Genomic DNA, 1153433 nt, shown 5'->3' with positions numbered 1-1153433 from the left:
TCTCTAGACTAAGCAATATCTGGCACCTGGAAAAAGTCTGCGAGGTACCGTGCACGTTGCGTCTCTTAATGTGCAAACTATAGCAAACATGGTGATAAAACTGAACAAACATCGATGTTTACACGGAGAGCGTTCTAGGGCTATATTTTTTTCCGCTATCTCCGATTAATTGCTAAGAACAGGGTGAAGGATTCCTGATTGTAAATGAAGGAAAAAAATTCCTGATTGTAAATGAAGGAAAAAAAATTCCTGACTGTAAATGAAGGGTAATAGTCGTATGAACACGTGTCCGGAAATGCATCGTTGCCACGGTAGATGGCGCTGGTGAATGACAGTTCCGCTGACCACGAGCCGTGTGTTCCTTGTGCTTCAGGCTATGTGATTGGCAGCGTATTGTAAGCAACAGAATGGTCCGCTATTTATGTCGGGAACAAGCCGAAATGGTGTTTTATGTATGGCCAAGCAGATGGAAACGGTCGAGAGGCAATAAAATAAGTGCCCTCACAGACACCAACCACACCACACCACACTGCATTTATCCCTTTTTGGACGTGTGTGTATTCGTGGGCTCTTTCAGACAGACTAACCTGGATAGGCGGCGGAATATACGTACACCAGATTCCAAGCTCGTACTAGGCTTCGTCTCAATGTCCTACAGAAACTGGTCCGGTCCAAATAAGGCTTGAGTCTGAGTTTACTGGTTTTGGTATAGCCACGTTGCCTCTCGTCCGTTTTCATCTGCTTGGCCTCTCACAAACACCATCTCAGCTTGTTCCCCATTTGAATACCGGACCATTCTGCTGCTTAGAGTACGCTGCTAGTATCCGTGGTTAGCTGCGCCAATCACACAGCCTGCAAATCACAAGAAACACACGGCACGTGCTCAGTGGAATTGACATTCGTCAGCGCCATCTACCGTGGCAATTATGCATTTCCGGACACGTGTTCATAGAGTCTGTTAACCTGCAGTTCCAGTCGTGAATCTGTCCCTGCAGCTTGTCGGTTCTGTTAATGTTGACCCTGTAGAAACTACAGTGAAACTCAAAAAAAGTTTTCTTTGCAACATTTAGCTGTAGCTTTCAGCCACTTCTATGGTAGCTGCCGTTCCGAATTGGACATTTGCCGTAGCGTGGTACCAAATTTCAAATAACCTATGCTGGTCTGCAGCTCGTTCTCTGCGCCAAACGTCTGTCCTTATTGCCAGTGGCTCATGTGAGTGAAGAGATGAGCTAAGTCAGAGCTGTATGGTGGGTGATTAAACACTTTCCATCGAAAACACTACAGGAGCGTCTTCGTTGTTCCTGAATTGTGCGACCGAGAATTGTCATGAAGAGATGAATGTTTGGCAGTTACGTTATGTGGGTTGTAAGAAATCAGGCGAAAGCTCTCACCTATAACTTGACTTCAATGAATTCTGCTTTGATTGTGTCTCCTCTTACACTCACTTTGGTCAGCGCAAAACAAAAAAAAGAAAAAAAAAACAGTGCGGCATGTGGAAAATATTCAGTGCCAAGACGGCAAAATTACATCACGTCATGAATACTGAAACGTTCAATGTTTTAAATTATACCATTGCTCGTATAGCGCATAGCGGAAAATGTGTTACAGTGAGACAAGGAAAATACCCGGATAAATTATAAACAAGCTATACGCTGATCAGCCTCCTCGCTCATTGATAAAAGAAAGGCGCTTTTCGTTGCGACGGAATCTTCTCACGAAATTCCAATCACAAACTTTCTCCTCTGAATGCGAAAATATTTTGTTGACACCGACCTACATAGAGCGGAAGGATCACCACGATAAAATAAGGGAAATCAGAGCTCGTACGGAAAGATATAGGTGTTCATTCTTTCCGCGCGCTATATGAGATTGGAATAATAAAGAATTGTGAAGGTGGTTCGATGAAGCCTATGCCAGGCACTTAAATGTAATTTGCAAAGTATCCATGTAGATGTAGATGTCGATGTAGATGTCCTCTAACGTACGGCTAATTCAGCACATGCTCAACAAGAAACTCACTTTTAGTTTTGATTCGAATTTTATTGTGGAGAAATAACTAGTCGAACTTTACATGGTTACACTGTTACGCAACAACTGCACATCGTATATCAAAACTAGCACAGGAAACTGAAATAATTTTATGTTCCTAATGCAAACGTGAAATTCACGCAAATGAATATTTGGCCTGTCACATTATTTAACTCCTTATCTAGAAATCGTTTGCGAATAACTCGCTGATATTTCAGTACAGATCTGCATTACGTCTACATGACTGCTCTCCATTTCACATTTGAGTGGCTGACAATAATCTAACCGCTTTCATACTATTTCTGTACTGTTCCACGATCTAACAGCGTAAGGAAAATAAGAACATTTTAGTTTTCCCGTGCAAGCCCTGATGTCTCTTATTTTATTATGATGATCATTTCTCCCTGCCAGGTGAGCGTTAACGAAATGTTATCTCATTCGGAGGAGAAATTTAGTTTTTGAAATTTCATGGAAAGATGTCGCCGTAACTAAAAACGCCTTTGTTTTAATGATTGCCACTCTAACACGCATAGCATTTTTGTCGCACTCACTTCAAGATAATAAAAAATGAGCTGTCCTTCTTTGAACTTTTTCGATATCCTACGTCAAATCTATCTGTTAAGGATCCCATACGGCAGAGCAATAGTTTAGCACAGGGAGGAAAAGTGTAGTATAAGCAGCTCTAACGCAGTAGCAGCAGCCTCTAAGTATTCCACCAATACGACGCAGTGTTTGGTTTGCCTTCCCCGACATTGTCCATCTGGTAGTTCCAGTTGAAGTTGGTCGTAATTCTAATTGCTAGATATTTAGTTGAACTGACAGCCTTTAGATTTTGATTATTTACCGTGTAACCGAAATTTAACTGATTTATTTTAATATTCCTGTGGACAATCCAATAACTTCCCTATTTAGGACCAATGACTACTTTTCTCACCATACAGATACCTTATTTAAATAATTTTATAATTGGATTTGATCTTCTGATGACTATACTAGGCGGTAAATGACAGCATAACCAATACTGCCTGACTGATGACCTCAGAAGTTAAGTTTCATAGTGCTCAGAGCCATTTGATTTTTGACAGCATAACCTGTAAACAACTGCGTGGTCTAAGGGTGGCTTGCCACAGTTCGCGCGGCTCCCCCCGTCGGAGGTTCGAATCCTCCCTCGGGCATGGGTGTGTGTGTGTGTGTGTGTGTGTGTGTGTGTGTGTGTGTGTGTGTGTGTGTGTGTGTGTGTGTGTGTGTGTGTGTTTTGTCCTTAGCGAAGTTAAGTTAGATTATGTAATGTGTAAGCCTAGGTACTGATGACCTCAGCTTTGTTCCCATAGGAACTTACTAACACAAAAAATTTACCACCTGTAAACAGCCTAAGACGGGAGCTCAAATTGTATCCTAAATCACTCGTACAGATTCGGAACAGCGGACGACCTACAATATTTCCTTGGGCGACGTCAGATATCACTCTGTTTTACTCGATGACTTTCCGTCAAATATTACGAATTGTAACCTTTCTAACAGAAATCACGAATCCAGCCGCACAACTGAAACGATACTCCATAGGCCCCCAATTTGATTGGATGTCACTTGCCAGAAACTATATCAAAAGCCTTCTGAAAATATAGGAAAATGGAATCGATCTGATTCACAAGAATGATATTTTCTGAATATTTGCTATGTATCCATAGCTCGTTTTCTACGAGGTAATTCACAATACAATTTTATTTATTCTGTAAAACATATTTAATGACTTATGTTAGCGACTTTCCGATCCACTCTAGAGCGAGAGAAAAATATCTGCATACCTCTGCACGCGTCCTAATGCGTCTTATTTCATTAGCATGACTCCTATGTGAGATACGACTCAATACAATCGTTAAGCAGTGTTTTTCGAATATTGGTTCGCAAAATTCGCCTAATAGATTTCACGATACCAGCGTACTTCCTCTTCCAAAGACCCTATTTAGTTCCCAGGGCAAATCTGTTGCGTTTTATTTTGGGCTGGACTGACGTCATGCGGCTCTAGCACTACGTTTTCCCATGTCTGCTGCCACCCGCACTTGATAAGGACTTGGGACACAGGGACAGTATTCCAGCAATGGTGGTTGCACCAACCTTTTTGTATGTGGCTTCACGTAAATATGCAATGCTTCTCCCAAATTCCTACCAATAAACCTAGATCCTCCAGTCGCCTTTCGTACCACTGATTTCCCATGTTCGTGGTACTACAAGGTACTTAGACTGTGTGGCAGGCCCAAAAGATCAAGAACAATCATGTGACCGGATACTACTCGATCCTTTCAGTATGTTACGAAGTGTGCATTTTAGGACAATGAAATACCTATGTATGCGGTGCACGAACAGCAATAAACAAAGCCGTTACCCATTCCCTTACGACAATCCAGTGATAACAAGTTTTTGTATGAATACACCGCTGTCAGCAAACAATCTGAGAGTGCTTTGGATACTATCCGACGAATCGTTTTTGTATATTAAGAACGTCAGCGGTTCTGTGAAGGTTCATAATAGATACCTCCTCGATGCCACTTCCATTTGTTCAAAAAATGTTCAAATGTGTGTGAAATCTTATGGGACTTAATGCTAAGGTCATCAGTCCCTAAGCTTACATCCTACTTAACCTAAATTATCCTAAGGACAAACACACACACACACACCCATGTCTGAGGGAGGACTCGGAACATCCGCCGGGACCAGCCGTACAGTCCATGACTGCAGCGCCGTAGACAGCTCGACTAATCCCGCGCGGCACTTCCATTTGTGAGTTCACAAGAAGTACATGAAATTATTACATTTACAGATCAATACCACAAGCGGTTCTGAGCACGTGGTGTAGCTCCCACAGGCGACAATGCAGGTGCTCACTCTGACACCCAGTCGCTCGTAGATTTGGCGAATACTGTCTTGGGATATGATATGCTATCCCTGCTCGACCTGTTCTTTGTAACAGCTGTCGCTTGACGAGTCGCAAGAGTCACTTCTCGTCACATCGTACCCCACACGTGCTCGACTGGAGACAAGTGCGGAGATCCTGGTGCCCAAGGAAGTTCCTGCACGTCTTGAGTTTCACAGGCAGTATGTGGGCGAGCATTATTCTGTTGGAACAACACATCATCTACCTGTTGCACGAATGGCTAAAGAAAGGGTATAACAACATTCTGCATGGACCAAACGCTGGTTAGCGTCCCCTCCAGAAACACTAAAGGTGAACGAGAGTTGTAGCTTATCGCACCCAACGCCGTAAGGTCTGGGATGGGGCCAATGCGCTGTACTGCTCGCTGTCAGTGAAAAAGACCAATAAAAAGGTGTTAGCATGTGGACGTAATGTGCTGTTCCAGTCTCTTCTGTACCAAAGGTCCATCACCGTTCCCTTTGGATCCCTACGTAAGTCGGTGCTCTCCGATACACACGATCGAATAGTGGAGGAGTGGTACTCAAGCGTCAACTTTAGGTTACAATATCTCCGGATGTAATCAACATTTTATAATGCAACAAACGGCACTGATTACGTATTTGGTTATATGTTCAGATGTGCTAACAAAACTAACGGGGTTCCATTTAAAAAAACGTAGGTTTGTGTTAAAAAACATACTTCCGTGCATTTTTTATGGTTTGTATTAGCCAATTACACTAGCCCCTATCCTCACGTTCGGTCAGTGGAATCGATTCGTCAGTATTTGATGTGGCTTACGAAATATATCCAGCGGTAATGTTAGGTGACTCACCCTGGACACAGAAAAAGAAACGACGCAAGGTAAAGTGAATGAACAATAGCACAATTTTGTACACGCAGAACATTTCATAATAATGCAATTGGACTGATATTCTCTCTTCATTGCAAGCAAAAGGACAATTACCAATCAATTTCTTTCATTTGTTTCCTTTATTTTTTAAAATTATTTTTTTTATTGTATTACACCGTGCACGTTGATGTTGTGGCGTGAGTGAAGACGGGTTACTTGTGTGTGTTTCTGTAATCTCACTGGTAATAAGCGGTTCGCAACAATTCGTGTTGAAATGTCTGAGCTTACATGCTCTCTTATCTGCGCTGTGCTAGCACTAAGATCTGGCACTGCTGCCCTTACAGTGCAACCATTATAGCGGGCGTCTCTGCTGCATGGACGTCCAGAACCTCTTCTACGAGTGTGAGAATGTTCACTGACCACTGATACCTGTATCATGCTCAACTGACATAGTAGTCCAGTTTGTATGCCAATTCTTCGAAAGACTCGTCCCGCCACTCGGAAGGCCGCAATTTGACCCGCCAAACTCGTTCAGTTGGCTATAGGATGCATTCGTGCGTCTCTGTAGAATGATTGCGTGTTTGCTTTATACGCTTGCACCACACTGAGCTTTCTGCCTGTGAGCATTCTCTATTAAAGGGTAGATGGCGCTCTGGTAGCTGTTCCGTTGCGCTATCTGTTGGCAGACGTCGTTGAAACCATTATCAGTACTTCTACTATCATCCAGGTGACATATGCCCTGATCGGATCAAAATCGACGTCGTCTTTCCAGGTGTTCAAATGGCTCTGAGCACTATGAAACTTAACATCTGAGGTCATCAGTCCCCTAGACCTTAGAACTACTTGAACCTAACTAAGCTAAGTACATCGCACACATCAATGCCCGAGGCAGGATTCATACCTGCGACCGTAGCAGTCGCGCGGTTCCGGATTGAAGTGCCTAGAACGGCTCGGCCACCGCGGCCGGTTTTCCAGGTGTACTAACTTTTTCTCGGTCAGTGTATCTTTTGATCCAATTACACATTCGAGAGTGAACGTGCAACGTGCTTACCTGCCTGAAAATTGATTACATACAATGGATAATGTAAATGACTGACATACTTGTCAGTGGATTTTGACTGACCGGTTATAGTATGAATGCAGAAAACTATGTCAATATGACTCACACCTTCGTCAATGGATCACAATTCGCAAGTGATTTTGGAGGTTGAATCCCTGATATAATCGACACTATAAAAATACATGGAAGTCACAGCTTGTGTGGTGACTACTTTCTTTAATGATACGTTTCAGTTTATACATCATCAGATTAACCAGAGTTCGCATTGTCTTACTGATAAGACTTTTGACGCCTTACCTGTTGGAAGGTAACTGTCGCATTTCCAATGACGATTTTCAAGGTATTTTGACCATAAATGTAAAAGGAAGATGTGAATTTCATAAATGTACTCAATCTCCTTAGTATTGATATAACTATATTCTTTGTAAGTCGGTTCCTGAGACCACAGATCTCGGTCAGAGAGTCAGACTAGCAGTTAGTGTGTGTTCGACAGTCTGGCTATGTACTTGCTTTGAGAAGGATGGAAGCTGGCCTGCCGTGTAGTGAATGCAGCATTATTTCAAGAGCACTAATTTATTCTGAGGAAATATTTTGTGGAACTGAGATGATATACGTGCAAGAATGTCTGAAGGAAGTTTTCTAAGGTAACCTAGTTTTTTTACATATTCAAGACTGTGTAGTTTCTTATTGTTAGAACATTGTGAATTTTACTGCAAGAAGTTTTATAGTGAAGCACGTGGATTTGTCTTATGACTGAAGTAAGTGTCAAGGAACGTAACTGTACAAAGGAAAGTTATTGAGAAAGATTTTTGCTATCTTGTCTAGTTCTGAGAAATTTATGAAAGGGTGTATTGTATCTGATCAGCCATAGTTATACTTGGAGTCTTCGTTCTCATTTATCAGTCGTTTCATGCCTCATTTTCCATTCTTTACCTTATGAAGGTGTTTGTATACCCGCATTGCACAGCGTGAGTTGTGTACCGCAAAACATTTTCGTGAAAAATTATAAGATACCGTCTTAACGTTGCACATCGTAAGTACGGTAAATGAAATTTTATTCTTGACAGTTTCATCATTATCTTGATAGTCACAGGTTGCAGGACAGACGTGCGTTCCGTGAGCACAGGTAGGCAATTGAATTTAATTGTCATCAAGATTCATGTACATTGCAGGGCACACTGACAATCAGAGAGCTTTTGCTTAAATATCAGTATCGGTTCTGAAGCTTAATTCCAGCAAAATATTTCAGAAAAGTGCTATTTTGTGAATTTTCAAGCATTATTATGAAGTCAGGTGCGTTAATTTATACGTACATTTTCTGTGTGATTACAATAACAATTCTGATATAGTGATTGTTTGCAAAACTAAAGATAAAAATTCGCAATACTTAGGACCAAAATTTTAAGCTGAGTCATTTGTTTTAAAATCAGACAGCACATGTAAATTTTTTTGAAAGATTTCTTGAAGCCCTCAGCTACCATTCTCTTTATTTCAAGTACGATTTAGGCCATTTTCAAGTATTTAATGGGTGACTTTTTAGTAGTAGAATAAGTCATGTACGTCGTTGTTCCTATGACATCATGTTATGCTCATAAAATAAATCCGAGATGTTCACGCTATTTTAGGAGCACGCTGCTTTTGAGCAGTTGTTGCAAAGCTTTAAAAAAAATCATTGGAGCTGCGGTCCCTATCGCATTGAAAATTACATGAAAATTTCTTTGAAAACGTATTTCTCTCTCGCAGGCGAAATGTTTTATGTACCGTCTAGCCAGTATTTCACATCGTGTAGCGTGTGCTTCACATACTTTCGTTCAGAATTTAACACAGTTATGTTGCCCTGAATGTCATTTACGCATTTCAGTACCAAAAATGAGTATCACACTATTTCTCAAATACCGACCAGACACACACAAACACGAGTTTAGAAGTTTTTACATTGTACTTTCACAGTATATGACGTGGTCTACTTTATCTTAATCTGTCGAAGTATAAATCGAAACGCGTCATTAAAGAAAGTAGTCACCACACAACCTGTGACTTCCATGTACTTCTATTGCGTCCATTATAGCGCTGACACAACCTTCGAATAAAGTAGAAGTGGGCACATACCTTTTAAGTGACTTCACGTCAAACCTGTTTTCAATTATGGGATATTCTGGCCGTTGCCAAATTAAACTAGCGATGCAGTGTACTGGTTGAGGCACTGGAATTGCATTCGCGAGGACGGCGGTTCAGATCTTCTTCTCGTTATGAAGATTTTTTTCCCATGTTTCCCCTACATAGTTCCATAAATACTGGGCTGTTTCCTTTCAGAAGCACATGGCTGATTTCTTTCTTCAAACCGAGATTATTCTCTGTAATGACCTCATCGTCTGCGAAATGTTCAAACCTACTCTTTCTTCCTTTTCCCTCACTGCCAATAACATACTCTGTAATTTTCTTCAAGGTGGTTTCCCGTTAATCTGAGTAAGTGTGGCTTCCACTAACAGGAGGAAGCCAGCCTGCCTAACTGTGAAGCACTCTGCATGCTGCCTGTGTATCATACAAGGTGGCCACAATAGAACGTCTGGAAAATACACTCCTGGAAATTGAAATAAGAACACCGTGAATTCATTGTCCCAGGAAGGGGAAACTTTATTGACACATTCCTGGGGTCAGATACATCACATGATCACACTGACAGAACCACAGGCACATAGACACAGGCAACAGAGCATGCACAATGTCGGCACTAGTACAGTGTATATCCACCTCTCGCAGCAATGCAGGCTGCTATTCTCCCATGGAGACGATCGTAGAGATGCTGGATGTAGTCCTGTGGAACGGCTTGCCATGCCATTTCCACCTGGCGCCTCAGTTGGACCAGCGTTCGTGCTGGACGTGCAGACCGCGTGAGACGACGCTTCATCCAGTCCCAAACATGCTCAATGGGGGACAGATCCGGAGATCTTGCTGGCCAGGGTAGTTGACTTACACCTTCTAGAGCACGTTGGGTGGCACGGGATACATGCGGACGTGCATTGTCCTGTTGGAACAGCAAGTTCCCTTGCCGGTCTAGGAATGGTAGAACGATGGGTTCGATGACGGTTTGGATGTACCGTGCACTATTCAGTGTCCCCTCGACGATCACCAGTGGTGTACGGCCAGTGTAGGAGATCGCTCCCCACACCATGATGCCGGATGTTGGCCTTGTGTGCCTCGGTCGTATGCAGTCCTGATTGTAGCGCTCACCTGCACGGCGCCAAACACGCATACGACCATCATTGGCACCAAGGCAGAAGCGACTCTCAACGCTGAAGACGACACGTCTCCATTCGTCCCTCCATTCACGCCTGTCGCGACACCACTGGAGGCGGGCTGCACGATGTTGGGGCGTGAGCGGAAGACGGCCTAACGGTGTGCGGGACCGTAGCCCAACTTCATGGAGACGGTTGCGAATGGTCCTCGCCGATACCCCAGGAGCAACAGTGTCCCTAATTTGCTGGGAAGTGGCGGTGCGGTCCCCTACGGCACTGCGTAGGATCCTACGGTCTTGGCGTGCATCCGTGCGTCGCTGCGCTCCGGTCCCAGGTCGACGGGCACGTGCACCTTCCGCCGACCACTGGCGACAACATCGATGTACTGTGGAGACCTCACGCCCCACGTGTTGAGCAATTCGGCGGTACGTCCACCCGGCCTCCCGCATGCCCACTATACGCCCTCGCTCAAAGTCTGTCAACTGCACATACGGTTCACGTCCACGCTGTCGCGGCATGCTACCAGTGTTAAAGACTGCGATGGAGCTCCGTATGCCACGGCAAACTGGCTGACACTGACGGCGGCGGTGCACAAATGCTGCGCAGCTAGCGCCATTCGACGGCCAACACCGCGGTTCCTGGTGTGTCCGCTGTGCCGTGCGTGTGATCATTGCTTGTACAGCCCTCTCGCAGTGTCCGGAGCAAGTATGGTGGGTCTGACACACCGGTGTCAATGTGTTCTTTTTTCCATTTCCAGGAGTGTATGTCATGCCCCTTAAGGTAGGCTACCCAACTTGTATCATATGCACAGGGAAAGGTGATGTAAATTGGTTGGCCTAACATAAGAAGCATGAAATATTTCCAGGGCCAGTTTTATTCTGCCCAATTTATGTCTCACGATAAGATGGTCAACACGAACCATTTGGTTACACTTTCTGATCATGGTTTTTCCTGATGAAGTACCTTTAACTACTCTTGTCTTCAGAGCACCACACTATGACATCGTTAGCTCAGTGGAGAAATTATTTGTCGCCGTCTTAAAACAGCACAGTGGTCGTTATGGAGCGCTCCGTGAATGACGTTGCTCAATTTGTTGGGGTGCGAACGTCGAAGGTCCAACCTGTCTAGGAACTGGTGTACCACTCGCCACCATATAACTCGACGTAAGAACAATGGTAGCAGAGAGATCCTGACAGTCAAGGTATTGAAACGAGTTTCTCGCCATGTCACTGACAAACAGATCCTATTGTGACAGAACTTCCCGCTGCAACACTATGACCTAACAAAACAAATAGTCCTGTCACCGGAAAAGCCGTGTAACACTACCGTAATGGGGATTGTGCATGTGGTATACACTTCAAAAAGTGCCTACTTTCCACAACTGTCGTATAATGTTACCTCTTTTACAGGATTCGACTGCGCTGTATGACTAATGGATACTGAAATTAGACTATTAGTTCTTTTGCTAAGAGTTAACTATCTGTAACAAGTTCGTGAAGTGGTTTTTCTAATGTATTTAGGGTCACCAGCTTGTCTAGGCAAAGAAATGGTTAAGTTTCAGAAAAAAACAGAAGTAAATTTGGCCTACTTTTCCGCTTTCCCTGACATAAGTTCACAGGAAATATAACTTTTGAGAATAAGTTTCTGGGAAAGACACAGGAATCTTTTAGATACTATACACACATACTGTACATATATAGTTTTGATCTACAAACATCATGAATTTTTAATCTTCAGTAAGTGCCAAAAAAACTAGCCAGTGAGGACTTTTATGTCTGCATTTTGTATAACCAAGAAATTAAATAATTAAATACTCTAATAGCGTAATAAACACATTTAAATTTATTAAGACACTTTGTTTATACCTTTCTCTTAACAAATGATCTGTCAAAAGCCAGAGGTAGGGTGTGGTCACTCTAAATTGTTATTCAGTGTTACTGAGCCACATAAGCGATTTTCCTTTCCTTTCCTCTACTTTACCGACTTTCATTTACAACTATACTCAAGACTTAAACTTGTAAAACCTCAGTATTCATGCATGACAAGTTCATATTTTTAATAAATCTTATTTACTCATATTCACTTTATTTATTGCCGCAAAGAGAGTAAGAATATTAAAATCGATAAATTTGTCTGAAAATATTTACTTCAGTACTTAAGCAAAGTTTCACGTCAGCATTCCTACTACGTACTTTGATCTACACTTTAAAAGTTTGTCAACAACAACTATTTTCTGACATTTATTCAAAGGGGAAAATAGGTGCTTTCAGAGTCTGGATGTTTTTATAGCAGTTTTAGTCGGACTACTCAAACACTAGGAAAGTACCCTAGATAACAATGGCGGCTACACTATCCACGGTACGGCCTACAAGTTCCTTGAAGTATGGACTCATTAATCCTTCTCGGAATCGTTTTAACGTTTATAACATATCCCAACAACTTGTACCACAGCCGCAATAATTCCGCAGTGATCATCCGAGGTTATTGCGCAATAATTACCAGGAAAGGTGTCGTCTGCTCCGTCTGAATGTTGCCTCTTTCATTATTGCCTACAAAATATGTTCTCGCGTTCCCCCTCGCTCTACAAATAGAGCGCCAAAAACCCAAACCACCTCTTGCGCTTCCCACATTAACTTCCGTCCAGTACAAAAGCACTCCATCTTTTACATAACACATATTCTGCACATTGTCCCTAAGCTTGCACCATTTTATAGAAATGACAACTTGCACAAATATAGAAATTCCATAGAAGAACATTTTTATTTCATTGATCCATGACAAAATATTATTTAGTAAATTGTACGTTTCACATATTGTTTTACATCAGTTGCAAATACACATTAGCAAAACACTCTAACAGCACATATATTTTACAAACAGTCTTTGCGTATCACAGGTATACTATGGCAAATTTTAAATGCAAAATTTTTTATGAATTAGATGATTGATTGGTAACAGTGTTATACATCTGAATCAGTTTCCGTGTGAACATTACGAAGGGAACTGCAGACATTGGACAATTCGAGTCCGGTATCTCAATACGTTTCAGATGTGCTGTTAAAAAGAAAGTTGAAACCTAGGTTGACTGATAAGATAAGGAAAGAGGAGATTCTCCTCAGAATCAGCGAAGAAATGCACGCATGAAGGAAGTAATATTTTCTCGTACTTCTGAACAACACAGACACTGCAATACCTTATTAATTCGCCGACATCAGGCAAGCGACAACACACGCATGAGGGCTGTAGATAACATGGTTCGCGACATGTGGAAGTTTGGGTCTCTCTGCGAAGCAAAAAATGGTTCAAATGGCTCTGAGCACTATGGGACTTAACATCTTAGGTCATCAGTCCCCTAGAACTTAGAACTACTTAAACCTAAGGACATCACACACATCCATGCCCGAGGCAGGATTCGAACCTGCGACCGTAGCAGTGCCACGGTTCCGGACTGAAGCGCCTAGAACCGCACGGCCACAGCGGCCGGCAGGTCTCTGCGAAGCACGCTTAGATAGCCTAATGGTGAGGCGACCGCTCGTTATAGGCGGGAAATCCGTGTTCGAGTCCCGGTCGGGCACAAATTTTCACTATTGTCATTCCGTTATGCAGCTGATGGTTGTCCAGGTTCTATAGCTTCGGCTTCACGTTTAAAATGAGTGGTTTTAGAATTGCAGTTCGCCCTGAAATTCCCTGCTTATGGAGTTCCCTTTGTGTTGTTTTGGTGCTGACATGCAGTGATTTTTGCACCTGTCGTTCTCTTATTTTTGTCACAGTTGTCTTCAACGGCCGGCCCTTCCGATGACACATACTTTCGTCGGCGTTGCAACTTTGCGGATGACGTTTCTCCGCTTTTCCGTTATGCAGCATTAAATGCCTCTTGAAACGCCACACATTTCATCTAACTTGGTTAAGGAGGCATCCTTCATAGGTTCAATTGGCTCTGAGCACTATGGGAACTTAACATCTGAGATTATCAGTTCCCTATAACTTAGAACTACTTAAACCTAACTAACCTCAGGACGACACACACATCCAAGCCCGAGGCAGGATTGGAACCTGCGACCGTAGCGGTCGCGTGATTCCAGACTGAAGCGCCTAGAACGGCTCGGCCACTCCGACCGGCATCCATCATAGGAGCACCAACAATTTTTCCTCGTTGAAATTCACTTAGCTGCGACATAGCGTACGCACGACTACACAGAACACTCTTCTAACCACGACTGACACTTTCAACGTACTGAGTACACTGCACAGGTGCCGTTCGTGGCCAAGTACAACAGCGCAACCTGCAGACTTGGCTAGCATCTGCCTTTATGTTCAAGCATTTATTTCTCGCGGTTTTTCCATATTTTTCTCCAACTGCTGTATTTGTACATGTATTTTGTCCACATCAGTACCGAGTTTTACCCTGCAGTTTCATGTGATTCCTGGGCAAACTTGCAATTCTCCCTGCGTAAGCAGTATTCAAAAATCGTGGACGTTGGTTCACATTTTTGGTTGTGAAAACAGAACAAACACCTTTTGTGTTTGTAATTTTCTCTTTTTCAAATTTTATTTATCGCAAGAGTCTGGCTTAAATGAAAAGTCTAGGAGTTCTGAAACCAATAACTATTTCAACTCCTTACACCCACTACAGCGTAACATACTCTTTATTAAAATGTAATCACTTGATAGTCGACAGTTGCCCCCATGGATTACCCTAAATTGTAAAATACAGCAAGAGTCCAGATGGTTCAGTATGCAGCAAATCCGTCAGTAGTCCACAGAACATCAATACAAACGTAGTCGAGTTTCCGGCATATTGCCAGGTCACGAAAGTGTGGTGTAGACTCTGTGGAGACTTTACCACAGCACGATTCAAAGCGTCTTGCAGCGACCGTGTTTCATTTGCGGCTTGACGTCAGTGGTAAAGCTCATGGGCCCATGCGCACAGACCATTGTCACCTCTTGTTGGTTGCTGTAGTAGTCGTCTACAGTGGAAATTGCAAAATATCGACATTGCTTACATGTTCCAATCCCATTAATGTGACTATAGCCTATGTCCGGCATCGACTTGTAATAACCACTCACCGACGACAGGTGCCAGCATCAGCACTGGATGGCATATAAAGCGTGTCAGTGGAACGCGGAATACTCCGATAGACAGGCCACACAAAACAACCTGTAGCAATCTGGAATACAGAAATACCTAGAGCTGCGTGAGATCTGTACATATCTTTACGCAATGTCCTATTCAACAGTGGATTCGTGTGAGACAGAGTGTTCAGCACCTGCAAAAGCTTTAATGGGACCTCATTTGGTCGGCTGATCGAAGTATGCAATATTCAGATCTATGAAACACTCGATTATGGCAGTCACCAAGTGTTTTTATAAATGGTGAAAACCCTCCACGACCACAACAGGGTGATAGCCAACATAGAAGTTCTACTGCAACCTCTGCATACTGGTTAGTTTTCATTAAGTGAGGTCTCGCAGCATGTGGGTGCTGCGAGGTTGGCGTACGTCTGGTTATCATTAACCATTAATACGCGCTCATCCAGAGATAGATTGGATCGAGAGTTAAAGTAAGGGTAGCTGTTTGAAACGTAGAAAGGGGGCGGGGGGGGGGGGGGAGGGGGGCGTCAAGGCAAGAGCCAAGGGAAAAAAATCTCTTCGATAGTCGAGTCCGGTTGTAAGAGCAGCAGCGGATTGCTATCTGCGACAGATCATGCAAGGGTTAGGTAAGTTAGAGGTGGGTATCATCTGACGTTGTGAGGCGTTGTTACTTTGTGGCTGCAGTTAGGAATCGGTGTTGACTTCTGGACCAGCATCAGCATACCTGTAACAGTCGGATTCATCATCGGTTAGGTTCACAGTATGGGGTAAGGTCAAAGTGAACCTATGTTTTGTTTCAGTAGATAGACGAATCCCGTAACTCTCTTTATTAATGTCGATTCTTGCAAGGGCCACATTTTCGATTCATTTGTACGGCCATTCATTCCCAGACCGTTTCTATTGGTCACAGTCTTTCACTTTACGTCTGAGTCGGTGGGAGCGGGGCGGGGGGGGGGGGCGATCGGCATGTTGATGCCATGTTTATAATTAGCCATTGACTGGTGGCCTCTTGCATTGTGTTCAGCGATGAATCGTTTAATATTTCGGAGAGGCACAGCAGTGTTACTCCTTACGTCATGGTGTTGGGAGCCATCGGGTATGATGGATGGTAGCGAGTCAATCCTCAGATATTTACCTCTCCTATGAAACTATCAGAACAGAACAGCACTCGTCCACACATGGTACGTGTCTCTATGAACTGCTGTGCGATGTTGACGCACTCCTGGGCCGACGAGATCCCCAGATCTGCCCCGATAGAACATGTGTGGGACCAGCTCGCACGTGAACTTCATCCCAGTACCATTATCCAGGATATCAAGGACTATAGTCCTTGGCATATAACGGTGGCAGTTCGCTTGTATCAAGGCACGGAGGGGAATTGCATGCTGCAGATTCCAAGCAAAAGTTGACGTATGCGCACATTCGTTTGGCGCCTGAAGACAGCGCATATCCAGCAAATTATGTCTGTCGCAGAATTTGTCACTTACTACCACTGTCAGCAGTGACAACTCGCAACAAGTGGAATAGAAATTCACTAAATAACTCGCTGCGATCACATTTAACGCTCGCATTAGCTGCAGCATTCGCAGTAGAGCGCTCAGAACACTACTGAGCTCTGACTGGCTGTCGGAGAATGCGAGACTTAGGTGCGCAGTACAAGCCTGAATTCGACCGCCAATCGTTTGTGACTCCAGCTATAGTAAGAACAGTCGTAGGCTGCTCGCTTAGGAGAGAATGCAACATATTTAGGACCCTTTTCTGAACCGAATCAGTGCACGTATCCATGCAAGAGGGGGTGCAACGTCATATTGGTAAGTTGGTTCATATTGTCAACTTCTTCCTAAATTTGGCTCGATTTTGCTGTCGCTGTAATCACATCAACCCTTGAAGTTCCTAGTTCTTTTCTCCTGCCCTCTGCATGTTTCGCTACTTCTGTGCTGATGGACGCTGACGCCAGGACACCATGCAGCATAGAAGTTACGAGAGTATCGATAGAGGCCAACGACAAGACTCGCTGGAAACACTCCGCCAACGCCCTCTCAGCCTCCAGTTGGGTTGGGTTGGGTTGTTTATGGGGGGGGGGGGCGACCAGACAGCGAGGTCATCGGTCTTATCGGATTAGGGAAGGACGTGAAAGGAAGTCCGCCGTGCCCTTTGAAAGGAACCATCCCGGCATTTGCTTAGAGCGATTTAGGGAAGTCACGGAAAACCTAAATCAGGATGGCCGGACGCGGGTCTGAACCGTCGTCTTCCCGAATGCGAGTCCAGTGTGCTTGCCACTGCTCCACCTCGCTCGGTCTCAGCCTCCAGTATTTAGGATCGCCGCCGCAGACCGGAGGGCCAGTTTTAGCCAGTTAGTTCGAGCCTATTACGCCAGTTAGTTCGAGTCTGTAAGCTCTGGAGTTCCAGTGTGACACCAAGATGGAGCCGCAGGCTTAGCCTCTAACACAGAAACAGGCAGCACTTAGCAACCTTACAGTGAACGTAGCGGACTTCTATTTCAACAGCATTGAGGCTACGTGGACCGCGCAAAAGAGAGCTTGTACCATAGCATATGAAAACTTAAGTTAAGTAGCTCTTTATTTATGAATAAAGAAGCCAGTTATTAATTGCGTGCAATTTGTGTTATACAACGAGGACAACGGCCACAAACCAACGTCCTCTTCTTGCTTCCCGTGGTACTTCTGTATAAAGACAACGAGACGACAAAAAAGCGGCTAAAGAGAATACAACAACTTCTGTCAACCAGAGTGTAACTCTAGAGCAGTGTTTCTCATCGCCGGCCTGAGTGGCCGAGCGGTTCTAGGTGCTACAGTCTGGAACCGCGCGACTTCTACGGTCGCAGGTTCGAATCGTGCCTAGGGCATGGATGTGTACGATGTCCTTAGGTTAGTTAGGTTTAAGTAGTTCCAAGTTCTACGGCACTGATGACCTCAGAAGTTAAGTCCCATAGTGCTCAGAGCCATTTGAACCATTTGATTTGTTTCTCATCAACAAACACACAAAGTTTGAACTATCCACATCCCACCAGCATTAGCTCTATCCATCTTCTCTATGGTCAAATTAGACTTACAGAACTCCACACTATGCTTTGTTTGGAAGTTTTCTTTTGCTGTATTGAATGTTTTTGTCCCACCTTGTGCTCTTCCTTAGCAAGCAAGATCGGTTTTAAAGGTGAGTTTATTAAATACGCTTGCATTTTGTGCACTGTGATTTTTACATTTTTTCACACTCATCCTTTCTTTAGGCAATAGTTTGAAATCAAAAATATTTCGGCGACGTCTTAGCTTGTATTGTATGGAACTGGGAACCTAGAAACGACGGAGAGGCTTCGTCCCCGCCGTAGCCCTCAGTGGTTCATAATGCCACAACAGGTTACAGCAGTCCACTCACCCCACCGCCGCCCCACACCGAACCCAGGGTTATTGTGTGGTTCGGCCCCAGCGTTAGACCGCACGGCTAACCGGGCTGGTAACGTTTTAGCTTAATAGGAGCAGCATTTGTTAAGTTATGGTTCTTTATTTTGCTCTGCCTGATGATCACCAGAAGATTAATTAGAATTTTTTGTTGGTTGGCCCTTAGATGTTGCAGTCTCAGCAGCAGTCTTTTCAGTTTCAGATTTCGTGACAGCAAAATAATGCACATTAAACACAAGGGGATCATATGGTTCGATCTCACGTACTTTGAACCCATTAACTGCCTTACCGTCTATAGCTGCCTTGCAATAAGCAGAGCTCAGTGGATGACGATATCATCAACTTGCGTCAGTCAACTTGCCCCAGTCCGCTATATCAAAAGCTTTGGTTTTTGGAGTGGGATTAACAAGAATAAGACATTAGTAAATAGTCACTGTGAAATGCATATTTTCTGTTTAGTTATCTACACGAATAAGCAAATATTTTACCAGTTATTCCACAAGTGCCTGATTGAAAGTCTTCAAAATTACTACGTGCCAGGCACTATACTCCACAGTTACACTCACTGAAAAGGAGGCAGAGATTTCTCTGTGTGAGTCTTTCGTGTCTCATCATGTGAAGAGTTAGCAGTTACTTAAAAGTATTTATTAGCAATAAGTTTTAGTCATCTTACCGTTCTTCTCAACTTGTCCCGGTCTCCTCAACCTCAAAGGCACATTTTTGTAAACAAAACAAAGTCGTTAGGGTATATATAAATCAGCCGAATCAGGACTATGAGCCATTAATGCGGTGGTCCTTTCCGTCAAAAAACAACATTTTACGTACTGTTTGACCACTGGTATTTTCATGATGTGACGATTTCTGTTATTTTTCACAAGTTCAATGACTTGCAGCAAACAAATTGTTGTTTGCCATTCACCATTAAATATAATCTTAATTTGTCTCGATTGCGAGTTTATAAAATGATGTAACTGGTTTCAATCATGCTAACAACCATCTCCAGATATGAGCAATAAGATTCTGTCATAGAGAGTAACACGTCACATGTTGTACAATCAAGATACGTATCTGTATCAAAATTCTCCGTCTTTTTCAAATCAATAAACGAACTTCTTGTTTCGAATCAGAATACGTATCTTATTGTTCATTATCTTCACATAAACTGATCAAGCCTGTAAATAGGCTGTTTAGGTTTTTTTATTGGTAACGCCACGTAGCGCTCTGTATGAAAATACTGGCTGTGCTGTGTGCAGTCTGTGGCTGGTTTGCATTGTTGTTTGCTATTGTAGTGTTGGGCAGCTGGATGTGAACAGCGCGTAGCGTTGCGCCGTTTGAGGTGAGCCGCCAGCAGTGGTGGATGTGGGGAGAGAGATGCGGAGTTATGTGAGCGGATGATCTGGACGTGTGTCCATCAGAAACAGTAAATTTGTAAGACTGGATGTCATGAACTGATATACAGGGCGAGTCACCTAACGTTACCGCTGGATATATTTCGTAAACCACATCAAATACTGACGAATCGATTCCACAGACCGAACATGAGGAGAGGGGCTAGTGTAATTGGTTAACACAAACCATAAAAAAATGCACGGAAGTATGATTTTAACACAAACCTACGTTTTTTTAAATGGAACCCCGTTAGTTTTGTTAGTACATCTGAACATATAAACAAATACGTAATCAGTGTCGTTTGTTTCATTGTAAAATGTTAATTACATCCGGAGATATTGTAACCTAAAGTTGACGCTTGAGTACCACTCCTCCGCTGTTCGATCGTGTGTATCGGAGAGCACCGAATTACGTAGGGATCCAAAGAGAACGGTGATGGACCCTAGGTACAGAAGAGACTGGAACAGCACATTACGTCCACATGCTAACACCTTTTTATTGGTCTTTTTCATTGACGCACATGTACATTACCATGAGGGGTGAGGTACACGTACACATGTGGTTTCCGTTTGCAATTACGGAGTGGAATACAGTGTGTCCCGACATGTCAGGCCAATAGATGTTCAATGTGGTGGCCATCATGTACCGTGTGTACCGTGATGTGCCTACAACCCCAGAGGATATGAAACAACGTATTGTGGCAGCCTGCGGCGACATTACACCAGATGTACTGCGGCGTCTACGACATTCATTACGCCAGAGATTGCAATTGTGTGCAGCAAACGATGGCCACCACATTGAACATCTATTGGCCTGACATGTCGGGACACACTGTATTCCACTCCGTAATTGAAAACGGAAACCACGTGTGTACGTGTACCTCACCCCTCATGGTAACGTACATGTGCGTCAGTGAAAAAGACCAATAAAAAGGTGTTAGCATGTGGACGTAATGTGCTGTTCCAGTCTCTTCTGTACCTAAGGTCCATCACCGTTCCCTTTGGATCCCTACGTAATTCGGTGCACTCCGATACACACGATCGAACAGCGGAGGAGTGGTACTCAAGCATCAACTTTAGGTTACAATATCTCCGGATGTAATTAACATTTTACAATGCAACAAACGGCACTGATTACGTATTTGTTTATATGTTCAGATGTGCTAACAAAACTAACGGGGTTCCATTTAAAAAAAACGAAGGTTTGTGTTAAAAAACACACTTCCGTGCATTTTTTTATGGTTTGTGTTAACCAATTACAGTAGCCCCTCTCCTCACGTTCGGTCTGTGGAATCGATTCGTCAGTATTTGATGTGGTTTACAAAATATATCCAGCGGTAATGTTTGGTGACTCACCCTGTATATATTATATATATTATGAATTTTGAACGCTATTAAGGTAAATACATTGTTTGTTCTCTATCAAAATCTTTCATTTGCCAACTATGCTCATCAGTAGTTAGTGCCTTCAGTAGTTAGAATCTTTTATTTAGCTGGCAGTAGGGGCGCTCACTGTATTGCAGTAGTTCGAGTAACGAAGATTTTTGTGAGGTAAGTGATTTGTGAAAGGTATAGGTTAATGTTAGTCAGGGCCATTCTTTTGTAGGGATTATTGAAAGTCAGATTGCGTTGCGCCAAATATATTGTGTGTCAGTTTAGTGTTTATCAGAATAGGAAAGAGCGAAATGTCTGAGTACGTTTAGTTCTGCTCAGCTGTTTGAAAATCAAATAATGTAAGAGGTTTATCAGCACAGTAATTCATTAATTTTTTCTAAGGGGACGTTTTAAGCCTCTCTGTGATTCAGATTCACATAACTGGAAATGAAATCGTGTCTTATAGCTTGGCCTTTTGCTCCAGTAGAATCTGCTTTCTTCTATTAATGTTTGATTCTTTTTCCATCTTTGTATGTTCTTTGATTTTCTGTTTCTGTTCTTTAAATTTTCAACACGTTTTTGTGCATCGAAGCTGTCGTAATTGTGAACTGTACTTTTCTCTATTTTTGTATCTACGTCTGTTACTATATTTGTAGCTGCACAGTTTCCAATTAAAGATAAACGTATAATACTGTGTTGCTATATGACAGACGCAGCCATTTTACACCAAACTACATTATGCATTGGTTAAATAAATACTGAGCCGTGCTTGTGGTCATATAGATTCTGACTGCTCACTGAACTTCACTCGTCTTCGTTTCTCGCGGACGGCTTCCCAGGCGTCTCGCAATGGGCTAACGTTGCGGCACTTTGAATGGATTTGATCGCACGTGCGGCTTTCTGTGGTTGTCTTGTCTTGCTAGCTGTTCCGAACGCTAACAGGGGTCCGCCGCCGAGGACGGAGCACTGGTCACCATGTTGTGGTTGGCGGTCGTTTAACGTGAAGAGCGTCCCGAGGTCATTTGAACACTCACTGCTTCCCTCTATCTTCGTGGCCTCCGGTTGCCGTCTTCTCTGTCGGCCGATTTCTTCTATCTTGACTTCATTTCTCATTCAACAATCTCCGGAATCGATATAAATGGTGAGCAACCTGCCTCCAGTGTAATTAAATGTCGGATGCTGTTCGATGTGATAATCTTGTTATTTTACCGATGCCTTGTCACTGTTGTTTGTTATGTGATCTTTCCCTACAGCTCTGTGTAGCTTGGGCTAGTGGTCGTCATTTTGGCATCTGTTCTTAGCGATGATCAGCATCCCTGGTAATCGGAACACACCTGGGCTATTCCTAAGACAGTTGTGTAATAGCTCACATTTTGAAAAGTTCTAATTCCATTATTACCTCATGAAGCGTACAGATTGATTCTTTAAAATGGTATGTTTGTCTTATTTCTAATGCCTAGGTGTCTAAACTGGCCGGCCGGAGTGGCCGAGCGGTTCTAGGCGCTTCAGTCTGGAACCGCACGACCGCTACGGTCGCAGGTTCGAATCCTGCCTCGGGCATGGATGTGTGTGATGTCCTTAGGTTAGTTAGGTTTAAGTAGTTCTAAGTTCTAGGGGACTGACGACCTCAGATGTTAAGTCCCATAGTGCTCAGAGCCATTTGAAACTTTTATTTTATTTGTCTAAACTGTTGTGAAAACATTTCCGTTTGTTTATTTACTTTAAAGCAAATGTAGACTAAACATGCACAGTGCTTCTGGCTTTCAGTTTATTATCCGAAGGCTGAAGGCCTGTGTGTGATCTGTAATTAACTTCTGTATGTATCGTAATCTGGGGTTACTTTCACTCTTTGCGGGTAATTTTGGCTCACTAGTCGGAAAAGGGTTTAAATCTATTTCTCACTAAAATACCAGCACTAGCATTGAGTGAACAAGGCAGCATGCATTTACAATGTATGAAGACGATCTACACGGTTGTCACAGCCCTGGACTCAATGTTGTTCACAAATGCTTTTAAAGCTGTTACACTCCAATAACTTCACGTAGGTTGACCTGTACACACAGTGAGTGTAATTTATCATACTGTGGTTGTTACGGAATAAGGCGAGGAACCATCATTTCAGTGGAATTCAATTTAGATATCATACACCGAAGCGCCAAAGAAACTGGTATAGGCATGCGTATTCAAATACAGACTGTAAACTGGCAGAATACGGCGCCTATATAAGAAAACAAGTGTCTGGCACACTTGTTAGATCGATTACTCGTGTTACAATGGCAGGTTATCAAGATTTAAGTCAGTTTGAACGTGATGTTATAGCCGGCGCGCTAGGAATGGGTCGCAGAAACTCCGGGGTAACGGTGAAGTGGAGATTTTCCCGTACGACCATTTCACGAGTGTACCGTGAATATCAGGAATCCGGTAAAACATCAAATCATCGATATCGATGCGGCCAGAAAAAGATCCTCCAAGAACGGGACCAACGATGACTCAAGAGAATCATTCAACGTGACAGAAGTGCAACCCTCTGCAAATTGCTACAGATTTCAATGCTGAGCCATCAGCAAGTCAGCGTGCGAGCCATGCAGCTAAACGTCGGCGATGTGGGATTTCGGAGCCGAAGGCCCACTCTTGTACCCTTGAAGACTGCACGACACAAAACTTTACGTCGCACCTGGCCCCGTCAACGCCAACATTGCACTGTTGAAGATTGGGAACATGCTGCGTGGTCGGAGAATCTCTTTTCAAATTGTATCGAGTGGATGAACGTGTATGGTTACGGAGACAGCCTCATGAATCCGTGGATCCTGCAAGTCAGCAGGAGACTGTTGAAGCTGGTGGAAGCTCTGTATGGTGTGGGGTATGTGCAGTTGGAGTGATATGGGATCCCTGATACGTCAAGATACGACTCTGACAAGTCACACGTACGTAATCATCCTGTCTGATCACCTGCATCCATTCATGTGCATTGCGCATTCCGACGGACTTGGGAAATTCCAGCATGAGAATGCGACACCCCACACGTCCAGAATTACTATAGAGTGGCTCGAGGAACACTCTTCTGAGTTTAAACACTTCCGCTGGACACCAAACTCCCCAGACATGAACATTATTGAGCATATCTGGGATGCCTTGCAGCGCGCTGCTGAGAAGAGATCTCCACCCTTTCTAACTCTTACGGATTTATGGACAGCCCTACAGGAATCATGGTGTCAGTTTCCTCCAGCACTACTTCTGTCGAGTCCATGCCACACTGTGTTGCGGCATTTTTGCGTGTTCGCGGGGCCCCTACACGATATTAGGCAGGTGTACCAGTTGAAACATCCCCTTCGAACGCTATGTAACGTTGCCAATAAGAAAACCTAAACAGCCTACTTACACAGTTTCTTTGGATCTTGAGTGTATTTACATTTCTGTAAAATGGAGCACGTTTTTGCAAAATATGATGTTACTTTAGCCCTGGCCAATGTAACCCCAAAATGAAGATGGAGTGGTGCTAGAATCTAATCATGATTCTGAAAGTTTATTTGATGGGCAGGATGACGCCCAGCGTCACGAAAATCAGGAAGACAAATTAGTTGTTGGGCGTTTTATACGACAAAGACAAATATTCCGTAATTGAGACTGAGGTGAATGGTGAGGGCGCTAAAAAGAACTTTATGAGAAAGTCATGGCGAGAACAAAAAGATAAACTGCGTCATGCGAAGGGGGATTTGGTAATAATCATCAGTCCAACACAACTTACAAGAGTGGCTGTTTTGAAGTACCAGAACTTCGGTAATCTATATAATACGGCTCATATCCATACTGTATAGTCTTCTTAACATACTGGATATTCTTATTGAATGTAAGTTACCAAAGTATAACACGTAACTTGAAATTAATAAATCAGTTGCGGAATATACTACACTTACGCATTTACTGTATCACTATCTGAATGAATTTAGTGTTTTACTTGTTCCTCATGCTCCTTAACGTCTACTGTAGAGATACTTCGTCCACGTTTCATGAAGAAATGATTGAGTTGTTCAAAGTAGCCCCAAATTTTTAAGGCATCACAGTAACGGATGTGAAGTATTTTGTTTTATACCTTCTTCACCTTATGTTAGCTAACGCACTGACTTACAGCTCCATTTTAGTTTTTATTTAAGTTAGTTCTTTTTGCGGTCTATGATGGTTATTTTAGTCCTGTTTTTTAAATATTTTTGAGATTTTAAAATTCACGCTTCCAAAAATAAACTAAAGGTGTGAAATGTTTTCTGAAATATTTAAGAGCAACATATGAAAGATATTTCTAAGTGAATTCTTCTCTGTTGATTCAATTACTGTAAACATTCTTGACTTAATTGTTTCAGATTCTTTACCTTATTTAGTGCCGCTGAGGCAAATGAAGGAGGTAAAATGTTCGTATTTCGCAGGCCCAGCACCTTACGACTCCCATATACAAGCTCCCTACCGCATCAAATACGTTACTAAAAATAACAATGAAATGCAGTCTATTAAACTGATTTAGAAATGTTTGAAGATTATTGCTGTTAAATACGCATTAATTAATTAATTAATTACACAGTTGCTCTTACCTCTTAAAATTCACTCTACGAAAATTACAACCAATAATGACGGAATGTGCATCACTTCGCTGCACTGTCTCAGCGACAACGATGGTACCATCCTGTCGAGTAAACCGTATCAACCATCACTAGCATGCAGCACTCTTGAGGACCTTACTGATTTAGAAAATTACTAGGTTTGTACACTGAAGAGCCAAAAAGCTGGTAAGCCTACCTAGTATCATGTAGCGCACTAGCGAGCACGCAGAAGTGCCGCAACACGACTTGGCAGGGACTCCACTAATGTCTGCAGTAGTGGTGATGATGATGTTTGGTTTGTGGGGCGCTCAACTGCGTGGTTATCAGCGCCCGTACAATTATCCAATCTTTGCTCAGTCCAATTTCGCCACTTTCCTGGATGATGATGAAATGATGAGGACAAACCAAACACCCAGTCATCTCGAGGCAGGTGAAAATCCCTGACCCCGCCGGGAATCGAACCCGGGACCCCCTGCTCGGGAAGCGAGAACGCTACCGCGAGACCACGAGCGGCGGACGTCTGTCTGCAGTAGTGCTGGAGGGAACTGACACCATTAATCCTGCAGGATTGTCCATAAATATGTAACAGTATGAAGGGGTGGAGAACTATTCTGAACAGCACGTTGCAAGGCATTCGGATATGGTCAATAGTGTTTATGTCTGGGGAGTTCTGTGTCCAGAAGAGTTTCTGGAGCCACTCTGTAGCAATTACGGACGTGTTGGGCGTCGCATTGTCCTGTTGGAATTCTCCACGTCCCTCAGAATGCAAAATGAACATGAATGAATGCAGGTGATCAGACAGGATGCACACGTACAGGTCACTTGCCAGAGCTTGAACAGTCTCCTGCTGACATTCACGGTCCATGGATTCATGAGGCTGTCTTGGCTGTTTCCATACCTGTACACGTCCATCCACGCAATAAAATTAGAAACGAGACTCATCCGATCACCAACATGTGTCCAGTCATTAACAGTCCAATGTCTGTGTTGACGGGCCCAGGCGAGGCGTAAAGTTTTGTGTCTTGCAGTCGTCAAGGGTACACGAATGGGCCCTCGGCTCAGAAGGCCCATATCGGTGATGTTTCGTTGAATATTGCTGGCCAAACATTTAAATCTGCAGCAATTTGCGGAGGGTTGCACTTCTGTCACGCTGAACGATTCTCTTCTCTCGACGTTGGTCCCGTTCTTGCAGCATCTTTTTCCGGCCGCACCGATGTTCAAGATTTTATGTTTTACCGGATTCCTGATATTCACGGTACACTCGTGAAATGGTCGTACGAGAAAATCCCCACTTCATCGCTACCTCGGGGATGTTGTGTCCCGTCGCTCGTGCGCCGACTATAACACCACGTTCAAACTCACTTAAATCTTGATAACCTGCCATTATAACAGCAGTAACCGATCTAACAACTGTGCCAGATTCTTATACAGGCGTTGCCGACCATAGCGCCTTATTCTGCCTGTTTACATATCTCTATATTTGACTACGCGTGCCTATACCAGTTTCTTTGGCGCTTCAGAGTACATGTGTCGTATTCACCGTTGTGTTAAATCCTGCCTCCCTCCGCTACTGACGACGTGTTAGCAACTAGCCGAAAATCTACATCGACACATATACTCCGCAAACCACGCATGGTGCGTGGTGGAGGGTACCCTGTACACCTACTAGTTATTTCCTTTCCTATTCCACGAGCAAACAGAGCAAGGGGAAAACGACAGTCTACATGCCGCCATATAGCCCTTAATTTCTCGTATGTTATCCTGTTGATGGCGAAATTTATGTTGGCGGCAGTAGAATCGCTCTGCAATCAGCTTCAGACGCTGGCTCCATGGATTTTCTCAATGTTCCTCGAAATGAATGTCGCCTTCCCTCTAGGGATTCCCATTTGAATTCCTTAAGCATCTCCGTAATACTTGCGTGTTGTTCGAAAATATCGGTAACAAATTTAGCAGCCAGACTCTGAGCTGTTTCTATGTCCTTCTTTAATCCGTCCTGAGGCGGTTCCCCAAACACTAGCAGATCACCACTAGGGTCCTATATGCGGTCTGCTTTACAGATGAACCACACTCTCCCAAAATTCTTGTCTTCCCTACCACAATCGTCACATTCTCGTTCCGTTTATACTGCTTTGTAACTTTACGGCCGGCCGCTGTGGACGAGCGGTTCTAGGCGCTACAGTCCGGAACCGCGCTGCTGCTACGGTCGCAGGTTCGAATCCTGCCCCGGGCATGGATGTGTGTGATGTCCTTAGGTTAGTTAGGTTTACGTAGTTCTAAGTCTAGGGGAGTGATGACCTCAGGAGGAGGAGGAGATTAGTGTTTAACGTCCCGTCGACAACGAGGTCATTAGAGACGGAGCGCAAGCTCGGGTGAGGGAAGGATGGGGACGGAAATCGGCCGTGCCCTTTCAAAGGAACCAACCCGGCATTTGCCTGAAGCGATTTAGGGAAATCACGGAAAACCTAAATCAGGATGGCCGGAGACGGGATTGAACCGTCGTCCTCCCGAATGCGAGTCCAGTGTGCTAACCACTGCGCCACCTCGCTCGGTTGATGACCTCAGATGTTAAGTCCCATAGTGCTCAGAGCCATTTGAACCATTTTTGTGACTTTACGCTTAGATATTTAATTGACGTGACTTTGTACAACAGCACACTACTAATGCTGTATACGAACACTGGGGGTTTGTTTCTTATACTTATCCTCATTAACTAAGATTTTTCTACATTTAATGCTAGTTGCCATTCATCACACCAATTAGAAACTTTGCCTAAGTTACCTTGTATCCTCCTACAGTCATTCAACGACAACACCTTTCCGTACACCACAGCATCATCAGCGAACACCCGCATATAGCTGCCCACCCTGTCCGCCAGATCATTTACGTGTATAGAAAATAATAGTGGTCCTATCACACTTTCGCGGGACACTCCCGATTATACCCTCCGCATATTTGGGAACCTATTCCATGTGCTCTTACCTGTGTTAACATTCTGCAGTAGGTATTGCGGAAATCTAGAACCATAATCTGCCTGTTGCCCTTCACCCATAACTCTGAGTATATAACGTAAGAAGAGGGGACGCTGAGTTTCGGACGAACGACGCTTTCTAAAACAATGCTGAGTGGTGGACGTAAGCTTTTCTGTCTCTAGACCCGCTGCGACAAGAGCACATAATGCCGTAGAGAGAGAGAGCTGTTTACACCATACTTCAGCATTAGCACGTCATAGCGTGCACATGCTGGCCTACTCGTAAAGCCAGCTCACGCAGCAGACAAGCCGGCTATGCGTGGCAGGTGATCCTGCCACGACATGGATACCGCGTCCATTAGGGGCGCTAACTGCCGAGGCAGCGGCGCCGTGTTAATGGGACCCTAATTAGCTGGAGGGTAGTCTGCCGACGCTACCTTACACCTGACCCGGCGGGAACCTCCTCACCACACTGCGCCGTGTTTCGCAGTAAGGAAAATCTTAAGGGTGGTGTCATTAATACTCGCTAACACGCCGTGAGCAGATTTCTTGCGGCTGATAAATAGAGGAAAATATATACGCTACGTGACACCACAACCCAAGCCTTCCTTAGCAGATGCCGAGACGCGCACATGACTGCTCTAGCGAGATTGAATAACACAGAGGGCCCACTTAACTAAAGTAACATTTATATTACCACAGAATATTGATACTCGCGTTACAAATAACAGTCTAGTACATTTCATTTCTTAATGTTAAATTCTTCCCTATCTGTATAGCTTTTCAGGCCGGATTTTCTCCTCAGAGGGCAGTCGAAGAGCAGAATTAAAGCAGAGCCACATTAGCTACACGCTACAAAACGGTCTCCAGGAATCTGATCTAAAGAATCAAACTCTCATGTGTAAAACACCTTCAAAAGTCTGGCTACTTTAGAGACGAGATTGTTGTAAGTGCTGAGTTTTGAGAAAAGCAAGTTTTTCACGTACCTCAATGTTTATGTCACATCTCCTGAACAATGTGTCGTACGGTGATATAATTTTGCAAGCGCATTCAGTGGTACTTGTAGATACCGTCTGGTAAATGAATAGAGTTAGTAGTAAAGGAGTAACAAGTTAAAACGTCTTGCCTGGTGCTGAAGTTTCACTGCATGAGCATCGAAAATGTAGTAAGCGATGAAATTTCTACCTTTCATTATTTTTCGGTCGATGTCAACGAAACTAATTTTCGAACGAGTTTGAAATTACGTCTACAGTTTGTTGGAAGTCGCTAAATGCTCTCGTTCTCAAACATCGAACAAGCATATTTTGATTAATCTGGGAGCCGTGAGTTATGCTGCCCGAAGATACACTGATGAGTCAAAACATTACGACCACATGCTTAATAACTCGTTTGTCCGTATTTGGAACGAAATACATCACTTATTCTGCGTATCAGAGTTCCAACAATTTGATGCTAGGTTTGTGGAGGTAAGTGGCATTAGATGTCTATGCACAGGTCATGCAATTCGCGTAAATAACAGACCGCTGATTTGCGTATGCGGTGATGTTGTCCGACAGCCACGCAGAGGGGTTCCATAGGATTTACTTCAGGCGAATTTGGTCACCGAGACATCAACGTGAGTTCACTATAATGCTCCTCAAACCACTGTAGCGCAGTTCTGGCTCCCAGACACTGACAGTTACACTGCTGAAAGATGACATCGCCGTCGGGAAACCCGCAACTGGGTTTGGGTCACTGTTTCAGTCCATTAGTAATACATTTGGTGACAGTCGTTAGAATACGATGAAAAATTGATCAGCTTCTTCTTCAACAAGCCGTCTCGTACAGAAAAAGTGCTCCATTGCGTAGGTTTGCAAACTCAAACTGCATTCCCCATCAGTATTTAGTGCACTGATTACGAACTGCACCACTCTGAAACATCTCAGGCAGTATAGCCTCGAATAATTAGTCGCTCGATTGAAAGGACAGAAGGAGTACGTCAGAAACAAGACGACTGAAATGCCAATGGAGGTCCCAGGATAAGGAAACAACTTAATGGGTTGGTTCAAATGGCTCTGAGCACTATGGGACTCAACTGCTGAGGTCATTAGTCCCCTAGAACTTAGAACTAGTTAAACCTAACTAACCTAAGGACATCACAAACATCCATGCCCAAGGCAGGATTCGAACCTGCGACCGTAGCGGTCTTGCGGTTCCAGACTGCAGTGCCTTTAACCGCACGGCCACTTCGGCCGGCCAACTTAATGGGCATGGGAAAGTTGCAGGACATTTATCACAAGTCATTTATTACTTCACAAAAGTCCAACAATCTTTTATTTCACAGATACCGAAAGCACTAATAAAATACAAATTATTCAGCCTACTCCAAAATTTCTTCAGACTGATTATTAATTAGTTGATTTAATCAAATAAAATGCACCCATTTAAGAATGACTAACATTCAAGTAATACAATCAAATACAGCTCAAACACGCGCTTAGCGCTGGGCAAACAATGTTAGAAATGATGCTTAAGATTACAGTTCCTGTATTTGGCTGGCCAAAGGGGGTGCTTGGCATTAATCAATATAACTTACAAGAAGTTAACTAACATAAAATTACTCAAGTCTGATATTAACACAAATATCCAATATTTGGTGAATCAGAGAAGTCCCTTGGGCATAATCTAGGTACTGACGTGGAAAAATAATAAAATACCATTTAAAAATTGAGCATTACACCAATATTAAAACTATTACGGTAAAACTAAACTTCAAACAGGGAAAAATGGAAAGGGTAGGTGGGAATAAGATGGTATAGAATAAGGGGCACTACTGGTTAAATTAACGCTCGAGTGCTACGAGATAGAAACTCAACTTATGAAGGATGCCGTGCCAATCCAGGAGGCCACAACGTCTCAGAGGCTACGGTGAGACGGGAAGCGGCGCGCCGCCCGCGCGCCACGTACACAGCCGACGCAGACAGGTTAAGCCCGATGAACCGGCGGGTAACAGATAACATCCAGGGGCAGCGCCTCCAAACGCTACGAACAGCTCGTAAAGCCGAGAGAAAACAAGCAGACATATAATTCTTGCATAATAATCATAGAACATATGAACCAAGAAAAGAAACTCAATGTGAGCGTGGTCCCAAGCCCCAACCAAATCTTTCCTATTACAACAAGAATGTCCGCCCCCGGTAGCTGAGTGGGCAGCGCGACAGACTATCAATCCTAAGGGCCCGGGTTCAAAAAAAATGGTTCAAATGGCTCTGAGCACTATGGGACTTAACATCTATGGTCATCAATCCCCTAGAACTTAGAACTACTTAAACCTAACTAACCTAAGGACAGCACACAACACCCAGTCATCACGAGGCAGAGAAAATCCCTGACCCCGGGCCCAGGTTCGATTCCCGGCTGGGTCGAAGATTTTCTCCGCTCAGGGACTGGGCGTTGCGTTGTTCTAATCATCATCATTTCATCCCCATCGACGCGCAAGTCGCCGAAGTGGCGTCAAATCGAAAGACTTGCACCCGGCAAACGGTCTATCTGACGGAAGGCCGTAGTCACACGACAACAAGAATATTACAAAAAGAATTACTAAAAGGATTAACCGGTTAATCTTACAATAAAATATAACAACGAGTTAATCTAATAACCAAGAAATCACAGACTAATCGAAGAAATGAACTTAAGTAACTTAAAAGGTAACAGGTGAATGTTGAGGACTAACAGTCAAACAAATACAATAGTAATTTCATTTCTTCTTCTTGGAATTACCATGTGAAATTTTGTTTTTCGGGCCTCTCAGTACTAGAAACTGAAAGCTTGTTTTTATGTTGTTATAAAGCGAAACGTGTATGGCACGAAAATTCTGTTTCATTCAGTCTAATCAGATGGTCCGAAAGTAAAACTTATCGACTTAAACTTTAACTTCGAGCTATTGTTATCCTGTAAGGTATTTCTGAGGAAAACCTTACTGCACCAGGAACTGGTTTTGCATGCCTGTATTCGTTATATCAATGATATTCGACTGTGATGATATTTCACCATCAAATAAACAGTTATCATGGCTGAGCACAGACAAGCGGAGAGATATCCATACTCTCTGTTTCCTCTACTGTCTTATCAACGAACGCTATAATTCATAATTATCCCTCACAGAAACACCCATTCCCGTCAGAGCAAAATTCTTTGTGTCCCATTCCATAGTTCAGCCATTCTCTCGAAGTCCTTCTCAGTAGCAGGAACAAGACTCTGAATTAATCTCCCGCATTTATATTAGAGAACTGAACAATATCTCAAGTTCAGAAGACAGTTAATGACATGCCTACCAAAGCAACACTAACGATGACCATTGCCCCACACGCACTCGTCACCTTTGTATATCCTTCTTTCCAACCAGATCTTCATCATTTCCCAGTATTCTTAGCTATAACAGAAAACATTTGTTTTGAACACCTGTGAATTCTTTTTATAAGTGTCAATGTCATCATCATCATTGTCATCATCGTCATATCATTATTGTTATATTAATACTATTATCACTATTAGTGACAGTAGCAGTAGTAATACAACTGCTTCCAGTATTAACTTTATTTTAACACTGTCTGTCACATTAAAACAGTTAGTTATTACGTAACTATGGTGTAAAGAAGGTCTGTATGTCTGAAACCCTGGTCTGAAGTAAGATATAGCCTGATGGGCCTAATCAGATCAGATTAAATAAATAAATAAATAAATAAATAAAAAGACGCTGTATCACTAAGGCTCTATGCACTCTGATTACTTTCGTGTACAGTGGTAAAAAGATAAACCTAAAGACATAATTTCCATGCACGAAAATTCCCGGACCCTGCACGGTAGCCACTGATTACGATTGACAAGACTGGGAGGCATGGGTCCACGTGTGACAAGGCTGAGACGACGGAAAATTCAGTTCCCCAGGGGAGAGAGTGAGATGATGATCAAAACTGCCAAGCAAGAGCAGTGAAGCGATTATTGTAGGATATTCACAGGGTTCCAATCAGTGAGACGGTGAGAGAGAATCAATCAATCGTGCCGTTAGCAATGTGAAGTCGGAGGAATTAGAATAGACTGTGAGTTTGCCTTCAAGAGCAAGAGACCCTATGCGACTCAGTCTTCAGAGTTTTGGTCAGATCTCTACTTCCATTCCAGTGTTTAGCATAACTTTGTGCCATTTTCGTTTTCGCTTCATGCTGTGTCGACGACTCCTTGCAGTCTGGTGCATGGCTCTTCAAGCATCTGCATTCTGCTTGTCTGACCCCAGTCTCTAAACATTAGGCTAATAAAGTTTCTGGAAGACAATTACCACAGATAACAGCCTCTGAGGGGCACAGATACAAGTACGCGCCTCAACCGCCGTTCGCTGTCTGCAACATTAAGGCTGGCGAAAGACAACGTGGAAGACAGAACGAGTTGTTAAGCCACCCAGGACTTCGCCCAAAGCTGTAGAACACGGAAGACGAAAGCTACCAGCTGACAACTCATCGCCAAACAATGACCAGATATTCGATGCGTCGGAACAACCTTGGATTTGTCTTACCCGCCTTCATGCAAGACTGACTCCATCGAGTGATGAGATAGCCCATCTCCTCTCCCACCTGCACAATTATTGAGTCATATCTTCATCTTTTGCTGCTGCCTTGTCTCACGGTTCTGCAGAGTCGGCATGGTTAAGATCAGATTTGGCAAGGTTAGTTTTAAGGGGTAGCTGGATGCCCTTCCTGCCGCCACCCTGTACCACTGGGTATGGAAGTAGTGTATACCAGCTGTCTGAGTCCAGTGTAATCCATGGAATAGCGCGGAAGTGTTCAGATATCTGCGAGTCGTGTAACTGAAGCAGAACGTGGGGACCAGCCCAATATACACCTATCGGGATGTGGAAAACCGCCTAAAAACCACATCCAGGCTGGCCGGCATACCAGCCGACGTCGGTAATGCGCCGGGTGGAATCGATCTGGGGCCGGCGCGTACCCGAGTCCAGGAAGCAGCGCAATGCGCTCTTGGCTAACCTGGCGGGTTTACTGAGTCATATCTATGCCCAGTCAAATCCACATTGTTTTCTACATGTACGAGGGTTGTCCAGAAAGTAAGTTCCGATCGGTCGCGAGATGGAAACCACTGTGAACACCAGAACCGTTTCATTTGCAACAATTAGGTACACCTTCCACCTACTTCTCTACATAGTCGCCGCTCCAACTTCGAGTTTTGTTGTAGTGTTGTATCAACTTACCAAAATCCTCATCATAGAAAGCAATTGCCAGTGCTTTCGGCCAGTTATCTGCACTGATCTGCAGCTCGTTGTCTGTGGAAAAATTTTGTCTTCATAGCCAGCGGTTCTTGTGAGCATAGATGAGACTCAGGAGGAGCCAATTACGGACTATATTGTGACTGATCAAACACTTCTCATCGGATACTGCTGTGTGCGGCAGAGAATGGGCATGAAGAAGGAACTGCTCGAAATTTGTGTTATGTGGGCTGCATGACACAGGCGAAATCTCTAACCACGCCCTCATACTTGGCAGGAGGCGCTATCCCCTAAGCGTCTTTACGTGCTCACTGTTCACTCAAGACTGAAAAGAGCGACGCGACACATTCGACAGGCATACTAGAGACACTGCCCAACACATCTGTGCAAAGCTTTACCGGATTTTCCCAGTGGTTTCCATTTCGCGACCGATTCGAACTTACTTTCTGGAAAACCCTCATATATCGGCTTAGCGCCTAGGCTTACCGGCCATCAGCACAACAGATGCGTCAGGCGGGTCCCGGACCGACTAGGGGCCAGCCAAGCAGGTTTTTTTGTGTGTGTGTGTGTGTGTGTGTGTGTGTGTGTGTGTAGTGTGGACTGAAGAGATCATCCTTGATGACTTATTGTTCTAGGATGGGATGTAAGGATAAAAGGAAAACACTTTATTAATTACGCATTCAGTTAGGCTTGGGCACGCAATGGGTCCTTTAGCCTGCTGTTTTTGGTGATGTCTATCTCCTGTGGAGGGTGAAATGTGTCAAGGCTGTTATGTGGGACTGCTTCCTCGTGTTATGACAGATTGCCTATGGGGGGTGAAACGTTATTGACTTCGGAACGCGATACTTGTGCCATCTTGCAGGGTTTACCGTTCCTACCGATTGTAACTGTCGAACTTCGTCCCTAAGGGCATCGATCTTGTCAAAAACTCGTAGAGCCTTGTCATGGACCTTCTCTTGTATAGTGGTCTCGTGGAGTGCGGTGCGGATGTCGACGTTTCTTGTCCACCATGGAGCTCCTGTGATCCACCGATAGCAAATGTTTTGCAGCGCTTGGAGTTTGTTGTAGTTGGAGACGCACGTAGTTCCCCACGAGGTGGAGCCATACAACATTGTGGGTTCCACCGTTGCCTTATACAATTGGAGTTTAGTCTTAGGTTTGAGATCCTTACTCTTCAGGAACGGAATCAACGACCTGGCCATCTTCTGGGCTGCCGTCTTCTTGTCGTCAATATGCTGCGTAAAGAGTAATTTTCTGTCAAGGTAGACACCGAGATACTTCACTCCCGGTGACCATGGGATAAATTGGTCAGCTATTTGGAGTCTGTCGTTCAGAACTGGTTTCCTCCGTGTGAACAGAACTGCTGCCGTCTTCGTCGGGTTGATCGTTATCTTATTTTGCAGCGCCCAGCGTTCCATTACAGCAAGTTGCCGTTGCATCCTAGCGATTAGCTGGTCCAAGTGTCGTCCAGTTGTCAGAAAAGCCGTATCGTCCGCATAAAAACTCGCCGTAACAAGGGGGACTGTTGGGATGTCATTTATATATAAGTTGAAAAGTAGAGGCGAAATGACAGAGCCCTGCGGAATTCCTGCGGAGATCAGTTTCATTTCGGAGTTTTTATCGTCGACTCGCACATACAGTTTTCTGTCCTGCAGAAAGCTGTCTATGAGTCTAATGTAACAATCCGCAATAGGGGTAGTGCGATGCAGTTTGACGATAAGGTTGGGCCGCCACACCTTATCGTAAGCTTTTTCGATGTCAAGGAAGACACCAATCGTGAAGTGCTGCTTGTTGTATCCTTCTTGTATCCGTTCGGTGATCCGTAGAAGTTGAAGTTCGGCAGATAACTTGTTCTTGAAACCGAATTGTTCGGGTCGTATAACATGATGCGCTGTAAGCGTGTCATGGAGCCTCTGCAACAGCACTCTCTCGAGCACCTTGCCAAGGGTCGGCAAGAGGCTAATGGGCCGGTAACTCTTGGGTTCTGCTGGGTCTTTACCTGGCTTGGGTATTGGAACTATTCGAGCCGTCTTCCACGCCGTAGGAAAATATCCTTGCAGAAGGCAGCTGTTGAGAATTCGGGTAAGGAGCACAGTTGGCTTCCTGGGCAACTGTTTCAAATCGGTGTTGCTTATGGAGTCGTTGCCCGGCGCATTATTCCGAGTCTTCCGGATAATTTTACGGATCTCTGCTGGTGTGGTGAGTTGTGGGCGGCTCTGCACAGGCGCGGCACGAAGAGCAGTCCATGCTGCTGTAACGACGGCTTCCTGTTCTTGCAGGCGGACGTCGTTCACGGGGGTCGCTGGTGTAGAAATCTGTTCTTGGTAAGTCGTAGCATACAGCTCTGCCTGGGCGAGTTCGTCATAGAGGAGGCCATCTGGTCCTCTGATGGCTCGTTTAGGTGGCCGCTGGTGTCGTATGTTCTTGACTACCTGCCATTCGTTCTTGGTTCGAAGTAAGAATTCATCCATCTTATCTTCCCAGACCTGCTGTCGCCACTCGGCCACTCTCCTGTGCAAATCTCGTGTTAAGACGTGTGTTTCCCGTCGATCGATCGGGTTTCTATAGCGGAGCCAACGTCGCCTGCTCCTGTTTCTCTGTGTCTTCAGTTCTTGGAGTAGAGGCGGGAACTCGTCGAAAGCTACTACAGGGTAGACCGTGTGAGTAGTTGCCCTCCGTTTGGCTACCTTTATCTTCTGCGTCAAAGTTTGTACCGCGATGTCGATGGCTTCCGGTGTTGAAACGTCCTGCGTCGGGCAGATATTGTTGTCAAGATACGTCCGAAATTGACCCCAGTTCAGAGTTTGTGAGGTTGGGGATGGAAGGTTGGCCGTTGCGTTTTCCACTATACTGATAACAGGTCGGTGGTCAGACGAAAGATCGTCGACGGTGCGGAGCTGGAGGTTCGTCTCAATATTTTTGATGACAGCAATATCTAGGACGTCTGCTTCTTGCCGATCGACGTAAGGAATCCGTGTGGGCTCTCGTGGGCCATGGACTGTGATGCCCAGTTCTTCTTCCATCGCAATCAAAGTTCGTCCACGAGGGTTCGTACGCCGGGAATTCCACGCGACGTGCTTGCTATTAAGGTCACCTCCTAGGAAGATTTTGTCAAAATTGGTGAAGATACTCCGTAGGTCGTCTGGCTCCAGGTTTTTTCCGGGGCTGTTGTACGCCGCAATGAAAGTGATGTTGCCTGCCGCCGATCCAACCGTTACTGCTGTTGCCTCCAGATGTTGGAGGTGTGGTAGTGTTTCATGATGGTGCCGCAGTTCCCTTTTAAGCAGAACTGCGGTCCCTCCACCTCGTTGGCCTTGTCTGTCCGTTCTATAGACGTACATGTTACGAAATCTGAGCTCAGTTGTTGGACGAAGATGCGTCTCCGATACAAGTGCGATGTCGATTTTGTGACGTTGTAAAAATTCAGTGAATTCTGTTTTCTTGTGTTTCATTCCGTTGGCGTTCCATATACAGATTTTCAGGTTTCTCGTGGTCCCAGGGCGATCCATCTTAAGGTGTTCCAAAGGCCTTCAATACACTTTCGATTAAAGAAAGTATCCCCACTAGTTGTTGCTGCATGGCGGTGAGAAGTTTCGCGACATCAGAGAGCGCTGGAGCTAGAGATTGCATCAAATGAGCTGGTGAGACGTAGGTTTCCGGTTCCGGTCGGCGTGGGGATGCTGCGTGGGCGTATGAATAATGCTGGCGGTGCTGTCGAGGTGGAAGTGCTTCAGGAGGAGGCTGTGTTACTGGCTGCCGTGTCGCCGCCGGCTGTTCTTGTGGCGTTGGCTGACGGTGGGGCGGAGGGTGTGGCGTCAGGTTGGAGTTCCGTATTACACGAGTCCTCCGTTGAGAGGGCTGCGGGGAAGACCGCTGTGTGTATTTCCTGAGAAGTTCCTGGTACTTCTGGCAGCCACGCCACGTGGCAGGATGGTCCTTTTCACAGTTAGCACATTTCGGCGGAGCCCCTCGGGGATGAGTACATGCTGAAGATCGGTGTTGCCCTCCACATCGAACGCAGCGAGCAGGCAAGCTGCAATAATTAGCTGTATGTTCGAATCGCTGGCAGTGGCGACATTGAACAGGTCCTTCTTGTCTGTTGTAGGTTTCAATAACAACTTTAGTATATAGAAGGTATTTGATGTCGTAAATCTTGTAGTTTTCCTTTTGGGCTGGCAACGTAACACAGTAAGCATCTTGAGGTCGTAATTGCTTCGTCTTGTCGTCTCGATTTTTAAACTGGTGGACGTTGATGACAGGGAAACCTTTCTCTATCAGTGCGTCTTTCAGTTCTTCTTCCGTAACTTCGGCAGGTAGACGTTTGACAACCACTTTGAGGTCCTTGTCCTCCGCGGCCTGATGTGTAAAAAAGTGGATGTCATTCGACACAAAGAAATTGATAGCCCGCCGTTGATCTTCATAGGAGTCAAAGTGATATTTGATCCTGTCTCGTTGGTAGATGTCCTTAAGACTGCCGTCAATATTCGCTTTCAGCGCCTTGTTGAGTTCCATGTAGTTCTTGGTATGGTAAATAGTAACGGGCGGGACTTTGCGTAGTAAGTTCCGGCCAGAGCCATCTGTCCCCTCTTTATCTGCTTCGGGATTGACATCACTCGTCTGGTCCATACGTTCTGGAGCATCTGTAGTATCTTCCGCCGCAATAGCCGCATAACGGTTGGAAGTTTTCAGTTCTTCTGGACGTTGTCGCTTCCGGGAGTTGTTCTGCTTAGGAGAAGCGTTGAGTCGTTTTCTTTGGCGAACTAGTGTAAAATCGCCCTCTCCGTCGGTGGGCTGCATGGTCCAAACTTCTTCAGAGGAGACTCCCTCCATTTCGTCGTCGTCGTCGTCGTCTGGTGGAGAAAATTGTTCCACGTCGTCTACTTGGTCTTCATGCTGTGAAGGAGGAACTGTACTAGTGCGGTTGTCGTATATTTGCTGACTTTGCAGAATCATGTGTTGTATTTCACGTCTGAGTTCCCGTTGTTGCCGATCGTTCTGTGTTAGCTGAAGTCTCTCGTCAGAGGGGTTTGACGTATGTTGTCCTCCGCTCTGCATTCGCGTATCGCTCGTCGTGATCCCGTCCTCATTATGTTGCCTGTCAGAATCCGTTGTCGTTGCAGGGGTCGTCGTCGTTGTATCCGTCCTGTTGGGAGCGGCCGCCGGGACGGCCGGCGGGGCAGGCCCCACCGACCGGCCAGCGGCCGGCCCCGGCGCGACCGAGCCGGCTGGCTCGGACGCGCGCTTTCCGTTGTCCGCACTCATCGGCATCGCGCGCTCAACTGCCAAGCAGGTCACACTGGCAGCCTTCAGGGAGCATCAGATAAGCCGCTAGACGTCGCTACGTACACGGACTAGTTTACTGCGCACAGACAGTGAATCAGAATACTGTGCAGAGTATTCTGCCGCGGGCAGCCAATTACAGGCAGCGCACAGACCACAGAAAGGAGTTTTCGCCGAGTAAGCCGCTGGGACAGGTGACGAGAGAAACTGCTCTTTCACAATAAGGGGCTTACTTTCGTGCATCCAGGAGGACGCATCGCAGTCCACCACCGCTACGCCGCCGAGCATCCCTCCCGGGGCCACCTCTACGCTCCGGGCCATTGCCAGTCGACGTATGGCTTACGACACAATAACGACAGTCTGGGTCTGTAAATTATAGTTGTTCACTTTGGTTAACAGTCGGAGAAAATTAGTAACTGTTCCTTTTACCGACCTCCTGACTCAGATAATACAGTTTCTGAACGGTTTAAAGAAAAGTTGAGTGTCATTTCCTCGATATGTTGGGCGAAAATACACGTTTAAAGTCGGCGGCAGGCAGGGAACATGATGAATGCCTTCCCAGAAAATTATTTTCAACAAACAGTTCAGGAGCCCACTCTAAGTGTAAATGGTATCGAAAACATACTTGACCTCTTAGTAATACATAATCCTGACGAAATAAGGAGCATCATGACAGATACAGAGATTTATGACAGCAAGGTTGTTGTACCTAGACTGAATAACGTAACATCTAAACCCATCAAACATAAAAAAGTTAAACTTGTCGTTTAAGGTAGTTCTTGTATTCAGCAGCCAGCAGGATACACCAGGATGTAAAAGTGTTCGAGGAGCTCCTTTCTGAGGCGACCGGATCCATTATTCTGATGAAGAGGAGAAAGAGAAGATCCCTGATGCACACACATGCACACACACACACACACACACACACACACACACACAGGAAAGTCATCGTCATCTGTTACACCAGCAGCAGTACTCGACTTTTAGGATTGTGGTATAGCAGACCTATTCGAATTGTTCTTCATTTGCTTCAAGGTCTCGAAAGGCACACCATAGCCACGCGGTATTAGCCGATTGGTCTGAGGCGCTGCAGTCATGGACTGTGCGGCTGATCCCGGCGGAGGTTCGAGTCCTCCCTCGGGCATGGGTGTGTGTATTTGTCCTTAGGATAATTTAGGTTAAGTAGTGTGTAAGCTTAGGGACCGATGACCTTAACAGTTAAGCCCCATAAGATTTGAAACGTCCCCTTAGAACAAATTATACAAGACTGTGCTTAAACTGACATACAATATTTTTAGCGCAACGCAATCTGACTTTCAAAAATCCCTACAAAAGAATGGCCCTGACTAACATTAACCTATACCTTTCACAAATCACTTACCTCACAAAAATCTTCGTTACTCAAGCTACAGCAATACAGCGAGCGCCACTACTGCCAGCTAAATAACAAATTCAAACTACGGAAGGCACTAACTACTAGTAGGCATAGTTAGCAAATGAAAGATTTTAATAGAGAACAAACAATGTATTTACCTTAATATTCATCAAAAGTCATAATATATACGGCAGTTCATGACATCCTTTTTTACAAATTTCAAAACTCCGACATTTCTCTCCCCACATCCACCACTGCTGGCGGCTCACCTCCAACTGCGCAACGCTACGCGCTGTTCACATCCAGCTGCCGCTGCCCAACACTACAATGGCAGACAACAATGCAAACTAGCCACAGACTGCACACAGCACAGCCAGTGATTTTCATACAAGAGCGCTACGTAACGTTGCCAATAAGAAAACATAAACAGCCTACTTACAGATTTCACACATATTTGAACATTTTTTTGGCACACCGTATGATGTCAAGTGCTATTCGTTCAAAAGACTTTTCCAGGTTCTCAAAAGCTATGTGAACGTGCTTAGACTTCTCACAGTGTTTCTCAATAATCAGATCCAGTTGCATAAATAACATTGGTGATTCCACAGCCTATCAAAACAAAACCGCACTCATTGATGATAATATTGACAGCATTGACAACCTCGCGTCTGTGATGCGCTCAAAGATCTTCACTATATGTACAGGGTGGTGTGATATCATTCGCCTTAACGCATTTAGAGAAACAGCGGAAACTACAATCTGAGATGCCTGACATACAATTTGAACACCACTCCCCACGACTGTGAGTGCATGACCTTAAACACAGTGCAACATCATTCGGTACATACATTGAACGAGTGTGCCCTTACGGCCTACCTATAGCGAATATATCGAGTAGATTAACGTTCACCATTGTCCTCTACGCTTCCAGCTTGCAGCATGTGGGACGAAATTTTTTTCTGATTGTAACTCTCCAATAATACGGAACCGTGGAAACTCAAACGTCTAAAGAACAAAAGATATTGTATAGTCGCGACAGTAATACGTGCTAGATGTATGTGCAATAAGGGATGCAAAAAGCACAATAACCATTCGTTTCTCTTTTTCTTCATGCTGTATCGCATACAGTGAAGCAGAGACACGGATATAAATCGGAGGACGATAGCCACTATTGCAACGTAAGCGAGACAAACAGCTGCAAACCCTGAGCACTAGCAGGTGGTCGACACGCGGCGGGCGTTTTACGGCGCAAACAGGACGGCGTTTTCAGCGATAATCGCGTCGCCGCAGGACCGGTCGAGAGCGAGCGCCCGCTCCGCGAATGTGCGTTGAAATATTAAAACCCGTCCGTTTCGCCCGCCGAACCCATTTCAATTAACAGAACAATGTCCCCCGCCGCACTCGCCCGAACGACACGGAGTATTATCCCGTGCACGATTTCCCGGTGCACCGTTATTAATTTTCGGTCCCGCGTGAAATATTCACGGCGTAATTAGGCGTGTCAGGTGCCGCCTAGTAGTTCTGCGCTGATTCGACGATGAACGTTTTCCCAGGACGCCACCAACTGTTCACCAAAGACTGCGTATATTTTTACTCTGTGTTTGGTAGTAACGTAAACATCTCACAATGTAATTTTAACTGGTGTATACCCACTGTATTAAGAATATAACTTTTGCAGGCAACTAACGACATTCTACAGCCATCTACTATGAGGTACATAGGATGTCATAGTTTAACAGCACATTCCACATACTAAGCACATGAGCGAAACGTTTCTACAGGTGGCATTCAGTACGGTATTTTATCTGTCTGATATGATGCGGTCGGCCACGAATTCCTCTCTTATGCCAACCTCTTCCTCCCACAGCAGCACTTCTACCCAACGTCCTCAGTTATTTCTTGGATATATTCCAGCCTCTGTCTTCCCCCACATTTTCTATCCTCTTCAGTTTACTCGGGTACTATTGGAGTTATTCTTTGATATCTTAACGTATGCCTCTTCATTTTTTCACATCGTCTCCTTTTCGATTCCGTAGAAGACCACCTCATTTCTTACTATACAATAATCAGATCCAGATTACTATTAAAGACTGGCGCAGCACCTTTCCATTTTTGATTTCCAGAGGTCACGGGTGCTAATGGGATTTTTTCGGTATCTCCATTTAATCCTAAAGGGTTATTAGACCCTATTTCATAAATAAAGAATAAATGGATTGCTGCCTGTTCACTTAACTTTCAAAATCCTCTTTAGCACCACATGTCAAACGCTTCAATTCTTTTCCTGTTTTCCCATATTCATAATTTATTTCCATAAAATAATGTGCTCAAATCTTTAATTATGAGAAATTTCTTCATTTTCCTAATTTCCCACATTCCATGATTAATTTCCATACAGTAATGTGCTCGAACCTTCAACTATCAGAAATTTGTTCATTAAAAATCAAGAATAATTTTACATACTAGCACATTTCATTTGGACGGAAATGTCCTCTTCGTTTCTGCTATTCTGTTTTTACGTTGTATGTCATTTCAGGCAGGGGCGAAGTGGACACTGAGGTAGTACCAAATGGCATCAGTCACATGAGGGACAGAGGTCTACTGAGTAAACAGCGGATGTCTGGAATTTCTAAAGATAAACCACGCCCCGTTGCCTCACGTGGAACGTAATTTGGTTCAGTCACTAACATCCTTTGACGTTAAGGCAGAACTCATATCCTTAAGGGGGCTAGAACATCAAACGGGCCGACTTGGAGACGGAGAGGCACCACAGGACATTTTAATTTCCACTGTCTATACTTTTACTAATAAATTCATAAAACATTGTTAGCATGACCAGGAATAATTCAGGATTCACGCTCATAGCAGTGGAAGTTCAAAAACATAACCAAATAATTTTTTTTACTTGTGAAATTTCATCATTTTTTTCATTTGTTGCTATAGATACACTTTTCTTCATAAGTAAGACAGACTCTTCGAGTAATTTTGCGCAGCATACAAACCATACTTATTGGTGAAACTTCCTGGCAGATTAAAACTGTGTGCCGGGCCGAGACTCGAACTCGGGACCTTTGCCTTTCGCGGGGGAGTGCTCTACCAACTGAGCTACTCAAGCACGACTAACGCCTCGTCCTCACAGCTTTACTTCTGCCAGTACCTCGCCTTCCGTTCTTATTGGTGTACGAAATTCTAAAATTTATTTAATTTATGAAAGTATGAATGAGCTGTAACATTTCAGGGTTCATGTTTAGAAAAAAAGTCAAATTTTATAGTTAACTATCTCAACTTTCCCCACAGTTTTTAATAGATTTGGAAAATACTGTATTTTCATACAGCTGTAAGTATGGTTCCTATGCTGTGCAAAATTCGTCGAAGAATCTCTTTGAAGAAAAGCGTACATATAGCAACAAATGCAGCCAATAGTAAGTGAAAAAATGGAGAAATTTCGTACGTAAAAAAATTATTGTGCTATGTTTTTGAACTTCCACTGCTATGAGTATGAATCATGAATGCTTCCTGGTTGTGCTTTTTTATGAATTTATTTATAAAAGTATAGAAAGTGGAAATCAAAATGTATAGCGGTTCCGGCGCTCCGGCTTCAAGTCGGCCCGTTTGGCTGCCCACCCTCCACGCAAATGGAACGTGACAACGTAATCACCTTGGAGCTAGGCAGCCCACACTACTGCCACGCTTGTCATGTGAACAGATGTTCTGGCGGTCTCAATTACTTGTTCTCTATATTCTGAGGAGATAATAACTTCGGTTGTTTTGAACCTAACGCAGTTGACTACTCTCGCCTTAAATGATGGTAGTGCGGGCTGTGTAAACAAACTGGTCAGGTTTTCAATATTTGCGGAAAGCATACGAAATAAAATGATATGCTGTTTTGTTTTAAATTTTATTCTTGCTACCATTGTGAGATGTATCCGATAACGTAAAATAAAAATTCTGTCAGTACCTCTCAACGAGGTGAGGATTGCCTGGAACGTCACGTGGTTCGATTTCTACGTTAAACTCTAGACCCCTGTTTCTCCGGCTGGATAATAGGGATGGGTTAGGGACACTAAGTCGCCGAAGTGGCTTCCAATAGGAAGACTTGCACCAGACCAATCAGCCACACGAAATTATTATTATTATTATTACGTAAAAGCAAACATAATTTGTATTTTTGATCAGTTTTGTTTTGATAACAGTATTGATGTCCAAAGAGACGCTACCATAAGTTGTTAAATGAAAGAGTAGAGATTTGCGACCGAACCGCTGAATCTTTCCATCAGTAAATGGGGTATGTTCTCCACTGACTCGGTTGTTTTAACCCCCTCCACTGACGGAATGACCCACTTCCCAATTCCGTATGTATAAAACCAATACGGACTTGTAGCTGTCACGCCTTTGCGCTTACTGCTACGTATTTTAACTGTAAATAGCTCAGTCCCAATGGTAAGAGGCAGTAGTGAATTCACGTAGTTAATATTTGAATCCAGCACAGCTGCCACAAGCTCAGCTCACTTTTACTCCACTCCTACCCTCGCCATTGCACCACATTAACTAGGTGCTACGTGGACCTTGCTAAATTCACTTGCGTATACATTTTTGACCGTTACTCGCCAGTATTTACCTAATGATTAGTACACTCCTAACCGGACTATTTCCCTAAGAGCTGTGATGATTGAACGGGTTCGATCCACGGCCTACAGTGCCCTACAGTTCACACGGTAACACTGCCTACCTGACCCACTTAACTTGGTAGTGAGCTTATGTATCCAATCACCACTGCTAGCAGCAGTGGATAATCCTATCAGCACGACGAGAGCAGCAGACTTACCGTCGAATCCTCCTGAAAATACTTATAACTACGGTCGCCAGCTCTGAAGGAGCAAAAGAATAAATCAATTTTTGGGCTCGTTTCAAAGGGAAATGGCTTGAGTTGAATTTAAACTTAATTCTGAATATTACTATTTCTGATCATTCTAGATGATTCTACAAAGCAAATACTCTCTCAGTTTCTGTGAGTTGGCTTGGTAATTACTACCAAGACAGGTTATGCAACTTCGGTTAACAAAATTCTATCCTTCAACTTATTTAATGATTTTGGATATTACTCTTTGGACCATTGATACAGAATTAGTTAAGTGACTTTACTTGAAAGGTTGCTCAGAAAAATTTAAGTAACTATAAATAGGCGACTCATTCTGGTGTGACCATTGCTCTTTTCAACATTCTTATACGCTAAAGTATTCTACAACCAAAAGAATTGTAAATGAAAGAGGCGATGGTGGCCTCAGTCTGATTTCACTATACTATGTTTGAGGTTACTACACTTTACAATGAACAACATGCGTCGTAATTTTACTCATTACTATATTCTGTCCTCTGCACTTGCATAAAAGAAAACTGGTATTCTCCTTTTACATGTATACAAAGTTCGCCTTAACAATTGCAAGCAGTCTTGCCTTGGGTAGACGTGTCGGTGCTGGTGGTGAGATGCATTTGGCTAACGCAGCTCTTCACGCCTCATGCCCTTAATGGCGGCTGGAACTATGAACTGTAGCACTCGTATAAGCTACTGCACGTCCACCATAAAATCTGGGCACAGGAACTCTTACAATCAGCCCCAGTGGCATAAAGGCGCTTCAACAACCATTCGTCGCGTTTTATTCCAAAAACGGCGACGATATTCGCCTCTTCGCTGTTGCACAATCACTTTTGCGTGAGCACAGTTACGCACGTCCGATCACATCAACACTCCCCAGGCCATTCCATTGTTCAGTCCCTGTGTCTCCAGCTACCCCTAGCTACGCTCGTATCACCAAGAGTGGGGGCGTTCCCCTACCACCTTTTTACCGAAATCATTTAGTATTTAAGAATATTTATATTTACTACCCTGGAGTTCATACCAGTCATAATAATTTACTACTAGCGCTTTACAACATTAAATTATACAGTAATAACTTATAATTACCAAGAAAAAGAATACATTTGACTCCAATAGCTTAGTGCATTGTCTGACAGGCAGCGCTAATTCCCAGCTTCGCCAATAGATGGCATCAGGGTGCACTCCCTGGCAGTCTCACACAAGCGCGACCGTTTCCGACGCGCGGGCTCCAAATTACTGTCAGCCCACCATCATTTCAGTTCCGTTACAGATTGTTTAGAGAAGAGGCTCCTTCCCGTTTAACTTTAATTTGTTTCGCTCCTTCAGGTGGCATAGATGATGGCAGATGTGCCAATTTTGAAATTTGATTTATTCTGAATACCTAACCAATTATCTGAAAGGAGTCTACTATCAATACAGTCTTCTATAGATTTCTCACATATGTTTTACTATAAGTTGTAAATTTTCTGTTCTAGAAAAGATGATTCAAGAGAGGTAACGTACATTCTTCGAAAGCCACCAGACCCACTTCGTATCGCGTTTTGCTGTTTAAGCATTTCATTTATAATAGAACCTGCATCTTTTTAATACGAAGTCCAAGTTAATGTTGCTACCACTACTTAAGGTGGAAACTGAACTGGCATTTTTTTTCACAGTCAAATTGCTTATCGAATAATCGTACGTGCAGCAACACCCACTGACTGATAAACTCATCAATCAATACGCAGTACTTATTTTATTACGCTGAAAATCAGCAACTTACAGAGTAACTAATATTTCGTGTACGGATTTAAATTCAATACGTCATGTAGTTGCTTTTGCGATGTGCCGTTTAGACGGCATACTTTTACTTATGCGCTGAATACCGTTGGGCATATTCAACTATCTTTTTCATTCCATTTTCTCTTCACTGCCGGACAAAGGAAAGGTTACAAGCATTTTATTTATTTATTTATTTATTTATTTATTGTTCCGTGGGACCAAATTAAGGAGAAGTCTCCATGGTCATGGAACGAGTCAATACATGAAATTATAACACAATATTAGGAACAGATAAAATGAAATATAAAAAAACATATTCAGGTGACAAGTCGTAAGTTTAAATGAAGACAATCAACAATGTAACACTGGAATTTGCTTAATTTTTTAGCTCTTCCAGGAGCTCCTCGACAGAATAGAAGGAGTGAGCCATGAGGGAACTCTTCAGTTTAGACTTAAAAGAGTTTGGACTACTGCTAAGATTTTTGAGTCCTTGTGGTAGCTTATTGAAAATGGATGCAGCAGAATACTGCACTCCTTTCTGCAGAAGAGTCAAGGAAGTGTATTCTACATGCAGATTTGATTTCTGCCTAGTATTAACTGAGTTAAAGCTGCTAACTCTTGGGAATAGGCTAATATTGCTAACAACAAACGACATTAAAGAAAATATATACTGTGAGGGCAATGTCAGAATTCCCAGATTTTTGAATAGGGGTCGACACGAGGTTCTCGAACTTACACCACATATAGCTCGAACAGCCCGTTTTTGAGCCAAAAATACCCTTTTTGAATCAGAAGAATTACCCCAAAAAATAATACCATACGACATAAGCGTATGAAAATATGCGAAGTAGACTACTTTTCGTGTTGAAGTATCACTTATTTCAGATACTGTTCTAATGGTAAATAAAGCAGCATTTAGCTTCTGAACAAGATCCTGGACATGGGCTTTCCACAACAGCTTACTATCTATCCAAACGCCTAGGAATTTGAACTGTTCCGTCTCGCTTATAATATGCCCATTCTGTCTGATCAAAATATCGGTTCTTGTTGAATTGTGAGTTAGAAACTGTAAAAACTGGGTCTTACTGTGATTTAGCATCAAATTATTTTCCACAAGCCACGAACTTATTTCATGAACTACATTATTTGATACTGTTTCAATATTACACACAAGATCCTTCACTATCAAGCTGGGGTCATCAGCAAACAGAAATATTTTTGAATCACCTGTAATACTAGAAGGCATATCATTTATATAAATAAGAAACAGCAGTGGCCCCAGCACCGACCCTTGGGGAACGCCCCACTTAACAGTGCCCCATTGGGACTGAACATCACTACCACTCTCAATATTGCGGAGAATTACCCTCTGCTTTCTGTTCTTAAAGTAAGAGGCGAACCAATTGTAAGCTACTCCCCTTACTCCATAATGGTCCAACTTCTGCAGTAATACTTCGTGGTCAACACAGTCAAAAGACTTCGTTAAATCAAAGAAAACATCTAGCGTTCGCAACCTTTTATTTAATCCCTCCAAAACCTCAGAGAGAAAAGAGAATATAGCATTTTCAGTTGTTAAACCATTTCTAAAACCAAACTGAATATTTGACAGCAAATTATGTGAATTTAAATGATCCAGTAACCTTGTATATACAACCTTCTCGATAACTTTAGCAAACACCGATGGCATAGAAATAGGTCTAAAATTGTCAACATTATCAATGTCTCCCTTTTTATAAAGTGGCTTCACTACCGAGTACTTTAATCGGTCAGGAAACCGACCACTCCTAAAGGAAAAGTTGCAGATATGGCTGAGAATTGGGCTAACATACATAGAACAATACTTCAGTATTCTGCCAGATACCCCGTCATATCCATGAGAGTTCTTGGTCTTTAGTGATTTAATTATTAACTCAATCTCCCTCTTGTCAGTATCATGGAGGAGCATTTCAGGTAACAGTCTCGGAACACTTTTTTCTACGAGAGCTACATGATTCCCTGTTGGGACTAGGTTTCTATTTAGTTCACCTGCTATATTCAGAAAGTGATTATTAAATACTGTACATATATGTGACTTATGAGTAACACGGACATTCCCACTACGCACTGATTCTATATCCTCGACCTGTCTCTGCAGACCAGCCACTTCCTTTCCGACTGACCATATGGTTTTAATTTTATCCTGAGACTTAGCTATTCTATCTGCATACCACATACTTTTTGCCTTCCTAATAACATTTTTAAGCACCTTACAATACTGTTTGTAATGGGCTGCTGCATTCAGATTTTGACTGTTTCTAAAATTTTGATATAATTGCCACTTTGTTCTACAAGATATTCGTATCCCTCTAGTCAGCCACCCAGGCTGCCCGTTTGTGCTAGTACCCTGTTTTAAACGTTCTAACGGAAAGCAACTTTCAAAGAGCATGGGAAAAGTCTTGAGAAAAGCATTATATTTATCGTCTACTGTATCAGCGCTATAAACATCTTGCCACTCTTGTTCCTTTATAAGGTTTACAAAGGTCTCTACAGCAACTGGATCAGCTTTCCTGAACAGCTGATGACTATATTTAACACGTGTTGCAGCATAAAAATCTTTTAAAGTTAAAATTTGCGCATCATGATCTGAAAGGCCATTCACCTTTTTGCTAACAGAATGCCCTTCCAGTAATGAGGAATGAACAAAAATGTTGTCTATGGTTGTTCTACTGTTCCCTTGCACTCTCGTTGGAAAGAATACGATTTGCATAAGATTATATGAATTAAAGAGGTCTACCAGCATCCTCTTCCTTGCACAATCACTTATACAATTAATATTGAAGTCACCACATATAACTAACTTTTTGTATTTCCTATACAGTGAACCAAGAACCTCTTCTAGCTTTAGCAAAAATGTTGTGAAATCGGAGTCTGGGGATCTATAAATAACAACAGTTACAAGTTTAGCTCCGTTAAATTTAACCACACCTGCACAACATTCAAACAGCTTTTCAGTGCAGTACTTTGAAACATCAATTGACTCAAATGCGATGCCGTTTTTCACATACATGGCCACTCCCCCACACCGCAAAGAGCTCCTCGAAAAGCAGCCAGCCAACCTGTATCCTGGTAAAGGAAGCCTCTGAATTATCTCCTTATTTAAGAAGTGTTCAGATATACCAATAATTTCAGAGTCAACATCTATAAGCAGTTCACTAACTTTATCTCTAATACCTTGTATATTTTGATGAAATATACTAATTCCCTCATTACTCGGATACCTAAGCTTTTGAAAAAGTGATTCCCTTGTTAGAGAGACTTCCCTTAAGCAGGAATACCTATCAGCTGACTTCAGTCTAAAAAAGGTGCAGCTCTAACACCCACTACTGCAGGAATTTTCCCATGAGTGATCCCACCAACCCCACCTATGCACCTATGCTGTCACCTATAAGCTTTGCCAACCTCCCCTTCCCATACCTGTTGAGGTGCAGGCCGTGTCTAGTGAAACCCGTCCTGCATTTCAAGTCTGAAACGGAGCCACCCAAGGACGACACCCATTTGATGCGTTATTGCTTTGCTACTACACTCATGGTCATAAATTAAGGATAATTGAAGAATGTGGTGCCGCACAGCTTCGCACTACACATAGGGAACACGACACAGATCTGTAAGTCCACGGTATTGGTGATAAGTTGAGAAAACCGTCCAGACATACATGTGCTACAAAACGCCACTGTTTTCTGCGCATGTACCCCGACATCAATATGGGATACACAGGCCGCACAACGGGTTGGCATACTCTGGATCAGATGGTCGAGCAGCTGCTGAGGTACAGCCTCCCATACTTGCACCAGTGCCTGTCGGAGCTACTGAAGTGTCCTAGGGGTTTGAAGAAGTGCAGCGATATGTCGACCGAGATCATCGCAGACGTGCTCGATTTGGTTTAGTTCTGGAGAACAGGCAGACCACTCCATTCGCCTGATACCTTCTGTTTCAAGGTACTCCTCCAAGATGGCAGCTCGGTGGGGCCGTGAGTTATCATCCATCAGGAGGAAGGTGGGGCCCAATGCACCCCTGAAAAGGTGGACATACTGGTGCAAAATGACGTCCCGATACACCTGACCTGTTACAGTTCGTCTGTCAAAGACATGCATGGGTGTACACGCACCAATCATAATCCCACCCCACACCATCAAACGATGACCTCCATACAGGTCCCTTTCAAGAACATTAAGGGGTTGGTATCTGGTTCTTGGTTCACGCCAGATGAAAACCGGGCGTGAATCATCGTTCAGACTATACCTGGACTGTTCCGTGAACGTAACTTGGGGCCACTGTTCCAATGACCATGAATTGTGTGCTTGACACCAGGCCTTACGGGCTCTCCTGTGACCAGGACTCAGTGGAATGCACCTTTCAGGTCTCCAGGCGAATAAACCTACATCTACATCTACATCCATACTTCGCAAGCCACATGACGGTGTGTGGCGGAAGGTACCTTCAGTACCTCTATCGGTTCTCCCTTCTATTCCAGTCTCGTATTGTTCGTGGAAAGAAGGATTGTCGGTATGCCTCTGTGTGGGCTCTAATCTCTCTGATTTTATCCTCATGGTCTCTTCGCGAGATATACGTAGGAGGGAGCAATATACTGCTTGACTCTTCGGTGAAAGTATATTCTCGAAACTCTGACAAAAGCCCGTACCAAGCTACTGAGCGTCTCTCCTGCAGAGTCTTCCACTGGAGTTTATCTATCATCTCCGTAACGCTTTCGCGATTACTAAATGATCCTGTAACGAAGCGCGCTGCTCTCCGTTGGATCTTCTCTATATCTTCTATCAACACTATCTGGTACGGATCCCACACTGCTGAGCAGTATTCAAGCAGTGGGCGAACAAGCGTACTGTAACCTACTTCCTTTGTTTTCGGATTGCATTTCCTTAGGATTCTTCCAATGAATCTCAGTCTGGCATCTGCCTTACCGACGATCAACATTATATGATAATTCCATTTTAAATCACTCCTAATGCGTACTCCCAGATAATTTATGGTATTAACTGCTTCCAGTTGCTGACCTGCTATTTTGTAGCTAAATGATAAAGGATCTATCTTTCTGTGTACTCGCAGCACATTACACTTGTCTACATTGAGATTCAGTTGCCATTCCCTGCACCATGCGTCAATTCGCTGCAAAAAACCATGTCTGTTCAGTCGTCTGTAGACTGTGTGTCTGGAGACAACTGTTCCAGTGGCTGCGGTAAGGTCCCGAGCAAAGCTACCTGCAGTACTCCGTGGCCGTCTGCGGGCACTGATGGAGAGATATCGGTCTTCTTGTGGTGTTGTACACTGTGGACGTCCCGTACTGTAGCGCCTGGACACGTTTCCTGTCTGCTGGAATCGTTGCCATACTCTTGAGATCACACTTTGTGACACACGGAGGGCCCGTGCTACGACCTGCTGTGTTTGATCAGCCTCCAGTCTCCCTAGTATTCTACCCCTCATAACGTCGTCAATAAGTGTTCTTTGAGCCATTTTCAACACACAGTCACCATTAGCACGTCTGAAAATGTCTGCACACATACTCGCTGCACCGTACTCTGCGTATGTGGACTGCTGCCAGCGCCACCGTGCGACGACCGCAGGTCAAATGCAACACATGGTCATTCCCTGAGGTGATTTAAAACCACAAACCGTCGACCAAGCGTTGTTTCACCATGTATCAGCATTATCCTTAATTTATGTGCATAATGTAGTTTCGCATATCCTAATCATGTGTCAGACTTTACTAATCAAAGTGCAATAAACCACATGTCCATGACTACAAAGTATCTCAGATATTATTTGAAGAGGAACATCAAATATCATAGGAGATGCTGGTATAGACTAATTCTAAGAAAATATTCCGTATAGCCTATGTTCAACGTTTTTTCATTACAATATAACCCAAATAAATGTTCACAGATTGTGTTAAGCTACGGTAAATCGTTACGAGTATGTTCTATCATCTAGTCCCTTCTACTTGTCAGTGTTTCCTATACACTCCTTTCCTCGGCGATTCTGCGCAGAACCTCCTCATTTCTTACCTTATCAGTCCACCTGCTTTTCAACATTCTATGTAGCACCACATTTCAAATGCTTCGATTCTCCTCTTTTTCCGATTTTCACTACCGTACGATGATGTGGCCCAAACGTACATTCTCAGAAATTTCTTCCTCAAATTAAGGGCAATGTTTGATACTAAGAGACTGCTCTTGGCCAAGAATACCCTTTCTGACAGTGCTAGCCTGCTTTTTATGTCCTCCTTGCTCCGTCCGTCATGGGTTACTTTGCTACCTAGGTAGCAGAATTCTTCAATTTCATCTACTTCGTGATCATCAATCCTGATGTTAAGTTTCTCGCTGTTCTCATTTCTTTTAATTAGCATTACTTTCGTCTTTCTTCGATTTATTCTCAGTCCATATTCTGTACTCATTAGTCTGTTCATTCCACTTAGAAGGTCTTGTAATCCTTCAATGTCACTGCAATGTCATCATTGAATCTTACCTTTGGTATGCTTTCTCCTTAAATTTTAATTCCACTCCTGAATCTTTCTGTTATTTCAGTCATTGCTTCTTCAGTGTATAGATTGAACAGCAACGGCGAAAGACCACATCCCTGTCTTACACTCTTTTTAATCCGAGCATTTCGTTCTTGGTCTTCCACTCTTATTGTTCCCTCTTGGTTCTTGTACATATTGCATACTGCCTGTCTTTTCCTATAGCTTACCCGTATTAGAATATCGAACAAGTTGTATCATTTGACATTGCGGAATGGTTTTTCCAGGTCAACAAGTCCTATGAACATGAAGGGTATTAATGGCATTATGCGGCGATTTGCAGTCAACTAACGACAAAATTCCAATCGTCTGCCTTCATCTCCTTCTCGAAGTTTTTAAATCCACTCTGAATGATAAGGATAGAAGCCATGCAAACATAATGTCTGCCACATTCGTGTAAATTAGATACTGGTACATGTGGAGACTTTATGCGTGCGTGTTGAAGGACTACGTTCTCGGAATTGAATAATGTATTCTACTTTATCCACAGACTGTTTATTTGCTCCTTCAGATGACGTATGAATGGTGGGCGCTGCACCAGTCTCATGCAGTTTGGTGAAAACACGAGTAAACATTCTTGAATCTGTACTGTGAGATTAGGAAATCGTCTTGCTTCTTCTCAACAAGAAGCAGCAGCGGTTCCATTAGAAAACCCGTAAACTAACACTACATCGTCATACTTAACAATTGTAAATTCGTGAGGCCTGCTTAAACAATCCAGTGGAATCGTGTAGCAAATCATAATCACAGTCAGAGTTGAAAAATTCTTTGATGTTAACGCAAGCACAGCTTCACATCTGGAACGCCGAAACAAAAACGATAATTGATAAATTAACCCATTGGAACTGGAGTTCCAACACGGGGAATGGACACATATGAGTAACCAGTCTGACATATATTGGCAACGAGGAGCTGGAAGTGGTAACGTACCAGGCCACAAAAACATATCACATCATCCAAAAAAAACATTGATTTTGTTTAATAACTTGAACAAACTGTTATTACTTTTTACACGCGAAATTTGACAAACTCAATGGAAAGCATTCACAAACACTTAGTTGAAATATGAGTATTTTTAGTCTGAGATTTCATATCCTGACCCTGCGTAGAGCTTCACCTCACTCGGGTGATTCTGCCCGAAAATAAATTCAACAAAGCACACTATTAGTTCCTGTACTACTGGACCAAACACTTCAGTCAAGAAATATTTAAAAAATACATCAAGGATCAATAAACAATTAATTAACACACCACTTAACTCCTGTGAACACGTCAAATCACCACAGGAAATGAGCAACTGTAAAACAATGTGAAATATGTTATATAAATCAAGTGAATGTGAAACGTCCCCTTAGAACAATTTTAGAATTACTGTGCTGATAAACCTCTTACATTATTTGCTTTTCAAACAGCTGAGCAAAACTGAACGTACTCAAACATTCACTAAAGTGACACACGATATTTTTAGCGCAACGCAATCTGACTTTCAAAAATCCCTACAAAAGAATGGCCCTGACTAACATTAACCTATACCTTTCACAAATCACTTACCTCACAAAAATCTTCGTTACTCAAGCTACAGCAATACAGCGAGCGCCACTACTGCCAGCTAAATAACAGATTCAAACTGCGGAAGGCACTAACTACTAGTAGGCATAGTTAGCAAATGAAAGATTTTAATAGAGAACAAACAATGTATTTACCTTAATAGTCATCAAAAGTCATAATATATACAGCAGTTCATGGTATCCATTTTTACAAATTTCAAAACTCCGCCATTTCTCTCCCCACATCCACCACTGCTGGCGGCTCACCTCCAACTGCGCAACGCTACGCGCTGTTCACATCCAGCTGCCGCTGCCCAACACTACATTGGCAGACAACAATGCAAACTAGCCACAGACTGCACACAGCACAGCCAGTGATTTTCATACAGAGAGCTACGTAACGTTGCCAATAAGAAAACATAAACATCCTACTTACAAATGTTATTTGATCTCTCATAAGTAGGAGCGTTTGTCTCAGAGACCGAGATCAGGAACAAATAGGCAAACATGAAATTACACAAAATGCAGATCGCAGCCAAGAGAGAATGAAACAGTGTACGTAGCTTCGTTTCAAAATGTGAAATCGAAAAGAGTGTACAAATAAAATTTTACCAACAAGGCCCACATGCCTTAAACTAAAAAAACCAGGTACTAAAACTGAGGTTACATTAATCCTGAGTACAAAATAAATTACACAACATTCATCGATTACCAACAGGACTCATGCCTAATATACCGGAATTAGACAACCTGCCCCAAACAACTGCTTCGTAACAACTTTATTAATGTAAGTAAGCCAAGTTGGATGCAGGAAACTTGTTAAATAAAATCGTGATTAAATCAGACCTAAAACAAACACGTGTGGTGTAAAGAACCATATAGCACAGCGAATACCTGGCAATAACTGTTTGTACCGTCAAACACACTAAAGTGCTCACCAAATAGGTCGAACAAATGTCGATGACTAATCACAATTTGCCATTCTATTCCGTAGATACAATTACCGGACAAATTTACAACGCCAAATTCCATGAAATTCGAGCGACGTGTTAGTCAGACATGTAAGTTGCCAGAATAGACAGTCACACAGCCGCTCGAAGTCACATTCGTCTCCGCCAAATGCTCATAACATCCGCTTGCCACGTGACTGACGGCGCTTGTCCTTGTTCGCCACCCTACTGTTCAAGTGGCTCTGAGCACTATGGGACTTAACATCTGAGGTCATCAGTCCCCTAGACCTAGAACTACTTAAACCTAACCAACCTAAGGACATCACACACATACATACCCGAGGCATGATTCGAAACTGCAACCGTAGCAGCAGCGCGGTTCCGGACTGAAGCGCCAAGAACCGCTCGGCCACAACGGCCGGCCCACCCTACTGTTGACGGTGGTCAAAAACTGAGCTGGAGCTCATTGGCAACGAGGTTAAGTCGGCAGGGTGGGGAGCCATGACACATGGCCGGTCACGAAGGAAGCGGTTGCTTAGATACACAGACAAAGATTTATACCATGCTTTCGATTCCTTATCGGAGCACCGCCTGGGTCACAGGTCTATCTCTGCTACACGGAACTTTTTGCTGGAATTAGTCCATACTATCACCTCTTAAAGTATACTCCTGGAAATGGAAAAAAGAACACATTGACACCGGTGTGTCAGACCCACCATACTTGCTCCGGACACTGCGAGAGGGCTGTACAAGCAATGATCACACGCACGGCACAGCGGACACACCAGGAACCGCGGTGTTGGCCGTCGAATGGCGCTAGCTGCGCAGCATTTGTGCACCGCCGCCGTCAGTGTCAGCCAGTTTGCCGTGGCATACGGAGCTCCATCGGAGTCTTTAACACTGGTAGCATGCCGCGACAGCGTGGACGTGAACCGTATGTGCAGTTGACGGACTTTGAGCGAGGGCGTATAGTGGGCATGCGGGAGGCCGGGTGGACGTACCGCCGAATTGCTCAACACGTGGGGCGTGAGGTCTCCACAGTACATCGATGTTGTCGCCAGTGGTCGGCGGAAGGTGCACGTGCCCGTCGACCTGGGACCGGACCGCAGCGACGCACGGATGCACGCCAATACCGTAGGATCCTACGCAGTGCCGTAGGGGACCGCACCGCCACTTCCCAGCAAATTAGGGACACTGTTGCTCCTGGGGTATCGGCGAGGACCATTCGCAACCGTCTCCATGAAGCTGGGCTACGGTCCCGCACACCGTTAGGCCGTCTTCCACTCACGCCCCAACATCGTGCAGCCCGCTTCCAGTGGTGTCGCGACAGGCGTGAATGGAGGGACGAATGGAGACGTGTCGTCTTCAGCGATGAGAGTCGCTTCTGCCGTGGTGCCAATGATGGTCGTATGCGTGTTTGGCGCCGTGCAGGTGAGCGCCACAATCAGGACTGCATACGACCGAGGCACACAGGGCCAACACCCGGCATCATGGTGTGGGGAGCGATCTCCTACACTGGCCGTACACCACTGGTGATCGTCGAGGGGACACTGAATAGTGCACGGTACATCCAAACCGTCATCGAACCCATCGTTCTACCATTCCTAGACCGGCAAGGGAACTTGCTGTTCCAACAGGACAATGCACGTCCGCATGTATCCCGTGCCACCCAACGTGCTCTAGAAGGTGTAAGTCAACTACCCTGGCCAGCAAGATCTCCGGATCTGTCCCCCATTGAGCATGTTTGGGACTGGATGAAGCGTCGTCTCACGCGGTCTGCACGTCCAGCACGAACGCTGGTCCAACTGAGGCGCCAGGTGGAAATGGCATGGCAAGCCGTTCCACAGGACTACATCCAGCATCTCTACGATCGTCTCCATGGGAGAATAGCAGCCTGCATTGCTGCGAAAGGTGGATATACACTGTAGTAGTGCCGACATTGTGCATGCTCTGTTGCCTGTGTCTATGTGCCTGTGGTTCTGTCAATGTGATCATGTGATGTATCTGACCCCAGGAATGCATCAATAAAGTTTCCCCTTCCTGGGACAATGAATTCACGGTGTTCTTATTTCAATTTCCAGGAGTGTATTTACTTTTTCTCCTGAAACATCCAGTATCTTAGGGAAGCAAGTGGACCTGAGATGAGACACGACGTTGGAACGATGATGTGCTGTACTTGAGCCCCCCTGGTTTCTTCAGTGTTTATTACTCTGAGCTAGACAATCATCGTGGACACGTATTTTATACGAGGGTGGGTCAATAAATACGTCGCAAACGCCAAAATACCGCATACCGTTTTAAATAAGGCGCCTATACGCATCTAGATCCAACGACATTGCCGCAGTGGTAAACCGGTTCCTGTCAGATCACCGAAGTTAAGCGCTGTCGGGCTGGACTAGCACTTGGATGGATGACTATCCGGTCTGCCAAGCGCTGTCGGCAACCGGGGTGAACTGTGTCCTTACGAGGCAAGCTGAGGAGCTACTTGATTGAGAAGTAGCGGCTCCGGTCTAGTAAACTGACAAAACGGCCGGGATAGCGTTGTGCTGACCACATGACTCTCCATATCCGCATGGTCTGAGGGTTAGACGGCGGCCGGTCGGTACCGTTGGGCCTTCATTGACTGTTCGGGCGTAGTTTAGTTTTTTTATACGCATCTAGAAGGTGGTAGCAAATGTCGCGTGGAAGGTACCTGATACACAGTATTCTGCGGCCAATTGTTAATGGTCTGCAGTAGAGACCTAGATGGTAAGTGTACTACGAGTGTGACTCATCTAGAACAACGCGATTTTTGTAAGGCGAGAGACTGTCCACAGAACATGCCCATAGCGATATTCGTCCCGTATATGATTAGAACTGTAAACTCGGTTGTTCTTTTTATCACAAAAGCTTTTTCATCCAGTTCGCATAAAAACCCACAATGACCACTAGTTTCAGTGAAATGATGTCGCCATGTTCAGATTATTTACATAAAAAAATTACCGACAGTCTGTTTGTTGACTGTTTCTACTCATATTATCGGAAGAGAGCGATTTAATTTCTCTGAAACTAGTAACAACTGCGTATTTTTATCCGATCCGGCAGAAAAACTTCTCTAAGAAGAAGATCAACCGTGTTTAGATTCCGAGATCGCCCCCAACACAATTGACAACGTCAATCATCATAATTAGAATTGCATTTCACAAAAATTTGTGTTCAGTTGGACACAGGCTTTCAGCAAAGCACCAAAGAAACAATGAGTCTACTGGCCACGCTGGCTATCCAGTGATGAGACATTCTGTCCCAATCTACGGATATTTCGCTACCATCACGCAGAACACATCGGACTTGCGGGTTGCAGCAATTTAAGTCACCACATAAACTTGTTAAGTTATACGCAAACGCTGCCACAAGAATTCTATGCTAAAGGCTTTTAATGACTTGTCGAACGACGGGATACGTCCTTAAGTTTACAGAGGGAGTATGCTGAAAAGGAAAATAAATACCAGGCTGGTATACGGGGCTCTGATGTCTCCATACCGGTTTGTGGTTTATTTATTGACTCACCCTCCTGCCACTTTGATGGGTAAAATGTGACAGGTGATGACTTCAAGTCAAAACTAGTCTCAGATGGATATTGTTTGACCAAATCCTATGGTCTAACAAAAATGTCTTTCATACAATACATCGAAACTGTAGAGCATATTTCAACGCAGACTGTGTCTTTTAGTTTCTCGGCCCTTAACCCCATAATACGTTGTAACCTCCCCACAAGATTCTTTCTCATTTAACCTCCCCACAAAATTCGTTCCCATTTTAGTGTAACCTCAAAACAGAAAAAATTCCTAACCCTCTCAACAGTAAAAATTATAATTATGTCGTTCACATTCAGTGTAACGTCCCAACAAAAAATATTCAGTAGCCTGGTAATAATACAATGTAACTAACCTCTCAATCAAATTGTCGCTCACTTATAATTTTTCAATAATTGACTGTGAATTTAACCTGGTAAATTTTGGACGTCAGCAGTGCTGCGTCATGGCCCTGAAAGATCATTCTTAATAAAAAGAGAAAAATTCTTACCTCAATGAAGTCGCCGGATAACGCATATATATCTGCTCTTACAATAAATTTTTCTGGCACAGCCCTGTGCAATGCTGGCCGATAGATTTGTCATTTATGAAAGGAAGCAACTGATTTTTCTTTTGCAACAATCGGGATGATCATGGATTGGAGAAATTAGTAAATTCTTTAAATTGAAATGAATGGTTGTTAAAAATTACTTTATATGAGGAAGATTATTATTAGGACATTTTTAAAACATTTACATGGGACTTGAGATAACATTACTACATATGCGCGAGGCTGCTTTTTACCTTATACAATAATACTCAGGCTCCGGCATCGCTGCACCGCGACGGGCCCAGCCAACACGATACACTATACCAGACCAGAGCAGACTGCAGACTAGCCACAACTTACTGCTACAGCTACACAGTTCCTACTGCAGTCAACACTGCTCTCTGGTCAGAGATTCTCTTATACCTTGCATATCGCAGGCAGCGCATGAGCAATACATCGAAATTACATCTGCTCGGACCTCTTACAACGTTTACCGAAGAGCTGCACCTGTCTGCTGTGTAAACTAACTGAGCCGTGGCGACTTGCTGGCGCGCCAGCGTATTTGCAGGTGCTTCGCCTTCACGATCTTATCTTTGCTTGTGACGCGTACTGAGTCTTGGCTGCCTTATCTTTGCTGGAGGAGTTAACTGGAGGCTGTCCCGAAGAACGTGGACAGTTGCTGTTCGATGTTACCTGAGGCCGGAGTGCGCTTGTGGTGGAGCGGGAACCGACCACGTGCATTGGGCAGCTTGGTAGAGAGCCTTTCCTGTCGCCTGTGAGGAGGCTTGTTGCTGCCTTGGGTTGCGTGCTGCTGGTTCCGGACACGGCTGTCTACGCTCGTCCGCTGCCTTATTGCCGCCTGCTGTACCCGACGCAAGCCATGTCGGACGTGCAACGAAAAGTTAAGTGAATTTGCCCGTGATATGTGACTGCAGATTTGTCGGCATTGCTGTAGTGCTTTAAAATACACTCCTGGAAATGGAAAAAAGAACACATTGACACCGGTGTGTCAGACCCACCATACTTGCTCCGGACACTGCGAGAGGGCTGTACAAGCAATGATCACACGCACGGCACAGCGGACACACCAGGAACCGCGGTGTTGGCCGTCGAATGGCGCTAGCTAAGCAGCATTTGTGCACCGCCGCCGTCAGTGTCAGCCAGTTTGCCGTGGCATACGGAGCTCCATCGCAGTCTTTAACACTGGTAGCATGCCGCGACAGCGTGGACGTGAACCGTATGTGCAGTAGACGGACTTTGAGCGAGGGCGTATAGTGGGCATGCGGGAGGCCGGGTGGACGTACCGCCGAATTGCTCAACACGTGGGGCGTAAGGTCTCCACAGTACGTCGATGTTGTCGCCAGTGGTCGGCGGAAGGTGCACGTGCCCGTCGACCTGGGACCGGACCGCAGCGACGCACGGATGCACGCCAAGAAAATGGTTCAAATGGCTCTGAGCACTATGGGACTCAACTGCTGTGGTCATAAGTCCCCTAGAACTTAGAACTACTTAAACCTAACTAACCTAAGGACAGCACACAACACCCAGCCATCACGAGGCAGAGAAAATCCCTGACCCCGCCGGGAATCGAACCCGGGAACCCGGGCGTGGGAAGCGAGAACGCTACCGCACGATCACGAGATGCGGGCTGCACGCCAAGGCCGTAGGATCCTACGCAGTGCCGTAGGGGACCGCACCGCCACTTCCCAGCAAATTAGGGACACTGTTGCTCCTGGGGTATCGGCGAGGACCATTCGCAACCGTCTCCATGAAGCTGGGCTACGGTCCCGCACACCGTTAGGCCGTCTTCCGCTCACGCCCCAACATCGTGCAGCCCGCCTCCAGTGGTGTCGCGACAGGCGTGAATGGAGGGACGAATGGAGACGTGTGTCTTCAGCGATGAGAGTCGCTTCTGCCTTGGTGCCAATGATGGTCGTATGCGTGTTTGGCGCCGTGCAGGTGAGCGCCACAATCAGGACTGCATACGACCGAGGCACACAGGGCCAACACCCGGCATCATGGTGTGGGGAGCGATCTCCTACACTGGCCGTACACCACTGGTGATCGTCGAGGGGACACTGAATAGTGCACGGTACATCCAAACCGTCATCGAACCCATCGTTCTACCATTCCTAGACTGGCAAGGGAACTTGCTGTTCCAACAGGACAATGCACGTCCGCATGTATCCCGTGCCACCCAACGTGCTCTAGAAGGTGTAAGTCAACTACCCTGGCCAGCAAGATCTCCGGATCTGTCCCCCATTGAGCATGTTTGGGACTGGATGAAGCGTCGTCTCACGCGGTCTGCACGTCCAGCACGAACGCTGGTCCAACTGAGGCGCCAGGTGGAAATGGCATGGCAAGCCGTTCCACAGGACTACATCCAGCATCTCTACGATCGTCTCCATGGGAGAATAGCAGCCTGCATTGCTGCGAAAGGTGGATATACACTGTATTAGTGCCGACATTGTGCATGTTCTGTTGCCTGTGTCTATGTGCCTGTGGTTCTGTCAGTGTGATCATGTGATGTATCTGACCCCAGGAATGTGTCAATAAAGTTTCCTCTTCCTGGGACAATGAATTCACGGTGTTCTTATTTCAATTTCCAGGAGTGTATATCGAACATTTTTATTTAGCTTATGCCATAATAAACTTGCTGTGGCGTGAATTCATTCTGTGGATCCACTATTGGGTGTATTGCTGAAACCTTGGGTGCATAAGTTCTGAAGATGTTCAGAGTGATAGCTATGTAATAATCCTTGTGTGTAGGAATAATTTATTTAGTGAGGTGTGTAATTCTTCTATTACCATTAAATGTCTATGCTTCATTTTATTGCCACAATTAATCGAAGATTCAGTATTCTTCATTGAAAATAGATGCACATATTTGTTAAAACTGATTTTGTGCCTTCATCTGTCAGATAAGTGATAAGACCTGTTGTACAGTATACTTATATTTGGAAGTTGATTAGCTGTGTCTGCATGGTCCTCATTCCGGAGGAGTAATGTTTATAAACGTTAATCGAAACATAAAGTACTTGATCTTAAAGAAGGCAGTGTGCCGTTTTATTAGTGAATAATTTAACCTGTTATTTAATATCTTTTGGTGGTTGTTTACATTGAACCCGCGGGCCTGTTCTGTGCCCTTGTTAAATGTTACAGCTGGCTGGCTGGTGTTTTAGAGTAAGCGCTACCTTTCCACCTACGGGTACCGGGGCTGTGAAATCCTGGGCAGCGGGAGCTGGCTCCGGATCGAAGCTCGAGAAGTAGGTCTTCTACGAACTGCCGGCTTCCGCCTTCCGCCTTTGTTTCTCCAACTTAAGTTTTCGTTCCGCCTTCGAGGGACCTGGCGTCACTCCTCGCTAATTAATTCTGGTTCTAATTATGTTTACTCGCGTATTTATTATATTTGTTAAACTTTGTCTGAAGAGCAAAATACAATTGTGAATTAATTTTAAGCCGTAAGGCGCATAATTGTTAGTGGTTAAAATTTTTTTTTAAATTTTGACCATAAATTCACCATAAAAGTGTCAGACCTTTTATCTTTATATATGTCGTTTTAATAATTTTATATGGGTAATTGAATTCGTCTTTTACTGTATCACAATTGGTTTCTATAACAGTTATCAATATTTAAAAGTCAGCTACATGTATTTTACCTAATGTGTTTTATCACATTACGTTTCTTACGTAAATGATGACTCCATCTAAGCCCACAGTAGCGAAATCTATACAGTATGTAGGCAAACATATTTCTGGTAGCTACTGTACTTCAGTAGCAAGTCGAAAAAATTACTGTGTGAACGATGTGGCCTATTCTACACCTTATTTTAGATGTGACCTTATTTTAGATGTGACGATGTTGTGCTGAATACTTATATGTTTTGACGGTGCCATTACAGCCTCATCACTTTCGGATGTGGTGTAGAAAAAGGTACATTTTATCATATTTTATCTGTACTTTTCCCTGGTTGTATAGTAGTATATTGTGATACGTAATGCTGTATCGTGTTGAAAGACACACTGCTCACTAGGTGTACATATTTTTATATTGTAGCTCTGAGGATGATAATTACTGACTGAAACGGGTCATCGTCAAAAGAATTGATATTGTGAGCAAAGACTGGAATAAAAAAACATTTGAAAGTACAAGATTATGCGTCGCAGTTACGGGGTTTCGAAAAAGTGATCCTTTAATGGGCAGTGTCTTTACCGAGGAATCGAACGTATGTCGAAAAGACAGATTAACACCAGAGGAAGGGAGTGTTCATTGCAGTCGACAAAAAGTTGTGTCTGTCAAGGTTGAAACTGAGTCTAACTGTGAACCTATCGCATATAACAGGCCCGGGAGAAATTCAAGTTTGCCACAACATTTTACTGGCCTTCTGATTCCGTCGTGTTACTTCATTCAAAGAATATCTATGCACAGCAGCGCTTAAATACCCATATCTTGCAGTGATAATTAGAAATGACCTTAACCCACGTTGTATAGACTCGGTGGTATGGACAGACAGTCTTAGGAAGTACTTTTCAACACATTTTCTGAAAACTACCTTGAACAGCTAGTTCAACGGTGTAGATGGTGTCAGTATAGAGACAGAGATCAGTGCTCATGATGTCATCAAGCGGCGACGGATACTAAAATGATGAATAATGTTGGGAGAATATTTTTGCGGGAAAGAGCAGAGAAGCTGTTGTTAGCATCCCACTTACACTACGAATAAATAACAACAGTGTGCTCCCTGCCGCCGTTGGATAAGCAGCTGCCAGCAGCAAGTCGTATACTCCTAGCTCATTTATTTGTTATATAGTTTAATTCTTAATTTCTTTGCGTGTTTTTGGTACTTGCATTGTTTAATTCATCAATTTCGGGCGTATTATAGTATTTGAGAGTTGTCCGCGTTTTTAGTACCTGAAAAGTGTAAAATCGCGTAGTCGTCTGTCTTCTGTTTTTGTTTTGACCGGCCAGTGTCGGTTGGTCACAGCCAGTGTGCTCCCTGCCCCCGTTGGATAAGCAACTTCCAGCAGCAAGTCGTATACTCTTAGCTCACTTATTTGTTACATAGTTTAATTCTTAATTTCTTTGCGTGTTTTTGGTACTTGCATTGTTTAATTCATAAATTTCGGGCGTATTATAGTATTTGAGAGTTGTAGCATCGCGTTTTTAGTACCTGAATAGTGTAAAATCTCGTAGTCGTCTGTCTTCTGTTTTTGTTTTGACCTGCCAGTGTCGGTTGGTCACAGCCAGTGTGCTCCCTGCCGCCGTTGGATAAGCAGCTGCCAGCAGCAAGTCGTATACTCTTAACTCACTTATTTGTTACATAGTTTAATTCTTAATTTCTTTGCGTGTTTTTGGTACTTGCATTGTTTAATTCATAAATTTCTGGCGTATTATACTATTTGAGAGCTGTAGCATCGCGTTTTAGTACATGAATAGTGTAAAATCGCGTAGTCTCCTTCCGCCGCCGAGCAGTGTGTCAGCAGTGCGCAAGTAGCAGCATTACTGCATTTACTAGGCAATCTTGTATTTTAATAACCGTTTAAATTTTGTGTCGAATTGTTTGTCTCGCTAGCGGGATGAAAGCAGAGCTCAGCAGCTGCAGCATCGTCGACAGGACTGACTGCGGACCTTTGGTGCAGAGCCCAGTGGAGGGTCTGAATCAAAGGCTGAGACGGTTCTGCGACCGTGTGGCCTGCAGATTCCCCGACTTGCGCCATAGGGTGGTGGGGTTTCGGGTTCCGCTGGATAGGTCAGGAGTCCACTATACGCAGCAAGCGGCTACACGGGTAGCAGGGGTTGTGTGGCATGGACTGGGCGGTTTTTTAGGTTAGATGGCCTCGGACAAGTACAGAAAGGGCAACAGCCTCAAAGAGTGCGGGGAAAAGTCAGGACATGCGGGGATCAAGCAGCAATCGGTATTATAATGGTAAACTGTCGAAGCTGCATTGGTAAAGTACCGGAACTTCAAGCGCTAATAGAAAGCACCGAAGCTGAAATCGTTGTAGGTACAGAAAAATGGCTGAAGCCAGAGATAAATTCTGCCGAAATTTTTGCAAAGGCACAGATGGTGTTTAGAAAGGATAGATTGCATGCAACCGGTGGTGGCGTGTTTGTCGCTGTTAGTAGTAGTATATCCTGTAGTGAAGTAGAAGTAGATAGTTCTTGAGAATTATTATGGGTGGAGGTTACACTCAACAATCGAGCTAGATTAATAATTGGCTCCTTTTACCGACCTCCCGACTCAGCAGCATTAGTGGCAGAACAACTGAGAGAAAATTTCACATAAATTTTCTCAGCATGTTATAGTCTTAGGTGGAGATTTCAATTTACCAGATATAGCTGGGACACTCAGATGTTTAGGGCGGGTCGTAGGGACAGAGCATCGAGTGACATTATACTGAGTGCACTATCCGAAAATTACCTCGCGCAATTAAACAGAGAACCGACTCGTGGAGATAACATCTTGGACCTACTGATAACAAACAGACCCGAACTTTTCGACTCTGTAAGTGCAGAACAGGGAATCAGTGATCATAAGGCCGTTGCAGCATCCCTGAATATAGAAGTTAATAGGAATATAAAAAAGGGAGGAAGGTTTATCTGTTTAGCAAGAGTAATAGAAGGCAGATTTCAGACTACCTAACAGAGCAAAACGAAAATTTCTCTTCCGACACTGACAATGTTCAGTGTTTATGGAAAAAGTTCAAGGCAATCGTATAATGCGTTTTAGAGAGGTACGTGCCGAGTAAAACTGTGAGGGACGGGAAAAACCCACCGTGGTTCAACAACAAAGTTAGTAAACTATTGCGAAAGCAAAGAGAACTTCACTCCAAGTTTAAACGCAGCCAAAACCTCTCAGACAAATAGAAGCTAAACGATGTCAAAGTTAGCGTAAGGAGGGCTATGCGCGAAGCGTTCAGTGAATTCGAAAGTAAAATTCTATGTACCGACTTGACAGAAAATCCTAGGAAGTTCTGGTCTTACGTTAAATCAGTAAGTGGCTCGAAACAGCATATCCAGACACTCCGGGATGATGATGGCATTGAAACAGAGGATGACAAGCGTAAAGCTGAAATACTAAACATATTTTTCCAAAGCTGTTTCACAGAGGAAGACCGCACTGCAGTTCCTTCTCTAAATCCTCGCACAAACGAAAAAATAGCTGACATCGAAATAAGTGTCCAAGGAATAGAAAAGCAACTGGAATCACTCAACAGAGGAAAGTCCACTGGACCTGACGGGATACCAATTCGATTCTACACAGAGTACACGAAAGAACTTGCCCCCCTTCTAACAGCCGTGTACCGCAAGTCTCTAGAGGAACGGAAGGTTCCAAATGATTGGAAAAGGGCACAGGTAGTCCCAGTCTTCAAGAAGGTTCGTCGAGCAGATGCGCAAAACTATAGACCTATCTGACGTTTATCTGTTGTAGAATTTTAGAATATGTTTCTTGCTCTAGTATCATGTCGTTTTTGGAAACCCAGAATCTACTCTGTAGGAATCAACATGGATTCCAGAAACAGCGATCGTGTGAGACCCAACAAGCTTTATTTGTTCATGAGACCCAGAAAATATTAGATACAGGCTCCCAGGTAGATGATATTTTCCTTGACTTCCGGAAGGCGTTCGATACAGTTCCACACTGTCGCCTGATAAACAAAGTAAGAGCCTACGGAATATCAGACCAGCTGTGTGGCTGGATTGAAGAATTATTACCAAACAGAACACAGCATGTTGTTATCAATGGAGAGACGTCTACAGACGTTAAAGTAACCTCTGGCGTGCCACAGGGGAGTGTTATGGGACCATTGCTTTTCACAATACATATAAATGACCTAGTAGGTAGTGTCGGAAGTTCCATGCGGCTTTTCGCGGATGATGCTGTAGTATACAGAGAAGTTGCAGCATTAAAAAATTGTAGCGAAATGCAGGAAGATCTGCAGCGGATAGGCACTTGGTGCAGGGAGTGGCAACTTATCCTTAACATAGACAAATGTAATGTATTGCGAATACATAGAAAGAAGGATCCTTTATTGTATGATGATATGATAGCGGAACAAACACTGGTAGCAGTTACTTCTGTTAAATATTTGGGAGTATGCATGCGGAACGATTTGAAGTGGAATCATCATATAAAACTAATTGTTGGTAAGGCGGGTACCAGATTGAGATTCATTGGGAGAGTCCTTAGAAAATGTAGTCCATCAACAAAGGAGGTGGCTTACAAGACACTCATTCGACCTATATTTGAGTATTGCTGATCAGTGTGGAATCCGTACCAGATCGGGTTGAAGGATGAGATAGAGAAGATCCAAAGAAGAGCGGCGCGTTTCGTCACAGGGTTATTTGGTAACCGTGATAGCGTTACGGAGATGTTTAGCAAACTCAAGTGGCAGACTCTGCAAGAGAGGCGCTCTGCATCGCGGTGTAGCTTGCTCGCCAGGTTCCGAGAGAGTGCGTTTCTGGATGAGGTATCGAATATATTGCTTCCCCTACTTATACCTCACGAGGAGATCACCAATCGCACGCTGGAGGAGTATGTGACCATTACGTGGTTTATGACGGAAAAGTTCAACCGCGCTTTAATAATAAAACCTATAATAAATACCTAGGATAGTGGATTACATACAGTACAAAAGAAAAGATAGCTATAGAAACTAGAGTGCACAAAATGGAAAGAGTGTTTATAACAAAAGATCCTTGTCCTGTAACACAAATTAAGACACTACCAAACAGTGGCCATACCTGAAGCTCTGTATGCGGCAGAAACACTTAATCTAACAAGAAATGGAGATCTTGAGAAACTAGAGAAGGTCGAAAGAAGAATTTTAAGGAAAATACTGAGAGCTAAAAGAAACGATAATGCTGAATACAGGTTAAGACCAAACAGAGAGCTATACTTGAAAACTGGAAAACTATATAATGTAATAAAGACGGAAAGACTACAGTTTTTTGGGCATATATTCAGAATGGATATTCACATTACTCAATAGCTACAATCCAAGCCCGCATGGTTCATAGAGACTGAAAAGGACATGGGAGCCCTGGAATTACAATAGACACAACAGAAAGGCAGTTCAAAAGGCAGAATTTCAGGAAAGAAAGAAAACAGATAGACGAAAGTGGACTCAAGAAGAAGGGGAACAATACTCTAAAAGAATGAAGGAAATTTGGAAACTAAGGAAATCTAATACAATGAAGAGTAGCCAAAGTTGATTCATCGTACCCTCCAAATGGCTTATTCGAAAGAAGAAGAAAACTCGAAAATTGCCGAAGAAGCAGAGACTGTTGCACGCTCGGTTCAGAAAAGAACGAGCAAATGACGACAGGCTAAAGTTAGCAGAAATTCGTACGTGTGTAAAATGATTGATGTCTGAAACATCTACCACAGTTATACCTTAGCAAAAGATCTTGCCGAAAACCCGAGAAAATTCTGGTCCCATATAAAACGCTAATCGGATAGGAGGCTTCTATTCAGTAACCCGTTGAGAAGTCTGATGTGGTAACAGAAGACAGCAAAAAGAAAATTTAAGAAATCATTCACACAGGTAGAGCGTACAAACGTAGTCGTTTGATCGTCGTACAGACTCCCGTACGGAGGACATGATAAGAGCCATCCCTGTCGTGGAGTATCAACTAAAGAAGTTAATAACAAATGGTCTACATCTACATCTACATCCATACTCCGCAAGCCACCTGTCGGTGTGTGGCGGAGGGTACCTTCAGTACCTCTATCGGTTCTCCCTTCTATTCCAGTCTCGTATTGTTCGTGGAAAGAAGGATTGTCGGTATGCCTCTGTGTGGGCTCCAATCTCTCTGATTTTATCCTCATGGTCTCTTCGCGAGATATTCGTAGGAGGGAGCAATATACTCCTTGACTCTTCGGTGAAGGTATGTTCTCGAAACTTTGACAAAAGCCCGTACCGAGCTACTGAGCGTCTCTCCTGCAGAGTCTTCCACTGGAGTTTATCTATCAACTCCGTAACGCTTTCGCGATTACTAAATGATCCTGTAACGAAGCGCGCTGCTCTCCGTTGGATCTTCTCTATGTCTTGTATCAACCCTATCTGGTACGGATCCCACACTGCTGAGCAGTATTCAAGCAGTGGGCGAACAAGCGTACTGTAACCTACTTCCTTTGTTTTCGGATTGCATTTCCTTAGGATTCTTCCAATGAATCTCAGTCTGGCATCTGCTTTACCGACGATCAACATTATATGATCATTCCCTTTTAAATCACTCCTAATGCGTACTCCCAGATAATTTATGGTATTAACTGCTTCCAGTTGCTGACCTGCTATTTTGTAGCTAAATGATAAAGGATCTATCTTTCTGTGTATTCGCAGCACATTACACTTGTCTACATTGAGATTCAATTGCCATTCCCTGCACCATGCGTCAATTCGCTGCAGATCCTCCTGCATTTCAGTACAATTTTCCATTGTTACAACCTCTCGATACACCACAGCATCATCTGCAAAAAGCCTCAGTGAACTTCCGATGTCATCCACCAGGTCATTTATGTATATTGTGAATAGCAACGGTCCTATGACACTCCCCTGCGGCACACCTGAAATTACTCTTACTTCGGAAGACTTCTCTCCATTGAGAATAACATGCTGCGTCCTGTTATCTAGGAACTCCTCAATCCAATCACACAATTGGTTTGATAGTCCATATGCTCTTACTTTGTTCATTAAACGACTGTGGGGAACTGTATCGAACGCCTTGCGGAAATCAAGAAACACGGCATCTACCTGTGAACCCGTGTCTATGGCCCTCTGAGTCTCGTGGACGAATAGCGCGAGCTGGGTTTCACACGACCGTCTTTTTCGAAACCCATGCTGATTCCTACAGAGTAGATTTCTAGTCTCCAGAAAAGTCATTATATTCGAACATAATACGTGTTCCAAAATTCTACAACTGATCGACGTTAGAGATATAGGTCTATAGTTCTGCACATCTGTTCGACGTGCCTTCTTGAAAACGGGGATGACCTGTGTCCTTTTCCAATCCTTTGGAACGCTACGCTCTTCTAGAGACCTACGGTACACCGCTGCAAGAAGGGGGGCAAGTTCCTTCGCGTACTCTGTGTAAAATTGAACTGGTATCCCATCAGGTCCAGAGGCCTTTCCTCTTTTGAGCGATTTTAATTGTTTCTCTATCCCTCTGTCGTCTATTTCGATATCTACCATTTTGTCATCTGTGCGACAATCTAGAGAAGGAACTACAGTGCAATCTTCCTCCGTGAAACAACTTTGGAAAAAGACATTTAGTATTTCAATGGAACCCCGGTTAGATTTTACAGAGAGTTCTCTACGGCATTGACCCTTTTCTGAGCTTGCATTTATGGCGAACCTCTTAGACGGCGCGAAGTCCCAAGCGATTGAAAAAAAAAGCGCAGGTGACTCCAATATATAAGGGTAAAGAAACGAACCTGCAAAATTACAGACGAATATTCGTAATACCGGTTTACTGCAGGATTGTTGACCACATTCTCTGTTCGGAAATAATAAATTTTCTTGAGACAGAAGAGCTTCTTTCCACATACGAGTATCAGAAGGATTTAGAAAGGATCGCTCCTGCGAAATTCAACTTGCCCTTCTCTCACATGACATCCCGCGAACCATTCATAATGAGCAACAGACATATTCCATATTCCTAGATTTCCGGAAAGCATTTGACACTGTACCGCACTACAGACCGTTAACGAATGTACGAGTTTACAGAATAGGTTCCCAGATAAGTGAGTACTTCTTAAGTAATAGGACCCAGTACGTTGTCTTCGACCGTGAGTGTTCATCAGAGATAAGGATACCGTCAAAGGTGCTCCAGGAAAGTGTGATACGACCGCACCAATCTGCGGCTCTGTGCTGATGATGCTGTAGCGCACGGAGGATACGAGTTAGACAAAATTTCTAGTTGGTGTGATAAATGGCCGCTTGCTCTAAATGGTGGAAAATGTACGTTAATGCAGATGAACAGGAAGAACAATCCCGTTGTGTTCGAATACTGCTTTAGTAGTGTACAGCTTGACACAGTCACGTCGATTAAATATCTAGGCGTAACATTGCAAAGTCATGTGAAATGGTACGATCAGGTATGGAAGGTAGTAGGGAAGGCGAATGATCAATTTCGGTTTACTGGGAGAATTTTAGGAAAGCGTTGTTCATTCGAGCTCTACTAGACTCATTCTTGGGTACTGCTCGTGTATTCGGGATCTCAAACAGGTCGCATTAAAGAAGACGTCAATTCAGGCTTTTTACCGGTAGATATTATGGAGATTTTTATTGAACTCAAGTATGAATCTCTGGGACACTACGAAAAAATTTATAGAACCAGTATTTGAAGCTCATTGCGGGACGATTCTACTACCGCCAACGTCCACTTCGCTTAAGGAACACGAAGAGAAGCTACGAGAAATTAAATCTTGTACCGAGGAATATATAGTGTCGTTTTCCCCTCCCTCAATTTGCGAGTGGAACACTAAATGAAAGAACTAGTGGTGGTACAGGATGCCCTCCGACACGCACCGTATAGTGTATGTAGATGTAAATGCATAGTTTATTTAAAGATATTATAAACAGAAAACTACCGTTACTTTAACGGTGTAATAATGAGACCGTTTATGATTTAATTCTTAATCTCTACAGAGTTATTTATTCTTTCGCTAGGTGGCAGCTTAATTTACACCGTAGCACTATATAAGCGCTCTGTATCCCAAGTTCAGCTCTTAAACGTACGGATACCAAAGCTAAAATCTCTGATAACGGCTAACTCGGCTAACTTGGAGTTCAATACTATGTGACATGGGTTGCGCCAAATTGGGCTCTCCCTCGGCAGACGCAACCTTCCATTACGAAATTAAAGCACACAGCATTTCAAATGGCTTAGTGCTAAATGTGAAATGACACATGTGGGACACAACGCAGAAACTCAGCCTAGCGTCCTGGCTAATGTAGCGGTTACTGTAAATCAGCTAAAGCGCATTCCCGTGTAATCCTTCGCAATCCGTGCTGGGCTGAAATCTGACTACTGTGACACACCTCGCTCCACTCCAGTAAAACAATTACAAATACATTCGGATTCCCGACTGCACTGTTTATATAAACTGTTCGAATGTAATTCGGGCTTGTTAAAAGTATGAACGCTCTGGGGTATTTCTAGTAAATAAACTCAACTCCGTTATTACTTGTGACGTTAAACTGGCGAGCACTGTACCACCCACGTCTGCCAGTCTTGATAGTCGCCTGGCAAACTTCACTGTTCATAAAGACCATACTGAAACAAAAGCAAACTTCTCCGTAGCAGCGATATGATTTACAGCGATCACGAGAAACCCAATCCGCGCTCTTCGCGCAGGATATCCTGAAGGCAGTGAACAGAAGGTGTGTCTGGATTTTTCAGAAGCTTTTGGTTAAAAACGTCATTTATGATTTCTATAGGGTGGGACAAATAAAAGTGGTCCGGAGAACAGAGTTCCAAGGTACAAAGGAACACAGCAGAGAAAAGGAAATACAGCACTAACCTGACTATACCAGGTGTTGAAAGTGATCACCGTTCATCTCTTGGCACTTTTGGGTCCTGGTCAGCAAGTTGCTGAAGGCGGATAGAAACTGGACGGCTGGAATTGCTGCAGTCTCGTCTGAAATGTTCTGCCGCAGTTCTTGAAGACTATGAGGGTGATTGCGATACACCATAGACTTCAGGGCTCCCCACACAAAGTAATCGCACACTGACGGATCCGGTGACCTGGGTGGCCAACTATGGCCGCGACTAGACTGACCTCTGCTAACAACTCAGTCAGGCGTGAAGGTTGCATAAATGTGCTCCAAGGTTCGGCCGGCTGTATGGGCAGTTGCTCCATCCTGTTGGAAGTAAGTGTCGATCTTTTCCTCCCCCGTGAATGCTGCTACAAATGGTACCCACATTTCCGGACCACTTTTATTTCCCCCACCCAGCAGCTGACATTTCCGACTTCGACGATTTCATGGTAGACTGAGCTTCTTGAACGAGTGCCATTAGCGATACTTATTTTTGCAGTTCGGTTACTATTTCTCAGTCTATTTATCACAATTACACATATGGTTAGTTTACGTAAGGAAACAAGATGGCGGCTCGCCAATGTGGCACTTCCAATACACTGAAGACAGTGATATGTACGAGCCGAACATCTTCGCTCAGCTGACTAGCGCAGTTCCCTTTCCTGAAGCCGTCCATCAGATTGGCTAAGCTTATTCTACATTACTTTACATTTTAACATATTTAAATAATCAAAGCTTGCCACCTTCACGTTCCAAATAAAGTAAAGTAATATCCATTACATAATAAACGTTAAATTCTTTTATATAAAACCAATACAATTTCCTTCTTAACTTTGAATGTCTCGGCCAGTAGCCTTGCCTCAATGTGCCCTCTGGTAAATAAATAAAGAACAAAATTAACTATTATGCACTGAACTTTACAACAAATATTCTATTACCTAATGATTCAATAAGGTATCATGCTGTCATCATTCAATGTGTTTTTTGTGGACAAAATTATGATCTATTGCTTAACTGAAAATACAGATAATTTAAATTTACTGTTTCTTTTAAACAAATAAAGTTACAGAGTTGATATTTACAGCATTTGTCATTTTAATGATGCGCTTCTATATGCAATGTTGATCGTTAACATCGACCAAAGCGTTCAGAATTTAGCATCCAGGTCTTTGTCACAAAACTTGTGAATTTCAGTTTAACAGTAATTCCTAAACTACTGTAGATATGGTCAATATTCAAGTTTTATTGGGATCACCATGAAAATTTATGACGGATGGTAGATTAAAATTACTCTGGCTTAATTCCCTGAATTGATACAGAATTAAATGGTTTTCATAAATGTTCCCCATCACGGCCAACCTAAGGTCCATATTTAACACTGCTGTGCTTCCCTGGGTTTCCCTACGATGTAGGTTCTCTTCTGTCTTACTCGCACACTACAGCGCTTAGGCCTTATTCAGCACAATAGACGTCTGTGAATCTCCCCATCTCGTGGTGAATCTGCGCCTTTTGTGGCACGCGGTCATGGACGACACGGTTCGTTTCACAATTCCTGTAGGCTGACTGTTTCGGCCATATATTTAAATGAGAGCGCAATGCTCGCTAACTCACATATGGTTCTCAGTAAAACGAAATCGCGAGAAGTTATTTTAACAATCAGTACATTATATGAATGAATGGTGTCTGTTCTTTCAGCCACGCGGAATCCGCAACTGTGATACATGTAACGTAAATTGAAGTTGAAGGGCGTGAAAGGAAAGACTGATGTCAACTGCACCGGGAAGCATGTGTTGCAAGTGGAAACGGGAGCCGGACCAGGATTCGAACCCAGGATCTTCTGTTTACTGGGCAATCGCGTTAAGCACTGCCTCAGCCAGACACAGCATGTGTCGCAATTGCGTGTACTACTACGCCGGCACGCCTCCCAGCCGACCCACACTCCCACAGGTTGCCACCCATCCGCTGTCCCTGCCCTTGTCCTCAATGCTAGCTACTTCGAGATTCCCGCAGCAGGTCGGACATAACTGTGCATCTGCACTGAAGGTGGCGGATTCATTGCCCATCGAGGCGAATCAATTAAGGGCTCCGGAACGCCCTATACTTGCAATGTTAAAATAACGCTTATAAATTACATCTTTCCTCACAAAGTATTTGAGGTAGGAAGTTCAACTTTTTACAGATTATTTATTGGAATATGGGCTACAATTTAACACAGGGATTTTACAAAATTTCAGTTCATCTATTAAAGATGATTTTTTTTCAATTGTAATGAAAATTCACAACATTTTTTTGCAATTTTTTATTTATATATTCAAAAATATACAGTTTTTTGGAAAAAGGCTGTGTTAAATTATGCAGAAGGTACTGTGTAACATTTACTGAAAGTTTGAAACAAATATGTTTGGAAGATCCTTAGAAAACATGTAATTAGTATGAGAAAATAAAAGTTTTGTGAATCGAGCGACAAAGATTGGATTAACTTTTTAGTGCATTCCAGGTCCATAGGATGGATTATCTTCATCCTCTGCAAACTCCTCCTCCAGCTTCCTCTTGTTCCTCCTCCTGTTTACTCTTGCTTGTATTTCTAGACTCTTTACAGCCCTGTCTGCAGCCCGAAGGCGTTCCTTGTCTAAAGCAAGCATCGCTCGTACCATGTTAGAACCTATCTTCATTCCCATATTTCTAAATACCTTGCACCTTACAATGTTGCCATCATTGAAAGTCGCAACAGCATCATACACACCAAAGTGAAGTGTTTCTATTCCAACAAATACAGTCTTGGGGATTCTCAACCATATAACACTATTTAAACTTTCATTGAGGTTTTGAGTTTTTCCATGAATACACTTTTTCAACAGTTCAGGTGCTGCTAAGTCTCTGAAAATAGGTTTTATCACCTCCATCATTGCATGAGGCAGACTATGCTTATGAGTGCACACTTCACCAGTTAGCAATCCTTTGTTATATTTACACCAACTGTCTTCTTCTTTGGGACACAAGCTATGTTGGGGATTTTCATCGGTTGAAGAAGTATGAAAAAAAAGAGCCCAAACAGCCTTCTTCATTTCGTCGACACTTTGTGTATTTTGCCTAATAGCCATTCCATAATAGTTCTGTATTTTGTCAATTACACTGTCAGTTAACCTTCCCTTCCCATCCAACCCTTTACTATCACTAAGTTTTTGTTTTTTGTACGAAGCTTTCACTCGCCGAAGTCTTGTTCCCATTCGCACCAGCGATATATATTGAACCATCACAGGTTAGCCACAACACATACTTTATCTCACATCACTAAAATGTACCTGATGAACACGGACGTTAATAATAACACCATTTGACAGTAGTTTAACAGCGCCACAGTGGGTCACGCCCATGTAGAACACATTTCAAAAAGTCTTTGGAATTGAATAAATTATATATCTATTAAAAGGTAATAGTCTGCAGAATCAGAAAACGCAAAAAAGTAAAAATTGAACTTTTCATGATTTTGAGCCTTTCCGGAGCCCCTTAAATCAATTATTGGTGTCTGTTCTTTCGGACATGTCCGCGCAATTGCGATAAACACTAGTCCTGGTGGCACAGTGGTTAACGCAACTGCCTCGTAAGCAGGAGATCCCGGGTTCGAATCCCAGTCCGGCACACGTTTTCACTCGTCGCCGCTGATTCCGCATAAAGTCCTGACGCAGCTGACATCAACAGTGCATTTCCTTTCCCTTCCTCCCTCCAGCTTCAATTTACATGTCATTTACATTATCAATGAACACAGAAAGGAAACTTCACAAAACAAAGTAACATCGTCTCAAATATGTGATTCTGATTCGTTGAAAAAATAATCTTTACACTTCAGGAGGGGTTAACATCTTTGAACTTAAAAACATCTTTGAACTTAAAAACCAAAATAAAGCAATATGCCATGCATTACCCAGCTTTCAACTAGTTTATAATAGCAACCTATGAACGCCTATTACACTGCGGAAGCAAACGATCTCATACTTACTCGCAGAGTAATACAAGTGAACATCCTAAACTAGCCTCGCCACGCAAAATTAACAGCTACCACAGTAGATAAATCGCGATGGTCTCATCCGATTCCTTACCTATTGCACTGCCTGCTCAACAGCGTGGGTTTCGGCCAGATAAATGCATCTTCTTTCTCAACATCTGAATACATCACGTAATATCTCTTCGAATTTACCACACCAAGTCCTAATAGCAAGTGACCGAGAATAATAGCGCGCTACTTTCAGTCGAGAAGTACCACATGTCCAAACACCTGCGAACGAATACTGTTCGTCGAGAGCAGACTGAAATGCCAAAGACTTTAGTTTTTCGACGTGATCTAGCACAGAGGTCGCTAAAGAGCTTCTATCGACAAATCGAAACTCGTTACGGCAAGTACTCATAGAGCAAATATAAGCATCGCGCTTCACAAAATTGCATGTCTGTCTATTATTTTTCTGCTTCCTGTGTATTTTATTAGCTTCATCGACCCTGTGTTTTATGTTTTACGCTCCAGAATTTTCTGCCATTTTTACCTTTAAGTCACCGATTTTATCGCCAACTGTTATTATTTTTTATTATCTTCATCTTTTTAAAATAAATTCTGTAGGCTGAAGAGCGGCGTAATAAGCTGCTGCCTGCCCAATCCCTTTAGGTGGAATCGAAACTCAATAAAGGAAAAAAAAAAAAAACAAAAAAACAAAAACAAAAACAAATTTGCAAAATATACTACAAAGGAATGAAGGTACTGAGTAAATAGGCGCCTTTCTACAAATAAGGAATTCTAGTCATCTCTGCATTGATAGCTGGGGTCTCTGATGACATGGTCACGTTACAGCTGCTCTTGCAGGAATAAAAAGTTTTCTCCGAATTTTCCACACCACTGAGTTCTGTTAAAGGCCAAATTAATTCCTGCTGGAGGTTGTAACAAACCGCTCTTGGATAAGCTACGAATCTTTGAAATACGCACTTCTAGTGATTATCACTATATTGCATTTACAGTTTAATGTTCCAAGAGAATATGTATACTGAAGCGCCAAAGAAACTGGTATAGCCATGCTTATTCAAATACAGAGATACGTAAACAGGCAGAATACGGCGCTGCGTTCGGCAACGCCTATCCAAGACAACAAGAGTCTGACGCAATTGTTAGATCGGTTACTGCTGCTACAGTGGTAGATTATCAAAATTTAAGTGAGTTTGAACATGGTGTTATAATCGGCGCACGAGTGATGGCACACAGCATCTCTGAGGTAGCGATGAAGTGGGGATTTTCCCGTACGACCATTTTAAAGTGTGCCGTGAATATCAGGAATCCGGTAAAACATCAAATCTTGGACATCGTTGCGGCCGAAAAAAGACCCTGCAAGAACGGGACCAACGACGACTGAAGAGAACCGTTCAAGGTGACAGAAGTGCAATCCTTCCGCAAATTGCTGCAGATTTCAGTGCTGGGCCATCAACAAGTGTCACCGTGCGAAACATTCAGCGGAACATCAGCGATATGGGCTTTCGGAGCCGAAGGCCCACTCGCGTACCCTTGATGGCTACACGACACAAAGCTGTACGCCTCGCCTGGGCCCGTCAACACAGACGTTGGACTGGAAAAATATTTCCCGGTCGGACGAGCCTCGTTACAAATTTTATCAAGCGAATGGACGTGTACGGGTATGGAGACAACCACTTGAATACGTGGGCCCTGCATGACAGCAGGGGACTGTTCAAGCTGATGTAGGCCTGTAATGGTGTGGGGCGTGTGCAGCTGGAGTGATATGGGACCCCTGATACGTCTAGATAGGACACTGACAGGTGACACGTACGTAAGCGTTCTGTCTGATCACGTGCTTGCATTCTGTCCGTCATGCGTTCCGACGGACTTCAGCAATTCCCACCACATGCTTTGGTTGCAAGAAGCTTAATTCATAAAAACATAATATACATTTTTAAAACCAAATAAAAACTTTTCGCCCCACTTTTCAGTAGAGAAGTCATACTATGTACGGAATACAAGTGGTCACAGAAATAGATACAAATCGCAAACTGTCTCATTGCAGAGTGATTGATTTGGCGACCATTCAATTCTATATATCGTGACATCGTTCTCCAGAATATTCTAGAACCGATACTGCCAAAACGATATTTTATAATAGCGTCGTGGTTTTCTGTTATACACAATTTTAAGCAAACTTATATAATTTTGTGCTTACACAAATCCAAGCATCACTCTAGTATTACAATACATTTTACATGGTTTTGAAAATAAAATCAACACTTTAAAAATATCTTTGTACATACCTAGCTTTTGTAGTATAATAGAGTGTTTTTGAAGTAATATAATAATTGTTCTTGATAGGTGAAGACCAAAGTTTCATTTAGCATCACTTAAATTAAATCTATAGAATAATCAAGTCCCCATGGCATTAGTATAAACGGTATGAAAAGAAATATAAAAATACGTTTCTCATAGACACAGAATCATTTGTCTATATTAGGTTAACTGGATGATCATCTTTCGTAATGTAACACTTTCACATAAAAGTTCGCAAAAATGTCTTACTATATAACAAACAAATTTAGAAAGAGAATAGTTTCATAAATACTTCAGCGTATAGCGAACCTATGCAAAAACCATTACAACAAAACTCAGAATCAAAATTGCCGGAAAAAGGAGATGGAATCGCAAATTTCGTAAACTTATAATGTTACCGTAAACTTCGGTTGATCTAGAAACCCCTAAATGTTGGTGGGCTATTAGGGTCTCTCGTCGCTTAGCTAATAGCTGGACGAATCACGAATCTCTTCGTTTTTCATACTGCTCGGTGGAACTGACTATCTGCCCCAAACACTCATTTTCTGAGCATTGCACTTCCGGCATAAGCCCCATCTCCCGGACTCCTTTCTGCATGGTACTACCGACTCCTAAAGCCTGCGCGGTCTAACGCGCTGCTTCCCGAGTGAGAAGGTGTGCCGGTCCCCGACACGAATCCTCCCGGCGGATTAGTGTCGAGGTCCGGTGTGCCGGCCAGCCTATGGGTGGTTTTTAAGGCAGTTTTCCATCTGCCTCGGCGAATGCGGGCTGGTTGGTTGCCCTTATTCCGCTTCAGTTTCACTATGTCGGCGATTGCTGCGCAAACACTGTCTCCACGTACGCGTATTTACGTCACTCTGCCGCGCAGACATTTGGGATTACACTCGCCTGGCACAATACACACACACACACCTAAAACGTGTGACTACTATGTGACACCAGCAGGTAAATCTAACTGGCGCTCTCCACTTTGCGCTGTACTGTGTAAACCCGACATACGGTAGAGCAGCGCCTCGCATCTAGCGGCCACTGGTGAATGCGGTGCGGCAGGTTGTGGCTCCGTGGCTCCCTTGGCACTCAAGTCAGCTGGTGGCGACACTAACTGTGTGGGCGGGCTCTCCCCTCTCCCGCTCCTCCCCCACCCATCCACAGCTCTTCCTAGCTCTCCTCGGTTCTCCCGCCCCTCCGCCTTCGGCACTTACAGGCAGCGGACGCGACTTCTCGAGGGCTCTCGGGTTGGAGAGAGCCCGCCTGTCCTTAATTGCTGCCGCATTTGTCAAAAACCCTCCCGCGATCAGCGCCAGGAATGCTTTTTAAGATCCATCCAGACGGTAATGACCTTTGAATTAATTACTTTTCAGCTCTAATTACGATATTTCCGCAGAGTTCACGAAGCGTCCGTAATTAAATTCCAGAATCGCGTTCTTCGCGTGGAAAAATGCAGGTAGCACGACAGGAATAAGGACGTGAATAGGATTTCCGTAATATTTTCATAAAAAATCAAGACACTTTCAAAATGTTTCATCAAAAAATCGAAATAAAGAGTAAAGAAATCAGGGCATGATTGAATTCTCAGCTATATGGACACACCAATTATTGCCTTGGACAAAATAGATTAGTAACATTTTCGGACACTCAACTTAGATATCAAGACTATAACTGAAAGTTATGGAGTGCTGTAAACCATCCGCAGTTAAAGCAACGATCTTCTTTTCTGCACATTGACCTTTAACTACGTTTTTCCTTGAGAATGGAGACATGGGTGAGAGTTATTCATTTATTTATTTCTCCTGTTAACATTGATGCCTTCAGGCCCTCTCCTGTCTCTAACAAGGGTTTCTTAGTAAGTTCAGTTTGTATGGTAGATGAGGAATATATATGATAATGATAATACTTGTAGTAGTAATAATAATATAATGGCAATAATCGAATTTATGAATATGTAGGATTTAAGAAATGTCAGCCTATTAAAATTAAGCAAATTAGAATCTTAGGAATGTAGACTGGCAATGGCAAGGAAAGCGTTTCTGAAGAAGAAATACTTGTTTACATCGAGTATAGATTTAAGTGTCAGGAAGTCGTTTCTGAAAGTATTTGTATGGAGTGTAGCCATGTATGGAACTGAAATGTGGACGATAAATAGTTTAGAAAAGAATAGAATAGAAGCTTTCGAAATGTGGTGCTACAGAAGAATGCTGAAGATTAGATGGGTAGATCACATAACTAATGAGGATGTATTGAATAGAATTGGGGAGAAGAGGAGTTTGTGGCACAACTTGACTAGAAGAAGGGTAGGACATTTTCTGAGCCATCAATGGATCACCAATTTGGTATTGGAGGGCAGCGCAGATGGTAACAATCGTAGAGGGAGACCAAGAGATGAATACACTAAACAGATTCAGAAGGATGTTGGTTGCAGTAGGTACTGGGAGATGCAGAAGCTTGCACAGGATAGAGTAGCATGGAGAGCTGCATCAAACCAGTCTCTGGACTGAAGACTACAACAACAACAGAATTTTGAGATCTGTTCCCATGCTTGCAGAAGAAAAATGCATTAAAGAGGGCCAGTCTTTTTTCAAGTAGACAGTTATAGAATCCTCAGAGGGCTTTTATCCTTTTCATTTATCTGAAAGTCATACATACACATTTAATTTAAGTCAGGAAATAGATTACATGGAATTCTGGTGCTGTTTAAACTAAATATTTACTTTACCTTTCGTATACGTTGTGTGTATACTGCCAAAAATGTTCTGAAGTGGAATGTGTGTCCAAGCCACAGCAACAAAACAAGACCCAGAATTCACCAATGAGCTGGAGAAAACGTGAGCGAACGCTGTTGAAATGCGAAACATAATCTATAAATAAGAAACCACAGCAAATAGTTACTCCATACCGAAACCTCACGAAGTTTTACCGTCGTCCACGGGTTGTTCTGAACGCAAGAACACCAACAAAAACACGTTTTGGTAGAAATATAAAAACCGGCCTTAGCTCAGAAAAAGCCAAACACAGCAATGGCAAGAATAAAAAAGGAGCATATTTCACGAATCTACAGCAACATACATTTTCCAAGGTTGTATTCGGAACAAAAATGTAATTCAGGCGAGGCCCTAACATTCCTTTGTTTGCAGACGAGATGGTGTATTAACTTGGACCTTTCGTTGATTTTGGTTGGCAGCCATAGGACATACAAAATACACCGACGAAAAAAAAATATTAATGTAGAATAATGTGGTTTCGGTAACACATTTGTCTACGTAACATACTTCAGTGATTAACGTTACAAGATTACAGGTTAATGCACTACTGGCCATTAAAATTGCTACACCAAGAAGAAATGCAGATGATAAATGGGTAGTCATTGAACAAATATATTATACTAGAACCGACATGTGATTACATTTTCACGTAATTTGGATGCATAGATCCTGAGAAATCAGTACCCAGAACAACCACCTCTGGCTGTAATAACGGCCTTAATACGCCTGGGCATTGAGTCAAACAGAGCTTGGATAGAGTGTACAGGAACAGCTGCGCATGCAGCTTCAACACGATACCACAGTTCATCAAGAGTAGTGACTGGCGTATTGTGACGAGCCATTTGCTCGGCCACTATTGACCAGACGTTTTCTGTTGGTGAGAGATCTGGAGAATGAGCTGGCCAGGGCATTGAGTCAAACAGAGCTTGGATGGAGTGTACAGGAACAGCTGCGCATGCAGCTTCAACACGATACCACAGTTCATCAAGAGTAGTGACTGGCGTATTGTGACGAGCCATTTGCTCGGCCACTATTGACCAGACGTTTTCTGTTGGTGAGAGCTCTGGAGAATGAGCTGGCCAGGGCAGCGTCGAACATTTTCTGTATCCGGAAAGGCCCGTACAAGACCTGAAACATGCGGTCGTGCATTATCCTGCTGAATTGTAGGGTTTCACAGGGGTCGAATGTAGAGCCACGGGTCGAAACACATCTGAAATGTGACGTCCATTTTTTAAACTGCCGTCAATGAATGAAGGGTAGAGCCATGAGTCGTAACACATCTGAAATGAAACGTGAACTTTTCAAAGTGCCGTCAATGCGAACAAGAGGTGACCGAGATGTGTAACCAATAGCACCCCATACCATCACGCCGGGTGATACGCCAATATGGCGACGACGAATGCACGCTTCCAATGTGCGTTCACCGCGATGTCGCCAAACACGGATGCGACCATCACGATGCTGTAAACAGAACCTGGATTCATCTGAAAAAATGACGTTTTGCCATTGGTGCACCCAGGTTCGTCGTTGAGCAGGCTACACCATCGCAGGCGCTCCTGTCTGTGACGCAGCGTCAAGGGTAACCGCAGCCATGGTTACCGAGCTGATAACCCATGCTGCTGCAAACGTCGTCGAACTATTCGTGTAGATGGTTGTTGTCTTGCAAACGTTCCCATCTGATGACTCAGGGATCGAGACGTGGCTGCACGATCCGTTACAGCCATGCGGATAGGATGCCTGTCATCTCGACTGCTAGTGATACGAGGCCGTTGGGATCCAGCACGGCGTTCCGTATTACCCTTCTGAACCCACCGATTCCATATTCTGCTAACAGTCATTGGATCTCGACCAACGCGAGCAGTAGTGTCGCGATACGATAAACCACAATCGCGATAGGCTACAGTCCGACCTTTATCAAAGTCGGAAGCATGATGGCACGCATCTCTCCTCCTTACACGAGGCATCACAACGACGTTTCACCGGGCAACGCCGGTCAACTGCTGTTTGTGTAAGAGATATCGGTTGGAAACGTTCCTATTGTCAGCACGTTGTAGGTGTCGCCACCGGCGCCAACCTTGTGTGAATGCTCTGAAAAGCTAATTATTTGCATATCACAGCATCTTCTTCCTGTCGGTTAAATTTCGCGTCTGTAGCATGACCTTCGTGGTGTAGCAATTTTAATGGGCAGTAGTGTATAAGCGCAAAGCAAGTCATTCCAAATATGAAATGCTGGTACGTTAATAACAGATGTACTCGGCGGAATGTTCAATGCAAACATGAAAACATGCATGCATTCTATTGTACAGGTGCCGGATGCCAGTTTGCTGGATGGATGATGTATTTGGTCTGTCAATGCAGGGACGGTTAATGCTCCTTGTGGATGACGCTGGAGTTATCGGCCGATGACGTCCCACATGTGCTCGATTGGAGACAGATATGATGATCGAGCAGGGTAAGCCAACAAGTCGAGTAAAGCACGTTGGTTCACAACAGCGGAATGTGGGCGAGCGTTGTCCTAATGGAAAACACCCCCTGGGATGCTGTTCATGAGTGGCAGCACAACAGGTCTAATCGTTGTTGTATTAGACCACGAACGATGATGATGATGATGAAGATGATGATGATGATGATGATGATGATGATAATGATGATTGGTTTGTGGGACGCTCAACTGGGCGGTTATCAGCGCACAGGTGTAATCAACAGATCTGTTCGTCTACCGCACACACAACGCAATGTTGTAAAAAGTGTTCATACGAGGGTCGTCCACAAAGTAAGTTCCGTTTCTATTCCTATCCGCGGCAGCGCAACGATCGCAGTTCCGATTATGCACGGCAGTTACTCTGGCTCAAGGAGAAGACAAGTACGCCATTTTCAGATTGCTGATGCCGACGTGTGCTTTGTAGTGCTCCTTTATAATGTCAGCCCTAATTGGAAATGCCTCCACGTGTGATATCAGATCTGTGATTCGTATTCTAAATGCAAAGAAAGTTAAACCAAAGGAAATTCATCTCCAAATCTGCGAGGTTTACGGACAAAATGCTGAGTGATTCAATGGTTAGAAGATGGGTCAGACTGTTCAATGAAGGACGTGATCAAGTGCACGGTGAAAAACGAAGTGGACGCTCGTCTGTGGTTACTGATGAACTGCCGGCCGTGTGGCCGTGCGGTTCTAGGCGCTACAGTTTGAAACCGAGCGACCGCTATGGTCGCAGGTTCGAATCCTGCCTCGGGCATGGATGTGTGTGAGGTCCTTAGGTAAGTTAGGTTTAATTAGTTCTAAGTTCTAGGTGACTGATGACCTCAGAAGATAAGTCGCTTAGTGCTCAGAGCCATTTGAACCATTTTTTTACTGATGAACTGGTTCACGCAATTGTAGAGGAGATTAAGCACAACCGTAAGTTTACACTTAGTGTCCTTGATAAGGAAGCTCAGCAAATCTCATGATCACTAATTCATGAAATTGTTACTGAAAAACTGAAATTTCGAAAACTTTGCTCACGTTCGGTACCCAAAATTCTGACTGAACAACACAAAAAACAACGAATGGGCAGAGCACTTCTGTTTCGACACGTTACAATGAAGAAGGCGATGGTTTTCTTCCTCGGATAGTCACGGGGGATTAAACTTGGGTATCGTACGACACCCCTGAAACAAAACGGTAATTAATGGTGTGGTGTCACCGCCAGACACCACACTTGCTTGGTGGTAGCTTTTAAATCGGCCGCGGTCCGCTAGTATACGACGGACCCGCGTGTCGCCACTGTCAGTGATGGCAGACCGAGCGCCGCCACACGGCAGGTCTAGTGAGACGTACTAGCACTCGCCCAGTTGTACAGCCGACGTTGATAGCCATGGTTCACTGACAACTACGCTCTCATTTGCCGAGACGATAGTTAGCATAGCCTTCAGCTACTTTTGCTACGACCTAGCAAGGCGCCGTATTCAATTGATATTGAGATTCTATTAATGTATCATCTAGAGCGATGTTCTACAAATGTGGATTAAAGTTAAGTATTCCAGAAGCTACGTACTTTTCTTTATAGCATTCATTACGTATCCTGTTTCAGACCTCACGCCAGCCTGCGTGAGTTTAAGCGCGTGCCTTTCGGCTTCCTCTCATTGTGTCTAGGCTGTCTTGCCTAGACACAACAAATGGAATGGAGGAGCACTTCATTCCCAATGAAGGTTCGGCCTAAGCACATCTTGACACCTCGAAAAGTCATGTGCACTGGTTTTTTGGGACAGAGAAAGCATTTTGCTGGTTGATTTCTTACCACGAGGCCAAACAATCAATGCACATGGTTACTGCGAGACCATTAAGAAATTGCGCCGCGCAATACAGAACAAGCGCCGAGGATTACTGTAAAAAGGAGTTGTTTTTTTTCCACGATAATCCCCAACCTCACACGGCGAATGTCACCAAACAACTCGTACATGAATTTCACTGGGACGCGTTTGATCATCCTCCGCACAGCCCAGACCTCGCTCCTAGCGCCTTTCATCTCTTCTAAAATCTGTCGTTGTTGGTCAACACTTCAATGATGATGAGCTGAAAGAACATGTTACCACATGGCTGAATACACAGGCGGCAACCTTCTACGAAGTAGGCATACAAAAACTTGTGCCACGCTATGACAAGTGACTACAAAATTTCGGAAGCTATGTAGAAAATCAGTTTAACAGTTGTAGATTTTTGTACAATAAATATTTTTTCTGTATCTGTACACATTTCTTTTATATAACCAAACAGAACTTACTGTTTGGTCATACCTCGTATATAGCGTTTCCTTAAGCGCAATAAGGGAGCCACACTCTAATCACGACAAACATCCCCCATTCCGTGACACCACCTCCTCCATACTTCACTATTGGCACTGCACGCAAAGACAAGTAATGCTCTCTAGGCATTCTCCAAACCCAAACACTGCCACAGGCTACAGCGTGATTCATCTCTCCAAATCACAAGTCATCCACTTGCGGCGTGGTGGGGTTTGTCTGTGCAGGCTGCAAATTAAAATTCACCTACCTCAGAACGGCGTCTGCTCAATGTCCCTTCACTCGGCAACGTAGATACTTACTACACTCCTGGAAATTGAAATAAGAACACCGTGAATTCATTGTCCCAGGAAGGGAAAACTTTATTGACACATTCCTGGGGTCAGATACATCACATGATCACACTGACAGAACCACAGGCACATAGACACAGGCAACAGAGCAAGTACAATGTCGGCACTAGTACAGTGTATATCCACCTTTCGCAGCAATGCAGGCTGCTATTCTCCCATGGAGACGATCGTAGAGATGCTGGATGTAGTCCTGTGGAACGGCTTGCCATGCCATTTCCACCTGGCGCCTCAGTTGGACCAACGTTCGTGCTGGACGTGCAGACCGCGTGAGACGACGCTTCATCCAGTCCCAAACATGCTCAATGGGGGACAGATCCGGAGATCTTGCTGGCCAGGGTAGTTGACTTACACCTTCTAGAGCACGTTGGGTGGCACGGAATACATGCGGATGTGCATTGTCCTGTTGGAACAGCAAGTTCCCTTGCCGGTCTAGGAATGGTAGAACGATGGGTTCGATGACGGTTTGGATGTACCGTGCACTATTCAGTGTCCCCTCGACGATCAACAATGGTGTACGGCCAGTGTAGGAGATCGCTCCCCACACCATGATGCCGGGTGTTGGCCCTGTGTGCCTCGGTCGTATGCAGTCCTGATTGTGGCCCTCACCTGCACGGCGCCAAACACGCATACGACCATCATTGGCACCAAGGCAGAAGCGACTCTCATCGCTGAAGACGACACGTCTCCATTCGTCCCTCCTTTCACGCCTGTCGCGACACCACTGGAGCAGGGCTGCACGATGTTGGGGCGTGAGCGGAAGACGGCCTAACGGTGTGCGGGACCGTAGCCCAGCTTCATGGAGACGGTTGCGAATGGTCCTCGCCGATACCCCAGGAGCAACAGTGTCCCTAATTTGCTGGGAAGTGGCGGTGCGGTCCCCTACGGCACTGCGTAGGATCCTACGGTCTTGGCGTGCATCCGTGCGTCGCTGCGGTCCGGTCCCAGGTCGACGGGCACGTGCACCTTCCGCCGACCACTGACGACAACATCGATGTACTGTGGAGACCTCACGCCCCACGTGTTGAGCAATTCGGCGGTACGTCCACCCGGCCTCCCGCATGCCCACTCTACGCCCTCGCTCAAAGTCCGTCAACTGCACATACGGTTCACGTCCACGCTGTCGCGGCATGCTACCAGTGTTAAAGACTGCGATGGAGCTCCGTATGCCACGGCAAACTGGCTGACACTGACGGCGGCGGTGCACAAATGCTGCGCAGCTAGCGCCATTCGACGGCCAACACCGCGGTTCCTGGTGTGTCCGCTGTGCCGTGCGTGTGATAATTGCTTGTACAGCCCTCTCGCAGTGTCCGGAGCGTGTATGGTGGGTCTGACACACCGGTGTCAATGTGTTCTTTTTTCCATTTCCAGGAGTGTAGATGACGTAAAAACAGCGTTGATGAAAAATACCACCTAATGTCTACAATTACTGAGGCCGCACAACTCTAGTTATGAAAGAAATTTCTGTAGAAATACAATATTAAAAAATTTATCGGGCGGTAAGAAAATGTATTGACTTCTGGAAAATAATGTTCGAAATTTCCACATAAAAATGTTTATTTTGTCCTTGATAGACAAAATAGGTACTATTCAGTCCACATTTAAACTATTGGCTATTTTCTTCCAGTTTACAACTCATACACACATTTCATACACATAGCAGCCAGAAATCTGTCCAAACCCGACCCGAATCAAACAACATTTTCACAGTCATTAATTTCACAACTAATTTGAGTTATTACATTCGGTCCTTCTTGTGGATTTCTAAAAAGGAAACTGCTCGCCAGAAAATGCTCAGTGGCCGAACGCTGAAAAATGCCATGCGGATACTATGAAGGCCAGTATTTCACATGTGAGAATCTGCCTAACAAAAACAATTCTAAAACTTCCAAACTTCACAAATCTGTCCGTAAATGCAACTGCTATTACGGCCACATAATTTGGACATGTTGTTGTTGTTATGGTCTTCAGTCCTGAGAATGGTTTGATGCAGCTCTCCATGCTACTCTATCCTGTGCAAGCTTCTTCATCTCCCAGTACCTACTGCAACCTACATCCTTCTGAATCTGCTTAGTGTATTCATCTCTTGGTCTCCCCCTACGATTTTTACCCTCCACGCTGCCCTCCAATACTAAATTGGTGATCCCTTCATGCCTCAGAACATGTCCTACCAACCGATCCCTTCTTCTGGTCAAGTTGTGCCACAAACTTCTCTTCTCCCCAATCCTATTCAATACTTCCTCATTAGTTATGTGATCTACCCATCTAATCTTCAGCATTCTTCTGTAGCACCACATTTCGAAAGCTTCTATTCTCTTCTTGTCCAAACTAATTATCGTCCATGTTTCACTTCCGTACATGGCTACACTCCATACAAATACTTTCAGAAATGACTTCCTGACACTTAAATGTATACTCGATGTTAACAAATTTCTCTTCTTCAAAAACGCTTTCCTTGCCATTGCCAGTCTACATTTTATATACTCTCTACTTCGACCATCATCAGTTATTTTGCTCCCCAAATAGCAAAACTCCTTTACTACTTTAAGTGTCTCATTTCCTAATCTAATACCCTCAACATCACCCGACTTAATTCGACTACATTCCATTATCCTCGTTTTGCTTTTGTTGATGTTCATCTTATATCCTCCCTTCAAGACACCATCCATTCCGTTCATTTGGACATGAGAAGACAGTTATTCCTTCATTTTACACATTGTTTTGACTGGCACTAGTAACATGACCGTCTGCGTTCAAAGCTAGTGAGCTACTCCCTTCTTCCAGCCTCACTCCCAGTATAACTATCAGCTAACGAGCGGGAACCGTCTCAATTCTGATTGGCTGATCATACTCGCTGCCAATCATAATGTTCGCTCATGATCATACTCGCGCCGAAACTGGCCTTCACCAATCCTTACACACAGATGCATTTGCGTCAATCTGACATATAAATATTGACGTTAAATAAACGAAAACGAAAAGACAATAAATCTGGAAATATTCTTTAGATACAGATTTCACTCCAGCTGTCTTTCTGGCTGCTCTGTTACAATAGCAATCACACCTAGACATACATCATCAGCAAAGTGGGTAAATCCCCTAGGATCATTTTCCCACGACAGGCTTGCGTAACTCTTGCAGGTTACTTAAGACAGTATATAATGCAACATTTAAATCTGACAAATGTCCCACGTACACAGTCTCATTTACTCAGATTTATTCTTACAACAATATTAGACACAAATAATAATTTTTCTGATTTTTTATATTACGAGAACAAAAATAACTAAAGTTTTAATATGAAAATCTCAGTTAATTAATTCTGCGCACTGAGAGTTCTGTTTACATTTTCCAATTATACCAAAAGATAAAATATCATATTTCCTAACTGAATTTAGTTCCCTAAGTGTCAGTTTTTGACTTTTTAGTAACTTTTTTATCTCCGAAACTATGATAGTTGAAACGATGAAATTTTTATACAATCTTCGCCTGACTAACAAAAGGTAGTGAACCGATTTCGAAACTGTTTGAGTAACATTTAATATAGTTTATTTAGGTTCATAGGTGGCATGAATATAGAGTTGCTCGAAATGACACAGGAGCCGTTGTCATGCTGCAGTAGCAGCAGGTGCACATGACTCTTTGGTAGGACACAAGTTTGCAGCTTCCTAAGCTCCAATACAGCGGGCTATATAGCAACGAATGTTATCGCGCATTAACTCGCGACGTTACACATTATCCAGTGGCTTCGCTCCTTGCATCGCTTCAAGTGTCAGCACTGAGCTCATACCTCATGAGATACTGCTTGAGCATTGTATCCCATTATTTTTAACTCCCTCGCGCAGTCATTGCGCTAGCTGGACTTGTGGTAGCACTTTGGATCTCACGAAAGATTCCTTCCGCTGATTTCGTGCGATCTCCTTAGAGCTACCCTCCACAATGCTCGACGGTCTCTGTCCGTTAGTACAGGGTGTTTCAAAAATGACCGGTATATTTGAAACGGCAATACAAACTAAACGAGCAGCGATAGAAATACACCGTTTGTTGCAATATGCTTGGGACAACAGTACATTTTCAGGCAGACAAACTTTCGAAATTACAGTAGTTACAATTGTCAACAACAGATGGCGCTGCGGTCTGGGAAACTCTATAGTACGATATTTTCCATATATCCACTATGCGTAGCAATAATATGGCGTAGTGTCTGAATGAAATTACCCGAAACCTTTGACAACGTGTCTGGCGGAATGGCTTCACATGCAGATGAGATGTACTGCTTCAGCTGTTCAATTGTTTCTGGATTCTGGCGGTACACCTGGTCTTTCACGTGTCCCCACAGAAAGAAGTCACAGGGGTTCATGTCTGGCGAATAGGGAGGCCAATCCACGCCGCCTCCTGTATGGTTCGGATAGCCCAAAGCAATCACACGATCATCGAAATATTCATTCAGGAAATTAAAGACGTCGGCCGTGCGATGTGGCCGGGCACCATCTTGCATAAACCACGAGGTGTTCGCAGTGTCGTCTAAGGCAGTTTGTACCGCCACAAATTCACGTAGAATGTCCAGATAGCGAGATGCAGTAATCGTTTCGGATCTGAAAAATGGGCCAATGATTCCTTTGGAAGAAATGGCGGCCCAGACCAGTACTTTTTGAGGATTCAGGGACGATCGGACTGTAACATGGGGCTTTTCGGTTCCCCATATGCGCCAGTTCTGTTTATTGACGAAGCCGTCCAGGTAAAAATAAGCTTCGTCAGTAAACCAAATGCTGCGCACATGCATATCGCCGTCATCAATCCTGTGCACTATATCGTTAGCGAATGTCTCTCGTGCAGCAATGGTAGCGGCGCTGAGGGGTTGCCGCGTTTGAATTTTGTATGGATAGAGGTGTAAACTCTGGCGCATGAGACGATACGTGGACGTTGGCGTCATTTGGACCGCAGCTGCAACACGGCGAACGGAAACCCGAGGCCGCTGTTGTATCACCTGCTGCACTAGCTGCGTGTTGCCCTCTGTGGTTGCCATACGCGGTCGCCCTACCTTTCCAGCACGTTCATCCGTCACGTTCCCAGTCCGTTGAAATTTTTCAAACAGATCCTTTATTGTATCGCTTTTCGGTCCTTTGGTTACATTAAATCTCCGTTGAAAACTTCGTCTTGTTGCAACAACACTGTGATCTAGGCGGTAGAATTCCAACACCAGAAAAATCCTCTGTTCTAAGGAATAAACCATGTTGTCCACAGCACACTTGCATGTTGTGAACAGCACACGCTTACAGCAGAAAGACGACGTACAGAATGGCGCACCCAAAGACTGCGTTGTCTTCTATATCTTTCACATCACTTGCAGCGCCATCTGTTGTTGAAAATTGTAACTACTGTAATTTCGAAAGTTTGTCCGCCTTAAAATGTACTGTTGTCCCAAGCATATTGCAAGAAACGGTGTATTTCTATCGCTGCTCGTTTAGTTTTTATTGCCGTTTCAAATATACCGGTCATTTTTGAAACACCCTGTACATGCCAGCCAGCTTGGTGGTTTTGCCATCGCGTCGGCGGGCAATCGACGTGAGTAGCTTCAACAGGAGTGAAATGTGCCTGATGGACTTGTTGCTCCGGTTACATCCATTAACTAGACGAAATTCGAAGTCACTGAGCTCTCCTGATAAACATATTCTGCTGTTACGTTTCTCTGGTGGAAAAACTATACTCCCATACTCTTTTTGTAATGGCGGGTCCGCCTTTCGTTACCGTTATACACAGGGTTCTTCAAAAACAAGGGACCGGTTTCAAACATTTATTGCTTCCAAACTACAAAACATAGAAACGCAATTCCAACATTCCTGGAAAGAGGAAAGTTCAAATTTTTATGCATTCAATGTGAGCGCCGATGTGTTACACGACAAATATCAAATCGGTGGCTTATTTTCTGCCACATACGAAGCAGCTGGTCTCTCATTATCGAATTCACAGCATCAACAATGTGATGTCGCGGTCTTTTACGGACACCACAGATAAAAGTCACAAGGCGTGGGCTCTGGAGGCCTGGGAGGCCACCGGCGATGAAGTTCATCTTCTGCTCCTCCTCTTCCAATCCAGCGTCCTGGAATGGTGTCGTTCAAGTAACGTCGGTCGTGCTTAGAGAATGCTTGCAAGCAATAAGTGCTTGAAAACTGTTCCTTCTTCTTGAATAGCCCTGTAAGGCCGCGCGGTTATTTTGATCAGACTGTGTATTTGTGAAACATCTGGTTGCTTGATCACATCAGTCGTTTCTATAAACTGTTTGGATACGGTCGCATAGGCGGCGTGATTTTTCACACGTTCAGTTTACTTCGTCGGATTGTCAGCCACTGCTGCATCTATTAACTCGTCACATGTCAAACAGCCAAACACCAATCGTCATTCCGTAACTGCATATTTCTATAACACTAATTCTTCCTCCATCTACATCTTCATTTCAGCCACACGTCTGTCGAAGAAATTATCCTGTACCTTGTGTCTTATCCAAGCCACTATGCGTTCAAGAGGAGTTAGAACTTTGTCTATGGCTCAAATGGCTCTGAGCACTATGGGATTCAACTGCTGAGGTCATTAGTCCCCTAGAACTTAGAACTAGTTAAACCTAACTAACCTAAGGACATCACACACATCCATGCCCGAGGCAGGATTCGAACCTGCGACCTTAGCGGTCTCGCGGTTCCAGACTGCAGCGCCAGAACCGCGCGGCCACTTCGGCCGGCGAACTTTGTCTATCATCGGAGTAGCTTCCCTCTTGGGGTATTCCAGCAGTTTTGCTTTTGTCCAACAGAGAGACATTATCTCTCTCACATTGTAAACTAAGCACGGATTTGAAGTAAGTTACATGTAATCTTGATCATGCTCAGCAACACGGCTGGCACTAATGTTAATGTTCGGTGAAAATCACCTCAACATTATTATTATACATACGAGGGTCAACCGAGCGAGGTGGCGCAGTGGTTAGACACTGGACTCGCATTCGGGAGGACGACGGTTCAATCCCGCGTCCGGCCATCCTCATTTGGATTTTCCGTGATTTCCCTAAATCACTCCAGGCAAATGCCGGGATGGTTCCTCTGAAAGGGCACGGCCGACTTCCTTCCCCATCCTTCCCTAATCCGATGAGACCGATGACCACGCTGTCTGGTCTCCTTCCCCAAACAACCAACCAACCATACGAGGGTCACTCCAAAAGAAATGCACACTATTTTTCTTTTTAAATCCATCTTTTATTCTACATGTTTGAAAGTTTTACAGTGTGTAGATACATCCTTTAGGAACAATATTTTCATTTCTCCACATAATTTCCATCCCTCTCAACTGCATTACGCCATCTTGGAACCAGTGCCTGTATACCCGCACGGTAAAATTCTGGACCAACCTGCCGGAGCCACTGTTTGACAGCGTGCACAAGGGAGTCATCGTCTTCAAACCTTGTTCCACGAAGAGAGTCTTTCAGTTTCCCAAAGAGATGACAGTCACATGGAGCCATGTCAGGACTGTAAGGCGGGTGTTTCAGTGTTGTCCATCAGAGTTTTGTGATGGGTTCCATGGTTTTTTGACTGGCATGTGGCCGTGCATTGTCGTCCAACAGCAAAACATCCTGCTTTTGTCGATGTGGTCGAACACGACTCAGTCGAGCTTGAAGTTTCTGCAGTGTCGTCACATATGCATCAGAATTTATGGTGGTTCCACTTGGCATGATGTCCACAAGCAAGAGTCCTTCGGAATCGAAAACCACCGTAGCCACAACTTTTCCAGCAGAAGGTGTGGTTTTGAATATTTTTTTTCGGTGAATTTGTATGATGCCACTCCATTGATTGCCTCTTCATCTCTTGTGAAAAATGATGGAGCCATGTTTCGCCACCTGTCACAGTTCTTCCAAGAAATTGCTCTCCACCATTCTCGTACCGTTCCAAAAGTTCGCTGCATACCGTTTTTCTTGTTTCTTTGTGAGCGACTGTCAACATCCTGGGAACCCACCTGGCACAAACCTTTTTTAACTCCAACACTTTCAGTATTCTGCAAACACTTCCTTTCCCTATCCCAACGTAGCGTGACAATTCGTTCACTGTGATGCGTCTGTCAGCAGTCACCAATTCGTTAACTCTCTGTACATTGCCTGGAGTGTGTGCAGTACGAGGCCTGCCGCTGCGAGGACAGTCCTCAATATTGCCGTGCCCGCTTTCATTACGTAACCTGCTTGCCCACCGACTAACTGGACTGCGATCGACAGCAGCATCTCCATACACCTTTTTCAACCTCTTGTGGATGTTTCCCACTGTCTCGTTTTCACAGCACAGGAATTCTATGACAGCACGTTGCTTCTGACGAACGTCGAGTGTAGCAGCCATTTTGGAGACATGCTGTGACGGCGCCACTCACGGGAACAGGTTGAACTAAGTTTGAAAACAAGCAGGAAGGATGTATCTACACACTGTAACACTTTCACACGTGCAGAATGAAAACTGTATTTTTACAAAAATAGTGTGCATTTCTTTGGAGTGACCCTCGTGTATTGTGTTGCGATCGCTTTCGCTCGTAGAACATCTTTAGGTTGCTGAGCCGTGCTGGAGTCATGAAAGAAACAAACGGTTTGGTTGTCGTATGTAATCCGACGACCAGACTATTTGTGCCACGACTTCAGCACAGCTCGGCAACCTGAAGATGTTCTATGAGCTAAACAGGTCGTAACAAAATAAATGTCTAATAATACAGCTAAGGTGTTTTTTATCCATCGTTAACGTAAGTTACATATGTCGCTCCACGCTAAGACCGTTTTACAAAAGGAATGTCACATAGTCAGAAAAGAGTGTATGCACTGAGATGCCTGTAGACACATTCCAGCTATGGTATGCGTAACAGGTGCATCACAGTGCGTCAGCGAAATGACGCGGCATTTGGAAACGTACACCAAAAGTGAAGTACATGATTCTTGTGGGCAAAACGTCTAAAGTACACACAGATTCACCGTGAAATCTGGCGGCGTATCAATCGAAATTCAATGTGGCATCCAGCCGTAGTATAATCGTGACAACAATTTGACTACAGCTCACAGACATGGTGTTGTTTATCGGGAAGGAAGACCACCGGCATCGACCATAGAGGACAACTTCCAGTCAAAAGAGGAAGAACATCGGAAGGACAGGAGGTTTTCTAACATAGCGTTCACACAGCGGTTCTCGAATTGTTCCGTCACCAAGGAGCGGATTTCTGACGTCGAGGAACTGAACGATTGGTATCATGTTCCAGCCGTTGTTCACAGAAACTTACTAAATATGTTGAAAAGTAGTGTCAGGTATCAGTGTTACTTTGAAACGTTATGCAGTTTTCAATTACAATTATTTGGCCTGCCATTACGTTGCATAAGTCAGTTTTTGGAGTCCCTTCATATCTATGCTTCTGTCATCCCTTCCTATTTCCGTTTTCTTTCATATCATCTGCTAATCTTACCCAATTATTCATCGCTCTTCCTTTGACCGTTCAGCTTCTTCTCCACATTCATTCATTTATTACAGTTGCCACCGCGCGACCGCTACGGTCGCAGGTTCGAATCCTGCCTCGGGCATGGATGTGTGTGATGTCCTTAGGTTACTTAGGTTTAATTAGTTCTAAGTCTAGGGGACTGATGACCACAGCAGCTCAGACCCATAGTGCTGAGAGCCATTTGAACCATTTTACAGTTGCCACACGTTTCTATCACATGTCGACATCCGACAGGAATATAAGGAGCAAATTGCTTCGTAATACTGAATTACAGAGTCTGCCTTTTTGCAAGTATGCATTAATTATTTTGCTTAAACACCCAGACACGTTTCACCACATTTGCAGCATTCTCAGCGGTTTTTCTCCTCTTATTTGGTTAGCACGTATGTTAAACGGATTTTGTTGTTGTTTTAATTACGTATGTACTTCATCTTTTACCTTTACCTTTACACACTGACGGAAAAAATCACTAAAAAGGAGCTGTTCGGCAGAAAGGAAAGTTGGTAGGCGTATTTTTACATCAGAAAGATGCTGTCTGTTCGAATTTCGCACCAGTCACATGAAAGTAGCGCTAGTAATGCCACGCGAGGGTGCAAATTGGGTTTGCTTTAGATACGCGCTGTAACGGATGTGACCGCTAGTTACCTTTGAGATTAGATGTGGTGAGCCCATGTTAGTCAAGAGTGCCTTTAAGGCAACAAAGGCTCCATTGCCAGCACTTCGCTGAGTTTGATCTAGGTCGTGTAATGGGGCTACGAGAAGTTGAATATTCCTCCTGCGATACTGCAGAAAGGCTCGACAGGAATGCAGCCATTGTACATGACTGCTGGACAGCCGTGGTCACGAGAATGTACGGTCACAAGAACACGGTCACGTGGCACTACAGAGAGGGAAGGCAATCGTGTTCAGCGTACTGCATACACAACAGCAATTTGAGTAGCAGCTGGCACCACAATGATTCAGCGAACTGTCACAAAACGGTTGCTGTGAGTACAGCTCCGAGTAAGACGCCCTGTAGCTGCATCCGCTCACCCCACACGACCACCATCTGCAACTTCAGTGGTGTCAAGAGAGAGCTTGTTAGAGGTCAGGGTGGAGGCCTGTTGTGTTTTCTGATGAAAACTGATTCTGCTTATAACTGTGTGTTGGTCAGAAACAGGCCGCTTGAGTGCTTGCAACCAACCCCTCTGCGTGCTCAACCTACACCTGGAGTTATGGTCTGGGGTGTGATTTTGTGTGACAGTAGGAGCGCTCTCGTTGTTGTGGTGTCACCGCCAGACACCACACTTGCTAGGTGGTAGCTTTAAATCGGCCGCGGTCCATTAGTACATGTCGGACCCCCGTGTCGCCACTGTCAGTAATTACAGACCGAGCGCCACCACACGGGAGGTCTAGAGAGACGCCACTAGCACTCGCCCCAGTTGTACGACGACTTTGCTAGCAACTACACTGACGAAGCCTTTCTCTCATTTGCCGAGAGATAGTTAGAATAGCCTTCACCTAAGTCCATGGCTACGACCTAGCAAGGCGCCATTAACCATTACTAGAGAGAGTCTCACTTGTATCATCAAGAATGCTGTATACAAATGATGGATTAAAGTTAAGTATTCCAGCAGCTACGTACTTTTCTTTATAGCATTCATTACGTATCCTGTTTCAGACCTAAGCAAGCCTGCGTGAATTAAGCGCGTGCCCTTTCGGCTTCCTCGCGTTGTGTCTAGACTGTCTTGTCTTGACACAACAGTTGTTATCCAACGCACGCTATATACACTCCAGGAAATTGAAATAAGAACACCGTGAATTCATTGTCCCAGGAAGGGGAAACTTTATTGACACATTCCTGGGGTCAGATACATCACATGATCACACTGACAGAACCACAGGCACATGACACAGGCAACAGAGCATGCACAATGTCGGCACTAGTACAGTGTATATCCACCTTTCGCAGCAATGCAGGCTGCTATTCTCCCATGGAGACGATCGTAGAGATGCTGGATGTAGTCCTGTGGAACGGCTTGCCATGCCATTTCCACCTGGCGCCTCAGTTGGACCAGCGTTCGTGCTGGACGTGCAGACCGCGTGAGACGACGCTTCATCCAGTCCCAAACATGCTCAATGGGGGACAGATCCGGAGATCTTGCTGGCCAGGGTAGTTGACTTACACCTTCTAGAGCACGTTGGGTGGCACGGGATACATGCGGACGTGCATTGTCCTGTTGGAACGGCAAGTTCCCTTGCCGGTCTAGGAATGGTAGAACGATGGGTTCGATGACGGTTTGGATGTACCGTGCACTATTCAGTGTCCCCTCGACGATCACCAGTGGTGTACGGCCAGTGTAGGAGATCGCTCCCCACACCATGATGCCGGGTGTTGGCCCTGTGTGCCTCGGTCGTATGCAGTCCTGATTGTGGCGCTCACCTGCACGGCGCCAAACACGCATACGACCATCATTGGCACCAAGGCAGAAGCGACTCTCATCGCTGAAGACGACACGTCTCCATTCGTCCCTCCATTCACGCCTGTCGTGACACCACTGGAGCAGGGCTGCACGATGTTGGGGCGTGAGCGGAAGACGGCCTAACGGTGTGCGGGACCGTAGCCCAGCTTCATGGAGACGGTTGCGAATGGTCCTCGCCGATACCCCAGGAGCAACAGTGTCCCTAATTTGCTGGGAAGTGGCGGTGCGGTCCCCTACGGCACTGTGTAGGATCCTACGGTCTTGGCGTGCATCCGTGCGTCGCTGCGGTCCGGTCCCAGGTCGACGGGCACGTGCACCTTCCGCCGACCACTGGCGACAACATCGATGTACTGTGGAGACCTCACGCCCCACGTGTTGAGCAATTCGGCGGTACGTCCACCCGGCCTCCCGCATGCCCACTATACGCCCTCGCTCAAAGTCCGTCAACTGCACATACGGTTCACGTCCACGCTGTCGCGGCATGCTACCAGTGTTAAAGACTGCGATGGAGCTCCGTATGCCACGGCAAACTGGCTGACACTGACGGCGGCGGTGCACAAATGCTGCGCAGCTAGCGCCATTCGACGGCCAACACCGCGGTTCCTGGTGTGTCCGCTGTGCCGTGCGTGTGATAATTGCTTGTACAGCCCTCTCGCAGTGTCCGGAGCAAGTATGGTGGGTCTGACACACCGGTGTCAATGTGTTCTTTTTTCCATTTCCAGGAGTGTATGAACACATTTTACAACTCTTCGTAGTGTGTACAGTAGACGAACAGATCGGAGACAATCATTGCTTGTATTAGCACGAAAATTGCTCGTGTCAGAAGACAGAAATTGTGAGACAATGGTCTGTGGGCAATAACATTCTTTGAAGTAGATTGACCTGCTAAGAGTACTCACTTGAAGAAAACGCCATTTGAAGCAAATGGAACACCTCTGATACGTTAGAACGTTGACTTCTCTTCAGACCCCAGCGGCCAACATAACTACCTTGTATGGTTTCAGATCCTGAGGAAGAATGAGCTGCCATTCATCCACAGACGTTCAGACACCTGACTGAAAGTGTCTCCAGCAGAGTTCAAGCCGTCGTAAAGGTGAAGCGTGGACACGAGTCAAGTTAATGACTCTTAATTAGTGTAAGTTACGAATCATTCATAGCTAGCTTACGTAGACTCTAGACAATTCTTCATGTTGAACTACTCTGAAGAGCCAAAGAAACTGGTACACCTGCCTAATATCGTGTAGGGCCCCCGCGAGAACGCAGAAGTGCCGCAACATGAAATGGCATGGACTCAACTAATGTCTGAAGTAGTACTGAAGGGAACTGACGCAATGAATCCTGCAGGGCTGTCCACAAATCCATAACACTACGGTCGGCTGGAGTGGCCGAGCGGTTCTAGGCGCTTCAGTCTGGAACTGCGCTACCGCTACGGTCGCAGGTTCGAATCATGCCTCGGGCATGGATGTGCGTGATGTCCTTAGGTTAGTTAAGTTTCAGTAGTTCTACGTTCTCGGGGACTGATGACCTCAGAATTTAAGTCCCATAGTGCTCAGAGCCATTTGAACCATTTTTTTCAAGTCCCATAGTTATAACACTCCTGTCTGCTACTGCTATACCATAACCTCAAAACTGGAGGCAATTTGCAAAACAGAATTATTTTGTTGGAGTAATAATGGTATAAAGCAACAGAGCAGTGTTACCCCCAGAGAGGAATTTGGTTATGTTGACCGTGTTGTACCTAACGGAGGTGGCTTATCGGAAGTGAAAGTGAAAATTACGTAAATATTTGAACAGTAGCAAACAAAATTTTGCCTATCTGCACTGATTATAGAATAAGGAAAACGGTCGCCAGCCTAATTAGGCAAGAGAAAGATTAACGTTGTCGTTTAAGAAAGTAGGTATAAGTAACTATAATGGACAAACACAACCTAGACTTAGCCACACGCGAGTTCAATGAACTCTGACATACACATATGTTTTAAGATTGAAGCTAACAGTTAGAGCAGCACAAACTTTTTGCAAAATTATAACATGTACCGAAACACACTATTACTTTCAGGGCTTACACAAAGTGAATGGTCTTTATAACATTACTATTAATATGCACTTCTAATACACAAGAGAGACCAACACTTAGCAATCATGAACATACAGTTTTCTACTATTGCAGTTTCCCACTTTTACTACAGCAAAACACAATGTTGACAAAATTGCAAGAAACTGACTCACCTTTTTGAATTTACTACAGACAACCATGTGATCATTTACTTTATAAGCCTCAGTCTTGAGAACTTTTAATTTTGAAGTTAGCAACAGCACTTTAAATAGCAGTTTTAATAGGAAAATTATTTTGAGCAAATAACATTTACTTTAACTCACTCTATTGCCACATTAGCTTTAACTTTCTTTTTACTAAGTTCAAGAGGCATTAATTAGCAAAACTCTAGGCTTTAATTTCTTTTAGTAAGGACACTCGGATATCACTTTAGCTCAAACGGAGAGGAACCTGAGAGGTGTTATCATGAGGAGAAAAATCAAGGTAGGTACATAAATTCACATACAAATTACCTTATATTTCAGCACATTAGCACGTCCATTAAGCTGATCCTTCACTGTACGTCATTATAGTATTACCTAGCAATGATTGCGCAATGTGGTGGCAACTGCATGTTGTTAGGTGGAATTGTAGGCAGAATTGCTGGACTCTGTCATTTCTTGGTGGCGATGATAGATACAAGCTCCAGAATAGTTCCAGCTATTTATCCATCCATCCGAGGCCTTGGAAAGAAGCATGAAAAGCCTCTCTCGGAATCAGCACCATATGCATCTTTTACATGGCAGTGCAAGGACTCGTAGCTCGTCTCCGACTCGTAGCTTGTCCCCGACTGACTATCAGTTCCACCTTTCCTACCTAGGCCAACCACAATTTGCGCGCGCTACACAGTTCTGTTCCAGAGGGGAACCACTACACCATTTACATACAAACTAACTAAGAACCCTAAGTGAGGATCAGCAATTTACATAACAGCAACCAAATGCATTAAATAAAACAAAACATTTACACATATTGACATCTCTACAAAAAATTATTCACACAAAATTACAATCATATACAGTAAGCTTTGTTCCCTCCAAATGGGACAAAGCATTTACAGTACAGATACACTACTTTACATTGAACCAAACCATGACATCAAAGTTTGTACAAAGAAAAGAGTATACAATTTTGTGTTATCTATTCAATCAAAGACATTTACAGGAGCTTACCGATGTAATATTAAATAAAATAAAAGCAAAATAAATGAGTAGAGCATTAGAGCTATGGTGTTACACATGCCCCATGTTTCGTTGAAGTTTCCTGTAAGGGATACTTCAAGGAATCATCTATAACACCTAAGTGCTGCTGGCTGTGAAAAAAATAATTATTCCATCCAACTTTAGTTGGGAGAAAAAAAAACATATTACAAACATACAGTATAAACACTAAGAAATTTCATACATTTCTTTCAAAAAATTTACATTTACAGCAATTTTCATTTTCACACTGCTTTAAGGAAACTTATTTTGATCATTACACAAGATATCTTTAAGCATGTTCTTTTCATACACATACAGTTCAAATAACTGACAAACAGTACACAAACTCATCTACATATAAGTAGAATAGGTAAAGCCTTTAAATAATATGAAAAAAATTTAAACACATATACAATGGCACAGAACATTTTAACTTAACAAAACAGAAGTTTGGTTGTCAATAATTTTAAAGGAATGTAAATTTTCACAGACACACAAGCATGTTAATGATCATAGTACATTTCACAAGGTTCAGCAATTAATGGAATGTTAAAAAATTCATTTTGCATCCAGATATGCACGAATATTTAAACAAACAGCTATGGAAACCTTTTCCAACTGACTCTTTAAATACCAAAGTAACTTTGCAAGGTTTTTTCAAAATAATTAACTTTAAAGCTGCTCTTCATTAATAGCAGTCCAAAATATTTGTTGCACATAAACACACTAACATATTCAGAGCCTATCTTTAATCATCACTGCTGTGTTTTAAAACAAGGCAGTCCAAAACTTTAAGCTATTTCAAAAAACCTAGTATCAAAAACATCTACATCCATTTAAATAAGAATGCACATATATTTTATAATAACTTTTCACTGACTTCAATAAGAATAGTCAGTTCAAAACATATTGCTCAAAATACCTAACTTAGTTCACTGCTTGCCTCAGCACTAGCAGTCCATGTTATTCATTCTGCCCATTATTGGTTTGGCAGTCTTTGTATGTAAACATTTAGGCATAAATACACAATTTAGATTAAGAACACTAAAAGACACATTTTTAAATTAATACACTGCCCCATCCCCTAGGTTTGGCAGTTCATGACCACTTATCTACTTCTTGCCCCACAATGGCAAGTCCTTTGGCTACTGCTCACACAGCATATTTGGTAGCTCCCAACTTCAGGAACAGAGCATTTTTATTCTTTTGTCTTGTTTTCCTGCCCAACAACATATTTTTTAGCAGTTTTTGTCATCATCTTTAAGTTTTTCATCATTATGTCACATCTTTGTTACCAATTGCATTAGTGGTATAAAAACATGAAACCTGTAACTTTGAAACAGTAATTAGACACTGGTAACAAAATCATTTCTTTTCAAATGATAACATCAGGTAACACACACATTAATCAAGAAAAAATTTTAATGTGATACTTGGGATCAGGTCAGAATTAAGAATTTCTTACTACTCCTTTACCATTGCTTTTTCACACACAGTTAGGTCATTACACACATCAAGACCAGGACAATAATTTCATATCTGAATGCAAGTGCTTTCTGCCAACCGTTTGTGGTACTAGACACATACATCTCACATCTACTTTACACATGCATTAGTCAGGTTCATTTCCCCAGTTTTAAACACATATACAATTCTTCAACACCATATTTGCCCCTTTTTTTTCAAAAACATTTACATTTAATCATATTATGATATTCATTTACCTTTTCTTTTCAGTAAGCTATTCTTTTCTCATCTATACTTTTCCCTTTACTTTTCCATTACATTTTTCCTTTACAATACCCACTATACTTTCATTATTCTTGGTCATTTTCTAGTGTACCCAATTTAACTATTCATTTATTTGTTCACAAACAATACACAGTATCTTACCTTATTTCCACACTTTTCAGTCTATTCTGATAGAGAAGAAGGAAAGAAGATAGTAAAAGTTCTGAATGATGAAGAGGAAGGTTGGCAGCACGAAAAGAAATGGAAGTAGTGCTGACAACGACTCGGGTTCCTGGTGCTCATCAGGCACCTGACAATGCAAAGAGTGCATTGTCCCCTGAGGGTTGTATATTTCATTTATCATTGGTTTCTGTGGACATACATTTTCAGGTCAACTATATTTCTAACTCCTAAAGGCTTCCTTGACCTAGGGTACACAAGAAAATAAGCATTTGCATGTGGAGTTCCTTGCACTTCAAAAGGCCCATTGTAAATATATTTGAATTTGAATGGTTCGAATGGCTCTGAGCACTATGGGACTTAGCTGCTACGCTCATCAGTCCCCTAGAACTTAGAACTACTTAAACCTAACTAACCTAAGGACAGCACACAACACCCAGCCATCACGAGACAGAGAAAATCCCTGACCCCGCCGGGAATCGAACCCGGGAACCCGGGCGTGGGAAGCGAGAACGCTACCGCACGACCACGAGATGCGGGCTATTTGAATTTAGAAATTTTATTATTAATTTCGCTAGATTTTTCATGGGTCTTCACTAAAACATAATCTCCAAGCTTAAATTTAGTTGTTTTGAGGTTATTATCATGCCTTTTAGATCTAGCGGCCGCTTTCTCTTTCATTCTTTTCTTAACTAACTCTTTTTTCTCATGCAGGTTAATTCCTACAATAGGTGGGAATTGCAAGATTTCTTCAATAATACTTTTACTTTTACGGTCCAACAGAATTTCTTCAGTGGTAAAACCGGTGGTTTCATGGTATAAGGTGTTCATGGGTCTTTTCAAAGTCACTTACAAATCTGCCCCAAGCCTTATGGTTATGGTGACAGTAGGTTCTACCTAACCTTCCTAATTCACGCATATATCTTTCGACAGGGTTACTAGCTGGGTGGTAAGCTGAAATATATTTAACTTGAACATCATGTTGCTTCATGCCTTCCTTCCAGATTCTTGAGATGAACTGTGGTCCATTATCAGACAAAACTGCTTTAGGTTTACCAATGGTGTTAAAATACTCAGTCATCTTGCTAAAGACTGCTTTAGCAGTGGCTTTCCTGATTGGATATAATTTAATAAATTTGGAGAACACTTCCAATACTACAACAATGTAAGACCAATTACCTGAGGTTTTAGGTAAAGGACCATACAAATCCACTGACAGTAATTCTAATGCGCCCTCTGGTACTGTATTCTGCATAAAACCTTGATTTACTCTATTTGTTACTTTTGCCCTCTGACATACATCACAAGATCTTATTCTCTCAGTAATTTTCTTAGTAGCACCTACATTAATCGCAACGACATCAGTTGACTTTTCAATACACTTCTTGGGACCACAATGCCCTAAGGCAAGATGAAAATAATCAATCACTTCAGTCTCAAATTGCCTAGGCCAACACACCTTCCATTCTTCAGTGCTGGTATTCTTTCTCCTATATAAAATTCCATTAAATATCTTGTAAAATCTGCAGATTTGTGGGTAATTAGGGTTACTAAAATTAACCTTCACTGACTTCCATATTTCATCCTCATTCTGGTGGAACTCATGCTTTTACAAATTTGCTCTATTCTTTTCCTACCTGGAACCTCCTTAATATATCTTATATGAAATTTGCCTTCTTCATTACATTCCCTTGGTAAGTTGTTCATACCCTCAGGCAATCGTGATAAAGCATCAGCTACATAATTGTCACTACCTTTAATATATAATATCTCATAATCAAACTGTTGTAAGTACAGGGCCCATCGACTCAATCTGCCAGTAAACAGTCGACAGTTTTTTAAAAAGGTTAATGCCTTGTGGTCTGTATGAATTATAGTTTTATGTCCCCATAAATAATTCCTAAATTTCTTTAATCCCCAAATGATTGCTAAGGCCTCTTTCTCTGAAATAGTATAGTTTTTCTCATATTTATTTAAAGTTCTACTAGCAAAAGCAATGGTCTTATGTGCTGTTTCCCCAGATTCTGTGTTTTCCTGAAATATTTCAACACCAATACCATAAGCACTACTGTCTGTAATCATGTGGAATGGCTCACTTAAAACTGGATGATGTAAAATGTTTTCCCTTACTAACTCAGTTTTTAAATTTTCAAAATCTTTCTGACATTCAGATGACCAAACATATACACTATTTTTCTTCAACAAGCTATTCAAATGTGGGCTGTTGAAAGCTTGCCTCTTCGCAAATTTGCGGTAAAACCCACAAAGACCTAAAAACGCTTTCAACTGTTTCCTGTTCTTTGGAGGAGGGCACTTTTCGATAGCATTAAGCTTTTCTGGGTCTTTGCCAATCCCAGATGTAGTTATTATGTGACCTAAAAATTTAATTTCTTGTCTCACAAATTCACACTTTTTTAACTTTAAAGTCATGCCCCCTGCTTGAAGAGCAATAAGGGTTTTGTTTAACAGGTCACAATATTCTTCCCAGTTACCAGTAGCAATCAATAGGTCATCCACATATACAGTCAATCTGGCACAAAGTTCTTTTCCCAACACAGAATCCAAAGCCCTAATGAAAACAGAAACAGAGGTATTTAAACCAAATGGTACAACGTTGTATTGGTAACACTTTCCTGCAAACAAAAAAGCTGTATATCTCCTAGAATCTTTGTGTAATGTGATTTGCCAATATCCAGCAGTGAGGTCTAAACTAGTTAAATATTTTACATTATGGAACTTTTGTAATAAATCGTCTAAATTTTCAGGTCTGTCTACTTCTCTCCTGACAATTTTATTCAGTGTCCATGCATCAATGACTACTCTTATGCCTCCATCCTTCTTATTGGCTATAACAAGTGGACTGTTGTATTCACTATTGCTCCTCTCTATTACCCCCCATTCCAACATTTTATCAATTTCAGCTTGTACTGCTTCTTTCTTAGCTATAGGTATTGGATATGGCCTGACAAAGAATGGTTCATGTTCTATGACATCCATACGGTATTCAAAGTTGTTTACAACACCTGGTTTATCAGAGAACACTTCCTTGTTATTATTCAATGTTGTTGTTGTTGTGGTCTTCAGTCCTGAGACTGGTTTGATGCAGCTCTCCATGCTACTCTATCCTGTGCAAGCTTCTTCATCTCCCAGTATCTACTGCAACCTACATCCTTCTGAATCTGCTTAGTGTATTCATCTCTTGGTCTCCCTCTACGATTTTTACCCTCCACACTGCCCTCCAATGCTAAATTTGTGATCCCTTGATGCCTCAAAACATGTCCTGCCAACCGATCCCTTCTTCTAGTCAAGTTGTGCCACAAACTTCTCTTCTCCCCAATCCTATTCAATACCTCCTCATTAGTTACGTGATCTACCCACCTTATCTTCAGCATTCTTCTGTAGCACCACATTTCGAAAGCTTCTATTCTCTTCTTGTCCAAACTAGTTATCGTCCATGTTTCACTTCCATACATGGCTACACTCCATACAAATACTTTCAGAAACGACTTGCTGACACTTAAATCTATACTCGATGTTAGCAAATTCCTCTTCTTGAGAAACGCTTTCCTTGCCATTGCCAGTCTACATTTTATATCCTCTCTACTTCGACCATCATCGGTTATTTTACTCCCGAAATAGCAAAACTCCTTTACTACTTTAAGTGTCTCATTTCCTAATCTAATTCCCTCAGCATCACCCGACTTAATTTGACTACATTCCATTATCCTCGTTTTGCTTTTGTTGATGTTCATCTTATATCCTCCTTTCAAGACACTGTCCATTCCGTTCAACTGCTCTTCCAAGTCCTTTGCTGTCTCTGATAGAATTACAATGTCATCGGCGAACCTCAAAGTTTTTACTTCTTCTCCATGAATTTTAATACCTACTCCGAATTTTTCCTTTGTTTCCTTTACTGCTTGCTCAATATACAGATTGAATAACATCGGGGAGAGGCTACAACCCTGTGTTACTCCTTTCCCAACCACTGCTTCCCTTTCATGCCCCTCGACTCTTATAACTGCCATCTGGTTTCTGTACAAACTGTAAATAGCCTTCGCTCCCTGTATTTTACCCCTGCCACCTTCAGAATTTGAAAGAGAGTATTCCAGTTAACATTGTCAAAAGCTTTCTCTAAGTCTACAAATGTTAGAAACGTAGGTTTGCTTTTCTTAATCTTTCTTCTAAGATAAGTCGTAAGGTCAGTATTGCCTCACGTGTTCCAACATTTCTACGGAATCCAAACTGATCCTCCCCGAGGTCGGCTTCTACCAGTTTTTCCATTCGTCTGTAAAGAATTCGCGTTAGTATTTTGCAGCTGTGACTTATTAAACTGATAGTTCGGTAATTTTCACATCTGTCAACACTTGCTTTCTTTGGGATTGGAATTATTATATTCTTCTTGAAGTCTGAGGGTATTTCGCCTGTCTCATACATCGTGCTCACCAGATGGTAGAGTTTTGTCATGACTGGCTCTCCCGAGGCCATCAGTAGTTCCAATGGAATGTTGTCTACTCCGGGGGCCTTGTTTCGACTCAGGTCTTTCAGTGCTCTGTCAAACTCTTCACGCAGTAACTTATCTCCCATTTCGTCTTCATCTACATCCTCTTCCATTTCCATAATATTGTCCTCAAGTACATCGCCCTTGTATAAACCCTCTATATACCCCTTCCACCTTTCTGCCTTCCCTTCTTTGCTTAGAACTGGGTTGCCATCTGAGCTCTTGATATTCATACAAGTGGTTCTCTTCTCTCCAAAGGTCTCTTTAATTTTCCTGTAGGCAGTATCTATCTTACCCCTAGTGAGACAAGCCTCTACATCCTTACATTTGTCCTCTAGCCATCCCTGCTTAGCCATTTTGCACTTCCTGTCGATCTCATTTTTTAGACGTTTGTATTCCTTTTTGCCTGCTTCATTTACTGCATTTTTATATTTTCTCCTTTCATCAATTAAATTCAATATTTCTTCTGTTACCCAAGGATTTCTATTAGCCCTCGTCTTTTTACCTACTTGATCCTCTGCTGCCTTCACTACTTCATCCCTCAGAGCTACCCATTCTTCTTCTACTGTATTTCTTTCCCCCATTCCTGTCAATTTTTCCCTTATGCTCTCCCTGAAACTCTCTAAAACCTCTGGTTCTTTCAGTTCATCCAGGTCCCATCTCCTTAAATTCCCACCTTTTTGCAGTTTCTTCAGTTTCAATCTGCAGTTCATAACCAATAGATTGTGGTCAGAATCCCCATCTGCCCCAGGAAATGTCTTACAATTTAAAACCTGGTTCCTAAATCTCTGTCTTACCATTATATAATCTATCTGATACCTTTTAGTATCTCCAGGATTCTTCCAGGTATACAACCTTCTTTTATGATTCTTGAACCAAGTGTTGGCTAAGATTAAGTTATGCTCTGTGCAAAATTCTACAAGGCGGCTTCCTCTTTCATTCCCTCCCCCCAATCCATATTCACCTACTATGTTTCCTTCTCTCCCTTTTCCTACTGACGAATTCCAGTCACCCATGACTATTAAATTTTCGTCTCCCTTCACTACCTGAATAATTTCTTTTATCTCGTCATACATTTCATCTATTTCTTCATCATCTGCAGAGGTAGTTGGCATATAAACTTGTACTACTGTAGTAGGCATGGGCTTTGTGTCTATCTTGGCCACAATAATGCGTTCACTATGCTGTTTGTAGTAGCTAACCCGCACTCCTATTTTTTTATTCATTATTAAACCTACTCCTGCATTACCCCTATTTGATTTTGTATTTATAACCCTGTAATCACCTGACCAAAAGTATTATTCAATATATTAAATAAATCCTCTTTCTGATAATATGAGATTTGTTGGATAACATCAACAATTTCCCTAAAGCTGTCACTTTTTTGATCATACTGCAATAAATCTTTTACATGGTATATTTCATATAGTTGAGATAAACTATCATTTTCAGAATCAATTTTTAACAATATAGGTTCTACATTAACATCTTGGCCCTGGTTGTCACCTTCAAATTTAATTTCTATTGTTTTGGTTTCTCTATTAATCTTAACAGTTCCACAACCACAATCTAAAATTACTTTTTCCTTGTCTAGCCAATCAATACCTAGAATCATTTCCGTACTTAGTTCAGGGATCACTAAAAAATCATGTTCAAATTTTTGACTTCCTATTTCAAAATCCATCAATACTTGTTTTTGAATGGGCTTGCTGGACCTACCAGTAGCTCCTATAATTTTTACCCCACTCACAGACATTATTACTAGTCCTGGTTTACATGAAATATGACCTAAGAAAGATTCTGATATGGCACTGATTTGGGATCCTGTGTCTAAAAGCACTTGCAGTTCAGTGTTATAGACATTTACAGGTATTGTAGTTTGTTTAATAATTCTGTGTTCCGTTTCCTCCTGTTCTTCCCATAACAGATCCTGCTCAACCATAATGTCTTTCCAGGAAATATTACCTACTGACTTCTGTTGTATATCAGGTGGCTTTTTGGGTTTGTTGACGTCTACATCTTTACAGATTTGCAACAATTCACGTTCTACTATATTTATATCTGGAGGTTCTTTAGGTTTCTGTGAATCTATTTTATTCATTACATCAAGCAAAGCTTGCCCTAATATAGTGTCATCTGGCGGCTCTTTCGGTTTTGTTTCGGTTACGCATTCCGGATTTTGTTTCGAAAAGATGTCATTAAATTTTTCGTAACCTCTTTCTGTAAAGGTATAATTGTGTTTGTCGACCTCCGAAAACTCATATGTATCTGAATCTGAACTATCTCCTTCATCTGAGCTATCACTAGGTTCTATCTCGTGATCAGATTCGAGCAGGAAAGCAACTTTTAAACAGTGAGGCAAATTATCACTAGATATTTCAGCCACTTCGTTTTCGACTCATTTTCTACCCACTGCACATCGTTTGAAGACTCGGGCACTTCTGTTGTGTCACTTCGAACGATTTCAGCCTTAACTTCATACTTAGTATAATCGTCATATACTTTGATAACCTTCATTTCATTTTCTTCCTTACTATCAGTTTTAGACAATCGTGCGAAATTCCTACTAGACTCTTCCGCATTATAATCACAGAACACCTTTCCATCAACAACAATTTCGTCTGCACTGCTTATAATGCAATGTTTACTAACGTCCTCCTCTACTTCATTTTCACCTAATAATAATTGTGCACACGTCTTTTGCGTGGCGTATTCTACCTTCCTTTCCTCTTTATTCATCATAACCTCCCCCACATCTACGTCTTTTAATTCATACACATCATTAACAGTACAATTATTCCCCTTTTCACTCGCCTTTTATGTCTCCCTTTCATTATTTAATAAAGTCTTTTCGCACGATTCTGATACTGAGTTATCCTTATCATATGACATATTAACTTTATTTCCATTTTTACGTTCGTCTACTACTGAAACCGGCCAACGGAAGTGTCCGATCCCGCCTCTTCTGTTTCTCTCTACGGCAGCCATCTTGTTCTGACGTCTGCCATTTGTATGTGCTGCCAAGTGCAATGTACGGTGCTCCCGCAAGCGCTGCCCCGAGCACAAACTGTCACGTGACTTCGCACTGGGAACGCCACTATGTATCACTCCGCGCCCGTCTTTCATAGGCGCGTCTTTAACCTTCTGCCCTGGGCTTTATATCTTTCCTTCTCAAATTTATTATTTGACATCTTTTCTTTGGGCCCAAAATCGGTCTCCGCGTGAATCCGGCCCGTAACACACGCGGTTTTCAGTTTTCCATTTCGTCTCTAGTTTGGGAATTCCGTGCCATGCCGTGCCGTGCCGCGCGTCGTATAATTTCCTCTACCTCTCGCACGACCTCTTTGAATCGTGTTTTCACGAAATCTATCGTTTTCATGTCGTTCAGCTTGGTCATTACTTTCTCGCGAATAATTGTTGTTATTATGGGGACGGGACTCGCGATTTCTTCGCCAGTGATCTTCATCCTCTACCCTTTCCAAGAACGCAGAAAAACTTCTGTGGGTACTTCCAACATATCGTTTCGAATCCTCAGGCAGTTTCTGCCAAAGAACCCAGACGATCTCGGCTTCAGTTCTCCTAGCCTTCAGATGTATCAGTTTTCTATACCACGATTCGCAAAACTCTTTCATGGTTTGTCTACCCCTGGTGTCATACAACCTGGCCATTAAAAACTCACGCCACAACTGGTCTTGTTTTTGTTCTGACCAGTATTCGTCAATAAATTTTTGCTTAAAATTTTCAAAAGACATCTGCTCAGTATCCAGATTCAGTCCCCACCTGTTTGCTTCTCCCGTTAATGCACTGATTACAACATTAATTTTTTCCTGGTCAGTCAAATATTCAGGAAAATTTCTTTCGCAATCCTTTACAAAATCAAGGGGGTGCCAGCCGTTATGTCTCTTTGCTGGGTCGAATTTTTCCTCGCCCTCTAATATTTTACTGAAAGGCATTTTTTCAGTAAAATGTGTAGGTCCTGATTGTATTTTTCTTTCCAAGTCATACATTTTGCCTTGGATTTGTGAAGTATTATGTTCACATTTCTTTTCGCAAGTAACAATCTGTTTGGTTAATTCTCTACTTGTTTCTGTTACAGATTGTTTAATCTGTGCAAATTCCACGTTACATCCTGTTTGTATTTCGGATTTAATACCGAATACCTTTTCATACACTTTAGTACAGACTAAGGGTTCTATTTGATCTTGAATTTTAATAACTTCAGTGTCAAATCTTTCGTTAATGTCATCAATCTGTCCTTGTATGTTGGCAATATTGCCATTGATGACAGTAATTTCGCTTTTAAGGTTATTAATTTCATTACTCACTATTCCTACCCTTGAGGTGACTTCTTCAATTTGTTTACTAAGTCTGATGCCCTGCATTTCGATTTGTTTACTTTGTGCACTAATCTGTTGGTTTTGCTCAACAAGTTGATTATTAATGTTTCGCCCCTGTGCTGCTATTTGTGCATTAATATTGTCACTGTGTGCTGTAATTTGTGCCTTAATATTGTCATTGATATTGTCATTTTGCGCTGCAATTTGTGCAGACAACATTTTTAACAATTCTATAATATCTGGATTCTTTTTACTTTTAGGTTCTACTGCATTTTTGTGTTCGAGTCCTACTTCCCTTTCAGGTTTTGGTGACTCAAACATATCCCGCGATTCATTGACATAGCCACTGTCTTCGACAACATCGCCCATATTGTCTTGCTTAGAACGCGCGACACACATAGCTTCGATCTGTTTATTGACGTCTGCATGATAATGTACGTAATTTAACTCGCGCGTCATGCCATCTGTTGGTGTGCTGCTTGAACTGCTCTCGGTTGCATTCTGCTCTCGCGTGTCTAGATTTATTTCTAGTTTCCTGTCCATTTCAGCTATTATTAACTACTGATACCTTTTATTTTCAATTTAAGCTGAACTTTCACTATCCGTTCTGTCAACTAATGTACAGGTTCGTGCCGCTGGACGTTTTATGTTCACTCTTTGTTTGTAAAATGCTAACTACTTACAATTTTTTCCATCTGTAGGTGCAAACTGAACAACGTCCTGTCACACGGCACCACTTATAACACTCCTGTCTGCTACTGCTATACCATAACCTCAAAACTGGAGGCAATTTGCAAAACAGAATTATTTTGTTGGAGTAATAATGGTGTAAAGCAACAAAGCAGTGTTACCACCAGAGAGGAATTTTGTTATGTTGACCGTGTTGTACCTAACGGAGGTGGCTTATCGGAAGTGAAAGTGAAAATTACGTAAATATTTGAACAGTAGCAAACAAAATTTTGCCTATCTGCACTGATTATAGAATAAGGAAAACGGTCGCCAGCCTAATTAGGCAAGAGAAAGATTAACGTTCTCGTATAAGAAAGTAGGTATAAGTAACTATAATGGACAAACACAACCTAGACTTAGCCACACACGAGTGCAATGAACTCTGACATACACATATGTTTTAAGATTGAAGCTAACAGTTAGAGCAGCACAAACTTTTTGCAAAATTATAACATGTACCGAAACACACTATTACTTTCAGGGCTTACACAAAGTGAATGGTCTTTATAACATTACTATTAATATGCACTTCTAATACACAAGAGAGACCAACACTTAGCAATCATGAACATACAGTTTTCTACTATTGCAGTTTCCCACTTTTACTACAGCAAAACACAATGTTGACAAAATTGCAAGAAACTGACTCACCTTTTTGAATTTACTACAGACAACCATGTGATCATTTACTTTATAAGCCTCAGTCTTGAGAACTTTTAATTTTGAAGTTAGCAACAGCACTTTAAATAGCAGTTTTAATAGGAAAATTATTTTGAGCAAATAACATTTACTTTAACTCACTCTATTGCCACATTAGCTTTAACTTTCTTTTTACTAAGTTCAAGAGGCATTAATTAGCAAAACTCTAGGCTTTAATTTCTTTTAATAAGGACACTCGGATATCACTTTAGCTCAAACGGAGAGGAACCTGAGAGGTGTTATGATGAGGAGAAAAATCAAGGTAGGTACATAAATTCACATACAAATTACCTTATATTTCAGCACATTAGCATGTCCATTAAGCTGATCCTTCACTGTACGTCATTATAGTATTACATAGCAATGATTGCGCAATGTGGTGGCAACTGCATGTTGTTAGGTGGAATTGTAGGCAGAATTGCTGGACTCTGTCATTTCTTGGTGGCGATGATAGATACAAGCTCCAGAATAGTTCCAGCTATTTATCCATCCATCCGAGGCCTTGGAAAGAAGCAGGAAAAGCCTCTCTCGGAATCAGCACAATATGCATCTTTTACATGGCAGTGCACGGACTCGTAGCTCGTCTCCGACTCGTAGCTTGTCCCCGACTGACTATCAGTTCCACCTTTTCTACCTAGGCCAACCACAATTTGCGCGCGATACACAGTTCCGTTCCAGAGGGGAACCACTACACCATTTACATACAAACTAACTAAGAACCCTAAGTGAGGATCAGCAATTTACATAACAGCAACCAAATGCATTAAATAAAACAAAACATTTACACATATTGACATCTCTACAAAAAATTATTCACACAAAATTACAATCATATACAGTAAGTTTGGTTCCCTCCAAATGGGACAAAGCATTTACAGTACAGATACACTACTTTGCATTGAACCAAACCATGACATCAAAGTTTGTACAAAGAAAAGAGTATACAATTTTGTGTTATCTATTCAATCAAAGACATTTACAGGAGCTTACCGATGTAATATTAAATTTAAAAAAAAGCAAAATAAATGAGTAGAGCATTAGAGCTATGGTGTTACATAGTCCTCAGAGCCATTTGAACCATTTTTTTTTAAATCCCATAGTGCTCAGAGCCATTTGAACCATTTGAACCATTTGAACCACAACAGTACGAGGAGTGGAGATCAGGTCTGAAAAGCATACTCCAAGGCATTCCTGATATGCTCTGTTATTTTCACATCTGGGGAGTCTGGTGGCCAGCAAAAGTATTTAAGGGGACATGCTCATGAAAATCACCAAAAATTTGAAAAAAAAATTCTTGCTCTATAGAAAAGAGCATTTCATGCTGATTTAAAAAATGTTTAGTTTATGGGCGCTATCTTTTCCGTTCGTTCTAAAATTGAGGTTGAACGTGGTGTTGCACAGGGGCCACGCCCATTTGTCAGTTTGAAGTGCGTAGAATACATGATGCGTTATTTTGTTCTTCCGTTTTTTCCGTCGTTAGTTACGAAGCGTTAAGACAGGTTTACTGTAGAAGGCACTGACTCCGGGGACCATAGTACTGGCATGTCTAGAAGGCTATGGTTCGAATGTAAACAAAGATCTGAGAGTATATGACTTCGGAATTTCATAAGCGTGTGGTGTTGTAGTTATTGTGTGTTGTTTTGTTTCTGTGTGTGTATTTCCTCTGCTACAAATACCGAGAGTAAAGAAATTTAGCCCCAAACGAAAGTTTCGCAGCAACCAGTTCTTAATACACCCGAATAATACACATCAGTTGCTTCAAAAGTCGCCTGCGGAAACTGTGTCTACAGGAAGTGCTTCTAGACGTAAACTTACACTTTCTGAATGTAATAGGAACAAGCCTAGTAGTATTGTCAGCAGAAATAAGAACAAAAATGTTATTGTGAACCTAAATATGCTGTCAAGACTATTGAAGAGTGCTGTGAAAGTACTGCAATTGTGAAGATAGGATTGACGTTTCTGAGAATATTTCAGCAGTGAAGGGTCTTTCAAGTCGTTTAGTGATTTCCTGTAACTCCTGTAAGATGCACTGTGATACTATGACATCGCCATTAACTGATAGTCGACATTACACTGCAAATATTCAGCTTGCTTATGCAATGCGATGTATTGGAAGGGGAAGGAGAGCTGCCCAGACTTTTTGTGCAGTGATGGATTTGCCTCCAACTCCACTGAGGTTTGACAGATACAATAAATTAATACATAATGCTTTATGTGGTGTAAGTGAAAATTCAATGAGAAGATCAGCAAAAGAAGCAGCAGCCTTGTTTGAGAATACAGACATTGTAGCAGCACATGATGGATCTTGGCAGAAGAGAGGTCATACTTGTCTGAATGGGGTTGTAACTGCCACACTTAATGAAACTGGTAAGATACTAGATTATGAATGTCTAACAAAGCACTGCCGGGATTGTTCAAGTAATTTTATTGGCACCCTTATTTGTGTAAAGAATATTGATGGCCCAAGTAGAAATATGGGAACGAAAGGAGTTCTAAACATTTTTAGAAGATGAGAGGTCAGTCGTTGTGTGAGGTAAGTAGGCTACCTTGGGGATGGAGACTGTAAAGGACACACTACTGTTGTTAATGACAGACCATATGGGGACACTATGATAGAAAAGCTTAAATGTGATGGGCATATACAAAAAAGAATGGGAGCTCGGTTGAGAAAATTATGTAAAGACTTCAGTGGAAAAAACCTGTCAGACGGAAAACATGTAGGTGGTCCAGGTCGTCTTACAAAAAGTGAAATTGATTCTTTGACTCAATATTATGGATTAGCACTAAGGAGAATGTAGGAGATTTGGAGAACAAGAGACGAGCTGTTTCGGCAACATGGTTTCACAGAGTGTCAACAGATCAAACCCCACCCCATGTTTTGTGTCCAAAAGGGGAAAATTCGTGGTGCAAGTACTAGTTGAGCAATGCTACAGGCATACAATATTCCCACAAGCATTCCTTACCACTTGTTGTAATGGAGGCAATTAGGGCTATACATAGGGATCCGGCAAATAAAAATCTACGTAGGAAATGTATGCATGGTCTCTTTCAGAATGCAAATGAAAGCTTCAACAGCTGTATATGGGAGAGAATACCCAAAACTGTATTTGTTGGGCTGACAGTGCTGAAGATTGGTGTAATGGATGCAATAATAACATTCAATGATGGTGCAATTTCAAGGATCAATGTTATGAAGAAATTGAACACCCAGAGGAAAAGAATATGGCTTCAGCTCTAACTGCTATTGATAAGCGGCGGGTAACCGAAGCAGAGACAGCTGCAGAAGCTGTTACCAAGGAGTCAAGGATAAAGAAAAGAATGAAGAGAGAGAGTACAGTGGATAAGGAAACAGGACGACAGCTGGAGTATGCAGCTGGAATGTTCTAAACGAGCATAGTGGAAAGTTAATAAATCTGTAAATCTTCTTTTGCGATTTACCGAAAACTTAAATTTTCATCACTTAGGTACACTTTTCTCCTAAATGACTGAAGTTAAACTCACAAAAATTGGTTCAAATATTTAAAATATTTAGAATGACCACTTCTACCCCCCTTGCCTGCTATTTCCTGAAAATTAATAACATGATGACGATGTCGGTGATATTTGAGCAACATTTTTAAATATTTTTGTTGTAGTAAAATAAATTACTTGTCTTTTTCACAGATCAGCATCAGGGAAGGAAATTGGAGGCATAAAACACTTAAGTTAATGTTGTCTGTACTATGACGCTTTTTCCAAGCTGTGCAGTCAGTGGTTCCAAAGAAAATGATACCACAGTGAAATAGCGTTCCGGTTTTTATACTATTATAGATAGTGTTGTCAGTACCAAAATATAATAAATATCTCAATGACTTTTTTTGGGAAATGCTTTGAATAATAACTCTAATTGTGCGTAAGAATTTTGAACTATCTCTCTTTTATAGATCAGTTGCACTTTGAGGGTGAAGACAATGCTAAAAATGCAGCCCATTCAGGGGCGTGTCCCCTTAAACTCAGAACAGTGTTCCTGGAGCCACTCTGTAGCAATTCTGGTCGTGTGGGGTGTCGCATTGTCCTGCTGGAATGCACAATGGACACGAATGGATGCAGGTGATCAGACTGGATGCTTACGTGCATGCCACTTGTCAAAGTCGTATGTAGACGTATCAGGGTTTCCATATCACTCCAACTGCACACGCCCCACACCATTACAGAACCTCCACCAGCTTGAACAGTCCTCTGCTGACATGCACGAGTCGGCCTTCGGCTCCGAAAGCCCATACCGATGATGATTCGTTGAACGGTTCGCATGCTGTCACTTGATGGACCAGCACTGAAGTGTTCAGCAGTTTGTGCAAGGGTTGCACTTCCGTGACGTTGAACGATCCTCTTCAGTCTTCGTTGGTTCCGTTCTTGCAAGATCGTTTTCCGACCGCAGCAGTGTCGGAGATTTGATGTTTTACCGGTTACCTGATATTCACAGAACACTTGTGAAATGGTCGTACGGGAAAATCCCAACTTTATCACTATCTCGGAGATGCTGTGTCCCATCCCTCGTGCACCGAATACACCACCACGCTCAAACTCACTTAAATTTTGATACCCGCCATTGTAACAGCAGTAACCGATCTAACAACTGCGCCAGGCACTTGTCTTATATTGGAATTGCCGACCGCAGGGCCGTATTCTGCCTGTTTAGATATCTCTGTATTTGAATACGCATGCCTGTAACAGTCTCTTTAGCGCTTCAGTGTATATGAACACGGCTTATAATGACTATGCGATTATTTGAAATTCGACAAATTTATCTCTATTTATGTTGAGATCAATATCATGATAAAGTATAGAAGGCCGCAGTTTTCTTGCAGTTCCATGTGGCAGTAAAATATCTTAACTCTTATTATATGAATCCTATTTCCCCAGCTCAGTTTGTTCTAATTTAAGTAAAGTTAATGCGAATCCTGCAGAGATCATACGTGCACTTTGCAGAACCCGCCAGAATGCAAGGTATTCTTCTCGTGGGCCAGTTAGGAAGGCAACATTTAATATATTCTGTCAGTGTGTGGATCCTCTATAGCAATTCATAGATCTGCGAAATGCTGAAACGCTTCGACATATAAAATACGCATTAGCACAACAATAACTGTATACAAAATTGTTAACGCTTCTGTGGCCACTTGTTGACAAACTGCCTATTGGCTTCTGTCTCGGGTTCTTCGGCCGACGTTCATCTAATGATTTTTCTGACGTTTCGCCAGCACGAGTGGCTGGCATTGTCAAAGCTTCACCCTCCATTGCCGGTGGTGAACCGGAGCCGAGCTCGCGGCCGCAGACTATATGTACCTGGCACGCCAACGTCCGAGGGCTTCTCCACGATCATTTCCGCTGCGGTTCTCCTCTTGCTACCTGCGACGGTCGTTCGCTGCAGTACGGGAAGCCAGGATCCGTTTACCTTAAGGCTTTCCTCTTTCTTGTTGAAACTGTTCGCGTGTTTTTGTATTTCTACAGCTTCTCTGAACAAGCGTGTGTGATAGTGCTTCTCTACAGCCAGAACTTCCGTGTCGGCGAATTTTATTACGTGGTCGGTCTCACTTAGTGCGTCCTCTGCCACGGCCGATTAATCCACCTGCCCCAACCTGCAATGTCGCTTACGCTCCTTGATCCTGTTTTTAATGGATCGTCCAGTCATTCCGACATAAACTTTTCCGCATGTGCGTGGTATACGATATATTCCCGACATTGCAAGTGGGTCTCTTTTCTCCTTCGCCGATCTAAGACACTCTTTGATCTTCCTTGTCGGTTTTAAAATCGTCTTTACGCCATGTTTGCGCAATATACGGTCGATTCTGTCCGTCACTCTGGGAATGTATGGCAGAAAGGCCGTACCCGACATTTCTTTTTCTGGTTCCTTATTTCGCCGAGTATTTTGCTCTGTTACACTTCTAATATAATTTGTGGAGTACCCATTGAACCTCAGGACAGTTTCCAGGTGTTGAATTTCTCGTTTGAGGTGTTGCGGCTCACATATTCTTCCTGCTCTCGTTACGAGCGTACTAATCATGCCTCTTTTCTGGCTTGGGTGGTGGTTTGACAGTTTGTGCAGGTATCGTCGGTGTGTGTCGGTTTTCGATACACGCTGTGTCCCAGGTTTTCGCTGTCCCTTGTGACCAGCACATCTAGAAATGGCAGTTTCTTGTCCTTTTCTACGTCCATGGTAAATGTTATGTTGGCATGGGGGCTGTTCAAGTGTCTTAGGAAGTCACTGAGCTGTTTTTCACCATGGCTCCGCACCACGAAAGTATAATCGACGTACCTGTACGACACCTTAGGTTTGCAAGTCGCCGAGTCCAGTGCCTGTGCTTCGAATTGTTCGATGAAGAAGTTGGCCACCACTGGACTGAGAGGACTACCCATGGCGACGCCTTCCAGCTGTTCGTAGAAATCGCCATTCCACGTGAAATAGCTCGTGGTGAGACATGCATGGAAGAGCTTTCTGATGTCTTGCGGGAAAATGGAACCGATGTGCTCCAGAGCGTCACTGAGTGGCACTTTCGTAAATAACGAAACAACATCAAAGCTGACCAGGATGTAGTTTGGTACAAGTTTCAGTTTCTTCAGCTTCTCAATGACATGTCCTGAGTCCTTAATGTATGTGTCGGTCTCCCCACGTGTGGCTGGAGCAGAGAGGCCAAGTGTTTTGCCAGTTTATATGTCGGTGATCCAGGAGAGCTAACGTCAGAAAAATCATTAGTTGAACGTCGGCCGAAGAACCCGAGACAGAAGCCAATAGGCAGTTTGTGAACAAGTGGCCACGAAAGCATTAACAATTTTGTATTACGCCTCTACGGGGAGGAGATTTGCAGATCGTACCGACGCCTTGACCAACGACGGAAGAAGAAAGCGCGACTGATGTCCTCTCTTGCCTTTCTGTCACGGTGCCGAGATGAATGTGCTACACCGAAGTTCTTAAGATGTAAGCGCCTATTCACCACCCCCCAAGCACATCGTCTCTACGACAGAATGGAACGAGCTTTTCAGAGAGAGACTTGGCAAGAACGGATCAGGAACTTCTGGACATTTTCTATCGACTAAGTAGCAGAATGCATCGAGACGACTGGGACAATATCGACAGCATCACTCACAGGAGCATGCAGAACGAACTCGAGCGCTGTACCGAGCGACAGAAGAAAAAGTTTGAAAGATGCCGGAAGCAGACCGACAAGGCGATTCCCGACATGTCACACACAGTGGTCAACCTCACTGTACGACAATTGACCGAAGAGGAAGGGTCTGTTCTTCAAGAAGGAGGGAATTTCGCTATCATCCCGAGAACTAAACCTATGGAGGACATCATTGCCAACACCGAAGCAGCCATTCGGACCCTTCCTTGTGAAAGGGCAGAGGAAATAGGCACTGAAACAGCCAGGATACTGCGCCAAGCAAAACCACCAGTTTGCAACCTGAAGAAAGAAGAGGTACAAGGCATTAAGAATCTCAACGCCGACAAGAGTATATTGGTACTGCCTGCCGATAAGGGGAATGCGACCGTCGTAATGAAGACCGAAGATTACAAGAGAAGGATCGGAGACCTATTAGATCCGACGACGTATCGAAAACTAAGCGCAGATCCGACGCAGCGTATCACACGGAATACGAATCGATTAATCAAGGTGTCTTCTCTGCCGGCGGACATACTGAGAAACCTGCGCAACACAGAAGCCCTACCACCTCGGCTTTATGGATTACCCAAGATCCATAAGAACAACGTTCCACTGAGACCGATCGTTAGCGCTCCTGGATCACCGACATATAAACTGGCAAAACACTTGGCCTCTCTGCTCCAGCCACACGTGGGGAAGACCGACACATACATTAAGGACTCAGAACATTTCATTGAGAAGCTGAAGAAACTGAAACTAGCACCTAACGACATCCTGGACAGCTTTGATGTTGTTTCGTTATTTACGAAAGTGCCACTCAGTGACGCTCTGGAGCACATCGGTTCCATTTTCCCGCAAGACATCAGAAAGCTCTTCCATGCATGTCTCACCACGAGCTATTTCACGTGGAATGGCGATTTCTACGAACAGCTTGTAACCTCCCCACAGAAATTTTTTTTTTAAATTAGAAACCATGAACCAAGTGTAACCTCAGCACAAAAATAATAATTAAATGAATTTTATATATTGTAGCCTCTGAACAAAATTGGCTCCCATTTATAATCTCTGTGCAGAAATGCATTCACATTTAATGTAACCACAAAATTCAATTCCTAAACCCGGAAATAATAAAAAAAATTCAGTAACCTGGTAAATTTTATGACGACAGCAGCGCTGCGCCTCGGCCCTGTACTCTGAATAAAAAAGGAAAAATTCTTACCTCAATAAAAACTGCGAATATATCTGCTCTTACGTAAAAACTTTTCGGCACAGCTTCGTGCAATGCTGCGGTATATATATATATATTTTAAGGAACGATCATGCATTGGAAACATTCTTTAAATTGAAATGAATGCTTTTCTTAAAAAAATTACTTTATATTATAAAAACTATTATTGGGGCATTTTTTAAACAAATTGATGACAGTTAATATACATAACAAGATATGCGCAAGGCTGCTTCTTTACCTTCTACAATAATACTCATCCTCCAGAGTCCCGACCAGAGCAGTCTGCCAACACGCACAGGCACGCGCTGACTCCTGTCGACTACTGCAGACTACTGAAGGCTACTGCATACTACAGTCGACTACAGAAGACTAATGCCGACTAGCGACAAGCAACAACTAACTACATACTACTCTCTGGTCAGAGACTCTGCCATGGCTCGCCCATCGCCGGCAACGCATACGTCTTACAAGCTGGAAGGCGTCGCCATGGGTAGTCCTCTCAGTCCAGTGGTGGCCAACTTCTTCATCGAACAATTCGAAGCACAGGCACTGGACTCGGCGACTTGCAAACCTAAGGTGTCGTACAGGTACGTCGATGATACTTTCGTGGTGCGGAGCCATGGTGAAAAACAGCTCGGTGACTTCCTAAGACACTTGAACAGCCTCCATGCCAACATAACATTTACCATGGACGTAGAAAAGGACAAGAAACTGCCATTTCTAGATGTGCTGGTCACAAGGGACAGCGAAAACCTGGGACACAGCGTGTATCGAAAACCGACACACACCGACGATACCTGCACAAACTGTCAAACCACCACCCGAGCCAGAAAAGAGGCATGATTAGTACGCTCGTAACGAGAGCAGGACGAATATGTGAGCCGCAACACCTCAAACGAGAAATTCAACACCTGGAACTGTCCTGAGGTTCAATGGGTACTCCACAAATTATATTAGAAGTGTAACAGAGCAAAACACTCGGCGAAATAAGGAACCAGAAAAAGAAATGTCGGGTACGGCCTTTCTGCCACATATTCCCAGAGCGACGGACAGAATCGGCCGTATATTGCGCAAACATGGCGTAAAGACGATTTTAAAACCGACAAGGAAGATGAAAGAGTGTCTTAGATCGGCGAAGGAGAAAAGAGAACCACCTGCAATGTCGGGAATATACCGTATACCACGCAAATGCGGAAAGTTTATGTCGGAATGACTGGACGATCCATTAACACCAGGATCAAAGAGCATAAGCTACATTGCAGGTTGGGGCAGGTGGAGAAATCGACCGTGGCAGAGCCCGCACTGAATGAGACCGACCACGTAATAAAATTCGCCGACACGGTAGTTCTGGCTGTAGAGCAGCACTATCACACGCACTTGTTCAGAGAAGCAGTAGAAATACAAAAACACGCGAACAGTTTCAACAAGAAAGAGGAAAGCCTTAAGGTAAACGGATCCTGGCTTCCCGTACTGCAGCGAACGACCGTCGCAGGTAGCAAGAGGAGAACCGCACCGGAAATGATCGTGGAGAAGCCCTCGGACGTTGTCGCGCCAGGTACATATAGTCTGCGGCCGCGAGCTCGGCTCCGGTTCACCACCGGCAATGGAGGGTGAAGCTTTGACAATGCCAGCCACTCGTGCTGGCGAAACGTCAGAAAAATCATTAGATGAACGTCGGCCGAAGAACCCGAGACAGAAGCCAATAGGCAGTTTGTCAATAACTATATACACTAAAGGGACATCAACAACTGCTTGTATTGTTATTATTATTACATACAAAAGCAACTCGGGAGTATACCACACTCGCACAGCTCAGGATAAAAACTCTGATGCCTTCATCTTTCTATCAGAATGCAAATAGAATGGCTTCAAATGGAAATGACCGAAAGAATCTACAAGTACTTAACTAAAGGCCATTAGTTAGCTATCCGATGGCACGTAGTGCAACTGCTTACTTGAGAACTCATTCCATTTCAGTCTGACAACATGAAATCTTGTTGTTGACTTTCTCTTGTATGCCGGCCGGTGTGGCCGTGCGGTCTAGGCGCTTCAGTCTGGAAACGCGTGACCGCTCCGGTCGCAGGTTCGAATCCTGCCTCGGGCATGGATGTGTGTGATGTCCTTAGGTTAGTTAGGTTTAAGTAGTTCTCAGTTCTAGGGGACTAATGACTACAGATGTTAAGTCCCATAGTGCTCAGAGCCATTTGAACCATTTTTTGATTTTTCTCTTGCATTAAACAAAAACAGTGCGACCATTAGAAATTTGATTCTGAAAGTCTCTCATGGGCAACACCGAGTGGCAGTATGATATTTCGACAACACGCCGGAGTGCTAACATCAGTTGACTTTTATGCACTCATCCTCGGTATTTTTTCTACATGGCAGCACTGGATTTTCGCCATGTGGCTTGCGGCGAGGTAAAGCCGCATCGTGTGAATGCTTCTCATTGTTTGTTAAGTACGGCCGTTCAGTTAACGGGATCCACAAATGACCGCATACACTGTCACTCGTGCATGACAAGCCCCAACGCGAAATTTCGGCGTGTCAGTGTTGAAAGGCGCTGACCCGGTTAATTAAATTGTCCGCAACACTTATTTCAGCGATTCACGCATTACAGCTGCAGAAAGTGGTTGTAAAGTTAGTATTTTCATCCTGCTCCTGTAGGAATAAAATGTTCGACTGTAGGGGTGAGACAGAGGACACTTCATCATCTTCCCCCGTTGAAATATTTTGATACCACTTCTTCTTTTTAAAATTTTTAATTTATTTGACTTTTTTGTATAAGTCATACAGGCAACCTGATTAGACAATTGCAATGTTATATACCGTTTTAATGTTGGTAGGCAATCACTTTTTCCTGTTAGTATTCCTTGTGATGTCACAATGCTTCTTTTAAACTCATATAGTGACTGATTTGATGCTGTCCATTTTTCTCTGTTGTTGTCGTTGTCTTGAACTTGAAAACTGATGTGATGCAGCTTTCCATGTTACTCTATCCGGTGCAGTCCTCTTCAAGTGTACAACCAGTATCTATTTGGATCTGCTTGCTGTCGCCAAGTCTTGATCTCGGTATTCAATTCACCACCCCCACCCTCCAAACTTCCTCAAAAAGTGTCTTATCAGTAAATGTCTTCTTTTAGTCCAGTTGTGCAACAAATTTCTCTTTTGTGCCAGAGATTCCTTTCCACCTCGTTCCTAAGCTGTATCACCTCATTAGTTATCCGATCCACCCATATAATCCTCGGCATCCTCCTGAAGCACTAAATTTCAAAAATTTATATTCTCTGGCCTGAAATGTCTATCGTACACGTTTCACTTCCATACACTCCAGACAAATGCCTCCAGAAAAGACTCTCTAACACTTAAATTTTTATTCTGCATCACACTAAGGTGACTAAAGTCGTGGGACAGCGATATGCACAGGTACAGATGGTGTAATATCGCGCACACAAGGTAGAATAGGGCAGACCATTGGCGGAGCTGTCATTTGTAGTCAGCTGATTCACATGAAAAGGTTTCCAAGCTGATTATGACCACACGACGGAAATTAACAGACTTTATTCGCGGAATGGTAGCTGGAGCTAGACGCATGGGACATCCCCTTACGTTAGGGAATTCAATATTCCGAGATCCACAGTGTCAAGAATGTGCCGAGAATACCAAATTTCAGGCTTTGCGTCTCACGACGGATAACGCATTGGTCGACGGCCTGCATTCAACGATCAAGACCAGCGGCGTTGACGTAGAGTTGTCAGTTCTAACAGACAAGCAACACTGCGTGAAATAACCGCAGAAATCAATGTGTGGCGTATGACGTACGTATCCGTTAGGACAGTGATGATGATGATGTTTGGTTTGTGGGGTGCTCAACTGCGTGGTTATCAGCGCCCGTACAATTACCCAATCTTTGCTCAGTCCAATTTCGCTACTTTCCTGGATGATGATGAAATGATGAGGACAACACAAACACCCAGTCATCTCGAGGCAGGTGAAAATCCCTGACCCCACCGGGAATCGAACCCGGGACCCCGCCATTTCGTAATAGGACAGTCAGCTAGAAACGAAGCTTTATTTTCGGATATCTTAACCTTCATTCTATTGCTTGTCAAACAGATTTCGACACTCTTGAAAGTGTTCCATGAAGTGTTGTGTTTCAGTATCTGTGCCGAGCCCGAATCTCGTACGACACAGAGCGGAATGAAACATCACTGTTTCGATACAACTAGTCCGTTCCAAGCGCAGGTGGACTGAAACAGCCTTATTTTGAAACAACGATACTGTTTCTGTGTCTGGCTCGAGATCGAATCTGGTGCGGTTATCCGAGACAGGGGCGGAATGAAACACCACTGTTTCGAAACAGTGGACCACAGCCGTTCCGAAACACTGAAACAGTTCCACGTATCGATACACTGTATCGAAAGATAGAAACAGTGGCCAAGTCTAATCAATTATTATCAGAATACTTTCACACATGTAACGTAGCAAGTCATAACAGTCAAGAAGTTATATTATTATCAGAATCCTTACACAAAGTATCGACTGGAGCCGCAACGCTTTTGAATTACCGTTGATGCATGCCTTTGCCATTTACGTTATGATTGGTTAAATTCCGCCAAAAAGTATCAATTATTATCAGAATACTTTCACACACAAAATATTAACTGCAGACGCAACAGTTTTGATTTTTGTTCATGCATGCTTTTGCTGCTTAAGATACAATTAAATTCCGCAGTAAGACTACGCAACGTTGTTCTGGTTTGTGTGGATGAGTACAGTCTGCACACTACAAAGAGAGAATCCTGAATCTATAGTATTCAAGCGTAACATTGTTCTTGACAGAAGCAGCAGTGGTGTTGGCGAAAGAGAACAAGTTGATTAGCAAAGAGGAAAAATTTATTAGCAGTAAAGGATACAGCATGAAGTGAATCCATTCAGCAAAGGCTTGGTGCAGTGTTGTAGCACAAGACATTTCTTAGTCTACGTACGCTTTATCTGAACATTTACCTTTCTATGAGCTCTTCCATCATCATCATCATCATCATCATTTAAGACTGATTATGCCTTTCAGCGTTCAGTCTGGAGCATAGCCCCCCTTATACAGTTCCTCCATGATCCCCTATTCAGTGCTAACATTCGTGCCTCTTCTGATGTTAAACCTATTACTTCAAAATCATTCTTAACCGAATCCAGGTACCTTCTCCTCGGTCTTCCCCGACTCCTCCTACCCTCTACTGATGAATCCATGAGTCTCTTGGGTAACCTGGCTTCTCCCATGCGTGTAACATGACCCCACCATCTAAGCCTATTCGCCCTGACTGCTACATATATAGAGTTCATTCCCAGTTTTTCTTTGATTTCCTCATTGTGGACACCCTCCTGCCATTGTTCCCATCTACTAGTACCTGCAATCATCCTAGATACTTTCATATCCGTAACCTCAATCTTGTTGATAAGGTAACCAGAATCCACCCAGCTTTCGCTCCTATACAACAAAGTTGGTCGAAAGATTGAACGGTGCACAGATAACTTAGTCTTGGTACTGACTTCCTTCTTACAGACGAGAGTAGATCGTAGCTGAGCGCTCACTGGATTAGCTTTGCTACACCTCGCTTCCAGTTCTTTCACTATGTTGCCATCCTGTGAGAATATGCATCCTAAGTACTTGAAACCGTCCACCTGTTCTAACTTTGTTCCTCCTATTTGGCACTCAATCCGTTTATATTTCTTTCCCACTGACATTACTTTCGTTTTGGAGATGCTAATCTTCATACCATAGTCCTTACATTTCTGATCTAGCTCTGAAATATTGCTTTGCAAACTTTCAATCGAATCTGCCATCACAACTAAGTCATCCGCATATGCAAGACTGCTTATTTTGTGTTCACATATCTTAATCTCACCCAGCCAGTCTATTGTTTTCAACATATGATCCATAAATAATATGAACAACAGTGGAGACAGGTTGCAGCCTTGTCTTACCCCTGAAACTACTCTGAACCATGAACTCAATTTACCGTCAACTCTAACTGCTGCCTGACTATCCATGTAAAGACCTTTAATTGCTTGCAAAAGTTTGCCTCCTATTCCATAATCTTGTAGAACAGACAATAACTTCCTCCTAGGAACCCGGTCATATGCCTTTTCTAGATCTATAAAGCTTAGATACAATTCCCTGTTCCACTCATAACACTTCTCCATTATTTGCCGTAAGCTAAAGATCTGGTCCTGACAACCTCTAAGAGGCCTAAACCCAGACTGATTTTCATCCAATTGGTCCTCAACTAATACTCGCACTTTCCTTTCAACAATACCTGCGAAGATTTTACCCACAACGCTGATTAAAGAGATACCTCTGTAGTTGTTACAATCTCTTCCATCTTTACACTAAAATCGGAATTGCGAGCATACTGTAAAATATCATTTGCGTCCTTTTTCTTGATTGTTTTTTTTTTTGCAGTTTCTTCTCCTACTTTGTGCAATGTACTAATTTGTTCTTTATTATGGCTAAATCATTTGGGATATCTAAAAAAATGTATGTCTGCAATATCCTTCTTAGTGCCTATACTTCAAGGTCCACGCAAGTTCCGAAACTTAATTTCACTGCGCCAGCCAACATCGTGCTATGTGCGTTACCATATTTGAAATTTCCAAACGTTGTCACGTTCTCCTACAAAAATTTGTATGGCCAGCTACGCTATTCTTAATGCATTTTCTCAGAGTCAGAACGAAAGAGGTATTGCGATGTCCTCAGTACCTAAACTGTCACGGGGCGGGTATTTTTGAAGGCTCCTCCAGGGACTGGAGGCGGGATCCACTGTGGTTGTCCACCACATACCTTAACGTAGATATCGAGGTAGATGCAGGTTCAGTAGTTAGTTGCTTACCTGTCCGTTGTTCAGTTATAACACGATTTGAGATATTATCTTTATTGGCAGGAAACGCGCGCACACACATGTACGTTCAGCTCACTTTAGGATCTTGACGATATTTCCACCAGTCAAACGAATTCTTCACGTTGTGCCCTTGCCCCAGCTAATCATAAAAGGTGAACTAATGGGAAGAGGTTAGAGTTACCCACTTCCCCAAAACTGGAAAAAAAATTGCCACAAAACTGTAACAAATTACCATAAAACTGTAACAAATTACCTCAAAAATGTAACAAAGAACTGTAACAAATAACCCTTGTTACAGTAAAACTGTAATATCTGCAGTTGTGACAAACTGCCCCAAAGCTGCAACAAACAATTGTAATAATTAACCCTTGTTACAGCAAAACTGTAATTTGTATCATCACTAATTGGTAATTCTCGGTACAACTTAGATCCTCAAGAAACCCAGACGTTAAACAAAGCACCAGGCCCTATTGAGGTTCTTTGTAGGTTTAACATCAGTGACCTCCATACCTTAATTGAGACTATAATGTGCCACAAATGATTCTTCATAGGATCACATATCATCTGTGGAGTTAAAGCATGTATGCTCCCCAATATTAGTGAGCTGCATCGGCTGTAGAATCCTAGAGCATATAATATTTCCAAAATTATGGAGTAACCACTACAGATCGCATTTTTCCGGCACGATATCTTGGAGATACACAGATTTCAACCTCCTAGATTCCCGAAAGTTCTACTAATTTCTTTAAAAGATTTATCAGACTGTATCTGCAAATGGTTCGCTATTGTAGACTACGTAGGATGGTCACAAAAGGACTTGGGCTTGATGTAAACATTCAAGCAGTGCAATATTATGCCCGGTATTGTCACCATATAATGTTACTAGTAAGCAGTATAAAACATACTAAATAAATATCGGGAAAAGCAAATAGAAGACTGATTTGTTTGGGACAGTGCTGTAAAGAAAACTGCCTGTCAGATAACAGTGCGATCAGTTTTGCTTTGGTGCTCAAAGATCGTGCCAAGTTCGCGTGAGCAAATTCAGATACACGAAGGTAGGATCCTGAAAGCCGATGGAAAGTGTAACTGAGATTATGAAAGAAGGTTGAGCCTGTTTCTTTGAAACTCTGGTACACATATTTAGAAACACAATAATCATTCTAGTGACTCTTGTTATGACACCACAAAGAGAAAGATGGTAGCGATACTGACGCATATAGGCAGTCAGACAGGAATTCGTTAATACTAATATGAAACACCCCCCACCGCCTGCTGTACACGCTACATCGTCAGCAGAGGATTGCACAGCAGTCACTGGTCTTGCAGGAACTGAATGTGTATAATACAACAAAAGTCACAAACCATGGAGGGTGGTGGGTTTTATATCAAGAATGTTTATGTTAGGCAGTAACTTCGGCACTGGATTACACGGAAACAATTGGAAGAACATTTTAACAAAGAATATACTTATATCCAGATATACAAGGTGATTTGGGCTATTTTTTTCCGATTTTTATGCAACCTTTTGTGTTCAAAGTTGTTATTAAGGTTAAAAGATGCTGTGAGAGTATGTATCTAGAAGGTATACTATAGTGTAATAAGATTTATCACATCCTATAGTTTTGTTGTTTGGGATGTTTGATATAGGTATCTCATGAGATAAAGGAGTAGACTATTAGTGCCAAAACCACCTTGGATTCAACTAATAGTGAAAAAGAAGAGGATGGTCTAATTTCAATGTAATCTGGTGAAAAAATAATTCCCTGAAGTCAAGTAGTTTATAAGATATATAGAAGCTTCATCCTTGTAGTGTATCATCTGCTTGCATCACTTTGGCACAATTAATCATCGACCAGCAGAGCATACATATACAAAAAATAGGACAGAGAGACCTATGTAACGTATGTTATGTTTGTATTAGTTCTGGATACGGTACTCGTATTCACTTCCCTAGTAGAATTGAAAATATCGGCCAAATAATAGAGACAGTGTTCGGTCACTGGCCACTGTGCAGCGAGCAAGTGAAGCACACTCAGGTGAGATGTATCTTATCACTAGAGGCTACAGGCAGTTGCTGAGCACTCTTACTGTCGTGCAAACGTGTTCAATTATTATGCATGCCATAAACAGCTTTTTAACAGAAAACTACAGACTAGAGATTCTAAGTCCACTTATCTGTTTCCCATGATGCAAGAAATTCAACAACCTCATCTGCGAGATTTAGTTTCCTGAGAACTCACGCGGGTTTGGAGAGCATATTTCTTAGAAGCGTGGAAAACAATAAGATAGAAGACCTTTTGACTAATGATTACTAAACGCATTTTTGCTTAGTAAGCACAGTTTTGTCTGCTGACTACAATACTCGCTGCAGTAGCGTAGTCGTTAATGCCGCACCATCGTAGGTGTCACTATCGTCAACATCGTCCCTGTCGCAATCACATTAGCTCCTGTATAACCAAATTATGTAACTCTGATAAATGTGTATTTTATTACTAGCGATATGCTAACACATTTAATTCTATAGTATTTTTGTCTATTTAACACACATTTTATTGTTAATAGTCCGCCCCTCGTGGTCTCGCGGTAGCGTTTTCGCATCCCGAGCACGGGGCCCCTGGTTCGATTCCCGGCAGGGTCAGGAATTTTCACCTGCCTCGAGATGACCGGGTGTTGTTGTGTCGTCTTCATCATGTTCATTGATCTCCATTGCGTTCGGAGGAAGGCAACGGCAAACCACCTCCATTAGGACCTTGCCTAGTAAAGCAGTGCGGGTCTCCCTCATCGTTCCCCTACGCTCTGTCGCGGAGTATTGGACTTCATGTCCATCACTGTTAAAAATCTTCCATATTACTGATTACTCATCCACATTTTCTTTTTCATTGTAACAGAGTGTGTGGAGAATCTGCAGACTGTACCCTTCTTCTGACTGAACAGCTGAAAAATCTGCAAGGAGCAGCAGCACCAGCGGCGGAGAAACTGTAGAAGAAAAACATAACGGTAGGTGAAACTTTGTTGACACCATCATCGTCACGTCTTTGTTGTAGTTATAGTTGATGTTATCATTTTTGTTACTGTCGTCATAATCGTAAACTTGAGACTGCTTACAGTAGTACTTTACATAATTATAAATTATGGGAGAGTCATCTACAAAGCGTGTTAAAATCATTGATTACAGTCTAGAATGGATTCAGCATTTTAAGAATGCAATATATTGGCACAACAAATAGTCAATCGTAATGAGTTCAAATGTCTCAATTTCTTGCCGCTTGTCTCCCAGTTTTCACCAACAGAGTGCGCAAGCTGGATCTGCCGATTAAGATAAATGTATCAGTTTTTTCGTACATCCATCCTCAACGTCAGATGGATAAGGGAACGACAGCAGATGAATATGTGAGAAGTGGCAAGAACACCATCAGCTGCGTGTCTACCTATTTATTTAAAGGCGACCGGTTTCGGTAGTCCTTTCCACCTTCATCGGGTCTCTCTATTGGCAAACAGTGGTCTTATAACCAACTGTACACAATGCCATAAAAGGGAATAAAAATCGGCGCCCACAGATCTCTTCATGTGCTTGACACGTTACACATCACAACGGCTACCGTACCGAGGGATTGATCATTGGAATATGCAACCAACTAACTAACTAACTAACTAACTGTGACTCGTAACCCATCAACCAACTACTACTGGGTTTTCTTTGTAGATGTGGACAACTTCCACTGTTCAAAACACCTGTTCCTCTTGCGCACTAACAAGCATTTGCTTGTTTTGCAACATGTAATTTTTTATCTGAGGAAGGAGGCTTCATGCAAACAGATGTGAAACATGAAGGTCATTGTCATTTTACAGGCAAATTTCATTGTGCCGTACGCAATAACTGTAATTTAAATTATAAACCTCATTTCACAGTGCCGATTATGCTTCAGAGTCTAACGAATTACGCTGCACATTTCATAATCACGAAGGCCTGTGGCCAAATGGAAGATACAAATAAAATAAATCCAGATCATATTTCTGTTATTTCGGCAAACATGGGAAGATACAAAACATTCGGTAAATCTACTGTAGTGGGCATCTGCTGCGAAATAAAATTTCGTTTTATAGGTTGCTTCTATTTTATAACATGCTCTCTTAAAAATTTGTCTCTTATTTACACCCCAAAGAGTTGAATATTACAAGCCCGTTTTTCCACAGCAGTGAGCAGTTTAATTTGATCAATAAGAAACGTGTCTTTCCTTAAGAGCAAGTAACTTAAAAATCTATTTTGTTTGAGGAACAGTTACCACCGACGTAGGCGTTCAAAAGCTCCCAGAGTGGTGAAGCAACAATCTAACAAGTATATTATCCAAGACCATGCGAAGTCTGGAGCTTATTTGAAGCAAGACGTTAGGAGCTTATTCCGTTCTATATTTGAAAACCGATGTCTTGTTTTGGCCAATGAGTCACTCTGACGTAAAACATAGCAAACTGGATTCATCCACATTATGTGACCTCACCTGGCTTGGAATGGACCGCAATGCTGAAAACCACCAAAGTAAATTTGCAACTTATTAGTTAAAGTTTGTTGAACATGGCCTCAGAGGTATTTTTCACTCCTCACATATACATGCCATATGAAACGATCAGTTTATAACACTCCCTTACTGCTACTACTATACCATAACCTCGAAACTGGAGGCAGTTTGCAAAACAGAATTATTATGTTAGATTAATAATGGTATAAAGTAACAGAACGGTGTTACCCTCTGAGAGGAATTTTGCCAGGTTAACCGTGTTGTACCTAACGGGAATGGCTTATCGGAATGAAAGTCAGAATTACGTAAATGTTTGAACAGTAACAAACAAAATTTTGCCTACCTGTACTGTTCAATTGATAAAGGAAACGGTCGCCAGCCTAATTAGGCAAGAGAAAGATTAACGTTCTCGTTTAAAAAAGTAGGTATAAGTAACTATAATGGACAAACACAACCTAGACTTAGCCACACGCGAGTGCAATGAACTCTGACACACATATGTTTTAAGACTGAAGCTAACAACTGGAGCAGCACAAACTATTTGCAAAATTATAAGAGATACCGAAACACCCTATTACTTTCAGGCTTACTTAAGGTGAATGGCCTTTATAACATTACTATTAACATGCACTTTTAATACACAAGATACACAAACACTTAGCAAACATGAATATATATTGTTTCACAACTGCAGCTTCCTCTCTTTTTCTACAGCGAAACACAATACTGACCAAATTGCAAGAAACTGACTCACCTTTTAGAATTTACTACAGACAATAATGTGACCATTTACTTTATAAGCCTCAGCCTTAAGAACTTTTAATTTTGAAGTTGGCAACAGCACTTTAATAAGCAGTTTTAATAGGAATATTTTCAGCAAACAACATTTACTTTAACTCACTCTATTGCCACATTAACTTTAACTTTCTTTTTACTAAGTTCAAGAGGCATTAATTAGCAAAACTCTAGGCTTTAATTTCTTTTAGTAAGGACACTCGGATATCACTTTAGCTCAAACGGAGAGGAACCTGAGAGGTGTTATGATGAGGAGAAAAATCTAGGTAGGTACATAAATTCAGATACAAATTACCTTATATTTCAGCACATTAGCACGTCCATTAAGCTGATCCTTCACTTTACATCATTATAGTATAACGTTGCAATGATTGCGCAATGTGGTGGCAACTGCATGTTGGTAGGTGGAATTGTAGGCAGAATTGCTGGACTCTGTCATTTCTTGGTAGCGATGATATATACAAACTCCAGAATAGTTCCAGCTATTTATCCATCCATCCGAGGCATTGGAAAGTAGCAGGAAAAGCCTCTCTCTGAATCAGCACAATATGCACCTTTATAATGGCAGTGCACGGACTCGTAGTTCGTCTCCGACTCGTAGCTCGTCTCCGACTGCTGGCTCGTCCCCGACTGACTATCAGTTCCACCTTTTCCACCTAGGCCAACCACAATTTGCGCGCGCTACGCAGTTCCGTTCCCGAGGGGAACCACTACACCATTTACATACAAACTAACTAAGAACCCTAAGTGAGGATCAGCAATTTACATAACAGCAACCAAATGCATTAAATAAAACAAAACATTTACACATATTGACATCTCTACAAAAAAATTATTCACACAAAATTACAATTATATACAGTAAGTTTTGTTCCCTCCAAATGGGACAAAGAATTTAAATTACAGATACACTACTTTGCATAGAATCAGACCATGACTCAAAGGTTTGACAAAGAAAAGAGTACACAATTTTATGTTATCGATTCAAACACATTTACAGACGAACAACAATGTAACATTAAATAAAGCAAAAAAATAAATAAATAAATAAATTCATACAGCATAAGAGCTGTGGTGTTACAAGTTCATGGTAAACTATTATGAAAATAATGATGTATTGTGTCATATATCTAGATGTTAACAGTTTGTACAGCTGGGCCACGGTGCAAAGCCTACCACTCTCTCATTTTGCTTGGAATGCCTGTGGAAGGTTTTGATGTAATGAACGTATCTCGTGATTCAGACATAGGGTATATTATAGAAGTAAATCTTGAGTACCCGAAAAGTTTACATGTCCTTAACTCTGACCTATCACTATGTCCAGAGAACATTGTACCAACAGCTCAGTTCCACATTATACGATAAGAAAAATTTTGTGATTCACCACAGAAATTTGAAGCAGTATCTGAGAAGTAATCTTATTCTTCGCAAATTCACTGGATATTGTCCTTTCATCAACCAGCCTGAATGAAAAGGTTGTAAGACGTATGCTTTGCCGGCGATGGGCGAGGCATGACAGAATCTCTGACCAGAGAGTAGTTTGTCGTTCGTTGTTGCTTGAGTAGTCTGGTTTAGTCTGCGTGAGTCGGCGGGAGTCGGCATGTGTCTGCTGTGTGCTCTGCTCGCGACTCTGGTCAGGACTCTGGAGGATGAGTATTGTTGTAGAAGGTAAAGAAGCAGCCTTGCGCATATTTAATAATGTATGTAATAGTGATTTAATTTGTTCCAAAAAAATGCCCCAATAATAATTTTATAATATAAAATAACTCTTTTAAAGAAAAGCATCCATTTCACTTTAAAGAATACTTCCAATGCATGATCATTCCTTCCAAGAATGAAACAAAAAAAATATATGACAGCATTGCACGAAGCTGTGTCGAAAAATATCTAATTAAGAGCAGACATATTTGCAGGTTTTATTGAGGTAAGAATTTTTGCTTTTTTTAATTCAGAATACGGGGCCGAAGTGCAGCGCTGCTGTCCTCAAAAAATTTGTCAGGTTTCTAAACTTTTTTATTATTTTGGTGTTTAGGAATTTTTCTGTTTCGAACTTGACATTAAATGAGAAAAGAATTTTGTGGGAACATTAAATGTGAATGCATTTCTGCACACAGATTATAAAATGGGAGCCAATTTTGTTCAGAGGTTATAATATAACAAATTCATTTAATTATTATTCTGTGGGGAGGTTACAAGGTATATCGGTATTAATACAAAAATGGATTTCGAAACAAATTTCTGTAAACTCGTAAATAGTAGTGTTTTCGGATAAACTGTGCAAAATGTGCAACAAATTAGTGATGTGAAGCTAATAACGAGTTGAAACGATAGATATGGAGCTGCTGCTCTGATTGAAAGAGTGTATTTCAGGTACAGTTTTGTACTTAATGAAAATCTGGCAGCAGTTGAACTGAACAGACTTAATACGAGTATTGTTTTCGACAAACCTAACGTTGCAGGAACGGCTATTTCAGATACTTCCAAGGCGCTGCTTGTAGGTTTTCATTTTGCCTGTGTGCTGAAACTCTCCAAGCCAAAGAATGTCAAAATGTCTTACACAGACACTGGCAGACTATCAACGCAAATATTTATGATGAAATTAAAAACGGTGTGCAAAGGTGGTTGACACTTTGCTTTACCTTGATAACTACATTTATAAAATATATGCATCAATAAAAAAAAGATAAGTGTCCAGAGGCGTTATTACTGACTTCGTAGGTATAAGAGCAAAAGTGTATGCACTCGAAACTGAGTCGCAATGTGGAATGCATTGAGTGAAAGGCGTGATACGGTCACCTTCAAAAGAACGAAGTACTGATAACTATTGGGAATGTATGTTAAATGATTCTGCAAAATCAACAGTGCAGTATATAATTCGACGGAAGCTGCACATAGCTTTGACCACAAAGTACTGCAAATTAGCTCTTTCAACTAAAGCCGATAAGAATTTCGTACTTGATGATTCAGCGATCACATTTGCATGGTGCCACTAATACCTGCTGCATGATGATTGGTCTTATTGTGAATACCAGCAACTAGTGTACATACCTACAAATAACGCAAAGATCTGAAAAAATATAAATTGTAGATAGCAACTGGAGGTGAGTAGCACCTTTCTGATGTTTACTTTTTGTTGGAAATATAGTTATCTTTTCTAACTGCTCAGACAGTGAAAAACAGTGTCTCTAAAAAATTAAATGGAAATACATTGTATGAATTTTTGATAGTAAATTTTCTGTCTAAGTATTTGTGACTGAGTTTTTCCCCTTCCAACTGATTCTGTAGTTTGTACTTGATGCAACATAACTTTAGCGAATCTCTCTCTCTCTCTCTCTCTCTCTCTCTCTGTTTCAGTCTGGAACCACGCGACCCCTACGGTCGCAGGTTCGAATCCTGCCTCGGGCATGGACCTGTGTGATGTCCTTAGGTTAGTTAGGTTTAAGTAGCTCTAAGTTCTAGGGGACTGATGACCACAGATGTTAAGTCCCATGGTGCTCAGAGACATTTGAAACATTTCTCTCTCTCTCTCTCCTATCAGGACAGCTGAGACATGTGGAGATACCTCCCCACGTTGGGTTATTTCTCTCTCTCTCTCTGTCTCTTTCTCTTTCTCTCTCTTTCTCTCTCTCTGTCTTGCAGAAGTGGGCCTGCACTGACGTCCGTATCATGTGTATGCATGTGTGAGTGCGTTGGTGATGAAAAAGCTTGAGAGTTCAATATTTACATTTCTTCTGACAATGATTCACAAGTTGAGGTACGATACTTTTTACATGTTGTGAGATGACATTTAATGATTAGGCAGAGTTAGGAACATATGAAATGTACTATACAAATATTTTGTGCACACACACATATCTACATGAGCTAAAATTTATTATGAAGCAGAGAGATAGTATCAAGGCAATCTGTTGCAGATTAGAGCGAAATAATCATTTATCTAGAATGAGATTTTCACTCTGCAGCGGAGTGTGCGCTAATATGAAACTTCCTGGCAGATTAAAACTGTGTGCCCGACCGAGACTCGAACTCGGGACCTTTGCCTTTCTCGGGCAAGGTTCGCAGGAGAGCTTCTGTAAGGTTTGGAAGGTAGGAGACGAGGTACTGGCAGAAGTAAAGCTGTGAGTACCGGGCGTGAGTCGTGCTTCGGTTGCTCAGATGGTAGAGCACTTGCCCGCGAAAGGCAAAGATCCCGAGTTCGAGTCTCGGTCGGGCACACAGTTTTAATCTGCCAGGAAGTTTCATATCAGCGCACACTCCGCTGCAGAGTGAAAATCTCATTCTGGAAACATCCCCCAGGCTATGGCTAAGCCATGTCTCCGCAATATCCTTTCTTTCAGGAGTGCTAGTTCTGCAAGGTTCGCAGGAGAGCTTCTGTAAGGTTTGGAAGGTAGGAGACGAGGTACTGGCAGAAGTGAAGCTGTGAGTACCGACCGTGAGTCGTGCTTCGGTAGCTCAGATGGTAGAGCACCTGCCCGCGAAAGGCAAAGGTCCCGAGTTCGAGTCTCGGTCGGGCATACAGTTTTAATCTTCCAGGAAGTTTCAAATCATTTATCTATTTAACTATTTGCCGTTTAGTGTTTACCTTTTGCCATTTACCAGTTTCCGTTTGCCACCCACTGACCGTTCACGGTTTGCCGTTTACTATTCACCGTTTATAGATTACCGTATACCGTTCTTCATTTATCATTCACCGTTTCCCATTTACCATCTTGATGCCATCTTTACACTTCATTGTAATATTATCCACGAATGTGTAAACGTCTTTCACTTTCACAGAAATAACGTAACTTGACAAAATTTTTACATAGCATTTAAATATTACACAAGACGTAAGTAAATGTATGCGACTGTCTTCAGCTTTCCGGGAAATAATGTAACTTGACACCATTTTTACACGTTATTTTAATATAGCACTGATTAAATACAGAGGTATTCATATGTGTGCAATGATTTTTTCCCAGTCCCTCATTACCTTATCGAGGACCAGGCTGAACATAGAGAGGGTAACCCGTCACCTTGGAGTCTTCTATATTTGATCATGAAGGCATCGGAAATTTCAGCCACGAATTTAATTTTCTGTGTTTTGTTAGGTTAGTCATAGTGTTTTGGGTCGTGTCCCGGTTCTTACAGCAAGTTGAACAAGGATTGTCGGTAAGCTAAACAGAATGGCTTCTTGAAAGTTGTGAAGGTGCAAATGTTTGTACCATTGCTGATGGCCTTGTGTTGTAGAACTGTTTCCAGATTTAAGATTTAGTCTGTACATACACGACCAGTCCTGGAGCCTGCTTGGTATTCGCCAATTTTGTATTCTAACTGTTTTTGTGCTCTCTAGAATCAGCATGTCGAGACAATTTTGTAAATTACATGTAGCAGGGAGAGTGCTCTGTAGTTGTTCACATTCGTCCTATCTCCCACACTATCCAACGATTGAATAAGTGCTCCTCTCCAGCTGTCAGGAAGTATTTTTGTTTGCCAGGCGGTTCTAATTATTTGTGTAATTTGCTCTAGAAACTTTGGTCCGAGAGTCTTTAGTAGTTTTTCAGTGATGCCGTCTTCACCAAATGCCTTATTGTTTTTTTTAGTTTAAGTGTATGTATCTCCTCATAAGTTGGTGATAGTGACTTTGGGTGAATGGAGGTTCAAATATCACACATGTGCTGAGAACACTAATTTGTATCCAAGTGCAGGTCCAACAAACCTGTGTAGAGCCATCCACCTTGTAATATTCGCTTTACTATCCGTATGACTGTGGGGTACAGATCGTAGGTTTGAAACTTCACACATCTAAAACGCGAGCAACCTTAGTCACTCAGAAAGTACTTATTACCCCTCAGTTCAGAGAATGTCATCCACCATTAATTCTAAACGGTGCAAAAGTAACCTTTTTACTTCTGCGAAGAATTAGGGTATAAATCTAGACCATCATTTACATTGGACGGAACACACACCTGCAGTCTTTAAGAAGGTGTCAGCGTCGTCTCACTCATTACAGAAATACAAAATAGTATTTCTTTCAGAGTTTAAAAAGAAACTTTTAGGGATACTAATACTCTCCATAATTGGCTATGGCGATGCCATTCTCCAAGGATTTTCGTAAGGCTAGAATTGGCGATGAATGCTTGTGTACGACACATATGGGCTGTTCAAATTTTAGATTATGTCATAACAGCCTACGGAGAATTATCAAGGCTACGCGCCGTTAAGCGTGGAAACTATCGCACTGTATGTTTGCTTCATCGCATTCTCAGTCATTGGACTCCTTCTTATTTATCTTCAACTGAACAACACAGCAGAAACACTCGTTTTCCAGGAAGTAAAATTCTCTCTGTACCATCAGTCCCATTGCATCATTTTCTGGATGAGGAACCTGATTTTGGAACAATCCTTCTCAAAATATCAGAAAAGTTAAATTCCTTCCAAACTTCAAAAAAACACAAAATTGTTAAGGCTTTCGTGGCCACTTGTTGACAAACTGCCTATTGGATTCTGTCTCGGGTTCTTCGGCCGACGTTCATCTAATAATTTTTCTGACGTTTCGCCAGCACGAGTGGCTGGCATTGTCAAAGCTTCACCCTCCATTAGTTCACCACCGGCAATGGAGGGTGAAGCTTTGACAATGCCAGCCACTCGTGCTGGCGAAACGTCAGAAAAATTATTAGATGAACGTCGGCCGAAGAACCCGAGACAGAAGCCAATAGGCAGTTTCAAAAAAACAGCTAGTGGTCATCCTTCTCACACAGTAGCCATCTCTCCTATATTCCGTGCTGCTCATTGTCGTCAGATCCCTCCATCAGGACTTGTCCTTGCCTCTTGTCTGCAGAGTTATATTCCTGACAGCCGTGTCACTAACTTTTCATTCGTATAGTTGCTAATGAATCTTCCCGACTGTATCGCCTTGGTCGAAAAAACTTTTCAAGAGCATCTCTGAAGACGCCCATCGCAGCTCTGGACGAAACGTCAGGAATGGAAAAGTTTCTTCGACCACGGCCATATAGCCCGAAAGACTCATCAGCAACTACGACGTCTGATCGTGAAAGCCTTCATCGTATGATTTCAATTTTCTTCTTTTCATTTATCCATTCCGCTTCTGATAATAGCAAACACGGCTTCAAATGTACTAAGGTAATCTGTAGAATTCTAAATCTCTTTGCTACCACTACCGCCACTGTTAGTATTATTATCATTATAAGTGTTAGTTATTACTGTTATTATTATTGGGAAACTGAACTCCGCCAGGACAGTCCTTGAAGGCCCAAAGGTACTGACCAGCTGTCGTGTCATCCTCAGCCCACAGGCGTCAGTGGATACGGATACGGGGGTCATGTGGTCAGACACCGCTCTCCCGGCCGTTTCTCAGTTTACGAGACCGGAACCGCTACTTCTCAATCAAGTAGCTCCCCAGTTTGCCCGCAGGCCACTGTGGCCGAGCGGTTCTAGGCGCTTCAGTCTGGAACCGCGCAACTGCTACGGTCGCAGGTTCGAATCCTGCCTCGGGCATGGATGTGTGTGATGTCCTTAGGTTAGTTAGGTTTAAGTAGTTCTAAGTTCTAGGGGACTCATGACCTCAGATGTTAAGTCTCATAGTGCTCAGAGCCATTTGAACCATTTTGAACCCAGTTTGCCTCACAAGGGCTGAGTGCAACCCCCGCTTGCCGACATCGATCGGCAGACTGGATAGTCACAAATCCAAGTGCTAGCCCAGCCCGACAGTGCTTAAGGGGCTCCGGAAAGGCTCAAAATCATGAAAAGTTCAATTTTTACTTTTTTGCGTTTTCTGAATCTGCAGACTATTACCTTTTAATAGATATATAATTTGTTCAATTCCGAAGACTACAACTATTTTTAAATTTTTTTTGAAATGTGTTCATGGGCGTGACCCACTGTGGCGCTGTTAAACTGCTGTCAAATGGTGTTATTATTAACGTCCGTGTTCATCAGGTACATTTTAGTGATGTGAGATAAAGTATGTGTTGTGGCTAACCTGTGATGGTTCAATATATATCGCTGGTGTGATTGTCAATTGTTTCATGTTTATTTACTCTGTCGTTATCTCGAAAATATTCGTAATTAATTCTGTTTCTTGAGTCTCTGTTTTGTTGAAGTATAATAATGAGTAAAAGTAAAGTTATTAGAAATCCTCTGAAGGCTTTTAAGAAAAGGAGAAATGTTCGAAAGCCAAAGGTATGTGTTATTACTGTAAATAATAACATTCTAACATGGTACGAGCGATGCTTGCTTTAGACAAGGAACGCCTTCGGGATGCAGACAGGGCTGTAAAGAGTCTAGAAATACAAGCAAGAGTAAACAGGAGGAGGAACAAGAGGAAGCTGGAGGAGGAGTTTGCAGAGGATGAAGATAATCCATCCTACGGACCTGGAATGCACTAAAATGTTAATCCAATCTTTGTCGCTCGATTCCCAAAACTTTTATTTTCTCATACTAATTACATGTTTTCTAAGGATCTTCCAAACATATTTGTTTCAAACTTTCAGTAAATGTTACACAGTACCTTCTGCATAATTTAACACAGCCTTTTTCCAAAAAACTGTATATTTTTGAATATATAAATAAAAAATTGCAAAAAAATGTTGTGAATTTTCATTACAATTGAAAAAAAATCATCTTTAATAACTGAACTAAAATTTTGTAAAATCCCTGTGTTAAGTTGTAGCCCATATTCCAATAAATAATCTGTAAAAAGTTCAACTTCCTACCTCAAATACTTTGTGAGGAAAGATGTAATTTATAAGCGTTATTTTAACATTGCAAGTATAGGGCGTTCCGGAGCCCCTTAACTTCGTATCTGACGGGAACCGGTGTTACCATTGTGGCAAGGCCGTTGGCATATTATAGGGAAAACTTTGTTATATCTTGGATATGCGTTGCTCCCGTTCAGGGGTAAGAGAGGTCCTTAAGGCCGTAATCTGGTCAAGCTAAATAAGCAATAAATAAATAAATAATGAGCGCGTCCCTGATAATTCTCTCGACTAGTCAGTACAATATATACAGTAGTAGCATACAGGTCGTATAGGTGCATATAGTAATCTAGCTGATGGACCATGAACAAAGACGAATAAACGAATAACATATGCAGGGAATTTGCATGAATACTTTACATCTACATCTACATCTATACTCCGCGAGCCACCTTACGGTGTGTGGCGGAGGGTACTTATTGTACCACTATCTGATCCCCCCTTCCATGTTCCATTCACGAATTGTGCGTGGGAAGAACGACTGCTTGTAAGTCTCCGTATTTGCTCTAATTTCTCGGATCTTTTCGTTGTGATCATTACGCGAGATATATGTGGGCGGTAGTAATATGTTGCCCATCTCTTCCCGGAATGTGCTCTCTCGTAATTTCGATAATAAACCTCTCCGTATTGCGTAACGCCTTTCTTGAAGTGTCCGCCACTGGAGCTTGTTCAGCATCTCCGTAACGCTCTCGCGCTGACTAAATGTCCCCATGACGAATCGCGCTGCTTTTCGCTGGATCATGTCTATCTCTTCTATTAATCCAACCTGGTAAGGGTCCCATACTGATGAGCAATACTCAAGAATCGGACGAACAAGCGTTTTGTAAGCTACTTCTTTCGTCGATGAGTCACATTTTCTTAGAATTCTTCCTATGAATCTCAACCTGGCGCCTGCTTTTCCCACTATTTGTTTTATGTTATCATTCCACTTCAGATCGCTCCGGATAGTAACTACTAAGTATTTTACGGTCGTTACCGCTTCCAATGATTTACCACCTATGGCATAATCGTACTGGAATGGATTTCTGCCCCTATGTATGCGCATTATATTACATTTATCTACGTTTAGGGAAAGCTGCCAGCTGTCGCACCATGCATTAATCCTCTGCAGGTCTTCCTGGAGTACGTACGAGTCTGCTGATGTTGCTACTTTCTTGTAGACAACCGTGTCATCTGCAAATAGCCTCACGGAGCTACCGATGTTGTCAACTAAGTCATTTATGTATATTGTAAACAATAAAGGTCCTATCACGCTTCCTTGCGGTACTCCCGAAATTACCTCTACATCTGCAGATTTTGAACCGTTAAGAATGACATGTTGAGTTCTTTCTTCTAGGAAATCCTGAAGAAGACGTGGAGGAAGGTAGTACAGTCCAGTAGCTCCGCTACATTAACGATACAAGTTTCGTTTTTCATTGCACAAATGATACCGAACACTACATCCATAATGTAGCACTACAGTCTCGAGTGATGAAAAGCGAACATGTTGCGCCTCCGGTGAAGGCTACAGGTTGAAGGAGGCAGCGCTACCAGGCGCCTTTGTCCCGGGAACATGATTTTTCATAATTAACGGCGGCCAAATTAGTTGTTAAGCACCTTGACGGCCGCTGGAAGCGACTCCGCGCGACAGCGCTGGCGGGATAAGCCCTTATCGCCAGGATTAACGGCTCCGCGGCAGCAGCCGAGGGCTGGCGGCTGGGCTGCGCACGTGTCTGCCTACCGAGGCCGAAGCGCCAAACGTTTACTGGCTCGGCCGACAACGTATCAAACTAAAAGGCACTCGGCTTGGCAGGAAGAGCGCAGTGTCAAGAAAATGAAAGCTACCTGTTTACGTAAACATATCACATGGCGTCCTCAAACTCTCTCTCTCTACATCCACACACACTCTCCACAGGTAAAGTAGTGGAGGAGGGTTCGATGTGCCAATGTTAATGGTTTTTCAGACTAATTCACGTACTGAGCGTGGAAAAAATGGCTATCCATATGGCTCTTTACACTTCTTATCTGTCATAGTTTATTATCATAGCTCCCTGTACTATATCATATTTCCGTTTCTAATATTACTCGTGGTTAGACTGGCGGAAGAAATCTTGCGGCTCCTTTTCGTCAGCATTATCTTAGAAAAGCTGCTGGCCTATAAGGCATTAATGCTGAATTAATCAAATATGGAGAATCCATTTTAAAATTTTGCTTCCTCCATTTTTTAAAAATTTGTGTTGGAAGAACTGTTCTGTACCTGAAGAATGGAACACAGCTTAAGTATCTTCTATAGTTAAAAAAGGCAATAGGAAAGACATAGGAAATTATAGAGGATTAAGCTTACTAAATGAAAGATATAAAATTTATGGGAAAACTTAATCAAAGGCTACAAACTACCGGCGTCGCAATAATCTCAGAAGACCAGTCTTGAGAGAGGGACGTTCATGTAATTATAATATGTTTATAATAGGACAAATTATTGAAAAACATCGAGAACTTGGTTTACAAATACATTTGTTGATATTGAGAGACCCTTTGATAAGGTAAGAAAAGCCTTTTTTCAGGAAAATTTTGGAAATAGTAGGTTTTCCTACATATTTTATTAATACCTTAAAGAGTCTGTATGTATTTCCAAAAATAGTTATAAGTTCCGGTTCTCAAATGTCAGATGAAATTTTAATCAATGAAGATGATCGAGAAGGGTGCAGCCTGTCACCCACATCATTTACATGACATCTTGACTATCTGGTTATGAAGTGGAAAGGTGAAATACATTTAGGAATTAAAATGGGATCGAATGTACTATTAAATAACCTGTTGTATGTTGATGACCATATAATTATACAGGAAACAGAAGATAATTTACAAAAAACAGTATACAGATTGAGCCAAAATGCAATATGTTACAACTTAACTATATCTGCAAACATGACACAGATAATGGCTTTCAAAGGAAATAATCCGGCCAGACAGAAAATAGTAATGCGTGAGAGAATTTTAGAACAAGTAGCCAACTTCAGTTACGTAAAATGTGATACCAGCTGTAAACATCACAAGAACTGCGGGGAAAAAATGACTGAAATTCTATAAATTTATGGCTCTACTTACTGTTGTATATGGTTTCGAATCACTGACAGCAACAAAAACTAAAAACTTCACGTGTACAATCAACTGAAAACTTCACGTGTACAATCAGTAGAGATGAAGTTCATGAGATATGTAAGAAACTGCAATAAAATGGATAAAATAAGGAACGAAACAATAAGATCAAATTTAAAAATCTTTTCAGTTACTGACAAGACAGAAGAGAACAGAATAAAATGGAAGGATCATGTTGATAGAATGACAAAAAAAAAATTCCAAAAAAAGATAAAAAGTTATCGGCCGACTGAGAAGAAAGAACTAGGCAGATGTAAGGGTTGGATGGATGGAGGGATGATAAGACCTAGTCCTTGGAAGGAGATGATGATGACCCTTTCATCTCGTTGGTAAAGTATAAAATTGGTTTTATGAAGTAGTGTAGTCCACACAATGATATTTTAAAACTCACTAATTTATTCGCAATTATGGTACAAAGCCGCGAGCGTTCCTTTCTTTGCGTCCTCTCCATACCATGGCTACTAGGAGAAGTACAGTCCGGTTTGTTCATTTATATTGAGACACGTCAAAATGCGACAGCGGCAGAAATGGTTCAGATGGCTCTGAGCACTATGGGACTCAACATCCGAGGTCCCCTAGAACTTAGAACTACTTAAACCTAACTAACCTAAGGACATCACACACATCCATGCCCGAGGCAGGATTCGAACCTGCGACCGTAGCAGTCCCGCGGTTCCGGACTGCAGCGCCAGAACCGCACGGCCACCACGGCCGGCACAGCGGCAGAGATGAAATTGCTAAAGTGAGCACCTAAAGATAAGACACGACGAACACGTTATCTAACACACAGAGCTAAACAAAAGGAGTTATGCCGTAGCCAGGAGAGGTGTGATATATTATAACGAGGTATACGGTAGTGACAATTGAACTAATGTACAGTCTTCCCCGAAAAATGCTTCCCTGTGTTTACCGAACAACGTGTTCAATAAGTAATCGTTACAAAATACTGACACGAATCCTCTACAGAAAAACAGAGCAACTAGCAGAGGCCACCATCAGAGAGTATCAGTTTGGGTTCCCCAGAACTGTACCAACAGATGAGCCAATACTGGCTCTACGCTTTATTTTAGAAGACAGGTAAACGCTACAGAGAACCCGAATGACGTAGCATTGTTTTAAACAGACTGACTTATTGTTCGGGAGACGGGAGGTTGCAGTCTGCATCCGTCCAGTCTAACATCAGGTTTTCCGTGGTTTCCCTAAATTCATTCAGGGAAATGCCAGGATCGTTCCTACTATAAGGCCGTAGCCGATTACCTAGCCCATCCTAAAACTGGAACAGCAAATGTATTAATACCTGTATATATGATTTATGTTTTTTTAATGATAATACATCTCCAAAATCCTTGTAAAAGTGAAACACTGTAAGTATGATTAAAACTCTATACGAGCACTACTACTTCTATTGGGATGAAGTGAGGCAAACCTAGGTTTATAGCATATCTAGATTCAGACTGGGCATTTGACAATTGTCACTGTACTGTATGATATTCTGCAGACAGCCAGGATTAGCTACAGGGAACGGAAAGTTATCTACAATTTGTACAGGAACCAGGCTGCAGTCATAAGAGCAAGAAGACATGAAAGGGCAGCACAAATTGAAATTGGGGTGAAACAGGACTATAGCCAATCACGATGTTTTCCAGTCTGTACGTTGAGCGTGCTGTAAAGAAACCAATGAGAAACTTCGAAAGGAAATTTAAGTTCAGGGAGAAGAAATAAGAACTTGAAGATTTGTCACTGACATTTTAACTCAGTGCGAGACCGCAAAGAAGTTGGAGAGCAGCTGAACTGGATGGATAATGTCTTGAAAACAAGATATAAGATGAATATCAACAGAAATAAAATAAAGGTAATGGAATGCAGTGAAAGAAATGATACATTGAAAGCAGTAGATGCTTCTTAGTGATTGAGCTGCAGAATTATCGATGACGGCAAAATTACGCAACTGGAAAAGAGAAACATGCTAACGCTTACTGTCAGAAAGTCATGATTGATGGAAGTAGTCTGGAATGTAGATGTGTACGGAAGTGAAACATGGGCGATGAACAGCTTAGACAAGAAGAAAATAGAAGCTTTTGAAATGTGGTGCTACAAAAGAATGCTGAAGATTAGATGGGAGGATAGAATTACAAATGAAAAGGCAGTGAATAGAAAAATGATTCAAATGGCTCTAAGCGCTATGGGACTTAACATCTGAAGTCATCAGTCCCCTAGAATCAGAACTACTTGAACCTAACTAACCTAAGGACATCACACACATCCATGCCCGAGGCAGGATTCGAACCTGCGACCGTAGCAGTCCCGCCGTTCTGGACTGAAGCGCCTAGACCGTTCGGTCACAAGGGACGGCTAGTGAATCGAAAATAGGAGATAAAATATGGCGCAACATAACCATAAGAAAGGATCTGTTGATACGACACAGCCTAAGTATCAAGGAATTGCCAGTTTGGTAATGGAAAGACGTTTGAAATGGGGGGGGGGGCTGGGTTGGGGGGGGGGGGATAAATTAATAGAGGGAGCCAATGGGTCAAATACAGTAAGCGGGTTGTAATGAATGTAGTTTATAATAAGATGAGAAGACCGGCGCAGAATTTTGACTAGCATGTAGAGATGCATCAGATCAGTTTTCGAACTGAAGAATACAGCAACAACAACAACTACACGTTTACCAACAGAGTTTCGCTAGAAAAACCTGCCCTTCTCCCAAAGACTCCAATTTAAGTTCCTCGAGACACTTATTATGGGCTATACCAACATTCCACGATCCTAGAAGCGTGTCCCTCAGTTCGTTTGATACTAATGCCAAGACTACTCCATAAGTACTTCAAACGCTGGAGCAGTACCCCACATTTCGTGAACACAATACTCTGCCGCGCTTGATGTCGTTAAGGGGAACGTATTTTACTTTTAAAATGCTTACTTAACAACTAGTGGTCGATTATTATTGGCTTTTCTCGCTGAAGCCCCAACAAAAAACCTTTCGGTATGCATGCGACAGCATAAAAACAGGATTTCCCAGTGCTCTTACCTCCGATTCTAGTGATAAAGTGGTGGTGTCAAATGTTTTGGATAGCCCTTGGGATAGTGAACATTTGCTTACCCAACAGAAGGATCGTCTCAGTGTTACTATCCTGCTTCAAAACATGAGTATAACACACTTTCTCTTACTTCGGCACATGGAGGAAATCGGTTCTTTTTACATTTAATGTCGTCTATGGTGGGCTTGATGGAACTCATGGAGGCACCGTTATTTCATGGGCGGTTGCTCGGAAACCCCCAAAAAAGGGTTTCGTTACTATATTTTTGTCGTCTTCAGAGGTCGGAACACAACCGAGGATTCCATGACTGCTATGGACAGCACGTGGCATTTTTGGATATATTCCTAGGATCCCGATCCGTAAGAGCCTTGAAAGCTTTCTTGATGTCTTTAACCGTTTCCAACACACAGAGGTTCAAATTTACCCTACGTGAACACGTAAAATACGCACGTAAATCCGGTGTGAGGCGGAAACGTAGTTTATAATGTGACATAGCAACGACAGATATGCTGTAAAGCGCCTCCGTTATCACTTGGAAAACCCTTGTTGTAGTACTGAAGCACATGCATATTTTGCGTTATTTCAGTTTCATATAAGTAAACGATCTAAATTTTACTGAGCAATATATTTCTTTTCATATGAGTACATGCCTTGCTGCAGCAGGAAAAACAAGGGAACAGCGGAAAAATGATCCTATCGGAGCACAAATAGTGAAAGGTCTCTGTTGGATTCCTTTCAGTTAATTTCTTAACTCTGTTGTCATTTACGGCATAAATTCCTCTTCTAAATTTACTGTGACGTTTCTGACTATCTGGGAGGAGACTGAGTAGTGGAACGTGTTACTTTTACACATAAACAAGAACGATCTGTCTCACTACTACACTTTAAAACACAGTTTATATGTAATTCATGTCACACAGTCTCATACGGAACCTACATCCGCTTTCTTTTATATACTGTATATGATAAGATGCTGTCATCCCCCTTCCCTTCTGTGTGAGAGGATGAATGAGCAAATGTATTTCTAGTTGCATGCTTGAGGGTAGCAGACAAGCCTGTCTGCTAGAGAACAGTAGGACCAACGTCGGAACAGGTAGCTACGCTTTCTAAAAGCAAAGAGGTTTCTATCCTTAGTATGGTCCTGTCCGTCCCTTGTCATGTTTGTATAGGAAGCTGCCCCTCTGGCCACTTCCGTTTGTATTTGTGAGCCACCCTCAGGAAGGGACCACATCAGTCTGTCCGTGGCGAGCGTCTGAAGTGGTAAGATCTCCGGCTAAGCGCGTCTCTGCTAAGTCCGTAGGACAATGTATTTCTTAAGTTCAGCCTAACTGAAAATTTAATCACCTTTATTTCAGGTTTAGCTCTAAAATATCTAATGTTATCTTAAATTGCAACGCAGTGTATTTCGAGTGTGAAGTTCAGAATATCTTCCAGTAGTTACTTTGTCACTACTTTGTGAGTAAAGCGGAACCACGTGTTGATCAGTAACTCTAATTAAGCTCATCAATCTTAAATGCGAATGTGCGTGAGATTATAACGTCTCGTCTTGACAATATTTTTCAATATAGCAACTTTTCTTTATGTTCAACCCATGTGGGGTGTACTTTGTGAGACCAGTACCACGTGCTTATACAATTGTTTGACCCATCAGGTTAATAATAAGACGTTAGTAACCAGTTTGAGGTTTTTCTTTTGTAAATTGCTTTTCGATCTAATTTATTTTAATTATCAAAATTATTGTGGAGTTACACTCTTTGTGTAAACCAAGTTGACCACGTAAAGCATGTGGTATAATCGTCAAAGTAGCCCTCAGCTATTCTTTTCGGGAAGATTTCACAGAGAGTTAGTATGTATTTAGTATACCAGTGTGTGGTAATTACATGACGGACAGGATTGCGCTACGAACGTAACTTCTTTGGGTGAAAATTGAATCGGTTGGTTGTGGTTAATTTCCTCTTGCATATGTTTCAAAGTTCTTCGTGTGTTATTTTATGAATGCAGTGTTGTATGCAGTCTCCCAATCTTGGCTCCGTATTTGATGTGTTCCGTAAGATTACAAACTCACATTTTCACAATCCTAAATAAGGCACCAGCTTAGTTATGACTCACGTTTAATATGCTGAAATTTCAATGATCAATGTTAAAATAAATTTCCAAATATAAACTGATTTATTTCTTTTTATTTAAATTATCTTTATATATATATATATATATATATATATATATATCACCGGTTGTCGTATCACTATTAAAAGATTATAATTAATGTTAGTCTGGTTGGGAATTTGGTAAGCTAGACTGGAACCTGGTGAAACAGTTGCGCAGTATTGCAAGGTTAACTTCCCCAGACAGCTCACAGCTTTTAAACCGCTTTTATTGTCTATCAGCACCGCTTTCATAGCAAAATAAAGCAACAACGTTACAATAGCTTCCTGTTTATTTAAAGGATTCCGAACGAAAAGTGGGATGTCAGCTGCCTCAATTTACCATCCTCAGCACCTTTCCCCAAAAATTTTGGCACGCTAACATATTAGGGCATTTTTGTCCTCTAATAGGAGCATTTTCTCTGGTTAACTAACGTTGGCTCAGTGCTTGCCTTTTAATGATACAACGGAAAATAAAGTCATGAGAAATTTCATTTTTATTCTGTCAACCCAACAACAGATGTTTGTGCTGTGTCCTCAAGAAGATACTACTGAGTGAGGTGGAGCATTTGGGAGGACAACGGTTCAAATACGAGTCCGGCCATCCAGATTTAGGTTTTCCGTGATTTCCCAAAACCCCTCCAGCCAAATGCCGAGATACGTCCTTTGAAAGAGCACGTCAGATTTCTTTTCCGGCCCTTGAAATACACCGAGCATGTGCTCCGTCTCTAATAACCTCCATATCGACGGGATGTTAAACCCTCATCTATCTCCCTTACTTATTCAAGAAGAGAGAGAGCACAGTCACACATAGAAGAGTACCAAGATGCCTAATATTCAGGTGCAACTCTATTAAGGCCAATCTACGGAGAGGCGCAAAGAGGCAAGCCCCATTTTATTCTTCCACCACACATCATTCAAATAGTTTCCATCCGCCAGTCGCGAATATAAGCGGACACACGGCTCCTCTCAAGTCATTATCAGCGACAGTATCCGCACAGTATAAACAGCACCCCAAGACAGCCTCTGGACCGCTTCTATAGTCGTCGCTAAGAAGAAAAAAATTGTTGAAATGGCTCTGAGTACTATGGGACTTAACATCTGTGGTCATCAGTCCCCTACAACTTAGAACTACTTAAACCTAAATAACCTAAGGACATCACACACATCCATGCCCGAGGCAGGAGTCGAACCTGCGACCGTTCCAGACTGAAGCGCCTAGAGCCGCTCGGTCACATAGGCCGCCCGCTAAGAAGAAGAACTATGGGACTTAACATCTGAGGTCATCAGTCCCCTAGAACTTACTTAGAACTACTTAAACCTATACCTTAGGACATCACACACCTCCATGCCCGAGGCAGGATTCGAACCTGCGACCGTAGCAGCAGCGTCGTTCCGGACTGAAGCGCCTAGAACCGCTCGGCCACTTCGGCCGGCCGCTAAGAAGAGCTCAACTGTATATTCAACAAGCTATTGTAGGTATCGTTCACTGGAGTCAGTACTACTTGAGAGCTAAAGACAGGTCAAACCACGTAAACAATGATCCGTTGCCACGTACAATCGCCACACTACAGTTAAATACTGCGAAATTTCTATCAATAAATTATACCAAATTGTAGCTGACGGTGTTACAATCATTTATACAGTAGCCTAACCCTATCTGGTCACGGGACGGTATTCTTTAGTTGGTGCGTGCAAGCAAGCCACCCCACGAAAGTAACTACTTTTGTCGCTAAGGGGGTCTCTTCTTGCCGCGGTGTTACGTTAGGCGCCAAGTGTGTTTCGTGAATGCAATAGAAGGTTTCATATTACTTTTTGACGCTGTTATATCTTGCGTAGGAGAGGGTCATCCAGAAGTTTCTTTTTTTTACTTTACTGTGTAACTAACGTTTTTAATTGGAATAATAAAATACTATTCCCTTACCTCAAGACATGTTCTACGAATAACACAGTGTAATGATTTTTATTTCTTGTTTTTAGCTCTTCATTACATCAAAAGTAAAATAGCTGCCGGCCGGAGTGGCCGAGAAGTTCTAGGCGCTACATTCTGGAACCGTGCGGCCGCAACGGTCGCAGGTTCGAATCCTGCCTCGGGCATAGATGTGTCTGATGTCCTTAGGTTGGTTACGTTTAAGTAGTTCTAAGTTCTAGGGGACTGATGAGCTCAGATGTTAAGTCCCATAGTGCTGAGAGCCATTTGAATCATTTTTTAAAATAGCTATAATTGCAAGGCACGTAGAAAGAGCTTGTAGTGTCGACCTTTGCATTTTTGTGGTAATACCGGTTGTTAATGATACGCTGCACTGATACTCTTGAATAAACGTATTTTTCATATTTCAGCTCAGCTCGTCAACGTACAGCTCACTGTTTTATAAAGACGCAAGATAGTGTGTGTGCGGTAGTTCTCACACTCAACTGCCCTCGTAGTCTTCAGGATTGTGTGAATGATTTTTTGTTCCATAAAATCGGCTGGTATGTCTCCAGATTCGTAGATTCTACAAAGAAATTTGAATAGTCCTTTGACTAGCAGTTCCTCAGAATGATTTTAGAAATTATGAAGGAATACTGTTTATGCATTCCGCCTTACTTGATCTCCAGTCTTCCAAAGCTCTGTTACCACTCCTATGAAGTTCAATGTACTCTTTCCACCTATCTACTCTCTCCTCTGTGTTTAACAGTGGAATTCCTCTTGTTCTCTTTATGGGAAGCCGTTAATTTTACTTTCTGCGGACGTTCTTTTGGCTTATCTGTTTGCTGAATCAGTCCTTCCGACGACCATTTCTCTTTCGATTTCATCACATTTTTCCTGAAGCCTTTTCGTCTTGGTTCTATACACTGCTAAATCTGCCGTCAACGCTCTCTTGGAATCCTGTGTACAAGACGCTGCTGCACCCAGTTCTGGAGCACACATCTGACGTTTGGTAACCGATTGCACTCCCTTCTTTTTTTTCTTTTCGAGTCGTCAGTTTTCTGACTGGTTTGATGCGGCCCGCCTCGAATTCCTCTCCTGTCCCAATCTTTTCATCTCAGAGGAGCACTTGCAACCTACGTTGTCAATTATTTGCTGCATATATTCAAATCCCTGTTTTCTTCTACAGTTTTTACCCTCTACAGCTCCCTCTAGCACCATGGAAGTTATTTCCCAGCATCTTATCTTGTCCCTTCTTCTTGTCAGTGTTTTCAATATATTCCTGCTGTGTCGTCCGAACAAGACACAGCTAGGGCAAAAGCACCAATGGGACAAAGATGTGAGCTGATGCCATTGCCATAGAAACTCGCCATCTGCGCGAGTTCCACTACCGCCATGGGCGGTGCTGAAGATTAAGGTATCTACTTCATCTCGGCCAATTGCGATCCGAGTACAATCCGGCAATGACCGGACCACAACGGACAGAAGCCTACTCGGAAGATAGAAGAGCAACTCTCGCCCACTTGGTTACAGATCATCTTCCAGGGCTGACTTAGACAGGGAACGTCGTATAGTGAACTTCTAGAAGTGAACAGACAGTTGTTGTAAACTGCATTTGCTATGTACTGTGAAGTTTACGTACGAGTATTTGCACATAGCCATTGAGGGCCTTTTTTGAGTTATATTACATGCAGTGTTACAGACTTCGTTATTCGACAAGTGACAAACAAATAAACCTTTAGAACTCATTTGTGTTCATTTATTAGTAATTTGGTGAAGTATTGTAGAATCTTCGTTCTCCTATTCCGTTACCTGACCCAAGGGCGAAGCTGCGTAATATGGCAGGGAGAAATTGTCTTACCGAAGTACTGCGCCAGAAGCCGTTTCACGAACTCACAAACTCGACTTACCGTAGCAACAATGGCAACTCGGCCTCCACAACAATAGCGACGAGGTCGTTACAAAGCTGGCGACGAGGGTTTACACAAATTCCTTTCCTCATCGATACTACGGAGAACTCGTCATTCTTTACGTTTTCTGTCCAAATAATTTTCAACATTCTTCTGTAGCGTCACATATCAATTGCTTCGATTCTCTTCTGTTTCGATTTTTACTACCCTCCATGTTTCACTACCATACAATGCTGTGCTCCAAACGTACATTCGCAGAAATTTCTTTCTCAAATTAACGCCTGTATTTGATACTGTTAGACTTCTCTTGGCCAGGAATGCCCTTTCTGCCAGTGCTAATCTCTTTTTTAAGTCTTCCTTACTCCGTGCCGCGCGGTGTAGTCGCTCAGTCTATGGCGCCTTGTCACGGTTCACGAGGCTGCCTCCCTCAGAGATTCGAGTCGTTCGGGCATGAGTGTGTGTGTTGTCCCTAGCGTAAGTTAGTTTAAGTTAGATTAAGTAGTTTATAAGCCTAGGGACCGATGATCTCAGCAGTTTGGTCCCATAGGAACTTACCAAAAATATCCAAATTTCCTTGTTCCGTGCACCTAGTTAGCATAATCACTTAACTTCATCTACTTCGTAATCACCAATCCTTATGTTAAGTTTCTCACTGTTTTCTTTTTTACTACTTCTCATTACTTTCGTCTTTCTTCGATTTACTATTGCAGTTAATATGGACTGCTCATTCCATTCAGCAGATCCTGTAATTCTTCTTTACTTTCACTGAGGATAGCAATGTCACTAGCGAATATTATCATTCATATTCCTTCACCTTGAATTTTAATTCCACTCTTGAATCTTTCTTTTATTTCCGTCATGGCTTCTTCGATGTGTAGGTTGAACAGTAGGGGCGAAAGACTACATCCCTGTCTTACACCCCTTTAAATCCGAGACTTCATTCTTGGTGTCCCACTCTAATCATTGCCTCCTGTTTCTTGTATATGTTGTATATTACCCATCTTCTCCTATAGCTACCGCAGTTTTGATCAGCATTTCGAACATCATGCACACACTGTCGAACGCTTTTTCAATGTCGACAAATCATATGGACCTGTCTTGATTTTTCTTTAACCTTGCTTCAACTATCGACCGCGATGTCAGAACTGCCTCTGTGGTGTCATTACCTTTCCCAAAGCCAGACTGATCGTTATCTAACAGAGCTTCAGTTTTCTTTTCCATTCTTCTGTATATTACTCTTGTGAGCAAATTCGATGCATGAGCTTTCAAGCTGATTGTGAGATAATTCTCGCGTTTCTCCCTTCTTGCAGTCTTCGGAATTGAGTGGATGATGTTTTTCCGAAAGTCATGCGGTGTATCTCCAGACTAATATATTCTACATGCCAACGTGAACAGCCGTTTTGTTACCACTTCCCCAATGATTTTAGAAATTCTGGTGGAATGTTATCTATCCCTTCTGTCTTATTTGATCGTAAGTCTTCCAAAGCTTTTTAAATCCTGATTCTAATACTGAATCCCATATCTCATCTATACCAACTCCTGTTTCTGCTTCTATCACGTCATCAGACAAGTCTCCCCCTCACAGAGGCTACCAGTATGCTCTTTTCACCTATCCGCTTGTAAGTAAGCTGTTTAGGTTCTTATTGGCAACGTTACGTAGCGCTCTGTATGAAAATCACTGGCTGTGCTGTGTGCAGTCTGTGGCTAGTTTGCATTGTTGTCTGCCATTGTAGTGTTGAGCAGCGGCAGCTGGATGTGAACAGCGCGTAGCGTTGCGCAGTTGGAGGTGAGCCGCCAGCAGTGGTGGATGTGGGGAAATGAGATGGCGGATTTTTGAGTACAGAATGGATGTCATGAACTGCTATATATATTATGACTATTAAGGTAAATACATTGTTTGTTCTCTATTAAAATCTTTCATTTGCTACTAGTAGTTAGTGCTTTCCGTAGTTTGAATCTTTTATTTAGCTGGCAGTAGTGGCGCTCGCTGTATTGCAGTAGTTCGAGTAACGAAGATTTTTGTGAGGTAAGTGATTTGTGAAAGGTATAGGTTAATGTTAGTCAGGGCCATTCTTTTGTATGGATTTTTGAAAGTCAGATTGCGTTGCGCTAAAAATATTGTGTGTCAGTCTTGTATAAGTGTTCTAAGGGGACGTTTCATATGGCGACCCTGCCAGGATACCTCACTGGAATCTTCTGATTTTTTTCTTGTAGTTTGTGTAATTAGGGTAGATTTTGTTTATTGCTAGCGCGTAATTGTAGAGAGAATCTCCTTTGTAGTTGCAGCCTTTCATTGTTGTACAGTAAAACAGTTGTGGCATGCATGTAGATTTGCACCAAGTATTTCGCAGCTGCGCTTGCAATTAACTACATATTATTTTCAGTGCTATGTTAATGTGTTCTCTTATTTTTGCTCTTCAAATTGTGCTTTTCTGTGTTATCGTGTGAAATATTGTAACAATAATGGCGTGTGCAAAACGTAATACTAGGCACTAAAGTAAACTGAGAAATGACAGTGAAGACGAAAGCAGTGTGTTAGCGCCACCGAGTAATGAATTAACTAATGTTCAAAGTAGTAATTTGGTATTTGTACATAGGGAAATGGAGTGGGCTGCAAATAATGGTGTAGGCAGTGAAACAGTTTTTGAACAGGGAAGCATTATCGATCGATCGGTCGGCAACAGCTCGCCTCAGGAATCGGGAATGACAGAACACAATATTGCAAATACTGTAGACTCAGGTTTTGGGTTCTCACCGTTTTCTCAAATGAGTCAAGACACATTTTCTGCTTGTCAAAATGTGAATGTTGCCAGTGCAAATTCACTGCCAAAAAGCACTGAGGAACATGTTTCAGACACCAGTGCATTGTTATTACAATTAATGCAACAAATGGGACAAAAGCTTCAAAAGTTAGACACAATGGAACAAAATCTTCAAAAGTTAGACACTAATAATATGTTATTTACCTTGTAAAGATGTTTAGACATTATGATTCTGTTTTGTTTTAATGCTCATGTGTGAAGTTGATGTTTCAATAATTATTCTGATCTTTTATATATTTACTTATGTCAAAATTCCTGTAACACTGATGTATATGTTATTTCTATTCTTTTGTAAAGCCTGTATTACTACAAATGTTATCTGTATTGTTATGTTTTTAATGGTGTATTTTGTACCTTTGTAATTGTATTCTCATGTTATAATATTGTAATTGACACCAATTCATCAAATTAAGTAACTTGTAAGTTACGTTTCACTGCACACGTTTCTGTTGGTCATAGTATATGGACAATATGTGAGAAGTAGGGACTGATAGTGTTTGCACATGTGTTACTAATTCAGCAAGGGACTGGATAACAGCATTACTGGTTCTAAGGACAATTCCAAAAACTTCGTGAGTGTACAAGTGGTGGTTTATGGACTTGCTATATTCTCTGCAAGACTCTTCGATGGTGATTGTGCACCTGCACAGTCGCAGGAGATGGCTGCTGGCCATCTCTACAAGGACTACAGTGGGTCTACACCTTTGCTGACCCACCAGTACCATTATTTCTACAAGGACTGCGGGGGTCTGCACCTCTGGTGGCCCTCCAATACCGTAATCTCTACCAGGACTACAGTGGGTCTGATCTGTGATGACCTACCTACCAATATTCTTCAAAACGTCGAATGACTCTGCTGTGGGTTTGCTCTGTTGTGGCCCATTACCTGTCAGCATGTCAAGAGTCAGCACTGTCTTTCCGTTGGAAGGACAACACTACTTCTACAAGACTGCACGGAAATCCACTACTTCCGTGTGCATTGTCTTTTACTGCTCAGACTTTGAGAAAAGAAACGGCAGTTTTACTGTGATAAACGGGAGGTGAGCCGCCAGCAGTGGTGGATGTGGGGAAATGAGATGGCGGATTTTTGAGTACAGAATGGATGTCATGAACTGCTATATATATTATGACTATTAAGGTAAATACATTGTTTGTTCTCTATTAAAATCTTTCATTTGCTACTAGTAGTTAGTGCCTTCCGTAGTTTGAATATTTTATTTAGCTGGCAGTAGTGGCGCTCGCTGTATTGCAGTAGTTCGAGTAACGAAGATTTTTGTGAGGTAAGTGATTTGTTCAGCCTAATCTTCATCACCACTACATTGTGATCTGAGTTTATATGTGCGCCTGGGTGCGCATTAAAATCCGGTATCTGATTTTGGAATCTGTGTCTGACCATGATGTAATTTAACTGACATCTTCCGGTATCTCCTGGCGTTTCCCAAGTATAGCTCCTCCTCTTGTGATTCTTGAACAGAGTATTGGCTGTTACTAGCTGAAATTTACTGCATAACTCAATTAGTCTTTCTCCTCTCTCATTCCTTGTCCCAAGCCCATATTCTCCCGTAACCTTTCCTTCTACTCCTTCCGCTACAGCTGTATTCCAGTCACCCGTGACTGTTAGATTTTTGTCTCCCTTTTATGTTCTAGATTACCCGTTCAATGTCCTCATCTACTTTTTCTAGCTCTTCATCTTCAGCTTGCGACGTCGGCGTGTATATCTGAATTATAGTTGTCGGTGTCAGTTTGCTGTCGATTCTGATGAGAACAACCCTTCCACTGAACTGCCCACAGTAACTAATTCTCTGCCCTACCTGCTTTCATAACGAATCCTACTCCCGTTACACCGTTTTATGCTGCTATTGACATTATCGTATAGTTATCTATCCAGAAATCCTTGTCATCCTTCCACTTCACTTCACTTACCCCCATTATATCTAGACTGAACCTCAGCATTTGCCTTTTCAGATTTACAAGCTTCCCTACCACATTGAGACGTCTGGCATTCTACGCCCCAGCCCGTTTGACGCTATCCTTTCGTTGGTTATACAGTTTTTTTTTCTCGTGGCACCTCCGCCTTGGCAGTCCCCTCATGGAGATCCCAGTGGGTGTATATTTCGGAATCTTTTGCCAGTGCAGAGATCATCATGACACTTTTTTCAGTTATAGGCCATATGTCCTGTGGATACACATTATGTCTTCAGTGTACTGGTTTCCACTACCTTCTGCATGCTCATGCTGTGGTGACCCTTCTGCCTTCAGGTGCAGTTTCCCAACCGCTGAACCTCTGTCTCCCCCTCCACCTGTACAGATTGAAAAATCGTGCACTCAAACTCGCTTTGCACATACGTCGGGATTTCGTGATAGTGGAACTCGATCAAGTAATACCTCACCTCCAGGTGAGTGGCCAGTGAGTACCATCTCAAGTTACAGGGAGCAGCGCCAGAGCGCAAACATTTGGCCACAGGGCCAGACGTGACAGCCGACAAATAAATAATTTAGCAATAGACCTACGAACGTCTGAAGGAACAGGGTAAGGCGTAATCAAACATCGGAAGGACAAATTTACCGTTCGAAACCATGAGCAAGTGCTTCAGGATTGGTGCAGACCTCGTTGCTGAAAATTTGTGCAGAACCAAATATTCTACGCCGCAGGAGATCTTAGAGGAATATACACTACTGGCCATTAAAATTGCTGCACCACGAAGATGACGTGCCACAGACGCGAAATTCAACAGACGGAAGAAGATGCTCTGATATGCAAATGATTAGCTTTTCAGAGCATTCACACAAGGTTGGCGCCGGTGGCGACACCTACAACGTGCTGATATGAGGAAAGTTTCCAACTAATTTCTCATACACGAACAGCAGCTGACCGGCGTTGCCTGGTGAAATGTTGTCGTGATGCCTCGTGTAAGGAGGAGAAATGCGTACCATCACGTTTCCTACTTTGATAAAGGTCGGATTGTAGCCTACCGCGATTGCGGTTTATCGTATCGCGACATTGCTGCTCGCGTTGGTCGAGATCCAATGACTGTTAGCAGAATATGGAATCGGTGGGTTCAGGAGGATAATACGGACCGCCATGCTGGATCCCAATGGCCTCGTATCACTAGCAGTCGAGACGACAGGCATCTTATCCGCATGGCTCTAACGGATCGCGCAGCCACGTCTAGATCCCTGAGTCACCAGATGGGGACGGTTGCAAGACAACAACCATCTGCACGAACAGTTCGACGACGTTTGCAGCAGCATGGACTATCAGTTCGGAGACCATGACTGCGGTTACCCTTCACGCTGCATCACAGACAGGAGCGCCTGTGATGGTGTACTCAACGACGAACCTGGGTGCACGAATGGCAAAACGTCATTTTTTCGCATGAATCCAGGTTCTGTTTTTCAGCATCATGACGGTCGCATCCGTGTTTGGCGACATCGTGGTGAAAGCACATTGGAAGCGTGTATTCGTCATCGTCATACTGGCGTATCACCCGGCGTGATGGTATGGGGTGCCATTGGTTACAGGTCTCGGTCACCTCTTGTTTGCATTGACGGCACTTTGAACATTGGACCTTACATTTCAGATGTGTTACGACCCGTGGCTCTGCCGTTCATTCGATCTCTGCGAAACTCTAGATTTGAGCAGGATAATGTACGACCGCATGTTGCAGGTCCTGTACGGACCTTTCTGGGTACAGAATATGTTCGCCTGTTACCCTGGCCAGCACATTCTCCAGATCACTCACCAATTGAAAACGTCTGGTCAACGGTGGCCGAGCAACTGGCTCGTCACAATATGCCAGTCACTACTCTTGATGAACTGTGGTATCGTGTTGAAGCTGCATGGGCAGCTGTACCTGTACACGCCATCCAAGCTCTGTTTGACTCAATACCCAGGCGAATCAAGGCCGTTATTACGGCCCGAGGTGGTTGTTCTGGGTACTGATTTCTCAGGATCTATGCTCCCAAATTGCTTGAAAATGTAATCACATGTCGGTTCTAGTATAATATATTTGTCCAATGAATACTCGTTTATCATCTGCTTTTCTTCTTGGCGTAGCAATTTTAATGGCCAATAGTGTAAATTAAATACTAACTGCGAAAATTTCCGTTCGGTTACCCTGTCAGTAGCGACTTATGTGAAGCTTTTTCAGGCATCATATGACCGTTTATTGGATAATTATTATTATATTTCTATTTCATTTCCTCACACATTATATATCGATTTCTATGGGTTAAATTGCCGCCAGTGTAGATCTCAGAGAAGATTTTCTTACGAGGCAGCCACTAAACATAATGGAGTTCGCATCAGACGCACCGGGCGTGAACAGGGGGTAGCGGAGGTTGTAGTAGCTAGCCACCGCGGCGGGTGAAAGGGTTGTCGCAACAAAGGGTCGCGCGGGGTGAGTACAGCGAGCGGCCCTCAAAGTAGATTGGTCCAACTGCGCGTCGGGTGGCTCACGCCGAGTATCGATCGCCACGAGAGTATCGATAGCGCACCGGGGCGCTCTCAAAGCGATCGGCTGGAGAGGCCGCTTTCTCCAGCGTAATGGCGCGTATTATGAGCGGAACACGTCATCGTTTCAGCTCGTGCGACGACCGCCTTTGAAACGTGTGTTGGTCGCTGAACGCTTTGGGCATGTGACGAATCAGAAGAGCTGAGAGGAATTTCTACAAGTGGGGCAGACTACGCCAAAACGAATGCTGATAGCTCAAGCTCTTTATTTCCTCGTTACTGCCTAAAGCGAAACTGTCGTTTTCTTTTCACTCTCTGGCATTATACAGTATCTAGTTACGAGCTATAAATGAAAAGTACAAAACTGATGATTTTCTACAGCATTTATTTATTTCGTTAAATTGTTTTCGGCAAGTCCAAACACAGAGTGAAATTCGTCTCTGACAGTGCAATAGTAAAATGATGCAAATTGTAAAAAGGCAAGTAAATGTGAAGCAAATAAACAAGAAAGTCATTAATACTAAACATTAGAAAAAAAAAACAGAAGAGGAGCGCATGCCGCAAAACAACAACCTAATAGCCAGTACAATATTTTGAATTAAATTAACGATCACAATAAAATCAAATTAATACAAGACGAGAGGTTTGAAGGAAAGATTTAAGAGGTGTCACATGAGTAAAGAGGGTCATGGCCGGGTAACATAGGAAACATTCATGCAAACACTTTCGCTGAGTAACAGACACGGCTCGATCTGTCCCGCTGTTCGACAGATATGGTTTCTGCACAGCTGGTAAACAGTATTAAAACCGAAATCGGCCTATAATTACTTCATGAGTTTCAAACTATCATTTACTTGCACCCAAACTCAATCCTGGGTCGTCCAAGAATGTCGGTATGGCTCTCTGTTCCAGAGATGGTTCCAAATGCCTTTCCAGAACACTAATCACGAGAGTAGTTATTTTCATTGACACTGGAATTTCCATTCTTCAGTATATTACACAGAAAGTTCGAATAAAAATGCCTTCAGCCACAATTTTTCCGTGTTTTAGTAAATTACACGATGCAATTCTGACCCTGTGAGGTCCATCTTCAGGTGCAAATAGTGTAATACATATTTTACATTTACTCTTCGGTATATTATCCCGGATGGATGAGTTGTTAAGTTGACTGTGCGATAACTCTTTCCTAAAGATAGGCTGATTGTCATCTAACAGATCCTCAACTTCAGCAGGATAATGACACAATACTACACGTATTGTTTGAATATACGGTGCTCGCGCAGAACTACTAGCACCCTAAGCGTCGTTATTTGTAATGATCGAGAACTCATACCAGGAGTTCGTTTCATTTCTAAATAAAATGGACTGCGAACAATCGAATGCATTGCTGATGTAGGCATGTATCACCATTAGCTAGCAGCTGGGACGCCTCATCCAGTACGCTTACGGTACATTTACTTCTGCGAAGATCGTAGTTTAGTGGATACTCGCTCGTGATATTTTGAACGATCTTAGGCTCTGGAGTTCTTCCTGGTGACTGGACCCGCCAGCAGTAACTCGCAGGAGTTTAGTTGAAGATGGAAAGTTGTTTCATACAAAAAGTGTGGCATGAAACAGAGCTAGTGTCTCTCAGAAAATAACCATATGACGCTACCTGCACGGCTAGCGATTTGAGGTAGAACAAGCCCAACGGTATACCACTAGCACCTGTTTGAAGGTAGCAGAATAATCGAAGTATCCCGCCCCAGTTGGTAGTATGAAAGAACCAAAGCAACGGCAGGTTTTGGGGAGAGGAAATTTACAGTAAAAGAATTAACAGAGCATATTATTCGCGAAACAGGCTGCCTGGTTCCTCTCAAAAGCCGAAGCGATCCCTCACTCAGGGAATGAGCGCATGAGACTAGATACAGAATGGTACATCGCTGCTCTTGGCAATATCATAGTGCATGTGGTTTGCCGTAACCTTCCTCCGACCACTGAGGAAGTGTCAAGCTTGTATCTGTGTCCTGTGGACGACAGCGATGAGTGCTTGGACAGTGTAATTTGGGTTTGTGTTGTTAGGGATAACGAGAATGGAGAGGGTGAAATATGGTGCATACTCCTCTCCTCTCGAATAGCATCAAGGAAGCCACAGAGCTTAACTTCACCATCCGACGAGCGGATCACCACCATCGGTGTCAGTTGCCCACACTTTATGAGACGCTGCTGAGAGTTTCGAATATAATCGAGGGCACTGACGCAGAGACTGATGCTCAGGGACAGCACCTCTTGCTATCCAAAAACTATCAGAGAAAATTTTCTACCAGCAGGATTCGAACTACCTTACATCACAGACGTGTGTTAGCAACCTCGCCTGCGGAGGCGGTGGCTAATACCTTTAATGATATAGAAAACCAAAACCAAGGAGTCTACGTAGGCAAACTTGATAAAAGTAACCTGTGGACGTGCTACATCGGTTTTGGTGTACTCTCATTAGCATTAAATTAAAATTAGCATAGTAGATTAAAACTGAAGAAACTGCAAAAAGGTGGGAATTTAAGGAGATGGGACCTGGATAAACTGAAAGAACCAGAGGTTGTACAGAGTTTCAGGGAGAGCATAAGGGAACAATTGACAGGAATGGGGGAAAGAAATACACTAGAAGAAGAATGGGTAGCTTTGAGGGATGAAGTAGTGAAGGCAGCAGAGGATCAAGTAGGTAAAAAGAAGAGGGCTAGTAGAAATCCTTGGGTAACAGAAGAAATATTTAATTTAATTGATGAAAGGAGAAAATATAAAAATTCAGTAAATGAAGCAGGCAAAAAGGAATACAAACGTCTCAAAAATGAGATCGACAGGAAGTGCAAAATGGCTAAGTAGGCATGGCTAGAGGACAAATGTAAGGATGTGGAGGCTTATCTCACTAGGGGTAAGATAGATACTGCCTACAGGAAAATTAAAGAGACCTTTGGAGATAAGAGAACCACTTGTATGAACATCAAGAGCTCAGATGGAAACCCAGTTCTAAGCAAAGAAGGGAAAGCCGAAAGGTGGAAGGAGTATATAGAGGGTCTATACAAGGGCGATGCACTTGAGGACAATATTATGGAAATGGAAGAGGATGTAGATGAAGATGAAATGGGAGATACGATACTGCGTGAAGAGTTTGACAGAGCACTGAAAGACCTGAGTCGAAACAAGGCCCCCGGAGTAGACAACATTCCATTGGAACTACTGACGGCCTTGAGAGAGCCAGTCCTGACAAAACTCTACCATCTGGTGAGCAAGATGTATGAAACAGGCCAAATACCCTCAGACTTCAAGAAGAATATAATAATTCCAATCCCAAAGAAAGCAGGTGTGGACAGATGTGAAAATTACCGAACTATCAGTTTAATAACCCACAGCTGCAAAATACTAACACGAATTCTTTGCAGACGAATGGAAAAACTAGTAGAAGCCGACCTCGGGGAAGATGAGTTTGGATTCCGTAGAAATACTGGAACACGTGAGGCAATACTGACCTTACGACTTATCTTAGAAGAAAGATTAAGGAAAGGCAAACCTACGTTCCTAGCATTTGTAGACTTAGAGAAAGCTTTTGACAATGTTGACTGGAATACTCTCTTTCAAATTCTAAAGGTGGCAGGAGTAAAATACAGGGAGCGAAAGGCTATTTACAATCTGTATAGAAACCAGATGGCAGTTATAAGAGTCGAGGGGCATGAAAGAGAAGCAGTGGTTGGGAAGGGAGTAAGACAGGGTTGTAGCCTCTCCCCGATGCTATTCAATCTGTATATTGAGCAAGCAGTAAAGGAAACAAAAGAAAAATTCGGAGTAGGTATTAAAATCCATGGAGAAGAAATAAAAACGTTGAGGTTCGCCGATGACATTGTAATTCTGTCAGAGACAGCAAAGGACTTGGAAGAGCAGTTGAACGGAATGGATAGTGTCTTGAAGGGTGGATATAAGATGAACATCAACAAAAGCAAATCGAGGATAATGGAATGTAGTCGAATTAAGTCGGGTGATGTTGAGGGTATTAGATTAGGAAATGAGACACTTAAAGTAGTAAAGGAGTTTTGCTATTTGGGGAGCAAAATAACTGATGATGGTCGAAGTAGAGAGGATATAAAATGTAGACTGGCAATGGCAAGGAAAGCGTTTCTGAAGAAGAGAAATTTGTTAACATCGAGTATAGAATTAAGTGTCAGGAAGTCATTTCTGAAAGTATTTGTATGGAGTGTAGCCCTGTATGGAAGTGAAACATGGACGGTAAATAGGTTGGACAAGAAGAGAATAGAAGCTTTCGAAATGTGGTGCTACAGAAGAATGCTGAAGATTAGATGGGTAGATCACATAACTAATGAGGAAGTATTGAATAGTATTGGGGAGAAGAGAAGTTTGTGGCACAACTTGACCAGAAAAAGGGATCGGTTGGTAGGACATGTTCTGAGGCCTCAAGGGATCACCAATTTAGTATTGGAGGGCAGCGTGGAGGGTAAAAATCGTAGGGGGAGACCAAGAGATGAATACACTAAGCAGATTCAGAAAGATGTAGGTTGCAGTAGGTACTGGGAGATGAATAAGCTTGCACAGGATAGAGTAGCATGGAGAGCTGCATCAAACCAGTCTCAGGACTGAAGACTACAACAACAACAACAACTCATTAGCAAAATCAAAAGTCTTAATGGTCGCATTATTCACATATTTGCTATCACTTGTTCCACTTCATATTGCTCTGATCACTTCATTGAAACTCCACATTTACAATTCGATGACGAATAAGGGAAAAACATATGACTACACAGCATCTTTTATTTCGGGAAATATGAATTAAGTGCTGCACCCGTTAACATAACGTTTCAAACAGATTTCAGGTATTTGATAAGTAATACTTCACTAATTCCCCTTATGGACCTGCTGGTCGTAATTGTGTGTAACAGGACAATGTTTCTTCAGCGACTTCTGTAGGCTCTAGAGTCTTTATTCTTCAAACATCGATTGTACACAAACGCAGAATATAACATGTGAATGCCGTTTACGGGTGATAGAACAGAAACATCTCAATATTTTAAACACTTCCCTCGTAAGAAGCAATTTGAAACTAGGTGAATAATAGTTGGGAAAGCGAATGAAAAGCAGAGTTGTTGGAAGAATTCTGGGAAAGTGAGATGTAGAATGATTTTCTTTTATTTACGCCAACGATCACAAAACTTTTGGTCCTTATAAAACAGGTCTGAAGATGGTCATTGCTGACTGTAAGCGTTAATCTAACAACCAAAACTTTTGTGATCATTGGCAGAAATAAAAGAAATTCATTATGCACTTCCTGGATCATTCCTTTTATCCGCGACCATATCGCAACTTGTGAAAATGAGGTGTATCTCTAAAGGAAATAGCATAAGAGACGCTAGGGCAGCCAATTACATATATATATTTTTAGTTGCAGCGCGGCCCACGGCCAAAATAAATACGCTGAGTGACAAAAATCTGTATCACTGGCTATTACTTGAGTTAGAATAACCCTTATTTTGAATCTTCGCTACTACAAATGGTTCAAATGGCTCTGAGCACTATGGGACTCAACATCTTAGGTCATAAGTCCCCTAGAACTTAGAACTACTTAAACCTAACTAATCTAAAGACATCACACACACCCATGCCCGAGGCAGGATTCGAACCTGCGACCGTAGCAGTCCCGCGGTTCCGGACTGCAGCGCCAGAACCGCACGGCCACCGCGGCCGGCTCGCTACTACACCTGATGGCCCTAGAACCATTTTCTAGTGTATGAAAATAGAGGAGAATCGTACATTATAGGCCGGCTTACTGTACTGGCCACTACTGTCATTTCCCTCTCCACCTCCAGCCATAAAAAGTGTACAGTATGCAGAAGCATGCTTGTGTATCCATGTACACAGGAGTTGGATATCTTCTTCCTCTGTTCAGTACTTTCTCTGCTCTGAGTTCCTGATGGTGGTCGCTATAGCTCTTAGCGCACGGAGGATTTGCGTTGCTACATACTTAAAACTAAATATACAAAATTTCGTTACCTTATAAATTTGTCCCAGTTGCCTTACCTTTGAGTTACAGTACAATTCATCACTTCAGTTTATAAAAACTGCATTATGCTACGTCCATAGACCAGCAACAAAATTCTCCCAGCTAGCCACTAGCTTTAAGTCTTGTAAGTAGGCTGTTTAGGTTTTTTTTATTGGTAACGCCACGTAGCGCTCTGTATGAAAATCACTGGCTGTGCTGTGTGCAGTCTGTGGCTGGTTTGCATTGTTGGAAGTCACTATTGTAGCGTTGGGCAGTTGGCTGTTAACAGCGCGTAGCGTTGCGCAGTTGGAGGTGAGCCGCCAGCAGTGGTGGATGTGGGGAGAGAAATGGAGGAATTTTGAGAGCGGATGATCTGGACGTGTGTCCATCAGAAACAGTACATTTGTGAGAATGTATGTCATGAACTGCTATATATATTACGACATTTGAACACTATTAAGGTAAATACATTGTTTGTTCTCTATCAAAATCTTTCTTTTGCTAACTATGCCTATCAGTAGTTAGTGCCTTCAGTAGTCAGAATCTTTTATTTAGCTGGCAGTAGTGGGGCTCGCTGTATTGCAGTAGTTCGAGTAATGAAGATTTTTGTGAGGTTAGTGATTCATGAAAGGTATAGGTTAATGTTAGTCAGAGTCATTCTTTTGTAGGGATTACTGAAAGTCAGACTGCATTGCGCTAAAAAAAATATTGTGTGTCAGTTTAAGCACAGTCATGTATAATTTTTCCAAGGGGACGTTTCATATGTCGACCCTTAGCCGAGGATACCTCACTGGAATCTTCTGATTTTTTCTTGTAGTTTGTGTAATTAGTGTAGCTATTGTTTATTGCTAGCGCGTAATTATAGAGAGAACTTCCTTTGTAGTTGTAGTTTTTCATTGTCGTACAGTAAAACAGTTGTGGCATTCATGTAGATTTGCACCAAGTATTGCGCAGCTGCACTAGCAATTGACGACATTTTATTTTCAGTGCTATGTTAATGTGTTTTCTTATTTTGCTCTTCAAATTGTGCTTTTCTGTGTTGTCGTGTGAAATAATGTGACAATAATGGCGTGTGAAAAACGTAATACTAGGCTCCAAAGTAAACTGAGAAATGACAGTGAAGACGAAAGCAGTGTGTTAGCGCCACAATGTAATGAATTAACTAATGTTCAAACTAGTAATTTGATAATTGTGCATAGGGAAATGAAGCGGGCTGCAAATAACGGTGTAGACAGTGAAACAATTAGTGAACAGGGAAGCATTATCGATCTGTCGGTCGGCAACAATTCGCCTCAGGAATCCGAAATGACAGGACACAATCTTGCAAATACTGTAGATTGAGGTTTTGCGTCTTCACCGTTTTCTCAAATAAGTCAAGACACATTTTCTGCTCGTCAAAATGTGAATGTTGCCGGTGCAAATGCACTGCCGAAAAGCATAAAGGAACAGATTCCAGACACTAATGCATTATTATTGCAATTAATGCAACAAATGAAACGAAATCAGAGACAAACACAGCAACAGTTAGACACAATGGAACAAAATCTTAAAAAGTTAGACACAATGGAACAACACCAGAGACAAACACAGCAACAGTTAGACGCAATGGAACAAAATCTTCAAAAGTTAGACACCACGCTTGAACAAAAACGTGAAGATTTAACTACTGAGTTACATAAAATCGAATCGAAATGTCAAAAACTCTGTAATGAAGTAAAAACACAAATTTGTGACCATTTCCAACTTATTCTTTCGCGTCATGAAAATGCATTAGAGAATCACGAAGCAGAAATAAAGGAACTGCAAACTATTGTTCATGAAAATCACGACACCTTGCAAGCTAAAATCGACTCAGTTGCATCTACCGATTCGGTTACGCAACTTGCAAAAACTCAGGAAAAATTAAATGACACAGTATATACGATTTCAACACAAATGGACACTCTGAAACTAGGTTCAGAAAAACACACTGAGGAAATAAGTTCACTATCGGAGAAAGTAGCCGAATTTTCGGATCAGTTCACTAACTTAACTAGAAAGGTGGATGATGATCTGAGTGACACAAGACCTGTAGCCTTCACTGACACAGAAGAGTATGAACAAATTAAGAAATTCAAACAAAATCAGAATCAAATTAATACGCAACACAAAAGAGAAATCCGGGAAGTACAAGATCAGTTGGCACAAGTAATACAAGAATTACATATTTCAGAGGCCATTCGCGCTCCAACACGGGAAGAGGGACTTAGAAATACGGAAAAGCTACAAAATAATGACACAGGGCATTTCGGAAATTATGAAAGAAATTGGCAAGGTGCACCGAATTTTGAGATGGAACCGCCGACACTACATAACAATGACCGACATGCGACTCGCCGACACGATGATTTTGACTATAAGCTGTTCATTACTACACGTAAATTCAAAACATTTAAGAATTCTGGCAACGACATTCATCCACAAACGCGGCTTCATCAATTCTCTCATTGTTTTCCTCACAACTGGTCATTAGAGCACAGATTAGAATTTATGTGTGGCTATTTAGAGAATGAACCAGCTGTAAGAATGCGATCGGTCATTCACGATTGCCACAGTGAAGGAGAATTTTATCATGCCTTCCTCTCAGCATATTGGTCTCAAGCTACATGAGACCGAGTAAAACATAGCATCATAATGATGAAACATTTCGAACAATCTGAATTTTCCAGTCTTGTGAAATATTTTGAAGACATGTTGCACAAGAATCAGTACCTGTCAAACCCATACAGCCCCTCAGAACTCATCCGCATTTGCTTAATCAAATTACCTGAACATATACGACACATTATTTTGGCAGGACGTTGCAAAGACGACATTGAAGCTTTTCAGGGACTGTTACAAGAATTGGAAATTGACACTGACAATCGCGGAACGCGAAAACAGGAGCACAGCAATTACAGGTCACATCCGTCACAATTCCGCGATGACATAAATAATAAATGGACATGACAAGGCTATTCTTACAAAGTAAATCGTGACCAAAACAGACACCACCCATATGACAACCATTGGCAGAGTAGTAATAATTACAAGGAAAGATCACCTCTCTGCGGTAATGACTATCACAGAAACAATCAGAGAAACAGACAATATGGGAACCAAAATAATTATTACCAAGGGAGACAGAATAACTTCAGACGCAACGGTCCAGCGCACAGTTACGATTCAGGGAGAAATTCTCCACCACGTGACCGACAAGAAAGAAACTATGGAATCTACCGACATGACGACAGGCGATATGATCGTAACGACAGACCAGAATGGCATCAGAACTGGCGGGATTCATACAGGCTCTGAGCACTATGGGACTTAACATCTATGGTCATCAGTCCCCTAGAACTTAGAACTACTTAAACCTAACTAACCTAAGGACAGCACACAACACCCAGCCATCACGAGGCAGAGAAAATCCCTGACCCCGCCGGGAATCGAACCCGGGAACCCGGGCGTGGGAAGCGAGAACGCTACCGCACGACCACGAGATGCGGGCGGATTCATACAGGGCAGGTCCCTCTCGACAAGGTGAATTTGTAGAAGTTATGTCTCCAAATCCCAATAACGACACACGCCAACAAAGAGAAAACAGGCAATGACTCATACCGCTGGCAGCCACAAAACGTACTTATGAAACTGACGACACAGCTGCCGTAGCTAGTAATTACGTAAAAATGGAAGACATTAGGGACATCTTACTCCAGGAACACGACGTAAAACATAACAATATTGCATATCCTCTGGTTCACATTACAGTAAATGACGTAAAATTTACGGCATTACTTGACTCTGGCAGTCCCATTTCAGTAATTAGTGAAACAGCCTTTAGCAAATGCAACAAATCGGACGATTGCCCCACACTTCCGTTACGTAAGATTAAATTACAAGGTGCAATCGTTGGAAAAAGTGTAGATGTACGCTAACAAACCAACTTAGAATTCTTTTGTCAAAGCCACAGCTTCTCTATGAACTTTCTTATTGTTCCATTATTGTCGACGGAAATTATTTTGGGAGTAGACTTTTTGAATGAATACAAAGCAATCTTAAACTTTCACGATGCTGAAATAAGTTTAGAGAAAGAAGGTAAGTCAATAGCTTGGAAATTTGAAGATTGGCTCTCAAGCCATGATGAGGAAATTAATCGGCTTTACCTTCTGTTAGACAACAGTTCGGAATTTTCTGTGGAACTAGACACTAACAATCACTCTGCAAGTACTGACAGGGATGATATCGATGGCATGTTTGAAACTAATGAGTTAATTCAGAATAAAATTCCAACAATTGAGAATTGTAATGACACTGATAGGCAGGACCTTTTTGATATTTTACAAGCACATTCCACAGTTTTTACTCACAAAACAGGAACTATCAAGGGATTTGAATACCAATTTCGTGTTCGTGAGCATACTAAAATTTGTGTTAGACCATACGTAATTCCAGCACATTATAGGGACCGTGTTAGAACAGAAATACAATCTATGCTTGATGAGGGCATTATTGAGCCTGCAGTAAGCTCATACAACAATCCATTACATGTTGTTGGATCGATCACACTTGTCTTAGATTCGAGACAAATCAATACTATCATTATTCCTGAAACAGACAGGTAGCAAACGATGGAAGGACTTCTTCAAAATTTTAATGGTGTAAAAGTGTTGTCTTCTATTGATCTCAGATCCAGCTTTTATCACATCGAACTTCATCCAGAATGTAGAAAATACACAGCTTTTCTTTGTTTCGGCGTTTGTTATCAATTTCGGAAACTTCCTTTTGGTTTGAACATTTCTTCGGCAGCGTTCATTCGCGGGCTAAATTCCATATTACCTGAGTTCTTAAAACGTCACATCACCTTATATGAGGATGATATTCTAATAGCAGAAGCCTCATGGAAACAACATAATCGCATCCTCAACAGTGTGTTACGTATTTTTGCAGAATCTGGAATTACAGTTAACTTGGAAAAGTCCGAATTCGGTACGTCAAAGGTGAGGTTTTTGGGACATATTATTTCTTCTGAATGCATTCAGCGGATCCTGAAAAGTTAGAAGCAATCAGAGCCATTCCAGTTCCATGCACAAAAAAAACAAGTCTGCAGTTTTCTAGGTCTCGTAAATTTTTACCATCGTTTTCTGAATATGAAAATTCTAGTTACACCAAAACTTTGTTCTCTCACTGGAAAAAATACTATTTGGAACTGGGACGAACAAGCACAGTTGGAATTCAGTTCTTTGAAAGAATCGCTACTTAACGCGCCAATACTAGCTCATCCAGATCTGTCACAAGATTTCTGCCTTAGCACGGATTCTTCTAAAGTCGGTCTTGGTGCCCATTTATTTCAAGAAGCCATAGAAAATGACACTACTGTTCAGAAAACCATTGCTTTTGCTAGCCGAGTGCTAACAAAATCTGAAAAAAATTATTCCGTTACTGAATTAGAAGCTTTAGCTATCGTTTAGGCATTTAACAAATTCCGTTTATTTCTTTCTGGCAAGCACGTAAAAGTATACAGTGATCATCGTGCATTACAATATCTTCTGTCTTCAAAATTAAATCATGACAGGTTACAACGTTGGGCATTGTTTCTGCAAGAATTCCACTTCACAATAGTCTACATTCCCGGCAAGGAGAACATCGTTGCGGACGCACTGTCACGCGCACTGTCTGGGCTTGAGAAAAGTAACACAGAAGGCAACCTCGAGAAAAATTTCAGTATTCTTTACATTCAGAAAGTCGCCTTTGAAAACTTCATCACCACATCTTTAAAGGACATTGCTCATGAACAAGATAAAGATCCGATTTGGAAAGACATCAAACGTAAATGGCATGAAAAGACGCACACTCAGATTCGGCATTATTATCTGGTTAGAAACAACATACTCTTCAAACGCTGCACTGTTGATGACAAGCTATGGGTACTTTGAATTCCAGACGATTTTGTTAATAAGCTCATTTGGTACATTCATTTCAGCTACGCACATTTTGGTCCATATTCTTCGAGCGACTTGTTATTTTAACAATATGGAAAAGAGAATTCGAAGAGTCTTGTCTATTTGTAAACTTTGTCAAAAGGCAAAACCATCTACTATCTCACATCGTGCTCTGATGTTTCCTATCATTTCTTCTAAATTAAAAGAATTTGCTGCTGTTGATCTCTTGGGACCCCTTTTCAGAACATCGAATGGATTTTCGAACGTTCTAGTCGCTGTAGAACTTATTTTCAAAATTACTGGACGGTCTCTGTCCAACGCCTTTGTTAAAAATTTCTTATTTGAAGTTGGACACGTTAGTAAAGTCATTTCAGATAACGGACCGCAATTCAGATCTGCTGTTTGGTCACGCATGCTTCGGAACCATAAAATCAAACCTGTTTTTATTTCATTGTACTCACCACATTGACATTGTAACCCGTCTGAATGGATTATGAAAGAAATCAATAAGCTTTGCAGACTTTGTTGTCACAGACAGCATCAGCATTGGGACAGATATTTACACTTATTTCAAAACGTGCTGAATGAAATGCCTCATGACTCCACTGCTTTATCACCTATTCTTGTACTGAAGAATGAAGAACCACCGAACAGAATCAGAGAGCTTGTACCTTTTCCGAATACACATAAACTTTGACACAGACATAATTGATTTGGCTATTAAAAATATAAAATCTGCAGCAGGCAAAAGGAGAAAACTACACGGTAAAGCAAATGCAAAGAAATTATATATTGGTTGGAAAGTTCTCATTAAAGCTCATTTAGTGTCACATAAGAAGAAACACTTGAGTCACAAATTCTTTCTAGTTTACAACGGATCTTACAGAATCCGACGTATACCACACGATAATTGCGTTGAAGTTGAAACTCTGCGTACTAGGAAGACTAAAGGTTTACACCACATTTCACATGTAAAACCGTTTATTGTAAGATAATCTGCTTTTTAACTTTGTCTTTGCCATAAAACTTTTCACTTCAGATTTCTAGTATGCTTTGTCAGACTTAGAAACTGTTAACATGTAACAATGTTTGAAGTTAAATATTCAGTCAGAACCAAGAGAACTTATTTAAACAGAAATTACGAATGCATTGTTATAGTGAACAGATGACACAGTGTTGTTATTTGTATATTCTTGCTTGTTAGTTGCACCATTACGTAACGACTATAAGGCTTACATACTTAGAACATATAGAGGTACTTCTAATGAGATTTTAATGTAACATTTTGGTTTACTTGAAAATACATTCTGGATTTAAAGTACTTTCTGAGAGATACCAGATGACACAGTGGTTAGTTTATGTGACAGCTACACGATTATATCACGACGCTACTAATGAGTGACAATTTACATTGTTGCTTTTGCAGTGTACCTGTTTTATATCTGCACAGATTTTCTGAATTCTTCTGGAAAAGAAAACATGTTTTAGTAGTAACTTTTGTGGTATAGCTACAATGAGACAGCCTTTTCTGTAGCACAACAGTACGTTACAGTACAGTACTTACTTTATCATGGCAATAAGCGTAGCAACTGCGATATCTATATGCATAGCAATTCACTTCATTTATTACGAGGTAAGTACATTGACTTCTACAGAACTTTGCTTACGGACGACGATAATTACGACACTTGGCACATTTTTTACCCTCAAGTAATGACAGGGGTTATGTTACAACAAGACTCACAATTTAGCGCCGCAGTACACGTATTCGAGTGATTAATTTTGTACTTAAAACATTTATTTTTAAAGATTTTTGAATTACAAAGAAAATTTTCTGTGATACATTTCATTCCATTTCTGTAATCTGTAACACCTGAGGGTATAATTACATTAATCAGAAGGCAGTACACGCTTACTTTGTGCGCAATGTGTTTGGCAAGCACAAGGAGCCCTAGCTAATATGGTATTTGCTTATACAACTTTACACAACGATACCATATTCGTCTAACACAGAATTTCACAGCTATCTGATTATTTAACAGAGAAACTAACATTTTTTTTACTACGTCAGTGACAGATATTTACGCAATTACACAGTTGGATAACTTCACACTTATGAAATTGTATTTCGTCTGTACTTTGTGAACTGTTCATATTTTTTGGAACCATTGTCTTACTATAAGAGCTCTGAATGATGTACTTGGTATGGGACCATGATTTTAAAGTACGTTTGAGGTAGATGACACTATTGAAATCAGCAGAGAATTTTTTTTTAGGTTTTGAAATTATTGGAGGAAGCTATGACGATTTTGAGAACTGACTGAGATGTTATGATATTATTACGAAGACGATCTGTATTATGCTGTTGAGGTATGTTTATGATCAATAAGATAATGCCACCGCATATGAGGAATTTTATTATGCTACGTATTTCTTATGATGAAATATTGAAGAAGCGTCAATGAATATGTATATGTATAATAAAGTAAGGAATAATGAGTAGTGGTTAGGCACTCTGATTTGTGGAAAATGATGTTGGAAACCAAGAATCGTACTTTAAGAATTATGAAATGTGTGTACATGCGTGAATGTATTACAATGCTGTCGAAAATTTTGTGGACTCTGTGAAACGTCCCCTTAGAACAACTTGACATATGAAACGTCCACTTAGAACAAATTATACAAGCCTGTGCTTAACCTGACACCCAATATTATTTAGCGCAACGCAATCTGACTTTCAATAACCCCTACAAAACAATGGCCCTGACTAACTTTAACCTATACCTTTTACAAATCACTTACCTCACAAAAATCTTCGCTACTCAAGCTACTGCAAAACAGCGAGCGCCACTACTGCCAGCTAAATAAAAGATTCAAACTACAGAAGGCACTAACTACTGATAGGGATAGTTAGCAAATGAAAGATATTAATAGAGAACAAACACTGTATTTACCTTAATATTCATAATTAACATCCTGTATTACAAAACTCCGCCATCTCTCTCCCCACATCCACCACTGCTGGCGGCTCACCTCCAACTGCGCAACGCTACGCGCTGTTAACATCCAGCTATAGCAGTTCATGACAACAATGGCAGACAACAATGCAAACTAGCCACATACTGCACACAGCACAGCCAGTGATTTTCATATAGAGTGCTATGTAACGTTGCCAATAAAAAACATAAACAGCAAACTTACATAAAGAAAACATAAACAGCCTACTTACATAGCCCCCATGCTCCCCACAAAAAATTTTACAAATGTTTTTGGCCAGTGGCCAATAATGATTTGATAAAATTTTTCATAATTACACTAACAAAGATATCAAATGCACACACTTATTAATACAATGTTGGTCAAAAGCTAAAATTTTCTCACAGTCAATAAAGACAGTCCTGATCATTCACCACAGTAAAACTGCCGTTTCTTTTATCAAAGTCTGAGCAATAAAGACAATGCACATGGAAGTAGTGGATGTCCATGCAGTCTTGAAGAAGTAGTGTTGTCCTTCCAACAGAAAGACAGTGCTGACTCTTGAAATGCTGACAGGTAATGGGCCACAACGGAGCAAACCCACAGCAGAGTCAGTCGACGTGTTGAAGAATATTGGTAGGTAGGTCATCACAGAGCAGACCCACTGCAGTCCTGGTAGAGAGTATTGGTATTGGTGGGCCACCAGAGGTGCAGACCCACTGTAGTCCTTGTAGAAATTGTGGACAGGCCCACTGTAGTCCTTGTAGAGATTGTGGTATTGGTGGGCCACCAGAGATGCAGACCCACTGTAGTCCTTGTAGAGATGGCCAGCAGCCATCTGTTGCGACTGTGCAGGTGCACAATCACCATCGAAGAGTCTTGCAGAGAAGATAGCAAGTCCATAAACCACCACTTGTGCACTCACAAAGTTTTAGGAATTGTCCTTAGAACCAGCAATGCTGTTATCCAGTCCCTTGCTGAATTATTAACACACATGCAAATACTATCAGTCCCTACTTCTCACATATTGTCCATATACTATGACCAACAGAAAAGTGTGCAGTGAAATGAATGCGTACAAGTTAATAATATGATGAACTGGTGTCAATTACAATTTTATAACATAAGAATACAATGACAAAGGTACAAAATACATAATTAAAAAACATAACAATACAGATAACATTTGTAGTACAGGCTTTACAAAAGATTATAAATAAACATATACATCAGTGTTACTGAAATTATGACATGAGTACAAAAATAAAAGATCAGAATCACTTTTAAAAATTCAACTTCACACATGAGCATTAAAACAGAATAAATAATGTCTAAACATCTTTACAAGGTAAATAACAGAGTATTAGAAAAATTCTACAACATAGCTGTCATCAGCTAAACACATAAGGACAGGAAAAACACAAATACACAAGGGTACACAAACATATAGCGGAGTAACACAAAAGGAAAGGACAGGGTTTGTTTTCAGTGTAACATTTGGTACTGCAGTCCACCCCAAAACTTCATTCCCTATATCTTTCCTCGTATTTCATCCTTTGTTTCCACCAAAAAATTCTATCTAAGCATGCTTTCTGTATTTATATGTTCACACATTGCTTACCTCATCATTTATTTCCAAGAAAATCCTACCTATACCTCGTTCCTGTATTCTATTCATATTTCTTTCAAAATAATTATTTCTGATTGTACAATACTCATTGGGGCCCAAATCTTTCTTCGCAATGCATTCTTTACCTATTCTCCATAGTCAGTTTCTTATATAGTCTACCCCTCTTAAGCTAACTTAAATCTACTGAGCTCAGATATATATACCAAGGGACGAGGCAATGCAGCATCACAACAAATCAACACAAACAGAAATGACAAAAAATGCAAATTGGCAAAGCTAGCAGCATAAATTAGCAAAGCAAGTGCAATATTACAACTAATATAAGGCACTGTGCAGGAAACAAGAAAAACTAGCTTAGAAGAGTAACACAAAGTCCAATTCAGTAACACTATGCCTGGCAAACAGCAGCAACTTATACCTAAACATGACATAGCTCAAGCAGAAAAAATATTACAGTAAAAACAACAATGCAGACAAGGGAAATGCATATTCACATCTTAATGTCTATGTAATTAAAGTGGTGCACCACAACAACTGATTGTAAAAAAAATATTACCATGTACTTGAAAAGAAAATTATGTTTTACTGTTACGAGTTCCTTCGTATTGTTCTTTCCTTTCCAAGTGCTCCTTTTTAAAGAATGTGGATCATAAAATAATTATTTAATAGATCTGTTGACAGAAAGCGTTCACATTAGCAAATGCATTTTATTTTATAAAAGCAATGCTGCAACACAGCTGGAAACCAGACATCAAATGAAATAAGCAATTACGCAAACCAAAGCATAAAAATATCATTCAGTAGTCATATGACATTTCATTTCATAAGTTAATGGCTCTCAACTCTCGTAGAAAGACACTTGCCATAATCAGGTGAGCAGATGTACGAATATTTCCCATCAATTCATAAGCATTTCAATAATTAGCACAAAGTGCGAGTAATCATATGTTTTTAAGTAACGAGGGTGTCGCATTAGCGATGAAAGGCACACCCTAATGGCTTGTTCTCCAGGTGTCTGACACAGCTGTGTGCCGACGACGCACGTGCAGGTGGTCACTTAACTTTCTTATGGAAATATTTACGACATTTTTCCGCTACAGAGACAGTCTCATATAAAAACATTTCATAGGTCAAGAATTTTATTGACATAAACATACCTCAACAGCATAATACACATCGTCGTCGTAAAAATAACATCATAACACCTCAGTCAAATGTCAAAAACGTCGTAGCTTCCTCCAATGATTTCAAAACCTAAAGAAAATTCTCTGCTCATTTCAGTAGTGTCATCTACCTCAAACGTACTTTAAAAATTATGATCTCATACCAAAATACATCATTCAAAGCTCTCATAGTATCACAATGGTACCAAAAAAATATAAACAGTGCAAAAGGTACAGACAAAGTACAATTTCTTAAGTGTGAAGTAATCCAACTCTGTAATTGCGTAAACATGTGTCACTGACGTAGTAAAAAGGTTTGTCTCTCTCAGTTAAATGATCAGATAGGTGTGTAATTTATGTGTTAGAGAAATATGGTAACGATGTGTTAAATTGTATAAGCAAATACCATATTAGCTAGGGCTCCTTGTGCTTGCCAGACACATGGTACACAAAGTAGGCGTGTACCCCCCTGAGGTTTATTGTAATTATACCCTCAGGTGTTACAGATTACAGCAATGGAATGAAATGTATTGCGAAAAACTTTCTTTGTAATTCAAAAATCTTTAAAAATAAATGTTTTAAGTACAAAATTAATCACTCAAATACGTGTCCTGTAGCGCTAAATGTGCGTCTTGCTGTAAGATAATCTCTGGGAAGTGTCGTAGTTATTGTCCTCCGAAAGCTAAGTTCTGCAGAAGTCAATGTACTTACCTCATGATAAACAAAGTGAAATGCTTTGCGTATAGATAACTTAGTTATTACGCTTATTGCCGTGATGAGGAAAGTACTGTGCTGTAACGTATTGTTGTCCTACGGAAAAGGCTGTCTCCTTGTAGCAATAGCACAAAAGCCACCACTAAAACATGTCTCACTTTATAGAAGAATTCAGAAAAAACTGTGCAGATATAAAACAGATACACCGCAAAAGCACATTGTAAATTGTCACTCATTAGTAACATCGTGATATAATCGTGTAGCTGTCAAAGAAACCAAATACTAAGTCATCTTGAATCTCACAGAAAGTACTTCAAATCCTGAATCCACTCTCAAGCAAACCAAAATGTTGCATGAAAATTTCATTAGCAGTGCTGGTAAATGTTCTAATCGTGCAACTAACAAGCAAGAATGTACACACACAATTACACTGTGTCGTCTGTTCACAATAACAGTGCATTCGTAATTTCTGTTTAAATAATTTCTCTTGGTTCTTGACTGGATGGTTAGTTAGCTTTAAAACATAGTTGCATGTTAACAGTTTCTTAAGTCTGACAAATTGTACAAGTAGCGTGAAGTGAAAATTGCAAAGACTAAGTTAAAAGCAGATTATCTGTCAATAAATGGTTTTACATGAGAAATGTGGTGCAATCTTTTACCCTTTGCTCTTCTCAGTACGCAGAGTTTCAACTTGAATGCAAGTATCATGCGGTATTCGTCCGTAAAGAATACGGGAATTTTGCTCAAGGTTAGCGTCAATGTTATTTTTCTCGGAGCCAGCCGGCGCACGCAGCTGCCTGCGGTGCGAGTCATTGTCTGTTTCTTTGTTGGCGCGCGCCGTTATTGGGATTAGGAGGCCTAACTTCTACAAATTCATCGTGACGAGAGTGCTCTGCTCTGTTTAAATCTCGCCAGTTCTGATGCAATTCAGGTCTGTCGTTACGATCATATCGTCTGTCGTCATGTCGGTAGTTTCCATAGTTTCTTTCTTGTCGGTCACATGGTGGAGAATTTCTCCTTGAATCGTAACTACGCGCTGGACCGTTGCGTCTAAAGTTATTCTGTCTCCCTTGATAATAGTTATTTTGGGTCCCATATTGTCTGTTTCTCTGATTGTCTCTGTGATAGTCATTACCGCGGAAAGGTGATCTTTCCCTGTAACTATTACTCTGCCAGTGGTTATCATATGGGTGGTGTCTGTTTTGGTCACGATTTACGTTGTAAGAATAGGTTTGTCGTGGCCATTTATTGTTTCTGTCGTCACGGAATTGTGACGGATGTGACCTGTAATGATTGTTTTCCTGTTTTCGCATCCCGCGACTGTCTGTGTCAATTTCCAGTTCTTGTAACAGTCCCTGAAAAGCTTCAATGTCGTCTTTGCAACGTCCTGCTAAAATAATATGTCTCAAATGTTCAGGCAGTTTGATTAAGCAAATGCGGATGAGTTCTGAGGGGCTGTATGGGTTTGACAGGTATTGATTCTTGTGCAACATGTCTTCAAAATATTTCACAAGACTGGAAAATTCAGATTGTTCGAAGTGTTTCATCATCATGATGCTATGTTTCACGCGATCTTGTGTAGCTTGTGACCAATATGCTGAGAGGAACGCATGGTAAAATTCTCCTTCACTGTGGCAATCGTGAATGACCGATCGCATTCTTACAGCTGGTTCATTCTCCAAATAGCCACACATAAATTCTAATCTGTGTTCTAATGACCAGTTGGGAGGAAAACAATGAGAGAATTGATGGAGCCACGCTTGTGGATGAATGTCGTTGGCAGAATTCTTGAATGTTTTGAATTTACGTGTAGTAATGAACAGCTTATAGTCAAAGTCATCATGTCGGCGAGTCACATATCGCTCATTGTTACGTCGTGTCGGCGGTTCCATCTCAAAATTCGGTGCACCTTGCCAATTCCTTTCATAATTACCGAAATGCCCTGTGTTATTATTTTGTGGCTTTTCCGTATTTATATGTCCCTCTTCCCTTATTGGGGCGCGAGTGTCCTCTGAAATACGTAATTCTTGTATTACCTGTGTCAGCTGATCTTGTACTTCCCGCATTTCTCTTTTGTATTGCGTATTAATTTGATTCTGATTTTGTTTGAATTTTCTTATTTGTTCATACTCTTCTGTGTCAGTGAAGGCTACGGGTCTTGTGTCATTCAGATCATCATCTACCTTTGTAGATAAGTTAGTGACCTGATCCGAAAGTTCAGCTACTTTCTCCGATAGTGAACACATTTCCTCAGTGTGTTTTTCTGAACCAAGTTTCAGAGTGTCCATTTGTGTTGAAATCGAATCTACTGTGTTCTTTAAGTTTTCCTGAGTTTTTGCCAGTTGCGTAACCGAATCGGTAGATGCAACTGAGTCAATTTTAGCCCACAAGGTCTCATGATTTTCATGAACAATGGTTTGCAGCTCTTTTATGGCTGCTTCGTGATTCTGTAATGCATTTTCATGCCGCGAAAAAATAGGCTGAAAATGCTCACAAATTTGTGTTTTTACGTCATTACAGACTTTTTGACATTTCGATTCAATGTTATGTAATTCAGTAGTTAAATCTTCACGTGTTTGTTCAAGTGTGGTGTCTAACTTCCGAAGATTTTGTTCCATTGTGTCTAACTTTTGCTGTGTTTGTCTCTGGTGTTGTTCCATTGTGTCTAACTTTTGAAGATTTTGTTCCACTGTGTCTAACTTTTTAAGATTTTGTTCCATTGTGTCTAACTTTTTAAGATTTTGTTCCATTGTGTCTAACTTTTGAAGATTTTGTCCCATCTGTCTCTGATTTTGTTCCATTTGTTGCATTAATTGCAATAATAATGTATTAGTGTCTGGAATCTGTTTCTCTATGCTTTTTGACAGTGCGTTTTCACCGGCCGCATTCACATTTTGACAAGCAGAAAATGTGTCTTGACTCATTTGAGAAAACGGTGAGGACGCAAAACCTGAATCTACAGTATTTGCAAAATTGTGTCCTATCATTTCGGATTCCTGAGGCGAGCTGTTGCCGACCGATCGATCGATAATGCTTCCCTGTTCACTACCTGTTTGACTGTCTACGCCATTGTTTGACGCCCGCTCCATTTCCCTATGCACAGTTACCAAATTACTACTTTGAACATTAGTTAACTCATTACACAGTGGCGCTACCACATTGCTTCCGTCTTCACTGTCGTTTCTCAGTTTACTTTGGAGCCGAGTGTTACGTTTTTCCCACGCCATTATTGTGACAATATTTCACACGATAACACAGAAAAGCACAATTTGAATAGCAAAAATAAAAGAACACATTAACATAGCACTGAAAATAATATGTAGTTAATTACAAGCGCAGCTGCGAAATACTTGTTGCAAATCTACATGCATGCCACAACTGTTTTACATTACAACAATGAAAGACTGCAACTACAAAGGAGATTCTCTCTACAATTACGCGCTAGCAATAAACAAAAGCTACACTAAATACACAAACTACAAGAAAAAATCAGAAGATTCTAGTGAGGTATCCTGGCAGGGTCGCCATATGAAACGTCCCCTTAGAACAACTTGACATATGAAACGTCCACTTAGAACAAATTATACAAGCCTGTGCTTAACCTGACACCCAATATTATTTAGCGCAACGCAATCTGACTTTCAATAACCCCTACAAAACAATGGCCCTGACTAACTTTAACCTATACCTTTTACAAATCACTTACCTCACAAAAATCTTCGCTACTCAAGCTACTGCAAAACAGCGAGCGCCACTACTGCCAGCTAAATAAAAGATTCAAACTACAGAAGGCACTAACTACTGATAGGGATAGTTAGCAAATGAAAGATATTAATAGAGAACAAACACTGTATTTACCTTAATATTCATAATTAACATCCTGTATTACAAAACTCCGCCATCTCTCTCCCCACATCCACCACTGCTGGCGGCTCACCTCCAACTGCGCAACGCTACGCGCTGTTAACATCCAGCTATAGCAGTTCATGACAACAATGGCAGACAACAATGCAAACTAGCCACATACTGCACACAGCACAGCCAGTGATTTTCATATAGAGTGCTATGTAACGTTGCCAATAAAAAACATAAACAGCAAACTTACATAAAGAAAACATAAACAGCCTACTTACATCTGTTATATTAATAGGATTTTGTTTCTACACATTTGTAACGCAAATTCTCGACCTGTGAAATTTTTTATATGAGACTGTCACTGTAGCGCAAACTGCTGTCGTAAATATTTCGGTAAGAAAGCCAAGTGACCTTGACGTAATGCGTCGTAAGCACCCAGCTGCATGACAGTCGCCTGGAAAAAAATCACTAGTATGTGCCTTTCAGAGGCACAGGTGGACAAAAAAAAAGAGGCCATTATCCTCGCTATTGACATTCCTTTGTAGAACGTATCGCAAATACGACACGCTCATTACTTCAAAACATATGATTACTTGTACTTTGTGCTACTTACTGAAATGCTTATGAATTGATGGGAAATAATCGTACATGTGCGCACCTGATTATGACAAGTGTCTTTCTATGAGAATTGAGAGAATTTCTACTAACTTATCAAATGCTTCGTGACTACTGAATGATATTTTTATGCTTTACTTTGTACATAGTTGCTTATTTTATTTGATATCTGTTTTCCAGGTGTGTTGCATCATTAGTTTTATAAAATAAAATTAAATGCATTTGCTAATGTGAACACTTTCTGTCAACAGATCCGTTAGATAATAATTTTATGATCCACATTCTTCAAAAAAAAGGAGCACTTGGAAAGGAAAGAACAATAAGAAGGGACTAGTAACAGTAACTGCATACATTATTTTCTTTTCAAGTGCTTGGTAATTTTTATGGTAGAATAAGTTGTGATGCACCACTTTAATGACACAGACATTAAAATGTGAATAGACATTTTCCTTATCTACATTGTTGTCTTTAGTGTACTATTTTTTCTGCTTGAGCTTTGTCATGTTTAGGGTAGTTATTTCATTTGCTGCTGCTGTTTTCCAGGCATACTGCTACTAAATTTCACTTTGTATTACTCTATTAAGCCAGTTTTACTACGGATTTATTTTTCTTGTTTGCTGCACATTGCCTTACATTAGTTGTAATATTGCAATTGCTTTGCTAATTTATATATACTGCTGCCAATTTCCATTTTTTGTCATTGCTGTTTGTGTTAATTTGTTATGTGCTGCTGCATTGCCTCGTCCCTTGGTATATATATCTGAGCTCAGTAGATTTAAGTTAGCTTAAGAGGGGGTACACTATATAAGAAACTAACTATGATGAATTGGAAGAAATGCATTGAGAAGCTATAAGAAAATGGTTTGGCCAATAAGGTAGTGTACAGTGGAGAAAAACTATTTTTGAAAGAGGATGTGAACAGAATACAGAAAGCATGCTTGGATAGGATTTTTTTGGTGGAAACTAGTGTGGAAATAAGAGGAAAGATCTACAGAATGAAGTTTTGGGTTGGACTGTAGTACCTAATGTCACACTGAAAACAAACCCTGTCCTGTATTTTTGTGTTATTACACTATGTGAATTCGTGTTTTTCCTGTCTTTATGTGTTTAGCTAATATGATTTACATTGTAGAATTTTTCTGATAATATGTTATTTACTTTGTAAAGATGCTTAGACATTATTTATTCTGTTTTGTTTTAATGCTCATGTGTGAAGTTGATGTTTCAAAAGTTATTCTGATCTTTTATGTGTGTACTTATGTCACAATTCTTGTAACACTGATGTACATGTTTATTTCAATTCTTTTGTAAAGCCTGTTTTACTACAAATGTTATCTGCATTGTTATATTCTTTAATGATGTATTTTGTACCTTTGTTATTGTATTCTTATGTTATAAAATTGTAATTGACACCAGTTCATCAAATTAAGTAACTTGTAAGTTACATTTCACTGCACACATTTCTGTTGGTCATGGTATATGGACAATATGTGAGAAGTAGGGACTGATAGTGTTTGCATGTGTGTTTATAATTCAGCAAGGGACTGGTTAACAGCATTGCTGGTTCAAAGGGCAATTAGAAAAAACTTTGTGAGTGCAAAAGTGGTGGTTTATGGACTTGCAATATTCTCCGCAAGACTCTTCGATGGTGATTGTGCACCTGCACAGTCGCAACGGATGGCTGCTAGCCATCTCTACAAGGACTACAGTGGGTCTGCATCTTTGATGGCCCACCAATACCATTATTTCTACAAGGACTGCAGTGGGTCTGCACCTCTGGTGGCCCAGCAATACCGTAATCTCTACCAGGACTACAGTGGGTTTGCTCTGTGATGACTTACCTACCAATATTCCTCAGAACTTCGACTGACTCTGCTGTGGGTTTGCTCTGTTGTGGCCCATTACCTGTCTGCATGTCAAGAGTCAGCACTGTGTTTCCGTTGGAAGGACAACACTACTTGTTCAAGACTGCATGGAAATCCACTTCTTCCGTGGGCATTCTCTTTTACTGCTCAGACTTTGAGGGGAAAAAAACACTGCAATTTTACTATGATGAATGATCAGGACTGTCATTATGGACTGTGAGAAAATTTTAGCTTTTGACCAACATTGTGTCAGTAAGTGTGTGCCTTTGATATCTTTGTTGTTGTAATTATGAAAAATTTTATCAAATCATTATTGGCCACTGCCCAAAACAATTTGTAAAATGTTTTGTGGGGAGCATGGGGGCTATGTAAGTAGGCTGTTTAGGTTTTTTTATTGGTAACGCCACGTAGCGCTCTGTATGAAAATCACTGGCTGTGCTGTGTGCAGTCTGTGGCTGGTTTGCATTGTTGGAAGTCACTATTGTAGCATTTGGCAGTTGGCTGTTAACAGCCCATAGCGTTGCGCAGTTGGAGGTGAGCCGCCAGCAGTGGTGGATGTGGGGAAGTGAGATGGCGGATTTTTGAGAGTGGATAATCTGGAGGTGTGTCCATCAGAAACAGTACATTTGTAAGAATGGATGTCATGAACTGCTATATATATTATGACTTTTGAACACTATTAAGGTAAATACATTGTTTGTTCTCTATCAAAATCTTTCATTTGCTAACTATGCCTATCAGTCGTTAGTGCCTTCAGTAGTTAGAATCTTTTATTTAGCTGGCAGTAGTGGCGCTCGCTGTATTGCAGTAGTTCGAGTAATGAAGATTTTTGTGGGGTAAGTGATTCATGAAAGGTATAGGTTAATGTTAGTCAGGGCCATTCTTTTGTAGGGATTACCGAAAGTCAGATTGCGTTTCGCTAAAAAAAAATAATGTGTGTCAGTTTAAGCACAGTCATGTATAATTGTTCTAAGGGGACGTTTCAGTCTTATATCCTACCTATAACAGAGGGCAACGGCAACTGCTACTGCGCTCCGCGTGCCCGTACTTACAATCGATTCTGCTACTCAGGCAACATCTTTGGTTCAGTGGTGTCAAAAATATAATTTCTTCTACATATGACAATCGTTTCAGTTCATTTTTCTTGAATAATATTACAAAATCGAGCTCCACGTACAAGTGGACCCCTAACATAGACTGTTATGAGGCAACGCCCAGTATTCAACACGCTTAACGCACATGCAACGCGGGTACGACTTTAGCTGACTAACTTCCAGAAAAATGGCGTGAAATGTCGATTTTTAAGGTTTTCATTTGACTCCCGCTCGAACAACAGCATAACATGCAGGCTTGGCGAGCATCTGAATTTATGTTCAACTACAGGGTGTGGTAGATAAGTAATGAGACTAGCCGCCGCGCGGCGCCCCAGTCGCTCGCAGGGCGGTCTCCACCTGTACATCACGTGGTGGGGGATCTGAGCTAACAATAGAACCGGTTCGCAGTCGCGTCGGAGCTCTGGTGCAGTGAGAGTCGAGCTTCGCGTATTACGTTGTTTGTGTGCCCGTGACACTTGTGAAAACGCTGAAGATGGATCGTTCGATAGAACAGCGGTATGCAATCAAATTTTGCTTTCGCTTGGGCAAAACCGCTTCGGAAACTTTTGCTATGATTGCGGAGGCCTACAAAGAAGAGTCCCTATCAAGAGCTCAAGTGTTCCGGTGGTTTAATGAATTTAAAAACGGGAGGGAATCCGTTGAAGACATGGAACGATCTGGACGCCCTTCAACGAGTCGTGTGGATGAAACGGTGGCCAAAGTGAAAGAACTCCTGGACTCCGACCGTCGTTTAAGTCTCAAAATGATCGCCGATGAGGTCTCCGTGAATAAATTTACGGTTCACCAAATTGTTACGCAAGATTTGATGATGAGGAAAGTTTGCGCAAAATTGGTTCCCCGAGTGCTCACCGCCGAACAAAAGCAACAACGAGTGGACGTTTGCAGTGAGATGTTGAATGATTTGGAAAATAATCCACACTTTTTAGACAACGTAGTAACAGGCGACGAATCGTGGACATTCCAGTACGACCCGGAGACGAAAGCCCAGAGCTCGGAGTGGTACACACCGGCATCCCCGCAGCCGAAGAAAGCAAGAATGTTAAAGTCCCGCATCAAGACAATGCTGATTGTGTTTTTCGACAAGCGGGGGTTAATTCACAAAGAGTTTGTCCCTCAGGGGAAGACTGTCAATGCCGAATTCTACAAAGAAGTCCTTCAGCAATTGCACAGAGCCGTCAAACGGAAGCGACAGGACCTTGCTCAACGCTGGCGTCTCCACCACGGCAACGCTCCGGCGCACACAGCGTTCCTCGTGACCTCCTACTTGACCCGAATTGGAGTTGAAGTTTTGCCACAGCCACCATACAGCCCTGACTTGAGTCCTCCTGATCTCTTCCTATTTCCGAAGGTCAAAAGATGCCTGAAGGGTCATCGTTTCGACGATATTCCGAACATCCAACGTGCTGTCACGAAGGCACTAACTGGGATAACTCAAACGGACTACAGTGGGGCCTATGAAGCTTGGAAAACGCGCTGGCAACGTTGTGTCGACGCCCAAGGCGAGTACTTTGAAGAATATTAACGTTTTGTACAAATTGGATCAATAAATTTGTTTTTCTAGACTGAGTCTCATTACTTATCTACCACACCCTGTATGTGCTTATCACTGTGTTTCCAAATTTTTGCAGACGCCCTGTACATGCTGCTTCTATAGTTCCTCATATCTCGCCCCACCCACGTTTCCTCCTAATGTGGTATCCAGTGGTTACTTCCTCAGACGAAGAAATCGTGATTTGGCAGACACTTCGAAAATGACAACGAGGTGATTTTCGAGGTAAAACACTTTAGTAAAAATGAAGATTTCTGCAATCACACTGTCAGTCAAGCCATCCACCTTTGGTAAAAACGTGTCGCACTGAATGACAGGCCACTACCAATTTCCCTGTCCGAGGCTTGATTTTTGTCACGGTGGGACTAAAAACTTTACGACTACCCACTTATAGTGCTTTTTTATGGTTCCGTGCATCTATATGCACAAGCAGAACCATTATAAGATCGGTTTGTTGTCCGTCTGCCTATCTGTACGACTTGCAAGAACACTTTTTCTCAGGGGGTTAGACGTATCAAGTTGAAATTTATGTAACATATTAAGGTCTATGGTCCGTTGGAGATGTAAAAATTTTAAGCTTCTAAGTCAATTCAGTCAAAAGGTACATCATTTACGTAACTTATTTTGATACTCGAAAGCTCATTCTTCAAAACCTATGGAGCAGAGTGGGGTAAGATTGAGCACTTAAGGTTTAATTAGCAAGATACTGAAAGAAAATTCACACATTACAATTTTATTTTAACTGGCATTTCATCTGACTTTTGCCTATTATATAACAGAGTCCGAAAGTCGTATGCACAATTTCACTGTAATTCGCACTTAGTAAAGAAAGTAATGCAAATGCGCAATCTAACCAGACGGTGTGGTTAGAGTGCGTTCCTAGTGGGGTAAATTTTCGCATTATTACTAAATGAGAAAAACGTATGTGCCATTCAGTTCTTAGTCTTTATTTAATTCATAGCGTACGTAATCATAATACACATTGTACATGTATTACTGTTGATACAAGATTTGATTTATTGGATAATTCTGGGGGCTGTGAACTAAACTCTGCAAAAATATTCCAATCCGAGAAAAACTGTTGAACAGAAATCACAAATGAAGTGTCCAGAACCTTCATAACAAGAGCATGTTTCATGATACTACTCCTGGCACTTTAGACATTGAATCCAGTTTTCTTTTGATAGATTATCGTTCTTTTCAGTACAGCGTGGGCAGAGGGAAGTTTGTGGATTTTCCGTCGACGTATTTAACTTCTGCTTTGCTTTCTTTATATTTGCTTGATCTGAATCAAACAGTTTCCTCCTTGATCCTTGTTCAGTTGACTGGAATATCAGTTGCTTCTTGAACTGTGTCCCAGACACTATTTCTGACTTAGTCCTTTCCTTTTGTCTTTTTTGGCAATCTTTTCTTCTTGGCAAAGGAATTATTTCTTCTGGGGAAACGTAGGTACTTGGTCCTAGATGTCGTTCATCTGTAGAACTTTGGCTCTGGAGAGATACAGCGTCAACTGTGGAAGCATCATTAAACTTGTTACTTTGATCAGTACGGCAGAACGGAGGAAATCTTCCTCGGTGAATATACGACGACCGATTGGATAAATTCCGCACATCTTGAACGCCTTTGTGGCCTTCGTTATTGCCATTCTGGCCATCGCTTGCTAAGCATTTCCGAACAATTCAGCAATAAATTATTGTGTAATTACATATCCAAGGAGGTTAATGAGCCACTGGTCGCAATCTTTTGAATAAAAGTCCTTCAGCCGCCTGAAAAAGCAGTGATCCAGTGGCTGCAGTTTGTGAATGCTGTGTGGAGGAATTGTAAGCACATGAATGTTACGGTCCCTGCAATAAAGGACGGCATTCAGACTCAAATGTGAAAGTGATTGTCCAAAATTAACTAGACTGCATTTTCATCTATTGGCTGTGTATGTTTCTCAAAATGTTGTAGCCATGTGAGATACAGACCTGAGTTGAAGCACCCATTGTACGAATACATCATTAGTGACGTAGGAGGGGCAACATTCTGCAAAGTCTCCTTCTTCCTATACAGAGAAAATATTATTCTTGGAGGGAAGTAATTCCTCCCAACTCCCATACAACATACAATCGCTATCAATTAACACAATTTTGCCTAGATGCTTCTTGCCTCATGTTGGAATCACTTTCGGAGCTTTGTTAGGAACAATTATAACCCCCGGCACATCCATGTGGTGACGCTCAGATTTATAGATCTCCATTAGCGTCGAAAGATTGTCAAAGGAAATGTTCGTCTGCTGTTATTTGAACCCCATCACACCTCCGAGACTAGGTTTCTGTGGGATCCGAAGGCTAATATTCCGTCCCTGCATGAAATCATAAGGCCAATCCTTTCTGGCCACCTTAGTATTTTTGTCAAGTTTTGTTTTTATATTATTCCTGTGAGAGTGGTCATGAAGTAATTTTCTTTAATCTTTCAGTGTTACATCATAATAACATCTGTTAAAAGATCTGTTGTGTTTGGCGAGTTCCAGTTCCTGCTCATCATAAAAGTTCTTACTAATAGTCCCAGTTTGTTTACCCTAAAACCCTGAAAAAAAGTAAGGATAAGAATATTAATCTTAATATTTTTATTTACGTAGGAAACAGTTCCCAAAATAAAAAATATAGAGACAAATGTACTCTTGAAATGGCCTCGAACATCTTTAAGGCGAATTCAGATGGCAGCTTCACTTATTCCAAGCTCCATAACTAATTGTAGTTTAGACTGACCACTTTTCAAGCGCTTTCTTTGCAGCTTCCAGCATTTCTGGAGTGCATGGCTTCCGTTCGGTTTTTCTTTTGCGGAGGCTAAAATAGAAAAAACTGACTCTTTGAAAACTACTGTCGGTTTCATAAACATTTCTAGCTTCATATCAACGAAAAAGCTGATAATTATGACGGATAGGGTAAGATCACGCGCTGCGCCGTTCTACCACACCTGCGTCGAGTAAGCTTGCTCCATACTATGAGACTGCAGCTTTCGTAGGAATGTCGATGTGTTAATACATCACAAGGCTGAGAATACATTATAGTACACAACGGAATAAAGTTAAGACTCGTAAGCCCGTTGCTACCTGAGTTATAGCATATTTCCGGAACATAAAATTTTATAGGAAAATGACGTAAAACAGTTCTTACCGCAATGCGCGGCCGTTAACACCAGGACAACGAACTATGAAAACAAATGGTCAGCCACAGATGCTGTTTCGTGCCCTGAAGAGTAGCCACTGCCGGATTGTTAAAATTGAGACATAAGCGTTGCGCAGTCTTATCCCACTCTATTCCAGGGTACTTCCCCTTGAACTAGAATCACAAAATGTCGCAAGAAAAAAGATTTTACAGCAGAAGTATAAGAAAAAATCCATAGCACGAAAAAATATTTTTTATCGTTTTTTTATCTGTCTGCGTGTTTCTCTGTTCGTCTGTTAAGAACCACATTTAAGAGCTATAGACCCTTGATGGTGCAAATATTAGGTTTCTAAGGCAATGCAACCAAAAGATACGGTCATTTATGTCATATATTTTGATACTCGAATACTCACTCATCAAAATCTAAAGGGTTGACCTAGAACTACGAAATTTGGCAAGATGCAAAGTTTCCTAACGCAAGTAAAGGAAAAATCCAAAAAAACTCTTGATTTGTTATTGTATAATAAGAAAAAATACTTTTTGTCATTTTTTTATCTGTCTGCCTGTTTGTCTGTCCGTTTGTTAAGAATCTCTTTCTCTGGAACATGCAGGGGTACCAAGTTCCAATTTATGTCACATAATAAGGTCTATGGTTCATTGGCGGTGTAAAGATGTTAAGCTTGTAAGTCATTTCAATTGAAAAATACGACAGTTTATGTCATATATTTTTTTTACTCTAAAACTCGCTCATGAAAACCTGTAGGGTACTTCCCATTGACGTAGAATCATGAAATTTGGCGAGAAGCAAGGAAGTAAAGTAAAAAAAAAAAATTCGAAAATTCTTAATTTGTTATTATACAGCACGAAATAATATTTTTTATCATTTTTTATCTGTCTGCCTGTTTGTCTGTTACGACCATTTTCCTCTGGAACAGTTTCGCATATGACGTTCACATATGACGTTTCACATACTAAGGTCTATGATCTCTTAGCGGTGTAAAAATTTTAAGTCTGCAAGTCAATTCAGTCACAAAATGACTGCCATTTACGTCACATATATTGACACTCGAAAACTCGCTCGTTGAAATCTGTGGGGTACTATATCGAAAACTCAGCAAACAGTTGCATAAAAGAAATTGAATGTCTTAAGGAGCTCCGGAAAGGATCAAAATCATGAAAAGTTTAATTTTTACTTTTTTGCGTTTTCTGAATCTGCAGACTATTACCTTTTAATAGATATATAATTTATTCAATTCCGAAGACTACAACTATTTTTAAATTTTTTTTGAAATGTGTTCTACATGGGCGTGACCCACTGTGGCGCTGTTAAACTGCTGTCAAATGGTGTTATTATTAACGTCCGTGTTCATCAGGTACATTTTAGTGATGTGAGATAAAGTATGTGTTGTGGCTAAACCTATTTTCAGAGACTTAGCAGCACCTGAACTGTTGAAAAAGTGTATTCACGGAAAAACTCAAAACCCCAATGAAAGTGTAAATAGTGTTATATGGTCGAGAATCCCCAAGACTGTATTTGTTGGAATAGAAACTCTTCACTTTGGTGTGTATGATGCTGTTGCGACTTTCAATGATGGCAACATTGTAAGGTGCAAGGTATTTAGAAATATGGGAATGAAGATAGGTTCTAACATGGTACGAGCGATGCTTGCTTTAGACAAGGAACGCCTTCGGGCTTAAGACAGGGCTGTAAAGAGTCTAGAAATACAAGCAAGAGTAAACAGGAGGAGGAACAAGAGGAAGCTGGAGGAGGAGTTTGCAGAGGATGAAGATAATCCATCCTATGGACCTGGAATGCACTAAAAAGTTAATCCAATCTTTGTCGCTCGATTCACAAAACTTTTATTTTCTCATACTAATTACATGTTTTCTAAGGATCTTCCAAACATATTTGTTTCAAACTTTCAGTAAATGTTACACAGTACCTTCTGCATAATTTAACACAGCCTTTTCCCAAAAAACTGTATATTTTTGAATATATAAATAAAAAATTGCAAAAAAATGTTGTGAATTTTCATTACAATTGAAAAACTGAACCAAAATTTTGTAAAATCCCTGTGTTAAGTTGTAGCCCATATTCCAATAAATAATCTGTAAAATGTTCAACTTCCTACCTCAAATACTTTGTGAGGAAAGATGTAATTTATAAGCGTTATTTTAACATTGCAAGTATAGGACGTTCCGGAGCCCCTTAAGCGGTTTCGGGCACTAAGTGCCCTTTTTGATAAGATTGTACAGAAAAGTATACCAGAAGTAAGTAGAAGCTAGATAAGAATATTAAAATTAAGGACGCAAATTTAAAAAAAAATTAAAGGTAAAAATCTGCTGTGGTCCTAAAAAAGTACAAGAGCAACAAGTAATACAATAATGAATCCATTAACACAATAAAAGCTCGTAAATGCTTATGTGGTTCATAGGATCGGTACCAGAGGAAGCCAAACGACCAGTGTAGACATCATTCCTGAACTGGAGCTAATCAGGTAATGGCATTCACATCTTGAGGATGGTCTCAGGGTGTGGCTAAAAGTACGAAAAAATAATAAAACAAACCGTACACAACTATAATTGTCATAAGGGAAAAACAAAAATATAAGCACACTTAAGCAGCGTAATAGATAACAAATAGATGTAAAAACCTAATAACAAATAAAATAAGTTAATATCAACAACAAGTGGCGCTATGGACGGAAAATTTGGAAACTAATCTCCAAACAGCTGTAGTGAGGTCAGTAGCATGCTGGCGGGAAATCTGTCTGCGAAAACAAAGTGCAAAGGTATCGCGAGGTTGGAGCCTGTGACTGGAGTAAGCCGAGAGACAATTCTGAATAATTAACTAATATTAAGTATAGGGAAGTGACTACAGACGAAGAGAAGCGTGGGCACAGCTATATTCAAGTGAGAGAACTAGTACTGGAGTAAATGCAGGCCGCAGGTGCGTTTCGTGAAAGACATGTAACTTGCGGCATTTATACCAGTTGTATGGTATTGTAAGTTTTGGAAGACATCACTGAACTGGTGCAGAGACGTCAGTAGCGTGGTAGCAGAAAATACGGCAGCGCAAACAGTGAGCGAGATGCACCAAGAGGCGAGAAGCAATAACCGGAGTAAGTGGAGACACAATTCCTAGTCAGTAGCTAAAACGAAAAAAATTCGAAAGGAAATGCGAGAATCGTTGCCTACCTTTGATACAGTCGAATAACTAGTTCAGAAACGTATACAAATTCCTGGATATGTTTCGTAAAGTAAATATAACTAGCGACATTCAAATAAATTGTATGAAATAAGTACAATAGGTGTGACTACTGACCGTAAATGACCAAAAGTGCTTATTAACGGTAAACACTGCTTGTAACTGTAGAGTAGAGCATTTGTAACTTTAAGAACAGAGTGTTTATATGTCATTGTTTACACAGAGCTAACCATCTGTAACTAACCCTGGTTAACTACCTGGCAATGTAAGTGGCTAACCACTTAGAACTGAAAATACTTCACTACATAGAACTGTAGATGCCTAACAGTCTGTAACTACAGATGATCACTTTCACTAAAGGTCTGTGTAAGTCTAACTCCGTCCGAACAGGCCCTGAAGGCCCAACGGTACAAAAAAGTTAACCAAATATCTACATCTAACTAATGTACCAACAGTAAAAGGTGGATTAGTTGTAGGTGTGAGCAACTGTTTAAATATGCCTGTATATGGCTAACTAACAGTAACTAAAAGCAACAGTGTATGGCCAAGCTATAGTGTGTAAAATACTATTAAAAATTTACTGCTTATGAGCAGCAAGTAAGTGACCATCTGAGTACAGCCACCTACTGCTAATTATAGAAAGTAGCGTACTAATTGCAACCTATTTACTGACACTTATTGAATGTAAGTACAAACAAGTAGTTGTAGTAGCGAATGTAACTTACCAAATAACAATATCCTACCTACGAAAATTAATGGGTTCATATAATTAACTATCTACCCCTACGGAATCCTGTTATACACTAGAGGCTGATTGTACGGCACTGCAATCGTAATATACCAAAAACAAGACAAATGTAAGGAGAGGAAGAGGGAAATTGGGGGGGGGGGGGGTGCGAATAGGTGGAAGAGGGGAAATTAGTTCTAAATACACAGAAGCAGGGAAGAAACAGAGAAGGTAAATCGTACACGTAAAACAGAATTTGGGGTTGTGTGGGGGGGATTAGGGTGTTTGGGGAAGGTAGAGGTGTGATAATGTGTTAAACCGGGTGGAAGCGGTTGGTGGAGTGGGAGTGGGATGGTGGGGGTGGGAAGGAGAGATGGAGGAAATGTGATCAACAGGGACAAAATTTTCTTACAACAGCTAAATTCTTACAACTGATAAGGTGTAAGAATCGTGATACTTAGTTGCTGCATGGCAATACAGCCATTGTGCAAACTGTTGAAAATAATATATTAATCGTAAACTATGAAGTGTAAGCTACAGATTACAACAGTAACGGAGTGGTTGTGGCACTAATTGTGGCTTACTAAGTAATTACATTGCACGTATGATGGTTGACATGTTCCTATAACTAATTACATGTAAGAGAGGAATGGACTGTACATCAGGAACTGATACTAAAGAACTGTACTTCCCGTTGACGTAGAGTCGTGAAATATGGCCAGAATCAAGGTTTCACAGAACAAGTAAAGGGAAATATCCGACACTGTTAATTCGTAATTATGTCACACGACAAAAATTTTCTCGTGTCATGTGTTGTCCGACTTCAAATTTGAAATTAAAACACCCTCCAAAGTCTTGGAATCCCTGGTAACGATATCTTGCCAGTATCAGTGTCGATTAAAGGCAAAAATCACAAAAATCCTCGATTCCCGGAATGGATAAACTGTCTACGTAAAAAATACTGACATTGTGGGTCGATACTTCGGGCCGTACATGTGCCAAATTTACTATTAATTGGTAACCTGTATAAGTTAGTACGCTTTGAGATCCCAACAGACTAGCTGGAATAAGGGTGCCAGTACAGTCAACACCATTCGGAACAATTTGTGTCGACTGTTCTCCGTTTCAGGTTATTGACACCCTCAGTGATCCCAGAGATGTGACACTGCAATGTTGTCTGACAAATGTTATTGTGTTGTCTGTGTTAGCGGATGATTAATTGATTAATAACAGTAACTGTTTCCTTCTTCTTTTTTCTTTTCATTGCGTTTCATCCCTGTGTGTTTCTTAGCCTACATCTACATACATAGTCCGCAAGCCACTGTACGGTGCGTGGCGGAGGATATCCTTTACCACACAACTAGTCGTTTCCTTCCCTGTTCCACTCGCAGACAGAGCGAGAGAAAAACGACTGTCTATATGCCTCCGTATGAGCCCTAATTTCTCGTATCTTATCTTCTTGGTCCATAATGAGATGTATGTTGGCAGTAATAGGGTCGTTCTGCACTCAGCTTCAAACGCCGGTACTGTAAACTTTCTCAGTAGTATTCTTTGAAATGAATGTCTTCTTCCCTCGAAGGATTCCCACTTGAGCTCCCGAAGCATATCCGTAATACTTGCATTGTGATCGAACCTACCGGTAACAAATCTAGCAGCTCGTCTCTGAATTGCTTCTATGTCTTCTTTCAGTTCGATCTGTTGAGGATCCCAAACACTCGAGCAGTACTCAAGAATAGGTCGCACTAACGTCCTATATGCATCCTTTACAGATGAACCACACTTTCCTAAAATTCTCCCAAGAAATCGAAGTCGACCATTAGCGTTCCCTACCGCAATCCTCATATGCTCGTTCCATTTCTTACCGCTGCGTTACGTTAGATCCAGATATTTAAACGACGTGACTGTGTCAAGGAGGATAGTAGTAATACTCTGTCCGAACATTACGGGTTTATTTTTCCTACTCACCCGCATTCATTTACATTTTTCTGCAAACAATCCTGTCGGAGGAACATCTGCGTCTGAGCTTTATAACAGAGGTTGAAAACACCGCTACAGTGTAAGGTTCTTTTAAGTAGAATACGACCGGTTTCCGGCTCTTATACGCCCATCAACAGCTGTTATACCGAAAATACTGAGAAACGGGACGTAATAATAGTTTTTGAACGTAGCAGTACACGTAAAAACCAAAAAAAGTTCCATGTAACATTTTAGAGACCACCGGTCGGTCTAGGTACTGTAAAACTAAGTCAACGATAAAGTGACACAAGACAGTACCACGGACGACTGCCTGGGTAAAGAAATATGCAATGAATACCATGACACACACTTCGTGCTGTGACCCCCAGCGCCGCGATCGACGAGTACAGGACGCGTTATGTTACCAGCGAGCGCAGAGCAGGGAGTAGCGTACGTGAAGGGGGAAGCAAACTGGCAAACCAGAGTGACAAAAGTACAGCCATCTGTTGACGGGAAGAAGAAGGCGGGGCCCGGCATCGTGTTCTAAATAAAAGAACCTTACAACAGTAGCGGTATTTTCAACCTCTGTTACGTTTTTCTACATTAAGAGCCAGCTGCCATTCATGACACCAACTAGAAATTTTGTATTAGTCATCTTGTATCTTCGACACCTTCCTGTACACCATAGCACCATCAGCGATCAACCGCAGATTGCTGACCATCCTGTCTGCCAGATCATTTATGTATATACACTCCTGGAAATTGAAATAAGAACACCGTGAATTCATTGTCCCAGGAAGGGGAAACTTTATTGACACATTCCTGGGGTCAGATACATCACATGATCACACTGACAGAACCACAGGCACATAGACACAGGCAACAGAGCATGCACAATGTCGGCACTAGTACAGTGTATATCCACCTTTCACAGCAATGCAGGCTGCTATTCTCCCGTGGAGACGATTGTAGAGATGCTGTAATCCTGTGGAACGGCTTGCCATGCCATTTCCACCTGGCGCCTCAGTTGGACCAGCGTTCGTGCTGGACGTGCAGACCGCGTGAGACGACGCTTCATCCAGTCCCAAACATGCTCAATGGGGGACAGATCCGGAGATCTTGCTGGCCAGGCTAGTTGACTTACACCTTCTAGAGCACGTTGGGTGGCACGGGATACATGCGGACGTGCATTGTCCTGCTGGAACAGCAAGTTCCCTTGCCGGTCTAGAAATGGTAGAACGATGGGTTCGATGACGGTTTGGATGTACCGTGCACTATTCAGTGTCCCCTCGACGATCACCAGTGGTGTACGGCCAGTGTAGGAGATCGCTCTCCACACCATGATGCCGGGTGTTGGCCCTGTGTGCCTCGGTCGTATGCAGTCCTGATTGTGGCGCTCACCTGCACGGCGCCAAACACGCATACGACCATCATTGGCACCAAGGCAGAAGCGACTCTCATCGCTGACGACGACACGTCTCCATTCGTCCCTCCATTCACGCATGTCGCGACACCACTGGAGGCGGGCTGCACGATGTTGGGGCGTGAGCGGAAGACGGCCTAACGGTGTGCGGGACCGTAGCCCAGCTTCATGGAGACGGTTGCGAATGGTCCTCGCCGATACCCCAGGAGCAACAGTGTCCCTAATTTGCTGGGAAGTGGCGGTGCGGTCCCCTACGGCACTGCGTAGGATCCTACGGTCTTGGCGTGCATCCGTGCGTCGCTGCGGTCCGGTCCCAGGTCGACGGGCACGTGCACCTTCCGCCGACCACTGGCGACAACATCGATGTACTGTGGAGACCTCACGCTCCACGTGTTGAGCAATTCGGCGGTACGTCCACCCGGCCTCCCGCATGCCCACTATACGCCCTCGCTCAAAGTCCGTCAACTGCACATACGGTTCACGTCCACGCTGTCGCGGCATGCTACCAGTGTTAAAGACTGCGATGGAGCTCCGTATGCCACGGCAAACTGGCTGACACTGACGGCGGCGCAGCTAGCTGCGCAGCTAGCGCCATTCGACGGCCAACACCGCGGTTCCTGGTGTGTCCGCTGTGCCGTGCGTGTGATCATTGCTTGTACAGCCCTCTCGCAGTGTCCGGAGCAAGTATGGTGGGTCTGACACACCGGTGTCAATGTGTTCTTTTTTCCATTTCCAGGAGTGTAGAAAACAGCGACGATCCTATCACACTTCCCTGGGGCACTCCTCGTGTTACCCCTGTCTCCGATGAAAACTCGTCGTCGAAGACAACGTACTGGGTTCTATTATTTCAGATGTCTTGAAGCCAGTCGCATATCTTGGAGGCTATTCCGTATGCACGTACTTTCGTTAACAGTCTTCAGTGGGGCACGGTGTCGAATGCTTATCGGAAATCTAGAAATACGGAGTCTGCCTGTTGCCCTTCATCCACATATCACGCGAGAAAAAATCAAGCTGGGTTTCGCACGACCGATGCTTCCTAAGGCCGTGCTCATTCGGGGAGATGAGCTTTTCGGTCTGTAGGGAATTTATTACTGTAGCGCAGCTTTACGCTAGCACAGGAAAGGTTCAGTTAATGAAAGGACTACGCCACAATTCTCAAACATGTTTGGCTTTATTACAATATAACTCTCTGAGCAAGTTTCATTCCTTGGTACTTATTGAAATTATATATATACATACAGAATCATTGTGCTTCCAGACTTGATCTTAAGCGAGGGTAGGCAAACATGAGCTCATTTAGCATTAAACTTTTAGGCAAGCTATTAAAATAATAAAAGACTAAAACATATTTTACCAAAGCAATCAGAACCCATAAAATTTTTAGACAAAGTTCCTCATAAAAACATTACTCTAATTAAATGTAGAAATCTCTAAAACAAATTCAAGCTGACAATAAATGACTTTAGAGTTAACTTCTGCAATAGTTCAACACAGGCGCATTAAACAACATTAAACAAACTCGTGGTTTTAAAATTAAGCCACCACTCACGCAACTACAAATGGTTCAAATGGCTCTGAGCACTATGGGACGTAACATCTTAGGTCATCAGTCCCCTAGAACTTAGAACTACTTAAACCTAACTAACCTAAGGACATCACACACATCCATGCCCGAGGCAGGATTCGAACCTGCGACCGTAGCAGACCCGCGGTTCCGGACTGCAGCGCCTAGAACCGCATGACCACCGCGGCCGGCACGCAACTACAAATGCATCAAGAGCTAATGGTTATAATTGGAGGTGTATACTTAAAGCAGGATTACACACCTTTCCTTTCATTACACATGAACTGCCGCTCTTGCCGGCCGCTGTGGCCGAGCGGTTCTAGGCGCTACAGTCTTGAACCGCGCGACCTAAACTGCCTCATTGATCTTGGGCAGTGCCCTGCATTCAAACATATTGAGCTGCTGCTCATGAGTACTTGTTACCGTTCATGTTTATATCCACATGTTACTACAATAACCACAACTGGTCTTGTCATTAAATGCATTAAGTAATATGAGACGCGATCACAGATGCTTATTACATGTTCTGAATGTGATTTTTCTTCCGCCCACTGTTACGAGGCGCTTTCAAGTTCTAAGGCCTCCGATTTTTTTTCTAATTAACTACTCACCCGAAATCGATGAAACTGGCGTTACTTCTCGACGTAATCGCCCTGCAGACGTACACATTTTTAACAACGCTGACGCCATGATTCCATGGCAGCGGCGAAGGCTTCTTTAGGAGTCTGTTTTGACCACTGGAAAATCGCTGAGACAATAGCAGCACAGCTGGTGAATGTGCGGCCACGGAGAGTGTCTTTCATTGCTGGAAAAAGCCAAAAGTCACTAGGAGCCAGGTCACGTGAGTAGGGAGCATGAGGAATCACTTCAAAGTTGTTAGCACGAAGAAACTGTTGCGTAACGTTAGCTCGATGTGCGGGTGCGTTGTCTTGGTGAAACAGCACACGCGCAGCCCTTCCCGGACGTTTTTGTTGCAGTGCAGGAAGGAATTTGTTCTTCAAAATATTTTCGTAGGATGCACCTGTTACCGTAGTGCCCTTTGGAACCCAATGGGTAAGGATTACGCCCTCGCTGTCCCAGAACATGGACACCATCATTTTTTCAGCACTGGCGGTTACCCGAAATTTTTTTGGTGGCGGTGAATCTGTGTGCTTCCATTGAGCTGACTGGCGCTTTGTTTCTGGATTGAAAAATGGCATCCACGTCTCATCCATTGTCACAACCGACGAAAAGAAAGTCACATTCATGCTGTCGTTGCGCGTCAACATTGCTTGCCAACATGCCACACGGGCAGCCATGTGGTCGTCTGTCAGGATTCGTGGCACCCACCTGGATGACACTTTTCGCATTTTCAGGTCGTCATGCAGGATTGTGTGCACAGAACCCACAGAAATGCCAACTCTGGAGGCGATCTGTTCAACAGTCATTCGGCGATCCCCCAAAACCATTCTCTCCACTTTCTCGATCATGTCGTCAGACCGGCTTGTGAGAGCCTGAGGTTGTTCCAGTTTGTTGTCACACGATTTTCTGCCTTCATTAAACTGTCGCACCCACGAACGCACTTTCGACACATCCATAACTCCATCACCACGTCTCCTTTAACTGTCGATGAATTTCAACTGGTTTCACACCATGCCAATTCAGAAAACGAATGATTGCACGCTGTTCAGGTAAGGAAAACGTCGCCATTTTAATTATTTAAAACAGTTCTCATTCTCATCGCTGCCGGTAAAATTCCATCCGCCGTACGGTGCTGCCATCTCTGGGACGTATTGACAATGAATGCGGCCTCATTTTAAAACAATGCGCATGTTTCTATCTCTTTCCAGTCCGGAGAAAAAAAATCAGAGGCCTTAGAACTTGAATGCACCTCGTACAAGTAAGTATCACATTTGAAATTGACTGTCACTGAAATCTTTATTCACGAATCCACGTTAGTTCTTTGTCAAAATTTGTACCATAACAGCTGATCGGTACGGGACACGCACAACCGCGAGTTGTGCGCACTGGAGGACAAACAGTAAAACATTCCCGCTCTCACATACTTTAAACCCGCAGTGGCCAAGGTACTTACCCATCTGTCGTGGTAAGCGGACAGTTTTACTTAGCTCACGCCGAATTCAGTAACGTTACTTAAAATTAAGGAAATCTTGAAATATTAGTGTCTCTTTAAGTATTTTTTTTCTTTGTTTCTGAGAAGGAAAACTGTCGTTTTACTAAGATCTTCACGTTAGCTGACATTTTTGGACTAGGCTGTTAATTGCTAGATGCATACCAAGTGTACATGTATGAAATACGGGTTTCAGACAATAGATATCGCACCAATGCAGTTTGTGCTATAAAGACTTGACACTGACATTTTGTTGTGCCATCAACAAGTGTCAGACGGGCATGAGTGGTAAACTGTAAAAGTGTGTGCATAGTGTTGTGTTGTGTTGTTGTGATCAATATGTCGAAATTTATACCAAACAAAGAGCATTCGCACATAGCATTAATTTTTTCTTTTCATTTGAAGAAAACTGCTGCTGAATTATACCGATTACTTCGAGAAGCTTCTGGTGAATATACTCCACCGCAAGATACGTGTAAACGACGGTGTCGGCGTTCCAAAAATGGTGACTTCGACGTTGCAGACAAGGAACGTGGAAAACCGCCAAATAAATACAAAGATGTGGAACTGCAATCACAATTGAACGAAGATGATTCGCAAACACAAAAACAAGTCGCCGAGTATTTTCGCATTAGTCAAGAAGCAGCTTCTAATCGACTTTGAGAGATAGGTAAGATTCAGAAGACCGGTAGATGGGTACCACATGAGTTGAACGACAGGCAAATGGAAAAGCGCAAAAGCACATGCTTGCTCGATACAGCAGGAAGTCATTTTTGCATCCTGTAGTTGCAGGGGATGAAAATTTGATTTATTTTGAGAATTCCAAGAGCAAAAAATCATGGGTAGACCAAAGAACACCATCCACATCGACCGCAAGACCGAGTCACATTGGCAGAAAGACGATGCTCTGTGTTTGGTGGGGCCAGAGGAGCGTGGTCGATTACGAGCTGTTAAAACCTGGGGAAATGGTTAATACTAAACATTACCAGCAACAGGTGACCGATTGGAAGCGTTGGCCACTATACTGAAAGAGGCAACACACAATCATATTTCTCTGTGACAATGCTCCTGCGCATACGGCAAAACCGGTGCGCGACACGCTGGAAGCACTCGGCAGAGAAGTTGTACCCCATGCAGCTTACTCACCAGTTGGTTCCTTCCGATTAGCACTTGTTTACCTCCATGGGTCACACACTTGCTGAGCAGCGCTTTGGTTCGTACGAAGTTGAGAAAAAGTGGCTTGATGGGTGGTCTTCAGCAAAAGGGGATAATTTTTACTGGCGTGGTATTCACAAATTGCCTGAAAGATGTGCAAAATGTGTGACAAATGATGGACTATTTTTTGAATAAAGGACTATTTATCATTCTTCTGAATTTAAAACATTTTCAGACAACAAATGTTTGCATTTCATACTTGTAAACCTCTTTTATTATACAAACATCAAAAAAAGTTTTGCATCACTCCGATTCCCAGAAGACCTGAAGATAGACGTCGACTGTGGATATTCACAGACACAGTCCCTTTGACTGTTCAGAGATGCCACTAAACCCGGCCAGAGATGTAAACAACCATGCATCAGCAGCGCCTATTAGACGGAGGGGGTCCGACAGCCGATCAGTTCCAGTCATTCCACCAGGACGCAGGAACACGGCTCATGTTGTCTGTAGTTCAACCATGCCTAGACGGTCAATAGCGCGGTTCGATCGCGTCCACATTGTTACTTTGTGCCAGGAAGGGCTCTCAACATGGGAAGTCTCCAGGAGTCTCGGAGTGAACCAAAGCGATGTTGTTCGGACATGGAGGAGATACAGAGAGACAGCAACTGTCGATGACATGCCTCGCTCAGGCCGCCCAAGGGCTACTACTGCAGTGGATGACCGCTACCTACGGATTATGGCTCGCAGGAACCCTGATAGCAACGCCACCATGTTGAACAATGCTTTTCGTGCAGCCACAGGACGTCGTGTTACGACTCAAACTATGCGCAATAGGCTGCGTGATACGCAAATTCTCTCCCGACGTCCATGACGAGGTCCACCTTTCCAAACACGACACCATGCAACGCGGTACAGATGGACCCAAAAACATGCGCAACGGACTGCCATCACTTTTTCACCGATGAGTATAACATATGCCCTCAACGAGACAATCGTGGGAGACGTGTTTGGAGACAAGCCGGTCAGGCTGAACTCCATAGATACACTGCCCAGAAAGTGCAGCAAGGTGGAGGTTCCCTGCTGTTTTGGGGTGGCATTATGTGGGGCCGACGTCGCCGTTGGTGGTCATGGAAGGCTCCGTAACGGCTGCACGATACGTGAATGCCATCCTCCAACCGATACAGCAACCACATCGGCAGCATATTGGCGAGGCATACGTCTTCATGGAAGACAATTCGCACCCTCACGTGCTACTGGGTATTAGAGGTAACGGTGTGTACAGCAAACTGGACCACCACCTCTGATGGTCTCGCTGTATGGTGGTACAACATGCAATGTGTGGTTTTCACGAGCAATAAAAAGGTCGGATATGATGTTTATGTTGATCTCTACACCAATTTCCTGTACAGGTTCCGAGAATCTCGGAACCGAGGTGATGCAAAAAAAATGGTTCAAATGGCTCTGAGCACTATGGGACTTCATCTGAGGTCATCAGTCCCATAGAACTTAGAACTACTTAAACCTAACTAACCCAAGGACATCACACACATCCATGCCCGAGGCAGGATTCGAACCTGCGATCGTAGCGGTCGCGCGGTTCCGGACTGAAGCGCCTAGAACCGCTCGGCCACGTCGACCGGCTGATGCAAAAAGTTTTTTGATGTGTGTGTTATTATACAGGGTGTTACAAAAAGGTACGGCCAAACTTTCAGGAAACATTCCTCACACACAAAGAAAGAAAATATGTTATGTGGACATGTGTCCGGAAACGCTTACTTTCCATGTTAGAGCTCATTTTATAACTTCTCTTCAAATCACATTAATCATGGAATGGAAACACAGCAACAGAACGTACCAGCGTGACTTCAAACACGTTGTTACAGGAAATGTTCAAAATGTCCTCCATTAGCGAGGATACATGCATCCACCCTCCGTCGCATGGAATCCCCGATGCGCTGATGCAGCCTGGAGAATGGCGTATTCTATCACAGCCGTCCACAATACGACCACGAATAGTCTCTACATTTGGTATCGGGGATGCGTAGACAACAGCTTTCAAATGCCCCCATAAATGAAAGTCAAGAGGGTTGAGGTCAGGAGAGTGTGGAGGACGTGGAATTGCTCCGCCTCTACCAATCCATCGGTCACCGAATCTGTTATTGAGAGGCGTACGAACACTTCGACTGAAATGTGCAGGAGCTCCATCGCGCATGAACCACATGTTGTGTCGTACTTGTAAAGGCACATGTTCTAGCAGCACAGGTAGAGTATGCCGTATGAAATCATGATAACGTGCTCCATTGAGCGTAGGAGGACGAAACTAAAATGAGATCTAACATGGAAATTAAGCGTTTCCGGACACATGTCCACAAAACATCTTTTCTTTATTTGTGTGTGAGGAAGGTTTCCTGAAAGTTTGGCCTTACCTTTTTGTAACACCCTGTATAATACAGCTGTGAACCGAGGGCCGCGCGAATACCCTATTCTGGCCGCAGTTTGAGACCTGTGGTCCACATACATAATTATAATACGCAACATCTGAGCGGTCCGTCCTCATTCCAGAGTGGGTGGCAGACTGCTGAGTTCGCCAGTCAGTAGGTGGAAGGGGAAACAGGGAGCAGACCGTGAGACAGACTCCCTTCGTCATAGCATCAGGTACTTGTTGCTTCCCAATGTTGATGATAACTCTGAGCCAACACGGGATGCCTCTCATGTTGGGACAGCGGTCGATTTTCTTGCCCAGTCCGGACAAGTACAGAGGGTGGGTATGCTAGTCATTGGGAGCTCCAATGTTAGGCGGGTGATGAGGCCCCCCCCAGTGAGATAGCAGGCAAGGCGAGAAAGAATTCCAGTGTGATTCTATAAGATTCTATAAAGATTATGCGGAAGAACTTGCTCCCTTTCTGGCAGTAATTTATCGTAGATCGCTCGAGCAACGAAAGGTACCTAACGACTGCAAAAAAGCGCAGGTCATTCCCGTTTTTAAGAAAGGCCGTAAGACAGATCCACAGAATTATAGACCTATATGGTTGACGTCAATGTGTTGCAGAATTATGGAATATGTTTTATGCTCAAGAATTGTGACGTTTTGGAACATGAACAGCTCCTCTACAAAAATCAACATGGGTTCCGGAAACAGAGATCCTGCGAAACTCAGCTCGCGCTGTCCCTCAATGAGATCCACAGCGCAGTGGACAGCCGCGCTCAGGCTGATGCCGTGTTCCTTGTCTTCAGTAGGGCATTTGACACAGTCCCGCATTGCCGTTTAATGAAACAAATACGAGCGTACGGAGTATCGGAGCAGACCTGCGATTAGATTCAAGACTTACTTGCAGATAGAACTCAACACATCGCTCTTAATGGAACTAACTCGACAGAGGTAAAGGTAATATCCGGAGTACGACAGGGAAGTGTGATAGGGCCGTTGCTGTTCACAATATATATAAATGTTTAGTAGAAAGCTCCGGATGCTCTTTAAGGCTATTCGCAGATGATGCAGTTGTTTATACCAAAATAGCAACGCCAGAACATACACTCCTGGAAATGGAAAAAAGAACACATTGACACCGGTGTGTCAGACCCACCATACTTGCTCCGGACACTGCGAGAGGGCTGTACAAGCAATGATCACACGCACGGCACAGCGGACACACCAGGAACCGCGGTGTTGGCCGTCGAATGGCGCTAGCTGCGCAGCATTTGTGTACCGCCGCCGTCAGTGTCAGCCAGTTTGCCGTGGCATACGGAGCTCCATCGCAGTCTTTAACACTGGTAGCTTGCCGCGACAGCGTGGACGTGAACCGTATGTGCAGTTGACGGACTTTGAGCGAGGGCGTATAGTGGGCATGCGGGAGGCTGGGTGGACGTACCGCCGAATTGCTCAACACGTGGGGCGTGAGGTCTCCGCAGTACATCGATGTTGTCGCCAGTGGTCGGCGGAAGGTGCACGTGCCCGTCGACCTGGGACCGGACCGCAGCGACGCACGGATGCACGCCAAGACCGTAGGATCCTACGCAGTGCCGTAGGGGACCGCACCGCCACTTCCCAACAAATTAGAGACACTGTTGCTCCTAGGGTATCGGCGAGGACCATTCGCAACCGTCTCCATGAAGCTGGGCTACGGTCCCGCACACCGTTAGGCCGTCTTCCGCTCACGCCCCAACATCGTGCAGCCCGCCTCCAGTGGTGTCGCGACAGGCGTGAATGGAGGGACGAATGGAGACGTGTCGTCTTCAGCGATGAGAGTCGCTTCTGCCTTGGTGCCAATGATGGTCGTATGCGTGTTTGGCGCCGTGCAGGTGAGCGCCACAATCAGGACTGCATACGACCGAGGCACACAGGGCCAACACCCGGCATCATGGTGTGGGGAGCGATCTCCTACACTGGCCGTACACCACTGGTGATCGTCGAGGGGACACTGAATAGTGCACGGTACATCCAAACCGTCATCGAACCCATCGTTCTACCTTTCCTAGACCGGCAAGGGAACTTGCTGTTCCAACAGGACAATGCACGTCCGCATGTATCCCGTGCCACCCAACGTGCTCTAGAAGGTGTAAGTCAACTACCCTGGCCAGCAAGATCTCCGGATCTGTCCCCCATTGAGCATGTTTGGGACTGAATGAAGCGTCGTCTCACGCGGTCTGCACGTCCAGCACGAACGCTGCTCCAACTGAGGCGCCAGGTGGAAATGGCATGGCAAGCCGTTCCACAGGACTACATCCAGCATCTCTACGATCGTCTCCATGGGAGAATAGCAGCCTGCATTGCTGCGAAAGGTGGATGTACACTGTACTAGTGCCGACATTGTGCATGCTCTGTTGCCTGTGTCTATGTGCCTGTGGTTCTGTCAGTGTGATCATGTGATGTATCTGACCCCAGGAATGTGTCAATAAAGTTTCCTCTTCCTGGGACAATGAATTCACGATGTTCTTATTTCAATTTCCAGGAGTGTAGTAAGAATTTGCAGAACGACCTGCAGCGAATTGATGAATGGTGCAGACTCTGGCAGCTGACCCTGACCGTAAATAAATGTAACATATTGCGCATACATAGGAAAAGAAATCCACTACTGTACAGCTGCGTTACTGATGGCAAACAGCTGGAGACAGCGTCTGCCGTAAAATATCCAGAGTGACCTTAAGTGGAATGATCATATAAAACAGATAGTGTTAAAAGCAGACACAAGACTCAGATTCATCGGAAGAATCTTAAGGAAATGTAACTCATCCGTGAAAGAAGTGGCTTATAAGGCGCTTGTTCTCCCGATTCTTGAGTTTTGTTCATCTAACTGGGATCCCTGTCAGGTGGGACTGATAGAGGAGATAGAGAAGATCCAACGAAGAGCGGCGCGTTTCGACACGGGATCGTTTAGCTGGCGAGAGAGCGTTACGGAGATGCTAAACAAACACCACTGGCAGATGTTACAAGAGAGACGTTGTGCATCACGGAGAGATTTACTATTGAAATTTTGGGACAGCACTTTTCAGGAGGAGTCAGACAACATATTACTCCCCCGCACATACTTCTCGCGTGTTGCGCACGAGGAGAAAATTCGAGAAATCAGAGCCAATACAGAGGCTTCCCAAGCACTATTCGCGAATGGAACAGGGTTGGAGGGATCAGATAGTGGTTCCGAAAGTACCCTCCGCCACACACAATTTGGTGGCATGCGGAGTATGATGTCATTCTCAAATGGAGAGCAGTCTTCCGAAGTAAGAGTGATTTCATGTGTGCCGCAGGGGAGTGTCGTAGGACCGCTGCTATTCACAATATATATAAATGACCTTGTGGATAAGATCGGAAGTTCACTGAGGCTTTTTGCGGATGATGCTGTTGTACATCGTGAGGTTGTAGCAATGGAAAATTGTACTCAAATACAGGAGGATATGCAACGAATTGATGCATGGTGCAGGGAATGGCAATTGAATCTCAATGTAGACAAGTGTAATGTGCTGCGAATACATAGAAAGAAAGATCCCTTATCATTTAGCTACAATATAGCAGGACAGCAACTGGAAGCAGTTAATTCCATAAATTATCTGGGAGTAGGCATTAGGAGTGATTAAATAAACTCCAGTGGAAGACTGCAAGAAAGACGCTCAGTAGCTCGGTACGGGCTTTCGTTGAAGTTTCGAGAACATACCTTCGCCGAGGAGTTAAGCAATATTGTTGTGTACATAGTTCCGCGTAGTCAGCGCGTACACAACTTTCCCACTAGAGCGCGCCCCGCTAAGCTCAACAGCGCAGGCGCAGCGCTCGTCCGTCTCCGCACTACGAGATGGCGCTGCCTTTGAGACGGACCAAATTCTGCTTCCGCCGATCCGCGTATTAATATGTAACGCAGCCAATGAGATTGCTGCTAACGGAGAACCTTTCCTCCTCGCGGATCACATTCGCGCAGCGATACATGAACACGCGAGGTATTATAACGAGTGTACAGACCTCCGATTAGTCAGTCTGCATTAGTCTGCATTTATCTGCACCTGTCTGTACCAGTCTACATTAGTCTGTACCAGTCTATAGTCAAGTTTCAGTCTGCGCCTAATGAGATTATCATATTCCTGTACATGGCCATGAAGATAAATGTATAGGCACTTTGTCAAGTATCAGAGATATGTGAGAATAAGATTAACGTACTAAGACCAAATGAATTTCAAATTGTCAATTGTAAATAGCATCCAGAATCAAGTTAACTAAGGTTTATAATTGTTATCAATTTAATAAATGTTTGTGAAAATTAATCAAGTTCTGTTTAAAGTTGGTCACCGTCAATCTGCTACTCTAAGCGTGCAAGTTGCATTTCTATCGTCTGACCTAACGGCAGAAGATAAACACGCCACGATAAGACCACGAGACATATTGCTGACACTCGCCTACTTCGCTAGAGCGACAAGCAAATAATCTGATGGTGTATGTACCAAAGGACTTACAGTACGCACACCACAAGTATATTGCTCCCTCATATATATATCTCGCGACGAGACCATGAGGATAAAATCAGAGTGATTAGAGCCCACACAGAGGTATACCGACAATCTTTCTTTCCACGAACAGTACGAGACTGGAATTGAAGGGAGAACCGATAGAGGAACTCATACAGGGTGTTTCAAAAATGACCGGTATATTTGAAACGGCAATACAAACTAAACGAGCAGCGATAGAAATACACCGTTTGTTGCAATATGCTTGGGACAACAGTACATTTTCAGGCAGACAAACTTTCGAAATTACAGTAGTTACAATTTTCAACAACAGATGGCGCTGCGGTCTGGGAAACTCTATAGTACGATATTTTCCAGATATCCACCATGCGTAGCAATAATATGGCGTAGTCTCTGAATGAAATTACCCGAAACCTTTGACAAAATGTGTCTGGCGGAATGGCTTCACATGAAGATGAGATGTACTGCTTCAGCTGTTCAATTGTTTCTGGATTCTGGTGGTACACCTGGTCTTTCAAGTGTCCCCACAGAAAGAAGTCACAGGGGTTCATGTCTGGCGAATAGGGAGGCCAATCCACGCCGCCTCCTGTATGTTTCGGATAGCCCAAAGCAATCACACGATCATCGAAATATTCATTCAGGAAATTAAAGACGTCGGCCGTGCGATGTGGCCGGGCACCATCTTGCATAAACCACGAGGTGTTCGCAGTGTCGTCTAAGGCAGTTTGTACCGCCACAAATTCACGAAGAATGTCCAGATAGCGTGATGCAGTAATCGTTTCGGATCTGAAAAATGGGCCAATGATTCCTTTGGAAGAAATGGCGGCCCAGACCAGTACTTTTTGAGGATGCAGGGACGATGGGACTGCAACATGGGGCTTTTCGGTTCCCCATATGCGCCAGTTCTGTTTATTGACGAAGCCGTCCAGGTAAAAATAAGCTTCGTCAGTAAACCAAATGCTGCCCACATGCATATCGCCGTCATCAATCCTGTGCACTCTATCGTTAGCGAATGTCTCTCGTGCAGCAATGGTAGCGGCGCTGAGGGGTTGCCGCGTTTGAATTTTGTATGGATAGAGGTGTAAACTCTGGCGCATGAGACGATACGTGGACGTTGGCGTCATTTGGACCGCTGCTGCAACACGGCGAACGGAAACCCGAGGCCGCTGTTGGATCACCTGCTGCACTAGCTGCGCGTTGCCCCCTGTGGTTGCCGTACGCGGTCGCCCTACCTTTCCAGCACGTTCATCCGTCACGTTCCCAGTCCGTTGAAATTTTTCAAACAGATCCTTTATTGTATCGCTTTTCGGTCCTTTGGTTACATTAAACCTCCGCTGAAAACTTCGTCTTGTTGCAACAACACTGTGTTCTAGGCGGTGGAATTCCAACACCAGAAAAATCCTCTGTTCTAAGGAATAAACCATGTTGTCTACAGCACACTTGCACGTTGTGAACAGCACACGCTTACAGCAGAAAGACGACGTACAGAATGGCGCACCCACAGACTGCGTTGTCTTCTATATCGTCCACATCACTTGCAGCGCCATCTGTTGTTGAAAATTGTAACCACTGTAATTTCGAAAGTTTGTCCGCCTGAAAATGTACTGTTGTCCCAAGCATATTGCAACAAACGGTGTATTTCTATCGCTGCTCGTTTAGCTTTTATTGCCGTTTCAAATATACCGGTCATTTTTGAAACACCCTGTAAGTACCCTCCACCACACACCGTCAAGTGGTTTGCGGAGCATGGATGTAGATGCACCCTCAGTGCGCGAGTTCTACTCGCACCTATCCAGTTTCCTCCTCCGTCAGTAGGTATCGATGCGGCTGAACACGCTGGCAAACGCCCCCGCGGTTAACACACGGCGCTACGCGCTGGAATTCGCGTGGCGCCCCTTGCCGGCCGCCCCTACACTGGAAGCCAATACCGTGCATCCGGCAGGTGGCGCGGCGCGCGCTCAAAGGCAGCAGCCGAGATTGCCCCCCGAGGCGCCGCCCGCTATGCCAACAGCCGCCTCCCGCCCCCGGGGCGCCGCTGCCGGACATGCAAATCCCCGCGCCGTTCCCCGGCGCTGCTGGCTCCCGAGGGAACCCCGGGACTGCCGCAGGTTCATTTTTATTCCGACGCCGGCCTCTAGGGATCGGTTTCGAATCCAGGAAGCAGAGGCCGTAACGGGGAGTTCTTCTTCCGGGCCAGATATGCCGAGATCCACTTGCATCGACTTCAAGGAGTGATTCTCAACGCCGTAGCAGTTTCCTCAGGCCCAGACAACACTTCAGCCTGGTAACGTTTTATCGTCAATCTTGTATGATCACGCAATAATGACGACAACACTCATACAATTCGCGACAGTTACGCTATTAAAATTTTCGCTCAATCTTTTGCTCAGTCGTTTAGAAGTAGTCACGGAGGAAGAACGATGTGACGGCGGTCGAGATATGTGCTCTTACAGTGAAGAAGAAAGTAAATAAGTTATACAAAACTGCAACCAGTAACTTTTTTGAATAATTATGTTTTATTCCATGAACCGGTTTTCGAACCTTTTCAGGTTCATATTCAAATGGTTTCAGGAAGTTACATAATTATTGCTAGCATATTTGCCGCTATATCGACTTTAATACATGCGAAGAAGAACAAACTACATCTCTGTGCAAATTAGGCCTATGCCATATCTTTCTATCAAGATATTTGTTACAAGCAACAGATGTAAAGCGTGATGCTGGAAAAGTCTCGCTGTCAGAGTGTAAATTAATATAGTTTGTGTGGAAGTGTGTGTAGTGATATAACCACTGGACATCAAAATGGAGGCTGACAGATGGACACTAACCGAAATGACAAAAAGATGGAACACACTTTAATGTATCGCCATGACTATAGCTTATCTGTCGATATGGATGTAAATTTAGTATTTTACTTACCGCGACAGTGTAGGCGGCTTTTTTCGGTTAGTGTCCATCAGACTGCCTCCATTTTCATGTCCAGTTGTTATATCACTACACAGATCTTCAAAGATCTACTACATTTATAAATATAGTACAGGTTTCATTCTGTGGTAGGACATTACATTGGCACCGGTGTAGTTAGGATGTTAGGAGAGGGAGGGGGGGTTCGTTGGGGGGGGGGGGGCATGGGGAGGTGGTGTAGAGTTCGTTGAGTGGTTATTTGTTTTGAACAAAAGCCTAACGAAAGCCTTAACAATTTTGTAATAATGATGTAACTTCCTGAAACCATCTGAAGATGAACCTGAAAAGGTTCGAAAACCGGTTCATGGAATAAAACATAATTATTAAAAAAAGTGACTGGTTGCACTTATGTATAACTTATTTACATTCAATATACAGTCATGGTTCTAAAATATCCGTAATGGATAAGCATAATCTGAAGAAGAAAGTCTTCACGTCATTATTGAAGTGAGGGACATTTTTCCATCCGAATTGTCTCCGTGTACTACTTCACTAATTAGAAGTTTGGCGCAATTATTTACGTACGGACTCAGAAGCGTACTGTAAACTGTTAACACTTGTAACCCCAGAAATTGAAAAAGAAGCCAATGTCATAGTGCGGCTGTCACGCTCCACGAGAGACTCACCGTAATTAAGGATTTTAGCGACTGACAGCAGTTACAATGACCCAGAATTTCCTAATTTTGTATGAGGGACACAGTAAATAACGGTTGGTGACTACCAAAATTAAAACTGATTTTTGCTACTTAAGGGGGCTAACCACATTAGGAGGCTGTTTGACACTGTTTTTTGCGATTTTTTTGGCTGGGAAGTATTAATTAGCATTTAATCAAATTTTGACATCATTTCATTCATATTTCGAAAAGTTTTTATGAATCTTTTTGAATAATTACAGGCAAAAATAAAGAATTTACGTTGTGTTGTCCGCTGAAGGTTGTAAGTATAGTTCTCCAATTGCGTGCAGTGTAGCCATTCCCATTTTCATCTGAACTCAAAAAGGTTTTGATTTTACATTAACAACTTATTTTCTAAGAATATGAACCTCATTGAAGGTGAAAATAATGAAAATTAAAGGTTTTGCTAGCGCTGGAAGAATTTACTTCGATCTTCACGATTTTTCCTCTAATTATGCGAAGAAAAATACCCTTAAATTCACGATGTCATCTCACAAGTTGGTTCATATAATTCGTAATTTTATAAAGAATCATACTATCAATTTTCATAGTTATCGGTTCTATAGTTTTTGAGTTAGACAGCACGCAGATGTTAAAAAAGTCATTTCGAGATAAACGCGTTTGAAAATTAAATTCTCGGAAATTAGAAATTCAAGGAAGTTAACAATAATGTAAAATTCTTACAGATCAATCTATGATTCCAGCACCATATAGAAGTCTTTTTTCTTTCTCTTAGGCTTCATTTTGCATTTGCAGAAGTTCTTTTCGAGCTTTCTGACCTTCCTTCGATTCCAATGAACTGCGTCGATTCTGCCGATTCACGCGCTGATTATCCATTTGCTCGGCATAACGGAAATTTTGCATGCTTACTACTATTCCTGCCTCGTTCATGACCATCAGAAGGAGTGAATTTCCTTCATTGAGTAAGCCCACTGCTAAATACGATCCCAGTTCAACGGCTTTTAGTCTCGAGTGTAAGTGTTTAGGAGCTAATCGCCAAACAGTAGAATTAAAACTTCCATTCGCATTTTGTGTGTGGTCACCTAAACATCTCTCCAGTAATTCATCCCTTTATAAATCTTCATATATTGGAAGAATTTCCTTCTGTGCGTCGGGGATTAGGGGCAATACTCGTGTCGAGGATTTTCATCCGTGGAAATCATATGATAGTATGACGCCATATTTGCTGTACCCCATATGCACTCGGTGCTACGCTCATAAAATCTAAAGGAATGTGAATTTCGCTTTGAAATTTTGACGGCTAAAGATTTATGCAGTAAAAATCGGATTTTTTAACCTCTAAATGTGGTTTTCCCTTTTAACTCCTTTTCGGAATCTTCTAATTCCGTCCGTGATCTTCGACATTCAAGAAGGTGAGTATATCAAAGCACCTCAAAGAACGTTTATAAGTTGATTCATTACATCTTCAGGTCTCATGGACGCTTTTATTTTCGCAATCTCTTTGCCGCAAATATTCGAATCTTTTTTGTGACCAACTGATTTGTTGCTTCACGATCGACCTCTCTGTACTCATTAACCAAACTTATCCATAGTTTTCCTTGTCTCGGTTGGTGTAATCCTTAGAGTATACTTGCCAGAGGCAACCAAAACTTTGGTACACCTCTATGAACTCCGTGAAAAAGTCGTGAGTCCAGTGTAGCAAATACATTATTTTCTTTCATCACTACACACACTAAAATGAGAGTTGGAACGTCTAGTATCACCGAGAGCAGGTTGGCAGCAGAACTAAGTTTGGGCGTTAAGAGTGACGAGCGTCTACAAGAACAGACTTGTCGGCAGTTTTGCATGTACATAAACCTTGAGCCCATCAGTCTTTAGCGACTTTCTCAAACTTCATTAAATTCCTGCAAGACTGACAAACTTTCATCCATATGTAATGTGTAATGTTGTTGCTTTAATTTCTTCTGAAAGCGGTGCTGATAGACAAGAAAACCGTGTTAAAAGCTGTGAGTTGTCTGGGGAAGTTAACCTTGCATTACTGCGCAACTGTTTCACCAGGTATCCAGTCTAGCTTACCAAATTCCCAACCAGACGAACATTAATTATAATCTTTTTATAGTCATACGTCAACCGGTGATATATATATATATATATATATATATATATATAAAAGAGAATTTAAATAAAAAGAAATAAATGAGTTTGAAATTTCAGCATATTAAACTTGATTCATAACTAAACTGGTGCCTTATTTAGGATTGTGAAAATGTGAGTTTGTAATCTTACAGAACACATCAAATAAGGAGCCAAGATTGGGAGACTGCATACAACACTGCATTCATAGAACAACACACAAAGAACGTTGAAACATATGCAAGAGGAAATTAACCACAACCAACCGATTCAATTTTCACCCAAAGAAGTTACGTTCGTGGCACAATGCTGTCCATCATGTAATTACCACACACTGGTATACTAAATACATATTAACTCTTTGTGAAATCTTCCCGAAAAGAATAGCTGAGGGCTACTTTGATGATTACACCACATTCTTCACGTGATCAACTTGGTTTACACAAAGAGTGTAACTCCACAATAATTTTGATAATTAAAATAAATTAGATCGAAAAGCAATTTACAAAAGAAAAACCTTGAACTGGTTACTATCGTCTTACTATTAACCTGATGGGTCGAACAATTGTATAATCACGTGGTACTGGTTTCACAAAGTACATCCCACGTGGGTTGAACATAAAGAAAAGTTGCTATATTGAAAAATATTGTCAAGACGAGACGTTATAATGTCACGCACATTCGCATTTAAGATTGATGAACTTAATTAGAGTTACTGATCAACACGTGGTTCCTCTTTACTCACAAAGTAGTGACAAAGTAACTACTGGAAGATATTCTGAACTGTACACACGAATCACACTGTGTTGCAATTTAAGATAACATTAGATATTTTAGAGCTAAACCTGAAATAAAGGTGACTAAATTTTCAGTTAGGCTGATCTTAAGAAATCATTTGTCCTACGGACTTAGCAGACATGTGCTTAGTTGGAGATCTTACCACTTCAGACGCTCGCCGCAGACAGACTCACCTGGTCCCTTCCTGAGGGTGGCTCACAAATACAGACGGAAGTGGCCAGAGGGGCAGCTTCCTATGCCAACATGACAAGGGACGGACAGGACCATACTAAGGATAGAAACCTCTTTGCTTTTAGAAAGCGTAGCTACCTGTTCCGACGTTGGTCCTACTGTTCTCTAGCAGACAGGCTTGTCTGCTACCATCCAGCATGCAACTAGAAATACATTTGCTCATTCATCCTCTCACACAGAAGGGAAGGGGGATGACAGTATCTTATCATATACAGTATATAAAAGAAAGCGGATGTAGGTTCCGTATGAGACTGTGTGACATGAATTACATATAAACTGTGTTTTAAAGTGTAGTAGTGTGACAGATCGTTCTTGTTTATGTGTAAAAGTAACACGTTTCACTGCTCAGTCTCCTGCCAGATAGTCAGAAACACCACAGTAAATTTAGAAGAGGAATTTATGCCGTAAATGACAATAGATTTCAGAAATTAACATGAAAGGAATCCAACAGAGACCTTTCAAATGTTTCATGTGTCAAATCTGGTATGGTCAAGCAAGACTGACGTGAAAATGTAGACCAGGCTTTAGACGTACAGCAGTGGTTTTCATTCTTTTTGGCCTACTATTCCACTGACTTGAACATAAATGCTCATGGCGCCTTTCGCGCGTGACATCCAACTCCACGTCAGAGGTAAATAAACATAAGTTTTGAAAAGATTGATGGTAGCAGCTATTATTTATGGTTCCGTCCCTCAGTCGGTAAAAACGGAACCCTTTCAGGATTACTTTGTTGTCCGTCTGTCTGTTTCGTTAACACCCCTTTTTCTCAGTAACGGACAGAGATATGAAATAAAAAAACTTACGTCAAATATCGATGGTCCCTTAGGAGAGTAAAAATATTAAGCTTCTAAATCAGTGCAATCAAAAGATACAATCACTACGTCACATATCACATAGTTTGATACTCGAAAACTCAATCATAAAAACCTACAGATGAATCATCTGTATACATAGGGTAAATGTACCAAAGAGTGTGCAATCCCAAAGACACTGCAGCTTGTATTCCTGACCGTTGACTAAACGGATCAGCGCGTCACTGACGCCGTTGTGTTCAGAGTCGTGAAGAAATCCTGTGTTTCCGAGGTGAAACAGGTAAGAATATCCTTTCAGCTTTCTTGATGTAGTTCTTGTGGAATCCTTCCCACTACTGTAATACAGGGTGAATAGGAGGCTGTTTCCTCGGAGAGTTAGACAACATACAAGCAAATCATATTAATGGAGTTTATTACAGTAATTGAATTGACAATACTTAACTTTGCGTCTTTCACAATGAAGTGTCGCAAGTATTTGGCGACATGCAAATAGTCAATGTCCTTCGATATATACAATTTCCATGCAAGTAAATAATATAAGACACAACTCTCAGCTAAACAGTTAGGATGACGGCTCGTATTCTAGTGCGGCTCTTCTAGTGCGCGTCTTCTACCGTGCAGCCGAGGCTGGCTGGAGCAGCGCCCATATTCTCTTCGTATAAGTGCCGCTCCTGTCGTTGTGTCTTCCTAGTCAGCATTCTAATGGCTGACGTTTCCTCACAGCCTTCTCTGCTGTTACGTTTCGGACCGACGTGCCGGCGCTTGGTGTTACGCCGGAAGAGTTCAGGTACTCTGTTACATAAGTTATTCACAAAATACACGAGCAATAGCCTTTAATTACTGATTGCATATTGAAAGGCTGGCTTGGAATCTACTACACTGCATCCATACGTTTTCCATGCGTGACGTGCGCTGCCATCTGTCGACTTCGCTTGCAATCGTTGTTTCTGTACGAAAGAGCGGCCATATAACGCCCTCAAAGAGTATGTGCGTTGTCCTTAGTGTTGATTGGTTGGCTGGTTGATTTGGGGGAGGGGACCAAACAGCGAGGTCATCGGTCCCATCGGATTAGGGAAGGATGGGGAAGGAAGGAGGCCGTGTCTTTCCAAAGGATCCATCGCGGTATTTGCCTGAAGCGATTTAGGGAAATCGCGGAAAACCTGAATCAGGATGGCCGGACGCAGGTTTGAACGGTCGTCCCCCCGAATGCGAGTCCAGTGTGCTAACGATCACTCCACCTCGCTCGTCTCTGTTCAGGGCATAACTCTTCATTTGTAGCTCTTGAGTGTGTTGTGGAGTCCGAAGAATAGGTTTTGTTTCTGAATGATTTCAAATTACGTACGAAAATTGGACAGGAAGCTTATATGAACTGAAGAGCTGATTAGTAAGGGCAGACGACGAATTGAAAATTGAGAAAGCAAACGAAGGTTGCCGCTGACCCTGGTACGAAGGAGTCTGCTTTAAGGAAAAGAGTGAAAGCTGTGAGTAGAAAATATAGCTTTTGAAATTTCCTGGAAGATAAAAACTGTGTGCCGGACCGAAACTATAACTCGGGACCTTTGCCTTTCACCTTTGCCTGAGCTACCCAAGCACGAATCAGGACTCCTCCTCACAGCTTTACTTCCGCCAGTACCTCCTCTCCTACCTTTCGAACTTCAGAGAAGCTCTTCTGCACAACTAGCACTCCTGGGAGAAAGGATATTGCAGAGACATGGCTTTGCCACAGCCTTGGGGATGTTTCCGGAGTGAAAATTTCACTCTTCAGAGGATTGTGCGCTGATATGAAACTCCCTGGAAGATTAAAACTGTGTGCCGGACCGAAACTCGAATGCGCGAACTTTGTATTTCACAGGCAAGTGCTCTACCAGGTGATCTACCCAAGAACGACTCACGACCTCTCCTCACAGCTGTACTTCCGCCAGTACCTCGTCTCCTACCTTCCGAACTTCACAGAACTAGCTAGACTTTGGCGTTTCCATAGGATTGGATCCAGTGCATTAAGTGTGGGAGATGGTGGTACGAACAGTGATCTTCATTCCAGAGTGATACAGCGTTCATTTCTGACATTTGCTAAATGCGTGCTCTTTGAGCATGTTTTGCGTACTCTTAAGCGCAGGTGAGCGACAGAGTAACCATTTCCTGTTCTTTCTATTTTTGAAAAGTTCGAAAAAAATACTACCTGTCTGCTGCTGTAGTTTTCTGAGCACGTAGATTTTGTGTACAAACTTAAAATGGTTTTGTTTTTCTGTTGATAATAACTCAAATATTTACGGTTATTCCTTAACAGCGCACTCTTAGGTGTGGTTTCCCTAATTAGTTTCGTAACCTCCATTGCGCGATACTTACTCGCACTTCTCCGATTTTTTTATTGATTGATCACATAATATATTTTAATCAACTTTTAATGTTATAGGCGGCCGGTGTGGCCGTGCGGTTCTAGGCGCTTCAGTCTGGAACCGCGTGACCGCTAAGGTCGCAGGTTCGAATCCTGCCTCGGGCATGGATGTGTGTGATGTCCTTAGGTTAGTTAGGTTTAAGCAGTTCTAAGTTCTAGGGGACTGATGACCACAGATGTTAAGTCCCATAGTGCTCAGAACCATTTGAACCATTTTTTTAATGTTATTAGATCTTATTCTTGCAATGAAGTCAGTGGGAAGGCTGAGATTGCTTCTTCAGGCGTATCTCGACACAAGACCTACATTTTGGTCTCTCATCTCTTTCTCCACATTCATTCGTGTTGATGACCTCCAGTGCTGAGAAACCAGCCTCACATACACTCCTGGAAATTGAAATAAGAACACCGTGACTTCATTGTCCCAGGAAGGGGAAACTTTATTGACATATTCCTGGGGTCAGATACATCACATGATCACATTGACAGAACCACAGGCACATAGACACAGGCAACAGAGCATGCACAATGTCGGCACTAGTACAGTGTATATCCACCTTTCGCAGCAATGCAGGCTGCTATTCTCCCATGGAGACGATCGTAGAGATGCTGGATGTAGTCCTGTGGAACGGCTTGCCATGCCATTTCCACCTGGCGCCTCAGTTGGACCAGCGTTCGTGCTGGACGTGCAGACCGCGTGAGACGACGCTTCATCCAGTCCCAAACATGCTCAATGGGGGACAGATCCGGAGATCTTGCTGGCCAGGGTAGTTGACTTACACCTTCTAGAGCACGTTGGGTGGCACGGGATACATGCGGACGTGCATTGTCCTGTTGGAACAGCAAGTTCCCTTGCCGGTCTAGGAGTGGTAGAACGAAGGGTGCGGTGACGGTTTGGATGTACCGTGCACTATTCAGTGTCCCCTCGACGATCACCAGTGGTGTACGGCCAGTGTAGGAGATCGCTCCCCACACCATGATGCCGGGTGTTGGCCCTGTGTGCCTCGGTCGTATGCAGTCCTGATTGTGGCGCTCACCTGCACGGCGCCAAACACGCATACGACCATCATTGGCACCAAGGCAGAAGCGACTCTCATCGCTGAAGACGACACGTCTCCATTCGTCCCTCCATTCACGCCTGTCGCGACACCACTGGAGGCGGGCTGCACGATGTTGAGGCGTCAGCGGAAGAAGGCCTAACGGTGTGCGGGACCGTAACCCAGCTTCATGGAGACGGTTGCGAATGGTCCTCGCCGATACCCCAGGAGCAACAGTGTCCCTAATTTGCTGGGAAGTGGCGGTGCGGTCCCCTACGGCACTGCGTAGGATCCTACGGTCTTGGCGTGCATCCGTGCGTCGCCGCGGTTCGGTCCCAGGTCGACGGGCACGTGCACCTTCCGCCGACCACTGGCGACAACATCGATGTACTGTGGAGACCTCACGCCCCACGTGTTGAGCAATTCGGCGGTACGTCCACCCGGCCTCCCGCATGCCCACTATACGCCCTCGCTCAAAGTCCGTCAACTGCACATACGGTTCACGTCCACGCTGTCGCGGCATGCTACCAGTGTTAAAGACTGCGATGGAGCTCCGTATGCCACGGCAAACTGGCTAACACTGGCGGCGGCAGTGCACAAATGCTGCGCAGCTAGCGCCATTCGACGGCCAACACCGCGGTTCCTGGTGTGTCCGCTTTGCCATGCGTGTGATCATTGCTTGTACAGCCCTCTCGCAGTGTCCGGAGCAAGTATGGTGGGTCTGACACACCGGTGTCAATGTGTTCTTTTTTCCATTTCCAGGAGTGTAACAGGAAAATTGCAAATGTGTCAAAACTCAAAGGGTCGTTTTACCAACTTGTGGATACTCCTGCTTCACCAAGCACCAATACTCCAAATAGTGATAAGAAAACGAACTTCATTTTGACTGTGGAATCAAAAGAAATGTCAAGAAATTACTCTTGCTCTTTTGTGGTAAGTTCTAATGGAAGTCCTGTATTGAAAGAACCTGTTATCTAGTTACGTTGATCAACCTGCTCTGGAAAATACTTCAGAAAGTACTCACTGAATTCGATTAAATAATTCGTAAATATAGCTCAGCTGAAAATCATTGTCTTCTAAAACAGTGTTGAGAGAAAGATGAAACACAAAAAAAGTTCCATGTAAATAAGAACCAACAAAAACGAAGACCGCTCTCTACACACCAAGAGAAACTTGCGAGATGGCATACCGTATTTGTCGTCTTTAGTTGGTGGGCTATCACAGTCTATAAACATATGCTTCTCTAAGCACCACCACACTGAATCTCTCGAGAACCTTTTCGTTATTGGTACAGCTTGTTGTAATAACGTGATGAGAAACGTAATATACACACATCGAAAAAAGGTTTGCATCACCCCGGTTCCCAGAACTCCTGAAGGTAGACGTTGACTGTGGATATTGTATCACAGACACAGTCCCTTTGACTGTTCAGAGACGTCACTGAACCCACCCAAAGATGTAAACAACTATGCATGAGCAGTGCCTATTAGACAGAGGGGGTCCGACAGCCGATCAGTTCCAGTCATTCTGCCAGGAAGGAGGTACATACTTCGTCCTGTCTGTAGTTCAACCATGCCTAGACGGTTGACCACGGTTCGATCGCGTCCGCATTGTTACTTTGTGCCAGGAAGGACTCTCAACAAGAAAAGTGTCCAGGGGTCTGGGAGTGTACCAAAACTATGTAGTTCGGATACGAAGGAGATACAGAGAGACAGGAACTGTCAATGATGTACCTCGCTCAGACCGCCCAAGGGCTACTACTGCAGTGGATGACCGCTACCTACGGAATATGGCTCGGAGGAACCCTGACAGCAACGTCACCATGTTGAATAATGCTTTTCGTGCAGCCACAGGACGTCGTGTTACGACTCATACTGTGCGCACTATGCGCAATTTCTATTCCGACGTCCATGGCGAGGTCAATCTGTGCAACCACGACACCATGCAGCGCGGTGCAGATGGACCCAAAAACATGCGGAACGGACCGCTCAGGATTGGCATCACTTTCTCTTCACTGATGAGTGACGCATATGCCTTCAACGAGACAATCGACATACATGTTTGGAGGCAACCCGGTCAGGCTGAACTCCTTACTGTCCAGCGAGCGCAGTAAGGTGGAGGTTCCCTGCTGTTTTGGGGTGGCATTTGTGAGGCCGACGTACGCCGCTGGTGGTCATGGAAGGCGCCGTAACGGCTGTACGATACGTGAATGCCATCCTCCGGCCGACAGTGCAACCATATCGGAAACACATTGGCGAGGCATTCGTCTTCATGGAAGTCAATTCGCGCCTCCACGTGCCCCTGGGCATTAGAGGTAGCGGTGTGTACAGCAATCTGGACCACCACCTCTGAAGACCTCTCTGTATGGTGGTGCAACATGCAATGTGTGGTTTTCATGGGCAATAAAAAGGTCGGAAATGATGTTGATTTCTGTTCCAATTTTCTGTGCAGGTTCCGGAACACTTGGAACCGAAGTGATGTAAAACTTTTTTTGATGTGTGGATGTGTGTAGGTGGTTAAAGAATTGTAGTAGTTAATTATTTTTGTGTTATAGCTCGCGTTTTACGAAAATACACTGCTGCAAAGCAAGGACACAGTGAGGATTCATCAAAAATTAATCATTCTTTTTTAGCTATTATATCGGTGATTAATACCTTCAGAAGACCGTAACATAAAATAAAAGTGCGTTTATATCTACATCTACATCTACATCCATACTCCGCAAGCCACCTGACGGTGTGTGGCGGAGGGTACCTTCAGTACCTCTATCGGTTCTCCCTTCTATTCCAGTCTCGTATTATTCGTGGAAAGAAGGATTGTCGGTATGCCTCTGTGTGGGCTCTAATCTCTCTGATTTTATCCTCATGGTCTCTTCGCGAGATATACGTAGGAGGGAGCAATATACTGCTTGACTCTTCGGTGAAGGTATGTTCTCGAAACTTTGACAAAAGCCCGTACCGAGCTACTGAGCGTCTCTCCTGCAGAGTCTTCCACTGGAGTTTATCTATCATCTCCGTAACGCTTTCGCGATTACTAAATGATCCTGTAACGAAGCGCGCTGCTCTCCGTTGGATCTTCTCTATGTCTTGTATCAACCCTATCTGGTACGGATCCCACACTGCTGAGCAGTATTCAAGCAGTGGGCGAACAAGCGTACTGTACCCTACTTCCTTTGTTTTCGGATTGCATTTCCTTAGGATTCTTCCAATGAATCTCAGTCTGGCATCTGCTTTACCGACAATCACCATTATATGATCATTCCATTTTAAATCACTCCTAATGCGTACTCCCAGATAATTTATGGTATTAACTGCTTCCAGTTGCTGACCTGCTATTTTGTAGCTAAATGATAAAGGATCTATCTTTCTGTGTATTCGCAGCACATTACACTTGTCTACATTGAGATTCAGTTGCCATTCCCTGCACCATGCGTCAATTCGCTGCAGATCCTCCTGCATTTCAGTACAATTTTCCATTGTTACAACCTCTCGATACACCACAGCATCATCTGCAAAAAGCCTCAGTGAACTTCCGATGTCATCCACCAGGTCATTTATGTATATTGTGAATAGCAACGGTCCTATGACACTCCCCTGCGGCACACCTGAAATTACTCTTACTTCGGAAGACTTCTCTCCATTGAGAATAACATGCTGCGTCCTGTTATCTAGGAACTCCTCAATCCAATCACACAATTGGTCTGATAGTCCATATGCTCTTACTTTGTTCAATAAACGACTGTGGGGAACTGTATCGAACGCCTTGCGGAAGTCAAGAAACACGGCATCTACCTGTGAACCCGTGTCTATGGCCCTCTGAGTCTCGTGGACGAATAGCGCGAGCTGGGTTTCACATGACCGTCTTTTTCGAAACCCATGCTGATTCCTACAGAGTAGATTTCTAGTCTCCAGAAAAGTCATTATACTCGAACACAATACGTGTTCCAAAATTCTACAACTGATCGACGTTAGAGATATAGGTCTATAGTTCTGCACATCTGTTCGACGTCCCTTCTTGAAAACGGGGATGACCTGTGCCCTTTTCCAATCCTTTGGAACGCTACGCTCTTCTAGAGACCTACGGTACACCGCTGCAAGAAGGGGGGCAAGTTCCTTCGCGTACTCCGTGTAAAATTGAACTGGTATCCCATCAGGTCCAAAGGCCTTTCCTCTTTTGAGCGATTTTAATTGTTTCTCTATCCCTCTGTCGTCTATTTCGATATCTACCATTTTGTCATCTGTGCGACAATCTAGAGAAGGAACTACAGTGCAATCTTCCTCTGTGAAACAACTTTGGAAAAAGACATTTAGTATTTCGGCCTTTAGTCTGTCATCCTCTGTTTCAGTACCATTTTGGTCACAGAGTGTCTGGACATTTTGTTTTGATCCACCAACCGCTTTGACATAAGACCAAAATTTCTTAGGATTTTCTGCCAAGTCAGTACATAGAACTTTACTTTCGAATTCATTGAACGCCTCTCGCATAGCTCTCTTCACACTACATTTCGCTTCGCGTAATTTTTGTTTGTCTGCAAGGCTTTGGCTATGTTTATGTTTGCTGTGAAGTTCCCTTTGCTTCCGCAGCAGTTTTCTAACTTGGTTGTTGAACCACGGTGGCTCTTTTCCATCTCTTACGATCTTGCTTGGCACATACTCATCTAACGCATATTGTACGATGGTTTTGAACTTTGTCCACTGATCCTCAACACTATCAGTACTTGAGACAAAACTTTTGTGTTGAGCCAACAGGTACTCTGAAATCTGCTTTTTGTCACTTTTTCTAAACAGAAAAATCTTCCTACCCTTTTTAATATTCCTATTTACGGCTGAAATCATCGATGCCGTAACCGCTTTATGATCACTGATTCCCTGTTCTGCTTAACGTTTTCAAATAGTTCGGGTCTGTTTGTCACCAGAAGGTCTAATATGTTATCGCCACGAGTCGGTTCTCTGTTTAGCTGCTCAAGGTAGTTTTCAGATAAAGCACTTAAAAAAATTTCACTGGATTCTTTGTCCCTGCCACCCGTTATGAACGTCTGAGTCTCCCAGTCTATATCCGGCAAATTAAAATCTCCACCCAGAACTATAACATGGTGGGGAAATCTACTCGAAATATTTTCCAAATTATCCTTCAGGTGCTCAGCCACAACAGCTGCTGAGCCAGGGGGCCTATAGAGACATCCAATTACCATGTCTGAGCCTGCTTTAACCGCGACCTTCACCCAAATCATTTCACATTTCGGTTTCAGTGTAGCATAGCTGGTAGGGGCGTCACATTACGAAACGGTGGGTAGTGGGTTCGCTTGCCACTTAATACATTTTTAATTGACATTTTCTGAAAGATTGTGGAACTTCGTAATCAAATTAATAGAAATAATTTCTGTAATGTTGGTGTTATATAAATATAATAACGTAAATAACATAAATCGGTCAAGGATGACTTTGATGGGTATTATGAACTTTTGTAATCTGATGTCCTCACTGACTAGACACATACCTTTCTTTTTTGTCTTTTTTACACGTTCGTGGATATTGAAGTTTTTATTTATGTATCCTACAGATAGAACAATATGACTAGCGTATGAACAAGGGAGGAAAGATAGTGCAAGAATTTTACGCCAGTCCACGTTTGTACACAAACTGTGTGGTTTGAGAGCCAAATGAAGCCAACAACCGTCCCTGGAGAGCTCTGAGAGCGCAAAATGACGTTAATCATCTCGTCTCTTGTGTCGACGGCGCTCTCTCTCGTGACGTTGGATTTCCCGTCCGCGTCAACGTTAGCTGGCTCGTCCCGTGTGACGACAGCTTAAGGCTGTTTTACACTATACACCTAAGGTGTACACCTCTGCAGCAGCGCCCCAAGTGTGTGCTTATGGAATTGCAGACTGGTTTACGTCGCCCACTATTTGCAAAATACTACTCAAATAGATACAGTAAAGTCGTTGTTCACTCATACCAAAAATTTCTGAGAGGTCCATTCACGCATATATTAACCTTATTTATTAACTCTAAACGCTAAAGGAAGAAAGTGTTACATTGCTGCAAAACCGTCGCAAATTTTACTACTTCTTATTTTATTCAAATTAAGTCGCCGGCCGCGGTGGCCGTGCGGTTCTGGCGCTGCAGTTCGGACCCGCGAGGCTGCTACGGTCGCAGGTTCGAATCCTGCCTCGGGCATGGGTGTGTGTGATGTCCTTAGGTTAGTTCGGTTTAAGTAGTTCTACGTTCTAGCGGACTTATGACCTAAGATGTTGAGTCCCATAGTGCTCAGAGCCAAATTAAGTCCATAATTTATAGTTTAAACAGTGGTTAATCACAATTATAGAGTAAATATCCTTTACTTTACTAATATGGTCACAAAGATTTTTTCAACAGATTGCCGGTTTCGGTCTATAATCACCATCTTCAGATCTGTTTTATAAAAACAATGTCCTAATGTACAGCAGCCGTAGTGGCATTCGCGACAATGCCGCAGCTTGTGAGACAGTGATAGAGTCTCCAGTGGTATGTCGCATACAAAATAAGCACAAAATGTCCCGTTTTACATCCTGTACTGACAATATCAGATTGGCAGGAACATTTAACTGGTACCAACTTGTTCTCTTACGTAGCTATCATGGAATTATCATCGTAGAGGACAGAGTTGTATCTGTGGTACGCTTCTCAGACTTTCACCTCTAGCCAGCACTGTGATAGACGTTTCACATATTTTCTAATTCCATTTTTAAATGATGGCCTTGACCTTTTACGTGCTGCATTTCTTTTCTGATATTGCAAAAATTAATTCAGAAAATTCAAGTTTTTCCAAATAAGAAAACATGTTCCAAAGTACTACAGGATATTCGTTTTACTAAGGTTTGAAGCTCCTCTTTTCGTTCTTCCACGTTTGCGATTTAAAAACTGGGTTGTTTTGGAAATCAGCCTTATGCAAACACAATTAGTTTATTTTTATATTTGCCCAGACATGTTTCGACACCAATGTGTCATCTTCTGTGCGTTAAGTTATTATTTCTGTAAAGTACAACACCACATTTGTAATAATTTAACTACTGTAGGTGTAAGAAATACAATATTTGCAATTTGCTTCGTTTTGTTTGGACACTCACCTTAAAATTACATCGCTAATTGAACTGTATTGTTGTACATCGATTTTAGTGTTCATTTTCGTCGTTTTTTGGCAGCATGTCATCTGCAAACTAGCCATGAAGAATATTATTGCATATTTGTGGAGAGCTGTTTCGAGGGTCGAGGTTATGTACGTTTCTGTACTAACATTTTCCGTCCTGTTTCGTGTCTCTGTTTGGTGTCTCAATCAGATACTATTTAGTGCATTGCTTTCACTCAGTTCTTCATAAATTTCCGATCACTACTCCACTTCACATACACGTTCACAAAATGTGGCGAAATGAGATCTGAGCAGACCCTTCTGACAACACACTCAGTGAGAGGTGTCATATTATTGTCATTGCTCACTTGTTCATCGTTGGTCTTGTGTTTGTTATGGCGCTGATTTTGAATGTGTGTGTGTGTGTGTGTGTGTGTGTGTGTGTGTGTGTGTGTGTGTGTGTGTGTGTGTGAGCGAGAGAGCGAGAGAGAGAGAGAGAGAGAGAGAGAGAGAGAGAGAGAGAGAGATGGAAAGATGGGTGGGGAGAGAACCAAGAAAACGGAAGGTTGTTTTTTTTTTCAAGTATGTTTTTTTTTATTTGGTTAGAAGAAGAAATTCCTTTCCTACATGCGAAAAAAAGCAGCAGCTTAATCTTCAGCTGTACAAAACACACCTTGAATTAGCCAATCTTTTTGAAACACCAACCCATTTCGATGACATAACTCAAGAAATCAGGTCTTACACGGAAACACTAATGAACAAAAAAAAAAAAAAAAAGAAACACAAAATAAAAAACTGAATCACCTCACGATATCTGCCACAACAATAGATAAAGAAGACAGAGTTGGGACCCAACATCAGTTCCATGACAGACTGTCAATTTAACTGACATAGAATTAACAAAACAAGAAAGATAATTACTTGGAAAGGGGCCGAAACAGAACATAAAAACAAACCTGCACACAAAATCATAGAAAACCTGATCACAGAAACAGAATACATAATAAAGCAAGAAGAAAAGTTTAGAATCCAAATTTCAATATCAACTTGACACGGGAACCGGTAGCAGAAGAGATAAAACACATAATAAAGGAAAACAAGACCCACATCATCTCAAAACCAACAGAGCAAAATATATCTATAAAATTGAACAAAAAAACTCCAAAAACACATTGTAATCATCACCAGAGCATACAAAGGGAATACACTCGTACCGATGAATGAGGCAGAGCACATGAACAAAACAGAATAATTTATAGAACAGAGCATCATCAAGTTAATCAAAGACCCCACCATGATGTACCAAAGAAACATTCTCTGTGAATGAGAAGCATATCGACTTGTTCTTCGAAGGAATACATCATTCATATTCGCTTTCTTCGACGATACTAGTCTTACCGTTCCTATTAGTGCTGTATTGCGAAACAGTCGAATGGTGTTTACATGTCAATGGCCCGTTAGATGGATACACCGTATTCGGCGAATATTTACTATTTGCACGATATACAAGAGAGAATTGTCAGAGCATGTGCTTCGATAAGTGCCGATGTGATAAGGAATACCACTCAATCATTGATAAGAAGATTGCAGCACTGCATTGATGCCAATGGTCATCACTTCGAACACCTTCTGTAAATGGATGTTCATGCCACCTTTGTGACCTTCGTTAACCTCCGAAGACCCCTCATTGGATTCGTCTCGATGGCCGCTATCAGAAAATAAGTACCGAACTATAGCATCCCATTTAAAAAACAAAGTTGACTTTCATATCTCTGAAGTGATCCCAACTAGCAACAAAAAAACCAACGTCATACACTCCTGGAAATGGAAAAAAGAACACATTGACACCGGTGTGTCAGACCCACCATACTTGCTCCGGACACTGCGAGAGGGCTGTACAAGCAATGATCACACGCATGGCAAAGCGGACACACCAGGAACCGCGGTGTTGGCCGTCGAATGGCGCTAGCTGCGCAGCATTTGTGCACTGCCGCCGCCAGTGTTAGCCAGTTTGCCGTGGCATACGGAGCTCCATCGCAGTCTTTAACACTGGTAGCATGCCGCGACAGCGTGGACGTGAACCGTATGTGCAGTTGACGGACTTTGAGCGAGGGCGTATAGTGGGCATGCGGGAGGCCGGGTGGACGTACCGCCGAATTGCTCAACACGTGGGGCGTGAGGTCTCCACAGTACATCGATGTTGTCGCCAGTGGTCGGCGGAAGGTGCACGTGCCCGTCGACCTGGGACCGAACCGCGGCGACGCACGGATGCACGCCAAGACCGTAGGATCCTACGCAGTGCCGTAGGGGACCGCACCGCCACTTCCCAGCAAATTAGGGACACTGTTGCTCCTGGGGTATCGGCGAGGACCATTCGCAACCGTCTCCATGAAGCTGGGTTACGGTCCCGCACACCGTTAGGCCTTCTTCCGCTGACGCCTCAACATCGTGCAGCCCGCCTCCAGTGGTGTCGCGACAGGCGTGAATGGAGGGACGAATGGAGACGTGTCGTCTTCAGCGATGAGAGTCGCTTCTGCCTTGGTGCCAATGATGGTCGTATGCGTGTTTGGCGCCGTGCAGGTGAGCGCCACAATCAGGACTGCATACGACCGAGGCACACAGGGCCAACACCCGGCATCATGGTGTGGGGAGCGATCTCCTACACTGGCCGTACACCACTGGTGATCGTCGAGGGGACACTGAATAGTGCACGGTACATCCAAACCGTCACCGCACCCTTCGTTCTACCACTCCTAGACCGGCAAGGGAACTTGCTGTTCCAACAGGACAATGCACGTCCGCATGTATCCCGTGCCACCCAACGTGCTCTAGAAGGTGTAAGTCAACTACCCTGGCCAGCAAGATCTCCGGATCTGTCCCCCATTGAGCATGTTTGGGACTGGATGAAGCGTCGTCTCACGCGGTCTGCACGTCCAGCACGAACGCTGGTCCAACTGAGGCGCCAGGTGGAAATGGCATGGCAAGCCGTTCCACAGGACTACATCCAGCATCTCTACGATCGTCTCCATGGGAGAATAGCAGCCTGCATTGCTGCGAAAGGTGGATATACACTGTACTAGTGCCGACATTGTGCATGCTCTGTTGCCTGTGTCTATGTGCCTGTGGTTCTGTCAATGTGATCATGTGATGTATCTGACCCCAGGAATATGTCAATAAAGTTTCCCCTTCCTGGGACAATGAAGTCACGGTGTTCTTATTTCAATTTCCAGGAGTGTATTATGCCCGCGATTGTCCAATGCAGCTTTTGTCCCAGAAACTTTTCAGTTCCTATCATACTTTCGGAGTTTTTCTTGGTGGCAATAGTTAGTGACCCAGCCTATAGATTGACGACATGTTCCTTGGCCTGCTCGATCACCAGATCTGTCTCCAATCGAGTACATACGGCACATGCATGAAAAATGTGAAGAAATCGAAAAAGAAATGATTGTCAAAAGTACCGACTCAGCATACAGAAAAATCAGATCAATCTTAGATGAAATTAAAAGTAAGGGTGGCAACATGAAGAGTGCAATGGGCATTCCACTGTTAAATGCAGAGAAGATATGGCTGACGACGTGATGAAAGAAGAAACAGGAGTCGATACAGAAGAGATAAGGGGACCAATATTATAACAGAATTTAATAGCTTTGGACGACTTAAGATCAAAGAGGGCAGAAGGGATCTATAACATTCGATCAGAATTTCTAAAATCATTAGGGGAACTGGCAACAAAACGGCCATTCACGTTGGTGTGTAGAATATATGAGTTTGGCGATATACCATCTGACTTTCGGAAAAATATCAACCACACTGTTCCTACGACTGCAAGAGCTCACAAATGTGAGAATTATCACACAATCAGCTTAACAGTCATGCATCCAAGTTGCTAATAAGAATAATATACAGAAGTATGGAAAAGAAAATTGAGGATGCGCTAGATGACGATCAGTTTGGCTATAGGAAAGGTAAAGGCACCAGAGAGGCAATTCTGACGTTGTCGTTGATAATGGAAGCAAGACTAAAGAAAAATCAAGACACGTTCATAGGATTTGTTAACCTGGAGAAGGTATTCGACAGTGACAAATGATACAAGCAGTTCGAAATTCTGAGAAAAATAGGGTTAAGCTATAGGGAGAGACGGGTAACATACAACATTTACAAGAGCAAAGAGGGAACTGTAAGAGTGGAAGACAAAGAACAAAATTCGTGGATTAGAAAGGGTGTAAGACAGCGATATATCTCTCGTGACGGAAGTAAAAGAAAGGTTAAAGAGTATAATTAAAATTCAATATCACTGGCAATATCAATGAAAAGATTCGCTGATGACATTACTGTCCTCAGTAAAAGTGAAGAAGACTTATAGGATATACTGAATGGAATGAATAGTCTAATGAGTACAGAATATGTGTTGAGAGTGAATGGAAGAAAGACGGAAGTAATGAGAAGTAGCAGAAATGAGAACAGCGAGGGACTTAACATAAGAACTGATGGTCACGAAGCATATGAAGTTAAGGAATTTTGCTATTTAGGGAGAAAAATGACTAAATTATGGCAGGCCGGTGTGACCGAGCGGTTCTAGGCGCTTCAGTCTAGAACCGCGCGACCGAAATGGTCGCAGGTTCGAATCCTGCCTCGGGCATGGATGTGTGTGATGTCCTTAGGTTAGTTAGGTTTAAGTAGTTGTCAGTTCAAGGGGACTAATGACCTCAGATGTTAAGTCCCATAGTGCTCAGAGCCATTTGAACCATTTTTGACTAATGATCGACGGAGCAAGGCGAAGTAAAAACGGACTAATACTGGAAAAAATGGCATTCCTGGTCAAGCTGGTCAAGAGAAGTCTCTTAGAATCAAACATAAGCCTTAACTTGAGGAATAAATTTCTGACAATGTGCATCTGGAGCACAGCATTGTATGGCAGTGAAACATGGAATGTCGGAATATCGGAAGAAGAGAGGATCGAAGCTTTTGAGATGTCGTGCTCCAGGATAATGTTGAAAGTTAGGTGGGCTTATAAGTAAGGAATGAGGAGTTCCTCTAGAGAATCGCTGAGGAATGGAATATATTGTAAACACTGAAAATAAGCAGAGACAGGATGGTAGGGCGTCTCTTAAAACATCACGCAATGATCTACATGGCACTGGAAGGAACTGTAGAGGGCAAAATACACTACTGGCCATTAAAATTGCTACGCCAAGAAGAAATGCAGATGATAAACGGGTATTCATTGGACAAATATATTATACTAAAAGTGACATATGATTACATTTTCACGCAATCTGGGTGCATAGATACTGAGAAATCAGTACCCAGGAAAACCACCTCTGGCCTTAATAACGGCCTTGATACGCCTGGGCATTAAGTCAAACAGAGCTTGGATGGCGTGTACAGGTACAGCTGCCCATGCAGCTTCAACACGATACCACAGTTCATCAAGAGAAGTGACTAGCGTATTGTGACGAGCCAGTTGCTCGGCCACCATTGACCACACGTTTTCAGTTGGTGAGAGATCTGGAGAATGTGCTGTCCAGGGCAGCAGTCGAACATTTTCTGTATCCAGAAAGGCCCGTACAGAACCTTCAACATGCGGTCGTGCATTATCCTGCTGAAATGTAGGGTATCGCAGGGATCGAATGAAGGGTAGAGCCACGAGTCGTAACACATCTGAAATGAAACGTGAACTGTTCGACGTGCCGTCAATGCGAACACGAGGTGAACGAGACGTGTGACCAATGACACACCATACCATCGGGTGATACGCCACTCGCTTCCAATGTACGTTCATAGCGATGTCGCCAAACACGGATGTGACCATCATGATGCTGTAAACAGAACCTGGAGTCATTTGAAAAAATGACGTTTTGCCATTCGTGCACCCTGGTTCGTCGTTGAGCAGGCTACACCATCGCAGGCGCTCCTGTCTGTGATGCAGCGTCAAGGGTAACCGCATCCATGTTCTCCGACCTGATAGTCCATGGTGCTGCAAACGTCGTCGAACTGTTCGTGCAGATGGTTGTTGTCTGCAAACGTCCCCATGTGTTGACTCAGGGATCGAGACGTGGCTGCACGAACCGTTTTAGCCGTGCGGATAAGATGCCTGTCATCTCGACTGCTAGTTATACGAGGCCGTTGGCATCCAGTACGGCGTTCCGTATTACCCTCCTGAACCCACCGATTCCATATTCTGCTAACAGTCATTGGATCTCGACCAACGCGAGCAGCAATGTCGCGATACGATAAACCGCAGTCGCGATAAGCTACAATCCGACCTTCATCAAAGTCGGAAACGTGATGGTACGCATTTCTCCTCCTTACACGAGGCATCACAACAACGTTTCACCAGGCAACGCCGGTCAGCTGCTGTTCGTGTATGAGAAATCGGTTGGAAACTTTCCTCATATCAGCACGTTGTAGGTGTCGCCACCGGCGCCAACCTTGTGTGAATGCTCTGAAAAGCTAATCATTTGCATATCACAGCATCTTCTTCCTGTCGGTTAAATTTCGCGTCAGTAGCACGTCATCTTCGTGGTGTAGCAATTTTAACGGCCAGTAGTGTATGTAGAGGGAGACAGAGATTGAAATACACTCAGCAAATAATTGAGGACTTTCGTTGTAAGAGCTACTCTGAGATGAAGAAGTTGGCACTTGAGAGGAATTCGTGTAGGGCCGCATCAAACGATTCAGAAGACTGAGGATTTAAAAAGAAAATGGGGGGAGGCGTTATCAGACATGGCTGTAACCCAAGATGCTCCCGAGTGTCGACATGTTGCTTTGGCCTGCTCGATCCCCAGATCTGTCTCCAGTCGAGTACATAGGGGACATCACTGGCGACAAGTCAAGCGTCATCCACAAATAGCATTTAAGTCTCTGTATTGACCGACCAAGTGCAACAGGCATGGAACTCTATCGCACTAGCTGACATCCGGCTCCTGTACAACACAATACATGGCAAGTTTGCATTCAAGATTCTGGCGATTACACCGGTTATTAATGTACCAGAATTTTACATTCGCAGTGGATTATCTTGCTCTTACATTAACCTGTGATCCTGCAGCGTTAATCCTTTAAATATGTTACCTAGACAAATTTATTCCCAAAGTTTCAGTACTCTACATTAATTATTTTTTCGTGTACCAATTTGTTACCGTCAGTCTATCTAGTAATTTACTCACTATAAAATTGTGTACCTGAAATTTACAGTGTTGTGGCGTATCAAGACAGCCACGCCACTCGGAAGTAGTCGAAATGCACGCGTTACGCTCACGCAGATGGGCGTGAGATCTGAAACAGGATACGTAATGAATGCTATAAAGAAAAGTACGTAGCTTCTTTAATACTTAACTTTAATCCATCATTTGTATACAGCATTCTTCATGATACAAGTGAGACTCTCTATGGAATTGGTTAATGGCTCCTTGCTAGGTCGTAGCCATGGACTTAGCTGAAGGCTATTCTAACTGTCTCTCGGCAAATGAGAGAAAGGCTTCGTCAGTGTAGTCGCTAGCAAAGTCGTCGTACAACTGGGGCGAGTGCTAGTAAGTCTCTCAAGACCTGCCGTGTGGTGGCGCTCGGTCTGCGATCACTGACAGTGGCGACACGCGGGTCCGACATGTACTAATGGACCGCGGCCGATTTAAAGCTACCACCTAGCAAGTGTGGTGTCTGGCGGTGACACCACATACAGTATGTTCCAAATAGCTTTAATGGGTTATACGACACATAAAAGAGTAGAATGCAACATACTTATAAATGCTGTGCAGAACACAACCTCATGTCTTTCAACAACAAAAACTGTACGAACTGCCGGAAACTACTTATGGCGTTTTCTAGTGGGCGTTCCTTCATTTGATTCTAAAGTCAGTTACTGAGACTAAAGTACAGACCACAAACCATCGTTTGTTGCTATTTACACTACCCTCCAGGTGAAGCGCTCTGCCCTACTGAGTTATGGGCTCCACTATTTGTCTTACATCACAGTACGAGTTTTGTCCGTAAAATACGTATAAAAGTTGAATAATGTCTTTATGTTACAAGTTGCAGTCACTGCCAGGTGGGACTACTGCTGTAATCAATCCCATCAACGCTCAGTTAGAGTCAGAGCACTCTGCGTGAAGGTGGGAGTGTGCGGCAGCTTGTTGACAGTTACCCTTTTTCACCTGCCGTCGGCATGGAGCTCTCTCTGATTGAGGAACAGAGCGTCAACAGCAAGTTTCTTGCAAAGCTAGGAAAGAATGGCAGTGAGATTTTTGAGTGTTTGAAATAGGTTTACGGAGACAATTCTCTGAAGGAACCAACCGTGAACAAGTGGTTAAAAAGATTCCGGGATGGCCGAGAAGAATTGAACGATGACCCTCACCCAGGACGCCCGTCGACATCGAGTTCCGATGCAAATGTTGAACGAATTCGGGCTTGTGTTCTAAAAGGCCGTAGATTGACAGTCAGAATGATTGCTGACGACCTGTCAATCCCCAAAACAATCGTTCACGAAATCCTGGCACAAAAACTTGAAATGAAGAAATTGTGTGCGAAAATCGTACCGAAGCTCTTGACGCCAGAACGGAAAGCAAAGAGGATTGGTTGGAAGCAGAGGAACGAGGGGACTTTCTCAACAGAGTCATCACTGGAGACGAGTCCTGGTTTTACGAATTCGATGTGGAGCTCAAATCTCAAAGCAAGGAATGGAAACTAGCAGGACAACCGAGAACAACAAAGTCGCGAAAATCAAGGTCCAATGTGAAGACAATGTTGATTGTTTTCTTTGATTCTAGGGACATTGTTCACAAGGAATTTGTCCCTCCCGGCCAGAGAGTGAACTGAAATTTTTACGTTGAAGTTCTGACACGTCTCAGAGCTCGTGTGGCCCGACCGGAGTTGGCAAAAGGGGGCAGGTGGATCCTTCATCACGACAATGCGCCCGCTCACACGTCGCTCGTTGTGCGCGAGTTTTTGGCCCGAAGCTCAATCACTGTGACAGATCACCCGCCTTATTCACCCGATTTAACCCCGTGTGACTTCCCGAAATGCAAAATGGTGCTTCGGGGGTGGCACTTGGGAGATGTGGAAGCCATCAAGGTGGAAACGACACGTCAACTGAACAACATCGCAACTGAAGACTTTCAGCAATGTTATCAACAGTGGAAACGGCGTTGGCAGAAGTGTGTCGCGTCTCAGGGCGAGTACTTTGAAGGAGACCATATTGTAATACCTGAATAATTGTAAAATAAAGTTATTATTCAACTTTTATACGTATTTTCCGGACAAACCTGGTACTTGATTGCACAACTGTGGTTTAATTTAAATTTACGTTCATACAGAATTTTTGACTGGGAGGATGCTGTTACTATTGCAGCTGTTGCCTTTAGAACCGCTAGCACAAGGCCAGGACGACAACGACGAAGAAAAGCCATATGTAGTTGGGTTTGAATCTGGCTAGGAACGAGAGACGAACGCACGGGCATATATACGCTTTTAATGAAGGAACTGGATCCGAAGACCCGCAGTAATATCGGCACTTCCTGAGAATGGATGTGGTTTGTTTTGATAAACTGCTGTCGATGACAAAGAAAGAAATTTGCTCCAGGCACTCAGTAATGAGAATAACATTTCACATAGTACGACTAGAGGAGCAGCGTATTTTCTTGTCCAAGAGCTGCTGAAGTCAACATCAGCATTCTTGGAATTGATGATATCAGCATCAGCTTTCCCAGTATAGTTGGCCGGCCGGAGTGGCCGAGCAGTTCTAGGCGCTACAGTTTGGAACCGCGAGACCGCTACGGTCGCAGGTTCGAATCCTGCCTCGGGCATGATGTGCGTGATGTCCTTAGGTTAGTTAGGTTTAAGTAGTTCTAAGTTCTAGGGGACTGATGACCACAGCAGTTAAGTCCCATAGTGCTCAGAGCCATTTGAACCATTTTGAACCCAGTATCGTTGACGTCATCATCCAGTACTCAATCAATGACATCATCTCTGCCCCTCTTCCCGTCGCCAATGGCGTTACGCCGATGGGCCTCTGGGGCACCAATGGCGTCCAAACTAATCTCCCACCCCCCCCCCCTTTCGATCAACTACAATCTTTATAGTCAAGTATATAGCGCCTCCAGCAGCGTCAACAATCAGCCACAGAGTTGGTGAGGTTAGAACGTTTCCGTGGCTCAAATACTATATCTCGACTTCTGTGATAGATCTCAAGGAGAAAGCTTTTGACGACGCAGCTTTATCCATGATAGGGAAAGGTTTAAATTTTGCGCCGACTCCCAAGCATTTGCCAGTGGTTGATTTTATTGGCTCTAATGAACAAGCTCTTTTTAAACTACTTCCTGATGGCACAGAGGAGGCTACGAGGGACGCATCTGTGTGTTGATTGGGTCACGTCGACTCAAGGGTGATATCACAGCTGCTTTACGCTCACTCGCAGTTGATCTGGATATCGTTATTTTACCTGCGGACAATGGTAATGCTACCGTGTTTTGGACAAGCAGGATTACGTTCAAAAAAGCAGTGTTTACAGGTACTTATCCCACAAAAATTGTTGAGAAAAAGACTAACAGCCTCCCGAGGAAAAGTTCCTTATCGCTGGAGACTAGCAAGAGTCTCAATTCTTATGGTGCTGTTCTCCCTGGATTACACGGCTTCCCTAAGGTCACCAAGGCAGGGCTTCCTCTTCGTCCGATTGTGAGTAACATTGGTGCTCCGACATATCGTGGAGCAAAGCACCTTGCTACACTGTTGAACCCAGTAGTTGGTCGGAGTGAGCACCGCATTAAGAATTCGGCGGATTTCTTGCCATGCTTTGTCCAATGGCATCATCCCCAAACACGGCATAAATGTTTCTGGCTGTCGCCGCTGTTGTCGTCCATCTATTGACCTCAAACAAAAGAATATATCGGGAATGTTCCGATTTCTCCATTTGGCACTCCGTTTTCTAGCTTCCACAGGTCCACTCACCATCTGCAGTTGACAAAAATCACGATATGAAACTCAAATAGCAAAAGTGAACGACAAATAAAAAAAATGATTATAACAGTGGTGGAAACAACCAGTTTTGTAACTGACTCAGTTATAGGAATATAGCTGCATTTCACACAGTAAGGCAAAACAGTAAAAATTATGCTTCCAGAAGCGGTAGAAAACACATTTACATCACTTGCGTGTGGTGTATCTTTTCTTTCCGTTTTAACAGGTTTACAGCCGCAATGAGGAAGATACGTTTTTGTACGGAAAATATTTTGAACAGCAAAAAACTACACGTCTCTTTCTTGTGGAAACGATGCCTTAAGGCTTACTATTTTACTGTTACTTTCTGCTTGAAATGCGTTCCTCCATTGACAACTAGTTGATTGATTGAGTGATTGATTCGAGGCGTTATGGGACTAATCGACGAGGTTGACACCTTGTGCCGTCGCTAAAAGGCATCTCACTCTTGTTTGATCGTTCCCAAGTTAACTACTTGCGCACAGTGTAAATTATCTATGTCCATCCACGTTCAACAATTTTACTAGGAAGGACGAAGGGCGGTTCGTTGCTTTCGTTTGTAGCCACCGCCTACGAAACATTTTCTAGCAAGCCATAAATCCGCTTGAAGCGACACCGTAATTACGTAGCGTATCTACTAAGGATCTAAGGTTCGCAAACTGTGGACCACAAACGGCTTCTCTCGAGTTTTTGTCATTTTCTTGAAAACGAGAAAAAAGAAGCGGCTGTGGAGGATTCACCGCAGAGAATTAAAACTTTGTTACCCTCTGCAAAGTATATGCCCAATATGCGTCTGTATCCCCTGTCTGCAAGCCACAAAAAATTACATCTGCTTTGCATTTAATGCAAAGGTTCCTATAACCATCCTGGACAGAAAAATTTGTCATCACAGAATGCATAACGCCCATATCGCTTAACACACACTCTACGACGCCTTCAGTCTGGCGATGGACGTTCCTCTGGCACCAGTAGCGATTCCATATGGAACTGGCGTGCTCAGCGATTGTGTTTATTTAAGGTTGAGAAAATGCGCAGCAGTCATTCGCTAATAACCTGTTTATTGCAGATCTACATTTCATTCACCGTGTGGCTGTCAATCATCACTATCGATTGCCGATGCAAACAATCCTTCCAAGACTATCCGTGTATTTCGGTGAACTGAAATAATCGAACTAGGTTCATCGACAAGCGCTGCTTAACCACCATGGTGCTTCACAGTGCTTTTATTTAAGTCAAATGAATTTCTTTACAGACTGCAGAACAATTAGATTATGACAGTAGCACCACGTGTGTTTTATGCTCGAAATTTTTACGTATTTGACAAATAAATTGAGAAATTTTGCAGCGAAGGCAGTATTTCTCTGAACGTTTTATGTTGTTTTCATCTCATGCTTCCTGTGTTACGAAGTTATCCTTGCTTGTTACGAAAATAATTTCAGTAGTGTAAGTTGTATAAAGCATTAAAGTTCTTGCCAGACACACCGTTGTGCTGAAGTTTTGGAAAAGGTGACGCCAGTGTATAAACATCAATGGGACATAATCGCAGGTCCAAGATCAAAAAGCAATTAAAAAGTCGATATTAGTCTAACAGTAAAGTCAATCATACGTTAATAGCGTAGAACATGATGCACAATCCTATTTCCCTTAAACTGATTCTTGATGAGACGAAGCATTACTGAAAAACTTCTAAAACAGTAATTGATGATAGCTTGATCCTTGTACCACCAGTAAAAAGTCTCAACGAGTCCTAAGATCAAAATGCAAATATCTTTACGTATTTTGATAAACATTACAGACAATTTAGACATGGAAAGAACATTGTGCCAAATAATTTGCAAGTTCACAATCACGTTTTAGGCATCAGTTGGGATGCCTTAATGACAATGTGACACTTGGTGTAAACATTGTGTGCGTGAGGAATGGAATGAAAATAGCAGACAGCTGGCTTATGAAGAGAGAAAGTCACGTTATCACCAGGTACGGTTGGGATGGAAGAACCAAGAGTGTAATCGATTATATTCTAGTAGATAGGGAATGGGGAGAGAAAGTAACAAATTTGAAGGTAATTCCAAGTGTGAGTGTAGATGGAGACTATAGATTACTGGTGGGACAATGGAAAATCAATCAGTGTGTGAAACATAGCATACAGAAGAAAGTGACAAGGATACAGGATTGGAAACTGAAGGAGAGTGAATGTGTGCGTGCGTGTGTGTGTGTGTGTGTGTGTGTGTGTGTGTGTGTGTGTGTGTGTTTCGCTGACGTATTTTTTGACATACATTTTAGACGTGGAGTAAGAATTAAAATGCATGGAGAAGAAATAATAACTTTGAGGTTCGCCGATGACAGCAAAGGACCTGGAAGAGCAGTTGAACGGAATGGACAGTGTCTTGAAAGGAGGATATATGATGAACATCAACAAAAGCAAAATGAGGATAATGGAATTTGGTCGAATTAAGTCGGGTGATGCTGAGGGAATTAGATTAGGGAATCAGACACTTAAAGTAGTAGATGAGTTTTGCTATTTGGCAAGGCAACACTAATGGCGTGCGGAGGCTACCATCCCCGTGCAAGCATGTTGGAGTCTTTACCTGCATCACCTGGATGCTGTTTGTCCTCCACCTCTGACAGGGGGCACTACTGCTGTTCAACCAGTTCCCGTGGGAGACGTCGATGCTGATGGCTGCTGTTTCCTAAAGAGGCCCTGCGTGCCAGCGAGTACTTCATGTGGACCTGGGGGCAAGACTGTTAAGTGCAAATCTTCGACGTACACAGGAGCACTTTGGAGATCGAGACACAGACCCGGAGGCCGCCGGATTTCGCGGTCTACAGCCGCCTGTGATGTAGCAGCTGCCACCCGACACTTTGCTGAGCTGGTAATTCTGCGAAACGGGTGCAAATCGACCTTGTGCCACTGACGAGGCGTTACCCTGCTGGCCTGACCATGGCATAACGCTTTGGAAGATAACCCTGTATTACAACCTAACAAATGAATTACTGTCAATGATGTTTTCCTGGCGCTCTCGAGCATAACTAGGACCTCACGATCGCAGCCCGCCTGGCCATCTCTTGATAACTATAAGAGTGTCGGACCAGTCACCTATAACACAAATGACATGAAATTTACTGATGGGGGCACAGTCCTTTGCTGATAAGATAAAATTTTCGTTGATAACATTGCATATCATGACATTAGTGATACAAATGCTCACTTCTGCATCTAGGCAACCCACATTACTGATGTCTTGAGTTTGCCCCTTCTGCAGTGTAGCCTTCAGCTGACAGTTTATGCTCAGAGTGCACTGGGTACTACAATGCTATACTACAAAAGCTCAACTACTGTGCCGATCAGCACTTTTGGATTCTGGAAGGTTAGTGTTCCGACTGCAGAGCACACTACCTGCAGATTATATCCACTGAAGAAAACTTTCAGCTCTCACCAAAAAGTTAAAAAATTTAGAAGACATCATCCGTGAAGGATCATAAACTTTTGGCAATAAATCGAATTCTCAAGAGAACCACTACAGCTCAGTTTGAATGGAAAGACATCACACTCTGTGCTACATGATCTCTCATCACATGAGTTGACAATGGACTGGACTCTCCACGGTTCACATGTGACACTTGTCTCCCAGTACCCAGAGTAAAAATGATCATTTCTCTGATTAGCGGAATAATACAGTAGCCAATCGGCTTCATACTTCAATTCACATAGCTCCGTTCTGTCCCTCTTTGGTTTATTCTCTATTCTGAAGTGAGTTTACGTGAGGTTAGAAAATAAACCACTGCCAGAAAGGAAATAAAAACAAATTAACCCCATCTTAATCAGATGAGAGACTAAAGTTTTCTTTTGCTTTACAATTTCATTTATTTATACTTCACATGCATGCCACATACGATCCCACATTCACTCAGATAACAAAATAAATTAAAATAATAGCATCTAGTAAGTAAGTCTCTCTATCAAAATGTTAATTACTGCATTATTTAAGAATCTCGTGTTTAGTTAATGTTCTTCACTGATTTTTACGCATAACGTTTTATAACAAGTTATTAATTCAATGTTTACGGGCAAGTTTTGTATACCAAACGCTATTTAATAGAAAAACTAAGATTCGTATTGTTGCTGCCTATCACCTACACAAAAGATTATACAAAGTTTCACAAAATTGTCTTATTAGAGCTGTCTGTAATAATTCATAACGATTATGTAATATTTTATCACTGGTAAGTGCATGTGCCCCCCCCCCCCCATGAACCATGGACCTTGCCGTTGGTGGGGAGGCTTGCGTGCCTCAGCGATACAGATAGCCGTACCGTAGGTACAACCACAACGGAGGGGTATCTGTTGAGAGGCCAGACAAACGTGTGGTTCCTGAAGAGGGGCAGCAGCCTTTTCAGTAGTTGCAAGGGCAACAGTCTGGATGATTGACTGATCTGGCCTTGTAACAATAACCAAAACGGCCTTGCTGTGCTGGTACTGCGAACGGCTGAAAGCAAGGGGAAACTACGGCCGTAATTTTTCCCGAGGGCATGCAGCTTTACTGTATGATTAAATGATGATGGCGCCCTCTTGGGTAAAATATTCCGGAGGTAAAATAGTCCCCCATTCGGATCTCCGGGCGGGGACTACTCAAGAGGATGTCGTTATCAGGAGAAAGAAAACTGGCGTTCTACGGATCGGAGCGTGGAATGTCAGAACCCTTAATCGGGCAGGTAGGTTAGGAAATTTAAAAAGGGAAATGGATAGGTTAAAGTTAGATATAGTGGGAATTAGTGAAGTTCGGTGGCAGGAGGAACAAGACTTTTGGTCAGGCGAATACAGGGTTATAAATACAAAGTCAAATAGGGGTAATGCAGGAGTAGGTTTAATAATGAATAGGAAAATAGGAATGCGGGTAAGCTACTACAAACAGCATAGTGAACGCATTATTGTGGCCAAGATAGATACGAAGCCCACACCTACTACGGTAGTACAAGTTTATATGCCAACTAGCTCTGCAGATGACGAAGAAATTGAAGAAATGTATGATGAAATAAAAGAAATTATTCAGATAGTGAAGGGAGATGAAAATTTAATAGTCATGGGTGACTGGAATTCGAGTGTAGGAAAAGGGAGAGAAGGAAACGTAGTAGGTGAATATGGATTGGGGCTAAGAAATGAAAGAGGAAGCCGCCTGGTAGAATTTTGCACAGAGCACAACTTAATCATAGCTAACACTTGGTTTAAGAATCACGATAGAAGGTTGTATACATGGAAGAACCCTGGAGATACTAAAAGGTATCAGATAGATTATATAATGGTAAGACAGAGATTTAGGAACCAGGTTTTAAATTGTAAGACATTTCCAGGGGCAGATGTGGACTCTGACCACAATCTATTGGTTATGAGCTGTAGATTAAAACTGAAGAAACTGCAAAAAGGTGGGAATTTAAGGAGATGGGACCTGGATAAACTGAAAGAACCAGAAGTTGTACAGAGTTTCAGGGAAAGCATAAGGGAACAATTGACACGAATGGGGGAAAGAAATACAGTAGAAGAAGAATGGGTAGCTTTGAGGGATGAAGTAGTGAAGGCAGCAGAGGATCAAGTAGGTAAAAAGACGAGGGCTAGTAGAAATCCTTTAAATTTAATTGATCAAAGGAGAAAATATAAAAATGCAGTAAATGAAGCAGGCAAAAAGGAATACAAACGCCTCAAAAATGAGATCGACAAGAAGTGCAAAATGGCTAAGCAGGGATGGCTAGAGGACAAATGTAAAGATGTAGAGGCTTATCTCACTAGGGGTAAGATAGATACTGCCTACAGGAAAATTAAAGAGACCTTTGGAGATAAGAGAACCACTTGTATGAACATCAAGAGCTCAGATGGAAACCCAGTTCTAAGCAAAGAAGGGAAAGCAGAAAGGTGGAAGGAGTATATAGACGGTCTATACAAGGGCGATGTACTTGAGGACAATATTATGGAAATGGAAGAGGATGTAGATGAAGATGAAATGGGAGATACGATACTGCGTGAAGAGTTTGACAGAGCACTGAAAGACCTGAGTCGAAACAAGGCCCCCGGAGTAGACAACATTCCATTGGAACTACTGACGGCCTTGGGAGAGCCAGTCCTGACAAAACTCTACCATCTGGTGAGCAAGATGTATGAAACAGGCGAAATACCCTCAGACTTCAAGAAGAATATAATCATTCCAATCCCAAAGAAAGCAGGTGTTGACAGATGTGAAAATTACCGAACAATCAGTTTAATAAGCCACAGCTGCAAAGTACTGACACGAATTCTTTACAGGCGAATGGAAAAACTAGTAGAAGCCGACCTCGGGGAAGATCAGTTTGGATTCCGTAGAAATACTGGAACACGTGAGGCAATACTGACCTTACGACTTATCTTAGAAGAAAGATTAAGGAAAGGCAAACCTACGTTTCTAGCATTTGTAGACTTAGAGAAAGCTTTTGACAATGTTGACTGGAAAACTCTGTTTCAAATTCTAAAGGTGGCAGGGGTAAAATACAGGGAGCGAAAGGCTATTTACAATTTGTACAGAAACCAGATGGCAGTTATAAGAGTCGAGGGGCATGAAAAGGAAGCAGTGGTTGGGAAGGGAGTGAGACAGGGTTGTAGCCTATCCCCGATGTTATTCAATCTGTATATTGAGCAAGCAGTGAAGGAAACAAAAGAAAAATTTGGAGTAGGAATTAAAATCCATGGAGAAGAAATAAAAACTTTGAGGTTCGCCGATGACATTGTAATTCTGTCAGAGACAGCAAAGGACTTGGAAGAGCAGTTGAACGGAATGGATGGTGTCTTGAAGGGAGGATATAAGATGAACATCAACAGAAGCAAAACGAGGATAATGGAATGTAGTCGAATTAAGTCGGGTGATGTTGAGGGTATTAGATTAGGAAATGAGACACTTAAAGTAGTAAAGGAGTTTTGCTATTTGGGGAGCAAAATAACTGATGATGGTCGAAGTAGAGAGGATATAAAATGTCGACTGGCAATGGGAAGGAAAGCGTTTCTGAGGAAGAGAAATTTCTTAACATCGAGTATAGATTTAAGTGTCAGGAAGTCATTTCTGAAAGTATTTGTATGGAGTTTAGCCATGTATGGAAGTGAAACATGGACGGTAAATAGTTTGGAAAAGAAGAGAATAGAAGCTTTTGAAATGTGGTGCTACAGAAGAATGCTGAAGATTAGATGGGTAGATCACGTAACTAATGAGGAAGTATTGAATAGGATTGGGGAGAAGAGAAGTTTGTGGCACAACTTGACCAGAAGAAGGGATCGGTTGGTAGGACATGTTCTGAGGCATCAAGGGATCACCAATTTAGTATTGGAGGGCAGCGTGGAGGGTAAAAATCGTAGGGGGAGATCAAGAGATGAATACACTAAGCAGATTCAGAAGGATGTAGGTTGCAGTAGGTACTGGGAGATGAAGAATCTTGCACAGGATAGAGTAGCATGGAGAGCTGCATCAGACCAGTCTCTGGACTGAAGACCACAACAACAAACAAGTGCATGTGCACTGCCTGAATAGCGGCTGATTCATATGGAAATATATGTTACTCTTAGCATGCAGAAGATCACAACTCACTGCATGTGGCAAGAAAGCTTCTGTCAGATCCCTGCAGGTGACGAATTAGGCTTGTACAAAGTTCGTAGAGTTTTTTGTTTTTCATGTTGGTATCCCAGTTGCTATGAATTTATGTATCGATTGTCATTTTTTGTTTGTAGTTCACTATTGTTATTTGAGTTTACATACTGACATTTTGTCGTTTACAGACACTAAGTGGAGCTATGGACGCTAGAAAACGGAGGGCCAAGTGGAAAAATCGGAACATTTCCGACATATTTGTTATGTTTGAGTTCGATAGAGAGAGAAAATTGTTTTTTCGTTTTATGGAGGTTGTGACGTTAGTGACTCTCCACGTTCAAGAAGACCTTTGGGTTTTGATGAATATCGTTTAAATACGTTAACCAACAATTATCCACGTCAGTATTCTCGAGAACTGGCACATGTGATGAACTGTGATCCTTACAGCATTGTGCGATATTTGCATGCGATGAGGACGGTTAAGAGAGTGGGTGTATGGCTACCGCATGCTCTAAGCCATAATCACAAAAATTTGCGGATGGCCATATGTGTATCTCTGTTTGCTCGCCATCGATTGGCTCTTGAACGACGCCGACTATTCCTACCCTGTATCGTTACTGGTGACGAGAAATGGTGCCTTTATACTAATATAAGGTAAAGAAAGGAATGGTTGAACCCAGAAAAAGGAGCAACTGCCTGTAAAAAGACCTGCGCACATCTACACTCCTGTAAATGGAAAAAAGAACACATTGACACCGGTGTGTCAGACCCACCATACTTGCTCCGGACACTGCGAGAAGGCTGTACAAGCAATGATCACACGCACGGCACAGCGGACACACCAGGAACCGCGGTGTTGGCCGACGAATGGCGCTAGCTGCGCAGCATTTGTGCACCGCCGCCGTCAGTGTCAGCCAGTTTGCCGTGGCATACGGAGCTCCATCGCAGTCTTTAACACTGGTAGCATGCCGCGAAAGCGTGGACGTGAACCGTATGTGCAGTTGACGGACTTTGAGCGAGGGCGTATAGTGGGCATGCGGGAGGCCGGGTGGACGTGCCGCCGAATTGCTCAACACGTGGGGCGTGAGGTCTCCACAGTACATCGATGTTGTCGCCAGTGGTCGGCGGAAGGTGCACGTGCCCGTCGACCTGGGACCGGACCGCAGCGACGCACGGATGCACGCCAAGACCGTAGGATCCTACGCAGTGCCGTAGGGGACCGCACCGCCACTTCCCAGCAAATTAGGGACACTGTTGCTCCTGGGGTGTCGGCGAGGACCATTCGCAACCGTCTCCATGAAGCTGGGCTACGGTCCCGCACACCGTTACGCCGTCTTCCGCTCACGCCCCAACATCGTGCAGCCCGCCTCCAGTGGTGTCGCGACAGGCGTGAATGGAGGGACGAATGGAGACGTGTCGTCTTCAGCGATGAGAGTCGCTTCTGCCTTGGTGCCAATGATGGTCGTATGCGTGTTTGGCGCCGTGCAGGTGAGCGCCACAATCAGGACTGCATACGACCGAGGCACACAGGGCCAACACCCGGCATCATGATGTGGGGAGCGATCTCCTACACTGGCCGTACACCACTGGTGATCGTCGAGGGGACACTGAATAGTGCACGGTACATCCAAACCGTCATCGAACCCATCGTTCTACCATTCCTAGACCGGCAAGGGAACTTGCTGTTCCAACAGGACAATGCACGTCCGCATGTATCCCGTGCCACCCAACGTGCTCTAGAAGGTGTAAGTCAACTACCCTGGCCAGCAAGATCTCCGGATCTGTCCCCCATTGAGCATGTTTGGGACTGGATGAAGCGTCGTCTCACGCGGTCTGCACGTCCAGCACGAACGCTGGTCCAACTGAGGCGCCAGGTGGAAATGGCATGGCAAGCCGTTCCACAGGACTACATCCAGCATCTCTACGATCGTCTCCATGGGAGAATAGCAGCCTACATTCCTGCGAAAGGTGGATATACACTGTACTAGTGCCGACATTGTGCATGCTCTGTTTCCTGTGTCTATGTGCCTGTGGTTCTGTCAATGTGATCATGTGATGTATCTGACCCCAGGAATGTGTCAATAAAGTTTCCCCTTCCTGGGACAATGAATTCACGGTGTTCTTATTTCAATTTCCAGGAGTGTATATGTGGTGGAACAGCGACAGTGTGGAGTACTACAAACTTCTTCCTCAAGGTGCTACCATCACTGTTAACATTTAATGTCAACAACTCAGGCATCTTTCAGGTGCACTCAGAGAACAACGACTAGGAAGACTGCGTGGAGTGAAATCTCTGTAATGTGCACGAGTTGAGCGTATTAAACTTCTGGAAAACGCTACGAACTTATGCACCAACCCAATATATTGCCACACCTCGAGGTGACGTGATATGGGTCGGTAAATACTTGATCAACTATTCGAAATATTGCTTGGTAACTATTGGAGACAGAAAACAATTATCCACGCATATACAAATCTAGTTGTTACTTTGCCTGAAAGTGGTGAAACAGTGTACTGAGGTAAAAAGTGAAGCACCCAAAAAGGAAGGGGGAAACAAAGTGAAACTTCACGGACTGAGAGGGTAAGTAGCGTTATTACTGTGATTACTATGTCGCGTCAAATTCACAAAGAACTTGGCAATATGAGTCCATTTGTCAGAATGACGATGCATACCCCCTGGTCTCGAAGCATCCACTGATTCAGTTGACAAGGATGTCATAAAGAAATTGTATCCTTTCCTGAGACAGGCTCACACGAAACTGTTGTAATTTCTTTTGCTTTTCGTACATCGGTCCTCAACTTCGGATGGGAAGTGGGACTACAGCTAGGCAGTATACGAAAATGTAAAAGTTATCTTTTTCGGCGTGTTTTAGTGAGTGAAAGTGAATCTGAATCTGTAGGTTGCTTAATGCTAACTGCAAGAATGCATCGATAAATCTGTGAGAATCTTAAGAAAATCATGTCTTGTCTGAAACTTCTTCTAATAATAAAATCTGGCTATGAACATTGATAAAAGAAATCAGATTACTTTGCAAATAAAGTTAGTCACTGCGAAGTTTAATTACAGAAATAATTTGTTCTCCACACAGTTTGCCTTGTCTGGGTGCAAACTACTCTCACAGCTACAGCACGTCTCGATAGGAGAGCAGCGAAATCTGACTATAAAAGTTTACAGAGGTGCAACATATACTCTAAAGACGTTACTGTCATTCTTGGTTCATAATTTTTTGATAACTGTTTTTAAATAATTGAAAATTACAATGACTGGCTTAATAGACTCAATTCCAATTTAAGTTTCTTAAACTTAATTACATTTAATGAAACTTCAAAAATACTTATTATTTTTCTGAAATCATGCAACAATAATCCAAGAATTACAAAAATTGAAGTTACAAAAATTGAATTTCACATTTATAATCTCTGCTTAAACAAAATTCCACTATCTAATTCTTAAATCCAGTTCTCTCTCAGTGAGCGATAAATCTTAACACAAAAGAAAAAATGAAAAGCAAAAAGATTCCTAATCTGGATGTCTGACGAACCAAGAATGTTGCCTTATCACACCGCTGCCGTAAAAGAAACTTATCATTATCTGTAATTCATTCTTCATAAATACTATCATATCAATGTAAAAATCTGTTGTGTTGGCTACTGTGAGAGTCAGCACCGACACAAACAAGGAAGGAGATCAGTTGCGATGACCAATGGCAGGAATATAAAATGATCTGTGTATAACATCTGCACTTCAAAAGAACACTTCAATTCTAAAAATAAAAGAAACATAGCTCCTTGCTATGAAGTGGGTTTATGTGCTTCCAGCGCCTCCTACATGCAATTACTCTTACACATTATTACTATTCACAGAGTGCATGTTAAGTATTGTCTTCCTATTACTCAGTACTGATAGAATGAAATTTTCACTCTGCAGCGGAGTGTGCGCTGATATGAAACTTCCTGGCAGATTAAAACTGTGTGCCCGACCGAGACTCGAACTCGGGACCTTTGCCTTTCGCGGGCAAGTGCTCTACCATCTGAGCTGCCGAAGCACGACTCACGCCCGGTACTCACAGATTTACTTCTGCCAGTATCTCGTCTCCTACCTTCCAAACTTTACAGAAGCTCTCCTGCGAACCTTGCAGAACTAGCACTCCTGAAAGAAAGGATATAGCGGAGACATGGCTTAGCCACAGCCTGGGGGATGTTTCCAGAATGAGATTTTCACTCTGCAGCGGAGTGTGTGCTGATATGAAACTTCCTGGCAGATTAAAGCTGTGTGCCCGACCGAGACTCGAACTCGGGACCTTTGCCTTTCGCGGGCAAGTGCTCTACCATCTGAGCTACCGAAGCACGACTCACGCCCGGTACTCACAGCTTTACTTCTGCCAGTATCTCGTCTCCTACCTTCCAAACTTTACAGAAGCTCTCCTGCGAACCTTGCAGAACTAGCACTCCTGAAAGAAAGGATATAGCGGAGACATGGCTTGGAAGGTAGGAGACGAGATACTGGCAGAAGTAAAGCTGTGAGTACCGGGCGTGAGTCGTGCTTCGCTAGCTCAGATGGTAGAGCACTTGCCCGCGAAAGGCAAAGATCCCGAGTTCGAGTCTCGGTCGGGCACACAGTTTTAATCTGCCAGGAAGTTTCATATCAGCGCACACTCCGCTGCAGAGTGAAAATCTCACTCAGGAAACATCCCCCAGGCTGTGGCTAAGCCATGTCTCCGCTATATCCTTTCTTCCAGGAGTGCTAGTTCTGCAAGGTTCGCAGGAGAGCTTCTGTAAAGTTTGGAAGGTAGGAGACGAGATACTGGCAGAAGTAAAGCTGTGAGTACCGGGCGTGAGTCGTGCTTCGGTAGCTCAGATGGTAGAGCACTTGCCCGCGAAAGGCAAAGGTCCCGAGTTCGAGTCTCGGTCGGGCACACAGTTTTAATCTGCCAGGAAGTTTCACTCAGTACTGATGTTCTCGAAGCCTGCGACCGAACTGGACTGACCAGCGTTGACAGGGGCCCTGAACTCTGTCTTCCTGGAGGTGTGACGCTGCACATCCTTTCCATAGGCGTAAGGGTCAGCGCCTTCTTGATGCTGTTTCGAGGCGCTGCGCTGGTCGGTGTGCAGTCGATGCTTTAGGACTGCACAAAATCCACTCTTTTACTCTCTGGGATAAATCTTCTGCTGATTCAAGCTATAATTCCATTAATCTCCATTGTTTGTACCTTGCTGCTACTAAACTAAAACCCAGTTGTTTACATCTAACACCAACGCTCAACCGATTGTCTCCTCTCTTCTTCAAGCAAGCGATAGATAAATCTAGCACGCATCTTTGCAGAGCAAAGATCATCTCTGACTCGCCTCTGTTGTGGGACAGCATCTCTATCGAGGCTACGCGCGCATGCCTAGGCAATTCAAACTGTACAAGCGCAATTTCAGATATCTAAAGAAAGAAAAATTTTGTTCCATTAAGTTTCGGGTGTGCAGCCGCAAGAAATCTCCTTCTTCTTCTAATGTTTCGGCTGTATACCGTCCAGCCATCTTCAGAGTGCGTCGCAAGACTCAGTCTTTGCGCCGCAAAAACCCGAAGACTCACACAAAGAAAACGTCCTACAAAAATTAACACACACACCATTCACTATCCCTCGGCCTCTCCGGTCATAACTTTGCAGGATGAGATTTGTTGTTAACTAAGATTGTAAACTTCGTACAAAATACTGTCCATGTTTAAGAAAACTGAATATATTGATTTCAAAAACTTTCCTTCAGGTAACTTGTACTTTAAGTACTGTATTCAGTTGCTGAGCTGGTTGGCTCTGTATTGCGCAAGTGTTGAGAATTTCACGAATTTACAAAATTTGAAATAAATTAAATGAATCTAATTTAGTGCCAAGAGAAACTAATTGTGTGCTCAATGAAAACTATAGAACTAAAACTCAATACCAAAGTGCATTATTACCGTTGTGTGATATGAAGTGCAGTGTTTCACTTGGAATATCCACAAAAATAAATTACAACTCTGCTTGGGAGAAAGTAACTGTTTGAAATTATCCATACGGTTTGCTGAAAATTAATCTGCTTACTAGCACGACACCTAAAAATTCCAACTACACGCTGTTTGTTCAAGAATGCGTGGTGAGATCTGCCCTGAAATAAAAGTGTCATCTCTTGCTCAGCGCGCTGTTTTTTGTTTCTGAAGTACTGACGTTCTCGAAAGCAAATACAAATCACCAGATACAGCAGTGAAGATAAATAATCTACTCTAAATTTTTTTGTTTCTCAGAACCACTTTGTGACTTCGTGTGGCGTAAGGTGTAATCCACACATGACAACATCTTCACAACTTTACTTTGAATTATGCAGAAGGGTTTCTCTCTAAAGAGTGGACAACGTAAAAACAGACTAACAATTACAAAATACTCTCATTACAAAGAAACTACAAACATACCTTTAGAATTGCTTCAAAATCTTCTCCATCAACATAAAGAACAAGAAAGTATTATAAATGAGTTTCATCTCAATACTAAAGTATTCCAGATAGCTTTTACCAGATTCAGAAATAACACATTTCTTTCTCTGAAAAACTCAACTGTTCGCTACTACGCCTCAAATAAGAATGGCCCAGTGCTGCACAACAAACTGACTAGCAAATCAACTGCGGATGCGCTCATCCCTCTTTGTCCTAGAACAGTACAGTTACGAGATTAGACTGCAAAATTCGGTGACGAAGTGAAAACACAAAGTGCATAAGTAGAAATAAAAAAAATGATAACCGTAAATTGAATAAAAAGATAACAGGATGCATAATTTACAAATTGTTTTCAGCTGTCGTCCACAGGGTGCTAATAGCCTTGACAAATTGTTTTGAATCATTGTGCACAGGCGTGTAAACAGAACATGACGAACTGGTATAAATCATCATGTACCGGCGCACCAACAGTCTATAAACATCAGCGTCCTCAAAGAATCAGTACGAAAATAAATGTGTAAGGTCACAGTTTTTTACACCATTGCAAAACCTATGTTGCCATCGTTGAATTACATGTTTCAGTGAAAATTGTCGTTAACTTGAGTATACCCAGTACACCACTAAATAAAACTCATCGAAGTGTGTTTTGAAGTAAATATGTTTTGTCGAAGACACAGTGCAAAAATATTTACATCATTGTACTTGTTCATTTGGCCAACGGCCTCGCCGCAGTGGTAACACCGGTTCCCGTCAGATCACCGAAGTTGAGAGCTGTCGGGCTGGGCTAGCAGGTGGATGGGTGACCATCCGGTCTGCCGAGCGCTGTTGGCACACGGGGTGCACTCAGCCCTTGTGAGGCAAACTGGGGAGCTACTTGATTGAGAAGTAACGGCTCCGGTCTCGGAAACTGACATACGGCCGGGAGAGCAGTGTGCTGACAACGTGCCCCTGCATATCCGCATCCAGTGACGCCTGTGGGCTGACGATGACACGGCGGCTGGTCGGTACCGCTGGGCCCGCCAGGGCCTTGTAACCTCCCCCTCACTTATCGACCTTAATGACAGTGAAAAATGAAACCGCGTGTACCTAATGGGAATTTTGGAAAAGCAATCGTCACCGAAGTTAATCTGTCGGTAAAGAGGGAGGAAAGGGTTACATCTAATGAAAGTGGTGGAAATTAATTTTGAAATAGGGGTAAAGTTAATAAAGATAGTAAATGTGCGGCCGTTACGTTAACAATCAACTAGCGTTAATTAGATATCTGAGATTTGGGGGAAATTACGGTCGCCAGTCCTAAGGACAATTACTATAGTAACTGAAAAAGAAAGGTTATTACACATATAATTAGCACTAGAAGTGTGGCAACTGAAGGTTGACACGTGTAGTGTGAAAACTGAAAGTTTATCAGAAGTAATAAATTTCGCTACACTCTGACTTAATTTAGCAAAAGAATTAATAAAACAGGAAAATCGAAAGTTAATTTAGTGACTGAAGTTAATAGTGAGCTTTCTTTCTGAAGCACATCGAAATTCAGTAAAACACGGTTAGTCTTGGACTACCTCAACAATCATTTCAAAAGCTACTTGAATCTACGCAATTTAGAAACAAGAGATTTAACTTTGAACTTGAATTAAATGATTCTGAACAATTAACAATAGTAAAATTTAGTACGTACCAAGCTGAGCTGCAGTCACAGGTAAGCTAAAATACGGTAACAAAACTCGCACTCTTAATTCGTGCTTGTGTAATCTAAATATTGTAGCCAGCTATGAATGCCTTAACTGAATTTTGAAATTAAAGCAGTGAAAACGAATTAGCTATATTACTTTAATGCTGGCGTTTGAATTTCAACGACACTCGGGTTCATTTCGGAAAAGGAAGGGACTCTGCTTGGTAATGCAATTGGGACAATGAGCAACAAACGTTCATGCTAAGTTGCTGTAATTATAGTGACGAAAATGGTACAGTTTGAAAAGCTGAGGTCTGCCATACAGTTCTAAAACTTTACGTGCTTCCAGTCTTCCTTGTTGGTTGATTGAAGGTTTGAAGCCATCGATCGAGGAGGTGGCGACAGTCACTCATTGTCGGCCGTCGCTGTTGCAGAAGCTGGATGTTGGCGCGTCTTCTTCTCGACACGGTCACCAGGCGAAACGGGCTCTTGATGTGCGCCAGCTAATGCGTCCCGTCCGCGACACCATGTCAGAAACTATCATCGGAAGTCGAGCGCAATTACATGCTGCCAAACCCCGAAAGCGCGGCAACTCGCGGGAGCTTCACACAACACACCTGCTCCACTCGCTACTCCAGCCAGACTCTCTATGCTCTGCCCGCGCTCCACGCGGCAGAATTAACACTACCAAAGATCCTACACACTTTTGATTCTTCACACGACCCATCGATGTAATCGTTCGATAGCAGTTTTCCCTACGCAAGACCCAGCGTAAAAATACAAATAATATTTACGAAACAAACCAATTATACATCGACATTAATCATATATATATATATATATATATATATATATATATATATATATACACAAATAGTAAAACAATTACAATATGTAAAGACACAGAAATGTAATATATTCAGGTAACAAAAATATGAAAAAATTATAGTACAATAGATGGAAATAGGAGGATATGCATTTCCGGCGTTACAGCTGTGGACGTAGTTTACTAGTTTACTGGTTCATTTGCGATGAGGCCAGGAGCAGACTCCGAGGATGCAGTATCGGTCCAAAAAATATTCCGCTGACAATTCAAGGAGTCTCTCACAACAGTACTGTCAAGTGCATAGTAATGCGAAAACGTAGCATTTTTTTCTACAAATGTCTGTGAAGTAACTGCATAAATCCATTTGAAAAGAACTAACATATTGCTGTTGTAAAAATACATCCATACATTGCGTAATTGTCTCATAGTGCGGAAGGATGTGCCTAAATAGGCCTATGAATGTTTTGATTCAGCATAAGACATAATATGCAACCACTGTTACAAATGAGTAAAAACATAAGCTAGAATAAAAATTGAAGTGTGTGTGTGTCATCATATGATAATACAAACAAATATCTAAAGGAAGTTTCCATAGGCGAAAGAATTTATTGGTGCCATTCAAGACCAGTCCACGATATACAGCTTAAGTTGAAAAATCACCATAAAAGTTGCATATTAACATATAAGTGAATTCCTTAAATAACTGCTACACAGTAGTCTAAGTACGAAAGTATGAGAAAAACGCTGTATGTGTAAAAGACATGAATTGAGAATAGAAATAAGAGCGTTTTCATAGAAATGTATGCCAGAAAATAGTTACAAAAGTAAAAGCTTCCTTAAGGTTGTCTAACATATTCTGTACAGTAATCACAAAACATAATACTATCGCCTATAAAAATTTCTGTCTTGAGCAACTATTCAGAAGGAAAGGGGACGAACGAAGGGAATAAAGATTTACGCACAAAACATAATGAAAGCTAAAATGTGGAGGCAGATGCTTATCCTATGCACTTGCCAACTAGTCACCACCACCTAAAAAAATGCTTAGCCTACCCCAAATGCAAGAAAGGCAAAGTGCCTTACAGCTATACACAAACAAGATAAAGAATAGGTGTGTTAAATGGTTAGTAAGCGTACATATATCTATTAAGCTGATCTGAAAAGTAAAAAAGTCATTAACCTTTTAAACGAGAAAGAAGAATTGTTAGTACAAGCAAATCCAAACAGTTGTCAAATCAAGTGCACGAACAGAAGTGTCATCTCTCATAAAAATATCACTGCCCATACAGAAAAATGCTTACAGGCGAAAAATTTTCGTCACAATGTGTCAAATGAAGTAGCAAATTTCACAACATATCTCGTCATAAGATATCTCCTGCTCTAGACAGAAAATCACTAAACAACAACAACTCATATATTTATTCCTTAATGAAATTTGTCATTAAAAATATATCACTTTTTCAAACCAACAGCTCAATTCATGGAATCAATACTAGAAATAAGAATAATCTTCACAAGGATTTAAAGTCACTTAGTCTTGTACAAAAAGGTGTGCATTATTCAGGAACACACATTTTCAATAACTTGCCAGCAACCATAAAAAGCTTAACAACCAATGAAATTCAGTTTAAGAGAAGCCTAAAGGATTTATTGGTGGCCAACTCCTTCTACTCCATTGATGAATTTCTTAGTAAAACCAACTGATTTGTATATAAGTACAACATAACTTCTGCACAATTTCAGTGCAGTAATGTGTTCACTGAAAATGTGTGTGTGTGTGTGTGTGTGTGTGTGTGTGTGTGTGTGTGTGTGTGCTTGTGTGTGTGTAAGTATAATCTAACTTCTGCACCATTTCAGTGCAGTAATGTGTTCATTGTAAATAAGTATTACAGTAGTTGTATTACATGTTTCTTACCTTATAAATAAATAAAAAACTTTTTTATTTTAAATTCAGTGCAATAGTATTTGTAAAATGACTCTTAGTGTTCATTAAAAAATGACGATCATTCCACTTGGGACCTGTGGAATGGTACATTAGCTTATTTGTTTTAGTTGTAAATATTTGTCATGTATTGTTGTTTTTCTGACATGTTCCACATCCTGGAGGACCTCCTCACTACGGATCAATTGGAATGAAAGTAAATCCAATCTAATCTAATCACAGTGTGCACTACAAGCAAATCACCACACAATCCCTAAATCCCAAACAGTCCCAAACCTCATTGCTTATCTTCTGATATCTTAAAACATATCACTTCAAATACATACTCCATAAGGCCACAAAATCATCAGCTTCATCATCATCAAGTCATAATTACTTCCAACACGTACTATATACTACTCAAAAGAAGCTCATATGACATTGTACTTATAGTTTTTACTCCGTGTTATTACGTTCAGTGCTCTTAAATACAAATAGCAATTCTCTACCTGTTCCACGATTGGGTACTGAGCATTTGCCAAATACTATCCAATTGTTGCATTATTCGTGAGCCAGCCTGTAACAAAAATTCCATTACCCTACCCAGTACCCGATGTTACCATCCAACACTCCTGGTTTTGTGCCATTACTCGTTTCTACTCGGCTAAAGAATGCTGCCTCTTTTTTTGGAATGCAGATTTTATCTGAATCTTCGTGAGACATACACCACTAAAAAGTTTCATTCTTAGTGACATCGTAATTCATAACAGTAAAGTACATTGTATTAGCAGAAACACATAAACTGAAAGAAATGCAAAGAAGTTTTCAATCTCTTCTACCTTACATATACATAGAATGAACTGCTTTATGACTGAACTTTACATATTTACAACAATCCATTCATCAATGAGAAAATCACATGTCTAACAACATGACTATGCAAAGAAGTGTGCACTAACCAGCAAACAGGAAAAATAATGCCCAAAGAATTACTCTACGAAATGTTTTAGATTGGAAAATTGATGTAGGCCAAGCAATTTTTTGTGCACAATGTTTCGACTTCACTCACATTTGGGTGATCTGTCTGGCGGATGAAGAACGGTCCACTGTAGATTAAGGAGAATTTTTGAAACTTGTGCTTTGATTTGTGTGATAACTGGTGCAAACTAACTAACACATTTCGATCCACCATGAAGTCTTTGTTGTTGCATCTCCCTTTTCGTAACTGTTTTCTCTTCTCCGGTGCCTACATTATGTTTTAAGGGTGATTTAATTGACTTCATGATGTATTAAGCACTGTGACCTTGGAAAATATACAGCTTCCCAGACAGTTTCAGACAGTAGTTTATTTTCCAGGACCAAAATTGGAGACAGAAAAGCTGAATCATCAGATAATGAATTTGTGGTGTCCTGAAAGATTTCAATATACCTATCCCAATCTGTGTGCTGTTCATGGCAATATAGTCTGCATAATTTTCTTGTTCCTTTCATGTTTCTATCAGGGAGTTAGAAGAAGCATGGTGCCAGGAAATGAAACTTTGTGTAATTTTTCTATTTTTAATGTATGTATCCAAAGAGCTGAAAGAAACCGAAGTCCATTGTCAGAAACAACTCTGTCTATATGTTCAACCTCTCTTAAAAAATCCTTGGTAAATGCTGCAGAAACAGTTCTCGCTGTCGCTTTACAAAGTGGTGTGAGAGAGACAAATTTTGATATGGGTTCCACTGCAACCAAAATTACGAAAAACCCTGTCTGCGCATTGGAAGCGGTCTACACAGCTCCGTGGCTGCTAAGTGACGTAATTTAACTGGAATGCTGAGAAACACCTGAGCAAAATGTGAAGTGGTGGATGTTTTAGCTTTTCGACAGAGTTAACATTTGGTCAGAACACATTCGAGGCGTTTCTCCACGCTGAGAAAGTAAGAGGTCTGACGAACTATGTAAAAACATTTTTCTGGTCCATAGTGTTCATAAATAAGTTGAATGTACCAAATTAACTTGTTGACCAAATCATGTGGAATGCAAACAAGCCACGTATCGCTGTCAGGTTTCAAACGTTTATTTCCAAACATATAATAATGTCTGTCTGTCGAGTCATTTGTGTCTCGCCAGGGCTGTCTCGCCACAGCTGCTTGATATTCTTCCATATGGTATCTTTATACTGTTCTTTCGCAATGTCCTTTAAAGCAGAAGAAACACAACTTTCTAAAGCAAGCAGTTGTTTATATAGAACACTAAAATTATACTGACAGAATTTTGTGGATGAACCAAATCGTGAGCCATCAGTAGATCGTAGAAAGGCGTCAGCAGCAATATTCTGTTTTCCAGGAGTATGTATAACAGTGTAATTAAATTCCTGTAACTATAATTCCCACCTCCCCAAGCGCTCATGAAAAAGTTTGGTGACCATAAAAAATTGTAACGTACAGTGGTCTGTGTATATTTTTGTATGTTTTCCAAATAAAAAGCTGAACTGTGTAAAGGCCCGAACGATAGCTAATGCCTCAAGTTCTGTGATTGGATAATTTCGTTCAGAAGCAGAAAGAACGTTGTTGGTAAAAGCTATACTCTTAGTAACAATAACACCATTTTTCTCTGTCCCTTGAAACACGTGCACGCCAAGTGCTGTGCTGGAGCTGCCAGTCACGACGCAAAAATCACGTGAAAGATTCGGGAAGAAAGTAAAGGTGCATTTAGTAAACCTTGTTTCATTTCAGATTTCTTTCGTGCTTGTTCGTCCCAAAACCAATTTGAATTTTTACCACTTAACCGACATAATCTTGCAATGTCCAGAGCTTTGCAGCGAATGAAACGGCGAAAAGAACTGTTGAGGCCTAGTAAACTTCTGACTTGGCGTTTGGTAGAGGGTCGTTCCGGAAGCAATGTCTCCTACTTTTCTGTGGTGACTGGATATCCGCGCCATGTGTCAGTGTAGTACTAACGCTGAAACATTCCTCTTTCATTTGAGGTGGTTCCGTTGTTCTGCGGTAGATGGCGCCAGCAGAGGAGTGTTCCAAAATGGTGTCCGATACGGACGAGCGTGTAAAACAGCGATGTGTGATTGAATTCCTCACTCCTGAAGAAATTGTGCCGATTGAAATACATCGACGCTTGCTAAAGGCGTGAGCAATGTCAGGCGATAGGTACGGCATGTTCAAGGTAGTGATCAACTCAGCCTCGCTGATCGGCGGATAACGACCAGAGAATTATGCACAAAGCTGAATTTCGGCTGTAATGTCTTCGAAACAATGTTGGAACATTTTGGTTATCGAAAGGTCTGTGCGAGATGAGTCTCGTGGTTGCTTGACGAAGAACAAAAAATTCACCGAATGGAAATTTGTCGAGACCTGCTGGACCAATACGAAGCTGAAGGTGACAATTTTTTGTATAGCATCGTCACCGGAGATGACATGTGGTGTCACCACTACGAGCCGGAATCCAAAAGACGGCCTACGGAATGGCGACATGCGAATTCTCCGTCAACGAAGAATTTCAAGACAGTGTCTGCAGGCAAAATGATGTGCGCAGTCTTATGGGACAGCGAGGGTGTGGTTCTTCTGTATGTCCTGGAGCCTGGAGAACGAGTAGGGTTTCTGTACATAATTTATAAATATTTCATAAAAATTGGCTGAACTGTGATATATTTGTGATTCTTGAGTTTCTCCCAGCGTATTTGATAATCAAAATATCCACGGGTGTGCTGCCGGTCTATATTGTCCAAAGGGCACAATATTTCGGCGATCATACATGTCGCCATCATCAGGTGAACTGACGGACTGAGCTCCTGTGAACGTGCCGGCACGGAGATCCGTACGCTATGGCTGCTCAGAGGGAACTGGGTTCGGTCGCGGCGACGGCCGATTTAAATACCCTCCGCTCGCGGCGCGCTCCTTCCGCCGTCCGCGCCCCGCGCCACGGTCGCGCGGTGGAACAGATTGCGACGGCGTCTGAGATGACGTCGGTGTGATGGCTCTGTCCGCAGTGGTCGTCACAACTATGCGTTTGCTCGATTTACTCTTGATTAACCCAATCGCTGGTTCCCAAGCCTTGCTAAGATTATAGCCACAGTCACGGCTTATGAGGTCGTCATTGGTGCGAATTTCGATGGCCTCTCTAACAACGCTGTCCCAGTATCTCGACGTCTGTACCGGAATCCTCGTGCGGTCATACTCCATGGCGTGATTTTCCCACAAACAATGTTCAGCGACTGCCGACTTGCTCGGATACATCACTCGAGTGTGCCTCTGGTGTTCACGGCATCGATTCTCGACGGTACGCATCGTCTGACCGATATACGACTTGCCACATTGACACGGAATCTGGTACACGCCGGCCTTCCTCAAACCGAGGTCATCTTTGGCGCTCCCCACCAGTGCACGAGTTTTATTTGGAGGACAGAACATAGTTCCGACCTGGTGTTTCTTCAGAATGCGGGCGATTTTCCCCGAGAGTGCGCCTGTGTATGGAATAAATGCAGCGCCTACCTCCTCCCTCGTGACTTCATCCATCTCAACAGGTTGTGCTGCAGTGGTTGGGCGGAGAGCACGTTGAATCTGCCACTCTGAGTACCCATTTTTTCGAAATACAGTTCTCAGGTGTTCCAATTCCTGGGGTAGACTCTCTGCGTCAGAGATAGTGCGCGCCCTATGTACTAGAGTTTTAAGTACCCCGTTCCTCTGTGAAGGGTGGTGGCAGCTGTCTGCGTGCAAATACAGATCAGTGTGCGTTGTCTTCCGATACACCCCATGACCTAGGGTGCCGTCAGCCCTTCTCTTGACCAAGACGTCAAGGAAAGGTAATTTACCCTCCGTTTCAGTCTCCATAGTGAATTTGATGTTGGGGTGTATGGAGTTTAGATGTGTAAGGAAGTCAAGGAGTTTATCCATACCATGTCGCTAGATGACGAACGTGTCGTCCACGTAACGGAAAAAGAAAGTAGGTTTCCATGCGGATGACGACAGGGCTTCCTCCTCGAAGTTCTCCATGTACAAATTCGCTACCACTGGTGAGAGTGGGCTGCTCATGGCGACTCCCTCCGTTTGTTCGTAGTATTGTCCAATAAAAAGAAAATACGTGGAAGTCAAGACATTCCTAAAAAGTTCAGTGGTCTTCTCGTCAAACTTCTGACTAATCAATTCTAGTGACTCTCGAAGGGGTACCCTCGTAAACAAGGAAACGACGTCAAAACTCACCATGATATCTGACTCATCCAACCTGAAGCTATCAAGGCGTTTAACAAAATCCACGGAATTATGGATGTGATGAGGACATTTATCCACGTAAGGACTTAATATTCCCGTCAGGTATTTGGCCAACAAATATGTAGGTGCCCTGATGTTGCTGACAATGGGGCGTAATGGTACCCCCTCTTTGTGAACCTTCGGGAGTCCATATAGTCTAGGCGGTACCGGACCTTGGGGTAACAATTTCTTAGCGTCACCCTCCGGTAAATCTGCGTCCTTGAGAAGCGCCCTCGTCTTGTTCTCCACCTTCTTTGTAGGGTCAACGCTGATCTTCCGGTAGGAATCGTCATTTAGCAGGCTCTGCATCTTATCAGTGTAGTCCTTATGGGAGACAACAACTGTAGCATTGCCTTTGGCAGCCGGTAAGACAACAATTTCAGAGCGCTCCCTCAGATCACGAATGGCCGCCCTCTCTTTACTGCTGATATTTGCCCACTCTCGCCAGTGGTAGCGAATTTGTACATGGAGAACTTCGAGGAGGAAGCCCTGTCGTCATCCGTATGGAAACCTACTTGCTTTTTCCGTTACGTGGACGACACGTCCGTCATCTGGCCACATGGTATGGATAAACTCCTTGACTTCCTTACACATCTAAACTCCATACACCCCAACATCAAATTCACTATGGAGACTGAAACGGAGGGTAAATTACCTTTCCTTGACGTCTTGGTCAAGAGAAGGGCTGACGGCACCCTAGGTCATGGGGTGTATCGGAAGACAACGCACACTGATCTGTATTTGCACGCAGACAGCTGCCACCACCCTTCACAGAGGAACGGGGTACTTAAAACTCTAGTACATAGGGCGCGCACTATCTCTGACGCAGAGAGTCTACCCCAGGAATTGGAACTCCTGAGACCCGTATTTCGAAAAAATGGGTACTCAGAGTGGCAGATTCAACGTGCTCTCCGCCCAACCACTGCAGCACAACCTGTTGAGATGGATGAAGTCACGAGGGAGGAGGTAGGCACAGCATTTATTCCATACACAGGCGCACTCTCGGGGAAAATCGCCCGCATTCTGAAGAAACACCAGGTCGGAACTATGTTCTGTCCTCCAAATAAAACTCGTGCACTGGTGGGGAGCGCCAAAGATGACCTCGGTTTGAGGAAGGCCGGCGTGTACCAGATTCCGTGTCAATGTGGCAAGTCGTATATCGGTCAGACGATGCGTACCGTCGAGAATCGATGCCGTGAACACCAGAGGCACACTCAACTGATGTATCCGAGCAAGTCGGCGGTCGCTGAACATTGTTTGTCGGAAATCACGCCATGGAATATGACCGCACGAGGATTCTGGTACAGACGTCGAGATACTGGGACAGCGTTGTTAGAGAGGCCATCGAAATTTGCACCAATGACGACCTCATAAACCGTGACTATGGCTATAATCTTAGCAAGGCTTGGGAACCAGCGATTGGGTTAATCAAGCGTAAATCGAGCAAACGTATAGTTGTGACGACCACTGCGGACAGAGCTATCACACCGACGTCATCTCAGACGCCGTCGCAATCTGTTCCACCGCGCGACCGTGGCGCGGGGCGCAGACGGCGGAGGGAGCGCGCCGCGGGCGGAGGGTATTTAAATCGGCCGCCGCCGCGACCGAACCCAGTTCCCTCTGAGCAGCCATACCGTACGGATCTCCGTGCCGGCACGTTCACAGGAGCTCAGTCCGTCAGTTCACCTGATGATGGCGACATGTATGATCGCCGAAATATTGTGCCCGTTGGACACTGTATACCGGCAGCACACCCGTGGATATTTTGATTGTGATATATTTGTTTCCTGCCACGTTCTACTGTCTGTATGTGAAGGGTAATCTCAGAAACTAGTGCAGCGATTTTGATACGGTTTCAGATAGTAGATAGATTGATTCTCGAGGAAAGATGTTTGTGTAAAAGTTATTACCGCTACAACGGCCGTAGATACAACTACCAGTACGAAGCTGGAGCTGGTCGCTAATAATACTTAGGAACTTCAGAAAGTAAGTTACACATGTCGTCCCCCGCTAAGACCACTAGGCTACAAGAGTGTTGCACAGTCACAAGAGAGTATTTGTCTTGGATTTCCTGCAGACACATTTCTGCTGCGCTGCGGACAACGGGTGCATCACAGAGTGCAACTGAAGTGGCACGGAAACTGGAAACGTACTACAAAGCTGAAGTACGCGGAACAGCGTGATTCTTGTCGGTGAAACGTCTAACGTGCCCACATATTCATCGTAACGTTTTGGGGGTATATGGACCAAATGCAACGTCGCTTCCTGTCTCAGTGAAATGGTGCCAACGGTATGGCCAAGGCAGTGCAGACGTTGATGGTGAAACGTCCCCTTTTGAACATTTATACAAGACTGTGCTTAAACTGACACACAATATTTTTAGCGCAACGCAATCTGACTTTCAAAAATCCCTACAAAAGAATGGCCCTGACTAACGTTAACCTATACCTTTCACAAATGACTTACCTCACAAAAATCTTCATTACTCGAACTACTGCAATACAGCGAGCGCCACTACTGCCAGCTAAATAAAAGATTCAAACTACAGAAGGCACTAACTACTAATAGGGATAGTTAGCAAATGAAAGATTTTAATAGAGAACAGACAATGTATTTACCTTAATAGTCATAATATATATAGCAGTTCATAATACCCAGTATAACAAATTTCAAAACTCCGCCAACTCTCTCCCCACATCCACCACTGCTGGCGGCTCACCTCCAACTGCGCAACGCTACGCGCTGTTCACATCCAGCTGCCGCTGCCCAACACTACAATGGCAGACAACAATGCAAACTAGCCACAGAAAAAAATGGCTCTGAGCACTATGGGACTCAACATCTTAGGTCATCAGTCCCCGAGAACTTAGAACTACTTAAACCTAACTAACCTAAGGACATCACACACACCCATGCCCGAGGCAGGATTCGAACCTGCGACCGTAGCAGTCCCGCGGTTCCGGACTGCAGCGCCAGAACCGCTAGACCACCGCGGCCGGCCTAGCCACAGACTGCACACAGCACAGCCAGTGATTTTCATGTAGAGCGCTACGTAACGTTGCCAATAAGAAAACATAAACAGCCTACTTACATAAAGAAAACATAAACAGCCTACTTACAATGGTGCTGATCGGGACGTCTACACCTTGCACCTAGGGTATTTCATATTTTCGGCAAGCTAAGGGAACAACTGGAGAGAAAGATCTTTTCCTTGGGTGGGGATGTTCACACAGTGTTTATCGAATAGCTCCGTCACCAAGTGGCGCATTTCTACCATCGAGGAATTGAAAGATTGGTGGCACGTTCCTACCATTGTTTACAGCGGTTTCGTGACTATTGAAAAATAGTTTCATGCGGGCGTGCGTGCGTGTGTGCGTGTGTGTGTGTGTGTGTGTGTGTGTGTGTGAAGTCCCCTCGTAAATTAAAATCCCCCGCCACGTTTTTCTGTGTGTGAAAGCAAATTTCAGGAACTGCTTCAGAGATTTTGAAATGGTGCTCACCAACAGAAAGACTGATTCACGAGTAAGGTTTAGGTATACAATTTCTTGCCGCTACACGTCATCCCGTATCAAATACTTAATGTTACCTGAGCAAAACGGGGGCAGCTTACTAATTTCATGAAACGACCAAGACGTTAGTAAAAACATCTGGGCTCAAACGGAAAGGTACCAACAGTGATTCTTCTACATACCATCCGTTAACGATGAAGAAGAAGAAGAAGAAGAAGAAGCAGAAGTAGAAGATAGAGGGAAAGACGATATGGAACACTGCATATCTTCTAACAGCATACGACGTGCAGTGACAAGCTCAGTACAGACTGCAGTGGTTCGTTCGTCCTCTTTCACCCATACGGAATGTGCTACCTGTCAGTTACGAGATGCTGCCCCCGTAATGCATAACTCGTACCACTGATAAAATTTAATCAGTCTGCAAGTTCTGTCTTGATGATCAACCGTCATGGGCTTAAATACTTTTTATTATTAATAGCAGTTGTAATATTTCAGACGTGAATATCAGCTTGTTAAGATCTTGTTTATTTCGTTGTTATAGTAGCTCGCAGACATTAACTTCATTCGAAACTGGTGCCGTAAATTATCTCTGGTCCGTCAATACTCAGTTTTGAAATAGTATGTAATTTATTCACGAAGCGTAAACTCAATCAATCTGCACTATCAGTCTGAATGAATGCTTTGGGTTTAAGCCATCAGAGCTCTTTCCTGACCTTCCAGATTAATATTTCATTTAGCGAAATTTATAACATCCAGCGATACTAGTACGGCTGCTGGTATAAGTTTGTTTCTCTTCCATCTCTATAAAGATCTCTGTCTGGCTATTATAAACCGTCATTTGAAAAACTATTTAACCGTTAACTTTATATTAAACCAGGAGATATATAATGTTCGTTTAGCCTTGAAAATATCTCCAAAAAATCACTCTCGTGAAATAAAGGCAACCAAATCTCACTACCGTAATTGCATAACTTCGGTAATCCAGAGATCTCATTATCTCATATCCCCTCTTGCAGTAAGAGGTAAACAGAACTTTCGTTCAGATCACTCATTCACAAAATTCATCTCCAACTTAACTTCCAAAAATCTTCAAAATTGTTTACCTATACTTTTTAGCACCTTAATTACAGCAATTACTATCGTTCGGTAATAGAGGCACGTCTCAAAAATTTATGACCTATATGAAAAGATTTCAACTTATCTGAGCTAGAACTGAATACATATTTTAAATCATTTCATTTCAAAATTATACATTTGATTTTTTATTATTAACATCGGCTCAGGCGAGTGGCTTCGGGAGTCCTGCTATGGAAGCCGGTCATCGCTTTTACGCCAGTGTAGACCAACAATAATGACTGCGTAATGACAGGTGGTCCTACTGCGACTGCCACGCCCCTCGCTCTTACCATGGCACAGAACACAGAACAAACATTAAATTGTTGATGTTATACAGCAGCCAGCCACAAACTAATTTTAGGTTACTTTATTGAAGAAATACCGTTACCGCTTTCAAATTTAAACAGTTCATCAAAGATGGGTTTCACGCTTTCGTCAAAACAAATGATACATTGGTTTACTGGTGAGCTACCCTAGGATAAACAATAATTCATAGTTACAAACGTATAATAAAGATATACATGTGGTGTCTCTTCTTTCAGACATTTCGGAAAGAACAGACAGCATTTTGATTCAGCAGCCAATATTAATAAAGGAACTAAGGAATTAATGACATTAGCTGTCAGTGGGCATTGATTTAAATGAACAGGGATAGTTGAAAATTTGTGCCAGACCGGGATTGGAAAGCGGGTGTCTTACTTACTAGACAGATGTCAGAAAGAACAGACACCACACATATACAGTACGTAATTCAGGCGAGGACGACCATTGATCACTTCACTACGGATGCTCGGCACCCTCGAAGTCTTACGAGAATCGCCGAAATGCCTCGAGTAATGATGACTATGTTAGTAGTGTATGGGTAAGTTGAGAATTTGCGTCTGACAATAGTCGTCCTAGGGTAGCACGTGCAGTTGTGAAAACCACTCTGTCTGGAAAGCGCAGCGGGCAGTGCATCTGCCTAGTAAGAACGAGATCTGGGTTTCACTTCCGGTCTGGCACAAATTTTCAGCTTTCCGCATTGATTTAAATCAGTGTCCGCCATGGAGGCATAGAAAGGAGAGAGGTATCATACATCACACACTTGAACCCGATGTCGAACGTCTTTACTAGCCCAAAACATTAGATTCACCACATTCATACCTCCACAGTTCACCGCGGTGAACTCTACTCTGGATGGAGGTATACCTCACTTTGTTAAAATGCACGAGATAAATAGCAACTCTTGCTTCTTTCCTAATTACACAAGTTTATGGCTAAGCAAAGAACACATAGGTAAGTTTTTTGCAAACGTCAACACTAAAAATGTTTTGCATATGAGTTGAAAGCTAAAAAGTAACGAGCAAAATACCTTTGTTTCTACAACAGATATGGTTGTGCTATTGACCAGTGTTAAAATGCAACTGACCTAAAATATCTATCTGAAGCATTTGCTTTTGTAGTTTTCTTTCAAAGAAATATATTCGCAAAGATGTTCGTATTTTCACCATTAAATATGTCGGTTTATATTATAAAACACTTTCGTTTCGTCATAAAACGAATTTCCAAAGTGTACCAAATGTTTTGATCCACAACATATGAAAACAATAAACAAAAACACAATTTGACATTCATGTACTTCGTAAACTCTATATTTGTTTTCATATGTTCGGATGTGGGGTCTGAGTGGGGTACTGTGAAGTGCGGGATGCCCCAGGGATCAGTGTTGGGGCCACTCCTGTTCCTTATTTATATAAACGATATGCCCTCTAATATTAGGGTAACTCTAAAATATTTCTGTTTGGTGATGACAGTATCTTGGTAGTAAAGGATGTCGTGTGTAACATTGGCTCGGTTTGAAATAGTGCAGTACATTACCTCAGTTCATGGCTTGTAGAAAATAAACTAACGTTAAATCACAGTAAGACTCAGTTTTTACAGTTTCTAACACACAATTCTACAAAACCTGACGTTTTAATTTCACAGAACGGGCATATAATTAGTGAAACTGAACAGTTCAAATTTCTAGTGTTCAGATAGACAGGGAGCTGTTGTGGAAAGCCCACGTTCATGATCTCGTTCAAAGACTTAATACTGCCATTTTTACTATTCGAACGGTATCAGAAGTGAGTAATCGTTCGAAATGAAAATTAGTCTACTTTGTTTATTTTCACTCGCTTATGTGCAGTTATATTTTGGGGTAACTCTTCCCATTCTAAAAGGATAGTTTTGGCTCAGAAACGGGAGGTTCTAAGTGGTGTGAGTTCACGAACCTCTTGTCGACCTCTGTTCACCAGCCTGGGTATTTTGACATTGGCCTCTCAATATGTATATTCCTTATTGTCGTTTCTTGTTACCAAAATTAGTTTATTTCCAAGAATAAGCAGCCTTCATTCGGTTAATACTCGGCAGAAATCAAACCTACATTTGGATAGGACTTCCTTAACGCTTGTATAAGAAGGTGTGCAGTATACTGATGCATCCATTTTCAATAAGTTGCCACTCGAATTCAAAAATCTTAGCAGTAATCCACGCGCTTTCAAATCGAAACTGAAGAGTTTCCTCGTGGGTCACTCTTTCTCCTCTGTCGAGGAGTTCCTTGAAAAATTAAGCTGATTCTTATTGTACTGCTGATAGCGTTTACTTAAACTTATGGACTGACTTTTTTCAGGTTCATGAACATTTATTTTTATCTGTTATTACTTTTATGTTGTAATTTCATGTAGCGACACGTTCCATATCCTTGGAGATTTGCTCCTCAATGTGGTCCTACGGAACTTGACGTGTAAATAAATAAATCAATCAATCAAAATGTGCGTTGCAAATTGGAATGCTTTTTATGACCAAATGAAAATCCGTTATAAGGCAAACCCATGCATGATGGTGAAAAGTCGAATATCTTTGCGAAAATCTGTCGGTGGAAGAAAATTACAAAAACAGACACACCAGATTGACATTTCACGTAAACTGCTTTCTTTCACAGATCTGTTGAAGATTCGCCTGTGTTACACGTTTGTAACTGTGACTTATTGTTTATTCTTGGGCAACTCACCAGTACACCAATGATTCATAATTTTTTTTTAACGACAGCATGTAGCCGTCTGATGATGAATTGTGTAAATTCGAAAGCAGTAACACTACTTTGTCAATGAAGTAACGCTAACCAATTTGTGGCTAGTTCCAGTATACCATTAACAACTCATACCGTACAAGAGCCATGGTCTCCAATCACCTCTTTATTACGGTATAATATTACAACACAGGATACACATTGTTTTCGTTTTTTAATGAAGTTATAAAACTTACAACTATCGAGGGCTATAATTAAAGTGCAACTACTCACGGAGGCCCAGTGTGGACTGCAACAATGGTAGTGAAACGAATGCATGAATTCAGAACCGATTGACGCTGGGAAAATATCAGATCCAATTTTAGTCACCAGGAGCAAATCTGGCTCTCTACAGCATTTGTTGATGTACCCGATGCTTATATTGCACAAACTGTGTATCTGGTGGTTAAAAATAAAATCAATATTATGCCTTTCGCATTTGCTTGAGCTTTTCTCCCCACGTCCCGTTCCTAATCCATTACATATGGAAACATGTCTGTGTGACCTTCTTGCATTCACGGCGCCATATTTGCACCTGGTGACCAAAACTGGAGCTAATTTTTTTTCCAGCGATAATGGTTCCGCATTAACTCGTGAGAACATCTACCGAGTACGATCATTACAGCCCGCACTGGACCTCTGTTATTTATAGCACTTTAACTGTAACAACCTGGTACTCACGATCCATGTGTCGAGTGGCGGAGAATGATCGACGGTACAGTCTATGAATCATTGCATCATCACAAAATGTTAGAAAATGTTGTCGGAATGTATGAACAATTGCACGGAAGTTTCATCAAAGGATGATATGTGAGTTTTACACACTACAGTTTGCCGGTGATCCGTATCGCAATTCGATCAGTAGATGCTGCTGGATACTATCCAACAAAGGTGGTAATCCCACGCCCCTTCTCTTACTTTCGAGACACAAACCGTTGTCCGCCGTCAGAACCTGCAGTTATGTGCTGTGCGCACAGAGCGAACCCGAACTCAGCTGACGAAACTTCGGTGACTCTTCAGGTATATTTTCTGAGCACTGTCGCGTATGATGGACCCGTGATCTCTGGTGCCTCGTTACACAGTAATTGCATTTCGTTTGTTTTATTACCTCACTGATTTTTGTATCTCCATTGCACTGAAAATTTCTGCACAGTAGTCGTATATCAACGGGTTCCACAGTTTGTATTGTCTAGAAACAAATTAATTCTAGTCACCCGTGGTACTTGCTGTTCACCCTTAAAACTGCGTATCTTGGACTTGTGTATAAGTTCGTAGCGTTTTTCTTTAAGTTTCATGTACACATAACAGAGACTTCAGTCATCAATAACAAATTTTCAAACGGTTCAAATGGCTCTAAGCACTATGGGACTGAGTATCTGAAGTCGTCAGTCCCCTAGACTTAGAACTACTTAAACCTAACTAACCTAAGGACAACACACACATCCATGCCCTAGGCAGGATTCGAACCTGCGACCGTAACAGCAGCGCAGTTCCGGACTGAAGCGCCTAGAACCGCTCGGCCACAGCGGCCGGCAACAAATTTTTCTTCACTATTTGAAACAGTTTGTCAGCGCTAGGGTAACTTTTCGATTCCGCGACTATAGAAATCTCGTGGTTTTGAAGTAAAGGACTTGTCATGTTGGCAGCGCATTTTCATCCTGAAGGGAGTTTTCTTGAAGGTTGTTCGATGCAGAGCGGAAAAGGTGAAAATGTGAGGGCGCTAGATCAGGTGAATAAGTTGGGTGCGACACGACTTCCCAGCCCAGCTCCTGTACAGTGCTTTTTGTCAGTCTAGCGGAATGCCAGCAGGCGTTATCGTGGAGTAGTATCACTTCACGCAGTCTTCCTGGGCGGTGTTCTTGGATTGCGTCTGCAATACGTCTCACTTGTTGATAGTAAATGTCAGCAGTCCAGAATGAGATTTTCACTCTGCAGCGGAGTGTGCGCTGATATGAAACTTCCTGGCAGATTAAAACTGTGTGCCCGACCGAGACTCGAACTCGGGACCTTTGCCTTTCGCGGGCAAGTGCTGTACCAACTAAGCTACCGAAGCACGACTCACGCCCGGTACCCACAGCTTTACTTCTGTCAGTACCTCGTCTCCTACCTTCCAAACTTTTACAGAAGCTCTCCTGCGAACCTTACCGAGGTACTGGCAGAAGTACAGCTGTGGGTACCGGGCGTCAGTCGTGCTTCGGTAGCTCAGTTGGTAGAGCACTTGCCCGCGAAAGGCAAAGGTCCCGAGTTCGAGTCTCGGTCGGGCACACAGTTTTAATCTGCCTGGAAGTTTCATATCAGCGCACACTCCGCTGCAGAGTGAAAATCTCATTCTGGAAACATCCCCCAGGCTGTGGCTAAGCCATGTCTCCGCAATATCCTTTCTTTCAGGAGTGCTAGTTCTGAAGGTTCGCAGGAGAGCTTCTGTAAAAGTTTGGAAGATAGGAGACGAGGTACTGGCAGAAGTAAAGCTGTGGGTACCGGGCGTGAGTCGTGCTTCGGTAGCTCAGTTGGTAGAGCACTTGCCCGCGAAAGGCAAAGGTCCCGAGTTCGAGTCTCGGTCGGGCACACAGTTTTAATCTGCCAGGAAGTTTCATATCAGCGCACACTCCGCTGCAGAGTGAAAATCTCATTCTGGAAACATCCCCCAGGCTGTGGCTAAGCCATGTCTCCGCAATATCCTTTCTTTCAGGAGTGCTAGTTCTGCAAGATTCGCAGGAGAGCTTCTGTAAAAGTTTGGAAGGTAGGAGACGAGGTACTGGCAGAAGTAAAGCTGTGGGTACCGGGCGTGAGTCGTGCTTTCGGTAGCTCAGTTGGTAGAGCACTTGCCCGCGAAAGGCAAAGGTCCCGAGTTCGAGTCTCGGTCGGGCACACAGTTTTAATCTGCCAGGAAGTTTCAAATGTCAGCAGTGATGGTTACGCCTCGGGGAAGCAATTCATGGAACACCACACCATCGATATGAGGATGGCATCTGTTCTTTCGGACATGCCCTCTTCATATCGTTTAAGGCTAACCGGCTGATGACCTTCTTCAGTGCGGATGCACACGATTTGCCTGAACTCTTACGGGACTCGGTGGATTGTCTGCAGCGAGTAATGGGTGTAACGGCAGGGGCACTACGAATGAAGTGTGTGGACTGTAAGTTGAGAATGTGGGTCTCGCGGGGAGCCTACCGGCGATAAATCCCTGTAGTCGCACTATTCTCTGTGCCCTCGGTGGCTCAGAAGGATTGTGCTTAGGTAGCTCAGTTGGTAGAGCGCCTGCTCGCGGTAGGTGAAGGTCCCGAGTTCGAGTCTCGGTCCGGCATAAAATTTTAATCTGCCAGGAAGTTTCACATTCCAAATATTTCACATCATTTTCAAAGCCGGCACGTAGCTCAACGTGTTCGGCCAGAGAGCTGGTTGGCCTACGTAATAAAAAACGGAGTGGAAGGATCAACAAACGAATTTAAACGGATGCGACATCCGCAACGACCAAACCCAACGATCAACTACGAAAAAAATTTTAAAAAATGGATAGAAATCTGCCATGTAAGCAGGAGATCTCGGGTTCGAGTCCCGGTCGGGGCACACATTTTCAACTGTCCCTGTTTTTGTACATCAACGCCTGTCAGCAGCTAATGGTACTAATTTAATTGTAATTTCACACCATCAATGTTCCACCAGATGCACAACGATGTCATTTGTGATGCGCGCAGGCCTTTGTACGGGGAATTGCTGCTTTTTTTGGGCTCAACCATTCCTTTCTTTTCCTTGTGTTAGCATAAATACACCATTTGTCGTCACCAGTAACGAAACAGAATAGGAATGGTCGATGCTGTTCACATGCCAATTAATGACGAGCAAACAGAGATGCACATATGGCCACCTGCTGATTTTTGGGATTTGGGCTTAGAGCATGAGGACACCGTACAACCGGTTTTTATACCTTCCCCATTACATGCAAACGTCGCACGATGGTGAAATGATCACAGTTCATAGCATTCTCCAGTTCTCGAGTTCACTGTCGTGGATCATTGCGGATTAATGCGTTTAAACGATCTTCATCAAATGCCAAAAGTCTTCCTGAACATGGAGAGTCACTAATGTCAAAATGATACTCTTTAAAACGAGAAAAACATTTTCTGACGGCCGGCCCTAGCGGATCTAGGCGCTTCAGTCTGGAATCGCGCGACCGCTGCAGTCGCAGGTTCGAATCCTGCCTCGGGCATGGGTGTGTGTGTGATGTCCTTAGGTTAGTTAGGTTTAAGTAGTTCTAAGTTCTAGGGGACTGATGACCTCAGCTGTTAAGTCCCATAGTGGTCAGAGCCATTTGAACCATTTTGAACAAACTTCTCCAATGTTGTGGTAGAAAGCCGAATGAATTATATAATTGCGCAATAAAGAGCAACCGCAGACCACAAGTCCCTATACAAGAAGTATCTCTGCACTAGCTCCGAAATTTTATTGATTGAGTTTGGTTTCATCCTGTTTTTGATGCAAGAGTATTGCAGCGTCTGTGGTTCTTCTGCACAATGTTAATGTAATAATAACTTAGTACACTTTTTCAACAATTACTTTATCCAGGTATGTCCCCTAATTATTACTGCGTCGTGATTTACCTTACGTTGGGCAGTCGTGAATTCAGACAGCTTTGAAGTATTTTAAAAATTCTGAAATGCAAACTGCTGAGCGCAATACTGCAAAATTGTGGCGGCCCACTAATTAATTTCTGCGCTGACGCCTTCAAAAATAATTACAAAAAAGAAAGAACGAAGAACTGAAAGAAAATCAGAGGGAGCACTGCGTCGTGGCCCGTGAAGAAAGAGAAGCACAGGCGAGAAAAAAAGATAACTTTTTTCCTCCAGCGCGCCCTTTAAAAAGCGGGATATGAATGGAACGTGAAAGGCTTTCATTGTCTGGTTTTACCGCTTCATACAGTTAGCTGACACTTGGAGTATTTCTCGCGCCTCATCTCTGCCGGCAGCGGCAGGAGAAAGCTTGCACGCAGTAGACATCTGGTGGCATGGCGGGTAAACCTCTAGCTGCCCAACCTGCCGCTAGAGCGGACCACTATAGCAGTGGCGGCCATTTGATTTCGTTTCTATTACTCTTTGCTCTCAAAGATAATTCCCACTCCTGAAATCTCCTAAACTGAAGAAATAAGTCTTACAGTGTTATTTAGTGCAAGTCATTGCTACAGTCTCGTGTTACACCGGTAGCAACTAAATCAAGTTCAATAAACTATATAGAGTGGTAGTAGCGTTACATCACAAGGATTAACTAGCAAGATTTAGTTCTGAACTGTAGCATGCAAAGGAACTGTATTGTTGAGTAGGCATAGGATACATATACCTAAGAAAATAGTTTCTGATGGGAGGGACATGGTATATAGTGTAGGCTGAAACTGAACAAGAAACCATGGTCCGATGGAATCTACATGACATACTATACACAGTTTCTGGTTGAGATAGCCCATCTTTTAATAGCAACGTACCATAGATCCGTCAGACAAAAATTTCCCCAGTGGTCAAAAGAAATCACGGGTAAAGCCTGTCTATGAGAAGAAAGGCACAAGAGATCGGCAACATTATTATCCAATATTATTGACGTCCATTTATTGTCGAATCTTAGATCGTATTCTGACCTCAAACTTAATGAGAGATCTTTAAGAGAATGACCTCCACCATGCCAACAAACATGGATTCCGAAACAACTGGTCATGTGAAACCCAGTTCACGTTTCGTCACGTGACATCCCTAGCGCCGTTGATTAAGGCAGTAATACGGCTGAAGAATCTGTTAACTTACGAAAATCATTTGACGCAGTGCCACCCGAAACCAGTTTTTTTTCTTAAGTAGCCTCAAGTGTATCCAAGGGAAATGCATATGAAGCACTAGGCAGATAATATTGATAGTAAACACAGACTTTCTGGAGGTGATTGTGTTATCTACGCTGAAACGACAGAAGTCATGAGATAGCGACGTGCAGCAGATACAGATGACGGTAGTGTCGCCTACACAAGGTATAAAAGGGCATTGCATTGGCGTACCTGTCATTTGTACTCGTATGACTGATGTGGGGAGTTTCAGAAGTGATTATCACCGCATGACGGGAATTAAGGAACTTTGAGCCCGGAATGGTGGTCGGAGCTAGACGTATGGGACAATTCACTTCGGAAATTGTTAGGGAATTCAGTATTCCGAGATCTACAGTATCAAGAATGTGCCGATAATACCAAAGTTCAACCATTACCTCTCGCTACATACAACGCAGTGACCGGTGGCCACTTAACGACTGAGAGCAGCGGTGTTTGCATAGAGTTGTCAGTGCTAACAGACAAGCAACACTGTGCGAAACAACTACAGAGATCAGTGTGGGACGTACGATGAACATATCCGTTAGGACAGTGCGGCGAAATATGACGTTAACAGGCTCCGGCAGCAGTACTATTGACAAGGGATTTCAGATTGATTCCATATTTCTGCATTTCCGGAAGGCTTTTGACATTTTGCCACATAAGCGGCTTGTAGTGAAATTGCATACTTATGGAATATCGTTTCAGTCATGTGACTAGATTCGTGGTTTCCTGTCAGAAGGTCCACAGTTCGTCGTAATTGACGGAAAGTCATCGCGTAAAACAGAAGTGATTTCTGGCGTTCTCAAAGGTAGTGTTATAGGCCCTTTGCTATTCCTTATGCATATCAATGATTTGGGAGACAATCTGAGCAGCCCTCTCACGTTGTTTGCAGATGACGCTGTCGTTTATGGACTAACAAAGTCATCAGAAGACCAAAACAAATTGCAAAACGGTTTAAAAAATATCTGTATGGTCTGAAAACTGACAATTGATCCCAAATAACGAAAAGTATGAGGTCATCCACATGTGTGCTAAAAGGAATGTGTTAAACTTCGCCGGCCGGAGTGGCCGTGCGGTTCTAGGCGCTACAGTCTGGAACCGCGTGACCGCTATGGTCGCAGGTTCGAATCCTGCCTCGGGCATGGATGTGTGTGATGTCCTTAGGTTAGTTAGGTTTAAGTAGTTCTAAGTTCTAGGGGACTAATGACCACAGTAGTTAAGTCCCATAGTGCTCAGAGCCATTTGAACCATTTTGTTAAACTTCAGTTACACGATAAATCAGTCAAATCTAAAGGGCGTAAATGCAACTAAATTCCAAGAATTACGATCACGAACAACTTAAATTTGAAGGAGCACATAGAAAATGTTGTGGGGAAGGCTATCCAAAGACTGCGTTTTATTGGCAGGACACTTAGGAGAGGAGGCTGCCTACACTACGCTTGTCCGTCCTCTTTTAGAATACTGGTGTGCGGTGTGAGATCCTTATCAGTTAGGATTGACGGAGTACATCGAAAAAGTTCAAAGAAGGACAGCACGCTTTGTATTATCGGGAAATAGGGGAGAGAGCGTCACTGAAAACATACAGGATTTGAGGAAAACATCATTAAAACAAATGCGCTTTTCGTTGTGGCGGAATCTTCTCACGAAATTCCAATCACCAACATCCTCCCCCGAAGGCGAAAAAATTTTGTTGACGCCTACCTACATAGGGAGAAACGATCACCAGGTTAAATTGGAAAATCAGAGTTCGTACGGAAAGATATGTGTTTGTTCTTTCCGCGCGCTATATGGGATTGCAATAATAGAGAATTGTGAAGGTGGTTCGATGAACCCTCTGCCGAGTACTTAAATGTGATTTGCAGAGCATCCGTGTAGATTTAGATGTAGATGTCTGGTTCGTATTTTGGGGGAGGATGTTATCGTGCAACAGGATGATTCCGCCCGACAGCATTCCGACAGCTCGAGAGCAAACGGCAACGCCAACAATAGAAACATCTCCCCCGCAAAAGAAATGCAAGGTAAGGTCATGATGATCTTCTTCTTTGACTGTAGGGGCTCTCTACTCGTCAGTTTCCTCGGTCTTGGAACCACAATCATGCGTCCGTCAATCCCCTGCGCCACAATTAATGCACAGCGGTACATGGACACTTTGCAAAAATTGAATGGCGCCATCACGTCCTAACGTCCAGGAATGTTCACAGACGGCATCATTCTGTTGCAGGATAATGCCTGCCCACACGCTGACAAAGTTGTTTCGACAACGCTGCAGATGTTTCGCTAGGAAGCCATTACACATGCTCTGTACAGTTGAGTTCTCTGCCCATGAGGTTTCACACTTTTGCAGGCCTGGAGAAAGACATTTGTGGCCGTGGATTTGCTTCGCTCTTGGATATAATCTTGGTTCCGTAGGCAACCGCAAACGGCTGTTTTTCCGTAAAGGCTAATGACTGTTTTGTCATATAGTCGGGTAATTATATTAACAGTTATAGCGATCACTTTTCAAATAATAAACAGTTTACCTACTTCCTTCCATCGGTCTCGTTTCCGTTTCACTGTCACTTATACCTTACAATGCTGACGAAATATTTTCCAATTAACAATATATATAAAGTGTAAACAGAAGTTATTTCAACAAAAATGGCTTCGGTATCTACAATGACATTTTAAACAGTCCATCTCCGCACTGAATTTGGTGTCTGCTCCCATAGACTACGTGGACTGGAGCCATCGAAATTAGGAGTTAAGTATTCACTTTTTCTGAGTTTGTGTTGTTGCGGACTGAAGTCCGAGGACTGGTTTGAATCAGCTCTCCACGCTGGTCTTTACTGTGCACTCCTCTTCATCTCAGTAAACTACTGCAATCTATGAGGGCGTGATGAAAGTTATGCCTCCGAATTTTTTTATGTGAAATTCTTAAACGTTTTACAAAAACAAACATTAATAACATTCTGCATCTATATTCTACATGTCTACATATCTGCAGCATTCGGCCGCTAAAGGGCTCAAAACTGTAGCTTGTAACAAAATGATTCAAATGGCTCTGAGCACTATGGGACTTAACAGCATAGGTCATCAGTCCCCTAGAACTTAGAACCACTTAAACCTAACTAACCGAAGGACAACACACACATCCATGCCCGAGGCAGGATTCGAACCTGCGACAGTAGCAATCGCGCGGTTCCCGACTGAAGCGTCTAGAACCGCTCGGCCACTCCGGCCGGCAGCGTGTAACATGGCTATGTCTAACGTAACTGTGTTGGTGCGTGAGAAATAGTGTGCTGAAATCGAGATTCGAATTCGAAAAGTTCGATCACACTTGGAGCATCGCGTCTATCAGTAGGACAGTGTCAGACCGCACACGAGCGCTACGACATCTGCAGCAAACCGACAACCCGTTGATCATCCTCCGACTTCACCCCATTCGATTTCATCTGTTTCCAAAACTTAAAGAACACCTTCGACGACTTCAGTTTGATAGTGATGAAGAGGTGCAAGGAGAAGTGAAGTTGTGGCTTCGTCAACAAAGTCGAACACTCTACAGTGACGGTATGAACAAACTGGTCTCTCGTTGGGAGAAATGTGTTCGTTGCCAGGGCATGTGTGTTGAGAAATAAATAGGTAGACACGAAGAATAATGATGTAGAATGTTAATAACGCTTGTTTTATTTAATAAGCTTCAAGAATTTCACATAAAATTTACGGAGACATTACTTTTCTGCTCAGTCTCGTACATCAGTTTGGGCCTCTGCTTACTGTGGTCAAACTGGCCTCCCTCTTGAATTCCTTCCCACCTCCACCTCCTCATCCTCCCCTCCCCTCCACGCCTCCACACACATTCTTCCATTCCATGATTGACGGTTCCTTGATTCATCACGATGCGTCCTGTCAGACGTTCCCTACTTTAATTAAATTGCGCCACAAATTTATTTTTTCAACAGCTCGATTCTATAACACTTCATTAGTTATTCGATCTAGCCATCTAATCTACAGCACTCTTTTACACCGTCACATTTCAGAAGTTTATATTCTCTTCTTGTCTGAACGGTGTGTCGTCAAATTTTCACTTCTACAGAACGCCACGTACCACACACATATCTTCAGTAACGCATTCCTAACATTTTAATTTATATTCGATGTTAACAAATTTCTCTTTTCCGGTAAAGTTTCTCTCGTCGTTGTGAGCCTCAATTTTCTTATCCATTCTACGTCTGCCATTAGCAGTTATTTTGCTGCTCAAATAGCAATACTCGACTATTTATAGTGTCTCATTTAATAACCTAATTCTATCAGCACTACCTGATTTACATCGACTAAGTTCATTGCTACTCTTGACTTTTGTTCGTATTCATTTCATAACTTGTTTCCCAGGCATTAACTGTTCCCAAGATTTTTGCTGACAAAATTACATTGTCAGTGGCAAACCTCATGAAGTTAATCCTTCTCCATGAACTTTAATTACCTTTCCAAATGTCTGGCCGGCCGGTGTGGCCGTGCGGTTCTAGGCGCTTCAGTCGGGAACCGCGTGACCGTTACGGTCGCAGGTTCGAATCCTGCCTCGGGCATGGATGTGTGCGATGTCCTTAGGTTAGTTAGGTTTAAGTAGTTCTAAGTTCTAGGGGACTGATCACCACAGATGTTAAGTCCCATAGTGCTCAGGGCCATTTCAACCATTTCTGAACCAAATGTCCGGTTTCCTTTAGCGCTTGCTCAATGTACAGACTGAATAACATGAGGATAGGCTACAACACTCGTTCCTTTCTCAGCTACTGCTAGCCTTTCATGCTCTTAGAATTTTATAACTGCAATCTCCTTTCTGTACATGTTGTAGATTAATTTACGTTCCCCGTATTTAACCTCTAATACCTTCAGAATTTCAAGGAGTGTATGCGTCAGCACTGACACAAGCTTTCTCCAAATCCACAAACGCTGTAGGTTTTCCTTTCTTCGATGTTCTTCTAGGGTGAGTCACACGCTGAGTACTGCCTCGCTTATTCTGACATTGCTGCCGTACCCAAACTGATCTTTCTCGAGGTCGGCTTCTACCAACCCCTGTAAATAAATCATATCCTGGATGCATTACATTTTTGTAGATCTCGCCATATGAAGATACGCCCAACACTGTCGGACTTGATCGTTTAGTGGTCACGGTGTTACGGTGTGGAGAGACATTATGTTGAATGGCCGTGCTGACCTCCAAATCTTTGATCACGGTACAATCACCTGTTCAATGTTATTTTGACAGTGTCCTGCTACCCCTGTTTCCGATATGCGTTTTTTTCAGCAGCGCATTCGGCACTGATTTCATTTCTATGGATGACAGTGTGCGACCTTATCGAATGCTACAGGTGGAGAAGTTCTCGAGATGAGAGGATATTCAGTGAATGAACTGACCTGCCTATTCCCTCTTAAATCCCATCGAGCACATGGAGAAAGGATTGGGGTTACGTATTGCAGCGGGTCCGCATTCACCAGCGATCAGCCAGCAGTTGTCAACCGCCCTGGTCGAGGAATGAAATGTCCTACCACGACAACTCCTTATTACCAGCATGTGAGCACGTTGCAGGGCATGCAGTGGCGACCGATGTGATCTCTCTCCCTATTAAGAACCATGTCCCGTCTTTTGTAACATCCAGGGGACTACCGTGAATCGCGGTGACGTCAATGTAATAATTGTCTATAAATAAAAGTGATAATTTTTTCATAATGTTGGACCACAGTCATATTTCTTTAAAGTCTGTGCCACCATTAGACTGTTTTTTTTTTATTTGCAGAGTTACACTTACCCGATCATGAATTCGGCTCTAAGTTGCCATTATCAAGTGTTTTATTGTTATACAGTGCCTAAGATGGCAAATAAAAGTGACATTTATGTTCGTCTCATTGCGCATTTCTTTCAGTTACCTTGTGTGCTGGATGGTTATAATTAAAGAGTAGCCACTCACGGAAGTTCAGCGTGAGCAGTAATTGCCGTCTATGCGACGAAACTTGATAGATATGCTAATGCGTTAATAAATAACCGATTTACGCCGAAAAAAAATAGTTCCAATTGTGGCCAACAGGTGCAAATCGGCCGCTGTACAGTGTCTGCGCGACGGTACGACACCCACGTTGGAAAGCCATAACGTGAGTGAACAGTATGGCTATCGAAAAGAGAGACAGTGGGCTGAAAGTGAAGCTGTTTTTTGCGAACGACACCAATTACTGTGTTGCATTGAGAGAGTGTCGCCGACTGTTAGGTCTGAGGGCAGGCCCGATCTCATTTAATGGTTTAAAGAAGATAATAATGAAATTCGAAAATACGAGTGAGCTTGGTGCTGCGATGGTACCTAGTGGTTAAAAAGAAAATGGTTCAAATGGCTCTGAGCACTATGGGACTTAACATCTGAGGTCATCAGTCCCCTAGAACTTAGAACTACTTAAACCTAACTAACCTAAGGACATCACACACATCCATGCCCGAGGCAGGATTCGAATCTGCGACCATAGCGGTCGCGCGGTTCCAGACTGTAGCGCCTTTAACCGCATGGCCACCCCGGCCGGCCCTAGTGGTTACTAAATGTGTAGTTACTCTTCCTAAACAGCATCCCACACGAGCAATCAGTTGCGTCTTTACCTGTGGTTCCTCATACTTCAGGTAATTGGGCTATGCACGGCTCTGTTTAAAAAGATTAGCTGGATGTAGTCATATGTCGAGCCGCTCAGGTCTCTTTTCATGCCCCGCAGCTAATTCACTGCAGATAATACGCTGTAGCTTTGATCCTGTAGTCAGACAGTCTATGCATTGGCTAGAATTGCGAGTTAATAAAATATACAGAAATATAAAATAGAAGTTAAATGAATAATTTATTAACAAGGCTCTATTCAGAAAGAATATAATTGATGAAGACGACAGAGAATTATGTTGAATAACGTTTATTCAAGAAAGGTCATCTCAAATAAACGGGAAATGGCCCTTCGATATTCATTTCAAATACAGACAAAGTATACCATTATCAAATGCAGTAAAGTTACATTGAGTGCTTTACGAGAATGGTAGTAAGATGCCCAAACTAAATACACATAAAAGATACGCGAAAACTACACTCATGCTCATAAATTAAGGATAATGCTGATACATGGTGAAACAACGCTCTGGTGGGCGGTTTGCGGCTTTAAATCACCTCGGGGTATGACCATACGGTGCATTTGAGCTGCGGTCGTCGCACGGTGGCGCTGGTAGCAGTCCACATACGCAGAGGCGTGTTGGTGCATGTCAGAGTACGGTGCAGCGAGTAAGTGTGCAGATGTTTCCAGACGTGCTAATGGTGACTGTGTGTTGAAAATGGCTCGAAGAACACATATTGATGACGTTATGAGGGGTAGAATACTAGGGAGACTGGAGGCTGGTCAAACACAGCAGCTCGTAGCACGGGCCCTCTGTGTACCACAAAGTGTGATGTCAAGATTATGGCAACGATTCCAGCAGACAGGAAACGTGCCCAGGCGCTACAGTACGGGACGTCCACAGTGTACAACACCACAAGAAGACCGATATCAGGCCTTCAGTGCCCGCAGACGGCAACGGAGTACTGCAGATAGCCTTGCTCGGGACCTTACCGCAGCCACTGGAACAGTTGTCTCCAGACACACAGTCTACAGACGACTGAACAGACATGGTTTATTCGCCCGGAGACCTGCAAGGTGCATTCCACTGACTTCTGGCCACAGGAGAGGCCGTAAAGCCTGGTGTCAAGAACACAGTACATGCTCACTGGAACGGTGGTCCCAGGTTATGTTCACGGACGAGTCCAGGTATAGTCTGAACAGTGATTCTCGCCGGGTTTTAATCTGGCGTGAACCAGGAAACATGTACCAACCCCTTAACGTCCTTGAAAGGGACCTGTATGGAGGTCGTGGTTTGCTGGTGTGAAGTGGGATTACGATTGGTGCAGGTACACCCCTGCATGTCTCTGTCAGAGGGACTGTAACAGGACAGGTGTATCGGGACGTCATTTTGCACCAGTATGTCCGCCTTTTTGGGGATGCAGTGGGTGCCACCTTCCTCCTGATGGATGGTAACGCACGGCACCACCGAGCTGCCTTCGTCGAGGAGTACCTTGAAACAGAAGATATCAGGCGAATGGAGTGGCCTGCCTGTTCTCCAGACCTAAACCCCACAGAGCACGTCTGGAATGCGCTCGGTCGACGTATCGCTGCACGTCTTCAAACCCCTAGGACACTTCAGGAGCTCCGACAGACACTGGTGCAAGAGTGGGAGGCTATACCTCAGCAGTTGCTCGACCACCTCATCCAGTGGCGTTTTGTAGGACATGTGTTTCGGGACGGTTTTCTCAACTTCTCACCAATACCGTGGACTTACAGATCTGTGTCGTGTGTGTTCCCTATGTGCCTATACTATTAGCGCCAGTTTTGTGTAGTGCCACGTTGTGTGGTACTACATTCTGCAATTATCCTTAATTTATGAGCATGAGTGTATGTCCGTTTCGTGATCACAATACACGAAATATTCACCACCTCGAAACAGTCACAGTTCCACGTGATGACTCACTCGCGATACAAAGAACAGTAACTCGTACTCTGTCTATGGTCAGTTCCACAACACAAGAGGAAATAGTTAGTCCTAAACCGGAGCACGTTCAGACCTCTCGAAATATGAAGCCCTTGAGAAATTAAGCTACGGTAGCGGCCTTTCACTGCCTAGAGTCTATCACCCACTCCATCAAAAACAACACGATACCACAGGCAGGTCTGCCTTCTTCCAGAACGAACATCCAAGTGAACCCTTCAGGTTCTCACCGAAAAGTGTCATCAAAAGCTAAAGTCTCATAGTAGCTGTTCACCGCCCAAAATCTAGTACCTGTACGTACGAATCACCCACGTTACCACAGGCAAATCTATCTTCTTCCAGCACGAACGCAAAAGTCTCGAACTGTTCGTCTGAGCTCTTCACTCGAAGAAGTGTCCCTCTCTACATGATTGAATCCAGTAGCATTCCAACACTGTCCAACTCTCGTTGGCTAAAGGACAACCTCACCAAAAATACAGCGTTCTCAAGCTCTACTGACTTGATCTGCTTCAACCTGACAACTTCCCCATACTAAACTCATATATTACAACAACATTTAAATAAAATAAATGTTATAAACCTTTAGTACACTCAGACCATGCACAATAATTACAAATAAAGCGTTGCTCATAAATAAATAAGCTAATATTCTTGCGCCAGTGCGCTCACGATAAATAACAAGCAGCCGTCGTTAAATTTAGTTTAAACAATTGTTTATGCCATCTTCACAAAAGAGTCTTTTGGTTCTCTTTTCAACAGTGGTGTCCGCTAATACATGCGATTCACCAATTTTAAATTACCACAGCTTTTTTAATACCGCTTACAATCAACGTCTGAATGATGTTACTGGCTAAATAGTAAACTGTTCATTAAGTAAGCACACGAGTACGACAAAATAAGAGGTATTCATGCTGTATTCATTTGATGTGTAGTTGTAGTGGATGCGATGTTCTGGCAAACATTTCGTTAACAAAGAAATTATAAAAGACGTTAGAAATCGATATATAAAATACAGACAGGTCAGTGGTTTTAGGGACGATAGCTATCATGCAATTCTGTCATACGAGCTATCGCAAGTTGAAATCACACGAAACGTTTAAATTCAGAGGGGGTTCACAGTGAGAATGTTTATTCACTGCGATATACACTACTGGCCATTAAAATTGCTACACCACGAAGATGACGTGCTACTGATGCGAAATTTAACAGACAGGGAGAAGATGTTGTGATATGCAGATGATTAGCTTTTCAGAGCATTCACACAAGGTTGGCGCCGGTGGCGACACCTACAACGTGCTGACATGAGGAAAGTTTCCAACCGATTTCTCATACACAAACAGCAGTTGACCGGCGTTGCCTGGTGAAACGTTGTTGTGATGGCTCGTATAAGGAGGAGAAATGCGTACCATCACGTTTCCGACTTTGATCAAGGTCGGATTGTAGCCTACCGCGATTGCGGTTTTTCGTATCGCGACATTGCTGCTCGCGTTGGTCGAGATCCAATGACTGTTAGCATCATATGAAATCGGTGAGTTCAGGAGGGTAATACGGAACGGCGTGCTGGATCCCAACGGCCTCGTATCACTCGCAGTCGAGATGACAGGCATCTTATCTGCATGGCTGTAACGGATCGTGCAGCCTCGTCTCGATCCCTGAGTCAACAGATCGGGACGTTTGCAAGACAACAACCATCTGCATGAACAGTTCGACGACGTTTGCAGCAGCATGGACTATCAGCTCGGAGATCACGGCTGCGGTTACCCTTGACGCTGCATCACACACAGGAGCGCCTGCGATGGTGTACTCAATGACGAACCTAGGTGCACGGATGGCAAAACGTCATTTTTTCGGATGAATCCAGTTTCTGTTTACAGAATCATGAGGGTCGCATCCGTGTTTGGTAACATCGCTGTGAACGCACATTGGAAGCGTGTACTCGTCATCGCCATACTGGCGTATGACCCGGCGTGATGGTATGGGGTGTCATTGGTTACGCGTCTCGGTCACCTCTTGTTCGCACTGGCGGCATTTTGAACAGTGGACGTTACATTTAATATGTGTTACGACCCGTGGCTCTACCCTTAATTCGATCTCTGCGAAACCCTACATTTCAGCAGAATAATGCACGATCGCATGTTGCAGGTCCTGTACGGGCCTTCCTGGATACAGAAAATGTTCGACTGCTGCCCTGGCCAGCACTTTCTCCAGATCTCTCACCAATTGAAAACGTCTGGTCAAAGGTGGCCGAGCGACTGGCTCGTAACAATACGCCAGTCACTACTCTTGATGAACTGTGGTATCGTGTTGAAGCTGCATGGGCAGCTGTACCTGTACACGCCATCCAAGCTCTGTTTGACTCAATGCCCGGGCGTATCAAGGCCATTATAACTGCCAGAGGTGGTTGTTCTGAGTACTGATTTCTCAGGATCTACGCACCCAAACTGCGTGAAAATGTAATCACATGTCTGTTCTAGTATAATATATTTGTCCAATGAATACCCGTTTATCATCTGCATTTCTTCTTGGTGTAGCAATTTTAATGGCCAGTAGTGTATTTACTTCTGTAGTTTCAAAAATATTGAAATATATTGTTGGGTCACTGGATGTGCCTAATTTTCATGAGATCACAAATATATTCAGATTTTCTGATTGTGAAGAGCTGTAAGAAGACATTTTTCAACTTCAAATCAAATGGCTCTCAGCACTATAGGGCTTAACTTCTGAGGTCATCAGTCCCCTAGAACTTAGAACTAGTTAAACCTAACTAACCTAAGGACATCACACACATCCACGCCCGAGGCAGGATTCGAACCTGCGACCATAGCAGTCGCGCGGTTCCGGACTGAAGCACCTGTAACTGCTCGGCCACCGCGGCCGATCATTTTTCAGCTTCTCTGACACTCCGCCATTTCTAGGAGCATTGTCTCCTGCACAAGGGTCATGCGAGCATGAGCCGTCCAATATTCCAGCTTTGGGATTTACCCATTTCCGGTAACGCAGCTCGTCACTGCACCTGGCTCGCTTGGAGTGGCTGTGGCGGACCGCTCGGTAGCGACGCGCTCTCGGCCCTGGTGCTGCCCAGCTTCGCAAACGAATTCACCTTACCCTGGATCAATTCTAGGCGGCCGATTAAAAAAAAAATGGCTCTGAGCAATATGGGACTCAACTGCTGAGGTCATTAGTCCCCTAGAACTTAGAACTAGTTAAACCTAACTAACCTAAGGACATCACAAACTTCCATGCCCGAGGCAGGATTCGAACCTGCGACCAGACTGCAGCGCCTTTATCCGCACGGCCACTTCGGCCTGCCGGCAGCCGATTAGTTCGCCTACAAACGCGTAACGTTACAGTGTGGCACGAGGAGGAGGAAGGCGTCCTATCCCGGTGGAAGTTAGTGACGAGGTCGCTTTTGCTGTAACTGACCATGCAACACATGCCCCGGATAGCGCCAGTGCCCGTGCAGTCCCACGAGAATTGTACATACCCTGGTCAACATAACGTAAAGCTTTACGGTCCGTTTTACACTGACACCCGTACAGTATCTAGACGGTGCTGCATCTGAAGCTTCATGGTCCGCAGCAACGTTCGGAATTTGCTCTTCGGTTTCTGGAACGGGTATAAGTTGATGACATATGGCAGGGCAATGTTCTATGGAGTGAGGAGGCACATTTTACACTACAATGTGCTATTAATACACAGAACTGCCGAAGTTGGGGTACCGTTAAACCAAGAGAATACGCTCACAGGGCCAGTCAGGTGTACCGTGATGTTGCACGTTATTGAGAACTCCTTGTTCAGCATGTGATTCCTGCTTCGGAAGAGCGCAGCTGTGTGGAAACCACTGTTTTCATGCAAGATGGGGCCCTCTCAGTGAAAGATCTGCATAATGCAGTCTTCCACGAACAGGTTATTACCAGAGATTTTCCAGTTGCGTGGCCTGTAAGACCAGCTGATCTGAATCCTTGTGACCTTTGGCTCTGAGAATATCTAAAAGAACGCGTTTACCAGCAACATGTTCGGTCTCTGCCTGATCTGAAGACCAGATTAGAGGAACACGTGGCTCAGATTCCACCGGAACTATTGCGAGCAACTGTTGGCTCAAATGGCTCTGAGCACTACGGGACTTAACATCTGAGGTCATCAGTCCCCTATAACTTAGAACTACTTAAAACCTAACTAACCTAAGGACATCACACACATCCATGCCCGAGGCAGGATTCGAAGCTGCGACCGTAGCAGTCGGGCGGTTCCGGACTGAAGCGCCTAGAACCGCTCGGCCACCGCGGCCGGCGAGCAACTGTTGATCACGTCGTTATCTGATGCATCACATCGTCAGCTTCTCCGGAGTTGACGTTAAACAAATTGTGTGAAATGGCGCTTAATAATAAAATCAACATTATGCCTTTCCCACTTGTTCCACTTTTCCTGCCCACTTTCCAGTCCTAATCCATTACATACGGAAACATTTCTATACGTCTTTCGTGCAGTGACAACGCCAGATTTGCACTGCATGCTGTAGCAGTACTTTCTGTGAATGGACCAAGTTTCATTCAGCTGCGCTATTCATTAAGGACACATCACGCTAAAGCTACTGTCGTTTCGCACACCAGCGTTTTCTTTTTTTTTTTTTTTTTCGTCAACTAATTCAGCATTTCGTGTATTATACAACGATTTCATCTGGGTTTGTCTTTTCAACCGCTGATCTTCACTGCGTTCATTATTTCCTCTCTCAGAGCTACATATCTCTCCGTTTTCCCCTGGTTTCAGCCGATCGTTGCCACGGCTTCCTTTGAAACCCTCAAGAACCTTCGTTCCTTTCAAGTTATCCAAGTGTCGCCTCTCTTATTTGCCAAGGTCCTCGAAGTCGTCGCTTCAATCTGCAGTTCATATTCATATCCTATAAATTGTGATGAGAGTCCTCATGTGTCCCGGGAATCGTTTTACCGCCTAAAATCTGGTATCGAAATTTCTGTCTTTCCAGTACGCAATTTATCTGAACCTTTCCTGTATCTCCATCCACGTACACATCTTCTTTCATTATTCAGAATACATTTATCAGCAATGATTAAAATATATTGTCTACGAAATTCCGCCAGTCGGTTTCCCCTTTCATTCTTCTCTCCTTCTCTCGCTATTTTCTCTTCTCGTCCTTTTCCTACTTTCGCATCCTAGTCGCCCATCACAATTAATTTACGAGTAAATGAGACTTAAATAAAATTTCACCATCCCAAGTACTGGAGACCTTTAGTATTTTTTAATACGAAGAAACGAGGGAAATATCCTTTTCGTTTTATATCTGACTTGGTGATTGTTCAGAATGTCTCGTAATCATAGTGTCTTCACGCATACGTTTCACTGCCACTCAGAACAAAAAATATTTTCATTCCTTCCCAAAATAATCCTCGTAATCTGGTTCTTCATCAGGTACCGATGAACTTGTGTAAACTGAATGCAGACATGTAAACTAAATCATAGATTTAAGAATAAAGCATTGTTTGCTGTTTAGAATGGTTTCATACACTACGGTCCATGGATGCATGTTCACCAGAGTAAATACCAGAATTATGATGAAAATTCTTCCGGGAATTGTACCGCGTCTTAGTATAAAATAATTTGATTATAAACCTAAAACCAACGTTTCGACCGTATTACAATGGCCTTTCTCAGGGCAAGAATTATTTTGGTGAAGTAAAAAGTGGCTCTATTTATTATAGACGATCGGAGTTAGCATACCCTGTTTCTTGACACTTTATTGGCCCTAGAATATAATAGGCTAGTCATGACGGAAGGTAGAGGGTAGGAAAGAAGCAACTGGTGGGCTAGCCAGCGTGCCAGTGATCGGCGACAGTCTGCAGATCAGCGCACCACTCCTGATGGGCACGTTTTCTTCCTGGTGTGCGCGGAAGTACACTGACAGTTCCCCTACAGCTGTTTGTTTAACCTGTCGTGGCCGAGCCCGGTGAAGCTTCTGCACCGCGACCATTTGCGGCCCGTTAAACTGTAATAGCCGGCAGGCAGGGTGCAGGAAGTTCGTAGCCGTCATCTCTATTGGTGTTTTCAGGCTCCTCAATAATTTCAGTCGCCTCTGAAATTTTCTGCTGGTGCGTCCACGACTCTGTCGCCAGCACACGGACTTCCTGGGACAAGATAGGCTGTCAATAGTCACGGTGGTGTTCCGCAATGGTCGATTTATTATGCTGTGCTAATAGCATATAGCGTTCATGTTCTGCTATTCTTGAGCTAACTGGTCTCCCTGTCTCCCCAATGTAGACAGCTCCGCGCCTATAACGTAAATCATATGTTCCTGCAGTATTTAGTTCGTTGACTGCATCCTTGGTGGAACCTATCATATGGATCCTGTGGCTCCTGCGGGAAGCCGGCCGTGGTGGCCGTGCGGTTCTAGGCGCTGCAGTCCGGAACCGCGGGACTGCTACGGTCGCAGGTTCGAATCCTGCCTCGTGCATGGATGTGTGTGATGTCCTTAGGTTAGTTAGGTTTAAGTCGTTCTAAGTTCTAGGGGACTGATGACCTAAGATGTTAAGCCCCATAGTGCTCAGAGCCATTTGAACCATTTTTTTGCTGCGGGAAATCGATCTGAAAACTCGGCCGTGGAGTATACTATCTGGCTATTCACTGACGCTCTTCACATATAAGTGCACTAGCGGAAGCTTCTCTTCCTTGCCCTGTTGTTCTATTTCGGTTGACCTTGGTCGTCTTATAATGTGACGTATTCACACCGATTCTTTCTTTCTTTCTTTCTTTCTTTCTTTCACTGGTGCCACGTCCCGCGCTGACGCACGGTCGGCATTGTTAGGAACGGATTTGGCGAGGTTAGTGGACAGGGGTGGCCAGATGCCCTTCCTGCCGCCACCCCGTACCCCCTGGGACAGAATTAGTGTACCCCTGCTGTCTGCGACTAGTGTAGTTCATGGAATAGTGCGAACGTGTTCAGATGTCTGCGAGTCGTGTAACAGGCGGAACGTGGGGACCAGTCCGGTATTCACCTAGTGGGATGTAGAAAACCGCCTAAAAACCACATCCACGCTGGCCGGCACACCGGCCCTCGTCGTTAATCCACTGGGCGGATTCGATCCGGGGCCGGCGCGCCTATCCGAGTCAGGAAGCAGCGCGTTAGCACGCTCATCTACCCAGGCGGGTCGACGTATTCACACCGATAAATAGAACCGCCCTTCCTCCAGCAAACAAACCTTGCCCTGAGGAAAGCCGTTGTAATATTGTCTAAACGTTGATTTTAAGTTTATAATCAAAGTGTTTTATACCATGCTGCGATACAACGCCCAGAAGAATTTTAACCATCATGACACCAGCCGCATATTCATATGTAGTCATGTAAATATCATAACGTAGCTTTGCAGATAATATACACTCCTGGAAATTGAAATAAGAACACCATGAATTCATTGTCCCAGGAAGGGGAAACTTTATTGACACATTCCTGGGGGCAGATACATCACATGATCACACTGACAGAACCACAGGCACATAGACACAGGCAACAGAGCATGCACAATGTCGGCACTAGTACAGTGTATATCCACCTTTCGCAGCAATGCAGGCTGCTATTCTCCCATGGAGACGATCGTAGAGATGCTGGATGTAGTCCTGTGGTACGGCTTGCCATGCCATTTCCACCTGGCGCCTCAGTTGGACCAGCGTTCGTGCTGGACGTGTAGACCGCGTGAGACGACGCTTCATCCAGTCCCAAACATGCTCAATGGGGGACAGATCCGGAGATCTTGCTGGCCAGGGTAGTTGACTTACACCTTCTAGAGCACGTTGGGTGGCACGAGATACATGCGGACGTGCATTGTCCTGTTGGAACAGCAAGTTCCCTTGCCGGTCTAGGAATGGTAGAACGATGGGTTCGATGACGGTTTGGATGTACCGTGCACTATTCAGTGTCCCCTCGAGAATCACCAGTGGTGTACGGCCAGTGTAGGAGATCGCTCCCCACACCATGATGCCGGGTGTTGGCCCTGTGTGCCTCGGTCGTATGCAGTCCTGATTGTGGCGCTCACCTGCACGGCGCCAAACACGCATACGACCATCATTGGCACCAAGGCAGAAGCGACTCTCATTGCTGAAGACGACACGTCTCCATTCGTCCCTCCATTCACGCCTGTCGCGACACCACTGGAGGCGGGCTGCACGATGTTGGGGCGTGAGCGGAAGACGGCCTAACGGTGTGCGGGACCGTAGCCCAGCTTCATGGAGACGGTTGCGAATGGTCCTCGCCGATACCCCAGGAGCAACAGTGTCCCTAATTTGCTGGGAAGTGGCGGTGCGGTCCCCTACGGCACTGCGTAGGATCCTACGGTCTTGGCGTGCATCCGTGCGTCGCTGCGGTCCGGTCCCAGGTCGACGGGCACGTGCACCTTCCGCCGACCACTGGCGACAACATCGATGTACTGTGGAGACCTCACGCCCCACGTGTTGAGCAATTCGGCGGCACGTCCACCCGGCCTCCCGCATGCCCACTATACGCCCTCGCTCAAAGTCCGTCAACTGCACATACGGTTCACGTCCACGCTGTCGCGGCATGCTACCAGTGTTAAAGACTGCGATGGAGCTCCGTATGCCACGGCAAACTGGCTGACACTGACGGCGGCGGTGCACAAATGCTGCGCAGCTAGCGCCATTCGACGGCCAACACCGCGGTTCCTGGTGTGTCCGCTGTGCCGTGCGTGTGATCATTGCTTGTACAGCCCTCTCGCAGTGTCCGGAGCACGTATTGTGGGCCTGACACACCGGTGTCAATGTGTTCTTTTTTCCATTTCCAGGAGTGTAGTAAGTACTGTAACGGAACGAAAGTCCGCCACAGCTCAAGGCCATAACCAGGACTCAGTCACCGCCATCAGCCGCGGGTGAAGACGACCTGTCGAGGCAGCAGCCCTTCACTCCTGCGCAAATTTCGAGTTGGCCTCCTTCCAGGTGACAATACCCACACGCAGAATACCGGCCTCTTTCGGAGAGGTGTCAACACGACCCAGAAACACAACTTCTTCGGCAATGATCACCACTGGACAGCAGTATTTAAAGCTCCCAGGAACAGTCCATCAGCCGGCCGATGTGGCCGAGCGATTCTAGGCGCTTCAGTCTGGAACCGCGCGACCGCTACGGTCGCAGGTTCGAATCCTGCCTCGGGCATGGGTATGTGTGATGTCCTTAGGTTAGTTAGGTTTAAGTAGTTCTAAGTTCTATGGGACTGATGACCTCAGCTGTTAAGTCCCATAGTGCTCAGAGCCATTTGAACCAATTAGTCCGTCAACAGCTGGGCTGCAGTATGACATCCATTTCGTGCTGACCAGCTCCATCCCTATGACGCAGCCACCTCCACCACTGTCTGTAGCTGTGGTAGTCAAACTGGTCCCTATCGAATACTAGCAGATGTTCCAGTGTTCATGGTGGGCGGCCGGATTAGGAATTTTAAAGATGTCTTCACTAGGTTTGCATAAAATTTTGACACAAAGTGTTTGCTAAGTAATTAGTATTATATGCTTTAACTTGCTGTAGCTATGCTTTAAAAATTTTATACAGCTACTTCCCAACTTCATACATCACCTTTACTGTGAAAATGGTAGACGTTTAGAAAATTTTGCTACTAATACAAATACGAAAGGGGGCGGTAAGTAAAAAAGTATGACTGCCCCTGGCCTACAGGATACGAACCGCTGACCGCTGACCAACTGCCTCGGCTTCTGGTAGACAACCGTTGCCACCGCCACGTGGTCCAAGACCCGCAGCGAAGTCCAGTCAGCTCCCAAGCCTGCGAGGTCTGTGTTCAGCATTCAGTATTAGTCCTGCTGGCAGGCGCCTATCCCTGGGCACTGGATGTTGCTTCGCTGCCTGCTGTCCTCAAATAGTGAGCGACACGTGTTGCAGTGCAGAGGTTGCAGAAGCTGCCTGCCGCTGTACTTGAAGAATGCCTGCATTGGTGCACCCATGTCAACGTGCCCGGGTGTGAAGGTTACCACCCATCGCCTATTCTCCAGCTACTGCAGAAACACAGCTGTACTTGTACACTCCTGGAAATTGAAATAAGAACACCGTGAATTCATTGTCCCAGGAAGGGGAAACTTTATTGACACATTCCTGGGGTCAGATACATCACATGATCACACTGACAGAACCACAGGCACATAGACACAGGCAACAGACCATGCACAATGTCGGCACTAGTACAGTGTATATCCACCTTTCGCAGCAATGCAGGCTGCTATTCTCCCATGGAGACGATCGTAGAGATGCTGGATGTAGTCCTGTGGAACGGCTTGCCATGCCATTTCCACCTGGCGCCTCAGTTGGACCAGCGTTCGTGCTGGACGTGCAGACCGCGTGAGACGACGCTTCATCCAGTCCCAAACATGCTCAATGGGGGACAGATCCGGAGATCTTGCTGGCTAGGGTAGTTGACTTACACCTTCTAGAGCACGTTGGGTGGCACGGGATACATGCGGACGTGCATTGTCCTGTTGGAACAGCAAGTTCCCTTGCCGGTCTATGAATGGTAGAACGATGGGTTCCATGACGGTTTGGATGTACCGTGCACTATTCAGTGTCCCGTCGACGATCACCAGTGGCGTACGGCCAGTGTAGGAGCAACAGTGTCCCTAATTTGCTGGGAAGTGGCGGTGCGGTCCCCTACGGCACTGCGTAGGATCCTACGGTCTTGGCGTGCATCCGTGCGTCGCTGCGGTCCGGTCCCAGGTCGACGGGCACGTGCGCCTTCCGCCGACCACTGCGACAACATCGATGTACTGTGGAGACCTCACGCCCCATGTGTTGAGCAATTCGGCGGTACGTCCACCCGGCCTCCCGCATGCCCACTATACGCCCTCGCTCAAAGTCCGTCAACTGCACATACGGTTCACGTCCACGCTGTCGCGGCATGCTACCAGTGTTAAAGACTGCGATGGAGCTCCGTATGCCACGGCAAACTGGCCGAAACTGACGGCGGCGGTGCACAAATGCTGCGCAGCTAGCGCCATTCGACGGCCAACACCGCGGTTCCTGGTGTGTCCGCTGTGCCGTGCGTGTGATCATTGCTTGTACAGCCCTCTCGCAGTGTCCGGAGCAAGTATGGTGGGTCTGACACACCGGTGTCAATGTGTTCTTTTTTCCATTTCCAGGAGTGTATTTATGACTGTTAATAAATTGTTTCAACTAAAAGTTGGCTGTCTGCACCGTCTGCACCTCTAGCCACCTCCGGCAGGGAGCTACTCACCCACACCTTCCTATCAATACCTATTCAACTGGTGTCAGAAGAACTGTTGGAGGCGGAAGTGGTGCACCAGTGGAGGGCGGAAATGAACAGGATGTAGTACCAATGGCAGTCAGCGCTTAAAATTCTCTCAGCCTGTCTGGCTGTGTTTCTTCGCTTAATTTTTTCCGTTTGCTTGTACTGTACGTTTGTGGAGATATTGATAAGCAAAATGTCTGTTCATATAAGGGCGACAACCCGAGAGACTATTCAGCAATTGCTTCATGAAGAAAGCGCAGTTCAGTCTGATTATAAAGCTTTGCATACGGAAATACTTTGTTAAAAGGGTGAAAGAAGGCAACCGTCAACTTCTAGCGTGTCTCTGCCCATCCTTGATGCTAGTACTGCCTCGCTTGTAGCCCCATGTTTTGATACGTCTGAGCAGATGTTTGTACTTTTTTTGACAGTTAGCGTACAGCCGCGAAGTTAGAAAGCTGGAATTGTGAGCAGTTATTAAGTGTGTCTCGATTGAAGTTAGTCAGGGATGCCAGAGCAGAAATCATGAGCAATAAAAAGGTGCAGTCTGCTCAACTTTCGTAGACTTTCAGGAAGAGTTAGTTGATTGTTACGGAAGAAAGAATACTTCTAGCTATTATCAGGTTCAAATGGCTCTGAGCACTATGGGACTCAACTGCTGTGGTCATAAGTCCCCTAGAACTTAGAACTACTTAAACCTAACTAACCCAAGGACAGCACACAACACCCAGCCATCACGAGGCAGAGAAAATCCCTGACCCCGCCGGGAATCGAACCCGGGAACCCGGGCGTGGGAAGCGAGAACGCTACCGCACGACCACGAGATGCGGGCTAGCTATTATCAGGAACAGCTTATTGGTACAGTTCAAAAACAAAGGTAATTGGTAGTCAGTTTAGACTGTATCAGGAAAATCATATTGATCTGTGTGAGCTGACCGATGATGATCATTCCAACAAGACACCTGCAGGAAGCAGAGCAAAGGGGGCTTGACGTGTTTTTGTGGGCTCTAACGGCTGCAATGCTGCGAAAAGTGAGAATGGAGTTCCCGAAAACCTTCGGCGAAGTAGTAGTAACTGCGGCTTCTTGTAACATCCATGAGATAAATTTTAGCTACAGTGCGACGAGAGGAAATTATGCCTCTAACAGTTACAAACATTATCTATCTGACATATGAAAAAACAGTGAAATAAATATTAATTATTTATATAATATTTTATGATGTGATTGGACATATCGATGTGTATCATACAAAGACAATGATAATTGTAAATTCCTTTTATGATCTGCATTTGTCTTCCTTTGTTTTTACCTTTTGTTGGTTGGCTTTTGTAGGTTGCGGACGCAAGACGCATATCAAACTGAGGTCTGTTAAGAAATTGTAATTATTTGTTAATTATTACTTGAGAATAGAGTTCATTATTATTACAAATATGAGTGAATAATTATTTTTAACTTTAATTCCTCTCTCAGTAAACATTATCTGTGTTAATTATTTCTTTCCGCTACAAGGAGCGCAGCCATTGATGATAGCGATTTGTATCGCGTTTTTATCTGTGTTTCACAGATTTGCTTGATAAAAAAAAGTCTAAATAGTGCACAATATGAAAGCAAAGTTTAATAAGCATTTCAAATACTTATCCTATTTGCTCTAACAATAGAAAGTCTCTATCAATTGTCTGCCGTCATCTTAACAATTATCTCAGCGGCAAATTCAGATTACGCAACTCTGCAGACATAATTGCCGGAGGTAATACAAATGTGTAAAAATAAATGTAAACCGGTGGTCCCGAACTCATTTTAATGAAAATAATTCGAATCAGATTGGTTCTTTAAAAACAGTGGTCATAGCACGATCCTTATAACAAACGTTTCTAGCTGATGTATGGAGCCGAAATTAATTACGCACGAGTTGCGAAGAATACTGTTTCAGATAACATACGTCAGTGTTGTGCGCGGCCGATATTCGGTGGTTTTAATGATTATTTTGCTGAAGATAACTGTTTCCATCATAATCAGTAGTTTTATAGAATCTGTTGTATGAACTGTGATTTAGTGACACTTACACAGCTTACAGACAACACTTTAACATAACGTTAACTTGGATTTCTTTAGCAACTTGACCAAATCTTTAGCCGGGAAAAAAAAGAAAAATTATTTAGTAATTGTTCAATGTAATGAAATAAGGTTATCATTTTCATTTACAAATTAGTTAAATACCAAACCACTGAATAACACAGCGAACGCCACATGTTTTGGCTAAAATTGTCTCAGAAATTAGGCCAAGAGAGAAGCGTGTAGTTTTTAATGCTGAGTTCATATGTTATACATGTGTCTCTCCAGGCCACATTCAGCTGTTTTTTAGGAAGCCACAGAGTCAAATGTGCAAACAGATTGGGCACACCGTTCGAAAATGTCCACAGGCGCGTGGAAGGCGGAATCATGGTAGCACTCGCACCCCTATATAAAATAAGACAGGAACAGCGGGAGCACAGCGCAATGCTCCCCGTTAATTGTGAGCATGGGAAACCCCTATGCAAAACCAATGGCAGACATTTATCTCACCAGCTATGTAAAGGAAGATTGTATATAACAGCACAGGTATCTACGGCGAGCCAAAGTATATATGGTCCCACAGATTTGAACCAGTCACGTTATAGAATAAGTGATGAGTGTGGTATTAGTGGTCACTCGCTCGTTTCGGTATTGTTGAATTTCTGCGTGGGGAAAGACTACGCATGAAACCTCACTCTAGTGTGAGCATAAGCTACGATGACATTCTTTGCCTAGACTTGCTGATTAAACATCACGCCAAAGTCGATCTACAACAGTGCCTAGTGGAGCTGGGTGGGACACCGTTCAGCATCAGTTTTACTAAAAGAATCGAACTATCACAAGGAAAACTCGAGACATTGAGTAAGCCACTTCTGAACTTTGGACACGGTCTCTTAGACTTGACTTAGGACATAGAAAAAGGTACAGGACAGCTGTTCTGTATGAACGTAGGAACTGTTCTGCTTTATGTATAGTAGAGCCCTTCGCAGTAAACGAGGAACTGGATTATGCACAATGTTCCATGGGCAGGAAATTAACACAAGCTGAGTGGTGCCTGTCAGTGTAGACAATTTTGGTTCAGAAGAGGTGGGGCTGTCAGAAGGTGAACTGACAGATAACTTAGAAGTGTGTTAAGGGAAGATGAGTTGAACAGGGATTTCAATGTAACATACTCGAAGCCAGTGCACTATATTGATTTAATCAAACTAACAGGAAATGTGTTGTATCTGAAAAGACATGACAGAGTGGACATGGAGAGATTATTGGAGGAATACTCGGAATTATTCATCACAGCTATGCCACTAGTGCAGCACATAATTACCGCTGGAAATCAACCACATGTATACAGAAAACCATAATATCAAGTCCCGAACCAAGTACAGGCAGTGATGGAGAAGTTTACTGATCAACAGCTCCGTGATGGAATTATTGAGCGAAGCACCAGTTCGTAGGCAACTAAAGAAATCCTCAGATAATTAAAATGCTTGTAGATTCTACTGTGACTAAGATTTTTAAACCAACAAACAGTCACGGCCCATTATACAGTGCCGCCATTACATTACAGAGACCTTCGATAATCTGAGGCAATGTTGTTACTTTACCCATTTAGAGACACCATTGGAGGGTCGACGTCAAATGGTATTTTAGGTTCAATTCGGTCTCTACCAGCATCGTCAAATGACATTCAACGTGAAAAATACACTGAAGACTTTCCAGTACTTGTCAGCTGGAAATAATGTATGGTCTACCTAGACAATGTCACTGAATTCTCCAAGGACATCCAGGAGCATGTGGTGATTGGTTATTTTTGTGATACGACTGACCCTATATAAAGGCAATATTATTGTCCAGGACGGTGCATGAACCAATCCATGACTGTTGCAAGCCATAAAGAATGTCCCAACGCCTAGCAAAGTACAGGAATTAGTGATACTTCAGCGTCATCAGTTTTTATAGCAACTGTCCCAAAATTTGCGGATGTAGCAAGATTCCTTACACATTTATTGAAGAAGGGAGCAACTTCTCAATTGACTCCAGACTGCGAAGCAGCATTTGAAAAGATAAAAATTTGTTGGCCACCGGTCCCATCCCCATTTTTCCTATCAAAAACGTTTATAATGTCGTGTGACGAGTAACCACGCTCTAAGCTGTGCTTTCAGCAGAGACAGATGGGAAAGATCACCAATAGCCGGTATTTTAGATAGTTCAGTAAGATGGAATTTCATGTTAGGATGTAGATCATTCATATGGCTAATGAACTACTGCAGAGCCACACTACCACGCAGTCAAGTTAAAAAATATAATCAGCATACCTGAAGCAGCATTACAGAGAGGGGGGAGTTCGCTGTTCAACTCTCGTTCTTCAACATCCTCCATGAAAAAATTGGCTACATCTGGTGCCAGTGGCGAACCGATCGCTCTTTCATCAGTCATTTCACAATTATTTCCACCATACAGTTAATATGTGATCGTCCAGATGTGTGACATTAATTTCAAATTTCAGAAGGCAAATAAGTGGCTAGTAGCTTTATTGTATCTTACAGTGGTACCTTCATAAAAGAATTCACAAATTTTTTTGATTTCATAAAGTAGATGAGGACAGTCCCAAGTCAACTAACGGTCAGCCATGATGTGACGATTGGTAGGAGTCGTGATTCCGAGTTGAGACGCATATGTAAGAACATTCCAAAATAAGTTTTTACTATCAGCACAGAAACAGCACCCAGTCAAGCGAGGGACCCCAGTTAGCCTTACAATTTTCTTACTACAATGTTTAATGACCACGATGCGCAATCCTTAAAAAAAAATAAAGGTAGCACCACTTACCAGTATAAGAGGGGTTAAAGAATTTACAAAGATCTAAACTCTCACAATAGTAAATTGGCAAGACTAGAATTAAAAGAATTAGACTCTAGATCGTAGGTTTATAACATAATCAAAATTCCTTTGAAAACATCAGCAATTAAAAGTCACCTATGGTTTCAGTTCAGGCGCCAGTTACCTAAAATCAACTTCAGATCGTAAGCGCTAAACGTCTGAAGGAACGCTATTGTTTGGATACATTAGTCAAGAGAAGGGCCACGAAAGCAACAACCTACACTTACAATCGTTCTTGAAAGAACTCACAGCAACTGCCATTCAGTAGACTACGCAGCTTAACAAAGAATCTCTCACTAACCAACACTTAGAGCGTCAGTGTACTGTATAGCCGAGTACGGCTTGAAACAATTACGTTCAGAACTATTTTTAATATTTAACTGTTACATCGTTTTATATGAGAACAGCTACTACTGACAGTTAGTTTGGATTATGTTTCAGAAGTCCCTGAGCGTCAGGGAGGCAACGATACGGAGGCAGAGTATGAGTCACAGGCATTTTGCAGCACCTTTGTGGGTCACAGTGGACGCACGACCAGAATGTCTCCAACTGTGGATACTATGCTCACAGAATACAATTTAATACCTATATAGTCCAAGTAACTTCCTAGTGAAGAATAATCGATGATACTTGGGTTATGTAGGTGACCATTCTGAAGTAACATTTTGCCGGATCCAGGTTTTAGTTAACAAACTTCATTTATATGAGAGCTTATATGAGAGCTCGGAGTAAACAGAAAGCCTTGGAGATCTAATTGACTTTCGTTGCTGTACAGCAAAGCCAATTACGAGAGTTACGGCCAACAACGTATTATTGAAACTTAGAAGATCCCTGGCTTTAGCCAGGAAACGTCACAGTTACTCAGAGGGCGTTTTGTTTAAACATTACACCATACACTGATATTGTTACATCAACGCCCGGTCGTTCCCTCGTAAACTGTGCCAGAAAATTATTCCGTATGACATTGGAGAATGGAATTATGCGAAGTAAATTAATTTTTTGATGCTTTCGTCATCAAAACTAGCTTCTGTAGCCTTTAAACTTCAAACATTTATCTGTAAAACACTAGATTTCTGTACAGTAAATGACCTTCTTGGGTGGTAGTACAGACACATCTACGTTTTTTAAAATCATTTTTGTTTGATTTCTGCTGTTTGAGTTGTGGCTTTCCCTTGAAATATGTGTGTTTTTCCGTTGAATAACGCCTGTTTATTCAGCACTTTCATCTTCCTAATGTTATAACTTGTTTTCTGTGGGTCGCGATACTTTTATTTCCTATACTCTAAGCTAATATGATTTAACCAGTTTCGATTTATCTATACAAGCTCTGCAGCTCTTCAGTTGTACCTGTGACAATTTTGGAGTCAATCTGTTTTCAGCCAATGGGAATCGTCAGCTGATATTGGACCATGTGGTTCCATTCGTTTGAGCGAGAGACACCATTACGTTATATTATTTGTTGTGACTCTGGGTGGAGAAATCGAAGAGGCTTTGTGCTGTGTCCTAATGTTGAGAGAAATGCTGCCTTTGTCTTCCGGTGGCCAATGCCGTTATAAAGATGTTACTTTGCATGGAAAATTGGGTGAGGTCGTTACAATTTATTTGCTACAGAGAAGGTTATTTTTCGATAAGACCACTCCGAGTGTATGGATATGGGCATGTCCTTGCGCACAGTGGAATAGGTGCTCACAAGTTGCCAGATAACGCATAGCTAGTTGAGAGGTGGTTATTGTATCTCGTGTCCGCCCCTGGTAGCTGAGTGGATGCCGGCACGGTAGGTCAGCGAGTTCAGTCAGAGAGCTGGTTGGCCTCTGTAATAAAAAACTGAGTGAAAGGATCAACAACGAACTTGAACGGATGTCATGTGACGTCCGCAACGACCAAACACAACGATAAAAAAATGTCATACCTAACGGCCCGGGTTCGATCCTCGGCTGGGTCGCAAATTTTCTCTGCTTAGGGAATGGATGTTGTGTTGTCCTTACCATCATCGTTTTATCCCCATCGACACCCAAGTCACCGAAGTGGCGTCAACTCGGAAGACTTGCACCAGGCGAACGGTCTTCCCGACGGGAAGCCCTAGCCACACGGCATTTCCATATTGCATCTCATGTGCACTATTTTGGTTCATGATACAGTAAATGTCGAGCCATTTCGCTCTCCTAACGTATAGGGGCATTCAAAAAAAAAAATGGTTCAAATGGCTCTGAGCACTATGGGACTCAACTGCTGTGGTCATAAGTCCCCTAGAACTTAGAACTACTTAAACCTAACTAACCTAAGGACAGCACACAACACCCAGCTATCACGAGGCAGAGAAAATCCCTAACCCCGCCGGGAATCGAACCCGGGAACCCGGGCGTGGGAAGCGAGAACGCTACCGCACGACCACGAGATGCGGGCTAGGGGCATTCAATAAGTAAACCAACACAGTTTTTTCCTCGGCCAGTTTCAGTTGAAAAAGGCACAATTTGTTGTGCGACATAGTGGAGTATTCCCGCTGCTGTCCCTATAGCTTCTTGAAGTTCCGATAGGTGGTGGCGCTATACCTGGCCTTCAAAATGACATCTGTAACGGAGGTGCGTTTCAAGCAGAGAGCTTGTTTTTGGCGGAAAATCAGAGCATCGCAGATATTCATAGGTGCTTGCAGAATGTCTACAGAGACATAGCAGTGAACAAAAACACGATGAGTCGTTGGGCGAGACGTCTGCCATCATCGCAATAAGGTCGTGCAAACCTGCCCGAGGTCTCACGTGCCGTCCAGCCACACGCAGCTGTGACTCCTGCAATGTTAGTATTGCGGACACTCTCATTCGAGGTCATCAACGGATCACAATCAAACACATCGCTTCTCGACTGGACTTCTTTGTAGATAGCGCTGACATACTCGCCCACTAGTTGGGGTACTAATAGGTATGTGCTTGCTAGGTTCCTCGCCTCCTAACAGAAGACCATAAAGAGCAACGGAGGACCATCTGTGCGGAACTGTTTGCGTGTTACGAGACTGATCGCGACAATTTTATGTTGAACGTCGTCACAGGCGATGAAACATGGGTTCATCACTTCGAACCAGACACAAAACGGCATTTCTGGAGTGACGCCAAACCACCACTCCTCCGAAGAAAAATTTCAAAACTGCACCCTCAGCCGGTAAAGTCATACCGACGGTCTTCTAAGACTCTCAAGGGATAATTCTGTTTGATTTCCTTCCTAATGGTACAACGATCAACTCTGAAGTGTATTGTGCTACCATCAGGAGACTGAAGAAACGACTTCAGCGTTTCGTCAACCACAAAAATGCAAATGAACGTCTCCATTACAACGCACCGCCTCACAAGCCCGATAGGAGCTCAAAAAAATTCATTGAACTGTTCTCCCTCATCCACGCTACAGCCCGGATCTCACACCTTCTGACTCCCATTGTTTGGCCCCGTGAAGGATGCAGTACGCGGGAAGCAGTATGCGGATGATGAGAAGTGGGTTACTGATGCAGTAAGACGTTGGCTACGACTTTCACCAATAGACTGGTATCATGCGGGCATACAGGCCTTCCCAGTAAGGTGGCGTAAGGCCGTCGTATTGAACGGAGGATGTTTTTAAAAATAGTGTTATGCAGCCAAAGGAGTGTGAAATAATTGAAAGCCTGAATTAAACCAACCAGCTTTCAGAAAAAAATGTGTTTCATTACTTATTGAACGCCCATTGTATTCATATTAGTTTCGCAGTCAATTAGAATTATATAATGCGAACTTACGCTTTCACAAATGGCGATACAGTCTCATTGCATAGCTGGATGCTTTACGAAGAAAGTTAACACATGTTCACTGCAATCTATAGCCTTTGAAAACTAATACAGGGTGTTCGAAAATTTCCGTTACAGACGTCTAGGATTTGCAGATGGGAGTGAGTACAAAATATTTTGAATAGAAACCCATGCCGTACCGTTTCTTTTCTTCGACGGTTTCATTTCAGATGTTTAATTCATCCACTTCTGTTTGAGGAATTTTATTAGGCGTAACGCAGTACAGTTATTAAGTCACAATTCGAAAGGAAACACAGCGAAACATCCATTTACCACTTAAGTTCATTTATTTGTATTAACACTTAAACATGACGAGTTCACATTATTCCAAAACAAAAAAGAGCCCAGCATACTGGACGTATAGAACAATACTGACGCATTACAATATGTAACACTATTGTTTAATATTGTAAGTAATTTGTACAGATTTATCCTGAATAATGGAAAGTGTATTTTCTTTCACATGTAATATCTTTTGTCTACTGTGGAGAAACGATAAGATTTGTAATATGGTTGCTCTTTGTGTGTTAAGTTCTTTGTATGATTCGGAGGAGATAGTCTTTCAATGAGATAAATACTGCACAGATTTCTTAATATGTTTAAATGACAAAGTTTTTTAAATGTATGTCTAATGGTAATTATGTTGAAACTGGTTCATACATAGGGACTTTGCATTGTGTAAACTGAAAAGTAAATGTACTCCCCCTCTACAACGGATGTGAGTTAGCGCGAGCCAAAACGTGGTTAGCGCGAACGAAAAGGTGGATGTGGCGTCCGTCTGGGTTCCAAACGAGAGAGCACGGTAGTCAGTCGGCAGTGAGACACTGACGAGTAAACAGCGCAGGTGCCGAGTGAGGCCTATTGTTTACCAGCGGAATGGAACAGCCTCGGATGTAATATGTGGGTCTAAAATAGTACTCTCGTTTTGGAAAAAGCTCTGAAATTATTATTAATAACGCCAAGAAGAAATATATAGAGCTTATTTGTGCAAATGGAAAGACCACCTAACTGCCACATACTTGCCACCTCGATTGCGAAACCACTTCCTCACACTCACAAAAGGTCAGTTATGTAGGCATGTGTGAACCAGTTATGTTGTATTTGGTTCAGTGGAAATATAATCTTCAAGCTAAAAGAATTGTGTTCCACCCATGTGTGTATTCTATGCATTTATCCAAGTAGGATCCTCACCATTGATTAATGAATTCCGAGAGTGATTCATGCACAAAAGTACTGACAAAAATACTGTGCAAATCTTATGATGTATCGTAAAGTTTTCTGTCAGTACACTTAATGTGCTGGTCAAGAATTGTTCATTTCTCATTCTTAAAACAGTGACTATCTTGGTTTGAAAGTTTTAAAACTTAGCTAGAAAATGAACTAAAAATCAGTTTAGGAAAAGAGAATACTAAAGTTTACTGAGTCAAAATTGCTTTCAAAACTTACTTACTTCACAAGTGATACTATGAACCTTTTGTCTTGTTGCATTAAAATTATATTATAAAAGGTTACTGAAATAAACTGTTTTAAAATTCATGTAAGGTGAGTAAAATTAGTGCACAGTTTTTCCCAGAAAAGAGTGTTAAGTTAGCTTAATGGTAATGGACATTTTAAGAGTTCACACTTTTGCGCTGTTTAAAATGAGAAAACATTCTTTGATAATGAATTTATTAATTTGCATTCTAAAGAAACACTAAAGTTTTGTGTACTTTGTGTAGTAGAAATTAGAAAATCAGTTTGAGGTACTCACTTAAGCCTTTGTTTATAAAAAGTCACTATAATTGCTTTGATTCAAAAAACCAAAACAATTTGGCTTTATAGAGAGTGTAAAAATCCAACTGCATGTGACTTTTGATTATACCTGTACTACTTGAGAGGCAACTATTGAAATAGGGCTAAGCCCATGTCCGGTTCTAGTTTAGTAGTATATTTCACAACAATTGATAATGAAATAATTTATACACTACAAAAATATTTACTGTTGAGAAGAAACAAAGTTTGGTTGCTACTACAAAGAAAGATATAGTTTGTGGGACCACATTTCTATTCCAACATAATAAAAAAAGATAAATCTGATTAGTAGGTTTCTAGCTAATGGATCTTGAAGTAATCAATGAGTGACAGAGATAGAAGGTTTGTATACTGTGTGTTCTTTATTGCTTTGTATAGTGAATGTGTGTGATTATTGTACCTGACTATTATTATGTGCAGTCTCTCCTTGTGTAGTTACTGAAGGGCAGGTTTGAGCCATATTAATTATAGACTAAAGTAATGATTGAGGAAAACAAGAGAAACGGCTTATTAGCAAGTCTAGTGTCTGCTTAAATGTTAAGGTGACAACTGCTGCTTCCCCTTGTGTAATTTGTCCATTCGTGCGTGGTTATTGCACTTCATAGAACAGTGTTTAATGAAAGTTCAGTTCTTGTAATAGTAAAAATAGATTCTTTAAGAATAATGCTTTTGCATTATTATGCCTAACTAGGCTGGCGACCGTATAACTACTCCAGTTAACAGTAATCATTTACTATTACCATTGCAAAATTAATTCTTTCGGTTATTTACCTACACCTATGCTTACGGAATTAAGGTTCGATTCCAAATTATCCGTTCGGTAATCTTGGTCAAATTACTAAAAATCCTTTCAGAGGGTAACATATACTGTGCATAATAAACCAGATTTGGTAATTATCTGTAAACACTCAGACGCCAGTAGAGTGTTATAAATAGCGGCTCAAAGTGGCGGCCACGAATGTTGTTACATACATTGTTGGGTTGGGTTGTTTGGGGAAGGCGACCAGACAGCGAGGTCATCGGTCTCATCGGATTAGGGAAGGATGGGGAAGGAAGTCGGCCGTGCCCTTTCAAAGGAACCATCCCGGCATTTGCTTGAAGCGATTTAGGGAAATCACGGAAAACCTAAATCAGGATGGCCGGACGCGGGATTGAACCGTCGTCCTCCCGAATGCGAGTCCAGTGTCTAACCACTACGCCACCTCGCTCGGTTAACATACATTGCACCTATGAAGCATGTTATGGTATACACTCTCCATCTCACCTGGTGTCTTCTCGTTTTCTAGTGCAACGGCTGTAACCCATGCCAACAGATCTTCCTCTGTCTCTACAATAGTCTCGTAAATTATCCTTTGCATACAACCCCACAACAGGTAGCCCATGTCAATTAAATCCGGCGACTGCGGCGGTCACGCTGTTGGTCGACCTCGGCCAATGCATCTTATAGCATATTACCTGTTGAGAAGTCTTCGAATCGCATGTGAGAAGTAAGATGGTGCATCATCATGCTGGAATCACATTTCCTGACGGACATTCAGTGGCACACAGTTTACAAGAAAGAGTCCAATATGTTTTGTGGGAAGATCAAATATGCAGGACCAGTTAGCTTGAGTGGAAGTAGATATGATCCATGTGGTGTCACCGCCAGACACCACACTTGCTAGGTGGTAGCCTTTAAATCGGCCGCGGTCCACTAGTATACGCGTGTCGCCACTGTCAGTGATTGCAGACCGAGCGCCGCCACACGGCAGGTCAAGAGACACTTCCTAGCACTCGCCCCAGTTGTACAGCCGACTTTGCTAGAGATGGTTCACTGACAAATTACGCTCTCATTTGCCGAGACGATAGTTAGCATAGCCTTCAGCTACGTCATTTACTACAACCTAGCAAGGCGCCATTATTATTTGCTATTCATCTTGTGATGCATGTACCGTCAAGAGCTATGTTCACCAATTATGGATTAAAGTTAAGTATTCCAGAAGCTACGTGCTTTTCTTCCTGATATAAACTCCTATAACTGTTCCAGACCTCACGCCAGCCTGCGCGAGCTTAGACGCGTGCCTTTCGGCTACCAATCATAGTGGCTTGGCTGTCTTGCCAAGTCACAACAACCCAATCACTTGACCGTCCAGAATACCTTCCCTCACATTACTCCCAAATCGGTGCTGAAATCCTTCAATATGGGTGGCTCGGGGATTTGTGTCTGCCCAGACAACGCTGTTTCGCGTATTCAGAACACAGTCCCTAGTGAACTTACATTCATCTGTGAACAGAACTAGACGTGGAAATAGGGGTGTGTCGACGAATCGGTGCGAGAACCACGTGCAGTAGGCATCGCGTTGTGTAAAATCGGTTGGACCCAAAGTGTTTATCCTTTGTAGCTGGTACGGTTTTAAATGTTGCTCACGCAGAACCTTCCAGACGATACTGTGACGTAACACCCACTGCACGTGCAACTACTCGAGTACTCGTTGACGGGATCTCTTCAACACGATGCAACACACCTTCTTCAAACACGGACGTGCAGCGTTGCTGTGGAGCACCACAGTCCTGCCCTCTCACGATCTAGATACCTTTCTCTCGGAGTCGCTGCTAACATGGGCAAAAAGTTTGTGCGATTGCGTGTTACGTTGCGGGAAACGATCGTGATACAGTCGGCTACTAGCTCCTCCATCACCTCGAGCTTCACCATACACGAGGAGTGTGCCTGTGTATTCCAAAAACGTATACCGCATGATGTTTGCTGCAGCGGAGACTTAACACCTATTGATTAGTCTCGCAGCAGAACAGACGTTAAGTGACATCAGGTGACCGTCTGACGTAATACACGTCATCCTGTCTACCCCATTGCATACCAGAACAAGCTCTGTGACTTTCTCTTTCGCACAGCAGTCGTAGACGCGTTACACACCTGAACTTAAACCATCGTAGAACGGAAACGGTACCTTTGCGGGCTTGGGCTCCTATTCAGAATATTATATACTCACTCCTCTCTACGAGTCCTAGAAGTCTGTAACACGAATTTTCGAACACTGTGTGTATTCGACGTGCAATAAGCAAGTATTAGATATGCACGTCCATTTCTTTTCGTTGATCAAAATTTAAGTGTGTGTGGTTCTATTCAATTCACGGTCCAGATCGTATTTCCAAGCTATTTCTGGGCCACGAAGATTATACATTCTGCATATCTTGAAGGCGTGAGGGCTAAATATCACTATTTTGGGTGTAGTTTATTCTTTTATAAAAACACATACACACGCATACACTATTTGATCAAAAGTATCCGAACACCTGGATGAAAATGACTTACAAGTTAGTGGCGCCGGCCATCGGTAATGCTGGAATTCAGTATGGTGTTAGCCTTGATGATAGCTTCCACTTTCGCAGGCATACGTTCAGTCAGGTGCTGGAAGTTTTCTTGGGGAATGGCAGCCCGTTCTTCACGGAATGTTGCACTGAGGAGAGGTATCGATGTCGGTCGGTGAGACCTGGCACGAAGTCGGCGTTCCAAAACATCCCAAAGGTGTTATATAGGATTCAGGTCAGGACTCTGCGCAGGCCTGTCCATTAGATGGATGTTATTGTCGTGTAACCACTCCGCCATAGGCCGTGAATTATTAACTGGTGCTCGATCGTGTTGAAAGATGCAATCGCCATCTCTTCAACAGCGGGAAGCTAGAAGGTGCTTAAAACATCAGTTTAGGGCTGTGCTGTGATAGTGCCATGCAAAACCGCAAGGTGTTCAAGCCCCCTCCATGAAAAAATGGGTCACGCCATAACAATACCGCCTCCGAATTTTACTGTTGGCGCTACACACGCTGGCAGATGACGTTCACTGGGCATTCATCATACCCACATCTTGTCATCGGATCGTCACTTTATGTACCGTAATTCGTCACTCCACACAACGTTTTTCCACTGTTCAATCATCCAGTCTTTAAGCTCCTTACACCACGAGAGGCGTCGTTTGGCATTTACCAGCGAGATGTGTGGCTTATGAGCAGCTGCTCGACCATTAAATCCAAGTTTTCTCACCTCCCGCCTAACTGTCATAGTACTTGCAGTGGATCCTGATGCATTTTGGAATTCCTGTGTGATGGTCTGGATAGATATGAGAACGAAGTTTTTCGCGGCGGCACTTATGTATAAAATATTCTCGGTATTCTTGCCGCGTCAGTTCTAGATAAAATCTCGAGCTTTCGACGATTACCTCCATCGTCATCGTCAGGAGCTGACTGTCTCCACTGCTGCTATGGTAGCCTCTATATAGCCCGAAGACGGTTTCTGATTGGTCGGCTTCTGATTGGTCGGCGATTACGTGCTGCTGTCTCAGACGGTGTCACTGTGTGCGCCGGTGGCGCCACCGCTTCCGTTTAAACGTAAACCTTGGAAGGAACGTCTCTGCTGCTTCTCTGCATCAAGCGCTCGTTTCCACGCACAGCTCAGATGGTATCCGCTATCGCGGTTAAAGTTCTTTTGGCTCATTCTGATTTCAACAGCCTCCTTAATAATAGAATCCCAGTACGTGGAGGCATGGGACAGAATTTTAGTTTCATCGAACAATATTTTGTGTTTGTTCGTGAGGCTGTGCTCCGCAATTGCCGATTTCTCAAGCTCTCTATTTTTAATGTGGCGTTGGTGTTCTGCACAGCGGTCGGAAACGGTACGAATAGTCTGACCTATATAATTGCTTCCACACTCACACGGTATATTATAAACACCGGGGACCCTGAGGTCGAGATTGGAGACAGTCAGCTCCTGACGATGACGATGGAGGTAATCGTCGAAAGCTCGAGATTTTATCTAGAACTGACGCGGCAAGAATACCGAGAATATTTTATACACGGTCTGGATAGATGTTGCCTATTACACATTACAACCCTCTGCAACTGTCGGCGATCTCTGTCAGTCAACAGAACGAGGTCGGCCTGTTCGCTTTTGTGCTGTACGTATCCCTTCACGTTTCCACTTCACTATCGGAACCTATGGTTTCGGAGTGTGGAAATCTCGCGTACAGACGTATGACACAAGTGACAACCAAACACCTGATCACGTTCGAAGTCCGTGTGTTCCGCGGAGCGCCCCATTCTGCTCTCTCGTGATGTCTAATGACTACTGAGGTCGCTGATATGGAGGACGTGGCAGTACAATGCATCTAATACGAAAAACGTATGTTTGTTGGGGAAGTCCGGATACTTTTGATCACATAGTTTAGCTTCCATAGTCTTTGGTGCGAAACAAAACGACCACATCCAACAGCGACTGGCGGTCACTAACAGGCCATTCAGCGAGGTATAGAAAAAAGGGTAGGTTTATTTCCATATCGCTCGTATAAATATTTGCGAACCCCTTCAACCTCTGCCACGAACGCTTAGCAAAGAGAGGGTCTGGCGCTATGCTGGCAGAGTACTGAGGGCAGGAGGGGCGCTGCGCCGGGCAGCGGTCGTGAAGTGGCCAGCGGGGGTGGGGGCCCGGTCACTCCTCCCTGGAGTCGCTGTCGTCTTCCTCCTCCTCGGGCGTCGGCGTGATGTGGATGCGCGGCGGGTCGAAGCCGCCGAAGGACTGCCTCCGGGGAATCCCCGGCTGGCGGTGGTCCGACGCGGACGAGGGCCCCGGCTGCGGCTGTGCCTTTGCGGAGGCGGGCAGCACCGGCAGCGACGACGACGCGCGCTGCTCCCGCTGCTCGGCCGGCGGGGGCGTCGGCTGGCGGTTGCGTCGCATGCGCTTCCACACCGCCTCCAGGCAGAAGCAGCGCAGCCTCAGGCGGCCCAGCTTTCCCTCCGGCGGTTCCCTGCACCGACAGGGCAGCCACTCAGACTGGCAACACGAATGTGCATTTCGTGGAGCTGTTTCAGCGTCACGATCGGCCTCATCTTAATACAGCTGTCAGGCGTAATAACATGAGACTTGGGGGTGCGCTGATGACAGAAAGCATGAGTCACATTTCAGTGGTGTCTGTGGAGTCTATCAGCAGGATGGGTTTCACTAGACATGGCCTGCACCTCAACGGGTATGGGAAGGAGAGGTTGGCAAAGCTTATACACTCCTGGAAATGGAAAAAAGAACACATTGACACCGGTGTGTCAGACCCACCATACTTGCTCCGGACACTGCGAGAGGGCTGTACAAGCAATGATCACACGCACGGCACAGCGGACACACCAGGAACCGCGGTGTTGGCCGTCGAATGGCGCTAGCTGCGCAGCATTTGTGCACCGCCGCCGTCAGTGTCAGCCAGTTTGCCGTGGCATACGGAGCTCCATCGCAGTCTTTAACACTGGTAGCATGCCGCGACAGCGTGGACGTGAACCGTATGTGCAGTTGACGGACTTTGAGCGAGGGCGTATAGTGGGCATGCGGGAGGCCGGGTGGACGTACCGCCGAATTGCGCAACACGTGGGGCGTGAGGTCTCCACAGTACATCGATGTTGTCGCCAGTGGTCGGCGGAAGGTGCACGTGCCCGTCGACCTGGGACCGGACCGCAGCGACGCACGGATGCACGCCAAGACCGTAGGATCCTACGCAGTGCCGTAGGGGACCGCACCGCCACTTCCCAGCAAATTAGGGACACTGTTGCTCCTGGGGTATCGCCGAGGACCATTCGCAACCGTCTCCATGAAGCTGGGCTACGGTCCCGCACACCGTTAGGCCGTCTTCCGCTCACGCCCCAACATCGTGCAGCCCGCCTCCAGTGGTGTCGCGACAGGCGTGAATGGAGGGACGAATGGAGACGTGTCGTCTTCAGCGATGAGAGTCGCTTCTGCCTTGGTGCCAGTGATGGTCGTATGCGTGTTTGGCGCCTTGCAGGTGTGCGCCACAATCAGGACTGCATACGACCGAGGCACACAGGGCCAACACCCGGCATCATGGTGTGGGGAGCCGTACACCACTGGTGATCGTCGAGGGGACACTGAATAGTGCACGGTACATCCAAACCGTCATCGAACCCATCGTTCTACCATTCCTAGACCGGCAAGGGAACTTGCTGTTCCAACAGGACAATGCACGTCCGCATGTATCCCGTGCCACCCAACGTGCTCTAGAAGGTGTAAGTCAACTACCCTGGCCTGCAAGATCTCCGGATCTGTCCCCCATTGAGCATGTTTGGGACTGGATGAAGCGTCGTCTCACGCGGTCTGCACGTCCAGCACGAACGCTGGTCCAACTGAGGCGCCAGGTGGAAATGGCATGGCAAGCCGTTCCACAGGATTACATCCAGCATCTCTACGATCGTCTCCATGGGAGAATAGCAGCCTGCATTGCTGCGAAAGGTGGATATACACTGTACTAGTGCCGACATTGTGCATGCTCTGTTGGCTGTGTCTATGTGCCTGTGGTTCTGTCAGTGTGATCATGTGATGTATCTGACCCCAGGAATGTGTCAATAAAGTTTCCCCTTCCTGGGACAATGAATTCACGGTGTTCTTATTTCAATTTCCAGGAGTGTAGGTGACAGCATAGGTGGTTGTGGTGGGACCACTCATGGGAAAATTGCTGCATTAGTGGGTGTTAGAGCTGCACATTTTTTAGATTGAAGTCAGCTGATAGGTATTCCTGCTTAAGGGAAGTCTCTCTAACAAAGGAACCACTTTTGACAAAGCTTAGGTATCCGAGTAATGAGGGAATTAGTATATTTCATCAAAATATACAAGGTATTAGAGATAAAGTTACTGAACTGCTTATAGATGTTGACTCTGAAATTATTGGTATATCTGAACACTTCCTAAATAAGGAGATAATTCAAAGGCTTCCTTTACCAGAATACAGGTTGGCTGGCAGCTTTTCTAGGAGCTCTTTGCGGTGTGGGGGAGTAGCCATGTATGTGAAAAACGGCATCCCATTTGAGTCAATTGATGTTTCAAAGTACTGCACTGAAAAGGTGTTTGAATGTTGTGCAGGTGTGGTTAAATTTAATGGAGCTAAACTTCTAACTGTTGTTATTTATAGATCCCCAGACTACGACTTCACAACATTTTTGCTAAAGCTAGAGGAGGTTCTTGGTTCACTTTATAGGAAAAACAAAAAGTTAGTTATATGTGGTGACTTCAACATTAATTGTATAAGTGATTGTGCAAGGAAAAGGATGCTGGTAGACCTCCTTCATTTATATAATCTTATGCAAATCGTATTCTTTCCAACGAGAGTGCAAGGGAACAGTAGAACAACCATAGACAACATTTTTGTTCATTCCTCATTACTGGAAGGGCATTCTGTTAGCAAAAAGATGAATGGCCTTTCAGATCATGATGCACAAATTTTAACTCTAAAAGATTTTTGTGCTGCAACATATGTTAAATATAGTTATCAACTGTTTAGGAATGCTGATCCAGTTGCTGTAGAGACCTTTGCAAACCTTATCAAGGAACAAGAGTGTCAAGATGTTTATAGCGCTGATACAGTAGATGATAAATATAATGCTTTTCTCAAGACTTTTCTCGAGCTCTTTGAAAGTTGCTTTCCGTTAGAACGTTCAAAACAGGGTACTAGCACAAACAGGCAGCCTGGGTGGCTGACTAGAGGGATAAGAATATCTTGTAGAGCAAAGTGGCAATCATATCAAAACGTTAGAAACAGTCAAAACCTAAGTGCAGCAGCCCATTACAAACAGTATTGTAAGGTGCTTAAAATGTTATTAGGAAGGCAAAAAGTATGTGGTATGCAGATAGAATAGCTAAGTCTCAGGACAAAATTAAAACCATATAGTCAGTCGTAAAGGAAGTGGCTGGTCTGCAGAGACAGGTCGAGGATATAGAATCAGTGCGTAGTGGGAATGTCCGTGTTACTGATACGTCGCGTGTATGTACAATATTTAATAATCATTTTCTGAATATAGCAGGTGAACTAAATAGAAAACTAGTCCCAACAGGGAATCACATAGCGCTCTAAGAAAAAAGTGTTCCGAGACTGTTACCTGAAATTCTCCTCCATGATACTGACAAGAGGGAGATTGAGTTAATAATTAAATCACTAAAGACCAAGAACTCCCATGGATATGACGGGGTGTCTAGCAGAATACTGAAGTATTGTTCTATGTATGTTAGCCCAGTACTTAGCCATATCTGTAACTTTTCCTTTAGGAGTGGTCGGTTTCCTGACCGATTATAGTACTCGTTAGTGAAGCCACGTTATAAAAAGGGAGACAGGGGTAATGTTGACAATTTTAGACCCATTTCAATGCCATCGGTGTTTGCTAAAGTTGTATATACAAGGTTACTGGAGCATTTAAATTCACATAATTTGCTGTCAAATGTACAGTTTGGTTTTAGAAACGGTTTAACAACTGAAAATGCTATATTCTCTTTTCTCTGTGAGGGTTTGGACCCATTAAATAAAAGGTTGCGAACGTTAGGTGTTTTCTTTGGTTTAACGAAGGCTTTTGACTCTGTTGACCACAAAATATTACTGCAGAAGTTGGACCATTATGGAGTAAGGGGAGTAGCTTACAATTGGTTCGCCTCTTACTTTAAAGAACAGAAAGCAGAAGGTAATTCTCCGCAATATTGAAAGTGGTAGTGATATTCAGTCCCAATGGGGCACCGTTAAGTGGGGCATTCCCCAAGGGTCGGTGCTGGGGCCACTGCTGTTTCTTATTTATATAAATGATATGTCTTCTATATTACAGATGATTCAAAAATATTTCTGTTTGCTGATGACACCAGCTTGGTAGTGAACGATCTTGTGTGTAATATTGAAACAGTATCAAATAATGTAGTTCATGAAATAAGTTCGTGGCTTGTGGAAAATAATTTGATGCTAAATCACAGTAAGACTCAGTTTTTACAGCTTCTAACTCACAATTCAAAAAGAACCGATATTTTGATCAGACAGAATGGACATATTATAAGCGAGACGGAACAGTTCTAAGCTCCTAGGCGTTCGGATAGATAGTAAGCTGTTGTGGAAAGCCCACGTCCAGGATCTTGTTCAGATACTAAATGCTGCTTTATTTACCATTAGAACAGTATCTGAAATAAGTGACAGTTCAACACGAAAAGTAGTCTACTTCGCATATTTTCATACACTTATGTCGTATGGTATTATTTTTTGGGGTAATTCTTCTGATTCAAAAAGGGTATTTTTGGCTCAAAAACGGGCTGTTCGAGCTATGTGTGGTGTAAGTTCGAGAACCTCTTGTCGACCCCTATTCATAGTCTGGGAATTCTGACATTGCCCTCACAGTATATATTTTCTTTACTGTCGTTTGTTGTTAGCAATATTAGCCTATTCCCAAGAGTTAGCAGCTTTCACTCAGTTAATACTAGGCAGAAATCAAATCTGCATGTGGAATTCACTTCCTTCACTCTTGTGCAGAAAAGAGTGCAGTATTCTGCTGCCTCCATTTTCAATAAGCCACCACAAGAACTCAAAAATCTTAGCAGTAGCCGAGACTGTTTTAAGTCCAAACTGAAGAGTTTCCTCATAGCTCACTCCTTCTATTCTGTCGAGGAGCTCCTTGAAAAGCTAAAAAATTAAGCGAATTCCAGTGTTACATTGTTGATTTTCTATATTTAAACTTAAGACTTATCGCCTGAATGTGTTTTTTATATTTCATTTTATCTGTTTCTACTATCGTGTTATAATTCCATGTATTGACTCGTTCCATGACCATGCAGACTTCTCCTTAATTTGGTCCCACGGAACAATAAATAAATAAATAAATAAACATAGCACCGAGCCACTCCTCAGGACCGTGCCTTTGGCAAGAAATACTCACCGAGACTAACTTTCCAAATCACAACACTAATAGCAGAGAAACATCACTTAAGGTACCAAACAGGTACAATGTTTTAACTACACTAAGGTGACAAAGGTCATGGGATACCTCCTATACCGTCTCGACACGGCATGGACTCACAAGTCGTTTCAAGTCCGCTCCAAAAATATGGAGCCGTGCTGCCCATATAGGGTGGTCCATTGACAGTGACCGGGCCAAATGTCTCACGAAATAAGCATCAAACGAAAAAACTACAAAGAACTAAACTCGACTGGCTTGAAGGGGGAAACCAGATGGCGCTATGGTTGGCCCGCTAGATGGCGCTGCCATAGGTCAAACGGATGTCAACTCCGTTTTTCTTAAATAGGAACCCTCATTGCTTATTATATATTGTTGTATTACGTACAGAAATAAGAATGTTTTAGTTGGATCACACTTTTCGCTTTGTGATAGATGACGCTGTAATAGTCATAAAACGTATAAGTACGTGGTATCACGTAACTCGTGTTGATGTATGGCTATTGTGATAAAAATGCCCAACGAACGTGTGCTATGTATGCTGTTCGGTATCCTGGACGACAACATCCAAGTGCCCGGACCGTTCGCCGGATAGTTACGTTATTTAAGGTAACAGGAAGTGTTCAGCCTCATGTGAAATGTCAACCACGACCTGCAACAAATGATGATGCCAATGTAGGTGTTTTAGCTGCTGTCGCGGCTAATCCGCACATCAGTAGCAGACAAATTGCGCGAGAATCGGGAATCTCAAAAACGTCAGCGTTGAGAATGCTACATCAACATCGATTGCACCCGTACCATATTTCTATGCACAAGGAATTGTACGTTGAATGGCGACGACTTTGAACTTCGTGTACAATTCTGCCACTGGGCACAAGTGAAATTACGGGACGATGACAGATTTCTTGCACGCGTTCTATTTAGCGACGAAGCGTCATTCACCAACAGCGGTAACGTAAACCGGCATAATGTGCACTATTGGGCAACGGAAAATCCACGATGGCTGCGACAGGTGGAACATCAGCGACCTTGGCGGGTTAATGTGTGGTGCGACGTTATGGGAGAAAAGATAATTGGCCCCCATTTTATCGATGGCAATCTAAATGGTGCAATATATGCTGATTTACTACGTAATGTTCTACCAATGTTACTACAAGATGTTTCACTGCATGACAGAATGGCGCTGTACTTCCAACATGATGGATGTCCGGCACTTAGCTCGAGTGCAGTTGAAGCGGTGTTAAATAGCATATTTCATGCGTTGTCAATGCATGTGCGAACATTACGGAAGGCGAACTACTCGCTGTTGAGAGGAATGTCGTTACACGTATTGCCAAATGCATTGAGGTTGACGGACATCATTTTGAGCATTTATTGCATTAATGTGGTATTTACAGGTAATCACGCTGTAACAGCATGCGTCCTCAGAAATGGTAAGTTCACAAGGTACATATACACATTGAACAACCGAAATAAAATGTTCAGCGTACCTACGTTCTGTATTTTAATTTAAAAAACCTACCCGTTACCAACTGTTCGCCTAAAATTGTGAGCCATATGTTTGTGACTATTACAGCACCATTTACCACAAAGCGAAAAAAGTGGTCCAACTAAACATCCATATTTCTTTACGTTCTACACGAATATGTAATAAAAAATAGGGGTTCCTATTTAAAAACACGCAGTTGATATTCGTTTGACCTATGGCAGTGCCATCTAGCGGGCCAACCATAGCGCTATCTGGTTTCCCCCTTCAAGCTAGACAAGTTTCGTTCTTTGTAGTTTTTTCGTTTGACGCTTATTTCGTGAGATATTTGGCCTGGTCACGATCAATGGACCACCCTGTATAGCCGTCCACGACTGCGAAAGTGTTGCTGGTGCAAGATTTTGTGCACCAACTGACCTCTCGATTATGTCCTATAAATATCCGATGGGGTCCATGTCGGGCGATCTGGGCTGCCAAATTATTCGCTCGAACTGTCCAGAATGTTCTTCAAATCAATCGCTGCACACTGTGGCCCGGTGAAATGGTACACTGTCAGCCATAAAAATTCCATCGGTGTTTGGGGATATGAAGTCCACGAATGGCTGCAAATCGTCTCCAAGTAGCCGAACATAACCATTTCCAATCAGTGATAGCTTCAGATGGATCACACGACCCAGTCCATTCCATGTAAACGCAATCACACCCCTATGGAGTAGTGCCTTGTTGACAGTTTGGGGCCATGATTTTGTAGGGTCTGGGCCACACTCGAAACCTACTATCAGCTCTTACCAACTGAAACCGGGATTCGTCTGACCAACCCACAGTTTTCCAGACGTCTAGGGTGCAACCGATTCGGTCACTAGTTCCAGGCGATGTCGTGCTGCTAGAAAGGCACTCGCATCTGTAGTCTGCTGTCGTAGCCGGTTAACGTCAAATTTCGCCGCACTGTTCTAACGAATACGTTCTTCTTCCGTCCCACATTGATTTCTGCTGTTATTTCATGCAGTGTTGCTTGTCTATTAGCACTGACACCTTAGCGCAAACGACTCTGCACTCGGCCGTTAAGTGAAGGTCGTCGGGCACTGCGTTCTCCGTCGTGAGAGGTAATGCCTGAGCATTGATATTCTCAGCACACTCTTGAGACTGTGCATCTCGGAATGCTGAATTTCCTTACGATTTCCGTAATGGAATGTCCTTCTTCAACTACCGTTCTGCGTTCAAAGTCTGTTAATGCGGCCAGAATCACGTCGGAGAAATTTTTACACGAATCACCTGAGTGCAAATGAAAGCTTCCCAATACACTGCTCTTTTAAACTTCGTGTACGCGATGTTACCGCCAGCTGTATATGTGCGTATTTCTATTCCATGACTTTTTGGCACCTCAGTGTATACTCTGTCGTAATCCCTTGACAGAACTGACCCACAAAACTCCATTTGTTGTTGAATCTCACACGAAGAGGTCCCCAGGAATGCGGCAGAGTTCTTGAAACCATCTATACGGTGATGTAGGTTAGGGTGCCAGGCATCATATCATGCAGCCATTCACCTGGCGGCCATTCATTTCCGAGTAATCGACGAAAAAATTTCATAATTCGCGCCATGTTCTAGAGCTTTAAAAATACAAGTACTACACGGATTGGTGGTGTAGTGTTATGGTTGAGATACTTTCTGTTATCAGAAGACTCTGGGTTCGAGTTTCATAAGGTACAGTGAAATCTTTCATTTTTACGTCTTTGTCAGACTAACTTTCATCATTTTTATCCAGTTAATTGCTTTAAATGTATTTCTTTATTTATAATCCTTTGTCGTGCCATGATTAACATCGTTTTAACTTCTTTACTTGTACTCATTTTTCTTCCTTTCATTCTTTTTCCATTCTGAGAAGCATCGTTTCATATTGTATGATGCCCAAAAAGAAAACAAATTTTAAAGGAGAACAAAAACTGATTACTATTAACCTAGAAAATTTTCACAGATTTTAAAATAATAAATAGTTGTGGTGTTTGAAAAGTACCTCAAAAAACATCAAAAACTGAAATCAATTTGTAATTGTGTTCCTCAAATTTAAAGACAGTGTGTTGGACTTAATATGCTTTGATCCAATACTTCGTAAAATATAAAAATAAATGGTAAATACAAAACTAAACATTTATTTTTGTTATTATTGTAGAATAACATTACCTGTTAATACAAAATTAATTTTGACAAAAAATTCTGATTCATAGCGTGTTGATAACGTCCTTTTTGCTGCCAATTGACTTTGAAAACCATTTTATTACACAATAAATATATTTACGTTCATCATTTTATGTTGAATTCACAGTGTGTTTCCGGTAAAAATTTCTATTTAAAGAATCTCCACACTGGTCATCCTATTGGCTTCTCTTCTTATTTGGTACACTCCTCCCCCTTCCAAGTACCCACAAGCTGAGACACAAACTTCTTCCCAGTTACAGTATGAACTGCATCGATTACGTTTTTCCCTTACAATCATCCCAAAACCTTTACGTAGTAAGTTATTCATATCAATCTCCTTGCCTTGCTCACTCTACCGCATAGTGAAATTACTGATCGTTCAGGAACAAGGCACATTGTTTTCCCTTTTTTAGAAGGGGCTGAACATCTTGGAAAGATCAGTTGGCTCCATTTTTATTTTGATCGTTGCTTTTCCATCTTTAATTGACTTCTGAGAATGTAATTCGTTTCTTGTCACTGATACCGTCCATCTTTTTAAAATATTCGCTGGGTGCAGTTCGCATAAAGAATGTGGACTGAAGCTATAGATTTATATACACTATAATAATCTTTGTGTGTCAGTGTCCCAGATTTCTTTCGAAAATGTTTTTCCAGAACTCCAAAGACTCCGTCAACAGGAGGAAAAGAGTGGCCTCTTAGTAGATAAAACAGTGTTATGTTCTTAAGCTGCTGAGGAGTTTCTTTAAGTAGAAAGATCGTCAAAGCATGTATCACATGGGCAATTTTCTTTTGTCCTCCACAGCCACCTTAAAAAGCCTCAACCTACTATCCTCCAACAGGAAACTCAAACCTTCCCAGATGGTCACAGCGATCTGCGGCAATCTCAGCAGAACGTCTGCAAGCTTGATTTTCCGTCCAAACAAAGAGGTGTGGATTCTTATTATCCGTTTCTGTTACACAGAGAGTGTAATAGTTTATTTGACGTGAATAATATGCTTCCTTGATCGATAGATTTGGAAGGACCTGTATCCACTGTATAACATGGCGTAGGGTTGTTGAATTACAGAGCTTCTCCGTCATAGCAGATTGAAGTTTTTGGGATTAATCTATTTCTGATTTTTCGTTTTGGGCAGCTGTAGCCAATTATAAGAGATTTTAAGGAGTAGCTACAACTATCTGCGGCAGGTGTTCCGAAACCAAAATTAAATTTTGAGTTGAATATTTTCCGAAACAACCATTTTCTTCTACTTGTAATTCACTTGATACACTTGTATTATACATTTTGATCAACTTACTGATGGTCTGTTCTGAAGGAAGGTACAATCTTTGGCTCTTCTTCCTAGAATAATGTTCTTCTACCTGCGCTTTAGGCTCGAGATGAAACTAATAACCTTCTCTCTCTTTGCTGCAATCTTCTCTTTCTTTTGATCACCTCATCTGCTTTCTTTATAGCCATCAACACCCATAACTGATTTAATAATAGTATTTAGATGACTCTCCCCGAAGCCAAACGGTTTTGCAAAAAATTTTGCAAACGCTGGTTCCAAATCACTATTTACTGGAATGTGATACATGACGTTCATTGCTGTAGCTTTCCTGGTATCAGCTCTTGAGTGGCGTCTCTTTGGCGAAGAAAAATGAATCATCAGTGAAAGAAGCTGATCCTATTCCTTTTTGTTCAGAACTCCGAATACTTCATTTTTTACGTTTAGTAGTGTTCTGCCGTAACACCAAGCGCCGACACGTCGGCTGAACGATACAGCAGAGAAGGCTATGAGACGACGTCAGCCAATAGAACGCTGGCTAGGACGACACCGCGACAGAAGGGGCACCTTTACGAAGAGAATATAAGCGCCGCTCCAGCCAGCCTCGGCCGTACTAGGAGACCGCATTAGAAGACGAGCTGTGATATAAGCTCTTTAGCCGTGACTTGTGAAGTATATTAATTGCTTGCAAGGAAATTTTATAAATCGAAGGACGTTGATTATTTGCATGTCCCCAATTGCTTGCGACACCTCTTTGTAAAAAGGCAAAGTTAAGTATTGTCATTTCAGTTTCTGTAATTAACTCTATCAATAATATGTGCTTGAATGTTGTCTAGCTATCCGAGAAAACAGCTCCCTAGGCACCCTATATTAGACGAGTGGGCAGGATGCCATAGGTAGGAAATGTGCTACAAAAATGGTGAAAGGGTACAGTACTACCCGACATACAAAAGATTTGCCTCATTGGCTACAATAATACCCATTGTATAACAACATACTTCGTTGTTCTTGTCAGAACAGCGGTTTTATGGTAACACAATTTTATTCAGTACACTGAAACCGGATACTGATGTACAAAAGAAGGACAATTTGTATATTTGATTATTCATATGTGCACTTCCCTCAAAAACAGATTCCTATTTCTAGTTTTGTGATGTTTGAGAAATGAGTAAATGGTTTGTTGTCTGCTGACCACAGATGATGGATATAGAATCTGTAATTATCTTTGAGGAAGTCCTCTGGTCGCCTTTGGCAGAACCAAAAGATGGTTCAAATGGCTCTGAGCACTAAGGGACTTAACATCTGAGGTCGTCAGTCCCCTAGAACTTAGAACTACTTAAACCTAACTAACATAAGGACATCACACCTAGAACAGCTTGGCCACACCGGCCGGCTCGGCAGAACCAAAGAAAGTAGAGCACTAGAGGGCATGTAGTGTGGCTGATCAATACGGTAACAGGATCCTCCCCGACTTCTGAGGAAACGTGGGATGGCCTGGTGAACGGCCGTGTTCCGACACTCTGTCACTGGTTCCTGAAGTTCAAATACCTATTTTCAGTGTGCTCCGTAAAACTAAAGAATATGGGAATGGTATGCACGTGGAATATTTAAGACTAGCTAGAAATAATGGTTTCCCTTTTCAGGATATTGACGAGAACAAAGCTTTTTGGTGGAAGATTCGTGTAACGGTAGGCACGTAAAACTCATGGGGAACTTAGGATTCTTTGATTGTGACCAACAGTCACAATGAAACCACGAGTGGTAATTTTAAGCTATTTGCGTGTGGCAATTTTAAGCTAAGATACTTGCATGTGTAAATTTTAGCTGAGAATATTTAAGAACTGCGTGCACAGAATTTGAATTATGAACAACCACTTCCACATGGCGAGTACTGACTTTGTTTCAATCTGACCAAGAGACAATGGTAAACACCGGTGCTTGTGTAAATTTTCAGTTGAGGATTCGTGTGTGAGATAATTAAGTAATCATGGTACCAAAATTACAGTTATTAATTATATTCCTGTGAAGAAAGTAAGAAATTTTGATACTCTCAGAGAGAAAAAGATGAGTTAGCCATCTGCCCAGCAACACAATGAGGGTTACATTGCAGTGGGAGATGAGCGTAAATCCTCCAGAGTACGTGGTAGGTCTGTACGAAAGGTTACGTGTGAAATTTAATCCCAAGGTCTGTGACTTGATAATCTGGGTTGAAATTTTGTTGTGGGGAAGATTTTATACATACTGGCTAAAGTCGGTTGTTCTGTTTTATTTTTCACGTTTAATCTGTGTAATTATAATTCGGCGACTTAGCTGCAAGTACTGTATCAAAAAGCAAGAATTTTCTTTGAATAGACTGACCGCTAGTAAATTCTCCAGGTTATTAATGAATGAGCTTATGAGAGTGAGTGAGAGAGAGAGAGAGAGAGAGAGAGAGAGAGAGAGAGAGAGAGAGAGAACTAGTGGCTGTCCGTACCAATCCAGAAAGTACAATAGAGTAATAAGAAAGACCCTTAAGAGACCATAGGATATTGAAATGCGTACGTAATATCATGCCCACTGGGCAGAGAATTCCTTGTTTTATTTTATGTTTCAATGTATTGGTTGAAATTATGCGTCATTTCGGTGGTAGAATGTGAGAAAATAAAAGAGAAAATATGAAACAAAATGGTGGTCATGATCATTCAGTAGAGGGTAGCCATTTTGCTCAAGCTATTTGCCATAAGATCCCTACTACTAGAATAGCCAAGCCCTGATTAAAATGAATGAAATGGAATGGGATGTGGTCTTCCCAAGGCGGAGTTAATCCATCGGAAATACTTACAGACAGTGCCACATTTAAAATTTATTAGTCAGATGCGTTTAATTCCGTTGCGTTGAGATAATTAAAAAGACAAAATTATAGCAAAACAGTTGCGTGATAGGGCTTTGCTATCAATGTACAGTAGCAGTAGCAAGGGTAAATGGTTCAAATGGCTCTGAGCACTATGGGACTCAACATCTTAGGTCATAAGTCCCCTAGAACTTAGAACTACTTAAACCTAACTAACCTAAGGACATCACACACATCCATGCCCGAGGCAGGTTTCGAACCTGCGACCGTAGCAGTCCCGCGGTTCCGGACTGCAGCGCCAGAACCGTTAGACCACCGCGGCCGGCAGCAAGGGTAAGTCATATCAACATTTCCGATGCACAACTATTAAAAGCATTCGCTTGGCAGGCCGCACATCTAATACGCCTGACTGCTAGATGCATTAAGTGGGAGAGCTGCGACCAGAAAGGATGACGGGAGTAATCTCCCAATGGAAACGACCTTCTCTGTGCTGGCATGATGGTGTGAACACGGTCATATCAGGATCTTTATCTGAGTTCCTATAAACAAAATGGGAGAGAGAAAAACCTGAATTTTTAATAGTACTGTATAAATCATAGAATTTCAACGTTCATTAAAATTTTGTCATGGTCAGATTAACGTTTGTATCGAGATTTAAAATCCAGTATTCTGTTCTAAACTTTATTTTTACGAACCTTGGCTCAGATTGAAGCTGATGGGCATGTGTGGTTTTCTTTTTCCCCTTCCGGCTTCCTCTTAAATCATCATCAACTGCAGTTTCTTTCTGGATAACCGGAAAAGCTGCTCCCATACAAACTATTCACAAGATAATTTTCATTACTGAACACGTAGTGTTGTCCAGAAAAGCACGCTAGTTGTCAGTATAGCCAACTGAGCAACGTGACAAAACTGCTTCAAGACGAATTAATGTTGGATACATTATGATTTGAAACGCGCACTACAGAGGAATAATACTATTTGAAACAACTGCTTTCTTTCAGACGTTATTTGCACTGTTAGTGAATCCGATTTGTTACATTCTGACTTCGCAGAATGAAAGCTCGCTATGGAAACTATACGGAAATCTAACTCAATTCTCTCCATTGATGGACATATTACGATTTGAAACGATCTATGGAATCTATGTGCATATGAATTTAATTATTTTTATTTATCTATATTAATACTTCAACATTTGAAAACGCCAATCTATTGGTTAAGAAAAAAAAACATGAAATAATCTATTTATATTGATTGGGCAATGATGTCAAAAATTATTTTTTGTTACAAGATGTACCGGTAGATGATATCTGTCTTACAAGCATTTGAAACATAAATTTTTGTTGTACTAGGACAAAATATCGCAAATGAAGACTTAAGCGAAAGAAGGGTTCACAACTAAAACTAAATTCAAGCAACATGAAAAACAGAAATAGTGAATATGATAACTTCGAACGAAAATATAAGATTATAAAACGGTACAAATTAAATGGAAGTTAAAACATAATGATCACTAAAATCACATGAACAAAGATTCCAAATGAAAAAAAATGAAATGAAGAATAAATGAGCGCAAACCAAAAAGGTAATATGACGACTAAAGTGAACGAATAACAATTAAAAATAGAAACTACATTTAAACTAAAAAGTACATGAGGAGATCTGAACCCACAACCTTTTGCATATGGGCAATGCACCCTGATCATTACATTACACTGAGAGTCCCTGTGTTTAAACAATTTTTCTGTCTCTAGATGATCACAAGAATTTCCAAAAATTTTTTCGTTGATTCCTCGCAACTCACAACCGTGTAAAAGGGGTTCCAAAAGTCTGTCCCATCCTAGGGGACCTCTCCTTGGTAGAACATATTCTGAAGTATCTTGAACAGAACGATCTCCTCCATCCGCACCAGCATGTATTTTGGGAACATAGATCATATGGAAGCCAACTCACACTTTTCTCGCATGACATGCTGAAAGCCATGGATCACGGCAGTCTGGCAGATGCATTATTTCCCGTTTGACTCTGTACAACATCTACGTTTATTAGCAAACGTACTACCGAACGGGGTATATAGCCAAATTTGTAACTGGATTGAGGATTTTTGTGGAGAGAATGCACCATGTTATCTTGGCTGCAGAGTCGTGGTCAGATGTAGACATAAGTGCAGACTGATGTGCTCCAGGGAGGTCTGTTGGGACACTTCCTATTCGTGTTTTATTTTAATGACCTTGTGGAAAATATTAACAGCAATCTCAGACTTTCTCATATGATACAGTGATCTATAAAGTAGTACCGTCTTAAACAAGCTGCATAAAGTTTCAGTCAAATTCCGATAAGATTTCAAACTGGGGCGAACACTGGCAGCTTGATTTAAGTGTTCAGAAAGGTAAAAGTGTGCATTTCACAAAACGAAATATCTTATGAATGTAGTATCAGTAGTCACAGTTGGAATCGGTAAACTCAAACAAATACCTGGGTACTCTGTACTACGGTTTATTGGTAGAATACTGCGGAAATACCGTCAGTCTACAAGTAAGATTGCTTACAAATCGTTCCTGCGACTCATCACTCAAGTGTGTGGGACACGTACCAAGCAGACTATCAGGGGATAGGAAAGGTGTACAGAGGAGGCAGCTCGAATGTTCACAGGTTTTTTAACCTACGATAGAGTTTCAAAGAGATACTGAAGAAAGTGAACTGACAGACTCTTGAAGGTACATGTAAATTATCCTGAGAAAGCTTACTTACAAAGTTTCAAGAACCAGCTTTAAACGATGACTCCAGGAATACACTACAACCAACTACGTATCGCTCGCGCAGGGATCGTGTGGAAAAAATAGATTAATTACAGCACCCACGTTCGCATATGAATGGAACGGGAAGAAACCCTAATAATAACTGGTCCAATGGAAAGTACCATTTAGCATACACTTCAAAGTTGTGTGCTGGACACAGATGTAGATGTAGTTGTAGATGCAACTGGACATGAAGCCACACATAGAAAATGATATAGGGCAGTCGAACCAAAGAGTCCGTTTTATTGGCAGAGCACTTACACTGTTAGAAATAGCAACAGATCTCTGCTCACACTATGCTTGTCCGTCCTTTCTATAGTAATGCTGCATGGCATGAGAGCCTTACCGGAAGTAGGGGAGACAATGTCTCGCATTTTATACATGAGTTGAGTTGGCGGTCAATAAAACAAAGGCGTTTTTCGTTGCGGTGAGGTCTTTCCATGAAACATCAATCAGCAACATCCTCCAACGTAAGCGAAAGTAGTTTGCTGACTCTCATCTGTAGGCGAGCACAATTTGTACTTCTGAAAGTTCGTATACACGAAACGGTGCAACTTACTCGCTACAAAACTTAACTAGCTAACAGATTCCCTCTGGTAATTTTTCATTTATTTATTTTCTTATTTTACGTATGCGCAGGGTGCAGGGTGCCTCCGCCAGAGAGTGCAAGTGCAGAAAACGGCTGGTGCGTCCTTCATTTAGCAAAAGAGAGCCGCTAACTGCTGTTCAACGAGAATTTCGCACACACCTTCACCAGGAGCCAACCACAACAGACTGAATTTATACTTTATAAAAAAAAAAAATTGAAGGGAAGGGCTGTATTTGCAAAGACAAAAGTCCTTGCCGGCCTTCTGTGTCAGAGGAAAATGTTGATCGATTTCCTGCTGCGGTCCAACGAAGCCTACAGAAATCAATCCCTCGAGCAATTCGAAGCTTCATATCCCACACAAAATCGTTTCCGAAATGCCACGCAAACGCTTCCGCATGAAACTATACAGCCTGCACTTGGTCGACGCACTCACTTCAGGAGAGAATGCTGAACAATCTGTCTTCTGTTCGAGATGGTGGCAGGAATGGACAATGACAACGACCCGTCAAAGAGGTTAATTTTTAATGATGAAGCAACAGAAAATTCCAGGGACGCCCGGTGAGCGGCACAGCCGGCTGTCCCCATTCTGTTGCTTACCAGCATGATTCCCTCATGCGACAGGCCCCACCTTCAGACATACCGAGTGGCTACATCAACAACTTTCACTTCTGCGGGAAATGATGTGGGCTTCCGACATTGACGTCGCGCTGCTTCAGGAGGTACACTTGGTCGCCATGCCGGATGTGGCCAGTTACTCCTCTCTTAGTGACGACCTTGGACGTGGAGTAGCTGCGTTTGTTCCAGAGGGCATGTCAGCTGAAGACGTCATGTATCTGCCATCCGCTAGGAGTATGCCTCTTGCCATGATGGGTACCCGCATTGTAATGTGTATGCCCCATCTGGTTCTGGGCATAGAAGAGACAGAGCTGAGAAGATCATTCCCCTCTTTCTTGGCCTCTATGAACATCGTCTGCTTGGTGGCGGAGTTGTGTTTTACTTCTGAAGGACCCTCAACCACACTTCAGGAACTGTCCTTTGCTTTCAGCGACCTTGTCCTCAGTGACATATGGCCAGGATTTATGTCTCCCAGGGGTCTCGCCGGTGCTGTCCAATAGCAGAGCGCTGATCCTTGACGTTCTCAGACCATTGTGTAAAAGTCAGCACCATCCTCCTCCCACGGCAGGTTGTGTGGCTCAGTCGTGTGTCGTGGAAATTAAACATCACACACATTACCAGTCCTGACTGTCGGCGGCGTGTAGCGGAGGTTTGGGCAACGTGCGAAAGCCAGCGTCCGACATATACGACAACGATGGGCTGGTGGCTGGAATGTGCCAAGCCTGCGATACTGCGAGTCTTGAGGCAGTTTGGTAGGGAGGCGTCTGCATGGAACCGCCACACAACAGACTTCAGCTTCACTGTGCTTCGTGACCTTGGCACGCAACCACCCTCTCCTGCCATTCAGATGGATCGCAACAGGATCAAGGCTCACTTAGTTGATCTGACCTATCGCAGATTGCAGAGAGTGGGTAGGGCAGGAAGACCCCTCAATCTATCACATCGTGATTGAAGCACCAACGGCAACAACTGGTATCGGAGATCGTCACTCATGGGGGGGTATCGGACCACCAACCAGGCAGACATCGTGACTGGCTTTGTGGAAGACTTTCACCACATCTACCAATACTAGTAACATGAAGTTCATGATGTGGAGATGGTTTACTTACTTATACAATTTTGGGCATAAAAGCAGAAACCCTGATGGAGGATATCAACGCTGATGACTCCAGGGACGCGATAGCGAAGGGCACTCCAAATAAGTTGCCTGGCATGTATGTTCTCCCTGTGGAATTTTTAGGGCCTTTCCAAGATCTGGAGGCGCCAAGGCTGACCACAATGTTCCTCAGTTTTTGACGACAGCCACCACGGTTCCGCAGCCATTTTTCCAAAGCATTATCATCCAAATTCAAAAGCCGTTGCAGGGGAATAAGTCGCCCATTACCACTCCATAACCTTATTCAGTGCGAGCTAGAAGACATTTGCATGTATTTTGGTGACACAACACCATCGGGTCCTTCCCATCAGTGGCCAGACAGCCACTGGTGAATGCCGAGATGTTACTGCTGTAGTAGTTATGTTTAATCTCTGCGCAGCATTGGTGGCCGTCGACTTTGTCAGCACTTTTGATCAGGTGAAACATGGTTGCCTCTTTGTTGTCATGGAGTGGATGGGCTTCCCAGTCTCCTTCACCAGTGCCTTAGGAGATCTGTACACCAGCGTCCACTCCCTTGTCCAGGCTAATGGCCTTATCGCCAGACCAGTACTGACCTGTCGTTTCTTACACCAGGGATGCTCAGTATCGCTGATCGTCTATGCTCTCGCCCTGGAGCCACTTACTGGGAGTCTCATGACCCAGTTGTCAAGATTCATCCTGTAGCAATACACTTTCCACCCCCGTGCCTATGCAGATGACCTATTGCTGGTGGTATGGTCACAGAAAGAGAGCAGTTGTGTACTTGATCTGATATCTACATAGGAGTACATGATAGGCAGTGCTTTGAGTGTTGTCAGATCTATAGCGTTGCCAATCGGCTCCGGACTCACAAGAGACAAATTTGCACCTCTATCTTATGTACAGGGCTTTCGATACCTTGGCATTATCCTTACATCACTATCTGTCACACCACAGCGGTCAACTTCCGTTGCTCCTTCCAAATCAATCACACAACTGTTCGACAACACTGTCTCTGTCGCTTTGATGCTCTGCAACGTGTGGAATATCTGAGCGTGCATGCAGTTTCCAAGCTAGTACTCATACCACAGGTCGTTCCGATTTCACCAGTGATTGGTCACAGCCTGCAGGCTGTGTTGGGCTACTTCCTGACGTCTGGTAACATTTTAAGGCCGATTATCACACAATCCCCCTCCCCCAGAAAACCAGGGGACTTGGACCCACCAACATCCAGTGCCATGCAGCAGCCTTATATTTTAATATCATCAACAAACAGTGGTCGGGCACAGGGAACTCACTCACATGACATCTCTTGGACATTTACACGCAAGCCTCCATTTTCTCGTAGGTGTTGAAAGGACACTTGCACCTCTATTCACACATGTGTCTGTCTTTTTTGTTGATCTTAGATATACATGCACTTGCCTCTCATGTACGCCCCCACCCCGTTGTCTAAATGATTTTTACATTCAGTTGCTGAGTGACATACCTTGCAACAACATTGAGATCAAGTATCCTTTAACGAGGTCGATGACAGTGTGGCGCTAACTTTATCAGCCGTAACTCTCAGCATCAGTCCAAGCGAGATGGTAACACGCCAGCTGGGAAAATTCACCAGTAACCACCGTTTACATATGGTTGATTTAATGGACAATCCTTTTGCTCCAGCTGCCACTCGGATGGACTATGATGGATATGACCTGACCTGCGCCGGTGCTCGTAAAATGTGGACATTGGGGTGACAAAAGGTCGTCTGTTTCCTCTGTGCTCCTCCAGCTGTGGTCGAACTGTACGCTTTCATTCGTCTGGAGTGCATGTGTTTCCCTGCAACCAAGACTCATGCAACAGTCTGGGTCAAGGGATGGACAGTCGCCTACCTTTATGGAGATGGGGACAAATTGCGGCTCGGTCTTTGGACCCTGCTACAGAATGACCGTGCGGTGATTGAATGAAGTCCATGCTACCGCACCTATTTCGCCAATTACCTCTGTGGGGTTTTGCACGATCCCCAGCTCAACTGGAATGTGCCTGGAGGAGTGGGAAGCATGGCTCAAACACTTTGTCTTTCACATATCCCCACTAAAGAATCGTAAAGAGTTAAATTTGGTCATTGTGGTGGCCATCTATGCGTCATCATACCACCTGCACAGTAGAGCTATCTTACAGCCAGATGTGTCTATACGTGGTCCCAGACAGCCAAGTGGAGGTGAGGAGAGGCACTGCCTTGTTGCAAGACATAATTGTTGAAGTCTCCTTGCAATTGAGAAGAATCTACAAACAAAGAATTTCAAGGTGGCATATGAGTGTGACCGTTTCTTTCATGCAAAAGAAAAGGCATAAAATTTTATCCCTCGATACTGGAAATAATCTTAGAAGCTAGATTAACGAAAGACAAACCTATGTTTCTAGCATTTGTAGACTTAGAGAAAGCTTTTGACAATGTTGACTGGAATCCTCTGTTTCAAATTCTGAAGGTGGCAGGGGTAAAATACAGGCAGCGAAAGGCTATTTACAATTTGTACAGAAACCAGATGGCAGTTATAAGAGTCAAGGGCCACGAAAGGGAAGCAGTGGTTGGGAAGGGAGTGAGACAGGGTTGTAGCCTCTCCCCGATGTTGTTCAATCTGTATATTGAGCAAGCAGTGAAGGAAACAAAAGAAAAATTCGGAGTAGGTGTTAAAATACATGGAGAAGAAATAAAAACTTTGAGGTTTGCCGATGACATTGTAATTCTGTCAGAGAAAGCAAAGGACTCGGAGGAGCAGTTGAACGGAATGGATAGTGTTTTGAAAGGAGGATATAAGATGAACATCAACAAAAGCAAAACAAGGATAATGGAATGTAGTCGAATTAAATCGGGTGATGCTGAGGGAATTAGATTAGGAAATGAGACACTTAAAGTAGTAAAGGAGTTTTGCTATTTGGAGAGCAAAATAACTGATGATGGTCGAAGTAGAGAGGATATAAAATGTAGACTGGCAATGGCAAGGAAAGCGTTTCTGAAGAAGAGAGATTGGTTAACATCGAGTATAGATTTAAGTGTCAGGAAGTCGTTTCTGAAAGTATTTGTATAGAGTGTAGCCATGTATGGAAGTGAAACATTGACTATAAATAGTGTGGACAAGAAGAGAATAGAAGCTTTCGAAATGTGGTGCTACAGAAGAATGCTGAAGATTAGATGGGTAGATCACATAACTAATGAGGAGGTATTGAACAGAATTGGGGAGAAGAGGAGTTTGTTGCACAACTTGACAAGAAGAAGGGACCGGTTGGTAGGACATGTTCTGAGGCATCAAGGGATCACAAATTTAGCATTGGGAGGGCAGCGTAGAGGGTAAAAATCGTAGAGGGAGACCAAGAGATGAATACACTAAGCAGATTCAGAAGGACGTAGGCTGCAGTAGTTACTGGGAGATGAAGAAGCTTGCACAGGATAGAGTAGCATGGAGAGCTGCATCAAACCAGTCTCAGGATTGAAGACCACAACAACAACAACTGTAAATAAAACATTGACCTTTACATATTGACAACTGGCGTAATGTGCCGAACTGGAACTGTACTCTGGATTTCCCACTTATCGCGAGCGGTCGCCTAACCGTATTTTATAAATCTTCTTTGTGGAACATGAGAGGGAAATATAACTTTATTTCCAAACAAACAATACACCAGATCAGCAGATAACGTCAAAAAATGCAAATGTGGAAAATTGACCGCTCCTGGCAAGCAGACGGAAGGCAGAGGTGATGGGAAATGAATACAGGCAGGTCGCCTCGGTCTCAATGGCGGGGTGGAGGGCGGAGCGGACAGTGGTCCCCAACACTACCAACCAACCGGAAATCGACAAGAAAGGACTGTCTGGGAAGGAGATATTTACACTACTGGCCATTAAAATTGCTACACCAAGAAGAAATGCTGATGATAAACGGGTATTCATTGGACAAATACACTCCTGGAAATGGAAAAAAGAACACATTGACACCGGTGTGTCAGACCCACCATACTTGCTCCGGACACTGCGAGAGGGCTGTACAAGCAATGATCACACGCACGGCACAGCGGACACACCAGGAACAGCGGTGTTGGCCGTCGAATGGCGCTAGCTGTGCAGCATTTGTGCACCGCCGCCGTCAGTGTCAGCCAGTTTGCCGTGGCATACGGAGCTCCATCGCAGTCTTTAACACTGGTAGCATGCCGCGACAGCGTGGACGTGAACCATATGTGCAGTTGACGGACTTTGAGCGAGGGCGTATAATGGGCATGCGGGAGGCCGGGTGGACGTACCGCCGAATTGCTCAACACGTGGGGCGTGAGGTCTCCACAGTACATCGATGTTGTGGCCAGTGGTCGGCAGAAGGTGCACGTGCCCGTCGACCTGGGACCGGACCGCAGCGACGCACGGATGCACGCCAAGACCGTAGAATCCTACGCAGTGCCGTAGGGGACCGCACCGCCACTTCCCAGCAAATTAGGGACACTGTTGCTCCTGGGGTATCGGCGAGGACCATTCGCAACCGTCTCCATGAAGCTGGGCTACGGTCCCGCACACCGTTAGGCCGTCTTCCGCTCACGCCCCAACATCGTGCAGCCCGCCTCCAGTGGTGTCGCGACAGGCGTGAATGGAGGGACGAATGGAGACGTGTCGTCTTCAGCGATGAGAGTCGCTTCTGCCTTGGTGCCAATGATGGTCGTATGCGTGTTTGGCGCCGTGCAGGTGAGCGCCACAATCAGGACTGCATACGACCGAGGCACACAGGGCCAACACCCGGCATCATGGTGTGGGGAGCGATCTCCTACACTGGCCGTACACCACTGGTGATCGTCGAGGGGACACTGAACAGTGCACGGTACATCCAAACCGTCATCGAACCCATCGTTCTACCATTCCTAGACCGGCAAGGGAACTTGCTGTTTCAACAGGACAATGCACGGCCGCATGTATCCCGTGCCACCCAACGTGCTCTAGAAGGTGTAAGTCAACTACCCTGGCCAGCAAGATCTCCGGGTCTGTCCCCCATTGAGCATGTTTGGGACTGGATGAAGCGTCGTCTCACGCGGTCTGCACGTGCATGCTCTGTTGACTGTGTCTATGTGCCTGTGGTTCTGTCAGTGTGATCATGTGATGTATCTGACCCCAGGAATGTGTCAATAAAGTTTCCCCTTCCTGGGACAATGAATTCACGGTGTTCTTATTTCAATTTCCAGGAGTGTATATTATACTAGAACTGACATGTGATTACATTTTCAGGCAATTAGGGTGCATAGATCCTGAGAAAACAGTACCCAGAACCACCACCCCTGGCCGTAATAACGGCCTTGATATGTCTGGGCATTGAGTCAAACAGAGCTTGCATCGCGTGTACAGGTACACCTGCCCATGGAGCTTCAACACGATATCACAGTGGAGTATTGTGACGAACCTGTTGCTCGGCCATCACTGACCAGACGTTTTCAATTGGTGAGGGATCTGGAGAATGTGCTGGCCAGCGCAGCAGTCGAACATTTTCTGTATCCAGAAAGGCCCGTACAGGACCTTCAACATGCGGTCGTGCACTATCCTACTGAAATGTAGGATTTCGCAGGGATCGAATGAAGGGTAGAGCCACGGGTCGTAACACATCTCAAATGTAACGTCCACTGTTCAAAGTGCCTTCAGTGCGAACAAGAGGTGACCGAGACATGTAACCAATAGCACCCCATACCATCACGTCGGGTGATACGCCAATGTGCGTTCACCGCGATTTCGTCAAACACGGATCCGACCATCATGATGCTGTAAACAGAACCTGGATTCATCCGAAAAAATGACGTTTTGCCATTCGTGCACCCAGGTTCGTCGTTGAGTACACCATCGCAGGCGCTCCTGTCTGTGATGCAGCTTCAAGGGTAACCGCAGCCATGGTCTCAGAGCTAATAGTCCATGCTGCTGCAAACATCGTCGAACTGTTCGTGCAGGTGGTTGTTGTCTTGCAAACGTCCCGATCTGTTGACTCAGGGATCGAGACGTGGCTGCACGATTCGTTACAGCCATGCGGATAAGATGCCTGTCATCTCGACTGCTAGTGATACGAGGCCGTTGGGATCCAGCACGGTGTTCCGTATTAACCTCCTGAACCCACCGATTCCATATTCTGCTAACAGTCATTGGATCTCGACCAACGCGAGGAGCAATGACGCGATACGATAAACAGCAATCGCGATAGGCTACAATCCGACCTTTATCAAAGTCTGTAACGCGATGGTACGCATTTCTCCTCCTTACACGAGGCATCACAACAACGTTTCACCAGGCAACTCCGGTCAACTGCTGTTTGTGTATGAGAAATCGGTTGGAAACTTTCGTCATGTCAGCACGTTGTAGGTGTCGCCACCGGCGCCAACCTTGAGTGACTACTCTGAAAAGCTAATCATTTGCATATCACAGCATCTTCTTACTGTTGGTTAAATTTCGCGTCTGTAGCAAGTCATCATTGTGGTGTAGCAATTTTAATGGCCAGTTGTGTATAAAGGAGATATTTACTTGTAACCACGAAATTTCATCATGTGACACTGCCGTAGCAGGTAGGAGAGATGAGAGTAGAAAACATGGACAGGGAGGTATCAGGCGCTGCTACGCCCGACAGGGGTTTGAAATAACGTGAGGGGGTGTCAGTATTGTACCTCGACAGCCGCGTGACTCGACGAGCACGTATGGAATTTCCTGTAAGTTCAAAAAGAACTTCCAGACATACTCTATTAACAGCACAAGATATGAAGCGAATTGGTTGTACTGTTCCGTTCATATGATTTTTTTATATCACGAGGGTCGATCGATAAGCAATGCAACACACTTTTTTTCTCGACCAGTTTCGATGGAAAAAATTCTTTGTATGTTGTGGGACACCGTGGAATATTCCCACTTGAGCCCCTGTAGTTTCATGAAGTTCCGATGGTTCTGTAACGGATGTGCGTTCGAAATAAAGAGCTGTAATTTACTTTATTTTGTCGGTAAACCAGAGCGTAGAAGATATTCACAGGGTCCTGCAGAATGTCTGTGGAGACCTGGCAGATAACAAGAGCACGTTGAGTCGTTGGGTGAAGCGTCTGTCATCATCTAAACAGGATCGCACAAACCTGTCTCAACTCCGGTATGCCGGCCGGCCGCATGCAACTGTGACTCCTGCAATGTTGGAACGTGCGGACACTCTCATTCGAAGTGATCGACGGAACACAATCAAACAACTCGCTGCTCAACTGGACGTGTCTGTTGGTGGCGTTGACACATTCGTCCACCAGTTGGGGTACTCAAAGGTGTGTGCCAGCTGGTATCCTCACCGCCTACCACAAGACCATAAAGAGCAACTAAAGACCATCTCTGTGGAACTGCTTGAGCGTTGCGAGGCTGATCGTACCAATTTTTGTCGTACATCATCACAGGCGATGAAACATGGGTCCTTCTCTTCGAACCGGAAACAAAATGCCAATCCATGGAGTGGCGCCTCATCACCTCTCCACCGCAAAAAAGGTCAAAGCTGCACTCTCAGCCATTAAAGTCATGGCGACTGTCTTCTGGGCCTCCGAAGAGGTTACTCTGTTTGACGTCCTCCCACACGGTGCAACTATCAACTTTTAAGTGTACTTTGCTACCCAGAGGAAATTGAAGAAACGATTTCAGCGTGTTCGTCGCCACAAAAATGTAAACGGACACTTCTCCTTCTCCATGACAACGCAGGGCCTCACACAAGTCTGCATAACCTAAAGGAGCTCACAAAATTTCAATGGCCTGGTCTTCCTCATCCACGCTAGAGCCCGTACGTTCCACTTTCTGACATCCATCTGTTCGGACTAATGAAGAATGCACTCCTCGGAAAGCGGTACGTGCATGATGGGGAGCTCATTTATGCAGCAAGACGTTGGCTCTGACTTAGATCAATAGACTGATACCATACGGCCAACAGGCCCTCCGAGTAAGGTGGCGTAACGCCGTCACATTGAACGAAGATGATATTGAAATATAGGGTTTTATAGCCAGAAGAGTGGGGAATAAACTAACCAGCATATATATATATGTATATATATATATATATATATATGGAGAAAAGAACAACGTAACATAGTAACAGGCATATATATATATGGAGAAAAGAGAACAACGTAACATAGTAACAGGCTCGCCCGGAAAGGTTTAGGTACTCAATTGTCCCATATGCTATTCGACAGTGAATGGTAGAGAAAGTGGTTCGGTGAACCCTCCGACGAACTCTTAAGTGTTATTCACAGAATAATTATGTAGATTTATCTCACAATAATCACACTTATCGCCTCGTCTACTGTATTCTGCTGACCCTGAAGTTTTGGGGTACCATGTGTATAGTGATATTTGTAATGTGGTAATCGTTCTGTGATTCTGAAGGCAAGGTGCGTCAAAACCCTCGATTTCTACTGTCCTGGTCATCTGCAGACTTACTCGCCGACGTCGTGGCCCTCCCCTTCCTCCTGCTCTCCGTCCTCCTCCGGCGAGGTGGGCGGGAGAGAGCGTTTCCGCTCCCTCAGAATCTCCTCCGTCAGCTTCTCCACGTCTTGGGTTTCCTGCTTTTGGCGCCGTAATTCGTAATACCAGATGTCGTACAGCACGCACGCCTCGTAAATGTAGAGGAGCGCGTTTGCGAAGCACGCCAGCGCGATGTTGGAACACAGTATGAAGAACGGATACTTGGCCTTCTCCTCTGGGGGCAGCAGCATCACCTTCTCGTCGATCGTTGGGTAATGCATGGACAGTGTGCCGCACACGAAAAAGCACACTCCTCCCATGAATCCGAAAAACAGGTCCTGCAACAGTCGAAAGAGGGCAGAGGCTGACGGGTGTGAGTACTAGCGAAACACCAGCTCCATAAGTCATTGTTGCCAATTAGTAATGCGAAATAACTAAATAATAAATAAACTACTAGTAGTAGCAGATCTGGAGGAATGTCAGTTTGGGATCCGGCCGAATGGCGGAACAAACCGAGCAAGACTCATTCTACGACGCAGCTTCGAAAACAGGTTGAAGAATAAGAAACTCCACATTTACAGCGTTAGAGTAATTTTGAACAAGCATTGCCAGTATTAAAGTTTAGACATTCTGAAGCCATAGACATTAAATTGTAATAATGGAAAGCTTTTCTACAACTTTTAAAGAAAACAGAGAGCAGTTATAAGAGTCGATGAATTTTTACTTACAAGGGTATGCCGGAAATTAATGCCTCCGAATTTTTTGTGTGAAAACTGTTCAAGCTTTTTTAAAGAAAACTAACTTTATTAACGTTCTGCATCTCTACTCTTCATGTCTACATGTTTACACTGAAGAGCCAAAGAAACTGGTATGGGCATGTGTATTCAAATACAGAGATATGTAAACAGGCAGAACACCGCACTGCGGTCGGCAACGCCTATATAAGACAACAAGTGTCTGGCGCAGTTGTTAGACCGGTTACTGCTGCTAGAATGGCAGGTTATCAAGATTTAAGTGAGTTTGAATATGGTGTTACAGTCGGCGCACGAGCGATGGGACACAGCATCTCCAGAGTAGCGATGAAATGAGTGTACCGTGAATATCAGGAATACGGTAAAACATCAAATCTCCGACACCGCTGGGGCCGGAAAAAGATCCTGCAAGAACGGGATCAACGACGACTGAAGAGAATTATTCAACGTGACAGAAGTGGAACTTTTCCCCAAATCGCTGCAGAGTTCAGTACTGAGCCATCAACAAGTGTCAGCGTGCGACCATTTAACGAAACATTATCAATGTTGGCTTTCGGAGTAGAAGGCCCACTCGTGTACCCTTTATGACTGCACGATACGAAGCTTTACGCTTCGCCTGGACTGCTGATGACGGAAACATGTTGCCTGGTCGTCTCGTTTCAAATTATATCGATCGGATGGACGTGTACCAATATGGAGAGGCAACCTCGTGAATCCATGGACCCTGCACGTCATCAGGGGACTGTTCAAGGTGGTGGAGGCTCTATAAATGGTGTAGGACGTGTGCAGTTGTAGTGATATGGGACCCCTGATAGTCTAATAACGTCTCTGACAGGTGACACGTACGTAAACTTTCTATCTGATCATCTGCGTCCATTCACGTCCACTGTGCATTCCGACGAACTTGGGTAATTCCAGCATGACACCCCACACGTCCTGAATTGCTACACAGTGGCTCCAGGATCACTCTTCTGAATTTAATCACTTCCGCACTTCCGCTGGCCACCAAACTCTCCAGATATGAACATTATTCAGCATATCTGGGATGCCTGGCAACCTGGTGTTACTATGTATCTAGACTCCCTCGTACCCTTACGGATTTATGGACAGCCCTGCAGGATTCACGGTGTCAGTTCCCTCCAGCACTACTTCAGACATTAGTCGAGTCCATACCACGTCGGTTGCGGCACTTCTGCGTACTCGCGGGGACCCTACATATTAGGCAGGTGTGCCAGTTTCTTTGGCTCCTCAGTGTCTTTTTTAACATAGTCACCCTGGCGACGAACACATTTCTCCCAATGAGAGACTAGTTTGTTGATACCGCCACTGTAACAGGTTTGACTTTGTTGACGGAGTCGCGACCTCACCTCGCTTGCACTGCTTCATTCCTATCAAAACTAGTCCCCGAAGGTGTTCTTTAAGTTTTCGAATCAGATGATAAACGGGTGGAGTCAAGTTGTGTCTGTATCCAGGACGGTCGGTGAGAGGGATCTAAGGTGTCGGACTGGTGCAGACGTCGCAGCGCTCTTGAGTAGTCTGGCATTGACACATTGAGTGAGATGGTTCTCATGTGTGAACGAAATTTCCTAGATTACAGAATACTGATTCTCACATAGCGACAAATACGTTACACATGACCATGTTACACCCAATAATTCGGAACCCTCTAGCGGTACAGGATTGCAAGTCGCGTTAGCGAAAGGGGAAGACGATCGAGTAATACCTCAACCGATATTGATAACGAAATAAAAAATTCGGACTTATTACTGTTCAGCACCCTCTCGTATAATAAAGGAGTAATAATCCGTCTTTCCCTTCCTGTCATTCCTGCGGACACTATGCCACATTCGCAGGTGAACAAGATTGCTGTTCTTTTGTTTGCACGACAAACTGGGTATATCCACTAACTTAAGTTCATCTCTGACCATCTAGAAGAGCGCCGTCGCTGCACATAATCGAAAAAGCTCTTACACTTCTCAATGGTGTACCTCGCCGTACCTACCAAGCAAGGTGGCACAGTGATTAGCACAATGGGCTCGATTTCGTGAGGACGATGGTCCAAATCTCCGTCTCCCCATCAGGATTTAAGTTTTTCGTAATTTCCCTAAGTCGCTCCTGGCAAAAACCGCGATGCTTCATTTGATAAAGGTCACGGCCAATTGCATTCCTATACTTTCACAATCTGAGCCTGTGCTCCGTTTTTAATGACTACACTGTTGACAGGACGTTAAATTCTAACCTTCCTTCCTTCGTCACTGCTGTTCAAGAAACATTTGTTTCGTGTAGTTAATTTAGATGTCCACTAACATGGTAAAATTTTTTGCTTTGTGGTGTTCTCCCATATTATTTGTCGACCAGCTATTAATTTCAAGTGTGTTTGATATTACCGGGTACTATGTCTGCTTGATACATTTTAACAATCTATTACTATTCGTAGGTGTTGACTGTAACCAAAATATGTCTGTGTGCTCCTTTTATTTTTATTATTCTTTCCATTACACAAACAATGGCTGTTTTATATTTGTATTTTAACTCTGTTACTCCTGTATGTATTTCCGACTTACTTGAAAATTACTGCACAGCCGAAACTGTGCTCTAGCACCGCAGCCGAAAATAAAAGGATGTTGTAATACAACTTCGTTTGGTGCTCAGTGACAAACACATCAATAAAACAATGGCTGTGACATTGAATTTTAGTATTCTTATATTAGAAGCTTCACTGTCCTAGTCATTACAGAACAAACGTCCATTCGACGGGGATCAGTAGGAGGAGGAATATTAAGCACCTAAAGGGACATTCAATACATTTAAGGAAAGATGCAGCAATTTGGAGTGTTTTAAGCTTACAGTGAGGTAAGCATGAATTCTTCGGTTTGAATATTAAATAAATGTGTTTTGTGTTATTTTAATATTACAAGAATAGACTGTATTGAAAGGAGAAAAACTCATGAGTAATACAGGTATAGTGACGTCACATGACCTATGTCATTGAGCAGTCATCCTCCTTATCACTGACGTCATCAGTTATGAGCCCAATGGGAAGCCATGCCACCTCCCATACCCCTCCCCTCTCTTTATCTCCAGCGAATCATAGCGTAGTACTAAAAACCCAAGAAATAAAAAAAAATCCAACTGTGTCCGAGGAAAAAATTAAAAATTCCCTCCCTGCCTGCTGTCTCCAATCAGTGACCTGTGCAGTATCCGTTGTCTCCAGACAATTAGAGTGCATAAATATCCAAGATCACGGAAATAGCCCAATTTTGTAAATGGAAAATGAAAAGTTGATTCCCCCATATCTCCAGCCAACCGTAATGCAATATTAAAACTCCAAGTTGATGGAAATAGACCAACTGTATGAGTTATACCCCAAAACCTTTCCTCTTTCCAACCAACCATAACATAGTATCCAAGTTACGTTGGAAAACGGTCTCAAATTACATTATTTCGGGGTGTACACTTCCCAATTTCCAACCAGTCAAATTGTAGTATTTAAGACAGTGCCGATACGTAGAAAAAAGTACATGACCATTAGATTATAAGGTCAAAGATAGTCGTTATTTTTGAAAGACATTTACCTTTGGCGTAAAAATAGTATCAAATTACATTAAATATACATACACACAAATATATCGGACATAATATTAAAATGACTGCAAGGGCAAAGATGTTTTGCTTTCATAAAATGGCGCTCACACATTACATAGTGTTCCACCTCTCTCTCTCCTCTCCTGCAATCAGAGCCTAGTATTAAAATAAGAAGGCCGATTATATTGTAGCCCCATCTGGGCTGTGCGCTCAAAAGTATCTGAACGACTTGAATTATTTATGAAAATATAAGTAACACACATCTTCCTCCCCCAATCAATGTAGCTCCTTCTGAGTTGCCTTTAAAAACTACCTTAAATATTTATTAAGAAATATATTACGTTATCGGAATTGCCTAAAATAACGAAAATAACGAATATATTTGCTTTACTGACTTTCAAGAAATCATTTTTGGACTGGCTCACCAGCCACATCGTTAAATTTCATTTAAAGCTATATAACTATCATTCGATACCAATGTTCGAACGAGTATATAACATATCGTCTATAAATAATTAAAAACCCATATTTAGTTATAAAATATAAATAACAAATTAAGAATATGTAGTTCTCGAAGACAAGTTTTACATTAAATACCAGTCCGTGAACACTGAAAACTCTTATTTTACATCCCAATTGCTTAATGTCATCAACAGCATCATAAGTTGTTTTCACTATCACCAACAGGCTCTGCCCAGGTGAAAACGTTCTACTTCGATCTACGGACCATACTTGATTTAAGACACAAAACTACCGGAAATTAATTATTTTCCACATCTACAATGCAACAATATCTAAACCACCTCAAAAACACATAAGAAATGCATAAAGTGTGATACTTACATCGATGATCACAGTGTTTCTTCTTCATACAGTTGTTTTCCACACATATCCATCATGATTGTGACCTCTAAAGTACTTTTTAGGAGAGGTAAGGGTGATAGGGAAAATAATGTACCACTAGAAAACTATAATCATTAAAGATTATTACAAATTACTAAGACTTATCTGAGGCTAGGTAAGAGAAAAATATTGTAATATGTAAATTAATTACTCTGCATGATGCTAGTCAAATAGTCACAATATTCTGAAATGGGTCAGAAAGTATAGTGTTTATGTTGCAAAGGATCTAAATATCTGAAGTGTATTCAAATTGCACAAAAAGTGTGATGCTTAAATGGTTTATCACACCGTGGTTAGATCACATTATCTTCCACACACATCCATCATTATGGTGAACTCTAAGTATTTGTCATGGGAGAGGAGAGTAAAGATAATGCAGCACTAGAAAAATATAATCAATAACACTTGCTGCAACTGATCAAAACATAGTTGAGGTTAAGTAGAAGACAAATGTTGTGAGCCTCAAATTAATTATTTTACCTCAGTTATGATACTTGTAAAAATTATCACACTCTTCTAAAATACTTAATGAAATGTAACGTTCACAACGCAAAAGTATTCAGTCTGATAATGTGTGTACTGTTAGCGCTAATTTTTTAAAATCAGTTTTAGGAGGGGGTGAAGTTAATATTACAAGAGAAAATACAATCAGTGCTAAGTATTACAAAGAAACGGTCGTTGCCTTCAGAACTAAGACCAGCCGAAATAAAACAAAAAACTGTGATCAACTAGACCAACATCTAATAAAAGTACCGCACGACAATAATTTTTTTAGTGAAGAAATAAGACTTTCCGTTCGATGAAGGAATAAGCTATTTTATTACGATATATGACCGCCACTCGTGGTCTAGCGGTAGCGTTCTCGCTTCCCAAAGACGGGGTTCCGGGTTCGATTTCGGATGGGTCACAGATTTTCACCTACCCCGAGATGGTTGGGTGTTGTTGTGTCGTCTTCATCATCATCATTCATTCCCATTACGGTTGGAGGAAGGCAACGGCAAACCACCTCCATTAGGACCTTGTCTAGTACGGCGACCATTCCGCTACACTCTGTCAAGAAGCATGGGACTTCATTTCCATTACGATATATCATTTAAATTGAAGAACGACATGGATTGTTTATACACACAGCGATGAGAGACAACCAAAGACAGCAACAGTGAGAGGTAGCATCTCCAAAGACAATGTCAGTGTCGATATCACGAAAAAAAAATATTTATCAGTTATGGTATTATATGTGAGATTTCTCACACTTTGCAAGAACAGTGAAGCTTCAAATTAAATATTTCAGAACCTAAAGTGTCATTATTAATTACTAAACTGTGTCGTACTATATGTAAGATCTGTATGAAAATTCGAGCAAAATAAAATTGCATTATATTTCGTAAGACTTATCAAACTTTGCAAGCACAATGAAATTTCAATTTTTTTACATGCTAATAAGAACTTTAGCTCAAGCAGCACTCCAGCACCCTTCGGAGTCAAGCAAGTGATTTGTAACTAAGTCTGCGACTATAAAATTAATGAATTACATTATTTTAATAAAAGTGATCTATTTTTCAGAGTTAACGAAGTATAATAACGTATATTAACAATGCATTTCATAAGGTGTTGATGGCGAATTTATTATGACAAATAAGTTCTTTGCGTTGATAAAACAGAATTGTGACATACAATACACGAGGAAAGGGAAGTGCACATTTGAAGGAGATGATGCGGTATCTGCAAGGAAAGAACAGCACTCCCTTTCTTTTATTGGAAGCGAAGTTCACACGGCCAACCATTGTCAAAGGTATCAACATTTTATGGTTAAAGTTACATGTTTCCGTCATTCTAGTTAGCACCGCTGCCTTTAGTGCTGAAGAACACAGACTTCATCCCCTGTACATCATCCGAGTTTTCTGATGCAGAGAGGTGTGCAACCTCTTTACACAAGGTAGGGAGATCTGGAACTTAGTTGCATAGGACTTCACGATATTTACAGCTGTCAACAAAAATTTTGAGGCAATTTTATACTGTTTGACAGGCCATTATGAAACAGTTTTGGGCAAGTTGATGGCATTTGAGGGATAATTCCATACAATTTTGGGGGAGGTTGATACCGTTTCAGGGGTAATCTGATACATTTTAGAGTAATTCAATACACGTTTGAAGCAAGTTGATAGACTTTTAGAGTAAACTGCTGATACAATGGCATGTAATCAAGATTTGAGTGAGTTTGAAAGTGGTATTACAGTCGGCGACGAACGTTGGGACATAACATTTCCGAGGTAGCGATGAAGTAGGAATTTTCCCGTACGGCCATTTCACAACTCTACCGTAAATATCAGGTATCCGGTAAAACATCAAATCTCCGACATCAGGAAAAGATCCTGCAAGAACAGGACCAACGACGATTGAAGAGAGTCGTTCAATGTAACAGAACTGCAACCCTTCCGCAAATTGCTGTAGATTTCAATGCTGAGCCGTCAACAAGTGTCAGTGTACAAATCATTTAACGAAACATTATCGATATGGGCTTCTAGAGCCGAAGGCCCACTCGTGTATCCTTCGTGACTGCACGTCACAAAGCTGAAAGCCTCGCCTGGGCCCATCAACACCGACATTGGACTGTTGATGACTGTAAACACGTTTCCTGGTCGGACGAGTCTCGTGTCAAATTGTGTAGAGCGGATGGACGTGTATGGATATGGACCCTGCATGTCAGCAGGAGACTGTTCAAGCTGATGGATGCTCTGTAATGGTGCGGGGCGTGTGCAGTTAGAATGATACGGGACCCCTGAAACGCCTAGATACGTCTCTGACAGGTGACAAGTACGTAAGCATCCACTCTCATCACCTGCATCCATTCTTGTTCGTTGTGCATTCCGACGGACTTGTGCAATTCCAGCAGGACAATGCGACACCCCTCACGTCCAGAATTGCTACACAGTGGCTCCAGGAACACTCTTCTGAGTTTAAGTACTTCCGCTGGCCATCAAAGTCCCCAGACATGAACATTATTGAGCATATCTGGGATGCCTTGCAACGCGCTGTTCAGAAGAGATCTCCACCCCGTCGTACTGCTACGGATTTATGGACAGCCCTGCAGGATCCATGGTGCCAATTCCCTCGAGCACTGCTTCAGACATTAGTCGAGTCCATGCCATGTCGTGTTGTGGCACTTCTGTGTGCTTGCAGAATCCCTACACGATTTTAGGCAAGTGTACCAGTTTCTTTGGCTCTTCAGTGTAGATAGGGTAATCTGATATACTCCTGTGGCAGTTTGACATAGTATGAGCGGTAATTTGATACAATTTTTGGGGCTAGTTGATACACCTCTGGAGCAACTTGGCACAGTTTGAAGGGTAATTTTTACCACTTTTGGGGCTAGTTGAAACACTTCTGGAGAAACGTGATACAGCTTGAAAGGTAATTTGGTAAAGTTTTTGTCTTGTTGGTACACTTTGGGGGGCAAGCTGATAAAGTTTAAGGGGTAATCTGATACAGTTTAGGATAACTGATACACTGTTGGGCAAACTGTTCCAGTTCGGCGGGTAATTTGTTACAGTGTGGTTTAATTTGCTACACTTCTGAGGCTAGTTGATCTCTTCTGCGTCAAGCTGTTCCACGTTGAAGGTAATCTGAAAAGATTTGGGGTAATTTGGTAGACTTTTTGGGCAGGTAGATACAGTTTGAGGCAGGCTGATACACTTTGAGTCTAACTGGATACTGTTGGGGGTAATCTGATATATTTTTGAGGCCAAACTCCGAGAGTAAAAACGTAAAATAACTACGTTTATATAGACTCTTACCAGTAACTAAAAAAGATATTAATGAGAATTTATTCTCCAATTCAGATCATAATCCATCTGTGCAAAAATAATCTTGTCAGGCCTTCGCAGAGGAGAAGAAGATGCGGTTCAAGAAGCGTGCACTTCAACTCCCAATCACCCAGCTCCTCCAAGATTAGTATAATTATTCTGAAAGAAGACAGACGAAGACATTAGAAACATTGTATTTATGAAATGAGAAGAAGAAGATGATGAATGTGATGGTGACGGAGGTAAAGAATGGGAGGGTCAACTGGTAGAATATTTTTTTGTGGGACCAACAGACGAAAAGCGTGAGACTGTACGAGCATTAGATTTCAACTAACAGCAACAGTGTGGATGATTGGTGGTTTTCCAGTAAATGTCCAAGGAGATGATTTAATAATACACTCTGTCAGATACCTGGAAATGATAGTATTATATTAATTGTTGGTTAAAATTAAACTCCTGAAAAGAGTTACACAACACAAGATCTCCAAAATTATGGAAAAATCCTCAAAACTATCAACGCTCATAAGCAAAGCTATCTCGCCTATGGATGAATAAAATCCAACAGAGGTTATAAATGTATGCATACTGTTAAGCATACTGACTCGTGTATTACCAGACTTTATTCATCCTGTACTTGAGAATTAGAGTACTTAGTGACTTCCAACAAACATTACACATGAAACTTCCTGGCAGATTAAAACTGTGTGCCCGACCGAGACTCGAACTCGGGACCTTTGCCATTCGCGGGCAAGTGCTCTACCAACTGAGCTACCGAAGCACGACTCACGACCGGTACTCACAACTTTACTTCTGCCAGTAACTCGTCTCCTACCTTCCAAACTTTACAGAAGCTCTCCTGCGAACCTTGCAGAACTAGCACTCCTGAAAGAAATCTGCCAGGAAGTTTCATATCAGCGCACACTCCGCTGCAGAGTGAAAATCTCATTCTGGAAACATCCCCCAGGCTGTGGCTAAGCCATGTCTCCGCAATATCCTTTCTTTCAGGAGTGCTAGTTCTGCAAGGGTCGCAGGAGAGCTTCTGTAAAGTTTGGAAGGTAGGAGACGAGGTACTGGCAGAAGTAAAGTTGTGAGTACCGGTCGTGCTTCGGTAGCTCAGTTGGTAGCCGGCACGGTAGCTCAGCAGATTCAACGAACAAAAGCGAACAAAATGAGATTACAAAAAAAAAAAAAAAGTTGGTAGAGCACTTCCCCGCGAAAGGCAAAGGTCCCGAGTTCGAGTCTCGGTCGGGCACACAGTTTTAATCTGCCAGGAAGTTTCATATCAGCGCACACTCCGCTGCAGAGTGAAAATCTCATTCTGGAAACATTACACATTATTTCAAACCTTTATGAAACTTTTTCTCGCTGACGAGCACCACAAAATAATGAAAGAAAAAAATTTAGCGCCTACTACGTTTTCGCTGTTCAGACGTTAAAACTGTCGCGTCAGGCTGATTTAACGACACATTTCGCAGACAGTATTAATATATGCCACTGGATATAGCTGCAAAATATCATCATACGATACATTATTCAGAAAATATGACGTCATAGAGATTGGGATATGTGAAATCGAAACTGCAGAACGAAATTCTCTATAGATACAGGTGAAATGTGTGAAAAATATTAAATAAATAATGAAATATGACACTTGCGTACTCTAGTAAACTGTGGTTAAAATGCTCCTAGTTTTCAACCAAATGTGCTACAGATACTACTGTCTGGAAAGAAATACTGTGGCAGTTAGAACCTGCAACCCCCTACTGTAGTGGGGGGTGAGAAAGTGGAGAGCGAAGGGTCGAAGAGGAGGTAGACGAATAAAGAGGGGGTGGGGCGGTAAGAGGAAATGGGCGCAGATATGACGGAGGAGGAAATGAACAATGTGAAGGGAGTGGAAATGGACAGTGAAAGGGAAAAGGTGGAGATGGAGAGTGGACAGAGGAGGAGATCGACAGAGGAAGGAATGAGGAGAAGATGTACAGAGAGGGGGGGGGGAGGACTAAATGCATTATATATAGTGGAGTTGGAGATGCAAAGAGAGAAGAAGAAGAGCAAATAAGTTGAGAAAGAGAAGGAGGTCGACTGAGAAAGAGGGAAAGAGGAGATGGAAAGAGAGAGGGGAGATGAGATGGACAAAAAGAGAGGAAGGATGAGATGGACAGAGATAAGTGGGGAGAAGTGATAAAAGGGAGTGTGGAGGAGATATAGAAGAGGAGGAGATGGACTCAGATGCGTGGGTGAAGGAGTGGACAGAAGGGCAAGAACAGATGAACAGGGAGGGGGAGTAGCAGAGGGACAGAAAGGGGGACAGGAGAAGATAGACAGTCGGGGGATGGAGGTGCTAGACAGAGAAAGGGAGGAGAAGAAGATGGACAGAGAGGAGGAAGGAGGAGATGGATAAAAAGAAGGGGAAGGAGGAGATGGGTTAATACAGTCGCAATAAATGCATACGCAGGCAACGCCGGGTGCTCGGCTAGTCTTACAAATAATGCTGTTTTATTTTCCTCGAATTTTCGTAAAGATCTTGCAGATATTACGATAAGCTTTCAAACTATGTGCATTTTCATATGTAACGCACTTAGATGCTGAAACATTTAATTTCAAGCTTCAATTTGCTTGCAAAGTGTGAGAAACCTTGCATATAATCCCATAAACGTTAGCAAATATTTTTTTTTTATTTTCGAGATATCGACTCTGACATTGTCTTTTGAGATGCCACATCAGTGTTACCGACTTAGTTTGTCTCTCGTGAGGCCACGTATAAACATTCCATGCCGTTGTGCAGTTTAACCGGTACATCGTAATAACACAGCTTATTCTTTCCTAAAATCAAACACCTTACTCCTTTTCTAACAAAAATTGTGTTTTGTGTGTGATGGTTCTTTCATTAGATGGTGATGTGGTTGATTATTAGTTTCGCAAGCAACAGCAGTTTCTAGAACGAAATTTTCGCTCCGCTGGAGAGTGTGTACTGATATTAAACTTCCCGGCAAATTAAAACTGTGGACTTGAGCGAGACTTGAACTCGAGACCTTTGGCTCTCGTAGACAAGTGCTTTACCGACTGAGCTCTCCATGCAAAACGCTCCAGCAGGAGAGCTTCTGTGATGTTTGCGAGGAAGGAGGTGAGGTACTGGAGGATGTAAAGCTATGATGAGGGTTTGTCAGTCGTGCTTAGGTAGCTCAGCAGAACGTTTGCCCACGAATGGCAAAGATCCCGAGTTCGAGTCTCCGCCCACCACGCGATTTCAATCTGCTCAGAATTTTCATAGCAGCAGTTTGTAATACTTGTCGTCGATTGTACTGGGTGGCTATAATAAAACTGACAGTGTTCTGAGTACTGCAGTGTGGGCTGTACACATCGCACGATGCTGGAACATTGTAAGTATGTTCATTAATCGGTGCAACTCACGGAGTATGCTGAAAGAATATTTCCTGTGGTGGCATCCGAAGAGCGAGGAGCCAAAGCAAGGTTAGTGCATCACATCGCAACCACAAGAATCTTTCGTCGCTGCAAGCCGCATCAATCAACGAGTGGCACCGGTGTCGCAACGCCTACAAACGTTTCATTATGGCACTCCATTCGCTCGTCTACTTACAGCGGAGCACAGAACCGATCTGCTCCAATTCGTGATAATCGACTAAGAGAACAGCATCGTCTTCTAATAGGTCAGCTGTGTGCTCACCGTATCAGACAGAACTATGGGGAAAGTTACTGTCAAATGTACTCAGTGTGGCAGACTTATAATTTGTCTGTAGTAAATGATGCGTCAATGTTCAGAGATAATTGTAAATACTCATGACATTCCTGTGGAAATGGACTGTAAAAAATTGTGAGCTACGCTGTAATAAAGTGAACTAGTATACTAGTATTTTATATACTGAAGAGCTAAAGAAACTTGTACACCTGTCTAATATCGTGTAGGGCCAACGCGAGCACCCAGAAGTGCGACAACACGACATGCCATGGACTCGCCTAATGTCTGAAGTAGTGCTGGAGGGAATTGACAACAGGAATCCTGCAGCCCTGTCCATAATTCTGTAAGAGTACGAGGGAGTGCAGATCCCTTCCGAACAGCACGTTGCAAGGCATCAAAGTTATGTTCAAACTCAGAAGAGTGTTCCTGGAGTCACTCTGTAGCAATTCTGGACATGTGGATTGTCGCAATGTACTGCTGGAATTGCTCAAGTCCGCCGGAATGCACAATGGACATGAACGGTTGCAGGTGATCGGACAGGATGCTTACGTACGTGTCACGCGTCAGAGACATATCTAGACGTATCAGGGGTCCCGCATCACTCCAACTGCACACGCCCCACACCATTACAGAGCCTCCACCAGCTTGAACAGTACACCGCTGACATCCAGCGTCCATAGATTCATGAGGCTGCCTCCATACCCGTACAAGTCCATCTGCTCGATACAATTTGCAACGAGACTCGTCCAAGCAGGCAACATGTTTCCCGTCATCAACGGTCCAATGTCGGTTTTGACGGGCCCAGACGAGGCGTAAAGCCTTGTGTCATGTAGTCATGAAGGGTATACGAGTGGGCGTTCGGCTCCTAAGGCCCGTATCGATGATGTTACGTTGAATAGTTCGCACGCTGACACTTGTTGACGGCTCAGCATTGAAATCTGCAGCAATTTGCGGCAGGGTTGTAGTTCTGTCACGTTGAACGATTCGCTTCAGTCACCATTGGTACTGTTCTTGGAGGATCTTTTCCCGGCTACAGCGATGTCTGACATTTGATGTTTTACCGGATTCCTGATATTCACGGTACACTCGTGAAATGGAGGAGCGGGAAAATCCTCACTTCACCGCTACCTCTGATATGCAGAGTCCCATCGCTCATGCGCCGACTACAGCACCACGTTCAAACTCGCTTAAATCTTGATAACCTGCTATTATATCAGCAGTAACCGATCTAACAACTGTTCCAGACACTTGTTGTCTTATATAGGCATTGCCGACCGCAGCGCCGTATTCTGCCTGTTTACATATTTCTGTGCTTGAAAACGCATGCCTATACAGTTTCTTTGGGGCAACAGTGTATGTTATACTATCCACTCAGTTTCCTCCAGAAGCAAACCAAAGAACCCGCCGTTGTCCCGGTACAACAGGTCCACTTTCTGCCACCAGGTGAAATATGCCACTATAAGCAGTTACGATGCGGCATGGGTGCAGGAAAAGGGGATGAACAAACACACACTTGATAATGGTGGTTCTGGTACTTTTATTAGGATATGGACACAAGTTACAATATGCATTCAGTATGGTCTCCCATCTCAGCAACATACCGCATCCATAACACAGCATGGTCCACAGTTGCTTGCAGCATATCCGGTGTAGTCAGAGCAATGTGTCATTGTATACTTTCCTTCAGATCAGGAAGAGTCCGGGTACATCCCTAATAGACGCGATCTTTCAAATACCCCCCACAACCAGAAGTCACGCGGATTTAGGTAGGGGGATCTGGAAGCCACACATTTTGAAATTGCCTACAGATGAAGTGGTCGTTAATGTAGGTTTCTCGAAGCAACCCTTTCACCTGGCAAGGGGCACGCGCTGTCGCCCGTCTTCCGTGAAAATACTAGTTTGGACACAGTTACGCTCTTGCAAAACTGGAATTACATGTTGCACAAAAAGGACGTTGCAGACGTCACTGTACACCTAACAGGTCGGTCAGGTGCTATCTCATCGGAGAAAAGCGAAGTGAGAATGAAGGAGCTTATGAAACCAAACCTCACAGTCACATCAGCTGAATGCAGTAGACGTTTGTGCACTGCATTTCTCAGAATAGAGCCCCATAATCGACCGTTCTGTGCATTCATAGCACTTTTTAGAGTAATTGTGCTTCGTCCATCAAAGGCCAGATGTCGCCCATTTCCATGCATAACCAAAAAACGAAGAGCAAAAGCGTTGTAGCCTCACTTGAAGCTTCATTTAGTGCACATTCTGAATTTTTCTTTAAAAAAAATACCAGTTTAAGATGCGCCTCAAAATCTTTTGAAATGTTGAGCAGGAGAGAGAGAGACGGTTCCCGAGACTCAGATCGAGCACTGCCTGCAGAATTTGACGGCTGTGCTACACGGGCGACTACAGCTATATCATCTGCATTAACAATTCACATGGGAATGGGGGAGCTCCCTCTCCCTGCTGAACCACCAAATTCACCTGTTTCCTCAAATTTCTTGATCTTATTCTTCAGCCCATCGACGTGGGGCCTCTTCGCAGCTCTTTTTTGTCAGTGATGTTACCACAGTGCAGCGCTGCTACTGCTACCGTTCTGAAAAAAAAAACAACTTTAACACAGGCGCGCGGTCTTTCTTCTCAACAGCCACTGCGTTCCGTAAGGAAAACTTCAACCTTCTTAACCCTATGTACAACGAGCCACTTCAGGAAAGAAACCAACACGTATTGTCAAACAACAAACAACAAACTGACGTCAAAACAGGAAACATTTCAAATTCTGATTGCTTACGGAGCTATATTTCACCTGGTAGCAGAAAGTGGAACTACTGTTGTTTTCAGAACTCTCCACGAGCGTATAGATTGATGAACATACCAACAGTGTTTCAGCGTCCTGAGATGTACAAAGCAATAAGTGCGGCACTCGAAACACTATCAGTTTAATTGTAACCACCTGGTACTTCTTCTTGTGAAGTGTTCACAGTACCCCTCTTAAAATAGTGTTAAAAAAAAAGAAAAGGTTTGGTGGTGACAAGTGCACACATTATCAGACTGAATACAGTTTACATATTTAGATGCTGTTGCGATGTAAACATTAGCTTTTATTAAGTATTTTAGAAACTTGTGACATTTTTGACAAGCATCATAGATCAGGTACAATAATGAATTTGAGTCTTATAACATTTGCCTTCTGCTTAAACTCTGTTAGGTGCCAGTCACTTGGAATAATTGTTATCGATTATATTTTTCTAGAGATACACTATCTTCACTCTCCTGTCGCCCCCCTCCCCCCCCACGACACATTCTTCAGAGCACACAGCCACGGCGTTGCCCATATATTTGGTGGACAGTTTAGAATACTGTGACATTATTAATTTAATAGTTAATTTAAGGCTCTGTTTTGTCTTAAACGAAGTACGGTCCAGAGATCGAACTTTGTACATATTTACCAGTGCAGAGATCTGTTGGTCACACGACAGCCCTTGGTACAGCCATTGAACAAGTGACACTTTTTAACAATGAAGCCAGCTGTTGGTGACGTTAAGCAAATGAGATATAAAATAAGAGTTAATTTTATTTCGTGTTTTCAAAGTTTACCGAGCAGCATTTTAGGTGCAATTGAATTTCAGCAACTACATGTTCCTAATTCGTTATTTATCTCTTACAACGTCGCTAAAAACGGTGTAGGACAGTGAAGTCTTTCGCCCCTAATGGTCAATATACACATCGAAGAAGTAATGACGGAGGTAAAAGAAAGGTTCAAGTATGCAAATAAAATTCAAGGTTAAGGCATATCAATGGTAGGATTCATTGACGACATTGCTATCCTCAGTGAAAGTGAAGAACATTTAAAGGATATGCTGAATGGAATGAAAACTCTACAGTGAGTACCGAATATGGACTGAGAGTAAATAGAAAGTAATGAGAACTAACAGAAATGAGAACAGCGAGAAACTTAACATCAGGATTGATGTTCACGAAATAGATGAAGTTAACTAATTCTGTTACCTGGGCAGCAAAATAACCGACGACGAACTGAGCAAGGAGGACATCAAAAGCAGACTAGCACTGGCAAAAAAGGCTTTCCTGGTCAAGAGAAGTCTACTAGTACCAAACGTAAGCCTTGAGGAAGAAATTTCTGAGAACGGACGTTTAGAGCACAGCATTGTATTACAGTGAAACAGGGACTGTGGAAGTAACGGAAAAGAAGAGGACGGAAGCATTAGATATGTGATGCAATAGATGAACGTTGAAAATTAGGTGGAGTGATAAGGTAAAGAATGAGGAGGTCCTGCCCAGAATGGAAAAGGAAATTAATATATGAAGAAGAATGCACAGGATGGCAGGACATTTGTTAAGACATCAGGAAATAACTTCCATGGTACTAGAGGGAGCTGTAAAGGGTAAAAACTGTGGAGGAAGATAGATATCGGATTATATCCAGCAAATAACTGAGGGTGTAGGTTGCAATTAATGCTCTGAGAGCCGGCCGGAGTGGCCGAGCGGTTTTATGTGCTACAGTCTGGAACCGCGCGACCGCTACGGTCGCAGGTTCGAATCCTGCCTCGGGCATGGATGTTTGTGATGACCTTAGGTGAGTTAGGTTTAAGTAGTTCTAAGTTCTAGGGGACTGATAACCTCAGAAGTTAAGTCCCATAGTGCTCAGAGCCATTTGAACCATTTGAATGCTCTGAGAGGAAATGGTTGGCACAAAAGAGGAATTTGTGGTGGGCCACTTCATAAACGATTTTTTAGAAGTCAGTAGTAGAAATATAGTTCGTCCTTTTCGGTATTTGAGGCAATACAGATACTTTGACATACTTTTTGATAAATATTTCGGGTGCTTTTTGAGAACAGACTAGATTGAGCTACTTTCTAAAATTAATATTGGGCTCAGAGGAGAGGAGAGGTGAGGAGAGGAGGGAGAGGGAGAGAGAGGGGGGGGGAAGGGAAGAGAGGGGTATGTTAAGTATGTTTTGATAAATAATTGGCCACACAGCTCAGATAGCACAACAATGTGACTGGCTCTTGCGTTTCATTACAACCTCCTGAGTATGTAGGGCTTCACTGTAATTGTATTTTACATTTTAAAACTAGGCTCTGACTGGAGGAGAAGAGAGGAGAGGAGAGGTGGGGAGGGAGAGAGAGAGAGAGAGAGAGAGAGAGAGATGTAACGTGTGAGCGCCATTTTAGGGAACAGTTCATATCTTTGACCTTGCAATGATTTGAATATCACGTCAGGGATATGTTTGTGTACGTAAAGGTAAATGTCTTTCGGAAATTATGAATAACTTCGACTTTAACATGGCTTCTACTGAATGTTTAGCGGTATTTTTAATGCTAAATTTGACTGGTTGAACCCGGCTCCAGGGAGGTAGGGTGCCCTTCCCTATTCCTCCACTGGGGTAATTCCTGTCTGGCGCGTCCACGTCGCGGGGGTGGGCATTCTACACTTCAGTGGGCCGGAGTGCTAGGATGGCTGAGTTCAGACAGGGACCCAATCCTGTGGGGTATAACACGGAACCCATGCCTAGGGTTACGGGTGAAGACCTTAATGGCAGCGACGGCGGAGAAGGAAGACTTCGGAACGGCGTAGCTGGCAGGTGAGGCAACCCTCCTTTCTGGGGATTAAATGAGAAGGGAACCGCTGCCTTGTGGTGGAGGAGAAACTCCAAAGGATAAGGGAGACAACCCCAACAGAAAATCCTTTCTTGCGTTAGGCCTAACAAGCCAGTAGGAAACTCTTCATACATTGCTTTCAAAACACAGACGAGCCTCGGAACGAACCACTCAGGGTTTGACCCCACTGCTTCTTCAAGTACTGGTGCAAATAATGGGAGACCTGATTATATTCATCAGTGCAAGAAGATGAAACCAACTGGACTAAAAAATAACCTAAATATTGGCACCATTAATATATTAACCCTCAATGGAAAAAATGAAGAAATGACAGATGTACTAACAGAGAGGAAGTTAGATATATTGAGATTAAGCGAAACAAAGTGGAAGGGAAAAGGTGAGAACAATTTGAGAGGAGGAGGAAAACTGTACTGGAGTGGGAATAACAGGTCTGGAAGAAATGGTGTGGCAGTGATGGCGAATAAGAATGTACAAAGCTGCATTGAAAATGTGAGATATATATCAGACAGGATCTTAATCTTAAACCTGAGATTCCAAAAAGAAACACTAAAAGTAATCCAGATTTATGCACCTCAAGTGGGATGTAGCGAAGAGAGAAGATGGATTTTGAAAATGCATTAGAAAACCATGTACAGAGTGCTAATATAGTGATGGGAGGTTTTAATGCACAGGTAGGCAAAGACAGAAGGGATTTGAGCAAGTATTGGGATGTTTTGGATATGGAGGCAGAAATGAAGAAGGGGAAAGACTTCTGGATTTGTGCCAGAGGAATGGAATGAAAGTAGCAAACAGCTGGTTTATGAAGAGAGAAAGTCATGTTATCACCAGATACAGTTGGGATGGAAGAACCAAGAGTGTAATTGATTATATTCTAGTAGATAGGGATTGGGGAGAGAAAGTAACAAATGTGAAGGTAATTCCAAGTGTGAGCGCAGATGGAGACCATAGATTACTGGTGGGACAATGGAAAATGAATCAGTGTGTGAAAAACAGAAAACAGAAGTAAGTGATGAAGATACAGGATTGGAAACTGGAGGAGAGTGAATGTGCTGAGAAGTGCAGAGAATTAATCAAACAAAAATTTCCTAAAGAATTTTTTTGCGATGTAGAAAAAGAATGCAGTTTATTCAAAGACACTTTAGTCGAAGCAGCACAAAAGGTATGTGGCAGAACATCTGGAAAGGAAAAAATAAGAAAGACAAGTTGGTGGGATGATACCACAATCCAAGCAGTTAGAAGAAAAAATGGAGCATGGATAAAGTGGTGGAAAACTAAAAATGACGAAGACCATAAAAGATATATACAGCAAAAGAAGAAGTGCAAAGAAATAGTGGAAACAGCAAAGAAAAAGGCATGGGAAGAGTTTACAAAAAAACTTGAAGAAGATGTGAAGAGCAATAAGAAAATGTTCTATAAAATGATGAAAAATAAACGGAAGGCTTCTGAAGTACCAGTAAAGATGGAAACACAGGACGTTACCATTATTGAAGACCCAGGGAATATAATAGATCTCTGGAAAGAACATTTTAAGAAGCTGTTAAACGCTGAGGAGCAGGTACATGAGGAAACAACAAATAATGGAGAAATTGAGAGCAGTTGGGAAGCAAAATTAGGACAAATTACACGGGAAGAAATGGAAAAAGCTGTAAAGAAGATGAATGTGGGGAAAGTCACAGGACCTGATGAAGTATCAGTGGACATGATAAGAGCAGCAGGTCCAGTGGGAATGCAGTGGCTGTATAGAGTACTATCAAGCGTGTGGAGAAATAGTACAATACCTGACGACTGGAGAACAGGAGACATTGTTCCCATCTTCAAGAAAGGCAATAAAAGACTTTGTAAAAACTACAGAGGAATAACCCTTATGAGTCATACAGCCAAGATTTTTGAAAGAATTTTACTAAATCGAATAAGTGAAAAGATAGAAAGGAGCTGAGTGAAGAACAGCATGGGTTTAAGAAAGGAAGAAGCACTCTCGACCTGATATTTTCTATCCGTCAGCTGATGAAAAAAAGTTGGGAGTATAACAAAAGGGTGATACTGGTTTTTATAGACATGGAAAAGGCATATGACTCAGTTGACAGGGAAAGACTCTGGGAAGAAATGAAGAAGATAGATATAGAAGATGGATACATTAATGTTATAAAGACAATGTACAGTGGACACAATTGTAGAATTAGAACACCATTGGGGAACTCTGAATACTTCGAAATAAGACAAGGACTTAAGCAAAGAAGTATTCTATCTCCTGCACTTTTTAATGTTGTGATGGAGGGAATGAATAGGGCAGTTAAAGATATAGTAAAAGAAAAAGACAAAAAGATGGTTTTTGCAGATGATATGGTAATATGGGGTGATAAAGAGGTAGATGTACAGCTACAGCTTGATGCGTGGAAGGAAATAATGAAAAGGTATGGATTAAAAATAAATAAAGATAAGAGTGAAGTAATGGTATTTGGAGGAGAGAAAGGGATCAACGGAAATATTACCTTGAATGGAGAACCCCTCAAAGTGGTAGAAAGTTTCACTTATTTAGGGAGTGAAGTATCTAGGGTTGGAAGAATAACTAACGAAATTAATAGGAGGTTACAGAACGGAGGCAATTTCTACCAAACAATAAAACACCTGATTTGGAATAATTAAGTTTCAGAAAGAGCAAAACTCCTTATGTATATGAATTATTACATCCATATTGTCACCTATGGTGGAGAAACATGGACAGTGACAGAAAGGGACTGGAGCAGACTGCAAGCAGGGGAAATGAAATTTTTCGGAGCAGTTAAGGGAAAAACAAGAATGGACAGAGTAAGGAATGTAGGGATTTTAAACAAGAAAGTATGAGAGAAGAAATTGAAAGAAGGAGATTAAGATGGTATGGGCATGTTAAGAGGATGCATGGGCAGAGACTCCCCATAATTATGGAAGAACTAAAGATGGATGGGAAAAGGCCTAGAGGGCGCCCAAGAACACGGTGGAAAATCGGAGTGAGAATATCTGTGGAAAGGAGAGGTGTGACCTGGCAGCAAGTGGAGGAAGAGAAGTGGTGGGAGGACCGAGCCAAATGGAGAGGGCTCATCAGCACCCAGACCCGGCAGTAGCTGGAGCGGGATTCGGATATAGATAGAAGATTGGGGAGAGTACGTCGGAAATAATGTAATTCCATTCATTTCAATGGTATGCTCTGATTCGTTGGAAAAATGGCGCGGGATATAAATCTCGCAATCGGTCTGTTTCCATCAACTTGAAGTTTTAAAACTGCGCGATGATTGGCTGGTGTTCCACATTAATACTTTGGGCTATTTCCACCATCTTAGATACTTCCGCACTATGAATGGTTGAAGGTAAGGATCACTAAGCCGTTTAATTGGTTGGAGATAGCGAAAGGGGAGTGGCTTTTTAATGTTTTCGCTAACGCAACTGGACTATTTCAGCCATCTTGGATTTTTAATACTATGCTATGGTTGGCTGGAGATAAGGAGAGGGGAAAGAACTGGGCAGACGGTGTGACTTCTCACTGATAAGGGTGATGGCATTACTGATAATAGCGGTGACGTCATTAGTGATGTCACTAATAAGGGTGATGGGGTCCCTAATCAATGACATAGGTCACATGCTGTCACAAATGCGAACAAAATGGTTCATACCACCATGTCCAAAAATTGAGTTACCTGTCCTGAAAAATGATTTGAATACCACAAAGCTTTCCTAGGAACTGGGCAGACGGTGTGACTTCTCACTGATAAGGGTGATGGCATTACTGATAATAGCGGTGACGTCATTAGTGATGTCACTAATAAGGGTGATGGGGTCCCTAATCAATGACATAGGTCACATGCTGTCACAAATGCGAACAAAATGGTTCATACCATCATGTCCAAAAATTGAGTTACCTGTCCTGAAAAATGATTTGAATACCACAAAGCTTTCCTAGGAACTGGGCAGACGGTGTGACTTCTCACTGATAAGGGTGATGGCATTACTGATAATAGCGGTGACGTCATTAGTGATGTCACTAATAAGGGTGATGGAGTCCCTAATCAATGACATAGGTCACATGCTGTCACAAATGCGAACAAAATGGTTCATACCATCATGTCCAAAAATTGAGTTACCTGTCCTGAAAAATGATTTGAATACCACAAAGCTTTCCTAGGAGTGGCCCTAATGGACTGGTACTCGGGGAGACGGTGCGTGCGTTAGCACATTAGACCCACGTTTTGTAGGATGACAGGATCAAATCCGCGTCCGGCCACCCAGTGTTAGGTTTCCCACGATTTCCCTTAATCGATTCAGGCAAATTCCAGAATGTTCCCTTTGAAAGCGCACGACCGATTTCCTTCCTCATTGTTGATACAATCCGAGCTTGTGCTATTGGAGTGGTATGACCTACACTTCCTTGATGACTGTTAGAGGGGTCCTGCAGTTTAATGAGGCCTCTGAACTACGGAGCAATTCATTACCTTTAATGGAAATAATTTGGAGATGTAAAAGACGTGACATATGACAGAAAATATCCTGTAACTGACTAGAGAGTGAATCTTATACGATTGATTTATAAAAATAAATATAAACTGTGGCATGTGGCAGCCACTAATAATTTTAAGCGATACTTCTACTGCTTGGGAACGACAGTGCCGGCACTGAATAAAGTCCAGAATGAGATTTTCACTCTGCAGCGGAGTGTGCGCTGATATGAAACTTCCTGGCAGATTAAAACTGTGTGCCCGACCGAGACTCGAACTCGGGACCTTTGCCTTTCGCGGGCAAGCGCTCTACCATCTGAGCTACCGAAGCACGACTCACGCCCGGTCCTCACAGCTTTACTTCTGCCAGTATCTCGTCTCCTACCTTCCAAACTTTACAGAAGCTCTCCTGCGAACCTTGCAGAACTAGCACTCCTGAAAGAAAGGATACTGCGGAGACATGGCTTAGCCACAGCCTAGGGGATGTTTCCAGAATGAGATTTTCACTCTGCAGCGGAGTGTGCGCTGATATGAAACTTCCTGGCAGATTAAAACTGTGTGCCCGACCGAGACTCGAACTCGGGACCTTTGCCTTTCGCGGGCAAGCGCTCTACCATCTGAGCTACCGAAGCACGACTCACGCCCGGTCCTCACAGCTTTACTTCTGCCAGTATCTCGTCTCCTACCTTCCAAACTTTACAGAAGCTCTCCTGCGAACCTTGCAGAACTAGCACTCCTGAAAGAAAGGATATTGCGGAGACATGGCTTAGCCACAGCCTGGGGGATGTTTCCAGAATGAGATTTTCACTCTGCAGCGGAGTGTGCGCTGATATGAAACTTCCTGGCAGATTAAAACTGTGTGCCCGACCGAGACTCGAACTCGGGACCTTTGCCTTTCGCGGGCAAGCGCTCTACCATCTGAGCTCCATCGCAGGAGAGCTTCTGTAAAGTTTGGAAGGTAGGAGACGAGATACTGGCAGAAGTAAAACTGTGAGGACCGGGCGTGAGTCGTGCTTCGGTAGCTCAGATGGTAGAGCGCTTGCCCGCGAAAGGCAAAGGTCCCGAGTTCGAGTCTCGGTCGGGCACACAGTTTTAATCTGCCAGGAAGTTTCTGAATAAAGTCTTTGGATTGTGTGTGTCACAGGGTCGTCGTGACATTTGTCCCTCTTTGTCACCTTCAATAAAAATTAAATTAAATCGTACTGATATATATAATCAGAAAAATGACTTTGTTACGATATTTGGCATGTAAATCACCAGACAATGTGATTAATAATTACAACTTTCCACTATTTATTAAACAATTTCAAATAGACGAGTGCAGACTGGTGAAAAGTGACCTAACTGGTACCTTCTGACCTAAATATGACTCGAGCCCCCAAATAGAGTTTCAAAATAAATTTAAATAAATACTGTTTCAATCAACTCATAAATTTCAGAGTTCCGCTGACGCCCACGTAAGTTCACAGAATTGAAAGCCTGATAAATGTAAGTTCGATCCAGTCAAGATCACAGCGCAAAGTGCGAAAATGATGTTAGCTGAGGCAGAATCCCAGTAGCAAGGCTTACAAAAAAAATTTCAAAGTGTAGATCGGCTCTACACACGAAAAAACACAAGTCTAACTGACTGACTGGTATGCACCGTCCAGCCAGGGTTAACGGCCCAACTCCCAACGTTCCCAAAAAACGCAAGTGCCGACATAAGCGAAGAAATCAGAAACGCCCACACTGAAATTTCACGCGAAATTAACCTAGGCCTGAAACCTATACCTTGCCTCCTTGAATGTTTCCAGCGCTCTGCCAAGAGGCCAATATGGTTCCCCTACATGCAGCCGTCACTGGGTTTCCCTTTGTTGCGGCAAACAACTCGTACTGTCATTCAGCATTCCAGATTACAACTTTTTACGCTTATGCACTATTTTAAAACTAAAGACACCAAAAATGCAAGCTGAGAGGCTGTTTTTTAACGATACATCATAATAAATTTTTGGATGAATAATTCGCCCTGGGACGGTACATCTAAAAAATGGCTACGAAAAGCTTTAACAGACGCGACATTGCTCGCGCGTTTTGTTGTATCGCTAGCAGACCTTTCTGCGAGTATTGTTACGGTCAAGACAGCCCGCTTTGACATCTACAAGGGCATGCTGTCCCAGATGATCTTTGTGGGGCATCAGAAGGAGGTGGCACCTTCAAGGCACAATGATTGGTACAGTACGAGAAATCTTGAGTGCGGGTCAGTTAGTTTGTCAGTTAGACAGGCCAGGCGGTGGCCAAAACCCGACCATCTGAGTTAGCCGCCATGAGTGAATTGAGTGAATAGATAAAACATAAGATACGGGGAAATCTAGAAAAAAAATTACACCCCACCAGTGACAGAGACGCCAGTCAGATGGTTTTAAAGACAAAATTCAGACGAGTGCACTAGTAAAGAGGCGCCCTTGCTTCAAGACTTAGTCTTTACGTGATTTAATCTTAAATGTTTTGGATGCAAAAATTAATAACTTAAGCGATTGATACAAACGTTGTGTCTGTGGGCAGTAGTGAGTACTGTCGAACTGTTATGGTAGAATTTTTGAGAATTTTATGTATTTTAAATTACAGACGACAGTATTCTGGGCTTGAAAAATTGATTGTTTTTTCATAAATAAAATGTGAACTGAAGTAAAAGTAGCGGCAGCATTCGTAAAGAGATGTGATTATGGATGTACAACCGTAATTCATTTAATTGTTTTATATTTATTGATGACATAATGGCACAAAATAGCGTCCATATGGGCAAATACACCATTTGTGACCAAACTATTAAAGCTACAGGAAAACTATGAGCATTATTGGGAACCTGATGAAATTTGCGTCCCAATTCTTGTGTAACGTGTTTGTAGAACATTAAATTTATAGTTTACGTATGCTTTCAGAACTCGGAATGTGAGATTTTTGACTCATGTCAGTGTGAGCCTATAAGTAATGTTGGCCATTTTCGCATGGGATGATTCGGCATTTGTCCCGCAGTCTGAGTGGAGATCGGGAACAGACGGGACTTATCTGTGGCTATACATTGCCTCGTGTGTACATTGGAGACAATTCTAAGTATTTTGTTGTGGACTTCTAAAATTTTCTGTGTGTCGAATGCGAGGACTCTGAAACATTTTAACTTGTGTGGACTTAGAAAAATTCGCCTCGAGCGAAATACTTGCGTTGGGAACTTATGACATATCGCATGTGTTGATAGCGAATACTCTGGAACGTTTTCAACTTGAGGGCTGGTTCAAATGGCTCTGAGCACTATGCGAATTAACTTCTGAGGTCATCAGTCGCCTATAACTTAGAACTACTTAAACCTAAATAACACACATCCATCAACTTGAGGGCTCTGGATACTCCGGATTAGGTGATTTAATATAAACTCTTAAAAGTTGTTCTGCAGTTAGTTTTGATCGTAATTGTTAGTCCGTTATCAAGTAATTTCGACTTTAGAATTGTGCAGAAAAAGCTCTGACTATTTTTCGTGGATTTTCAGAAGTTTAAGCAACGTTTCATTCTGATCAGCCTACTTAAATACTTGCACAGACAGGTAATATTCCAATTACAAACGATTGTTAATTGTGAGAAATGATACTTTGTCTTCTGCAAATAAACTCACCTTTTTGAAAATAATAACGCTGTGAGAAGTGACATTATTTCATCACGTTCTCCTGCCTGCATATATTAAACTTGTGATTGCTTTTATTTATGGTTAATGCAACTGATGCGTTGGGAGGCCCCTGGACACAAACATAGTCAACATTCTGAAATACAACCACGCATTACGCAGGCCCTACAAACAGTGGTTTCGTTGCTTTTCAATTGTTAATTCGTGCTGATGCACGTAAGGGCTCACAAGTTCTTATCTGATGGAAGCAACACTGTTAAATAAAATGTCGTGTGGCTAGAGCCTCCCGTCGGGTAGACCGGTCGCCGGGTGCAGGTCTTTCGTGTTGACGCCACTTCGGCGACCTGCTTGTCGTTGGGAATGAAATGATGATGATGACAGGACAACACAACACCCAGTACCTGAGCAGAGAAAACCTCCGTCCTAGCCGGGAATCGAACCCGGGCCCTTAGGATTGACATTCTGTCGCGCTGACCACTGACCTTCCGGGGGCGGACAGCAACACTGTTTAATGTTACCAATACACAATTACCTATCCATCAGAGTTAGCAATAAGAACACACCGGCATTTACTTTAATCTCATATTACAATCTGATATGTCGCAGCCGTAATTAAATTAATCGTAATTAAAGTGAAACCAATTTTCACATAATTACGACTGCATTTAGTTTAAGTGAACTACGCCATCAGTATTTACTGCTTACGTATAAATGGCATATCACTTTTATAGGAAATGAGCTGCTCTTTTTGCTGGTGTGATCCAAATTTATATAGCTATGATATAATTTAAATTATGAGTAAACCGAAATTAAGCAAAAACTGCATTTAAATACTGAAAACTTACATTGCAAATGTGTGTGTGTGTGTGTGTGTGTGAATTCATAAGGGACCATACTGCTGACGTTAACAGTCCCTAGACTTACACAATACTCAAACTAAGTTATGCTAAGAACAACACACACACTCATGCCCGAGGGAGGACTCGAACGTCCGGCGGGAGGGGTACCCCAACCCGTGACATGGTGCCTCCAACCATGCGGTCGCTCCGCGTGGCACATTTCAAATGTTGTTCACAATGTATAGTTCATTTTCCTCGGCACAGTCCAAAGCTATTTGTCTATCTGTTCCGTATGACTATTTATGCAGACTTTAATTACTTATTTCAGATGCTTCACATTGACTAATTAAGTACATGAATAAGCATGTGAGTAGCTCATTCGATATACCTCAATGAGCGCTTTCATTTGCTCAGTCGATCTTCTTTCTGGCTTAATTACTATAAGTCTTATTATAGTTATTGCAAAAAGTCGTTACAGACTCATTTTCCGCTTATTACCTAATAAAATACTTCCTTTTCATGGTCAGTCTAATCGTCTTGTTGAGGTCTTTAATAAGGCGTATCGCACTCCGCAGTATGTTTAGTGGTTCACACCCCACTTGCATAAACGTGTATAAACTTGACAATTTGCGCGGACTGCTAAAGACTTTGTTGTCGAAGTTGTCGAGTGCAAAGGCGCCCATTCACAACACGACCAGTGTGCCGACTCGCTTGCTAACTGGATCACGGGGTCCCGGGTTCGATTCCCGACCGGACTGGGGACTTTCTCTGCCCAGGGACTGGGTGTTTGTGTTGTCCTCAACATTCTATCATCATTCGTAAACGTGGCTGGATTGGACTGTGTACAGATTGGGAATTTGTATGGGCGCTGATGACCGCGCAGTTGAGAGCCCCACAAACCGATCATCATCATCATCATCATCATCGCTTGCTAACCCACTCAGTGAGTCGTCTGCATGTGTGCGGGCAGTGGCGACTATTTGGTGGACCCTACCTGGTATGGGCTGGAATGTAGCGTTTGGGGCTATCAGTTGGCAGTTCACTGTAAAACATGCAACCGCGCCACGGATCTGACCAATATAAAATCGCCCACACAGGGCAGACCTGCTTGGCAGGGGAGTGGGTAGGGGGGAATTCACCTGAGTGGTCTGCCTGTGTATGGGGGCCTTAACAGAAGCACGTCGGTCTTGCTGCTACGTCATCGCAGTCACACACAGACAGCAAGCCATGTGCTCTCAAACCAAAACAAGCCACCTTGCCACCTCTTTGTATGTCGTGTCACAAGCTGGACAACGTGGAAACATAGAGATACATGGCACCGGATATGACGCCAAAAACTGAGAAAATATACTTGAACAATCACCGAATTTTTTTCGATGGTGCTCTAGTACATGCACTATAGTACAGGGAAAAATCAGTGAGCATACCATGCCGGGTAATCAGATAACACAACACTAGGGGTAGGTAATGGATAAAAGCTGCCTCAAAGAATAGTGCAGTGCTCACCACTTCCTTTGGGGCCGGCTTCCTGATGAAGTAGCCCAGCAAGAGTGCCACGGCGATAATGGTGAAGCCCATGAAGGTTCCGCAGAAGAGCGTGTTGTGCACCTCCGGTAGGTCAGGGTTCATGTGAGCGCTCTCACGCAGCGTCAGGCAGCCGATACCCATACCCTGCACACAGTGGTACTCCTCCATCACGACAATTTTCTGCCAGACTGCTTACTAACACCCTGTAGCGACAACAGCGACTACATTTATTCTACTTGTTTAGCAGACATATAATGCTGGCCATTAAAAATGCAACATCAGGAAGGACAGCACAGAATGAAATTTTACTTACTGGGTGTGTGTACAATGTAGTGGGACGAATAAGTGGTTTTCTTGGTGATTTGACGTATTTAGGTGTCACTTCTGGCATATTACTAAGGATCTGCACAGCTAGGAATTGTGCCGAACTGAAACTGGATGACATATACAGGTACACGATTCTTTGCTGCTTCAGCTCTACACCAAGGTTCTCCAGTCGTAGTGGCTGCTGAGTGGTGCCATTCCAATCTCTCAGCAACACATGATTAGATGTTTTCAATGGCTGAACGATCTGGAGAACGAGCTGGTCAATATAACAGTTGAACAACCTCTGTACCAACGTGGGTCAAGACAGTACAGGTAGTTACTGAAATATGTCACAGAGGCTTCCAAAATAGGCCACAGGCTGTATAAAGTGCCAGTTATATGAACTAGAGGAGATCATATTGTGCACCTAATGGCGCTCCATACTCCAAAATTAGGTGCTAGGCCCATACCACTGTTGGTGCGCCTCTCTCTGCTACGGCGTGAAGAGAAGCTGCAACAGTGCACGGGAACACTGACAGTTCGTGCTGCTTCAGATGTTATCACACTGTCCGTAAGATACTTGTCTTGCTGCAGATAATTTCCCTATTCGAGGCACAATACGTACGTGTACGGTCGACAGTCTTCTCTGGGGCCAGTCCTGTGAGGGCATTGAGATCCTGCATGGTCGTTGAGTACGGCGCTCTTGAACCCGTCGCTTTCATACACACAATGCTATGATACAAGATCATTCGGCATGAGCAGCAATAACGTGGAAGGAAAAACCACTGGACCGATAGGCCAGGATTCTATCACTGTCGAATTCTGAGACGCTTTGATGGATGTTTCACATTATTACGTGAGGCATAACACGATCTTCTCACGAACAACATTCAGATGCGGCTCCTGAATGAGAAACCCGCTGCATAATCATTCTGATACAGAGAATGTAGAGGGCATCACTCCTACGAATTATGTGTGGTCGCGCTAAAATGTTAATCATTTGTATAGCCGAGAATGTTTTACAGTTTACACCAGTTTAACGTGCGTTGCACGCCGCTTTCATGATGACGTAATTTTAATGGCCAACAGTGTAAATTATTTATATTCCAAGTGCTGCAGTATCTCATTCATATATAAAGCATGCCGACTGGATCCTAAAAAATAAACTTAAATAACACATGCCAACACGTGAACTGTTTGTATGACAATCGTGTACTTACAATGAAATCATCTTTCAGTTAACTAAAACAAACTCTCACATTAAACACATACACGAACCAGTCACAGTAACGTGAACACCACCTACGTTAGACGACAAAGAGCAACAACAACTCACAGATGGCATGTGGTAGCACAAGTAGTGGAGGGCATATGAAGCGTGTCGGGAGGACGCGGAAAACAATGCAGTCGGGGGCGTAATGCAAAAACCGAGCGATTTATCTGACGTCCAAAAGTGCATGATCACTGGCATTTGTGCCAATGGTGGAAGTATTTCGGAATCGCTTTTTTAAACTGTACACAAGTCGCTATGGTTAAATTATTCTGTGGTTGGCTACACGGCGCTATACAAAGCCGACTGCAGAGATGTGTATGTGCGAACAGAAGTGCAACTGTTGACCAACAGACCGCCCAAATGAACCGAGGGGCTACCAACAGTGTCTCCTCGACGACCTATCAGCAAACATTGCTGTGTATGGGCAGCCGCAGCAGGCAACTCGTTCATGCACCAAGGCTGACTGCTGTTGTACGGCGTATAACGTCTGAAAGCAAACACCCTGAAACAGTCGTCTGAAGGGTCAAGGCGGAGGGCATTCCCTGTGTGATCTCTTCATTCTGGAATCTGGATCAACACAAATGTGCGTATATCCTTCAGGACCATGTTTGCTTTTCCTCAGCAAGATGGCACAACCAGCTAGCAGTGTGCATGTGTGGCTCGAAGAGCACCAGGATGACTTTACCATACTGCTGTGGCCTCCAGATTTAAATCCAATCAAGTATCTGTGCCCCCTCCCTCTTCGAACTGGCTGTTCGGGCCATGGATCCTCAACCGAGAAACCTGGCATAGCTGGCCATGGCGCTATGGTCAGCATGGCTCCAAATTCCTGTCGGTACCTCCCACAACATCACTGGCTCTCTTCCTACACATCTCGCAGCAGTCCATAGTGCAGAAAGTGTTTATTCAGGCTTATGATAGGTGGTCACATTAATGTGACTGGACAGTGTATTTCATGCAACAGTAGTGTGAAGTTCCCGACGACGTACAACTCAATGCGATACTTCTTAACCTTCTTCGCTTTTCATCTCCTTTTCTCTTTTCAAGGAATTCAGGCCCTAAGGCTGGTTCTGGTTTCCATCATATCCATCTCTTTCCAGTTGCCAAAGCTCCTTCGACCTAGTGAGACGTAGCTGCAAACTACAAGGGTCGTTCAGTAAGTAATGCCCCACATTTTTTTTCTCAGACATATTTATTGTTAAGAGTCAGTTAAGTGACAATATACATCAACATATCTTGCTCATTTCCTGTTTTTCTACGTAGTCTCCATCACGTTCTGTGGCCGTACGCCAACGTTGTGGAAGAGTATGTATTCTCTACAGGTAAAAGCCACTCCATGGACTGCCTTTTTGTTTCCGGCGCAAAGTGATGCACCCCGCTTTCGTCCCCCATAACGATCCGTGACAGAAGGGCCTCTCCGTCGTTCTCAAAACGCTCCGCTCCATTCAGACGAAATTGCCTTTCTTTGATTCTTGTGGTCTGCTGTGAGCATTCGTGGAACCCATCGTGAGCACCTCTTTGAATATCCGAGAGTCCCGATCATTTCAGACGCACTTCAACTGCTGACCGATTCAGCATGTGTGGAGCAGTGGCTGTGACAGGACGTCCCGAACGTGACTGATCATGTAGCTCTGTTGCTGCATTTCCTGAGGCTGTAACTTGCTTTACCCATCACCCAATTGTATTCCTATCAACTGCAGCAACACAAACGTTTATGGATGTTCACCATGGATTCTTTTTCTGTACGCAAGAATTAAATAAGAGCACCCCGCTTGTACCGTGCGTCGTATGTAGACGCCCTTTTGACGCTGTACTACGACTCTGCCACCTGGCAGAACGGCTCGAAGCTTCACCGGCGCACAGAACAAACATCAAATGTGAAGCACCAATAAGGACGTTTGTCTATGTGTATTAATGGCTTTTTCAAAAAATGTGGAGCATTACTTACTGAACGACCCTCGTAGCTGTGATATTCTGCTATATCGCATCCCATTTAAATGGACCTCCTACCACTTCCCATTGTTTTATATTTTATTTTATGAATTGTACTAGATATTTTAAGCCCTTCCTTAGCTGCGCTGTTTCTTATGCAGTAGTTTATATTCTTTGAACTGAGGAATTTCGTCCCTGCTGCCTCTATATCGTTTTCGTGCTTTAAGGTCATTACCCATCTTTCGCTTCCATAAAGAAGCTCTAGTATAGCTGTAAATTTATAATATTTAAGTTTTGTTCCTCCTCTTGAATTCTCTTACTTATTGCATGTCACTGTTCCGGAATCTATTTAGTTGCACTTGTTTTATCACTATCACTGTCATTATCAGAGTTTTAGCTGTCGTCGCAGCCCAAATGGCAAAAGTGAGATACTTTACGGACTGACTTATTGTCAAAATTTATTTATTATCTACGTGGCTATTGACCTATGAATTTTGTTGCTTTAATTTTTCTAGCAGGATCAATAAATTGTAATCAGAGGAGATCCGATTCAGTTTACGAATAGCGAACTGTAGTCTGTCTTCTGTGTCGTCTACACGTCTACATCTAACAATTAATCAGCAAAATAAGCATCTGTAATTTCCTGCGGCATTCAGTGGGTGCTTTCCGGAAGTACTATATCAGTATTTTACAAGTGACTCTTACAAAAGGCAAAAGTAAACGTCCAGATAAAGATGTTTGACATTCTCCAGGGAAAAGAACAAGCTGCCTTTACAGGCTTCCAAGAAATAAGCAGTGATCATCAGTTACCACTTTGCACGATACTTATAGGCAATGAAAAGGTTTTTGAATCTGTGAACACAGTTCACACTTCACAGAGTTCCAGGAGCTTGGTCCCTTTGTTTGCCTGTGCTAAGGGCGCTGCTACCCAGTTATCCAGTAAAAAGTCAAAACATTTATTCAAGTTACGTAATTTATTAGTAAAAAAGTCCGTAGAGAGCACAGTTTACAATAAAAACCACCATCTGCAAGGTTTTCCGCTGTTGGCAACTTAATTTTGTGAGATCTCCACAAAATTAATGGAGGTCTTAACGACCTACTTCAACATCGACTCAGTTAGAAGTGCTTGTGACACCCATTAAAAATCTGTATCTAGACATACCTCTCCCCACCAGTTTAGGGACTGTGAGAACACATAAACGAAGTATAAATGAAAACTAGCAAACACTATTTTAACATATGCTACTTTCACGATAAAAGAGATTTCCTTTGTTTATCATATCCATCGGAATGTACACAAATGTCATAGCAACAATATTTTAATCTCTCATTCCTTCCACGACTCGTTCTGCCATTTTAACTGTGTAAAGTAATTTTTACGAACTTCAGGATCACTATGAAATTATGTGTAAAATGGCTCGTCTTAAACAAATTATTATGCTAATTCTCAAAGTGGTCTTAGATTTTGTGAGTCTGTAATATTTTCCAAGTTATGCAGCATTTAAAATTATGATTAATATTCCATAAAGAGCTATTAACTAGATGTATTTGGGATCCAGATGGTTGTAAAATACTACATTTGTCCTCCAAAATTAGTTGAACGATGAAAACATCAGCAATTGAATTTCGAGATGGCATTACATATTCCGTTGCCAATAAGTGATGCAATTTTTCACTTAACTAAAATAATAGGTCCCCATGAAACCTGTTCCCTTTTACGATCTCTAGTTGTTTAGACCCTCTCAATTCACGGTAGCCAAATATGAGACTAATGAATTTATATGATTTCATCATTCAAAATATTGATTTCTTACAGGGTTCCCCATTCGACCACATCATGGCATTGAAAACCTCAGAACTGAGAAAAGTTTTAAGCAAGTGACCACCTTACACCGAATTTTATCTTATTTTTTTTATTTTTATTTTTTTGGAAACGGTGATCTATGTATTAAACTTGGATGAAGAAGGAATGTGCTTGAGTTGATCGTACCTGAACCACTTCTGAATATAGCAGCCAGTTTCCGGAATTAACTTTAAGCCGTTTTAACGTTCTGTGTATTTCTTTACGTGTGTGCCATCTTATTGTTTTCAGTGGATCCAACAACACAGCTTCATCTATTGCTTCCATAATTTCATCATTAATATTTACTACTTTCTTATCAGTGTCATCTGCACTGGTCGAAATTAAGCAGAGAAAATATGACACTAGGCCAGAAGATTAATTACAGCAAGAACTAAATAATGTACAGTCAGTAGGCTGATAAGAAAGTAGTAAATATTAATGATGAAATTATGGAAGCAATAGATGAAGCTGTGTTGTTGGATCCAGTGAAAACAACAAGATGACGCACACGTAAAGAAATACACAGAACTTTAAAACGGCTTAAAGTTAATTCCGGAAACCGGATGCTATATTCAGAAGTAAATTCCATCTCTGCCTTAAACGGAAATTCTGTAATTACTGTACAGTGGCAGTACTAACATACTGAAGCGAAAAACAGGTGTTAAATGCACGTACTTATATAACACTGAGATTACCGAAGGAGCACTGGAAAGATGCAAATGGATAAGACAAAAGACAGTGCCTGTTAAGAAAGTGATTGTTAAGAAACTGAAATGGAGATGTGTTGGGCGTAAAACGAGGCGAAATGACAGGAGAAAGAATAAGCAGATTCTGTAAATTAATACTGTACTTATAGCTGATCAGCCAAGCTGTTGGCTCCCTTTTTATGTTTTGTTTTCAAAATCTGACGGTAACAATTTTTTTGAAACTGAGTGAAAAGCTTCCTCAAGATATGTTAATCCCAACCAGAATGTTTATTGATAATATTCTTCTCGGGTATGCAGCCGGATCATAACGTCTTCATGACACAATAATTCCGCGGTCCAACTGGCCGCCATCTTCAGGTGAGAGTGCTTGTGCACGATCTCGCCGGAACTGACTTTCTAGCGCAAGCTGCGGCCCTATATAGGCCGCAGAAGACCCACAACGCGTGCGCGAGAAGGTGCCGTAACTGCCCTCTAGCGCAGTAAACATACCGCGCCGCCAGTGGTGGAAATAGGCGAAATCGAGATATCGCTGTCAAAAATTAAAAACATTTTTATTCCGACGATCGAAACACAGACCGTTGTTTTTTGATGTCAGATAACACCGGGTCCCAAGTCTTACTTAAAAGATAGCCCTTGTCTCTATTAATAAGATTGTAAGATAAACGAATCTCTATGGATTCTTTTAAAACACAGTCCCAATAGCGAGATGCAGGGGCAACCATTTGTGTCTTGTCATAGAGAATTCTGTGTCCCTCGGTGAGACAGTGCTCCGCCACTGCAGATTTCTCAGGTTGAAGCAGCCGTGTGTGCCGCTGTTGCTCAACACATCGGTCCTGAATGGTCCGGATTGTCTGCCCGATATAAGCCTTCCCACAGTGGCAATGGATCTTGTACACACCGGGCTTCCTCAAACCCAAGTCATCCTTTACAGAGCCAAGGAGCGCTCTAATCTTGGCTGGCGGACGAAAAATACTTTTGATATGGTATCTTTTCAGAATTCTTCCTATCTTCGAGGAAATGCTCCCAGCAAAAGGCAGAAAAGCCATCGATTTGCAGGTATCTTCTGGTGGTTCAGGCGAAGGTCCAAACTGGAAAGCACGACGGATTTGTTTATCTGTATAGCCATTCTGCTTGAACACAACCTTAAGATGGTCCAATTCTTGTGTCAAGCTTTCTCCATCTGAAATGGCATAAGCTCTTCTCGCCAACGTCCGCAGGACCCCCGTACGCTGGAACGATGGATGACAGCTAGAAGCATGCAGGTAACGGTCCGTGTGCGTAGGCTTTCGTTAAACACTGTGTCCCAGTGTCCCCTCATCCTTTCTGTACACCAGGACATCCAGAAACGGAAGCTTTCCATCACTTTCCACCTCCATGGTAAACTTGATGCTCGGATGCAGGGAATTAAAATGATCTAGGAGGCGGTCAAGAGCTTCTCTCCCATGAGGCCACACCATAAACGTATCGTCAACGTACCTCCAGAAACAAGTTGGTTTTAAGGACGCCGTCTTCAGCGCCATGTCCTCAAAATCTTCCATAAAAAGATTGGCGACTATTGGGGACAATGGGCTCCCCATAGCCACTCCGTCAGTCTGTTCAAAATATTTGTCATTAAACAAAAAGTACGTCAACGTCAGCACATGGCGACAAAACCTGGTTGTTTCCTCATCCGGTTTCTCACCAATTAATTGCAAGGATTCTTCCAGAGGAACCTGGGTAAAAAGCGACACGACATCAAAGCTCACAAGTAAATCCGAGGGACTAAGAGACAAGGACTTCAATCTCTGAATAAACACCATAGAATTGGAAACGTGATATTCGCATTTACCGACGTGAGGGCCAAGAACAGATGCTAAATACTTGGCTAGATTGTAGGTAGGAGCACCCAAATTACTCACGATCGGACGAAGTGGGACCCCTTCGTCCTGGTTCTGCCGTGCCTACCTTTTACAAATCCCTCCAAATCCTTGAAAGCCATGCTCTCCGCCTCACCTATCGCATCCGTCTCCCCTCCCCCATGCGGATCCTGTACGATCTCATCCCCTTCCCCCACCTTCTCCTTTTCCTTGAAAGGATACGGATCCTGTACACCTCCCGTAAACTCGATCCTCCTCACCCGCTAGTCTCCCCGATCCTCTCCCACCCCCGCCCGCTGCCGCGCCTGTACTCCCACGTCCCACCCGGTCTCCATCTCTCAACCCTCCTTACCCTCTCCCAAGGTGGCTTCCACCAGCTCACCCTCCCTGATGATGTCCTCCTCCCCTCCATCTACCCCTCCTATCAACTTTGACGCTGCCCCACCCCCCACTTCTGGTGTCCTTTCCTTTACGCACCCTCCCTCCCTTCTCTTCTCTTCTCTTTCCTTTTCCCCCGTCCCCTCCCTCCACCCCTCTTCCCCCGGGCTTCCCCTCCCCCCTTCCTCCCGCCCCCTATCTCTCCTGCCCGTGGCAACTCTGCTCTCCCCTCTCGCTCTCTCCCACTCCCCTTCCTCCTCCTCCTCTCTTGGCAGGTCCCCGGACACGCACACGCACATTGAACATTCGCGCGCCGGAGGTCATCGCCCTCAGTGTCTCGTGTGTGTGCCTTCGTTTGTGTTTAGTGTTTGTTCGCCGTCACGCCGCCACTGTCCACGTGTACCGTCGCCATCATCCATGTTTTGTGCGCCGTGTCAACGAGTGTCAGTGATGTTTTCTCGTCCAGCGTGAACGGCTCCGTGTTTTTTTTTGTTTTGTTTAGTGTCTACATTGTTTTGCCCGTCGTTTTGATTGTATTCACTGTGCCCCCTCTATGTATTACTTATTGTAAACCTCAAGGATGAAGAGCGGCGTACTCAGCTGCTGACAGCCCGCCTTGTGTAAGGTGATCAAAATCACAATAAAGAAAAAAAAAATCGCTAGGAAGTCAGTTCCGGCGAGATCGTGCACCAGCACTCTCACCTGAAGATGGCGGCCAGTTGGACCGCGGAAATATTGTGTCATGAAGACGTTATGATCCGGTTGCATACCCGAGAAGAATATTATCAATTATTACGCCGGGAAAGCCAGACTGCACCATAACAGCGTCGCAGGCAGCACGAATACGTTGCTCCAGTGTCTCCACATCAGAATGTTAATTATTAGACATTACACTTTTATATAACTTCATAGACGAATGGCAATGGTCCATGACTGATGTCCGAAACTGCTTAGTTTCCATGCTAGAGACCTTTTATTCAGTCATACGTTGTTACAGAGACTGCGGTATAATACGCGCTGTACCGTGCAACTACAGTAACAGTATGTGTTGAAAATAGTTTCCATGTGCCTCAAAGCTTGAGTATAAGCGTCGTAGCATGTCCTGTCTCACACGTTCACATCAGCCAGACTGCACCATAACAGCGTCGCAGGCAGCACGAATACGTTGCTCCAGTGTCTCCACATCAGGAATGGGCTCGGCATACAGGATACTTTTGAGATGGCCCCATAGCCGGAAATCGCACGAGTTGAGATCCGGTGATCGAATATAGAAGCATTGTGTACAACGCTGTATTACATCAACTACAAGGTGAGTAAGCAAGAGAACTGAATCGGACATAACATTAGCAATTATTATGGCAGAAGAGGGCGCTAGGGCACGATGTATGAGGAGTACCACCTTCTAGGGGGAAACCATGCATTCAGTAACTGTAGCTGCATGGTACATCGCGTATTAGACCGCGGTCTCTGTAACAATGTATGACACAATAAATGGTGTCTCCCATGGAAACCATGCACTTCCGTACATAATTTCATTAGACCTTTTTTATTCCGTATCCTCTCATCAATCAATCCATAGAGTTTGTATACGATGGAAAAAATAAGTGCCGCAGGGAAGGTGGAACTCAGTTCTCATCGGGCAGCCATCTCAAGTAGATTATCGACAGCCATACCAAGCTACCATCTCCTCGCCACCACTGCCACTGGACTCTTGTGTGTTCACTCCGTTCTATTCGTTGTCTCTCATCCTGCTGCACTACCGTAGGACTTCCCTGTTCCTCCTACATCGTTTACTTTCTTGTAAACTTTAATTCTTTTGTGAGACAAGTATCTGGTGATTTAACATATGTCAGTGTATGGCGGTCATACTGTGACCGTGCAAGGGTATTTATTGATGTAGGTGGCAGTAACATGTATCCGCTATCCCGCCTTTTACTCAGAGACCATCTGCTCAGTCACGTCCACCACCGTTTATCTGAAGGAAGTTTATCAGTCCCAAAGCGTTTCGGTGTTACCTGAGGATGCTTTTTTTAGCTGTGTGAACTGGTACAACGTACCAATTTTGTTGTTTAGTGAATGGTGTTCTTTCACCAATTTCCACTTTTTCGGGGAATTGAAATTACACTGTATTAAGGGTTGTGAAATGAGGTTTCACTATTCAATAAACAGAGAAACTATTTTCGTATCAGTGACAATTTAGTTAGCTTAAAACGTAGTTAAGATGTTCAAATGATAACTGTAGTGCAAGATTCACTAACTGTAATTCCTTACCAACTGAATTATCTTGATAGTGGCTAAGACGCATCGGGTATTGTCCATGAGAGTCTCGGGCTGCTTTCAGGACTCTGAAATAAACAACACCGTTGCAAATATATTCATGATCAAGATGTCCCATAACTAAGTAATAAAGCGTGTGGAAGCACAATGGTTAATACATAATATTCGTTCTCACTATAACGGACATGAACGTCTTGGGAGATTCAGCGACTGTTCTGATATTTGCGACAATTCTCACATATTTTTCCGTCTCAGTTGCACATTTTTAATTAGATTACATGTTTGGATCACTCTGGATCATCTTCATTTCTAAAGGATGGTGGTTCTCAGTAGACAAGGTGACTTTCTAAAGCAACATTTTCAATTAGATTACAAGTTTGGATCACTCTAGATCATCTTCAGATCTACGAAATTGCGTCAGAAAGCTGTCTTGTCTACTGAAAACCACAGATCATAATGGTGATTCTGAGTAAACAAGACAGCTTGCTGACGCAACTATTTAGATCTGAAGATGATACAGAGTGATCGAAACAAGTAATCTAATTAAAAACGTGCAACTGAGGAGGAAAAATAAATGAGAATTATCGTAAATATTCACTGTGTTGGATATGAGAATGGAACTTTTATTTTTGTTTGAAATATCATTGGGAGACGTTCTGGGATTGCAACCGATGGTCATTCACTGTTGTGGTCTTCAATCCAAAGACCGATCCATATCCTGTGCAAGCCTTTCATCTCTATGTAACTGCCGCAACAAACATCCCTTCGAACTTACTTTCTGTAGCCAAGCCTTGGTCTCCTTCTACAATTTTAATCCCCCCCCCCCCTCCACCACACTTCCCTCCATTACCAAATCGACGATTCCTCGTTACCTCGAGAACTGTCCTCTCAACCTAAACCTTCTTTTAATCAGATTGTGCCATAAATTTCTTCTCTTATCAGTGTTATTCACTGACTGTCATTATATTTGTCTATTTACTATTTACAATTTTTTTATAGCATTACATTTCAAAATCCCTAATTCTTTTGTTTTCTTGTTTTATATTTACCCATATAAGGCTATATATGAGACAAATACCTTAAATTTGAATTTTGTGTTAATAGAGTTATCCTTTCAAGAAGGGCCTTTCTCACTATCGACAGTCTGCATTTTCTATGCTCTGTACTTTATTAATCGTCGGTCATTTTGCTGCCCAGCTATTAAAACTCATCTACTTCTTTTAATGCCTAAACTAGTGTACTCAGCATAGAATGATTTTATTCGCCTAATTCCATTACCCTCTTTTCTTACAACATAATTTCAAGAAACTATTCCGTTCAGAATCCTTTGACGTATCTGAGATTTGTCAATGACGTTGTTATTCTATCGAAGTTTTTATTTCTTCTCCCTGAACTTCAACTCCCTTCCCAAATTCCATCTTTGTTTCCCTCACAGCTTGCTCAACGCACAGATTGAGTAATATTGCAGATAGACTACAGTCCTGTCTAACTCCCTTCTGAATTACTACTTCCTTTCTCTTTATAATTGCAGTATACTGTCTGCGAAAGTTGTAGACAACATTTATTTCATCTCTTTTACTTTCAAATTTCTAACCATGTGAGCTTACATATAGACCTTGCATGTTAATGTTCCGTCATCAGTTTCCTAAAATAGTGCGAAGCACTTCTCAAAACAAAATTGTCTTTGAAGATTAGAAGATTTCCGAGAGCTGTTAGATACAAAACAACTGCAGCTAGTTAACATGTTCACAAATAGGTGGATGTGTAGCATAAGTAATGATCGACTCCGAAACGTCGATGTTTCTAAAATCGCCTGTTCGTGTTCTAGTTTGAAGATTACTCTCTTATGGTGCTGTTTTATAATTTTCACTCCATAAATCAATTATGGCAATTATGGTTCCTCTGTTTTACTGTAATGTAGTAGAGTGTTGCCCAGTCTGACAGTCGTCTCAAAAGCTGCTAGCAAATAGTAGATAGCTCTGGTCGTTTTCAATCTTGCTAACGCATCTTGTGAGAGGCATCAGCCTTATCTGGGTCTCATCCTATTATTTTAATTTAATATTTCACCAAATTAAAATCTAATTTGTTCTTATTTGATAGAAGCTTAATTTACAAATAGATAATGAGCGACTATTAGTTCCATATGTAGTCACTTCTTCACTCCATTTAACCTCCTTACTTTCATCTTGTGTTTAGTATAATGTCAGTGCATGTGGTAGAGTAGGCAATAGGCTACCTATCGCCAAAGGTTCTGTTGCCCCGCACTGGTGGAATCACGATGGGCTTCCTGTTTGGGAACCTACCAGACTATTCTATTCTAGCGTGAATTAATGCATTTGTCTATGTAACGAATGTATTAAGTGTGTTCGAATGTATTAAGTGTGTTCCAAGTCATTGGTTTTAAGAAAATAAATACGTGTCATTAATGAAAGGAAAACCCATTGGTTATGTGAAAGACTTTCCATTACCCAAGCCATGTCCATTTACCCTAGATTCTCTTATCCCAAGAGATCAACACGCCTGCAATGCCGAGACTGACAATGAGTGGAAAGGGAAATGTATAATATGACCAAGACTTAAGAGTGGCTTACGGGACATTTCTTTCCCCGACTTCCTTGTGTAAAAACGCGTTATCCGTGTGCTAAGTACCAACGTAAATCAACTATTCGGTCTCATTTAACCTAAACCGAGACGAACGAATATTACATGTTCGGGAACTCAGTTCCAGCCTCTACAAAATCATTAGTACTCCTGGTTTACAATCGCTGCTCAGGCACTTTTTTTTAACCTGTGAATCAGGTGATCAGTCAAAAATAATACAAATAACGTTTTCTAAGCCCCCGACCGTTATATATTATGAAAGTTATTGAAAATAGTAACTTCAGTACCAAAACAGAAATATCGACGCTAAAGCTCATAATTTATTTATTTAATAAAATTGCAGCCAAATAGCCATATACAGTTACTTTGCTTAACATTTTACAAATTTCATTTTACATTTTTGCATATTCATTTATCGATTTCACTCTTTTACTGCAGAGTTCTATGTGATATCGTTCACAGGCTTCGTTACAGTGCTCTTTTTAGATAGGTCGATTTTACCTTTTCTAGTGTTTCTAGATTTTTTTCTGTCAGGTGGTCCCATATAACCTCCATCCCATAGGCCAGGATTGGCAAGATTTTTGCGTTGAATAATTTCATGGCCGTTTCTAGACTGAGTAGGCGGATGTTTTTGATGTCCTGTATTGCTATTATTGCTTGGGCTGCACGTTCTGTTGTATGTTTTGTGAAGCATTTGGCTGTTGGTTGCAATGTCACTCCTAGGTATTTAAAGTCTGATGAGATTTTTATTTTTTGTCCTCTGATACTGATTTCCGCATTCTTGGGTGTTTTGCCTCCTTTTCTGAAAATTACCATTTCTGTCTTTGCTATGTTTATGTGTAGTTTGTGTTCACTGCACCATCTGTCTATTTTCTCAATGATTCTCTGCAGCTTCTGTATATCTGTTGAACCTACGGCTATGTCGTCAGCGTATGCATATACATACACATCTTCTTCATTTTCTCCAATTCGGAGTACTTCTTCAGTGGCAAGAATGTATAGCAAAGGGCTCATTGGGTCACCCTGTAAGACTCCGTTCGATTGCAGAATGGGGTTCGAAAAAGAGAGGTTGTCCAATATTGTAATTAAATTGTATTCGAGGATTGATTTGATTATTCTTGCCCATACGCTATCTTATCCCATTGTGTTTTCCAGTTTTCGGACTATGAGCTCTCTTTCCAATAGGTCAAAGGCTTTGGTAAAGTCTATGAACACTGTGTAGAACATTTGTTTCTTTTGTAGCGCATCATAATTTCGATATGTTGTAAGTATCGCTGATATCGCACACCCCTACTTGTAATCGTGAAGTCGCTTGTTCAAATCTCCTACTAACAACATTTTTAGTTTTATTTAAATTCCATATTTAGCACGTTTTTCACGTTACCCCACACATGCCTAAAGGCGAATATGTTAAAAAGGTATACATGTTCTGTACTTAACAGTGTGGAAATCAAGAAGATTTTTTCGAGTTGTCTTTCTTTTTTGATTTGAGAATTTCATCGTATTATTTGAGGGAACTGATTTCCGGGCACTGACATTCAAATCCTACAGATACGAAAAAAATCAGAGGGGATAGAGCAGTGCGTGAGGTCCCTTTGTAACAACATTTTCCTGCAAACATTATCAAGAGCTTTCTCTAAGGTTAATGCTACAAATATTGATTTGCCTTAAGCAATCTACTTCTACGAGAAATCATAAGGCCAGTACCACCTCGCATGGTGTTACATTTCTCTTGAACCTAAAATGCAGTTTCCCGAGGTCGGCTTCTACCAGCTCTTTTTTTATTCTGTAAGTAATTCGTGTCGGCATTTGGCAAGAGTGACTTATTAAACTGATGGTTTGGTAATATTCACACCTATCAGCACTTGTTTTCCTTACAATTGTAAGTATTGTACTCTTCTTGACATTTAAGGATGTTTCACTTTGCTCATATATCCTGCATAGCAGGTGAAAAGTTTTCTTACCGCCAGCTCTCCCAATGATCGCAGTAGCTCTGAGGAAATGTCTAACACTGGGGCTTTGTTACGAAGGTCTTTCAGTGCCCTGTCAGGTCGTTCTTGCAGTATCATAATTCCCATCTCTTCTTCATCTCCTTTGTCTTCACATTCTGAATTATTGCCTTCAGTTCTATTCCATTGTGTAGTGCAGTGTATCTATGATTATTCTAGCGGATCTACTCAGAAATTATTGATTTGTTTACATTTGCGATGTCAGAAGCCTTGCCATCTGTAAGGAGTACGATTCGGATGATATAATGGTTCAAATGGCTCTGAGCACGATGGGACTTAATTTCTGAGGTCATCAGTCCCCTAGAACTTAGAACTTCTTAAACTTAACTAACCTAAGGACATCACACACAGCCATGCCCGAGGCAGGATTCGAACCTGCGACCGTAGCGGTCACGCGATTCCAGACTGTAGCGCCTGGAACCCCTCGGCCAATCTGGCCGGCGATGACATAATGCATCGATATTGTAACATTTGCTTATGTCTGGCTTCTGGAACATTCAAAGCCGAGCACGCCTTTCCTCTGACGGAGCTTCGTCTCGCTGTTCTATGGCAACAATGGCTCAGCGGTATTCGTCACGCGCCGTCTTGGCGTGGGCAGTTCTCACAGGGAGCAGTCGCGTGGAGAGGTACGTCGCGGATAAATAATATGAAGAAATTGGCAGAAATATAATTAAGAGCAGAAACTGTTATTACGGTTCAGAGGAGAAAGATACTCGAGTGATTCAGCTATTTTGCAGAAAGGCATGAGGGATAATTAATGCGATTTATATAGTCATATTGTGGTGTTGCAGTTCTTCCTATTTCTGTGCTTGCTAAGAAATTTGGATGAGAAATTTAGCCTTACGTAAGATACCTTTCGAGTTTTGTTTCCCCCAGACATGTTTTAGCACTTTCTGTGCTATCTTCTGTGGGCTACTTTATTTCCTTTCTGTAAAATTGTTTTTACATATTAACGTTCACAGAAAACATTAGGTACAAGATATTAACATTTGTGAGTGAGGTGCTTGTTGTCAAATAGTATACATGGTTTGTTTACAGTTCGCTGCTGAGATGTGTGTTACTGGGCTGATGCATTGTATGTTGTTTATTACAATACGTCTAAAGTTCTGTATTTATAGCTTATTTGGAAAAACGTTGGATGTATGCATTAGTTTACATACGTTACGTGACGCTATTGAATCGTATGTTGGTAGCTGTAAGCCTGATACACAGTCTACAACTTTTCGTCTGCAAACGGCGAAACTTAATTTTTATCTGTTTAGTATGCATTTTCGAACGATAATTTGTGTGTATTGCATTATTTTACATGTTACTTACGGATTTAATATTGTGGTGTTTGTCTCCTTCCGTTTGCGGCGTGGTAACACGCTCATTTCTACTATTTTTATCGTTTCACAGGCATTTTCAACAAATTTTAGAACTTGCACTTGTTTTCGCCGCTATTATATGATGTCGTGACTGCGTAGTATTCATTTGTTTTGTGGCTTGTTCGTCTTTGTGAGCCACGTAGATCTGAAGTTCTGTTGGCGTTTATGGTGTCTGGTTTTTGCGCGCGCGCGGGCGTGTGTCTGTGTGTGTGTGTGTGTGTGTGTGTGTGTGTGTGTGTGTGTTCACGTGTTCACAGCTGGGAGGGAGGGGGGGGAAGAGGGGGAGAGAGAGAGAGATTTTTGTGAAGATTGGCAGCAGTCGCAAGTTAATTGCTATGTACCGGACTGGCCGTATGTGTCACTGTTGGTGGTATTTGTTCCAAGTCTGTGTTGTATTGCGTTGTTGATTCTGTATTCTTTGTTGAGTCCTTGTTCCTTTAGTATATTTCTCAGCCTGTGTGAGTCTTTCTTGTTGTAAGTCATTATGTGCCATTTGTTGCTGACAGTCAGCTGATTTCTTTTATGTTGTACCGAATTTGTTCGTGTGTATCTTTCATGATTATGTGTTACCTGTTTTTGTACTTTGTGGTTTACTTTATCTACTCTCTTTGCATCATATCCAATCTCCTGTACAATTTGCTTTAATGTATTCAGTTTACGTGTATAATCATGTTTTCTGATAGGTGTTTTGTTCAGTCTGTGTGATAAATATAAAACCACAAAATACAAAATCAGATAACACATAATCGTGAAATATACACACAAACAAACTCAACACAACATAAAGCAAACCAGCAGAGCATCAGCAACAAATGGCACACAATGACTTACAACAACAAAGACTCACACAGGCTGAGCAATGTACTAAAGAAACAAGGACTCAACATAGCATACAGAACCAACAACACAATACAAAACAGCCTTGGAACAAATACCACCAACACTGACAAATACAGGCAGTCTGGTATATAGCAACTAACTCGCAACTGCTTCCAATCTGTGTATGTGGGTCAAAGATACAGGTATTTCAGAACCCATAACCATGTATGCAGAACATCTCAAAGTACCGTACTGAAAAGCAATAGCTCAAACTCAACGTTCACAGATCACATGATAGAACAGAATCACCACCCAACAAATGTTGAAACTGACTTAAAGATTCTAGAAACTAGTAACAGCCTACACCAAAATTTTGGAATAGAAGAAAACTATCACATTCAAAATCAATAGACCAAGGAAAGATGGAACTAAACGAATTCAAATCGCTATGCAATAAATCCCCTTTGCCACATCTGAAGAACTATATAAAATAACACCCACAGCTAAACTTCACATGATCACCTCCCCCCCCCCACCCAGAACAAAATTTCCCTCTCTCCCCTACTGCACACCATTCACTCTAGATGCCTTTCCACAACAACCACTCTCTCTCTCTCTCTCTCTCTCTTTCTCTCTCTCTGTCTCTCTCTCTCTCTCTCTCTCTACCTCTCTCTTTGTCTCTCTCTTTCCCTCCCACCCAGCTCTAAACACACGCACACACACACACACACACACACACACACACACACACACACACACACAAACACACACACACACATACACACAGAAAACCAAATGAGCGTGTTGTCACACCACAAACAAAGAAGACAAAGACCACAAGATCAAAACTGTAAGTAACACGTAAAATAACGCGATACATACTCATTATTGCTCAGAAATACATAATAAACAAAAATAAAAATGAAGTTTCGCTGTTTACAGACGAAAAGTTGTAGACTGTGTAGCAGACTTACAGCTTCCAACATAGGATTCAATAGCTTCGTGTAAGGCATGTAAACTAACGCATACAACCACTGTTTTTCCAAATAAACTACCAAACCAGAACTTTAGACATATTGTAATAACCAACATACAGTGCATCAGCCCAGTAACTCATATCTCAGCTGTGAACTGTAAACAAACTGTGTATAATGTTTGACAACAATCACTCCACTCATAAATGTAAATATTTTGCGCAAAACTTTTTCATGATTGACTGATTTGGTGGAGGAGACCAAACAGTGAGGTCATTGGTCCTCTCGGATAAGGGATTGATTGATTTGGGGGAGGAGACCAAACAGTGAGGTCATCAGTCCCCTCGGATAAGGGAAGGATGGGGAAGGAAGTCAGCCATACCCTTTCAAAGGAACCAGCCTGGCATTTGTCTGGAGAGATTTAGGGAAATCACAGAAACCTAAATCAGGATGGTTAGGTGCAGGTTTGAACCATCGGCCTCCTGAATGTGAGTCCAGTGTGCTAACCACAGCGCCACCTCACTCGGTCCCAAATGTTTTCTTTGAATGTTAATATGTAATAACAATTTAGCAGAAATGAAATAAAAGTAATCCACTGAAGATAGCACAAAAAGTGCTGAAACATGTCTGGGAAAAACAAAAGTCTGCAGGTGTCTTGCCTAAGGCAGAATTCCTCATTCAAATTTCTTAGCAAGCATAGAAATAAGAAGAACTCCAACACTACAAGATAACTATTTCTATGTCAAGACAAATATTTTCTTCGTGGCTCTTCAACAAATTCCAAAACACAACCATCAAACTTCAAGAAACTGTACTCAACATAAAGTTCAAGAAACTACCTATAAAATAGTCCCCAGCTACGTAATCATAACTGTAAACAACATGTCATCTTTATGACAACAGATAAAACGTAAAGCTGAAAACATATGAATAATGCAAGAAATCCGGTCTTTGTATTCCAAAAATCAGGCATTGAACACTGAACTATACAGATTGCATATAGAACTATCAAATGACATAAAGTATCCACCATTTTATAATGAACTAATCTACAGGGTTAGAACATACACAGATATCATAATTGAAAGAAAACATGCGATACAACAAAAGAAACTCACCAGAATGACAAATCATAGAGACACCTATTAATAACATCACCAATACAACAAACACAGCTTTCAAAAAAGAGTGATTAATCTAAGAGACATAAAATTGTCTGAACAAGAGTGCAGCCTGCTTGAAAAAGATCCCAAACATAATATAATGTTATATGCGATTGCAGTCTTTCTCAGCGTATTCCACTGATGAATTCTTCTCTTAGCCTGAAGATGATGGGTACGAAACTCATTGAAACGTTGCGACAAGACGAAGCCACCACTCGGCTGATGACCGGGGAAGAATTCATCACCATAGCATAATTGTGTCACACAAGACAATAGAGAATATCATAACAGAAACTGAACATGTCATAAAGCAACAAGAAAAACTAAACACCACTGAGTTCAATGCAAATCTAACAAGAGAACTACTTGTTGAGGAAATAAGAAACATAATCAAAGAAAACAAAACAACTATAAAAGAAAACACAATGACAACCAAAGGAAATACATATAGAAAATTACACAAACAATGATGCAATAAAATGCCATCATCAAAAAATATGAGAAGGGTAACATGGCTGAAGTAATGAAAGAGCAGGAATACATTGACAAAACATTAGAATTCATCCAAAGCAACAACATTACATAATTAACAAGTGATCCAAAAAACTGATACCAAACACACTTACGGAAAACTCTGAAAAACATAGAAACAGTTTTTACAGATGCACAGATTAAAATAATGATACAGAAAAATCCTAAGGCACCCATTTTAAAATCACTGTTTTAAGTTCACAAAGCTGGAATTTCCATACATCCATTGATAAACTTTGCCAAAGTATCAACATACTACTTTGCCAAACAAACATACTGTCTGCTACAGTCAACATACAAATAAACGGAAAATAAACTCAATCGACTTAACACAAAAAATAAGATACGAAAACATACCAATCGCAGCAACATTAATTCAATTTGACGTAATTTCTATGTTCACACATATTCCAACAGAAGGAACCATGAACTTCATAGAAAGAAACCTCCAACTACAAGGAAATATTCCATTGTAAACTTAAAAAAAAATTCAGCCATACTCAGGCTCATTACAGAGCAAAACTACTTCACATTCACCAACAAATTTTACTTTCTACAAGATGGACTACCTATGGGATCCCCAACCAGTGGCCTCCTAGCTGATGTTGTCCTCAGTCAGATAAAAAAGCAACTCTTTGACGAAATAGTGATACCAAAACAGTACAATATAATATTTTGGTACAGATATGTAGATGATATAATTTAGCGCAAGACTGGAAGAGTTTAGGTATTGTTGGGGAAGTGTGTTAAGTGCTTAAGGGATAATAAATCGAAGTAATTCGAATTGTACTGTTATTATTTCAAAGTAACATTTTCCCATTTTCAACTGAATAACTTGAATATTTGAAAAGTTTAATAGACACATATTCATAACAGGGGCATGGCGAGGTTTATTTCGTGTTCTCTTATGTAATGCTCTCAGTCTCGTGTTCGATAGTACAATGGCCACAAAAGTTAATACAAAATAAACTGGAAAGACGTTTTCGGACCTTTACACATCTATGACATGATCACCATGTTGGTAAAAGCCACATACCCTTAGTTATGACATCCTCATTATCACATGACCAACAACACCCTAATTATCTATGACATCATTCACATTCCAGGGAAACACAATTCATAGTTGGGCACAGTAGTGAATGTTACAACAAAACAACCAGTCACAGTGTAATATTTTAGCAAATTTTAAACTGAAACAGCCAGGCACAATGTAGCCCCAGAGCAGCCATCTTGGCTTTGCTGAGAAGTATGTGCCACTTTAAAAAGACTTTCCAAAAAATTATATAAACTGTTTAAGTTGCAGTATCTCCACGTGTAAAGTACATTAGCAAAACACACACACACACACACACACACACACACACACACACACACACACACACACACACACACATATATACACACAAGGTTGCTCATCGTAATATGGAATTGTAGTTACTGGTCTCTGATTGTGAACGAAAATTTCAATATTGAGCCAAAATAAAATTGTTTCTCAAAATAAGATTTCAAGTACAAAACACATGTGGTACTACTCTTGCAACTTCCATCTTCTGTAAAAATTTTAAAAAATATACATGACTTGCATGTTGACACCACTGATAAAACTTACAGGCTTAAAGCACTTTTGAAGACCAAATTAAATATTTTGTTGACTACCAAATTAAATAGTTCCCAATCTAAATTGGTTTACTTATCAAAAAACATGCAGCCTGCTTACTGGCAACACTGAGAATCATGTGATAGTTGATGAGATTGTTCTGTCTTCGTACAAGAGATTACATTCATCAAAACACATAAAAACTGGTTCTATAACATTTCAAAACACACACAAGCACTACTGACTATCTAACTAACAATTTAAAGCCCACTTGTATACGAAAATTATGGAAGTAAACAGCATTATTACCACAGGGTTGACACTGACAACTTGTTACACTCGCAAAAAACGAGATTTAGTTACTACACTTTTCATTTGTACATCATCTTATATTTGGAATGCATTTAGCAGAGCAATATGATCAGAATGCCGACCACTAGTAAATGTTTTTTGTTTATAGATCACATGGTGGTGGTCTACATTAGTAAGAATAGCCTCCAGGAACATGCAGCTGTTGAAACATGTTTGCCAAATAGCATGCTGAAAAGTAGTAATACACATTGTTAAAGGTAAGAAATTATGTTGGTTATGCTTTCCTTCAACATAACCTCAAATGGGCCGAAATAATTTATAATACTTGCCAATCAGTATCATCGATTATATTTTTTTACTATACAACATCATGCATATTTTTCTCCCCCACCCTTCAAATTTGTGCATGGTCAGGTGATGTACTACTGAACAAACTGTACAAACATCAGGTGATATCATTTCGTTTTCGGAACCATCAATAAGATACATACTGATGGAAATTCCAGCAGCCTTTAAGTGTTTTAGACACAGAGATAACACTGTAACACGTGACTTAAAAGTTTTGTGTATGTGTGTGTGTGTGTGTGTGTGTGTGTGTGTGTGTGTGTGTGTCTGTGTGTGTGTGTTTGGAGGGGTGTTTATGTGTGTGTGGGCGGGGAGTTGCTGACATATTTTCTTTTTACAAGATATGGAAATTACACTGACATAAACACTGTGTTGCTGACGTATTTTAACAGACATTTTAGACACTGATTTAACATTGTGACATTTGACTAACATTACAGAGCAATTTAAACATAGAAATATTTAATTTGAGGATTCACTGTGCTGTACATCAAGTACAATATAATGATTTAACTATGGACTTTCACAGGTGTTGCTTAACCTGTAAGTTCATTGTTGCATAATCATTGCGTGTGTGTGTGTGTGTGTGTGTGTATGTGTGAGTGTGTGATTGGACAAATACTTTCGAATATGGTGCACAAAACTGACATTGTTCAGATGTTTTGAGTACAGGTGCACTGGGGCTACACTGTAATTGGCCTTTTCACTTCAATGGTCGCTAAAAGACTGTGCTGTGGTCGGTTGCTTTGTTTTAGTGGCCAGCACCGTTTCAAGAAATGAGGTTGGCTTCTTGGAATTTGCATGACATCATAGATATGGAGAATGTGGATTGTCACGTGATGATGATAATAGCACTGATAAAGGTTTGTGACCTCATGGTCACTGCATCATGAATAAGATGGCATGGCTTGTGATGTCACAGATGTGAACGAATTAAAACTTTTTGACTAGATGCACTAGAATGTCTATAGGTATACTACTACAAAGCCCTTCTATACATCTTTTCACCTTGCCATAAGAGCTCTTAATACTCGTACCGATCCCATAGGAGATATGCACCGTTCCTGTAATCACTATGTTTCTACTGCGTCCATTATTGCTTTGCAACTTTGCACTTTCTGTCATTCTCATTCGTAGACGTCTGCATTCCCTTTCTCCTCATACATTTTCTGTATAGTTATATCCCCTCTTTTAGTCAGTTAAATTCGATATGTCGTTTGTTATCCAAGGATTTTTACTAGGCCTCGTTCTTTTTTCTGTTAGATCCCATGCTGAATACATTGTTTTCATCTCTCACAGGTACCCATTCGTCTTCTTCTGTATTCCTTCCCCCGTTTAGGTCAATCAATACCGAATGTCCTCTTCGAAAATCAACATTCTCTGGATTCTTCAATGTATTCTAGTACCATCTTCTTTACTTCCCAACTTTTTGCAGTTGCGTAAGTTTTAATCTGCAATTGAACATCAATAAATTATGATGAGAGTTCACTTATTCAACTAGTGGTGGTCAGTGTTTAACGTCCCGTCGACAACGAGGTCATTAGAGACGGAGCGCCAGCTCGGGTTAGGGAAGGATTGGGAAGGAAATCGGCCGTGCCCTTTCAAAGGAACCATCCCAGCATTTGCCTGAAACGATTTAGGGAAATCACGGAAAACCTAAATGAGGATGGCTGGAGACGGGACTGAACCGTCGTCCTCCCGAATGCGAGTCCAACTTATTCAACTAGAAATGTTTTGTAGTTTTGCAGGTTTCCTGGTTTCTAAATCTCTGCCTTATCATTACGTGACCTATCTGAAACCTTCCAGTGTCTACCTTCCAGTGTTTCCAGATCTCTTCCATTCTTCCATGTACACAACCTTCTTTCATGATTCTTAAATCATGTTTTAGCAATGATTAAAATATGCTGCTTGCAAAATTCTACCAGGTGACTTCTTCTTTGACTCCTTTTCTCCAGTCCGTACTTCCTATTTTTCCTTCCATAATTCCAGTCCCCCACCATAGTTAAATTTTCGTCTCTTTTAACTATGTGAATATTAACGACTTTATAGTGGAAAATGCGTACACAATCGCACAAATTAATGTAACATCAGTAAATCATAAAACTTCCTGGCAGATATAAAGTGTGTACCAGAGCGAGATTGGTACCTGAGACCTCTGATTTTCAGGGGCAGCCTCGAACATGGATGTGTGTGATGCCCTTATGTTAGTTAGGTTTAAGTAGTTCTAAGTTCTAGGGGACTGATGACCAAACTGTTAAGTCCCATAGTGCTCAGAGCCATTTTTTTTCAGGGGCAAGTGGTCTAGCGAATCAGCCACCAAAGTATGACTCACGACCCACCCTACGGCTTTACTTCCATCAGCATCCTCATAATCTTGGATAGCTGAGTTTGGTAGAGCATTTGCCCACGAAAGGCAAAGGTCCAAGGTTCGTACGCCGGCCTGGCACACAGTGACAATTCGACAGGAAGTTTTCAATCAGTGCACACTCCGCTGCAGAGTGAAAATTCGTTCTGAAAATAATCCCCCAGGCTGCTGCTAAGGCATGTCTCCACAATGCCCTCTATTCCAGTAACGCCAGCCCCGCAAGAGTCCCGCAGGATTTGCAGTAGAACTTCTGTAAAGTAAGAAAGGTAGGAGACGAGGTCCTGATGGAAGTCAGGCTTGAGGGCGGGTCGTAAGTCGTACTTGGATAGTTCAGTCGTTGAAAATGGAAATCCCTAAAAAGTGTATCTGGAAATCAAAGGAAATTGAATAACTAATGGAATGCAAGAACAGAAATATCACTGAACACAATTATAGGAATAAGGACTGGAAAGCCACATAGAAAAGAATCCATAACAAAACTCTGACGTCGCTGGTCAAAGCAAAGTGGTACAAACCTGTGTAAGATACCAACAGATGCTAACTTCACGCTTCTCAATACACGGACGCACTCATGTTCACACTAAGTATGTTCCTGACTGACAAACACAGATTTGTATTTGAAAACGTGAAAGAAATTTAGGATTTACTCCGAGAGAAGATGGCAATCATCAACAGGACATCTTTCAACGTCTTCACATCCACAGATTTTCTGGCTTCAGGCGCAGTTTCGTAACCAACGGCGAAACGGAAAGCTGTCAGCTGCATCAAAGGGCACACAGTGTATTACGTCTTCACAGAGGGATCGAGGGCAAAGAAAATTACCGGGAATACATTACAACACAACTCCGCAGCCTCACATGATGCAAAATAAACAAAAAAGTATGCAAATCTCCTCAATAGAGTCAAAAAACTCGTTAGAGCATTTTGTCGTGAAATGCAAAGGTCCCAGGTTCGTGTCCCCATCCGACACGCAGTTTTAATATGCCAAATCAGCGCACACTCCACTTCTGAGTAAAAATTCTTTCTGGATATATCATCACAGGGAAACTCTTAAACCAGGTCGTTATAAATAAGCTGCATATTCATACAGATCAACTGTGGATAAATCAGTTGTTACATTCATTAAAAAAATTCAAAAACAAGTAAATAAGTTCTGTATAGATAAGGATCTACAAGCACGTGAATGGACAATAAAATACTTGACATTGTTGCCGTATACTGGTCTCAATTCGATAATTGGTAAACGGTTATCAAAAGGTTCGTTGCGTTACTATACAGTCTGTAAGACAGAAAGAAAGGAGCATTGACTTGTGGTGACTTCAATGCAAATATCTTAAGATTCAAATGGCTCCACTATGGTACTTAACATCTGAGGTCATAAGTCCCGTAGAACTTAGAATTTCAGTGGATGACTGTGCAAGAGAGACGCTCAGTAGCTCGGTACGGGCTTTTGTTGAAGTTTCGAGAACATACCTTCACAGAGGAGTCAAGCAGTATATTGCTCCCTCCTACGTATATCTCACGAAGAGACCATGAGGATAAAATCAGAGAGATTAGAGCCCACACAGAGGCACACCGACAATCTTTCTTTCCACGAACAGTACGAGACTGGAATAGAAGGGAGAACCGATAGAGGTACTCAAGGTACCCTCCGCTTGCGGAGTATGGATGTAGGTATAGCTGTAGATGTAGATCCAAGCCGGAGGCAGAATTCCAACCTGCGACCATAGCGGTCGCATGGTTTCAGACTGAAGAGCCTAGAACCGCTCGACCAAAATATCTTAGGGGAATCTGGCTGGAAAAATGCTATTAACCTTTTATAATTTAGTTGTTGTTGTTGAGGTCTTCAGTCCTGAGACTGGTTTGATGCAGCTCTCCATGCTACTCTATCCTGTGCAAGCTTCTTCATCTCCCAGTACCTACTGCAGCCTACATCCTTCTGAATCTGCTTAGTGTACTCATCTCTTGGACTTCCTCTACGATTGTTACCCTCCACGCTGCCCTGCAGTACTGAATTGGTGATCCCTTCATGCCACCGAACATGTCCTACCAACCGATCCCTTCTTCTAGTCAAGTTGTGCCACAAGCTCCTCTTCTCCCCAATTCTATTCAATACCTCCTCATTAGTTATGTGATCTATCCACCTAATCTTCAGCATTCTTCTGTAACACCACATTTCGAAAGCTTCTATTCTCTTCTTGTCTAAACTATTTATCGTCCACGTTTACTTCCATACAAGGCTACACTCCATACAAATACTTTCAGAAACGACTTCCTAACACTTAAATCAATACTCGATGTTAACAAATTTCCCTTCTTCAGAAACGCTTTCCTTGCCATTGCCAGTCTACATTTTATATCCTCTCTACTTCGACCATCATCAGTTATTTTGCTCCCCAAATAGCAAAACTCCTTTACTACTTTAAGTGTCTCATTTCCTAATCTAATTCCCTCAGCATCAGCTGACTTAATTCGACTACATTCCATTCTCCTTGTTTTGCTTTTGTTGATGTTCATCTTATACCCTCCTTTCAAGACACTGTCCATTCCGTTCAACTGCTTTTCCAAGTCCTTTGCTGTTTCTGACAGAATTACAATGTCATCGGCGAAGGTTTTATTTATTCTCCATGGATTTTAATACCTACTCCGCACTTTTCTTTTGTTTCCTTTACTGCTTGCTCAATATACAGATTGAATAGCATCGGGGATAGGTTACAACCCTGTCTCACTCCCTTCCCAACCACTGCTTCCCTTTCATGTCCCTCGACTCTTATAACTGCCATCAAATTGTAAATAACTCTGTACAACCTCTGGTTCTTTCAGTTTATCCAGGTCCCATCTCCTTAAATTCCCACCTTTTTGCAGTTTCTTCAGTTTTAATCTACAGGTCATAACCAATAGATTGTGGTCAGAGTCCACATCTGCCCCTGGAAATGTCTTTCAATTTAAAACCTGGTTCCTAAATCTCTGTCTTACCATTATATAATCTATCTGAAACCTTTTAGTATCTCCAATGTTCTTCCATGTATACAACCTTCTTTCATGATTCTTGAACCAAGTGTTAGCTATGATTAAGTTATACTCTGTGCAAAATTCTACCAGGCGGCTTTCTCTTTCATTTCTTAGCCCCAATCCATATTCACCTACTACGTTTCCTTCCCTTCCTTTTCCTAATGTCGAATTCCAGTCACCCATGACTATTAAATTTTCGCCTCCCTTCACTACCTGAATAACTTCTTTTATCTCATCATACATTTCATCAATTTCTTCATCATCTGCAGAACTAGTTGGCATATAAACTTGTACTACTGCAGTAGGCGTGGGCTTCGTATCTATCTTGGCCACAATAATGCGTTCACTATGCTGTTTGTAGTAGCTTACCCAAACTCCTATTTTTTTATTCATTATCAAACCTACTCCTGCATTACCCCTATTTGATTTTGTATTTATAACCCTGTATTCACCTGACCAAAAGTCTTGTTCCTCCTGCCACCGAACTTCACTAATTCCCACTATATCTAACTTTAACCTATCCATTTCCCTTTTTAAATTTTCTAACCTACCTGCCCGATTAAGGGATCTGACATTCCACGCTCCAATCCGTAGAATGCCAGTTTTCTTTCTCCTGATAACGATGTCCTCTTGAGTAGTCCCCGCCCGGAGATCCGAATGGGGTACTATTTTACCTCCGGAATATTTTACCCAAGAGGACGCCATCATCATTTAATCATACAGTAAAGCTGCATGCCCTCGGGAAAAATTACGACTGTAGTTTCCCCTTGCTTTCAGCCGTTCGCAGTACCAGCAGAGCAAGGCCGTTTTGGTTAGTGTTACAAGGCCAGATCAGTCAATCATCCAGACTGTTGTCCCTGCAACTACTGAAAAGGCTGCTGCCCCTCTTCAGGAACCACACGTTTGTCTGGCCTCTCAACAGATACCCCTCCGTTGTGGTTGCACCTACGGTTCGGAAGGCACGCAAATCTCCCCACCAACGGCAAGGTCCATGGTTCATGGGGGGGTATAATTTAGTGTAAGTCATATTTACGTGCTCATTTAGCTCAAGATAGCAGTATGCTTACAGATAATGTATTTATGCTACAGGCATAAGTTAAACAATCAGGTTTCTATCCCGTGATAAGTAGATATCGAAACATGATCAATGAATTAGTCTATTACGAAACTTAGCAACAGGTACATCCCAGAAACACACAAGGAAAATAGTGAGTAATGACAAAACAATGGAAGATTTTAGAGAAACATTAAACACGTACTATAGTGAAGTTTAAATACGCCTAATGTCAATTATATATTCAACATAATTGCTGAAAACTTCCTAACCTTTTCTGAAAACAGTTTGGACAACGACAGAAATAATTCAAGGCTGTAGGAAGTCTTCAAAGAAACTTTGGGTCAGACAGGTATCACAGAATCTTCAGAAGGAGCAAGAGAACTCTAAAATTGCCAGAAATGACGCATTGTGCACTGCTGTCCTTAGCACCAGACCAACCAATCGAAGACCTTCCCCTCTTCCTCACAACTGTAACAACGGCGCCTACAGGGGTGGTGGGGATGGGATGTTTCATTTTATGATGCTTCCTTTCCTGTCATTACATCTGCCCATTTATACACAAACACGAAATCTGATTGATGATGAGGTAGCGAAAAAAGTGGCAGTGCCAGCGAAGAAAGGCGACTTAAAATGCTTGCAAAATATTAAAGTTTAATAAGTAGATAGAGCGCAAATCACGGAAAGAGGGATACAACGCTAAAGGAAGTTTTATTAAGTAACCCAAGGATGAAGAAGGAAAGCAATCAAAATAAATGTAATTAAGGATTTGGTGTGAAAACATATAAAAGTTAGTGATCTTGCGTAAATCACTAAAAGGACATGCTACGTTTGTAGAAAGAGCACAATTTTCTCTCTCATGTCAGTCAACCGAGAGAGGCGGCCCAGTGGTTACCACACTGGACTCGCAGTGGGGAGGACGGCGGTTCCAACACGCATCCCGCCACCCCGATCTGGCTTTTCCGTGAGTTCCCTAAACCGCTCAAGGCAAATGCAAGGATGGTTCCTTTGCACGAGCACGACCGCTTTCGTACCCAGTCCTTAAACAACCTGAGTTTGTGCTTCGTGTCTAATAACATCGATGTCGAAAAGATGTTAAACCCTAGTCTTCCTTCCTTCCTTCAGTAGCTGCTACGTACGACGTCTTCAATTATTTATTGTACATATTCCTATCTATGTCTTCCGCCACGTTTATTGCTCTTTAGGGTACTCTCTAGTATCTCGAGGGATATTTCTGATTTCTTAATAAATGTCCTATTAGCCTTCCACGCCCTCTAGTTAATGTTTACCTTATTACTCTTTTTCCTCTGATAGTGCGGAGAATCTCCTCATTAGGTATTCTGTCGTTCCATTTCATTTTCGACAACGTTCTGTAACATCACATCTCAAATTCTTCGATTTTTCATACACTACTACGTTCCACAAGTACACTTTCAGAAATTGCTCTCTCAACATAAGACCTAAATTTGATAGTGCTCTCTATGCCTGTGCTAGTCTGCTTGTATAATTTATTTTGAGTCCATGGAATCAGAATTCCTTCTCCTCGTGTACTACGTGGTACCCAGTTATGACGTTAAGTTTATCGTTGCTGCTGCTTAATACTGTAGTCTTTCTTTGATTTTTACTCTCAGTCCATATTCTGTGCTAGACAGCTTGTCCATCCCATTCAACATATCCTGTAATCCATCGTCATAGCAATGTCATCAGCGAATCCAGGGTGAAAGAGTGTAAGTGATAAGTTACTGATACCTTGCCACCCTGAATTTCAGTCCCACTTTAATTTCTACTTTGCATCTTCGGTATACAAGTTGAACAAAGCAGAAAAAATTTGCGTCCCTTACTTAACACATTTTCTAGACCGAAAAATGCTATTAAAGATTCTCGATTCTTCTGAAGTAAGTTTGGACAGCAGCAGTAAGCTGAACCTGCTGGAAAAACTGCATACTTGATTAGCTCACAGAAGATCCGTTGAATGATCTGGTTTTCTTACCACTTTACGTCAGCTCTTGTTCATAACATCCTAATGAGGTTAATTTCTGTGTAACACTGTATAATTATCACTATTCCAATGTCACTAACTTACAGCCAGCCATTAACGATAAACAAATTAGACAATAAGACAACAGAAGCTTTTGAAATGTGGTGTTACAGAAGAATGCTCACGTAACAAATGAGGTGGTACTGAAGAGAATTGTGGAGAAAAGAAATTTGTGGCACAACACGACTGGAAGAAGGGGTCGGTTGATAGCACGCATTCTGAGACGTCAAGTGAACCCCCACTTACTATTTGAGGGAAATGTGTGAGTGGGGGGGGGGGTGTAAAAATCGTAAAGGGAGACCAAGAGATGAATACAGTAAGCAGATTCAGAAGGATGTAAATTGCATTAGCTATTTGAGATGAAGAGGCTTGCACACGATAGAATAACAAAGAGAGCTACATCAAGCCAGTCTTGGATCTGAAGACCACAAAAACAACAGGAACTTCAATAAGCATGAACATCGATTTTTAAGTCAAATGCCTGTTACTTTTATTCACTGAGGCACTGAAGACTTGATGAAAACTTGTTAATGTGAAAATTCAGGAATGATAGTTTCAAACTGTTACGTGAACATAACAGCAATAGCTCCTCTATACAATTTCCCTAGCACATGTGAATAATATGACTGGACAAAGAAAATTAATGAAGTACAACAACAAGTTTTACTATTGTATTGCTACATTAGCTTACTACCAAGAAATGGTATCTCATAGTTTCAGCGACCAGTAATTCGTTTATACGAAACACTGATTCATACTACATTACGAGTACTGACTGCTCCACTGAAATTGTGTGAAAATTATTGTCGAACTAAAGTGCCAGTCAACATAATGTCAACAATTCTGATTGAAATTTACGTCCGAACACCGCAATTATTACTAACTACATGCTATCCATCAGAACGTTTCAATGCACGATGACGTTTAATTGTTGTTTACTACCCGCTTGCAAATGAAGAACAGGAAGATTATGTGTATTCTGCTTAAGATGACGGATGAGTCTTCTTACACGAAGTACCAGTCTAGCGCTATCTGTAACGATTGGAAACTTTATCCCGTACATTATTTAATCTTCATTTAGTAACACCGGCCTTCAAATTAGATAAAGTACGGTCTGAAGAATATTATCTCATGATCTTATTCGGTGAAAAACATTGTCAGGTATCACTGATTAGCACCTGCACATTGTAACTGATTTTGGCTTTATAATTTTTACGTAAAAATTTGAAATACACATTTGGGATGCAAGTAACACTACAACGACCTTTAATAATGAAGCGAATAACAGAGAACACGTTTCATTTCAGTTGTTTTGACCGTATATCTCTTACACCTACACAGAAACAAGGCTTGTAAATTTCAATCATTTGCTATACATAAAAGACCATAACGCTGTTTTATGTTTCGCATGGATCTCGCTATCTCACTAAAACATGTAACTTTATTCCGTTAATAGTGTGCTTTCGGGTGTTCTGCCGAGTTTTGTTTGCACTTTAAGCACAGTAGTTTACATTTATGCATTGTACATAGAATAAAAATAATAAATCGGCATAACACCTGGAAGCACATTACTAATCAATTAAGCCGAGGAAACCCGAGATACCACAACTTTATTCGGTTTGGAAAGAATTATTATATATTTCAACGGACTTGCAACAACGCGAAATTTGTGCATAGAAATTTTATTCCACGCTCACCTGGTCGCAGTGACATTACCTTTCCTTCCGAGGGTCCATATATACACATTTTTTGTGACAGCAAGCAAAGAATCCGCCACTGTGCCACTAAATTTCTTCCTTTTACTTTCAGTGTAAACGGCAAAGATGGGCTCCTAAAACCTACTCGGAACAAGCTATTTCGAGAGATAAAATATAGCTCTCAACACATACAGCAAAGTCTTTCTTAAAAACTAATTCTATCGTGAAGTGCTAGAGGAAGCTGTTTTCTGTTGTTTCCATCTGAGAGGATCCAAAGAAAAACAAACGCTCGTACCAGAGATATTTGATGCATTTGGTGGCGTACCAAAGATACACTTCACGGGATTTATGCATTACAGTTTCCCCTTTAGCGTATCCTAAAACAACATGCTGAACCCTTTGAATACACAGAAAACAATCGCAAATGTTTGTGTAATAGCTTAAAGCCAAGTTCACGATGCAATACCTCGGCTGTGACCAACACTGCAATCAACCTGACTATTGTGACATTCCGTTCGTCAGAGTATGGAAATAAGGGAACGATCAATGCCAGTGTTGCCGTTCTAGCTCCAAAATCGCTAGAACTAGCGGATTTTATGAACTTTTAGCGGGCAAAATTGTGGCTAGCGGATTTTATGAACTTTTAGCGGTCAAAATTGTGGCTTTAGCGGAAGAAAAATTTTTGCGACTTCTAGTGACTTTTTAGGCAGTCAAGACTAAGTTACCTTTTAAATCTTTCGCATATGAGTCGGTCTTAAAACTCATTCACTTTCGGCTATGGACCACCGCTACATCCTCAGTGTTGTGCTAATTGTCTCTTCCTAATAAATATTAACATTCCTTTACTTCCCTAATTCCCTTAGTGGGGAGGGAAAATAAAAGATTGCTCTATGGAGAAAAACTCAACGTACCGCAAAATACTTTTACACCACCAGTATCCGCTAGAGACTTTAATTAACTCTTCGTCTATACTCGAGTAATGTGGTCAATTGCGATTCAAAACGCTTTCTTGCTATCATGAACTTTCTTACGACCTGAGAATTTTAACAATTTTCTTGGAAACATTTACACGGCTATCTTAATTACAAAAAGATCCACATATTTCCTTAATCTAGTACAAAAATGCACAGCTGTGTTTACTTTTCTTTTTTAATGAAACTGAAGTATGAAACCAAATACTAGTATATTAATAGGTACAGATTGGAAAAGTTGTCAACTGACAAGCTTATTTGTATCCCAGAGCGGTCAGCCATATACACAGTAGTAACATCATGAAAAGATGATAAAGAAATTTATGCCAGTCTCGTTAAGTGTCAAAGTTCTGATGCCAAACGAGTGAATAGAAAACGTAAATATTTTCTCGCAAGCCTAAAAGTGTAAGTACGTTAAAATGGGCATTCTTTAAATTCCTACAATAATTATTCACATTCCTCACAGCATTCTTTGGAAATCGAAAAAGTGACAGTTTTAAAAGCTGCTTCAATTTATAGTGCCATAATAAGTCAGAAATACGACCGCATTTTTCTTTTGAATGTGCTTTAGCACTTCATTTACAAAACCCATAATCGTTTCGTAGCGTTTATACAGAACAGCCGCTTGGCGGCACTGCAGTAGCCAGTAGTGCACCTGCAGAAAAACTGTAGGAGCTTCGTGACTCAACAATGAGTTTGAACAAGGATACTGTAGTGGATCTGGACTGTTTGGAATGTCATATTCATTTTAGTTGTATCGATGTGTTGCGGTGTCGTTAGTTCTTACCAGAGATGGGTCGAACTCGTTCATTCCCGTGAACTACTTCATTCATTTCACTCTTTGACGTGAAGCGTTCAAATGAAGTAGTTCATTCATGAAGTCCGGAAGCTTGGCGAAGTTGTCCAGTTCGCCGCTCAGCCGCGGCTACGCTCGCTTCGCCTCGCTCGTATAACAAAGCTTCGTAATACTCTATAATTTTACCAACAGATGGCCGAACTATGGAGTAACGTTCACGCAACGTTTTACGCTCTTACAGCGTCTGATTTAAATAGAGCATGGTCGAAGGGGACAAAGGAAAGATAAACAGAGAAGCCTGTCACATATAAAGAAGGTATTACATTAAACTTGCTCGACATTTTCTCATTAAGCGCCCAAAAAAGTCTTTATCTGCCAAGTAAAACCTTATTTGTTGTGTTCATGGACTGAAAACTAGGGCTACCAACGAAATGCAGTCCAATTTTATGTTCCTTTTTAAATTTAACCCAAAATAGAATGAGTATGTTTACCACTGTCACAAAGTCTATGTACCTACGTTAAGTAATTATTCAGAAGTTTTCCTGTAGATTTTATTTTTGTTGAGAATAATAACCCTCCAAATACAAAACGCAAACTGTCACCTATAGTCACTGGTACGATTTCAGGTAAAATCCCTCTTTATTTTATTCGGAAAGTAGTTTTTGTGTCTGATCACTCTTATTCAATGGCTAGCAACTCGCAACCGCGTAAAAGTAGTGAAATTTGGGGTTTCTTCGCCGACTTAGGTGATGGGAAAGCAAAGTGCAACTGTTGTTGTAAGTGTATTTCATATAAAGTAGGAAATACATTTAATCTAGCGCGTCATGTTCGAGTGCTGCATCCAGCAGTTTCATTGTCAGTCATGCGCTTAGCGCCCCCTGCTCCTGCATCTTCCGATATTTCTTGGACAAATAACCCGGACAATACGGAACTAACATCAGCAATTGCCAGAAGCGAACAGCAGTCGGTGCCAGAAAATAACAGTATCACTTCATTATCAGACAGCAGACATTAATATCACGGAACATTACCTTTGTATTTTCCGAATTCTCATTCGAACAAAAGAAATCAAGAGATAGATTTCGCACTTCTGGAGACTGTTGTAAAGGATTATTTGCCCTTCAACATAGTGGAAAGCAAACATTTCCAAAGTTTTGTAGGCAAACTGAATGGTGCTTACAGAAGGCCAGCTTGGAAGACCATTTCCAATACACAACTACAACAACAGTACGCCATGATGAAAGAAATTGTGAGAGTCAAAATTAATTCTTGCGGAAGCAGTTGTGCTGACAATGGATGGGTGGACCTGAACCACAAATGAGAGTTATTTGTCGGTGACAGCACACTACGTTAAAGACCTGGAGCTGGCGTCTTCCCTCATAGAGTGCTTTAAATACGACGAAAGGCACACGTCAGAAAAACTCCCCGAAGAACTGCGACGTGTCACAAGGGAATGGGGCACTCAGGAAAAAGTCGTGTGTGTTTTTAGCGACAATGCTGCAGACTCACAGCCTGGAAACACATCCCCTGCTTTGCACACACACTCAATTTAATTGTTCAGAATGGGCTTACGCACATTCAACCCATTATGAATAAAGTAAAACAAATTGTTGAATTTTTTAAAAGAAGTTCGCAGGCCTGCATGAAACTGAAAAAGATGCAGGAACAGTTAAAAGAGCCGGTTCTGACACTAAAACAGGATACTGTTACAGGATGGATTTCAACCTATGATTGCTGCGAAGAATAATTGGGGTTAAGAATTCCCTAATGACAGTTATCACTCTCAATTATCCGGATCTTCCAAATCTGACTGCAGAGGACATTGCAAGTGTGACACAAGCCTGTGACCTGTTGAAAGTTTTCAAAGACTGCACCGAGAAAATGTCAAGTGAAAATGTTGTCACGGCGTCTAAAGTTATACTCCTTAGTCGCTCGTTGAAAAAATGGTGTTGCAGGTTTGTTAATAACACTGAAATTCATGTAGACGTGCAACAAATGGCCGAAAAGTTAGCTGAAGACCTAACACGACGATTTCGAAATATAGAGGAAAATTCCATTATCACAGAAGAAACTTCATTGTAACCCCGTTTTAAATTACATGGTTTTTCTGATAAAAATTCTGCTGAGAAGGTGAAATTAAACCCGATCAGGCACTGTGAGAAATTTGTGACGAACACATCGACTGCTACTGCAACAATCTCAGTTCCAACCACTGAATCTACTTCTAGTCTCTGGCTCGAATTTGATGAAGTGTTTTCCAAGCTGCAGAGTAATCCACACCCGATTTACAAGAGCCCCTGCTACAGAGACAAGGCAATCCACTTCAGTGGTGGTCTGAACGGCTGTCAGTATACCCCCCGCTCTTTGAACTTGCAAAAATACGACTGCGTATTGTTGCAATCTCCACGCCGTGTGAAAGAGTATTCTCGAAGGCAGGACACCTTATAACTGACAGAAGAAATCGCCTGCAGGTAAAAAAATTGGAACAAATCATGTTTTTAAATGGAAATCTCTGAAAATTTGCCAAATCCGTTGATGTTTATCCATAAATATATATGTATTTTTTTTAATTTAATTGGGACAATCCTCAAATTGACATTTAGTCTAATTATTTTTCAAGAATGTGTACGAGATAAGCATTCCTACATGAACGATTATCTTTCAAGCGTGGATTCCACGCATGCTTCAGTTCCAGACTCACAACGTAAGCACTTTATTTTCATGTTGGCTGTGCGTGCTCACACAGCCAGCCTCTTCGTTTGTATCTTTAATATTCATTTGTCTGCAAGCGCTACCAACGGTAGGCTACCCGTAGCCGCGAAGTATAACTGCACAAATAGTCACGGGTAATGTCAGCACTGAAGGAAGCAGCTGACGCTGCCTTCACCTCGCCCCTCCCTCCCCCCCCCAACCCCTCCCAAACCTATCGTTCCCCACAAACACAGGCAGCAGAGGGAGGACTTAAGAGAACGGAGAATGAGTGACGTAGCGCCGATGTAGTGGGAGAGGGAGAGGGGAAGAGAGTAGGTGAACTAGAAAAAAGTGTGGAGTGTGGTATCTGTGGAGAGTTTGAAGTACCAGTTCATTGAAATTGAGTGGTTAGTTCACACTTCACTGGAGTGAAGCGTTCATTTGAACTACTCATTCACGAGCTCCCCATCACTAGTTCTTACAGTTGTTTACAAATTATCGGTTTTGATTGTGTAGCGATAATAGTTGTGTGGAATTAACGCAGTTATAAAAAAAATCATCGAAGTACCGCCTAAAAGAAAGGTCTACAGCCAGAGTTATAGAAAAGAGTGTGAAAACTGCATGGAGTTAAAACATTGGTTGAAGCCTGTGCCAGGTAACTCATCTAAAGCCTATTGTAGCTATTGTCAGTCCGAAATGTATGCAAAAATTAACGATTTGAAAAAGCATTTGGAAACGAAAAAACATAGAGCAAAATATGAACTAATTTCTCAAAATAAGCAACTGACATTTTCTGCAGTAACAGTGAAAACATGTAATCATGTGCAAGAACTGAGTGTACGTTAGCGTTGTACATTGCTCAAAATAGCTCAATTTCCAACATTGATCACTTGACTGACATGTGTAAAAAATGCTTCAAGGATTCGAAATCAAGAAACGACGTGTAATTACATAGAACCAAATGTACGGAGCTAATAAATTATATTCTAGCACCTCATTTCAAAAAGGAACTTTTAAGTGACATAGGTGACCAAAAATATAGTTTAATATTAGATGAATCAACAGATGTAAGCATCAGGAAATATCTCGGGATCGTCGTAAGATATTTCAGTTTAAATTTAAAAAAAGTAGTGTCTGCGTTTTTAACTATGAAGCCCCTGGAGAGTTCTGATGCCGTTGGAATGGTATCGGCACTTTTACAGTGTTTAAAAGCTGAGGGCCTCAAACTACAAAATTTAATTGCAATAGGAACCGATAATGCAGCTGTTATGACTGGTTCCAGCCACAGCGTGTATACAATTCTGAAAACTCAGCACAATCTTCCACATCTCATTTTGATACCTTGTGTATGTCACTCATTACAGTTGGCAGTAACGCACGCATCAGAAATCACTTTGCCACGAAACAGAGTTTCTGGTCCGTGAAACCTACACCTGGTTCTCACAATCGTCAAAGCGCCCAACTGAGTATAAAAATATTTTTCAGCTAATTAATTGCCGTGATGTACCGTTAAAAATACTGAAAGCGTGTGACACACGATGGCTATCTATCGAACCGGCTACAGCAAGAATTTTATCCCAGTGGGATGAATTAAAATTGCATTTTAAGACTACTAAAGATCGATGTTACACAGCGGAGGTGCTTTATAATATGTACTCAGATGAACAGAATCGACTCTATATGTACTTTTTGAAACAATTCTTGGTGAGGTACAACAGACAATCAAAATCTTTGAGAGTGAAAAAGCAAACCCTGTAAAACTGTTAAGTTGTTTGATGGCTTTGCTATGTTCAGTCTGCCAAAGAATTCTGTTGCCGACGGCAGCAACAACCGACCGAGACTACATAGATCTCAAAATAAGAGATCACCTTAATCCCGTCCCCTACCTCGGATATCTTTTTGAGTCACATGTGCAGAAGCTTCCAGTAAATCATAATGTTATTATTGCAGGAATAAAAAAAACGGTGTATTGATTTTAACGTAAAGTTAGGAGAAGAAATCCAAAAAAGACTTCCAGCCAACTGCAAAGCTTTAGAAAAAATGACACTCTTGAGTGAGGAAGAAACTTTGAAACAATCAAAAGACACGTCATTAACTAATCTTGTAAAGGAAATGGGATACCCTGACGAAAAAATTTACAAAATCTTGCAGCAGTGGTAAACTACTCACTTCGTTGATTGGAATCCGCTAAACGGGGACACTATTAGCTTTTGGGCTAAAGTAGCAGAATATAAAAATGCTATTGGAATAAACACCTTCAAGGATTTAAGTGATTTCGCTATTGCTGTTCTAGCTTCACCACATTCTAACGCCGAAGTAGAAAGGGTGTTTAGCTCCATGAATATTGTGAAAAATAAGCTTCGGAACAGACTTTCTGAACAAAGTTCTCTTCTTCTTGTCAGAAACCAACTCAAGATTAAAAACATGAGTTGCTCGACTTATGATCTCCCAGAAGATGTTATAAACCAAGTCGGCAAAGGAACACCAAGAGAAACTGGAGAGGCTTCAACTTTTTCTTCAGTTAATGCAATTGATGATCCTGGAGACTTCTTACATGATTTTGAAATTTAGGTAAAAGCATTCAGCTAATAATTATATTTTCTTACACGAAAGTGCAGCGTAATATATACATCGTGACATGTTGCATCAAAAGTCGAATCGAAGTTACTCATCATTGCGAACAACTTCTGCTATGGGACCAGCCGTGAAATCGCAAAAAATTAGATATTCCATATATTTTTTGAGTGGCATTAGTCTTTTTATGTGAAACAGCCGATTTTTTCCGCGATTTCAGGATTAGTCTCACAATAAAAGTTGGAGTTATAAGTAGCTACATTGGGCTTTCAATGTAACACGTTTAAAATGCCACAGTGTATATATTTTATTTGATTAATAATCTCATGTACGTAGCTACAACTACAGAATTTTAATAGCTAAAAGCATACTTTTCATTTTGTCTTTTCGGATCGGAAGCTTGAGACACGAATCAACAGAAAGATTCAGTGGAACGTTTAATGGCTTCGTTTAAAATTTAATTTTTTTCACATTTTTTCTAACTGTGCAAATGTTAGACTAATTTTGTTGTTGAAAATAATGAACTTTCAGTACCATTTATCAATAAATTAATGTGATTTGTAGTGTTTCATACCAAGTTTATAAAATATTACTGGAATAAAAGCAAAATAGGACCATTAAAAATATGTTGTAGGCGTTGTAGTACATTATTGTCTGGCAATACCCAAAAGCTGAAAATAAATATAATTCCCCCCGCCCGCCGACATATCTTTGCCCTTAAGAAAGTTTAGTGACATCTAGCGGATTTTTAGTGACCGTTATTTTTCATATATAGCGGATTTTTTAACACCGGCTAGCGACTTTACATATCATGCAACGGCAACTCTGATCAATGCTTAGACCATAGATACATACGGACTACTCATGCATCGACCTCTGCCGTGTTAAGCATTGAAACCAACAAGGAACTCAGGCGATGGGAGGAGTGAGATGGAGTCAATATTATTCCACACTATACATAGTGAAATTCACAGTCATGAATTTTCTCATTTACAATTGAAATAATGTATATCATTTAAGAAAGTGAACAAGGTCCTGTTTTACCCTTAGTATGTTGCAATACTGTTAGAGCAATTTCTGAAAGCAGATGTGTCAGAGCGGTGATTTCCGTAGGAGCATAAAAAATTTAAGTCTGTAACACTGCTTACAGTTCGTTCTATTTACAAGCGCTATAACTGCCTTTTCCTCACTAAATTCCCCTGTTTTTGCTACACTGTATACCATCTGGACCATCATCATTCACGCAGGACTGGAAAACGATGAATCAGTTTAGTACAAAACATTTCGTTTTCCAAAACAATAGTGTACAATTATTTTAATGCTGTTGTATGCAGAAATGACATGCGCTCTTACGCACCACGTTTTTATGCATTGTCAGCGTTTACATTACATTGTATGACTTACTAAATTCAGTAGAGATAAGCAATAACACAAGAAGTCTGCTCTAGTGCGCCAGATAACATTAAAATTTTGTCACGTCGTCTTTCGCCAAGTTTTGCTGCTGGGGATAAAGGAACGTCACAAATTTTTACATTGATTGTCAAGACCCGTAAACTAAATTTAGCTACTAACTTTCACTAGTATGTATACTACTTTCTGTGACTCTTGTGATACTTTCACTTTCGTGACTATAGATGTACTGAAAACAGGATCTCTTAACCACAACATCATTACCTGTGCTGTTTCCCACTGATTTTTATACAGAGTAAACCAAACCTTATCTAAATGCAGTTTCAAATGGAAAGGAACTGTACGTTTAAGGGACTGAAACTTGGGCGTAGTAATTGTCTTTACAGTCATATCAATAAAGGTGTAGATAAATTTCATCTCACATTACAGTATCCCACACGGATGACACCTTTTGCTATTTTCTGTGAAATGGAAGTATTATAATGGTTAAAATTTCGTGGCACATTGTCTTGCGTAATTTTTAGGTGAAAGTCGTACACGTCAGACTGCGCATAGTAAATCGCACTAAAAAGATTTGCTGTTCAAGGCAAGGATCAAAAATTTCCTTCGTGCCTCATCAGCGGGCAAACAGTTACGAGTGCTCATGATGATGTGAAAAGAAGTTAAGAAGTTCATATTGTCATCAAAAACTGAAAAATGATAATGCAATTAAAACTGAATAAATTTCTGCTCATGGCTTTATGAAACCAACATATACGGTTATAATTTTGCTAAATAACCTAGGAACATTCGTACACAAATACATCTTCGTAAATTTAAGATCATTCACATCTGCTCAGTAATGCTGTCACTTCTTACCGTCACTCTGTAATTTAATGCCTCGAGCTCAAAAATGTGTTGCCAAAGCCTAGGCACTTTTCGGACAACCTGCCTTTCTCATACTTTTCCATGTAACCAAAGGATCAACAGTACCTCATCCTTCAAAAAAAAAATCTTTACTGTATCACCAAACTCAAACTAAACGAATCTCTGCCCGAACAAGCCGTGGTGGCCCAACGGTACTGACCGGCCGCCGTGTCACCCTCAGCCCACAGGCGTCACTGGATGCGGATATGAGGGAGCAGGTGGTCAGCATACTACTCTCCCTGCCGTCTGTCAGTCTACGAAACCGGATCTCCTCAGTTTGCCTCACACGGACTGAGTGTACCCCGCTTGCCAACAGCGCTATGCAGACTGGATGGTCACCCATCCAAGTGATAGCCCAGCCCGATAGCGCTTAACTTCTGTGATCCGACGGGAACCGGTATTACCACTGCGGCAAGACCGTTAGCGTAAGTATCACAAAAAAAAGAAAGATTAACGTTCAGCCCACAAACCACCTACTATGTGTAATAAATAGTAATACCAACAATTGAAATAGCACACGATCAATAGTCGATAAGTAGGGTAGAATGCTTCGAACTTTTGGGTGTACATATTGATTTAAACTTGGACTGGAATAAGTGTATTACTGAGCTCCTCAAACAGTTAAGTTCAGCTGCTTGCTTGCTAATCTTGGAAACGAACATTTCAATCATCTGTCATATTTCCATTTTTTTCACTCAATAATGTGGGATGAAATAATTTTCTGGGGTAACTCGTCAATTATAAAGAAAATACTAATTGCACAAAAGCGAGCAGCAAGAATAATACGTGGTGTTCAACCACAGACGTCACGTAGGTAACTCTTCAGGGATCTAGGCATTTTGACTACGCTGTCACAATACATATTTTCGCTAGTGAAATTCATCATAAATAATTCAACAAAATTTGAGAAGAACGGTGATGTATATACCTACAACACTAGAGGGGTAAAATGACCTTCATCACCCATTGTTAGAGCTGTCAGTGGCTCAGAGAGGAATTCAACATGCAGCAATAAAAATTTTTGATCATTTGCCCGACAATGTAAAACGTCTGAGAGGTAGCGAAGCAACCTGTAAACTGACTGTGTAAGTAGGCTGTTTAGGTTTTCTTATTGGTAACGCCACGTAGCGCTCTGTATGAAAATCACTGGCTGTGCTGTGTGCAGTCTGTGGGTGGTTAGCATTGTTGTAATATTCGCCATTGTAGTGTTGGGCAGTTGGCTGTTAACAGCGCGTAGCGTTGCGCAGTTGGGGGAGAGCCGCCAGCAGTGGTGGATGTGGGAAAGTGAGATGGCGGATTTTTGAGAATTGATAATCTGGAGGTGTGGCCATCAGAAACAGTACATCTGTAAGAATGGATGTCAGGAACTACTATATATATTATGACTGTTGTTGTTGTTGTCGTCTTCAGTCCTGAGACTGGTTTGATGCAGCTCTCCATGCTACTCTATCCTGTGCAAGCTTCTTCATCTCCCAGTACCTACTGCAACCTACATCCTTCTGAATCTGCTTAGTGTATTCATCTCTTGGTCTCCCCCTACGATTTTTACCCTCCACGCTGCCCTCCAATAGTAAATTGGTGATCCCTTGATGCCTCAGAACATGTCCTACCAACCGATCCCTTCTTCTGGTCAAGTTGTGCCACAAACTTCTCTTCTCCCCAATCCTATTCAATACTTCCTCATTAGTTACGTGATTTACCCATCTAATCTGCAGCATTCTTCTATAGCACCACATTTCAAAAGCTTCTATTCTCTTCTTGTCCAAACTATTTACCGTCCATGTTGCACTTCCATACATGACTACACTCCATACAAATACTTTCAGAAATGACTTCCTGACACTTAAATCTATACTCGATGTTAACAAATTTCTCTTCTTCAGAAACGCTTTCCTTGCCATTGCCAGTCTACATTTTATATCCTCTCTACTTCGACCATCATCAGTTATTTTGCTCCCCAAATAGCAAAACTCATTTACTACTTTAAGAGTCTCATTTTCTAATCTAATTCCCTCAGCATCACCCGACTTAATTCAACTACATTCCATTATCCTCGTTTTGCTTTTGTTGATATTCATCTTATATCCTCCCTTCAAGACACCATCCATTCCGTTCAACTGCTCTTCCAAGTCCTTTGCTGTCTCTGACAGAATTACAATGTCATCGGCGAACCTCAAAGTTTTTACTTCTTCTCCATGGATTTTAATACCTACTCCGAACTTTTCTTTGTTTCCTTTACTGCTTGCTCAATATACAGATTGAATAACATCGGGGAGAGGCTACAACCCTGTCTCACTCCCTTCCCAACCACTGCTTCCCTTTCATGTCCCTCGACTCTTATAACTGCCATCTGGTTTCTGTACAAATTGTAAATAGCCTTTCGCTCCCTGTATTTTACCCCTGCCACCTTTAGAATTTGAAAGAGAGTATTCCAGTCAACATTGTCAAAAGCTTTCTCTAAGTCTACAAATGCTAGAAACGTAGGTTTGCCTTTCCTTAATCTTTCTTCTAAGATAAGTCGTAAGGTCAGTATTGCCTCACGTGTTCCAGTATTTCTACGGAATCCAAACTGATCTTCCCCGAGGTCGGCTTCTACTAGTTTTTCCATTCGTCTGTAAAGAATTCGTGTTAGTACTTTGCAGCTGTGGCTTATTAAGCTGATTGTTCGGTAATTTTCACATCTGTCAACACCTGTTTTCTTTGGGATTGGAATTATTGTATTCTTCTTGAAGTCTGAGGGTATTTCGCCTGTTTCATACATCTTGCTCACCAGATGGTAGAGTTTTTTCAGGACTGGCTCTCCCAAGGCCGTCAGTAGTTCCAATGGAATGTTGTCTACTCCGGGGGCCTTGTTTCGACTCAGGTCTTTCAGTGCTCTGTCAAACTCTTCACGCAGTATCGTATCTCCCATTTCATCTTCATCTACATCCTCTTCCATTTCCATAATATTGTCCTCAAGTGCATCGCCCCTGTATAGACCCTCTATATACTCCTTCCACCTTTCTGCTTTCCCTTCTTTGCTTAGAACTGGGTTTCCATCTGAGCTCTTGGAGTTCATACAAGTGGTTCTCTTATCTCCAAGGTCTCTTTAATTTTCCTGTAGGCAGTATCTATCTTACCCCTAGTGAGATAAGCCTCTACATCCTTACATTTGTCCTCTAGCCATCCCTGCTTAGCCATTTTGCACTTCCTGTCGATCTCATTTTTGAGACGTTTGTATTCTTTTTTGCCTTCTTCATTTACTGCATTTTTATATTTTCTCCTTTCATCAATTAAATTCAATATTTCTTCTGTTACCCAAGGATTTCTACTAGCCCTCGTCTTTTTACCTACTTGATCCTCTGCTGCCTTCACTACTTCATCCCTCAAAGCTACCCATTCTTCTTCTACTGTATTTCTTTCCCCCATTCCTGTCAATTGTTCCCTTATGCTCTCCCTGAAACTCTGTACAACCTCTGGTTCTTTCAGTTTATCCAGGTCCCATCTCCTTAAATTCCCACCTTTTTGCAGTTTCTTCAGTTTTAATCTACAGGTCATAACCAATAGATTGTGGTCAGAGTCCACATCTGCCCCTGGAAATGTCTTACAATTTAAAACCTGGTTCCTAAATCTCTGTCTTACCATTATATAATCTATCTGATACCTTTTAGTATCTCCAGGGTTCTTCCATGTATACAACCTTCTATCATGATTCTTAAACCAAGTGTTAGCTATGATTAAGTTGTGCTCTGTGCAAAATTCTACCAGGCGGCTTCCTCTTTCATTTCTTAGCCCCAATCCATATTCACCTACTACGTTTCCTTCTCTCCCTTTTCCTACACTCGAATTCCAGTCACCCATGACTATAAAATTTTCGTCTCCCTTCACTATCTGAATAATTTCTTTTATTTCATCATACATTTCTTCAATTTCTTCGTCATCTGCAGAGCTAGTTGGCATATAAACTTGTACTACTGTAGTAGGTGTGGGCTTCGTATCTATCTTGGCCACAATAATGCGTTCACTATGCTGTTTGTAGTAGCTTACCCGCATTCCTATTTTCCTATTCATTATTAAACCTACTCCTGCATTCCCCCTATTTGACTTTGTGTTTATAACCCTGTAGTCACCTGACCAGAAGTCTTGTTCCTCCTGCCACCGAACTTCACTAATTCCCACTATATCTAACTTTAACCTATCCATTTCCCTTTTTAAATTTTCTAACCTACCTGCCCGATTAAGGGATCTGACATTCCACGCTCCGACCCGTAGAACGCCAGTTTTCTTTCTCCTGATAACGACATCCTCTTGAGTAGTCCCCGCCTGGAGATCCGAATGGGGGACTATTTTACCTCCGGACTATTAACGAAAATACATTGTTTGGTCTCTATTAAAATCTTTCATTTGCTAACTATGAAACGTCCCCTTAGAAAAATTGTATATGACTGTGCTTAAACTGACACACAATACTTTTTTAGCGCAACGCAATCTGACTTTCAATAATACCTACAAAGGATTGGGCCTGACTAACATTAACCTATACCTTGCACAAATCACTTACCTCACAAAAATCTTCCTTACTCGAGCTACTGCAATACAGCGAGCGCCGCTACTGCCAGCTAAATAAAAGATTCAAACTACGGAAGGCACTAACTACTGATAGGCATACTCAGCAAATGAAAGATTTTAATAGAGACCAAACAATGTATTTACCTTAATAGTCATAATATATTTAGCAGTTCATTACATCCATTCTTACAAATGTACTGTTTCTGATGGACACACCTCCAGATTATCCATTCTCAAAAATCCGCCATCTCACTTCCCCACATCCACCACTGCTGGCGGCTCACCTCCAACTGCGCAACGCTACGCGCTGTTAACAGCAAACTGCCCAACACTACAATGGCGAATATTACAACAATGCTAACCAGCCACAGACTGCACACAGCACAGCCAGTGATTCTCATACAGAGCGCTACGTGGCGTTACCAATAAGAAAACCTAAACAGCTTACTTACAACTATGCCTATCAGTAGTTAGTGCCTTCCTTAGTTTGAATCTTTTATTTAGCTGGCAGTAGTGGCGCTCGCTAGTTCGAGTAACGAAGATTTTTGTGAGGTAAGTGATTTGTGAAAGGTATAGGTTAATGTTAGTCAGGGCCATTCTTTTGTAGGGATTATTGAAAGTCAGATTGCGTTGCGCTAAAAAAAATATTGTGTGTCAGTTTATGCACAGTCATTTATAATTTTTCTAAGGGGACGTTTCAACTCGTTCAGCGTCATTTTGATAAAAAACACGCAGCTAACTAAATTTCACTTCTCCTGTCTCTTACTATCACTATCTCTTGTCTCTTTGGCTTTCATGCTATTGTCAACATCGACTTCTCTTTCACTCTCCCACCATCAATGGCTCCTCTCTCGTTCTCTCCCACTGGCACTGTCTCCTCTCTCTTCCGTTGTCACTGTAGCTGAGATAACCTCTTTCACCAGAAAAATGATGCAGGCGTGCACAGACGTTTTGCGTCCGAGGTCTAGGGGTGACGTCTTTGATTAGTAGTCACAACGTTCTCGGTCTCTCGTTCAAGTCCCGCCACCGCTTAAATTTTGATTAATAATCAGCACTGCCGGCCAAAGACTTCCGAGATAAGAAGTCACCCTCATTCTGCCAACGGCCTTGTCAAAGAGGACGGAGGAGCGGACAGAGGTTCTGGTCACTGTCTTGTTCTAGCGGTGAGAAACTGCCCCTCAAAGGCGAAAGAATCAGCAATGATCAACGGCATGAGGATGCAGAAGGCAATGGAAACCACTGCATTAAAAACACGTAACATTTATCCACGGGACATGAGGTCTGTAATTGAAAAGTGTCATGATGATCTCCCCATTGGCAAAAGACTCCGAAATAATGCCCCATTTGGATCTCCGGTATGGGACTGCCAAGGAGGAGGTGACCATGAGCGAAAGATTCAATAATCAACGAAAGGATAACGTTCTATGAGTCGGGGCGAGGAATGTCAGAAGCTTGAAAGTGGTAGGGAAACTAGAAAATCCGAAAAGGGAAATGCAAAGGCTCAGTCTAGATGTAGCAGGGGTCGGAGAAGTGAAATGAAAAGAAGTCGAGGATTTATGGTCAGATGAGTATAGGAGTATAGGATAATATCAACAATGGTTCAAATGGCTTTAAGCACTATGGGACTTAACATCTGAGGTCATCAGTCCCATAGGCTTAGAACTACTTAAACCTAACTAACCTAAGGACATCACACACATCCTTTCCCGAGACAGGCTTCGAATCTGCGGCCATAGCAGCAACGCGGTTCCGGACTGAAGCGCCTAGAATCGCTCGGCCACAGCGGCCGGTCTAATATCTACAGCAGGAGAAAATGGTATAACGGGAGTAGGATTCGTTATGAATAGGAAGGTAGGGCAGAGAGTTTATTATTGTGAACATTTCAGTGGTAGGTTTGTTCTTATCAGAATCGACAGCAAACCAACATCGAAATATTGTTCAGGTATACATGCCGACGCCACAAGCTGAAGATGAAGAGATAGCGAAAGTGTATGAGGATATTGAAAGGATAATACAGTACGTAAAGGGAGATGAAAATGTAATAGTCAGAGTTGATTGGAATGCAGTTGTAGCGGAAGGAGTAGAAGAAAAGGTTACAGGGGAATATGGGTTGGGACAAGGAATGAGAGAGGAGAAAGACTAAGGAATGACAAGATGCGCTTGAAGTTCTCTAAGGCTATAGATACACCAATAAGGAATAGCTCAGTAGGCAGTGCAGTTTAAGAGGAATGGACGTCTCTAAAAAAGGGCCATCACAGAAGTTGGAAAGAAAAACAAAGGTGCAAAGAAGGTAACTGCTATGAAACCGAGGGTAACAAAAGAAATATTTTAGTTGATCGATGGAAGAAGGAAGTTCCGCGAAACTCAGGAATACAGAAATACATTTCACTGAGGAATGAAATAAACAGAAGTGCACAGAAGCTGAGACGAAATGTTTGCATGAAAAATGTGAAGAAATCGAAAAAACATTATTGTCGGAAGGACAGACTCAGCATACAGGAAAGTCAAAACAACCTTCGGCGACATTAAAAGCAAGAGTCGTAACGCTAAGGGTGCAACGGGAATTCCACTGTTAAATGTAGAGGAGAGAGCGGATAAGTGGAAACAATATATTGAAAGCCCGTATAAGGGTCTGATGTGATAGAAGGAGAAACAGGAGCCAATTTAGAAGAGATGGGAGATCCAGTATTACAATCAGAATTTAAAAGAGCTTTGGAGGCACTTTGATCAAATAAGGCAGAAGGAATGGATAAGATTTCATCAGATTTTCTAAAATCATTGTGGGAAGTGGCAAGAAAACGACTATTCACGTTGGTGTGTAGAGTGTATCAGTCTGGCTACGTACCATCTGACTTTCGGAAAAATATCATCCACACAATTCCGAAGGCTGCAAGAGCTGACAAGTGCGAGAATAATCGCACAATCAGTTTAACAGCTCATGCATTGGAGTTACTGACAAGAATAATATACAGAAGAATGGAAAAGAAAATTGAGGATGTGCTAGACGACGATCAGTTTGGCTACAGAAAAGGCAAAGGCATCAGAGAGGCAATTCTGACGTTGCGGTTGATAATGGAAGCAAGACTAAAGTAAAAAGAAGACACTGTCATAGGATTTGTTGACCTAGAAATGGCGTTCGACAACGTCAACTGGTGCAACATGTTCGCAGTTCTGAGAAAAATAGGGGTAAGCTTCAGGGAAACATGGGTAATCTACAATATTTACAAGAGCCGAGAGGTAACAATAAGAGTGGAAGACCAAGAAGGAAATTATCGTATCAAAAAGGTTGTAAGACAGGGACATAGTCTTTCTCCAATACTGTTCAATCTGCACATCGAAGAAGCAATGACAAAAATAAAAGAAAGGTTCAAAAGTGGAATTAAAATTCAAGGGGAAAGTATATGAATGATAAGATCCGCCAATTACATTGCTATCCTCAGTGAAAGTGAAGAAGCGTAGTAGTATTTGCTTAATGAAATGAACAGTCTAATGAGTACAAAACACGGATTGAAAGTAAATCGAAGAAAGGTGAAAGTAATTAGAAGCAGCAGAAATGAGAACAGCGTACATCTTAACATAATAACTGGTGATCATCGAGTAGATAAGATTAAGGAATTCTTCTACCTGTTGTTGTTGTGGTCTTCAGTCCTGAGACTGGTTTGATGCAGCTCTCCATACAGTAAATCTGCATGCCCTGAGGAAAAATTACGGCTGTAGTTTCCCCTTGCTTTCAGCCGTTCGCAGTACCAGCACAGCAAGGCCGTTTTGGTTAGTGTTACAAGGCCAGATCAGTCAATCATCCAGACTGCTGCTCCTCTTCAGCAACCACACGTTTGTCTGGCCTCTCAACAGATACCCCTCCGTTGTGGTTGCACCTACGGTACGGCTATCTGTATCGCTGAGGCACGCAAGCCTCCCCACCAACGGCAAGGTCCATGGTTCTTGGGGGGGGGGGGGGGGGCTCTTCTACCTAGGCACCAAAATAACCCATGACGAACAGAGCAAGGAGGATATAAAAAGCAGGGTAGCACTGGCAAAAATGGCATTCTTGGCCACGGGAGTTCTTTTAGTATCAAATATAGGCGTTAATTTGAGGATGAAATTTCTATGATGTACGTTTGGCGTTCAGTATTTTAAGGCAGTAAAAAACGGTCTGTGGGGAAAGCGGAAAATAAGAGAATTGAAGCATTTGAGAAGTGGTGCTACAGAAGAATGTTGAAAAATAGGGGGACTGATCAGGTAGGGAATGAGAAGGTTTTCCGGAGACTCGGCGAGGAAAGGAATATATGAAAACAAACTGTCTGTTGGCTTCTGTCTCAGGTTCTTCGGCCGACCTTTGTTTGATGAGAGCTTTTCCATGGACATTTCCGGTGCGGTTCTCCCCTTGTTACCTGCAACGGTCGTTCGTTTTAGCACAGAAATCCAGAGTCTCTTCACCTTGAGGCTTCCTTACTTCTTGTAGAAGCTGTTCTCATGTTTGTGAATTTCTATAGCTTCTATGAATAAGTGGGTGTGATAGCTCTTCTCTACAGTAAGAACATCCGTGTCGGCGTATTTTACTTTGCGGTCGGCCTTACACAGCGACCACGATCGATTTCTCCATCTGACCCAACCTGCAGAGTCGCTTGTGTTCTGTGATCCTGGTGTTGATTGATCGTCCAGTCATTCCAACATACAGTTTTCCGCATTTACATGGTATGCGGTATTTTACTGACTTTGCAAGTGACTCCCTTTTCTCCTTTGACGATCTTCTTTGTCGCCTTATAAATAGTCTTTACGCCGTATTTGCGCATATACGGCCGATTCTGTTAGTCACTTGGGAATGGATGGCAAAAAGGCCATACCCGACATTTCTTTTTCGGATGTGTTACTTCGCCGAGTGTTTGATTCTGTGACACTTCTTATGTAATTAGTGGAGTACCCATTATTCCTCAGAACGCCTTCCAGGTGTTGCATCTCTCGTCTGAGGTTTTGCGGCTCTCATATTTGTTCTGCTCGCCTTTGGAGCGTTTTAATCATGCCTCACTTCTGGCTCGGGTGGTGATTTAACTGTTTATGTATGTAGCGGTCCGCGTGTTTCGGTTTTCGCTACATGCTGTGTCCCAGGTTTTCACCATTCCTTGCGATCAGCACATCTAGAAAGAATATTGGCATGGAGGATGTTCAGGTGTCTTAGGGAGCCACCGAGCTATTTCTCACTATAACTCCACACATTGAAAGTATCCTCGATATATCTGCACCACACCTTAGGCTTACAATGAGCCAAGTCCAGTGCCTGTGCTTCGAAATTTTCCGTGAAGTTCGCCACCGCTGGACTAAGTAGACTATCCATAGCGACGCCTCCAGTTTTTCGTAGAAGTTGTCATTCAACATGAAATAAGTCGAAGCGAGTCATCCATGAAAGAATTTGGTAATGTCTTGCGAGAAAATGGAACCCATGTACTCCAGAGAGACAGTGAGTAGCACTTTCGTAAACAAAGAAACAACATTTGCGAGGTGCCGGGGTAAAGAAGAGTTTGTACCTCTTTAATTCTGGCGAATTTTGCATGAGAACTGGACATGTACTGGACCCCCTCCTTACCTACAATCTAATTGATTATGTGTGCAACTGTAAGGAAAGGAATTGATGGTGGACCCCGCTAGTGGCTAAAATAAGGAGTGCACCCTCACAAAAATTTAATAAAAACCAGTATCTACTCAGTAAAGAAAAAGCGAAATTTTATCATAATAAACACAGGAAATGGAATTATGCATTTATCTATGAAATTATACGTGGATCAAATATTCCAAAGTGATTTATTATAAATCAGGACACAAAGGTAGATACTTGATTGTCAATACAGACAGTAGGCTATAGGGTAGGTTACACAGAACTATTATGAGAATAAGAGTTGGCTCGAGAACAAGGGGCTCCTACTCTCTGTGATGCAATAGATTGACGATAATGACTGGAGGTCCTAATGAATCAAATATTACTCCCCCGACTATAATGCAGAATTGCGATTAATAGTGAGAGCTCAAATGGGATCACATGGTGAAACAAGCTAGGTGGACTTGTATCAAAGCGAGCGCCCGTGCTGCTGAGGGATACAGTATAAAAATTATAGGTCCTACAATGCCGAAGCCGCAAAATACTGTATCAGTCCTGAAATCTGCAGCGCGTCGACGGTGGGCAGCGTTCTGATGACGTAGGCGCAGACTTCTGCTGTGCAGCAGCTCTGTGTCAACCCCTGGCCTCGAAGGCTGTCCGAGAATTCTAAGTTCTGAAGAAAAAGTGCGACCAAGCTGCAAGACCGTCCGACTCCGCCAAAGATCAGATCCTGAAACCCCTGCGCCTGCACAACGCCAGGGCGAAGCCAACATTGCTCAACTCCCTCGAAAACCGAAAATCAGCATTCAGTGCTGATTCCAAAATTCCCCCACACTGTCTCAGAACATCATTCGCGCCAACAGCGACCATTCCCTCCAATTTCGCGTCGGGCTTTATGACGTCAACTAGCCTCAGTTTAAGTTGACCAATCGTGCCTCTGCTATTCAGCTGAGGGCACTGAACTTGCCGTTTGACGAGCTACGAGAACAACATGCCTAGACCACCGGCCACCCAGCGCCAGACAGTTGCGCCCAGCAGGGCACAGTCCACAAGTATTCTCACAGTCGTGAGGACAATGCAGTCTGATGGCGCCAGCAGTCTCCGTTCCTGACGCGCTGGAGGTTGGTATCGGAACACGTCAGTCGGCACTAGTAATTGCTATCAACGAATCTATTTTAATGCCGCTAACAGTTCTACGGAGATGTATCGCTTCACTATGGCTAACATAAGCCTTTCGTGCAAATTTATTTCCTAAAACTGTTGAAATGATGGAAAATTACCGTAAAATTAAACTTATATTTCTTTCTAATTGCTGAAGCGAAGAACATGGGGCAGCTAAGTATGAAACGTGATATCTGTTACGATTGATACAGCCTTATGAAGAAAGTCGTTTTCGGACGTAATTTATATTTATATTTCGTTCAACATATTAACACTGCCTGTCGATAAGTGCTACTTATTTTGCGTTTCACTAAAGCATCAGTGGTGTAACGCGCGCATGGGGCACACGATACTCTTTAAAGCCTGTACTATGGTAAGTTGACGGGCTTCACCTTATGAGAAAGGATTTTTGTATACATATGGACCGCGTGTACCTGAATGGAGGCAAATCAGACTTACACCCACACTGTAGTAACAATGATACGTCAAGCAAGTTCGAAATGCAACTGCACGTCAGGACAGACAAGAAACAACACAGAAGATGCTACCAATTTGTTAATAATATGGTCGCCAGCCTAATTAGGCATTAACTAAGTTTCTTTCCTGTACAAGTTGATGTATGTTCATGCAAAACAACACGTAGTAACACTGCATATATGGTAAATTTTAGAACCAGAAAATCTATTGAACTGATAATTTCACTTTCTGTACTGATAGGGAAAAACCATAAATACATAACACTACACTATAATGTTTACTATAAAAGTTCGTACTGTCTATTGATCTGATTAAAATCGGGCATAGGTTACCCTAGAAATAGCACTTTCGAATCACACACACAATGTCAATTTTGATAAAGATAAAACACTGATAAATTTTGGTTTTTATATTGGCTTTAGCTTTGCTGGTCAAATCAGTCTAGAAAACTTCAGAATTCAAATGAATAAAACAGGGGGGGGGGGGGGGGGACCCTGAAACTGTTATGATCACTGTATTAAAAAATTTGATTACTGAAATCATTATGTGCTCAAGATTTCCAATATATGAGTTACTACTCTTTTCATCTTATTTCCTGCTCATTTAAAGACCATTATATCTGTCTCGAAATAATTAAACTTCATTACTAAATCAATATCAAAATTATCTTCCAACTTTGTCAGACCTTCGTTATCCATCTATAAGTTCATTAACAAAATAGTTCTTTAAACATCATTCTAACATAGCTAGGTCTGCAGGTAATTATTATTAACACAAACTTTAATTTTTCATTTCGGGACACTCGAATTGCACAACATTTGGAAAGGACCCTGTCTAGGTTAGTTGTGAGGATAATTAAATGATAGGACAGTTCTGGTAAAATTTAAGTTGTTATTGAACAGTATGGAACAAAAGTAACACTGGTCCACACGAATACAATACTAAAAGTTTCAACCTGTTTGTATCGATGTGGCGGTTGGCGGGCGGTGAGATGGCGAGGCACAGAGCACACATACAATCACAGCTATGGCTCTTGATGTATCGGCACTTTATTTCTTCATAGCGTCGCAATACTTTTCCATTTAGTGCGTATTGAATTTTGCCATACTGTATGGGCATTGGGACGGCATACCCGAGGCTCAATGAAATCACATATTCCAGGAGAGCCTCCTCGATCCAGAACGTGTTGCTCAGACCAATGCCCAACTCCGACTACTACTGCTGAGCCTGTTATGCCGTGCAGCGCCCGTGTGCATTTTCCCGTGCTCGCCTGCCATCCACCTTTTACCGCTCCCTTACAGACAGGGTATTCACCAGAGGTTTTGCATTCTACATATCCTAATACATTGCCTATGTATGGACCAGACGCACAGTTACAATTTTAAACATGTTACAACAGTTTCAACATTTGTTACATTTCAATTCTATTACAATATTGCTTGAAATTTGACATAAACATTAATATTCACACTGAAAATTGTTTACAGTTTTCTTAACACAATGGCATGAAACAAAAAACAAATGAATTCAGAACATCGATTACACTAATTAATCGAAAATCAGAAGAAAATATTATTATATGTACAATAGTACAGTGTTGTTGTTGTTACACATGCCCCTGTTTCCAGTAAATTCACTAAGTGCAGATTTGATCGGAACACTAAACTTTATATTTATACAGTGGTTCTTAATAAAATGTTGTATTACTAAACTTCCTTTCCCTCACATTATACAGGTCTATCTATACTTTTTAAATATATCGAGAACATTTACCTATCATTTACTTAAGTGCCTTTGGCACAGTCCAACCTCTTATCACAACATAATTTAAATAGAAAATTTCTCATTATTATTAAATTTCTCAGATAAATAAAATCAAAATTTGGAACACAAACGCTTATCTACAAAAGCAGATACAAATACCTATATACACTATAAGACAATTTGTTGCTGCTTGCATTGATTGGCAGTCCATTTCCTTATTTACTAATACACACACAATACTATTCAGAAAAATCACTACATCTATTTGCTGCCTATTACTCAGATTTGGGCAGTTCATTTCACATCATTTTATCACATCTCCTGTACCACACTTACCATTCTCCTTTGACTATTTATCTGCCCTCTTTGATTTTTGGCAGTCCTTTATATTATGACTCATTTACTGCCCACTTTGGTTTTTGGCAGTCCCATCTTTTATCTGACTTGCAGCATTTACCCTTTCTTTTCAGTCCTTTTCTCCATACACCTTTACATTTATATTACATTTGGTAATCTGAAACTCATATAAGTACATTAGCACATCGACATTGGTATACATACATTTACAAAGATTTGTTACATTTAAAATAAAATTGTTTCATCATTAGATACAGCATATTTACTGCAGATTGCTTTCTGAGTGTACTTAGGTTACTCACTCCTAGGAACATACAGTTTCAGGTCCACAACGTTTCTTACACCTAAAGGTCTTTTGGATTTTGGGTAGATCAGGTAGTAAGCATTATCATGTGGAATGTTCTGTATTATATATGGTCCATTATAAATATATTTAAATTTGGAAATTTCATGGTTCAGTTCACTAGATTTTTCGTGAGTTTTTAAAAGAACATAATCTCCAATTTTAAATTTTGGAACTTTCAGATTTTTATCATGTCTTTTAGATCTAGATTCAGCCTTTTGCTTTGCCCTTTTTCTGACTAATTCTTTCTTTTGACTCAACCCCAAGCTTGTACAAGGTGGAAACTCTAGTTTTTCCTCAATTAAACTTTTACTTCTGCTGCCTAACAAAATTTCTTCCGGTGGGAACCCAGTAGTTTCATGATGTACTGTGTTCATGACATTCTCAAAGTCCAATATAAATCTGCCCCAGACTCTAAATCATGCCCCTTCCTCTTTTTTCCACAACGCACCTTGGACGACTGTGACATCATCCCAAGATACGTTCCTGAGCTGTGAACCATTTATATCTGGCGGCTTTTTCGGTTTCTGTAGTTCAAAGTCTTTGCTTACTTGAACTCTTTGCAAAATAAACACTGAGTCGTCCGGTGGCTCCTTTTTTCTGTGTTCAGTCTCAACATCTGGGTCTTGTTTTGAAACTTCATCATCAGTAGGTACAATATCACAATTAGCTGTATTCCCATTATTTTCACTAGTACCGAAATACTCGTTATCTGAACTATTGTCCGAATCCGACCATTCTTGATCGCTTTCAGGTTCTAACATAAAAGCTTTTCTGAGACAGGCACTAAGTTCTTGCTCTGCATTTTCGTTAGGCTTTGATTTTAACCCAGTACCCTCTTTCGGCAAAACAGCCTCATTATCAGCTTTACTCACATCCACTGTTACTTCATATTTAGCGTAATCCTCGTGGACCTGCCCCTTCCCCACGGTGCCTTTCGGTAGCAGCTTGTACTGTTGGTGGATCGTTAACAGAAGTTACTTCCTCGTCAATGCTTAGGATTTCATCCTCCAACTCCTTCCTATCTTCAACCATCGTCCTATCGGCAGCACGCGTACTTTGTGCGGCGCTATTTACTCTCTCCTCTTTAAATTTGGGCCACGTCACCTTATCGACGTCCCTACTATTTCCTTTTTCACTAATTAACCTCCTTGCCTCATACTCCTTCTTAAAATCCTTCCACTCACATTGCTTGAGGCCCTTGTACAGTTCATCGATCTGCACACGCCGATCAGTCACTTCTGCTAATCCATTCTCGCCATTTACTTCATTGCTAACACTGCTAACCGCACGTCTCTGTGTATCCACTGTTCCATCCACTATTTCCTTCGCCACGGAATTACCACTCGTAACGTATGCACCAGCTCTTACGGCAATGTTCGTACCTAATGCTGCCACATTGCTAGCGGCTTCTCTCTGAACTGCTGTTCTGCTAGGCTGGGCCGTTGCCCTCTGATGCTCCACTCGCCTGTTAACATGTATCGCTCTGTGCGGCGAAGATGACTCATCTGCGCTCGCATCTGACGCTTGTTCCGCAACAACATGTTGCGTCGTTCCAAGCCTGTCTCTAAACTGTCTCATAACTTAACTGTCAGTCCGGTAACATTTCTTAAATCGGGGCTGGTATGTTCTGTCCGCTTCCGTTTGGCCCGCAACGTTCGCGGAAATCAGTTTCCCGCGTCGTTATTATTTTGCATGGTGTACCCTCTACCGCGACCTGGATAACCCCCTCTTCCTCTTCCTCTGCCTCTACCTCTCTGTATCATGTTGATGCGAAATCCATCGCCGTCATTTCTTTCGTCATTATTGCGATTAGTTCTGTTACTAAAATTCTGATAATTGGCACGACTTTCGCGACAGTGGTCTTCGTCTTCGACCCTTTCGAGAAACGCTTGGAAGCTATGATGATTGCTTCCCACATATCTCTTTGAATCTTCTGGAAGCTTTTTATATAGCTCTCATATGATTTCTGAATCGGATCTTCTTCCTCTTAAATGCGTCAACTTTCGGTACCAATATTCGCAGAAATCTTTCAAAGAATTCCTGCCCCTGTTATCATGAAGTTTGACATGATAAACTCGCGCCACAAATGATCCTGTTTCTGTTCGGACCAATATTCTTCCGTAAACTTTTGTTTAAATTCTTCGAACGTCATTTGTTCGGTATTCAAGTTAATTCCCCAGCGCTTAGCGTCACCTGCTAAGGCGCTAATTACTACGTTTATCTTATCCTGACCAGACAAGTATTCAGGAAACATCCTCTCGCAATTTTTGATGAAATCTAACGGATGCCATCTGTTATGTTTCTTGGCGGGATCGAAGCGCTCCTCACCTTCCGACAGTTTCGTAAGTGGCGTGCTATTACAGACAACACCAGGCCTATCTTTAATTTTACTCTCAAGATCGAAAATTTTGCCTTGAATTTTCGATGTATTTTGTTCACACTTTTGTACACATCCGGTAACTTTTTCGCCTAAATCTCTTTCAGTGTCTGAAACTGCCTTTTTCAACTGTGATATTCCATGTTGACATTCGTTTACGATCTCAGTTCTAAGACCGAAAACTTTTTCGTCTACTTTTGTTTCAACTAGAGGCTCTACTTTCTCTTGGATGTTGAGAATTTCAACATCAGACCTACTGTTAATGTTGTCAATTTCCCCCTGCATAGTATCCATATTTTTATTAATTGTGTCAATTTCAAAGTTCATAGTATTTACCACAGAGCGTAAATTACCCACTTTTTGTTCTACCTGTTCTATTTGCTTACTCATTTTAATTCCTTGTTCTTCAACCTGAGCTTTAAGGTGACCAACGTGTGTTTTAAACTGATCATTCTGTGTTTTGAGCTGATTGCTTTGTGTTTTTAGCTGCTCATCAACGTGTTTTTTAAGCTGATCACTCTGCGTTTTCAGCTGATTACTTTGTGTTTTAAGCTGCTCATCAACGTGTGTTTTGAGCCGCTCACTCTGTCCTGCAATTTGTTTGGTTAATTGTTCAAATACATCGTTCATGCTTAAAATTTTCACGCTCTTTTGTTCTACGAAATCGGTGTGTTCCGATCCTACATCAAAATTTTCTTTCGGTTCTTTCTTTATCTGTGGTGAATCAAACATCTCAGTGGATTCGTTCACATACCCATTATCATCTACAAAGTCATTTTCTACTTCCTGTTTTATTCCTTGCTGTGTTCTAGGCAATCTCGACATTTCAATTTGCTCGTTAACATGTTCGTGATATTGTATGTACGCCAATTGTCTTCTGCTAACGCCATCTGTTATCTGACCGCATACACTCCTGTCATTGCCAGCCGTATTTTCCATTACGCTCGGCACATCTACCGTGTCTACGTTCCTGTCCATACTGAATGCAAATTACACCACACTACCATACTTGACGTTCACTGCTATTTACTTTACTGATTAATATTGCAATTCGTGCCACTGAACATCCACTATTCGGTATTCACGTTAATTTATGACCGACAACAACTGGATGTCCTGTCACGGTCGCCACTTGTAACGCGCGCGTGGGGCACATGATACTCTTTAAAGCCTGTACTATGGTAAGTTGACGGGCTTCACCTTATGAGAAAGGATTTTTGTATAGATATGGACCGCGTGTACCTGAATGGAGGCAAATCAGACTTACACCCACTCTGTAGTAACAATGATACGTCAAGCAAGTTCGAAATGCAACTGCACGTCAGGACAGACAAGAAACAACACAGAAGATGCTACCAATTCGTTAATAATACGGTCGCCAGCCTAATTAGGCATTAACTGAGTTTCTTCCCTGTACCAGTTGATGTATGTTCATGCAAAACAACACGTAGTAACACTGCATAATATGGTAAAGTTTAGAACCAGAAAATCTATTGAACTGATAATTTCACTTTCTGTACTGATAGGGAAAACCATAAATATATAACACTACACTATAATGTTTACTGCAAAAGTTCGTACTGTCTATTGATCTGATTAAAATCAGGCATAGGTTACCCTAGAAATAGCACTTTCGAATCACACACACAATGTCAATTTTGATAAAGATAAAACACTGATAAATTTTGATTTTTATATTGACTTTAGCTTTGCTGGTCAAATCAGTTTAGAACACTTCAGAATTCAAATGAATAAAACAGGGGGGGGGGGGGGGACCCTGAAACTGTTATGATCACTGTATTAAAAAATTTGATTACTGAAATCATTATGTGCTCAAGATTTCCAATATATGAGTTACTACTCTTTTCATCTTATTTCCTGCTCATTTAAAGACCATTATATCTGTCTCGAAATAATTAAACTTCATTACTAAATCAATATCAAAATTATCTTCCAACTTTGTCAGACCTTCGTTATCCATCTATAAGTTCATTAACAAAATAGTTCTTTAAACATCATTCTAACATAGCTAGGTCTGCAGGTAATTATTATTAACACAAACTTTAATTTTTCATTACGGGACACTCGAATTGCACAACATTTGGAAAGGACCCTGTCTAGGTTAGTTTTGAGGATAATTAAATGGCAGGACAGTTCTGGTAAAATTTAAGTTGTTATTGAACAGTATGGAACAAAAGTGACACTGGTCCACACGAATACAGTACTAAAAGTTTCATCCTGTTTGTATCGATGTGGCGGTTGGCGGGCGGCGAGATGGCGAGGCACAGAGCACACATACAATCACCGCTATGGCTCTTGATGTATCGGCACTTTATTTCTTCATAGCGTCGCAATACTTTTCCATTTAGTGCCTATGGAATTTTGCCATGCTGTATGGGCGTTGGAACGGCATACCCGAGGCTCAATGAAATCACGTCTTCCAGGAGAGCCTCCTCGATCCAGAACGTGTTGCTCAGACCAATGCCCAACTCCGACTACTACTGCTGAGCCCGTTATGCCGTGCAGCGCCCGTGTGCATTTTCCCGCGCTCGCCTGCCATCCACCTTTTACCGCTCCCTTACAGACAGGATATTCACCAGAGGTTTTGCATTCTACATATCCTAATACATTGCCTACGTATGGACCAGACGCACAGTTACAATTTTAAACATGTTACAACACTTTCCACATGTGTTACATTTCAATTCTATTACGATATTGCTTGAAATTTGACATAAACATTAATATTCACACTGAAAATTGTTTACAGTTTTCTTAACACAATGGCATGAAACAAAAAACAAATGAGTTCAGAACATCGATTACACTAATTAATCGAAAATCAGAAGAAAATATTATTATATGTACAATAGTACAGTGTTGTTGTTGTTACAGTGGCTGGTGTCATTTTCTGACTACTGCCATTTCGAAGTTTTTGTACTGACGCCTTTCAGTGGGCTTCAGAATGAGATTTTCACTCTGTAGCGGAGTGTGCGCTGATATGAAACTTCTCGCAAATTAAAACTGTGTGCCGGACCGAGACTCGAATTCGGGACCTTTTCTTTCGCGGGCAAGTGCTCTAACCATCTGAGCTACCCAAGCACGACTCACTATCCGTCCTCACAGCTTCAGTTCTGCCAGTACCTCGTCTCTTACCATCCAAACTTCACAGAAGCCCTTCTGCATATCTTGTAGAACTAGCACTCCTGGAAGAAAGGATATTGCAGAGACATGACTTAGCCACAGCCTAGGCGATGTTCCCAGAATGAGATTTTCACTCTGCAGCGGAGTGTGCGCTGATATGAAACGTCCTGGCAAATTAAAACTGTGTGTCGGACCGACAGTCGAACTCGGAACCTTTGCCTTTCGCTAGCAAGTGCTCCATCTGAGCTACCCAAGCACGACTCACGACCCGTCCTCACAGCTTCAATTCTGCCAGTACCTTGGCCGCGAAAGGCAAAGGTCCCGAGTTCGAGTATCGGTCCGGCACACAGTTTTAATTTGCCAGGAAGTTTCAGATTTCATTCTCTTCATTATGGAAAAAAGTTGTTCGCATAAATATGTAGGTCCAAACATCGACACAAACGTAACCGCAAACTTGTGAAGTTGTGGAAATTCTTAACAAGAAAACTTTTGTACGAGTCTACAAGACTTATTTTATTATGAAATTAATCACACAACTGCCTGTCACTCGCCAGGTCTGTAATTTCTAACTGTAGCTTGACGTCCTGCACTGACGGTGTGTCTCACCTTTGTTACCGAGCGGGGTGGCGCAGTGGTTAGACACTGTACTCGCATTCGGGAGGACGACGGTTCAATCCCGCGTCCGGCCATCCTTATTTAGGTTTTCCGTGATTTCCCTAAATCAGGCAAATGCCGGGATGGTTCCTCTGAAAGGGCACGGCCGACTTCCTTCCCAATCCTTCCCTAATCCGATGAGACCGATGATCACGCTGTCTGGTCTCCTTCCCCAAACCAACCAACCAACCAACCACCTTTGTTTTGAAGTTCTTAACCCGGCCATGACGGTGCTTTCGTCGATCTTAAAAGAGCTGCTCTCCACTTCCTTATATACTTGCGTTTAAAACTACTGCGTACGTACACTGAGGTGATGAAAGTCAAGGGATACCTACTAATATCGTGTCGGATACCTTTTTCGTGATAGTGCAACAACGCAGTGCGGCAACTCGGCGTGGTATGGACTCAACAAGTCGTTGGAAGTCCAGTGCAGGAATACGGTGCAATGCTGCCTCTACAGCCATCCATAATTGCGAAAGCACTTCCAGTGCAGGATTTTATGCACGAAGAAATATCTCCATTATGGCCACAAAAGCTTGAAGGGATTCACGACGGGCGATCTGTGTGGCCAAATCATTCGCTCGAACTGTCCAGAACGTTCTTCAAACCAATCACGAACAGCTGTGGCCCGGTGACATGGCGCATTGTCATCCATAAAAATTACATCGTTGTTTGGGAATATGACGTCCATGAATGACTGCAAATGCTCTCCAGGTAGCCAAACATCAAGGGGACCTAGCCCATTTCATGTAAACACAACCCTCCCCATTATGGAGCCACCAACAACTTGCACAGTGCCTTGTTAAGGGGCTCCGAAAAGGCTCAAAAACATGAAAAGTTCAATTTTTACTTTTTTGCGTTTTCTGAATCTGCAGACTATTACCTTTTAATAGATATATAATTTATTCAATTACGAAGACTACAACTATTTTTAAATTTTTTTTGAAATGTGTTCTACATGGGCGTGACCCACTGTGGCGCTGTGCGATATGTTAATTACCTGGTGACGGTGATTCTAAAAGTTTCAAACATGTTCAAGGACTGAAGCCCTATGGTGATGATGTTGTAGTGCAGAAATATGAGTGTATTGGACACGTACAGAAGCGAATGGGAACAAGACTCCGGCGACTGAAAGCTTCGTACAAAAAACAAAAACTCAGTGATGGTAAAGCGTTGGATGGGAAGGGAAGGTTAACTGACAGTGTAATTGAGAAAATACAGAACTATTATGGAATGGCTATTAGACAAAATACACAAAGTGTCGACGAAATGATGAAGGCTGTTTGGGCTCTTTTTTTTTCATACTTCTTCAACAGATGAAAATCCCTAACGTAGCTTGTGTCCCAAAGAAGAAGACAGTTGGTGTAAATATAATAAAGGATTGCTAACTGGTGAAGTGTACACTAATAAGCATAGTCTGCCTCATGCAATAATGGAGGTGATAAAACCTATTTTCAGAGACTTAGCAGCACCTGAACTGTTGAAAAAGTGTATTCACGGAAAAACTCAAAACCCCAATGAAAGTGTAAAAAGTGTTATATGGTCGAGAATCCCCAAGACTGTATTTGTTGGAATAGAAACACTTCACTTTGGTGTGTATGATGCTGTTGCGACTTTCAATGATGGCAACATTGTAAGGTGCAAGGTATTTAGAAATATGGGAATGAAGATAGGTTCTAACATGGTACGAGCAATGCTTGCTTTAGACAAGGAACGCCTTCGGGCTGCAGACAGGGCTGTAAAGAGTCTAGAAATACAAGCAAGAGTAAACAGGAGGAGGAACAAGAGGAACCTGGAGGAGGAGTTTGCAGAGGATGAAGATAATCCATCCTATGGACCTGGAATGCACTAAAAAGTTAATCCAATCTTTGTCGCTCGATTCCCAAAACTTTTATTTTCTCATACTAATTACATGTTTTCTAAGGATCTTCCAAACATATTTGTTTCAAACTTTCAGTAAATGTTACACAGTACCTTCTGCATAATTTAACACAGCCTTTTTCCAAAAAACTGTATATTTTTGAATATATAAATAAAAATTAGCAAAAAAAGTTGTGAATTTTCATTACAATTGAAAAAAATCATCTTTAATAACTGAACTAAAATTTTGTAAAATCCCTGTGTTAAGTTGTAGCCCATATTCCAATAAATAATCTGTAAAAAGTTCAACTTCCTACCTCAAATACTTTGTGAGGAAAGATGTAATTTATAAGCGTTATTTTAACATTGCAAGTATAGGGCGTTCCGGAGCCCCTTAACAACTTGGGTCCATGGCTTCGTGAGGTCTACGTCACACTCGAATCCTATCGTCAGCTCTTACCAACTGAAATCGGGACTCATCTGGCCAGGCCACTGCTTTCCATTCGTCTATGATCCAATAGACATGGTCACGAGCCCAGGAGAGGCGCTGCAGTCGATGTCATGGCGTTAGCAAAGGCCCTGGTGTCGGTTGTCTGCCGCCAAATTTTGCCGCGCAGTCCTGACAGACACGTTCGTCGTACGTCCCACATTGATTTCTGCGGTTATTTCATGCAGTGGTGCTTGTCTGTTAGCATTGACAGCTCTACGCAAACGGCACTACTTGTAACCGCGATGTTGTCTCTCCAGTCATCAACCGTAGTTGATCGCGGTTACAGGTAGCCTACGAAAACCATTTATAGATGTCGGCTACTGAAGCATCGTGTATACGGATGGTGTTAGCTGCATCAGCTAAGAGCTGAAGATGGTGTGCTGAAGCACCGAAACTGGTAGCCATACGGTACACGACATGATATGGACAACTGTAGGTGTTTCATTTTCTCGCATAAGTGAACGGTCATAGTCCCCCAGACCTCCAATCTCAATGACTGACTTATAAAAACACATCATTTCTACAAACCAGCGTGCTTGAGTAACTTGGGTCAGCAACTTCTGTTAATCAATAGAACTGGTTTTTCGTCCTATTCACATCAATTCTGTTTTGCTCGATGAGTTTCCATAAGTTACTACAATCTAATGCATCGATCAACGCTAGTGCAAGTTTCATTCTCTCTGCATAACTACTGCAGACTATAGCCATTTGAACCTGCTTACTATAGACTACCCTTGATCTCTTTGGACAATTTTTAGCGCCCACACATTCCTCGTCTACAAAACTGCTCGTTCCTTGATAACTCAGGATGTGTCGCACAAAGCGATGGCTTAATTTAGTCAAGTTGTGTCACAAAATCCTTTCTCCCAAAATCGATTCAGTAGCTCTTCACTTGTTATGTGATACTTATCACTCTTCTGCGACATATTTCAAAAGCTTCTGTTCACTTTTGGTTTGCACTGCTTATGGCCCACGTTTCTTTTCAGGATGCACCCTAGAAAAATAGTTTTAGAAAATACTGACATCTGAGTTCATTCTCGCTATTGCAAGTACGTAATATGTAGCCTCTCTACCACCGTCGGTTATATTCCCTCCCCAGATAACAAACATCACTTTCATTGCCCCAGTACTTAAATTTGTATTCGCTGTTGCCAAATTTCTCTTTTTCAAAAATGCTTTTCTTGTTATTATCAGTCTGCATTTTATATCCTCTGTACTTCGGCCGTCGTCAGTTATTTTGTTGGCCAAATAACAAAACTCATTCCACACTTTTAGTGTTTCAGTTCTTAATCCCTTCACTATCTCCTGATTTAATTCTACTGCATCCTGGTACTCTTCTCTTAATTCTGTTCGTATTCATCTTATAACCTCTTTCCAAGATAGTATCCGTACCCTTGAACTGATCTTTCGAGTCATAGGGCGTCTTTGAAAGAATTATAAAACTTTGAAGTATTTATTTCTTCTTCCTGAACATCAGTTGCCATTTTAGATATCTCCTTGACGTCCTTCACACCTCTCTTAATCTACATACTGAATGACATTGAAATAGGCAAATACTCTGTCTCATTCCCTTCTCAACAACTACTTCGCGTTCATCCTGTTTGGCTCTTATAACTGTACCCTTGCTTCTGTACAAGTTGTAGAAAACATTTCGCTTCCTATATTTAATTGCAACTACATTTATAATTTAAAAGACGGTACGCCAGACAATGTGTCAACAGTTTTGTCTAAATATACAAATGCTGTAATTGTACATTTGCAGTTTTTCAGTCTCTTTCTTAAGGTAATAGAGGTTGTCGAGAGTTTCAGAGGGAGTATTAAACAATGGTTGACTATAAGAGGGGAATGGAATACAGTAGAAGACGAATATACAGCTCTGAGAGGTACAATAGTGAAGATAGAGATAGCATAACACGGGAAATACTGATTTTATTGATGAAAGGAGAAAATTTAAAAATGCAGCAAATGAAGCAGGTGAAAAGGAATAAAAACGTCTAGAAATAAGAGACGGACAGGAAACGCAAAATGGCGAAACAGGGACGAGTAGGGGACAATTGTAGGAATTTAGAAGCATATTTCACTAGGGAAAAGATAGATACCGCCTGCAGTAACAATAAAGAGGCCATTGGAAAAAAAGAAGCAGCTGTATGAATATCAAGAGCTCAGATGGAAAATCACTCCTAACCGAAAAAGGGAAAGCTGAAAGGGGAGGGAGTGCATAAATGGTCTGTACAAGGGAGATGAATTTGAAGGCAGTGTTATAGAAATGCAAGAGGGTTTAAATGAAGATGAGATGGGAAATATTATACTGAGAGAAGAATATGACAGAGCACTGAAAGCCCTAAGTCGAAACAAGGCCCCTGGAGTAGACTACATTCCGTCAGAACTACTGATAGCCTTGGGAGAGCTAGCCATAACAAGATTCTTTCATCTGTTGTGCAAAAGGTGTAAGACAGGCGAAATACTCTCAGACGTCAAGAAGAACGTAATAATTCCAATTGCAATGAAAACAGTTCCTGACAGGTGTTAATATTACCGAACTATCGATGTAACAAGTCATGGTTGCAAAATACTACTACGAATTTATTTCAGAAGAATAGAAAAACTAATAGAAAACGACCTCGTGGAAGATCAGTTTGGATTTCTGAAAAATGTAAGAACTTTTGAGGCTATATTGAACCTATGACTTACCTTAGAAGATACGGTAAGTAAAGGAAAATATGCGTTTGTATCATTTGAAGACTTAGAGAAAGATTTTGACAATGTTGACAGGAAGCGAGCAAAAGACTATTTACAACTTGTACAGAAACCAGATGGCAGTTACGAGAATCGAGGGCCATGAAAAGCAAAGAATGGTTGAGAAGGGAGGTGACACAGGGTTGTAGTTTATAGCCGACATCATTCCTTCTGTACACTGGGCAAGCAGTAAGGGAAACCAAAGAAAAATTTGGAGCAGGAATTAAATTGAGGGAAGTGACACAAAAATTATGAGTTTGCCGATGACATTGTAATTCTGTCAGAGACAATATGGGACTTGGAAGAACAGATAAACGGAATGGACAGTGTCTTGAAAGGAGGGTATAAGATGAACACCTACAAAAGCAAAACAAAGATAATGGAATGTAGTCGAAATACATGAGATGATACTGAGAGAATTAGATTAGGAAATGAGACAATTAAAGTACTAGATGAGTTTTGCTATTTGCGCAGCAAAGTAACTGATGATGGCTGAAGTAGACAGGATACAAAATGTAAACTGGCAATGGTAAGAAAATTGTTTCTGTACAAGAGAAATTTGTTAACATCGATTGTAGATCTAAGTGTTAGGAAGTCTTCTCTTAAAGTATTTGTATGGTGTGTACTCACTGTAAAGTAAAAACATGGACGACAAACAGTTTAGACAAGAAGAGAATAGTTTTTGAAATGTGGTGCTACAGAAGAAAGCTGAAGATTAGATGAGTAGATGACGTAACTAATGAAGAGGTACTGAGTAGAATTGGGGAGAAGAGAAATTTGTGTTACAACCTAACTAGAAGATGGGACTGGCTGGTCGGACATTTTCTGAGACATCAAGGTATCAGCAGTTTAGTGCTGGAGGGAAGTGTGGAGGGGTAAAAATCGTAGAGTAAGACTAAGGGATGAATACAGTAAGGAGGTTCAGAAGGATGTAGGTTGCAGTAGTTATTCGGTAATACAGAGGCATCAAACAAGTTTTTTTATGATACTTCGTGGTGTCAGAATTATCTCGCGTGCTCCTACATTTTGTCGGGACAGAAACTGATCTTTTTATTTGTGCACAAACAGGAAGTTATAAAATGTGCCTCTTGCGTGTCCAGCAGCACTGGGTAACAACAAACTCGCTGCTGTCCCAGGAGTCCACGGCTCTCGCCAATGCCAGCGGCGCGTCGCCGCTTTGTGCCGGCGCCAAGTGGTGACCGTGTCGGATGGACGCTCAAGGTCAGCGGCCGCTGCACGCCGGAGCCACCCGGAACACGCGTCCTGCCGCCAGAACGGCGCTTCCGGTCTGCTCTGTTTGTGGGAATTCAGTCAGGCGAACCTCTGGAGTGCATGTGTTTCTTCCTTTTACACTCATATCTTTTATTTGTGAACCTATGACCAGCATAAAGGTCGGGACACACACGTCCGGACCGTGTCAGGGCCGAGCGTCGGACGAGCGACGGCCGTGCTGCGGTCCGTTCCTGCAGGGGCCACACATGGCCGGGGCACGTCCGTGTCTCTGTTGTTCCTTGTAGCGACTCGGACGCGGTGATCTGTGTTTCTGTTTGTGAAAGCTGTAAAACATGTTCACTAATTTTCGTAATAGTGAATTAGGACTTATAGCACTTGCTTTAGATGAAGAGGAAAAAGAACCAAGGCAAAAAAGAAGAAGAAGATTATGGATCCACAGTGCCTGGAAAACAAGACCAGTACAGGGAGAGTTTCGAACATTATTTTCTCATCTCATAGATGATGACTAAGTTTTATGAATATTATAGGATGACGCAGTACAGCTTCTGTGAACTTTTAAAAAAACTAGAACCAAGACTGAGAAAATAGGACACTTTCTGGAGAGTATCAGTTTCACCCAAAGAACGACTAGGTGTTTTTTTAAGGTAGGTTAAAGAAAAGTACACAGAACACAAATAAATATGAGTTTTAAGGACAGCATTTTTATTTTATTACTTTAGTAATTGAAAGATAAATACATAAGTTAGTAAATAATACAGTTAAATTTCTACTACCCTAAGAAAAACAAATGAGGATTATTCAGTGAATTAGTTTCTGAAGCTGATGAGGATGCAGGGGAACTTGGAGGATGATCGATTTGGTTATTTATATACGAATTGTGGGAATCCCTTTGCAGATCCAAAAGCTGCTGTGTAGGTTCTGTTGACTCGTTTTCCACAGGTGAAGGATATGGTGTTGAAACAAATTTTGCTGAGGAATTGGAGGATGATGGAGTGAACTGATGGACTGATACGTCATTCATGAGTTGCTTCACCTCAAAGTCTTGTACAATTGAAAAAATCCTCTTTTAGCTTGATGACAAACTCTGTCTTTGTACTCGATATTCCTGTTGTTTTCACTTCCCTGATGGTAACGAACAGGAAACTTATGAACTTCTTCTATTAGTCGTTCCACATCCATGTTTTGTACACAGTACAGTCTTGCGCAGTTGCACAGCTCACAAGACAGTTCTACCGTCAGGCCGTGTCCGTCACGTGAAAAATTAAACACGGCGAATCCCGCCCGGCCCGGCTCCGGCCCGTTGACGTTCCCCGTGCACGGCCCGGTTAAGTGGGGCCCGCTACATTTATTTCAATGATTTATTTCGATGTCCGGGTGACGGCCGATACTCGGACGTGTCTCGGCACGGCCACGGTCCGGGCATGTGTGTTCCGACCTTAAGTCGCCTGCGTAGCCGAGGTCGCTAGCGCACACCTCTGTGATGCCCGACTCGGGAGACTGCCAGTTCGACTCCTGGTCAGATGCGAAACCATAGAAGGGGGAAGGGTAATGACACGCAAGTCCCCCTTCCCTCCCCCACCCTCCCCCAAACACACCCACAAAAGGCTTTTTAGTTGGAGTTTGTATATTTTTCGTATATCAATTTTCTAGTTTCACAGCTGACTTTCTGCTAGTAAAATAATAGCAAAACTCAAAGTGCCTGTTGATACATTGTGGTAATGTGACAGCGGCTGGTCAAATATTTAGCAAGGAGATTCGCCAAACGGCCGAAAAAATTGAGAAGTTATTTTCTTTTCTTTTCGCTGCCACTTTCGGTAATTGAATATGCCGCCTTCAACCCACACATGCACCTCTCAAAAATTATAGACGTCCACAAAGAGATGGCCCCAGTAAGCCAATATCGATCACTTTTTAGAGGTGCATGTGGGGTCTGAAGATGGCATATTGAATCGCCGAGACTGGAAGCGAAAACAAAATAAAAGAACTTCTCAATTTGCACAGCCGTTTGGCAAATTTCATTGTTAAAACTCATAGTGGTCCTATATACAGGGAATGAGTCTAGGGGACCAGATGTGGGAATCCTGATTCGGTGCTTTAGGCAAGACACTAGTGGAACTGGTTTTCCGTTGCCTTTCTCCATCCCGTTATGAATTTTCAAGTATGCTTCTGTGTCGTGTACACGACTATTACGAGTGCTTGTACAGTGTAGTGTTGGTTTTGTGTTGTCGAGGATGAAGGAGAAGGAGAGTTTGAATCCAGATGGCGGCACTCAGCCTGTTCCTCTCGAATAGTAAAAGATCCCCGTTACTTTTTCTTGTTCGATATTTACTTTACGTACTGATGCTACCTAATGTTTCATTACTGACTGATCCTAAAGTTGGATTTTCTTGAAATAGGAGGCCATCTTTTTTCCTTATCCCATGAACTTGGTGCAGCCATTGTGCTTCTTATCTTGAGCAGGCAATGTTTCCCTCTTTCGCAAGTTCCACTGATGTCATGTCGCTACGTTTGGGAATCGTGAATGTTTGAAATTATTACTTTTTTGTATTTTCCGCTACCTGTCCCTTTTATTTGCTTTATATTTAATTTAACGTAGTGCAACACGTTTCGAACATGTTCTGTTAATCTTCAGGCGTTTATTCATATAGAAAACTGTTACTTAAAAACAAAATGTTTTACTTTAAATTAATATGGGACTTTTTGTTTATTGTTCGCCGCTGTTGTAGCTGTTGTAGTATTTGGAGAGAGGGGGGCGGGGTAGTGGTTGGCCACAAATTAGCGTCCAGTGATGTCTTCTGCTAGAGTGGAGGATCGCTGAACATCAGTTTCTGGCCATGTTAATTAACTTAACATATTTTATTTTTATGTAAACATTTTCTGTATGTATAAACACATGAAGATGAGCAGAACATGCTCGAAGTGCTTTGCAGTATGTTAAATCAAACATCAAACTAGTTAAGTGACTGCCGGCCGGAGTGGCCTAGCGGTTCTAGGCGCTACAGTCTGGAACCGCGCGACCGCTATGGTCGCATGTTCAAATCCTGCCTCGGGCATGGATGTGTGTGATGTTCTTAGGTTAGTTAGGTTTAAGTAGTTCTAAGTTCTAGGGGACTGATGACCTCCGAAGTTAAGTCCCATAGTGCTCAGAGCCATTTGAACCATTTTCAGTTAAGTGACTGGTAGCAGAAAATACAAATAAGCAGTAATGAGTGCAATGTCATCTTAAGTCATTAGCAGAATTTAGATGAATTTGACCCAATGATTAACCTAAAACGTGCATCGTCATCCGACCATGCCGACTCCAGAACGACTGATGAAGTAATGAATTTTATTACTCAATTAAAAAACACATTTCGAAAGCAGGACATTTATAGCGAGTCACCATAGGAGGTCGAAAAGAGTGGCGAAATGCACGTGGGGGAAAAGACAAGCCAATTATTCTCTATAAAAAAGGAGATGCGTTAAAACCGAGATAACCTTTTGTAATCATTTAACAAATCAAAATCATCTTAATATTATACGAATATTGATTTCTTATTAAGCTTTCTAAATATTATTCTTTCAGAAAAAAGGACGTGTCATCGGAACGATAGGACACAGTCGTTCTGCTAAGCGCATTAGATCTTATTACCTACTGGTGAGAAAAAGGAAACCACAAGACTATAATTTCACCAGTCAAACCAAATAACTCCTACGAACTATGGTCAAACCTGGCTGTGACCATTCTACATCTACATATACACAGAAACTCCGCAAGCCACGTACGGTGCGTGGCTGAGGGTACCCTGTACCACTACTTGTCGTTTCCGCTCCTATTCCACTCGCAAATAGAGCGAGGGAAAAACGACTGTCTGTACGCCCACGTATGAGCCTTAACTTCTCGTATCTTAACTTCGTGGTCCTTACGCGCGATGAATGTTTGCGGCAGTAGAATCGTTCGGTAGTGAAATTCAAATGCCGGTTCACTAAATTTCTTCAATAATGTTTCTCGAAAAGAACGTCGCCTTACCTCCAGGGACTCCCATTTGAATTCCCGAAGCATCTCCGGAACACTTACGTGTTGTTCGGACCTACCGGTAACAAATCTCTCCGCCCGGGGCTGAATTGCTTCCATGTCTTTCGTCAATCCGACCTGGTACGGATCCCAAACACTCGAGCAGTATTCAAGAACAGGTCACACCAGCCTCCTATATGCGGTGTCTTTTACAGGTGAACTACTCTTTCCTAAAAGTCTCGCAATAAACGGAAGTCGACGATTCTCTTTCCCTACCACGGTTCCCACGTGCTCGTTCCACCTCATATCGCATTGCAACGTTATGCCCAGATAAATATGCCCAGATAAACATTCACTCAACTTAGACACCTTACCGTACACCACGGCATCATCAGCTAACAACAGCAGGTTGCTGCCCACCCTGTACGCTGAATCATTTACGTATACAGAGAACAACAGCGGTCCTATCACGCTTGCCTGGGGCACTCCTGACGATACTCTTGTCTCTCATGAACACTCGCGTCGAGGACAACTTATTGGGTGGTATTACACTCCTGGAAATGGGAAAAAGAACACATTGACACCGGTGTGTCAGACCCACCATACTTGCTCCGGACACTGCGAGAGGGCTGTACAAGCAATGATCACACGCACGGCACAGCGGACACACCAGGAACCGCGGTGTTGGCCGTCGAATGGCGCTAGCTGCGCAGCATTTGTGCACCACCGCCGTCAGTGTCAGCCAGTTTGCCGTGGCATACGGAGCTCCATCGCAGTCTTTAACACTGGTAGCATGCCGCGACAGCGTGGACGTGAACCGTATGTGCAGTTGACGGACTTTGAGCGAGGGCGTATAGTGGGCATGCGGGAGGCCGGGTGGACGTACCGCCGAATTGCTCAACACGTGGGGCGTGAGGTCTCCACAGTACATCGATGTTGTCGCCAGTGGTCGGCGGAAGGTGCACGTGCCCGTCGACCTGGGACCGCACCGCAGCGACGCACGGATGCACGCCAAGACCGTAGGATCCTACGCAGTGCCGTAGGGGACCGCACCGCCACTTCCCAGCAAATTAGGGATACTGTTGCTCCTGGGGTATCGGCGAGGACCATTCGTAACCGTCTCCATGAAGCTGGACTACGGTCCCGCACACCGTTAGGCCGTCTTCCGCTCACGCCCCAACATCGTGCAGCCCGCCCCCAGTGGTGTCGCGACAGGCGTGAATGGAGGGACGAATGGAGACATGTCGTCTTCAGCGATGAGAGTAGCTTCTGCCTTGGTGCCAATGATGGTCGTATGCGTGTTTGGCGCCGTGCAGGTGAGCGCCACAATCAGGACTGCATACGACCGAGGCACACAGGGCCAACACCCGGCATCATGGTGTGGGGAGCGATCTCCTACACTGGCCGTACACCACTGGTGATCGTCGAGGGTACACTGAATAGTGCACGGTACATCCAAACCGCCATCGAACCCATCGTTCTACCATTCCTAGACCGGCAAGGGAACTTGCTGTTCCAACAGGACAATGCACGTCCGTATGTATCCCGTGCCACCCAACGTGCTCTAGAAGGTGTAAGTCAACTACCCTGGCCAGCAAGATCTCCGGATCTGTCCCCCATTGAGCATGTTTGGGACTGGATGAAGCGTCGTCTCACGCGGTCTGCACGTCCAGCACGAACGCTGGTCCAACTGTGGCGCCAGGTGGAAATGGCATGGCAAGCCGTTCCACAGGACTACATCCAGCATCTCTACGATCGTCTCCATGGGAGAATAGCAGCCTGCATTGCTGCGAAAGGTGGATATACACTGTACTAGTGCCGACATTGTGCATGCTCTGTTTCCTGTGTCTATGTGCCTGTGGTTCTGTCAGTGTGATCATGTGATGTATCTGACCCCAGGAATGTGTCAATAAAGTTTCCCCTTCCTGGGACAATGAATTCACGGTGTTCTTATTTCAATTTCCAGGAGTGTATTTAACAAGTCTTCGAACCACTCTCATAACTGTGAACTTATTCAACATGCTCGTACCTTCGTTAACAGCCTGCAATGGGGCCACCGTGTCAAATGCTTTCCGGAAATCTAGAAATATGGAATCTTCCTGTTGCACTTCATCCACAGTTCTCACTATATCACGTGAGAAAAGGGCGAGCTGAGTTTCGCACGAACGATGCTTTCTAAAACCATGCTGATTCGCGCACATAAGCTTCTTAGTCTCAAGAAAGTTCATTATATTCGAACTGAGTATGTTCAAGGATTCTGCAGCAAACAGAAGTTAGGGATACTGGTCTGTAATTTTGTGGGTCTGCTGTTTTACTTTGTTAATGCTACGTTTAGAAATTAAAAATTATAGTAACACAGATACAAAACACAATTTTTTTGAGTCATCAGTCTGCTTAGTGGTTTAATGCGGCTCTACATGAATCCCTCTTCGACGCCAGCCATTTCAACTCAGAGAAGGAAGTCCAATCTAAGTGCTCAATTATTTGCTGGGTGTGTTCTTGTCCCTGCCCTCCTCTACTGTTTTTACTCTCTACAGCTCCCTCTAGTACCATAGAAGGTATTCCGTGATGTCTTAGCAGATGTTCTATCACCCTGTCCGTTTTTCTTGTCAGTATTTTCCACATATTCCTTTGCTCGCCGATTCTGCAAAGAGCCTCCTCATTCCTTACCTTATCATTCCGCCTATTTTTCAACATTCTTCCGTAGCACCACAACTCAAGTGCTTCGATTCTCTTGTGATTCAGATTACACACAGTCCATGTCTCACTACCATACAACGCTGTGCTCCAAACGTAGATTTTCAGAAATTTCTTCCTTACTTTCAGATCTGTGTTTGATACTAGTAGACTTCTCTTGGAAAGGAACGCCCTTCTTGCCAGTGGTAGTCTGGTTTTTATGTCATCCCTGATCCGTCCGTCATGGGTTATTTTCCTGTGTAGGTAGCAGAATTCCTTAACTCCACCTGCTGCGTGATCACAACTTACAATTTTAAGTTTCTCGGCCGGTCGGTGTGGCCGAGCGGTTCTAGGCGCTTCAGTCTGGTACCGCGCGACCGCTACGGTCGCAGGTTCGAATCCTGCCTCGAGCATGGATGTGTGTGATGTCCTTAAGTAGTTCTAAGTTCTAGGGGACTGATGACCTCAGATGTTAAGTCCCATAGCGCTCAGAGCCATTTGAACTATTTTTTAAGTTTCTCGCAGTTTTCATTTCGGCTGTTTCTCATTTCTTTCGTCTTTCTTCGATTTGCTGTCAATCCATATTGTGTACCATTAGATTATTCATTCCATTCGACAGATTCTATAATTGTCCTTCACTTTCACAGAGGATAACAATGTCGTCACCGAATTTTATTGTTCATATCCTTTCGCTTTGAATTTTAATGCCTGTCATCAAGTTTTCTCTTATTTCCGTCATTGATACTGATGTATAGAGTGAACAGTAGGGGCGGAAGGCTACATCCCTGTCTTACACCGTTTTTAATCCGAGCACTTCGTTCTTGTTCCTTTACTCTTAATGTTCCCTATTGGCTCTTGTACATATTTATATTACCCGTATTTCCCAATAGCTTACTGCGGTTTTCCTCAGAATTTCGGACATCTTGCACCATTTTATATTGTCGAACGCTTTCTCCAGGCTGACAAACCTTACGAACGTGTCTTGATTTTTCTTCAGTCTTGCTTCCATTATCAAGCGCAACGTCAGAACTGCCTCTCTGGTACCTTTACCTTTCCTAAGGCCATACTGATCGTCATCGTGACACATATAGTTTATGTTCGCACGTGATAAGCACAACAATTAGAAATTAAATTTAATTAGTAGTGCTAGCAGCAAGGGGAATGGGAGATAGGTTTGAAGGAAGGGAGGAAAAAGGGACCCGATAACAATTAATATAACAGGAAATTAGGCGCCGTGGCTCATGGGGAAGGGAACTGAGAAAGAAGCATAAATGGGCGAAGATAAAAGAGGACGGTCTTTATTATCTGAGAGGAAGTTGTTCGCACGTTAACTTTTGAGATGATGGAAGGAAGTGTTTCATCTTCTTCTTCAAAGCTCATACGAACCCACAAGTAAGAAACGTTCCATCCTCGACATAGATCAGACCGCTAAAAAGTTTGCTACTAGGTATGCACTGAGGTCATGGGATAGCGATATGCACACGTACAGACACACGTACAGATGGCGGTAGCATCGCATACACGAGGTATAAATGAGCACCGCATTGCAGAGCTGCCAACATCAGTCGAGTTCGCGATGCCGAAGAGCGAGGACGATGCGCGCGCGGCCGGGGCAGCCGCCTCGGACCCGCCGGAGTCGGCCGCTGGTCGGTCGGTTGGGCCTGGCCCGCCGGACGCCCCAGCGGCCGCTCCACACAGGACGGATCCCAGGTTGACGACCCAGGCTACGGCACCGGTTCATGACAGGATAGAGCGACGATCGACAGGCGCTATTCGACCGCAGAAGACTACACACCGCACGACGAAACCGTATTCGGACGTCGGCCATACATCACATCACGACGGACGCAGCAATGAAGACGACCGCCAGGACTACGCCAGAAGACTCTAAATATGTCGGGAGGAGGACAAAGAAACGCTGAAGGACATACAACGCCTTATCCGCTATTCACGGGAAACGCAAGAGCAGGATAACGACACCTGTCTGGCATCTCTATCTGTGGACTCAGATGTCGAATCACAGCACTCCCACCAAACGGTCGACGACGCGGAGAAGGCAGCGGCCTTTCCAGCAGAAAACGACGACGACTCCCCACACGCAGAGGGGGACTTTACGCACGTACACAACAAACGGCGCAGAAGCAACGCATTAGCCAAGGACTTAGCCAACCCAGCTAAGAGACGAACGGAGACCATCCCCACAACGAACCGATTCGCCCCACTGACACCTCAAGCTGCGCCTCCATCAACCACCAACAAGCCGCAGGCACAAACTTCTAATGCCGCAGAAGCCGTGGACAGAGACAAGAATGTGCTTCGCAAAGTGCCCCCAGTCACAATTTATTACACAAAGGATTACGTTCACCTCAATGAAACGCTCAACGGACTTCTAGAGGGCACCCTTAAAGCTATATACCAAAAGGACCGCATCAAATACCACTTTGAGTCCTTCGAAGACCAAAGGCGTGCAATAAAATACTTCACGAACCACAGCTTCTCCTATTTTACGCATCAAGCACCAGACAACAGGGAACTGAAAGTAGTTGTCAAACGCCTTCCGGCGGAAGTTACCGAAGAACAACTTTACTATGTCCTCAAGGAAAAAGGCTTCAACGTGCTACAAGTCTACCAATTTAAGGAACGCGACGAGAAGACGAAACAATTGATACCGCAACCTGTGTACCGAGTAACCCTCCCATCCGGAAAAGACAGTGACAAGATATATGATGTCAAATACCTGCTCTACACACGAGTGATAATAGAAACCTATAATAGTAAAGAAGGACCAGTCCAGTGCCGACATTGCCAACGTTTCGAACATACAGCGAACTACTGCAGCATGCCAGCACGCTGCGTCCGCAGCGGTGGATCCCATAAATCATCGAATTGTACCCATCCTAGGACGGCGCCCCCAAAGTGCGCCAATTGTGAACAAGAACATCCAGCGACATTCCGTGGCTGCCCAAAATTTCAAGAACTCCTACGGAAATATACTAGAAGGACACCAAAGAAGTCGACCCCACAACATCTACATCTACATCTACATCTATACTCCGCGAGGCACCTTACGGTGTGTGGCGGAGGGTACTTATTGTACCACTATCTGATCCCCCCTTCCCTGTTCCATTCACGAATTGTGCGTGGGAAGAACGACTGCTTGTAAGTCTCCGTATTTGCTCTAATTTCTCGGATCTTTTCGTTGTGATCATTACGCGAGATATATGTGGGCGGTAGTAATATGTTGCCCATCTCTTCCCGGAATGTGCTCTCTCGTAATTTCGATAATAAACCTCTCCGTATTGCGTAACGCCTTTCTTGAAGTGTCCGCCACTGGAGCTTGTTCAGCATCTCCGTAACGCTCTCGCGCTGACTAAATGTCCCAATGACGAATCGCGCTGCTTTTCGCTGGATCATGTCTATCTCTTCTATTAATCCAACCTGGTAAGGGTCCCATACTGATGAGCAATACTCAAGAATCGGACGAACAAGCGTTTTGTAAGCTACTTCTTTCGTCGATGAGTCACATTTTCTTAGAATTCTTCCTATGAATCTCAACCTGGCGCCTGCTTTTCCCACTATTTGTTTTATGTGATCATTCCACTTCAGATCGCTCCGGATAGTAACTCCTAAGTATTTTACGGTCGTTACCGCTTCCAATGATTTACCACCTATAGCATAATCGTACTGGAATGGATTTCTGCCCCTATGTATGCGCATTATATTACATTTATCTACGTTTAGGGAAAGCTGCCAGCTGTCGCACCATGCATTAATCCTCTGCAGGTCTTCCTGGAGTACGTACGAGTCTTCTGATGTTGCTACTTTGTTGTAGACAACCGTGTCATCTGCAAATAGCCTCACGGAGCTACCGATGTTGTCAACTAAGTCATTTATGTATATTGTAAACAATAAAGGTCCTATCACGCTTCCTTGCGGTACTCCCGAAATTACCTCTACATCTGCAGATTTTGAACCGTTAAGAATGACATGTTGTGTTCTTTCTTCTAGGAAATCCTGAATCCAATCACAAACCTGGTCCGATATTCCGTAAGCTCGTATTTTTTTCACTAAACGTAAGTGCGGAACCGTATCAAATGCCTTCCTGAAGTCCAGGAATACGGCATCAATCTGCTCGCCAGTGTCTACGGCACTGTGAATTTCTTGGGCAAATAGGGCGAGCTGAGTTTCACATGATCTCTGTTTGCGGAATCCATGTTGGTTATGATGAAGGAGATTTGTATTATCTAAGAACGTCATAATACGAGAACACAAAACGTTCCATTATTCTACAACAGATTGACGTAAGCGAAATAGGCCTATAATTATTCGCATCTGATTTATGACCCTTCTTGAAAATGGGAACGACCTGCGCTTTCTTCCAGTCGCTAGGTACTTTACGTTCTTCCAGCGATCTACGATAAATTGCTGATAGAAAGGGGGCAAGTTCTTTAGCATAATCACTGTAGAATCTTAAGGGTATCTCGTCTGGTCCGGATGCTTTTCCGCTACTAAGTGATAGCAGTTGTTTTTCAATTCCGATATCGTTTATTTCAATATTTTCCATTTTGGCGTCCGTGCGACGGCTGGTCAGGGACCGTGTTATGATTTTCCGCAGTGAAACAGTTTCGGAACACTGAATTCAGTATTTCTGCCTTTCTTCGGTCGTCCTCTGTTTCGGTGCCATCGTGGTCAACGAGTGACTGAATAGGGGATTTAGATCCGCTTACCGATTTTACATATGACCAAAACTTTTTAGGGTTCTTGTTTAGATTGTTTGCCAATGTTTTATGTTCGAATTCGTTGAATGCTTCTCTCATTGCTCTCTTTACGCTCTTTTTCGCTTCGTTCAGCTTTTCCTTATCAGCTATGATTCGACTACTCTTAAACCTATGATGAAGCTTTCTTTGTTTCCGTAGTACCTTTCGTACATGATTGTTATACCACGGTGGATCTTTCCCCTCGCTTTGGACCTTAGTCGGTACGAACTTATCTAAGGCGTACTGGACGATGTTTCTGAATTTTTTCCATTTTTGTTCCACATCCTCTTCCTCAGAAATGAACGTTTGATGGTGGTCACTCAGATATTCTGCGATTTGTGCCCTATCACTCTTGTTAAGCAAATATATTTTCCTTCCTTTCTTGGCATTTCTTATTACACTTGTAGTCATTGATGCAACCACTGACTTATGATCACTGATACCCTCTTCTACATTCACGGAGTCGAAAAGTTCCGGTCTATTTGTTGCTATGAGGTCTGGAACGTTAGCTTCACGAGTTGGTTCTCTAACTATCTGCTCGAAGTAATTCTCGGACAAGGCAGTCAGGATAATGTCACAAGAGTCTCTGTCCCTGGCTCCAGTTCTGATTGTGTGACTATCCCATTCTATACCTGGTAGATTGAAGTCTCCCCCTATTACAATAGTATGATCACGAAACTTCTTCACGGCGTTCTGCAGGTTCTCTCTGAGGCGCTCAACTACTACGGTTGCTGATGCAGGTGGTCTATAGAAGCATCCGACTATCATATCTGACCCACCTTTGATACTTAGCTTAACCCAGATTATTTCACATTCGCATTCGCTAATAACTTCACTGGATATTATTGAATTCTTTACTGCTATAAATACTCCTCCACCATTGGCGTTTATCCTATCCTTGCGGTATACATTCCATTCTGTGTCTAGGATTTCGTTACTGTTCACTTCCGGTTTTAACCAACTTTCCGTTCCTAATACTATATGCGCACTATTTCCTTCAATAAGAGATACTAATTCAGGAACCTTGCCCTGGATACTCCTGCAGTTTACCAATATTACGTTAACTTTTCCTGTTTTTGGTCTCTGAGGACGGACGTTCTTTATCAACGATGATAATGTCCTCTCTGGTAAGCCGTCAGGTATTTTATCGTTTCGCCCAAGGGGGGGTCCCTCTAACCTAAAAAAACCCCCGTGTGCACGCCACACGTACTCTGCTACCCTAGTAGCTGCTTCCGGTGTGTAGTGCACGCCTGACCTGTCTAGGGGGGCCCTACAGTTCTCCACCCAATAACGGAGGTCGATGAATTTGCAACCATTATAGTCGCAGAGTCGTCTGAGCCTCTGGTTTAGACCCTCCACACGGCTCCAAACCAGAGGACCGCGATCGACTCTGGGCACTAAGCTGCAGATATTAAGCTCAGCTTGCACTCCGCGTGCGATGCTGGTTGTCTTCACCAAATCAGCCAGCCGCCGGAAGGAACCAAGGATGGCCTCAGAACCCAAGCGGCAGGCGTCATTCGTTCCGACATGTGCTACTATCTGCAGCCGGTCACACCCAGTGCGTTCAATAGCTGCCGGAAGGGCCTCCTCCACATTACGGACGAGACCCCCCGGCAAGCACACCGAGTGCACACTGGCATTCTTCCCCGACCTACCCGCTATTTTCCTGAGGGGCTCCATAACCCGCCATAACAACGGCCTATAATTGCTAAGAACTCGGCCATGGCAGCGATTCCGGCCACCCAACAACAAGCGGCACCTCTCCCTGTGGAACCAATCGCCTCTCGACCACAACCGGCACCCAGAGTGACTCTCCGACAGACAAGACAACAGCGCTCGTTTTCCGAATCAATACGAGCCCATCCACCGACGCCAACACCAGCGGAGACACCATCTGCCTGGTCGACCACTTTTACACCAGCGTTAACAGATATTCTTCAACTACTCACCGCCCTCCAGCAGAAGCTGACGTCTATCCTCTCGCTTGTAGAAAGCGTACTGACAGCTTTTCAAACACCCTAAATGGATAGACGGCATCACACGAGGCATCTTAACTTCTGCATTTGGAATGCCAACGGCCTGAAACTGAAGAAAATAGAATTCACGGACTTCTTACATCGCCACAAGATAGACGTAGCATTTGTCTCCGAAACACATCTCCGCGAGTCAACCGACCTCCGCTTGAGGAACATGCACATCTACCGGACGGACAGACGGGACCAACGGGGTGGAGGGACCGCAGTTCTGATCAAAAAATGTATTCGTCACCACCAAGAACGTTTACCCCCACTCCAGACTTTAGAGGCCACGGCAGTAACAATTCACACGACGCTCGGAAACATTACCTGTATTGCGACTTACCTTAGCCCAAAGAAGCCTCTCCACCCAAAAGATCTTTACTCCGTTACAGAGGGTTACGACAAGATCCTCCTTGGAGGGGATCTTAATAGTAAACATGTTGCCTGGAATTCCCGTAAGACTAACCCAAAAGGACATATGTTGTTTGCACTGGCTGAGAATTTACATATTTCCGTCCATGGACCACGGGAACCGACGAGGATACCTTACGTCCAGACACAAGACCCTGATGTTCTAGACATCGCCATAATCAAGAACATCAACCCGAATCTCCATCTGCGGACGCTGGATGATCTTTCGTCGGACCACAGACCGGTGTTAGGACTCATAGAGAGGGCTACTTTGCAACTCCCACTGCCGACGACAAGAACTTACGACTGGCAGCAGTTCCAAGCGTACCTCAACAACAATGTGCGACCAACCCAGGTTGTTACTACCAGAGAAGCGATTGATGAGGCAGTCGCAGTACTCACAAAGAAGATTAACAATGCGAAACAACGAGCACTCACGGAGCACCTGCAACCAGAAGTCAATTATGACGAGTTTCCACCACCACTGCAGGAACTTAAGGCAAGGCGCAATCGATTTCGGAAACGATGGGTCCGCTACCGCCATCCGGACGATAGACGGGAGACTCACAGACTAACCCGCGAACTCCGGCGGAAGGTTCAGGACTGGAAGCAACACACGTGGGAACTCAAAATGGACAACTTTCTATTACGCACCAAAGATGAATGGCGAATAGTTAAAAGTCTCAGACAACAACAGCCCCCCAAAAGGGCAATTCGAGGACCCCATGGCCTCTTGTACGACTCACTTGCGCAGGCGGAGCTGTATGCGGATACATACCAACAACAGATGACTACGCCCCCCACGGAGGATGGAGATGATGCACTCCACCGTGCAGAGGAGGACACAGCGGCGGAATGGGAAGCTATTCGGCACGCCCCGACTACCGCTATGCCCCGGCTGACAACGCCGGAGGAAATTAGGAGGATTATCAAGTATAGCAAACACACCTCACCTGGAGCAGATAGAATCAGCAATGCGGAGTTGAAACACCTCCCGAGAAAGCCTGTTGTGCTTCTCACCCGGATAGTGAACAGCTGCCTCAGGACTGGATACTTCCCAGAGGCATGGAAGATTGCCAGAATAGTGCCAATACCAAAACCTGGCAAGGATCTCTCACACCCTGACAGCTACAGACCCATAAGTTTACTGCCGACACTGGGAAAGGTACTGGAACGTGTCCTACTGAAACGCATGCTGGACATCCTTGTGGCACACAACATCATCCGGCCGGAGCAGTTTGGCTTCCAGGCGAAGCTATCGGCTGAGTTACAACTACTGCGCATCACGGAATCTATCCAAGACAATTTCAACAAGAAACGACATACTATTGGAGTCTTTCTCGATATAGAGAAGGCTTACGATAAAGTATGGCGACGCAACTTGATCGTCAAGCTCCGACGTACCACTCCCCTACCAGACTGCTATTTAAAACTTCTCGACAATTTTCTTCAGGATCGCAGATTATATGTTCGCATTGATGACAAGAATTCATCAACACGGCCTGTCCTTGAAGGACTTCCACAAGGATCGGTCATCTCTCCACTGCTGTTTAATTTATATATTAACGACCTCCCGACGGTGCCACATGTTACTGCCAGTTTCTATGCCGACGACACAGCACTCCTGACTGCAGGCACCAGAATGGACCACCTCGTCACACGGATGCAACGCCAACTAGATTTAGTGGACCACTGGACCCACATGAACAAAATAACGGTCAACGCAGAGAAAACCAAAGTTATTGTCTTCACACGTCGGAGACCCATCGTCAATGAACGCCTATGGATATCAGACCAGCCACTCCCCTGGGCAACAACTGTAAAATACCTGGGAGTGCATCTGGACGCCAAACTGTTGTATAGTCATCACATTATGGAGAAGAAGACGTCTGGTCTCAAAATGCTGGGAGCTCTCCTCCCATTTCTGAAAAGCTCATACCTCAGCCAACGCACGAAACTCCAGTTGTACCATGCCACAGTCGAACCATCTATTTTGTATGGATCGACCTCTTGGGGTACTACGTGTGCCACTAACTACAAGAAGGTACAGGTTGTACAAAGCAGATGCCTACGATGGATCACAGGAGCCCAATGGTGGATCCGAAATCATGACATTCATCGAGCCTTAAGCGAATCTTACCTCTCAGACAAGGTCAAGGAGAAGGCACGAACCTTATTTCGGAAGTTGGACATGATACGTAACAGTACACCACAACTCACCACAGTAGGTACTGTTGAACACTTACGCAACCACAAATATAAAGTACCGAAAGCGATAGTATTTGAGCCTACGTAAATGATATCCCTACGTACTTCTCCATAATTTAAGGACATATCGTCCTTTAGCACTTCTCCACACATGTTTTCAAATACACACCAAAAGCAGCGAGTTAAAGGACCCTTCTGTGTGCCCAAACTAAAGCTGAAAGAAGAATAAATAAATAAAGAGAAAATTTTTACCCCTTCCATTCCCTACAGAAGTAAAAAATCAACGAAGTTGATCAGACTTCAGCACCACACACACACACACACACACACACACACACACACACACACACACACAAAAGAAGAGCTGCCGCCATTTGTACTCAGATCATTCATGTGACCAGGTTTGCAACGTGATTACGGCCGCACGACAGGAATTAACAGTCTTTGAACGCACAATAGTAGTTGGAGCTACACGCATGGGACATTCCGTTTCGGAAATCGTTTGGGAATTCAATATTCCGAGATCCACAGTGTTGGGAGTGTGCTGAGAATACCAAATTTTCAGGGATTACCTCTCACCACAGATAATGCAATGACCGATGGGCTTAACTTAAGGAGTGAGAGCAGAGTTTGCGTAGAGTTGTCAGTGCTAACAGGCAAACAACACTGCGAGAAATAACAGCAGAAATCAATGTGGGACGTACGACGAATATATCTGCTAGGACAAAGCGGTGAAATTGGGCATTAATGGGCTATGGCAACAGACAACCGACTCGAATGGCTTTGCTAATAGCATGATATCGATCGATGCTACTCTCCTGGGCTCGCGACCATATCCATTGGCTCCTACACGACTGGAAAACCATGGCCTGATCAGATTAGTTCCGATTTCAGTCGGTAATACTCCATGGCAGGGTTCGAGTATGATGCTGATATCATGAAGTCATGGATCCAAGTTATCAACAAGGCACTGCGCAAGTTGGTAGAGGCTTTACAATGGTGTGGTCTGTGTTTACAAGGAATGGACTAGTCCTCAGATCCAAATGAACCAAATGAGACTCAACAACCGAGCTAGGTTAATAACTGACTCCTTTTACCGACCTCCCGACTCAGCAGCATTAGTGGCAGAACAACTGAGAGAAAATCTGGAATACATTTCACATAAATTTCCTCAGCATATTATAGTCTTAGGTGGAGATTTCAATTTACTAGATATAGACTGGGACAGTCAGATGTTTAGGACGGGTGGTAGGGACAGAGCATCGAGTGACATTATACTGAGTGCACTATCCGAAAATTACCTCGAGCAATTAAACAGAGAACCGACTCGTGGAGATAACATCTTGGACCTACTTATAACAAACAGACCCGAACTTTTCGACTCTGTAAGCACAGAACAGGGAAGCAGTGATCATAAGGCCGTTGCAGCATCCCTGAATATTGAAGTAAATAGGAATATAAAAGAAGGGAGGAAGGTTTATCTGTTTAGCAAGAGTAATAGAAGGCAGATTTAAAACTACCGAACAGATCAAAACGAACATTTCTGTTCCGACACTGACAATGTTGAGTGATTATGGAAAAAGTTCAAGGCAATCGTAAAATGCGTTTTAGACAGGTTCGTGCCGAGTAAAACTGTGAGGGACGGGAAAAACCCACCGTGATTCAACAACAAAGTTATGAAACTACTGCGAAAGTAAAGAGAGCTTCGCTGCAAATTTAAACGCAGCCAAAACCTCTCAGACAAACAGAAGCTAAACGATGTCAAAATTAGCGTAAGGAGGGCTATGCGTGAAGCGTTCAGTGAATTCGAAAGTAAAATTCTGTGTACCGACTTGACAGAAAATCCTAGGAAGTTCTGGTCTTACATTAAATCAGTAAGTGGATCTAAACAGCATATTCAGACACTCTGGGGCGATAATGGCATTGAAACAGAGGATGACATGCGTAAAGCTGAAATACTAAACACCTTTTTCCAAAGCTGTTTCACAGATGAAGACCGCACTGCAGTTCCTTCTCTATATCCTCGCACGAACGAAAAAATGGCTGACATCGAAATAAGTGTCCAAGGAATAGAAAAGCAACTGAAATCACTCAACAGAGGAAAGTCTACTGGACCTGACGAAATACCAATTCGATTCTACATAGAGTACGCGAAAGAACTTGCCCCCCTTCAAACAGCCGTGTACCGCAAGTCTCTAGAGGAATGGAAGGTGCCTGTCACAGAGTGATGTACTTCTCGCAAGTGAGAGACTGTTTGTTTACTCTTTGGACAATGTATCTTTGACTTGTTGTATTGTATGTTCTGTGACTATGTAATAAAGTGTTGTTGGACTGCTAATCGCTGCTCTATTGTGATTCACGACATATTTTGGTGCCGAAACCCGGGACTGACTTTGCCGGAGACAATTTCCACGATTGCCGTTGTGAAACACGAATTCTGGACGCACGTCACGCGGCAATACTACGACGGGGTTTACTGCAGCGATTTGTTACACCACGCAACAAGCTCTTCGACGACAACCGCCATCATATACAGCTAAGTTCAACTGAATTATCACGCAACATGTTTTGTAGTGCCATTTGCAAAAGGAACTGATTACATTATTGCCGCTGTGTACTGCTATTGTAGCTGTTCGATTAGCGCTTTAACGAATTATCAGATCCTACGCTACGCCTACATATTGTTTATGACTAGTGCTGCCATCTAGCGACCATCAATTGAACTACTTCGACTAGCGATCCAAAGATAACGCCTTACTAGGACCAGCTGATCGCTAGCCGACACTGCTTTAAACTTTGGAGTAATCGGACGGAATGGACGTGCCAGACCATAAACCAGAAGCGCAATTACACTCTCTAAAGAGAAAACGTACGAGAGAAAGAGCAAACATTACGCGACTCGTGGCGGAAGTTGCAAGGTTGTCCGACACATCGGAACTCGCGGATTATAAATATTACAATGACAGATTGGGAAGCGTTCTGGACCGCCTCGTTAAATTAGATGAGGATATTCACGAGTTGTTAGACGATGGCGAATACGAAGAAGATGTTCCTAAATGCGAAGATTATATAGACACCGCGAAACTCACAATTTCCCGATTGTCTCACGAAATAGAGAAACAGCTTGCGAAATCGGTAGCAGACATAAAGATTCCCGACAATCCGCCGGCACAATCTGTAACAATGAGTGTTCCCACAGCTTCAGTAAAACTTCCGCCGATCAAACTTGAGCCTTTTTCAGGCGATATTGAAACATGGGCGCGATTCTGGGAGCAGTTTGAGCAGTCGGTTGACAAAGATCCGACGGTAACTACAATCAATAAACACATTTTTCTTCGCGGCTATCTCTCCGGAGAACCAAAGCATTTAGTGGACGGTATTGCGGTGACGGCCGAGACGTACGCAGAAACGAAGAGGATTCTCCGAGCGCGTTATGGCAACAAGGATCGAATAATTCAAGCCCACTTAGATTATCTCGAAGCCATAAAACCAATTAAGCTGTCCACCCCAGAGGAACTTAATTCAACATTCATTGAATGCCAGCGACGTATTCAAGCTCTCCGGGCACTTGGAGAAGACGTGAACGGATACGGCCGAGTCCTCGCGCCGAAAATTTTACGCGCCTTTCCGGATGACATATGCCGCCGCTGGATAATTCACGCCAAGCGTACAGGAATATCCGAAGGGGACATTTTGCAACTGATGGAGTTTCTGAACGAGGAAGTCGACGGGGCGCTTACCACGCAGAAGATACGCGGTGAATTTTCAAGCACTTCTAGTAACCTTCCCACAGCGTCCACACTTCATGTACACGCGAAATCTAAAAGATCGACTCCGAAGGATACCAGCATAAAGGAACCATTCTGCGTCTTTTGTGAATCTGACGGTCATTGGGCACAAGACTGTAAGAAGATCGTACGCGTTAATGATCGAATAGATAAATTGAAACTAGCAAACAGATGCTTTCTTTGTCTTCAACGTGGGCACAAGGTGTCAAATTGCAAAAAGAAGGAAAAGGCTCGGTGTGTTAACTGTAAAAGACTGCATCATAAGTCCATTTGTGAGGAACGAAAGGATATTAGGGGTCCTGCGGGTCAGACAAACGTTACTTCCGTGGGAAAGGTATCTGTCGCTCCTCACGGATATACGTACCTTCAGACAGCTCAAGTATGCGTCTCAGGACCTACAGGATTGAGCAGGACAACGCGATGTCTACTGGACGCAGGTAGTCAGTCCAGCTTCATAGCAAAATCGCTGATTGATGATCTGAAACTGCAAACGGTAGACCGACAAGAACTAACTGTTTGTTCCTTTGAATCAAACCCTACACGCCCACGCCACCGCAGGCTTGTTCAGTTTAATATGAAGGGGCTTTGGCAGGATTCTTCAGTGCCACTTACTGCCTTCGAAAGTACTCACGTTATTTCTCACCAGCCTTCAGTTCCACAAAATATAAAGAGTTTACCAGATGCCCGTAAGATTACGCTAGCAGATCCGAAAACCGATTCAACAGAAGATCTTCCCGTGGAGATTCTTATAGGAGGCGATTTTTATTGGAAGATAGTGAAGCACAATTCGCCCATACGCATCTCTGAAACCTTAGTGTTAGTTCCTTCTCTGTTTGGCTGGATACTTAGTGGTAACAAGTCACAAGCCTGTGTGCATGCAACCGTGGTAAATTTTGCTCAGACTGACCGATCTCCTCTGCACTCTGACAATGATTTCAGACGCATTTGGGACTTGGAAACTATAGGGATTACTGCCGATCAGGATCTACCTGTGAACAACAAGGATACGAGACTTCTTGAAGAGTTTAGAGCATCTTTCTCTATAAAGGATCATCGAGCAGTAGTTACACTTCCAAAAATGCAACATAAAGTGCTTTCGAGTAACAGACCTATCGCGGAAAAACGATTCAAGCACCTCAGGGAAAGATTTCAACGTCAAGAGACATTTAAGCAAATGTATTTCGATCTTATGCTAGACTACATTACGAAGGGGCAAGTAGAGGTCGCTCCCACCCCACTCTCAGGAAAGGAGCTATTTTATCTCCCTCATCATGCAGTGAGGAAGGAGAAATACGGAACCACTAAGTGGAGAATAGTCTTTGACGCCTCATCTCACGAAAACAATGCACCTTCTCTGAATGAGGTATTAGAAGCAGGACCGAACCTATTACCAGAGATTATGGAAATTTTACTGCGTTTCAGATTATATTCTACGGCTATCGTCGCGGACATCACACAAGCTTTCCTTCAATTAACCTTGAGCGAAAAGGACAAAGACTTGACCAGATTTTTCTGGTTCAAAATTAGCCAGGATCAAACAGGAAATCTTCAAACGACGGACGAACTAACAGAATACCGTTTTAACAGACTCCCATTCGGCCTGACCTGCAGCCCATTTTTACTTTCTGCAACACTAAGAGAACTTGCCGACAAGTGTATGACAGCATTTCCCACCGTAGCGCCACTTATAAACAAGACTGCATATATGGACGATTTTGTGATCTCAGTAGAAGGTGATAATTTGGGGATAACTATATACTATGAACTTGTAACCCTAATGAAATTGATCAGTCTCCCCTTATCAAAATGGGCTACCAACTGTGAACAACTCCACACTATCTGGAGGGCAGAAGGGCGAGAACTCCACACCCAGACTCAAGTTTTAGGTGTAGACTGGAACACCGCAGGTGACTACTTCTGTATCGATCCTAGCGAAATCATCAGAAGGTCGTCAGAAGAGCCAGCCACCAAACGACTCCTTTTACAATGTACGGCTAAATTCTATGACCCACTCGGACTGTTTTCCCCAGTTTCTCTTGTTGGGAAATTGCTATTCCAGGACACATGGTGCCGAGGAATTGGCTGGGATGAACTTATGCCCTGGGACTTAGGGGCACGATGGCGCGCTTGGATATCTAGCTTACCTTCATTGTCACATATACGTGTCCCTAGATGGATTGCTACAGCTCATGGAAGAGACTCTCAGCTGCACGTATTCTGTGACGCCTCGGAAAAAGCATATGGAGCAGCTTTGTACATTCGTACTGTCTTAGATGATGACGTCGTAACCCATTTAGTCTGTAGCAAGAACAGACTTGCTCCTATTAAGAAGGTGACATTGCCTCGACTCGAACTTTTAGCGGCAGTAGTTGGGACCAGACTATTGTGTTACTTTTGCCGTGCAACAGACTTTAAAATTGCCCATGCGATATTGTGGACGGATTCTACAATAACACTAAGTTGGATTCGCTGTGATCCTAACAGATGGAAGACCTTTGTTTGTAATCGGGTAACTGAGATACAAACACACACGACTCCCACGCAATGGAAACACTGCCCAGGACCAGACAATCCTGCTGACCACCTCTCACGTGGACTCCTCGGCTACCAAATGAATTCTCTGGATATTTGGTGGCATGGGCCGCCTTGGCTTACACGCCCTCCTGAATGGTGGCCAAATAACGATACTCCAACGATGGTACGACTTCCTCCCGAAGAAAAGAGGAAGAAAACCCAGAGCCAAGTTTTGTCGATATCTACGCCAACCAGCCTTTTGAACTTACTTAAATTCAGCTCCTACTGGAAGCTCATTCGTATCACAGCATGGACTCTCCGTTTCCTACACAACATTCGTCAGAAGAATAAATCTTCAGGAGAACTTACAGCCACCGAATTATCAGCTGCCAAAATGTATTGGATTCGAGTGGGCCAGAGAGATTCCTTCCCCAACGAATTACATGCACTTCAGAATAACTTACCACTGCCAAGAGAGTCAAAAATCGCACGATACAATCCTTTCCTAGAAGATGGACTGATACGTCTAGGAGGTCGACTGCAGTGCACTAGCCTAAATAGGGAACAAAAACATCCTGTACTCCTTGACGGTTCCCACCACTTCACACAATTGGTTATTCGAGAGACACACATCCGCCTTCATCACTTTGGTGTTCGTTCTGTACTATCCGAACTGCGAACCGAATTTTGGATCCTTAGAGCTCGTCAGGCCATCAAAAGAATCCTATACTCATGTCTCGCATGCAAGATCTTGAAGAATCCACGAGGGCAACAGATCGAAGCACCGCTGCCACCTGAACGAGTTTCACCTGCCAAACCATTTGCTATAACCGGAATAGACTTCACTGGCCCACTATTCATCAAAGTGGGGAAGGAAACGCACAAGTCATATATCACTCTTTTCACATGTGCTACCACACGAGCTGTCCATCTCGAACTCTGTACAGACTTGTCAACGGACAAGTTTCTTATGGCACTTCAGCGATTCGCCGGAAGACGCGGACTACCCCACACGATATATACAGATAACGCGAAAACATTCCACGCCACGAATATGGAACTAGCCCAACTTTGGAAGGCATTAACCACCACAAAATCTTATCAGTTCCTCGCCCACCACGGTATTACTTGGAAATTCATTGTCTCCCGTGCGGCTTGGTGGGGAGGATGGTGGGAAAGAATGGTGGGCACTATATAGCGTTGCCTACGGAAGGTATTGGGACTCGCAAAGCTCACTGAGGAACAACTGAATACCACCTTGATCAGTATTGAAGCCGCGGTGAACTCTAGGCCAATCACACCAGGAGATGATTGTGATGCACTCACACCATCCCATTTTCTGACGGGAGAAAAACTTAAGACTATTCCGACGGGACCAGAGCCTTCAGCGAGCACAAATTTAACAAAGGAATTCCGACTGAGACAGCAACTCTGTGACAGTTTTTGGAACCGTTGGGTTAAAGAATACCTATTGGAGCTCCGGAACTACCATGAAGTTAAACGCCCATCGGGACGAGTCATCCCCTTTCGCCCTGGCGACATCGTGCTGATCCAAGAGGACCTTCGTCCGCGACATATGTGGAAGAAGGCCAGGATAGAAAAGGTACTACCAGGAAGAGACGGCAGGGTAAGGACGATAATACTCCGGACACCAGAAGGTCACATCATTAGTCGTCCTGTGCAGCTGGCCGTACCTTTGGAGGTCGACCAGGGTGGGGAGGATGTCACAGAGTGATGTACTTCTCGCAAGTGAGAGACTGTTTGTTTACTCTTTGGACAATGTATCTTTGACTTGTTGTATTGTATGTTCTGTGACTATGTAATAAAGTGTTGTTGGACTGCTAATCGCTGCTCTATTGTGATTCACGACAGTGCCAAATGATTGGAAAAGAGCACAGGTAGTTCCAGTTTTCAAAAGGGGTTGTCGAGCAGATGTTCAAAACTATAGTCCTATATCTCTGACATCGATCTGTTGTAGAATTTTAGAACATGTTTTTTACTCGAGTATCATGTCATTTCTGAAAACCCAGAATCTACTCTGTAGGAATCAACATGGGTTCCGGAAACAGCGATCGTGTGAGACCCAACTCGCTTTATTTCTTCATGAGACCCAGAAAATATTAGACACAGGCTGCCAGGTAGATGCCATTTTCCTTGACTTTCGGAAGGCGTTCGATATAGTTCCGCACTGTCGCCTGATAAACAAAGAAAGAGCCTACGGCATACCAGACCAGCTGTGTGGCTGGATGAGTTTTTAGCAAACAGAACACAGCATGTCGTTCTCAATGGAGAGACGTCTACAGACGTTAAAATAACCTCTGGCGTGCCACAGGGGGGAGTGTTATGGGACCATTGCTTTTCACAATATATATAAATGACCTAGTAGATAGTGTCGGAAGTTGCATGCGGCTTTTCGCGGATGATGCTGTAGTATACAGCGAAGTTGCAGCATTAGAAAATTGCAGCGAAATGCAGGAAGATCTGCAGCGGATAGGCAGTTGGTGCAGGGAGTGGCAACTTGCCCTTAACATAGACAAATGTAATGTATTACGAATACATAGAAAGAAAGATTCTTTATTGTATGATTATATGATAGTGGAACAAACACTGGTAGCAGTTACTTCTGTAAAATGTCTGGGAGTATGCGTACGGAACGATTTGAAGTGGAATGATCATATAAAAAAATTGATGATAAAGCGGATGCTACGTAGAGATTCATTGGGAGAGTCCCTAGGAAATGTAGTCCATCAACAAAGGAGGTGGCTTACAAAACACTCGTTCGACCTATACTATATTGCTCATCGGTGTGGGATCCGTACCAGGTCGGGTTGACAGAGGAGATAGAGAAGATCCAAAGAAGAGCGGCGCCTTTCGTCACAGGGTTATTTGGTAACCGTGATAGCGTTACGGAGATGTTTAGCAAACACAAGTGGCAGACTCTGCAAGAGAGGCGCTGTGTAGCTTGCTGTCCAGGTTTGGAGAGGGTGCGTTTCTGGATGAGGTATCGAATATATTGCTTCCCCCTACTTATACCTCCCGAGGAGATCACGAATGTAAAATTAGAGATTCGAGCACGCACGGAGGCTTTCCGGCAGTCGTTCTTCCCGCGAACTATACGCGACTGGAACATGAAAGGGAGGTAATGACAGTGGCACGTAAAGTGCCCTCCGCCACACACCGTCGGGTGGCTTGCGGAGTATAAATGTATATGTAGATGTAGACCATCTGCAGCCAGTCTTGGACTTCATGTTCCCAAACAAATAAGGAACTTTTACGGATATTAATACATCATGTGTCGGAGACACAATTGATCGCGATTGCTTTGTAGATCATTTTGATCAATTCGAGTGAATGATTTGGTCACCCAGGTCACCTGACATGAATCCCATCGAACATTTATGGTACATAAACAAGAGATCATTTCATGCACAAAATCCTCCACAAGCAATACTTTCGCAGCTATGGGCGTCCATAGAGGCTGAATGCAATGAACATTCCAAAGACTACAGAATATGGAATGAGAGTAATCGAAGAAAGACGAAAGTAATGAGAGGCAGCATAAATGAGAACAGCTAGAAACTTAACATTAGGGTTGGTGATCACGAAGTAGACGACGATAAGTTCTTCAACCTAAGCAACAAAGTAACCCATGAGGGACGGAGCAAGGACATAAAAAGCAGACTAACACTGGCAAAAAGGGCATACATGGCGAAGGGAAGTCTACTGGGGTATCAAACATAGACCTTAATCTGACGAAGAAGTTCCTGAGTATGTACGTTTTGGTGCACAGCATTGTATGGTTGTGAAACATGGACTGTGGGAAATCCGGATCAGAGCAGAATCGTGGGGTTTGACATGTTGTGTTAGAGAAGAATGTTAAAATTAGGTGAAGTGTTAAGGTAAGGAATGAGGATGTTCTCCGGATAATCGGCGAGGAAAGGAATGTGTGGAAAACACTGACAAGGAGAAGGGACAGGATGGTAGGACATTTCTCAAGACATCGCGAGGTAACTTACGTGGTGCTGGAGAAAGTTGTGAAAGATAGAGACTGTAGAGGAAGGCAGAGTTTGGAATGCAGCCACCAGGTTGCAAGAGCTGCTCTGACATGAAGAGGTTGGCACAGATGAGGACTTCATGTCAGGCCGCATCAAACCAGTCGGAAAACTGACGACAAAAAAAAAAAGAAACAAAAAAATGTGTTGCGGCATTGTGAAGTATTTCTGCAAGGGACTGCCAACGACTTGTTGAGGTAACGCCATACCGAGATGCTGCACTACGCCGGGCAAAATGAGACCCGACACAATGTTAGGAGGCATCCCGTGATCTTCTTCACTGCAGCGCACAGAATGATTGTATGATTATACGGCTTAAAATTGAAGCTTTGTGAGGCTATACTGCTTGTTGTGGCTGTTCTTTCTTGTAATGTTTTGTGGTTCCTGGTTAGATGAGAAGAGGGTGGTATGATAGGAGGGTGGCCCGTTTCCTCTAGCCACAACACAGAATGCGCACATGGTTAAAATACACTTTATTACAGGAACCAATTGGGTACTTCAGTGATGACCAGTCTCAAGTTCTGTGGTTAACAGCAATCAATTAACATGTACCAATTCTTGAATCTTCTCCATGTCCATATCACAACTAATGACAAATGACTAACGTTCTCTTACAGCTAGCTACGATGCGGGGCGACGACTATCGCTGTGGTAGAGCACAGCGCGACGTATTGAAGTGCAATGCGAAATGAGAGATTGAGAGATCATTGAAGTTAAGTACTCAACTGGTTCCTGTAATATTTTGTATTTTAACCACGTGTGCATTTGGTGCTGTAACCGTCCAAACAGGCCTTGGAAGGCCCAACGGTACCGACCGGCCGCCGTGTCATCTTCAGCCCACAGGCGTCACTGGATGCAGATACTGAGGGGCATGTGGTCAGCACACCGCTCTCCCGGCCGTATGTCAGTTTACGAAACCGGAGCCGCTACTTCTCAGTCAAGTAGCTCCTCCGTTTGCCTCACAAGGGCTGAGTGCACTCCACTTGCCAACAGCGCTCGGCAGACCGGATGGTCACCCATCCAAGTGCTACGCAAGCCCGACAGCACTTAACATCGGTGACCTGGCGGGAACTAGAGATGGGGGATCCGCTCCTGAACTGATTCATAGAGTTGAATCTTTCAAAGGTGTGAACAATCAGTGATTCAGAAGAAAAGAACGGTAGCTCCAAACGTTTCCCACAGCAGAGAGAGAGAGAGAGAGAGAGAGAGAGAGTCGGAGCAGATCAGTGGGGCCTCTGCTGGTCAGAGCACACTGCACGCCACACAACACAGCCAGCGCCTGCCTCTGCCCTCCTTCTGCCTTGGCTCCTGCATTGTGCAGTGCCCCATTGGATTTTGTGTTTCACATATGCTGTGCCGTCTCTGTGCTTCCTCTGCCGCGTGCAGTGTCTGGCGCACCTTAACTTAGCATCGCACTCCGTCAGCGATCATTTCAGTCGCACGTCCTGCCCTCTGGGCAGTTGATGCGAGCAAAAGGACAGAGCCTCCTAGCGAAGAACATAAGAACTACTTGCAACAACCTGCTCGCAAGAGAACGGACGATTTGTCTCGGAGCGGGTGACTGGTGGCCGTTCACCGCTCCCCCCAACCTTGGAACTCGCCCGCTCAACGGTCACCCCACCTTTCTCGACTCTAGCCAGAGCGTTGAGCAAAGCAACTCAGGTGTCACTCTGGTCTCTGCGGTCTTAGCTCACGCAGTAATACAGCTCACGGCTCGACCTGCTTGACTCAGCGCCTCTGCATCGGAGTTCGTCTATACTGGATATTGTTCTTCATAGTAATATCGGTTTGTATATTACATAATTGTGATGTGTATATATCATTTGTTTTTATTTTATTTTTATTTGTTTAAAGTGATGAGATGAGGTTCCTGACGACTCCTCCTACTATAAGATTTTTTATTATGGACGCTCGAATTTACGCTTTAATTAGAAACGAACCGATAAACATATTGCAAAATGTGATACACCAATATTTTCCTTGTTTTATTCTGCATAAGGCTATATGCAGCGCTTTGGTCTTACAGTCAAATTTATATATTTTTTCTTATTGTAGTACGGATATTGCGATTTTAGGCGTCTTCGGAAGGAAATGTTCACTTTAAAAATATATGGCTTGCGATGTATTTGTACGAGGTTAATGAAATTTTAATACATTATAGCAAAATACATTGTTAATGTAAATCTCAAGTTACAACATTTTCCTGATCACCCAAAAAACCACGATAGTGCAAAATAAATCAATAATCAAAAACTTTGTCATTTCGTGGAAATTTCAATAAACAATATAAAATTCTTACTCATTATCTGTGTTACTTCAAAATAGGATCAAATAAGATCAAAATACAGGTATAGTACTCGAATAAACCAAGTTTAAAGGGCAATGTGCCTTCCATTTATTTTCTGTTGTGAATGAGTGGTGAATCATGAAAAGGAGCTAGTTCATTTCAGAGAGTGAACAGTTATGATCCGATCTCTGAAAAGAACAGTTTTGCCCATCTCTAGCGGGAACTGGTGTTACCACTGAGGTAAGGCCATTGGCTGCATTTTGTATTGTAGTCAGAGGAAACCGGCCATCCACCTATCATACCACCCTCTCCTCTCCTCATCCAGCCAGGAACCACAAAACATTACAAGAGGGTACAGCCACAACAGTGCCAACACTCCAGTTTCTCTTTGTTGTCAAGAAGCGTACGAAAAAAAAATGTTCTTCAATTGTGAGCAGAGTGCAGGCAACTCGTTGCAGCGTCTGCAAAGGAGTTTGCGAATGTTTCTGTTTTATCAATGATCACAAGTGGGATAGTAGTTAAGCAGCACCTAGTGTTTTGATTATAATGAAAGTTGTTTGATTTCTGATGCGAAGTAATCATGTGCTTGCGTTCTGAGGAGCCGGGCAAGTACAAGCAGACATAGTGGGTGATAATCACGACCATCCTAACTGGGCTTAAGAAGCATTCACAAGCTCAGTAGCGGACTCAGCATTCAATAGTTAGTTCCAACTATCTTGCTTTTTCAATATTTGTGCCATGCTGAATTAGGTGATGAGCCAGAACATTATGATCATTGCCCAGCGCGAGGTCGTATGCTGCACGGTGGTGCTGAGGGAAGTACATGAGAGGAGCAGAGACGAATGGGGAATCATTCTAGAGACGATAAGTGGCGAAAATGCGGAAATCCGCCGACTTAACGCGACTTTGACAAAAGCCAGATTGTTGAGGCCCAGTGCCTGTGAGCGAGATTCTCGGAAACGGTCAAGCTGGTCGGCTATTCGCGCGCTATTGTCATGAGCATCTACGGACAGTGGGTGAAGGATGCTGAAACCACGAGTAGGCGACCAGAAGTTGGACGTCCATACCTCGTCACAGAACATGGGGTTCGGAGACTTGCCCGCTCTCCAAAGCAGGATAGGCGTCAGACCTGGTGACAGAGTACAGTGCTGGCGCAGGCACAGGTGTTTCTGCGCACACCGTTCAGCCCACAGTGTTGAACACGGTGTTCCGCAGCAGAGGGCCCCTATGTGTTCCCATGTTGACCCAGCAATGTCGTCAGTTATGACTACAAGGGACACGGGATCACAGAGATTCGACCGCAGATCAAATGGAATCGTGTCGCCTGGTCGGATGAATCCTGTTTATTATTAAACCGGACGGACAGTTGTGTCCAGATACGCCGTCATCCAGACGAAACAAGCATTGCGTCACGGACGCAGGACTGTGGGAGCAGTATAACAGTATGGACGACATTCACCCCCGCTTCCATGGGACCTGCGGTAGTAATGAAGGCATCGTGACAGCTGTGGTCTCCGTATGCTTGATATCTTCCCCAGCAGCGATTGCAGCTTTCGGAAGGATAACTTGTAAGTAGGCTGTTTATGTTTCTTATTGGTAACGCCACGTAGCACTCTGTATGAAAAATCACTGGCTGTGCTGTGTGCAGTCTGTGGCTGGTTTGCATTGCTGTCTGCCATTGTAGTGTTGGGCAGCTGCGCGTAGCGTTGCGCAGTTGGAGGTGAGCCGCCAGCAGTGGTGGATGTGGGGAGAGAAATGGCGGAGTTTTGAAGTTTGTAAGACTGGATGTCATGAACTGCTGCGTATATTATGATTTTTCAACACTATTAAGGTAAATACATTGTTTGTTCTCTATCAAAATCTTTCATTTGCTAACTATGCCTATCAGTAGTTAGTGCCTTCAGTAGTTTGAATCTTTCATTTAGCTGGCAGTAGTGGCGCTCGCTGTATTGCTGTAGCTTGAGTAATGAAGATTATTGTGAGGTAAGTAATTTGTGAAAGGTATAGGTTAATGTTAGTCAGGGCCATTCTTTTGTAGGGATTGTTGAAAGTCAGATTGCGTTCCGCTAAAAGTATTGTGTGTCACTTTAGTGAATGTTTGAGTACGTTCAGTTTTGCTCAGCTGTTTGAAAAGCAAATAATGTAAGAGGTTTATCATCACAGTAATTCAGAAATTGTTCTAAGGGGACGTTTCATAAACTGTTCGTTTCACAAGGCCAGAATCGTGCTGCAATAATTTGAGCAGCATGAAAGTGAACTTACTTTGTTGTCTTGGCAATCAGATTCGGCTTATCTGAATCCGACGAAACCCTACTGAGGTGCTATCTGGAGCCAGCTCAGTGCCCACAGGCCAACAGTCCATAAATTACGGAAAGTGTGTGACATTTGCGTATGCATCTGGTGCCAAAACCCTCTAGAAACCTATCAAGTACTTGTCGAACCCATGGCGTGCAGAATCACTGCTGAATTGCGTTCCAGAAGTGGATCAACGCGCTTTAAGTACGTAATCATAATGTTTTGGCTCATCAGCGTACACCACAGTAGGGGAGGTTCGGCAGAGCGAGTGACTGTAGGAGTTTACGTTTCACATTCTACGGAAATATGTTTCCGAAACTTTTTGAGGGCACAGAGGCGCAAGAGAAAGTCTTCTGGCAAATGCGACAGTATTATCTGCCTAACTGAGATGCTCGTACAGTGTTACACTCAAGTCCTCCACTGTTTTCTGATGTGGTACTGGAATATTGTCGAGCAGAATAGAAGGCTATTGGTCACGGAATTCTGAACTTATTGGTTTCTAATAGAATAATAACATTACTTTTGACTTTCTGCAATTAGTTTATGCCCCAGGTTTTGCGCCCATGTTATCACTGAAGACAGACTGGACGATCGCAGTATTTATATCTTCAGGTGTGTCACTTAGGTAAAACTGGAGGTCGGCGGCATAGAATTGATATTTACAGAATGACAGAAGTTACAAAATATCTTTGACATACAGGTAAAACAGAAGTAGATCCAAGACTGGTCTCTATTGCACTCCTAAGAGAAGATGTTTCGAAAACAATTTTTCATTCCCATAGACAACTTATTGCTGTGTTATTCAAGTACCGTAACGCGGGGAGACTTTGAACGGCGAGGTGACTTCGAACAGCAATTTAGCGTCTTTTTAAAATAAATGCTGCACTCTAGTGTGTAAATATGGAACTAAGGCCAGAGTCGTTAAATATTGACAATAATCGATACTTTCAGGTGATACGTCAGTCGATATGAAATAACATTGTATACCAACGCCAGAAAATAAAATAATTTTCTGGAAATGTAAGTTCCTTCACAGCCGCAAAGAAATTTGCCTATTAGTAGAAGCATTTTTGAGGTGAGAATTTGAAACGAGGTTTTATGGGCAAGGTTAACACTTGAATGAACAATTACAGCAAGCATAAAATGTTAAATTTATTCTTTGGTGACGTAAAAAAATAAAATATGAAGGCTTGTCTTTCAAGGGGTGACTTTGATCAGCGCCTTCCCTATTCTTTGACACATCAGCTCCATGGAAAACATGTTTCAGTAAAGTTTCCCTCAAAGGAAAGTGTAAAATAGTGTTGGACATGTTATTACTGATGACGAAATTACACCTCTGAGGAAATGGCATTCCAGGGTGGAATCAGATGAAGTTTTTTGTGTGGCCTAATATTCCAAATGTGTCAGATTTTAAGAGAGATGACATTTGTAGGGTTCTACCTGATTCTAAGGTAGATAGAATGGCAAGGCTCCATTTTGAGTTTAAATTTGATGTCTATCACATCTGCTAGAGTGGACACTTTCGTGGCAACTTCCTTTCCTGTAGAGTGTTTACAGACGTAATTCTTTAAAATGTGATAACTGTTTTTTTCATTTCTTTTATTAAAGTCATACAGACTGTGTTGAAATGATCTGTTTTTAAATAATTTTCTTATTTCATAAATAGCTCAGCACCATAAACATTATTAGCAAAATTAAGCCGTAATCATACGAATAGTTTCAGGTTATTAAAGAAACCTCATAAAAAAGTACTCAAATTTTTCTAAATAAGTTACTGTCAAAACTATATTTATATACAAAATATCATTCTGTTTCATATGAGAGGGGTGTCATTTAACAGTAATTGACATGCGTGGTCGATCGGTTCTAGGCGCTTCAGTGAAACTGCGTGCCTGCTACGACTGCAAGTTCGAATCCTGCCTCGGGCATGGATGTGTGTGATGTCCTTAGGTTAGTTAGGTTTTTGGTAGTTCTAAGTCTAGGGAACTGATGACCTCCGATGTTAAGTCCCATAGTGCTTAGAGCCATTTGAACCATTTTTAACATGACTCCCACAGAATAGGCAAATGGTTTCATGTTCAAAGTGACCCCGACACATGTGGAGAAATTAAACAGTGAAAATTTTTTTTAAAAAAAGTAAAATAGGCGTGGGGGATAAAAATGTATAATCTGCTTTATCATATTCAGCAACATCTCTTGCAACTTTCCAAAAAGTTTCATGTCAATATCTTCACTAGTTTCTGTTTAATTTACAAAAATGAGATTAAAATGTTCAGAGTCATCCCGCTTTACGGTAGCTTTCAAACCATTTCAGCAAGCAATCTGAGAAATTTAGCTGACGCATTTTTCTGACTAGCATGTCGAAATTGATAGCTTTGCCAGAGTCTAGTTGCGTCAATATTGTGGACACCTTGATGTCCATAGCCTGTCTGATTACTTCAAATTCCGTGTGATATTGTTATACTATTGACATGAAAAAGGATATACGCTGCTTTCTGTTATGCATACAAGACAAAAACTATGAACCTGCTGTGTCTACAGGTCTATATTACTTTGACTTTTGCGTGAGAGTATCGTGGTTAACACGATCAAAAGTAACGCAGTTTGTCACTTTCCTACAGATCGACTAGTCACTGGTTAATGTTTCGGAGAGTTCGGCTGATCGCGCATTCACCGTGCCTAGCGTAACCTCACGCGCCGATTGTAATGGCGATCAACTGTGACTCAGCTGAGAAGGCAGTAAACAAAAGAGGCGAATACCCTCCCGGCGTTGCTACGAAAGGCGGAATTCCGATGTGCCGCGGTTCACAAAGGAACTGTACTCACACTTGCTGCTCACATCGCTGTAGCCTGCACGAGAGATGCGGCAATGAATACGTAACATCTCTGTTTTCGTCGATATATCGCATACGGGTACAGCATGCAAGCTGACGCGAAAAACTTTTGCTCTTCAATAGCCGTCTCTTTAAAAAAAATAAAAAAAAAATAAACATAAATCACGAATTAGTAAAATGTTTCTTCTTGATGGAGTAAATCTTGAAATCTAAGCTAATTTTGTGTATCACCATGTTTTCGCGGCGCTATAAATGACCCATTAATATTTCGGACGTGCAGTCGCAAAAACCCTATACCACGTGTAGAAGCATGATTTTTTGGCTGCAAGCCCGAAGTTAAATTGACTGTAATTTAATTTTAATAATCGACGCTTCCAAAATTGTTACTTACAGACTCACAAGTGATAACAGTCTCTTCTTCGACACAGATCAGCACTGAAAAAAGTCTGCAGTTCGGCTTAACATATTAAATAAATCAAATTTTGTTAAGCTATAGGGCCCGAAAACGCAAAAACATAACAAACGCTCCAGCTTCTCTTTGCTGTCGAGATGGAGTGATTATAAATATACACACACTATCATAGCTGACTTTGCAAGATGCCCAATGACCGAGTGGACTTTACTTTGATTACCTCCTGCAACCGCGCGATTATAATGTTCGTCCCACGGAAAACAGTTCCACTTACCTTGCGGTGAACTTCGCGTCAGAAAAGTTGGTAATGTTCGTCAGCTAGAAAAAGTTGCAGCGGAAAATAGCCGCTCTGCACATCTCTACAGGTTGCATCAAATGTTTTTCGATATAAGGTTAACTGAGCGATCAGTTGAAGGATAGTTTGCGAGTAAAAACTTCAGTATATTGTGAGTTGTTTGACACAAACCACACAAACGTCCGTGCTAATCATAAGTTACAGTTTCACCACTGACACGAAATCACACTCAGTGGTAATAGCAAGCTTTTGTTAGTTAACCGAAACCGACTCCGTAAATATGTAAAAAAAAATTGTGTTCAAATGGCTCTGAGCACTATGGGACTTAACATCTATGGTCATCAGTCCCCTAGAACTTAGAACTACTTAAACCTAACTAACCTTAGGACATCACACACATCCATGCCCGAGGCAGGATTCGAACCTGCGACCGTAGCAGTCACGCGGTTCCGGACTGAAACGCCTACAACCGCTCGGCCACCGCGGCCGGCTAAATATTACAAAACGGATTGTCTGTGACAGAATGCTCGGTATAATATTATTGAAATCGATCTCTTTCAACATTAGTTCTCGGTCCCGACTTGCACAATATGTCACTCGGATTTTGGTTATTCAAAAGTCACAGTTTATACATAAAAATCGGAATTTCGTGAGTTCATCTGTCCCACACGTACGCCTTCACTTTGCAGCACACCACGGTCAAGTTCAAACTAATAAATCAGCAAATTTGTCACGTCTACTCAGAGACCACTACAGCCGCGTCCGAACGTATTGGTGTCAGAACTCCGAACTTTCAGTCCTCACAAAAAGCAAAATACGCGCGAAAGTACTCTCCCCTAATTGACTGATTTACATCATGGCCAACCTGATATCAGAATTATATCACGCAATTCCGCGTCACTTACATTTGAATAATCAAAAGCTAATAGCTATTACGAACAATTTTGTAACTAAATCAACTCGAAAAAATCCACAATTATGAAAATTACTACGTCTTCAAATAACAGAATTATCGTAAAATGTTTCTCGTTTCCCCAGTCCCACAAACTGTCTGGTTGCATTTTACAAATTCCCCTGTGACTATGGTTCACGCTCGCTGGATAGCCACAGTTCTCACATCAACGTACACTCAGTTAATAGACATAACAATATTCATTTATCTCATTAGTAGCATTCACGCCTTCACTCACACTAAAAATTAGACAAATTAAATGTGGAAGTCGAAACAGTCACAACAGATACAATTTTCTTTCCAAAAAATACAACGTGCTGTTTCATAGTCCGTAAGGTGCTAAGACCTTTCGGCCACAGCCGTAACTACACACATCAAAAGCAGTTTTGCATCACCCCGGTTCCCAGAACTCCTGGAGATAGACGTTGACTGTAGATATTATATCACAGAGACAGTCCCTTTGACTGTTCAGAGATGTCACTAAACCCGTCCGAAGATGTAAACAACCCTGCCTGAGCAGCGCCTATTAGACGGGGGGAATCCGACAGCCGATCAGTTCCAGTAATTCCACGAGGAAGGAGGTACACGGCTCGTGTTGTCTGTAGTACAACCATGCCTAGACGGTCAGTACCCCGGTTCGATTGCGACCGCATTGTTACTTTGTGCCAGGAAGGGCTCTCAACAAGGGAAGTGTTCAGGCGTCTCGGAGTGAACCAAAGCGATATTGTTCGGACATGGGGAGGATACAGAGAGACAGGAACTGTCGATGACATGCCTTGCTCAGGCCGCCCAAGGGCTACTACTGCAGAGGATGACCGCTACCTACGGATTATGGCTCGCAGGAACCATGACAGCAACGCCACCATGTTGAATAATCCTTTTCGTGCAGCCATAGGACGTCATGTTACGACTCAAACTGTGCACAGTAGGCTGCATGATGCGCAACTTCACTCCCGACGTCCATGGCGATGTCCATCTTTGCAACCACGACACCAAGCAGCGAGGTACAGAAGGGCCCAACAACATGCCGAATGGACCGCTCAGGATTGGAGTCACGTTCTCTTCACCGATGAGTGCCGCATATGCCTTCAACCAGACAATCGTCAGAGACGTGTTTAGAGGCAACCCGGTCAGGCTGAACGCCTTAGATACACTGTCCAGCGAGTGCAGAAAGGTGGAGGTTCTCTGCTGTTTTGGGGTGGCATTTTGTGGGGCCGACGTACGCCGCTGGTGGTCATGGAAGACGCCGTAACGGCTATACGATACGTGAATGCCATCCTCCGACCGGTACTGCAACCATATCGGCATCATCTTCATGGAAGACAATTCGCGCCCCCATCGGGCATATCTTGTGAATAACTTCTTTCAGTATAACGTCATCGCTCGACTAGAGTGGCCATCTTCTAAGCTTTTAACGCTAATTAAGGCCATAAAGCATGATCTTTGCTGAACGTACGACTGACCAAAAAGCTATTCTGGTACCTGTTTTCCGAAGTTTTTGTTAATACCCTAACCAGTACTTCTTTATATACAACCTAGAAGTGAAATACCAATTCTCATAAATTTAGCTTTAAAAATTTTTTAATGTAACAAAATATTTTCTTAAAAAATTTCTTCCTCTGCTGCACTCCCTTAGGGGGTGAATTTCCAGAAATAATGTTTTTATTTCTAATTGAGAAGTCAAATGCCAGTTGTCATAGATGTAGCCTTACAAATACTTTAGTAGTTGTTTACTATTTTCACAAAAAAAACTTTCACCCACCATTTGACGCCTTAGTAGTTGAATTTCAACACACGTTGAAAGGCGTATTTTTTTATTTTCTGAGTGAGAAACCAAATACAAGTTCTCGTAGTTCGAACTTCAAAATTTCCTTAATATCGACATACTTTCAAAAAGCCTTTCATCCCATATTTCACCCACTTAGGAGTGAAATTTCGGACAATTCCTTCTTAAACGTTGCCTATAGTGGAAGATCCACACCCTCTCTAAACCACAAGTTTCTATCCTTAGCGGTTTGGACTGGGCAATGATGAGTCAGCGAATCAGTCTGACTATTTCACCCCCCTAGGGATTGAATTTCCAAAAACAGTAAAACAAGTATTTTTTATTTCTAATTGAGAAAGCAAATGTAAATTTTCATACACTTAACTTTAATAATACTTTAATAATAAAATATTTTTATTAAAAATCTCATCCCTATTTCACCCCCTTAGTAGTTCAATTTTTAAAAACACTGAAACATGTATTTTTTATTTGTAATCGAGAAATCAAATACCAATGTTCATAGACGTAGCTTCAAAAATATTTTGGTAGTTTTTTAATAACGATATATACTAAAAAAAGCATTTATCCAATAATTCACTCCCATAGGGCTAAACGTCCAAAAACGCTGAAACAAGTGTTTCTTTATTTCTGACCGAGAAATCAAATACCAATTTTCGGAGGTCTAGCTTCAAAATTGCCTTAACAGCGACATTTTTCAAAAAAATTCTTCATCCCCTCTTTCACTCCCTTAGGATTGGAATTTCGAAAAATCCCTTCTCAGACGACGACTACGGTGTAAGATCCATACCTTCTCCAAATTTGAAGTTTCTGTCCTCAGCGGTCTGGGCTGGGCTGAGCCAGCCAGCCAGTCAGTCGGTCAGTCAATCGGGACATTGCCTTTTGTATACAGGGGATGTTACACCTCACACTTTCCTCCAATACCAAATTAATGCGTCAGGACACTGATGTTCAGGACGTATCCTATCAACTTATCGCTTCTTTTTGTAAAGTTACGCCATTAAGTTATTTTCTGCACAGTCCGTTTCGGCATTTGCTCGTTAGCCACTCGATCTATCTCTCTCCCTTTCTGCATTCCTCTACAACAATGCAGTTCAAAAGTTCCTAATCTCCTCTTGTCTGTAGTGTTTATTGTTTACCTTTCACTTCCGAATAACGGTACGCTCCAGACAAATATTTTCAGAAAAGACTTCCTAATAAATTTATATTAAATGTTTACAAATTTCTCTTTTTAATAAACGCTCTTCTGGCAATTTCCAATCTGCATTTTATATCCACTATGCTTCTACCATCGTCTGTTACTTTGCTGCCCAGGTAGCAAACCTCGTCTACGACTTTTAGTGGCCCATTTCCGTATCTAATTAGCTCGCCATCACCGAATCTAATTCAACTCCACTCCACCACTATCGTTTTACGGTCGTTGATGTTCATCTCATCACCACTTCTCAAGACACTATCCATATCGTCCATCTGCTCAAGCAAGCTCTTTTCCATAGCTGAAGGAATTACAGTGTCATCTTCTTCAAGTTTTTTTTCTTCTCTCCGGGGTTCAATTTCTTTCTCTATTTTCTCTTTAGTTTACATTATCATTGGCATAGAATGCTAACCGTGTCGTTCCATTCTCACGTAGTGCCACCCTCTCATACATGTGTATTTATGGATGGTCGAGGGACCAGGGAACGTTCTGTACTGGTTGCAAAAGAAAAGCCCGAGGCTGCAAACTTGTGGAAATCGGGTATAAAACACCTAGGGGTGACACGATGCATGTAGCTGGGTATCGCAACACATTGAAAGCTCCAAATAAGGACTTATCCAGTCTTCTTCTTCTTCTTAGCGTATCCCTGTCATATGGATGTCATTTAAATGATCCTCTTGTGTCCTGATGCCCGACGATGTGGTGTAAACGGGACAATGGAGGAAATGATGGCTCATCGTCAGCTTAGCACTACACCCGCAGAACACATCTTTGTTATCGCACGTGGCTGTTTTACTTCGGCCAGTTTCCAAGCGTAGACAATTAAGTGACCTCCATGTTGGTCACGGCAGGCTATTTGCTGATGGTAGCTGCTCTTTTTGTGGTATATAATCACATCTAGATCGGTCCTGTGAGCGTTGAAACCTTGAAGCTCCTCCTGCTGCAAAGACAGTGAGCAGCAGATTCATAAAGTGGTCTCTGCCCTCAATGCTGACTTTATTCCTTCCGGATTTGGCTGTTTCTATCCGTCTGATACCGGATGGTGTTATACTGCCTAACATGAACCTTCTTGACTGGATCTCGTATCAAGCATCGTGTCACCTAGAGACCGGTTTCATGAAGAGAAATGCCAACGTATTTTAAGTGAAAAAATTGGTATTACAAAGGGGAAGCATATCCTCCTGCCAAGTAACACAAGGCTAGAGCCGGCGTCCGAAGTACATGTGGACGTGCTCCCCGATTTATGTCTCTGAGCTTTCTTAACTTCTGTTTTTTCGTGCTGCGACTTTAATTCTGACATGAGTCATTTTGCTCTTTGAGTGTCAGACTCCTGTCAAGAATAACCCCAAGGTATTTAGGAACACAACTGTGACAGAGAGAATACTCAGCCATAAGACTTTTATGTTATCACACCTGTTGCGGAGGTGGAAAGCACCGACTATTGGTTTGCTAAGTTGTTGCTTCATGTTGGTGACTTGGTTTTACTCTTAGGTTGCCCAGGTTGTTGGCTTCGCAATACTCCCAGATTGTCAAGAGCAGACGAAGGTTTTCTTTCGATGCCTTTAAGTGTGTTTCACTGGGTCGAGAGGACTGTACAGCTGGTATTACGATTGGTCGTTGGTGAAAACCTTACATAATGTGTGAGCGTGGTAGCATCTTGGAGAAGACCATTTTTTTTTTTTTATTTCTTGAAAGCTGGCATAGAATTTTCTATTGTTGAGCAGCTCTGATGTGTTCATAATAAGGCCGTAAACTTGTCTTTGTGTTCTTAAGACAGTATTCCGTACTGCGAACTTCATTGTGACAAAGGCGCACTGATCCTTGAATGTCACTCTCCCATCAAGAATAGCTCCGAGGTTCCGTGATATTTACTGTGTCGTAGGCTGCACTCGGATCAAGAAAGGCAACATAGGTGTCCGCCTGTTAGCTGGGTGGTAACGTGCTCGTCTCCTACGCAAACGGGGCCGGGTTCGATTCCCGGCTGAGTTGGAGATTTTCTTTGCTCGGGGACTGGGTGTTGTATTGTCCTCATCATCATTTAATCCTCATCACCGGCGCGCAAGTCGCCCAATGTGGAGTTGCCTGAAATAAAACTTCAACTTGGCGGTCGAACTTCCCCGGATGGGGCCTTCCGGCCGACGATGCCATACGCTCATTTCATTTTTTTCAACACAGGTGACGAGATATTTCTCGCAGCCGCCTTCGAAATTCTGGGTATGATACAAAACTTTAAAAAACTGCGCTGTGCATGACCGACCAAGTCGGAAGCCGGCTTGTTCTCTAATGATCCTATCTTTCTTAGATGACGGGAACGAGACGGCTCAATGAATTCGTTCAAATAGCTTTAACGACCCTGGTAGAGTAAAGATATTTGCCGAAACTTTTTTCAGGTCGTCTGGTGGTTTTCCGTGCTTGATCGAAACGATAACAGAACTTCTCTCCACGGTTTCAGATTGGTGAATGTTTCCATGCAGTTTCTGATCATTTGGCGTAGTAGGTCTTTCACCACGGTGTTTTCGTAACTCTGCATGTACGTTATCTACCCCATCAGCGTTTCTTCCTTCCAGAGTTCGGATACCATTAATAATATCTTCAGTTGTGATAGAGTGCATGATGCTGTCAGCTCCTGATTCTGTGTCAAGAATCAACTTGTGTTTAGTCTTCAGACGCTTCCTGTTGCACTTCACATTTAGTAGAAGCTATTAGTAGATTCCAGTGACGATGCGAAATAATGCAGTGTCGTGATGCGCGTTGGATAATTTCTTTACTGTGAATCAGGCCTCCTTGCAATTGTTAGTAAAGTCGAGAACGGTCCTCGTCTTACACCAAGAGGTCGTGGATAACAAGTGCCTGATGATAATGATTGTGACGACATAGGACGAGTCTGAACACCACAAGACACTGTCAACGTGAAAGGCAGCCTATAGAATATATCCACAGAATCATAATGCTGGCTGGCTATGCCAGTGGAAATTAAAAGAGTGGTGAGTCGGAACATCTTTAAAAACTACCTACCTCTTTACCCATAAAAATTATCCACTGTGCATGAGTTAAAGCTTCCAGACGAATTGCGTGTGTTCATATCCGTCAGTAGTTTCCCAATATGTGGATGGGGAAATTTTGGATATGCTGTTTTCCATTCCTTCAAATAAAGTCTGGTGTAAAGCATTTTTTAACATATTTTCCGTTTAACATCCATGTTTTTACCTTTCGTTTGAGTTCGTTAGCCATTGTTTGTCTCCAAGATGCACTTTGACGATATCTGCAACTGGCTTTGTTTAATAGAAAGTAAAAACATACCTGTCCTTCCCGCGATAATCTTCGATGTCAGTGTTGGAAATATTTAGATCTAATCCATTTTGTAGAGTTTCTATAAAATTGACACAAAAAAGCGAATTAAGCGTCAGTCAACCACTGGTAGTATGTATATAAGTAACAATAAACAAACATTAAATCAGTCATTTGAAAATTCGGCTACCATTGTTCTTCCAAATAACATTTGTTAACTGCCTTAAGAATCTTTTTTGTATCTTTCCCTCTACTACATTTATTTAATTCTTTTAATTCTACAAATACATCTTTTGCTTTATCATAAACAGTAAATTTTGCACAAGCATTTCGAAATAGAGCTACATCCAAGCACTCTACTTGGTACTCTTGCAGTAAACTATTTAATCACTCTCTCGTATTTTGGTACTTCATCTTGTTCCTACTATATAGGTCTAAGATCTTCATTTATAACAACAAATCTTTTAAAATATTTAAAATAATTACAGATGCAAGCATAGGCTCACGAAAAGTTAAACAACAAGCAAAAGCTTTTCTTTGTGCTTATTTGATGTTGCTTTAATTTTATGTAGTTTGATTATAATCTTGTAACTTAGATCTTTTTGGTTCAAATCTGTTCCTCGAGCCAATAATTGGGACAGAAGCATTTAAAAATATGTCTGTTTCTTCCACAATAATTTTTGATGGTAATGTTGGAAATAATTAGAGCCAATCCTCCTCCTAAAGTTTTCAGTCATCTATATTTATTTTTATTTTTATGTTTCCTATTATTTCTCGTATTTTTGTACTATCAATTGCTTCTTTATCTTCTGCTTTATACAATAAACCATCACTTTTTCGAAAATAATGTTTTCAAATAAATTATTCTAGGAAACAGGTGTCTATTAAATGCAAATAAACTGTCTGTTCGTATTTCTAAAAATGGTTTACCTTTGGAATAGTAAAAAATTTGTAATTCCTGTCTGAAACTACTCTATGGAATACAAATAAATCCTTCACTTTTAGAACATTTTCATTTTTTAATTTCTATAAATTTATTTTTATTGTTTCCTTTAAGGTTATACAGAGAATTTTTACCATTATTTTCAACCACAAAACCAATATATATAAACTTATTTTTATTGTTTAGAATAGAAGCTTAACTTTTATACACTCCACTTGTTACAAAATCACTCCATTTCTGTTTAAAATATTTTTATTCAATTTGCTTTACTTTTTGCACCTTTTCCAATATATTTTTTGTCTTCTTCCTTTAAAGATATAGTATTATCCAAAATGTCTATTTTTTGTTGTATACTTAAGATTTCTAATTATGGTTTTAGCTTTTTAGTGGATTGTAAATATGCTATATTTATTACTTTACTTTCTGTAATGGCATATGGATAAAGTTTATTGGAAATATTTGTTCGTTTTCTAGATACAAATGGAATAACATAATTCGTTTTTATTAATCCTAGTTCCTCAAGATTTATAATGTCTAGTACTGTAGAAAACTAAACATTGGATTTAGAAAAATATGTTGTTCCAAGTTTTATAAAACATGTTTGTTTCACAGAAATTATATTATTTGTCTCTTCAAAAATTTCTATTCAGTTACTGGGCAAGTAGTTAAAATTAATGCAGATAAAATATATTAAATCAATTTATCTCTTTCTTCTTTACTATTTTTATTTGTATTTCTGCCTTTTTTCATGATTTTGTTGTCACAACAAATCTATTGCATTATGTTATTGTAAATAATACAACTATTTTGTAATGTATCTATTAATTTTTGCTACATTTGAGTTATTGGAACAAAATACAAAGGAGCTTTCTTGAAATATTTGCTATTATTTGTCATTAATTCCAGACATTCGCTTAATGAATCGAATTCCTGTTCTTTTTAGAAATCTGGTTTAATGTAGTTATAAATTGTTGCTCCTAATCTTGTAATTTCATTTTCTTGAGCTAATTTAGAAGCAAATGTTTCTTTTATTCTTCTGCCTGAATAATTTAAAAATCTATAATGTTGTTGACAAGTTGTTTGTTGACTCATGGATTTGTTAATTAAGATATGAACTTATTGTAAATTTTTGCTGTAAAATAAGAATTTATCCATGCTAAGCAACCTTTTCCTACAGAACTATTGTCATATTCTCCTTATATACAAAAATTAAAATTAGTTGTTAAATATTTGCACATTTCTTCTTTAAAGATACCTCCAAAATCTCATGTTATGTCTAAATCTAATAAATAATAATGTTCATTGTTAAGTTCTGTCAAAATCTATGGTAACTCTTGTAAATGTGTGTCCAGCTTAACATCTGCTAATTCTATTGTGTAAGGTGTAGCAACAGGATTATTATATTGATGTTTTATAATTTTTGTGTGTTTGCTAATAATTGTATAATACATTTAATTGTTTCTGTACTGGAATCTAATAAATATGGAATTTTTGCTTTAGCTTCTTTTTTGGAAGAAATGTCTAGTTTTCATTTATCCTTCACAATCTATAAAAGCTGTTATTTTTATGATCATAATGGTTCAGTAATCGGTTTAAATTCTTCTAAGTTTTTTCTTCCTTCTGTGTAGATAATGTTGCCAATATTTGTTACGAGATGATGATTATTATTATAATTTTATGTGTGTAACCCAAACCCAAATCTTCCATTTTTTTATTTCCAGAAAGTTCTATTATAGAATATCCTTTTTTAGCACACATTTTATTTTTGGCTTTTATTTAGTGAAACAAATTTTTAAATAGGTTTGAGAAAAAGCAGTTAAAATTTCGAAGGTACCTGAAACTGACTAGCTGAAAGCATACTGCTGTGCTAATATTCCCTATATGACTCTTCCCTGTTTGATGAGCTCAAACTACAGAATATTTATAGAGAGAATGGAAAAAATGTAATTTTTCCTTCAGGAATGTGGAATCTATATGCATCAAATAATCATCTGATGGTGTACTTGGACAACGCTTTCAGAGATTTTATGCAAGTCACATGACTGAATGATGATGTTAACAGTTTCACAACAATTTATCCTTTGTACATGGTGTACATGGACAACACTTTCAGAGATTTTATGCAAGTCACATGACTGAATGGTGATGTTAACAGTTTCACAACAATTTATCATTTGTACATCATAAATATGTCAAGAAGAATGAATGTGTTGCACACAGAGAAAAAGACAATGAAGCTGTGTGCCACATTCAGTGTTAAAATTTCAAAGGAAACTATTGCTCATGTAGTCATGTATGTTAGAAGAAATTTAACACATGACGCTCAGCATAGAATTTTACAGGAACATTTTTAATTACACAAAATGAATGAAAAATAGTAAAAAATGATGAATTGTTAACTGTATGTTTATATTTCCCATATAAGCATTTTAATAAAGACAGAGGAAATAAAAACTGAAAAATTTATTATGTCATCAGAAAATGATGTTCGATTTCATTTATTACTGTTTCTTTGGACAGTCCTTTCCATGTAGATTATGCTACTTTTTGAATTTTTAAAGTAAGTTAATATTTAGCTCAGAAATAAACAAAAATCGATCTATTCAGCTGGAACTACAAGCAAGTGTTATATAACGTTAGTAGATGTGAATATTTAAATACTAGATTTGGTAAAAAAAATTGTATGGAGCTCAATAAAAGATTTTAAAATTATTTTTCCAAACAGATAGTATAAATTAATTACTGCATGAGATCTTTAATTTTTTAAAGATGGAAATATTAAGCTGAGATACAAGGGAATGAAGAAACTTGAAAACAACGATAATGAATTTCATGATTTGGAATATTTACTGTGAATGGAGCTGGTGCTGAATTCCATTAAAAAATTTGCCTTATCTTACTTTATTTGAAGAGAAAACTATATTGATTGCTAATGATATTTTATGCTTTATTCAGTACGGAACCTCAGGAAACGTGATGCCAGAACCTGAAAATCATTCAAAACTTAAAAGATGAAATCAATAAAATATGTATATTACACCAGAGCCGTGCGACTGCTACGGTTGCAGGTTCGAATCCTGCCTCGGGCGTGGATGTGTGTGATGTCCTTAGGTTAGTTAGGTTTAAGTAGTTCTAAGTTCTAGGGGACTGATGACCATAGATGTTAAGTCCCATAGTGCTCAGAGCCATTTGAACCATTTTTATGTATATTAGACCTAAAATTGGTTATTTCCCTTCTCATTTACTCATTTATTTGCCTGCCCTGACTCAGGGTGAAATATTACAGTGTTTTGTGTCCCAAATCATTATGATAGGGGGTTTCACGTGCTCCCAGAAAGTAGGTTCATGAACAGCTCTCCCCGAATACGCTGAATGTGCCCGTGTCCCTCGCTCTCTTCAGAACATCCGACATGATGGTAGATTAATAAAGAACGAAGCTAATTCGACAAAACGCTAGTCACCCCTTCATGAGGCCACGCTGTTCGCTTTGAAGCACTGCAAGTGGTGTAGAATTGATACAAAGTGGTCATGTGAACGTGTATCTGTGTTCTGTATGTGCCAGGTGGTTGTATGGAATCAGTGCAATAAGATGTAGATACTTGACAGAAAGGTAGGGAGCAGCTATTGTTTCGAAATACCTGAGGCAACATCGTGATTAAAGTTGCACTATATGCTGATGCGTCAGTTCCCGATTGTCTAACGCGTCTACAAGAAACGATGTACATCTCGCAGCCACGCAACAGTTAATAAGAAAAGTGGTCGTATCAGATGAAAATCGTAAAACTCCCGAATATAGAATGGAATGTCTATGGATTCATTGCACGAGGTGCAGACAAAGAGCCTTGCGAATTACTTTTGAACAAGTTTTCCGAAAACTGTCTTGAGCGGCTAGTTGAGCAGCCCATACGCAATGGAAATATCTGAGACCTTGTAGTTACAAACAGGCTGGAACTTATCTACGCCGAGAGTGTAGAGACAGGGATTAGTGACCACGATGTCATCATAGCGACTATGTGGTTACGGAAGTTAATAAATTAGTCAAGAAAGCAAGCAAAGTGTTTCCACTAGAAAGAACAGATAAAGAGTTGTCAGTATCACAATTACACCATCAAATGCGATCATTTCGTTCATTGTGATGCACTTAGAAGAATTAAAGGCCAAATTTAAAAATGATGTAAATCGTACTCTGGACAAATATTTGCTTAGCAAGTGGATTAAGAACGGGAAAGATTCACCGCGTCTTAGCAACGAAATTCGGAAAATATTGAGGAAACAAAGGCTGCTGCGTTCTCGGTTCAGAAGAGAACGTGCAAATAACGATAGGGAAAGATTAGTAAAGATTCGTGCAAGATATACAGGGTGGTCCACTGAGCGTGACCGGGGCAAATATCCCACGAAATAAGTATCAAACTAAAATACTACAAAGAACGAAACTTGTCCAGCTTGAAATGGGAAACCAGATGGCGCTAGGGTTGGCCCGCTAGATGGCGCTGCCATAGGTCAAACGGCTATCAACTGCGTTTTTTTAAATATGAACCCCCATTTTTTATTACATATTCGTGTAGTACGTAAAGAAATATGAATGTTTTAGTTGGACCACTTTTTTCGCTTTGTGATATATGGCGCTGTAATAGTCACAAACATATGGCTCACAATTTTAGACGAACAGTTGATAACAGGTAGGTATGTAGGTATGTCTGAACATTTTATTTCGGTTGTTACAATGTGATACATGTAAATTTGTGAACTTATCATTTCTGAGAACGCATGCTGTTACAGCGTGATTATCTGTAAATACCACACTAGTGCAATAAATGCTCAAAATGATGTCCGTCAAGCTCAATGCATTTGGCAATACGTGTAACAACATTCCTCTCAACAGCGAGTAGTTCGCCTTCCGTAATGTTCGCAGATGCAATGACAACGCAAGAAATATGCTGTTCAATACCGCTTCAACCGCACGCGAGCTAAGTGCCGGACATCCATCATGTAGGAAGTAGATCGCCATTCTGTCATGCAGTGAAACATCTTGTAGTAACATCGGTAGAACATAACGTAGAAAATCAGCATACATTGCACCATTTAGATTGCCATCGATAAAATGGGGGCCAGTTATCCTTCCTCCTTACCAAGGTCGCTGATGTTCCACTTGTCGCAGCCATCGTGGATTTTCCGTTGCCCAATAGTGCATATTATGCCGGTTTACGTTACCACTTTTGGTGAATGACGCTTCGTCGCTAAATAGAACGTGGGCAAAAAATCTGTCATCGTCCCGTAATTTTTCTTGTGTCCAGTGGCAGAACTGTACACGACTTTCAAAGTCGTCGCCATGCAATTCCTGGTGCATAGAAATATGGTTCCGGGTGCAATCGATGTTGATGTAGCATTTGCAACACCGACGTTTTTGAGTTTCCCGATTCTCTCGCAATTTGTCTGCTACTGACGTGCGGATTAGCCGCGACAGCAGCTAAAACATCTACTTGGGCATCATAATTTGTTGCAGGTCGTGGTTGACGTTTCACGTGTGGCTGAACACTTCCTGTTTCCTTAAATAACGTAACTATCCGGCGAACGGTCCGGACACTCGGTTGATGTCGTCCAGGATACCGAGCAGCATACATAGCACATGCCCGTTGGGCATTTTGATCACAATAGCCATACATCAACACGATATCGACCTTTTCCGCAATTGGTAAACGGTCCATTTTAACACGGGTAATGTATCACGAAGCAAATACCGTCCGCACTGGCGGAATGTTACGTGATACCACGTACTTATATGTTTGTGACTATTACAGCGCCATCTATCACAAAGCGAAAAAAGTGGTCCAACTAAAACATTCATATTTCTTTGCGTACTACACGAATATGTAATAAAAATTGGGGGTTCCTATTTTAAAAAAAAACGCAGTTGATATCCGTTTGACCTATGGCAGCACCATCTAGCGGGTCAACCATAGCGCCATCTTGCTTCGCCCTTCAAGCTAGACGAGCTTCGTTCTTTGTAGTTTTTTCGTTTGATGCTTATTTCGTGAGATATTTGGGCCCGTCACTATCAATGGACCACCCTGTACTGCAACTGCCACCATTATACCTGGCTGAGAACCCGAGAAAATTGTGGTCTATGTACAGTGGCTACGTGGGTCTGAAAAGTTCCATCCAGTAACTTATTGATCAATCTGGATGGCAGCTGAAACAGCAAAATGAAAGCCAAAGTTTTGATTCCGATTATAAGTTATCGTGCACAAGGAAGAATCGTACAAACGTACAGTCATTTGACCATTGCACAGAGTACAGTACGGATGACATAATAATAAGAATCCGTGGTGTAGGCAAACAATCTGAAGGCTTGAAAACAAATAAGCCTCCATGTCCGAGTGGAATCCGGTTTTACAAAGAGCACTCTACGGCACTGGCCCCTTACGTAGCTTCCATTTATCGCGGATCTCTTGCCCAGAACAAGTCCCAAGCGACTGGAAAAAAGCTCAGGTGACTCTTGTATATAAGAATGGTAAAAGAACGGACCCGCATTACAGACCAATATCATTACATTCTGAGTTCGAACATTAAGAAGTTCCTAGAGAACGAAAATCATGTAGCCTCTGAATCAGCAGAGTTTCAGGAAACATCGCTCGTGTGAAACTCAGCTCGCCCTTTTCTCACGTGATATACTGTCAACTGTGGATTAAAGGCAACAGGCTGGTTCCAAAATCCTAGATTTCCGAAAAGCGCTTATCACGGTACTCCACTGAACACTGTTAACGAAAGTACGAACATACGGAATAGATAGTTGGATATGTGAGTAGCTATAGCCCAATATGTGGTCTTCGATGGCGAGTGTTCATCAGAGACAAGAGCATCGTCAGGAGGCAAAGTGTGATAGGACCACTATTATTTTCTAAATACACATGATGTGGCGGACAGCGTGGGCAGCAATATGCTGCTGCTCAGGATGCTGTTGTGCACAGGGAAGTGTCGAAGATGAGTGACTATAAGATGGTAGGAAATGAATCAGACAAAATTTTTCGTTGGTGTGGCGAATGTCAAATGGTTCTAAAAGCAGAAAAAATTAAGTTAATACGGATGTGTAGGAAAAACAAACCTGTAATGTTCGGATACAGCCCTAGGAGTGTCCTACTTGACAGAGTAACATCGTTTAACTATCTAGGCCTAACATTGCAAAGCGATACGAAATGGAATGAGCGTGTGCGGACTGAGGTAGGGAAGGCGAATGATCGAGTTCGGTTTATTGGGAGAATTTTTGGAAAGTGTGTGATTCATCTGCAAAGGAGACCCAATATATGACGCCACTGTGACCTATTCTTGAGTACTGCTCGACTGTTTGGGATCTGCATCACGTCGGATTAAAGGATGACAGGGAAGCAATTCAGAGTCGGGCTGCTAGATTTGTAACTGGTAGGTTCGAATAACACGCTAGTGTTATGGAAATGCCTCGGGAAGTCAAAGCCGAATTCCTGGAGGAAAGTTGATGTTCGTGTCGAGGATCGGTACTGAGAAAATATAGAGAACCAGCATTTGACGCTGACTGCGGAAAGATTCTACTGCCGCCAACATACATTTCGCGTAAGGACCGCGAGAAGAAATTAGGGCTCATTCGGAGGCATACACTGAAGTGATAAAAGTCTTGGAACAGTGAAATGCACAGATACATATGGCGATAGTATCCTATACGTAAGGTAGAAAAGAGGGTGTAATGGCGGATCTGTCATTTGTATTCAGGTGACACATGTGAAAGGTTTCTGACGTGATTATGGCCGCACGACGGGAATTAACAGACTTTGAACGAGGAACGGTAGATGGAGCTAGACGCAAGGGACGTTGAAAGGTCTCTGTTGGATTCCTTTCATGTTAATTTCTTAAATCTGTTGTCATTTACGGCATAAATTCCTCTTCTAAATTTACTGTGGCGTTTCTGACTATCTGGGGGGAGACTGAGTAGTGGAACATGTTACTTTTACACAAAAACAAGAACGATCTGTCACACTACTACACTTTAAAACACAGTTTATATGTAATTCATGTCACACAGTCTCTTACGGAACCTACTTCCGCTTTCTTTTATATACTGGATATGATAAGATACTGTCATCCCCCTTCCCTTCTGTGTGAGAGGATGAATGAGCAAATGTATTTCTAGTTGCATGCTTGAGGGTAGCAGACAAGCCTGTCTGCTAGAGAACAGTAGGACCAACGTCGGAACAGGTAGCTACGCTTTCCAAAAGCAGAGAGGTTTCTATTCTTAGTATGGTCCTGTCCGTCCCTTGTCATGTTGGTATAGGAAGCTGCCCCTCTGGCCACTTCCGTTTGTATTTGTGAGCCACCCTCAGGAAGGGACCAGGTCAGTCTGTCCGTGGCGAGCGTCTGAAGTGGTAAGATATCCGGCTAAGCACGTGTCTGTTAAGTCCGTAAGACAATGGATTTCTTAAGTTCAGCCTAACTGAAAATTTAATCACCTTTATTTCAGGTTTAGCTCTAAAATATCTAATGTTATCTTAAATTGCAACGCAGTATAATTCACGTGTGAAGTTCAGAATATCTTCTGGTAGTTGCTTTGTCACTACTTTGTGAGTAAAGTGGAACCACGTGTTGATCAGTAACTCTAACTAAGATCATCAATCTCAAATGCGAATGTGTGTGAGATTATAACGTCCGTCTTGACAATATTTTTCAATATAGCAAATTTTCTTTATGTTCAACCCACGTGGGGTGTATTTTGTGAGACCAGTACCATGTGCTTATACAGTTGTTTGATCCATCAGGTTAATAGTAAGACGATAGTAACCAGTTCGAGGTTTTTCTTTAGTAAATCGCGTTTCGATGTAATTTATTTTAATTATCAAAATTATTGTGGAGTTACACTCTTTGTGTAAACCAAGTTGACCACGTGAAGCATGTGGTGTAAGCATCAAATAGCCCTCAGCTGTTCTTTTCGGGAAGATTTCACAGAAAGTTAGCATGAATTTAGTATACCAGTGTGTCGTAATTTCATGACAGACAGGATTGCGCTACGAACGTAACTTCTTTGGGTGAAAATTAAATCGGTTGGTTGTGGTTAATTTCCTCTTGCATATGTTTCAACGTTCTTCGTGTGTTATTTTATGAATGCAGTGTTGTATGCAGTCTCCCAATCTTGGCTCCATATTTGATGTGTTCCGTAAGATTACAAACTCACATTTTCACAATCCTAAATAAGGCACCAGGTCAGTTATGACTCACGTTTAATATGCAGAAATTTCAATCATCAATGTTAAAATAAACTTCCAAATATAAACTGATTTATTTCTTTTTATTTAAATTCTCTTATATATATATATATATATCACTGGATGTCGTATGACTATTAAAAGATTATAATTAATGTTAGTCTGGTTGGGAATTTGGTAAGCTAGACTGGATACCTGGTGAAACAGTTGCGCACTAATGCAAGGTTAACTTCCCCAGACAGCTCACAGCTTTTAAACCACTTTTATGGTCGTGAATAGCAGCACCGCATGCAGAACAGATTAATGCAACAACATTACAACGTTCCATTTCAAAAATCCTTAGGGAATTCAATATTCCGTGATCGACAGGGGGAAGAGTGTGCCGAATACGCCAAATTTCAAGCATTACCTCTCACCACGGATAAGGCAGTAGCCACTGGCCTTCACTTGATCGAGAGCATTTACGTATAGATGTCAGTGCTAGCAGAAATCAACACTCCGTGAAATAACAGCAGAAATTTGTGTGTGACGGCCGATGAACGTATCCGTTTGGATAGGCGACATTTGTCGTTAATGAGCTATGGCAGCATATGACCAATGAAAGTGTCATTGCTAATACTACTTAGCCTGCAGCGCCTCTCCTGGGCTCGTGACCATATCGTTTGACCTTAGATGGCTGGAAATCCGTGGCCTGTTATTATGAGTCCCGCTTTCAGTTAGTAAGAGCTGATGGTAGGGTCCGAGTATGGCGCAGACCCCACGATACTATACATCCAAGTTGTCAATAACGCACTGTGCAAGCTGGTGGTGGCTCCATAACGGTGTGGGCTGTGCTTACATGGAATGTACTGGATCCTCTGGTCCAGCTGAACCGATCATTGACTGGAAATGGTTATGTGCGGCTACCTGGAGATCATTTTCAGCCATTGATGGACTGCAAGTTCCCAAACAACGATGAAATTTTTGTGGGTAACAATGCATCATGTCACCGGACCTTAATTGTTTGTGACTGGCTTGAAGACCATTCTGGACAGTTCGAGCGAATGATTTTGCCAGCCAGATCGCCCGACATGAATCCCATTGATCATTTGTGGACATAATCGAGAAGTCAGTTCGTGCACAAAATCCTGCTACCGGCAACGCTTTCTCAATAACATACAGCTACAGTATTTCTGTTGGGGGACTTACGTCTCGTTGAGTATGTGCCACATCGAGCTGCTGCACTGCGCCGGGGAAAAAGAGGTGTGACACGGTATTAGTAGGTATCCCATGACTTTTGTCACCTCACCGTATATATAGCCATTTTTCTATCGCTCTCTCCGCGAGTGGAACAGGAAAGGAAACGGCTAGTGGTCGTACGGCTTATCTCGCCACACACCTTGCAGTGGCTTGCGGAGAATATATGTAGTTGTTGATGTACGAGGTGCATTCAAGTTCTAAGGCCTCCGATTTTTTTTCTAATTAACTACACACCCGAAATCGATGAAACTGGCGTTACTTCTCGACGTAATCGCCCTGCAGACGTACACATTTTTCACAACGCTGACGCCATGATTCCATGGCAGCGGCGAAGGCTTCTTTAGGAGTCTGTTTTGACCAGTGGAAAATCGCTGAGGCAATAGCAGCACGGCTGGTGAATGTGCGGCCACAGAGAGTGTCTTTCATTGTTGGAAAAAGCCAAAAGTCACTAGGAGCCAGGTCATGTGAGGAGGGAGCATGAGGAATCACTTCAAAGTTGTTATCACGAAGAAACTGTTGTGTAACGTTAGCTCGATGTGCGGGTGCGTTGTCTTGGTGAAACAGCACACGCGCAGCCCTTCCTGGACGTTTTTGTTGCAGTGCAGGAAGGAATTTGTTCTTCAAAACACTTTCGTAGGATGCACCTGTTACCGTAGTGCCCTTTGGAATGCAATGGATAAGGATTACGCCCTCGCTGTCCCAGAACACTTTCAGCTCTGGCGGTTACCCGAAATTTTTTTGGTAGCCGTGAATCTGTGTGCTTCCATTGAGCTGATTGGCGCTTTGTTTCTGGATTGAAAAATGGCATCCACGTCTCATCCATTGTCACAACCAACGAAAAGAAAGTCCCATTCATGCTGTCATTGTGCGTCAACATTGCTTGGCAACATGCCACACGAGCAGCCATGTGGTCGTCCGTCAGCATTCGTGGCACCCACCTGGATGACACTTTTCGCATTTTCAGGTTGTCATGCAGGATTGTGTGCACAGAACCCACAGAAATGCCAACTCTGGAGGCGATCTGTTCAACAGTCATTCGGCGATCCCCCAAAACAATTTTCTCCACTTTCTCGATCATGTCGTCAGACCGGCTTGTGCGAGCCCGAGGTTGTTTCGGTTTGTTGTCACACGATGTTCTGCCTTCATTAAACTGTCGCACCCACGAACGCACTTTCGACACATCCATAACTCCATCACCACATGTCTCCTTCAACTGTAGATGAATTTCAATTGTTTTCACACCACGCAAATTCAGAATACGAATGATTGCACGCTGTTCAAGTAAGGAAAACGTCGCCATTTTAAGCATTTAAAACAGTTCTCATTCTCGCCGCTGGCGGTAAAATTCCATCTGCCGTACGGTGCTGCCATCTCTGGGACGTATTGACAATGAACGTGGCCTCATTTTAAAACAATGCGCATGTTTCTCTCTCTTTCCAGTCTGGAGAAAAACAATCGGAGGCCTTAGAACTTGAATGCACCTCGTAAATGCAGATCCTAGGCAAGAGGGACCGGGGATGAATGTCACGTCTTCTCAACAAATTTCCGTGCACAGATTGTGAAGGGAACTAAATCCAGTGGAAAACAGAAGTAAAACAGAGGTAATATCCGGCGTTCCCCAATGAAGTGTTATAGGCCCTCTATTGTTCCTGATCTTTATTAACGACATAAGACACAGTCTGAGTAGCCGTCTTAGATTGTTTGCAGATGATGCTGTCATTTACCGTCTTGTAAAGTCATCTGATGATCAAAACGAGTTGCAAAATGATTTAGATAAGATATCTGTATGGTGTGAAAAATGGCAATTGACCCTGAATAAGGAAAATAGTGTGAAGTTATTCACTTGAGTACTAAAAGAAATCTGAAGGCTGTAAATTCAACTAAAAAACTTAGGGATTACAATTACAAATAACACAAACTGGAACGATCACATATTTAATATTGTGGGTAGAGCAAACCAAAGACTGCGATTCATTGGTAGAACACTTAGAAGGTGCAACAGGTCTACTAAAGAGACTGCTTACACCACGCTTGTCCGCCCTATTCTGGAGTATTGCTGTGCGGTGTGGAATCCGCATCAGGTGGGACTGACGAATGACATCGAAAAAGTACAAAGAAGGGCATTATTATCGCGAAATAGGGGAGATAGTGTCACAGACATGATACGTGAATTTGAATGGCAATCATTAAAACAAAGGCGTTTTTCGTTGCGATGGGACCTTCTCATGAAATTTCAATCACCAGTTTTCTCCTCCGATTGCGAAAACATTCTGTTGGCACCCACCTACATAGGGAGAAATGATCATCACGATAACATCTACATCTACATTTATACTCCGCAAGCCACCCAACGGTGTGTGGCGGAGGGCACTCTACGTGCCACTGTCATTACCTCCATTTCCTGTTCCAGTCGCGTATGGTTCGCGGGAAGAACAACTGTCTGAAAGCCTCTGTGCGCGCTCTAATCTCTCTAATTTTACATTCGTGATCTCCTCGGGAGGTATAAGTAGGGGGAAGCAATATATTCGATACCTCATCCAGAAACGCACCGTCTCGAAACCTGGCGTGCAAGCTACACCGCGATGCAGAGCGCCTCTCTTGCAGAGTCTGCCACTTGAGTTTGTTAAACATCTCCGTAACGCTATCACGGTTACCAAATAACCCTGTGACGAAACGCGCCGCTCTTCTTTGGATCTTCTCTATCTCCTCCGTCAACCCGATCTGGTACGGATCCCACACTGATGCGCAATACTCAAGTATAGGTCGAGCGAGTGTTTTGTAAGCCACCTCCTTTGTTGATGGACTACATTTTCTAAGGACTCTCCCAATGAATCTCAACCTGGTACCCGCCTTACCAACAATTAATTTTATATGATCATTCCACTTCAAATCGTTCCGCACGCATACTCCCAGATATTTTACAGAAGTAACTGCTACCAGTGTTTGTTCTGCTATCATATAATCATACAATAAAGGATCCTTCTTTCTATGTATTCGCAATACATTACATTTGTCTATGTTAAGGGTCAGTTGCCACTCCCTGCTCGCACAGAAAAATTTAAGTGCTCGTTTTTGCCGCGTGCCGTTCGAGAATGGAACGGTAGAGAGACAGCTTGAAGATGATTCATTGAACCCTCTGCCAGGCACTTCATAGTGAATAGCAGAGTAATCACGTAGATGTAGATGTAGAATCTGGAGTCTGATATCTCTAAGAGGGACGTTGCTCAAAGCGGCCCATAGAGCTGTAATTCTTCGATGGACCAGACAACAAAATACAGCTGTCGTATCGTCCGACGAGTTGCTATTTTCCCTCTCTCCAAATTACGCAAGGCGTCTAGTAGACAGACTACCCAACGAGCCGTTTAGCACACTGTGAATGGAGGGTGTAGTTCAGGCCGCAGATCGTTCTGTGATCTTTCGGGGGTTCCTTTCGTCGATGACTTGTATTCAGTCATACAGATTACCATGAACTGAACCAGGATGTTTCACATTATCCGCCATCACCTGTTGTTCTTTCTTCTATGTCTTCACGATGAGTATGCTCCCACCTTCCAAGATGAAAAATGTCGTGCCCACAGTACCGCTCGTATAAATGTCTGGTGCGACGGACACGAACCTCGACTTGCCCGATAAATCAACCGATCTTAGTCACGAAGAAAGAAATTGGAAGTACAATGGTGTTCAGAACTTAAGGAGAAAAGTAACTGTCTTGTGATGTTTCACTTCCTAGTAACATAACTCTATGAAACGTGGACCACAAATAGAAACAAATGCTACACTAAGTACAGCAGGTAACTGAAAGAAATACACAAAGAGACGAACAGAAAAGGCAGTTTTGTTCAAAGACTCCGCCATTAATGATAGTCCCTGGACATTACAAAAGGCAAAAAGTGGATCTTAATGGGGTGTGCGACAACCACTGACTGACGGCAATGCATGCTCTGTAGTGGGCTATGATGCTAGCCACAATGGTACGGAGTTCTTGTAATTGGGCGTTCCATTCACCCCACCAGAGCGGATGACAACTAAACTTTTGATGCACTGACATGTTGCATGACCTTGATGACCTTGGAGGTATGTTCACAGTTTGGTCCTACGGAACTAGAAGTGTAAAATAAATAAATAAAAGGACCGTTGGCGTATGTGGACTTGCTGCAGTACGTCTTCCCAGTGCATTCGCCATGTGCTCCATGGTATTTGAGTCAGGGGATGGGCAGGTCGGTCCATTCCCCGAATACCTCTCGTTCCCAGAGCTCCCCCTGCGATGTTCGATGCGGTCGAGCAGTGCCACCCATAAGTCAGGGTCGAATGCAATTGGGGAAGGAGGTACAAGGTTACAAAACCGTTCGCTAATGGGTGAACCGCGTTCAAAGATTTGGAGGCCAGTACGCACAAGAAACGTCACGTCCCCTCATGCCGTAACAGCACAATCACCAAAATGTTCATGTTCGACAATGCTGGACACATCCTCATATGGCGAGGTGGGAACACGTAATGCACCCAGGAACACTGTTCAGTTCTTTCTACGTACAGTCCAAGTTTCATCGAGCTATGTTCCTTGGCAACGATTCGTCATGCAAAAGTTACTTTGAGCCTTTTGCACAGCAGTGTATTTAGAAGAGCAGGTGGAACAAGGAATCAGCATCCCCGCTGTTTGGTATCTCCCCAAGACCTAATCATCAATGAGTGCTTTCAGGTAAATATGGTATAACTGAATGAACGGATGGACTCTGTTCATCGCCACATTGAAGCCATAATGAAGGCTAGAGTCAGTGACGTTCCATGGGGGTGGCAAACTGTTTCTCCATTGTACTTACTTATATGGTATTAATCACTGATTTTGAAATCGAACACCATAGGGTTCCTTTTAGTTTCATAGGCATTATCTTTTATTTATCCACATCCAATGAGAACTGTCTGCCATTCATTGTATATATTGGAAATTTTGGCTAGTTACTACAGTATTCTTCACTGTCTTGTTTGACCCTTAACTGACTTCACAATTTCATCTCGCAAAATCACCCATCCGTCTTCCGTAACAGTTCTTTCTTTGGTTTCAGTCAATATTTACCTAATGCTCCTCTTGAAACTCTCAACATCCCCTGGTTCTTTCGGCGGTGGTCTAGCGGTTCTGGCGCTGCAGTCCGGAACCGCGGGACTGCTGCGGTCGCAGGTTCGAATCCTGCCTCGGGCATGGGTGTGTGTGGTGTCCTTAGGTTAGTTAGGTTTAAGTAGTTCTAAGTTCTAGGGGACTTATGACCTAAGATGTTGAGTCCCATAGTGCTCAGAGCCCTGGTTCTTTCAATTTATCCAGTTTACTACGTTTAAATAATTTATTTAGTTTTAACCCGCTATTAATATCGAATATCTATCTACATTTTCATCATCTACATCTACACTACAAATTTTGCCATTTCGTAGCAATATGACGGCCTATAGTCTTTTGACTTACAATTGTAGTAATTTTAACTAAAGTGTATATATTAGGTTGGGACGCTTTTCCGTAAGTTTAATAAACACTACAGAGACTTCAGTCAGCAATAACATACTCTCTTTTATTATTTACGAAATCAGGGGTAACTTTCTTAGTGGACATCACATGGGTTTGAAGAGAAGAACTCGTCGCGCCATGTTCGGAACACATTTTCATCCAGAAAGGAAATTCCTTAAACGTTGTTCGATAGAGAGCGGAAAGGTAAAAATCTGAGGGCGCAAGGTCAGGGGAATAAAGTGGGTGCGGTATTGCTTTCCAACCTAAAGCCGTAGAGTGTTTTTTGTCAGTCTAGCAGAATGCGGGCGGGCGTTATTGCGGAGTAGCATCACTTCACGCAGTCTTCCTGGTCGTGGTTCTCCGGCAGCGTCTGCAAGACTTCTTACAAGGGAACCTCCCCATCGCACCCCCTTCAGATTTAGTTATAAGTTGGCACAGTGGATAGGCCTTGAAAAACTGAACACAGATCAATCGAGAAAACAGGAAGAAGTTGTGTGGAACTATGAAAAAAAATAAGAAAAATATACAAACTGAGTAGTCAATTTGCAAAATAAGCAACACAAGGAAATTGTGAGCTAAAGAGCGCCGTAGTCTCGTGGTTAGCGTGAGCAGCTACGGAACGAGAGGTCCTTGGTTCAAGTCTTCCCTCGAGCGAAAAGTTTAATTTTTTATTTTTAGACAGTTATCAAAGTTCAGGCACTCGCACATAATCATCTTCGCTCTCCAAAATTCCAGGACAAGTTCAGATTTTACTTGAGCATATGCAGGATTTGACGGTCTACACACGGAAAAATTTGAAAACGTTAAAAACATATGTTTTGACAGAGCACAGGGAAAACTGTGCGACTGGGAAACTGTTGCATTCATTTGTTGTAGTTTATGTGACAAACTCTTATGTTTTCATCGCTTTTTTGGGAGTGATTGTCACATCCACAAGAAAATCTAAATCAGGCAAGGTAGAAGAATCTTTTTACCCATTTGCCAAGTGTACAAGTTAGGTGGGTCGACAACATATTCCTGTCATGTGACGCACATGCCGTCACCAGTGTCGTATAGAATATATCAGACGTGTTTTCCTGTGGAGGAATCGGTTGACCTATGACCTTGCGATCAAATGTTTTCGGTTCCCATAGGAGAGGCACGTCCTTTCGTCTACTAATCGCACGGTTTTGCGGTGCGGTCGCAAAACACAGACACTAAACTTATTACAGCGAGCAGAGACGTCAATGAACGAACGGACAAGTCATAACTTTGCGAAAATAAATAAAGTAAAATTTTTACTCGAGGGGAAGACTTGAACGAAGGACCTCTCTTTTCTCAACTGCTCACGCTAACCACGAGACCACGGCATTCATGAGCGCGTATTATCCTTGATCTTGCTTATCTTTCGCATGGACTACTCAGTTTGTATATTTTGTTAATTTTTTCATAGTTCCACACAACTTCTTCCTGTTTTCTCGATTGATCTGTGTTCAGTTTTTCAAGGCCTATCTACTGTGCCAACTTATAAGTAGATCGAGGGGGCTGCGATGGGGAGGTTCCCTTGTTAGTTGTAGACAGTAAATGTAAACAGTGACAGTTACACCTCGGAGAAGCAATTCGTTGCAGTCACTGTTCCACCAGATGCATAATATTATCTTTGTGGATGGGTGCACGTCTTTTTACGGGTATTGCTGATTTCTTTTCCTTATGCTAGCATAAAAACACCATTTCTAGTCGCCAGTAACGATACATGATAGAAATAGTCGGTGTTGCTCACGAGCCAGTTGATGACGAGTAAGCAGAGATGACATATAGCCACCCGATGGTTTTTTTTTATTTTGGTTTCGAGCTTGCGGTAACCGTGCAATCGATTTTACAGTCTTCCCCAATGCATGCAGATGCCGTTCGATGCTGGAATGATCAGATTTCATCACATTTGCCAGTTCTCGAACACACGGACTTCAATTGTTGTGGATTAATCCGTGTCACTGTGGATTAATGCATTAAAAAATCTTCATTAAACCCCGAAGGTCTTCCTGAACGTGGAGAGTCATTAATGTCCATACAATCCTCCTAAAAACGAGAAAACCATTTTCTTGCCGTGCTCTATCCAATGGCATTATCTCCATACACGGTGGAAATGTTTCTGGATACCTCTGCTGCAGTCACCACTCTACTGAAGTTAAATAGGAGAACAGGTCGGAAATGTTCCGATTTCTCCACTTGCCACTCAATTTGCCACCGTCCACAGCTCCACTCACTATATTCAAAAGCAAATTGACAGTATGTAAACTCAAACAGCAACAGAGAACTACAAATAAAAAATGACGCTCGATAAATGAATCCATGGCAAGCGGAATAGCAACTTGCAAAACAAAAACGCTACGAACTTATGCATCAACCTTAAGTTAATTTTATGTATATTAATTTAACTACTTTTAATACATTTAAATTCTAAAATTACTTGTTTAAGATTGTGAGGAATAAAATAAAATGAAAAAACGTTGGTAGCAGGTATCGATCCCGAGGCGACGAATTGCCGGTGGGTGTGTTTGACCGTTAGGTTACTTCGCTGTTAAGTGAAGTGCTATTCAAAAATCCCATATACTCTGTGTGTGAATCTTGAGAAAGCATTTCACCTTTTCCTACGGCCCACTCAAACGATATAGTCTAGAAACCCGAAACGGGTATCTACCCTCGTCTACTCACGTAGTTTGAGACAAATTGGTAGCCTCATTCCACACCTTCCTCTTGTTAGATTTACATTTGGAATAAATCTAAATCCCATTTTCTCCTTCAAAGATCTATTGAAAAAGGGTCTTTTTACCTGATCGTCTACGGATCATCTACAGAAAACGTGTCCATACTAAGTTTACCCATATATTCATTTATTTTTCCAATTATCTTGGTTTATTTTTGTTCTGTTCATACAACATGACATCGATGCAATGAACGACTTATCAGTCAGTGTTGCCACATTTACCCTAGGCATAAACAATGCAGTGCAATGCAGTGCCATCTTCGAGACATCCGCACATCAGTCGTGCCGCTGCTAAAAAAGACACCCGTTTCAGCTGAGGCTGCTGTTATTATTCTAGGAGCTGGAGACGTCTTTTCCATGGTATCAAACAAGCCTGCCTTCAGAATTACTTCGTGTCCAATGAGCCGAATATTGGATAAATTACATTATCAGAATGAGATTTTCACACTGCGGCGGAGTGTGAGCTGATATGAAACTTCGTGGCAGACTAAAACTGTGTGCCGGACCGTGACTTGAACTCGGCACCTTTGCCTTTCGTGGGCAAGTGCTCTACCAACTGAGCTACCCAAACACGACTCACGCTTCGCCCTCACAGCTTTACTTCTGCCAGTACCTCGCCTCCTACCTTCCAAACTTTACAGAACCTCTCCTGCGAACTAGCACTCCTGAAAGAAAGGATATTGGGGAGACATGGCGAGCCACAGCCTAGGGGATGTTTCCAGAATGAGATTTTCACTCTGCAGCGGAGTGTGCACTGATATGAAACTTCCTGGCAGATTAAAACTGCGTGCCGGACCGAGACTCGAACTCGGGACCTTTGCCCCCAGGTTGTGGCTAAGCCATGTCTCCGCAATATCCTTTCTTTCAGGAGTGCTAGTTCTGCAGGGTTCGCAGGAGAGCTTCTGTAAAGTTTGGAAGGTAGGAGACGAGATACTGCAATAAGTAAAGCTGTGAGGACGGGGCGTGAGTCGTGCTTGGGGAGCTCAGTTGGTAGAGCAGTTGCCCGCGAAAGGCACAGGTCCCGAGTTCGAGTCTCGGTCGGCCACACAGTTTTAATCTGCCAGGAAGTTTCAAATTACATTATGTTGATGGCTAATACTACGCATATTTCAGAGCATCCAAATGACCTTAGGGATCCTTCATAAATTCCCGATTCTGCCTGTATGTAAATTGTGTTTACAATGTTTCTATGGACACGGGCTAAGAGGGATGGAAAGGGCTGGAAACGTACAAAAACAAAAATCACCAGAAAAATGCAAATACATAAATCTAACAAAATGCTATCATGATGAACATCTAACGATTCCATTTGATCAGAAGATTACAAAACTGTAGTTGGATTTTGTCTAAGCGAAGTATTATGAAAGTTGTTGATACATCTTTTTTTATGCTTGAATTAATTAATAGTATTTACAAGAAATTCTTTTAAATTTATGAAATGATCTGTACTACTTCAGCCACTTTTTACTAATATTTAATAAGCATGACACATTTCGGTAGCCTGCTGTTATCACAGGTGCGTTCCTGTTACATGTAAATTCCACTGATCTGAAATACAGTTAGGTTCATTTGCTGCGTGCCACTGAAATTATGTATCGAAATGCAATCCTGTACAGAAAGATACATACGCTGTAATGTGCAGATTTAGAGAATTGCTTGTTTAAATCATTTCATTAGTGCATTTGTTGTTGGAAATTTAGTTGTCTGGCACACAGATCACAGTGACAAACACATCGTAGTTTAACATATTGACATACACTTGTTTACATAATTCAAGAGTCTTAACTTCTACGGAAAACTAGTTGCTATTGCTAAGATAGTAATACACAGTGCAGATGGAACCTTTTCTGTCTAGACGCATTTATGTCATGCCACAGTGGATACACCGGTTCCCGCCAGATTACCGAAGTTAAGCACTGTCGGGCGTGGCCGGCACTTGGATGGGTGTCCGGCCGGGCCGCCAGGCGCTGTTGCCATTTTTCGGGGTGCACTCAGCCTCGTGATGCCAATTGAGGTGCTAATCGACCGAATAGTAGCGGCTCTGGTCAAAGAATACCATCATAACGACCGGGAGAGCGGTGTGCTGACCACACGCCCCTCCTATCGGCACCCTCAACTGAGGATGACACGGCTGCCGGATGGTCCCGGTGGGGCGCTTGTGGCCTAAAGACGGAGTGCGTTATATATATGTAATATGTTTAGTTTAGAAGTCTTTGAAGAAATTATTATTGTCACATTGTAGGTTATCATTTAATACACGTTACGATGTACTGATTTCGTATAAATCTTGTGTTCATGGCGATTTTATGCGATATACGGAAACGGAATTGGTGGCCAATGTCCTGATTGTGCGTGGCTGTTGTTGATTTATTTGTTTATGTGGTTGCCATGTGTGTTAGCCACTTGTATGTTGAATATATAAGAAACTATCAGCCTCGATTGCGGTAGTAAAACCAACCTTTACCTAGGTTTCAGCCCAAGTAATTGAGCCTTCTTCGCCGGCCGGTGTGGCCTTGCGGTTCTAGACGCTTCAGTCTGGGACCGCGTGACCGCTACGGTCGCAGGTTCGAATCCTGCCTCGGGCATGGATGTGTATGATGTCCTTAGGTTAGTTAGATTTAAGTAGTTCTAGGTTCTAGGGGACTGATGACCACAGATGTTAAGTCCCATAGTGCTCAGAGCCATTTCAACCATTTTTTTAGCCTTCTTCAGAAGATATACCTGATTATACAGGGTGATTCAAAAAGAATACCACAACTTTAAAAATGTGTATTTAATGAAAGAAACATAATATAACCTTCTGTTATACATCATTACAAAGAGTATTTAAAAAGGTTTTTTTTCACTCAAAAACAAGTTCAGAGATGTTCAATATGGCCCCCTCCAGACACTCGAGCAATATCAACCCGATACTCCAACTCGTTCCACACTCTCTGTAGCATATCAGGCGTAATAGTTTGGATAGCTGCTGTTATTTCTCGTTTCAAATCATCAATGGTGGCTGGGAGAGGTGGCCGAAACACCATATCCTTAACATACCCCCATAAGAAAAAATCGCAGGGGGTAAGATCAGGGCTTCTTGGAGGCCAGTGATGAAGTGCTCTGTCACGGGCTGCACAAACACCCATTCTCTGTAAACTGTTTATACCAACGTTTAATACACCACCTATCAGGAGGTTTAACACCATACTTCGTTCGAAATGCACGCTGAACAACTGTCGTCGATTCACTTCTGCCGTACTCAATAACACAAAAAGCTTTCTGTTGAGCGGTCGCCATCTTAGCATCAACTGACGCTGACGCCTAGTCAACAGCTCCTCAAGCGAACAAATGTACAACTAAATGAAACTTTATAGCTCCCTTAATTCGCCGACAGATAGTGCTTAGCTCTGCCTTTTGTCGTTGCCGAGTTTTAAATTCCTAAAGTTGTGGTATTCTTTTTGAATCACCCTGTATAATATGTCTACTAGGTTATGGTCTAGAAATAAAACAAAAACAGACATATTATAGAATCAGGTATGTCTTCTGAAGAAGGCTCAATCACTTGGGCTGAAACCTAGGTAAAGGTTGGTTTCATTACCGCAATCGAGGCTGATAGTTTCTTATATATTAGATTATCACGATTGCTGACTGGGCTGCAATGTTGAAAGTACTAAAACTTATATGTTGACTGTGTAAGGGGTATTCAACAAGCAGTGCAACTGTTTTTTTTTTCTGAAATCAGATTGTTTTTATTTAGGATTCCAATACACCATGTTATTCCCCACTCTTTTGGCTACAAAACCCTATTTTGCAACATAAGCTCCGTTCAGTACGACGGCACCTTATTACGAGGACCAATATGCCCGCATGGTACCCATCATCCACGTACTGCTTCCCGCGGAGTGCATCCTTCATCTACATTACTACTCTGCAATTCACATTTAAGTGCTTGGCAGAGGGTTCATCGAACCACAACCATACTATCTCTCTACCATTCCACTCCCGAACAGCGCGCGAGAAAAACGAACACCTAAACCTTTCTGTTCGAGCTCTGATTTCTCTTATTTTATTTTGATGATCATTTCTACCTACGTAGGTTGGGTTCAACAAAATATTTTCGCATTCGGAAGAGAAAGTTGGTGACTGAAATTTCGTAAATAGATCTCGCCGCGGCGAAAAACGTCTTTGCTTTAATGACTTCCATCCCAACTCGCGTATCTTATCTGCCACACTCTCTCCCCCCCCCCCTTTTTTTTGGGTCTACTGACTGGTTTGATGCGGCCTGCCACGAATTCCTTTCCTGTGCTAACCTCTTCATCTCAGAGTAGCACTTGCAACCTACGTCCTCAATTATTTGCTTGACGTATTCCAGTCTTCCTCTACAGTTTTTGCCCTCCACAGCTCCCTCTAGTACCATGGAAGTCATTCCCTTATATCTTAACAGATGTCCTATCATCCTGTCCCTTCTCCTTATCAGTGTTTTCCACATATTCCTTTCCTCTCCGATTCTGCGTAGAACCTCCTCCTTCCTTGCCTTATCAGTCCACCTAATTTTCAACATTCGTCTATAGCACCACATCTCAAATGCTTCGATTCTCTTCTGTTCCGGTTTTCCCACAGTCCATGTTTCACTACCATACAATGCTGTACTCCAGACGTATATCCTCAGAAATTTCTTCCTCAAATTAAGGCCGGAATATGATATTAGTAGACTTCTCTTGGCCAGAAATGCCTTTTTTGCCATAGCGAGTCTGCTTTTGATGTCCTCCTTGCTCCGTCCGTCATTGGTTATTTTACTGCCAAGGTAGCAGAATTCCTTAACTTCATTGACTTCGTGACCATCAATCCTGATGTTAAGTTTCTCGCTGTTCTCATTTCTACTACTTCTCATTACCTTCGTCTTTCTCCAATTTACTCTCAAACCATACAGTGTACTCATTAGACTGTTCATTCCGTTCAGCAGATCATTTAATTCTTCTTCACTTTCAGTCAGGATAGCAATGTCATCAGCGAATCGTATCATTGATATCCTTTCACCTTGTATTTTAATTCCATTCCTGAACCTTTCTTTTATTTCCATCATTGCTTCCTCGATGTACAGATTGAAGAGTAGGGGCGAAAGGCTACAGCCTTGTCTTACACCCTTCTTAATACGAGCACTTCGCTCTTGATCGTCCACTCTTATTATTCCCTCTTGGTTGTTGTACATATTGTATATGACCCGTCTCTCCCTATAGCTTACCCCTACTTGTTTCAGAATCTCGAACAGCTTGCACCATTTTATATTGTCGAACGCTTTTTCCAGGTCGACAAATCCTATGAAAGTGTCTTGATTTTTCTTTAGCCTTGCTTCCATTATTAGCCGTAACGTCAGAATTGCCTCTTTCGTCCCTTTACTTTTCCTAAAGTCAAACTGATCGTCACCTAGCGCATTCTGAATTTTCTTTTCCATTCTTCTGTATATTATTCTTGTAAGCAGCTTCGATGCATGAACTGTTAAGCTGATTGTGCGATAATTCTCGCACTTGCCAGCTCTTTCCGTCTTCGGAATTGTGTGGATGATGCTTTCCCGAAAGTCAGATGGTATATCGCCAGACTCATATATTCTACACACCAACGTGAATAGTCGTTTTGTTGCCACTTCCCCCAATGATTTCAGAAATTCTGATGGAATGTTATCTATCCCTTCTGCCTTATTTGACCGTAAGTCCTCCAAAGCTCTTTTAAATTCTCTCCCCTATTACGTGATAATTCATTGGGCCGACCGGATGGAAGTCTTAGATGGCGAGGAACCCAGCGGCCACACCTTTGAATATCCCACCTAGCGGACGAATGTGTCAGCACTGCTAGCAGAAATATGCAGTTGCGCAGCGAGGGCCGGCCGCTGTGGCCGAGAGGTTTTAGGCGCTTCAGTCCGGAACCGCGCTACTGCTACGGTCGCCGGTTCGAGTGCTGCCTCGGGCATGGATGTGTCTGCTGTCCTTAGGTTAGTTAGGTTCGAGTAGTTCTAAGTTCTAGGGGACTGATGACCTCAGATGTGAAGTCCCATAGTGCTCGGAGCCATCATCTGCGCAGCAAGGTGCTTGATTGTGATCCGTCGAGCTCCTCGAATGAGAGTGTCCACACGTCCCGATATTGCAGTAGTCACAGTTGTGTACAGCCAGCCGGCACGCGGGAGATCGGAGAAGTTTGCGCGACCTTGTTGCGATGAACCTCGTTGCGATGATGACAGACGTCTCGAGCCGACAACTCACTGTGCTTTTGGTAAATGCCAGTTGTTCGCAGACATTTTACACGCGCCTACGAGTATCTGCTATGCCCAAGTTTCTTCATGGAACGCACCTCCGTTGCAGACGCTACCTTGAAGGTTACGTACAGCGTCGCCACCTATCGGAACTTTATGGATATATAGGGGCTGAAGCGGGAATATTCCACGATGTTCTACAAAACGATGTCAGTTTTTTTTTAAATTTTTTTAACCGAAATTGGCCGAGAAAAAACGTGTTGCATTACTTATTGAACACTCCCCGTATCTTTTCTACATCTACATCTACATTTATACTCCGCAAGCCACCCAACGGTGTGTGGCGGAGGGCACTTTACGTGCCACTGTCATTACCTCCCTTTCCTGTTCCAGTCGCGTACGGTTCGCGGGAAGAACGACTGTCCGAAAGCCTCTGTGCGCGCTATAATCTCTCTAATTTTACATTCGTGATCTCCTCGAGAGGTATAAGTAGGGGGAAGCAATATATTCGAAACCTCATCCAGAAACGCACCCTCTCGAAATCTGGCGAGCAAGCTACACCGCGATGCAGAGCGCCTCTCTTGCAGAGTCTGCCACTTGAGTTTGTTAAACATCTCCGTAACGCTATCACGGTTACCAAATAACCCTGTGACAAAACGCGCCGCTCTTCTTTGGATCTTCTCTATCTCCTCCGTCAACCCGATCTGGTACGGATCCCACACTGATGAGCAATACTCAAGTATAGGTCGAACGAGTGTTTTGTAAGCCACCTCCTTTGTTGATGGACTACATTTTCTAAGGACTCTCCCAATGATTCTCAACCTGGTACCCGCCTTACCAACAATAAATTTTATATGATCATTCCACTTCAAATCGTTCCGCACGCATACTCCCAGATATTTTACAGAAGTAACTGCTACCAGTGTTTGTTCCGCTATCATATAATCATACAATAAAGGATCCTTCTTTCTATGTATTCGCAATACATTACATTTGTCTATGTTAAGGGTCAGTTGCCACTCCCTGCACCAAGTGCCTATCCGCTGCAGATCTTCCTGCATTTCGCTACTTCTAATGCTGCAACTTCTCTGTATACTACAGCATCATCCGCGAAAAGCCGCATGCAACTTCCGACACTATCTACTAGGTCATTTATATATATTGTGAAAAGCAATAGTCCCATAACACTCCCCTGTGGCACGCCAGAGGTTACTTTGTCTGTAGACGTCTCTCCGTTAATAACAACATGCTGTGTTCTGTTTGCTAAAAACTCTTCAATCCAGCCACACAGCTGGTCTGATATTCCGTAGGCTCTTACTTTGTTTATCAGGCGACAGTGCGGAGCTGTATCGAACGCCTTCCGGAAGTCAAGAAAAATAGCATCTGCCTAGGAGCCTGTATCTAATCTGGATGCCTTTCCCGATTTGACCTAGATAGAGGACTTTGCATGTATTACATGCTTTTAAGCGAAACTAGTTGTCAGAATCGAGAAGTTTTGACCTCCTGCTCTGACTGAAATAGATCAGTTGCTTCAAAATGTTTTTTTTTTTTTTTAATAAAAGTGTCAAGATTAAGATGAACAGTGGCCTCATATCCGGCCTTGCATGATTAATTGATGGTAGCCGTCCCCCACAATGGCTGTTCTGTCACCGTGGATAAAAGGCACTTCTAACTTCCAATAAATGTTTGTAGAGTGCGGGAGGGTTTCCAAAAGACAGACCAAATAGTAAAACCTGAAACTTAAGAAAAAAGCTGGAAAGTAAACTTAATGAAAAGGATCAATACAGGTAGGCATAGATAATATCGACCAATTGCGTCTGGACCAATTATTATTACTTACAATGTAGATTACGACGAACAAACAAGTTTTCATCTGAAGAAATCGATTTGGACTCGATTGCTCACATTCGATTTCGGATGTATAACGGCGCGACGTTTTGAATAGGATTTTGTCACAAGTGATACGTACGTGAAAATGTTTTTAGCTTTACCGATAACACGCGCGCTGCCCTTAGGAATTAAGAAAATCGACCGCGGCGAGACATCGCCACGGAGTGACAGCTGCGCGCGCACAGCAGCCGCACTGGCAGCCGTTAGTTCCGCGGGCGGCCGCTAGCAGGCGCCGGGCGCTGGCGTCGCCGCCCGCCGCCCGGTACAGCCGGTGCGCGTCTGCAGAGCCAGTCTGTCTGGTGGCAGGCAGAGTGAATGAACCCGCGCGCTGACAGCCCGGGCCGTGTGTAGTGCGCCTGCGTCGCCGACGTCTGCTCCGTACGGGACCTGTTCCGCTGAGCCGACACGCAACCGGAGCGCGCCAGGGGTCGACTTCTCCCCGAGCCGAAGGTGAGTCCAGTGCACTTCCGGTCGGACGCCGCCAGCTTGTGCCAACAAACCGCGGCCGGAATTATCCTCCTGAATGGATGACGTGTCTATTGTTCGGAACAAACGGCGCGCGGAGATACGGCTGCTGTCATAGCGGCACCGAAAACATAGGCTCCCAATGAACACACAGCTCTGACAGTGGAGCTGTACGGGGCTGTCATTTTAATTTATTCCGCTGAACTTGCTTCTAGAACCACGACATGGATAAAAATCAATTCTGTAACAAACTGTAAATTTACTGAAGATACGCGATGCCTGTACGCACATTTGCACGCCTTTTGTTTCCCATCATCACAAGATTCGTTCACTTCAGGATTCCCTTTCCACAAATGATTTTCCTAGCTGTAAATACTGAAGAGTTATGCTGCTTTATACAGATCCTAGATTCACAGGTTCTGCTTTATGAGTCTCGAAAATTTTGTCCATCGTAATATCCAATGACATTAACAGCTGCTCAATATAGTTATATCTTTGTAACTGGACCAAAACGCATTTTCTTATTAAGTCGGTTCTATTGTCATATACTTGTAACGAGTTTTGGAGTTTTCTCTCCATCAACAGGTACATATTAGAGATTACATATTAGTGTCCGAGATTTGGTGTTAAGTGTGGTCACACCTTATTGGGGGGGGGGGGGGGGTGAGACGTAAACACAACGTCAGGCACGAACCATCTTCTACACTGCACTGAAAGTTTTAAGTAATTTACCTGGTCACGGGAATTTCAGCGCCGAAACTCATTCTGGAGGTATAGCAATAACAATGACTAATTACAACATTGCAAATGCTGTTTAGAAATTGTTCTTACAGCCCCATCTACACTCAACGTATGATTTCCATACTAATTGTTTCTAATATGTTATCCAACCGTAACTGATGTAGTTTATACACTGTTCTTTGCAACTCATCTTTGCTTTCTTCCAAAATTGTTACATCTACCTACATAATAAAATTTGCATATTTATTTCTGTTAATTTGTAAAACTCGATTTACCGCCTGTCTTCAGGTCTTAACCAAATCAATTACATCCACAATAAATTAGGTTAGTGGAAGGTTGCAGCCTTGTTGGAGATGTAACAATTTTGGAAGTAAGTTTATGTGAGCCACAACAAGCAGTGTATAAACTACATCAGTTAGGAAAAAGAGAGTGTAACCATCGCATATCAATAAAGAAAATCAAAATTTCGGCTGATAGTGGGAAATATGCTAACCACTCAAAAATAATAGATAATATTCCACTTAAGCTTGTCTCCAGCTTTAACTTTTTAAGATGCTATATAAGCTATGATACGGACAAGAACATAGAAACTAAGATTAACAAATATTAATCAATATGCGAAATGATAAACAAAGCATTCCAACCCAAAATACGGAAGGAAACAATACTGAAATTTTCAAAACTGTTGCTAGACCTGTATTGCTGATGGAAGTCAGTTATAGGTCCCTAAAAAGCCGTGGTAGAAGTAAAATACAAGCAACTGAAATGAAATTTTTCGTGAAAGCCAGCGGATACCACATAAGAAACGATAATATCAGTAAGAAATTAAATCATAATGGGAACATCACCTACAGCGAAAGAGTGCAGAGAGAAACCCACGTCAGGCTATGCTATAAGAAGCAGGGAGGGACGTAGGAAGACCCAGAACCAGGTGGCCGAGAAACGTGTATACGATACAGGAACAAGTGCGTGAACCTGAAACTGCAAAAGGAGGAGGAGGAAGAGAAGAAAAAGAAAAAGACGGTGATGATGATGGTGATGTTATTCAACGGCAACCAGTGAAAACAACATGCGCATGCATTACAGGTGGGATCTTCCTTCGGAAACCGTACGAAATCCTAAATGTTGAATGTCAAACAAGCAAGCGAGTTTACGCATGTTTACAGTTTGTGAAAAATGCGGTCATTAGCTTCGTACAGCTGTCTGTACCTGGTGCCGCTGGGGAAAGTTATGTCATTTCATAGCGTCGTTGTGTGATTCTGGGAGGTGCGTAGAATACCAGTCTTGGGGAAAGTTGTATCTTAGGTGCTCGCTACACAGATAATCGATAGAGGATTGACGACGCTTCAGCGCTAAACTTTCGGCGTCCAGTGTGCGGTTTCCCTCAGAGATCGTCAGATAACGGCGCCCTGTAATACGTGGTGCTTCCTTAATCATTGCCATCTGCTACCCTTTTTACTGTTTCTCTCTCTTTCTTACTCACAATGCGTGTCAGTCACGCCGATCTTAATCTTACAGTTCTCAAATGGAAGCAGCCTCCATAATCCTGGATGTCTAGAGAAATTATCCTTCTCTTTTCCACTTATTTTTCACCGGCTTGTTTCTTCGTCTATTTAATCTGAAACATTTACATTTAAAATGGTTCTGAGCACTATGGGACTTAATATCTGAGGTCATCACTCCCCTAGAACTACTTAAACCTAACTAGCCTAAGGACGTCACACACACCCATGCCCGAGGCAGGATTCGAACCTGCGACCTTAGCGTTTGCGCGGTTCCAGATTGAAGCGCCTAGAACCGCTGGGCCACATCGGCCGGCCATTTACATTTAACTCTCTACCTTATTTTTCTTATTGTTACAACAGCACTTTTCGGATGCAAGTGTCTTTTTAATATGTTCTTCAGTATTTACGAGGCTAGTGGCACAGTTCGTTATTTTTGATATTTTATCTCCATTTTCGACGAAACGGTAGCCTGTTATCGTATATAACAAGTGATACTTTACAGCATTTAGATTGCTATGCAGTGTTTCTGCCCAGCAACTCTCATGGTCAAACCCGGAACCATCTTTCATCAACGATCACTACGAAGCCTCCCTGTACCACAAATTGTAGATGGTTATCTCAAACTTATCTGCTGGACCGACCAAATAATCAAACGTTTTCTTACGCCATCGTTTGAAACGTGATTCTCTCTAGTCTCTCCAGCTATCCACGTATGCATCTTTTTTTTTTTAATGATAGTCTAGCCTCTGATCGGTCTTAGAAGTCCAGCCTGATATGTCAGAGGATGTGACTTAAAGATAACGGTGTGGTAGACTTTAGACAGTTGACGATCTTTTATTTGTTGGTCGCAGATGACGCCGGCATACGGTGCAACATGAATGGATCCAGGTGTTTGTTGATCAGCGAATTATTGTCAATGTTTTGTTTAGAAGCACGCCGTACGGCATTTGTCGTCGCTCCATAACTAGACTTGGTGAAGGAGACCAAGCTTCGCCAACACGAGGTCACAAGCGTAGAAAATTATCTGTACTATCGGCTGATACTACGGACTAATGTGACATGCCATGTGGGATGCTGTAACTGAATGTTAGTATCAATTCAGCCGAATCACACACAACAGCAGAAAGCGTATTTCCACTATAGATCTGTGTAAGGTGGCAGGCAGTATGCACGCTAGTCGTAATTATTATACATTTGTTTCGCAGAATGGGACTAGAACTGAAATGTGGCAAAACTATTGTATAAGAAATAATTAGCAACATTTATTAACAGCGAGGATACACAATTGCACTTCGGTAACTGTTAGATGCGTGGCACTTGTTGTATTACCCCTAATACAATGAATTCTAAATAACTTTGCTCTCTGTGTAAGGCCCTGATGAAGGCTAGCTGCAACGCTGGCCGAAACGTTGGCGCATTTTAAATTATGACGATGCGGTCTGATACCCTGAAGAATTTTATAGAAGAGAACTTTGCTCTCTGTTGGCAGTCTATGAGTTAGTCACAATGACTGAAAGGTACACTCTTAGTTAACTGTTCCTATTGCTCCGTAAATAGCGACTGTTTTGTCGGAACTGTAGTCTATTGAACGGAACTGCACTACTTCTAGGAAATCGCGGAACTATATAACTGATGGCACTGCAGAAACAGTGTGAACTTGAGTTTCAACGAAATTCACGATCTCCGGCATTGTCCCCAGAGCATGTCGTGGCCCCCTGCTTCTGAGTTGATTGGAAGGATTGAACCAGAGACTTCGATGGTTCTGCGATAGACTAGAGTGGACTATCTAGACTTGCGCCATAGGGTTGACAGTTGTAGGATCCCCTTAAATGGGTCATGTGCGCACTACATATCTTAAGCAGCTACCCATGTGTCTGGTGGGTACACAAGTGTTCTTTTTTTTTTTAGAGTACGCGCTCTCCATTCAGTTCAGATCACGATTGTTGTAGGAAACCCAGAAGTATCGGTGTAAGCTCCAAAGAAATGCCTCCTGCAGCTGAGATAATTAAAATCCTGGTGATTACCTGCTCAAGCGTTCACAACAAAGTGACAGAGTTTGAAGCTCTTCTAAAAATGTGAAGCTCACATAATACTAAGCACAGAAAGCTGGTTAAAATCTGAAGTTGTCAGTCCTGAGAAAAGCGTCCAGCGAAAAGATAAGCTAACGGGAGAAGGAGGTGGTGTATTTGTTGTTTTGACTGCCTGAAGCAACAAATTCCCTATCCACGATGCCCCTACTGTTGAAAGTATTTTTTTCATCTTTGATTTGCTCATTAGAGCTTTTTTTAGTCGAGGAGATGCCTCATTGTGCCACTCCTCACTTCGCCGCTCTGTCTCAGAATCGTACTCAAAAATTCAAGCAGACATCACGTGTGATCACACTACTGAACCATTTGTGGTCTCTGGCTATCCTCTCAAGAAGATCAGTCAGCATTCAATTTCTTCTTTCTTCTGGTAGTCAATACAAATGGCATACTGGGAACAAGCGTACCATATGGAACCTTAGCTAAAAGTCCTGTTGTCTCTGCTATACTCCATGTTTTCCAGGCTAAAATATTAGCATCTGGAAATGCTTCAAGGCCACCGTAGTCACAGTAATTGCCCCACACTACAGCTAGTGTAAGCCATTTACTGCCTCCAAAAAGGGCTTGCACATCACATGTAAAGTTCAGGCGGAGTCCACGAAACACATTGGGACCTCCAATCAGTTGTTGTTTATTGAACTGTCCAACCAAATCAATATCAATTGCCTTCAATGCACGATACACAGGAACGCTGTGCCGCAGGCGACGTCGCCATGCATGTACAGTGGAAGTGTTTAACAGGTCATCCATCATCTTTATTGTTAAACGTCGGTCTGATCTTACAAAAGCACACACAAGTTCTGCGTTTTCGTCGCTTTTTGAAGTTGAAGGCCCCCCTGAGCAAGGTTCATTTTCAACGTGTTCTCGGCCTGCCAAAAAACATTTGTGTCACCAAAAACATTTTGCTCTTGATAAGGAATGTTTCCCATAGGTCTGTTCCAACTTTTCAAAGGTCACCTTTGCAGATTCTACAAGTTTAACACAAAATCTCAGGCGTTCACCGTGATCCAAACTCCGTTGTTCCATTTTCGTAACACACAACGACAGCACAACTTCACTGAAGGCGCTCTCAAAAATCACGTGATGTCTGTACAGGCCTGGAACTCGAACTGATCATCTGGAAGGAATTAACACAACTAGAACAACAAAGAGTTGCCAGACCTCTCGCATAGTTGTCAGTCTCATTACTTTTCTCACACCTCTCATAGGTTTTTGCTTCAGTTCTCCTTGGCATCCTACTCTCTCCCTGGACAAACAACAGAGGGGCAGAGTTAATGCTACTCGCACACTGCCGATGAAAATAGCTTCCTATCGTCTCGAAATCGATAAATACAGATTCAGTGTGGTTTTCAAGATAATCTTACACCAGTCTACGGCAAAATAGTAGCAAGTTCAGGTAATGATGATGGAGATGCATATCGACGACACACCCTTCTCTCCAAATGAGACCATAAAGCCTCAACAGTAATGTGATATGGTGCCTGTGGTGGTCCGGATAAATGCGGCAATTTATCCTGCTCACAAAATCGGTCCTGGACGATGCGAGCTGTGTTGACAGGGCCCCTGTCGTCTTGGAATACACAATCACAATTGGGGAACAAAAGTTTTACCATGGGATGGATATGATCAGGCAAAATGGTCACAGAGTAATAATAGGGCCGTGGAATACTATGATGTTGTTGTTGTGGTCTTCAGTCCAGAGACTGGTTTGATGCAGCTCTCCATGCTACTCTATCCTGTGCAAGCTTCTTCATCTCCCAGTACCTACTGCAACTTACATCCTTCTGAATCTGTTTAGTGTATTCATCTCTTGGTCTCCCTCTACGATTTTTACCCTCCACGCTGCCCTCCTATACTAAATTGGTGATCACTTGGTGCCTCAGAATATGCCCTACCAACCGGTTCCTTCTTTTAGTCAAGTTATGCCACAAATTTCTCTTCTCCCCAATTCTATTCAATACCTCTTCATTAGTTATGTGATCTACCCATCTAATCTTCAGCATTCTTCTGTAACACCACATTTCGAAAGCTTCTATTCTCTTCTTGTCCAAACTATTTATCGTCCACGTTTCACTTCCACACGCCATACAAGTACTTAAATCTATACTCAATGTTAACAAATTTCTCTTCTTCAGAAACGCTTTCCTTGCCATAGCCAGTCTACATTTTATATCGCCTCTACTTCGACCATCATAAGTTATTTTGCACCCCAAATAGCAAAACTCATTTACTACTTTAAGCGTCTCATTTCCTAATCGAATTCCCTCAGAATCACCCGATTTAATTCGACTACATTCCATTTTCCTCGTTTTGCTTTTGTTGATGCTTTCAAGACACTGTCCATTCGGTTCAGCTGCTCTTCCAGGTCCTTCGCTGTCTCTGACAGAATTACAATGTCATCGGCGAACCTCAAAGTTTTTATATCTTCTCCATGGATTTTAATCCCTACACCGAATTTTTCTTTTCTTTCCTTTATTGCTTGCTCAATATACAGATTGAATAACATCGAGGATAGGCTACAACCCTGTCTTACTCCCTTCCCAACCAATGCTTCCCTTTCATGTCCCTCGACTCTTGTAACTGCCATCTGGTTTCTGTACAAATCATAAATAGCCTTTCGCTCCCTGCATTTTACCCCTGCCACCTTCAGAATTTGAAAGAAAATATTCCAGTCAACATTGTCAAAAGCTTTCTCTAAATCTACAAGTGCTAGAAACGTAGGTTTGCGTTTTCTTAATCTATTTTCTAAGACGTACCACGATATGGGTGTCCAAATCATCGCTGAATCGCGCCATGTTGCACTCTTTGGACGTAAACTGGGCCCGAAGTTAAAAACGGTGTGAAATAAGACTAATCCGAGCAAATGACTTCCTTCTATTGTTCCACACTTCAGGTTTTATGGCTTCAGCACCACGTTTTCCCCTTAAGGGCATTTACGTCACTGATGAGTGGCTTTGGAATTCCCCTCCTTCTAGAGATCCCTTCGGGTTGTTTTGTTGCTGACGTCGTTCATGAGTGCGACATTTAGCCCATCAGTGATTTTTGCAGCCGTCACCCACATATTTTTAGTCACAATTCTCTTCAATGACCGTCTGTCACGATGGCTCAAATACAATGTCGTCCGCGTTGTGACTTAGCGGATGATGTTTTCCGGCTTTCCATGTATACGGCGCAAATCTTAGATACAATGCCTCTTCAAATACCAAACGAGCACTAACAGTTTGCCCGCGTGCGAGTTCACTCAGCTGCGACACAACGCACTCGCAACTACACAGAACACTGTTCTGACCAAGAATGTCACTTGTAACATATTGATGACATTGCACAGGTTGCGTTCGTGGTCAGACACAACAGCGCAGCGTACAGACTTGGCTAGCATCAGCAGTTATGTTCAAGTATAGATTTATGGCGGAGTTTCCACATTTTTGTCCAATTCCTGTATGTGGTATTCATGTTTGTGATCGTTTTATAATTTCATATGGGCAACTACATAATAGTGGCGCTAGCGGTTATAGCTCCAGACGAGGAAGAGTAATAAAAGTTAAGGAACTGGGAAAAAGATTTCAATCAGACCGTCTGAGCAAACTGTATTTCCCTTCATCAGAATAAGTAGTTCAGGCAACAACTTTATGTCGCCGAATTAAGATCAGTTCATTTTACAAAATTGTGACAGAGTTTATCGTTTTCAACAACATTTACAGTTTTATATTCTCTTTTGGTTGTTTCTTAGTAATACACTTGTTCATTTATAGTTATCCTCCTCTATGAATCCAAAGAACTCCAAAAAATAGAGTGTATTCTTGTTACGATTATGCGATTCATGCACAGTAATATTATTTCCAAAACATCCTATACTGACAGCTAGACTCTGGTCAAAGCGAACATCGAGGAAATAAAAATATTTGAACACGCAATCTTGGCTGCTTAAAATTCTTATCATCAAATATCATATCGTGCCCAGCAACATGTGCAACTTATATAAATCTAAACGCCAGGCAAACGCGGAGTACGCACTATCACTCAGCGACTTTCGTTCTCTAATGACTCAGCAGCCAACATAAGCTATGGACTCCAAGTGTTTGCCAATGAGTCACTCGCCTATGACAAAGGGTTGTCGTAAGCAAGACCCCCCAATAATCATTCTATTCGTCACAAGACTGCAACGAGGCATGGGCCTGGCAACTAATTCCAGATGATGAAAGCACGGGGCGCATTGAAAACAAATGACCCAAATTTGAGTGTGGGTTCCTCACACTTAAAAATCAGAAGTCCCATGGGACATATACACCGAGGTGACAAAGGTCACACGATAGCGACATGCATATACAGGGTGGTCCATTGATCGTGACCGGACCAAATATCTCACGAATAAACATCAAACGAAAAAACTACGAAGAACGAAACACGTCTAGCTTGAAGGGGGAAATCAGATGGCGCTATGTTTGGCCCGCTAGATGGCGCTGCCATAGGTAAAACGGCTATCAACTGCGTTTTTTTTTTTTAATAGGAACCCACATTTTTATTACATATTCGTGTAGTACGTAAAGAAACATGAATGTTTCAGTTGGACCACTTTTTTCGCTTTGTGATAGATGGCGCTGTAATAGTCGCAAACGTATAGGTACGTGGTATCACGCAACATTCCGCCAGTGCGGACGGTATTTGCATCGTAATACATTACCCGTGTTAAAATGGACCGTTTACAATTGCGGAAAAGGTCGATATCGTGTTGATGTATGGCTATTGTGATCAAAATGCCCAACGGGCGTGTGCTATGTATGCTGCTCGGTGTCCTGGACGACATCATCCAAGTGCCCGGACCGTTCGCCGGATAGTTACGTTATTTAAGGAAACAGGAAGTGATCACCCACGTGTGAAACGTCAACCACGACCTGCAACAAATGATGATGCCCAAGTAGGTGTTTTAGCTGCTGTCGCGGCTAATCCGCACATCAGTGGCAGACGAATTGCACGAGAATCGGGAATCTCAAAAACGTCGGTGTTGAGAATGCTATATCAACATCGATTGCACCCGTACCATATTTCTAAGCACCAGGAATTGCACGTTGCATGGCGACGACTTTGAACTTCGTGTACAATTCTGCCACTGGGCACAAGAGAAATTACGGGACGATGACAGATTTCTTGCATGCGTTCTATTTAGCGACGAAGCGTCATTCACCAACAGCGGTAACGTAAACCGGCATAATATGCACTATTGGGCAACGGAAAATCCACGATGGCTCCGACAAGTGGAACATCAGCGACCTTGGCGGATTAATGTATGGTGCGGCATTATGGGAGGAAGGATAATTGGCCCCCATTTTCTACGTAATGTTCTACCGATGTAACTACAAGATGTTTCACTGCATGACAGAATGGTGCTGTACTTCCAACATGATGGATGTCCGGCACTTAGCTCGCGTGCGGTTGAAGCGGTATTGAATAGCATATTTCTTGCGTTGTCATTGCATCTGCGAACATTGCGGAAGGCGAACTACTCGCTGTTGAGAGGAATGTCGTTACACGTATTGCCAAATGCATTGAGGTTGACGGACATCATTTTGAGCATTTATTGCATTAATGTGGTATTTACAGACAATCACGCTGTAACAGCATGCGTTCTCAGAAATGATAAGTTCACAAAGGTACGTGTATCACATTGTAACAACCGAAATAAAATGTTCAGACATACCTACGTTCTGTATTTTAATTTTAAAAAACCTACCTGTTATAAACTGTTCGTCTAAAATTGTGAGCCATATGTTTGTGACTATTACAGCGCCATCTATCACAAAGCGAAAAAAGTGGTCCAACTAAAACAGTCATATTTCTTTACGTACTACACGAATATGTAATAAAAATGAGGGTTCATATTAAAAAAAGAAAACGCAGCTGACATCCGTTTGACCTATGGCAGCGCCATCTAGCGGGCCAACCACAGCGCCATCTGGTTTCCCCCTTCAAGATAGACAAGTTTCGTTCTTTATAGTTTTTTCGTTTGACGCTTATTTTGTGAGATATTTAGCCCGGTCACGATCTATCGACCACCCTGTATATAGAAGCCGGAAGTATCACGTAGACAACGTATAAAAGGGCAAAAAGTTTCGCACGTGATTATGGTTCAAATGGCTCTGAGCACTATGGGACTTAACTTCTGAGGTCATCAGTCCCCTAGAACTTAGAACTACTTAAACCTAACTAACCTAAGGACATCACACACATCCATGCCCGAGGCAGGATTCGAACCTGCGACCGTAGTGGTCGCGCGGTTCCAGACTGTAGTGCCTAGAACCGCTCGGCCACTCCGGCCGGCGCACGTGATTATGACCACATGACGGGAATTAACAGACTTGAACGCGGAACGGTTATTGGACTAGACGCATGGGAAATTCCATTTCGGAAAATAGTTAGGGAATCCAATACTCCGAGTTGCACAGTGTCAAGAATATGTAGAGAATAGCAAATTTCAGGCATTACCTCTCACCACGGACAGCGCAGTGGCCGACGGCCTTCACTCAACGACCGATAGCAGTGGCATTTGCATAGAGTTGTCAGTACTAACAGACAAGCAACACTACGTGAAATAACCGCAAGGAATCAATGAGGGCGGCCAAATTTTGCGTTAATGGGCTATGGCAGCAGACGACCGACGTGAGTGCCTGTACTAAGAGCTCCAGGAATGGAAAACCGTGGCCCGGTTAGACGAGACACGATCTCAATCAGTAAGGGTTCGAGTGTGGCACAGACCTCACGAACCATGGACCCAAGTTGTCAACTAGGTACTGTGTTAGCAGGTGGTGGCTTCACAATGGCGAGGCACTGTGCAGGCTGGTGGTGGTGGATTCATAATAGCCTGGGGTGTGTCTACACGCAGTGCAATGCGTCCTCTGGTTCAGCTGAACCTATCATTGGCTGTGAGTGAATGTGTTCGGTACTTAGAGACCATTTGCAGCCATTCGTGGACTTGATGTTTTTGATGGAATTTTTATGGATGACAGTGTGTCTTGTCACCTGGTACAATCATTGCGATTGGTTTGAAAAACACTCTAGACAATTCGAGCGAATGTTCGGCCATCCAGGTGACCCAACATGAATTCCATCAAACGATTATGGGACATAATCGACAGGTCATTTCGTACAAACAATCCTGCATCGGCAATACTTTCGCGATTATGGACGGCTGTGAGGCAGCAGTATTTCTGCAGGGGACTTAACAACGAGTTGTTGAGTCCATGCCCCGTAGTTGCCACACTGCGCCGTACAAAAGGAGGTTCGACACCATATTAGGAGGGCTTCCATGTCTTTTGTCACCGCAGTCTGATGCCGTCATAGCTAACGGTGAAAACTGAGACTAGTGAGAAAGAGTCGTAACTGACTACAAAAAAATGGTTCAAATGGCTCTGAGCACTATGGCACTTGACATCGGAGATCATCAGTCCCCTACAACTTAGAACTACTTGAACCGAACTAACCTAAGGACATCACACACATCCATGCCCAAGGCATGATTCGAACCCGCGACCGTAGCAGTCGCGCGGTTCCGGACTGAAGCACCTAGAACCGCTCGGCCACCGCGGCCGGCAACCGACTACAGTATGAAGTACTACTGTAGTTGGTACAAATGTTTTTATCTCAAATTTCACGCCTTCCCTATTTAAACAAGAAATATAATACTACTTCGAACAGCCTCAAGCGACTGGGAAGACACGCAGGTGACCAATATCCTTAACAAGGTTTGCTGCAGACTTCTTGAACATATTTTCAGTTCGAATAAAACAAAATTCCTTGAGACAGAAAAGCTTCTTTCCACAAATCAAGCACGGTTTTAGAAAGCATCGCTCGTGCGAAGCTTACCTTGCTCTTTCATGAAATGATATCTTGCGAACCATGAGTGAACAGCAACAGGCCGATTACACACGCTTAGATGTCCGGACATCGCTTGACACGATGCCCCTACAGACTGTTAACGAATGTAGGAGTGAACGGAATAGGTCCCGAGACATGTGTGCGGCTTCTTGACAGCGATTGTTCGTCAGAGATAATAGTGTGGCCAGGAGTGCCCAATGGAAGTGTGATAGGACCGATTTTATTCTCTACACGTCCGTAAATGGTCTGACGGACAGGATGAGCAGCAAATTGCGGCTGTTTGCTGTTGATATTACGATGTACGGAAAGCTATCGTTGAGGACTGTAGGAGCTTACAAGATGACTTAGACAAAATTTCTAGTTAGTGTGATGAATGGCAGCTAGCTCCAAATGTTGGTTCGGATAAGCAGGGGATACAACCCCATAATTTTCGAATACAGCATTAGTATGTTGATGCTTGACACAGTTAAGTCGATTAAATATTTAGGTGTAACGTTAGAGATTGATACACTCCTGGAAGGGGAAACTTTATTGACACATTCCTGGGGTCAGATACATCACATGATCACACTGACAGAACCACAGGCACATAGATACAGGCAACAGAGCATGCACAATGTCGGCACTAGTACAGTGTATATCCACCTTTCGCAGCAATGCAGGGTGCTATTCTCCCATGGAGACGATCGTAGAGATGCTGGACGTAGTCCTGTGGAACGGCTTGCCATGCCATTTCCACCTGGCGCCTCAGTTGGACCAGCGTTCGTGCTGGACGTGCAGACCGCGTGAGACGACGCTTCATCCAGTCCCAAACATGCTCAATGGGGGACAGATCCGGAGATCTTGCTGGCCAGGGTAGTTGACTTACACCTTCTAGAGCACGTTGGGTGGCACGGGATACATGCGGACGTGCATTGTCCTGTTGGAACAGCAAGTTCCCTTGCCGGTCTAGGAATGGTAGAACGATGGGTTCGATGACGGTTTGGATGTACCGTGCACTATTCAGTGTCCCCTCGACGATCACCAGTGGTGTACGGCCAGTGTAGGAGATCGCTCCCCACACCATGATGCCGGGTGTTGGCCCTGTGTGCCTCGGTCGTATGCAGTCCTGATTGTGGCGCTCACCTGCACGGCGCCAAACACGCATACGACCATCATTGGCACCAAGGCAGAAGCGACTCTCATCGCTGAAGACGACACGTCTCCATTCGTCCCTCCATTCACGCCTGTCGCGACACCACTGGAGGCGGGCTGCACGATGTTGGGGCGTGAGAGGAAGACGGCCTAACGGTGTGCGGGACCGTAGCCCAGCTTCATGGAGACGGTTGCGAATGGTCCTCGCCGATACCCCAGGAGCAACAGTGTCCCTAATTTGCTGGGAAGTGGCGGTGCGGTCCCCTACGGCACTGCGTAGGATCCTACAGTCTTGGCGTGCATCCGTGCGTCGCTGCGGTCCGGTCCCAGGTCGACGGGCACGTGCACCTTCCGCCGACCACTGGCGACAACATCGATGTACTGTGGAGACCTCACGCCCCACGTGTTGAGCAATTCGGCGGTACGTCCACCCGGCCTCCCGCATGCCCACTATACGCCCTCGCTCAAAGTCCGTCAACTGCACATACGGTTCACGTCCACGCTGTCGCGGCATGCTACCAGTGTTAAAGACTGCGATGGAGCTCCGTAAGCCACGGCAAACTGGCTGACACTGACGGCGGCGGTGCACAAATGCTGCGCAGCTAGCACCATTCGACGGCCAACACCGCGGTTCCTGGTGTGTCCGCTGTGCCGTGCGTGTGATCATTGCTTGTACAGCCCTCTCGCAGTGTCCGGAGCAAGTATGGTGGGTCTGACACACCGGTGTCAATGTGTTCTTTTTTCCATTTCCAGGAGTGTATGAAATGGAAAGAGCATCTAAGAATTGCGAGTTTGATTTAATTGGAGAATTTTAGAGATGTGTGGTTCAGCCATTAAGGAAACTGCGTATAGAGTGCTAGTGCAGCCTTCTTGATTACTGTTAGAGTGTGTGGGATCCCTACCAGGTCGGATTAAAGGGCAACATCGATGCAGTTCAGAGGCGTGCTGCTAGAGTTGTTGGCGGTAGGTTCGATCAACACGCGAGCATTACGGAGATGCGTCGTAAACTGAAATAGATGTACTTGGGAGAAGAAGAACTTCTTAGCCAAGATTGCTATAAAAAACTTTATTGTAGATAACCCGTTTCGGTAAGAGTAAGTTATCATCCTCAGGTCTTCATAGATAAACATCTTGTGGCAGCTACACACACAATCTTTCTATTGAATTTCCAGGTAAATAAAACATGAAATGAGCGATGCATTGACGCGTCAAAATTAAACTTACTATGTAAATCACAATTCTCCAGAACGTCGGTCCGATAACATAACACGCCATGTCTACCAGGGCGCCACGAGGCTACCTGTTAGTTTTGAGGGGCCCTGGTAGGCATGGCGTGTTTCGTTATGGTAACTATGTTTTGGGGAACTGTGATTTATATCTTAATTTTAATTTTGGCGCGTCAGTGCATCGCTCATTTCATGTTTTATGTACCTGAAAATTCAATGGAAAAATTTTGTGTGTAGCTGCCACAAGATGTTTGTAGTACCATTTATGAAGATCTGAAGATGGTAACTTAGTCTTACCGAAACCAGTTATCTACAATAAAGTATTTTTAGTGATCTCGGGAGAGAAGTTCTTTTTCTAAGTAATCACTACAGATCGCCCCTTCGAGCTCAACATGTGTAAACTAATCAAATGGGAATCCCTGGAGAGAAGAGGGCGCTCTTTTCGCGGAACAGTATTGAGAGAAAAGGCATTTGAAGCTGACTGCAGAACGATTCTACTGCTGGCAAAGTTGGAAGAAAGTGTGGCGAAGTGAGGCGATCAGCTAGTACCCGTAAACACATATACAATGAAAAGCGCTTCATGTTGTGACTCAAAATTTCGGTGAGAAACCGCACATGGAATACCTTAGAAATTCCGCATTAATGCTGTGTCAGTCTTCTGTCGATTACCTGTGTAGCGAGCGCGTGGGATACAAAATTTCGCAAGGTTACGGAATTCGCAAGCTTCCCAAACTGCATTTACCATTGTCGTTTGAGGGAGGCATTTTGCGATAATGTGCCAAATTTTTTTTTTTTTTTTTAAATGGACTTGTAGTCCGAGGTGATAGGTTACAATACAGCATCACCGGTCTGTTGCGGTCTAACTGTGTTGGTGGGCCAGTAAATTTCCACTGTGCAGTGACTTTGTCACTGCAATTCACTTTGGAGGTGTGGCGGTGGGATCTGTAGTCCCGTACCACCCTCTTACGGTGATAGTACTACATGAGTCAGGCAGAATTTATTGCCTAACATGGGCAGGTGCAGGTGTGGCGGTGGGACTTGTAGTCCCGTACCGTGGGTGCGAGTGACGTGCCAAATATATTTTAAAATAGTAATGTACAGTTTTCTATTAAAACCGACTGCGAGAAAAAACTGCTATCTATGATGTAAAAATTAGCGATTTCATTTTCTTTTTCGCAGTCAGGACTCTGTACGGGCCAGTCCATTACAGGGATGTTATAGTCGTGTAACTACTCCACCAAAGGCCGTGCATTATGAGCAGGTGCTCAATCGTGTTGGAAGATGCAATCGCCATCCCCGAATTGCTCTTCAACAGCGGGAACCAAGAAGGTGCTATGATATGAGGGCATTATACCCTGTAAACAAATTATTTCTCCGAAATCTGTCCACTCTCCTTATATACACTATGTGATCAAAAGTATCCGGACACCTGGCTGAAAATTACTTACAAGTTCGTGGCGTCCTCCATCGGCAATGCTGAAATTCAATATGGTGTTGGCCCACCCTCAGCCTTGACGACAGCTTCCACTCTCGGAGGCATACGTTCAATCAAGTGCTGGAAGGTTTCTTGGGAAATGGCAGCCTATTCTTCACGGAGTGTTGCACTGAGGAGAGGTATCGATGTCGGTCGGTGAGGCCTGGCACGAAATCGGTGTTCCAACACATCCCAAAGGTGTTCTATAGGATTCAAGTCAGGACTCTGTGCAGCCCAGTCCATTACAGGGATATTATTCTCGTGTAACCTCTCCGCCACAAGCCGTGAATTATGAACAGGTGCTCGATCGTGGTGAAAGATGCAATCGCCATCCCCGAATTGCTCTTCAACAGCGGGAACCAAGTAGGTGCTTAAAACATCAATGCAGTCTTGTGCTGTGATAGTGCCACGCAAACAACAAGGGGTATTTCATGAAAATCACGACCACACCATAAAACCACCGCCTCCGAATTTTACTGTTGGCACTACACACGCTGGCAGATGACGTTCACCAGGCATCCTCCATACCCATACCCTGCCATCAGATCGCCACATTTTGTACCGTGATTCGTCACTCTACACAACGTTTTTCCACTGTTCAATCGTCCAATGTTTACGCTCCTTACACAAAGCGAGGCGTCGTTTGGCATTTACCGGCATGATGTGTGACTTATGAGCAGCTGCTCGACCATGAAATCAAAGTTTTCTCACTTCCCGCCTAATTGTCAAAGTTCTTGAAGTGAATCGTGATGCAGATTTGGATTCTTGTGTGATGGTCTGAATAGGTTTCTGCCTACAGACAGATGTCAGTCAACAGAAGAGGTCTGCCTGTAAGCTTTTGTGCTGTACGTGTCCCTTCACGTTCCCACTTCACTATCACATCGGTAACAGTGGACCCAGGGATGTTTAGGAGTGGGGAAATCTCGCGCACAGACGTATGACACAAGTGACACCTAATCACCTGACCATGTTCAAAGTCCGTGAGTTCCGCGGAGAGCCCTATTCTGCTCTCTTACGATTTCTCATGACTACTGAAGTCGCTGATATGGAGTATCTGCCAGTAGGTGGCAGCACAATGCACCTGATATGACAAACGTATGTTTTTGGGGGTACCGGTACCCGGATAATTTGATCACATAGTGTATAATGACGAGTCAAAGAAACTGGTACATCTGCCTAATATCGTGTAGGGCCCCCATGAGCACGCAAAAGTGTCGCAACACAACGTGGCATGGTCTCGACCAATGTCTGAAGTAGTACTGGAGGGAATTGTCAGCATGAATCTTAGAAGGCTGTCCATAAATCTGTAAGAGATCTCTTCTGAACGTTGCAAGGCACACCAGATGTGTTCAACAATGTTCATGTCCTGTGTGTTTGGTGGCCAGCGGTTGTGTTTAAACTCAGAAGAGTGTTCCTGGAGCTACTCTGCAGCAATTCTGGACGTGTGGGGTGTCCCATTGTCCTGCTGGATTTGCCAAGTCCATCGGAATGCAAAATGCTTGAACGGATGCAGGTGATCAGACAGGATGCTTTCGTACGTGTTACCTGTCAGAGTCGCATCTAGACGTATCAGAGGTCCCACATCACTCCAACTTCAAACGTCCCACACCATTAAAGAGCCTCAACCAGCTTGAACAGTCCTTTGCTGACATCCTGACATCCATGGATCCATGAGGTTGTCTCCATACCCGTACATGTCCTCCCGCCCGATACAATTTGAAACGAGTCTCGTCCGACCAGACAACATGTTTCCAGTCATCAGCAGTCCAATGTCGGTGTTGACAGGCCCAGGCGAGGCATAAAACCTTGTGTCGTGCAGTCATAAAGGGCTCCGAAAGCCCATATCAATGATGTTTCGTTGAATGGTTCGCACGCTGGCACTTGTCGATGATCCAGCATTGAAATCTGCAGCAATTTGGCGGAAAGGATGCACTTCTGTCACGTTGAACAATTCTCTTCAGTCGTCGTTGGTACCGTTTTTGCAGGATCTTTTTCCGGCCGCAGCGATGTCGAAGATTTGATGTTTTACTGGATTCCTGATATTCACGGTACACTTGTGAAATGGTCTACGGGAAATTCTCCACCTCACCGCTACCTCGGAGACGCTGTGTCCCATCGGTTTTGCGCCGATTCTAACACCACGTTCAAACTCACATAAAGCTTGATAATCTGTCATTGTAGCAGCAGTGACCGATCTAACAACTGCGCCAGACACTTGTTCTCTTATATAGGCGTTGCCAACTGCAGCGCCGTATTCTGCTTGTTTATGTATCTCTATATTTGAATACGCATGCCTATACCGGTTTCTTTGGCGCTTCAGTATATATATATATATATATATATATATATATATATATACTGTTTTGTTTTCTTCAACACAGTTTTAACAGAAAACAGGGAAGCTGTGTTTATTGGTTAGCATACAATTTAGGAATCTAAATCGTCCGGATCTTTTTAATCCAACACATTTGCAGATTAAAACCATACGAAATAATGTCGTTGAAGCCACTATCCTCACACATCCAGCAGCAGGAGAGACTCTCTCACACCATGTATACCAATGGTCCCTAATCGATTTACCCATTCATTTGAAGTGACTTCAGTTCCCAATCAAAGTTTCGTTTGCAATACCAACGAACAAGACTGAAAGACAGAGGAGAGGGAGGAAATGGACATGGGGAAGGAGGATATAGACAGAGAGAGGCGGTAGAAGGAGATGGACGAGAAAATGGATAGAGAGAGGAGGGAGGCGGAGCTTTATCATTTAGCTACTTTATAGCAGGTCAGCAACTGGAAGCAGTTAATTCAATAAATTATCTGGGAGTACGCAGGAGTGATTTAAAATGGAATGATCATATAAAGTTGATCGTCGGTAAAGCAGATGCCAGACTGAGATTCATTGGAAGAATCCTAAGGAAATGAAATTCGAAAACAAAGGAAGTAGGTTACAGTACACTTGTTCGCCCACTACTTGAATATTGCTCACCAGTGTGGGATCCGTACCAAATAGGGTTGATAGAAGAGATAGAGAAGATCCAACGGAGAGCAGCGCGCTTCGTTATAGGATCATTTAGTAATCGCGAAAGCGTTACGGAGATGGTAGATAAACTCCAGTGAAAGACTCTGCAGGAGAGACGCTCAGTAGCTCGGTACGGGCTTTTGTCGAAGTTTCGAGAACATACCTTCACCGAGGAGTCAAGCAGTATATTGCTCCCTCCTACGTATATCTCGCGAAGGGACCATGAGGATAAAATCAGAGAGATTAGAGCCGACACAGAGGCATACCGACAATCTTTCTTTCCACGAGCAATACGAGACTGGAATAGAAGGGAAAACCAATAGAGGTACTCAAAGTACCCTCCGCCACACACCGTCAGGGGCCTTGCAGAGTATGGATGTTGATGTAGATGTAGGTGTAGATGTAGATGTACAGAGAGAGGAAGAGGGGAGGAGGAGGAGGAAATGGACAATGAGACTGAGGAGTGGGACGTGAACAGAGAGGTGGGAGGGAGGAAACCGATTAGGACGTACATCCAATTCCCACATGTACGAGGGCTGTTCAATAAGTAATGCAGTACATTCTTTTTCTCGACCAATTTCTGTTGATAAAATGGGGAATTTATTTGAGGCACGTCGTGGAATATTCCCGCTTCAGCCCTTATAGTTTCATGAAGTTACGATAGGTGGCGGCGCTAAATTTAGCTTTCAGACTGGTGTCTATAATGGAGGTGCGCCCCATGCAGAAAGCTGTGACTGAGTTTCTTTTGGTGGCAAACAGAGCACCACTGATATTCACAGGCGCTTGCAGAATGCCTACGGAGACCTGTTAATAAACAAAATCACGGTGATTCGATGGGTGAGTCGTCTGTCACCATCGCAACAAGGTTGCGCGAAACTGTCCGGTTTCCCACGTGAGGGCAGGCGCTGACAGCTATGACCCCTGCACGAACTTCTCCTTCTCCAAGACAACGCAAGGCCTCACACAAGTCTGCGCGCGCGAGAGGATGTGACAGAACTCCACTGGACTGTCCTTCTGCGATCTGGAGATAAACGATTTATGTCACGACAAACAATAGCAGACGATTTGAGAGTTTGTGTTAAGGAATGGTAGCAAATGAATGGATCAGAGAGTTGTGTGGATTAGGAGAAGTAGTTAAAGATTGTGATGAAAATGAAGTGGAAATGAACAAGATATGTAGCCAATCGAACGTTTGGAAGACGGGTCAAGAAAGTTCTTTGCTGGAATGAAAGAAATAGGAAAATCACGAGGCGAGGGTCTAATGGAAGGGGGTTTAAAACATGCGATACGAACGACGCGTATAGCGAAGTGCAGCGGAGAAGTCTATAGGAGGTATTTATTAAGCAGCGGATTACAAACGGTGATAGCCTTTGGTGTTTCAATAGCGATATGAAATTTCATTTTAGCATCTTGTATGTGCTGTCAGCCCAAATTGATAATGCTCACCGCTCGTTCCATACGACATCAGTCTCAAATGTCTATTTCCCATTATTAACAAGAAACGTTTCACTGTGAACTTTCGTGTAACCATTCCACACAACGGTTCTAAATTAGTCTATTACGATATTCAGTTTAACAACATGTGTTAAGACCGACATCAAACCACGAAGAATAGCCAGTATACTAGCAGCGACCGGGTAAAGGTCTGCCAAGCGAGACAACATAATTCGGACAAGAAAGACGAGACCTAAAAATGTTTACCGACATGATATATTTTAGATGACATATCACTAAACCGATTATCGGATAGACTAATTTCCGACCAGGCTATCGAATGTGCACATAAAATTTCGCTTTCGAAACACATTTGTTTCGCACCCGGAATTTTACCAACTTTTTTCCGTTGACACGATGAGCAGTATTTTTATGGCCTAGCTCCATCTTTACATTCAGTGATGTATTTGGATGTCTGCAAAATGTGTTGCGGAAAGAGGTAATAGCAAAGATGTATAAGGTATGCCCAACTGAAAAGGAGACCTTCACTGTAGAGGCGTTGTACGTAATCGCAGTGGGTGAATGTGTTTACGGAGAGATGATGTGGTATTCCCAGCTGCGCAAGTGGAGTTAACGGCTTAGAACCAATTTCCTCATTTCTTGAGAGCTGTTTCCGCAGTTCATTGTATGATGGATTACTCCCGATCAGCACAAAGAGCGGTTATTCGATTTCTTTGCGCGGAAGGGGAGAATACTTCACAGATTTATCGCAGGATGAGAAACGTGGACGGAGAGCAGTGTCTCGCAGGATGCATAATATTCTGGTGGTGTCAGCATTATGAGGCGAAAAGTCGACAAGCAAAGGAACTGTGCGTTACATAATTCACGAATGGGTGCTAAAACGTCTCTCAGAGAACCAGAAGATGGCAAGGATGGTTGTTTGTCTGACCTATCTGTTAAGAAACATGGAGCAAAGAACGGATTTTATTACTCACAAGAGAAACTCCCCATAGCACCCCCACACAGATTTAGTGATAAGATGGCCCAGTGGGTAGCCCGTCAAAAATCGAACACAAATCATGCATTAAAACGCGAAGAAGTTGTACTGAACTGTGGAAAGAGAAGCAAAATAGAAACTGTGAACGGTCTTAGCTCAAGATGTTTTACTTCGAGTATATTTGGATAGCCGCGGCGTTGTGGTTGTGTGATTACAGTGTAGGGCTCCGAAGGGGCTTCCGACGTGGTAGCTCGGCGTATTCCCTCAGAGTGATAGCTGACCTCTGTAATGAAAAAACTAGATTAACGATTAACTTGAGCGGGTGTCATGGGACCTCCGCTCAGAACAAATTCAACGAACAGTAACGAGCAAAATGAGATAAAAGGGGGGGGGGGGGGGAGAGACAGGTGTTCAAATCTCCCTCATGCCCCATATATGTTTTTATTTTTTACAAAATTATAAGCTGTCCGCACGGTCATTGATGTGTCTGTATACCTCAGTCATATTTGTGGCTGTGTCTTGGTGCAACGCCCTTTTTCGAGAGCGATGTGCACGAAACGGACCTCCAGATGTTCATTTTTATTTTTTATTTTATTTATTTATTTATTTTTATTATTATTATTATTATTTTGAGTCATGACTCTTGTGATTGGTTTGATGCGGTACACCAGGATTTTCTATCCTCTGCCAACCTCTTCATCTCAGAGTAGTACTTGCAAACCACATCCTGAATTATTTGCTGGATGTATTCCAATCTCTGTCTTCCTCTACAGTTTTTGCCCTCTGCAGCTCCCTCTAGTACCATGGAAGTCATTCCCACAAACACATGTCCCAGTATCCTGTCCCTTCTCCTTGTGAGCGTTTTCCACATATGCTTTTCCTCTCTGATTCTGCGCAGAACCTCCTCGTTCCTTACCTTATCAGACCACCTAATTTTCAACATTCGCCTGTGGCACCACACATCAAATGCATCGATTCTCTTCTGTTCCTGTTTTCCCACAGTCCATGTTTCACTACCATACAATGCTGTGCTCCAGACGTACATTCTCAGAAATTTCTTCCTCAAATTAAGGTCTATGTTTGACACTAGTAGACTTCTCTTGGCCAGGAATGGCCGTTTTGCAAGTGCTAGTCCGCTTTTGATATCTTCTTTGCTCCGTTCGTCATTGGTTATTTTGATAGCTAGGTATTGGAATTCCTTAACTTCATCTACTTCGTGACCATCAACCCTGATGTTAAGTTTCTCGCTCTTCTCATTTCTGCTACTTCTCAGTACTTCACCTATCTTCGATTTACTCTCAATTCATATTGTGTTCATTCCATTCAGCAGATCCTTCCATTCAAGACAGCAATGCCATCAGCGAATCTTATCATTATATGCTTTCACTTTGAATTTTAATTCCACCCCTGAACCGTTCTCTTATTTCCATCACTGCTTCTTCAATGTACAGATTGAACAGTAGAGGTGAAAGAATACATTCTTGTCTTACGCCCTTTTTAATCTGAGCAATTCGTTCTTGCTCGTTCACTCTTATTATTATCTCTAGTCTCTTGTACATATTGCATGTATGTTACTACTCTCTCCCTGTAGCTTACCCCTATTTTTCTCAGAATTTCGAACGTCTTGCACCATTTTCCATTGCGAACGCTTTTTCCAGGTCGACAAATCCTTTGAACGTGTCTTGATCTTTCTTTAGTCTTGCTTCCATTATTAACGGTAGCTCAGACTTGCATCTCTCGTGCATTTCCCTTCCTAAAGCCAAACTGATCGTCATCTCACACATCTCAATCCTCAGTTTTCTTTTCCATTCTTTTCTATATTATTCTTGTCAGCAACTTGGATGCATGAGCTGGTAAGCTGATTGTGCGATAATTCTCGCACTTGTCAACTCTTGCAGTCTTCGGAATAGCGTGGATGATATTTTTCCGAAAGTCAGATGGTATGTCGCCAGATTCATACATTCTACACGCAAACGTGAATAGTCCTTTTGTTGCCACTTCCCCTAATGATTTTAGAAATTCTGATGGAATGTTTTCTCTCCCTTCTGCCTTATTCGATCTTAAGTCTTCCAAAGCTCTCTTAAATTCTGTATCTAATACTGGATCCCCATCTAATACTGGATTCAGCAGTAGAGGGTAGGAGGAGTCGGGGCAGACCGAGGAGAAGGTACCTGGATTCGGTTAAGAATGATTTTGAAGTAATGGGTTTAACATCAGAAGAGGCACCAATGTTAGCACTGAATAGGGGATCATGGAGGAACTGTATAAGGGGGGCTATGCTCCAGACTGAACGCTGAAAGGCATAATCAGTCTTAAATGATGATGATGATGATGATGATGATGATACTGGATCCCCTGTCTCTTCTAAATCGGCTCCTGTTTCTTCTCCTATCACATCAGACAGATCTTCCCTCTCATAGTGGCCTTCAGTGTACTCTTTCCGCCTACCCGCTCTCTCCTCCTCATTTAAGAGTGGGATTCCCGTTGCACTCTTCGTGTTAGTACCCTTGCTTTTAATTTCACCGCAGGTCGTTTTGACTTTCCTACATTCTGAGTTTGTCCTTCCGACAATCATTTCTTTTTCGATTTCTTCACTTTTTTCATGCAGCTGTTTCGTCTCACCTTCCATGCACATTCTATTTATTTCATTCCTCAGTGACTTGCATTTCTGTATTCGTGAATTTCTCGAACATTTTAGTACTTCCTTCTTTACCGCTTAACTGAAATATTTCTTTTATTACCCATCGTCTCTTCGTAGTTACCTTCTTTGTACCTATGTTTTTCTTTCCAGCTTCTGTGATTGCCCTTTTTAGAGATGTCCTTTCCTCTTCAACCGTTGTGCCTGCTGAGCTGCTTATTGCTGTATCTATAGCCTGAGGGAACTTCAAGCGTATTCCTTAGCATTTCCGTATCCCACTTCTTCGCGTATTGATTGTCCCTGACTAATCTCTTAAACTTCAGCCTCCTCTTCATCATTACGACATTGTGGTGTGAGGCTATATAGGTTCCTGGGTACGCCTTACAATTCAGAATATATTTTCGGAGTCTCTGCCGGTCCATGATGTAATCTAACTGAAATCTTCTTGTATCACCCGGCCTTTTCCAAATATACCTCTTCCTCTTGTGATTCTTGAACAGAGTATTCGCTATTGCTAACTGAAATTTATTACAGAACTCAATTAGCCTTCTCCTCTCTCATTTCTTGCCCCAAGCCCATATTATCCTATAACCTATTTTCCACTACCTCCGCTACAACTGCATTCCAGTCTCCCATGACTATTAGATTTTCATCTCCCCTTACGTACTGTATTCTCATATACTTTCTCCATCTCTACATCTTCAGCTTGCAATGTCGGCATGGACTATGGTTGTCGGTGTTGGTTTGTTGTCGATTCTGTTAAGAATGATCCTATCACTGAACCGTTTACGGTAACACACACTCTGCCCTACCTTTCTATTCATAACGAAACCCAGTCCCATGATACGATTTCCTGTTACTGTTGATATTACCCTATACTCATTTGACCAGAAATCCTTATCTTCTTTCCATTTCACTTCACTGACCGCTATTATATCTATACTGAGCCTTTGCATTTCCCTTTTTAGATTTTCTGATTTCCAACCACGTTCAAGCTTCTAACATTCCACGCCCCGACTCGTAGAACGTTATCCTTTCATTGGTTATTCAATCTTTTTCTCATATTCACCTCCCCCTTGGTAGTCCCCTCCCGGAGATCCGAATGGAAGACTCTTCCGGAGTCTTTTGCCAGTGGAGAGATAAATAAATAAATGTCGTGTGACGACGGCCACCCGTCGGGTAGACCGTTCGCTCGGTGCAAGTCCTTCGATTTGACGCCACTGCGGTGACTTGCGCGTCGATGGGGATGAAATGATGATGATTAGGATAACACAACACCCAGTCCCTGAGCGGAGAAAAGCTCCGACCCAGCCGGGAATCGAACCCGGGCCTTTAGGATTGACATTCTGTCGCTCTGACCACTCACCTACCGAGGGCGGCCAATGGAGAGATCATACGACACTTTTCAGTTATAGGCCACATGACCTGTGGATACACGTTACGTGTCTTTAATGAAGTGGTTTACATTGTCTTCTGCATCCTCATGCCGTTGATCATTGCTGATTCTTCCGCCTTTACGGCAGTTTCCCACTCCTAGGACAAGAGAGTGCCCTGAACCTCTGTCCGCTCCTCCGCCCTCTTTGACAAGGCCGTTGGCAGAATGAGGCTGACTTCTTATGCCGGAAGTCTTCGGCCGCCAATGCTGATTATTTATCAAAATTTAAGGGGTGTTGGATTTCGAACTCAGGACCGAGGACGTTTTGGTTACGAATCAAAGACGCTGCCCCTAGACGACACATACAAGATCCAGACCTATTTATGATGTGTTGGCAGAAGAGCTAACACCGTGTTGCTAGAGGAGGCCGAAATGCACGCTATAAGCTCACGCAGGCTTGCGTGAGGTCTGGAACAGTGTAAAGTAGTTAATATAGCAAATAAAGTACGTAGTTGATGTAATACTTAACTTTATTCCATAATTGGGGAACATCGCTCTTGTTGATACTTTATATAATCTCAATATACACTGGTAATGGCGCCTTGCTAGGTCGTAGCAAATGACGTAGCTGAAGGCTATGCTAACTATCGTCTCGGCAAATGAGAGCGTAATTGTCAGTGAAGCATCGCTAGCAAAGTCGGCTGTACAACTGGGGCGAGTGTTAGGATCTGTCTCTAGACCTGTCGTGTGGCGGCGCTCGGTCTGCAATCACTGACAGTGGCGACACTCGGGTCCGTCGTATACTAGCGGACCGCGGCCGATTTAAATGCTACCACCTAGCAAGTGTGGTGTCTGGCGGTGACACCACAATTTACCTCCTAGGTTTTCTACTCAGTTACCACGTGTTATGATTGTGGTCCCGTTTTGGAAGTAGGACTCTTGAAGTTCTATGTTTAACATAGTTCACACCCGTTTATTCGTTGTTTTCATTTCTGTGGGAGGTCTATGCAGGTTCTCGCCTGCTCCATCACACTTACTTGCGACGGTAATATATTCTTACCACATGACGTATTTTCTACAACCAGTGTATGACATTTGCCAAGACTAAAGAACGAGAAGAGACACGTCAATGACCGGAAAGATCATAATTTTGTGGAAAAAGAAACGGGTGCCAAGGAGACCTGAACACGGATTTCCTGCTTTGCAGTCCGAGACCATGACGGCATAACGATGACGGCGCGGCTGTGGTCTTGTGCTCAAGGTTGTATATCTTGGGCCTGGATTGTTCACTGTTTGTATTCCGTTTATTTTTGCACAGTTCAGTGCACCTTCTTCCTGTTTTCGTGCTTGATCTATGTTCAGTTTTCGACGGCTGCCCATTAAGCCATTTTACTTTTAAATCTGAGAGGGGTGCGATGGGGAGTTTCCCTTGTCAGATTGTAGCATGTGATGGAAGAGGGTTTCACCACTTGGACCCCATTCCCAAACGGATGAGCAAGCAGTGGCGGCTTACCGCCTCTGGTTGTACTCTGCGACGAACACCGGAAAAGTGGTTCATTTCGACGCAGAAGGACCTCTGCTCATCGGATGGTTACCGAGGGGTTCAAAAGTTAAAGCTGAGCAGTACTGCAGCGTGCTGTTGAGACTGAAACAGGCCATCAACAACAAGCGCAGTGGCAAGTTCTCGAATGGTACAGTGCTTCCCCAGAACAATGCTAGGTCGCATGTTGCCAAAAAGACCCTCGAGATCCTTCAAAAATTTGGATGGGTGACTCCTGGGACATCCTCCTTACAACTCTGATATCTTCCCACATATCTTCGGCCCCTTAAATCAATCTGTGAGCGGTACTATGGTAAGGAATAGTAGGTCGCTGTGGAAAACTGAATCCATCAGAAGGCTAGGAGTTTCTACAATGAACCCATCCACTCCTTCCTATGCACTGAGATCGGTGTATGTCAATGGCAATTCTGTATAGTTGCACTGTTCCACTTGAACTGTAATTATATTATTGTTATTAAAATTTCTTTTCATATAACTGTTAATTTTTCATTTGGGCGCACCTTATAATAAATTAAAACGTCATTCCTGATGCTGTAGTTTTATGCAGTTTTACCGTATGAACAACAAATGTTTATCTTTCAGTATACGAGCGCGCGGTGTGTGTGTGTGGGTGGATGGGGGGGGGGGGATCTGTCACAGAGAAACCGTTTCGAAATACACTCCTGGAAATTGAAATAAGAACACCGTGAATTCATTGTCCCAGGAAGGGGAAACTTTATTGACACATTCCTGGGGTCAGATACATCACATGATCACACTGACAGAACCACAGGCACATAGACACAGGCAACAGAGCATGCACAATGTCGGCACTAGTACAGTGTATATCCACCTTTCGCAGCAATGCAGGCTGCTATTCTCCCATGGAGACGATCGTAGAGATGCTGGATGTAATCCTGTGGAACGGCTTGCCATGCCATTTCCACCTGGCGCTTCAGTTGGACCATCGTTCGTGCTGGACGTGCAGACCGCGTGATACGACGCTTCATCCAGTCCCAAACATGCTCAATGGGGAACAGATCCGGAGATCTTGCTGGCCAGGGTAGTTGACTTACACCTTCTAGAGCACGTTGGGTGGCACGGGATACATGCGGACGTGCATTGTCCTGTTGGAACAGCAAGTTCCCTTGCCGGTCTAGGAATGGTAGAACGATGGGTTCGATGACGGTTTGGATGTACCGTGCACTATTCAGTGTCCCCTCGACGATCACCAGTGGTGTACGGCCAGTGTAGGAGATCGCTCCCCACACCATGATGCCGTGTGTTGGCCCTGTGTGCCTCGGTCGTATGCAGTCCTGATTGTGGCGCTCACCTGCACGGCGCCAAACACGCATACGACCATCATTGGCACCAAGGCAGAAGCGACTCTCATCGCTGAAGACGACACGTCTCCATTCGTCCCTCCATTCACGCCTGTCGCGACACCACTGGAGGCGGGATGCACGATGTTGGGGCGTGAGCGGAAGACGGCCTAACGGTGTGCGGGACCGTAGCCCAGCTTCATGGAGACGGTTGCGAATGGTCCTCGCCGATACCCCAGGAGCAACAGTGTCCCTAATTTGCTGGGAAGTGGCGGTGCGGTCCCCTACGGCACTGCGTAGGATCCTACGGTCTTGGCGTGCATCCGTGCGTCGCTGCAGTCCGGTCCCAGGTCGACGGGCACGTGCACCTTCCGACGACCACTGGCGACAACATCGATGTACTGTGGAGACCTCACGCCCCACGTGTTGAGCAATTCGGCGGTACGTCCACCCGGCCTCCCGCATGCCCACTATACGCCCTCGCTCAAAGTCCGTCAACTGCACGTACGGTTCACGTCCACGCTGTCGCGGCATGCTACCAGTGTTAAAGACTGCGATGGAGCTCCGTATGCCACGGCAAACTGGCTGACACTGACGGCGGCGGTGCACAAATGCTGCGCAGCTAGCGCCATTCGACGGCCAACACCGCGGTTCCTGGTGTGTCCGCTGTGCCGTGCGTGTGATCATTGCTTGTACAGCCCTCTCGCAGTGTCCGGAGCAAGTATGGTGGGTCTGACACACCAGTGTCAATGTGTTCTTTTTTCCATTCCCAGGAGTGTAGTTTGAAACTATGTATGTTGTATAATGTATAAAGTATGTTGTTTGTTGGAAGTCGTTACGTACTCTCATTCTCAAGCAGTGGACGAATATACACAGTTTCTAACTTTAATACTTGTCTTAATGTTAAGGTGAATTTAGGCCTCTTAGTGAGTACATTACTACAGCATTTTAAATTTTTAAAAATGGTAAATAGTTGTATGAAATACTGAAAATCAAATTTTATTACCTCTGGAAGCCGTTAGATCGGCAACTTGCAACTGGGATTCGGTGACCGTTTTAGCCGTTTAGTAATTCTGATGCTGCATAGGATGCGTGTGTTTCAAAATGTGAATAATACTGTGGCGTTATTCAATGAAATGGCTATACGGCCTTACAGGGTATTGAGGGTTCAAGTGCAGATATTTCAATCGCTGACTGCCGGCCGGAGTGGCCGTGCGGTTCTAGGCGCTACTGTCTGAAGCCGAGCGACCGCTCCGGTCACAGGTTCGAATCCGACTTAACTTCTGAGGTCATCAGTCGCCTAGAACTTAGAAATAATTAAACCTAATTAACCTAAGGACATCACACACATCCATGCCCGAGGCAGGATTTGAGTCTGCGACAGTAGTGGTCGCGCGGTTCCAGACTGAAGCGCCTAGAACCGCTCGGCCACACCGGCCGGCGTTCTAATATCAAATAATGATGATGATGATGATGATGATGTTTGGTTTGTGAGGCGCTCAACTGCGCGGTTATCAGCGCCCGTACAAATTCCCAACCTTTGCTCAGCCCAATCTCGCCACTCTTATGAATGATGATGAAATGATGAGGACAACACAAATCCCCAGTCATCTCGAAGTTGCTAATATCAAATATCGGCCTTAGTCTGAGGAAGAAATTTCTGAGAATGTACGTCTGGAGCTCAGCTTTCTATAATAGTGAGTCATAAACTGTGGAAAAACTGGGAAAGAAGAGAATCGAAGCACTTGAACGTGGTGTAGGAGTACATTGAAAATTAGATGGATTGATAAGGAATGAGAAGATTCTATTCCGAATCGGTGAAGGAAGGAACCGATGGGGAATACCGATAAGAGCATGAATCAGGATGCTAAGACGTTTGTTAAGACATCAGAGAATAACTTCCATGGTACTATGGGGAGCTGAGGACGGGGAAAACTGTAGCGGAAAATTGATTGACACCGACACTGAAATACATTGAAATGCGCCTAATAAATAATTGAGGACGGAGTATGCAAGTGCTCCACTGAGATTTGAAGTGATTGGCACAGGAGAAGAATTCGTAGGTCGCATCCGATCATGCAGAAGACTGACGACTCGTAAAGCAAAAATGAAGGCAAAGGCAATGGGTAAGAGTGGTGTTAGTAAATGTATAGACATTGTAGCATGTTCGATAGACCAGAGACTGTAATTATGAGGCATATCCATTGAGAAAGACAGTGAAGGGATTAGGGAAATTCCGCAGAGAGCAGCTCTCGCCGCAGACGTGAAGTAAGGCACGGTGATATAAAAAAACTCACCCTCCTCCTTCCTCCTCTCACACGTAGCGGTCCTGACCCACGCAGGTAACATTTGCCTCAAGGCCTGCCATTATCGCTGCATCGCGTGCCGATCTTTCATAATCCCTCTGGCGGTAGCTGCTGTTTCCTCGAGGAACTACACGTTCCGCTGTCCGCTACCCATGCAGAATTAGAATTCTTCTTCTGTAGCAAAGTCTTAGTGACCAGTGTGTACACCGGTGCTATATATGCGAGCTTACATGGCAGGTCTTTCACGTATCTTACTTATCTGGCCACGCCTTTCTATATCAAGTTAAACTGAGCTCTTGGTGTTTGGGGTTTGGGGTCACATCAAAGTTCCAGTGTTTGTAGAAAATCTCTCAGGAACAAACTAATTAAACGGTGCAGCTCGACAAGTCAGTAGCTAGTAATTAGAGCTTACATTTACATTTAAATCTGCATCTACGTCTACATCTACATTCCGCAAACCAGCGTACACAGGTGGCACAGGGTAATTTGTGTATCGCTGTCATTTCTCCCCTCTCCTGTTCCAGTCGCGAACGGTTCGCGGGAAAAACGATTGTTGGTTAGCCTCTGTGTGAGTTTTTACATTCGTGGTTTTGTTGCGAGGTATGCGTAGGAGGAAGCAGTATGTTGGTTGATTCTTCTAAGAACGAACTGTCTGGGAATTTAAACATTAAACAAAACCGTGAGGCGGGAGGACTCTCTTGCAGCGTCTATCAATGGCGTTGGAATAGCATCTCCGTGACGTTTTCGCGCTTAGTAAATGAACCTGTAACGAAACGCGCTGCTCTTCTTTGGATCTTCTCCCTCTATCCTGTCTGATACGTATCCCAGACTGAAGAGCAGTCATCACATAAATTATTTCTTAAGTCAACATTCCTTTTTCTCAACATATATTAAGGGGAGGTTTACTATCCTTAGCCCGAAAAAGCATGTTCTTTGAGAATTTTTTCTCATGATGTGTTGTAGATATCAATGTCAAATTTGGTAAAAATCTTTATTGATATTTCCTCCAAAAACTGGAATTTTTTTGACTGCATAAATGTCGAAGATCAAAGGCAGAAGTGCCGTCGGAACGAAACAAAATCTTGATGTAGAACTCCACGCGCGGTATGTCGCAGGTCAGTCGGCTCGTCTGATCAAAATTGAGTTGACGTTAGCGAAGTATATAAGATTCTTTAGGAGTTGTAACGCGCTTAAGTTATTTGGAGCAAAGGAAACAAAATGGTGGCCATTTGAAAAAAATAGGGTTTTTTATCGATTTTTGGACTTCGTCGGCCAAGTAAAAATATTTATAGTTGATGGATCGGAATAAAAGTGGTAAAACTCCTAGACAATTTAGTTACCTTCGTCGGAAACAAAGAAAAAGCCAATCGGCTCAGTAGATTTGAAATTACCTTACCGCGCGATAAAAAAAAGTCATTTCGAGAAAAACGCGTTTGAAGTTTTGACTACATATAAATGCAATGTTATCCAACTTACGTTCAATCTGCTATTTCGAATCCGTAAACTAGTCCTTCCTCTTCCTCATAGAGGGCGTTCTGCTCGATCTGGGCCTTCCTGCGCTGCTCCAGAGCCGCTCGTACGGCCGGTGACAAGCGGTTTTCGGCCGCTTGAATCCGATGGTCGTCCGAATGCTTGGCGAACTGCGTCGAATAGTCCCAGGATGACGTCCATCGTTGTCATGGTCTTCAGAATTGCTGAATACCCTTCGTTGAAGCTTCTCACTGCCAGGAAAGTCGCTATCTCCACAGTCTTCACACCAGAATGCAAATGCTTTGGGGCTTACTTCCAAACACACGCGTTCAAACTTTCGTTTGAATTTTGTGTGTTTCCTCCCAAGCACCGGTACAATAACTCGTCCTCCGAACGAAAAAAACTGGTGCTTGAAAAAGGCCGATTTCAGGCAGGTGCATATTTTTGTTCAACCGCTAATAAAAAACATTTCCGTTCCGTATTCGGAAAAACCTTTTCAGGGGTGGATTCTAAACACTTTTATGGGTCCAAAAATTCAATTTAAAAAAAATCGATTTTTTTGAACCAAACGATAGTAAACCTCCCCTTAATCGCAGAAGGATGAATGGGGTACCGTTAGAAAAGTCTTTTAACCAGCTTTTGACATCCCATACCGATTTTGCTGTAAAACTTACTATTTGTGGATAATTTTAATATAAAAGAGACTTGTACCTACCAATAGCCAAGAAGGCGTCAGGGATAACCTGCTTCATTCTTAATTTTACGAATCTAAATTATTAAACGCAAACAAGAGACTCCCTTTTCATATTATCTTATTACAAGTTCAATTTTATTTGTTTTAAAGTACTACTTAACTGGATAATTTGTATGCAGCATTGTTATGGATAATAACTGTGACCCCGCTCCCAGCTTGGGGTTAATTATAAGTTGTACAGAAACCATAATGCGGTGCCTAGAGCGGAGTGGCGTTGAATGGATACAGTTATTGAGACGCAAGTGAGGCAATGGTTGTAGCATATCGCCCACGTATTGTCTTTATAGTGACCAAAAGTAAAGGAACCCAAATTATAATTCATGTAAAAGAAATTAAAACTATAAAGTTTACCGATAGTGACATAAATATGCCAGAGATGCCAAAGGACTTTGAAGATGGGTTGAAAGGAATGGATGGCACATTTAAAATAGACTGTAAGATGTACATCACCAGTGGCAAAGAAAGGATAATGGAGCGTAGTCGAAATAAGTCAGGTGATACCTATGGAATTAGATTAAGTAACAAGACTCTAAAGTAGTGAACGAATTTTGCGACACGGGTCACAAAATAACTGACGGCGGCGGGTTTAAGGAAGATATCTGATGTAGACTAGCAGTACCAAGAAGGGCTTTTCTGAAAAACAGAAATTTGTTAACATCGAATGTAAATTTAAGTGCCAGTAAGCACTTTCCGATGGCATTCGTCTGGAGTATACCTTTTCACAAACATGCGAAACGCAGAAGTTCAACAGCACTGTCAAGAAGTGAATAAGCTTTTGGAAAGTGGTGTTTACAGAAGAATACAGAAGATTCGGTGGATAGACCGGGAAGCTAATGAAGAGGAACTGTGTCGCGTTGAAGAAAACTAATTTGTGGCACAACCTGACTGACAGAAGGGATAGATTGAAGGGACACTGTCAGAGGCGTTACGGGTTAGTTAACTGATAGTAGAGGGAAGGACTGGAGGGAGTGGTAGGTAAGAACTGTGGTTGTCGTAGGACACAAAGACTAGAATACATTAAGTAACCAAATGCACATCAATTGTAACAGTTGTTAAGGTAAGTAGGGACTTATCTTATAGATAAGTAGGCAAACGCGGAGAATTGCCTCGAACCAATCTCCGAAACAAAGAGTACAACAACACATTTCCTATTTTTGTGTCACTATAGACTACTCACGGTATTTTCGTCTTCTGAAAAGAAAAGCTCGTTACAGCGTTTCAGTATTTTTTTCCTGAAATTTATGATGGTATGATAGTTTCTCTATTTTGAGTAATACTCTTGGTGTAAACTGAAACTGTCCCCTACAAAACCAATTAATTATTTTTTGGGAAATAATGACATTTTATGATGGAGAGAGTGTTACTTTTTACTGTGCATTTCATATTTTGTTTGAATCAATAACAAAAAACATTTTCAGTGATTGCAAATAAGAAAATGTTAAGTGTACAAAACCTGTTATCTCACGCTCTTCCAATATTGCTGCACATGTCCAACGTATGGTAGGAAAATTTGACAAAATCGAATAGCTAACATCAGTTACGGAAAGATTCATTGTTTCCTTAGGCTTGTTTGCGGAAATATGCTTGGAGTCACTCGTATCAAATAACCTGGAAGAAATTCAGTAATTTAATGCTTATATCTGAAACATACGTTTTGTTGCACAAATTTGTCAAGGTTTAAGGCGTTACTTATTGTAGACAATTTGAGGTTTTAATATGTCCCATTTAAAAATAGATGATGTACTACCGATCTTTCACAGGTGACAATGAACGATACCTTTATCCATCAATAGCACGTTACTGAGTTCATGAAAGTGGACTGTTTTAAAGTGGCAGCAAGTCAATTACACCCAATGTTCTCACGAAAGATGTTCGGTACGGTTCAAGTCTGCGCTTTGAGCAGACTAGTGCATCAAATCCATCTGATTATACTCCGTAAAAATCGGCATTCTCGTTAATTTCTCTGATTATCGTGATTCCGTCTTGAATATACGATTGAGGTAGTAGACCTGTCGTTCAGTCTTCCTCCAACATCGGCTGCCTAAATTCAACTAGCAGGGCTAGGCAAGATCTACCTCACATCTCTGCCAATCATACCATCTGGTACCCACTTATATGATCCGCTATACTACTTGAAAAGAACTCCAAACGTTGTAGCACAATTATAGAGTTGGTCGTACTAAAATCTTGCATACGATTTAATTTTGAAATACCTTCCCAACCAGCCTTCGTCTTGCATTCACCATCCCTATCTTATTTCACGTGTGCATCGCTTCATAGTAATCCCCCCCTCCCCCCCCCCCCCCTTATACAGGGTGCCCCAGGAGGAATGGTCAGTGTTAAGAGATATGACGATCATTCGAAGCAAAAAATGTCTAGTAAACACGGTATCTAAAATGCATACCTGCAGACTTATGAGCACTTCTTCATCTTCGATACTGTGAAATAATTTCTTCTATTGCAAGTTCTTTCCTTTCTATATACTGAGAGTTGGTAATATGGACCAAAACACGAAAAAAAATCCAGTCGACATTGGTTCTAAAGTGCAGACCTTGAGAAGAGTACCTGTTCATCTTCGTTAGTGTGAAACACATCTCTGCTACTCAAAAAGTGCTCATTAGAAGAGATTTGTTTCACAGAAGATGAGGAAGTGCTCATAGCTCTAAAGGTATGCAGTTTAGAGCCCATGTTTACTAGACTTCTTTGCTTCGCATGATCCTTCCTGTCATATTCCTAAACACTGACCGTTCCTCCTGGGAGATGAAATGTCCCAGAAGCTACGACAACCCGTATGGTCGAATTGCGTCTTGACCATTATCATACATTTATCCACAATTAAAACTGTAAATGTTATCCAAATCTTTCCCCATTTTCTACGACTGACCAAAGGCAATATTTTCCTGTACACAGCAGCACGGTCAGCGAACAACCTCTTAGTACTGCTGATCTGATCTGTTAAATTGGAAACGTCATTGCTAGAGGCACATTACTTTGTTTCGGGTATTCACCATCGACTCTAACTGACAGTGTTCCACCAGTAAAAAAAAAATTGAAACTGAACACCTACTTGTGAAAATAATGTTCGTATGCTTGTCAACAGGCTACAGAGTGGTTACAGTATCCAAAGCATTCCAGTAATTTCGGAAGCCTGCAGGTACTACACAGCGGACCAAAAGTCACGGAGGGGTTATAAGTCTCAACAAATAAAAAGTTACTCAGGCTTGGAGATATTATGTATATTATACCTCCATGTATTCACAGTTCTAACCCCTTCGCAATTTTGGATCACCTTGTAAGTTACTGTGTACGAATAAAGCAACCTGTATTTTAAACGATTGTTTTTGTCTGAATCTACACTGATTCTTCGAGGAAAGCACTTGCTCCAGAAAGGCTCAAAATCATGAAAAGTTAAATTTTTACTTTTTTGCGTTTTCTGAATCTGCAGACCATTACCTTTTAATAGATATATAATTTATTCAATTCCGAAGACTACAACTATTTTTAAATTTTTTTTGAAATGTGTTCTACATGGGCGTGACCCACTGTGGCGCTGTTAAACTGCTGTCAAATGGTGTTATTATTAACGTCCGTGTTCATCAGGTACATTTTAGTGATGTGAGACAAAGTACGTGTTGTGGCTAACCTATTTTCAGAGACTTAGCAGCACCTGAACTGTTGAAAAAGTGTATTCACGGAAAAACTCAAAACCCCAATGAAAGTGTAAATAGTGTTATATGGTCGAGAATCCCCAAGACTGTATTTGTTGGAATAGAAACACTTCACTTTGGTGTGTATGATGCTGTTGCGACTTTCAATGATGGCAACATTGTAAGGCGCAAGGTAATTAGAAATATGGGAATGAAGATAGGTTCTAACATGGTATGAGCGATGCTTGCTTTAGACAAGGAACGCCTTCGGGCTGCAGACAGGGCTGTAAAGAGTCTAGAAATACAAGCAAGAGTAAACAGGAGGAGGAACAAGAGGAAGCTGGAGGAGGAGTTTGCAGAGGATGAAGATAATCCATCCTATGGACCTGGAATGCGCTAAAAAGTTAATCCAATCTTTGTCGCTCGATTCCCAAAACTTTTATTTTCTCATACTAATTACATGTTTTCTAAGGATCTTCCAAACATATTTGTTTCAAACTTTCAGTAAATGTTACACAGTACCTTCTACATAATTTAACACAGCCTTTTTCCAAAAAACTGTATATTTTTGAATATATAAGTAAAAAATTGCAAAAAAATGTTGTGAATTTTCATTACAATTGAAAAAAAATCATCTTTAACAACTGAACTAAAATTTTGTAAAATCCCTGTGTTAAGTTGTAGCCCATATTCCAATAAATAATCTGTAAAAAGTTCAACTTCCTACCTCAAATACTTTGTGGGGAAAGATGTAATTTATAAGCGTTATTTTAACATTGCAAGTATAGGGCGTTCCGGAGCCCCTTCAGGTACAGTTTGAGTGTTTGAAATCCACGGTTTATAGTTAAGTGCTACGTAGTCTTACTATAAAAAAGGCTTTTGGAAGCTGAGCTTGTAATTTTACTGTGTGTCACGTCGCAGGAAAAGCGGGGATAAGGTGAGGCAGATAAAAGTCGGAGTCTGCGCGTGTAGTCTGTCTTTTGTTTCTTGGTGAGATTAGATTGTAGCAGAGAAATCTCAACTGGAGACGTGCATTTAAGCGCTTTTCTTAAAAACACGCCGACATAAACATAAAGTAGTGAGTCCCACATACATTTTCCATATAAGCGGGAAGGCATCTGAAAGAAGAATACTATGAAACACTGATACAGTAACTAATTACAAGTATTCCTGACTGTCAATCGGCCACTCGTTTACTTTGGAAACATTAGTAGGCAAGTACCAATAATACCAGGAAATATAAATTACTAGCTTTTGAGGCCGTTGTAACCGATGACAAATTCTTCTGGGTTGTTACGTTGCGTCATGTTCCACTTCCAATCTGGCCCGTATTCGACTTTTGGACGCCTCTGCAGGGCTCTTCTTCACGCGCCTCCTAGTGTCCACACAGTGTCCAGTCACATCTGCATCTACGTACATACTCCAAAAGCTACCAAACGGTGCATGGTGGAGGATACCTTGTACTACTGCTAATCATTTCCGTTTCATGTTACACGCCCGTGCGAAACTCAGCTTGACCATTCCTCGCACGATATCCTATTCTTATATTTCCAGAAAGCGTTTCACAGTGCCATACTACAGACTCTTACCGAAGGTCCGAATATACGGAAGAGGGTCCCAGATGCATGATTGGCTCGAGGACTTTTTAAGTAACAGGACCGTTGACTGCAAACGTTTACAGACCCAGAGCTGTGCGGCTCGCGTTGGTGCCGTTGGTAGGTTGGCATCGTGTAATAGGGACAGTGGCGTCTCGTTTTCTTCTTTTGTTTACTGGCGCCACTACCTTCGCTAGCGTTGTCTGTCGGCGAGCGGCAGCAGCAGTGTTTATCGATTTCTAGTAGCTACACTGACGGCTGAAGGCCTTATTAAGAAAGAATACAAATTATTTGTCGGCTGAAGGCCACAAACAATACTTCAGAACAATTAACGGCTGAAGGCCTGAATTACAAATGAGGAAGACAATTACATGTTCAAAATACCAAAATAATTTTTAAAACAATCATTCAAAAAAAATGACTGTAACACAAGCTACGCTGACAGCTGAAGGCCTGATTAAGAAGATCATTTGTCAGCTGAACGCCACAAGCAATAGGAAAAATAGGAGATGAAACACTCATATAACCTGTGATGGGGTCCAAGGTGTCTCCCTAGATGCTACACGTTGATCTTGTCAAAAGTCGAAAAGCATGCATTTGAGTATGTATATTGCTGTATTACTCTATTTTTTCTTTGGAACTGTGTGACCTTGGTTCATTATCTTACTTGCCTTGCCGGTTCTGAGGGAGCAGGTCATCAAATGCGACATCGTCTGAATTTCTCTACGTTAGCACTCGATCGCTGTGTGCCCTAATAACTTCAGTTCACAAAGCTGCCTACTGTTATCACATTTCGTAATTTATCTGCGATTCACCATAAAAGCAGGCATTTTCCTTCCCACCTATGATTTCTTCAAGAAATTTCATCCACGAACCAGTGATTTAGGAAAATTCTCTCCATTTATCCACGCGATCCATATCAACAGATTGTGTAAGATTTTTAGAATAATGTGTGGGTCTTCTCCTTGACCTCGTCCGTGTAGGACAGTGAGTATTGTACACACTGAAATCCTGATGCGTGTATTTTATGGCTGTGCACCTTGAGAGACTTAATGGTATTGACAATGGCAGCGGAAGCAAACGTATTTATATTTTACTGTCACTCACAATTTAGATATAAGTAGTCACAGAAAGTACAATTAGTGGTGACGACGCGTGATGCTGCTATTTGGCGATTCAGCGCTGAAAACAGTGTCTCCAGATCCGTTATGTATGTGTTGCAGGTATTGATAAGCTTCATATATTGTCGCAGCTATCGTCGTAAACTTGACGTCGTGGTATTGTAGATTGAATTTTCTCATTTTGAGAATATTGAAGGGCGATCTGTTATAATTGTCGAAAACGATTAAAAAACCAAGATAGCAAAAAAATTTCTTAAGACGACCCCCGAAACAGTTTCAGCCCAATGATTCATACGACACAGTTCAAGCTTATTTTCACGTCAAAGTACAGTCCTCGAAGTCTTCAAACATGACATCGTACACACGCATTGTTTCGCTGTGACCCACCAATTAGCGTCTAATGCACACACGGGCACCCTCTTAGTTCATTTACGAATAAAAGCAGAGCACACAATTGACAACTTACTCAATGTTTATCACTTCCATTGTGCCTCCGTCGCCTAGATCGCGACAGCATGCTTGTGCGACGGCGCTCGACTCAGTTGCACGCCGTTTCGAATCCTGGTGGTGGATGGAATTTTCACTGCCAGTACAGGGTTATTACAAATGATTGAAGCGATTTCACAGCTCTACAATAACTTTATTATTTGAGATATTTTCACAATGCTTTGCACACACATACAAAAACTCAAAAAGTTTTTTTAGGCATTCACAAATGTTCGATATGTGCCCGTTTAGTGATTCGGCAGACATCAAGCCGATAATCTAGTTCCTCCCACACTCGGCGCAGCATGTCCCCATCAATGAGTTCGAAAGCATCGTTGATGCGAGCTCGCAGTTCTGGCACGTTTCTTGGTAGAGGAGGTTCGAATCTTTCACATAACCCCACAGAAAGAAATCGCATGGGGTTAAGTCGGGAGAGCGTGGAGGCCATGACATGAATTGCTGATCATGATCTCCACCACGACCGATCCATCGGTTTTCCAGTCTCCTGTTTAAGAAATGCCGAACATCATGATGGAAGTGCGGTGGAGCACCATCCTGTTGAAAGATGAAGTCGGCGCTGTCGGTCTCCAGTTGTGGCATGAGCCAATTTTCCGCGGGCTACGCGTGAAAATTGCCCGCACGCGTTCAACCGTTTCTTCGCTCACTGCAGGCCGACCCGTTGATTTCCCCTTACAGAGGCATCCAGAAGCTTTAAACTGCGCATACCATCGCCGAATGGAATTAGCAGTTGGTGGATCTTTGTTGAACTTCGTCCTGAAGTGTCATTGCACTGTTATGACTGACTGATGTGAGTGCATTTCAAGCAGGACGTACGCTTTCTCGGCTCCTGTCGCCATTTTGTCTCACTGTGCTCTCGAGCGCTCTGACAGCAGAAACCTGAAGTGCGGCTTCAGCCGAACAAAACTTTATGAGTTTTTCTATGTATCTGTAGTGTGTCGTGACCATATGTCAATGAATGGAGCTACAGTGAATTTATGAAATCGCTTCAATCATTTGTAATAGCCCTGTGTTTGGTCGCCTGGTGCCGTGAAGTTCCTGATCACCGGTCCTTGCGCCAATGTACTGGATTCAGTTCCACCAATCTCCTAGTGTCCCATGAAGTTAGGTGCGGGACACTGGTGTTCGTGGACCGTCCGTCGGATAGCGGTGTTCACCTACATCTACATGGGTACTCTGCAAGACACCCTTAAGTGCCTGGCAGAGCGTTCATCGAGCCACCTTCAGAATGATTCTCTATTATTCCAATTTCGAACAGTGCGTGGAAAAAACCAACACCCCTATCTTTCCATGCGGCCTCTGATTTCTCTTATTCTATTAGGTTGATCATTTCTCCCTACGTAGGTCGGCATCAACAAAATATTTTCGCATTCAAAGGAGAAAGTTGGTGATTGAAGTTTTGTGAGAAGGTTCTATCGCAAAGAAAAATGCCTTTGTTTTAAAGATGTCCACCCCAAATCCTGTACCATGTCCGTGACACTCTCTCTCCTGTTTCGGAATAACATAAAACGTGCTGCTCTTCTCTGAACTTTCTCGACGTACTCTGTTCATCCTATTTGGTAAGGATCCCAGACGGCGAAGGAGTACTACAAAAGAGAACGGACAAGCGTAGTGTAGGCAGTCTCTTTAGTAGATCTGCTACATTTTCTAGTGTTCTGCCAAGAAAACGCAGTCTTTGGTTTGCCTTCGCCACAACATTTTCTATGTGTTCTCTCCAATCATAGTTCTTCGTATATGTAATTCCTAAGCACTTAGTTGAATTTACGGCCTTTAGATTTGTTTCATTTATTGTGTAACCGAGATGGAACGGGTTCCGTGTAGCACTCATGTGGATGACCTCACATTTGTCATTACTTAGGGTGAGTTGCCAATTTTCCCACCGTAAAGCTATATTTTCTAAATCGTTTTGCAATTTTATTGATCTTCTGACGATTTTTTAGACGATAATCGACAGCATCATCTGCACACTACGAAAGACGACTGCTCCGATTGTCTCCTAAACCGTTTATAGAGATAAGGAACAGCATTTAGCCTATAGCACTACCTGGGGGAACTTCAGAAATCACTTCTCGTTTGCTCGATAACCTACCGTCAAATACTACGAACTGTGATCTCTCTGACAGGAAATTACGAATCTGGTCACATAACACACGATACTCCAAAAACACGCAATTTCACTACAAGCTCCTTTTGTGGTACGGTGTCAAAAGCCTTCTGGAAATCTAGAAATACGGAATAAATGTGAAATCCGTTGTCAATAGCACTCGACACTTTGTGTGAGTAAACAGCTAGTTGTCTTTCACAAGAACGATGTTTCGAAATCCGTATTGACTGTGTGTCAATGTTCGAACACAATATACGTTCCAAAAATCTTGCTGCATATCGACGTTAATGATATGGACCTGTAATTTAGTGGATTACTCCTGCTACCTTTCTTGAATATTGGTGTGAGCTGTGGAACTTTCCAGTCTCTGAGTACGGGTCTTCCTCTAGGGAACGGTTGTATATGATTTGTTAAATATGAAGCTATTGCATCAGCATACACTGAAAGGAATGTAATTGGTATACACTCTGGACCAGAAGACTTATTCACTGATTATGTTGCTTCACTACTCCAGGGGTATCTACTTCTAAGTTACTCATGTTTGAATTCTGGAATATTTACTTCATCTTTTTTGGTGAAGGAGTTTCGGAAGGCTGTGTTTAGTAGCTCTGCTTCGGCAGCACTATCTTCGATAGTATCTCCATTGCTATCGCGCAGAGAAGGCATCGACTGTGTCTTGCCGCTAGGGTACTTCACATACGATCAGAATCTCTTAGGTTTTTCTGCCAGTTGCCGGCCACGGTGGCCGTGCGGTTCTAGGCGCTCAGTCCGGAACCGCGTGACTGCTACGGTCGCAGGTTCGAATCCTTCCTCGGGCATGGATGTGTGTGATTTCCTTAGGTTAGTTAGGTTTAAGTAGTTCTAAGTTCTAGGGGATTGATGACCACAGATGTTAAGTCCCATAGTGCTCAGAGCCATTGGAACCATTTTTCTACCAGTTTTCGAGACAGAGTTTCGTTGTGGAAACTACTATAAAGATCTCGCATTGAAGTCCGCAAAAAAATTCTGGCTTCGTAAAACATCGCGAATCTCTGATATTTTGCGTGTTAAACTCGGTGGCCGCCTTGGTGCTATTTTGGAGGAATAGGCTACGACCCGTTACAAGTGTCTCCCTTCTATCATTATCATCATCCTGCTGAAACACTACACTATGTACGCATCCATTGCAGTCACTTGCACTTTACAACTACGCGTAGGACAAAACTCATATATTTACAAGGAGAGCGGCGATGTGTGCGGAGGAAGAACACCCTGTCCGACAGGGGCTGAACCCGCTCTGTGGCATATCCCACCTAACAATGCCATACCAGATTCACAGTTTTACTCTTTTCTGCAGCTCACATCGATAGACTGCACATATTAATTTAAATGTTTTATTGGCGTCTTTACATACGAAAACCAATACACCAGCCACACCACACGTCAGCAATAAACATTCTCCTCGTTACCGCCTTGTCGATTATTCAGTCTCGATAGTCGAAAATAGGCACTCTTATAGCAAAGAAATACACAAATACCTTGAAATATACATATGTTTAGATGTAATATTTACTATTGGAAATGCCGCGTGGTAGACCGTTCTCCTGGTGCAAGTCTTTCGAGTTGACGCCACTTCGGCGACTTGCCTGTCTATGGGGATGAAATGATGATGATAAGGGTAACACAACACCCAGTCCCTGAGCGGAGAAAATCTCCGACCCATCCGAGAATCGAATCCAGGGCCGGCCGGAGTGGCCGAGCGGTTGAAGGCGCTACAGTCTGGAACCGCACGACCGCTACGGTCGCAGGTTCGAATCCTGCCTCGGGCATGGATGTGTGTGATGTCCTTAGGTTAGCTAGGTTTAATTAGTTCTAAGTTCTAGGGGACTTATGACCACAGCAGTTGAGTCCCGTAGTGCTCAGAGCCATTTGAACCATTTTGAACCATCGAATCCAGGCCGTTAGGTATCACATTCCGCCGCGCTGACCACTCAGCTACCAATGGCGGACATATTTACTATTAAATATAATGGAATGACCCCATAAAACAAATAGCAGCAAAAGCATATACTAGACTGTGATTAATAGGTAGAACCTTACAGAAACGTAACTCATCCACGAAAGAAATGGCTTACAAGGTGGTTGTCTCACCGATTCTTGAGTACTGTTTATGAATCTGCGACCGTTACCGGATGTGACTGGACTGATAGAAGGAATAGAGAAGATCTAGCGAAGGGCGGCGTGTTTCGTCACGACTTTGTTTAGTCGGCGTGAGAGCGTTACAGAGATGCCCAGCAAACTCAAGTGGCAGGAGTTACGAGAGAGGCGTCGTACGTCACGGAGAGGTTTACAATTAAAACATCGAATGAGCGCTTTCCGGTAGGAGTCGAATAACATATTACGTCGTCCCACACACATCTCATAAAATAACTCGACTGAAAATTGGAGAAATTAGAGCTAAGACAGAGACTTCTCGACAATCATTCTTCCCACGCGCCAATCGTGAGTGGAACAGGGAAGGGCGGATCAGTTAGCGGTAAGTAGTGTGTAAGCTTAGAGACTGATGACCTTCGCAGTTAAGTCCCATAAGATCTCACACCGTTGGATGGGCTGCGGAGTATGAAGTAGATTTGAAACGTCCCCTCTGGAAAATTGTAAATGACTGTGCTGGAAAACCTCTACGATATTTGATTTTGAAACAGCTGAGCAAAACTGAATGTACTCAGACATTTCTCTCTTTACTTATTCTGATCATCAATAAGCTGACACACAATATTTTTAGCGCAACGCAGACTGACTTTCAATAATCCCTACAAAAGAATGGCCCCGACTAACAATAACCTACACCTTTCATGAATCACTTACCTCACAGAAATCTTCCGTTACTCGAACTACTGCAATACAGCGAGCGCCAATACTGCCAGCTAAATAAAAGATTCTAACTACGGAAGGCACTAACTACTGATAGGCATAGTCAGCAAATGAAATATATTGATAGAGAACAAATAATGTATTTACCTTAATAATGTTCAAAAATCATCATATATGACACCCATTTTCTGGCGGACACTGTGCGGTTAAGTAGTGTGTAAGCTTAGAGACTGATGACCTTCGCAGTTAAGTCCCATAAGATCTCACACATATTTGAACTTTTTTTTCTGGCGGACACATGTCCAGATCGTCCGCTCTCAAAATTCTGCCATCTCTCTCCCCACATCCACCACTGCTGGCGGCTCACCTCCAACTGCGCAACGCTACGCGCTGTTGACATCCAACTGCCCAAGACTACAATAGCAAATATCCCAACAACGCAAACCAGCCACAGACTGCACACAGCACAGCCAGTGATTTTCGTACAGAGCACTACGTGGCGTTACCAACATAAAAACCTAAACAGCCTACTTACAGATCTAATAAATACGTCAAAATAATAAAGCAAATTAAATATTTTCAACAGCTCCGTAGAACTATACAAGCTGTGTACCATAGAGAAAAAGGAATTGAAAGTCGTCCTGCGTTACCCGCTACATCACTATATATTGCTATAAAGCGACATTGTATTCATGACCGTAACCGTAAGGACTTCCACAACTGCCTCTGAGGGCTTCTGCAGCTGTTGTGGGGCCATAATGGTTTCGCCGCTTTGACCGCGTACATCCTCAGCCGAACACGCAGGTATCAGATCGGCGCAACTGGGTTGATATTTGCGCTGCACCAGCTTCCCGATTAGGTGAGCGGCGTGGGCATACCTTCGTGCCGGCAGCGGCCTTGTACAGCGAAGGTCCGCGGTTCGTCGATCTACCGAGATGCAGTCGCCATTACCGACCGAGAACGGCTATCCACGATAGGTGATCACCCCACGGTAATAAATACCAGCCTTGAAAGCAGACAAAATGTTATTAAGTATTATGGTTCTTGCTCATCCCCCACGTATTAACGACTGCAGAGGAAGTATGCAGGCGTTCAACACAGCAGCACATCGTCGCCCGCTAACCAAGACACGATCGTACTGACTATTTTCGCAGATACGTGATTCAGTAGATAGTACTGCTAAGGTCAATCAGATATTAATGCTTCCTTTTTTTGTTTTACAAGAAAAGTAAATGCCATATACACTGGAATGGAAACTTGAGGACGTAAGTTAACTTTCGCATGATTAGTCATTGTCAAGTAACGTAGCTCGATGAAAATTGGACTACACGTCGAAAGGACTACTATCGTATAGGGCAAAAAGGACAACTGAGAGAAATATGCAATGAAATGAACAGTTACGACACGTTTACTCAAAGACAGTAATTACGAGGGTAATCCCAAAAGTAAGGTCTCCTATTTTCATAAGTACATGTTGTTGTGGTTGTGGTCTTCAGTCCTGAGACTGGTTTGATGCAGCTCTCCATGCTACTCTATCCTGTGCAAGCTTCTTCATCTCCCAGTACCTGCTGCAACCTACATCCTTCTGAATCTGCTTAGTGTATTCATCTCTTGGTCTCCCCCTACGATTTTTACCCTCCACGCTGCCCTCCAATACTAAATTGGTGATCCCTTGATGCCTCAGAACATGTCCTACCAACCGATCCCTTCTTCTGGTCAAGTTGTGCCACAAACTTCTCTTCTCCCCAATCCTATTCAATACTTCCTCATTAGTTATGTGATCTACCCATCTAATCTTCAGCATTCTTCTGTAGCACCACATTTCGAAAGCTTCTATTCTCTTCTTGTCCAAACTATTTACCGTCCATGTTTCACTTCCATACATGGCTACACTCCATACAAATACTTTCAGAAATGACTTCCTGACACTTAAATCTCTACCCGATGTTAATAAATTTCTCTTCTTCAGAAACGCTTTCCTTGCCATTGCCAGTCTACATTTTATATCCTCTCTACTTCGACCATCATCAGTTATTTTGCTCCCCAAATAGCAAAACTCCTTTACTACTTTAAGTGTCTCATTTCCTAATCTAATTCCCTCAGCATCACCCGACTTAATTCGACTACATTCCATTATCCACGTTTTGCTTTTGTTGATGTTCATCTTATATCCTCCTTTCAAGACACTGTCCATTCCGTTCAACTGCTCTTCCAGGTCCTTTGCTGTCTCTGACAGAATTACAGTGTCATCGGCAAACCTCAAGGTTTTTATTTCTTCTCCATGGATTTTAATACCTACTCCGAATTTTTCTTTTGTTTCCTTTACTGATTGCTCAATATACAGATTGAATAATATCGGGGAGAGGCTACAACCCTGTCTTACTCCCTTCCCAACCACTGCTTCCCTTTCATGTCCCTCGACTCTTATAACTGCCATCTGGTTTCTGTACAAATTGTAAATAGCCTTTCGCTCCCTGTATTTTACCCCTGCCACCTTTAGAATTTAAAGAGAGTATTCCAGTCAACATTGTCAAAAGCTTTCTCTAAGTCTACAAATGCTAGAAACGTAGGTTTGCCTTTCCTTAATCTTTCTTCTAAGATAAGTCGTAAGGTCAGTATTGCCTCACGTGTTCCAATATTTCTACGGAATCCAAACTGATCTTCCCCGAGGTCGGCTTCTACTAGTTTTTCCATTCGTCTGTAAAGAATTCGTGTTAGTATTTTACAGCTGTGGCTTATTAAACTGATTGTTCGGTAATTTTCACATCTGTCAACACCTGCTTTGTTTGGGATTGGAATTATTATATTCTTCTTGAAGTCTGAGGGTATTTCGCCTGTTTCATACATCTTGCTCACCAGATGGTAGAGTTTTGTCAGGACTGGCTCTCCCAAGGTCGTCAGTAGTTCCAATGGAATGTTGTCTACTCCGGGGGCCTTGTTTCGACTCAGGTCTTTCAGTGCTCTGTCAAACTCTTCACGCAGTATCGTATCTCCCATTTCATCTACATCTACATCCTCTTCCATTTCCATCATATTGTCCTCAAGTACATCGCCCTTGTATAGACCCTCTATATACTCCTTCCACCTTTCTGCTTTCCCTTCCTTGCTCAGAACTGGGTTTCCATCTGAGCTCTTGATGTTCATACAAGTGGTTCTCTTATCTCCAAAGGTCTCTTTAATTTTCCTGTAGGCAGTATCTATCTTACCCCTAGTGAGATAAGCCTCTACATCCTTACATTTGTCCTCTAGCCATCCCTGCTTAGCCATTTTGCACTTCCTGTCGATCTCATTTTTGAGACGTTTGTATTCCTTTTTGCCTGCTTCATTAACTGCATTTTTATATTTTCTCCTTTCATCAATTATATTCAATATTTCTTCTGTTACCCAAGGATTTCTAAGAGCCCTGGTCTTTTTACCTACTTGATCCTCTGCTGCCTTCACTACTTCATCCCTCAAAGCTACCCATTCTTCTTCTACTGTATTTCTTTCCCCCATTCCTGTCAATTGTTCCCTTATGCTCTCCCTAAAACTCTGTACAACCTCTGGTTCTTTCAGTTTATCCAGGTCTCATCTCCTTAAATTCCCACCTTTTTGCAGTTTCTTCAGTTTTAATCTACAGGTCATAACCAATAGATTGTGATCAGAGTCCACATCTGCCCCTGGAAATGTCTTACAATTTGAAACCTGGTTCCTAAATCTCTGTCTTACCATTATATAATCTATCTGATACCTTTTAGTATCTCCAGGTTTCTTCCATGTATACAACCTTCTATCATGATTCTTAAACCAAGTGTTAGCTATAATTAAGTTGTGCTCTGTGCAAAATTCTACCAGGCGGCTTCCTCTTTCATTTCTTAGCCCCAATCCATATTCACCTACTACGTGTCCTTCTCTCCCTTTTCCTACATTCGAATTCCAGTCACCCATGACTATTAAATTTTCGTCTCCCTTCACTAACTGAATAATTTCTTTTATATCATCATACATTTCTTTAATTTCTTCGTCATCTGCAGAGCTAGTTGGCATATAAACTTGTACTACTGTAGTAGGCGTGGGCTTCGTGTCTATCTTGGCCACAATAATGCGTTCACTATACTGTTTGTAGTAGCTTACCCGCATTCCTATTTTCCTATTCATTATTAAACCTACTCCTGCATTACCCCTATTTGACTTTGTGTTTATAACCCTGTAGTCACCTGACCAGAAGTCCTGTTCCTCCTGCCACCGAACTTCACTAATTCCCACTATATCTAACTTTAACCTATCCATTTCCCTTTTTAAATTTTCTAACCTACCTGCTCGATTAAGGAATCTGACATTCCACGCTCCGATCCGTAGGACGCCAGTTTTCTTTCTCCTGATAACGACATCCTCTTGAGTAGTCCCCGCCCAGAGATCCGAATGGGGGACTATTTTACCTCCGGAATATTTTACCCAAGAGGACGCCATCATCATTTAATCATACAGTAAAGCTGCATGCCCTCGGGAAAAATTACGGCCGTAGTTTCCCCTTGCTTTCAGCCGTTCGCAGTACCAGCACAGCAATGCCGTTTTGGTTATTGTTACAAGGCCAGATCAGTCAATCATCCAGACTGTTGCCCCTGCAACTACTGAAAAGGCTGCTGCCCCTCTTCAGGAACCACACGTTTGTCTGGCCTCTCAACAGATACCCCTCCGTTGTGGTTGTACCTACGGTACGGCCATCTGTATCGCTGAGGCACGCAAGCCTCCCCACCAACGGCAAGGTCCATGGTTCATGGGGGGGGGGGGGGATAAGTACATAGACGTGTTTATTTCTACAATGGTTTACATCAGTTTACAGCTTGAACATTTAGCTATTTTCCGACATAATCACCATTTTTGTCGATGCATTTTTGTAGACGCTGTGGCAGTTTTTGTATGCCCATTTCATACCAGCTCGCCGCAATGCTGTTCAGAAAGTTATGAACCTCTTCTTTCAGCTCGTCGTCGGAGCTGATTTCTTGGTGCGGTCGCAGTTTCTGCGGCCAAACTAGATGCAACCCAAACATACTGTCGCACTGATTCCTTTGACAGTTCCCAAGTACCTACGGCATCAATGTACATGTCAGTAATCTGTCTCCAATTCTCATTAAGGACGTCTTCACTATTTGCCATATAATGGAATCGCAACAATGGTTTACCATCTATCTCTAGACAAGGGAAACCGAAAGCGAACTGCTGATTCTTCATTCAGTTTAACACGACAGTGCTAGTGTATCACACTCGAAAGAATACAGGCCTGCTGTACAGTAGTTGTATCAAACTGTAATTAAAGCCAAATACAGCAGTTGAAAAAAGAAATCACCATTATCAGTGCAAGAAGAGAGGGGGAAAAGTGTGAAATTCTCTTCAGGATTGTAATCTGATCGAAGTGTGTGAGTGCAACACAGAACCACTTGCAGTCACAGAGCAACGAATTCTGCGCGCCAGTTGACAAGGCTGCACAATAATACGGCAAATTGGAAAGCCGACGATTATCTGTGTGCAGTTCTAGACTGCTAAAACATGGTTCTGCCAGGCAATTTGAATGTGGTTTTGGGAGGTTTCTAACATTCATCGTGCCGTATACTGGCATTGAGCCTCACTTACTTAAAAAATGCAAAATACATTTATTTCAACTTCATTTATGCCAGTACTGTAAAAGCTATAAGGCGTGAAAGTACTCTTATAAACCCATTAGTGTGATCACATGTAAAGTTTTATAAGTAAACAAAGTTTTGTAGATGGCATCAAAGATCAATAAGCATTTTTAAAGTGTATTCCCTTTCTCTCCATTTCGAGGAGGACTAATATGGCATTTTCTCAGTCGTGCTGACTTTTTTCCCTGTTTCAAAATTTTTAATGTTAGGTTTTATCTTAACTTTATGGGAATGTGGACAAAGATTTTTATTTATATTTTCTAGCTTTATTTCATAAATCCTTGTTTAGCGAAGTGTTTTTTCTTGTATTGGGTTGATTTTAAGAGATCGACACATTGCGAGATGCCAAGTCTTTACTCGTTCCCTGGTCCCGGCGGAGGTTCGAATCCTCCCTCGGGCATGGGTGTGTGTGTTTGTCCTTAGGATAATTTAGGTTAAGTAGTGTGTAAGCTTAGTGACTGATGACCTTAGCAGTTAAGTCCCATAAGATTTCACACACATTTCAACATTTTTTTTACTCGTTCCCTGTAATAACAGTTACCTGCTTCACCAAATTTCCTGGTCGCCGTCTTGTTTTCCTTTGATGTTATGGTCCTACTATGCAGTGCCGCGTATTTGACCGCTGACTTCTTTTCCGATTGCAGAAGGGCGAGGGCTGTACAGATCTTCTACATTTAATCAACTCGCTACGGAATCACAATACACCGTTTCTATAATTCTTCTGTATTCAGATAAGTTCTGAACTCGCAACAATTGACAATCAACGAAGTTTCTCAGGCAATATGTTCGCACGTAAGGCTTCAGTGCTTGACCAAACCCATACGTTCGTACTTAACTCGAGATGACATAGCATAGAGTCTATATAGCAAAACTCATTTTACTTTAGTGCTCGACCATTGTCGTCAGACCCCTTTCTTCTTTGGAGTTCTCAGCACCCCCAAAGCACGACTGCAAAGTGCGAGTGACCGCTCACTGGTCGGTCCAAATCACACTTTCTGCGCTGTGTCCGCATAGTTTGTTTCTCATATCTGCAAATAAATTCCAACAAACCCGGGACAGAAGATGCTCTTTATGCTAGTACTAATTAAAGTCACGTTTATCACACGCGCATCTTTCATCGGTGTAGTAAAAGGAAAGTAATATGTGTTGCTATGGTTTATGATGATGATGAGATCCCATTGTCGGAGGATCGTTGGGGACGATGCGGGAGACCCACAGCGTCGTACTAGGCAAGATCCTAGCGGAGGTGGTTTGCCATTGCCTTCCTCCGACCGTAATGGGGATGAATGGTGATGATGAAGACGACACAACAACACCCAGTCATCTCGAGGCAGGAAAAATCCGTAACCCGCCGGGAATCGAACCCGGGACCCCATGAGCGGAATGAGAGAACGCTACCGCAAGACCGAGAGCTGCAGACTATGGATATACCAATACGTTAATGTTTTTTAGCTTTATTCCATAATTCGTTGCATAGGATGAATATAATCATATGAGGATACAACGTACGATCGTTGAATCAAAAAGGTAGAATCGATATTTATCTTAATAACAAAAAATTTATTTCGTGTGCGCTATTGTAAAATGCTTACTGTCTAGGTACCAAAGCAGTCGACTTTAAAAATACTATATATATAACTAAAAATCTCCTGAGATACAATAAATTTTGTGTACTTTTGTCAAATTTGCTTCGTAGGGGACGTCGGGTTTTCAAACCCACCGTATCAGTTATATCAAAAGCTTCAATTTGCCCCGTCTTGCATAAATAATTTGAATCAAAATATCTTTCCATTTCATCGGAAAGCACGCTTTGACTGGTTCCAGCTTTCAAATAAATTAAAGTCACCGGTAGTTCCTCATTCCAACAATGGTGCACCAAAACTAAAAATCAGTTAATTATCTTCGTAAATACTGCATTAAAAAAAACCAACCTTCAAACTGAATGTTACTGAATAAAAACAAATGATTCATTTAGTACGTACGATTTAACTGTCATCTACCTCGCTGTCATAGTAACTCTTAAGTAGTCCTCCCACAGGACGTGAAACATCACGTGGACGAGGACCTGGTGACGTCACATTGTGGAGTTCCACGTTCCACTACACTGCGGAGGGTCAACTAGAAAACCTGGCATGTTAGATTTTCTTCTCTTGGAGAGGAACGTAACCAATGAGACGCGACATCGTTTTACGTCACAAGCAGAGGAGCCGCCATATTGTCCGACGTGAAATATCGTATTTGGTGAATTTTCATTTGGGAGACAACATGGTATGAATATAAGCTGTTCCATAGCATCAGCAAATTCTAGATCTCTCGAAAAGGCATCTTTTTAGCTATGACTTGTCGTGATAAAATGACAGGAAACTACGTATCCGTAGGGAAAAGCTCCCTTTAGTTGATGTTTTTAATGATTACAGCTTGTGTGCCACGAAAGTATGCAGCCTCAATGATGCGGCACATATCTATCAAGAGCACATGTTTTTTTTGTACTGTTTGCATATTAAATATGATATAATGACATTAACAGATACAATTATTAAACGGTGTATGCCATATATTGAGCCATGGTTAAAATGTCGAAGCTGTAGTGGAGTTGATGATATCGTAAGTTCTGCAGTTGTGTGAAGAAAGATAGCAACTTCACCTCCACGCGCATCAAACTTTTTTTTCGTCTTATGTTTTCTACAAGATGCTGGGTCTTTCATATTCGTTTAATAGATGCATTATCACAAAGTTCGATGTTGTGTACCAACAATAATGTATCTGCGGCAATTCTTGTTGCAAAGGCCAACGACTAGAATGTTTCCCCGTGTGTCGAGAAATCTTAATGTGACTGCCATTCTATGTCAGAAAGTAAACACAAGTTGCACACTAGAATTTTTTGCTATTATGAAACTTCCCTCTCTCTGGGTTTACGGACTGGCTAATGTTTGCATCTTGCGAGTCTAAATATATTTTACAATAATGAGCAGCAGCTTCGAAAAAAACTCTTCTCTTCCATTCGAATGAAATTACGTAATGAATCTCAATCTTGAAGTCTATGAGATGAATTATGTTATTTCAGAGTGTTGATAGTCAATGCAACATGGATTTTATGTATGCGCAAACTGAAATTAGACACTATACCTTAACTATATTTAATTTAAAACCTGAAAAGGGTTGAAATTTCAACTGAGTTAACGAATAACTTCTACTAGTAAGTGTCTCAGGTTGTTGTACAGCGATATGTAGTGTTCCTGTATTAGCAATTAGCTGTTCAAGCCATCGACGACTCCAGAATCTCCTTCGCGATTTTCTTCGCATATCTTCGACAAGTAATAGAGGGTCTATAAAGTGGTGTTGTACTTGAGGGCAATATTGTGGATACTGAAGAGGAAGGGACCGATGAACGTAGCAGTCTGGCCCCTTTAATTCCCCAAACCAATAAACCAACCAACTGAAGAGGACGTAGATGAAGATGAAATGGGAGATATGATACTGCGTGAAGAATTTGACGGAGCACTCAAAGACCTAAATCGAAACAAGGCCCCAGGAGTACACAACATTCCATTAGAAATACTGATAGCCTCGGGAGAGCCGGACATGACAAAACTCTACCACCTGGTGAGCAAGATGTATGAGACAGATGAAATACCCTCAGACTTCGAGAAGAATATAATAAAAAGAAGCAGGTGTTGACAGGTGTGAAAATTACCGATCTATCAGTTTAATAAGTCACGGCTGCAAAATACTAACATGAATTCTGTACGGACGAATGGAAAAACTGGTAGAAGCCGACCTCGGGGAAGACCAGTTTGGATTTCGTAGAAATGTTGGAACACGTGAGGCAATACTGACCCTATGACTCATCTTAGAAGATTTGTTGCATTTGTAGACTTAAGAGAAAGCTTTTGACAGTGTTGACTGGTGTACCCTCTATCAAATTCTGAAGGTGGCAGGGGTAAAATACAGGCAGCGAAAGACTATTTACAATTCGTACAGAAACCAGATGGCAGTTATAAGAGTCGAGGGACATGAAAGGGAAGCAGTGGTTGGGAAGGGAGTGAGACGAGTTTGTAGTCTATCCCCGATGTTATTCGATTTGTATACTGAGCAAGCAATAAAGGAAACAAAAGGAAAATTTGGAGTAGGAATTAATATCCATGGGGAAAGAAATAAAAACTTTAAGGTTTGCCGATGAAATTGTAATTCTGTCAGAGACAGCAAAGGACTTGGAAGAGCAGTTGAACGGAACGTACAGTGTCTTGAAACGAGGATATTAGATGAATATCAACAAGAGTAAAACGAGGATAATGGAATGTAGTCGAATTATATCAGGTGATGCTGAGGGAATTAGTTTAGGAAATGAGACACTTAAAGTAGTAAATGTGTTCTCCTATTTGGGGAGCAATATAACTGACGATGGTCGAAGTGGAGAGGATATAAAATGTAAACTGGCTATGGCAAGGAAAGCGTTTCTGAGGAATAGAAATTTGTTAGTATCGAGTATAGATTTACGTGTCAGGAAGCCGTTTCTGAAAGTATTTGTATGGAGTGTAGCCATGTATGGAAGTGAAACATAGACGATAAATAGTTTAGACAAGAAGAGAATAGAAGCTTTCGAAGTGTGATGCTACAGAAGTATGCTGAAGATTAGATGCGTAGAGCACGTGACTAATGAGGAGGTACTGGATAGAATTGGGGAGAAGAGGCAATTTGTGGCAAAACTTGACTAGAAGAAGGGATCGATTGGTAGGACACGTTCCGAGGCATTAAGGGAGCACCAATGTAGCACTGGGGGGGAAGTGTGGACGTTAAAAATCGTAGAGGGAGGTCTAGAGACGAATACACTACGCAGATTCAGAATGATGTAGGTTGCAGCAGTTACTCGGAGAAGAAGAAGGCTGCGCAGGATAGAGTGACATGTAGAGCTGCATCCAACCTGTCTCTGGTCTGAAGACCATAAGAACAACATCGATAATAGCAAACAGAGCTAACGCATCTGTCTTACGTGCTTCTATTGTTGTAAAGAAACTTCGTGGTTTGCGAGCCAAATAAAGCCGACAACGGCCGTTGTAAAGTAGGACTGTTGATATTTTTAAAAATACCGGGAATCCGATTTATCGATATTTAAAAGGAAAGTATCATTACCCTACCACGACATGTCGAAAGGAGTATCGATATAGCGACAGAAAAGATACCGACGTACTGACCTATAAAAATATCGGCTGCACGTTGTAAATATACTACCTGTTTTAGAGCTGTATATTTAAGTATTGCTTTATTTTTAGATGTTCTATACACCAACATGTTAGCAGCCCGCTTATGCATCTTAAAGCAAAAAATTGAAAACGATGCTAGTCTGGATCAGGTGACAGAGGATTTAGGTTCACTATGTAAAGGATTTACCAGGGAAGGCACCGTGGTTATTGTGGGAAGGCCAGGGAACAGTATCGACAGAGATCCTGGGTACAGTATAGAGTGTGACCTGGTAAAGATTGCGTCGGCATCGAGACACACCAATGTTGAATTTGTATCTGTCCTGAGACGCCATGACCGGCCTCATTTGAACTCTTCTGTTGGGAGAGTTAATTTGGAGTTGGAACGGCTGCTTGGGTCGGGTGCGGGGGCTCATATTGGTGTGGTTCCTGTTGATTCTCTCAGTAGGTGGGACTATACCAGGCACGGCCTACATCTCAACAGGAAAGTAAAGGGTAAACTGGCTGGGGTAATAGCAGGAAATTTAAGGAGGGGAGGCACTGCCATGAATGGTAAAATACCAGTGGTTACAGGTGTTGGAGCAGCACCTTTTTTAGGATAGGTAAGACAGAAAGATGTCAAGTTCTACGAGAGATCATGATTGAAACAAATCTTCAGTTTAGGAAAGAAATTAAACAGCACAATTCTAGCACATTGGATCACCAATCACAGCTGTCAATCATAAATTTTCACCAATCACCAGAAATTTTATCTCCACCAAATTGTATCTCAGTCCTAGGTAATTGCATTGATGAATTAAAGTCACCCAACCCAGTTGACATAATCTGCCTCTCTGAACACCATGTGACCACTGGTATAGGAACTAGGCCTATGCACAATGAGAAACTCAGACAGGAGAGCACTGCAAATGTTAGAATAAGGAAAGGTTCTCATGAAAGTACAATTAAAAATAATGTAAGTATATTTCATCAAAATATTGGGAGTTTAAAGAATAAAATAGTTGAGCTTCTGGCTTGTTTAGAAGATTTAGAATCTGAGGATGAAATAGATATACTATTCCTGTCTGAGCATTACATTGTTACTGATATGGATAAGGTAAATGTAAGTGGATATAAGCTCTCTGCACATGTAATTAGAGAAAATATGGAGAAAGGAGGAGTTGCCATATATGTCAAAAGTTATCATTGTGCAAAAAGTATAGAAACGAAAATGTTTTGTGTAGAGAAACATATAGAAGCATGTGCCTGTGAGCTTAAATTAAATAAAGGCACATTTATAATTGTAACTGTATATAGGTCCCCATTGGGAAATTTTCATCTATTTCAGAAAAATTTGGACTCCTTGTTGTGCTATCTGTCAGACAGGGGGAAGCAAATTATTATTTGTGGGGACTTCAATGTAGATTCTCTGAAAGAGGGTAATAGGAAAAATGACCTTCAAGTATTACTCAGTTCTTTCAATTTGACGCCCGTTATTGATTTTCCTACTCGTGTGGTAAAGGATAGCAGCTCACTGATGATGTGTACTGTGAACCTGATGCCCATTTAAAATATAATTTATTTCATGACACTTTTGTAAATTCATTTGAAAACTACTTCTGCAAGAAAATAGTTAAATATACTCATAACAAACCATGTAACAAACCATGGCTTGCTAAGGATATAAAAATATCTTGTAACCGGAAAAGGGAAATGTAGCTGACAGCAAGAAAGAGTAGTGACCCAGAAACTATCAAACATTATAAAAAACTACTGTGCTATATTAAGAAAAGTTATTAAAAATCTATCTGAAATCAGCAACTCTGATAATAAAATTAAAACAATTTGGAATATTATTAAAAGAGAAACAAGTCAACCAAGAGCACAGGAAGACAGTATTACCATCAAATTGAATGAAAACTTTATGAACAAAAAGTCAGAAATCGAAAATATTTTTAATAATCATTTTCTAAATGTTGTGGATATAGTAGGATCCAGGTGTTCATTAGAAGATACTAGGCTGTTAATGGAAGAGGCCATACCTATGCAATTTGATACAATTGAAATCTCATCCACTTCTCCCTCTGAAATTAAGGAAATAATAAACTTGCTTAAAAGCAAAAACTCACCTGGAATTGATGGCATTTCCAGCAAAATACTAAAAGCTTGTTCTCAACAGATAAGTAAGATTTTCAGCCACCTGTGTAATAGCTCTCTGGAGCAGGGCATTTTCCCTGACAGACAGAAATATGTTATTGTTATACTTTTGCATAAAAAGGGGGATAGATCTGATGTCAACTATTACCATCCAATCTCCCTTCTAACAGCTTTATCCAAAATTTTTGAGAAAGTAATGCATTCAAGAGTAGCTTCACATATCTGTAAAAATGGAGTACTAACAAAATGTCAGCTTGGTTTCCAGAAAGGTTTTTCAACAGAAAATGCCATATATGCTTTCACCAACCAAATTTTGAATGATCTGAATAACCGAACACCACCCATTGGGATTTTTTGTGATCTCTCAAAGGCTTTTGATTGTGTAAATCATGAAATTCTGCTAGACAAGCTCAAGTATTGTGGCAAGAGTGGGACAGTGCACAAATGGTTTAATTCGTACCTAACTGGAAGAGTGCAGAAAGTTGAAATAAGCAAATAATATGCAAAGATCAGCACATTCCTCAAACTGGGGAACTATCAAGAATGGGGTTCCACAAGGGTCGGTCTTGGGTCTTTTGTTGCTCTTAATATATATTAATGACTTGCCATTCTACTGTATATTCATGAAGAGGCAAAGTTAGTTTTCTTTGCTGATGAGACAAGTCTAGTAATCACACCTGACAAACAAGAAATAACTGATGAAATTGTCAATAATGTCTTTCAGAAAATTACTAAGTGGTTCCTTGTAAACGGACTCTCACTGAATTTTGATAAGACACAGTACATACAGTTCTGTACAGTAAATGGTATGACGCCATTAATAAATATAGACCTTAATCAGAAGCCATTGCTTGCATATGGCTTCATATTTTGGGGTAATTCATCACTGAGGAATGAAGTATTTATTGCACAAAAGTGTGTAATCAGAATAATAGTTGGAGTCCACCCGAGATCATCCTGCAGACATTTGTTTAAGGATCTAGGGATATTCACAGCAGCTTCTCAGTATATATACTCTCTTATGAAATTTGTTATTAACAACCAAACCCAATTCAAAAGTAATAGCAGTGTACATAACTACAATACTAGGAGAAAGGATGATCTTCACTATCCAAAATTAAATCTATCTTTGGCACAGAGAGGGGTGAATTATACTGCCACTAAAGTCTTTCGTCACTTACCAAATAGTATCAAAAGTCTGACAGATAACCAACATACTGCCACTAAAGTCTTTCGTCACTTACCAAATAGTATCAAAAGTCTGACAGATAACCAACAAGTATTTAAGAATAAATTAAAAGAATTTCTGAATGACAACACCTTCTACTCCATAGAGGAATTTTTAGATATAAATTAAGAAAAAAAAACAAAAAATCATAAAAAATTAAAAAACAAAAAAATAAAAAAGTTGTTGTATTAACTTAATTGTTTTGTTAAATTTACTTAATTATGTCATGTATTGGAAAAATTGACTCGTTCCACATCATTACGAAATATCGTATTCATGATCCATGGAAATAGTATTAATCTAATCTAATCTAACCACTTTGTTAACAATGGTAACTGCATATAAGTGGCACAATAAAAGGTGTCTGATTCGTCCGTCACTCGGTTTCGTCACATATCGGATTTGTCCGGAACATGTTGTGTCGACTTCCATGGTTTTTTTTTTTTTTCTTCAAACGCCAGCGCTCTAGCAAAATGGTTCAAATGGCTCTGAGCACTATGGGACTTCTGAGGTCATCAGTCCTCTATAACTCAGAACTACTTAAACCTAACTAACCTAAGGACATCACAAACATCCATGCCCGAGGCAGGATTCGAACCTGCGACCGTAGCGGTCGCGCGACTCCAGACTGAAGCGCCTAGAACCGCTCGGCCACCTCGGCCGGCAGCGCTCTAGCAGTTGCAGTGTCAAAGTTGCCGGGTGAAGCTAGGCTAACGTTGCATTTTCTGTTGGTACCGCTAAGCGCCGATTAGGTTAGCATTTCCCCCAAACGTCTCCGTCCACGGCAAAGACCAATGTTGTCATTTAGATATCTGCTCATCATTTTCATGTTTTTGAAGACTGCCGATGTAAAGAAATTGTTTTTTGACGCAACTTATGTGCTATTTCTTTGTTTATTATCGCAACTAGTATGCCGTTTCTTCACCGTGGAAATATTGTTATTCCAGTCACCCCTCTTCTCCCTCCCCTCCTTCCCCTAGTGCAACCGGAGCTATTCTTCGTGCCACCTGCAATCGCTTCACACAGTCAGAGAGCAAGAGTGGACATCTGGACGTGATGAAAGCTCAAAAACTAGTAATACTCCTTCACACAGTGAAAGTTAACTATTTTCTACTACAATTTCAAAACAACAATTGCAAATATGTACCAAAAATTTCGAAAAAAAATATAAAGTAAAAATAACAGTCTCGATATTGCTGTTTCGATATGTGTGTATCGATATACCAGTAAATAATTATTCGCCTGCACACATACCGATGTATCAGGAGGTGTATCAGTATTTCAGCAATAGTCCTACAGGAGAGCGTTGAGGGCGCAAATCACGTCAGCCAGTTCGTCCGTTGTTTGGACGGCGCTTTTGCTGTGAGGTTGGATGTCTCGTCCACGTCACCATTAGTGTCATCGTCGCGAGGACAGCTTTACTCACCGACTCGCTAGATATCACTGTTAGCGCAACTGATGTTCCTTAACTCAGAAAGCAATAAACCAATTATTATTTGTATGAAATCACCCCAACGTTCTTACTGGAAGGTTGCGTGACGCCGATTTTGGAAACCCCTGGCGTAGACCAATGACGCACTGCTATTTTTTCCGAATGTTGCTATCGGCAATTTCGTGCTCAACAGCTGTGGCACGGCTGCGCGGCGGCAGCTGGGGTCCCGTCGGCAGGGGGAAGAACTCGCACGCACGCATCGCCTTATCGAGCGTTACCGGTCACCATCTAAATATTATGGTTGGAGCGCGCCGCCCAAATATTTGCCCCCATCGAACCGATATCTCGGTCGACGGTCGTCGCCGACTAGGACGCGGCACGTAAACCCGACGTCTCGCCGGCATGGGTCGTGGGTTTTGGGTCGTGCCGACTGGCGCACGCGGTCGAATCACTGCTGCCAGCACCAGCAATCCTAAAGACTCTGTATAATGACTAGCCGCTAGCGTACAGGGTAATCTCTGTATACAGGAAGTCACTCAGTCAGGTTCTGATAGATTACCATGCGTTATCACGCTGTCTGCAGTGCTTCCCATTGGAGGTGGAGGCTGGCTGGCATGATGGACACAGCTAACACTACAGTTGAGGTAAGAGGGCCAATCTGAAAGTAACGCCATCTCTTTTGTTTTCCCCCTTTATAAAGTTTTTCTCCTTTATGTAGTAGCCTAATCGCGAATTTGGCGCACTTCTGTAAATGTTCTTCTAGAGTCCATTCCGGTAACAGCGTCTTACGTCAGCAGATGGAAGCAGTGTGTACATATAGAAAATGGACGACACTGACGTTCGTAAGAGCTATTCACACTCTCGGCTTACCCAGTAGTGACGTCAAAATGATGTGTAGGTGTACAGCAACACATTTCGAGTAAGCCGACTGTGAAACTGACTCCAACTTCTCCCGTAGGTGAGTGGACACTGAGAAATAGCAGAAACAACAGCCAAATAGTGGGTGTTTATAAATTAGTTATACAAAAGTAACTTTTAATTGTGAGAAGAATAAATATCTTATAGAAATGTTTGGTACAGCACCGAATGCAGTACACCTTCAACTTTTATTCCCGCGTAACACTGTTAGTTCTTGACGTTCCCACTAAGCGGCACGCACGAATGAGTTATTCCAACGGTCATCGTAGTCGTATAAGGGAGCTGAGAGTGCGCAGTGTTGAAATGGTTTCGTGAATCCAGGTGTGAGACAATTTAGGACCAAATATCACAAGTTTCAAAGACAAACTTGTACAATCGTTTCACCAAAACTGCCTGTGTATTATAAATAGGACGCCGGATCACGGTCGGCCAAAAGTCTCTGACTCAGCAGTTGAACAAGTTCGGCGGTCTAATCTGGAATTACAAATGATTGAAGCGATTTCACAGCTCTACAATAACTTTATTATTTGAGATATTTTCACAATGCTTTGCACACACATACAAAAACTCAAAAAGTTTTTTTAGGCATTCACAAATGTTCGATATGTGCCCGTTTAGTGATTCGGCAGACATCAAGCCGATAATCAAGTTCCTCCCACACTCGGCGCAGCTTGTCCCCATCAATGAGTTCGAAAGCATCGTTGATGCGAGCTCGCAGTTCTGGCACGTTTTTTGGTAGAGGAGGTTTAAACACTGAATCTTTCACATAACCCCACAGAAAGAAATCGTATGGGGTTAAGTCGGGAGAGCGTGGAGGCCATGACATGAATTGTTGATCATGATCTCCACCACGACCGATCAATCGGTTTTCCAATCTCCTGTTTAAGAAATGCCGAACATCATGATGGAAGTGCGGTGGAGCACCATCCTGTTGAAAGATGAAGTCGGCGCTGTCGGTCTCCAGTTATGGCATGAGCCAATTTTCCGCGGGCTACGCGTGAAACTTGCCTCCACGCGTTCAACCGTTTCTTCGCTCACTGCAGGCCGACCCGTTGATTTCCCCTTACAGAGGCATCCAGAAGCTTTAAACTGCACATACCATCGCCGAATGGAGTTAGCAGTTGGTGGATCTTTGTTGAACTTCGTCCTGAAGTGTCGTTGCACTGTTATGACTGACTGATGTGAGTGCATTTCAAGCACCTTTCTCGGCTCCTGTCGCCATTTTGTCTCACTGCGCTCTCGAGCGCTCTGACGGCAGAAACCTGAAGTGCGGCTTCAGCCGAACAAAACCTTATGAGTTTTTCTACGTATCTGTAGTGTGTCGTGACCATATGTCAGTGAATGGAGCTACAGTGAATTTATGAAATCGTTTCAATCATTTGTAATAGCCCTGTATTTATTTTCCAGCAAGATACCGCACCACCACATTATCATTGTGAAGTTGTCACGATCTCTGTAGGAACGTATCGACTTGGACTGCACTTGGTGGGGCAATATCCTGGCCTCCACGATCAACTGTTTTAACTTAAATGGACTTCTGTCAGAGTGTTTACTCCTCCGCTTCCTGGAAGCGTTGACGAACTGCGACAAAAGATAACACTAATAGTCGCCATCATACATCAAGACTTGCATCACAGGATTTGGCAGGAAAGTGATTACAGATGGAACACTTATCGTATTACAAAGACAGTCACACTGAAGATTTGTAAATAAATCTTGATTATATATTGCATTCAGTGCTGTATCGAACGGTTCCGTAAGTTCTTTACCCTTCACACAATTAAAGGTATATATAGTATAGTATAAGGTATATATAGTATAACTAATTTATGAACGCCCTGTATTTCACTCGCAGCTGTCCTCTTAGGCTATTGCCTAACCACAACTTCGGAAATCGTGATACATTCGGAAAAAACGGCGAAATATTTGTGACAAGCAAGAAAACAATGTCATTTCTGGTCGTTTCACTCGTAGTAATTTCATCGTTCGCTTTCTAATGAGACAGAAGTCACAAAATCGAATAAACTCATTCCTGAGATAGTGCTCTCATATTTGCAAATAACATCGAACATTTGCAGAACATACTTGCATTACATTTGCAGGAAAGTACTGATGTTGCGATGAGGCCAATACAAAGCCTCTCTCACGCAGAGTTTAACCCCAGCTGCCAGTGGTGCATCCTGCCAAGCTAACGAGTGTCAGCGGATTACTGTAAGATCGAGCGCAGGGGAAGTGCTGCACCAGTACTCAATACTCATTTAATGAGGGATAGAAGTTTGACGATAAGCTGGCATATGGCAGCCCCACCACCAATTTTACCTGCTCTGTGTAGGTAATGCATTCTGGGACATTTCGAATACTCCAGGTTCCCGGACTCGCCTCGGAAGCAGGACGGATATTCTGCGCCCACTCCAGCTAGATAAAAGGACAAAAGAAGATGAATAACTAGAAAAGTAAAATTAGTTACATGGAATGTAAGAATAATTGCTTAAAAAGGAGAAGTAACAGCCGAGATCTTCCCACAAGAGATAGAATTTGCAGCTATCTCAGAGAATAAGAAGAATCACAAAGGTAGTTATTCATTTTATAGTGTGATGGAACATACATAATGTTGAATAGGGAAGCACATTACAAAGAAAGAGCAAATAAGGATATAACAATGTACACAAACAAAAGATGGGAAAATTATATCAAGAATTATGAATATATAAACGAAAGAATTGTAAAAGGGACGACAAAAACAAAAAAAATCTAACTATGGTAGCAGGTATGCTTGAGAAACCAATTGCCTGTTATGACCCCATTCAAAAAATTATTGACCTTCACAACCAAAAACATCAAGTGGTTCTGTTTGGTGATCTGAAAGCAATGGTAGGAAACAATGAAGTACCTAATGTTGTTGGAATGCACGGAGGAACAATTTGTAAATATAATGGGTAATTACTTACAGATTTTTCCACTATTAAACATTATTGAACAGCATAGAGAGTTTAACAAAGGGACACATATTCCTCCATACAGTTCGAGAAAACTGTCGATAATTTGGTTACAGAAAAGTTGTGGAGAATAATGGAGCACAGACAGCTCACACCCGCTGTTAAAAGTCTACGTAAAGGAACATCAGTAATCTTAGATATAGAAGGCATATATAAGGAACCTATACAAACAAATAAACACTGTTTAATATTTACATTGATGAAGCAGTTCACAGATGGAATTTAAGGATAAACACTGGGGTATAACTAAACAATTTACTATTGCTAAAATCACTCCTGTATGCTGATGACATTACACTGTCTTTTTTTCAAGAAAAGATGATTTACTAAATGGAATTTATGCACAAAAAATATGTAAGGAATATAATATGAAAATATCTTCTACTAAATCTAAGACAATGACTTTTTGTGGAGAATATTCAGTGAGAACTAAGTAGTGGATGAAAACACACACTAGGACACGAAAACTTTTTAACTATCTTAGACGTAAAATGTCGTATGAATATGAAGAAGATACGCAGATTTGGAAGAATCTGTGAAACAATGAACAGTTTTTTAAGGTTTAAAACACGGAAACAACGAAACAAATTTTGTAAAACGGTCACATTGCCAAACTTATTATATAGAAGTGAATCATGGGTGCTGAATAACAGACAAGAAGAACAAATACAAAGAGTAGAAATGCGATTTTTTGGAGCAATGAAGGGGTGTACAAAAATATAAAAAATATGAAATGAAGAAATTCGAAAGGAGCTGAAAATCTGGAGTGTGAAAGAAAAACTGGACAAAAAAAATGAACATCTACAGTGAATAGATGCAGAGAGACCATCACATCATATAGAGAACTTAAAACCAGAAGGGAAAAGAGATCCTGGCACACCAGCAAAAACGTGGAAACGACAACAGGCCACAATGAGCCTAATACGGAAAGTACAAATGAAGAAGAACAAGAACAAGAACAAGAAAACATTGGAATGTGTTAAAACGCTACGATGAAAAAAACAGACATTACTGTATGGCAGGACACCTTCCATCAACTCCATAATCAGCATCTTTAACCGCTACGCTGTACTGAAGACTTCATCTTACTCTCAGCCGAAGGCGTTTACTGTCAAAGGGTAATTAGCTGACATTTAATTATAGGAAATCGTACCAAGAGTGACGTGTTGGTGATAAATCTTCAATTTACCATTGCCTTGAAACAGCATACTACAAGTTATAATGTAGAAACAGCGAAATACAACGAAACCAATATGGCGTCTGTCGCATCGAGAGGCACATAATTTTGTAATTTCACGTACCTTCTAGAGGGTTTGATTGTGATAAATTTTTGAAGACAGGGTGCAAAATGAACTCTACCCTGCTGGAACACAGAAATGGAACAACTGATTTCAGTACATGTAGAAGCGTCTTGAGTAATAAGTGTAATGTGAATGATATAATTGTTTATTAAGCTTAGGTAAAATAATACCTGTAATGAAAAGACGTAACGATGTAATTACGTAATATAAGAGTAACACAACACATATCTGTATCAAATGACAGTCAAAGATATATTTAGTACACTACTTCGAATGTGACAGGCTCAATGCCAAATCATCACACCCGACACAGCCAGGTGGTGGGATCTCTAATACAGATCTAAATTTTTTTTCTATTATCTTTAATTTCTCCATCTTAAATGCAAGATTCTTGTTATCTTAGAATTTTTTTCCGAATTATACTGTGTCAAAGTGATGGTATATCGTAACCTCTTTCCATCTTCCTAAATTTCTATCGTCTATTCAAAAAGCGTTAATTAAGATTTCTATTTCTTAATTATTTTTAAATCTCTGGAGTTTTAAAAGGTGCAGCATTATTAATCTCTATTACAAATAAGAAATATCAATTAGATTCCACACTGTGTACATGTAAAATTTCAAACTATGAATATAGACCTGCTTTAGGAATTAGATGGCAGATGATTTCTAAAAGGTAGCAACAAATAAACAATTAAAAATATATACAGTACGTCAAAACCCTCAAGAAGTTGAAGGCTCGCCCATTAAAAGATGTAGGGGATGATTTTCTTTTGCACCACAGTGCAAGACCATACACACACGAGTCACTTCGGCACATGCGAAACTGCGAAAATTGCCCCATTGATCATACAGCCCTGGAAGACGTGGAGACTTTGAAAAATCTTCTCTGCCAATGGCTGAGGAAGCAGGACCAAGATTTTTGCAGCACAGATACACATGATCATGTTTCAAGACTGAAAAAAAAACAGTAGACAAAGACGGTAATTGTACTGAAAAGAAACAAATTAATCGTGAATGTTGCACCTGTTATCCTATGCAGATGAAGTTCGGATATTCTGGAATACCATTTGTTTTTGTGGTTGTAACTTCAAATTGAACTTATTCAATGCTGAACTATTTCGCAATAAGTATTTGTATTTGTCTTAATAAAAATTTGAAAAATATCACTGAAAAAACTTTTCCTATAAAAGAATATGGAATAGTCGGAAAACAGATAATCATGCAAATTTGGGAAAAAAACATGCGTTATATACCAACAGTACAATCCTGGGACTAGTCTTAATGTAAAATCTTAAAAGAAATAGTAATCAGCAACGGAAAACGTAATTTGATTCGATAACAAATATGTTACATTCATTAAATTCACAACAAAGTTCTAAAACAACTATTAATTTATGTAGTGCAGGCGATTCGTTTTACATTCATCAATTTGCATACGTTACAAATCTATTCTTCGTTCTCGGCACCTGCACTGTCTATGTGGGTTTTGTGGAATACAACACGCCATCTTGGACTTCACGACATAACGACACAAACAACAGCATCCAGAGCCAAAAACAAAGCAATACATAACTATCTACTAATATTTTACTTAATAAACTACATAGTTTTAATCCTTAGTGTAGATTTTCAATAATTATTGCATATTTTTGAAAACGTACCTCCAAAAATTTTGTCAAACTACGGAAACAATTTTTCTGCGCCGAAGTTCACACGATGTCTGGAGACCAACTGGACTCACTACAGACCATAGCGGTAACATTTTGAAATGGATCACGTGACTCCTGCTTGGAGAGATGAGAAACTGCCCAACTGTTCCATATTAACCTCAGTTCATCTATACACTTTTGTTCTAAAATAAAAAATTCTAAAAATAAGAGGCATTATTATTTGACTGGCCTTTGTGTTGCCACAGAAAATCTTATGCGATCCATCGAATTTGAGGTTCAGGGAAGTCGTGCGGAAGTCTGGATCGTGCTAATCTAGAAGTCTCGATCTGCGGACCTTATCCGACGTGTAGCTAAGTGTGTTACCGTTAAAATAATATAGTGGGTAATACTACTACACGATAAGAAATGCAGCGAACAGGTACAGTTACTAGTAGGGAAGGCTTACTGACGTCTTAGATTTGTCGGAAGGGTTCTGGGAACCTGCACTGCAGCAGTAAGGGATGCCTTTGTGACCAAATATAGCGCTATGTTTAGAATCATTATTAGTAGCCAAGACGGTATCCACCGTAAGAATTCGGAGACGTGCTTCTAATATCGGTATCAAGAAAGCAAGGCGCTTATGAAAGTGTAACAGAGATCCTCGGGGTATCTTTGCAAGGGAGGCGATGCTGTTGGAAAAATTTAGGCAGCTGGTATACGAGGATTAGTGTGCGACAGTTCTACTGATTTCATCATATATCAAATAGTCTGAAGAAGAGAGATTAGGCCGCGTTAGAAAGATATAGGCACTTCCTTTTCGTTCGTGCCAAATACGCATGGAGAAGAACAAAATATCTCTGGTACTGGTGTAAAGCACCCTCCACAACACCCGTACAGTGGCTTGCGGAGTGTGTGTGTAGATACGATCTATCTCCTACGGCTGAATCACAGCTGAAGTGGCCAGTAGCGGTTAACAGTTCACAGGTTCCAATGGATATCTATCGTGGTACGTTACAGGACAGCGTTTTTTTTGGGACGTGAACAATATGGTCGTGTGTACGAGACCATAATAGCTTATATTACCGAGAAAAAACAACAACAACAACACAAAAATGGTCCAAATGGCTCTGAGCACTATGGGGCTTAACTTCTGAGGTCATCAGTCCCTAGAACTTAGAATTTCTTAAACCTAACTAACCTAAGGACATCAAACACATCCATGCCCCAGGCAGGATTCGAAAGTGCGACCGTAGCAGGCGCGTGTTTCCGGACTGAAGCGCCTAGAACCGCTCGGCCACACAGGCCGGCACAACAACAACACAAGCCGGGAAGTTAGATGAATGGCAGTCTGACTGGGACAGTAGAATCACTGCAAGAGGGGTATACAGCATATTCCCAAACATTAGGAACAGGCAGTTTGCGCGACATTGCCCTGCTGGCTGTTAACAGGTCATGGCCCACATCACACACGTCTACATCGAGTGTGGTGTAGTAACGCACCAGTCTGTGAATGGGGAGAGGAATGTTCCGCTTTACATGTTGTTTTGAACTACTCCTGTTTCCAGGTAGACTGAGAATGTACAGAATTTAGACTGCGATCTGCAAACAACCATAAGTGACCAGAAATTATGGACTACAGTTAATGTACAAAAAGAAGCTTCTCGACTTTCAGCGTTCTGGATTAAGTGGACGCCCCATGTGTCAAAATTCGTCAACAGATCACAAGAAGCGTTTCCTCCACTATAGAGAATGGTCGATACATGTAAAAAAATTCAAAGTATCAAAAAAATGCACTAACCACCCAAACGGATGGCGTAGACTCGAGAACTGCCGAGGCACGCACATACCAGTCTGGGTGAAGTAGAACAGTGTACCAAAAATAGGCCTACGAGTAGGTATAGGTATAATTAGTCGGCAGACCTCGATTTCTTCATAAGCTACTAGTAACAGATCTAGTAATATAAGCTAGAAGTTATTCATTTAGAAACCGAATTACATTCCTTTTATTTTATGTTCTGTTTATTTGGTTATATTATCAATATTCTGTTTTTTTTTCTACATTAATATTAACAATGGCCCGTGAACATAATTTATGACTGTGATACATTGTGTGTCACTTAAGAATAGGATATGTGCAACCTGTTTAGAGTTTCCAGACAGCAGGTATAAAATTGAAATGAATTGAATTGGCCTGTAAGAAGCCAAAACTACGTCCTAACCACCTTAGAGTCTTCGGTGAATCGCAGTGTGCACGTTCTACGGATGATGGTCAGAAACAGTGTGAAAAGCTTGTAAGGGCGTTGCTGGGTATGTTGTGCTGAGAAATAATTTTTGAGAAAAAATTCGACGCGTTGCGCCGTTCCGATTTAATTAGTATTGAAGTTAGCAATCAGTTCGCTACGTGTGCAGGCTCAAGCAGTCTGTTAGAGCCGGTGATGCCAACGGTGAAAGGTTTGGTTTCCTACAACCGAACAGGAGAGCGATACGGAAGTTCGACATCAAACAGCAACAAAGATGGAACCAGCGCAAACGGCTGAGCAGCCGCGTACGCTACCACCTACGCTGTAAAAACAACTGACACTAATTATTTTATCTGGCAGGCTGCTTGACTTTGCGTGCGCAACGGCCTGATGGGCTAACTACAGTGCTAATTAAATCGAAAACGGTGCAACGGATCAAATTTTTTTTCTTGACAATTATTTATCAGCACAGCCTACTCTGCAACAGCGTTACAAGCATTTCACACCTTCTCTGACCACCGTCTATATTCATCTACGAGGTGTAGTCATAAAGTTATAATCAAAACCCGGAAAAAATCAAGTTACAACCACGACACTTGCTGACTGTGTCAGTCCCTCTCTTTATATTCTCTCCTCGGTGCGACACACTTTTCCAATGACGGATGACTTGACAGAAACAGAATTTAAAAATTTAAAATTCTGTCTTAATTTACTCATTAATAGGTATAATCTGACGCTGAAGATATTACGCAATAATTCAAGTATTAAAGTTAGAAATCGTGTATACTCGTATTCTTGAGGCAGGATAACTCTCCGAGTGCAAATTACCTAAATGACATTCGTCTAAAATTTGAAAATTAGAGCACCAGCGACTTCCAACAAAGTTTGTATATAATTTCAAGCCTTTTCGAATATTTTTCTCGCTGACACCACCCACAAAGTGATGAAAATAAGAAAGTTTATCGCTTACTACATTTTCGATGGTCATGCAGTAAATCTTCTGCAACAGACATGAAGTTTTAATTCGTTAATTCTTTATTATTAACTCTGTTTGCAACATATTTTGCAGACAGAGTTAACATACACTACTCAACGCACCTCCAAAATTATACCATTGTACGAAATCATAAATATTTGAAACATCCCCTTAGAAAAAATTAAAAATTTTCCAGCACGGAAAACCTCTTACGTTATTTGATTTTCAAACAGCTGAGCAAAACTCAACGTACTCAAACAGTTTTCTTTTTACTTATTCTGACCATCACTAAACTGACACACAATATTTTTAGCGCAACGCAGTCTGACTTTCAAAAATCCCTACTAAAGCATGGCCCTGACCAACAATAACCTATACCTTTCACGAATCACTTACCTCACAAGAATCTTCGTTACTCGGACTACTGCAATACAGCGAGCGCCTATACTGCCAGGTAAATAAAAATAAATAAAAGATTCTAACTACTGAAGGCACACACACCGAGCGAGGTGGCGCAGTGGTTAGACACTGGTCTCGCATTCGGGAGGAGGACGGTTCAATCCCGCGTCCGGCCATCCTGATTTAGGTTTTCCGTGATTTCCCTAAATCACTCCAGGCAAATGCCGGGATGGTTCCTCTGCAAGGGCACGGCCGACTTCCTTCCCCATCCTTCCCTAATTCGATGAGACCGATGACCACGCTGTCTGGTCTCCTTCCCCAAACAACCAACCAACTACTGAAGGCACAAACTACTGATAGGAATAGTTAGCAAATGAAAGATTTTGATAGAGAACAAACAACTTATTTACTTTAATAGTGTTCAAAAGTCTATCATATATATACATATTTTCATACAGACCGCTACATGGCGTTACCAACATAAATACCTAAACAGCCTACTTACACATTAAAATGCGTGAAACAGATGTTGTTAGATGGGAGTTCGATTATTTAACCCAGTAGTAGTCAACCTGATTCCTACCGCCCACTAAAGGTCTTTCGTGGTGGACGTTAGGCGGTAGGAGTTAGGAGTTTTAAAAACATTTTCTTAAGGTTTTCATAAAATTTTGACATAAGCAGTGTGGTAAGTAAGTATTACTATATGCTTGAACTTGCTGTAACTCTGCTTTATAATTTTTATAAAGGGACTTCCCTACATTATACATCATCATTACCGCGGAGCCAGTAACCAGTTATAAAAGTTTTGCTACTGACACAGATACAGAAGTGGTCGGTAAGTAAAAGTGTTGAATTCCCTTCTTCAAACCAATGTGGTCGTATTTAAATACTCTACTGGTTGCTCAAAATCAGATTTAATACACATCAGCTAATATAGCTGTTTCTTACATCAGATAGCGTGATTGTAGGGTATGGTAGATCTCAAAACAGTCTTCTATATCCAGAGCAACACCGCTCTTCTTACACTACCATGCGACCGTGCACCTTCACTTCCTTTCTCTTGAGTAGCGCACAACACACCTTTTCGAGACATTTTTTATCAGCAGAGGGTGTGTGCGTCGGGAAATGGACTCGTGTTTTTGCCGTTTTTGCCTGAAGTATTATAGTGGTGGTACTCGCTGATCGTCGCGAGAAAACAGAGAACTGTTAGAGAGGTCACAGTTCATAGTAATTGACGGAAAGTCATCGAGTAAAACAGAAGTGATTGCTGGCGTTCCCTAAGGTAGTGTTATAGGCCTTCTGCTCTTCCTTATCTATATAAACGACTTAGGAGACAATCTGAGGAGCCGTCTAGGTTGTTTGCTGATAATGTTGTCGTTTATCGTCTAGGAAAGTCATCAGAAAATCAAAACAAACTGCAAAACGATTTAGAAAAGATAGCTGTATGGAGCGAAAATTGGCAATAGATCCTAAATAATGAAATGTGTGGGGGATGAATGAGTCAAATCTAAAGGCCGTAAATTCAACTAAATACCGAGTAATTACAATTACAAACGAATTAAACTGGAAAGAACACATAGAAAATGTTGTGGGGGAAGACAAACCAAAGACTTCGTTTTATTGGCAGAACACTTAGGAAGTGTAAAAGATCTGCTAAAGAAACTGAATATACATTACGCTTGTCCGTCCTCTTTTGGAATACTGCTGCGGGATCTGGGTTCCTTACGAGATAAGATTAACGGATTACATCAAGAAAGTTCAAAGAAGGGCAGCACGTTTTGTATTACCGCGAAACAGAGGAGAGAGGATCACTGACACGATACAGGATTGCCGGCCCCTGTGGCCGAGCGGTTCTAGGCGCTTCAGTCCGGAACCGCGCTGCTGCTATGGTCGCCGCTTCGAATCCTGCCTCGGGCATGGATGTGTGTGATGTCCTTACGTTATTTAGGTTTAAGTAGTTCTAAGTCTAGAGGACTGATGATCTCAGACATTTAGTCTCATAGTGCTTGGAGCCATTTGAATTTGATACAGGATTTGGAGTGGATATCATTAAAATAAAGGCGTTTTTCGTTGCGGCAGGATCTTCTCATAAAATTTCCGAATACATAGGGAGAAACGATCATCATACAATAACGGAAATCAGAGCTCGCGCGGATAGATATAGGTTTTCGTTTTTTCCGCGCGCTGTTCGTGACTGGAATAATAGAGAGTTACTGCGAAGGTGGTTCGATGAACCCACTGCCAGGCACTTAAGTGCGATTTGCTGAGTATCATGTAGATATAGATGTAGAATTCTGTTCAAAATGGTTCAAATGGCTCTGAGCACTATGGGACTTAACATCTGAGGTCATCAGTCCCCTAGAACTTAGAACTACTTAAACCTAACTAACCTAAGGACATCACACACATCCATGCCCGAGGCAGGATTCGAACCCGCGGCCGTAGCAGTCGCGCGGTACCGGACTGCGCGCCTAGAACCGCTAGACCACCGCGGCCGGCTAGAATTCTGTGCACTAGCAGTTGCTGTGCAATGTTGGTCCCGAAGTCGGTGTAGCAGATTTTCTTTTTCTTTCCTCTGATCGTGCGTATACATAACCCTTATGAAGAACATAAAAAATTCTGTATCACTGTCCGCTGCACGATTGGAAAGAGAGCTGTCATCTGGTCTTAAAGACACACGCTACCAATCTATTCTTTTTTTTTCACTTTGTTGAACTAGCTTACCCAGCAATGCTTCGCAATTGCAAAATATGTAAGGGAACTGTATTTACGTCCGTCCTTCTCCCTCCTCTCTCTGTCCACCACTTTCTCTTTCCCCTCTCTTTGTCCGTCTCCTCCTCCTCCTCCCTGTCGCTGTCCATCTCCTCCTCCTCCTCCTTCTCCTCCTCCTCCTCCCCCTCCCCCTCCCCCCCCCCCCCCAACCTCGCACAGTTTCCTCATCAAACCTTTCTCTGCCTATCTCCTCCTATCCCATGTCTGTCTAGTTTCTACCCTTCCCCATACCCATCTCTATCCACCTTCTCATCCATTCTCGCTGACCCACCGTTTTTATTGTTACTGCAAACGGAACCTTGGTTGTAAAACGAAGTCACTTAAAATGAATGTGTAAATCGGTTGAGATCATTATGGGTCTGTGAGGATAGTAGCTTTAGTGATAGTACTTCTCATAGTTTTAATTTGTGGATGGGCAGGATTGCGAAGTTTCAGATGATTCAGATATCATAGTAGTATTCTAATCTTAAGTCGGTAAGCCACAAATACATCTTTCCTCTTTCGTCTTAAAACTGTTAGCAAGGAAGAAAACAAACAAACACTGTTGCGCGTACAAATTTTGTTAGGAGAAATAATATATGTAAAGAAACAATTTGTCTAATGATTTAAACGCCCTGATATATAAGTTCACAGCACAGCATTTTCCTTCTTGCAGTCCCTTTTAATCGAAAATCATTACACTGTTGTTTACAAAAGCATACAGCCTATGTACGTCTGAAGGCAGTAGAGTATCGTGCAACAATCTGAAGTGAAACGGTATGTTGCTTGATTTGTGGGGCGCTCAACTGCGCGGTCATCAGCGCCCGTACAAAGTCCCAATTTTTTCACAAACCTCTGTCACGAATGGTTATGATGTTGATGATGACGATGATATGATGAGGACGATAGAAAAACTCAGTCCCCGGGCAGAGAAAATCCCCAACCGGCCGGGAGAGAACCCGGGAGCCCATGATCCAGAGGCAGCAACGCTAGCCACTAGACCACGAGCTGCGGCCAAATAAAACTGTCAAGAATTTTTTGAGGTTTTCGTTAACAACGGTTTCCTTTTATATATACAAGTCTTTCCGAATCTTTACTAGAGAATTGCGAAAAAATTCCTTTTTGTGTATTAGATACATGCTTATAGGCTATACCATATACATTAAAATATGTAGCCTGTGTCTGACCGATCATTTATTACAATCTGAAGTAAATCGGTTAAGAACCTTCCAGGAATTTTGCTAAAAAAATGATTCAAATGGCTCTGGGCACTATGGGACTTAACATCTGAGGTCATCAGTTCCCTAGAACTTAGAACTACTTAAACCTAACTAATCTAAGGACATCACACACATTCATGCCCGAGGTAGGATTCGAACCTGCGACCGTAGCGGTCGCGCGGTTCCAGACTGAAGCGCCTAGAACCGCTCGGCCACCACGACTGGCAGAATTTTGCTAAAACCTTTCCTTTTTACATGGTATACATACATACCGGGTGACAATTATTGTACTACATAAAATAAAATCGTCATAACGTCTGAACGGTTTGCGTTAGGACGTTCAAACTGCACGGTTGGTCGCGGGGCACGGTGGGAATTAGTATGCATGGTTTAGAGACGAAGCCCACTTTCATTTGGATGGGTTCGTCAATAAGCAAAATTGGCGCATTTTGGGGACTGAGAAGCCGCATTTCGCGATCGAGAAGTCTCTTCACCCTCAACGGGTGACTGTCGTGTGCAATGTCCAGTCACGGAGTAATTGGTGCCATATTCCGTGATGGAAAGGTACGTGACGATTTTAGTAGATAATTTCATCCTCTTTAACCAAAATGATCCTAATTTCGACGAGATGTGGTTCATGCAAGACGGAGCTCGCCCCATCGAATCAAGAGAGTGTTTGCTCTCCTGGAGGAGCGCATTGGGTTGAAATGGCTCTGAGCACTATAGGACTTAACATCAGAGGTCATCAGTACCCTAGAACTTAGAACTACTTAAACTTAACTAACCCAAGGACATCACACACATCCATGCCCGAGGCAGGATTCGAACCTGCGACCGTAGCAGCAGCGCGGTTCTGGACCACAGCGCCTAGAACCGCTCGGCCACTGCGCTTTGGGAACCGCATTCTGGCTCTGGGGTATCCATTGGCTACTGGCATGTGTCTCGATTGGCCGCCATATTCTCCGGATCTGAACACATGCGACTCCTGTGGGGCTTTATTAAAGACAAGGTGTGTAGCAATAACCCCAAAACTAATGGTGAACTGAAAACGGCCATTCACGATGTCATCGACAGCACCGATGGTCCGACACTTCAGCGGGACATGCAGAATTTCGCTTTTCGTCTGCGCCTCATCATCGCCAATGATGGCAGGCATATCGAATATGTCACGACCTAAATCCTAATATCTGCAGTGACGTTCTCATGTTGAATAAAGTGTGTACACGCCGTAGTTCGTAAGTAATTTACTTTTTTTCATACAGTTCAATATTGTCACCCTGTATTTGTATACCATTACATTAGAAAAATGTGTAGCCTTTTTCGGTCCGAACGTTTCTTAGTACAAAAATCTGAAGTAAACTGAGTAAGAACTTTTCGACATTTTGGTAACAACTTTAAACTACAACTTGTCCTTATATAGTAGTATAGTTACCTCCTACCACGTGACAAACATGCCCTGTGATTCGTTTTAGAATACACTTAATGGGCATCTGGTAAAAAGAAGTGAACACCATGCATTCTAGAAGTAGAGGGTGCATTTACGATCTGACTTCATCATACGATTTAAAGGACATAGTACCCTTAGGCGACTACAGCTCGTCATTTGACGCGATTGAGTTAAAGAATCGGGATGGTGTTACTGGTTAGGGCGAACGGCCTTGCCATAGTGGTAACACCGGTTTCCGTCAGATCGCCAAAGTTGAGCGCTGTAGGGCTTGGTTCGCACATGGAGGGCTCACCTTCCGGATCTGCCACGTGCCGTTGGCAAAGGGGTGCACTCAGACCTTGGAGGCCAACTGAGGAGCTGCTTGACTGAGAAGCAGCGGCAACGCTCACGAAAACGGCCGGGAGAGCGGTTTGCTGACCACATGCCCCTCCGTGTCAGCATCCGGTGACGCCTAAGAGCTGAGGGTGACACAGCGGTCAGACGGCACCGTTGGGCCTTCAGGGTCTGTTCAGACAGGATTTACAGGGCGATTCAAAAAGAATACCACAAATTTAAAAATGTGTATTTAATGAAAGAAACATAATATAACCTTCTGTTATACATCATTACAAAGAGTATTTAAAAATGTTTTTTTTTTTCACTCAAAACAAGTTCAGAGATGTTCAATATGGCCCCCTCCAGACACTCGAGCAATATCAACCCGATACTCCAACTCGTTCCACACTCTCTGTAGCATATCAGGCGTAACAGTTTGGATAGCTGCTGTTATTTCTCGTTTCAAATCATCAATGGTGGCTGGGAGAGGTGGCCGAAACACCATATCCTTAACACACCCCCATAAGAAAAAATCGCATGGGGTAAGATCAGGGCTTCTTGGAGGCCAGTGATGAAGTGCTCTGTCACGGGCTGCCTGGCGGCCGATCCATCGCCTCGGGTAGTTGACGTTCAGGTAGTTACGGACAGATAAGTGCCAATGTGGTGGCGCTCCATCCTGCTGAAATATGAATTGTTGTGCTTCTTGTTCGAGCTGAGGGAACAGCCAACTCTCTAACATCTCCAGATACTGTAGTCCAGTTACAGTAGCACCTTCGAAGAAAAAGGGACCAAAAACTTTATTGGCTGAAATGGCACAGAAAACGTTGACCTTAGGCGAGTCACGTTCATACTGAGTTGTTTCCCGCGGATTCTCAGTGCCCCATATACACACATTGTGACGGTTGACTTTCCCGTTAGTGTGGAAAGTTGCTTCATCACTAAACACAATCTTTGAAACGAAAGATTCATCTGTTTCCATTTGAGCAAGGGTAAAATCACAGAAATCGATTCTTTTAATCTTATCAGCTGCAGACAGTGCTTGAACCAATTTCAGACGATAAGGTTTCATAACTAACCTTTTTCGTAGGACTCTCCGTACAGTTGATTGTGGAATTTGCAACTCTCTGCTAGCTCTGCGAGTCGATTTTCCTGGGCTGCGAACAAATGCTTGCTGGATGCGTGCTACATTTTCATCACTCGTTCTCGGCCGTCCAGAACTTTTCCCTTTGCACAAACACCCATTCGCTGTAAACTGTTTATACCAACGTTTAATACACCACCTATCAGGAGGTTTAACACCATACTTCGTTCGAAATGCACGCTGAACAACTGTCGTCGATTCACTTCTGCCGTACTCAATAACACAAAAAGCTTTCTGTTGAGCGGTCGCCATCTTAGCATCAACTGACGCTGACGCCTAGTCAACAGCGCCTCAAGCGAACAAATGTACAACTAAATGAAACTTTATAGCTCCCTTAATTCGCCGACAGATAGTGCTTAGCTCTGCCTTTTGTCGTTGCAGAGTTTTAAATTCCTAAAGTTGTGGTATTCTTTTTGAATCACCCTGTGTTTTATTTATTTATTTTTTTTTTTTACTGATTAGGACTATCTAGAGAAAGGACATCGCCCAGAAATGGCTTAACCACAGCGTAGAATGAATCACCTGCCCAGGAGTTAAGAGACTGGACTCGCATTCGGGCAGACTACCTATCAGATCGTCATCCAGCCGTACTTTTCCGATGTTTCCCCCAACCAAGTGGAAATAAGCGCTAGGATGGTTCCTATGAATTGGAAACTGCTGTTATCCTCCCCGCCGCTCGGGGTAGCCGCTCGACCTGAGGCGTCTTGTCACGGTTCGTGCGGCTCCCCCCGTCTGAGATTCGAGTCCTCCCTCGGGCATGGATGTGTGTGGTGTCCTTAGCGTAAGTTACTTCAAGTTAGATTAAGTAGTGTGTTAGCTTAGGGACCGATGACCTCAAAAGTTTGGTCCCATAGAACTTACCACAAACTTCCATTTTTGTTATCCTCCCCAGTCCGAGCTTGATCTCGGTTTCGACAGAGCTAAACTAAACTCCGTCCAGACAGACCTCGGAAGGCACTTTGGCACCGACCGATCGCCATGTCATCCTCCGTTGGTACTGGACGCTGATGTGTAGGGGCTTGTGGGCAACACAACGCTCTCCCAGGAGCCACTACTTCTCAATCAAGTAGCTCCTCAATAAGCCTCACAAGGACTGAGTGAACCCCCCTTGCCAACAGCGCTCGGTAGACTCGGACGGTCACCCATCCAAGTGCTACGCAAGTCCGACTTCGGTGATCTGTCGGGAACCGGTATTACCACTGAGGTAAGGCCGCTGGCCCATCGACAAAGCGCTAAACTTTAATTCATCTGCCTTCAGACTTTCTGGTCCCCGTGTGACCTGCTGCTGAGACCAAAGTTAAGATAGCACTAAGATTGCTGCACGTGACGACATGAGGAACACCGTCAGTGGTAAACTGCCGGATCTACGGTGTGGTTTTCACTGAGGAAATTCAGCTCCGTACAGAAGGGGCAATTCCAACAAACAGCAGAGTATTTTCCAGTAGGGAAAGACATATAATTCTTAATTGAGGAAAGTAAGACAGTTTGGGAGCCCCAGGCGGTCGCGTTTAACGGTCCCTTCGACGAGCCCGCCGTTGTGCAACGTATAGGCACCTGGCAGAGGTTACGTTAACGGGCTTCCTAACACAGGTGTTCTCATACCCACAGCCCACACCTTTCTACTGTGGGTCGTAAAAAAGAGAATGGAGGAAGGGAAAACATGGTGTCGCGCCGACATCACGATCACCAGAGACGGAAACAGCTGAGCTGCACACGGAAAAAGAGGTAACTGGTTGTACGTTTACGCTCTGCAAGTCTTCACACGATGAGTAGTGGAGGGTGCTTTGTGCATCACTATCAATTCACCCCTCTTCTGTTGGCGAAATATATGTGGAGTGTACGGTCTCCGAATTTTTTCAGTAAACACACTATACTGTACAACGCATCTCTTATAACGTCCGTTGTTGGGGGTTGATGAGCATCTCCTTGACTCTCTCGCCCTTAATAAAAAAAAAAACTCATGACAATATTTGCTGTTTTCCTTTGAATCTCCTCTACCGCCTGCAGTAATCCTAGCTGGCCAAAGTCCCAGACTGACAAGCAAACCAGTCATTAGATTAAGCGTTCTGCAAGTGAATGTTTTTACTGGATGACGCTTCCACTGTGTCTCAGCCTGCTGTCTGACGTTCCTGTAATAACTTCTTTTTGTCCTTCCGCTTAAAATCATTCCGGACGCAGACTGTTATTCAGTGGGTGATAATTTCAGTGATTGATTACAAGTTGTGCAATCTAACAGCAAAAGGCCTTTCCGCCTGCATATATCGCAATATTCGGCGTATTTTATATTTTATGTTGGTCTAGGCGCATTGTACAGGGACGAGGGTGAACTTGGAGTGCTACGCCCATCACCGTAACCCACAAGTTCGAGGTGCTGCCTTCCACTGAAACCGAAACTGAGCTAGTGAGGCGCACTTTGCGTGCTGGGAAACCTGCTGTGTCCTATGTCAACTCGGCGCAAACGGAAAATGGCAGAGGGCAATTAATCGTCAGCAGTTCAAACATTCGGTGGATAACGGTTATACCTGTGGTCCTCATACAACATAGTGAAGGGGTTATCGCTGCAAGCATTGGGGGAACAAACGCAACCGTCTGCGGACTGCGGCGCATGTTGGAACAAATGGTGCCTGTCGTCTGGACTCCGTGGTCATACTTGGACCATTCCAGCGACGGGCACAGTAGATTGAGAAGAACAGCCTTCGTCACGGAGTTTCAACGGAGCTCACAATTTTGCTCCCGGAACTGATCGTGCTCCCCTCGTTCTCAATCGAGTGGATAGCTTGACCCAGAGACTTCGAAGATTGGTCGATTGACTGGTTGATTTGGGGTGGGGGACCAAACAGCAGGGAAGAATGGGCAAGTAAATCGGCCACGCCCTGTCGAAGGAACCATCCCAGCATCTACCTGAAGCGATTTAGGGAAATCATGGAAAACTTAAATCAGGATGGTAGGACGCGGGATTGAACCACCGTCCTCCCGAATGCGATGATGATGATGTTTGGTTTGTGGGGCACTCAACTGCGCGGTCATCAGCGCCCATACAAAGTCCCAATTTTTTCACAGTCCAGTCTAGCCACTGTCACGAATGGGGGTGATGATGATGAAATGATGAGGACAACACAAACACCTAGTCCCCAGGCAGAGAAAATCCCCAAACCGGCCGGGAATCGAACCTAGGACCCCGTGATCCAGAGGCAGCAACGCTACCGAAAAGACCACGAACTGCGGACTCCCGAATGCGAGTCCAGTGTGCTAACCGCTGCGCCACCTCGCTCGGTACTTCGAAGGTTCTGTACCAGGCAAGGCTGCCACATCCTAGACTTGTGCCATAGGCTTCAGGACTGACCCTGAACGGGTCATTTGTTCGCAACACATCGGAGGCTGCTGTGAGGATCGCACACAACGGTATTTTTAGATTAGGAAACAGTCCATCCATTTCAGATAACGATAGCTGTAGGAGTCGAAAGAAATGCTCCCTACATTCGAGGCATTAAAATCCTAGTTATTAACTGCTGACCCATATATATACTGCAAGCGTATGCGTAACTATTCTTCTAAACCTGAGCCACAGTTCTTGTACGTGCTCTGTACAGAGCTACATGTTTCGAGTTCCAAATTTAGATAAGTCACTACTGCCTCTTTAAGTAGTTTGCTACACATTTGAATCCTCCTACTAATTTAAGTTGGCTTTTGCACTTCGGTAATTATCGTTGCTGCAAGTGCCCTGTGGTTACTGTCATCACTTGCGACGGTCGACGGTATGGAATGGGGTTGCAGATGCTTCTGCTCGTCAGCTCTCGTTGTCTAATTCGAGGATGATCCCCCTAACCTTTCTACGACCAGACACCTGCGCTTACGAACTGGTAAACTGCACAAATAAAGTACTCTCGATGCTGCTGACCGACAGGTACAAATATTAACCAGGGTACAGTCCAGACTGCTGACGTCAAATGACTAATCGAATGCGTTCGTTAAGTTCCTTAAAATTCACAAGTTTTTGTCAGTAACTAAATACAGTTCACTAGTGATATCTTCGGAACAGTTACATGCCATTTTAATTATTGCGCGAGCCCCCAATAGTGATAACGAATACGCTATAAATTTTAGAAAAAGTTGTTGAATGCTGAAGAACATCGATTGATATTTATCAAATCGGTCATTTCGCTGAAAGACGGCCTAATACCAATGACCTAAAGTTCACTCGGCACTAGTGCGAATTCCTAAGTGTCGGATGCCACAAAATATTCAAAGTTCCCACTGGTTTAAAGTCCAGTGGCACTGTTTCAGAATCAATCACCTAAATATGGTGAAAATAATTAGAGTCCAACCTGACCCTATCAGAAAGTAACTTCCGTAAGTATCACCAAACACAATTCGAAATGCTCAAAAATAGAGTCCCACAGTAACGCTTCAGCGGCAGTCGTAAGGAAACAGCTACGATTTGGCATCAAAGTCCCGTTTGCTTACAAAAGCCATCACCAAAAGACACAACACGTGAAAAACAGAAGTCCCTAGCGTGTTCCACACCGAAAATATCGTTGTGTCCGGATTCTTCGCACGCGACTGCTGCGGTCGCAGGTGTGAATCCTGCCTCTGGCATGAATGTGTGTGGTGTCAGGTTAGTTAGGTTTAAGTATTTCTAAGTTCTAGGGGACTGATGACCACAGATGTTAAGTCCCATAGTGCTCAGAGCCATTTTTTAGTTAAGTCCCATAGTGCTCCGAGCCATTTTTGATTCTTCGCGAAAAATTCAATCTATCGTTTGCGCGCACACGCGAAATTCGGCTAAGTTCGACACTTCTGTAACGGCAACAACTGTTACCAAAAAGTCGCATCGAACAACACAGGTCCGGCGTCTGCATAAGCGTGCAGAACTCTGTGATGGGACTTTGTGTCAGCTCCGCGTTCGATCCGATATTCCCCTAGGTACGTCACGTAACTGCTTTCCATTGATCACACTTGCTTGCATAACTTTTTAAATAGCAGAGCAATCTTAATTCTGCTTGCACCATTATATGCGCGCTCAAATTCTCATCAAAAATCATGCATTACATAAATTTGTAGTTGCAATAGTTTGCCCAGAATGAAGGTTTTAATGTTTTCCAATTATCTTTGCAGATCGTGGAAATAGATTTTGTCCACATGTGCCACTAAACAACATTATAATTCTTTATATGTCACCGCTTTCGCCGGCCGGGGTGGCCGAGCGGTTCTATGCGCTACAGTCTGGAACCGCGCGACCGCTACGGTCGGAGGTTCGAATCCTGCCTCGGGCATGGATGTGTGTGATGTCCTTAGGTTAGTTAGGTTTAAGTAGTTCTAAGTTCTAGACGACTGATGACCTCAGAAGTTAAGTCTCATAGTTCAAATGGCTCTGAGCACTATGGGACTTAACTTCTGTGGTCATCAGTCCCCTATAACTTAGAACTACTTAAACCTAACTAACCTAAGGACATCACACACATCCATGCCCGAGGCAGGATTCGAACCTGCGACCGTAGCAGTCGCGCGGTTCCGGACTGAGCGCCTGAACCGCTAGACCCCGCGGCCGGCTAAGTCTCATAGTGCTCCGAGTCATTTGAACCATTTTTTTTTCTCACCGCTTTCCTTGCGGGTTTGAAGCGAACTTTCTGATACGCTGACCAGTATTCACGTATATACAAAGGGTAAACAAATACTGGCAAAACTATGCAAAATTATTTATAAACGAAGACAACGTATCATAATAATTAGATATATCACGAACTAATCATGTTGAAATGTGTATTATGACACCCGGTGTCATACACTATCTTTCTGTTTGTGTATCTGTCTTGTATTATCTGTTTTAATTAATTATTAGCAACAAATAATAAAACCGGTGTTTTACAAGTTTAGAGCTGCAAAGTATACAAGTTATGTCATTCGTTGAGTCTGAAATGAGCACTCGGTCTACTCTATACCTGCATTGCTTCGAAAGTTATAAATTATCCAGTAAACTGCACATAATGCAGATTTGTTTATTTAACATACTTTGATATAAAATTTGTATAAATCGTATCAATATCTCGGCTGATTCGTCTCAAACTTCTCTTTCATTTGCCGTATCGAACGTTGTCATACTAATTTGGGTTTGCATGTAATGAACGCAAATGTGGATAAAGCATTAAGCCGTGTGCTGGAAAGGGGTGAACGCGCGTGACGTCACGTAACCGCCAGCCGTTTGAAACTGACAGGTCCACGTGGAGCGATCTGCCGCAGACCTCTCGCTCGCCGCCGTCTCCTCCCCCTCTCACGTCCGCTGCCTGCCTGAGCCGACTTCACTGGTCGCCGTGCGCGCGCCCTTTCAAGTACGACCCGCGATCAAACTCTTCTCTCCAAATGACAACAAACGACTGTCGTGTCACACACTTTCGATGTGGACGTCATCAAAGAGGTCAGCGGTGTTTGTTGTTATTATGTTGAATATTTTGTCGCGGAAGAAGCTGAGTACCACAGACACGGTGGTGTAGTGGTTATGATACTAGACTGTTGCATGAAGGGTCGTGAGTTCAAAAGTTACCTGAACTGTAAAATTTTAGTTTGTGTATTCGATTCGAGTACATTCTAGAAGTATCCACAAATGTCAAGATTTTTTGGATTGATTTGGGGGAAGAGACCAAACAGTGAGGTCATCGGTCTTATCGGATTAGAGAAGGACGGGGAAGGAAGTCGGCCATGCCCTTTCAGAGGAACCATCCCAGCATTTGCCTGGAGCGATTTAGGGAAATAACGGAAAACCTAAATCAGGTTCGCCGGACGCGGGATTAAACCGTCGTCCTCCCGAATGCGATTCCAGTGTGCTAGCCACTGCGCCACGTCAAATGTCAAGAATTATTATACTGGAATGTTCTGTAACTGTATATATATACCGTATGTGTTCTGGCCGGAGGCAGTTCGCTCTGCGCTCTTGTATGTGGAAGTGCTGAATAAAGCGAAGTTAGTGTTCGTCATTCATCTAATTACCCCTTCTTGTACATGATATTATTCTAGTTTTCAACTCGCGACCCTCCATGCAACAGTCTAGTATCGCAAGCCCTACACCACGATGACTGTGCTAAACAGCTTCTTCTGCGACAATATTTCTATTTAAGTTTCCGCATTATATGCTCTAAGGAGTTCTCAGAGAACGCATCCCGTCAATTTTGAGTCGATAGCGCGTCATGAAATTTAGGGGTTGTTTTCTCAAAAACGAAGGGGAGTTGACCCACAATATCTTAGAGCGACCTAGCAAACATGAATCGGTTGGCCATGTCAGAGGCTTTTCTCTTGTTAGTCCAAACGAAAGCACCTAATAAAGTTTGGGAGCGGATGATGCGTAGTATCGTCGAAGTTAATTTTTAGCAGTCATAGCCAGACACGAAATTACCGCTTATTATCTAATACGAACAGTTGACAGTCTTCGCTTTCTAGCAGTTTAGTAATCTGTACATGACCAATCTATTCTGAAGTGATCAAATGCTTCACACTGGCAAGGAAACTACACGTTCTGTAAAACTCAACTGAACCACACGTGTGTAATCCACCGAAGTCAAAATAGGCCCTCATCTCATAGTCAAGGAACGAGCGTAAGAGAGCAGATGTAGGAATCCTGCATCTCTGTCGTAGTGGAGGTAGTTCGACGTTGTCTTCATCCCAGCTATTATGAAGAGCCAAATGAGTACCTGTGTGCTGTGGATGACTGTGCCGAGTGTTTGTAGAGTGTACTGTTGGGTTTGACTTGTTATGTATGAAGGGAAGAGAAAGGGTGAAACCAGGTGCTGGCTCTTGGCCTACTCCTCTCCAATAGCATAAAGGTGGCCTCCGAACTTTACGTCCCCATCCTTCGGACACGTCTCCATCAACAGGGTCACACGCCCTCACTTCATCAGACGCTGCAAGCTGAATCCAGGGCATGGACGCAAAGACTGGTGATCAGGAACTTTAAGCTGTGGCCTCTCCTCTCCTTTCCGGCGAAATAATGGCGGTGAAAATTTTCCACTACCGAGATTTGAACCGAATTACCTCCGAGTTGAGTGCCACCGCACAGGCTACTTTAGCAACCTCGGCTACTTACTCGTAGTATTCATTTGAATTATAAATAACTGACACTGTTGCGAAGCAGAAGTGTTTAAACTCAAAGAGTATTCCTGGAGCCACTGTGTAGCAATTTTGGACGTTTGTGGTGTCGCATTGTCCTGCTGGAATTGCCCAAGTCCGCAGGAATGCACAATGGACATGAACGGATGCAGGTGATCAGTCAGGATGCTTACGTACGTGTCACCAGTGTCGTGCCTAGACGTATCAGGGGTCCCATATCACTCCAAATGCACACGCCCCACAACATTACAGAGCCTCCACCAGCTTGCACAGTCCCCCGTTGACATGCAGGGTCCATGGATTCATGATGTTGTCCCCATACCAGTACACATCCGTCCGCTCGATACCATTTTAAACGAGACTCCTTCGACCAGGCATTTTGTTTCCAGTCACCAAGAGTCCAATGTCGGTGTTGAAGGGCCCAGGCGAGGCATAAAGCTTTCTCTCATGCAGTTAACAAGGGTATACCAGTGGGCCTTCGGCTCCGAAAGCCCATACCGATGATGTTTCGTTGAATGGTTCGCACGCTGACACTTTTTGATGGCCTAGCATTGAAATCATCAGCAATCTGCTGAAGGGTTGTATTTCTGTCGCATTGAACGATTCTCTTCGGTCGTGGTTGGTCCCGTTCTTGCACGATCTTTTTCCGGCCGCAGCGATGTCGGATTCCTCATATTCACGGAACTCCTCGTGAAATGGTCGTGTGGGAAAATCCCCACTTCATCGTTACCTGGGAGATGCTGTGTCCTATCGCTCGTGCGGCGGCTATAACATCACGTTCAAATTCACTTACATTTTGATAACCTGTCGTTGCAGCAACAGTAACCGATCTAACAACAGCGCCATACACTTGTCTCGTATAGGCGTGCCGACCACAGCGCCGTATTCTGCCTGTTTACATATCTCTGTATTTGAATACGCATGCCTATACCAGTTTCTTTGGCGCTTCAGTGTATTGCTCCCGTTAAAGAAGTGTTTTCCTTATGCAATTAGTTGTCAGTCTAATGTTCACTAAGTGAATGTTCAGGTCCTTTTAAATTACTCTACATCACGAATCACAGACCCCATTAGGGAGAACATGCCAAGTAATTCCGGAGTTAGAATTGCAAGACTCTATAACAATTACCTGCAGTTAGTTCAGGATATGTGGAAAATATCGTACTATAGAGTTTCCCAGACCGCAGCGCCATGTGTTGTTGAAAATTGTAACTACTGTAATTTCGAAAGTTTGTCTGCCTGAAAATGTACTGTTGTCCCAAGCATATTGCAACAAACGGTGTATTTCTATCGCTGCTCGTTTAGTTTTTATTGCCGTTTCAAATATACCGGTCATTTTTGAAACACCCTGTAGAAGTATCCACAAATGTCAAGATTTTTTGGATTTATTTGGGGAAGGAGACCAGACAGCGTGGTCATCGGTCTCATCGGATTAGGGAAGGATTGGGAAGGAAGTCAGCCGTGCCCTTTCAGAGGAACCATCCCGGCATTTGCCTGGAGCGATTTAGGGAAATCACGGAAAACCTAAATCAGGATGGCCGGACGCGGGGTTGAACCGTCGTCCTCCCGAATGCGAGTCCAGTGTCGAACCACTGCGCCACCCCGCTCGGTCAGGAACTGACATCGCATATGGGTCCGACTGCCCTTCCTTGGCTACGAACAGTCTTTGTGAATGCACAGAATTGCTCCAAAATATAATACCACTGCACAAAATAGAGCGAAAGGTCGTGTTATAGGGCTGGCATGTTGGTAAAGGAAGTCAATCAACGTCGGCAGATGTTGGTGCCGAAAACGTAGACGGTTAGCCGTATTAACGAGTTCCCATTGCAAAGCTGTGCACTGGCTTCAGTGACGTGGTGAACGGATGTAAAGTTCTCGTGGTCAGGGCGGCCTGCACGGCCCAAACTTGTCACGCAAACCTGAAGGCGGACAGTTCCAACTTGCCTGCACTTCCTGCTGCGTATCCCGTTACCGTCGGCGGCATCGCTTGCGAAATCTGCGCAACTGCGGCGGCCAGTTACATCGTGCTGGATCGTCTGAACTTCTTATCCACAGCTACAGTGCACGTCGGATGAGCTGATTATACGTGAAACTCTGGCAACTTTAAGCCAAATCGTCGCAGATAGCTGTGTAATCCAAGTATTACGCTATGAACGTCATGAAGTGCTACAAAAGTCTCTCTTGTTTGATACCGCTTCATTATGTTCAGAGCTTTGAGTTGAATTTTCATATGTAATGAAGGAGCTGTAAGGTGAAATTGTAATTGTTAGGCGATCTTCATCTACATTTGCATGGCTACGCTGTATTTCACACTTAAGCGCCTGGCAGGGGGTTCAGTGAACCACCTCCAGACTATGTCTCTACCATATGTATGAAATGTATTCACGGTTGCGAATACCAAAAACAATCAGTTGTACAAGGAAACGACGACCTAGTAGATAGTGTCGGAAGTTCTATGCGGCTTTTCGCGGATGATGCTGTAGTATACAGAGAAGTTGCAGCATTAGAAAATTGTAGCGAAATGCAGGAAGATCTGCAGCGGATAGGCACTTGGTGCAGGGAGTGGCAACTGACCCTTAACATAGACAAATGTAATGTATTGCGAATACATAGAAAGAAGGATCCTTTGTTGTATGATTATATTATAGCGGAACAAACACTGGTAGCAGTTACTTCTGTAAAATATCTGGGAGTATGCGTGCGGAACGATTTGCAGTGGAATGATCATATAAAATTAATTGTTGGTAAGGCGGGTAGCAGGTTGAGATTCATTGGGGAGAGTCCTTAGAAAATGTAGTCCATCAACAAAGGAGGTGGCTTACAAAACACTCGTTCGACCTATACTTGAGTATTGCTCACCAGTGTGGGATCCGTACCAGATCGGGTTGACGGAGGAGATAGAGAAGATCCAAAGAAGAGCGGCGCGTTTCGTCACAGGGTTATTTGGTAACCGTGATAGCGTTACGGAGATGTTTAGCAAACTCAAGTGGCAGACTCTGCAAGAGAGGCGCTCTGCATCGCGGTGTAGCTTGCTCGCCAGGTTTCGAGAGGGTGCGTTTCTGGATGAGGTATCGAATATATTGCTTCCCTCTACTTATACCTCTCGAACAGATCACGAATGTAAAATTAGAGAGATTAGAGCGCGCACGGAGGCTTTCAGACAGTCGTTCTTCCCGCGAACCATACGCGACTGGAACAGGAAAGGGAGGTAATGACAGTGGCACGTAAAGTGCCCTCCGCCACACACCGTTGGGTGGCTTGCGGAGTATAAATCTAGATGTAGATGTAGATGTAGACGACAGTGAAAATTTGTGCCAGGCGGGGACTCGAACCCTGATTTCCTGCCTTATACGAACTAAAGCCTGTTTTGGCTGTCTCTGCGCGACTCACTGCTAGACGAAAACTTCCATATGTCGTCGTTCCTACATCACAACCTGTGCTCGTACACACATTTTAATTGAAAGTTCCCGTCTGGTATCGCCGTATAAATACGATATTCCCTTGCCTATATTGTTAAGATGAATGATACAGTGTTCCTTCGGACATCCGTGCATGCTTTGGCTATCCGGCTGCACGGCCCGACCCAAACTTCCTTACGTCGTCTTTACTGCCTCAAAACCTGCACTCGTACACACGTTACGTAATTTCCGTACAGGGGAAGACATTTTAAGTAAAAGTCGCTACCTGGTATCGGCGGATAAACACGACACTGCAGTGGCTCTGCACTGCACTGCAATATTATATTTCATTATGTTTGTATGAGCCGGCCGATGTGGCCGAGCGGTTCTAGGCGCTTCCGTTCGGAACCGTGCGACCGCTACGATCGCAGGTCTGAATCCTGCCTCGGGCATGGATGGGTGTGATGTCCTTAGGTGAGTTCGGTTTAAGTAGTTCTAAGTTCTAGGGAACTGATGACCTCAGATCTTAAGTCTCATTGTGCTCACAGCCATTTGTTTGTATGATATTTCCTCCATTTGACTGTACGAACTTTTTTATTTTATATTACTCTCATGATTTCTGCTTTAAGCCACTATCAAGTACAACGACGTTGGGTATAATTAGACCTTGTTAAGTAAAGTCATCGTCAAAGTTTAATTATACCCAATGTTGTTGTACTTGATAATAGCCTAATGCCGAAATCTTGATAGTAATATAAAATAAAGAAGTTTGTACAGTCAGATGGAAGAAATATCATACAAATATTATTACATGACTGTGGCACAAAAATATGAAAAGTGTTTCATTATGTTTCAAGACAGGAGATGTTCCAATGTTCGATATCATTGAAAGTGTTCTGTAATTCACTAGATTTCTCCTATTTCCTTTCTTGGATATTGGCGTGATCTGTGCAACTTCCAAGTCTTTAGGTTCTGATCATTCGTCGAGCGAGAGGTTGTATATGATTGCTATGCAGGCAGGTATTATACCAACATACTCTGAAGGGAATTTGTATACAGTCTGGATCGGAGGACTTTCCTTTATTGAGAGATGTGTGTGGCTTCGCCACACAGAAGACATCTACTCTTCTTGAATGGAATTCCAGGATACTTACTTCGTCTCTGACGTTTGACGTAATAAATTATTGTACCATGACTAACTACAGCGCGCACAGAAACTTTTCACTAATAATAAATCTTCCCTCGCTTCATACGCGAGTGGAACAGGAAGACACCTCTATATCGATTACGGAGAATGCCAGAACGGCTCCCTTAAGAATTCACGGCGAATTCCGTTCTTCTTCTTTGCCTTGTCAGACTGTGATGTGTCTCCAGTTACGATATAAACATGATATTCCTCCCTTTCTTCCTACAACACACATTTATTTATTTACATGCCTAGTTCCATAGGACCAAACTGAGGAGCAAATCTCCAAGGTCGTGAAACGTTTCAGCAGATGAAATTACAACATGAAGGTAATAACAAATAAAATAAAATGTTTATGAACCCCAAAAAAATAAGTCATAAGTTTAAGTAAACGCAATCAGCAATTTAACACGGAATCAGCTTAATTTTTCAAGGAACTCCTCAACAGAATAGAAAGAGTGACCCATGAGGAAACTCTTCAGTTTCGATCTGAAAGCGCGTGGATTACTGCTAAGATTTTTAATTCGTGTGGTAGCTTATTGAAAATGGATGCAGCAGTATACTGCACACCTTTCTGCACATAAGTTAAGGAAGCGCGATCCATATGCAGATTGGGTTTCTGCCGAGTATTAACTGAGTGAAAGCTGCTAATTCTTGGGAATAAGCTGGTATTGTTAACAAGAAACGTCAGTAAAGAATTTATATATTGAGAGGCCAATGTCGGAATACCCGGACTAGCGAACAGGGGTTGAAAGGGGTTCGCAAACTTACACCACTTATTGCCCGAACTACCCGTTTTTGAGGCAAAAATATCGTTTTAGAATGGGAAGAGTTATCCCAAAATATAATACCACGTGACATAAGCGAATGGAAATAAGCAAAGTAGACTAATTTTCTCGTCGATCACTTACTTCAGATACCGTTCGAATAGTAAAAATGTCGGCATTAAGTCTTTGAGCAAGATACTGAACGTGGGCTTTCCACGAAAGTTTACTATCTGGACACTAGAAACTTGAAATGTTCAGTTTCACTAATCATATGCCAATTCTGTGAAATTAAAACACCGAGTTTTGTGGAATTGTGTGTTAGAAACTGTAAAAAACTGAGTATTACTGTGATTTAGCGTTAGTTGATTTGCTACAAGCCATGAACTTATGTCATGAACTGCAACATTTGAAACAGAGCCAACATCCTTCACTACCAAGCTAGTGTCATCAGCAAACAGAAATATTTTAGAACTTCCCACAATACTAGGGGCATATAATTTATAAATTAGTAGCGGCCCCAACACTGATCCCTGCGACACCCCCCATTTGACCGTACCCCACGCAGACCCCACACCGCAGCCATTCTCAACACTGTGAAGAATGACCTTTTGCAGCCTTTTGTTAAACTAAGAGGTGAACCAATTACGAGCTTCTCCCCGTATTCCTTAATGGTCTAACTTCTGGATCAATATTTTGTGATAAACAAAATCAAACGCCTTAGTTAAATCAAAAAAAATATGCCTAGCGTTCGAAACCTTTAGCTTAATCCATCCAGTACCTCACAGAGAAAAGAGAATATAGCGTTTTCAGTTGTTAAACGACTTCTAAAGCTGAACTGTACATTTGATAGCAAATTATGTGATACAAAATGATCAATTATCCTCCAATACACAGCCTTTTCAACAATTTTAGGAAACACCGATGGCATAGAAATAGGCCTAAAATTGTGTACATGATCCCTTTCTCCCTGAGAACTGAGTACTTAAATCATTGAGGAAATTGACAATTTTTCAAGGAAAAATTACAAATATGGCTAAGTACAGGACTAACATGTCCACCACAGTGCTTTAATATTCTGCTAGACACTCTATCATATCCATGAGAGTCCTTAGTCTTCAGTGATTTGATTATCGATTCAGTCTCCCCCTTGTCTGCAGCACAGAGGAGAATTTCAGACATCAATCTCGGAAAGGCAATTTCCAGACAGTTATATGATTCCCTGTAGAAACTAAGTTTTTATTATATCACCAGTAATGCTCAGAAAATGATTGTTAAATACTATACATATATCTGATTTATCAGTAACAGAAATATTTTTACGCCGAACTGACTTAATACGTCGGCCTTGTGCTGATGACCAGACACTTCCTTCACAACTGACCATATGGTTTTCATTTTATCCTATGAATTAGCTATTCTATTTGCATACCACATACTCTTTGCTTTCCTAATAACATTTTCAAGCACCTTACAATACTGTTTGTAATGAACTACTGTAGCTTGATTGTGACTACTTGTAACAGTTTGATATTATTCACGCTTCCTTCTACATGATAACCTTATCCCACTGGTCAGCCACCCAGGCTGCCTTTTACGGCTAGTACCCCGTTTTGAATGTTCTAAACTCTCCAAGAGCATGAGAAATGTGTTAAAGAAAGCATTATATTTGTTATCTGTGTTATCGGCACTGTAAACATCCTGCCACTCTTGTTCCTTAATGAGTTTTAAAAACTCTCTATTGCCATTGAAACAGCTTTCTTACATAAGTTTTGACATTTGTTTGAGTACAAAGGCCTTTTAGTGTTAAAATTTGTGCATCATGGTCTGAAAGGCCATTCACCCTTTTACTAACAGAATGCCCATCTAGTAATGAAGAAAAAATAAAAATATTGTCTATGGTTGTGCTACTGTTCCCCTGCACCCTGGTTGGAAAAAACACTGCATCAGATCATATGAATTTAGGAAATCTGCCAACATCCTTTTCCTTGCAGAATCACATACAAAATTAATATTGAAATCACCACATATAATTAATTTTTGGTGCTTCCTATAAAGTGAAACAAGTACTCTCTCTAGCTTGAGCAGAAATGATCTGAATTCAGAGTTGGGGCCTATAAACAACAACAGTTAGAAATTTAGTTTCACTAAATTCAACTGCCCCTGCACAAAATTCAAGTATCTGTTCAGTGAAATGCCGTGATACCTCTACGGACTCAAATTGATAACTGTTTTTTACGTACATTGCCACTCCCCCACTCCGCGAGGAACTCCTTGAAAAACTGCCAACTAATCTGTATTTATGTAAATCTGCATGCTTTCGTGGCCGTTGTCACTGAAGATAAAATCTTCTGGGTTAGGCCGCATCATATTTCTTCTAAAATGATCGACGTTTCGACCCCTCAGCTGGGATCTTCCTCAGGATCTTCTACTAGTAGTAGTGGACACCAGAAGATCCTGAGGAAGATCCCTGCAGGGGGGTCGAAACGTCGATAATTTTAGAAGAAATATGACGCGGCGTAATAACCCAGAAGATTTTAACTTCAGTAATTTGTATTTATCACACTTTGCGTTAATGACAGACAGTAGGTCGGTTGGGTAGCGTGGAGACAGATGTCGTTCCTTGCCTGCTCGAAAGAAGCAGTTTCGTGCTGGCCTGGAATGATTTGAGGAAACCGCCAACATATCATATCTGCATGATTTTTCAGGGATTCGAATACCAACCCTGTTGGTCGACTGAGCGGTGGAGACGAAATCGTCTCGGTTCATGTCGAAATTTTTGTTTCGAAATTTTGTAAGCGGAGAGTTGTTATCAAAGATATACTCCATTACGCAGTCTTATCAGTGCTGGTAGTGCATTAACACGGATGTCCCGTAACCCTCATTTCTCAGGATATCTCGCGGCGAGATCAGGACAATAGATACAGGCGGCTGACACAGCAGCGGAAGTGGAACAGCGAGACAAAGGCGCCACCACGTCCTCAGCAGTACAGTAGTAGCCACTGCTGACGAAGTTCGTCTGGACGGTAAACAATACAGACATACGAGACCTGCGTCGGCGTCCTGTGCTGTCACGAGTGACCACTGAAAAGTGTTTTGCAGTTCATTTCATCCTACAGTGTGACGTCATGTTTCACGTGTATCTGAACAGCGTACAGCAGGATTTCGCAATATTGTTGTATAGATATTAACAGACATGATTCATGAGTGAGGCTTAATTATATTTTGAAACAGTCCCAAAGCTTGTCTTCCTTTATTTAAGTTTGACCTGGGAGTTCATATGAGTTTGCCACTCTGGTTTTATGACCTGAAATGGCTCTAAGCACTATGGGACTTAGCATCTGAGGTCATCAGTCCCTTAGACTTAGAACTACTTAAACCTAACTAACCTAAGAACATCACACACATCCGTGCCCGAGGTAGGATTCGAACCTGCGACCGTAGCAGCAGCGCGGTTCCGGACTGAAGCACATAGAACCGCTCGGTCACAGCGGCCAGCAAAATGTTACCCCTTTGCATTAAAGCTGCCCCACGTGTAAGTGAACGTAGCCTGTGATGACTAAAGTTTAGGAGTGGCAAGGACTTCCGCGAACCGTAACGGAAGAAAGGTGAGTTAACAAGAGTTAACGAAGACAAAACTGAAATTAGAATCCTCACAGTATACCTGATGCATCTGCTGTCTGTGTGTGCGAATAATTTGTAACTTACAAACACAATTTGTGCAAGACAAATGTTTCGGCCATCTATGCCCTACACTACCTAGTAATCTGAAAGAGTCCTGAGCTTGTGTGGTATTACAAATTACTTAGATGATTCCGTTTCCACCAGCAAATATTAAGAAGTTCCACAGCGAAGTGAACTAGCTTACATGGCTGATAATTCTTACAGCATATATTGATTTGATCCGTTGGAGGTTTGTTATTCTCGACGTGTACTGTGCACAGAAAATTGTGTGTGATGTTTCCTATGTGTGAGACCCTGCACAGATCGATCACAAGAAAACTTAACGACAACAGAATAATTTGGAACTTCTCAAATCAGAAACATTAGGAAAAATTCAATAGTACACAGGAAAAACTCACAACGGGAATTATTTCCCGTAAAACGTCGTGCAAAATATACTGAACATAAGAGAAATTTTAATTTGAGTAAGAAATTACTGAGAATGTACGTTGGATCACAGCATTGTGTGGTAGTGAAACATTGACTGGGGGAAAAGAGGAACATAAGAGAATCGAAGCCTTTGAGATGTGATGGTACAGACGGATGCTGAAATTCAGGTGGACTGATGAGGTAAGGAATGAAGAGGTTCTGCGGAATCGGAGAGGAAAGGAATGTGTGGAAAACACTGACAAGGAGAAGGGAGAGGATGATAGGATATATGTTAAGGCATCAGGGAATGACTTCCATGGTACTAGAGGGAGAAGCAGAGGTAAAAACTGTAGAGGAAGACAGAGACTGGAATACATCCAGCAAATAATTGCGGACTTAGGTTGCAAGTGTTACTCTGAGATGAATACGTTGGCACAGGAGGAGAATTCGTGGTTGACCGCATCAAACCAGTCAGAAGACTGATGACCTAAAAAGAAAAAACAAGCTGGTGTAATCGATCCCCAGGCGTCAGATGTGTGCTGCACAACTGGGCACAGTAGCGAAAATCGTGACTGGTGGCAGAAAAGTTGTTTATAAGCGAAACCATTTACATCATATGTAATTCTGAGCATGAATTAATTCAGGCTGTTTCGCCCCAGCTTTAAATACAGTTAAACTGAGTTAGGTAGTTTCGATAACGTAGTTCTTGAGAGAACACATAAGGAGATATGGAACACGTAAAAAGATTTATTGGACAAAAACGAGGGAGAAGGATAATAATCCGTACTCAAATGCAATACACAGGGTGATATGCTTCATATATGAACACAACAGACTTTATATCCTCACCGGATATTACAGAAAAAAGAAAATTACGAAATACACTCCTGGAAATTGAAATAAGAACACCGTGAATTCATTGTCCCAGGAAGGGGAAACTTTATTGACACATTCCTGGGGTCAGATACATCACATGATCACACTGACAGAACCACAGGCACATAGACACAGGCAACAGAGCATGCACAATGTCGGCACTAGTACAGTGTATATCCACCTTTCGCAGCAATGCAGGCTGCTATTCTCCCATGGAGACGATCGTAGAGATGCTGGATGTAGTCCTGTGGAACGGCTTGCCATGCTATTTCCACCTGGCGCCTCAGTTGGACCAGCGTTCGTGCTGTACGTGCAGAACGCGTGAGACGACGCTTAATCCAGTCCCAAACATGCTCAATGGGGGACAGATCCGGAGATCTTGCTGGCCAGGGTAGTTGACTTACACCTTCTAGAGCACGTTGGGTGGCACGGGATACATGCGGACGTGCATTGTCCTGTTGGAACAGCAAGTTCCCTTGCCGGTCTAGGAATGGTAGAACGATGGGTTCGATGACGGTTTGGATGTACCGTGCACTATTCAGTGTCCCCTCGACGATCACCAGTAGTGTACGGCCAGTGTAGGAGATCGCTCCCCACACCATGATGCCGGGTGTTGGCCCTGTGTGCCTCGGTCGTATGCAGTCCTGATTGTGGCGCTCACCTGCACGGCGCCAAACACGCATACGACCATCATTGGCACCAAGGCAGAAGCGACTCTCATCGCTGAAGACGACACGTCTCCATTCGTCCCTCCATTCACGCCTGTCGCGACACCACTGGAGGCGGGCTGCACGATGTTGGGGCGTGAGCGGAAGACGGCCTAACGGTGTGCGGGACCGTAGCCCAGCTTCATGGAGACGGTTGCGAATGGTCGTCGCCGATACCCCAGGAGCAACAGTGTCCCTAATTTGCTGGGAAGTGGCGGTGCGGTCCCCTACGGCACTGCGTAGGATCCTACGGTCTTGGCGTGCATCCGTGCGTCGCTGCGGTCCGGTCCCTGGTCGATGGGCACGTGCACCTTCCGCCGACCACTGGCGACAACATCGATGTACTGTGGAGACCTCACGCCCCACGTGTTGAGCAATTCGGCGGTACGTCCACCCGGCCTCCCGCATGCCCACTATACGCCCTCGCTCAAAGTCCGTCAACTGCACATACGGTTCACGTCCACGCTGTCGCGGCATGCTACCAGTGTTAAGACTGCGATGGAGCTCCGTATGCCACGGCAAACTGGCTGACACTGACGGCGGCGGTGCACAAATGCTGCGCAGCTAGCGCCATTCGACGGCCAACACCGCGGTTCCTGGTGTGCCCGCTGTGCCGTGCGTGTGATCATTGCTTGTACAGCCCTCTCGCAGTGTCCGGAGCAAGTATGGTGGGTCTGACACACCGGTGTCAATGTGTTCTTTTTTCCATTTCCAGGAGTGTATTATTATTAGCTTCTGAAACATTATCTTACGAGCATTGAGCCACTTGAAACCTTCCGTGACTGAATTAGAAATGGATACTGATCCCCACATGTCGTGAAGAAGTTGAAAACGTGAACAAGCCAAAAACGACTGTGAAATTTATCGTGGAAAGATCTGGAAGGGCATGTAATTTACAGTCATGTAAATAAAGAGGAAATGTGCGAAGTAGCGACGATTTCACCATACTCCAGAACGAAGTAGTATGAACGCGCCAATCTTTAGGTCACAAGACGAAACGTCATTATTACTATGAGCGTCGGCACAGTCAGCTGCCATGGCAGAAAGAACCCTTGTGCTGCGGCCACGAGGCATTCCGAAACGAAATACGCCGCCCAGAATACACATCATCCGGAACCTGTCGAAACTTGCTTCTCCCGCCGAGATACACCTTTCACTCTCTACCCAGAGAAGCAAAGTGCTGGCAGACTGAAGATCTTTGAGGCTAACAAGTGATTATTGTAGCGCACTCGAGTACTCTGTGTGACAGACGTTCGCGCCAAAGCAGACTCCTTTCAAGTCTAGATCACGTTTTTATTAGCGGTATGTGTCGAGTTAAACCATTTTCAGGTCTAACACTAAAATAGCGTCGTCGTAACGACACGCAACAGCTGACGCCGATGGTAGCAGCCATCCTTCTCTATCACAGTGTTAGGCAGGAAGACGCCGTGTTTCGACAGACACCAGTGTAGCTGTTAGAGAAGACGTTATCTAGACAGTTTTGTTCGTAAAATAATAATACAGGTTCTTTGAGTTCTCTGCGACTTATTATTCATACTCTGGAGCAATAGGTGTGAAACACAATGAATGCGTCTACATCTAAATTTACATTTATACTCCGCAAGCCACCCAACGGTGTGTGGCGGAGGGCACTTTACGTGCCACTGTCATGACCTCCCTTTCCTGTTCCAGTCGCGTATGGTTCGCGGGAAGAACGACTGCCGGAAAGCCTCCGTGCGCGCTCGAATCTCTCTGATTTTACATTCGTGATCTCCTCGGGAGGTATATGTAGGGGGAAGCAATATATTCGATACCTCATCCAGAAACGCACCCTCTGGAAACCTGGACAGCAAGCTACACCGCGATGCAGAGCGCCTCTCTTGCAGAGTCTGCCACTCGAGTTTGCTAAACATCTCCGTAACGCTATCACGCTTACCAAATAACCCTGTGACGAAACGCGCCGCTCTTCTTTGGATCTTCTCTATCTCCTCTGTCAACCCGACCTGGCATGGATCCCACACTGATGAGCAGGACTCAAGTATAGGTCGAACGACAGTTTTGTAACTCACCTCCTTTGTTGATAGACTACATTTTCTATGGACTCTCCCAATGAATCTCCACCTGGCACCCGCCTTACCAACAATTAACGAAAAATTTGTCGTACATGAATGATGGTGAACCATTTTATAGGATTATACTTTCAAGGTGATACAACCGGTACACAAATATTTTGTGATATCTTACAAAAATACAATATCATCTTATTTATGTTGTGACCTTAAATCAGGGATGGATTTTATTTGCTCTGATGTGATTTCTTTCGGTCGATTATCTCAGGCCTTTTCAGCCAGTGATGCATCACGACATTCGATACTTACGTATATGATTTCGTACATATCTGAATCTCGACTGCCTCTTAGCAAAATGACGTACTCAAATCTCTTACAAACTTGACTCTCTCTTGAAGCACCTTGTATATTACCTATTAATATGTTTGGTGATTAGTGAAGTATTTCAAGAGTTTTGAGCATACTTTGTAAGAAATTGAGTTCCGTTTCGTTCATCCCTCCCGAAATTTTTATGAGTAGCCCGCCATCTCTCCTCCCCCCCCCCCCCCCCCCCTACTGGTTATATTGTATTATTGTACCACGTCGCCACTTACTTCTTTGAGGTACTGGACGTTAGTTTCGCTTGTGGCGCTGTCTCCTCATTGAGAACGATGGCCTGGACTCTGTTTGCTAGGGAGCCTACATGTCCCGATGAGTTCCGTATTTTGTTTACTAGTCGACCGAGTGGAAGTGTATCCAAGGCCTTCCAGAAGTCAAGAAACACGGCATTCGCCTGGTATTCACTATCCACAGTCTCCTACACTGAACAGCACAAACCAAGTTTCTTCCAAACCCAGTGGCAGACGCTGCAACACAGGCTTTGTCCATCGCAGTGTTGCTTACTGTTTAAGTTTACAGAGTGTACGCTAGCAAATACAGAGGGATCCAAAAAAATGTATCCACTGTTTAAAAGTCCATAACTTGCAAACTAATTGACGGAGTTGTCTCATTTTTGGTGAAACTGTAGCTTAAAGTCCAACTTAAAGATAGCACTGTAGACGTTCGAAATGGTCACCATTAATATCCACACACAAACGATGCCGCCGAACTGCAGCACGAAAGTGCGTGGCTTTTGTCGATAAACGACGTACTTTAGTGTTCCCCACAGGTAAAAGTCCAGAGGAGTTAAGTCTGGGGAACGTGGTGGATACTCCACAGCATCTCTACGGCCTATCCATCTTCCTGGCACATTTTCGTCGAGATACGCCCTAACACGACTTTGGTAGTGGGCTGGGACACCATCTTGTTGAAAGTAAACTCTTCCGTCTCCATACAAGTCTCGGATGGCAGGTAAAATGGATGTCTGAAGCTTCTGAAGGTACACCTCACCGGTAACTGTGCCGTCAAAGAAGAATGGCCCAATCAAGCCCTGGTAAGACAACCCACACCACACATTTACTCCTGGCAAATTCACAGCTTTGTCTACATAGACGTTCGGATTTTCGGTGGCCCAGTAGTTGCAATTGTGGCGATTTACTGTACCATTGAATTTGAAGTGTGCCTCATCAGACCACACCATCATCTCTGATGATGATGATGTTTGGTTTGTGGGGCGCTCAACTGCGTGGTTATCAGCGCCCGTACAAATACCCAATCTTTGCTCAGTCCAATTTCGCCACTTTCCTGGATGATGATGAAATGATGAGAACAACAAAAACACCCAGTCATCTCGAGGCAGGTGAAAATCCCTGACCCCGCCGGGAATCGAACCCGGGACCCCGTGCTCGGGAAGCGAGAACGCTACCGCGAGACCACGAGCGGCGGACACACCATCATCTCTGCAAACTCTTCATCGTTGCGCACCATGTTAGTAAACCACTCGCAGTATTCCATTCTACTATCTGGGTCGTCCTCGTTCATTGCGTAGAGCAATCGTGGTGTGTAGCACTTCTACTTTGCTGTCTTCAAAACACTAAAGGATGTCGTTTATCGACAAAAGCCACGCACATTGAATGAACTTCGAGAATCCATCGTACATACATGTGCAAATATCCAGCTGACCACGTTGCAGTCAGTAGTTCTTGCTGCAGTTCGGCCGCATCGTTTGTGTGTGGATGTCAATGGTGACCATTTCGAACAACTACAATGATATCTTTAAGTTGGACTTTAAGCCACACTTTCACCAAAAATGAGACAACTCCGTCAATTAATTTGCAAGTTATGGACTTTTGAACAGTGGATACATTTTTTTGTACCCCTATGTAGACCGATTCTTCCTACTTATACGTCGCGAAAAGACAGCGGAGTTAAATCAGAGCTCATGCGGAGATTTACAAGCACTGGGTAGCGTTCGTGATTGGAGCAGGAAAGGAGAACTGGTGCACAAAGTACCCTCCACCATATATCGTAAGACGGCTTGGCGAGTCCACATATAGATGTAAATATAGATATTTCACACTACCAGTGCTCAAGAGCGTGACGTTTACAACGTTCGCTTTTCTCTTCGCATTACTACAGAGACGCCGCATCCGATGTCGGGCATGTGGGCCACTGTATACATGCAAAGTGGCCTTTTGGGCAACAAGCGTGGCGATGGGCAGAATAGAAAATTTCAAAGAATCGAGAATATGCTGGAGAACCAACAGCGCGGTGGAGCAGCTCCACGAAAAATTCCGTGAATCTGCTTGTGTCGCAGCAAAACCGAAAGCTTAACGATCGAAAGGAACCGAATTCACATACGAGAACCGACATTTGCAGAAGACCCCTCACAGTGGGAACAGAAGATGCGGATTGGTTGTTAGAGACAACTACTTTGTGACAAGTGAGAGGAAAACGTTCATATAATATAGGCTTTCACGGCCGGTATTAATTTCACTTAAAACTTCCGGGCTGACAGGCCGTGGTCGATATGTAAAACTACCCCCTAACGTTTTGTCTCCGGTTGCTGGTGGCATCCCCGGAGGTGAAGTAGCGAACTACAATCAGAACTCGAGGGAACGCCGAATATACACCCAGTATAAGCAGTATAGAAGACACCACAGTCCATCACACGACGCCGTCTACGTGACTCTCTGGTGTTGATAACATTCTCGAGTCAAAGTAATCGATTGTTATTCTATCGTTGCAAAGTCGACACCCATATTTTCTCTAATTTGACGCTTTCTTCTTTTCTGTTAAAATTATTATGGTGTTTATAACTCTCAGTAAGTTCTCTTTTCATGCACATATGATAGTGCGACTTTTTTCGGACGCTCGTCTCACTGAATGTTATTTCATGATTACCCTCTTGGTACACATTTTCCACTAGGCCGATTTGTCCGTATATCCCAGACGGCAGTTCCTCCTATGTCCAGCTAAAAGAATGTCAGCACTTCTTTTCGTGGTACCAATATATACCAATTCACAACTACAAGGAATTTTATGTACAACTGGTGTACCTATAGGATGTCGTATACCTTTTGCTTTCTTCAACATTCTTTTATCTTCGAGGTGGGTCAGAAAATAAATTCAACTGCGTACCCGTCCAATACTTTCCCAGTGCTATCTGTAATTTTACTAATAAACGGAAGGAAATTGGGTGATCCTGATTCTATCCATAGGGTAAAGGGCTCGATCATTTCCTTGTTAGAACAAATGGTTCAAATGGCTATGAGCACTATGGGACTTAACATCTGAGGTCATCAGTCCCCTAGAACTTAGAACTACTTAAACCTAACTAACCTAAGGACATCACACATATCCATGCCCGAGGCAGGATTCGAACCTGCGACCGTAGCGGTTGCGCGGTTCCAGACTGTATCACCTAGAACCGCTCGCCCACTCCGGCCGGCCTTGTTAGAACAACCATTCTCTTTAAAGGTCGATCGTAGGTGGTGAACTTCATCACGCAATTTACACGGTTCACAAATTTTGTTATCCTTTTCCATCAACGCTACGGTCGCAGGTTCGAATCCTGCCACAGGCATGGTTGTGTGTGATGTCCTTATGTTAGTTCGGTTTAAGTAGTTCTAAGTTCTAGGAGACTGATGACCTCAGAAGTTAAGTCCCATAGTGCTCAGAGCCATTTGAACCATTTTTTTTCCATCAAGGTTTTTATAACACCTACATTTTGTGTGGAGTTGTTGTCAAAATCACTACGAAGATAGTGATCAGTATGCGTGGCTTTTATATACACTTTATAACCCTATGTTCCGTCTAAGCGTTTGATTACAGACGTATCCAGAAAATTAAGTTGCCCATTACTTTCCGTTCCTTAGTATGCTGGATGTCTCCCCAGTCCGAGACGAAACGTTAGCAGAAGTTTTAAATATTGACCATGGCCTTTCAGGCCCGATCTTTCAAATGAAGAGAGGAAAACGAAGTGGGTGAGCAACAGAGACATAAGAATAAAATCCAGAAGCTACATAATCCTACAAATAGAGGGTTGTAGAATTGAGCAAGCCTTCTGAGAGTTTGGTTCAATTTCTCTTCTATTAATTATAATCAGTCAGAAACTATCTCATGTCTCCGAGCAGGCCACATACATTTCGTTTCCAAAAGGGGATACTGGTGACATTTAGGTGGTCCGTCTCCCGAGAATTTGAATTTAACTGATGTTCTCCATTTCAGTGCATTCGGTTTATCTTAATTCCGCCAGTTTCCACGTCATCTGTAAAGAACAAACATCGATCATAACTTGAGAGTGAATAATGAATGTTTAAAGTGAGCTAAGGCTATCTAACAATAATGGGAGTACATGCTCCAAGCCAGAGTCGAAAATTTACCAATACCTGATGAAAGTGGATAATTTTGCCATTCACTGCCATTAACTGACGCGCACAAAGCACACCGTGCTGTGTCCCGTAGAAAGATTCTTAAAAAAAAACTGTCAATAGACATTAAGTCCAGAGAGACGCTCATGAGTTTGAACTGTAAAATTCTGACGACAGTGATGATATTCAGACACGTCTAATTTTCACAGTGCAATATTTATTTGAGTAAAATTAGAATTAACGTATGGGAAAGTAAAATGTTGAAAAGGGTTAAAACTACATAGCGTGATTAAGCTACTTCAACATAAATGTACGATTTGATGTGAGATAAAGTTGCTTTCACTGTGCACATGAAATGCAAGAAATGAGAACTTTCACTATATAATTTATTTTATTTTATTTATTTTATTTTTTTGACATATTTTCACATTACGACAGATTTTGGAGATACATAGGTAAAAATCAAAAAATACAGGATTAATTTTCATAGATCTAGAAAAAGCGTATCATACTGTTCCAAGAAAATTACTTTGGAGAGCACTACATACGGCAAACATAAACCCTTCCTTGATTAAAATAATACAACAGATGTATAAAGATAACATTTGCCAAGTGAAAAACTTTCACAGAAATTTAGAACAAGCAAAGTGTTTTACAGGCTGTCCCATATAGCCATCATTATTTAAAACCTATATAGATATTAGCCTTAGAACATGGTATGCGATTAGAAATAAGAGATGGAGTTTACCTACATCATTTATTGTTTGCTGATGATCAAGTAGTCGTAGCACAAGATGGGGAGGATGCTAACTATATGTGCAATCAACTAGCAGTAGCATACGAAACTTGGTGTTTGAAGACTAATTATTAAAAAACAGAATACTTGACTAATGATTCAGATGAGCTTTACACTGAAGGAAAGAAAATCAAAAAGATAAAAACTTTCTGTTATTTGGGATCCATTTTAGAAATCGAGGGAAAATCAGAGTCAGAAATCAATAAAAGAATTAGTAGCGGACTGAAGGTCATTGGGGTGCTAAACTCAGTTTTATGGAGCAGGAATGTAATGAGCAGAACTAAAAACTTAATATACAGATCTATATTAGACAATGTGGTTCTGTATGGAACGGAGACGTGGACAATTAACCTGAAGCACATTAAAAAATTACAAGCTCTAGAGATGGACTTCTGGAGAAGATCGGCAAGACACTCCAGGAAAGAAAAGATAAGGACCACCGAAATAATAAGGAGAATGGAAATAAAAGAAAGAATATGTGACGTAATGGATAGGAAGAAATTACAGTGGTACGGGCATGTACGGCGAATGGAGGAAGCCAGAATACCAAAATTGATACTGGAGTGGGAACCGGAGGGGGGAAGAAGAAGAAGAGGACGACCTGTGACCAGCTGGCTCCAAAATGCACAGCACACAATGAGGAGAATGGGCGCAGAGGAAGAGGACACACAAGATCGAAACACCTGGAGGATATTTTGAAAATTTAGTTGAAGAACGTTTGTTCTTTGTATAGTAATTTCCGAGTAAATTATTATGTTGGAGATAAGGCTCTGTAATGAGGAAAAGCTCAAAATAATAATAACATAATAACAAATGGTCCCACTATATAGGCAACACATTGTATAATGAGGCTTATGATAGAGTGGGATGTTTAACATAAAATACTTGTGAAATCGCTCTGTGGATATGCTGCGTTGTTGTGTGCGGCGAACAGCGAACGCTATCGGTATTTCCTTGTTGCGTGAGGGAATGGAACAAGAGTTTCGCCTGGTAGCTGTGTCTACCGCACAATGCAGCGGCGTTTGCACAGCTCCGCACACTCACGCCTACTTAATCAGCAGCTGCGGGATCGTCTGCCTCTTTCGTCAGACATATTTTCACAACCGTGTGACGTCATTATTGTTCTACAAGAAAGGGATGTATTGCGCTTGAAGGCGCCAGTCTGCGAGAGAAATCTCATTACGTCAGGAGTATCTAAATTCCAAGTACCCGACCTCACGAAACATTAACCGCACAACAAATTACACGCGTCTCTGCGCCGAAGGACGGACACGCGAAATAACTACACACAGAACACGTAGCAGAGCTGGACAACCGATACTCGCGTTTGAACGGGCTCTAGATTTCCCGATACGCCGCAGCGTTCGATACAATATCGAGATTGTTCGAACAGTCACATGTTGAGTGTTAGAGATATGCAAGAAAGTACGAACAAGCCACAAAAATAAATGCTGCTTAAAATTAGATTACTTCATGAAACACTGAAGGAAAACAGCGTTAAATCCCATCACTGCACAAACCCCTACTGTGTTTGAACAAGTTTACAATGTGTTCTCATATGGTACCGATGTTGTTGTTGTTGTGGTACTGGTTTGATGCAGCTCTCCATGCTACTCTATCCTGTGCAAGCTTCTTCATCTCCCAGTACCTACGGCAGCCTACATCCTTCTGAATCTGCTTAGTTTATTCATCTCTTGGTCTCCCTCTACGATTTTTACCCTCCACGCTGCCCTCCAGTACCAAATTGGTGATCCCTTGATGCCTCAGAACATGTCCTACCAACCGATCCCTTCTTCTAGTCAAGTTGTGCCACAAACTCCTCTTCTCCCCAATTCTATTCAATACCTCTTCATTAGTTATGTGATCTACCCATCTAATACTCAGCATTCTTCTGTAGCACCGCATTTCGAAAGCTACTATTCTCTTCTTGTCCAAACTATTTATCGTCCATGTTTCACTTCCATACATGGCTACACTCCATACAAATACTTTCAGAAACGACTTCCTGACACTTAAATACCGATATGTATTGATTTATAACTATTTATGCTCATTTCTAAGGTAACAGACAAGGACGAATATGTTGTCCTCCAAAAAATAACACTTGATTCAACCCATTATAATATTTTATTTGTTTTAAAAAACGGCACTTTTTTACAAAGTATGTTGCAAATGAGCGATTCAGCCCCTGTTTACGCGGTAGGATAACAGATAAAAACTTTACCTGCTTTTAATCTGTTTGAAAACAAGACAGCAACAAACAGATGAAACAATCAAGACAAGTAATTAAGGAAAAATGCCGAACAAACAAAAATAGATCGTAATAAAATGAATTTTTATCGCGGGAATGAATTATAGCGGCAAGGCCCATCTAAGAGGTAGTAATATTAGAGTTCACTAGGTCACCGGACGAACAAAAAGTTGACAATTGGATAGAATCACGATTGCGATTTTTATTGATTTATTAGTTGCCATTGTTACGCATGACTGCACCCTAGAAGTTATTTCAGACCGTGTTCCACAATTATTTTAATTATTAAAATCAATAGTACATCAAAACCCCTAACGCAGGTCGTTGCGATAGTACCAACTAAAGTCACTAGATGGCAGGCCGATCAAAAGATCGAACAGAGCCCGAGATTTTCCGAACTGTGACGTAATTATGTTGGAACAATTCGAGTCGTGTTTAATCACAGCCCTAACACGTAGAGAGCCCATATATAGGAAGTGTGGCCCGTCTCAGATCATGAGGCATGAGGCATGTGCATGAGGCACACAACTGGGTATCGCCATTACATGAAATGCACCCGCCTACTAGCTATAACAAGACATCGACCTGGCAAGTGACACCGAAGCAGCCCTTCTAACTTGTTATTTGGCGCGTGGCTAAAGTGAATACAGTTTCCATATGGCTATATTTTAGTGAACAGTTTGCTGTGAGGCAGGGTATACGTCGGACGAATGTCAAGAGAAATGAAATACTAGCCATGTGTAACAATGTCGTTCTCGAAATAATTGGAATAGATAATATAAAATCTCTTTTATTTTATTTTACGTGTTCTGAAGCCATTCCTGATTTGCCTGCTGAGAAATTCATACCTGAAGTTAGTAGCCTGTAAGCTTTGAATATATTTTTTGTTCGTCCCCGTGTTATACATTTTCAGTGAGTCATTGTGGAGTCAACAACTTTCTCTTATACTGGAGAAATACTAAAGACGTATTTCTCGCACTGACATTTAGAAGGGCTGAAACATAAAGAAGCGTAAAAACAATTTAAGTGTAGCCAATTTTGGGAAGCGAAGCAAGTTTATATTCTACGTTGAGAGGTAAATGATTACGTTACACACAGTAGCAAAACATCTATTCTTAGACTTCACTGCCATAGCCAACAATGTGTCCTCTAAACTTCAAAAAACAGCAACCTAAAACCTCAATGTGTAGTTCGTAAATTGGATGTATACTACAGGCATCTCACAAGACGCAAATCAAATTCTTGGCATTAACAAATCACTACCAGAGGTGAAGGATACGGTAATTGACGGCTGAACCCAAAATCTCTCCATTAATATCCAAGCCCTGTACCACTTAGCCACCTATACACGTACCAATACGTTATGCACTAAGTGAATAAAATAAATGATGTTTATGGACCTACAACTGACGCCACCGTATGACAACTGTTTGGCACAAAAAATGTGGCGTTTCTACTCGTTCTTGTGCTAGATGCATACAGATCAGTCTTGAAACAAAAGTAGATACAACAAAATGTTATTAGTTAGACGTCGCTGATGCATATCACAGCAGAACACTCGTACTTCACACAGAAAAGAAAAAGAAAAAAAAATCGGTTCCCACAAATCGCCATTACGATTGCCGTCTTCCGGGTTAACTTCAGCTGCCCACTATTCGCATCTTTCTTCTTTTGGCGGAAATACTAGCGTCATAAAATCTTCACTATTTATACAGTCAATAACTGAACGAGCAGCCATTGCTCTGCGTTGGCCGCAACTGCAGTGTTTGTGATTCATTTGTCGCAGTCACTTGCGAGCGCTCCGCTCTGACTCAGCAGGCAATAACTATCCTGAGTTGGGAGGTGAACAATGTTTGCAACTTCGTTCTTGAGTGCAACTAAGCCCCACCGACGAGCACAATCTCCTGCTGAACAACTTCAGCCACTTGAACGGGGCCGCATTGGCGGCGTGCGTAAGCTGCAGAGCCGGCCGGAGTGGCCGTGCGGTTCTGGGCGCTGCAGTCAGGAGCCGAGCGACCGCTTCGGTCGCAGGTTCGAATCCTGCCTCGGGCAAGGATGTGTGTGATGTTCTTAGGTTAGTTAGGTGTAATTAGTTCTAAGTTCTAGACGACTGATGACCTCAGAAGTTAAGTCGCATAGTGCTCAGAGCCATTTGAACCATTTTGAACGTAAGCTGCAGACGGCTGCACATGCTACGCTCAGTGTATCGGCGGTGTGTCGCTGGTTTCATCAGTAGCCTGTGGAACATTGCCACACCTGTAGACCAGGTTCTGGATGTTCGTGTATTACAGACGCACGTCAAGACTGATGCACAGTGATGGCCAACCGATCATCACCGAGGGACAGAGCCCGGGTACGTGTTCAACCTGTTGTGTCATCAGGGGCCGCTGTGAACCGTCTGCTTGCAGCACGATTAACACCGCGTGTGCCTCTGGCCAGGTTACCACCGATGTCATGACACCGACAAGCATGGCTACTATGGCGTCGTGGAAGAGTTGACCGGAGAGTGTTGTCTTCACTGACGCGAATAGATTTTGTCTCTATGCGAGCGGTGAACGTACACGTGTTTTGCGTAGACCTGGTGAGGTGCCTGTTCCTGAGTGCATTCGCCCACGACACAAATGTCCCATCCCAGGTTTCTTTGCGTGTGTGTGTGGGAGGGGGGAGGGGAGGGGAGTCATCTGTTAAAACTCGGGTTTACATTTGGTATTTTTGTAAGATGAAGTAACCAGTGCCCGTAAGTTGCACAGGCTGCTATCACCCATCACCCTGCTATTGCCATTTCTTCGACAGGAAGGTAATGTGCTTTTTCACCAGAACAACGCTTCTTCTTTGTGTACAACCACTGCCCTGGCCAGCGACATCAGTCGATCCCTCGCCAATCGAACACGCATGATAAAGACGGAATTTGTTCTCCAGGGTCGGCCGCTGTGGCTGAGCGGTTCTAGGCGCTTCAGTCCGGAACCGCGCTGCTGCTGCGGTCGCAGGTTGGAATCCTGCCTCAGGTATGGATGTGTGATGTCCTTAGGTTAGTTAGGTTTAAGTCTAGGGTACTAATGACCTCAGATGTTAAGTGCCATAGTGCTCAGAACCATTTGAACCTTTTTTTTGCCGAATTTCAACAAAAGATGCTGGTGCTTGGGACAATCTATCGCAGGATGCCATTCGGCAGATTTGTGATCGTTGCATGCGAGAATACACGCCTGCGTTGCCGTCGTTTTGATATCTTCTTTTGATACCTTCTCTTCAGGATTCCAAAGGGAAAGGCAACATTTGGAGTTGGTCAAGCTGGAACACAACGGTTCTAGTGTGCTAAGCAGCTAAGCAGCTGAGCACAGTAGCTAAACATTTAGTTGCTTACTTAGTCTGCACAAAATTCAAAGCTATTTTAAAAACATAAAAAAATATTAAAACCAATAATTCTTGAAACTTGTCCGAAAGAACAGACACCTCGTATTCATACAATCTGATAGGCCTAGCTCGGCAATGGATCCACCATCTTCAGTGCGGACGCATAATTACGTCCGACCTCCTGTGGGAATCACAGAGATCGAACGTGGAGGAACTGGACATGGACTTCCAGGCCGAAGGTGTGTCTGGAGACGCCCGGACAGCGGTGGGCTACCAACCTGACTGTCGCCCGACATACGGCCCGAGAACCACGTGTGATGGTCTTGGGTGCCATTTCTTTTCGTAAGAGGACCTCTTTGGTTGTCTTCCGCGGCACCCTTACAGCACAGCGGTACATCGACGATAGTCCACGCCCTGTTTTGTTGCCCTTCATTACAAGCCACTCTCGACTTACATTTCAGCAAGATAATGCCCGCCCGCACACGGACAGAGTTTCTACTGCAACTCTCCGTGCTTATCCAGCTCTATCCTGTCCAGCAAGTCCGCCGGATATCTTCCCAACTGAGATTTTTTGGAGCATTATGGTTCAAATGGCTCTGAGCACTATGGGACTTAACATCTATGGTCGTCAGTCCCCTAGAACTTAGAACTACTTAAGCCTAACTGACCTAAGGACATCACACAACACCCAGTCATCACGAGGCAGAGAAAATCCCTGACCCCGCCGGGAATCGAATCCGGGCGTGGGAAGCGAGAACGCTACCGCACGACCACGAGCTGCGGACTGGAGCATTATGGGCAATGCCTACCAACCATCTCGGGATTCTGACGATCTAACGCGCCAATTGGACAGAATATGCCACGACATCCGACAGGAGGACATCCAATAACTCTGTCAATCAACGCCAATCCGAAGGCCTGCGTAAGGGCCACAGGTGGATCAACGCGTTACTGACTTGCTTAAATGTGTAAAGCTCTTTCTTGCGAATAAATCATACAATTTTTCTGATATTGTAATCACTTGTTTTTCTGCACATTTACATGATATCCAGCGATTTCCCTCCCATTCACATAACTCGTTGGTGACGCGTCTTTTTTTATCGGTGTAGTGTGTATATGCCTGTGTACGCACACTAATCTTTTTTTCCTTATCTGTACGTGAGATAAACGTTGATGGAAACATAATGGTACCGATGGCTTCTTCGAATGCAGAGTGTCGGGCAGAAGTACGTCGTCTTTCTTCCGAGATATTCTATTTAAGTTCGCAAGAGCTTTGGTTACCGAACTGTTACGATGCTAGTAGCGGCGTCTTACAAGTAATCCAAACACTGCAACAGTATTGTGGAACTGGTCGCACTTGACTAGCGTACAGTATGCAGCTTCCTTTTTAGATGTATCGCCCATTCCCAGAAGCCTTCCAATAAATCTTTCATTGATATTCCCTACTGCTGATTTCACGTGATTATCTATTTCATATCGCTTCTTAGTATTACCCCTAAATACTTTTACGATGTGACGTAGCGAGAGAGGTGGCGCAGTGGTTAGCACACTGGACTCGCATTCGGATGGACGACGATTCAAACCCACATCCGGCCATTCTGATTTGGCTTTCCCGGTATTTCCTAAGTCGCTTCAGGCAAATGCCTTTGAAAGGGCACAGCCGATTTCCTTCCCCATCCTTCCCTAAACCGACAATTTGTTCCGTCTCTAATGATCTCGTTGTCGACGAGACATTAAACACTAAGCTCCCCTCAACGATGTGACGTGCAAAAGATGTTCATCACTAATTACAAAATCAGATACTATATAGTTTTCTCTCTCTTTGTTACAGGTATTGTCCTCATTTAAAGAGAGCTGCCAGGACAGATCCTGCAAACGTCTGCCCTGTCTACACTATGTGCAAGAAAACACCTAAGCTTGAGTATTTATTTATTCATTTATTACACTGTAGCCTGTTACCTATAATTTAAACGCAGGCTGTACTCATTCTTATGAGAATTATTACTACCAATAGCTATTTTTTCGTATATATCGGCTGCTAATGATACAATTTGTTTATTGCATGCAGCAGAGTACAACTTTACATTACCTATTTCTGTTCTGAATGACCACTACGCTTACTAAGGTAGTTAGGTCGACCACAATTATTGCCGTACAGCTTATTTTTCTTCTATATATCACAACATATGCTACAACCAACTGAAGCAGATTATAAACAGGAGCAACACGAGATTTGATTCCACAGCAAAACAGTTGTGCCCAGCGAGACTGTATTCATTTCAAGTAGTAAAGGATACGGCATTCATTCGCATTGATGTTTATTGCATAACTAGATTTCGATCACTGTGAGGCCATCTTCAGTGATAAACAGCTTTTGAAGAACCATTTACAATACGGTAACATCCATACCTTATTAAATGTACAGTTGCATAGGCTCTAAAAGTAAGCCAATAATAAAATACGTACATGACTTAACTTTGTTGTTGTTGTGGTCTTCAGTCCTGAGACTGGTTTGATGCAGCTCTCCATGCTACTCTATCCTGTGCAAGCTTCTTCATCTCCCAGTACCTACTGCAACCTACATCCTTCTGAATCTGCTTAGTGTATTCATCTCTTGGTCCCCCTCTACGATTTTTACCCTCCACGCTGCCCTCCAATACTAAATTGGTGATCCCTTGATGCCTCAGAACATATCCTACCAACCGATCCCTTCTTCTGGTCAAGTTGTGCCACAAACTTCTCTTCTCCCCAATCCTATTCAATACTTCCTCATTAGTTATGTGATCTACCCGTGTAATCTTCAGCATTCTTCTGTAGCACCACATTTCGAAAGCTTCTATTCTCTTCTTGTCCAAACTATTTACCGTCCATGTTTCACTTCCATACATGGCTACACTCCATACAAATACTTTCAGAAACGACTTCCTGACACTTAAATCTATACTCGATGTTAACAAATTTCTCTTCTTCAGAAACGCTTTCCTTGCCATTGCCAGTCTACATTTTATATCCTCTCTACTTCGACCATCATCAGTTATTTTGCTCCCCAAATAGCAAAACTCCTTTACTACTTTAAGTGTCTCAGTTCCTAATCTAATACCCCATCAACATCACCCGACTTAATTCGACTACATTCCATTATCCTCGTTTTGATTTTGTTGGTGTTCATCTTATATCCTCTCTTCAAGACATCATCCATTCCTTTAAACTGCTCTTCCAAGTCCTTTGCTGTCTCTGACAGAATTACAATGTCATCGGCGAACCTCAAAGTTTTAATTACTTCTCCATGGATTTTAATGCCTACTCCGAACTTTTCTTTTGTTTCCTTTACTGCTTGCTCAATATACAGATTGAATAACATCGGGTAGAGGCTACAACCCTGTCTTACTCCCTTCCCAACCACTGCTTCCCGTTCATGCCACTCGACTCTTATAACTGCCATCTGATTTCTGTACAAATTGTAAATAGCCTTTCGCTCCCTGTATTTTACCCCTGCCACCTTTAGAATTTGAAAGAGAGTATTCCAGTCAACATTGTCAAAAGCTTTCTCTAAGTCTACAAAAGCTAGAAACGTAGGTTTGCCTTTCCTTAATCTTTCTTCTAAGATACGTCGTAAGGTCAGTATTGCCTCACGTGTTCCAGTATTTCTATGGAATCCAAACTGATCTTTCCCGAGGTCGGCTTCTACTAGTTTTTCCATTCGTCTGTAAAGAATTCGTGTTAGTATTTTGCAGCTGTGGCTTATTAAACTGATTGTTCGGTATTTTTCACATCTGTCAACACCTGCTTTCTTTGGGATTGGAATTATTATATTCTTCTTGAAGTCTGAGGGTATTTCGCCTGTCTCATACATCTTGCTCACCAGATGGTAGAGTTTTGTCAGGAATGGCTCTCCCAAGGCCGTCAGTAGTTCCAATGGAATGTTGTCTACTCCGGGGGCCTTGTTTCGACTCAGGTCTTTCAGTGCTCTGTCAAACTCTTCACGCAGTATCGTATCTCCAATTTCATCTTCATCTACATCCTCTTCCATTTCCATAATATTGTCCTCAAGTACATCGCCCTTGTATAGATCCGCTATATACTCCTTCCACCTTTCTGCTTTCCCTTCTTTGCTTAGAACTGGGTTTCCATCTGAGCTCTTGATGTTCATACAAGTGGCTCTCTTTTCTCCAAAGGTCTCTTTAATTTTCCTGTAGGCAGTATCTATCTTACCCTTAGTGAGATAAGCCTCTACATCCTTACATTTGTCCTCTAGCCATGCCTGCTTAGCCATTTTGCACTTCCTGTCGATCTCATTTTTGAGACGTTTGTATTCCTTTTTGCCTGCTTCATTTACTGCATTTTTATATTTTCTCCTTTCATAAATTAAATTCAGTATTTCTTCTGTTACCCAAGGATTTCTACTAGCCCTCGTCTTTTTACCTACTTGATCCTCTGCTGCCTTCACTACTTCATCCCTCAAAGCTACCCATTCTTCTTCTACTGTATTTCTTTCCCCCATTCCTGTCAATTGATCCCTTATGCTGTCCCTGAAACTCTGTACAACCTCTGGTTCCTTCAGTTTATCCAGGTCCCATCTCCTTAAATTCCCACCTTTTTGCAGTTTCTTCAGTTTTAATCTACAGGTCATAACCAATAGATTGTGGTCAGAGTCCACATCTGCACCTGGAAATGTCTTACAATTTAAAACCTGGTTCCTAAATCTTTGTCTTACCATTATATAATCTATCTGATACCTTTTAGTATCTCCAGGGTTCTTCCGTGTATACAACCTTCTATCATGATTCTTAAACTTAACTTACATTTACTGATATGTGCTTTATGACTGGTTTACAGTTAAAGATTATCGAACTGTGCGTTTAATAAGGCATGCATGTTATCTTATTGTAAATGGTTCTTCACATGTTTTTTACCACGGAAGATGGCCCCACAGTGACCGAAGTCTAGATATGGAAGCTGATGTGCACTTTATTACTTCAGTAGTAACCAGTTTTATCTGCGACACTCCACAATGCAGTCCATCGCTCCCCGCTCAGTAGGCACACCCCGTCGGTTCCATGGCCGCCGCGGAGGGCGCCGTGTTCGCATCAGCCTTCTCCGTTCTCTGTCGGCCCCCTGCTTGGAGGGGACGGCTCCCCTGGCCCGAGGGAGCATCTCTGTTGCCGGCGAGAGGATGAGCCACACACACCGGTCCTCGCCACTCCGCCTCTAGCCCCTGGGTGGCGAGACGTGGCACTCAGTTGCGCTTCCACTCTGACGCCGTTCCGATCTACATCTACATCTACATCCATACTCCGCAGGCCACCTGACGGTGTGTGGCGGAGGGTACCTTGAGTACCTCTATCGGTTCTCCCTTCTATTCCAGTCTCGTATTGTCCGTGGAAAGAAGGATTATCGGTATGCCTCTGTGTGGGCTCTAATCTCTCTGATTTTATCATCATGGTCTCTTCGCGAGATATACGTAGGAGGGAACAATATACTGCTTGACTCTTCGGTGAAGGTATGTTCTCGAAACTTTGACAAAAGCCCGTACCGAGCTACTGAGCGTCTCTCCTGCAGAGTCTTCCACTGGAGTTTATCTGTCATCTCCGTAACGCTTTCGGGATTACTAAATGATCCTGTAACGAAGCGCGCTGCTCTCCGTTGGATCTTCTCTATATCTTCTATCAACCCTATCTGGTACCGATCCCACACTGCTGAGCAGTATTCAAGCAGTCGGCGAACAACCGTACTGTAACCTACTTCCTTTGTTTTCGGATTGCATTTCCTTAGGATTCTTCCAATGAATCTCTGTTTGGCATCTGGTTTACCGACGATCAACATTATATGATCATTCCATTTTAAATCACTCCTAATACGTACTCCCAGATAATTTATGGTATTAACTGCTTCCAGTTGCTGACCTGCTATTTTGTAGCTAAATGATAAAGGATCTATCTTTCTGTGTATTCGCAGCACATTACACTTGCCTATATCGAGATTCAATTGCCATTCCCTGCACCATGCGTCAATTCGCTGCAGATCCTCCTGCATTTCAGTACAATTTTCCATGCATGCGGTGTTGGTTGTTCGTCTGCTACAACTGTTGGCTTTTGCTGCTGTCGCTGTGATTCTTCTTGATCTTCTGTCACAACATCCTTCAGTGCAGCAGACGTGAATGCCTGGTAAATACTACTTTACTACTGCGTAAATACCATTAACTTTGTTCATACGATGTCTGTTCAGAAATTTCTGGAACTTGGTCCACATAATTTTCCTACGCTTACCTTTTACTTACTGTGCGTCGTCTCCTTCGAAATACTCTCCTCCACAACTGATACACCGCTCGGCTGCTACGGTCGCAGGTTCGAATTCTGCCTCGGGTATGGATATCTGTGATGTCCTTAGGTTGGTTATGTTTAAGTAGAATGAAATTTTCACTTTACAGCGGAGTGTGCGCCGATAAGAAATTTCCTGGCAGATTAAAACTGTGTGCCGCTCCTAGACTCGAAACTTGGGACCTTTGCCTTTCGCGGGCAAGAGCTATACCAACTGAGCTACCCAAGCACGACTCACGCCCCGTCCTCAAAACTTTAATTCCGCCAGTACCTCGTCTCCTATCTTCCAAACTTCACAGAAGCTCTTCGCAGGAGAGCTTCTGTAAGGTTTGGAAGGTAGGAGACGAGGTATTGACAGAATAAAGCTTTGAGGACGGGATGTGAGTCGTGCTTGGGTAGCTCAGTTGGTAGAGCACTTCCTCGCGAAAGGCAAAGGTCCAGAGTTCGAGCCTCGATCCGGCACACAGTTTTGATCTGCCAGGAAGTTTCATAGGTTTAAGTAGTTCTAAGTCTAGGGGATTGATGACCTCAGACGCTAAGTCCCATAGTGCTTAGAGCCATGTGAACCATTTGATTTGATACACCGCTCCCAACGCTGTTTTCACTTTCGGAATCAGTCTTGGTACACCCCCTGCTGCATCGTGCGAAGCGGCGTCTGTGAATTTTCTTTTATCTCGTCTGTCGTTGCAAATTTTTGTCCTTTGAAAGTGTTTTTCAACTTCGGAAAAAGGAAAATGTCCGAAGGAGCCAGGTCTGGAGTCTACGGAGTATGGGTCAGCACAGTGGTTTCGTTTTTTTACGTGAATCTGCGGTGCGTTATCGTGATGCAAGAGCCATGAATTGTCACGCCACATTTCAGGCCGTTTCCTTCTCACATTTTCTAGCAGGAGTCGCAACACGTCCCAACAGTACCACCGATTAACAATTTGTCCCTGGGGCACGAATTCATGACGAAGTAATCCTTCAAACTCAAAGAAAACTATCAGCATGGCTTCGAAATTTGATCTGACCTGACGAGCTTCTTTTGATGTTGGAGAACCGTTCCCGACCCATTGTGAAGTTTGAACATTGGTCTCAACATCGTGACTGTAGACCCACGTCTCATCACCAGCTATGATTCTCTTCAGGAATGTCTCGTTCCCATCTGCGCCATCCAAGAGCTCTTCACAGATTGAGAAGCGAAGGTCCTTCTGGTCTTGACTCATGAGCAGTGGGACGAACTCGGTGCCAATAAGATGCATTCCAAGATTTTGCGTCAGGATAACATGACTTGATCCAACTAAAATGTTGCATTCTTCTGCAATCTCTCTGACAGTCACTTTTCGATTGCACGCACAGAATCGTTGACGTTCCTGACATGAGCGTCGTTAGTAGATCCCGAAGGGCGTTTTGAACAAGTGTCATCTTTAACTTCCGTCCAGCCGTTTTTTAACCGCATGAACCTTTCGTAACACCGAGTACGGCTTATGCACTTACCACAATAGGCTTCCTGCGTCATTTGGTTTTTTCTTGAGTTTAATGCAGACGGCGTTGCCCCTCTAACTCTGCCATCTCGAAATTCGCGTACTGTGCGATACGACTTTCTATCACAGCACTGAACGATAACTAACAGACAAACAACAGTGAAACTTCCGGCAGTCACATACACTCCTGGAAATTGAAATAAGAACACCGTGAATTCATTGTCCCAGGAAGGGGAAACTTTATTGACACATTCCTGGGGTCAGATACATCACATGATCACACTGACAGAACCACAGGCACATAGACACAGGCAACAGAGCATGCACAATGTCGGCACTAGTACAGTGTATATCCACCTTTCGCAGCAATGCAGGCTGCTATTCTCCCATGGAGACGATCGTAGAGATGCTGGATGTAGTCCTGTGGAACGGCTTGCCATGCCATTTCCACCTGGCGCCTCAGTTGGACCAGCGTTCGTGCTGGACGTGCAGACCGCGTGAGACGACGCTTCATCCAGTCCCAAACATGCTCAATGTGGGACAGATCCGGAGATCTTGCTCGCCAGGGTAGTTGACTTACACCTTCTAGAGCACGTTGGGTGGCACGGGATACATGCGGACGTGCATTGTCCTGTTGGAACAGCAAGTTCCCTTGCCGGTCTAGGAATGGTAGAACGATGGGTTCGATGACGGTTTGGATGTACCGTGCACTATTCAGTGTCCCCTCGACGATCACCAGTGGTGTACGGCCAGTGTAGGAGATCGCTCCCCACACCATGATGCCGGGTGTTGGCCCTGTGTGCCTCGGTCGTATGCAGTCCTGATTGTGGCGCTCACCTGCACGGCGCCAAACACGCATACGACCATCATTGGCACCAAGGCAGAAGCGACTCTCATCGCTGAAGACGACACGTCTCCATTCGTCCCTCCATTCACGCCTGTCGCGACACCACTGGAGGCGGGCTGCACGATGTTGGGGCGTGAGCGGAAGACGGCCTAACGGTGTGCGGGACCGTAGCCCAGCTTCATGGAGACGGTCGCGAATGGTCCTCGCCGATACCCCAGGAGCAACAGTGTCCCTAATTTGCTGGGAAGTGGCGGTGCGGTCCCCTACGGTACTGCGTAGGATCCTACGGTCTTGGCGTGCATCCGTGCGTCGCTGCGGTCCGGTCCCAGGTCGACGGGCACGTGCACCTTCCGCCGACCACTGGCGACAACATCGATGTACTGTGGAGACCTCACGCCCCACGTGTTGAGCAATTCGGCGGTACGTCCACCCGGCCTCCCGCATGCCCACTATACGCCCTCGCTCAAAGTCCGTCAACTGCACATACGGTTCACGTCCACGCTGTCGCGGCATGCTACCAGTGTTAAAGACTGCGATGGAGCTCCGTATGCCACGGCAAACTGGCTGACACTGACGGCGGCGGTGCACAAATGCTGCGCAGCTAGCGCCATTCGACGGCCAACACCGCGGTTCCTGGTGTGTCCGCTGTGCCGTGCGTGTGATCATTGCTTGTACAGCCCTCTCGCAGTGTCCGGAGCAAGTATGGTGGGTCTGACACACCGGTGTCAATGTGTTCCTTTTTCCATTTCCAGGAGTGTATTAAGGACAGGCGTGTACAGCAATGCGAGTCGCATTTTGCTCCAACACACAACTCGCGCGAAATTATGAATGTTCCGGAATTCTTTGAACAAACTTCTCATAACTTCCAGGAATACAGCTGGATAAGGTCGTCACCAACCACTGACGTTTTGACAGTCAACACTCCATCATTTTCAATGCATAAATGAAGCGAGAGATCGCCGTGCACGGCAGCTCAAACGTTCTATGAACAGTGTCACGCCAACCACGTAACGAAAGAAACGCACTGTAACCCGGTGGCGCAATCACATAATAAAAGATTGCAAACATCAGATGTTATCGACGGTGAAATATTAACCGACGGGTGAGCAAGTAGCGCTGACTCAGTCTCTCTGTTGTTTGCAAGGGAGAAAAAGGCTGGATTCCAAACAGGACTTTTGTGAAAATCTCCCTCCCTGTTTACAATGTCACATGCTCTTTCAATCTCATCAACTGACCTAGGTCATCTTCCGTACTGTGGTGGCACTGGTTGTTTACGTGCGTGGCTTCTTTCTGTACGCACAGTTGTTTGGTTCAGCATTCCGTCATTCCATTAGTGCCTTGAAAATGACCGGCTGTTCTCCTATCAGAATATCGGCGGTTGTCGAGATACTGCCCAGGTGCCCAGGTTCACTGCAAATTTAAACGCAGCTAAAACCTCTCAGACAAACAGAAGCTAAACGATGTCAAAGTTAGCGTAAGGAGGGCTAAGCGTGAAGCGTTCAGTGAATTCGAAAGTAAAATTCTATGTACCGACTCGACAGAAACCCTAGGAAGTTCTGGTCTCAGTAAGTGGATCGAAACAGAATTTCCAGACACTCTGGGATGATAACTGCATTGAAACAGAGGACGACACGCGTTAAGCTATTTCACAGAGGAAGACCGCACTGCAGTTCCTTCTCTAAATCCTCGCACGAACGAAAAAATGGCTGACATCGAAATAAGTGTCCAAGGAATAGAAAAGCAACTGAAATCACTCAACAGAGGAAAGTCCTCTGGACCTGACGGGATACCAATTCGATTCTATACAGAGTACGCGAAAGAACTTGCCCCCATTCTAACAGCCGTGTACCGCAAGTCTCTAGAGGAATGGAAGGTTCCAAATGATTGGAAAAGAGCACAGGTAGTTCCAGTTTTCAAGAAGGGTCGTCGAGCAGATGCACAAAACTATAGGCCTACATCTCAGACATCGATCTGTTGTAGAATTTTAGGACATGTTTTTTGCTCGCCTATCATGTCATTTCTGAAAACCCAGAATCTACTCTGTAGGAATCAACATGGGTTCCGGAAACAGCGATCGTGTGAGACCCAACTCGCTTTATTTCTTCATGAGACCCAGAAAATATTAGATATAGGCTCCCTGGTAGATGCCATTTTCCTTGACTTCCGGAGGGCGTTCGATGCGGTTCCGCATTGTAGCCTGATAAACAAAGTAAGAGCCTACGAAATATCAGACCAGCTGTGTGGCTGGATTGAAGAGTTTTTAGCAATCAGAACACAGCATGTTGTTCTTAATGGAGAGACGTCTACAGACGTTAAAGTAACCTCTGGCGTTCCACAGGGGAGTGTTATGGGACCAATGCTTTTCACAATATATATAAATGACCTAGTAGATAGTGTCGGAAGTTCCATGCGGCTTTTCACGGATGATGCTGTGGTATACAGAGAAGTTGCAGCATTAGAAAAAATTGCAGCGATGTGCAGGAATATCTACAGTGGATAGGCGCTTGGTGCAGGGAGTGGCAACTGACCCTTAGCATAGACAAATGTAATGTATTGCGAATACGTAGAAAGAAGGATCCTTTATTGTATGATTACATGATAGCGGAACAAACACTGGTGGTAGCAGTTACTTTTGTAAAATATCTGGGAGTATGCGTGCGGAAAGATTTGAAGTGGAATGATCATATAAAAGTCATTGTTGGTAAGTCGGGTGCCAGGTTTTCATTGGGAGAGTCCTTACAAAATGTAGTCCATCAACAAATGAGGTGGCTTACAAAATACTCGTTCGACCTATACTCGAGTATTGCTCATCAGTGTGGGATCCGTACCAGGTCGGGTTGACAGAGGAGATAGAGAAGATCCAAAGAAGAGCGGCGCGTTTCGTCACAGGGTTATTTGGTAAGCGTGATAGCGTTACGGAGATGTTTAGCAAACTCAAGTGGCAGACTCTGCAAGAGAGGCGCTCTGCATCCCGGTGTAGCTTGCTGTGCAGGTTTCGAGAATGTGCGTTTCTGGATGAGGTATCGAATATATTGCTTCCCCCTACTTATACCTCCCGAGGAGATCGCGAGAGTAAAATTAGAGAGATTCGAGCGAGCACGGAGGCTTTCCGGCAGTCGTTCTTCCCGCGAACCATACGCGACTGGAACAGGAAAGGGAGGTAATGACAGTGGCACGTAAAGTGCCCTCCGCCACACACCGTTGGGTGGCTTGCGGAGTATGAATGTAGATGTGTATTCACGTAAGTTATTTGAACATTGGGTATGCCGGTAGAAGCTCGTGCTTCACTGTACTTACTTCGCTTACTTACAACATGTTACACATCAGACTGTGATTGACACCCGGTTAGGTTCCCAGTTACAGGTCAGTATATGTATCCGATAGCCTCAATTTACAGTTGAGTGCCTGCAAAGTCGGAATTGGTATTGCCTCGCAATCGGTGAACTGTTACTCCAAGGCAGCCGAATGACGAGTTTGTTCCGACCTTCGGGCAGCGGTAGTCTCGCGCGTTGACCTTTGCCAGACTGGTCATCGGTGGGGGTCCCTGAACTAGGGACAGGTGTGCGGTGGGAAACGGGCCTGCAACACTGGCCTCGTCCGCTGCTGACGTTCCCTCTCTACAATGCGGAGACGGCAGGTAGTCAGGGGGATGTTGCATTGCACTGTCCAAAGCCGGTTCGATGGAGCTTACATATTGTCATTTTACCATCTGGAGATAATGAATGGAGCTGCGGGCGCTAGAGGATGGAGTGCCAAGTGGAGAAATCGGAACACTTCCGGCATATTCTTCTGTATGAGTTCAGTAGAGGGGTGACAGCAGCGGAGCCGGCCGCGGTGGCCGTGCGGTTCTGGCGCTGCAGTCCGGAACCGCGGGACTGCTACGGTCGCAGGTTCGAATCCTGCCTCGGGCATGGGTGTGTGTGATGTCCTTAGGTTAGTTAGGTTTAAGTAGTTCTAGGTTCTAGGGGACTTATGACCTAAGATGTTGAGTCCCATAGTGCTCAGAACCATTTGAACTTTCTGATTTGCCATTGTACAAGTAGTTCCCACGATTTAAAATCGCTCATCGGTCGTTTGAAGATGTTCCGCCACCGGGAGATCCTTCCACTTCCACTGGTGAGTCACACGTTCCGAAAATCAACGATTCGGTGCGTGCAAATCGCATACTGACTGTTTTGAAATGATAACGAGAAAAAAATCCGCAAAGAGGCCCGAGTTGTGGCGAGGAAGTTTGTGGTTCTGGAACCACGACAGTGAGTCCGCAAACTCAGCTGCGTCAGTTCGACAGTTTTGTGCCCAAAATCAATGACTGTCGTCCCTCAGCCTTCTTACTCGCCAGACCTGGCTCCTCATTTCCGAAATTAAAATCAGTGCTAAAAGGAAGCCATTTTTATATTATTAACGACATCAAAAAAATTTCGTCACAGACCTTGATGTTATCTCAAATTAAGTTATCCAGGAAGTTTTATAATGGGAAACACCGTTGGGGAAAATGTGTGAGAAGGGGAGTTGAGTTCCGTGAAGGGGACAAGGCCACTAATCTGCAAAATTAATAAAACGAATAAAATAATAACAATTCTCACGTACGAAGAAGGAAAGAAGAAAGACCCGTCCAGCTAAAGAGGGGAAAATCTAATGAGTTAAGTTCTTAAGCTCATAACAAATATAATTGGAAATACACTCCTGGAAATTGAAATAAGAATACCGTGAATTCATTGTCCCAGGAAGGGGAAACTTTATTGACACATTCCTGGGGCCAGATACATCACATGATCACACTGACAGAACCACAGGCACCTAGACACAGGCAACAGAGCATGCACAATGTCGGCACTAGTACAGTGTATATCCACCTTTCGCAGCAATGCAGGCTGCTATTCTCCCATGGAGACGATCGTAGAGATGCTGGATGTAGTCCTGTGGAACGGCTTGCCATGCCATTTCCACCTGGCGCCTCAGTTGGACCAGCGTTCGTGCTGGACGTGCAGACCGCGTGAGACGACGCTTCATCCAGTCCCAAACATGCTCAATGTGGGACAGATCCGGAGATCTTGTTCGCCAGGGTAGTTGACTTACACCTTCTAGAGCACGTTGGGTGGCACGGGATACATGCGGACGTGCATTGTCCTGTTGGAACAGCAAGTTCCCTTGCCGGTCTAGGAATGGTAGAACGATGGGTTCGATGACGGTTTGGATGTACCGTGCACTATTCAGTGTCCCTTCAACGATCACCAGTGGTGTACGGCCAGTGTAGGAGATCGCTCCCCACACCATGATGCCGGGTGTTGGCCCTGTGTGACTCGGTCGTATGCAGTCCTGATTGTGGCGCTCACCTGCACGGCGCCAAACACGCATACGACCATCATTGGCACCAAGGCAGAAGCGACTCTCATCGCTGAAGACGACACGTCTCCATTCGTCCCTCCATTCACGCCTGTCGCGACACCACTGGAGGCGGGCTGCACGATGTTGGGGCGTGAGCGGAAGACGGCCTAACGGTGTGCGGGACCGTAACCCAGCTTCATGGAGACGGTTGCGAATGGTCCTCGCCGATACCCCAGGAGCAACAGTGTCCCTAATTTGCTGGGAAGTGGCGGTGCGGTCCCCTACGGCACTGCGTAGGATCCTACGGTCTTGGCGTGCATCCGTGCGTCGCTGCGGTCCGGTCCCAGGTCGACGGGCACGTGCACCTTCCGCCGACCACTGGCGACAACATCGATGTACTGTGGAGACCTCACGCCCCACGTGTTGAGCAATTCGGCGGTACGTCCACCCGGCCTCCCGCATGCCCACTATACGCCCTCGCTCAAAGTCCGTCAACTGCACATACGGTTCACGTCCACGCTGTCGCGGCATGCTACCAGTGTTAAAGACTGCGATGGAGCTCCGTATGCCACGGCAAACTGGCTGACACTGACGGCGGCGGTGCACAAATGCTGCGCAGCTAGCACCATTTGACGGCCAACACCGTGGTTCCTGGTGTGTCCGCTGTGCCTTGCGTGTGATCATTGCTTGTACAGCCCTCTCGCAGTGTCCGGAGCAAGTATGGTGGGTCTGACACACTGGTGTCAATGTGTTCTTTTTTCCATTTCCAGGAGTGTAAAATAAAAAGCCTTACAATTCTTGCAGAGGATTTAGATTTAGTAGGTCATGGAACAGAGGCAATATTCTTAGACATGTTGTAGAGAAGTCCACTGAATAGAATAGACCAGCTTATCTTTGTTTTATTGATGTGCAGTAGGCTATCGATAGTATTCAGTTAACAGATGTGGTACACCTGCTCCACAAACGGGGGATTCCTTCTTACTTAACGAAGACAATTGAAGATATTTATTGCAACAAGGACATGAAGACGAAAATTGTTTCCAAGTTAACTAGCTGCATTGCAGTTAATAGTGGTAGTAGACAAGGTGACTCTGTGCGCCCACTATTTTTTAACACAGTCATGACGAGGTGATAAAGAAAGTATTGGCTGACAGTGGGTATAGAATGGGGGATGAAGAAGTAAATAACCATTTGTTGTGCTGACGATGCAGTTCTGCTCGAAAACAGCGAAGATAACCTGCTGAAATTTTTACATACATTCCACGTGGCAGCCAAAACCTAAAAATGGTCATATCCACTCAAATAACCAAAAGTATGATCACACCTGTTGAACCAGCTAGATGTAAACTGGAAGTGGATAGAAGAATTATTTAACAGTCAATGAATGACGTTTAAATATCTCCGTCTTGAACTGTGCAGCAGTGAAAATGTCGAAAAGGAAGGCAGAGAGCAAGTAGCAAATACAAATAAAGCGGCAGGGTTTTGAAATGATGCTATATGGAAAAACAAACGTAAAGAAAAAGGTGTAAAGGCAAGAATGCACTAAACAATAATGAGCTTTGAGACGAGACAGGAAACATCAAAAACAAAAATACTTTTGGAAAAATTCTTCGGAAGATTACAGGGAAGACACTGCGAGATAAAAAAGTAAAGCATTAGAAAATGATGCAAAGTAGACCCCAATAATGAGTAGAGAAAGTAAGGATGGAACGGACACACAAACAGGACGGATGAACGGAAGATTGTGAAAATCGTAAGAAATAAATTACCAGCTGGTAAAAGAAACATTGGCCGCCCAAAGAGAAGATGGAACGACAAATTCAGGCTAGAGTGAGGGTCAATGAAAGAAACAGGCTCTAACAAAGAAGGAAGAAGGAGAAGAAAAAAAGATGGTTCAAATGGCTCTGAGCACTATTGGACTTAATTGCTGAGGTCATCAGTCCCCTAGAACTTAGAACTACTTAAACCTAACTAACCTAAGGACATCACACACATCCATGTCCGAGGCAGGATTCGAACCTGCGACCGTGGCGGTCGCGCGGTTCCAGACTGTAGCTCCTAGAACCGCTCGGCCACTCAAGCCGGCAAGGAGAAGAAAGTTTGGTTTCCTTCTGAACAGATTTCGTATGTAGGATCTGTTGTAAAAATGTGTTTTAAAAAAAAAAACATGTGTTAAAAATTTAACTTGTTTTCTTTTGCACTATTCAGTTAAGGTCACAGATCTGGATCGGGATGTCAGTGTTTCGATAGTAGGGAAAGGTCGTAAACTGTCCCGTTCCCTTGGACTATCTGAAGAATTCTTCCTTTCCGCAGACCGCGGCCACCTCTACGGCTTTTATGCTCCCAGCGCACAGCTGCAGCCTAGCAGTGTACCGCTATAAGCTTGTCGTGTCGTGCTGCGTTGCACCACGGCTATTAAAAGTTCAGCGCAAAGCCGCGAGCAGGTGTGTGCCGGCGCACGTGCGTCTCTGCTTCCGCAATTATCATCAGAGTTTCTTCTGTAAGCCTGAAAAAAGCGTCACTGCAACCCTGACCTTTAAAAGGCGCATTTGTCGTTGTCGTAATGTTGCTCCTACATTAGTCGCAGCACTCAAGGCCTTTTACATTAATCTAAAATAGGGAAAGTCGGGTAAGAGGAGTTTGAAAAATATGTAAAAATCTGCCAACCGGTTGCATAGATTTTCTATATACCTTCACTCCTCACACCACACCGGTGTTACTTATGTTTTAATGTTTGACTTTTTGAAGAACATTATGTTTTATATTTTAATGTATGACTTGAGCAACTCAGCTCTTAAATCACTGTACATCTTTGACGATATGTTCTTCATGTAATTACCTTACCTTCTGATTAAGTCACCCTTAGAGGTGACGAAACCTGGTCAAGGTATATAGAAAATCTACGCAACCGGTTGGCAGATATTTACAAATTTTTCAAATTTGTGTACACGGTTGCTGCAAACGTCAGCCATGTTCAAAGTTGTAAGAGGAGTTTGATAATTCATGGAGACGGCACAGGATGTTGGGATGGCGGCTAATTATGAAAGACTTATGACGGCTAGCCAATAGTGTCAAGCCTAAACATTCCCTCCTTTAGAGTACCACCAGCGGAAGTGGTGTTTGGCCCATCAGCGGAAGTGGTGTTTGGTGCCCGTCTGATGCCAGTTTTTAACACCAGGCTATATCGCTTGTGAAGTAAATACACTCTAAGACCAAAATGAAACGACACACCACGAAGAGTTATGTAAATTGGTCACGAACTGATATTCATGCGGGTATCGACGGAAAATGCAAAATGTAAATTTTGACGGCCGATGAACGAATCTGAGACGCTGCAGCGCAATTTCACCGAGCAACTGGTAAGAGTAGTAAACAGGGGACAAATGGCTCTGAGCACTATGGGACTCAACTGCTGTGGTCATAAGTCCCCTAGAACTTAGAACTACTTAAACCTAACTAACTTAAGGATAGCACACAACACCCAGCCATCACGAGGCAGAGAAAATCCCTGACCCCGCCGGGAATCGAACCCGGGAACCCGGGCGTGGGAAGCGACAACGCTACCGCACGACCACGAGATGCGGGCAAACAGGGGACATCTCGATACTAGGGCATAAGGGCTTTGGGATCATCATTCCTTGTACTAATTTGGACAGTACCTATGCCTCACAGTCACGTGCGTGAACAATATACACAGATGAAACATCCCTGGCAGATTAAAACTGTGTGCCGGACCGAGACTCGAACTCGGGATCTTTGCCTTTCGCGGGCAAGTGCTCTACCCTCTTCTAGTCACGTAGTTTGAGACAAATTGGTAAACCTCATCCAACACCTTCCTCTTGTTAGATTTACATTTGGAGCCGGCCGATGTGGCCGTGCGGTTATACACGCTTCAGACGCGTGACCGCTCCGGTCGCAGGTTCGAATCCTGCCTCGGGCATGGATGTGTGTGATGTGCTTAGGTTAGTTAGGTTTAAGTAGTTCTAAGCTCTAGGGGACTGATGACCACAGATGTTAAGTCCCATAGTGCTCAGAGCCATTTGAACCATTTACATTTGGAAAAGATCTAAATCCCAATTTCTCCTCCAAAGCTCTATTGAAAAAGGGCCTTTTTACCTGATCGTCTGTGGATCATCTACAGAAAACGTGTCCATACCAAGTTTCCCCATATATTCACTTATTTTTCGAATTATCTTGGTTTATTTCTGTTCTGTTCATACAACATGACATCGATCCAAGGAACGACTTATCAGTCAGTGTTGCCACATTTGCCCCAGGCAGAAGCAATGCAGTGCCATCATAGAGACATCCGCACATCTGTCGTTTGCTGAAGCCACCACCGGCCATGAAAGTGTCACTGCTAAAAAATACACACGTTTCAGCTGAGGCTGCTGTTATTATTCTAGGCGCTAGAGACGTCTTTTCCATGGTATCAAACAAGCCTGCCTTCAGAATTACTTCGTGTCCAATGAGCCGAATATTGGATAAATTACATTATCAGAATGAGATTTTCACTCTCCTGCGGAGTGTGAGCTGATATGAAACTTCCTGGCAGATTAAAAACTGTGTGCCGGACCGAGACTTGAACTCGGCACCCTTGCCTTTCGTGGGCAAGTGCTCTATCAACTGAGCTACCCAACTAGGACTCACGCCCCATCCTCACATCTTTACTTCCGCCAGTACCTCGTCTCCTACTTTCCAAACTTCACAGAAGCTCTTCTGCGAACCTAGCAGACCTAGCACTCCTGGAAGAAAGGATATTGCGGAGACGTGGCTTAGCCATAGCCTGGGGGATGTTTCCAGAATGAGATTTTCACTCTGCAGCGGAGTGTACGCTGTTATGAAACATTCCTGGCAGATTAAAACTGTGTTCCGGACCGAGACTCGAACTCAGGACGTTTGTCTTTCGCGGGCAGGTGCTCTACCATCTGAGCCACCCAAGCACGACTCGCAGAAGAGCTTCTGTGAAGTTTGGAAAGTGGGAGTCGAGGTACTGCCGGAAGTAAAGCTGTGAGGACGGGGCGTGAGTCGTGCTTGGGTAGCTCAGATGGTAGAGCACTTGCCCGCGAAAGGCAAAGGTCCCGAGTTCGAGTCCCGGTCCGGAACACAGTTATAATCTGCCAGGAAAGTTTCATAACAGCGCACATTCCGCTGCAGAGTGAAAATCTCATTCTGGAAATATACGCAGATGTCAGCATTTGAGGAAAACGTGTAACTGGAGTCAAAGAAGAAGGTTGGAGAAATCGGCGAATCGCTCGACGTTTGGATGTTGGCAGGAATGGTGAACCATGGCCGAACACAACGTCAAGAAGGAAGCGGTCGACCTAGAGGACAGGACCGACTAATCGTCAGAGTGGTGCTAAGAGCCCAGATTCTTCACTACCGTCGATCCGATGTGCAGATAGTGCTTCAGCGGCGACGAGGACCGTTAATAGTCGTTTCAAGGAAAAGGGGCTGAGCTCACGGCGCCTGTTGCTCCTACTACCTACCACTGACTTCTCTACACCAACAGAACCCGATTGCAGTAATGTCGGTCACATTCGGGCTGGAACCTTATTGAGAAGAATTGTCTTCAGTGAAGAGTCCCGCTTCGAACTGATCTCCTGACCACCGAAGACATGACTGGAGATGCCGTGTATAGCGGCGGAATACCAACCCGACTGTCAGCTGCCGTGTGGCCCGAGAACCAGTAGTGATGGCCTGAGTTGCCATTTCTTTTCATACCAAGACCACTTTTGGATGAGATCCGCGGCATCTTTACAGTATAGCGGTACGTCGACGGTGTTCTGCATGCAGTTTTGTTACCGTTCATGGCAAGCCATCCTGGGCTCACAGGTAATGCCCGCGCGCACATTAGATTTTCTACTGCTTGCCCTCGTGTTTGCCAAACCCTACCTTGGCCAGCAAGGTCCCCGAATATTTGGAGCATTATAGGGAGCACCCTTGAACCAGCTCGGGATTTTGACAACATAACGCGCCAATTGGACAGAAAATGGCACGATGTCCCTCAGGAGGACATCCAACAACTCTGTCAATCAGTGCCATGCCGAATAACTGATTGCATAAGGGCCAGAGGTGGGCGAAGGTGTTATTGGCTTGCTCAATTTGTGAAGCTTTTGTCTTACAATGTATTTTACCCAGCTTCTTAGTCCCACATTTGAAAAACAAACGTTTTTAAAACGTATTCCTGAAATGTATACATTTAAAATTCTGACATGATTATACATGCATCAAAAAAAGTTTTGCATCACCTCGGTTCCGAGAATTCCGGAACCTGTACAGAAAATTGGAATAGAGATCAACACAAACATCATTTCTGCCGGTTTTATTGCTCATGAAAACCACACATCGCATGCTGTACCACCATTCGGCGAGACCTTCAGAGATGGTGGTCCAGATCGCTGTACATACCGGTAAGTCTAATACCCAGTAGCACGTCCTCTTGCTTTGATGCATGCCTGTATTCGTCGTGGCATACTATCCACAAGTTCATGATGGCACTGTTTGACCAGATTGTCCCACTCCCCAACGGCGATTCGGCGTACATCCCTCAGAGTGGTTGGTGGGTCACGTCGTCCATAAACAGCCGTTTTCAACCTACCCCAGGCATGCTCGATAGGGTTCATATCTGGAGAACATTCTGGGCACTCTGGACGAGCGATGTCGTTATCCTGAAGGAAGTCATTCACAGGATGTGCACCATGGGGGCGCGAATTGTCGTCCATGAAGACGAATGCCTCGCCAATATGCTGCCGATATGGTTGCACTATCGGTCGGAGGATGGCATTCACGTACCGTACAGCCGTTACGGCGCCTTCCATGACCACCAGCAGCGTACGTCGGCCACACATAATGCCACCCCAAATCAGCAGGGAATCTCCACCTTGCTGGACAGTGTGTCTAAGGCGTTCAGCCTGACCGGGTTGCCTCCAAACACGTCTCTGACGATTGTCTGGTTGAAGGTATATGGGACACTCATCGGTGAAGAGAACGTGATGCCAATCCTGGGCGGCCCATTCGGCATGTTTGGCCCATCTGTACCGCGCTCCGTAGTATCGTGGTTGCAAAGATGGACCTCGCCATGGACGTCGGGGGTGAATTTGCGCATCATGCAGTCTATTGCGCACAGTTTGAGTCGTAACACGACGTCCTGTGGCTGCACGAAAAGTATTATTCAACATGGTGGCGTTGCTGTCAGGGTTCCTCCGAACCATAATCCGTAGGTAGCGGTCATCCACTGCAGTGTAGCCTTTGGGCGGCCTGAGCGAGGCACATCATCGACAGTTCCTGTCTCTCTGTATCTCCTCCATGTTCGAACAACAACTCCGAGACCCCTGGACACTTCCCTTGTTGAGAGCCCTTCCAGGTACAAAGTAACAATGCGGACGCGATCGAACCGCGGTACTGACCGTCTAACCGTCTAGGCATGGTTGAACCACAGACAACACGAGCCGTGTACCTCCTTCCTGGTGGAATGTCTGTAACTGAACGGCTGACGGACCCCCTCCGTCTAATAGGCGCTGCTCATGCATGGTTGTTTACATCTTTGGGCGGGTTTAGGGACATCTCTGAACAGTCAAAGGGACTGTGTCTGTGATACAATATGCAAAGTGAACGTCTATCTTCAGGAGTTCTGGGAACCGGGGTGACGTAAAAGTTTTTTTTATGTGTTTAGTTACCATCAACGATTACAATGAAATACTCTAGTGAGACGAGAGTATTTACAGATAAATTCTAACAAAAACTTGGACTTATCTCTCAAGGAAACCCAGTGACAGTGTTGAATACATTTTTTTTCTTTATTGTATATTTCATTCGTGGTTCACGCAAGTGGTATCTTTTTCAGTTTCAGTAATAACAAAAAGAACAAATAAACAGAAAGTGTCGGAAACAGAAAACTCATGACATATATGCTGCAAGTTTTTCCTTGCTGTTTTCATGATTAGGTATCTTGTTATTCCTGCGCCCTTCCAATATGAGGGCTTGCTGCACTGTCTTGTTAATTACGGACGTATTCTTATGGTGTTTCAGGATCCCAATACCAATATTCTGAGATTAATAGATACTTGGCAGTATGCTTTGTTATTTTTTTGACAGCAAGTATAACACCGATATATACACTCCTGGAAATTGAAATAAGAACACCGTGAATTCATTGTCCCAGGAAGGGGAAACTTTATTGACACATTCCTGGGGTCAGATACATCACATGATCACACTGACAGAACGACAGGCACATAGACACAGGCAACACAGCATGCACAATGTCGGCACTAGTACAGTGTATATCCACCTTTCGCAGCAATGCAGGCTGCTATTCTCCCATGGAGACGATCGTAGAGATGCTGGATGTAGTCCTGTGGAACGACTTGCCATGCCATTTCCACCTGGCGCCTCAGTTGGACCAGCGTTCGTGCTGGACGTGCAGACCGCGTGAGACGACGCTTCATCCAGTCCCAAACATGCTCAATGGGGGACAGATCCGGAGATCTTGCTGGCCAGGGTAGTTGACTTACACCTTCTAGAGCACGTTGGGTGGCACGGGATACATGCGGACGTGCATTGTCCTGTTGGAACAGCAAGTTCCCTTGCCGGTCTAGGAATGGTAGAACGATGGGTTCGATGACGGTTTGGATGTACCGTGCACTATTCAGTGTCCCCTCGACGATCACCAGTGGTGTACGGCCAGTGTAGGAGATCGCTCCCCACACCATGATGCCGGGTGTTGGCCCTGTGTGCCTCGGTCGTATGCAGTCCTGATTGTGGCGCTCACCTGCACGGCGCCAAACACGCATACGACCATCATTGGCACCAAGGCAGAAGCGACTCTCATCGCTGAAGACGACACGTCTCCATTCGTCCCTCCATTCACGCCTGTCGCGACACCACTGGAGGCGGGCTGCACGATGTTGGGGCGTGAGCGGAAGACGGCCTAACGGTGTGCGGGACCGTAGCCCAGCTTCATGGAGACGGTTGCGAATGGTCCTCGCCGATACCCCAGGAGCAACAGTGTCCCTAATTTGCTGGGAAGTGGCGGTGCGGTCCCCTACGGCACTGCGTAGGATCCTACGGTCTTGGCGTGCATCCGTGCGTCGCTGCGGTCCGGTCCCAGGTCGACGGGCACGTGCACCTTCCGCCGACCACTGGCGACAACATCGATGTACTGTGGAGACCTCACGCCCCACGTGTTGAGCAATTCGGCGGTACGTCCACCCGGCCTCCCGCATGCCCACTATACGCCCTCGCTCAAAGTCCGTCAACTGCACATACGGTTCACGTCCACGCTGTCGCGGCATGCTACCAGTGTTAAAGACTGCGATGGAGCTCCGTATGCCACGGCAAACTGGCTGACACTGACGGCGGCGGTGCACAAATGCTGCGCAGCTAGCGCCATTCGACGGCCAACACCGCGGTTCCTGGTGTGTCCGCTGTGCCGTGCGTGTGATCATTGCTTGTACAGCCCTCTCGCAGTGTCCGGAGCAAGTATGGTGGGTCTGACACACCGGTGTCAATGTGTTCTTTTTTCCATTTCCAGGAGTGTACGTTTGTTCTCTCAAAACAGTGAAACATTGTACTTGATGCACGGAATATGAACGTTAAACTAGAAAGTGAAGTGTATCGTTCGGGGAATGAAATAGAAAGGAAGTAAATTCACTACTAAAATTATTCCTATTTCAGCTCACACTCGTCATTAACTAGAAAGAACACCATGTCATATCACCACACACTGATCGCGTGAACGGGATAGTACTTACGGAAAAGTAACTTACTTGCAACAAGGAACAACATTTTTTTATATAGTTATTTCAGGCAAATGTTCTATTGCTAATTTTATATGAATAGTGTTTTGCAGTGACACGTTGGTAAGCTGACACCCGCCACTCGATAAAGGTCTTTTCGTGGTACACCCCGCCTATCCACTAATTCTGACAAAAACTACAACCCAAAGAAGGTCATGCTGTATCGTGTCATGTTGGAAACGTCTGACTCGATCTTACCTTTGGGTATGAATCAAGCGGTCAGTCTGAACATCGATTAATCAAAGCTTAAAGAGGAACGACTGTACCACAATCACAACGACGGGCCGGCCGTTGTGGCTGAACGGTTCTAGGCGCTTCAGTCTGGAACCGCGCGACCGCTACGGTCTCAGGTTCGAATCCTGTCTCGGGCATGGATGTGTGTGATGTCCTTAGGTTAGTTAGTTTAAAGTTGTTCTAAGTTGTAGGGGACTGATTACCTCAGATGTTAAGACCTATAACGCTCAGAGCCATTTTGAACCATAACGACGGGAGGATCCCAAATTTGACGCCTACGCGTTTCCTACTAAGACTGGGAAAAAAGGCTTCAATCATAGCTCAGTAGTGTGTTCGTCGCGCCTGAAGATGTCCGTCAGTTGCGGCGATGAAATACAAAGTGATTCAAAAAGAAAGAGAAGTTTTCAATTTTTTGCTACAGGCTAACTATGAGAGATATCGCCCTTCCATTTTATTCCACACACCCTGTTTACTGAATCGACAGCTTCAACAGTTCGATTTGACTTTAAAGAGTAGCTGCCACAGATGGGGCAAACACTATCTTTTATGTACCCCCACAGAAAAAACCCGCAACGTGTAAGGTCTGGTGACCTGGAAGGCCAATACCACTAAACGAGATTTTGTTGTCTAGCTCTGCCAATCCAACGTTGTGGGATGGTGTTGCTAAGACATCGCCGCACCTCAAGGTGAAAGTGAGGTGGGTAGCAGTCATGCATAGAAATGAAATCATTGGAATCTTCGTGAAGCTGAGGAAACAACCAATTTTACAGTATGTCAGGAATGGCATTGCTGTTACAGTTTCCTCCGCAAAAAAGAAAGGTCCATAAACTTTGTGAACAGAAACGGCAAAAAACACGTTCAGTTTCGTTGAGTCTCTTTCATGTTCGACGACGACGCCGAGATATTGTGACCATCCAAATTCTTACATTATGGCGGTTCACCTTACCCTACGTCCGAAAAGATGACTCCTTCGGAGATAGGTCCTCTTCCATAGCCTGGAGAACTGAAACGCAAAATTCGTGTCTTCTATTTGGTCGCCGGGACGCAACTCTACAGTAACTGCAACCTGCACAGCTTCTCTGGCAGGCGTCGTTTCAGAAGACGCCAACCGTTGTTTCAGGGAGCTGATTGTTACTGGCCTTGTGGACTTCCGAGCTCTTCTATGAACACATCTCGGGCACGCTCGACATTTTCATCAGACGTGCGTGGCCGACCAGTGCTCTTTCCCTTGCACATGCAAACAACTTCCAAGAATTTTGTATGCCACTCATAAATCTGCTTGTACAGAGGCGGCTTCCTGCTGAATGGACAGTGGAGAATGCACGTAGCTCCTCAACAATGGATTGTCTTCGCGCAAATTCCAACACACAAAATGATTTGTCTTGTGATGTAGTTGCCATGTCGCCAAAGCAACACCGCAGCTGTGTCAACTTTGAGCCTTTCTGGTATCCAGTGACACACGCATTGTGATTCTGTCGTTTATAGTTTGTCTGTAACAAACAACTGAAATCTGATGTCTCTTTTGATTCACCCGGTATTGTGGGGATTTCGCAACGACATCCGACGTCTCGGCCGAGAACCATTTCTAGGATGTATTCTTTTTCCTCCTACGTACTTCTCGCGAAAAGACCAGGAAGATAAAATTATAGAGACTCGAGCTAACACGGAGGCTTACCAACAATCAGTCATCTCGCGGATGATTCTAGCGTTGCTGATAAAATATCGATATATCGATACCCGTTAGGGAAAGTACAGATACATACAGGTGACTATTCGCACAGAAAACGATATATATCGATATGTCAAAGAGGGATGTTGATATTTTTGTTTTATATGACATTTCTTTCACAATTTTCGATAAATATTTGAAGTTTTTCTTTTTTTTAACTGTAGTAGATCATAATTAGAACTTTCACTGTGTGAAGGAGTGTTACTACTTGAGCTTACAACACGCTCAAACATTCTATTTCTCTGTGGGAAGCAAGTATATGTTCTCCAAAAGCAGTTGCTGGAAATGAGAAATAAAAATCTACATGACAAGATTGGTCTATGAGGTGGGTGGACACGTGTGAGGAGAAATGCTGGCGTAATCGGCTCTTGGCGCTACCAACAGAACTGTAACGCTTAGCTCCGCCACTGCTAGGTGGCTAGCGTTGGCAAAAGTGAAAAAAAAAATAATAACAAAACCGGGAAGTGGACATTAACTGTTCCACAAAAATCCGATATGTGACAAAAACCGAACGACGCACCAATCGGGCAGCTTTTATTGGGCCACTTACGTGCAGTTACCATGGTTGGCAAAGTGGGTATCGCCAAGCGTGAACGTGCATCGTTATCCAATGGCTCTGAGCACTATGGGACTAAACATGTATGGTCATCATTCCCCTAGAACTTAGAACTACTTAAACCTAACTAACCTAAGGACAGCACACAACACCCAGCCATCACGAGGCAGAGAAAATCCCTGACCCCGCCGGGAATCGAACCCGGGAAACCGGGCGTGGGAAGCGAGAACGCTACCGCACGACCGCATCGTTATCCTTTCAATTCTTGCTCTAAGGAGAATAGGCAGGCTGCTAGTTTGTTGATGTACAGAGTATCTAACAATAAATCAATACTTAAATATACAGCTCTAAAACAGGCTGCATATTTACAGTGTGAAGCCTGTATTTTTATGGACCTGTTCGTCGATATTTTCTCCAATCGAAACGTTTCGTCGATATATAGAGAACTTACTTTGATATTTATTAGAATATCGATATATGTGACTGCCTAATTTTTATAAAAATGTTAACATTCCTGGGCGATTCGTGATTGCAACAGGAAGCGAGGGGGGGAGGGGGGGAATTGTCATTGGCACAGCAGAAAGTGCCAGCCGCCACACCCTAAGGTATCTTGAGTGGTATAAATGGTTCAAATGGCTCTGAGCACTATGGGACCCAACATCTTAGGTCATAAGTCCCCTAGAACTTAGAACTACTTAAACCTAACTAACCTAAGGACATCACATACATCCACGCCCGAGGCAGGATTCGAACCTGCGACCGTAGCAGCCTCGCGGTTCCGGACTGCAGCGCCAGAACCGCACGGCCACCGCGGCCGGCAATGAGTGGTATAGATATGATGTAGATGTACATGCGTAATTCTGTTAAGTACTTTCGATTTCCGCTCATCCAAGATTGCAACATTATGTTTTTCCGTATACTTTACTTGTTTTTGATGTGACAATATTCTGAAGCCGTAAAGATACGCTTTCTTGCACTAGCGACTTAAAATTGTGTGAAAATTTGTTCTATGACGTAAATTTAACGAGATGCATCACAGCTCAAAAACATCCTTGCGCCAAATATAAGATCTTTAAGTAACTTAAACTGCAGTAGACCCGATTCAGTAGCAATACGTTGTGAAAGTGGCAGTTATAAGGTCTTGATGTGTTTTTCGGGTCCACCTGGCTTGCCACAGGGGTCTGTTATAAATGCTAGCATCAAAGCCAGTCGCTGTTTCAGACGAGAAATATTCGCCTGGGTAATAACGGACTAAGAGCGCCATGATCGTAAGTTAGATTTCGGAGTAGACTGCAATGTGTAAATCCTGTGTCAGTTAAGGGAGAGGAGATAAAGTAGAGGCTCGGTGGTGGCGTCTTTGGAGATACTGACCAAGCGCCACGCCACAGGCCCCTATCACGTGTCAACACAGTCTCTGATCCGAGGTCGCAGTGCGTTTACGCGCTGCTCTTGCCGGCAGTTTCTGTCGCGCCGAGCTCAACACTATCAGAAGCGGCCTTTGCTAGCATTTTATTTTTTTATTATTACGTATAATGTCATTACCCGCCGCCACCTGCAATGCTATGCGTATCGTATTTCCACACTGCTACACAAAGGTGTAAACAACTGTAATTAAATATTCGCTTCAAGATTTGTAATGTAGTTACAGGATTTTCAATAATTAAGCATAAGATAAAAAAATCCAGAGAAATGTTAGTAGGACTCGCGCTCTGAGAGTTCTGTGCAAACTTCATTAGTAGTGAAACTGTAGTGAAATGGTAGAAAGCTAGGCGCTGGAGTAATAAGGCGCTGAACTTAAATACTTTAATAAAAATCAGAATACTTTTAAAAGATTTATTTAAAATATTTAAAAACCCAGACGGTGGAAACAGATTTATTTTCTTTTATAATAAAACGCATCCGCTTTGGAGAGCGGAAAATAATAATCTTAATCAGAATGAATTTAATTCACAATAACTCTAACCAAAAGCGATCGTTACTCTCACTATTAAAAACTTTAAACTAATCAAATAAATTTTACAGCAAATGATAGTGCATGATATATAAATTGAAGGGAATCACTGCTGTCAGCTGCAGCAGAACATTAAGCGGAATCAGCGGCGACAAGCGAAATTTGTGCCACACTGGGATTCGAACCCACGATCTCCTGCATACTAGGCAGGTGCGTTAACCACTGCCCCATCCGGGACACAGCCTAATTGCAACTGCGCGGCATATCTCGGCACATTTCATTTCACGGCTGACCAACATTCCCACTGAGCGTCACCTATCAGCAGTCCATTATACTCTATCTTCGCTACTCTGAGATTCCCACGGGAGGTCGGACGTATTTGTGTATACGCACGTATCAAAAAGAACAGACACCACCCATTCATATAATTGATACGCCTAGCTGGGCAATGCATCCACCTTCTCCAGTGCGGATGTACAAATACGTCCAACCTCCCGTGGGAATCTCAGAGCAGTGAATTTTACTGCAGATATGTGGCGTTCGGTGGGAATGTGGATCGGCCGTGAGACTTGCCGAGTTAGTCCGCGCGGGGGCGATAGCGGTGTGTCCCGGATGGCGCAGTGGTTAGCACTCTTGCTTAGTAAGCAGGAGGTCCCAGGTTCGAATCCTGGTCTTATACACATTTTCACTCGTCGCCGCTGATCCCGCGTAATGTCCCGCTGCAGCTGGCAGCAGTGATCCCCTTCTATTTATATACGAGGTGGAATCCAAAATTTTCGAGACTGGTGCTGCCATCTGGAAAGAAGAAGTAGTAGATGAATGAGATTTTCACTCTGCAGCGGAGTGTGCGCTGATATGAAACTTCCTGGCGGATTAAAACTGTGTGCCCGACCGAGACTCGAACTCGGGACCTTTGCCTTTCGCGGGCAAGTGCTCTACCATCTGAGCTACCGAAGCACGACTCACGCCCGGTACTCACAGCGGAGACGAGGTACTGGCAGAAGTAAAGCTGTGAGTACCGGGCGTGAGCCGTGCTTCGGTAGCTCAGACGGTAGAGCACTTGCCCGCGAAAGGCAAAGGTCCCGAGTTCGAGTCTCGGTCGGGCACACGGTTTTAATCTGCCAGGAAGTTTCAGAAGTAGTAGATCTTTGCGCCGCTAGATAGCGAGAGCTGCATATCTGATGACTCAGTTTGCGGAATGGCATTCAGCTGGGAAAGCATGTTACGTGTCCACAGTGATTTACGTATTACTCTGTGTTTGGTGTGTGGCGATTTTACGATGGATCCGCGAACAGAACAGCGCGTGTGTATCAAATTCTGTGCGAATCTCGGGAAGAGTGTTACGGAGACCATTGCAATGATTCAACAATTGTTTGGGGGACAGAGCATGAGCCGTACGCGTTTGAGTGGCATGCTCGCTTCAGGCTGGCCGTACAGACGTCGAAGATGATGCTCACACTGGAAGGCCCGTTAGCCGCACAACGCCAGGCATTGTTGCCAAACTTCAACAATTGGTTCGTGCGGATCGACGTCGAACCATTCGAGACCTTGCGGATGAAGTGGGTATTGGTTATGAGACATGTCAACGAATGGTGACTGATGAATTGGGCATGCATCGTGTCGCCCCAAAATTTGTGCCGAGGATTTTGACTGCCGATCAGAAGGCACAGCGTGTTGAAGTGTGCACGGACCTTCGTCAGACCGCATCTGATGATCCAACCTTCTTGTCATGGGTTATCACCGGCGACGAGAGCTGGATTTACGGTTATGTCTCAGAGACAAAGCAACAGTCGTTCCAGTGGAAGAGCCCGGGCTCTCCTAGACCAAAAAAAGCGAGACAGGCGAAGATAAAAGTGAAGAGCATGATCGTCGTTTTCTTTGATACCAAGGGAATTGTGCACAAAGAATTCTTCCCACCCAACCAAACAGTGAATTCCGCATACTACTGTGACGTATTGCGACGGCTCCGTGTAGCCCGCATCTCGTGGTCGTGCGGTAGCGTTCTCGCTTCCCACGCCCGGGTTCCCGGGTTCGATTCCCGGCGGGGTCAGGGATTTTCTCTGCCTCGTGATGGCTGGGTGTTGTGTGCTGTCCTTAGGTTAGTTAGGTTTAAGTAGTTCTAAGTTCTAGGGGACTTATGACCACAGCAGTTGAGTCCCATAGTGCTCAGAGCCATTTGAACCATTTTTTTGGCTCCGTGTAAACGTGCGGCGACGACGGCCCGAACTTTGGCTTCAAGTGAACTGGCTGCTGCATCACGACAACGCGCCCTGTCACTCGTCCTTGCTCACCAGGACCTTTCTGGCAACATGGCGGTTGTACCCCACCTGCTGTACTCGCCACATTTGGCACCTTGCGAATTCGCGCTATTCCCGAAACTGAAACTCAAGTTGAAAGGCCGTCGGTTCGACACTCTGGAGAGGATTCAAGAAGCATCGCTGGCGGTGATAAACACCCTCAAAGAACAGGACTTCCAGAAAACGTTTGACCAGTGGCAGAAGCGCTGGGACCAGCGTGTACGTGCGGATGGGAAGTACTTCGAGGGTGATGGTGACCATTAGTCCAAAGGTGAGGTTTTCAACGGATGGCAGCACCAGTCCCGAAAATTTTGGATAGCACCTCGTACAATGTTTCACAGCTGCGGATTCTGCGAGGTGTCCGTAGTTTTGGTCATGGCCGAAAGAACAGATACCACGCATTCATATTCAGATAGTGCATGATCTTTAAAACAACAACCTTCAGAGTTTTAAAGACGTTCTTTAAAAAACACACGCCTACTATTGTAATTTCCACAATCAGCGACCATGTAGGCTATCGTGTAAAAAGTGCAGCAGACGCAGTGACAATGTGATCACAACAAACCACCTTTGTTTACTGTAGAATACCCTGCGCTTCCATGCAACCGCTTGTAGTTTCAAGGCTTTTCACTACACCAAATACGTTACCTGTAAGACATCAAATATAAATAAGCACAAATACAGTTAACACACGCATACAATAAATTAATCCTCCTAACTTCGACAACTGAAAGTACATAAAACTCGAAGACAAGCTTTAAATTATTATACAACGGCCACAGCTGAAAGAACCACCGACTTTAAAGTACTTTGCCTGAAACAATTTTTCAATGAATAAAACAAGTTTTTAATGTATAAAATGCATATATGAACTATCAGCTGTTTTTATTTTAAACCCAGACATCTATTGATTTTGGTCTTGGACCATCATAACGGATGAAAGGTTAAAATGGTTTAAGCCACCATATTGCATTAGTCATTACTTAAAATATGTTTTGCATGCCACGAATGTAAATATATGACACAGGACTTTAAAAGCGAACAAACGAATAATACATGCATACAGAGCAGTACTGAAGAGAGGATCTTCTTACAACTTCACCACGTTTCGATGAATAATAACGCTTTCTTGCGTATAAGCCAACGGAACACACATTATTTGAAAATACAGCTTGGATTGCAATGCACTCTCTGTGAGCTGTTAGTAAGCTACAACAGATTGACACCAGAATAATGTAGAATGGAAGGCTCCCTAGAACAAACCAGATGGCTTTTAGAAAGAATGTAGTAAGCATATGCTCACCATTCTAACACCGATGCAATGCGCTCTAAATAAGCTGGTCCAAAGCGACGGCAGGCGCCACAGGGAGACGGGGTGCAACTGCCGTGCGGTACACGCAACGGCTCCTCCCAGGGCATCACTGCAGAGGTGAGTCAGTCCGCTCTGCCCCTGGCTGCCGAACCCTCTCGAAGAATCCCGCCTCTTGACGGGAGACTGAGCCATGTTGCTCACTGCTGGCTATCAGCTGCGCTCCGCGCTGCACTGGCCTCCCCTGCAATGAGCCAAACCCGGGAACACAGCTGAGCTTTCTTACCGAGAGCCAACCAAAGCAGTACCATCTGTTACCGATCCAAGAACACTGCCGCACTACCTGCGTATCCCCCATCTTCCACCTACCCCATTGTGACAACCGCTGAAGTTCCACCTGTCGATCAAGAGCAAATTTACTCGCCACAAGCTGAATCGAGAAATCGTGTGCCACGGCTCACACACGTATCGATGAGAGAGTTTGTGAGTGTCAAAATTTGCGACATATATCGTTCGTGCAGAAGTAGCCTAGGGGTAGCGTCTTTGGTTACAAATCAAAACGTCCTCGGTGGTGAATTCGAAGCCCGACACTGCTTAATTTTTGAATAAAAATCATCATCAATCGCTGCTGAAGACTTCCGGCATAAGAAGTCACCCTTGTTCTGCCAATGGTCTTGTCAAAGATGGCGGAGGAACGGACAGAGGTTCAGGGCGCTCTCTTACCCTTGGGGTGGGAAACTTCCCCTAAAAGGTGAAAGAATCAGAAATGATTAACGGCAGGAGGAGCAGCAGGCAATACAAACCATTCCCTTAAAGGCACATAATGTACATTCACAAGGAATTGGGCCTGTAACTGAAAAAGTGCCATTATGATCTCTCTATTGAATAAAGATACCGGAATAGTCTTCCATTCAGATCTCTGAGATGGGACTGCCAAGAGGAAGGTGACCAAGTCATGGAGGATTGGAATGCGATTGTACGGGAAGGAGTTGAACAAAGGGTCACGAGAGAATATTGACTGAGAGGGGAGAAAGGCTAATTAAGTTCTGTAATAAATTGAAGCTAGTAACACTCCGTTATAGAATCACAGGAGGAGGAGGTATACTTGGAAAAGGCCGGGGGATACAGGAAGATTTCAGAGTACATCATGGTCAGGCAGAGATTCTGAAATCAGATATTGGATTGTAAGGCGTGCCCAGGACATGATACAGACTCAGATGGCAATTTAGTAAATCATTGCACAAAGAAATGAAGAGAGGCGCTTGAAGTTCCCTGAAGCTATAGATACTGTGACAGTATTACAGAATCTGGGAAGGGAAAAGTAGGTACTAGGAAGAAAGCTACAAAGAAACCATGGATAACACAAGAAATATCTCAGCCGACAGAGGGAAGAAGGAAGTAAACAGATGTTCAGGGAAATTCGGAAAAAAGAAATACAAGTCACTGAGGAGTGAAATAAATAGGAAGTGCGGGGAAGCTAAGGTCAAATGGCTGCATGAAAAATGTGAAGAAATAGAAAAAGAAATGATTGTCAGAAGGACTGACTCAGCACACAGAAGTCCAAATAACCTTCGATGAAATTAAAAGCAAGGGCGCTAATATCACTGGCTCCGAGCGCTATGGGACTTATTAACATCTGAGGTCATCAGTCCCCTAGACTTAGAACTACTTAAACCTAACTAACCTAAGGACATCACACACATCCATGCCCGAGGCAAGATTCGAACCTGCGACCGTAGCAGCAGCGCGGATCCGGACTGAAACGCCAAGAACCGCACGGTCACAGCGGCCGGCATATCACTGGCGCAATATTAATTCCGCTGATAAATACTGAAGAGAGAGCGAATAGATGGAAGGAGTGCAATGAAGGCTCTATGGTTGGGACGACTTGTCCGATGGCGGAAGAACAAACAGGAATCGATACAGAATAGTATTAGAATTTGAAAGGGCTTTGGAAGAGATAAGATCAAATAAGGCCAAATGGATAGATAACATTCGACCAGAGTTACTAGTATCATTGGAGGGTGTGGCAACGAAACGACTAATCATGTCGGTGTGCAGAATGGGCGAAACTGGCAGTATATATTCAGACTTTAGGAACAACACCATCAACACAATTCCGAAGACTGCAAGAGCCGACAAATGTGAAAATTAAGGAACAATTCGCTTAACAGATCGTGCATCCAAGTTGTTGTCAAGAATAATATACAAAATAATGGAAAAGAAAACTGACGATCTGTTAGATGACAACAAGTTTGGCTTCAGGAAAGGCAAAGGCACCAGGGAAGCGGTTCTGATTTCGTTTGATAATGGAAGCAAAACAGAAGAAAAATCAAGACACGTTCGTAGGATTTGTCGACCTGGAAATATGGTGCAAGATGTTCTGAGAAAAATAGGGGTAAGACATAGGGAAAGACGTATGATATACAATATTTGCAAGAACCAACAGGGAACAATAAGAGAGGACAAGTACGAACTGCTTGGATTAAAAAGAATGTAAGGTAGGGGTGTAGCCTTCCGCCCTTGCTGTTCAAAGTATACGTCGAAGAAGCAATGACGGAACTAAAAGAAAGGTGCAAGAATGGGATTACATTTCAACGTGAAAGGATATCAATGATAAGATTCGCTGTCGACATTGTTATCGTGAGTGAAAGCGAAGAATGGAGTGAAGAGTCTAATGAGTATAGGATATGGACTGAGAGTAAATCGAATAAAGACGAAAATAATGAGAAGTAGCAGAAATGAGAACAGCGAGAAATTTATCATAATTGGTGATCACGAAGTAGATGAAGTTAAGGAATTCTGCTACCTACGCAGCAAAATAACCCATGAAAGACAGAGAAAAGAGGACATAAAAAACAAGCTAGCACAGACTAAAAGGGCATTCCAGGCCAAGATAAGTCTGCTAGTATCAATCATAGGCCTTAATTTGAGGAAGACATTTGGAGCACAGCATTGTGTGGTAGTGAAACATGGACTCTGGTAAAACCGGAACAGAAGAGAGACTAAGCACTTGAGATGTGCCGCAACAGAAGAATGTTGAAAACTGGTGGACCGACAAGGCAAGGAATGAGGAGGTGCTCCGCAGAATCGATGAAGAAAGGTATATATGGAAAACAGTGACTAGAAGAAGGGACAGGATGATAGGACATGCGTTAAGACATCAGGGAATAACTTCCGTGGTATTAGAGGGAGCTGTAGAGGGTAAAAACTGTAGAGGAAGACTGGAATACATCCAGCAAATAATTGAGGACGTAGGCTGCAAGTGCTACTTTGAGATGAAGAGTTTGGCACGGGAGAGGAATAAGTGGCAGGCCGCATCAAACCAGTCAAAGGATTGACGACTAAAAAAAAGTCCGTGTGTTTTGATTGCGTTAACTCAGAAGCTTAATTTTTATACTGCCATGGGAACGTAGATCCTCGTATTTCGACACGTCTACGCATTCCTGAGAAAAAGCGGTCTTAGTCGGGCAGACAACAGACGGACAACAAAGGGACCCTATAAGGCTTCCGTTTTTACCTACCGAGGTACGGAAACCCAAAAAACGGTAGAAGACCCAAAATTCTTAAACCATGGTACTAAATTTGCTGATCAGCTACAACGCAAGCGCAGCAAATGGCTTATGGTAGTTCCTAATCTTAACTACTGAAACAGCTTCAGGAAGCTGCTGTTGCGTAGTTCTGTACGTGTGATCTATGCTAACACTACTTACGCCTATGCGAGTGTCCCCGATTGCTGGAGGCAGTATGCTAAATATCTAGTACTGAAGTTTCAGGAAACACATAGCATCCCAAAATAGTATTGCACGTCTGCCCAGAAATGGAACCACAAGTGAACGACCGCTTTTTTTTTTTTAAATTTCAACATAGGATTATACAGCCAGCCGGTTGCAAATAACTGTTTGGTACATTGACCTAGGTTTCGACACTTACTATGGGTGTCTTCATCAGAATGAAATATTTGAGAAACCGTAAAATTACATTGCAAGGAAGTAATGGTCAACATTTAGAACAACTATTCTCAAGTCAAAAATAAAATAAAACACTTTCCAGCCTTTGCTACATGTGCCTAGATAAAAACATCAGAGGCTGTATAATGCTATGTTGAAAATAGTATACGGTTCATGAGAAACAGCCATGTTTAAAACTGCTTTTCTAGATATTCAGGCGATGCCGGGCGATGAATCTACATCTACATCTAGTAAGAGAATCTCTGCATCTGACAGAACAGCTATCGGAAACATGCATAGTATACAGGGTGTTACAAAAAGGTACGGCCAAACTTTCCGGAAACATTCCTCACACACAAATAAAGAAAAGATGTTATGTGGACATGTGTCCGGAAACGCTTAATTTCCATGTTAGAGCTCATTTTAGTTTCGTCAGTATGTACTGTACTTCCTCGATTCACCACCATGATTCCATACGGGATACTCTACCTGTGCTGCTAGAACATGTACCTTTACAAGTACGACGCAACATGTGGTTAATGCACGATGAAGCTCCTGCACATTTCAGTCGAAGTGTTCGTATGCTTCTCAACAACAGATTCGGTGACCGATGGATTGGTAGAGGCGGACCAATTCCATGGCCTCCACGCTCTCCTGACCACAACCCTCTTGACTTTCATTTATGGGGGCATTTGAAAGCTCTTGTCGACGCAACCCCGGTACCAAATGTAGAGACTCTTCGTGCTCGTATTGTGGACGGCTGTGATACAATACGCCATTCTCCAGGACTGCATCAGCGCATCAGGGATTCCATGCGACGGAGGGTGGATGCATGTATCCTCGCTAACGGAGGACATTTTGAACATTTCCTGTAACAAAGTGTTTGAAGTCGCGCTGGTACGTTCTGTTGCTATGTGTTTCCATTCCATGATTAATGTGATTTGAAGAGAAGTTGTAACGCCGGAAATGCATAGCCTCCTATTTCCATCTATTGTACTATTATTTTTTTTCCTTGCTTTGTTACCTCAAGATATGACATTTCTGTCACTTTGTATATTGTAATTGTTTTACTGTTTGTATATATATATATATTTATACATTTATGTCGATGTATAATTGGTTTGTTTCGTAAATATTATTTGTATTTTTACGCTGGGTCTTGCCTAGGGAAAACTGCTATCGAACGATTACGTCGATAGGTCGTGTGAAGAATCAAAGTGTGTAGGATCTTTGGTAGTGTTAACTCTGCCGCGTGGAGCGCGGGCTGAGGGAAGGAGTCTGGCGGGAGTAGCGAGTGGAGCAGGTGTGTTGTGTGACGCTCCCGCGAGTTGCCGCGCTTTCGGGGTTTGGCAGCATGTAATTGCGCTCGACTTGCGATGATAGTTTCTGACATGGTGTCACGGACGGGAAACATTAACTAGCGCACATCAAGAGCCCGTTTCGTCTGGTGACCGTGTCGAGAAGAAGGCGCGCCAACATCCAGCTTCTGCAACAGCGACGGCCGACAATGAGTGACTGTCGCCACCTCCTCGACCGACGGCTTCAAACCTTCAATCAACCAACAAGGAAGACTGGACGCACGTAAAGTTCTAGAACTGTATGGCAGACCTCAGCATTTCAAACTGTACCATTTTAGTAACTATAATTACAGCAACTTAGCTTGAACCTTTGTTGCTCATTGTCCCAGTTGCATTACCAAGCAGGGTCCCTTCCTTTTCCGGAATGAATCCGAGTGTCGTTGAAATTCAAACGCCAGCATCAATTTATTTCACTGCTTTAATTTCAAAGTTCAGTCATAGCTGGCTACAGTATTTAGATTGCACAAGCACAAATTAAGAGTGCGAGTTTTGTTACCGTATTTTAGTTACCTCTGACTGCAGCTCAGCTTTGTACGTACTAAATTTTTCTATTGTTAATTGTTCACAATCATTTAATTCAAGTTCAAAGTTAAATCTCTTATTTCTAAATTGCGTAGATTCAAGTAGCTTTTGAAATGATTGTTGAGGTAGTCCAAGACTAACCGTGTTTTACTGAATTTCGATGTGCTTCAGAAAGAAAGCTCACTATTAACTTCAGTCACTAAATTAACTTTCGATTTTCCGGTTTTATTAATTCTTTTGCTAAATTAAGTCAGGGTGTAGCGAAATTTATTACTTCTGACAAACTTTCAGTTTTCACACTACACGTGTCAACCTTCAGTTGCCACGCTTCTAGTGCTAATTATATGTGTAATAACCTTTCTTTTTCAGTTACTATAGTAATTGTCCTTAGGGCTGGCGACCGTGATTTCCCCCAAATCTCAAATACCTAATTACCGCTAGTTAATTGTTAACGTAACGGCTGCACATTTACTTTCTTTATTAACTTTACCCCTTTTCAAAATTAATTTCCACCAGTTTCATTAGCACATTTCCTTTCATTTAGATGTAACCCTTTCCTCACTCTTTACCGACAGGTTAACTTCGGTGACGATTGCTTTTCCAAAACTCCCATTAGGTACACGCGGTTTCATTTTTCACTGTCATTAAGGTCGGTAAGTGAGGGGGAGGTTACAAAGTAATAAAATGAGCTCTAACATGGAAAGTAAGCGTTTCCGGACACATGTCCACATAACATATTTTCTTTCTTTGTGTGTGAGGAATGTTTCCTGAAAGTTTGGCCGTACCTTTTTGTAACACCCTGTATAGTATGACGAATAGTGCCTGTACCGGTGATGTCCCAAAGGCTCCTATGAGCCTCAGCAGCACACTCCTTTGTGAAGGCGTTAGGAATGATTGCATCGATTGTATCGCAGTTTGTGCGCCCGGACACTGGCTGCAGACCCTGCAGCAGTAGTGATGTTGGCACTCTTGCACTCGGAAGCCAAACGCCGCTGCTCGGCTGATCTGTCACTGTGCCAGCCGCGTGGCGAGAGGGAAAGCCAAGTGAAACGGTGTCTGCCTGAGGGACAGGCCGATAGCGTCATGGCTACCGGCCCTCGGCGCAAGATCACAGTGGTCGACTTCCGCTGTCACTCCCTCGCCAGCGATCTCCACACCTTAGGCCATATACGATATAGGACGCGCTTGATGTCATTGCTTTGAAACCAACGCTCGATCAGCTGACTAGTGGCAGCAACCATCTGCAGGCGACTTTTAGAGTACTGTTCAGCATTCAGTTGAGCTGAAACACTTGTGAAAGGTAGATAAAGCTGTTTTAAAAACACAAAAGTATACTAAATTTGAAGGGTGAAGCTAAGGAGTGACGCCGCGCGGGATTAGCCGAGCGGTCTTAGGCACTGCAGTCATGGACTGTGCGGCTAGTCCCGGCGGAGGTTCGAGTCCTCCCTCGGGCTTGGATGTGTGTGTTTGTCCTTAGGATAATTTAGGTTAAGTAGTGTGTAAGCTTAGGGACTGATGACATTAGCAGTTAAGTCCCATAAGATTTCAAACACATTTGAACTTTTTTTTAAAGGAGTGACATTGTTACCAAGTAAATGTGAATGGTCTAATATCTGGAAGTATTTACTTCGGTCAAAATATTACGAATTAAATTATATGTATACCGTAAAGTTACGTTAAACTCATATCTAAAACTCGATGAATGACTGAGATTTTGAGGCAACAGCATGTTAATATCGAATTCAGTACAACAATTTTCTCTACAGTGAACGGTTTCTAGTGCATTACGGTTCTTATGTTCATACTGTTTCAGTGTCTGTGCAGGATTAAGCGAAATTCACAAAACATGGACACTTATTTTGTATACAAACAGAATATTACGAACAGATGGTTCAAATGGCTCTGAGCACTATGGGACTTAACTTCTGAGGTCATCAGTCCCCTAGAACTTAGAACTACTTAAACCTAACTAACCTAAGGACATCACACACATCCATGCCCGAGACAGGATTTGTACCTGCGACCGTAGAAGCAGCGAGGGTCCACACTGTAGCGCGTAGAACCGCTCGCTCACAGCGGCCGGCCATTACGAACAGAAACGGATGTCGTCTCTTTTAAGTACAGTAAAACATTTGACACGTATTGTTGAGAAATCGTCAAAAAACTAAATGCTTGCCTCCAAAATAATGTTTTCTGATGTACTTCTGTTGAAGCGGCCGACTTAATGACTCAATAGAGCAACAAATACAGGAATTCACTGAAGAACTGTAATTCTGTCGCTTGTAAAAAGAAAGAAAAGTCAAAATGAATGTATCGAACTATTTGTCACCCTTTCATCTCTCCAAATATGAAAACGATAACCGTCGCATTAATATTGGAAATTTCCGAGAAATTAGTTTAACTCTGGTACTACGCGTGTAATGCTAACACAAGTTCTTCAATACTCTATTACCTATAAATGACAAAACTGTAAGTTTCGGCTCCACTTCGCACAGTGCGTAGTGACATAAATAAGCTTTTTACCCTACACCGCGTGACTTAGATTTGATTTCAAAAATTAATACAGCGGAGGCAAGGCCGTGAGCACTTTGTATGTATATGTTGTCCCCTTGGTCTCTAAGCAGAGAAATTCAGCGTGCTTGTGGGTTTCGGTCGTCTGTATCGTCCGCCATTTTGTTGTTTGGCAAACAGTTTGGATCGATCTGTGCGTGATTATGGATTGTTTACTTATTTGTGGTTATCAAAATTGATGATTTGTTAGATAACTTTCAGTTTGGAAATGTAAAGGAAATGTGAAGGCACCAGAGAGGCAATTTGTCGCAGGAAGCCGACCAGTGTGGCCGAGCGGTTCTAGGCGCTTCAGTCCGGAACCGCGCGACTACTATGATCGCAGGTTCGAATCTTAGAATCCTACCTCGGGCATGGATGTGTGTGATGTCCTTAGGTTAGTTAGGTTTAAGTAGTTCTAAGTTCTAGGGGACTTATGAAATGTTCAAATGTGTGTGAAATCGTATGGGACTTAACTGCTAAGGTCATTAGTCCCTAAGCTTACACACTACTTAACCTAAATTATACTAAGGACAAACACACACACCCACGCCCGAGGGAGGATTCGAACCTCCGCCGGGACCAGCCGCACAGGGGACTGATGACCTCAGATGTTAAGTCCCATAGTTCTCAGAGCCATTTGAACCATATTTTTGTCGCTGGAAGCAAGACTTCAACAATCAAGAGACGTCGTAGGATTTGTCGCTCTAGTAAAAACGTTCGACTATGAAAATGGTCCAAGATCGAAATTGTCAATAAAATATATGTAAGCTTTACGAAAAGACAGGTAATGTACATCAGTTAAAGAAAACAAAAGGGGGGGGGTGAGTCAGTGAAAGAAAGGAAGACGAAGAAGAGGTTATAAGATGGGGATGCAATCATCTATGCAAAGACGAAGCAGAGGGGAAATAAAGGAAGTTTTAAAATTATGATTGAAATTCAGGATGAAAATACAGTGACGGAAAAAAATCGCAACATCAAGAGGAGTTGTGCGACACAAAGTTGGTAGGCGTGTTTATTCATCTGACCGATTATGTCTATTCATATTTCGAGCCAGTCGCATAAGAGTGGCGCTAGTAGCGGCAGTATGAGGATACGAATCAGGTGTGCTTTAAATACACGCTGTAAAGGTCGTGTGAGTTAGTTACCTTTGGACGTGGTGAGTTGACGTTAGTCAGAAATGCCTTTAAGACGACAAAGACGTCACTATCAACACCTCACAGAGTTTGAACGAGGTCGTGTAATACGGCTACGAGAACCGGATGTTCCTTCCGCGATATTGCAGAAAGGCTTGGCAGGAATGTAAGCCACTGTACACGATTGCTGGCAGCGCTGGTCACGAGAATGTACGGTAGCAAGAAGACCGGGCTCCGGACGGCTACGTGGCACTACCGAGAGGGAAGACCATCGTGTTCGGCGATTGCCGCTGGCTCGTCGTACTGCATCTGCAGCAGCAGTCTGAGCAGCAGTTGGCACCACAGTGACACAACAGACTGTTACAAATCGGTTACTTTAAGGACACTTCCGAGCCAGACGCCCTGTACCGTGCATTCCACTGACAACAACCTACAGCCGTTTGCGACATCGATGGTGTCAAGCGAGACCTCCATAGGTCTGTTGTGTTTTCTGATGAAAGTTGGTTCTACCGCGGTGCCAGTGACGGTCAGAGTGAGGTCAGTTGAGGGCCTGCAAACAACCCGTCTGCGCGTTCGATACACTGGAACAATGTTGTCGTCTTTAGTCCTGAGACTGGTTTGATGCAGCTCTCCATGCTACTCTATCCTGTGCAAGCTCCTTCATCTCCCAGTACTTACTGCAACCTACATCCTTCTGAATCTGCTGAGTGTATTCATCTCTTGGTCTCCCTCTACGATTTTTACCCTCCACGCTGCCCTCCAATGCTAAATTTGTGATGCCTTCATGCCTCAGAACATGTCCTACCAACCGGTCCCTTCTTCTTGTCAAGTTGTGCCATGAACTCCTCATCTCCCCAATTCTATTCAAAACCTCCTCATTAGTTATGTGATCTACCCATCTAATCTTCAGCATTCTTCTGTAGCACCACATTTCAAAAGCTTCTATTCTCTTCTTGTCCAAACTATTTATCGTCCATGTTTCACTTCCATACATGGCTACACTCCATACAAATACTTTCAGAAACGACTTCCTGACAAATCTATACTCGATGATAACAAATTTCTCTTCTTCAGAAACGCTTTCCTTGCCATTGCCAGTCTACATTTTATATCCTCTCTACTTCGACCATCATCAGTTATTTTGTTCCCCAACTAGCAAAACTCCTTTACCACTTTAAGTGTCTCATTTCCTAATCTAATTCCCTCAGCATCACCCGACTTAATTCGACTACATTCCATTATCCTCGTTTTGCTTTTTTTGATGTTCATCTTATATCCTCCTTTCAAGACACTGTCCATTCCGTTCAACTGCTCTTCCAAGTCCTTTGCTGTCTCTGACAGAATTACAATGTCATCGGCGAACCTCAACGTTTTTATTTCTTCTCCATGGATTTTAATACCTACTCCGAACTGTTCTTTTGTTTTCTTTACTGCTTGCTCAGTATACAGATTTAATAACATCGAGGATAGGCTACAACCCTGTCTCACTCCCTTCCCAACCGCTGCTTCCCTTTCATGCCCCTCGACTCTTATAACTGCCATCTGGTTTCTGTGCAAATTGTACATCTACATCTACATCTGCATCCATACTCCGCAAGCCACCTGACGGTGTGTGGCGGAGGGTACCCTGAGTACCTCTATCGCTTCTCCCTTCTATTCCAGTCTCGTATTGTTCGTGGAAAGAAGGATAGTCGGTATGCTTCTGTGTGGGCTCTAATCTCTCTGATTTTATCCTCATGGTCTCTTCGCAAGATATACGTAGGAGGGAGCAAAATACTGCTTGACTCTTCGGTGAAGGTATGTTCTCGAAACTTTAATAAAAGCCCGTACCGAGATATTGAGCGTCTCTCCTGCAGAGTCTTCCACTGGAGTTTATCTATCATCTCCGTAACGCTTTCGCGATTACTAAATGATCCTGTAACGAAGCGCGCAGCTCTCCGTTGGATCTTCTCTATCTCTTCTGTCAACCCTATCTGGTACGGATCTCACACTGCTGAGCAGTATTCAAGCAGTGGGCGAACAAGCGTACTGTAACCTACTTCCTTTGTTTTCGGGTTGCATTTCCTTAGGATTCTTCCAACGAATCTCAGTCTGGCATCTGCTTTACCGACGATCAACCCTACATGATCATTCCATTTTAAATCACTCCTAATGCGTACTCCCAGATAATTTATGGAATTAACTGCTTCCAGTTGCTGACCTGCTATTTTGTAGCTAAATGATAAGGGATCTATCTTTCTATGTATTCGCAGCACATTACACTTGTCTACATTGAGATTCAATTGCCATTCCCTGCACCATGCGTCAATTCGCTGCAGATCCTCCTGCATTTCAGTACAATTTTCCATTGTTACAACCTCTCGATACACCACAGCATCATCTGCAAAAGGCCTCAGTGAACTTCCGATGGCATCCACCAGGTCATTTATGTATATTGTGAATAGCAACGGTCCTTATGACACTCCCCTGTGGCACACCTGAAATCACTCTTACTTCGGAAGACTTCCCTCCATTGAGAATGACATGCTGCGTTCTGTTATCTAAGAACTCCTCAATCCAATCACACAATTGGTCTGATAGTCCATATGCTCTTACTTTGTTCATTAAACGACTGTGGGGAACTGTATCGAACGCCTTGCGGAAGTCAAGAAACACGGCATCTACCTGCGAACCCGTGTCTATGGCCCTCTGAGTCTCGTGGACGAATAGCGCGAGCTGGGTTTCACATGACCGTCTTTTTAGAAACCCATGCTGATTCCTACAGAGTAGATTTCTAGTCTCCAGAAAAGTCATTATACTCCAACATAATACGTGTTCCAAAATTCTACAACTGATCGACGTTAGAGATATAGGTCTATAGTTCTGCACATCTGTTCGACGTCCCTTCTTGAAAACGGGGATGACCTGTGCCCTTTTCCAATCCTTTGGAACGCTACGCTCTTCTAGACACCTACGGTACACCGCTGTAAGAAGGGGGGCAAGTTCCTTCGCGTACTCTGTGTAAAATCGAACTGGTATCCTATCAGGTCCAGCGGCCTTTCCTCTTTTGAGCGATTTTGTTTCTCTATCCCTCCGTCGTCTATTTCGATATCTACCATTTTGTCATCTGTGCGACAATCTAGAGAAGGAACTACAGTGCAGTCTTCCTCTGTGAAACAACTTTGAAAAAAGACATTTAGTATTTCGGCCTTTAGTCTGTCATCCTCTGTTTCAGTACCAGTCGCAGAGTGTCTGGACATTTTGTTTTGATCCACCTACCGCTTTGACATAAGACCAAAATTTCTTAGGATTTTCTGCCAAGTCAGTGCATAGAACTTTACCTCCGAATTCATTGAACGCCTCTCGCATAGCTCTCCTCACACTACATTTCGCTTCGCGTAATTTTTGTTTGTCTCCAAGCCTTTGGCTATGTTTATGTTTGCTTCCGCACCAGTTATCTAACTCGGTTGTTGTACCACGGTGGCTCTTTTCCATATCTTACGATCTTGCTTGGCACATACTCATCTAATGGTTTTGAACTTTATCCACTGATCCTCAACACTATCTGTACTTCAGACAAAACTTTTGTGTTGAGCCGTCAGGTACTCTGAAATCTGCTTTTAGTCACTTTTGCTAAACAGAAAAATCTTCTTACCCTTTCTAATATTTCTACTTACGGCTGAAATCATCGATGCCGTAACCGCTTTATGATCGCTGTTTCCCTGTTCTGCGTTAACTGTTTCAAATAGTTCGGGTCCGTTTGTCACCAGAAGGTCTAATATGTTATCGCCACGAGTCGGTTCTCTGTTTAACCGCTCAAGGTAGTTTTCAGATAAAGCACTTTAAAAAATTTCACTGGATTCTTTGTCCCTGCCACCCGTTATGAACGTTTGAGTCTCCCAGTGTATATCCGGCAGATTAAAATCTCCACCCAGAACTATAGCCTTTCGCTCCCTGTATTTTACCCCTGCCACCTTTAGATGACAATACTGGAGTTATAATCTGGGTGCGATTTCGTATGACAGCAGGAGCACTCTCGTGGTTATCTCACGCACCCTGACTGCAAGTTTGTAAATCAATCAGGAAGAAGTTTCTTAGAACGTACGTCTGGAGCACAGCATTGTATGATATTGAAACATGGACTGTGGAAAACCAAAACAGAAGAGATTTCTGGACAGCATGGTCGTGGAGATGAAGCAGCGATTAGTATGATTAATCAATTATTCAAAAACAATCTTAATCGCATTTATTAGTATTATACCGCCAATCGGTTTCAACCCGACGTATGGGTCATCTTCAGGACGTTTACACTGTGATATTATAGATATCCGTCAGAAAGACTCCATTATAGAACAGCTAAAATTACGTAAATTTAAAGTATGTTACCCATTGGTCGACTGCTGGTGGTGTCACTCCCGTCTACATAACGGCAGTAAACTATGCGAGACTAGTCCCTCGTATGCGCTTAAATAGCGTGCTGAGATCACGTGAGTAGACAGCAACACCGCCAGCGGCGATCAACGGCATTTAATACAGTTTATTATATGTAATTACTAATCACCTTGGTTTAACATAAATTTAAGTGACAGTAAATAACAGAAAAGGGAACATTCCATTTAAAAGAGTTACAATTATAGTGTTAATTATAAAATAATAACAAATGTTCCGCAGTCAACTCGTAAAATTCGTAAAAGTATATTACATTATGTGCCATAAAACAATTTGTGACACACAAAAACTGGTATCGTCTTGTATTATAATATATCTATTCGTACATTTACGTAGAAGACATTTGAGTCAATTTACTAAAACGGCTAATATGGAAGGACTGCAGAGCCCTCTACTCCTTGTGGCGAGGACGCCGTTGCCATGGATTATGATGCGTATATCAGGAGTCCTCTAGTCTGTGACGACGGCGTCCTCGCTACACAGACTAGAGGGCGCCTGATATACGCATCATAATCCATGGCAACGGCGTCCTCACCACAAGGAGTAGAGGGTTCTGCAGCCCTTCCATATTAGCCGTTTTAGTAAATTGACTCAAATGTACGAATAGATATATTATAATACAAGACGACACAAGTTTTTGTGAGTCACAAATTGTTTTATGGCACATAATGTAATATACTTTTACGAATTTTACGATTTGACTACGGAACATTTGTTATTATTTTATAATTAACACTATAATTGTAACCCTTTTCAAATGGAATGTTCCGTTTTCTGTTATTTACTGTTACTTAAATTTATGTTAAACCAAGGTGACTAGTAATTACATATAATAATCTGTATTAAATGCCGTTGATCGCGGCTGGGGGTGTTGCCGTCTATTCACGTGATATCAGCACGCTATTTAAGCCCATAAGAAGGACTAGTCTCGCATAGTTTCCTGCCGTTATGTAGACAGGAATGACACCACCAGCAGTCGACCAGTGGGTAACATATTTTAAATTTACGTAATTTTAGCTGTTGTATAATGGAGTCTTTCTGACGGATATCTATAATTTCAAGTGTTTGTTTGAAGACGATCCATACGTCGGGTTGAAACCGGTTGGCGGTATAGTAATAATAAATGCGATTAAGACTGTTTTTGAATAATTGAAAACAGAAGAGAGTCGAAGCACCGGAGTCGAGGTGGTACAAAGGAATATTGAAAATTAGGTGGAGTGAGCGAGGAAAGGAATACGTATATGGAAAACACTGACAAGAAGAAGGGGCAGGATGATAGGACGTCTATTATCACATCAGGGAATGACTTCCAACGTATTATAGGGAGCTGTAGAGGGTAAAAACTGTGGAGGAAGGCAACTCAGCGTGATACGTATTGGAATATATCCGGCAGATAATTTAGAACATAGCCTGAAATTGTTAATCTGAGATGAAGAGGTTGGCACAGGAGAGCAATTCGTAGCGGACCGCATCAAACCAGTCAGAAGACTGTTTGATGACTAAAAAAAACTACTTTAGAATATAACACACATGCAATAATTACTGTGACGTAAATAACGAATAGAACATTTACATAAATGATACATCAAAGAGTTTGGTGATACGGAAGACACATTACAAAGCAGACAAAGAAGTTAATGAGATAAGCACAGGTAATATCAACATTGGTGTTGCAAAGGCTAGTGCGAAGTGTCAGAACGAGAGGAATTTCAGATTTGGAAGCAGGATTGCGTCCATTAGATTCAGACCTCAAAACGCTTTCCACTTCTGTGCAATCGCTTTTATTGCCTGCACAACGCATGTGGGAACTTTCTTAATTTGCTCTCATTACTTCTTTTCTTTTCATCGCGCGTCCACTTAGACTCTGGTCTTCCATTTCCCTCATTATCAAGAGCCTCTAGCGTGGAGTCACCTTTCGAACTCCTGTCTCACTTGACACTGCCATTTGGAGATAACGGGAAAACTCTGATGAGTCTTTAGGTCATTAAGTACTATTCAGTGGCAACAGGTTACGTCACTAGAGCAGACAGATGTTGACACCTTGCTGAGACAGCTATTAGTGTGGCCGTGTCTGGGGTTCCTGGAGGTGATCTATTCTCGCGTCCTGCTTAATGACCTGAACTTCTTGCTTGGCTGCGAATGCAAAGAGATGTCTTCTCGCTGGAATATTCCTACTAGGTCCGCTGCTTATTACGATTTACATAAACGATCTGGTTGATGGTATTGTCAGCGGCATTAGACTGTTTGCGGATATGCTGTAGTCTACAGGAAAGTAGTGTCACACGAAAGTTGTGAACAAATCAATGAGGATTTGTAGAAAATAAATGCTTGGTATAATGACTGGCAGTTATCTCCCAATATTAGTAAGTGTAACCTACTGCGTATAACAAGGCGAAAATCCCCATTAATGTATGAGTACAAAATAAATGCCCAATTTTTGGAAGCGGTAACATCCGTCAATTACCTGGGTCTGACTATTCGAAATAATCTCAAATGGAATTGGAAGAATCCTGAAGCGATGCAGTCCTTCAACAAAGGAAATAGCTTACAATACGTTACTTCCTCCAGTCTTAGAGTACTGTTCGTCTGTATGGGACCCTCACCAGTTGGGTCTGATTAGATTGAGAAGGTCCAAAGAAGAGCGGCAAGAGTCGTGACTAGTACATTTAGCCATCGCGAGAGCGTTACAAATCTCATAGAAAGTTTGAAGTGGGACACACTTGCAGACAGACGACGCGCTAAACGGAAGGGGCTGCTCACTAAATTCCGAAATCCGATCTTCGCTGAGGATGTAGAGCATATATTATTACCACCAACTTTCAAATCGCGCAATGATCACCATTCAAAGATAAGGGAAATTAGAGCTCGTACTGAGGCGTTCAGACAGTCGTTTTTCCCTCGCGCGATCCGCTGGGCGGGGAAATATGACTTTGGCGCGAATTGTGCCCTGCGCCACACACCACTTGGTGACTAGCGGAGTATATACGTAGATATGAATTGCTCATATTGATCATCATCGTCATCTTCATTTCAAGGCCGCATCACCTGCCCCAGAAAGCTTCTTGTCCACGGGCGCCCGGCATTTCGCTCTCCAGTGGCCTTGTAGTTCACGGCGATTCTAGACAGACGATCTCGCTACATTCCTTCTATATGTTTACGAAAGTAGACCTCACATTTCTGTGTTTCGTATTTTGTCCATCATTTTTGACTGCCGTGAGAAATTTCATTTCAGCTGGCATAGTTTTCCCGCTCAGACAATGGAAACTCCAGGTTCGAATGTGCGTAAGTGTTTTTCGTTTAACCTGTCTGCAACTCAGCGTATTATCTGCAGGGTGAATAGCAACCTATCTTTTCCTTACAATTTTCCTTCTTTCTTTGAGAGTAACCACGTCTTACTTCCATATAATACCATCAGTACCGCCATTAATTTATAAAGTTTCAGTTTAGTATCCTTTCTAGTTTTACATTTCAGAGTTCTATGGATTGTTGCAGATATATTTTTAAATTTTGAAAGTTTTATTTCTTTGTTGAGATCTACTGTTGGGAATGTTTCACATCTTAAAGGTGGCTATCTGCTTCAATATCGCTATTTATCTCAGTTTGTTTTTGTCCAGAAAATACTTTTGGTTTATGTGGAGATATCTTGAGTCCATATTCGTCTTCTATATTTGTAAATTGTCTTCTGTCTGCTCCACAATAACGACGTCGTCTGCATACAAAATACTACTTAATTCATACTCCGGTGAGAATATTACACTACTCTTAAAAATTTGTTTCTCCTCTCCCTACGCTCTCTTCTGCATAGGTATCAAAGTGTTTGGAAGATATAACAGGCTTGTCTAACTACTTTGCTTTTGATGGTGCTGCCTGTTGTTTTCCTGTATCAATGAACACAGTGTGTTTTGGTATAGACCTCTTATAGATTTTACTAGATTATCTGGTAAACCTTTTCCGTTCAATATTTTCCGCAGCACGTCTCTGCTCAGGCTGTTAGGCGATGTTAGTTTCCTGTCATTTGTTTCACTACGGAAATGGCACCCCTTGTACAGCGGCCCCATCTAAACCATATCTTGTCTTAGGTGATGACAGTGTCTGATAAGCCATTAAGCCTGTTACTAATTATACTGAAGTATATTTTATAGGTTTTATCCAGAAAACTGATGTTGTTGTTGTTGTGGTCTTCAGTCCTGAGACTGGTTTGATGCAACTCTCCACGCTACTCTATCCTGTGCAAGCTCCTTCATCTCCCAGTACCTACTGCAATCTACAACCTTCTGAATCTGCTTGGTGTATTCATCTCTTGGTCTCCCTCTACGATTTTTACCTGCCACGCTGCCCTCCAATACTAAATTGGTGATCCCTTGATGCCTCAGAACATGTCCTACCAACCGATCCCTTCTTCTAGTCAAGTTGCTCCACAAACTCCTCTTCTCCCCAATCCTATTCAATACCTCCTCATTAGTTATGTGATCTACCCATCTACTCTTCAGCATTCTTCTGTAGCACCACATTTCGAAAGCTTCTATTCTCTTCTTGTCTAAACTATTTATCGTCCATGTTTCACTTCCATACATAGCTACACTCCATACAAATACTTTCAGAAACGACTTTCTGACACATAACTCTACACTCGATGTTAACAAATTTTTCTTCTTCAGAAACGCTTTCCTTGCCATTACCAGTCTACATTTTATATCCTCTCTACTTCAACCATCATCAGTTATTTTGCTCCCCAAATAGCAAAACTCCTTTACTACTTTAAGTGTCTCATTTCCTAATCTAATTCCCTCAGCATCACCCGACTTATTTTGACTACATTCCATTATCCTAGTTTTGCTTTTGTTGATGTTGATCTTATACCCTCCTTTCAAGACACTGTCCATTCCATTCAACTGTTCTTCCAAGTCCTTTGCTGTCTCTGACAGAATTACAATGTCATCGGCGAACCTCAAAGTTTTTATTTCTTCTCCATGGATTTTAATTCCTACTCCGAACTTTTCTTTTGTTTCCTTTATTGCTTGCTCAATATACAGATTGAATAACATCGGGGATAGGCTAAAACCCTGTCTCACTCCCTTCCCAACCACTGCTTCCCTTTCATGTCCCTCGACTCTTATAACTGCCATCTGGTTTCTGTACAAATTGTAAATAGCATTTCGCTCCCTGTATTTTACCCCTGCCACCTTCAGAATATGAAAGAGAGTATTCCAATCAAAATTGTCAAAAGCTTTCTCTAAGTCTACAAATGCTAGACACGTAGGTTTGCCTTTCCTTAATCTTTCTTCTAAGATAAGTCGTAGGGTCAGTATTGCCTCACGTGTTCCAACATTTCAACGGAATCCAAACTGATCTTCCCCGAGGTCGGCTTCTATCAGTTTTTCCATTCGTCTGTAAAGAATTCGCGTTAGTATTTTGCAGCTGTGACTTATTAAACTGATAGTTCGGTAATTTTCACATCTGTCAACACCTGCTTTCTTTGGGATTGGATTTATTATATTCTTCTTGAAGTATGAGGGTATTTCGCCTGTCTCGTACATATTGCTCACCAGTTGGTAGAGTTTTGTCAGGACTGTCTCTCCCAAGGCCGTCAGTAGTTCTAATGGAATGTTGTCTACTCCCGGGGCCTTGTTTCGACTAAGGACTTTCAGTGCTCTGTCAAACTCTTCACGCAGTATCGTATCTCCCATTTCATCTTCATCTACATCCTCAGATACTCCTTTCACCTTTCTGCTTTCCCCTCTTTGCTTAGAACTGGGTTTCCATCTGAGCTCTTGATATTCATACAGGTGGCTCTCTTTTCTCCAAAGGTCTCTTTAATTTTCCTGTAGGCTCTATCTATCTTACCCCTAGTGAGATAAGCCTCTACATCCTTACATTCGTCCTCTAGCCATGCCTGCTTAGCCATTTTGCACTTCTTGTCGATCTCATTTTGGAGACATTTGTGTTCCTTTTTGCCTGCTTCGTTTACTGCATTTTTATATTTTCTCCTTTCATCAATTAAATTCAATATTTCTTCTGTTATCCAAGGACTTCTACTAGCCCTCGTCTTTTTACCTACTTGATCCTCTGCTGCCTTCACTACTTCATCCCTCACAGCTACCCATTCGTCTTCTACTGTATTTCTTTCCCCCATTCCTGTCAACTGTTCCCTTATGTTCTCCATGAAACTCTGTACAACCTCTGGTTCTTTCAGTTTATCCAGGTCCCATCTCTATAAATTCCCACCTTTTTGCAATTTCTTCAGTTTTAATCTACAGTTCATAATCAATAGATGGTGGTCAGAGTCCACATCTGCCCCAGGAGATGTCCTACAAATTAAAACCTGGTTCCTAAATCTCTGTCTTACCATTATATAATCTATCTGATACCTTCTAATATCTCCAGGATTCTTCCATGTATACAACCTTCTTTTATGATTCTTGAACCAAGTGTTAGCTATGATTAAGTTATGCTCTGTGCAACATTCTAACAGACGGCTTCCTCTTTCATTTCTTAGCCCCAATCCATATTCACCTACTATGTTTCCTTCTCTCCCTTTTCCTACTGTCGAATTCCAGTCACCCATGACTATTAAATTCTCGTCTCCCTTCACTACCTGAACAATTTCTTTTATCTCATCATACATTTCTTCTATTTCTTCGTCTTCTGCAGAGTTAGTTGGCATGTAAACTTGTACTACTGTAGTAGGCATGGGCTTCGTGTCTATCTTGGCCACTATAATACGTTCACTATGCTGTTTGTAGTAGCTTACACAAACTCCTATTTTTTTTATTCATTATTAAACCTACTCCTGGATTACCCCTATTTGATTTTGTATTTATAACCCTGTATTCACCTGACCAGAAGTCTTGTTCCTCCTGCCACCGAACTTCACTAATTCCCACTATATCTAACTTTAACCTATCCATTTCCCTTTTTAAATTTTCTAACCTACCTGCCCGATTAAGAGATCTGACATTCCACGCTCCGATCCGTAGAATCTCCTGGTAACGACATCCTTTTGAGTAGTCCCCGCCTGGAGATCCGAATGGGGGACTATTTTATCTCCGGAATATTTTACCCAAGAGGACGCCATCATCATTTAATCATACAGTAAAGCTGCATGCCCTCGGGAAAAATTACGGCCGTAGTTTCCCCTTGCTTTCAGCCGTTCGGAGTACCAGAACAGCAAGGCTATTTTGGTTAGTGTTACAAGGCCAGATCAGTCAATCATCCAGACTGTTGCCCCTGCAACTACTGAAAAGGCTGCTGCCCCTCTTCAGAAACCACACGTTTGCCTGGCCTCTTAACAGATACCCCTCCGTTGTGGTTGCACCTACGGTACGGCTATCTGTATCGTTGAGGCGCGCAAGCCTCACCACCAACGCCAAGGTCCGTGGTTCATGGGGGGGAGAAAACTGATGACCGCACGATTTTCACATTCACTGCTGTCACCTCTCTTATCGGTTGGAAAGATCTCCGCTTTTAGCCAATTTTCAAGTATTCTTCGTTATATCCAGCACATAATATTCATAAATGCACGAGTCTAACGTGAAAGAACTTTCCACAATATTACCAGCACTAAACATTAATTTCGTCTATTTCTGTTTCTTTTTTGTTTTTTGGGCTTTGATCGTATCGATAACTTCCCCAAGATATATGCTCTCTAATCTTGAGGTTCATATATGTATTTATTTTCCTCGGAATTATTATACTCGTACCATAGATTTCGATAGTGCGAACGGCAGGATACCTCGTAAGTCATATTTAGTTTCAGTGTCTTTCTATTCTTTGTATAACGTTTTCAATGCCTTATAAGAGAGAGACTGTCAACCGTGCACATCTTTTTCAGTGTTTTTAGATTAACCTATCTCATGAATCTTGATAGCTCTTTTGCACTAGATTCTTCGTTATATTTGTCTTTATCCGATAGACTTGCCGATTCTCTGCTGTAGGCTTGTCTAAACGTATTCTGTATGCCTAAATGCATTCTGTAAGCTGTATACATTTCCTCAACGGCCTCTCGTGTTTTCCAGCCCGTATCTTTAGCCTTTCCTTATTCTTTATTTTATTTCTTTTCTTTCCTAGAACTTATCTGGCTACTTTGTTTATAGCTCTTCCATTCCTTCTCTGTCCGCCCCTCGTGGTCTCGCGGTAGCGTTCTCGCTTCCCGAGCACGGGGTCCCGGGTTCGATTCCCGGCGGGGTAAGGAATTTTTCCTACCTCGAGATGACTGGGTGTTATTGTGTCGTCTTCATCATCATCATTCATCCCCATTACGGTCGGAGGAAGGCAATGGCAAACCACCTCCACTAGGACCTTGCCTAGTAAGGCAGCGCGGTTCTCCCGCGTCGCTCCCCTACGCTCTGTAAAGAAGTATGGGACTCATCATCATCATCATTCCTTCTCTATGACTTTTTTTTCTCTTTGTTTCAGTTCGTAATGCTGTCGCTTTTGAAAAAGTAGTGTTGCAGGAGGTGTGTTTTATAAACTACTTCTTGTCAATCTCTGTTTCTCTTTGTTTCTTCCATGTAGCTTTAGCTTATACCGTAGCCTTCGTACACTCTAACATCGGTTGTTTTATTAGTTGTCCAGCTATTTTGTTATTTGTAATGATGCAATCAATTATTGATTTAAAACCTCTTGCAGCCCAAGTCACAAACTACTTGTAACCGAGAGCATGCCTACCATCGAATAAGACAAGAAGAGCTCTTAACTCCGACTGCTGACTTTGGCGCGCAGTCCGTATCTCTTACTAGTTTCGCCACAGTTCGTGGATTTCCGATCAAGTTCGTACTTACTAAGATATGCATTTGTTAATGAACGGGCGTGAATTTTAACGAGGCAAAATTATGATAATTAGTTTTAAAGATCCAGAGGCTTCTCCTAGTATTCATGTTGTCATAAATGACTTTAATTATTAAATATAAATAAACAAAATCGGTGACTTTGGCGCCAAGATGGCGGTACTTCCCGTCATGTATATTTCCCAGGCTGACGCTTGTTGCTACGGTCCAGCGCCGAGCCCTACCCCACTACGCGCGACATACGGTCGCTTCGTCACCTAGCCAGCCAGCGTGGGAAATGGTCTCCGACTCATGGCCGGCTATGGACTACAGCACTTCCTAACTGTCGTGAATACATCAATAAGAGACAATAATTTATTAAAACTGTTAAAAAGATTTCCTCACGTAAGACGCACCTTACAATGTGTTGCCTATCCCCGTACGAGTCTCCAGCTACGAGAATCTGACCAGTACTTGCGAAACTGTTAACCCCTTTTTGGACATTTTGTAAAACTGTTCAGATTCTTTTGCCATTCCCTCCTCTGGAGCATAGGCACATGTTAGGGTAAGCCTTCTTCTTAGATGTTCCAGACTTACTAGCATAATTGCGTTTGACATATTTGTGGCTTTTAATTCTTTCTTTTAGACTTTTTTTCATTATAACTGCTCTACTTTTGCGTACTCTCTGCTGCTGGGCCATCCCACTACATAATAACATATAATCCTAAACATATTAACTACCGTTAAGCTTCTTTTTTCCAACGATAAAGGCTGCACTGACCTTAACTGTTATAAAAGTCGTACTAATTCATTTTCTTTATTAATTATTAATCTAACTTCCCAACCCCCAAAACCTAATTTTTCAGCAGTCCGTCTCTTGTCCTTTTTCTCTCCGCTGTTGGAATATTCCTCTTCCACCTTTGAGACCGGCTGACCAGTCTCCACCTGCAAGCCTAGGTAAGGTCCCTTACTAGGTGCTACTATCCGCAGCCGGATGGTTCTAGGTTTTTTAACGAAGTTGTTGCTCCTCCGGCTTGTCCTTCCTCATCTCATGTGCGATAATGGCCCGGCCTTGCCACCGGTATAGCGTAGTTGCTCAAGTTGATACAGCAGGAGATTAGTGTTTAATGTCGACAACGGGGTAATTACAGACGGAGCACAAGCTCGGATTAAGGAAGGATGAAGAAGGAAAGCGGCCGTGACTTTTCGAGGGAACCATCCCGGAATTTTCCTTAAGCGATTTAGGTAAAACACGGAAAAGCTGAATCAGGATGGCCGGACGCGGGTTTGAACCGTTGTCCTCCCGAATATGAGTCCCCAGTGCTAATAACTGCGCTGTCCCGCTCGGTTAAACTGATGCAGATGTTTACTCTGTTGTGCACGGTATCTCTGCTCATTTTAATGAGTGGTGTAGTGGTGGGCGTAATCCATGATACTACACTCCTGGAAATGGAAAAAAGAACACATTGACACCGGTGTGTCAGACCCACCATACTTGCTCCGGACACTGCGAGAGGGCTGTACAAGCAATGATCACACGCACGGCACAGCGGACACACCAGGAACCGCGGTGTTGGCCGTCGAATGGCGCTAGCTGCGCAGCATTTGTGCACCGCCGCCGTCAGTGTCAGCCAGTTTGCCGTGGCATACGGAGCTCCATCGCAGTCTTTAACACTAGTAGCATGCCGCGACAGCGTGGACGTGAACCGTATGTGCAGCTGACGGACTTTGAGCGAGGGCTTATAGTGGGCATGCGGGAGGCCGGGTGGACGTACCGCCGAATTGCTCAACACGTGGGGCGTGAGGTCTCCACAGTACATCGATGTTGTCGCCAGTGGTCGGCGGAAGGTGCACGTGCCCGTCGACCTGGGACCGGACCGCAGCGACGCACGGATGCACGCCAAGACCGTAGGACCCTACGCAGTGCCGTAGGGGACCGCACCGCCACTTCCCAGCAAATTAGGGACACTGTTGCTCCTGGGGTATCGGCGAGGACCATTCGCAACCGTCTCCATGAAGCTGGGCTACGGTCCCGCACACCGTTAGGCCGTCTTCCGCTCACGCCCCAACATCGTGCAGCCCGCCTCCAGTGGTGTCGCGACAGGCGTGAATGGAGGGACGAATGGAGACGTGTCGTCTTCAGCGATGAGAGTCGCTTCTGCCTTGGTGCCAATGATGGTCGTATGCGTGTTTGGCGCCGTGCAGGTGAGCGCCACAATCAGGACTGCATACGACCGAGGCACACAGGGCCAACACCCGGCATCATGGTGTGGGGAGCGATCTCCTACACTGGCCGTACACCACTGGTGATCGTCGAGGGGACACTGAATAGTGCACGGTACATCCAAACCGTCATCGAACCCATCGTTCTACCATTCCTAGACCGGCAAGGGAACTTGCTGTTCCAACAGGATAATGCACGTCCGCATGTATCTCGTGCCACCCAACGTGCTCTAGAAGGTGTAAGTCAACTACTCTGGCCAGCAAGATCTCCGGATCTGTCCCCCATTGAGCATGTTTGGGACTGGATGAAGCGTCGTCTCACGCGGTCTGCACGTCCAGCACGAACGCTGGTCCAACTGAGGCGCCAGGTGGAAATGGCATGGCAAGCCGTTCCACAGGACTACATCCAGCATCTCTACGATCGTCTCCATGGGAGAATAGCAGCCTGCATTGCTGCGAAAGGTGGATATACACTGTACTAGTGCCGACATTGTGCATGCTCTGTTGCCTGTGTCTATGTGCCTGTGGTTCTGTCAGTGTGATCATGTGATGTATCTGACCCCAGGAATGTGTCAATAAAGTTTCCCCTTCCTGGGACAATGAATTCACGGTGTTCTTATTTCAATTTCCAGGAGTGTAGATCAGGGATGCACAGACCGCGGCCCGCGGGCCACATGCGACCCGTCTTTGATCTGATGGCCGGCCGCCTCTCATTAATCATAATCTTTGGAAATTGTTCTCCATTAGAACGTTCTAAACAATGTACGAGCAGTGAAAGGTAGCCTGGGTGGCTGACTAGTGGGATAAGGACATCGCGTAGAACAAAGCGGGAATTATATCAAAATGTTAGAAGTAGTCACAATCAGACTACAACAGCCCGTTACAAACAGTATTGTAAGGTGCTTACAAATGTTATTAGGAAGGCAAAGAGTATGTGATACACAAATAAAATAGCTAATTCACAGGATAACGATGTAAAGTCAGTTTTTAGTCAAATATTTCTGTTGCTGATAAGTCAGATATATGTACAATATTTAAAAATCATTTTCTGAGCATCGCTGATGAATTAAATAAAAATTTAGTTTCTACAGGGAATCATATAACTCTCTTGCCAAATGCCTTCCCGAGATTAATGCCGCGCGACTTCTACGGTCGCAGGTTCGGATCCTGCCTCGGGCATGGATGTGTATGATGTCCTTAGGTTAGTTAGGTTTAAGTATTTCTAACTTCTAGGGGACAGATGACCTCAGATGTTAAGTCCCATAGTGCTCAGAGCCATTAGAACCATTTTTCGAGATTGATGTCTAAAATACTCCTCTGTGATACTGAAAAGGGTATGATTGAGTCAATAATTAATCACTGAAGAGTAAGGACTCTCATGGATATGATGGAGCGCCTAGCAGAATTTTAAAGTACTGTGCTGCACATGTTAGCTCTGTACTTAGCCATATTTGTAATTTTTCCATTAGGGGTGGTCAGTTTCGAACGTTAGGCATATTTTTTGATTTAATTAAAGCGTTTGATTTTGTTGATCACAAAATATTGCTCCAGAAGTTGGACTAATTGCGGAATATGGGGAGTAGCCCACAATTGGTTGACCTCTAACTTTAAGAACAGAACAGCAAAAGGGAATCATATAACTCTGCTGCCAAATGCCTTTTCGAGATTGATGTTGAAGAGATTCATAGGCTGTATGAAGTACTGTATTTCACAGGAATGTATTAAGGAAAGCATTATATTTGTCATCTGTTATCGGCACTCTAAACATCCTGCCACGCTTGTTTCTTAACGAGGTTTAAAAAACTCTGTATTGCCATTGGATTAGCTTTTCTACATAGTTTGTGACAATTGTTTGAGTACAAAAGCCTTTTAGTGTTAAAATTTGTGCATCATGGTCTGAAAGGCCATTCACCCTTTTACTAACAGAATGCCCACCTAGTAATGAAGAATGAATAGCCGGCCGGTGTGGCCGTGCGGTTCTAAGCGCTTCAGTTTGGAACCGCGTGAAGAATGAATAAAAATATTGTCTATGGCTGTGCTACTGTTCCTCTGCACCCTGGTTCAGGAAAACACAGTCTGCATCAGATCATATGAATTTAGGAGATCTTACAATATACTTTTTCTTAATTCTTATTTTTCACCGTCCCGGAAACGACAGAGCGAGCCCTTGAAGAACTTAGTTCAAAATGGTTCAAATGGCTCTGAGCACTATGGGACTTAACTTCTAAGGTCATCAGTCCCCTAGAACTTAGAACTACTTAAACCTAACTAACCTAAGGACATCACACACATCCATGCCCGAGGCAGGATTCGAACCTGCGACCGTAGCGGCCGCGCGGTTCCAGAGAAGAACTTAGTTCTTTCGCGCCCAGCCTAGCTAGCACTGGAACAGTGGGATCGCAATCCGCAGTAATAAGTCGTCTCAGGGCCCCTTATTTTTGAACTTGTGGCTCTTACGTAGTTACAGTGAGGGAATTGCGGTCCACGGTGGTAGGAAGTCTACACTGCCCTGCACTAAATGGTTCTTTTTAAAAGCGTGACTCGTTGACTCTCGTCATAACAAAATTCGGCCTACTACCGACCGTCTTGGTTACACAAATGCGTAACGTTTTATTTATTTATTTATTTATTTTTTCAAGGCTAAAGGAAGAGAAACATTAATCTCGCCATGTGGTCTGCCCAGTTACACGACTGTCAGAATATCACGTATGATCACGATCTCGGATAAAAGTTCTAACAGTGATTGTAGTAGCTCTTATTCCACTACCGTCTAAACTGCTAATTATCTTAAGTGCCTCGTAAAGCTCTACCCTTTTGTTCGATTACAAAGGAAAAATGAGGCGAGAAGAACAATGCATACCTCAGAAGAAGGGTATAAATACAAAGATCAACAGAATGGATACAACAATTCAAGTGTAGTGCCTCTCTGTACCATCATTAAGTGGCAATGAAAAGGTGTGGACAAAATTTAGTGTAAGGAAAAATAGGTGTTCATCCACGGATGGCGCAAAACTAAAGAAGAGTGTTCGTTTTTTGTTTGTAATTCATAAAAAATCTACAGTTTTATTCTGATCTTACTGAAATTTTGCGTACTTTAACTTCAAGACAAGAGGAAGATAACTGTCTATGTAAGATTTCGTAATCTGACCTGAAACATGTCTGCATGTAATATGTAAAGGGGTAAGGTTGTTACCAAAGATCTCTAAAAGTTCTTGGCCGATTTACTTCAGATTTCTACAATGTCCTCCAATGAACGTTTGAGCGGTCATAGGCTATATATTTTATAATATACGCAATATATACACATGCGGAAATGGGTGGCTCATGGGTGGTGCTGTTGTCCTTCCGGCAGGAGATTTTCGACAAACCCTGCCTGTGATTCCCCGTTCTACGTCAGTGGACGAACTTAATTCCTGCCTCAAGTCATCGGCCTTATGGGCTCAGGTGTGCGAAATGCATCTCAGGATGAATATGAGGGTTCACTTCGAGGTGAAACGAATGCAGAGCGGTTTGCACAGTAATTGCTGTAACTTGGCAATTGAGAATTTCCTGTCAATCCCTCTACCTGTTTAATTTTGTTGCTCTCAAATTTCTGCAATATGGTGAAGTCACTGGACGACTTAACAGCTATGTGTTTCCGGCTACACGCAAAAATTTCAACTCTCGTCACTAGCTGTGTGAGAGGGCCATATTCACGCCACAAAACCACAGTGTTAAATAAGTTAATAAGCTGATCCAGGAAATGGTTCTCGGCAACTCTGTTACTTCTAAGCGTCCACTGATTCAGTAACGGATACAAAATAAGCTGTGCGCTACCCGACAGAACTTTTAAATGCCCTTAGGCCCCCCAGGACTACCTCCACACAAGCTCATTTAAAAAAAAAAAAGGCTCCCCTATCATATTATTAAGCAATATCGACCCGCCTTCGCTTGCAACGGAAAAGGCAGTCTGTGAAGAAGCTATGCCGAACGTAATCGAACGGAAAAAGTTTACCTTCCCCACAGGGTATACGGTGAAAACGAATTCATTCGTCGCATTCCGTTGATACCCAATGATTTTAACACGCCCTTCGATTAAACGCGATTGCAGTTTCCCATCCGGCTTGCATTCGCGAAGAGCTTCAACGAGGCACAAGGCCAATCACTTTGTGTGGCAGAAATTAAACATCCCGGGCAACGCTGGACACTGCAACTAGTATACGAATAAAAATAATACGTTTTAAAAGACGTTGAATTTATTTCTGCTCAAAAATCAGTCCTAAAACCCATGCGGTCGTGTGAGCTACATATTCTACAATCCAATTGTTTTAAAGAAAATCCTCTCATATTCGTTGTACAAGTAACAGATTCAGTTTTACTGTTTTATTTGTGAACAGAAAGCCAGATTGTAGAGTGTAGGCGACTAATGGATGTGCGTATAGTGTGGTGTCGCATTTGTATTGTGTGGTAAAGAAAGGAAGATGGTGAAAACTGGTATCTGCACGTATTGGACTCTTCCCGAATCCGAATAGCGCCGACGAGGCCGCAGAGCACAAACGTCCCCATCCAATGGATGGACCACCATTAACACTGCCATAAGCACTTACTTCATGAGACCCTGCGGAGAGGCTTGAGATGTAATCCAGAGCGTTGGCGCAAAAGTATAGTGATCAGAAACTTTACGCCACCACGTCTTCTTCCCATGCCAGACAAATAATGGCAGTGAAAATTTATTCCACACCCGGGATTAGAACAGTTCACCTCTGCGACGAGCGCCAAAGCACAGACGTGGGTCATTGTCTTCAGATTTGGGTATTTTATGTGGTAGGGAAATAGTACTCTACCGGTCATGGGAGCCCATTTCGAAGCGGCACTCATCACTGAAGACAGTTCTATTTCAGTTAATTACATTGCAGGCCGAAGGTAAGTCTGGAGACGCCATGGACAGCGGTGGAATATCAACCTGACAGTCGCACGCCATATGCCTGACAGTGAGGAGTGATGGTCTGGGGTGGCATTTCATTCACAGCAGGACGCCTTTGATTGTCGTCCGCGGCATCCCTACAGCGCGACGGTACGCTGACGATACCCTACGCATGGTTTTATTGCCCTTCATGGCAAGTTGTTCTGGGCATACATTTCAACAAGATAATGCCCGCCCGAGCACGGCGAAAGTTTCTACTACTTGTCTTCGTGCTTGGCAAATCCTGCCTTCGTCAACAAGGTCGCCATATCTCTCACTAACTGAGGACGTTTGAAGTCTTATGGTCAGGGCCCTCCAACCATCCCTGGATTTTGATGATCTAATGAGCTAATTGGGAAGAATTTGGGACAATGCCCTTCAGGATGGCATCCACCAACTCGATCAATCAATGACAACCGAATAACTGCTTGGATAATGGCCAGAGGTGGACCAAAGCGTTACTGACTTGCTCAACCGATGTGATGTACATCACATTACCAATTTATTCCATACGGATAATTCCTTCGTGGTGAGTCGTTTTTTCCCTTTTCTTAAGAGTATATGGGAGTAACATGACAGAGTGTTAGGATAGAACCTGAAAAAGTAAAGAGTTGTGATCAAAATGATTTGGCGTAACTTTTCGCGGTGAATTACCAAGACAATAGGCCTAAAGAAAAAAAAGGACCCTTACGTTTACCTTCTGCCTTTATTGCGCCTGATAAACACAAGTTTATGCTCTTTGGTACAATAATTTAAATTGAGGCCCATTGTACGCTTAAAAATAAATGTGGAAGATAGTTTATGAGACCAAGGAGGAAGGGAAGGAGAGATTAGTGTTTAACGTCCCGTCGACAACAAGGTCGCAGCTTCGATTCCTGCCTCGGGCATGGATGTGTGTGATGTCCTTAGGTTAGTTAGGTTTAAGTAGTTCTAAGTTCTAGAGGACTGATGACCTCCGATATTAAATCCCATAGTGCTCAGAGTCATCTGAACCATTTTCTGACAACAAGGTCAATAGAGACGGAGCGGAAGCTCGGATTGTGTATAGGATGGGGAAGGAAATCCGCCGTGCCCTTTCAAAGGAACCATCCCGACATTTGCCTGAAGCGATCTAGAGAAATCACGGAAAACCTAAATCATGATGGGCGAACGCGGGTTTGAACCGTCGTCCTCCTAAATGCGAGTCCAGTATGCTAACCACTGCGCCACTTCCCTCGGTTTTGTGAGACCTGGCGCATTAATATTATCAAACTTTACTGACAAAAATATCATGTGCTGTTGCTCAAATTTCATTTCAAGTAATGTCAAAAAAAATGGCTCTGAACACTATGGGACTTAACATCTAAGGTCATCAGTCCCCTAGAACTTAGAACTACTTAAACCTAACTAACCTAAGGACATCACACACATCCATGCCCGAGGCAGGATTCGAACCTGCGACCTTAGCGGTCGCGCGGTTCCAGACTGAAGGACCTAGAACCGCTCGGCCACATCGGCCGGCTAAGTAATGTGACATTCGGCGATGAACAGAAAGAGATGGGGGAAGGAAAATTGTTGTGAAAATGACTGAAATATCTGATAACTACCACTTGTATCTCACTGACATCAAATCTGCTCTAGCACTTGTCTGCTACGTAATTGCACGCGTCGGCGATAGCCGACAACAGAACCAAGGTTCCGTTAGAAGAGGAAGCGGAGCAGTTGCGGAACGAATGAGAAGTTAGCCCGTTAGAGTTCTGCTAAAAGGAGCGTTTAATGAATACCATCAGTGGCTATAGAGATGTCACTGATGGCTTAAGTCAGTTAAAGTAGGAAGAACTCATTTAAAATTGTTTCAGAAATTAGCAAGGTAGAGCCAATTAACTTCGGAACAGCTCCTTTGTGTCACAAAAAATTTCGTCGTGACTTGAATATTGTTATAGTTCCTAAGTAAATTAAAACTTAATTAAGCAAATCAGATCTGACTAACGTATCGTGAAACGACGAAGGGAAATGTCTTTTTTCATATGTAGACGGGCGTAAGATCTTAGTTGTATTTCAGACCTATGAAAATATTTTGATACATTAACGGATCTTAGTGGTGAATCGTATCATGTATACATCTTTTCCAATACCAACATCAAAAATTTATCTGATTTTGAAATGGATTCCTAAATAAGTTAAATGACAGAGCTGTTGTGGCCATACAGTGCCAAAATTTTGTACATGTACACAGAAGTTAATCTGAGACGACATACATTATCCAATAAAATGTTCGGACACCCCATGAAATGCAGAATTGACCTGTCAGTGTAAAAGGAGGTGCGGAGTATTGTGTTGACAGCAGAGAAGCAGTATCAGTAGAATGTTCCGATCAGAAGTCTCAGTGACTTCGAACGTGGACTGGTTGTTGAATGTCACCTGTGTAACAAATCCATCCAACTTCAATCCTTCTGAAGCTGCTAGGTCGGCTGCTGATGGTGATGTGACTGTGAAGTGGAAATGCAAAGGAACGACCACAGCTAAAACGACACCAGCCCACCTCACGTACTGACGGACAGGAACTGTTCACTATTGGACAGGATGGTTGCAATAAATCACAAGAAATCAATGGAAGGACTAACTCGTGAGTTCCAAAGTGCTACCAGCGGTCTAGGTAGTACAATGACTGTACGTAGGGAATTAAATTCATGGGATACAAGGACAAGCACCAGCTCCTCATAAGCCATACATTACTGTGGTCGATATCAATGGACGTGGTGGTGTAAAGAACGATGCACCTGGATTGTGAACGAGTTGCAACGAATGATTTTATGAGTGACGCTACACATTGTAGCAACTGGACGGAAGTGGTTGAGTCGGTAGATGCCTGGAGAACTTTATCTGCCATCATGTGTAGTACCAACAGTGAAGTACGGAGGATGTGGTGTAACGATAGAGAGTGTTTCTCGTGTTTAGGGTGTACTCCCATTATTGCGCTTAAGAAAACGCTAAATCCACAAGGATGTGAACATTTCTACAGCACTGTGTGCAGCATACAGTAGAGGAACAATTCGGAGAGCATGAGTGTTTCTACCAGGAGCGTGCAATAAGTTATGCAACACTTTTTTTCTCGGCCAATTTCCCATAAAAATGCGGAATTTGCTGTGGGACATCCTAGAATATTCCCGCTCCAGGCCCTACAGGTTCCCATTGGTGGCGGCGCTATTCCTAGCCTTCAGAATGACCTCTGTAAAGCAGACGTGTTTTAAGCTGTCACTGAGTTTCTTTTGATGGAAAAGCAGAGCATCGCAGATATTCATAGGCGCTGGGAGAATGTACACTCCTGGAAATGGAAAAAAGAACACATTGACACCGGTGTGTCAGACCCACCATACTTGCTCCGGACACTGCGAGAGGGCTGTACAAGCAATGATCACACGCACGGCACAGCGGACACACCAGGAACCGCGGTGTTGGCCGTCGAATGGCGCTAGCTGCGCAGCATTTGTGCACCGCCGCCGTCAGTGTCAGCCAGTTTGCCGTGGCATACGGAGCTCCATCGCAGTCTTTAACACTGGTAGCATGCCGCGACAGCGTGGACGTGAACCGTATGTGCAGTTGACGGACTTTGAGCGAGGGCGTATAGTGGGCATGCGGGAGGCCGGGTGGACGTACCGCCGAATTGCTCAACACGTGGGGCGTGAGGTCTCCACAGTACATCGATGTTGTCGCCAGTGGTCGGCGGAAGGTGCACGTGCCCGTCGACCTGGGACCGGACCGCAGCGACGCACGGATGCACGCCAAGACCGTAGGATCCTACGCAGTGCCGTAGGGGACCGCACCGCCACTTCCCAGCAAATTAGGGACACTGTTGCTCCTGGGGTATCGGCGAGGACCATTCGCAACCGTCTCCATGAAGCTGGGCTACTGTCCCGCACACCGTTAGGCCGTCTTCCGCTCACGCCCCAACATCGTGCAGCCCGCCTCCAGTGGTGTCGCGACAGGCGTGAATGGAGGGACGAATGGAGACGTGTCGTCTTCAGCGATGAGAGTCGCTTCTGCCTTGGTGCCAATGATGGTCGTATGCGTGTTTGGCGCCGTGCAGGTGAGCGCCACAATCAGGACTGCATACGATCGAGGCACACAGGGCCAACACCCGGCATCATGGTGTGGGGAGCGATCTCCTACACTGGCCGTACACCACTGGTGATCGTCGAGGGGACACTGAATAGTGCACGGTACATCCAAACCGTCATCGAACCCATCGTTCTACCATTCCTAGACCGGCAAGGGAACTTGCTGTTCCAACAGGACAATGCACGTCCGCATGTATCCCGTGCCACCGAACGTGCTCTAGAAGGTGTAAGTCAACTACCCTGGCCAGCAAGATCTCCGGATCTGTCCCCCATTGAGCATGTTTGAGACTGGATGAAGCGTCGTCTCACGCGGTCTGCACGTCCAGCACGAACGCTGGTCCAACTGAGGCGCCAGGTGGAAATGGCATGGCAAGCCGTTCCACAGGACTACATCCAGCATGTCTACGATCGTCTCCATGGGAGAATAGCAGCCTGCATTGCTGCGAAAGGTGGATATACACTGTACTAGTGCCGACATTGTGCATGCTCTGTTGCCTGTGTCTATGTGCCTGTGGTTCTGTCAGTGTGATCATGTGATGTATCTGACCCCAGGAATGTGTCAATAAAGTTTCCCCTTCCTGGGACAATGAATTCACGGTGTTCTTATTTCAATTTCCAGGAGTGTATATGGAGACTTGGAAGTGAATAAAAGCACGATGAATCGTTGGGCGTGGCGTCTATCATTGCAACAAGGTTGCGCAAAGCTGTCCAATCTCCCGTGTGACAGCCGGCCGCACACAGCTGACTCCTGCAATGTTGGAACGTCCGGACACTTTCATTTGAGGCGATCAACGCATTGCAATCGAACACCTCCCTGCACAACTGGACGTCTCTCATGGCAGTGCTGACAACCGAGAGTAGTTCACAAAACTTTATTGTACGGTTCTTCCTCGTGTACACTACAGTCAGGATCTCGCACCTTCCGACTTCCATCTGTTTGGTCCAATGAACGATGCACTCTGTGGCAAGCAGTACGTGCATGATACGGAGGTTACTGATACAGCAAGACGTTGGCTCCGGTGTCGACCAGTAGAGCGGTACCTAGCGGGCATCAGGCCCTCCCGCAGGGATGGCGTAAGACTGTCGTACTGAACGAAGATTTTGTTGAAAAATAAGGTTTTCTACCCAAAACAGAGGGGAAAAAATACACTCCTGGAAATTGAAATAAGAATACCGTGAATTCATTGTCCCAGGAAGGGGAAACTTTATTGACACATTCCTGGGGTCAGATACATCACATGATCACACTGACAGAACCACAGGCACATAGACACAGCCAACAGAGCATGCACAATATCGGCACTAGTACAGTGTATATCCACCTTTCGCAGCAATGCAGGCTGCTATTCTCCCATGGAGACGATCGTAGAGATGCTGGATGTAGTCCTGTGGAACGGCTTGCCATGCCATTTCCACCTGGCGCCTCAGTTGGACCAGCGTTCGTGCTGGACGTGCAGACCGCGTGAGACGACGCTTCATCCAGTCCCAAACATGCTCAATGGGGGACAGATCCGGAGATCTTGCTGGCCAGGGTAGTTGACTTACACCTTCTAGAGCACGTTGGGTGGCACGGGATACATGCGGACGTGCATTGTCCTGTTGGAACAGCAAGTTCCCTTGCCGGTCTAGGAATGGTAGAACGATGGGTTCGATGACGGTTTGGATGTACCGTGCACTATTCAGTGTCCCCTCGACGTTCACCAGTGGTGTACGGCCAGTGTAGGAGATCGCTCCCTACACCATGAGGCCGGGTGTTGGCCCTGTGTGCCTCGGTCGTATGCAGTCCTGATTGTGGCGCTCACCTGCACGGCGCCAAACACGCATACGACCATCATTGGCACCAAGGCAGAAGCGACTCTCATCGCTCCCATTCGTCCCTCCATTCACGCCTGTCGCGAAACCACTGGAGGCGGGCTGCACGATGTTGGGGCGCGAGCGGAAGACGGCCTAACGGTGTGCGGGACCGTAGCCCAGCTTCATGGAGACGGTTGCGAATGGTCCTCGCCGATACCCCAGGAGCAACAGTGTCCCTAATTTGCTGGGAAGTGGCGGTGCGGTCCCCTACGGCACTGCGTAGGATCCTACGGTCTTGGCGTGCATCATTGCGTCGCTGCGGTCCGGTCCCAGGTCGACGGGCACGTGCACCTTCCGCCGACCACTGGCGACAACATCGATGTACTGTGGAGACCTCACGCCCCACGTGTTGAGCAATTCGGCGGTACGTCCACCCGGCCTCCCGCATGCCCACTATACGCCCTCGCTCAAAGTCCGTCAACTGCACATACGGTTCACGTCCACGCTGTCGCGGCATGCTACGAGTGTTAAAGACTGCGATGGAGCTCCGTATGCCACGGCAAACTGGCTGACACTGACGGCGGCGGTGCACAAATGCTGCGCAGCTAGCGCCATTCGACGGCCAACACCGCTATTCCTGGTGTGTCCGCTGTGCCGTGCGTGTGATCATTGCTTGTACAGCCCTCTCGCAGTGTCCGGAGCAAGTATGGTGGGTCTGACACACCGGTGTCAATGTGTTCTTTTTTCCATTTCCAGGAGTGTATGATGGATCGGAATCCTGAGTAAAACCCATCTGCTTTCAAAAAAAAAAAGAGTTGCATTACTCAATGAACGCCCGTCGGATCAGCATGACAACGCACTCTGTCATAAAGCACCATCTGTGAGGCAATTGTTTGTGCATTGGCATGGCCAGCGTCCCAACCTGAACCCAGTGGAGCAGATTTAGGATGTGACAGAACGTCAACTTCGTTCCTGACCCTACCGTCCCACATCACTACTCCTCTGGTTTCGGCTCTTGAGGAAGAATGGCCATTCCTTCACAGACATTCACATACTTCACTGAATGTGCGCCCAGCAGAATTCAAGTTGTCATAAAGACGAAGGATGAACACGGCCCATATTAATATTCAGTAACAGGTGTCCGGATGCTTTTGCTCAGATAGTGTACGCTTATACCCAAAAGATGAGATGGGAGATATGATACTGCGAGAAGAATTTGACAGAGCACTGAAAGACCTAAGTCGAAAGAAGACTCCGGGAATAGACAACATTCCGTTAGAACTACTGGTGGCCTCGGGAGAGCCAGCCGTGACGAAACTCTTTCATCTGGTGCGCAAGATATGTGAGACAGGCGAAATGCCCTTAGACTTCAAGATGAGTCTAATAATTTCAGCCGGTCGGAGTGGCCGTGCTGTTCTAGGCGCTGCAGTCTGGAACCGGGCGACTGCTACGGTCGCAGGTTCGAATCTTGCCTCGGGCAATGATGTGCGTGATGTCCTTAGGTTAGCTAGGTTTAATTAGTTCTAAGTTCTAGGCGACTGATGACCTCAGAAGTTAACTCGCATAGTGCTCAGAGCCATTTGAACCATTTTTTTTTAATAATTCCAATTCCAAAGAAATCAGGTGCTGAAGTGTGTGAAAGTTACCGAACTATCAATTTAATGTCACGGTTGCAAAATATTAACACGAATTCCTTACGGAAGAATGAAAAAAACGTAGAAGCCGACCAGGGGGAAGATCAGTTTAGATTCCAGATAAATGCAGGAAGACGCAAGGCAATGCCGACCCTAAGAATTCTCATTGAAGATAGGTCAAGGAAAGGCAAACCTACGTTCATAGCATCTACAAATACAGAAAAAGCTTTTGACGTTGCTGAGTGGAATACTCTCTCTGAAATTCTGAAGGTAGAGGAGACTGTACTACTAGTACAGAAACCAGATAGCAGTTATAAGAATCGAGGGGCATCAAAGAGAAGCAGTGGTTGAGAAGGTAGTGAGACAGTGTTGTAGCCTATCCCCGATGTTATTCAATCTGTATATTGAGCAAGCTGTAAAAGAACAAAAGAAAAATTTAGTGTAGGAATTAAAGTCCAGGGAGAAGAAATAAAAACTTTGAGGTTTGCCAATGACATTTTAATCCGTCAGAGACAGCAAAGGACTTGGAAGAGCAGTTGAACGGAATGGCCAGTGCCTTGAGTGGAGAATATAAGATGAACCTCAACAAAAGCAAGACGAGGATAATGGAATGTAGTCGAATTAAATCAAGTGATGCTGAGGAAATGTGACACTTAAAGTAGTAGATGAGTTTTGCTGTATGCGGAGCAAAATAACTGATGATGGTCGAAGTAGAGAGGATATAAAATGTAGACTGGCTCTGGAGAGGAAGTGTTTCCGAAGAAGATAAATTTGTTAGCATCGAATTTAGATTTAAGTTTTAGGAGGTCTTTTATGAAAGTATTTGTATGGAGTGTAACCATACATGGGACTGAAACATGGAAGATAAACAGTGTAGACAAGAAGAGAATAAAAGGTTTTGAAATGTGGTTCTGCAGAATAATGCTGAATATTAGATGTGTAGATCACGTACCTAATGAGGAGATACTAGATAGCATAGGGGAGACAAGAAATTTGTGTTACAACCTGACTAGAAGAAGGGATGGTTGGCAGGACACATTCTGAGACGTGAAGCGGTCACCAATTTAGTACTGGAGGGAAGCGAGGAGGGTAAAAACCGTAGAGGGAGACCAAGAGATGAATACAGTACGCAGATTCAGAAGAATGTAGGTTGCAGTAGTTACTGGGAGATGAAGAGGCTTGCACAGGATAGAGTTGCATGGAGAGCTGCGTCAAACCAGCCTTCGAACTGAAGACCACAACATATATCCAATACATATAGTGAAAATGAACTTAAAAACGATATAAACCGCTGTTTACTAGTGCTTGGAAACCGGTTTCGATTATGCAGCCGGACTCGGTTATATATCATTTCTACGTTGAGGTGGCAACATTGAAGTAGTTCCTTACTTCGATGTAAGAAAATTGTAACTTGCCTTAAGATGTGATTTACAATATAAACAAACTCTCAAGTCGGCTTCGTGGCTAACACTGTCTTACTTCAGTAAAGCGAAATATCGAAAAAGACCTACAGGTTACAGATTAAAAGTAAGTACCCATAATTATTAATTAAACGTAACTATACAACTGGCTGGTCCCGGCGGAGGTTCGATTACTCCCTGGGGCATAGGTGTGGGTGTTTGTCCTTAGGATAATTTAGGTTACGTAGTGTGTAAGCTTAGGGACTGATGACCTTAGCAGTTAAGTCCCGTAAGATTTCACACACATTTGAACATTTTTGAACTACACAAGTTGGGAAATATGGCTGCTACATCATTTGATATTTTGCACAAGGCGGCTGCAGCTTTCAAATTGTATTCGATAAGACGTTGTATTGACGAAGATCTAAATGTATTACACCAAATGAAGATGAGTGATAGCGCGACACACATCTCGGCTCAAATAAATCCGTATGAAAAATGTCTGGTTGCTATACTTCCTCAAGTAATTCAGTCCATATGCACGGAGATCAACCATTAACATGTCTAAATTAATGAAGTAGTACCTTCTAGAAGGTTTCTGTCAGTTGTGGTGAGCCGACAACATGTAACTGCCAACAACCAAGGCTGAAGGTTTTAGATTATGTTGCTCTCACCTTACCTCAAATAGAGTATATGTACAGGGTTATTACAAATGATTGAAGCGATTTTACAGCTCTACAATAACTTTATTATTTGAGATATTTTCACAATGCTTTGAACACATACATACAAAAACTCAAAAAGTTTTTTTAGGCATTCACAAATGTTCGATATGTGCCCCTTTAGTGATTCAGCAGACATCAAGCCGATAATCAAGTTCCTCCCACACTCGCCGCAGCATGTCCCCATCAATGAGTACGAAAGCATCGTCGATGTGAGCTCGCAGTTCTGGCACGTTTCTTGGTAGAGGTGGTTTAAACTCTGAATCTTTCACATAAACCCACAGAAAGAAATCGCATGGGGTTAAGTCGGGAGAGCATGGAGGCCATGACATGAATTGCTGATCATGACCTCCACCACGACCGATCCATCGGTTTTCCAATCTCCTGTTTAAGAAATGCCGAACATCATGATGGAAGTGCGGTGGAGCACCACCCTGTTGAAAGATGAAGTTGTGGCATGAGCCAATTTTCCGGCATGTAACGTTTTTTTCGCAGAAGAAAAAGGGGCAGTAAACTTTAAACCGTGAGATTGCACAAAACACGTTAACTTTTGGTGAATTGCGAATCTGCTGCACGAATGAGTGAGGATTCTCTACCGCCCAGATTCGCAAATTGTGTCTGTTCACTTCACCATTAAGAAAAAATGTTGCTTCATCACTGAAAACAAGTTTCGCACTGAACGCATCCTCTTCCATGAGCTGTTGCAACCGCGCCGAAAATTCAAAGCGTTTGACTTTGTCATCGGGTGTCAGGGCTTGTAGCAATTGTAAGCGGTAAGGCTTCTGCTTTAGCCTTTTGTGTAAGATTTTCCAACCGTCGGCTGTGGTACGTTTAGCTCCCTGCTTGCTTTATTCGTCGACTTCCGCGGGCTACGCGTGAAACTTACCCGCGCGTGTTCAACCGTTTCTTCGCTCACTGCAGGCCGACCCGTTGATTTCCCCTTACAGAGGCATCCACAAGCTTTAAACTGCGCATACCATCGCCGAATGGAGTTAGCAGTTGGTGGATCTTTGTTGAACTTCGTCCTGAAGTGTCGTTGCACTGTTATGACTGACTGATGTGAGTGCATTTCAAGCACGACATACGCTTTCTCGGCTCCTGTCGCCATTTTGTCTCACTGCGCTCTCGAGCGCTCTGGCGGCAGAAACCTGAAGGGCGGCTTCAGCCGAACAAAATTTTATGAGTTTTTTGTATCTGTAGTGTGTTGTGACCATATGTCAATGAATGGAGCTACAGTGAATTTATGAAATCGCTTCAATCATTTGTAATAGCCCTGTATACTAGACTAGGCTTTAATAGATAGTGGTCTGAGGACGGTTGTATAACCGAAACCGGTAGTCAAATACTAACATACCGTGACCTGGGTTATTTTAAGACCAGCTTTGATAAATAATCGCTAATGTTCCTCAGACGTTCTCTTAAATTACTTACACATAGCTTATGACGTCAGCAACACAACACCTAGTATGTCTCCAGTATTGTTCAGCTCGCCTCTAGCCACCTGTGTGCTATATTGTGTGGTTACCGGCAGGCACTCGAAGACGTGGAGGGAAACGGAGAGCAGAGCAGATGGTAATTGAAGCGGATTTAAGAGCAGCAGAATGGTCCGCAAGAGCTAAACAGGATGCGCCAATGTTGACCACGTGCGACGCTCACGCTGATTGGCTCCAGTTTCTACTAGCTGTATTAAATGGCGGATGCTGTAATGTGAGGTACTGCTTGTGTGCAGAGCTGTTGGGTATCGTATGTATTTATTACTGAGTAACGAATACGTCGCCAGACCGGAAGTACCGTTTCGATACTGCCTCAGATGTTTCGTTACTCGGGTGCTTTCTTCGCTTGCAGTTCGTATTCGCGTCGGATCTATTCGAGTCGGCAGGTTTCATACTCATACAATTCGTTACCCTCAGCGGACTGAGTGACGGAAACGTGTATTTTTCCCTACCTGTAGTTCGCATCGTCTCACTAGTTTTCACTTACCTTCAATTTCTTATCCTCAGCGGGCCAAGTCGGAAGAGCGCGGAATGCGTTTCGTCACTCTCCTGGTTTTCTTTCCCGCAAGCAGTACGTGTCCGAATCGGTAGGAGTAGGCAACAGAGCTTACAGTTCACATGAATTTGTGGAAACATGACGTCACACATACTTTTGGAAGACCGTAGTAACTGCTGTCGACTTTCGCTAACATTTCATGCTGGGTTGTTGGGAAACACCATACTGGATTCCGAAAATTCGTGAGTAACTTGCGTGTTATGAAAATATGCCGCTTCAAGACAATGATGCATTGCAGATTTGTAAAAACACGTCATTCTTGGTAGGATGTGTTTTAAATTAATACAACATAATGACGTATTGGCGGTTAAAGCGTCACGGCATATACGATACAGTACAAAAGGCAAAGTTTCGCTAGTTGATAGTGGTTTAGTACTTGTAGGCATTAAATTTGGGATTTTTTTTTCTTTTTGCACCACCACGTTTTTAAGAAGTTCCGGAACTACCTTATTAAGTTAACAAGTTAACGGAAGTTTGTTCTCCCGTTATGTAAATATAAGACTGCTCTCTCTCTCTCTCTCGGTGTGTGTGTGTGTGTGTGTGTGTGTGTGTGTGTGTGTGTGTGTCCGGAATGAATTGCCATGATCAGTAATTTACAAACTAAGCATGAAATACGCAAATGCAAATAAATATTCAAAACACCTTGATCATCTGGTAAAACAAACTCAGAATAGAAAGCACAGAAAGACGGACACATTTGCAAAAGAATTAAAAGGCAACTTAGCCTCAAAAAATGGTTCAAATGGCTCTAAGCACTATGGGACTTAAGGTCTGAGGTCATCAGTCCCCTAGAACTTAGAACTACTTAAACCTAACTAACCTAAGGACACCACACACATCGATGCCCGAGGCAGGATTCGAACCTGCGACCGTAGCAGCAGCGTGGTTCCGGACAGAAGCGCCTAGAAATATGGAATGCTCGGTGTGGTACAAACGTGTGAAGCAAGCAGGCACCCATGCCAGGGAGACGCACTCGTGCTTACTACAGGCAACTGAGCGTCTTTGAAAAGATTCAAATTGAGGCCTTCCGAGACAACGGGACGATCCTTTCGGAGAATTTCCACAAAAGTTCGATGTGCTGCTTTAGTTGTGCAACGATGCTGGTAATAGTGGTCACGTGAACATTCTCACACCCATAGAAGAGATTCTGGACGTCCACGCAGCACAAACACCCGGCAGGATCGTCCTATTGTGAGGACAGCTGTGGCAGATTGTACAGCTACCACAGCACAGATAAGATGGCTTGTGAGACCAGACGTGTCCACAGGAACTTTTGCGAAATGGTTTTTAGCAGTGGGACTACGGGCACGCACGCCTCTAGCCCGTCTTCCATTCACGCCACAGCTCGACCAGTGTCGTCAGAGGAGTAATTGGGACTTGCCTGCACGCAAGCGACGGTCGTTTTCGTGTATGACGCACACTTGGTGAGCGCTGTTTGTAGAGTGCATTCGTCCAAGACGCACTGGCCCCACTGCAGGGGTTATGGCCTAGGGTGCGATAAGCTACAACTGTCGTTCAACTTTGGTATTTCTCGAGAAGATTCCTACCAGCCCTTTGGTGCAGAATGTTGTCAGACCCGTTCTTATACCATTCTTATAACAGGAAGGTAATGTGTTGTTCCAACAGGATAATACTCGTCCACACATTGTCTGTGAAACTCAAACGGCTCTGCAAGACGTGCAGCAACTTACCTCGCCAGCACGATCTCCAGGCTTGTCTACAATTAAGCATGTGTGAGGTATTATGGGATGAAAAGTGACTTCTACGCCACGTCAACCGATAGCTTACAGAACTAAATGAACAGTTCGAGCAGACACGGCATAAAACATCCCAGGACAGTATTCGCCATCTATGATAGACTGGATGCCAGAGTCAGTGCCTGCATTACTGCCGATGTAGGCTGCACTATGTATTAATATGGGTGTTTCAGGATGGGTCGATACCTCGTGTCCCAGAATAGCTTTGTAATTGATCTGTAAATGTAATCATTCCAGGTATTCCATATGCACTTTTGCAACAATAAATCTTCAATGAATTGAAATCTCTAAAAGGTGTACTAACGTTTTTTTTTTTTTCTGGCAATGTAGTTTCTCCTCTGTTATGACGAACGTGCCTGTGTAATGGACTAGTCTGGAAGACTGTTTCCACTTGCAGAAAAAAGTTAAGTAAAACACGTTGCATACACGTTACATGTGGTTCAAATTATTTTGTTCTGTTTCAGCACCTACTCATTCCTCGGCATCCACCTCTGGACTGACCCTACACTATGGTGCTTACAGAATCAGCTATGCGGCCATTATATCCACAAACCTGTCGTTTCTAACTCATACGTTTTGACATCACATCCATCCACCACCTCCGCACACCCACCCCCTTCCCACACACACACACATACACACACACACACACACACACACACACACACACACATGCACACACTAATAATGAAGTGGTGACTGAGTAATGATAATTCGGAAACTTGCAGGGTGACATCGACACGACGCGACGTTAACATGACGTCGGAAGTAGTGGGATGGAAATCGCAGAACTGGATACAATTTTGGAAAAATACGATAAAATACGTAAAATTGTGGACAATACGGAAAAATACAAAAATATGTAAAAAATACGTAAAATTGAGGAAGAACGAGAGGTCTTACTTTTCATAATAACTCTTGGAAACCGACCGTTGAGGCCGAGCGGTTCTAGGCGCTTCAGTCTGGAACTTCGCTGCTGCTATGGTCGCATTTTTTTAACTTATGGAAACATTACTGAAAAATATGATCGATCTGTAGATAACTAAAATACCAATGTGTTGATTGCAAGGATTTATTAAATATTAATTAATGTCCAAATGGCAACCGGTTTCGATTTTATCAGAAATCATCTTCAGACCATGTCTCATCAGATAATGAACAGAGACGATGATTGGAGCACTGGTAAAAAGTCGGAGGACACCAGTTGGGCAGTTACCAGTGATGTACTTTGACACTTACCAACACTCCAGCCCTTGTCTCTGTTCACCGCCTGAGACATGATCTGAACATGATTTCTGAAAAAATTTAAACCGTTACCGTTTGGAGATGTGATTATAAATTTTTAATAACTTCTTTCGATCAAGACTGAGTAGTATTTTAATTTACTTTCATATCTGCCTGCGTGTGGTCTCTGTTGATGCCTCGAATAACATAACGTTAAATTGTTATTAACAAACAGATCTTGAGTGACATGGCTTACGACCGGGGTGGTCGAGCGGTTCTAGGCCCTACAGTCTGGAACCGCGCGACCGATACGGTCGCAGGTTCGAATCCTGCCTCGGGCATGGATGTGTGTGATGTCCTTAGGTTAGTTGGGTTTAAGTAGTTCTGAGTTCTAGGGGACTGATGACCTCAGAAGTTCAGTCCCATAGTGCTCAGAGCCATTTGAACCATTTCGACATGGCTTAACGTCATTTCTTATTAAAAATAGACACAGCCTGTATTTCCCCATATACTGCCCAACTCCAGAGTGAACGCCGCACATTCAACTGCGCCATTTATGAAAGACAGCAATGGGGAAGGGGTGCTTCAGTCTCATTGGTCGGGGCAGAGGGGAGGGGAGGGGATGGAAGGTGAAAGGGAGAGGAGGGGAGGGATTCCCCTGGGTGATGCTGATTATAACTCGTTGTGAGGGTCCCCCTTGATGACCTTGAATGCACCACATACACTTGCCAGTGGTCCCACAGGGGGAGTGGCGGGCTGACGACCCTCAAGTGTATATCCTGATACCAGAAGTCCTTAAGAGATACGTGTGTCGTTATCGCGCCTAGTATGACCACTGATAACCTACTACCACTAAGACGCACACATCAAACTCTGTTAAATGGCTACTAAAATTTTAGGTGTGTGTGAACATGACGCTGCAAACCGCATCTTTCTGTTGTTGTTGTGGTTGTTGTTGTGGTCATCAGTCCTGAGACTGGTTTGATGCAGCTCTCCATGCTACTCTATCCTGCGCAAGCTTCTTCATCTCCCAGTACCTACTGCAACCTACATCCTTCTGAATCTGCTTAGTGTATTCATCCCTTGGTCTCACCCTACGATTTTTACCCTCCACGCTGCCCTCCTATACTAAATTGGTGATCCCTTGATGCCTCAGAGCATGTCCTACCAACCGATCCCTTCTTCTGGTCAAGTTGTGCCACAAACTTCTCTTCTCCCCAATCCTATTTAATACTTCCTCATTAGTTATGTGATCTACCCATCTAATCTTCAGCATTCTTCTGTAGCACCACATTTCGAAAGCTTCTATTCTCTTCTTGTCCAAACTATTTACCGTCCATGTTTCACTTCCATACATGGCTACACTTCATACAAATACTTTCAGAAATGTCTTCCTGACACTTAAATCTATACTCGATGTTAACAAATTTCTCTTCTTCAGAAACGCTTTCCTTGCCATTGCCAGTCTACATTTTATATCCTCTCTACTTCGACCATCATCAGTTATTTTGCTCCCCAAATAGCAAAACTCCTTTACTACTTTAAGTGTCTCATTTCCTAATCTAATACCCTCAACATCACCCGACTTAATTCGACTACATTCCATTATCCTCGTTTTGCTTTTGCTGATGTTCATCTTATATCCTGCCTCCGTTCAACTGCTCTTCCAAGTCCTTTGCTGTCTCTGACAGAATTACAATGTCATCAGCGAACCTCAAAGTTTTTATTTCTTCTCCATGGGTTTTAATACCTACTCCGAATTTTTCTTTTCCTTCCTTCACTGCTTGCTCAATATACAGATTGAATAACATCGGGAAGAGGTTACAACCCTGTCTTACTCCCATCCCAACCACTGCTTCCCTTTCATGTCCCTCGACTCTTATAACTGCCATCTGGTTTCTGTACAAATTGTAAATAGCCTTTCGCTCCCTGTATTTTACCCCTGCCACCTTTAGAATTTGAAAGAGAGTATTCCAATCAACATTTTCAACAGCTTTCTCTAGGTCTACAAATGCTGGAAATGTAGGTTTGCCTTTCCTTAATCTTTCTTCTAAGATAAGTCGTAAGGTCAGTATTGCCTCACGTGTTCCAGTATTTCTACGAATCCAAACTGATCTTCCCCGATGTCGGCTTCTACTAGTTTTTCCATTCGTCTGTAAAGAATTCGTGTAAGTATTTTACAGCTGTGGCTTATTAAACTGATTGTTCGGTAATTTTCACATCTGTCAGCACCTGCTTTCTTTGGGATTGGAATTATTATATTCTTCTTGAAGTCTGAGGGTATTTCGCCTGTTTCATACATCTTGCTCACCAGATGGTAGAGTTTTGTCAGGACTGGCTCTCCCAAGGCCGTCAGTAGTTCCAATGGAATGTTGTCTACTCCGGGGGCCTTGTTTCGACTCAGGTCTTTCAGTGCTCTGTCAAACTCTTCACGCAGTATGGTATCTCCCATTTCATCTTCATCTACATCCTCTTCCATTTCCATAATATTGTCCTCAAGTACATCTTTCTAGCCACCCCTATTACCGAAATTTACGAGATGAAAGTTGTAAAGATCATTTTGCAGTACCCTCTACATCTGCTCTAAGGCGAATCCACAAATCCCATTCGTGCTCAAACTCCCCCTTTTAAATCAGTCATGAAGCGTAATGTGTAGTTACAGAGGCATGGTGGCTAAATATACCTTCTGAGAACCACTAACGAGTTATGAATCCACGTCATACAACGCTAAAGCGCTCAAATGAGCCCAGCGATTTGCTACACACTGGTAGGCGTAGTGTGACTTGTCGCTTGGGTGTAGCTGGAGGCCAATATCGGCCAGAGAGTGAAGTGTGAGTGTCTCGTAGCGGGGTCTGTGTGTGTATGTGTGTGTGTGGGTGTGTTTGAGTCTTGGCACGTAGGCCGCACGTGCAGGCAGGCCGCGGCGGCGCTCCCACGGACCGGCCAGTAATTGGCCGTTCGCGACCTCCGACCGTGTCGCTGTCACCCACGCACCAGAGCCACGCACAGCGTGCTACCCGTCACGTGCGCGCCACGCCTCTAACTGGTTCACGGCACCGGCCATTCAACGCCTTTTGGGTTATTAACCATTACTCCAGCGGCGCCACTCAATAGAGTTCGGAACATCTGCAGCGTTTCCAAAGCTGCAACATTTGCCGAAATTGTGAAGTAGAATACAAGTGGCGGAGATGATCGATGCTTTATTTATTTAGGTTATGGTACTATAACCGCAACTGAGTACAACAAATGTTGTACCCACAGATTTATCTACAAAAAAAGTCCAAATTCTGTCTCCAGATCGCTTTCCTTTATTTCCATATAATCAGTTTCGGGTCATCTGCCCATCTTCAGACCATTTGTTTTAGTAACCTATGGACTGTTGTACGGTAAGTTCATTGTTCACTGTTGAGATTTTTCTATAGAAGCTCAAGTACAGTAGACGTGGAGGGCTTAGCACACTCCACCTGTCTCACAAGCGAGTGTCTAATTCCTTATGTCAAGTACCAGAGCTCTTCCATCGAAACAACGTAGACTCAACATTACCCTCTGTTCAGTATCATATACACAAACATGCAACGTGTATACACTTTCCACATCACAACTTTTTAGTTCCTGGCTGGGACAGCTTCCACAAGGACGATGTCCCAGAAATAAATTAATATGGTTAGAATCCACAGATTCAGATCAAGCTTTTCGTGAGGTTTCCCTTCGTTGTAATGCAAACGGCGGAACTCGTAAGCCCCTGCCATTTATTCCCAATTGGGAACCCTGTTTTCCCCCAATAGAAACGCGACTTATTAACGCGACGGATATCGAACAGCCCGCTACACTTTCAGGAGTGGAAAATGAAAAGATTTTCAAAAAATCGGAGCAATACATCATATCGAGCAATTAAATGACTTCACTCAGTACACACATAAAAAAATACATATGCGCATATTCTAGGCCCGCCTGGTATTTGGCTGAAGAGTCCCTAACACGACTATAACGGAAAAGAAACCGTCTATGGAACGCAAATCCTCCCCTCCGCCATCACGCCCCCCCCCCTCCCCTTTCCCAATTGTTACAGAATTTAAAGTAAGTTTTATACATTGTGGATGACGAAATGCAACTGCGATTAAGCTGGCAGTTTATGTAGGTACAAAATACAAACAGTATATTTCTGGATTTGATACGATGTTTGTTGATTCGAGGCATGTTGCCACAGGGTGGTAGGTCCCCAACTGATCAGTACTGAGGAAATTTGAAAATTTATTTATTTTAGCCAGCCGTTGTGGCCGAGCGGTTCTAGACGCTTCAGTCTGAAACCGCGCGACCGTTACGGTCGCAGGTTCGAATCCTGCCTCGGGCATGTATGTGTGTGATGTCCTTAGGTTAGTTGGGTTTACGTAGTTCTAAGTTCTAGGGGACTGATGACCTCAGAAGAAGTCCCATAGTGCTCAGAGCCATTTGAACCATTTGATTTTCCTTATTTTGCCTGTCTCATTCGAATGAATATACAATTTTTGCTGCAGTGGTTACAGGTTTCGGGCTGAAACGAGTATTCTCAAACCAGACACATTGTTATTAACCGTTAACTACTCATACAATAAACGTAACTAGTCATACGATACAACGAGGTGACAATGTCATGTGATAGCGAAATGCATATATACGGATGGCAGTAGTATCGCGTACACAAAATGCAAAAGGGTAGTGCATTGGTGGAGATGTCATTTGTAATCAAGCGATTAACGTGAACAGGTGTCCGACATGATTAAGATCACACAACGGGAATAAACAGACTTTGAACGTGGAATGGTAGTTAGATCTAGACGAATGAGACATATTCCACTTCTGAAATCCTTATGAGATCCACAGTGTCAAAAGGTTGCTGAGAATACCAAATTTCAGACATTACCTCTCGTCACGGACAACGCAATGGCCGTCGCCCTTCACTTAACGACCGAGAGCAGAGGCGTTTCCGAGTTGCCATTGCTAACAGACAGGCAATACCGCGCGAAATAACCGCAGAAAGTGTGGGACGTAAGCCGAGCGTATCCGTTTGGACTGTGCAGAGAAATTTGTCATTAATGTGCTAACGCACCAGACAACCGACGCGAGTGCCTTTGCTAACAGCACATCCCCTGCAGCGCCTCTCCTGGTCTCGTTACCATATCAGTTGGACCTTAGACGACTAGAACACCGCGTACTGGTTAGGTTGTAACCTCCCCACAAAAATTTTGAAATGACAATAATTAAATGTTCATGGAAATCGTGTTAAACGTAACCTTCCAGCAAATTCTTACAAGACAATACAAATGTTAATGTGAATAGAGCCAAGTGTGATTTCCCAGCAAAAATAAAAAGAAAAGTCTATGATAATGAAAACGTGCCAAAAGTTATTTCCCCACAAGATTACTGAATAATAATGACCCAAATGTTGTTGAGCTCCCACAAAACATCGTTAAATTGAAATAAAAGCGACTGTACCTTCGCTAAAAAAATATTGAAAAATAATGGCCCAATGTAATCTTCACACAAAAATTGAGAAATGAACATTCAATTGTAATGATTTTTCTCTTTTTAATAACGATTGCTTTGAAAACAGGATTATTATTGGGGCATTTCTTGAACAAATTAATTACAATTACAATACATTATTAGCTGAGCGCAATGCTGCTTCATTACCTTATTTAACAATATACCTCGTCCTGAATCGTGACCAGAGACCCATGTCGACCCCCGCCGACTCCTCACACACTACTGTACTGACTGACTACTACTTTCCAACTGCTAACTCGCAACTGAACTCTCGCGCGGTCAAGCGCAGACTAGCAACGACAAATAACTCTCTGGTCAGAGATTCTGTCATGCCTCTCCATCGCTGTATTGAATACACTGAACACATACGTGTTTCAAGGTGAGTCCGGATTTCAGTTGGTAAGAGCTGATGGTAGGGTTCCAGCGTGGCGCAGAGCCACGAACTATGGAGCCAAGTTGTCAGCAAGACACTGTCCAAGGCGGTGGTGGCTCCTGAATGGTATGAGGTGTGTTTACATGGAATGGACTGGGTCCTCTGGTCCAACTGAAACGATCATTGACTGGAAATGGTTTTGATCGGCTACCTGGAGACCATATGGAGTCATTCATGAATTGCATGATCCCAAACAATGATGGAAGTTTTATGGATGACAATGAGCCATGTCAACGTGCCACAGATCTTCGCCATTGGTCTGAAGAACATTCTGGACAATTCGAGCGAATGATTTGGCCACACATATTGGCCGGCATGAATCCCATAGACATAATCGAGAGGTCCGTCCGTGTATAGAATCGTACACCGGCAACACTTTCGCAATTATGGGCGGCTATACAGGCAACATGGTTCAGTATTGCTGCAGCGGACCTGACTTGTTGAATGCATGCCACATCAAGTTTCTGCACTACGCCGCGAAAAGGGGGTTCCAACACAATATTAGGAGGTATCCCATGACTTTGGCACCTCAGTGTGTTTCGGTGCAATATGTAAACATTATTTTTTTTTTTTGGATTTGATACGATTCATTGTACTATTAAATAGTTATCGAGCCATCGCAGCGTCATTATCAGATGGAGGTGTTACAGGAACGTTATTTTCTGGACTATTTGTAGTTAGACGCTGGATCTTGGTGCTGGCGGAAAAAAAACCGGAAATTCAGCCGTAAGTTACGAAATGTTTACGAAACGAAAGGACCGTTATGTTTTTTAGGTTACTTATATTGCAGTGCTCGTGGTATCCACTAACGGAATGGATGCTGCGATGCACTGCAGTGTAAGTATCCTAAAAGATAACACTCTTTTCGAGAGCATGGAAGGTTGATGCAAGCCAGTTTTTCACAAGGTAACAGAGTACTTGTGGAGTGCAGATGGTCTTTTTAGGCTACACGATAGTTTCAGATCCTGTGATGAGCGGGCGCCAATCGATACTCAGAGAGCGAAATCAGATAGCATACGAAGTAGAGATACTTCGACCAGGTTGTAACAATAAATTGCCAAAGTCTTCTGAATGTACAGCCCTCCGGGAAAGTTGTCGCACTCAAATTACTCTCGGAACTAATAGCTGGATGAAGCCCAAAGTAGAAAGCTCCGAAATATTCGATGAGGCATGACAAGTAGGCTAACATAGACAGATTAGAGGCCATGGGAGGGGGAGTTTTGATTGCGGTCGACAAAATAAACTGATTCTGTGAAGTTATCTGGAGGCAAGTGACTCAAGATAATCATCGGGCCACCCAGTTGCGCCTTATCAGTTGTAGAATCAATCAAGAAAGTCTACGCTCATTATCACTGAAATACACACATCATTAATATTAGTTGGAGGGGACTTTAACTTCTCGTGCACAGATCGGGACGTCTGTGGATTCTCTGTGTTGTGGTTGGAACAGACCTTCTTGTGAACTAGTGCTGAGAACTTTCTGATCAGCTAGTTTGACAGCCCAAACCCAATGGAAATAATTTATACCTATTAGTGGTCATGATGCCTTCATAGCCACAATGGTTACTGAAGTTAATTCATCAGGTGGGAAACAGCTAGAAAGAACAGGTAAGTGGGTGTTAGCATCCTGCAGCCAATGAGTGGACATCATTTAGTTACTGTATGACATTTAGTTCCATATGTCGGGCGTAGAGGCATTATGGGCAAAGTTTAAACAGGCTGTAGATCGCGCTCTGAAGAAGTGCCGAGTAAGTGGATTAACGACGGAAAAGACCAGCCGCTGTTAAATAACATAATTCAGAAAATCCGAAGAAGCAGAAAAGTTAAAAATTAATATTCGGTCAACGTCAAAGTCAGTAGAGACAAAACCATATCGGAATGCAAAAGATAGTAGATAGGAATGGACTGAGATTTTAGCATAGTATACTTCCAACCGGTAACTTTTTAAGAAAAAGTTTGTCTTGAATAATGTCAGAATAAATACACTCCTGGAAATTGAAATAAGAACACCGTGAATTCATTGTCCCAGGAAGGGGAAACTTTATTGACACATTCCTGGGGTCAGATACATCACATGATCACACTGACAGAACCACAGGCACGTAGACACAGGCAACAGAGCATGCACAATGTCGGCACTAGTACAGTGTATATCCACCTTTCGCAGCAATGCAGGCTGCTATTCTCCCATGGAGACGATCGTAGAGATGCTGGATGTAGTCCTGTGGAACGGCTTGCCATGCCATTTCCACCTGGCGCCTCAGTTGGACCAGCGTTCGTGCTGGACGTGCAGACCGCGTGAGACGACGCTTCATCCAGTCCCAAACATGCTCAATGGGGGACAGATCCGGAGATCTTGCTGGCCAGGGTAGTTGACTTACACCTTCTAGAGCACGTTGGGTGGCACGGGATACATGCGGACGTGCATTGTTCTGTTGGAACAGCAAGTTCCCTTGCCGGTCTAGGAATGGTAGAACGATGGGTTCGATGACGGTTTGGATGTACCGTGCACTATTCAGTGTCCCCTCGACGATCACCAGTGGTGTACGGCCAGTGTAGGAGATCGCTCCCCACACCATGATGCCGGGTGTTGGCCCTGTGTGCCTCGGTCGTATGCAGTCCTGATTGTGGCGCTCACCTGCACGGCGCCAAACACGCATACGACCATCATTGGCACCAAGGCAGAAGCGACTCTCATCGCTGAAGACGACACGTCTCCATTCGTCCCTCCATTCACGCCTGTCGCGACACCACTGGAGGCGGGCTGCACGATGTTGGGGCGTGAGCGGAAGACGGCCTAACGGTGTGCGGGACCGTAGCCCAGCTTCATGGAGACGGTTGCGAATGGTCCTCGCCGATACCCCAGGAGCAACAGTGTCCCTAATTTGCTGGGAAGTGGCGGTGCGGTCCCCTACGGCGCTGCGTAGGATCCTACGGTCTTGGCGTGCATCCGTGCGTCGCTGCGGTCCGGTCCCAGGTCGACGGGCACGTGCACCTTCCGCCGACCACTGGCGACAACATCGATGTACTGTGGAGACCTCACGCCCCACGTGTTGAGCCACCCGGCCTCCCGCATGCCCACTATACGCCCTCGCTCAAAGTCCGTCAACTGCACATACGGTTCACGTCCACGCTGTCGCTGCATGCTACCAGTGTTAAAGACTGCGATGGAGCTCCGTATGCCACGGCAAACTGGCTGACACTGACGGCGGCGGTGCACAAATGCTGCGCAGCTAGCGCCATTCGACGGCCAACACCGCGGTTCCTGGTGTATCCGCTGTGCCGTGCGTGTGATCATTGCTTGTACAGCCCTCTCGCAGTGTCCGGAGCAAGTATGGTGGGTCTGACACACCGGTGTCAATGTGTTCTTTTTTCCATTTCCAGGAGTGTAGTTTTAGTTATTAGATATTCCACATCTTTCGACTGATTCGTAAAAGAAAACCTAACTTGAACTTGAGATACCGTATGAGATAATCAAGATAGGCACGTTTATTTGTCTCAAGCAGGCGTGATTTTATGTAGGTGCTTGCAAGAAACAGTTTCAGAAAATTGTTCAGTGTTTCTGCGCGCCATGTGTACTCCCCATAGGTTTAATGCCTAGTCCAGTTTGTCTTTACTTCGCATCTTGAACAGCGCCACAATCCATGCATAACCTGTCCTTTTCGAATCCGGGAGAAGGTAGAAGTCCGCAGTGACCACACAGGAAACACCGAAGACGGTCCTGTTCACCCTTAGTCGGTGACACCTCTTGCTTTCCTAACACATAGAGCTGTTGGGTATAAAGGGCTATGTTCAGCTGTCTTATTTGTTCGGCGTAATGTCAGATTCTGTGGTGTTTTGCGTCTGTGTGTATGGTTCCGTTAAACAGTTTATACCATGTGGCAGAGAGAAAAGAACATAAGACAAACCCATTTGGATTTTTTGTTTGGTACGTACCCACTTCAGCACCAAGCGACATCAAAAATTGTATACTATCGACTTGTACGAGGATCACTCCCAAAGAAATGTACAACAGTTTTGTCAAAAATCCAAATTTTGTTCTGCGTATTTGCTATTCATGGCGATCATAGAAACATTCATTCTGCTTGTATTCAGACCTAATTCAATCTATTTCCGCAGGTCGCGCTGTCGTAGCACTCCATCAAGATGGTTGCTGCACTTGATGTACGTCTGTAGCAATTTACTATTACAGAGTTCTTGTGTTATGAGAACGAGGCAGTGACAAACATTCGCAAGAGATTGTGGGAGATGTATGGGGATGACGCTGTTGATCGCAGTACAGTTAATCGTGAAATAAGAAGATTATCTAGCGAAAGTGGGCATTATAGCGCTCTGGGACTTTCCGCGCAGCGGCAGATCAACATTTCTCCGAGTCCTGACGATGTGCAGTATGTTCACAATATATTTTGGCTGACAAACCGCGTAACAGTGAACGAGCTATCAATCCGAGTGGGAGTGGGAGAAGCGAGTGTGTGCAGAATATTGAAACAGTTCCTATAGAAAAAATTTGCGCTAATTGGGTTCCGTGAATGTTGACGGACGCCCACAGAGAAACACAGACAGTGTCCAGCCAAGGTTTGGAACAATATGGGAATTTTGGAGATGAATGACGACACTGCAAGATTTGTGATAGGGGATGAAACGGAAAGGCAGTCGATGATGGAATGGGCGTTATACAAACTAGCCGAAAAAGAAAAACTCAAAACTGTGCCTTCAGCAGGAAAACTGATAGTCTTGCTTCTTTTGATCAGGACAGTTGCTGGTGGACATTATGCCACGTAGAACTACTATCAGTTCCAACGCATATGAGGTGTGATAAAAAAAACTGGAATTTTTGTTTCTCTTAAAGAATCTTTATTTATTCATCAACATCAAATTTGTCCCCTTCGAAGTAATTCCCCCCTCAGATATAACACACTTCTACTAGCGATTTTCCCAGTCTTGGAAGTACTTCTGGAACTCACTTTTCACTATGGTGTTGGCTCCTTCAGCGATTCTATTTTTATCTCATCAATGGTGTTCTTTAGAAGTGCTGGATCGTTATCGACATCACTCAGCAATTCCTGAGCGATGGCCTGCTTGACCTCGCTTTTGCTCTAATTTTTTTTTTCTATTCGTTTCATGCCCAAAACTCCGAAAATATTGGTTGGCATGAGCCAAAGGATTTGCTAACATCGTCAGCAACCTCTCTGATGGCGATTCAGCGATTTTCTAGAACCATTTTCAGTACTTCTTCCACAGTGTCGTCAGTAACTGAAGGGCTAGGTCATCCAGGGCAGTAGTCGCTTTCAGTGTCTCTTTGAAACGTTTGTGCCACACGTAATGTTTTGTCTTACTCCTAGTAGATTTTCCAAAAGGCACTGAGTAAAATTTCGCTTATCGCTCGAAAACAGAAATAGCCCTTTCCAAGTCAACAATACACTAAATATTCAAAACAGCAAAAATGCAAACCTAGATCAGGGACAAATACACCAGTAAAATACAAAAGAAATTGAAAATCGGATGTATAAAGCCCGTGAAATTTAAAAAAAAATCCGCTACTTTTTGATCACTCCTCGTATGTGGCAACATGCTCGAATGTATCGCCTTCGGTGTCATCGGCAAAAACACTGTCTTGCTATTGCGTGATTGCCCGGCCATATATCAGCTAGGAAGCCACCGGCCATACTGCAAAGCTTGGGTGCACAACATTGAAAAAACGTCTTACAGCACTGTGTGATCACCGTCTCTTCGGTAAATTGAACGAATCGCTTCGTGTAACAGGATCTGATGATGATTTCGTTGAGAAGTGAGTTAAACGTACAACTGGTCCTGACGTTTACAGTCCAGATATACAGGCCTTACTTCCACGGTGGCATACAGCAGTTGAAAGGGGTGGAGACGACGTGGAAAATAATAGTTTGTCTCTGAAGAATGTATCAACATACTGTAAAAATTTCAAAGATATGGAAAATAAATTGGATGTTTAAAAAAACTTGTGCATTTCCCTTTGTGCTCCCCTCATACTAAAGTGGCAAGCAGGTGCAGCTATTCACTTGATTTAAAAAAGTATGTACTCCATTGTCAGAGAGAAACGCCTCAAAATAGCTGCACAGTCAGTTGTGCCACTCTTTCATCGGTATGGACGAAACAAAGCCTCCATTGCAGATGCCCGTCCTCTGCCCCCTGCGATGACGCAGTGCCTGTGTTAGCAGGCAAATGTCTTACGCTTTCGCAATTGGGAATGTCTGGGTTGCGTGCCTCTGGGCTGATTCGATAAATCGGAGTCAATCGGGTCGGCGTGTCTCCCATTATTTACTGAATGAAGCTCATGCAGTCGGGCCAATTCGCAAACGAATCCAGCACTGGCCGAGACCTCGGACGGCGACTGTGTAAACAGCTATGCGTTACAAAATTGAGCTGGCATGCCTCTACGTGTGTGTGTGTGTGTGTGTGTGTGTGTGTGTGTGTGTGTGTGTGTAAATTTTACCATTTCAAATCTAGCGTATCTGCACGCGCACCGAATGAGGTGATGTTGTGTTCCAAGAACAGGACCGAACCTGTAGCGTGCACATTACGATATACTTCGCATCGAAGAAAATACCGACGCCAATCTGATGATGGCCACTGGATCAAACCAGTAATTTGGTATACTAGTGCAAAATAATTGCGAACTTCGCATAAGTTCGTTGCGTTTTTCAAGAGGTTTAATAAAAACAACAGATGCACATAACAGAGACTTTAGTCATCAATAATATATTCTCCTTCATTATTTACGAAAGTCTTCAACCCTGAGATAACTTTTCGACCCCCGACTGCAGAAATCGTGTGTTTTTGAGTCGAAGAACTCGTCGAGCCATGTTCAGAGCGTATTTTCATCCGGAAAGCGAGTTCGTTGAAGGTTATTCGATAGAGAGCGGAAAAGGTGAAAATCTGAGGCAGCATGATCAGATGGCTAAGGTGGGTGCGGAATGACTTCCCAATCCAACTCCTGTATAGTGTGAAATGATAATTAAATCAAGACCCTAAGCTCTCGAAGGAGTTGATATACGTCAACGGGGACAGTTGAAAAACGTCTGCTCCGACCGGGACTCGAACCCGGGATCTCCTGCTTACATGACCGACGCTCTATCCATCTGAGCCACCGAGGGCACAGAGGATAGTGCGACTGCAGGGATTTATCCCTTGCACGCTCGCCGGCCGGAGTGGCCGTGCGGTTCTGGGCGCTACAGTCTGGAAACGAGCGACCGCTACGGTCGCAGGTTCGAATCCTGCCTCGGGCATGGATGTGTGTGATGTCCTTAGGTTAGTTAGGTTTAATTAGTTCTAAGTTCTAGGCGACTAATGACCTCAGAAGTTGTGTCGCATAGTGCTCAGAGCCATTTGAACCATTTTGAACCTTGCACGCTCCCCGTGAGACCCACATTGCCATCTTAATGTCCACACATTACATTCATAGTGCCCCTGCCCATTACACCCATTACTCGCGGTAGACAATGTTACCTAGTCCCGTAAGAGTTCGGGCAATGCTGTGCATGCAGCACAGAAGAAGAAGGTCAATGGCCGGTTAGCCTTAACTATATGAAGATGGTATCTGTTCTTTCTTCATACCTCTTTAGTTTTTTTTTTTGTCAGTCTACCGGAGTGCGGGCGGGCGTTATTGGACTGCGTCTGCACAGTTGTTCACAACAGGTGTCAGCAGTGATGTTTACACCTCGGGGAATCCATTCGTAGTACACCACACCGTCACTGTTCCACCAGATGCATAACATTATCATTGTGGACGCGCACAAGCCTTTATACGAGGAGTTGCTGCTTTGTTTCGGCTCAGCCGTTCCATTCTTTCCCTTATGTTAGAATAAGGATACCGTTTCTTGCGACCCGTAACGATACGGGGTAGGGATGGTCGCTTTTGTTCACGAGCTAGCAGACATCCACATATTGCTACCCGCTGATTTTTGTGATTTTGTGATTTTAGGTTAGAGTATGCGGTACCCATACACTCGATTTTTTAACCTTCCCCATTGCATGCAAATGTCCCACGAATGGAATGATCACTGTTCATCACAGTTGCTAGTTCTCGAGTTCACTGATGTTAATCGTTGTCGATTAATGTGTTTAAACGATTTTCATCAAATGCCGAATGTGTTCCTGAACGTGGAGAATCCCTAATGTCAAAACGATCTTCCTTACAACTAGAAAATCATATTCTTGCCGTGCTCTGCCAGTGCCCTTATTCCCATACACGGCGCAAATGTGTGTGGCTACCTCCACTGCTGTCACTTTTATACTGAACTCAAACAGAAGAATACATCGAAAATGTTCCGATTTCTCCACTTGGAACTCTAATTCCTACCGTCCACATCTCCACCCACTATCTCAAAATGCAAAATGACAATATGTAAACTCAAACACCAAGAGTGAACAACAAATAAAAGATTACAGTCTACAGGCTGTTACAAAAAGGTACGGCCAAACTTTCAGGAAACATTCCTCACACACAAATAAAGAAAAGATGTTATGTGGACATGTGTCCGGAAACGCTTAATTCCCATGTTAGAGCTCATTTTAGTTTCGTCAGTATGCACTGTACTTCCGCGATTCACCACCAGTTGGCCCAATTGAAGGAAGGTAATGTTGACTTCGGTGCTTGTGTTGACATGCGACTCATTGCTCTACAGTACTAGCATTAAGCACATCAGTAAGTAGCATCAACAGCTTAGTGTTCATCACGAATGTGGTTTTACAGTCAGTGCAATGTTTACAAATGCAGAGTTGGCAGATGCCCATTTGATGTATGGATTAGCACGGGGCAATAGCCGAGGCGCGGTACGTTTGTATCGAGACGAATTTCCAGAACGAAGGTGTCCCGATAGGAAGACGTTCGAAGCAACTGATCGGCGTCTTAGGGAGCACGGAACATTCCAGCCTATGACTCGCGACTGGGGAAGACCTAGAACGACGAGGACACCTGCAATGGACGAGGCAATTCTTCGTGCAGTCAGAGAAGTTGCTGCTGTACAAGGTAACGTTGACCACGTCTCTGTATGGAGAGTGATACGGGAGAACCACTTGTTTCCGTACCATGTACAGCGTGTGCAGGCACTATCAGCAGCTGATTGGCCTCCACGGGTACACTTCTGCGAATGGTTCATCCAACAATGTGTCAATCCTCATTTCAGTGCAAATGTTCTCTTTACGGATGAGGCTTCATTCCATCGTGATCAAATTGTAAATTTTCACAATCAACATGTGTGGGCTGACGAGAATCCGCACGCAATTGTGCAATCACGTCATCAACACAGATTTTCTGTGAACGTTTGGGCAGGGGTTGTTGGTGATGTCTTGATTGGGCCCCATGTTCTTCCACCTACGCTCAATGGAGCACGTTATAATGATTTCATACGGGATACTCTACCTGTGCTGCTAGAACATGTGCCTTTACAAGTACGACGCAACATGTGGTTCATGCACGATGGAGCTCCTGCACATTTCAATCGAAGTGTTCGTACGCTTCTCAACAACAGATTAGGTGACCGATGGATTGGTAGAGGCGGACCAATTCCATGGCCTCCACGCTCTCCTGACCTAAACCCTCTTGACTTTCATTTATGGGGGCATTTGAAAGCTCTTGTCTACGCAACCCCGGTACCAAATGTAGAGACTCTTCGTGCTCGTATTGTGGACGGCTGTGATACAATACGCCATTCTCCAGGGCTGCATCAGCGCATCAGGGATTCCATGCGACGGAGGGTGGATGCATGTATCCTCGCTAACGGAGGACATTTTGAACATTTCATGTAACAAAGTGTTTGAAGCCACGCTGGTACGTTCTGTTGCTGTGTGTTTCCATTCCATGATTAATGTGATTTGAAGAGAAGTAATAAAATGAGCTCTAACATGGAAAGTAAGCGTTTCCGAACACATGTCCACATAACATATTTTCTTTCTTTGTATGTGAGGAATGTTTCCTGAAAGTTTGGCCGTACCTTTTTGTAACACCCTGTATAAATAAACGCTTAGCAACCGAAATACCAACATGCAAAAAAAAATTGCTTCAGACTTTGGCACCTATTTAATACAACGGGGAAGGTTAAAATAATACGCAAAGTCAATACCAGTAAATAAATTGGAACCATCTAGGCCCATATCACTCCATTTGAACATACATTGTGGGACAAAATATTATGATCACAGCTCACCGAGAGATTAAATGCCACCTTTCAGACACGTGACACGGCAAGAAAACTACACAAGGAGATTTAAAATAGTGTCAAATATTCCTGTTGGATATAACATCGTCAAACATTACAAGAAAATTTCCTGTAATGATAAATGTGGAAACCATAGTTCCTCTCCTGTGCCAAACCTTTCATCTCAGAGTAGCACTTGCAACCTATGTCCTCAATTATTTCATGGATGTATTTCAATCCCTGTCTTCCGCTACAGTTTTTACTCTCTACAGCTCCCTCTAGTACCATGGAAGTTATTCTCTGATGTCGTAACACATGTCGTATCATCCTGTCCCTTCTTCTTGTCGGCTTTTTCCCTACATTCCTTTCCTCGCCGATCCTGCGGAGAATCTCCTCATTCCTTCTCTTATCAGTCCACCTAATTTCCAACATTCTTCTGTCGTTCCACATCTCAAATCCTCCGATTATCTTCTGTTCCAGTTTTCCCACAGTCCATGTTTCACTACCATACAATGCCGTCCTGCAAACGTACATTCTCAGAAATTTCTTCCTCATATTGAGGTCTATATTTCATACTAGTAGAATTTTCTTGGCCAGAAATTCACTTTTCGCCACTGCTAGTCTGCTTTCTTATGTCCTCCCTGCTCCGTCCGTCACGGATTATTTTGCTGCCTAGATAGCAGAATTCATTGGCTTCGTCTACTTCTTGATCCAAAATTCTATTGTTAAGTTTCTTGCTGTTCTCTTTCCTGCTACTTCCCATTACTTTCGTCTTTCTTCGATTTACTCTCAGTCCATATTCTGTACCCGTTATTCTGCTCATTCCATTCAACAGATTCTGTAATTCTTTTTCACTGTCACTGACGATAGCAATGTCATCGGCGAATCTTACCATTGATAACCCTTCACCCTGAATTTTACCCGCACATGATCCTTGTCTTATTTCCGTCATAGCTCCTTCGACTTTTAGATCTAACAGTAGGGGGCGAAAGACTACATCTCTGTTTTACAACCTTTTTAATCCGACGACTTCGTTCTTGGTCTCTCACTCTTACTGTGCCCTCCTGGTTCTTGTACAAACACATTTTTTACCCCTTTTTCCCTATAGCTTACCCCTACCTTTCTCAGAATTTCAAACATCTTGCACCATTTTACATTGTCAACCAGTTTTTCTAGGTCTACAAATCCGATGACCGTGTCTTGATTTTTCTTCAGTCTTCTGTCCATTATCAACAGCAATGTCAGAACTGCATCTATGGTGTCTGTACCTTCTTTAAAGCCACACAGATTGTCGTCTAACCCATCCTGTTTTCTTTTCCATTCTTCCGTGGATTATTCTTGTTATCAATTCGGATTCATGAGCTATGAAGCTGATTATGTTATAATTCTCGCACTTGTCGGCTGTTGCTGTATTAAGAATTGTATGGATGATATTTTCCCGAAAGTCTAATGGTATATCGCCAGCCGCATACATTCTACCCACCAATGTGAGTAGTCGTTAAGTTGCCATTTCTCCCAACGATTTTAGAAATGCCGACGGAATGTTATCAATCCTTTCTGCCTTACTCGATTTTAATTCTTCCAAAGCTCTTTTAAATGCTGATTCTAGTATTGGATCCCGTATTTCGTCTATATCGAATCCTGTTTCTTCTTCTGTCAGGTCATCAGACAAGTACTTCCCCTCATAGAGGCCTTCAATATAGTTTTTCCACCAAGCCGCTATATCCTCTGCATTTAACGTGGAATACCCACTGCACGCTTAATGTTACCGCGTTTACCTTAAATTTTAAAAAAAGGTTCAAATGGCTCTAAGCACTATAGGACTTAACATCTGAGGTCATCATTTCCCTAGACTTAGAATTACTTAAACCTAACTAACCGAAGGACATGGACATCACACACATCCATGCCCGAGGCAGGATTCGAACCTGCGACCGTAGCAGGCGCCCGGTTCCGAACTGGAGCGCCTAGAACCGCTCGGCCACAGCTCTCCACTGTGCTGAGTCAATCCTTCCGACAATCAATTCTTTGTCGATTTCTTCACATGTTTCAAGCAGCCATTTCGCCTTAGCTTGAGTGGACGTTCTATTTATTTCATTCCTAAGTGATTTGTACATTTGTGTTCTGAATTGCCCTGAACATTTTTGTACTTCCTTCTTTCGTTGATCAGCCGAAGTATTTCTTCTGTTACCCATGGTTGGTTGGGTGGATGTTCCACGGATCATTTTGCACGATAAGTCGTAATGATGTGGAAAGAGTCATTTACATTCACATCGCAAATTGATCTGTACATACGATTACATTCTGAACGTTTCTAAGTGTATTTCCACAAAAAAAGAAAAAAAAGATATATGGATGTGAGTTAGTAATTCTTACCCACAACCTTTTGCACATTACAGTAATAGAAATTCTTCTGCGGAATAGAAGGAGCTGTCAAGAAGAAACTTTCACAGTTTGTTATCAAATTTTACCCTGCTGTCTGTTAGACATTTTATATCACTGGGTAAGTGATCAAAAATTTCTGTTGCACCATTCGACAACCTTAATGTGGAGTAATGAACGTCATTTTTCCTTCTGTTATTGGAATCATGTACATCTGTGTTCCTTTTGAACTGTAGTGAATTACGTACAACATACGTCATGAGGGAATGAATGTACTGTGAAGCTGCAGTCAGAATGCCCAGCTTCTTAAACAGATGTCTACAAGAGGACCGTGGGTGAGCATCACATATTATTCTTACAACACGTTTATGTGCAATGAAGACTTACTTTCTTTCATCGCAGCCGCCTTCCTTGTATATATGATAGCGACAAAGCAGTTGCTCAGGAAGAACTGACCACGCGAAGAGTAGATGCCTACAGCAACTCCAGTTCTCACACACTTTGTTGCAGGATCACCGCTACATGTTGCAACACCGTGGGAGGACTCCGTTGCGCTGGTTACAGCAGTTTGCTCACACTTTACGGAAGCACTGACCTTATTCGGCTGACGTAGCACATTGGCAGCACAGCTTCAGCTGACTGATGTATCAGCACCACCATGACTGTCTTCCAATTTAAACCCTTCAAGCATTCATGATGAACTGCAATAGTAAGAGGGCCTACACCACCGAATACTACACATTACTCGTCTCAAGCAAGCGTCTACCTCCACATTTACGTGAGTACCCTGCAACTCACAATTAAATACCAGATAGAGGGTTCACCCAACCATATTCAAGCTATTTCTCCACCGTTCCACTCTGGAGCGGGGGGGGGGGGGGGGGCACGAACACTTGAATCTTAGCGTGCTAGCTCTGGTTTCTCCTGCTGTATTTCAATGGCAATTGCTCCCTTAATAGGTGAGTCTCGACAAAACATTTTCTCTTTCGAAGGGGAAAGCTCGTGAAAAGAATTCGTGAAAACAGGTACTGGAATCCAGACTATCATTACAGCAACTTTTTATCTAGTTTTGACCAATTCTGCCTCCTGTAGGAGTATGCGACACATTTTTTGAACGACCAGTATAAACGCTATAGAGAGGAACAGGAAAACCACAGACTTAGGTGGAACCGTCCCTTAATGGGTTGCCTTTTTAGAATACTCTTCCTCCGCACAGTATTAATGACCTGTGAAACAGAGTGAAACGTAACAGCACGTTTTTCATACGATTTCGAAGCTAATATGGATTGCATGATTAACTGTTATGCCATTAGGTAAGACCCACATAAGTAATTTCGACTTTTGAGCTCTGTAACGTAATTTTCAACAATTTCATGTCAAAATACACACTAATATTATTTCCATCCATTGGTAAAAACTCGTACTTTCAGTTATTTTAGTTCCAGTGAGGGCTTTTTATTTACGAAGAATCGAGTAACAAAAGAGATACCAAACATACTGTAATTATAATGTTTGAAACCTGTAACATCTCTGTTTATCATAGTGTCAGCTTGCTATGCTGTTCGTTAACATGACACATAATTACCTCGCAATTACTATAATTCATAAAACGAAACCAGATAAACAATGTAAACAAAGTATCTGGGCTGCTATATTATATACTGAAATTCTGCTCACATTAAAAAATAATGTACTAATACGTATAACAGTAAACCTAGTTTCAGTCTTATTAACAAAAAGGTGATCAGTATTGTTTATTCTTATCGTTTCACTTATTTTTCCATGAAAACAAGAGCTATGTCTTTGTATCACATCCCATGCATTTCAATTGTAACCACCGGGTGATAACATTCTTTGTAACTGTCAACGACTTCTGTAATTGTAATTCACGAATTCACTATACCCAACAATACATCAATTGTTAGCAAAAGTATATAACATCCGCGAGAAATCGTGCGGGAGGCCCAGTATGATGTAAGATCTTGAGCAGCACACTATGACACAATAAACCGCACACCTGGAACAATAACTTACTTTTTAAGTCTTGTGAGAACCAAGGTGTTCTCTGGTCCGTTTTTACTCAAGGAATTTACAGGAAACATCAACTGCAGCGAACCAACGAAATTAAGACAAGTTCAAGTCAACGTTTATTATTTTGAACAAAGTGGGCTACCCAGCCAAATTTCAAGACCGTTAATTTCAGCTACCATTTACGTTTCCTTCGAATTAGTCTCTATTGACAACATTTATCCACGACAATTGGGGTTATTACTCAAAGCATTTTTGAGAAAATCAATTAGGTATTTACTTGTATTATATTGTGATGTTGACAACAATATTTATAAAAGGCTGAAAAGCAGAAAACTGTTTAACTGAGGTGCCATTTTCTTCGGTTCACTGACTTCGCAGCTTAGAAAAACGGCTAATGACAACAGTCAGGAAAGTATTACGCCTCCAGTTTCCTTTTCTAATGCTGACCTGTGAGAAATATGCAAAATTTATTTTACTGCAAGAAATATACTTAAAAATGTAGATCGACATTCAAACACATCATCATAATATTTTAGAAAAAAAATCTTGAAATAGTAGGCAAGGGAGGTAGAGAAGGTCATTCTAATTGTATTTGACAATTTTGGTGAATTTAGCAGCAGTCATGTAGGGGAAAAGAGTACCTGAATGACAAAAATTCAAGTTTTTGGTAAATTGTGAAAGAAAATTCACTAACTCATCAGCTTGCCACTATGCTACATATTCCTGTTGGTCACCTGATTGTTTATCCTGCTTACTCTTTCCTTCATTCTCCTCAATAGCAGATTCTGCAGCTCTCTTCAATTACTCGCAGCCGATCAGTAACAGTTAGAGCTGAAACCATATTCCTTTTACTCTGTATACTTAATTTTTCCAGGACATTAATCCTAGAAATTGCATCATCACTGAAATTTATTACTATACCCATTACGCCTATCTCAACTATGTCAGACTTACAAGTACGGTTTTCGGTATTCACTCCTCTATGCAGCTGCTGAAACTTTTGTTGGGATTCTGTAAGAGACCATGGAGACATCTTCTGAGATGATTTGTATCTGGCAGATCCCTTACTTTACGCGTAAATGCTCCCACAACACCAAGGAATGCTTGTGAGTGTACGCCCTGTACACCGAATGTCTGTAGGTGATTGCTGAACGAAATGATATGTGTATCATTCGATGTTGCTTTGAACGGGTTGCATCGAAACCTTCGTTTGGTGTTAAATTGATTTATTCTCGGCATTTCTGACACAGGAAACACGTAGAGTGAAACAAACCAACACACTAGTAACTATGAAGCACAGGTGTTTCAAATTCCAAAGGCAAGATATAAACAAATGAATCGTATGACCATTGGTTGCAGCTAAGCCGCAGCCTTCTAGATATGCCTGTACTTACGTTCCGATAGTCAGAACCCTCTAGAATACACATGTGTTTAGGATCCATATCTAAAACCTCAAAAAAGTAAGAAAAGAAGAATATATGGCGTACTCCTACGCACAGAAGGCCGTGATACCTCCGCAACGTTATGTTCAAACTAAATTAACGAACAAATGGCAAATTAAAATGTTCGTAAACTAAACTTTTTTTTTAATCGGCATGAGATGCTCTTTTCCATAGAGCAGAATAAGTGACCTCGAAGAACGGCAGATTGTTACGGTCCTGCACTAGAGATCAGAAATGAGCTCCCTATACTTCCTTTAAATTCGCCAACGAGTTCTGTGACGTCATGGACGAACTCGCTGTCTCCTTGTGCCCGCAGAACTGATTTGTGAGTCTCCGCCGCAGCTCACTTGTCACCTTATAACCTCCCCCTCACTTATCGACCTTAATGACCGTGAAAAATTAAACCGCGTGCACCTAATGGAAATTTGGGAAAAGCAATCGTCACCGAAGTTAATTTGTCGGTAAAGAGGGAGGAAAGGGTTACATCTAAATGAAAAGAAAAATGCAAATGTAATTGGTGAAATTAATTTTGAGAAAAGGGTAAAATTAATAAAGAAAGTAAATGTGCGGTCGTTACGTTAACAATTAACTGGTGTTAGTTAGATATTTGAGATTTGGGGAAAATTACGGTCGCCAGTCCTATGGACAACTACTATAATAACTGAAAAAGAAAGGTTATTGCACACATAATTAGCATTAAAAGCGAGGCAACTGATGGTTGACACGCGATGTGTGAAAACTGAATGTTTGTCAGAAGTAATAAATTTTGCTACACTCTGACTTAATTTAGCAAAAGAATTAATAAAACTGGAAAATTGAAAGTTGATTTAGTGACTGAAATTGATAGTGCACTTTGTTTCTGAAGCACTACGAAATTCAATAAAATAAGGTTAGTCTTGGGCTACCTCAACAATCATTTCAAAAACTACTTGAATCTATGCAATTTAGAAATAAGAGATTTAACTTTGAACTTGAATTAAATGATTCTGAACAATTAACAACAGTAAAATTTAGCGTACCAAGCTGAGCTGCAGTCACAGGTAAGCTTAAATATGGTAACAAAACTCGCACTCTTAATTTGTGCTTGTGTAACCTTTATATTGTAGCTAGCTATGAATACTTTAACTGAACTTTGAAATTAAAGCAGTGAAATGGAATGATATTACTTTAATGCTGGCGTTTGAATTTCAATGACACTCGGGTTCATTCCGGAAAAGGAAGGGACCCTGCTTGGTAATGCAATTGGGACAATGAGCAACAAAGATTCACACTAAGTTGCTGTAATTTGGTGACACAAATTGACCAGTTTGAAAGCTGAGGTCTGCCATACAGTTCTAAAACTTTACATGCTTCCAGTCTTCCTTGTTGGTTGATTGAAGGTTTGAAGTCGTCGGTCGAGGAGGTGGCGACAATCACTCATTGTCGGCCGTAGCTGTTGCAGAAACTGGACGTTGGCGCGCCTTCTTCTCGACACGGTCACCAGGCGAAATGGGCTCTCGATGTGCGCCAGCTAATGCTTCCCGTCCGCGACACCGTGTCAGAAACCATCATAGCAATTACATGCTGCCAAACCCTGAAAGCGCGGCAACTCCCGGGAGCGTCACACAACACACCTGTTCCACCGCCCTACCCCAGCCAGACTCTCTCTGCCCGCGCTCCACGCGCCAGGGTTAACACTACCAAAGATCCTAAACAATTTGGTTCTCCACACGACCTATCAATGTAATCGTTCGATAGCATAGTTTTCCCTAGGCCAGACCCAGCGTAAAAATAAAATAATATTTATAAAACAAACCAATTGTACATCGACATATATATATATATATATATATATATATATATATATATATATATATATATATATATATATAAAGACACAGGAATGTCATTTCTTCAGGTAACAAATAAAGGAAAAGAATTTATAGTACAAAGATGGAAATAGGAGGATATGCATTTCCGGCGTTACAACCTGAGTCTCTAGTCGGGTACAAATGGACTCGACTCGCTCAGAAAGGAAAGCGAGTACACGAGTTAGCAAGCATAACCGCGGAATCGTGGCATTCCTGATACGTACGCAACCGTTTTCAAAGAAATTTCCACCATTAAACTGTAAATTACTGTTCATTTATTTCACACAATCATAATTTCGGCTTTACAGCCATTCTGAAGTGCAAGTTGAAATTCCACAAGTGACCGACCTGCCTAAATGAAAGAAGCAACCACTGGACATGACGATTATTATTCACCAATATAATAACTGATCGGTTAACAGTGAATATTGTTATGTTTATTCAGACTTTTTCGAGGACTGCTGTAAATTTATCTTAATATTTAGCATCTATTCAGGGAATGTCTAACAATAACGTTTACATACACACACTTTTGATGCGTTACCGAGACTCTAACGACAATACCGCAAAACGTGACATGATGATGAAGTGAAATCTCTCAATGGTGATTAATTATTAAAATAAATTACAGAACTGAAAGAAAAGCTACACAATTCGCTGTTAGTTCATAAACGCGAGTTGTCATAACCAAATGAATATAGAAATAGCGCAAGGGTCCTAATAGGGACGTTGCTCAGTGCCAAGTTTTCGTTTGAAGCAGCACATATGATTGCTCTTGGGGGTGGTGAAATAAACAAGAATATGGCCATTTTGTTTGCATTGAATGAAATCTATGGTTTTCATCTGAAGCGTGGACTTCGGCGTGAAACGTATCCCATATATCACTCCTTATCTAATGGAAAAAGTTTACAATTATCTATTTTGCAACAATTAATTTTAGTTTTACACCCTCCACAGTCTCACAAACACAACTTCGTTAAGGGCTATCTTATTCCAAACATGTCATTTCCCTTTTTCATTTCCATGTTGCAGCGGAAAGATCGTGTGCTCATCTTCCGTACAAACAGTAAGTCACGAATAGTCTTACACTCCGTAAGAGAGAACGAGTCGATAAGTATGAAGCGACCGTAGCGCCACAATTCCCGGATTCGTCATACTCGCGGAAGTACAGCGGGAACGAAGGAAGCCCGTTAGCACTGATGTAACAGCGGCGCCTTGATTTATTAAGTGTGCAACCCGCAACATTTCACTCGTAATAGCTCCGTTTCCGATCACTACCCGACACCTACGAACGAGAAAACGGCGAAGTTGCTCGGCTGTTCGCAAGCTGCTGTTGTGAGTTTGGTCGGATGAATAACCTTTCATGCAGCATCAGGTCCATGGATGCGTCAAATTCATGCCACGAGAATCGTTGGTTTATTGCATTTCAAATGCGGACCAACATGCTATTAATCAGGATGTCGTAGGGTGGCTGCATAGAGATTCCTTGAGTATTAACTGGTTCTGTTCTAGTCGGCTCTGCAGAAATCGTCGTCGTAGTCGTCATTGTCATCATCGTCATCATCATCATCATCATCATCTCTTCCTTGCAATCACCTTTTCCAGTCTCTGTCATCCATCATCGGTTACGATGCCTACCTAGTTCTCTCTTTGCAGTCGGCCGATAATTCACTGTAATTTTTGGCAGTCTATTTTCTATCATTCTATCACGATCCTTCCATTTCATTCTGTTCTCTCCTATCTTCTCATTAAATCAAAAGATTTTTAAATTTGATCTTATTGTTTCACTCTTTGTTTTAGCCAGTTTCTACAGCTTCTTACGTACCTCATGAGCTTCATCTCTGCTGCCTCTATATGTTATTTTTCTTTTTTTATTACTGTCCATGATTGGGAACCTTATACATAGCCGTAAGTTAATTCAATCATTTGTTTCTTTTCTTGTTTTTCTTCACAAATTTCTTCCAGTTGTTCCGCAGATAGCTTGACTTCATTACCCTCCTTCTCAAAGGCTTTGAATTTGTTAAAACTAACATCACACCCGGCCTAGATAATAGGAGTAGGATACTTGTTCTAAAATTTTCTTATTTATTACTGTTTTCGACCTGATTGTATTCTTTTCTTTGAGAGCCATTATCTTTATCTTATTTGCAGATATAGTTAAGCTGTAACATATTTCGTTTTGGGTCAATCTGTATACTACTCTTTGTAAATAATCTTCTGTTTCCTGTATCTAGTCATCAGCATATATAACAGAGTAGATCCTATTTTAATGTCTAACTGTATTTCGTCTTTCACTTCGTAACAAGGCCTTTTGACCTTATCAAAGGCTTTCTCAAAATTCTAAGCCAAATTTCCTACGTTTTTTCTGTAATTTGTCTTATTATAAATCTATTATCGTTACACAAACGTCTCTTTCTGAAGCCTGATTGTTTTCCTGAGCTTATTACATCAATGATAGTTTGTAGCCTTTGCGAATTTTCCCATAAATTTAATTTCTTGCGTTTAGTAAACTTATTCCTCTACAATTTCCTGTGTCTTTTCTATTGCCTTTTTTAAATGTAGAAATAACTAGCCACAATATTTCAATGGCTCATCTCGTCGAAAGCTTCAGGTGAGAATGTTGTTTCCTGATTTCGCAAGAACCTATTCGTACGCCTTTTCATAGGCCGCAGATGACGAGCAGCGCGTTCCCCAGAAATCGTCGCCACTGCCCCTCCTAACGTAAGTGAAGATACAGCGCCTCAGAGATGAAAGTTGGCAAAGCGATGAATCTCTGTCGAGTACCACTGCCGATGCAGAAGCCCGCTGTGTGAACGACCCTTGTTTCTTGATCTATACTGTAGGGAAGCAGCCTACTCACGCCTTATAACATTCACATCAGTCTTTCCATTATGTGCCAGCCTAGTCCGCTGTAACTAGCTCTGACGTCATAAATATTGCGCAATACTTTAAAATGAAGTAAATAACCTGAAACGTTTCTAGCATGTCAGGAGTAATACAAAATCAATATGTGTTGGATATCAGTTCAATAACTTTAACCATTTTCGAAGTTTGGATGTTTATCTGTAAAAATCATTGGCGCAACAGGAAAGAGCTAGAAACTTAAAAATTTATATTTAGATTCCTTTTGCATAATAATTTAGTAGAAACAGTATTCTGGATCTCACAAATTAAAATTTTAGTTGAAATTCATAATTTTCTGGTTTTTGTCTTAGAAATTAAGGAAGCAAGATAGATTAAGTGGGCGAATAAATAAAGCTAGGATGTTTAAATTTAAGTAGAAGTGAGATCCGCTTTAATCATAAAAATGTGAGAAGTTTCAACAGAATAACTATAAAACTATAGCTATAGCGTATCTCCAAAGAGAAAGTTCAGAGCTCGTCTACTGCGTGTAGTGTAATTAAAGTAATTCTTTGACCCAAAATATTTGACTTAGCCACGTCAGACTTTTATTATGATTACTTACTTGTGTGCTGATTGCACAATTAAATTGAAAGCTTCATCGGCCATCAGCAAAGGAAGCAATGATTTATTCGATAACTTGAAGTGGTGCATTACTAGCCCAGCGGCTAGTCGGGAGAGAAGATTTGATCAGGCGTTCCCTTAGCCGTCCGCACCGCGGCTTGACATGTAAGAACGCTGCGCGAGAGAAGAAGGCCCCAGTTCTCTCCAGACGTTGATTAGCCCACCACCTGTACCGCGTCGGTATCGTTGATATAAACAGCCTCGGATGCAGTAATAAGTTATTCGGGACACGCATAACCATGAAATCGTTTTCGAGTGAAGTGTTAATTTTGGGATGACGTTAATGATCTATCTTTAGTTTGCGAATGTCGTATTTTCACGTGCCGCCGCAGGACAGACATTCTACCATTATTAGCGTGGCGTTTGTTGAACATTATCATCAAATTATGGCGAGCATTCACTCAAACATTTAATTTGAACAGTTATAGTGGCATCAGCGCATTAGACTCTGAACTGCTCTGGTAGTTGGATTGTGTGGATTCTTTTTGGTCTGTGACTTTCAGAATATAGTGAACATTTTAGAGAGAATGGTTTTTGATTATGAATCCCAGACAATCTCCTAATTCCTCAGAGCTATAAGCTGTAGCTATAAATGTATTTCTCAGATGAAGTGGGCACTAGGAATTCTAATTACAGGCTTCACGTTTTGCTAATCATTTTCTGGTAGTTAGAGAGCCAGTGTTGAGAACGGCAAACAGCATAAATACAAAACACTTATTCTGTTATTTCTCCCGCCGCCCCACAATACGTTTTATACAAATCGTTGTACGTATTGTTTGTTCCGCATCTCCTCCTAAACCACTGGACCGTTTTCAACCAAACTTGGTATAAATATCACTTACGGAAGTTAAAGTCTTCTATGTTGTTGGGCTGCATCATAAAGGGCGGGTCCGGACGAGTGGATACTATTCGAAGTGAATGTGTGCATACAAACGCAGCTCTGTGACTCGCACACCACGTGTACGCCCGCCACGTGATCCACAACGGTCCAGAACGTAGTGCGGGCTGTGTCAGTGTGAGTGGAGCAGTGCAAAAGGAATGATGGTACTCAAAGTGGAGCAGCAGGTGTTCGTGGTGGAAAGTTACATGGCAGCAAAGTCGTGAAAACGTTGTGGTCAGTTGTTTGCTATGAAGATTAATGGTATCAAAGTGTCAGCAAAGAGTGCGGTGCAACGCTTAATCCGAAAATAACGTCACACAGGATCTGTTCTGAACAACTCAAAAAACATTTGGAAACTTGCCCGCATACCAGAAAATGTGACTGCAGTTCACCAGAAAATGCTTCAGTGCCCTACCAAATCAACTGTATTTCGTTTCCTCTGCTGTATTTCTTTGTACATTGGAACTCTGTCCTCCAGGCCACCTTTATTTGCCCCATCCTGTATTTCTTTTAAACGATCCTGTCCATAGACAAGGCTTATAAGCGAAATATTAATTATGCTAAGTAGTAATGACGAGGAACCGCCTTCTCACTCTTTCAAGTTACCGTTTGTTTCTGGTGCCACTGACCGCATAAGCAGAATTCTAAGGAAAAATGGTATTCAGGCCTCTTTCTTTATCAGAACAAAATAAAAGACTTTTTTCGGCGAAAACGAAAGCATCTGATTGCCTCCACACTGCGAGCGTCTACGAAATGATGTGTGGCTGCGGCAAGGTGTATACAGCCGAAAAGAGAATGGCTGTTACCGAACGTATTAAAGAACACGAACGCCACACGCAGCTAAAATAAAGTGTGAAGTTGGCGGTAGCGGGGCATCCCGCTGGTCTTGACAGTACTTTCAGCAACGTATGTGTGCTGACTAACGAATCTAACATTTATAGAAGAAAAGTCCGAGAAGAGATTGAAATTTTAAAGAGAGCGTAACTTTAATAGAGAGAGGACGGCTACAGGCTACCAGCATCCCGGCACGCCGCGTTAAGAAAGTGAATGAGCGTCCTGTAAGCCACCTGTATGGACATAATATTTTTGATAAACATTTCCTCTCTGTTGCTCTCATCGTTTCACTTTTAACCAACTATAACGGTCCACCAATAACAGCATGAGGAATTTTAACTAACAATTCTTCTCCTACATAAGTACGGGAAAATACGAGGGCAGTTCAACAAGTAATGCAACACATTTTTTTTCTGAAACAGGGGTTGTTTTATTCAGCATTGAAATACACCAGGTTATTCCCTAATCTTTTAGCTACACAACATTATTTTTCAACGCAATCTCCATTCAATGCTACGGCCTTACGCCACCTTGAAATGAGGGCCTGTATGCCTGCACGGTACCATTCCACTGGTCGATGTCGGAGCCAACGTCGTACTGCATCAATAACTTCTTCATCATCCGCGTAGTGCCTCCCACGGATTGCGTCCTTCATTGGGCCAAACATATGGAAATCCGACGGTGCGAGATCGGGGCTGTAGGGCGCATGAGGAAGAACAGTCCACTGAAGTTTTGTGAGCTCCTCTCGGGTGCGAAGACTTGGTTGAGGTCTTGCGTTGTCATGAAGAAGGAGAAGTTCGTTCAGATTTTTTTGCCTACGAACACGCTGAAGTCGTTTCTTCAATTTCTGAAGAGTAGCACAATACACTTCAGAGTTGATCGTTTGACCATGGGGTAGGACATCGAACAGAATAACCCCTTCAGCGTCCCAGAAGACTGTAACCATGACTTTACCGGCTGAGGGTATGGCTTTAAACTTTTTCTTGGTAGGGGAGTGGGTGTGGCGCCACTCCATTGATTGCCGTTTTGTTTCAGGTTCGAAGTGATGAACCCATGTTTCATCGCCTGTAACAATCTTTGACAAGAAATTGTCACCCTCAGCCAAATGACGAGCAAGCAATTCCGCACAGATGGTTCTCCTTTGCTCTTTATGGTGTTCGGTTAGACAACGAGGGACCCAGCGGGAACAAACCTTTGAATATCCCAACTAGTGAACAATTGTGACAGCGCTACCAACAGAGATGTCAAGTTGAGCACTGAGTTGTTTGATGGTGATCCGTCGATCATCTCGAACGAGTGTGTTCGCACGCTCCGCCATTGCAGGAGTCACAGCTGTGCACGGCCGGCCCGCACGCGGGAGATCAGACAGTCTTGCTTGACCTTGCGGCGATGATGACACACGCTTTGCCCAACGATTCACCGTGCTTTTGTCCACTGCCAGATCACCGTAGACATTCTGCAAGCGCCTATGAATATCTGAGATGCGCTGGTTTTCCGCCAAAGAAACTCGATCACTGCCCGTTGTTTGCAACGCACATCCGTTACAGACGCCATTTTAACAGCTCCGTACAGTGCTGCCACCTGTCGGAAGTCAATGAAACTATACGAGACGAAGCGGGAATGTTTGAAAATATTCCACAAGAAATGTCCGGTTTTTTCAACCAAAATTGGCCGAGAAAAAAAATGTGTTGCATTACTTATTGAACTGCCCTCGTAGCTTTCTAACCAATGACGATGGCCCATCAGTGGCAGTCACAACAGATTTGGCCAATAGCTCCCTTCTTAAGCTTTAGCGTGGGAATACTACTTACTATTCAGCGACGGTGGCCCACCAAAGGTAGCCACGAGAATTTTACCCAGTCACTTCTCCAGCGCAAGCGCGGGGAAGCTCTCTTTTTATAACACAACGCGACACTGGTCTCTGACAGTGCACATCACAGAATCCCGTATAACATCCCAACAGAGGGGTCGTACGTCGACAGTTTAGAAGAAATATGACGCGGCCTTAAAACCGAGAAGATTTTTAACTTCAGTGACAACGGTCACGAAAGTCTTCAGATTTACATATCACTTTGGAAAGAATCGGTATAGGGATAGGAACCACTTACCTACCAAAGGGGTGGAGATGAAAACGAAGTCTATCCCATGACAAATACCCAGATTGTGTTCATCCAGTATTTGAGTCACTTGTAACAAACTATACAGATTATTCCAAACCTTTAAGAAACTATTTCCTGCCGACGACGCCACAAAATGATAGAAGGAAAATACACTCCTGGAAATTGAAATAAGAACACCGTGAATTCATTGTCCCAGGAAGGGGAAACTTTATTGACACATTCCTGGGGTCAGATACATCACATGATCACACTGACTGAACCACAGGCACATAGACACAGGCAACAGAGCATGCACAATGTCGGCACTAGTACAGTGTATATCCACCTTTCGCAGCAATGCAGGCTGCTATTCTCCCATGGAGACGATCGTAGAGATGCTAGATGTAGTCCTGTGGAACGGCTTGCCATGCCATTTCCACCTGGCGGCTCAGTTGGACCAGCGTTCGTGCTGGACGTGCAGACCGCGTGAGACGACGCTTCATCCAGTCCCAAACATGCTCAATGGGGGACAGATCTGGAGATCTTGCTGGCCAGGGTAGTTGACTTACACCTTCTAGAGCACGTCGGGTGGCACGGGATACATGCGGACGTGCATTGTCCTGTTGGAACAGCAAGTTCCCTTGCCGGTCTAGGAATGGTAGAACGATGGGTTCGATGACGGTTTGGATGTACCGTGCACTATTCAGTGTCCCCTCGACGATCACCAGTGGTGTACGGCCAGTGTAGGAGATCGCTCCCCACACCGTGATGCCGGGTGTTGGCCCTGTGTGCCTCGGTCGTATGCAGTCCTGATTGTGGCGCTCACCTGCACGGCGCCAAACACGCATACGACCATCATTGGCACCAAGGCAGAAGCGGCTCTCATCGCTGAAGACGACACGTCTCCATTCGTCCCTCCATTCACGCCTGTCGCGACACCACTGGAGGCGGGCTGCACGATGTTGGGGCGTGAGCGGAAGACAGCCAAACGGTGTGCGGGACCGTAGCCCAGCTTCATAGAGACGGTTGCGAATGGTCCTCGCCGATACCCCAGGAGCAACAGTGTCCCTAATTTGCTGGGAAGTGGCGGTGCGGTCCCCTACGGCACTGCGTAGGATCCTACGGTCTTGGCGTGCATCCGTGAGTCGCTGCGGTCCGGTCCCAGGTCGACGGGCACGTGCACCTTCCGCCGACCACTGGCGACAACATCGATGTACTGTGGAGACCTCACGCCCCACGTGTTGAGCAATTCGGCGGTATGTCCACCCGGCCTCCCGCATGCCCACTATACGCCCTCGCTCAAAGTCCGTCAACTGCACATACGGTTCACGTCCACGCTGTCGCGGCATGCTACCAGTGTTAAAGACTGCGATGGAGCTCCGTATGCCATGGCAAACTGGCTGACACTGACGGCGGCGGTGCACAAATGCTGCGCAACTAGCGCCATTCGACGGCCAACACCGCGGTTCCTGATGTGTCCGCTGTGCCGTGCGTGTGATCATTGCTTGTACAGCCCTCTCGCAGTGTCCGGAGCAAGTATGGTGGGTCTGACACACCGGTGTCAATGTGTTCTTTTTTCCATTTCCAGGAGTGTAGTTGACCGCTTACTACATCTTCGCTGTTCATGCAGTAAAACTGCCGCATAGGGCATGACATTTGAATTTACAACTCCTTTACCACTAACTGCATTCGTAACACACTTTGCAGACAGTATTCATATGCACATCTGAATGTACCAGCAAAATTATATCATTGTACGACACTTATTACAGGTGATATGACGTTATAGATATTGAGCTGCGTGAAAATGAAACTGCGAGGCCAAATGCGATAGAGATACAGATGAAATATGTGTACAAATATGTGTACGTGAAATATATGTGACATGCACATAAGCAGGCAAAGCCTCGGGTAAAAAGCTCCTCGTAAACACCTGGATCTACTTCAACTATATTTGGTATATCTGATATTTACTGTCTGAGAGGAAATACTGTGGGGATGCGAACCAGAAATCTTCTATTAAGGTGGGATTGATAACTTGGAGAGAGAAGAGCTAGGAGAAGATGGACAGGAAGAAGTAGAACTGGACAGAAAAAGAGAAATGGAAAGAAAGAGAGAGAGATGATAAGATGAATAAGGAGGGGAGGAGGAGCAGAATGACAGAGAGCGACACGGCCAAGAGAAGAGAGAGAGAGCGGGGAGGAGCAGATGGACAGAGGGAGGGACAGAGGACAGAGAGACAGCCGGGACGAGATGTACAGAGGGAGAGGGCCAGCAAGAGCCGAACAGTGACGGGGTTGGGGGGGGGGGAGGGGATGCGGCGGGGGGGGGGGGGGTTGGAAGAGATGTACAGAGGAGACCGACTAATAGAAGACTGGAATAAATACATAGCCCAGCAATGCCGGGTACTCATCTAGTGTCAGATAAAACGAGACATTACAATTCACTTACGGGGTAGCCCTTGTCTTTATTCCAAAAAATGGTTCAAATGGCTCTGAGCACTGTGGGACTTAACATCTGAGGTTATCAGACCCCTAGAACGTAGAACTACTTAAACCTAACTAACCTAAAGACATCACACACATCCATGCCCGAGGCAGGATTCGAATCTGCGACCGTAGCGGTCGCACGGTTCCATACTGAGGCGCCTAGAACCGCGCGGCCACACCGGCCGGCTGTCTTTATTTCCAATGTCTTCCAGTCTCTTTTCATTGATTGCACTAGTTAACAAATTTAAACTTCTTTTCTGCATCTGGTTTGTAAATTGGTGGATTTACCTAATTTTGGGGTGTTGAATACACTTATAAAATCAGTTTTTCTCTATGACGTCACATTTCCTAGATATACAGTAAAATAAAAAAAGGTAACAGCGAAAATTGACACAATTAAGTCAAACAAAAATACACATTCGGAACGTTTGAAGTCGATACTATTTTGTATGTGTATATGGGCATGATGCCAATAAAAGGTCAAAATTAGTTTTGAAGATATTTTCACTTTTAATGCGACGACGGATCTCTTCTTTTGTTTGCCGTTTCATCACTCTCCTTAACAGGACCCCAGCAGTAGTCACCCATCATCGAAGGGTTCCAATGGCCTTGAACGGTGTTCCATCGTAAGAATGTCTTCGTGAAAGCGTTCACCATGCTCATCGCTTAGGGCCCCCAAATTTTTCGGGAAGAAATCAAGGTGAGAATGTAAAAAGTGAATTTTAAGCGACATTAGACACCCCATTTTCTTATAGTTGTCCAGCAGATCATTCCCAATGGTTCTAGGTGCTACAGTCTGGAACCGCGCGACCGCTACGGTCGCAGGTTCGAATCCTGCCTCGGGCAAGGATGTGTGTGATGTTAGTAAGGTTTAAGTAGTTCTAAGTTCTAGGGGACTGATGACCTCAGCAGTTAAGTCTCATAGTGCTCAGAGCTATCTGAACCATTATTCCCATTGGCAACATAGTTTTTGTCTTTTCTGTTACCCAAGAAGCTCTTCGCAATTGCTTCAAAAGAAGACCAAGCAGCTAATTGGATATCTGTGAGTTTGGTAACAAAGATTGGATCTTTCAGCAGTTTTCTTATTTGTGGTCCAACAAATATACCCCTTCAGCTTTGACTCACTTAATTCGGGAAATTTTTCTTTTAAGTGATTGAAGGCCTCACCTTCTTTATCCTGAGCTTTTACAAAGTTCTTGATAAGACCCAGCTTGATATGAAGGGGAGGAAAAATCATGTTATCGGGCTCAACTAATGGGGTATTGTTCACATTTACGTATCTAGGAACATATGACTTCCTTATAGGCCATTCCTTGACTGTATAGTGGTTCTTGGTATCACGGCTATCCCAAAGGCACAAAAAAAGCAGCAGTATTTCGTGAATCTAGCCTGTAAGGAGTGCAACAACTTTTAAATCACAGAAAAGCTGCCATTTATGATCCTTATATTTGATTAAAGAGCTGAGGCGAAGAGTCATGATATTGAGGCACTACTCTTCTATATGTTCAATACTTTCTGATTTACTGGACATGGTGTCTGGTTCCGTTGCTTTCAAGTTACAGACAGGAACAGGCAACCCCTCATCATGGGGCACAGGAAATTGCACTGAACATACATTTGGATATTTTATTTTATGCCTAGTTTTGCTTGAATGTCCCGAAATATTTGTAAGACAGAAGTAACAGTCTGAATAATGGTCATTAGGCTCACATCACACCATCGGAACAGCGAATGGCATGGATCGGCGTTTTCCTTTCAACCACTCGTTTAAGGTTGTAGTGCAGGTTATGCAGACAATATGAGGTGTACAATTTTTATCTTGATCACCAACAGGAAAATCAAAATACAATTTATATGCCTTCTTAACCAAATCAGTGATTGGTTTTCTTTGGGTTTTCAGAGTGAATTTCCCGTACACATAACAAAAGTTGTTGGGGTGTTTTGGACAGAAACGAAATTTACTAGTTGCCATTATTCTTAGTGTAAGTTTTAAACACAAAAAGTTTGCACTATCTTTCAAAGGAAACACTCACTGAGGATCTCTTTCACAGCACTGGATTACCACACCAACCATTTACTGACGATTTATAGATCTTCTAGCTCTCCTCTGCAAATCAAAAACAAACAATTAAACATCAAAACAGAACAGCAAAAAGCGAAATACTGAATACGAAAAATAAAAAACCTTTAAAAGCAAAAAAATTATACGTGATAGAACATTTTGAAAGGTATATTCGGATTCTACACACCAAAATACATACTAGTTGCTGTATCACATCCCAGATGCAAAATGGCTGTTGACTAGTGTTACTTTCAGACTCAATTCCGACGGCGAAACGCAAGGGCAACTGCATGTGTCTCATCACATATACTGCATGTGTCTCATCACCCATCATTCTGTGTGCTCCCTCGTTGCAAATTTCTCAGGTTGTAATAATCGCGTGTGGCAATGATGCTCAATCCATCTCTCGTGAATGGTGTGAATTGTTAGTCCAATTACATTTTCCCGCAATAGCAAGGAATTTTGTAAACGCCGGGCTTATTCAATCCTAGATCACCTTTCACCAAGCCATGCAGTGGAGGAAATACGGATTTGATGTTTTATCGTTTTAAAATTCTTCCTATCTCCGAAGAAAACTCAAATCGTATTGAAGGAAAGCATCCGATCTAAATATATCTTCTACTGCTTCCGGCGAAGATCTAAACGTACGATGGATATGTTGTTCAGTGTAAGTATTCTCCTTGAACACGAGACTGAGGTGTTCTAGTTGGTTGTAGCTCTTTTGTCATGTTTTCCGCGTCCGAGATCGCACAAGCCTTCCTTGCCAACGTCCGCAGAAAGGACAACTGTACTCAGGAACAAACCAGCGCATACGAACCGGTCTCTATACGCGAAGAGTTGTCATTCACTGTCTCAATGCTCGGGAGTCCTGCTTTCGAGTACTCGATAGTCATTGAACGTTTACGCCAGCTTTCACCACTGGGGCCCTTTACTTGCGTTAGGGGACAGCAGTGACAATTTCAGGCGCACGCACGGATGGTCTTCTGTGTCGTTCATGGTACGAACCATTTCCGGCAGACCACCAAAGAGCGTTCTCGCCTAAAGATTGTGGCCAGATGGACCGCCGACATATTGTGTGTATATGATTGTATGATACGGCTGCAGATCTGACAAGAAGGTCATCAGGTGACCATAATGTTCCGGCTCATCAATGTAGCTTATTCAGCGGCGCGCAACCTTTCTTGACCCAACACTCATTGTTGGAATGTTTACCAACACCCCCTCCTCCCTCTTCCCCCACGTTTTCCCTCCGACTTATTAGATTCAATGTAGTCAAAGTTTACCTGGTACATAACCCCCCATTATGTACCTAGTATTGCCATCACTGCACTCGTGTTTTCAAGAGCTTTCGAAGGTCGTAAAAAATTACATTGTTCTATTTAAAGATACGTTTGATTCAAATGGTTGAGGCAGGAGTTAGTTCTATCACGCGGTGCTGGCTGCTGTGACCAAGCGGTTCTAGGCGCTTCAGTCCGGAACCGCGCGCCTGCTACGGTCGCAGGTTCGAAACCTGCTTCGAGCATGGATGTGTGTGATGTCCTTAGGTTAGTTAGGTTTAAGTAGTTCTAAGTCTAGGGGACTGATGACCTCAGATATTAAGTCCCATAATGATTAGAGCCATTTGAACCATTTTCTATCATGCGGCAACAGTCAGTAACTGCTGCTAATTGCTGCGAAACGTACTGGGGCTTAAAATGTGTGTCCTGTCGACAGGGTGTCACTCGTATTGGGGGAGTGTTGATCTTTAAGAAAATCGGTTGTGTCCTTTTCAGTTGAAACATATCGACGTTATTCTTATACGCCGGACGGTGCGGCCAAGCGGTTCGAGGCGCTTCGGTCTGGAACAGCGCGACCGCTACGGTCGCGGGTTCGAATTCTGCCTCGGGCATGGATGTGTGTGATGTCCTTAGGTTAGTTAGGTTTAAGTAGTTCTAAGTTCTAGGGGACTGATGACCTCAGATGTTAAGTCCCATAGTGCTCAGAGCCATTTGAACCATTTTATTCTTAAACGATTCAAGAAAACCACGGAAAAGCTAAATCTGGATGGCATGACTGGGATGTGAAATGTTGCCCTCCAAAACGAGTGTTCATTGATTAGTGTGGTCCCTCCCTAGGTCACTGAAGTTTGAGATCACGAAGGAAGACCAACTGATACCACCAAAAAGAAAGCTCTGCAACCGCGGTGTAAACCCTACACTCATATACACAGGGTATTACACAGTTCGTATCACAGGCTTCCAGGTGTTGAGCAAGGGATTTAAAAGATGTTTTTGTAGGGTACCTACATCTGGAAATGTACCGTTTGGGTGCAAAATGAGTTTAAAGATGGAATCATTTTCGAATGTCCTGCTTCACGGTGCGCACACAGCGGAGACAGTGTGCGCTCTATAGGAGCTCAAAATGGTTCAAATGGCCCTAGTGGACTAAATTACTCGCAGTGCAATAAAGATAGGATTTTGCTGAACAGAAATTCTGTCGCTTGTAAAATACAATATTTGAAACTTTGTTTGTGACGATATAACTTAGCTAAATGTTTTTAAGAGATGACGATCGCATTAATATTTGGAATTTCGGAGGAATGGTGTGGTGCGCAATGGGGTCACAACACCACTTTCCCGGCCGTTGTCGGGTTTCTTGATCTTGGAACCAAATTTGGTTCAAATGGCTCTGAGCACTATGGGACTTAACATCTGAGGTCATCAGTCCCCTAGAACTTAGAACTACTTAAACCTAATTAACCTAAGTAAACTGGGGTTGCGGGAGCAACATGAAGAAGAAGAAGAAGCGACGACGGAAACGTCCCGGCCGTGGGCCAGCGCCTGCGGCAGGGACAGAGCAGCAGCATCAGGGGGCCCCTCCGCCCCCCGACAGACGCCGCCATGAAGACACTGTGCCGCACAACAAGCTTCGTGCGGCCACAGAAGACACAATAACGGACCTCAAAGCTGCATTCACGGCAGAGAGGACGGCCCTACGAGACGAATTGGCCGCGGCGCACAGAGAAATCCAGCGGCTGCGGGCTGAAGTGGCATCTGCCACGAAAGCCTTGCGGCCCACCCCACCTGTTTCCCCCCCCCCTCGGGGCGGGAGACCACAGAGACGGAATCGGAGCCAGATCCAGTCCCGCCGCCACCCAAGAAGAAGCTGGCAGTGAGGATATCCAAGGACCTGGAAGTGTTGCTCGAATTGGCCGCCTCCCAAAAGGTCGAGGCAGCCACCAAGCCGAATGCAGCCCCGACTTCCGATGAAAATCGGAAGAAGGCTGCTTCACTGCAGCCAACAGCCTTCCGACTCCAACCACAAGACACTGGGAACGACGACAATGGCCGCAAAGCATGGTCATGCGAGTTCTCCGAGCCACAACGACATCGGCACGTTGGGGCGCAGGAAGCCAAATAGACGCCGAAATCCGACCATATCCTATTCTCAGAAAAATCCATACCCTAGTAATCCAAGCTGACCACAGATTCACGACACCTAATCCCATCAGCCCGTTACCACGATCATCCGACAGAAGGCATGGATGACAGAAGTCGATCCGATCCTTCGACTACCAGGGTTTTCCATACCCATCAGACCAACTAGACATCACACACATCCATACCAGAGGCAGGGTTTGAACCTGCGACCGTAGCAGCAGCGCGGTTCCAGACTGAAGCGCCTAAAACCGCTCGGACACAGTGGCCGGCTCTATAGGAGCAGTTCTACGTGAAAACACTACTGTTCCTTGGACATGATGTATCTGCGACACATGCTTTCATACAAAAGTGCTACAAACCCTGGAATACGCTGAGTAATCTCTGTTGCCATCAGATCTCGTACAATGAGATCATCTGATTTTACACAACACACAAGACACTTCATATGGGCCCACAAGAAAAAGTCATGAGCAGTTAACCTTGTCGACTGTAATGGCCAAGGATTTGGTCCACCCAGACTTATCCACCCTTCAACGTACATTTAATTGGGATGTACGCGGAAACCACAAGCAATATGCGCGGATGTGGAATCATCTCGGAACCACATTTTCTGACGGAATCAGTGGCAACTCATCCAATATCTCCACCTGTACGTCTCCTCAGTTCGCGTGCGTACCGTGTATTAGTAAATTTGGAAGTGATCCGATTTTCCAACTTATTTTACTTCCATTATCGGTCATGGGCTCCTTGTCGAAACTTTATTTACTAAGCCCTTCTACAACTCCAAGAAGCCTGTAATAAAAATTGTGGAACACAATCCAGTTCAAAGTACACAGTGAGGAATTGATCACTATATGTAACAAGAGGCGGACCGCCAGTATAAAGGGAAGCAGGGAGTTCTGCGTTGTCAGTAGAGTAACAGTAACACGGCAGTTGCGTCGGTCAGTTACTTCGAACGTCGACTAGTTACTGGACGTCATCTGAGTAAAAATCCATCAGGGACGTCTCATCCCTTCCAAAGCTACTCAAAACGACTGCTGGTGATGTGATTCTAAAGTGGAAACACGAAAGAACCAAGCAGATCTCACGTACTGATGGACAGGAACCGTCCAACAAAGCGGAGCATGAATGTAAAAAGTCGCAAGAAATTAGCGGAAGGAATCACTGGTCAGTTACAAAGTACTACAAGCGGTCTACCTACCGCAATGACTCTACGTAGGATACAACGGTTGAGCAGCTTCTCGTAAGCCACACATTCCTGAAACCATTGCTAAGCGGCACAACTGGACAGTGGATGACTGGAAATGAGTGATCTGGAGTAATGAAGTATCCTATAGCTGTGGCAGTCCGATGGATGGGTTTGGGTTTGGGAAACGCCTGGAAAGCTGACATGTGTAGGGCCAACAATGAAGGATGGAGGATGTGCTGTTACGATGTTAGCGTGTGGTCTCCTTATTGCACTAAAGGAAATACTAAATGCCGAAGTATATGAACACATTTTACAGCATAGTGTGCTGTGTAGAGTAGATGAACAGTTCGGAGATGATGATCGTGTCAGGATGACATTGTAACCTCCCCAGAAAAATTCAAAAGAAATGACAATATTTAATAAAAATGGAGCCAAGTGTCACCTCCCGCAATGAAATGTACTGACAAAGGCAACAAAAATGTGAAATTCGCAATCTGACTCTGGTGTAAGCTCCCACAAAAATAATGAAAAACAATTCAGTGCTAATGAAATCTCAGTGATAATGATAATTCAATTAAACCGAAATATCGGTCTTTGGCCCTGTGCAAAACTCAGAATTAAATTCTTACCTCATTGTAACTGCTAGTCAAATTTCTGCTCTTATTCTTGCGCACGGCTTGGAGGAACTGCATTGCAAATAATAAAATTCCTTCTTTTTTTTTGTAATTTAACTGAAACTTTTCTTTAAGGGAAGTGGAACGAAATCGTTAATTCAATTAAATAAATTATTTTTTTGTAAAATTGCTTTTGAAATCAAAATTATTATTGGAGCACTTGTTGGAAATTAATTACAATAAATAAACTTTACATTATCTGATGATTACCTTAATTAACAATATACCTCATTCAGCATCTTGACCAGTGTTGCCGACAGACTACATCACACAACCGCACTGGGCTGCTACTACTGACCGACTGCTCTGCATGACGATTACTAGCGTACAGCACGACGACTACCACTGTACCGCACTACATGACGACTACTGCTCAACTCGACGAGTACTGCCCAACTGCACTACTACTACTGTACTGAACTGCTCGCAACACTCGCGCGGTCAAGCGCAGACTAACTACGATTATAGGCTCTCTGGTCAAAGATTTTAACGTGCCTCACCATCGCTGCTATGTTACATACGTGTTTCAACATGCGCTCTGTCACAAAGCAGCATGTGTGTGGACGATAACATTCCTGCATGGAACACCTTTGGAATAAGCCAGAAAGTCGACTTCGCTCCAATCTCCAGTATCCTACGTAACTACTACTTCCCTGGTTTCGGCCCTTGTAGAACGGGCTGTCATTCCTGCACAGTCAGCCCGACATCTCAGTAAATGTATACCAAGTAGATTTCAACCCACCATGAAAGTGAAGGGCTGACACATTCCATACTGAAGTCCACTAATAACTCACCGTACACGCTTAACCAGATAGTTTACATCTAGACAAAAAACACCTAAGTTACTATTAACAAATGATTTAATTTTCACCACTGGTTACGTTTACTGACCCTTCTCAGGTGGCATGCATAACAACAGAGACGTGCATTGGTTAAGGGAGATATCTCTCTAAGATAACATTTTTAAGCATTTCATAACAGCAGCTGAGCTGATGTTTATCATATAACTTAAAATATTAACAGCTAAACACCATGCATGATATTACTTCAGATGAAGCCCTCAGATCTGATCTCTCAAATGCTTATAGGAAAATAGAGTGACAGACAGAACATTGAGAGAGATTACGGCGCCGTCGCCTTTGAGAGGGACAGAGGTACTCTGCACATATCGAACAGTCATCGACTTAACTGGTAGAAACATGAACATGTACATTTACACATACTCTGCGCCTTCATATCTTTTATGTGCCACATTGTCATTAGACCCTCTAAAGACCTCATCTACCAATTGTCATTTTTAAAATTTTAGTCTAGACTAGTGTGTTGTTTACTTCTGTTTTAATCCTCAACAATTCACTCATTCCCCTGTCTCTTCATGTTGTTTGTAACAAAATCTTCTAATTTTCTTTTATTCTGTTTCAGTCAAATGCAGGCGAGTTGGCAGTGGGGCACAGTATGTGCCAGTTGGGATTACTTGAGTTGGGAGATCGAATTTCAGCATTCACCTTGCAACCAACGGAAACCTCCCAAAAACCCCATATCGTTCCAGAACTAAATCAAAAATAGTTGCCACCTCAGGTCCCGTCTGGGGTTTTTGGGAGGTTTCCCTTGGCTGCAAGGTGAATGCTGAAATTCGATCTCCCAATTGAAATGATCCCAACTGGCACATCCTGTGCCCCACTGCCAACTCACCTGTATTCGACTGAAACAGAATAAAAGAAAATTAGAAGATTTTGTTAGAAACAACATGAAGAGCCAGGGGAATGAGTGAATTGTTGAGGATTAAAACAGAAGTAAAAGACGCACTGGTCTTGACTAAAATTTTAAAAATGACAGTGGGCAAGAGAGGTATTTAGAGGGTCTAAACACAAATGAAGCGAAGCAACAACACAGTCATTGCGCCTAGATGGAAGAAGGTAAAGAGGAATATTAATAAAAAGAAGGCAAGGCGAGCTGTAATGAAATGAGTATGAAAGAGGGGGGGGGGGAGTAGGAATACGTTGTAAGGTAACTTTTCCCAGCACGAGTACATTAATGGTTGACAACGTAAACAGACTGCGCCTGTGCGAATCCATGAATAACACGTTTTCAGCTCATTTGTACATGTGTACATGTCAGACAAATAAAAAGAGTTACCAGGGATTATTTCCCCAGTGGCTTTTATGATAGCTTCCGACGAATTTTCGCTCTGGCTGGGAGTGCAGTAACAGCACCTGACGCAACACGGCAGCCAGCTGTAGGTGAAAGTGGGTACGCAGCTGTGGGCGGGTGGACTAATTAGCGTTAAGAGCGGAACATCCCGGCGGCAGCCATTAACTGCAGCTGGGGTCCAGCTTCTGGGTCAGGGGCGGCTGCGGCAATTGTCCGCAGCAGCGGGACGAGCCACGTGCGACCCGTCCCGCTAATAAGAGGATCATCAGGGGCGAATATGGGTCACAGATAACATCCCAAGCAATAAAGCTATGTGCATTATCTCTGACTGCTTGAGACGCAGCGTATAAATTTTATCATTAGATTAGCTGAAAGAGTGTGTACGCGCACCACACACACACACACACACACACACACACACACACACACACAATACATACTAAATTCAATAACGGAGGTAAAACCGATTAATAATAGACTAATGAAAATTTCTCTTAAACGCGCAAATAACGCATACACTTCAATCAGTGCCTGTATGCCAGTTAATGAGGATAACCGTAAAAAACCTGAGGTTAATGGAGCTTGCGGAACGTTAGAAAGCATTATCTCGGAAAGTCGCAGACATCGATTATCCAGTGAACCTGCCGATTGCGGACGACATGTCAAATTGGAGCCGATTTCACGTACGCGCCACATCACTTTGACTCCAGTACACACGTAGAGCAACTCTCTGGTTCACAAGCCTGCTGCGCTTAATATGATGATGTGGACGCGTTCATTGGTCACGATTGTCCTTCGTGCCACGATTGATGTTCATTCTACTGTTTCGCGGACTTCTCTGACGCGCCCCTTCCGGCCCTTTACTTCCGACTAAATGCTGCAATCTTTTCGCGTGCAGCATTCTACCAGGATGCGCAAGCCATGGTAATTGTTGCCATGTTTACAAACAACGTCACGGATGACGTTCCGACCGGTACAGGAACAGTCAGAACAGCGTCGCATCTGCACGACGTATCGGGGTTACGCCAAACTTTTGTTGATGCTTGTACACGAAATACTGGTTGGGTTCAAATGGCTCTGAGCACTATGGGACTTAACATCTACGGTCATCAGTCCCCTAGAACTTAGAACTACTTAAACCTAACTAACCTAAGGACATCACACAACACCCAGTCATCACGAGGCAGAGAAAATCCCTGACCCCGCCGGGAATCGAACCCGGGAACCCGGGCGCGGGAAGCGAGAACGCTACCGCACGACCATGAGCTGCGGACTGAAATACTGGAAGCCGATAGACAGGCAGCCTGCAACTGGAGTATGTATCTATTAGCTGATTAGTAATCTACATTTATTAATATAGATTATAGACGATAGGCAGTTCAGTCACGGGAATAGAAGCTTTTGAATCGTGATACTATAGAAGAATTCGGAAGATTAGGTGGGTAAATCGAATAAAAAATGAGGAGGCACTGAATCGAATTGAAAAAAAAATTTGGCACAGCTTGACTAACAGAAGTGATAGGTTAGTAGGACGTATACTGAGGCGTCAAGGAATTGTCAGCTTCGTCAAGCAAGGCAGGATAAGGGGGCGGGAGTGGGTGAGGTGTAGAATTAGAGGGACAGCAAAGGTTGAATACAGAAATCACGTTCAAATGGATGTACGCTGCAGTAACTACGCAGAGGTGCATCAAACCAGCTCTCGGGCTTAAGGCCAGAACAACAACAACAACAATATACACTCCTGGAAATTGATATAAGAACACCGTGAATTCATTGTCCCAGGAAGGGGAAACTTTATTGACACATTCCTGGGGTCAGATACATCACATGATCACACTGACAGAACCACAGGCACATAGACACAGGCAACAGAGCATGCACAATGTCGGCACTAGTACAGTGTATATCCACCTTTCGCAGCAATGCAGGCTGCTATTCTCCCATGGAGACGATCGTAGAGATGCTGGATGTAGTCCTGTGGAACGGCTTGCCATGCCATTTCCACTTGGCGCCTCAGTTGGACCAGCGTTCGTGCTGGACGTGCAGACCGCGTGAGACGACGCTTCATCCAGTCCCAAACATGCTAAATAGGGGACAGATCCGGAGATCTTGCTGGCCAGGGTAGTTGACTTACACCTTCTAGAGCACGTTGGGTGGAACGGGATACATGCGGACGTGCATTGTCCTGTTGGAACAGCAAGTTCCCTTGCCGGTCTAGGAATGGTAGAACCATGGGTTCGATGACGGTTTGGATGTACCGTGCACTATTCAGTGTCCCCTCGACGATCACCAGTGGTGTACGGCCAGTGTAGGAGATCGCTCCCGACACCATGATGCCGGGTGTTGGCCCTGTGTGCCTCGGTCGTATGCAGTCCTGATTGTGGCGCTCACCTGCACGGCGCCAAACACGCATACGACCATCATTGGTACCAAGGCAGAAGCGACTCTCATCGCTGAAGACGACACGTCTCCATTCGTCCCTCCATTCACGCCTGTCGCGACACCACTGGAGGCGGGCTGCACGATGTTGGGGCGTGAGCGGAAGACGGCCTAACGGTGTGCGGGACCGTAGCCCAGCTTCATGGAGACGGTTGCGAATGGTCCTCGCCGATACCCCAGGAGCAACAGTGTCCCTAATTTGCTGGGAAGTGGCGGTGCGGTCCCCTACGGCACTGCGTAGGATCCTACGGTCTTGGCGTGCATCCGTGCGTCGCTGCGGTCCGGTCCCAGGTCGACGGGCACGTGCACCTTCCGCCGACCACTGGCGACAACATCGATGTATTGTGGAGACCTCACGCCCCACGTGTTGAGCAATTCGGCGGTACGTCCACTCGGCCTCCCGCATGCCCACTATACGCCCTCGCTCAAAGTCCGTCAACTGCACATACGGTTCACGTCCACGCTGTCGCGGCATGCTACCAGTGTTAAAGACTGCAATGGAGCTCCGTATGCCATGGCAAACTGGCTGACACTGACGGCGGCGGTGCACAAATGCTGCGCAGCTAGCGCCATTCGACGGCCAACACCGCGGTTCCTGGTGTGTCCTCTGTGCCGTGCGTGTGATCATTGTTTGTACAGCCCTCTCGCAGTGTCCGGAGCAAGTATGGTGGGTCTGACACACCGGTGTCAATGTGTTCTTTTTTCCATTTCCAGGAGTGTAGCTGCACAATAAGACACAGGATGTAACTGTCGGTTTTACGTCGACGACTTGCGGTCAATACTCGCCAGCCGCATTTTCTCTGGTATTTCAACAGGTATTTGTAATTTCAGTTTTACGAATTTTAAGTGTTGTCTGTCCAAACACACACCTATTGCTAATAATGTATTTCATGTGGGGCCCATCGTTGACTTAGAACGTCGTTTTATCTCTCCTTACAAACGCCTGCATCTCGTGGTCCTGCAGTAGCGTTCTCGCTTCCCACGCCCGGGTTCCCGGGTTCGATTCCCGGCGGGGTCAGGGATTTTCTCTGCCTCGTGATGGCTGGGTGTTGTGTGCTGTCCTTAGGTTAGTTAGGTTTAAGTAGTTCTAAGTTCTAGGGGACTGATGACCATAGATGTTAAGTCCCATAGTGCTCAGAGCCATTTTTTTCTCCTTACAAACAAAATGTTTCTTTAAGCGGTTTTTTGAGTACACACTCGACAGAGCGGCCCAAATTAGCGCGATATCTCCTCCTGCATTTAGGTCTGTCAGTACGCACCTGTTGACCACGTCTTCTTACGGCCCTTCCCTTCTCGACTCTTGTGCGGCTACTCGCCTTCAGTGTTGCCTAGCAGTGTCCACTAAATTGTAGTGATCTTAAGATCTGCAGTTGCTTCCCCCTGATTCACGGTTCATTCGCTTTATAAAAGACTATGTACACAACTGTGACACGTAGTCACTCTCTGTACAAACTAATAACTCAGCTGAAGCGCCGTCGGCCGATGTGGCCGAGCGGTTCTAGGCGCTTCAGTCTGGAACCGCGCGACCGTTACGGTCGCAGGTTCGAATCCTGCCTCGGGCATGGATGTGTGTGATGTCCTTAGCTTAGTTAGCTTTAAGTAGTTCTAAGTTCTAGGGGACTGATGACCTCAGATGTTAAGTCCCATAGTGCTCAGAGCCATTTGAACCATTCTGAAGCGCCGTACATCGTAAAAATTATGTAATCTGCCGGTAACCTCTTTGTTACAAAAAATTCGTATTAATTCTCGGCGTACAATAGGGCTGTATTGTAAATCATTTGAAATTTTATATTTTTGAATAAACCAGGACATTAATTGATTGCGAAATGGTGCAGTTTAGATTGCTATTGTTCATTCTATAGTACGAATACAAAGTCTACCAAATAGGAAACATCTTTGAACTGCTATTCTGCTTTTGGTCTGTCCGTGTTTAATTATGTGACCTGTTGACGATTCTTATCGGCTGTGATGGATTTCATTTCTGTTGCAGGTATTGAAGCACGTCAGAGCTCAGCAACTCCGCTCTTATGAATGAGATTATCCTGAACTGGTGGCCAAAATTAACCTCACGGAGATTCAGAAACTGCTCTGTCCGAGCAATATACATACATACCTACTGTCTGTCAACTGATTCAGCTAGGAAACAGGTAAAAGCGTCATACTTTTTCTTTGGCATTGTGCATTCTGGCCGCGGGCTAATAGTGTAAAGTAGGACAACTCTAATTTCTTGGTATTCATTAGATGCAAAGTGTTTCATATAATGTCTGACTTACATTTAGTCATTGCTTTACAATTAGCATCTTCGAGGAGACACTAGCATGGCAGAAATACCCGAAAATTTTGCATTCTGGAGCAGTGTAAACAGGCGACCTTAAGTCTAAGGGTCGAAACATTTGGAAGCTCTTTTCTGTGATGCTTCGTGCGCCTGCTCTCTATCTTGCTTGTATGTTTCAGGGATGTCGTCATCCAATGCTGACACGGTTTTCTCAACCTCAATACGCCGTTGTACATGGCGTATGTGGCTTTGTCCTCGTGGCCTGTCTCTTTAGTGCTCTGAGCAGCCTTCGGTTAACTTTTTATGGTTTCTACGCCGTATCGCTCGTTACTTATATATTGTGACCCCACCGTAGGCGTCCGCACAGTGGCCAAGAGGGGACATTTCTCCCCTCGTGGGATCTGAGTACAGGTTTCTTATTCATTACAAAATTTTTGTGTGTTTCTATGAATGATTTGTCTACGATTTACTAATCCGCAGTTTTAACATTGCCGAGCGCAACGAGAAATAGCGGTTGCACGCGTGCAGGGTTACACGTTACGCAAACAACGCAAAAAAATGTAGCTACAAAAGCAAATTTTGTTCAGCTTTGATCATTCCAATCAATACTGAATACCAGAATGCACAGAAATAATGCTATAAATCCATTAGCATTGTCAGATGTGAATTTTTGCAAGCAAACGAAGTTTCACAGATGGCGTCATTATCTAGCGTTTTTCCAAGTTCATTTCCTGCCTCTCCACTTTGAAGAATATTATAGAGGCAATTTAGGCTAGTTATTTTTGTTGCAATACGACATGATTTTTTAAGCATTGTGATTTATTTTTCAAGTTCATATTTTTAATGCCAGCTGAACTGTTGAGCGTGGGAAACAAGGCAAGAAAAGAAATAGTCTACCTTTGTACTGAGGTATATGACAAAGGGGAATGGCTTGAGGACTTCCTCGCAACAGTTATGGTACCAACAGAGAAAAAGAGAAACACTAAAAAATGTTAAGAGCATAGGACCATCAGTCTAATTTCTCAAGCAGCTAAAGTGTTGCTGAGCGTGTTGGATATATGGCAAGCTGGATAGGGGGATTGCAGAGTAGCAGTTCGGATTTAGAAGAGGAAAAGGAACAAGAGATGCTATTGGGCTGTTAAGAACTATAGGAGAAAGATATATCGAAAAAGGTACAGAAATCTTTGCTGTTTTTATAGATTAGAAAAGGCTTTTGACAGAGTTTAGTGGAACAAGCTGATGGATATTTTGAAGAAGGAAGGAGTAGGTTGGAAAGAGAAACGACAGATGCAGAATCTATATTATACACCAGAAAGTGAGGATAAGGATTGGAAATGAAATGTCAGAAGGAAGCAGCGCTGGACGAGGTGTTATCCTTTCCCCACCGCTCTTTAACGCATACCTTGAAGAGATTATTGCGAAAGGCTTAGATGGGAAAAGAATATGTATTGGTGGAAAGAGAATAGAATGTATAAGATTTGCTGATGAAATGTTATTAGTGGCAGAAAGTGAGCGGACAGTGAATAACATGCTCAAAGATCTGAATGAAGCTTGTGTGGAACATGGGATGCAAATAAACGCAGCAAAAACAAAGAGTATGGTCATCAGTACAAGACGCAGACTGTCCAATATTAAAATAGGACAAGCTACCATTAGCCAAGTAAGTGCTTTTAAATATGTTGGAAGCACAATAACTGAATACTGGAGATGTCACCAGGAGGTGAAAACTCGAATTGCCATAGCGAAGAAGGCATTCAACAGAAAGAGGAGACTTATGTGGCAAATTAGATAAAGGTCTAAGGTAAAGGCTTGGCAAATGTTTTGTCTGGAGTGTGGCACTATATGGGGCAGAAACATAGACGCTGAGACGAGAGGATTAGAAAAAGGTTAGAAGCATATGAGATGTGGATGTTGAGGAGACTGGATGGAAAGAGTGAGTAATGAAAGAGTATTGGAATGGGTTGGTGAGAGAAAATGTCTGCTGAAGGTTATAAGAGAAAGGAAAAATAACTGGTTGGGACATTCATTGAGAAGGGAGTGCTTGCTACCAGGAGCTTTGGAAGGACTGGTTTGTGGGAGAAGACTGAGAGGAAGAAGGAGATACAAGATGATAGACGACATAAAGGGAAGAGGAAATTTTGCGGACCTGAAGAGGATGACAGAATACCGAACAGCCTGGAGAACTACCATGTGAAAACCAGCATTTTGGCAGAACGCTAATGATGATGATGATATTTTTAATTTTCAGTGTCGGTCGTTTGAGATACAACTACTGTTACGCACTTGTCAAATTTAGTTCTTGGGGAGAGCTACGTTTTCAAACTCACTGAAAAGTTATATCAAAAACATCAATTTTTAGAATCTTATCCCCTCTTGGAAAAATTTCTGCGGACGTCCGTGGACGTCACAAGTAAATGCAGCGCCACACGCCTTATGCTCTTGGAACCACTAAGAAGCATCAAACACGGAATTCGACTCCTCATGGAGTGTGTACTGTCAATGCAATATAGATGTGCATAGCTTAAGTACTTTAAATTGAGCACCAGCTCCCGAAACGCGTGACAGTGAACCTATAAATAATAGTCACCAAGAGCTATTTGACATCTACAGCCGAATAAAAGAGGCGTCCTATAGAGCCTTCCGTGTATTACGGTTTTCTGGCACGCTTAATCCATGTGCATATTTTCTACTATTATCTACTCAGCTTCAACTGACTGTCATCTTGATCTTTTTCTTATCTCTTGGAATTGAAACACACTACCTCCCTACATCTGCCATACAATCGCCTAGCTACATGTCCATCTCATTTTCATTACTGCCATTATTCCCTCTTCCTGTACAGCCTGCTTTCTTATCCATTTTGTGTCTCTGTTAGTACGAGGTGCATTCAAGTTCTAAGGCCTCCGATTTTTTTTCTCCAGACTGGAAAGAGATAGAAACATGCACATTGTTTTAAAATGAGGCCGCGTTCATTGTCAATACGTCCCAGAGATGGCAGCACCGTATGGCAGATGGAATTTTACCGCCAGCGGCGAGAATGAGAACTGTTTTAAATACTTAAAATGGCGACGTGTTTTCCTTACTTGAACAGCGTGCAATCATTCGTTTTCTGAATTTGCGTGGTGTGAAACCAATTGAAATCCATCGACAGTTGAAGGAGACCTGTGGTGATGGAGTTATGGATGTGTCGAAAGTGCGTTCGTGGGTGCCACAGTTTAATGAAGGCAGAACATCGTGTGACAACAAACCGAAACAACCTCGGGCTCGCACAAGCCGGTCTGACGACATGATCGAGAAAGTGGAGAGAATTGTTTTGGGGGATCGCCGAATGACTGTTGAACAGATCGCCTCCAGAGTTGGCATTTCTGTGGGTTCTGTGCACACAATCCTGCATGACGACCTGAAAATGCGAAAAGTGTCATCCAGGTGGGTGCCACAAATGCTGATGGACGACCACATGGCTGCCCATGTGGCATGTTGCCAAGCAATTTTGACGCACAACGACAGCATGAATGGGACTTTCTTTTCGTCGGTTGTGACAATGGATGAGACGTGGATGCCATTTTTCAATCCAGAAACAAAGCGCCAATCAGCTCAATGGAAGCACACAGATTCACTGCCACCAAAAAAATTTCGGGTAACCGCCAGTGCTGAAAAAATGATGGTGTCCATGTTCTGGGACAGCGAGGGCGTAATCCTTACCCATTGCGTTCCACAGGTGCATCCTACGAAAATGTTTTGAAGAACAAATTCCTTCCTGCACTGAAACAAAAACGTCCGGGAAGGGCTGCGCGTGTGCTGTTTCACCAAGACAACGCACCCGCACATCGAGCTAACGTTACGCAACCGTTTCTTCGTGATAACAACTTTGAAGTGATTCCTCATGCTCCCTACTCACCTGACCTGGCTCCTAGTGACTTTTGGCTTTTTCCAACAATGAAAGACACTCTCCGTGGTCGCACATTCACCAGCCGTGCTGCTATTGCTTCAGCGATTTTCCAGTGGTCAAAACAGACTCCTAAAGTAGCCTTCGCCGTTGCCATGGAATCATGGCGTCAGCATTGTGAAAAATGTGTACGTCTGCAGGGCGATTACGTCGAGAAGTAACGCCAGTTTCATCGATTTCGGGTGAGTAGTTAATTAGAAAAAAATCGGAGGCCTTAGAACTTAAATGCACCTCGTAATTCGCAACGTCTCTAAAACTCTCGCTGACAACCAATCGTTTTGAAAGTCCATTTCTTGTTACCAACAAAATTGGTGAAGCTGGTTATAAACTTCACTGGCTATAAACTTCCTTTGTCGGGCACGTTAGAAGCATCATACTGAATGATCTAATGAAAACCTATTAGTTAATTTGAAGAGATTGAGAGTTTCAACCATTAAACAATAAAAAGTATGAGGTCCTCCACATGAGTACTAAGAAGTTCCGTTAAATTTCGTTTACACGATAAATCGCGTAAATTTAAATTTCGTCGAATCGACTAAATACCTAGGGATTACAGTTACGAGCAGATTAGAGAATGGGGAACCAAAGACTGCGTTTTATTGGCAGGATACTTAGATCTACTAAAGAGACTGCCTACAGTACGCTTGTACGTCCTCTTCTGGCGCATTGCCGTGTGGTATTTGTTTCTTAGCAGGTACGTACAACTGACGCAGGATACTGAAGTAATTCAAAGAAAAACTGCTCTTTTCCATTATAACACAATGGGGGAGAAGGCCTCAGGTAATGACCGAGTTTAGGTGGCAGTTATTAAAATAGAAGCATTTTTCGTTGCGGGGAAATCTTTTCACGAAATTTCGGAACCAACTTTTTCCTCGGAGTGCAAAAATATTTTGTTATCTCCCACCTACAAAGGGAGAAATGACTATCGTGAAATAATAAGAAAAATCAGAGCTCACAGTCAAGTATCTCCGTGTTTCTTTTTTTCAACGTGTTGTTAGAGAGCGCAGAAGTTCAGAAATAGTGCTAAAGAGTGAATTGCTTAGTAATCATTTAGATGTAAATGCAGAATTAAATTCAGACTGGGTTCTGCATGTGATACTTCGTAACTGATAATAATCTTCATTAGTAATTGCTTTTCGGCAAGCAAATAATTGATACATTTTGCAGACTATACTAGTGTAATAATAAATCATTAGAGATGAAGCAACAGTTTTTCAACGGATAATTAATTAGTTCTCTGAAAATTGACTCTTCGTATATTTTGAAAAAATACACTGTATTTGGTTTTTTACGACAGGTAGTCATACCAACAATTGACGTAGCATATGGACAACAGTCAGTGAATAGGGCAGAATGCTCCAAATTTTTGGGTGTATACACTGACAAAAAATTGAATTGGAAGAAGCATATTACTGGGCTTCTCAAACAATTAAGTTCAGCTGGTTTTGCTCTTCCTATAACTGATAGTCTTGCGAACAAACGAATCAGCCTGCAGACATATTTTGCATATTTCAATTCAGTAATGTCTTACGGAGTAATGTTATGAAGTAACTCATCACTTAGTACTGATTGCACAAAACCGAGCAATAAGAATAATAGATGGTGTTCAGCCAGAGTCGTCATGTAGGTACCTCTTCAAGGAACTAGACATTTTAGTTGCGTCGTCAAATTACATACATTCGCTAATGAAATTCCTCGTAAATAATACGACACAATTCGAGAACAGCGATGTGCATACCTAAAATACCAGAGGGAAAAAAAAATCTCCTTTGTTACGCATTGATGAAGCTGGAAGTGGTTCAGAAAGGAGTTCAGTGTCCAGCAACAGAAATTTTTGATCATTTGTCCAACAACATAAAATATTTGACTCGTAGCGAAGCAAATTTTAAATCTACCCTAAAATCATTCGTCCTGGTACTTCAGGGGATTTCTATTTAAGACTTGGGAGATTGTTTTGAAATGTGGTTGCATGAGTAGGACGAAAATAAATATGTTCTTTAACGGTAACTGACTCGTCACACGTCATTTCTATAAAAGAATCGTTCAAATGATCTACGGAACATTTAACTAACTAATTAATTAACTGATAAATACGTATCTCCTAGATTGGGAGGTCTGCCATTGCTCTGAGTGTTTAACTTATGTACATACTGATGCGTGCAGTGACGCCATAAACAGCTCTCAGTTCCTGGTGTGTATTTCTGCAGAAATGCCCGGGAAACCTGGCAACCACTCCGGTTGTTTTGCGAGACAGAGACGCTGAGTTATATAGTGTGTTAACATTGGGCAGGAATTTGGGGATAATGCGTGGTCTGTGGGTGGAGGTTGACTCACGTGCGGGCCTTTGTTTTGACAGATGGAGGTATGCAGTGGGTTACACGCCGCCAGGGCATGCTGTCACGATACCGTGGCGCCGTCGGGACGCCACAGTGTCACTACGATGGGCGACAGGGCGTGGCTGATGGCTGCTGCCCGGCAAACACGGGCTAAGTGACCTCCAGAGAGGATCCAAACAAGCTAACAACCACACATCAGTCCCGAGTCCACCCCTCACCACAGCTGTCAGAAGGCGCCACTGAGGCTCGACGCTTGAGTTGTCCAATACAATACCTACATCCGCATACATACGAGGGTCATACAATACATACTGAAGCCGAAGCGTAATGCAAGGGAATTTAAACTAATTGTTAGTTGGTAACCTTGCTAACGCTGTTAATCATATGATGCATTAATGCTTACGTAGGTCTTACTTGCGATGGCGTGTCCTTTCCAAGAAAGTATATCTACACGATTACTCTGCAATTCACATTTAAGTGCCTGGCAGAGGTTTCATAGAGCCGCTTTCACACAGTTGCTCGACAGTTCAGCTCTGGAACAGCGCATGGGAAAACTGAGCACGTAAATCTTTCCGTGCGAGTTCAAATTACACTTATTTTATCAACAGGAGAAAGTTGGTGGCTGAAATTTCCTGAACGGAACTCGCCGAAACGAAAAACGCATCCCCTATTTCGCGATAGGTAATAATCTCATATCACGCAGTAAAATTCGAGAAGAGGAGAGACCACCGTAGTGTAGGCTGTCTCTTTAATAGATTTCTTGCGTCTTGTAAGTGTTCTACCAATAAAACGCAGTCTTTGGTTCACCTACCTCACATTTTATTTGTGATGGTTCCAAAAAAATGGTTCAAATGGCTCTGAGCACTATGCGAGTCAACTTCTAAGGTCATCAGTCGCCTAGAACTTAGAACTAATTAAACCTAACTAACCTAAGGACATCACACACATCCATGCCCGAGGCAGGAATCGCACCTGCGACCGTAGCGGTCGCGCGGTTCCAGACTGTAGCGCCTTTAACCGCTTGGCCACCACGGCCGGCTGTGATGGTTCCAGTTTAAGTTGTTCGCCATTGTATGATTTATCGTGTTACCGAAAATTACCGGGATTTTATTTTACTACTCACCTATTTTATTGTCTGTGGTCAGCTACCACTTTTCGAATCGTAGACGTTTCTTGTCTGTCGTTATCCGTTTCGTTTTTATCTTGTGATGACTTTAATAGAACGTAACCGACAGCACCATCTGCAAACAACCTGAGAGAGCCGCTCAGAATGTCTCCCAAAAAGTTTACATTGATGAAGAACAGCAGAGGGTGCCACGGTGCCACATTGCAGGTTCTTAAAGAAGGTACGAGCACTTGGAATAGGTTCACTGATATGTGACTGGCTGGAAGACTTTTTAAGTTATAGACCCCAGTATGTTGTCCTCGACGGCCAATATTCATCACAGACAATAGATCGTCAGAAGTGTGTGGTAGGATCGCTATTGTTCTCTATATACATAAATGATTTGGCAGGCAAGGGGGGGGGGGGGGAGGGGGGTAGCAATCTGCGAATCTTTGCTGATAATGCTGTGGTCTACGATAAAGTGTCGGAGTTGATTGACTGTAGGATTCAAGGTGACTTAGACAAAATTTCTAGTTTTTGTGATGAATGACAGCTGGTTCTAAATTTAGAAAAGTGTAAGTTAATGAGTAGAAAAAACAAACCCTTGATTTTCCGATACGGCGTTAATAGTGTCGTGTTGACACATCACTTCGCCGGCCGATGTGACCGAGCGGTTCTAGGCGCTTCAGTCTGGAACCGCGCAACCGCTACGGTCGCAGGTTCGAATCCTGCCTCGGGCATGGATATGTGTGTTGTCGTTAGGTTAGTTAGGTTTAAGTAGTTCTAAGTTCTAGGGGACTGATGACCTCAGATGTTAAGTCCCATAGCGCTCAGAGCCATTTGAACCATTTGACACATCACTTCGTTTAAATACACTCCTGGAAATTGAAATAAGAACACCGTGAATTCATTGTCCCAGGAAGGGGAAACTTTATTGACACATTCCTGGGGTCAGATACATCACATGATTACACTGACAGAACCACAGGCACATACACACAGGCAACAGAGCATGCACAATGTCGGCACTAGTACAGTGTATATCCACCTTTCGCAGCAATGCAGGCTGCTATTCTCCCATGGAGACGATCATAGAGATGCTGGATGTAGTCCTGTGGAACGGCTTGCCATGCCATTTCCACTTGGCGCCTCAGTTGGACCAGCGTTCGTGCTGGACGTGCAGACCGCGTGAGACGACGCTTCATCCAGTCCCAAACATGCTCAATGGGGGACAGATCCGGAGATCTTGCTGGCCAGGGTAGTTGACTTACACCTTCTAGAGCACGTTGGGTGGCACGGGATACATGCGGACGTGCATTGTCCTGTTGGAACAGCAAGTTCCCTTGCCGGTCTAGGAATGGTAGAACGATGGGTTCGATGACGGTTTGGATGTACCGTGCACTATTCAGTGTCACCTCGACGATCACCAGTGGTGTACGGCCAGTGTAGGAGATCGCTCCCCACACCATGATGCCGGGTGTTGGCCCTGTGTGCCTCGGTCGTATGCAGTCCTGATTGTGGCGCTCACCTGCACGGCGCCAAACACGCATACGACCATCATTGGCACCAAGGCAGAAGCGACTCTCATCGCTGAAGACGACACGTCTCCATTCGTCCCTCCATTCACGCCTGTCGCGACACCACTGGAGGCGGGCTGCACGATGTTGGGGCGTGAGCGGAAGACGACCTAACGGTGTGCGGGACCGTAGCCCAGCTTCATGGAGACGGTTGCGAATGGTCCTCGCCGATACCCCAGGAGCAACAGTGTCCCTAATTTGCTGGGAAGTGGCGGTGCGGTCCCCTACGGCACTGCGTAGGATCCTACGGTCTTGGCGTGCATCCGTGCGCCGCTGCGGTCCGGTCCCAGGTCGACGGGCACGTGCACCTTCCGCCGACCACTGGCGACAACATCGATGTACTGTGGAGACCTCACGCCCCACGTGTTGAGCAATTCGGTGGTACGTCCACCCGGCCTCCCGCATGCCCACTATACGCCCTCGCTCAAAGTCCGCCAACTGCACATACGGTTCACGTCCACGCTGTCGCGGCATGCTGCCAGTGTTAAAGACTGCGATGGAGCTCCGTATGCCACGGCAAACTGGCTGACACTGACGGCGGCGGTGCACAAATGCTGCGCAGCTAGCGCCATTCGACGGCCAACACCGCGGTTCCTGGTGTGTCCGCTGTGCCGTGCGTGTGATCATTGCTTGTACAGCCCTCTCGCAGTGTCCGGAGCAAGTATGGTGGGTCTGACACACCGGTGTCAATGTGTTCTTTTTTCCATTTCCAGGAGTGTATCTGGGGGACATTGCAAATCGATATCAAATGGAACGAGCATGTGAGGAGTGTGGTAGGAAAGTCGAATAGTCGACTTCGGTGTATTGGAAGAATCCTGGCAAAGTGTGGTTCATATGTAAAGGAGACCGGCCGTATATAGGACGCTAGTGCGACCTGTTCTAGAGTACTGCTCGATTCTTTGGGGTCCTTACCAGATCGGATTGAAGGAAGAAATTGAAGCAATTCAGAGCAGGGCTGCTAGATTTGTTGCTGGTAGGTTCGGACAACACGTAAGTCTTACGGAGATGATACGGGAAGTCCAATGGGAATTTCTGGAGGGAAGGCAACATTCTTTTCGAGGATCACTATGGAAAAAATTTACGGAATCGGCATTTGACGCTGACTGTAGAACGATTCTGTTGGCTGTAGCACACAATGCGCGTACGGACCACGAAGATAAGATCGACAAATTAGGGCTCATACAGTGGCATATAGACATTCGTGAAACAAGAATGGAAATGACTAGCAGTAGCACGAGGTACTCTCCACGGCTCGCCATACGGTGGATTGCAGAGTACCGATGTAGATGTAGACCACACGGCAATCGTATTTTTGTTATTTATATCAGTGATACATTACGTTCAGAATCCAAATATGTCTCACAGCGCATTTGAACGCTACTCTCAAAAATTCTGGAGTAATAAAATTTTAATTTTTTTCAAGTGTCTTTAATACCCTGAAGTATAGCCAGTTTTTCGACAGGAAACTTGGCTTTGTGGTGGAATGATTTCCTGTCATGGAAAGGGCTTGGGTTTGATTCGTATGTGAGCAATAAACAAAGCTGCATGTTGTGAATTTTAAAATTTTCCCGGCGAATTGACTGTTCAAACAAATTTCGGGCTTGCAGCCGGTCGTCGTTCAATACTTCGCACGATATTTTAACTGGGCACCTGCCAGTCATCTTCAGGTGAGCCGTCGCAGACTGGCGATAACGTCTTTTTTTTTTTTCCTTTATTGTAATTTTCATCACCCGATACAGGCGGGCTGTCAGCAGCATAGTACGCTGCTCTTCAGCCTTAAGTGGAACAATAACAAGACATATAGGTGATACAGACACTACAGTAAAAACGGCGGGCAAAAAGAGGAGATTAAAAAACATAAACATGAAGCCGTTCACGCTGGACTCGAAAAAACAGGAAACACTTGGTGACACGGCGCACAGAACACGGATGATGGCGACGGCACACGTGAACAGTTGATGCGTGACGGTGACAGAACACTAAACACAAATCGAGGCACACACACGACACACAGACGTCGATGATCTCCGGAGCGCGAAAGTCCACTGAGCGAGTACGAGTCGCGATAACGTCCTCCGCTCCGCAATATATAGCATACTGTAACTATTCTGCGCATGCGTCGAAAACTTGATAGTTGAACCAACTCTTGGTTTGGCGCTGCCGGCGGGCAGTGTTGGTTCAACTATCAAGTTTTCGACGCATGCGCAGAATAGTTACAGTACGCTATATATTGCGGAGCGGAGGACGTTATCGCCAGTCTGCGACGGCTCACCTGAAGATGACTGGCAGGTGCCCAGTTGAAATATCGTGCGAAGTATTGAACGATGACCGGCTGCAAGCCCGAAATTTGTTTGAAAAGCTGCATGTTCTGCTATCATTTCCGCGTGGACTAAATTGATTAAAAATGAAATAAACCATTAGCACTCGAGAGTGGTAATCGTTGGATGTTTGCTTCAAGTCTTGTTTCAGCCATTTTTTTTTGTTTATTTTTCGTCTAGATCGAATATTTCAGTTCGAATAGCTACATCATATAAATATAAAACTCATCAAATATATGCTAATTAACACATATTTAATTGTCATTTTATGAATAATGAACGTCATCTTACTTCTAATTACACACAAAAATCTATTTTTCATCGCAAATGTAAATTCTTCAACACTTATCTTTTAAAAGACGGAATTCAAAAGCAATGGAGAGATAAAGAAAAAATTACAAAACCGGTTTCGAGATCACGGTAAAGAATTTTTTCGCTGAGTGAATAAGAAGCGACCAAATTGGTTGTGAATTTTGTAGCTGTTTTTCATATTTTCCTTTCTTCGTCGAATATGCGGAGAGCCTCCTCATACCTTATCAGCCACCCTAATTTTCAACACGAGCAGCATATCTTAAAATACTTCGATTCTATTCTGTTACGATTTTCCACTGCCCATGGTTCATTACTATACAATGCTTCACTCCAAACGTACATTCTCAGAAGTTTCTTCCTCAAATTAAGGCGTATGTTTGACACCAGTAGTCTTCTCTTGGCCAGGAATGCTCTTTCTGCCTGTCCTAATCTGCTTTTTATGTCTTCCTTGATTCTTCTGTCAAGTGTTACTTCGCTTTCAAGGAAGCAGAATTCTGTAACTTACTCTCAGTCCACATTCAGTACTCACTAGACCGTCCCATCCACCAGATCCTGTAATTCTTGATATTCAGTGAGGATAGCAATGTTATCAGCGTATCGTATGATTGATATCCTTTCGCCTTGATTTTTAATCCCACACTTGAAGCTCTCTTTTATTTTTGTCATTGCTTCTCCCGTGTCTAGACTGAAGAGCAGGGGCGAAAAACTACATCCTTGTCTTACACCTTTTTCTCATTCGTGCACTTCATTCTTAGTCTTCCACTCTTCCCTCTTAGTTCTTATACACACTCTATATTACCCGTCTTTCCCTATGGCTTCCCCTATTTTTAACAGTATTTCGAACACCTTGCACCATGTTACATTTCTAAGCCGATAAATCGAATGAACATGTCCTGATTTTTCTTCAGTCTTTCTTCCGTTATTAAGTGCAACGACAGTCAGAATTGCCTCTCTGATTCCTGTGTCTTTCCTAAACCCTAACTGATAGTCAGCTGGTAATCTGACTGTACGATAGTTCTCGCACTTATTTGCCCTTTCTCTCTTCGTAATTGTCTGAATATCAGTTGGAAAGTCGCCAGTCATTTAGATTCTACATACCAACGTGAATAGTCCTTTGATTCACACTTTCCCCAATTATTTTAGAAAGTCCGATAGAATGTTCTCTATTCCTTCTGCCTTATTTGTCTGAAGTCGTCCGACGCTCTTTTAAATTCTGATTCTAATAATGGATCCCCAATGTCTTCCACATCGATTCCAATTTGTTCTTCTATCACTTCATCAGACAAGTCTTCCCCTTCCCTGTCATAAAAGCCTTCAGTGTTCTCTTTACATCCATTCGCCTTCTCCTCTGCGTTTAGGAGCGGAATTTCCTTTGCACTCTTTATATTACCACTCTTGGTTTTAATTCACCGAACGCTGTTTTGATTTTTCTGTATTGTTAGTCAGTCCTAGTATTGTGAATAAAATAATTCGCAGTGGCAGAGATTGAACAATTCTTTCATTGATTACTTTTTCTTATCCGTGTGTTTCACCAGCAATGTCGTGCATATACGTCACTTCTGCTTTACGACTAAGTTGTCTTGCAATGATAGTTAGGCACTGTAATACAGGGTGTTTCAAAAAGGACTTTACAACTTAAAAAAGTCATATAAATTTATTGAAAGAAGATATGGATATGGGTTTATTGTGGGGAAACACATCCACCGTAAAGTAAAGATGTTGTATATGGCTTCCGTCGATTATTCTGCACACATCCCATCGGAAGTCAATTTCTTCTCAAACTAACTGTAGCACTGCAGGTGTAACTTGCATAGTGGCGGCGTAAATTCTTGCTCAAAGCTCAGGTAGAGAAGCCGGCACAGGAGGTACAAACACGATATCCTTGATGAATCCCCTTTAAAAAATGAGAGTAGTGACAGGTCCGGGGAGCGTGGGGGCCATACAATTGGCGCATCATGACCAATCCATTGACCTGGAAAGTCTTAACGAGCACCCTGTTTATACAAATCATTTATCATCATCATCATCATCATCATTTAAGACTGATTATGTCTTTCAGCGTTCAGTCTGGAGCATAGCACCCCTTATACAGTTCCTCCATGATCCCCTATTCAGTGCTAACATTGATGCCTCTTCTGATGTTAAACCTATTACTTCAAAATCATTCTTAACCGAATCCAGGTACCTTCTCCTCGGTCTGCCCCGACTCCTCCTACCCTCTACTGCTGAATCCATGAGTCTCTTGGGTAACCTTGCTTCTCCCATGCGTGTAACATGACCCCACCATCTAAGCCTGTTCGCCCTGACTGCTACATCTATAGAGTTCATTCCCAGTTTTTCTTTGATTTCCTCATTGTGGACACCCTCCTGCCATTGTTCCCAGCTACTAGTACCTGCAATCATCCTAGCTACTTTCATATCCGTAACCTCAACCTTGTTGATAAGGTAACCTGAATCCACCCAGCTTTCGCTCCCATACAACAAAGTTGGTCGAAAGATTGGACGGTGCACAGATAACTTAGTCTTGGTACTGACTTCCTTCTTGCAGAAGAGAGTAGATCGTAGCTGAGCGCTCACTACATTAGCTTTGCTACACCTCGCTTCCAGTTCTTTCACTATGTTGCCATCCTGTGAGAATATGCATCCTAAGTACTTGAAACCGTCCACCTGTTCTAACTTTGTTCCTCCTATTTGGCACTCAATCCGTTTATATTTCTTTCCCACTGACATTACTTTCGTTTTGGAGATGCTAATCTTCATACCATAGTCCTTACATTTCTGATCTAGCTCTGAAATATTACTTTGCAAACTTTCAATCGAATCTGCCACACAACTAAGTCATCCGCATATGCAAGACTGCTTATTTTGAGTTCACATACCTTAATCTCACCCAGACAGTCTATTGTTTTCAACATATGATCCATGAATAATATGAACAACAGTGGAGACAGGTACAAATCATTTATGCCACTCATAAATTGTAGTCTATTAGGAGGATCTGTAGCGTACTTGGTACGGAAATTACGCAGAACTAGTGTCGCCAACTTCGATTCTTCAAAACAAAACGCGCAGCTAGCAAGCTCGGGTCTAGTGAAGGGAGCCATCTTTAACGCAACTGCCGCTAGCGCTCCTTACGGTGCGATTCGGCACTACTGAACTACACGAGACAAAACTTGATGTATTTCCCAACAAATTGACCCTACAATCACCTCTGTATATACTATGAATTAATTTGTATGAATTTTCAAAGTTTAAAGTCCTCTTTGAAACACTGTGTTTCGGTTTGGCCGCTATGGATGTTTTATCTTTCTCTGTCGCCGATAGTGAGAAAAGTATGTTCGTTGCGGGGTTCGAATTCCACATAAAGTGATGCGAGCCCCAGTTCTCAGAGGCCAGGGAGGCAACAGCTCCCTATGTGCAGTAGCGCCATAACTACTGACACAGTGTGATGTCAGCTTTAGTTTCTTTTAATTCATTGGAGCAGTCAGCAGGAAATGCTGAAGAGAGCTATGTGCGCGTCAGCAGTGCGCTTGGCGAATCGTTTTGTGCTGAGACCGCATATTACGAGTGGACCGCTGCGATAGCGACTTCGGTGCAGCTATGACTAGCTTATTGTCTTGACAGGAGCAGCTGCGGCACGGAACACGGCTAGCTTACTGCACTTACTATATGACGCCACCCAACAACAATGAATTCAACCAAACTTTCTATTCAAACGTCAACTATTTGCTTACATTTAAATATTTATACACCCAAGGTTGCACAGGTCACACAAATATTCAAGAAAGGCAGTAGGAGTAATGCACTAAATTACAGGCCCAATCATTAACGTCGATAAGCAGCAGGTTTCTGGAACATACATTGTGTTCGAACGTTATGAAGTACCTCGAAGAGAACGGTCTATTGATACACAGTCTACACGGATTTAGAAAACATCGTTCTTGTGAAACACAATTAGCTCTTTACTCATACGAACTGTTGAGTGCTTTTGACAAGGGTTTTTAAATTGATTCCGCATTTCTAGCTTTACAAAAGGCTTTTGATACTGTACCTCACAAGCGACATGCAACCAAATTTTGTGTTTATGGAATATCGTCTAACTTATGCGACTGAATCCGTGATTTCCTGCCAGAGAGGTTACAGTTCGTAGTAATTCACGGAAAGGCATCGAGTGAAACAGAAGTGATTTCTGGCGTTCATCAAGGTAGTGTTATACTCTCTCTGCTGTTCCTTATCTATATAAACGATTTAGAAGACAATATGAGCAGCCGTCTTAGGTTGTTTGCAGATGGTGCCCAGTATAGTCATCAAAACAGCAAACCGATTTAGAAAAAGATATCTCTATGGTACGAAAATTGGCAATTGACCCTCAATAATGAAAAGTGTGAGTTCATCCATATAAGTACTAAAAGGAATCAAATTTCGGTTATACGATAAATCAATAAAATCTAAAGGCTCGAATTGAACTAAATACCTAAGAATTACAATTAAGAACAACTTAAATTGCAAAGAACAAATCAGAAAATATTGCGGGGAAGGGGAACCGAAAATTGCGATTTCTTGGCAGAACACTTAGGAAATTTAACAGATCTACTAGAGAGACTGCCTACACTACGCTTGTCCGTCCTCTTTTAGAATACTGCCGCACGGTCTGGCATCCTTACCATGTAGGGTTATCGGAGTACATCGAGAAAGTTCGAAGATAATCAGGACGTTTTGTATTATCGAGAAATAGGGGAGAGAGTGTTACGGACTTGATACAGAATTTGCGGTGGACATCATTAAATCAAACGCGTTTCTCGTTGCGGCGCGATCGTCTCACAGAATTTCAATCACCAACTTTCCCCTCTCACTGCGAAAATATTTTGTTGGCGCCGACCTACATAGGGAGAAACGTTCATCATAATAAAATAATGGATATCAAAGCTCGCACGGAAAGATAATGCCGGCCGGAGTGACCGAGCGGTTCTAGGCGCTACAGTCTGGAACCGCGCGACCGCTCTGATCGCAGGTTCGAATCCTGCCTCGGGCATGGATGTGTGTGATGTCCTTAGGTTAGTTAGGTTTAAGTAGATCAGAGCCATTTGAACCATTTGAACGGAAAAATACAAGTGTTCGTTTCTTTTCGCACGCTGCTCGAGAGTGGAATAATAGAGAATTATTGTGAAAGTGGTTCGATGAACCCTCTGCCAGGCACTTAAGTGTAATTTGCAGAAAATCCATGTAGATATAGATGGAGATGTTATAAAAGTGTGTGTATGTATGTTCGACATCTCTTGAACCACTGGTTCGATTTCAACCAACCTTGGTACACGTGTCACTTACTGTCTGGAAAGAAATACTGTGGGGAGGGTGGGGTATAACCACCTAACTGTCGAAGAGGGGTGGGAGGGGGGAGGGTAAGAAAGAGGCATCAGCAACGACGCGCTAATAGCCAAACTTCATTCATCAGCACTTAAGTGACTTGCAACAAAATTTACATACAGTTCCAGATCTTTAATAGAGACTTCCTCGCTGATGAATGGAGTTCGGCTATTAGCGCGTCGTAGCTGACGCTTCTTTCTTACCCTCCCCCCTCCCACCCCTCTTTGAAAGTTAGGTGGTTATACCCCCCCCCCCCTCCCCACAGTATTTCTTTCCAGACAGTAAGTGACACGTGTACCAAGGTTGGTTGAAATCGAACCGGTGGTTCAAGAGATGTCGAACATACATACACACACTTTTATAATATCTCCATCTACATCTACATGGATTTTCTGCAAATCACACTTAAGTGCCTGGCAGAGGGTTCATCGAACCACTTTCACAATAATTCTCTATTATTCCACTCTCGCACAGCGCGCGGAAAGAAACGAACACTTATATCTTTCCGTTCAAATGGTTCAAATGGCTCTGAGCTACTTAAACCTAACTAAACTAAAGACATCACACACATCCATGCCCGAGGCAGGATTCGAAACTGCGACCGCAGTGATCGCGCGGTTCCGAACTGAAGCGCCTAGATACGCCTGGGCATTGAGTCAAACAGAGCATGGATGGCATGTACAGGTACAGCTGCCCATGCAGCTTCAACACGATACCACAGTTCGTCAAGAGTAGTGACTGGCGTATTGTGACGAGCTAGTTCCTAGGCCACCATTGACCAGAAGTTTTCAATTGGTGAGAGATCTGGAGAATGTGCTGGCCAGGGCAGCAGTCGAACATTTCCTGTACCCAGAAAGGCCCATACAGGACCTGCAACATGCGGTCGTGCATTATCCTGCTGAAATGTAGGATTTCGCAGCGATCGAATGAAGGGTAGAGCCACGGGTCGTAACACATCTGAAATGTAACGTCCACTGTTCAAAGTGCCGTCAATGCGAACTAGAGGTGACCGAGACGTCTAACCAATGGCACCCCGTACCATCACGTCGGGTGATACGGCAGTATGGCGATGACGAATACACGCTTCCAATGTCCGTTCACCGCGATGTCACCAAACACGGATGCGACCATCATGATGCTGTAAACAGAATCTTGATTCATCCGAAAAAATGACGTTTTGCCATTCGTGCACCCAGGTTCGTCGTTGAGTACACTATCGTAGGCGCCCCTGTCTGTGATGCAGCGTCAAGGGTAACCGGAGCCATGGTCTCCGAGCTGATAGTCCATGCTGTTGCAAACGTCGTCGAACTGTTCGTGCAGATGGTTGTTGTCTTGCAAACGTCCCCATCTGTTGACTCAGGGATCGAGACGGGGCTGCACGATCCGTTACAGCCATGCGGATAAGATTCCTGTCATCGGTGCTGTTCTAGAGGATTGGCCTTTGTGTCGGTATTGTGTTTCACACTTCCCCTTCTCGCTTCTGTCATCAGCAACACAAACACGGTACTAATTACAGTTTGCGAAGAAAAGGTGCCATTGTTCGTGAAACCTGTTCACTTAGACAGCTGAATCTACCCATCGCGGTCTTTCAGCCACCTAGGCTGTAGTAATTTTCGTCTCTGGGGTTTCATACATCAAGGAATTCGGGGGTTTCATACGTCAAGGATTTCGTGTAACTCTATAGGCGGAAAGAATCCACTGTAAAAACATAGTGTTACAAATTTGGATATAGAAACACATGTGCACCAAGCGTTTCTCATTCAATAACTCACTTCATCTGGAAAGATTGCCGCCCATGGTTTCCTTATCTAAAAACCTTAAGTTATTCGGTATCTACGTGTATACATCTGACTAAATATCTGGAGCACCTTGTGTAGTATTACACACCGGTAAGTACGTTGTCTGGCTTAGTCTACCGGTATCACTATCACACCTGAACAATTTGGTATTACCTCGGACAAAATATCAGTATACTGGATTTTCAGAGTTGGAATTGGCACGTTCCCAAATAACCAGTAAACCCCTGATTCTTTAAAGAGTCGGACCAAAATGTATAAATAAGCTTTAGACGTCTGACTGCTTTACAAGTGAGTTAATGCGTTAAATATTTGAATTTAAGCGCGTAAGCGAGAAAACGTTTAGAAAAGGTTTGAAATTATGATTAAAAGTTTGTTTGGGATCGATATAGTCTGGTAATTTTAGGCAAAAGCAAGGTTTTCGCTAATCTCGGTGTTTATGACGTCATTAACATCATGAATTATGTATCGTACAATGATATAATTTTGCGGGTACATCCAGTGATATATGTACTGTCTATAAGACTTCTCGTCAGGTGAAAACAGAGTTATAAATACAAAATCAAATAGGGGTAATGCAGTAGTAGGTTTTATAATGAATAAAAAGATAGGAGAGCGGGTAAGCTATTACAAACAGCATAGTGAACGTATTATAGTGGCCAAGATAGACACTAAGCCCGTGCCTACTACAGTAGTACAAGTTTATATGCCAACTAGCTCTGCAGATGACGAAGAAATTGAAGAAATGTATGATGAGATAAAAGAAATTATTCAGGTAGTGAAGGGAGACGAAAATTTAATAGTTATGGGTGACTGGAATTCGACAGTAGGGAAAGGGATAGAAGGCAACATAGTAGGTGAATATGGATTGGGGCTAAGAAATGAAAGAGGAAGCCGTCTGTTAGAATTTTGCAGAGAGCATAACTCAATCATTGCTAACACTTGGTTCAAGAATCATAAAAGAAGGTTGTATACATAGAAGAATCCTGGAGATACTAGAAGGTATCAGATAGATTATATAATGGTAAGACAGAGATTTAGGAACCAGGTTATAAATTGTAGGACATTTCCAGGGGCAGATGTGGACTCTGACCACAATCTATTGGTTATGAACTGTAGATTAAAACTGAAGAAATTGCAAAAAGGTGGGAATTTAAGGAGATGGGACCTGGATAAACTGAAAGAACCAGAGGTTGTACAGAGTTTCAGGGAGAGCATAAGGGAACAATTGACAGGAATGGGGGAAAGAAATACAGTAGAAGACGAATGGGTAGCTCTGAGGGATGAAGTAGTGAAGGCAGCAGAGGATCAAGTAGGTAAAAAGACGAGGGCTAGTAGAAATCCTTGGATAACAGAAGAAATATTGAATTTAATTGATGAAAGGAGAAAATATAAAAATGCAGTAAATGAAGCAGGCAAAAAGGAATACAAACATCTCAAAAATGAGATCGACAAGAAGTGCAAAATGGCTAAGCAGGCATGGCTAGAGGACAAATGTAAGGATGTAGAGGCTTATCTCACTAGGGGTATGATAGATACTGCCTACAGGAAAATTAAAGAGACCTTTGGAGAAAGGAGAGCCACTTGTATGAATATCAAGAGCTCAGATGGAAACCCAGTTCTAAGCAAAGAGGGGAAAGCAGAAAGGTGTATATAGAGGATCTATACAAGGGCGATGTACTTGAGGACAATATTTTGGAAATAGAAGAGGATGTTGATGAAAATGAAATGGGAGATACCATACTGCGTGAAGAGTTTGACAGAGCACTGAAAGACCTGAGTCGAAACAAGGCCCCCGGAGTAGACAACATTCCATTGGAACTACTGACGGCCTTGGGAGAGCCAGTCCTGACAAAACTCTACCATCTGGTGAGCAAGAAATACCTTCAGACTTCAAGAAGAATATAATAATTCCACACCCAAAGAAAGTAGGTGTTGACAGATGTGAAAATTACCGAACTATCAGTTTAATAAGTCACCGGTGCAAAATACTAACGCGAATTATTTACAGACGAATGGAAAAACTGGTAGAAGCCGACCTCGGGGAAGATCGGTTGGATTCCGTAGAAATGTTGGAACACGTGAGGCAATACTGACCATACGACTTATCTTAGAAGAAAGATTAAGTAAAGGCAAACCTACGTTTCTAGCATTTGTAGACTTAGAGAAAGTTTTGACAATGTTGACTGGAATACTCTCTTTCAAATTCTAAAGGTGGCAGGGGTAAAATACAGGGAGCGAAAGGCTATTTACAATTTGTACAGAAACCAGATGGCAGTTATAAGAGTCGAGAGGCATGAAAGAGAAGCAGTGGTTCAAATGGCTCTGAGCACTATGGGACTTAACATCTATGGTCATCAGTCCCCTAGAACTTAGAACTACTTAAACCTAACCAACCTAAGGACATCACACAACACCCAGTCATCACGAGGCAGAGAAAATCCCTGACCCCGCCGGGAATCGAACCCGCGAACCCGGGCGTGGGAAGCGAGAACGCTACCGCACGACCACGAGCTGCGGACGGGAAGCAGTGGTTGGGAAGGGAGTTAGACAGGGTTGTAGCCTCTCTCCGATGTTATTCAATCTGTATATTGAGCAAGCAGTAAAGGAAACAAAGGGAAAGTTTGGAGTAGGTATTAAAATCAAGGGAGAATAAATAAAAACTTTGAGGTTCGCAGATGACATTGTAATTCTGTCAGAGACAGCAAAGGACTTGGAAGAGCAGTTGAATGGAATGGACAGTGTCTTGAAAGGAGGATATAAGATGAACATCAACAAAAACAAAATGAGGATAATAGAATGTAGTCTAATTAAGTCGGGTGATGCTGAGGGAATTAGATTAGGAAATGAGACACTTAAAGTAGTAAAGGAGTTTTGCTATTTGGGGAGCAAAATAACTGATGATGGTCGAAGTAGAGAGGATATAAAATGTAGACTGGCAATGGCAAGGAAAGCGTTTCTGAAGAAGAGAAATTTGTTATCATCGAGTATAGATTTAAGTGTCAGGAAGTCATTTCTGAAAGTATTTGTATGGAGTGTAGCCATGTATGGTAGTGAAACATGGACAATAAATAGTTTGGACAAGAAGAGTATAGAAGTTTTCGAAATGTGGTGCTACAGAAGAATGTTGAAGATTAGGTTGGTAGATCACGTAACTAATGAGGAGGTATTGAATAGGATTGGGGAGAAGAGAAGTTTGTGGCACAACTTGACTAGAAGAAGGGATCGGTTGGTAGGACATGTCCTGAAGCATCAAAGGATCAGAAATTTAGCACTAGAGGGCAGCATGGATGGTAAAAATCGTAGAGGGAGACCAAGAGGTGAATACACTAAGCAGATTCAGAAGGATGTAGGTTGCAGTAGGTACTGGGAGATGAAGGAGCTTGCACAGGATAGATTAGCATGGAGAACTGCATCAAATCAGTCTCAGGACTGAAGACCAAAACAACAACAACATAAAGTGTGTTGTGAATAAAGTTAGTAGTAAAGGAGTAATAAATTAAAACGTTACGCCTCGCACTTAAATTTTACTGCATGCTCATTTAAGCAGAAACTGGTATTTCACGCCTATAAATGTCTAGAACGTCATATCCTCTGAGCTATGTGTCGTACAATGATATAATTTGGAGGTACGTTCAGTGGTATATGTGGATGTTGCGAATAGAGTTGGTAGTAAAGAAGCAATAAAGTAAAATGTCATGTCTGATGATTACATTTTACTGCATAAACAGCGGAAAGTGCAGTAAGTGATAAACTTTCAACATTTTTTGGGCGGGATGACAGCGAGAAGTAGTTTCTCTCAAGTACTGGATGAATGAAGTCCGGGTATTCGCATGTCGTCAGCTGCTCTGTCTCAAGACAGACACACGGTTTCTATTTCTAATGTGTTTTATTGTGTTAAGCTCTTAACTTAAGATCATAACATTACGCCTGTTAGTGACCAGATTATGACGGCATTTGAAATTCCGTCAATAATTAGGCAAAAAAATTGAAATTCACATGTTTGTTCCACCTGGAGACCTGAACTGGTACCACGTGCGGGCATAGGCACACGAGGAGTATTTAATTGAAAATTTGAAATTCAGTGTGCACTGTAGCAACTTTGGAAAGAAATTCAGCCTTGCGCAAGACACAGTCTGTTCACTTTTGCGTGACCCAAACACGTTTCAGTGAGTTTTGTTTATTACTACGTCTTATATGACGTTATCAGCTATTGTGTGCTGATAGGTTAACATGTGACATCTGTTCTCCACGTATCTCATAGATGATGCAGTCTCGAAACTGGAAAATTAAAATTGTGTGTCAGACCTGGACTCGAAGCCGGAATCTTTGCCTTTCGCGGGCACGTGCTCAGGAACTGAGCTACCCAAGCCCGACTCGGTCACGACTCTTCCTCACAGCTTTACTTCCGCCAGTTCCTCATCTCCTACCCAGTGCTCAATTTGTAAACTTTTAGGTGCCGGAACGCTCCCCCCTTCTACCACTACCCCCCTCCTTCCCCCCCCCCCCCCCCCCCCCCCGGCTTGTGCTGGCACAACGGCAAATTATAGTTCCGTTGTGATTTAATACACGTGTACTATTTCAAATCTCCGATGCTCAAATGTGGGGGGGGGGGGGGGGGGGGGAGGGTCTCTGGGAGGTGCCGGAACGCGTTCCGACCGAAATTAAGCCCTGCTCCTACCTTCTAAACTTCACAGAAGTTCTCCTTGCGGGATGTTTCCAGAATGAATTTTTCACTCTCCAGCGGACTGTGCGCTGATATGTAACTTCCTGGAAGATTAAAACTGTGTGCCGGATCGTGTCTACGACGAACCCGGTACCTCTGCCTTTTGCGGGCAAGTGCTCAACCAACCAAGAACTCGATAGCCGTTCTCACAGTGTCAGTTACTACAATACATCAACTCCTGCGTTCCAAAGTTGCCTGTCTATGACAAATGTTCCGCGTTTTGCCAGGAAAGTGAAAGATTCGTTTTGTTACAGTCTTATTTCCCTTTGTCTCAAACGTTGTGAAAGACTTATTTTCCTCGTTATCGCTGTTTTTAACTGTTGCACACGTGCTTTATTAAGTGGCGGCAGAGATCTTTTCGCTTGTGATAAAATAATTATAAGATGTGTGTGTGTGAGAGAGAGAGAGAGTTTGTTTGTGTGTGTGTGTGTGTGTGCGCCCGCGCATCTGTTAAAAAAAGCGATAGAGAAGAAAATGGTCCTTTTTAAAATTTTCAAAACAGCGAGAGGTATGTGAAAATTTCCAGCATCATATTATTGGTAGCGTCAAATGAGGCAGAATAACTAATAGCAACCCGCTAAAGCTAGCATAGAATGTGGTAAAACATTCTTGGATAACGCGAAAACAAACGAACGGCGTTCTGCATATGGTGGGATTTTCTCTACAAATTTTCTTTGCAAGCACGGAAATTAAGAAGAGTCGCAATATTCAAGTTTTCGACTTTTAATTTGATACTACCTTCAAGGCTCGAGGGTAATTTTTGTGCGAACTTCCTTGCCAATATCGACGCGAGTGCTGAGTTACCAAAATGTGCGGCAGTTCCGATGGCAGATAATGCAGTACGCTGGATAATCGCGGAGATCTCATTGACGCGTACTGAGCGATGCAAGGATCCCCCAGGGAAGCCAACTCGTTGACGTGGCAACGCCGACCGACGTGGTTCGACCGATTAATATCTCTGCTGATAGCACGAACAGCGAGTGAGAGTACACTTCTACCTGCGCGCGCGTGTTTGCGCGTGCTGCTGGGTAATGGGGTGGGTAGGGGCGGTGGAGGGGGAAGCTGCACCGGCTCTTGTTTCTGGCCAGAGCACTATGCACTGGAACCCCCTCCATCCGGCACCCGAGCTCTGCGTGTCCGTGTCCGGCTGACGCAGCCTCCAAGCTCAGTGGCTCCTCTCGTAACCCCTTCAAAACAATGCTGGCTACGTTCGCGAGTTCACGTGGTGCTGCGTCGTCCGGGCGTCTCGACTGTGACTGTGTTACTTCCTGTGCTGCGGAGAGACGTCCTAACTCGTCCTGGTTCCCTCATGTATGTTTTTTTATATTTCTTTTTTTTCTATTATACTCGTTTGGAAAAGCGCGTGACGTTATCATACTGTGTCGATTATTTCCACAGTACCGGGTTAAACGACCTGAATTCGAGGTGATTTAGCTATCGACAGCCGATATGGGAATTTAGCGCCAGTGCTGTGGTACAGTGGACGAGTGATACAGACCACGCTGTGCGTCGATAAAACGCATGGTTGCGAATTTTGCATGACCTCAGCTATTGATTGTTCTGCTTGCACGCGGAAACGTTATTACGAGTAACTTGGGAAAAATCGCAACAGACATTAAACTCGACTATGATATTTATTGTTGGTCAATATTCGCAGACACAGATTATTGCAGCATCGTTTCCCAAAGAGCTCTAGTCCGCGTGTCACTATCTCCAACTTCACTGTTCATCGCTAACTTTCACTCGCCATCTTCGAAAGCAATACGAATATTGCAGTGTACGCCGATCTGTCTCCTGGCACTGATCAAACAGGGGTTTTGTATGCACACAATTCCTGTGTCCGATTAACGAGCAACGTTTCATTCACATAACGGCCAACATGGATATTGTTTTCTTTTCCTTACCACCATCTTCTTCTTTTTCTTCTTCTTCTAAAAGGTAAGTCTGGTCGCTGAACCAGTTTCCCATACTTTGTACGGCGCTCTTCATTTCTACATAATTTTGGCTCTTTGTTATTTCCAGTAATCTTCGACTATTTCTTTGACATCCCGTTGCTTTCCTTAGCCAGATATTTTTCTTCCAATGCGTCCGCTAAAACTCAGTGTGTCTCAGTAAGGTTCCGAGTAACTTTCTTTTCCGTTTTTTGGATAACTGCTATTAGCTTTCCTTGCTCAATGATATATTTCAGAGCAATTTTATTGATTTTTTTTTCTATCCTGCCTGCCGATTCTTGTAACCTTTTTTTATGAACATGAAAAAAGTATAACAATAAAGAAAAAAGTTTTTCCATACTACTTAAAACTTTCTGAACGCATGGATACGAAATTGTGCTTTCCAGGCGAATGACAAAATATTGCCCATTTTTAGGTGGAGAATGATACGTTGCGTATTCGATAAATAGCTTGGGTTGAAACTTAGGTGTTATGTAGGTAGTTGGACTCAGTCAAGTTTGTGTAGAAAGCTGACAGAGGTCTTTGTCATACGAAACATCCCAGTATTCGCCGTAAGTGGTTCTCGGAAACTAAAACCCTTAACTCTGCCACCATGTGACACTCCACTGCGTTTAGGCAGCGCCACATCGCTCGGCAGCTATAGCAGTCAGTGTCGACTAAGAACTTAAACTGTCCAAGATTGGAACATTGCAAACCATATTTTTCACCTTCGTCTTCTCTGGCCGTTTGTTGACTACGTGAATTTCACTTTGTTTTTACTGAACTGCTGATTTACTTTAGGTGTACAATTTTATTCGTTTATTTTATTTGCTTATCTACATCTATACACCGCAAGCCATCTTACGGTGTGTGGCGGAGGGTACTTTGTGTACCAGTATCTTTTTCCCCTTTTCCTGTTCCAGTCGCGTACAGTTCGCGGGAAGAACGATTACCGTTGTGACTCCTCTACCAATCCTATTTGGTACGGATCCCCATCTGACGAGCAATATTCAAGTACTGATCAAACAGGGGTTTTGTATGCAACTTTCTTGTTGATGGACTACATTTCCTGTGAATTCTTCCAAAGAAAAAATGCAGTTCAACATTTTTCTAACCACATCAATACAAGGAGCAAATAGTGTCCTCGTTAACTGCACACGCACGGAAGCTACTCATGCGAGAGAAACGGTGCACGGAAAGGAAACATATAATGTCGCTGAAGTAAAAGTATGAATACTTTCGACTTGGAACCTATGGTATAAGGCAAATCTCTGCCTCAGGAACAATGCTTGAGTGAATCGCTTGTATTTATGTTTATACGTACAGATTTTTTTTTTCATTTGTGTATTTATTTAATGTTAAATGTTTATCTCAAAGTGTTTCTGCATCACGCAAAAATCAAATAAATTTGCCGGTGGTCTTTTGTACACGCCGTGGTATTAGATGCTATATAAAATACAAACCTAATGAGGCAATGCAGCTGTTAGGACGCTGACGTCATACTCTTGAGGATGGAGTTTGTTCTGTTGCGCTAGCCTGATTTTAGATTTTTAGTAGTTTTTCTAAACAATTTCAGGCAAAAGCAAGGCCACAGCCGACCATGGATGTCGTATCCTAGTAAAAACATCTGTGTATATTTTGTGTGTCTATACATGTAGGGTGAATCAAAAAGAATCATCTGATTTGGCACGTCAATATTTCTGGAACTAATAAACAATGAATTTTGTTTTCTGATGAACGAGAAACTCTAAAAGTTTTTTTTCCATACCTTTTCATTGGTATGACCCCCTTGAGACGGAAAGCATATTTCAATGCGGTATTCAAATTGTTCCCACACTGCCGCGAGCACGTCTTGACTCGGGCCGGCCGATGTGACCGAGCGGTTCTGGCGCTTCAGTCCGGAACCGCGCTGCTGCTACGGTCGCAGGTTCGAATCCTGCCTCGGGCATTGATGTGTGTGATGTCCTTAGGTTAGTTAGTTTTTAAGTAGTTCTAAGTCTAGCGGACTTTTTGACCTCTATGTTAAGTCCCATAGTGCTTAGCGCCATTTGAACTTTCTCGACTCTGAGTCGTCCCGGCGATTTGCCTTTATACAAACAACCTGTTTCTCGGAAATGTTCATGCCTACGTCTAATGCTCTGTGCTGTAGGAGGGTCCACACCATATGTAGTACGAAGCGTTACTACTGACCCGCATTGCGCAAAACGTAGAATACAAAACGCTTTCTGTCATCCCGACACCATTTTACTAGAACTGAAGTGGGCGCATACTGCTGCTACCTAGCGGGAACCATGTAAAAATCGAGTGTTTGCTCTTTCCAGCAGTACGTTGTTTACGCACGTATCTCAACGTAATAGCAGGCGCGGCTCGTAATTAAAGGCTCTGAGGCGGAGCCGCCCCAAAATATATGTTAAAGTAAATTTCGCAAGAACATATTACAAAATTTAAATTATCAGGACGAATTTCGCACATTTCCCATTCCGATTAAAATAACGACGGTCAACGTTTTTCGAACTGTTTGTATCGATAGATGTTTTCCGAACGGTTAGTAGTGTTTAGGCTGCGCCTTGGAAAGTCCGTAAGCTGCTTGGGGGCGTGGCTTCTATATAGTACCGCTGTTTATGGGCGACCCGAAGGCTCAGAGCTTGCAGCCTAAGGGTGTCATACCAACCACCACACGTTTTTCACGTTCCACTATCTATGTAATGAAGGAATGCAGAGTGGCCGAAACTTCGCTATCCAATCTCTGTCTCTGCACATCTCTACTACGCTTCAATGCGTCATTAATCGACGTTTAGTATTATTGTTTTGATAATGTTTTACATAGTTGTTTTGTTTCTACCATTGGCTATTTTATCCACATTTAGAATAAGTTTGCAAATATCCCGCCAGAGTGCACTAGACTACCGTAACTACAGGCTCTCTAAGCGTAACAACAGTACTGACATCTAGCGAGAGTTTCATAAGTGATTAGAGGACAAAGCGCGCGAAATTTGTCCCGTGACTTTACTTTCCTTGTTTGCTGATGCTGACTGCTTTTGTTGATATCGTGTGATATTGGCAAGTTTCTTTTTCGGAGTGTATTTTGCAAGGTTTTAGTGAGTTTTACTTGCTTGTGAATATCTGCGACATACCGCGAGTGTGAAACCAGCGCAATATGAATTCAGTGTGCAATTTAATAGGTAAAAACTTGGAACACGGCCATAGGATGCAAGTGAAAGAACTTGGTGCACCCAGACCCGATCTAACGATCAATCAAGAACAGAAACAGTGCAAATCTAGGCAAGGATACAAACGCAGTTTTAATAGAGCAATGTACGATGCAGCTGAGTGGTTGTGAAGTGAAAAATGCATTTTTCTGTTTCACCTGTCTTCGTACAAATAGTACTGATAGTGCCTGGACTGAAACTGGTATCACTGACTTAAAGAATTTTCACGCAAAGGTGAAAAAACATAATTCCAGCGAAAAACATTTAACTTCGAGCTTTGGAGGTAAACTACAATAAACGCCTTAAATTTAGAACTGAAAACACCAAAAATATTAAGCAGCTGCAAAGTTAACACTCATCGCATTAAAGACCTCTCCGAAACCCGTCTTTTCATATGATTTGCTGCAAAGTGTCAGAAAATGTAATGATGACGTATAAAAACACTAACCAAAGATTTTAACTCAAAGTTAGCTTCTAATGATATTTAATAAATACCTGATTATAGAAGAAACAGTACGTAAAATTATGGGTAGAGAGTGATCTGCCCACCCCCCTCCCTCTGAATTCTTAGTTGTTTATGTCAGACTAATCTGTAACGTAACCAGAGGTCTATATTGGCTCCGACTGATAAATGCCGCAGCCTTCCCCAGTATAGAAACCACGAGCCGCGCCTACGTAATAGTTATGATTCTTTTTAAATCGGATGATTCTTTTTGATACCCCCTGTATATTTGAACATGGTGTCAAATCATGCTGTTAATTGTTCCATCTTGATAAACAACCTAAGATGCGAAATGTCAGAAGCTGCTCTGTAAAAAAGACCAGCGGTTTTGTGCGCCGCGCGTGTAATGGCATGAGCTGTGTAATAACACCGTAATAACTCACAGGTCACTCACTACGCAATACTTTAGTTCTCAAAAAACTGGATTGCTGTTGATTCAGTAACTACTTATACGGTGAAAGACTACTTCAGACAATTACAAAAGGTATTTCCGACACAAAACAAAAGAATATGACGTCACTCTGGGACGGTCTACACAACAGAAGCACACAACAAAAGCTGAAGCGTGAAGCGCAACAATGACACATTTACGCTCCTGTTGTCTGGGTAGCTCAGGTGTTATTAGTCTGACCCCGTTTTATGAATGTAATGCACCATGACTTGGTGGTGGTGGTGGTGGTTAGTGTTTAACGTCCCGTCGACAACGAGGTCATTAGAGACGGAGCGCAAGCTCGGGTTAGGGAAGGATTGGGAAGGAAATCGGCCGTGCCCTTTCAAAGGAACCATCCCGGCATTTGCCTGAAACGATTTAGGGAAATCACGGAAAACCTAAATCAGGATGGCTGGAGACGGGATTGAACCGTCGTCCTCCCGAATGCGAGTCCAGTGTGCTAACCACTGCGCCACCTCGCTCGGTCCACCATGACTTGGGAAGCAGCTTATGAAGGAAAGGTTATATACCCTGTATTTTCATGTTTTATTTGTTGTATTTTCACTCCGAAAATTGTATGGAGTACCTTTACATTGCGATGGCAGTGTCTTTGGTAATAAGCCACGAGATAATCCAGAATTATGTTCATATTTTTATTTCATTATAGATCCGTTACAATGCCTGGCTGACCATACAATATTGCTCAAGACAATTTGGTTCCTAGTTCATCCATTATAACATAGATTCAGCAAACTTCGTCGTAAAACCACAGTCCTCTGGTGACATCGTTTGGGCAAAGTGTGAGTTCCATCGTCTCCACCTGATCTTTATTATCTGTTGAATCGAACCATACGATGAAGGTTTCCCTGTGATATTGTCTCAAGGGCTTCTTGTGACCTTGCATAAACGCCACAGCGGTCCATCAAGAGTCGCGTATCCAATCATCTCTGTGCTACTGTAGGCGAACGCCATAATTCCATTCTAACTGCAATCAAGCTGTGCGGCTGATACCGGCGGAGGTTCGAGACCTCCCTCGGGCATGGGTGTGGGTGTGTTTGTCCTTAGGATAATTTAGGTTAAGTAGCGTGTAAGCCCAGGTTCAAATGGTTCAAATGGCTCTGAGCACTATGGAACTTAACATCTGTGGTCATCAGTCCCCTAGAACTTAGAACTACTTAAACCTAACTAACCTAAGGACATCACACAACACCCAGTCATCACGAGGCAGAGAAAATCCCTGACCCCGCCGGGAATCGAACCCGGGAACCCGGGCGTGGGAAGCGAGAACGCTACCGCACGACCACACATCCATGCCTGAAGCAGGATTCGAACCTGCGACCGTAGCGGCCGCGCGGTTCCGGACTGAACGCCTAGAACCGCTAGACCACCGCGGCCGGCTGTAAGCTCAGGGACTAATGACCTTAGCAGTTAACTCCCATAAGATTTCACACAGATTGGAACATTTTTTTTTTCAATCAAACACGGTTACAAACGGATAGCCATCTTTCCTTATTCGTGGTTGGACCTAGAACAACAAAAAATGGTCCAAATGGCTCTGAGCACTATGGGACTTAACATCTGAGGTCATCAGTCCCCTAGAACTTAGAACTACTTAAATCTAACTAACCTAAGGACATCATACACATCCATGCCCGAGGCAGGATTCGAACCTGCGACCGTAGCGGTCGCGCGGTTCCAGACTGAAGCGCCTAGAACCGCTCTGCCACTCCGGCCGGCCTAGAACAACAATTAAGTAACAATTAGTAATGGCATTTAATAGAGTATAAAGTAACATTCAGATTATTAGTATTCACTAGTTTCTGACAGAATAGTTGTGAAACTAAAATAGGGACAAAATAATGGATCACACTGTAGTTTGACCTGAAAACCAATCGACCTTAATCTTATCAAACGAACAATTGTAACATTCTCTTGAAGTGATCGATGGAAATACGAGTCCACTGCGTGAACCATTGCACAACATCAGTCAGCGAATAATCAAAACTTAAACATCGTGACTACATCTGTAAACGCAAACTCGACCATTATAAAGTGTAGCTTTATGTGAACTGCAACTATGCTTACATACTCGATTTGCATTATGAAACAGTAATGTGATCTTTCATAGGCTTAACAAGCCTAAATCTCGATTTTGAATAGAGAAATCTACTAAAAGTCCGGCGGATTGTGGAGTCATTATAAAATTTCACAGGACTGTTGATCCAAGTAAACAGAAAATGATAACTAAAGTTGAATGGGACCATGAAAGACATTACAGCAGAGATAGAATAAGTAATGAGAGAAATACGATAGAGGCACGCATTGATGTTGTTATTGTTATTGATGGTCTCCAACCGCAGGACCTGCAGGGAATTGATGTAAATGAAACTAAAGTTAAATGGGACCATGAAAGACATTACAGCAGAGATAGAATAAGTAATGAGAGAAATACGATAGAGGCACGCATTGATGTTGTTATTGTTATTGATGGTCTCCAACCGCAGGACCTGCAGGGAATTGATGTAAATGAAGAAAAAATGGTTTAATGGCGAAAATCTTGGTAGCAAATATTATTACTAGAGCCAAAAAATAAATGAATAAAACATAAGGTATTGCGCAGTGACTAAATCTACAAAAAATTAGGGCCGAACATATTTTACAAACCTAGATGTATAAGAGATCATCAGGGTGTAACCAAATTCCGTCTGCAGACTTTGAGGACAGGTTCCTCACCCACAAAACAAGAAAAAAACGTATAGTAAACATGGGTTCTAAATAGTAAACATGGGCTCTAAATGAGCTCTTATTCTAAAGAAGAGAAGTGATTCACAGTAGCGAAGATGGAAAAGTTCTTGTTTTGCTGTAAGGAACCCATCCTCAAACTCTGTAGAAGTTATTTACTTACACCCTGTGGAATAGTGTTTACCCGTGTTTATTAGCACACCGATGTAAATTTTTTTCAAAGTCTGTCCACTGTCAGTACTTAGAAGAAAAACGTAATAAACAGCAGTGGAGACACAAGGATTGTGTTAAATATTCGGACGCTGCAGGACATAAAACGTACAAACCTGCTTGTGCTATCTTTCACTGAAGTACACTTGCGATAATCCAACATTTGACAGACCAACACACTCGGTAGTCCGACGCTGCGTCAGAAGTCGGCACTGCGCTTACTCCAGACACAGACAGCCACACACTTCTACATCTACATCTATACTCTGCAAACCACCGTGAGGTGCATGACAGAGGGTACGTCCCACTGCACCACTAATTAGGTCTTTTTCCTGTTGCATTCACGTATGGTGCTCAGGAAGAAGGATTATTTGAATGCCTCTGTGCATGTAGTAATTAATCTTTTCCTTACAATTCCTATGTAGCGGGTTGCAGTATATACTTAGAGTAATAATTTAAAGCCTATTTTTGAAACTTTGTTAATAGATTTTCTCGGGATAGTTTACGTCTATCCTCAAGAGTCTGCTACTTCATGATCTCTGTGACACTCTCTCACGGATTAAACGAACCTGTGACAATTCGTGCTGCCCTTCTCTGTATACGTTCAATATCCCCTGTTAGTCCTATTGGGAAGGGTCCCACACACTTCAGCAATATTCCACAACCGGTCGTACGAGTGATTTTTAAGCAACCTCTTTCGTAGACTGCTTGCACGTTCCCAGTATTCTACCAATAAACCTAAGTCTACCACCTGCTTTACCCACGACTGAACCTATGTGATGACTGTGTCGCGACAGGCGCCTTCTCCAGTTTGTCCCGTGCCTCACGCCGGTATAGATAGTGAGAATGCTCCTTTCATGTTATCAGTGAATTTGAATTCTGCTACATGGATTGATTGTTCTGTTTTATGTTTTTGTTGAAAAGTGTTGTGTGATGGCGAGCACAAGTGGAAACGCTAAACGTAGGCCTAAGCATAAAACTGTTGTTGTTGTTGTTGTGGTCATCAGTCCTGAGACTGGTTTGATGCAGCTCTCCATGCTACTCTATCCTGTGCAAGCTTCTTCATCTCCCAGTACCTACTGCAACCTACATCCTTCTGAATCTGCTTAGTGTATTCATCTCTTGGTCTCCCTCTACGATTTTTACCCTCCACGCTGCCCTCCAATACTAAATTGGTGATCCCTTGATGCCTCAGAACTTGTCCTACCAACCGATCCCTTCTTCTGGTCAAGTTGTGCCACAAACTTCTCTTCTCCCCAATCCTATTCAATACTTCCTCATTAGTTATGTGATCTACCCATCTAATCTTCAGCATTCTTCTGTAGCACCACATTTCGAAAGCTTCTATTCTCTTCTTGTCCAAACTATTTACCGTCCATGTTTCACTTCCATACATGGCTACACTCCATACAAATACTTTCAGAAATGACTTCCTGACACTTAAACCTATACTCGATGTTAACAAATTTCTCTTTTTCAGAAACGCTTTCCTTGCCATTGCCAGTCTACATTTTATATCCTCTCTACTTCGACCATCATCAGTTATTTTGCTCCCCAAATAGCAAAACTCCTTTACTACTTTAAGTGTCTCATTTCCTAATCTAATACCCTCAACATCACCCGACTTAATTCGACTACGTTCCATTATCCTCGTTTTGTTTTTGTTGATGTTCATCTTATATCCTCCCTTCAAGACACCATCCATTCCGTTCAACTGCTCTTCCAAGTCCATTGCTGTCTCTGATAGAATTACAATGTCATCGGCGAACCTCAAAGTTTTCATTTCTTCTCCATGGATTTTAATACCTACTCCGCATTTTTCTTTTGTTTCCTTTACTGCTTGCTCAATATACAGATTGAATAACATTGGGGAGAGGCTACAACCCTGTCTTACTCCCTTCCCAACCACTGCTTCCCTTTCATGTCCCTCGACTCGTATAACTGCCATCTGGTTTCTGTACAAATTGTAAATAGCATTCTCTAAGTCTACAAATGCTAGAAACGTAGGTTTGTCTTTCCTTAATCTTTCTTCTAAGATAAGTCGTAAGGTCAGTATTGCCTCACGTGTTCCAGTATTTCTACGGAATCCAAACTGATCTTCCCCGAGGTCGGCTTCTACTAGTTTTTCCATTCGTCTGTAAAGAATTCGTGTTATTATTTTGCAGCTGTGGCTTATTAAACTGACTGTTCGGTAATTTTCACATCTGTCAACACCTGCTTTCATTGGGATTGGAATTATTATATTCTTCTTGAAGTCTGAGGGTATTTCGCCTGTTTCATACATCTTGCTCATCAGATGGTACAGTATTGTCAGGACTGGCTCCCCCATGGGCGTCAGTAGTTCTAATGGAATGTTGTCTACTCCGGGGGCCTTGTTTCGACTCAGGTCTTTCAGTGCTCTGTCAAACTCTTCACGCAGTATGGTATCTCCCATTTCATCTTCATCAACATCCTCTTCCATTTCCATAATATTGTCCTCAAGTGCATCGCCCTTGTATAGACACTGTACATACTCCTTCCACCTTTCTGCTTTCCCTTCTTTGCTTAGAACTGGGTTTCCATCTGAGCTCTTGATGTTAATACAAGTGGTTCTCTTATCTCCAAAGGTCTCTTTAATTTTCCTGTAGGCAGTATCTATCTTACCCCTCGTGAGATACGCCTCTACATCCTTACATTTGTCCTCTAGCCATCCCTGCTTAGCCATTTTGCACTTCCTGTCGATCTCATTTTTGAGACGTTTGTATTCCTTTTCGCCTGCTTCATTTACTGCATTTTTATATTTTCTCCTTTCATCAATTAAATTCAATATTTCTTTTGTTACCCAAGGATTTCTACTAGCCCTCGTCTTTTTACCTACTTGATCCTCTGCTGCCTTCACTACTTCATCCCTCAAAGCTACCCATTCTTCTTCTACTGTATTTATTTCCCCCATTCCTGTCAATTGTTCCCTTATGCTCTCCCTGAAACTCTGTACAACCTCTGGTTCTTTCAGTTTATCCAGGTCCCATCTCCTTAAATTCCCACCTTTTTGCAGTTTCTTCAGTTTTAATCTACAGTTCATAACCAATAGATTGTGGTCAGAGTCCACATCTGCCCCTGGAAATGTCTTACAACCTAAAACCTGATTCCTAAATCTCTGTCTTACCATTATATAATCTATCTGATACCTTTTAGTGTCTCCAGGGTTCTTCCATGTATACAAGCTTCTATCATGATTCTTAAACCAAGTGTTAGCTATGATTAAGTTGTGCTCTGTGCAAAATTCTACCAGGCGGCTTCCTCTTTCATTTCTTAGCCCCAATCCATATTCACCTACTACGTTTCCTTCTCTCCCTTTTTCTACACTCGAATTCCAGTCACCCATGACTATTAAATTTTCGTCCCCCTTCACTATCTGAATATTTTCTTTTATTTCATCATACATTTCTTCAATTTCTTCGTCATCTGCAGAGCTAGTTAGCATATAAACTTGTACTACTGTAGTAGGTGTGGGCTTCGTATCTATCTTGACCACAATAATGCGTTCACTATGCTGATTGTAGTAGCTTACCCGCAATCCTATTTTCCTATTCATTATTAAACCTACTCATGCATTACCCCTATTTGACTGTGTGTTTATAACCCTGTAGTCACCTGACCAGAAGTCTTGTTCCTCCTGCCACCGAACTTCACTAATTCCCACTATATCTAACATTAACCTAACCATTTCCGTTTTTAAATTTTCTAACCTACCGGCCCGATTAAGGGATCTGACATTCCACGCTCCGATCCGTAGAATGCCAGTTTTCTTTCTCCTGATAACGACATCCTCTTGAGTAGTCCCCGCCCGGAGATCTGAATGGGGGACTATTTTACCTCCGGAATATTTTACCCAGGAGGACGCCATCATCATTTAATCATACAGTAAAGCTGCATGCCCTCGGGAAAAATTAGGCCGTAGTTTCCCCTTGATTTCAGCCGTTCGCAGTACCAGCACAGCAAGGCCGTTTTGGTTATTGTTACAAGGCCAGATCAGTCAATCAACCAGACTGTTGCCCTTGCAACTACTGAAAAGGCTGCTGCCCCTCTTTAGGAACCACACGTTTGTCTGGCCTCTCAACAGATACCCCTCTGTTGTGGTTGTACCTACGGTACGGCCATCTGTATCGCTGAGGCACGCAAGCCTCCCCACCAACGGCAAGGTCCATGGTTCATGGGGGGGGGGGGGAAGCATAAAACTATACTTGCTGATAAAGTGGAAGTTATTAAAAGGTATAACCGTGGCGAATCTCCAACTTCCATTTCTAAAGCTGTTGATATCGATGGCGACCTACCGTTTGCGACACGGTAAAAAATAGGGATAAAATAGAACAATTTATAAAAACTATAGAAGATGACAAACACCCGAACCTCCAGATGTCAGACACTCAGATCCCTACCAAACGGTGTATAGAATATCAACGAAAACTCCCATTTAGTTCGACATATGGGCGTAAAGGTTGATTAAAATTAACACCGGAACTATGGAGCACAGGAAAAGCATAACTGTAACTAGTATGATTGTATAGCTTCTGTGGGGAAGTTAGTCGACCGTTAGATCGTCGTACCAAGGGTCCTGGTTTCAGACCCAAATGTTGACAATTTTTTTATTGTATTATATGTTAAAGTGTTACATGGGACTATTAATACTTCCACAATTGATTCTTTATTCTACTGCCCGACTGTGAAACTATAAATGCACTAGATGCTTCATCACGAGCAGTGTCCTGTCGCTTATGTCCGACAGAACACCACACCTATCTATATAAATGCATTCTATAGGTTGTTACTTTCAACTGATGAAGAGAAAGGAGACTGCCAAAAGAACATTGCCAAAAACTCCGAAAACTCATTTTATATGTCAGGAAAATGTTGCCCATTGTAACAGTTTCACGCGTAGATAGTCAAAACAAATTGACATCAGCGGGACTTGAACGCAGGGCCTCTGTTACCACGACCTCACGCTCTACCAACTCACCCTCTGCAGAACAGTCACTCGCTGATACGCCTTCGCTGTTCTTCACAGGTCTGGCTTTACTTTTAAGTACCATTTTCGCATGTTCTACTGGACGACAGCACATAGCACAAACGAAATTTGTGTTTCGATTGATACTCTATCGACATACAACATACCGTACTTGCCATTAAATTGCTACGCCAAGAAGAAATGCAGATGATAAACGGGTATTCATTGGACAAATATATTGTACTAGAACTGACATGTGATTGCATTTTCACGCAATTTGGGTGCATAGATCCTGAGAAATCAGTACCCTGAACAACCACCTCTGACCATAATAACGGCCTTGATACGCCCGGGCATTGAGTCAAACAGAGCTTGGATGGCGTGTACAGGTACAGCTGCCCATGCAGATTCAACACGTCACCACAGTTCATCAAGAGTGGTGACTGGCGTATTGTGACGAGCCAGTTGCTCAGCCACCATTGACCAGACGTTTTCAATTGGTGAGAGATCTGGAGAATGTGCTGGCCAGGGCAGCAATCGAACATTTTCTGTATCCAGAATTGCCCGTACCGGACCTGCAACATGCGGTCGTGAATTATCCTGCTGAAATGTAGGGTTTCGCGGGGATCGAATGAAGGGTAGACCCACGGGTCGTAACACATCTGAATTGTAACGTCCACTGTTCAAAGTGCCGTCAATGCGAACAAGAGGTGACCAAGACGTGTAACCAATGGCACCCCATACAATCACGTCGGGTGATAAGCCAGTATGGCGATGACGAATGCACGCTTCCAATGTCCGTTCACCGCGATGTCGCAAACACGGATGCGACCATCATGATGCTGTAAACAGAACCTGGATTCATCCGAAAAAATGACGTTTTGCCATTCGTGCACCCAGGTTCGTCGTTGAGTACACCATCGCAAAGGTTCGTCGTTGAGTACACCATCGCAGGCGCTCGTGTCTGTGATGTAGCGTCAAAGGTAACCGCAGCCATGGTCTCCGAGCTGACAGTCCATGCTGCTGCAAACGTCGTCGAACTGTTCGTGCAGATGGTTGTTGTCTTGCAAACGTTCCCATCTGTTGACTCAGGGATCGAGAAGTGGCTGCACGATCCGTTACAGCCATGCGGATAAGATGCCTGTCGTCTAGACCGCTGGTGATATGAGGCCGTTGGGATCCAGCACGGCGTTCCGTATTACCCTCCTGAACCCACCGATTCCATATTCTGCAAACAGTCATTGGATCTCGACCAACGCGAGCAGCAATGTCACGATACGATAAACCGCAGTCGCGATAGGCTACAATCCGACCTTTATCAAAGTCGTAAATGTGATGGTACATATTTCTCCTTACACGAGGCATCACAACAACGTTTCACCAGGCAACGCCGGGCAACTGCTGTTTGTGTATGAGAAATCGGTTGGAAACTTTCGTCATGTCAGCACGTTGTAGGTGTCGCCACCGGCGCCAACCTTGTGTGAATGCTCTGAAAAGCTAATCATTTGCATATCACAGCATCTTCTTCCTGTCGGTTAAATTTCGCGTCTGTAGCACGTCACGTTAATGGTGTGCACAAATACAGCTGGAAGCCATACGTTAAAGACTCGTAGCTGTGGGCAAATCCAAGTCCCCACGGCCATTTAAAAAAAGTCGAATCTCTTCCAGTGACGTACAAAAGCCAAAGCCGAGCGTGGGACTTTTTTAGACCGATTTTCCACCCATTTTGTACTAGAAGTCAAAGAACACTAAACGAGAAAAAAGTTGCCATTGAAGGCTATTCAGTCGTTAGATAATGCTCCAGGACATCTGGACAAGAAAGAATTGAGAGTTAAGACGGCTGATGGTTACAAAGTGGCTTTGTATTTGCCATAACATACGACTACACTGATTCAGACGATGGATCAAAATATTATCAAAACATTGAAGCACATCACAAATAGAGCCTACAAGCTGATAACGTCAGCGAACCTGACGCCAACATCACATGGATCTTGAAGAAATTGAACATCAACGATGCCATTTTCAATGCAGCATTTGCATGGCATCAAGTCAAGCCTGTAACTCTGATAAAATCTTGGAAAAATATTCGGCAAGAAAACCTACTTCTCCCATAGAAAGACAACAGAGATAATTAACGAAGTTACCAAGACTGCGCTTACAGTTTGTGATGAAATTAATATTTCCGTAAAAAGATGTAGAAGAATTGAGAAGATGAATATTACACTGTAATCTTGGTTCCGAACTGACAGTCTGCAACTCGTTGTCGTCTCGCTTTCCGCACCCGGGTTCCCGGGTTTGATTCCCGGCGGGGTCAGGGATTTCCTCTGCCTCGTGATGACTGGGTGTTGTGTGATGTCCTTAGGTTAGTTAGGTTTAAGTAGTTCTAAGTTCTAGGGGACTGATGACCATACATGTTAAGTCCCATAGTGCTCAGAGCCATTTGAACCATTTGAACCGAACTGACAGAAGACGAGAAAGTCTCTGTACGTCCATCTTTTCAGAGATGGTTTCGGGACTCGGCTGTTCGATACAGGATGTCAAATTAAACATCTTTCAGCCGTCTAGTTCCAAAACTTCTTTGGCTACCAGTTTCGGCTATTCACTACGCCATCTTCAGACGGTTGAAGGTATCGCTATAGCAAGCCGAAATCAACTAATACAATTGTGGCCTCCGTTTTGATCAGAACCGAGGTGGAACTTCCAACACGCCCATCAGGGGCCTGAAGACGGCGTAGTAAATCGCCGAAACTGAGTGCCAAATAAAATAAGTTTGGAAACTAGACTGCTGAAAGGTGTTTAATTTGACATCCTGCAGAGGAGATAATTCGGGAAGCTACAGCTCATGTTGTGGAGGACGACCCAACTGAGGCGGCCACGCAAGTGAAATGCACTATGACCTGGGATGAGGTTACGGAGGTTGGCAACACTTCGGTACGTTGGTGTGAAGAGAGGGAACTCGAGCACGAGAACATTTTAATGTTAAAAAAATGGTTCAAATGGCTCTGAGCACTACGCGACTCAACTTCTGAGGTCATCAGTCGCCTAGAACTTAGAACTAATTAAACCTAACCAACCTAAGGACATCACACACATCCATGTCCGAGGCAGGATTCGAACCTGCGACCATAGCGGTCGCGCGGTTTCAGACTGTAGCGCCTAGAACCGCTCGGCCACTCTGGCCGGCTAGAACTACTTAAACCTAACTAACCTAGGGACATCACACACATCCATGACCGAGGCAGGATTCGGACCTGCGACCGTAGCGGTCGCGCGGTTCCAGACTGTAGCGCCTAGAACCGCACGGCCACTTCGGCCGGCTTAATGTTAAAAGACATTCAAGAAAATGCGATGACAGACTCTACGAAAGAAAAAGCAAAAATCTATCACATAATTTTTAGGAGATAAATAGGGATTTGTATGCATTTGTATGTATATATGTATGTACATGGTATGTATGTATTTGCATAAATCTGTAATACGTACGTACATAGATACATAATAAATTTCTTAAATATACATACACTCTATGTATTTTTTTTTATAAACTCAGTAGCCACAAAATGTTTATTGTAACAATAGGTGTACTACAGTGCATACGGTACATACTCAATATTTATACAAAACAACTTACATTTTCAAGCCTTAGCAGTCTAAATTCAATTTTCAAAATTCTAGCTTTGATAATCCGATAGTTTTCAGAATCCGACACAACCTTCGTCCCGTAACTGTCGGATTATAGCGAGTCTCCTGTGTTACCATAAGGTCCTACTTTATGAAATTTATTACAGAAGGTGGGGACCCTGTCTTGACACTGCTGTGGGGAAGTAATTTGTAAGTATTAAACAGGAATCTAGAAGAACGCCAAGTCCGAAAATGAGAATCATAAATGTAGACATAGGAAAAGAATTTGACATAGCCACGGCCCATTCAAAATTAATAAAAATCAGGAAAAGGCGGAAAGAAAATAAATGGAGCATCGACTCGAAAAGACTTTTTTACAAAAAAGGAAAATAAAGAGAACGAAGCTTACGGAAGAAAATGATGAGCAACGCAGCAGGTACCAAGAGACACGAGACATTACACAACACCCAATAATGTGGAGTTGTGAAACGATGATGTTACGCTTTTAAGGTCAATTTTAGACCTGGAGAATCCGTCGGTGTGCCTCCGATGACGTCACGAGTAGCGATTGTTTAACTCCTGACTGTTACGTGGAGGGGGGTCATGTCTCTTGCTGCGGCTGCAACACGTCATGAGTGCAGGTTACGACAGGCCGTCAAGATCTGCGTGGCGCACTGAGAGCACATTCTAACCAACGTGTGCGCAGCTGGAGCAGTGCTTCGCCAGCGACTCGATTAACGCTTTGGCAGCAGGTACGTAAAAAATATATAGTTACGTTTCCAAAATTTTTGAAAAATGTCAAATATACGAAGTAGCATTTTTCATAGTCTGATTTTGCTGATAATATGCAGCGTATGTCTTTTCGAGCTTTAGGCAGCACCGGATACACTTGCGACTAGCTTTAATGTTCGTTACATGTTCTTTAAACTGATACTGATTGCACTGATAAGTCCAGCAGAATGGCAGGAAGGTCACATCCTTTTTTCTGGGGAAAAGGGGAAGGTGCACATTTTCCACCGCTACCACTCGCTGGGTACGCTCTTGCCATTTTCATGGGGTATCGAACAGTAGCCAAAGGATTTTTTTTTTTTTTTGTAACAGTTGGAAATCATAACATTGGAGACACCATTCATAACGTAGTGCAGCAGTTATCAAGGAATTAAAAGTGAAGGTGAATATTAACCTCCATCCAGGGTTGGTTACATTACATTATGAAAATGTTACAGTAAGAGAAAAGTAGACAAGCAGTATTGGTGTTGTCAAGGGCGCCGATACACGTGTGCAAGGGGAAGGGGGGCGCCCCTCCCCTTGGTTAGTAGTGGAAGGACAAAATATGGAGTATTCAGGTGTTTTTCTTTCAAGAAAATTATTTAAAAATCAACGTTACACAGGTTTTTAAAAGGCTGCTTAAAAGTCACTATTCGTCTTCCAAAATATTAAAAATATCCCATACCTCTCAAATAGAAGCAGATTTATTCATCCGTCTCTCATATTTACAAGGATAGTGGACATAGCATTGTGTTATAGTTAAAAGAACAGAAACCTAAAGTAATTCGCCGGCCGGTGTGGCCGAGCGGTTCTAGCGCTACAGTCTGTAACCGCGCGACCGCTACGGTCGCAGGTCCGAATCCTGCCTCGGGCATGGATGTGTGTGATGTCCTTAGGTTAGTTAGGTTTAAGTAGTTCTAGCCGGCCAGAGTGGCCGAGCGGTTCTAAGCGCTACAGTCTGGAACCGCGCGACCACTATGGTCGCAGGTCCGAATCCTGCCTCGGGCATGGATGTGTGTGATGTCCTTAGGTTAGTTAGGTTTAAGTAGTTCTAGCCGGCCAGAGTGGCCGAGCGGTTCTAAGCGCTACAGTCTGGAACCGCACGACCGCTACGGTCGCAGGTCCGAATCCTGCCTCGGGCATGGATGTGTGTGATGTCCCTAGGTTAGGTTTAAGTAGTTCTAGCCGGCCAGAGTGGCCGAGCGGTTCTAAGCGCTACAGTCTGGAACCGTGCGACCGCTACGGTCGCAGGTCCGAATCCTGCCTCGGGCATGGATGTGTGTGAAGTCCCTAGGTTAGTTTGGTTTAAGTAGTTCTAGTCGGCCAGAGTGGCCGAGCGGTTCTAGGCGCTACAGTCTGGAACCGCGCGACCGCTATGGTCGCAGGTTCGAATCCTGCCTCGGGCATGCATGGATGTGTGTGATGTCCTTAGGTTAGTTAGGTTTAAGTAGTTCTAAGTTATAGGGGACTGATGACCTCAGAAGTCAAGTCCCATAGTGCACAGAGCCATTTGAACCTAAAGTAATTCATACATACACGCAGCCACATCCAACTCTAGTTTGACGAGGTTGGGGCAGGAAGGCGGACATGGGCATGGGTGGGATGGCAGGGGGGTTATTCGACGCTGGAAACGGTAGCGATAACAAAATTGATTAGATTATATAAACGCGTTTTCGAAGTTGGCAGACGTAGTAGCCTTCGAGAGATGAATACGTGAGCTGGGAACAAGATGAGATGGTCAATAATGAAGTAGTGTTCCGTGGCTCACGGGTAATGATGTAAAACGACTAACACTGCAGGGTATAAGATTATTTGTATATCAGTCTGTTCGCGTGATGGCGTTTACGCTTGAATACACAGAAAAAAGTAATGACACTGGTAAATATGTAATACTTCGAGTTTTATAACCCACAAGGTTCTAAGAACTATTTCTTCTATGCAGTAGGAAGAGTTTCACATATGGAACTTAAGCTTACTCTTAAATTAATATTTCCACGTAACATAGTAAGGGATCAGATATTTTGCTAGCGTCGTTATTCACCACTTATTGAACTAACGTCAGTGACAATGAAGAGAAATTCAAGTTAGTTTTTTTTTCTACATGTACTGCAATTTCGGACATCATTATTTCATCACCCGTAAGTTATCAGGCATTTACGTTATAGCTTCATCAGACATCGGCCTGCGAGCTACTGTACAACTGCAATTACATTACCTGTAGAACACAGTGCTTGTAATGAGAAGAAATAATTAAATTTGCGGCGTAGTCGTTCAGTGAGGTGGTGGCAGAATACAAACTCATAGGTTCTCGACTTTTTTTCTGACAGTTATTAACCTTTCGCCTCTCATAAAGCGTCAAGTTATAACCGAATGCAATACCAGAACTGCAGTTTCCTCAATAACTTGTCTTTGTAACACGTTTCCCAGGTCAAGAATGGAAAGCTTATAACACCTATAAACATAATCTAGCTTCCGGTTAAAATTATTTAGTAGTCGACATCTGTCACTTGCCGCTACCGTGTTGCCGCATCGGCTGCCGGCTACAGCTCTGTAGGTGACACAAGACTCTTCGCAAATGCTGTTAATATGTAACGCAGAACTTTGTTGGAAGTGGTCGCCGAGACGCATGTCGGGGGTGCGAGATGCTCCGTCGACAGCTGATTTTAAGAGACCAATGACTAAACTGCGACAGACGACGCGTTTTGTAGCCCTGGTTTTCAACTCATCTTAAGGTAACCACAGCCTCGTGATGTGCAATGTATCCGAGAAAACGGCGGTCAGCAATCCGCGGCAGAAGTAAAATCACGATGACTTTGTTCACGGCGATTAAAGCTAACCTCCTCGTGCTAACTGAAGATAGAAAAAAGGCAGTTTCAGCGCTAAAAGCACTCTGTAATTTTCCGCTATCATTGGTTACGTGAAACTATCCTCACACTGGCTACACGAGCAGCCGCGTTGCCAACCGACCAGCAGTTCTCTTTGGCACTTGGTTTCACATTATAGTGTACACAGCCAGATTCCAAACAAGTAAAGAATGATACGAAGAAAAATAACAGCAAACAAAAAAGTCAATACGATGATGAAAATGATGCGGCAAACTAAATAAAAAATTACATTACAACCAAGTAACTGAATAAAAATAATAGATTACTCTGCTGATTAGATTTAGAAATAGGAAAAAATTTCGCAACATTTGACAAGATTCGGATCTACGACCTTCTAAACGTCGGGTAGGCACGCTAACTATTTCGCTATGCCTATGCCCCAACTCTGCCTTAAGTAGTGTTATTTGTAACTGTGATGACCCACTCGCAAGGATGAATTGCAGTCCTCAAAAGCTCGGCTTTACACAATGTTGTGCGAAGCTTATCTAATGTAACCCAATCTCTGTTTAAATGACTCTAAGCACTATGGGGCTTAACATCTGAGGTCATAAATCCCCTAGACTACTTAAACCTAACTAATCTAAGGACACCGCACACATCCATGCCCGAGGCAGGATTCGAACCTGCGACCGTAGCGGCAGCGCGGTTCCGGACTGAAGCGCCTAGAACCACTAGGTCACAACAGCCGGCCCGATCTCTGTGATTATAATAACTGTATATATGACGCTGAATCGCGTCTTGATTGTAAGTATCCAATAGCGTTTGGTTAGTGCTGCGTATGAAACGTATGTGCAGTATTTCATTAGCATCATTATGTGTGTGTGTGTGTGGTTATCGTAGGTGTTGAAATACGAAACAGAAGTGTCAGACGCAAGATTCGGTATCAAGACACATCAACAAAGAAAGCCGAACAAGGAACTGGAAGTGCACTGACCAATTGTTGTGGCAGTGTGCCGTGACGTTGAGCGCTCTGAGTGGAGGAAATCAGCTCCAAGGCGTGAAGTGTCAACTATCAAGTAATTTTAATTGAACTATAGAGAGGAAAGTATTATCCCTGAGGCTGGAATATAATAGCCGATACTGAGAATCTAAGTAATTGCGAGACGTGGAACAAGATCTATATTTCTATGTAATGAGATAGGCCTAGTACACACTGTAACATAGTTCTTCTACGAAACTGTTTCCTGGTGTATTAAAATAACGAGAAGTGAGTAGTAATAAGAAGCGCTACAGTCACTCCAAGACGTGACCGTACTCGCTGAACGATGTGTACAGTTTAGAGATGGGCAATCTCCTTCATCCTTGGGAACTAGTTCACTGGTGATCGCTCTTTTTTGGGAACCGTTCATTTTTACTCGTTCACCGTTCATTTGTGCTTGGTAGACGGTTCATCTGAAAAATTGAAAATTCGTAACACAGCTGACTGAAATTGGAAGGCGTCAAGAGGGGCGCTTGCCTCCGCCCTGGAGTACAGAGTTTGCATTCATCACAGAATTCTCACACACTTGTAATTTTCGTGGTTCTACAAAACCTCTCCTTTAGCCAACTGTAGTGTTATGTGGCTGATCGCAGTGGAATAATATAACGTGGCGCACGAAAAACCCGCCCCGAGTACAGACTGCTCGCCAATTACGCACGATTTGTTGACCGCTACGAGCAGAATACATAAACATGTAATAATTAGGCAGTGAAGAAATAACGAATAAGCTAATGCAAACAACAACTTCGAAACAACAGATGACGATTGGTAGGCGACAATGAGCAGTGCAGTGCTCGGAGCCGATTTTTCGTGTGCCACCCTGTACCACTAAAATAACATTGTAGAAGTTATATTCTCTTTACAAAATGTGACACCAGACACACGATTATGGAACACTGACTTCATTCTATTGTAAGTCGGTCTGCCTTCCATAACAATGGACATGCTCTTTTACCTTGGATCAAAAAAAGACGGAAAATAGCCACTTGTGTGTAACAAAAAAATCTTGTCTTTTTACAAGTATTTCTTCTGCTGTTTATCGAAATAGTTAAGCAAGCTGATATGCCGTTTTGTTACCTGGAAAGATGTATGTATTACATACCACGTAATTTTATGTAAGTTACGCAATTTTAAAATACATTTTAATTACCGGTCATGGACGCTGAATAGAATACGAAACGAACCAGAAGTTAAAAAGAGTTCAAAAAAGGTATAATACAGATCTAGAATACGCGTGCGCAGCAAACGAAACGAACAACTCTATACTGAACTATGAGCAGTCGGCAGTGGAACCACAGTCTAATATATTAGACTGTGCTGGAACTGCGACGAGTAGTCACGCGAAGAAGGGCGAGTCCGGCCGAGCAGGACCGAGACAGATGGGACCGAGGCTGCAACGAGACCGGCCGACATGCCGTTGGGGGAACGAGATCGACCGTTTCCCGTTCCCGGGAACTATAAGTAGAAAGCTCTGACCGAAGTGAACTATGAAAGACCGTTTATAGAATTCGTTCATCGCTCGTTCCGTTCATCTTGATGAACCGTTCCTTTGGACCCGTTAGTTCGCGAACGACCCATCTCTGGTACAGTTATACGTGCACCGCTAAATTTGTACATGTCAGATATTTTTTAGCTCATTAACGATGAAGCTGATCTAATTTCACCTAGATGAATAGTCACAAAGGGAAAAATGGATCTGAGCACTATGGGACTTAAAATCTGAAGTCATCAGTCCCCTAGACTTAGAACTACTCAAACCTAACTAACTTAAGGACATCACACACATCCATGCCCGAGGCAGGATTCGAACCTGCGACCGCAGTGGTCGCGCGGTTCCGAACTGAAGTGCCTAGAACCGCTCGGCCACAACGGCCGGCACAAGGGGAACTTATGGAACAACGTGTAATCATAATTATTAGGGCAGGCCAAGTAACTTTTATTGAATTTTGCACTGATACATGACGCTAGTTTTCAACAAAGTCGCCAAGTCTCTGTGAAAAGCAATAGCAATCGTTCAGTTCCTCGATGACAGAAATCTCGGTCCCGGATCCATTCCGAACCGCTGTATAAACGTCATCATCGATGGAATATCTGCGATTGCTGCGAATCAGTTAGCAGATTGCAGGGACATTGCCGTGTGTGGTCGATGTTGGATGCCCTTTCTCCCCAGTCAGCATTACCCGCCTCTGTGTGGACTTGGTCAAATTGTTGGCACCATTTCCCTCCAACTGGAGGACATAGCATTTGAACCACATAACGCCAGAATTTCACGGTGAACTTTTCTGAAATTTTGACGTTTTGCACGTAAGAATCGTACAGCTCCGTGTACTTCAGCTTTGGTGTAGTTTTCCAGTTGCCGCACCATTTGATTCGCACATTGTAATGCACCTGTGGACTAAGCTGCAACAGAACTGTGTCAGGTGGGGACTAAGTTCACGTACTCTCCTCTGACAATGCGCCATTCTTGTTGCAAGATAGCCTTAGTGTCGGGTGACATGTGTAACTTTTGGAAATTTTAAACGAAATGAGCTGCTCTTTTTTGTCTAGAATAGAAGTTGTCGATTAAAAAAAATAAGCTGTGTAACTACTTTATAGATGAAGTAAGACATTACAGAGTAAAAGTACGTATACAACTAAGATTTTATGTTCAGGAGAATAATACAACCGGCGCAGATTCTGTCTATTCCAAGCAGTAAGAATTTTCATATAGATCACGCATGTTCGTACTTGTAAATCACTGAAATATCAATTTATGAATAATCAGAGATGTTACATTATTCTGGAATGCAGCTAGTGACCGCTGAAATCTATATTCATATTTTAAATAGGTAATGAAAGCACCCAAACAGCTATTTATCATTTTCTTTCAGTTTTCCATTTCCAGGCAGATCCACTGGTTACCCACAAAATCTTTAACATTGTCAGCATTAATGAGAAATTAATGAAATCTAAATTTTGCTGATGGTTGAAGTCAGCAGTGGTGCCTGAGTATACATTATAGCCGTTCACAAATTTTTAGATTCTGATAAATCTGAGAGTGTGAAATTAATAGCATTTGTTGTATAATAGTTATGCTTATCAGCAAATGTATACAACTACAGCCACTGCCAATGATAACAACATTAATAATAATAACAATACAATAATAATAATAATAAGATGCATAACGTATCTGACAAACGAAGGAATTGTTTTTGTGGAATTTTGTTTTTTTGTACATAATTAAGTACAGTTTAAGGCAATAACACAATAATGTGTAAGCTTTCGCAACTCTCCATTTCGCACTTTTGTGTAAGTGGGAATTTTCATGCTTTTCCATTTTTTCTGACAACGGTACAAGAGCCGGCCGCTGTGGCCGAGCGGTTCTAGATGCTTCAATCCGGAACCGCGCTGCTGCTACGATCGTAGGTTCGAATCCTGCTTCGGGCATGGATGTGTGTGATGTCCTTAGGTTGGTTAGGTTTAAGTAGTTCTGAGTTCTAGGGGACTGGTTAAGTCCCATAGTGCTCAGAGCCATTTGAACAAAACCATACCCACGAATACACTGCACGACTTCCGTAGAAGTAGCGGCCTGAAAATCGAAACACTTACATTTTCGTGGTGTATTTCGGCGATTTTGGTATTGCGTGCAGTGTCAAAGCGTCAGTAAGAGCAGCAAATAAACTTTTAAAGAGGTAAGTAATACTCTCCTGGCGGCCACACACAAATACTCGCACGCCGCCGCGCACGGAGTCTCTCGCAAATAAAATACTTGCATAGGTGACAATACGATATGATGTCTCAGGTGGTACCAAAATTAATTTTATATTTTTCTTACCAACTTGCTCTGTGGAAGTTTCCACAAGGTACAACAGAACGCAAAGTCCTCAATCATGATATTTTTCGTAGCACAGGCGAAACAGTTTCACGCCCCTTACGGTATTTTATCTATCACCTCGGAATAATTTTTTTTCACGATAAAATATTTATCACGTGAACCTATAAACTATCAGAATATTCATATACTTTCTTCTATTCAAATATGTCAGTGATTCTGTTTTATCAACAGGTTAAGTTAAAAAATTATTTTCTTCAAAAATTCTTATAACGTTAGTTTTTATTTTATTAATTTTTTTTTTCGTAGCAGCTGGCAAAAATTTTCTTTTTGAAAAGTACTCCATGTTCTAGATTAAAAATAGAGGTGTCTAATATTTTTTCGGAATTTTTGCTAACATTTGAAATTACATTTAACTGACAGTGTTGTAAGACGGTGAGGTGACCTTGGTATGCCCATTTTCGTGACGGCAGCTATAATTTCAGATATTAGTACAATCTAGTGCAACTCATATAATAGTCACGGCTAAGCCTAACATAAATATTCGATACCTTTATGGCGTGTTTTGGCTCTAGCAGTCTCGTTTCTTTTAAGAAAGCTTTGTACGGATATGGTAACAGCTTTTTATGACTTCCTTACCTCCGTCGTAAAACGTAGTCGTGAATTCTAGATATGATTATTGCTATTAATATTCAGCCGTGTCCTCTTTAGAAAAAGCAGAGTGAAATTCATTGCTGGAACTAATGCAAATGTTAACTGACTCTTCCGTCGGTTCTTGGTAGAACAACATTATAATGAATGAAAGACGATAGTTTGCATTTGTTCTACGGTATTAATTTATTGTGTTAACCGGTTTTCGGCTTACAAGGCCCTTATCAGACATTTACTATCACCAATGGTATCTGTACAGATACCAGCTTCATACACTCCTGGAAATTGAAATAAGAACACCGTGAATTCATTGTCCCAGGAAGGGGAAACTTTATTGACACATTCCTGGGGTCAGATACATCACATGATCACACTGACAGAACCACAAGCACATAGACACAGGCAACAGAGCATGCACAATGTCGGCACTAGTACAGTGTATATCCACCTTTCGCAGCGATGCAGGCTGCTATTCTCCCATGGAGACGATCGTAGAGATGCTGGATGTAGTCCTGTGGAACGGCTTGCCATGCCATTTCCACCTGGCGCCTCAGTTGGACCAGCGTTCGTGCTGGACGTGCAGACCGCGTGAGACGACGCTTCATCCAGTCCCAAACATGCTCAATGGGAGACAGATCCGGAGATCTTGCTGGCCAGGGTAGTTGACTTACACCTTCTAGAGCACGTTGGGTGGCACGGGATACATGCGGACGTGCATTGTCCTGTTGGAACAGCAAGTTCCCTTGCCGGTCTAGGAATGGTAGAACGATGGGTTCGATGACGGTTTGGATGTACCGTGCACTATTCAGTGTCCCCTCGACGATCATCAGTGGTGTACGGCCAGTGTAGGAGATTGCTCCCCACACCATGATGCCGGGTGTTGGCCCTGTGTGCCTCGGTCGTATGCAGTCCTGATTGTGGCGCTCACCTGCACGGCGCCAAACACGCATACGACCATCATTGGCACCAAGGCAGAAGCGACTCTCATCGCTGAAGACGACACGTCTCCATTCGTCCCTCCATTCACGCCTGTCGCGACACCACTGGAGGCGGGCTGCACGATGTTGGGGCGTGAGCGGAAGACGGCCTAACGGTGTGCGGGACCGTAGCCCAGCTTCATGGAGACGGTTGCGAATGGTCCTCGCCGATACTCCAGGAGCAACAGTGTCCCTAATTTGCTGGGAAGTGGCGGTGCGGTCCCCTACGGCACTGCGTAGGATCCTACGGTCTTGGCGTGCATCCGTGCGTCGCTGCGGTCCGGTCCCAGGTCGACGGGCACGTGCACCTTCCGCCGACCACTGGCGACAACATCGATGTACTGTGGAGACCTCACGCCCCACGTGTTAAGCAATTCGGCGGTACGTCCACCCGGCCTCCCGCATGCCCACTATACGTCCTCGCTCAAAGTCCGTCAACTGCACATACGGTTCACGTCCACGCTGTCGCGGCATGCTACCAGTGTTAAAGACTGCGATGGAGCTCCGTATGCCACGGCAAACTGGCTGACACTGACGGCGGCGGTGCACAAATGCTGCGCAGCTAGCGCCATTCGACGGCCAACACCGCGGTTCCTGGTGTGTCCGCTGTGCCGTGCGTGTGATCATTGCTTGTACAGCCCTCTCGCAGTGTCCGGAGCAAGTATGGTGGGTCTGACACACCGGTGTCAATGTGTTCTTTTTTCCATTTCCAGGAGTGTATTTACTGACTATTGTCACCAAAGAAATTACAATAAACGACATTGGAAAAAAATTTAAACCACTAGATTGCAGCACAAACGCACAGTAAATGACATCTTTGTCATTGTGGTGGTAATCTAATGTAAAAAGTAAAAAGTTGGACAATAAATAAATATAAAAGTATCCAGGAGAAACTAACGCAAAACTGGAAAAGTATACCTACATAACAGTTTATATTAACAAACAAAACCAAAAAAATTAAATTAGTGCCCGACAAAGCTATTTCAGGAGGTATAAAACACGGAGAGTGATACACAAACCAATTAAAAGAAAGAATTATCAATTGTGACTACAGAGTAAATGAAGAACTTAAGCAATATCAATAAGATAAACAGAAATGAATAAATCTAGAAAAAATGGAGGAACGTGACGAATATACAGTAACTGCCGTCTTTGAGAGTGTGGTTGTGCTGCACTTGGAGAAGTTACAAACTGCACATTATACAAATATAAAGGGAACAAACAGGAATAAAATTAACACTATAATAAAAACTGTACCTATACAACAGTTTGTATTAAATAAATGAACCAAGTAAAATACGAGGGCAGTTCAATAAGTAATGAAACACATTTTTTTCTGAAACAGGGGTTGTTTTATTCAGCATTGAAATACAACAGGTTATTCCCCAATCTTTTAGCTACACAACACTATTTTTCAACGTAATCTCCATTCAATGCTACGGCCTTACACCACCTTGAAATGAGGGCCTGTATGCCTGCACGGTACCATTCCACTGGTCGATGTCGGAGCCAACGTCGTATTGCATCAATAACTTCTTCATCATCCGCGTAGTGCCTCCCACGGATTGCGTCCTTCATTGGGCCAAACATATGGGAATCCGACGGTGCGAGATCGGGGCTGTAGGGTGCATGAGGAAGAACAGTCCACTGAAGTTTTGTGAGCTCCTCTCGGGTGCGAAGACTTGTGTGAGGTCTTGCGTTGTCATGAAGAAGGAGAAGTTCGTTCAGATTTTTGTGCCTACGAACACGCTGAAGTCGTTTCTTCAATTTCTGAAGAGTAGCACAATACACTTCAGAGGTGATCGTTTGACCATGGGGAAGGACTTCGAACAGAATAACCCCTTCAGCGTCCCAGAAGACTGTAACCATGACTTTACCGGCTGAGGATATGGCTTTAAACTTTTTCTTGGTAGGGGAGTGGGTGTGGCGCCACTCCATTGATTGCCGTTTTGTTTCAGGTTCGAAGTGATGAACCCATGTTTCATCGCCTGTAACAATCTTTGACAAGAAATTGTCACCATCAGCCACATGACGAGCAAGAAATTCCGCACAGATGGTTCTCCTTTGCTCTTTATGGTGTTCGGTTAGACAACGAGGGACCCAGCGTGAACAAACCTTTGAATATCCCAACTGGTGAACAACTGTGACAGCACTACCAACGGAGATGTCAAGTTGAGCACTGAGTTGTTTGATAGTGATCCGTCGATCATGTCGAACGAGTGTGTTCGCACGCTCCGCCATTGCAGGAGTCACAGCTGTGCACGGCCGGCCCGCACGCGAGAGATCAGACAGTCTCGCTTGACCTTGCGGCGATGATGACACACGCTTTGCCCAACGACTCACCGTGCTTTTGTCCACTGCCAGATCACTGTAGACATTCTGCAAGCGCCTATCCCCAATATCTGAGATGCCCTGGTTTTCCGCCAAAAGAAACTCGATCACTGCCCGTTGTTTGCAACGCACATCCGTTACAGACGCCATTTTAACAGCTCCGTACAGCGCTGCCACCTGTCGGAAGTCAATGAAACTATACGAGACGAAGCGGGAATGTTTGAAAATATTCCACAAGAAATTTCCGGTTTTTTCAACCAAAATTGGCCGAGAAAAAAAATGCGTTGCATTACTTATTGAACTGTCCTCGTAAAAACTGTACTTGAGGAGACAACTTCGTGAGGTATTTAACATGGAAAGTGGTACTTGTATCACTAAAAGAAAGACTTTAACAATTGTAACTACACACTATATGGATCATATAGCCAGTTTCAGTAACAAAAGAGAACTCAATGACTGCAGGATAATGGGGGCAATATTCATTTATTATCCAACTTTTTTACTTTTTACGTAACATTATCATCACCCTGTCAAAGTTGTCATTTACTGTGCGTTTGCGATTCAGTTTAGAGATGTAACTTCATTTTCAATGCCATTGACAAACATTGTAACTTCTTTCGTAACAACTGTCAGTAAATGTCTGATGATCTGATGATGGGCTTGAAGCCGTAAACTGGTTCACACAGTAAATTAACAGTGCAGAACAAATGTAATCTAGCTTTTTTCATTTATTACTGATGTAAATGTTAACCTCATCTTGCATAATGTCGGCATCTGATCTTCATTTAGTGTGGTAGAAATTAGCTTACCACGAAAGCGGCTCGCCATTAATATTTTAGAAGTGTTGGTTCGGTAACGTCAACCATATCGCCCATTCTTAGATTAACTTCTACTACTCTTATGGTGTAAAATCTCATTTCCATTACTTTCATCCTCCTCTTGTTTATTCTTCTCCCTACTCTACTACTGGTACATGGACTTACAATAGCGTTCTCGAGCCGAAGATACTATCCTTTCCTCGTATTTCCACCTCATTCACGCAATCTTAATATCCGAGAAAAACAATAAGCGCTATTAAGAACATATCATTTCGATATTTTCAGTATGTGTACACTGTAATTTCTAGTTCAAGTAAGTCATTTGTTTCCGTAATCTAACTCTGTTCATCTCCAAAATACCACATTTTATTCAGTCCCTCAAAATACTTCATGTAACTCCATAAATCGAACACGGTAACTGTAAAAATTTAGGACGTCGCCTTAGTACTGTGGATGAAATTCCAGTTGAAAATCTACTCATTAATGGTTTAGCCGCAATTTTTTATTGGCATAATGGACGTGCAGGACATAAAATGTCGTACACAGAACATCGGCATGTACTTCGCCGATAGCCTGCTTTTGCTGTTGTGAGAAATCGCGGCTCTTTAATGTAATTGCTCAGTTGTGTTGACAGAACGCAGATTGTTATTGCTCCACGTACTAACTCTAGTCTTGACCGTAATTTGTCTTCCTACAAACACAAAAACGTTCCGCGAAAACATTCAGTATTTAAAACCGTAAAGGCATATGATCGCTATCGAAACTGCCACCTAAAAGAATGAAGAAACAAAAGAGGCTGTTATACGTTTATGGACGATAATAGAGATGTGGCGACTGTGGTGTCACCGCCAGACACCACACTTGCTAGGTGGTAGCTTTAAATCGGCCGCGGTCCACTAGTACATGTCGGACCCGCGTGTCGCCACTGTCAGTAATTGCAGACCGAGCGCCACCACACGGCAGGTCTAGAGAGACGTACTAGCACTCGGGCCCAGTTGTACGACGACTTTGCTAGCGACTACACTGACGAAGCCTTTCTCTCATTTGCCGAGAGATAGTTAGAATAGCCTTCAGCTAAGTCCATGGCTACGACCTAGCAAGGCGCCATTAACCATTTCTATAGAGAGTCTCACTTGTATCATCAAGAACGCTGTATACAAATGATGGATTAAAAGTTAAGTATTCCAGCAGCTACGTACTTTTCTTTATAGCATTCATTACGTATCCTGTTCCAGACCTCACGCCCGTCTGCGTTAGATTATAGCGTGCATTTCGGCCTCCTCTATCTACAAGATGTTGGCGCATTTGCCAACACATCAGCGACTATGTTGTACACACCTTACCGTCAACTTTGTATTTGTAATACAGTCACATGACAATACTGTTACATAACGGTGTATAATTCTTCAACCCGAAATTCGGCAGTGATCCTCAGCAAAGTACCAGGTGTCATATATTCACATCGGGGTTCGGAATTACTAGATTGCACAAGGAAAGCGGCCGTGATCCGCTTTTAATGAGTCATCGCATAATTTATGACTCTCCAGCAAAGATTTAATAGCTTTCTAACAGCAAACTTCACACTCTTAAGTTCAATAATAATGCACCTTACGACAAGCACTGCAAGGGCAAGAAACTAAGTGCACATATTTACAGATTACTTCTTGTAAGGATGGTGTGGTACCTTAACTACTGTGATATACAGCGAAACCACACGCATCGAGTCATACACATGCGCATTAAGAAAGAAGACAATACAGAATTGCTGCGGCTGGCACGTGAAACTCATGTAGGGCAGCTTAAAAGATGTGTTGGTAGAAAAAGTAAATCTGTCACCTAGGCGAGGAACAGTCTGAAAGAGCCCATATACAGAGAGAATGGCCAGTCCTCAGGTAGGCGCCATGGGAATTGCCCAAATAAAATTTCATTTGCTTTATTTCATATTTTCTGAAATCATGTTTTTCTTGGTAGGGTATTCATCTTTGAAGTTAGTAGCCTCTAAGTTTTGAGGACCGTTTTTTCGTCCCCGCGTATTTCAATGAATCATAGTAACGCTCATCACTTTTATCCTATTCTAGTGAAATCCAGAAAACTTATTTATGCACTTACGTATAGGAAAACCAAAACATAAATAATCAGAAAAAGTGTACAATGGAATATCTATAATTTTTACTCTGACACACTAGTAATAAATGCATAACAGGTAATTAATTACAGACATTACACACTTTAGTAAACACCTTTTGTCTGATTCATATTACTCGCCCTACATTTTATCAATAGTTTTCTCTAAAAAAGGCAATGAACAGCGTTTAAAAAAACCAGCCTGTAAATGAAAAACGCGCAGCATGTTGATTGGATATGTTACTACAGGCATAGACAAGATGCAAATCAAATTTTTCACTTTAAGAAATCACTAACGAAGTTCAAGGAAGTGGCAACTGAAACGAAAGTCGAGCTGACTGAGAAATGAACCAGATGTCTATGGACTGATAGTCAGCCACTAGATCACTTAGCCACCAAGACACATCCCAGTAAGTCACAGTGTGTTATCCACTGCTTTTGTTCTACAGTATTACTTTTATTGTGTTAACCGCTTTTCGGCTTACACGGCTATCCTCAGACATTTACTGAGTATTGTCACCAAACAAATTACAATGTTTGTAAACAACATTGGAAGAGAAGTTACATGTCTAGATTGAAGCAGAAACATACAATAAGTAACATCTTTGACCGTTTGGTGGCAATGCAATGAAAAAGTAAAAAACTCAACAGTAAATAAATAAAAACGGAGTAGACGGGAAAAACATTAACACAAAATAGGAACAGCATGTCTGCATAACAGTTTCTATTAATGAACAAAACTAATAGATATAGCATGTTATGCATGTCTACATAACAGTTTCTATTAATAAACAAAACTAATAGATATAGCATGTTATGCAGACATGCTGTGCCTATTTTGTGTTAATGTTTTTCCTGTCTACTCCATTTTGTATTTATTTACTGTTCAATTTTTATTTTTTCATTGCATTATCACCACACTGTCAAAGATGTTACTTACTGTACGTTTAAATGGCTCTGAGCACTATGGGACTTAACAGCTGTGGTCATAAGTCCCCTAGAAATTAGAACTACTTAAACCTAACTAACCTAAGGACATCACACACATCCATGCCCGAGGCAGGATTCGAACCTGCGACCGTAGCAGTCGCGCGGTTCCGGACTGCGCGCCTAGAACCGCGAGACCACCGCGGCCGGCTACTGTATGTTTCTGCTTCAATTTAGACATGTAACTTCTCTTCCAATGTTGTTTACAAACATTGTAATTTCTTTGGTGACAATACTCGCTAAATGTCTGAAGATTGCCTTGTAAGCCGAAAACCGGTTAACACAATAAAAGTAATTAGAACAAAAGAAAACTGGTGCTTTTCTTTTATTATAATGTTGTTCTACCAAGAATCGACCTATTATAAAACAATCGGCACGCTATGAATTTGTTCATACTCAGGACTTCGAACGTTGGAACAGTTCCACAGAATTAGTAGTATGGGCGAATCTTTGTTCGGTTCTTTCCCAGAACACAGAAAATGTATGTGCTGTTGCGAATACGGGCAACCTCCAACAGTAGAATGAAATGACAACATTGAAAACTTATGCCAGACTTATACTCGAACCCGGACTTCCCACTTGTCGCGAGCGGTGACCGTAACAATGTCGGCTATACGTGCACGCTTCAAAACCAGACCATAAACTTCCATATGTCGTCGTCCATTTGTCATTAAGCTGCACTCTTACACTCTAATTCCCAAACAGGGAGACATTTAATCGAAAGTCGATAGCGTGGTATCGGTGATTTCCATTAACCTTTGGTACTGTTTTACCTATCATTCCATTGAAGATCTCTTTTTAGTATAGTACTTAGTACTTGTGATTTTCAGTACGAAGACTGGTTTGATGTAGTTGCCTACACTGCTCTATCCTGTGTGAGTCTGTTCGTCTCTGCATAACTAGCGAAATTTCTCTCCCCCCCCCCCCCCACCTCCCCAATTCTATTCAGTACTTTCTCATTAGTTATTCGATCTACCCATCAAATCCTCATTCAACTAAACTTCATACTAGTTACTGAACACCTTCCACACGGAGCACGTCCACGTCTCACCACTGACTTGTAGTATCAGCCGCACGCAGTTGACGTCAAGTGTTTGGGCCTGAAGATGACGATGTTACAACGTTGAAACTAGTTGCCAAAATAAAATCGACACCTTAAATACAGCTGGAGGAATTTCTTCATTTTTAATATAAATTTATACCAGCTGACGTCCCACTGTCCTCCATTTCAACTATGGATGTACGAAGGCATTTCATTATCGTCCACGTTTCACTCTCATAAAAGACTGCGCTCCATAGGAATACCTTCATAAAAGATTTTCAAACACTTGTGTTTATATTCAGTGTTAAATATCTGTCTTTTAGGAATGCTTTTCTTGTTATTGCGACTCTGCATTTCATATTCTCTCTGCTTCGACCATCATCCGTCGGTTTGCTGCCCAAATAGCTAAACTTAGCGACTATTTGTAGTGCCTCATTTCTAATGTAATTCTATCATCACCGGATTTAATTAAACCACTTTAAATATCCTTGCTTTATTTCTGTCGATATTCACGTCGTAACCTTCTTTCGAGACACAATCCATTCTTTTCAGCAGCTCTTGCAAATGGTGCGCCGTATCTAAGTGAATTACAATGTCATCCGCAAACCGCAGTGTTTTTATTATCCTCTCCGTGAACTTTTATTCCCTTTCCTGATTCCTCCTTGGTTTCCTTTACTGTTTCCTCAGTGTACACATTGAATAACACAAGAAAGAGGGTGCAACTCTCTCCTTACCCGCCTCAGCGAATGCCTCCCTTAATCCTCATACAACTACAGTCTGGTTTTGTTAGTAACGTTTCGCTTCCTGTACTTATTAGCCATAAATGTATAAACAAAGTGATGGGCTCCAAAAGTGAACACATTCTCTTTTATCCAGACATCATATTGTTCCTTCAGATTAACTACCATAAAAAACCTAGGATAGAATGAGAAAAAATGGTTCAAATGGCTCTGAGCACTACGGGACTTAACATCTATGGTCATCAGTCCCCTAGAACTTAGAACTACTTAAACCTAACTAACCTAAGAACATCACACAACACCCAGTCATCACGAGGCAGAGAAAATCCCTGACCCCGCCGAGAATCCGAACCCGGGAACCCGGGCGGGGGAAGCGAGAACGCTACCGCACGACCACAAGCTGCGGACGGATAGTATGAGAATAAATTCTTTTAGTTGACGCGTACCGTTTCTTACATGTAGTAAGTTAGAAATGCTCGGTATAACAGGCTTAACATGTGGATGACTGCCTTTCACGTGAAATGCTGTTTCGGTAGTAAAGGCCGAGAACTCAACGCATCGTCCCCTACGCTCCTCGAAGTATGGCAGTTCATCATGATTACTCCTCAACGGCCGTAGCGCGGGTTCCACCAGCTTGTGAACTTCTACTGTGACTGACTCTTCCGTTGTTGTCCCACGGTGTTGTGAGACTGACGCCTCTGTGAGAAAGGCTATGATGCAGAGAACAGGTGGTTAAAAAACATACAGTTACCATCGTGAGAGAGCTGCAGGAAGAAAACACAGGCAGACTAAACCTGTTACTTTACGTGGCAGAATGTTACCAGTGAAAGAAACTGTTTTATTCAACAAATGATACGTAATCCTGCTTCCTGCTAGAACTCAGAGAATACAGAAAACCCGCTCTGAAATCATTTCCCATTAAGGAAGGAATCTTCCGCTGTTTAGAAGAGGCCGAAGTAGTGAAGAACACGATCCAACCAACAACGCTACCCCCAACTATTCGACAGCACTTCATAACAACTTTGGTAACTGTGCCAATCAGCCGGCCGGGGTGGCCGAGCAGTTCTATGCGCTACAGTCTGGAACCGCGCGACCGCTACCGTCGCAGGTTCGAATCCTGCGTCGGGCATGGTTGTGTGTGATGTCCTTAGGTTAGTTAGGTTTAAGTGGTTCTAAGTTCTAGGGGACTGATGACCTCAGAAGTTAAGTCCCATAGTGCTCAAAGCCATTTTGTGCCACTCATTTTAACAATGAAAATACCAGAATTCCATTCCCCGAAGCGTAACCCCGTTCCATATCCCCGAAAATGGCGTTTAAAGTTGTTATTAATGCCAACAAACATAACGAAAACTTGAAACTATCAGATGTCAGAAGAAAAGAGTTTTCGGCGGGACCGTAAATGCAACTACAGAATGCGTAACGTATCAAAAGATATTATAGTGACACGGTAATTGACTACACCAACATTTTTTGACAGTTTTTCACCGATTATGTTTTTATTTTTCAACACGAGACTCCAATTTCAGCTCTAAGGCTATTTAGCATAAGCAAAAAATTGGCCAGGTGTAGGTCTCGCGCACTGAAATTATGTAACAGACAAGTCATCCATTCCGGGAATCTAGAATCCCTACGATTGTTGCCTGTTATCGACATTGATACCGGCAAGATGTCGGCCCCAGGGATTCGAAGGCTTTCGAGAATGTTTTAATTTAAAGTTTGAAGACGGAAAACAAACGACAAAAGAAGTATTTTTTCGTGTGATGTGACTACAAATTAACAATTTTTGTATTTTTCCCTTTGGTTGCAGTGTTAAAACCTTTTTCTTGCCGAAATTCATGATTCTATGTCTATGGAAGTACCCATAAGTTTCTAATGGGCGAGTTTGCGAGTATCAAAATATGTGACATAAATGGCGCTATTTTTTGACCGCATTGAGTTAGAAGTGATACATCTAACTGTTCCTGAGAAATGAAGATAATGAGGTCCCATACTCCGAGGAGCGTAGGGAACGATGCGGAAGACCCGCACCGCCGACTAGACGATGTCGTAGCGGAGGTGGTTTGCCGTTGCCTTCCTCCGACCGTAATGATAATGAATGATGATGATGAAGACAACACAACTCCCAGTCATATCGAGGCAGGGAAAATCCCTGACCCCGCCGGGAATCGAATCCGGGACCCCATGCGCGGGAAGCGAGAACGCTACCTCAAGACCACGAGCTGCGGACTCCTGATAAAAAGAGGTCTTCGCAGACGGATGGACAGATAGACAGTCTGATCAGAAGTGACAATTTTTTTCGTGTGATATAATCACAAATTAACAATTTTTGGATTTTTTTCCTTCGGGTGTACTATGAAATCTTGCTTCTTTCCAGATTTCATGATTCTAGGTCAATGGGAAGTAGGTTTTGATGAATAAGCTTACGAGTATGAAAATATATGGCAAAAATGGCTGTATCTTTTGACTGCATTGCGTTAGAAGCTTCAGTTTTTTACATCTTCTAGGGACCGTAGATCTTAATACGTAACAATGTTCAACTTGATGCGTCCAACCGTTCCTGAGAGAAAGGGTTTTGAAAAGTCGGACAGACTGATGGACAACAAAGGGATCCTATAAGCGCGAGTTAAAAAAAAAAAAAAGAGAAACCATCTGTTCGATAGGAAACTATGGCGCCACCCAGGTACTCATGAGAACGGCCTCAAATATGTTTATACCACTGTCTGGGTATTTGTGGCATGCTAAGGCACTGCATTAAGCGCTTGACAATGGCCTCAGTGCCAAAATTGCGATAGTGTATATAAAAACACAAAATTTCAATCACGGCGGGAAGATGTTCTTCAAAAAAATTCATTCTGACTGCGACCCCAAGCAACAGACATTATTTACAACTGAAGTGATATCATCCAACCTAAATTACCCTTTAGGATATGCTCTTGATTAGATCATCACAAGAAGTTTCAATTATCGAAAGAGTAGCTTCCTTACATGACACATTCGCTGATTCGTCTCCTCACAACGAAGCTATCTCCTTCTAACCTCAACTGTGGACTACGCATAGATCACATTGTAACCGTAATTGTGGTTTTACAACCTACTTCCACTTTACATTACTTGTCGAAGTTAGCAGAACACGTTTATCGCGAATTCCGTGGAACCGTCCTGGAAGCAATGGAGAGCACAGCGTGCAGTCAGCTGCAGACCGTCACTAACTGACCGTAGATATAGACCATTGCATGAAAAGCAAAATCTCGATCAGCTGACTAGCGGCGCCAAGCATTTGCAAGCGACTTACGAAATTCAGTTCAATTTACCTCAACTGTAGCATTTCCAGTAAAGGTAGGTTTATTACTATGGTGAAATCTTGTGCACCGTTTGGTTGTGAAATTCCGACAGTCCTTGATGAAAATTCCAGCTTCCTGCAAAATTAATACTAGAACTGTTCGGAGTTGAGAACGAGTATATTGAAGTACTGTTGGTTAACTGCCAAAGCGTTCCCAATAAACCGCCATCATTGAACATTTCGTCAGTTACAAGCTTCGTGCGCAACACAGTTGTTCTCCAGTGCAGTGCGCTGACATTTTGCAAGTCTTGAATAGTCAGTTTACGTTAAAGTGACCTGACATCCCGATATGGCCGCGACAGTTCCCATTTTCGGAGTCCAGTGCCTCAAATTCTCGGTCATGTGGGATTTCAACATACGATTTTTTATCTATACCATTACAAGCCGCATTACGAAACGCATTCACACGGCCTACCCGATGATGCGTTCGAGATGTAATACTTGCGCTGAAGTTGGTATTACGGAGCTGTATTGGAGGCTGAAACAGTGGGCAGTTGGCGTTATCTGTGCCGAGCACAGACGGCATTTGTAGCCTTTCCGCCATATTGGGGAGTCTTAGAAGACCATTCGTTAAAGCCATGTGTTAAACTTACCCTTTTACCCCGCGGGATTGCTGCTGCTCCCTCCCCCCCCCCTCGACCTCTCCCCCCCCCCCCCCCCTTGTCGAAGGTTCGATTCCTCCTTAGCGTAAATCAGTTTAAATTAGATTAAGTAGTGTGTAAGCCCAAGGACCGATGACCTCAGCAGTTTGGTCGCATAGGAATTTACCACTAACAATTGACTGTCACTTCTGAGTACGTACTTTGAAACCATATGCTTTCGTGAATGGATAGTCCTGATCAGACAGATTTCTTAGCGCCAATTCTCATTCAACGAGCACTGTGTACATCGTAGCAAAATAGCCGAACGTTTTATTCCTGTTTTAAGTGAGATCAGAGACAGCAGTCTAATAGGAACACGTCAACAAGACTCACCAACATGCCGGAGGCAGGCTTCACTGCTTTTCTTAGCTCGAATATATTCATGTGAGAGATCGCAGTTCGCTGGTACATAAGCTCTCTAATCATATTGTAATCACTGGAGGAGTCACGTTATCCAACAATCAAGTGAGATTATTATAGTTTTGTTAGTGGCGGACGTGACAAGACATCCTGTGAAACGTCACTAAATGCCTTCTTTGAAAGTTACGTAGATCAGATAGTTCAGAAACCCACTCGTAATGGAAATACGTTACATCTCAGGTCAATAGCCTACAGGAAAATTAAAGAGACCTTTGGAGATAATAGAACCACTTGTATGAACATCAAGTGCTCAGATGGAAACCCAGTTCTAAGCAAAGAAGGGAAAGCAGAAAGGTGGAAGGAGTATATAGAGGGTCTATACAAGGGCGATGTACTTGAGGACAATATTATGGAAATGGAAGAGGATGTTGATGAAGATGAAATGGGAGATACCATACTGCGTGAAGAGTTTGACAGAGCACTGAAAGACCTGAATCGAAACAAGGCCCCCGGAGTAGACAACATTCCATTGGAACTACTGACGGCCTTGGGAGAGCCAGTCCTGACAAAACTCTACCAGCTGGTGAGCAAGATGTATGAAACAGGCGAAATACCCTCAGACTTCAAGAAGAATATAATAATTCCAATCCCAAAGAAAGCAGGTGTTGACAGATGTGAAAATTACCGAACTATCAGTTTAATAAGTCACAGCTGCAATATACTAACGCGAATTCTTTACAGACGAATGGAAAAACTAGTAGAAGCCGACCTCGGGGAAGATCAGTTTGGATTCCGTAGAAATGTTGGCTCACGTGAGGCAATACTGACCCTAAGACTTATGTTAGAAGCTAGATTAAGGAAGGGCAAACCTACGTTTCTAGCATTTGTAGACTTAGAGAAAGCTTTTGATAATGTTGACTGGAATACTCTCATTCAAATTCTGAAGGTGGCAGGGGTAAAATACAGGGAGCGAAAGGCTATTTACAATTTGTACAGAAACCAGATGGCAGTTATAAGAGTCAAGGGGCATGAAAGGGAAGCAGTGGTTGGGAAGGGAGTGAGACAGGGTTGTAGTCTCTCCACGATGTTATTCAATCTGTATATTGAGCAAGCAGTGAAGAAAACAAAAGAAAAATTCGGAGTAGGTATTAAAATCCATGGAAAAGAAATAAAAACTTTGAGGTTCGCCGATGACATTGTAATTCTTTCAGAGACAGCAAAGGACTTGGAAGAGCAGTTGAACGGAATGGACAGTATCCTGAAAGGAGGATATAAGATGAACATCAACAAAAGCAAAACGAGGATAATGGAATGTAGTCGAATTAAGTCGGGTCATGCTGAGGGAATTAGATTAGGAAATGAGACACTTAAAGTAGCAAAGGAGTTTTGCTATTTGGGGAGCAAAATAACTGATAATGGTCGAAGTAGAGAGGATATAAAATGTAGACTGGCAATGGCAAGAAAAGCGTTTCTGAAGAAGAGAAATTTGTTAACATCGAGTATAGATTTAAGTGTCAGGAAGTATTTTCTGAAAGTATTTGTATGGAGTGTAGCCATGTATGGAAGTGAAACATGGACGATAAATAGAAGCTTTCGAAATGTGGTGCTACAGAAGAATGCTGAAGATTAGATGGGTAGATCACATAACTAATGAGGAGGTACTGAATAGGATTGGGGAGAAGAGAAGTTTGTGGCACAACTTGACCAGAAGAAGGGATCGGGTGGTACGACATGTTCTGAGGCATCAAGGAATCACCAATTTGGTATTGGACGGCAGCGTGGAGGGTAAAAATCGTAGAGGGAGACCAAGAGATGAATACACTAAGCAGATTCAGAAGGATGCAGGTTGCAGTAGGTACTGGGAGATGAAGAAGCTTGCACAGGATAGAGTAGCATGGAGAGCTGCATCAAACCAGTCTCAGGACTGAAGACCACAACAACAACAACAACAAGGTCAATAAGCACACCTCTTTGAGGTACTCTACCTTGAAACTAGTATCAGTGACCATAAGGCAGTTGTAGCAACAATGAATACCCGAGTAAAATAAGGGCAAGTTAAATGAGCAGAAATGTTTATATTTCCAGCACACAGACAAGCAGTTGTGTCCTATTTCCGCTGCGGTCGCAGGTTCTAATCCTGCCTCGAGCTTGGATGTGTGTGATGTCCTTAGGTTAGTTAGTAGTTCTAAGTTCTAGGGGACGGATGACCTCAGAAGTTGAGTTCCATAGTGCTCAGAGCCATTTGAACCATTTTGTCCTATTTCAACGAGGAACCTGGAACTTTTAGCTTAAGACAGGATCATGTAGAGTAACTATAGCTCAAGTTTAAAAGGATAGTAGATAATGCACTGGATAGATAGTATCCAGAAGAACAGTTTACGATTGGAGACATTCTCCATGGCACACAATTACTCTAAAGAAACTTCTTACTGCATAAGAGACAGCTGCTAAATTAAATGTGTTTGGCAGTCAAGGGAGCAATACGTGAAGCCTTTAGTGACAACCGTAGCAGAATATTGTCAAAGATCTTTCAGATACTCCAAAGAAATTCTTGTCGTATGCAAAGGCTGTTAGTGGCACAAAAGTTAGTGTCTTGTCAATGGCGGACGAGACAGAAACTGAAATTGAGGGTAGGAAAGTACAAGCACAAATGTTTAACTCTGTTTTCAAATGGCCTTTTACAAAGAAAAACCCTGGAGTATTGCCTACTTTAATTCTCGTACCACTGAAACGATAAGTGAACCTTTTATTGTTGTCAGTGGCGTTGAGAAACAGCCGAAATCGTTAAAACTGAAGAAAACCCCATTGCCAGGTGGAATCCCTATGAGATTCTATATCCAATTTGTGGCCCCCTCACACCATCGATAAACTTTTCTTTGCAGCGCACCGAGCCTTCAACACAGCGCTGCGCTAACTGAAAGAGAAGCACTTCCTTTGTCTTAGCTTTGATCTGCAGCGCCGACGTGTTTCAGTTCCGTCAAGGAGTTTATTGAGCAGCTTGCACCCTTTTACTTCTGTTACTGAATAAGAAAATAAAGAGGTAATTTAAAAGTAAATTCTGGTTTCCACCATTTCTCAAAGGAAGAATAGTTGAAGGTTTACTAAAGAGGCAGCCATTTACCCAATTGTATGGCGGCTGCAGCTATAAATGGTAAGCACGTACGTATCATCAAGTCAACTGATTGTGGGTCGCTTAATTAAAACAGCAAAAACATTTTCTCCACATTGTTGCTGGTTATCTATGATTCCCAAACACCCTCACGTTCATTGACGATGAAACAAATAGAAGATGGCCAGACCGGTGTATGTTAAACATTTCATTGTTACATAAGAAGTAAATTGACAATGAAATTAAATTTCCTCAAAGCAGGCAGTTGTGATTACCTTCCTTGTTTGGTGGTATGGTTTCGATATGTCATCTTTCTTACTGCGTTAATAGAGAGACAATTCCGTTACAAAGAGTTTTCAGATCCAGTCTTTGGAAGGCTAGAAGATGTGTTGAAATACTTGCTAAAAAGTGCAGAATTTTGTATCTGTATTTGAAAGTATCACCAAAAATTGCTGAAGATATTATAAAGGCTTGCTGTATGTTGCACAATTTTGTTCGTGATAGAGACAGATACAGATTTGAAGACACGATTATTTGTGTGTTAGATGACATTTCAAAAGACCAAACACAAGCGGGAAGATATGTGAGTGACGCTCAAAAATCACCGTCTTCTCTGACGAACGTTTGCCTCCGACGTCCGGTGAAAACTTTAATTTTCTGCAGCCTATGCCCCCATGAACCATGGACCATGCCGTTGGTGGGGAGGCTTGCGTGCCTCAGCTATACAGATAGCCGTACCGTAGGTGCAACCACAACGGAGGGGTATCTGTTGAGAGATCAGACAAACGTGCGATTCCTGAAGAGGGGCAGCAGCCTTTTCAGTAGTTGCAGGGGCATGATTGACTGATCTGGCCTTGTAACACTAACCAAAACGGCCTTGCTGCGCTGCTACTGCGAACGGCTGAAAGCAAATCGTAGTTTTTCCCGAGGCATGCAGCCTTACTGTATGGTTATGGAATGTAGTCGAATTAAATCGGGTGATGCTGAGGGTATTAGATTAGGAAATGAGACGCTGAAAGTGGTAAATGAGTTTTGCTATTTGGGGAGCAAAAGAACTGATGATTGTCGAAGTAGAGAGGATATAAAATGTAGACTGGCAATGGCAAGGAAAGAGTTTATGAAGAAGAGAAATTTGTCAACATCGAGTATAGATTTAAGTGTCAGGAAGTATTTTCTGAAAGTATTTGTATGGAGTGTAGCCATGTATGGAAGTGAAACGTGGACGATAAATAGTTAAGACAAAAAGAGAATAGAAGCTTTCTAAATGTGGTGCTACAGAAGAATGCTGAAGATTAGATGGGTAGATCACATAACTAATGAGGAGGTATTGAATAGAGCTGGGGAGAAGAGAAATTTGTGTCACAGCTTGACTAGAAGAAGGAATCGGTTGGTAGGACATGTTCTGAGGCATCAAGGGATCACCAATTTATTACTGGAGTGTAGCGCGGAGGGTAAAAATCGTAGAGGGAGACCAAGAGATGAATACACTAAACAGATTCAGAAGGATGTAGGTTGCAGTAGGTACTGGGAGATGAAGAAGCTTGCACGGGATAGAGTAGCATGGAGAGCTGCATCAATCCAGTCTCTGGACTGAGGACCACAACAACAACAACAACATCTGTGTATTCCTCACACTCCATGTGGCATATCGATGGATGGTTTTCAGCTTCACATTTTCTGTATTTACTTCCATCCTTACCCAACTGTATGACCTACATTACCTAATTATCAAATAATAGTGAGCAGCAATAGCGGTACTTTACAAATCGACTGTTAACATGCGGCGTTTTACCCAGTGTTTGGACAGTTAGAGGCACCTAGTGACGTCGTATAGAGGCCGCTACTGGAAGCAATGTTCCGCCAGCAGTGGCCTCGTGGCGCTTCTGCACCACCAGTGGCGGTTGACCGCCACCGAGCCTCACAGAAGCGTGGTGGCGCTGTACGTCTGAAGGTCCCCATTGAAAACAGTGCTTTGCCAGCGGAAGCGCCACCGAGAAGCGCTTTTCATTGGCTCCGTGTGAAGGGGCTCTCAGCCCCTCTGTTAACTATAATCTGTCACAGATCCTCCGAAGAAAGAGCCGTGCCCAGTGCCTGGAAGAAAGCACGTGTCATATATGCCTTCAAGAAGGATAGCAGGGGTGATTCACAAAACTACCATCCAATATCCTTGGCATTTATTTCTTGTAGAATCGTAAGGCACATTTTGAGCTCAAACAAATTGAGGTATTTCAAACTGAACGACCTCCTCAATGCCAACCAGCATCGATTTCGAAAACATAGATGTGGAACCCAACTCTCACTTTTCTCACGTGACATCCTGAAAGCCATGGATCAAGGCAGTCAGGTAGCTGCAATATTTGACTCAAAGCCACAGCTACGCTTATTATGGAAAGTACGATCATATCGGGTATTGAATGAAATGTGCGCCTGGATTGGGGATTTCTTGGTAAGGAGGACTGCTTGCATGTCACTCGTCTGACCCATCCTAGTATAATGCTCTAGCTTGTGGTAGACGCACCAAATCGGACTAGCAGGGAAGGTTGAACGTATACAGAGAAGGGCAGCACGAATGGCCATAGGTTTGTTTGACCCACCGGAGAGTGTCACAGAGATAGCGTAAGAACTGCATAGGCAGAATCTTGAAGACAGGCGGAAACCATACTGAGAGTGTGTACGGACCAAGTTTCAAGAATTCGCTTTAAATGATGACTCTAGAAATGTACTACGAGGGTTGGAACTTAAATAGTGGCAACTATTTATTCACAACCGATACAAAAGAGTTACTTGTTTGCACCTGCTACTGTTCTTCAAAGTTGTCACCAGCGTTGTGTACAACCCGTTGCCAGCTATGTGGAAGGCTCAGTACACCGTTAGCAGAGCCTGTTCTGTTGATGGTCCGAATGGAGCGGTCTACTGCATGTCGAATCTCTGGAACAGTTCTGAAGCGAATGCCACGAAGTGGTTCCTTCATCTCCGGAATAAAATCAAAGTCACAAGGACGTAAGTTCGGAGAGTATTGTGGATGGTACAGTACTTCCCAGTCGCATCGACCGAACAGAGCAGCCACAGCTTGCGCTGTATGCGCCCGCGCATTGTCGTACAAAATTATGAGTAGATTGCGCAGGAAATGTCGCCGCTCCTTTCGCAAAGCTGGTCGCAGGTGATGCTCAAAAAACGAACAGTACTACTGTGCATTGGCGGTCTGCCGTGGAGGAACGTAATGCGTTAGGATAACACCGTCACAGTCGTACACGAGAATCACCATAACTTTCACCATACTGGCGCTCCGACGCACGACGCACTTCCGACTTTCGCGGCGACTCATAATGTCTAACATTCTGCGTGGTTTCTGTTGTTCTATATCGTGTCTCCCTACCACTTTTGCGCAACGACGCTCTGAGCGTGTTTTTTAGGGAATTGACTAATTTGAACCTGGGACCTGTTCTGGTAAGGAGACGCCAGACCACACATGACATGTAGGGTTCAGTGAGATGAGCGGTGATATAACCAAATACTTAATGATTTCAGCTTCAGCTCCACTGCACTCCCTGTAAAAGAATCTAAATACTAACTAAATTTAGTGGAAGGGGTTCAAGGCTTTCGTATTTTTAGTTAGCTGGTAAAATAACGTCGAAAAAGCAGTTAAGTTTACCATTGGAAATTTTATTCTACTCACAAAACATTGTTTATTAATTGCACTATTGATAAAAGGAAATGTTTTAATACAGGATGGTAAAAACCAACTGCGAAAATGTGAACGAATATTCCGTGAATGGGTTTCCAAGTTCTACAATGAATCGAAGGATGACCTATGCCATATCACATCTATAATCTAGGTTTAAATTAAGTTTCACAAAAGAGAAAACTATCAAAATGGTCTACAGTGACCCTCAATTATCTTTAATTACTTATCTAACTTGTCGTAAATTACAGTGGCTGATTGGCTTCTCAATAACTATATCACAGAAAAATCATCGCATTTCAGATTTTTACTTCAAGTGGCACATGTGAACACCATGAGCTTTAATTGACGATCGACACTAGTATTACTCAAAAAGGGGGTGTAACAGATGAGACTTCTGCAGTTCTGAGTGAAGCTTTATGCGCTGTTATGTGGCATCGCGTGCGTTCATTACCTTCTCGGTGTTCGTCAGGGGGCGGCGGGCAGCACAGCTCTGCTCACCTCGCCGTCTCGGAAGCAACTCTCTCCTAACTTCTCATTACTACAATTTGCCGAAGTTGGTTTTAAAAAAACTATCTGGCTGTGTTTTCATCTGACCAATCAGGGTCTCAATGTTAACCTTAAGCTCCGCCTACAACAATTCTGTCTATCCAATGAGAAACGTTATACTTTTCGTGGTGGGGCAGTGTTTTTTAAAGTTTGCAACGTAACAGAGATGCGAAAAAGTCTCACGCTAAAACTTGCAGCTGGTGTGGTCCTTTTAGTGTTATCGTAAGATCTATACTGTTCTTCTGGAGGGCTCTATCTTTTAACATGGTCTGGGGGGTGGTCCTGACGTAACAGAGACGCGAAAAAGTCTCACGCTGAAACTTGCGGCTGGGGGTGGCTCTTTTTGTGTTATCGTAAGATCTATACTGTTCTTCTGGAGGGCTCTAGCTTTTGACATGGGCTGGGGGGTGGCCCTGGCGGTTAGCTGGCGACGTGGGTGTCTGTCCCTTATCGTAGGGCCTTCTCGCTTAACACGGTTCTGCTCTCGGCTTCTGTTCTCGTTTCTCCCCTCGGAACTGCGTCTGTCTCACGGTGGGAAGGTATGACATGCATTTAGGCATTCTTGTGTTAGTCTGTGGTATTCCATTGACCCACTCGTTACTCGTATTACTTTGGTTAATTTAATGTCACGATTTATTCGGAGCTATGTGACATACTACTGGATTTGCTTATCATGTCAGGGTTTTCATGGAAGGTGTTGGATTTGCCTGACACCTTACAAATGACGCCATTCGTTGGATTGGCGTTTCAGTTTTGGCTCGTACAATGTGGCACAGTCTCATCCAGTGTTACGACAAGGCGTAAGAAAGCCTCTCCTTCGCGCTCATAGCGCTCCAAGTGCATCTGAGCAGCGTCGTAACGCATCCATTTCTGCATTTCCGTCAACTCATGCGGAACCCATCGTACTGCAATTTTTCGCATGCCCAGGCGTTCGTCTAGGATGCGAAGCACAGTCGTGTGTGCTAATCCGGTTTCGTGGGCGAGCTCACGAATCATATGGCGTCGATCGCTGTCCACTAACAGGCAACAGAATGCGCTTCTTCTTCAGAGACGCTGGGACGACCTGCCCGATGCATGTCTGCCGCAGTTTGCCGACCTTCGTTGAAGGCTTTTACCCAACGTGCCACTGTTCTGTACGGCAATTCCGATTCCCCGCACGCCTCTTGAAGACCTTGATGACGCTGTCGTGCTGTACGACCTCTGGCACATTAAATCTTGATCCAACTCCGTTGTTCCTGTTTCGAAAACATAGTGACACCGTTACGTAGACCGCTCGTTCACAAGAGACAGTGTTTCCCTCTATTGTGCGCACGCCGGTGACGTGGGGCGGGCGATTCCATTTGCTCGGAGGTAAGGTAGGTATGTCAACAACGTGTGCTATCAGCGACAATAGTAGATTCCACAGCAGTGTTGCCACTATTTAAGTTTCAACCTACGTACAACCCCCTGCATATCGTTGCCATAGGGATCGTGAGGACGAGATTAGATTAATTACAGCACGCGCAGAGGAATTTGAACGATTATTCTTCCTTACATGAATGGAGCGGGAAAAATTCCTAATTAGTGGTACAATAGGACGGCCCATGATTCGCAGAGTGTAGATGTAGATTTATATATAGACACAGATTCCGAGTAGTGAGCAGTTGGTTCCACCTTTGACTCCCAGAAATATTATTCTTATCCCCTTATTTAAGTTAACTGACTTGAATTTATGCTTTCGCGAGCGACGTCTTTTGTAGTATATCGTCAACTTTGGTTACATTTCGTCGTAATCACTTTTGTTTAATGCAGTAACTTGGTTTTTCACATATTAGAAGCTGACTGGATGGATGGAGGAGGTAAAATAAGGGTCTAGTCGACGACCAGTGTTAACGGAAGACTCACAAGCTTGGAGAAGTCTGGAGAAAATAAAAAAAAATCTTTTTCAAAGGTACCGTACCAAAATTCGCGCCAAGCGATTTAAACTCTAATCTGGGTGACAGAACGGGATATCAACACAGTTGCCCTCAACTTCCAGTCCGGTGCCTGAATCCCTACATCAGCTGGCACAATTCTTTCGTTTTTGAGATCAGAGTTGGAGCGTAGTTTATTATGTAATCATCAGTTACTGATGGAATCTCTAAACTTAGAACAAATGCAGACTCAAAAATAATTTGTGATTGTGGTGCCCCATAGCTTGTAAATGTTTAAATAAGTCATAGTAGGTAGAGAGCCTCAACACTAAATGTTTAAGCACTGGTATCTAATGGAGACAGTGTTTGGTACATTTTACTGTTGACAAAGTAGTGTGTTCTACAATAGACACGAGTAACATATAACAGATTTTATGCTTTTGAACCATAGCTTTAATATCGTCGTGTAAGCTGTTTGATTGTCTAGAGAATGAAGCTGCTAGTAATAAAGATATATTATCAGCTCTTGGAGGCGAACTATGAAGTTCTTCAGAATTCAGAAACGTCACGGATCATTTGTTCGCGATACAGTAGTTTTCCTAGACGTTCAAAGTTGGCAGCCGGACATAAAACCATAGAATGTACCAGCGTACAAAATAATAACATTCGACATCAGTCTTCTTTTTCGTTACAGTACAAGCGCACAATTTGTTGGCCATACAATATTTACAAAATTGATTTCACTTGGAAATCTGCATCGCCATGCAGCTACGAACGTTTCCTCTAAGAACAATTTTCGGAATGACATGTTTTCGTAAATAAAACTCTCTCAAGAATCAGTCGGGACGACGAATTAACCACTTTCGAAACTTTCGGACTCTCACATTACAGCACAAACTTGAAATAAAACAGGATGCTCTACGACGTCCATCATTATACACGCGATGACAAATCGCATCTTGCCCAAAACTTGTATTTATTACACAATACTGAAAAGTTCTCTTCTTACCTGGTGCTTCGGAAGATGTCTTGGCATCATTCGAATTGGCCGGAATTTCTCGTGGTAACCTTGGAAGCCGTTAAAGTAGTCCTCCGTTTCGCATTCCTCTCACATGATTCCTACATTTTGCACGCGAATCGACTCGTATGATCTTTAAGTCATTGCCCGGGCTTATTTCTTAGTATGTTAATCATGATAAGCGCACTATAACAAAAATTCAAATGGCTCTGAGCACTATGGGACTTAATTTCTGAGGTCATCAGTCCCCTAGAACTTAGAACTACTTAAACCTATCTAACCTAAGGACGTCACACACATCCATGCCCGAGGCAGGATTCGAACCTGCTACCGTAGCGGTCTCGCGGTTCCAGACTGTAGCGCCTAGAACCGCGCGGCCACCCCGGCCGGCTGCACTATAACAGCAACATAAATAAAACAGTACGTAAAACGAAACAGAGACTTGCAGCAGACTTCTATAACGGATACTGCTTGCGCTCCACGCTATTCAAGCACTACAAACAAACTGATGTTTTGCTGTAGCGCATGGTAATTGGGACGCATTGGCAAAGTGGACAGTTCGAGCGTGACGTTGATAGTTCTTGGTTGGTGGATTTTGCTCCCGAAGCATTAAGCGTCAGCGGAAAAGTAAATTTAAAGGAACAATAAGCTCTGGGACGGCTGTACATAACGTTTTCGGTGGTAAAGACATAGTCTTGAGAAATAGTTGTTTACGCATTATGAGATAACTGCCTGAAAATCGTTCTTTAACAGCCAGCACGCGAGAAACTTCTATAAGCCCAACCTTAAGGAGAGTGGCAAGCGATCAAGATGTTATTCAGGAAGCCAAAAGGTTATAAAAGAAAAACTAGGGGAGTATATTGTCTCATAAGCTCACTCTCACATATTAATTAAAAATAGAAATAGTGAACTTCCAGTTGAAGTACGACAGAGAAGATATTTAGTACCATTGTTCATTCTAGATCGCACACTTACTTAAGCTCATTATTCAGCTTTAAACGTTTAAGGTAGCGGCATCATCAAAATGAACATGGTCGCAATGTACCACGTCAGGATTGGTGTAATGTAAATTCAAAATACTATATTTATTAACGATAGAGCAAGATCTCTTTCCTGGAGCAAAGCATTATTCGCTTTCATACTGATTACGGCGATAGCCCATAGTCGTTAATTGTTTAACGTACTTCAATTTCCTACGTAACACTGATCATAAGTACCAATATTATCGTTCTTATGTGGACCTATGACAAAATCTGCGAGGAAAGGAATATGTGTGAAGCATTAATAATTAGAAAAACGGACAAGATTACAGGATATCTGGTAACAGAATAAGTTGAATGGTACTAAAAGGAAATGTAGAGACCAGACATAGTAGACGGAAATTAAACGATATGAGTACGTTGGGCTGCGTGCAACTCAGATGAATAGGTGAAGGATGACCTCTCTTCCCCCACCCCCTCGCCTTCTTGGTGAAGAGTGCTGACTGCCTGTAATTTTTATCCTTCATTACCAAAGAAGTAGTTGGAAGGGGGGTAATTACAAAAAGTAGACAGAAATATCAGCGCTTCTCACTCTCCCCCTCCCCTCCCCCTCTCTCTCTTCCTCTGTTTGTCACTCTAATTCATTTTTCAAGATCCCGAACTTGGCTACAACAGAACCGAGGTTCAGTTCTTCGTCCGGCCACACGAATTTTGGTTTTCCTTAGTTTTCCTATGTTGCTTAATATAAATACCGAAATGCTTCATTTGAAGAGAATGCGGATTGATTCTTTCCCAATCCTTCCCCTATTTAAGCTTGTGCGGTTTATCACCTTGTTGTCGATAGCACATTACACCCAAATCTTTGTTTCGTTCTTTCCTTGTTTTTCCTTTTTTTCTCCTGTTGTTCATGAACCAGCACTTCTTAGTTACTGCAAATGATTAAGCGTCTGGTGAAGTACTCGATAGTGAAGACGACGATTAAGGTTTGCGAACACCAAGCCTTCAGCGATAGGTCGTTCATCCGCAAAAGAAGTAGCTTACGAACCGTCGTTTGATCTTTCTTGAATACTGTTCATCATTCCGGAACACTTAGCAGGCAGGATTAGTAGCAGATACAGAGAAGATCCAACAAAGAGCGGCGCATTTCGTCTCGGAATCATTTAGTGGGTGCTACAGCGTCAAGGGGAAGCTCCTCCAACTGTATTGGCAATCGCTATAAAAGACGCATTGTACGTAACCGTGAGGTTTTCTGTTGAAGCTTGTTGAAACGTCCAGAACGTAAGTTCCGAGAAGAGCTGGGCCACACATTATTACCTACAATGTATGTCTCGCGAAATGATTACGATGAGAAAATCAGAGAAATTAGAGCTCATAGTTAGCTTTCTTCCCACTCGCCATTCGTGACTGTAACAAGAAAACGGGTGTCAGACAGTGGTGACAGGAGTACCCTCCGTCACGCACCGTCAGTTTGTTTTCGGAGTACAGATGTGGATATAAGTTTATTGTTCCAAGAGCTTTAACGACACAATTTGTTTACCGGAAAGACACTTTGTATACTAACTGGCGGCCACCTCCCAATAGAAACACCATTTGATGAATGTTGCTGCTGAAACAGAACTGGAAGCAGATGACACCTCAGATCTATGGGTGGCCAAGTCGGGTGGCGCAAACGCCTGCGGCAGGCATCAGAGACGCCTGTAACAAGAAACCTATTTGGCCGCCATGGGAAAGGCCAGAAGGCGACCTTGCAGACGTACGGTGCTTTTGGACCCCTTTCGTCGCGTCCTTCGGGTGCCTGTGGTTTGCGGCCAAAGGAGTGCTAGCAGGACTGCTGTGAAACGGTTGCCTTTCAGCTGCAGTATTCTCTCTCTAAAATTCTAACGTAATTCCTTTAAATTATCCGCACTTTTTGTCAGTCTAAAATCCATTGTAAGCTCACGATCTGCATCTAATGGACTGCGTGATAATTCCTTTGTGAAGTACAGCCCAAATTTTGAAGTAATAAAAGTTGTTTCTGATATAACGTAACAGACACTTTTAAGATTTTTTCCAACTCTACGTATCTATTCATATCAGTAATTTTATTTATGTTTACTACATCAGGTCTCATTATTTAATCCAAATTTTGGCTTATTTTTTCCTTTTTAGAAACTGTGCCTAACACTCCTTAGCCTGTATCGGATGTCAGAACCAACTTTTATTTGCACTGACGTAATACGTTTTGTGAGTTATAACTTACATGAACTAACTCTGCAAAAGCTTGGTGTGGGAGAACTGCTGGACTTAATTTTTTTTTTTTTTTTTTTTTTTTTTGAAAAGGCTTTTGAAACAACTATTTCAGTAGAAGTACGCGATAAAAATTCCTTGATTCTGCTAACTAGTTTTACTTAAGAGACGATGTTTTCATGACTATTAATCACTTAAAACTCAATACATTTACTTCTATAACTCTCGTAATACTTGAATAAATCAAATTCCAGTTTCGTAGCCTTCTAATCTAATGGAATCGTTAGATATACACAATAAGGTTCCATCTAGTTATTTTTGCATTTTCTAGTTATTTTTGTTCTTGTATGTCTTCAGCCCTACGAATCCTCTTTCATACCAGTGCAATCAGTGTATCAGATGACTTAAAAAAATAAGTTAGGCATGTCGCCCCATACTAACAGGCGGCAGCGCCTACTCGTCATCGCTGATTTCATACAGATTCATGGCATATGCAGGCCTCAGCCTGAAACGAAAGTGACGGAAGTGGGGGCTCCAGATGGCCAACTCTTTAGACAAAATAGCGTTTTCACGCAGCTCGGGCGATCCATGAGCCATTTACGTTGTTGTTTCCACGCAGGACGGTAATTCAAGGGTCGTGGAATCGAATTCCTCGGAGGATACTTATTTTATTTTCGAGTTTTATGTTACTTATCCTGCAAATAAACTGAAATAATGCTCAAAAATGGCTCTGATCACTATGGGACTGAACATCTGAGGTCATCAGTCCCCTACACGTAGAACTACTTAAACCTAACTAACCTAAGGAGAGCACACACATTCATGCCCGAGGCAGGATTCGAACTTGCGACCGTAGCAGCAGCGCGGTTCCGGACTGAAGCGCCTAAAACCGCTCGGCCACAACGGCCGGCAGAAGTAATCCTCAATATATCGTGTTTATTAATCTTTTCGTTAGCACTTTTAGAGCTGAATTTTTTCTAGAGGCAGGAAAAAATTTATTTATGTTCTAATGCTCTTAGATGCTTTTTTAAATGCTTTCTCAAGCAGTATTTACAGAAATATATGTATCCGTTATCAAAACACACTTTGTTCACTCAGCTTCATTTTACGGGCAAAAATATTTAATTTTGAAATATACACTGTTGTAACAATACACTGATCATTTAATAATTATCATGCAAAAGCACAATAGTTTCCTTCATTTATACAGTGGAATATGTAGTAAACTAAAAACTTCCGAAAATGCTTGCGGTCACTTGTTGATATTAACCACCAACTTCCATGTATGCTTGCGGTCACTTGTTCATATTTTTGTAGTAATACTGAACAGATGACGGCACTGGTGCATGAAGAAAAGATTCAACAGTCGCAAATGAATACTTAATGTTTCCATTGAAGAAAAATGTTTCTGTTGCAGCTAAGACGCGGTAAAAATAAATGTACACAATTGTAGCCAGAGGGTCTGAAAGAGTTAAAGCATAAAAAGCAAAGGCAAAGGAATGTTTGGGATTGCAAATAAACTTCCAGAAAGCAATAGTGAGGCATGCACCAGTCCCTCGTATATAAAATTAGATTCTTTCATTGTTTTACACTTGATTATTTACACACTGGGGTGAAATTCATCGTAAACACTATGGAACCTATTATTCACGTGCAACAGCCAAGAGCTACTCGAAGGTCAAAGTGGAACTAACGGAATACGAAGCATTAAACGCTTTAATTGCAGTCCATTCTTGCAGTGTTGTTAGCAGTGCCTTCGTGGACGCTGTAAGTACAATCCCTTCTTGACAAAACTTTTTGCAGTCCCAGATTTTCTTTTGCCTTTCCTTTGTATACCTTTTATGAAAATATTAATGAACACCATACACTGAGTATTTTCTCTGTTTATTAGCAATGTAAGTAACGTAAAAATTGAAAATAAAAAAGAGAAGTTCCCGCGGAGGGCTTAGACCCCACGACCCTCAGATCACAGTCCTATACTCTTTCCACTACCGTCACTAATGACGTTGGAAGTCGACGGGACGTTAAACCCTTACCTTCCTTCCTTCTTATCCCCGCTACGCTACCCGCTCCCAGGGAACTACGCCAACAAACCCCGATGAGCCACTACAGTATGAGCACATGTTTAATAGCGTGTTGTTGCATTTTCCAAACGCAGTACAACAGCGATTCTGCTTGGCAAGGATTCTACAAGTCCTTTATGGGGTTCCAGTAGTATATGGCACCAGATGCCTACTTACAGGTCATTAAATTCACTCAAATTACGAGATGGTGGTTTACGTTCATGCAGCTGGCGCTGCTCAGGCACATTTCCTGGCCAAGATATCAGTGTGAGTTCACTACAATGCCGCGCAAACCACTGTAGCGCGGGTCTGACCTTGCAACACGTACAGTTATCGTGCTGGAAGATGTCATCGCCGTAGGGGGAGACCTCAAGCATGGCCGGCCGCGGTGGTCGAGCGGTTCTAGGTGCTTCAGTCCGGAACCGCGCGACCGCTACAGTAGCAGGTTCGAATCCTGTCTCGGGCATGGAACACTGGACTCGCATTCGGGAGGACGACGGTTCAATCCCGTCTCCGGCCATCCTGATTTCGGTTTTCCGTGATTTCCCTAAATCGCTTCAGGCAAATGCCGGGATGGTTCCTTTGAAAGGGCACGGCCGATTTCCTTCCCCATCCTTTCCCCACCCGAGCTTGCGCTCCGTCTCTAATGACCTCGTTGTCGACGGGACGTTAAACACTAATCTCCTCCTCCTCGGGCATGGATGTGTTTGATGTCCTTAGGTTAGTTAGGTTTACGTAGTTCTAAGTTCTAGGGGACTGATGACCTCAGATGTTAAGTCTCATAGTGCTCAGAGCCATTTGAACTTCAAGCTTTCCCACGCCCGGGTTCCCGGGTTCGATTCCCGGCGGGGTCAGGGATTTTCTCTGCCTCGTGATGGCTGGGTGTTGTGAGCTGTCCTTAGGTTAGTTAGGTTTAAGTAGTTCTAAGTTCTAGGGGACTGATGACCATAGATGTTAAGTCCCATAGTGCTCAGAGCCATTTGAACCATTTTTGAACTTCAAGCTTGAAGCGTTGCAAGTAGTCCGCCATAAATGCCTTCGATTACCACCACAGATCCCACGGAAGCCCAACTCAATATAGCCCATAGCGTAATTTTGCCCTCACCAGCATGCACCTGTGGCGCGGTGCCTGGATCACGGCGTCATTAGACAGGCGTCACGTTCCTATGTGCCAACTGCAATCATATAACTGACGATGTCATTGGGTCAACACGTGAACACGCAGGGCTCGCTCAGTCCGCCGCTCGTGGTCTCGCGGTAGCGTTCTCGCTTCCCGAGCACGGGGTCCCGGGTTCGATTCCCGGCGGGGTCAGGGATTTTCACCTGCCTCGAGATGACTGGGTGTTTGTGTTGTCCTCATCATTTCATCATCATCCAGGAAAGTGGCGAAATTGGACTGAGCAAAGGTTGGGAAATTGTACGGGCGCTGATAACCATGCAGTTGAGCACCCCACAAACCAAATATCATCATCACCACGCAGGGCTCGAGGGATGTGAAGCTTCATGTTCAACAATGGCCTTTGGACGGTCTGCTCCGAAGCCGGCGCTGCCAGCACCGGGATTGTGCTCTGTCGTCAGATCTGCCACAGATCGCTGCCTGTCCTGGGGGAGATCTTCCGATCTGTACCATACGGCCTACTCGTTGTTTCACCATCCTTCAACAACTTTCCATAGATGTTCGCGACAGTAGAACGCCAACAGGCAACCAGCTTCGTCGTTTCAGAGATTCTCGTTTCCAGCCGCAGTGCCACAACAATGTGTCCTCTGTCAGAAACGCTAATATCACTGGATTTCCGCATTTGCGACCCATGTCTTCGCTATGATGACTGCCCATTCGTTTCTCTTCCGCCTACATTCCTTCCGTATTGCCTCACGTGCCCGAAATACTAAAAAAAAAAAAAAAATGGTTCAAATGGCTCTGAGCACTATGGGACTTAACATCGGAGGTCATCAGTCCCCTAGAACTTAGAACTACTTAAACCTAACTAACCTAAGGACATCACACACACCCATGCCCGAGGCAGGATTCGAACCTGTGACCGTAGCGGTCGCGCGGTTCCAGACTGAAGCGCCTAGAAACGCTCGGCCACTCCGGCCGGCCGAAATACTACCGCGAGGCATTCATCCTCGCGATGGCCAGTGGTCATAATGTTTCGGTTCATCGCTGTAAATGCCTCATACCTCACCTTAACCGCGCCGAAAGTGCTATTTCTTCTAAACTACTGGCCATCTGAAGCTCCTACGTCTGTCACTTTCATTTCTGGCCAAGCCCCGCATATACTGTAAATTTGGACGGAATCGGTGATAACGATTAGGCGTTGTCCCTTTGTAAGACAACTGCGGAACAATAGTGGTGCACTGTCGGAAGAGAGAACATGTTCTAGGTTTCCTGCATACACAGTTCCACTGTGGTGCGGATAACAGGTGCAGTACAGTGTGGGGGCGAAATGGCGCAGCAACCGCCAACGTACTCCAGAGACGAAAGATTCTTATGGGCAAAGCATCCAAATTGAACACAGATTTACCTAGAAATTCTAGCGGTATGTGGAGCAAGTGTAATGTCTCTTCCAGCCGTAGTGAAACGCCCCCAACGATTTGACAAAGCCGCAAGGACGTGTGTGGCGCTGGTCGAGAAAGAAGACCGTCGACGCCGATCACAGACGACAATACGATACAGCGGTGCCTGTGTTATTCCGAATTACAAAGCAAGGTTCCTTTGGAAGTGCATGCATGTCCAAGGGATCAGACGCTCCAGCGACTACAGCCGTCATGAAATACATTTAATGTACTCGCAACTGCGAATATGGACAAATAGCAGCTGTAGAATGGAATCGTAATTCAGACTAAGACAGGCACTGCAATATCGTATTTTTCCGCTGACAACGGGCAAGCGAATTTCAAATAAAATGTCTCGTCTGTACGGGAATGTACAGAGTGGATATACGAGTATATGTTGTCCACATATAGAAGTTTGGGTCTGCCAAACGGCAAGGGGACCGCCCGCGGTAAGCGGGAGATCTGGGTTCCAATTCCGGACCGATGCAAATTTTCATTGTCGTCATACCATTCTAGAGCTGATTGTTCTCCATACTCGCAACTGCGAATGCATTTCGTGTACTCTGGTGTCTATAAAACCTGCTTTCTCGGATCGCTAGACAACTTTCAAACAAATCTTATTAATGAGTTTCATTACAAAATGATAAGAGACAATACTTTAGCTTAAAAAAAAAGATTCAAATGGCTCTGAGCCTATGGGACTAAACATCTGAGCTCATCAGTCCCCTAAAACTTAGAACTACTTAAACCTACCCATCGTAAGGACATCATATACATTCATGCCCGAGGCAGGATTCGAACCTGTGACCGTAGCGGTCGCCCGGTTCCAGACTGAAGCGCCTAGAACCGCTCTGCCACAGCGGCCGGCTAACTTATGTAATTACACAGACGTGTCGCAAGCAAAGGGCGACATACGAAATATCAACTTCTTCAGTATAAACAATCTCAAGTCTGTGCTTCATAGACAATACAAGCGAAGTAACTAGAATTGACGCTGCTATCCAAGTCACTAATCTTGAAGCTGCTATTGAACTGGACCGTCACCAGTCGGTCGCGGCGCTTATGTCCTCTTCAGATAGAGGCCGCTGCTGTCGCGTTGTCGTCTTGGGTCGGTCAGCGTGCGATTGGCTGACTTTTTCTCACAGCCGTCTCTTCTTTATCGTTCGCGACTGGCGTGCCGGCGCTTGACTGTACGCCGTAACATGTACAGACGACAATATCCGGGCAGTCGAGGAGCTGATTCGGAATAACTGCAGATTTACGATGACGGGGACCTTTGAACAGTTTTCCTCGAACGGCTCCAGGGCCAAGGTGTGGATTTCTGTCGTCGAGGAACTGAAAGTTGCTTACAGAGACTTGGTGACAGTTCAAAAATACTGATGATTATGATGATGATGTTTGGTTTGCAGGGCGCTCAACAACGCGATCATCAGCGCCCGTACAATGTCCCAATCTTTACACAGTCCAGTTTGAGCCACGTTCACAAATGATGATGATTAAATGACGGGGACAACACAAACACCCAGTCCCCAGGAAGAGAAAATCCCCAACCCGGCTGGGAATCGAACCCGGGACCCCGTTCAAAAGTACTGTCATATATCTGTCATTGTGAAGTGAAGAGCGCCACGCACTTATAGTTGCCTGGAATAATAAGGTGTAATTTATTATACAATGTAACTTTCACGGCCGGTATTCACTTAAAACTTCCGGGCTGATAGGCCGTGGTCGAAGAAGTGAAGAAGGTGTAATTTAATTTTGAAGTCCCATCTTATTACAAACAGGGTGAATATCATTTAGCTGCACTGAATTATCCGTATAATTGGCCATTAACGTAGCTTAAAATAATATGAAACCTAATTTGATTCGTAAGACACGTTGTAATTCTGACGAAGGGATCGTTTGACGTCAAGGAAAGGACGTACAGCCACCAGAATAAAAGAATTATCTTCAGCTGATGGTGGGTAGTTGCGTGGGCAGTTTTTAGAGAGTGCTGAGTTACTTCGTGCAGTATCCCGTTATAACAATTGTTGCTAGTCTCCTTGGATTTTCTGCTGGAACCTACAATCAACGTGCCTCTTTTTCGGCGATTCATCTGTTCGTCGTCTTTGGAAGAGCGCTGCTGCTCCTGAGTCCTGCTGAAAACTGATGCCAAGACAGCCAATCGCCAAAATTTATAGGCTTATGTACCGTACACAGCGCATGCGCCGCTCACCACAGTTGCTGCTTTCCAAGAATTGGCTGGTGGTGACGCCCTTAGTTAAACACTGTCACCAGCGGTGTATCGGACTCAAAGACTATCTTCAACATTCGTGCTTGGCGCACCAAAGAGTTTTGTGTTTTGATTCGAGACAGTACAGGATCCCACGTCCTGCTAAGAGGAAAAACACAGTATTTATTAATCAAATAATCTGCCAGCCTGATTTCAATTGCTTCTTTATAAACACTCTAAAACAGTGGTCTGGCTATTTGTGGTTTCCCAGAGTTGCTTCCGGAGAGATGTTTGCTTCAACAAGGACAAGGCCGATTTAGCTTCGTTCTCGCCTAACTTAGCTGCTGATCTGATCTTTAATGACCTTGACAGCAACGGAACATTAACTTCTTCTCCTCCCCACCTCTTTCCCTCCTCCCCCTTCCCCCTACCCACCGCCTTCAGTCAAAGTTTGCGTTTGTTATTTATAATGCAAAAGATCACTTCTGTGCTGTATGGATTTGTCGACCTGTAACGGGACAACCAACGTCCACAAGATAAGTATATCAATGGCATGTGGTGCGAGTTTTATTAATGTGTCTGGTAACTTTGTAACTGCCTAGTGTCTTAATCTTTTTGGCCCGCAACAGACTACAGTTAACGAGGTTGTTTTTCAGTGCGTTTTTCGCCGTTTTTTTACGGTTTGAACGATCTGTAGATGGTTGTAGAAAAGACCAGAAACTAATCACTGTGCTGTAATTGTATACTGAAAACTGCAGTATAGGCATAAAAAGGTTTTTGTACTACTTTTTTTATTTAATAAGTATTTCCATTGTAGCTGTGGATTTAAGAGTCTGCAGATGGGGTTTGGCTTTTGTAAACCATACATCGATTATAGGTGGATCTTAGTACAATTAAGAAAGTAAGTCACGGGATGTATCTGGTTAAGTCACCAATTTTAGTGTGTGCTTCGGCTGGGACTATACTTAGTTTCTTTCCCGGTAATAACGAGCAACCGCGTACAGAAATAAAAACATAAATATTTACGCATTGCAGATCAGGTAACGTACTTCGAAGTCCCGATGCGAACGGGTGACACCAGCACGTTCTCCGAACAGTCGCTATTTAGCTTCATTTCCGGCCAGGTGAGGCATCGCCTCTAAGAAACCGGGTATAAGTGGCGTTACGCAGAAGCTGATTCACGCATCTCTGGCCACCTGGGCTTACTCACCGCTCGGATACCTGGACCGCGTATCGGATCTGGCAGCCGGATCGTATGGGTTTCCGAGACCGCAGGTCTTGTGTAAGGTCGAAGCTTGGCTGGGCGACCACACGGGAAGTCCAGGTGTGTCGACGAACTTGCAAGGGAGCTGTGGCAAAAGGTGGAGGAGCGGAGCGGAGGTGGTGGGGAGGGGCAAGGGTGGGGAGAGAGGAAAAGATAAAGTCCCGTCGTGCCAAGGTCATTAAAGGCAGGAGCAGCAGCTTAGCTGCGCGAGGACGAGGCAAAATCGGCCGTATGCTCAATGAAGCAATCATCTCGTCAGAAAGAGTAAAGGGAAACCACAGATAGTCAGACCGAATCGCGGACTCACCTCCACCCGCAAAAATGTCTTCACCATTACGTTAGTGCACTCAACAGAGTGATAGCAAACTAGTGGGCTATAACTTAATTGTTTTGTAAAGTACAGAGCTGGTCCCGGCGGAGGTTCGAGTCCTCCCTCGGGCATGGGTGTGTGTGTTTGTCCTTAGGATAATTTAGTTTAAGTAGTGTGTAGGATTTCACACATATTTTTTTATAAAGTACAGGATGCATCCTGCCTTCTGTAGTGGTCGCAGGATCCAGCACGTGCTAGGCTCCACTAAGGACAAGGTGGATGCATTACACACTTCAGGCGTGTACAAGGTGTAATGCGAATGTGGAGAGACATACATCGGCGAGACTGGCAGGCCAATAGCAACGCGCATTCGGGCACACGAACGCTATAGTCGTCTAGGGCAATACGACAAATCTGAGGTGGCAGAACATCAGCAAGACTGCGGAAAAGAAATAAAATTCAGCGGAGCCTGTGTCTTGGCCAAGTAGCCGGTTATGACGAAACGCAACATCAGAGAGGCTATCGAAATACTTTAGTCGGCCGGAGTGGCCAAGCGGTTCTAGGCGTTACCTTCTGCAACCGCGCGACCGCTATGGTCGTAGGTTCGAATCCTGCCTCGGGCATGGATGTGTGTGATGTCTTTAGGTTAGTTAGGTTTAAGTAGTTCTAAGTTCTAGGGGACTGATGACCTCAGAAATTAAGTCCCATAGCGCTCAGAGCCATTTGAACCATTTGAAATACTTAAACATCCTAATAACATGAACAGGGAGGATGGACTCAGGTTTTCCCCATCTTGGCTGCCAGCAATCAGAGCCCAACAGACCGCACTGTCAACACGAGGCGCAGGCACTACCGGCGGGTAACTGCCGCCGCGCGGCCGACCTCCAGCACTTAGTAAACAGGAGCCGTAATACAAGAGGCAATAGACAACAGAGATTACGCCCTCCCTTCACCGCAGTAATCTATTAAAATAAAATAAAGTTCCTTTTACTTCTTCCTTAAGTGACCAAAGAAATGAACTATCTTTTTTAAAATTATGACGTAATGGCATGCGCAGTGAACAAAATACGACAGAATACAATAAAATATAAGGGAAACTGCATATCTAGAACACACCAGTAGACCAAGAAGAATGCCGCTGCAACCGTGGCCGAAACGGTGATTTTCTCCAGTAGTAGTTTTATACAATATGACGCGGTACCAAACTCAGAAAACGTTTATGTCGAAAGTACAGGGTGTTTAATTATGCTAAAGGCAGGAGTAGAAGAAAGCATTACGGGAGAATATGGGTTGGTAGTATGAATGAGAGAGGAGAAAGACAAATTGAGTTCTGCCATTAATTTCAGCTAGTAACAACGAATACCCTGTTCAAGAATCACAAGAAAATCACAAGAGGAGGAGATATGCTTGGAAAAGGCTGGGAAACAGAGGAAGATTTCAGTTAGATTACCCATGGTCAGGCAGAGATCACGTAATCAGGTATTGGATTATAAGGCGTATCCAGGAGCAGATATGGAATCAGACCACAATTTTGTAAGAGACTAGTCAGGGAGAATGAATGCGCAAATAAGCGGAGTACGGAAGTACTAAGAAATGAAGAGAGAAGCTTGAAGTTTTCTGAGGCTATACGTACTGCTATATTGAATAGCTCAGTAGTCAGTTCACTTAAAGAGGAATGGACATCTCTAAAAAGGGCCATCACGGTAGGTGGAAAGAAAAACATAGATACAAGGAATGTAACTGCGAAGAAACCATGGATATCAGAAGATGTACATCAGTTGATCGACGAAAGAACGGAGTACAAAAATGTTTAGGGGGTATTCATAGAAACAGAAATACAAGTCACTTAGGAATGGAATAAATAAGAAGAGCGGGGAAGCTAAGGTGAAATGGCTAAATGAAAAATGTGAAGAAATCGAAAAAGAAATGATCGTCGGAAGGACTGACTCAGCATACAGAAAAGCCAAAACAACATCTGGTGAAATTAAAAGCAAGGGTAGTAATATCAAGAGTGCAATGAGAATTCCACTTTTTAATGGAGAAGACAGAAATATTATGTAGAAGGAATATACTGAACGCCTCCATGAGGGAGAAGACTTGTCTAATGTCGTGATAGAAGAAGAAACAGGAGAGCAGAGATACGGGATCGAGCATTACAACCAGAATTTAGAAGACTTTTGGAAGACATAAAATCAAATCAGGCAAAATAGGCAGATAACATTCCATCGGAATTTGTTGCCACTTGACTCAATGATTTTACAAACGATTATTCACATTGGTATTTGGAATGAATTAAACGGCGATGTACCATCAAAATATCGGACAGACGTCATCCACACAAATACCAAGATTGCAAGAGCCGACAAGTGCGAGAATTATCACACAATCAGCTTACCAGCGACGCATCCAAGTTGCTGCCACGAATAATATACAGAAGAATAGAAAATTGAGGATGTGTTAGATGACAATCAGTTTGACTTTTGGAAACGTAAATGCAAAAGAGGCAGTTCTGAGGTTGCGGTTGATAATGGAAGCAAGACTGAAGAAAAATGTAGTCTTTTACCGAAGAAGCAGAGACGGAAATAAAAGCAAGTTTCAAGAGTGGGATTAAAATTGAAGGTGAAAGGATATCACAATGATAAGATGCGCTGATGACATTGCTATCCTCAGTGAAAGCGAAGAAGATTTACAGGATCTGTTGAATAGAATGAGCGGTCCACTGAGTACAGAATATGGATTGAGAGTAAATCGAAGAAGAACGAATGTAATGAGAGCTAACAGAAATGAGAACTGGGAGTAGTGACCACGAAGTAAATGAAGTTAAGGAATTCTGTAACCTAGGCAGTAAGATAAGCCATAACGGACGAAGCAAGGAGGACATAAAAGGCAGGCTAGTAACGACAGAGAGAGCATTCTTGGTCAAGAGAAGTGTACTAGTATCAAAAATACGTCTTCATCTGAGGAAGAAAACTCTGAGAATGTATGTTTGGAATACAGCATTGTGTGACAGTGAGACATGGGCTGAGGGAAAACGGGAACAGAAGAGAAGCATTTGAGATGTGGTGCTAGAGAAGTATGTTGAAAAATTAAATGGACTGATAAGGTAATGAATAAGGGGTTTCTCCGGAGAATCGGCGAAGAAAGGAATATGTGGAAAGCTCTGAAAATAAGGGACAGCACGATAGGACATGAATTAAGGCAACAGGAAATAACTTGCATGCTACTGAAGGGGGCTGTAGAGGTTCAAATGGCTCTGAGCACTATGGGACTTAACTGCTGTGGTCATGAGTCCCCTAGAACTTAGAACTACTTAAACCTAACTAACCTAAGGACATCACACACATCCATGCCCGGGGCAGGATTCGAACCTGCGACCGTAGCGGTCGCGCGGTTCCAAACTGTAGCGCCTAGAACCGCACGGCCACTTTGGCCGGCGGCTGTAGAGGGTAAAAACTGTAGAGGAAGACAGATATTGGGATACGTCCGGAAAATAATTGAGGACGTAGACTGCAAGTCCTACTGTGAGATGAAAAAGTTGTTGCAGGAGAGGAATTCGTAGTGGGCCGCGTCAAACCAGTCAGAAGACGGATGTATCATACACTTCACGGACTAAAATCATGACACAGCTTGAAATTACCGAGGTCAGTGATAATGGTTTTAAAAGCCACTCACAAGTATTGACTCGTAATTAATCAGTGCTATGTCAGACTGAATGTAGTCTTGGATTATGTTTCAGCAACACACTATTTGCTCATGTCGTGCGTGAAGCGTTTAACTTAGAAAGCACAGAGACGAAGCACGGTCTGCGATTAACCTCGCTCGGTGAACGTGTTTGCAACGTGTCGTTATGCAGTATAGAACACACACACACACCTCCCCACTCACACAAACACATACTCTACAAATACTCGTTTTTGAATTCACATGCTGTATAGACACATACAACGTAACGACAAATTTACATATCATACCCATTCTGAGGCATGATTTGATCCCACGACCGACTATTTTTTTTTATGAAGGAAGATTTGCCTTAATTTGTATGTTCAAACAGGGATGATGACGGAGACAAATATATTTCGTAAAGCAACCATGTGCAGGAAAGGCATATTGTTGGAGTACTGAGTATGCTGTAGCTTATTTTGTGTGATTGAAATTAAAATGGTGTTAAATGTGTTTGATTGTTTTATTGTTCTGATCGGTATTAAATTACAATAAATGCTCAAAATGAGCACCATTAACTTCAGCGCAGATCCGGTATCGACGTAGCAGGAAGTCCCGTATTCGCTAGCAGTTGCGTGATATGTTCTGTATTTCTGTGGATGCTGCAACAGTTCTTGCAGCCACTTCCACCTGTGAATCGACAGGGGTGAAATACACCTCGGCTTTTCATGTAGCCTCAGAGAAAGACGTCTTATGGGGTGACATCCGGGGATCTTGCAGGCCAGTGTACAAGTCCTCTCCGCCCGATCCACTGATTGCCAAAAGTACTGGTTACCACCGTTGAAACTCGTTCTGCAAACCGCGCTGGGGCCCCATCATGCTGAAAACACACCATCCTTCTGATGTCTAGGGGTATCTCCTCCAATAACGTCGGCAAGAGAACGTCCAAAAACACTCTCAACATTGGCCACCTGAGTCGAGCAGGCAACATGTGAGGCCCAAATAAATAGTCACCCACCGTACGGGTCCAAGTGTTCACGGCAAAACGTCTCGTATAGCCTCAAACAACTGTAATACTTCGGTTTTTACACACGCGAATTGTGACTATTGTATGCAGCGTCAGGAAAAACGAGGGTGTTCCTTAGCCTGTTGCAGAAACCAGCGTGCATGCTCAAGACGAGGTGGATAGTCGTTTGGTCCCATGGCCTGTACCCTCGTAGGATGATAAGGATGAAGCAGCTGTTCACGCGACAAATCCCGTACTACACTATGGTGAATACCGAGTACAACAGCAATTGCTCGTGTACTTGCCTCTAGATTGAGAATGAGATTTTCACTCTGCAGCGGAGTGTGCGCTGATATGAAACTTCCTGGCAGATTAAAACCGTGTGCCCGACCGAGACTCGAACTCGGGACCTTTGCCTTTCGCGGGCAAGTGCTCTACCAACTGAGCTACCGAAGCACGACTCACGCCCGCTGCTCACAGCTTTACTTCTGCCAGTACCTTGGTAGAGCACTTGCCCGCGAAAGGCAAAGGTCCCGAGTTCGAGTCTCGGTCGGGCACACAGTTTTAATCTGCCAGGAAGTTTCTTGCCTCTAGATTGTTCTCAAAGCATAACAAACCTTCCTCAACGCACAGTGTACGAGCCATCTCCCGCATTAGACCTGCGTACTGTCACTGTGCCGGTATTTCCCAATCGAGCTTGGACTGCGGTAAATGTGCGATAAAGCGGACATCTGCGTACAGGGAACCGTTCGCGGTACATACACTGGGCTCGTTCGACTATTGCCTTCAGCCGCACCGTAAACAAATAACATCTCAGGCAGTTCTCCTCTTTTGTAGCGCTCCGTACTCCATTGAAACTGTTGTGCAAGCAATAGTGCTACCCACTGTTTACTGACCCAGTGTTGATGAGCAAAACACCACGACATACTACGTATGTCAAACTAACATTTACTGTAACCACGTTGGACACAACTGCTTTTATGTGCTCCATTCGTGTATTACCTACACAAACTCAGTGCTCACGCAATGCGGGTTTTCGACACATGGTTTTTTAACTAAATAAACAACGTTTATTTTGTCTCGTGGTTAGTTTGGCACTGAATTTTTGAACACCCTGTATACATGGTGGTCCACTGATAGTGACCGGGCCAAATATCTCACGAAATAATCATCAAACGAAGAGACTACAAAGAACGAAACTCGTCTAGCTTGAAGGGGGAAACCAGATAGCGCCATGGTTGGCCCGCTAGATGGCGCTGCCTTAGGTGAAACGGACATCAACTGCGTTTTTTAAATAGGAACCCCAATTTTTATTACATATTCGTGTAGTACGTAAAGAAATATGAATATTTTAGCTGGATCACTTTTTTCGCTTTGTGAGAGATGGCGCTGTAATGGTCACAAACGTATAAGTACGTGGTATCACGTAACATTCCGCCAGTGTGGACGGTATTTGCTTCTTGTTACATTACCCATGTTAAAATGGACCGTTTACCAATTGCGGAAAAGATCGATATCGTGTTGATGTATGGCTATTGTGATCGAAATGCCCAACGGGCGTGTGCTATGTATGCTGCTCGGTATCCTGGACAACATCATCCAAGTGTCCGGACCGTTCGCCGGATAGTTACGTTATTTAAGGAAACAGGAAGTGTTCAGCCACATGTGAAACGTCAACCACGACCTGCAACAAATGACGATGCCCAAGTAAGTGTTCTAGCTGCTGTCTCGGCTAATCCGCACATCAGTAGCAGACAAATTGCGCGAGAATCGGGAATCTCAAAAACGTCGGTGTTGAGAGGAATGTCCTTAAACGTATTGCCAAATGCATTGAGGTTGACGGACATCATTTTGAGCATTTATTGCATTAATGTGGTATTTACAGGTAATCACGCTGTAACAGCACGCGTTCTCAGAAATGATAACTTCACAAAGGTACATGTATCACATTGGAACAACCGAAATAAAATTTTCAAATGTACCTACGTTCTGTATTTTAATTTAAAAAGCTATCAGGTACCAACTGTTCGTCTAAAATTGTGAGCCATATGTTTGTGATTATTACAGCGCCATCTATCACAAAGCGAAAAAAGTGGTTCAACCAAAACATTCATATTTCTTTACGTACTACACGAATATGTAATAAAAATGGGGGTTACTATTTTAAAAAACGCAGTTGATATCCGTTTGAGCCTGCCAGGGTGGCCGAGCGGTTCTAGGCGCTACAGCCTGGAACCGCGCGACCACTACGATCGCAGGTTCGAATCCTGCCTCGGGCATGGATGTGTGTGATGTCCTTAGGTTAGTTAGGTTTAAGTAATTCTAAGGTCTAGGGGACTGATGACCTCGAAGTTAAGTCCCATAGTGCTCAGAGCCATTTGAACCATTTATCCGTTTGACCTATGGCAGCGCCATCTAGCGGGCCAACCATAGCGCCATCTGTTTTCCCCTTCAAGCTAGAAAAGTTTCGTTCTTTATAGTTTTTTCGTTTTACGTTTATTTCGTGAGATATTTGGACCGGTCATGATCAGTGGACCACCCTGTAGCGTGTGCGTGCAACCGAGTTTCACACTGAACTGACCCTCGCAAGATATTTGCTTATGGAATATATGATGAATTTCCAAGGAAAATACTCTTTTCTAAAAAAAAAAAAAAAAAAAAAAAAAAAAAAAAAAAAAAAAAAAAAGGACAGTTCCTGAATATAAAACACGTTCGACTATCTGTAGACGATCAGAGTCACCTGCACCGGGTAATGGGTGGAAAGTGGAAAATAAATTCTTCAAAAAACACTGGTTTTTGATTATTAATTGAAGGAGGAGGAGGAGGAGATTAGTGTTTAACGTCCCGTCGACAACTAGGTCATTAGAGACGGAGCACAAGCTCGGATGAGGGAAGGATGGGGAAGGAAATCGGCCGTGCCCTTTCGAAGGAACCATCCCGACATTTGCCTGAAGCGATTTAGGGAAATCACGGAAAACCTAAATCAGGATGGCCGGAGACGGGATTGAACCGTCGTCCTCCCGAATGCGAGTCCAGTATGCTAACCACTGCGCCACCTCGCTCGGTTTATTAATTGAGCATTATTTATTGAGCATCATTTATGCTCCTTTCCCAAGATTGGTAGTTCAGAGGTGTTCGAAACCCTGAGTGTTACAACACTGAGTGTTACCGTAGCAGTGGTAGAGACATTTTGCTTTTGCTTACATTAGCAAGGGAATGTTATTTGTCCACTTATTCACGTCCACATTCAGTAAAATACATTCCACGAACTTGCACGTACAGAAGCATCGCCTTCCTAGGAACCGTCCATTCATAGCCAGGTAGTGGATGGTTACAGGTAACAGCCAAGCTGTTCGCTACGACCTCACTTATTCAGCATCAGTGTCGGCTGCGTCGATAACGCCGCTCCGCAGGTCTTCGTGGAATACGCTCACTCCTTCGAGCTCCCCCACGCGTATAACCGCAGGCTTCTACCCCTCCTTCCTTCTTGTGGAGCCCACATAAACATGTAGATTTACAGAGCTATAAATTTCGTCCCCGAATGCGCGTTCACCTGCGGCAGCGAAAGCCCATTATGTCGAGATGGAGTGCTTTCAGTCGGCGTTAAGGCTCAGCTCCCCACAATGCTTTCGGAATATTTTTCACTAGAGTCCTCCACCGAGCAGTGAACAAACGACTTCCATTTCGAAATCCACAACAACCTTATTTCCGACCATGAGTATCTGCGGCACATGCATTACTGGTGCAGATTTCCGTCCACGCATCTAAACGTAGTAAAAGCATTAAACAAGTTCCACATTACTTTTTTTCAGTCAGGTATATACAGCAGACAGTGCTATCTCTATTTGCTGTAATATTACTGATCTTCACCTGTGCTAAAATGAAACTTCCTGGCAGATTACAGCTGTCTGCCGGACCGAGACTCGAACTCGGGACCTCTGACTTTCGCGGGCAAGTGCTCTACCATTTTTTTTTTCTTTTATTTTGCGCCGGACCGGGACTCGAACCCGGATGTCCCGCTTATCGCGAGCGGTCGCCTTACCATTTTTTATTTAAGATGTCCTTTATAAAATAAAATATTTCTGGAAAACGTAAATAAGTGGACTTTTTTGCGTAATGGTGCATCAATAACAAAACATAAACTGCTTCGGTCAGATTTTTTGTCTACATCTATATGGATACTCTGCAAATCACAATTCGTGAGAAGATTCCGTCGCAACGAAAAACGCCTTTCTTTTAATTATGTCTAGCCCAAATCTTGTATCATTTTTGTGACACTCTCTCCCATATTTCGCGATAATACCAAACGTGCTGCCTTTCTTCGAACTTTTTGGATGTACTCCGTCGGTCCTATCTGGTAAGGACCCCACACCGCGCAGCAGTATTCTAAAAGAGGACGTCTCCTTAGTTGGTCTGCTACATTTTCTAAGTGTCCTACCAATAAAACGCAGTCTTCGGTTAGGCTTCCCAACAACATTTTCTATGTGTTCCTCCCAATTTAAGTTGTTCGTAATTGTAATACCTAGGTATTAAGTTGAATTTAGGGCTTTTAGATTAGACTGATTTATCGTGTAACCGAAGTTTAACGAGTTCCTTTTAGCACTCATGTGGATGACCTCACACTTTTCGTTATTTAGTGTCAGCTGCCACTTTTCGCACCATTCAGATATCTTTTCTAAATCGTTTTGCAGTTTGTTTTGATCTTCTGATGACTTTATTAGTCGATTAACGACAGCGTCGTCTGAAAACAACCGAAGACGGCTGCTCGGATTGTCTCCATATAGATAAGGAACAGCAAAGGGCCTATAACACTACCTTGGGGTATGCCGGAAATCACTTCTGTTTTACTCGATGACTTTCCATCAGTTACTACGAACTGTGACCTCTCTGACAGGAAATCACGAGTCCAGTCACATAACTGAGACGATATTCCATAAGCACGCAATTTCACAAGGAGCCGCTTGTGTGGTAGCGTGTCAAAAGTCTTCCGGAAATCCAGTAATACGGAATCAATCTGAAATCCCTTGTCAATAGCACTCAGCACTTCATGTGAATAAAGAACTAGTTTTGTTTCACAGGAACTATGTTTTCTAAACGCATGTTGACTGTGTGTCAGTAGACCGTTTTTTTTTTTTTTCGAGGTATTTCATAATGTTCGAACACTATATATGTTCCAAAATCATGCTGCATTTCGACGTTAACTATATGGGCCTGTAATTTAGTGGATTACTCCTACTACCTTTCTTGAACATTGGTGTGACCTGTGCAACTTTCCAGTCTTTGGGTATGGATCTTTCGTCAAGCGAACGGTTGTATATGATTATTAAGTATGGAGCTAATGCATCAGCATACTCGAAAGGAACCTAATTGGTATACAGTTTGGACCAGAAGATCAGCGGATATTTACTTCTACGTTACTCAAGTTTTCGGAAATCTAAAAATATGGAACCTGCCTGTTGCCCTTCATCCATAGTTCGCAGTATATCATGTGAGAAAAGTGTACGCTGAATTTCGCAAGAGCGATGCTTTCTAAAACCATGCTGATTCGTGAACATTAGCTTCTCGTTCTCAAGAAAATTTATTATATTCGATCTGAGATTATGTTCAAGAATTCTATAACAATCAGCTGTTAGGGATATTGGTGTGTAATTTTGTGGGTCCTTTCTCTTGGCCGTCTTATTCCCAGGAGTCACCTGCGCCTTTTCCAGTAGCTTGGGACTTTGCGCTGGGCGGGAGATTCACGATAAACGGGGCAATGCCATGGAGTATTCTTGGAAAAACCGAACAAGAATTCCATGCGGACCTGGAGACTTACGTGTTTTCAACTCCTGCAATTTTTCTCTGCGCTAGCGATGCTTAATACTACGTCGTCCACATGGGAGTCGGTTCGATGATCGAACGGCGGTATGTTTGTACGATTCTCCTGCGTGAACCATTTCTTGAACGTGAAGCCTAGACACATTTAGCGATTTTACATAGGACCAGAATTTTCTCGGGTTCCCTGCCATATCTTCTGCTCACGTTTGGAGGTGGTAGTAGCGAACGGCCTTACAGAAGGGTTTACATCGGTTCCCCTCAGATCACCGAAGTTGAGGGCTGTTGCGCTTGTCTATTACTTGGGTGGTGACAGCCCTGTCTGCTGAGCGCTGCTCAAAATTGATTCAAATGGCTCCAAGCACTATGGGACGTAACATCTGAGGTCATCAGTCCCCTAGACTTACAACTACTTAAATCTAACTAACCTAAGGACATCACACACATCCATGCCCGAGGCAGGATTCGAACCTGCGACCGTAGCAGCAGCGCGGTTCTGGACTGAAGCGCCTAGAACCTGAGCGCTGTTGGCAAGCGGGCTGCACTCAGCCCTTGTGAGGCAAATTGAGGAGATACTTGATTGAGAAGTAGCGCGTCCGGTCATGAAAACGGACAACGACCGGAAGAGCGGTGTGCTGACCACATCTCCCTCTACATCTGCATCCAGTGACGCCAGTAGGCTGAAGATGACACGGCGGTCGGTCAGTATTGTTGGGCCTTCCGAGGCCTGTTCGGACGGAGTTGAAGGTGGTACCAGTTGTATGCTTCGCACATACATCTTTCCACAGACACACGAATGTCCACTAACCTTTATTTGTCGTCATTTGCGCGTTCTCTTTTGAACCGAGAGTGCAACAGCCTCTGCTTCCTCAGCATTTTCCGAATCTTGTTATTACACCTTGATGGGTAATTTCCATCCTTAATCCACTTACTAGGCACGTAATTCTCCAGACCACGATTTGCAGTTTGTTTAAACTTTGCCTATAAATCCACTACGTCCATGTTACGGGAATTAAGTGATGTCAGTTTGAAACGTCACGAAACGTCCCCTTAGAACAATTTATACACGACTGTGCTTAACCTGACACACAATATTATTTAGCGCAACGCAATCTGACTTTCAAAAATCCCTTCAAAAGAATGGCCCTGACTAACATTAAACTGTACCTTTCAGAAATCACTTGCCTCACAAAAATCTTCATTACTCGAACTACTGCAATACAGCGAGCGCCACTACTACCAGCTAAATAAAAGATTCAAACTACAGAAGGCACTAACTACTGATAGGGATAGTTAGCAAATGAAAGATTTTAATAGAGAACAAACACTGTATTTACCTTAATATCATCAAAAGTCATAATATATGTAATTTCAAACTCCGCCATCTCTCTCCTCACATCCACCACTGCTGGCGGCTCACCTCTTAACTGTGAAACGCTACGCGCTGTTCACATCCAGCTGCCGCTGCCTAACACTACAATGGCAGACAACAATGCAAACTAGCCACAGGCTGCACACAGCACAGCCAGTGATTTTCATATAGAGCGCTACGTAACGTTGCCAATAAGAAAACATAAACAGCCTACTTACATAAATAAAACATAAACAGCCTACTTACAAGTTCACTGTTTAACTGAGATGCTAACATCTGGTTACCTGCTCTTTCTAGCAGAAATACTCTCCTAGCCGTCTTAACTGATTTACTAACTCTCGTAACAGTAGTTCCTATAATGACATCGTGGTGGCTAATCCCCTTTCTGTTCTGATGTTGTCGATAAGGTCCAGCCAATTTATAGCTACAGGTTCAAATGGCTCTGAGCACTATGGGACTCAACATCTTAGGTCATAAGTCCCCTAGAACTTAGAACTACTTAAACCTAACTAACCTAAGGACATCACACACACCCATGCCCGAGGCAGGATTCGAACCTGCGACCGTAGCAGTCCCGCGGTTCCGGACTGCAGCGCCAGAACCGCTAGACCACCGCGGCCGGCATAGCTACAGGTTCTAAGATATTTTCTTTGCGTGTGGGCTGCCAAACTAGCTGCTCAAGACAGTTTTCAGAAAACCTACTGAGAACAGTCTGGCAGTTTCTGCGCTGTGAGCTACGCTTGTGTTTCAACCCAACTCCCACCCCTTTGAGAAGCAGGTGGTTCTTACGCCCTGGCCGCGGTGGCCGTGCGGTTCTAGGCGCTCTGTCCGGAACCGCGTGACTGCTACGGTCGCAGGTTCGAATCCTGCCTCGGGCATGGATGTGTGTGACGTCCTTAGGTTAGTTAGGTTTAAGTAGTTCTAGGGGACTGATGACCACAGATGTTAAGTCCCATAGTGCTCAGAGCCATTTGAACCATTTCTTACGCCCTTAGTGGATCTTTCCAGGCAGTAACTGACATGTGTAGCAAGTTTTCTTTAAATCGATCCAGTAGTTTAGGACGAGATGTGGAACATACTTACACGCATCCATCTGTATAGTATGTACAGATTCAGACTAAATGGGTGACCACGTGATCTGAAGCCACAAGCATCTGATTTCAGATAACTTCAAAATAAAGCAGGCTTCCGCGCTTAGAGAAGTAACCTAGTTATTACCTGAATAAAAATAGATCACTCGTATTCACAATCAGAAAGACTTAATTCTGAAAAATAAATCGGAATAACTGAAACCAATTCACGGTCAAATGAGCTCTCTTTGGCTCTGTTACAAAGGCGCTAAGCTTCATTTGCTAATATTACAGCGTTTGAGCTAACTCTACGCAGACTAAATTTTTATGAAGTACCACTAGGGCTGACTCTGCAACGTCTGACGAGCAAGTGAGGTCTATTCAGTTCTCTTTTCTCTACAGAAGGAACTCCCATGACGTCATGTTCCAGGGATGTTTGAGAGAACTCGGCGTATACACTAGACCATAGATTCATTTCGTCCGCCTCCGTATTGAGTGGTCTACCATGCAGAGGCCTGAGTTCGATCCCTGGTACTGCCACGGATTTTCCTTTGGTGAGAGACTGGCATGGGTTGCATTCAGCCTCGTGATGCCAGGTAGGGAGTTACTCGACCGACTACACTCCGTTTATCATAAGAATAAACCTGATGTAAACAGACACCAAGGCGGTGACGGGTCAGCAGCCGCAGCTCTCGTACACTGCTGTTGTTCCGCCCTTGGAAGTAGGTCCAAGTTATGTATTAGAAATCTTATTACTATGTCACTGTGTATGAAACTTTAATTCATTCTGATATAATAACAACCATCAACGTTTTTCTTAATCGTACTTTAGCTAAGTAATTTTTTGTTTCAATAATCGTCCACAGTCACAGCCTCCGTAAACGTTACTTGTGCTCTAATTGTCTCGCTGGTTAATACTTACCGTGAAAATGTATGACACTGCTTCCTGCTTCGTAGTGAAACACGCGTGCGGAATACCGTTAATGATTAGAAACCAGTTGTTCAAAAAATGGTTCAAATGGCTCTGAGCACTATGGGACTCAACATCTATGGTCATCAGTCCCCTAGAACTTAGAACTACTTAAACCTAACTAACCTAAGGACATCACACAACACCCAGCCATCACGAGATAGAAAATCCCTGACCCCGCCGGGAATCGAACCCGGGCGTGGGAAGCGAGAACGCTACCGCACGACCACGGGATGCGGGCGAAACCAATTGTTCTTAATGTTTTCACAAAATTACACTGAAAAATCAGCCTTGACATGTTTTAAGAGACAGTGTGTACTAAATGCTAGGGAACCAAATTTAATCTTATGGGTGGCGTAATCAGTAGTTAGCGTGTTCGGTCGGAGGGTTAGCGGCTCTCTGGAGTAAAAGAAACTGAGTGAACGGATCAACGAAGAGCCTGAACGGATGCCATCGGACGTCTGCCCCAAAAGAATTCAACGAACAAAATGGGATGAACAAAAAAGTAGCAACATAGATTAATATGTGGGCGTGGTGGTGGTGGTGGGCGGCGGTTCTGAAGTTACAGACTACAATTTTATTTGTTCGGTTTGAGTACCTAAATCAATTACTCGTAAATATGAAATTCGTCTAATTCATATGGTTCAAATGGCTCTGAGCACTATGGGACTTAACATCTGAGGTCATCAGTCCCCTAGAACGTAGAACTACTTAAGCCTAAGTAACCTAAGGACGTCACACACATCCATGCCCGAGGCAGTATTCAAACCTGCGACCGCAGCAGTCGCGCGGTTCTGGACTGAAGTGCCTAGAACCGCTCGGCCACCGTGGCCGGCTGAAATTCATCAAATATGTGGTAATTAACTCATACATAACCATCGTTTTTCGAGAAAAAAGCACATCTTCTAGTTTCTAATAACATGTCGCACGCAAGATCGTGGTTTTCATTGAAAATACACATTTTTAATTATCGAGCTTTAATAAAGATTGTTGAAATTAAGAAATCGTTACACAATTAAATTGTTTGGCGAAAAATGAAAAATCAAATACTCTTTGTTTGAATGTGCCCATTGTTTTTTTAGGATAGATGTGGTCTGACACGAGCCAGAGTGATAGGCATCGTAGAAACAAAGAAAACAATCATTTTCACGGCGTCGGGCACACTGTACACGTGCTGACTTTTTACAGTTGGCTCCTGAACACTGCAATCTGAACCCAGCAGAACTGATCTAGAGCCAAGTTAAGGAATTTGTTGCGAGAAATAACAAGACATTTACGCTCCCACACGAACTGATGCACGAAGCTTTGTGACACGTCACTGCCTATCGATGGCGAAATGCAGAACAGCTTGTCATAAAAGAGGAGGAGGAGGAGGGACATACCCTAGTTCAAGTCTAGGGTACTGATGACTTCAGATGTTAAGTCCCATAGTGCTCAGAGCCATTTAAACCAAATTTGGTTCCAAGATCAAGAAACCCGACAACGGCCGGGAAAGTGGTGATGTGACCCCATTGCGCACCACACCATTCCTCCGAAATTCCAAATATTAATGCGATCGTCATCTCTTAAATACATTTAGCTAAGTTATATCGTCAGAAACAAAGTTTCAAATATTGTATTTTACAAGCGACAGAATTTCTGTTCAGCGAAATCCTATCTTTATTGACTGCGAGTAATTTAGTCCACTATTTTCACAGGAGTATTGTTTGGCAGGAAGAATTCAATTTACTGACGATTTCTCATCAATACTTGTGAAATGTTATTTATGCTATTATAAGAAATAACAAATCTTTCTATAGATTACGTCCGAGTTTTTTTTACAAAATAAGCGATTATGTTGATGTCACTGGTAAAGGATGTGGGAGCCGACTGGCCTGTCTAGGCCCAGAACGCGGAACTTAATACAGAGTGTCTCACAATTTGTGTTACACACTTCTAGAGGTTGAAGGGGGGGGGGGGGGGTATTAATAGATTAGATTTCACAAAGGAATCCATGTCCGGAAACGGTTCGTTTACATTGCACAAACAAAACAAGGGGGCTCCTCATGTGGTCTCACAAAAAAAGTCCAAAGGGTTTAAATCTAGGGATCTTGGTGGCGAAGCGTGTTGTCCATCTCTATTGATCCATCTGTCACCATAGACTTCCTTCGGATGGTTCCGGACGCGAACTACAAAATTTACTGCAGCGCCATAATGCTGGAACCACAATTCATGCCGAATGTGCAATGGAACATCTTTCAAAAACTCCACCAGCACTAGTTGCAGGAATATCAAGTACCTGGCAACCGTTCGGGGCGAAGGATATACAGACCAATCACACGACCATCGCAGTACATTCCCAGACGTTGATGCCGAAAGATGTGCTGAAATCTTCGTGTACACGTGGCACTGGGGTTTTCTTGATCCCAAATGTGGCTATTTCGCACGTTCAAGACACCTTCCCTGTTGAAACGCGCTTCGCCGGTGAGCAAAATTCTCCGTGGAAACTAAGGAAAAACCGCTGGAAGCATGGCATGTACCTTCTGAGAGTACTGTGGGTGGGGTTGCTGCTTATGTAGAATACGCCAGACAGACGAGTGAGGCTCATGCAAGTCACGTGCAATGGCTCGAATAGTCGATGATGGGTTCTCTTCAACTCGATGAAGTACTTCCACTTCAAATACGACTGAGCGCCGCCTTCTTGGAGCACCACAGTTCGCTCTACCGCTCGTGGATTTCCCACTTTCCCGCAGCCGTTGTTCTGCTCTGGCAAACATGGGGTGAGATGGTCACACGATTTGGAAAGTACTCGTGGTACAGATGTTGAGCTTCTCTACCGTTATGGCGAGCTTCAACGCATACTAACAACACTAACAACGCATTTATTTGACCAAACTACCTCATTGGAGCTATTACACGACCGTAAAATTTTTCGCCATACTTATTTGGGAACGGATGCCCAACAGTTAACCGTCTGTACCACAGCATATGTTGGTGGCGAGCACATCACTAGAAAAGAATGAGAAATGGAAACCATTGTGGGTGAAATCGTGGATAGCGAGAGGAGAAGCTCGAAGTGTTCACCAGAATTTGCTTCTTGAGTTACTGTGCAAGAAAGAAATTTATTTGAGAATGAGCGAACAAACATTTCAGTTTGCCGTCATATTTGCATACATGATACTTATTTAGGAAATGACATTTCCCAATTTCATTCATCATGATAGATGTTTTTGGAAAGCCTGCAACTGTGTCATTCGTGATTTAAATAATGAAACATTGCTCTTGTTACGAATTTTTTCATGCTTAATATGAGAATTTGTTCTCATTATCGAGAGGGAATATTCACATTTGTATCTTATGCGATGTTTGTTTGTATGCGTATTGTTCTGTTTTATGGTGTACTACAGTCGGACAGATTTCTTTTGTCCAATTCTGCGAAACATCACATAAATACCTATGTAAACGTTTGTACTTGATTACGAGACTAAATTCTCGCAAAGCATCTTGCACATCGTGAAAAATTAGTTAACTGTGCAGTGTTTCATTGTTTAAATCATGAATTCCATTTCCGCTAAAGATCGTCTCATAACTAGGACAAGATTTTTAATAATAGGCGAAAGCTGTTCCAGCTTGCTATGTAGTACCAGAATCCCATAGTGTACCAGTTAACGTATTATTACACAAACATGTGAACCACTACATAAATCTGTAATGAGGAATATGTCATGGTTAAGTTATATAGAGCACAAATAAATACATTTGTTTCATTATGTACACCTTGAACACACTTGGCTTTTCATATCTCCGTCTCCTTCCGCATCGTTTCTTTTTAAGTGTAAGCTTAGCATCATGCACAGTGCAGCAACTTCGAAAGCAGCTGATTCGCTGCAGCTATTTCTTTGTAAGATTCGATCTATTAAGGTTTTTGTATTCAGCATGCTGTGTGTTACGAAGAATGTAGTATTCTTCGTACTGTGCAAAGATCACTGTCATGGCAGCCACGCACCAAATACACTTCGTTGTTTTATAGCTTAAATTCACAAAAGCAAGCGAAGCAACAGGTAAACGATGGCCCTCGCTCTAACTTTTATCAAAGATATTTGCAAAAAAGCTTCTCTACTGTATTGTCAAAGATTTGACCAAGTGGCTTTGTAAGTATTTATCGTTGGTCACGAACACTGCACGAGGCCCACGAGAAACACAGGCCGTGGCGTTTACGTCACAGCACGTGACGCTGCAGGTCTTACTAATGCCAGCAGCCGTCTTCGGCGGGAAGCGAGTAACTATTTCAGGCGAGTTTCATAATTCTTGACTGTGTGTTTAAATACTTGTAGATTCTCGTTAGCACGCCACATTGTCAAGACTTGCAGCGGGTACCTTTTCAATTAAATATTGATTTCCTGTGGACCCTGCACGGAGCCGAGCGTTCAGGAAGTGTGTCTGAGAAGCCGACTAGTGCGACGTCACAAGTTCGTTGCAGAGCCTGTATATCTCGTTGACCCCGACACTGCATTGCTGATGTCACACAGACATGAGCTCAGGCCTGTATTTTTCGTTGACCAAATGACATCATGCACAATCTATACCGTTTATGCTCTAGGATGTATACTACCGGCTAAAACACTGTACAGATCATGGAGGAGCAGAGCGAGCTGTGAGTTTCGCTAGATCTCTGTTTTTCGGAATCCATGTTGACTTTTAAGATTATCGTTTTACACTCCTGGAAATTGAAATAAGAACACCGTGAATTCATTTTCCCAGGAAGGGGAAACTTTATTGACACATTCCTGGGGTCAGATACATCACATGATCACACTGACAGAACCACAGGCACATAGAAACAGGCAACAGAGCATGCACAATGTCGGCACTAGTACAGTGTATATCCACCTTTCGCAGCAATGCAGGCTGCTATTCTCCCATGGAGACGATCGTAGAGATGCTGGATGTAATCCTGTGGAACGGCTTGCCATGCCATTTCCACCTGGCGCCTCAGTTGGACCAGCGTTCGTGCTGCACGTGCAGACCGCGTGAGACGACGCTTCATCCAGTCCCAAACATGCTCAATGGGGGACAGATCCGGAGATCTTGCTGGCCAGGGTAGTTGGCTTACACCTTCTAGAGCACGTTGGGTGGCACGGGATACATGCGGACGTGCATTGTCCTGTTGGAACAGCAAGTTCCCTTGCCGGTCTAGGAATGGTAGAACGATGGGTTCGATGACGGTTTGGATGTACCGTGCACTATTCAGTGTCCCCTCGACGATCACCAGTGGTGTACGGCCAGTGTAGGAGATCGCTCCCCACACCATGATGCCGGGTGTTGGCCCTGTGTGCCTCGGTCGTATGCAGTCCTGATTGTGGCGCTCACCTGCACGGCGCCAAACACGCATACGACCATCATTGGCACCAAGGTAGAAGCGACTCTCATCGCTGAAGACGACACGTCTCCATTCGTCCCTCCATTCACGCCTGTCGCGACACCACTGGAGGCGGGCTGCACGATGTTGGGGCGTGAGCGAAAGACGGCCTAACGGTGTGCGGGACCGTAGCCCAGCTTCATGGAGACGGTTGCGAATGGTCCTCGCCGATACCCCAGGAGCAACAGTGTCCCTAATTTGCTGGGAAGTGGCGGTGCGGTCCCCTACGGCACTGCGTAGGATCCTACGGTCTTGGCGTGCATCCGTGCGTCGCTGCGGTCCGGTCCCAGGTCGACGGGCACGTGCACCTTCCGCCGACCACTGGCGACAACATCGATGTACTGTGGAGACCTCACGCCCCACGTGTCGAGCAATTCGGCGGTACGTCCACCCGGCCTCCCGCATGCCCACTATACGCCCTCGCTCAAAGTCCGTCAACTGCACATACGGTTCACGTCCACGCTGTCGCGGCATGCTACCAGTGTTAAAGACTGCGATGGAGCTCCGTATGCCACGGCAAACTGGCTGACACTGACGGCGGCGGTGCACAAATGCTGCGCAGCTAGCGCCATTCGACGGCCAACACCGCGGTTCCTGGTGTGTCCGCTGTGCCGTGCGTGTGATCATTGCTTGTACAGCCCTCTCGCAGTGTCAGGAGCAAGTATGGTGGGTCTGACACACCGGTGTCAATGTGTTCTTTTTTCCATTTCCAGGAGTGTATATAAACCTCATTATACAAGAGCATCATATACCTCTTAAGAGGCAGCGCCACAGGTGACGCGTAGTCGATAAAACAACTGAACATTGTTGCTATTTTTACCGGACAGAGTTTCCTCACAGCGAAGATTAAAAAAAGAGAGAAGGCGTGATGTTTTGGTCGGCGGCTCGGACACGCTAAGACTTCAAGGCACAGCACCGCCTCGTATCCGGCGGGGGTAGGCGATCCCCAGAGGGATTAGTGAATAGGCGGCAGGGGCTTATGGGGAGCGGGCGCACGGTGAGTGGCAGATCCCTTCCTCCCCCCCCCCCACCCTAGCCGCCCCCTCACCCGGCCATTATCTGCTCTCCGAGACTGGCGCCGGGGCGCGCACGATCGTTAACTCGCCCCTCGCCACTTTGTCCCTCGCGACGCCGTCTTGTTTATCAGCCGCCTAGGAGGAGCAGGAGGCGGTACTGCGCTGGCAAAATGCTGCTGCACTGCTGCACCGGCGTCGTGGCGAAGCACACGGGCTTCTTACAGGGAAGCAAAGTTCGTCGCGACTTTCCAAAACTCCATCACCGTAGAAAATGATGGTACTTCTGCGGAACTAGCCCGTCTTTTAGCGCCTACAGCAGATGGAGAAAAATAGGGAAACACCAAAAAGGCATTATCGTTGGTAATTCAGTGTAGGAAAAGGACGAGAATTCTCTAGGGTTCTCGGCAAGATCATTCGCTTAAGTGTGACGATAGAAGATGACGTTTCGCACATATATCTTTTCATAGATGAAAGATTTTAAACATGGCTGAAGCAGCAACTGTTGAAATTCTTCATGGTAAACGATAACAGCCAAACAGTTGCAGGAGAAAGATTTTTTTAAAATCCTTTACCACTGTTTTGGTATATCTGAATACACCTTCATCAGAAGTAAAATACACTAAAATCACACCCTGCAGTGGAGATACATAAAACAATCGTGCCAAAGACGTCGTCAGTAGTCAAAACATCATCTCCATTTGTACAACATAATTATGAACAGAGGGTCGATGCAAACACGGCATAGCATACAGTACTTCGCCTGTGAACTCGGCTTCCGCTGGCCACAAGACTCCCCAGACATGAACATTATTGAGCATATATGGGATACTTTGTAACGTGCTGTTCAGAAGAGATCTCCACCGCCTCGTACTCTTACAGATTTATGGACAGCCCTGCAGGATTAATGGTGTCAGTTCTCTCCAGCACTATTTCAGTCATTAGTCGAGTCCATGCTACGTCGTGTTGTGGCACTTCTAAATTGGCTCTGAGCACTATGGGACTCAACATCTGTGGTTATCAGTCCCCTAGAACTTAGAACTACTTAAACCTAACTAACCTGAGGACATCACACACATCCATGCCCGAGGCAGGATTCGAACCTGCGACCGTAGCGTGTGGCACTTCTGCGTGATCGCGGGGACCCTACACGACATTAGGCAGTTGTACCAGTTACTTTGGCTTTTGTGTGTACATCCCGAGAACTCTTCCAGAGCATCACAGTCTGGCATCTGCCTTTCCCCTGGGGAGTTATACGATGTCGTTCCAGTATAAATTCCTCCATACGCGCGCTCCCAGGTAGTTAATGTATGTTACTGCTTCCAGTATTTACGCGAGAACCTTGTAATATGCAGTAAAGTTTTATCCAGCCTATTAATGAGCAAAACGCTAAATTTGATAAGGGTGAGTGTCAACTGCCTGCACCAAGCACATACTCTGTGGAGGTCTTCCCTGTATTTTGCTACAGTTTTCTAGCACTGCGACTCCTCTGTATACACTGGATACTCAAAAGTATCGGGCGCCTAATAATGAACATTAGTATACAGTGTACCCACACTACACTTTTACGACGACTTTCTCTCTTCTGGGGACACTATTAGGGAGATGTCTGAATGTCTGTGGAGGAATGGGAGAACCGACATCAGACAAGGTAGTGACGAGGGACGCTGGGGCCCGGAGCCAGCCTGACGGTCTGACTCATTGCAAAAGTTTTCAGTTGGGTTCAGCTCGGGACTCGGGCAGGCTAGCCCAGTTCATGAATGATACTAACCATGTAGTGCTATTAAGAAAGCTGTTGAAATTAAATTAGCAAGTAACCCTATTAATAGAGTGGGTGGTTTCTGATTAAATTCTGCATAGACTCCTGTTCTCTCCCTTGTCAAAAAGCAGATGGATACAATTTATGCTACCTTACCCGTTGATTATTAATTTCACTATCGCTAATATCTGACGTCGGTCATCTTTGGCTTGTAATGGCGCTAGTGTTTAGAGTGTGTGTGTGTGTGTGTGTGTGTGTGTGTGTGTGTGTGTGTGTGTGTGTGTTTTGTCTGGACGGAGTTTCTCTGTAAACCGAGGTTTTAAAATCGCTGCTTCTTGCTGCAGTTTTGCCTCGAAAATGGCAGGATGTGCTCCTGTCGAAATATCGGCAGTTGTCGATGACGTCACCCGGCTCCATTCCGGGTAAGTTATTTGAAAAAATACTCTTAAGTATTGCACATAAATAGGCAGAAATATGTGTCATTCCTGGCACCTTACGTTATAGGACAGTAACAGCGATCTTAACGTAATTTATTAAAAATAATTTTTTGTTATATACAAAAAGCTGCCTAGACAGCAATTTACAACAGACAAAAAACTTGATGACTAGTTTCGGCTGTGTATTACATCCACCTTCGGATCGTCCAATTCGTAAATGAAGGTGCATATGCATTGAACAAAATCAGAATTGAATATGCACAACCATGCATTCGTATTCAGAAACAACCAGACTAAGACAATATTGATGTTAAAAGCATCATCACGGGCGAGCGATGTCGTATCCCATTATCTTGTGACGTGTATATAAAGACGAGGAGGGGGTAGGGAGTTACATAAGTAAAATTGCATGTGTCATGTATTATATTTATTTGTAAAACAGGTGATACAGTGATAACGACAACAAGAATTAAAAACTGTTTCTCTTCCTGGCTGACGAGAGAGTAACACATCGTGGGAACACATAAAATAGCCATAATTACGCATAATGGCCCATACATCCACGGAAAAGATTTAGAAACATAAGGCCGAATTAAGTTGTGGTTATTTTGTGTACTAGTCTGCAAAACTTAAGTGCGAAACAAACTTTTACATTCTGTGTCACTGCAATATAACTTGCAGTGGGACGAACAGAGAACATACTTTTATTCAAAGACAATTCTTACACTGAAGTCACACCATGATAGCCCCTGGATACTACAAGAGGCGGGACAAGGTTCTTAATAGTGTGTGTGATCATCACGGACGGCAATGCCTGCCCCGCATATGCATCTTTTCAGGGGTTCATTCGGACCTGACTTCATTTTTATGGATGACAATACGCGACCGCATCGACCAGTGCAGCGCAGAAGCCCTCGGCCGGGCGGATACTCGGCCAATGGACCGGCCTAGCCATTCCCCCGAAATAAATCCCATCGAACACGTTTGGGAAACGTTGGCAAGGCGTATTGCAGCACGTTCAAGTACCATCCAGTACTTGGAAACCGCGATGCTGGAGGAATGGGAAGAACTCCTTACCAACCTTGTGACCAGCATGTGAGCACGTTGCAGAGCATGTACTGTCGTCCATGGTAACCACGCGCCCCATGAAGAACCATGTCCCGCCATTTGTAATATCCAGGGGACCATCATGAATATTGTCGACTTCAGTGTAAATGTCGTCTTCGAATAACAGTGTCATTTCAGTTCGTGTCATTGCATATTTCTTTCAATTACTTTATGTACTACACTGTAACTGTTCTTTCTAAGTATAGCCCAAGTTTCATCGAGCTATGTTACTTGACAGCGACGTATCATGCGAAGGGTTTGCACATCGGTGTGTGCATAGGACATGAACATATTTGTAGTGGGATTTTTGAAACTAAATATTTGCACACTTTGTTTTCAGGAATGTAACACTCGAAGGTAAATGTCTCCGTAAACTAACAAAATAGGGAACTGATCAACAACAACTACAAACTAATGTATCATTCAAGATTTCTGTTACTAAGTCAAATTATTTGTGAATATATTTGTACGTCTCACAGAATTTGGAAGTAATCGGAGTGAAAACTGGTCACAGTTTTGAGTTCTTTATATGGTGATCCCTCCAATGGTTTTTTAATATTTTACGCGATCCAATAGGAAACGTAAGATATAATTTTCAATGGTACAGTAATCGCACTTTGGATAAGGTATTAACTGTAACAGGCGTTTTGTTTCGTTTTTGACAAGTATGTGACGTGCTCTTAGTAGTAACAAATTTCTTGTCATGCGGTATTTCATATGTACTGTTGGATAGCCCAGTACTCTTTTGTTGTTGTACCGATCTGCTGTTAACACAAATATTTAAAATCGTTACGCACTGCGACCAACAGTACTGGCTGTTTGCTGTACTCCCATTCTGCCGTTGGCGAAGCTGATTTGCTTTCGTCCATCGTTCTGTCATCTCTTGTGTGATTCACTACAAACACTCCGTTCACAGAATACACCGATCAGCCAAAACATTATGACCACTACCCACTACAACGTTTGATCCTTCCTGATGGCGTTGCGGGAACGCGACGCCATAACAAAAATGTGTAACTGGAGCAGACACTGACGGGGGATCACTCTCAGGAAGATATGGACTGTAAATGGGAAAATGAACTAAAATCAGTTACTTTGATAAAGGGAAGATATTATTCGCAGAGCCTGTGAACGAGTATCTCTAAAACGGCGAAGCTGGTCGAATGGCCACGTGCTACTGTCGTGAGCATCTGCGGAAAGAGGTGGAAGGACAGTGAAATACCATTCGGCGTTAAATAGTGGACGTCCACGATTCTTCAGAGAACAAGGGGTTCGGATGCTTGTCTGCTCTGTAAAGTAGAATAGATGGTGATGTATGCCATCTGTGCTGAAAGAGCACAGTGCCAGTGCACGCACAAGTGTTTCTGTCACTGATTGCGCGGCCGCTCCCGCCGGAGGTTCGAGTCCTCCCTCGGCATGGGTGTTTGTGTTGTTCTTAGCGTAAGTTAGTTTCAATAGTGTGTAAGTCTAGGGACCGATGCCTTCAGCAATTTGATCCCTTAGGAACTCACACACATTTGAACATTTTTGTACAAGTGCTTCGGAGCACACCGTTCACCGTACATTGTTTAAGGGGCTCCGGAACGCCCTATACTTGCAATGTTAAAATAACGCTTATAAATTACATCTTTCCTCACAAAGTATTTGAGGTAGGAAGTTGAACTTTTTACAGATTATTTATTGGAATATGGGCTACAACTTAACACAGGGATTTTACAAAATTTTAGTTCAGTTATTAAAGATGATTTTTTCTTCAATTGTAATGAAAATTCACAACATTTTTTTGCAATTTTTTATTTATATATTCAAAAATATACAGTTTTTTGGAAAAAGGCTGTGTTAAATTATGCAGAAGGTACTGTGTAACATTTACTGAAAGTTTGAAACAAATATGTTTGGAAGATCCTTAGAAAACATGTAATTAGTATGAGAAAATAAAAGTTTTGGGAATCGAGCGACAAAGATTGGATTAACTTTTTAGTGCATTCCAGGTCCATAGGATGGATTATCTTCATCCTCTGCAAACTCCTCCTCCAGCTTCCTCTTCTCCTCCTCCTGTTTACTCTTGCTTGTATTTCTAGACTCTTTAGAGCCCTGTCTGCAGCCCGAAGGCGTTTCTTGTCTAAAGCAAGCATCGCTCGTACCATGTTAGAACCTATCTTCATTCTCATATTTCTAAATACCTTGCACCTTACAATGTTGCCATCATTGAAAGTCGCAACAGCATCATTCACACCAAAGTGAAGTGTTTCTATTCCAACAAATACAGTCTTGGGGATTCTCGACCATATAACACTATTTACACTTTCATTGGGGTTTTGAGTTTTTCCGTGAATACACTTTTTCAACAGTTCAGTTATTATTATTATTAGTATTAATAATAATAATAATTATTATTAATAATTATTAATAATTGGTTAATAATAACACCATTTGACAGCAGTTTAACAGCGCCACAGTGGGTCACGCCCATGTAGAACACATTTCAAAAAAAATTTAAAAATAGTTTTAGTCTTCGGAATTGAATAAATTATATATCTATTAAAAGGTAATAGTCTGCAGATTCAGAAAACGCAAAAAAGTAAAAATTGAACTTTTCATGTTTTTGAGCCTTTCCGGAGCCCCTTAACATAGAGCCCCACAGCAGACCACCCCTACATCTTCACATGTTGACCCAACGACATCGTCAATTACGCTTGTAGCTGGCGCGGGTCCATTGGGAATCGGCCATGGATCAGTGGGAACGTGTTGGCTCTCGGGTGAATCACATTTTTGCTGCACTGGGTGGATGGTCGGCTCCACAAACGCCGTCATCGAGGGGTACGGCAGCTCGAAACGTACAGCGCGCCACGGACGCAGGCAGGTGGGAGCACTATTATGCTACGGGAGATATTATGCTGCGCTTGCATGGGACCTGTGGTAGTAATCGAAGACACACTGACAGCTGCGAATCACCTGCATCCCTTCATGCTTGATGTCTTCCCAGACGGCGATGTCATCTTTCAACAGTATTATTGTCCGTGTCCCGGAGCCAGAACCGTGTTGTAGTGGTTTGAAGAGCATTATGGTGAACTCACGTTGATGTCTCAGCGACCAAATTCATCTGATGCAAGTCCTATGGAACCCAGCTGGGTCGCTATCTGGCGCCATCACTGAGTACGCATATCAGCGGCACGTTATTTACGCGAATTAAATGACCTGTGCGTAGAGATCTAATGCCACATACCTCCACAAACGTACCAGCGAACTGTCAGATTCCTGATACACAGAATCAGTAATTTACTTCGTTCCAAAGACGGACAAACAAGCTGTTACGTAGGTGATCATAATGTTGTGAGTCATCAGTGTAGATCGGCATCGAGCATTAGAACTAGAATGACAAATCAAAACTAAACGTTTTTCGAGTTAATTAACGATATTTCTAAGCTGGCGGTATCTATCACTTTTTAATGACTTCTGTACAACCAGCCAATGAATTCTTGACGCAAACTGTGTGGCGATGTTTCAGAAGAGTAAACAGGAGGGACATAAAATGCTTATTGTAACTAGGAAAAAGTTTGGATGACTTCACTTCTTCTTAAATTGTGGGGATCGGATTTAAATATAAATACGTCTGTTTACGCTATGTGACCTGAAATTTTTGTTTGAACAGCAATGAATTGAAGTAAGTGCAGATGCGCTTCTAAAAATCTGTAGTTTTATTCAGGATTCCGTTCTTCCATGTATGAGTATCAAGGTAAATTTCCTTTCTTCAGCCGTTCACTGAAGTATACAGTTCTTATAGGTCATCTGTTTGACATTAGGGCATATTTTGCTAACATGGTTCGCTGTGGGTGGTATGTTGCGTTTGCTTAATCTACACACTAAATATTATCGTGAAAAAGTATTTTGAATTTTTCCAGATTGGTCTATGTAAAGTGTACAACGAGTGATTGTTATTTTATATATCTCACCTGCTTGAAGTTACGCACCAACTTTTTCTTTAAATTGTTGATGGTGGTAAAAGTGACATTGATGTAAATTATATTAAATTTCTTAACATGGTCTATTACATTATAACATTTCACGTTTCAAGGTTGAATTGCGGCATTATCTGTTAAATTTTAAACAAAGAAAAACAATTCGTGTAGTTACAGCATGTACCTTATGTTGCTAACATAAAATTCCGTCTCTAATGACCTCTGTGTCGACGGGTCGTTAAAACCAATCTTCCTTCCTAATGTGAAGTTGGAAGTATTTCTATATATATTAGCTTTTCTGAAATAAAACTTCAATGTGGTAGTGTCAAATATTTTGCGGATTGGTCGACACTGTGGAAGATAACGTTGTTGTTTCTTCTTATTAATATAAAAGTGTTACGCAGCTACGTGCAGCTTATTGCTGGACCCTTATTTTACTGATAGTAAATTACCATAAGCCTAGGATTCAAGGAAAGGACATGCAGCTTGTATATTTTCAACTGAAAATGGAAAATCGAAAATAACTCTGTAATGTAAATATCGACTGGACTATTACCATGTCCAATGTTATAATTATTTACTTTTCGTAATATTAGAACTTCTTGCCAAAGTTTCACCACAAGATCGATCCAACATTGAAAAACGAAGTTAGGGATATTACGAGTTGACATGTTAATCATCAGTATTCGTAACACTGCACTTAATTAAAAACTGTCTGGGTATTGGGTACACATTGTTTCGTGCAGTAGTGTCTTGTATGGTCTCGTTAAAATAAATTCTTTTCTTCCTCGTTGTTCAGTATGATGTAAAGCCGTAGTTCCTGGTGTGCACCTCTGTTTCGTCAGTGTAGCGAACAGTAACAACAAAGTGATTGGAAGGATCGGTCACCGTCTGTGGAGTGTGAATATTGCAGACGGGAAATGTTAGGACCTGTAACGTTTACTGTTGTTTATGTCGAAGGTGCCTTAAATGCCACCAGTTACCGGAAGTGCTGCTTAATGTTTCAGAACGGGTGGGCGGAAGTTTATGACACTGAGAGATATGGGTGTCTTTCCGTTATCACCGGAGCATGGAAAGAAAGGCGGACCGTACTCAACACTTTGTGGTACAGAAACGATAGGCGGGGACGTCGGGTACGAACGCATGCGGTTTGTAAGTCTCATCAACACCAGTGCTGTCGTACTTTTCATATACACCCTCAACGTATAACGCATAGTAACAGGCACATACAAGTTATCCTTAGTTCATATTATAGTGATGTAAAATCAAGCTTTTGCTCCGCGATTCATGTAATTTTCATATGCCATCAGACGCTTTTCGAATTTGATATGATTTCGATTGAAACAACTTATTTCCACTACGCGTTTCAGAGGTTCAGACCTCAGGTGGAATGATGCGAGTCAATACGACATGTATGTGATGTGTGTATAAATAGGAGTAACCTGTGGCGCTGTCTCCAGCTCCTTTTCCTGTTCTGTTACATCACATACAACATTGGTCACTGTGTTTGTTAATGGTATATTTGTGTGGTGGAAACCACTTAGAGGCATTTCAACATGGACAGTCTGTTGTTGTTGTTGTTGTGGTCTTCAGTCCTGAGACTGGTTTGATGCAGCTCTCCATGCTACTCTATCCTGTGCAAGCTTCTTCATCTCCCAGTATCTACTGCAACCTACATCCTTCTGAATCTGCTTAGTGTATTCATCTCTTGGTCTCCCTCTACGATTTTTACCCTCCACACTGCCCTCCAATGCTAAATTTGTGATCCCTTGATGCCTCAAAACATGTCCTACCAACCGATCCCTTCTTCTAGTCAAGTTGTGCCACAAACTTCTCTTCTCTCCAATCCTATTCAATACCTCCTCATTAGTTACGTGATCTACCCACCTTATCTTCAGCATTCTTCTGTAGCACCACATTTCGAAAGCTTCTATTCTCTTCTTGTCCAAACTAGTTATCGTCCATGTTTCACTTCCATACATGGCTACACTCCATACAAATACTTTCAGAAACGACTTCCTGACACTTAAATCTATACTCGATGTTAACAAATTCCTCTTCTTGAGAAACGCTTTCCTTGCCATTGCCAGTCTACATTTTATATCCTCTCTACTTCGACCATCATCGGTTATTTTACTCCCTAAATAGCAAAACTCCTTTACTACTTTAAGTGTCTCATTTCCTAATCTAATTCCCTCAGCATCACCCGACTTAATTTGACTACATTCCATTATCCTCGTTTTGCTTTTGTTGATGTTCATCTTATATCCTCCTTTCAAGACACTGTCCATTCCGTTCAACTGCTCTTCCAAGTCCTTTGCTGTCTCTGACAGAATTACAATGTCATCGGCGAACCTCAAAGTTTTTACTTCTTCTCCATGAATTTTAATACCTACTCCGAATTTTTCTTTTGTTTCCTTTACTGCTTGCTCAATATACAGATTGAATAACATCGGGGAGAGGCTACAACCCTGTCTTACTCCTTTCCCAACCACTGCTTCCCTTTCATGCCCCTCGACTCTTATAACTGCCATCTGGTTTCTGTACAAACTGTAAATAGCCTTTCGTTCCCTGTATTTTACCCCTGCCACCTTCAGAATTTGAAAGAGAGTATTCCAGTTAACATTGTCAAAAGCTTTCTCTAAGTCTACAAATGCTAGAAACGTAGGTTTGCCTTTTCTTAATCTTTCTTCTAAGATAAGTCGTAAGGTCAGTATTGCCTCACGTGTTCCAACATTTCTACGGAATCCAAACTGATCTTCCCCGAGGTCGGCTTCTACCAGTTTTTCCATTCGTCTGTAAAGAATTCGCGTTAGTATTTTGCAGCTGTGACTTATTAAACTGATAGTTCGGTAATTTTCACATCTGTCAACACCTGCTTTCTTTGGGATTGGAATTATTATATTCTTCTTGAAGTCTGAGGGTATTTCGCCTGTCTCATACATCGTGCTCACCAGATGGTAGAGTTTTGTCATGACTGGCTCTCCCGAGGCCATTAGTAGTTCAAATGGAATATTGTCTACTCCCGGGGCCTTGTTTCGACTCAGGTCTTTCAGTGCTCTGTCAAACTCTTCACGCAGTATCTTATCTCCCATTTCGTCTTCATCTACATCCTCTTCCATTTCCATAATATTGTCCTCAAGTACATCGCCCTTGTATAAACCCTCTATATACTCTTTCCACCTTTCTGCCTTCCCTTCTTTGCTTAGAACTGGGTTGCCATCTGAGCTCTTGATATTCATACAAGTGGTTCTCTTCTCTCCAAAGGTCTCTTTAATTTTCCTGTAGGCAGTATCTATCTTACCCCTAGTGAGACAAGCCTCTACATCCTTACATTTGTCCTCTAGCCATCCCTGCTTAGCCATTTTGCACTTCCTGTCGATATCATTTTTGAGACGTCTGTATTCCTTTTTGCCTGCTTCATTTACTGCATTTTTGTATTTTCTCCTTTCATCAATTAAATTCAATATTTCTTCTGTTACCCAAGGATTTCTATTAGCCCTCGTCTTTTTACCTACTTGATCCTCTGCTGCCTTCACTACTTCATCCCTCAGAGCTACCCATTCTTCTTCTACTGTATTTCTTTCCCCCATTCCTGTCAATTGTTCCCTTATGCTCTCCCTGAAACTCTATGTTTCTATGAAGCAAATTTTCGCAATATGCAAGTATTTAATAACGCTGCAGTTTATTTTTTACTAGCGCTCATGGCCATCTCTGTAGCCGCGGGGTCACCATGGCTGGATACCAACCGGAGGGTGCCAGGTTCGATTACCGACCTGGTCGGGGATTTTCTCCGCCACGAGACTAGTTGTTCTGTTGTCTTCATCATTTCATGATGACCGTCGGCGGCGAAGTCGCCACACGACAGTGCTCCATTTATACAACAAAATAGTCTCCCTCAAGCGGTTTGCTTCACCAGGTCATTATACAAGACCGAAATACAGCCAGTCGATGACCCTTTTTAACATAAAACATATATTTTTCACTGTCTGTGTGTGTGCGTGTGTATCGTGAAGCCATTATGGATTTGTTACGAGAGTAATAGGCTTTTACAGGACAGGCCGAGGTGGAGGGATGACTCAAGCTAGTCCCCTTTACTGAGGACCATAGCAACACCACCACACGGAAGCTCCTAGATGAGCAGAAAATCAGACTAGGTCCTTACTGTCAGGGAGCGCCGTGGAAAACATAAAATCAGCAATGGGACTCTGAAAATAACCGCTATGTGCTTGATGTACTTAAATTAATCTACCAATGTGAACGTCAGTATAAACCATTACAGATATTGTGGATCAAGTGGCACTTTGGTATTTTACAGAGCGAATTGGTGGACTACCTGGAGAAATGTGGTGTCATTGCTGGTCGACATTATTACAGTGTTCTACCACATTCAAATTTTACTGATGACGTAAAGAAGCAAGCCTTTCAGGAATGGACTCAGATGTTACACATCTCTTAGCAGTCTAAAGGAATGCATTATGCTTCAGTAGAATGGAGCAATCCATCAAAAACAAGGCTCACACATATAAAACTGTCTAGACGATGCACCTAAACTATGAAATCCTTCAGATTCGGTCACGGCTGTTATCCTTCACACATATGTAGAGTGGAAGTTGAGGCATCTCCGTTTTGCGAGGATCATGGAAAAGAGATCGCAGACATCAGCTATGTGGCACATGGGTGTTCGCGATATGAATTACAACGCCGTAACTACCTCAAGGACTTGATGAGAACATGAATGCACCGACCTGCTTGTGTAGCAGAATTGTTTCGGCAGCTGCATTTATCATGCAAGTATTTCCCTGTCTCTGAGAGAAAGCGAATATCCAGATGTAAAAGAAACACGAAGGTAAAATTCGTTACAGAGAACACACCACATTCAACAAGCCCTCTGTTAAATTGGTGCTCCGTAAATTAGAACCCAGCGTGAGAAGTTACGATATATGAATGGGGCTGAGCAGTCGGTGACAAGCAAAAGGGATACGGTCGAGATATATAGTTGATGTTGTCGGATCAGCAGCTATCTGTCCAGTCCAGTCTCTTTGGGACCTAGTTCGGATTTCGAGATGATGCATAAGGAGGACACTACAAATGATTCCCCCTTGTTATTGTGATGTTGTAAGAAGTGAATTGTATTACTTGGCAAAACGAACCTACACTCGGGAGTAGGGGGAACTAAATTGGATCACGTGACTGGGTACAGCTACCCTTCAGTTAAAGTAGTGCACCTGACAGTGCAAACTTGCTAGTAAAACCATTAAATTTAGTGGCGACGAGAAGGAGAAAGCAGTGATACGCAGACGGGAAAAGTAGCGAAAAGTGTAAGCAAAATGTTAGCAAGCCGTTGGTGCGCAAATTTCGACGTGAGCAACACGGTGCTGAGATGAGTAGAAGTGAAGTATTTAATTCAAAGGAAATGCAACAAAACGTACACAATAAACATGTATTGACCGTATTGATAAATAATGTTGTCAGGCGGAAATTTCTGCTGTGTTATGAACAATACAAGAAAAAACCAACTTTGTGAGAGCTTCACACTAGGACTGAAGATATTTTTAAAAATATCAGAAATCCGATACATCGATATGTAAAATATATGATTATTGGTGTATCGACATATCGACTAAAAATACCGACATACCGGCCTATAAGAATATCGGCTGCACGTTGCAAATATAGTGCCGGCTTTAGATCTGTAGCCGGCCGGAGTGGCCGAGCGGTTCTAGGCGCTACAGTCTGGAACTGCGCGACCGCTACGGTCGCAGGTTCGAATCCTGCCTCGGGCTTGGGTGTGTGTGATGTCCTTAGGTTAGTTAGGTTTAAGTAGTTCTCCAAGTTCTAGGGGACTGATGACCACAGCACTTAAGTCCCATAGTGCTCAGAGCCATTTGAACCATTTTAGATATGTATAGTTAAGTATTGATTTATTATTAAATATTCTGTACATCAACAAGCTAGCTGACTCCTTATCCTCCTCAGAGCACTTCATACCGACTTAGCTATTTTTACATTCCTGCAAACGCCAGCGACCTAGCAGTTCATGTGCCAAAATTGCGTGGTGAAGTTAAACGTTGCAGTTTCTGTGGGTGGCTTCTAGCGCCGATAACGTCAGCATACCTCCTCAAATGTCTCTGCCGACCGCAAACACCAATCTTGTCATGTAGATTGTGGTCATCTTTTTCAACAACTGTTTTTGAAGATTACCGATGTGAACAAATAGCACAGTAGTTGCTATTTTAATTCTATCAGTTGTTAAAAAGCAATTTTTAACGCAACTGGTGTGCTATTTCTCCACATCGGGAATGCTGTTATTCCGCTCACAGCGCCACATCCCAGTACAATCGGACTTCTTCTTTGTGCCACGTATACTTGCTTCACACAGTCAAAGGGAAAGACTGGACGTGATGCGAGCTCAAAAAGTAGTAACACTCCTTCACAGAGAGAAAATAAAATTATATTCTACTACAATTTCAAAAGAACAGTTTCACATATTTACCGAAAACTGCGATAAAAATAATATAAAATAAAAATATCGGCATTCGATATTGCAATTTCAATGTCGATATGTAGGGGAAAAAGATGTCGCTGATATATATAATTATTTTTAGATAAAGGTACCGATATGTCGTTATATCGATATTTAATCAACAACTCTAATTCACACCTGATGTACAGAAGAGGACTTCAAACCTAGCAATGAAACTCTGAAAATAGGAGAGCGCGCGGTCGAGGATTGGGATCGAATAACTAACTGAATAGTGATGTGGTTTAAGACGTCAGGTACCCCACACTTAAGCCGCCCACCATTACAGGCCCCCATTCAAGTGATATCGTCGTATGAAAGCGGACGATATGAATTTACGTAGCATCTGCGAAAATTCCGCCTGCTGTGGAAAAGCACAAGCGTAGTACGGAAAGCTGCGAGCTAAGATGCTCAGGGCGATGGTTCTTGCCGACAAAAATACACTACTGGCCATTAAAATTGCTACACCACGAAGATGATGTGCTACAGATGCGAAATTTAACCGACAGGAAGAAGATGCTGTGATGTGCAAATGATTAGCTTTTCAGAGCATTCACGCAAGGTTGGCGCCGGTCGCGACACCTACAACGTGCTGCACAACCGATTTCTCATACACAAACAGCAGTTGACCGGCGTTGCCTGGTGAAACGTTGTTTTGATGTCTCGTGTAAGGAGGAGAAATGTGTACCATCACGTTTCCGACTTTGATAAAGGTCGGATTGTAGCCTACCGCGATTGCGGTTTATCGTATCGCGACATTGCTGCTCGCGTTGGTATAGATCCAATGTCTATTAGCAGAATATGGAATCGGTGGGTTCAGGAGGGTAATACGGAACGCCGTGCTGGATCCCAACGGCCTCGTATCACTAGCAGTCGAGATGACAGGCATCTTATCCGCATGGCTGTAACGGATTATGCAGCCACGTCTCGATCCCTGAGTCAACAAATGGGGACGTTTGCAAGACAACAACCATCTGCACGAACAGTTCGACGACGTTTGCAGCAGCATGGACTATCAGCTCGGATACCATGTCTGCGGTTACCCTTAACGCTGCTTCACAGACAGGAGCGCCTGCGATGGTGTACTCAACGACGAACCTGGGTGTACGAATGGCAAAACGTCATTTTTTCGGATGAATCCAGGTTCTGTTTACAGCATCATGATGGTCCCATCCGTGTTTGTCAACATCGCGGTGAACGCACGTTTGAAACGTGTATTCGTCATCGCCATACTAGCGTATCATCCGGCGTGATGGTATGGGGTGCCATTGGTAACACGTCTCGGCCACCTCTTGTTCGCATTGACGGCACTTTGAACAGTGGACGTTACATTTGAGATGTGTTACGACCCGTGGCTCTACCCTTCATTCGATCCCTGCGAAACCCTACATTTCAGCAGGATAATGCACGACCGTATGTTGCAGGTCCTGTACGGGCCTTTCTGGATACAGAAAATGTTCGACTGCTGCCCTGGCCAGCACATTCTCGAGATCTCTCACCAATTGAAAACGTCTGGTCAATGGTGGCCAAGCAACTGGCTCGTCACAATACGCCAGTCACTACTCTTGATGAACTGTGGTATCGTGTTGAATCTGCATGGGCAGCTGTACCTGTACACTCCATGCAAGCTCTGTTTGACTCAATGCCCAGACGTATCAAGGCCGTTATTACGGCCAGAGGTGGTTGTTCTGGGTACTGATTTTTCAAGATCTATGCACCGAAGGTGCGTGAAAATGTAATCACATGTTAGTTCTAGTGTAATATATTTGTCCAATGTATACCCGGTTTATCATCTGCATTTCTTCTTGGTGTAGCAATTTTAATGGCCAGTAGTGTAAAAAAGAATTATCACACAACCAGCACTGAATTCATTTATTAAAGCATACTGACACTGTACGCGTTACCCTTCTCTCCTCTGCTACCTTTGCGTCTGTTTAATGAATCGTACGGAAAGTGATCCCATCCGAATTCCAGGGATGATGTGTCCTGCAAGAAGGCCCTCCAGTGTAAACAGCTTTAAATGTAAGATGACTGGAACTTTAAAATACCTCAACAATCAGTCCGTTTTACAGTACCCATACCCGACCCATGTGCTCCTGTTGTTAGACAAAATTTTGGGCAAGGCATCAGAATTAAAGCGGCCAGTGGTTCAGGTAGACTTAACGCGGATTGATGCCTACAGGGGCTGGACAAAGAAATAGAAACAACTTGAGAAATACTTGCGTGAACATAACTGCATTGTTCTATTTGACCGGCACCTGCGAAACGTCCTCAATATGATTCAAGAGGCAGTCCGGATCAGAACAGTGTTCTGTGTAGATGAGACTACATTTTGTCGGAGCTAATTGAATTGGAAAGCTGGTAAATTATTGGAGCTTGTACGTCGGGTGCTTCGGTCCATGGTAACCGAAGAGTTTGGTGTTTCAAAGGCACCGTATCGAAGATTTGTACCGCATACGGGGAAAATGGAAAAACATCCGCCAAGACACAACGCGGGCTGAAGTAAGTTTTGAGTGATCGTGACGGAAGGTCATTGAAGAGAAGTTTGATGAAAAGTAAGAGGACGACAGCTACAGAGGACACTACAGCATTGAATGTCGCACTCGCGAACCCTGTCAGCACCAAAACAACACGAAGGACGCCACATCAGTAAGGAATAGCAGGGTGAGGTGAAACTGCAAAACGACTCATCAGTGATGCAAGTGCCCGTAACAGGAAAACACTGTGCCGAAGTCATAAAACCTGGAATATTGAGCAATAGAAGAAAGTCATTGGGTCTGGTGAGTCTTGTTGCACGCTTTTGCCAACTTCTGGCCGAGTTGACATACCGAGAGTAAAAACATGGCTGGGTTGGGTAGTGATTTGGCCAGCCCTATCGTAATTTTTCATAGACCCCGTGGGTACTCTAAGAGGTCGCATTAAAGCCAAGAGCGGATTATTTTGGCTGATCAGACCCATCCAATGGTACAGTGTTTCTTCCCCGATGGTGCCGCTTACCTTCAATACACGGCGTATTTAACTACGAGTGTCGTATATTCCTATAGGGGATAATATTAATCAAAACTAGAAGAAAAATTCCTATAAATACACTAATGGCCATTAAAATTGCTACACCACGAAGATGCTACAGACGCGAAATTTAACCGACAGGAAGAAGATGCTGTGATATGCAAATGATTAGCTTTTCAGAGGATTCACACAAGGTTGGCGCCGGTGGCGACACCTACAACGTGCTGACACGAGGAGAGTTTCCAAAGGATTTCTCCTACCCAAACAGCAGTTGACCGGCGTTGCCTGGTGAAACGTTGTTGTGATGCCTCGTGTAAGGAGGAGAAATGCGTACCATCACGTTTCCGACTTTGATAAAGGTCGGATTGCAGCCTATCGCGATTGCGGTTTATCGTACCGCGGCATTGCTGCTCGAGTTGGTCGAGATCCAATGACTTTAGCAGAATTTGGAATCGATGGGTTCAGGAGGGTAATACGGAACGCCATGCTGGATCCCAACGGCCTTGTGTCACTAGCAATCGAGATGACAGACATCTTATCCGCGTGGCTGTAACGGATCGTGCAGCCACGTCTCCATCCCTGAGTCAACAGATGGGGACGTTTGCAAGATAACAACCATCTCCACGAACAGTTCGACGACGTTTGCAGCAGCATGGACTATCAGCTCGGAAACCATGACTGCGGTTACCCTTGACGCTGCATCACAGCAGGAGCGCCTGCGATGGTGTACTCAACGACGAACCTAGGCGTACGAATGGCAAAACGTCATTTTTTCGGATGAATCCAGGTTCTGTTTAGAGCATCATGATGGTCGCATCCGTGTTTGGCGACATCGCGGTGAACGCACATTGCAAACTTGATTTCGTCATCGCCATACTGGAGTATTACCCGGCGTGATGGTATGGGATGTCATTGGTTACACGTCTCGGCCACCTCTTGTTCGCATTGACGGCACTTTGAACAGTGGACGCTACATTTGAGATGTGTTACGACCCGTGGCTCTACCCTTCATTCGATCCCTGCGAAACCCTACATTTCAGCAGGATAATGCACGACCGTATGTTGCAGGTCCTTTACGGGCCTTTCTGGATACAGAAAATGTTCGACTGCTGCCCTGTCCAGCACATTCTCCAGATCTCTCACCAATTGAAAACGTCTGGTCAATGGTGGCCGAGCAACTGGCTCGTCACAATATGCCAGTCACTACTCTTGATGAACTGTGGTATCGTGTTGAATCTGCATGGGCAGCTGTACCTGTACACTCCATGCAAGCTCTGTTTGACTCAATGCCCAGGCGTATCAAGGCCGTTATTACGGCCAGAGGTGGTTGTTCTGGGTACTGATTTTTCAAGATCTATGCACCGAAGGTGCGTGAAAATGTAATCACATGTCAGTTCTAGTATAATCTCTTAGTCCAGTGAATACCCTTTTATCATCTGCATTTATTCTTGGTGTAGCAATTTTAATGGCCAGTAGTGTATATATCTGGAAACCAATACTTGTTGATATATGGGCCTTTTTGCTTGAGTAACTGTAGTATCCGCTATGGTAGTATTCGCTGGACCAGTCAGATTTCACACTAAATGGCAGAGTAGACTTCCACACAACACAAATGCGGACAGATTCAAATACTAGCGCAATCTTGTAGATAAGGAATCTGGTTCGCTTCAGTATCAGTTTATGGGGAGGAGTTAACAGTGACAGTCTCTTAGTGTCAGACATGTTTCGAGCAGACCAACTAGTGCTGTATACCACCGATTTCTGAGAGATGAGCTACCAGCGTTCTTGGAGAACGTTACCCTTACAGACTGTCGATTGTGATTTATGAACAACTGTGCACCATCCGATGTTATACGGATTGTACGACAGTACCTCACCGCAACGTTTCATGGCCTACGAGTTGATCGAGGAGGTCCAATTGCATAGCGTCCCCGTTCGCAGCATCTGAATTCGTTGGATTTCTGGCTTTGAGAACACTTAGATGTGCTGGTGTATGCCCATCCCATCGGCTATGTGGAGACGTCACAGGAGCGTGTGCCCAATGCATGTGACGCTATCTGAATGGATGAAGTGTATTTGAAACTTAAACTGCAAGGAACACACAGAAAACGTTGTGCGGAAGGCTAACCAAAGACTGCGTTTTATGGCAGGACACTTAGAAAATGTAACAGGTCTACTAAGGAGACTGCCTACACTACGCTTGTCCGTCCTCTTTTAGAATGTTGCTGCGCGGTGTGGGATCCTTACCATATAGGAGTGACGGAGTTCACCAAATAAGTTCAAAGAAGGGCGGCCCTTTTTGTATTACCGCGAAATAGGGGAGAGAGTGTCACTGAAATGATACAGGGTTTGGGATGGACATCATTAAAACAAAGGCGTTTTCGGTTGCGGATGAATCTTCTCACGAAATTTCAATCACCAACTTTCTCTTCCGAATGCGAAAATGTTTTGTTGACGCCGACCTACATAGGGAGAAACGATCACCATGATGGAATAAGGGAAATCAGACCTCCTGTGGAAAGATATAGGTGTTCGTTCTTTCCGCTCGCTATACGATATTTGAATAATACAGAATCGTGAAGGTGGTTCAATGAACCCTCTGCCATGCACTTAAATGTGATTTGCAGAGTTTCCATGTAGATGTAGAAACAGTGCGTGATTGACTGCGAAGAAGGGCTGAAGGATGTGTCAGAATGCATAGCAACCACATCCAGCACTGCCTTCTACGTAAGAGGCAGATGGGTAAGAGAGGGCAGATAGGCCCGTATCTCAACAGGCATTGGTTTCCGGACGTAGCACAATACGTACTTTTTTTCTAGTTTTTACCAATACTATTTCCTGTTTTTAAACACCCCATATGTTATACATGTTGAAGCAAGAAGAACTCCAAGAATTTTTTCTCTAGTTTTTCCCAATACTACTTCCTGTTTCTAAACACCCTTACACCCTACATGTGATACACGGTGAGGCAAAAAGAACTCCAAGATTTTGAAACCACACAGCTTCACGAGGGAATGGTGTAGACTGGTCTAAGTAGTGTCTTTCAGTTTCGCGTCTACTTTGCACTTGATCGACCTGCCCCCACCCAACATAAGAAAACGATTTACATAGGAACTCGAAATTTTAGAGAAACAAGTTCTGCTTTGAAAAGAAAATGCCCTCGCACTGCAACTGGGCCCGAAAATGTGGCTTTCGTGAGCCATCCAATTCGGCAGTCTCCATGGCGCTCTAACACGAATGCACGTGACGGCCCCACACTTATCGCACCGAAGTGTTCACAGAATTCTTCACCGAGATCTAAAAGATGTATCCTCATAAGATAGTGATGATTCATGTACGTATGTATTGAGTGACAAACGAAACTCGTACGACATTGTGTGGCAAGACATTCTTCGAAATGTGCGCTGCAGGATGTCATTCCCCTTACAAACGAAGCTAAATTTCGTCTTTCGGGTTTGCCAGACTAAACTGACAAAACTAACGAATATTGTCTGGAAACAGGATTTGTACACATTAAAAATTTTATTTATTATTACTGGTTACAAATTTCAGCAAATTTTTGTTACCTTTTATTTCTTTTTTTGTAAAAGACGTTGTTTGTTGCATACTTCAAATTACAACGAATGCATAATTCTGCTTTTACCATATTGACATTCAGTTATTGACTTGATTTGGCAAATCAGTGAATAAATTAGTGATATGGACGGAATTCTAAGAATACCGAACCACTCAAACTTCGATACCTCACAACAAACACTGGGCTGAAATACCGAACAGTTTGGTAAAAGACCGAACGCCTGGCAACCCAGGGTCCAGTAAATAAACAAGAATTCACATGCTGGTTTGAAAACAGCCTCCGAGAATTTCACAAACGGCCACTTCATAGCCCAAAAGTAACAGCTGGGGAGTAGTTTTTTCGGTTTGTTATGTTGGATCCCTCCTGGTATAGTAAACAGTGATCGTTATTGCGCGATGTTGCAAACGTTTCTCCGGCCAAAAGAAGATGAATTTATTTATGAACACAGACCAGAAAATATTTGGTTTTTCAGCTAGATGGTGCAACATCCCATGCATTTCGTCGTTCACTTGAAATCCCGAGAGACATGTTTCCTAGGCACGTTGTTTCCTTACGAGGTGATATCGGATGGCCTCCACGCTCTACCTGCTTGCCACCCTGCGATTTTTTTCCGTGGGAATATTAAACTCCAAGATGTTTCAGTTCCGCCCGAAAAACGATAACAAACGAAGTTACTGGCCATTCCGCTCGAGATCTCTCATAGTCATGGTAAACTTCCGAGAGAGGCTCAATCAGTGCATCAACAATGGAGGCTGCCATTTGAGTGATGTATTGTTTAAAACCCTATGACGAAAAATGTTACAGCATAATTATGGCACTTTGCAACCTTACGAGATGTGATCAAAAAGTAACGGAAGTGTTTTAATTCACAGGCTATATACACACATCAAAAATTTTTTTGCATCACCCCAGTTCCCAGAACTCCTGAAGATTGACTGTGGATATTGTATCACAGACACAGTCCCTTTGACTGTTCAGAGATGTCACTAAACCCGCCCAAAGATATAAACAATCATGTGTGAACAGCGCCAATTACACGGAGAGGTTCAGACAGCCTATCAGCTCCAGTCATTCCACCAGGAAGGAGATACATGGCTCGTGTTGTCTGTAGTTCAACCATGCCTAGATGGTCAATATCACGGTACGATCGCGTTCGCATTGTTACTTTGTGCCAGGAAAGGCTCTCGACAAGGCGTCTCTGAGTGAACCAAAGCGATGTTGTTCCGACATGGAGGAGGTACAGAGAAACAGGAACTGTAGATGACATGCATCACTCAGGCCGCCCAAGGGCTACTACTACTGCAGTGGATGACCGCTACCTACGGATTATGGCTCTAGGAACCCTGACAGCAACGCCACCATGTTGAATAATGCTTCCTGTACAGCCACAGGACGTCGTGTTACGACTCAAACTGTGCGCAATAGGCTACATGATGCGCAGCTTCACTCCCGACGTCCACGGCGAGGTTCATCTTTACAGCCACCACACCATGCAGCGCGGTACAAATTGGCCCAACAATATGCCGAATGGACCGCTCAAGATTGGTATCACGTTTTTTTCACCGACGAGTGTCGCATAGGCCTTCAACCAGACAATCGTCGGAGACGTGTTTATTGGCAACGCGGCCGGGCTGAACACCTTAGACCAGGGCTTCCCAACCTTTTCAGCTGGCGGACCCCTTCTTCAGTCGAAAATCCATCGCGGACCCCTAGTCAGTCAAGAGCACAGTAACTTTAAATTTCAGAACGAAACCCATGGGAAATGAAAGCTTCTTAATGCAAGTGCCATGTTCCCAATGATCATAACAAGACGGCTTTATGAGATTTTCTGCAATGGTATGAGCTTTGCCTGTTTTTGCCACTCGATAACTAACCAAGAAAGATGCTTTTAATGAATTTTCATTAATTGCTTTTGCATGAGTTTTCATGCAATGCTGAGAAGCAGCTATTCAGCACTCTTCCTTTTGAAAAAATCGATGTCCTTAGCCTGGAAATCCGGGGGAGTACCTTCTAAATGACGGTGCAATTTAACTGGAACCATTGAACTGTTCAGAAGGACTCGCACACAAATTACACACTGAGCTTTACCCTCCTTTGTCTCCATAAAGCCCATTTCTATATAGCTTTCGTTGTACTTACGCTTCTTGGTTATTCCACTTCCACAGGATATTGCAACCAATGGAGTGCTTGCAGCGTTTTCACATAATAAATCCGGCTGTGGAGCTTCTTATGATTGTTCTTCCTTTCGTCGTCCTCCCTCCTCATTCATTTCAACTGGAAACTTCCCTTGTTGTGAAGGCGATGGAAAAACTGTACCCTTCTTCAATGATCCTGACTTCAGCCACCGATCCATGTTAGAAGCAATAAACTGGTCAAAAAACGACTTATGAAATAGGTAGTGCACTGAAAAAGCAAGTTTAACATTTAATGATGCCTGGGGCCGCATACGTGCCAGCGAGCACGGTGATTGGTCGACAAAGCTCGCTAGGCACATGCGTAAAAGGTTTCAGCGCATCTAACGCCTTGATTCGGCGCACAAACGACCCCCGTATTGTTGCGAAACAGTCTATCAGAGAAGCCACATTCTCCACCACTAAACTGTGTATGGGTTCTCACTTAGAAACCGCAAAGGCTGCTTGGGAATACGACCTGAAGTACACATGTTTTTCACACATTTTTATTCAATAATTTTACTCATTATTTTACACGATTTGGTGAAAGGTGGCTGCGGACCCCTTAGAAAGAGCCGGCGGACCCCTAAGGGGTCCGCGGACCACACGTTGGGAAGCCCTGCCTTAGACACACTGTCCAGTGAGTGCAGCAAGGCGAAGATTCCCTGCTGTTTTCGGGTGGCATTATGTGGAGCCGACGTTCGCCGCTGGTGGTCACTGAAGGCGCCGTAACGGCTGTACGATACGTGAAATGTCATCTTCCATCCGATAGTGCAACCATATCAGCAGCATTTTGGCGACGCATTCGTCTTCGTGGACGACAGTTCGCGCCCCCATCGTGTACATCTTGTGAATCACTTCCTTCAGGATAAATCATCGCTCGACTAGAGTGCCCAGTATGTTCTCCAGACATGAACCCTACCGAACATGCCTGGATAGATTGAAAAGGGCGACGTGACCCACCAACCACTCCGAGGAATCAATGCCAAATCGCCGTTGAGGAGTGGTTCAAATGGGTCAGTCCCCAAGAACTTAGAACTATTTAAACCTAACTAACCTAAGGACATCACACACATCCATGCCCGAGGCAGGATTCGAACCTCCGACCGTAGTAGTCGCGCGGTTCCGGACTGAAGCGCCTAGAACCGTTCGTCCATACCGGCAGGCGCTGAGGAGTGGGACAATCTGGACCAACAGTGCCTTGATAAACTTGTGGATAGTATGCCACGACGAATACAGGCATGCATCAGTCCAAGAGGACGTCCTAGTGGGTAGTAGAGGTACCGGTGTGTACAGCAGTCTAGAGACCGAGCGAGGTGGCGCAGTGGTTAGACACTGGACTCGCATTCGGGAGGACGACGCTTCAATCCCGCGTCCGGCCATCCTGATTTAGGTTTACCGTGATTTCCCTAAATCACTGCAGGCAAATGCCGGGATGGTTCCTCTGAAAGGGCACGGCCGACTTCCTTCCCTAATCCGATGAGACCGATGACCACGCTGTCTGGTCTCCTTCCCCAAACCAACAGCAGTCTAGACCACCACCTCTGAAGGTCTCGCTGTATGGTGGTACAACATGCAATGTGTGGATTTCACGAGCAATAAAAAGGGCGGAAATGGTGTTTTTGTTGCTCTCTATTCTAATTTTCAGTATAGGTTCTATAACTTTCGGAACCGAGGTGATGCAAAACTTTTCTTGATGTGGGTACATCTGATTTTCAATTTTTTTTTCTTGTTAGTAGACATGTTCCTGATGCATATGTGCATTTTCAGTTGTTTTGAATGTTTATTGTTGCCAGTCGAAAATGTTATACGTGTTTCGGAGTGCTCGGCGAATTTTGTTTCGAAAAAGATGCATTAAAGAATTTGCACAAAATTTTGCTTGAAAAATGGAATAAAGTGCAACAGCACATTTGAAACGCTGACTGTGGCTTTTGGGGCATCTATTACCAGTGGTCTAAACGTTTCAAAGAGGGTCGAGGACGTTGTGAAGACGACGAACGCTCTGGACGCTCTAGCACATTGATTACTGACGACGATGTAGAAAAAATAAACAATTCTGAAAAATCACCGAATCGTCATCAGCGAGGCTACTGATGATGTCAGCTTATCCTGCGGCTCGTGTCAAGCAAGTTTTTCGGACTTTTGGGCATGAAGCGTGTAGCAACAAAGTTTGTTCTGAAATTGTTGAATTTTGACCTAAAATGACGTCGCGTGGACATCCCTCAGGAATTGCGGAATGGAGTCGACAACGATTCAGAACGTCTGAAGAAGGTATAACAGGTGACGAAACACCGGTATACGGGTATGACGTCGAAACCAAGGCTCAATCGTCCCAGTGGAAACTGCCTGAAGGGCCAAGACCGAAAACAGTTCGACAAGTTCGATCACATGTGAACGTTCTTTGCCTGTCGTAGTGGCCGAGCGGTTCTAGGCGCTACAGTCTGGAACCGCGCGACCGCTCCGGTCGCAGGTTCGAATCCTGCCTCGGGCATGGATGTGTGTGATGACCTTAGGTCAGTTAGGTTTAAGCAGTTCTAAGTTCTAGGGGACTGATGACCTCAGGAGTTAAGTCCCAAAGTGCTAAGAGCCATTTGAACCATTTGAATGTTCTCCTCGCTATTTTCTTCGATTGCAAAGGGATAATGCGTCATGAATTCCTGCCTTATGGTCGTATAGTCGGTAAGGAGTACTAACTGGAAGTTAACCGTCGTCTGCGTGTAGCAGTCCGAATAAAACGACCAGGATTTTGGTAAGATTTTACCACAACTGCATCGCACTAATATTTCAGCTCACAGCTTAATGCTAGTGCGTGGATTTGTGACAAGATACCAAACCGTTATGTTGCCTCAGCCACCATGTTCGCCGGACATGGCCTCCTGCAACGTCTTTCAATTCCAGAGGCTGAAGAGAGCTATGAGAGAACGTCGTTTTGCCACCATTCATGAGATAAAAACGGAATCGTTGAAGGAGCTCAACACCGTAATGAAAAGTGAGTTCCGGAATTGCTTTCAAGCTTGGAAGAAACGCTGGCACAAGTGTGTTATATCTGAGGAGTGTTACTTTGAAGGAGACACAGCTGATTTCCTTTAAGAAAACCAAAAATTCCTGTAACTTTTTGATCAAACTTCATATTTCTGTAAATCGTATTTATTGGTATCTCGTTAGGTTTTGTTTTTATTCATTCCTAACATAGGAGATTTCGTTCTGCATATCCTGTAGGATAACTGTAAATAGTTTCCCTGTCTAAATGGCTATAGCAAAGGACAACTGGAAAAATAGAACCTGAAGGGCGAATACAGCAGTGCAGTCTCTCGCAGCCGGCTGGTATGTCGGCAAGGTACACGTGAACCGGTCGTGCCCCCGGGCCACCACCTTGGGCAGTGCGTTGCTTCTTGCTTGTGTCCGCCGCCCAGGCGCGGGAAGCACGCGGACACGACGTGCGTACCCGGACCGTGTCCCACTTGCCGCGACATTGCGCGTTACGACACGTCACCCCAGCCGATATATCGCTCTCCCTGACAAACAGCTCGCTTTGAGCGCAATAACATTGGCACTGATTCAGTGGTCGCACTACTTCTTCCGCAGCTCCCGCTACCCAGATACTGCAAGGGCTGTTCCTAGATCATTGCTTCAGAACTAGTCGAGTCGCTCGAACGGCTTACGTCACAGTTCGATAAACCTCGGGTTCTGCTCCAGCTTTCGATCGTTCCGCGATCTAGCGACTTTCGTTCGTACTATCTCCAAGATGTACCGTAATGTTATTAATGCACTTTTATGGATTTCCGGGAATTTCAAATTAAAGTTAAAGCTTGTCTCTGGGTTCTTCGTGTAATAGATGATAAAAGAAATTTGTGTTGTTGTGGTCTTCAGTCCTGAGACTGGTTTGATGCAGCTCTTCATGCTACTCTATCCTGTGCAAGCTTCTTCATCTCCCAGTACCTACTGCAACCTAGATCCTTCTGAATCTGCTTACTGTATTCATCTCTTGGTCTCCCTCTACGATTTTTACCCTCCACGCTGCCCTCCAATACTAAATTGGTGACCCCTCGATGCCTCAGAACATGTCCTACCAACCGATCCCTTCTTCTGGTCAAGTTGTGCCACAAACTTCTCTTCTCCCCAGTCCTATTCAATAGTTCCTCATTAGTTATGTGATCTACCCATCTAATCTTCAGCATGCTTCTGTAGCACCACATTTCGAAAGCTTCTATTCTCTTCTTGTCCAAACTATTTACCGTCCATGTTTCACTTCCATACATGGCTACACTCCATACAAATACTTTCAGAAATGACTTCCTGACACTTAAATCTATACTCGATGTTAACAAATGTCTCTTCTTCAGAAACGCTTTCCTTGCCATTGCCAGTATACATTTTATATCCTCTCTACTTCGACCATCATCAGTTATTTTGCTCCCCAAATAGCAATACCCATTTACTACTTTAAGTGTCTCATTTCCTAATCTAATTCCCTCAGCATCACCCGATTTAATTCGACTACATTCCGTTATCCTCGTTTTGCTTTTGTTGATGTTCATCTTATATCCTCCTTTCAAGACACTGTCCATTCTGTTCAACTGCTCTTCCAAGTTCTTTGCTCTCTCTGACAGAATTACAATGTCATCGGCGAACCTCAAAGTTTTTATTTCTTCTCCTTGGATTTTAATACCTACTCCGAATTTTTCTTTTGTTTCCTTTACTGCTTGCTCAGTATACAGATTGAATTACATCGGGGAGAGGCTACAACCTTGTCTCACTCCCTTCCCAACCACTGCTTCCCTCTCATGCCCCTCGACTCTTATAACTGCCATCTGGTTTCTGTACAAATTGTAAATAGCCTTTCGCTCCCTATATTTTACCCCTGCCACCTTTAGAATTTGAAAGAGAGTATTCCAGTCAACATTGTCAAAAGCTTTCTCTAAGACTACAAATGCTAGAAACGTAAGTTTACCTTTCCTTAATCTTTCTTCTAAGATAAGGCGTAAGGTCAGTATTGCCTCACGTGTTCCAACATTTCTACGGAATCCAAACTGATCTTCCCCGAGGTCGGCTTCTACCAGTTTTTCCATTCGTCTGTAAAGAATTAGCGTTAGTATATTGCAGCTGTGACTTGTTAAACTGATAGTTCGGTAATTTTCACATCTGTCAACACCTGCTTTCTTTGGGATTGGAATTATTGTATTCTTCTGGAAGTCATGGTATTTCGCCTGTCTCATACATCTTGCTCACCAGATGGTAGAGTTTTGTCAGGACTGGCTCTCCCAAGGCTGTCATTAGTTCTAATGGAATGTTGTTTACTCCCTGGGCCTTATTGCGACTTAGGTCTTTCAGTGCTCTGTGAAACTCTTCATGCAGTATCATATCTCCCATTTCATCTACATCCTCTTCCATTTCCATAATATTGTCCTCTAGTATATTGCCCTTGTATAGACCCTCTATATACTCCTTCCACCTTTCTGCTTTCCCTTCTTTGCTTAGAACGTGGTTTCCATCTGAGCTCTTGATATTCATACAAGTGGTTCTCTTTTCTCCAAAGGTCTCTTTACTGTAGGCATTATCTATCTTACCCCTAGTGAGCTAAGCCTCTACATCCTTACATTTGTCCTCTAGCCATCCCTGCTTAGCCATTTTGCGCTTCCTGTCGATCTCATTTTTGAGACGTTTGTATTCCTTTTTGCCTGCTTCATTTACTGCATTTTTATATTTTCTCCTTTCATCAGTTAAATTCAATATTTATTCTGTTACCCAAGGATTTCTACTTGCCCTCGTCTTTTTACCTACTTGATCCTCTGCTGCCTTCAGTACTTCATCCCTCAAAGCTACCCATTCTTCTTCTACTGTATTTTTTTCCCCCATTCCTGCCATTTTTTCCCTTACGCTCTCCCTGGAACTCTGTACAACCTCTGATTTAGTCAGTTTATCCAGGTCCCATCTCCTTAAATTCCCACCTTTTTGCAGTTTCTTCAGTTTTAATCTATAGTTCATAACCAATAGATTGTGGTCAGAGTCCACATCTGCCCCTGCAAATGTCTTACAATTTAAAACCTGGTTTCTAAATCTCTGTCTTACCATTATATAATCTATCTGATACCTTCTAGTATTTCCAGGCTTCTTCCATGTGTACAACCTTCTTTCATGATTCTTGAACCAAGTGTTAGCTATGCTTAAGGAACTTAATCGAGAGAAAAGCGACAGCATGATAGGACATACGTTAAAATTCCATGGTACTGGATGGTACTTGGCGAAGATGGTGACTGGAATATTTCCAACAAATAATTAAGGACATTGGTTGCGAGTGCTACTTTGAGATGATGAGGTTGTCACTCGAGAGGAATTCGTGGCGAGCTGCATCGAACCAGTCAGAAGACGGATGACTGAAAAAAACAGTTTAGGAAGTTGATGTGTTCAAATATTGAGCCGACGATTCTGGGGAATTTGAAGCTATAGTGTGTATTAGTTGATGGGGTCTAAGAGAATTTTACTTTTTCCTGTGTGACTTTTTGAACTTTTTGGATATGTAGTCCAGCGTAAACATTTGTCTGGTAGGTAACACGGTGAATCTTTGGGAGTTATGAGAATATTTTACCGAACTTTTCATACGTTGGTATCTGATGAACAAATTTCAGAGACATACGTAACGCATGACTAGAAGAACAAATACAGTGAAGGCACTGAGACCATTGTTTCCTTTTACCACCTGCAGAAGAAAAGTTAAGTGTTAATCATATGTGGGAATATACATCACTTGCATACTACATAACCAGTTGGCAAAACATCTCATTTAAATATCTTCAAGCCTTTACGAAAAATTGGATGTTCTCGTTACAATTAAATAGCAGTATACTGGCCATATAAAATGTACGGTATACCATCTATTTACATATCCCAATCTGATATTTTTTTTCAGTGACACCTGTACTGCCTATCTGTACGCAGTGCCCAGATTTCCTGACATTAAGTATTTCCAATTGCAGTTTAACTCATACTCAAGAAGCAAAAGAGATCATATATTTGAACCAGTTTCTGATGCGAACCACACTTTTTAATTGAATGAGTTCTAACTAACATTGTTCGCGATAGAGAACTTTATGTAATTATAATAGCCAGCCAGCGTGAATGAAACCAAGTTGGTGAATGAGTTTATCATTGGGTTTGAAAAATGCTTTTTAAGTTCATTTAGTTGGGAAAGACATTCTTCACGTACCGGCGGCTGTATGGAATGTGATGAAAAAGCCTGCACTGTTTAGGGGCACGATATATACGTTTTCTAGGGAAGAACAACGAAGCCCATATTGCGTGCACTCACTCCGAAATGTTGATAAGAATGGAAGTACAGTGCAGGCTGACGATTGCACGTAGCACTGCGACACGCAACTAAGGGATAAGGTTTTAAGGCAGAAAGCACGAAGTGCTGGGGTGAGATACCTTTGTCGCGGACGCTGACCTTTGTCTGTCTTTGTTGAAACACGCATTGCGTGCCTGCAGTGCGTGTGAGAGGGTTTTGAGATTCGTTAAGTTGGCTTCAACGATTGCAATCATGAGGGAAAGAAAGGTAGATGGAATAATTTTAAACTACCATAATGTGAAAAAAGAAAAGTAGAGTCGTAAGTTATTTAAATGAGTGTGTATACGCCCCGGGACAACCGGGAAATCGGGAAATGCGCGAAAAACTCGGAAATTTTTTCATCCGGAAGAAAACTGGGAAGAACTCGGAGAAATTTTTGAATCCCAGGAATTATCCATTGTCTTAGTTTTGAATACAATTTTTGCAATTTTGAGTGGTAAGAACTGATATTCTAACAAAGAATTTTACTTTAGCCTGCTACTGTAGAATAAACATAAACTAGAGAAAAACGCCAATGTATAACTTAAGTTGGAAAGAAAACGCGCCATTTACAACAACAGAACACAGCGCGCACGTAAGTGTTCGCCGAAATCAAAATGTGCCAAAGGCTTTTAGAAGAAGGCTATTCAATACTTCATAACAGCTGATTTCGATTAGCATAGCGTCACCACTCTTTCTAACAGATCGCGGGAAAATACTGCAAATGGTGGTTTGAGAAGCGTCACTTCCAAAGTAATTTTCCTTTTACAAAACATGAATTATGTTAGTGTGAGAATGTGCGATGAATTTCTTAGTCACAGAACGTTTGACCGTCATTCAAAACTTACCACTTTGACGATCAGCCATTGAGAAAAATTTCTGGCCCGGAGGGCAAGACATTTGTGTCATCATTTAAAATGTTACTGGCACGTTTGTGTTTGATATACCTTAAAGGGCAACACACGCAAGAAAGACCATTATAATGTATGAAAGATTAGCTTTTCTTGTAGCGCTAGTGTTCGTATATTAATTTAAACTGTGAACTTTTTCTATTTGTGTATTGCTCTACTTAACAGTGATGTTGCTATTGGCTGACTGCATCAATTGTCCTACGGTCTGAATATCTGCTTTCATTTGCTGGCGAGATAAAGTGACGTGAGCTATGATTGGCTGGCAAAAGCGCATCGCAATCTGGATTTCAGTGATCCGGAAACTAACATGCTGTGTTTGGTGCAATTCGGGTTTTTACTTCCATAATATGAAAATATGCAGCGTACATGTTGCTGCGCGTCAATAACCTTCCCAAAACGCGTCCTTTTTTTTTTTTTTTTTGCTAGGTTTCGTCTCCTTAAGTGCCGGAAAATGGTGTATAAAATCTGTACCATTCAAAAAATTGATAATTTTTATAGTTCCGAGGGAAAGTATACTGGTACTTAACAAAGACAAAGTGTATTTTCACCCAGCAAAAGGCTTGTTTTCACCCGGAAAAAATCCGGGAATTTTTTTTCCTTGTCTGCGTATACACCGCGTGAATGTAATGAGGAAAAACTGTTGCCCGTCCTCGGCTTTTCGATACTGTAATTTCCTCAACTAACTACTGAATTGTAAAGATGGGTGTGTGTGTGTGTGTGTGTGTGTATGTGTGTGTGTATGTATGTATGTATGTATGCGGGGTTCGCTAATGCATCTCCTTTACTGAACAAGTGCTCATACCTCTTAAGGTACTCATTTTAGAGCCCATATTTACTGTACTTCCTAGCTTCTAATGATAGTTCCTGTCATATCCCTGAATATTGACCATTCTTCCTCTGACACCCTGCATAGAATGCAATCTGACAGCTATATGATATTCTGTCGAAATTCTACTGCCAGCTAATAAAAAAAATGTCTCCTTAAACCAACTTGTCTTAAATAATATGCTCGCTCTTATAAAGAAACCATTTTTATTGTTATTAACGTATTTTACCTCCGACACACATTCTTTGTTTAATGTAAGTTATTTGAAATATCTTGTTGGGAAATAGGTGACATCTTTGCTTGGAGGATAGAGTCCGCACTGCAAACAAAAACATTACATGTAGAGCTCGTGTCTGAGGTTGCAACTGAGCAATTTCATGAAGTGCTTCTGTGTCATAGGATCTGCTTGCTGTTTAAACTTCCACATTTTCCTCGTCTTGTAAATGAATAAGGGCCAAAACAAGATGGAACGCCATTCACGAGAACAAATGTAAACGTACATTACTCTTTCACTTGACATATCAACAACTCGTCTGGATACCCGAGCGCATTAGGACGCCACTTCTGGCCCCAGATAGAATGCCACTTGCGAATTTACAACGACAGCCGGTGTGCCGTCCAGCCTGGATGTTTTTAGGCGGTTTTCTACATCCCACTAGGTGAATACTGGGGCAGTATTCACATTCCGCCTCACTTACAAGATTCGCAAACATTTCACTATGTTCTCGCACTTTAACCTGGAATGACAGTAGCCGCAGACAGATGGGGTACACAAATTCCGTGCTGGGGGATGGTGGGAAGGTTTGACGTCAGGAGGAGCACCGGCCCACCTACTACGACTACTTATTTTTTTTTTTTACCTTAGCAGACATTTCCACTTACCAGCGGTTGCCTATTCTCAGATGCCAAAAACTTCTGTGCTGCGAATCTTCGTTCCATAGAACTTTCATTTCTTGATGCCTTTGATATGGTTGCCATCCACGCTGCCCTCGGCCTTCCTCGGCTCCTTCTCTCTGGCCGACCTGTCCGCGCCGTCTCAGTGCTCGAGCATCAGTCCTATCTGTGACTGGTTCCACTGCATCCGTTCCACTCCTCTACCACCAACACTGTAAAATCCAGAACAACATGCCAACACCATGAAGACAGACGATAAGGTGAGGAATACAAATGTAGGTACATCATGGAACACTGGAGGACTCTAGCTTTCCCTCCTACTTTCTGATATATAAGCTGCAGTCAAATGAAAACCGAACACCCGCCACAACCGGACCACGGAATGGTTTCATTCAAAGATAATCACCCCACACGTTAAGACATTCATCTCACTCAGAGACGAGACGATGAATTCATATCTCGTAGAACGCGGTCGGCCGCTGACGGATCTGCTAGGATTGACTGAAAAGTAATGCCTCCACCTTCGTAACTCTTCAACAGTTGGCAGCATTGGTATGCGGCAGGCACTGCCTTGTTCCGTAGCTTGGAACCACGGAATGGTTCCATTCAAAAATAATCACCCCACACGTTAAGACATTCATCCCACTGAGAGACGAGACGATGAATTCATATCTCGTAGAACGCGGTCGGCCGCTGACGGATCTGCTAGAATTGACTGAAAATTAATGCCTCCACCTTCGTAACTCTTCAACAGTTGGCAGCATTGGTATGCGGCAGGCACTGCCTTGTTCCGTAGCTTGGAACCACGGAATGGTTCCATTCAAAAATAATCACCCCACACGTTAAGACATTCATCCCACTGAGAGACGAGACGATGAATTCATATCTCGTAGAACGCGGTCGGCCGCTGACGGATCTGCTGGGATTGACTGAAAAGTAATGCCTCCACCTTCGTAACTCTTCAACAGTTGGCAGCATTGGTATGCGGCAGGCACTGCCTTGTTCCGTAGCTTGGAACCACGGAATGGTTCCATTCAAAAATAATCACCCCACACGTTAAGACATTCATCTCACTGAGAGACGAGACGATGAATTCATATCTCGTAGAACGCGGTCGGCCGCTGACGGATCTGCGAGGGTTGACTGAAAAGTAATGCCTCCACCTTCGTAACTCTTCAACAGTTGGCAGCATTGGTATGCGGCAGGTACTGCCTTGTTCCGTAGCCTCGTCTCTACAGCTCCAGTCGGCAGGAAGCCTTACAAGGGAACCTCCCCATCGCACCCCCCTCAGATTTAGTTATAAGTTGGCACAGTGGATTGGCCTTGAAAAACTGAATACAGACAAATCGAGAAAACAGGAAGAAGTTGTCTGGAACTAAGAAAAAAATAAGCAAAATATACAAGATAGGCAACATCAAGGTTAGTGTGAGCACAGGAGCGCCGCGATCCCGTCGTTAGCGTTAGCAGATGCGGAACAAGCGGTCCTTGGTTCAAGTCTTCCCTCGAGTGAAAAGTTAAATTTATTTTATTTTATTCATGATTATCACATCCACAAGAAAACCTAATTCGGGCAAGGTAGACGAATCTTTTTACCCATTCGCCAAGTGTACAAGTTAGGTGGGTCGACAACATATTCCTGTCATGTGACGCACATGCCGTCACCAGTGTCGTATAGAATATATCAGATATATCAGACGTGTTTTCCTGTGGAGGAATCGGTTGACCTATGACCTTGCGATCAAACGTTTTCGCTTCCCATTGGAGAGGCACGTCCTTTCGTCTACTAATCGCACGGTTTTGCGGTGCGGTCGCAAAACAAGGACACTAAACTTATTACAGTGAACAGAGACGTCAATGAACGAACGGACAGATCATAACTTTGCGAAAATAAAGAAAGTAAACTTTTCACTCGACGGAAGACTTGAACCAAGAACCCCTTGTTCCGCAGCTGCTCACGCTAACCACGGGACCACGGCGCTCCTGATCTCGCACTAACCTTGATGTTGCCTATCTTGCGCATGGACTACACAGTTTGTATATTTTGCTTATTTTTTTCATAGTTCCACACAACTTCTTCCTGTTTTCTCGATTGATCTGTGTTCAGTTTTTCAAGGCCTGTCCACTGTGCCAATTTATAACTAAATCTGAGGGGGGTGCGATGGGGAGGTTCCCTTGTTAGCAGTGAACGATTGTGTTGTTACAGTATAAAGTATGGAACCCTGCGCAGACAGTCGATCAATGCGATTTAAGCAACGCGCAGTCACTGAATTCTAGACAGCAGAAGGTGTCACACCAAAAGAGATTAATCAGAGAATGAAAGCAGTTTATGGTGATTGTGTTGATATGAGTACTGTGCATCGTTGGGCGAGTAAGTTTAAAGATTTAGAGGCGGGAACATCTGACTGGAGTGAAAAACAAAGAGTTGGACGTCCTGTGACAGCAGCCACCGAGTTTCACAAGCAAAATGTTGACAGATTGATTCAAGACTCAGAGAGAAATTGAAAGCACAATCGGCATTTCACAAGTATGTGTGTGTCACATTATTGCTTTGCTTGGCTATCGGAAGATCTGTGCACGTTGGGTACCCCTGATGCCGTTTCCTGAAATGAAAACGCACAGACTTGAAATTTGCCAGGAACTCCTCTCGCGTTACGAGAATGAAGGTTACACCTTTCTGCACTCAGTTGTGACAGGAGACGAAACGTGGGTACACCATTACGACCCAGAGACGCAAAGTCAGTCTATGGAACATCGACACAAAGACTCGCCCAAGAAAAAGAAATTCAAGACGCAGCCCTCAGCTGGAAAAATCATGGCCACAGTGTTCTAGGACGCAGATGGTCTTATCCACGTTGATTTCCTTGATCGTGGAACAACAATCAATTCAGAGCGTTACATCACAATGCTGCGAACTGTGAAATGACGGCTAACAAGGGCCCTAAAGGAAAAGGGAAATGTTTTCTACATCTACATCCATACTCCGCAAGCCACCTGACGGGGTGTGGCGGAGGGTACCTTGAGTACCTCTATCGGTTCTCCCTTCTATTCCAGTCTCGTATTGTTCGTGGAAAGAAGGATTGTCGGTATGCCTCTGTGTGGGCTCTAATCTCTCTGATTTTATCCTCATGGTCTGTTCGCGAGATATACGTAGGAGGGACCAAAATACTGCTTCACTCTTCGGTGAAGGTATGTTCTCGAAACTTTGACAAAAGCCCGTACCGAGCTACTGAGCGCCTCTCCTGCAGAGTCTTCCACTGGAGTTTATCTATCATCTCCGTAACGCTTTCGCGATTACTAAATGATCCTGTAACGAAGCGCGCTGCTCTCCGTTGGATCTTCTCTATATCTTCTATCAACCCTATCTGGTATGGATCCCACACTGGTGAGCAATATTCAAGCAGTGGGCGAACAAGCGTACTGTAACCTAATTCCTTTGTTTTCGGATTGCATTTCCTTAGGATTCTTCCAATGAATCTCAGTCTGGCATCTGCTTTACCGACGATCGACATTATATGATCATTCCATTTTAAATCACTCCTAATGCGTACTCCCAGATAATTTATGGTATTAACTGCTTCCAGTTGCTGACCTGCTATTTTGTAGCTAAATGATAAAGGATCTATCTTTCTGTGTATTCGCAGCACATTACACTTGTCTACATTGAGATTCAATTGCCATTCCCTGCACCATGCGTCAATTCGCTGCAGATCCTCCTGCATTTCAGTACAATTTTCCATTGTTACAACCTCTCGATACACCACAGCATCATCTGCAAAAAGCCTCAGTGAACTTCCGATGTCATCCACCAGGTCATTTATGTATATTGTGATTAGCAACGGTCCTATGACACTCCCCTGCGACACACCTGAAATCACTCTTACTTCGGAAGACTTCTCTCCATTGAGAATGACATGCTGCGTCCTGTTATCTAGGAACTCCTCAATCCAATCACACAATTGGTCTGATAGTCCATATGCTCTTACTTTGTTCATTAAACGACTGTGGGGAACTGTATCAAACGCCTTGCGGAAGTCAAGAAACACGGCATCTACCTGTGAACCCGTGTCTATGGCCCTCTGAGTCTCGTGGACGAATAGCGCGAGCTGGGTTTCACATGACCGTCTTTTTCGAAACCCATGCTGATTCCTACAGAGTAGATTTATAGTCTCCAGAAAAGTCATTATACTCGAACACAATACGTGTTCCAAAATTCTACAACTGATCGACGTTAGAGATATAGGTTTATAGTTCTGCACATCTGTTTGACGTCCCTTCTTGAAAACGGGGATGACCTGTGCCCTTTTTCAATCCTTTGGAACGCTACGCTCTTCTAGAGACCTACGGTACACCGCTGCAAGAAGGGGGGCAAGTTCCTTCGCGTACTCTGTGTAAATTGAACTGGTATCCCATCAGGTCCAGAGGCCTTTCCTCTTTTGAGCGATTTTAATTGTTTCTCTATCCCACTGTCGTCTATTTCGATATCTACCATTTTGTCATCTGTGCGACAATCTAGAGAAGGAACTACAGTGCAATCTTCCTCTGTGAAACAACTTTGGAAAAAGATATTTAGTATTTCGGCCTTTAGTCTGTCATCCTCTGTTTCAGTACCATTTTGGTCACAGAGTGTCTGGACATTTTGTTTTGATCGACCTACCGCTTTGACATAAGACCAAAATTTATTAGGATTTTCTGCCAATTCAGTGCAGTTTTCCTGCAGCATGACAATGCCAAACCACACACTTCACGTGCCCTCACAGCAGAACTTCAGAGATTGACTCTCACCACCGTACAGCATCCTCCATACAGTCCAGATTTAGCGTCATCTGACTTCCATCCGTTCCCGATAATGAAAGACGATCTGTGGGAACATCATTATGCTTCTGATGAAGGCATTGAGAGAACTGTGAGACTGTGGTTGCGGAAACAGAGTGTCGACTTCTTCCGTGAGGGCTTCAGAAAACTTGTTCATCGCTGGCAGAAATGTATCCAGTTGGCTGGTGATTATGTGGAAAAGTTAGTATTGGTAATTAAAGATCACATTCTAAGGATTATTTCTGCGTTTGATTTATTAAAATTTTCCCATCCAAACCCAATTAACGAAGGTGAAGGTATTACTTTTCATTCAACCCTCGTACAATTGCACTTACCCTTGCATTACCTTGTCCGTCTGAAGCCGACGTACACGAATTTATTTCTTCAGGTCGCCAAAGATGTGAAAAATCACACGGTGAAAGACCCGGACTATACGGAGGATGTTCCAGTGTTTCCATTCCAGATCACTGAAGCGTAGCTCCATCCGACTGGTGATGTGAGGGTGGACATTATCGTGCAACAGGATGACTCCGCCCGGCAGCATTCTGACAGCCCAAGGGAAAACAGCAAAGCCACAGTGGAAACATCTTCTCCACCAAAGAAAAATAACAGCTGTTCACTACAGTTCCAGTAAGGTCACGAGGACGTTCATCGAGCGCTGGGACCCTCTACTCGTCGAGTTCCTTGAATGTGGAACTACACTTTTCAGAAACTGCGAGACATCATCAAGTCAAAACGCCCCGGAATGCTGTCGAACTGAATCATTCTGTTGCAAGATAACCCCCCCTCCCCCCCCCCCCCCCACACACACACACTGCCAATCGGACGAAGGCTATGCTTCAGTGATTTGGTTTGGAAACAATGCAACATCCTCCGTACAGTCCGGATCTTTCACTGTGTGATTTTCACATCTTTGACGACCTGAAGAAATAAATGAGTGGACGTCGGTTTCAGTCGGACAAGGAAGTGCGAGAGTGAGTGCGGTTGTGGATCCGTCAACGGCCGGCCACGTTCTATGAAACAGGAATTGATCGTTTCTTCTTACTGTGGGATAAAAAAATGGTCGCGTTGTGGTAGGTGTTCGGTTTTCATTTGATTACGCCTTATTATTCAATATTACTTTACAACTTATCCATTGATCGCTTAGTGTGTTTTATCACTAGTTTTCGTTGCTTTCGCCTTTACTTCGTAGGGCCGATAGGCTTTAGTGGGATATAGACAACAATCCATAGTTTTCTCATTGTTTTCGCCACTGCCTGTTACATGATGCAAGTAAATAACATTACACAATGTTATTTACTTTATTTTACTGCGTTATGTGCAGATAGGTCAAAAATGTGTTTCTTGTATTCAGGGACGTGAACATGGCGCCGAAATCGCATAATTGTTGTAAAGCAAGACCTTTAAATATAGCTCAAAAATTCATTCACGTTCCAAAAAACATAACACCTTGCGCTCCGTAGCCTATCTGAAGATGCATATACGAATTAGAAGAGTGCATTGGGTAACGGGAGAAGTGCCAATGGGCATGGTTGTACTGGAAGGATCCGTTAACCCTGGCGTTGTCAAACGGAAAAAGAATCGGCTGGGTGAAATTATTGGTCTATCGTGCACTGTTCCACGACAGTCAACGCTACTGCTATTAATGAATGTGCGAGCAAGGAGTACATTATTAGGATACAATGTTTCGTCGACTACAAGATTGTTAGAAAAGTAGCTCAGGTGCAGAAACTTGGCTGCGACCTGGTCAAAAGAAGCGTTCCACTATTTTCTGTAAGTGATTTTGTGTAACGGCAAACGAATGGGGATCTGAGCACGACACCTCCCAAATGCGGCCGAAGTACCACCTCGCTTGGTGCGCTATTCAGTGTTTCCTCAATAAACACCATAAGTATATAGGGCCATTGCAGGCGGAGGCTTCCAACTTAAAGATGCTCGGAATTGGTCCTGTTCGGTTCAGCCATCTAATCGGAAGGGTTTTCTTGCTCCGCGCGCAGTGGCAGTCGAAGTAACTCCAGGCGTTTAGCGACCCATTTTGTTTATCTTGTAAATTAATGATCTGTTACACAATATAATTAATATCTCCAACTTTCCGCAGACCATGCTGTTATCTATAACGAAGTACTATCTGAAAAGTACCAAAGAGCATCTGCGCGATTATTTGTGCTCGTCCTACAGAAAATGCCCACTCACCTTGTGGTGAATTTCTTCTTCTGCAGTCCGGTGCTCGCTGATTCCCTGTTATAAACGAATGATATTCTTCCACTGTAAGTAGCATTATACGAATCCAACGAGGCGACGATCGTATTTGAGTATCAGATTAACAGAGCAATTAATTGAAAGATAGTTTGTGAATGAAAACTTCAGTATATTGTGTCTTGTTCGATACAGAAACACTGCCAAGCCCGTGCTAATCATAAGTTACAGTTTCGTCATTCACACGCGTCACTCGCAGTAGCCAGCTTATGGTAATTAACCAAACCCGTTATCAAAAGGATTACCAAACGGATTAACTGTGACAGAATGCTTGCTCAAATATTACACAGTTTGACCGCTACCAATATTCGGTTTGCGATCACGTCTCGTATAATACGCAACGTGGATTTTGGTTATTCAAAAGTCACAGTTTACATATAAAATCAATGACTATTCCGCAAAATATTTGCGTCTATTCAGAATTCCTTATATCCACGTACGAACATGATCACGGCTGACCTCCGAACTGAACTTATCTTCTTCAGAGTAATTCTCCTACCCCATAAAATACCCGCGAACCTACTGTCCTCTGATTAGCTTATGCACGTCATGGTCAATCCAATATTGGTATTAAACAACGCAATCCCCCGTCTTTTAATTTAAAAAAGTGAACAATTTTTCAAAAGAACAAATTTATAAAATCCACAAATATCAAAATAACGCGCTCTATAAATAACTAAATTATCGTAAAATGTAACTTGTTTTCTGAGTCCCATAAAATGGCTAGCTGCACTCTACAATTTCCCCTGGGTATGATTCACCCTCTCAATACACAGTTCTCACGCTAACTTACACTCAGCTAATAGACATAACAGTGTTCATTTAACTTAATACTTCACATTTCCACCATCATTCACACTAATAATTAAACAAATTAGCAATAATTAATGAAAGTCATAATAACGGTAAGTTAGAAGTTCCAACTTATACCGTTGGAACGTTGATAATTTCATAATTCGTAAGATGTTGACACCTTTCGGCCACAGACGAAACTACTTGCAACTAGCTGCTGGCTCCGAGAGTATCTGTCATTCGAGACATGGCTCATGTATGAAGCTGTCTGCCTGCTACCGTCTATTACTTACACAGGCGCGATGAAAGGTGTTACGCTTCAACAAAGATATTCAGTCAGGTCTTTATAAGATTTCCAGTTTGTGCGAACACTGGCAACTTGCTTTAAATGTAAATAAAATACCGTAGTATACTATGACTATGATATAAAAATTCACCATTTATAATCAGTCTGTAGCGATATGTAAGATAATGATCACATAGGCTCAGTCATAGGTAAGGCAGGAGGCAGGCAGATTTTCGTTCGTTGAAAATACAATGTGAAAATGTTGTCATTCTACAAGGGCACTGCTTTTAAATCAGTTGTGCAAACCCACTTACAGTTTTACTCAAATGTGTGGAATCCATACCAAACAGCACTAAAGCGATTGTGTAATACGAGTATACTGTACAGAAAGAAGGGCAGACGTATGGTCAAATGTTTGACTTACGGGAGAACATCAGGGAAATGATAAAAATCCGTATATTGTCAGCCTCTTGCAGAATGCCTAAATTTCAATAACCAGTATTAAATGAAGAATCTACAAAAAAATCAGATGGCTCTGAGCACTATGGGACTTAACATCTAAGGTCATCAGTCCCCTAGAACTTAGAACTACTTAAACCTAACTAACCTAAGGACATCACACACATCCATGCCCGAGGCAGGATTCGAACCTGCGACCGTAGCGGTCACGCGGTTCCAGAATGAAGCGCCTAGAACCGCACGGCCACACCGGCCGGCGAAGGATCTACAGATATTCTTCAGATGCATAAGACAAATATTAGAGTGTTTACAAGGGGTGTCCAGATTCGCTGCTATGTTATGTTAATTTTTATTCCCTTCCGTTTCACTACAGATCTGTTTCGGCTAAATTGCCACTATCGAGCCACCTGTGGTACGATGTGGGTAATATTACACTCCTGGAAATTGAAATAAGAACACCGTGAATTCATTGTCCCAGGAAGGGGAAACTTTATTGATACATACGTCTCCATTCGCCCCTCCATTCACGCCTGTCGCGACACCACTGGAGGCGGGCTGCACGATGTTGGGGCGTGAGCGGAAGACGGCCTAACGGTGTGCGGGACCGTAGCCCAGCTTCATGGAGACGGTTGCGAATGGTCCTCGCCGATACCCCAGGAGCAACAGTGTCCCTAATTTGCTGGGAAATGGCGGTGCGGTCCCCTACGGCACTGCGTAGGATCCTACGGTCTTGGCGTGCATCCGTGCGTCGCTGCGGTCCGGTCCCAGGTCGATGGGCGCACGTGCACCTTCCGCCGACCACTGGCGACAACATCGATGTACTGTGGAGACCTCACGCCCCACGTGTTGAGCAATTCGGCGGTACGTCCACCCGGCTTCCCACATGCCCACTATACGCCCTCGCTCAAAGTCCGTCAACTGCACATACGGTTCACGTCCACGCTGTCGCGGCATGCTACCAGTGTTAAAGACTGCGATGGAGCTCCGTATGCCACGGCAAACTGGCTGACACTGACGGCGGCGGTGCACAAATGCTGCGCAGCTAGCGCCATTCGACGGCCAACACCGCGGTTCCTGGTGTGTCCGCTGTGCCGTGCGTGTGATCATTGCTTGTACAGCCCTCTCGCAGTGTCCGGAGCAAGTATGGTGGGTCTGACACACCGGTGTCAATGTGTTCTTTTTTCCATTTCCAGGAGTGTATTTTCATTATACATTTTGTGTTATAGTAGAACATTGAGCACGGATTGATACGTACGTATATATTGCCTAGATGGATTGACATACATATAACATCGTTGCTACCTGTAATTTGAATGTCGTTTTGTATTTGCTGAATTAAGGTAGTAATTAATTTGTTACGACTGTAATTTGGAGCCTCGATGTAATATGTTTACAAAGAATAAGCACTTTTATACAGATAATATACACGTTATTTGGTTGTACGTGTATCTACGGCTGCTGTATGTTGTTCGGTCTATGTTTATAGTGATCGTAGGTGCTAATAATTTATAAGTGTTTATTGAGTAGGCGTTTTGTATTTAACGTGTATGCTTTTATTAACTTCTGTTTTCACTAACTTATCGTATATTGTGATATTCTCGTGTGTATTGTATTGGCTCTGACATGTTTCCGGAGAATATATTTGCCCGCATCTCGTGGTCGTGCGGTAGCGTTCTCGCTTCCCACGCCCGGGTTCCCGGGTTCGATTCCCGGCGGGGTCAGGGATTTTCTCTGCCTCGTGATGGCTGGGTGTTGTGTGCTGTCCTTAGGTTAGTTAGGTTTACGTAGTTCTAAGTTCTAGGGGACTGATGACCATAGATGTTAAGTCCCATAGTGCTCAGAACCATTTGAACCATTTGAGAATATATTTAAGCAACGATGTTACGGTTTTATTTTGGTGTGTGTCATCTTTGGCTGCTCGCTGTGCTTTGCATTTATCCGTTTTCTTTTTCGAGTATTTCAATAATTTTTTTCTAAATAGTATTGCTCTTTAAGATCGGTCTGTTCGTTTAATATATCTTGTGGTTGATTTCTTATGTGTATATAAATTTCAAGTTCCTCAAGAATGTTCGTGGTAGGACTCCTCCGAATTTGCTTGTTCATTTGCTTGTCCATTTGTATTTACCGAGTGTTCACAGACTTTTAGGTGGAGAAAAAATTACGATTGGTTGTTACCGATATTTTGAATGGGAAAGGAATAAAAATTAACATCACCTGGCTGTGACACTGGACACTACTTATAAGTACGTCACTTGCTGGCTTATACTACGCTGCTGTCCCTATGCAACAGAAAAATTAGAGTAATTGCGGCATTTACGGAGGCATTCACACGAGTCATTAATCACCCGCTCCATACTCCTGTCGGTGGGTGAGACCTGGTACTCAAGAGTTGCTTTTGAGCGTAGGTGACTGTAATGGGTGACATTCTGTGTTTATGCTGATGATGGGAGGGAGAGGGCGAAACCCGATGCTATCGAATAGCCTATTCCTGTCGAGTACCTCCAGGGCACGAGGGGGGGAGAGCGGCGAAGGAAGGGGGGGGGGAGGCGGGGAGCGCAGTTCTTAACATCCCTACTCAACGCACGAATTACCATCGCCACACGCTCTCACTCAATAAGGCACTGTGGAGAGGTCTGGAACCGAACATAGGCCACTGACTCAGTGTTTTGATCAAGCACCTTATACCTCCACATCCCCTCCCCTTGTCGGCAAAATACTGGTGGTAAAAATTTCTTCCACCATCAAAACTCGGGTCTTCTATCGTCGAGTGGAACGCCAGCGCACAGGCGTGCATTAGCAACATCGGATACTGGGTTGGGTATCATTGAACGTCAAGTCGGCTCCTCTGTTACGCTCTTTTGCTAAATCACTTGAGGAGGCTGCACCATGGCCAAATGTGTGAGAAAACTTCCAACTTACGATACATTTTGACTCTAGGTATCACTCAGGGTGCAGCAGTGGTCTCAAGTTGTGCTAAGATCGCCAATTTCTGCCTGTCTGACGCGGCTGAAGAGTATATTAACGTGCTGCTGCCGTCTGGAACCAGAATGAGGGTCGTACCATTTCCTTGGCCCATCGGCACTAACACTGCCACCTTGCAACCAACGCACTAGGCAATTCTTCTGAATGACTTTCCAGTCTACTGCAAGCTTAAAATGTGACTCCGGTTAATTTCAGTTCATTTGTTGGCTGCAGCCTGTTGCATTGACAATATGTGAAGTCCTACTTATGTTGTAGAGGTGTTCAGTCCTAAGCAGCTCTTCACTCTAGTCTATTCTGTGCAAGTCTCTTCATCTATTGAATAACTACTACAACCCACTTACTGTCTTCAAGCCTTGATCTCTCTCCACAGATTTAACCTCACACTTCCCTCCATTATGAAACTAACAATTCTTTGAAGCCTCAGAAACCTTTCTGCAAATAAGCTATACATTTCTTCTTTCTTCAGTTCGATCCAGCACCTCCTCATTAGTTACTCAATCCACAGATCTAATTTTCAGCTCTTTTCTGCAGCTCCATACTTCAGAATCTTCTATTCTCCTCTTGTCTGAACTGTTTATCGTCCATGTTTCATTATCGTACAAGGCTACACTCCAGACAAATACCTTCAGAATATACTTCCTACCACTTAAAGTTATATTCGATATTAATAAATTTCCTTCTTTCAGAGCTCCTTTTCTTTGCTATTGCCAGTCTGTGTTTTATATCCTCTATAATTCGATAATCATGTTATTTAGCTGTGGAAATAGCAAAACTCAGCGACTACTGTTAGTGTCTCATTTTCTAATCTAATTCTATCACAATCATCTGATTTAATTTTACTGCATTTTATTAACGTTGTTTTACGTTTGGGACATTCATCTTATAAACCTCCACTCAGCACATTGTCCATTCTTGCTAGTACTTAGCCATCTCTGACATATTTACAATGCCATCGACAAATATAACGTTTTTATTTCTTCACTCCTGACGTAACTGTCTAATACTTGTGTTTATAATAGATGTCAACAAATTAGTATTTTTAGAATTGTTCTTCTTGGTATTCCCAGTCTGCACTGTCAGTTTATCATTGTTTATCATAACTGAAATAACAAACCACTATTACAGTGAAACAAACACAATCGTTATGGTCTTAGCGGCTTCCTTCGTCACGTCAAGCAGGCTCTTGAAGAATGACGAAAAGTTTTTCATGAAATTAGTTTTGTCTAAGGAAGTAGTATTAAGTGTGCCACCACGTGATGGCGGGAAGTAGACGCAGACTTGCAAGTAGATCAGGTGACGAGGTATCTTTTCTTGGCTAAGCATTGTCATTGAGTGACCTGAGACAAAGATAGCTGAACTGGCACAGTGCGTATTGTTCAGGTATTGTGCTATCAGCACGTAGATCTCTAGCTGTAAACAAACGGCGTGATGCCGGGGCGGCTTACGTTCTATTAGGCAACACCGGTGGCCGACAATTCACGTGTGCTCTACAGGGTTCGTGTGGTCCTATACTACGAGTTATTGCAGCTACGTCTACAGATATATTTCTCAAGCAGGGCATTGTCAATATTCAGAGATATGACAGGAAGCGTCATTCAAAGCAAACAAGCGTAGTAAACATGTGATATAAAATACATAACTCAAGAGCTGCGAGCAATTCACTACCTTCGTTACTGTGAAACAAATCTTTTTTACTGCAGCCTCTTTCAAATGGTTCAAATGGCTCTCAGCACTATGGGACTTAACTACTGAGGTCATCAGTCCCCTAGAACCTAGGCCTACTTAAACCTAACTAACCTAAGGACATCACACACATCCATGCCCGAGGCAGGATTCGAACCTGCGACCGTAGTATTAGTGCGGTTCCAGACTGAAGCGCCTAGAACCGCTCGGCCACCCAGGCCGGCCAGCCTCTTTCCTTTCCGTATTTTGGGAGGAGGTAGTAAGGAACAAAGAATGACAAAATTGTCTATTAAACATGGACTCTAAACTGCATATCTTAAAAACTTTGAGCATTTGTTCAGCAGGAGACGTGTGTAGCACAGTAGCGAAGATGGAACAAATGCTCATAGGTCTTAAAGTACGCAATTTAGAGCCCACATCTACTGGACAGTTTTTCTTGTTTTAGTTAACACCTCTTAAAATATGAAAAGCAAAGATCTTCCAGTAGAAGAGACTTATTTCACAGTGTGAAGACGAAGAAATGCTCATAGCTCTTAAGGTCCATTAGACTTTTTTGCTTCGAATGATCGTTCCTGTCATATCCCTGAATACTGACTATTTCTGCTGGGAGACCCTGTATAGAGCATGGCGGAGCACACTTCGTACCAACGTCTTGTTAGCGATTTCCTGGTCTATTCTACTCGGGTACTGACCTAGTGGGAAATGTCTCTTTACATGTCTACTCTGTCATATTTTTCTGACAATGTTAGATATGATGTGTAGTTGTGAAATTTTACGAGGGCTTACTGGAAAGTAATTCATCCTGATTTTTATGTGAAAAGTCCTAAAGCTTTTTACATAAAAGAGACGTTATTACCATTCTTCCTCGCTATATATTTGTAGCCCTCTGCCGCTAGAGGGCTCCGGATTGCGGTGTGTAACAAGGCGTTATGTAACGTCACTGTGTCGATGTGTGAGAAACAGCGTGCTGTAATCCAGTTTCTAACTGCAGAAAACATGCCACGCATGGAGCACCATCTCCTTCAGCATGACAATGCTAGACTACACGAGCGTTGCGACGTCTGCAACGATCCGAAGCTTTGGGTTCACTGTCTACGATCATCCACCGTACAGTCCCGACTTTACCCCACACGATTTTCATCTGCTTCCAGAACTTAAGAATACCTTCGAAGACTTCGCTTTGGTAGCGATGAAGCGATGCAGCAGAGGTGAGGTTGTGGCTCCGTCAACGAAGTCAAACATTCTACACTGACGGTATCACCAAACTGGTCTCTCGTCGGGAGAAATGTGATCGTTGTCAGGATCACAACATGACGTATAAAGGTGTAGAATGTTCATAACGTTTGTTTTATTTAAACATCTGTAAGAGTTTTCACGTAAATAATTCGGAGCCATTACTTTTCAGTACGCTCTCGTGTTTGTCATCTCGGAAAAAAGTTAGGTATTTAATTTTCTGTTCATTCGCAGGCACTTGTGTTCAGTCTTGATACACACTGAAATCCCCAAACCACCGTATCGTAGAACGCTGCTATGACTTGCTTGACGGAATTGATTTGGCCTTTTGGTCGCATAGAGCATCTAGCGAAACTCGCAATGCATCTCTGTCTTTGGCCATTTCCTTCAATGCCGCTCAGGTCCAGTCAACTCTCATTGCTTTTCCCTTCCACCGTCGTCATCCATATTCCTCTTGGTCTGTCTCTATTCGTTATTCACTGGTTATTCCATTCCAATACCTTCTTCTCGATTGCTGCGTCTGGCTCTCTCAATATGTGCCCCATCCATCTCTGCTTTCTCAAATGGTTCAAATGACTAAGCACTATGGGACTTAACATCTGCGGTCATCAGTCCCCTAGACTTAGAACTACTCAAATCTAACTAACCTAAGGACATCACACACATCCATGCCCGAGGCAGGATTCGAACCTGCGACAGTAGCAGCAGGGCGGTTCCGGACTGAATCGTCTAGAACCGCTCGGCCACAGCGGCCAGCCTCTGCTTTCTCCCGTGGATGTTACATTATTGTGTACTTTCCGACTTTCACTGAAATATAGGAGGACGCCTTCGCATTTGTATTAAAAATGCGAAATTTGGTTTGGCACAAAAAATGGCTCTGAGCACTATGGGACTTAACTTCTAAGGTCATCAGTCCCCTAGAACTTAGAACTACTTAAACCTACTTAAACCTAACTAACCTAACCGAGGCAGGATTCGAACCTGCGACCGTAGCGGTCACGCGGTTCCAGACTGAAGCGCCTAGAACCGCACGGCCACATCGGCCGGCGGTTTGGCACAAGATGTTTCTGTTCCCTCACCTTGGATGCAAGTATGAACACACCATTTGCTTTCCTTATGCTATTTTTCACATCTTCTGGAGCTCCACCATCGTCTGTCACCACACTACCCAGGTACAAGGACGAGCTGACAATCGCCACCTGTTTCTCCCCTCCAAACAGAGACACTTCCATATGCCCAGAATATACTCTAATTTCGTTTGTTTTACCAGATTTATCTTGAAACTTGCAATATCCACTTAGAGCTTTAATTTATTTTTCGTGTCTGTCAATTTTTTATGTACTTATTTATTTGGCCTGATCTGATTAGGAGCCTTAGGGCCTCTCCTACATCGGACCAGGGTTTTACACGTGGAGTACCTTTTTTACGATAGTGACAGAAGCTGAAGAAATGAATCAAAATTTGTGCGACGACTTGACCCGGGTGTCCTCTTTATTAGGCAGATGTGTTAGTCATTACACCTTCGTAGCAGTATAGGTAACACAGCTTCACGGACTATCCTAGTCCAACGACCTCCCTAACACAAAACGTCAGCTCACACCTTCAGCCTATTTCCCCCCTTTTTACATCATAGATTCCTAAGAAATAACGGTTTTGATATGACGAATAGCATTAAAATGATCTGAAAGTCTGAAGTGGCACTGTGAGTGAATAATACTATGAACTAATGAAGTTAATTCTGACAATATTTGTACTACTGTAGCTGCTGCTTGCTACACATAGTGATAATAATAATAATAATAATAATACTGACAATAATTATCACAGTAATAACAATGAAGACGTGGCAGATATAAAAAGAATTTCTGGTATAGCGAGTTCTGGGGAAAGAAAATTTAAGGAGACTGCGTCAGCTAAGAATACTAGGAAAAACGATCTGGCTGGAAAGAAGGATGTGCGAGGCTAACAAGTGCATACACGGACAATGTTAATCCTTATTGTTAGTTTAGTGCCGGCCGGAGTGGCCGTGCAGTTCTAGGCGCTACAGTCTGGAGCCGAGCGACCGCTACGGTCGCAGGTTCGAATCCTGCCTCGGGCATGGATGTGTGTGATGTCCCGAGGTTAGTTAGGTTTAATTAGTTCTATGTTATAGGCGACTGATGACCTCAGAAGTTAAGTCGCATAGTGCTCAGAGCCATTTGAACCATTTTTGTTAGTTTAGTAGACATGTTATTCATTGTCTTCTGAAGCTTGAGATGTTATTCAGTTCTCTAATATAATGCGAGAGGTTATTCCAGAGTTGGTTTTCCGCTACCATGAAGGACTTCGAGAAAGTGACTGAACGATGCAGTGGGACAGAAAGGATTTTACTCTGATGGAAATGGGTGTTTCTGCCATGTTGTTCAGATAAGAGTTTTTGCGCACTTTGTCGTCTGCGAAGTCCAAATCCACCAACCGTTCGTGGGTTCTCGATTGGATTCCTCTTCTCGTCCCTGCTGTGCCTCTTCTCATCGGTTGTTACGTCTGTTGACTCTGTAAGATTTCCCTTGTGAAGCGCCAGCAATGGTAGCGGTCATAAAGATCTTTGATGACGTTTAAGATTTTCTATGCCATACCATACTTCCGCAGCACCTGTCGCAGAACTTAACATTTCATAGAATCGAAGACCTTTTCAGAATCAGTGAACGCCTAGTATAAGGTTGTCTGGAAATTCTTTGCTTTGCTACGTTACAGATGAATTCCGATCCGAGCTACCGGAGATGGCGGTCATGTGTGCGTGACGTGTGCTAGTTTGTGTTAACGTGTGTGTGTTTTCTTTTCTGAAGAAGGCTTTGGCCAGAAGCTAAGTGTGTATCAGTCTTTTGGCTGTACATGTCTCGAACTTAACATGTCCTCTTTACGGTGAGTAGCAACGTATCCTTTTTCTAATATTGTTATTACTTTGTTCTAAGATCAACACAGCTGCAGTGCTCCTGAAAGCTGCAGTGTTCTTTACGCAATCGATTTTCAAGTGAATCTTTAATCCTATTTAAGATTCGCCGCTAAAGGAACCACTTTATCAATGAAGTGCGTCATTTTTTGGCCCATCTAGCCGTGTGCTGTGATACTGGGACGCGGCGATTTTGTAAGTTCCACGATTTCAGGCGTGATCCGGCAAACAAACCCAATACTACCTTTATTTTTTGGAGGCGATAATTAAAACTATACTAGTCCTCGTACACGTCGGAGGTAACATTACTATTACAGCAGATCTGCAACGGCGACGAGAAACTCGTCCTTTAGGACATTTCGAGCAATGTGACAGTGGGCGATAAAGGATCGAACAGCGTCTCATTAAGAGCAACCGATAACACAGAAAAAATAAATACCCTGACGCAATTGGATGAAAAATGTCACCCCGTTCCCTCTATTCCATATGTTATTCCGAAGCGTAACACTGTGCCCAAGGAAAATATCCCTAAGGGACTGTAATTCGGTACCAACAAAAAGGCCAGACTGCTACAGAACTGATGACGGACTGATCAGCTAATGTTTAGAATCGCAGACCTTGTGCGCTGCCGACTAAGAGAGCTACGCTAGTGTTGGATGTTATTAAGGCTCAGCTCACGCCTGAGGTAAAGAATGCAGTACCTGCGTTGAAGACAAGCCTAATAATATTTTAAAAATCTCAGTCAGCCGTATGTGTGAGTGGATTCTCTATTCATGGCACACAGTATCACCAGATTCTACCATCAAAGGGTTCAAGGAATGCTGCGTGCCCAACGCCCTTTATGGTAGCAAGAGTAACGCACTTTCGAAGGAGAGTGACGAAAATACTAACATTGATTAAACAAATGCGGGTAGTGAAATTAACAGTGGCGTCAGTGAAGGCTCATATTAGAAGGCGGGTATTTTTATGCAACATATCTACATTAGATCATAAAAAATGTGATTAACAGCGACGATAGTGTGAACAGTTTTTGTAAACGGGCAAAGTGACAATTTTTTCCCACTGAGTTGCTCTCCTTTTCCCTCTCAAAATTAAGGGTGAATTTTACATCCAGGTGCAGCTTGTAATTATGTGCCTCTTACACGGAAGAACCAAAGAAGCTGGTACACCTGCCACCTGCCTAATATCGAGTAGGGCCACCGCGACCACGGAGAATTGCCGCAACACGACGTGGCATGGACTCGACTAATGTCTGCAGTAGTGCTGGAGGGAAGTGGCACCATAAATCCAGCAGGGCTGTCCATAAATCCGTAAGGGTATGAGGGAGTGTAGATCTCTTTTGAACAACACGTTGCATCCCAGATGCTCAATAATGTTTATGTCTTGGGAGTTTGGTGGCCAGTTTAAACTCAGAAGAGTGTTCCTGGAGCCACTCTGTTGCAATACTGGACGTGTGAGGCGTCGCTGCTGGAATTTTCCTAGTTCGTCGGAATGCACAGTGGACATGAATGGATGCAGGTGATCAGACAGCCTGCTTACGGACGTATCACCTGTGTAGACGAATCAGAGGTCCCATATCACTCCAACTGCACACGCTCCACACCATTACAGAACGTTCACCAGCTTGAACAGTCTCCTGCTGACATGCAGGGTCCATGGATTCATGAGGTTGTTTCCATACCCGTTTACGTCCATCCTCTCGATACACTTTGAAACGAGACACATGATTCCAGTTATTAAGAGTCCAGTGTCGGTGTAGACGGACCCACGCAGGCGTATGGCTTTGTATCGTGCAGTATCAAGGGTACACGAGTGGACTTTCGGCTCCGAAAGCCCACATCGATGATGTTTCGTTGAATGGCTAGCACGCTGACACTTGTTGATGGCCCAGCATTGAAATGGCTCAAATGGCTCTGAGCACTATGGGACTCAACTGCTGAGGTCATTAGTCCCCTAGAACTTAGAACTACTTAAACCTAACTAACCTAAGGACAGCACACAACACCCAGCCATCACGAGGCAGAGAAAATCCCTGACCCCGCCGGGAATCGAACCCGGGAACCCGGGCGTGGGAAGCGAGAACAGCATTGAAATCTGCAGCAATTTGCCGAAGGGTTCTCTTCAGTCATCGTTGGTCCCGTTCTTGCAGCGAAGTAGGAGATTTGATTTTTTACCGGATTCCTGATATTCACGGTGCACTCGTGAAATGGTCGTACAGGAAACTTCCAACCTCATCGCTACCTCGAAGTTGCTGTATCCCGTCACTCGTGCGCCGACTATAACATCACGTTCAAACTCATTTAAATCTTGATAATCTGCCATTGTAACAGAAGTAACCGATCAAACAAATGCGCCAGACAGTTGTTGTCTCTCTACAGGCGTTGCCGCCCGCAGAGCCGTATTCTGCCTGTTGACTTATCTCTGTATTTGAAAACGCATACCTATACCAGTTTCTTTGGCGCTTGTATATTCGGACAAATATAGTAACGCGTTGCTTGACTCTCTTTGAAACACGCGTTCTCGGTATCAACAACACTTTCCTCTCAAAAGATGGTCTTCCGTTACGACTGAGACGGTAACGAGTCTGGAATTATCATTGTGAAAGAGCAGTAGAAACAAAAAGAACAACTTCGTAAATGGCAGGACACTGGAATACACTTGGAAGTGAAATAATTCTACTACGTTATATACAATATTACATAAGACGGCTAAAAAGAGAGAGACCCCACGTGTAGCACGAATTTTTCACTCTGCAGCGCCGGCCGCTATGGACGAGCGCCGTTAGGCGCTTCAGTCCGGAACCGCGCTGCTGCTACGGTCGCAGGTTCGAATCCTGCCTCGGGCATGGATGTGTGTGATGTCCTTCGGTTAGTTAGATGTAAGTAGTTTTAAGTCTAGGGGACTGATGACCTCAGATGTTGTCCAATAGGGCTTATAGCCATTTGAACCACTCTGCAGCTGAGAGTGCGCTGATATGAAACTTCCTGGCAGATTAAAATTGTGTGACGGACTGAGATTCTAACTCCACGAAAGGCAAAGATCCCGGGTTTGAGTCTCGGTCCGGCATACGGTTTTAATCTGCGAGAAAGTTTCACTCCGTAAGTAGATTAGTGGAGACGAAGAAACGATGGGTTCTGGTAACCTCAAATATTCGTACAAAGTGGAGAAAAAAATGTTTCTGAAATAGCACTTATGGCTCACAGCATATTCCTAATTAAGTGGATAAATAAGTTAGGTATTCATCACCTCTGATAGCACTGTTTGCGAAACGGATCGAATAACTGCCACAGTATTTCTATCTCAGGGTGTGAACCTTAATGGAAGAAATACTATGTAACCACTTGTAGCAGTTGTTAAAGGGGTAAATTATAAAAGTATCACTAGTAGTAAGTGAAGGAAACAAAGGCACTGAGAAAAATCGAATGGAAGAGACAGGACGTATTGAAATGTTGCGATATGAAAGAATGTAAAATAAATGGATCGACAACGTACAAAATAAACTGTCTAAATGATAGCACTTATTGTCATTCGACTGTTGGCTCTGAGCACTATGGGATTCAACTGCTGAGGTCTAAGTCCCCTAGAACTTAGAACTACTTAAACCTAACTAACCTAAGGACAACACACACATCCATGCCGAGGCAGGATTCGAACCTGCGACCGTAGCGGTCACGCGGTTCCAGACTGAAGCGTCTAGAACCGCACGGCCACACCGGCCGGCCATTCGACTGTTGTTTTATTTCCTTGTGAACACTGTTGAAATTATCGCTCTATCGCCATTCTTTTTTAGTGATTCGTTATTATACAAATCACTATCCAAAGGACCCTCCTAAAAGAAATTAAAGAACAGCCAAATGACACAAGTGTAGTAATTTAGATGTGTCTACATGTCTGTTACTACCAAAAACAGGAAAAATCATAAAAAATAAGGATTTTCTTTAAATAGTAAAAGAGGCAATACGTCGTTCGAACCACTGTCAAATGAAGAAACAGGTTGACGGGGCACCAGTTAAGACATACAGGTATAGGTAGCCTGATGCTGGAATGAAAAGTAGGCAGGAAAATTACAGGTTCGGGCAAATATTACAATATGTAGAGTACATTACAGAAAATGTTATGCTTCCAGAATGAGATTTTCACTCTGCAGCGGAGTGTGCGCTGATATGAAAGGTCCCGAGCTCGAGTCTCGGTCGGGCACACAGTTTTAATCTGCCAGAAAGTTTCATATCAGCGCACACTCCGCTGCAGAGTGAAAATCTCATTCTGGAAACATCCTCCAGGCTGTGGCTAAGCCATGTCTCCGCAGTATCCTTTCTTTCAGGAGTGCTAGTTCTGCAAGGTTCGCAGGAGAGCTTTTGTAAAGTTTGGAAGGTAGGAGACTAGATACTGGCAGAAGTAAAGCTGTGAGTACCGGGCGTGAGTCGTGCTTCGGTAGCTCAGATGGTAGAGCACTTGCCCGCGAAAGGCAAAGGTCCCGAGTTCGAGTCTCGGTCGGGCACACAGTTTTAATCTGCAAGGAAATTTAATGTTATGTTTGATTAATATGCAGACATTGAAAGATTAGCACGAGGTGGGAAGAGATAAAGGACCTCATCAAGCAAGGTATCTAAGGGATTTGACTCACAGCTGATCACGGAAATGTCACCTCAGTTGATTTGCCTTTTTGGCCACGCATATTCAACATTGTAACCGCTGGACACATAATGGTATAATGTTGAAATTCTTGCACTATGGATGTAAGTATTTTTAAGAACATTATCTGTATGGAATTGTGCGGTTGCAAGTTTGCGTATACGTGGGACTTACTGTATAATGTACACTCCTGGAAATGGAAAAAAGAACACATTGACACCGGTGTGTCAGACCCACCATACTTGCTCCGGACACTGCGAGAGGGCTGTACAAGCAATGATCACACGCACGGCACAGCGGACACACCAGGAACCGCGGTGTTGGCCGTCGAATGGCGCTAGCTGCGCAGCATTTATGCACCGCCGCCGTCAGTGTCAGCCAGTTTGCCGTGGCATACGGAGCTCCATCGCAGTCTTTAACACTGGTAGCATGCCGCGACAGCGTGGACGTGAACCGTATGTGCAGTTGACGGACTTTGAGCGAGGGCGTATAGTGGGCATGCGGGAGGCCGGGTGGACGTACCGCCGAATTGCTCAACACGTGGGGCGTGAGGTCTCACAGTACATCGATGTTGTCGCCAGTGGTCGGCGGAAGGTGCACGTGCCCGTCGACCTGGGACCGGACCGCAGCGACGCACGGATGCACGCCAAGACCGTAGGATCCTACGCAGTGCCGTAGGGGACCGCACCGCCACTTCCCAGCAAATTAGGGACACTGTTGCTCCTGGGGTATCGGCGAGGACCATTCGCAACCGTCTCCATGAAGCTGGGCTACGGTCCCGCACACCGTTAGGCCGTCTTCCGCTCACGCCCCAACATCGTGCAGCCCGCCTCCAGTTGTGTCGCGACAGGCGTGAATGGAGGGACGAATGGAGACGTGTCGTCTTCAGCGATGAGAGTCGCTTCTGCTTTGGTGCCAATGATGGTCGTATGCGTGTTTGGCGCCGTGCAGGTGAGCGCCACAATCAGGACTGCATACGACCGAGGCACACAGGGCCAACACCCGGCATCATGGTGTGGGGAGCGATCTCCTACACTGGCCGTACACCACTGGTGATCGTCGAGGGGACACTGAATAGTGCACGGTACATCCAAACCGTCATCGAACCCATCGTTCTACCATTCCTAAACCGGCAAGGGAACTTGCTGTTCCAACAGGACAATGCACGTCCGCATGTATCCCGTGCCACCCAACGTGCTCTAGAAGGTGTAAGTCAACTACCCTGGCCAGCAAGATCTCCGGATCTGTCCCCCATTGAGCATGTTTGGGACTGGATGAAGCGTCGTCTCACGCGGTCTGCACGTCCAGCACGAACGCTGGTCCAACTGAGGCGCCAGGTGGAAATGGCATGGCAAGCTGTTCCACAGGACTACATCCAGCATCTCTACGATCGTCTCCATGGGAGAATAGCAGCCTGCATTGCTGCGAAAGGTGGATATACACTGTACTAGTGCCGACATTGTGCATGCTCTGTTGCCTGTGTCTATGTGCCTGTGGTTCTGTCAGTGTGAACATGTGATGTATCTGACCCCAGGAATGTGTCAATAAAGTTTCTCCTTCCTGGGACAATGAATTCACGGTGTTCTTATTTCAATTTCCAGGAGTGTAGTTTCTAAAGTTCATCGATTACGATCGTTGCGTTCTAGATGCTGGCTAAATGGATAATGTACAGAGACAATAAAGAAATAAAGCTTGTATACACACCCAGTGCAAAAATGACATAGACATTTGTGAGAGCTCAGATACAATGCTGAGAAAAACGACTTTGTAATAAGGACAGAGAAGAGTAATGGATTCCGCAATGATGAAATTTTTAAAAGAAACATGGGTAGAAACTCGCCCTTGTGCAGCTACGGCGATAAAACGACATAATGGCTGGTGTGTTGGCAGAAGAGCCAACACCGTGTAGCTAGAGGAGGCCGAAATGCACGCGTTTAAGCTCACGCAGATTGGCGTGAGGTCTGGAACAATTAAAGGAGTTGAGTCTAATAAATAAAGTACGTAGTTGATGTAATACATAACTTTAATCCATAATTGGTGTACATCGGTCTGATGGTTCATGCTTCATTAGATACATAGCAAAGGATAAATAGCGCCTTGCTAGGTCGTAGCAAATGACGTAGCTGAAGGCTATGCTAACTATCGTCTCGGCAAATGAGAGCTTATTTGTCAGTGTAGCATCGCTAGCAAAGTCGTCTGTACAACTGGGGCGAGTGCTAGGAAGTCTCTCTAGACCTCCGTGTGGCGGCGCTCGGTCTGCAATCACTGACAGTGGCGACACGCGGGTCCGTCGTATACTAGCGGACCGCGGCCGATTTAAAGGCTACCACCTAGCAAGTGTGGTGTCTGGCGGTGACACCACAATGGCAGTGCCAAGCAAGCGGAAATTTGTGCGTTTAAACTAAATTGCCCCAGCTAATACCTATTATGATTAAGAGCATTAGTTTCAACTCGTCAGAGCCAGGCAAACAAAATTTTGTCTGAGGTGAATTTTCAGTAACGTTTACTGGCTAAAGCTAGGCTATTAAATCAACTGTGCAAGAAGTGCAGTTGAGCATAACGACCACAACATAGCGCAGCTGCAGCTAAGTTTGATAAAACCGCATTACTAGACAGATTGGTAACCGGACGAACTTCTGTGCGTCGTCGCTTATTGGCTATCAATTTAAGACCCTAGCTCCACAGCGGTGCATTTTCAAGAGATGGTAGTTTGGAAAATTTTGGTCCAAATCCCCTGCCCTGCTCCGACTTATCACACTGTCTCTCTTCAAACTATATACCTCTACTGGTTAGTACACCTGCTGCCTCGACAATGCTAAATATAGTACAATGTAAATCACTAATCCACCACAGAAATTGTAATTCCATTCTTATAACATTTTTGGCTTATTGTATCCGTTTTGACATTTCTCCTACTTTATGAGTAACATTCAGCAGCTCTTATGACATTTTGTATCTCTTCTTTTTATACTTATTCCATTCACAACTGCATTTTTTCTAATTTTGTTTGCAGGTGGTTGGACGTTTTGACATCGTCGCGGAGAGAGGCAAAGATATTATTTCCAGCATCAAAGGATCACATTGTTCTGGCAGGTAAGAAACTTTGCCGATTCTTTCTTCTCATATGTGCAAAACGAAGAGAGAATATACAACTTTTATATGTAATGATTTATTCTTTTGGTGAACATCGTTACACAAAGGATGTTTCTTTAAAAGTGAGAAGCACGCTTGGATGGAATTGCTCATATAGAAATGTTTATATCAGTATGAACCCTTGATCTGATGCAGTCGTTCATAGCTACTGCATCTACTCAAGAAACAAAATTGCTTTTCAATCTTCTTGAAAATTCATGAGTTGTTGTACCAGGTGGACTAATATATGTGGGAAACTGTCCCGGTTTGCTAATATCGGGGGACATGCACTGCGTTCAAGTCCGTTTCGCAATACAACTTTTCCAGTTCTACATCTATACAGAAAATTGGAATAGAGATCAACATAAACATGATTTCCACCCTTTTTATTGCGCATGAAAACCACAGATTCCATGTTGTACCACGATACAGCGAGACCTTCAGAGGTGGTGATCCAGATTGCTGTACACACCGGTACCTTTAATACCCAGTAGTACGTCCTCTTGCAGCGATGCATGCCTGTATTCGTCGTGGCACACTATCCACAAGTTCATCAAGGCACTGTTGGTCCAGATTGTCCCAATCCTCAACGGCGATTTGGCGTAGATCCCTCAGAGTGGTTGCTGGATCACGTCGTCCATAAACAGCCCTTTTCCATCTATACCAGGCATGTTCGATAAGGTTCATGTCTGGAGAACATGCTGGCCACTCTAGTCGAGCGATGTCGTTGTCCTGAAGGAAGTCATTCACAAGGTGTGCGCGACGGGGAAGTCGAACGCCTCGCCAATATGCTGCCAATATGGTTGCACTATCGGGTGGCGAATGGCATTCACTTATCATACAGCCGTTACGGGGCCTTCCATGACTACCAACCGCGAACGTCGGCCCCACATAATGCCACCCGAAAACAGCAGGGAACCTCCACCTTGCTGCACTCGCTGAACAGTGTATCTAAGGCGTTTAGCCTGGCCGGGTTGCCTCTAAAGACGTCTCCGACGATTGTCTGGTTGCAGGCATATGCGACACTCAGCGGTGGAAGAGAACGTGATGTCAATCCTGAGCGATCCATTCGGCATGTTGTTGGGCCAATTTGTACCGAGCTGCATGGTGTGGTGGCTGTAAAGATGGACCTCGCGATGGACGTCGGTAGTAAAGTTGCGCATGATGCAGCCTATTGCGCACAATTTGAGTCGTAACACGACGTCCTGTGGCTGCACGAAAAGCATTATTCAACATGGTGGCGTTGCTGTCTGGTTTCCTCCGAGCCATAATCCGTAGGTAGCGGTCATCCACTGCAGTAGTAGCCTTTGGGCGGCCTGAGAGAGGCATGTCATCGACAGTTCCTGTCTCTCTGTACCTCCTCTATGTCGGAACAACACCGCTTTCGTTCACTCTGAGACGCCTGGACTTCTTCCCTTATCGAGAGCCCTCCCTGGCACACAGTAACAATGTGGACGCGACCAAATCGCGGTATTGACCGTCTAGGCATGGTTGAACTACAGACAACACGAGCCGTCTTGGTGGAATGACTGGAACTGATCGGCTGTCAGACCCCCTCGGTCTAATAGGCACAGCTCATGCATGGTTGTTTACATCTTTGTGCAGGTTCAGTGACATCTCTGAACAGCCAAAGGGACTGCGTCTGTGATACAATACCCACAGTCAACGTCTATCTTCAGGAGTTCTGGGAACTTTTTTGATGTGTGTATATACTCCACATGCCACCATACGGTGCCTGGTGGGCGGTATCTTTTACCATTAATTGTCAGTCGTTTTTCTATTCCACTCGCAAAGGGAGCAAGGAAAACACGACCGTTTGTATGCTTCCGTTCGAGCCTCGTTTTCTCTATTTCTGCAGTCGTGAAATGTACGTTGGCGCCACCCTTGTACAGAACAGTCCAGCTTAGGATAGGTAGAGTACAACTAATTTGTAGATGTCCAAACTCAGATGACTTAATCTCGTGTGACTTCTGTATACGGAGTTGTGCCGTGTGGATAGTTTAAACTAAACCTAAGATGAGCTATCGATCCCCGGGGGAGTTGTAAAAGCGAGTGTTATTTATTGGATTTTCACAGTGATGGTACCATTGAACCAGTAAGAAGAGAACGAACGCTGTCCCCCCTCCAAAAAACAGTATTGTAGCCACTAAATACTCCTTACTGTTTTACTACTAATTACACCCAACCGCCAAAACATCAACTGCCAACATCAGTACCCATCTACACACGTTCATATCTATATGAGGGTTGTTTTTGGGGAAGGAGACCAGACAGCGAGGTCATCGGTCTCATCGGGTTAGGGAAGGACGGGGAAGGAAGTCGGCCGTGCCCTTTCAAAGGAACCATCCCGGCATTTGCCTGGAGTGATTTAGGGAAATCACGGAAAACCTAAATCAGGATGGCCGGACGCGGGATTGAACGGTCGTCCTCCCGAATGCGAGTCCACCTTGCTAGCCACTGTGCCACCGAGCGAGGTGCTCTATATGATTAGTAATCCAGTTACTCATTTTTTTTTAAGCAGTCACGTAAGACAACAATTTTCAGTACGCTTAAGTGGACCACGAGTTCGATAACAACAAAACTGTAGCACAGTTCAAAATCACTGTTTACAAAACAGAACCAGTGTTGTAATAAAACAGTTTCAACCCTGGTTGTCGTATCTAATGTTGTGTATGTAATCTACATACGACAAAAAATGGTTCAAATGGCTCTGAGCACTATGGGACTTAACATATATGGTCGTCAGTCCCCTAGAACTTAGAACTACTTAAACCTAACTAACCTAAGGACATCACACAACACCCAGTCATCACTACATACGACAGCCAGACCATTTATTTCTTGACTTCAACACAACTCGGCAACCTGAAGATATTAAGGAAACGAAACCTGTCGTAACAAATGGTTCAAATGGCTCTGAGCACTATGGGACTTAACATCTGTGGTCATCAGTCCCCTATAACTTAGAACTACTTAAACCTAACTAACCTAAGAACATCACACGCATCCATGCCCGAGGCAGGATTCGAACCTGCGACCGTAGCAGTCGCGCGGTTCCGGACTGAGCGCCTAGAACCGCTAGACCATCGCGGCCGGCTCCTGTCGTATCAATGCATGTGTAAAAATATAGCTGAGGTGTTTTTCATTACTTAGTAACTTTAATATCAGCTGTGGGCTCAACATGATGAAGATTATTCTCATTTAATCAGTACAGTCACGCGCGCAGCGATACTGAATTAACAGGCTTAGTTACTGACGTAACATTCACTATAGCACGTCGCACAAACGAACAAACAAGCCGCCCACAGATTTCCATAGCACACTGAATTACAATTTGCTGCAATTAACGTACCTTCTCATAGTTGTGTCTAGCACTGTACCTCTACTTGAATTCATGGTCATCAGAATACCAGCATTAACTCAAAAACCACTCAGCGCTCCTTGTAATCTGCTGAAGCCTTTGTGCATGTGACCCGAGACGACAGCACCAGCTACCTCAAGTTTCTGTGCACCTTACAGCCGACCGTACTGACCACTGTCCGCCCGGTATCGCTCCACACCAGCTCCGTGAGGCCCCTTGGACTTGGCTGCTAGCAGACGAGCTTTGTTCGTGTCTCTCCAGAAACTGACCGCTCCCACGGTGACTCCTTGGACCAGCATCGCCGACACCCAAACAATCGTGGGCAGTGCGCCAGACAACAACCTGGCACCGGCCCACAACTTGTCAGTCACAACCCGCAGCGGCCTTCGGGGCTGGCTCAAGTTGAAGTCGCCACTTCCTCTCGGCGCCGCAGACTCTTCCTGACTCCTCGACACCTCGAGGCCCAGCCCGCCGTTCGGACAACCTCGGCGATCGCGCAGTGCCCGGCCCCTGGCGAGATGCCGCGAAACTGCCAGCTGCTTCCACCGCGGCACCAGCGCCCGCCGGCTTCGGGAAGATGTCGGTTTCTCATCGTACTGCAGACTCGCCACCGCCGTCCTTGCGCTCTCCCAGCTGCCCGACGGTCACAAGTCCCACAGCAGTCGCGCTCTGTTGGCACCGGGGCCTCGTACCAAGAAACGTAACCGCTGTCGCCGGAAAAGTAACCTTGTCGTTCCACACGTCACAAGCGCGACAGTTTCGAAACTAAGAAATCAACCATTAACTGGCCTTTGTTGGTATGAGCTTTTCTTTTTAATGTTCTGTAACTAAATAGTAAAAGCGGAACACTTAAGGTTTGTTGGTTAATTTTGGGGACGGGACCAAACAGAAAGGTCTTTTGTCCCATTGGGTTATGGAAGGATGGGGAAGGAAATCGGCAGTGCCCTGTCAAAGGGACCATCCCGGCATTTGCCTGAAGCGATTTACAGAAGCGCGGAAAACCTAAATCAGGATGTCCGGTCGCGGATTTGAACAGTCGTCCTCCCGAGTGCTGTATGGTAACCACTGCGCCACCTCGCTCGGTGAACCCTTAAGGTTAATTCATACTACAGGGTGTTACAAAAAGGTACGGCCAAACTTTCAGGAAACATTCCTCACACACAAAGAAAGAAAATATGTTATGTGGACATGTGTTCGGAAACGCTTACTTTCCATGTTAGAGCGCATTTTATTACTTCTCTTCAAATCTCATTAATCATGGAATGGAAACACACAGCAACAGAACGTACCAGCGTGACTTCAAACACTCTGTTACAGGAAATGTTCAAAATGTCCTCCGTTAGCGAGGATACATGCATCCACCCTCCGTCGCATGGAATCCCTGATGAGCTGATGCAGCCCTGGAGAATGGCGTATTGTATCACAGCCGTCCACAATACGAGCACGATGAGTCTCTACATTTGGTACCGGGGTTGCGTAGACAAGAGCTTTCAAATGCCCCCATAAATGAAAGTCAAGAGGGTTGAGGTCAGGAGAGCGTGGAGGCCGTGGAATTGGTCCGCCTCTACCAATCCATCGGTCACCGTATCTGTTGTTGAGAAGCGTACGAACACTTCGACTGAAATGTGCAGGAGCTCCATCGTGCATGAACCACATGTTCTGTCGTACTTGTAAAGGCATATGTTCTAGCAGCGCAGGTAGAGTATCCCGTATGAAATCATGATAACGTACTCCATTGAGCGTAGGTGGACGAAACTAAAATGAGCTCTAACATGGAAATTAAGCGTTTCCGGACACATGTCCACATAACATCTTTTCTTTATTTGTGTGTGAGGAATGTTTCCGGAAAGTTTGGCCGTACCTTTTTGTAACACCCTGTATATGTAAGTTAAGCGTGGAGAGAGGAAGAAAGGAAAGGAGAGGGAGGGAATCACAGCTGTCAATTGCATCGAGACATCGGATCGGCATTCGAACCCCGGAGCCCCCTATGCAGCTGACAGCAATGATCCCCTGCCTTCCGTCTCCTTTCTTCCCCTCTCCACCTTCAATTTACAGATAATGTATAAAGGCAGCAGATTCTGCGCGGTGTCTGTTGTTTCGGACATATCCGAAAGAACAGACACCACGCGTTCATACAATTCACGCTAGCCGTCACGTCACGTCAAAACATTCCACACTGCATTTCAAATTGCCAGCATTAACACAGGCCGTCAACGGATCATCAAGTCACGTCACGTGACGTCAAGGTTTCTAGGAAAGACTTTTCACTGCTGTGCCTTCTGCTAAAATCGGAATTTAACCTATTTTCGACGCGGTCACTCATGTTGTGGAATGATAATTACATCAATACCCTAAGCTGTCGACGGGCGTCGATATACATCAACGGGGACAGTTGAAAATGTGTGGCCCGACCGGGGCTAGAACTCGGGATCTCCTGCTTACATGGCAGACGCTCTATCCATCTAAACCACGAGGGTACAGAGGATAGTGCGACTGCAGGTATTTATCCCTTGCGCGCTCCCCGTGAGACTCACATTCTCAACTAAATACCCACACACTAAATTCATAGTGCCCCTTCCCATTACACTCATTACTCGCCGCAAACAATCTTACCGAGTCCCGTAAGAGTTCGGGCAATGCGTGTGCATCCAGCACAGAAGAAGAAGGTCAATGGGCGGCTAGCCTTAACTATATGAAGATGGTATCTGTTCTTTCGGATATTTCCGAAAGAACAGATACCATGTTCATACACTCATGTTGTGGTGTGGTTTTGTGTCTTCTTAACCTTTATTTTAATGTTGTGTTTCGTTTTCTTGGCAAACTGCTAATGTTCCGTGAAGACTTGAATATTTTTTTCATTTTGTGTTCTTCCACAAGCGAGGACAGGTATCTGAGAGCAAAACATGTTTAGGTTTTACAGTAGCCGCGCGGGATTAGCCGAGCTGTCTAAGGCGCTGCAATCATGGACTGTGCGGCTGATCCCGGCGGAGGTTCGAGTCCTCCCTCGGGCATGGGTGTGTGTGTTTGTCCTTAGGATAATTTAGGTTAAGTAGTGTGTAAGCTTAGGGACTGATGACCTTAGCAGTTAAGTCCCATAAGATTTCACACACATTTGAACATTTGTTTTACAGCAACAGAGCGGAGCTGACACCCACTCTGTATATAAACAAAAACGTAAGTTGATGAGGCAGTTTTAATTAAATAATATTTTAAGTGGAAAAACGGGCTCTAGCGAAGGAGAAGAATACAGCTGTTCATGAATTTATTAATTTCGTAAGAAACAAAACACAATGGATAACGCGAAATGTATTCGCAGTTGCGAACATGGACAACCAGCAGCTGTGTAATGGAATGATGACTATGAAAATTAGTGCCGGACCTGGATTCGAACACGGATTTCTCGCTTATCGCGAGCGGTCGCCTTACCATTTTTTTCTTCAGTTTTGTTCGTTATTGTTCGTTACATGTGGTCGTGGCGGACGTCAAGTGACACCCGTTGAAGTGCATCATTGATACCTTCACTCAGTTTCTTTGTTACAGAGAACAGACAGCTCTCTGACCGAACACGCAGAGCTGCCGTGCTGGCAAAACGGTATCCATAGCACGAACTGCAAAGCTACCATTTGGCTGTCCGAGCACGACTCAGGGCTACACCCAAACTTGCATATCTTATCAACCAAATCTCTACGACCTGTTCTCTTACATCCATTATGCACTCTATCTTCCCCCGTAAAGGCGACGCATTTCACTTGAAAAGTCGCTTGCCCGGTAAAAAATGTAAATGTCGTGTGACTAGGGCCTCCCGTCGGGTAGACCGCTCGCCTGCTGCAAGTCTTTCGATTTGACGCCACTTCGGCGACTTGCGCGTCGATGGGGATGAAATGATGATGATGAGGACAACACAACACGCATTCCCTGAGCGGATAAAATCTAAGACCAAGCCGGGAATCGAACCCGGCCCTTAAGATTGACATTCTGTCGCGCTGATTACTTTTTTTTTTCCTTTTTTCTTTTCTTTATTTTGTTCGGTGTTGTTCGTTGCGTGTGGTCTCAGCCGTCCACGTTGATCGTTGATTCCCTTACTCAGTTTCTTTATTGCAGAGGGCCACCGCCACTCTGACCGAACACGGTGATCTACCGTGCCGGCACTACTCAGCTACCGGGGGCGGACGCTTGCCCGGTGTCAGCTGATACAGGGTGTTTCAAAAATGACCGGTATACTTGAAACGGCAATAAAACTAAACGAGCAGCGATAGAAATACACCGTTTGTTGCAATATGCTTGGGACAACAGTACATTTTCAGGCGGACAAACTTTCGAAATTACAGTAGTTACAATTTTCAACAACAGATGGCGCTGCAAGTGATGTGAAAGATATAGAAGACAACGCAGTCTGTGGGTGCGCCATTCTGTACGTCGTCTTTCTGCTGTAGGCGTGTGCTGTTCACAACGTGCAAGTGTGCTGTGGACAACATGGTTTATTCCTTAGAACAGAGGATTTTTCTGGTGTTGGAATTCCACCGCTTAGAACACAGTGTTGTTGCAACAAGACGAAGTTTTCAACGGAGGTTTAATGTAACCAAAGGACCGAAAAGCGATACAATAAAGTATCTGTTTGAAAAATTTCAACGGACTGGGAACGTGACGGATGAACGTGCTGGAAAGGTAGGGCTACCGCGAACGGCAACCACAGAGGGCAACGCGCAGCTAGTGCAGCAGGTGATCCGACAGCGGCCTCGGGTTTCCGTTCGCCGTGTTGTAGCTGCGGTCCAAATGACGCCAACGTCCACGTATCGTCTCATGCGCCAGAGTTTACGCCTCTATCCATACAAAATTCAAACGCGGCAACCCCTCAGCGCCGCTACCATTGCTGCACGAGAGACATTCGCTAACGATATAGTGCACAGGATTGATGACGGCGATATGCATGTGGGCAGCATTTGTTTTACTGACGAAGCTTATTTTTACCTGGACGGCTTCGTCAATAAACAGAACTGACGCATATGGGGAACCGAAAAGCCCCATGTTGCAGTCCCATCGTCCCTGCATCCTCAAAAAGTACTGATCTGGGCCGCCATTTCTTCCAAAGGAATCATTGGCCCATTTTTCAGATCCGAAACGATTACTGCATCACGCTATCTGGACATTCTTCGTGAATTTGTGGCGGTACAAACTGCCTTAGACGACACTGCGAACACCTCGTGGTTTATGCAAGATGGTGCCCGGCCACATCGCACGGCCGACGTCTTTAATTTCCTGAATGAATATTTCGATGATCGTGTGATTGCTTTGGGCTATCCGAAACATACAGGAGGCGGCGTGGATTGGCCTCCCTATTCGCCAGACATGAACCCCTGTGACTTCTTTCTGTGGGGACACTTGAAAGACCAGGTGTACCGCCAGAATCCAGAAACAATTGAACAGCTGAAGCAGTACATCTCATCTGCATGTGAAGCCATTCCGCCAGACACGTTGTCAAAGGTTTCGGGTAATTTCATTCAGAGACTACGCCATATTATTGCTACGCTTGGTGGATATGTGGAAAATATCGTACTATAAAGTTTCCCAGACCGCAGCGCCATCTGTTGTTGACAATTGTAACTACTGTAATTTCGAAAGTTTGTCTGCCTGAAAATGTACTGTTGTCCCAAGCATATTGCAACAAACGGTGTATTTCTATCGCTGCTCGTTTAGTTTTTATTACCGTTTCAAATATACCGGTCATTTTTGAAACACCCTGTAAATACGATATTGTAGTGCCTGTGTTATTCCCAGTCACGATGCAATATTCCTTCGGACATGCATGCATACGTGTACGAAGGAGCATTGCGTAGTTATTCGGAATAACGCAGGCACTCCAAGACTGCATAATGAATAAAGTAAACAGAGCCTGTTTATTCCATTGTAAATATTGTTTTACATATGTATGTATGTATTTTGGTAGCATATAAATGTCGATCTTTTGAAATATTGCTTCGCTTCTCAGCATTTACCACATAAAATTGATCAAGAACGTATGTCATGAAGTTTCCTTTGGTCGTTAATAAACTTCAACGTCACTTTCACCGTTCGGTACTGGGTTAAGGGAATTGACGTAACGTGATGTGACAGACAATGTGAATTGGCCTTTATAGGACTACTTCGTTGTCCGTCTGTCTGTCGGTCTGTTAGCACCGTTTTCTAAGCACAGGTAGATGTATGAAGTTCAAATTTGTGTCAAATACTAAGATCCACGCTCCCTTGGTGGTGTAACACGTTTAAGCTGAGTCAATACAGTCAAAAGATATATTATTTCTCTCACACATTTTGATACTCGCAAACTCATTCCTCAGAACCCGTGGATGAACTATCTATATACCTAATAAGTTTGTACAGAACCATTACAGCGCGGGTCCTATTCACACTTCCCCAGTTTTTCTTTTTTTTTCATACTTCCGTTTCCTAGGTGTTATCGACTATTTCCGATACGCCGTCTCTGTGACGTATACACGTTACCGCCGTTGTGGTACAATCGGAAGTAGACTCTATTATTAATTTTACTGTGACTTGCTCAGTAAAGATGCCCGTGTAGATTTCCATAACATGACGTTGGACACGAGTGTGCTTGTTTATATTGACAAAAAACTCACACCATGGCTGAGGGAGGAGAGATGAAATGTACAACATGTTTCAAAACATCAGTTATCCTGAGGGAAATATATTCTGAAATACTACTTGTTTGCAAATCGCAAGAACAAACATATTAATAATATTCATTATTCAGTATTGTATACTTTGTAAACTCCAGAGTTTCTAGACTATAGTTTCATCATCTGTATCAGTAGGTACCGTTGTCGTGTCAGTAGAGTAAACTATTTTCAAATTCGCTAGTGATCTGTTCGTCACTGCGTTCAAATCCAGTCCTGACTACACCCTTTTCAAGTTCTGCAATTACATGTATACTCCCAAGCGATCATTCACAATCTGCTGCAGGGTCTCTTCTACTACCGTCAGCGAATCCCTTTCCTATTCCAATCACAAATGGAGCGAGGGGAGAACGTTCGTCTGTACAATGATGAACCAAATCATCATGTCCGTCTTTGGAACGAAATACATCACTGATACTGCGTATCACAGATCCGACAATTTGTTGGTGGTTTTCTAGAGGTATGTGGCGTTAGATGTCTAAGCAGAGGTCATGTAATTTGCGTAAATAACTGACCGCTGATATGCGTACGTGGTTGATAGCGACCCATAACGACCCAGATGGGTTCTATAGGATTTACATTTGGTCGCCGAGACATCAGCATCAATTCACTATAATGCTTCTAAACCACTGAAGCATGTTTCTGGCTCCGAGAAACGGACAGTTACACAGCTGAAAGATAACATCGCCGTCGGGGAAGCTGTCAGCGTGTGTCTGATTACTACCATAAGTGCCATGCAAGAGCAGGAGAATGTCTCCCATAGCATAATTCTGCTCCGACTCGCCGTTCACCTCGATGACGGCGTTTGTGGGAACGGCCATCGACTTAGTGTAGCAAAAATGTGATTCGTCCAAAAAGCCAACACGTTTCCATTGATCGACGGTCGAATCCCGATGGTCCCGTGCCCACTGCAATCATAATTGACAATGTCGTTGGGTCAACATGTGAACACGTAGGGACGGTCTGCCGCGCAGCTCCATGTTCAACAATGCACGATGAACGGTGTGCTCCGAAACACTTGTGCGTGCACCAGCATTGATCTCTTTCTTCAGAGACAGGCAAGCCTCAGAACCCCACATTCTGTGAAGAGTCGTGGACGTCCAACCATTTAGCGCCTAGTGGTAGTTTCACTGTCCTACTTCTCTCCGTAGACGCTCACGACAGTAGCACGTGAACATTCGATCAGCTTCATCGTTTTCGAGATACTCGTTCACAGGCTCTGCGTAGTAATAATCTGCGCTTTGTCAAAGTCACTTACCTCAATGGATTGACCCATTTGGAGTCCATGTCTTCGCTATGGTGATCCCCATCCGAGTCTGCTCCACTTACATACACTCCTGGAAATGGAAAAAAGAACACATTGACACCGGTGTGTCAGACCCACCATACTTGCTCCGGACACTGCGAGAGGGCTGTACAAGCAATGATCACACGCACGGCACAGCGGACACACCAGGAACCGCGGTGTTGACCGTCGAATGGCGCTAGCTGCGCAGCATTTGTGCACCGCCGCCGTCAGTGTCAGCCAGTTTGCCGTGGCATACGGAGCTCCATCGCAGTCTTTAACACTGGTAGCATGCCGCGACAGCGTGGACGTGAACCGTATGTGCAGTTGACGGACTTTGAGCGAGGGCGTATAGTGGGCATGCGGGAGGCCGGGTGGACGTACCGCCGAATTGCTCAACACGTGGGGCGTGAGGTCTCCACAGTACATCGATGTTGTCGCCAGTGGTCGGCGGAAGGTGCACGTGCCCGTCGACCTGGGACCGGACCGCAGCGACGCACGGATGCACGACAAGACCGTAGGATCCTACGCAGTGCCGTAGGGGACCGCACCGCCACTTCCCAGCAAATTAGGGACACTGTTGCTCCTGGGATATCGGCGAGGACCATTCGCAACCGTCTCCATGAAGCTGGGCTACGGTCCCGCACACCGTTAGGCCGTCTTCCGCTCACGCCCCGACATCGTGCAGCCCGCCTCCAGTGGTGTCGCGACAGGCGTGAATGGAGGGACGAATGGACACGTGTCGTCTTCAGCGATGAGAGTCGCTTCTGCCTTGGTGCCAATGATGGTCGTATGCGTGTTTGGCGCCGTGCAGGTGAGCGCCACAATCAGGACTGCATACGACCGAGGCATACAGGGCCAACACCCGGCATCATGGTGTGGGGAGCGATCTCCTACACTGGCCGTACACCACTGGTGATCGTCGAGGGGACACTGAATAGTGCACGGTACATCCAAACCGTCATCGAACCCATCGTTCTACCATTCCTAGACCGGCAAGGGAACTTGCTGTTCCAACAGGACAGTGCACGTCCGCATGTATCCCGTGCCACCCAACGTGCTCTAGAAGGTGTAAGTCAACTACCCTGGCCAGCAAGATCTCCGGATCTGTCCCCCATTGAGCATGTTTGGGACTGGATGAAGCGTCGTCTCACGCGGTCTGCACGTCCAGCACGAACGCTGGTCCAACTGAGGCGCCAGGTGGAAATGGCATGGCAAGCCGTTCCACAGGACTACATCCAGCATCTCTACGATCATCTCCGTGGGAGAATAGCAGCCTGCATTGCTGCGAAAGGTGGATGTACACTGTACTAGTGCCGACATTGTGCATGCTCTGTTGCCTGTGTCTATGTGCCTGTGGTTGTGTCAGTGTGACCATGTGATGTATCTGACCCCAGGAATGTGTCAATAAAGTTTCCCCTTCCTGGGACAATGAATTCACGGTGTTCTTATTTCAATTTCCAGGAGTGTATTTTCAACGCGTTTATCTGCCCTCAATGCCACCAGATGGCATCCAACTTCTCGGTGGGTAGTGATCATAATTTTTTGGCTTATCAGGGGATGCTTCCGTACGAGCCCTGGTTTATCTGTCGGTCGATATATTGGTTACATGAACATTGGTGGAAGAATGACTCTACAGTCCCTCGCAAGCTTTGGTCCTCTCAACTTCAATAGTATTTCACGAAAAGAACGGTCTACCCTCCAAGGGATTCACAGTTTCAAAATACTCGCGTGTTGATAAAACCTACCGTTAACAAATATAGCAGCGTGCCTTTGAATTGCTACCTTTAATCCGACGTGGTGGGGATAACAAATAGTCGAGCGTTTTCTGTACGCAGTCTCCTTTATAGACGAGCTACACTTCTTGCTCCATTAAAGCGTCAAGATTTCAAAATTCCTCTTCAACATTTTCAAGTCGCCCACATCCTTTAGCTCTCCTGCATTTACTTCTTTTATACAAAACTGTGCCCGTCTGTCAACAAAAGATTATTGATATTTCTTACCGATATTTTTTGTTTGGCTATGTTCCAGATTAATTTCAATGAATTTTCGTGATGTCTCCATTTCACTTGTACAACGAAGTATGAAGTAGACGCTCTACAACGCACACGAAAACCAGCCATGCTACTGCTATTAATAATGACTGGCGTATTATTGTAGTTTGTACAGACAGTGACTATAGCTCGTAGAAGGGCACGTATATCCGCGCTCCCACAACTGAACTCACCTATGGACACGTTAAAGTCGTTTTAACAACAAGTGCACGTTGAAGCTTTCTGGATCTATATGACTCGCTACTAAACACACTGACGACGATAGCTGAAGTCTAGCTAGATCTGCAATAAAATACAGATTTGTATGTGACTGATTCCTGTGTTCATCCCTGATTATAAAATGTTTACAGTCACTGAGCACAACGGTTCGTTCAAGCTTACGAGAGAATGTATTTAAATTATTTTGTTAACTTTAAGACAGTTTCACGTATGTCTGAGCGGAAGAATATTGAACCAGAAACCTTTTGTTTATCTTAATGTTCAAAAAGAATATCAACTACGAAAAACAAACCCCAACAGAAAAGCAAGAAAGCATATAACAGCCAGCTGAAATTGGATTTGTAACAAATCCGAAGCTGGTAATGGTTTGATTTAATAAACATTTGAACCATACATGGGGATGGTTTAAAGCATCCGTATTCAGGCCACGAGTGGACCATCCGACCGCCGTGTCATCCTCAAATGGCTCTGAGCACTATGGGACTCAACTGCTGTGGTCATAAGTCCCCTAGAACTTAGAACTACTTAAACCTAACTAGCCTAAGGACAGCACACAACACCCAGCCATCACGAGGCAGAGAAAATCCCTGACCCCGCCGGGAATCGAACCCGGGAACCCGGGCGTGTGTCATCCTCAGTGGAGGATGCGGATAGGAGGCTCTGAGCACTATGGGACTCAACATCCATGGTCATCAGTCCCCTAGAACTTAGAACTACTTAAACCTAACTAACCTAAGGACATCACACAACACCCAGTCATCACGAGGCAGAGAAAATCCCTGATCCCGCTGGGAATCGAACCCGGGCGTGGGAAGCGAGAACGCTACCGCGCGACCACGAGCTGCGGACTGCGGATAGGAGGGGCGTGGGGTCTGCGCACCGCTCTCCCGGTCGTTATGATGGTATTCTTGACCGAAGCCGCTACTATTCGGTCGAGTAGCTCCTCAATTGGCATCACGAGGCTGATTGCACCCCGAAAAATGGCAACAGCGCATGGCGGCCTGGATGGTCACCTATCCAAGTGCCGACAGCCGTTGCCACATAGGGATGGCTACTGTTTCAAATTATAAACCCTATAGAAGTGTACTAGTAGCAAACATAAGTCTTAACAATAGAAGAAAATTTCTGAGAATGTGCGTCTGGAGCACAACATATTATGGAATTGATTCATGGTCTGTGAGGATACCGTATGAGAATCGAAGCGTTTAAGAAGTGGTATTACAGGATGACACTGAAAATTATGTAGCCTAATAACGAATCAGGTGGTACTCCGTAGAATCGGGGAGGGAAGCAATGTGTGAAAAACACTGGCTACTGTAGGGATAGGATGATAGTACATGTGTTTGGACTTCAAAGAATAGCTTTCACTGTACTAGAGGAGCTATGGAGGGAAGAAAGTGAAGCGGAAAACAGAAATTAGAATTTATACACATGTAATTGAGCCATCGGCTGTATATGAAACTGTGAGCTGAAATGGTTGGCACAGACAAAGAATCTGTGGTGGACCCCATCAAACCACCCACAAGACTGGTGACTTAATCGTGACAGTATCATAACCGGGAAAACGTAAATTTTAGTGCGCCCTGTACTGAGTTATTTAATTACATGTTCCATAGTTCACTCGGACGATGAATAAAAGTGGCTGAACATAGTTGTTTGAGCAGCTCAGTAATATGCTTCTCCCAGTTCAAGTTTTCATCAGTATGTACACCAAACATTTTAGCATTTTACTCTGCTTACTGCCTATTGTTCATGTGCTACATTAATTGTTGATATGACTCTATTTCTTGTAGTGGTTTTTTTTTCAAAATTTAGGGAGAGTCCATTTTCTGAAAACCACTTAAAATTCTTTGGAAAATATCATTTTCTATCTCTTCTGTTCTTTTCTCTCTAATGGGATTTATTACAACATTAGTACCGTCTGCAAAAAGTACCAGTTTTGCTTGTTGAACGTTAAGTGGAAGATCATTCATATACGTAAGGAACAGGAGTGGACCCAAAATTGAACCCTGTCGGACTCTATTTGTGATTTTTTTTTTCCAAGTCACAAAGGTTTTCCACCTTTCTGACATTGTCTGAATTGTTCAGTTCAACCTTTTCCCTCTGTTTGTGAAGTATGATCCAAACCAGCTGGACGTAAAACCATCAATTCCATAAAACTCGAGTTTTTCAAAGAGCGCATTACGATCTACACAGTCAAACGCCTCTGAAATGTCACAATAAGAACCAACAGGCTATATATAATTATCTAAGGCTTGTGCTATCTGATGAGTGAATGTATGAATACCATCCTCAGTCGAGGCAACCTGTCTGTGACACGTTAAATAAATTGTTACTGTAGAGTAGGCGCACACTTTTTAGAATATTTTGAAAAAGATGTCAGTAAGGGAATTTGACGATAATTGTTTAAGTCTGCTTTGTCACCTTTCATATGAGTGGTTTAATAACGCATTTTTTAACCTGTCTGGGAAAATTTCCTGTGCCATCGATGCGTTACGAATACCACTAAGGAAATTACTATTAAACTTGGAACAACTTTTCAGAATTCTGTTTGAAATTACTTCAATCCCGCAGGAGCTTTTGTATTTTAGAATTTCTATAATTTATTAATTTCATCGGAGGGTGTTGTTGATGCTGCTAGTTGCTTAAAACTTTATGGAATAATATTTTAATATATTTTCTTGCTTCTCCAACTGAATTGTTTAATTGTATATTTGCTGTTACGTTTAGGAAGTTGTTGTTAAAAGTAGTTGCAAGCTGTGAATTATCATTCCCAACATTGTCATTTAGTTTAATTGTCATGGAATCTTGTACACTGACTGCCTGTCACGTATCGCGTTCTCTCAATAATCTGTCCAGAAAAACGCACGCTGTCGCCACTGCTTTGGGGAACCAGATTTGTAGTTGAATTATGCGCCACATGAAAGTTTCTTCATCACTATTTCCGTATCTGCGTCCTCGTTAGCATTTCCAACTGTTTGCTGAAACATGTCGAGGTTATGGACGTCAGATTTTGTTCTCCTTCGTTTCTGTCACTTGCGTGATAGTTTTCTCCGTCTGCTTGTTTTCAAATTGTTTACGAAAGCACATTACTTCTCCCTTTTCGACGGCGAAGCGTGGGAGGCGCAGACACAGGCAACAGGTCCGTTCAAAGACGAGTCACGGCCCGTTTGTTTTGCCGCGAGGGAATTTAATTGCCAGTCGGGGGGTGTTTGGTTCCGGCCAAGTGGAAATAGCCCCGGCGGGCGGTAAACAGTTTGTCGCTGCCCGAGGGCCGCTTACAGCTGTCGCCTCGTAGCGTCCCGGAGAACCATCGCCCGCTGGGAGCAATCGCCGTAGCGCCGAAAGCAGGTCTGCAGGCCAAGTATTCAGGCTGTGTACATTTTTTTCTTTTTGTGTCACCTGTCTTGTGATTAGTTTGATGCTGCCCACCGTGAATTCCTCATTATCTCTGAGTAACAAATGTACGAGGGCAGTTCAATAAGTAATGCAACACGTTTTTTTTTCTGAAACAAGGGTTGTTTTATTCAGCATTGAAATACACCAGGTTATTCCCCAATCTTTTAGCTACACAACACTATTTTTCAACGTAATCTCCATTCAATGCTATGGCCTTACGCCACCTTGAAATGAGGGCATGTATGCCTGCACGGTACCATTCCACTGGTCGATGTCGGAGCCAACGTCGTACTGCATCAATAACTTCTTCATCATCCGCGTAGTGCCTCCCACGGATTGCGTCCTTCATTGGGCCAAACATATGGAAATCCGACGGTGCGAGATCGGGGCTGTAGGGTGCATGAGGAAGAACAGTCCACTGAAGTTTTGTGAGCTCCTCTCGGGTGCGAAGACTTGTGTGAGGTCTCGCGTTGTCATGAAGAAGGAGAAGTTCGTTCAGATTTTTTTGCCTACGAACACGCTGAAGTCGTTTCTTCAATTTCTAAAGAGTAGCACAATACACTTCAGAACACATCTCGAACGAGTGTGTTCGCACGCTCCGCCATTGCAGGAGTCACAGCTGAGCACGGCCGGCCCGCACGCGGGAGATCAGACAGTCTTGCTTGACCTTGCGGCGATGATGACACACGCTTTGCCCAACGACTCACCGTGCTTTTGTCCACTGCCAGAACACCGTAGACATTCTGCAAGCGCCTATGAATATTTGAGATGCCCTGGTTTTCCGCCAAAAGAAACTCGATCACTGCCCGTTGTTTGCAACGCACAGCCGTTACAGACGCCATTTTAACAGCTCCGTACAGCGCTGCCACCTGTCGGAAGTCAATGAAACTATACGAGACGAAGCGGGAATGTTTGAAAATATTCCACAAGAAATTTCCGGTTTTTTCAACCAAAATTGGCCGAGAAAAAAAATGTGTTGCATTACTTATTGAACTGCCCTCGTATTTAATTCCATCAATTATTTGTTCGATGTATTCCAATCTCAATCTTCCCCTATAATTTTTACCCTCTGTGGCTCCATCAAGTACCATGGGTGTTATTCCTTGAAGTTCTGGCACATGCACTACCGTCCTGGCCCTTCTTCATGTCAGTGTTCTCCACCTGTTGCCCTCCTCGCCTATTCTGCGTAGAACCTTCTCATTTCTTAACAGTCGACCTAATTTTCAGCATCGTTCTATACCGCCACAACTTATAATCCTTTCCGGTTTCTCCATAGTCGTGACCCACGTCCATACTGTTCTGTGCTCCAAACGTAATTCTGAGATATTTCTTCCTCAAATTAAGGGGAGATTGTATGCCAAATTGGGCAACGGCCTTGCCACAGTGGATACACCGGTTCCCGTGAGATCGCCGAAATTAAGCGCTGTCGGGTGTGGCAGGCACTTGGATGGGCGACCATCCAGGCCGACATGCGCTGTTGCCATTTTTCGGGGTGCGCTCAGCCTCGTGATGCCAATTGAGGAGCTACTCGACCGAATAGTAGCGGCTCCGGTCACAGAAAACCATCACAACGACCGGGAGAGCGGTGTGCTGACCCCACGACCCTCCTATCCGCATCCTCAGCTGAGGATGACACGGCGGTCGGATGGACCCGATGGGCCTCTTGTGGCCTGAAGACGGAGTGTTTGTATGTCAAATTAGGTGACATTTGACATTTTCTGCTTTGTTTTATATGACTCTGCTGAACATTTTGGTATATCACACATTAAAAACAGACAGTCTTAAGATCTTCAAATAATATTTTTAAATCCAACATGCGACAGACCATTTATGGCACCTCATATGCACTGCCAGAGTTGAACAATCACATCTAGAGAACAATACAGGTTGTGAACTGTCTTTTTTTGTTGCCAGTCCTACGTTTCAGATGTTGACATTACAAATGAACAAATCAGTCCTTTGTTTCCGGCACTAGTTTGCACGAAAATAGGATGCCAGCCAGGGATTTCTTTAGTGTACTTGCATATATTGCTCTTTTAAATGCATATAAAATGACTAAGTGTAAAAGTATGTTTAATAAACGCAAATTTGGGGGTAACAGACATGTCAGGAGTGAATTTGCATCTAAAGTTTTAGAAAATATGTCCAATCAGTTATGGTAGTGTAAATAACCAGACTAATGTGTCTGAAGTGACAGTGCTCCATAGTGGTTGGTGTAAGTATAGCATAGCTGAATGTTCTGATTTTCTATGGCAGTAATGGCGGCCATCAAACCTATATTAATCGATTCGTAAATCCATAGCTACTAAAGAAATGTTTGCGAAGACCCAGAATGTGAATCACTCTTTCGATATTGTTGTCTGGTGCCATGTGCCTAGAAATGTTTTTGTTTCCCTCCTGAGTCTAAGGTTAGCAGTGTTTGATGCTGTAACTACTTTCCATAGTGGTAACTGTAAAAAACTGAAGGTTCTGGAGGAGGTAAAGATGAGATTAGGGCAGAACACAGCTAGAGGTCTGCGAGACCTAGATGTGTTTTTGTAGGCCAAGCAAATGACAAAAGAAGCAAGAAAGAAAAGAAAAATGCAAGAAGTGGGCGATTGTGACACTGAGGACGACATAGATAATCGGCCAGAAAAACTGTAGTGCACGAAAGAGACAGCTTTAAGCCTGTTTAAATGTTTTTAATTAAAAAAGCTTTAGAACTCAACATCACGGAACTACGTTATTTTGTTAACTATCATTAGCCGTTTATCTCAGAAAGTACTGAACGTAGAATAATAAAATTTTCACAGTGCGACGGTACCTCACGGCTACTGCTTGTGCAGTTGATCTTCCTAAACAGCATCCCATATGAACAAACCAGTTGCCTCATTACCTGCAGATACTTGAACATCAGGTACTTGGGCTACGCACGGCTCTGTTTAAAGAGAATAGCTCGATGTAGTCATAGGGTCGAGTCGCCCATGGCTACGTTCATGTCCCTCAGATAATTTGCTGCAAATAATAACCTGTAGTTGTGTTCCTGCTGTCAAACAGTCCATGCGCTGGGTAGAACTGCGAATTAAGAAATTACAAATAAATGCAAATTAATCGGTGTGGCCGAGCGGTTCTAGGCGCTACAGTCTGGAAACGTTCGACCGCTACGGTCGCAGGTTCGAATCCTGTCTCGGGCCTGGATGTGTGTGATGTCCTTAGGTTAGTTAGGTTTAAGTAGTTCTAAGTTCTAGGGGACTGATGTCCTCAGAAGTTAAGTCCCATAGTGCTCATAGCCATTTGAACCATTTTTGCAAATTAATACAAGGTGTACGACTTTGCTGCTGCCGTTTTTTCCCGAACATTTGAGGCTTAAATGAAACAAATTGGTTACACATGTATCATTCAAAGTATTTTCCATCGCTGGACACTACTTTCTCTCATCTTTCGGGCAGTGTACGAATCCCGCGTCGAAAAAATTGTTCATCTTTTGAAGCGATCCACGAATCTATCCCATTTGTGACTTCCTCACGAGATCGGAAGTGTTGGTCAGCCAGGCCATGCGCCATTGATCTAAGCAGGTGATAGTCAGAGGGAGCAACGTCTGGAGAATACGGCGGGTGGGGTGCGTTTTGACCTCTTTTGCAACGTGGGGTCGAGCGTTGTCGTGCTCCAAAATCACTTTATCGCGCCTCTCGCTGTATTGCGGCCGTTTGTCTTTTAATGCTCTGCTCAAACGCATTAATTGCGTTCGATAACGAGCACCTGTGATTGTTTCACTTGGTTTTAACACCTCATAGTCAACGACGCCGAGCTGGTCCCACCAAATGCGGAGCATGATCTTGGAGCCGTAAATATTCGGGTTGGCCTTCGACTTGGAAGCATGGCCGGGATATCCCCATGATTTTTTACGTTTAGGGTTATCGTAATGAACCCATTTTTCGTCCCCGATTACAGTGCTATGCAGAAATCCCTTCCGTTTTTGCCTCTGAAGCAACTGTTCACAAACACACTAACGCCGCTCAACGTCTCTTGGTTTCAGCTCACACGGGACCCAAGTTCTTTCTTTCTGAATCATGCCCATAGCCTTGAGACGTTTTGAAATGGCTTGCTGTGTCACTCCCACTAATCGTGCCAATTCTTCTTGAGTTTGACGCGTGTCTTCACTCAGCAATGTCTCCAATTTTGCATCTTCGAAAACATTCTCTCTTCCACCACTAAGCCGGTCTACGACGTTAAAAACACCGTTCTTGAAGCGTTGAAACCACTCACGACATGTTCTTTCACTAATAGTATCCTTACCATACGTACTTGAGAGCATTCGATGAGACTCACCCGCTATTTTCTTCATATTGAAACAAAACAGTAACACCCCCCGCAGATGACGAGAATTAGGCTCGTAAACTGACATTTTCAGTCAAGGACAATTTTATGATACAGACACAAATCGGCTAATGTTTGAATAAGGTTATGTTGACCGAGGTCCAAGCTAACTGCCTGACGTCTGCGATCTGTTTCTTTCCACCTATCGGCAAACGGCGGAAGCAAAGTTGTGCACCTTCTAGTTAACAGAATAATTTAACAACAAGGCTTCTATTCTAACGTCTGTAATTGATGTAGACGTCATAGAATTGTACTGAATAATGTTTATTCAGGATAGGACATCTCAAATGAACTGGGAGTGATCCCACGGTAGTTAGACAAAATACAGAGAAAAAATACCCTTATCAAATGCAGTAACGCGAGGCTGAGAGCATTACGAGAATGGTAGCAAAATCTCCAAATAAAACTGTTAAACTGTTATCAAAAACTGAGCCTATTTAGTGATCACAATACTCGAAATATTCAACAGCTCAAAACAGTTCAGAGTTCAACCTGATGATTTACAAATTATCACATGAGACACAGAACAGTAACTCATACTCTGTCCACAGTCCTGTAATAGCATACAAGTGGGAAAACTAAGAGTCCTACTCTGGACCTCAGTCAGACCTCTAGACACATAAAGTCCCTTTAGAAGTTAGTTTGACAGAATGAATCACGTATACAAATGAATCACAGACGTTACCACAGGCAGGCAGGTCTGCCGTAAAAGTGTCAAGAATCGCCCCCTTGATGTTTTCACTCGAAAAGTCCCAGTCTCCACTTGACTCCTATAGTACGCACTACTGTTTGCTTCTGCATTGGCTGAAGGCCGCCCCACCAAAAATACATCGTCCTTAAGCTCTACAGACATGATTTGATTCATCTTGACCACGTTCCCACACTAATATATTATTACAATATGTAAATGAAAGAAATATTATAAACTTTTAGGTGCATTCAGATCATTTTTGATAAACATAAGTCATAGCTAGTTCATAAATAAATAAGCCAGCATTCGTGCACAGTGTGCTCATAATAAATGACGCTAGATTGCCCTTAAAAATGTTTAAACTATTATTTAGGCCTGCTTGACAGAAGTGTCTTTTTGTTGTCTGTTCGTTTGTTGTGTCCGCTAACACATGTGACTTATCACTTTTAAATTAGCACATGTTTAAGTAAAGTTACTGGCAAAATAGTAAACTGTTCATTTAATAAATACTCAAGTATGACAAAATACGAGGTATTCATGTTGTATTCATTTGCTGTGTAAATGTGAAGAATACGATGTTCTGACGAACATTTGCATAAAGAAAAAGATATGAAAGACGTCGTAAATCAATAAATAAAATACAGATACTCAGATTTCAGGAATTACAGTTGTAGTGTAATGGTACGATCTGAGATATCATTTGTTGAAACTGCATGAAGCGATTCAAAAAATGGTTCAAATGGCTCTGAGCACTATGGGACTTGACTTCTGAGGTCATCAGTCCCCTAGAACTTAGAACTACTTAAACCTAACTAACCTAAGGACATCACACACATCCATGCCCGAGGCAGGATTCGAACCGGCGACCGTAGCGGTCGCGCGGTTCCAGACTAGCGCCTAGAACCGCTCGGCCACACCGGCCAGCATGAAGCGGTTAAAAGTTGCTAATTCAGAGGTTCATTGTGAAAATGTTTATTCACCGTGAAATATTAACTTACGCAATTTCAAAGATATTGAAATACTGTTGTGTTTGAATGCGAACATTTTAGGTTAGGCTTTACTGTGACTGCTATTGCCATTAAATGGAACAACAAGTTTACTGTTACCAGTCACCGTGACTGGTAACAGTAAACTTGTTGTTTCATTTAATTTACTGTTGTGTCATTGTATGCCCCTGATTTTTATGAGACCGCAAATGTATTCAGATTTGCATTAGTATTTGATGTGAGGTTTTGTCGAATCTCAAAGAGCTGTAACTTAGTCATCTTTAAGATTGTCTGACACTCCTCCATCTCTTGAAGCACCTCCTGCACAAAGGCCATGAGGGTAACAGCCGTCGAAATTCCCAGCTCAGGGATTTTCCCTGTTTCCGGCGACGCGCTTCTTGTCCCTGCACCTGGACTCGCTCGTACCGGTCGCCTAGCAGGAAGCCGGAACTGCCGCGGCACGCCCAAGACCTGACCCCTAGCGGTCAGCCGTACAACACATTCATCTTACCTCGAACCAATACAGGGCGATCGATTAGCTCGCCTAAATACAGGTAACGTTACAGCAGCATGCCAAGAACAAGATTCAACACATGAGGAACTAGAAAAATAAAACTATCGTATGTTCATCAGTTTTTACGTTCATTTAGTTACAAAATTCTGCCAGAAAAATTACCAGTTTACGCAAAATGTTATAACAGTTCTCAAATACAATTTTTGCAAATAATTCTGGTGCAGTATATCTACACTCTCTTTCAAATTCTAAAGGTGGCAGGAGTAAAATACAGGGAGCGAAAGGCTATTTACAATTTGTACAGAAACCAGATGGCAGTTGTAAGAGTCGAGTGGCATGAAAGGGAAGCAGTGGTTGGGAAGGGAGTGAGACAGGGTTGTAGCCTCTCCCCGATGTTGTTCAATCTGTATATTGAGCAAGCAGTAAAGGAAACAAAAGAAAAATTCGGAGTAGGTATTAAAATCCATGGAGAAGAAATAAAAACTTTGAGGTCGCCCGATGACATTGTAATTCTGTCAGAGACAGCAAAGGACTCGGAAGAGCAATTGAACGGAATGGACAGTGTCTTGAAAGGAGGATATAAGATGAACATCAACAAAAGCAAAACGAGGATAATGGAATGTAGCTGAATTAAGTCGGGTGATGCTGAGGGAACTAGATTAGGAAATGAGACACTTAAAGTAGTAAAGGAGTTTTGCTATTTGGGGAGCAAAATAACTGATGATGGTCGAAGTAGAGAAGATATAAAATGTAGACTGGCAATGGCAAGGAAAGCGTTTCTGAAGAAGAGAAATTTGTTAACATCGAGTATAGTGTCTGGAAGTGGTTTCTGAAAGTAATTGTATGGAGTGTAGCCATGTACCAAGTGAAACATGGACGATAAATAGCTGGGACAAAAAGAGAATAGAAGCTTTCGACATGTGGTGCTACAGAAGAATGCTGAAGATTACATGGGTAGATCACATAACTAATGAGGAGGTATTGAATAGAATTGGAGAGAAGAGGAGTCTGTGGCACAACTTGACAAAAAGAAGGGACCGGTTGGCAGGACATGTTCTGAGGCATCAAGGGATCACAAATTTAGCATTGGAGGGCAGCGTGGAGGGTAAAAATCGTAGAGGGAGACCAAGAGATGAATACACTAAGCAGATTCAGAAGGATGTAGGTTGCAGTAGGTACTGGGAGATGAAGAAGCTTGCACCGGATAGGGTAGCATGGAGATCTGCATCAAACCAGTCTCAGGACTGAAGACCACTACAACAACAACAACAACATATCTGCACAATCTCGTCCATTTATTATGAAAAATTGTAGGTTGATGTCTTTCAAACTTTCCAAGATAATGGGTCACAAAACTAGATAATTTAACATTGGCAGCATAGGGCATACAATCTTCTCTTAAGGCCGATGTTTGGAACTAGCGGCCTTCTATTGGCCAGGCAGTTTCTCTTTACCTATGCTGCTCTGCTTTTTGTGTCCATCTTGCGTCGTCCCCGTATGTTATTTTTCTTCTGAGGTAGCAGAGCTTCTTCACTTGGTACGCTTCGTGGCCCTCAGATTTGATATTAAGCGTAACGCAAATATTATTTCTGCTACACCTAATTACTTTGATTTTTCTTCTGTTTACTCTCAATCCATATCGTCTTCTCATTGGACTGTTAATTCCAATCAACGGTTCCTACGATTTTTCTTCACTTTCACTGAGGATAGCAATGTCTTGAAGCAACTTTATCATTTAAATCCTTTCACCGTGAATTATAGTTCCACTCATGGAACTCTATTTTCGTCACTGCTCTTCGACGTACAAACTGAACAGTAGTGGCGAAAGACTGCATCCCTGTCTTACACCTTTTTTTTTAACATCAACGTTTCGTTCTTGGTCTTTCATTCTTATCGTTTCCTCTTGGTTTTTGGACCACGTTGCCGGTGTGCTGTTAGTGAAAAAATAGGCCCAGAACGGACGAGCATCCATGCTGAGAGCCTACAGTAGGACTATAAAAATGATGACTAAATGTGAAAGGTATCTTTTCTACTCAACGAGTGCCCATAGCTCTTAATATGCGCACTTTAGAACCGTTGTTTACTAAACACTTTTTTCTTGATCTGGGCCGTACCGTCACCTCTCAGAATATGGAAAGCAAAGAGCTTGCAGTAGAAGAGATTTGTTTCGTAGTACCGAAGATGAAAAAGTGCTCACAGCTCTTAAGGTATGGATTTTAGAGCCCATGTATGCTGGATTTTTTTTGCTTCGAATGATCGCTCCTGTCATATTCTTCGATACTCAAGAATTCTCCTGGGACATCCTGTGCATCCGTTACAAGGTTTTCATTATTTGTACTTAGTTTATTGGTTGTCATACGCATAGGTCGCTTAGAACAGTGGGGTTCCAACATGGGCTATAATTACCTCCTGGGGAGTAAAATTAAATTTTCTGGCCGGCCGGGGTAGCCGAGCGGTTCTAGGCGCTATAGTCTGGAACCGCTCGACCGCTACGGTCGCAGGTTCGAATCCTGCCTCGGGCATGGATGTGTGTGATGTCCTTAGGTTAGTTAGGTTTAAGTAGTTCTAAGTTCTAGGGGACTGATGACCTCAGATGTTAAGTCCCATAGTGCTCAGAGCCATTTGAACCATTTAAATTTTCTGAGGGATAAAAACAAAAGTGTTCAGTCTTGTTTTGTTGGCAAAAATATTATTAAAAGGTCGTTACCATTATCATTATTTCGTAAGACTGTAATACTGATTATATAAGTTACAAATAGTTTTTCCAAGTACTAAAATAAACGCGTCACAGAATGTGAAGGTTACGGATTGTGAAACAAACGTATGAACATTGTCTCCTCACATACCCTGCCCGCTGCACACATGCTTTGTACATTGTACCATGCATCTATGACAGAAAAATTGAGACATATACAACGCATTTCCTAAATATCTCATAAAAATTGATTTTACAGGGCGGTGAATGGTGTGGGTGAAGCAAAAGCCACAAGGGAGAGGAGCGATGTAGAGGAAGTATGTTTTGTAAGTTTGTCTCTAACCTCAGTGTGGAAAGTTAGCTTTCGTTTCTGAGAAGAAATTGTAGATATCACTAGTGACGCACTTAGAATTAGCTCATCATTCTACACACACCAAAAAAAGTTTCGCATCACGGGTGACTGTGTGCTGTGACATCTCCAGTCACGGAATAATCGGTGCGATATTCTTTGATGACACGGTTACTATCAAACGGTACGTGAAGGTTTTGGAAGATGATTTCATCCCCATTATCCAAAGTGACCCTGATGTCAACAAGATTTGGTTAATGCAAGATGGAGCTCGACCCTATCGAAGCAGGAGAGTGTTTGAGGTCCTGGAGGAGCACTTTGGGGACCGCGTTCTGGCTCTGTGGTACCTAGAGGCCACTGGCATGGGCCTCGATTGGCCGCCATATTCTCCGGATCTGAACACATGCGACTCCTTTTTGTGGGGCTATATTAAAGACAAGGTGTACAGCAATAACCCCAAAACCACTGCTGAGCGGAAAACAGCGATTCAGGAGGTCATGTTCCGACACTTAAGCGGGTCATGCAGAATTTCGCTATTCGTCTGCGCCACATCATCACCAGTGATGACAGGCAATACCGAACATGTCATATCCTAAATCCAAAGACCTGTAGTAACGTTTACTTGCTGAATAAAGTGTGTGCACGCGGTAGTTTGTAACTGATTTATGTTTTTCTTTATATAGTTCAGTAATTAACACCCTGTAAATGGCTCATGTCTCGTCTGTTCCGCGCCAAAAAACGCTATTTTTTCTAAACGCTTGGCCCACTTCTGTGTCTCTCATTTATGGCCGAGCCCTGCGTATACCATAAATTTCGACGGAGTCGGTGATGAGGTCGCCTTGTAAGTGATATTGGAGACATACAGTTCCCTTAACGAGCCACGCCTTAGTTTGGTCGCGCGAAACGTATCTGAGAGTGCGGAATTAGAGGATTACGAATATTGCCGTTCTGCCGGAGTTGGACTCGAATTGCAGGCGCGACAGAAAACGTGCCGATTGACAATGTGTCCGGTACTATGTATCACTACGACTTGCTCCGCTGAAAATAAGAAACTGGAGGAATACGAAACTACCGAGTCAGCATGAGACTTGAAAGAAAGAAGTCAGGCGAGTACCGAAACGGTTCTTTACAAAGGAAACTCCACATTGCACCCCCCCCCCCCCTCTCCTCAGATTTAGTGGTAAGATGTCCCAGTGGACAGCCCGTCAAAAACTGAACACAGATCAAGCGTGAAAAAGGGAACATTGAAAAAAAGGAGGAAAATCGAAACACTGAAACGTCCAAGCGCAAGATGTGTAACATCGAGAATACGAGGTGCATTCAAGTTCTAAGGCCTCCGATTTTTTTTTCTCCGGACTGGAAAGAGATAGAAACAGGCGCATTGTTTTAAAATGAGGCCGCGTTCATTGTCAATACGTCCCAGAGATGGCAGCACCGTACGGCAGATGGAATTTTACCGCCAGCAGCGAGAATGAGAACTGTTTTAAATACTTAAAATGGCGACGTTTTCCTTACTTGAACAGCATGCAATCATTCGTTTTCTGAATTTGCATGGTGTGAAACCAATTCAAATTCATCGACAGTTGAAGGAGACATGTGGTGATGGAGTTATGGATGTGTCGAAAGTGCGTTCGTGGGTGCGACAGTTTAATGAAGGCAGAACATCGTTTGACAACAAACCGAAACAACCTCAGGCTCGCACAAGCCGGTCTGACGACATGATCGAGAAAGTGGAGAGAATTGTTTTGGGGGATCGCCGAATGACTGTTGAACAGATCGCCTCCAGAGTTGGCATTTCTGTGGGTTCTGTGCACACAATCCTGCATGACGACCTGAAAATGCGAAAAGTGTCATCCAGGTGGGTGCCACGAATGCTGACGGACGACCACATGGCTGCCCGTGTGGCATGTTGCCAAGCAATGTTGACGCGCAACGACAGCATGAATGGGACTTTCTTTTCGTCGGTTGTGACAATGGATAAGATGTGGATGCCATTTTTCAATCCAGAAACATAGCGCCAGTCAGCTCAATGGAAGCACACAGATTCACCACCACCAAAAAAATTTCGGGTAACCGCCAGTGTTGAAAAAATGATGGTGTCCATGTTCTGGGACAGCGAGGGCATAATCGTTACCCATTGCGTTCCAAAGGGCACTACGGTAACAGGTACATCCTACGAAAATGTTTTGAAGAACAAATTCCTTCCTGCACTGCAACAAAAATGTCCGGGAAGGGCTGCGCGTGTGCTGTTTCACCAAGACAACGCACCCGCACATCGAGCTAACGTTACGCAACAGTTTCTTCGTGATAACAACTTTGAAGTGATTCCTCATGCTCCCTACTCACCTGACCTGGCTCCTAGTGACTCTTGGGTTTTTCCAACAATGGAAGACACTCACCGTGGCCGCACATTCACCAGCCGTGCTGCTATTGCCTCAGCGATTTTCCAGTGGCTAAAACAGACTCCTAAAGAAGCCTTCGCCACTGCCATGGAATCATGGCGTCAGCGTTGTGAAAAATGTGTACGTCTGCAGGGCGATTACGTCGAGAAGTAACGCCAGTTTCATCGATTTCGGGTGAGCAGTTAATTAGAAAAAAAATCGGAGGCCTTAGAACTTGAATGCACCTCGTATATGAGTGGCCGAGGCATAGTGGTCATGTGGTTATGCTGTTGGACTGCGAAAAGGAAGATGTGTGTTTAAGTCTCCTTTCGGTCCCCATAATGTTTTTTCACAACATTATGAACTGAACTGTCCGTCTGACCAGTGATATGCCTGTCCGCCGTATTTAAATTTGTGTATGTATGTGTTGTGGCGTGACGTCCGTTTGCAACAGGGAGGTGTAAGGAAGGGATCTCCAGACGTACTTACCTCCTATTCTACGCAAGTACCACACACGTTACGACTCTTGCGTTCCGTTTTGGAAATTTTGACTCTTGAATTCGTTTGTTGAAACACAGTTCACATCCGTTTATTTGTTGCTTTAATGTCTGTGAGAGGTCTGTGCGGCATCTCGCGTGCTTTCACTATTCATCACATTTACTTATGACGGCAATATACTCTTGCCTCATGACTCATGTTCCATAACCAATGTATAGTATGACGACTGCCAAGACCACAAAAGCAGAATAGACTCTTGAATGACCTGACGGTAAGATCATAATTTTATGAAAAGAAAGTGGAGCACGAGAGAGATTTGAACACGGATCTGTCACTTTTCATTGTAACACCGTGACCACACAACCACGACGCCGTATTTCTGGCCAGTCGCTCGATGTTATACATCTTGAGCTTAGACCGTTCACTGTTTCTATTTTGCGTCTTTTTCCAGAGTTCAGAACACCTTGGCTGCGCGGGATTAGCCGATCGGTCTTGGCGCTGCAGTCATAGACTGTGCGGCTGGTCCCGGCGGAGGTTCGAGTCATCCCTCGGGCATGGGTGTGTGTGTTTGTCATTAGGATAATTTAGATTAAGTGGTGTGTAAGCTTAAGGACTGATGACCTTAGCAGTTAAGTCTCATAAGATTTCACACACATTTGAGCATTTTTTGAAGTACACCTTCCAGTTTCCATTCTTGATCTATGTTCAGTTTTTGATGAGCTATCCACTGGGCCATTTTACCACCGAATCCGAGGGGAGTATGCAACGTCGAGGGGGGCGGGGGCAGGGAGGAATGAGAGAAAGAGGGGGAGCGAGGTGGAATCTTTGGTAGACTTTTTATCAATTTTGTGGTAGACTTCTTATTGATTTCAAAATTCTGGAAATGATTATCTCTGATTCTACTCATCCATATGTGGTTTTGTAAATGATACGTTGTTTTGATGACAGATTGTTCAGGGAAATTGTAAAGTTTTCATGTTGTGGCAGAGTTTTCGGCATCGGGTTGCTCTCTGGAGGATGTGAATCTTTACAGAACATTGCAAAAATACGAGGGGCGTTTGAAAAGTCTGTGCAAAGTCCGAGAGATGGCATCACCAGCGCGTATCGAGGTCATGTTTAGTTAGTAGCATCTTTGGAAAGAACGCACATCAAGCCATATTGGTCTATTTCTTTGCGTTTGGCATTCGTGTGAATCAAGGAAGTCGAGTGATTGTCAAAAAGTGGACGAAAAACAATTTCGTGTGGTCATTAAACATTACTTTATGAAAGGCAAGACGCCTCAGAAGACTAAAGAGAAGCTTGATAAACATTACGGTGACTCTGCACCTTCGATTAGAACACTTTATAAGTGGTTTCAAAATTTTTGGAGTGGCCATATGGGCACAAGTGATGCTGAACGTTCTGGACGCCCTGTGTAGGTTACGACTCCAGAAATCATTGATAAAATCCATGATATGGTGATGGATGACATAAGAGTTAAGGTGGGTGAGATTGCTAGTGCTGTGTGCATCTCGAATGAACGGGTACATAATATTTTGCATAAACATTTGGACATGAGAAAGCTATCCGCAAAATGGGTTCCGCGATTGCTCACGCTTGGCCAAAAACGGAATCGTGTGAAGTGTTGCAAGGATGGTTTGCAGCTGTTCAGGAAGAATCCGCTGGACTTTTAGCGTCGTTTCGTCACTGTGGATGATACATGGATACATTATTATACCCCTGAGACCAAACAACAATCTAAACAATGGGTTACCAAGGGAGAAACTGCACCAAAACTGCACCATTCCTTCGGCCGGAAATGGCGACTGTCTTTTGGGATTCGCAAGGGATAATCCTCATCGACTATCTGGGAAAGGTAAATCTATTACAGGTGCATATTGTTCATCGTTATTGGACCGTTTGAAAACCGAGCTGCAAGAAAAACGCCGGCGATTGGACCGCAAAAAAGTCCTTTTTTATCACGACAGTGCACAAGCAAACACCTCAACAGTTGTGTTCGCAAAAGTAATGGAAATAGGATACCAACTCATTTCACACCCCCATTATTCTCCAGACTTGGCTCCCTCGGACTACAATTTGTTCCCCAATTTGAAGAAATGGCTGTCGCGATAAAGATTTTATCCAAACGAAGAGGTGATTGCAGCAACTAATAGCTGTTTTGCAGACTTGGACAATTCCTATTATTCGGAAGGGATCAACAAATTAGAACAGCGTTGGACGAAGTATATAAGTAAAAAAGGAGACTATGTCGAAAAATAAAAACGGTTTACCCCAAACACGTAAGTAGTTTTTGTTTTTGCACGGGCTTTTCAAACGCCCCTCGTAGTTTCCAGTCGTTTGTTAGTCGATTCCCCCTACAGCCCGTAACGAGCTATAGAAACGAACATTTCCAACACCTAGTACAGAACAAACGTGGCTGCGTTGTACGTACACCTGTCCCAGAATACCGCAACAGCAACCCCTTCCCTTGCACGCTTATTAATCTCCACAGTAAGAATCCATTTGACTCGTCAGTGCTTGCTGGGCTTTCATTCTGTTTTACATGGTAGATCGATTACAGTAGAGTATGAAGAACACGCTCACGCTGTACTACCAATGATATACTTCACCTGCGGTCTTAAATGCAGAAAAAGACAGACGAGAGTAATAAATGGTGAAATATTAACATCGAAATGGTGTTTGGACCGTCTTAAAGTACATGGTTCTTAAACCATTTGGGGTGCAAAATTGCGCAACATCCAGGCATTGACTTATGAGTTCTGTAGTCCAGTTGCCATCTCTGCTCAATGACCAGGGAGACGGAGACCATTTTGGTTGAATCCGTTGCTGTTAACGGTTTTAGCGACCAGTTCGATGGTTGTTTTCGAAGATTTCTTATACCTAGCTATATTCATATTAGTAGTAGACAAGAAAGTGTACTTTGGATATGCATATGTAATATGCTTACCTTCAAAATATAGCAGTAATATACCTTTAAAAAAATGTAACAGGATAGCTATGAAACGGTTAAGATGTGCGAGACGTTCTCAAACTCAGCTAAACGAAACTATCAAAAATTGACCCTTTGGGAGCTTTCCACTTTTCGCTGGTAATCCATCAAGTAGGACTGCAGCCAGGCACTTAGTAATTGAATAATGACAAAACCAGCGACTGTATTTGTATCTAAAGGCGTTTATTCTTTTTAAAATATGCTACCAGTTTTGACACCGCAGGTCCAGAACGTAACCTGCCATCTACAATCGTTCTCATGTGCAATGAACAGAATCGTATGCAACGGGCCAAAATGAACTACATTTCGTACCTTTCGTGGTAATAACAAGCCCTCATGGCCAGACGACTGTCGCTGCATACGTTTCTGTTCATTGCACATGAAAACGGTTGTGGATGGCAGATTACGTTCGGTACCTGAGGATGACACCATGTTGTGTCGAAACAGGTAGAATATTTTAAAAATAATAAACGACACTTCCTGGCAGATTAAAACTGTGTGCCGGACCGAGACTCGACTCACGCCCCGTCCTCACAGCCTTACTTCTGCCAGTACCTCGTCTCCTACCTTCCAAACTTTACAGAAGGTCTCCCGCGGCCTTGCAGAACCAGCACTCCTGAAAGAAAGGATATTGTGGAGACATGGCTTAGCCACAGCCTGGAGGATATTTCCAGAATGAGATTTTCACTCTGCAGCGGAGTGTGCGCTGATATAAAACTTCCTGGCAGATTAAAACTGTGTGTCGGACCGAGACTCGAACTCGGCACCTTTGCCTTTTGCGGGCAAGTGCTCTACCAACTGAGCTACCCAAGCACGACTCACGCACCGTCCTCACAGCCTTACTTCTGCCAGTACCTCGTCTCCTACCTTCCAAACTTTACAGACGCTCTCCTGCGAACCTTGCAGAATTAGCAAGGCTGTGGCTAAGCCATGTCTCCACAATATCCTTTCTTTCAGGAGTGCTAGTTCTGCAAGGTTCGCAGGAGAGCTTCTGTAAAGTTTTGAAGGTAGGAGACGAGGTACTGACAGAAGTAAGGCTGTGAGGACGGGGCGTGAGTCGTGCTTGGGTAGCTCAGTTGGTAGAGCACTTGCCCGCGAAAGGAAAAGGTCCCGAGTTCGAGTCTCGGTCCGACACACAGTTTTAATCTGCCAGGAAGTTTCATATCAGCGCACACTCCGCTGCAGAGTGAAAATATCATTCTGGATAATAAACGACGTTGGATTCAAATACAGCCACTGCTTTTTGTCATTATTCAAGTACCTGCCAGATACATTTCTGCAGACGCGTAAGTACTCAGTAGGAATATGTACGATGCACAGCAGTGCTACCCTACAATAACATTACGTACGCACTACTCCCGCTGGTACTCGCATCCTGCAGGCGCATGGTGCGGCAGTTCCCGCTGCTGTGGCGCTGGGCGGCGGCCAGGGACAGCTGACACACTTTGAGTGCGCGTCCTATTCTCATCCTCCTACCGGCTTACTCCGGGCACAGGCTGACACCGTGATATCGCACTCGTTTATTTCTCGCCCTCCGTCTCTCTCTCTCTCTCTCTCTCTCTCTCTCTCTCTCTCTCTCTCTCTCTATCCATTTCGACCTAATTTCTTCAGCGTTTTGTAGCCAGCTGTGTCTTTTTACTCGGGTGGAAAGTTTTCGGGTCGCTATATTTACCCTGCATAAGCAGTACGCGAGAGATTCTTTATGTTATTTTGAATAGGGACACGCACAACCTCCTTTAAGCGTGAAGAGACTTAGGAAAGCTGGCGAGCAGCATCTATCTTGTCATCATCCTTTCTACTGTGTCAACCACCACCGCTGTTAGTGCATACGTGGAATCGTTATACACACATCAACAAAAGCTCTGCATCCGTCTATTTCGAAATTCATTTCACGGGAAGCAAAAAAAAAAAAAAAAAAAGGGAAGGAATAGAAATAAAAATAATTCAAATGTGTGTGAATTCGTAAGGGACCAAACTGCTGAGGTCATCGGTCCCCATAGAAAGCAAAAATTGGCTCATCAGCAGGCTTATACAGGGTGTTTCAAGAATGATAGTCAATAATTCAAGCCGGCCGGAGTGGCCGAGCGGTTCTACGCGCTACAGCCTGGAACCGCGCGACCAGTACGGTCGCAGGTTCGAATCCTGCCTCGGGAATGGATATGTGTGATGTCCTTAGGTTAGTTAGATTTAAGTAGTTCTACGTTCTAGGGGACTGATGACCACAGCAGTTAAGTCCCATAGTGCTCAGAGCCATTTGAACCATTTTCAATAATTCACACATGGAAGGTAACAAGGCCAACAGTAGCTCCATTAAACATGGGTCCACAAATCATTTGTTGTCGGGATATAATACATTTTTTGTTGCGGTTCATCAGAGTTAGGAACACATGACACCTCTAAACGATCAATTAGGTGTTCGAGCCGCGCTGGATTAACCGAGCGGTCTGAGGCGCTGCAGTCATGGACTGTGCGGCTGGTCCCGGTGGAGGTTCGAGTCCTCCCTCGGGCATGGGTGTGCGTGTTTGTCCTTTGGATAATTTAGGTTAAGTACTGTGCAAGCTTAGGGACTGATGACCTTAGCAGTTAAGTCCCATAAGATTTCACACACATTTGAACATTTTTTTTTTAGGTGTTCGAAATGTTGTCCATTCGTCTGAAAGCAACATTTGAAACTTCCCCTTTCAACAATTATTCACGACTGTGCTTAAACTGACACACAGTCTTTTTTTTTTTTAGCGCAACGCAATCTGACTTTCAAAAATCCCTACAAAAGAATGGCCCTGACTAGCATTAATCTGTACCTTTCACAAATCACTTACCTCACCAAAAATCTCCGTTACTCGAACTACTGCAGTACAGCGAGCGCCACTACGGCCAGCTAAATAACAGATTCAAACTACGGAAGGCACTAACTATTGATAGGCATAGTTAGCAAATGAAAGATTTTAATAGAGAACAAACATTGTATTTACCTTAATAGTCATAATATATATATATATATATATATCAGTTCATAACACCCATTCTTACAAATATCAAAACTCCGCCATTTCTCTCCCCACATCCACCACTGCTGGCGGCTCACCTCCAACTGCGCAACGCTACGCGCTGTTAACATCCAGCTGCCCAATGCTACAACGGCAGACAACAATGCAAACTAGCCACAGACTGCACACAGCACAGCCAGTGATTTTCATATAGAGCGCTACGTAACGTTGCCAATAAGAAAACATAAACAGCCTACTTACATAAAGAAAACATAAACAGCCTACTTATACATTGTCTCTGAAATGAGTTGCGAATCCTCTCAAGTAATCCTAGAGAATTCTCTAAATGCTGGAATGGTGCTTAAATCAGCAAGCGTAATTCCTCAAGAGAGTTGACCTCGGTAGCGTAGACCAAGCTTTTCACGTGATCCCACAAACAGAAATTCATGGGATTTAAATCCAGGGATCTTGGAGGCCATGGCACAAGCGCTCCTCTACCTGTCCGATGTTGACCATACGTCCCAGTTAGAACCCGGCGCACTCGTAAATGAAAATGTGCTGGAGCACCGTCACGCATGAACCGTATGTTCATGCGTTGGGTCAAATGGCTCTGAGCACTATGGGACTTAACTGCTGTGGTCATCAGTCCCCTAGAACTTAGAACTACTTAAACCTAACTAACTTAAGGACATCACACACATCCATGCCCGAGGCAGGATTCGAACCTGCGACCGTAGCAGTCGCGCGGTTCCCGACTGAAGCGCCTAGAACCGCTCGGCCACCACGGCCGGCTTCAGGCGTTGGTTCAGTGCGACATCATTATGTACATCTGGAAGTACAGTCCGCCCGCTTGTACTGCTATCCAGTTAGCCTCTGTGGTAGGAAGTGTGGTCCAGTTCCGCGATCTCCAAGCAGTGCTGCCCAGACGTTCAACGATTGGCGCTGCTAATGTTGCGATACATGTACTGCATTAGGATTGACATCGGGCCAAATGTGACTGCATGGTAGTTAAAAATACGATCACGGGTAAATACAGCCTCATCCATGAACAGAATACTGCTTACAAACGGATGATTCAGGGGACACTGTTATTGTACCCACTGGCAGAAATTCTCTCTGGGAGGGAAGCCTGCATTGTTGAGGACTTGCACTTGCTGGAGATGATATGGGTAGAGTACTTGCTGACGTAAAATCCACCACGCACTGCTATGACTTAGGACACGCTCTTAGGTAGCAATCCTCTCTGTTGAAGTACTCGGACGTTCATGTGCAATGCGTAACACCCTTTCCCCAACATCGGTTGTTATGGATATGGGCGACCTTCTCGTGCACTCTGTGCAAAACTCCCCGTCTTCCTAAGACGCTGATGTAACCGTTAAAATGCGGAGAGGAAAGGCTTTCATACAATCGTCCAGCCTCAAGGGCACTGCCATTCGCATTACCATACATAAAGGGCATGTCAGCGTACTCTTCATTGGTGTAGCCCTTGCCCTTGGTGCCTTCACGTTCGTAACTGATTTTGAGGCCGGTACGGAGAGGGGAAAGGGAAGTAATTGCGCATGCATAAAGATACATATAGTCGATCCCAAACCTTGAGGCACCAATTCAAATACCGTGGTATCCAGGGGCGTTTACAGTTGGTTCCAAACTCGAGTTAATGCGATACTTCGGCAACGGTTGATTTGCAGACCAATGTTTATTGGAGTTTTTAAGGTACTTTTGGTCTGTACTTCCCATGTGTGAATTATTGATCATTTTTGAAACACCATGTATACTCATTTGCATCGTGCCCAGATCACCAAATCAGAAAAAAAATTGTGTAACGCCAGAATCGTCCGAGCGGTTCTAGGCGATGCAGTCCCTAGCCACGCTGCTGCTACGGTCGGAGGTTCGAATCCTGCCTCGGGCATGGATGTGTGTGATGTCCTTAGCTTAGTTCAAAAAAATGGTTCAAATGGCTCTGAGCACTATGGGACTTAACAGTTGTGGTCATCAGTCCTCTAGAACTTAGAACTACTTAAACCTAACTAACCTAAGGACATCACACACATCCATGCCCGAGGCAGGATTCGAACCTGCGACCGTAGCAGTCGCGCGGTTCCGGACTGCGCGCCTAGAACCGCGAGACCACCGCGGCCGGCTTAGCTTAGTTAGGTTTAAGTAGTTCTAGGGGACTGATGACCTCAGACGTTAAGCCCCATAGTGCTGAGAGCCATTTGAACCATTTTGAGCCAGAATCGGCCGTTTTCCTTGGGGCATTAATCACAGCAATCATGAGCATCGCCAATACGTGGTGCAGCTTGTTGCACATGAGGGACATAGGGCTGGAGGCGTTCGATGTCATCGGGGTCTCTCCAAACATGTTGTCTGCCCTTATTCAGGTGCAGACAGCTCCGAGTTATGTCTGTGAACAATAAAAATATTGTCGCGTTGCGGCTGGGCGGGCTCGGTCTGTCGTCGTTTCGTCTCCTTACTCTCTATGTCACTTTCATCGAACAGTTCACCTACCTTTATATTTCTTCCTTTCGACGTCCCTACACTCTGCAGTAGTAGACACACGCTAGGCAGTGTAAAGCTGCGTTGATGAAACCACTACCTAGTACCTACCACACAGATGCCGCGTAACTCAAGTTGCAAATCAGTAGCTGTAAGTTCATTTTCACATATTTCGGGCGGTAGGAGAATGCAGTTTAATTACAGTAAGCATTTAAAAATTCTATTAGCGCCTTTTTATTCATAAGGAAGCACATGAAATGGCTGTCAAGTCCGTATTTACTATGGTAATACTTTATCATTCAAAGTTCAATGTCTATCCAACATATTTCGCACGTAAAAGCAGCCAGAATTCTTGCAAGTTCGACCCAGTTAATTTTGCGTTTTAACAGTCACTGACCCACCACTTTTAGCCTGTTGAACTTTCGGTCGTTTCAGTGGTCTTCGATGTTAGAAGTGCTCGCCAAAGTATTCCATCGAAAAAAAAAAAAAAAAAAAAAACAATATGCCAAGTGGGATTGTCATTATGACCGAAAATTTCGCACTCTCATGAACTTCAATAAATTACCAGAATGAAATTCTCACTCTGCAGCGGAGTGTATTCTGATTTTGAAACTTCCTGGCAGATTAAAACTGTGTGCCTGAGCGAGACTCGAACCCGCGAAAGGCAAAGGTCCCGAGTTCGAAACTTCCTGGTAGATTAAAACTGTGTGCCGGACCGAGACTCGAACCCGCGAAAGGCAAAGGACCCGAGTTCGAGTCTCGGTCCGGCACACAGTTTTAATCTGCCAGGAAGTTTCAAAACCAGCGTACACTCCGCTGCAGAGTGAAAATTTCATTCTGCAAACAGCCCCCAGACTGTGGCTAAGCCATGTCTCCGCAATATCCTTTCTTCCAGTAGTGCTAGTCCTGCAAGTTTCGCAGAACAACTTTTGTGGAAGTTTGGAAGGTAGGAGACGAGGTACTGGCGGAAGTAAAGTTGTGAGGACGGGTCGTGAGTCATGCTTGGGTAGCTCAGTTGGTAGAGCACATGCCCGCGAAAGGCAAAGATCCCGAGTTCGAGCCTCGGTCCGGCACACAGTTTCAATTAATTAATTCAGAAATATCACATTTTCATCAAAGTGTTCGTAACTTAAGCCGTTTTAGTCCCGATACGTTCTAACTGCAATGAACTCACTAGTTCTTCATTTAACATACTATTTTCACGGAGACATCTAGGAGGGTGTTACGCAGAAGCAGGTTAGCGAGCGACTCTCTCGATGCACCTCTCCTCTCTGCCCATCTATCTTCGCACGGGAACAGCTTAATTCTAATTGGCTGTTGACCTGAATGACCAGTCTGAGTGATCCTTCCAGATCATTCTCGCGGCAAAACTTGCCTTAGCCAACCACTACTCAGATAGTCATTTACGTCATTACAATTCCAATTTCTAATATATTGGTTAATAAAATAGAACGAAATGCAAAATATTCTTTAAATTAATATAGACACTTTTTCTGCTTCAGGCATTTATTCTGGCTGATCTCTTACAAAAGCCAACACGAATCGTCATACGTCATCAGCATCGTGGTTGCAACACAATTTTCCCACAGTTCGATTTTATAAGGTTTTACATAAAATGACATTAATTTTTAACGGATGTCCCTCTTAACACTCTCTCAATCATTCCCATGTATTCACACAACAAAATAATAAACGAATAATAATTTTGAATGATTTCTTATACTACGTAACGTAGAGTACCGGTAACTAAAGTTTTGGAAAGAAAATTCCGGTTAAGTGATTTTATATACCGGTACTGTGACCTTTGTCATGACTTCAGATGATATTAAAAGACGTTGGTTATTGTTCCTAACTGAGTTTTGAAACATAAGTGACGGTTTTAGGGCATTTAAGTAATTTTATCAATCTCCGTAACTATAATAGATAAAAATCTGACATTTTAACAGGATCCCTACCCTAATAACAAAAGATTGCGTACCAAGTTTGAACAAAATCGGATGATAATTACTACGGTTTATTTAGATTTGTAGGGGGTATGAATTTGCGTACCGACTGAATGTTACTCGAGACCGGTCTCACGGCTGGTAGCGTCAGCTGCGCTGTCAGTCAGAGCGAATGAAAAACGTAGCCGAAGCCACCTTGCTATGTGGCTGCATACCTCACTGCATCGAATGCTATCTCGTAATAACTTGCTACGTTACAGCGTCCATTCTGCATTTCTTGCAATATGGTAACGGGATCCATGTTATTGTGGTGTAAGACGTGGTACTCACCATGGTCGTCGGGAATGATTGGTATCATGCGCCAAATTCTTCGGGTTTAAAGACCTTAACTAATAGTACCGTGGTAAGTATAATAAACATTTAAAACCAATTTGATGAGACACGTAACTTCCTGTAAACTCTTCGAACGCCGAATTCACGTCTGGAGCTCTTAGCCTTCAGTTCCTTTCACTCAGAAATACTAGATGCCGATCTTCTTGTGCACCTATCGAACGTGGACGGCCTGTGCGTTGTAAATTCTCCACACTACCAGTCAAATGGAATACCGATTTCAAGTCCGCAGCACGTCACTCTGGCTCCGGTGCACACGTCGAGCTGCTTGCCCGGTTGCCAATGGCGACACGGTGGGTGGTTGCGGCTGTCCATCGTGGCATGATCGATGTTCACGCTACTGATCCCAAGACATGTCTAATGCGTCCCTATTGGTTCCGCCTGGAAGATTGCAATCCATCCGAGTGCGACGTCGTACCTGCAGATAGCTCTCACGGTAACTGTGTGTGTGTGTGTGTGTGTGTGTGTGTTTACAAACAACGTTAGAGGTGATCTTCCGATCGGCACAGGGAATCTCACAATAGCAACACACCTGCACGACATATTGGGGACATGCAAAACTTCTTTTGGTGTATGTATATGGTGGCGAAGCTGTTGGTACATTCTTCACGTCTGAAATGTCTATCAACTGCCGAAACCTGTTATGTGAACACTGTAAATATTAGGCAATCTTGAGGTAAAAAGTTCTTATGTAAACATTTATAAGGTCTCGTACTTCCGTTTGTCAATGTGTCGATTCTTGTTCTGTGTGTTGGAGCGAGCGAGGTGGCACAGTGGTTAGCACACTGGACTCGCATTCGGGAGGACGACGGTTCAATCCCGTCTCCGGCCATCCTGATTTAGGTTTTCCGTGATTTCCCTAAATCGCTTTAGGCAAATGCCGGGATGGTTCCTTTGAAAGGGCACGGCCGATTTCCTTCCCCATCCTTCCCTCACCCGAGCTTACGCTCCGTCTCTAATGACCTCGTTGTCGACGGGACGTTAAACACTAATATCCTCCTCCTCCTGTTCTGTGTGTTACAGTGATCTTTTTGCTGATGACGCTGTAGTGTAATGGAATGTGTCGTCGCTGGACGACTTCAGGAACGTACAGGATGACCTGAATAGTATTTTTGTTTGGTGTATTGAATGGCAACTTTACGTAAATGTGAAAAGATGTAAGTTAACGGAGAGGAGCAGGAAAAATAATCACTTACTGTCCCAGTGCAGAATTAGTGTTGTGCTGCTTGACATACTCACCTCGATTAAATATCTAAGCGCAACATTGCAAAGCAGCTTGAAATGGAACGTGTACGTAAGGTCGGTTCTAGGGAACGCGAATGGTCGATTTCGGTTTATTGGGAGAATTCTGGGAAAGCGTGGTTCATCTTTAAAGGAGACCGGATATAGAACGCTAGTGCGACCCACTCATGAGTACTGTTCGAGTGTTTGGGATCCGTACCAGGTCGGATTAAAGGAAGGCATCGAAGCAATAGAGAGGAGGGCTACTAGATTCGTTACCGGTAAGTTCGATCGGTACAAGAGTATTACTTAAACGCTACTCAAATGGAAATCCCTGCATGGAAGAAGACGTGCTTTACGCCTAAAACTGTTCAGACAGTTCTGCAACCGCCAGTTGGGACAGACTGCAGAACGATTCAGCTATCACCAATATATACGTCTGGTAAGGGCCACGAAGACAAGAGAGATCAGACGTCGAAAGGAAGCATGTAGACACTTCTTTCCCCTCGTTCCATTTACGACTCGAACAGGAAAGGAAATGACTAGGCATGCACTCTGTGGTGGCCTGCGTAGTGTGTATTTACATTTAGTTGTAGTGATCAGCATGTCTTACAAGGGAAACTCCTCATCGCACCCTCCTCAGATTAAGTGGTAAAATGGCCTAGTGGATAGCCCCGTCAAACACTGAACACAGACCAAGCATGAAAAACCGAAGAAGAACTACTGAATTGCGAAAAAAAGAAGCGAAACAGAAATACTGAATGGTGCAAGCTGAAGATGGGCAATATCGAGCGGACTGTAAGAACCACGGTGTTGTGGTTAAGTAGTTACGGTGATGGACTGCAAAGCGAGAGATTCATGTTCAAAGCTCTCTCGTGCCCATTTTTTCTCACGAAACTATAAACTTCCCGTCTGGTCATTCACGTAACAGTTCTCCTTCTGCAGTCTTGGCAGTTGTCTTGCTATAAATTGGTTATTCACTGAAGCGCCAAAGAAACTGGTATAGGCATGCGTATTCAAATACAGAGATATGTAAACAGGCAGGATACGGCGTTGCGGTAGGAATCGTCTAAATAACAAGTGCCTGGCGCAGTTGTTATATAGGCCACTGCTGCTACAATGGCAGGTTATCAAGATTTAAGTCAGTTTGAACGTGGTGTTATAGTGGACGCACGAGTGATGCGACACAGCATCTCCGATGTGGCGATGAAGTGGTAATTTTCCCCTACGGTCATTTCACGAGTGTACCGTGAATATCAGGAATCTGGTAAACTGTCTTATCTCCGACATTGCTGCGGGCTAAAATGGCCAGCAAGAACGGGACCAACGACGACTGAAGAGAATAGTTCAACTGACTTGCTGCAGGTTTCAGTGCTGGTCCATCAACAAGTGTCAGTGTGCGACCCAGTCAACGAAATATCGTCCATATAGGTTTTCGGAGCCGAAGGCCCACTCGCGTACCCTTGATGACTGCACGACACAAAGCTTTACGCCTCGCCTGGGCCCGTCAATACCGACGTTGGACTGTTGATGACTGGAAGCATGTTGCCTGGTCGGACGAGTCTCGTTTCAAATTGTATCGAGTGGATGGATGTGTATGGGGTATGGAGACAACATCATGAGCACATGGACCCTGCATGTAACCATGGGACAGTTCAAGCTGGTGGAGGTTGTGCAATGGCTTGGGGCGTGTGCAGTTGGAGTGATATGGGACCCCTGATACGTCTAGATACGACTTTGATAGGTGACATGTACGTAAGCATCCTGTCTGATCACCTGCATCCATTCATGTCCATTGTGCATTCCGATGGACGCGGGAAATTCCAGCAGGACAATGCGACACCCCACACGTCCAGAGTGGCTCCAGGAACACTCTTTTGCGTTCAAACACTTCCGCTGGCCACCAAACTCCCAGACATGAACATTATTGAGCATATCTGGGATGCCTTGCAACCTGATGTTTTGAAGAGATCTTCACGCCGTCATACGCTTACGGATTTGGGAAGCCCTGCAGTATTCATGGTGTCAGTTTCCTCCAGCACTATTTCAGACTTTAGTCGAGTCCATGTCACGTCGTGTTGCGGCACCTCTGTGTACTCGAGGGGGTCCTACACAATATTAGGCAGGTGTACCAGTTTTTTTTTTTTTTTTTTTTTTTTGTCTTCGGTGTAGAATATGAGTCATGTGGTAAGAATATATTACCGTCGCAAGTAAATGTGATGAATAGTTAGAGCAGGAGAGATGCCGCATAGATCTCTCACAGACATGAAAACAACAAATAAGCAGTTTTGTTGCAAGCCTTGTTCATTCAGGTACGAGCAGCCCTTAGCGGCCCGCCATCTTAACTTATTTACAACTATTCATGACGTCGCCTCTCCGGCTTAGATTTTTTAAAATGTGACTTGTAAGTACTGCATCTCTTTCCTGTCAGTACACACTTTAATTTATTAATGTCTTATATACCTATTATGTTTTAGAGCAGTTAGTTTAGTTCTGAAGACGACGCTCATAGTAGCGTCGAAACCTGGTCAATTTTGACTTAATATTTGTGACCGAGGGCTTATTTGTTCTAATATAGATGTGAACTCCTTACAGAAAAGGACTTCAAGAGTCAGAACCTCCGTAACGGAACGCAAGAGTCACAACATGTGTTACTTGTGAAGAAGAAATAGGAGGTACGTACGCCTGGAGGTCGCTACCTTACAACTTGCTGTTGCATACGGACATTACACCACGACACAGACACAAATTTGAATACAGCGAACAGACTCGTAAATGACCGGACGACCATAATTTTGTGAAAAAAAATAATGTACGGCATAAAGGAGATTTGAACGCAGATCTTACCCCTTCGCAGTGTAACACCGTGACCACGTAACCAAGTCGCTAAGGCTATTGAAATGCGCTCGATGTTGCACATCGTGAGCGTGGCCTTGTCACTGTTACCATTTTTCTTCTTCATGCTTTCATGCTTGATCTGTGTTCAATTTTTGATGTGCTATCCATTGGGCCACCTTACAATTAAATATGAGGGGGCTGCAACGGGGAGTTTTCCTTGTTAGTGTGATAATTCCTCTTTATGTTCAGGCAAGAGCGGCAGTTCTCAGATTCCGCCCTTGGCATCTTAAGTACCAACCGGCCCGTATATCTGAATGCCTGCACACAGCCATCGCTGTAGATGATGTTCTCGCTGTCGTCTCACGCAGAGCTAGTGGAAGCTTTATAAGGCTCCGAGGCGCACGAGGGTCGAGAGAACTCGGCGAGCATGCTCGCGGGAAGACCTACGGTGCTAACCGGATCAGGGACAAAACTCAGGAAGATCTGAACGCCTCACCTGTTGAGTGCGGGCCGCTGCCGTCGACGATTCTCCATTCTGCTAGCTGTGGCTGCGTGTACAGGGTGCGCATAAAGTCTTTCTCCGATTCTAGAAATTTGTTTCTAAGCAATAATGCTAGATACGGCTATACGGTTTGTTGCAAATCATAAAGTTATTATTATTATTATTATTATTATTTTATGTGAGTGCGCTTCCATATGTGGTCCGTTTGTTGGTTGTAGAAAGTTTGATCGACATTCAGTTTCTCTCCATGTCCTTGCCAACACCTTTTCCGTCACCGCCTCTACAGCACCACGAATTCGTGCCCTAAGAGTCTACGCATCAGGAAGTAGTGAACACTTTATCCTTAAGTGTAACTCCATAAAAGGAAATTCAAGAGCGGTTACGTCTGTTGAAAGTGGTGGCCATGACGTTGGTCTCTGCCGATCCATCTGTCAGGAAGCTGTCGAACAAGTAACACCCAGAGTGGCGTTGCATCATCTTGTTGAAAGACAACCTCTGGATGAAATTCCTGTAACTGATGTGAAACGGGAATTCGAACATGTACGGGAAAACTGTTGCCTTAATGGCAGGTTCAGTGCACAAGAACGGTCGAGTAATTATATTCTGCGTTAAGGCACACACATATTCACGTACCAGCCGTGGGCCTATCGTCTGGCTGCAAAGCTTGCAGGATTTGCTCCTTGAATGCATTGAAGTGGTGCTGTTTGCTTAAAATTTTTACCGCAATATTCTGAGGTACGCCTGTTTCTCTGGAAACTGCCATGTCGATTTCCGTAGGACTACATTGAAAGCATCGGTGTCGTCATTCACTCCAGGTCTACCGCTTCTCGCTCTGTCAACGACACTGCTAGTCTCTTTTAAACTATGCACGCTAGTGTATCGAACCTATGAGTCGGGCGACATATCATATGACTTTCGGAAAAATATCATCCACACAATTCCTAAGACCGGAAGCTCTGACAAGTGCGAGAATTATTGCACAATCAGCTTAACAGTTCATGCATCCAAGCTGCTGACAAGAATAATATACAGAAGAATGGAAAAGAACTGGCAATGGCAAGGAAAGCGTTTCTGAAGAAGAGAAATTTGTTAACATCGAGAATAGATTTAAGTGTCAGGAAGTCGTTTCTGAAAGTATTTGTATTGAATGTAGTTATGTATGGAAGTGAAACATGGACGATAAGTAGTTTGGACAAGAAGAGAATAGAAGCTTTCGAAATGTGGTGCTACAGAAAAATGCTAAAGATTAAATGGGTAGATCACATAACTAATGAGGAGGTATTGAATAGAATTGGGGAGAAGAGGAGTTTGTGGCACAACTTGACTAGAAGAAGGGATCGGTTGGTAGGACATGTTCTGAGGCATCAAGGGACCAGCAATTTAGTATTGGAGGGCAGCTTGGAAGGTAAAAATCGTAGAGGGAGACCAAGAGATGAATACACTAAAAGGATGTAGGCTGCAGTACGTCCTGGGAGATGAAGAAGCTTGCACAGGATAGAGTAGCATAGAGAGCTGCATCAAACCAGTCTCAGGACTGAAGACCACCACAACAACAACAACAACAACAACAACAACAACAAAAACATGGAAAAGAAAATTGAGCATGTGTTAGATGACGATCAGTTTGACTTTAGGGAAGGAAAAGGCACCAGAGATGCAATTCTGACGTTGCGATTGATAATGGAAGCAAGACTAAAGAAAAACCAAGACACGTCCATAGGATTTGTCGACCTGGAAAGAGCGTTCGACAATGTAAAAAGGTGCAAAACGTTCGAAATTCTGAGAAAAATAGGTGTAAGCTATAGGGAGAGACGAATAGATGATGATGATGGTTGGTTTGTGGGGCGCTCAACTGCGTGGTTATCAGCGCCCGTACAATTACCCAATCTTTGCTCAGTCCAATTTCGCCACTTTCCTGGATGATGATGAAATGATGAGGACAACACAAACACCCAGTCATCTCGAGGCAGGTGAAAATCACTGACCCCGCCGGGAATCGAACCCGGGACCCCGTGGAGAGACGAATAATATACAATATGTACAAGTGCCAAGAGGGACTAATAAGAGTGGAGGATCAAGAACGAAGGGCTCGGACAGAGATGTAGTCTTTAGTCCCTCATGTTCAATCCGTTCATCGAAGAAGCAATGACGGAAATAAAAGATAGGTTCAAGAATGGAATTAAAATTCAAGGTGAAAGGATATGAGTGATACGAAGCGCTGATGACACTGCTATCTTGAGTGAAAGTGAAGAAGAAATACATGATCTGCTGAATGGAATGAACAGTGTAATGTATCAAACATATGCCTTAATTTGAGGAAGAAATTTCTCATACTGTGCATTTGGAGCGCAGCATTGTACGGTAGTGAAACATGGACTTTAGGAAAACCGGAACAGTACAAGTGCCAAGAGGGACTAATAAGAGTGGAGGATCAAGAACGAAGGGCTCGGACAGAGATGTAGTCTTTAGCCCCTCATGTTCAATCCGTTCATCGAAGAAGCAATGACGGAAATAAAAGATAGGTTCAAGAATGGAATTAAAATTCAAGGTGAAAGGATATGAGTGATACGAAGCGCTGATGACACTGTTATCTTGAGTGAAAGTGAAGAAGAAATACATGATCTGCTGAATGGAATGAACAGTGTAATGTATCAAACATATGCCTTAATTTGAGGAAGAAATTTCTCATACTGTGCATTTGGAGCGCAGCATTGTACGGTAGTGAAACATGGACTTTAGGAAAACCGGAACAGAAGAGAATCGGAGCATTTGAGATGTGGTGCTACAGACGAATGTTGAAAATTAGGTGGACTGGTAAGGTAAGGAATTAGGACGTTATGGACAGAATCGGAGAGGAAAGGAATATGTGATAATACTGAAAGGGAGAAGGGACAGGATGATAGGACATCTTTTAAGACATCGGGTAATGACTTCCATGGTATTAGAGGGAGCTATAGATGGCAAAAACTGTAGAGGAAGACAGAGATTAGAATACATCCAGCAAATAATTGAGGACGAGGATGTAGGTTGCAGGTGCTATGAAGAGGTTGGCTCAGGAGAGAAATTCATGGCGGGCCGCATCAAACCAGTTAGAAGATGGATGATTAAAATAAATAAATAAATAAAAACCATCCCTTGATGATCTTCGATCTCGACCACAGGCATTTCGGAATTGTCCCTGAACTGCAAAAAGCAATCATGTTCCATGAAACCATAGAAAACATTGCACTTTCTTCTACATAGATTCCACCGTCAGAGCAGCACTCCTAAAATGCTTTACCTGTAACAATTGAAAGAGAAATGAAATCATGTGCTATCAGAGCACATGTAGATGTGTATCCATGAAAATTCATGAGTTAAGCTACCACTTGCGTGTAGAAGCGTATCCATAAAAGTTCTAGTAAACCTATCATTTGCAACAACCGCAAAGCTGTATCTAGCGTAACTGCTTAGAGACAAATTTTTGTAATCAGGAAATACTTCATGTCACACGGTACATCTATATGTACACACCGTAAGCCACCTTATAACACGTGGAGCGGACTTTGCGTTCCAGCGTCAGTTTCCACCCTTCGCTGATACAGTCGCGACTGATGCATGGGAAGAATGATTGCTGGTAGTTCTTGGTATGAGCCGGAATCTCTTATCTTACGTGCGTGGTTTTCCACGAGATATGCGAAGGAGGTGTGATTGGATTGAGGAGTTCCTAGATAACAGGACGCAGCATGTTATTCTCAATGGAGAGAAGTCTTCCGAAGTAAGAGTGATTTCAGGTGTGCCGCAGGGGAGTGTCATAGGACCGTTGCTATTCACAATATACATAAATGACCTTGTGGATAACATCGGAAGTTCACTGAGGCTTTTTGCAGATGATGCTGTGGTGTATCGAGAGGTTGTAACAATGGAAAATTGTACTGAAATGCAGGAGGATCTGCAGCGAATTGACGCATGGTGCAGGGAATGGCAATTGAATCTCAATGTAGACAAGTGTAATGTGCTGCGAATACACAGAAAGATAGATCCTTTATCATTTAGCTACAAAATAGCAGGTCAGCAACTGGAAGCAGTTAATACCATAAATTATCTGGGAGTGGGCATTAGGAGTGATTTAAAATGGAATGATCATATAATGTTGATCGTCGGTAAAGCAGATGCCAGACTGAGATTCACTGGAAGAATCCTAAGGAAATGCAATCCGAAAACAAAGGAAGTAGGGTGCAGTACGCTTGTTCGCCCACTGCTTGAATACTGCTCAGCAGTGTGGGATCCGTACCAGATAGGGTTGATACAAGACATAGAGAAGATCCAACGGAGAGCAGCGCGCTTCGTTACAGGATCATTTAGTAATCGCGAAAGCGTTACGGAGATGATAGATAAACTCCAGTGGAAGACTCTGCAGGAGAGACGCTCAGTAGCTCGGTACGGGCTTTTGTCAAAGTTTCGAGAACATACCTTCACCGAAGAGTCGAGCAGTATATTGCTCCCTCCTACGTATATCTCGCGAAGAGACCATGAGGATAAAATCAGAGAGATTAGAGCCCACACAGAGGCATACCGACAATCCTTCTTTCCACGAACAATACGAGACTGGAATAGAAGGGAGAACCGATAGAGGTACTGAAGGTAACCTCCGCCACACACCGTCAGGTGGCTTGCGGAGTATGGATGTAGATGTAGATGTAGATGTAGAGGTAGCAATGCATTGGTTGAATTTTCTAGAAAAGTACGCTCCCGGAACTCCATTCCGTGATCCACAGCGCAACTCTTTTGTTATGTCTCGTAATGCATCTCCGTCACGATTTCGCGCTTACTGAATGAAACTGTAATGAAATGCGGTGGTCCTCTGTAGACCTCTATTCCTCTATCAGTTCTATCTGGTAAGGTTTCCAGAGAGACGAGCAGTACTACAGTAGCGATGGAACGAGGGTTTTGTAAGATTCCTCCTTCGCGGATGGAGTACACTACATGGGGAATCTTCATATTAATCTCAATCTCAGACTGGCGCCTGCCTTACTTGCGAGTAGTAATATGTGATCATTCTATTTTAAATCGATCCGTACACATACTTCCAGACATTCAGTGAATGTGATTCTTTGTAGTGAATGTTTGACAGTACAATAACGGATCATTGTGCGTTATTTCGCCTAATACGTTACATTTTTGTTGAGGATCAACTCTCTGCACCAAACGCTCAACCTCTGCAGGTCTCTTGTATTTCGCTAAAAATTTCTTGTGGTCCGCAGCTCGTGGCCTTGCGGTAGCGTTCTCGCTTCCCGCTTCTCGGGTTCGATTCCCGGCGGGGTCAGGGATTTTTCTTGCCTCGAGATGACCGGGTTCGGGTGTTGTTGTGTTGTCTTCATCATCATCATTCATCCCCATTACGGTCGGAGGAAGGCAATGGTAAACAACCTCCGCTACAACCTTGCCTAGACGGCGGTGCGGGTCTCTCGCATTGTTCCCTACGCTCCTATGAGTGTGGGACCTCATCATCATCATCATCATCATCATCATACGACTTCTCTGTATATAACGGCATCATCCGCGAAAAGCCTCACTGAATCTCTGATGTCATCCTCTTGATCATTTATACAGTAATGATCTTACAACACTCCTTTGGAGTACACCCAGAGTTGTCCTGTGATTGAAAATTTCTTTCCGTTAAGCATGACATGCTGTGTTCTGTTAGCTGAGAATCATAAAGGTGCTCTGAATTGCATATCACCTATTTTGTTCGTTAGATGGCAGGGCGGAACTGTGCCAAATGCCTGACAGGAGACAAGGAAGACGGCATCAACCTGCAGGTCTCGTGGACCAACAGACGAGCTGAGTTCCACACGATCGTTGTTTTCGGAACCAGTTTCGGTTTCTACAGAGGGGATTTTCGGTCTCCAGAAGCGTCATAAAACACGAGGATTAAAAATATTTTACAGTTCCGTAGCAGACCGACGTCAGAACTTTTGGCTTATAGTTTTGTGCATCTGTTCGAAAACCCTTCTTGAAAACGTGAATGACTTGTGTTTTTTTTTCTTCCAATCACTACAAACACTTCGTTCGTCAGCGACGTACAACATACTACTCCGTATTCTGTGTAGAATCTTATAGCCGACCTTCTGTTCAGCGATTACAGCAGATTTTTTCCACACCGCGGTAACTGATTTCGATATCCGTCATTTTGACGTTCCTGCGACGTTGGAAAGGAGGAACCGCACTGAAACAGTTTTGGAAAAATCAATCTGCCATCCTCTGTTTCGTTGTTTTTCGGGACATTGCAACTAAAGGCCTCTTAAAAGTTGATCAGAAGAATTTAAATAACAAAAAAAGGTACTGTGCTTCTGGTCTTCAGTCACCGAAGAGGCAGCGGCTACACCAGTACATGACGATCTTCTCAAGCGATACAGTGGCTTCCAACAGAGATCCACACCAGATGTGGCGTTAACAAAAATACGCCGTGAACCCTCTGACGTGAAAACAGCACAAGCAGCTGGCGGAATAGATAGGCGCCGCCGGCCGCTGTGGCCGAGCGGTTTTACGCGCTTCAGTCCGGAACCGCGCTGCTGCTACGGTCGCAGGTTCGAGTCCTGCCTCGGACATGGATGTGTGTGATGTCCTTTGGTTAGTTAGGTTTAAGTAGTTCTAAGTCTAGGGTACTGATGGCCTCAGATGTTAAGGGCAGATGTAGGGCAAAATTGCGAAAAAATTCGAATTTTTTATTGCATAATTTATTGGATTGAGTCTTTAAGAATAACATCGCACTGTTTCACCATTGAATTCTGGCTAGAAATATGTTTTTAAAAATTTTGTTTGGGCGTCTGCGCTAGCCACGCCCCCTCTTTCTTTGCTTTGATTCACACCTTCTCTACGCTAAAAGATTTTTATGCGTTAATTTTTCTTTCAAACAATCGAAACAAACTGCAGATGAGTCTAGAAGGCTGTGAGAAAGATTACCTTTGCTTGTTCCTTAGTTTACGTCGTGGTTTTTTTTTTTTTTTTAACAGGACGTGCTACAAACTTATTTCAGGTTTCAGTTTTGCTTATATCATCCTGTTTTGCTCGAAATGGGTCGTAACAGTGAAAGCATATTTAAAAAAAAAGTGAGGAAATGTCAAATTTCACGTGTAAAAGGTACAGGAAATTTAAGTAACAGTGTTACTGAAGCTGCTTAAGTGTAAGTACAATTTTCCACAAAGTCACTAAGTTTATCGAAGAAGAAAGTTAACGAAGGAATTGCTCATGCTGCGTACAAAGACGAGCTTGCCACTAGCTGTTTAAGATGTTGTAAAACTAATTTGCAGGTACCTAGACAATCCTGAACTGTTGAATAAATGTGTACGTGGGAAAACACAAACAAGAGCTAAAATGACCTTATATGGACGCTTAGTCCAAAAACAGTATTTGTGTCCTCAGCTGTTGTGAAGATAGCAAAAAAATGGTTCAAATAGCTCTGAGCACTAAGGGACATAACATCTGTGGTCATGAGTCCCCTAGAACTTAGAACTACTCAAACCTAACTAACCTAAGGACATCACATACATCCATGCCCGAGGCAGGATTCGAACCTGCGACCGTAGCAGTCGCGCGATTCCGGACTGAGCGCCTAGAACCGCTAGACCACTGCGGCCGGCTGTGAAGATAGCAGCATGTGGTGCCCGTCTAGTGTTCAATAGTGGAAATATGGGTAGGATTAAGTGCCTGCAGAGACTAGGCTTCCATTCAGAGGAATTCACACTGAAGACACAGATGAAGCGCGATTGGACAAAGCTCAGGCAGCAGAAGAAAGAATTCAAAAGTTGGCCACGCAAAAGAGGCAGTGGAAGAGATTACTCCAGGAAGACGAGGAAGAGAATAAAGGTTATGGATATGGACAGCATCAGTCAGTTGAGATATAGCAATATCGTCAAAAATTGAAATAAAAACATTAAATGCGAATTGCCGTAAAGTGACTTTTTTGAGCTATAATGTACGTTTTCTCAGGGACTATAAAAGCTAACATCTTGAAATTTGGGACAATTCTCAAGAATTACTTACTGAACAATCCTGTGCAGTACTTTTCCGTTATCTTTTCTCTGAGAAAAGTTCTCCTTTAAAATTTGAGAAAAATAGTGCATCCTGGGTAACACAAAACTGAAAAATTAACTTCAAAGCGACAATGACCTTAAACAAAAATTTGTTTCACACGTTTTATTATCCTCTTATGCAGGTGTAAACTGTAAAACTCCAGTTTTACTGCTTGATTAGTTTGAGAAAAAAGGCAGATTGTAAAAAAAATGGTAATTAAAAATTCAAATCCTTATAAAATGGATGTCTGCGCGCATTTTCAAACAAAAATTGCACAGAATACCAAGCATTACGTTGCACATACTAGTCTCATGTTTTACTATTTTAGCTGTAATATTTTTGGAGATAATATATGTTTCAGAACAAGAACGCATTTTTCCCTGCGTCTGTCCTTAAGTCCTATGGTGCTCAGCGGCATTCGAACCATTTAGAGAGGCGCCACCAGGACTTGGCGCAAGCACCACGTGCGTACATGGCCGAAGGAACATTGCATCGTAGTTGTTACATACACAGGCGCTGCAGTACTTTATTTATTCGCCGGTACTAGGCTGGAGACTTTGATTAAATGTCTCCCCTGTACGAGAATTACAGTAAGTTGACAAGTGCAGGATAATGACACATGCATGACACATGGATGACGAAATATGGAAGGCAGAGTGTGGCTGTGAGGCGTGCCCGGATAGCCGAAACTGTTGAGGCGACCGCTCACGACAAACGAAAATTTCGGAATCCAGACCCGGTCCGGTACAAATTTTCAATGTCGTCATTCTATTGGACAGAGGGAGGTTACCCATGTCCGCAACCGTCAATACATTTCCTGAGAATGATTTTGTCTTGATTACGTTTGAATCAGTCCTATCCGAAACTGACATGTTTAAAAAAAATACTATCACGTTTATTTTCCCGTGTCAGTTGCACTTTTTTTTAACGGTATGACAAGTTTCGATCCCATTCGTTCAGTTTCAGATACACTCCTGGAAATTGAAATAAGAACACCATGAATTCATTGTCCCAGGAAGGGGAAACTTTATTGACACATTCCTGGGGTCAGATACATCACATGATCACACTGACAGAACCACAGGCACATAGACACAGGCAACAGAGCATGCACAATGTCGGCACTAGTACAGTGTATATCCACCTTTCGCAGCAATGCAGGCTGCTATTCTCCCATGGAGACGATCATATAGATGCTGGATGTAGTCCTGTGGAACGGCTTGCCATGCCATTTCCACCTGGCGCCTCAGTTGGACCAGCGTTCGTGCTGGACGTGCAGACCGCGTGAGACGACGCTTCATCCAGTCCCAAACATGCTCAATGGGGGACAGATCCGGAGATCTTGCTGGCCAGGGTAGTTGACTTACACCTTCTACAGCACGTTGGGTGGCACGGGATACATGCGGACGTGCATTGTCCTCTTGGAACAGCAAGTTCCCTTGCCGGTCTAGGAATGGTAGAACGATGGGTTCGATGATGGTTTGGATGTACCGTGCACTATTCAGTGTCCCCTCGACGATCACCAGTGGTGTACGGCCAGTGTAGGAGATCGCTCCCCACACCATGATGCCGGGTGTTGGCCCTGTGTGCCTCGGTCGTATGCAGTCCTGATTGTGGCGCTCACCTGCACGGCGCCAAACACGCATACGACCATCATTGGCACCAAGGCAGAAGCGACTCTCATCGCTGAAGACGACACGTCTCCATTCGTCCCTCCATTCACGCCTGTCGCGACACCACTGGAGGCGGGCTGCACGATGTTGGGGCGTGAGCGGAAGACGGCCTAACGGTGTGCGGGACCGTAGCCGAGCTTCATGGAGACGGTTGCGAATGGTCCTCGCCGATACCCCAGGAGCAACAGTGTCCCTAATTTGCTGGGAAGTGGCGGTGCGGTCCCCTACGGCACTGCGTAGGATCCTACGGTCTTGGCGTGCATCCGTGCGTCGCTGCGGTCCAGTCCCAGGTCGACGGCCACGTGCACCTTCCGCCGACCACTGGCGACAACATCGATGTACTGTGGAGACCTCACGCCCCACGTGTTGAGCAATTCGGCGGTACGTCCACCCGGCCTCCCGCATGCCCACTATACGCCCTCGCTCAAAGTCCGTCAACTGCGCATACGGTTCACGTCCACGCTGTCGCGGCATGCTACCAGTGTTAAAGACTGCGATGGAGCTCCGTATGCCACGGCAAACTGGCTGACACTGACGGCGGCGGTGCACAAATGCTGCGCAGCTAGCGCCATTCGATGGCCAACACCGCGGTTCCTGGTGTGTCCGCTGTGCCGTGCGTGTGATCATTGCTTGTACAGCCCTCTCGCAGTGTCCGGAGCAAGTATGGTGGGTCTGACACACCGGTGTCAATGTGTTCTTTTTTCCATTTCCAGGAGTGTATATCTGCTTGCGGAAGTAGCCCTTTGTGTCCATAAAGAAATGCACACCAGTAGGCTGATATGAAGTTCCCTTATAGACAGGTTACTTCCGCAACCATATAGATCTGAAGCTGAACAAATGTAATCTAAACTTGCCATACTGTAAAAAAAATATAAAAAATAAAAAAATAAAAAAGGGGACAACTGAGATGGAACAAATAAACGAAATATGAAATATTTTTAAAAAATTTCAACCCAGTTACTGAATTCTCTCGCAACGAATATGTCGGCTGTAGTGATACATTTTCATAAATATGGTCTTGTCCAAACACATTTTTTTTTACCTATTCATTTTTCTGTGAATTTCCGCAATCATGGGTGAGTTAATTTTATTTTATTAGTAGCACGTACTGATGTTCGTGTAGCTGTCATCTGCAGTGCAGCTCCTACTTTGTTACATTTTGTAATATGCAGTTACCGTAAGTAATGACAAAGTGTGATTGTGTTTGCGATTACAGTTACGCAGTCAAGTCAGCGTGGAAACCAGCAAAAATTTGCTTCTGTACTGCAAAAGACAGTGGATATGCTAATGTAGGAAATGGTGCTGGAATGGGATATTCCTCGGCGCACAGCACGGTGCGTGACTTGCAAATGATGAGGCATCCCCCCCCCCCACCCTACCCCCCACACTACCGGCAGCACAGCGGTTTCTCCCGGACACAGGCTATGGCAGTTCGACGCGTGCCTCCCATATTACCAGTTCGCGCCCTCCTGCTCCTCTCCTTCATTTCCGTCCAACACACTGTTCTCTCTCTCCCTTCTGTAGCTTCGTCAGCGCTGTGAGGTGAGTTCCTGTAAGTTTATTCCATAAGTACATTTTTAGTTATCATTCTTCCGTTTCGATGGGACCCGCCTCAAATTCCTCTTCTGTACGTACTTCTTCATCTGGGGACAGCACTTATACGCTAGGCCCTCATTTATTTGCTGGACATATTCCAATCTCTGTCTTACCCCATAGTTTTTACCCTCCACAGCTCTCTCTAATATCATGGAAGTTATTTCCTGACGTCGTAACATCCCTTCCTCTTGTCAGTGTTTCTCTTATGTTCCTTTCTTCGCCGATTCCACGGAGAATCTCTTCATTCTTTATCAGTCCACTGATTTGTAACGTTCTTCTGTAGCGCCAGATCTCAAACGCTTCGATTCTCTTATTTTGTTGTTTTCCAGCGGCACATGATTCACCAACATACAATGCTGTGCTCCGGAAGTAAATTCACAGAAGTTTTTTCCACAGATTAAGATCAGTGTATGATGCTAGCAGCCGGCCGAGGTGGCCGAGCGGTTCTGGGCGCTACAGTCTGGAACCGCGCTACCGACTGATGACCTTAGAAATTAAGTCCCATAGTGCTCAGAGCCATTTGAACCATTTATGATGCTAGCAAACTTACGTCGGCGAGGAATGCTTCTCACGATCTCCTTGCTTTGCCCGTCATGCTTTATCTTTCCCTAGTTTCGAAGTTAACCTTATCGCTAATCTCATTTCTGCTGTTTCTCACTACTTATGTCATTTTAAAGTTTACTCTCAATCAATATTTCGTACTCGTTAGACTGTTAATTCCATACAACTAGTCCTGTAATTGGCAGATTAAAACTGTGTGCCCGACCGAGACTCGAACTCGGGACCTTTGCCTTTCGCGGGCAAGTGCTCTACCAACTGAGCTACCGAAGCACGACTCACGTCCGGTACTCACAGCTTTACTTCTGCCAGTACCTCGTCTCCTACCTTCCAAACTTTACAGAAGCTCTCCTGCGAAACTTGCAGAACTAGCACTCCTGAACGGCAAAGGTCCCGAGTTCGAGTCTCGGTCGGGCACACAGTTTTAATCTGCCAGGAAGTTTCATATCAGCGCACACTCCGCTGCAGAGTGAAAATCTCATTCTGGAAACATCCCCCAGGCTGTGGCTAAGCCATGTCTCCGCAATATCCTTTCTTTCAGGAGTGCTAGTTCTGCAAGTTTCGCAGGAGAGCTTCTGTAAAGTTTGGAAGGTAGGAGACGAGGTACTGGCAGAAGTAAAGCTGTGAGTACCGGACGTGAGTCGTGCTTCGGTAGCTCAGTTGGTAGAGCACTTGCCTAGAAAGGCAAAGGTCCCGAGTTCGAGTCTCGGTTGGGCACACAGTTTTAATCTGCCAGGAAGTTTCATATCAGCGCACACTCCGCTGCAGAGTGAAAATCTCATTCCAGTCCTGTAATTCTTCTTCACTTGCACAGAGGATTGCAATTCCTCGATGGACGTTATCATTGAAATCCTTTTTCCCTGAACTTTAATCCCTTTCTTTTATTTTCGTCGTTGATTCTTTTATGTATAAATTGAACAGCAAGGATGAAAAAACTACATCCCTGTCTTACACCATTTGTAATCCAAGCTCTTCGCTCTTGGTGTTCTATTCCTAGTTTTCCATTCTCATGGTTCCCAGTTGTTTCTTGTAGATAATTACTTCGTATTATCCGTGCTTCCCTATAGCTTACTCCTATTCTTCTCAGAATTTCGTACAACCTGCACCATTTTACATTGTCGAACGCTCTTTCCAGTTTAATGAATTAGTCGTGATTTTTCTTTCTTCCATTATCAAGCGCTGGGCGAGACCTGCCTCTCTGGTGCCCTTACCTTTAGAAAAGCAACCTGATCGTCATCTAACAGATCCTCAGTCCTCTCTTCGTTTCTTCTGCGTATTATTGTCGTCAGTAACTTGGAAGCGTGAGCCGTTAAGCTGATTGTGCGATGATTCTCATACGAGTATGCATCCACTCGTTCTACCTCCGGTATTATGAGAATAATGTCTTTTTTTCCGAAAGTCTGACAGTATGTCTCCAGACTCATAGATCCTACACGTCAATCGGAATAGTTGTTTGGTTGCCACTTTCCCCAATGACTTAAGAAATTACGGAAGAATATTACTTATCCAATATTCCTTATTTTATCGCAGCAGCCTTTTCAGTAGTTGCAAGGGCAACAGTCTGGATGATTGACTGATCTGGCCTTGTAACAATAACCAAAACGGCCTTGCTGTGCTGGTACTGCGAACGGCTGAAACCAAGGGGAAACTGCGGCCGTAATTTTTCCCTAGGGCATGCAGCTTTACTGTATGATTAAATGATGATGGCGTCCTCTTGGGTAAAATATTCCGGAGGTAAAATAGTCCCCCATTCGGATCTCCGGGCGGGGACTACTCAAGAGGATGTCGTTATCAGCAGAAAGAAAACTGGCATTCTACGGATCGGAGCGTGGAATGTCAGATCCCTTAATCGGGCAGGTAGGTTAGAAAATTTAAAAAGGGAAATGGATAGGTTAAAGTTAGATATAGTGGGAAATACACTAAGCAGATTCAGAAGGATGTAGGTTGCAGTAGGTACTGGGAGATGAAGAAGCTTGCACAGGATAGAGTAGCATGGAGAGCTGCATCAAACCAGTCTCAGGACTGAAGACCACAACAACAACAACATCGCAAGTATTACAGAGCTCTGTTACATGACTGTAATACTGGATCCCCTTTGTCTCCGCTATTCACTCCTATTTCTTCCTCAATTGCATCATCAGACAAGTCCCCCCCTCCCCCCCCCCCTTTCCCGTAGGAAGCCTTCTGTGTACACTTTCCACTCATCTTCTCTTTCCTCTGAGATCAACAGTGAAATTACCATTGCATTTTCAATGTTGAGACCGTTACTTTTAATTTCGGTATGTCTTTTTCGATTTGTTCGCGTTTTTCCTAGACTCATTTTTCTTGGGTTGTAAATATAAGACCTTAGAGCGCTACAACACACACTGCTGTATATAGCTGTCTTGTTCCATGGACATTCCAATAGCGTTGCTGACACAACTTGGGGAAGTGTAGCATAGACTCGAAAGGGCAGCGAAGGAAGGAAGTGAAGGACTCGACGTTGAGTAGATAATAAGGTGGCAATGATGGAATAGCTCGAGCCATTTTGTTAATATGGTCTTATGAGATGTTACTGTGGCTCGGCGGCTATTTAAGTTTTATACTGCAAATTCGAATGCTCGACTTTCAGTCTCAGCAAGAATAGCGTCGACTTTCTACTACAGATTGCCATTTAACATCCGTCGTCATCTTTGCTACACGACCCTAGCGGCACTTCTCTGAGCTCTTACCGTGTCTGCTGCCACGCTCAACTGATTTGGACTTCAAGCGCTTCTACACTACTCTTGAATCATAATAACGTTTTGTTCTGAAATTTGCAGTTCCTCCATCTGCATTTCCTTATGATTATCCAGTCACGATAATTTCCAGTATGTAGAAAATTATGCTCCATTGGGATCACACCCAGTGTCATTTTAGTGCCATTCTGCAAGACGTACCATTAGTCAAAAATTCTTCGAGTAAGTCACACAAGTATGATGATACTGCGTGTTATAGTATCTTGGTTATTAGTGGACAATGTCTTACGATGCAGAATCCTTTCGGAAACCGTTGTGTGGTAATAAAGCGAGCTGTTATTTCACACGATCAGTTTCTTCTCGAACCCGTGCTATTTTATGAAGTGAATCTTTGTTCCCTCTAGGAACGTTCGATATTAGAATATTCTCTAGGATGCTGCAAAAACCTGAGGTTAGTTAAATTGGTCAGGAATTATGTGTAACCTGTGTTTTGTCCTTTTTGGGAAAAGCAGTAGTCTTTCACAGTGAAATGGGGATTATTGGCTATGCTAGTGATTTTCTACGAACGGAGCTAGGAATCGGGTTAATTGCTCAGCGCATTCAGTGTAAAGTCTAACAGGAATTCCGTCAAGGTAGTACCAGAAGTGCTTATTTCAATTTCTTTCATTTGTGAATGAGTGCGGTGATTCAACAGTGGCGTGATAATACCCCAATGCTTGAATACATTTTTAAATTCGGACTTTAGTAGTTCGGCTTTCTGTCTGCTGTCTACTGTTTCAGCTCTGGAGTGATCCGCTAGTAACTGAATGGAATTTTTGTATCCTTTCATTGACTTGTGTTTTCTAATAGATCTGTCTCTAGGACCTGATTGTGGAAGATACTATAGATTTCAAGCTTAGCCCTTCTTGCCAATGCACGAATTGCTCTTTAGTGTCATACAGCATTTTCACAACATTCTCTTTTATAGCAAGAGTGCGACATTCTCCGAATGGTGACGTTAAACCATGATATGTCTTGCTATATTTTCTCTGTACTGTATCAATCTGAGATGGATGCACCATATCCGGCTTGCTTGTACATTCGAGAAGTTTCGCGCCCTCTGCCCGTACATTAACGAGGCTGTAACTAATGTGGGAAGTAGTCTAAATGCATTGACGTCGTTGTCAGAGAACATTATTGAAAGCTCTGAATGTTTGCTTACAATTCATTCTGCATAGTAACCAACAGTATTTTATCAGTAAATGGAGGTAACATACGGAGAAAAAAGAAATAAGATACTCCAGTTGGCTGTGTAGTATATGTGTTATAACTGTTTGCGGCGAGGAAGTTGCAAGCGACGACGTAAATCCCCGAGAATTTCGATAAACATGAAGCAGAGAACGTCATCGTTACACGATAGTGATGTTTGTGTTGTTTCAAGGTTGTGCTCTACATACCAGAAGACGCTGTTGGAGGGGATATCACGAACAACGTATTCCATGTGACAAGCGCCCTTATATCGCTTTTGGAATGCGAAAGAGTGCAGTAACCCGACTGCATAAACACACTGCTGAATCCTATCATTTCCTTTACATCGGGCATTTGGCTTGTAGCCACCTTTCGATAGCACTGATGTTCCATTTTCAAATAAACACACACAGAGGGGACGGCATACCGACTGAACCTGTTCAGAAACTGCAGCTACTTATTGACGACTGCAAACGTTTACGAAGTCTGTAAGCGGTTCGGCGGAATAATTTGGTGGGAATGATATGGCTTACCGTAAATACTGCAACCTAACCAATTTATGGGTCCCCACACCCCACAGACGAGTTACGGCGAAATAATCACTGCAGCCTATGTTCATCCATCTACAGTTGTCGTTCTGACTGCTTCGTTCTCCTTTTCACTACCATTTCTGATAAGTGCACTCGAATTCATTCTCTTATACAACTGCAATCAATATGGAGGAAGAAGTTGCGCTCGCAAATAATGGTACCTTTCGGTGAATTTCATTCGTGTTTGCTTTCAAATATAAAGTTATTAAAGTATAGTTCTGCCTTGAGAAAACTTCTTATGTAACACCCATATATGTTTCGCTGAAGTTTTTCCCTCGTCAGTGGGCTAATTTTACTTTCTTTCAAATAAGATGTTAGTTTTTTGTGCATGATAATATATGCGGATTTAGGATTATGATGTTGGTATTATCAGAAATATATGTACTTCGATATCACATATTGATGTTTGCTGTCTGTCCTTTGTAGTAGGCCTACAGCTTATGTTTTGCTCCAGTTTGTCATTAGCAATTAATAAGGTTCGTCAGTAGTATATTACATATACTTACAGAAATGTTAGGCCTGAAGGGAAACTACTGCTTTTTTTCTCTGGATTTTTAATGTCAGATGACAGAACTGCCATTATCTTACATTTTTCTGCCAACCCTGATTTCTGTATTATCCTTTGATTGTCGTTTGCTAAGTTAATTTATGAAAAGTGGAAACAACAAAAAGTAACTACATACAGATTACATAGACAGGACTCACTCGCCAATTTACAAAGCACATTTCAAGTAACAGATGATCACAACATTTCTGAAAACTATTACATTAACCTAGCAAATGTTAAAGGATAAATAGAAAATCAATGCTCAGAGTGAAATGTAAGATAATGGTAGTAATGTAATCGAACTTTAACAAAGAAGGGATAAAACAATAGTTTCATTTTAGGCCTAACACTTCAGTACATATTATAGTATTAAGAAATCCTCATTAGTTGCAGAAGACAAAATCGAGCAAACTGTACTTTGTAGTGCAAATAACAAACAGTCACACAAACGTTAAGATGTGATTAATGGTGTAGTTTCGGATGAACAGTCGACTTGTTGTTTCCATTTTATGTGCTATACTTCGTCGACCAAGCTAAATGTCTTCTTGAGATACTGCGACTACAAGTAACATTAATCAGTCACGCCGACAAACCTGAATGATCACGTTAATATGTGATATTGAATATAAATGCCACAATACCAAAACTGTAGAGATTATTATGCATAAAAAATTGCTTTACATGTTATTTGACATATGATAAAATGAACCCACTGACGACTGTGCAACTTCAACGAAACATGTTTAGGTGTGAGAAAAGAACTTGTGTTTGCTCAAGGCAGGACTATAGTTCCATAATTATATATTGCTTGTTCTCTCATGTCACACATATTAACTGTGTACGTACTGTTAACAGTATGCAGTACCATTTCCTTTACAGGGAAATGATATATCCTGATAATCCTGCCATTGCTAGACTTCTCAATTCTAGTGAATTACTGTTGTCGCGTGCTGCGTGAAGTATGCGTCATACAGCGTTCTTAAATAAGCTCGAATGTCGAAGCAAATAATAGGATACGTTGACTTTCCAGAATTACTGTCTCTTAGCAATAGCTTTAATGCTAGAATCGTCTATCGCTGTTCGCACCTCACGCAATGGTTACACGGCATGGTTCATTGTTCACTACACAAAAACAATACACCCAGCTTCCTACTCTCAAAATCGATATTAAACACTTCTCCATAACAGTCCTTTTCAGTACATATTGTGACATTATTTTCACGCGCCGAGTATTCGATACTGTTGTTGTTATTTGACATTATCAAATCGGAGGACAGGGGATCTGTTACGTTAAAATGTGTGGATAAAAATCCTAGTTCAAGATCGCTAAAATACGTTTATTGATTGTTTCAGCTCATTGACGAACCATCTTCAGTTCAATAAAAATTATTATTTAATTCACTGGCTGATTCACACTGAATTAAGTAATAATTTTTAATGATCTGAAGACGACTCGTCAATGAGCTGAAACTAGTAAATCACTAAAGGAATTTTAGCGATCTTGAACTAGGATTTCTATTCCCAAATTCTAAGATACTGATCTACTAACGCATCATTCTGCGTGACCATCTAAATGTCTGCATCTATATGATTACTCTGTAATCCACAAATATGTGCCTGCTAGAGGGATCATCGAACCACCTCTAAGCTACTTCTCTACCGTTCCACTCTCCAACAGCGCGCGGGATAAACCAACACTTAAATCTTTCTGTGTGAGCTCTGATATCTCTTGTTTTATTATGATGATCATTCCTACTTACGTAATTGGGCACCTACAAAATAATTTCACACTCCCTTGCGAAAGTTAATGGCTGAAATTTTATTAGAAGATCCTTCAGCAACGAAAAAGTCTTGTTTTAATTATTGCCATCCCAGTTCCCGTATCGTATCCTTGACGCTCTCTTCCCTGTTTCGCAGTAAAAACGAGCTTCCCTTCTTTGAACTTTTCAGATGTCCTCCGCCATCCCTAGGATTAACTGTCTACTCGGGAATCCAACTTGTTCCCGGGAGCTAAGATGTGCGTTTGCGAGCAATGAGTTAATGTGCGCGTAACTACGGCAATCGATGCATAAGGCAGCGATCTACATTCTTCTGAAAAGTTTCTGTAGCTATTTGGTTGCTGCAGTCCTTATGACACTATGTTGGAACACAGGTGCCTGCCTCGATAAAAAAAAGTGTTTATGAAACCTTTTGAATATTCTACAGATCGCTTTTGTAGGAATTGGTGCTTTTTTGTTGAATGTTATACGATACATAAACATGTCTGTGTAAAGACATATATTTGACCCATTGTCTGTACAACAGTTTCTTGAAATAATGAAATCTGCTTTGGAAGAAAAGATTCATACGATCTACTCCTGGCTGAATACGAAATGTACCGGACAGTGAGACGTTAAGACATCGTTAGAGCAAACAGATGAGTGAATCCCTATGCTTCGGAGTAGGCAGAGACGATGACGCGGTGTCTGGTGCTGCCTGACTGCCCCACAGTGCTTTCCCCGGAGCCTTACGGTTTACGGTAACGGAAATTTGTTTGCCTTCTGCACGCTCAGAATAAGGGAAGTATGTGCTACATATGCATTAATGCTCCTCGGTTTACATTCAGAAGAAACACACACTCACCTACTTGCAGAGTTCCGCATCTGACAGCAGCCTGGTTAGAAATGATTCCACGAATTGCAGCCTACACCTTCTTTTTACAGCGTAATTATGCCCGTGAGTTCCATGCGGTAAATTGCTAGGAACGATTTGCCTCTCTCAGAGAATGTCATTTGCTGAACCCAAGTTTTACTTCTCCTTTGTCAAGATCCTTCTGCGCTAGCCCAAAAGAGTCCGTAGAATATTGAGAATTCATGACAGGACCTTTCTTGAAATAAGACATACGTGTGTATAAAACACAGTTCAACATGTAATAACATATAATTTCAAACATATAAAATTCGCTACGGGGTATTCAATTAGGCGTCAACTGCGCTGACAACGAAAGCCTAGCGAGACTATCTACTGCTGGGAAGCTATAAAGGAGAACCTCTGACACCTTCATTCAAATAAAGGGCTAACAAAAGCCTTTCTGTATGGTATCTTTATTTTCCAATATTGCCTTAGAAGTATGTTTCATTTTTGCCCTATGATTTTCACGATTACCAGCGCATTTGTCGCCTCTCCTTCGTTATTTGCAGTTGTAAATTTCAGGAATATCTTTGCTGTTTGTAAACAACATAAGACGACGAGTGAGCGTAACAACAGGCACTACACGCATCTTCTACTTTCGCATGATTAGAAAAACAAAAGGTAATGTAGGCATGTCGAAATATAGCCATAATAGAAGGCACGGCAAGAAAATGGTTCTGTCTCCCAAACTTTGATGTTAGCAACCCGCCAACCCGCCATGTCCGGCAAGGATGTTGGGCTTTTATGTACACTTTAATCCATGATGATCACATACTCTGTCTGACATAAAAAGTGGAGCATCCAGAAAACGAGGTCGGGTATAAATGTGACACGTACACACAACAAGCTATGGGACTGAGTGCTGGAAAGTCGCAGAAACAATTAAATCAGTTTTAGAGCTTGGAGAAGGTCGTATAGAATTTCCTAGCTTGATCACGTAAGGAATGAGGAAATAAGAGAAAGGATATAGACACATTATACTATTACGGATAGAACTGAAGAAAGACAGCTAGGATGGTTTTGGCCATGTTAAACGAATGGATGAATGCAAATAGGTCAACAGAGTACTTACACGGTAATCTCCTGGAAGGAGAAGAAGAAGAAGAGACCTCCGAATGCGCAAATATTTTGCTGACACCGACGTACATAGGAAGAAACGATCATCGTAATAAAATAAGGGAAATCAGAGCTCGCATGTAAAGACATGTGTTCGTTTTTTCCATGAGCTGTTCGATAGTGGATTAATAGAGAATTATTGTGAATGTTGTTGTTGTTGTGGTCTTCAGTCCTGAGACTGGTTTGATGCAGCTCTCCATGCTACTCTATCCTGTGCAAGCTTCTTCATCTCCCAGTACCTACTGCAACCTACATCCTTCTGAATCTGCTTAGTGTATTCTTCTCTTGGTCTCCCTCTACGATTTTTACCCTCCACGCTGCCCTCCAATACTAAATTGGTGACCCCTTGATGCCTCAGAACATGTCCTACCAACCGATCCCTTCTGGTCAAGTTGTGCCACAAACTTCTCCCCAATCCTATTCAATACTTCCTCATTAGTTATGTGATCTACCCATCTAATCTTCAGCATTCTTCTGTAGCACCACATTTCGAAAGCTTCTATTCTCTTCTTGTCCAAACTATTTATCGTCCATGTTTCACTTCCATACATGTCTACACTCCATACAAATACTTTCAGAAATGACTTCCTGACACTTAAATCTATACTCGATGTTAACAAATGTCTCTTCTTCAGAAACGCTTTCCTTGCCATTGCCAGTCTACATTTTATATCCTCTCTACTTCGACCATCATCAGTTATTTTGCTCCCCAAATAGCAAAACTCCTTTACTACTTTAAGTGTCTCATTTCCAACATTGTGAATGTGATTCGATAAACACTGTGCCAGACGCTTAAATGTAATTTGCAGAGTGTCGATGTAGATGTAGATGAAAGTGTGGGTATGTGGTACCTAACAAGCGACAGAGAGAAGAGGAATAAAAGAGGATGAGGAAGAATTGCGAGATCGAGGCGTTTGTTCGGTTGGTCTGTTGATTTGGGGGAGGGGACCAAACATCGTTGTAATCTGCCCCTTCGGATTAGAGAAGGACGGGGAAGGAAATCGACCGTGCCCTTTCAAAGGAACCATCGCGGCATTTGCATGAAGCGGGTTAGGGAAATTAGGGGAAACTTAAATGCGGATGGCCGGACGCGGGTTTGGACCCTCGTCCTTCCGAACGTGAGTCCAGTGTGCTAACGACTGCGCCACCGCGCTTGGTGAGGCCTTTGGCTACAGAGATACGGGATGCGGCGACAGCTGTGGTGCCCCGCAACAAGACGAAGGGGACACCATTGCCGGGCATGTGTGTGATTAGAGCTGTAATACACTGACACTAGTAAAACGTCCACCTGACTACGTTAGTGTTGCTCTGCTTACAAGGGAACCTCCACATCGCACCCCCCTCAGGTTTAGTTATAAGTTGGCACAGTGGATAGGCAATGAAAAACTGAAGACAGAACAATTGAGAAAACAGGAAGAAGTTGTGTGCAACTATGAAAAAAATAAGCAAAATATACAAACTGAGTAGTCCATACCGAAGATAGGCAACTTCTAGGATAGTCTTACCTCAGGAGCGCCGTGATCCAGTGGTTAGCTTTAGCAGCTGCGGAACGAGAGGTCCTTGGTTCAAGTCTACCCTCGAGTGAAAAATTTAATTTTTTGGGAGTGATTGTCACATCCTCAAGAAAACCTAAATCGGGCAAGGTAGAAGAATGTTTTTACCCATTCGCCAGGTGTACAAGCTAGGTGAGTCGACAACATATTCCTGTCATGTGACGCACATGCTGTCACCAGTGTCGTATAGAATATATCAGACGTGTTTTACTGTGGAGGAATCGGTTGACCTATGACCTTGCGATCAAGTGTTTTCGGTTCCCATTGGCTAGGCACGTCCTTTAGTCTACTAATCGCACGGTTTTTCGGTGCGGTCACAAAACACAGACACTAAACTTATAACAATGAACAGAGACGTCAATGAACGAACGGACAGATCATAACTTTGCGAAAATAAACTTTTCACGCGAGGGAAGACTTGAACCAAGGACCTCTCATTCCGCAGCTGCTCACGCTAACCACGAGACCACGGCGCTCCTGAGCTCACTCTATCCTTGATGTTGCCTATGTTGGACATGGACTACTCAGTTTGTATATTTTCCTTATTATCTTCATAGTTCCACACAACTTCTTCCTGTTTTCTCAATTGATCTGTGTTCGGTTTTTCAATGCGTATACACTGTGTCAACTTATAACTAAATCTGAGGGGGGTGCGATGGGGAGGTTCCCTTGTTAGTGTTGTTACCATGCCTAGTAGGATTTATTTTGTGTTCAGACATAATGACCTTTCTAGACTCTGAGAAGCTCATCTGCAGAAACCAGCACGGTTTTAGGAAACAGCGGTCATGCGAGGCACAGCTGGCCCTCTTTGTGCATGATATACAACAGGCTCTAGATACCGTCTCCCAGGTTGATGCCATATTTCTCGACTTTCGAAAGGCGTTCGACTCTGTTCCGCACTGTCGCTTGCTACGGCCTATCCAATGACATATACGGTCGGCTAGAAAGATTTCTAACAGACAGGGAGCAGTATGTCGTCCTGAACGGGGTAACTTCAACAGAGAGTAACTTCAGGTGTGCCCCAGGGCAGCGAAATAGGTCCTCTGCTTTTTACGATTTACATAAACGATCTGGTTGATGGTATTCACAGCGGCCTTAGACTGCCGATGATGTTGTAGTCCACAGGAAAGTAGTATCACATGAAAGTTGTGAACAAATCAATGAGTATCTGCAGAAAATAAATGCGTGGTGTAATGACTGGCAGTTATCTGTCAATATTAGTAAGTGTAATCTACTGCGTATAACAAGGCGAAAATCCCCATTAATGTACGAATACAAAATAAATGCCCAGTCTTTGGAAGCGGTAACATTCATCAAGTATATGGGCGTGACTATTCGAAATGACCGCAAATGGAACGATTAGATACAAATAACGGGTAAGGCGAACTCTAGATTGCGGTTTATTGGTAGAATCCTGAAGCGATGCCGTCCTTCGACAAAGGAAAAAGCTTACAATACATTAGTTGGGACCCTTACCAGTTGGGTCTGATTCAAGAGATTGAGAAGGTCCAAAGAAGAGCGGCAAGATTCGTGACTGGTGCATTTAGCCATCGCGAGAGCGTTACAAATCTCATAGAAAGTTTGAAGTGGGACTCACTTGCAGGTAGACGACGCGCTAAACAGAAGGGGCTGCTCTCTAAATTCCGAAATCCAATCTTCACCGAGGATGTAGAGCATATATTATCACCACCAACTTTCAAATCGCGTAATGACCATCATTCAAAGATAGGGGAAATAAGAGCTGTTATTGAGGCGTCCAGACAGTCCTTTTTCCCTCACGTGATCCACGAGTGGAACAGAGGGGGGGAAATATGACTTTGGCGCGAATTGTGCCCTCCGCCACACACCGCTTGGTGGCTAGCGGAGTATACAGGGTGAGTCACCTAACATTACCGCTGGATATATTTCGTAAACCACATCAAATACTGACGAATCGATTCCACAGACCGAACGTGAGGGGAGGGGCTAGTGTAATTGTTTAATACAAACCATACAAAAATGCACAGAAGTATGTTTTTTAACACAAACCTAGGTTTTTTAAAATGGAACCCCGTTAGTTTTGTTAGCACATCTGAACATATAAACAAATACGTAATCAGTGACGTTTGTTGCATTGGAAAATGTTAATTACATCCGGAGATATTGTAACCTAAAGTTGACGCTTGAGTACCACTCCTCCGCTGTTCGATCGTGTGTATCGGAGAGCGCCGAATTACGTAGGGATCCAAAGGGAACGGTGATGGACCTTAGGTGCAGAAGAGACTGGAACAGCACATTACGTCCACATGCTAACACCTTTTTATTGGTCTTTTTCACTGACTCACATGTACATTACCATGAGGGGTGAGGTACACGTACACACGTGGTTTCCGTTTTCAATTACGGAGTGGAATAGAGTGTGTCCCGACATGTCAGGCCAATAGATGTTCAATGTGGTGGCCATCATTTGCTGCACACAATTGCAATCTCTGGCATAATGAATGTCGTACACGCCGCAGTACATCTGGTGCAATGTCGCCGCAGGCTGCCACAATACGTTGTTTCATATCCTCTGGGGCTGTAGGCACATCACGGTACACATTCTCCTTTAACGTACCCCACAGAAAGAAGTCCAGAGGTGTAAGATCAGGAGAACGGGCTGGCCAATTGATGCGTCCTCCACGTCTTGGCAATGTACATGTGCGTCAGTGAAAAAGACCAATAAAGAGGTGTTAGCATGTGGACGTAATGTGCTGTTCCAGTCTCTTCTGTACCTAAGGTCCATCACCGTTCCTTCCATCACCGTTCCCTTTGGATCCCTACGTAATTCGGTGCTCTCCGATACACACGATCGAACAGCGGAGGAGTGGTACTCAAGCGTCAACTTTAGGTTACAATATCTCCGGATGTAATTAACATTTTACAATGCAACAAACGTCACTGATTACGTATTTGTTTATATGTTCAGAGTGCTAACAAAACTAGCGGGGTTCCATTTAAAAAAACCTAGGTTTGTGTTAAAAAACATACTTCCGTGCATTTTTGTATGGTTTGTATTAAACAATTACACTAGCCCCTCCCCTCACGTTCGGTCTGTGGAATCGATTCGTCAGTATTTGATGTGGTTTACGAAATATATCCAGCGGTAACGTTAGGTGACTCACCCTGTATATGTAGATGCAGATTTATAAAGGCGTGAACAGCGTCAGATGCTGCATGGCGTCCTCGTACGTGACGACGTTATCAGCACGTGACATTTTGAATGGGGTTTCATTATGTGTCTCCATTTGGCCAGCTGACCGAATCGTGCAGTATCCAGATCTGTGGGGCCTCTGGATGTGACAGTGGTCCAATGTTGGGCGGCATGGGAACAGACAGAGCAGACAGTCTCGTCGCAAGGTTCCGGTCGAACACGTCTGACAATCGCAGAAAAGGACAGCCGTGCTGTGCGTCAGTCACATCGTACTCCCGTCCCCGTCACATCTGCACCTGCCATCGGAGAACAGTAATGGGCTCTCTGCACATTCCGTGTCACCTTACAGCATTGGTTGGAGACTAACAGTAGCCAGACTATGGAATTACACTACTGGCCATTAAAATTGCTACACCACGAAGATGACGTGCTACAGACGCGAAATTTAACCGACGGGAAGAAGATGCTGTGACATGCAAATTATTAGCTTTTCAGAGCATTCACACAAGCTTGGCGCCGGTGGCGACACCGACAACGTGCTGACATGAGGAAAGTTTCCAACCCATTTTTCATAAACAAACAGCAGTTCACCGGCGTTGCCTGGTGAAACGTTGTTGTGATGCCTCGTGTAAGGAGGAGAAATGCGTACCACTACGTTACAGACCTTGATAAAGGTCGAATTGTAGCCTATCTCGATTGCGGTTAATCGTATCGCGACATTGCTGCTCGCGTTGGTCGAGATCCAATGACTGTTAGCAGAATATGGAATTAGTGGGTTCAGGAGGGTAATACGGAACGCCGTGCTGGATCCCAACGGCCTCGTATCACTAGCAGTTTAGATGACAGGCATCTTATCAGCATCGCTGTAACGGATCGTGCAGCCACGTCTCTGTCACCTCTTGTTCGCATTGACGAAACTTTAAACAGTGGACATTGCATTTCAGGTGTGTTACGACCCATGGCTCTACCCTTCATTCGATCCCTGCGAATCCCTACATTTCAGCAGGATAATGCACGACCGCATATTGCAGGTCCTGTACGGGCCTTTCTGGATACAGAAAATGTTCTACTGCTGCCCTGGCCAGCACATTCTCCAGATCTCTCACCAATTGAAAACGTCTGGTCAATGGTGGCCTAGCAACTGGCTCGTCACAATACACCAGTCACTACTCTTGATGAACTGTGGTATCGTGTTGAAGGTGCATGGGCAGCTGTACCTGTACACGCCATCCAAGCTCTGTTTGACTCAATGCCCTGGCGTATCAAGGCCGTTATTACGTCCAGAGGTGGTTGTCCTGAGTACTGATTTGTCAGGATCTATGCCCCCAAATTGCGTGAAAATGTAATCACATGTCAGTTCTAGTATAATATATTTGTCCAATGAATACCCGTTTATCATCTGCATTTCTTCTTGGTGTAGCAAGTTTAATGGTCAGTAGTGTACTTTCTCAAACGACTGTGTTTCGAATGGTGCCGTGACTGTGGGGCATGGACTTCAGTTCTGTTCTGTTCTATTCCTATCCCGGCTGACCATTAGTGGCGAGAATAGCGGCGACCTGGAAGGAGGTCTTCTTCCTCCAGTATTTTGGAGAGGCAAGCGGTGTAACTCCTGTGTGTGTGCGTGTGTGTGTGGGGGGGGGGGGGGTAGTCTTCGGGTATGGCTTACAGTTACGCCGGTAATGGTTGAGGAAACTCTGAACGCACAATGCCAATGGTATGTCACGGACATTGTCCGTCCTCATGTCTTACCTCTGATGCGACGGTGTCGTGGTGCCACTTTTCAGCAGAACAATGCTCGTCCACACGTGCCACTTGTGTCTGTCAACTGTCTGCGGGATATGAAGGTACTCCCTTGGCTAACAATATCTTCAGGCCTGTTTCCTAGAGAAGAGCCGGGCGGTGTGACCGAGCGGTTCTAGGCGCTCTAGTCTCGAACCGAGCTGCTGCCTCGGGCATGGATGTGTGTGATGTCCTTAGGTTAGTTAGGTTTAAGTAGTTCTAAGTCTAGGGGACTGATGACCTCAGATGTTAAGTCCCATAGTGCTTAGAGCCATTTGAACTATTTGAAGCGAGAGAAGATGTGTGGAACCAGCTCGGACATCACTTTCGAGTGTCAGAAGCCAGCTTACCACAGGAGAGGATACGCATGCATGCATCATAAACCCTTGCAACCGAATCAGTACATACAATCAGGCCAGAGGAGGTACAGCCTCATACTGATAAGTGAGCTCATACTGCCAAGTTCTTTGTAAATTTGTCACGATATTGTAATTACTAAAATAACGTCATATATTCTCTCAACCTGTGAAGTTCCATTTGGTTTCCTCATTTCGTTAAGGGTGCTTCAGTTTTAATAACGCAAATAGTCGAAACAGAAGCGTTTGTATTAGAAAAATCTGAATTTATGTTAGTTCATGAAAATTAGAACGAAAAAGGACAGTCTACTCTAAGGCAGATTTAAATTAAGGAAATTAAGGGCTCTGACAGTAATGGACGTGAAAGAAGGAACGGGAGATGTGAAGAGAGGAAAGAAATGGTGTGGCTGACTGAGAAACGAAAAGAGAAAGCTCTCTCTCTCTATCTCTCTCTCTTTTTTCTTCAGTTGCCCTTCTTGTGACTCGTTTCATGCATCTCGCCACGAATTCCTCTCCTTCGCTAACCTCTGCACCTCAGTAGCACTTGGACCCTACGGTATTTGTTACAAGGTTAATAAAAGAAAGAACTTCACCGCCAGGAAGTTACTGACTTGCATGCTTACTGCAATATAGCGTGTTCTAGAGGCGATAGCAGCAACAGGGCAGTTTGTGTATGTTTTGTTTTATGGATGGGCACAGCTCGTATAGTGAAGTGAGACCTTGTGTTGCGATTTTCGTGAGATGGCAGGTATTTTAGCTCTAATGGGAGGTACGGGGTCGATGTATTCTGAGTAGCCGATGAAATAGACACAGCGTATGGTAGCCACAAAACTTGGCTGGCCGCAACTGGTCTAACTGCGTGGTTGAAGCGCTGACACGGCCAAACAGACGGTGGTTGTAGATGTAACGCACACAAGCAGTCGTTTAATCCTGGCGGTTTACAGGTGCGTCTGCGGTAAAGAAGAGGATAGATACGAAGTACATCCTTTTCGGCTACCTGAACAGATACAACGTTGCAAGTCACGTAGTACAACGGCAACGGCCTTGCCATGTTGGTAATACCGGTTCCCGCCTGATCACCGAAGTTAAGCAACTTTGGACACGACTAGTGGTTCAAAAAATGGTTCAAATGGCTCTGAGCACTATGGGACTTAACTACTGAGGTCATCAGTCCCCTAGAACTTAGAACTACTGAAACCTAACTAACCTAAGGACATCACACACATCCATGCCCGAGGCAGGATTCGAACCTGCGACCGTAGCGGTCACGCGGTTCCAAACTGACGCGCTTAGAACCGCACGGCCACACCGGCCGGCCACGACTAGTGTTTGGATGGGTAACGGTTCGGGGAAAACTAAATGCCGTAGGTATTGAGGGCACGTAAGTGGCCGAACTGACATCCAATTGAAAGACTTGCACCAGGCGATTGTGCCACGCGACACTGATTTATTCACTTACGACGTCTGGTCACCATCTATTGCTGTTGGCCGCCATGTGTAACCGTACTGCTATGCTGAAAGACTCGAGAATACACCGCGATGTACGCGCTCTTTTCTCAGAAGAGCAGGTCAACTCTTAATGTGATTCTGCTGTTATTTTATGTTGATGTTGTGTGTGTTTGTCCCTAGGATAATTTAGGTTAATTAGTGTGTAAGCTTAGGGACTGGTGACCTTAGCAGTTAAGTGCCATAAGATTTCACACACATTTGAACTTTTTTTTTATGTTGATGTTGACGTACAATGTGTTAACTAAGATGTGTACGTTGTTCTACACCATATACGTAAAAGGTATGATGCCATATGTTCAGGTGTTAAATAAATAAAAAAAACACATTTCACTACTCGCGCTACGATGGGTTAGATAGAAATAGTAAAATGTCGAGAAAACGAATGATTGCAGTAGTGCACGTTTCACATCTTGTGGAAATACGTCCAGAAACTTCTGGTGGGCATAGAGGCAAGCAGTAGTCTTCCTGCGCATGGGGACCGTATGTACGCCCAGGTGAGGTGCTGACCCAAAGATGTACCCAAGTTCTTCGCTGTTTTCAGATACGATCGCCTGAGAAAACAGAAACAATTGATCAGCTTGTCATTCGACTTCCGTTGCTGTGCAAGATCTACGAACATAAAAGCAATGAAATACCATTTATACCAGCGTCATCTTCAAGTGACAGAGAAATTTTATCTTTGCCATAGTTCTTGACGGCCCCTCCCGCCGGAGGTTCGAGTCCTCCCTCGGGCATGGGTGGGTGTGTTGTTCTTAGCATGTTGTTGTTGTGGTCTTCAGTCCTGAGACTGGTTTGATGCAGCTCTCCATGCTACTCTATCCTGTGGAAGCTTCTTCATCTCCCAGTACCTACTGCAACCTACATCCTTCTGAATCTGCTTAGTGTATTCATCTCTTGGTCTCCCTCTACGATTTTTACCCTCCACGCTGCCCTCCAATACTAAATTTGTGATCCCTTGATGCTCTGCAGGAGAGACGCTCAGTAGCTCGGTACGGGCTTTTGTTTCGAGAACATACCTTCACCGAGGAGTCAAGCAGTATATTGCTCCCTCCTACGTATATCTCCCGAAGAGACCATGAGTATAAAATGAGTTAGAGATTAGAGCCCACACAGAGGCATACCGACAATCTTTCTTTCCACGAACAATACGAGACTGGAATAGAAGGGAGCAGTGATAGAGGTACTCAAAGTACCCTCCGCCACTCACCATCAGGTGGCTTGCGGAGTATGGATGTAGATGTAGATGCAGAATACTATAGAAGGGTTAGGCAGCAGATATCACCACTGTATTGGCGTGTGGATTGTCGAGGTGTTGACACCAGAGGTGATGGACATGAACCGCCGGACACAGCAGAGCAGTGGGTGCCGCATGGTTTTCCATTTCCAGTCGATCATTCCAGATTTACGGAGTCGCTAGTTTCCCTAAAACTACACTCCTGGAAATGGAAAAAAGAACACATTGACACCGGTGTGTCAGACCCACCATACTTGCTCCTGACACTGCGAGAGGGCTGTACAAGCAATGATCAAACGCACGGCACAGCGGACACACCAGGAACCGCGGTGTTGGCCGTCGAATGGCGCTAGCTGCGCAGCATTTGTGCACCGCCGCCGTCAGTGTCAGCCAGTTTGCCGTGGCATACGGAGCTCCATCGCAGTCTTTAACACTGGTAGCATGCCGCGACAGCGTGGACGTGAACCGTATGTGCAGTTGACGGACTTTGAGCGAGGGCGTATAGTGGGCATGCGGGAGGCCGGGTGGATGTACCGCCGAATTGCTCGACACGTGGGGCGTGAGGTCTCCACAGTACATCGATGTTGTCGCCAGTGGTCGGTGGAAGGTGCACGTGCCCGTCGACCTGGGACCGGACCGCAGCGACGCACGGATGCACGCCAAGACCGTAGGATCCTACGCAGTGCCGTAGGGGACCGCACCGCCACTTCCCAGCAAATTAGGGACACTGTTGCTCCTGGGGTATCGGCGAGGACCATTCGCAACCGTCTCCATGAAGCTGGGCTACGGTCCCGCACACCGTTAGGCCGTCTTCCGCTCACGCCCCAACATCGTGCAGCCCGCCTCCAGTGGTGTCGCGACAGGCGTGAATGGAGGGACGAATGGAGACGTGTCGTCTTCAGCGATGAGAGTCGCTTCTGCCTTGGTGCCAATGATGGTCGTATGCGTGTTTGGCGCCGTGCAGGTGAGCGCCACAATCAGGACTGCATACGACCGAGGCACACAGGGCCAACACCCGGCATCATGGTGTGGGGAGCGATCTCCTACACTGGCCGTACACCACTGGTGATCGTCGAGGGGACACTGAATAGTGCACGGTACATCCAAACCGTCATCGAACCCATCGTTCTACCATTCCTAGACCGGCAAGGGAACTTGCTGTTCCAACAGGACAATGCACGTCCGCATGTATCCCGTGCCACCCAACGTGCTCTAGAAGGTGTAAGTCAACTACCCTGGCCAGCAAGATCTCCGGATCTGTCCCCCATTGAGCATGTTTGGGACTGGATGAAGCGTCGTCTCACGCGGTCTGCACGTCCAGCACGAACGCTGGTCCAACTGAGGCGCCAGGTGGAAATGGCATGGCAAGCCGTTCCACAGGACTACATCCAGCATCTCTACGATCGTCTCCATGGGAGAATAGCAGCCTGCATTGCTGCGAAAGGTGGATATACACTGTACTAGTGCCGACATTGTGCATGCTCTGTTGCCTGTGTCTGTGTGCCTGTGGTTCTGTCAGTGTGATCATGTGATGTATCTGACCCCAGGAATGTGTCAATAAAGTTTCCCCTTCCTGGGACAATGAATTCACGGTGTTCTTATTTCAATTTCCAGGAGTGTATTAAGTTGAATTTCCGAGTCGTCCTTTTGGAAAAAAAAAGGACGAAAGAAAGAAAAGAACGCTATCGATTTGTCTTCCATCCTTGCTTTTATAAGAAACTGCGCTTCATCCGTAGTGACATATACATCGAAGGGGCATAATATCCTAACCTTCCTTATCTTCTTGCGAACTGCTGACCCATCGGTCCATCCGGAAGTGGAACAAAGGGCAGAAAGCGTGCGAGCGCGTCGCAAGCCGCTTAGTCAGCCGCTTGTCGGAGGGCAAAGGATGACGGATGGGAAGTTGGGATGGGATGGGACGGGACGCGTTCCTGTGGCGCTGCGGGCCCCACCCGCGCTCATCCCGGGCGTCGGCGCGTAGGAGGAGGGCGTGCCCTCCTGTAGGGCAGCCACGTGCGACGGCCGCGGGCCCGCTCCTCTCCACCGTGGGACCTGAGTCTGCCCAGCTCGCCGTCTGATTCAGCTACCCTCTCACTGCGCCAGCCTAACCTTTCAATTTTGGTACTGTTTCTGTCGTCAGTTCTAAAACTGATTGATGCTTAACACTAGAGTACGGATTTTCATGCACTACCAAATTGTACAAGATGAATGCGTTGATGCAGTACGTAGCATCTCACTGAACATGCACAGTGACGCAGCAAAACAATGAAAATATGCGAGAACAAAATTTAGTTCTGTATTTATTTCTATTTTCTTGCAGAACAATACACAACAATTTTTCCAAATTTCTTCACTAATACAGGGTTATTACAAATGATTGAAGCGATTTCACAGCTCTACAATAACTTTATTGTTTGAGATATTTTCACAATGCTTTGCACACACATACAAAAACTCAAAAAGTTTTTTTAGGCATTCACAAATGTTCGATATGTGCCCCTTCAGTGATTCGGCAGACATCAAGCCGATAATCAAGTTCCTCCCACACTCGGCGCAGCATGTCCCCATCAATGAGTTCGAAAGCATCGTTGATGCGAGCTCGCAGTTCTGGCACGTTTCTTGGTAGAGGAGGTTTAAACACTGAATCTTTCACATAACCCCACAGAAAGAAATCGCATGGGGTTAAGTCGGGAGAGCGTGGAGGCCATGACATGATTTGCTGATCATGATCTCCACCACGACCGATCCATCGGTTTTCAAATCACCTGTTTAAGAAATGCCGAACATCATGATGGAAGTGCGGTGGAGCACCATCCTGTTGAAAGATGAAGTCGGCGCTGTCGGTCTCCAGTTCTGGCATGAGCCAATTTTCCGCGGGCTACGCCTGAAACTTGCCCTCACGCGTCCAACCGTTTCTACGCTCACTGCAGGCCGACCCGTTGATTTCCCCTTACAGAGGCATCCAGAAGCTTTAAACTGCGCTTCCATCGCCGAATGGAGTTAGCAATTGGTGGATCTTTGTTGAACTTCGTCCTGAAGTGTCGTTGCACTGTTATGACTGACTGATGTGAGTGCATTTCAAGCACGACATACGCTTTCTCGGCTCATGTCGCCATTTTGTCTCACTGCGCTCCCGAGCGCTCTGACGGCAGAAACCTGAAGTGCGGCTTCAGCCGAACAAAACTTTATGAGCTTTTCTACGTATCTGTAGTGTGTCGTGACCATATGTCAATGAATGGAGCTACAGTGAATTTATGAAATCGCTTCAATCATTTGTAATAGCCCTGTACTTATGCCTTTATAAGTCACAATATTTTTGAACATGCAGAATGGCCTTTCTGCGTCACAAGAAGCGACAGGTGCATGTTTAAGTGAAGAAATTTCGGACAAAATAGGGGCAATTTGAAAGCCTTTTACATTTTCGCCAAAAAATATTTTTTTTTTTACAAGAAATGTATTTGCAGTCGCGAATATGGACAACCATCAGCTGTATAATCGGATGACGACAGTGAAACTTTGTGCCGGAGTCGCACTCAGATTTCGCCCTTATCGCGAATGGTTGCCTTACCACTTTTTTATGTGGATGATCTCGTTTTCTTCGTTGTATTTGTTAGGGGCGGACGTCCCATTACGCTTGTCCAAGTTCATCGTCGGTCCATTTACTCAGTTATTGAAACTTACTGGCAGATTAAAACTGTGTGCCGGACCGAGACTCGAACTCGGGACCTTCGCCTTTCGCGGGCAAGTGCTCTACCAACTGAGCTACCCAAGCACGACTCACGCCCCGTCCTCACAGCTCTACTTCTGCCAGTACCTCGTCTCCTACCTTCCAAACTTTTACAGAAGCTCTCCTGCGAACTCTCCTGGCAACTCAGTTATTTATTACAGGGGGCAGCTAATCGTCTGGGCGAACACGCTGAGCTACCGTGCCGACCCATGGCCACACTCAAACTTCCACATTTCATCAACCATGTGTCCACATCCTGTACTCGTACATCCACTACGTATATTCATTACCCTACACGGGGGACATTTTACTCGAAAACGACTTGCCGCTGTCGGCAGATAAATACGACATTGCAGTACTCGTGTTATTCCTAATTACGGTGTTCCTTCTGACATGCACACGTATCCGAAAGAATTTTGCGTCGTAATTCGGAATAACAAAGGCACTGCAACAGCGTAAATATTTTTTTTGTCTACTTCATGAATTCACAATCAGGATTCGATCCGATAAATTTGTTCATGTTAAAAGCTTCAACACCCACATCTGTACTGGATGATTGCAAAGATTTTCCAACCACTTTTACGAGAGAATCCACCAGTTAGGGCCTACCTGTGGCTTCCAACTTCGTTATTGCCGCAGGCAAATGCGCAGAATTTCATGTGATGTAATCTGTTTTCTTAACACTCCTTCTGCGTCTTAAATTCAAGCTGCATTAGTGGCTTAGAAACTGCATACGACCCAGAAATGAGAAAAAGAAAGTAATTAGGGTGCAGTAACGTAAGACTTTTGAGCAGAACGAAGCAAGCAGACATTAACTTCAGTAAATTTGCGGGAATTTACTTAATCGCAATTATCATAGTAAAAGATGGCAGCATTTATCCAGGTACCCCAGCTGGTTAAAATAAGTTGTGATGGCAAAGCTAAATTTGGCAATATATCTAAATGTGGAAATACGGACAGGTGATTTCAAGAATACCTCCAATAGGAAACGAAGTCAGCACATGCCTTAAGTAATGCAGTCAGATTATCGACCTTTTATTTTAAAAATCTGTTTACCTTATTCGTGGAGGATATCCGCATATTCACATAGACTTGTTTTAGACGTACTGTTTCAGATACACGATGCAGCTCGTGGGCTAAACAATAACGTGCTTCGGGTTAGGATAAAATATTTCAGTTACTTTCCCGCTCTTCTCCTTAAGCACGGCATCATCACATAAGAACAATAGGAGATTTTTTGTGTAAATGTATTGGTACGAAGAATACTGTTCTCTACCGACGTCTACCGTGCCGAACTAGGGCGCTTCACCTCACTATGAAGATTATAGACTGTAACAAAGTTAGCGAAATTCTTCATGTTCTGCACTTTTGGTGCCATTCATATGAAAAACAAACTTCAGTAAAAGCTGCTGTCACGAATGTTATAACGGTGTATGCACTGAAGTCAGAAAAATGATATAGTACTCATCAGAAATGTCTAAATTCATGCAGTTACGTCGATGAAATCTTCGACGTGACGAAACCTGCAGACGTGCATGCAACATGCATTTGCATGGAAATCCGAGCTCTACTTATGACTGATGAGCCAAAACATTATCATCATTGCCCTTCGCTTGATAGCGTTGTGGTTACGTGATGCGTTAAGGGAAGTATGTAAGCGGGGCACAGATCACTGAGGGATCTAGAACTGTGTTCGAACACGAATCGAAGTGCTCGGGAAATCTTGGGTTCCGTTCGATCTTTCGATCGGTCTGCATTGTAGTGGTTTTTATTGGTACTATTACAGCGACGTGTCTCAGCGTTTTTAATGCACTGTGGACTTTAACAATGAAAATAATTGTGAATCTATCTTCTAGGTTGCAGGTCACGAGTAAGAACGGCACTAATAAATAAGCAAAAGATCGCAATCACAGTTCTGTCTAAATCTCGAGCTTTCTCTCGTCCGCTATTAAGTATCGAGTGATGTCCAAGACGGGTCTTAACGTTGTAATTCACTCCCACGATAGAAACTGCAGTCACCTTAGAAAGATATATTTCGTTTGTTCAGCATTTAATTATTGATTAATTGTTTTGATTGCCTCAGATGAATGTCGGCGATTAGTTTTCAAACTGATCTAAATTTGGTAAAGTTTTTATCTGTTGTTTTAGTGTATGAACAGGTATTGAATTGCTCATTTGCAACCTACTCGGTAAATTATTATCATGTCTCTTAAACAAATAAGATGATATATTGGGTTCAGTCAAGTACTATTTTTTGGAGGACAGTTTTTTTGTGTTTGTTATCTTTACTTAAAAACCAGCAAGAATTTGTATGTATTCATACATGCCGGTACTCTATCAGAACTCTATCGTAAATTCGTTCAAAGTGCAACACGAGTTTGTGCAATGGAGAGTTTATTGATATTTCCTCAAGTGTTACACCAAATTGTCAAATTTTAAATAGAACCATAGCGTACTGTTGTAGCTAGTCCACAGTTTCTTGCGTATGCCTCGCACGCGCATCGCACGAGTCGAGTCACGCAACTGTTCGAACAAGCTCGATACTGTATCGATCGCTGCGGTGTATCGGGAAGACTCGAGACCGCTGGAGGGCGAGTATCGTTTGCCCGGTCCAAGGGGAAACATTCTAGCTGCGACAACTCCTGCAAACAGGGAAATCCACTGACGTAAGCCGGTCGGGGTGGCTAAGCGATTCGAGGCGCTACAGTCTGGAGCCGCGCGACCGCTACGGCCGCAGGTTCGAATCCTGCCTCGGGCTTGGATGTGTGTGATGTCCTTAGGTTAGTTAGGTATAAGTGGTTCTAAGTTCTAGGGGACTGAAGACTTCAGATGTTAAGTCCCATAGTGCTCAGAGCCATTTGAACCATTTTTGAGATTAAGAAGTTGACCCTGAAGAGGAAGTAGTGGTGAGCCGCACCAAACCAGTCAGAAGACGGGATGAAAAACCTACTTCCTATCTAGGCCTTCTCCTCTGACGATTTCCTTTTGTGAAGTGTACCAAATCATTTAACAGTAATCGGTGGCTTTCGCTGTTATACTGTATGATGTAGCGTTGCGCAACAGTGAAGTGTTCAAAGCGAAAAAAAAGAACACTTGAAGACTTCAAACACCAAAATAGCAAGTGACAAATTAGTCATGTAGAAAAAGACGTCACACGAATCTCTCAGAACATTATTATAGAAAAATAATGCTTTGCACACAGGCAGCGTTGTGCGAAATGCAGTGAGCAACAGCAACCTTGACGCTGCATAACGTCATTTGACTTTTTTTATAAGTAACTTGTAATTTGTATGTACATAACGCCTAAAGATGAGTGTCAGCAAGAAAAGCGTCGGTACGTAATAAAATGAAACATAACGTTAACATTTACTCAGGCTAGTAGCACGAACGCACAACTAAATAAGAAAAGAACTGTGTGCAAAGTCCTTGAATTTTAGATGCAATCACTTTGCTACCGCATGTTATCCTTGGCGATGAAACTTTTCTTATCCTGTGCCGCAGACTAAACATCAATCGAAGAATGGCAACGTGCTCGGTTAGCAGCCAAAGCGAAAACTTTCATCAACAGAGACCTGGAAAGTTCAAGGCAAACGTCTTCTTACATAGGAAAGGGCTACTGCTTATTGATTTTCTGTCATTTTGCCAATAGCACTGATTATATTGCGAAGCTGAAGAACAGAGGTGAGCGGTTAAAATCGGGCGAAGACCTCATTAATCTTCAGCGTTCTCGCTTCCCATGCCCGGGTTCCCGGGTTCGATTCCCGGCGGGGTCAGGGATTTTCTCTGCCTCGTGATGGCTGGGTGTTGTGTGCTGTCCTTAGGTTAGTTACGTTTAAGTAGTTCTAAGTTCTAGGGGACTGATGACCATAGTGCTCAGAGCCATTTGAACCATTTTTTTCATTAATCTTCACGGGTCGTGCTCCTCTATCAAAATGTATAGACTACCTTGTGGCTGCATATTTTAGTGGTTGAATAATGACCGCAGAGTAATTGTGGTTATCTGTAAGAAAATGAAATCTCAATGTACTGTTGTGTGGAAAACCCTAACGCAAAGAATCAGCCGCATAAGGCACCTTTCCTTCGCGAAGTGTGGTAGCTGCATCTTAAGTGTATCTCTTGAGTTTGGGTGTGACTGTAATGGATGTACACTAAGGTGCACACATACAAGTAGCGTAGTATCGCGTACACAAGGTGTAAAAAGGAAGTGCATGTGATTCATGTGAAAAGATTCACCACGGGCAAGACAGTGGCTGACAGCCTTGACTTAACGACCGAGAGCGGCAGCATATGGGTAGACTTGTCAGTCCTAAGACACAAGCAACACTGCTTGAAATAACCACTGAAATCAATAAGAGATGTACCACGAACGTATCCGTTAGGGTAGTGCGGCGATATCAGGCGGTAATGGGCCGTGGGAGCAGATGACCGGTGCGAGATCCTTTGCTAACAGCACACCATCGCCTACAGCGCCTCTCCTGGGCTCGTGACCACATCGGTTGGACCCTAGACGTCTGGAAAACCGTGGCCTGGTCAGATGAGTCCGATTTGGGGTGGTAAGAGCTGATGGGGTTCGAGTGTGGCGCAGACCAAAGAAGCCACGGACACTGGCTATCAACAGGGCACTGTGCAAGCTGGTGGTGGCTCCACAATGGTCTGGGTCCTCTGGTCCAACTCAACTGATCATTGATAACGGTATTGTTCGGCTGCTAAATCAGATATTCATAGACTTCGTGTTCCCAAACAACTAAGGACTTTTTATGGACAAGAACGCGCCATGACTCCAGGCCACATTTGTTCACGATTGGTTTGAAGAACATTCTGAACACTTCGAGTAAATGGTTTGGCCACCCAGATCGCCTCACGTGAATCTCATCGAACATTTATGAGACATAATCGAGAGGTGTGTTCGTGCACAAAATCCTGCACCGGCGACACGTTTGCAATTATGGACGGCTATAGAGGCAGCATTGCTCAGTATTTCTTCAGGGGACTTCCGACGACTTGTTCAGTGCATGCTGCATCGAGTTGCTGCATTACACCATGCAAAAGGAGGCCCGACACGTTACTGGGAGGTATCGCTCGACTTTTGGCACCTCAGTGTATGCAGAGTGTGATGTCATATTTTCGTTGTATGAGAATGAGAGAAGGAGAAGGCGGAATCTATTGCCGGCACATTGCCTGAAAAAAAAAAAAAAAAAAATGAAGCGCCCAGAAGACATGGTCGGACGTCAGTGTGACGACGTACACGGACACAATATCGGCGAGTACGTATGTAATTAGAGTTCAAATTCTCTGTGACTGGTAGGGTGGCCACCAGATATCGTTAGTGTTCCCAGAATGAGATTTTCACTCTGCAGCGTAGTGTGCGCTGATATGGAACTTCCTGGCAGATTAAAACTGTGTGCCGGACCGAGACTCGAACTCGGGACCTGTGCCTTTCGCGGGCAAGTGCTCTACCCAAGCACGACTCACGTCCCGTTCTCACAGCTTTACTTCTGCCATTACCTCGTCTCCTACCTTCCAAACTTAACAGAAGCTCTCCTGCGAACCTCGCAGGTCCCGAGTTCGAGTCTCGGTCCGGCACACAGTTTTAATCTGCCAGGAAGTTTCATATCAGGGCACACTCCGCTGCAGAGCGAAAATCTCATTCTGGAAACATCTCCCAGGCTGTGGCTAAGCCATGTCTCCGCAGTATCCTTTCTTTCAGGAGTGCTTGTTCTGCAAGGTCCGCAGGAGTTGCTTCTGTTAAATTTGGAAGGTAGGAGACGAGGTACTGGCGGGAGTAAAGCTGTGAGGACGGGCCGTGAGTCGTGCTTGGGTAGCTCAGTTGGTAGAGCACTTGCCCGCGAAAGGCAAAGGTCCCGAGTTCGAGTCTCGGTCGGGCACACAGTTTTAATCTGCCAGGAAGTTTCATATCGTTAGTGTTGCTTGCTTGTGTTTAGTGTTATCACCAGGGCCGGTGGGTTACGTAAGAGACGCGAGCAGCGTGGGATCTTGAGTGAACACTGTGACTTTACGGGAGCTTGTGTGAGCAGATGTCTGTCATCTCCCTACCAAAGCCTCACTGCTTCCATGCCACGAAGCGTCGTCGCTTTTATCCGTGCCAAAGATGGACATACCGGCTATTAGGTTGGTGGTCGTAATGTTTTGGCTGATCAGTGTATTCTATGAATTAAAAAGATGAAATGACATTTTCGTTGCCACTCCCTTAAATCCTTAAATGAGATATTTGCGGGATTTTACCAGACTCCTCCCCCCCCCCCCCCCTCATTTTGAGCTCACGTGAGTAATGGACGTCCCCTTTGGTGCGAGGTTATCCGTAGCGTTGTTGTATGTATCTCCGATTGTCGGCATGTTCGTGGAGGAGGAGGAGGAGAAGGATCTTGGTGTTTAACTTCCCGTCGACAACGAGGTCATTAGAGACGGAGCGCAACCTCGGGTGAGGGAAGGATGGGGAAGGAAATCGGCCGTGCCCTTTCAAAGGAACCATCCCGGCATTTGCCTGAAGCGATTTAGGGAAATCACGGAAAACCTAAATCAGGATGGCCGGAGACGGGATTGAACCGTCGTCCTCCCGAATGCGAGTCCAGTGTGCTAACCACTGCGCCACCTCGCTCGGTCATGTTCGTGGAGATCCATCTCTTCACCACCTCAGCAGGTGTGGGTATCTCGCTGTTCCCGAGCAGTGTTTCTCTTAAGTGAGTGTGGGTGTACCCACGATAGACTACTCTGCTACACGAAGCAGACGAGCATCTGGTGCCCGTGTCATCTCCCAGCGAGGTCGTTACTGGGTCACGGTCAGCTGGCTTTGATGCTGGAAAGGCGTCAGGCAACGGGAAGGTGGGGGGGGGGGGGAGGGGGGGCGCGCTGAGTGCAGCTCGCCTCTTACCTCTTACGTCACGTGCTCCATCAGCCCAGCCACTACCGGTGCCCTCGTTCCGCCGGCAGACCGAGGCGCGTGGGCGTCTGCTATGGCCTTAACCTCGGCGTCGCGCTAAGCGGAAACCGGCTTCTCCAAAAGGGTTCGTCACAGTCATGATTTATCACTCCGGACCCACAAAAAAGATTTCTCCCGCCTTCTCACCTCACAGGATGCGTGACGTCATTTCCGAGGAAGGGGACGAGAATTTCGGTGCGCTCTTGACGCCCTTTGTGCCGGTCTGTAATGACGAGTTTACGAGCCGCCTTTTCGTTCGCGGCGTTCAGGCTGTGGAAGCGGCCGCTTGCCGCTGCAAAGAGAAGAACAGAGGAAGTTCGCTACAGAGACAGTCTTCCCGGAACGATGCGCTGGCGGAGTCCTGGCAACGTATCTCGCACGTCGGGAAGGGAAGGTGAGAGTTTAACGTACCGACAGCGCCGAGGTCGCGGGCGACGCATTGCCTGCTCGGTAGTGAGTCGATCTTGGGAAAGGGAACTGATCGTCGATTTTTCTGCAGCCAGCACATGAAGTGGCTTGAGACGAGCCATGGAAAACTGGCAGCACGCCCTCCATGTTTCTCGCCCATTCAGCACATCAGCTCATGGGATGCCAAGGGAGGTTGGCTGGGTTCGCAACCACTTCGCTTGATGAACTTTGGCACAGAGATGAAGCGACGTGGAATGACGTATCAGCATACAGGTTCTTAAAGAATAATACCGTAGTTTTAGAGGTAGTAGTATGAACCAAAACAAGACAAAAATGTCCAGTAATTATGGGGTCTAAAAGATATACTGTAAGAGCTATGACCACTTGTTCATCTTCGTTGTCGTGGAACACATCTCTTCTACAGCAAGTCCTTTGGTAATGCGAAAGAAGTACCGAATGCAGTAAATAAATGAGAACAAATTCCTCTGCTAGTGTCCATGGAAACAGCAGGAAATAAGTGACCATGGTATAGGCAAGGATTTATGCGGAGTGGAGCGAACTGTTGGTATACTGAAAACAACAAGAAACTTTAACACTGTATTGACACGCGGTAGGCCAACACACAAACACGTTAGCTGCATGTGTGGCCAGTAACGCAAAATTGTTTAAAATTTTGTTATGTGCTTGAGTATCCGCATTTAAGTATTCGTCCTCTGTAATTTACAACACTGGGACTCGCATGAAAGGATATGCACTGTGAGTACAGCACAAGGCGATTTCAATGTGGTCGCGCATGACGAGAGGTCGTAATGTTTCTGCGTCATCAGACGCTGTTTTAGTAGAACTATGTAACTGTTTTTTACAAAACTTATTGGTGGCCGATGTGGCCGAGCGGTTCTAGGCGCTTCAGTCTGGATCCGCGTGACCGCTTTGGTCGCAGGTTCGAATCCTGCCTCGGGCATGGATGTGTGTGATTTCCGTAGGTTAGTTAGGTTTAAGTAGTTCTAAGTTCTAGAGGACTGATGACCTCAGATGTTAAGTCCCATAGCTCTCAGAGCCATTTGAACCATTTGAACAAAACTTATTGGCTAAACAAACAGTATGTTTTGGCCTTTAAATTTTTTGTGCGTAAACTATTTATGTATCTAGTCCTTAGGAAGACAATCATCTGTGGTATAACGCACAATTTGTAATGTAGCAACAAATGTGATTTGTGTTTACTTACTTTTATTGTACTTTATATTAATCGTGACTGCAATACCCTTTATTTTAATTCGGTGCGGTGTCTTATGTTCAAATATGTAACATCTACGCACAAAGTTAGTTTTTTTATTTGCAATACTTACATTTGCTATTATCGTTTACTATTTTGGTGTCAAGATTAATAAAGATAGACGCATCCAATATGCGACGCTTCCAAAGGCTGCGGGCGTGCGCTTGTGCAGGAAGCGGAACACTAGCGCCATCGAAAGTTCCCTGGTGCGGTTAGCTGTGTTGACCTCCAGTTTGATTCTGACTTGTTATGAGGCACCTGTGAATTCTGACAGTCATTCTGCGAATTTTATAAAGCATTTATTGTCGTTTTGATGTTTCTTATTAAGATCAGGCGCATTCACTGCACCTATGTTTCAATTCAAATAATTATTTTCTTCTACATTTGAACTGTTTATTGTAATTCCATTTTTGTATTCACTGTTCACTGACGACTATGTATTTTTAACACCACTGGGCCACGCTTGAAAATTAACCACTTGGTTGGAAACTAGTCGCCATACATATGTAGTACAACTGCTGACAGATTCATTAATAAACGCTTCAAGAAAATAAACGGAACAGTCATACCGTGCTCTACCAAGGTATTTGATAATCATACTTCAAAGTAGTATTTCATAAAGACACTTTCAAAAAGCTTCTAAAATGACGCTCTGCAATACTTAGCTTCTTTGAGCACCAAAAGTTTAATTAAGCTCAAGATCATTTAACAGTTCTTCACAGCTACAAATATGAAGTGCTCGTCTTTCAGCGTAGAGGCACTAAAATTTATTCATTTCTTCCAAGCTTCTGAAATACAAAAAATTTGATCTTTTAGAATTATACAAAATTTTTAAACTTACAGATCATAATTTGAGGAAAATTAGTCAAGTAAGATCTGTTTCATTGAAAACAAACACTAGTTTTCTTGACAGTTGTTCCATAGTGAACCAGTTTACAATTTCATACGTAGAACCTTCCATTCTTCTTTTGTACGTCCCATAAGTTTTATTATATTCTGCCTGGGACGAACAAATAATTACTTGGAGTTACCCATTCCTTTGTCCGGTCAGTTCCCAGAATTACTCATGTCATCTCTATCTACGCTCAGTTTCAACAAGGCTTGTCTAGCAATACAGCGCAAGATGAAAACCAGCTTGCTGTACCGCAAAGTGTCATCAAATTGAAGATGTGAAAATGAGAGCACTAGTTCCTTGAAAAACCTCTTCCAAAAGTCCTTAGATCAACGACATTCTCAGTGTCTCGTCACACTTCTGACAGAAACACGGTCCTAGAAAAGTTTTACTGAGCTTTCCAACATGACCACTTCCTCTGGCGAAACTTAATCCCGGAACCCCTTGCTGGAATGGTCATAGTTCCAAGATCGACACATCGTATATCTCTCCAATGTATTCGATAACCACTCCCCGCCTTCCTCACCCACGAAGGCGACTCTCGATCCGTGTGCCTTCCTTGAGACCCCAAGGATCAAATGGTTCAAATGGCTCTGAGCACTATGGGACTTAACATCTGAGATCATCAGTCCCCTAGACTTAGAGCCTAACTAACCTAAGGACATCACACACATCAATGCCCGAGGTAGGATTCGAACCTGCGACCGTAGCAGCAGCGCGGTTCTAGATTGAAGCGTCTAGAACCGCTCGGTCACAGCGGGCGGCTCCCCAAGGATCCGCTGTAGGCACTCACACAGAGTCCAAACACCGTCTCGTCTCGTCCATCTTGCCTGGAGATCCACTCCACACTCCTCTATCGTAACTGGCCAGAGGTCACTCCCCTACAAATTCCACTGACCTCTCCCCTCGCCACATTGAATGTCTTTGTCGTTGGAGCTGCCTCGGGTATGAAAAAAAGTAATCGACTATATAACGTTATCCAGTAAATATTTGTTGCTGTTGTTACTGTAAACCATAGTCACAGTTCTGGGTACGTGCAGTACACACATTACTTCCAGCGGAACCAGTTTGTGTTCCGATAATTTTGTGAAACTCTTTTACGTTGTAATTTTATTTTGACACTTGCAATCGTAATGGAAGCCTATTGCTCACACGGGAAATGTCAGTCGTAATCGTCCGTTATGAAATGGCAAATGGAAGCAACCGCCATGCCCGTTTTCTGTATGGTGACAAATATCCAGAACGTAGGGTATCATCTGCAAAAATATTCAGCCGCTTTTCCCAGCGACTAGCAGACTGCGGGGCCGTAGCTCCAAAAACGGCTGGAGATTTGATTCGAAACTGATGGAGTACAAGGCCATTTTGTCCGAAATGTCTGAGAAACGTCTCAATCTGACATTTAATGGGCTGTGGATTGGTCAGAGAGGTACAGTATGTTATCCAGCTCGTTTTCCCGCACTTACCTGTGGTTTTTCTGTGTAAGAACACTTTGAAATCTTTGGCGTATGCAAGCCCGGTTAATGACGTACAGACACTACAAGAAAGCGTCATCAGTGGCTGCCAGTGCATTCGTGACCAACCTGAAATTTTTCAGAGTGCGCACGATTCCCCAGGACCAGGTCATTTGCAATAGCAAGGATTCTCATTTGTTTACAGCATTCTGTTGGTCATTCGTGAACGGCATAGACCTTGCAGTAAAAGAGATGTGTTTCACAGTAGCGAAGATGCACATGTGCTCAAGGCTGTTAAGGTATGCAGTTTAGAACCCATGTTTACTGAACATTTTTTCTTGTTTTGCTCTATACTGCCGCCTCTCAGAGTATAGAATACTCTTACTCAGCGCCCTGTACGTCATCTAAAGCCATCCGGGTAATAGCTTCACGATTTCCTGCGATACTTAGCCTCCGTCGCGTCCCTTTTAAGGATGAGCAGTAGTCTGATAATTTTGCGGTACTCCATGTGCCTTGATAACGTATTTCCATTGGAGGAATGTCCTGGTGGAATCGATGTCCATGTTCGTTACTAACGGCGCTAAGGTTTTCCGGGAGAAAGTACAAATGATCATTCAAGAAATCTAGTTCAAGTGACATGTTACATCCCACAAAGTGGTTATGATCTCAGTAGTTCTTGCACAAAAGCGCGACAGTTCTCTGCCCTAAGCTTGCCCAAAATGTTGTTGCAGGCATTGGTGAAAGAAAGCGTGCCATTCTTTCACGTTACTCAAAAATCAACGAAATGCTCATTAGATTTCGATCCAGAATTTGATGTCCTACAATTATTCCTTCCCTTATTTTTGCTACACTGATTCTTGGGAACTCCCTTCGAAAGTACAAGAATCTAAGTCAAGTTTTGTCCATGGCTTTGACATAGATTTTGACGAGATCCAATTTAAAGTGCAGCGGAGTTCACACACATTTTTGTGGTCAACAAGAGGAGTACTCAACATTCTTCTGTCCGAGTGCGCCATTTTTTTCCATGATCAAAGTTCTTTCTGCCTCTGCTATACCACGGGAATAGAAAACAGAACTGCTTTGTGTAATCGTTTTGCGCGCCTAGAAGAATTTCAGTTACCATGAGATCTTCACATATACGACATTTGCATTTGTGTATTTTTGTATGTAGCACTTGAAGTTCTTGTTTGTAATGTAATTGTAATGGCTCTGAGCGCTATGGGACTTCTGAGGTCATCAGTCCCCTAGAACTTAGAACTACTTAAACCTAACTAACCTAAGAACATCACACACATTCATGCCCGAGGCAGGATTCGAACCTGCGAGCGAAGCGGTCGCGCGGCTCCAGACTGTAGTGCCTAGAACCGCTCGGCCACCCGGCCGGCTCTTGTTTGTCTCCTTCAGATAAACTGCATGAGCAGTCGGAATAGCAGGGAATTTGAAACTTCCTGGCAGATTAAAACTGTGTGCCAGACCGAGATCCGAACTCGGGACCTCATTCTGGAAACATCCCCCAGGCTGTGGCTAAGTTATGTCTCCGCAATATCCTTTCTTCCAGGAGTGCTAGTTCTGCAAGGTTCGCAGGAGAGCTTCTGTGAAGTTTGGAAGGTAGGAGAAGAGTTACTGGCAGAATTGAAGCTGTGATGACGAGGCGTGAGTCGTGCTTGGGTAGCTCAGTTGGTAGAGCACTTGCCCGCGAAAGGTGAAGGTCCCGAGTTCGAGTCTCGGTCTGGCACACAGTTTTAATCTGCTAGGAAGTTTCATATCAGCGTACACTCCACTGCAGAGTAAAAATTTCATTCTGGAAGCAGGTAATTTGTAACGAATGTGGAGAAGTGGCGCTTTCAGATTAACGTTACTGGAACCTATGAGCAAGTGCGACTCATTTACAGTGAAATCACGGCGAAGAGACTACACAACAGACTCGATGTCATTCCAAAAAAATCTTGTCTCCTTTCTTGAAAAAAATGTTCCATTGGTTTCCTCGTAATCATGATAACAGCAAAGAACATGTCATGTGACCCACTTATCCAGCGTGTCAAGAGTGTAGTACATGACAAGCGACGTAAGTTGGAATGGAGTCTGAGGTTGGTCGCCAACTTTATATTCGGGGAAAAAAATTGATAGCCCTTCTCGAAAAGAAAATTAGGTTTTGATTTTTGATATTTAAGAGGTATTTTCCTCAGATATAACAAAATGGATTTGCGCTATGTATCCAGGTACGGGACATGTCTGCATGACGAAGAACGAAGTTGCAGACCATGTTGTAGGCTCTGGTTCTCGAAGACTGTCGTGTAACAATGGCGGGAAAAGTGAAAATCAGTCATGGATCAGTATTCAACATCTTGCGTAACATTTTGGCAAAGATAGCAGCCCTTTCGTTACCGCGACAGCTCACTTCCATAAAAAAAAAAAGACAGAGCCGGAACAGCAGCGGATATATTCAAGCTCGGTCAGCCCAATCCAGTTGATCTCTTTAGACACTTAATTGTCCTGGACGAGTGCTGGTTCTATCACTATGACCCCCAGATGAGAAAAAAAGCGGTGGAAGCGTATGAATTCTCCACCACCAAAAAAGGTGAAAATCCGAGCATCATCAGGGAAGGGGGAGCAGAGTGTTTCGCGGGCATGTCATGGTGTGATACTAACAGATTTTGTCCGTGAGGGGCATGCCGTCACAGGGGCATGTTACTGACATTTCCTGACAAGATTGCGGGAGGTTATCAAGACGAAACGCCGCTGTAAACTGCCCAAAAGGGAGCTTTTGCTCTACTACAATGCCCTAGCTCGGTCTCCACAGGACACAGTGTCTGCAAGATGGGTGACACGGCAGCTGACTCTTGAAATGCGAGAACCACGTGTTGATGCTTGTGAAGAACTTCTTCGGCGCTTTGAACGAGAAGGTGATGGCTTCCTTGCAAGAATCGTTACTGGGGACGAAATCTAGGTACAATTCCACCAAACGGAAACGAAGAGAGCGAGCAAGGAATGGTGCCATTCCTCATCACCAAAACCAAAGAAGTTTCGAACAGAACCATCAGCAGGGAAGGTTTTGCTGACTCTCTTTTGGGAGGAAAAAGTCGTCTTTTTGGAGCATTACCTGCCTAGAGGGACCACTGTCACCAGTGCATCTTACATAGATCTCCTAAAAAATAATCTGCGGCCTGCAATCAAATCAAATCGACGTGGATTGCTGTCAGCAGGTGTCCTTCTGCAACATTACAATGCAAGGCCCCACACTGCCCGTACAACAGTTGCAACTATCACAGACCTGCATTTTGAGTGTATTCCTCATCCACCATACTCACCAGACCTTGGCCTAAGTGATTTACATATGTTTGGACCACTCAAAGACGCAATGGGAGAAAAGCCGTTCTGATGAAGAGGTACGCCACGTGGTGGGTGAGTGGTTGCGCGGACTACCAAAACAATTTTTTTCTAAAGGAATTTACGCACTTCGTAAGCGCTGGAGGATTTGCATTGAGCGTGGGGGACATTATGTTGAAAAGTGATACAGCTTTGTACCACTTCAGCACGATAAATAATACTTAAAAAATATTTAAGGTTTTCATTTGACTCACCCTCGTAGTGTATCCTCAGAAGCTGACGCAGACTTTTCTTTTCCAGGTTCAGGCACCGTGGCCATGCGCCTCACAGGGGATTCGCTGCTAGCAGAATAAAAGGACCCCTCCAACGCATGCTGACCAACTTCGATGTAGCATCGTGCGTCAGAGATCAGGTAAACTCCTAACCATCCCATTGTCGTTTATCTCTCATAATTTAGATACAGGTGCCGCGGCTAAGGAAGAGGAGGAGATTAGTGCTTAACGTCCCGTCGACAACGAGGTCATTAGAGAGGGAGCACAAGCTCGAACTTGGGAAGGACGAAGAAGGAAATCGGCCGTGCCCTTTCAGAGGAACCATCACGGAACACTTAAATCAGGATGGCCGGACGCGGGTTTGAAACTTCGTCCTCCCAAATGCGCGACCATTGTGCTAACCACTGCGCCACCTCGCTCGGTTTTGCGCTTAAATCTTGTGTTATCTTGTGAGAAGTGGTTATTTCACGTACACAAGGGGTTTGCCGCTAATTCTATCGCATTGCAATAGGAGTGTGGTTTCTTCATTCATCAGCTATCTATTTCCTGCGTAGGCTGTTCTTTTGTATTCTCCTTTTTCTTCCTCTTCTACATGAAATAGGCATTGAGCCTGTTCCACCGGCACAAATTTGCTTTCTCTCTCTTCTTAGGTCTTACAAAATCTCTTCTCCCTGCCGGTTTATAACTTCAGATTAATTTAGGGAGTCGTTTAGTGTTCATTCTTTGCACCAGTTTGGACCAGGTGTAGCGGTATTTCGTTATCCTTTAATGCAGTTGGCTCTATTTTTATTCTTGTCATGCTGTTTTTCTTTATGTGATCACTTCTTGAGTAGCCATTTGTTCTTCTTAGAAGCCGCGTGGGATTAGCCGAGCGGTCTAAGGCGGTGCAGTCATGGACTGTGCGGTTGATCCCGGCGGAGGTTCGAGTCCTCCCTCGGGCATGGGTGTGTGTGTTTGTCCTTAGGATAATTTAGGTTAAGTAGTGTGTAAGCTTAGGGACTGATGACCTTAGCAGTTCAGTCCCATAAGATTTCACACACATTTGAACATTTTTTTGACCTTCTTAGAAATTTCATAACTGCCCTTTGTATTTTACCGTATGTTCTTTTTGTAGGTACCCAGCGTTCGGTCACGTGAAGAAATGTGGGAAGACCCATAGTTTTATAAAATTTTACTCTCGTTTCTTGTCTGATTTTTAAGTACCGGTACATTACGAATGACGCCACATATATTTCTCAATCGAGCCAATTTACTTCTAGAGCTTTGTTACTCTCTGGGAAAAAAATGACATTCCAGATAAGTGAACGATGACACTTGTTCTAAAATCACACAATCCACAAAGATTTTGAATTACACCAGATCTTTGCCCCTGAAAGCAATCACTTTAGTTTCAGTTTTAGAAATCTCAACGTCGTATTGTTTACAAATGTAATTCAGGTGGTTCACTGCACCTTGTAAGTCGTGTTCTTTTTCTTGCAACATTAAGATATCATCTGCATAAAGTAAATATTTGACATGGTTGTCTTTGTTATTTTAATACCTTTTTGCATGTGTTTCCTCCGATTTACGATAATGGTATTAATGTGACTATTAAAAACAGTGGGTGCTACTAAACACTCTTGGCATACTCCTTTATTTATTAAAATTTCTTCTGTTCTTGTTTCCCCTCTATCTATTATAATTTTTTATTCTTTGTGTAGCTTTCTCATGGCCTTTCCTAGTTTGCTGGCTATCCATGGCTTTCCATTATAATCCAAATTTTGTTTCTGTTCACATTATCAAATGTTGTAACCAAGTCTATAAATGCTATGTGTGTTTATAAATTATGTTCTCATCTTTTCTGTGTAACTTGTTGCAGCGTAAGTACCTCGTCTGTGGCTGATCTTCCTATTATAAATTACGACTGTTCTCTCACAATTTCAAAAATTGTTTCAAGTCTGCTATTTATTCTTCTTGCATATTAGTTTTGTAGTGAGTTGAGAAAACATATACCTTTAACTTTAACAAGCAATTTATTTCACTGTTTAACAGTTATCTAATTTCTCTCTGTTCTTTACTTATAATAGAAATTGTTGTGCATACTGCATGTTAAGATCCATACAATAGTTTTCTTTAAGATTTTTCTTTCGCAACAGTAATTTTTAGACTTTTTTGAGGAGATTTTGCACGAGCAATAACATTCCTTTACAAAGTTTTGGTTTTTATTTCATTTGTACGATAATGTATGCTATGGTTTAATTTTAAAATTGTGCGATGTTGGCCGTCAATGTCAGTCTTCGACATCTCACCAGCAGATCTGTGGCACATGGCGTAAAAAAATGTCCTGCATGACAGTAAATGTTGAGCGGCTGCACTCTAGGAACATGATCGAATATTCAGTCCGCTCGTGAGACGTGAGATTTCTTGGCTCTCGGTGTTTGATTATCTCGTCTGGTCTTCTTAGTGTAGACTCTGCTATCTGGCCCAGGTTACTAAACGATGGCGACCGACCACTTCTGCTTCGTCCCCTACCTAAACTTCAAAGCATGGAAATACCCCGATCGAACTCTAGTACTACGTCGTGATTTTAACTTGCGCAATATCGACTGGGAAAACTACGCTAGCGTTATCGGCGGTAACAACAAACAGTCTTACGGAGCAATACTGAACACGTTATCAGAAAAGTGCCTCGAACAACTAGTCTGACTGCCCATATGCTTAAGATATGTTTTAGAACTCCTGCCTGGAAACAGATCCGGTCTTCTCGATGGTGTCACCAATGAGTGATCAGCGACCATGATGCTTTTACGGGGACGATAGTACATCAAGACATACCAAGACATAATAAGGCATGTAGATGGTCATTTTTCTCTCGCTCAATTCTCGATTGGAACAGGACGAAAAATCGGTAATGCAGTTGGGAAGTAGCCTGTACCACCAACTGTACACTGGATTGCACGTAAATGTCGAAGAATAACCAGCAAGTACCCCACCAGTGACTGAGTAGCGCTGCTGCATTCCGGTCGCTACGGTCGAAGGTTCGAATCCTGCCTCGGGCATGGATGTGTGTGATGTCCTTAGGTTAGTTAGGTTTAAGTAGTTCTAAGTTCTAGGGGACTGATGACCTCAGAAGTTAAGTCCCATGGCGCTCAGAGCCATTTGAACCATTTTGCATTCCGTTGACAGGCAGTATGGGCATAGGCGGTGCTGTCGCTACTGTAGCACTTGTTTTTCACCGCGTTTTACTGGCCGTATTAATACAAACGATAAGATGTGCCTGCGGAACAGGCACGTAAAATTCTGTTTTAAAACTAATTTAGTTCATAGGAAACAAACCTACGCTTTCCATCTTCACTGGGCGTCGCGTGAAAGACCTGGTATTTGTATAGGCCGACACCAGCTACAGAAACTAAAGTTGCAAGTATCTCCCGAAACGCCAGGGGAAATGCGTCTTATGAGTCTCAAGGAGGGACATCCGGTAAAATTGGTTCAAATGGCTCTGAGCACTATGGGAATTAACTGCTGAGGTCATCAGTCCCCCAGAACTTAGAACTACTTAAACTAACTTACAGACATCACACACATCCATGCCCGAGGCAGGCTCAAATGGTTCAAATGGCTCTGAGCACTATGGGACTTAACTGCTAAGGTCATCAGTCCCCTAGAACTTAGAACTGCTTAAACCTAACCAACCTAAGGACATCACAAACATCCATGCCCGAGGCAGAATTCGAACCTGCGACCGTAGCGGCCGCGCGGTTCCAGGCTGTAGCGCTTACAACCGCTCGGCCACTATGTCCCGGCTGGACATCCGGTGTATACAGGGTGATGGCGTAATGATGTTAGAAACTCTCCGTCTGAGGTAATGGAGCCCGGTCGGGAAACGACCAAATCGGAAGCTACTGCAAGCTCTTTGTTTTCCATAGTTTAGCAGGATACAGTGTGGACGAAAACAAGAAAAGAGTGTCTACTAAACGTGGCCTCTAAACTGTATACAGTAAGAGCTTTGAGCACTTGTTCAGCAGAAGAGATGTGTTTCACAGTAGGGAAACTGAACAAGTGGTGAAATGTGTGCATTTTAGAGACCATGTATACTGGGCTTTTTTTTCTTCTTTTGGTCCATACTATATCCTGCCAAAGTAAGGAAAGTAAAGAGCTTCCAGTAGAAGAGGTCCTCTATCGTATCACGATTTTCGCTTATAACTTTCGACTGGGTCGCTTCCGAACAAGAGTTTCTCATCCAAATTTGATACGTTTACCCTTCTCCATCATCCCTTAAAATCTCTTACATGATCCCGGAATCACGATGTACGAGTATATTAGTCGTGTAGATTTCCCTCTGGGAAAGGAAACAATAATTATAGCTGCTGTTGAATGGAATGAGCAGTGTAATGAACACAGAACATGAACAGTGAGTAAAGTGAAGAAAGACGAAAGTTTGAAAACCAGCAGAATAAGATCCGCGAGAAACTGAATATAAAAATTGTTGGGAACCACGTCGTACACTTTAGAGATAAAATGACGTACGAAACAAAGAGATTATAAAAAGCAGAGTAGCTGGGGCAAAAGAGGGCACTGATCGCTAAAAGAAGTACTCAATGTAATTTAATTTCTGAGAGTGAGAATGTACAGGGTTATTACAAATGATTGAAGTGATTTCACAGCTCTACAATAACTTTATTATTTGAGATATTTTCACAATGCTTTGCACGCACATACAAAAACTCAAAAAGTTTTTTTAGGCATTCACAAATGTTCGATATGTGCCCCTTTAGTGATTCGGCAGACATCAAGCCGATAATCAAGTTCCTCCCACACTCGGCGCAGCATGTCCCCATCAATGAGTTCGAAAGCATCGTTGATGCGAGCTCTCAGTTCTGGCACGTTTCTTGGTAGAGGAGGTTTAAACACTGAATCTTCCACATAACCCCACAGAAAGAAATCGCATGGGGTTAAGCCGGGAGAGCGTGGAGGCCATGACATGAATTGCTGATCGTGATCTCCACCACGACCGATCCATCGGTTTTCCAATCTCCTGTTTAAGAACTGCGGAACAGCATGATGGAAGTGCAGTGGAGCACCATCCTGTTGAAAGATGAAGTCGGTGCTGTCGGTCTCCAGTTGTGGCATGAGCCAATTTTCCAGCATGTCCTGATACACGTGTTCAACCGTTTCTTCGCTCACTGCAGGCCGACCCGTTGATTTCCCCTTACAGAGGCATCCAGAAGCTTTAAACTGCGCATACCATCGCCGAATGGAGTTAGCAGTTGGTGGATCTTTGTTGAACTTCGTCGAAGTGTCGTTGCACTGTTATGACTGACTGATGTGAGTGCATTTCAAGCACGACATACGCTTTCTCGGCTCCTGTCGCCATTTTGTCTCACTGCGCTCTCGAGCGCTCTGGCGCCAGAAACCTGAAGTGCGGCTTCAGCCGAACAAAACTTTATGAGTTTTTCTACGTATCTGTAGTGTGTCGTGACCATATGTCAATGAATGGAGCTACAGTGAATTTATGAAATCGCTTCAATCATTTGTAATAGCCCTGTACATCTGGGCCACAGTGTTTTGCGTAAGTGAGTCATGGGCAGTGAGATAATCAGAAGACAATAGACGAAGTTTGAAATGTGATACTGAAAAGTGGACTGATAAGGTGAGAAATGAGGTGATTCTTCAAAGAAATGATCAGGAAGTGAATAACTGGAAAATACTATCTAGTACAAGGAATAGAATGACAGGACATGTCTTAAGAAATAATGTCCACTGTTCTAGAGAGACCTGTAGAGGATGAAATATATGAGGGAAGAAAGAGATATGAATACATGCTTCAAATAATTCAAGGCTTTGGCTGCAGCTACTACACTGAGATAAAGAGGTTAGCGCAAGGGAAAAGTGGCCGTGCCGCGCGGGATTAGTCGAGCGGTCAAGGGCGCTGCAGTCATAGACTGTGCGGCTGGTCCCGGTGGAGGTTCGAGTCCTCCCTCGGGCATGGGTGTGTGTGTTTGTCCTTAGGATAATTTAGGTTAAGTAGTATGTAAGCTTAGTGACTGATGACCTTAGCAGTTAAGTCCCATAAGATTTCACACACATTTGAACATTTGAAAAGTGGCCTGGTACTAGAGGGGGTGGGGGGAATGGACTTCAGAGCACAGTTCAATCAGCCAACCTAATGCAGGTTTCCCCACACGAAGGGGAATGTTTGCTATGTCCAAAATCACATTCCCTCCCAGTGTTTGCCACATCTACGATGATCTTACGACCGATAGGATAGTTCGCCGTGGTCTTCCTCCGGTATGAACAGGCTTCCTCGCACGGAATGAGAGCAAGAGAAGAGATGTCCTCAGAGGCATGCTCAATTGCGACATAGGCGTTTTCTGCGTCCTCTTGGCGCGGTACGGCCCCCGTCCTAATTACCGGCTGCGGGTCGTTATAACGGAACTTGTCCTCCTCCTCTCTGTCTCCATGCTGTCTTCTGACTCGGCAGTCTGCATCAAAAAAGGAACACAAAGAGGCTGTGAGACCAGTTGAAATTTGCGGCAAGCATTGCGCGCCGCGTCTTGAGCTTGCGTGGAAAGTGTACTCGCCTCTCGGTGGCGTTGCATTATGCACTGTGCTTTGTCGAGCCGTCAGCTTGTTTATGCTCGAACAATAATTTATTCTGCCTTAATATTCGTAGCAAGATTTCACGGAAGTAATGATTGTGAGGTTTAGAATTAAGTTACTGTACCGATCTCTTCAGATCTTTCTACGTTCAAGAGCAAAATTTTTCACAGTATACTACACGATAAGGCACCTTCATTTTTTGTGATGTTTTGGAGCGCAGTCTTGAGGAGACTGAGAGGGCCATAGATATTTTGGCTCTATTGGGCCATTGCGCTATCGTTTTATTTATTTCCATCATTTTGTTAATATTTCTTCTTCTTACATCGAAGTTGATTCTAGCTATGAATTACAACTTTTTTGGTTTCACCACAATGATTTACAAAGTTCACTTTTATCTAATTTCTCAGTGTGCTAGTGTTTAGGTGTTGGGTAGTTCTTTTTAGTTGATTTGTTAGCTTATATTTATTTAGCAGTTTTTGCTCAGCCTGTTTAGCTTGTTTGATACATTTTCTTAATACAAGTTTTTGCTCCACAGTTTTCGTTCCTACAACTGTTTTACAGGTTTATGTCCTTGCATCTATTTGGATTTGTTTGGATGTCAACGACATATTATATTCTTGTGTTCTTGGACTATTACTCGTCAGGAATCAACGTCAGAAGTTATGGAGGGGTTAGAGTTATGTTTACCGTTGTTAGTATTTTCTCTTTTCCTTCATATTTGTGTATTAGATTTGCAAATACTGTTGCCGTGTTTCGTCCGGTGTTTCTTGGTGGTTGTATGTACCTGAATTTGGGTTTTGCGCTGTGTTGCGGTAGTGTTGTTAGGATTTGTGTCAAGCACGGCCTGTGTGTTAATATGTTCAAATGGTTCAAATGGCTCTGAGCACTACGGGACTTAACTTCTGAGGTCATGAGGCCCCTAAAACTCAGAACTACATAAACTTAACTAACCCAAGGACATCACAAACATCCATGCCCGAGGCAGGATTCGAACCTGCGACCGTAGCGTTCGCGCGGTTCCAGACTGTAGCGCCTAGAACCGCTCGGCCACTTCGGCCGGCTGTTAATATGTGATAATGTGCCCTGTTGGAGCGGGATTAAGCCTGCTATTTCTTGCACTTCGTTGTTGTGTCTTCGGTAGTGTAGTATTATAATGCTGCTGATAAGTCATCGTTCTATCCTATATTTTCCTGTTGACTGGTTCGCTCATTCCTGCAATGGAGACTATGGCATATTACGTTATGAGACTGATGATTGTTTTATACATACGTACTGCTGTGTTGTCGCTGCAGCCACGGGACTGTCCCCAGACGCAAATCTACAGACACATTGCATCTTTTCTAGAGTGCCGCCAAGAAAAGAGAGATTACCGACCACTATTCTACGACAGCGACGATGGTCAAACAGCTCAAAAAATGGTTCAAATGGCTCTGAGCACTATGGGACTTAACTGCTGAGGTCATCAGTCCCCTAGAATTTAGAACTAATTAAACCTAACTAACCTAAGGACATCACACACATCCATGCCCGAGGTAGGATTCGAACCTGTGACCGCAGCGGTCGCGCGGTTCCAGAGTGTAACGCCTAGAACCACTCGGCTATCCCGGCCGGCTCAAACCGCTCATGAAGGGAGCTAGGACACTTTATTCGATCGAACTGGTAGTCGCTAATAAGAAACTAAAAGATGAACTTAAAATATTTAGCTCAAAAACGACAAATGCAGAAAAATTGTAGGTACAGCCCAAAGGTATCATAAACCGTTATCTAGATATGTGTGTACCAAGTAAAGCAATAAGATAAGCACCTAGGTTTACTGCTAATGTTTGGACAAGGTCGTGAAATCAAAGACTACTAAAAAGAAAGGGCTATGCGTGAATCTTAGAAGTTTCACAGTCTGTACGATCCGGTCGTATGTGAAGTCACTGAGCGAATTGAAACCTTTTGTACAGGCTCTCGAGGAAAACTCTCTGGTTGAAACTGAAGACGATAAGTGGTAAACCAAAATTTAAAATTCCTCATGTAAAAAGGTATTTGGGAATGGGAATACTACCGTACCTGTGCTTGACCGCTTTATGGAAAGAGATGAGGAAGAAGATGACGAGGAGATTGGAGAAATTGCGAGAAGAAGTTGACAGACCACTGAAAGACCTAAGTCGAAAAGTCCGAATCGACATTCCCTCAGATCCTAGGGAGATCATATTATGGCAAAACTATTGCATGTGGTATACAAGATACGTGACAGAGTCGAAGTATCCTCAGACATCAAGAAGAATGTAATAATTCATTCTGCAAATAAGCCAGGCGCTCTTTGGTGTGCATATCGCGGAATTTTCATTTTAATAAGCCATGGTTGCGAAGTACTGATACAGATTATTTTCAAAAGAATTGAAAGACAGGTAGAAGCTGAGCTCGGGGGAGATCACTTTAGATAGCAGAGAAATGTAGAAAGAGGCGAGCCAATACTTACTGTACGACTTATCTTATAAGATAGTTAGCGTTTGTAATGGATAAAGTTTTTGACGGTAATGACCGAAACAATTTTTTTTTTGAAATTATGAATGTAGCAAGCGTACAATACAGGGGGTGAAACGTTGTCTACAGTCAAACAGTAACCATACTGCAGTTTGAGTCGAAGAACATGAAAGAGTATCAGTAGTTTGGAAGCGAGTGAGGCGGGATTATAGATTATTCAATCTGTACTTCGAGCAAGCGCTAAAGGAGACCAAAGAGAAAATTAAAAAGAGAATGAAAAGTTCAGGGACCAGAATTAAAAACTTTGAGATTTGCCGATAACATTGTAATGTGTCGTAGATGACAAAGGACTTGCGAGAGCAGTTGAATGGGCAGCTCTTGAAAAACAATTACAAGATGAATATAAAAAAAAAGTAAAAGAAGGGTAATGGAACGTAGTCGAGTTAAAACAGCCGTAGTTGAGGGACATAGATTAGGAAATGACATTAAAAAGGAAGCAGATAACTTTTGTTTTTTGGGTAGCGAAATAACTGACAAATAATGAAATAGAGAGGATATAAAATGCAGACTGGCAACATGAAGAAGGCGCTACTGAGAAAAATTTGTTAACACGAATATAAATTTGATACGTGGCCTTGTACGGAAGTGAAATGTGGACGATAAACTGTTCATCAAGAAGAAAATAGAAGATTTCGAAATGTGTTGATTCAGAAGAGCGATGATGATAAGATAAGCAGGTCGGACAACTAACCCAATCGGGGAGAAAATACTTTTGTGACACAACGTTACTACAAGAAGCGATCGGTTGACAGCGCACATCATGAGGCTTCAAGGAATCGGCAAGTTGGCTACGGACGAACGTTTGACGGAATGAGATCAACGCTTGACTGTTGTTACTAGCTTCAAATGGATGAATGGTGCAGCTATTATGCAGAGATACTGGAACTTGGACGGACAGTTGCATCAGACAATCTTTCGACTGAAGATCTCAACAACTTCTTGGAAACAGTAAATGCCGTCCTCTTATACTTCGACGCTGTAGCTCACCGATCGAAGTGCTGCAGTGGAGTGGAAGACGGCGGTTCACATCCGCATTTGGCCATCCATGTTACTTTACCCGTGACTTCAAATGGTTCAAATGGCTCTGAGCACTATGCGACTTAACTTCTGAGGTCATCAGTCGCCTAGAACTGAGCACTAATTAAACTTAACTAACCCAAGGACTCACACACATCCATGCTCGAGGCAGGATTCGAACCTGCGACCGTAGCGGTCGCTAGGCTCCAGACTGTAGCGCCTAGAACCGCACGGCCACTCCGGCCGGCCCCGAGATTTCCCTCAACCTTTTGTCAAATGCTAAGTGTTGCACTTGAAAGGACACGGTCGATTATCTTCCTCAATCCGAACTTGTAATTCGCCCGTAGCGACATCATCGCCGATGGGGCATGACATATTAATCTCTCCTTCTTTTTACACTGTACTGCATCACGTTGGAGAACAATAGCCAACATGTTGTAATATGGAGTAAGTTGATAGGTATACGACTGTCTGAATGAATTTTTATTAACAGTACCCAATCCGTTAAAACGGACGAATAGTGCTCTACAAAACCGAAACTAAGCGCAATAAGATCTCTAAAGTGGTTCAGTATGCATAAATGATTAATCAGGATTAGGAGCACTGTAAAAATGCTCGCTAATGATGCTGTTACCCACAGGATCGTATGGTCGTTGGAGGGAAATACAGAGCTCAAATGAATGGCAGATCTCTGTAAACGTAAGTCAGTCCACGCAAACGTCCGTAACAGAAATAAGGAACTCGAGAGTTTCCGATCACAAGAGCAGCGTTGAATCTCTGGGACTTTCAAATCAATTAAATATATTTTTTTTTGGGGGGGGGGGGGGGTAGTACTACGAAAATCCAAAATGAAATGGTGAAATGGGATGAGCACGTAAAATCTGTAGTGGGGGAGGTGAATGGAAGACATCTGTTGGAAGGATTGTGGGAAAGTGCAAAGCATCTGAGAAAGGAAATCAACCACAAGATGCTGTGTGATGAATTGTAGAGTGCTGCTCCAGCGCTTGAACACTTCAGCAAGTGCACGTTACAGCGGAATCGAATGCGTAACAACTAGCGTGACAGACCGGTGTAGCTAACAAAGGCTGAGATGCTTGGGGAATTTTAGTTAGAATAGTCTTGGAAAGGATGCAATAATCAGCCAAGCAGTTGTGTAACACAGGTTTATTAGAACCGTTGACCTACGTTTCGATAATTATAGAATTATCTTCTTCAGGAGATGATTGTAATAACTTGTATAATTCCACGTACGTAGAACATTTGTTAAATTATGAACTGTCTCCGAACCGGCCGCTGCGGCCGAGCGGTTCTAAGCGCTTCAGTCTGGAACCGCGCGACCGTTACGGTCGCAGGTTTGAATCCTGCCTCGGGCATGGATGTGTGTGATGTCCTTAGGTTGGTCAGGTTTAAGTAGTTTTAAGTTCTAGGGGACTGATGACCTAATATGTTAAGTCCCATAGTGCTCAGAGCCATTTGAACACTTGTTACAAAACATGCTTCCCTTGCACTACTCATGTCCAGAGCAGCATTGCAACCCGAAGAAGATATGTGGATGAGATATTTAGACTTTGTTACGTATGTGTCTCACTTTTACCATAATCGGTATACGAGAAGAGCGTAAATTGTGTGTGTGGATGCTGAACTGTCTGAGGAACCTGTAACCTCCACCGCACAGGGGCACACATTAATGCTAGTAACTGAGGAAAGAGTAATTATTGATGACTTGTATAATCAATATCAGAGGCGTATAAAATTTTTATAATACTAATGATCTTTTAAAAATAATTTAGTGCCATGAGTGAAAGACTATAAAACCCTTTCGATTAGCTATCAGGAAGTAATTACCCTCCTGTAGGGAAACAATGTGTTAACGGTACAACTTAACCAGTTTCTGCAACGTGAGTTATTAACTTAGGACGGGTGGAATGCAAGGTCAACAGTGGTTTGTGGTCAGAAGCCAGTAACTGCTCCATTAAGTATACGAGACTGCCGTCTGTGCCACTACTAAACTGCCAGGCTATTATCATACAGACATACTTATCTTGAGCTTGAAGATCACTCCAGCGCCTGTCTTTGCTTACTAATAAATTTATTTCTGGGTATGTTCCACCTTGAACGGCCACAATTTTTCTTCTTTGCTACCCAAACATGTTTCGCTGAAGCTACAGGGTCATCAGCGTTTTTTTCTTTTATTAAATTTGCTTTGCATTAAATTAAAAAAATGATTTTGTTAATATCTGTATGAATAGAAATTCAGTTTTAAGTCACGTATTCATCAATTTGAAAACTTAATTTTTTTTGCTCAAGGAGACAGATAAGACAGGCCACCCCAAACATATGCAGAATGAATAAACATAGAGAGGTGCAGTTTTCATCAAGTTTTATTGTTCATAGTAGCCGAATTACGAAAAAAAATGTTCAAATGTGTGTGAAATCTTATGGGACTTAACTGCTAAGGTCATCAGTCCCAAAGCTTACACACTACTTAACCTTAATTATCCTAAGGACAAACACAAACCCATGCCCGAGGGAGGACTCGAACCTCCGCCGGGACCAGCCGCACAGCCCATGACTGCCGCGCCTCAGACCGCTCGGCTAATCCCGCGCGGCCCGAATTACGACACCGATGTTTTTTTGTAATAGAAATATATATTTTTTCTGTGGTATATGAAAGAAGTGTCTTAGAGAGCTTCAACGATATAACATGTATGGGACTCAGTCAAATAGTATCAAGATAACAGGAGAACAGGTTCCACAAACTTCTGCCTTGTTATACCAGTTGTAAGTAAACGCATATCTCAAGTGTGGTTCTTGTGTTTACCTGTGCACTTGAAGCCAGTCAGTCCGTTCTACTTTTGTAGAAATCAGGTAACTTGCTCATAAATCTAATGAGACATTCACAAGTATTCCACAGTCGAAAAAGTGAATATTGTTTATTGCAGTTGTCGCCAAACTATTAGAGCAACGTTGCGGTTGTGTGCTGAAGAGTATACAGAGCGTGCCAAGGCGCTCACGATATGTCATTGCAAACATTATTTGTTAGGGAAGAAGCGTCGTTTACAAACCATAGGCAAGTCACTCTTCGCAATACGCATTAATCGTCAGTTGAAAATCACGCTGAATCAAAGAAGTGGATAAAAACAGCGTTCTTCGTATATCGTTGTTTGGTGCGTGTTTTTCAAGATCCGCACCGTTGGTCCCTATTTTATTGAAGGGAATCTAATCACACTCAAGTATCTTGAGTTCCTAAGATATGCTGCTGCCGCAGTTGTTGTAAGACATCGCACTGGACATATGGCAATATGTGTGGTGCTAACAAGATGGATGTCCCTACAACTGTAAAGACAGACACTCTTAAAAGAACACTTGGAGAGCACTGGAAAGATCGTTCAACAAAAGCAGAATGGTCTACACAGTCATCAAACTTAACACTTCTATATTTTTACTTGCGGCGAAAACTAAAACAAGAGGTTGCATGGGGGCTAAATTAAAATTAAATATGAATGCAAATATTTTTAGTAGCTGTATGTCCGATTACGCAAGTCTCGTAAACGGCTGGCCCTGACAACTAATTGTTACGCTATCTGACTGCATAGAATGACAACAAAGAATGTAAGAAAATTTCTGTTAACACAATTAACTAATTAAGTCCCCAGCAACTATAAAATCTACGAATCCAACAAAGCACAAGTGTAGCTGTTCTGTATGTGGTAGTATGACTCAACGCACATCTGGCACGGTTCTTCTTCAACAAGACAAGAATTTTTAATTATCATTTATACTGACGTGATAAAAGAAAATTAGAAATACTATAATTGTGCAAGAAACCCAGAATTACACTCTAATACAAGAACACAAGCCAGATGCTTTGTTGACTGAACCTGTAATGACACATTATTCAGGACACACAAATAAATAGACAACATAATATTTATTACCTTCATATATATTGACGAAAAGCACTCTGACCATTACAATATCTCCATTGGAATAACATCTGCTATCTCTCCCATCACATAGCTGCATAAAACATCGAACAAACACTCACTACTACCCTATCTCGTTCCAACTTCAGCTACAAGCAGTGTCCACCACAACTTCTCGGCAAGAACTGCCTGTCGCTGCGTCTCAATAATCACTGCCAGTGGAGGCGGCGTAACAATACTCTCTGGCGCGATTTTTGGCGCTGTGGCTCAGTGTAGCCACCTTTCAAGGTCTATTAGAAACCACCGACGACTATCGACGGTGTGAAATGCCTGTTAACACGGGCCTTTAACTCGAGATGAAATTCAATGTGCGGTATTGCTTCACCAGAATCACTTTATAAGGTGCAGTAACGCTCAGCTTCAACGTTTTTAGCACTTGGCATAACAGCCGTACCTAAATTCCATGTTTGCTTACATTTGTTATAATAGGACAGACGTTTTCTCCTGCCGGCGGAGCAGTGGTTTGCCGCGCTATCATCCTGATACTATTTGATCAAGTCTCGTTCATTTATGTCGTTGAAATTCTCTTAGAAGCTTCTTTCAAACGCCACAGAAATAAAGTGCGTAGTTTCTTTAGAAAGAAACAAAGTCGGTGTCGTAATTCGACGACTAAACGATAAAAATTACTTTGGAACGTCAGGAAATTTGCCATATTGTCCGCTATAACTTAGCGAAAATCGCATCTCGATGTATTTATTCATTCTGGGCGTATTTGGGGTGGCCTGTCTATGCTACCTCGCCCTGTATACCTGATCGAAAGTTCTGTGGTTTCTGTGGCTCCTGTACTTTGCATTACAGCTGTTTTCATTTATAGTTTCTCATCTGCAACCGTAGAGAAATTGCCGCAGAAAACTTGTTTGCTTCGAAAATTTAGCTACAGCCAAGAGGTTGGGCCTATTCGTTCTGCTATTGCTGTTATGGAGTGACGACTGGTATTTATTATATGGGAAGAGTCGCTGCGGATACCAGTAAATAAGAAGCCGATGAAACAAACAGAGCGTGGATATAGGAAGGACTGATGTGATCAAAATGGTTCAAATGGCTCTAAGCACTATGGGACTTAACTTCTGAGGTCGTCAGTCCCCTAGAACTTAGAACTACTTAAACCTAACTAACCTAAGGACATCACACACATCCATGCCCGAGGCAGGATTCGAACCTGTGAACGCGCAGGTCGCGTGGCTCCAGACTATAGCGCCTAGAACCGCTCGGCCACCCCGGCCGGCTGATGTGATCGAACAGCCGAATATTACAAATGTACCTTACACAAGCATATGAACCATTCCAATGAGATAACTAATGAGATAACTAATGAGATAACTAATGAGATAACTAATCTCGTATATTTTAAAATCATTACTAACTTTGCCGGCCGAAGTGGTCGAGCGGTTATAGGCGCTACAGTCTGGAACCACGCGACCGCTACGGTCGCAGGTTCGAATACTGCCTCGGGCATGGATGTGTGTGATGTCCTTAGGTTAGTTAGGTTTAAGTAGTTCTAAGTTCTAGGGGACTTATGACCTCAGCAGTTGAGTCCCATAGTGCTCAGAGCCATTTGAACCATTACTAACTTTAACATGTTCCAATTACTGTAAAAGAAAACAACTTTCATGTAGTTATCTCTTAAATGTTTACTAGTCTTCGAGATAAAATTCGGCTAAGTATGCGTTATTTTCTGATCGCGACAAATTTGTCTCCCCTGTAGCTCAAGAACCTTATACTGGATTTCAGTGCACAGCGATCCATATCGAAGCTGAATGTTTGTTGGTGGTAAAGGTATATAACATTAACGTAACAATAGTTAATATAACTTCTAAAAACATTTTATTCATGTATTAAGATAAACACAATTTTCATGAAAATTAAATTTCTAATGTCTTGTCTGAACGATGGAAAAAATTATTAAATAACAAATATTTAACCTCACGCTGTACTTAGGTTGCGATGGGCTGCCGTGAAACACAAACACGAGGCGTTCGACAATAGCCTCGTCATGAGTCTTGGTTGTTGCCGTTGTTTCTATTTACCTCTTATTTTTTCTGTAGCTCTCCATCGAAGATATCATAAAAAAAGCTTACTAACACTGTTTTTAAATCGAATAGGGTACAACAGGGCATAATATTTATTCCTTGTTTTTTATTCAGAAAAAATATGAAACAAGATGAAAATTACATTAAATTTTGAGTTCTAAAAATACCACATAAATACCATCTAAAACTATACCTTCATTTCGATTTTTATTCGGGAATTTTGCTTCCGAACTACGAATTTTATTAAATTGCAGTACGTCTGGCCATAAAAAAATACAAAAATTTAAATTAAAAAAACCCGGAAGAACTTTTATACCACAACTGCGAGTTTTGCCCGCATCTCGTGGTCGTGTGGTAGCGTTCTCGCTTCCCACGCCCGGGTTCCCGGGTTCGATTCCCGGCGGTGTCAGGGATTTTCTCTGCCTCGTGATGGCTGGGTGTTGTGTGATGTTCTTAGGTTAGTTAGGTTTAAGTAGTTCTAAGTTCTAGGGGACTGATGACCATAGATGTTAAGTCCCATAGTGCTCAGAGCCATTTGAACCATTTTTTTGAACTGCGAGTTTTGAAAAGATAATAACTTAACATCTACTTAAGACGGCAAAAAATTGACCCCGCCCCCCCCCCCCCCCCACACACACACAAAAAGGGAGGGGTGCCTGCTGTCCGAAGCTGGTTTTCACTATTTCTGCCGTGTTGAACTATATTAATAATATTTCTTTAATTTGACGGGGAGTGCTTGCCTACGTGATCATGCAGAAGTGGAATTGGAAAACTGGTTCGCGTAAAACGTATATTTATTCCGTGTCTGCTCCTCAGAATATTTCTTCAGCCGGGGGAGCTTTGTATACCGCGGCCAACATCGCAGAAAGTGTAAGTGTGGCGGGAGGGCGCTGTACCAAGCCGTGGTGTTAGAGGAGGAGGAGGAGGCGGAGGCGTGCGCGGACTTAGTTCTCGAGACGGCCGCGACACACATGTGGCGCTCTTGGCAGCAGAACAAAGGCGGCCGCCGAGCCGCACGCTACGGCCGATTAATCGCTCAGGAGAGTCGTAAATCTGGAGCCCAACACAGCGCGCGCTGCCGGATGGGACCGCACTCGGCGCTTCTGCGTCGCCATCGCAGTTACTGGCTGGCCAACAAGGGGTGCTGCGTAAAAGAAAAAAGGAAATGTGAAGAGCCATTTTACAAATCCAAAGGTCACGGGTTCCATCCCCGGTCAAGTGTAAGATGTTTGTCTATCACTTTTCAGCCCCTTTCACCAGTGGAAATGTTCATTGACGGGAAAAATGTCGAGTTGCCCCGTGGTTCGAAATCCTCATTGTAGGTTGTAGGTTGTAGGTTGGCTGGGTAAGTCAGTTCAGAGGTCGGAGAAAGTTAACACCAGCTCCAACAGGACCATGCCTAGTAAAGCACTGTGGCGTTCAAAACAATCGTCGGATTGATGACTGCTCCAGCTTCTAACATTACCACCACTTGCAAAGTAGGTTGTTGTTGTTGTGGTCTTCAGTCGTGAGACTGGTTTGATGCAGCTCTCCATGCTACTCTATCCTGTGCAAGCTTCTTCATCTCCCAGTACCTACTGCAACCTACATCCTTCTGAATCCATTTAGTGTATTAATCTCTTGGTCTCCCTCTACGATTTTTACCCTCCACGCTGCCCTCCAATACTAAATTGGTGATCCCTTGATGCCTCATAACATGTCCTACCAACCGATCCCTTCTTCTTGTCAAGTTGTGCCACAAGCTACTCTTCTCCCCAATTCTATTCAATACCTCCTCATTAGTTATATGATCTACCCATCTAATCTTCAGCATTCTTTTGTAGCACCACATTTCGAAAGCTTCTATTCTCTTCTTGTCCAAACTAGTTATCGTCCATGTTTCACTTCCATACATGGCTACACTCCATACGCTCCATATGACTTCCTGACACTTAAATCAATACTCGATGTTAACAAATTTCTCTTCTTCAGAAACGCTTTCCTTGCCATTGCCAGTCTACATTTGATATTCTCTCTACTTCGACCATCATCAGCAAAACTCCTCTACTACTTTAAGTGTCTCATTTCCTAATGCAATTCTCTCAGCATCACCCGACTTAATTCGACTACATTCCATTATTCTCGTTTTGCTTTTGTTGATGTTCATCTTATACCCTCCTTTCATGACACTGTCCATTCCGTTCAACAGCTCTTCCAAGTCCTTTGCTATCTCTGACAGAATTACAATGTCATCGGCGAACCTCAAAGTTTTTATTTCTTCTCCATGGATTTTAATACCTACTTCGAATTTTTCTTTTGTTTCCTTTACTGCTTGCTCAATATACAGATTGAATAACATCGGGGATATGCTACAACCCTGTCTCACTCCCTTCCCAACCACTGCTTCCCTTTCGTGCCCCTGGACTCTTCTAACTGCCATCTGGTTTCTGTACATATTGTAAATAGCCTTTCGCTCCCTGTATTTTACCCCTGCCACCTTCAGAATTTGAAAGAGAGTATTCCAGTCAACACTGTCAAAAGCTTTATCTAAGTCTACAAATGCTAGAAACGTAGGTTTGCCTTTCCTTAATCTAGCTTCTAAGATAAGCCGTAGGTCAGTATTACCTCACGTGTTCCAATATTTCTACGGAATCCAAACTGATCTCTCCCAAGGTTGGCTTCTACCAGTTTTTCCATTCGTCTGTAGAGAATACGCGTTAGTATTTTGCATCCGTGACTTATTAAACTGATTGTTCGGTAATTTTTACATCTGTCAGCACCTGCTTTGTTTGGGATCGGAATTAGGTTAGTAGGTTAAAAATCAGATTAATAATGTTGCTCACGCAGCATATGTTCGCTTTATCGGGCAACAACAAAGTTATTGATTGTGGATGGTATCGTCAGAATGGAAATAATGAAGTCACTGTAAAAAAGTCATTAATTTTGGCACTTATCTCGAATGGATTCCCACGTAGATTTCGTCGAAGTTGTTATGGCTTTTCTTGTTGATTCTAGGGTGATTCCACTTTGACTGCTAGATGGTCCAGATCTGTAATTTAGCAATATTTGAAGACCTAACAAATGCGTTTTTCAGGAATTCTTAATGATCAAACAATCCCAGATCAGAACAATGGTATGGTAGAAATAATTTTTGACTTGGTGTTCACGATCCACATTTTTATTAAATTCTTGTAAATTCAAATATACTACTTCTTAATTGTCACATCATCAAGAAAACAGTTTTGTATCAATCGTCATATATTTAATTTCCACTTTAACCAAACACAAGACTTGACTGTTCTTTTTACAAAGCGAAATAACAACTTAACTTCTGCAAAGTGAAACAAAGACTGCTCTGTGCGCATTCGCGCCAAAACGGTTACAAGTAAGTCAAAGATTATGACAGTCTCACAGAAATGAATACACACGATAACCATATCACTGTAATATAACGATACATCGGAGTATCTATACATTAATAAAACCAAATGTGAATATTGGCACAAAAATATGTCTTTTACTTCGCAGAAAAGTAGTACGATATTACTGGTATCGAGAACTGGGTTGGAGCGTCGTAATGGTCACGTAAAAAAAGAATCATTACAAGCTACGGTATATAAGTCACTTTGAAAATGAAATAAATGCGAAGACATCGAAAACAGTGTCAAATGACCAACAAGCGACAGGGAAAATTTTTCTTCCAATTTGGGCTCTAATTCTGGTCGAGTATTATCGTATTCGTGGCAGTTTCCTTGCACAAATACACGTGACCTATATTCTCTTCAACACTGCACACTTCACGTAGAGCACAGGATCGATTTTATATTTCATTGTGTAAGATTGGTAGGTTTCGGTACAAGAGCAGGTTCTCTAGTAGCGTTTTAAGAGACTTTTTTTCTGTCAGTAACGCTGTTGTGTTTCCACGCACACATATCGACATAGATCAATTTTTCCAGTTTTGAATTTCGTGTTCCGCCTCTGCGGAACCAGCCTGGTAGGGAATACATTGTTCATACTGATATGCATGCTGTGCTATAGCGACTCTCTAATGTACTAGAGCGCGTGGCGACATCTGTCGGCGAAGGCCCGACATTGAAGCATCGCCAATGCTTCTATCGTAGTACTAGCACCTGTCAACAGATGGCGCGACAGGCAGTACGTAAGCACCTACTTTCGGTTGCCAGACTTTTGAGGACAATCTAGAACAGTGTGGGTAACCCAGGCCCGAAAGGCAAACAGTAGCTTCAACCAGAGTGGCAGCATTGTCCGTTTTAGGTCCAAAGAGAGAGACAAGAGATTGTGAACCAGGTACACTCTGGTGGAGACAGAGGTCACTCGCTACTTTGAACATGATGACTGAAATGACTGCAAGTTGTTGCAAGAATACAAAAGACGCATTTCGCTTATACTGTACATCGCTATTGATCAGATATTACGCATTACCTACGAGTGGTAGTGGCATTGGAACACTGCAAATGTCAACAAAGTCACTGACTTTCCTATATACAAACACAAGCAAATATGTTGCCCAGTATTAAAAATATTTATTACCCCCACCCCCACGTGCTCGGCGTGACCAATCGGTTCCCAGCTATTTAGAGTTGGGACTACCAATTGTCCTACTGGCCACCTACCCTGAAATTTGGCCGTAATGTGTGCAATGGGTCGTTACAGGAACAGTGAGCTTTATCGACAGAATGAAAATTAAAATATATTTCGCTTCCTCTGCTGCACACGATAATTCTATCGCAGAAAACAACTACTTCTGAAACTTTTTTTAGACTAAAACTGTGTGCCGGACCGGGACTCGAACCTCGGACCTACGAGGCAGGTGCTTGTAGTACATCTATGAAGGAGTATGCTGAGTCGTGCTTGGGCACAACATAAACCCTGTAAGAATTCTGTACTTAATTTCTCTAATTTACATCTATTAGAAGTTCAAACAATGTATAACATTGCGCAACGAAAATGTTGGAAGAGCTATAGACACTTAAAAAAAACGTTTTCCGGAGTACACAAAATGTTCACTACCACCATCATCATCATCATCGTCATCATTATAATTATATTATTATTGTTAATTCCATGTTTAATATACTTAATTTGAAGGATATGCTTATAACGGTTAAGCTCTACCTCAATATTTGTGATTTGTTGAAAAAAGATAATTCAGTCGGCGATTTGCCAGCGAAAGACAGAGGTCCTAGGTCCGTGTACTTGTCCAGCATACAGTTTTAAAATGGCAGAGAGTTTCAAATGAACGTACACTCCGCTACTGAGTGAAAATTCATTCTGAAAACTATTTTCTGTTGCAGTGACTCGATATTCGTCCTTTGCGTACTTGTCATCTGATATCACTATATTTTTCTGTTCCTGCGCTCACTGAAATCGTGTGTCATGTGCAACGGTGTTGCAACATTGTCTGCTGCATTTCTCCAGCCATTTGACGAAACTAAAGAAAAAGCGTAGACAGCTTCCTCTTCATTTATAAATGCTAAATGTATTCTTCTCAAGGACTTAACTTTAAGATTCGACGCAGGAGTATTAAACTCGGCAATTATTTACCAGTTAATGCTAGAAATACGACATGAAATATGCTTCGCCATTGGACTGGTGATTACTCCGAAGCTACAAACGGCTTGCATGAAACTAGCGAGATTTTTGCGGCAACATCTGTCAAACTAACTGAAAAAGAAAATTAAATCACATACCACTTTTGAAAATGAAATAATATTTTACAGTTTATCATTGTTTTTGTGGACTTCAGTTCGAAGACTTGTTTACCACGCTAGTCTAACCTGTGTACGTTTCTTAATCTCAACATAATTGCTGCAACCTACATACATTTGAAAGTGTTTACTGTACCAGAAAAACTTGTATTCTCTTCTTGTCTAAAATAATCATCGTCAGCATTTCATTTCCGCTAAACGTAAAACTCTAGACCAGTACGTCTAGAAAACACTTCCGAACACTTAAATTTTTATTCGATGTTAACAAATCCCTTGTTTTCAGAAACGTTCTTCTCGCTACTGCTCGTCTGCATTTTATGTCCTCTCTGTTTCAGCCATCATCAATTGCTTTCCTTGTCAAATAGAAAAACTCATCTTAGTCTCTCATTTCCTACTGTAATTCCCTCAACATCATCTGATTTGATTCCACTGTATTACATTACCTTGTTCTATTTTTGTTGCTATTCATCTTATTGTCTCACAATCCATTCCGTACAACTGCTCTTCCAAATCTTTTGCTGCCTCTGACTGTATTTCAGTGTCGTCTGCACATCTTAAAGTTTTTAGTTCTTCTCCCTCAACTTTAATTCTGTTTTCTAATTTCTCCTTGGATTCCTCTATAGCGTACTTAACGTACAGGTTAAATAAGGCTGCAACCCTGCCTCACTTCCTTGTCAGCTGCTCCTTTCATGTCTTCCTCCTCTGCCGGCTGGTGTGGCCGAGCGGCTCTAGGCGCTACAGTCTGGAACCGCGCGACCGCTACGGTCGCAGGTTCGAATCCTGCCTCGGGCATGGATGTGTGTGATGTCCTTAGGTTTAAGTAGTTCTAAGTTCTAGGTGACTGATGACCCCTGCAGTTGAGTCCCATAGTGCTCAGAGCCATTTGAACCATTTTTGAACCTTCCTACTCTTAACTGCAGTCTGATTTGTATGCAATGTGCAGATATCCTTTCGCTCCCTGTATTTTATCCCTTCTACCTTCAAAATTTCAATGAGTGTGTTCCAGTCAACATAAAGGAATGCATTCTCTAATGTTGCAAGTGCTCTAAACGTAGATTTGCGCTTTTTCAGTTATCTTGTATCTTATAAGACGAGCTTCTATCAGTTTTCCCAGTCCTATGTAATTAATTTGTGTCAATATTTTGCAACCGTGACTTACGAAACTCACGATTCTACGCTTTCTTATTGGTGTGAAAGTGTAGAGTTTAGCCCATCGGGCAAGAGTATTATTTCTGCAGCCACGCCACAGGTCAAATCTGCACGATGCTTTTTTTTTAAGTGTCCCAAATACTTACAAAAGGCAGTATTGGTCTAAACTACAAAAAAAATTCCTACGACGATATGCCCAGAAAGCAGTCGCATCCTGCCATTTTCTCCAGTCCTTCTTCGCAGTGAGCAGCGCACTCTTTCAGATACACCTGGCTCCGTTACTGTTGCGTCATATGCATTCGTCACACACCCATGGCTTCACATCTCCCCATAATCATACACTGAGGTGACAAGTCATGGGATAACTCCTAATATCGTGTCAGATCTCCTTTCGCCCGGAGTTCAAAAATGTTCAAATGTGCATGAAATCTTATGAGACATAACTGCTAAGCTCATCAGAGCCTAAGCTTACGCACTACTTAACTTAAATTATCCTAATGACAAACACACACACACACCCATGACCGAGGGAGGACTCGAACCTCCGCCGGGACCAGCCGCACAGTCCATGACTGCAGCGGCTAGACCGCTCGGCTAATCACGCGCGGCTCGCCCGGAGTAGTCCAACACCTAGATACGGCATGGATTCAACAGGTCTTTGGAAGTCTCCTGTAGAAATATTGAGCCATGCTGCCTCTACAGCCGTCCTCATTGCGAAAGAGTTGTCGGCGCAGTATTTCGTGCACGAACTGACATCTCGATTGCGTCCCATAAATGTTCGACGAGATTCATGTCGGGCGATGTGGGTGGCGAAATCATGCGCTCGAATTGTCCAGAATGTTCATCAAACCAGTCGTGACATGTCTGGGATTATGAAGTCCGTGAATGGCTGCAAATGATCTTCAGGTAGCCGATGATAATTATTTCCCGTCAATGACACTTCAGTTGGAGCAGAGGACCCAGTCCGTTCCATATAAACACAGCCAACACCGTTATGGAGTCACCACCAGTTTGCACAGTGCCTTGTTGACAACATGGGTCCATGACTTCGTGGGGATTGACCCACACTCAGACCATACCGTCAGCTCTTAACAACTGAAATCGGGACTCACCGGACCAGGTCACGGTTTCCAGTCGTCTAGGATCCAACCGATATGGTCACGTGGCCAGGAGAGGCTCTGCAGGAGATGTCGTGCTGTTACAAAGGTACTCACGTCGGTCGTCTGCTGCCGTAACCCATTAACACCAAATTTTGCCGCACTGTCCTAAAGGATATGTTCGTCGTAGGTCACACACCGCTTTCTGCGGTTATTTCACGCAGAGTAGCTTGTTTGTTAACACTGACAACTCTACATAAACGCCGTTGGCCTCCGTCGTTAAGTAAAAGCCGTCGGCCACTGCGTTGTCCATGGTGACAGGTAATGCCTGAAATTCCGTATTTCATTTCTAATTTTAAGTTGAATGTAATAAATGCTAGAAAGTCTTAAAATTCCGATGTTTCATTTGAAATACCCGGTAATTATTAGGTTGGTGCTTAAGTTCGTCGTGATTTTGTTTTCTATGTTGGTATTCCGATAGCTATGGATTTATTTATACAGTACTGGCCATTAAAATTGCTACACCACCAAGATGACGTCCTACAGACGCTAAATTTGACCGGCAGGAAGAAGACGCTGTGTTATGCAAATGATTAGCTTTTCAGAGCATTCACACAAGGTTGGCGCCGGTGGCGACACCTACTACGTGCTGACTCGAGGAAAGTTTCCAACCGATTTCTCATACACCAACAGCAGTTGACCGGCGTTGCCTCGTGAAATGTTGTTGTGATGCATCGTGTAAGGAGGAGAAATGCGTACCATCACGTTTCCGACTTTGATAAAGGTCGGATTGTAGACTATCGCGACTGCGGTTTATCGTATCGCGACATTGCTGCTCGCCTTGGTCGAGATACAGTGACTGTTAGCAGAATACTGAATCGGTGGGTTCAGGAGGGTAATACGGAACGCCGTGCTGGATCCCAACGGTCTCCTATCACTAGATCCCAACGGCCTCGTATCACTAGCAGTCGGGATGACAGGCATCTTATCCGCATGGCTGTAACGGATCGTGCAGCCACGTCTCGATCCCTGAGTCAATAGATGGGGACATTTGCAAGACAACAACCATCTGCACGAACAGTTCGACGACGTTTGCAGCAGCATGGACTATTACCTCGGTTACCCTTGACGCTGCATCACAGACGGGAGCGCCTGAGGCGGTGTACTCAACGACGAACCTGGGTGCACGAATGGCAAAACGTCATTTTTTCGGATGAATCCAGGTTTTGTTTACACCATCATCATGATCGCATCCGTGTTTGGCGAAATCGCGGTGAACGCACATTGGAAACGTGTATTCGTCATCGCAATACTGGAGTATCACGCTGCGTGATGGTATGGGGTGCCATTGGTTACACATCTCGGTTTTCTCTTGTTCGCATTGATGGCACTTTGAACAGTGGACGTTACATTTCAGATGTGTTACGACCCGTGGCTCTACCCTTCATTCGATCCCTGCGAAACCCTACAGGATAATTCACGACCGCATATTGCAGGTCCTGTACGGGCCATTCTGGATATAGAAAATATTCGACTGCTGCCCTGGCCAGCACATTCTCCAGATCTCTCACCAATTGAAAACATCTGGTCAATGGTGGCCGAGCAAGTGGCTCGTCACAATACGCCAGTCACTACTCTTGATGAACTGTGGTATCGTGTTGAAGCTGCATGGGCAGCTGTACCTGTACACGCCATTCAAGCTGTGTTTAACTCAATGCCCAGACGTATCAACGCCGTTATTACGGCCAGAGGTGGTTGTTCTGGGTACTGATTTCTCAGGACCTATGCACCCAAATTGCGTGAAAATGTAATCACTTCTAGTATAATATATTTGTCTAATGAATACCCGTTTATGATCTGCATTTCTTCGTGATGTAGCAATTTTAATGGGCAGTAGTGTAGATTGTCAGTTTTTATTAGTAGTTCACTGTTGTTTATATATTATCATATTTTCATTTGGAGATAGTGAGGGGAACTGTGGACGCTAGAAAATGGAGTGCCAAGTGGAGGAATCTGAACAGTTCCCACATATTCGTCTGTCCAATGGAGGGGCGACAACAGCGGATGCCAGAAACGATTTGCGCCGCGTGTGGGGACAATGCCATTGGACAAACCACGGCAAGAGAATGGTTTTCTCGTTTTAAGGAGGATCGTTTTGACGTTATTGACTCTGTACGCTCAGGAAGACTTTTGGTGTTTGATGCAGATCGTTTAGACGCATTAATCCACAATGATACACGTCAGTGTACTCGAGAACTGACTGGCAGATGTTATGAACTGTGACCATTATAACATTGTGCGACATTTGGGGAAGGTTCAGAAGGTACCGCATGCTCTAAGCCAAAATCACACAAATCAGCAGGTCCATGTGTGCATGTCTGCTTGCTCATCATCATTTGGCTCGTGAACAGCACCGGCCATCCCTATCCCGTATTGCTACTAGTGATAAGAAACGGTGTCTTTATGCTAACATAAGGAAAAGAGAGGTTTGGCTGAGCCCAAACAAAGCAGCAGCTTCCCGTACAAAGACCTGTGCGCGTCCACAAAAGATGTTATACTTTCGGTGTAACAGCGACGGTGTGGTGTACTACAGATTGCTTCCCCGAGATGTAACCATCGCTGCTGACATTTATGGTCAACAACTGAGACGTCTTGCCCGACGCAGTCCAAGACCAACGACCAGGAAGACTGCGTGAAGTGGTGCACTCCAAGAGAATGCCCGCCCGCATACTGCTAGACTGGCAAAAAACGCTATACACGAGTTGGATTGGGAAGTCTTTCCGTACTCGCCTTATTCACCTGAGCTTGCGTCCTCAGATTTTCACATTTTCCGCTCTATCGAACAACCTTCAAGGAACTTCCTTTTGGAATGAACATGCGATTCGACGAGGTCTTCGCCTCAAAACCACGTGATTTCTACAGATGTGGAGTCGAAAAGTTATCCCAGCGTCGGCAGACTGTTGTAAATGGTGAAGGAGAATATATTACTGATGACTAATATCTCTGTTATGTGCATTTAAATGATTCAAATGGCTCTGAGCACTATGGGACAACATCTGAGGTCGTCAGTCCCCTAGACTTAGAACTACTTAAACCTAACTAACCTAACACACATTAATGCCCGAGGCAGGATTCGAACCTGCGACCGTAGCAGCAGCGCAGTTCCGGACTGAAGCGCCTAGAACCGCTCGGCTACAACGGCCGGCTTATGTGCATCTATTGTGTTTATTACACTTATGGGTGTTTATTGAACTTAAGGAAAAACGCTACGAATCTGTATACCAACCTACTATTATGCTTGGATGTACAGAGAGGCCATAGAAATTGAAAAGCCCAGAAATAATTTTAAGAGAAAAGAAGAATTACTGAAATGATGTAAGCTGTGAGCCTTAGTGCTAAATAAAACAAAGAGCGTCAACTCGTCCCAACTACAAGTTCCTTAGCAGACATCGGCGAGACTGCGCTCTTAGGCGGTTGGATGACGTCACAAATCGACCCTACATATAAACAGTTCACCTTTCTGAGCTTGTTTGAGTCTGTAAGTGCCTTCTGAGTCTGCCTTCTGTTGCCTGTAACGTTGGAAGACGAAACGGCGGAGAATTATGGTTCAAATGGCTCTGAGCACTATGGGACTTAACATCTGTGGTCATCAGTCCCCTAGAACTTAGAGCTACTTAAACCTAACTAACCTAAGGACATCACACACATCCATGCCCGAGGCAGGATTCGAACCTCCGAGCGTAGCAGTCGCGCGGTTCCGGACTGAGCGCCTAGAACCGCTAGACCACCGCGGCCGGCAGAGAACTATGCCTCACGCCCATAAAATAAGTATCAGAAATTACTTTTCTTCTAGTTTTCACTGATATTACTTCCAGTAGGAATATGTGGCACACGTAAATGTCTTTTAGACGTACACGCCGCCACAGCTCGTAGTGGCAGCATGGTGAGCAAAGTCACGTCGTACTATCTCTCGTCGTAATTCTTGTTCAAACAAAGATAACTGGAGTGTGGTGTCTCGGAATAAATTACCAAGTTCACACAGGGAGTCGTCTTCTGGTACATTAACGTTCTCTAACCGCGTGATAGTTCATAGTTCCCTTACTTTTTTTTTTATTTATACCGGATTGTACTGTAAGAGTGGTGAATACAAGTCAGCTTAAGTCCGCCGTTCTGATTTAACATCGTTTCTTGTCGCAGTAAGTCGTTGTCTCTTGCTGTCTAATCACTTTTTTGTCCATGCTGGATCTCACGTATAATTTCTACGTGCATATTACTGTTTGGATATGGAATCAAAACAGGGAATGAGTAACATGACTAAAATTGCGTTGCGGATGCGCAGTCTGAGTCGTGACACGTCTGAGAATTCAATCTTCGTCTGTGTCATCATTGTGCTTCGTTTCGGGCTTTAAGTACACACATCACAAAAAAAGTTTTGCTGAAGAAAGACGTTGACTGTGGACATTGTATCACAGACACATCCCTTTGACTGTTCGGAAATGTCACTGAACCCGCCCAAAGATGTAAACAACTATGCATGAACAGCGCCTATTAGACGGAGAGGGTCTGACAGCCGATCAGCTCCAGTCATTCCACCAGGAAGGAGGTCCACGGCTCGTGTTGTCTGTAGTTCAACCATGCCTAGACGGTCAGTACCGCGGTTCGATCGCGTCCGCATTGTTACTTTGTGCCACGAAGGGCTCTCAACAAGAGAAGAGTCCAGGCGTCTCGCAGTGAAGCGAAGCGATGTTGTTCGGACATGGTGGAGATACAGAGAGACAGGAACTGTCGATACAAGCTGCACTCAGCCCGCCCAAGGGCTATTACTGCAGTGGATGGCCGCTACCTGCGGATTATGTCTCGGACAGCAACGCCACCATGTTGAATAATGCTTTTCGTGCAACCACAGGACGCCGTGTTACGACTCACTGTGCGCAATAGGCTGCATAATGCGCAACTTCACTCCCGACGTCCATGGCGAGGTCCATCTTCGGAACCACGATACCATGCAGCTCGGTATAGATGGGTCCAACAACATACCGAATGCACCGCTCTCCGGCCGCGGTGGCCGAGCGGTTCTAGGCGCTTCAGTCCGGAACCACGCTGCTGCTACGGTCGCAGGTTCGAATCCTGCCTTGGGCATGGATGTGTGTGATGTCCTTAGGTTTAAGTAGTTCTAAGTTTAGAGGATTGATGACCTCAGCTGTTAAGTCCCATAGTGCTTAGAGCCATTTAAACCATTTGAATGCACCGCTCAGGATTGGCATCACGTTTTCTTCACCGATGAGTGTCACATATGCCTTCCACTACACAATCGTCGGAGACGTGTTTGGAGGCAACCCGGTCAAGCTGAACGCCTTAGACACACTGTCCAGCGAGTGCAGCGAAGTGGAGGTTCCCTGCTGTTTTCGGGTAGCATTATGTGGGGCCGACGTACGCCGCTGGTGGTCATGGAAGGCCTCGTAACGGCTATACGATATGTGAATGCCATCCTCCGACCGATAGTGCAACCATATCGGCAGCATATTGGTATGGCATTCGTCTTCATGGACATCTTGTGAATGACTTCCTTCAGGATAACGACATCGCTCGACTAGAGTGGCCAGAATGTTCTCCAGACATGAACCCTATCGAAAATGCCTGGGATAGATGGAAAAGGGCTTTTATGGACGACGTGACCCACCAACCACTCTGAGGGATCTATGCCGAATCGCCGTTGAGGAGTGGGACAATCTGGACCAACAGTGCCTTGATGAACTTGCGGACAGTATTCCACGACGAATACAGGCATGCTTCACTGCAAGAGGACGTGCTACTGGGTATTAGAGGTACGGTGTGTACAGCAATCTGGACCACCACCTCTGACGGTCTTGCTGTATGGTGGTACAGCATGCAAATTGTTGTTTTCATGAGCAATAAAAAGGGCGGAAGTGATTTTATTTTATTTATTTATTTATTTACTCGTCAAGTTCCGTACGACCAAATTGAGGAGTAAATCTCCAAGGTCATGGAACGTGTCAGTACATGCAATACAACATAAACGGAATAACAGATAAAAATAAATGTTCATGAACCTTAAAAAAGTCAGTCCATAAGTTTAAGTAAACGCTATCAGCAATACAATAAAAATCAGCTTAATTTTTGAAGGATCTCGTCAACAGAATAGAAGGAGTGACCCATGAGGAAACGCGTGGATTACTGCCAAGATTTTTTAATTCGAGTGGCAGCTTATTGAAAATGGATGCAGCAGTACACTGCAAACCTTTTTGCACAAGAGTTTAGGAAGTCCGATCAAAATGCAAGTTTGATTTCTGCCGAGTATTAACCGAGTGAAGGTTGCTTATTCTTGGGAATAAACTAATATTGGTAACAAGAAACGTCAATAAGGAATATACGTGTTGGGAGTCCTAAGGAATATACGTATTGGGAGGCCAATGTCAATATACCCAGACTCGTGAACAGAGATCGACAAGAGGTTCGTGAACTAAAACCACTTATTGCCCGAATCGCCCGTTTCTGAGCCAAAAATATGCTTTTAGAATGGGAAGAGTTACCCCAAAATATAATACCATACGACAATAGCGAATGAAAATAAGCAAAGTAGACTAATATTCGTGTCGAACGATCGCTCACATCTGATACCGTTCGAATAACAAAAATGGCAGCATTAAGTCTTTGAACAAAATCCCGAACGTGGGCTTTCCACGACAGCTTACTATCTATCTGAACACCTAGAAATTTGAACTGTTCAGTTTCACTAATCATATGCCAGTTCTGTGAAATTATAATGTTAGGTTTTGTTGAATTGTGTATTAGAAACTGTAAAAACTGAGTCTTACTGTGATTTAGCGTTAGTTTATTTTCTACAAGCCTTGAACTGAGGTCATGTACTGCACTATTTGAAACCGAGCCAGTGTTGCACACAACATCCTTTACTACCAAGCTAGTGTCATCAGCAAACAGAAACATTTTAGAGTTACCCGTAATACTAGAGGGCATATCATTAATGTAAATAAGGAACAGGAGTGGTCCCAACACTGATCCCTGGGGCACCCCCCACTTGACAGTACCCCACTCAGACCCCACATCACAGCCGTTCTCAACATTGCGAATAATGACCTTTTGCTGCCTGTTGCTAAAGTAAGAGGTGAACCAGTTGTGAGCTACTCCCCGTATTCCGCAATGGTCAAACTTCTGGAGCAATATTTTGTGATGTGTATGTTGATCTGTATTCCGATTTTCTGTACAGGTTCCGGAACTCCCGGAACCGCGGTGATGCAAAACTTTTTTTGGTATGTGTATTAGTGGGATGGTCTGTAGCCCACCACATCGCGTCGTGATACTCTGTTCTTCCAAACAGTTAAAACCTTACACCCAGCCACCCCTTTCTCTTTCAGCTCAGCCAGTGTTCTACTGCTTAGTTTTCTTTTCGTTGTTGGCCTTCAGGTTTTGAGCGTTTTAATCTTCATCTCATTTTTACTAAGATATTTTAGTTTCAGGTGCAATATTTTTTTTAAACTTTTCAGTTCACGGAACTGTTAGGTCCTTTTCCGGGACCAGTTTCCAAAAACACTGATTTTCGTACCTTTACCTTCCTCCCGTCCATGTCATAGCTTTGGAACGAACGAGACGTCAAGGTCAGAAAGTTCGGGAAGAAAGTTTGCGTGTTAACGTTGGTCGGAGGGAGCGTCTCGTCGGTTCCTAACACAGGAAGTCATTCTGTTCCCGCGGTTCTCACTCGTTGTAGAATCTAGAAAGTGAGACTGGTGGACAGTTATTAAGGACTGTGTGTTGCTCCGCTCGTTCTGCAGATGGGGGCGAGGCAGCGGCGGCGCTGAGGGATGCGTGGCCAGCTGACTCGTTGCGTGCTGCTGCTGCCGCTGCTGCTGCTGCCGTGGCCGGCCGGCGCCGCCCCCGCACCCGCGCCCGCGCCCCTGCCGTCGCCGTCTGCGTCAGCGTCGCCGTCGCCGGTGGACCGTCTGCTGGACCACCACGCCGAGCAGGGCTCCTCCTGGCAGGCGTGGCTGCTGCTCGACTCGGAGGACGACGCCAGCGCGGACCTGGCGCACGGCCAGCGACAGGTACAGACCACCTGCTCACCTCACCCCTCAGCTAGGGAGTAGTCTCCGCGGGTTTTGCTGCAGGATCCCATGTGGGACCTTGCCCACACGTGTAATATAGGATGCCTAGGAAGCTGTTTTCTCGGATAGCTAGACACAACTGGCCGTTAAAATTGCTACACCACGAGGATGACGTGCAACAGACGCGAAATTTAACCGACAGGAAGAAGATGCTGTGATATGCAAATGATTAGCTTCTCACAGCGGTCACACAAGGTTGGCGCCGGTAGCGACACCTACTACGTGCTGACTCGAGGAAAGTTTCCAGCCGATTTCTCATACACAAACAGCAGTTGACCGGCGTTGCCTGGTGAAACGTTGTTGTGATGCCTCGTGTAAGGAGGAGAAATGCGTACAATCACGTTTACGACTTTGATAAAGCTCGGATTGTAACCTATCGCGATTGCGGTGTATCGTATCGCGACATTGCTGCTCGCATTGGTCGAGATCCAATGTCTGTTAGCAGAATATGGAATCGGTGGGTTCAGGAGGGTAACACGGAACGCCGTGCTGGATCCCAACGGCCTCGTATCACTAGCAGTCGAGATGACAGGCACCTTATCCGCATGGCTGTAACGGATCGTGCAGCCACGTCTCGATCCCCGAGTCAACAGATGGGGACGTTTGCAAGATAACAACCATCTGCACGAGCAGTTCGACGACGTTTGCAGCAGCATGGACTATCAGCTCGGAGACCATGCCTGCGGTTACCCTTGACGCTGCATCACAGGCAGGAGCGCCTGCGATGGTGTACTCAACGACGAAACTGGGTGCACGAATGGCAAAACGTCAGTTTTTCGGATGAATCCAGGTTCTGTTTACAGCATCATGATGGTCGCATCCGTGTTTGGCGACATAGCGGTGAACGCACATTGGAAGCGAGTATTCGTCAACGCCATACTGGCAAATCACCGGGCGTGATGGTATGGGGTGCCATTCGTTACGCGTCTCGGTCACCTCTTGTTCGCATTGACGGCACTTTGAACAGTGGACGTTACATTTCATGTGTTACGACCCGTGGCTCTACCCTTCATTCGATCCCTGCGAAACCCTACATTTCAGCAGGATAATGCACGACCGAATGTTGCAGGTCCTGTACAGGAAATTCTGGATACAGAAAATGTTCGATTGCTGCCCTGGCCAGCACATTCTCCAGATCTCTCACCAATTGAAAACGTCTGGTCAATGGTGGCCGAGCAACTGGCTCGTCACAATACGCCAGTCACCACTCTTTATGAACTGTGGTGACGTGTTGAAGCTGCATGGGCAGCTGTACCTGTACACGCCATGCAAGCTCTGTCTGACTCAATGCCCAGGCGTATCAAAGCCGTTATTACGGCCAGAGGTGGTTGTTCTGGGTACTGATTTCTCAGGACCTATGCACCCAAATTGCGTGAAAATGTAATCACACGTCAGTTCTAGTATAATATGTTTGTCCAATGAATACCCGTTTATCATGTGCATTTCTTCTTGGTGTACCAATTTTAATGGCTAGTAGTGCACAAGCAAATCATATTAACGTTTATTACAGTAAGTGTATTGCCAATAGTTAACTTTGCCTTCTACAGTGAAGTGTCGCAAGCAATTGGCGACATGGAAATAATCAATGTCATTCGCTATATACAATTTTCATGCAAGCCATTAATCTAAGAATAAAGTCTCGGCTAAACAGTTAAGATGACGGCGAGTCTTCTAGTGCTGCTCTTCTAGTGCGTCCTCTATTGCAGCCGGGGCTATCTGGAGCGACGCATATACACTACTGGCCATTAAAATTGTTACACCTAGAAGAAATGCAGATGATAAACGGGTATTCATTGGACAAATATATTATACTAGAACTGACATGTGATTACGTTTTCACGCAATTTGGGTGCATAGATCCTGAGAAATCAATACCCAGAACAACCACCTCTGTCCGTAATAAAGGCCTTGATACGCCTGGGCATTGAGTCAAACAGATCTTGGATGGCGTGTACAGGTACAGCTGCCCATGCACCTTCGACACGATACCACAGTTCGTCAAGAGTAGTGACTGGCGTATTGTGACGAGCCAGTTGCTTGGCCACCATTGACCAGACGTTTTCAATTGGTGAGAGATCTGGAGAATGTGCTGGCCAGGGCAGCAATCGAACATTTTCTGTATCCAGAATTGCCCGTACCGGACCTGCAACATGCGGTCGTGAATTATCCTGCTGAAATGTAGGATTTCGCAGGGATGGAATGAAGGGTAGAGCCACGGGTCGTAACACATCTGAAATGTAACGTCCACTGTTTGAAGTGCCGTCAATGCGAACAAGTGGTCACCAAGACGGGAAACCAATGGTACCCCATACCATCACGCAGAGTGATACGCCAGTACGGCGATGACGAATACACGCTTCCAATGTGCCTTCATCGCTATGTCGCCAAACACGGATGCGGCTATCACGATGCTGTAAACAGAACCTGGATTCATCCGAAAAATGACGTTTTGCCATCGTGCACCCAGGTTCGTCGTTGAGTACACCATCGCAGGCGCTCCTGCCTGTGATGCAGCGTCAAGGGTAACCGCAGACATGGTATCCGAGCTGATAGGCCATGCTGCTGCAAACGTCATCGAACTGTTCGTGCATATGGTTGTTGTCTTGCAAACGTCCCCATTTGTTGACTCAGGGATCGAGACGTGGCTGCACGATCCGTTACAGCGATGCGGATAAGATGCATGTCATCTCGACTGCTAGTGATACGAGGCCGTTGGGATCCAGCACGGCGTTCCGTATTACCCTCCTGAACCCACCGATTCCATATTCTGCTAACAGTCATTGGATCTCGACCAACACGAGCAGCAATGTCACGATACGATAAACCGCAATCGCGATAGGCGAGCTTTATCAAAGTCGGAAACGTGATGGTACGCATTTCTCCTCCTTACACGAGGCGTCACACTAACGTTTCTCCAGGCAACGCCGTCAACTGCAGTGTGTGTATGAGAAATCGGTTGGAAAGTTTCCTCATGTCAGCACGTTGTAGGTGTCGCCAACGGCGCCAACCTTGTGTGATTGCCCTGAAAAGCTAATCATTTGCATATCACAGCATCTTCTTCCTGTCGGTTAAATTTCGCATCTGTAGCACGCCATCTTCGTCGTGTAACAATTTTAATGGCCAGTAGTGTATTCTCTTCGGACAGAGGCCGCTCTTGTCGTGGTGCGATCCTAGTGAGCGTACTATTGGCTGACTTCGTCTCACAGCCTTATCTGCGGTTAACGTTCCATGCTGACGTGCCGGCTCTTCGTGTTACGCCGGAACATCCCCAACACTCGTATTTCAGCGACGCTACTGTCCGCCATCTTTTACTGTCTGGCCCATTGCACCTACATCTACATCTACATCTACATCTACATGGATACTCTGCAAATCACCCTTAAGTGCCTGATAGAGGGTTCATCGAATCACCTGCACAGTAATTCTCTATTATTCCAATCTAAAACAGCGCACGGAAGAAAACGAACACCTATGTCTTTCCCTGCGAGCTCTGATTTCCCCATGTTTTGTTGTGAAGGTCGTTTCTCCCGTGTAGATCGGCGTCAACAAAATGTTTGCGAATTCGAAGAAGAAAGTTGGTGATAGAAATTTCGTGAGAACATTCTGCCGCAACGAAAAACGCCTTAGTTTTAATGATGTCGACCCCAAATCCCTTTTAGCACCCATGTGGATGACCTCACACTTTCTGTTAATTAGGGTCAACTGTAAATTTTCGCACCATACATATATCTTTCCTAAATCGTTTTGCAATTTTTTTAATATTATGATGACTTTACTAGTCGATAATCGACAGCCTAATCTGCAAACAACTTAAGACGGCTGCTCAGATTGTCTCGCAAATCGTTTATATAGATAAAGAATAGCAAAGGGCCTGTAACACTACCTTGGGGAACGCCAGAAATCACTTCTGTTTTACTCGATGACTTTCCGTCAATAACTAGACGATATTCCACAAGCACGAAATTTCACTACAATCCGCTTGTGTGGTACCGTGTCAAAAGCCTTCTGGAAACCTTGAAATACGGAATCAATTTGAAATCCCTTCTCAATAGCACTAAACAGGCGCGTGAGTAAAGAGCTTGACTGCGTGTCAATAAACCGTCCTCTTCGAGCTGAACCTGTTGTTCTAAACCGAGTTTTGGTGCCTTCATCCAAGCATGAAATCTATCGGAGAGCTGAAACTGAGGCGAAGCTTCCGAAATGGCCTCACAGAAAATGTCAACCACCCAGAAGGAGAGGACGAAACGAAATGAAACTCCATAGTCTTTAGAGGGTATGTGATGTCATTTCATTGATTACGAAACCGAGTCATATTAACAGACAGTTTAGCAGTATGAGCCCACTTACCGATATACAGTATTTCAGACAACGCGTGCAATTAGCACTATTACGAAAAATGACATGCCGTTACGAGGAAAGGTGGCTGACTGTCGAGATACGTTATCTATTACAGGTTATGCTCGATTAAGAGCTCATAAACCAAGCTGAAATTTTATTTTGTTCGTCTTGGACTGTCATTTGAAATATGCGACTGTTTGTGACACAAAAGACACGACCTAAAAGCACCACAACTAAAGCCACAATAATGACGGCAGTTCTATCAGGCGTATCATGAGGCCTAGAAACAGCCCTTCCTGTAAGTTGATACATAAACTAACAAGGGGAGGTTACGACGTTAGGATTACAGATTTATTTCAAACTTTGTACACATTCAGTAGGCCATTAAAACAACATAATGTGTAAGTACTAAGGTGCACTAGTCTGGCAATTTAGAGAAAATCACAAGAGAAGTTTTACGCGTCTATGATGTGGGTTATGTATCTGTGCATAGGGGCCGGACGTTGGAGTCCATGGTGGTCAAGTGATTAGCGTTAGAGTTTCGGAAAACGAACGTTTATGAGGCGACGGTTCGACTCCCTCTCAAACTTAATTGTTAATCAATTTTTTCATCACTGGTCATATTATTTAATTTATATGACATTTTAGAGACTTTATAATGAAAAAATCATCACGTTTATTTGCATGAAGGTTCAATTTATGTTTTCAAAGTCTGTATGACGAATACCACCCGGCAACGTGTGATGAAGAGAGCGCATCCAACGTGTAACTGTACATTACTCTTGTGGTCTGGCACATTGTGACTTGCTATATTAATGATTGCGAGTAACGTCATTCGCATCATCGTTTGTCGAGGTTTGACGTGGGTTTCCCAGGCCTGTCCGTCGTTCTTGAAGTCCGCAGCTTGTGGTCTAGTGTCTGTCGTTGCTGCCTCTGGATTACGTGGCCCCGGGTTCGATTCCCGACCGGGCTGGGGATTTTCTCTTCCCGGGGACAGGGTGTTTGTGTTGTCCTCATCATTTCATCATCATCATTCGTGACAGCGAGTAGATTGGACTGTAAAAAAAAAATCTTAGACTGTGTAAAGATTGGGACTTCCTATGGGCGCTGATGACCGCGCAGTTGAGCACCCCCACAAACCAAACATCATCATCATCGTCGTTGAAAATTTAGTTATAGATAGTAAGTAGACAAATAACATATGAAATCGACTACAACTTCATGGAAATGTACGTCTTTTTTCATGCTATTACCTGTCAAATGTTATATAAATTAAATAACACGAGCAGTAATGGAAAAAATATATATTAAAAAATGTGTTAACGGGATTCGAATCGGCGCCTCAGGCATGACCTCCTTCTAAGCGCAAACGCTAACCAATTTTTTTATCTTATTTTGTTCTTTATTGTTCATTGCATTTCTTCGGGGCGAACGTGCCATGACACCCGTTCAAATTCATCCTGATCCATTCACTCAGTCTGTTTATTTTTTTTATTACAAGGGGCAGCGAACCCTCTGACCAAACACGCTAAACTACGGTCTCAGCAAGCTGACCTCAATGACTTCTTACAGTCAGCAATTTCGCACTTTCGCACAGATACATCACTTACATAATAGACGCGTAAAACTTCATTTGTGATTTTCACGGAATTCTCAGAGTAGTGCACTTTACTACTTGCACATTACGTTGTTTTAATGGTCTACTAAAGTTTGAAGTAAATCCCTGATCCCAGCGTCATGGCCTCTCCTTGTAAGTGAAGTACTGATGAACAGTTGTCATTAAAAATGCTCTGTAGGAAACCGGTACACAGTAATGGAAGAGCTACAAAAAAGATTCCTGTTACCAACAAGTACCCGATGCTAACACTGGATGTCACTATTTGTGTACAGACATCCCCATAGATGAATCAGTGGAAGTTGTTAAACACAAGCGTCTTCTAACCAAACTGCGTGCCTACGGAATATTGCCTCAGTTGTGCGACTGGATTCGTGATTTCCTGTCAGAAAGGTCGCAGTTCGTAGTAATAGACGGAAAGTCATCGAGTAAAACAGAAGTAATATCCGGCGTTCCCCAAGGAAGTGTTATAGGCCCTCTAATGTTCCTGATCTATGTTAACGACATAGGAGACAATCTGAGTAGCCGTCTTAGATTGTTTGCAGATGATGATGTCATTTACCATCTTGTAAATCATCAGATGATCAAAACGACTTGCAAAATGATTTAGATAAGGTATCTGTATGGTGCGAAAAGTGGCAATTGACCCTGAATAAGGAAAAGTATGAAGTTATTCACATTAGTACTAAAAGAAATCCGCTAAATTTCGATCACGCGATAAGTCAAACAAATGTGAAGGCTGTAAATTCAACTAAATACAGAGGGATTACAATTACAAATAACCTAAATTGGAAGGATCACATAGATAAATTGTGGGTGGAGCAAACCAAAGACTGCGATTCATCGGCAGAACACTTAGGAGAGACTGCTTACACCATGCTTGTCTGCCCTATTCTGGAGTATTGCTGGGCGGTGTGGGATCCGCATCAGGTGGGACTGATGGATGACGTTGAAAAAGTACAAAGAAGAGAAGCTCGTTTTGTATTATCACGAAATAGGGGAGATAGTGTCACAGACATGATACGTGAATTGGAGTGGCAATCATTAAAACAAAGGCGTTTTTCGTTCCGACGGGATCTTCTCATGAAATTTCAATCACCAGTTTTCTCCTCTGATTGCAAAAACATTCTGTTGGCACCCACCTACATAGGGAGAAATGATCATCACGATAAAATAAGAGAAATCAGGGCTCACACAGAAAAATTTAAGTGCTCGTTTTTCCCGCGTGCCGTTCGAGAGTGGAACGGTAGAGAGACAGCTTGAAGGTGGTTCATTGAACCTTCTGCCGGGCACTTTATTGTGAATAACACAGTAATCACGCAGATGTAGATGTAGAATTTTACAAAACATCGAAGTTTTCAATGGCTGGACTCAGTCAGTTCATTAATTTGCTTGAAATGTTATCAAATTATAATTTCTTCACTTTGAGAAGTGCTGTGTGCTAACAGCCCAGTTGTGTAACGACGTCTCGAGCATATCTGAGACCATAGCCGACATTTTCTTAAACCACCTTGAGGTAAAATTAATTATCAGTAGCTTTCCATGTTTATAGAACAATGAGCTCTTTGAAAGGTACGTGTTGCTGTCCATATTAATAATAGTAGGGGAAAGTAAGCAAGAAGTGGATGCATAAGGATAAGGGACGGTTAAAAAGCTTCCGTTCGATGGCAGTGCAGCCCACGATCGGTATGTCTTATCAAGGGAAATCGCCCTGAACACTGAGGCAATTATCAGACCGACGCGCTAGGTTGAAGATACTCGTTTGTTAAAGCGTCATGCCCTGCTGCTTGAAGAAGTCTGTAACTGCCTGTTTCACATCCTCGACCGACAGGAATGATCGACCCTTCGTGGCCTTTTTTAAGGCACCGAAGGGAAGAGATCCGGACCGTGGGGCGGGTGCTCGAATGCCTCCCACTTGGGATGGCGTAACTTCTGTGTTACGACGTTTGCGATTTGGGGACGTGCGTTGTCATGGAACAGCAGCACCCACTGTTGCAGAACGGTGTTTTCCAACGGTGGTTTTCGACAGAAATGCTGCCCCATACACATTCTTCATTCTCCTATGGATGTCTCACGTTGGTCCTGTTTGGACGCATTTGGTAATATCGTCGCCTTAGTTCATGTTTCCGCAATTAACGCATGAACTTCGGAAAGCCACGCATGGCACACTAATCCCTTGCCTTACGTCGCTTTGGAATCGCGTTACGTTGCATATACGCTGCAGCGAGGTTCTCGAACGGAAACGTCCCTTATACAAGCACTCAACAGCAAGCACAAGAGCATCAAGTTCACCGTTGAATACAAATGTCAAAATTCGCTTTACCTGACGATCTCCGGTAACATATTCTAGGCATCTACAGAAACGCTTTTACTACATCCATACATCTTCATCTCACACTCACACATACAAACTAGCAGGTTATAGGCCCATATTACACAGGGCACACAAAATGCCACTGAGCAATGATGTGTATCAAATTGATTTTGGAATATTTAAACATACAGAAGCGGCTAGTCTTTACCAACCTGCGCCCATAGCTATGATGTCTAGGAAAGTTGTGAAATTGATAGATAAAAGCAAAATGAACGACAACAGAGAAACAGACCGAGGATACTGTGAATTCCATATTTTGCTTCAACTTCAAAAAAACTGCTAATGTGTTCTACGCTACTGGCCATTAAAATTGCTACACCGAGAAGAAATGCAAATGACAAACGGGTAGTCATTAGACAAATATATTATACTAGGACTGACATGTGATTACATTTTCACGCAATTTGGGTGCATAGATCCTGAGAAATCAGTACCACCTCTGGCCGTAATAACGGCCTTGATACGCCTGGGCATTGAGTCAGACAGAGCTTGCATGGCGTGTACAGGTACAGCTGCCCATGCAGCTTCAACACGATACCACAGTTCATCAAGAGTAGTGACTGGCGTATTGTGACGAGCCAGTTGCTCGGCCACCATTGACCAGATGTTTTCAATTGGTGAGAGATCTGGAGAATGTGCTGGCCAGGGCAGCAGTCGAATATTTTCTATATCCAGAATGGCCCGTACAGGACCTGCAATATGCGGTCGTGAATTATCCTGTAGGGTTTCGCAGGGATGGAATGAAGGGTAGAGCCACGGGTCGTAACACATCTGAAATGTAATGTCCAATGTTCAAAGTGCCGTCATTGCGAACAAGAGGTGACCGAGACCTGTAACCAATGGCACCCCATACCATCACGCCGGGTGATACGCCAGTATGGCGATGACGAATACACGCTTCCAATGTGCGTTCACCACGATGTCGCCAAACACGGATGCGACCATCATGATGCTGTAAACAGAATCTGGATTCATCCGAAAAAATGACGTTTTGCCATTCGTGCACCCAGGTTCGTCGTTGAGTACACCATCGCAGGCGCTCCTGTCTGTGATGCAGCGTCAAGGGTAACCGGAGCCATGGTCTCCGAGCTGATAGCCCTTGCTGCTGCAAACGTCGTCGAACTGTTCGTGTAGATGGTTGTTGTCTTGCAAACGTCCCCTTCTGTTGACTCAGGGATCGAGACGTGGCTGCACGATCCGTTACAGCCATGCGGATAAGATTCCTGTCATCTCTACTGCTAGTGATACGAGGCCGTTGGGATCCAGCACGGCGTTCCGTATTACCCTCCTGAACCCACCGATCCCATATTCTGCTAACAGTCATTGGATCTCGACTAACGCGAGCAGCAGTGTCGCGATAAGATAAACCGCAGTCGCCATAGGCTACAATCCGACCTTTATCAAAGTCGGAAACGTGATGGTACGCATTTCTCCTCCTTACACGAGGCATCACAACAACTTTTCACCAGGCAACGCCTGTCAACTGCTGTTTGTATATGAGAAATCGGTTGGAAACTTTTCTCATGTCAGCACGTTGTAGGTGCCGCCACCGGCGCCAACCTTGTGTAAATGCTCTGAAAAGCTAATCATTTGCATATCACAGCACCTTCTTCCTGTCAGTTAAATTTCGCGTCTGAACCACGTCATCTTGGTGGTGTAGTAATTTTAATGGCCAGTAGTGTACATCTACCCCTACATCTGTATTCTGCAAGCCACCTTAAGGCGCTTGTCGGAGGGTACTTTTGTACCACTATCAGTTCCCCCTTTCCTTTTCGAGTGGCTTATGGTTGAAACTGTGCAATGTAATACTGTTTTTTCCGCGAGCAACCTATTATGTAGTAGACTACCACACAACATGCTCCGTACAATATGTGCGTTGAACTCGTTTAAGCTTCTGCATTAAATGTAAGGATCATATAAATACATTTACGTCCAACATGACAAACAAATCCGCAATATCAACCCACATTAATGAACTAAGGTTTTTGATAAGACTACGTTTATGACAGAAAGATCAAAAGATGCGAAGACATATACGTATGCACGTCTCCGTCTCTTTGATTACATAAGTTGGTAATGCTCTTAAACTTACAATTCACTGTTTTCTGTACTTGTGCAATCCCTAGGCTGTTTACGGTTTGTATTTATGTGTTATTATTATTGATATAAATGTGTATTAAATAATGACCTGCAGTATGGTTTTTGCTGGAACATCTTGTAAGTAGCTTATACATACTAGGCAATATCCTGACTTACTCACTCATCATCGCCAGCCCAGATTGCTAAGGATAGTAACTTGAAATACGGAAATGGTGTTGGTCTTATACTTTAGGCGTTGTTTCAGAAGGGATTTTTCGAAATTCAGCTCCTAAGGGGATGAAAGGTTTATTTATTTATTTATTTTTTTAAAGAATGTAACGCTATTAAGACAGTTTTGAAGCTAGCTCTACGAGAACTGGTATTGGGTTTCTCGGTCACAAATAAAGAAACAAGGTGTTTCAGTATTTCTCGAAATCCTATGGGGTGAAATAGTGATCGAAATTTTTTTTAAATAAATCATTATTAAAGAATTAATAAAGTATTTTGAAAGATCTCTGTGAAAATTGGTACTTGACTTCTCGATTAAAAATAGAAAACATATGTTTCAGTGTTTTTTAAAATTCAACCCTTATGGTGGCGAAATACGGCATTAATATTTTTATGGAAATTTTTCATTATGCAAGCAGTTTTGAAGATAAATCTATGAAGATTTATATTTAACTTCTCTGTAAAAATTAAAAAATATACATTTCACTGTTTTTGGAAATTCAACCCATAAAGAGGGTGAAATAGGGGATGAAAATTTTAGAGGAAATATTTCGGTGTATTAAAAATGTTTAAATCTAAATCTATGAAAACTGATATTTGACTTCTTGGCTAGAAATGAAAAATACATGTTTCAGTATTTTTGGAAATCCAGCCCTCTAAGGAAGAGTGATAGAGGATGAAAATATTTGTAGAATTATTTCATTAAGCAAGCATTTGCAAACCTAAATCTATGAAAATTTATATTAGACTTTTCTGTTAGAAATAAAAAAATTCCTGTGTCACTGGTTTTGGAAATTCAACTCGCAAGTAAGTGAAACAGAGGATGAAAATTTTTGAGAAAGTATTTCATTATACTAAAAGATATGTTAAGCTACATATATGAAATTAAATATTTCAGTTTTCGGTTACATGTAAAAAATATTTGTTATGGGATGAAAGTTTCCATGAAAATATCAGCATAAGAACACAAAGGCTATGACAAACAAAAACCTTGGACTCCAGGTACCAGAATCACTTTTTGGTCAGAAGTACATTCGGAGAAGACCATACTTCTATAATCTCGAAACTTCCTGGCAGATTAAAACTGTGTGCCAGACCGAGACTCGAACTCGGGACTTTTGCCTCTCGCGGGCAAGTGCTCTACCATCTGAGCTACCCAAGCACGACTCACGCCCCGTCCTCGCCTTACTTCTGCCAGTATCTCGTCTCCTACCTTCCAGACTTTACAGAAGCTCTCCTGCGAACCTTGCAGAACTATCCTTTCTTTCAGGAGTGCTAGTTCTGCAAGGTTCGCAGGAGAGCTTCTGTAAAGTTTGGAAGATAGGAGACGAGATACTGGCAGAAGTAAGGCTGTGAGGACGGGGTGTGAGTCGTGTTTGGGTAGCTCAGATGGTAAAGCACTTGCCCGCGAAAGGCAAAGGTCCCGAGTTCGAGTCTCGGTCTGGCACACAGTTTTAATATGCCAGGAAGTTTCATATCAACGCACACTCCGCTGCGGAGTGAAAATCTCATTCTATGATCTCATTAACATGAACAGCTTAGAAGGCGTCGCAATTTGTCAACAACATAAAAATTCGATTATAGGAAAACATAGAAAGATCTGTCAGATTATACAGACTATGCGATCGCAGCAGCGGGTGCTAAGGTATGCTACGGTATATGCAGCGAAATGAAGTGTAAAGTAGACAGCTGGCTACGTCCACAGAAAGGAATAGTCATGTAAACCACTGATTCATCTGAAGGTGATGGTGTAGCACCTCGAAAAGTCTCGTGGAAGAAACGTAAACTGCCAAAGATAATTGTTTTAATTTTTCTTCTGAGCTAAAACTTACACTAGACATAAGAGACTGGTAGAGCGGTGTTATATTTTGCACGTCTTGTCCCACAGGGCGGCTCGGCGCCTCGGCGCATCACCCCCAAGTCGGTGTTCATAGCGCCCGCTTTCACGCCCGACCAACTGCCGGCCTGCGCAGAAGGCTACCGCGCCGATTCGATGGGTCGCTGCGTCAAGGTGTTGCGTGTCGACCAGGCGGCGCATCTCGACTTCCTGCTGCGGCGCCTCAACGCCAAGTACGCCCCTGCCAAGCAGAACCCTGTTGCAGCCGCTGCCGTCCAGGGTCCGCCACCGCTGCCGCCGCCACAGGGTCCTCTCAAGCTTCCCCTGCCCGTGGACACTCACACCACCTCCTCGACGGCATCACCGGCTCCGAAGCCGACGTCGGAGACCCCGCCTCCTAAAGCAGATCAGAGTGAGTCAGATGACACCGGCGCCGCCGACATGATCATCAGCCTCTTCGGCGGCCAGGAAGGCAGCGGCGACGGAGGTGGCGGCGAAGACACTGCAGCCGTGGACCCTACTGTGCTCAGTGCCGGGCCGCCTGCGGAAGACGTCGACGTCCGAGACACTCTGCCCATGCTCGTCCTCACTCACACCGATTCCTCGTCGCCGGTCGAAGACGAGATCGTCCCTGAGCCCGAGCAATTTACTGGCGAGGTGGTGACGGTAGCCTCTCCAGTTCAGAGAGAATCGAACTCGCTTCCTCCGACCTCGTCACCCTCCCCTGCACCGCAAGTGACTTTAATCTCTGACAAACACCAGCACAATCCTGGTGGACAGATGATGCGTGACGCCAGTCCAGTCGCTGCATCAGATACGTCTCCTGGTGAGGATTGGACACCAGTCTCTTCTACTCACGAGTCCAAATCCCCAGGTTCGTCAAAGAAGCGTACAGGAGAGTTTGTGTCGGACGACTGGCGAGAACGACCCATTCCTTCTGACGAGACAGCAAAGACTGTTCCAGTGGGCACGAGGAATGCTGGCACTTCCGCAGTTGGCTCCGTCCAATTTTCGAACGTGAAAGTTGGAACTACACGTACTGGTCCATTGGAAACCTCCCCTGTGGAAAATTCTTCCAAAAAGAACAGTGCACAAGATCCTGCACAGATGCAGAGGCAGCAGGGGAGCCACAGTTCCACCTTCGCTACAGCAAATGTGCCCAATGCCCACGTTGGTTCTACAGCATACAACAGTTACAACTCACCAGAAGTTCACCACGCTAAGGAGTGGAGTGGTGTGACAAATCGGATCCCACATACAGACAATGGATATGTGCGGTTTCCACAAGGCCATGGAGGGGGTTATGTCCGTTTCCCACTAGATGCTTTCCAGGAGCAGCGAAATTCTGGTGGCAGCAAGTTATGGTGGTTGCAACCAGGCCCTAATGGTTGGCGTGTTAGACATCCTGATGCACGCTACAGACCAGCACTGGTACGCTTCTTCACACGGTTGCCACCATTACACGGACAGACTTCTTGGGACACCTACGCTAGGCGTGCATAACTTGCACACTCATCTAGGTTGTACTTAACAGAACTCCAAACATAAGATATTACCCACTTTCTCTACATGTAGTACTAGAATGGTCCAGCAGTCTGATTATATGCTGCAGGAGAGTGACAAAACAGCTGCACCTGGCAAGACGAGTGGTGTAGAGTGTCTCTACATATTTTTGAACCTGGTTCTCTGCTCATGATGATTGTATCACATAAAAACGAGATACACATCGGTATCAAGTTTGAATTTGTGATACATGTGTAAAGTGGAGAAGAAGCAGTAAATATTATAACAGTGCTATGTACTGTTATCAACATGAATACTCGAACATGCAATATTGACTATATTACAGTGTAATTACAGTGTAAACATTTGGGACGATACATATAGTTTGGAGTGTTGCCATACTGTGACTTCGTTCAAGAGTCACTATCATCCACAGCATGTAGTTTAAAGGAACTATTTGTTCCTTTCTATTTTCCCTAATTTAATACATTGTATATTGTTGCTTAAATGTGTACATAGTGTACAGAAAAAGTAGTTCTACCAAGTAATAGGTTTAAAATGAATTATTCTTCCATAGGAGAATAAAAATATGTAATGTGGTCATGCGTTTTATTTAGCAACACCTTCAGAAGTAGTGTATTCATAAATTTTCTTCTCTTATTGTAGTATATGATCATTGCAATTTTTTGTGTATATTGTAAAATATCAGAGAAGTCTTGCCAAGTGATGGACTGTACGGTATCTTAGATCTAATAGTAGTGAGTCGAATTATATATCGATCAAACCAGCCAATGATTTGGCTCATAATTAATACCTTACCATCTGACTTTTATACTGTAAATATTACATATACGTTTGTCACTAGCAAATAGTATTTTGTATTTTATCTTATTTAGTTATTCATCTGTATTCATGTAGGAAAAGTGAAGGATGGAATTTTTAAAAGCGCACAGGCTTTTGTAAGAGCAGTTGTTTCTCTTTCCCTAGTGCACATTAATGTGCAGTACAAAATGTGATTATAATGTGCTTTTAGTTACCACATATATGTGTAAATAAGTGTCAGTAGACTAATTACATAAAAAACAAGTCAATAGAAGTAAACACCACACTTCGCTGTTAGTTGTCTCGAAAGCTAAGTTAGCATACCCTGTATATATACAGCCAATTTAATGTACATAATGTTTTGTCAGCAACGATAATTGTAAATCTATTTTTGAGAGTCATAGAAGTTCACATGCAATATTCTAGTCTTTTGCACTGTTTATAACAAAGCTTTTAAAGCTACTAGTGCCTTTTGATTTGTTGCTTTGTTTATAATGAAATTTATGCAGTCCAAGTACAATTGTTAAAGTTTTCAGAATAATTTTGATCCAATGTTTTCTATTTGTATAAGCCTAACCTGGTACTTAATATTTTAGAGATTGAAAAACAGTTATTCAGTTTTTATTGCTCTTAATCTTTCCCAGTTCAGCCTGCTGCCCATTTAGTCCTCTCTGTGTTAACATTTGTTTAATGCTTTGTAATATGCAGAATTTGACTGTTTGGTTATGTTTGTGCCCATTTATGGTAAGTGATTTAATGATTAGTATGATGAAATTTTCCTGTTAAATAGTGAAGCTTTCCTATCCATTTACACACAAGATCTACTACCTGTTCTCGATGACGTCCATCATTACTTGTAATGAAACCATTCAGACATAAAAAAAACCCTCTGTAAAAGTTGTAATACTTCCATAATTTCACCTTTGTAATAATTTACAGTTTGAAAAACATTTATGTGTCCCAGGGTCATAATTGGTTGTTAATTGTGGGGTCACCAATATTTATGATATGATTTCAGAAACTAACCGAAGATATAGTTAGCAAGGAAACTGATAACACTATAATATGTGAATTTAGGAGCATTAAAGAAATGCATAATAAACAAATGGACTAGTACCACTATGACTCAGTCTGTAAATGTTAGGTAATTTCAATAATTTGGTCTGAAGTATCTCAGGTAGAGTCACCATTTGAATTCCTGTACATTTTATTAGTGTTTGGTGTTTCAGCCTATGTTCACAACAAAACTTGAACCTTCTGTCCCATGAGCTTTTTACTCTTAATTCATCACTTTTGCAAGTATCGCTTAAAGCAATCACATCTAGTTTGAAGAAGGAGGCTTGTGTGAAAAACAAGTGTGTAGCTCAGGGTTTTCACTTTCAAACCTATCAATTTCTAGCTAACATTCTGCACTAAAAGATAAATGTAGTAAATTAAATCATCATAGTTACAGTGGTCTAACATTCTGAGGCATATACAAAGTCTTTATAATGATGGTGATGTAATTATAACATTAAGTTAAATTATTATGTCATTTGCAGATATTTCTCGAGATAAATTTATGTATAAGTCATTTATATTTTTACTTACACACTGTGTTACACTGAGAAAGTTTTAACCCTTAAATGAATATTTGGATCGAGGAAAATAGAATGCAGTTCTCTTTTAATTTTGATTTTGCTACATTTAGTGAATATGTTAGTTGAACTTCATTAATGATTTTAACTTAATTTTATTCTAACCACAATTTTCCACACTTTCACACGTAATTATTAAAATGATTCTATAATTCAAAACAGACAAGGGGAGTACTGCAAACCTTCATGAATACTGCACTCACAACAAACTTTCTTTTGAAACAGATAATGAGAAGTAGGTAGCAGGAAAAGTGAGTAGGTAGCAGGAAATGTGATTATTATTTATTGGTTTCATTTTTATTCTCAGATATGCATAGCTAAAAGTTAATAAATAAAAACGGAGTAAAAGTGACTCAAATATTTTTTAAACTAATTGAATTGAAGCCCAAAAAATTTGAAAAAGTATTTACAGTTTTAGTATTTTTTAGATAACGTTATTTTAGTGTGGAACAAGAGTTACAGTATTCAAGAAGAAAATTTATATATTCAAGATATTTAATTTAAAGTATGGCATTACGTGTAAGGAGATAGATTTCGAGACAGCGTTTACAGCCTGCTTAAGTTACCAAACTATTGTTGGTAATACCTAAGCTATGTGTGTGGGATTTTAGCAACATGATACTCTTGGTAATTATTCATTTAATTACTTTTAAGAGTTTTTCATGCACAATGTAGCATCCAATAGCACTAATATAGAAATGTACAAATTGTCAGGCCAGAATGTATTTAATAAATATATCAACGATATCTCTTTGTCAGTCTCTGTTAGATTACTTTTCTCTTTCCTTCTCCAGAAATTACAGAAATTAACTTCCTTTCCAACTAACTTGAAATTTGACTGCTCTAGCTAATGTAAGCTTAGAGGTGAAAATACTTTTGATGCCATAATAAGTTTGAGACATTCAGTTTTCACACACACACACACACACACACACACACACACACACACGCATATTCCTTTGGTTGTGTACAAATTAATTTAGGCTGTAGCTGAAAACAAGGCAAACTGTGTTTGTGAAATAAGTTGTAATATCACCCAGAAAACTAGACTGTATTCTTTTCAATACCTGTTGTGGACTTACAAACTTTAATCACAAGTTTATTGTTTTTTGAAATCATCCCATATTCTCATTCACAATTGAAAGGTGCAACAATTCAAAAATAAATTCCCATCATGGACTTTACAACACATTGGAGATTTCATTGAGACCCTAATATATTCTCAGAGGATCTGCCACATCAAGTAAGATAGGGAAGTTGTACTCTCAATAACTACAATTGCGATTTGACCTCAGTTTTGCAACTTGACTATGAATATTTCAGCAAACGATGTTAGCTTACTGTGTAGCCATTAAATGAATTTTTTTCATGTACTGAATGTGGAAGTTATTATGGTTTTTTAAATGGAAAAATGTTTTATTGTTAAATAATTTATTAGCTTGTGAAAACAGATGAGACTGGTGTAACACATTCCAGTGTTCAGACTAAAATGTTTTACAAAGAAGCTGTAAACCGCACTACAGTTTACAGTTGACACTGGCACCTTACACAATTCTATGCTGTCTATGACATGATGATGTGTGGCCGAAATCTGTTAAATCATGCTTTTAGCGTGTTTTCTGGTCCTATCTTGTGGATGAATGATGGACTTGGCTATAAGCACTTTGCCGCGCCATGGCTGTTTGAAACATGTATCACCTGAAGGTGCATCACTATTGATGCAAAATCGGCAGTGACTCTTTAATAAAAGTATCTAACAGCCGGTGAGGAATGTTTTACTCACCAGTGGTGCTAAAGACGAAGTCTCAGTTTCATAAATCTACATTTACCAAGAGACGTAACCGAAACAGCATTTTTGCAGTTTGGTACTAAATTTTTCATACTTTTTTTGCCTATTGTACGAACTGTTTTACCGTGAACAATGTCATGCGCTGTATTACGTATTCCTGTTATGAAGATCTATACAGTGGTATTTAAAGAATACATTTCTGTATTATAAAAATGCTTTTTTGTGTATACAAATCGACAAATAAAAAACGTATGAATATTATCTTAAAAGATAAATATTTGCTTCTGTGCTTTATATCGTCAGCCGAAGTCCGCCTCCGTAGCGTAGCGATAGCGTTACTGCCTGCCACGCAAGGGGCCCAGGTTCGAGCCCGGCAGGGGACTGGGTGTTGTGTTGTGTCCTTCATCATCGTTTTCATTATCATTGACACGCAAGTCGCCGAAGTGACGTCAGCTAAAAAAGATTTGCAATACTGCGACCGAACCCCGAAGGGGATATCCCGGCCAATAAATGCCTGGAGAGATCATTACAACTGGGAGATCTTAACACTTTTAAGAAAACACACCACAGGCAACAGTCAAGCTGACACTGAGAAGCCGTACATCACCACACAGCAGTTCACTATATATATAGTTCGACTAAAATTACTTGGAAATGACTCTTCGCGCGTTGTAGCTGCTTCCTTACAATCAGAGCGCTCAACGTCACGCTCAGTGTTTCTTGATGTGTTTGTATCTCGAATCCTGGGTCTGGCCCTTTGATTTCGTATTTCATCACACACTCACACACACGCACCCCCCCCCCCCCCCTCCATACACACACATTATATATATATATATATATATATCTTACTGGATCCTTCCGTACAAGACGCGATTTACCATCATGTATACAGGTATACAGTTATTATAATCACAGATAGCAGCTTGAGCTCCTCACGGCAATACATGAAACCGAAGTTTTGAAGACTGTAAATTAATCATTGCAACTGGGACAAATGGGACAGAAGAGTCATATATACAACAATTGTATGCAGTATGATGGAATAGCATAGTGGGTAGTGTATGTACATGACGTGTATACGATTCGAAACCCGGCAAATGCAGCGTCATTTTTTAGTTTTCTAAACCTAATCGAAAGACTTTGATTATCATGTTTATTCCATTAATTGGTTTAAATACACTTTTTTATTTCTAATACTTTACCGTGTCCTTTTCATCATCATACTGACCTTTTTATTCACCTTCATTTTTCTTCCTATCATTCTTTTCTTCGTTTGGAGTCTGATTGCGTCGCCTATAATCTCAAACCAAGTGCCGACTAGGACTGCTCACCGCTTACTAACGCGGCATCCTGTGCAGGCAGCTTGAGAATAGTTTCAGGTAATCAGTCACAGCGAGAAAGTAAGCCAGAAATTGCAGTTTGCATTTACCGCTAAGATTGAAATTTTGCTGCGGAAAATTGCTATGCGGACAAACATTCGGTGAAATTTTTCCGTCTTCGGTTTGCTCGTAGAGGTTAGCCTCAAAGTCAGTGAACAGAGCGATCGTGATTTTATTAGTAGTTCTCCCGGAGATTGTCGATCGCCGTTTTCTCGGATCTACATCTACATTTATACTCCGCAAGCGACCAAACGGTGTATGGCGGAGGGCACTTTACGTGCCACTGTTATTACCTCCCTTTCCTGTTCCAGTCACGTATGGTTCGCGGGAAAAACGACTGTCTGAAAGCCTCCGTGCGCGCTCGAATCTCTCTAATTTTACATTCGTGATCTCCTAGGGAGGTATAAGTAGGGGGAAGCAATATATTCGATACCTCATCCAGAAACGCACCCTCTCGAAACCTGGCGAGCAAACTACACCGCGATGCAGAGCGCCTCTCTTGCAGAGTCTGCCACTTGAGTTTGCTAAACATCTCCGTAACGCTACCACGGTTACCAAATAACCCTGTGACGAAACGTGCCGCTCTTCTTTGGATCTTCTCTATCTCCTCCGTCAACCCGATCTGGTACGGGTCCCACACTCATGAGCAATACTCAAGTATAGGTCGAACGAGTGTTTTGTAAGCCACCTCCTTTGTTGATGGACTACATTTTCTAAGGACTCTCCCAATGAATCTCAACCTGGTACCCACCTTACCAACAATTAATTTTATATGATCATTCCCCTTCAAATCGTTCCGCACGCATACTCCCAGATATTTTACAGAAGTAACTGCTACCAGTGTTTGTTCCGCTATCATATAATCATACAATAAAGGATCCTTCTTTCTATGTATTCGCAATACATTACATTTGTCTATGTTAAGGCTCAGTTGCCACTCCCTGCACCAAGTGCCTATCCGCTGCAGATCTTCCTGCATTTCGCTACAATTTTCTAATGCTGCAACTTCTCTGTATACTACAGCATCGTCCGCGAAAATACGCATGGAACTTCCGACACTATCTACTAGGTCATTTATATATATTGTGAAAAGCGATGGTCCCATAACACTCCCCTGTCGCACGCCCGAAATTACTTTAACGTCTGTAGACGTCTCTCTATTGACAACAACATGCTGTGTTCTGTTTGCTAAAAACTCTTCAATCCAGCCACACAGCTGGTCAGATATTCCGTAGGCTCTTACTTTGTTTATCAGGCGACAGTGCGGAACTGTATCGAACGGCCATTTTTTTCGTTCGTGCGAGGATTTAGAGAAGGAACTGCAGTGCGGTCTTCCTCTGTGAAACAGCTTTGGAAAAAGGTGTTTAGTATTTCAGCTTTACGCGTGTCATCCTCTGTTTCAATGCCATCATCATCCCGGAGTGTCTGGATATGCTGTTTCGAGCCACTTACTGATTTAACGTAACACCAGAACTTCCTAGGATTTTCTGTCAAGTCGGTACATAGAATTTTACTTTCGAATTCACTGAACGCTTCACGCATAGCCCTCCTTACGCTAACTTTGACATCGTTTAGCTTTTGTTTGTCTGAGAGTTTCTGGCTGCGTTTAAACTTGGTTTGCTTTCGCAGTAGTTTCTTAACTTTGTTGTTGAATCACGGTGGGTTTTTCCCGTCCCTCACAGTTTTACTCGGCACGTACCTGTCTAAAACGCATTTTACGATTGCCTTGAACTTTTTCCATAAACACACAACATTGTCAGTGTCGGAACAGAAATTTTCGTTTTGGTCTGTTAGGTAGTGTGAAATCTGCCTTCTATTACTCTTGCTAAACAGATAAACCTTCCTCCCTTTTTTTTATATTCCTATTAACTTCCATATTCAGGGATGCTGCAACGGCCTTATGATGAATGATTCCCTGTTCTGCACTTACGAGGTTGTGGTTAGGTTGGGGCTTTAATTTAAACTCAGTGCTACAAAACCCGTCGTTTTCCGCATTTCAGTCACTGCCTAATTAAAATCAGCGTCTCCCATTTCCCATCATACCTCGCGACGGACGCTTCCAACATGGCTCCGCGTTATTGACAGCATTTGTGAAGTGACCCGCCGTGTTTTTGTGTCACCTATAACCGAGCGATAGCCGGCAGCGGACGTAGCAATACTGTGGCGACAAGTGACAGACGTTAATTGTCAAGTAATTTAAATCGGACCATAGTTTGTGGTTCATTGACGACGTAGTGCTTTATGGCGTAATTGAACTGGAAAACATCAATTAACATATACTGTTGGGTTGAATACAATCTTAACAGGCAGAACTAATATTTCGTAAGAAATTTCTAATTTTTTGAGACTCATTTCAACGTGTTTCTGGATACACGTATCTTTTGTGTGTTCTTTCGAGGTTATCAGTGATGGAAATTTTTCAAAAACCGGAACAAGATTCTAATCCGCTGTGGGAGCTATTTATGGCTCTGAGTACTATGGGACTTAACATCTGTGGTCATCAGTCCCCTAGAACTTAGAACTACTTAAACCTAACTAACCTAAGGACATCACACACATCCATGCCCGAGGCAGGATTCGAACCTGCGACCGTAGCAGTCCCGCGGTTCCGAACTGAGCGCCTAGAACCGCTAGACCACCGCGGCCGGCTCAGGGAGCTATTTAGCGAGATATACTGTGACAGGTCAGTGATTTCATCATTCAAATCGAAATCGGCAGAAAAACAATACCAACAACAATGATTCAGGTATACATATCGACGTCAAAAGCAGAACGTGAAGAGACAGGGCTTGTAAAGAATATGTAATGGATGACGAAAATGTAATAATCATGGGGGGATTCAGGGGAACGAATATAAGACACAGTTATGGGAGAATACGGTCCGGGTAACAGGAATGAGAAATGAGAAAGACTCCTTGAGTTCTGCAACAAGTTTCAGTCAGTAATTGCAAATACAAGACTCACAAGGAACTCCTTGAGTGCGAGGTCGCAAGTTCAGTCGTTAGTAAGACTCATCTGAAAGTGTTGTGATAACAATTATGAAGGGAAAGATATTAGCTATGACAGTTCTGTGATTTAATTATTCAAATCGAGACTGGCAGAAAAACAACGCCAACAACAATTGTTCAGATTACATATTGACGTCAAAAGCATAATATGAAGAGACAGATCATGTGCATCAGGAACGCGACAGAAAATAAGTGTCCAGGAGGTGCATAGATCAACCTTCAGGATGTATGTACAGGGTGTTTCAAAAATGACCGGTATATTTGAAACGGCAATAAAAACTAAACGAGCAGCGATAGAAATACACCGTTTGTTGAAATATGCTTGGGACAACAGTACATTTTCAGGCAGACAAACTTTCGAAATTACAGTAGTTACTATTTTCAACAACAGATGGCGCTGATGTGAAAGATATAGAAGACAACGCAGTCTGTGGGTGCGCCATTCTGTACGTCGTCTTTCTGCTGTAAGCGTGTGCTGTTCACAACGTGCAAGTGTGCTGTAGACAACATGGTTTATTCCTTAGAACAGAGGATTTTTCTGGTGTTGGAATTCCACCGCCTAGAACACAGTGTTGTTGCAACAAGACGAAGTTTTCAACGGAGGTTTAATGTAACCAAAGGACCGAAAAGCGATACAATAAAGGATCTGTTTGAAAAATTTCAACGGACTGGGAACGTGACGGATGAACGTGCTGGAAAGGTAGGGCGACCGCGTACGGCAACCACCGAGGGCAACGCGCAGCTAGTGCAGCAGGTGATCCAACAGCGGCCTCGGGTTTCCGTTCGCCGTGTTGCAGCTGCGGTCCAAATGACGCCAACGTCCACGTATCGTCTCATGCGCCAGAGTTTACACCTCTATCCATACAAAATTCAAACGCGGCAACCCCTCAGCGCCGCTACCATTGCTGCACGAGAGACATTCGCTAACGTTATAGTGCACAGGATTGATGACGGCGATATGCATGTGGGCAGCATTTGGTTTACTGACGAAGCTTATTTTTACCTGGACGGCTTCGTCAATAAACAGAACTGGCGCATATGGGGAACCGAAAAGCCCCATGTTGCAGTACCATCGTCCCTGCATCCTCAAAAAGTACTGGTCTGGGCCGCCATTTCTTTCAAAGGAATCACTGGCCCATTTTTCAGATCCGAAACGATTACTGCATCACGCTATCTGGACATTCTTCGTGAATTTGTGGCGGTACAAACTGCCTTAGACGACACTGCGAACACCTCGTGGTTTATGCAAGATGGTGGCCGGCCACATCGCACGGCCGACGTCTTTAATTTCCTGAATGAATATTTCGATGATCGTGTGATTGCTTTGGGCTATCCGAAACATACAGGAGGCGGCGTAGATTGGCCTCCCTATTCGCCAGACATGAACTCCTGTGACTTCTTTCTGTGGGGACACGTGAAAGACCAGGTGTACCGCCAGAAACCAGAAACAATTGAACAGCTGAAGCAGTACATCTCATCTGCATGTGAAGCCATTCCGCCAGACACGTTGTCAAAGGTTTCGGGTAATTTCATTCAGAGACTACGCCATATTATTGCTACGCATGGTGGATATCTGGAAAATATCGTACTATAGAGTTTCCCAGACCGCAGCGCCATCTGTTGTTGACAATTGTAACTACTGTAATTTCGAAAGTTTGTCTGCCTGAAAATGTACTGTTGTCCCAAGCATATTGCAACAAACGGTGTATTTCTATCGCTGCTCGTTTAGTTTTTATTGCCGTTTCAAATATACCGGTCATTTTTGAAACACCCTGTATTACACCTCACACAATGGACATCGTCGATATTCAAGTAATGCTCAAAACAAATTATTAACTTGTATCATGAACACCGAATGAAAAATGGCGCGTCACAGTCATCACAAAGGTTCGCGCTATTAAGATCGAAGGCGAACTCCTTGGTAGCTGCAAACCGAGGCACGACGTTCGGCTAGGTGTCCACCCTTAAGGAATGCATATTGAATCACATTGGTGCAACGGGGTGATCAGAACTCATGGAATAGGATGACAAGCAACCGAATGCGAAACAGTCTGTAGTAAAGCTTATCGTGAAACTGGGTATCCTTTAAGGCGTGCGAGAATTTGTTTTACGGCACGGAAGAAAGAAACATCTTAAGCCTGAATTCGTCCACTGGTTCCAGGTATGTGAATTACAATGCCATACACTGTTCAGGAGGAACAATTTGCTCTAACGCAGACCAGGAATCAGGTAAAAGCAAGTTATTTTGACCAGCTGCTGGCCAAAAGCAGTGCTCATACCATAGCTGCAGTTATTTTGCGCCCATTTTCCCATTCTTGTTTTCTGCTACGTAAATATTCCCTACTGCCCTTGCAGGAGCACGCAGACGAGAGAGAATCGCATGGGGCAGAGCACCTCCAACTCCTCACAGTACAATAAATGACTTTCCAGCCAATTTGCCATCCATACTGACAGTAAATGAAGCAGGCAAAAAGGAATACAAACGTCTCAAAAATGAGATCGACAGGAAGTGCAAAATGGCTAAGCAGGGATGGCTAGAGGACAAATGTAAGGATGTAGAGGCGTATCTCACTAGGGGTAAGATAGATACTGCCTACAGGAAAATTAAAGAGACCTTTGGAGATAAGAGAACCACTTGTATGAACATCAAGAGCTCAGATGGAAACCCAGTTCTAAGCAAAGAAGGGAAAGCAGAAAGGTGGAAGGAGTATATAGAGGGTCTATACAAGGGTGATGAACTTGAGGACAATATTATGGAAATGGAAGAGGATGTAGATGAAGACGAAATGGGAGATACGATACTGCGTGAAGAGTTTGACAGAGCACTGAAAGACCTGAGTTGAAACAAGGCCCCCGGAGTAGATAACATTCCATTGGAACTACTGAAGGCCTTGGGAGAGCCAGTCCTGACAAAACTCTACCATCTGGTGAGCAAGATGTATGAAACAGGCGAAATACCCTCAGACTTCAAGAAGAATATAATAATTCCAATCTCAAAGAAAGCAGGTGTTGACAGATGTGAAAATTACCGAACAATCAGTTTAATAAGTCACAGCTGCAAAATACTAACACGAATTCTTTACAGACGAATGGAAAAACTAGTAGAAGCCGTCCTCGGGGAAGATCAGTTTGGATTCCGTAGAAATACTGGAACACGTGAGGCAATACTGACCTTACGACTTATCTTAGAAGAAAGATTAAGGAAAGGCAAACCTACGTTTCTAGCATTTGTAGACTTAGAGAAAGCTTTTGACAATGTTGACTGGAATACTCTCTTTCAAATTCTAAAGGTGGCAGGGGTAAAATACAGGGAGCGAAAGGCTATTTACAATTTGTACAGAAACCAGATGGCAGTTATAAGAGTCGAGGGACATGAAAGGGAAGCAGTGGTTGGGAAGGGAGTGAGACAGGGTTGTAGCCTCTCCCCGATGTTATTCAATCTGTATATTGAGCAAGCAGTAAAGGAAACAAAAGAAAAATTCGGAGTAGGTATTAAAATCCATGGAGAAGAAATAAAAACTTTGAGGTTCGCCGATGACATTGTAATTCTGTCAGAGACAGCAAAGGGCTTGGAAGAGCAGTTGAACGGAATGGATGGTGTCTTGAAGGGAGGATATAAGATGAACATCAACAAAAACAAAACGAGAATAATGGAATGTAGTCGAATTAAGTCGGGTGATGTTGAGGGTATTAGATTAGGAAATGAGACACTTAAAGTAGTAAAGGAGTTTTGCTATTTGGGGAGCAAAATAACTGATGATGGTCGAAGTAGAGAGGATATAAAATGTAGACTGGCAATGGCAAGGAAAGCGTTTCTGAAGAAGAGAAATTTGTTAACATCGAGTATAGATTTAAGTGTCAGGAAGTCATTTCTGAAAGTATTTGTATGGAGTGTAGCCATGTGTGGAAGTGAAACATGGACGGTAAATAGTTTGGACAAGAAGAGAATAGAAGCTTTCGAAATGTGGTGCTACAGAAGAATGCTGAAGATTAGATGGGTAGATCACATAACTAATGAGGAAGTATTGAATAGGATTGGGGAGAAGAGAAGTTTGTGGCATAACTTGACCAGAAGAAGAGATCGGTTGGTAGGACATGTTCTGAGGCATCAAGGGATCACCAATTTAGTATTGGAGGGCAGCGTGGAGGGTAAAAATCGTAGGGGGAGACCAAGAGATGAATACACTAAGCAGATTCAGAAGGATGTAGGTTGCAGTAGGTACTGGGAGAGCTTGCACAGGATAGAGTAGCATGGAGAGCTGTATTAAACCAGTCTCAGGACTGAAGACCACAACAACAACAACTGACAGTCAGTATAATTGTATACGAATGAGTTAAGGCATTAATGTTAGTTGATCTTGATATAACTCTCTTGGCACCTCTAATTACCAGGGTTCCTTTCATATGCGTTTCCTCTTCAAATCTAGATTGGTCTAAATTGAAAACAAATTCCTTACTGAAGGACGGGATACATTTGTTTATCACATCTCCAAAATTTCGGGCCGATACCGCAGTTTGCTATGCATCGTCAAGTTAACGCTTTGTTTGAAATGTAGTTACCTTACGTCTCCGAATTCTGTAGCTACGCTTGAAGTTATGCAACAGTCCACTGCTTCTCTTGAAATCAATGTCATCTATGTCGCGCGCCATCTGATGTGCATAACGCAATAGATCACTATCATGCACATACTGTAAATTGTGTCGAGCATACTTGAAACGCGAAAATACCAGTTTTTGTAACAAGTGCACCTTGTGCTCCGTTGAATATATGTAGTTTTTTTAATGCAGCACGCAGTCAGTTTGCTGTGGGCTTATTCGAAGTCTTTTCATAACTGTTTTTTTACTACACTGCGAATGATCTTTCATGTACACAATCATGCTCATTATGCGGACGGGATTTCTTGTTTCCTGTCCGACAAAGATGAAGAATTTTGGAACACGTATTATGTTCGAGTATAATGACTTTTCTGGAGACTTGAAATCTACTCTGTAGGAATCAGCATGGCTTTCGAAAAAGACGATCGTGTGAAACCCAGCTCCCGCTATTCGTCCAAGAGACTCAGAGGGCCATAGATACGGGTTCCCAGGTAGATGCCGTGTTTCTTGACTCCCGCAAGGTGTTTGATACAGTTCCCCACAGTCGCTTAACAAACAAAGTAAGAGCATATGTACTATCAGACCAACTGTGTGGTTGGATTGAAGATTTCCTAGATAACAGAACGCAGCATGTCATTCTCAATGGAGAAAAGTCTTCCGAAGTAAGAGTGATTTCAGGTGTGCCGCAGGGGAGTGTCGTTAGACGGTTGCTAATCACAGTATACATAAATGACCTTGCGGATAACATCGGAAGTTCACTGAGGCTTTTTGCGGATGATGCTGTAGTATATCGAGAGGTTGTAACAATGGAAAATTGTACTTAAATGCAGGAGGATCTGCAACGAATTGACGCATGGTGCAGGGAATGGCAATTGAATCTCAATGTAGACAAGTGTAGTGTGCTGCGAATACGTAGAAAGGGAGATCCTTTATCATTTAGCTACAATATAGCAGGTCAGCAGCTGGAAGCAGTTAATTTCATAAATTATCTGGGAGTAGGCATTAGGAGTGATTTAAAATGGAATAACCATATAAAATTAATCGTCGGTAAAGCAGATGCCAGACTGAGATTCATTCGAAGAATCCTAAGGAAATGCAGTCTGAAAACAAAGGAAGTAGGTAACAGTACACTTGTTCGACCACTGCTTGAATACTGCTCACCAGTGTAGGATCTGTACCAGATAAGGTTGATAGAAGAGATAGAGAAGATCCAACGGAGCGCGGCGCGCTTCATTACAGGATCATTTAGTAATCGCGAAAGCGTTACGGAGATGACAGATAAACTCCAGTGGAAGACTCTGAAGGAGAAACGCTCAGTAGCTCGGTACGGGCTTTTGTTGAAGTTTCGAGAACATACCTTCACCGAGGAGTCAAGCAGTATATTGCTCCCTCCTACGTATATATCGCAAAGAGACCATGAGGATAAAATCAGAGAGATTGCAGCCCACACAGAGGCATACCGACAATCTTTTTTTCCACGAACAATACTAGACTGGAATAGAAGGGAGAACCGATACAGGTACTCAAGGTACCCTCCGCCACACACCGTCAGGTGGCTTGCGAAGTGTGGATGTGGATGTAGATGACTTACATGGCTCGATACCTGTTTCAGTATCACTTTCACTTGTTAAGAACGCATCGTCGTCATAGTTGTTCTAATGTACACTGTCCGCATACATTCCACTGACTTATCTTGCAGAAACGTTAATAGCCGGCCGCGGTGGTCTAGCGGTTCTAGGCGCGCAGTCCGGAACCGCGCGACTGCTACGGTCGCAGGTTCGAATCCTGCCTCGGGCATGGATGTGTGTGATGTCCTTAGGTTAGTTAGGTTTAAGTAGTTCTACGTTCTAGGGGACTGATGACCTAAGATGTTAAGTCCCATAGTACTCAGAGCCATTTGAGCCAGAAACGTTAATATTTCATCTGTCATTTCTTCCTCACTCTGCGAAATTCCTTCGGTTCATTTCTGTCGAAATAGCTTCGGCAACTGTTGTTGTAGATATAATGCAATGCTTGCTTAGTTTATCATAGCTATTGTTGTGCTTTATAGGAACACCACTAACATTGTAGTGAGTTACTCGTCGACTTTGTAGTTCAACCACGCTCCGTAGCCTCATACTGTGCTCACCATCGTTTACCTCCAGTGCTGCCCCCTGTTGCCATTGGCATCCAACACTTTGGTAGTGAGGAGTGCTGCCCACTCGTCTCGTATAGGGTGCCTAAAGGATGCTGCTTTCTCGGAATGCGATACAACAATTCATGCAAATAACGTTAGTAGTTTTATTTCAATAAAGCAGATTGACGAAACTTGTATTTATAACGAGTATCGCAAGCGATGGCCGACATGCAAAGAGTAATTCTTCGCTATAGACAATGTCCATGAAAGCAATTGATATGGATCTCCACTAACTGATATTGTAGCACTCTCTAGTAGGCCGTGCTAGTACTGTCCGAATACTGAGCCGATACCGAGCGGCCGAGGCTGGCAGCAGCGGCGCTTATATTCTCCTCTTGTAGAGGCCGCTCCTGTGATGGTGCGGTCATAAACAGCGCTCCATTGGACGACGTTGTTTCACCGCCTTTTCTTCTCTTGCGTTCTTCATATTCGTCCCAGCGCTTGTGGTTACGCCAGAACAGGTAGCATGATAGACAATATGTTAGGGGTCGAATGCCATAAACATTATTGGCCTTTTGTGACCTCGCGCTCAACGGGTTCCATGTCAGTAATGACAAGAAAGGAGATCCAGTTCGTAAAGGTGCCTGCTGGATTTCATCGTAGTGAGACAGAGATTACGAAATCAGATGTAGGACTAGTGATGACGAGGAGGCTGAAGTTTAAGAGAATCGACGGTAAGAATCAATTTTTAACGACGTAGGATACTGAAGTACGAGTTGCGACAATAAAGTAATGAGACTGATGTGAAAAAAATGTTGCTTACCGTTTTAGTCAAGCTTAGTGTTGCATCCTTCAAAGTAGTTCCTTTCTGATTGCACACACTTTTTCCAGCGCTTGTGCCATTGACGGTAACATTTCTGGAACTCATCTTCTGTAATATCCTTCAAAACTCTCATCACAGCTTTTTGGACATCTTGCGTTGTTTGAAAATGGTGTCCCTTGACCGCCGTTTTGACTCTTGGAAGTAGAAAAAAGTCCCACAGAGCGATATCTCGTGAATAAAGTGGCTGTGGTAGTACTGAAATTTGTTTTGAGGTTAAAAATTGCTGTACTGACAGAGCAGTATGGGATGGCGCATTATCGTGATGCAAAATCCAATTATCAGCAATGTTGGCGTGGACACAAAGAACTCTTTTATGAAGTCTTTATGAACAATTCCCTTTGAATCAAACAAGCACACAAGGATGCATTTCACTTTTGACTTTGACATGCGAGCTTTTTTTGGTCTGGGTGATCCCTTTGAGCACCATTGCGAACTTTGGCGTTTTGTCTCTGGATCGTACTGAAGAAAACAACTTCCATCACCAGTGATAACACAGCTCAACAATTCTGGATTGATTTCTATTCTCTCTAACCGATCGGATGCCACATTTATCCGTGTTTCTCGCTGTTGTGGTGTGAGATTATTGGGGACCATTTTTGCACAAATCTTTCTCATACCAAGATCTTCAGTTATTATTGGATGAACCGTTTCTCGATTGATGTTCAGTTCTTCTGAAATCATTTTCACGGATAATCTTCGATCAGATCGTACGAGTTCACACACCCTGGCCAAGTTGACATCCATCCATGAGACTGATGGTGTCCACTGCGGTCTTCATCTTAAACACTCGTTCTGCCTTCACTAAACATTTTACGCCAATGAAAAACTTGAGCTCTTGACATAACCTCCTCTCCAAAAGCCTTCTGAATCTTACCGTAAGTTGTCGTCGCGTTTTCACCCAATTGAACGTAAAAAAATGGCATACCGTTGCGCAATATTATGTGGTTCCTTTTCCGTGGCGAGAGACACAAACACGTGTTAACTTATTACAGCACAACCCACGACTGAACAGTTGCATCGATGTGCCGCTTCGACTAGAAGCAGCTTATAGACCAAGGTCAAAGATGTTGTGCCTACGCAAGCCTGCAGGGTTGCCACATCTTGCAAACAAAATCATTCTCATTGCCTTATTGTTACACCACGTACTTGGGAGTGATGATGTGAATCTGAGATTATTCTAGGCTGTAGATAGAGCAATAATAAATTACACCGTAAGCAGCTCAGTGGGAGAGTAGTTAACATCTCTAAAATAAAAAATAAATAAAAGAAAAGGCAATAACAGCTGACGAGCGGACAAATATAAGTACAAGGAAGGCAGCTGTGAAGAAATCTTGGGTAACTAAAGAATACTTAAGTTGCTCAACAAAGGTAGTAAATAATTAAATTTTCAGAAAAGAAAGGGACGTAGAAATGCAGAGCACTTAGAAATGAAATCGTCAGAGGAGTTCCAGTAATACGTAATGATAAAGGACCGCAGAAAAAATAATAATGACCTTCGAAAAGGACAGGTTCAGAATAGCCTACAGTGTGGTCAGAAACATAGGAATATCTTCTGCAGCCAAGATAGCTTGGTATTTTATTTTATTTCGCGATGACTGGTTTCGACAGAATCTTGCTGTCGTCATCGGATCTTCGAAAAATTATTATTAAGTTGCATACAAGCCACCACTACAACGATAACACTTTCCACTCATGGGAAAAGTGATGTTGAAACGGATGTTTATCTCTAACGTCAAGAGGTGCCACGTGCGATTATACGTACGATGAATCATTATTTGGACAGAACTGCACTGAAGATTGCTACCCAGTAGCTGAAATAGATGTGCAATAAACAGTTTAAAATTTACGATCGATATTGCCCTTCCACCGATCTTGGATCTCATTAATACAGTCGTGGAAACGCTTTTCCAGATGGAAACAAACCTGAGGACATTTGGTTTAGTTAACATATCCCACGTCCGAAACGAACCTTGTCGTCACGTTAGAGGATGGGTAGCGGTCATAGTCGGGTATGGTTCTGATTGACAGTGACAAAATTGTCAAGTCAAGTCATAAATACTCGTATGCTGATTTATTAATATGTAACACTCAATAACACAGTCTTTCACACTCAAACATCGTAAAATTAAAAAATACGCTATTTCATTTTTTTGTGTAAGTAATGCACTTCACAAGTGCACTGGAGCTCATGCATCTTATGCGAGATAGGTTCGCTATCCGCCACTGTGTGAGAAAAAAACAGTACTAATTGCAGCCACTACCACACTGCATATAGTTACGTCAGACATAGCCCCAGATACGAAACCAAATTAATAAGTGCTTTGGCAAGAGACAAAATGCTACAAAAATAAAAGAACGGAAAAAGTAAAATTTACCTTGTTATAATCAATGTATGCATTATATATACTGAGTCAGTTAAATTGTTATATTTACGTGACAGGATGATGTGAATGAGTATTCCCAAAAAAATTAAAATAGAAATGGCTCATCATGATAGTGTAAAATAAAGTAACTAGCAATGAATGTAAAATTTATTGGAACACAAGTAGCATGCTTACTAATCTTCAGAAATGAAGTAATGTATATTAATATAAATATTAAAAAACTGACCAACAAATCATTATCATGAAGTCCATGTAAACTCCTTACTAGCAAGTGTTAATAAAAATAATCTTAATAAACACAAATGTCAATAGCAAACTGAAAATACTGGCAAAACATGTAGTTGAACGATCAAATACGTATTATAAGATGGACTAACTTATCAGGCAAAATAATTACAAGTATAGCAAGGTAAACAACATATAATATAGTACAAAACAGATTGAAAATTTGAGGAACATACTCCTAAAACTGCTGCATAAGTGAGAAATATCGTGTAGTACATGCATAAATTAACAAAGGATGCTCAAATTGAAAGTTTTCCACATCAGAACCAAAAATATAAGACTTTTGTGACAAGTGCCTTCTGCATCAATAAAGAATTGAATAAATATTTTATCTTTTGTGCAATATTTGTAGTTATCAAGCTTTCATCTTCAGCAGAAAGCAGAAGTGCTTATAAAGCTAGCAAAGTTAATTTTCAATGTTAATTAATGTAAATAAGAGGAAAAATGATATAAAACACTTACACATATTCTTTGGGTCATCTATTAACTGATGAACTCGTTTTAATCGAAGCACGGGATCGCTTGTGAACAATTTTTTGTGAACAGGCCATTTGCTCTATCATTGCACAACTTGTATGTTGCAGTGAATGGCACACGCAAAATTCATGTTGGTTTATGCAGCGATGCGCTGACAGCTGATCTGTGAAGCATCCAGAATGAGGTGAGTTGAAAGGTCGATATCGGTATAGGCTAGAAGCCGCGTACCACTGACGCCGGAAAAGGGGGAGGTAGAAGTGCGGTGCAATGTCGCATTCGTTGTTGTTCATTATTGACATGACTGTAGTGGACCCGGACAACACGGACCATCGAACAGTGCCGAAAGCTGCGGCTTATCTCAGCGAATACGTAGTTGCAGCATCAGATTTCTGCTATGTCGCTTCACTTACCACGTGTCTCTCTGAGATCCATTGAAAAATGATAACAGCGATAATTTAGACAAGAAAACACACATAGTCGCATAATTTACAAAGAGGTGACAAAAATCATAGGATAGTGATAGATTCACGAAAATATGGAAATATTTTAATATGTTATTCTACAAGTAAAACTAAAGAAAAAATTCATATAAACATAGGTGCGCAAATGTTTAGTTACGGAGTTACGGTTAATAAAAGATTTTGCCTGAAATTTAGCAAATTGGCAAATATGATGCCATCGCAAAACTGTAAGAGGTTAAAGGAAAGCACGATTTCCATTTACTTTGTTGTTATTGGTCTGGTGAATCTAATAAAATATGTCCCAGTTGACAGTTGCAGAACTCCAAGAGAAGGGCAGGATCTCCTGGACGTAAATGATGCACTTTATGTTTATGGTAAGGATACAGATTATTGTACTTCAGTGTACACCATACCTTAGACTGCGAAATGCCTAACTGTTGAGAGATACGTCATGCACTGGTACCCGGGCATAATAACCTGATCATCGTCTTCAAGTATCGAGCGCTCGTACTGATTATGAACGCTAGGTAGAGAACCTGTGTCCCGTAACTTCGCTAATGGTTCGTGCATTCGTGCATTCGTAATCCTCCGAGTTGGATGACGTACGCGATATTCGTTAACTGCTGCCGTAGCATTACCATCACATTAGCATCACACCATATCGGCGTATTCCTATGCCGTAAATTTGAAACGCATCCCTATTTCATAAATAATCTACAAACTACAACACTTACTATGAGGCTTCACTTAAATACGCTGTTGTTATTATGTTCTTTCACTGAACTATACAGAAAACTAACTCGTTTCAAGGTTAGGATATGACTGAAACAACTCACTAACGGTTTCCAACAACGACATATACGTTTCTACATTCTTAATGGAAAGTAAACAAATTTACTTGTATAATAATCTTTGCTTCTCTGGATGTTCTGGAAAGCTACTGCAGATACACGCCTGGGACATGTTTTATTAGATTCACGAGACCAATACCAACAATATAAATGGAAATCGTGCTTAACTTTAAACTCGTACAGTTTTGCGATAGCTTCATATTAGCGAATTTGCTAAATTTCAGTCAAAATCTTGTATTAGCCGTAACTCCGTAACTGAACATTTGCGGACCTATGTTCATGTGAACTTTATTCTTTAGTTTTCCTTGTAGAATAACATATTAAAAATATTTGCATATCTTCGTGAACTATCCTGTATATATAGATGGCGATGGTATCGCGTGCTCAACGTATAAAACGTGAGTGCAGTGGCGGAGCTGTCTTTTGTAATGAGGTGATTGATGTGAAAAGGTTTCCGGTGTGATTATGGCCGCACGACAGGAATGAACATCTTTGAACAGGGAGAAGTAGTTGGAGCTAGACACATGGGACATTCCATTTCGGAAATCGTTAGGGAATTCAGTATCCCTAGATCAACAGCGTCAAGAATGTGGCGAGACTAACAAGTTTCAGGCATTACCTCTCACCATGGACGATGCAGACGGCCTTCACTAAACGGGCGGTAGCAGCGGCGTTTACGTAGAGTAGCCAGTGCTAACAGACAAGCAATATTGCGTGAAATAACAGCAGAAATCAGTGTGGGCAGTACAATGAACGTGTCCGATAAGACAGTGCGGCGAAATTTGGCGTTAATTTAATGGGCCATGGCAACGGCACGACATCGCATGCAGGCGCCTCTCCTGCGCTCGTGACCGTATCGGTTTGATCCTAGACGACTGGAAAACCGTGGCCTGGTCACATGAAACCCGATTTCAGTTGTTAAGAGCTGGTGGTAGTGTTCGAATGTGGTGTTGACTCCACGAAGCCATGGACCCAAGTTGTTAAAGAGGCACAATGCAAACTGGTGGTGGTTCCAGAACGATGTGGGCTGTGTTTACATGGAATGGACTGGGTCCTCTGGTCCAACTGAACGGATCATTGAGGAAGTAAATGACAATTAATTGAAACCTTCAGCTGCCGACAGGTGTTGTTGATATACCTCGATGGGGACAGCTGAAAATACGTGCCCCGACCGAAACTCGAATCCGGGATCTCCTGCTTACATGGCAGACGCTCTGTCCATCTGAGCTACCGAGGACACAGATGAATAGCGCGACTGCAAATACTTATCCCTTGCTCGCTTCCCGTGAGACGATGTTTGGTCTCCATTTTGTGCACTGCAACTTCCTGTTTGCTGTCCTCAAAAACTGAACAAGCGTTCCTCTATAATGAGTGGGATGTTGAACTCAGAAGAGAGTAATTTGCTCAGAAGGAATATAAGGTTTTAGTATTATACACTGCATTGCTTTGTGAATGAGATTACTCAGAAAATAAAAAAAGACGAATAAACCGTAGAGTGAGTTTTTTTACGAACTCTCTGCTCTGCTTTATCTTAGTAATCCTTCACCGTATAGCATGTATTGCTTTACAAGTACATTGAACGACATGTTTTAATCTCCTTAGACAATTTGTTGAACAGCTCCTCTCCTTGGTGGAACATATTGTTTTGAGTTTTACATTTATTCTATCTTGTTAACGTGAATTCAGTACAGATTTTGTTCCATTGTCATGTATAATAATTATCAGTGTTATTTTTGGTGTGCACGTATTCTTGGTGAATATACTCACGTGGTGTTGTTCACATCTGCAAACTTTTGAACGAATCACTACAAAGAGCTCATTTTCTTCTTCTTCTTCTTCTTTCTAAAACGTTTCTGCTTATGCAGCTAGTTCGCAGAACCTCCTTCACCCTTCTCTTTTATCCAACAATCTATCGTTCAGCATTATCTTCCACTGCAGCCCTCTTCGGTTGGTATCATCCTCTACGTGGTCTTTCTATCTTTTTCGTGGTCTTCCAGCTGGTCTCCGTCCAGATTTTGTCTATGACAAGTCATTTCTCTGTCTGTCTTGTCCAATTCTTTTAACATGGCCAGATCACGTTTCTTTCGGAGGGTTGAGCTGACGGGTGCTTCGTATTATTTCATTCCTTATCCTGGCCCTTCGAGTCTTACCTAGGATCCATCATAGTAAGCGCATCTCTGTTGCTTGTATTTTTCCCACATCTTTCTTTGTCCAAGTCCAACATTCTGGCCGGCCGGTGTGGCCGTGCGGTTCTAGCCGCTACAGTCTGGAACCGCGTGACCGCTACAGTCGCAGGTTCGAATCCTGCCTCGGGCATGGATGTGTGTGATGTCCTTAGGTTAGTTAGGTTTAAGTAGTTCTAAGTTCTAGGGGACTGATGACCACAGATGTTAAGTCCCATAGTGCTCAGAGCCATCTGAACAATTTTTTCCAACATTCTGACCCCTTCGGATAATATGACTTGTATATCATGATCCTCGCTTCGGCAGGTATTTGTCAGTTTTAATCATGTCCCGTACAAAATAAAAAAAAAATTTGAACATACTTCTATTCTTTCCGAAATTTCAGCCCTGTTCTGTTTTGAGCACATTTTTTCAGACAGCTTGATAATGGGAGCAAGACTTAGGAAGATTAAAGTAATTTTCATAGCAATATCAGCCTAGAAAAAGCATGCGACTATGTAATACGGCACAGGACTTTAACAGTTCTCAGAAAAATAGATGCAAGCTATTGGGAATGGCGGATAATTTATAGTGCCAATAAGGGTTACGAGGGAGCAATAAGAAAGGGAGATGAAGCGATGAGTGTTCGGATTAAAAAGGCTGTAAGGTAAGGAAGCAATCTTTCGCCCTAATTGTTGGACCTGTGCAATTAAAAAGCAATGATCAAAATAAAAGAAAGATTGAGGAACGGCATTAAAATTTTGGGTTAAAGTGTATCAGTGATAGCCGGCCGGTGTGGCCGAGCGGTTCTAGGCGCTACAGTCTGGAACCGTGGGACCGCAACGGTCGTAGGTTCGAATCCTGCCTCGGACATGGGTGTGTGTGCTGTCCTTATCAGAAGTTAAGTCCCATAGTGCTCAGAGCCATTTCAACCATTCTTTTGTAGCAGTGATAAGATTTGCCAGTGAAGCATGGAACAATCACAGGACGTGTTGAATGAAATGAACAGCATAATGAGAGCATTGTATAGTGTGTTTCCGTGAGAGCGTGCAAAAATTTAACAGGTCATACAGGATGCTTAACTCAACAATTTGAGGTAGGTAACCTGGGTCGCAGAAGCTAGCTTAAGGAGATAATATACATCTACCTCTACGGATGTAATTTAGTATGCTTTTACCTAAATAACAGAACAATCTGTCTCTATGTTGTCATGTATACTACATCCCAACAGAACAAATAGTTATGTTACGGGAAAAGCCACGTATAACCCTCTTACTACAATTTAGTTTAGTTTTCAAATAAAGTATACTATGGGAGGATAGTCCTGTTAATAGGAGAAGCTGATCAATAGAGTTAAACTTTTTACGGGATTGGACCGTCTCATGTGACTAATGGATAAGTAAATCAGACTATTCAATTGTTTTCCTAAGATTTTACCCAGCAGTTAAATAGAAATGCAGTATGAATAATATTATACTAAACCTAGGACAACTCAGTTCCAAGTTAATTAAGTGGTTTAAAACGTGTACTAATGGTCGCCAGCCTAACCAGGCAATGAAACAGTGAAGTATTGGAAAAGCAGAAGTATTTATTTTGCCTAATTTCTTCCTACTGTTTAATTTTGGTTCTTCAAATTAATCTTACTCCACGTAAATAATGTTAGTGCAAACTCTGGAATTTCTTTTTGACTGCTACACCCTTATACATTACGTTTTAAAAGAGAAAAAGCCCAGTAGATAACTACAAGGAAGCTAAAAAATATATGACCAGGGGAGACCTTAAGAAAAGCATTTTCCGTAATAAAGCAACCTAAACACTAAAATACTTAGATACTAAAGCACACACATTTTATACTGATCATTTCACTACAAGAAAACCTCTTTCAAATTGGAATTTACTTTCAAAAGTTATTACTCTTTGAACTAAATCTGTATAGTTATTTACCAGATTGTAGTAACTTGGCTACTCTCTGACTGAAGTTTACGTAAGCAAACTTTTACTATAACATTTTGCAATTCTTAAGAAAACACAAAAACAATTTAAATGGTGCCTCTCTTTATATTTAACTTGGCACTTCATAAGTCTGTTTAATAGGATGCTCGGATTCATCGAACACCTGGAAGGAACCTTATATAGGTGTATGATTAGGATGAAATAACAGGGTGAACCACTGTCTTAAAAGTTGAAGAATGATTTTTAAAACACAGTTTAAATTAGTGGTTCACGCTGTATCACGCTGTATAAAAGTAAATTCACTATAAAAAAGTCTTATCTGGTAGCTGTAGACTTGGGTGTGGTGAACAATAATGGCGGCTACACTACCCACAGTACGGCCTCAAGTATCTTGCTGTATGAGTTCAGTTTCTCTTCTTGGCGTCGTTCAGTTTTACGTGCAGAGCCCAACCACTCGCAGCTACGCCGTAAGCCGTTCGCAGTCTTCATCCCATGCATTCTGTGCGAATTTGCAGGCAAAGCTTCTCCTGCTCCACAAAGATGTTGCGTCAATCACTGCTGCCTACAGACTGTGTGTCTTACTTCCCGTGCTTGCTCTAGGTAGGCCCCATGTCGACCTTGCGACCTTTTACTTTCCAGAGCCAGTTTCGTTTCAAACAAAAGCACACTGGCTTTTACATAACACCTATTTCTTATATTGTTGCTAAGCGTGACCATTTCTTATATTGTCAAATTTACATTAAAATGAACAATTTATACACACAAATATTTTTAAATACGAAAGGTTATCACAAAATTATTTAACGTAATACCAATTTCATAGTATTTTACTTACATGCAATACAAAGAACTTCAATCTCCAGCATAACACACTTCACTTTACATATGCAGAAAATTTAGTACTGATATGCGAAAATTTTTAAAGCAAAAAAAAATATAAAGAATTTAAATGAACCTTAAACAAATATTGTTATAATGGTAGGAATAAAATCATATTACTGTGTCCTTTTTTACTGACATTAGTTACAGTTAACTGCAAATACAATCACTGACACAATGAATGCACCACTTGTACTGTGCACAATGTGCTGAAACTCAATGCAAGCATTACATCGGCGAACAAGTTTCTGAAGCACCCTGACAAATATCCATGGAGTGTTTCGAATCACATCACAAGCAGCTACAATTCTGGCAACTAATTCCATCTCTGTGTCCATTGAAGTCTCATAAACAAGTGACTTTAGATATCCCCACAAGAAATAATCAAGTGGATTCAGGTCGGGTGACCTCTTACGCCATGGAATAGGACCTCCCTTCAAATCCGGCGATAAGGAAACACGGCATTGAGATGGTTGCGAACATCCACACTGAAGTTAAGCGGCGCACCGTCGTGTTGCATCCACATCCTCTCACGAACAGCCAAGTGTACGTTCTCCAGCAACTCAGGTACAACTCTTTATACGAACCTCAAGTACAGGGGGCAATTAAGACGGCCAGGCAGAAGATATGGCCCAATGAGATTGTCGCCTACAATGCCGGCCCAGATATTCACAGCAAGACTTACTTGATGATGTGACTCCACTACAGTGTGAGGGTTCTCTACAACCAACACGTGGCTATTCACGCTGTTAGAAATACCATCACGATCTGTTGAGGCCTAGACAGTAAACAGCATGGTCTGGAGGGAATCTGGTCGATCAATCCATTGTTGGAGCAACCACTGACACAATGTGACTCTTGGTGCAAAGTCAGTCACAAGCATTGCATGGACTCGTTTTGGGTGATACGGGTGTAATTGTTCCTCGTGGAGTATTTGCCACACGCTAGTACGTGCATTTCAAGTGCAATACGACGAGTACGTTCCAGCATCTCCTCTTCAAAATCGGATGTGCGAGTGGTCCTCATGTTGCCACGTCCCTCGTTTATTCTTTCCAATTAACCAGTCTTCCGCATTCGTCGATAGAGAGAAATGAACACTCGTCGCTACGGATGATCCCTGTTAGGAAATCGTTCCCTGTACAGCCTTTCAGCAGCGAGAGCATTGCAACATACTTCTCCATACACAACGTGCACATCAGTGAGTTGTGTGAAACTGTATCGGTAGTGCTCCATCAAAAATGGTTCAAATGGCTCTAAGCACTATGGGACTTAACATCTGAGGTCATCAGTCCCCTAGACTTAGAACTACTTAAACCTAACTAACCCAAGGACCTCACACACATCCATGCCCGAGGCAGGATTCGAACCTGCGAGCGTAGCAGCAAAGCGGTTACGCGGTTCCGGACTTAAGCGCCTGGAACCGCTCGGCCACAACGGCCAGCTACTGCTCCATCATAGTGTAATGTACGTCTCTGAATAGCACTAAGTAATGAATGGCTCTGTCGTTAATTCATAGCACGTTCTGTCATGGGACGATGTAAATACGATACAGCAGAGCCAAATTATTGACAAGTAAAGTAAATAAAACTTGGGTCATGACTTCCTAGTAACCAGGCTCGTCCTCATTGTTTCCTTCCAGAAAATAAGGAACGTACATGTAAATAAACATCGCAGTACGTGTAAACTAGTACGCAAGTTAGTTGTAAATAATCTGGAAAAGAGTAATTCTAGACAAAGCGGTAGACAAGTTTACTTCCAAATCTCCTTAAGCTGGCTTCTCTGACCCCAGGTTCCCTATCACAAATTGTTCGGTGGAGTATTCTCTATGTTCTGTTACATTTTTGCATGCTCTTACGGAAACACCCTGTATAGACTGACTGTAAATCAAAGAAAGATGAAACTAATTAAAAGTAACAGAAATGAGATTTGCAATAAATATAACATCAAAACTGAAAAGTGATTAGTAGAGGAAGTGAAGGAATTCTGTTGTCTTGGAAGCAAAATACACTCCTGGAAATGGAAAAAAGAACACATTGACACCGGTGTGTCAGACCCACCATACTTGCTCCGGACACTGCGAGAGGGCTGTACAAGCAATGATCACACGCACGGCACAGCGGACACACCAGGAACCGCGGTGTTGGCCGTCGAATGGCGCTAGCTGCGTAGCATTTGTGCACCGCCGCCGTCAGTGTCAGCCAGTTTGCCGTGGCATACGGAGCTCCATCGCAGTCTTTAACACTGGTAGCATGCCGCGACAGCGTGGACGTGAACCGTATGTGCAGTTGACGGACTTTGAGCGAGGGCGTATAGTGGGCATGCGGGAGGCCGGGTGGACGTACCGCCGAATTGCTCAACACGTGGGGCGTGAGGTCTCCACAGTACATCGATGTTGTCGCCAGTGGTCGGCGGAAGGTGCACGTGCCCGTCGACCTGAGACCGGACCGCAGCGACGCACGGATGCACGCCAAGACCGTAGGATCCTACGCAGTGCCGTAGGGGACCGCACAGCCACTTCCCAGCAAATTAGGGATACTGTTGCTCCTGGGGTATCGGCGAGGACCATTCGCAACCGTCTCCATGAAGCTGGGCTACGGTCCCGCACACCGTTAGGCCGTCTTCCGCTCACGCCCCAACATCGTGCAGCCCGCCTCCAGTGGTGTCGCGACAGGCGTGAATGGAGGGACGAATGGAGACGTGTCGTCTTCAGCGATGAGAGTCGCTTCTGCCTTGGTGCCAATGATGGTCGTATGCGTGTTTGGCGCCGTGCAGGTGAGCGCCACAATCAGGACTGCATACGACCGAGGCACACAGGGCCAACACCCGGCATCATGGTGTGGGGAGCGATCTCCTACACTGGCCGTACACCACTGGTGATCGTCGAGGGGACACTGAATAGTGCACGGTACATCCAAACCGTCATCGAACCCATCGTTCTACCATTCCTAGACCGGCAAGGGAACTTGCTGTTCCAACAGGACAATGCACGTCCGCATGTATCCCGTGCCACCCAACGTGCTCTAGAAGGTGTAAGTCAACTACCCTGGCCAGCAAGATCTCCGGATCTGTCCCCCATTGAGCATGTTTGGGACTGGATGAAGCGTCGTCTCACGCGGTCTGCACGTCCAGCACGAACGCTGGTCCAACTGAGGCGCCAGGTGGAAATGGCATGGCAAGCCGTTCCACAGGACTACATCCAGCATCTCTACGATCGTCTCCATGGGAGAATAGCAGCCTGCATTGCTGCGAAAGGTGGATATACACTGTACTAGTGCCGACATTGTGCATGCTCTGTTGCCTGTGTCTATGTGCCTGTGGTTCTGTCAGTGTGATCATGTGATGTATCTGACCCCAGGAATGTGTCAATAAAGTTTCCCCTTCCTGAGACAATGAATTCACGGTGTTCTTATTTCAATTTCCAGGAGTGTATCACATGATGAACGAAGCAAAAGAAACATGAAAAAGCAGACTAGAACAGGAAGAGACGACATTCCTGTCAAAAGAACTCTACTACTATCAAACATCCTCTTTAATTTGAGGAATAAATTTCTGAGAAGAATCATCCGGGGCACGGTACTGGAAGCTAATCTTGGTGAGAGAAGTGGAAAAAAAGAGAATCGAAGCGTTGGAGCTGTGGTTGTCACAGAAGAACGATCCTAATCAAGCGGACTCTTAAGGTAAGAAATAAGAGTTCCTCCACAAAATCGACGTGGAAATGTCAGCACGATAGGACCTGTGTTAAAGTATCAGGGAATAATTACCATTTGGCTATCTGTGCACGACTCATGGCCAGACCCAAACTTCAATATATCCTCAACCATGACACCAAAACCTGTACTCTTACATTCATTACACATGCATGCATATGCAAAGGAAGTTTGCCTCGTAATTCAGAATAACGCCGGCACTGCAATATCGTATTTATCCGCCGACACTGGGCAACGACTTTCAAGTCAAATGTCTAACCTGTACGGGAATACACATAATGGATGTACAAGTAGAGGTTGTAGAGGCATGGTTGACGACATGTGGGCGTTTGGGTCTGGCCGTGAGACGTGCACGGACAGCAAATGGTAAGGCGACCGCTCGTGATAAGCAGGAAATCCGGGTTCGAGTACTGGTCCGGCACAAATGTTCATTGTAGTCATTCCATTCTACAGCTGACGGTTGTCCATATTCACAACTGCGCATACATTTAGTGAGATTGAAATAGGTCCAACAAACAATCAATGTCGTTTGGCTTATGTGCTACACCGACATTACAGGTTTGTACAGGACAAGAAGTCGTGGCGGGCAGTAAAAAACAGAAGTCTGATGACTCAAAAACAAAAAAGTCGTTTATGGGGGGGGGGGGGGGGAGGTCGCAATTCAGACATGGGGGAACTTCACTTGGCCATTACACGGCAATATCCCATTCCGGTCGTCTTGCCTTTCAATATTTTGGTTTATTTCTCGGATACTTCTGTCGAAAGTTTCAATACCAGGACTGATAATCATTATATCATTGTGCAGTCCCAGTTACAAATTTTGATACCATTAATTGTAAGCGTTGTAGAGTGTTGGTTCAAGGTCACAATTAAAGAGCACCTCAACATCTTTAGATAAGCACATGCGTGAGTACTGTTTTGCAGTTTTCCCGCAAGCAGAGTCACTTACGTCACATACACAACAAAGACGATTCCTGAGCGTAAAGCGTTTTGTATTCTGCAGTTTGCCAAGAGTGAATCTATAATTTCAGTTCAACGTGCGTTTAGATTAAAATTTAATTGTGACCCCCCCTTACGGAAAAAATCATCCGCTGATGATGTAGTCGATTCGAAACAACAGGATGTGCGTGTACAGAGTAAAGCATGAGACGGCAAAAGTCTCTGAAGAGGGTGTTGACTGTCAGAGCATCTTACCTTCGTAGTCCTAAGGAGTTTGTACGGGATGCAAGTCTTGAGCTTCATTTGTCGAAGATGACGGCGTGGTAGGTTTTGAGAAAACGTTTACACATGCGTCCATACCAGTTACAGTTGGTTGATGCCGTAAAGCGAAATGATTATAGTGTACGTTATAAATCTGCAAGTGAAGTGTCGCAGCGGGAAGATGACTTTTTTGATCGTGTGATGTTCAGTGATGAGGCAACTTTTCATGCAATTGGGAAGGTAAATACGCACGATGTTCTTATCTGGGCGTCGGAACATCCTCATAACTTGTAAAATATCAAAGAGATTCCCCAATTAAATGTTTTCTGTTGTGTGCCCCGACGTCAACTGTACGGAAAATCTTTTTTCGCTGAAGCTACCGTAACAGAGCTGGCTGGTTTGGATGTGTTGCAAGAATGGCTCTTTTCCCAGTTAGAAGGTGAACCTGAAAACCTTATTTGGCAACAAGATGGAGCCCTGCCCTTGGCATTTCTTTTATATGGGGGTGGTCTGACGTCGAAGCCACTGACCATTGGTTTGGTTGTAATGGTCAGTATAAAGAGTTTTTCTCCTCTGACATCCACGTTCACCTGACCTACGTCCGCCCCCGGTAGCTGAGAGGTCAGCGCGACAGACTGTCAATCCTAAGGGCCCGGGATCGATTCCCAGTTGGGTCGGAGATTTTCTCCGTTCAGGGACTAGTTGTCCTAATCATCATCATTTCATCCCCATCGACGCCCAAGTCGCCGAAGTGGCGTCAAATCGAGACTTGCACCAGGCGAGCGGTCTACCCGACGGGAGGCCCTCGTCACACGACATTATTATTATTACCTGACCTAACACCATGTGATTTTTTTCCGTTTGGGCTTTATAAAACATCATTTCTACGTTGTGCAGCTACCTAATGACTTACCAGACTTGTGATACAGAAATTAAGAGGCTGCTGCTTCCATTACTCCGTACTTATGAATCAAAGCGTGGGAAGAACTGTATTTTAGGTACACATATCGAACATTTGTAATAAACTCTAGGTTAGTATTCCTTCAATTTGATGCATGATTTGTTGTAGATGGTCTAAATTAAACTTTTTGTTTCGAATGTTTTTTTTCGATTTTCCTTTCAAATATCTTTGAAGAATTATATCGTTCGATTTTTTTAAAACGTTCTCACTTCGCTGTTCTGTTGATACATGAGCAACATGGATTAAAATGCAACAAAACTACACTCCTATTTCGTACTATCATATGCCATAAATCTCTTTTCGGTATCACAAAACAAAAGGGGAGGGCTTATTAGGTGATTCAGCCTATATGTAAATGTAAGATATTGGATCGTGAGATTCTCGAAATAATCTGAGCTGAGATGGAGATATGTAGACAAGAAGGTGGCGTAGTATCACTCTGAATGCACCACAGTAATACAGATACTCTAAAACTCGGAAAACTAATCGTAAACCATGAGTGATATTCATCCCGAATGGTGTACACAAAGGCATCGTGTGATGTAATACCTACACGTGACAGCAGTCCTTTATCCTAAAAGGAAGAAGAATTAGGGACTAATTCGCTATAGATAGACCACAAGCTTGAAAAGAAGAAAGATCGTTGTCGTTTTCGCTTCACTTTATCCGACATTAGGTCGGGTTGGAACATTTATCGCACTTCTCCTTTTTCTCCAGTCTTTCCATCATTCTTCTTCTATAACTTTTTTGCTCCAGTCCAGGTTCCTTTTTCTTGTACTGGTCTTGATGGAGTCAATCCATGTTGCTCTGTATCTCCCACGTACCATCAAACTTCATTCGCTCTGGTATTATTCGTCTTTTATTTTCTTTAATGTGGCCAAACCATTTTAATTTACTCATCTCAGTTCATTGAGCCAGCATTTTTACTCCAGTTTCCTTCCTAGCATATTAATTATTCATTTGTCTCTCTTCGTTTTCCATAACACACTTCTTAGAAATTTTATTTCACTAACTTCGATTCCGTTCTCCTCTCCTCTTGTCACTGTCCATGCCTCCATTGTGAATATGGCTGCAAAGTACGTCTTATACAACACTTCATTACACTTCATTGGCACCTCAACCCAGAACAAGACCCTTACACACCGGTAAAATGCGTTGCTCAGTTGCACCCTTTTTGCTAACTCCTACCTCCATCCTTGCAGTCTACATTATCTCACTTGCTAAATATTTGAAATTGTCCACAGGTAAGTGGAAGAGAGTGCAAAATTATCAACGGTGGTAAAATCGGAATAACAGTCTTTGTATCCAAGAGGAGTTGCAAAATGAATCTGTTCTCCTCGTTAGGAGCGGCTTGAACTTACTTTGGCCTTGGTAGTGGCGGCCTCATTATAATAACAGCCAACATACGGAACGGAAGTTCAAAACCAGTATTGAAACAAAAAAAAAAAAAAATAGAACTGGGAACCGACCGCACCGTTTTAAGATAACCCACCCCAGCATTCGCGCACCAGTAGATTTAGGAAAATGCATATCAGTTCTCGTGATCATTTGCCTGTCTGATAACATTTTATTACTGGCTGATACTGAATAAATTACGTTCGTACAGTTGTAAGTTGTACGCTGAATAACTGCAATACTAGATACACTTCTTGTAATGACTTTGACTAGGAAGTCCGATAATATGGCTATCACATGTCTGAACTGATGAGTTCGTGGACTATGAGTCAGTATGACAATTCTGATGCATTTTTCTTATGCAGACATTTGAAAATGGCTCAAAACCAAACCACATAATAATGAAAACGAAATACAGAAAATTTTGTTTCATCCAGTGACAACACAATGTGATAATACGTAATCATTCATACAACTCGTTAGGTCTGTGGATCCTTTTGGATTAAAAATAACTAACTGAAAAGTTTTCTGCATTTTGTTAGTCTGAAAAATTACATATAAATGTGGCTCACCTCAAGATGTATATATGGAATAGCAATGTATTTGATCTAATGCATCTAAACATGTGTCGCTTAAGGTACCTAAGAACTGGTCCTTCTTCCTCTCGATTACCACTCCTGTTCCAACATCATCTCAGAGTAACATTTGCACCCAACGTACCGAATTATTTGTTGAATGTAGCCCACTCGGTGTCTCCCTTTAAAGCTTTTAACCATTACGGCTACATTTAGCACCGTGGGAGTTATTCTTAAGACGTGTCCTATCATCCTAATCCTTCTTCTTATCAGTGTTTCCCACATGCTCCTCTCCTCTCTGGGACTGCAGAGAACCTCATTTCTTATGAATCCACTTAATTTTCAACAATTTACTTGAGCACAAAATCTCAAACTCATCGTTTCTCTTCCTTTCCGGTTTTTATATAGTCCGTGATCTACTTCGTTTCAACGCTGGACGCCAAACGCAAATTTTGAGAAAGTTCTTCCTCAAATTAAGACGGATGTTTGATACTAGTAGACTTCTAATGGCCAGGAATGTCCTCTTCACCTGTGGTATTCTGGTTATTATGTCCCCTCCCTCCTCCCTCCAAAGCTTTGAAGCTATCTGAATACCTTCACTTTATTTGTTGATGTTAAGTTTATCAATAATCTCAGTTCTGCCACCCCTCATAAGTGTTGTTCTTCTTCGGGCTACCCTCAGTCCCTAGTCTGTGCTCATTAGATTGTGCACTTCAATCACCTAGACCTGCAATTCTTCCTCGCTTTGACTGAGGATAGTGGGTAGGTTGCAAGTGCTACTCTGAGATGAAGAGGGCACAGGAAAGGAATTCGTGGCCGGCCGCATCAAACCAGTCAGAAGACTGATGAAGTAAAAAAATAAATAAATAAAATAAAATAACAGTGTCATCGACCAATATTTTCATTGGTGTCTCTTCACCCTGACTTTTAACCCGAGTACTGAACCTTTCTGTTATTTCCGGCACTCTTTCTTTGATGCATAGACTGAAAAATAATGGAGAAAGACTGCACCCCACTCACTCACATTCTTTTTAATCCTTGCTTTTCGTTCCGGGTTCTCCATTCTTACTTTTCCCCTCTAGTTTCTTGTACCTGTTGTATATTACCTACCTTTCCCGTATAGCTTATACTTATTTACAAGGTCGAACGCCTTTTTTTAGATCGACAAAATCTGTAAACGCGTCTAGATATTTCTTGTCTTGTTTCCATTATCAGACATTACTTCAGAACTGCCTCTATGGTGTCTTTACCTGTATATTATTCTTGGCTGCAACTTAGACATATGAGCTATTAAGCTGATCGTTCGATAATTTTTGCACTTATCTATTGTTATCTTCTAGATTGTGTAGACGAGTTTTCCGAAAGTTTTATGATATGTCGCCAAACTTAGATGTTCTAAAAACCAACTTCAATAGTCATTCCCCCAACGATTTTGTAAATTCCGAAGAAATGTTTTCTGTGACTTCTGCCTTATTTGATTGCAAGTCTTCGCTAGCTCTGTTAAACTCATTTAACGCACTATTCTAGGCGAGGGTGGTTTAATTTCCTCGCGATGATTAATTCTTTTTCTGTGCAATATTTAATCATTATAGCGCTACAAGCAGCAGATTACATTTCAGTCCTTTCTTACGTGGTAAAATTTTCATGTTAAGCAGAGGTTTTTTCCCCGAGAGGTCACTGTTTAATGGACCTCGTGTGGTGAATGTCAACAGATGCACCCAGCAGCATGGCTTGTCTGCGGATACCCACGATGCGGTGGATGGCGCGGCAGGACATCCGGCGTCGCCAATTGGAACGGTCACTGCCTCTGATTCATGAGATAGGCTAGCAGGCAGCACGCTGATGCCTCAATGATACTACTCTCTATTTCGCAAATCAAATGGAATTCGCCTACAAAACTGTATCTCTAAGCTTTGATATCTGAAGGTGACTTTCCTAGATCGTGTCTATGACTTGAAAGCCAACCATCCTTCTTCTCAATTTAACCTGTGATTTCATAACAGACTGTTATGCCCTGAACTGTTAACCTTTATATCAGATCTACCCATGCACGCAAAAGCAATCTGACAGGAATTATTTAAGTTTCATAGTGGCAAGGACTTTCACAAAGCACAATGGAATAAAAGAAACGAGTTGAGCAAAATTAACCAACACAAAAGAGGAATTAGAATCTCCATTGTATATATAAAGCGTCTGCTCTCTACGTGAAGAAATTACATCTTACAGATACCATGAACCATGGATCTTGCCACCGGTGGGATGGCTTGTGTGCCTCAATGACGTAGATAGCCTTACCGTAAAGTGGGGGGGGGGGGGGATGCAACCACATCGGAGGGGTATCCGCTGAGAGGCCAGACAAACGTGTCGCTCCTAAAGAGGGGGAACAGCCTTTTCAGTAGTTGCAGTGGCAACAGTCTGGATGATTGACGGACTCTGGCCTTATAACAGAAACCAAAACGGTCTTGCTGTGCTGGTACTGCGAACGGCTGAAAGCAAGAGGAAACCGCAGCAGTAATTTTTTCCCGAGGGCATGCAGCTCCCCTGTATAGTTAAATGATGATGGCATCCTCTTGGGTAAAATATTCCGGAGGTAAAGTAGTTCCCCATTCGGATCACTGGATGGAGACTACTCAGGAGGATGTCGTTATCAGAAAAAAACAAAACTGGGGATGGGTAGGCTAATGATAGATACAGTGGGAATTAGTGACGTTCGCTGGCAAGAGGAAAAGTACTTCTGGCCAGTTGAATACAGGGTTATAAATACAAAGTCACATAGGGGTAATGCAGGAGTAGGTTTAATGACGAATAAGAAAATGCGGTAAACTGCTATGAACAGTGCAGTGAACGCATTATACAGGGTTATTACAAATGATTGAAGCGATTTCACAGCTCTACAATAACTTTATTATTTGAGATATTTTCACAATGCTTTGCACACACATACAAAAACTCAAAAAAATTTTTAGGCATTCACAAATGTTCGATATGTACCCCTTTAGTGATTCGGCAGACATCAAGCCGATAATCAAGTTCCACCCACACTCGGCGCAACATGTCCCCATCAATGAGTTCGAAAGCATCGTTGATGCGAGCTCGCAGTTCTGGCACGTTGCTTGGTAGAGGAGGTTTAAACACTGAATCTTTCACATAACCCCACAGAAATAAATCGGATGGGGTTAAGTCGAGAGAGCGTGGAGGCCATGACATGAATTGCTGATCATGATCTCCACCATGACTGATCCATCGGTTTTCCAATCTCCTGTTTAAGAAATGCCGAACATCATGATGGAGGTGCGGTGGAGCACCATCCTGTTGAAAGATGAAGTCAGCGCTGTCGGTCTCCAGTTGTGGTATGAGCCAATTTTCCAGCATGTCCAGATACACGTGTCCTGTAACGTTTTTTTCGCAGAAGAAAAAGGGGACGTAAACTTTAAACCGTGAGATTGCAAAAAACACGTTAACTTTTGGTGAATTGCGAATTTGCTGCACGAATGCGTGAGTATTCTCTACCGCCCAGATTCGCACATTGTGTCTGTTCACTTCACCATTAAGAAAAAATGTTGCTTCATCACTGAAAACAAGTTTCGCACTGAACGCATCCTCTTCCATGAGCTGTTGCAACCGCGCCGAAAATTCAAAGCGTTTGATTTTGTCATCGGGTGTCAGGGCTTGTAGCAATTGTAAACGTTAAGGCTTCTGCTTTAGCCTTTTCCGTAAGATTTTCCAAACCATCGGCTGTGGTACGTTTAGCTCCCTGCTTGCTTTATTCGTTGACTTCCGCGGGCTACGCGTGAAACTTGCCCGCACGCGTTCGACCGTTTCTTCGCTCACTGCAGGCCGACCCGTTGATTTCCCCTACAGAGGCATCCAGAAGCTTTAAACTGCGCATACCATCGCCAAATGGAGTTAGCAGTTGGTGGATCTTCGTTGAACTTCGTCCTGAAGTGTCGTTGCACTGTTATGACTGACTGATGTGAGTGCATTTCAAGCACGACATACGCTTTCTCGGCTCCTGTCGCCATTTTCTCTCACTGCGCTCTCTAGCGCTCTGGCGGCAGAAACCTGAAATGCGGCTTCAGCCGAACAAAACTTTATGAGTTTTTCTACGTATCTGTAGTGTGTCGTGACCATATGTCAATGATTGGAGCTACAGTGAATTTATGAAATCGCTTCAATCATTTGTAATAGCCCTGTAGTAGCCAAGATAGACACGACGTTCACACCTACCACAGTAGTACAGATCTGCATGCCAAATTGCTCTGCAGATGATAAAGAGAGCGAAGAAATGTACGATGAGATAAACTAAATTAACCAGAAAGTGAAGGGAGACGAAAATTTAATTGTGATGAGGGACTGGAATTCGATAGTAGAAAAAGGAAAAATAGTAGGTGAATATCGACTGAGGAAAAGGAGGGAAAGAGGAAGCCGACTGGTAGAATTTTGCACAGAGCTTAATTTAATTATCGCTAGCACTTGGTTTTACGATCATGAATGAAGGCTGTATACATGGAAGAGAAGTGGAGACACCGGAAGGTTTCAGATTGTTTATATAATGATAAGAAGAGATACCGGAAACATATTTTAAATTGTAAGACATTTCCAGCGGCAGATGTGGACTCTGACCACAAACTATTGATTAAAACTGAAGAAATTGCAAAAAGGTAGGAAATTAAGGATATGGGGCCTGTGTAAGTTAAAAGAATCGAGATCGTTGACAGTTTCAGAGCGAGCATTAGGTAAGGGTCTTCTGGAGGGGAAAGAAATGCAGTAGAATGGGCAGCTTTAATATAATAAATAATAAAGGCAGCGAGGATCAAATAGGTAAAAGACAAGGCCTAGCAGAAGTCGTTGGATAACACAGGAGATATTGAATTTAATTGGCAGAAGAAAGCGAATACAAATGTCTAAAAATGAGGTTGACTGGAAGTGCAAAATGGCTCAGCAAGAATGGCTAGAGGACAAATGTAACGATTTAGAAGCATATTTCACTAGGGGGAACGATAAATACCACCTACAGGAAAATTCGAGAGGCCTTTGAAAAAAAGACAAGCAGCTTAAGACTATCAAGAGCTCAAATGGAAAATCAGTCCTAAGCAAAGAAGGGATAGCTGAAAGGTGGAAGGAGTATACAGAGGGTCTATGCAAGGGAGATGAATTTGGAAGCGATATTAAGGAAATCGAAGAGGATGTAGATTCAGATGAGATGGGATATATGATACTGTGAGTAGAATCTGCCGGAACACTGAAAGACTTAACCCGAAACACGTCCCCGGGAGCAAACGACAATTCCGTCAGAACTCGAAATACCCTCTGACTTCAAGTAGAATGTAATAATCCGAATTCCAAAGAAAGCACTTGCTAACAGGCGTGGAAAAAATTACCGAACGACCAGTTTAATAAATCATGGTCGCAAAATACTAACAAGAATTCTGTACAGAACAATGGAAAAACTGGCAGAAGCCCATCCCGGGGAAGATCAGTTTGAATTCCGGAGAAATGTCGGAACAAGCGGCGCAATACTGACTCTGCGACATTTATTAGAAGATAGGTTAAAGAATGGCAAACCTACGTTTCTAGCGTTAGTAGACCTAGAGAGAGCTTTTGGCGATGTTGACTGGAATACTCTCTTTGAAATTCCAATGGCAGCAGGGGTAAAATACAGGGATCAAAATGCTGTTTACAACTTGTACAAAAATCAGACAGCATTGGAAGAATGTAAGGGCATGAAAGGGAAGCAGAAGTCGAGAAGGGAGTAAGACAGGTATTCAGTCCGTTCATTGAGGAAGCAGTAAAGGTAACCAAATAAAAGTTTGTAGTAGGAATTAATGTTCAGAGAGAAGAAATAAGAAAAACTTTGAGGCTTGTCAATGATATTGTGATTCTGTCAAAAATAGTAAAGAACTCTGAAGAGCAGTTGCACGAAATGGACATGTCTTGAAAGGAGCCTGTAGGATAAACGTCAAGAAAAAGCAAAAGAAGGATAGTAGAAAGTAATCGAATCAAATCAGATGAAGCTGAGGGAATTAGATTAAGAAACGAGACACTTAAACTGTTAGATGAGTTCTGGTATTTGGGCAGCAAAATAACTGACGATGGCCGAAGAAGAGAGGATATAAAATGTAAACTGCCAATGGCTAGAAAAAGCTTTTCTGAAGAAGAGAAATTTGTTAATGTCGAATGTAGACTTACCTGTTCGAAAGTTTTTTCTGAAGGTATTTGTCTATAGCTATCTATGGAACTGACACTTAGAGGATAAACAGTTTACATGTAGACTACGTATCTCATGAGGAGGTACTGAATAGAATTGTGGAGACAAGAAATTTGAGGTACATCTTGACTAAAAGAAGGGATCGGTTGAGAGATCACATTCCGAGACATTAAGGGGTCACCAAATGTATTTGTCATCTGTGTCCTATTTAACCTAATAATAATCTGGAAACATTTTCTACAGTGCTAGTAGAAATTATCTCAATATCTCCGTCTCAACCGAAACGTGCCTCGTAGTTCAACAGCGACACACATTTACCGGCATAGCAGACGTTTTCATTTCATTAATGTGTAACTCAGCTTAAGGTAAGCTACTACACCCGAGCTTTGAATACAATTAAAAGGAAATGAGTACGTTCCGAGAACATGAACACATATATATAGGTGTTCAACAAGTGAAAAAATTAAACAACCACCAAAGGAAGAGGCTAACAAATCTGTATGCTTGGACATAATAAATGGTCAATATTCGAATACAGAATAACATACTTCATGCGTAAATAAAATTCAGCGGAGCATATGCCTTTACATTCACATCAGATAAAATAGATAGAAGATCACATCGTGTTATTATTAATTCGTGAAACATTGGTTTTTAGGTGGAAAAGCGTTGATATAATTCACTTGTAGCTTTAGTTGACTGAACAAAAATTAGATATTGATTTTCATGAGCTATAAGGAAGTTGAAAACGTAAACGAAGAACTTTTAAGTAGGCTGTTCAGGTTTTTATATTGGTAACGCCACGTAGCGCTCTGTATGAAAATCACTGGCTGTGCTGTGTGCAGTCTGTGGCTAGTTTGCATTGTTGTCTGCCATTGTAGTGTTGGGCAGCGGCAGCTGGATGTGAACAGCGCGTAGTGTTGCGCAGTTGGAGGTGAGCCGCCAGCAGTGGTGAATGTGAGGAGAGAGATGGCGGAGTTTTGAAATTTGCAATACTGGATATCATGAACTGCTATATACATTATGACTTTTGAACACTATTGAGGTAAATACATTGTTTGTTCTCTATTAAAGTCTTTCATTTGCTAACTATGCCTATCAGTAGTTAGTGCCTTCCGTAGTTTGAATCTTTTATTTAGCTGGCAGTAGTGACGCTCGCTGTATTGCAGTAATTCGAGTAACGAAGATTTTTGGTGAGGTAAGTGATTTGTGAAACGTATAGGTTAATGTTAGTCAGGGCCATTCTTTTGTAGGGATTTTTAAAAGTCAGATTGCGTTGCGCTAAAAATTTTGTGTGTCACTTTAGTGAATGTTTCAGTACGTTCAGTTTTGCTCACCTGTTTGAAAAGCAAATAGTGTAAGAGGTTTATCAGCACAGTAATTCAGAAATTGTTCTAAGGGGACGTTTCAAACTTACATTCCCCGTGTTAAACAGGACAGCAAAATGTCTTTCGGACAGAAATCTAAAGCAATGTAATGAAGTTGCTGACCTGCTATATTGTAGCTAAATGATAAAGGATCTTTCTTTCTACGTATTCACAGCACATTACACTTGTCTACATTGAGATTCGATTGCCATTCCCTGCACCATGCGTCAATTCGTTGCAGATCCTCCTGCATTTCAGTACAATTTTCCATTGTTACAACCTCTCGCTATACCACAGCATCATCCGCAAAAAGCCTCAGTGAACTTCCGATGCTATCCACAAGATCATTTATGTATATTGTGAATAGCAACGGTCCTACGACACTCCCCTGCGGCACACCTGAAATCACTCTTACTTCGGAAGACTTCTCTTCATCGGGAATGGTATGCTGTGTTCTGTTATCTAGAAACTCTTCAATCCAATCACACAATTGGTCTGATAGTCATTATGCCCTTACTTTGTTCATTAAACAACTGTGGGGAACTTTATCGAACGCATTGCGGAAGTCAAGAAACACAGCATCTACCTGGGAACCCGTGTCTATGGCCCTCGGAGTCTCGTGGACGAATAGCGCGAGCTGGGTTTCACACGATCGTCTTTTTCGAAACCCATACTGATTCCTACAGAGTAGATTCCTAGTCTCCAGAAAAGTCATTATACTCGAACACAATACGTGTTCCAAAATTCTACAACTGACCGACGTTAGAGATATAGGTCTATAGTTCTGCACATCTGTTCGACGTCCCTTCTTGAATACGGGAATGACCTGTGCCCTTTTCCAATCCTTTGGTACGCTAAGTTCTTCTAGAGACCTACGGTACACCGCTGCAAGAAGGGGGCACGTTCCTTCGCGTACTCTGTGTAAAATCGAACTGGTATCCCATCAGGTCCAGCGGCCTTTCTTCTTTTGAACGATTTTAATTGTTTTTCTATCCCTCTGTCGTCTATTTCGATATCTACCATTTTGTCATCTGTGCGACAATCTAGAGAAGGAACTAATGTACAGTCTTCCTCTGTGAAACAGCTTTGGAAAAAGACATTTAGTATTTCGGCCTTTAGTCTGTCACCCTCTGTTTCAGAACCATTTTGGTCACAGAGTGTTGAGTGTCTGGTCATTTTGTTTTGATCCACCTACCGCTTTGACATAAGACCAAAATTTCTTAGGATTTTCTGCCAAGTCAGTACATAGAACTTTACTTTCGAATTCACTGAACGCCTCTCGCATAGCCCTCCTCACTCTACATTTTGCTTCGCGTAATTTTTGTTTGTCTGCAAGGCTTTGGCTATGTTTATGTTTGCTGTGAAGTTCCCTTTGTTCCCGCAGCAATTTTCTAACTCGGTTGTTATACCACGGTGGCTCTTTTCCATCTCGTACGAGCTTGCTTGTCACATACTCATCTAATGCATATTGTACGATGGTTTTGAACTTTGTCCACTGATCCTTAACACTATCTGTACTTGAGACAAAACTTTTGCGTTGAGCCGTCAAGTACTCTGAAATCTGATTTTTGTCACTTTTGCTAAACAGAAAAATCTTCCTACCTTTTTTAATATTTCTATTTACTGCTGAAATTATCGATGCGGTAACCGCTTTATGATCGCTGATTCCCTGTTCTGCGTTAACTGTTTCGAATAGTTCGAGTCTGTTTGTCACCAGAAGGTCTAATATGCTATCGCCACGAGTCGGTTCTCTGTTTAACTGCTCAAGGTAGTTTTCAGATAATGCACTTAAAAAAACTTCACTGGATTTTTTGTCCCTGCCACCCGTTATAAACGTTTGAGTCTCCCAGTCTATATCCGGCAAATTAAAATCTCCACCCAGAACTCTTAATATGGTCGGGAAATCTACTCGAAATATTTTCCAAATTTTCCTTCAGGTGCTCTGCCACAACGGCTGCTGAGCCAGGTGGCCTGTATAGACATCCAATTACCATGTTTGAGCTTGCTTTAACCGTGACCTTCACCCAAATTATTTCACATTTCGGATCTCCGTCAATTTCCTTCGATACTATTGCACTTTTTATCGCTATAAACACGCCTCCCCCCTCACTGTCCAGCCTGTCTCTGTGGTATACATTCCAATCTGAGTTTAGAATTTCATTACTGTTTACATCTGGTTTCAGCCAACTTTCTGTCCCTAGTACTATGTGGGCACTGTGACCGTTTATTAATGAGAGGAGTTATGGGACCTTTCTGTAGATGCTCCTGCGGTTTACTATTACCACATTAATATTGTTATTCCCTGTTGCTTTTTGTTTGTATCGTAATGTCTAGGTATTGGAAATCTGGTACGATTCAGATATGGCCCACAGCATCGAACTATTGAACTTGTTACTCCAGCTTTCCTTCAGCTTGCTCCCACTTTTATTGTTCCCACTTCTTTATTCTGAACAGAGAGATATAGAGCCAGAAGACTTGTTGACGTTCATGTCTGCCCATTTTTTATAATCTGGCATTAATGACGGCTAATAAATTAATAAAACGGAGATAAAGCAACTGCAAAACTGAAGGGTAAACAAGAACCCCAGTTGGGCCTTCGTGAGTGATTTGAGGAAAACGACGGTTGGGGTTTGCTGGACGGTGCTTCTTAGTCGCATTCATTCAATGCATAGCCTTTGAAGATTTCCGTGGCTAGAAGTGCTATCTTAAGTTTCGACGTTCAGTGATGAATGCCACGAAGAAATCTTTGGACGACGCAGCTTGACCCATATTAGGGAAGAGTTTGAACTTTGCACCAACGCCCAAGACGTTTACCAATTGGTTATTTCATTAGGTGCACCGAAAAGGCCATTTTTAACCACATCCAGAGGCTGTCGAGGAGGTTAGAAGAGAAGCACGTCGTGTGTTGACTTGGCGTGCTTTGCAGTCAATGGAAGTGGGTGCCGATATTTTTATCTTACCTGCTGACATGTTGGACAAGCAGGATTATGTTTACTATCTAATCTATCATATCACAGACATAGTGCTGACCCGGAAAAAAGTGTTGAGAAGCAGACTAAAAACCTCCTGAAGAAAAATATTTTGTAGCAAGGGACCTTTTTCTTTGAGTCATCAGTTTTGTGTCTGGTTTGAAGTGGTCCGCCACTAATTCCTCTCCTGTGCCAATCTCTTCATTTCGGAGTAGCAATTGCACCCTACATCCTAAATTATTTCTTGGATATATTCAGTTTCTGTCTTTCCCTGCAGTATTTAGCGTCTACAATTCCATCTAAAGGCATGAATATTATCTCCTAATGTCGCATCAGATGTCCCATCACCCTGTCCTTTCTTTTTATCAGTGTTCTCCCTGCGTTCCTTTCCTCGCCAGTTCGGCAGAGAACCTACTCACTCCATATTTTATCAGTCGTAATTATCGAGATCCACGAACAACACCTCGTCTTAAACGCTTCGATTCCCTGATTTTACAGATCTTTCAGAGTAATGATTCACTTCCACACGAGTGCTACGGTCTAATTAAAACGTATATTATCAGAAATTACTTATTCAAATTATTGCCGATACCATTTGGTTCTTGTAGATACCGGATTAACCGTTGTTCTCTATAGGTTACACATATGTCGATCATCTGGCACAGTTTTACATTGGCGAATCCTATGAACAGGTCTTTGCTTAAGTCTTACTTCCATTATCAAGCCCAGCATCAGAACTGTCTCTCTCGTGCCTTCACGTTTCTTAACGGCAAATCTCATAATTTTCACTTTAAGGTTTTTGGACCACCTCATTATGTTTGTTTTTAACGGTGGTGCTCTCCCATACTGGCATCGATAATTTTGCAATACCGTTGTCAAAGATTTGGATTCTGCGTATCTGATCTGTCATCATTCTGGAGCGCACCAAGTCAAATCTGTAACAAAGGACAAAGAAAAAAAACTTTGAGAGCTGCTAAATGTTTTTAAGACAAACTCAGATCCTCGATCTCCAATATCATTATTTTAGATTATTGAGAACACGGTACGTTAAGACCCGTACAAATCCATTTCTTTTTTCGGAAATGGTATTGTCACATTAAACAGACCACTGATAGAAAACATTTTTTAACGAAAATGGTTTATATTTTGTGGTTTGCGTTACGCTGAAAGCTGATGTAATAGCAAAAAACGCATCATTCGCTATTTTTATTAGACTAACGTTAAATATTTCAAAACTACATTTTTAGCGATTTTAGTTACACAGAGTGAATCACATAAACTTGAACCGCAAACATTGCGGAAGTGGATAGTGCTATTGATGTGTGGTTTTCACAGAATGGATTGGTAGTCGGGCGCTCGTATTGTTATCTAGTGAACAAGTTGTAACAATACTTAGAACATGTATTTTTTGTGCGAACATACATTTTCTTAAACGGAACAATGCCTTTGGCAAAACTAAAAGTAGTTAGAATGTCAGCGGTGTTTATTGCATGATTCTAGTGCGAGTCGTTTACGAGATATTGTGTTTTGAAACGTTCCCACACGAAAACTAGTACAATACCTGTGGTAGCACACACTAAGGGACAACATAAGCGCATACATTAGTTACGTGGATTCCAACCAGTAACGAGACAATTGACATAAGTTGTGTCCAAAATGACAACCGGCAGCGGCAATACACGCTTCCAGTCTGGTATGGAGCGACTGCTACACGCTTGCTAGCATGTCAACGGAGATGTACGAGCAGTCTGCAGTAATACGTCGTTGCGTATCATCGGGTGTAGTTGGTATGTCTTTGTAGACAGCGTCTTTCAGCTTTTCCCACAGAAAAGGGTCTACAGGCGTCAAATCCGGGGAACGGGCCGGCCAAGGTACAGATCCTCTGCGTCCGATCCAACGATATAGAAACAATTCGTCAAGACAAGCCTTAGTATTTCGTGCACTATGGGGCTGGACAGCCATCATGTTGATACCAAACGTTCCGCAAAGGAATGTCTTCTAGCATTCGTGGAAGAAGATATGTTAGGAGGCTGTGGTATGTCTACAACGGGCATATGAGCTGACGTTTCACTGCATGGGCGCAGATGTTCCAACTGACGAAGCCAACGGTAGTGCACGTTTCAGTGTTTCATCTGGCCATGACTGGTATATGTGACTCCATCGATAAACAAGATACATGGTACATCTGGGCTATCATGTCTTAATGCCCATGTAGAGAATTTAACATGATTCTCATAATCGTTTCCATGCAACTCTTGATGGAGAGAGATGTGATAGGGATGGAATCTATGGCGATGGAGAATGCGTAGGACACTTGCCTGACTCATGCCATTTCCTCGTGCGATTGCGAGGGAGCTAAGGTGAGGATCAACTGCAGCAGCAGCAAGGACGTTAATGTTCCCCTCTTCTGTCGTCACTTGTTTCTTTCTGTTACGTTGTCTAGGTGTTATACAGGGCTATTACAAATGATTGAAGCGATTTCATAAATTCACTGTAGCTCCATTCATTGACATATGGTCACGACACACTACAGATACGTAGAAAAACTCATAAATTTTTGTTCGGCTGAAGCTGCACTTCAGGTTTCTGCCGCCAGAGCGCTCGAGAGCGCAGTGAGACAAAATGGCGACAGGAGCCGAGAAAGCGTATATCGTGCTTGAAATGCATCACATCAGTCAATCATAACCGTGTAACGACACTTCAGGTCGAAGTTCAACAAAGATCTACCAACTGCTAACTCCATTCGGCGATGGTATGCGCAGTTTAAAGCTTCTGGATGCCTCTGTAAGGGGAAATCAACGGGTCGGCCTGCAGTGAGCGAAGAAACGGTTGAACGCGTGCGGGCAAGTTTCACGCGTAGCCCGCGGAAGTCGACGAATAAAGCAAGCAGGGAGATAAACGTACCACAGCCGACGGTTTGGAAAATCTTACGGAAAAGGCTAAAGCAGAAGCCTTACCGTTTACAATTGCTACAAGCCCTGACACCCTATGACAAAGTCAAACGCTTAGAATTTTCGGCGCGGTTGCAACAGCTCATGGAAGAGGGTGCGTTCAGTGCGAAACTTGTTTTCAGTGATTAAGCAACATTTTTTCTTAATGGTGAAGTGAACAGACACAATGTGCGAATCTGGGCGGTAGAGAATCCTCACGCATTCGTGCAGCAGATTCGCAATTCACCAAAAGTTAATGTGTTTTGTGCAATCTCACGGTTTAAAGTTTACGGCCCCTTTTTCTTCTGCGAGAAAAACGTTACATGACACGTGTATCTGGACATGCTGGAAAATTGGCTCATGCCACAACTGGAGACCAACAGCGCCGACTTCATCTTTCAACAGGATGGTGCTCCACCGCACCTCCATCATGATTTTCGGCATTTCTTAAACAGGAGATTGGAAAACCGATGGATCGGTCGTGGTGGAGATCATGATCAGCAATTCATGTCATGGCCTCCACGCTCTCCCGACTTAACCCCATGCGATTTCTTTCTGTGGGGTTATGTGAAAGATTCAGTGTTTAAACCTCCTCTACCAAGCAACGTGCCAGAACTGCGAGCTCGCATCAACGATGCTTTCGAACTCATTGATGGGGACATGCTGCGCCGAGTGTGGGAGGAACTTGATTATCGGCTTGATGTCTGCCGAATCACTAAAGGGGCACATATCGAACATTTGTGAATGCCTAAAATAACTTTTTGAGTTTTTGTATGTGTGTGCAAAGCATTGTGAAAATATCTCAAATAATAAAGTTATTGTAGAGCTGTGAAATCGCTTCAATCATTTGTAATAACCCTGTACTACCACTTTCACGTAACTCGTTGAAAAGGTTGATAAATAATTGTCGCGATGGTTGACGTCTATTGGCATATCTTGTCGCATACACCGTGCAAGAAAGAACTGCACTCTTCCTATACTTTCCATACACCATGAGCTTGCCTGCTTATTCTGCATCGGTAAATGCCATCGTCCACTCTATTGCTTGGACTGTCACATGCTAACTGACTAGTGAGTCGCAGTGCACTTACGGATCACACAAGCACACTTTAAGCAAACATAACAAAATCGTACCTTAAACAACTCGCACTAGACTCCTGCAACACCACTGACGTTCTAATTTTAGTTTATTAATGCCAATAGGCACTGTTCGACTTAAAAAATGTATGTCGGCACAAAAATTATACTTTATAAGTATTATTATAATCTGTTTATTCTCTAACAGTACGATCCCCTCACTACCGCACATCAACAGCGCTTTGCATTTCCGTAATATTTGCAGTGCAAGTCTTAGGTGATTCACCCTGTATATATTTCATAACTAGATCAGTTAAATAAAATATGAAGTTGAAATTCAGTGGCAGCGTTTTCACTGGTGACGATCTCTGTACCATTCCTATTTGTTTTCAACAACCTTGTGGTGCCGAAAGAAGTCCTAAGTTACCACCTCTGCAGATTAAATTCGGCCTGACGAAACATTGTAAAAGATTTACCCAACGGTGCGGAACGTCTTATGTATCCGTAAGCGAGGTTTCCCCATCCGCTAGAAGCAAAACTGAAAGAAGGAGTGTTTCCTGGACTCGACAGAATTCGATTTTGCAACAGTCACCTGTCTTATTTTTTCCCTCAACACGTCAAAATGAAAAAACGGCATCAGTGCCGTTGAACTACCAATGTGAACTGAGGCTACTGTTGCTCGCTTCATATGACTTACAACAGGCAAATCAGCGGAGGGAAAGCTATGTTAGATGCTTTCAGGAATAGAAAAAAAGGAAATGTAAGGCAGTAAGTCTTTTGTAACAAAGAAGTGTTTCCACGTTTATACTACAATAAAGCCTTTGTTCATATTGAAAAAATAAATTACTTCTCATTCCAATCACGTACATGTGCTTTGCTAACTTTTTTTAGTTTATAACGAAGTCATATTCTGACAAAATTGTACGTGGTTATTATTATTATTATCATTATTTATTAACTCCATTAGAAAGAGTAATACTACATTTGTCGGTTTCCATAAATGCGTCTTCTGTTGCAGACGCAAAAGAGACATTTTAAATGTTGCACAAATTCTCTTACTATGGTTACTGCTAAATTAGTACAAAATTATTGTTTTCCGGTTGGTGACTGAAATGAATACATTTCGAAATTCTTTTAGATTTTCAATTTATAGAACACCTTTGTAAAAGACTGGTTCATTTCACTGTTGCTATTTGGCCAATTTCCGCGTTTCATTATTATATTTCTCTGCCTGTCCAAGGTGCTACATTCCAGTTACATGTGGTCCGCAGTTTGATTACCTCCAATGCATGGAAACATGCCATCGTTGGATATACTGAATCGATGATAATAAGCCTTCAGCTTCCCACGTGCCATTAACATCACTCTGAAATTAAGAAACATTGGTAATCTGGGCGTCAGTCAGTGGTGTACCGTTGAAAAATATTCCTTTGCGATAGGTCCTTTTTGTAGTCAGTTGCCATTCTTTCTCCCGTTCTTTCAGAGACATTTATTTCACTAAGGTTTTGGCACGTTTGATATAACTAACGTCGTCTTGTGATTGGGATGCCTCTTTGGCCGGCTAGTCCCCTAGTTCATTACCGTTTGGATTCATTACCGTTTATTCCTGTGTGAGCTTTAATTCATGTAAAGCTTCTTTTTATAGCGGTATAATCTTATTTCTTGTCTCTCCCTTGCGATGCTTTGGATTCCTCGATGAATATAATGTTATTAAACCGTCGCTCCTTTACTACTACCGTTCGGTGTAAGCCATCTAGTGTGTTTAGCGTTCCGAGAGACTTTAGATGGCAAGACACATTGTCTGAATGTTGATTTCTCAGTTTATGTTTCATCAGGCAAGTTGTGTTGATGGCAATTACTATGGCAGATCCTTCTCCTTGCTCACTCCCGTAAGTGAATGCTTCTATCAAGTACTGCCTCCTGCTGCTTCTTTGATTATGTCAGCCGGATTGACCTATTTTGATAATGATTACCAATTTCTAAAGTTTGCACTCGTTCATTATGTTCTTAATTTTAATCATTTCTGGTGTTAGTCTTGACAGCCTACACCGCGCCTCTTTTGATAGCGCTCTGTAGGCTTTGAAAATCTCGATATTAATTAATCATTGAAATCTTTGCTACTTATTGCAATTGTACTGCCGTATGCATTAATTAGTTACGCACGTGGTAGAAAAAAACTGAGGCCAGATATGGATTCAGTGTTCAGAAAACAATAATCTTAAACTACTAGCTAAAAAATATTAATCAAAGAAGATTTTTTCGTCGCCCTGTGTAATCTTCTGTTCACAGGATGGCATACATTAGGTATAAAAGTTAAGTAATATGCTGTAAATACAACACTGTTGCAGATAAGGTTAACCAGTACACAGTAGATATAGCACTATTGCTGAGAGTCCTTGGAATGGTACAGTAGTTCTCCGTGGGAACAAGTTGTGTTGTTGTGTTCTTCAGCCCAAATACTGGTTTCATGCAGCTCCCCACACCTCTATAGCCGGCCGCTGTGGCCGAACGGTTCTAGGCGCTTCAGTCCGGAACCGCGCTGCTGCTACGGTCGCAGGTTCGAATCCTGCCTCGGGCATGGATGTGTGTGATGTCCCTAGGTTGGTTAGGTTTAAGTAGTTCTAAGTCTAGAGGACTGATGACCTCAGATGTTAAGTCCCATAGTGTTTAGAGCCATTTTAAACACCTCTGTATCCTGTATAAGTGTCTCCTTTTCATAACTAATGCAACCTATATCGATTTGAGCCTGCTTATTGTGGTCAAGCTTTGGTCTCCGTCTACTGTTTTTACCCCTCACATTTCCCACCAGTAAATCTCCACTGAAGTTTCTTTCATGACTCAGTATGTATCCTATCAACTAATCTCTTCTGTTACTCAAGTTGTGTCACCAAATTCCGTTCTTCATATTTCGAGTCAGTACTTCTTAATTAGTTATCTTCAGCATTCTATTGTAGCGCCACATTTTGTCTAAACTGTTGATCGTTCACTTTCACTTCAGTACATGACTTACACTCACGATAAATACTTTCAGAAAAGCATTCCTAACAATCCAATTTATATTCGATGTTAACAGATTTCCTATTCATAGCCAGTCTGTATTTTATATCCTCTTTACTTCAGCCAATGTTGGTTATTTTCTCGTCCAAATACCAAACTCATCCACTAGTTTCAATGACCTATTTCGTAATCTAATTGCCTCAGCATCGTCCGATATAATTAGAATACATTCCTTTCCCCTTGTTTTACTTTTGTTCATATTCATCCTATAACCTCTTTTCAGGATGCTATCCATTCCTTTCACATGCTCTTGCCACTCCTTTGCCATCTCAGACAGCATTAAATCTGCAAACCGCAAAATTTTTGTTTCTTTTCCCTGAACGCAAATTACCTTCCATAATTTGTCCTTGGTTTCTCAATGTAAAGGCTGACTAAACATCGAGGATACGATACAATCTTCTTTTATTGTATACTCAATTGCTTTTTCCGTTTCATATCCTTCTGCCTTTTGCTGCAATCTGGTTTCTGTGTAACATGTAGATAATTTTTCGCTCGCTAATTTTTATCCTTGATACCTTCAGAATTTCAAATAGTGCATTCCAGTAAAAATTATCAAAAGCTTTTTCTAAAGCTGCAGACGTATAAACATATGTTTGCCTTCCTTCAGCGTGAACAGTGTTTTTTTTTTTACATACATTTCATTATGTCTTCATGATTACAATTGTTAAACAGTATGTCTGGTTCTTATTAGCGGTACATGGTTGACGATGACCATTGAGGCTGAAATTAGCTAACTGCAAAATGTCTGGACTTATTAAATATTGTGTATGAATATTTCTCGTGATGTGTGCTGCATAAAAACCAGTGATGTTGAAATGAGCCTATAGTAAAACGTCGGACTTTTTATCAGTATGTACAATTATTTTTCTATGATGTGTACTCAATGAAAACAAATAAGATTGAAATTAGCTATTTTTTCAGTATAATCACGAATTAGGAATACAGCATCAGCAGAAACGTGTTCCCTTTCAGAAAGGACGTGATTTAGTCGACATTTCGTAAAAAAAATTTTTTTTCTACTTTTCTAGAAGCTGCGTGTGCGTTAAAATGTGTGTTAAAACTGATAAACATCTTACAATAGTTTATAAGGCGTTTGCGCACGAATTATTACCTTTTTCAGCAATATCTAAAAAACTGGCATTTCAGTACACAATAAACAATGTTTCTTAATTGTAATTACGCTACGGCCTTGTTTCACTAATGCGCCATGCTGTTAGGACAAACCGCAAGCCTCAGGACGTTGGTAATATCAGTTAGTCTTTTTCCAGATAATCTTACTTCTTTTGTTGGACAGAATTACGTTGTGTTCTATCAGTGTCTGAGAATATTTCTTTTCTCTTCGTCGTATCAGTTTTATTACCGTTCTGTTGCAAAACGAACGACGTGTTTCTAATGGTAGCTGGTTGACTCATTTATCTCTACTGATCAATACTGAACGGCGGATAGCTCCAAGAAACGATTCAAGTATTTTGTTATCACAAGAGCAACCTGTTATCTCAAGCTATCTCAAGTTGAGTCATAATGATGAACACTACTACTGTCATATTTCTCATATCAAACTCACGACGCGTTTTTGTTATTTTTTCAGTGGGTGGTACTCGGAAGCTCTCAATGTTGACCTACTCGGAAGTATATTTCTTTCCACGCCGTTCCTATTTTAAGGCTTCTCCTTCCCCTCTTTAGCTCGAGACTGATAAAGTCTGGTCGGTATTAACACAGAACCCCTATACAAACTGAGTTCTTTTATTGCAGATCTGATTCAAGCGAGAGATACGTCATCCTCTTAATTACAGGTATATGGATCGGTGTCACCAACTTTGACTGTTAATTTGTGTTTAAATTAGCACAGTGAGGAAAATTTCAATGCTTTCCTTCCTTGTTTTGTCGTACGGAACATAAGAAGATAAAATTCTATCTTTCCGATATTCAACGAGTCTCTACTTCTGGTTTCGATCCAGTGACACATGCTAATATTGTGTGGGACTTTTGGGACTATTAGTTGAGAAAGTCTGTTCAGTTCACACCTAATATTTTAATGTTATTTTATACATGTTGGATTTTGTTGAACACCGTGGCTGTTATTCAGTTAGCGATTGTTGATGGAGAACGTAACCAGCTACAAATCCTTATAAAGCGGCCGTGCTGAAATGTAATACCTCCGAATTTTTTATGCGAAAACACTTGAAGCTTTTTAAATAAAACAAACGTTCTTAATATTCTATTTCTTTATTCTTCAAGTCTACAGATTTATTTCTCAACATAGTCACGCTGGCAACGAAAACATTGATTCCAACGAGAGACCAGTTTACTGATACGTCAGTGCAGAAGTGTGACTTTGCTGACGGAGCCACAACCTCACTTCTGCTTGCAACGCTTTATCACTATCAAAATGGAGTGCTCGAATGTGTTCTTTAAGAGTTGGAAACAGATGAAAATCGGATGAGACTAAGTGGGGCTGTAGGGAGGACGATCGATGACAGCGAACCCAAGGCGTTGGCTTGTCGCAGAAGTCGCAACACTCGTGTGTGGCCATTCATTGTCATGCTGAAGGTGAGGATGCTCCATGTGTGGACACTCTCTTCGAATTCGAAACTCGATTATAGCATTCTGTTACTCACGCCCCAACATAGCTACGTTGCACACCGCCACGTTAAACGCAGAGGGCTGCAAATACGTAGACATGAAGAATAAATATGTAGAATGTTAATAACGTTAGTTTTATTTACAGATTTTTAAGAGTTTACACATATACAGGGTGTTTCAAACTGAATATACGGGTTTTAAGGCTTTTTAGCATTTATTATGTTCACCTTTACAAATATAAATAATACATCAAATGAAAGAGCAATTCAAACAGTTTTGTTTGTATACCTGTACGCAAAGGGAAGAGACTGGAACGACCAAAAGTGACTCAAGAACGTGCTAAGCGAGTGAGAGCCTTTCACGTGTAGCACCAAGAAATCAGTTCGGATGTCTGGTCGTGATTTAGCATTTCCAGTGATGTCGCAGTGGAGATCTTCAAGGGGCCGCTTGCAACTACGTCCTTATCGCCTGCATGTGTTACAAGCTGTAAAAAGTCTACAGCGTACGGTTTATGTGTCAACTTTGCAAACGAAACGTTGCTGCATGACGATGAAGATATTCTGGATCGTGTCGTCTTCGGTGATGACTCGAGATTTCACCTAAGTGAACGCTTGTAAGAAAAACTCTTTCAGATGCTCTTTCATTTGCTGTATTATTTATGACTGTAAGCTGAATGTAATAAATGCTACAAAGCCTTAGAACCCGTTCATTCATTTTGAAACGCCCTGGTACCCACGTCCTGCCTCAGTTACACGATTCTCAAACGTTTAGAAAGTGTTCGCTCACATTCACGAAGGATAGCACAAGGGTTAGCAAGGGATAGCAGTGGTTAAAAGGGCATTCCTGGCCAAGAGAAGTCTACTACTATCAAAGAGAGGCCTTAATTTGGGGCAGAAATTTCTCAGAATGTACGTTTGCAGCACAGCATTGTACGCTAGTGACATATGGACTATGGGAAAACCGGAACAGAAGAGAATCGAAGCATTTGAGATGTGGTGCTGAAGAGGAATGTTGAAAATCAGGTGGCCGGATAATGTATGGAATGAGGAAGTTCTACACAGAATCGGAGAGAAAAGGAACATGTGGAAAGCACTGACAAGGAGAAGGGACAGGGTAATAGGATATCTGTTAAGACATCAGGGAATGACTTCCATGGTACCAGAGAGAGTTGTAGATGGCAAAAACTGTAGACGAAGACGGAGACTCGAATACATCCAGCAACTAATTGAGGACGTAGGTTACAAGTGTTACTCTGAGTTAGGGGAACACAAATTCCGTACCAGGGTGTAACGGGTGTGAGGCAAGGCGCTGAAATACGAGGGCTATTCGGAAAGTAAGTTCTTCTCGGTCGCGAAATGGAAACCACTGCGAAAATCCGATGAAGTTTTGTGCAGATGTCTTGGGTAATGTCTCTAGTATGGCTGTCGATTCCGACATGTTGCTCTTTTCAATTCTGAGCGCACATTGAGCACGTAAAGATGCCTAGAAAATAGTGTCTCCCGCCAAGTACAATGGCCGTCAGAGATTTCGCCCTAATGTTGTGCAGCCCACATAAAACAACTGACGTGCGTTTCGCTCTTCGTGACGATTCTCGGCTGCATACTGCAGGGGCAATGAAGATGATCCTGCAGCATTTTTGATGAGAAGTGTTTGACCACTCACTACACAGCCCGTACATGGCTCGTCCTGAGTTTCATCTTTGTTGACGTGAACCGCTGGCTATGAAGACGACATTTTGGCACAGACAGTGTGCTGTAGGCAAGTGTAGAGAATTGGCCGAAAGCACTGGTCGGGGCCTTCTATGATGAGGGTACTGGAAAGTTGGTACAATACTGAGACAGGTATCTAATTCGGAGCGGCGACTGTGTAGAGAAGTAGCTGTAAGGTGTAGCTAACTATTGCACACAAAACATTTTTCATTTTCAAAGTCGTTTCCATTTCGCGACCGCTGGGAACTTACTTAGCCGTCGTATCTTGAGCTTACGGTTGACTCTCGTGTGTGTGTTTGCTACAAATAAATCTGATTTTGGCAAACACATATCTGTGTAAAAGAGAAGCAGTGTTTGCTACAGGCGAAACCTAACCAAAAACAAATTTATTTGTAAGGAAACAGACGCATCACTTTCAAGACGAGTGTTTCACTGCCATGCCAGACATTTCCGAAAATAAAATGAAAAATCCACTGATGATGCTCCAATGAGAGCAAAACAGGACCTGCTGGAAGAAACAGATTGTGTTTCCTCAAGGTGGTATACGATGTCTGGCTGTAAAATAACGGGACTGATGCTTTCACAGGGTAAGTACGCATACGTGAAAGATGAACGAGAAATAGCTGTGAAGTGTGAAGCCTTCTCAGTCGAATGCGACATCTCTGGTGTTTGCAGACAAATTATTGTAGCTGTGGCCTTCGTTATGTAAGAGCTGTTATTTTGTTTTGCCGGCCGCGGTGGTCGTGCGGTTCTAGGTACTTCAGTCCGGAACCGAATGACTGCTACGGTCTCAGATTCGAATCCTGCCTCGGGCATGGATGTGTGTGATGTCCTTAGGTTAGTTAGGTTTAAGTAGTTCTAAGTTCTAGGGGACTGATGACCTCAGATGTTGAGTCCCATAGTGCTCAGAGCCAGTTATTTTGTTTTGCCGGGAAAATGGAAATTTAACAATAGTGCAACGAATTACCGTAAAGTTCCACATTAAACATAGATAAAGATTCATATTAAATATGGATTTTCTGATTCTGAAACCTGTTGCTGAAAGTAGTGTATAGCGAAAACTGTTTATCATTAACGCGAGATTTTGAGTAGTTCAAGCGTGGAAGGAGTATATAGAGGGTCTATACAACGGCGATGTACTTGAGGACAGTATTATGGAAATGAAAGAGGATGTAGATGAAGATGAAATGGGAGATACGATACTGCGTGAAGAGTTTGACAGAGCACTGAAAGACCTGAGTCGAAACAAGGCCCTGGGAGTAGACAACATTCCATTAGAATTACTGACGGCCGTGGGAGAGCCAGTCCTGACAAAACTCTACCATCTGGTGAGCAAGATGTGTGAGACAGGCGAAATACCCTCAGACTTCAAGAAGAATATAATAATTCCAATCCCAAAGAAAGCAGGTGTTGACAGATGTGAAAATTACTGAACTATCAGTTTAATAAGTCACATCTGCAAAATACTAACACGAATTCTTTACAGACGAATGGAAAAACTGGTAGAAGCCGATCTCGGGGAAGATCAGTTTGGATTCCGTAGAAATGTTAGAACACGTGAGGCAATACTCACCTTACGACTTATCTTAGAAGAAAGATTAAGGAAAGGCAAACCTACGTTTCTAGCATTTGTAGACTTAGAGAAAGCTTTTGACCATGTTGGCTGGAATGCTCTCTTTCAAATTCTAAAGATGGCAGGGGTACAATACAGGGAGCGAAGGTCTATTTACAATTTGTACAGAAACCAGATGGCTGTTATAAGAGTCGAGGGGCACGAAAGGCAAGCAGTGGTTGGGAAGGGAGTGAGACAGGGTTGTAGCCTCTCCCTGATGTTATTCAATCTGTATATTGAGCAAGCAGTAAAGGAAACAAAAGAAAAATTCGGAGTAGGTATTAAAATCCATGGAGAAGAAATAAAAACTTTGAGGTTCACCGATGACATTGTAATTCTGTCAGAGACAACAAAGGACTTGGAAGAGCAGTTGAACGTAATGGACAGTGTCTTGAAAGGAGGATATCAGATGAACATCAACAAAAGCAAAACGAGGATAATGGAATGTAGTCGAATTAAGTCGGATGATGCTGAGGGAATTAGATTAGGAAATGAGGCCGGCCGGAGTGGCCGTGCGGTTCTAGGCGCTACAGTCTGGAGCCGAGCGACCGCTACGATCGCAGGTTCGGATCCTGCCTCGGGCATGGATGTGTGTGATGTCCTTAGGTTAGTTAGGTTTAATTAGTTCTAAGTTCTAGGCGACTGATGACCTCAGAAGTTAAGTCGCATAGTGCTGAGAGACACTTAATGTAGGAAAGGACTTTTGCTATTTGGGGAGCAAAATAACTGATGATGGTTGAAGTAGAGAGGATATAAAATGTAGACTGGCAATGGCAAGGAAAGCGTTTCTGAAGAAGAGAAATTTGTTAACATCGAGTATAGATTTAAGTGTCAGGAAGTCGGTTCTGAAAGTATTTGTATGTAGTGTAGCCATGTATGGAAGTGAAACATGGACGATAAATAGTTTGAACAAGAAGAGAATAGAAGCTTTCGAAATGTGATGCTACAGAAGAATGCTGACGATTAGATGGGTAGATCACATAACTAATGAGGAGGTATTGAATAGAATTGGGGAGAAGAGGAGTTTGTGGCACAACTTGAGAAGAAGAAGGGACCGGTTGGTAGGACATGTTCTGAGGCATCAGGGGATCACAAATTTAGCATTGGAGGGCAGCGTGGAGGATAAAAATCGTAGAAGGAGACCAGGAGATGAATACACTAAGCAGATTCAGAAGGATGTAGGTTGCAGTAAGTACTGGGAGATGAAGAAGCTTGTACAGGAGAGAGTAGCATGGAGAGCTGCATCAAACCAGTCTCAGGACTGAAGACCACAACAGACAACAAACGTTTACGAGATGGCCAGGAAGACGTCGAAGATGACTCACGTCCGGGACGCCCTTCACCATCAAAAACAGATGAAAATGTGGAAAATGTAGGTAATCTGATTCGATCTGACCGTCGGTTCAACACTCGATCAGCTGCTGAAACTATAAGAATTGACAAAGAATACGCAAGACAAATTTTACGTAACCAGTTTAATATGAGAAATGAGTGTGCGAAACTGATGCCGAAAATTCTCACGATCGATCAAAAAGAGGCTCGTGAAAATGTTTGTACTGACACTTCGAAAACCACTAAAAATGATCCTAATTTCTTGGAAAGAGTGATAATGTGTGACGAATCCAGAAGCTAAGCGCCAGTACATGCAACGGAAGGCCCCAACTTGGATGAGAGCAAAAAAAGGTCGACAGAGCAAATAAAGATTTAAAGCGATGATGATTGTTTTCTTCAGTACTCACGGAGCTGTGTATCTTCACCGGATACCTGAAAGTTAAACTGTTAATCCGTATTACCACCTTGAATTTTTTGCTCAACTCTGTGAGAAAATAAGAAAAAAAAGACCCGAACTGTGGAAGAGGAACTCAAGGGTTTTGTATCAAGACAACGCACCATCACGTACTGCGTTGTCTGTTGATAGGTTTCTAGCGAAGTAGAGCATGCCAGTATTAGGCGACACACCTTATTCGCCTGATTTAGCTCCGTGTGCCTTTTATCTATTCTCCAAGGTCAAATCTGCTTTACAAGGAGCAAGATTTCAGTACGCTGAAGCAGTGAAAGAAAAAGCGGCACGCCTCACCAAGGAGCTAACGGATGAAGACTTCAAGCATTGTTTCCATCAATACGAAATGCCCATGAAGCGTTGCAGGAATAGGGGAAGGGAGTATATTGAAGGTAACAATAACTAAATATCTATGTTTCTGAATTAAAATGTTTTACAGGACTATTCCCGTTATTTTATAGCTACACTTTGTATACACCGTGCAAGGTGGTCACGTCATTTTGGTTTTTGTACAGTATGTCATCGATGTGCACGTCAGGGAGAGAGCTAGTTATGTTACTGTTAAACATTCGTAGTTGAAGTGTGGTAGGTGATGTTCAGTAGTGCTGTGTTGACTTGTGATTGTATCTGTTAGATGAAGAAATGACAGCAATAATGAGTATGACGTGTACAATGAAAGGTGAAACGTATATAAATTTAAAATAATGGAACTGTTTTCGAAGAGAACAAGTTTGAGGTAAGACTGCAGAATTGCGCACATAATTTTTCGGAATCATTATTGTCAGCCAGTTGACTTGCTCAGAGCTGAGAAAAAGACCACCCCCACTTCCCTGAATCATGGATTAGCGTATTAACTGATTAAGCTGTTTCATTTTGATAGAAATTCTCTGTTAACTTAGCACCCATTTAAAATCATTGCTCACTTTGTCAAGCATAGTATTGTTCATACCAATGTTAGAGTATTACTCTGTCTTTGAATATACAGGGTGTTCATAAAGTCCATTTACAACTTCAAAATTTCATTACAACGGCAGTTGTTGAAATATTTTAACAAAATTTCTTTTATTGTAATCAATGTTTACTGAAGTTTTATATATAGTAAAATTTTGTGTTTCAGATACTCTGTTAATGGGAGAAACTGAACCTCTATAAAATGGCAACTCCTCAAAATAAGGCACAATGTGTGTCCTGGTTTATTGAGACAAAATCGGATGTTCAGACTCAACGAAACTTCAGAACGAAGTATGGAAGAGATCCACCATCGAGCCCTTCAGACCGTGCATGACACAAAAAATTTATGGAGACAGGACAGTGTTGGATAAAGGGAGGAGCGGACGACTAAGAACATCCGAGGAAAACATCGATCGCGTTTTAAACGTTCACCTACAAAGTCCATCCGCACTGCTGCCAGACAGTTGCAACTACCACGTACAACTGTGCATAAGGTCCTCCACAAGAACTTACTGTTTTACGCCAACAAAGTGCAACTGTTACTGACACTTGAGAAAAATGACAAGCCAAAACGGACAGAGTTTGCACTCAACATGCTAGAACGCCTTTCGGAGGACGAAGCATTCCTCAAGCTACTTGTTTCAGTGACGAGGCAACTTTTCATGTTTCTGGGACATTAAAGAGACAAAATGCGAGAATCTTGGAATCTGAACACCCCCAAGAGAGTAGGGAGCTTCACCGGGATAGTCCAAAAGTGAATGTGTGGTGTGGAATCATGTGCAACCGAATAATTGGTCCATTCTTCTTTAACGAGTCAACAATAACTGCAGATGTTTACCTCGACCTTCTGACCGAATATGTAGCACCACAACCGATTGACTTCCAACCAACTATCATTTTACAGCAAGATGGTGCTCCACCACATTGGGGACTGCATGTTCGTCGGTTCCTCAATGAAACATTTCCAGGCACATGGGCTGGGAGGGATGGGCCAATTCCTTGGCAACCGCATTCGCCAGATATCACTCCCTTGGATTTTGTTATGGTGGGTATGTAAAAGATATCGTGTAATGGCTCTAAAAAAGGTTCAAATGGCTCTAAGCATGTAATGTTGTTGCATTAATTTGATATGAAAGCGGTGGTGATAGACAATAAAAGCGGGTTAAAAGCTGTGAGCTGTCTGGGGAAGTTAACCTTGCATTACTGCGCAACTGTTTCACCAGGTATCCAGTCTAGTTTACCAAATTCCCAACCAGAGTAACATTAATTATAATCTTTTAATAGTCATACGACAACCGGTGATATATATATATATATATATATATATATATATATATATATATATATATATATATATAAAGAGAATTTAAATAAAAAGAAATAAATCAGTTTGTATTTGGAAATTTATTTTAACATTGATCATTGAAATTTCAGCATATTTTCAGCATATTAAATTTGATTCATAACTAAAGTGGTGCCTTATTTAGGATTGTGGAAAATGTGAGTTTGTAATCTTACGGAACACATCAAATATGGAGCCAAGATTGGGAGACTGCATACAACACTGCATTCATAAAATAACACACGAAGAACCTTGAAACATGCAAGAGGAAATTAACCACAACCAACCGATTCAATTTTCACCCAAAGAAGCTACGTTCGTAGCACAATCCTGTCCGTCATGTAATTATCACACACTGGTATACTAAATTCATACTAACTCTCTGTGAAATTTTCCCGAAAAGAATAGCTGAGGGCTACTTTGATGATTACACCACATGCTTCACGTGGTCAACTTGGTTTACACAAAGCATGTAACTCCACAATAATTTTGATAATTAAAATAAATTAGATCGAAAAGCGATTTACAAAAGAAAAACCTCGAACTGGTTACTAACGTCTTACTATTAACCTGATGGGTCAAACAATTGTATAAGCACGTGGTAGTGGTCTCACAAAGTACACCCCACGTGCGTTGAACAAAAGAAAAGTTGCTATATTGAAAAATATTGTCAAGACGAGATGTTATAATCTCACGCACACTCGCATTTAAGATTGATGATCTTAGAGTTATTGATCAACATGTGGTTCCACTTTACTCACAAAGTAGTGACAAAGCAACTGCTGGAAGATGTTCTGAACTTCACACTCGAAATACACTACGTTGCAATTTAAGATAACATTAGATATTTTAGAGCTAAACGTGAAATAAAGGTGATTAAATTTTCAGTTAGGCTGAACTTAAGAAATCCATTGTCCTCCGGACTTAGCAGACACCCGCTTAGCCGGAGATCTTACCACTTCAGACGCTCGCCCCGGACCGACTGCTTGGTCCCTTCCTGAGGGGTGGCTCACAAATACAAACGGAAGTGACCAGAGGGGCAGCTTCCTATACCAACATGACAACGGACGGACAGGACCATACTAAGGATAGAAACCTCTTTGCTTTTAGAAAGCGTAGCTACCTGTTCCGACGTTGGTCCTACTGTTCTCTAGCAGACAGGCTTGTCTGCTACCCTCAAGCATGCAACTACAAATACATTTGCTCATTCATCCTCTCACACAGAAGGGAAGGGGGATGACAGTATCTTATCATACACAGTGTATAAAAGAAAGCGGATGTAGGTTCCGTATGAGACTGTGTGACATGAATTACATATAAACTGTGTTTTAAAGTGTAGTAGTGTGACAGATCGTTCTTGTTTATGTGTAAAAGTAACACGTTCCACTACTCAGTCTCCTCCCAGATAGTCAGAAACGCCACAGTAAATTTAGAAGAGGAATTTATGCCGTAAATGACAACAGATTTAAGAAATTAACATGAAAGGAATCCAACAGAGACCTTTCAAGCACTGTGGAAATTAACGTCTGATGTCATCAGTCCCCTAGACTTAGAACTACTTAAACCTAACTAACCTAAGGACATCACACACATCCATGCCCGAAGCAGGATTCGTACCTGCGACTGTAGCAGCAGCGCGGTTCCGGACTGAAGCGCCTAGAACCGCTCGGCCACAGCAGCCGGCAGCAAAGGGTTCGTAATGCCATTTCCACCATTGATGACGCTATGCTATAGCGAACATGGCAAGAAATCGAGTACCGTCTCGATGTGCCTCTTGCAACTAAAGGCGCCCATATAGAGGTCTAGTAAACCTTGTCAAAAAAACTTTTATAAACACTGTTTACAATAAAAGAAATGTTCTTAAATATTTCAACAGCTGCCGTTGTAATAAAATTTTGAAGCTGTAAGGGGACTTTATGGACTCCCGGTATATTTCATTCTAAAATCGTTGTCTTGGCATATCACTTCATAGAAATAATTACTCTCCCTACCCTACTGTTTGTCATTACGCATTACCTCATGCAACAGTTTGAACATATATTTAAAAACAGAAATCTAAGTTAGCCGCTGCATGCTTGCTATTTGCTGTTGGCCAGCTGCTGTGCCCGAGCGGTTGTAGGCGCTTCAGTCTGGAACCGTGCGACCGCTACGATCGCGGGTTCGAATCCTGCCTCGGGCATGGATGTGTGTGATGTCCTTAGGTTAGTTAGGTTTAAGTAGTTCTAAGTTCTAGGGGACTGATGACCTCCGATGTTAAGTCCCATAGTGCTCAGAGCCATTTGAACCATTTGTTTGCTGTTGTGCTTTCGAGGGATCTGTAACAATTTACCATGGAAGTAGAAAAGGACAAAAAACTGCCATTTCTAGATGTGATGGTCACAAGGGATGATTAAAACCTGGGACACAACGTGTATCGAAAACCGACACACATGGACCGATACCTGCACAAACTATCAAACCACCACCCGAGCCAGAAAAGAGGCATGATTAATACGCTCGTAACGAGTGTAGGACGAATATGTGAGCCGCAGCACCACAGTCGCGAAATACAACACCTGAAAAGTGCTCTGAGGAGCAATGGGTACTCCACAAACTATATTAGAAGTGTAACAGAGCCAAACACTCGGCGAAGTAAGGAATCAGAAAAAGTAATGTCGGGTACGGCCTTCCTGCCATACATTCCCAGAGTGACGGACAGAATCGGTCGTATATTGCGCAAACAAGGCGTAAAGACGATTTTCAAACCGACAAGGAAGATCAGGGAGTGTCTTAGATCGGCAAAGGAGGAAAGGGACCCACTTGCAATATCGGGAATATACCGTATACCATGCACATGCGGAAAAGTTTATGTTAGAACGACTGGACTATCGATCAACACCAGGATCAAAGAGCATAAGCGACATTGCAGGTTGGGGCAGGTGGAGAAATCGGGCGTGGCAGAGCACGCACTGAATGAGACCGACCACGTAATAAAATTCGCCAACACGGAAGTTCTGGCTGTAGAGAAGCACTATCACACGCGCTTATTCAGGGAAGCTGTAAAAATACAAAAACGCGAGAACAGTTTCAACAAGAAAGAGGAAAGCCTTATGGTAAACGGATACTGGCTTTCCGTACTGCAGCGAACAACCGTCGCAGGTAGCAAGAGGAGAACCGCACCGGAAATGCCCGTGGAGAAGTCCTCGGACGTTGGCGCGCCAGGTACATACAGTCTGCGGCCGCGAGTTCAGCTCCAGTTCACCACCGGCAATGGAGGGTGAAGCTTTGACAATGCCAGCCACTCGCGCTGGCAAAACGTCAGAAAAATCATTAGATGAACGTGGACCGAAGAACCCGAGACAGAAGCCAATAGGCAGTTTGTCAACAAGTGGCCACGAAAGCCTTAACAATGTTGTATCTGCAGCAATGTCAAGACGCGAGGTAAATGGAGGGGAGGTTGCAAAACTTAAGGACGGGTTAGATAAAGTAACATAACATATTAGCTACTCTGTGGAAATGAACGAAAGTACCGGAGCATGTTGCCAGAGGTGTACAAAAAGTCGGAATTGAAACTTCCTGGCAGATTAAAACTGTGTGCCCGACCGAGACTCGAACTCGGGACCTTTGCCTTTCTCATCTGGAAACATCCCCCAGGCTGTGGCTAAGCCATGTCTCCGCAGTATCCTTTCTTTCAGGAGTGCTAGTTCTGCAAGGTTCGCAGGAGAGCTTCTGTAAAGTTTGGAAGGTAGGAGACGAGATACTGGCAGAAGTAAAGCTGTGAGGACAGGGCGTGAGTCGTGCTTCGGTAGCTCAGATGGTAGAGCACTTGCCCGCGAAAGGCAAAGGTCCCGAGTTCGAGTCTCGGTCGGGCACACAGTTTTAATCTGCCAGGAAGTTTCATATCAGCGCACACTCCGCTGCAGAGTGAATATCTCATTCTGGAAACATCCCCCAGGCTGTGGCTAAGCCATGTCTCCGCAGTATCCTTTCTTTCAGGAGTGCTAGTTCTGCAAGGTTCGCAGGAGAGCTTCTGTAAAGTTCGGAAGGTAGGAGACGAGATACTGGCAGAAGTAAAGCTGTGAGGACCGGGCGTGAGTCGTGCTTCGGTAGCTCAGATGGTAGAGCACTTGCCCGCGAAAGGCAAAGGTCCCGAGTTCGAGTCTCGGTCGGGCACACAGTTTTAATCTGCCAGGAAGTTTCGTATCAGCGCACACTCCGCTGCAGAGTGAATATCTCATTCTAAAAGTCGGAATTGTTTAACTTCGCACACGTGCTGAAGAAACATCAAGCTTGAAGCATTTTGAAGGGTGTTTTACCATATTGGTTAATGACTGTAAAATATATTTAGGATGTTATTTAATTAGCAGCAATTGTATATATGTAAATATAATAACGCTTTTAGGGATTTTGAGGTGTGTATCATAATCTCCACGACGACCCTCTTGGATCCGTGCCTGTTGTACCAACATAATCTGTCTCAGACAGAGTCGAGACAAAAAAAAAATGGAGTATCAGTTTCGGGAAGACCTTGCATTCACTGTTGAGCAAGAGCACGCGTGGCTATCTCGTAGAATATAAAGTGGCCGGTCAGTTGTATGAACGTTTCCGCACTCTGTGGGTCCCAGTCTAGCCAGGGTTAATAACCCCCTAAATAAACAAAAGTGAGAAAAGAAACCTACACAGGCAGGCTTTCTTGTGTAGCTTTCGGGTGGCCAGCGTCTACCCGGACCTGGCCGCGACTCCGCCACCTGCTGGTTAAGTATCGTCGCTGTTGGCGCCGCCCCAAACCTTCTGTCGTCAAGACACCGCCAACTGCCGACCGCCGCCGTCCGTTGTCATCTTCCCTTCCCGCCTACTTTGTGGCAGCAGGCATCACGTCCTCGTAGTTTCCTGGGTAGTCGGAGTCTCGTACACTGCTCTGCAAAATTTAAGGACGAGGTGGATTAAGTAACATAACCTGTTATCTAGCCGTTGGACATGAAACAAAGTGTGGAAACATGTTATCAGAGGCCAACGTCAGTGTAACTATAGCGCCAAATGGGGCTGGCCCTCACTACGCGAGGCAGTTGTGGACTTGAAACCTTACCAGAGGAGAAATAATTAATGTTCATACTACCTGTAAATAATCATGAAGAATTGATGACTAGAAGATTCTTACTTTTTCATTAATAATCAGTAATGCTGATGTCATACTGAAGTACTAGAAGCGATGCTTTGTTGTTGTTGTAGTCTTCAGTCCAGAGACTGGTTTGATGCAGCTCTCCATGATACCCTATCCTGTGCAAGCTTCATCTCCAAGTAACTACTGCAGCCTATCCTTCTGAATCTGCTTAGTGTTTTCATCTCTTGGTCGCCCTCTACGATTTTTACCATCCACACTGCCCTCCAATTCCAAATTCATGATGCCCCAGAACGTTTTCTACCAACCGATACTTTCTTCTAGACAAGCAGTGCCACAAATTCCTCTTCTCTGAATCCTACGCAGTACCTCCTCATTAGCCACGTGATCTGCCCATCTAATCTTCACATTTCGAAAGCTTCTATTCCTTTTTTTGTCTAAACTATTTATTGTCCATGTTTCACTTCCGTAAATGGGTACACTCCATACAAATACCTTCAGAAAAGACTTCCTGATACTTGAATCTACACTCGATGTTAACAAATTTCTCTTCTTCAGAAACGCTTTCCTCTCTACTTCGACCATCATCTTTATTTTGCTCCCCAAATAGCAAAACTCATCTGCTACTTTAAGTGTCTCATTTCCTAATCTAATTCCCTCATCATCATCTGATTTAATTCGAGTACATTCCATTATTCTCGTTTTGCTTTTGTTGATGTTCATCTTTTATCCTCCTCTCAAGACATTGTCCATTCCGTTCAACTGCTCTTCCAGGTTCTTTGCTGTCTCTGACAGAATTACAATGTCATCGGCGAACCTCAAAGTTATTATTTCTTCTCCATGGGTTTGAATTCCTACTTCAAATTTTTCTTTTGTTTCCTTTACTGCTTGCTCAGTATATAGATTGAATAACATCGGCAATAGGCTACAATCCTGTCTCACTCTCTTCCCAACCACTGCTTCCCTTTCATGCCCCTCGACTCTTGTAACAGCCATCTGGTTTCTGTAATTGTAAATAGCCTTTCGCTCCGTGTATTTGACCCTGCCACATTCAGAATTTAAAAGAGAGTAATAAGCGTTGCTTATTACATCAAAATATATGTGTTTTTATTTATTTTGTATATGGTAAACAAGAAGATTAAATGTATAGTAATTAGTTTTAGATGGTCTATTGCATACGTAATTAGTGACTTGAGATGAACTCAGACTTGTCATTTAAGTTACAGGAGAAACTGATATACATGGAGTTTTGTTAGAGCACAAAAAGGTGGTTACTACCTAGCTAAAGAAACAGAAAGACGAAAGAAATTAGACATGAAAAGTGTGGTGTCACCGCCAGACACCACACTTGCTAGGTGGTAGCCTTTAAATCGGCCGCGGTCCGCTAGTATACGTCGGACCCGCGTGTCGCCACTGTCAGTGATTGCAGACCGAGCGCCGCCACACGGCAGGTCTAGAGAGACTTCCTAGCACTCGCCCCAGTTGTACGGACGACTTTGCTAGCGAAGCTACACTGACAAATACGCTCTCATTTGCCGAGACGATAGTTAGCATAGCCTTCAGCTACGTCATTTGCTACGACCTAGCAAGGCGCCATTTATCCTTTGCTATGTATCTAATGAAGCATGAACCATCAGACCGATGTACTCCAGTTATGGATTAAAGTTAAGTATTACATCAACTACGTACTTTATTTAGTAGACTCATCTCCTTTAACTGTTCCAGACCTCACGCCATCCTGCGTGAGATTATAGCGTGCATTTCGGCCTCCTCTAGCAACACGGTGTTGGCTCTTCTGCCAACACTACAAAAAGGTGGAGCTATATACATGGATAACGTGCAGGCTTAAAAGTGCAAGCTGAGGAGGGAATGCACCAGTGAGTGTACCACTCATCTGTTTTCTTTTTTCAGAAGAAAGAAATTTGTGGGAAAGTGATTATAAAAAGAGTATCTTATACATATGTGAACCATGTAATGTCAAAAATGAAAACAGTTTTTGTAAGTTTTTATATGGACGCAGATAGTGTCAGTGATGCGTGAATAAATTTTGCGATTTGTCTTGATTAATGTTAATTAACTTTAATGGTGGATTAACTAATGAAAACGAGCATAATAGGAAACAGACCTTGCTTGTAATTAACAAGGGTAGGCCACGGCGTTGGGTTCAGGGATTTACTTCAAACTTTGTACGCCCTCAGTAGGCCATTAAAACAACATAATGTGGAAATAGTAAAGTGCACTACTCTGGCAATTCCGAGAAAATAGCAAGAGAAGTTATAGGTGTCTATTACATAACTAATGTATCTGTGCGAAGGTGCCGGACACAAGAAGTCACGGTTAGCTTTCGTCTTTTGCAGGAGGGTCGTGGACGACACGACGGTTCGAATCCAGCTAACACTTCTTTCTTTAATCTGTTTCTTACATCATTGGTCATATTACTTAATTTATATGAAATTTGAGAGGTAATATAATTTCCATGAAGTTGTAGTGAATTTCATATGTTATTTGACTATTTACCATTTGTAATTAAATTTTCAAGGACGAGGGACAGACTTGGAAAGCACGAGTCAAACCTCGGTAAATAATGATGCGAATGACGTTATTCACAATCAGTTATATAGTAAGTCACAAATATGCCAGACCACAAGAATAATGTACAGTTACTCGTCGGATGTGGTCTCGACATTACACGTTGCAGGATGGTATTTACCGTACGGACACGGAAATCATAGACTGAAACTTCATGAAAATACACGCGGTTTTCTTCATTATATTACCTCTCAAATGTCATAATATAAATTAAATAATATAAATAGTTTAATAAAAAATAGTTTAATAATTAAGTTTGAGTGGGAGTCGAACAGTCGTTACATACAGTTTCGTTTTAACGAAGCTCGCACGCTAATCACTTGACCACTATGAACTCTACGAAACAGTATCTATGCAGAGATACATAAAGCACATAATAGGCGTGTAAAACATCTCTTGCGATTTTCTCGGATTGCCAGGGTAGTGCACCTCACTACTTGCACACCAAGTCGTTTTAGTGCCCTACTAAAGGTGTACAAAGTTTGAAGGTTTGAAGTAAATCTACATCTACATTTATACTCCGCAAGCCACCCAACGGTGTGTGGCGGAGGGCACTTTACGTGCCACTGTCATTACCGCCCTTTCCTGTTCCAGTCGCGTATGGTTCGCGGGAAGAACGACTGACTGAAAGCCTCTGTGCGCGCTCTAATCTCTCTAATTTTACATTCGTGATCTCCTCGGGAGGTATAAGTAGGGGGAAGCAATATATTCGATACCTCATCCAGAAACGCACCCTCTCGAAACCTGGCGAGCAAGCTACACCGCGATGCAGAGCGCCTCTCTTGCAGAGTCTGCCACTTGAGTTTGTTAAACATCTCCGTAACGCTATCACGGTTACCAAATAACCCTGTGACGAAACGCGCCGCTCTTCTTTGGATCTTCTCTATCTCCTCCGTCAACCCGATCTGGTACGGATCCCACACTGATGAGCAATACTCAAGTATAGGTCGAACGAGTGTTTTGTAAGCCACCTCCTTTGTTGATGGACTACATTTTCTAAGGACTCTCCCAATGAATCTCAACCTGGTACCCGCCTTACCAACAATTAATTTTATATGATCATTCCACTTCAAATCGTTCCGCACGCATACTCCCAGATATTTTACAGAAGTAACTGCTACCAGTGTTTGTTCCGCTATCATATAATCATACAATAAAGGATCCTTCTTTCTATGTATTCGCAATACATTACATTTGTCTATGTTATCCCTGCAGCAAGTGCCTATCCGCTGCAGATCTTCCTGCATTTCGCTACAATTTTCTAATGCTGCAACTTCTCTGTATACTACAGCATCATCCGCGAAAAGCCGCATGGAACTTCCGACACTATCTACTAGGTCATTTATATATATTGTGAAAAGCAATATATATAACTTTAACGTCTGTAGACGTCTCTCCGTTGATAACAACATGCTGTGTTCTGTTTGCTAAAAACTCTTCAATCCAGCCACACAGCTGGTCTGATATTCCGTAGGCTCTTACTTCGTTTATCAGGCGACAGTGCGGAACTGTATCGAACGCCTTCCGGAAGTCAAGAAAAATAGCATCTACCTGGGAGCCTGTATCTAATATTTTCTGGGTCTCATGAACAAATAAAGCGAGTTGGGTCTCACACGATCGCTGTTTCCGGAATCCATGTTGATTCCTACATAGTAGATTCTGAGTTTCCAAAAACGACATGATACTCGAGCAAAAAACATGTTCTAAAATTCTACAACAGATGGACGTCAGAGATATAGGTCTACAGTTTTGCGCATCTGCTCGACGACCCTTCTTGAAGACTGGGACTACTTGTGCTCTGTTCCAATCATTTGGAACCTTCCGTTCCTCTAGAGACTTGCAGTACACGGCTGTTAGAAGGGGGGCAATTTCTTTCGCGTACTCTTCGTAGAATCGAATTGGTATCCCGTCAGGGCCAGTGGACTTTCCTCTGTTGAGTGATTCCAGTTGCTTTTCTATTCCTTGGACACTTATTTCGACGTCAGCCATTTTTTCGTTTGTGGGAGGATTAACAGAAGGAACTGCAGTGCGGTCTTCCTCTGTGAAACAGCTTCGGAAAAAGGTGTCTAGTATTTCAGCTTTACGCTTGTCATCCTCTGTTTCAATGCCATCATCATCCCGGAGTGTCTGGACATGCTGTTTCGAGCCACTTACTGATTTAACGTAAGACCAGAACTTCCTAGTATTTTCTGTCAAGTCGGTACCTAGTATTTTACTTTCGAATTCAATGAACGCTTCACGCATAGCCCTCCTTACGCTAACTTTGACATCGTTTAGTTTCTGTTTGTCTGAGAGGTTTTGGCTGCGTTTAAACTTGGAGTGAAGCTCTCTCTGCTTTCGTAGTAGTTTCCTAACTTTGTTGTTGCACCACGGTGGGTTTTTCCCGTCCCTCACAGTTTTACTCGGCACGTACCTGTCTTAAACGCATTTTACGATTGCCTTGAACTTTTTCCATAAACACTCAACATTGTCAGTGTCGGAACAGAAATTTTCGTTTTGATCTGTTAGGTAGTCTGAAATCTGCCTTCTATTACTCTTGCTAAACAGATAAACCTTCCTCCCTTTTTTTATATTCCTATTAACTTCCATATTCAGGGATGCTGCAACGGCCTTATGATCACTGATTCCCTGTTCTGCACTTACAGAGTCGAAAAGTTCGGGTCTGTTTGTTATCAGTAGGTCCAAGATGTTATCTCCACGAGTCGGTTCTCTGTTTAATTGCTCGAGGTAATTTTCGGATAGTGCACTCAGTATAATGTCACTCGATGCTCTGTCCCTACCACCCGTCCTAAACATCTGAGTGTCCCAGTCTATATCTGGTAAATTGAAATCTCCACCTAAGACTATAACATGCTGAGAAAACTTATGTGAAATGTATTCCAAATTTTCTCTCAGTTGTTCTGCCACTAATGCTGCTGAGTCGGGGGGTCGGTAAAAGGAGCCAATTATTAACCTAGCTCGGTTGTTCAGTGTAACCTCCACCCATAATAATTCACAGGAACTATCCACTTCTACTTCACTACAGGATAAACTACTACTAACAGCGACGAACACTCCACCACCGGTAGCATGCAATCTATCCTTTCTAAACACCGTCTGTACCTTTGTAAAAATTTCGGCAGAATTTATCTCTGGCTTCAGCCAGCTTTCTGTACCTATAACGATTTAAGCTTCGGTGCTTTCTATCAGCGCTTGAAGTTCCGGTACTGCCGATTGCTGCTTGGTCCCCGCATGTCCTGACTTTGCCCCGCACCCGTTGAGGCTGTTGCCCTTTCTGTACTTGCCCAAGGCCATCTAACCTAAAAAACCGCCCAGCCCACGCCACACAACCCCTGCTACCCGTGTAGCCGCTTGTTGCGTGTAGTAGACTCCTGACCTATCCAGCGGAACCCGAAACCCCACCACCCTATGGCGCAAGTCGAGGAATCTGCAGCCCACACGGTCGCAGAACCGTCTCAGCCTCTGATTCAGACCCTCCACTCGGCTCTGTACCAAAGGTCCGCAGTCAGTCCTGTCGACGATGCTGCAGATGGTGAGCTCTGCTTTCATCCCGCTAGCGAGACTGGCAGTCTTCACCAAATCAGATAGCCGCCGGAAGCCAGAGAGGATTTCCTCCGATCCATAGCGACACACATCATTGGTGCCGACATGAGCGACCACCTGCAGATGGGTGATCCCAACGTCATGGCCTCCCCTTGTAAGTCAATTACGCATTTTATTTGATTTGCAACACAATGCTGAACTAAAAGGTAACATAAGTAATAACATTACATGTGTGTATATCTGTGTATGTGAGAAGACGTTTTGTGTTAGGTACTATAATAACTGCAAAAATTTCATGTGAGTATTTCACGATGACTGTGTCAAATTCAGTGCAAAATAGTTATCTAGACTTTCTGATTTCATTCCGTTGAAAAGTAAAGAATTTAGTCATTGTTTGTTGCTTAAATGGACGTTTCCCTGAGTCTACATTTGACAGTACAGATCAATGGGACGTGGGGCATTTGAAACACAACAACATAGCTCCTAACAATTTTTTTTTCATAATTGATTCTGTAACCGTAATGAACCGTGACGTAATTTTTGTCATACGTCCCTTTTATTATTTTATAAATGTTGTCATATAATTAAGTGTCAAAGAGTTAATTCAAATGAACTAAGTATAAAATAATATTGTAATTATGATGTAATAACAAAGCTAGCCTAGACATGGAAGTTTGCTCTTTCGAAGAGAGAAAGAACACATTTGAAGTAAGGAGTGATTATCGCTGGGCACCTAAGAGTGGAGTCACACAGGAGTAGTCGTCGGAGAGAGTTGCTAGCGACAAGTGGTCAAGTGTACAACCGATGCTTTGGAATGTAAGGAGTAAGCTGCAAGAATTTTAATACATGGCCAGACATATCATGTAGTTGTAAATGGGCACAGTACGTTGTCATCAAAAGGAATTAATGTTCAAGAAGAATACTGTGGGCCCAAACTCGTTCTACGGAAGAGCCTGTTGCCATACGCTGTCAACGAACCATGTCTTACATCTTACCAGCAGCAACTCATAAAAGTAACATCAGACCAGGTTCATCTTTAGATTGTAGAAGGCTAGCCAGCGCAGTACTTTTTCTTAATAGAGAAACAGAGTGTTTCGTGCAGCAGCTGTTATAGTGTAAATGAACTTGACTTCAATCACTTGCCTAACAGGGTCCTATACTGTCACCATTATTGATTCCGAGAATACCACCAGTGAAAAATAGGAAAATATTGGAAGTGATGGAACTAACTTCATTTCGATAACTAAGATAAAGAAGTGCAATTTACAAAAACGAGTGCTATTCAAAACTGTCATTTGAGGGCAGTGAACTTCGTTGCTTGGTAGAACAACAAGTTAAGGAATAACGCCTAACAATACAAGAATAAAAGCATAATTTAAATGAATATTGACAAAATATCACTTCAGAAAAACACATTTCATTTTTCTTTGTGTCCATTAAAAACTTTGCTTACATTTGCAAATTATAGTTTAGTGTAAAGTTACTGATTCTGCAATAAATGAAACATTAAGAACTTTCCAGAAATAAATTACTATAAGAGAAAACAAGTGATTGTGAATATTTGCATTTCTGAAATCAGTAACAGCATCACAGTGAGTAACACAAAGCTATTCATTAAGCGAACTGCTTTGCAAACAATTAACTTTCACGTACATGTGTTCAGTACAAATTATTATGCTGGTTTTCTGATTAACTTTAATACATGGTATTACTGCGATTTTACGTCTGGACTCGAGTCAGTGTTTTTAGTTCTGTTCTCATCTGATACAATGCAGTTATTAGTTCCTAATTGCACACTGTAAACCGTTTTTCATACAGCACTTATGGCTTTAAATGTCAGCTTCATGATGACATGCCCATCTAGTCGTTAATGTCTATAGTTATAGTCAAATTTGCACTGAAGTGAGACAATATGGGAAATTCGAAAAAGTTTGCAATGAAAAATAGGAGTCGCTATGATTTTGCATTTGGCCCATATTATTACCTGATATTTTGAATTTTTCGTTAGACTGGGGTGGAAGTCTGTCTGTCACCAGTCTCGAGAAAATTTATCTGATGTAACACACTCATTGCGATCGTGCCACGCCAACGATTAAGTGCCAACGATGAAGTCAGAATGAAGTATCGACAACATTCCTCATGTTTCATTAACGGTTCGAGACATCGAAATGAGATTATGGCAAATGATAGCACACATAGTGGAGGGTATTTTGCCATATGGTTATTATGAGAAACTTAGCTACCCTGTTATTCGCTAACTACAGACTCTGTAGACGAAAGTATGTAATTTATAAGAGCCATCAATAGCTGCTGAAACGAAAAATTTTGTATTTTTGGAACAATATAAGTGAAGACATTACACGTTTGTTTTTTGTACTGAGGATGTGCTTTTTCATAAACTATTGACCTTATGTTTCCTCAGTTCCTCACTTAAGAAAATTAATGAATCTTTCTTTCAGAATTCTGTCGCAGATGCGTCTGCACAAAACGTTGGTGAGGTGACGTTGTGTAAACTCCGCTTTGTTTTCGCAAAAGAAGAAAATTTTAACGTGGCTACATGAGAAATGCAGTTTTTACTCAAAATTTTCCATTCAAGATGTTTCTCTGTTAAGTTACAAATGGTTAACAAGCCAGGAGAAAATAAATCGCTACTTTTGTTGCATTTTCAGTAGAATTCTTTCTAGATACTAACCAAAACAGTGGTGACAATAGATCTTTTTGAATGGTCACCATGCAAACATGGGCGTGTAGGTACTCCACTTAATATTTTTTAAAAATGTGAGTGGAGGCTTCAGTTTAGAGCTGTACCTCCCCTCCAGCACTTGGCGTTTCCCCTGGAGTGCCTACCCGCAACCCCCACCACCACCACTCCCCCTGCCGACTGCACATCTACTGGTCACGTTATTCTGCATGCACTTTTGTCCTCCGTGTGTGTTTGTTTGTTTGTTTGTTTGTTTGTTTGTGTGTGTGTGACATATGTGTACAAGAGCGCATTTGGTGGCAAAAAGTTATCTTTGAATAAAACTCTTGAGTAGCGATGGCTGAAGGCTCCCATTGTACTTTGTCAGCTTCATTCTGCCAGCTACCTTTTCAAAGCGGGCGTAGGAATGGACAGAACTTTAGGAACGCCAGTTGCTCTTGGAGCAGGAAACATCTCCCAACAGTCGCACAAATCGGTAATTATCAACAGTATGACTCTAGGAGGCAACAGAAACAGCTGCAGTAAAGATAGAAAAAAAGAGACTGATTAAATAACTAAAGGATAACGTTCTATGAGTTGGAGGGTGGACTATCAGATGTCTGAATGTGGCGCGGAAGCTACAAAATCTGAAAAGGAAAATATAAAAGGTCAGTCTAGATGCAGTGGACGCCAGTGAAGTGAAATGGAAAGATGAAAAACTTCTGGTCAGAGGAAATTATTCAAAATAATTACAGTAGTAGAAATTGGTTTGTCAGCGGCAGTATCGTCATGAAGAGGAAGATATGAGAGACAGTGACTTACTGTGAACAATTTATTGATAGGATTATTCTCATCGTAATCGACAGCAAATCAACGTCACCAACTTGATGACGTCACAGGCGGAAGATGAAGAGGAAGAAAAAGTATATGCCAATCCTGACAATCCTGATTTAGTGTGTAAAGGGATATGAATATCCAGTAATCATAGGTGTTTGGAACGACGTGATAGGGGAAGGAACACGGGCTTGATAGTCGAAATGAGAGAATACACTATTCAATAATCACAAATGAAGGAGGTATACATGGAAATGGCCTGAAGACTCGGGAAGATTCTAGTTGGGTTATCTCACGATGAGACGGAGTTTCAAAAGTCAGATTTTAGATTATAAGCCCTACTCAAGACTGCTCAGATCACAGTTTAGCAATGATGAAGAATGAACAGAATAGTCACGAAAATTCAGTGTGGAAAAGTGGGACACTGCAGTATTAAGGAATGATTAAGTGCGTTTTAAGTTATCTAAGGCGACAGGTGCTAGGATAATGAATACACCAGGAGGCAGTTCACTGAAGAGGAATGGACCTCTCTGGGACGACTAATCATAGAAGTATGATAGACAAATATAGGCTAAAGGAAGATAAGTGCGAGCAAGTCTTGCTTAACAGAAGAAACACTTCAATTGATCAATGAAAGAAAGAAGTAAGGAAATGTCAAAGAGAAGACAAGAATACAGCAATATGTGATTTATGAGTTCCACTGATGTTCAGAAAAAACAGAACATCTTGAAAGACTAGAGACAGGACGTTCATATTCGAAGGACAAGGATATTAGTATATTCTGCAAAATGATTAGCGTTTCAGTCACCTCGGTTCAGCAAGTGTCCTTGTTGCCTAGTAGGCACAGTGTCACCTAAGCGCGCTGATAACTTGTTCCACGTGTGATGGCATCGGTGCGATGCGTATAAGGCGCAAATGTCGTCCTGTGATATAGCCATCCATGCTGCGTTCACCTGGTTCCAAAGTTCATCTTTGATGGTTGGCATTGGGTCACGGGACTGCACCATTGTTTCACACTATCCCACTCATTTTCGTTTGGCGATAAGTCTGGTGATCTGTCGCGTCAGAGCAACAGGCTGACATCCTGTGACACCAAGAAGGCATGTGTTCATACGGCAATGTGTTCGCGCATTGTCTTGCTGAAAAATGGCGTTTGGGGTGTTGTGCAGAAAGGGTATGGCTACAGGTCACATGATGTCATTCACGTAGTTCACACTGGTCATAGCGCCCCGGACACGCACCAGCTGTGATTTGTGGTTGTACCCAATAGCATCCCACACCATAAGGACTTGAGTTGGCGCTGCATGTCTTGTGCGAACACAAGTCAATTCACGTAAATTCCAGGGAGGAGAGCGATGAGCTCTGACTCTACGTTCACTCATGTCACAGATGTTTTCGATCGGGTTCAGATCAGGCGAGTTGTGGGGCCAGCACATCAACTGGAACTCCTTGAACCACTCCATTACACTCCTGACCTTGTGATGTGGCGCATTATCTTCTCGAAAAATGCCACTGCCATCGGAAAACATGATAGTCATAAAGGGGTGTACGTGATCTGCAAGGTGCACATGATCTACAACCAGTGTACGATACTCCTTGGCCGTCATGCTGCCTTGCTCGAGCTCAACTGGACCTATTGATGCCCACGTGAAAGTTCTCCAGAGCATAATGGAGCTGTCACCAGCTTGTCTCCGTCCCACAGAACAGGTGTCTTCAACAACAGACAAGTCGTACAGTTTCCGAAATGTTCGTGCCGAGCCTCTGGTCCATCACCATCTGCCCTTGGTCAAACTTAGATGTCGGAGGTCGAAGGCTGGGAAGACTGGTAAAACAGGGAAGGCGACGAACTATGGCAGCACTATCACCAACGTTAATGCTGGTCAGAGTACAACTGTGTCTGAACCCTTGGTGAACCTAACACACTTAATGATGACTCATGCATATGGCAATGTTAACACCACGACATCGGCAGCTAAGACTGAAATCTCCACTAGACGTTGGCGCAGTGGCAGAGCGTTGGATGGTCTGACGAATCCCAATATTTTGTATTGCCAATGGAAGGGCGTGAATCCGTCGTCTTCCAGGGCAGCAGCTCCTTCACATTGTTCTGTGGGACGGAGACAAGATGGTGACGGATCCATTATGCTCTGGGGAACATTCACGTGGGCATCAACGGGTCCAGTTGAGCTCGAGCAAGGCAGCATGACGGCCAAGGAGTATTGTACACTGGTTGTAGATCACGTACACCTTGTAGATCACGTACACCTTGTAGATCACGTACATCCCTTCATGACGATCATGTTTTCCGACGGCAGTGGCATTTTTCGACAACATAATGCGCCATCACAAGGTTAGGCGTGTAGTGGAGTGGTTCGAGGGGTTCAAGTTGGGCCCCCCAACTCGCCAGATGCAAACCCCATCGAAAACGTATGTGAGATGATTGAACGTAGAATCATAGCTCACAGCTCTCCTCCCTAGAATTCAAGGGAATTAGTGACTTGTGCAGATGTGGTGACAGCTGCTTCCAGCGACCTACCAAGGCCTCATTCCTTCCATGCCAACACGCGTCGCCGCTGTTATTCGTGCCAAAGGTGGACATATCGGCTATTACGGAGGTGGTCATAATGTTCTGACTGATCAGTGTTTGTGGGTCTTACCTAATGAGATAACAATAAAGAGATCCAAAGTAGCTTCGAAATGGTATACGAGGGCTATGCCAAAAGTTTTAGCAGCCCGCAAACCGTAAGGCGGAGGACAATGGGGTTGTTTTCATTCGAAAGAGCGATGTTTTTCGACCTTGGGACGTGCGCGTGTAGCCCCTGGCTAGCGGTGATCCCCCCACAGCGCGGTAAGAAAGCACAGGCAGTGCTGAGTCAGAGACGGTGCAGGATGGAGCTGTCGCGCCGCGACTTTCGCGCCATGATTTTTTTACGATTATAAAAAGGGTTTAAGTGCCGAAGAATGCCATTCTTCTTTGCTGCGTGTTTATGGTGAAGCTTCCCTTTTCTAGGGCCACAGTTGGAAATTGGTTTGGCGAGTTTTCGAGGGGTCGGCAGTCAATTGAAGATGAACCTAGTCCCGGTCAGCCAGCAACAGCTGTGACTCCTGAAAACATTGATGCTGTGAGGAAAATGATCAAAGAAGATCCACATCTTACATTTTGCGACATTGAAGGAACCCTAAATATTGGATCAACAGCGGCACAGACCATACATAGTCACTTAGGTCTTACTAAGAGATGTGCCCGTTGGGTGCGAGTGGACTGGTGTCGTTTCATCCCCGAAAAATTCAATGGAGGGAAGTCCCAAGACACCTACAATATCTTCACAGGTGATGAAACGTGGGTCTACCATTATGACCCTGAAACGAAGAGACAGTCTTCTGTGTGGTGCTTTCCAGGGGAGGAACCACCCACGAAGTCGGAGCTTTGGAAAAAAGATGGTGGCAACTTTTTTCACAAAGATCATCTCACCTCTGTGACCTTGGACTCACGTCGTACAGTCAATGCTGAATGGTACGTGAACGATTGTCTTCCAAAAGTCATCGCCACATGGAAGTCACAGCATCCAAAGTCCAAGAGTGGGCACCTTGTGCTGCATCACGACAGTGCATCTGCGCACAGGGCTGCCAGAACGATGGACTTTATGGAGAAGGAAAAAGTGCGAGTGTTACCCATCCCCCCTATTCACCTGACCTGGCCCCCTGTGACTTGCTTCTGTTCCCTAAGACTCATCAGACGAAGAGGCCATTGCAGCGTACGAGAGTGCACTAAGTGACATCCCAAAAGAAGCTTGGGCTGACACATTTTCTAAGTGGTTTCAGAGAATGGAAAAATGATACGTGCTAATGGAGAGTATTTTGAAAAGTTGTAAGCGTTTTTTTGCAAACAAATTTTTTTCACTCATTCTGCTGAAAACTTTCGGCATACCCCTCGAAAAATGGTTCAAATGGCTCTGAGCACTATGGGACTCAACATCTAAGGTCATAAGTCCCCTAGAACTTAGAACTACTTAAACCTAACTAACCTAAGGACATCACACACACCCATGCCCGAGGCAGGATTCGAACCTGCGACCGTAGCAGTCCCGCGGTTCCGGACTGCAGCGCCAGAACCGCTAGACCACCGCGGCCGGCATAGCCCTCGTGAAAATGGCCTGTTACATTTCACTCTACAGCGCGTTTATCTTTATCTACAGTAGAACTGATCGTTATGTAACAGATCCTCTGGTTTTTCTTCAACGTAAGTATCCTGTCACACGGCCACACTGTGACGCAAAGCAGGAACAAGTAGAGAACTACATTAAAACGAGCAGCAAGATTGATGAGCCAAAAAAAAAAAAAAAAAAAAAAAAGGAAGACAAGCAGCTTTGTCGCTAGTTGGCACGGGAGAGCAAAGCGTCCGCGAGGCTAATGAACGGCCTGTGGGAGGGAGGAGGGAGGGTGGGAGTGAGTTTACGCACAGAAACAAAGCGTGTCTGTGGCCGGCGCTGGCAGTTCATTGTGGCGGCTGGGCGCGTCAGCTGGCGGCGTGACGGAACCTCCGGCAGGACGCGAATAAACCTCATTTGCAGCCCGCTGCCGGCTTACGTCGCCCCCAACAATACGCCGGCCGCGGGAGCGGCTAATATTAGCGGAGTCTGCGCACGAGCTGGCCTTGCGTCCTGCAGGTGGATTAGGGGAGGGGCAGGGGGGGCGGGCGGGAGGGGGGGGGGGACCGTTTGGTATTACGACATGATTTGACCTCCGGCCGTCCTATTTCGTGTGTTTGTTATGTCTCGGCCGCCGGGGTGCACAAATCCACCCGAATGTAGTTCTCCGGGGATTTTCCTCGTTCATCTTCGAGAACGACCAACAGATGTGGATACACATGTGGCTCGCGTGTTTAATTCTGCCGTTTCTTAGTCAATTGCAGCAGATGGCGCCTTTGAGATCTCTTTTGAGGTGGAAAAGGGATGTGGTTGGTATCTGACGTCATACTATCCGTAAACGCCACTGAAAACATACAGAGCACTGTATCATTTGGGCACTGATTTTGGAACGAGCAGAAATAATATTTTTGAAAAAATAAAAAAAAAACCTTGCTATCCATTAAACGTGATTTACAAGAAACGTGGTGGGTCTAAATGTAGATGACCGAAAGTGATTCGCAAGCTACCATATCCGACTACGCCAATGTGTTGTCTACTTCTTTTCATGGATATTCTCAGCTCGAGGCACGAGTCGTATGTGAACTGTAAGGCCAACATCCCACGCAAATTTCTACGACATAGAGTAGGGCTGAAGTTTAAGATATTAGTGAGAAGAATCAATATACAAAGAAGTGGGGTACGGAAGTACTTAAAGAAATGAAAAGATACGCCTGAAGTTCTCCAAGGCTATAGATACAGCATCAAGGAATAGCTCAGTAGGCAGTACAGTTGAAGAGGAATGGACATCTCTAAAAAGGGCGATCACTGTAGTCGGAAAGAAAAACTTAGGTACAAAGAAAGAATTGCGAAGAAACCATGGGTAACAGAAGAAATACTTCAGTTGATCGATGAAAGATGGAAGTACAAAAATGATCAGGGAAATTCAGAAATATAAAAATACAAGTAGCTGAGGAATAAAGTAATTAGGAAGTGCGGGGAAGCTAAGATGAAATGGTTGTACGAAAAATTAGAAGAAATCGAAAAGGAAATGATTGTTGGAAGGACTGACTCAGCATACAGGAAAGTCAAAATAACTCTCGGTGACATTAAAAGCGGCGGTGGTAGCATTAAGAGGGCAATGGGCATTCCACTGTTAAACTAACGGCAAAATATAATGCTTTTGTGTTTATATCATTGAAAATCAGTTCCTGAATAACTGTAAACCTGTATGGACGCGTGCTGGCTTTCATCGCAGCTCTGTAACATGTGCTCCGTGACATTCCACAATCCCGTAAATGTCGAACAGACTTTTCACGAGAGGTCAACAATCGTTGTTTCACGTCAATCACTTTTTTCTTCCGATTATGGCGGCCGTCCTTCAGCGTGGAAACCCAGCACCGTTCCACTGGTCTCCATCTTGTTCACTAACTTTTGTATGCAGCATTTAGACGGTATATGCTGGTCACCAAACCATTCAACGAACATTTGCTACATGTCTTACTGGAACTAGTAATCCTATAATGTTTTACAAGAAGTATGCACTCTTCGACAGAATAGCGATACATTGTCACTAAACACTGAACGCTGAGCTCCAGACACAGTGACGAATGGAAACAGATTGTTGCGTCAAACGATGTTGCAGAGTGCAGTACTATCACGTTAAATGTCACAAGTTGCACGGTACAATTTCAGCGGAATTGCTATACGTGTTTCTTGAGCCTCTTCCGAGTGGGACTCCCTGTCGTTATTAGGGTATCTACATCTACATGGCTACTCTGCACCTCACACTTGTGTGGTTGGCGGAGGCTTCATCGAACCACCTTCACAATGAGTCTCTCTTATTCCGCTCTCCTGCAACGCGAGGAAAAAACGAACACCTACATCTTCCCGTGCGAACTCTGAATTCCCTTATTTTATTGTGATGCTCGTTTCTCCCTACGTAGGTCGGCGTCAACAAAATATTTTCGCAGTGGGAGAACAAGGTTGGTGATTGAAATTTCGTGCGGAGATCCTGCTGCAATGAAAAATGCCTTTGTTTTAATTATGTCAACCCCAAATTCTGTACCATGTCCGTAACACTCTCTTCCTTATTTCCCCATAATACGAAACGTGCTGACCTTCTCTGAATTGTATCGATGTACTCCGTTAATCCTATCTGATAACGCTCCCACACCACGCAGCAGTACTCATAAAGAGGACGGACAAGTGCAGTGTAGGGCCTCTCTTTAGTAGATCTGTTGCATCTTCCAAGAATTCTGCCTATAAAACGCTGTCTTTGGTTGGCCTTCTCCACAACATTTTCTGGGCATTATTTCCAATTTATATCGTTCGTAACTGTAATTCCTAGGTATTTACTTCAATTTACAGCCTTTATATTAGACTGATTTATCGTGTAACCGAAGTACAGGGCAATTACAAATGATTGAAGCGATTTCATAAATTCACTGTAGCTCCATTCATTGACATATGGTCACGACACACTACAGATACGTAGAAAAACTCAAAGTTTTGTTCAGCTGAAGCCGCACTTCAGGTTTCTGCCGCCAGAGCGCTCGAGAGCGCAGTGAGACAAAATGGCGACAGGAGCCGAGAAAGCGTATGACGTGCTTGAAATGCACTCACATCAGTCAGTCATAACAGTGCAGTGACACTTCAGGACGAAGTTCAACAAAGATCCACCAACTGCTAACTCCATTCGGCGATTGTATGCGCAGTTTGAAGCTTCTGGATGCCTCTGTAAGGGGAAATCAACGGGTCGGCCTGCAGTGAGCGAAGAAACGGTTGAACGCGTGCGGACAAGTTTCACGCGTAGCCCGCGGAAGTCGACGAATAAAGCAAGCAGGGAGCTAAACGTACCACAACCGACGGTTTGGAAAATCTTACGGAAAAGGCTAAAGCAGAAGCCTTACCGTTTACAATTGCTACAAGCCCTGACACCCGATGACCAAGTCAAACGCTTTGAATTTTCGGCGCGGTTGCAACAGCTCATGGAAGAGGATGCGTTCAGTGCGAAACTAGTTTTCAGTGATGAAGCAACATTTTTTCTTAATGATGAAGTGAACAGACACAATGTGCGAATCTGGGCGGTAGAGAATCCTCATGCATTCGTGCAGCAGATTCGCAATTCACCAAAAGTTAACGTGTTTTGTGCAATCTCACAGTTTAAAGTTTACAGCCCCTTTTTCTTCTGCGAAAAAAACGTTACAGGACACGTGTATCTGGACATGCTGGAACATTGGCTCATGCCACAACTGGAGACCGACAGCGCCGACTTCATGTTTCAACAGGATGGTGCTCCACCGCACTTCCATCATGATGTTCGGCATTTCTTAAACAGGAGATTGGAAAACCTATGGATCGGTCGTGGTGAAGATCATGATCAGCAATTCCTGTCATGGCCTCCACGCTCTCCCGACTTAACCCCATGCGATTTCTGTCTGTAGGGTTATGTGAAAGATTCAGTGTTTAAACCTCCTCTACCAAGAAACGTGCCAGAACTGCGAGCTCGCATCAACGATGCTCTCGAACTCATTGATCGGGACATGCTGCGCCGAGTGTGGGAGGAACTTAATTATCGGCTTGATGTCTGCCGAATCACTAAAGGGGCACATATCGAACATTTGTGAATGCCTAAAAAAACTTTTTGTGTTTTTGTATGTGTATGCAAAGCATTGTGAAAATATCTCAAATAATAAAGTTGTTGTAGAGCTGTGAAACCGCTTCAATCATTTGTAATAACCCTGTATAACGGATTCCTTTTAGCACTTACGTGGATGACCTCAGACTATTCATTCATTAGGGTCATTGTCATTTTTCACACTATAAGGATATCTTTTTATCTTAACTGTTTTGCAATTGGTTTAGATCTTCTGATGACTTTACTAGACGATAAACGGCAGCATCGTCTGCAAACAACCTAAGACGGCTGCTCAGATTGTCTCCTAAATCGTTATGTATTTAGGGAACAACAGAGGGCCTGTTACCCTACCTTGGGGAACACCACAAATCAGTTTTGTTTTATTCGATGACTTTCCGTCAGTTACTACGAACTATGACCCCTCTGACAGGAAGTCACGAATCCAGTAATAAAACTGAGACGATATTTCTTAAGCATGTAGTTTGATAACAAACCACTTGTGAGATACGGTGTCAAAAGCCTTCTGGAAATCTAGAAATACTCAATCAATTTGAAATCCTTTGTCGATCTCACTGAACACTTAGCGTGAGTAAAGAGCTAGCTGTGTTTCCCAAGAACGATGCTTTATAGATCCCTGTCCACTATGTATCAACAGACTGTTCTCTTCGAGGTAATTCATAATGTTCGAACAAAATATACAGGGTGATTCAAAAAGAATACCACAACTTTAGGAATTTAAAACTCTGCAACGACAAAAGGCAGAGCTAAGCACTATCTGTCGGCGAATTAAGGGAGCTATAAAGTTTCATTTAGTTGTACATTTGTTCGCTTGAGGCGCTGTTGACTAGGCGTCAGCGTCAGTTGATGCAAAGATTGTGTTTAGTGATGAAGCAACTTTCCACACTAACGGGAAAGTCAACCATCACAATGTCTGTATATGGGGTACTGAGAATCCGCGGGAAACAACTCAGTATGAACGTGACTCGCCTAAGGTGAAAGTTTTCTGTGCCATTTCAGCCAATAAAGTTTTTGGTCCCTTTTTCTTCGAAGGTGCTACTGTAACTGGACTACAGTATCTGGAGATGTTAGAGAATTGGCTGTTCCCTCAGCTCGAACAAGAAGCACAACAATTCATATTTCAGCAGGATGGAGCGCCACCACATTGGCACTTATCTGTCCGTAATTACCTGAACGTCAACTACCCGAGGCGATGGATCGGCCGCCAGGCAGCCCGTGACAGAGCGCTTCATCACTGGCCTCCAAGAAGCCCTGATCTTACCCCCTGCGATTTTTTCTTATGGGGGTATGTTAAGGATATGGTGTTTCGTCCACCTCTCCCAGCCACCATTGATGATTTGAAACGAGAAATAACAGCAGCTATCCAAACTGTTACGCCTGATGTGCTACAGAGAGTGTGGAACGAGTTGGAGTATCGGGTTGATATTGCTCGAGTGTCTGGAGGGGGCCATATTGAACATCTCTGAACTTGTTTTTGAGTGAAAAAAAACCTATTTAAATACTCTTTGTAATGATGTATAAAAGAAGGTTATATTATGTTTCTTTCATTAAATACACATTTTTAAAGTTGTGGTTTTCTTTTTGAATCACCCTGTATATTCTAAAATCCTGCTGCATATCGATTTTAAAGACACGTGCCTGTAGTTTAATGTATTACTTCTACCGCCTTTCTTGAATATTGGTGTGACCTGTGCGACTTTCCTGTCTTTAAGTACGGATCTTTCATCGATCGAGCGGTTGTATATGACCGTTAACTATGGCGCTATTGCATCAGCATACTCTGAAAGGAACGTAACTGTTATACAATCTGGGCCGGAAGACTTGTTTTTATGAAGTTTACTCCGAGGATATCTACGTCTAAGTTACTCGTCTTTTCAGCTGTTTTTGATTTGAATTCTGAAATACTTACTTCGTCTTCTTTAGTGACAGAATTTCGGAAGGCTGTGTTTAGTAACTCTGCTTTGGCAGCACTGTCGTCTAAAACATTTCCACTGCTATCGCGCAGAGAAGGCATTGATTGTATCTTGCCGCTAGCATACTTTACATACGACCAGAATCTCTTTGGATTTTTTGCCAAGTTTCGAGACAAAGTTTCGTTGTGGAAACTATCATAAGCATCTCGCATTGAAGTCCGCGCTAAATTTCGAGCTTTTGTAGAAGATCGCCAATCTTGGGGGGTTTTGAGTTAGCTTAAATTCGGCATGCCTTTTTCGTCGTTTCAGCAACAGTATTTTGACCTTTTTTATATACCATGGGGGATCAGCTCCGTCGTTCGTTAATTTATTCGTATAAATATCTCAATTGTTGTCGATACTATTTCTTTAAATTCAAGCCAGATCTGGTCTACAATTACATTGTTAATTTGGAAGAAGCGGAGATTCTCTCTCAGGAAGGCGTCAAGCGAATTTTTATCTGTTTTTTGAATAGATATATTTTTCGTTTCTTTTTGGTGGGTTTGGGAGCTACGGTATAGTCTCGTTACGACAACCCTCTGTTCACTAATCCCTGTATCCGTCCTGATGTCCGTTATTAGCTCAGGTTTATTTGTTGCTACGAGGACAAGTGCGTTTTCACACCGTTTATATTCGAGTGGATTCATGAACTAACCGCCCGAAATAGTTTTCTCTCAGACAGACAGAACTTATCCAGACCCCATTCCGTCCCTATTTATGTGCAATTTCTTTAATTTTAATCTGCAGTTCATAGCCAATAAATACTGACCGCACTTCTATACCCAGAATTGTTTTGCGGTTAGAGATCTGATTTATAGACCTCTCTTTACCATTGTTATGTAATGTAGTTGAATCCTTTCGGTGTCTGCAGGTCTCTTCCACGTAAACATGCTTGCAGTCATTTCGTCTCTGCGCGAATATTGTGGGTCTCGGCTTTATGTATATCTTGGTTCACTGTGAGGGGAACTGATTACTAGAAGCTGCGCTGAGATATCGAGTTGCCACTCGCCGTTTACTGCTGACAGTGGACCACAAACAACAGACACGTACAGTGTAAACCAGAGGCACCAGTGGCACTGAGTGGCATTCAGCATTAAACCGTGATGAGTCTTGTGTGTTTGTGGTTCGACCCCGTCTCTACAGAGGACCTGCGAAAAGGACACACCCCTCAAACTCCTGGAATCATGTCTGAGGAGTTACTGGATATGACTTCAAGACTGTAATTGTTGAAGGAAGGTAAATGCTCACGTGAATGATTCCTTGAGGAATGTGTGGATCTTTGACAGGTCCTCTGGTTACCTGATATATCAACCACAGAGAATGTCTAGGAAGACGAATACTTGTATACCAATGTCTAGCCAGCAATGTTCATGAACTAACGCAGCATTTGTTTCATATTGATAATGATGATGGCCATAAGTTTCAACTGGAATGAAAGGTCAGTCATTTACGAGGTGTGTGAGGAAAGTAATGAGACTCTCTATGCTGCGAGCGCTCTCTCAACGCTGAATTATTCTACTTGTGTAGATCGTTGTGTTCATCCCTTCTAGATGCTCAGTCCGACTTCCAGATTTTGAAAGCGCCGTTAGTGAAGTTGTGTTTTTGTTTTGTGTTTCGAAGATGGGACAGTGGAATTCAGAGCAATGTTAGCCATCAAGTTTTGTGTTAAGCTTGGGAAATTCGCAAGTGTGACATTTGAAAACTTGAAAGAGGTCTATGGGGAACATACCTTACCAAGAGCAGAAGTTTATCGCTGGCCCAAATCATTTTTGTAAGACCGAGACCATGTTGAAGATGAACGGAAATCTTCAGCTTCAAAAACTGACTAATACGTCGAACGGGTACGCCCTCTTGTGGGATCGGACCGACGTTTAACAATAAGGATTATGGGCTGCTTGTTACGACACTTTCACCGTACTCAAATTTTGATGGAAATTTTACACATGCGAAAAGTTTGTGCCAAAATGCTGGCGAAAAACATCGCAACTGAGCGGAAGGACAATCGAATAATCGTGTGCGTTGATCTTCTCGAGAGTAATGCCAGTGACCACGAATGGTTCAGTCGCGTGATTACAGACGACGAATCCTGGATTTTTTGTACGATCCTGATTCAAAGCGGTAAAGTAAGGAATGGCACACTGAGACATCTCCTCGACTGAAAAAAGCTCGAATGAGCAAATCAGGGCACAAAACAATGCTGATTTACTTTTTTGGCAGTATGTGTACAGTGCGTAAAGAATTTGTATTTGTCAATCAAGTGTTGTACAAAGATGTACTTAAAAGGCTCAGAAAAAGGGTGAATCGAGAGAGACCAGACATCGCAGGCAAGTGGACACTGCACCAGGACAACGCTCCATGTCACACGGCCACTTGCATCACGGAATTTTTCACCTCAAAAAGCATTCCTGTTGTTCCAAAGTCCTCACAACACAGGTGATCTGAGTTCTTGCGATTTTTTTCTTTTACAGACATTGAAAAAAGTCTTAGAAGGACTTCATTTTGGATTCCTTTGGGACTCTGAAGAATATTCAGAAGAGCTCGACCGATACATTAAAGGCCCTGCCAGTTGAAACCTTTCAGCGCTACTACCAAGATTGGGAACAACGACTCCACCGGTATATACCTACTACTTTGAGGGGGAAAATATTGTTGTTTGAAAAGAAAAAAAACTTTGGTAGATAAAAAAATCAGTCTCATTACTTTTCTCACACACCTCGCAACATTAGTTAAATATTCGGTAAATATGGGACTGGTGATTAACAGTTAACACTTTCTTTTCGCATCACGTATTATATACAAGCACTAATGGTTAGCTTGTGTAGATGTGCGTTTTCGCGGCTCATTCCGGTCTGAACTACAGCACAGGAGGAACAAATTTTTCAGAACATCTGCGATTTCCGTTTGTCTTCCTGTATGTACCTCCGTGTTAGATTTTTTATGCCTAGGAGACACTGACAAGGTGTGTTAACAGTAGGAATAGAACAGGCGATTCGTCAAGAACACGTTACTAACCAACTGCAGTCAACTGAGGCTATTGGAAGTCTCGCAGCCGAATTAAAGAGCCCGCCAAAACACTGTTGCCATTTACTAACAACATAGTATGCGAAACTTTCTCTACTTTTGCTTTTGTATCTGCCTATCAAAGTTTGTGTTCCTATAGCGTTATAGGCCTACTGTTCGTGGTTAGTAGCAGGTGGTTGCTTCTTAGGGTGTTGGATAAATCTAAACTGTATAAACCGCATTATCATTTACAGACTACTTGCAAAGAAATGTAACTATATCAAAAACAGCTAATTTTTCACCCGCACAGTGTTGCTGTTTCTCGAGTTAGTACCTCTGTCGTTACAAGCATCTAGTGCAGAAGCGGATAAACGGCGGTAATCCACAATGCTAGTGAAGAGGAAAACTGATTCACCTTGTTTAGTGCCGAAGAATCTACGTGTGACGTTCTTTTCTGAAGAATTTCCGTTTCCTACAGGTTACTTCTAATAAAAACTTTGTGAGCTCTTTATCGGTCCACGCCGACACGCTGTCTGTAGGAATGCAATGATAAGTTATCTCGAATGCGTTCTGGTGGAAACCCCACTGTTGTAAGAAATGTCCGAGAACATAAAGTAGTTACTGAGCATCCGCCATTTCAGCTGAAGCTCGGGTGATCTTCGTCACGTTTTTATAACGTAGGCTGTGGAGGATTGCTCATCTACTTGCTTAACTCCGCGAGATATGTTTTTAGCGTTACCTTTATCGCAGCCGCGTCAGCCCTGTGGGCACAAGTACGTGAGGACTCTGAGCAACATTTCTCATGAGAAACTGGCTGAATTGCGACTCCTCGAAGCATCAGAGTTCTTCAGTAACTGGTAACTGAGCATTCTCGTTTCCAATTAAATTTTTATTCCTACAACGATTCAGTTAGGAATCATTCTCAAATGTTAGTAGGAAGCGAAATGTGCTAGATTATGCTTATCCATTACGGATATTTTAGAACCGTGCTTAAAATCCCAATGGACACAAGTGGAAAAAAAACAGAAATTATTGAATCAATTGCCTCCAGCAATGGGCACAACCCTACAATAATAGATAAACTAATCCATACAGCAAAATTAAATCAACCAACTGTTGAACAACCACTCACAAACAAGAAGACCTCATTTATAAGCCTGCCTTTCATAGGGAAGATTTCTCACCAAATCGCCAACCTCTTCAAGACATACAACATAAAAAAACTTTCTTTACCAACAACAAAATACAAAATAAAATCATACACAGCACCAAAACCACTATACAACAGTATCAAAAGTCAGGTGTGTACAAGGTCATTTGCAACTCATGTCCAAGCTTCTACATTGGACAAACTGGTAGAAGCTTCACAACAAGATTTAAACAACACATAGATGCACTCCGTCTTAACAACCTTAATAAATCCAGCTTTGCCTCACATCTTGCAATCATTCTGCAAACAACATAGAACAGAATGTCCTAATACTCAATTTTGCCAACAAAGGCACAATACTTGACCTTCTTGAAGAAATTGAAATATTTATCTACACAAATACAGCACTACCTACTCAATGATCAAATTGAACTGAGAAACAAATTTTTCCTTCGGAACTTTGAAGATCTACTAGTTCAAAAGAAGTAACCTCTCCACGAAGCCTACACCGTCTCGCCTTCCCCCCCCCCCCACCCCCCAACGCCTTCCCCCTCCCTATCCTTACAGTCTAACTACACTGTCGCCAATGTAAAATCTTACCACAGAATAAAACCTATACGATATTTCTAAATGTTAAAGCCCTCTACTGTTAACATAAATCAGTACTTTTATACATATTACTTCTAGCTGGAACAAACAGAAGCTGCTTTTACCAGTATTCCAGATCACTTTAATGTAAGAATAAAAATAAGTCAACAGTTAAAGATCTATCGATATTTTTTTTTAAATATAAAGAATACAGCCATTCAAACTGCTTTAGTCCATTACAATCACTATAACTTTTATACATATATCTTTAGCTAAATAAACAAATCTACTCTTGCTAATACCCCAGATCGTGTTAACATAACAACAGAAATAAAGTCAAAAGTTCATCTGAAGGTTTGTTTTTAATTTAAATTTAAATACAAAGGTCCTAGTCATGCAGACAGCTGCATCTCACAGCAGATACAATAACTCTGTATCATTGATTCAAATGGTTCAAATGGCTCTGAGCACTATGCGACTTAACTTCTGAGGTCATCAGTCGTCTAGAACTTAGAACTAATTAAACCTAACTAACCTAAGGACATCACACACATCCATGCCCGAGGCGTTACAGATCACCATCTATCCCACTTTACAGAGCAGATAAGCCTCCGAACCCCACTTTAAGTGAAGTCGTGAACGTCCAACCATTTAGAGCCTAGTGGTAGTTTCACTACCCTTCTACTGCTTTCCATAGATGGTTACGACAGTAGCACGTGAACGTACGACCAGTTCTGCCGTTTTCCAGATACTTGTTCACATGCTTTGCATAATAATACCCAGGCCTTGTCAAAGTCGATTATCGCAATGGATTTTCCCATTTGCAGCCCATTTCTTCGCTAAGGTGATCCCCCGTCTGTGTCAGCTCCGCTTACATGCATTGTTAGGGCCTCACATGCCTGCAACGCCACCAGGCGGCATCCAGCCTCGCAGTGGGCAGTGACAATAGAGTACTAGCTTATCAGTGTACGTTTTACACGAGCTCACACTTATTGGGTAACTTTTCGGTCAAGACATACAGCAGCATCCCAAGACACTTCAAGAAGTTTTAATTCTAAACAAATCCGTTTGTCATGATGTCAACGTAGATGTTATCAGATTTCCAGTACCACAGAATGCAAAGTCACTTCATGTTTCTGGGACTAGCAAATTTTTACCTGGTTACTCAAATCTGCCACGTCCACTGGCGCAGCTTCTACAGAAGGGGCTCATATTTAGTTAAGTAATGGAATTGGAAGGCCACAACCGTATTTTCAAAGAATTTATTATTCAGACGACCTTCAGGTTCTGCCATTAACCAGATAAGTACTTCCAGTCACTGGCTCAAGTATCGTAAGACACATACAACAAGTATGTGCCGTGGACCACTATATTCTGAATGTGTAGTCACTACCATATTTGGTTCGCCGGCAGAATGCTAAGAAGCGAAGAATAACCTAAAAGTACCCCAACAATCGCTCCACTTACATTCTATTTGAATCCGGAGAATGCATTCTCGCTTGCAGTGGCTACTTCAAGTGTTGCCGTCGGTGCTATTTTGTCACAAGGAACTGGCGATCGAAGTTACCCAATATACATTGATTTCAGATACTTAAACAAAGCGAACTGTATCTACACCAGCAGACAAAATGAGTTTTGTGTTATGGAACATGGTACGGCGTAGCAGCAGTGGTAATACCGGTTCCCTTCAGATCACTGAAGTTAAGCACGGTGGGAATGGTCGGGTGACCGTCTGGGTCTGTCGGACGCTGTTGGCAAGCGAGATGCTCTCAGCCACTGTGAGGACAATTGAGGAGCTGCTTGAGTGAATAGTAGCGGTTCCGGTCTCGAAAACTGACAACGGCTGGGAGAGCGGTGTGCTGACGTCATGACCCTTCATATCCGCATCCAGTAACGCCTTTGGACTGAGGGTGACATGGCATTCGGTCCATTCCGTTGGACCTTCAAAACCTGTTTGGACGGAGAGAGTTTGGTAAACACACCACATGGAGAGAATTAGTTGTAAAGGACCCAAGTTTCCGATTAACAACTACCTAGGGAATACTACCTTGTCGAAGGCAGCTTATGTGCTGGGCGGGCATGCTTTTGAGCCCCGAGGGAGCTGGGGGTCTATGCCACGCGGTGGTAATGTAGCATAACTATGGGAGGATCACCCAAGAGGGGTTGGCTAAAGCGGAGGAGCAAGACGAATCGTGTCGGACAACGTAGGGCGGGTGGCTCTATAGACTAGGTCGTCAACCGCTCTAGGTAACCCAACCCCGAAATGAGGGGCCGGTTCTCCAGGATGCTGGATGAGCGCATAGTCAATACACCTTCCTTATAAATGGGCTGTCATCGCGAATAATTTAACAAGAAATGCTAGACTGCCCTTACGAGACGAATTGGATACACCAGTGCTTAAATTTGTAACGTGGAACGCACGGACACTGTTGCAGATAGCAGGAGCGACGCTGAGATATCTAATGGGAGTTGTTGCATTTCAGGATGTGACTTGAAAGGGAAGGGGTGAGATTCATGAACATAAATTCTCCCTATATTACTTAGGAAAGGATGAAAGACAAGGGGAGCGTGGAGTTCGCTTTATAGTCTCCAGGGACATGCGTAGCTCTGCTATTGCTGTCATTCCACATAATGAAAGAAGATGTACTCTGTGTATCAAAGACAAATTTCGCCTTCTGAATGTATATGCCCCAGCAGAAGAAACAGATGAAGGTATGGTAAGTGTTTTCTATGACCAGCTACGGGAAGCTTGTGATAGAATACCTTGATACGATTCTAAGATAGTCATCGGTGATTATAATATCAAACTGGGCGGAGAAAAGGCCTTCAGAAGCGTGTTTAAAAAGGAAATTCTGCGCGACGAAACTAGTAATAACGGTATCAACAATTTCAAGGCAGTAAGTACCTGTTTCCCAAGGAAACGTATCTACAAATGGAACTAGAAAATACCAGGAACAAATGAAGCAGACCGGGTGGATCATATATTGGTATCTAGGAGGTGACGTGGAAAATGTGCGCACTTTCCGAGGAACTAATTCCGATTCCGGCCATTTTCTAGAAGGAGTCAAAATGAAGTAGTAACTTGCTATGACTGCCAAAGGAAATAGCACCAGAGTAAAGATTTCCCCACCATGTTATAGTTCTGGAGGGAGATTTTAATTTGCCGGATATAGACTGGGAGACCAAACGTTCATAACGGATGGCACGGACAAAGAACCCAGTGAAATTTTTTTAAGTGCTTTATCTGAAAACTACCTTGAGCAGTTAAACCGACTCGTGGCGATAACATATTATACCTTCTGGTGACAAACAGACCCGAACTATTTGAAACAGTTAACGCAGAACAGGGAAGCAGCGATCATAAAGCGATTATTGCATCGATGATTTCAGCCGTAAATAGAAATATTAAAAAAGGTAGGAAGATTATTCTGTTTAGCAAAAGTGACAAAAATCAGATTTCAGAGTACTTGACGGCTCAACACAAAAGTTTTGTCTCAAGTACAGATAGTGTTGAGGATCAGTGGACAAAGTTCAAAACCATCGTACAAAATGGGTTAGATGAGTATGTGCCAAGCAAGATCGTAAGAAACGGAAGAGAGCCACCGTGGTACAACAACCGAGTTAGAAAATTGCTGCGGAAGCAAAGGGAATTCACAGCAAACATAAACATAGCCAAAGCCTTGGAGACAAACAAAAATTACGCGAAGCGAAATGTAGTGTGAGGAGGGCTATGCGAGAGGCGTTCAATGAATTCGGAGGTAAAGTTCTATGCACTGACTTGGCAGAAAATCCTAAGAAATTTTGGTCTTATGTCAAAGCGGTAGGTGGATCAAAACAAAATGTCCAGACACTCTGTGACCAAAATGGTACTGAAACAGAGGATGACAGAATAAAGGCCGAAATACTAAATGTCTTTTTCCGAAGTTGTTTCACAGATGAAGACTGCACTGTAGTTCCTTCTCTAGATTGTCGCACAGATGACAAAATGGTAGATATCGAAAAGACGACAGAGGGATAGAAAAACAATTAAAATCGCTCAAAAGAAGAAAGGCCGCTGGACCTGATGGGATACCAGTTCGATTTCACACAGAGTACGCGAAGGAACTTGCCCCCCTTCTTGCAGTGGTGTACCGTATGTCTCTAGAAGAGCGTAGCGTTCCAAAGGATTGGAAAAGGACACAGGTCATCCCCGTTTTCAAGAAGGGACGTCGAACAGATGTGCAGAACTATAGACCTATATCTCTAACGTCGATCAGTTGTAGAATTTTGGAACACGTATTATGTTAGAGTATAACGACTTTTCTGGAGACTTGAAATCTACTCTGTAGGAATCAGCATGGGTTTCGAAAAAGACGATTGTGTAAAACTCAGCTCGCGCTATTCGTCCACGAGACTCAGAGGGCCATAGACACGGGTTCCCAGGTAGATGCTGTGTTTCTTGACTTCCGCAATGCGTTCGATACAGTTCCCCACAGTCGTTTAATGAACAAAGTAAGAGCATATGGACTATCAGACCAATTGTGTGATTGGATTGAAGCGTTCCTGGATAACAGAACGCAGCATGTCATTCTCAATGGAGAGAAGTCTTCCGAAGTAAGAGTGATTCTAGGTGTGCCGCAGGGGAGTGTCGTAGGACCGTTGCTATTCACAGTATACATAAATGGCCTTGTGGATGACATCGGAAGTTCACTGAGGCTTTCTGCGGATGATGCTGTGGTATATCGAGAGGTTGTAACAATGGAAAATTGTACTGAAATGCAGGAGGATCTGCAGCGAATTGACGCATGGTGCAGGGAATGGTAATTGAATCTCAATGTAGGCAAGTGTAATGTGCTGCGAATACATAGAAAGAAAGATCCCCTATCATTTAGCTACAATATAGCAGCTCAGCAACTGGAAGCAGTTAACCTATTACTGGCCATTGTCCCTTTTTTGGGACGCGTATATTTTACGTTTTTCTGCGTAAGCAAGGGAGCTTTTAGCCTTTATTGTTGCACCTGTAGGTTCAACTAACTGCTATAATGTCTGCAAATGCAAAATAAATAGCTTTGTTCTAAGTACTTCACGTCAGGAAAATTATAAACTTGCCGATTTTTTGTTCTCGCACTCGGCAGCACTGTATGTCTGCTGGTAGTTCCTGGACGACAATGAGCTGTAATTTAGTTGTCTGGGCGTGTTTGTTATGAACACATGGATGTCCATGTAAGATGAAGTATACTTCAGGTTTTCTCAAGTAAGTGCAATATCGATATATTTTATGCGTCCCAATAGTGGGACAATGGCATGTTACACTATCATTTATTGTTGATGTGCCCTATTCTTGTATACACGTATTATACAAAGAAGAATTGCATTTTACGTTCTTTATATCTGCTTTTTTTCATGTTCTATCCGAATTTTAAGGTTCCAACAGGATAAAAACATGCCGTGTGAACTTACACTTGAAGAAATTCTAGCAGAACTAGCGAACCATCAAGAGAGTGACGATGAAGATGATGACGTAGAATTGGCGATTGTTCCACCCGATGCAGATGTAATAACAGATGAAGAAGACTTTGACAAAAATGTATTGAGCAATGAGTCTGTCTTACAAGATGTAGCCGGTACTTTAGAGAGAAGCTCTCACTTTTGGATGTCCGACAGAGAATAGTGATGTTTTACCTATCAAAGAAAACAGCATCAGTACCAAAACGCAGAGGACCACAAGGAAGAAAATTGATGGGAGGACGGGTGAGCACAGATGTACGACTAGATCCAGGAAATCATTTCATTGTGTCAAGTAAAACACAGAAGAGACTAAAACACAGAAGAGATGTGGTTACTGCAAGAAAAAAACAACAAAAATTTGTGATAGGTGCAATGTTGGTGTACACGACAAATGTTTTGCTTCATTTCATACTGAATAGACATTCAATAATATTAAAACATTCTTTATTTATTGTTTGTGTTGCTTCTTACAATATTATGCATGGAGAATAAGGTTGTGAATTTGGATAGCGCATTTGGCCAATGTCCCAAAAATGGGACGGTCTGTAGTATTTGTTCAAATAAACCGAAAATTTGCAAAACAACTTTTTATTCAATTAATCACTCAATGTAACGTATTTATGTATAAAAGTTTTCAAAAAATGATCCGATAGAGTTTTGGCCAGTAATGGGTTAATTCCATAAATTGTCTGGGAGTACGCATTAGGAGTGATTTAAAATGGAATGATCGTATAAAGTTGATCGTCGGTAAAGCAGATGCCAGACTGAGATTCATTGGAAGAATCCTATGGAAATGCAATCCGAAAACAAAGGAAGTAGGTTACAGTACGCTTGTTCGCCCACTGCTTGAATAATGCTCAGCAGTGTGGGATCCGTACCAGATAGGGTTGACAGAAAAGATAAAGAAGATCCAACGGAGAGCAGCGCGCTTCGTTACAGGATCATTTAGCAATCGCGAAAGCGTTACTGAGTTGATAGATAAACTCCAGTGGAAGACTGCAGGAGAGACGCTCAGAAGCTCGGTGCACGCTTTTGTTGAAGTTTCGAGAACATATCTTTTACCGAGGAGTCAAGCAGTATATTGCTCCCTCCTACGTATATCTCGCGAAGAGACCATGAGGATAAAATCAGAGAGATTAGAGCCCACACAGAGGCATACCAACAATCCTTCTTTCCACGAACAATACGAGACTGGAATAGAAGGGAGAACCGATAGAGGTACTCAAGGTAACCTCCGCCACACACCGTCCGGTGGCTTGCGGAGTATGGATGTAGATGTAGAACTGAAAGACAGGTCCACTGTTCAAGAATATCAGTACAGGTAGACAGGAGTTACAAACAAAAAATGGTGAAGACCTTATAAACAACGGATGGCTATTAAAAATGCTATTTTAATAACAGCACATGAAATACTGAATAAAGGCAGGCTGTGGAACAGACATAGGAAGCACAACAGAAGTGCTTATAGCGAAATAAATGACCAAATGAGGCATTACATAATGAAAAGAGAATATAGACAGCAAGGGTATGCAGAAGGGAAACAAGGCAGGCCATAAAAAGAAACACTGAATATACGGAAGAGCACTACTAAAGGCATTACAGCAGAAAATTTTATAGGAAAATTAAAGAAGGCACGCAAGAATATGGACCGAAAATAAAAGCGTGTAAGGGCAAAGAGGGGAATACTGACAGATAAACAAGATATTCTGGACAGATGGAGAAAATACTTCAACAAAATTCTGTATTAAAATCCTACCAGGAGTGTGCGCCCACTCTATTACATTGCTGATCCAGAGATAGAAAAACTCACATTAGAGGAAGTACGGAACGTAGCGCAGTTTCTAAAAATCTACAAAAGACCAGGAACTGATGGAGTATCAGCAAAACTTGAAAAATGAGGGAATTGGTGTCCATAAGCGAATTCACAAACGTGTCAAGTTAACATGCAATCACAAAAGAAACACGGAAGAGTGGACAAGAGGTGTAACTTAATCAACACATAAGAAAGGAGACAATACTTGTTATTATTTTGAATTACCCTGCTGAATGTAACCTATAATATTCTCTCCAGCATTATCTACAACAGGCTAGTTCCACATGCAGAAACGCTTCTGGATACTGGGAGAATATCAGCGTGGATTTCAGTCTAAAAAGTGTACAACAGATCAGATATTCGTGCTCAGACAAATACATGAAAAGGTGTATGAGTATAATATTGAGCTACATAACCTCTATGTAGACTTCAAGTAGACCTTCGTTAGTCTTGATAAAGCAGAAATGCTAAATGATTTGCTACTGCTTGGTATTCCATCTAAATACGTTTTACTTACTGAAGCAACATTAGCTGGTTCGAAGGCTGCAGTGCGAGTGGATGAATAATCGGGAAATTGGTTTAGCATTAGTAAAGGAGTAAGACAAGGAAACGCCCCCTCTACAATGCTTTTCAAATCTGACTGGAAGCAGCCGTTCGAAAGCTTCAAATATCTGGTTACAGAGGCCCAGACTCAACCCAGATATGTGCATATTCTGATGATGTAGCAGTTATTAATAGGAGTTTCGACAGAGAGAACAATAGGTGAGCTGAAAGAAGCCACACTACCTAGAAGCCTTGCTATTAATTAAATGAAGAGCAGTACATGAATTTCACCATGTAGGTAAACTGTCAGCAGCAGGTTTCAGTTATGAATACGTGCAGAACTTTGAATTTCTGGGATCTAATATTCACAGGACAAATTCCATGTCGACTGAAATAGAACTGTGCATCCTTCGTGGTAATTGATCCTTTCACACATTTAAGAAATTGTTCGCCTTTAAGTTATTAAACAGACAGGAGGAACAGCAAATTTATCAGCTCATGATCAGGCCAATTGTAACATGGACACCAACGAGTACTGACGAGCAGCAGCGGGGGTCGTGGGCAAGATCTACGGGGCAGTTCAGGATAATAATGGTCTCTGGAGCTCTAAAACGAACACTGAGCAGGATCGCTTAATAGAAGAAGCCGAAATTGTAAGATCAAAAATGGTTCAAATGGCTCTGAGCACTATGGGACTTAACATCTATGGTCATCAGTCCCCTAGAACTTAGAACTACTTAAACCTAACTAACCTAAGGACAGCACTCAACACCCAGCCATCACGAGGCAGAGAAAATCCCTGACGCCGCCGGGAATCGAACCCGGGAACCCGGGCGTGGGAAGCGAGAACGCTACCGCACGACCACGAGATGCGGGCAAATTGTAAGAGAAACGAAAAGTATAAATAAAGGTTTGAGAATAACTGAGCAATAAGCCAACCGATATAGAAATGTGCCGACTATAATATCGCACTTCACACAGCTTTTATAGACTTCCAGCCGGCGTTCAACAAGATCCATACCTGGGCAATCATGAGACCGATTAAAAGACTACAGGTATACCAACTTAATCTGCTACACATACGAAATGCCACTCTGCACGTGAAAATAAAGAAAGATTGAGCCACTGGGATGGTTAAGGTGAGAATAGGCATCAGACACGTTATTCGCCTTGACTCTGGAAGATGTGTTCAAGTGTCTACCTTGAGGACAGTAAGGTATCAGCATAGATGGAAAACATCTCAACCTGATCGCCTTGCAGCTGATATCCTTTTTATGAGCGGCACAAACGGCCAGCAACGGTCCGAGAGCTCAAAGATGCTTCCCAAGCTGTAACCCTCAAAATCTACCTTCAAAAGACCAAAGTCATGATCTCTGTCTGTATTACGATCTCCATCGAAAACAATGCTATGGAAGTAGTAACTGAATAAATTAATCCTGGACATAACATTCAACTTGGAAAAAATAATCAGACGCCAGGCATCACCCGACGAATTTGCCCCACCTGGATGGCATTCCGCAAACCGCTACTTCTGTATATTTAAACAGCAAGGTTTATGACAAATGCGTCTTGCCAGTAGCAACACAAGCGCTCGAAACACTGAACCGACAATCAGCGTAAATCGTTTCCGAGTCTGTCGAAACGCATTGGAGCAATGCTTGAAGTGAGTCTGGGAGACAGGGTCAAGAACGAAGCGATAAGTAGAAGAAAGGTGATCTACGTTTTTTTCCCATGAAAGCTATTCCCTGAAGTCTTAACACATGTGCTACCATTCTGTCCCTTCTTTCTGTCATTGTACTCCATATATTCATTTCCTCGCTGATTCTGCGGAGAAACTCCTCATTCCTTACCTTATTTTCAACATTTGACTGTAGCACCGCTTCTCAGATGCTTCGATTCTCTTCTGTTCCGTTTTCCCCACAGTCCATGTTTCACTACCATACAATGCTGTGCACCAAACGTACGTTCTCAGAAATTTTTCCCTCAAATTAAGGCCTATGTTCGATATTAGTAGACTTCTCTTGGCCAGGAATGCCCTTTTTGCCACTGCTAGTCTGCTTTTTATGTCCTCCTTTCTCCGTCCGTCACGGGTTATTTTGCTGCCTAGGTAGCAGAATTCCTTAACTTCATCTACATCGAGATCATCAGTCCTGACGTTGGGTTTCTCGCTGTTCTCATTCCTATTACTTCTCATTACTTTCGTCTTTCTTCGATTTACTCTCAGTCCATATTCTGCACTCATTAGACTGTTCATTCCATTCAACACACTCTTCTGCCCTTCACTTACGATAGCGATGTTATCAGAGAATCTTATCATCGATATCCTTTCACCTTGAATTTCAATCCCATTCTTGAATGTTTTTTTAATTTCGGTCAGGGCTTCTTCAGCGTATAGAAGTAGGGGCGAAGGACCAAATCCATGCTTCTCACGCTTGTTAATCCGAGCGCTTCGATCCTCGTCTTGTGGCGAAACAAGCGCTGTATCATTTGAGAAATACAGATGCGAGTGAGTGTGCCGGGCCTTAGCCCAGTTCACTGCTACTAGCGCCACGTCATCATAACGCGTCTGTGCGTAGCACACAAAGTATTGCACCATAACTCAAGAATGAAATTAAAAATTAAAGTAGCTTTCCCAAATTTTGTCAACATATGCTTTATTAATGTTTAGATTGTCAAATCTCAGAGGGATCAGATGAATATCTTTCTCTAAATATATCGTTTTAAGAAAAAAATAAGTGGCTCTAAATAATCAAGCAAGAAAGCTAAAAATTGGTCAGAATGTGCAAATGTATGTCAAAATCAACTGTTACAAGTTTCAACTCGAACAGAACAAAATTTTAATCACAATCGACGTTTTTGCGAAAAATAAGTGGCGCTAAATAACACAGCTAGAAAGCCAAAAACTCGTATGAAGCCTCAGTTTGATTTGAAAACCTAAAGTATGTGATCGCATTAAGCTACCTCTAACAGTTTTCGAGTAATTTACTGAGAATTATATCTGCAAAAAAAAAGCTCTGATTTGTAGTAGATTAAGAATTAGTTATATTAATGGAAGAAAATCCTGATTACAACACGAGATTAAACACATTAAATAAAGAAGATTATACAAGTTTCAAGACTTTGGGATAAATAACAATCAGTACAACGTCTCTTAAGGCTGTAGTTCAGAGGTCATGTTCTACTGTCAGTGACGTTCTAAAAATTCTAGACGGTAAAGTTTAAATGCAGGTGAGCTAAATCTTTTTTCTGTGATTATAGCCAAATTAATGACATTCATACAAAAATTACGAAGCTTCTATATTAATACAAAACAGTGTTATAAAATATTATCTGTCCGAGAAAGCGGCTGTTAAGATGCTGCTACATGGGGATTGACCGGATGACGGCAGGTGTTTCCTTGGCCGCACGCTGCGCCCGTATATAAATACGGCAGGGAGAAGCAGTGATGACTTCACTTCGGACCGAGCTACCGTGTTGTCCGCGTCAGTCAAAAGCCGAAGTACGCGCTGTCTCGGGTGACGTCACAGCCAGACTGCAACTGAACTTATGTTTTCGGCACAAACAGGAAATGAACTCGCGAGGGCTGATCACCGTTCTGAATCACTTAGACTTCGCTGAAGTAACTGTTTGTGTGCCGCCCGGAATGTTAACAAATCCGCGTGGCAAATGATGATAATTATTTTCCATTTTGGTGGCGAGCAATTATTTTGATTATCAGAAGTTCAGGGCAAATGACCATTTAATAGGAACCTATCGTAAAGGTCGCCTCAGAACTGCTGCTAGTGCTGTTTAGGATAGAGACATTTGTTATTGATCTTATCGTCAGGAATGTTACTATGTTGTGATTGTGAAAGTTGATCAGATACATCTATCAATTAGAACTCAAAATCTTCATTTATAATCATAGTTCCTGAACCCGCCGAGTAAATAGAGAATAGAAATATTTTCTTTCAGTGGGCTGGACAAGAATGTGGACTTACAGACTGGAAACTATGGTCAATATGTTCTCCATCGCTTTCTGGCTGACCATAGAAATAGTTTTCAGGCTCTAGTGGAAAAAGACGGCGCCGCCGCCCCATAGTCTTGCACCCTTATTGTTTCATCTTGGTTTTCCACATATTATATATCACTCCTCTTTCCCTATAGTTTTCCGTATTTTTCTCAGAATTTCAAACATCTTGCACCATTTTGCATTGTAAAGCTTTTTCCAGGTCGACAAATCCCATGAACCTGTCTTGATTTTCCTTCAGTCTTGCTTTCATCATCAATCCAACGTGAGAACTGCCTCTGATGCTTTTACCTTTCCTAAAGTCAAACTGGTCGTCATCTAACAGATCCTCAATTTTCTTTTCCATTCTTATGTATATTATTCTCGTCAGCAACTTGGATAAATATTCTGTTAAGCTGGTTGTGCTATGATTCTCACACTTGTCGGCTTTTGGAGACTTCAGAATTCTGTGGATGATGTTTTTCCGAAAGTTTGATGACATTTCGCCAGTCACGCTAGAAGGGCTACAGGGCCTGACCGACCGCCACAATGTCCTCTGCCAATGGCGCCATCGGATGCAGAAGGGGAAGGGGAAGTGCGGAAATGCAAACAGCACATTGCTCTCCCTGTCGTTGCTGGGTCGAGTAGCTCCTCAGGTGGCCTCGTGATGAGCTTTACTCCAGTTCTCCCAACAAGGAAATAACCTTAGCACTACTGGGAATCGAACCTGGGTCCACGTGGTAGTCAGCTGCGCTGACCATTAAGGTACGGAGGTGGACACAAGTGGCCACAGATAGCTTCAAATGGATTATGACAATGACGTAGCGGCGTCCGAGGGAGTCAAAGAGAAGTGCCAGACGTCCTTTGGCGAGATGGAAGACGACATCCAACGGCATGCGGTAAAAAAAAAAAAAAAAAAAAACTGGTGTTGTGGCAGCTTCTGCCACCAAATGTATCAGTATGACCAAATGTAGTGGGAAGACACCAAATGTAGTGGGTGGGTGCCAGGTGGTGCCATATTAACACTCGGCGAGAACTTTCCAAATGAATTTTTTGTTTCCACTACAGTGCTCCGTTCACCTCAGTCTGCATCACAGGGCCCCGCAATGCTGAGGAAGCCCCGCAGTGGCCTCTGCAACGCAACGCTGCTGTCGTGCTGGCCTTGTACGCCAGCTGCAGAGTTCCCCACCATCCCCATTGACTCCGCTCTGCTCCACTGGAAGCCATAGGCCAGCCCCACTGCTGCTTCTTCCTCGCTGACATAGCTGAGAACGCGGCGGCAATGACCACCCGCGGTCCGGTGTCCGAATCTGAGGCCCTCGCCTCGGAAGTTTCTGGCGTGTGTCGGGAGCCGAGATGACTGCCCCCATTAGCGTGCCAAAGAGTGGCCCACCACTGGCTGGCTGCGGACCCTGCGTCTGCCTCAGAGAGTCGAACCAATGACCGGCCACAGACTGGGCTGCTGGAGCCCCATCGGTTGCTGCGTGTAGCCCGATGGTGTGATACGCCCCGCCGTCCAGGAGAGCTGCCACACTTGAATGCCCCACATTGGCCTCAGAGGGTCGAACCAGTGACCCGCTGTGGACTGGAATGCTGGCGCCCCATCTTCTCTGCGTATAGCCGATGGTGCGACACACCCCACCATCAATGAATCTCATTAGAAAACGGCATCTATTTTTACTGGGCTGTGCACCTCTGCTTTGCCAAGCGCGTCGCTTCACGTCATGTATGCATAACACTTAGGATGGCCAGTGGCCCTCTTCTGCCTGCGACTTGCGCCATGGAAACTGTTGTGTGCGCCCTCTCCAGCAGTTCTACGTCCCCGAGGCGTCTATTTGCCTTCGCAACTGCTGGTATGCGTAACTTACTGCAATCTGGCCTGCACCTGGCTGTAACTCGTCTCCAAATATCGCACAAAACTAACTTTCCCTGTCCTAAACGGTGGTGCCGCTATACTGGATTTAGACCACCTAGCAAAGATCTATATGGCAGTCTTTGGAAGAGGCTTACGTCCAAGAGTGGTGT

At 43.2% G+C, this 1153433-nt stretch overlaps 1 protein-coding gene, 1 long non-coding RNA gene and 2 other non-coding genes across 4 annotated transcripts; all 4 read left to right on the top strand.

Annotated features, from left to right (window-relative positions):
* The first annotated feature begins 511230 nt into the window (after positions 1-511230).
* LOC126162974 (uncharacterized) lies at positions 511231-1034572 on the top strand. Its single transcript, XR_007535142.1, has 4 exons — positions 511231-511371; positions 908945-909024; positions 1002571-1002682; positions 1034449-1034572. It is a non-coding gene; the product is annotated as an uncharacterized LOC126162974 (long non-coding RNA).
* On the top strand, positions 650218-650294 carry Trnat-agu (transfer RNA threonine (anticodon AGU)). Its single transcript has one exon. It is a non-coding gene; the product is annotated as a tRNA-Thr (tRNA).
* Positions 966430-966503, top strand: Trnas-aga (transfer RNA serine (anticodon AGA)). The gene has a single exon. It is a non-coding gene; the product is annotated as a tRNA-Ser (tRNA).
* Positions 1034573-1034617: 45 nt separating the features above from the next.
* Positions 1034618-1051949, top strand: LOC126162973 (cell surface glycoprotein 1-like). The gene is made up of 2 exons (XM_049919822.1): positions 1034618-1034718; positions 1047301-1051949. The coding sequence occupies exon 2, from the start codon at positions 1047406-1047408 to the stop codon at positions 1048750-1048752; it is 1347 nt and encodes a 448-aa protein (XP_049775779.1). The 5' UTR covers positions 1034618-1034718; positions 1047301-1047405; the 3' UTR covers positions 1048753-1051949.
* The last annotated feature ends 101484 nt before the right edge of the window (positions 1051950-1153433 follow it).

Source organism: Schistocerca cancellata, chromosome 2 (assembly GCF_023864275.1).
Source record: "Schistocerca cancellata isolate TAMUIC-IGC-003103 chromosome 2, iqSchCanc2.1, whole genome shotgun sequence".
NCBI lineage: Eukaryota > Metazoa > Arthropoda > Insecta > Orthoptera > Acrididae > Schistocerca > Schistocerca cancellata.
This window is presented reverse-complemented; position numbering and strand designations above follow the sequence as displayed.

Excerpts from the sequence above, each read along its gene's own strand:
- LOC126162973 (XM_049919822.1), top strand. The coding sequence starts at position 1,047,406 with ATGGGTCGCTGCGTCAAGGTGTTGCGTGTCGACCAGGCGGCGCATCTC.